This window comes from Heteronotia binoei, chromosome 13 (genome assembly GCF_032191835.1).
Source record: "Heteronotia binoei isolate CCM8104 ecotype False Entrance Well chromosome 13, APGP_CSIRO_Hbin_v1, whole genome shotgun sequence".
Taxonomy (NCBI): Eukaryota; Metazoa; Chordata; class Lepidosauria; order Squamata; family Gekkonidae; genus Heteronotia; species Heteronotia binoei.
Genome location: NC_083235.1, coordinates 54,941,587 through 56,095,019, shown reverse-complemented (window position 1 = coordinate 56,095,019; position 1,153,433 = coordinate 54,941,587). Strand labels below are relative to the sequence as shown.

Sequence of the window (1,153,433 nt, the reverse complement as noted above, 5' to 3'; positions counted from 1 at the left end):
TGCTACAGGGCTTATACAGGAAGAGGCACTCCCTAGCTGTATAAAGCTTTAAATGTAAGTACCAACACCTTGAACTAGATCTGGTACTCAATGGGTAGCCAGTGCAGTTCATGCAGCACAAGATGGATCCATGCCTGTACAGGTGACGATGTCAACATCCACACAGCAGCATTCTGCATCAGCTGGAGTTTCCGGAGGAGGGTCAAGGTCAGCCCCACATAGAAAAAGTTACAATAATCTAGCCTGAAAGTGACCATCACATGGGTCACTGTGGCCAGGTCATGGGGGGGGGCAAAATTCAAGACCAACTGTCCAACCCACCTCAGATGGAAAAAGGTCAATCTGGCAGTGGTGGTAAACTGGGTCTCCATAGTCAGAGAGGCATCCAGGAATACCCCCAAGCTTTTCACCCCTGATGTGGACTTCAATGAAGCCCCATCAAAGGATGGGAACCTGATCTCTGATCCCAACCCCCTGTAACCTAGGCACAGGACCTCTGTCTTCAATGGATCCAATTTCAGCCGGCTCTGTTGCAACCAACCAGCCATGGCTTGCAATGCTCTACCCAGTTCCTCTGGGGCTGAATCTGGGTGGTCAGCCATCAGCAGATAGAGCTGGGTGTCATCTGCATATTGATGACACCCCAGCCCATACCTTCAGATAATCTGGGCAAGGGGGCACATGTAGATGTTGAATAACATCGGGGAAAGAATTGCTCCCAGTGGCACACCACATTATAATGGGTGCCACTGGGATAGTTTACCCCCAAGCACCACCCTCTGTCCCCGACTTTGGAGAAAGGAGACCAGCCATTGCAGGGCCAGCCCCCGTATCCCTGCATCGGCTAGAATTTGACTACAGTCTGTATTCATTTGCTCTCTGCATAGAACTTTGATACGACAATAGCTATCTGTGTATTGCTAGACCATTTGATCCTATTTGCCTTCTTTTACCCCCTTAGATACATATTTAATATAGCTGATAGAAATGCACACCAACACTTTATTTGTATTTGTTTTCCATTCATTTTGTTATATAACAACAATACTAAAGAAATTGAACAAAATCTCCTTTCAATCCCTGGTCCCAGAAATGCCAGGCTAACTGCAACCCAAGCAAAGGCCTTTTCAGTTGCAGCCCCGTGCTGATGGTATAAGCTCCCTGAGGATGTTAGGGCCTTGCAGGATCTGTTATGATTCCACAGCACTTGTAAGGCAGAGCTCTTCCACCAAGCTTTTGACTGTTAAATCTAGTGGTCCTGCCTGGACAACGTTGCTTTGGTCACCATTGAGGAGCTTGGCCCTCAGATCCGACCTGTACTTGAAGACATGAATTGTTATGGTGAAGATGATTTGCAGTACCACCATCATTAATATAGCATTTTGTAATGTTTTTGTAATGATATTAATCATTTTTTAAAATGTTTTAATTGCCTATTAGCCTGTTTGCCACCCGGAGCCACTTTGGTCGGAAGGACGGGATACAAATGGAACCAAATACATAAATAAATAAAATGATGACATATGTTTATTTTCTTTGTTATTTGCTTGTTCCAACTGATTTCCGTGGGAAATTAGGACCACTGCAGGGGCAGTCCATTTCTGGCCCTGGTGTTTTGTTTCCCTTCCAATTTTGATGAAATTTGGAGGGTATACCCTTCCCCCTGCTCTGACCTGGATAGCCCAGGCTAGCTCGGTATTGTCAGATTTTGGAAGCTAAACAGAGTTTAAACAGAGTTGTCCTTTGGATGGGAGACCACCGAGGAAATCCGGGGCTGCTGCACAGAGGCAGGCAATGGCAAATTAGTTCTGAACATCTCTTGCCTGTAAATTCCTAACGGGTCGCAAGAAGATGGCTGTGGCTCAACGGCACTTTACACAGATACACCTATACCCTTTGCCCACAGAATCTTCCCCCAAAACTTCAGGCATTTGGAAGAAAGGCAATTTGTAGGCAGTTAACATTCTCACTTGTAGAGCAGGAATAAGAAAGAATAAGGCAACCCCAGATGACTGGCATCCGCAGAAAGCAGAGGCCCAGGCAATTCACTGGTTGGGTCTGGAACGTATAAATATTTCATTTTTCATTTCTTTCTAATAAAGCTGTCTCCATACCTCTATCTCCATCATATAGAAATATTCACCTGTTGATTTCTCTGTGTTATGCATGCATTAATGAAACAGAGCCTGCTCCCATTTTTTTTTTTAAATGGCAGCAATTCCATTTCTGCCTCCAGTTGCCTGCTGCAACACTCAACTGGGATCATGGGAAGCTGCCATCTGGATATGCCCTTAAAGAAGCCATTTCCTCCTTGGGTGCAGCCAGTGTATGATCCAGTGAGTCAAGTGCCATCATTTGCAGCCTGCAGGGGAAGTCCTCAATAGCAGTTGCATATACATGACCCGGCAGCCACCAAATGCTATTTGGACAGAGGACGCTTGCCACCTAATTATATGCCGAATGGAAATAATAAGAACTGCAGCCACAGACAAGCCTGGAAGCATGAATAAATATGGGGGGGAAATCAACCTATCACTTTAATAAGGAAATAATTCTGTTAGCCTGAATTTTCCTGTCAGCCACTTTTATTAAACACAGAAGCAACTATGCTATTAGCAATACAGAGCGAGCCCAATGCTGAAGAAATCATCCCTCCTGCATGTTTTGTTCAGTTGAGCTGGTTAAGCAGATTAGATGAAAAGGCAGAAAGGAAGAAAAGGAAGAAAACCACAATACATGGGGGAGGAGAAAAGGCAGTCTCGCATTGCCTGCTTCAGTTCATGACCGGAATGACTAAATCTTGAAAGCATGAGGCTGTCCTTTTCTCATCAAAATAAGTCAAACCTACTCAAACGTTCAGTGGCGTTTTGCTGCTTCTGACACCAAATTTGCACCTTTCTTTATGAATAGCATCTGTCACTAACCTTGCTGGTAGGATCAACAGCTTCCTCCTCTGATGTGCCTTCTAAATGGGGTGGGAGGGATGAGGTCCTCCCTTCCACCCCATTTACGATGTAGAAACATCTGCGGAATGTATCTCTGTTTTCCTTCAAGAAATTTCAATGGAGGATTACCATTTGTTCCAAGAAATAGTTAGACTGAAGAACAGACTCTGGGACAAATGCAAACTCTCCTGTAGTTATCCCAGCTTTCTGTAGTATTGGCTCTCTTCTTCTGTAAATAAAAGGTTTTATGGAACATGGGGAAAGGAAGAAGCCAAACACTGGGGGAAAAAGCCTCCAATATTTTCTAGATAAATGGATAAAACCTGCTCCAGTTAATGAAATTGCCTGCTCTGGTCAATTTGGGACAACAAAACTGAAGACTCATTGTGGTATGAGAATGTTCAACTAGGGTTGTGGAGACATGCCTTCAAATCCCCATGTTGTCATGAAACTCACTGACCTTCAGCCAGTCACCTTCTAGAAGCTACCTCAAAGGGCTTGTTGTGAGAATAAAAGCTGCTTTGAGCTCCATGGAGAAAGGATAGGATAGCAGCATAATAAGAAATGGCCAATACACAGGGATTCAAGCAAAAATGAACACAAGTGATTCTTGTGCTTCTACAAGATGGAGGGGAGATGGAAGACAAGAAAGGTGTCATGTAAAATAGGCCATCATTTGTTAAGTCAATGACTAAAGCTTCTGACAGGAAAACATATAGAGTAAGGGAGACAGATCTGATTGTGCTATGGCAGTGCCTTCACACATAACTACAAGAAAGCATTGCATTCTGAAGGAAAAAAAAAACAGAGGTGGAAGTGGGGTGTTTATCTTCTGAAACTTATCTGACTTTGCAACAAACATCAAATATGGGAGAGACTGTTGCTCAATGGAAAACATCTGCTTTATTTGCAGAAAATCCCAAGTTCAGTTACTGGCATCTCCATTTAAAAGGCTGTGGTAGTAAGTGATGTGAAACACATCTGTCTGGGAAACCTGGAGAGCCACTGTCCATCACAGTAGACAACAGTGACCTTTATAGCCCAATGGTCTGATTCAGTAGAAGGCAGTCAGTCTCAAGAGTGTTTAAGTATACATTTTGTGATTGCAGATATTGCTATCTTTTTTTCAGGGTCTCTGATCTGTATTTTTCTTCCAGAGGGTAGCCAAGTTGGTCTGTAGTGTAAGAGCTAGATTGGAGTCCAGTAGCACCTTAGAGACTGATAATATTTTTGAGGTATAAGCTTTCAAGAGTCAAAGATCCCTTCATCATATTCCTACATGTATCTGACAAAAGGAGCTTTGACTCTTGAAAGCTTATACCTCAAAACTCTTCTTGGTCTCTAAGGTGCTACTGGACTCAAATCTATCTGATCTCTATTGTAGCCTCAAACTTGTATTTGCTGTATGCTTTCAACAGAGTACCATACTGATAGCAAGAAGGCCCACATTTACTGAACTATCATGGTGCTGTTCAAAACCTCAAATGGTTGCTGTAGACTGTTCTTCACAGCAGGCCAAAAATAGTTCCATAGGACACCTTTTGTTAGAACTGTTGGGTTTGCAGATTGGTACAGAGAGCTTTTGAGTTGCAAACAGTTCTTTACTGGAGTAAGAAAAGGAAACCCAAATTTTAATGGGCTGGGATGCAACATCAGCAGAAAGCACTGATTTTCGTGGATTTTTTTTTTTTTTGCCTCCTCCATTCATCCAGCAGTCTCTTCTAACCACAGGAAATTAGATTCCCAAAATCATGGGACTCACATGGAGTAACAGCCACAGCCTTGGTGGGCAGCAGTGAGGAAGCAGTAAAGAGGGATAGGAAGAGGGATTGGGGTGAAAACCTTCCTCCTTTTTCCTTTATCAGCAGAGCCGTGCTGACAGAATAGGTAGGAGGTAGTGTTTTTGCCCTTTCTTGCTCCTCACTGCTGCCCATTTACCTGTGTGGCTATTACTCCAAGTAGTTCTGTAATCCCAGGAATCAACCTTCCCAGGATCAGAAGGGACTGGTCTAGGGAGGTTCAAAACCCTTTCTCAAGCAGCTCATTGGATCCAACCCAATTAACTATTTGCTCCTGCCAAATGGACATGCTTGAAAGAGTTGATCATGTGTTACTGTATTGTCCCCTGTATAGGGACAGTCGGTCTCTATACCTAGAATCATAGAGTTGGAAGGGACCTCTAGGGTCATCAAGTCCAGCCCCCTGCACAATGTAGGAAACTCACAAACACCTCCCCCTAAATTCACAGGATCTTCATTGCTGTCAGATGACAATCTAGCCTCTGTTTAAAAACCTCCAAGGAAGGAGAGCCCACCATAGGAACATAAAAGAAGCCATGTTGGATCAGGCCAATGGCCCATCCAGTCCAACACTCTGTGTTGGAGGTTCACAAGTGGGGCTAGAGGCCCTTCCACTTTGCCCCCCCCCCAAGCACCAAGAATACAGAGCATCACTGCCCCAGACAGTTCCAATAATATGCCAATAATACACCACCTCCAGAGGAAGCCTGTTCCATTGAGGAATCACTCTAATGGTCAGGAAGTTCTTCCTAATGTTGAGCTGGAAACTCTTTTGATTTAATTGCAACCCATTGGTTCTGGTCCTACCTTCTGGGGCCAAAGAAAACAATTTTGCACCATCCTCTATATGACAGCCCTTCAAGTACTTGAAGATGGTGATCACATCACCTCTCAGCCGCCTCCTCTCCAGGCTAAACATCCCCAGCTCTTTCAACCTTTCCTCCCAGGCAGAACACTCACCATCTTTGTTGCCCACCCGCTCTAGCTTGTCCTTCTTAAAATGTGATGCCCAAAACTGAATACAATACTCCAGGTGAGGTCTTACCAGAGCAGAGTAAAGCGATACAATCACATCACGTGATCTGGACACTATACTTCTGTTGATACAGCCCAAAATTGCATTTGCCTTTTTAGCCACTGCATCACACTGTTGACTCATGTTCAGCGTATGATCCACTAAGACCCCTAGATCTTTTTCGCACATACTACTGCTAAGACAAGTTTCCCCCATCCTATAATCATTCATTGGATTTTTTCTACCTACATGCAGAACTTTACATTTATCCCTGTTAAAAAATTCATTTTATTGATTTTAGCCCAGTTTTCCAGCCTATCAAGGTCATCCTGTAGCCTGTTTCTGTCTTCTACTGTATTTGCAACCCCTCCCAATTTAGTATCATCTGCAAATTTAATATTTCTTCTATTTCTATTCCTTCTATTTCTATTCCTATTATATTTCTATTCCTTCATCCAAATCATTGATAAAGATGTTACTTAAATCCAATCTTATCAGATTTTCTGGGTAGACCTGATGAATTTTATATTTCCCTCCTCCTTTATATTTCCCTCCTCCTCTTTAAGGTGACCAAATTTTGCACTGTGGCATGTTTAACAGGAAAGTAGTTGGTTAAGTCTTTTTATTAATTACGTCTGTGCAATTGAAATCAGACTATTATATGGCTTTAAAATGTCATATAATGTGCTGATAACTCTGCCTAGCAATCTTGACTGATCCGTGATCACAACAAATAAGTTAAACTTTCTTTCACAAAATTGGTATAAAACCCATATATGTTTGTCCAGTAGTTATGTTAGAAGTGTGCCATCTAAGCCTCCTGTATCTCCAGTTAGAATCCAAGTATTAAGCTTTGTTTCATTATGTGCAGGTCTGATCCTGGAGACTTTCTCATTGAATTATCCATGTGAGTGAAAAGCTTCCATCATTAATAACATACTGTGTTCAAATGAACAATCCGTGAGTTCCTAGGCTGCAACCATAAAATGAACTGCAGCCATAACTGACACCTCCCTTAAGGTGGTGAGAAAATGTTATTCTCATTATTTGTCCTGGATGTTGGGGTTTTGCTCCTGCCTGACTTAGGTTCACCAACTGTGGACACCAGCACGTGGTCTCATCTGCTGCCAGGACGCCAACTTAATTAGTCTTCTGTCAGATGCAGAAAAAGATTATTGTTCTTCAGCCAGACAAAGGAGAACAGGTAGAGTGTGACAGTTGATATTAAAATGACTACAACTCACTTCAGATCCGCAGCCTGTGCATTCTCTTCTTTTATAAATAGTGGGGTTACTTCAGGTTAAGTGTCTGCTGCTACATACCAATTGTTGATATTTAATTAGCTCTAAAATTAAAGCCTCCTCTCATTGTTGTTAAAAAGCATTTAATTTCTAATTGATTGAGATGAAATGTCTCCCAGAGATTTCAGTGTTGGTTTTGTCAGGATAGCATGAGGATGAATAGCTGAAGGAGTTTCATTGAAAAATGTTGATGATATTTCTAAAAAGGAGAGAAATTAAAACAACCTAAGAAGAAGGGATATTATTATTGTTGTTGTTGTTATTATTATTTATTATGAAATTGGGCACCTTTGTTCCCTTCCCCTCTCTGTTTTTGGTCCGCTATAATTTGAGTGAAGTCAAATGTGCTAAAGACCTATGTGAGGTTTCTACATAAGATAATGTATGGAGAGCCCTCCGTGCTTTACACTGAGGAAATGGGGTTAATGAGTAAGCAAGCTGCTGGGGAGTGGCACTGTGTGGCTTTTCTCTCTACTCATTACACATTTTGTCACTCTGACTGTGCTCATTTATGGGCGTATCTGAGTCCAGATAACTGTGCATGCATGTTCTTTCATTGCCTTGCCAGGGCTGTCCCTCTCCCCATCCTGTCTACTAAAAAAAAAATTAACTTAATAAAAAAAGGTTTATTTGTTATCTCAAGCAGAAATGTGAAGGCATGAGGATGCTATGAGGGGGAGGTGATAAGGTTGCTAGGTTCCCAGGTAGGGATAGGTACAAACCGATAGGTACATGGTTCATTAACTAAAGTTTGTGACAGGTCTACCATCACAAACTTCCAAAAACTTTTAAAGCAATTCATGGACAGAGCAGAGAACAGGGTTTAAAGGCAATCCAAGTCCCTTTAAACCCCTGCTTTCTGTTCCCCACAAAGGCCTCAAAAGCAGCTGAGTGGCAGGGAGGTGCTCCCCACCACTCAGCAGTATTAGGCTGTTTTGTGCAGTCCCTTTAAACTTTAAAGCAGGGGTGTCAAACTCATTTGTTATGAGGGCCAGATCTGACATAAATGAGGCCTTGTTGGGCCATGCAATATTTGTCATAAAATGTCTGCTATAGCAATCTTGAGTATGCTGTTCAGATGTTGTTTAGGTGTGTATCTGTAAGTTGCAAACCTACTTTTGATTTATTGACATTCACTACAGAAATCTCATGGACAATTCTTTAAGTCTAAGACCCAGAGGAAAACATGAAACACCCAGGCATTGCGGGCTTTTATATGTAAGTTGCTTCATATGCTAGACAAGGATACATGAAGGCACCATAACATAGACTGGGGACTTTGTGTTTGTCTACAAAACTAGTCTTCTCCAGAGAAATAACTACAACTTCTAAAAGGCAGTGCAAGAACAGAAAGACAGTGATGAATAGTGGTCAGTATCAGCCTACTTATCTGGGAAACTAGGTTAAAAATTCCCAGTCTGCAAAGGAAAAGTGCTGGGTGAACTTGGTCTGGACACACACTCTCAGCCTAATCCACCTCACTGGCTTGTTATTATTCATAATCTAAATAGTTCACATTGCTTTCCTACTGAGAAAGACTGGATCATGAAGGCATGAATACAGTGAAAAGGGAGAGTCAAACATAGTTGCATCCAGGAGGGCCCTGGCATAATGAGCTCTCATAATTTTGGCTTTGTGTGTGTGTGTATTGCAAAGCAAAAAGCTCATACCTTGAATAAAACTTTGTTGGTCTTAAAGGTGCTTTGTATCTTCTGTGCAATTGAGGGAACTGAGCAAAGGAAGCTGGCTCTTTCCCTCCCTCCTCAGGGGATGAGAAGGGGAAGGAGTTTCAGCCAATAGAAGGAAAAGAGGCTTGGCTCAGTAGCTCTGCTGTGCAATAGAGAGAGTCTGGCAAAGCGAACTATCTCTCCCCCCTTCCTCCCCAGGGGAGGTGCCTCAGTCAATGGAAAAAACAGAGGCTTTGTCCTGTAGCTCCTGTGCAATTGAGCAAGCCTGGCAAAGCAAGCTGAGATGCAGAAGGAAGCAAGAGAGGGAGAAGGTAGCAGAAGACAGTGAGTTGCTTGTGGGGCTGATAGGACCCCTCCAGGGGCCTGATCTGGCCCACAGGCCACACATTTGACACCCCTGCTTTAAAGACAGCCCAAAAAAACTGCTGAGCAATGTTTGTAGGGTAAACATCTCAGTTCAGTTCATGGTTCAGCCATGAATCACAAACTGACATGAACTGCATTCTTTTGGTTCACGTCCATCCCTAGTCCCAGCATCCCGGACCCTGAGAGTCATTGGCTGTGGCCTGAAGATGTCATGGGATGGGACCTGATGAATAGCAAAATTAATTTCTGCACAGCAATACATTTATCACCTCACATGACATCTGAAAGTTTGTATAGTCAGTATAGTGTGATTTTGAAGTGATTAGCTTTTTTGCCATGGTAAAAAAACCCATATAAATTAACTAAGCAGTTAAAATAAAACAAAATGCCAGATTATTGTCTTCTATCTCCAATTAATTAACACATGCTGTAGTTACCATATGAGAGCATGCACAGAAATCTTAGAAAAAGCAGTGAAAAATGGGAACACCCTGACAGGCCTGTGATTACAATCTGATGCACTGAGAGAGTTTACAAACCTGGTATTTCAACCTCTCAAAATGAGCTCCCCAAGGTTATACTTCAAGCTGCAACTCTGAGAATCAGCCCCCAAAACTGAGTCAGGTCCCAAAGTTTGAGACCTCAGAAACCTTCCTCTTAGAGGGGACAAGGCTATCATAAGTCAACTTGTAATAGAAATAAAAATCCTAAGTAAATCAAATATGTTTAATTTAGCTCTAGGGATCACCAGAAACTCTACAGGTTTACCAAAGAGTTTCCAGCAATTCCTGTGTTACCCATCAGCACTTCCATGTTTTTACCGGAAGCAATAGTGTCATGCCCATGACAATGCCCCCCCACCATGTCCTCAAGCCCAACCCTTTCACTGGTGCCAGGTTCAGCCTGCTCAAACGTGCTAGGTGAATAGGATTGCTTTAAAAATTCATTATATCTGGGGCTGTATCAGCATCCGGAAGAACTCAAGCCAGAAGTTGGGGGGAGTTCCTATTGGTTGAGCTGAGCATTTGATGTTATTTCCCCTTGCAGAAAAATACTTCCCTAACTCCATAAAGCAATGTGTTATGCATGAATAATATGTACAATACCTTGTAGGAACAGAGCTGGGGTGTCACATATGAGGGCCAGTGGGAGGAGCTAAAACTGAGAGAAGTCAGAGGGACTTGCGGATTTCATTAAGAGCCTGCTTAGCTTCTCTTTACAAATTCAAATGAGACCCAATGCCCTTGGAGCCATTAATCTGACGCTTGAGAAAGAGAAATCCAGAACTGGTTTAAAGATTAAGGTTGTCTACTGGACAAGAAAAAAAATGTCCTGTCCCTTTAATAGAGGTTTAATATGCAGAAATCCACAGTTGAAGGTCTTTCATGGTATGAAGCAAAGCTAAATAACATCGCTGGTTATTGCTGCAGATCAAACCAACATTAAAGGGACAGCTAGAGGGATCAGTTTAAAAACTGGCAAACCTATTAAGGGTCTAGAAACTAACTAGTGATTAGGGATGTTCTTTCAATACTGATGTAATACATTCCTTGTTAATGGCTCAAATCCTGTATTCTGAGACTGTTAAAGTTTTTAGACTGTCTTCAATAATATCCTTAAAGAGATTACATGAAAATAATCAAATGGATAATTTTCCCAGACATATCTGGCTGTGGCCAGGTAAGCTCCACCCTCTAAATTTTTTTTACTAGCTTATCTTGATGCCTAGCAATTTTGGATCAACAAGATATATGAAAATCAGAGTTCTCCTCTCATTGATAATATGGTAATAGGTATATGGAAATATATTCTGTTTTACGTTTTAATTCCTTTCTGGGACAAATATATAGCCTTGGGATTGTAAGCATAGAAAGGAGAAATCCTTTAGTAGTGAGACTGATTCACTCTCCATGTCCTTCCCTCCCTTCTCTGTCCCTTGTCCTTAAGAAGGATTGTCTAACCATTTTATAGGATGGCAACACACGACATGTATTCCCAGAATCACACAGTAGCACATAAAAGAGTTTGCATCTTTGTGTTTCTATTTGCTGAATTTTACATGCAGGGGAAGGATGTTTGTGAAGCAAAATGTCACTGCAGAGCAGGGGAGCAACACTTTTAATTTGCATTAATTAGGCAGGGAGAGATGGATTATTGATCATGCATAAGTCCCCAGCAGTAATTTAACTTTATTTATTACAATATTGCCAACTTCAACTATTCAAAATTCATCTGTGAGTTCACCTCCCCCTATTCTCCCCAAAATCAGGGGAATGGATCAGTAATTCAGTGTGTGTGTGTGGTGGAAAGGGGGGAGAAACAGAACCCAAAGGAGAAATATTTAGATGAACCATTGGAAAAAAAAACTTTCTTGGTCAGGCAACCTATTCAGCAATGAAGGAAGATAATTTGGTAAGTTTTAAAGGGAAATTTAGACAGTGATTTATTGTAGTTTCAATATAGGGTACCCTATTTTAATACAAGGTAGTTTTACCACATAATTCAGGGAATCCCAAACAATCTAATGGCATTTGACTAGTAATGTCACAAACGTCTGTTTAATCTGAAATGAGTGATTTGTCAAGCATTAACATATCATAAAAAGTAGAAGTGATCTATTTAAAAACTGGATATATTCTAGTCAACATAATTTTTTAAATTTTAATTTATATGCACAGGGAATGCAAAACCTAAAACATTGTCATTTTTTGAAAATGATCAGTGATTATGTTAAGCCTGCTGAAACTACTAAGATGTAGCACTTAGGGCAGGGTGTCAAACGTATGGCCTGTGGGCCTGATCTGGCCCGCAAAGAGCTCCCGTCAGACCCGCCTGCAAATAGCCATCATCTGCTTCTTTCTCCCTTGCCTGCTTCTTTTAGTTGCCATTTTTTCTTTCTCTCCTGTGATGAGGCAGCCAAGCAAAGCAGCATCTTGTTTTTCCTTCCTCCCCCTCCCTCTTCTCAAAGGGAGAAGCAGCCTTAGCCAATGGAGGAGCCTGGCTTTGCAGCTCTGCTGTGTGATGAAGTTTGCCAAACTCAACCAATCACACTCCAGAGCTACTGAGCCAAGCCTCTGTTTCTTCTAGTGGCTGAGGCTCTTCCTCCTCGTCTCCTGGGGAAAGAGAGAGTTTCCTTTGTCCAGTTCCCTTGATTCCACTGGAGAGATATAAAGAAAGCAGCTTTAAGACCAGCAATGTTTTAGTAAATGTATGAGTTTTTGCCTCATTGTGCATGTGTTTTGCCTCATTGCACGTGAGTTTTGTTGAGCTTGTTATGGCTGCCACTGAGTTTGCCCCCCTTTTATTCATACTCTCATGATCCAGTGCCAGTATTAGACTGAGAGTGTGTGTCCAGACCAAGTTTGCCCAGCACATTTTCCTTTGATTTTTCTTTCACATTTTCCTTTGATTGATTGGGGATTTTGAATTTAACCTTCCCAGATAGTAGGCTTGTATTGACCAACATACATTGCTGTCTTTCTGTTCCTGCACTGCCTCATAGAAGCTGCAGTTATTTTTCTAGGGAAGACTACAGTTTTGTAGATAAACGCATAGTCTGTGCCATAGTGCCTTCACATGTTCTTGATCAGCAGATGAAGCAACTTATGTACAAAAGCTCACAATGTCCAGCCATTTCATGTTTTCCTCTGGGTCTTAGGATCAAAGCATTGACCATGAGATTTCTGTAATGAATGTCAATTAATCAAAAGTAGGTTCGTGACTTACAGATGCACACCTGAACACCTGAACATCATACTCAAGATTGCTACAGCTCAGACATTGTCTCCAGTTTTTGATCCAATAATTCAGAGAGAGAGGTGTCAGTTATCAGAGAGTGTTAAACAAATTAGTATAAGTGTGCTAATGTTTTAAGCATGTCTTATTTTAAGTAAAAAAAATCTTTAATTGTATATAAAATTTATATCTGTGCTACCTGGCATTACCTTTTATGACACACATGGCCCAGCCTGACAAGGCCTCATTTATGTCAGATCTGACCCTCATAATAAATGAGTCTGACACCCTGACTTAGGGTGGAGAAGAAGAAGAAGATGATATTGGATTTATATCCTGCCCTCCACTCCGAAGAGTCTCAGAGCAGCTCACAATCTCCTTTACCTTCCTCCCCCACAACAGACACCCTGTGAGGTGTGTGGAACTGGAGAGGCTATCACAGCAGCTGCCCTTTTAAGGACAACCTCTGCCAGAGCTATGGCTGACCAAAGGCCATGCTAGCAGGTGCAAGTGGAGGAGTGGGGAATCAAACCCAGTTTTCCCAGATAAGAGTATGCACACTTAACCACTACACCAAACTGGCTCTTCAGTAGGACATGGTAATTCTAGGTTTAGCTCCCTGCTCTCTCCCTTTTAACTTAAACTGACTCACATGATTGTTTGGGAGATAAAGTGGAAGTGTAAAGAACTCTGTACATCATTGCTCCATTCAAGACTGTTCCTTGTATGGGCAAGCTGCCTCTTCTGCATCCAACCATTTCAGGTTTCTTCAGTAGATATTTCTGTACACTGAACTGGAGAAGATGGAACCTCATACCTAATTGCCTTTTGATAAAGTTGTAGGAAAGCTTATGCCACAATAAATCTGTTAGACTGTGAGACACTCCTTAAGGTTTCACTACAACAGACTAACATGTTGAGGGCTCTGGAATATGAACCTGACATGGCATTTGTCAGTAGATTTACAGCCTTACCTACAAATCTGCCTCTGTTTTATTTAAGGGGCAAAGTAAACATTAAGCAACAGGAAGTGAAATAATCTATTGCTGCCCTCTAACGTTATAAACACCCTCAAGTATTTGGATTTGGCAACTCAATGCCAGATGAAAGATACTGGGCTTGATACATAATTAGTCTTGATATACAATTAGCCTTTGTACCAGCATTTAGTCACCCCTTCTAACTACAATATCACAGTTGCTTCACATGGAAGATATACTAATTCATGGAGCACTTTAAATGTTATGCCAGTTTACCAATGCCCCCCTGTCTAGCATCTCTGACAGTCTTGCAAAAGTATCAGAAGTTGCCTATTTGTGTCCTATGTCTTTACCACAGATGAGCATGCATGCATTGGTCCCAGCTGGCTACTCCTGAAAGTGATAAGACTTGGTTGGTGGCATCAGACTTCAAGTAGCCCAGGATGAAGGTATGAGAAGCCCAAGGGTTGAGGAAGCATGGGTGGTAAAGCAAAGTCTCAAGGGGCAGCCTCAAAAGTAGTACTAAAGAGTAATATGGCCCCAACTCACTGGGAGACGTTCACTGTTGCCTGAGAAGTGGACAAGAAGGAGGAGGTTTGGTTTGCAGCCTTGTGATGCCTGCAGGCTTGCAGGGGTGGGGCCAGCAGTAGTGATTGGGCAGCTGCACCTGCAGACGTGGCTGGAAGGAGTGGGAGGTACAATGCCTCAGAAACTATTTAAACGCCCCAGCTGGCTTGCTCTCTCTTCTTCGGTTTGGATTAGAAGTGCTCATAGGAGAGACCACATGGCCTGACTCAGCTCCTTCTTTGGCTCACTTCCTTGCTTTAGATTTAAAGGGCCCTTCAGCTGATCAGTAGGTTACACGGTCCCTCATTTCAGCTGTTCAGCAGTGAGCCAGCCCATCCCTTTAAATTCTGCAAGTGCATGAAACTTCGCTGTTTTTGGCTCCTGATTGCTTCGAGCTGACCTGCAGCCTTCATTTTTGCGGATGCTCAGTCGCAGCATCTCCTGATAGTGGGATTCAATGGCTGGGGGGCCTGCATCATCAGGATCCAGCAGTGCCAGGGCTTCTTAAACAGAGCAGAGGAGGGTACTTGGCATTGCCTAAATTCAAGTTTGGGGCTGAGTTGGGCGATCAGGTCATGTGTTCTTTGATCCTTGGAGGGGGGCATCGGGATAAGGCAACTGTGACTTTACTGCTAGGCATCCCCAGCCTTCTTTAGCATCCATGGGGTGATTGGAATTTAGTTGTGACACTAGTGCTTTTTCAATAAACAAATAAAATGAGTGTGGGGGATTATTTAGATAATACTAAAATAGCTTAAGTACAGGTATGTATATTCATTTGATATTCTGGTAACTGATGCTTTGATTGTTGTTTGGGGGCAGTTATTAATTTGCTTATTTCACAATTAAGTAGCAGCAGTATTTTGTAACAAATACAACAGTAACTTGATGGTTTATTGCTCAGGCCTGTACGATAGGAACTATGTTTATTTTGTAGTCTACCCGTAGGAGGACAGGGACTCTGTATGTAGGAGGACAGGGACTCTCCATTGTGTCTTCTCTCTTAAGCCTCATTGAATTCATGGGGAATACATTGTTGTCTGGCCACGCCTCCTAGGAAGTCTCCTAACAATGAGAGGCCAAGGCTGGATGCCAGCCCACCAGTGCCAAATGTGGCCAAGCCAGTGCTAAAAAAGCACAGGACTCCTCGGCTTGGTGACATGGCAGTAGGCATACCCCCAGAAATGTAGGCACCATCCCTAAAAAGGCTAAGCCATAGGCCATTGCTAGGGCACTCCCAGCACAACCTGCATCAGCCTTCACTCCACATGCTCCTGCTGAAATTACCACTATTTTGCAGGGCATATCTCAAACTGGTGATGCCCATATCCCTTGCTACAATTAACAGAGCAGATGGAACATCATAGGATCCTGTGCGCCCATGCCAGGGCCTTCTATTATTTCTGCTCCCAGGTAAGGTTGCTGAGTGTAACTCAGAAAATATCTGGGGATTTTGGAGGTCGAGCCAGGAGACTGTCACATTCCCTAAAATAAATAAAAATGCAGCAGTGCAGTTCCTCTGAATACAGTCTTCATTTCCTCATCCCCAGACAGCTGCACATCCCCAGTACTTCTTCATCATCATCATCATCATCAATTTTATTTATATCCCGCCCTCCCCACCAAAGCAGGCTCAGGGCGGCTAACAACACAAATCAATACATACATTGCACAGCATTTAACGATACCAATTTAACAGCTTAATTAAAATTCTATTAAAATTCTAAAACAATAAAATTAATATTAATATGTTGGTGCTATTATACAGATGGTGAGTTTACTTAGCAGTCTTACTCTCACTCTCTCTCTCTGTCTCTCTCTCTCTTGCACACACACCTGCCAAAATAAACAGTTTGCATTCTCACACTTGTGTGGTCTCACTGGGGCAATTTACTCACAAGTTGCTGAAATTCCTTCAGACTAACACAGGGAAACCAAAGGTTCTAGTTTACCCTTTACTATGCTAATGACCGCTGAAAAGATTGTAAAACAAACTGACGGTCTGGACTGCTTTCACAATTACTGGGAGCAGCCATGTTGTTCTGCCAGCTCATCCCACCCCCATTCAGCTTGGCTTCTACAGATTTAAAGGCACACACACCATCTAAAAAGTAAGCTTTTCCAAGCATCTTCTTAAACCTTCTGAAGTGGAAAGGCACATGGTGGCTGTTGGGGTGGGGCTTTCCCTGCAAGCCAGCTGACTGGGGGCAAGAAGAAGCCTGCAAAACCAGGAGATCCCCCACTGGGACCTGGGGATTGGCAAGCCTATTCCTGGGGGAGAAGGAGGCCTCATTGTTCAACAGAGGACAGGGTATCCAGTGCCATGAGGAAATTGCCACAAAGAGCCCCCACAACATAGAATCAAGGAAGGCAAAGCATAAGCGATCTCAGAAGTTCATGCGAACCCACAATGTGTCCTGCAGCAATCTTTCATCAGGTGAGTCAACCTCAGATGAGGACTCAGCATATTTAGATGGGAATTATTGGATGTCAGGGGCATTCATTCTAGGGCTTCCATTTGGGTGTGCAGGCCCAGGGTGGGGGTGCTCAGTTCAGGCAACATGTGGGAATCTGAGCATCACAAAGTGACCAGGGTTCCCCCTTAGTATAGCGATTTTGAAGACTCCCCAGTATCCATTTGCTGCAAAAACTTTGTGAAAGTGTCCTTGATGAATACTTTGTAGACATTTGTTCCCATCTCAAGCCAGAGCGGGACACCAGCAAACAGCTCCAGGCATGAGAAAAAAAGCATCTGCCAAGAACAGTGCAGAACGCTTTTTTCAAAATTGGCTCATGGGTTATATTGTCCTCAAAAGTCTTGTTGCCTCTGCAGTTCCAGAGTGCGGCTGGCACCTCACCAATCACATAATGTCCTCAAGGCCCAGTCATTGATGGGTGAAGCCCACACCATTGAATACCATGATGACACTTTTTGAAAATGGGCATCACAGAATGAGCTCACCTGGTGGGACCTCCTAAATTATAAAACTATTGATCTGCATATAAAGCTTCAACCCAAATCTGGCAAAGGGAAAATTCAATTCAAATGTGAATTCACCCAGCAGGTTTGCTGGGAATACAATCAGGGCAGGTGCATATATTACAAAGTCTTTGACAGCCAGTTTGGTGTAGTGGTTAAGTGTGTGGACTCTTATCTGGGAGGACCAGATTTGATTCCACACTTCTGGTAGTGTGACCCTGAGTCAGTCACAAGTTCTCACAGAGCTGTTCCTCTCAAGAGCAGTTTCTGTTAGAGCTCTCTCAGCTCCACCTACCTCACAGAGTGTCTGTTGTGGGGAGAGGAAGGGAAAGGAGATTGTAAGCTGCTCTGAGACTCGTTTGGGTAGTAAAGGGTGGGGTATATATATCCAAGCTCCTCTTCTTCCTTCTTCTCACTGTAAATATGATCACAGCTGAGAATGAATGCTTTGGTCCCCATCCCAGGCCATCTTGACCTCATAAAGGGAGTTTACTGCAGCCCTTTTGGGGATCCCAGCCCTCTGCCAGCTCTAACAACAAAAAATACAGGGCTGGGTGCTGCAAGGTCCTCAGCCCCTTCTTCATTCAAGCAGGCTTAAACCCACCTGGCAGTAAACCCTGTTTACTTCAGGGAGGCCCTGGCACCCCGTTAAATAAATACTCTAAAGAGGCTGTTGACAAATATTTCCACGAAGGATTTAACAAGGGATTCCTTATACTGTTTGAGAGCCCCCATGTCCTGACAGGAAACGACTGGTGCTTGCACAGGGGGACTACCTTTACCTTTTACTTTTATGTCCCAATAGACTGTAGTAATCTTAAACCCTCTAGAGAACTACCGGACATAGTTGCCTACAAACAGTGTTTCCTCTAAACTGAGTTAGCTCATGCTAACCTCTAGCTCGCACGTTTTTGTCTTAGCTCAGGAAGGATTTTTAGCCTCTAGCTCGCACGTTTTTGTCTTGGCTCAGGAAGGAGCTCACAACTTTAATGCCAGTAGCTCACTGCTTTAATGCCAGCAGCTCACAAAGTAGAATTTTTGCTCACAGGACTCTGCAGCTCAAAGGGGACGTTGCCTGCAAGATAGCCAAAAAGTGTGAAGTGGGTGGAGCAGCTGTCCTATTTGCTTCACTCCCACTTCCTAACCTCCAGGTTTTACTTCTGGGAGTTGTGCTGAAAAAGTACCTGGGTAAATTCTGCTTCATTCATTACCTGTCCCTATCCAAAAGGGGCTTCTGTAAATTGCATCTGAGTTGTGCTCCATGCATCACTGCTCCTTTGATCAAGTGGTTAACTTTATCAGATCCTACGGCCCTGGTGTACTCTTGGCAAGAGTGAAATCCAGTTGGCCTTCTGCCTGTTGCCCATTCATTCAGGGGATTTCTGCCTGCTGGGCTTTAAATGTGGTGTCAGCTGGTACTTTGATAACACCATGACCATGGGGTGTTCCATTGCCTGTGCTGCCTTCGAAACTTCCAGTACTTTCCTGGAATGAGTGGTTATGGACTGCACAGGCTGGCCACACATCACTCACTGCTTTGACAACTTCTTATTTATGGGCCTCACTGGCTAATCAGAATGCACCAACCACCTGGCTACCTTTCAGGGACTTGTGGCTGAGGTGGAGGTTCCTCTTGCCCAGGAAAAGACCAAGTGACCAGCCACACAGTTTACACACTTGGGCATTAAGCTTGATTCAGTGCAGGGCACTTCCGGCTTTCCTGAGGATAAGCTTACCAGACTCAGGACTTTGCACTCTAAGGTCATAGGCAGTAAAAATGCACATTGAAAGAAATACAGTCACTGTTGGCCACCTCAATTTTATTTGCAAACTGGTTTCACCAGGGTGTGCGTTCTGTGCAAGATTGGCCCATGTCATGGCAGATGCTTCTTCCTCCCCATCACCACATCAAATCACACACCGTATGAAGAAAATCATAGAATTTGGGTGAGCTCCTTAGTCCATTTTAATGGAGTTTCTATTTGGCAATTGCCTTTAACACCAGTGAATATTTTGCAGGTGCATACTGATGCTTTGGGCAGCATAGGGTTTGGCTTTTTTTTTAAGAATCACTGGTGTGTTCAGCAGTGGCCCCCAGACTGGGCAGGGCCTGGTATTCTCAGAAACCTCACACTTTTGGATCCTCCTAACAATACTAGCAGCTGTCTGCATGTGGGAAGACATGTTCAGAGACAAGCAGATCCTCTTTTAGTGAGACAATCAAGCAGTAGTTAAGAGTCATTAACCACCAGTCAGCACACTCTGAGTGGGTTACCTGTTTAGTACACTGTTGATGTCTTACAAACTTTTCTCAGCAAGATACATTGCAGGCACCAATAATGACATTGTGGATGTCTTATCTTGATTCCAGTGTGAGAGGTTTCAGATCCTGGCCCCCAATGTGAACCAACACCCAGATCGTTTTCTAGAGGATCTCTGGACACTTGGCAATGATTAATCATCCAGGGAGTATTTAGCTCTCTTGCACCCTCTACTCAATGGGCCTATGAGTGTGCTGTGTCTGCCTTTCTGGGGCTTTCTGCAACAGTGCGATGTTGGTGACATCATACCACAATAATGCCAGGTGGACAGTGGCCCTTCATGGTATTCCATTATAGGACTCCAAACTTCATATTGTACTGCATAGATCAAAAATGGATCAGTGGGGGAATGGGGCCCAGATACTACTTAGTTCTGCCACTTTCGGATTGCCCTGCGTAATCCACTGCACTTCTGAGAACCTTTCCATTCAGCCATTCCTGGAACCTTTCCTGTACATGTCAATGGGCCATGCTTGGCTTGCTTTCAATTTACCAGCATTGCTGCACAAGCCCCACCTCCCTGTAAGTTTGACATACATTCCTTTCATATTGGTGTGGCCAGAATTGTTTCCAAAATAGGCCTCGCCTTGGACAGGATTCATGACATCACACAGTGGTGCTCTGTGGAATACAAAGCATACATATGGCCTATGTTGTGACTCACAAGCCTTATATGTTATTTTAGTCCTGGCAGGTTCAAGAAAATCAGTTTGGATTGTGGGACACAGTATTGTGTTCTGGGCTAGATCATACACAGCTGCTTCAGGCTGGGGCAGCAATTTGGGCCTCGACAACCAGCTTCATGTCACCTGCATGAAACCCATAGGGATGCACTGGCCTACCCTTCTTCCCATCATTTTGGATCAAGTTTTCCACCTAAGGCCACCAAATGCTATCATCATACAGCTCAGCTAGAATGATCTTCCTGAACAGAAAGGGTCGTGCTGCCGGGTGCCATAGCTATCAACCTTCAGACCCTTCATTCCAGACTCTGTACTGGCCCCAATGGGCCTGGTGCTGGCAGCAGGTGGAAGTTTCATGGGACAAGCAGGCAGAGAGTACCAGGTAGTAATTCACAGTCAGGAGAGTGGTTAAGAGACAGTCCAAGGTTCAGGAGTCTAGAAGGGGCATCTTCAGGCAGGCCAAGGTTCAGGGGTCCAGAGGTCAGGTTGTCCAGGGTACAGTACAAGTTCAGAGCAGCAGAGATTCCAGTCAGAGGGTCAGGATACAGGGTCGGTGGTTATGCAGCCATGATAAAAGTTGTATCCATAATTAGCAGCTTCCTCTTGCCTGGATTTGTAGCTGGCTCATCATGGGCTGTTTAGCCACTGCTAATTATGGCATGCACCTCTGAAAGTACTCATCTCCTACTTCATCTGGTGACAGGTGTCTATGATTCATCAGATGCTCACTGCAACAGGCTCTCAGGTCCAATCTCCACTGATGGCAACAGCGTTCAAGAGGTGTTGGAGGAACACTGGGCCTGGCCTCCTCCTTCTCCATGTCTGGCCTGCATGCCAGCAAATTACTTGCAGCTGGAGGAGAAGGTAAATTGGTTACAGCCAGTGTGCTGTCAAGAGCCTGCATCTCCTGACCTTGAAGATTGATGGGCTCTATCTTAGCTGGGTGTTCCTCCTCCTCTTGGGGAGAGGTGTTGTTATCAGGCTGGTCATTCATTCAGTCCATCTGGCTATCAGGGTGATGTATGACAGACTCCCTCATACCTCCTTGTTCTGGTCTGGAATACTGCAATTGGTGCAGGGCCATCTCCCTAGATAAACTGGACTTGGCCAGATAAAAGGTCTGCAAGGTGGCATCTCAGGTTGTAGAAGATTGGGGTGGAGGGTCACACCAGGCATTTCATTCAGGCAGGAGTCCCTCTTTAGGGAGGATGAGGTGCACCTCTCAGAGGGGGGCACAGACATCTGGCTGTATGATATTCGTGATGACCTGCTGAGTTGGTTACAGGCATAGGAACATTGGCGGGAGCATGGGTTCACCCTGCTCTGTGGCAGTTCTTGGCCTTGGGACACATCCTTGGTGGGGGGAGGATGTGCCTTATTTTGGGTACTCCCATATGGGGACATGGAGGATGGAGCCACTCAAGCAACATGCTCAGCTTGGCAACTGCCAACTGGCTTCTGCCACCAGGTGGCGAGGAGACCATGCAGAGGCTGGAGCCCACAGAGATCTCAGGTCTTGTCACTCTGTGGGGAGGGGGATGGTGTTATCAGGTGCAGGTGGGTTGTCCAGTGTTGGATCCATCCCTGTGCTGTACCAATGCCATATATTTTATCCAAACATTGGTTTCTGTGGCTTTCTTCCATTGTATCACCCTCCTATCCTACCTAGACCTGCAAATGCAGGATGCACAGTCAGGCATGTGGGAACCATACCAGGCTGACTGGTTACCAAATCCCAGGAGACAGGTTGACCCAAACAAAGAGACAGCTCCCTCTCATGTGGTGACAAAGAGGGTCTTTATAGTCCTGAGATGTGAGAGCTGAGATGTTGCAGTACAGAAGTGGAAACTATTTGATTTCTTGTAATACAGAACTGAATATTGAGTGGAAATGCTTGCTTGTAATTGAACCAGTAAAGGAGGAGAAAGCAGAATACTCATCTAGCTAGCGCAGCCTCAAGAAGTCCCATAGAGATGGCCAGGCAGATGCAAGTCCTCCCTCCACTGCTAATTTGGAACACTGATACATTTCCAAAAGACTAATTGCCACCTAATACTGTTTCTTATCCCCTGGCACTGTCTGCTTCATGAAGAGAGAAAGAATGTCCTTGGTTTCAGTTGGCAATATAGCAGCAGCAGTACAGAAATTGCCATAACAGTACAGAAACCCAGTTGCCACTGTGGTCTTCTCTACCCTTGCTTCAAATGTGTTTGCTGGATGTTTGATACACTCCACTGCCCAGCAGTGAACAGAGGAACAAACATGATAGCTTGCAGCAGTGCATAGCGTGAGAGGGATTATATGTGTTTCAGTCAAGGCTGATTCACATTACCACTTTGGGAGCTTAGTTTTAAAACAGTAACCACCCCACACCCCCCACCCCACCCGATTTCTTTACAAAGCTGAAAGTGTGCATGACAAACTGCTCACGCGTATCAGCTTGCCGTAAGAATCCCCCAACATGACCATTGTGACCTGTTTGTGGAAGTAAAGCAGTTGAAACAATCTACTGTAACTCAGTGAGAGCTGCCTTCAATGGCAGAGTAACACTGCGAAATGCTCCCCTTTATAAAAGATACTGTGCTTGACAGCAACCAAGACACCCCTTTCCTAAGCACTTTTCTTCTAGTACCACAACTGCAAGTGAAATTGTTGCTTGGGTGATGATGTCATACACTTTATAGCCAATCAGATCTGTCTTTGTGATTGCTCCAAGCTAATAGCCCCTTTGGATGGTTCTGACATTACAAAATAAAAATCATGGTTTATTCTAACTATGATTTGTTTGTGAAACCAGGATTCCACTGACAGACAATCACTGAAATGCTGGCTTGCTTCCACAAATACTGATTTCGTTGCCTTTGCTCTGCAGTCTGGGATGCCACTGCCAGAGAAACCAGGCTTAAGTCAGGATGCTTCTAGACATCATGTGAAATTATAGTTAAGACTCACTGTGGTTAATAAGCCAACTTCAGAACTTGGTTTGCTGTTCCCTAACCAACCGTAGTTGGAGGGGCCTGCATGCTGACATCACATGGCCATAGTAAACTAAGCCATGATTTTGTGTTACAGCTGCACTGAGACTTAGACTTCATTGTCAACAAGACAAATATACTACAAGTAAATGTATTTCAGTTGAACATGCTACAAACCCTGGTACAGATTGTAGTCCTCCTAATTTTCAGGAACAGCAAAAGATTCAGTATCAGTTGACAGATGGGTTTTGCATGTGATTAATTAGAGGAATGGCTCTTTCTCAAAAAATAGGGACATATTCCTATTCCCCACAGTTCTGAGTGGGCAAACCAGCTGCCAGGAGTCCCCAGGAAGCTATCTCCTTCTCATTCAGACTGGTAATAGGCTGTAAAGGCAGGAGGGCACAGTCTTTCCATTCTGATTCCTTGCATGGCTTCTGCAATCTGCAAATAAATGTGAGCAGGCTTTTGAGAGGCCTTTTACCTCCTTCAAGTGGCCGTTTGCTTTCTCCAGTTGCTGAAATCAGTATTGCTGGGTTATCAGCTTGAAGTCTTCGTTCCAGAGATCAAAATTTGGGCATATTGTTCAAAATACTTGGCGAGGGAGGGGGGGGAGGCAAGAAGGGAGACATCAGCCATAGCCTCTTCCTGATTCTTATCTTCATTTTTCACAGTAGCAATAGAAAGCACTCTACTTCATATGTTTTTAGTGGTTTCATTCCCTCGCCTCAGGCAGCAAGGACTACGTTGGTATCAAATGTTTGTATGCAAATATTTCGATACAAAAAACAGTGCTCTCAGGTGGTCTCTACTTACCTCTGTCACTACAGCCGATTCACTCCTTAAGAAGCTGCTGCTCTGGACTACTGAGAAACAAAACTGAGTTTCTGGATGCTGAGAAGGGATCCCTGACAGTATGGTATAATGTTGCCAGCATGGCGATGTCACCATGCCTTGTGGCCAATCCGATTTTTCTATATATGAGATCACTAAGTTAGTTCAAAAAGCATTGCTTTCCTTCAGAATAGATATGGGAGGAGCATGTGAGGCAGCGTGGAGGATGCTTATCAGCGAGAGGATGGTCAGGCTTTTTACAAATATTTCCCCCTTTCCCAAGACACCTCTCCCCCTGCCCCTGCACTGGTAGCAGGGAGACCTTTTTGTAGTAGATCAAAAGTGTTCACACACACACATCCCTTTGTTTGGGCTGATCCTTAGCAGTGACTCCAGGCACATCAGCTGCCCTTGAAACATAATCAGATAAAAAGGGGAGTCTGCTTTCTTTGCTCTCATCCCAATGCCTTGGGAAAAAAAAGGGCAACTCTCCATTATTTTTCTGTCCTCTCGCCTTTCCACAGTAGCACTGCCAGAGGAGGGAGGCAGCCCACCATTCTTCAGTTATACTGTTCAGTGATTGATGTGAAGCATCCAGAATCTTAAAACGATATGATCTCTCCCCCCTCCCCAATATAACTTAGTTCTGTGGGTCTTCTGGAGGCAGCTCCATAGCAGCTATCAATACTGAAATATTGGTCTAAGTAATGGGGCGATGTCTGATTCCTAAGGGCAAAACTATATGTTACAGTTCCTTTCACATTATGTCTGGGCTCCCTGAACTCATTTTAAGTCAGTCTGTCTAGTTTCTTGCAGGGAATTTGCAGCTGATATGTGTTGGGTTGCCAGCTCCAGGCTGGGCAATATCTGGGGGTTTGGGGTGTAGAAGAAGAAAAAGATTTGGTTTTTATACCCTGCTCTTCACTACCTGAAGAAGTCTTGGAATGGCTTATAATTGCCTTCCCTTCCTCTCCCCTCAACAGATATCCTGTGAGGTAGATGGGGCTGAGAGAGCTCTGAGAGAACTGTGACTAACCCAAGGTCACCCAGCTGGCTGCACATGGAAAAGTGGGGAATCAAGCCTGGTTCTCCAGGTTAGAGTCCACCGCTCTTAACTGCTACACCATGCTGGAGCCTCAAGAGGGTGGAGTTTGGAGAAGGGAGGGACTTCAATGAGGTATAATGTCATATACCTTCCAAAGCAGCTAATTTCTCCAGGTAAACTGATCTTTGTTGCCTGGAAACAAAGGGGAGGGACCGTGGCTCAGTGGTAGAACATCTGCTTGGTAAGCAGAAGGTCCCAGGTTCAATCCCTGGCATCTCCCAAAAAGGGTCCAGGCAAATAGGTGTGAAAAACCTCAGCTTGAGACCCTGGAGAGCCGCTGCCAGTCTGAGAAGACAATACTGACTTTGATGGACCAAGGGTCTGATTCAGTATAAGGCAGTATAAGGCTTCATATGTTCATATGAAATCAGTTGTAATCCTTGGAGATCTCCTGCCACCACCTGGAGGCTGGCAACACTACATGCATCTGAAAGCTGAGTCTGGGAACCAGACACAACCCTTGGTAAACCATAATGTGTAGTTAGACTCCTTGCAAGGGGATGCCATCCTGCCTTCTTGAGCAGCATTCGTTGTTTTCCCCAGCCTTTGCCTCTGTTCACATTGTCATCCCTTCCTCCTGTGTCCAGCTCTCCTCTACCTTGTGAGTTCTGCAAGAGATTAAGAGAGGGGAGATTCATCCATCTGACTCTAGAAATTCTTATGCTTCCTCCGCCCTCCCTCCATTTGAGCTTGTTCTACAGGAAGGGTGGACTAAAATCAAATAAATAAATAAATTGTGAGTTTGATGCAAGTGACTCTTCCAGAATTTGGAATGACAAGGCTTTTTGCTGTGTGGGTACTGTAGAGAACAAAGATGCTCCTTCTTTTGCTACTTGTCAGGAAAGGTCTGAGATGAAGATAAAAGAAATGGATGGGCTTATGGGGTAATGGTCACCAGTAAAAGAAGGGAGCTGTTAGTCAACTGCCCAGAATCCATTTCCTCAGCCTGAAGCTATGAAAGCCAGCCATGATGATCTACAGGTGAACAGCCTGGGCAGTTAGTGTGCAGGGGAAAGGACTGAACATCCCTAGCAACTCTTTACCCCTCTTTGTATTGAAAACCACTCACCGTAAAGTTAATATCACAGTCAGCTGAGAAGAGGAAATTGAGTGAGAGCAACCAAATTGGAATGTCTTGAAGGGAAGGAGAAGAAAATGAGCAGTAATGAATTCCACAGAACACCTTACCTACTGCATGGGGCTTGCCCCAGCTAATCAAGTACCCTCACCTTTATTAGCACCAATAAGAATAACAGTCTATTTCTCTGGTCTCTTAGCTGATCGTCATCAGGAATGACTGCACTTATAGCTGAATTGTGCACAGCTGCCTGTGCCGCATCCAGCAAGTTGAATGGAAAACTTGCTTCCTGAGATGTAAGGGGAATGCAACAGAGGTAGCTGCCTAGGGTACATGTTTATTAAAGGTTTATGAATTCTCATAAACGTATTTCTCGCATCAAAGAGCTTGAAAAGGCCTGAAAGGGAGCACTGGGACGAGACTTCTTTGTTCAGAACATCTTTGTGCCATGGAACAAAAGGCTACTTTTTATTTCAGATAGTTTCAGAGGGTAACCGTGTTGGTCTTCAGCAGAACAGTTAAATCTGAGTCCAGAAGCATCTTAGAGACTTTCGGGGTAGAAGCTTTTCAGAGTACACAGGGTATGTGATGAAGGAAGCTTTGGCTCTCAAGAGCTTATGCTCCAAAAATCTTGCTGGTCTCTAAAGTGCTGCTGGACTCAAGTTTAACTGTTTTATTTCAGGCAGATTTTTAGATCTGTCTAGGGCAGCGGTCATACACCTTTAGGACTCACCAAGCATAAGATCCGTGGAAATCATGTGACATCAGAGTCATGTGAGAGGCACAGGGGGAGTGAGAATTACCACCCATCTGGGATCAAGGCAAAGAATTGGGCAGCAGCCCCGAACAGCTGGGGGCAGGCAACCCAAGCCAAGAACCAGGAAGCATATCACAGTGAGAAACAAGCCATAGGCCAGAGCCATGGAGGAATCCTCACCTCACAATCTGCTGCTTCTTCCAGCATGCATATGAAATAGAGGTATGGTCATGTTGCAGGTCCTTCCAAAACACAGAAAAAACCCCCCTGCTTTACAGGAGCCTGAGATCTGTCAGCAGGTATTCCATGGCACACATGAGGCTCCGAGCTGATAGGTTGAAGATTACTGGTCTAGGGGATGGATCAGTGGTCAGCAACTGATTTTGCCAGAGATTCATTTTGAGAAGGATGTAGGGCATGATAGACCTTTCCCATTGTAGCTGCACTATTCCTATATTTTCTTTTGCCTCCTACTGTTAGGGGAATAATGACTACCCTCAGAGACTCAGATATTTGGATGTGTAAATTGCTGATATCCCTGTCTCTCTTTTCTTGTTAAACTGCCTACAGTATTTTCTTTTTAAAGCATGACAAGATTATCTGTACTTTTGTATGTTCTCACAAATATGAACTCTCTCTTTCACTGGTGATTGGGAACCTGAAGTTGCTGAAGCTATTCTAACATGGCTGCCTTATTTGACCGGTCTCATAAGCCACATTTGTATGTTACATACAATAACCTTAATTTTTGTTCTTTCATGCCTGTCTGATAACTTTCCTGGGAAAATAATGAATGTTCCCCGAAACACACAATAGCATATGCCAGGCACCAGCACAGGCCTATTGAAGTCTGATAGACCAGTATTATTACCACCATGACCAACTCCATGAAGCAGAGAATTTTATACTCTTGCACTTCTCATTGGAGGGCCAAGGTCTGGGCCCCAGCAATGATTCATTTAATTATTTAAAAACATTTCTCCTCTACACTACATGATCTTTAAGATCCATTCTCAGAGTTCCGTCCTGGCCTTGGGAGGGGGAGCCTTTCTCCATTTCAAGAACCAATACAGTGAAAACACTGTCAAATCTTCAAAAATATCTCTTCTTCCCCCAAAAGGCCCCTTTCCCATGAAATTCTTCATAATTTTGCATGTAATAGGATTCAGTTGGGGTATGTAGGGGTTGACTACATTTCTGCACATGCACAAGCACAGCAATTGGAGCTGTTTGCACAAAGGCAGGCAGCCCAGTAGATAGGTACCATGTTCATGTCACTGGTAGGTGTTGGGCTGTATCTAAAAGAAAGAATAATGCCTCGCACTGATAATATTAACCACTAAATTTATGAACCACCAAAGGCTTGGGCAACCAGGACAGAATTCACACAGTGCCCAAGAAATATCAAGAAAGGGTGACACAAAAAAAACCCACCAAAAAACCGCCCATGGGAGTTTCACAGGAAAACTACAGAAAATGCACTTCTCTCTTTAAGCAGCGAGGCCTCACCTTCCCAATGCTTGTTCAGCTGGATCCATATTGCTGTCTCCACCTCCACCCCCATTCTCACTGTTCCCTTTTTTCTTTTCTTATTCTTTTAGCTGCCTGTGTGTGTGCAGCTCTTTACTTTGTTTTCTTGTTGATGGGCTCTACTGGGGAAGAGAATGGAGGGAGGGAGGGTGGTAACATTCCAGAGAGTATATTGTTATATTTACTAACTTAAGTGGGACAAAAATCTTAATGAAGAAAAGAAAGGCTCTTTATCCAATATCTAAGCTGCCAACTGAAAAGGGAAGCCTGCATCTCAGGTTGCCAGCTCCCAGGTGGGGCCTGGAGATCTCCTGCTTTTATAACTGATCTCCAGCTGGCAGAGATCAGGTTCCCTGGAGAAAATGGCTGCTTTGAAGGGTGGACTCTGGCATTGTACCATGCTGAGGCCCCTCCCTTCCTCAAACCCACCCTCTCCCAGATCCACCCCCAAAATCTCCAGATATTTTCCAACCCAGACCTGGCAACCCTGCCTGCACCATAGCCTGACCAGCTGAAACTGCAGGATTGCACAACAGTGACATGAAAGTTTTGAGGAACTGCAGAAAGGGGATGCTAAACTGGTTTTGGGATGATTTTGGGATGAAGTACTGTTGAGCTGTGGCTTCTTTGCTGGACCGTACACCCTGTTCTCCTTTGTGTCTACTCAGAATAGTGAGTTTTTGCTTCTGAATAAAGGGGGAGGTTATTACCAATCCGATCTATCTGAGATGAAATTTTACAGCCAGAGGTGGGCATCAGGGACTGATAAAATCCATCTCACTCTACGTTTAAACTGCTGTTTAAAAAGCTAATGCATAATTTAACCAGAGCAATTGAGTTTGGCCTCATTTTTAGCAATCTAGATGCTGAGTATGTCTGTAGTGAGAATAAGGAAGTTCAGCTAGTGAGGGCAGAAGCAGTTTCACCCTGGCTGCCCAATCAACACCCCAAAATTCCAGCAATTTGGAAAGACTTAGCTGTGTATCCTTCTTGATAAGACTTTCAGCCATTGTATCACATTTCCTAAAGTGCTATCTAAATAATTTGCTTTCAGAAATGATATATACAGGAGCCTTTCTCCACTGCTGAATACTGATGGTGTAAAATCTGGCTGGACTGTACCAAGCTGTCAAGCGTATGTCTTGACTGAGAATCCCTTAGCATGTTTGGCCAATCAGAAAATACGTTGTGCCATGCAAGGAATATAATCCAAACTTTTCATGAGAAACACAGTGATTGGTCTTAAAACAGTGCTACTTTTCTTAAGGCCATTAGCTAATGTTTCTTGAGTTGTGATGAACTAATTTGTCAGGGCAACAGCCCATGAAACTAGTCTGCTTCTGTTCTTAAACTGCATTATGCCAAGTCAGATCATTGGTCCGTATAATTCAGTATTTGTCTACACTGACTGGCAGCAGCTCCTGGGTCTCTGACTGAGAGAGGTCTTCCCTAATACCTGCTGTCTGAGATCCTTTGGCTTGAGATGCCAAGGACTGAATCTGGAACCTTCCAAATGCAACATAGCTGAGCCACCATCCCTTCACATCTGAAAGTAGTGCAACAAGAGAACAATACTTAGAGAGGATAGAACATGTCAGAAATTTGGGGCTTGAATAAGGAACTGGGTTACTATGCTAAGCTAGTCAATGTGTACTTCAGTTTCAGAGCCCTTTTCAACTAAAGAGAGGGAAAGGGGTGTATAAACACTGAATTCTGCAACTGGCAAGGTGTACAAACCATCAGCTTCTGCCTGCTCAGCAGAACAGCTCCTTCTGCTTGCTACATTTCAAGTTCCTCCTTCCCATTGAAGAGCCCTGAACTGGAGAGGGTTTGAATGCGGCCATCCATTTGTTTATTTGAATTTATTTAAGTGCTTTAGACTATTGAAAACAATTTGATGCCTCTTAGCCTGGCCCAGTATAGCATGACAGGAGAAAGTGCTATACCTCTGGATCCAAGATCATAGATGCCCACAAGACACCTAGGCCCTTTCTACACCAGCCATTTGCTGCATTCTTTGTGTGCATTCCAAAACAACCTTCTATATTACCTACACATTCAGTTCTGTCTTGCCTCATGCCTTCTTCTAGCTTCTACATTCGTTTTAAGTGAATGCGTACCAACACCATCTCTACCCTGCTGTTGCCCCATGTTTCTCAAAACTGGTTTTGGTCCAGACCTTTTTCCAGATCTGGATTGAAGTCTGACAGGAAGCAAGCTTGCTGGTGGGGGCTGGCTGCATGTCAGAGATGTTGGGATTCTCTGGACTTTGGTACTATCTATCTATCTATCTATCTATCTATCTATCTATCTATCTATCTATCTATCTATCTATCTATCTATCTATCTATCTATCTATCTATCTATCTATCTATCTATCTATTCCTCCCATTCCCCGTAGGGCTCAGGGCGGAGTACAACATATGATAAAACAATACAATACAATAAAAATATTCTATAAACAGACAACTCAACAGCACTCAGATTACCATGTCATCACAGCCTAGCTGTCTCACATCATGATATCTCATAGAGGTGGCAGTTTTTATTCCATTTCCTAGCACAAATGACAGTGCTGGCCGGGGAGGCCAACCAGATCAAGAACAGATGCCCGCAGCCTCAGCTAAAAGCCTGACGGAACAGCTCCGTTTTACAGGCCCTACAAAAGGCTAATAAGCCAGGTAGGGCCTGGATCTCAATAGGGCCTCCATGAAAAGGGAGGCATCCAAGGGAGGCATCTAATGCACCAGTGCTGGGACTGTGCATTTGCTATTAAACTTACAAAATTACACAGTGCCTTTTTGTCAATTTCAAAGTAATTAGAAAACTTTATTAAAGGAGCTACATTCTAGATAGTGCAGGTAAGACATAGAGATCTATTATCTATTCTAGCTCACTGGCTGCTGCTGGCTGCTGGACACTTGTTCAGCCTCCATAATGCAAGATGGAGAGTGTGCACCTTCTTTATGTGTGGGTGCATGAGAGGAAGAGGAGTGAAAGAGAATGGAAGGAAGGCAATTTCGTGTAGTTATCAGTCTACACATCAAAGGGATAGACTCCAGAAAAGTAAACAGGAAGAAAGGCCCACAGTAGTCCTCTCTTTTGAAACTTCCTCTGGAGGCTAGGCAAAAAAGACAGTGCCAAGTCCTTCTCTTACAATAAGAGGTAATGGAGGGCTTTGCCCCACAGTGACCCTGGGCCAGCCAATCCCTGTCACTGGGTTGACTGGGTCAGGAGTGGGACTCTGGGGTTGTCCTGGGACTGGCCTCCCCCATGATGGACCTGTCCTTCCTCTATATAGTGGAGGTTGCTGTTGGGCTAATCACCTCATTCATCTCTGGCTCTTGAATCTCCTGGTTGTCTCCCTGGTCACAATGAGCTCTTCATAACAAAGGCCCACATGCTTCCATTCTTGGCTGCGATCCAGGCTCTGAGCCTTCCCAGCTGCAGAACGCAACAAGCCTAATGCCTTTAATTGGATTATCTATTCCTTGGCTGATCAGTTGTTTGGTGGGGTTTGGAGCTCTCCCACATAGCAGCTGGGAGTGGGGAGGACAAGCTGCAGTGGTGGGAAGCACTGACATCTGGAAGCCTCACACCTGCCAAAGAAAGCTAAACATCCTTGTGGAGATTGTGGGGTTACTACCATAGCACAGTAGCACTGCAAGACTACTGGCCAATAGCAGACACCCTTCAAGCCTCAATCAACTCAGTATCCTGGCAGAGAGCTGCAGTTGTTTCTGGCTTGAGAAAGAGATGAATTTCCAAGCTCGTCACAAGGATGTTGGTGGTCCTCAAGTGAAAACGGCATGATTCATGTATACATTCTGGAAAGCAGCAACAAGAATCAATGGTACCTTTCTTTGTTGCCACCATACTGTAACTACAGTATTAGGTAAAGAAAATGGTATACTTACTCTCCTTTGCCTTTTCCATAACCCCTACTTTAAAGGATAGGACATATTATTTTCAAAAGGTTAGCTTCATGACAACAGGAATGCCTCTAGAGACAGATACATTTTGTCCTTTTTTTGAGGGTGGGGGAACAGGTATAATCAATTTCAAGAGAGTCACTGAAAAGAGATGTGTGATGACGCATTCCAAACAAAATATGCATTGGGCCTCAAAAATATGCTATGCTGGAGCCAGCAGGAATTATATTTGCCAACCAGGCTGTGAGTCCTGTTATGAAAATGTATAGAACATTTGTCTCTAATAGCATAAATGGGGTGAACACCATTACTGCCCTGGTAGTGTTCAATGGGTATGAAATCTCACACACTCCGCCTCAACAATGGCACCTGGATTATCTCATTGCCTCCTTCATTGCATACAGGGAGAAAGGGCTAAAAGGCACAGCACATTAGGCCTCCCATATAGCATACACTTTTTATCCCATGCAGACAGACCAGTTTTTCATCCAGGAATCACTGTGCCTCCCTTAAGTACATCCATAAACATAAATAGTGGTAAAATGTTATTGCCAAAGGCCGTTTTCTAGCCCTCAAGGTAAAAACAATATCGAAATTGCAAGGAGGAAAGATTTAGGGCACCTGCCACTGATGATACAGGGGTCTGCTGGAAATCATAGCAGCCAGGAAGACTTGTGTGTAGGAGCTGCCCCAGATATTAATTTCTGGAGGGGCTTATCTTGAGTGAGGAGCTTGCAAAACACAGGATGTCAGGGACAAATGTTTCCAAAGGTCTAGGGCCAAGTGAAATGGATCTCAAAACTGAAGATCTCAAAAGGCACCAGTTTCCTTTGAAAAGTTTTTCAATAGGTACCTGATGAAAAGGGTGACCAGGGCACCTAATATCATTTCTGGAGAAGTTCAGCTTGTTGCTGAGGCAGTGCATTTAATTTCCCCTGTGAATCAACTGGTTTCCCTAAGGATGGACATAAAGCTGCCACCAATCACAATTAATCTTTCTTTCTTTCTTTCTTTCTTTCTTTCTTTCTTTCTTTCTTTCTTTCTTTCTTTCTTTCTTTCTTTCTTTCTTTCTTTCTTTCTTTCTTTCTTTCTTTCTTTCTTTCCTACCTACTTTAAATCTGGTCAAGTTGCCTCCATTTGCAATCATTACATTCTTTTGTGAATAATCTCAATAGACTTCAAACCATGGTAAAAAGTTGGGACCAAAAAAAAAGGCCAGGTTTCCCCATTTATTAAACTTGAGGGGTAGGGTGTAAATACAAGAAAAAGAGCCCAAAATTTGTGATGGTATTTGAATTTTGTAATGGAATTTACTTTTGAGAAAATAATTTTCTAAATCCATTATTTCATCCTTTGCATTAGTGGACAGTATCCAGTTGCAAGTACAAGCTTGAAGTAATCTTTAAATATATTTCCAAGCTTCAGTTTACCACCACATGCCAAAAGGAAATCAACTTACCTACGTGTCTTGTCTGATCTTTTACCCTGTATGAGATACTAGCGGGCTGGAGTTTACAGAAGAAAATAGCATGAAACCTGAGGATGATCTATTACCCACTGTTTTAGGTACTTAGGCTTCATGCAATCCTAGCTGACAGATGTCAGCTCTCTCCCTCTGGAAAGATTTCATAACTGATCTGTAGGAACTGGCAAACCCCACTCATCCAGTTCTCATAATGGTCTAAAATGACATCTCCCCAGAATCAGAGAGATACTGACTTTTTCAGCATCTGCTAAGTTAAGTGCCAATGTGTACAAGTGTTATCTTTAATACATGCATAGAGCAGATCAAGGCTCTCCTACCACATTTGCCACCCAGCAAGATGACCTGGTTTATATTACTACCCAGTCAAAGTCATCCAGCCATTGCTGGGGGTACCCAGAGTCAAACAACTTCTCTGATGATATCCACTTAAGATCAGCTACTGATCACCAATCTGTCACTGATTCTGAGTTTGGGAAATGCTCATAAGTCACAGCCAACTTATGGCCTTGGGGTTTTCAAGGCAAGAGACAACAGGTGATTTGCTATTGACTGCCTCTGTGTAGCAACTCTGGACTTCCTTGGTTGCCTTCCATACAAATATTAAGCAGGGTTAAACCTGCTTAACTTCTGAGACCTGCCAAAATGTGGCTAGTTTGGGCCATCCAGTAAGGGCAAATTCAGATATACCTATCATTCTTATTGTATTAGTTTGATTTTTTAAAAAAAATATTGAGAGGTTTTGATAGCAATTCCAACACTTGCCTGAGAGTAAGCCCCATTGACTAAAATGATACTTACTTCTGAGTAGACCTGATTAGAATTGCTCCCACATTGACTGATGTGTGGACGTGGAAGTATCTATCTCATGTCTTACCTTTGCTAGGAACAAAGGGTGGCATTATACAAATCAATGGCCCACCCCACATATGGGTATAGTAATACTGGCCTACTTGACAAGGTTGATGCAACTATTTCTGAAGCACTACAGCTATGAAACTCTGAATATAGAGGACTGTTCTTCTTTGAAACTGCTTCACATTGTTGGCCTTTATTGCAGACTGGAGATGGAGACCAAGACATAGCAATGTTCCCTAAACCATCCATGGTGTTAATCCCCAGGTGATCTCCTCTGTCCTTATTTAAAATCCCCTCCCTTGATTATTTCATGGCCCTGTCACAGTCCTGAAATACTCAGCAATCAGCCTTGTGTTGATTAATCATCTTTCTACTTTCACAGGATTAGAGAGCTTGAATGCTACAAATTACAAGCTTTGTATGTACAGAGCTATGGGTTTTTAAGCTCTATCAGCATCTTCTAACAATCTACTCATAGCAAATATCAGAAGTATATAGCTCTCTTCCTGCCCAGACAATTGAAGGTGAACAATCATAGCTCTTCAGAGTCATTGCCTTGCCAAAAAAAAAGGAAATAATGATTGGACTGCTTGGATGCTCTTGTATTTAAAGATCTGGCAGGTTTACAGGAAGGCAAGAAGCTGGAGGTAGGGACAGAAAGGCAGAAAATAAGAAGGGAAACCCAAGGGGAAAGGAAGCTTCAGCAGAATGAAGTAGTGGGGAAGGAGCAAAAGGGGGGAAATGTGATGCTGTTACTTAGTTCTGTTCTTCAATTACCATCCCATCCCCTCAATGCAAAGGTAGGTTGAGGCACACTGACCTCAACTTTATGGTGGTGGAAAGTGCCGTCAAGTCACAGCTGACTTATGGTAACTCTACAGGAATTTCAAGGCAAGAGATGACGTCGTTTGCCATTGCCTGCCTCTGAGTAACAACTCTGAAAGCCCTTGGTCACTTCCCATCCAAGTAGATATAAAGATGCTAAGCAAGTATTTTGCTTAGCTAAGAAGGAGAAAGAGGAGGAGGAGGGATTAGATTTATACCCCTTCACTACCTGAAGGAATCCCAGAGTGGCTTACAATCTGCTTTCCCTTCCCTTTCCCACAGTAGATACCCTGTGAGATAGGTGGAGCTGAGAGCTCTGAGTGAGCAGTGAAGTGGCCAAATTTGCGGATGACACTAAATTGTTCAGGGTGGTGAGAAGCAGAGAGGATTGTGAGGAACTCCAAAGGGATCTCTTGAGGCTGGGTGAGTGGGCGTCAACGTGGCAGATGCGGTTCAATGTGGCCAAGTGCAAAGTAATGCACATTGGGGCCAAGAATCCCAGCTACAAATACAAGTTGATGGGGTGTGAACTGGCAGAGACAGACCAAGAGAGAGATCTTGGGGTCATGGTAGATAATTCACTGAAAATGTCAAGACAGTGTGCGTTTGCAATAAAAAAGGCCAACGCCATGCTGGGAATTATTAGGAAGGGAATTGAAAACAAATCAGCCAGTATCATAATGCCTCTGTATAAATCGATGGTGCGGTCTCATTTGGAGTACTGTGTGCAGTTCTGGTCGCCGCACCTCAAAAAGGATATTATAGCATTGGAGAAAGTTCAGAAAAGGGCAACTAAAATGATTAAAGGGCTGGAACACCTTCCCTATGAAGAAAGGTTGAAACGCTTAGGGCTCTTTAGCTTGGAGAAACGTCGACTGAGGGGTGACATGATAGAAGTTTACAAGATAATGCATGGGATGGAGAAAGTAGAGAAAGAAGTACTTTTCTCCCTTTCTCACAATACAAGAACTCGTGGGCATTCGATGAAATTGCTGAGCAGACAGGTTAAAACGGATAAAAGGAAGTACTTCTTCACCCAAAGGGTGATTAACATGTGGAATTCACTGCCACAGGAGGTGGTGGCGTCCACAAGCATAGCCACCTTCAAGAAGGGGTTAGATAAAAATATGGAGCAGAGGTCCATCAGTGGCTATTAGCCACAGTGTGTGTGTGTATGTATATATATATATATATATATATATATATATATATATATATATATATATATATATATATATATATATATATATATATATATTTGGCCGCTGTGTGACACAGAATGTTGGACTGGATGGGCCATTGGCCTGATCTAACATGGCTTCTCTTATGTTCTTATGTTCTTATACTGCTCTTGAGCAAAGCAGCTCTGAGAGAATTATGACTGACTCAAGGTCACTCCAGCAGCTGCATGTGGAAGAGTGGATAAGAGTCCCCAGTTTCCCCAGATAAGAGTCCACTCACTTAACAACCACACCAAACTGGCTCACTTAATCACTACACCAAATCGGCAAGATAGGGCTAACTTGAGCCATTTAGGTCAGGACATGGACTTTATAGGAATATTACATTTTGTACAGCAGTCCAAATTTGCTGTGCACTGTATCCTACCCATCTGTTGAGTTTCACTCTACCTCATTCTTTGGGAATGACACTCAATTTTCTAACTAGAAACAATATATTATACTATATCATAATGTTTCACATCAACAGTTACTTGTTTCAGTTGTGCTTGGGGATGTTCTTTTTTTGTGTGTGTGCTCAGTTTTTAGAAAAGGGAATATTTTGTAGAATTTAATCCTAAAAGCCCTATGCAAATTTGAGTTAAAAAACCATAATTTCCCCTTAAAATTCGGGAGGTATACCCTTCTGTGAAAAATCAACTTTGTCTTCCAGATTATTGCTCACTGAAATGAACCATTCCCTAATGGTGAAAAACTGTGTGGAGAAGCAACTTCAAAAAATTATTTGGGGGAACCATTTGGTGACCCATACATGAATTGTAATTCTGGAAATTTTGTCTTCTTTCTTACAATGAATTTATGTGAGTTCTCTTTTCTTTCTGACTTACAGAACTACACACACACACTTATTGGTACTAGATAGCTAGAGAGAGTACCAACACTATTGCTTGGTTTTATACACCATACATTGACACAGTCCTCAACCAGGAAGTTTGCTGTCTCCATTCATGAATACTGCATGAATTTCTCCATTATTTGTTAAATCTTGCCTATGATTTAAAGGGGAAATCAGCATGGGGTGAGAAGGTGTGTTTAGCATTATCCCCTTGCTAAGAAACACCTACTTCATGTTTCCCCAGTGGAAGTAAAAGGTTGTTGGTGGATTTTATTTTTATTTTTTGCTAGTAAACAGGGCATGAGAAAAGAGTTCCCTCTGCCCTCTTCAAAATGCAGACCTACTGCCCAGTGCTACAATCTGCAAAAATAATCAGGGTGACAAAAAATCACATAACTAGACTAATTTGTCAGTTTTGCTCTAATGTATTCTGCAGTACACAGCCTATCATCACATATACTAGAGCTGCTAAAGTATATTGAACTGCTGAAAATACATTGTGAAACAATTGTGTTTTTCATGTATGTCTTGGTTAGAAAGATCACCTATCCAACTTTTAAATCACTATAGGACAGTTCATTACAAAGAAATGAATGAAATATATAACTATATGGCTATATATTCCATTGGGGAACAAAAAATATTGAAGAGTTCAGAACTCCATAAACCTTGTGCAGACTTTCCCTTTTGGTCAATGGTAGCTTGGATATGGCAGTCAAATGCCTGAGCAATGTTATTCTATTCAATATTATTCTATTACTTCCTAAGATGTGAGTTTTGGCTCTTTAACTATTTAAGAACGACTGTCTAGCCTCTTCCTTTTCTTCTTTTTTCTTCACTATCAGGTGTATAGAGAAAAGAGAAGCCATAAGAACATAAGAACTTAAGAGAAGCCATGTTGGATCAGGCCAATGGCCCATCCAGTCCAACACTCTGTGTCACACAGAGGCCAAAAAATATATATATACCACCTCCTGTGGCAGTGAATTCCACATGTTAATCACCCTTTGGGTGAAGAACTACCTCCTTTTATCTGTTCTAACCTGACTGCTCAGCAATTTCATTAAATGCCCACAAGTTCTTGTATTGTGAGAAAGGGAGAAAAGTACTTCTTTCTCTACCTTCTCCATCCCATGAATAATCTTGTAAACCTCTATCATGTCACCCGCAGTCGACGTTTCTCCAAGCTAAAGAGCCCCAAGCATTTTAACCTTTCTTCATAGGGAAAGTGTTCCAAACCTTTAATAATTCTAGTTGCCCTTTTCTGCACTTTTTCCAGTGCTATAATATCCTTTTTGAGGTGCGGTGACCAGAATTGCACACAGTATTCCAAATGAGACCTCACCATCGATTTATACAGGGGTCATTATGATAATGGCTGATTTGTTTTCAATTCCCTTCCTAATAATTTCCAGCATGGCGTTGGCCTTTTTTACTGCAATCACACACTGTCTTGACATTTTCAGTGAGTTATCTACGACGACCCCAAGATCTCTCTCTCGGTCAGTCTCTGCCAGTTCACACCCCATCAACTTGTATTTGTAGCTGGGATTCTTGGCCCCAATGTGCATTACTTTGCACTTGGCCACATTGAACCTCATTTGCCATGCTGATGCCCACTCACCCAGCCTCAACAGATCCCTTTGGAGTTCCTCACAATCCTCTCTGGTTCTCACCACCCTGAACAATTTAGTGTCATCTGCAAACTTGGCCACTTCACTGCTTACTCTCAGCTCCAAATCATTTATGAACAAGTTAAAGAGCATGGGACCCAGTACTGAGCCCTGCAGCACTCCACTGCTTACCGTCCTCCACTGTGAAGACTGCCCATTTATACTCACTCTCTGTTTCCTATTAATTAGCCAGTTTTTGATCCACAAGAGGACCTGTCCTTTTACTCCATGACTCTCGAGCTTACTAAGGAGCCTTTGATGAGGAACTTTATCAAAAGCTTTCTGGAAGTCAAGATAAACAATATCGGGTCTCCTTTATCCACATGTTTGTTCACCCCCTCAAAGAAATGTAACAGGTTAGTGAGGCAAGATCTTCCCTTACAGAACCCATGCTGAGTCTTCCTCAATAACTTGTGTTCAACAATGTGCCTACTCATTCTGTCCTTGATAATGGTTTCTACCAACTTTCCCGGTATTGAAGTCAGACGGACTGGGCTGTAGTTTCCTGGATCTCCTCTGGAACCCTTTTTAAAGATGGGGATGACATTTGCTACCTTCCAGTCCTCACGAACGGAGGCAGATTTCAATGAAAGATTACATATTTTTGTCAGAAGATCCACAAGTTCAACTTTGAGTTCTTTCAGAACTCTTGGATGTATGCCATCCGGACCTGGTGACTTATTAGTTTTTAATTTGTCTATCAGTTGTAGGACCTCCTCCCTTGTCACCTCAATCCGACTCAGGTCTTTCAACACCCCTTCCAATATAAGTGGTTCTGGAGCAGGCAAACACTTCTCATCGTCCACAGTGAAGACGGAGGCAAAAAATGCATTCAGCTTCTCAGCCATTTCCCTATCCTCCTTCAGTAATCCTTTGACCCCTTGGTCATCCAAGGGCCCCACTGCCTCCCTGGCTGGTTTCCTGCTTCTAATATATTTGAAGAAATTTTTATTGTTGGTCTTTATGTTTTTTGCAATACGCTCCTCATAGTCCCTTTTTGCCTGCCTGATCACAGTCTTGCATTTGATTTGCCGCTGCCTGTGTTCCCTTTTATTAATTTACTTGGACTAGCATTCCACCACTTAAAGGAGTCCTTCTTACCTTTTACAGCTTCCATTACTTTGTTTGTTAACCATGCAGGACTTCTCTTATACCTGTTTGTACCTTTCCTAACTTGTGGTATATATTTTATCTGAGCTTCTAGAATTGTAGTTTTAAATAGCCTCCAAACTTCCCCAAGGATTTTGACTGTATTTACCTTACCTTTCGGTTTCCTCTTCACATGCCTCCTCATCTCAGAGAATTTACCCCTTTTAAAGTTAAACGTGGATGTGCTGGTCTTTTGGAGCAACTCTCTATTTATACAAACGGGAAATCAATAACGTTATGGTCACTGCTCTCAACCAAGTCTTGGGCATTACTTAGGACCAAATCCAGGATTACCCCACCCCTGGTAGGTTCAGAGACCATCTGCTCTATAGCACAGTCATTAAGAGCATCTAGAAACTCAATCTCTTTCTCTCGTCCAGAACACATATTGACCCAATCAATCTGCGGGTAGTTAAAATCACCTATGATGACACAGTTTTTACATCTAGCCACTATCTTTAAGCCTTCCATCATATTATAGTCATCCTCTATCTTTTGATTTGGTGGGCGATAACAAACTCCCATAGTTAAATTTCCTTTTGGGCCCTCTATTTCAACCCAAAGCATTTCTAGAAGGGAATCTAATTCTCTGACCTCAGTCTTACTGGATCGTATGCCCTCTCTGACATACAGAGCCACCCCACCTCCAACCCTTCCCTCCCTATCCTTCCAAAATAACTTATATCCAGGAATCACCGTGTCCTACCGATTCTCCTCATTCCACCAAGTTTCTGAAATTCCCACAATGTCTGTTTTCTCCCAACACTAAACATTCTAACTCACCAATTTTACTTTGAAGACTTCTAGCATTTGTGTACAAACATCTATAATTTCCCAGGCAAGCTAGGCCCGCCACCTTCCTCCTGCCGCCTCGAGACTCTGGCAGGCAGTCCATTCTGTTTGTCACCATCTCAGTGGACAACTCTGATCCATTACCCGGTAGAAAAGTAACAGCTAACCCTTCATCTCTTTGAGATGAGTCCCCCCGAACCAGAGACATTTCATCTCCTGTCGGCTTTCCCCCAAGATTTAGTTTAAAAACTGCTCTTCCACCTTTTTGATTTTAAGCGCCAGCAGCCTGGTTCCATCTGGGGACAAGTGGAGACCATCTTTTTTGTACAGCTCCCACTTGTTCCAGAAAGCATCCCAGTGCCTAACAAACTTAAACCCTTCCTCCTTACACCATCGTCTCATCCACACATTAAGACTTCTAATTTGTGCCTGGCTCTCCAGCCCTGCACGTGGAACAGGTAGCACTTCTGAGAAGGCTACCTTGGAGGTCCTGGCCTTAAGTCTCCCGCCTAGCAGCCTAAATTTTTCCTCCAGGACCTCACGACTGCATTTCCCCACATCGTTGGTGCCAACATGCACCATGACCACTGGCTCCTCCCCAGCACTGTCTATCAGCCTATCTACTACATGCGTAATGTCCGCTACCTTCATACCAGGCAGGCAAGTCACCATATGGTCAGTACGCAGTTTTGCCACCCAGCTGTCTACTTGCCTAAGGATCGAATCACCAACTACCAAGACCCCCCCCCTCTCCCTGTCCAGGGATGGTTCCTTGGCGCGAAAGGATTTCTGCTCACCAACTGAAGAAGAGGTCCCTTCTGAAGGCCCTTTATCCTCAGCCCGGTGCCCTGTTCCCTCTCGACCCTCATGCTCCCTGGCAGCAACGGGGCTGCAACGTTCAAAGCGGGGCTCATCTAACATGTCCCAAGAGTCTTCTCTGAGTGCCTAACTGACTGTCTCTGCTTCTCCAGGTCAGTCACCTCAGCCTCAAGGGTATGAACTCGTTTCCTGAGGACCAGGAGCTCCTTGCATCGAGCACACACCTAAGACTTCTGTCCTGTGGGCAATAAGTATTCTGGTTGAATCTTAAGGATGTGTTGAAAGACTTTGTTGTAAGCTCTCTAAGAACTTTGGGACAGTTGTCTGCTAAATCACAGATTTCCACTAAACCCAAGATCCTGGTTCTGGGGTCACAAGGAAATTAACATGTATTCCCAATTATGGGGTTGTGAAATAAGTGTACACCATGGATTATTTCTACTTTGCTTAATACACTCTCTTATTGATGACGTTCTAGGATTGAGGCTGAAGGAGAGTATAGCAATGATTTCAGCACCAGGGTCAGCTACCAGCACACTATGTGCATGGAGCAGTTCTCAGATATTGCTATTGCAATACGAAGAAACTGAAGTAAGATACACTTTTTATGTTTTCTTTTAGCTTGTATGTCCATTAAACATAAGGACTGCCATGTTTAGTCAATTAATTGGTTAGAATTATCAATTGAAACCCTGTTGATTAATAAAAAGGTATTACTAAACAATAGAAACTCCATTGTATATAGATTATAGCAGGGGTATCAAATGTCTGGCCCACAGACCAGAACTGGCCCACCCAGGGCTTTAATCAGGTCCCCAAGGGCTCTTTTCTTTCCCCCTCCCCTCCTCCTGTCCTCACCATTTGAAGCTCTGAGGCTGACAAAGTTCCCTTCTCTTCCAGTTCCCTGCCTTTTCTCCCTTGTCTTTGCAGGCTGCAGCACAAGCAAAGCTGCAAGGAAAACATGGAATGGATTATCCATCAAAGCTGCAGGGAGAGCATGGAGTGGATTTTCCATTAAGGTCTCTGTGTCCAGATAGATAGGGCTCAGGGACCTTGATGGAAAATCCATTCTGCGTTTTCCTCTGTGCTGCAATATATTCCAAGTTCCTATTTAGACAGCTGAATCTCAGAATTCCTGGATATGTGTCCATGCAAATAAAGGGTTGATGCCTTGAGTCAGCTTGTCTTTGCTCAATGGACCTGACCTAGTGAGTACTCTAACATGGGAACCTACAGCCAAAGAGATATTATACTGGAGAGCCATTGCCAAGCTGAGTAGACCCCGCGGGGGGGGGGGGGGCGCTAAGAATCTTGCAATACCATTTCATTGTTTCCCCAGGCTCCAAGCATTTTATATTTTTAGTTTCTGCTGTGATCCTTGTGCTTTTCCTTGATGTTTTATTTTAAAAATTGCATTGCCAAATCCCACTATTCCCCCATCTTTCCATTTTAAACAAAATATTGTAAGAGTTTTAAGCATGTTTGTATTTTAAGTTAAAAATAATATCTTTGTGTTTGTCTCTGTCCTTCATAAAGTTTATATCTCTGCTACCTCACATTATGTTTTATGGCCCAGCCCCACAAAATCCCATTTGTATCAGATCTGACCCTTCTAACAAATGAGTTTGACACCCCTGGATTAAAGAGTCAGTCTAGAATCTCAGACCCACTCTACCATGGAAGCTTGCTGGGTGGCCTTGGATGAGTGTCTCTCAGCCAAATATACCTCACAATATTGTTTTTGTGAGGAGAGCATGGAGGCAGGAAGAGTGGTGCAAACTGCTTCTGGTTCTCATCATGGAGAAAAGAGGGGTATAAATTAATGGGGTACCACTTTTAACACCTTTTGATGATTGCTAATACAGGCATTTAGAAGAACTGCAGAGGGAATTGTATATGCCATCCCACCTTCTCTCAGGCACAGGAGGGAAATCTAGTTTGTTGCTTGCTGCTACATATTCATGCACAATCTAAAAACAAAGAAAGTATGCTTTCCCCAAACAGCATTTATTCATATTTCATTTATGCAGATTTAATCATTTGAATGACTGATAAAATCACACATAGTTAAACAGACTTTCTTTAATCAGATGACAGTAATCATCTGTTGTGGACACTCCAACTAAGAAGGGTTATTAGTCAATGAAAATTTAGGAATGCCAGAAGAGAAAGCAGCAGCAAGTGCAAGCAGAGATATTTATGCTGCAGTACTCCAAGTATCATTGAGACAGGGAGCACATTGAAAACTTTTCCAGCCTTGGCTAAGAGACACTTAAGCACTGTCTTAAGCAGCAGGCACAAATGAGTCTGTCTCTCTGCTAATGAGGACATCAAATGCCCCATTAGGCTCCAGAAAGCAGCTGGCTGCAGTGGTAGAAGAGTTCTATCTGAAGCACCATGCTTTTGGAGGAGGGAGACCATGTCCTTTCCTCTGGGGACTAAATGTGGCTGATATTAACAGGGAGGTATGAGAAAAGGATTTTAAAAAAAATAATAACAGGGCCTGCAACAGCAATAGAGCTGTAATACTGCAGAAGCTTCCCTTACTTTTTTCAGACCAATTTCACACTAGGACTTGTTCTGGGTGGAAAGCCCTTTTGCCCCCGGGGCACTTCTTTCAGTTTTCGCACAAGCTGCCCCAGAGTTGTGAGTTGGCCCACCACTTTTCTGCAGCAAGCAGAAACCACTTGTAGGAGGATCTCGCTTGCTGTGGAAAAGTGGCTTGCCGACTCGCAGCTCTGAGGCAGCTTGTGCGAGAACCGAGAGAAGCGCCAGGAGCAAAAGGACACTCTATCCGGAACAAGCCTAGTGCAAAATCAGTCTGTTTCAGGACATCTCAAGCTCCCCTCACCTCAGGCTCTGCTATAAGAGCTTCCAAAGCCTGCTTTGATCCTCCCCACAACCAGTCAGAAGGACTGTGGGATCAACAAAGATGATGCAGTCAGTTCAGGGATGCACAAGAGGGTGCATAGCTTGGTAGATTTCAATGTGTGTCTAAACGTGTGTGTGTTACTGATTCCTGCACTTTGGATTTTTCATTAAAGTACTGAACTTGATGCACAAGGAGTATAGTTATTCCCTTTGGCAAGATTATCTCCATTTCACAGATCAGATTGTTTATGTAGATTCTGCGTGTGGCTAACCTTGTCTACAAGGAAACAATGGTGCTGCTCTGGAAGTCTTTCTATATGTGCTTTGTTAGAGGAAAATAGACAAACCTTAACAAAAAATTTTAAAGGGACAATGCATGCATTGTTCAATAGGGTATTTTAAAGAAACTTTTCCCCATAGCAAGCTATGTGATAGTTCCTCCCCCCCCTCAAATGTATTTTTCTGAAAGTATACAGTGCAATTATCACATGCTTCAAGGGTTTTTTAAAACAGCACCTAGAATCTTTTTACAATATCTTACATCACATTTTGTGACTCTCCTTTTGCAAACAAACTCATAAAATCCTTTAAATGTACAAGTGAAATTTACTTTAATTTGACGCTTAGCCTTAATAGAAGGAGCTAGCTAGTTCCTTTGAGGAAGGAGATATGACTTCCCATACTCTAAATGAGAACCCAATGGTGTACAAGATGTTACTTACATGTCATATGATCAGCTTACAACAACAGAGATGAGCAACTGGAGACCTCCAAAGGCAAATCTATCCCCTTGAGAATTATCCACTGGGTCTCTGGTTGTTAAACTAAAGGCATAAGTTAATTGGTATGGTGGTTTTGACCTTTGGACTTGCCACAGTGTTTATATCATTTATTTAGTTGATTTAATTAATCACCCCATCCCAGCTAGCACTTGTCTCTGGGCAGTGTACATCAATAATAGAAGATAATACTTAAATTTAAAAACAATAAAGCTATTTAAGTTAAAACATTTCACAAACCCCAATGGCGCCCTACTAATTCTGTTCCAGAATGCTGGGTGTCTTATGGGAGGGGAGGAGCTCAGAAGGGGAGGAATTAAGGTGCCAGCTATGCAACCGTCATTCTCCTTAGTCAAAAGCCTGGTGGAACATCTCTGCCTTACAAGCTCTGTGGAATTTCAGAAGATCCTGCAGGGCCCTGATGTCATCTGGCAGAGAGTTCCACCAGGTCAGAGTCAGGACTGAAAAAAACCCGGCCCTCATCAAGGACAGCTGGACCTCTTTATGGCTCGAGATCACCAACAAGTTATTACCAGTTGAGTGTAGTGCTCTTCCAGGGACATAGTGGAGGAGGCAGTCTCACAGATACATCAGTCCCAAACCGCTCAAGGCCTTAAAGGAGATAACCGAAACCTTGAATCTGACAGGTTGAATGTGTGCTGTCTATGGCATTCCCATCAGCACTCGTGCCACTGCATTCTGGATTCATTGGAGTTTCTGGGTTAGTCTCAAGAGTGAGTTATAGTGGAAGTGACCATCGCATGAATTACTGAGCAAGACAGGAGGGGAGCTAATTGCTGAGCCTGGTGAAGATGAAAAAGCACTGTCTTGGCAATATGCAAAACCTGGGCCTCTACTGAAAGGGAGCTGTCCAACATCACTCCAAGCTCTTGATGGATGGTGCCAGTGTTAGTGGCACTCTGTCAAGAGCTGGTAGTCTGCACTCCCACTCCAGCCCTGCCCCTCCTAGCTACAGAACCTCTATCTTTGACAGGTTCGGCTTCAACCTACTCTTTCTTAGCCAGTCCACCATGGCCTCCAATCCCTCAGCCAAAGATTGTGGGACAGTGCCCAAATGGCTACTCTATAACAGATACAGCTGGGTGTCATCTGCATACAGATGACACCCAAGCCTAAAACTCTATGCCAGCTGAGCAAGGGGTTTCATATAGATATTAAATGACAATGGGGAGAGGAGTGCCCTTTGCAGGACCCCACACACCAGGGGATATCTAGTCGACACATCCTCCCCTTGTGCTTCCCTCTGTTCCTGACTGTGGAGAATGGAAGAAAGCCATTGCAAGGACACCCCATGAATTCCCACATTGGTGAGGCAGTGAGTCATAGGATCATAATCAACTGTGCCAAACACTGCTGTGAGATCTAACAGCAACAGCAGTGCTGACCTGTCTTGATCCAGCTATCTACAGATATCATCTGTTAAGGCAACCAGTACAGTCTCTGCCCCATGGCCAGGGCAGAAGCCAGATTGAAATGGATCTAGTGCTGATGTGTCCTCCAGGAAGCCTACTGCTTTCTCAATTACCTTACCCAGAAACAGTAAATTTGAAACTGGGCAGTAATTGGCTGGATCTAAAGGATCCCATGGATGGCTTTTTTCAAGAGTGATACAACTACTACTTCCTTGAGGCTCTTTGGAAACACCCATCTCCAAGGACAGGTTGATAATTTCCATTATAGGGCCCAAGATTCTCTCATCGCTGGCCTTAACCTATAAAATTAATCTTATGAATGAAAGATATACAGGCTCTGCTACCTTGTATAGCTATCTTGAAAGAGGGTGCTGTCACAATCGTGAGGGAAGTGTTCCTCCATAATGAATCCAACATCTGTTACATATCAGCTGAAAAAGAATTCAAGATATAGCCACTGTCATGAAAAGGCCTTCTGGCCTCGGCCTTTGTCATGATCCCTAACTCTAAATCAGGCTCATGGCCTTGTAGGTGTGTACTTTTGGCAGGTGGGGAGGGTCTCCTTTAAGAACTGTGCTGTGTAAACAAGAAGCTTTGACTCCCTTCACGTTAGGTTACACTAATTAGGGTCAATGTGGAAGGTGGAAGAACATATGTCTGGCTTAATTGGCTTTGATAGCTGAGGCTCTAGGTGAGCTGTCAAGATCTGCTTTGTCATCTTGATTAATCCGTGTCTCTCATTGGTTGGATCCGAAACATCAGTGGAAGGCAGGATTGCTATAACTCTGCACCAGCCCCAGGGCTAAGTGCAGAGGTGAGAAGAAGCCCTGCCACTCTGTCTGGCCATTCTTTCTTTTGTAGGTCGCTGGAATATTGCTGGCTGGAATGCCAAGACTGTATTTGTCCACATGGTATTGTACTGCCTGTATGAGTTAGTGTTTATATTATGTTTTTATTTTAATTTTGCACTGCCTTAACATTTCTTTTAAACTTATGACTGCTTTTTATTAAATAATAAAAAACCTTACTTTGTTACTGGTGCTGGTTCTGTGTGTTGCCGTTACAGCTCTTCAGGGATCTGGTGACCTTGACTTTGGATATCTTAATCTGTCTAATCAATCTTCTGGGTGGGGGAAGCATCCTGTGTTGGCCTTAGGGCGGGGCTGCTGACTCTCTCTGCAAGTAGAACCAGGCGGGGGTTCTCCTTTTCTCCCTCCTGGGGTTTTTCTGTAAAGGGAATGGTGGCAGACTACCAAGAGGGCTGGGTACTAAACCAGACAATGTTTCCTGGAGTAGCTCCCTGGCTGAGTTAGCCAGTAGAGGCTGAGTATAGCAGGGACTGGAAAACAGTTAAGAAACCCCTTCCATGACCCCCTCCCCAGCTTTTAGGTGTTAAATTGAAAGGATGACCCTGAAAGTAAGAGTAAACGAAGGGGGGTGCTGGGGAGGTGGTTCACGACAGCAGCTGATTGAGATCTTAGTGATATTTGTAAACCCAGATTTGCATTGTGGCTAAACATGTTCACAGGTTTAAAAACTATCTTAGTGATTTATACTAATCTTTCATGCAATGTGCATTCTGGTTTATGAGAGATAATTTCCTAGAACCTCCCATGAATTTCGATTACGTATCTGTGGATCCTCCAAGTTAGGAGATCAGCCTCGGCATATCTTGACTTGTTTTCTGTCTCAGTTCTTTTGGGAGAAATTGTTCTGAAATTTGATAAGTCAAATTAATCTTGGAGCCCAGTTCATAAAATCCTTTTTTTTTTTTACAAGCAAGTAATACGTTTGTCATCTATCACGCAGAACTGCTTGCTGTGGTGACCAAGAAGATTAGAAAAAACATTTGTCTGCAAAAAATTTCAAGAGTGGTCACAGTTAAATAGTTCAGTGATAGAGATTTCTGGTTGGTATCAGTGGCTTAATAGAATTTTTCCTTCTTATAAAACATGATTATTGTTAGCAATTACTGCTACATAATACTTCATACAGCCTGCTATTGAAATGTGGTTTATTTTATGCTGGCTATATAAAATCTCATAACTCATTAATCTATAATATAACTTTGTACATAGTTGGTATATTGTGTTATCTTTGCTGCAGCCTTTGTCATAGCTAAGCGGAACTTAAAATGAAATCTTCGCACGACTACGATTTCCCAGGGACGCCAAAATTTCCCACATCATGTTTCCCCAGTTTCTTTTTCTCTGTGCCTTCAAAAAGCCCTGTCTGCTGTACACTGCACTTCATCTCATGACCTTTGTCATTTCACCCTCACACTGTCCCAAAAGTACAGCTGTAGGCTTGTCTCTAGAAGCTGGGTTACCAGTATTCCACTGCTCCAGCTAACCTCACCAGTCCATTGGACCATTTCCCAAACTTTCTTGGCTTGTTGTAGTGTTCCTCTACAAACTGAGGTGTAGCCCAATGTTTGAATTCAGCTCTGATTCTTGCAGCCAGGAATGATGCTACTCTATAAAGATCCCTTTTAAACAATCATAGAGCCGTTGGACAGTACCTGAATAGCCATGCACAGAACAGAGGAAGTGGAAGACAAGAAGATGCGGCCCTTGCAGGATCATATGCAGTTTGCTAGGAGACTTTTACTTATTCAAGGGTGACAATGAACATCCTAGCCCTACGTACTTCGCTACAATAGTGAAAGTAGTTTTGTCTTGCAAGGGATGTGGTAAGATTTGATAGGCACAGAATGCTGCTTTAGTGGCAGTATTAAAATCTTTGCAATTTGCCTTTGGATCCACTGAACTTTTGGGAAATGTTTTACAATGCTAAATGGACACTGCTAAGAGATTCTGAGTCTAAGCGATGGGACAAATTGAGTCTGCATAGCCAAAACTTTGTGTCCTAGCATTTTTATGTGAAACACACATGCTGAAATGGGCATATTTTTCTCTTTTGCATATTTTTTTTTCTTTTGGGGCATATATATATATATATACATATATACATAATTTTTCCTACCTTATCTCTGGACACAGCTCTATGGGCTCCATCTTTCCTAACAGGGAAAAATATGGAATGGTGAGGAATGGTATATGGAGAAGCTTATGGACTTTTGTTTTTGTTTGTTTGTTTATTGGGATTTATGAATACCAACATGGATTTGCATCTGTTCATGCAAGACTAGGCTTCCCAATTCCCAGGTCCCAGCAGGGGATCCCCCGGTTTTACATGCTTCCCCTTGCCAGCCACTTTGTACCTCTAGAGCTCTAGCAGGTTTAGAAACCTGCAAACAGGTCCCATTTTAAAATGTGTGTGTGTGTGTCTTTAAAGTTGAGCAGGAAACAGGAAGCACTTCATGGAGAAGGGTCAGCAGCACAGTTCCTCCATTTGTTTTGTTTTCATTTTCAGAGCAAGTAGGAGTGTGTGTAAAAGAGAGCAGCTGGTAACCCCTGTTCTTTTCAGATGTCGTTGTGGAGGAACCAGACCCAGTAAGTGTTAGGGTTGCCAAGTCCAACCCCAGAAATATCTGGGGACTTTGGGGGTGGAGCCAAGAGACACTGGGGTGGAGCTAGGGGGAGGGAGGAAACGGCGCCGGAGAGCGTGGCGAGCCGCCCCGCAGCTGCTGCCTCTTCCCTGCTTGCCGTGGCTGCTCCTCCGAGATGGGCTCAGCCTGAGCCCATCTCGGAGGAGCAGCCACGGCGAGCGGAGAAGAGGCGGCAGCTGCGCGGAGGCCTAGCCCGCTCCACCTCTGGGGTGGAAGCAGAGGGGGGGTGGAGGCAGGCTGGGGGCGTGGCGAGCCGCAAGTCCGGGTCCTAGAGGGGCCCGGATTCGCGGCTCACCATGCTCCTGGCCTGCCTCGCCCTCCCCTTCTCTGGTTTTGCCTGCTCCTTCGAGATGGGCTCAGCCTGGGCCCATCTCAGAGGAGCAGCTGCGGTGGGCGGGGAGGGGGCGGCAGCGGCGCGGCAGCCTCGCCCGCTCCAGGATCGGGCGGCTCGCCATGCTCCCTGGCGCCGTTTTCCCCTCCCCCCGCTTCCGTATTTTTTGGAGAGCGGGGGAAGAGGGTGGAAATCCTGGGGTCCCCCACTAGGGCGGGAGGGTTGGGAAGCCTAGTAAGTGTGTGTGAGAGAGAGAAAGGAAGGGTTGCCAATCCCCAAGTGGGGGGCAGGGGAGTCCCTGGTTTGGAGCCCCCCCCCCGCTTTAGAAAGTGCACGGGGGGGGGAGAGAAATATCTACTGGGCACTCTGTTATGGAGAACAATTCCCATAGGGAATAATGGGGAATTGATCTGCGGGTATCTGGGGCTCAGAGGGGTGTTCTTTGAGGTAGAGGCACCATATTTGCAGCATAGCATCTGATGCCTTTTCTCAAAACATCCTCCAAGTTTCAAAAGGATTGGACCAGTGGGGGCAATTCTGTGAGCCCCCAAAGGTGCCCCTATCTTTCATTATTTCTAATGGAGGGAAGGCATTGAAAAGGTGTGCAGTCCCTTTCAATGTGATGGCCAGAACTCCCTTTGGAGTTTAATTGTACTTGTTCCAACCTTGCTCATGGCTCCAACCCCAGAGTCTCCTGGCCCACCCTCAAAGTCTCCTGGCTCCACCCCCAATTCCCCAGATATTTCTTGAATTGGACTTTGCAACCCTATGCAAGACAGACATCAAAGGATATGCTAATGTAGTACCTGGTGTTAAATTAGCAAGGTCCAGCAATGGATATCAAGTTGAAATCAAATTCACATAAAATGATGGTGTTCTGGTTGAGAAAGTAGATGACCTGGAGGAGACTGATCTACCCAGATAATATAGGGCTGCATTGGCTCTGTGAAGCACTTGGTTGTTATTTCTGGAATCTGTATCCAGCATTGTTCTTTGAGAGATAAGTTGTGCTGTTGCCAGGAGTGCCTTATATTAATATAGTTCAAAAGCCACATTCCCCAGTGCATTGATTACCCCCAGACTGGACTGCTGTGATTTGCTCTACAGGAGAGTGCCCTCAAAGGTAATTTGGAAATAAGCTTCATACAAAAAATATGGCTGCCCATCTCTTAGCTAGAGTAAAGAAATTGAAGAACTTTGCTCCAGTTTTGTTTCCAGCTACAACTCAAGGTGGTGGTTTTTATCCGTACCTGGAATCCATAGAGCTGAAGGGCAACCTTTCCCTTTATAGATCTGCCTGCCTGTAGTTCCCTCATTCCAGGAAGTTCATTTAGCCTCCACAAAATCAATAGCATTTTTTGTGGTTGGACCCAAACTTGGAACAGTCTGCCTGAGGTAGTAAATGGAGTTGCTTCTATTATTAAGTTTAGGAAACATGTCCGGAAACCTTATTTGACTGGGCCTATGCCAATTAAGATCTTCTGCTTCATGAGCAGTTGTAGTGCTTTACATTTCATTGTTGATGAGTTTTTATTGTTAGGTGATATTGCTAGATGACTAATAGGATACATATTTAATAAATGATTAGTAACAAGTGATGCAGTGTCCCAAAGAAGTCTGGCTTAATGAAAACCCCTATGTAAGCATTTCAGATATGTGGTGCAAATTACATGTGTAACTCCATAAAATTCATTTAAAAGTCAGATCATGTTAAATTATGTCTTGTTTTAGGCCATCCTTGGGTTTGGTCCTGATAACTGCACAAATATTACTGTTAATAAAAGAATATAGCTAATATCTGTGCTAACACTCATCTCTGTACAAAAAAATTCTAACTCCCCAAATATTAGGTCATTTTTTCCCCCTGTGTTCCATGCACTCCAATTTTCCCACCAATCATCAGTGAAATCCTAACTTCACGTGTCCCATGATCCTTCCTCTAGGAAAGTGGCTAACAAACAGAAAATCTTTCCATCTGACTGCTAAAGTAGGAAGAGACAAAGCAGGTCCAATTTAGAACTGAATTATCTTTTCTCCTCTTTAAAAAAAGTTTGTGCTTGTCTCAGCACAAAATAAATGAAAAGCAAAAGCCAGTCATAAAACCTTAAAAACATTGTATTGAATGGCCAAATAATAAAAAAGCATGACCTGTTAAATGAATTAACTGTTAAATGAATTAACTTGCATAAATCTAAATAAATGAATATGTAACACCCAGTCCAGACACTTACCAAACCATTCATATGAGCAAGATATAAAATGTAACATTGGTATAGATTTTGACTTTGCATTTTGATGTTTTCTGTAGTCAACATAATTGTAGCCAACATATTTACTTAATGAGGAAATGTACATGTTGCCTCTCCAGAGACTTCTTACAGTTGACTACATGGAATGATATCTGGGTACAAGGACTTCCCCAAACTGGAAAATCTCAGGAATTGCTGTGGTATGTTTATGCAGATGATGTGTCTGGCAGTTACATTTCCCTGAGCATGTCCTACACAAGCACCTGGACTCCTTATGAAATAGTAGAGTTAATTTGAAGGAGAACAGTACAGGTGGTGTACTGGCTACCAAGAGGAGGTGGTGAATAGGGGAAACCAGACTGTCTCCACTGCCAACTCAGAAGCAAGAAACTAACTGAAGCCTTGGGAGAGATTTCCAGCCATGTAGATGGTGAGTGGGAGAAGAAGCCCATGAATGTGTGACCAAGGGTAGGAAAATCGTTTGCACTCATGCTTGATAATTCATTAGAAACTGCTGGGGGAGTTGTATGGGCTAGATCAGGGCAGGGTCCCAACCTTTTGACCTGTGAGCACCTTTGAAATTCTAATATATGGTGGTGGGCACAACCACATAAAGGCTGTCCTTGGAGGCAGACCCAGTCTCAAAATTTAGGGAGTCAGGTTATGCAAACATATAATAGTAACTCTTCACTATTTCAGGTAGGTACTCTGATTTACAAGATGACTTTTAAAATGAACATACTGTTGAAAATATTGAATTTGAAACTGTTGAATTTGCAATATATATATATATTGCAAATTCACAGATTATCTTCAGTCAAGCAGTGACGATCCTTGTGCTCGGTGGCAGTTGTTGAGGAAACAATTCTTAAAAAATCAGAAGTTCTGCTGAGGAAAAGTCCCAATGGCCTGACCCATTTTATAAGAACACTTGGCAGGCATCAGGAAATGTTGGGGTCTCCTGGTCTAGATTTTATCCTTCTCCAGCATCTGCTTTCCAAATAGTATAAGCAAAGCATTCCCCTCTATCCCCTACAGATCTGTCCCCTATTATGGGGAGATCTCCATCTTTCCATACCAAGTGAGCTGCAATTATCTTCAGAGTATACCAAGCACCATGTTTACTCTGTTAGGGCAGGCAGGCTCAGTCCCTAAGCAGAGAATGGAATGATAGGCAAACAGGATCATGCTGTTTGCATCATGAAAGCCCTTCCCAGGCTAGCGGATACAATGCATTGATTGGTGAATAGTGGTGATGCCCTTCACAGAAACCCTTATGGCAGGTGATCCTTTTCAGAGGAAGCATGTGCTAACAGTTCTGTTTGGAAGACAACCTTGTCAGATTAGCTAATGAGTTACTTTCTCTCCTTGCTTCCCATCCTGCTTGTCTTCCCCCATCTCATGTGAAAAACAGGCAGAGGTCCAAGAACAGTGGTCATTTTTGAAGATTTTCAGATTACCTTTATTATTTCAAATAATAAAGGAAGGTGATAGCAAATCACCACTACTTCTCAGTTGCCTTGAAAGCCTCCTGATAGAGCAACCATAACTTGATTGCAACTTGGGGTGGTTTCACACTGGGCGTTTTCGCACTGACCTTCAAGTGGCACGACCACCCTCTTCACACCGGAGGATCTGCGCGGATTTCGCACAAGAAGTGCCGGAGCACCCAAAAGAGCCGGCGGCTTCCGTCGCAAAAGCCGCTCAAACGTTTTCCTGCTTCTTGGCGGTTTCCGTTTGAGCGGGTTTCGCGACGGAAATCGCCGGCTCTTTTGGGTGCTCCAGCGCTTCTTGTGCGAAATCCGTGCAGATCCTTCGGTGTGAAGAGGGTGGTCGCGCCACTTGAAGGTCAGTGCGAAAACGCCCACTGTGAAATTGATGCAATATTATCCTGTTGCCAAAAAAAACCCCACTTGAGTTTGGTTCATTTCTGGGCTATCAGACATCCGCCGTTGAAGCTGCAGGATTCCGGCAGCAGTCCATGGTTGCCCATTTACACTGCTAGCATGGCTCAACCACAGACCTACCATGGAAAAGGGTTTTGTTTTGGTTTTTTTTTTTTTAAAGTCCCCCAGTGTGTGTTCTCAAGCAGTGAAGTACATAAGAGCTCCTCTGAGAGGGGTCAGGGGAGGAAAACCCCCGACCATGCTGGAAATGGCTTGGCATGATCAAACAGCTCTTTCGCTTATGAGTCGCCTCCGGGCATTCAGACAGCCACTGATTATGCGACCTAGGTGCAATTCAGGGGGAGACTACCAGAAAAATCCAGGTGGCTTTTTAATCCAGATAGGAGGCGTCTGGAGATGAGGTGAGAATGGGTGTGGCTCAGAAGGCAGATGTGCTTGTGTGATCGTGCACTTTTAATGCAAAGGGATTACAGGGCAAGGTCGGGCTAAATCTCTTGTGTGAATCCACCCTTGATGTTACATCCATACGTAAGATTTGCTGTTAAAGACATTTAAAAATAAAGTGGCTCATATATTAATTTCCCTACTTCAGATGCAGCATGCAGAATATATATCCAGCATGCAGCATACAGAAGATATATCCAGGTGGCAGACTTGGCTCTTTTTACATAATGTGTGGCCACCGACTCACTCATGGATGCTTAGCGGGTGCAGAACTAGGCTCCTTGCAAGGAGGGAAGCCATGCTCCAGCTGGTCTGTGGAGGATTCTTGGCCTCAGGGTGTCTGGGGGCATTTCCATTGGCTCCCTGTTTTTTGGAAGTATCAGGAGTCTCCTCTCCTGGGGACTGCAGGTGTCTAGGCTGCCCAGCCCTGTGCTGGGTGATTTAAAACACTGAAGCTGGTGGGATCTCCCTCTTTTGCTGCCTTTGGTCAATTGCCACATCCTTAGATTCTTTGATCTGAGCTAATATGGAGCATGTGGCTGGATGGGATGGGAGTTCTTGGCTGCAGCACTAAGTGGGAAGTGTGGTTGCTTCCTGAGTCAGTGTTGAGCAGGGCTGAAGATCTGATAGCAAGCAAGGGGAATTTTGTGGTGGCATTTGACTTCTTTTTTAATGTGGTAAGAGGAGGAAAAGAGCTTTGGAATTGGTCAGCTGGTGTTGATTCTGAGCAGGGGAGTTTGGTCATCAGAGGAGCCTTGGTAGTCCCCGGCCCTAGGGCTGTCCAACTTGCCTTGTCTAAGGGCCATGGCTTTTTCAGCCCTGGCCCCTGCCTGGTAGAATGAGTTTCCAGCAGAGATCAAAGCCCTGCATGACCTATTACAGTTCCACAGGGCCTGTAAAACAGAGCTTTTTATGTCAGGCCTTTAGCTGAGGCAGTGGTGTGCTATTTAGCCTCCCCCTCGGGCCCTGAAACAACTATCTGCATCTATTAGCAGTCTGGTTTTTTTTGTTTAGAAATGTCCAAGAAGGTTAGGATCCTGACGAGCTTATGTCAAATCAATGACTCTGAGAACTTTTGCAGACGATGACTATGCAGACTTCCCGAGACCCCTCAAAGCCTCAAAGAAGACCCTCTCCAGGGCTCCCTTTCAGCCAAGGTAAATCTCTTTTCAAAGTTTCCGTGCAAGTCTTGGACCTTTCTCTCACTGAGAAAAGTAGGCAGTAGGCATTAATTTGCCTTCTACTACCCCAAACAAAAGTTCCAGCCTGCTCCTGTTATGAGAGGCAGCTCAGCTCAGCATTTTCCTTTCCCCAGAAGTCCTATTAGCAGTCTGTTTTGAGGCACTGATTAAAACATCTAAAAAATCAGCATGGCAATCTGTGATTTTAATTGTTATTAACATATGATGGATCCTGCCCTAAGCTTGCTTACGGGAAGGGTGGGATACAAATCTAATAAAATTAAATTTAAAAAGTAACAACAATTTTACACATGGTTGTATAGTGTTATAGATGAAGGTTTTTAGCGTACACTTTTGCCATGCTATTCTCCCAGCTTGCAACAACAACAACAAAAAATAACTAAACAAACAAACATTTTTGCTTGATAAATTTTGGGGGTCTATATTAAAACCAGATTAATTAGCAAGTGAATTATTAAGTTTCAATTGTTAAGTTCCTTGTGTATGTAATATAGTTAGGCGTTTATACTTAGCGGTTGAAGTTATTGAATTTTGATTCATTGTACATGGGAAAAGGACTATTATAGAAAGTAATCAGTGTACGCTCTTGATATGGGATTTAGGTCTTGTGTGGCTGTGCATCGTTCCCTTGCTGGTGTTTAACTTGTCTAGTTTTTTTCCCTTTATAGTTGTGTTTGAATTTGAGCATGCCTCCCAAAGCGAGCTCAGCCAGCCCCTTAGAGAGTAGGGTGCCATAATGATAGACCCACCAATGCTGCCGCCTCCTCTGGGAAGAAGCAGCCTGGGATTGCAATGCTGCACCCGCTCTTAAGGAGCATCAGCCACTGGCTGGACTCTTAGGGCATTCTGTGGTCCTAGCACCTTCAGTTGTCCATAGTGATTCAGTTTTAGAGGGCATCTCACAGATGTATGTCCTCCTCAATGAGCATTTTAATAAGTTGGGCACTCAGCCACCATCTTCCCTACCCCAGCCAGCAGCTAAGTCTGTTAGGCCTTCTGGCTCTCACTCCATTGCAAAAAAAGCCTCCACAGCTACCTAAGAAGTCAAATGTAGGCATGCCCGCTCACCGAGTGAATCCTTGAGTCCCAGTTGATCTGAAGATGAGGCTCCAAAAGGGCAAAGTCACACTGGAAGTGTAACTACAAAAGGGAAAAGGCCCATCACCTAGCAAGAGTCCCTGATTCTTCCTCTAGCAAGCAGTCTTCAGGTGAATTCTCTTCTTACAAGGAATCTTTTCATTCTTCTAGGGGTTATTGGGTTACAGGTGCCTGAATTACAGGCTCGACATCTTGGGCTATTAGGATAGAATTGCCAGGTCTGGGTTGGAAAATACCTGGATACTTGGATACCTGGGTGGGTCCAGGAGAGGGCGGGGTTTGGGGAGGAAGGGGCCTCAGCATGGTACAATGCCCTAGAGTCCACCCTCCAAGGCAGTCATATTCTCCAGAGGAGCCGATCTCTGCCAGCTGGAAATCAGCTGTAAAAGTGGGAGATCTCAACCCTATTTAGGAGGGGGAGAGGGAGGCCAATGGCCCTGGGGCTGTGGGGGGATCCACCCACCTCTCAGGGGCTTCACCAAGGTGTGCCACTTCTAATGAGTCTGAGGACACACCTGGAATTTATTTGCCATGCAAAGTGAGGAAGCGGATACTGGATGGGTCACTAGATACATTGACATATCTACCTGCTCAAGCACAAGACTGACAAAGGCTTGCTTGGCCCATACCCAGAGAAGAAACAGAGTGAGAAACAGGCTGTGGAGAGTTGTTTAAAAAGGTACACCTTTTTACGTTGGATTGCAGGGTTTAATGTTTTCACTGGTTTGGTGCTGTCCACTTATCCAGAGCCGGGCTGGGACCTTTCCAACCACCTTGGCAATGTTTTGGGGAAGCCGCCACCACCAGCAGCTGTGATGAAGCTTTTCATAAATGGGCTTCTCACAATGATTTAGCCAGGTGGGATTTAATCAATGATACACTGTGGCTTACAAAGGTTGGACAAGTTTTGCTCCCTCCCAGGTTCCTAGAGTAGGTGTACTGGCTTGCAGGCTCCAAATATCAGGTGCCAGGAGTCAGGGTTGTTCAGTCCACAGTCAGGGTTCCAGAAGTCAGGCAAAGTAGAGTCACTGACTTAGCATCTAGCATGCACATTGCATCCATGTCTAGCAGCCTCTCTTGGCTGATTTTATAGCCACACAACTAAGTGTCATGCTTGCAGCCAGCTGTTCAGAGGCAATCCTGCAAGGCTGCAACTACTCAACTTTGTTCTCAGCAAGCACATAGAGGATGGTGTGAAATTGTTTTCTGTGGCCTCAGAAGGTAGGACCAATGGGTTGAAATTAAATTTGAAAAAGTTTCCGGCTCAACATTAGGAAGAACTTCCTGAATGCTAGAGCAGTTCCTCGGTGGAACGGGCTTCCTCAGGAGGTGGTGGGCTCTCCTTCCTTGGAGTTTTTTAAACAGAGGCTAGATGGCCATCTGGCAGCAATGAGGATCCTGTGAATTTAGGGGGAGGTATTTGTGATTCTCCTGCATTGTGCAGGGGGTTGGACTAGATGACCCTGAAGGTCCCTTCCAACTCTATGATTCTATAGCAGCAAATATTGCTTGATTGACCACATCTCCTACCAAAGTGTTTGTCTGTTCATGAGGTCATTCCTCAGCAGTGCTCAACAGCGTGTTTTGATTATGCCATTAATAAAATCTGGGCTTGTGATTCTGGTGCCGTTATGGCGAAATGCGATGTACAGTCTGCCTTTCACCTTTTACTAATCCATCCTAGTGATCACTGTTTGTTTGGGTTTAAGCTTAATGCATAGACAAGGAAATGCCTTTGAAGCTTTCGGCACTTTTTTTTTGAATGGGCAGTAAAATATCACACCCATTCACCCTTTGACACTCACTATCTAGATGATCTTTTGTTTGTGTGCCCTTCAGGCACCCCTTCCTGTGTGAAGCACTTGGCTTCTTTTCAGGCTTTGGTTGAGGGTGGTTCCTTTGGCAAAGAATAAGATGGAGAGCCCGTGCATACACCTGGTGTACCTTGGGAACTTGCTCAGTTCTGTGCAGGGCTCATCTCAGTTCCAGCTTCCCTTAGGGCCTTTATCACCCTAGTCATGGCTCAGCAAAAGTGTACACCCAAGAAGATTCAGGCCCTTTGGGCCACCTCAATTTTGCTTGCAGGGTGATTTCCCCAGGGTGGGCTTTTTGTGCCCATCTGGCCAGGGCCACCTCCAGGGTTTGTTCTCTTCCCCATCACATCAGGATCACTAAGGGCATGAAGGTGGACTGGTTGCTTTGTTTAAACTTCTTTGCATCTTTTAATGGTTTGTTTATTAAACAAATGGCTGCTTTGTTTAAACTACTTTGCATCTTTAACGGTTTGTCTTTTTGGCAAACTCCCCTTGACTTTAGCCCATCCTTGCAGATTCACTCAGATGCTTCTGACAGCATTGGGTTTGAAGTATTTTTAATGGCCACTGGTGTGCTAGCCGTTGGACTGTTAGTTGGGCCAGGGCAGACATCCTCAGGGTCCTTACTTTTTTGGAGTTTTCCCCAATTTTAGTTGCAATTACCATCTGGAGGGACACATTCAAGGATAAGAGAATTCACTTTTGGTGTGATAACCAGGCTGTGGTTCGTGTCATCAATCACCCAATCTCATGCTCGGGGTTATGCATCTGGTGCATAAATTTGTTCTATTGTGCCTGTCATGTAGCATCACCTTTTCAGCTCAGTATATTGCAGGTACTGATAATAGTATTGTGGCTGCCTTATCTGGGTTTCAGGAGGAGAGGTTTTGAATGTTAGCTCCGGATGTGAAACGCTACCTGGACCCCATCCTAGAGTAACGTTGGGACCTTGGCACATATTGATCTTGCAGTTTTTAATTATTTTGCTCCCTCCATGTGAGGTACTGTTGGGTAGTTGAGGTCTTCTTGGCTTTTTCCTCTTCTATTGCGGGGTGCTCTTGCCCTATTTTGAATATCTTGGTTCTTCAATACCTTGGTATACCATTCAATACCTTGGTATGGCCATTCACCTGTCTGCCATATCTTTCTTTAGCAAGGCTCAGGGTTGTTCAGATTCCTGCCGTTCTTTCATGGCTCACAGGGCAGCAAGAGGAAGAGGCTCACTCCTTGTGGACCAGACACCTGTCTGCCAATAACCTTTGGCATTTTGACTGCAGTTTTACAGCTGTGCCCAGCAATGTGTTAGTGTGAATCTGAGGTAAGCCTGTTTCAGGCTTCCTTTGCACTGGTCTTCTTTGGAGCTTTCCATTGCACTAATCTCATCTTAGCATCAAGACATGACCACTCAGGGTGGGTCTTGACCTTAAGCGAGGTTCACATTCAAGGATCCACCATGTGGGTGCTCCTTCATAAATCCAAGATGAATCAGATGGGGTGTGGGTTCCACCTTTTACTTAGATCTGCTGAGAGTAGTCAGCCTTGTCCTCTTCACCTTATCGGGGAACTATGGCCATACACCTTTCTTAACAATGTCTTCTCTTCATGCATACTGATAGCTCCTTTCTTACTTGCTTTCAATTTTCAAGTGTACTAGGGCTGGGGTGCTTAGATCGTGTCATACGCTGCATCAATGCTCTGAATGCTGTAATCAATAAAAGCTGTGGCCTGTTTTGCTCCAGTTTGCAATTGTTTTCTTTTTCTTGCTGTAATTTCGCCTCCTTTCTCACTGGGTGTCCAGCCTGCCCTTAAGAATGAAAATGCTTTTATGAAGAAAAATAACCAACTTGTAATGCTAGTGAAATTGTCATGTGAACACACTCATACCTGGCCATTGTGATATTCACCGTTCTTTGAGAAAATGCCATGTTGTTTAACAAGCTGAATCAAATGTTCCAAAGTCTGGCTCCTACCAGCTATCTACTAAGTCATATAAGAAAATACCAGACAAAAGGATGAAATGGATGGAGAAAGAAAGGAACCTGTCTGTGATGTCAGTTAATAAGTGACATTCCTGCATTAGGATGGTGTTGGAAAGCATGGCAGTATTGCCTTGCCTAAAAGGTAGGAGTTGGAGAATGGGTCAAATTACTGGCTGCTGGAAAAGAGAGTATCATTGGCTACTACTATTTCCTGATTCTAGTACACTGCAGGGAAAATTACATTCTGGCTACCACTATTGTGGCTGGGGTAAGGGGAAACCTTGCGCTGACCTTAGGAAGATCAGCATCTTTATACAACTTTCCTTGGCAAATTACCTGGTAATGAAATGACATTTTAAAAAACATTGCATTTTGTCAAGCAATTTCAGCAAATGATTTCTCAGTATATATAAAATTTGTGTAAGAACTTTGCTCGTATAAAAATTGTTAAATACATAAAATGTTGCAGGTGCCACAAAACTCGACCCAGCAGGAAAACATCCATTAAAAATTTAACAAAATAGTAAGAGAAGTACTCCCGTCATGCTCTGTGTTAATGCAAAATAATCCACTGCACAGGCATTAAGATGCAGATATTCTCATGCATTTCCAATATAGATTAATGTTAGTATTTGCATACAAAAAGGCACCCCAAAGTACAAACTGATTTCTCTTAATAATTATTTCCAGTTTTTGAATTTGCTGAGAAAGTTGTGTTACAGCTAAATCACAAATTTTGAATTTTTTTGTTTCACTAACCTGAGTATCTTCTGGGTCCTTGCAAAAGAGAGAGCCAAAAGGAAGTGTCATTCATTGCTTATCAGGGACCTATATTGGAACAGTGGCTTGATATGTCAACTCCACAGCACTCCCAATCTATCTTCTCTAGTGTCTGTAAGTGCTGGTTTAAAAATAATTTGTAGTTCCATTTCTAGGCAGTAGACCCAAGCAGATGCATTGGGACGGCAGGGGATATTGCTTGGATTAACTCTTTATATTCCTTGTCGTACTCAGCTCTATGTCCTTGCATAATGGAGCAGATTCATGACTCATGAATGTTCTCATGAAACTGGTAAGAGAGCCAGTTTGGTGTAGTGGTTAAATGCACAGACTCTTATCTGAGAGAACTGGATTTGATTCCCCACTCCTCCACATGCACCTGCTGATGTGACCTTGGGTCAGCCACAAGTTCTGTCAAATCTGTTCTGCTCAAGAGAAGAAGAAGAAGAAGATATTGGATTTATATCCCGCCCTCCACTCCAAAGAGTCTCAGAGTGGCTCACAATCTCCTTTACCTTCCTCCCCCACAACAGACACCCTGTGAGGTGGGTGGGGCTGGAGAGGGCTCTCACAGCAGCTGCCCTTTCAAGGACAACCTCTGCCAGAGCTATGGTTGACCCAAGGCCATGCCAGCAGGTGCAAGTGGAGGAGTGGGGAATCAAACCCGGTTCTCCCAGATAAGAGTCCGCACACTTAACCACTACACCAAACTGGCTCTTGGAGAGCAGTTCTTGGAGAGCAGTTCTTGGAGAGCTCTCTCAGCCCCACTTACCTCACAGAATCTGTTGTGGGGAGGGGAAGGGAAAGAAGATTGTAAACCACTCCCAGACTCCTTCGGGTAGTGAAGGGCAGGGTATAAATCCAATCATCTCCTCCTCCTTCTCCTATACAGGGGATGTCTGGGGCTGCTCCAAGTAGAAGTGCTTAGCATGAGACTGCTGGAACTGAAGCATGGCATAGTTATTTTTGGGGAGTCCAAGGGTGGAGTAGCTGGCATGCTTTTCAGAATTACATAGGGAGATCAATGCGGAACACCACTCAGGCACTCGAATGAGAAGAGACCACTTGGTATACTTTGAAACATAACAAATTTGAACCAGAATTCAATATGAAATTACTTGGATGCTGAGATCACCTAGTGGGATCCTGTTTTGTTTGCCACCATTATCAGAGATCCATCAAGTGAAAACATGTGACTGTGCCTTTTCACTGGCTGCATCAAGACTATAGAATAAGGAGGAGACTCAACCGTTACCCATCCTGGACAGCTTTTAGGAAGGCTGCAAAACATATTTATTCCTTTGCCTGAGTTAAGGTTGATTCTTTAGGGCTTTGAATCAAACTGCTTCTGTCCCAACAGGTTTTAATTTTGATGCCTTTTATGTATATCATATTAATACTTCTATATGTTGGAAGCCATCTTGGGGGTTGCATCAATGCCAAAAAAGGCAGGATGCAGACAAGCTGGCAGAGAGAGAGAGAGAGAAGGGGGGATATATTGGTCTCTAAGGGGGACTCTCAAGGCTTTCAATCAACTAAAAGCATAATCCATGCGTTCTTACTCCCAAACAAACATGCAGATTTTGACATTATCTTTATCTTCCCCTCTGATGAAGACACACACACACAATTCTAAGGATTTATAAATGCATGTTAAAGATAGCCTCTGAAGGTTGAAAGCCCAGAGTCATAGCAGAAACAATCTCATTGCATAACGACAACAGCAAGGAATCAGCGTGACATTTCGGTAAATGCTACAGCCATTTGTAAGTGTTCATTTCAGTTGGTACCCCATCTATTACATGACAGCTATTTGCTTAACATCCCTGTGCGAATTCACTTGGTTTACAGATAAGCTGTTTAAGGAGGAGCTGGTATCAAGATGTAAAGTGTTATAATATGGACAATTTGTTACCGCGGCAGCTGAATGTCTGTCATTATAGCGTGTGGAGGTAGGGTTACACTCAGCCGTTTCTTAAATGTCCAAGTTAATGGAGGGAGAGAGAGGAGTGGGAAGCAGCCAGGAAGTGTGTTGCTTGGAAAGAATCAGTGCAATTCAAATTTGTAAAATCTGCAAAGGTTGACTAGAATCCTCCCAACATGTAGAGCTGCTTTGCAAGACTCATTAGCAGAGAGAAGGTGGTTAGTGCAATGGAGAGTAGAATCAGCAGTGGCTATTAGTGGATGATATTGGCAAGGAGAGTATGCAGCCTTATACTCAGAGCATCTCAATGTCTAACTGAATCTGGAATTGCAAGACAGAAAGGATGAATCACACTGTAATTTGGCAGGGGTGACAGTGAGCCATATTACTGCTGATGCAATGCCATTGTTGGACCACTGTGCCCTGAAGGCCCATGTGAATGTTCCACTCCAAACTTGTTTGGTTAGTGAGCCCATTCTAGCTCACTCATGGAGCCAAATGGACCCTATGCAGCTTCAGATGGCTCAACGGGATCCTTGAACCCCTAGTGGAGACCTAGCAAAATAGGCTTTCCACAGTCATTGATGAGATCGCTCCCAGGCGCCCTCTCTGCCTCCATTCAAAGCTGGTGCCATGGTATACCCCAGGGCTATGGCTGATGAAACAGAGGCTCACATGGCTAGAGATGGCTAGAGAGGCATGCCCACGACGAAGCTACAAGAACATCTTATAGGTAGTTTATGAGAAACTATGAGATGGCAGTCAAGGCTGCTAAGAAAGTCTCTTACAGCCACAATTGCATCTGCATACTCACGCCCAGCACAACTGGTTACAACAATTCAATCTTTAACTACCCTACCGCAGGGCAAAACAAACGCTAGGGAATTGGATATAGGCTGTGAGGCTTTTGTGAGCTTTTACGCAGTTAAGGTCTCGTTGCTCCACCATGACCTCCCTACCATAGTTGAAACAGTAAATGAACTCAAGGCTCCGTCTATGTCTTCTAGTCAGATTTTGGATTATTTCATTCCTTTTTGCCTGCAGGAAGTTGACAGAATGCTCTCCTCTATATGCTCAACCACGTGTAGTCTGGACCCATGCCCATCCTGGCTAATAAAAGCTGGCTAAGGATAATTATGGGCTCTTTGAGGGAAATTGTTAACAGGTCTCTATCTGAAGGGACCTTCCCTCAGTCTCTTAAGGAGGCAGTGGTCCACCCCCTCCTAAAGAAACCATCATTGGACCTGGACATATTGGCAAATTATCGTCCAGTGTCAAACTTGCCTTTTCTGGGCAAGACTATTGAGAGGATGGCAGCAGTGCAGTTACAGAGCTTTCTGGATGACGCTTCCATGCTTAACCCTTTTCGATCCGTTTTTTTGTCTGGGTCATGGGATGGAGATGGCTCTGGTCACCCTCACAGATGACCTCCAGAGGCATCTGGATAGAGGTGGTTTGGCGGTACTGATGTTTTTAGATCTGTCGGCTGTGTTCGACACAGTTGACCATCAGTTACTGACCCACAGCCTCGCCGATGCTGGGATACAACAGGTTAGCCTTACAGTGGCTCTCCTCCTTTCTCCAGGGTTGGGGACAAAGAGTGGCAATAGGGGAGGAGCTATTGCAATGGCACCCACTTGTGTGTGGTGTGCCACAAGAGGTGGTTCTCTTCCCGATGTTGTTTAACATCTACATGCACCCCCTTGCCCAGAGGTTTGGGCTGGGATGTCATCGGTATGCAGATGACACCCCACTCTGTTTGTTGATGGGTGGCCAGTCCAACTCCTCCCCGGAAGACCTGACTATGGCACTACAAGCTGTGGCAGGGTGGCTCAGGCTGAGTAGACTGAAATTGAATCTGACGAAGACAGAGGTCCTGTATCTAAGTCGCGGCAGTTTGGGAGCAGAGGTCTAACTACCGACCTTTGATGGAGCTCCAATTACGTTGGCACCTAAGGTTAAAAGCTTAGGAGTGTTACTGAACTCCTCTTTAACAACGGAAGCCCAGGTGGCAGCCACTGCCAAATCAGCCTTTTATCACCTTCGACTGATAAGGCAGTTGGTCCCCTACCTCGAATGCAATGACTTGGCGACAGTGATTCACGCCACGGTCACCTCAAGATTGGATTACTGGAATGCTCTCTACATGGAGCTGCCCTTGTCTCAAACCCAAAAGCTCCAACTAGTGCAGAATGCTGCAGTCAGGCTGTTAATAGGCCTTTCCTTGTGGAAGCACATTCGACCTGTGCTGAAAGCGCTGCACTGGTTGCCAATCACATACCAGGTTCATTTCAAGGTGCTGGTTCTTACCTTTAAAGCCCTATATGGCCAGGGACCTGCATACCTTAGGGACCACCTTTCTCCACATGTTCCCCAGAGAGCACTTTGGTCAGGGTCACAAAATCTACTCTCAATCCCTGGCCTTAAAGAGGTCAGGCTCATGACTAGAGCCAGGGCCTTTTCTGTTGTAGCCCCAAGCTGGTGGAACGAGCTCCCTGAGGTTAGGGCCTTCGAGAGCTCACACAGTTCCACAGAGCCCGTAAGACGGCACTCTTCCACCAGGCATTTGTAAATTAAGATCACAGGCTACAACAGACTCTGAAACAACTGGACTACCTTGAACATAAACCTAAGATCTATCTTTCTATAGAACACCCAGCTGGAACGACAAATAGAAAATTTTAAAGCTTATGGTAGCATTTGAAATGTTTTAATGTTTTTGGTATCTTTTTTATATCTTAATGTGTTTCTATGCTCCATGAGCCTGCTTTCGCGCGGAGGGCAGGATATAAATTGAATAAAATAAATAAATAAATAAATGTTCTGTATCTTGTACATTTCAATATATGGTGGTGGGAAGTGCTGTCAAGTTGCAGCCAACTTATGGCAAGCCTGTAGGTTTTCAAGGCAAGAGATGTTCAGAGGTAGTTTGCCATTCCGACCTCTGCATAGCAACCCTGGATTTCCTTACTAGTCCATCTGTATACTGACCAGCGCCAACCCCACTTAGCTTCCAAGGTCTGACAAGATCGAGCTAGGCTGGGCTATCCAACTCAGGATATTTTCAATATATTGCACTAGGTGCTTGCCATTATCAACAACAGGATACTGCATCAGAATGCTGCACTTGCTCTTATGATACAGGGAAAGTAAAAGTTGTTGACTAAGACCTCAGCTGGTCATTTGTAAAGAAACCCAGCTACTTAAACAGGTGGGTACTCAAAATTTAACAATTAAAACATGCTACATATATTTATTCCGCTCTATAACGATTAAGCTGAAATGTGTTTGACCTGTTGGTTTTGTTTATACAATCCTTTCGGTCTGTAGTGAAGTTTGGACATATTGATAGTATTATTCAACAACTGTATTTTCCTTTTAAAGTATTTCCCACATTTTTATTTGTTATATAGTAGAATAAATATATGTAGCATGTTTTAATTGTTAAACTCAACTTCTGAGTGCCCACCTGGCCATTTTAACTCCATTTTGTCAACCTTGTTGAAAAATTAATATTTTATTATAATTTTGATTTTATAGAAACAGACATCAAGCAGCTTTACTTATTTAAAATGCTTGTATCTTGCCTTTTGATACAACAAAACTCCAAGGCATACTGCAGAATAAATTCACTACATAAAACAAACACAATAAAATAAAATTGCCCACATTAAATTAAAATGGCTAGAGCAATTAAAAAGCTCAGAGCCTTAAAATAGTGAGTAGATAAAAGATGTGTAAGGAGCCATAAAACACTGTCTGTTGAAAGACTAGGGACAATAAATAAGTCTTGACTGACTTTGTGCAAAAAGAAAACAAAAACAAAAACCCTGTCAAGGTGGGAGTTAAACTTTCTAGGGCAGAGCATTTTATACTCTTCAAGCCACCACCCGAAAGGACCTGTTTAGATAGGGTGACAGACAAATAAGAGTATCATTAGATCAGGAGTATCAAACTCATTTGTTATGAGGGCAGGATCTTGTTGGGTTGGGCCATGTGTGTCACAAAATGCAATGTCAGATACTCGAGATGTAAACTTTATATAGGGCACAGACAAACGCACAGATATTTTTTTTTTAAACCAAACCCTTAAAATACTAGCTACAGTTGACTCTGCTTAGCTTCTGAGATCTGACAAGATTGGGCTTGCCTGGGCTATCCAGGTCAGGGTGGACTAACTGATGCTTCTGAAAGCTTTTCAAAGGTCATCCAATGTAGCATGTTACAGCAGTAGTCTGGAAATTAACAGACTATATGTAACTGTGGCATTATCATTCTCCTTGAAAGGCTGCGGTTGGATTTCCACTCTGGTAAAAGACTCTCCTAGCTGCTGCCACCATCTGATCCTCCAGTACCAAAGCTATGTCTCAACTACAACTCTGAATCTTCAGGAGACGAAATCTTCAGGAGATGAAAATGAGAGATAGAACTGGATGTGCATATTCTGCATATTTGTGGAATTGTAGTCCATACCTCCTGACAATCTCTTCCAGTGGTTCATACAGATATTGAAAAACATTGGAAAGAAGGTGGAGCCTCTCAAGCCAAAGGGGAAAAGCAATAATGCAAAGCAAAGCCTTGCAACAATGGCTTCTGGAGCCTGCTTTTCAGAAAGAAAGAAACAGAACTGCTGTGTTACAGTTATCCTACCCTTCCAATTCCTCCCAGGAATGGAGGTTCCAATGGGGACCCAAAGCAGCTTATGTAATTCCCCCCTCCTCCTTTTATCCCCCCAGCAGCAATGTGAGGTTTGTTATTCTGAATATGTCGACTGGCCCAAGCAAGTTTCCATAACAGATTGGGGATTTGAACCTGCATATCCTAAATCCTATTCTGATTTAAAGCATCCGAATAACCCATTTCATCCACACACAAAAACTGGAGTTCTGAGGCCACTACATGGTCCATCACCTTGACCAGAAATTACATGCTAAACACAGGTTGATGATTTTAACAGCTAGTGTGATCAAGGGAAGTCTTCTTTAAAAATGGATACAACATATCCTGTTTATTTTTTCTAGAGCCCAGTCTATCTCTCTCTCAATAAGTTAATTATTACTATACATGTTGTGTTAATAGAATTTAACAATGCACAAATATGAAAACAATTGCAAAAGAAGCATCCATTCACTCCATAGATCCCTGCACATATATATCTATGCTATCAGATGCCTGGTATGTATGTGTGTACTGTATGTATGTATGTATACTGACTAGCAGACTCAGAGTAACAGGTACCAGAAGTCAGGCAAGGCAAAGTCATTCAGTCCAAAAATCATCATTCCAGAAGTCTGGCAAGGAAGAGTCAGTGGCTAAATGTCTATCATACATGAAGGGGGTGGGTGATATTGGAGGGCTGGAAATGACTGACTGGGTTTCACCTGCTGAATCAAGGTTGGAGGGTGTCAGTGGTACTGCACCAGCCGTTGGTTGTGCATCTTGACAAGGCTACAGCTCATATTCCTGCTTGCCAGCTTCTGATAACTCAGAGCGGCTACATGGTGCATCTCTTCTCCTGAAGAGTCCTCACTATCACTGAGCCCTGGCTGACTCATGTTAGTATGTCATTTACAGTTTGCCATTCTCACTTGGACTCAAGGTTACTAGAGTGAGTCAATACAATCAAAAGGATGGTACACTCAATAAACAATACAATAGAATCAGAGTTGTAGAAATCTAGAAACAGAACTGAAGCAAAGCATAAGTCTTAAAATGACATATTAAATGATACAAAAATTACATAGTACAATATATTATAAAGTTTATTGTCGGTGGCCAAAGGCTATTACAACCTGACACATATAACATAATTACAAATATCAGCATTAAAACAATCTAACCAAAAAGTACTAATCCTCTTTAGATGTGACTCTAGCCTATATTTTCTTGGCTGCTAAAGCAAAGAGTGATGCTCTATAGGAGACGAATCAGCATCTGAGAGAAGAAAAAGCAGCTTCTCTGAATCTGAAGAAAAATTTAAGCTGATTAAAAGTGCTGTGAGAAATTTGGTTCTGGGCTCTGTGTAAAGAGGACAGGATAAAATACAGTGTGATAGGTCCTCTGCAACTGAAACTCTGCAAATACGAAGATATGAAGACGGCAGTATGTGGAGTAACATCCAGCTAGCAAGTCATTGGTATAGTATGAAACTGAATTGAAGTAAAGGCTATTCAGATTTTAACCAGGTAGGAGGCTCTAACATGGTCCCTTTTACTCACTTTGAACCATGAGGAGAATTTGGACTAGGAAAGTGACTCCTTTCTGTTGCAACATCACACTTAAACACCCAATCACAAATGTTGGAACCAGCCATGGGGACACCCTGGGTGTCATCCAGTATGGAGTAGCAATGGAGGATGTTACAATAGTAGGCTATCCAGGCAGCATCATTTTGCAACATCATCTCATAACATTACTGTAGGGCTGCCAAGCCTTCGGTCCGAGGGGGGGGGGATTCCCCTGCCCGGGAGGTTTCCAACCCATCGGCCCACATTGGGCCGGTGGGGGGAACCTCCCCCAGCATCTTCAGCGTGATGATGTCACCTGGAAGTGATGTCATCGCGACGGCGTGCAGCGGACGCTCTAGGCATTTGGGAGGGGAAACTCTATGGTACAATAGGTACCATACAGTTTTTCCCTCTCAACTGGCTAAAGCATCCGGGAAAACCATAAGAGTCATCGCCAGGGTGATGACGTCACTTCCAGAGAGCGGAGGGGCCTGGCAACCCTACATTGCTGTGAAGCAGATTGATGATGTCGTTGCTTTGCTTTCTCCAAAATCTTATCAAAGCTATGTGTACATGGGCACTATTTGAGGATACTAATTTCAGTAAGCTAAACACAGCTGTATAGACCACAGTCCCTAATAATTTGTCTAAGTAACTTTGTGAATCATTTATGACAGTGCAGTTCTATTGCCTGTGCAGAAAAGCTCTCTTGTTATAAGTTCCATGTTGAGAACTCTTCCCAGGTGCATGGGGCCTAATTTAGATTGGGACTATAGCACACTAGGAGACAGTGTTTATACTTTCCCCCCAGTGCCATTTTCCTAGGGCTTCTCTCAGGCTTGTAGAAAGATCTCTTATTTGTTCATGACTCTGGTCTCTGGATTTAAGTATCCACAGAGGGGGACATGTTGAGAATTAGATATATTAACAAGCGGAGACCGCAGGGGGCATTTCTGCCACTTTGCTTCCTTCCCACTCCCAGTAGCCTTCCCTTCTTCTCCCCTCCTGACCCATTCCCCCCTCGGCCAGGCCAGGCCATCCCATCTGGCCCTGCAGCAGTGACTCAGCTAGAGGAGCAAGCCCAGCCGCAGTGAGAGTGAGGGCTGCATCATGGCTGGGGCAGGGAGAGCCAGATGAGGAAGGGCTGCTGAGAAGCCAGAGGAGCAGGCCAAGACTGAGCACCAGTGCCGGCAACAGTTGCATCTTGGCAGGCAACTGAGGTGGCTCCTTCCCTTGCTTCATTTGCCAGGAGAGGAGGGAGGCCCAGCCTCACTGGCTGTGGGGAGGCCATCCATCTAGGAGGATCCTGATGCTATTGTCATCTCCTGACATGGTTCCCAGGGATCCTGGGGGAGGGGGGAGCATGACTCCCAGATGTCTGGCCCACCAAAGCCTCACCCTAACAGTGGTAATAGCAGCAGTCACCCCTTCTGCAACTCCAGAGCAATCTTGCTGGGCACAGGGAGGCTGGCCACCTAGGAGGGACCCGGCAGCACCAGAAGCACCTCCTGCCACAGCTCCAGGGGATCCTGAGGGGGTGGGACACGGCTCCCAGCCATCCAGCCCCTCAAAGCCCTGTCTGACTCCCTGGTGAGATGCCCACCATGGCTTCTCTCCCCCCCCCCGGCCCCCAGCAGTCAGCTCTGTGTGGCTCCCAGCATCCCTTGCAGCTGCCATTTCTTGCCTCCACCAGACTTTGAAGTGGTAATTGCATTCTCTGTGCATGTACAAGGATTTTTTTTTTACTTTTGAGAGAATTTAAACACCCCATGGTACTGTTTTTTAGTTTCAGATTTTTTCTGCAAACCTGGGGAGTTTGCAGTTTGCAGAAATATCTGTTTAGGCCTGGGGAGTTTGCAGTTTGCAGAAATATCTGTTTAGGCTGTGGATTTAGATATCCACGCAAAGGAGGCATGTTAACTATTAGATATATAGATCGTTGATAACAGTGCTGCCTGCAGTTGCAGCTAGTGATGCAAAAGCATTTTACGTTTGCAGGTTCTTTAATTTCCTTCTCCGGTTTCTCTTAACTAAGAGGAAACATTATTTCATCCGCAATGTAACGTCTTTGTTATTTTCTGCCCTGTTTTCTGCTGCAAAGTGAAATGTTAAGTAAGCCAATGAGCAGCCCAGAATATAGATTTCCAATGGTATTTAATGCTGGAAGAATTAAGTAAGATATATGGTTCTTAAATATTGGAGTAGCAATGAAGAGAAACTCAATTTGTATACATTTGGAGGGGCAGCTGTTTTGGCCCTTGGGAGCACTCCTTGCAGCCAGGCCCAGCAGCAATCATTGGGCAATTTGCTACCACCAGAGTTGCATGGCTCCCTTAGGCCTGCCTGCTTCCTCTTGTTCAACAGCAACCACCCTGTGAAAGTCAGTGTGTCAGGTTCACATCACCAGTCTGCCATTGATGCTCACTAGGTGACCCTGGGCCAGTCACATACTTTCAGCTTAACCTATGTCACAGGGTTGTTGTAAGGATAAAAAGGAGGAGAAGAGCGGGGGGGTAAGCTGCTTTGGCCCCCACTGTGGAGCAAGGTGGATTATAAATAAATAAATGGAATTGAAAATAGGAAGCAGGTAAAAGATGCAGGTTGATGAATGGCTGAGGGGGAGAGAACGAGGCAGAGAAAGGGGAGATGATATGGTGGTTGTCAGAAAGAAGAGAAGAAAAAATAGTGCAGGGAGGGGGATCTAGGGGAAAGGGAGATGCACATCACAAATCCTCACAGATTCCCTACCATACAAGTGGACCTGGCCCAACAACTAGCACCACACAAATGGGCCACAGTTTCCTCAGGTATAGACTTCTGAGGGGGGGGGCAGGGGAAGGAAAGCTGAAGGCTGGGCGGGGGGCAGATGAAGATAGGTTGACCATTGGGTGGAAAGAAGAGAAAGAAGCTAAAAAGGAGGAGAGGCTACATAAGAACATAAGAGAAGCCATGTTAGATCAGGCCAATGGCCCATCCAGTCCAACATTCTGTGTCACACAGCGGCCAAATATATATATATATATATATACACACACACACACACACATACACACTGTGGCTAATAGCCACTGATGGACCTCTGCTCCATATTTTTATCTAACCCCCTCTTGAAGGTGGCCATGCTTGTGGCCGCCACCACCTCCTGTGGCAGTGAATTCCACATGTTAATCACCCTTTGGGTGAAGAAGTACTTCCTTTTATCCGTTTTAACCTGTCTGCTCAGCAATTTCATCGAATGCCCACGAGTTCTCGTATTGTGAGAAAGGGAGAAAAGCACTTCTTTCTCTACTTTCTCCATCCCATGCATTATCTTGTAAACCTCTATCATGTCACCCCTCAGTCGACGTTTCTCCAAGCTAAAGAGCCCTAAGCGTTTCAACCTTTCTTCATAAGGAAGGTGTTCCAGCCCTTTAATCATTCTAGTTGCCCTTTTCTGAACTTTCTCCAATGCTATAATATCCTTTTTGAGGTGCAGCGACCAGAACTGCACACAGTACTCCAAATGAGACCGCACCATCGATTTATACAGGGGCATTATGATACTGGCTGATTTGTTTTCAATTCCCTTCCTAATAATTCCCAGCATGGCGTTGGCCTTTTTTATTGCAAACGCACACTGCCTTGACATTTTCAGTGAATTATCTACCACGACCCCAAGATCTCTCTCTTGGGCAGTCTCTGCCAGTTCACACCCCATCAACTTGTATTTGTAGCTGGGATTCTTGGCCCCAATGTGCATTACTTTGCACTTGGCCACATTGAACCGCATCTGCCACGTTGACGCCCACTCACCCAGCCTGAAGGCTGTGAAGGCTTTAAAGGAAGGGAAAGAGAAAATAGTACAGGAGGGGAAATGAGATACCCCCATAAGTTCATGCAGATCCCCTGGCTGTCAATGTAACTAGAAGAACGCAGATTTATACCCCACCCTTCTCTCTGAATTGGAGTCTCAGAGTGGCTTACAATCTCCTTTATCTCCATCTCCCCACAACACAAACCCTGTGAGGTGGGTGGAGCTGGGAGAGCTCTTACAGAAGCTGCCCTTTCAAGGACAACTCCTACGAGAGCTATGGCTGACCCAAGGCCATTCCAGCAGGTGCAAGTGGAGGAGTGGGGAATCAAACCCGGTTCTCCCAGATAAGAGTCCACGCACTTAACCACTACACCAAACTGGCTCTCACTACACCAAACTAATTCTCAACATGGCAAAATCTGTGAACACTTAAGTCTGGAGACCGGCGCCAAGAACAGACAAGACAGGTCTCTCTACAAACCTGACAAATGCTCCAGGTTTGTAGAATAATCTGCAAAATAAAAAAAAATACATTGGGGATTAACACCCCCCCCCCTCAAATATTAGAAGCAGCACCTGTAGCTTAAAAAAAATTCAAGAAATGCCCTCAGTGGCCACTGATAGACAACCACAACAATATTGCCAGTCTTCAAGCATAATTTCTTTCAGAAAAGGCATGGCTCTTCCAGGGTTGTTTTGGCCTTTGTCTCATCAGGGCCAGGCCCACCAAATACCACTTGGTGACTCAGTAGTATGGGACTTGCATAATTACCCAGGATAAGCCCAGGTGGAGGCAAGGAGGAAAAGGTGAAGACAGGGTGGCAGATAAAGCTAGGTTGGCTGGTGAGTAGGAAGGAGAAAAGGAAGTTGGAAAAGGAGACAGACTATAGCAGCTTTCAGAGAAGAGGAAGTGTGGGAGGAGAAAATGAGATGTCCCTTCAAGTCTGCAAGTCCTTGGGTTACCAGTGCCCAGCTGCCAATCCCTCAGATCCTACCCCCACCAGGGGCTGGCAACTCTGTCAGGTTTCTTTGCAACATCTGGATTTTCCTAGGCATTTCTGCAATCTTTTCCCAACCTGCTTTGTTATGCTGTTTAGGGAAAGATGGCTGGCTGCTGTATGAGTGGGAAAGTTGTATTCTTCCATTCCCACCCATAAATACAGCAGCTGTTTCTGTTGCCCCAGTCCCCATGGCAGCTGTGATGGACAGGAGGATGTCCTGCCCTTGAATGGAAAGCAGCCACTCAGTGGTTTCATCCCTGAGCCTATGGGAGTGCTGTTCCAGCATTCACTCACGTTTCAGAGGGGAGATGGAATGCTGGAGGGAAGCACAGTGGCAGCAGGGTTAGTTCAAATATGCCTCAGGGAGAGTGCAGTGATAGTTTTGGGTCTGCCTCAGCAAGAGAGCAGGTAGAAAGGTAGCTCTGCTTGGTAACATGGCAGAGTGGTTGAACTCTACCTGTAGGAGAGGGTGGAGTATCTGGTTGTGAGACCTATCTTTGGTGATGAAGAGACATCCTACTATTTAGACTGACTCCTTGGAAAGGGCAGGTTAGTGCAGTTGGAATCTAGAATCTTGTGTGTATGAAACAATCCAAACTAAAGGATAGGCAGTGAAAGCCAACTTGTGTCTGCAAAGATTAAAGAGAATTCAAACCACACTCTGAAGCCATAACTAGCTTAAACATGGAACAAAACTCGAGTCCAGTGGCACCTTTAAGGCTAACAAAGAGACCTCTACTGATGACATTCTTTAAAAACAACCTGTAAATAAATAAATCTTTGTTGTTTATGTACAATGCTTGCCTCAGTGATCTTGGTGTTCTTCTTGCTCACCACAAGACCTAACCCATGGCAGTGAACTCAAAGCCTTTTATCATTGCTAACTGAGGAACATCCTGGAACTGAGAGGAAGGTTTACCATTCAAAATAAACCACCACAGGGAGCAGTCGAGGAAAAATGGGGAGGAAGTTACTATCTGAAAGCTCTGTTGCTGCTGTGCTGCATTGGTAGCTGCAGCAACACCAGAACTGCCATAGGAAAGTGTTGCTGTGTGGAAAAGGTAGGAATCTAGGGATGTAGAAAGTTGTAACTCTGTTTAAGATTGTACCGTTGGTGTGCTATCCTTACCCTGTGGTCTGAATCTGCTTCACTGGAAGATAGCCATTCTCCAGGCACAGTTCTTGAAGATTTCTGAGGCTCAGAATTCACCAAGCAGACCATTAATTTCTCCTCTGCAAATGTCTTAGCTGTCAGAGCTGCTTATAAATTACACATTCTGGACTCCCTGCATTCCCACTCCTGCATCCCCCAACCCCTGCAGTTTGCCAGGCAATAACTCAACTGCCAGAGGGGTGGGGAAAGCAACCCCATAGCAAGACAGAGGGCTTTCCTGCATGTAAAAAAATACTTTGGCTTTTCTTAGCAGTCAGTTATCAAGCACTGGAATCAGCTTGGCCATGGTCATTCTACAAATGCATTCTTTCTGGTATGGAGTCAGATTATTTCTTCCAGGTGTGCCAGAAAAGTCAGGAATATCCAGAGAGGAAACTGTTGTCACTAATGGCATCACAGCACCATTGCACTGTAGCAATGTAACACGAAAGGACAGGCCTCAGTTGGGGCCAGAGCTCTCCAGAGTAGCACTCCAGAAACTCTAAGCCTGATCTCTCCATTCTATCCTGTGGGCCCACAGGATAGTATGGAAAGATCAGGCAGCAGGCATGATGCTAGAGAAGGGGTTTTAAATTTTAAACCCCTTATCTAGCATTGCAACAGCAGCCCAATCTCTCCATTGGGTGGAATGGGAGGAACCATGATACTTTTGTGTTTTGCAACTGCACACTCAGGGCCAGCCCTGGACTGTCTGGCACCCTAGGCAAGGCTAACTTCTGATGCCCCTCCCGCACTGATAACACAAGGGGGGTGCCCAATTTGATGCCCCCCCCAGAAGGCCAGTGCCCTAGGCAATTGCCTGGTTTGCCTAATGGCAGGGCCGGCCCTGTGCACTCTTCACTGCAATAGATGCCAGAGTGTTTGCTCCCAGAAGCCCCACCCTACATCTTGAAGGGGTGTTAGTTCCTGCACTCATTGTGGCTGATGACACATATCTCATAAAGCAGTGGCTGATGAAGCCAGTCCGGATAGCTAGTGACAGGTGCAAGAGAAATCTCAACTACACCTTGTGTAGGTCCCAAAATGCAGTGGAGTATTGCCTTTGGTCAGATCTAAGCTTGTTGGAGGTGCCTCTCAATGTGGTTGACTGTGTTCAAAGAGAATGTACCCTCCATGGACATAGCATCTGTCACGATATTTGCAAGGGAAAGGGGACATGCCGTATTGGAGGACTGCTGTCACCCTGGCCCTATCCAGGTGCCCAATGAGGGTGGCATGGGCTATGACCTTAATGACAGACAGCATTTAGCTGAAGGGAAGGCTATAAGAGATGTAGCCAGTTTTATGACTGCCAATCCATGGTGCTGAACTGGGCATGGGGGTTAAACTTTTTACACCTTTTACCTTCCTTTTGTGGCATTGCACTTCAATAAAAATTACCACTGAGTAAGCCTTTGAATAACTACAACCGTACTGTTTCTTGGGGTGGGGGGAGGAATGGCTACCACTGGTACAGGAACCTAGAGCTAGGTAGTCTTCAATTTGGGGCAGCTGGGTAGAGGGTTGTGATCTCCTCTGTCTACCAAAGGCACACAAAACAAACAAACAGCACAGACACCTCGAGGCATTCCCCACCCAAAGTTGCGGCCTGTGACTGCTACAAGGCCATGTGGAAAAAATTGGATGGTTTTGAGTGACAGTGAGCATGAACATCACTTTTTATAGCACACCATTCCAGCATGTCTATATCAATGAAACCATTTATATGGATCTGAGTCAATTTCAATTCCGGCTATGCATTGAAGCTTCATGGGTATGTACTAAGAAATAACAGTCAGGGTTGGTGGGTAGGAAAGAAATACCAAGGGGCAATTCAAGCACTAACCTCACCTTGCTCTTTTATAAGAGCTAGCGCATGCACATGGTAACTGTTCTGCTCAAGATGCCACCAGGACAGAGAGGCACATTCTGGCAGTGGGAGGAGGTCACAAAGATGCTCTCCGTAATTTTGAAAGGGGCCACACAGAGCTGATAATGGCAAGCGCCCACCTTGAGAATGGATGTCTATTGCTGGACAGAGGAGGACTACTGCTCCAAATTCAAAAGAGTCAAGGCGGCCTTCGTAGATGGTTTGGGATGCCAGGGCATCCCAGGAGAGACAGGCAGGTCACCACACTTCCACATATTTCTTCAGCTATGGGAGGTGGTGGGATGGCCACACTGGGTGTATTGGTGGTACCAAGGTAATGTCATGCAGACTCCTTCCATTGGATGATGTAACTGTTCTAACCATGCATTTTTTGCTATACCATTATGTAGCATGCCACATAAAATCCCTGCAGTGTATGGAACTCTATCCATTAGGGATGGGCGTGAACTGATCCATGAATCATGATTTGTACACAAATTGGGCCAATTCATTGTTTGTTTAGGCCCTTGATGATTTGTTTGGTTCATTTTTGCAGTTCATTTTTCCTGACGGCCTGGTGCTGATTCAATCAATTCTTAGGCAATGCTGGGGGGGGGGGGGACTTCTGGAAACCCTAGAAACACCCATAGCAGTTGTCCATAACTTGATTGGCAGCTCTGGCAGCAAATCATACAGCTCCCATTCTGCTATATGGAACAGACACTGTGATTCAGCTGTCTTCACTTTGTAGCACGAAGAGAGGAGTTAGTTGTTGTGAGAGTTGAAGCTGAGCTTTCCTGGGGGCATCTGCTTTGAGGGGGTGGGGGGGCTGTAACTTGGACATTCAACATCCAATCTTTGCCAAAATTGGAGGGTTGGTGGAGGAGAGCCTGCTGAAGACTTCCAGTGAGTTTCACATTTCCCAAACAAATGACCCAATGAATCACAAACTGGTTTGGGCAATCATACAAACACCATGAACCAACACGAACCACCATTTTCCTGGTTTATGCCCGTCCATAAGTGCTTGCTGTGTGTACTAAGAGCACATTGTTTCTATACGAGTGAACATTGTGCTTCCCTTATACATGGATTCCTTTCTGTAGTATTTTTTAATTCTGGCTAAAATGCAAACCATTTCAGCAATAGTTTGAGACATGTGCTGGAAAATAAAAAGAAGTCTTTTCCATGGTGCATTACAACCTTTTACTGTAAGTCACATCCAAAGTAACAGAGAAACCTTGGATGAATGTATGGTTTTGCTGTGCATTGGGAAACAATGCAGACTGTAGCACACATCATTCATCACATTAAGAAAAATAATCCTTAAACAGGAAAGGGGCATTTATCTTGGAAACTAAATCACATTTTTAGAAGCAACATCATAAATCTGAAGTCTGTCTGCTGACTCCTCTTTATTTGGTCCTGATTAAGAGAAGAATAACAGTAGCACCATTTTATAAAGCAACACTGGGAACGACCCAAAGTTTAATACTCATTGATCTCCTCAGTCCTAACAACAAGTGCTTACCACGCCACATCAGCAGACAGAAATTTACAAATCAAAATCTGACCAGACCCACATTCATTCATACAAATCACAAATATTCTAGATCTGGAGAAAATCAAGTTTGATGTATGGGAGGCAATAAACCTTATAATTTTGTATCATTCTGGTCTGGGTAGTGGGAAATGGGAGCAACAGCAAGAGGAGGGAGTGACTCAACAGACATGCTTGACAAGGATATCACCCAACCAGGACTGGTAGCCAATCTTCCCACCAAACAATCTGACTGGTATTTCTGTGCATAGTGTTTCTACTTTCTGCCAAATATTGTACCCCTAATGGCCTTCTGGTTTTTTACAATCACTGCTGTTTTGGTTTGAGCTATGTTGTTTTCTGAAGTTGCATCAGGGCAAAGGCAGGTTGGGGTGATAGAAGAAAAGCCTTGGAGTCAGACTATATCCCTCTCACACACACTGGAAGCCAACCTTTCCCCATGTGAAAGACTTCACTTTTTTAGGTTAACAAATTTGCTGGGCTGCAGAGACTAAGGGCGTTTTCGCACTGACCTTAATCGGCAGCGACGTCCCTCTTCACCGCGCAGGATCTGCGTGGATTTCGCACCAATTGCTGCGGAGCACCCGGAAGAGCCGCCAAAAACCAGTTTCCATTTGCACCGCAAAAGCCGTGGGACTTTGCGGCTCTTCCGGGTGCTCCGCAGCAATTGGTGCGAAATCCGCGCAGATCCTGCGCGGTGAAGAGGGACGTCGCTGCCGATTAAGGTCAGTGCGAAAACGCCCTAAGAGATTAAATGCAAAGGCTCAGGCTTCACACCACTCCCTGCCCCCAGATAAGTAACCTATGTACCTGGTAGACTGCAAAGATAGATTAGAGTCCTCCTTCTCACAATTGTGAAGAGCACACACTCACATTTTGGAGAAGTAACAGAGTTCAGAAGAAATAATTAGATCATCTTCTTAAGCAAGAGAGAACCACTTACTCAGGATCACTTCTAGGGCCAAACTAGATATGATGCTGTCCTGTGCCTGACATGGGAGTCTCAGCCATTGAAAATGGCATTGAGGGGCGGGCAAGTGCTCCTTGTCCCACTGTGCTGATTAGGCCACATGGCCTTTTTAAATTGCCCATTTTAGATTTTAAAATGGCAGCATAGTCCCCACGTTGGACATGAGGAAGCCATCACATCTAGTTTGGTCCTTAAGTTTTTTTTTGTTGCATTTGAGAACACAGCAGTTGTGGGAAGAATGGATATTAATTCATCTGCCTATTCACATTTTAAGTAGTAGGATCAATTTTAAAACAAAACCAGCATTTGTGGGGGTTGTGATCTCCCTCCCACCCTTTACTGTCACTACCACCACCTTGGGTAAAATCTAACACCATCCCTCATGGATTACCCAAGGCTAACTCCACAGGGGTGCCACTCAGTAGCAAGCCAAGGGGCCAGGCAGACGGGTAAGGACTTGTGCAGACTCTCTCAAGTTAGACAAACTTTATTTCTACAAGATACAAACATAGGCCACTACAAAAAGACAGGATCAAGGTGCACTAAGTAAAATAAAGAGACAGTTGCTAATTAAAGTACTTACAATCCATGTTACATCTGATCTGTGGTAGTTGCAGGATACCCCTCTCCCTGGTGCATCTGCATTCCTCTTTAGCTTCATTCTCCTTCGTCATCCTTCATGATAGAAACACAGGCAAATGCAGTCAACCACAGATTCAAGAGGGGTTCCCAAGAGTTTTCAAACGAAGGAACAGCTTCCCTTTTCAGAACCCATCCTATACATGCTCTGGGGTCTTCAGCCAATCTGGACCTCAAGACTTGGGGCTAAAGACCACCAAACCTGGATCCTCCAATAAAGAGGTGCTAACATATCAAAGGATTAGCATGTTATTTCTCCCAATGGGAAAGGATGAGCACCTACTCCCCTTCATCCCTGTCACGGTGATGCCTGGGCTTCCTTCCATTGCCATAATTGTCAGAGCATCTCTTGCCTTCCTGCCCCTCATCTCAGCACAGTGGGTAAAGCAGAGTGTGGTACTTTATGGTGCTCTGCTACTTGCAACAAAACAGGCCCAGAGGAAAAAGTTGAAAAAAAAAATTAAGTGCACCACGATAAGGTAGAGGAGGGACTGGATTTAAGTCTCCCTTCCCATAGGTGGTAGGTAGGGATGTGCAAAAAAAAATTCGGATTTACACGGATTCGGAAGTATACAGGGGGGGGGGGGGAATTCGGAATCCCCATATACTCCTGAATACCGCATTCGGAATAGCCGCATATACAGTAGATGCGCGGCTATTCCCGAATATATGGCCCTATTATACCCTATGGGCCATTGAAATCAATGGCAAATAGGGTATATTTGAAGCCACCTGGAGGGGAGGGGTTTTGAGGGAGAGCCCCCAAATTTGCAGGGGACCTGCAGGGACTCTCCCCTACAAACCCCCCAAGTCCCAAAAAGATTGGGTCAGGGGGTCCAATTCCAGGGGCACCCAAATAGGGTGCCCCTATTCCATCATTATACCCTATGGGCCATTGAAATCAATGGCAACATAGGGCATAATTAGAGGCTACTGGGGGGCAGGGGGTTTGAGGGAGAGCCCCCAAATTTGCAGGGGACCTGCAGGGGACTCTCCCCTCCAACCCCCCCAAGTCCCAAAAAGATTGGGCCAGGGGGTCCCTGTCTTTGGGCTCCCCAAAAGGCCCATTTCCAACAATGATGGGGAAAGCCCAATTAGCCACTTCCTCACTGTAATTGTCGTGGGAAAAGTGGCTCTGGGGAGCAGGGGGTTTTGAGGAGAGCCCCCCAAACTGCTGTGTAACTTCAGGGCACTGTCCCACACAAAACCCACAAGGCCAAAAAAAATGGACCAGGGGGTCCAATTCCTGGGGCACCCAAAGCCAAACCTAACTTCACATCAGAGAATCTCTATAGGACCCAAATGCACTACATCCCTCTATCTACTCTATGAACCCTGCAGGCCTGGAACCAATATAAACCCAGTTGCCAATGTCACTGCCACACAAAACACAATCGGCTCAAGGTCTGCTCTGCAGACCTGGCTGGAGCAAACCCAGATGCCAGCTCTCCAGCTCTGCCCCAAACAACATGGGGAGAGCTGGCCAACCACAACAAGCCTGCTGGTTCTGGGTCTCTCACCCAGGTGCCAGCTTCCCTGCCACAGAACACACAATCTACAGATGCCAGCTCTCCAGCCCTGCCCCAAACAACACGGGGAGAGCTGGCCAACCACAACAAGCCTGCTGGTTTTGGGTCTCTCACCCAGGTGCCAGCTTCCCTGCCACAGAACACACAATCTACAGATGCCAGCTCTCCAGCCCTGCCCCAAACAACACGGGGAGAGCTGGCCAACCACAACAAGCCTGCTGGTTCTAGGTCTCTCACCCAGGTGCCAGCTAAGCTTCCCTGCCACAGAACACACAATCTACTCTATAAAAACAAGAAAGTGACCCAGCCCACACACACCCTCGCCAACCCCCACACCAACCAGAGGTAATTTAAAAAAACCAAAACAAAACCAGCAGAATCACAAAAGGCCAAGTGTTTAAAAAAGTGGCCTTTTCACCAACAAGAAAGCTCAGGCCAAATAAGTCAACAACACCCCCACCCCCACCCCCAAACCTGGAAAAGGGACAACAGGAGAAAAGGCCAAGCAACTCAAGTGTTTAAAAATGGCCTTTTCACCAATAAGAAAGCTCAGGCCAAATCAGTCAACAACACCCCCCCCCCAAAAAAAAACAGAACCAGGAAAAGGGGGACAAAAGTGGCCTTTTAAACAATGGAAATTAGTAACAGCAGCAGCACAACACAGCACAACACAGCAGCAACAAATCAAACACTGAATACTTTTAAAACAGTAAAAAAATTAACTTTTAACAATACAGGAACTTTGCCAACCCCTCCCCCCCAAAAAAACCCCTTCACCCTAACCCCAAGAAATCCAAGCCACCCAAATCAGAAAAAGTAAAAGGACACTGCACTTTTAAAAGTCCTCTCACTAAATTAAGATATGGGCAAATTGGCAAAACCTTTCCACCCCAGGCCCCCTCCCCAAGCAGAAACCCCCAACCCCCTAACCCCAAATAAGCTACCCCACCACCACCCAAATCTGGATAAGTAAAGGGACTCTGAGTCTTAAAAAGTCCTTTTACCAACAATAAATAAAAACAAGAACCCCAAGACTGTCTTCCCTTGTCTTCTCTAGTCCAGGGAAGTCTTGTAAGGCTGAGTGAGAGAGCAGCAGGCAGCAGCTGAAGCCAAGGGCCAGCCAGCAGCAGTACAATCTCTCACACCAACCAACACAGCAGCAATGGAGGAGTCCAGCCAGGAAGACTCCTTAAAAAGCCCAGCAAAGCATGCATTTGCAATGCATTTTGCAAATGCATGCTTTGGATTGGCTGCTGGGGCTCCTCTTCCCCCTCTCCCCCCTCCCTGATCCCAGGAAGGCTATGGGAGAGGCGGGAAAAGGCAACTAAAGGCGGGAAAGTAGGCAAGCAGCTCCTTTGAGGCTGCAGAAGCTACTTTCCCACCTTTTGAATTGACAGCCGTATACTTCCGAATAGCTATTCGGGAGTATATGGCGAGCCGTATTCGGCTGCCGTGTAATGGGCGCCTATGGGGATTGGCTGCAGCCTATTCCGTATACAGCCGAATCAGTGCTGATTCGGCTGTAAATACGGTTCGGCCGAACCGAATGCACATCCCTAGTGGTAGGTTGCAATACTGCAGTTCAAACTCTGCTCACAACCTGAGTTCCATCCCAGCAGATGCCAGGTTCTGGTAGCCAGCTCAAGGTTGACTCAGCCCTCCATCATGCCGAGGCTGGTAAAATGAGTATTCAGCTTGCTGGGGGTAAAGTGTAGATGACTGGGGAAGGCAATGGCAAACATTGTGATGTGACATCATCCCACAGCTCAGCAATGACTCGATGCTTGCATATGGGACTACCTTTACCTTTTACCCATATGCTCCCGTATAAGAAGTAGGAACACTGGGAAAGACAGTGCAACAGCAGAGATGCTTGGAAAGGAGGACGGTGGTATACAGAAGCTGAAAAGAGTACTGAAGGGGAAAGTTTCAGCTGACAAGATGGAGCCACATAGATATTCAGATAAATTTCATATTTCAGGTGTTGTCACCTAAGAAACTTCAACCAAAATTCTTTAACTTGGGGAACAGAAATATTTATTAGCCATCTCTAGGAAGCCTGGCAAATAGTAGAATTCCTCATTATCCACAGCATATGTATGTATTCCTTGTGTCCTCTTTGTCTCCCAGCCTAGCCACCAAATTGGTTTAGAGTCCTGTTCAAAAGGTTTTTATGTGTTTTGTGTCCTGTATCTTGGCAATGCCTCGTTTGGATATTCTGCTCCTTGCTTCTTTTTCATTTCCACACCTTCTAAACTCTTTTTCTCCTCTGGTCTTATTTGATCTAGGATTGCCTTTGGCTTCAGTCTTTGCCTGGGTTTTGTTTTTTTGTTTGCTCGACATCACAGACTGTTTCTTCTTAAACTAACCCATTGGCCTGCTTGACTACATGTGTTGCAGCACATTAGTAACTGACAAGTGGAGACCTACAATAAAATGTAGTAGTGCATTCTCAGCCTCAAAGAGAAGCTCCCCAGTCAGCCTGGAGCAGAAACATTACCGCTGTATATTATGGGGGGGGGGGGGGGAGGAGCTCAGAAGAAGTGAAATGCAAGGGATACTTTTTCCCATTCTTCTGCTTCAGAAACCTCCTCTGCCCCTCTGCTACATAAAAAGCTACAATTGGGCAGCGGGGCTAGTTGCCTCAGATCTTCCTTTAACAGTATGGGCATATGGTTGGTGGCTACATTTTCCACCCTGATATGTGGTGTTCTAGAAAAGCTGTTGATAGCCCAGGCAAGCCTGATCTTGTCAGATCTTGGAAGCTAAGTAGGGCTGACTCTGGCAAGTACTTGGATGGGGGATGTCCTTGGAATACCAGAGCCAGGAGGCAGGGGCAGGTTTATTCAGCCACTTCTCTGAGTATCCTCCATGTAGGATCAATCAGCAGGAGTCAATCAGCAGGAGTCAATCAGCAGAGGTCACAATTCCAGCTGCACATAAAATACAAAAATACCTCCCCCCTCCAAAAAAAGAGAAAAGAAAAGCTGTGGATTGTGTTGTGTTGCCAGCAGACCTAGAGAAAATTGCCCTGTTTGTCTAGAGAGTTACCGTATAGAAATAGATAGCTGAAGCTTTTTGTGGCATGGAGGTAAATAACATCACCTAGTAAACTATATGCCATTAAGCCTCTATTTAAAATGATAGGATATTTTTGTTCAGGTCCGCTGGCACCCCTGTGGCTGCCCCAAATCTCAGCCCCTTAGCAAGACAGCACGGCATGGTAGAGAATGGGAGATATTTCTTGGAAGGTGGAATAGAAAAAAGAAGTCATCTTTCCCCTTCATGAAACCTTCATTCCCCCACTTGTAGTCTTGAAAAGTGAGGGGCAAGTGTCTGCCGCAGATGGAGTGTAAAAGTGTTTTTCAAGGAGCCATTTCATTTCTGGCAAAACCTCTCAGAAGTTCAGCCTGAGGCAGAGAGATTCCTATTCAAGACTATGGAGGTTTACCTGCCTCTCATGGTAGATCAGACAAGCCTGACAATCAGATCTTTCAAAGTTTTTCAGATCCTCATTCTCTTTGCAGTCCTAGGCATGAATGGGGATTGGGGACCATAAAGTCTTCCCCACTTCTTCCCCTCAGGTTCTTTGCAAGCAGCCTTCAACCTAATGGCTATCAGTAAAAATGAGAGCTTGCGCTGGCACATGTCAATTTCCATTCTTCTGATTTTTCTTTTGGAGCAGGAAGGGCAATTTTGCAGGTCAAACACAGGCTTTCAGAAAACTCTGTCTCCTTTATAGATTGCCCCATTGTGTTGCTAGTTTTAGCCACATAAGAGCTAGTTCACTTATATTAGTTTGAGCAACCTCCCTGGCAACAAGCTGGCAACCAGTGGGATACCTGGGGAGTGCAGGCACATGGGAGGGAGTGATGTTGGCAATACCATGATGTCACCTGGGGGGACAGATTTTGCCTCTATGGTAAAACTATAGGGTTTTTTGTGATTCCTAGAGAGGACTGCCCTCTATCCTCTTTATGAAAGCATCAAGAAGCTAAGTAAGAAAATGTCGGATAGATGCTGGAAATGTAAAAAACATGAAGGTTCTTTCTTCCATATGTGGTGGACATGTGAAAGAGCGAAAGAATTCTGGAAGATGATACAACAAGAAATCACCAAAATTTTGGGCTATGATTTTAAGAAAATTGCAGAGACGTTTTTACTTGGATTACAATTAGAAAAATACCCAAAAGAAGACAGGACTTTAATTTGGTACCTGTTATCAGCTGCTAGGACTTTGTACGCGCAGCTTTGGAAGCAAGAAAAAATACCAGAGAAATGGGAATGGACCATGAAAGTTTTATCGTGGTGTGAAATGGACAAATTAACCAGAACACTAAGAGACTATGATTTAGAGATATTCAAAAGGGAGTGGAGAAAATTTAAAGGATATATGGAGAAAACTTGGAAAGTAAAGAAATATTGGACATTTTTTTAGTTGTAAGAATATATATACGGAACTTTGAGCAATCAGAAGTGCCTTTAGTATGGATTTGAACTTATAACCTCGGGGAAGTCAACATTGGAGGGAGGGGGGATGGAAATGTCATATGGGTTAATGTGAAAAAAATGAAAGCATCAAGAAGCTTGCAGTGGGTGACTATGATGATGGGCGAAGATCTGCCTTTTCTATCAGTTGCCAATCCCCGTGTGCCTGTTTGGAAGGTGCTGAGAGCAGCTAATAGCCAATCAGGACCCACCGCAGGCTGAATGAGCTATTTAGGAGGGAACAGTAAGAAAACAAATCTGCTACACTGTCATATACATTATTTGTCTTGTCAGCCTTCAGAGAATCACAATGGGGTGATGCTGTTTTTGCATGTAAGTAGGCTAAAATAAATGGTTTGAGAAAAGGTTTAAGCCTTCAGAAAGTGCCATTTGAGGGGTCCTGTTTCAGGAGAGTGTGCTGTCTCAAAGTTTAATTTCTGGGGAAAGCTCGCTAAAGAAGCAGCATTTCAAGAAGATCACACTTACACTGCGAGATTCCCAATTTACCTCAACAATAAAAGTTTGGCCATTGTTCATTGTTTGGAGGTTCTAGCAGGTGAGCGCAGCTATCGTATACCCTTGACCGAAGAACGGTACACTCCTTCTATCTGGGATGATCGTCCTCTTCCACCGAGCGCGCAGCTTCAGAAGGGATGCACATGGAGCGGTAAGGGAGGTAGGGGACACCCTCCTAGCCAGCCAGATCAGCCGAATCAACCCTGGTGATCAATGGGGTGACAGATGTCGCAGCCAGATCGCCCTCACATCCATTGTTCATTTTACCTTATCACTGTGTGAGTATAGCAAATGCTGTATGTTACACTTGTAGAATGTTTCAAGCCTCTTTACCAAACGTTAATCCATCCAATAAATTCAATCTTAAAAATTTCCTGTTACCTCAAACCTCATCTGAAAATTGCACTTAGAAGCTGCTGGGGTTCAGACTGTTAGATGGAGGTTAGAGTAGAGACCACATAGTCAAGCTTCCCATCATGCTAGCTTTCCAAAAACATTGTTTAAGACCCCAGCCTGCACAGCAACTTTGGGTCAGTCTCTCTCTTAGGGTTGCCAACTCCAGGTTTGGAAATTCCTGGAGATTTTGAAGGCAGAGCCTGGGGAGGATGAGGTAAGGGAGAGAGCTCAGCAAGGTATAATGCCATTGAGTCCACTCTTCAAAGCAGCCATTTTCTCCAGAGAACGTACCTCTGCCATTTGGAGATCAGTTATAATTCCAGGAGATATCCAGGCCCTATCTGAAGGCTGACAACCCTACTCTGTCTGTCAGCCCAACATACCTCACAGGGCTGTTGGGAGCATAAAATGGAAGAGGGGAGAGCTTTTGGAGGAAGAGTGGGATAAAAATGCATTAATGAAATAACTGAAGGCCTGTTGCTGAATGGACCGAACAAGGTGGGGAGCAATGCAAAGTCTCAGTTAGGGTGGAGATGATGTTTCCAGAACCCTGGTTGCAACTAAAGTCATATTGGAATGTACAATGTCAAATACGCAAAAGAAGTCAGCTCCTATAGAGGGCAGCAAAGCTGGTTAGATAACCTTCTTTCTACTCTGTCCTTCCCTGTAGTGGTAGCAGCAGCAGCAGTAATAAACTAAGCAAGTCTTGCAGGTTGCTGGTGTCATCAGAAAGTGTATTTCACATGCTGGGGCCAAGTATGAGCAGACCATGTAGTAGCCTTTGAGAGCTGGCTGGTGGATAGCATTCAGTTGAATGTATCCACTGGTCTGCCAAATGGAGTTTCTGTGTTTTCATTAAAAATTCACTAGAGTTAAATGCATAGCACCACACTGCACTGCATTGCACTGCACTAATTAATTAATTATCATATGGCAATATGTGTAATAATAGCCAGGAGATCCTAAGATTGTCTGGCAGCCGGAAGTTCTAGCTTTTTTTTTTTAGTGTTGTGCAACACTAGGTGGTGAGCTAGATTTGGGTTTTTTTTAGGAAAGAGGCTTTTCTGAGGTGGCTTGCCGTTGCCTACCTCTGTGCCACGCACCCAGTATACCTTGGAGATTGACCATCCAAACACTAGCCAAGGCTAACCCTACTTAGCTTCCAAGATCTGAGATCAGGCTAACCTGGGCTGTCCAGGACAGGGAACTACAGTGCACTGAAATACATTGATGACTGATGCTTTAATTGTATATAGGCACATTTTTTTAAAAAAAATGTGGGATATGAAATAATGATTGAGGAACAATGATCATATCAGTGAAAGGCTAAACAATAGGAAATGTCCATGGCACAGCAACACACATAGATAAGAAACACAAAGAAACTGACCCCTGGAGAGGGGTAACTAGAATGTCAGCAAAATAAGGGGCAGCCATTATGGGGCAGGAGATTTCCCTCAAAGGAGCTGGCTGCTGCAATGTGCCTTCTGCTGTACTTCAAAGGCGCATAGAGCACATTTTTTAATTTAGTGAAAGGCTCTTTTGGAAGAGATGCCCTGAATCATGATTGGGTTATTATTCTTTTTTTAAAAATAATAATAATAAATAAATAAGTCTGAGGTGCCATGGTTGGCACTTAGCTTAATCAAAGAGTGTCATCCTAGTAATAATTTATTACTCTCATCCATCACAGGTTGATCACCTTCTCCGTGGAGTAATTTCTAATGGGTCTCTCATGAAAGCGGCTCTAGCTCAGGTCTGACATGTTCTCTGTGGGTTCTCAGAGAGCCAAAGGTTATGAGAGACTAGGATAGGGCCTGGGGAAGAGGAAGGATCTTGAAAAGAAAAATAACAACCAAATTGTGTTTAAATTTTAAGGGATGTTTAATGAAATGCTGAAAATGTTAAGGCAGTGGGTAGAAAGAACTTGGAGACTGGGAAATGAAGATGCAAGATGCTTGTGATGTTTACACAAACCATGCTTGCCCTCTGACATCAGCAGCTACCATGAGATAAACATGACAGCACTGATCTAACGATAATCATGGTACAAGAAAGGTGTAAGACATTAATAGTAGCAAGGCAGAATGAATGGGAATGAGCATCTCCACTAACAATGCATTAATTAATGTGCATCCAGACTCCATCCAAGCTTCTCATGCTTTGGGAATCCTTTCTCTCTAATCTGATTATCTTAAAACCAGGCCTGATTTTGGGCAGGAGCTCACAGGAGCAGAACGCCGGAACCTCTACATTTTATTGTGCTCTTTCTTACTTACTCCCGCCCCCCCCCCCAAAAAAAAACTTGCTTCTGAGCTCCATTGTTCAAACCCCCTGTGAGAATTTTACAGAACTCTACGATTTGACAAACTTTCTAATATTTCCTCACACAGGAAAATAACCAAAACATATCAAGCAGACAGATGGAAATCTTCATCATGCCACTGTGGCCACATAGGAGAAAGTAATTTTAAAAGTATGATGGGAGTAAGGTTTTATTATTACAATTACAATTCAAGAAGCATTTTAAGATAGATGCTGAGCTGATATAATTTAGTACACTTCCGGTGTTGTCAGGGGAGTGCGGCATATGCAAATGAGTTATGCAAATGAGTTGTGCTAATGAGCTGTGCTAATGAGCTCCAGCACCTCTTTTTTTTTACAAAATGACCCCTGCTTAAAACAGTTTCTACTCCAGCCTCACATGATGATCTATATGTTTTTAAAACTTATTTCATTACATTTGCAGGACATGATTTGCTAACTCCCCTTTCTGATGAATTTTGGATTCTGCGTATGCTCACCTTCATCTGGAGAAGTTTGCATCATTTTCCTTTGTCTTAGGGCTGCCACTGTTACTGCTTGCAGATGGACAGATCTGTTGGGGATGTGTGTGTGTGTGTGAATAGGCATATTACATGGCTTACAGAGTCACAAACCTCCAGTTGGAGCCTGGAATCCTCCCAGAATTACAACTGATGCAGAGATCAATTCCCCTGGAGGAAATGGTAATATTAGAGGGTGGACTGTATGCATCACATCTCCAGTGAGCTCCCTCCCCTCTGCCCTCCCCAAGTACTTCTCCAGGAGTTTCCCAAGCCAGAATTGGCAACCACAGAGGCTTGAGAACAGTTGTCCTGGAAAAGCCTGTGTTGATGCAGCCTTCGTGATAGCTTTACTGATCCTGCAACATACAATTTTCTAGTAACTTTCTCTTTTGCATCACTTTCTGTCTTTTGCCCCCGTTTTTGCTTTTGGGGGGAATATGTGTAGGGTGACTTGCTAGTCTTCTTTGAAGTTCAGCTTGTTCCCTCAGGATTTCTAGAAAGTCAATCTTGAAGTAGGGAGTCCCTATTGAGATTGCACATGTATGAACATTAAGCACCATTCTGTACACAACCTGACAATCCACATACTGCAGAGCCTGAAGTCTATTTTGAGCTGTTGCTTCCCTGCTGTGAGACAACTGTGTTCTCCTAGAATATCTTTCACTAAAAGAACAAACATCCTCCTAGCTTTTAAAGTAGTGAAGACAATGTAAATAAGTACAGGACTGGTGTAAAGGAATAAATGTGCAGAGAGGGGAGTAGAGCATTTAAGATTGAGCAGTGATCCTTGAGGTGTTACAGATATGTCCCACTTTTGCCTGTTGAATATGGGAGATTTGCTAGTGTCACATAAGTCCCATACCCAACCCTGCCTTTTGCCAAGACAGTTGACACTCCTCAATTTTGACGCAGGCTCAAGATTTCCAAGCAAGCTTCATGTCTCACCTTCCAGTGTAGCTCTGTCAATATAACCTTCAATCACAATCCACCACAGCCTTCCTCTTTATCCCAGACTCCGGCTGCTGGGCTACTAATGCTCAAATCCTGATTCACAGAGTGGTATCAAGGAGCACTGTGGTGCAGAGTGGTAAAACTGCAGTACTGCAGTCCAAGCTCTCTGCTCTCAACCTGAGTTCGATCTCGGCAGAAGCTGGGTTCAGGTAGCTGGCTCAAGGTTGACTCAGCCTTCCATCCTTCCGAGGTTGGTAAAACGAATACCCAGCTTGCTGGGGGGAAAGTGTAGATGACTGGGAAAGGCTATTGCAAACCACCCCATAAAAAGTCTCCATGAAAACGCTGTGGTGCAACGTCACCCCAGACTTGAAAATGACTGGTGCTTGCACAGGGGACTACGTATACCTTTTATTTTATTTTATTTTTACCAAAGAGCTCTGCGGTAGCTTCTTGTCAGAGCAGGCATGCAATCGAGGGATGGTTTTTGAAAGGAAGGAAGGAAGGAAGGAAGGAAGGAAGGAAGGAAGGAAGGAAGGAAGGAAGGAAGGAAGGAAGGAAGGAAGGAAGGAAGGAAGGAAGGAAGGAAGGAAGTGCAGAATTATTGATCTCTTTCCCATTTATTTTCAATATAAATTTAGTTGGGCCTATAGGACATCTCATTCTCCCCTATATAAAAGAAAATATAAGATCAAAATAAAGGGGTTTTTTTTGTTTTGCTTTGTTTTTAAATCAGAATGGAGGATGGACGTTAAGGAAAATAACTTCCCACCTTTCTTCCCCTCCTGTTACTCTGGGTTTAGATTCCTTCCCCTGGAGACCTCAGAAGAAGGCTAAACCCCTGGTAGTTTAAGTCAAAACTTGAGTCATGGCAATCCTATCTCAGTGATGGCAGGCAATCAATCAGACATCATAATTTGTTAGTGGTGAGACTAAATTCAGAAATGGAGAGGGGCTTATGGTTAGGGTTGCCAGATCTGACTCAAGAAATATCTGGGGATGTTGGGGGTGAAGCCTGGAGCAAGGTAGTGACAAGCACAACTGAACTCCAAAGGGAGTTCTTGCCATCCCATTTAAATAGACAGTGATCCTTTTAAATGCCTCCCCTTCATGAGGCAATGGCAAACCATCCCGTAAAAAAGTCTGCTGTGAAAACATGAAAGCAACGTCACCCCAGAGTCGGAAACGACTGATGCTTGCACAGGGGACCTTTCCTTTCCTCATGGGAAATAATGAAGGATAGGGACACCAACTTTGGGGGCTGATAGAATTGAACCCCCTAGACCAATCTTTTTGAAACTTGGGATGTCTTTTGAGGAGAGACACCAGATGCTATGCTGAAAATTTGGTGCCTCTACCTAAGCCCCTCCAGACCCCCAGATACCCGTGGATTGATTCTCTATTATACCCTATGGAAACTGATCTCCATAGGGAATAACAAAGTGCCCAGCAGACATCCCCCTCCTTGCTTTCTGATAACCCTGAAGCAGGGGGAGGTCCTTCAAACCAGGGGGTCCCCTGCATCCAAGGCCTTCCCTTAGTTTAGCTCCGGTTCAGAATCCTGGATTGTGGACAATCAACAAACCGCAGTTTGTTGAACAGCCCAGTCTGGACCTCTCAACAAGCCTGCCATTAGAATGAAGACTTCCTAAATCAAAAATCAGCACAGCAGGGTGATGGGAAGAGGGAAGGAGAATATGATTTCTGGCTCACTTTCCCTGAGAATAAACTATGGCTTGTTCATGATATCTGAATGCAGCCAGTGTCTCACTCTTCTCACTGATTTTAGCAAAAGCTTTCAGCTTCCACAGGGCCATTTATTTCTCTGAATCTGACCCATAACCCCACGGCATCCATGCAAGCCCCTCTGCCTCCCCTGTCCCCTCTGCAGAAGCTTCAGCTCCCTTCCCTCTCTGGGTCTAGCCCTAGTCCTGTTCTAAGGCAAAACAAAACCTGAATGTCCAAAGCCAGGAGCTGGGTTTGTGATATACAGTCAAGGTCACTTCAACAAGACCCCCAAAAACTTATTTCATTTGGAAGCTGTCAAGACCTTGCCAACACGCCACTGTGCCGTTCCCAGCAAAATGCAGGACCCTCATTAAGCTTCCTCTGCCAAGCTCTTCCCCAGACCCCAAAGGCACTGCTCAGAATATAGAGCGCTTTGCAAAAAGGCAACTAATTTTGCAAAATCTGCACACGCACACCCCCACACAAAAAAGAGAGAAATTTATGTTCCCGCCAAAAGAGAAATGCTGCCGAGCGGGGCCATAAAATCCAGGGATCCCAGGCCCTTCTATTACCACTGGGTGTCACCTGCAGTGACTGATGACAAAAAATGAGATTGCAAACCAAATCGCTTTAGCTATGCAAAAACAAACTCTGCTGAGAATGGCAGAGATCTTCAAAGCCGCAAAGCACTCTGAGGCAATAAACATCCTCAGAGCTCTGTTAGAGCTGCTCCACATCTCTGGTGAGCAGAGATAGATTTTTACAAGCAAGGACTTGTGGGAGGCATCTAATTTTTCCCCACCACTATTTACTCTTTCCTTTTCCTGAAAGCCCCCATAACCTTTCCCCTTTTCGGGCATCCTTCTCTCATTCTAGGGTTGCCACTGCCAGCCTCCAAGTGGGGCCTGGAGACTTCCTGGGGTGCAGCCAGACGTACCATTAGTGGCCATACAGCTCCATCTCACTGACGGATTAAATGTGTTCGTTGAGACATCCACATCTGGCAATCGAGCGTATTCCAGTGTCATCCCGGCTTGCCACGCATCTATGGCACATTAATTTGACAGCACATAAAGTCAGTCCTTTTTCAAAAAAGCCCCAGCAGACATGCACATTGCCAGATCATCTGGAAATCTGAGGTGATGCTTCTGCTTCTCCAATCAACACAGGATCGGAGGGGGGGGGAAACGTTATCCAACTATTTAGAACAGGAAAAAGTCTCTTTTTTTCAATGTGGAGGATTTCTGGAAACTCCCCCCCCCCTGAAGTAATGTTTGATTTCCCACCTCCAAACAGTTGGGCGCATGTTCAATGGACCCCCCCCTCCCAGAAATTACCACCTGATCACGCATGCTCCAAGAAAAGAGAGTGATAGTATTGGATGTCTGAATGCTCAACAACAGAACGAGTCGCATTCTTGGATGCTCGTCTGAACGGCCCTGCATCGAATCAATATTCAGCTGTTCAAATATGAGCGCTACACACACACTTTTAATGTGAGGTGTGGCCGCACCCCTGGAATCACAACTGATCTCCCAACTACAGAGATCAGTTCCCCTTTAGGGTTGGCAGTTCCAGGTTGGGAGATTTGGGGGTGGAACCTTGAGAAGGTGAGGTTTGGGGAGGGAAGCAACCTCAGCAAAGTATCGTATCACAAGGTCCACCCTCCAAAGCAGCCATTTTCTCTAGAGAAATTGATCTCTGTCATCTAGAGAGCAGTTGTAATTCTGGGCGATCTCTAGCCCCCACCTGGAAGTTGGCAACCTTAGTTCCTATGGAAGAAATGGCTGCTTTGGAGGGTGGACTCTGTGGCATTATGCATCTTTGAAGTTCCTCCACTCCTTAAACCCACGCTCACCAGGATCCTTTCTTTCTTTCCCTCCTTCCTGATTTTCCCCCCTTGCATTCTCCCGCAGATCCGCACACGTTTTTTCTCTCCCAGCCTTCCCCCGTCTCCTCTTCCTTTGCACTTTCCTGCTTTCTGTCACGCCCCCCCCCCTTCTGGCTTTTTCGTGGGCAAGTTGTTTCCCTGCCAGCCTTCCCCATCTTCTTTTCCTTCTCTCCTTCCTATGCCCCCCCCACACACTTCTGCATTCTCCCGCATGGTTTCCCTCCCAGGCTTGGTGGACGCATGGCCCCTGTGATCGTCACCTGCTAGCGGAGGAGGGGAGAGGGAGAGAGAGCGAAGAAAGGTTTGCAAAAAGTTCATTCTGCCGTTTCCTAACAAGCCACCATGCTGCTTTTCCAGGATGGGTTTTTTTTTAAAAAGTCTTTCCTAGATTCCCTTTTCAAAGTTGCACTTGCTTTCTTTTCTTTTCTTTTTAAAAAGAAACTCTTTAAAAATGACCTGCTTATCCTCAGAAAGAAAGTGATAGAGGAGTTAGCCAATTTGTGAAGGCCAGAACTCCCTTTGGAGTTCAATTATGCTTGTCACAGCCTTGATCTTGACTCCACCCCTAATGTCTCCTGGCTCCACCCCCAAAGTCCCCAGATATTTCTTGAATTGGACTTGGCAACCCTAGAGGGAAGTAACCAATGGAGTCCCACAAGGATCAGTATTGGGGCCAATACTATTTAATTTATTCGTCAGCGATCTGGAACTAGGTATGAGTAGTGTAGTGACAAACTTTGCAGATGAAACAAAATTATTCAGGAACTCTACAATCTGGGTGACATTGTGGCAAATGGAGTTCAATGCTGGTAAGTGTAAAGTGATGCACATGAAGGCGGGGGGGGGGGGGTGGTGGAGAGAGAAATCCCCACTTCAAGTATAGGCTAATGGGGCCTGAACCTGCTAAGAGGGAGGGAGGAAAGAACTTGGGGTCGTAGTGGATAGCTCAATGAAAGTATCAACCCAGTGTGCTGTGATGGCAAACACTGTTTGGGATTATCAGGAAAGGGGTTGAGAATAAAGCAGTCAATATTGTAATGACCCTGTATAGATCTATTGTGCTGCTTCATTTGGAACACTGTGTACAGTTTTGTTCACTGTGTCTCAAAAAGGATATTGTAGAGCTGGAAAAAGTGCAGAGGAGGGCAACAAAGTTGATTGGGGGCTGGAACACCTTCCCTCTGAAGAAAGGCTGAAGAATCTGGGAGAGCTGACAAAGAAATTTTTCTCCCTCTCCCAAAATACTAGAACTCAAGGACATTCAATGAAACTGATAGGCCATAGGTTCAGGAAAGGCAAAAGGAAATATTACTTTACACAGAGAGTGATTAAAATGTGGAATTCGCTGTCAGAAGACTTACTGATGGCCACAAAAATAAACAGCTTTAAAAGGGGGATTAGATAGATTCATGGAGGATAGGTTTATCAATGGCCAATGGTGACTGAGGGGAACCTCCACATTCAGACACAACCTTTAAATCCCAGAGCCAGGATGCAACATTAAGAAAGGTCTTGGCTTCTATGATGTGTTGTTGGCCATCTAGGGCAGTGGCCCCCAACCTTTTTGGCACCAGGGAGCGGCACCAGGGCCGGCCCGCCCACTGCGGCTCCAGGGCTGGCAGGGTGGGACACCAAATTTGGCCTCCCTGTCTGCCCCCCCCCCGTGGCACCTCCTCCCCCTTCCATTTTCACAATTTTAAGGCTCAGGAAAGGGTGGTGAAGTGCCTCTTGGGATCTTTAAAGACTGACCCCCCTGCTGATCTGCTGATTGGGGGGGGGGTGGGCCTTTAAAGAGCCCAGGAGATGCTTCACCGCCCCTTCCCAGGCCTTAAAACTGTAAAAATGGAGGGGGGAGTAGATGCCACCGGGGGGGGGGCAGGCGGTAAGGCTGCGCAGCACTATATGGGGAGGAGGCCTGGTTGCTAACAGACCACAGACCGATACTGGTCTGCAGACCGGGGTTTGGGGACCCCTGATCTAGGGGAACTGGCTAGGCACTGTGTGAGGCAGGCTGCTGGATTAGATGGACCATTGGTCTGATGCAAGAAAATACCACATTCAGTAAATGGAATGATTGAATCCAGGCTCTTATATTGATGCACGACACATTTTGCCATGCTGTTCCTCATATTTATATCCCACTGTACCTCGAGGCAGCTTCCTCGAGGCATCTCAAGGATGCACCCCCAGCCCCCTTTTTATCATCACAACTGGGGGCCACTTTTCCATTCCCATTTAGTAATGATCCTGCAAAATGTATAGCTGTCCTCCAGCATCATGTCATCCAGTTTCATAGGCTCTCAGAACTTTGTCCCCCTAGTCCCTTTCTCAATCCGCAGCTATGTATACACTTCCAAAAAGTTTACTGCTGAAAACTGCAATAAGACACTACAGCATTTGCCTTTCTCACTGTTAGCCGCTATGTTGTTAATTTGGGAAAAGGTGGAATATAAACCAAGAAAGAATGCAAAAGACTAAAACTGAGCTCTTCTTTTTAAGGCTCTATCTTCCTCCCTTCACTTGGGTGGAGGTGGGCCAGAGAGACTGCCGGTAACTTGCATGGGGCTTTTTGAATCCAGCCTTTCAGCAGTGTGCTGGGATTCTTGCTGATTTGTTTAGTTTGCCCTTTAACATAATAACTGACAAATCAATACCCAGCAGAAAGAAGCAGCAGTGCAGGTGGGCAGGGGGCCCCTTAAGACACTGCTGAGGAGGGAGGAGGGGCCTTGTCATTTGCCTGGGAAGCAAGAGGATGGGCAATTGGAGGAGTGGAGACGTTATCCCAGAATGTGATTCTGCGGCACACTCTATCAGCTCCACATCTGTTCCTTGATTGAATGTGTAACACCACTCGCTGCCTGGCACCCGTTGTCTCCAACACCTTGATTGCATCGGCGGAGAGAACATCAGACAACACAGATGAGCAGGGTCCTATCGATCACCACATCTCCTTCCAGACAGCTGCTGAGAAATTGCCATTTATTTCCCAACCAGAGGCTAGGGAAGCAGGAGTAGGGGAGATGCAAGCAGTGGGGATTCTCAGTGGGAGTGCATGTGATAGGCAGGCAGGCCTTCTGCTCTGACTGGATGCTCAAGCAGTGATCCAAATAAGTTAGTCAGAAAAGGCAACAGGCACCTGCATCTGTCACCCCCTTTGCACATGAGCGGGGGGGGGAGGGGGGATCGCTCTGTATTCTGCTCAGAAATGCCAAGATTATTTCCAGATGCTCAGTTTACCTCATGGCAAAGAAGTGGCAAATCACTCCCTGACGCTCTAGTGACATGACTGATTTATTCTAGGAAGCTGCTTAAAGATGTTTTATGTGAGGGTAAAACTAGGGCAAACGATGCAAGCCACTTTGGGTTTACAGTACAAGGGCACAAAGGAGTAGCCTGGTAAACAAACACGAGGAGGCCTATCTGTTACATGCTTCCCATGTATTCTTCTGCACATGGTAAGGAACATTATAGCTTTCCAGGTCTTGTTTGTATGGATGCCAAACTCCAGTTTGAGAAATTCCTGAAGAGATGGTGGTGAAGCCTGAAGAGGGTGGGGTTTGGGGAGAGAAAGGACCTCGGTGAGATACAATGCCACAGAACTCACCCTCCAAACCAATCAGTTTCTCCAGGGGAAGTGATCTCTGTTGTCTGGAGATCAGTTGCAATTACAGGAGATCTCCAGGCCCCACAGGGAGGTTGGCAACCCGACTTGTGTTTCATATGCTCTCTGCCTTGTGTGCCTTCCAGAAAATGAGCAGGTTCATCAGGACAAAAGTATATTCAGGGATGCCGAGTGAAGCTGTGTCACCTAAGGAATGCAGCCCTCAAATCTGTTGTACATCGTGCTGGAACAAAATTCTCATATCATGCAGTGCTGCTGCCTGCAGCAGAAAGAAACCTCTTGGGCTAGCCCTGGAAATGAGGCAAGAATTGCATGCCCTGAAAATTGGGAGTTAGTAAACTGGTAAGAGCATGAAAAATGAAAAAGTGATCTCGTGAGATTGCAGCTATGTGTACGGTGAAAGGTGTTGTTTTGTAAATTTGCAGTAATTCCAAACTGTTCTCACGAGATCTGATGACATTTGCAGGAGGCACTTTGCAATAAAGGGCTAATATAAATACAGACATCTTGCTTGAGTTTTCCACTCCCATGACTGCAAATCACACCTGCCATTGTGGAAAACTGACCAGACAAAAATGCTGAATGCACATGTATGCTGCAGAATAATAACCTAGAAACCAGACCAAATGATTTATGCACATCCACTTCAGAAAAGGTTATATTTTTTACTGGATCTACACCTTCCAAAGTCTAATAATTTCTAGAGTTTAGCAGGATATCTACTTTCAGTCCTTTAAAACTATGGCATAGGTTTCCCATGCAAACCTGGGTAAAGGTAGTACAGCTCAGTAGCAGACCACATGTTTTGCATACAGAAGGCCACATGCTCAATCTATGGGATCTCCAATTAAAACAAAGGTCTCAGGTGAAAGGAAAGACCTTTTTGTGGCTGAGAATAGATGGCACTGAGCTTGGATGGACCAAGGGTCTCTCTCAGTAAAAGGCAGCTTGCCATTTTCGAATATAATTATGTATTTAATTCTGAATGTGGTCCCCTGTGCAGATAGTAAAAAACAGAGAATGGAGCCAGGTTCAGATAGCAGGGTTTTTCTGCAGATCTGGATGAAGGTGTGCAGGGGCTACTCATCAGATTTGCAGAAGACACCAAATTGGGAGGAGCAGCAAACACACCGGAAGATAGAGACAGAATCCAATGAGTTCTGAACATGCTGGAAAAGTGGGCAGATGTGAACAGCATGCAGTTTAGCAAGGATAAATGCTGAGTTCTACATCTGGGTAACAAACATGAGCAACATGCATACTGGATGGGGATACATTTCTGGGTAGCAGTGTATGCGAATAAGATCTTGGTGTACGAGTGGACCATAAATTAAATATCAGCACCCAGTGTTATGCAGCGACAAAAAAGTTTAATGCCATCTTGGGGTGTATCAACAGAAGTATAACATCCATATCACAAGATGTCATAGTCCCACTGTACACTGCATTGATCAGGCTGCACCTGGAGCATTGTGGGCAGTTCTGGAGGCCTCATTTCAAGAAGGATGTGGACAGAATGGAGCAGGTGCAGAGGATGGTTCTGGAGGCCTCATTTCAAGAAGGATGTGGACAGAATGGAGCAGGTGCAGAGGATGGTGATGAAGATGATGAGGGGCCTATGAGGAAAGGCTGAGGGACTTGGGAATGTTCAGTCTGGAGAAGAGGAGGTTGTGTGGGGGGGGGAGACATGATTGCTCTCTTTAAGTATTTAAAAGGCTGTCACTTAGAGGAGGGCAAGGAGCTGTTCCTGTTGGCAGCAGAGGAGAGGACTCACAATAATGGGTTTAAATTAAGGGTGGGAAGGTATCAGCTGGATATTAGGGGAAAAATTTTTTATAGTAAGAGTAGTTCAACAGTAGAATCAGCTACTGAGGGAGGTGGTGAGCTTCCCCTCGCTGGCAGTCTTTAAGCAGCAGCTGGACAAACACTTGTTGGGGATGCTCTAGGCTGACTCTGTGATTCTATGATAAAACTCTGTGATTCTATGATAAAATCAAAACAATACATCAAAACAAAAATGGAGACTACATAAAGAAAAATGTATCTAGGATCACAAATATAACCAAAAAAATTGCCCAAACGAACTACTGCTAACTTGCAGTTCCACTTTAAGCTGTTCCACTTTAAGCTCCTTGATATCTGTGGACTGGTATCACTCTGCACAAGAGGGCAGCTTCAGGCAGAGCAAATGAAGATGTCCCTGGAAGAGCAAGACTTTTTCACTTGGCAACTTGAACTCAACAAGTTTTGCACCAGAGGAACTACTGCATGGATGGAAGTTCCAGAAATAAGGTGCCAAAACAGCAAATGTGTTTCTGTTTTTGTTAGCTACACTCTAGAAATGGGGGTACACAGAACAGCACCGCCAAAGGTGATTTTAATGTATAGGAACACTCTTAAAGAAGCACATCATTCTTTTCCCAGACCCATTAGGGCTTAAAGATCAGGACCAGCACCCCATATTGCTCTGGAAAATGAAATGGCAGCCAGTGCAGTTATTTGTGTGTGTGTGTGTGGTAAGTGTTGGCAAGTCCATTCTGACCTTATGAATTAATGACCTCCAAAATGTACAGCAGCCTTGTACAGGTCTTGCAAAGTGAGGGCCATGGCTTCCTTGGTTGAGTCAATCCACCTCATGTTGGGTCATCCTCTTTTCCTACTGCCTCCAACTTTTTCTAGCATTACTGTCTTTTCTAGTGACCTTCTTACAATGTCCTCTGTTTTGTCATTTTAGCTTCTTGGGAGAATTTAGGCTTGATTTGATCTAGAACTCACTTATTTTTCTTTTTGGCAGTCCAAATCTCTTGTTCAACACGTGCAGTTATTTAAGCACTAGTAAAATGTGTTTTCTGTATTCTCTGTCTTCAAAGGCAGTTCCAAGGAGACCACGTTGCAGCAGTCTAACCTAAATGCAGCCATAGCACGAAAAACTGTACCCAAACCTCTTTTTCCAAGAAAAACTGGCGGCTGAGACATCAGTTTGCTAGTTAAAAGTTCTAACCTCATAATTATTCCCATAACTATGAATGGGATTAGGCTGAATGACGCCAGTGCCCATGACTGAGAAAGGGTTTGAACTAGGGTATCCAACCTCCAAGTGGGGCCTGGAGATCCCCTGGAATTACAACTTATCTCCAGATGACAGAGACCACTTGACCTGGAGGAAATACCTGGACTGTACAGAAGGATTTGCTACTTACTCCTTCCCCAAACCCTGCCCCCTGCAGACTCCACCCCCCCCCCAAATCTCCAGGAATTTCCTGTCATGGAGTTGGCAACTGTAATCCTAAATCTAAATCAACCACCACTCTTTGGATCACGGATGTTGGTAATTTAAGATTGGGCTGCTTCTTATGCTGCCAAAGTGCACAACTAATGCGTAATTTTGGAAGAGTGCACATGTATAGAAATTGCTGCTTTAAAGATCAGCTTAATCCTTTTTTGCTCACTGACTAAATATACCTTAAAAAGAAAAGCAGAACTTTACATGTGCATGTACTGGTACAAGTGGCAAGATACATGTGTAACTAGTATGCAGGAATCTATCCTAAATCCTAAAAATGCTGCTAGAATTAGCATTCGCTTCTTATTGCTGTGATACTGAATATGTACAGTTGCCAGTGGTAAACCAAAGATATTGCATTTAACTTCCTTATCCTCCAGTAACCTACAATACTTTGCACACAATTTCTGTGATCCTTTAGAAGAAAGCCAAAACCACTGTGGGAATGGAAGCAAGACAACACAGAGAAGTACCATGTGGGGCAGTGAAAAACAACTGCAGGAGATGAGCTTATCAACTGGGAACAGTAATTTTGTTGTATTATGTGTGTATCATGTATAGTAGGGTGGGGGAGAAAGTCTGGGTACATTAACCAGGGGTATATTGGGGTAGAGGTGTGAAGCAGCATAAGTGAATGAGACGGCAAGCTCATTTTAAGAAGTCCCATGGGTAGGCCTCCAATTTCCAGCAGAGCTGACTGTTCCATCCATGCCGAAGACGTCAAATGGTGAATATCTGCTGCCTCCTGATAAGAAGAGTAAATCCAGACCCCTGTGCAGGCCAGCAGACAATTGCTGTGTATATGTTCCCACAGGGGGACAGGGCATGCAGGGAAAGGTTTAAGGGGCCAGACATCAAAAAGCTACAAAGGGAATGAAAAAGGGATTTATGTCTGCAGCTGGTAGGTGGATCCAGAGCCAGCCGACTCTGTTCTGCTTACAGGACTTAAAATGAGGCCAGAGCGATTTACTTGTTACTCCTCTTTTAAATACTGTCTGCCTTTACAATCAAAGGCACAATGGGAAGGAGACAACATCACAGATGAAGAGTCATTAAGAATAAATGCCCAGAGGCATTTCCAGATGACCAGTTTCTGTTGTAACACACATGCAGCTGTTGCTCATTGTTGCACAGACTCCGGCATCTTCCCTCAAGGAAGTGTTTCTGTTTCAACTACGGTTTCAACTAATTTACATTCTTCAGGACCAGAACAGGGAAAGTCAGACAATACAACTACCATCTTATGGAACTGTTCCATCTGCTGCAGTTCTCTAACTTTCAGAGGTTCTGTAATTTGGAATGTGGTCTGAAGAAATGTAACAGCGAAAGAACTGCTTGTTTGGTGTCCTTGTGTAAGCCCTTCATCTGCAACATGGTGGTTGTAAGGACCAGAACAAAATAAGAAGCGTGAAGTCAAAGCACTTGAAACTTAAGTAAAATGCTAAATATTATTAGGGAAATGATTGTGCATCAGCACCTATGAGACAGTACCCATAACATCTCTGTTATGGGCATATCACATTGCCCATAACACCACAGTACCCATAACATCACTGATGCTGAGCAACGTGAATCTACAATTCTACCCCGTATTTATTTATTTATTTATTCTATGACTTATATCCCGCCCTTCCCATAAAATGGCTCAGGGCGGCTCACAACAAACGAGACTATCATGTAGAGAGACTAATATCAGAAATCATTGGCAAAGTAGGAATCTCACAAAAGGTCATATTGATTAGTCTCAAGGAGAAATGTGGAGAATGAGCTTCTTATTTGTGTAGATGCTTTCTTACATACACACATGGAAAGAGATGCCTTCTCTCTTACATACACACATGCATGGCAGCCACGCTTCAGGTTTTGCTTACATACTTTAGCAGCAGTAAGTGACTCCGAAAAATGGATTTATTCAGACTTATTTAATAGATTTACACACCACCATTCTTCCATCCTGGGCCAAACTGACACTGGATTCCCAAGAGGTCTGCCAACTAGACCCAGGTTGCTTTATCAGTGGAGAGACAGTTTGATGTAGTGGTTAAGTGTGGTTAAGTGTGGTTAAGTGTGCGGACTCTTATCTGGGAGAACCGGGTTTGATTCCCCATTCCTCCACTTGCACCTGCTGAAATGGCCTTGGGTCAGCCATAGCTCTGGCAGAGGTTGTCCTTGAAAGGGCAGCTGCTGGGAGAGCCCTCTCCAGCCCCACCCACCTCACAGGGTGTCTGTTGTGGGGGAGGAAGGTAAAGGAGATTGTGAGCCGCTCTGAGACTCTTCGGAGTGGAGGGCGGGATATAAATCCAATATCTTCTTCTTCTTCTTCTTCTTCTTCATATGCCTACCAACCATATCCAGGGACTTTCCCTTGAGACTTGACATCTCCAGCTCCTCTAAGGCTGAATTTGAATGGCCATTTTGAGCCAACATAGGGATGGCCCCCAGGTGGATTAAAAAAGCAAAGCCAGACAAGCGCGGCTGCTGCTCGTCCCACTCCCACACTCACCCCACCCTCCTATGTCTCTGAAATGGAGCAAATTCTTCTGCTACACTCCATCCATCTTTCTGGGTGTCTGACTGTGGGAGTGCGCAAGCGAGGCAGATTGGTGGTGTGAACCCGCCAATCCACTCTAGGCACCCACCGGTGTGCTTTTTTTTTTTTTTTTTTTTTAAAGCCTGCCCAGAGTGCATGTGAGCATGAGCGCATGGCCACTAAAACATAAGGGAAAAAAGAAACCCAAACTGTGCAAAGGGGTGGTGTGCAACAACCATGTGAACCTGCCAAAGCACCCCCTGCGTGATATATGGGAGGGAGCATCTGATCAGATTTGGGGTGGCACAGTTTGGGACACTTCCTATGAGCCTGAGAGACTTTTCTTTGGAAGTTGAGTACACTGATACCATTACCAGCAAGCCTTTTTAAGAAGATGGGGAGAGTAGCAACCTAGCTACCTTTTCCCTTTTTAGCAAAGATATCTACACAAACAAGACAACCACTCCACTTATTCTGTGTGCTCTGGATAATGTCCTGTTGCCTTTGAAAAGGCTAGCAAGTGATACTGACATGACTGAACTGAACTTCTTTATGCATTTTCAGTCTCCCTCCTAACAGTCTTGATTAACTATAATTTGTATGTGATCAAAAGCCATCACAGGGCTTCGGGAATTTTGTTTTCAAAACAGTTCTTACCTTTGCACATTTCTAAAAAAAAGAGTTTTTGGGTCTGGAAATCAGTGCAGAAAGATCCCAAGTTTACAGAACTTTAAAATAGGCCCAGAGTCTGAAACCTGACATTGTTTTCTTAGACTTACATCCCAAAACTATACACAATCCTATAATTCTGAACAGTTCCATTCTCACAAAGCTTTATTCCTGTGCTTACCAGTGTAGAGGGCCAACACACCCAGAACGGCAGCAGGAATGAATGCACTGGACCTGCTTCCCACTCAGAGCTGCACACGGTGGCCCACTCCTTGCTACAACTGCTCCCAGTCATGGAGACAGACTCAATGTGTGTACAGTTTGTAAAGTGGCACAAATGATAGACCAGTCCTTTTGAAAGTCAAATTATGCACCATTACATAGGGTTGCCTGGAGATTCCCTAGAACTACAACTGGTCTCCAGACTATAGAGATAAGCCCCGCTGGAGAAAACAACTGTTTTGGATTCTGTGGCATTAAATCCTGCTGACATCCCTCCCTTCCCCAAACCCACCAGGCTTCACTACCACATCTCCAGGAATTTCCCAGCCTAGTTGGCAACTCTGAGTATGTTACATGAGCAGCATGTTACATGAGACATGTAGAACTATGCTGTGGCCCATGAAAACTGGGTACTTGGGATCTAGAGCACTCCTCAGTGTCCTACAACATGTAGAGGGGTACAGCAGTAGACAAGTGTGATTCCTGGGCAGACAAGCTTATTTTAAAAGGGTTCCCTGAATATAGTTTGGAAATCAGCATCTTTCTGGTCCCATGCCATCTAAATTATCTCATTTGGGAATGGCAGTCCTATGCTGGCTCTCTCTCTCAGTATTCAATCGGGTCACACCTGGTTTTGCACCGGCCACCCCTGCAAGCATAGATCTGCTAGATGGATGGGAATCAATGCCGGATATATGCACAGAGCCTCCCTTTGCTTGTAAGTGAGGAAGTCGTCTTCCATTTCAGTTGCTGCTGTTTGTTCAGATTCCTTATGCTTTGTGCATCCTTCCCCTCGGAGCTCCACACTGTGTCATTAATATATCTGTCACAGGCCACCTTCTGGGGGAGATAACATTGATATAACCATTACTACATGTGGCAAGTAAATCCTTTTGCTTCAAGCAGTCTCTTTTCTTTCCATTCATGAATCCCAGCTCACTCATAGAAGGCCAAGTCATACCATCAAATTAAGGAAGATAATCACTATGTGGCAATAGACATTGCAGTCTCAGATTAATGTATGTAGTCAAGTTGGATTCACAGCTTAAAGCAGAATGAGAGAGAGAGAGAAAGATCATACTGTGGTACTAGGCTGCTAGCCAGAGATCCAAAGGAGATGGAAAAGGGAAGCTGCTCTAAGGACCAAATTAGCTGTGGGAGGGGAGGCGCACACTTTTACTTACATGTCCATCTGTTCATATGTTAAGAAGGAGGTGGGACGTCTGTTTATTTATTTAAAACATTTATTAGCCACCCTTATGGAGCTCAAGGCACTTTACAAACATAGATAAAACACATAGGATAAAATATATCAAAAACATAAAATGAAAATTTTAAATCACTACTTAGGACTGCTAATAAACTTAACCAAATGCAGTCCTAACTAAAACCATCTTCAACTGCCTCCTAAAGATCCAAAGAAAGGGGGCCAAGTGCACACCCCTGGGGAAGCTGTTCTTGTTCCATATTGAGGGGCTGCCACTAAAAAGGCTCTCCGTCATGTACTGACCTAATGAGCTTCTTTGATTGATGGGCAGTCAAGAGAGCTTCTCCCTGCAATCTTAATTTCCCGGCAGGAACATATGGGAGAGGACTCCCTGGTCCAAGCCATGTAGTGCTTAAAAAGTCAAAGCCAGCACCTTGAATTGGGGTCCTGATGTAAATGCTGTAATGTCGTGGCCATATGCTCCAAACAGCTGCCCCTGACTAGCAGTCTAGCTGCAGTGTTCTGCACTAGCTGCAGCCTCTGAACACTCTTCAAGGGTAGCTTCAAGTATTGCACATTGAAATAGTCCAGTCTGGATGTAACAAAGGCATGGATCACTGTGGCTAGATCTGATTGAACCAGGAATGGGGGCAGCTGATGCACCAGCTGAAGCTGGGCAAAAACACTCTGAACGGTTACAACCACCAGGTGTTCTAAGGTGACTGCTGTGTTGGGTAGTACTCCCAAGCCATGAACCTACCTTTCCAAGGGCCATATAATCCCATCTAACAAAGGAGAGATCTCAAGTGCCAGGTCTGCCTTTCTGCTAACCCAACCTTAGTCTTGTCAGGTATAGCTTGTTCACTATAAGAATGTAAGAGGAGACCTGCTGGATCAGATCAGTGGTCCATTTAATCCAGAATCGTGTTTCACACCTAAACCAATCAGTTGCCCTGAAAAGCCAACAAACGGGGCATGGCAGTCCAGGCCTTCCCCTGATGTTAAATTCAGACTCTAGCATTCAGAGGTTGCCTGGTTCTGGACGTGCAGGGTTTTATATTTTACCATAAGCAGAATGCACAGCTAAACTCTCTCTCCTCTCTCTCCTTACAGCACTGTGCTCTACTAGTCCAAGGAAGACATATTTGTTTATATTGTGCCTTTAATGTACACAGGATTGGATCTCTGGCCAAACCCCCCTAAGTGACTGCTTTGGGTAGCACAACGAGGGGGATGGCACAGCTACTCAATTTGCTGTTTGCCATCAATGATGATGGAGGTGATGGGTGCTGCCTGCTAGACTCATGATGTCTCCAGCTGGATCTGAGCTGAGGGCCTGCAGTGGTGGTGGCAATAACTGGGAGGAGTCATTGGGTGAACCTTGATTGTGGTAACAAAATACCTGGCACCCACCCTGAATGTATCTACTGTCTAAAAGGAAGCTTTTCACACTGTATTTTGAGGAGCACAACAATGGTGGATAAAGTTGTTTCTCACAACTGAGAACTCTGATTGCCTGAGTGGCAAAGTCCTAAAACAAAGTCCTAAAAGTCCTAAAACAAACAAGTGTTACTTCTAGTGTAAAAGTGTTTCAGGGATTTCCTGCAAAAGAAAGGGCTGGAGGCAGGGCGAAGAATGCATATGTAGTCAATAACAGCTGGTGGCAATTTTCAGTAGAATTCTCAAAGCTCAGGATTTACTTGTTACTGGTCTTTTTCTGTTTCTGTAAGGCCACTATGAAACTTTTTCCAGGCCCCCTCCCAGTCTCCTGTTCAGTTAGTAACCCATAGGAAAGTGTCTTTCTGTCTTTGGTTCAAAGGCCCTTCCAGTCAAGGGGTGTGATTGATTAGAACTTGGGCCAGAACCTTTTGAATCATGGCCCAAAAGAAGCAGCTACTTTCTGAGTCCCAACCTTTTAAGCCATGTACACAAACATTCCTACTGAAACTTGTGTTTATAATATTATGAACGCAGTACCTGATGTTTTGTTTTGAGGACTGTAGAGGGCAGAAATGATACCATTCAGCAGCTGCAGCCCTCGTGTTATCACCAAATATTTGTCAGTCCCTGGTTTTTCCCAGCTGGTGGGATGTCTTATCATGTGGCAGGTGAGTCTCTCAAACCCTGGCTTCATCCCGGTGCTTCGTCAATGCTCCTTGATCTGTAATCAATAAGTAGCTGTAGCCTGATTCATCCCACAACACTGATGTTGTGAATTTTGTTCCTCTCCACAAGAACCTCTCTATTTTAAGCCCTGGGCTTGCAACAAAGGAACATATGCTTAGATGCTGTGTTGAAGAGCTGATCAGGGAATGAAGGCAAGCCAGGAATCAGTAATATTCAGCATCAATGTCAAGCACTAGTTTAAAATGTCATTTATTGTTTAAGGCTTAATGTCTCCGGGTCACCTCTGGCGTTACCATCACCAACACAGAGTCCCATGCTGATAAAACTGAAGACGTGAAGACTGTCAAGGCAACTTCACTCTTGCACACAACATGTCTGCTTCCACATTGCCTGTCCCCCACCCCAAACATTGGTTCTCACACTGAAAGTGATATGCATCCAACCATTCTGAAGGCACATCAATATACATATTCCAGTATGGGCATTAAAGCTGGCATTAGAAGACAAGAAAGGCGCTTCAGAAATAGCCTTAAGTCACAGCACTCCTCTACAGTCCACCAGTGGCAAGGGACATAACACTGTTCACTTTTTTGTGTAGACTTGATGAATGCAGTCAGTTGTCATAAGCAGAAGAGAATTATCAAGAAAGTATAGAATCTGCATTTGTAAAGATAACTGAGGGTATGTTGCCATGAAAAGTTTACACTGGCTTGGCCTTCAGTCCCTCTGTATAGTTAACCTGGGAACTACTACTCTGTGAGGAACTGTATGGATCCCTTACAGAAGACTCAGCAGCTCCACTATACAGCTCTTCCCAGGATTCTTTGAGAGGGCTGTGATGATCTAACTGGCACAAAATAGTAAGGCAGAAATGTCTTGAGGGTGGTTTTGGATGCTAGGTCTGGCAGAGGGAATAAGAAGCCCAACAGTCTTGTGCATCCCATTCTCAAGGTTTATTTGTAACTTTGAACAGTAGACTTTCACCATTTGCCAGTCTGTGATTTGTGATTCCACTTATTTGTGGTATGAAGCAGTTTCTAGTCTGCTTTTATTCCCACAGCACCACCACTATAATCATTACATCATTAAATTTTGTGAGAAATTTGGTTTTTGCCGCAGGGAGCCTGCAGACTCCTGCCTCCCAGTCTTCACAGATTCCACCATACAGGGTGAACCTGGGAACAGATTCCCATGCAAATGGTCAGGGTCTGCTGCAATGTCCAAGCTAAAAAGTCATTATTTCCACTCTGTGGAACTGTAAGTTCTCCAATGCTAAGAGAGCTTGTGTGACTCCCCATAAAGTGCACTGTCCTCTAAGAGTTGGTTTTTCAAACAGGGGATCTGTAACCTGTGAAGAAATTCCATCCAACCTGGCTGTTGCTAACACAAGCCAGTTCAGGCAATCCTCTATTCAATTGTGTCTGGAAGGAATGAAGGAATACATTTACCACCTGCACCACCTTCCTGAGGATTTTCTTTTTTCCCCATTCCAGTTCAGGTACCTATAAAGCATGACCAGAAGCCCTTTAGCAAAGAAAGAAGGAGCCAGTTTATAAATCTCATAGAATATAATTTGCTGTTGCATTCTGTTTTGTTGTTCGTTGGTTGATGTGAATAATAGGGAGGGGGGTTGTAGGCCACTTTGCATCCTTTTGGAAAGAAAAGCAGGGTACAAATGCTTAAGTCAAGTCTGGGAGTATGGACCACTAACCTTATGTCCACTGGCTCACTCTGCTTGGCTGCACCACTAGGGAGCCAACAGTCCCTGTCTAGCATCCCAGCCCCACATGGTAAGGCTAACAACACAGCTGGTGTCGAAATGAAATGAAGAAGCACATTTGAATTTTTGCAAGATCCAGAAGTCTTGTGAAAGTCCAGGGTAATACAATGGGTTTGTATAGCCTATGAGGCCAAATTTATGAGGTAATTTGGAGAGCAGCCAGTGAGGATGAGACTCCCACTTAGGAAGCAGGTCGACAGAGAAAGGGACAAATGACCTACACTGCTGCCCGTGAGACTGGAAATTCTGTAATAACCAATCAATCACATTTTGATACTCTTTCCTCCAGGGAGCTCAGAGCTGTGTATATTGTACTCTCCCTCCCATTTTATCCTCATAACAATCCTGTGAAATAGATTAGACTATGAGGCCTAAGATCACCCAATAAGATTCACAACAGTCGTGGGGTTTGAACCTGGGTCAGTTCCATCCTAGTCTAACCTTTACACCACACTGGGTTTTGATTATTATCTGGAGCCTGAACCAGGATCATCCTGTGATGGTCTGGCCCACCACTGGTAAAAGGTCTTATGAACATACAGAAACTATTGGAGGGACTGTGTTTACCTTTGAGCAAGAGAGCTATATAGCACACTCTGATGTCATCCATTCATTTCATTATAAGCTGTTAGGACATTCTTTTTTAGTTAGTTGTCATACCACAGTGGGTAGTCCAAAGACATTTCTGCTTTTCTATGAGTTCTCTAAATGATATTACAGAATGTACTCTGCATCCCTCAGGACTCCAGGAGGAGGGGAAAAAAAATCTTAAAAGCAGCTAAATGCATTTTGGTAGGCCTTTTCATCACATCTCTATTTAAAGAACCAGCAAAAGGGCAGTGAGGTTAAAATGAACTGTTCACATGTACGTGCTGTTGATGGTTACCGCCTGTCTTGTCTGTCCTGTGTTTTTCTCCTTTTATTTTAGCCTTACCCTCTTTGCCCTGACGGGTAAAATTGACTTCTGAAGTATCTTCTGCCAATTATTCTTGTGGCTTCTTATCATCAGAGCCAAATCTAGGAAACAGGCTCTTAAAGTAGGTGATATTTATATACTGAACACCTCTAAGATATCTTTCCATTCAGATGATGTATCTGTACCAGGAATGATGCCAACATCAATTTAGTGCTGATAACAAGAACAAGAGGGACTTTTAATGACATTGAAGGGTTGGCAAGGTTTCAAGCCAGTCCAAGAACCCAACGTTTTCGTAGAATATATAGGAAACTCATGAAATTCTCTTCTATATAAGGTTAGAAATTTAAGGGCAAAATGCATAGAATAACTCCACAAAAGATGGTACCACTGATTCATTCTGATGTACACAGAGGAAGCTTAATGGAGGCAAGCAGAAAGTAGCAACAAGGAAGACCACAACATTGACCTCCCCAGAGCAAGGAAATGAATCCGTAGCATGATTTTAGCTATTAAGGAATCCTATAGTGAATGTGACGACATTACAGCACCACTAGCAAATTAGATTTGGCTACATGATGATATCACTGAATTGGGTTGCCAACCTCCAGCTCCCAGCAGGGGTCCTCCACTTTGGAGGCTTTGATCTGCCACTGGCCAGCAGGGGAAACCCCACCCCCCAAACAGTGAATTTACATGGCAACCCTCCCCAAACATGATGACATCACTTCCAGGTGATGTCATTATATTGATGCTCTGGTTTTTGGGCAATCTCTATGGTTTTGAAAGCAAAAACCCATCAAGTTTTGCCCCAAAACCAGAGCATTGCACATGAGGTTGTCAAAACAATGATGTCACTTCTGGGTGATGTCATTGCATTGAGCTGCCCACCCTCAGGATGTCCCCCAAACCTCCCTTGCTGTGACAGTGAGGGTCCTGGCAACCCGGACTCCCCTTGATTTTGCTCAAAATGAGGAAGGAAGGAACAAATTCTTGCCAGGAAACAAAGCAGACAGTGCTGATATTTCCATGCTGTACTGGTAGTTTGATTGCCTTTCAGAGTTGCAATGGCAAGACTTTTGCCAGCTGTAGTTGGCAAGTATCTATACGTAACTAAAGGGAGGAAAGGCGGCATGGTATCAGATTTTGAAAGCTAAGCAGAGGAAGGCATTCTTCCTTGATTTGAAAGCCCCTTACTGGGGTTCCCATAAATTGACTATGGCTAGATGGAATTTACATATACATTCATAACTAAATGGGGAATGAATATGGATGGGAAGATATATAAACATGATAAAATGGAGGCAAGTAGAATTGTTTAAGCTGCTTCAGGTCTCCATATAAATGAAGTAAATAAACCATTTCGGATCACTTCCAACAGCACGTGCATTTGGTTGTGCCACTAGGTGTGCATTCCCACTTGCTATGCTGTACCTCAGCTAATCAACCACATGTGACTGGATTGGAGCCCAAGACATAGGGTGCCAACTACAGGTTGGGAAATCCTTGGAGATTTTGGGAGTGAAGCCTATGGAGGGTCGGGTTTGAGAAGAAGAAGAAGAAGAAGAAGAAGAAGAAGAAGAAGAAGAAGAAGAAGAAGAAGAAGAAGAAGAAGAAGATGATGATGATGATGATGATGATGATATTGGATTTATATCCCGCCCTCCACTCCGAAGAGTCTCAGAGCGGCTCCCAATCTCCTTTACCTTCCTCCCCCACAACAGACACCCTGTGAGGTGGGTGGGGCTGGAGAGGGCTCTCACAGCAGCTGCCCTTTCAAGGACAATCTCTGCCAGAGCTATGGCTGACCCAAGGCCATGCTAGCAGGTGCAAGTGGAGGAGTGGGGAATCAAACCCGGTTCTCCCAGATAAGAGTCCGCGCACTTAACCACTACACCAAACTGGCTCTCCCTTAGCAGGGTACCTTAGAGACCTTAGGAGGGTACAGTGCTATACAGTCCACCCTCCAAAGTAGCCATTTTCTCCAGGAAAGCTGATCTCTGTAGTCTGGAGTTCAGTTATAATTCCAAAACTCTAGGTCCCAACTATAGATTGACAGCCCTGCAGAGTCACCCACACATTTGTGAACAATTCTGCCAAAGTGTGCAAAGAATCCCTGAAAAAGGTAAATGCACTTCTTGGGGGCAAAATGTTCACAAACAGTACCCCTCTTCCCTTTATATCAACTCAGTTCAATTTCAATTCTCTTTCCTCTCACGCAGTTGCTGAGCCATGCTTTATCTGCCTCTCCATGTTTGTCATTAAACCTCCAAATTAATTATATGTCACCATGACCTTTCCAGAGCAGTTTCTTCATCCTAAAGCATTCACACAGGACAAAGAGAAGCACGACAATGTTGGATTGGTTGATAACAAGGGCACTTTTGATGCAATCAGTTGCAAAAGCCATGTGAATGCAGACTGTGCTCCTCCTCCTGCTCTCACCAATCACGATAGGTTCAAATAACTCTTTCAGTCACTTGGAGCAACTGAAGGAAAAGCTGTTTCCTACATCACCTGGGAGGGAGTAGAAGAAAATGAAGAGCTCTTAAAATAACACACAACTGTTTAAGGACATATGCACCATCTTAAAGCTGTAGAAAAGGGGGCAATTATGCTGTCACTAAGGGTGATATAATTTGGGAAAGTTAGTTCCACAGCAGTAATTTCTTTCTCACCAGTGAATCCCTGTGGGGATTAAGTAGCCAAGCCAACTATCTGTCAGGCAGCTGGAAAGAAGTTTTTTTTTTAAGTATAGAATGGGTTATGTCTTGAAAGAAAAATATAACCCCTTCTATGCCAGTCCTTTAGTCTGACACTTGTGATAGGGCTACATTGTTCCTCTCACAGCTTGAATGACACTGTATGTTTTTCTGACTAGGATTGTAGGACCCAATTTTATTTTAAAGTTCAAACTGTGAAGGCTGTCTTTACTGCTCAAATCCCTGTCTCCACCCTTGACTTCAACCAGCTAATCTTCTATTCTATGCCTAGCCTTTCACCCAACACCCAACAATGCTCTACAGACGTCCCTCAGCTATAGCTTGCTGTCTGGTTTTATTATCTTACACTGTCTTTCTTGATTACTGTACTGTATGAACTAATGTATACAGTGGCCTATGTTGATCTTCCAGAGTCCTCCCTTGTTTGAAAGGGCTGTCACTTACAGAGGATATGCTAGTCCACTGGACATAGTATTAGCACCTCACTGCAGAAGCCTGCTGTTCCAGTCAATGATTAAGTAGGCCCTCTAGTTTAGCTCTGCATCCTAAAAGTGCTGTGGCACTCCCCCAACCCATAATTGTTTCATGGTTGCCTACAAAAAACCCAAAAATAGATAAAATAAATCTCATCAACAGTTCTTCCTGAGTAGGCTCAGAGGATGGCGAAATTGGGTTTATTGGGAAGGTCAAGCTTCACTTTATTAAACCTGATGGTCCAATTTTAATTTGGTGAGATAAAAATTTTTGAACTTTTTTATATGTCAGACTCGAAGCAAATCCGTACTAGGTCTGCTTTAATGGAGAAAATGCAAGCCCAATTAGATGCAATGGAAGCCAGGATAATGAAGGGGGTGAAAGAAATTATAACTGCCTCTAAAAAAGAAAAAGAAAGGACATTGAGGACTCAAAACAAAATTAAAAAAGAGATAGAGAATCTCAGAAATGAGACTGTAGTAATAACAAAAAAATACAAGAGGTGGAAGAAAACACCTGATTCCACCTTGTTAAAATTACAAGAAAAGGTGATAATACATGACTGCAAGTTGATAGAGACACAGATTCGTCTGAGTGGTGCACCAGAAGATTAAGAATCTGATTGAAAGAATATATCATAAAAATAATTGCAGAATTTTTGGAGGAAGATCCAGAAGGGAATAGAAATATGTATGACTATATGTATAGAGTGAACACACTCTATGCAAAAAAGAACAATCTGCCAAGAGATGTGGTTATAAGATTTATGACAAAAGAAATGGTGGGAAAAATAATGAACAAAAATTTTGAAAAGACATTGATAGTGGGAGGTAGTAGAATAAGATTATGAAAGAGTTGCCAAGACAAGTGTTATCTGACAGGAACGCATATAAAAAATTGACAGAAAAACTACGTGACAATGGAATGAGATACAGATGGATAATACCTGAAGGTTTGAGCTTCAAGGGAAAAGGATTACAATTACAAACACTCAGGAACTGCGTAGATTTTATGGAGAGAATAAAGATTTTGCACCATGATGGATTACAAATTGATATCTTGGAATGTAAATGGACTAAATTCACCACAAAAAAGAAGGGCAATATTTCATTGGATAAAAAAAAATTGTACCGTAATATAGTTTGATTACAAGAAGTGCATATTAGACAAAAAGATTATAAATTTTTATGAAATAAGCAATTGGGACTAGAATTTTATACATTGGCTGAACAGAAGAAGAGAGGAGTAATTTTTATATTAAAAAAGAATTAGACCTGAAATTGTTTTTTAAAGATAAAGATGGAAGATATATAGCAGTGGAAATTTTATTGAATGCTAAAAAGACTTTATTGTTGGGACTCTATGCTCTAAATGGTGCAAAGGACATTTTCTTTAAAAATATTACACAACATCTTGATGAAGTGACTTATGAGCAAATTTTGTTGATGGGGGACTTTAATGGAACAATTCAGAACACAATAGATAGATCTGGGAAGAAAAAAATTGATAGAGAAAGGAACTTGCCAAAATCTTTCTTTGAGTTGGTTAAACAAGAGAGTTTGGAGGATATATGGAGGAAGTTTAATCCTGAAGTACGGGACTACACCTTTTTCTCAGCCAGACATAATTCCTTCTTTAGAATTGACATGTTGTGGGGTACTAAAGATTTGGGACTTATAACAAGGAAGGTAGAGATTTTACCCAAAATAGGAGCTGACCACAACCCATTAATGTGGATTACAAAATTGTCTAAAAAGTCGAGAAGATGCAGAATAAATGAAGATTTACTACAAAATAAAGAAATAGTGACATCTTTAGAAAATGAAACTAAAGCTTATTTCCAAGTTAATGAAAGAGAAGATATAGAATTTCAGATGGTATGGGATGCCTATAAAGCGGTAATGAGAGGAATATTAATAACACTCAATGATAAAGATAAGAGAGCAAAAGATAAACAGATCTTGGACATTCAAAATGAAATTAAGAAAAAAAGAATGTGAATTAAGAAAAAGGCCAGGGAAAAAGAAAATTATAAGGGACATTACAATATTGCAAATATTGAGACATTTGTTAAATAAGGAAAAGGAATGGAATTTGAAAAAATTACAACAGAGGGTGCAAACAAACCTGGAAAGTACTTGGCCTGGCAACTGAAGAAAAAGAGAGAAAGTAAAATTATTAATAAAATTGTAGTTGATGGGAAAGAGATGGTGGACCAAGAAGGAATAAAGAGAGAATTTTTTAAGTATTATGCTAATTTATTTAAGAGTGTTAAAGTAAGGAAAGAAAGGATTGAAAAGTATTTGCAAAATATCAAAATAGCAGCCTTAAATGAATATATGGAAAAAATTTTGAATGATCCAATTGAAAAAATAGAAATTGAAGCAGCGATTAATGTAATGAAAATTGGAAAGGCACCTGGACCAGATGAATATAAGGCAAAATTTTTTAAAATGCTTAAAGAACAACTAGTACCAAAACTTCAAAAATTGATGAATGTGATAAGATTAAATGGGAAAATACCCAATACATGGAAAGAAGCTGTAATCTCATTGATTCCAAAGGAAGATAGAGATGTCATGAATGTAAAAAATTATAGACCAATTTCATTATTAAATAATGATTATAAGATATATACAAGAATCCTGGCAGAACGGCTTAAACAATATTTAATAAATTTTATAAAGGAAGATCAAGCAGGCTTTTTCCCCAAAAGGCAAATAAGAGACAATATTGGAACTGTTGTAAATATTGTAGAATTTTATGAAAGACATCAAGAGAAGGAAGTTGCATTATTTTTTGTGGATGCAGAGAACGCTTTTGATAATTTGAACTGGGACTTTATGTTTGCAGTTATGGAAAAATGAAATTGGGGGGAAACTTTATAAGAATGATAAAGGCAATATATACTGAACAACGTGCAAGGTTATGTATAAATGCAGATCTCACAGATGAAATGAAAATGAGCAAAGGCACAAGACAAGGTTGTCCACTTTCGCCATTTTTGTTTATAATGACTCTTGAAATTTTATTGATGCAAATACAAGATGATGAAGAAATAGAAGAAATGAGAATTAAAGGATTTACCTATAAATATAGAGCATTTGCAGATGACATAATGTTTATAAATGAAAATCCTATACAAGTAACACCTTTGTTGTTAGCTAAAATACAGAATTTTGGAGAACTGGCAGGACTTTATGTTAATAAAGAAAAATCAAAACTTTTATGTAAAAATATGCAAGTAAATAAACAAAAGGAACTGCAGAAAATAACGGGATGTGAGGTTACCTCTAAAGTAAAATATTTGGGTGTGGAAATAACAATGAAGAACATTGATTAGTTTAAAAATAATTATGAAAAGTTATGGCGTAAAATGGATGAAGATTTGATAAAGTGGAACAAACTTAATTTGTCATTGCTTGGAAGAATAGCTGCAATTAAGATGAACATTTTGCCAAGAATAATGTATCTATTTCAAACTATCTCGATTGTGAAAAACAGTAAACAATTTAATAAATGGCAAAGGAAGATCTCAGAATTCGTATGGGCTGGAAAGAAACCAAGGATTAAAATGAAAGTTTTAACAGATGCTAAAGAAAGAGGAGGATTTCAATTACCAGATTTAAGATTATATCATGAAGCAGTTTGTTTGGTGTGGATAAAAGATTGGGTGACATTATTGAATAAAAAACTTTTAACATTGGAAGGTCATGGAAATAAATTTGGCTGGCACGCTAATATGTACTATGGGAAGAAAAAGATGGATGGTTTTTTCTCTCACCATTATATAAGAAATAATTTGCTAAATGTCTGGATGGAGTATAAGAAATATGGGGATGAGAGAAAACCACTATGGATAGTGCCTGCAGAAGTAATAAAAATAACAGCTGAGTTAGGAGAGGGAAAATGGATGTCATACAATCAACTATTAAAAATACAAAGCGGTAAAATAGAGCTGAAAACTGCTGAGGAGCTGAATTATAAGTATGATTGGTTTCAAATGAAACAAATAAAGAGACTGGTGGAAGGTGATCTTAAAACCGAAGGAATAAGACGAGAACAAACGGAAATGGAAAATGTTCTGCTTGGAGATAATGAAAAATTAATTTCAAAAATGTATAAGTTACTTTTAAAATGGTCTACGGAAGATGAAGTAGTGAAATCTCAAATGATTAAGTGGGCAATTGATGTAAATAAAGAAATACAGATGGATACATGGGAATATTTGTGGAAGAATTCTATGAAACTCTCAACATGTCAGAGTATTAAAGAGAATTGTTTTAAGATGATGTATAGATGGTACATGACTCCTAAAAAGTTGGCAAAGATGAATAAGAAGATGCCAGACAGATGTTGGAAATGTAAAAAACATGAAGTTCTACCATATGCGGTAGACTTGTGAAAGAGCAAAAAAGTAGTGGCAGGTGATTCAACAAGAGATTTCTAAGATCTTGGGATATGAATTTAATAAAGTGGCAGAGACTTTTCTGTTGGGATTACAAATGGAAAAATTTCCAAAAGAAGATAGGACTTTAATCTGGTACTTGCTCTCAGCTGCTAGGACATTGTATGTGCAGTTGTGGAAGCAAGAAAAAAATACCAGAGAAATGGGATTGGATTGTAAAAGTTATGACATGGAGTGAAATGGACAAGTTAACAAGAATCGTAAGAGACTATGATTTAGAAGTATTTAAGATGGAGTGGAAAAAATTCAGAAGATACGTAGAAAAAGAGTGGAAAATAGAAGGACACTGGACAATTTTTGATAATGACTAAGTATAAGAGGGAGGAGGATATGAATTTTGGTTCTTTTTAATTAAGGGTACCTTTAATATTAATATTTTAAGTATAGTACACCGGCGGGGGTCAAGTAATGGGGGGAGGGGTGGTTAGAAAGTAATATATGGGATAGAGGGGGAAAGTAGTTATTAATGATGTAAGAAATTGAATATACTACTATATGTTACTAATAAAATTGTTTGAAACCAACAGTTCTTCCTGAGTAATGCTGCTAACAGCACTTTTTAAAAAACCTCATTTCACACTTAGGTTGCCAGCTCTGGGTTGAGAAATACCTGGAGATTTTTGGGGTATAGCCTGGGGAGGATGGAGAGGAGGGACCTCATCAGAGTACAATGCCACAGAGTCCATCCTTCAGGCGAACTGATCTTGATCATCTAGAGATGATGATGAAGAAGATATTGGATTTATATCCCGTCCTATACTCTGAATCTCAGAGCGGTCACAATCTCCTTTACCTTCCCCCCGCCAAACAGACACCCTGTGAGGTAGGTGGGGCTGAGAGAGCTCTTACAGCAGCTGCCCTTTCAAGGACAACTCCTAAGAAAGCTATGGCTGACCCAAGGCCATTCCAGCAGCTGCAAGTAGAGCAGTGGGGAATCAAACCCAGTTCTCCCAGATAAGAGTCCACACACTTAACCACTACACCAAACTGGCTTTCAATAGTAGTATTTTTATTCTATGACTTATAGTGGAGGTTGGCAACCTTATACAGTATTTGTGGGCCTAATGTGAATAATGCAAGTCTGAATGCGGAAAGAGAGCATTTTTGAACTGAAGGAGAGCCAAAGAAGAAGGTGAAATCACATCTGTATTTCTACACCTCATGCATTTTTTGTTTCACTTAGGGTTGCCAAGTCCAGTTTAAGAAATAACTGGGGACTTTGGGGGTAGAGCCAGGAGACTTCGTAAGTGGAGCCAGGAGCAAAGTTGTGACAAGCATAATTGAACTCCAAAGGGAGTTCTGGCCATCACATTTAAAGGGACCTCACACCTTTTAAATGCTTTCCCTTCATTGGGAATAATGGATAGGGGCACCTTCTTTTGGGGCTCATAGAATTGGACCCCCTGGTCAAATCCTTTTGAAATCTGGAGGTTGTTTTGAGGAGAGAAATTGGATGCTCTGCTCCAAATTTGGTGATTCTGCCTCAAATAACCCCCCCCCCCCAGAACCCCAGATACCCATGAATCAATTCTCCATTATACCCTATGGGAATTGGTCTCCATAGGGAATAATGGCGTGCACAGCGAACATTTCCCTCCCCGTTTCTGATAACCCTGAAGTGGGGGGAGGGCCTCCAAACTGGGGGATCCCCTGCTCCCACATAGGGATCGGAAACCCGAATGTCACTCGTTGCTGAAGAATGTTGTCAGTTCTCCATCCATTGTTACGATCATGGAACTGCAGGCTTTCTGATCTAGACAAGTGGGAGAGCATCCTTGTCTGCACTAGGTGGAAGAGAGCTTGGTAAGCTTTATGGTGGGAATGAGAGGGTAGTATTGGGAGTCAGCTGGTATTGAAAGAGCCAGAGGTCATCAAGCATTTGTGGCTGATGATCAAGTGATACTCAAGTCATGTCTAGAAACGGCTAGTGTCCTTCCTACAAAGTCCCATGTCTGGAATTTAAGCCTGCCTGTGTTGTGTTACTTGTTGGGATGTTATTGATCTAGATGAGGATGAAGAAAAGATCAGTAATACATGTATTTTAACGGTTAGCCATCTTGGCTGCCCTGACTGGGCAGAAAAGCAACATACAAATTTTTTCAAGTAAAATTTGTCAATACATTTTTAGTATTTCCAAATACAGAGGGAACACATAAAGATGTGTATCAAGGAACATGTCAGATAACAAGGATGAGCCACTTCAGAAATTTAAGCAATTACCTACCCACTTTTAGATACACAATTCTTCAGCTCCACCATAACATTATGTATGTAAACTTTAAAACAGTGGTACTGCCAGGGAATTGGTTGGCATAGATCAATTCCCTGATGGTACTTATTCCATGGTTCAAGAGCTACATGTTGCTCTTTCACATGCCATATCCAACTGTTCTTCTGATTTTGGCTTCTAGGAGTTTACTCTGAGTGCATCAAATAAGTCTGTAGAATTTCATTCTGTTGCTCTAAAATGTGTTTTGTTATATTTATAGGTATATATTTAATATTGTTGTTTGTTTTATTTGTTTCATTTATACCTGCATCTTCCTCCAAAATGGGGACCCAAAACAGCCCTTCTTCTCAATTTTATCTTCACAACAACCCTGTGAGGTAGAGCTTCCTCAGCAGAGTGGACGTTTGAATTTGAATCGCCCAGATCCTAATCTGACATTCTAGCCACTGCACTACACTGGGCATCATATATGTGTGTTTGGTGGAGTGGTGTGCAGAGTATATAGTAGTCATGCATCTCTTTTAGATAATGTTGATTGTCAGCATGGCACTCTGTAAGCCACAAAGCAAGTTCCACTGCTTTAAGGGATTTCCTTAAGAGAACAGCTATGTGTGTGTTTGTTGGGAGGTTTCCATAAGTCAGAGCCCAAAGTAAATAGTTGTGGTCTATGCAGTTCTAAGCCAGACAAACCACTATTTTAAGATAGGGTACCAGGCACAACCTGGCAACCAGCAGGAGTTGGGGGCAGGAAATAGAGAGCATCATCAGCAACAGTGTGATGCCAATTTTACCATAGAGTTTTGCCCAAAAACAAGTGCATCAGCACATCATGCTGTTCCGCTCCGCTTCTGGGAAGTTCCCTCCCACACCTTATACTCCCAATATAGTGAGAGGTATGACAGACCTATGTTAAGTAAGGTTGCCAGTCTTCAGGCGGTACTGGAGATCTCCTGAGATTACAACTGATCTCCAGGTGACAGAAGTCAGCTGTGAGAAAAAGACCCCTAGTTCCAGAACATCGTAGTCACCTGTTTGGTTGCCAGGGTGCCTGGAGACTCAACTCACACATCTGCCAGGAGAACGTGGGTTTTGTTTACCAGAATGAAGGGACTTATGTGAGTACAAACAGCCACAACGTTGCAGCAGCACTCCGTGTCTCTGGAGGAGTGCTAACCAGGAGAACAGATGGGTTTCCAGTCACTCCGTGCGATCACCATCTCGGTCGTTGCAGCGGAATAAGTTGCGCTGCCAGGAACTGTCCAGACAAGTGGTTTCCAGCCTTGACCATAGAATCCATATGGGAAGGCTAACATCACCAGCAGCTATCTTCCTGCAGTGCCAGACTCCATTACAGCGAAGCAAGAGGCTCACGTACTCAACAGATGTCACCTATGCATAAAGCCATCAAGCTTATCTTAGGTGTGGATCCTGCCAGACTGCCTAAGCCTTTGTCTAACGGAACCCAAGACAAAGACTGGTGCCAGTAGAGGGATGAAGAAGAGGAAGAACATCTTCACCTAGAGCCAAACGTCTTTGTATAGACCAGGTATTACCTTAGGTAGCAATTTGGCCGTCTATTGTCACCTTTTTAGATAAGTTTGATAGTTTCAATCACCCTCATCCCAATAATTTCTCCCATTCTTTCCCTTAATGGGCCTCCCCCTTTGGCCCATTGTTACCTGGAAGTCCAATCAGGTAACCAGGGCCAAGCCTGCTCATTGGCCAGATATGGGCACCCAATCAGGTGCCACCAATAAACTGGCTATTGGCTATTGCATAAGTCCAGCCCTTATGGTCATTGTGGAGCCTTCCCTTTTTCTGAGGTCATGTACCAGCTGACCACCTGTCATCTGCCCCTGTACCTCCTATCCCCTAAGGCCTCAAGGTAGTCCTTATAAGCTGTGGTCCAGGTCCCCACAGGTGTGCATCTAGCAGTACCCCAGTTCTGCTGTCTAGATACATCCCCGATTCCTGATCAGTTGAGGGTTCTTTCCCCCTAGTCCTTGTACGTTGCCATTGGAGCCTTCCTTGAAGACTACGATTGGTAATTATCACCCTGTTTGTCCATCCTTATGTTACCTCCATGCATTCCTTTCTATTTTTATTAGGACTGTATGTGTGTTGTATGTATTCATTACCTTGTATGTGTGTTCTATATTTTCTACAATAAATTTTAATTGTTTTTATTTAATTAGTGTCCTTGGTAAATTTAAGCAATAATTTCTGGAAGTGGAATCCTGTATACATAGATTCTAGATCCTTTTTAAGCCATAGGTGCCCACCTGTCAATTCCCCAACCTCGTTTTGAGGGCATTTTGGCTTACACAGGTCCCCTGGAGAAAATGGCTGCTTTAGAAGGTGGACTGTATGACATTAAACCCTACTGAAGTCCCTCCCCTCCCCAAACCATGTCCTCCTCAGGCTCCATTCCTAAAATGTCTAGATATTTCCCAACCCAGAGCTGGCAAACACAAGGATGCAAGACCTGCCTGTCCAGAGGTTAGACGGTAACACAGTATACAGCTGTCTATTTGGCATTAAATTTTAAGGGGAATCCAGCTGACTCAGCAGAAATCATCCAACCTCTTTGGAAAATGAATTCTTCACTCCAAACAGAAGTATCTGTTTTCCCTAGCATATCCCTCCTATTTTCAGTCATCACAGCTTCCTCCCACCCCCACCCCCAAAGAAATGCCTGCTGCTGTTCTTGGCCTTGCATGTTTAGAGAAGTATGTGTCCTTTAAACCCTGGCAATGGTTATCACCTTTGTGCTAGAGAAAAACATCCTGGCAGAGGTTAACATTTGGCACTATGAAACATAATGAAGTGCTAACTTGTCATTTTTTTTTTTAATGAAGTTGTGGCGCTGGAGATTTATAGTTGCTAATGAGCCAGAATAATAATTAGTCATTTTTTAATGAGGCTGATCATCACTCAGACAGAGAGAGACAGTAAAATGGGTCTTAGCTTTGGCCTAATTTTCTGCTGGTAATTGCGTGACATGCTCAACTGCCTGGAACCCACCCATCTAGCCCCTTCCCTGCCACTTCTGCTGGGCATCTGTGCCAAGCTAGATTGTCTGCCATTTCCCTCCACACACAAGGCGGGCAGGGTCTGAGCAGATGAGACTATTTACTTGCTAGATGAGAGCGTTAGTATTTTGAGAACATTGTGACACATTCCCCACTAGCAGAATGGCACCTGTCCCAGAGGCCGTTGGCAGTTGGCCACTCATAATGGGAAGGTGTGTGTGAGTGATAGATCTCTAGCGGATGACTTAAGATGAGCTACTGTTATGGACTCAGTGCAATTATTCACTTCAGTGGCCTCAAGAGCGTATGTTTGCATGTGTTGTGGATGGGTTGTATTTCTGCTCTTTCTAGTGTCTCATCCTGATTACAAGTTGGGTGCCAGTGGCTGCTTAAGAAAGAGCTTGGGCAAGTGGCAATGGCAAGAACTTGGGTTTTTTTTTTTTTATTCATTTGACCATTTTAGTCCTACTTTCTCCCATCTTTTCAAGGCAGCTAACAAGCGAAAATAAGCAAAAAAAAAAAAAATGAGAGCCGATGTAGAATGAACAATGTATCAAAAGCATATGTTAAAATATACATTAAAATCTGAACAATATTTGAAAAGCACATGGCAAATTTGAGAAAATTCTTGGAAAGCAAAGTGTCCCCAACAGGGGTGGAATTCTAGCAGGAGCTCCTTTGCATATTAGACCACACACCCTGATGCAGCAGCCAATCCTCCAAGAGCTTACACGGCTCTTTTTTGTAAGCTCTTGAAGGACTGGCTACATCAGGGGTGTGTAGCCTAATATGAAAAGGAGCTCCTGCTAGAATTCCACCCCTGGTCCCCAAAATACAGAATATTCACCATCCTCAGCAAAATGCCCTTTGAAACAGGACAGCTTCAGAAACCATCTTAGAAATCAGCAGTGATGCTATCCCCCTAAGATTATCTGTCAATTCCAGGAAACCTGTCCAATACCCAAAAAGGCCCAAAATTGAACACAGGAGAAGCACACAGATCTACAATACATCACTTTCAGCGGGATCTAACCAGAAGACTACAATTCCTAGCTCAACTTTCTTCCTTGGCTGTCCCAGTCTTTCCCCAGTACCCACTGGGGCGAGGGTGCTATATAGAATCTATACAGTGACAGAAGTGTAACCCAGTTGTTTTCATTCTGCTTCCTTAATACGGTTACTAACAGCTTGAAGGGAAAAAATGCTCTGTCCCTTTAATCATGGCTCAGTGTGTGGAAAGAGCCAGCTAAAGTTTTTCATGGTATGGAGGTAATACCCCATTAAGTCTCCATAAATGGACTAGGGCTTTTCCCCCTGTCCAGACTGTTAGCAACCTGACTCCTCAAGTTGTTGGTAGAAAAGAACTAGCCATACCCCACCCATTAAACACCCACAAGTATTGAACTGGAATTTTAGGGAGTCTAAGCACTGCTACAGATGCTTTCTCTGACTTTCTTGGCTAATGGGCATTATTGATATTCTCGTTAGAAATATCCGAAAGTCCTTTGACTGTTTTGGCTGTGAGGTCCCCAGGTTAATTGACCAAGCAGAATAAACAGTGTTTCCCTTTGTTTGCTTAAAACTTGCTGTATTAGTTTTTTCTGGGATCATTTTCGTTCTTCTATTGCAGGGGTGGCCAATGGTAGCTCTCCAGATGTTTTTTGCCTACAACTCCCATCAGCAGCAGTCAGCATGGCCAATGGCTGGGGCTGATGGGAATTGTAGGCAAAAACATCTGGAGAGCTACCATTGGCCACCCCTGTTCTATTGTATGAAAGGATTTGCCTTTACCAGAGAGAAGGGAAAATAATTTTATATTCCCCTGTCATATCTTCCCCTCTCACCTTTCCATTAGCCTTTGATTTCCTGACAAAAATTTAAAAGTCCTCCTTCTCTTTGTTCATTCTTCATAAGGATGATCTTTCTGTGAACATTTCTGTTATCCTGTTTCTTGCATTTTGCTCTATTTCATTCTCTCCTTCTTTTGCCACAGGGTTTATACACAGTGCCCAAGATGTAGGCCCAACATTCACATACGCATAAGCATTTCTGAAAGGCCTTCTGTATTATTCTCTTCGTTTTTCGAACATTCTGTTTGCCTTTTTTGATGGCTGCAACCTGATGATATTCAGTGAGGTTTTCAACAATGACTCCAAGATCTCTTTCAAATTTCTTTTATCCATTACACACTGATTACTTTTATGCTTCTGAAACCGCTAGAAAGAAAAATTCAGCTGACTGTTCCTCAGACTTACAGATGCTGGGAAGAGAAATGGACACTTCAGGTCATTTGGTTCACACTCTCCTCACAGACAGTGAGGTATTATTCTTACAGTGTATTTATGATTTTGGATCAACCTAGACCTGCAGCCCAATCCGTTGAGAAATTACTCATTAATGTGGTAGATTTTGGTGAGAGATCCTTCTGTCTGTTTTTTTCCCCTTAGTGCAGCTTTTTTCCGCCTCTTATCTTTTGATGGAAATACCTGAGGCTGATTTGTAAATGTGGAGGGGGAGATGTTTGCTTAATTTTAATTGTCCCAGATTAGCAAAGAACAAAATAATAAAACCATGATGACAGAGTATTGATATGAAATGGAACGATTATATATATATATATATATAATTATGTTACATAATCCCTCTGCTTTTTGTATCCCCTCTATAGTATTACTTTGTTTTCTAAAAAAAAAATCAGAAAGATGTGAGCAATATGAAATAAAGCTATTTGAGACTATATTATACCTTTCACTGTGCATCAAATGAAGGAGGGGAAAATCTGCATTGATCTGACATATCCTGTCTAAAGTATGAAGCTTACCCGGTGCTCGTGCTTCCAATAATATGCCTTATAATTTGACTATTGCATAGAAAATCTCAAGTAATAATAAACTGGTTGTTTTCTGAGAGATGAGAAAGCACGATTTGTTTTTCCCCCTGTATATATTACTAGGGGGAAGGAAAGCAGTATGGTATAGCCCGATCCCATCAGCTTTCAGAAGCTAAGCAGGTGGCTGTGGTGCCCAAAAATCTATAGTTACTGGCAGAAAGTTATAGAGAAAACAAGAGTTATTACTAATGTTAACTTGCCTTTAGTTCTGGAAGTTATTCTATTGAATTGTAGAGATTGTTTGAAACTTACATCTTTGGAAGCTAAAAGAATAGCTTACTTACTATTTGCCAAATTAATGATTACAGCCAAATAGAAACAGAACATGGCACCTACCCTTATGCAATGGCACTCGAAGATTTGGCAACTCTACATCATGGATAAATTAACAGACTTGACCAGACCTATTTCGGAAGCAGAGAACTCAGAATTTTTCACTGTATGGTACCCCATATTAGAATATCTTATTTGACAAAAAGAAATTCCAGATATTGTAAATTTGTTACATTTATGGTAAGTGTTAAAGCATTAGTAATGTCAGACGCAAAGTGTATAGGATATAGCACTGCAAAACTTTGCTAGACATACAATATATAGTATTGCATAGTTATGTCACTTTTGATGTACATATTTTTGTCTATGAACAAAGATAGCTATCTGAATGTTCTAACTAATGGATATATGTATGAAAACATGAGATTACCCTAAAAAGTTTAATTATATGCTGCTATAGAAAATTTAATAAAATATGTTTTTTTTTAAAAAAAGAAGCAGCAGCTAAGCAGGGTTGGTACTTGGAAGGAAAACATTCCACAGAAGACTCTGCAGAGGAAGACAATGTTTATCTACTTCTTACCTGCCTTCTTACTTGTCACTTGTTTCCCACTTTGCTCAGTTTGCCTGCCTCACTCCCAAAGCAAAGTATATTAATTTTAATTGACTGTTCTAAACAACTATGCATATTCTTGCATTGATACCTGGGAACAATAGTTCTTTCCAAATTCTAACAAGTTCTGGACATTCACCAACACAAAAGAAAGCTGCTGACTGTGCAGGTGTAAAAGCAATGACGTGCATCCAAAAGTTTTAAATCATGCACGATGGCCATATGGTGTAAGTAACACTAGCAAGCAAGCCTGTAAACTGGCACTATGTGCCAACAGTGGATACCTGACCAGCCACCATGGTGAATGCTGCCCACTACCATGTGCAGACATAAATCCACTCACAGTGCTGATTGTTTTAGACTGCAAACATATAACCTGGTTAGTCATACAGGGTGTTTGGCATAAGAAAACATTGGACACTGCAAGCCAAGTAAGTTTAATTTTTGAACATTTAACTTGCAAACTTGAATAATCTATCAAGCTCCATCTTGGTTTTTGTTTCATGACCACACTGTTGTGTGAAAGAATAATGGGAATTGATTTTTACATAAAAAGAGATGACTACAACTTCATCCCAGAAGTCAGATGCAATACAGTGCCAAATAATCCTATACCTTATGTTCTTATTCTAGACAAAACTTTTGCTTAACGTACTTATCTATACAGCATGTGAACACAGGAAGTTGCCTTATACTGAATCAGACTATTGGTCCATTAGGGTCAGTATTTCTACTCAGACTGTGGGCAACTCTCCAGGGCCTCAAACGGAGGTCTTTCACATCACCTCCCGCTTTGTCCATAGGCTCACAATTGAACCTGGAGCCTTCTGCATGCCAAGTAGATGTTCTTACACTGAGCCAAGGATGATTCCTCAACTTTGGTTGTAATGCCTGCATTCCCAACCCCCCAACCCCAAGACTTTTGAATTACGATGAGCATAGCTTTGCACTAAATCCCTAATTCCAAAGACACAAAGATACCATGCATGGGGGACAAACAGAGCAGCTTTTGCCATGCAGTTTAGCGGAGTAAATAGCACACTGATACAACCACACTAATGGCAACAGCTGGATAAGCAGGACTTTTTTCTGGGGGGATGCAGTGGAACAGAGTTCTGGAACCTCTTCATGGAAACAAAATTCTCAAAAAGTGTTTAAAAGTTCATGAAGGATACTTATGTGTTTCTCCTTAATTTCCCTCTTGAGAGTCCTGGCACCTCTTTTTCCAGAAAAAAAGCTCCGTGTATAAGGCTCGGGTAATAACACTCACAATGGAATGCATCTGTTTTCTTTCTGTGTCAGAACATTCAGGCAGCCTGGCTCCTAGGAAAATCCTTTAAATTTGACAATGAAAATACGTTCCACACAACCTGTGGACAAGCGTACCCCCTCACGCAATTGAAGGCACACCTGCAGAAAAAGGAGGCTGGAAATAATTTATTAATAAATTATGAGAGATTGCACAGAGGGAAAAGACCCTCAATGAAATCCTACAAATCTCTGAGGAATACAGAAAGTGCAGGTCATTTTATACTTAAAATGACATCACTCATAATTATACAAAGCAGATTTAATTAGTTATGCAGATGAACTATCCAGATATGGTTGGTTAATTCAGTATGAGTCCATATACTTGGAGACATCCCTTCTGAATTCTTCTGCTGACCAGTCTCTTGTGGTTTTGGCTAAAATTCCCTTGGCTTGCAGGTTCCTTTGTCCAGTCTAGGGTGCTATCTTTGCTTTTTTTTACTTATGTCCCAAAATAGTCTGCTTCCAGGACTGCAAACACATCAGCTTGTAGATAGAACAATGGCTCCTTTGAGATGTTAGCTACCTTCTCTGAGAGCATTGATGGCTTACCTTAACATCTAGCATTAGGAAGCTACTGGAATTAAATACTCTAATAGAGCATCTCTCATATTCTAGAATGTCTGTAAGTGCAAAATATTATTTCTTGGTGTGCCTCTGAGTTAGTAGTGTAAACTAAATATGCAGATAAGTAGCCATGTCCATCAGATATTGTTCCATGTGGAGAGGTGGTAGCACATCACAAAATAGCTCCAATCCTCACTGGACAGCTTACAGTGGAGTAGAGAGGACAGGAAATTCCACTGGGCAATCAGCTACATATGAATGGCTCCCAGATGAAGCAGTCTCCACACAGTCAGACTTAAACGCAACCGCTACATTGGCTGATGCAAATAAATCTGCTGTGTTTTGAATCCACCCGGGATGCAACAGCTCTCAGGATATGGCCCAAAAGCTGTTGCTTAAATATTTTTCCATATCCTCCCATTGACTGGATGAAATGAGTTTGCATCATTGTAGCTGGCATAAATGGACTAAGATTAACATTGAAGATCTTTAAATAATTCTTTCCCCCATTAGTTATGTCTCTTCTGTCTTGTCATTGACTGTAAGGTGCAATAGAAGAAGAAGAGAAATAGATGCTGGGAAGTGTGTTTATTGGCTACAATCCAAACCAGTGTAAAGTACAAAGCCCATTGATTTCTGTAGCCTTTATTTGTTAAAATATTTATATTCTGCCTTTCCCATCAACTGTTTAATATTGTGTTAAATGTCACCATTTGGTTCTGCAAAAGCATAATAGAGATTCCTGTAATTTTTCTCCTACTGCGGCTTAAAGCAAGCCTAAAGGGTGGTCATTTCTGACTGAGGAAACAGTGCAGGGGAAACAGTTAAAGTCTCCTCCCAATGCTACAGCTCTGATCCCTCCTCCCACAGTTACTTTTAGGACCAAATTTCATGCCAGGATTTCATTTTGCAGATACAGCATCAGAAGCAGTTCGGCCCAAAGTCACAAAGTGTAAAATGGCATTTGCTGTGTCTCCTTTGACAGCTTTCTGACTCAGCTTTGGTCTTGTCCCTCCCATTTGGTTTTATCTTGTTCCAAAATAATATCATTATTGATTAAGAAGAAGGTCATCCAGCTAGTCCCATCCTGAGGCTGGCTGTTCCATCCCCAAAGGCTACAGATATTCTAGGCATGTTGAATCATCCCTCTTATGTCATCATGGGAAGTTGGGTGGTGAAGTGAAAGGATTATGTTGTACACTAAAGATGAAAGAAGGAAGGAAACTCACAATGAGTAGCCAATATAATCCAGTGTATCATCTCTTGCCAGCCTTTAATATTACCTTTAGTAGGACCAAGAGGTTGAATTCCATCAGCTTATTCTCTCTGTAAGAAAATATTTCCCAGATATTTGGCACAAGCATGGCCTCTAAGTCTACACTTATTTTATATATTTAATTGTATTACCGATAGTTCACCTTTCTCACTGGGACTCAAGATGGATTACACAGCACAATAAAATACAATACAACCAACAGGCTAGGACACCCAATAAATAGTGCAATATACTTTGTACAGTAGAAATCTGCTGCCATCCAGAACTCTGAAAACAGAACTGAAGCAAAACATAAGTATTAACAGGATGCATTAAACAATGCAAAAACTACATAGTAGGACCCTGCATACAATTGGCAGTGCAAGCTATAAACAGCAGTATAAACCACAGTTCCTAAACCTTTATCCAAGTAGTTTTCTAAACTGTTAATTTCATTTCATTTGGCTTAGAGTGGGTAACATTATTTATAAAAACATTCTACCATCTAAAACATTATAATTTGAATACATAACTGCAATTTATAATTACAAGAAATACAATAAAATACATAATAAATATAACCAACTATACAGCTTAAAAGATGGCGTAAAATCTCAGGGGGGGAGGAGTAATGTATAACTGTCTGATAAGAAAAGAAGGGAAAGGGAAGAAAGGGAGAATAGCAGGAGGCCAATCCAAGATAGAACCCATTGAGATGGAGCCCATCGCTGCCATTAACCCATGGAACAACTCTGTTTTACAGGCCCTGTGGAACTCTAAGAAGTCCCACATGGCCTTGATGTCTCTGCACAGTACAACCTTATTACCTGGTTAGAAAAGCACACCTGACCAACTCAGTTTTGCTAGGAGAGTGGGAGCCTTCCTTACCTCATTAGGCAGGCCATTCCATAAGGTGGGGGCCAAAAATGGAGAAGGCACATGCATGTGCAGTTTCCTTAAACACTGGGTGATTAATATTGTTCATATCATTCCAGCATTGTTCCAGCCTCAATTATTCTGGCCTGGTAGGGCTTCACTCTGCATTGTGCACCTCGGCAAAGATGGTGCAGGAGGGGGCAAGTGAAGCCACAAGGGGGGTGGAGCATCCTTCTTGTGCACGGAGGCTGAAGAGTTTTCTTGGGGGGAAGACTGGGGGTCATGGGAGAGGTTGATCCAATTGCACATGGGTAGCCAGAGTTTCCCTTCTCTAAGGATAGAAATAAACTTGAAAGCAAAAGTGAAATTGATGGGTGATTGATTCAAGAAAGGAAAGGGGTGCTATTCAAGAAAGAAAAAGTACTACTTTTCTCAATCAGTGATTGGGGGAATCTGCCAGTGGATTTAGTGGCTATTAGCCACAGCAAATTGTTGGAACTCTCTGTCTTGGGCAAGTGGCGCTCTGTATTCGTGGTGCCGGGGGGGGCACAGTGGGAGGGCTTCTAGTGTCCTGGTCCCACTGATGGGCCTCCTGATGGCACCCGGGGTTTTTTTGGCCACTGTGTGACACAGAGTGTTGGAATGGACGGGCCATTGGCCTGCTCCAACATGGCTTCTCTTATGTTCTTATTCCAAGAATCCTAATGGCTTATGATTTGTTTTGCTCATCTAACTTTTGATTCTTGTTTCTCCCTGCTTTTCAAATTTCACTTTTCCGATCCCCTTGGGTTTCTGATTTACAAAACTGGCACTTTGAGATTTTTCAAACATTGTTCTTCTAATTGGCTGTGGCTCAATGGGAGCACATCTGCTTTGCATGCAGGAAGTCCGTAGTTCAACCCTGGCACAAGTTTGGGGAGTCAGGCAGGCAAAAGGAGACCAGCCACACAGATTCCCTCATCTCATCCCAACAGAACTGAAGCATTGAAGGAAATAATCTCTATTTGTAAAGTACTGGGGTCGGCGCAGTAAGAGACCAGAGTCGGAGAGTGATTTCAGCAAGCTTTACTTCAGGAACACCAACACAAACTGAGTTCTATTCAAACCTCCTGCTCCTTTATACAATTCTTGCCCCCTTCTGATTGGACCTTAACTATGTACATGGATTGGCTATTTACAGAGGCCTAAGGGCCTATCAGGGTACAGTATGAGCCTAGATGTTGATTGGCTACTTATGTTTCAATCCTTCCCCTGATTGGGCCTGCTTAGGCCTTCTCTGGAACCCTGGTGTGGAGTACAAGCTTGGCTTGTTCAGCTTCCCTCCAAAAGTAACAGTTCCCTCCAAAAGTAACAGTTCTCCATTTGAACCTAGGACACAACCCCCCTCCCCCCATAGTTCCAGCTATCAGGTGACATAGTCCTGGAGATATGCCGGAGGGCGGCGGTCTCGTGTCGAGCGTCGGAGCTCCGAGGGGACTGGGTGTTCCAACTCGGTTGGTGGTTCTGCGGCTGCAGAGCTGGAGACATCTGGGACGGCGGCCCCGGGAGACCTGGGTTCAGCTGCGCGGTCAGGGGTCTCCTCCTGCTGGGCCGAAGCGGGCTCCACGGAACCCTGTTCTGTGTCAGGCTCACGGGGACTTACGTTGTCCGGATCTGGAGCCTCTGACCTTGGCTCCCCAGCAGGCAGGCGACCACGGAGTTGGTCGATGTGTCGCCTCAGGAGATGTCCACCCTCCAAAGTCACTGCATAGGAGACCGGTCCAGTGACGTGGTCCACCTTTCCAGGGAGCCAGGTGGGGCCAGTGGTGGCATAGTTCCGTGCCCACACTGTCTCACCTGGGTAGAACCCTCTGGGGGCTTTAAGGTGTTCCGGCGCCGGTCGCCTGTCTGGGGCTCGGAAATACTTCTCCAGAGCGCTGATGATGTCGTCCACCGGCGTCTCTGAGAGCTTCCTGGGTTGGAGAAGAGCCCTGGCTAAGTCCACGGTCTCCGTGCCACACGTACTGATAAGCAGAGCTCTCTGCATGGTAGTCTCTGTAATCTTCTGGAAGGTCAGGTATGACTGGAAGCCTTCGACCCACGAGTCCCACAGCTCGGGGCGATCGATGCTAAAGGGCTGCAGGAGGTTAGCTGAAGCCTCCATTCTTGGCAGCGTGTCTGGGCGGCTTCAGAGATGGGGTGTGCGCAGAGCGGAGGTGCGGACCCAGATGGCTTGGATTTAGCCACCTTTCCGTGTTCCTGGTTCTGTTGCTGGTTCTTACTGGCATCCCATCCTCGTCGCCAGTGTAAAGTACTGGGGTCGGCGCAGTAAGAGACCAGAGTCGGAGAGTGATTTCAGCAAGCTTTACTTCAGGAACACCAACACAAACTGAGCTCTATTCAAACCTCCTGCTCCTTTATACAATTCTTGCCCCCTTCTGATTGGACCTTAACTATGTACATGGATTGGCTATTTACAGAGGCCTAAGGGCCTATCAGGGTACAGTATGAGCCTAGATGTTGATTGGCTACTTATGTTTCAATCCTTCCCCTGATTGGGCCTGATTAGGCCTTCTCTGGAACCCTGGTGTGGAGTACAAGCTTGGCTTGTTCAGCTTCCCTCCAAAAGTAACAGTTCCCTCCAAAAGTAACAGTTCTCCATTTGAACCTAGGACACAACACTATTGCAAATCAGTATTTTTTCTATCAGGTGTTGGACATATGTGGAAAGGGAACAGAGAAAGCCACAGGAAAGCAATGGTAGAATATCTACATACGCATATTGGTAATACAATTTTGAGTGCTCAATAAAAAAAGTGATCATTTTTCAAGCATTGAAGGATGTTGCCTGACATTTGCAATCAAATTACAATTCAAACAGAGGAATGCTCACTCATCACTGATACCATGTATGTTTAGGAGTAAGCTTAACCAGGCCTACACAGAAGTAAGTCGCATGTTATTCGTATGTTTTCCATTTTACAGATTAGACATCAGAAAACTACAACCCCCTCACCTATTAATTATGGGGAAATGAGTCTAGGTCTCCAAATTAGCCACTAGGATCATATCTACACAACTTGTGACCCCCAACACCCAAATGTAGCCCACCAAGCCATCTTGGAACTCGCTATGTGCTTCCCAGGCCAGGCTACAGAACAGCCTCTGATGAGATCCCATTGTACATGGTATGGGCAGGGGTTGTTTTGTAGGAAAAAAGGTGGTGGAGCTCATCCAGGAATTATGCAACTGCACCTACTATTCAATGGACAAAGTGGGAAGGAGGAAGTGGAACTGTCAGAAAGGTTCAGAAGCTGTGCTCCTGTGAGCTCCAGCTGAATCCAAGGCCTGGATATGGGGTATACGCATTGGTGAGTTACAGACTTGCAGTCAGGAAAGCATGGTACCACATGCACGAAATCCACTTCAAGCAAGTATATTGCAAAAAAAGATAAAACTTACTTTTATTGAGGTAGATTCAAACACATAACCATGTTGTGGTGGAAAGGAAAGTAGCTTAATTTAATGTTGTCTATTACAAGCGGCCACCTAATCCAGCAGCATGTGAGTGCAGGAATGAAGGCATGGATTCACAGGAGAGGCCGGTAGATATGTCCTGCTTTATTCAGATCCACCAGGAGACGGAGAGGGAGAACACAAAATGCACAGGAAGATAAGGGAGAGTCACAGAGAAGCTCCCAGCTTAGACAAAGGAAGCCATTCCATTCATTACGAACACACACACAACTAGCTCTAGTGCAAAGAGCAATATAGCAAACCCCCCCATGTCCAGGCACACTGAGTCAACTTTATACCAACACATAGTTAGAAACCTGCATTTAATTTTTTCAGCCGCAAGCTGAGAAAGAATGCCCCAAGCCAAAAGCTTCTCTTTCCCACATTCATATTTATACTTCTGTATATAGAATAATATTCTTCACTGATGGACTGAAAAGTGAGATGCAGTCTGGGTAGCAAGCACCCTTCTGAGACTCCTGCAAGCTAGTTCCATTCTTGACTGTGCAACATAGGCACCCCTACCTTAAATGGCAGCATCTCAGACAGGTTTGGAGGAGATTATTCTGTTTAGGGCTCCTCCATGGTTTACTGGGAAGATTATCCCATGTGCATTGTTGGCCCTTGCAGGTTGATAGCTAGGCCTCCCAGCCCGTTGTGCCCTAGCGAACCTGCCTCAATGATTGATCGCATGCAGACTGGCAGCAAAATATTGGAATATTCATTGCCTCTGAAAGGACCATTAGCTAATACAAATGATTGAGATATGCCAGCACCAAACAATACTGACCAAGCCCAGGAGATGTTTGAGGTTGTTTACTGAGTGATGGCATAGGCAGTGGAGGGGGTGGGGCAGATTCATTTGAGATAAACGGTAACAGCAAGTGTGCTCAGGTGTAGTTTTTAGGTTGGTTTCTTTACATATATAGAACCAGGCCCCTTCATTCTTAACCCACAATTTCTGAGGACATTTAATCTCAACACCTTCCATAGTTCTGATGCCTCTCCTTCTTGACCATCAACTCCCTTATTATTCCATCCCTCTCTCAATTCCATATATGCTCTTCACTTCTAAGATACAAATGTCTGTGCACCTTGCATGCCATTCTGACATAATCTTTTGTGTCACCATTTCCCATAATTCCAACCACCACCAGTACTATCATCTTTTTTCAGTCCCCTTGAGTTACACAAATATCCCGATAATCCAGATATCCTCCTAAATTGGTTGGGAACTGAAGTCCATTCTGACTGTGCAGTATTTGTTTCTCCGCCACTTTAGAAGATTCATACAAACTGCATCCACAATGATATGCAAATATCTGGTCCAAAGGCCTCAGGTCCAGGTGTCTCCCAGTTGGCCCTCAAAATCTCTGAGTCACCTCCACAATGCTGCAGTTTTGGGATTTGTTTTAGAGCCAACTGAGCACATTAGGTGTTCCGATAATCCCTGTGCACATGTGTCTTCACATTATATCTTTCAAGCATATCATGAGATGAAACCCAAAAAAGGCACATTGGGCAGTTAGTCTTTGGCCTCCCCTTTGCTGCTTTCTTGCTCCTTTTAGCACTCAAGTAGACTTGGCCTCTTCCACCCTGTCTGGAGTCCAGTGAAAGTTATCAGTGCATCTGTGCATGTGCATATCACATTGGCAGTCTCTCTGCGAAACAGTTGTCTTCCACAGATGCACAGATGCTTTCCAAGAGGTGTCTGAGAGTGTGACTTCCCTTCATTTCCCTGGGCTGTAGGATGTGTCATCTTTCAGACACCAAAAATGTTTGCAAATCATGAAGCAACTGCAATCTGTGGCATATGTGACAGGCTTCCACTCAGCAATGATGGATACTGGCATGCTCATTTAGAACATATTATTTTTCTTTTATGAAACATTGATTTGTATTTGTTGCCCACCCTTTTATGAACTCTAGGGTTGCCAGCCCCCAGGTGAGGCCTGGAGATCTCCTTCTTTTACAACTGATCTCCAGCTGCCAGAGATCAGCTTCCCTGGAGACAATGGCTGCTTTGAAGGGTGGACTCTAGGGCATTGTACCATGCCGAGGCCCCTCCCCTCCCCAAACCCTGCCCTCTCCTGACTCCACCCCAAAGTCTCCAGGTAATTTCCAACACAGACCTGGCAACCCTGATGAATTCCCACAGAAGGCTTTAACTCAGGCACAAAATGCCATATAGTAGAAAGCCTCTTTGATTCCTGCAAAGACCTTGGCGACTGTTCCATTTACACTGGCAGAGACAGACTAGTCATTTCATGGACAAGGAAAGGGACCAATGGGCTGGAGGCCTGCTGGTGGCCAGGAACAAGCAGAGCCAAGCCCTAGCAGCTCTGCCATCCCTTGGCTTGAACCTTTCACCAGCAACCATAAATACTGTCAGCTCACCAGTTGCCAATAAAATGAGTGAGCCAACATGCGTTTGTAGTACCAGTGGCTGGGTCTGAGTTGACCGGGTCCTGCAGTGCTGGCTTGTAGTGTCACAGGGGCTGCTCACTTTGGTTTGCTCCTGTGCCATTTCCCAGGCCACTACTGTACACTGGCAAAATATGCCTCTTGGTATAAACACAATTTTTTTTTCTCTCTTCAGTTTAGCAGATTGCCTATATAGACTTCCAAGTATGTCATAGAACGTTCATCCATTGCCTCAAAGAAGCCAGCTGTATGGCCTTTGTCCCTCTATGACTACCTCGGTGGGAACACATGCAGCCTAGGCTGAGGGAGCTGCACTGGCTTCCAATTGCATTCCGAGTTTGCTACAAGGTGCTGGTTATCACCTTTAAAGCCTGTTTGGTGTAGTGGTTAAGTGTGCAGACTCTTATCTGGGAGAACCGGGTTTGATTCCCCACTCCTCCACTTGCACCTGCTGGAATGGCCTTGGGTCAGCCATAGCTCTGGCAGAGGTTGTCCTTGAAAGGGCAGCTGCTGTGAGAGCCCTCTCCAGCCCCACCCACCTCACAGGGTGTCTGTTGTAGGGGAGGAAGGTAAAGGAGATTGTGAAGCCTCTCTGAGACTCTTCGGAGTGGAGGGCGGGATATAAATCCAATATCTTCTTCTTCTATATGGCCGAGGACCTGCATACCTTAGGGACCGTCTCTCTCCATATGTTCCCCAGAGAGCACTGAGATCTAGTTCCCAAAATCTGCTATAAATCCCTGGACCAAGGGAGGCCAAACTGAAAACAACGAGAGAGCAGGCCTTCTCAATAATGGCTTCCCACTAGTGGAATCAGCTACCGGAGGAAGTGCAAGCCCTGCGGGAGTTTAACCAGTTCCGCAGGGCTTGTAAAACTGTCCTATTTCAACAAGCCTATAAGGTGGAACCCTGAAAGTGACATCTGGCCATCTTGATATATATATATATTACTGTACTGTAGCACCTCTAATCTATTGTGGTTTTTAAATTATTTATGTAACTGTCTTTTAACTGTATTTTATTAACTGCATTTTATTATGAATTGTATTTATTGTAATCATGGTACACACCATGTCTTGTGAGCCGCCTTGAGCCTGCCTCGGCGGGGAGGGCGGGATATAAATAAAAGTTTATTATTATTATCACAATCTGTACCATCAGAGCAGCTGAGCCAATAGCCCTGGGACAGAATTGTGCTGGCCAGCTTGATCTCTGCAGACTGCTGGATTGAGGCAGATTAGCACTGCTATTGTTACTACATTTTATGGCAACATTTGACATGGTTGATTACACTCTCTTGATCACCACCTTACCAACATAGGAGTTCAAGGAGGTAGCCCTTCAAAGGCTTACCTCATTTCTCCAGGGTTGTGCTGGGTGAGAACGTGTCCTCTAGATACCCCTTAACATGTGGCATCCCTGGGGGGGGCACTTTTCTCCCTGATGTTGTTTAACATTTACATGTATCCCCTTACCCAGCTGGTGCAGAAGTTCAAGATTGGGTGTCACCAGTAAGCTGATGTCACCCAGCTGTATCTGTTATTGGACAGCCACCCAGATACTGTCCCTCATAATTTGGACATGGGTTTGAAAGCCATGGTTGGGTGGTTGAAACAGAGTAAGTTGAAACTGAATCCAACTAAGATGGAGGTTTTGTGGCTGGCGGGGGGGCTTCAGGTTTGGAGCATAGGTTGTCTGCTCTTGATGGGGTGTTACCGACACCAGCACAGTCTGTTAAGGGCTTGGGAGTGATTTCAGTTGCCTCTCTGAATATGAAGGCCCAAGTCACGAACATTGTCAGGCTGGTGTTTCTTTGTCTGCACCAAGCTTGGCAATTGACCCTTTCCTTTCATGCCCAGATCTAGCCATGGTAAACCATGCAATTGTCACCTCCAGTCAGACTACTGTAACTTGCTCTATGCCTTTGAGATTGACCTGGAAGCTCCAGCTGATCCAGAATGCAGTGGCACAAGTCCTGACACAAACATCATGTACTGCACACATACATCTGATGCTGTGCTGGCTACACTTGCTCCCAGTGGAATATTGAGTCAAGTTCAAGATTTTGGTATTGACCTACAAGGCCTTGAGTGGTTTGGGAGAACCATCTCCTCCATTATGTCCCTGGGAGAGAGTCACCTCCTTGGATAGCAACTTCCTGGAGGTCTCCGGCCCCAAAGATATCTGGCCTCCACCAGGCCCCAACCTGATGGAATTCTCTGCCAAACACCATCAGGACCCTGTAGGACCTGATGTAATTCTGCAAGGCCTCCAAGGTGTAGATGTTCCATTAGGCTTTTGACTGAGGACACCTATGCTTTCCATCTTGGCTGGCACACTTTTATGCTCTTCACATTTGCCTCACCCTCTTCCCCCCGGCAGTCTGTAACTGGAATAACTAGTATTCATCTACTGACTTTTAAGATGTGTTATTAATGTTTTAATTGTTTTTACTTTGTTGATGTTTTTATTATTATGCAATGCCCAGATTGGATGATTTATTAGTTAAATAAATAATAAATAAATAAATAAATAAATAAATAAATAAATAAATAAAGACAGCAAAAAGATGTGAATGCTTTGGTACTTTCCTCAGTTGCAACAGAATCCCCCATAACTGATGAGGTGGATCCAGACAACTTTTCTTTTTATAAAAAGGAAGGAAGGAAACTCTTTGACTACAAAAAAAGGTTACACCAGAGATCACAAGACCTGCAATGGAAAAAAGCCATACAAATGAAGTACTTCTTCACCAAATGAATAATCAATACATGGAGTTCACTGCCACAAAAAGTAATGGCAGCTACAAGCATAGCTTAAAGAGGCAATTGGATAAACATACGGAGTGAAGGTCCATCAGTGGCTATTAGCCACAAGATACAGTTGGAACACTGCGTCTGGGGCTCTGTATTCTTGGTGCTTTGGAGGGCAGAAGTGGGGGTTCTGGCCCCACTGGTAGACCTCCTGGTGACACTGGTTTTGGTCACTGTTTGACGCAGAGTGTTGGACTGGTTGGGCCATTGGCCTGATCCAACATGGCTTCTCTTATGTTCTTATGTGATGCAGAGTGTTGGACTGGATGGGCCACTGGCCTGATCCAACATGGCTTCTCTTATGTTCTTATGAGACACAAGATATACTGAGGATGGGACATGGAATGGAAAATCAGTTAGATCCACCCCCACCCCCCCATAATCTCAAAAGTCACCAAAAATATCAACTGAGCTAAAGGTTTAGCACAATACAGACAATATCATTATGATGACATCTAAAACTCCCACCCATGTTCAGTAGAGATATGTACCTTTCAGAATTCAAATCATTAAAGACTGCCAGAAAACTCTCTGGTTTTACAACCAGAAAATATAAAGTATCTGTACCTTTAAAATTTTCCAGCATGTAGTTGGATTTCCATCATCTCAGAAGAGTGTTTCCTTTCTGCTGCGATACACAAAGCTGCCCAGTATGGTTTGTCATCAAAGCAGGGGCTCCCTTTGGAGAATTTAAAGAACCAAACACATATTCATCTGGGACAAATGAAGGCACCATGCCGTGAGAGCTGAATGAATCCATAGACAGAAAGGGACTAACATCCTGCTGCAGAGATCTGAAAGAGGAGTGGGAGGTCACTATTCATTTCCTCCTCTGTTTTGCTGACTATAGAGCAATTAGCTGATAATAACTCAAGGATACTAAAGGGCAGACTTGCAGGTATACTGCTTTGAGACAAGAAGGATTATTAGCTGAGTGCCAGCTTTCTGTTGGCAAAGCCCCATTCATTAATACCCCAAGCTAGAAACTGGGTAGGTAGAATAACCTAGATAAATGTTTCCTAACAAAACATAAGATGGTTCTTCTTATACATCATGGCAGCTATGACGATTGGCCCAGCCCCAAAGTGTTGATTTACCACTGCTGAGTAAAGTTCTCTCCCAGCTGCACACAGATCCTGGGGCATATGCAAATGAGATATGCTACTAAGTCCCCTGCACCTTTTTTTCTACAAAATGATCCCTGATAAACAGTACATACTGATATCTTTAAACTGTTTAAAATACTAAGAGATAGTCCCAACATACTTTTGGGGTTTTCAGGAGTCTAGGGAAGGGAGCTGTGGCTGAGGGACATCTCCTAAAACAGACAGAAATATTGGAAAAGCCAGGAAAAGAAGTGTGTAGCTGGGTAGAGAAGACTTATACTTTAGCATTCATCATGCATTTCCCATGGGATCTGGGGCAATTTGTTTTAACTGTCTGTGGTTCTTTCCCCCCAAGCTGCTACTTCTTTTTTTAGCAGTTCTAATAATAGTAACTATTTCCATGGCAACATTTCAACCATCAACTCGGAGAAGTCTGTACAAACCTCTACCATCAGATGTCTGCTATGTGATCAAACCAACCGTGCTCCATAAGCCCATCTGTGGTGGGAGGAGAGTTCATCCTTGGACCACTGGTATGGCTCCTTGGGACATCACAGTTGGAAGTGAAGACAGGGCTCCATCTTTATGTCCACTTAAACGTCTTCTACACACACTGGTTATCATCACACAAAATAGAAACTGCATTGATGACACACTGCTTCTGCCATCACCACTAGATAGAGACTGATCATCATGTACCTTTAAGTATACCACATTTTGTTCCCAGTGAGATGTCTTTTCTGCTTACATCACCACTAGATATGCAGACCTATTCAACACATTGTGCTGCATCGTGTGAAGGCACTGCATGAAACATTTTCCTGGAAGCAGCTGATATACTGTGCAAACAGGATTGGTACCATATTGGTTTATGAAATGCAAAGGGGGCATGTATTTATTTAAAATACTTATCCCTTAAGGCGGCTAACAAAGCAATAACAGATTCCTTCCAATCTGCTTTCAGGCCTGGTCATGGGACTGGAACAGCCCTGGTTGCCCCAGAACAGCCCTGGTTCTCTCAGAGCTGTTCTCTCAAGAGCAGTTCTCAAAAGAGCTCTCTCAGCTTCACCTACCTCACAGGTGTCTGTTGTGGGGAGAGGAAAGAGACTGTAAGATGCTCTGAGATTCCAAGTGAAAGGCAGGTAGGGTGGCCAGCCTCCATGTGGGGCCTGGAGATCTCCGGCTTTTACAACTGATCTCCAGCTGGCAGAGATCAGCTCCCCTGGAGAAAATGGCTGCTTTGAAGGGTGGACTCTATAGCATTGAACCATGCTGAGGCCCCTCCTCTCCCCAAACCCTGCCCTCTCTCAGATCTACCCCCAAAATCTCTAGATATTTTCCAACACAGACCTAGCAACCCTAAGAGCAGGGTATAAATCCACTTCTTCTTCTAATATGCCTTGAGTTCCTGCAAAAGTTTTAAATAAATAAATAGGATGCTTCTGGACTACCTTTCAGGGTTGGGACTGGGAGCCACTGATCTGCACTGTTCTCATTGAAGGTACATTTTAGAGTGTGGTGCTGGGGGACTGCTGCTCTCCTCCTTGGCCTCTGGTCTGTGGGGTCTTGCAAAGTTCCATCTCATCACCCATGCTTTTCATTATATACATGCAGCTGCTGGGAGTCATTCAGAGATTTGAGCTAAGGTGCCACCAACATGTGAATGACAATAAGCTCTATCTTGTACTTCTGACGGATTCCAGGAAGGCTGGGGAAACCATGAAGAGGTGCCTCGAAGCACTTTTGAAATGGATGAGGGCCAAAAAACTGAAACCTGATATTGACAAAATGGAGATGCTACTGATGGGGAGGTTTGACCCAGGAAATGGGGTATCTTCTATTCCTGATGGGATTGCAGGTTTGTAGCTTAGGGGTGCTGCTGGACCTGGGCCTGCTGTTAGATAAAAAGGTTGCAGTGGTAGCCAGGAGTGCCTTTCATTAGCTTTGGCCCTTCCTAGGCAGAAAAGATCTTGCCACTATAGTGCTTGCTCTGGTAACATCTAGATTAGATTGCTACAGTATGAGCTACGTGGGGCTGCCTTTGGAGACTGTACAGAGGCCACACTTGGGCTGCGATCACACACACTAAATAATGCACTTTCAATTCACTTTCCCACTGGATTTCGCCAGTTCACACAGTAAAATCTAGTTGGAAAGTGCACTGAAAGTGGATTGACATTGCATTATTTAGTGTGTGTGATCACAGCCTTGATTCTGGAATCAAACTGGTAACCATGTGTTCCTAGTTGCTGACCCTAGACAGGAATTTTAATCCCATACTTTGTACCAATTAAAGCTTTACAGACAATTTTAATAGATTCCTGAGATGGTTAACATATAAATCCCACAATGACAATAAAACGAGCATAGACATAAAAGCTTTAAATTACAGCAATAAAAATAAACAGCAGTAACTATAACTAATCTGCTGAACATAATACTTTCTTAAAAAAAAAAAAAAAGTACCCGCATAAACTACAAAAGCAAGATAAAAAAGCAGTCTTTGCCTCACAGAGAGTTTAAAAGTCAGTTTGCATATATGACTGCGTCTTTGTAAAATCTAAAACACCGCATATTGGTCAATATAAAAAGAAGAAGAAGAAGATATTGGATTTATATCCCGCCCTCCACTCCGAAGAGTCTCAGAGCGGCTCACAATCTCCTTTACCTTCCTCCCCCACAACAGACACCCTGTGAGGTGGGTGGGGCTGGAGAGGGCTCTCACAGCAGCTGCCCTTTCAAGGACAACCTCTGCCAGAGCTATGGCTGACCCAAGGCCATTCCAGCAGGTGCAAGTGGAGGAGTGGGGAATCAAACCCAGTTCTCCCAGATAAGAGTCCACACACTTAACCACTACACCAAACTAGCTCTCCAGCTAGGGCATTATAGTAATCAAAGCCTGGATTCGTGATCACTAAACCATGCAATTAAAGAAATGATGGAATTCTAAGTAAAATCTCTTTGACTCAGTGACCCAGATAAAACAATTTCCAGAAAGACAGCTTAGTTGTTGTTTTTAAAAACAGGAAACCCTTCTCACTTAGGTGTCTCAATGAACATGTAAACCCTGCTCAGGATCTCAAGGACCTCCCTCTGGCAAACGCTGCTCCTAGGAGGAGATTCATGTATCTGTTTAGGCAGAAAGAATTGCCCTTGAGGCTATATTTCTTTCTGACATGTACTGCACAGAGCAATGTTGTAACTCTAACTGAGGCAAAGACCACCAGCTGGGTATAAACTATAATTTAAAACTGTAATTTATATTTCACATTCCTCCCTGAGACTGTCTTTCAGCAAGCCCTTGTTCTTCTGTACATCTGCTTGAAGGCACTTGCTTAGAAACTCGACTTCTCTTTGTCTGTATATCCACGCAGCTTAAGTCGGGAGCCTTTAATTCTAAACAAAGGATAGCCACTGTACAGTTATAGATTCCAGCAGCTGGCAGTGATATGTGACATGAGCCCTTTCCAGACATTTGATTTTATCACTCCAACAAAACATAACTAAAGTATACACCTCCCACTATCATCCCAATACAGGGTAACCATTTTGTGTGAAGAAGGGCATCAACATATGGCTTCAGGCAGGGCTTTTTTGTAGCAGGAATTCCTTTGCACATTTGGCCACACACTTCTGATATAGCCAATCCTCCAAGAGATTACAGGGCTCTTAGTACGGGGCCTCCTATGAGCTCCAGGAGGATTGGTTTCATCAGGGGTGCGTGGCCTAATATGCAAAGGACTTCCTGCTACAAAAAAAAAAAAAAGCCCTGGCTTCAGGACATGCAAACATGTTTCTACAAAAATCTGAAATTCTGTTCAAATGTACCAAAGGGGTGTGAGTGTGGAAAATACATGTATTACCCGTGTTCATGCAAAATGGTGTATCAGAAGGGACCATGCACTCCTGTTATGTGTGGTTAGAGAACCAAAATCAAATGGCTGAAAAGGGATATGGAGGGACCAAGAGTCAACTGGCTGTACAAGTGTAAATATTATGAATGATTGCATTTCAACTACATTCTTGGAATCATAATATGTCAAGTGGGCCTTAATAAAAAAAAAATTGGGAAATACTTAGTGGCATTTGTCTCCTCACCTGTAGACTTTTTGTTTTTAACTAACTTGATGGGTATTGGGATCCATCTGACCATACTAATGTGTAACACTGTCAGGGAGCAGGAGACAACATCATGCCCCCCCCCTTCTCAACCCCCACAGGGTCATGTCTGGCATCCACCAGGCACAGTGGGCTTACTGATGCACCTCATAAAGAGTCACATACCAGCCAGCTGATAAAAGGTCAAGTCAAATATCCACTGACAGCTGGTCCTTTGAAAACCAACTGTCTGGCAATCAGCTGTGTAGCAGCTCTATCCAGGAGATGGGAAAGGGGAGTACTAAGGCAGAAATGACTCATGAGGTGCTACTGGTCTCTCACAGTCTGTGCCACCCCCAGGCTTCTGGATAAAGGGAGGCCACTGAGCATGCATGTCCCAGATCTGGCTAGGGCCTTCAAAAGGCTTGAGGGAAGAGGCCAAGGAAGACAGAGTATCTCTAGCTCCCAGTTCACAAGGCAGCAGAGATTGGGAAGAGGAGTTATATTAGGGAAGGCACTTCACAACCCCTCTCTGTCTGCCAAGGGAAGGCACTTCAGCAGAATTAGGTCCTGGTGTATGATGGCAGGGGTTAGGATTTCTACAATGTGGTGGAGGATGTGGGGACCTCAACCTGCATTTGATCAGTGATTTGTCCTTTCTAGTCAGACTGGTCTGGCAGTTCAAACTGATCTGGCCCTAACTGGACCCCAGAGATTTCCCAACCTAGAGAGGACTCTCTTGGGCACCTAGCAATGCTCTGCCTGATTTCTCCCAATTTGGGCAATGGCTCATTGAACAGCAGGAAAAGGTATTTCAATACATCATCAGGCAACAGCAGGATGTCCAAGCATCTCTCATCAAGGACTTATGCTGGGAACTTGGTCCATGCCACACAAGCCTGCTAGTAGGGATGCCAGCCTCCAGGTAAAACCTAGGGATCCCCTGAAATCACAGCTCATCTCCAGATTACAGAGATTAGTCTCCCTGGAGAAAATGGATGCTTTGGAGGGTAGATTCTATGGTATTGTACTCCATTGAGGTCCCTGTCCTCTCCAGGTTTCATTCCCAATCTCCAGGTGTTTCCCAACCTGGATCTGGTAACCCTCTACTGCCCGTCCTCTACCAGTGACCAGGGGGGAGCTGGCAGCTTCCTGTTGGGGAGCCTAGTATATATGGCATTCATACTTTTCTGCTCCAGTTGTCAAAGCTGGGACTGGAGAATGCTTTCCTCTCAACCTCTGAGCATACAGCTGAGGCTGCACAGTGACTGAAGCCTGAAGGAACAGTGGATCTTATTCCTTGGGCCCTACTTGACCAGGGAGTCCAGGCTGTCCTTCATACTATGCCCCTAGGTGAGAAGAAGAAGAAGACTGCAGATTTATACCCCACCCTTCTCTCTGAATCAGAGTCTCAGAGCAGCTTACAATCTCTTCTATCTTTATATTTAAGCTACCAACAGCAGTTCCTTATGCACTTCTACACAAAGGGGGAGAAGCCAAGAATGCTGGTGGCTGATCTGAAGGATGCTGCCTTTCATTGGTTGATGCCACACCAGCTGAGGGACAGAGGTGGAGATGATCCTGGGTAGAGGGACTCTCCATGTCATTCCATCTGAAGCCTGGGTATGGGCCCTTTGGAACAAGCCAGCTACCCTCTAGGAGAAAATAATCCTTTTGGACAATGTCACTGCTGTAGCAGCAGCTGAACACACCAGGTACTTTCACAGGTGACTGTTTGCAAATGGATTTTGCTATTCTTACATAAGATCAGGCCTCAGATTCAGTGGGAGATCATAGGAGCTCAGCTCATGAACCTTTCTGAGAGTTCCACCTCCTTCTGAGAGTTCCACTTCCTTCTGAGAGTTCTACCTCCTTGTCCATTGAATAGTAGGTGCAGCTGCATAACAATTCCTGGATGAGCTCCACCACCTATTTTTCTACAAAACAACCCCTGCATAAGATTTTGCTATTCTTACCTATGAGCTGGCACCCTTCCTCATCAATAACCTCTCTGAACCCTCTCCAACACTACTCCCTGCAGTTCACATGGCCACAGAGCGCACCAGAATCCTAAGAGCCTTTTCGCAAAATGGAGGTCACCCAGGCATGCTCTTCGTGGGCCAAAGACAGAAAGAAAAATGTGGGCTAGGCAAGATGCCCCAGAATTCCAAATAAGATTGCCAGCTCTGGGCTGGGAAAATACATGGAAATTTGGGGGGTGGGGAGTGGAGCTTGAGGAATGCAGGGGGTTTTTTTTGGGGGGGGGGACTTCAATGGTTATATAGTGCCATAGATTCCACCTTCCAAAGTAGCTGTTTTCTCATGGCAAATTGATCTCTGTTGCCTGGAGATCATTTGTGATCCCAGCTACCTCCTGACGTTGGCAAACCAAATTCCAGAGGTGTCCCAGCATAAGAAAGTATCATGTGAGGTCCTACATGTACCTATATCTATATCTAAAATAATACTAATAACCCACAATTTAGTGCTTTGGGAGAATTCTTGCTTTCTCACTACTTGCTTCCCCTGTTCTCTCCTCCCGCAGCCCCCACTTCACAGTATAAATCTCCACCATAAAATTCATCTTAGAGGTAATTCACATTGGTCTGCTGCTTAATTTTTAAAAGCTAAATGCAAATAAGCAAAAGGTAAGCAAGAGAATTAAATGACAGGTAGAGATGCAAAAAAAGAAAGGAAAGGAAAGGAAAGAAGGGGGGGGGGGGATGAAAGAATTTCCAGCCATTCTGACAAAGTAGTTACTACATGGTGCTCTTCAATGTATGGAATTCTTATTCATTTATTATTTTGGCTGTTGCATGAACATGTCGGAACATTTAATGAAAATGATTGTGCTACAAAATCCTCCTTAAAGCTTGATTTGCAATGATAATTTTCTGACCTTGATGTCCAGACATGCAATCTGTTTGGTGGTTACCAATCAAACAGGAAGCAATGGCTCCAACAAGAAAAGGAGGAGTGTAGAAAATCATAGCTTTCAGGCTGAGTTTTTAAAACCTGAAAACATTTTATCATTTGCCAAGTCAGAAAAAAAAAGAGTTTTAGATTTGGTAATTAATTGCTGCAAGCCAATCTTGAACTCAGTCTTCCAAAACTAGGGCTGCCAAGTCCCCAATCCGGGTGGTGGATCCCCCACCTGGGAGGTTCCCAACCCATTGGCCCACATTGGACCAGCAGGGGGAACCTCCCCCTATGTTGCCAGTGTGATGATGTCACCTAGAAGTGATGTCATCATGCTGGCAATGGTGCACAGTGGCCGCTCTAGGTGTTTCTGGGGAAACTCTATGTTTTTTCTGGATGCTCTAGCCATTAAGGAGAGAAAACTCTATGGTACAATAGGTACCATAGATTTTTTTCCCCTCCTAAATGGCTAGAGCATCCAGGAAAACCATAGAGTTTCCCCAGAAACACCTAGAGTTTTTGCAGAAATGCCTAGAGTGGCCACGCACGACATCGCCAGTGTGATGATGTCACTTCCGGGTGATGTCATCGCAACAGCAACATAGGGGGAGGAATGTCCCCCACTCCAGGATGAAGAGGACTTGGCAACCCTATCCAAAAGCTCAGGAGCCAGACATGGGCTTGACAGTGAACTGCTGCCACATACAGATGGAAAAGTGTGCTGGTTTTCATGGTATGCTAATACAAAGAATTGCTTTCGCTTATGCATTGTGCAAAATAATTAATCAATGCATTTTTTGTACCTTTTAAAATGCACCACAGATGAATCCCCCTTGAGGACATTCACACTCCCAGTGCTAATGCCTTGAATATTGAGCTGTTGATGGGCTACTTGGAGTGACATTGCATATAAGCTCTGTTATTTTTCTGTATGTAATTTGCATAGGGAAACCAAATAGGGTACTTTCAAATATGAGAAATCTCAATAATGAGGTTCCCATTTTGATCCATTTTCCCCTGAATTGTGGAAGGAAAGCTTATTAAGGCTGGTTTTCTTCAGAGAGAAAGCTAGAATATTATAGTTGTTTGGGAGAATTTGCTTAAATATTTACAGATACAGGAGGCACAAATCAGTGTGAGCCCTATGGTTCAAAAATCAAAGAGGCCTACAGGCTACTCCTACCTGGCTTGTCCTTCTAGGAAAGGACTGCCAGCCACCTGGAGGTTTCTTAGACAGACTTACAACTGATCTCCATAACACAATCATCAGTTCCCCCAGAGAAAATGGCTGCTTTGGAGGCGGAACTCTATGGCATTATACTTCTCTTAAGCCCCTTCTTTGGGGAGGGGAGGGACCTCAGCATGGTGCAACAACATAGAGTCCATGCTTCAAAGCATCCATTTTCTCCAGGGGTGCTTATCTCTGCCAGCTGGAGATCACTTGTAAAAGTGGGAGATTTCCAGGCCCCACCTGAAGGCTAGGCAACCAAATAGAGTAACGCAGAAAATGGAGCAGGAAAAGGTAAATATGCCTCCACAAAAAAACCAGCCTCAATAATAATACAAAACTAATCAATGCTTTATAAATACAGAACAAAATTCAAATATAAGGTGAAATTAATCACAAAAACAGAAATAGAACGCTGACCACGCCACATCCCAAAGTCTAACAAATGGCAAATGAATGCCAAATTTTCCAAAGGAAAGGTCCAGGCTATGGCAAAGGTTGATTCTTGAACAGAGTCCAAAGCTCTAATCCTTCTTCACAGTTGAATGATGAAGTAATCCAGTGCAGCAAGGCACATATGGAATGTGCCAGGGTTGTACTTGATGCCCTGTTTCACTTAAAGCTTCTCCAAGCTTCACAATGCCATTATACAATTTTCGAAGAGAGCAAAGCTTCCTAATTCTTACCATCAAGTACAACCAAATTAAAAACAACCAGGGGACAGGCCTTCTCTATAAAGGCACCCCAATGGTGGAATCAGCTACCAGAAGAGGTGCGGGCCCTATGGGATCTGAATCAGTTCTGTAGGGCTTGCAAAACCGCCCTCTTCCAACTAGCCTTTTAAGATAAACCTGGAATAATCATCAAGCCATCTTGTATATACTGCGACTGTAACGCCTTTGTACTGTTTTTAGATTAATGATTTTAATGTTAACTTATATATTGTATAATTTATATTGTTCTGTTTATTGATTGTATTATTTTGTCTTATTGTTATACCATGATATTTTATATCATGCCATGTAAGCCGCCCAGAGCCTGCTTCGGCGGGGAGGGCGGGGTATAAATAAAAACTTATTATTATTAACCCTGGCACGTTCCATATGTGCCTCGCTGCACTGGATTACTTCATCATTCAACTGTGAAGAAGGATTGGAGCTTTGGACTCCATTCAAGAATCAACCTTTGCCATAACCTGGACCTTTCCTTTGGACAATTTGGCATTCATTTGCCATTTGTGAGACTTTGGGGTGCGGGCATGGTCAGTGTTCTATTTCTGTTTTTGTGATTCATTTCACCTTATATTTGAATTTTATTCTATATTTACAAAACATTGATTAGTTTTTGTATTATTATTGAGGCTGGTTTTTCATGGAGGTATATTTACCTTTTCCTGTCCCATCTGAAGGCTTGCAACCCAGTGACCCAACCATAAGCTGACATCCATACTCTGACCTTTTTACTTTTACTCTGCCTCCTTGTCTCTATCTCTAGGCACCTAGGTTCTACCTAGACTTTCCCATTGTGGCAAGACACCTCCCGCTTGGACACCATCCCAGTTACCACTCTGTGGGGTGGTGGAACGTGTGGGATGTGCAAGAGATATCACTTCCACTGCAAAACCAAAAATAACATTGCAGTATTGGTGTGACACTGCAGGATCCTCCACAAAACCTGTATAATAAATGTGCATATGTCTGGCTATCCTAGTTCTATCCCTTCAGCCTAATGAACAGTATCCCTTGATCCCGCGGTTCCCATTCCTCAGAGGGTGGATGACCCAGTTGCTCTATGCCCTGGACTGAGTTCTGCCCCTGGGTTTTGCCAGATGTGTGGCTTCCAAGAGTTGGCAATAGGGTTGCCAACCTCCAGGTGAGGCTTGAAGGTCTCCTGGAATTAGAAGACATCTCCAGACATCAAAGATTTGTTCATTGATGACTGAAGTTCTATTGTAATTCCAGGAGAAAATGGCTACTTTGGAGGGTAGACTCTGGCATCATACTCTGCAGAAGCCTTGTCCCCAGCCCCACCCTTTCCATGCTCCACCCACAAAATCCCCAGGGATTTCCCAAACAGAAGTTGGCAACATTAGTTGGAAGCCCTAGCCTATCACTTCATCAGCAGAAAAGCAACTTGGAAATCAGGTTCTGTTTTGGGTGTGCTCAGCCTACTGCAGACCAAATGGGTCTACAAAAACCTGAGAGCCAGCAGGCTCAGCTTGCTAGACTCCTAACATGAGCCTCTATTTTTATGATAACTACAAGAACAAACCGTTTTAAGCAACCACATTTCAGGCTTATGAAATATTCCCGACTGTGCTATTTGTCCTACTGCTGAGCGCAGCTAATAGCTTCGATAAAGGTGTGAACATCATTGCATTATCCATCTCATTTAGGGGAGACGGTACAGCATGAAAATCAGTGCAGCTCTACATAAGCCCATTAAAAAAAACCTTACACTATTATTTCTCAAAGGCGTAATTAAATTTAATTGACAATTACTGAGCCCACACCAAGATAAAGTATTGCACGAGCTCTGGATCCTTGATTTCTGCCACTTCAGTGTCAAAGGAAGCGGGTGGTCTGCTGCTGAAGGATCTTTCTAATGGGGCTGCCACAGGGGAGAGAAGCAGCTTGGCATTGGGGTGCCCAGAAAGCAGACATTCTTATAATTATTTCATAGTGTCGTGGGTTTTATTATTTATTTATTCATTTATTTAAAATATTAATGTCCCAGCTTTTGGTCTAAGTCTTCAAAATGCCTTAAGAATACATAAACCTCACTATCTTCCATCCAAAGCATAGGCAAATAAAACTGATTATGGTGTTTAAAAGCTACTGGCTACTTAAATAGGGTTGCCAAGTCTTACCTGGCTCCAGACAGGGGACTGCTTTTGTGCGCAACATAGAGTTTTGTACCCAATTGCTAGAGCGTCGTATACACAATGTGCCTGGCACAATAACATCACTTCCGGGTGACATCATCACACCAAGCACAGTGCAGTGTGCTGGAGCTCTTCGGGAGCAGGGTTCCCCCCAGTTGGCCCATTATGGCCCCAGCTGGCCCCAGTGGGAACTTGGGAAGCCTATACTTGAGTGAGCATATTAGCAGAGATAGATCCACAAAAGGAGCCTCACTACAAAAAGGTTAACTGACAGACAATCACCAAACATCAAAAAACAGGATCACTTAACGCAGGGCAGCTCTCTCAGGCAGGCTTCTAAGGAAACTGGCAGACCCAAAGCTTTTAATATTCTTGATACACTGAGGTCATCTACTCTGCTGCAGACACAGGGGGAAAAGACTCTCTAGCACACCTTACAACTCCCCTGCTCTCTTTTTGCTTGCCTAAAATCTGTTTGAACTTCCCTGATTTGTTTAAGTTTTATATGGAAACCATTCAAGCAACAAAAGCTAATAAAGCAAAAGCCCTATAACAACATATTGTACTGTTGCACATTATATACTTAAATCCTAAGTAAGGAGATAGCATCATGATTTATATTGTATCTATAATGTAAAATGTAATACATGGAGCCTAGTTTTGTACTAAATAGTTTTTGTTAACAGAGATCTTTTTAAAAAAAATTAACATTAAACAATAATACGAAAAAGCAAGAAATAACTATTTGGGAATGAAAATTTAACATGAGGTATCTTAAAAGTGTTATTCCTAAATAGTTATTTCTTGCTTTTTGACTCTGATAGTGTCATTAGGTATGTCTTTCCTTTGCTTTGTAATGGCTGCCTTTTGCCATTTTTTAACAACCTTGAAGTTTGACATACAGTCACCTTCGCTGGGCATTTTAATTAAACCAATAGCCTAGACAATTTCTTTGTTCTCAAAATATCATAGGTGAATGACAGCCAAACCTCTACATCTAAGAACACAGTCCATTTTACACTACTATCACCAAGGCCATAGCCAGTGGAGTCGGTGGGTGCATAGGGCTCCTTATGCATCTGCAGCACCCCCACCTAGTATTCCCTTTCTCTTCGCTCTGATGCTCTTTTTCTTTCCATGGGTGCGGTCACACGTCACATTAAAAGTGAGTGTGTAACACTCAAATTTGAACCGCTGAATATTGATTCGATGCAGGGCCATTCAGACGAGCATCCAAGAATGCAACTCATTCTGTTGTTGAGCAATCAGACATCCAATTTTATCACACTCTTTTCTTGGAGCATGAGTGATCAGATGGTGATTTCTGGGAGGGGGGGTCCATTGAACATGCGCCCAACTGTTTGGAGGTGGGAAATCAAACATTGCTTCAGAGGTGGGGGGGGGGGGGAAGGGGGGAAAGTTTCCGGAATTAACATTGCCGATTCAAACCAAGGAACTGCCAGGAATTACTTTCCTAGAAATTGGCAGTGACAATGATATCTGGAAATCCTCCACATTGAAAAAAAAGATTTTTCCCCCTGTTCTGAATAGTGGGATAACGTTCCCATCCCCCCTCCCGATCCTGTGTTGATTGGAGAAGCAGAAGCGTCACTTCAGATTCCCGGATGATCTGGCAATGCACATGTCTGCTGGGGTTTTTTTTTTTTTTTTAAAGGTGGGAGGGGTGGTAAACATTCCAAGGGGCAGTATCATGCGTGAGCTGTCCAAACAGGAAAAAGCCTATCTTGTGCCACTCTTTTGAAAAAGGGCCGGACTTTCTGCCCTGTCAAATTAATGCGGCATTGAGGCACAGCAAGCTGGGATGACCCTGGATGACGCTCGATTGCCAGATGTGGATGTCTGAATGAACACATTTAATCCTTCAGCGAGATGGAGCCGTGGCGCCACTAATGGTACGTCTGAATGACATAATCCATTTGCGAATGGTCACTGTGTGAAATTGCCCAGTGACTGCAGCATCTAATGCTGGATTTCAGGCCTCCATCATTCTCTAATCTCCCTGAGCATCAGCATAACCTGCTCCATCAAGTTATGTTTTCAGTCCAAACTGCATAATTCCTGAACATCCATCCAACTTCTGATTTTATCCTCTTGCCTGCCCTACTTGTACACCTCCACAAACAGAGTGCTCCACAATGACTGCTTCTGCATTATTTCAAATTCACAGGTCAGTTTAACAATGGCTATACACCAATGAAGAGTGCAATGTGCCAACTGAACACTGGTTGTATCCTGATGTACAATCAAGCAGCACACTCCAGCGTGATTACTGGATTGATGCTGCTGTTCCATTATCTGCAGTATTTCAGGTTTGCACTTTGTAGCAAATCATTTTATAAACATCATCCCCATTTAAAAAAAAGGCTCAGTATACCTCTGCCGTCTATCCAACTGACAGCTATATCAAGAGTTCAGACCTGCATACAATCGGCATTGCCAAAATCTCCAATAAGAGGTGGCTGTATATTATAAGAAGGGGTTTGATCACTTTATAATAGTTTTCTTAGATATGGTTCTTCTTTCCCAAATATCCAGTACTGGAGATGGGATAACGGTCTCAACAGACCATTGTTGTCACATGGCAGTTTCTGGAATGACTTGAATTACTTTTCTGGCACCCAACTATTTCAGACTTAGGGGCAGTCACTGGAAAATACCGTATTTTTTGGACCATAAGGCGCTCCGGACCATAGGACGCACCGTCTTCCTGGGGGGCGATCTGCTGCCTCTGCCTCCGATCCCAGCGCTTCCCCCGCGCCTGCCTGCCTGGCTCCAGCTTCTTCCAGCAAGCGCTGGGATTGCTCCATGAGCACTGGGATCGGAGAGCGGAGGGAGCAATCCTGGCGCTTGCTGTAAGCGTCAGAGCTGGAGCCAGGCAGACAGGCACGGAGGAAGCATGCTGCCCTCTCTGCAGCCGGCACTTGCGAAGAGCTGGGTTTGCGGTGGGGGCAGCGTGGAGCGACCCCAGCGCTTGCTGGAAGAAGCTGGAGCCAAGCAGGCAGGCGCGGGGGAAGTGCTGGGATCAGAGGCGGAGGCAACGGATCGCCCGCCCTCCCTGGAGGAAGGTACCTTCGCTCCATAAGACGCACACGCTTCCCCCCCCCCCACTTTTTAGGGAGGGAATAGTGCATCTTATGGTCTGAAAAATACGGTAGTAGATTTTCCTGCACACTGATTAATACATCCATACAAGTGTGGCCATCCTGTTTGTTTCCTTTGAAAGACATGGCAGCCCTAGGACGTGGGATGACCTTCTGTTCTCTTCTTGCATCTTGTTGCCTTGTCCTCAGACATTTAAGGAAGAAGCTTTGTCAGAAAGCTAAAAAGACTGCTCTCTCCCTAAAATTACGTCTAGGATTTTTCTAAAGGAAAGCAACTTTTTCTTGCCTCATCAAGCAATCTCTAAAGGATCCCCAGCTCTTCTGGGATTCTAGTTCCAAACCATATTGAGTGCATATGCTAGAATGAAATTCCTCTTTGTTCTTGAGGAGGAAAATATTACAATCAAAACAACACTAAGATGGCATGGCATGGGCTGCAGAGAGACTTTAAAAAAAATCAAGGCCTGCAATGTTAGCTAGATAAAGTTCTGGTAACTGTGCCGCCTTCTCTTCACACCAGCTGAGTTCTAATAATTGGGTGCTGTCTCCAGCGTTCATCATCTCTCCACTTCCTGAAAGAAGTGCTGCAATTAGCAGGCATCACCCTGTAATAAAGCCTTTAATATCCACTTTCATGGCTCATATTACAGTCATTGAGGCCTGTCCCCTTTCCAGGAGGCATGACAAGTGCCCGGAAGGCCTGTAGGAGACGGGGAAAGGCACATAACACAGAGCAAGCTGCCTACAGAAAAGTCCTCTGTCCTGCCCCTTTCCAAGCACTATGCAGTGTGGCTCCTAGCCAGACATCTACATCCTGCTTTCTTAAAATTAAAATGGGACTTCCCCCTATAACTCATCTACTCTAGCTTCCATGCTCACTGCTTTCATTTCAAGGGGGATATACCTCTCTTACAGCAGGAACTGGAACAAGCTTGCTCATTGCCATTACATGGTCTATTTACTTCATTTCAGAAACAGACTTTATTTTTCTTTCCGGACTCATGAGATTGTACATGAGTGAGGGCTCCTGTTAAATGATGGTGGGTCCCTAAATATAGTAAGAGAAGGGAAAGATCTAGCTTCCTCAGTCCATTTCTTCTGTGGCCCTGTTATTCCCTCCTGCCCTGCTTGCTGTGATATAATGTGCTCAGCATACTACACATACTGCATCTGATTGATTAGGAAGGGAGAGATGACAAAAGCAGGAAAAGAATGAGCAAGAAAGGCCTCTTCTTGTGCTCCCTCTGGGAATTTAAAGAGCTATATCTATGTCCTATGACCAAGGCTGCCAAATCCAGGATGGGAAATTTCTGAAGATTTGGGGGTGAAGCCTGTGATAGGCAAGGTTTGAGGCGGGACTTTAACAGAGTATAATGCCAGAGAGTCCACCCTGCAAAGCATGCAGGTTCTCCAGGAAAACTGATTTCTGCAGTCTGGAGATCAGTTCTCATTCTATGAGATCCTCCTCAGGCCCCACCAAGCGATTGGCTACTTTCCTATGACAAGGACAGGGAAATCTTGACACACATAGAAGGGACCCCCATAGGGTTCCGAAGTCCAACCCCAGAAACATCTGGGGACTTTGGGGGTGGAGCCAGGAGACTTTGGGGGTGGAGCCAGGAGACACTGGGGTGGAGCTAGGGGGGAGGGGGGAAACGGCGAGCCGCCCCGTCTCGGAGCGGGCGACGCCGCTGCGCAGCTGACGCCTCTTCTCCGCTCACCGTGGCTGCTCCTCCGAGATGGGCTCAGCCTGGGGTGGAATTGGAGGGGGGGTGGAGGCGGGCCGGGGGTGTGGCGAGCCACGAGTCCAGGTCCTAGAAGGGCCCGGATTCGCGGCTCGCCATGCTCCTGGCCTGCCTCGCCCTCCCCTGCACTGCTGCCGCCTCTTGGCTGCTCCTCTGAGATGGGCTCAGCCTGGGCTCATCTCGGAGGAGCAGCTGCGGTGGGCAGGGAGGGGGCAGCAGCGGCGCGGCGGCCTTGCCGCCGCCGGCTCCGGGATGCGGCGGCTCACCATGCTCCCTGGCGCCATTTCCACCCCCTCCCCCAGCTTCTGTTTTTTTGGGGAGCAGGAGAAGAGGGTGGAAATCCTGGGGTCCCCCGCCAGGGCGGGAGGGTTGGGAAGCCTTGACCCCCAGGGTCATTTAGTTCAATGCAGGAACTGCACAATGCAGGAACTTCACAAATACCTCCCTCTAAGTTCACAGGATCAGTATTGCTGTCAGGTGGCCACCAAGCTGTCATGGAACCTCCATGTCAAACAGCAGCACACCAGACCATTCTGCTTTACACACAAGGCTGAGTCTCTGTCCCTAGCAGTTAGGGCTGTCAACCTCCAGGTGGTGGCTGGAGATCTCCTGGGAATTACAGCTGATTTCCAGGGAAAGAGAACAGTTCACCTGGAGAAAATGGCTACTTTGTTGGGTGGACTGTATGGCATTATACCCCACTGAAGTCCCTCCCTTCACAAGCCCTGTCCTCCTCAGGCTCTACCACCCAAATGTTCATTTATTTCCCAACCCAGAACTGGCAGCCCTACTATCAATGCATCTGAGACACCGGTAGCATTTTCCAGGAACAGCAGTTTGTCATCACTACCTAGACATGTGCAGCCACCACCCAGGACTGGTGTGAAACTCTGGGGCACTGGTGACTCTGTTAGGGTTTCCTTTGCTTCCACTCTGTGTGGCTATGTGGCCCTCTGTGTGACTCCCACCCTATTGTGAGCACACAAATACCTTCACAGATGGACACTGGATTTTTTTCCAGCACTCAGCCAATATGGCTACCTATCTCTCTTCTTATGGCTTTCATCCTGGCAACCCTTTGCCATGATATTGCTTCTTTGCCTTTAACCATGACCTGAAACACAGAGTAAAGTACATGAATTCTTTTCCGATACCCACGGTCTTTTCCAGAAGCAGGGATGAGCAAATGGTCCTCTATTGCAGTTCTGTTGATATTTGTTTATGCTGTTGTCAACACTTCTAGTTCTTGGCTTTTCACTATTAGTTTTACAGATTTGGTTGCATTGGGCATGTACTTTGCATTTTTTTAAAAAAAATATGGAATGTAAAATGCATGTAATGTATATGCATATTGTACATAGAGTGCATAGTACTAATTTATTAGCTCAAACATTCTATTGAAAATGCACATGTATCATGGGGGGAGATTCATTGTAATCTAACAGAAAATAGTGTGAACCATTTATTAGTTCTAGTCATCCAATGGAGATATGGAACTGAAATGGGAATTGGGGGGGGGGGGAGGTTCAAAAAAACTGCAGGGATGAGAAATTTACAGTCATCCCTAGCCAAGAACAGCTTCACCTGCTACCCTTCTGTGTGCTCTGCTTCTGTTGAAGGCACAGGGGGTGGCATTCTAAGAGATCTTAATGACCATCTTATGTAGCAATGAGGGAGGGAGCACCAGCCAATTTCCCTCGAATCAATAGATTTTACCATACTCACAAATGCTTTGAAAGAGGATGAAAGGCAAGGTGGCACATTTCAGAGATTATACATTAGAATCAGACAAGTCAATGATGAAATGTTACTGAAGAAACTCATAACATGGGGAAAGTGGGCAATAAAAGGGCAAATTAACTGAAAAGCGTATATTTTCAAACTAATGCATGCTGGGGGCAGGAATCAATCCTTTATTTACTGATGCATTATCTCTATTAGTTACTTCCATATGTATCTTTCTTGAAGAAGATAGCTCAGCAGCAACTGCCTTGGATAAAGTGAATAGGAGTACTTTGTTTTCTGTTTTGGAGGGAAAGGCAGGTAGAAATATTTTTAAGTAATTAATAAAATACAACAAGTTTTAGCTAACAGCAGGGCATATTTTAGCACAGAGCATTATTGATCATCATAATGTACAGTTTCTTTGCATAGCCATTGGGGACAGGGTAGGCAAAGGTAATGTTCCTTGCCTCCTACAGCCTGTTGTGCCCCATTCATGCGCAAGATTCAGTGTTTGGTTAGTGGTGCAGTTAGATCATTTTGGACTCTGGGCTTCATGATTTTATGACTCCTATCCTCCTAATCATCAGGTCTAATTTATGTGAAAGATACTGACAACATGTGACAATTTAAGGATTAATCTCCTATTCAAGATGAAGAAGAAGACTGCAGATTTATATCCTGCCCTTCTATCTGAATCAGAGACGCAGAACAGCTTACAATCTCCTATATCTTCTCCCCACGCAACAGACACCCTGTGAGGTGGGTGGGGCTGAGAGGGCTCTCACAGCAGCTGCCCTTTCAAGGACAAGCTCTGTGATAGCTATGGCCACCCCAAGGCCATTCCAGCAGCTAAAAGTGGAGGAGTGGGGAATCAAACCTGGTTCTCCCAGATACGAGTCCTCTCACTTAACCACTACACCAAGTTGGCTCTCCAGTTCAACAGGAAATATACCCGACTTTTGGAAGCAGGGTTAAAACATTGTTAAACCTGAAGGCTGCATCTGGTCTCTGTTCAAAACTTACAGTTTACAACACAAAATATTTTGGTTTGGAGTATGCAATGAGATTTCTAGCCACTTAATTCTCAACTCAAAGCCAGAGAAAAATTTTCGTCTCCCCTTCCCTCTTCCTCAATGCATCTCTAGTGTTAACAGATTCAGGCGGGTAGAAATGTTAGTCTGAAGCCGCAGAACAAAGTTTGAGTCTAGTGGCACCTTTAAGACCAACCTGAGGCAGCCAAAAGGAAGAAAAAAGAAGACTGCAGATTTATATCCTGTCCTTCTATCTGAATCAGAGACTCAGAACAGCTTACAATCTCCTATATCTTCTCCCCACGCAACAGACACCCTGTGACACCCTTTCATTTTCATCTTCCTCCCTCCCAGTACTCCCGGAACACCAGACATTAAAATGCAGTGCAAGAGGCTTGTGTAATGGCATGGGATCAAATTTCCACTTACCATTAAAGTCATTAGGCAATCTTTGGCCAGTTACTGTCACTCATCATGGTCTGTTCCATAGGGTTGTTTAGGAGATAATGGAGGAAGGGAGAGCCATATTCACCTCCCTGGGCTCCTTGCAGAAAGGGTGGTGTTTCCACACAATAAATGAGGGGTGGTGCCTGGTGAATTCTGAGTGATATCTCTGTCAGTGCAAGCTCTTTTCCCCCCTTACCTTGATAATTAATATCAGGTATTCTCAAAACCACCATTTCTAGAGCACACTGGTGCAAGAAACATGGAGATGAGCAGTGTAGAGTTTGCTCATCTCTAGCTACAGCCTGCATTCGAGGGGCCCTTGCTTGCCCAGGATGTAGGGTTGCCAGGTCCATCTCAGAAACTATCAGGGGACTTTGAGGGTGGAGTCAAGAGACTTTCTCATGCCCTAAAACAAATAAATTAAAATACAGCAGTGCAGTTCCCTGAATACAGTCTTCACTTCCTCGTCCCCCAGCAGCTGCACTTCCACTAGATGAAAATGAACACACACACACTCACAAACCAGCCAAAACAAACAGTTTGCAAGCGCACATTTTTGTGATCTCACTGGGGCAATTTACTCACAGAAGTTGTTGAATGTAACCACCTGCTGTATTTCAATCAACTTATTCAGACTAACAGGAAAACAAAAGGAGAGCAGCCTAAGGGGTGGAATTTTCCTTCATTCCATAATCAGGTTCTAGTTATCTCCATTTTACTATGCACACAACTTCTGAAAGGAATACAAAACAAACAGAGGGACTGTATTGTCTTCTCTTCCTTTCTCACATGGTTCTCACATTCGTAGGCTCTGCTTGTTCACACACACCCCATGCAGCTTTCCTCCAGCAGAGATTTAAAGGCACACATACAGTCCAAAACACAAGCAGTTTGCAAGCTTCTTTTGAGCTTGCTGAGTTTTAAAGGCACATTGTGGCTATTGGGGTGAGGCTTCTCCCCACCAGCCAGCTGGCTGGTGGCAGGGAGAAGCCTTCAAAACCAGGTGATCCCCCGCCAGGATCTGGGGGCTGGTAAGCCTACAAGGATGGCTAACAACCCAGAGTGGTAAAGATCACCTTTTTGACCATTTGTGGAAAACCGAAACTGAATGCTACTTAAAGCTAATTTGCCATTGCTAAAGTGTTTGGGAAACAACATGTTCATGGAGCTTCCTCGCAGTTACTATGACCCTGGAGTCCTAGACATTTATATACTGTATTCTCTACCTGAAAGGTGACTGAAGTCAGCTCACACACCCTCAGTTTCATGGCAACAACATAACTAGATTGTAAAAAAGAATGGCATACTGTCAAGAAAAGAGTAACATCAATCAGTATTACCTAAAGCTAGAATGAGAAGTTATGGAGGATTGCAACAATGGGAGTCCCATTCTTTCCCTCTCTTATAACATCCTGTACGACAAAATACATGATTCAGTCATCACATTCTGAATTTCTCAACATTGCAAACAGCATGTCCAGGGAAGTTTTTGGAGCATGATGATGTCATTCTACACATTTTGTATTATCAGATTTCACAAGGAACAAAGGGAGATACAGGAGTCTGCTGTTTTTACTGGCAGCCACACGTTCTCTATAACGTCTGGCTAAGTTCCCTGAGTTCTGAAAGTAAAGGATAACTGATCAGCATTGAATGGTCTATATGCCAAAGTTATGTGCAGCACAGTGTGTCAAACTTGTACTGTAATCTGACCAGTCACATATTGCAAAGTAGCACACTCATTTTCAACCAGTTCTCTAAATTTGTTTTGAGAACATTGAAGATTATAACACAGAAAGAAAGAGGATGCTCAAGGATAAACATCCTCTTGCCAAAGGTATCCCATTACAGTGGTCAGACCCTGAAAACAATGAACAGAGCCTGAAATGTATTCTGCCCATAAGAAAACCCCCTGGAATTGGTTTCTGTCAGAATTCTGGGCTGGCTGAATCCTTAATGATTCTTTTTGCTTTCTTGCTTATGATGTCTCCAATCCATGCAGGAAATTAATAAAATAGATAACTTTCTCCTAAAATATGCAATGTCTGGTACTGAAGTCCAAAAGAAGAAAAATTTAATTTCTTATCCAAAGGCAAACTAGAAAATTATTTTGTCAACACACAGCTGAGTGAAGCTGTTCCGGTCTTTATCACTAACATGGAGGCTCATCTGCTGGGGTAGTCACATGGGAAAGCCTGGCATTTGCCTAGTTTAGCTAAGCCCATGATCTGTCTATGTCCTTCTGCTCTAATCCCCAGCTATTGCTTGCGCTTTGCGCTTCAGATGCTCTGCCAGAGGCTTGGTGGAATCAAGCCAGCCAACATGGCTGCCATGGGATTGTGCAAATCGGCACTGATGGGGAACAGGGGGGAAAGCAAAGGAGGGAAAACAAAGCTGTCTGTGGGGATTGTACTGTTCAGTTCTCATTAATAGAGACTTTGATTACCATTCTCAAGGGCCAAGAGATTTTGTAATGAGAAAATGCTTGCCAGGAAGAGAGAAAGGCTAATGAAAGAAAAAGGAAGGCACATGCATGAGCCACACACTTGACACAAAAGAGGGCAACTTTCCAAATCAGTCTGTGCTTCCTGAGCAGGATGGCTAAACTGGGAGATTGGGACAATACTTAGAAGTTAGAAGGCAAACTGAGCCTTTTTGAAAGGCCAGAGAAGACTTGAGCTGGGATCCCTACCAGCTGAGAACCTGTGCCTTACAAACTGGACCACAGTTTAGTTTCCATGGCACCATGAACATAACAACAGAGTCTCCAAGACTGCAGTTTCCCTCTTGGTCTGGGATCTCCTGAAAGGGTTCCAGCATGTGGTCCAAGGAGCCATTCACTACACCCGAGGTTCTACAAAGCCCAAGCTTGCAAGCTGAGGACCTTCGCTCTTCACTCTCCTGTTCCCCTTCCCTTGCTAAAAGCAATCTAACTCTCTGGAACTTGACCCTGCCAGCTTGCCAGCCTTGGATTATATGCTCCTTGCCTCTGGCTCTTGTAGTTTGGGCAGCTCACCTGGATTTCTTAGTCTGATCTTTGCCCTACTTCTCACCACTTCCCTTGCATCTTTTATGCAACACAGGATCCTGTCCAAAGAGGACTATGGTGTCTTACAGGTATGATTCACCCTTCCGCAAGGAAATTCCTGGAGTAGTCAATACAAGTTCTATTTCATTGGAAGGAGAGAACACCAGAGATGTCTTTGTTTAAAAATTGAAATGCTGAGTACAGGGAAACAGTGGTGTATTTAAGTTGCTAGCTTGCAAAGGGCCATCACTTTTCCTTAAAAGTAAACCATATCCCCTTAGAATCCCCAAGGCTCATTTTCAACAGCTTGCAAAAGTCAAGTGTGTTGGTATTGCTTGCTATATTTTATCCCACAAGCAGCTTCTTTTCTGACCTGCTCTGAAGTATGTGAGGTGTGGCCTATCTCAGTAAGCACCAGCTATCAGTGTTCATTGAAGAAATGTTTTCAGTCAGCTCTAACACATTGAGCTGACCTTCAGAGCTAAACCCCACTATTATGACCTTTGAGTCTGATAACATTTAGAAACTGTTATCCAACTATTCTTCTCTGTCAGCTGCCTAATTTTAATGCTTCATGTAATTTGTTGAAATATTTTAGGAAGCCTGAATAACAAATGCATGAGGTATGGAATCATCACTGAGCCAAAGCCATAGTTGAGTTTCCTTTAAGTAGAGAAAAAACAAAGAAGGGAAAGAAACTTAACCCAAAAACTGGAGTAAGAAACCTAAAAGGTTAATATGCAGTTAAAGGGCCAAATATTAAAAACAAAGTGTAAAAAAATCATAAATCAACATACATGTATTTATTGTTGAAAGCAAAATACATTTAAGGGCCCATCATAAGCCTCTATCCTATGTAAAATCATAAAACCTCAATGGGAACCCACTCAACTTGATCTGACGCGTTTCGACCTAAATTGGTCTTCTTCAGAGGTCAGAAAGATCATACCTATAGCATTCAGTGTTTTTTTGTATGCCACATGGTCCAGAATTGATCAAGTAAAGTTGGCACATAGGCTCTGACTATACTTGACCAATTCTGGACCACGTGGCATACAAAAAAACACTGAATGCTATAGGTATGCTCTTGATTAAGACATAAGGCTATAGAACAAGAGGCTTCAAGAATATCTCTAAGCCTTTGTCACTTCACTAAATTTCCTTCTGGTTTAGCATTGTTCTATTGCTTTATTCTGTTCTGTATAATGAGCCAATATGTGTACTTAACTTTCTGAACTCTGAAGAAGACCAATTTAGGTCGAAACACGTCAGATCAAGTTGAGTGGGTTCCCATTGAGGTTTTATGATTTAACATAGGATAGAGGCTTATGATGGGACCTTAAATATCCAGAGGATCACATTCTCCTCATATGCATGGTTTAGCATACAGCTTTAAAAAGGGCTATAGGTGGCTGCTTTTATGGGTCTAATGGGCCCTTAGAGGTTTACAAGATTATGCATGGGATGGAGAAAGTAGAGAAAGAAGTACTTTTCTCCCTTTCTCACAATACAAGAACTCGTGGGCAGTCGATAAAATTGCTGAGCAGTCGGGTTAAAAAAATGGATAGAAAGAAGTACTTCTTCACCCAAAGGGTGATTAACATGTGGAATTCACTGCCACAGGAGGTGGTGGTGGCTACAAGCATAGCCACCTTCAAGAGGGGGTTAGATAAAAATATGGAGCAGAGGTCCATCAGTGGCTATTAGCCACAGTGTGTGTGTGTATACATACATACATACATACATACATATATATATATATATATATATATATATATATATATATATATAGGCCACTGTGTGACACAGAGTGTTGGACTTTATGGGCCATTGGCCTGATCCAACATGGCTTCTCTTATGTTCTTATGTTAAATGGTTTTATATTTTCCTTTAAGTAGACCTGGTTTTTCCGCAATCCATGGTCAAAACGTACAGTGATCCAACTTTGGTTGTCAAGCTGCTGCATGGATTGGACTCAGTCTCGTGGGCCGTGGTCACACTCACCGTTAAATCCATCCCTAACCCATCGCTATTATACCCTGCAGCTTTTTTACAACAAATTTCCTGATCAGACATCCCTCCATCCTTCAGTTCTAAGCAGCGTTGGTTGATCAGAGGTCTCAACTGGACCTCGTTTTTGAGATGGCATTCCACACTCACGCAAGCGCAGTACCATGGGATATCATGCTTGGCTTTTTTTTTAAGGTTCCAGAAAAGGTGGGTGATCTGTCCCCCCCCCCTCCATTTAAACACCCGGAAAGGAAGGGGAAGCCCAGGAGTTCTCTTTGCTGTCTCTCCATCTGGCGGGAAGACAGGGTGGGTGATCTTCCTCCCCCCCCCCATTTAAACACCCCGACATGGTGTTTAAATGGGGGGGGGAGCACGGCAACTCTCTTTGCTGGCTCTCCGCCTGGTGGGGAGACAGCAAAGGTGGGCGATCTGCCTCCCCCCCCCCCCCTATTTAGGAAAGGTCCCCTGTACAAGCACCAGTCGTTTTCTACTCTGGGGTGATGCTGCTTTCACAAAGTTTTCACGGCAGACCTTTTAGGGGGTGGTTTGCCATTGCCTTCCCTAGTCATTACACTTTCTCCCCCAGCAAGCTGGGTACATATTTTACCAACCTCGGAAGGTTGGAAGGCTGAGTCAACAATTGCCGGCGCAATTATATCATTTGGAGCGGGCTCTCTCAGGGAAGCGGATGTGCGCTTGCGACGAGTCGGCTACAATGGAGCGTTCAAACATAGAAGGTACGTGTGGGAGTTGTCAGAAGCATTCTTATTCTGGATTTAATGTACTATCAAAAAAGTCCGCATCCCAGTCATGGCAGTTTGGGATACGAACGAGCCAACGACCATTGCCAGATGCTGATGTTTGGACAACCGCATAAAATCCAACATGCATCTGGCTTTCATCGATGCCCATCTCATCAGTTTATGTGCATCTGACCTCGGCCTTGGTCACTCAAACCAAGCTTAGTTCTCTTTGGTGGATTGTCATATGAATAAATAATCAGAATTCTATTGCTAGCATGAAATAGAAAGCTGTGTTTAACAAATCAGAATGTGGGAGCAGAGATAAAAGCAGCCACCTATAGCCGTTTTTAAAGCTGTATGTTAAACCGTGCATGTGGGGAGAATGTGATCCTCTGGATATCTGCAATCACCATTTTGTCTAAAAGGGGCAACGTGTATATTCCAGCTTCAGAACACATGATAATCACATGCATCAGGAATATCATTTATAACACTTTCTCCCTATATGTGCAATCAAATGTAATAGCAAAAGAGATTATGAGACAGACAGACAAAGGAGTACATATATGTCAATATACACATTATAGTTGCCTTAGAAGTCATGACAGACCTTTTATGGGGTGGTTTGCCATTGCCTTCCCTGTCCTCTATACTCCCCCCCCCCCACAGCAAGCTGGGTACATATTTTACCGACCTCGGAAGGTTGGAAGGCTGCGTCAACAATTGCTGGCGCAATGATATCATTTGGAGTGGGCTCTCACAGGGAAGCAGATGTGCGCTTTTGACGAGTCGGCTACAATGGAGCGTTCAAACATAAAAAGTGCGCGCGGGAGTCGTCGGAAGCATTCTTATTCCGGATTTAATGTACTATCAAATAAGTCCACGTCTCAGTCGTGGCAGTTCGGGACACGAACAAGCCAATGACCATTGCCAGATGCTGATGTTTGGACAACCGCATAAAATCTGACATGCATCTGGCTTTCATCCATGCCCATCTTGTCAGTTTATGTGCGTCTGACCTCGGCCCAAGAATGATGATAGCCAACTTGGACTGCATCTTCCTTGGCTTTGCTACCACTGCTATCCAACATACCTGGGCCAGGGATGAAGAGGTTTCATGATTGTGAATATCATATCTAAGTCAGCAAGTCCACTTTGTGAAAACAAAAGGCTGCCTAGCATGCTTCTACTTCTACATTAACACAGAGGCCTCTGGGAAATCCAGAGACTTTGATAATTGTTTCAGTTGTGTCAAAAGCAATGCTTCCAGTCAGGGGTCATTTTGTAGAAAAATGGGTGGTGGAGCTCATCCAGGGATTGTTATGCAGCTGCACATACTAGTCAATGGACAATGAGGTAGAACTCTCAGAAGGAGGAGGGGGAACTCTCAGAAAGGTTCAGGAGCTGTGCTCCTGTGAGCTCCCACTGAATCTGAGGCCTGCTTCCAGTACTGTTGAGCATCAGGCATGCTGCTTCTGACTTAGCAGACAGATGATGCAGAATGAAAATATGTCAGGTGCTTCCAGCCATGGATGGAGTGTGATGAAGACAAGAGGGGGATCTCCGTAGGAATTAGAACTGGAGCCAGAGGTGGCCTGGGTGGGCTAGCAATTGATCATCCCTAACCCAAGACATGCCTATTTCAAGAAACCTGTAAAGCAGGATGGAAAAGCAGAGCAGGAAGTGAGTTATATTATGCAATAAAATAGCAAGGAATTGGGGGGATCCAGGGCCAAAATAACAGCATGGGGCTTTAATATGGATTTGAGAGGCATTTTATAGCTATTAGGAGAGAGGGTTTGTGTTGAAATAGCAAAAAAAAAGAAGCTTTGGGTCAAGAACAAGGGGTGCAAGCAGTGCTGCATGAAGGCTTCCAGATGAGAGCTAACCCACTTTCTGTGAATGCTGAACTCTTCACCAAATTTTCAAAGCAAAAAAAAAAAAATCCCAATGTACCAGACCCGTATGGGGTTGAAGTTCCTTAATGTGTTTTATTACAAATGCTCCATAATAAGGTAATTACAGTGGAAATAATAAATGTGTCAGTCCTTCAAGAAATATTTTTACTTAGCACATGGGGAAAGGAGCCTGGGCCATTGTTTTTCGAGTGTGTGAGTGTTACTGTACATATTAATTAACTGAGTAAAAAGCTTCACCACCTCATGGCATCTACATTATTTATGAATGTCTCAGGGCGGCAGTAACTTATGCACTCTCCTGCTCAATTCATTGTTGTTTTTTATTTAACTTTGTTTTCTCCTTTAGACTTGCTATGCCATGCATGCCTTTTGCCAGACTGAAACTGAAATGTTGCCTTGCCTTGTATGGCTACATTAAGCTGGGCAACACAATGAAAAGTCCCATTAGATATTTTTAAAAGAGTTCTGACGGTGGTGGTGGTGGAGAATAGAGCCCAGGATACTCTTCAAACTCTGTAAAGTAAACTCTGTCCACTGGAACATGAAAAACAAAATATTGGATCATTCATTATCTCCAGGAATCACCAAACTACCACAAAGGGCTTGCTGTCACAAATAGGAGCATGCAGCATTTAGCATTCCAAGGAATTTTAAAACAGTATTGTAGCATCTCAGCCATGCTTCTTTGTGTGTGGCAGCAGTAGAAAGTTGAGTAAATAAGGCTGGGTACAGACGGCCAGCTTGGGGCAGCAGCATCCTCTCCCAGAAGTGAGCCGGCATAAAAAGAAGTGCCGTGGGACAGCCCGATGGCACACAGCCTGACATCGAAACAGGGATGGGCTGCAGGTGCCATAGAGGAGCATTCACAGCACTCATGCGCCTTACTGTCACTCCCAGGCACTTCTCAGCTATTCAGACATTTGGGAAAGGTGCCTTGGAAACACCTTACTGCTTGCTACCACTTACTAAGTGGTAGCCTTTTAAGACGCTGTACAGATGATGAGGGGCGAGGTGAGTATGGGAGCGGGCCGCTAGCCAGATGTGCGACCTGTGTTTTTAAAGCCACATAGGGGCTGTCCCTGTGTTGGCTTAAACTGCTGGTCTGGATCCAGCCTAAGAGAGCCTTTTGAACATCACCTACTTTTTAAGGTAGAGTGCAATGTGTCTGCACCATTTTAAGGAACAGCACCTGTAGCTGTAGATTTGGTTGAAGATCCAAGGATGGACAGTGGTACTCTTTGAGTTGCAGAGAAGCACATTTGTATCTACTATCAATTAAAAGAGTCACAGGACTCTTCTATGCTGCCCCACCAAATACAAATATGCAATAATCTAAAATGCAGCCATTAAAAGGTCATAGTTATATATTTAATATTAAATTATCAGAGTATCTCTGAGCATGCATAGTTTCCTTTCCTTGCCACTTTTGAACCTTAGCCACTCCTTAGATATCTGACGTGAGGGGAAGGGCTTCCCTCTCTGCCTTTTCCCTCTCTCCTCAGTGTGAGGCACAATAGCTCAGATGAGGCAGAGAGACTGCCAAGACACCTGGAGGAAGGCAAGCTGTCTGTGGAGAAAGGGGAATGAAATCACCACTTCTCCACAGTAGCTAGCTTGCTGTTATCCTGGGTGACTGCTATGGTGATCGTTTTACTCCCTCTTCTTTGAGGCCAGCTTGCTTTCCTCCCAACAGCTGTCCAGGTGCTCAGATGAGAACACAAAGGCTATAGAGAAGCGGGAAGCATTTCAGTTGTAGAACATGGGCCTTTCTACCCTGGCCCAAGGTCCAAGGCTCAAGGAGTCTTGCAAATCACCTGTGCTCTAGTCTCTCCAGCATTTCAAGGTAGGAACCATCAACCAGCCACAATCCCTACCAGACAATGGTTTCATCCACTTTACTGGAAAATGGAGCAGGTGCCACATTTAGGGAACAGTGTTCAGAAGAGCCACAGGTGGCATGGGAAAGAACCACATGTGGCTCCTGAGCCACTGAGTATCACTGAGCTGGACAATGGAGTTGAGATGGTGAGATGGTGAGTATGAAGGCAAATGATATTGGGTGAAGCGGTGTTTCCCACTGACAGGGTTGCGACCCAGCACCAGGCTCCACAGGCCTCAATGCCAGGTCGCTGGGCCTCCTGTCGATGTCCTGCTGGCCAGCGGAAGTCAGGGGGCCCAGCCACAATTGCACAGGAGCCGCCTGACTTCTTCTGGCCAGCTGAGGTCAGGGGACCCAGCTGCACTTGAGCGGGAGCCTCCTGACTTTCTGCTGGCCAGCAGAGGTCAGGAGACCCAGCTGCACTTGTGTGGGGGCCTCGCAACTTCCCACTGGCCGGTGGGGCTCAGTGGGTCAAGCTGCAAGGCAAGAGTCAGCAGTTTTAAAGGTGAGTTGCTCCCATCCCGTTTCTTTGTTTTTCTTTTCTTTTCTTTTCTTTTCCTTTCCTCTTTCTTTTTTTCTTTTGTCTCTCCTTTCTTTCAACCCTTCCCTCCCTTTTCCTTCCTTCCTTCCTTCCTTTTTCCTTTTTCTTTTTTTCTCTATTTGTTCTCTATTTGTTCTCTATTTGTTTCCAACTCTCCTCCCTCTTTCTTTCTTTCTTTCTTTCTTTCTTTCTTTCTTTCTTTCTTTCTTTCTTTCTTTCTTTCTTTCTTTCTTTTTCTTTCTTTCTTTCTTTCCTTCCTTCCTTCCTTCCGAGAAGCCTGAAATGCCCTGCCATTTCATATTTTCCCAGGCTGAGAGCATTTTATATTTTTAATTTTCTGCTGTGTGATCCTTGTGCTTTTTCTTGATGTTTTATTTTTAAAATTGCATTGCAAAATCCCACTATTTTTCTACCTTTCCTAAACAAAATATTGCAAGATTTTTAAGCATGTTTATACTTTCCTGTCTCCCAGTCCCACCCCCAAAGTCTCCTGGCTCCACACCCAAATTTTAGTGGGTCATGAAGGAGAAGTATAGAAATAACTGGGCCACAGGGGAAAAGTATGGGAAACCCTGGGTTGGAACAAGGATGGGCTCATGGAGTGAGGGGTTTTGTGATCTAGGCTTTTAGAATTATAACCAGGGCTTTTTTATAGCAAGAATGTAGTTTTGGCTGTCTTGGTGTCAGGGGTGTGACCTAATATGCAAATGAGTTCCTGCTGGGCTTTTTTTTAAACCCTGATTACAACCAGGGCTTTTTTGTAGGAAAAAGTCCAGCAGGAACTCATTTGTATATTAGGCCACACCCCCTGACATCACCATTGTTTCACACAGGGCTTTTTATAGAAAAGGCCTGTCACAAACACATTTGCATATTAGGCCACACCCCTGATGCCAAGCCAGCTGGAACTGTGTTCCTGTGCGTTCCTGCTTTTAAAAAAGCCCTGATTACAACTAATACCATGAAACCCTCTTGAGGTCTCTTGCCCCCTCTCCCCAAACCCCAGGATCTGCCTTCAAATTGCCAGGAATTTCCAGCTCAAGAGTTGGCAATGCTAGTTATGGGGGCTTCATGTGATTGGATCCTTGGTAGGGATTCCAGCATGAGGCTGACAATCAGCAGGAGACTTATCTCCCAAAATCTGACCTCACTGACAACCTAATGATGCCATTGGCAATGTGCTGGCATTAGCCAAAAATCTATGGTTTAACCATATATTGACAAATTGCTAAAGTGCTGCTGGTAACACACTAACACCATTTCTGGTAATCAAGACACTAACATCTGCCACCATTCCCTCCATTTCCCCCCACTGCCCTGCTGAGCAGCAGCAGGAAGGCTCCCTGGGGGTGGGAGTTCTACCACTGCCTGCAGGCATATGGCAACCCCCAGTCTGGGGGAGCTGCATTCTAGGGGCCTAAATAAGCCTATGAGAGTGTAGACTCAGCTGATCAGGGATACAACATTATTACTATTAGACATGATGTTTGCCCTTTGAGAAAAGAGTTACTGAAAATGTTGGTCCTCATACTCTGTGGACAAGTATCCATATTGTGATTTTCCCAAATTGGTCTGGTACATCGACAGCTGGAGCTCAGAGATTTAAAAATTATTAACAGCAATGTAATTTTTAGTTTCTGGGGTTTGGAAGAAAATAAAAGTTGGTTGTACTCTCTTGGGAATTGTGGAAATGTGATTCCATCTCATATATATATATATATATATATTTAACTATAAACAGGAATCCAATCTCAGCAGCTGCAACTCTGGTAAATTGTGCCAGTGCAGAATTATTCATGCCCCATGTTTTTGTCTCAAATAAACTTCTCCAACTGATAGGGCTTGTTGTGGCTTCTCACCCTTTCTTTCCCTAAAGGAACTTAGCCTACCAGAAAATAATTAAGCATATCGTGTTGTTCTGTTCTTCCTTGTGTGTCATAACAGACTAGCAGAGAAGATCTGACATCTAAACACAATTATCCTGAGCAGCGCACACGCAAAACAACCACAGCTGTAGTCAACACTCTTGAAAACTGCTTCTCTCCTAGGCAGCAAGGCAATTAGGTTTTCTAATTTTCGCTGCTTCCTTGAGATTCTTTGTCTTGTCAAGACCACAGCCAGGAAACTAAGAGACTGTTAGAAGCTGCCAAATGACCTAACAAAAGTCAGAAGCTATTTGTGACTGGCACCAAGCATCATGTTTCTGATGGCATTGCCCAGGATCTTAAGAGCTGGGACTGTTCCACTGGGACCCCATTAACAGACTGATGCCAGCAAAGTTTTGTTTCAAGGAGAAGAGCAAGGTGGCTCTTGGAGGATAAATATGTCTTCATGAAGAGATTTGCCAAGCATTCTCCCATTTTCACAATAAGTCCCTGCAATGGAGCAGGACCATCTAAAAAGTTCTTAAATACTTCATAAGGGGGTGAAGATTGATGTTTACTCTCCAAAATATGTGGTAGAAATATAAGATCCCAGACCATGAAAGTTGCTGTAGATGTACTTCCCTGCACTGAGGTAAAGTTTTTAAAAATCTCAGAAAAATTCATGGTCTCTTTTCTCCATTGCTAGTTATGGAGGCTACCAGCAGTGACCAAGAGCAACTTATGAGCTACTTGTTATATGTTTACTTAAAATATTTATATGCTTATTCTCCCACACTCAATCATCCTAAAGCAAAGCACCATTCTGTAAACAGAACAGCCTTTGATTATGGAACTCCACATGGACAGAACAGAGGTGAGAATTAAGAGATGACCAAGTACTTGCTCCATGTTAAATAATGTTTCTCCTCATGTACATGCCCAGTTGATCCAATAGCCAGGACACATTAACCGAGGGGAGAAGGGGTGGAACAAGATCATAGCGCTGTGGCAGGGCTGAGAAGAATGCTAGCTAGGTGAGGTAGCAAGCAGCAACCACAAGAATTGCACCATCAGAAGCAAGGCCCACCAGTATTAGCTCCTTGCGGAGCAGAGGACTTCTTAAGGGTAAAGCTCTCCTCAATAGGAATGGTTTACCTGAGAGGAGGATCAGGGAAATAGGAACTAGGAGTGGCCAGTGTTACCCAAATCATTTTACATGTCAGGGCCAATTCTTCCTCTAAACAGTGGAGTCTTATGGGCAAAAATTCTACTTCGTGAGCTACTGGCATTAAATTTGCAAACTACTGCATAAATTAGTTTGCTCTGGAACCATTTTTCCTGAGCGAAGGCAAAAACGTGTGAGCCAGAGGCTAAAATCTGTGAGCTAGCTCACACTAACTCAGCTTAGAGGGAACACTGGTCAGGACCATAATGTACAAAGGCATCCTCTTGCTAGCATGGATGAAACAAGGGCATTTTGGGTACTTCAATACTTAGGATCTTAGCCTGTGTATACTGTTGGAATTATGGTTAAAACAATTTTATTTGGTAATATATGGTAACAAATTATATTTCTTGCATCATTAATAACTTCTTTTATCTATACCATATATTACTTTCTACCCACCCCTTCCCCCGTTACTTGACCCCCGCCGGTGTTATTTACTTAAAATACTAATTTTTAAAGGTACCCTTAACTAATAAAAACAACAATTAATACTCTTCTTTTTTCTAAAACTTAATAATTATCAAAAATTGTCCAATGTCCTTTTATTTTCCACTCTTTTTCTACATATCTTCTGAACTTTTTCCACTCCATCTTAAAAACTTCTAAATCATAGTCTCTTATTCTTGTTAATTTGTCCATTTCACTCCATGTCATAACTTTTACAATCCAATCCCATTTCTCTGGTATTTTTTCTTGCTTCCACAACTGCGCATATAATGTCCTAGCAGCTGAAAGCAAGTACCAAATTATAGTTCTATCTTCTTTTGGAAATTTTTCCATTTGTAATCCCAACAGAAAAGTCTCTGCAACTTTCTTAAATTCATATCCCAAGATCTTAGAAATTTCTTGTTGAATCATCTGCCAATACTTTTTTGCTCTTTCACAAGTCCACCACATATGGTAGAAAGAACCTTCATGCTTTTTACATTTCCAGCATCTATCTGGCATCTTGTTGCTCATCTTTGCCAATTTTTTAGGGGTCATATACCATCTATACATCATTTTAAAACAGTTCTCTTTAATGCTATGACACATCGAAAGCTTCATAGAATTCTTCCACAAGTATTCCCAAGTTTCCATCTGTATTTCTTTATTTACATTAATTGCCCATTTAATCATTTGAGATTTCACTACTTCATCCTCCGTAGACCATTTTAAAAGTAATTTATATATTTTTGAAATTAATTTTTCATTGTCTCCAAGCAGAACTTTTCCCATTTCTGTTTGTTCTTTTCTTATTTCTTCAGTTTTGATATCATTATCCACCAAACTCTTTATTTGTTGCATATACTGTTGGAATTATGTATCTGTTCTGCATGTCCTTTGCAATGTTCGAAAGTTCCAGTCATTATAAGGTTAATACTTCATCTGATTCCCTATTGACTGCATGACCTAGGAAGAAGATCCTGACTGCTGTCAATCAAGAGATAAAGCAGGAAAACTTGTTTGTTTGGTCATTTAGTCAGGTGACTCCTTTGTCTAGTCAGTTTAAAGGTCAAGAAGAAGCAGGAAGTCTTCTCTATGTCTCTCTCTCTCTCTTAGCCATGTTTTCTTTGTGTTGAGATGTAGTTCTTTGTGCTTTGTTGTTTTACCTCCCAGTACCCCATTCCCTTGTAGTATTAAATACATTTTTGCTTTAACATTAAATGCCTCTCAAAGATTGGACCCAGCGATCCATAGAACTGTTTGAGATAAAGATATAGAATTCCAAACAGAAAAATTCCCTGTCATATACCAAGGTCCAGATTCAGATGAACACCTGAAAAAGCAAAGGAGAAAATACTCTTAAAACAGAAGGGGGTTTTGTTTTCTAAACAGAAAACAAATTCATTTATGCAATATGGTACAGCTAACTGAAAGTTACAGGATGGGGTGGGGAGGGGAGGGGAACAGCAAATAAAGCACCAGAACTTTTTCCTAGAGAACCTTCCTGCTACAAGGGGGAATGTCCTCCCAGCCAAGTGGCTAGTTCAGAAGCTGAAACCAACCAGGTGGGAGAAGGAAGTGAACTGTAGGTCCATAGAGGGAAGAGATGAGATGGGAGAGATGAGAGGCCAACCGTAAGACTGGGTTAACTGGATAAGTTCAAAAGCAGCTACAAAAATGGAGCTGAAAGGGAAACTTTTTTTTACCTTTTTGACTGGGAGGAGGCGGAGAAAAGATGTTGGCAATGGAATGTGGGAACAATAAAAATGCAATTGTTTGAGGATGAGCCAGCCTGAAAGGAAGTCCTTTCTCTGTGTGACCAAGGGTAGTTTTCCTTTTGTGCAAGGGAAGGATCAAAAATGTCCCCTTGGGGAGAATGGGAAGTTAGATCAATGGCCAGATACTTGTTATGATTTGAGAAAGGGCTGGAGTCTTCCTATTCTGTCACTTAGATACTGAGTAAATTGCTGGAATCAGCTCTTTGCTTATTGTTCAGTAAATTTGGGCCATTAGTTGAGATCAAATTATCTTGGAGGAAGCTCCAGAGTCCTTGGGGGAAGTGGTCCTCGATTGAACCCCTCTTAGGGTGGGATTTTGCATGAAAGATAGAGAAGCTTTCATGCATTCCTTTCCTCTTTCCTCACTGCCCTAAGCCCTTTGATACTAGTTTAACTCAGGGTCCTTCTATCAATCACTGAGGTGTACATGTGTACAAAAGGGGGGTTGAACCATGACAAAGCTGAGGGCCATCAGAGGTTGGTGGTCTTGGTGGCATGATCAGGGGAAGGAGGATAAAAAAACCCAACTGAAGGAAGTAAGGAAGCAGCCAACTGAAGGATGGGGGAGGGCTGTGGACAGGCATTGGGGGCATTACTGACAAGAAGCTGCCCCACCTCCTGCAATGTCACAGGATGGAGACAGTTCTGGTCGCTCTCATAGATGACCTTATGCGACATCTGGATCGGGGTGGCTCCGTCACGGGACGGAGATGGTTCTGGTCGCTCTCACAGATGACCTCATGCGACATCTGGATCGGGGTGGCTCAGCGGTGCTGTTGCTATTAGACCTGTCAGCTGCTTTTGATACGGTTGACCATCAGCTACTGACTAGCCGCCTTGCCAATGTGGGGATTCAGGGGTCCACCTTACAGTGGTTGACCTCCTTTCTCCAAGATCGGGGACAAAGGGTGGTGATAGGGGAGGAAGCATCCCAGAGGCACTCTCTCAGTTGTGGGGTGCCATAGGGAGCAGTCCTATCCCCGATGCTATTTAACATCTATATGCGCCCCCTTGCCCAGATTGTCAGGAGGTATGGACTGGGTTGTCATCAATATGCAGATGACACCCAGCTCTATCTATTGATGGACGGCCAGTCCGACTGTACCCCAGAAAATCTAGACCTGGCTCTTCAAGCCGTGGCTTCTTGGCTCAGGCTGAGCTGGCTGAATCTGACGAAGACGGAGGTTCTCTATCTGAGTTGGGGTGGTCCGGGGGGAGAGGTTCATCTGCCGGCTCTTGACAGGGTGCCATTAATACCAGCCCCTAAGGTCAGGAGCTTGGGCATGCTCTTTGAGTCCTCCCTTACAATGGAGGCCCAAGTAGCAGCCACTGTTAGATCCGCCTTTTTTCACCTTCGGCTGGTGTGGCAGCTGGCCCTGTTCCTGGAGCACAGCAACTTAGCAATGGTGATCCATGCTACGGTCAGGGACCTGTCTATCTGTGGGACCGCCTTTCTCCGTATATCCCCCAGAGAGCACTGCGTTCAGGGATGAAAAATCTACTGTCCACCCCTGGACCAAAAGAAGCCAGGTTGCATATGACACAAACCAGGGCTTTCTTGGTGGTAGCGCCAGAACTCTGGAATGCTCTCCCGGAGGCCATAAGGGCCCTGCGGGATCTGCCTACGTTCCGCAGGGCCTGTAAGACCGAATTGTTCCGACAGGCCTTCGATATCTAACTGAGAGAGAGCTGCCACTGGGCATCATATAGAGCACCATGTAGAGTACTGGTGGTCACCACCGAATTTTCAGAACCGCCTATATTGTATTGTATTAGGCATCCCCGGGCCTAAGGAAGTGCGTCTCAAGACAACTAGAGACAGGGCCTTTTCTACAATGGCCCCTATGTGGTGGAACCAGCTACCGGAAGAGGTGAGGGCCCTGCGGGATCTTACTCAGTTCCACAGGGCCTGTAAGACGACCCTCTTCCGGTTAGCCTATGCCTGACTGGATAATGTAGCTTTCTAGATTTCTGTGATACTGTATAGTTTTAATGTTAAAAATTTTAAGGTTTTTAGGTTTTTAAATGTTGATTTTAAATGTAATAACTTTGTTCTGATTTTATTGTTTGTTGTAAGCCGCCCTGAGCCACTCGTGGGAAGGGCAGGATATAAATCCCGGAATAAATAAATAAATAAATAAATAAATAAATAAATAAATAAATAAATAAATATTAATACAGCACCATGAAATGGTTTAAAATAATTAAAATAATTTAATATGCAATTATGTTTTATATGTTTTATTGGTTTTAATGATAGTAATGTAATGTTGTGAGCCACCCTGAGTCTGCTTGCGGAGAGGGCGGGATATAAGCTTGAATGAATGAATGAATGAATGAATGAATGTCAGAAGCTGGTATTCCTGGCCCCAAAAGTCACCAGGAGAAACTTTTCATGCCTGACGTAGACAGATGGGCTGCCCTCTGGCTGACCTTGGAGGAAGGGTGCAGTAGCCAGGACAGGTGCAGCAGAACCTGGGGAAAGGTCCCAGACAAGCAAAGCTGCCCTGGTAGTGTGAGGAGAGGTGAGGAGGTGTGAGCTGGCTGAGCCACAGGACCACTTCTGGAGTGGGCAGTGTAAAGAAATTAAAGTACAAGTTGCACAATTCTGTGCTGTCTCCTCTTTGACAACATGGAAAACTATGACCCTTCCACAAAGGGAGGTGCTCCTGACCAGGGGAACTTCACAAACCCATATTTTCCAAAGGACTGAGACACCAAGAAAGATTTCCATTTGCTGGCATGTATTCTCTGAGCCACCTCCTTAATCTTCTATGGTCAGCTTCTCTCTGGTCATTTTTGCTATCTAATATAAGTACAAAATGTGTAGACAATTTCACTACCCCTTATTCAAGACATGCCTTCCAAGCCATGATGCATAGGATGCAACTATGCATTACGTGACTCTTAAATCTCTCCCCTATGTTATCTACATGCACCCCCTTGCTCAGTTAGTCCGGAGGTTTGAGCTGGTTGTCACCAGTATGCTGGTTTTTGTTGTTGTTATTCAGTCGCACAGTTGAGTTCAGCTCTTTGCGACCCCATGGACAAAGTCACTCCAGGCCCTCCTGTCTTCCACCATCCTCCGAAGTCTGCTCAAATTCGTGTTTGTTACATCAGTAATGCTATCCAGCCATCTCATCTTTTGCCATCCCCTTCTTCTTTTGCCTTCTGTCTTTCCCAGCATCAGGATCTTCTCCGGTGAGTGCTCCCTTCTCATTTGGTGGCCAAAGTATTTGAGCTTCAGCTTCAGCATCTGACCTTCCAGGGAACAGTTTGGGTTGATTTCCCTTAGGATTGACTGACTGGATCTTCTTGCAGTCCAAGGGACTCTCAAGATTTTTCTCCAGCACCACAGCTCAAAAGCATCTATTCTTCTGCGCTCAGCCTTCCTTATGGTACAGCTCTCATAGCCATACATTACTACTGGGAGTACCATTGCTTTGACTATACAGACTTTTGTTGGCAGGGTGATGTCTCCACTTTTTTATTATACTGCCCCGGTTCACCATAGCTGTCCCCCCAAGCAGCAAAAATGTGAAGTCTGTCACTACTTCCATGTCTTCCCCTTCTATTTGCCATGGTGTGATGGGGCCGGAAGCCATAATCTTAGTTTTTTTGATGTTGTGTTTCAAGCCTACTTTTGTGCTCTCCTCTACCCTCAACAAGAGATTCTTTAGGTCCTTCTCACTTTCTGCCATTAGAGTGGTATCATCTGCATATCTGAGGCTGTTGATGTTTTTCCCGGCAATCTTAATTCCAGTTTGTGCTTCATCCAGGCCAGCATTCCACATGATGTACTCTGCATATAAATTAAATAAGCAGGGTGACAATATACATCCTTGTCAAACTCCTTTTCCTATTCTAAACCACTCAGTTGTTCCATATCCCGTTCTGACCGTTGCTTCTTGACCCTGATACAGGTTTCTCAGGAGACATATGAGGTTGTCTGGTACTCCCATCTCTTTAAGGACTTGCCACAGTTTGTTGTGATCCACACAATCAAAGGCTTTAGCATAGTCAATGAAACAGAAATAAATGTTTTCCTTATACTCCCATGCTTTCGCCATAATCCAGCTAATGTTGGCAATTTGATCTCTAGTTCCTCTACCTCTCCGAAACCCAGCTTGAACTTCTGGTAGTTCCCAATCTACATACTGCTGAAGCCTAGCTTGTAGGATCTTTAACATGACCTTGCTGGCATGTGAAATGAGTGCAATGGTGCGATAGTTTGAACATTCCTTGGCATTACCCTTCTTTGGGATTGGAATATAAACTGACCTTCTCCAAACCTGCGGCCATTGCTGCATTTTCCAAATTTGTTGACATAATGTGTGCATCACTTTAACAGCATCATCTTCTAGGACTTTGAATAGCTCAACTGGGATACCGTCATCTCCGCTCTCTTTGTTGTTAGTAATGCTTTCTAAGGCCCATTTGATTTCACACTCCAGGATGTCTGGCTCAAGGTCATCGATTTCACTGTCATAGTTGTCAAGGACATTGAGATTCTTCTTGTACAATTCTTCTGTTTATTCTTGCCACCTCTTTCTGACCTCTTCTGCTTCTGTTAGGTCCCTACCATTTTTGTCCTTTATCATAGCCATCTTTGCACAAAACGTACCCTTGATTTCTCCAACTTTCTTGAAAAGATCTCTTGTCCTTCCCATTCTATTATTTTCCTCTATTGCTTTGCATTGTTCCTTCAGAAAGGCCTCTTTATCACTCCTTGCTGTTCTCTGGAAATCTGCATTCAGTTGGGTGAATCTTTCCTCTTCACCTTTGCCTTTCGCTTTCCTTCTTTCCTCAGCTATTTGTAAAGCCTCATCAGATAGCCACTTTGCTTTCTTGCATTTTTTTTTCTTTGGAATGGTGCTGATTGCTGCCTTCTGTACAATGTCACGAACCTCCGTCAATAGTTCTTCTGGCACTCTATCAACTCTAGTTCCTTAAAACTATTCTTCACTCCACTGTATATTCATAAGGGATGTGATCAAGGTCAAATCTGAATGGTCTAATGGCTTTCCCAGTTTTCTTCAGTTTAAGCCTGAATTTTGCAATGAGTAGCTCATGATCTGAGCCGCAGTCAGCTCCAGGTCTTGTTTTTGCTGACTGTAAGGAGCTTCTCCATCTTTGACTGCAGAGTATATAATCAATCTGATTTCTGTGTTGCCCATCAGGCGATGTCCATGTGTAGAGTTGCCTTTGTTGGAAGAGGGTGTTCGCTATGACCATCTTGTTCTCTTGACAAAACTCTATTAGCCTTTGCCTGGCTTCATTTTGTTCTCCAAGGCCAAACTTGTCAGTTGTTCCGTTTACCTTTTGACTTCCTACTTTGACACTCCAGTCCCCTATGATGAGGAGGACATCTTTTTTTTGGTGTTAATTCTAGAAGGTGTTGTAGATCTTCATAGAACTGGTCCACTTCAGCCTCTTCTGCATCAATGGTTAGGGCATAGACTTGGATTACTGTGATACTGAATGGTTTGCCTTGGATATGGACCGAGATCATTCTGTCATTTTTGAGATTGTATCCCATTACTGCCTTTTGTTAACTATAAAGGCCACACCATTTCTTCTACGGGACTCTTACCCACAGTAATAGATGTAGTGATCCTCTGAGTTAAATTCAACCATTCTTGTCCATTTTAGTTCACTGATTCCCAAGATGTCGATGTTCAGTCTTGCCTTCTCTTGTTTGACTACATCCAGCTTACCTTGATTCATAGATCTTACATTCCACGTTCCAGTGCAGTATTGTTCTTTGCAACATTGGACTGTTCTTTCACCATCAGACACATTCACAGCTGAGCGTCCTTTCAGCTTTGGCCCAGCCACTTCACTCTTTCTGTGGTTACTTGGACTTGCCCTCCACTCTTCCCCAGTAGCATATTGGGCATCTTCTGACCTGAGGGGCTCATCTTCCAGCACCATATCTTTTAGCCTTTTGCTACTGTCCATGGGGTTTTCTTGGGAAGGATACTGGAGTGGTTTGCCATTTCCTTCTGCAGTGGATTTCGTTGCTCTCTTTTTGTTGAGAACAATGACAATAAATTCATCTATCTATCTATCTATCTATCTATCTATCTATCTATCTATCTATCTATCTATCTATCTATCATCTATCTATCTATCTATCTATCTATCTATCTATCTATCTATCTATCTATCACATTTTGTCTGGGTTCTCAACTGAGGCCTGTCCATCATGGGTGGTCCTGCATGGCATAGCCCACAGCCTCACTGAACCGCACAAGTCCTCTCGCCACATCAAGGCAGCAATCCATGAGAGTATGCTGATAACACCCAGTTATTACTGTTGATGGACCCAGCAAAGCCTTGTTCAGCAATGAGAGGCCTGGGCCACATTTAAGCTGGTAGGGCCGATTCTAGCAGTGCTGTTCTGAGTGTGTGGTGGGGGGCAGCTGCTGATGGAGGGAAGGGAGGGGGAAGGAAGGGACAGGGGGCAGCAGTGTTTTACCTGCCGATCAGCTGATTAGGGGGGGGGGCTTTAAAAAGCCTGGGAAGCACAGCACTCCACCGCCCCTTCCCAGGCATTGTAATGGGGGGGGGCTGCCTGAGGAGAGGGGTGATGGGCAGTGAGTCTGCCAGTGTCCCAGGGCTGGTCCTGGGTAGGATCCAACCCATTATGAACAAGCATAGCTTCCAGTGACCTTCCTAGAAAGTTTCAGATTATCACTGCTGATAACCTAGAATTATATGGGCTAGTAAGAATAATAATGGCCAGTGACATCTTCTGCATAATCGATGGCGTAATATAGTAGTGACATATTATTCATTTCCTACTGCTTGACCAGGGAATGAGATACTAGAAGGATTTTAGCTTGATCAATAAGGTCATTCTTATCAAGAATTCTGCCCTATTCTTTGCAGGGATCTTGCTGTGCGAAAAAATCAGCCTAAATTTGGCATTCTTCTTTGCTTGGACTTGGACCCATTCCAGGTCATGCTTGTTGGCATTTGTATTGAGGCATTAATAGTGAGGCAATTAAGAGATGGAGAAAGAAATGAGGATCTAACAGATGCAGGAGGCAAATTACTGAACTGGGGGGTGATCATCATTGCAAGACATTAGCTGGTAGTAGCTCTTTTTAGAGCAAGTGAACAACTATTTTGAATTTTCTTCAAGAAAAGCTAATCACTCAAAATGCCTTGAGACCTACACAATAAAATAAATAACTTGCATCCTGCACCTGTTAAGAGTCTTGTCCTCCCCCCCTCCCCCCCACACACTCCATGTTTTGTAGAAGTCTCCCTGTGATGTGTTGAAAGCAGAGTACTCATTCAGTGGCTTGGGAAACACACATGGTTCTTTGGCATGCTGCTGTTGCTCTTCTGAGCACCATTCCCAATGTAACACCTGCCACCATGTTCCAAAAAAGTGGTTCAGGCCATACACAGTGGGACTTTTGGCTGATAGGTGATTACTACCTTGAAATATCCAACACCGGAAAGACCAGAGGACAGGTAAATGGTGAGTTTCCCTGATCAGTGGGCCTTATCCCAGGGATGGAAATAAAGGGCCTTTCCCCTCCAGCAATGCCCTACACTCTTATCTGCAGCTTAGAAGACCCCCACTGCTGCCCAGTATACCAGTGGGAAACATGGAGGTTAAAAGTGCCATGTAGCACCTCCAGTTATGTAACAAGAAGTGGCATCACCACAATGCTTTAGTATTCCTCCCAAGTTCTATGCTATGTAGAGTGACGTGTGACACCACAGCATCATGCGCCACCTGGTTCCACCTCCAAAAGCTCTCAGGGGTTGCTAGCAAAGGTAAAACCAACCAACGCCATAAACCACTACCAGGAAGAGAAAAAGCTGGCCACTTAAGAACCTAAGAAGAGCCCTGCTGGATCAGACCAGTGGTTGATCTAGTCCAGCATCCTGTCTCACACAGTGGCCATCCACTTCACCTGGACAGCCAACCACAGGCTGAAACCTTCCTCTGATGCTTGCTCCTGGCTCTGGGATTCAGAGACTTAGTGCCTCTGAATGTGGAGTTTTCCCTTGGTCAACATACCTAGACATCACGTGATCTCCGCAACCTTCATATCAGGCAAATAAGTCGCCATGGGGGTCAAAATCACTCAAAATTCCAGGATGTTCCTGCATGTGCCATGATGATGTCAACCAGAAGTGATGTCATCGCACCAGGCACATCGTGCATGGATGGTCTAGCATTTTGGCCAAAGCCATATAGTCTTGGGCCAAAATGCTACAGCATCCATGCACTTCCAAGGTGATATCATCATGCCAGCAATGTTGACACAGGTGTGAGCTATTCAGGGGTGGGTCTTTCCCCACTGGCCAGCTGGTGGGCAGTGGATTGGAGCCCCCAAAATCAGGAGAACTCTCACCCAGACAGGGGGACTGGCAACCAGGATTCCCTCTAAGCTGAGTTAGAGTAAGCTAGTTCACAGTTTTTTAGCCTCCAGCTCACACATTTTTGTCTTAACTCAGGAATGATGGCCCCAGAGCAAACTAATTTCTGCAGTAGCCAAATCACTCACTCATAACTTTAATGCCAGTAGTTCATTAAGTAGATTTTTTGTTCACAAGACTCCACAGTTTAGAGGGAGCAATTTCAGTTCCTTTATTCTCTCCCTCTCCGTCTCTCTCCCCAGATTATTTTCTCTAGGCTTATCCTAACCCAGGGGGTACTGATTGCTGATCTGGAGGCCTCCAGTAACATAAGTAATGATAACTTAATCTGTGGTGTGTGCGTCTTTAGTCAGATGTCCTTAAGACCTGCTGCAGTTCTATTCTATATGAGGCCAACGTATCCTCCTCCTGCATTAATAAAGTTCATTTCACTTTGCAGCCTTCCCTTCAGCCTGCTGGGATCTCAGCAGCCTCCACTTCCTGAGATTGCTAATTACAATATTCCATGCTCCAAATGTGGCAGGGGATGGGAAAGGGCAATCATGGGATGCGACTTCTCTGGGGCTAAGCTGTTTCAAAGTGATGCTGTTAATTGGTGGCTGCTTATGGCCAGGGAGGCAGAGACCTGTTTTAATAGAATTAGGCTAGCCAGAAGGAAAGTCACTGGGGTGAGAAGGGGATAAATAAACATGCAAATGATATGCAAGCACCACAGCAGTTCACAGGGCATCAAGCATGAGAGGGCTCAGTACTTTAAACATTAAGTGAGGGTGGCCAGCAGCTGAGAGCCATCATCTCTTGCCCTTTATACCTGAGATTATAAAGGTGTTTCAGAAATACTGTCCTGGCAAAGGAAGCTTTTCTGCATGGCATAACAGAGAATCTAAGACACAGGGTAGCAAGGAGATCAAGTTTCCAAATACAAATGATTTCAAATTTTCAGCCCCCGATATTTTGAAACCAGAATTCATTTTCTTTTCTCCTGAGTGCAATTTGAAGTGTGATTCTTTACTTCCTGTTTTATATTTCTTTGCACCAAATTTTCCCCGGCAAAATGTAAATACATCTGTAAATACATCTATATACATTATATATATGTAGCAAAGAACGACTCAAGCAGTCAGCCTTCAGGTAGTAGCAGGAGCTACCTTGCTGGACTCTGGTCCAGTCTTTTATTGAGTTACGCAAAATAGTCACAAGACATTGTCTGAAGTGAAATCGCTGAGGAATGCGAAACTGTTTCAGTCAAGACATGAGACGTGCTCGAAAGCAGAGACCAGGTTATCATATTTACAGAGATTAACATTTCTCCCTGGGCATGAACAAAGTTCTCTGTACCTGGTTCCCTATTAACCTCTCAGGTATGCCTGAGAGATCAAGGAGCAAGGTAGAACCACTACATTTATAATGTATTATATGTATGGTAAAGGTAGTTCCCTGTGCAAGCCAGTCGTTTCCAACTCTGGGGTGACGTTGCTTTCACAACATCTTCACAGCAGACTTTTTACAGGGTGGTTTGCCATTTTCTTCCCTAGTCATCTACACTTCAACCCCCCCCCCCCCCCGCCCCAGCAAGCTGGATACTCATTTTACCAACCTCAGAAGGATGGAAGTCTGAGTCATCCTTGAGCTGGCTACTTGAACCCAGCTTCCGCCGGGATTGAACTCAGGTTGTGAGCAGGGAGCTCAGACTGCAGTACTGCAGCTTTACCACTCTGCACCACTCTGTATGAAGAGTGCATAAAAACTCATTCCAGAGGAAGACATAATACAAATGAATCTAAAAAAAAACAACCACCAAAAGCAAAAATCAGAGAACCAAAACCACTGACATAAATAGCAGAGAAAATAAAAAGAAATTAAATTGGAACCACTCGCTCATCCCTGTCAAACGAACACCTTTAACAGTATAGGAGACACACACAGTGCTCATGGGACAACTAAAACCATTCCTCTTTGGTCCACTTCGGATGTTACAATTAGTGTAGGTCAGGAGGTAGTTGAGCTATTCCTTCAATGTATCCAGTGAAACAAGACTATCTCTGCAGCCTTCGTTTACTACTTTTGATACAGCCTCTCTTTTCCTTGCTTATCCACTGGGATATGAAGAAAAGCCCAGCTCAGCAGCTCTTCCTACAATTTTCTCCCCTACTTTTGGGAACATGTGCAGTAAGACTACCTTCTTGTTGTTCCTGTTTCTGGCCATGGAATTGCCAAAAAAGGTGCTGCGGTCAGTACGCATGGAACCCCAGTTTCGGAGAGGGGTCAGGGAGGAAATATGTGTATACAAATGAGAAGCACAGAAAAAGCACCATGAGCTCCAAATCAGCAACACCAATATGAACAACCAAATTATACACAGATACAGAATACAACTATACAGATAGACAAAAATTGTCTTCTAATGGTAGACTTCTGTGTAAGGATCTTATATACAAGTTTTGCTCTAGGTTTGGCATTAATACTGTGGATCCACACATGTGTGCCCTTAGTCTTTTACCTGCCTGATTAGCTAACTAAATGTGGCAGATGCTCCCCCCTCCATTCATTGCCTTGTAGGCTGGCTGTGGGCAAACAGATAAGCCCTGAATGGAAGGCTTGAAGATGAGCTCCAGTTGAAGTCTCTTCTCACCCTGTTTTCCCTCCCTCCCCTTTTCTCCACTTTATGCTGTTTTCCCACGCTCCATTGTCAGCCACATAGCGGCACTTCCCCCATTTTCTCCTGGAAAAAAAAAAAAAGCCCAGCAGCGGCTGTGTAATAATGCTTCTAAATAAGAATGCAATTTAAAATCGTGCAAGGAGATAGTTTATACAAAGAACATTCTATTAAAACACACAGCCATTGTCGTCAGCCAGCGATGGGATTACCCTGGAGAAAGGCAAAGAGGGAACTAGAAAATAATGGATGGAGCAGACAATAGTCTGGCCCTGTTTCAGTCAGACTAAAGAGATTGCACTAGAAACAGCATGGCCCAGTGGGTAGCTGGGAAGTCCAGGAAGCTAGGATTTCCATCCTTCATGAAACTGCTTGCATCTCTAGATAGTGGTGATTTTCAGCCATGTTGAAGGAAAGGTTTTGAAGAATGCGGTGTCTCTATGCCTATGGCTAGTTTGCCTTAAAAACAAATCCTGTGGTGAGAAGCCTTGATTTACTTCAATGTCAGATTTGTTTATATACCTAAGAAGCAAATTAATGTAGACAAAAGGCCACAGATAATTCCGTGGTTTCTCCAACCTATGCCAAGAACTTTTCAGGTGATTAGAGAGGGTATTACAACAAGGATCAAGATTCCAGCCATTGTCCACTCCACTGACCTCCCTATAGTCATTTGATCTTTTGTAGAGACACCAGGTACACAAATTATGTAGAGAGCACCCTTGTGCCTACAAGTTATACTTATACAGGCACTGTACAGAAGACTGGAAGAATGCTTGGTAGGGATGAGCATTAACTGGGAAAATGCAGTTCAGTTCATGAACCATGAACCATCACAGACAAAAAACTGTTTGTACAAACTGAACCCGTTTGGGAAGTTTGCGATGCAGAAATACCACTACTCCCCTGGCATGCTAGAGACACCAAACATGCAGGAAGTCTTTGATTAAGTCTTCTCTATCTGCCCTCCATTTTTGGTGAGGATTGGATTTACAGGGCCCAAGGTACACCCCCTTCAAAGAAGGTGCCCCCAGGAAAGTGCTTTATGGGGAAATGAGGTTCCACTTCAGGAGGTTCAGGAGAGTACCAAATGCCCTCCTCCCCTTTGGCATGCTAGAGACACCAAACACACAGCACATCTCTCCTCAAATTATGCACTTCCCAAAGAAGGTACCCCATATGCCATTATTTCAAATGGGGAGGGGACAGCAAAAAAAAAAACGGGGGCAGAAGCCCAGCAGAACAGAAACAGAATTAAAGTCCCCAATGAATCTCTTCAGTAGAAAGAAGAAGAAGAAGAAGAAGAAGAAGATATTGGATTTCTATCCCGCCCTCCACTCCGAAGAGTCTCAGAGCGGCTCACAATCTCCTTTATCTTCCTCCCCCACAACAGACACCCTGTGAGGTGGGTGGGGCTGGAGAGGGCTCTCACAGCAGCTGCCCTTTCAAGGACAACCTCTGCCAGAGCTATGGCTGACCCAAGGCCATTCCAGCAGGTACAAGTGGAGGAGTGGGGAATCAAACCCGGTTCTCCCAGATAAGAGTCCGCATACTTAACCACTACACCAAACTGGCTCTCCACACCAAACTGGCTCTCCACACTGAATGTGGGAGGCATTTTTGCCACCCCAGCAGAACCGGGGCAATGTAACCTGAGTCCCAAACCAGCATACAATGACATATGTAGATGTGATATCTTCAAGCCCTGAGATGTATGTAGATGTGGTGGCTACAAGCCCTGAGAAATAAATAGAAAAGATGGCTCAAAAGCCCTGAGAAATAGTTAGACTCGGTGCCTTGAAGCCCAGAGAAGTAAGTAGACATGGTGGCTTGAAGCTTTGCTAGAGGAGTAGACTTGGTGTCTTGAAAGCCCTGAGAAGGGAGTAGATGTGGTGGGTCGAAAGCCCTGGGAAGTGTTTAGACATTCTGCTCAAAGTCCTGAGAAGAAAGTAGATGTGGTGGCTCAAAAGCCCTGAGTCCACCCCTGACACCCAAACCCCAAAGTGTGTAATGATGTATGTAGACCTGGTGGCTCCAAGCCCTGAGTCCACCCTGACACCCAACCCCCAAAGCACTCAATGACATATGTAGATGTGGTGGCTGGAAGCTCAGAGAAGGAAATACACATGGTGGGTCAAAGCCCTGAGAAGGAAGTTGACATGGTAGGTCAAGGCCCTGAGACAGAAGCAGATGTGGTGGCTCAAAAGCCCTGACTAGACAGGGTGACTTGAAAGGCCTGAGAAGGAAGTCGACATGGTAGGTCAAAGCCCTGAGACAGAAGCAGATGTGGCGGCTCAAAAGCCCTGACAAGAAAGTAGATGGGTTGACTTGAAAGCCCTGAGAAGGCAGTTGACATGGTGGCTCGAAAGCCCTGAGTCCACCTCTGACACCCAAGTTTCAAAGCATGACCACCCCCACCCAGGTCTGAAACATGCAGTCAATGCCCAAAAGTGAGACAGAAAAGCAAGTATGACAGGGGAGACCATTCTCTTCCCCTAAAACAATCACCTTATCATTGCTTCAGGTGTCAAAATATACCTTTCAGAAAATGGCACAGCAGGAACAGATAGCAATTTAAAACAAGTTTTGATTTATTTAATCAAACTGGCAGGGAAGGGATGAGATATTTACATAGGTTTTAGGGATTTAGAAGATATAGGCAGACAGTTGAAACTGAACATAGAACTATGTCTGAGGTTACTGACTTCACAAGATACAGTGTTACCCTTAACTTGATTTAACTTTCAGTAAAGGTATCCTCGATGTTAAAAGTTTATCTCTCTATAATTGCTCTAGATTTCTGGATAACTTTTACACTTTATAATCACACAATCTTGAGTGTACCCTGCTTTGCCCCTTTAGTTATAAGATTGAGGTCTCTTCACTAGAGGTGAGATTGTTACTGTCTTCCCTTGAAGATAAAAAACCCCGCATCTTTGGGACTCTTTGAGGGCCTTTCACTGCTACCTCAAAGCCTTTTGCCAAAGCCTGATCTACCAGACTTCCAGTCTTTTCCCCCTTGAGCACTAAGCTTAATACAGGAAACTGTTATCCTTCTCAAGATGTGATTCTGTGTTTTACACATACAGAGACTGTTTTTAATTCCTGGGAACAGCCTCCCACCAGAGTTTCCACTATTCAAAGCCAACCCACATGGGCTCTGAATCAGACTCTGCTTTGAACCAGTGGGAAGTCTCCTTAGGCTAGAAGAGGCCTGTTTGGAGGATGGTTGAATTCACCCCATTGGTTCAGAATAGCTATATGGTGGCTTACACACTTAAACCCCAAGCTCTGGATGATCCCTGACAGGCATCTATCTATTAAATGATCTGGCATATCTATTAAACCTCGGGGAACCCAACAGCTCAGATCCCTGGAAGATGACTCACAATGCAATTCTATGCAGAATTATTCCAGAAGAAGTCTATTGATTTTAGTGAACTTGGAGTGACTACGCATACAATGGCTTTATTAATCTCCCAGTGAAAACAAAAGATAACCATTACAAAGTAGTTCCTTTAAATAATACCCAATTTTGTTTACAGGCAATGTAAAAGGATGGAATATTCTACTATAAGAGTCCCCAGTGCAGTATCCATGGGTGCCCTGGAAGCCTCTAGCACAGAGGTGTCAAACATGCGGCCTGAGGGCTGAATCAGGCCCCCAAGCAACTAACTTCCTTCTCCTTCTCTTTTGCTTCCTTCTGCATCACAGCTTGCTTTACCAGGCTTGCTCAATCGCACAGGAGCTACAGAGCAAAGCCTCTATTTTCTCTGCTGGCTGAGGCTCTTCCCTTGGAGAGGAAGAGGGGAGGGAGAGCTTGCTTTGCCAGGCTCTCTCAATTGCACCTCTCTTCCTTCTATTGGCTGAGGCTCTCCACCTCCTGGTCCCCTGGGGAAGGAAGGAAAGGAGCCAGAGCTTCCTTTGCCCAGTTCCCTGGATCGCATGAGATATATACAAAGAAAGCACCTTTAAGACCAATGAGTGCTACTGTTTTAAGCACGTTTTAAACGGGGTTTTTTTAAATGGTGTTTGTCTGTGTCCCTCATAAAGTTTATATCTCTGCTACCTGGCATTACATTTTATGACACATGGCCCGGCCCAACAAGGTCTCCTTTATGTCAGATCCGGTCCTCACAACAAATGGGTTTGACACCCCTGCTCTAGCACCTTTCCTGGTGCCCACCAAATAAATGTTTTTAGAAAGTGGGTGGGATTGGGTGGCGTTCCTGCCTAGCGGGGCTTCTGATTTGCCTGTGGCAATTTGGTTGGCTGTGCAGATTAAAACAGAGTTGTTTCAGTGACAGCTAACACTACAATGTTGGTTTTATTCTCTGTCTCACCCCTCTTACCCAGGGTATTTTTTAAAATTACTCCCCTTGTCTTCAGTGCTTGCATTCCTTCTCTGTGGGCGTTTTTGCACTCACCTTCAGCCGCTGCCTATGAAAATCGGAAAGGGTATTAGACATGAATGTATTCTTGCCCCATTTCTTTAAACTTATATTTCAACAATTTTACCCTAAGGGCTGAGCCTTCTAGTCATTATCCCACTGTTCAAAGTCATTCTATTATGCAGATGATCTTGTTCTGTTAAGTACACCTCTACAGGACCTTAAAAAATCAATTAAGGATATCTCTGACTATTGTTTTCATCAACTTCTAGAAATCACCCTCAATAAATCAAAAACATTATTTTTTTGTTTCAAATGAAAAGATCAGGAAGCCTTGGAAAATTGATGGCAACTCTATTGAATTTGTTAGTCATTTTAAATATCTTGGGGTTTATTTTAATTATAATCTTTCATGGACCATGCATATTAAATCAGTTATTCAGAAGCTTCATGCATCGTTATCCACCTTGCAATTTTTTTAGTGGTCATAATATAAACCTGCCCTTCAAAAAATTTACTATGCAGCAGTTTTGCCAACGATACTCTATGCTATTCCAGTATGGGTTACTGGCCCCCTGCAATCAATAAACTTGCTGTTTTGGTTTTGGTTTTTGCAAATCTCTTGCTTTTCCTCATTGTATTGCCTTGTTGGCATTTTGGCTAGAGCTTGGTTTTATTCAGATTTCCACTCTAGCCTGGATAAATGTCTTTAAATTCTCACCTTGCTAACCTAGATTCATTACTCCATCTTTTTCATTTAGTTGTTATAACTGATTTTTCTTCCTTATACTGGTTCAAGGGGTAGTTGATTCAAAATTAGGCTCCCTGTTTACAGAGCTAGTTTTAATAACCCCTGCCAAACAGAATCTTTATACTTACCCAGAAAAAAAGATTTTAAAAAGAGATTGTGGTTTGTTAATTACTGAGGCTAAACTTAAATGTTCTCTTCTACATCATAACATATTTAAAGATGTTTTTATTCTCCAGTCTTCTTTTTATTATTTGGCAATCCCTAAATTTAGGTGAGCCTATACAGGCTGATGTAATGTTTTTAACTCAACTGAAATGACGGGGCAATTCAAAAATAGTCCTCCAGAAAACTGCAGATGTGTTTTTTTGTTCTCACCTACTGAATTAGATGTTTCATATTTTTAATACTGTTGCTATTTTTAAAAGTCCCGTGATAAAAATGATACTCCCTGGACTGGACACTTGGCAAGCATTCCTGATGTTCAGAAATGGAAATTCTGTTTTTCCTGCAAACTAAAAAAATTGCACGGTGGACATTGCTTTATTTTGCTATATGATTTCTGTACATCTGATAAACTGAGTTTATTTTAAGGGTGCCTGGCCTTTAGGCTGTTAAATCCAAGGAAAGTTTGTGCCCACCACCCTGTGACAGAATTGCCAAGGTATCCACAGGCTCAAAAATGCTGATGACCTGTGGTCTATTATATCAGAGGATTCTGATATATATAAAAGAATCACCTTCCTTCACAAGAGCTTGGGTAGATCCCGTGGTCTTCACACAAGGGCCAGCTTTCAGTTCCCCCTTTAAGAGTCATGAAGGCAGTCTTGGACAACAGTGTTTTCAGTGGCATCTCCATCCCTTTCAAGTGGGCTTCTAAATAATGGGAGTGCTGTTCCTTCCCCTCCAGCAGTTTAGAAAAAAAGGAAAAGATAACAGATGTTGGGCTGAATGCTGATTTTAAATAGCTATTTTAATCTTGATAATATTTTAGCTATTTATGGTATATGTAATTTTATGTTTGAAAAATGCCTTGAACTTTAAGACAGAAAGTGCAACATGCATTAAATAAATTAAAAACCAATGGGGATAATGAAGATTATCCACCTGTACAATAAAACTTGTTTCTCCCAAAATAGGCATGACACCAGAATGAAATGGATCAAGATCAGAATGTCACTTACATATGGCTGGTGTTAGTCTACTACTTTAAACCTCCGACCATAAATTGCCTATGATGACTTCTTCAGTAATGGCCTTACTTCCCCTTTCAGGAATTTTAGCACAAGCAGGGCTATTTTTGTAGCAGGAACTCCTTTCCATACTAGGCCACACTGTAAGCTCTTAGAGGATTGGCTACATCAGGGCTGTGTGGCCAAATATGCAAAAAGCCCTTGAGCACAAGCAAAGCCCAGCCAGCCCCCACCTCTATGACAGCTGGAGAGGCATGGGGGAGATCTTCCTCATGCTTCTATAGCCATGGCTGCAAAACCATGAGGAAAGCCTAGCCAGCCTGCACCTCTTGGACAGTCAGAGGGGCACGGGAGGGTGGTCAGTTGCTTACGGGCCAGATCCAAGCCCTGCAGGGGACGGATCCATCCTGCAGGCCACCTGTTTGATACCCCTGCCCTGGGGGGTTCCTCCCCCACAAAGACCAGTGGTCACATGCAGGGGGTGGGTGTGAACCTTGTGCAGTGTGTGGAAGGAGGAGCCTGGCAGAGTGTGACACAGTGTTGGCTGGACAAGCTCCTTCTCCCTCCTTTGTGAGGTTGGGCTGGAGTGCAGGGTCCTTTTTTCTTCCTAGTCTGCCCTGGCCACAGTGAGAGGGCAGTAGCAGAGCAGCTGCAGTGGCTTCTGGATGATCATCTGTCCTTGTTCCTTTATAATCTGGTTTCAGGACTGGCTATGGATAGAGGATCATTTGGTGGGCCTTGCAGGTGGATTGGTACAGTTGAAAGACAGAACTCTAGAACTGAAAGATATCAACGAAGGACATCAATGAAGGACAAGCTATCTAGGAACAATCAGGGTGGATTGGCCATTAAGGCCACAGGGGAATGATCCCAGTGGGCCAGTCATTTCATTGAAAGACAAAACTCTGGAACTGAACTTATATGGGAAATCAGAGCCTGTAGTGTGAACCATTTCCTGTGGGATATAGTAGCCCAGGGGTGGCCAAACTTGCTTAATGTAAGAGCCACATAGAATAAACATTGGACGTTTGAGAGCCCAAGACATGAATGTCAGATGTTTGAGAGCTGCAAGACAAGGGAGGAAGGGAGGAAGGGAGGAAGGGAGGGAGGGAGGGAGGGAGGAAGGAAGGAAGGAAGGAAGGAAGGAAGGAAGGAAGGAAGGAAGGAAGGAAGGAAGGAAGGAAGGAAGGAAGGAAGGAAGGAAGGAAGGAAGGAAGGAAGGAAGGAGATGATGATGATGATGATGATGATGATGATGATGATGATGATGATGATGATGATGATGATGATGATATTGGATTTATATCCCGCCCTCCACTCTGGATCTCAGAGCAGCTCACAATCTCCTTTATCTTCCTCCCCCACAACAAACACCCTGTGAGGTATTAGGTGGGGCTCAGAGAGCTCTCACAGAAGTTGTCCTTTTCAAGGACATCTCTGTGAGAGCTATGGCTGACCCAAGGCCATTCCAGCAGCTGCAAATGGAGGTGTGGGGAATCAAACCCCAGATAAGAGTCCAAACACTTAACCACTAGAACCACAAGGAAGGAAGGAAGGAAGGAAGGAAGGAAGGAAGGAAGGAAGGAAGGAAGGAAGGAAGGAAGGAAGGAAGGAAGGAAGGAAGGAAGGCAAAAAGATGGAAAGGGAGAGGAATGTTGAAAGAAAGCAACTTTAAATGCATTCTCCAAGCTGCTGGCTGACTTGGCCTGGATATGTGATTTATAGAGAGAAATGCTTTATCCTAGCTTTGAGAGCCACATAATATGTGTGAAAGAGCCACATGGGGCTCCAAAGCCACAGTTTGGTAGCCTGTTCTGTTTAAGATTTATGCAAGACCATTAAGTGAGATCATTCTAGAGTGAGCTGTCATCAATATGGTGATGACATCCAGGTATACACTGTGTTAAATGAGCTTTCAGGAGCTTCTGTCTCAGTCCTGGGCCATTACCTGGTGAAGTGCTATGGCAAAGTGGTTAAGAGAGAACATGCTAAAGCTACCCACCTAGATCTGTACTAAAGCTGAATCTAGGTAAGCTGCAGCTGAGGTAGTTTGGTAAGGCTAATGTCCTAGAGGGAGTTATTTTGTTGTTTTGGATGGAGAGAGATTGTTACTACATACTTAGTGAAGAGCCTGGGAATTGTTGCCATTGGAAAAGTTAGCCAATACAGTATTGAAAAATGCATGTTTTAAGTAACACCTAGCACCAAAAAATTATCTCCTTTTTTTTATTTAGCCAGTCTAGCCACACTAGTGTATGTTACAGTAACCTTGAGGTTACTGTAACTGAACACAATCCCTTGGAATCTACTGATATTGGGTAGAGACAAAAAATCCCATCATAACCAGTGACCCAGGCAGTATCTTTCTGCAAATGGGTACAACATAGCCTTGATAGATGACTAGATGGAGAATTTTTTCCCCAAGATTTAATTAAAGCAACATGGCATGAGCCCTGATGGAGGGCAAGCCAACTTCACCCCACAGCAAAGTAGCTGATATACCCTGACCAATGTCAAAATTCTTTAAATGTTCTACGTTATCTCTAACCTTGTATGCTGTTATCCCAGTCCCAGATGCCAAATTCATACATAAGTTTACTTTGAAATAGTTTGAAGATGGGATCTATCATGAAATCACCTTTTGAACAGTAGAATAAACAGTCATTCTTGCCTTTGTTATAACCAGACGGGCCTTCCAGGATAGCATTTCACAGAAAGTCACACCAACTACACTGATCTCTTGGGATGTGATCTATATGCCACCTAATTTTACAAAACTTCTTTCACAAGCCCCTCATTTTCTCATCTCTTGTCCCCCAACCGCTGCACTCACTCCAATAGCCAGACACATACTTGTGCAATGAAATCAATTACCTATTTAATAGGGCTCTGAACATAGTGATCCTGGAAAACAACCTCATCACCATCACCCCTAGTTAAACAGGCAAATTGTCAAAGACAGGAAATACCGGTACACACAGACTAGCCCTCCAGCACAGCTGGGAATACGACTTGTTAGTCAACAGATTTCCACGCTGAAGGGACATGCCAGAGGGACAAAACTCCACTTCAGCAGCAGCATCTCTAAGAAGGGGCAACCTGGTCTGGAAATATTGACCCCTTGGCTGCTCTAAAGTCAACTGCTTTCGTTGCCTCCAGCAAGGAGGAAAAGGGTTGAAGAACTGTCCTTCCTCATTTGATGTACCAGCCACAAACTATATTGCTTGTGCACCCAATACATAAAAGCAATGCTGCAGAATGATCTACCCAATGTGGACTGCCTGGAGAGGTCTTGAGGCAACAGGAAAAAGGTTGTGGGCCTAATGTGCCTGGAAAATTATAGATGTTTATATACAAATGCTAGAAGTGTCTGAGGTAAAATCGGGGAATTGGAATGCTTAGTGTTGGGGGGAAATATAAACATTGTGGGCATTTCAGAAATTTGGTGGGATGAGGAGAATCAGTGGGACACAGTGATTCCTGGATATAAATTATATTTGAAAGAGAGAGGGGAAGGGTTGGAGGTGGGGTGGCTCTGTATGTCAGAGAGGGTATACAGTCCAGAAAGATTGAGAAGGTAAGAGAATTAGATTCACTTCTGGTAATGCTTTGAGTTGAAATAGTGAGCCCAAAAGGAAGCTTAGCTCTGGGAGTTTGTTATTGCCCACCAGCTCAAAAGATAGGGGATGATTATAAAATGATGAAAGAATTAAAGATAGCAGCTAGATGCAAAAACGGTGTCATAATAGGTGACTTTAACTATTCACCCATTGATTGGGTCTATATACAAATTGGGAGAAAGAAATTGAGTTTCTAGACACTCTCAGTGACTGTGCTATGGAGCAGATGGTGACAGAAACTACTAGGGGAGAGGTGATTCTGGACTTGGTCCTGAATAATGCCCAAGACTTGGTTAGAAATGTAAAAGCGTTCGCACCGCTTAGGAACAGTGGCCATAATGTTGTTGATTTCACCTTTTGTATAAACAGGGAGTTGGCCAAAAACACCAACACAACCACTTTTAACTTAAAAAGGGGTACCTTCTCTGAGATGAGGAGGCACGTGAAGAGGAAACTGAAAGGAAAGGTTAAAAGGGTCGAAACCCTTGGAAAGCTTGGAGACTATTAAAAACTACAATCCTAGAAACTCAGATAAAAATATACCACCAGTTAGAAAAGGCACATATATGTATAGAAAAAGGCCTGCATAGTTAAACAAAGTAATGGAAGCTGTAAAAGGTAGGAAAGATTCCTTTAAAGCTTAAGCAGTGGAAAGCTAGTGCAAATTAGGTTAATAAAAGGGAACACAGGCTGTGGCAAATAAAATGCAAGTCTGTAATCAGACAGGCAAAAAGGAACTATGAGGAGCATATTGCAAAAAGCATAAGGACCAACAATATTTTTTTTCCTAATACATTCGAAGTAGGAAACCAACCAGGGAGGCAGTGGGGCCATTGGATGACCAAGGAGTAAAAGGATTACTGAAGGATGATAGGGAAATGGCTGAGAAGCTGAATGCATTTTTTACCTCCATCTTCACTGTGGAAGATGAGAAGTGCTTGCCCACTCCAGAACCACTGATTTTAGGACGGGTGTTGAAAGATCTGAGTCATATTGAGGTTATGAGAGAGGAGGTCCTATGACTGATAGACAATTTAAAAACTGATAAATCACCAAGCCTGGATGGCATACATCCAAGAGTTCTGAAAGGACTTAAATGTGAACTTGTGGATCTCCTGACAAAAATATATAATCTTTCCTTAAAATTTGCCTTCATTCCTGAGGACTGAAAAGTAGCTAATGTCACCCCCTTCTTTAAAAAGGGTTCCAGAGGAGATCCAGGAAATTACAGGCCAGTCAGTCTGACGTCAATACTGGGAAAGTTGGTGGAAACTGTTATTAAACAGAGAATTAGTAGGTACATTGATGAACAAAAGTTATTGAGGAAGACTCAGCATGGGTTCTGTAAGGGAAAATCTTGTCTCAATAACCTGTTAGATGTTTTTGGGGGGGTGAACAAACATGTGGACAAGAGGGAACTCAATAGATGTTATATACTTTGAGTTCTAGACAGTTTTTGATAAAGTTCTTCATCAAAGGTTTCTAAGTAAGCTCAATAGTCATGGGGTAAAAGGACAAGACTTCTTGTGGATCAAAAATTGGCTAATTTAATAGGAAACAGAGCGTGAGTATAAACAGGCAATTTTCACAGTGAAGGGTGGTAAGCAGTGGGATACCACAGTACTGGGTCCAATGCTTTTTAACTTGTTCATTAATTATTTGGAGTTGGGAATAAGCAGTGAAGTGGCTAAGTTTGCAAATGACACTAAATTGTTCAGGGTGATGAGAACCAGGGAGGATTGTGAGGAACTCCAAAGGAATCTGCTGAGGCTGGCTGAGTAGGCATCAAAGTGGCAAATGAGGTTCAGTGTGACCAAGTGCAAAGTAATGCACATTGGGGCCAAAAATCTTAACTATAAATACACGTTGATGGGGTCTGAACTGGCAGAGGCTGACCAAGAGAGAGATCTTGGGGTCATGGTAGATAACTCACTGAAAATGTCAAGAGAGTATGCAATCCAATAAAAAGGGCTAACACCATGCTGGGAAGTATTAGGAAGGGAACTGAAAACAAATCAGCCAGCATCATAACGCCCCTGTATAAATTGATGGTGCAGCCTCATTTGGAGTACTGTGTACAATTCTGGTCACCACACTGGTCACTCACTGAAAATGTCAAGACAGTATGCGATTGCAATAAAAAAGGCCAACGCCATGCTGGGAATTATTAGGAAGGGAATCAAAAACAAATCAGGCAATATCATAATGCCCCTGTATAAATCAATGGTGCGGTCTCATTTGGAATACTGTGTGCAATTCTGGTCACCGCATCTCAAAAAGGATATTATAGCACTGGAAAAAGTGCAGTAAAGGGCAACTGGAATGATTAAAGGTTTGGAACACTTTCCCTCTGAAGAAAGGTTAAAATGCTTGTGGCTCTGTAGCTTGGAGAAACGTCGACTGCGGGGTAACATGATAGAGGTTTATGAGATTATGCATGGGATGGAGAAAGTAGAAAAAGAAGTACTTTTCTCCCTTTCTCACAATACAAGAACTCATGGGCATTCAATGAAATTGCTGGTCAGGTTAAAACGGATAAAAGGAAGTACTTCTTCACCCAAAGGGTGATTAACGTGTGGAATTCACTGCCACAGGAGGTGGTGGCAGCTACAAGCATAGCCAGCTTTAAGAGGGGATTGGATAAAAATATGGAGCAGAGGTCCATCATTGGGTATTAGCCATGGTGTATATATATGTGTGTGTGTGTGTTTGTGTATCTATATGTGTGTGTGTGTGTGTATGTATGTATGTATATGTGAGTGTGTGTGTATGTATATATATATATATATATATATATATATATATATATATACATATATATATATATACACACACACACACGCATGCACACACACATATATTGGCCACTGTGTGACACAGAGTGTTGGAATGGATGGGCCATTGGCCTGATCCAACATGGCTTCTCTTATGTTCTTAACAAAAAAAGGAAAACAAATGTGAGCACTCCTGTGCTTTATGAATTCCAGGATAAACTGAATGAATTCCAGGATAAATTCCAGTCTAGTACTGTTTCATACAGTCATATAAATCAGTCTTACTTGGACAGATAGAGAGATATACAGTATGTGCCTTTTCAACAAAGATCATCAGCTTTATGGCAAACTTCACCTCTGGTTTTATGGGCATATAATGTTCACAAATATATAATTGACCTGAAATTATACTTCTGTTATCAATTCTAATATCTTCCATCATGGAAAAGCCCTGAATCCCCATGCCCCACCAAGTAAGTTATAGAAGGTTTTGCAAATTTTCAGGAAGGGGGAGGGTTCACAACAATCCACCATGAACAAATAAGTTCTTGACTAGCCCAAGGGTGGTCAAACTGCAGCTCAAGAGCCACATAAGGCTCATTCACTTATATTGTGTGGCTCTCAAAGCCCCCACCACCCCATTGGCCAGCTTGGGAAAGGCATTTGTCTCTTTAAATCACTTCGTTAAATCATTTAAAGTTGCTTTCTTTCCTCCCCTCCCTCTCCACCTTCCTTCCTTCCTTCCTTCTCTCAAACATCTGACGTTCATGTCTTGTGGCTCTCAAACATCTGATGTTTATTCAATGTGGTTCTTACATTAAGCAAGTTTGGCCACCCCTGGCCTAGCCCTTCTTGGCTTCATTTCAGTATCTGTGGCACTATGACAAAGTAGCCCAAAAGCATTGGTAATAGCACTATCCTGGCAAACTATTGCAACGCCTGTGTAAGATTGCAATCATGCACCTGTTAATTGTGTCATTGTTACTGCTTTTGAAAAAATATGCTCCACTTTAATACCATACTGGCATTTCCGTGACGCTTGGTAACTGTCTCAAATAAATCTCATTAAATATACAGGGGAGGGAGGAGGGGTCGTTTAAAGAGCTGCTGTAGGGAAATTTTAATGAGATGACTTTTAAAGTCGGCACTCACAGTGTTCCCTCTCCGACGCAAAGGTCTGCTGCGCTGCGTTTCTTTTCTTTGCACAAGATGGATAATTTGAGACTGTGTCATTATGTGCGTCAATGTGTGCTCCGTGGAAGAGATAATAGTAGATGGAGCTGCTGCGTCATTAAAAGGACATTAGGCCACAAGGAACAGAGAACTCCCTCTGTACCCTCCTAAACAGAACCATGCATGCTAAAAGATCATTGTTCTTTCCCTCCACATCTCTATCAACAGTTGCTTAATGTTACCACATCTTGTGATTTTATTTGTGGATGTATAGATGCTACAACAGCATTAACTTCTGAGAAAACTTATTAACTGTAAAATACAGAGCCTGCTAGAGAAGTTGGCAGAGGTAGGGCTGGTCAACAGTGATGGCAGATTTACTAGTTTCTAAGAGCATGGACTTTAGCAGACATAAAAGGATGCAACTCTACAAGTTTGTCAGCCTTTCACTGTCTGTAATTGCTGCATGATGTGCAGTTCAGTGGGTTTTTCTTGGCCAAAGACAGGAAAACAATAAAGGGAAAGATTCCTTATTACAAGACTAGTAGGAAATAGGGAGAGTATAGATATCAAACTTCATTCTTCTACACTTGCTGGATGCTCATTTTATCCTGTAACACTTAAAATACTCATCATATTAGAAGTCATGTGGTATAACCCTGTGCTCTAGGATTGTACATTGGATTAAATCAGATCCCAAATAAGATCCAAAAATTCCTTATTGGTATTTTCTGTTGGAATTATGTATCTGTTCCATATGTCCTTTGCAATGTTCTAAAGTTCCAGTCATTATAGGGTTAACACTGCCTGATTCCCTATTGTCTGCATGACGGAGGAAGAAAATACTGACGGCTGTCAATCAAGATCTAGAAGCGGGAAAACTCGTTTGTTTGTTTGTTTGGTCAGTTAGTCAGGTGACTTCCTTTGTTCAGGCAGAGAGGTCAAGGAGAAGGAGGAAGTATCTTCCATTAAGCATGTGGTCTTCAATATGTTAGGATGTAGTTCTTAGAGTTTGTTATTTTCACCTCCAGTACCCTTTCCCTGTAGTAATAAATATGTTTTTTGCTTTCGTGTTAAATGCCTCTCAATGATTATTTGATCCAGCAATCCATCAACCTGTTTGAGATAAAGAAATAGAATTTCAAACAGAATTCCCTACATTTTCTGGATATTCTTTCAGCTGGATATAGATTTGTCTATTTTTCAGCAATCTGAAGTGTCCAAGCCCTGAAAATTCCAAAAATTGGAATTTTTTGGCACTGACAGAGAGTCAAAGTTAAAGGGCATTTAAAGGGATTGTAGTCTCTTTAAACATCTTGCAAGTGAACTCGCCACTAGGGGTGTGCATTTGGTAAAGCTAAAATGTGGAAAAAAATGAAAAATGTCCTGTTCAGCAATTTTGGGCTTTTATAAAGCTGAGTCAGATTCTCTGATCTGACCTGGCAGCCAGATTAAGAATACCAGAAATAAAGCCCCCCAAAATCAGCTCCCCCTGCCCCGGGAATCAGGAGAATGGCAGGAGGAAGGGGAGAACAATCTCACCAACAACTTCTTCTTCCTTTCATATTTTAGGGGAATCTTTCATCTTCTTTTGTCTCTACAATTAGAAGTTATTAAGAGGTCTGAAAACTCTTAATGTGTTTCTCAAGGTTTGAACAAAGACTAGACATCACTCAGCCATCACAAGTTAAGTGTTTTATCAGTGTAGCAAAACAAAGACAAACTAAATCAGGACAATGGGGGGAGAGGAGGAATTGCAACAATGTTGTTGTTGTTCAGGTGCACAGTTGAGTCCGACTCTTTGTGACCCCATGGACAAAGTCACGCCAGGCCCTCCTGTCTTCCACCATCCTCCGAAGTCTGCTCAAATTCGTGTTTGTTACATCAGTAACACTGTCCAGCCATCTCATCTTTTACCATCCCCTTCTTCTTTTGCCTTCCGTCTTTCCGAGCATCAGGATCTTCTCCAGGGAGTGCTCCCTTCTCATTTGGTGGCCAAAGTATTTGAGCTTCAGCTTCATCATCTGACCTTCCAGGGAACAGTCAGGGTTGATTTCCCTTAGGACTGACTGATTTGATCTTCTTGCAGTCCAAGGGACTCTCAAGAGTTTTCTCCAGCCCCACAACTCAAAAGCATCTATTCTTCTGTGCTCGGCCTTCCTTATGGTCCAGCTCTCACAGGCATACATTTTACTGGGAATACCATCGCTTTGACTATACGGACTTTTGTTGGCAGGGTGATGTCTCTGCTTTTTTATTATACTGCCCAGGTTTGCTATAGCTGTCCTCTCAAGGAGCAAACGTCTTTTAATTTCATGACCACAGTCACCATCTGCAGTGATCTTGGCTCCCAGAAATGTGAAGTCTGTCACTACTTCCATGTCTTCCCGTTCTATTTGCCATGGTGTGATGGGGCAAGATGCCATGATCTTAGTTTTTTTTTTATGTTGAGTTTCAAGCCTACTTTTGCACCCTTACAAGTTTATTATTTGACTGCAAATAAGAATAAATGCTCTAGAATGCTGGTTTCCTGAGTTTGGTTTGGCTGCCTGAGACTGTGTGGATTACCCTGCTGCTGAATTCCTTGGATGTCTCTGGAGGAATATACTGCTCCATGACTCCTGTCCCTGGCCAGAGGAAGAAGACATCTCCTGGTTTGTTTGACAAAGCTTTAAAATATTTTCCTCTTAAGGTCTTTTTAAATTTGCCTAGTGGGTTAAAGGGGAGGCTGTTAAGGGGAGGCTACTGTTGGTTGTGGGGGGGTCAGACTAACTTTGCCTAGGCATTTTTTAAAGGTTTAATTGCTTTGTTGGGAGCCGCGGGGGGGGGGGGGGTTGATAATCATTTCCACTGTTCATTGTTCAAAAGCTATATATTCTGAAGTTAAATCTTATGTAATCTGTCTCTGCCTGGTCTGTGATAGTTTAGGCTCTGCAATGTCTTTAAAGAGATTTTAAAACTTAGTCTGTTGCACTTTCTCTGTATGGGGCCTGGCCTCCTGGTCTGTGCCTCAGTTTCTGCCTTGTTGTCAATACTGTTGAGGTTTTCTTTTTTAAAAAAAATTGCATTTTGTGCCTTCCTTGGAATTTCTTAAAAGGTTTGAGACAGTAGTCCTCCTAGTTTTCTGGGTTTTGCTGTGTGGGCCGCTTGCCTCAAATTGTGTGCCTTAACAGATTGTATGCCTGTTTGTGTGGTTGGCTTGCTTGACTGAGGTCTGCAATTAGCCTAGATAACAAAAGTTGTTTCACAGGTTTTTAAAATTATCCTATTGGACTTGGATTGTTTCTGGGTCCTAGGTTTGGCTGTGTAGTGGGTGATTCTTGTGTTTTTGTGCAGATTGTACTGCAGCTGCACTAGTTGTGTTAATAGAGGTTATTGTAAGTTTCTCAGTCTTACAAGGTTGCTTTTTCAGGGACAGGCCAGTTGGTCTTGAAGATTTCTGTTTAGTGGGTACTGCTAGAAGCGGTTTTTAAAGTTTTAATTTCCAGAAGGCTGCTTTTCAGGGGCAAGCAGGTTGGTCTGAGTGTTGTTCATTGGGTGCTTCTGGGTTTTTACAACTTAGTTAGGGCTATTAACAGGAAATTCTTTGAGTAACATTGTTGGCATAGGGGTTTAGCACTTCCCCCCTAAGTAGGCCAGATAGGATCTTAAAAGCAGGAGATCTCCAGGCCCCACCTGGAGGCTGGCAACCCTAATTTAAGCAGCTGTTTTCTCTAAGGGAGCTGATCTCTGCCACCTGGAGAGCACTCCATCCCTTACCTGGAGATTGGCAACAATGGCTCCCCAAGAAATCCCTCCTACCCAATTTAATCTTTGTCCTGTTGGGGTTTTTTTGGCAATGCCATAGTAGCGTTGGCTCTGCTGGGCACATGCACTGGTTCTGCAGCTGACTAAAAAACACTGTTTTTTAGGTAAGAGATTCTCTTATTTGACCTTAGTCATTTTTCCCCACAACTGAAACCAATGGAGTTTTCACAGCCATTGATTTCAACTGGGGTAGGGGCACCCACTTTGGGTGCCCATAGGATTGGATCCCCTAGTCCAATCTTTTTGAAACTTGGGGGTTATTTGTAGAGAGGTTCCAGCAGGTAAACAGCAAATTTGGTCCCTGTCACTCAAACCTCCTTTCCCCCAGCCCATGGAATGTACTCTATGGTATTTTGCCATTGTCTACAATAGCCTATAGAGTATAATGGAGCTGAAAAAACTGGGAATACCATTTTTTTTCAGATTGTTTTCCTTTACCTAATATGAGATTTGGTTTTCCAAGGGAATAATGATTTATTTTTGTTCTTTAATCAACCCAAAACTGAATTTTAATGATTTTTTTCCCTCTGCACACCCCTGGAGAAGGCATTTAAAGGGACCATAATCCCTTTAAACACCTTTTCCCCCTCCATTTAACCCAATGGCGGATAGGCCTTCTTTGGGGGCCCATAGAATTAGACCCCCCAAACCAATCTCTTTGAATTTTGGAGGCATTTTTTTAGGAGAGGCTACAGCAGCTATGCTTCAAATTTGTTGCCTCTACCTCAAAAAACAGCCCTCCCATAGCCCTAAATACCCCAGATCAATTCTCCATTACACCCTGTGGGGACCATGAACTGTAATAATCCCTATAGAGTATAATGGAGCTGGAAAAAAATTGGGATGTCTGAAAAATCCTGAATCCAAATACCATATCAGTAATGGGATTCAGGAATTCACTGTAAGGGATCTGCCTTATAGTGGCTGACCTCCTTTCTGCAAGATCAGGGACAAAGGGTGGTGATAGGGGAGGAAGCATCCCAGAGGCACTCTCTTAGTTGTGGGGTGCCGCAGGGAGCGGTCCTATCCCCGATGCTATTTAATATCTATATGCGCCCCCTTGCCCAGATTGTCTGGAGGTACGGACTGGGTTGCAATCAATATGCGGATGACACCCAGCTCTATCTATTGATGGGTGGCCAGTCTGACTGTACCCTGGAAAATCTAGACCTGGCACTACAAGCCGTGGCTTCTTGGCTCAGACTGAGTCGGCTGAAATTGAATCCGACGAAGACGGAGGTTCTCTACCTGGGTCGAGGCGGTCTGGGGGGAGAGATCCAGCTGCCGGCCCTTGACGGGGTACCACTAATACCAGCCCCTAAGGTCAAGAGCTTAGGCGTGCTTTTTGAGTCCTCCCTTACAATGGAGGCCCAGGTAGCAGCCACTGTTAGATCTGCCTTTTTTCATCTTCGGCAGGCGAGGCAGCTGGCCCCTTACCTGGAGCGCAACGACTTAGCGACGGTAATCCATGCTACGGTCACCTCAAGAATAGATCACTGTAATGCTCTCTACATGGGGCTACCCTCGATGCTAACCCAGAGACTACAACTAGTGCAGAATGCTGTGGCACGGCTGTTAATGAGGCTGCCGCGACGGGAGCACATTCAGCCAGTGCTGAGGGAGCTGCACTGGTTGCCTGTTGTGTTCCGAGTTCGCTTCAAGGTGTTGGTATTAACCTTCAAAGCCCTTTATGGTCAGGGACCTGCCTATCTACGGGACCGCCTTTCCCCATATATCCCCCAGAGAGCACTGCGATCAGGGACAAAAAATCTGTTGTCTGCCCCTGGCCCAAAAGAAGCCAGGCTGTGTGTGACGAGATCCAGGGCTTTTTCGGTGGCAGCACCAGAACTTTGGAACACCCTTCCAAAAGCCATAAGGGCCCTGCGGGATTTGTCTGCGTTCCGCAGGGCCTGTAAGACCGAACTGTTTAAACAGGCCTTTGCTGTTTGACTGAAAAAGGGCTGCCGCCGTACATCTTATAGAATGCTGGCGATCACAGTCGAGAATTCAATACCGCCTATACTGTACTGAAACAGTGCTATAGAATGGTTTTAAAATTGATATAAGTAAATTATGGTTTTATATGTTTTATTGGATTGATTGTATTTTATGATGTTGTAAGCCACCCTGAGTCCGCTTGCGGAGAGGGCGGGATATAAATTAAAAGAGATAGATAGATGATAGATAGATAGATAGATAGATAGATAGATAGATAGATAGATAGATAGATAGATAGATAGATAGATAGATAGATAGATAGATAGATAAGAAAATACTGATTTTTTTCTGGTTCAGTATACCTGAACCCCCAAAATACCAAATGTTTTGCACACCCCTACTATGCTCACAAGCAGCCCCACCAACCCACTATTCCCCTGGAGATCAGCCTATGCTTTGTAGACCACAAAGAGAGAGGAGAACAGCTGCACTGTGGAAAGGTACCTGCAGATGGCAACTCTCCAAATGATGTGAGCCATAAAGCAATAACGTCACACAATTATAAATCCTTAACATATTCTTGCCCCCTTTTAGCATCTCTCCCTGAGACTTCTCACATCCGCTCTGACTTCAGCAGTAGCATTTATCTGGCATGTTCAACATTCTGTGTTTCACTCAAACTATCCACTCACCAATTTGACCCTAACTCTGGTAAAACTAATTGACCCTCCTGGATGCAAAGACAAGTTTCAAGTGCATTATGACTGCACACCTCAGAAACAAACAAACAACAACCGCTAGAAAATGTTTTGAGTTTCCAGATCATTTGTATGCATGATGGTCACCTGGTCTAACCTCCTGTATTCTAAATTCCCTTCAATTTGGACTACAGCATGTACTTTAAATTGTATACTGGTGAAGGGATAGACAGAAGAAATCAGAGACTAGGAGGTGCAGTTTATTTTATTGATTTTATCCATGACCCTTCCTCTTTGAAGATTTCTGCAATGCCAGAGCACTACCATCATTGTCTTTCCTGACCCTTTTAAAAATGGATACACAGTAAGACTACAAACCTGTACTTTCAAGCAGGAGCAGCATCGTTTCTTCTAATGGTAATGTAACTGGCCCTGCATTATGTTCATGAACACAGCAGGGTTTCCACATATTCATGGGACTCCCCAGTATGCAGAAACACATGACTTTGTAAATTAACCAAAATAAAAATAAAAAAATTAAATGGTTCAATGAGTGATAAATATGCTTCAGAAGGTGCACACTGGTGACAGCAACTGAGAGTTCCCCTGGAGAAAATGGTAGTTCAGTTGGAGGAATCTATGGCATCATATCAAACGAACTCTCTCCCCTCGTAAAACTTTGCCCTCTCTACCTTCCTAGATACCACCAGTGTTCCCTCTAAGCTGAGCTAGCATGAGCTAGCTCACAGATTTTTAGCCTCCAGCTCACACACTTTTGTCTTAGCTCAGGAAGGATAACCCCAGAGCACAATAACCTATGCAGTAGCTCACAACCTTTAATATCAGTAGCTCACAACATTAATGCCAGTAGCTCACAAGGTAGAATTTTTGCTCACAAGACTCTGCAGCTTAGAGGGAACCACCCCAAAATCTTCAGGAATTTCCCAAGCTGTTAGGAAATCTACTCAACACCACTGAAAACTGAAAGGTATGGTGCCACATTGAACATTATGTTGTTTTCTCAGGATCTTTAAAGGATTCCAGTGAGCACATATAAAACAAAATGTTTCAGTAGAACTAAAAGTCCACATGGATTGTTCAGATAAATAAATCCATAGATAGGAGATGACAGGAACATATTAGTTTGTCTGCATGCCCTTCTCCTACATTGGATGCTCAGTTTCAGCATAATTTCTTCCACAGAGGTATGCCAGACATACAATCTAGATTTAAAATTGTGGGTATGGCATTTATACATTGTCATTTATCATTCTATTTTGATGATTAAGCATCTACTCTGCTTAACTCCATTCCCCTTGCATCTCACAAAAATACTTTAAATCAAAAGTCTTTAGTGATATATGCAAGTTTTGTAGGCAGTGATCTCATGGCCCGGTTACGAAATTAAAGTAAGAAAACTAACCAACCAAATCAAACACAAGAAACATATTGAGATAAACCTCTGAGTGGTGGTTGGTTCCTGTGACATGATCAGGTCTTATGATGTCATGCCTCATATCATCATTACCAAAAATATAGAGCAGCCCATACAACATCAGTTAAAAATAAGATGATGTCGAGCATGGAAGGCTGAACACAAACTTTAAGATTCAGTGGGTGCTTTGAATATGAGTAACCATGTTCAAAAACAGGGGGACCTTCTCTTTGCAATTCTCTTTGGTATTTTAAAAATTTAATCTGGCCATTTTTGTCAGTTGGTTCTTCTAGATTTTAAAAAAGAGAAAGGTAGAGAAAAGAGACCTCACGTTTCCCTTTTTAAAAAAATATTGTATTTATTAAGCCCATGAAAGGACTCTTACTATTTTTTCTCTCCTTACAATTTTCAACCAACTAAAAAACAGAGCAGGCTAATAGCTGCCATTTCCTGCCAGCACAATTCTGTTGTGATACCTGATGGAGACTGAGACTGGAAAGGATAGCCATGAAGAAGCTAGATGAGACCTTTGAATGTAAGGATGTTCCCTGCCAAACAAGGTCAAATTAATTCATGCAATAGTATCCTCTTTTTCTGTGTATGAGTATGAAAGCTGGACAATGAAGAAAGGGTACATGAAGAAAGCTGATTCATTTGAAATGTGGTGTTGGATGAGAGTATTATGGATACCATAGACTGCCAAAAAGACAAATCAGTGGGTTCTTGACCAAATCAAGGCTGAACTCTCCCTAGAAGCTAAAAAGACAAAACTGAGGCTATGATACTTTGGTCACAATATGAGAAAGGAAGACACAGTGGAAAAGACAATAATGCTAGGAAAAGTTGAAGGCAGTAAGAAAAGGGGAGGATCCAACATAAAACGGATTAACTCAGTAAAGGAGGTCAAAGCTGAGCAAAGCTGTTAACAACAGGACATTTCAGAGGTCATTTCATAGGGTTGTCACATCGGAAGTGATGTAACAGCACTTAACATAGTATTTGATGGTAGCATTTTCTCATCTATCTCCCTCAATGGGGATACAACCTCTACGACCTGATTATCTTTCCCACTGTGAGATCTTAACAGTTTCACTGTACTAATCACGCTATGACAACTTTATTCTATATTCTGAAAAAGTTACTTTGGGTGTTACATCTAAACTAAATCTTTGCATCTCTTCACCCCTCATGGGAACAAGGGAAGATGAGAATGTTCTAATTTCAACAATGAAGAAAAGACTGGGGAACAGGAATGGTGAGGTGCTTGTACTTCCTGCCTCGCATTCCATACTATCTAACACTGTTCTCAAGAGTTCTGGAATTTGAACTACAACCCCCACTATGATGTGCTCCAAGGTCTGAAGGATGGCACTAGTCAACTATTTTGTGGATACAAACAGTCATGTGGATAAAACAGTCCTGATGCTGGGGTGGTAGTAGAGTTCCCATGCACGTTCCCAAGTATGTTTTTATACTCAACAGAAATTATTCTCAATAGAATTATTCTATTAATTCTGCATTCACAGTTGAGGATTGTGAGGACACACAGACCACCAAGTGAACTGAATGTGACCCTCAAACACACACCAAAAAGAAATGGTCTTTGCAGTTCCAAGGTTCGTGGCATATATGTTACATTTGCAATTATGCATTTATTTATATCCTGATTTGCTTCCCACAGTTAGGACCCAAAGAGGCTTAGAACATTTGATCTCCGCTTCTGAATTCTCTCACAACAGCAACCTTGTGAGGTAGGCCAGCTTGAAAGTTTATGATAGTCCCAAGGTTACTCAGTAAGCATCCACAGCAGAAGTGGAGATTCAAACCTGAGTTGCTCGGAGTCCTAGTCCACTGCTCTATTCATTACACCGCCCTGGCTCTATGCTGTCACAGAAAGCCTCAAAAGTGTTTATATAAGATCAGTGCATAGCAGTTGCCAAGACTGGCTTAACATTTGAAAAACATGTGTCACATGCTAAACACCACTGTGTGTTATCAAATATTATTAAATAACAGTCATTAGATATCAAAGTCCAAAACCAAATATCTGGGTGCCAAAAGCAGATATCAAAATATTGAGAGGAGTGTCAATACACAATCAAAATGTTCAGAGACTGTCCGGACAATACTTATTGGCAACAAAACAAAATGAAAAAACACAAAGAGTGAATTTTGGGGAGTGGATTTGGTTCAGCTCTGATTGACATCTGGCTGGACTTTTGACGCAAATGGAGATTCATCAGAAAGTTTATAAAGTGTGAAGCCATAGAATTCTTCCAATGTTTAGCACCTACCAAATGCATATTTAAACCTGGAGTAAGGAATGAGTTCTAAAAACCAAATTGTGAGGGGAGGGTGGGAAGTAACATATGTCGACAGCATTGGAGATGGGACACCAAGCAGGAAGCAGTTTATAAATCACAGATTCAGGAGTTGTTTTTTTTTTAATGGAGTTTTAAACTCCCCAGTTTTCCTTTTGAAATTTATTAGCAGTTTCATTTCCTAGGGTAATAATTCATTATCTCATTCTCAGCTGCGTGAGCCAGAGCTAGGAGATGTGTATGCTTTCCTCACACCCTTTAAGCCATGCTGCTTTAGCTATTTCATCTCCCAATCATTCACTTCCCTCCCCTGGTATCCCAGGAGCCGAGTGACAGATGTTCCCTGACAGCCATCCCTCTTACCAGCTCTTTTTAAATTTTAGACACCATTTGAGCCTGCCCAGTATACGATGATCTATTGGGGAAGTTCGGACAGCTCCAAGCTCTGCCCAAGACACTTTATTTGAGCTGAGACAGCAATTGTCGAGGGAAGGAATAAAACAGTGTGGGCCATTTGGGGATGACGGGTCAGCAGGATTTGGGAGAAAGGGATAAAATTGTTTATTGTTTTCTCTCATGCTCAGTAAAAGCTGGTGCCTTAAAACACTATGGTTTTACCTACAGTGGTGTGCCATCACTTCTGGTTTCCCCCACAAGTGATGTCATGGTGCACTGGACTCTGAGGCCCCCCGGGGTCCACACCTGGCAACCCTAATCAGTACAGCTGTGCAACTTTGCTACGGTCAGAAGGGACTGCTGCCAGAGGAAAGGGAAAGCAGGAGGATTCATGATCCTCGTGTGAATGGATTATAGATCTAATCCAAAATATGCACTACTCCATATGCCCTCTTTCATGGCATTTCATAAGCACTGTTACCACTCATATGGTTCTTGCTTCCCGTTATAATAGCGAGTGTCTCCATGAGTTTTACACTCAAGGCTGCCAAAACTGTCCCAGGAAGCATTTTCCTAATAGGTTCAACACTTGTACGACAGATTTAATACAATACATTGTCCCCTCTCTGAGTAGTGTTGTTTTATGAGTGGGACATGGAGGTGGACGAAAGATCTCTAATACAGAATTTTCAGCAGCCTCACCAAATACAATTCTCAGAATAATTTGGCAAAAGTCATTGCAGTTTAACTGGTACAAAACCACTGCAAATTTGTAGGTGACAGCCTGCAGTGAGGCCTTTTTCTTGCCCATTTTGTATTCCATTTACCAGTTTATGTGTTTGTTTGTAATGCAATCACTGGAGACATCAGAATGAAATGTGCCATTTGGTACACCTATTTAGGGCTCACATTTCACATTTGATTACCAGCTTGACCTGTTTTCAGGAAGGGGAGGAAAATGAAAACAACAACAACATCCTGAGATCTCTTTCTTGCAGACAAATGAATGTTGGTGTACACATTCAAGGCAACTTCCTGCATTTCAAGAAAAAAAAAACAATATCAGTCCCCACAACTGTTTTAAAAGGTCCAGAAAAGGCAGAAAACACAATGCTGTGCTGTATCTCCTTTGAAGACAGAGAAATTAGAATAAGAGGTATGCATGAAAAGGACAGAACAAGCTCCAGCTCATATACTATTCCAAGGACAGCAGGAAAGATGTACCGGTATGTAAGCCTGTACTGGAAAAAAACGTTTGGGGCCTAGGTTTGATTAGTAGACCACAGATACTTAGATAGACCTAAGAGCCAGACCAAACTAGCAGATAGCTGATATGTACATATCTTCGTGTATATTTCATGTTTAGCGAAGGGTCATGAGGCATGCTTTTGAGACTGTCATCATGACAAGGAGAGGTGGTATAAAGCAAGGCTGGGCTAGCTGAAAGGTTGAGAAGGGCAGATGGAGTTAGAAGCGCAGAAGATAGTGCTCCCTGAAGGACGAAGCTTGTTTTACAAGCTTTAGCTCCAAAAAGGACAGAAGAGGCAGAGCTGAAATTGCTAGGGGGGAAGAACTGAACAATGCTCACTGGAAGGGCTACAGTATCTGGGAAGAGCTGAAGAGCAAGAATTGCTGACAGTTGGACTCTTTATTGACTGCTCTTTATTGACAGCACCCCAGTACAGAGCTGCCTCACTTTGTCTTGTCAGGAAAAGGGGGAAACTGTTCCTAGGGCAATGAACAAACTTGGAGACTCATCCAGCATCTTCTTGCTATTGCAAGAAGGCCTTCTTGGCATCTGGGACTCCACTTAGCCGCAGGAAGAACACACAGTGTGGTCTGCGCCTTCTACAAATCGGATTGTGGTATGACTCTCCTCTGGGACAATAGTCAGTAAACCAGTATTGATATCTTGGGAAATGATTTCTACAGTTGCTTTCTGTTGTAGTTAAAAATACTGTATTTAAATATATTGGATTTAAATTTGTTGGATTTACATTTTGAATTTGTGAACATTATCCTAGATTTTTAACTTGACCCTTTTTTTTGAGCAAGAGCCCACCAGATAGGGCTGCCAAGTTAAATTCAATAAATATCTAGGGACTTTGGGGGTGGAGCCAAGATCAAAATTGTGACAGACATAATTGAACTCCAAAGGGAGTTCTGGCCGTCATGTTTAAAGGGACCACACACCTTTTAAATGCCTTCTTTCCACTGGAAATAATGGAGAGGGGCACCTTCTTTTCAGGCTCATAGAATTGGACCCCCTGGTCCAATCCTTTTTAAACTTGAGGGGTGTTTTGAAGAGAGGCACCAGATGCTATGCTGCAAATTTGGTGATTCTACCTCAAAAAACAGCCCCCCCCCCCGAGCCCCAGATACCTGCAAATCAATTCAGCATTATACCCAATGGGAATCGGTCACCATAGGGAATAATGGAGCTCCTAGAAGACATCCCCTCCCCGCTTTCTGATGACCCTAAAGTGGGGGGAGGGCCACCAAACCAGGAAATTCCCTGCCCCCACCTGGGGATTAGCAACTCTAGCACCAGAGCACTGCTCCGGCTGGCTTGGCCAGGGCTCCAGCTCCCAAAAATGGTCTCCAGCAAACAGGGCTGGCTCTCCCACTAGGCAAATTAGGCGATTGCCTAGGGCGCTGGCAGGGTAGGTGAGCCGAATTCAGCCCCCCTCCCCCTTAGGCAAATGCCTATTTTGCCTGCTCCCTAGCCTCCTCCTTCCTCCCTTCCCCGCCAGGCCTATCTTAATGCCTGGGAACGGGCAGTCATGTGCTGCGCTCCCTGGCTATCTAAAGGCGCCTCCCCCACTAATCAGCTGATCAGTGGGTAAAACTGTGCCGAAGGCTCCCAGCTCCTATGCCAGCCCTCCCGTGTGCTCAGTGTACTGGTTTGAGGGGGCAGGCCAACAGCAGCGGGAAGAACTAGCGAGCCACTGAAAAAGGGGCTGCCACCACTGCCTTCTCCCCACTTCCTTCCTGGATTGGGAAGGAAGTGTGGAGGAGGCAGCGGCGGCTGCCGCTTTTTCAGCAGCTCACCAGTCCTTCCCACTGCTGCTGGCCTGCCCCCTCAAACCAGCACTGACAGTGAGCGTGCGGGAGGGCTGGCATAGAAGCTGATCAGCTGATTGGAAGGGGAAGCCTTTAGATAGCCTGGGAGCACAGCGCTCAACCGCCCATTCCCAGGCGAAATACAGCTGTCCAGGTAAGGACAGGGGATCCCCCGGTTTAAAGGCCCTTCCCCCACTTCAGGGTCATCAGAAAGCAGGGGGAGGAATGTCTGCTGGGCACTCCATTATTCCCTCTGGAGACTGATTCCCACATGGTATAATGGAAAATTGATCTACAGGTATCTGGGGCTCTGGAGGGAGTTGTTTTTTAGACAGAGTCACCAAATTTGCAGCATAGCATCTGGTGCTGCTCCTCAAAATATCCTCCAGGTTTCAAAAGGATTGGACCAGGGGGTCAACTCTATGAGCCCCAAAAGAAGGTGCCCCTATCCTTCATTATCTCCAATGGAGGGAAGGCATTTAAATGTGTGGTCTCTTTAAATGTGATGGCCAGCACTCCCTTTGGAGTTCAGTTATGCTTGTCACAACCTTGCATCTGGTTCTACCCCCAAAGTCTCCTGGCTCCACCCACAAAGTCCCCAGATATTTCTTGAATTGGACTTGGAAACCCTAGGAGGGGAGCAGCGGGATTCAGTGCTGCGGAGGGGGGAGGGGCGCTGTGAAGGGGGGGGTGGGCCACAAGTCTGCCTAGGGTGCCATGCATCCTAGGGCCAGTTGTGCCAGCAAATGCAGTTGAGCCACAGTGCTGTATGGCTCCTGGGGCCTGGCTTGCTGGCAGGGCTCATGGGGCCAGGTCACACTGTGGCCCAGCTTCCTGGAGCTCCTGCTAGGCTTTTTTTGTTTGTTTTTTTAATGAAGAAAGCCATGCAATAACTGAACTGAAGATAAACAGGCCATGATAAAACATGTTGGGTGCTATAGCTATGAAGCCTGTACCAATTTATTTCTATTAGTAGAAGTGACCAGGATGTTGGTTTTGAGCTGAAGAAAACCAGAGGTGAACTGGTCTGGCATTCTTGTTCTACAACACATAAAGGACATATGAACATATGACGCTGCCTTATACTGAATCAGACCCTTGGTCCATCAAAGTCAGTATTGTCTTCTCAGACTGGCAGCGGCTCTCCAGGGTCTCAAGCTGAGGTTTTTCACACCTATTTGCCTGGACCCTTTCTTGGAGATGCCAGGGATTGAATCTGGGACCTTCTGCTTACCAAGCAGATGCTCTACCACTGAGCCACCGTCCCTCCCCTATAACAATAACCAACCTTCACCAATGACACGCCTAGATATTTCTTCTCTGAGTCCTTCAATGAAATTAGAGGTGGATTGGGTGATATTGGTCTAAAGTGCAAGAACAGGCCAAATTGCCAAGTGCAACTTGCATTCCGGGAAAAATTCAGTCAAGGGAGATCCTTTAACCATGTAGAAGCAAGAAGGAACAGAGGCCAACTTTACACATCCCTCGCCTTCTTTTCCAATTGACCTTTAAATGATAAATAAATAAAGTTAAAGACACCAGCCTGGGAAAAAATACCTAACCTTCACAACATAATAATATTTTTCAAGTTAATATATAGGTAAGGGAGGGAAAACAGTGTAGTATATATGCCTATCTTGGCATGTCTTGGAAGCTAAACCAAGTTGGGTTGGGAGACCACCAAATATAACTCTGAAGAAAAAGGCAAACCATATCTGCTTCTCAGTTGCCTTGAAAGCCCTTGCTGGGGTTACCATAAGACATTTGCAGCTTGACAACACTATTGTACAGATAGAGGTATTAGAAGCTTTAAAAAAAATTAACCAGCTTTTTTCTGTTGTTGTTCAAGTCTGCTGGATCTAGAAAAAATTTGGGATTTCTGAAAAATCTCAATTTTTTCCAGGTCCAATAGATGCAAGAAGAATTTTTTTTTTTTAAGCCAGCACAAAGCTGATCCAGCAGGGAACAATCTGCTCCCCATTGGCACAGCCAATCCTGGCTGGGCTCAGTTCTCCTGCAGTCCAGTTTAAACCAGGCTGCAGGAGAAGAGAGCCCCAGGACGTGCTGTGCCACATGGAGCACATTGATCCCGGCAGCACAGAAGATCCTAGCTGGACTTGCTTCTCTTGCAGTCTGGTTTACATAGGGTTGCCAGATCCTACCCAGTGGGGAGTGTATCATAGAGTATTTACCCAAATGCTAGAGCATCCCCATGCAATATGCCTAGCACAATGATGTCATTTCCGGGTGACATGATCATGCTGGGCACATTGGGCACTAGCAGAGCTCTTTGGGGGTAGTGATTCCCCCGCTGACCAGCTCCATGCCAGTGGGTTTGGGGCCCCAAAACCATGGGAACCCCCACCCCCAGGAGCTAGCCCCAGGAGCTGCTGTGCCACCTGGAATACATTGGTCCACATGGCACAGAAGATCCTGGCAGGGCTCATTTCTTCTGCAACCCGATTTAAAATGGGCTGCAGCACAAAGCCCAGCCTTTGGGGAGCAATCTGTTCCTGACAGCACAGCAGATCCTCTGCAGCCCAGTTTAAACCTGGCTGTATGAGAAGGCAGCCCCAAGCCAAGCTGGCAGGAACAGTCCATTCCCCACCAATACAGCTGATCCTCAGGCTGTCTTTTGCAGTCCCTTTAAACCTTAAAGGGACTGTAGTAGAAGCCTGACAAACAGCTGAGAGGTGGGAGCAATCTGGTCTATCTTTCTGCTGGTTTTGGCCTGGTAATTCTCAAATATATCTGGAGGGATTTTGGAGGGATTTTTTCCCAGTTTCCCGAGAAAATCTGGATACATTTGGGATGCTGAAATCTAACAAAAAATATTGGTAAGGTATTTTTCAGGTAGATTTTTGGCCTGAGTAGACACCCCTAATAGTTATAGGTATGTAAACTTCTGTATTTCCTTCTCATGCGCTCTGTTTTCTTTCTCTAGTCTCAGTGCCTGATACTGGGAGTTTCTTTATAGCAAGAACTACCACAAAGACTAAGGAATATTGATGAGGACCTCTCTCTCTCTTAGGGTTGCTCTGTAGATGAATTTTAGAAGAAGAGAAGTTTATATTATAATTGGGAAAATGGAGTGTGGCCGTACCATAGTTTTGGAATCTGAATAAATTCTCAAAACTCACCCTCAGCCTTAAGAGTTAGGTGTAGGGGTTTGCCAAAGAGGAGATGGTTCTTACTTAGAAGTTGTTGAACCTGTGATGTTACTCCTACAATATGAGAGGAGCAAATTAGTTTTTTTTCCTGTCTCTTGGGACTAGGCTTGCCAATCCCCAGGTCCCAGCGGGGGTTCTTCCGCTTTCCAAGGCTCCTTCCTGCCCCCAGTCAGCTGGCCGGTGGGGGGAGGACCCGCCCCCAGAGGACCATGTGCCTTTCCACCTCCGGAGGCTTCAGTCTCCAAATGAAAGGCTTCCTCTTGGGATGGTGTGTCTGTGTTACTTTGAAGAAGTTGGCAGCAACTCGTGAGCAGAGAGGCCAATCCCTCGCTTCAGAGTCGCCAGAAATGTTGGGGGGTGGGGAGGGAAACGTCTGCTGAGCACTTCATTATTCCCTATGTGGAGATCGATTCTCATAGGGTATTATGGGGAATTGATCTGGAGGTTTCGGGGGCTCTGGAGGAGCTGTATTTTGAGGTAGAGGCACCAAATATTCAGTATAGTATCTAGTGCCTCTCCCCAAAGTACCCCCCAAGTTTCAAAACGATTGGACAAGGTGGTCCAATTCTATGAGCTCCAAAAGAAGGTGCCCCTATCCTTCATTATTTCCTATAAAAGGAAGACATTTTAAAAAGTGTGCTGTTCCTTTAAATGTGATGGCCAGAACTCCCTTGGAGTTCAATTATGCTTGTCACACCCTTGTTCCTGGCTCCACCCGCAATGTCTCCTGGCTCCACCCCCAAAGTCCCCAGATATTTCTTGAATTGGACTTGGCAACCCTACTTGGGACCCACAAAAACCCAGAGGGAAAAAACTGACTAATAATTCTGTGAACTCCTAGTGTTAAACCTATAACATGGGGGTTGGAGTGGAGGCAGCAGTGATGAACCTGTTTATTCTGTCTGCACTTGAGAAACCAAAAATCTTATTGAACATAGACACACAATTAAGGTAATGGCATGTAAGGGTGTAACAGTACATTTATGGCAAATCTTTCTTGAAGTTTGAAACCTGCTTAGCCCCTGTGTGAATTTTCAAAGGGGAAAGAGAAAATACAACTGATATTGTAGTGTAAGAGAGACATTAAAATGAAATCTGGTGGGTGTATTCTAGACACAACTGTACATTCCATGTTCAAATCCATGTTTGAATCCTGTACCTGCCAGCTAGAGCCAGGAACAAGCAAATGTCCTAAAAATGCCATGCTTTACTCATATAAATATGCCCTAAGTTTTGCTCACAGATCTACAATGCCAACCTAAAGTATACTCAGAATCTTACTCAGGTCTATTCAATGATGCTTGCTCCCAAGAAAATATTGTTAGGGCTTCATTTATAGGTTTCTTCAGAATTATTCATGAACTTGCTTCTTCCAAGGAGCTCAGGATAGAGTATTGTCCCCCCTCCTTTTTTGTCTTCACAAAACCGCCTTGAGATCGGTTAGGTTGAGAGAAGGAGAACACCTGGCTTAAGGTGAGCTTCATGACTGAGGGGACAATATATATCACATGATAGTTGTAGGCATTACCCAGCTATAATCCTAGCCACTTCTGTGACCACCAATTAGAAAACAGTGTACCCATAAAACACACAAGACCATGGGTCACTTACCCTCTAAATAGCCTGATAAATCACAGTCATGGTTTTTCCTTTTCAATGCATAGTTAGGACGCAGAGTACAAAACTGGAGACACTCGTTCTCTCACATAAAGACAACAATGGTGTGATTGTGCATATTATGGAAGAAATAATTTTCCTTCTGCCTCCAAATTAATGACAGATCTAAGCTTTGGCACACATGTGCACAATTTATAGGCACGTATGTATGCTTCACAGCATGACATCCTCTTGGTGTTGTGACCCCACACAGAATCACAATTAAATGGGTATGTCACAGCCATAACTCATGAGCAGAACCTGGACAAGTTAAGCCAACATCAGGGCCTCTATCAATTTATTATTAATGTGCACAAAGCTGATACATCAGGACCGGTATCAATTTGTTCGCAATGCGCATGAGGTTCTCAATGTGCAGTCCCTGACTCCTTCTGCTTCAGCAGCATGACATTCATCAAAATCAGAGTTAGGCGTGAGGCTTCTAATGGGTTGGTGCTTCCACAGCATTAATGAGTCCATATTTGTTAATGGGCAACACCTGTTTGATTGCCTCCCAAAAGCAAGGTAAAGAATGCTTGCATTTAACCGTGTGCTAAAAAATGCCAACGGTGCCACAGGGTGTGCTGCTTATTAGAAAGCACCTCTATTCATACTTGCTGACAGTGGCTGTACATAAATGACCATTAATCATTTATGAGAAACATACGGTGAGACAACTGTAACCACAGGAGCTAGTCAACTGTCTGTCGTGTATGGCTGTATGATTATTCAATCTTTCTTAGACCCCACTACTCCATGTTTCTAGTGGCTACTAAAAAACCTTTGTACTCAGTCTGAAATTAATTTCATTTTTGCAAGTATCCCAGTCAAACTTCAAAAGTGGTCAATAGGCATTTGCAAATGTTCCATGGAGTGCTCATAAAATGCATATGTGCGCGAATGCATACAAAGTGCTTACCTCCATCTGGCTTTTTTCTCTCCCAAGCCATAAAGTTTTCTGAAGGGAGGAGGAGGAGTCAGCTGCCATGTGGGACATTTCTTTAAACAGATACCTCCTTAACTTACCAAATGCCTGGAGAAAAAAAGATACACTGTCCCTTTAATAGAGGCTTAATGTGATATTATTTACCAGGTGGTGGCAGTTACCCTCATGCCATGAAAATCTTCAGCTACCCAGTTTACACTCAAGAAGAAGACGAAGACATTGGATTTATATTCCACCCTTCACTCAGAGCCTCAGAGCGGCTCACAATCTCCTTTATCTTCCTCCTCCACAGCAAAACCCTGTGAGCTGGGTGGGGCTGAGAGGCTCTCTCAGAAGCTGCCCTTTCGAGGGCAACCTCTGCCAGAGCTATGGCTAACCCAAGGCCATTCCAGCATGACATTCATCAAAATCAGAGTTAGGCGTGAGGCTTCTAATGGGTTGGTGCTTCCACAGCATCATGGAGGAGTGGGGAATCAAACCTGGTTCTCCCAGATAAGAGTCCGCACACTTAACCACTACACCAAACTGGCTCTCAAGCCTCTATTAAAGGGACAGGACAATTTTCTTCAGGCCTGTTGGCAACCTTACATTTCCCCAGCATGTTTTCCTGAGACTTAAGGCAACTGGAACTTCCATGACATCCCAAACTGAATCAGAAGACCAAGAAAACTAAAATTCCCATTAACCCCAGTAGGTCTAGTGAGTTTTTAGCATGTAACAAAAGCAGCTACCAATAGGGTTGCTGGCTGGCCTGAAGTTAAAAAAAAAAATCCTGTCCCTTTAATCAAACTTTAAAGGTAAAAGTAGTCCCTGGATGTTATTTATTAAAGCCCATCTCCACTCAGAAAGCCTCTGTTCATGGAATTGGTCTTTTCTCTCTCTCTCCAGGCAGTTAGCAACCCAGGAGCCAGCCTGCTGCTTATATAATGATGAATGCTGCCAACTGCATATAGATGTAAATACAATCAAAATAGTGTTCATTGTAAACTAATTTGCAATTTGAGAGTGCTGAGTGCTTGACTTGAGAGAAAATAGGCACTGTAAACATGATAAGTTGATTTTGGAGCACCTTATTTGCAAGAATTGAATCATTACTCCATTTTCAGTTGGTCGCAGGTGCGTTTCTCCTGTCACATGGCCATATGCTACAGGCAGTCAGTCTTGGTCAGAGCATCAGACTAGAATCTGGAAAAAACAGATTCAGGTCCCCACTCAGTCATGAAGCTCACTGGGCAGCCTTGGGCCAGTCACTCTCAGAGTCAGCCTTACCTACTTCACAAGGGTGTTGTGAAGGGGATACAACAGGGGAGGGGAAACTGAGATATGCTGCTCTAAGCTGCTTTGGGGAAAGGACAGAATAAAAACATAGTAAAAAATTATGAAACCACCTCCCAGATGGTTGCCACCATTCATTTAAGTGGCTACCAAATGACAAACGGTCACTTGTATGCAGCTACTATTCAGCCCTTCAAGTAAAACATCCATGTTACATTCCTGTTCATGGAAATGTATCTTACAACAACAATTCTTCCAATACAGCAATGTGAGTCAACACATCATTGCTAAATCAACACATCATTGCATGGTTTGTTTTCAGTCAGTTTTTTGTGTTAATAATGTCTTAAGGTTTTCATTCTTATTATTCCTAGAAAAATGGTTGAATACTACCATGATTAAAATTATTTATCTACAGTTGGAATTGTTTTGTTATAGTTTTCTTTTAGCTTTTTAGAAATGTAGATGCTAAATACAGGCATGCTGATTCTGAGTTCTTCATGAACCATTATGCTATGTATATACACTTTATAGTGATTCATTTTAGCTCCTAGTTGTTTAATGTTTACTTTAATATAATTTACCTAATCCTTTAAAGTGTTCCTAAAGAGCATTTTAAAAACACATCAAGCATGTTTGTATGCTGCAATATATTTTCATTTCTGATTACCTGGTGAAGGCCCTTTTTTTTAAGCTCAAAAACTGCCACCATCACAACCACTGTGATCTGCTCTGGAAGTTTTCTGAAACATTTTCAGATAGCGCATTTAAGACCAACAAAGTTTTATTCAAGGTATAAGCTTTCACGTGTTACACACACAATTCTTCAGATACACAAAAGCTTATACCTTGAATAAAATTCTGAAGGTCTTAAAGGTGCTACTGGACTCTTACTTTATTCTGTTGCTTCGGACCAGCACGGCTGCCCACTTGGATCTATTTTCAGATAGCCAGAAAAAAACTCTCTCCTTACCCCCACAATGCATACATTTAGAGAACACTTTTCTTTCTTTAGAAATGCCTCATTTTGTTTCTGAAAAGAGTTTCGAGATGCGTGAGCAGTACCTTGAAGACCAAGAAACAAATGGACAAAATTCAAGCCCAGTAGCACATTTAAGACCAACAGAGTTTATCAGGGCTTTATTTGTAGCAGGAACTCCTTTGTTAGGCCACACACCCCTGATGTAGCCAATCCTCCAAGAGCTTACAGGGCCTATTGTAAGTGCCAGGAGGATTGGCTACAAGGATTGGCTACAACAAGGCCTAATATGCAAAGGAGTTCCTGCTATAAAAAAAGTCCTCATTTTATTCAAGGTATAAGTTTTTTGTGTGCACACACACTTCTTCAGATACATTGAAATGGAGGTTACCAGTCCATATATATAGAGGGTGAGCAGCAAATTAGCATACAGCATATTAACGTTGTTTGACAGACACAAGAACCAAACAGGAATAACAAGCTTTATTAGTTTCTTATCTCATTACATAGGCTAATTCATTCAGTATTCTAACCAAGAAGGGCAATACATCCTCTTTATTTTATTGTATTTCTTATTTGGAATAGTAGATTGGAATAGAGATTGTAATGTAATGCAATGAATAATAGAATGTGATGTAATTTGGAATGGTAGATTGGAATGCATTTCTTTGGCCTGGTGACACAGCAGATATAACACTGCACAAGCAATCAACCCACCGTATAGAAAAGGATGCTGTTAGTTACTACCATGCTTGGGAGGAGAGGGATGGAGCATAACAACAGGGTCTCAGTTAATTACTCTCAGCATGCCACAATTAAGAAGGCTGCAATTTACACATCACTTTCCAATTTTGATATATTTATTTGCTTCACCATGTTTTTCCCCCCAAATTAAATCCAAACAAATGCTGACCATATAAATTTAGCTTGTTATTCCTGCTTGGTCATTGCATCTGTTAAACATCTTCATTATGTTGTATGCTAATTTGCTGCTCATCCTCTACCTGTATGTATGGATTGGTAGCTTCCATTTCAATGTATCTGAAGAAATGTGCATGCACATAAACCCTTATACCAGGGGTGGCCAACGGTAGTTCTCCAGATGTTTTTTGCCTACAACTCCCATCAGCCCCACCAGCATGGCCAATGGCTGGGACTGATGGGAGTTGTAGGCAAAAAACATCTGGAGAGCTACCGTTGGCCACCCCTGCCTTATACCTTGAATAAAAGTTTGTTGGTCTTGAAATGCCACTGGACTCAAATTTTGTTCTGCTGCTTCATAACAGCATGGTCTGAATCTAAGAAACAAAAGGGTACTTTAGACATGAGTTCCGTGGGTCTGAAAGAAATGCCGTTCTGAATCCTATATACTTACCTGTCTTGTCACCTCCTAACATGTGACACTCTGCTGTAAAAACCATTCACCCAAGCCAACCAGGGAATGCTGACATAATATGATCCAAATAAAACAGTTAGATTCTCACCATTCAGTATTCTCTGGCTTGTATACCAGGGGAGCAGAATTGTAGTAGCGAGTTCTGCCTGCAAACTACACTCGTTCATTGTAACGTCTGTCTACAACTTTCACATGCATGTCTCTATCCAGTGTTTGATCAAGCTTCCTCTCAGAGATTCTGAGACCTTTGAAACAAACATGATTGGCATTTAAATGTAAACAGTGTACACAAAGAAACTTGAATGGTTCACCCTCTGATTGAACTATTCATTTCCATGTGAGTTGAGCTGTTCCAGAGATTGCCTTGATGATTTGTTCAACATTTAAATCAAATGCCAAGTTGAGCACCTTTGCAATTGTTCTGTAGCCACTTCTATGGCTTTCCTAACTAAGTTGCTTTGTATGCCATGGGGCATAAGCAAATGAAAGTAGCCAGTCAAGGTAGCTGTTCAGCTGAGGCTATTATGACCCCTGACAACCGGTTTAGCAACTTGGAGTTCTTAGAGGAAAAGCTTAAGGAGCCAAGACAGACTAGTAGGACCAGAAAGAACCTAACAGGGCCAAGGCATCTGCTGAAAATGGTCCAGTGGCATCCAAAGCCATCCTGCCTGAGCCTGAAATGGAGGCTTCACCATCGGTCCCTGAAATAGTCATAGGGGCTCCACCTGCCAACTGGGTAGCTGAGCCCGATTACTTCCCAGCCTATTTAAACCAAAGCTTGGGAAAGTTCCATTACTGGATCAAGCTAGGTGCAAGCCTATATGCCAACTTCAGGCCCATGCCTTCAGTTTCTGTTTCTTGCCTTCAGTTCTATCTGCTGGCTGTCAGCACCTATTGATGCTCCCGAGCCTTGCTATCCAGATCTGAGGGCCCTCCTTCAGAGCAGACCTGACTAGGCCAGCGTGCAGATTGAAGGATGGAGGCAGTATCCTCTAAAGTTAAAACTGAGAGTTATTAAATTGATTGACTTGGATTGTAAATCGTGGGATCACTTGCAATTAATTTTCTCTTTGCATCTGTGCAGTTGAATGAATCCTCTAAATGAATGGCATTAGAGTATTGCTGTTTTATCAGCAGCATTTATTAAATAATCAACAGCATTTATTAAATAACTGATTGGAAGAACTGATGTCAAGATTATCTGAGTTAATGCGTAGACACAAAAGGCATATGGAACACTGAAGTAGTATATCTCAACTTAAAAGTATGAAACCTTTTCCTCTTTGCATGTGCCTTTTAAAAATTGGAGGCAGATGTGGTGGGTTAGCGCACTGAGAGAAAGCATTCTGATAACATTACAATGCAGTATAGTCGCACAAACTGAACAAATGTAGATTTGCTTGAACGCATATGAACAGCTCACCGAATTATCAGTCCCCTGCATGAATAGCAAGCAGGACAGGAGCCAAATCAGTGGGTGATTAAGCATAACTATTTTTAAAATCATCAGTTACAGTGTAGTAATTTGAACCTCGGTTTTCCTGTGCCAAGCCCGGCACTCTGTCCATTGTGCCACATTGCAGCCAGCAGGATGACCTTGGGTCAGTCACAGTTCTCTCAGGGCTCTCTCAGTCTCATCTACCTCATAGGGTGTCTGTTGTGGGGAGAGGAAGGGAAGGCGCTTTGAGACTCCTTCAGGTAGTGAAAAGCAGGGTATAAAAACCAACTCTTCTTCATAACGGGATCATTTGCAACACAGTGTAAACCTATTCAATATCATGCCAGAAATTTAGAGCAACAAACTCAAAGCTGATTCTTGATATGAGAACATTTAGCTGTGAGAGATCACCATTTGAGAGGCTGAAGCAATTCGTTCGCACAGAGGTTTCTCATCAAAGCTCTGGGCTTCTGAACTGAAGCCACTGCTGCTAATTCTGTGCAAAAGAAAAGACAGAAGCGACGAAGAGAAAAAAAAAATAAAATCAGAAGCTTATTTTCTTTTCAGACTGGGATTAGAAAATCCATCACTAAGATTCTCCTTAATCGCCTTAGCTCAGACCTAATTATGGTGGAACAAACCTGCCCGGGGAGAAATACAACCAATCCAGTTCCACACTGGCATTAATAGGCTGTTTGAACACAGCTCAAGGAAAAACAATGCAGTAAGGAGCGATAGCTAGTTAATGTCTGAGAGGATGTACTTCCTTGGAACTGGGAATTTTAGCTAATTAAGACTGTATCTCATACCCAGAATCTACATGGCTACATTTTGACTTTCAAAGGATTTTCAGCTGCTTGAGTGTACTCAAGGATGGCAGAGATACAAGGAAAGACTATATTTTGATGGCTGCAGGTTGACACTGGGAAAGACTGGTATAACAAGGGAGCTGAAGCAGCAAGCCCATGCGGTGCAAGCTGGCTCAGGGCATTACACAATCAGCTCAGGCCATGTGACTACTGATGTGGCCAGCTCTGCTGACCCTGCATGGACTCAATATGTTCCTCAGCTGGCTGAGGCTCAGTTGACTGTAATTGTGAAGCTTTGGAGGTTGCCACTGCCATGCATCTGTGGATGTGGCATAGCCAATGGCACAGAAGAACAGCGGAAGCTGCTGCAAAAAAGACTGGCCCACCACTGACCTTCGGGAGAGCAGTCAGTCAGTAGTAGACACTCAGCCAGTTAAAGAAGGCAGGGCAGGGCAGGGCAAGGAGGAGTCAGAGGAGACCAGAATAAAGACACCCTTTATACAGGAGGAGAAAGAAGCAGAATGCAGCTCAGTGTTTTCAAGGCACAGATGAACCATCAGCTCCCAAGGAATGACAAATTAGAGAAGCAGCAGTATCCAAAAATGTGAGTGACTTGGGCTTTAGCAAAATAACTTGGGCCCTGGATTCTGTCAAAGAGTGGGTATTTGTGGATGGTGAAGGATATACATTTCTGAAGTTAAGAGAATCCTTGAATCCTGTGGCAGAACAGTCCTTCTCTGATCTGCAGGCCCTGTTTCACCCTGCCCTCCTGGGTTTTCCAACACCCGGAGGGGCTTTTCTCCCTCTCAGTTCAACCACTGCCACCACCTGATTTTTGTAGGAATTGCCCACTGGGAGGGTCAGGACTCCCAGCTTCCCTTCCACATTTTGAGGACTTGCCTCTCTGTCTTCTGCTTCCCAGAGTCTGGTGACCACAGGGACTGCTTACTGCCTTTTGCACCACTAAGGGAGTAGCCGCTTGCCAACTGACTGCCCTCCCATTTCTCCTGGCACCCTTTTTATAATAGTGTGTCCAAGACAATGGAGGTCTATGTGGCATGGGATCCAAAGTTATAAAAGACTTATTAAAAAGAAAATGTTCACAAGCATACTTTTAGCACACCAGACTTGAGCAAGGAATTCAAAATGAACAGGGTAAAATGCAGTTCCTCTGTCCCTCCCTCTATACATGCCCTATCTGTTGTTACATATCAGGCAGTGTAATGTACTCAATGACGAGACGTGCAGAAGGCAACATACTTTATTAGAAGGTACATCACAGAACAGAACAACGCGGGCCGGGACCTGCTTTATATACATTCTCCCCGGAACAGCCCTCCAGCTGACCAGTCCAATCCTGGCCAGTCAAACTTCCCGCCACTGGTCCTGATTGGCGGAGACTTTCCCGCGCTGCGCAGAGTGACCAAGGGACTTCCCCTGGGCGCCTCTGCTGCATGGCCACTCGGTGCTACTTCTTACAGACCAATACACTACAGGCAGCCTCCTTAGCTTAGAAAGCTACCAGATGTTTGCAGAAGTCCCATTACCTTCAAGCTTCCTTCCAGCCAGCTCATAGCAATGGCCACCTCCTCCAGATCTGTTAAAAGCTCTGTAATTTTCAATGGAATCAAAGCACCCATCATGCTCCAAGAAGTTTTATCATATCTCTTTGACCAGGTCAGGCTGGATCAGAAAAGCTTTTCCTGAAGTCTCCAGGGCTGATAACCGACGGCCGATTTGGGATAGTGTGCAGCCACCCCGAGGAAAGCTGGCCGTAAGAAGAGAGCCCCAGAGCTTCTGGATGGCGCTCTAGGAAAGGGGCAGGCCGTGGGCAGCCGGGGAGCATTTGGAACGCTCATGCATCCCACTTGCGGCTCCCCGGGCACTTGTGAGGTGCTCTCTGGCCTTCCAGACGGCCGGGCTCTGCCTCAGAGCTGCCCTAGCGAAAAGGGACCACTTTCCAAGTGGTCCCTTTTTGAGCCAAGTGGATCATCTTTCAGGACGGGGTAAGTATGGGGCAGGAGCGGGGGCAGATGTTGCCATCTGGCTGGGTTTTTTGGGGTTGACTTCAGAGGCATCTCTGAGTCAACCCAAAGTGCCGGTCTGTAATCAGCCCAGGAGTCTCTTTTTGAAGTTCTTCTAGTACTTAATACCTCCAAATCTCTGCTGGGGAGGGGGGGGGGGGGAGGGAAAGACCAGACCAACCCCTTGTCTCTAGCTAGACCTATTAGCATTTCTTAAGAGGTAGCTGAGGTGAGACTGGAAAGCCATTGAACAGACTCCCCCTTTCCTGCTTGTTTTCTGTGGGTGGGGGGAGGGAGGACATAAAATTCAGTGAAGGTTTTGCTCATTTCAGACCTCCAAAGAAAGAAATGCAATTCTTCACAAACCCAAATTTATGAGTCTGCCAATCTGTTCTCTCAGACAAATTCCACTAGCAGAGATGCAACCCGTCTGACAAGGGCCACCTAGGACGAAACCCTACTCCGCTCTAGTGTCCCAAAGGAGACCTGCCATGAAGTACCCTGGTATGAGGACCCCTTTTGCAAAAAAACAGACTCTTAGGATGAATGCAGATGCTTTTGGCTGGCTGTCACTTACTATAGTGGGCATGCAATCACTTAATGAAATGCTGGTCTTGTAAGTGATGGAAAAAGCATGGCACATTTCTGCATCTGATCCCATATCCATGGATGCAGACACACAGTATGATTCCACTTGCTATTTTCACTTACAGCCAGCTACTGTTTAGGCAAATGGCTGTCAGTATTGACCTTTCCTTTGTAGAAATGTGAGATGAAAACAATCTAATAACATTTCAAGCTCTCAAGCTGGTGCAAGGTGCTGTGTTACTCCAAGCAAGATATACACATCCTCTCCTCCTTGTTGTGTTAGCCCAAGCAGTTGCTAGGGTAGCTTTGCAAGAGAACTCACTGCAGCATTTAGACGAGGGATTGAACAATCTGTTTACTAAACTTGTTGCATTTTTTCCTCTAGTAAGCTACTGAATATTGTATGTCTTGTAAATAAATATCTTCTTAAAATCCAAAAACTGGTCGCTATGTTATTGATTCACCTTTCCTCTGGCTTTCATGAGGAGAGTAATTTGCCATCTGGATCTTCCTAGTGTTTTGTTATTAAATGCATATTGAGAGAAAGCAAAGATGTAAAATAATATCTAGCAAAGTGCTGCAAACAGAATGAAAAGGCCCTCAGTCTTCATAACTAACTATTTAGATGACTCAAGTATTGTGAAAGCTGGGCTCTTGGGTTCAGTGATGACCTAGATCAACAGGGTGACTGAAGTAATTAACTCAGTGCCCTACTGACTGGCATCATAATCCATAGATCATTGAAATCAAGTGTACTTGCACATAAACCAGTCAATGAGGCTAAAATAGCTTAAAGTAGAAGCACTGCATTTGAGTGTCACTGGTGGAGACACATTTTTGCTTGCATGAAGGATGTCCATATCATCCAAACGTATCTGTACACCGCTGGGGAGGGACGGTGGCTCAGTGGTAGAGCATCTGCTTGGGAAGCAGAAGGTCCCAGGTTCAATCCCTGGCATCTCCAAAAAAGGGTCCAGGCCAAATAGGTGTGGAAAACCTCAGCTTGCGACCCTGGAGAGCCGCTGCCAGTCTGAGAAGACAATACTGACTTTGATGGACTAAAGGTCTGATTCAGTATAAGGCATCTTCATATACAAGCCCAGACAGTTGGAAGCATCTGATCTTTCCTTATAATTCAGCCAGCCTCTTTTCTTTTCTTTTTTTTTTTTGCAAAATGGTAAGTTTCTGGTCACTGACAGAGTGATAATTCATTTGAAAGTATTGTTCAAAGTTTTCCCCATACAGTGGGGGCTGTCATGAGGAGAAAGACCATCAGCTTGTTTAAGGGCAGGAACACAAAGAGCCCCTTTCCAGGACCCCAATTCATTTTTTTTTCATCTCTCCTTGCTATAATGGTGCAAGAACTTCTCAACTAATATAAGGCACTTCTGTAATGAACTAAAACTATATTTAATTATAATTAGTTACCGCAAAACTACCTGAAAGATCCAAGATAAATCACTAACTATTCAAACAAGTTACAAACAATGAAATCCAGCTTGTCACTTTTGGATCTAGCTCCTCCTGAGTCCATTAGATGAAACAGAATACAGCTGCTGACTGAAACGTAGTAGGTCTTTTGCTGGATCACTGCTCTAAAGCTGCCATAAAGTCGCCCGACTCTTCTTAGAGAACCAAGAGCCAGAGTACAGATCATTCTATGAGTGCTTACAGTTGACCTCAAGCAGGTGTCTGGAAAGGCAGCACACAAATATCTTAAACAAATAACATATACATATGAAATTCTTGATGCTAGACAGCAGACAAAGCCAGCTACATTGCCATGGGAAAAACAAAAAATTGCTGATGCCCAGTACAACACCTGAAAGAAACCATTTAAGACCAGTCCGATTTTTTTCACTTCCAGCAAGCGTTTTTAAGTATTTCTCCTGGTAGTTCAGAAAGTTGCCTTGAGACAAGATGAAGGTTGGAATATAACTATTTTAATAATAAATAATCTCTTTAAGGTTGTACAGCTGTGAAATGTATTCAGCAATACCGAATTACAGGATTCAAAGGCATTAGGTTTTCCTAAGCATCTTTGGATGTTTATAAAAGCCCTTTAACATTGACTTTCATAAAATGAACTGAAAATGTAAGTTCTAGAACATAAGAACATAAGAGAAGCCATGTTAGATCAGGCCAATGGCCCATCCAGTCCAACATTCTGTGGACTGGATACACACACACACACACACACTGTGGCTAATAGCCACTGATGGACCTCTGCTCCATATTTTTATCTAACCTCCTCTTGAAGGTGGCTATGCTTGTGGCCGCCACCACCTCCTGTGGCAGTGAATTCCACACGTTAATCACCCTTTGGGTGAAGAAGTACTTCCTTTTATCCAAGCTTTATCCAAGAACCAAGCTTTAAAAATGAAAGCTATGGTTCTAGTTAACTTATCATCATGATCACAGACCTCAAGACACTCAAGGAGTGATTCCTCACTGGCATTTGCTCCGCCCCCGCTCTTCTCCCTGTGCCAGCTCAAGCAATGGATTCCCTACTAGTTGCTGTGCAGGCACTTCTTACATCACGGCTTCTTCCTATTACCATTGCAACAATAGGATGCTGGTTCCAGTTGCTGTGACAGGAATTGGAATTAACCCCAAAGCAAGAGGTGCTGCGGAGTGACTGGTGGGGGATCGGTGGCTTGTGCTGATGCAAGGAGAAGAGCGGGGATGGAGTAAATGCCGGTGAGGAATCATTCTTACTCTAAATTGTGATAACATATTATAAAAAGTACAATATTTGGCAATTCTGTATATATATTATCAATGCATTCATATAGCATCATATGATGGAAAAGTTCACAACTGCAGCCCAAATTGCTGATACACAAATTCAAAGTGTCCATAATTTTCTGAGATTAGTGGAATCATGGCTTTGCAATGGTTAATGAAACGTTTCATAACAGGCACCCTTACTTGTGTGACTACAGAAGTCACAGAACCTTTGGATGTTTAGTGGTAGATGGACCATCATGTGATCTAACATGGTAGCCCTCATGTGCTTTCACTCTATAATTGCACGTGTGTTCCTATATATGCGTATATTTAAGAATCTCAATATCCAATCATTATAGAGCATATTTCAACCAGCCTGTTGAACACACTGGAAGAAAGGAATTGATCCCTGCTGTTTCATTTATTAGATGGTGTAATACCACAGAAATCGTTTCCACAATATCCCAAACTAAATCATTTATTCTTGACAAAAATCCAATAAAGAGCTCAATCCTTCTCCATAGGCAGATAAAGCCCAGATTAATGGCACTGCCTAGATCAGGGGGAAAATGCTGGGAAAATGAAAGTGAGATTGAGAAGCTGCTTCTTCCTTTTCTCTTCACTTTCCCAAGGCTGCTACAGCTTCAGATTTTATTACAAAAAGCCGCCTAAGTATTGCAGACTAATCCGTAAATCCCAGCCTAGTAAAATATGGGATGGATCTATTAAATTATGCCCTTTACAAATCTGATCGAACTCTTTCCCCAGCCTATGTTAACTTGCTAGTATTCTCTGGCCTTCACCCACCCTTCTCTTTTCCTCACAACATCCTTTTTGTGCACCTGATCACGGATACAAATGCCTGACTCTCTCTCTGTGGCCCTTTCATGTACCTTATTATAGACAATACAAGCCACTGGTTACCAATTCATTGTGTTTTAGGAAGAGACAGGGTTTTTTTCTTTTTCTTTCCTAGCATATATAGTATTAATCTCTTTACTAGTTGGGTCTCAGGGCTTTACTTAGCAGTGGTGACTTTCCCTCTAAAGATCTGTCACTGTAAATGTTTTACTGTTGATAATGCCCCGTAAACATTCCTACAAATTGTTTTTTTAAAATGGGGGGTGGGTAAGAATCACTGTGAGAGGGTGGCCTTAAACCATGAAGCCTGCCCTATTTGATGGGACATATGGTCTTTTCAGACACATCTAAAAATATGCCCTGATCCATTGACGAAGATCCATGGACCAAAGCAGCCTTGTACACAAACACATTGCTGATGAAGATGCTGATGTGTGTCTCTGAGCCCTATGTGGATGAAATGGCTGGATGAGTCTTTTGATCTGCATTAATGTGTTTATTCTTATATCATCTCATGTCAGCTGTTAAGTGTGACTCATGTCAGTTGTTACATGTCCACACAACTAGAACTGGATCATGGCCACATTCTCACACCAGATAGAGTGGTGAAATGGTGCAGCGCTTTCCTCAAATCAGAAAGAGCTACTTGGAGGACGGAAGAGCCAGGAAGGATAGAGATCCTTGCACAGACCTTTCAAATTCATTGCCCTGAATCCAGTCTGTTGTTGATACATAATGCATAGATTGTACTGGAAGATGAGCATGTGGACGGGCCCAGGATGGTGTTGCAGATGTTAGGTCCAGAAGTAGTGTTGTCTAAGTGTACATGGATGGTGAGACTGTAAACACACACACACACACAACCCAGAGGAAGCCTCTGCATCTAACTGAACAGAGTGATGGGTCAGTTTCAGTTTGCTTTATTACGGTCCATGACCAAATACACAGCACAATGCAGGCCAACAACAACCACATAAAAATTGTAAAAATCAAGATGGAGCTAAATAGGTGAAACGTAAGATATTTAAAAAATAAATTTGAAAATAAAATATAGGGCATTAGTATGAATAATGAGATATGACAAATAATACAGTAGTGGTCAAACATCTTCTAGCTTAATAAATATAGTACATATAATAAAAAAATTAAAAAATTATACAGCTCCAGAAAAAAAATATTAACTAGAATACACTGGTTAAAATTACAATCTGTTACCTCGACATTAACTTGTAAGAACCATAAAATGCAATTTGATTGCATGGGAACAAAATTTGGCAACTTTATGCATGGTCTCTGTATTTATATCAGTGTCAGTAGCATTTGTGATGGTATACAGAGTACTCAGGCATTTAAGAAAAGATAAAATACAAGCTTGGAAACATTAAAAAAGCAGTCAGTTCAAGACCCCTTCTTTACATAATCCTCACGAATTCGCCTTGCTGCCGCCATAAATTTGGCACAATTAATTGTGAATTGGGGGTCAAAATCTGATAACAGCATATTTCTGATTTTGAAATCAGAAAACCCGAGACATCCCTCCAACAAAGAATAAATGTACCTGGCTCGTATGCCAGGGTATAGGCCACACCCAAACAAAACATGGTCAATTGTTTCAACTTTATCTGCACCACAAGGACAAACCTGCTCAGCCATAGGCACCTTTCTAAAGCGGCCCTCAACGACTGCTGAAGGAAAGATATTGCAACAAGCCATAGAAAAGGCCCTTCTGTGGGATAGTATTGTTAGAGTTGAGAGATAGGGGGCTGGAGCTAACACATATCTCCTTTGAGGGGGGAGTGATGGATCTATTAGATCAGTCTGGTTCTATTGTCTGCCATCTTGAACAGGGAAATGGTACCTAGAGATATGGATGAGACTGATGTATCTATCCTCAGAAATACAGCCTTCCAGTTGAATGATAGATGGCTGTCAGGTAACTGAGTCCTCTATTTCCAGACACAAAGGCATCTTCACACATTTTTTTTACCAATTTCATGGAAACCCTGTGACCCAGAGTTAATCCTCTACTGCCTTCCCCCCCCCCCGCCTCCCCGACAGCCACAACTGTCAAGGCCTAACATCTGCAAGGGTTTTGCCATAGTATCAGTTTCCAAAGTATCTCCAGAAATAGCTTACTGGGCTTAGTTCCTGTGCCACCCAGTGATGCCATGCGTTCTTATTTTTTCCTTCCTCCCCAGCTTGAGACATGAAATGCTTGTTAGCTGTATTCTTTTGCGCTGCAGGTTTTATTGGCTGCAAGTCATTCTGGCTTTTGCACAGGCTCTCAGCTATGTCTGTTTAATCACTGTGCCTTATGCAGGAACATGTTAGCAGAGAATGGGTTGTTTGGGGGGTTATTATTTTTTTTTTTAACAGTGGCAGCCTACCTTGTTTCCCTCATCAGAGAGGTAAACAACTTCCAATGAGATAATTACCACAGCTCCCTCTTTCTGAGAGAAGAGACCATTGCTGTTTACAGCGGCAAGGACATTGACAACTCAGAGCATTTTCCACATGACTCCAAAAGCGCCTCCAGCATTGCCATCCTAAACAGAATTACACCTTTATGAGCATAATAGTTACAAAGGGTGTCACTCTTTTTAAGGCAGCACTGCAAGCTTGACTCCATCTATTTGCACACATGTGTGACTATTATTAGATCAAAAAAAAAATGGAAGAAAGCCATTTTGAAATGGAAGGTACATATTAGTCAATGTAGCTTTGGTATCCTTGTCTACTAATGCAAATGAACAGAATTGTATGTCATGATCCCTAAGAATTTGCCCCGATTTCCTCTTGATGGGATTAAGGCATGTGTGCACAACCAACCGCAACCTGTCCAGGCTCAAAGTATGTAGCAAATAAAGATACAGCTCCTTCTCCATCCCTAGGTTCTCTTGAAAGCTCAGCTGGAAGATTCTTAACTTTGACTTCTAGCTAGGGTTGCCAATCCCCAGGAGGGGACAGGGAATCCTCCAGTTTAAAGGCCCTTCCCCTGCTTCAGGGTTATCAGAAAGTGCAGGGGGAGGGAAATATCTGCTGGGCACTCCATTATACCCTGTGGAGACTGATTCCCATAGGGTATAATTGAGAATTGATCCATGGGTATATGGGGGCAATTTTTTGAGACAGAAGCACCAAATTTTCAGCATATTATCCAGTGCCTCTCTTCAAAACACCCCCCAAGTCTCAAAAAGATTGGACCAGGGGGTTCAATTCTATGAACACCAAAAGAAAGTTTCCCTATCCTTCATTATTTCCAATGAAGGGAAGGCATTTAAAAAGCATAGTCCCTTCAAACATGATGGCCAGAACTCCCTTCAGAGATCAATTGTGTTTGTCACATCTTTGCTCCTAGCTCCATCCCCAAAGTCTCCTGGTTCCACCTCCAAAGTCCCCATATATTTCTTGGAGTACTGTGTGCAGTTCTGGTCGCCGCACCTCAAAAAGGATATTATAGCATTGGAGAAAGTCCAGAAAAGGGCAACTAGAATGATTAAAGGGCTGGAACACCTTCCCTATGAAGAAAGGTTGAAACGCTTAGGGCTCTTTAGCTTGGAGAAACGTCGACTGCGGGGTGACATGAAAGAGGTTTACAAGATAATGCATGGGATGGAGAAAGTAGAGAAAGAAGTACTTTTCTCCCTTTCTCACAATACGAGAACTCGTGGGCATTCGATGAAATTGCTGAGCAGACAGGTTAAAACGGATAAAAGGAAGTACTTCTTCACCCAAAGGGTGATTAACATGTGGAATTCACTGCCACAGGAGGTGGTGGCGGTCACAAGCATGGCCACCTTCAAGAGGGGGTTAGATAAAAATATGGAGCAGAGGTCCATCAGTGGCTATTAGCCACAGTGTGTATGTGTGTGTATGTGTATATATATATATATATATATATATATATATATATATATATATATATATATATATATATTTGGCCGCTGTGTGACACAGAATGTTGGACTGGATGGGCCATTGGCCTGATCTAACATGGTTTCTCTTATGTTCTTATGTTGAGTTGGACCTAGTACCCCTATTCTAGACTGGTGAGCAGACTGTGCACCTGTTACCCTCAGAGCAGATAGATGGTATCCAGGGCTTTTTTTGTAGTCCTTTTGCATATTAGGTCACACACCCCTGATGTAGCTAATCTTCCAAAAGTTTACAGGGCTCTTAGTACAAGGCCTACTGTACGCTCCAGGAGGATTGGCTACATCAGGGGTGTGTGGCCTGACATGCAAGGGATTTTCTGCTACAAAAAAAAGCCCTGATAGTATCTATGTAGTATTTCTCATGTCTAGACTACACAAGGCGCTTTTAATGAGCTGGTTTTCCACACACTGCTGTCCATTTAAAACTCTGCAAGGGCCTGATGCAGCTCAGAACCATGGCATGTGGGAGGAGATGTTCCTTCCTCCTCCCCCCATACCATTTTTCTGAGATGAAACAGCCTGGGGGGTGTTATTTCTCCCTTTTCCCAGCTGCAACTCAGATCCCAAATTAAAAAGAAACTCTCATGAAGTTTGGCTTTCAGGCAAGCTAAAAACAGAGAGGTTCCCATTTAGTGACTGTGTAAGAAAAAGAATGTTTATGACTAACATCTCATATATGAAATCTCTCTCCCTCAAACTACGACCACAGAGTAAACAACTGTCTTCTGCATCCTCTTCTACCCTCCCTCATTCTGACTCAAGATCACAAAGTAACTGAAATTCAGTTAGAATACTGCTACACAAAGTTCCAGCAGCTATAATTCTAACATTTTATGTCTGACATGTGATTGCCCCCACATTATCTGGAATCCATTCAAGTATCTTAGGAAGCAAGGAATAAGTACCAGCTCTTTTATTTTTGAATAATTGAGCTGGAATAAATATCATCCACTGGTTCTGTCTCTCTGCAATCACCAGCACAGATTAGACTCACTATTTGACACTCATGATAAGTTACAGTGCAGATCAGTTACCTTTTAATATGCATTAACTACTCCTTTTTTGCATAACTTGAAAGATTAACATAGGACAGAATGAGGTTTTTAAACTTCTTTCTATGCATGTTAATCCTTGCCTTTTATTAATCAGATGTGGTTTGAAAAATTCTGTATCAGCATAAAATCTCAACCTTGCACTCCACATTGACTATCCAAAACCCCCAGTTTTTGGAAACAAAGCCATGTAATAAGACCAAACAAAATGACACAAAATAATGTGCAAGATTTTGAGTCTTCCAGAACTCTTCATGGGCCTGGATATTAAAAGAGCATGTTAAAGGGAGGGGGTAGATATTTCATGCCATGATCTCAGGGCTATCTCTATGCATTCTATGCAGAACTTTTTGCAGCCCTGACTGGACACTGGATGGAGCTAGATATGCCCAAAGGCTGAAATAAATTAGAATCCCCCACTTTCAACAAGTACAATAACACATATTCTTAAGTGCTTCCCACTTCTCCCTGATGCGAATTTTCAGGGTCAGCAGCACTACCCAGATTTAGCTTTTGTTTGAATGAGAGAAGAGATTTAGGGTATCTGTAGAATGTGTACAATAAACAAATATACTGGCAGAGCATATGGGAAGAGGGGCTCCTAGAAAGCAACAGATCCATTACCTCACAATCAGATCCCGGGAGGGGTGGGGGGTAAAGAGGTGTTTCACCTTCAACCAACTCTGTTGCTTTTTCTTCTTACCTGCACGCATGTACAAATCTGCCCCCTCCCTGCCTAGGAATGCCATATTCAAGTTCCCCAAATGTGGGCAACCTAATTTGTCTACTGTTCATTATGCAAATTGCTTGCTAATTATGTAAACCAAGCATTGCTGCGTTATCTACCAGGTGTTTGGCAGCATTTCCTTTAAACCACCACAGAAGAGATGGGGAAGAATCCTAGCAAATCTGCCCTTATCTGAGCTTCTCTTTATACCAGAATTTGTTCCGGTTCTCTTTGGAGAAAACAGCTAACAGCTAAACTTGTCTCAGAGGGAGAAAGAAGCAGCAAGGTACTGTGCCCCAAAGTCACTGATTTTATTGCTCCAGAAGTACATGGCTCTACATTTGTTCAATAAAAGCACAACGGGAAGTTCCCATGTAGGAGGTTCTTTTTCTCTCACACATCTTGTGCCCTTGACAATTAAATACTGGACACACACTTACATCCTAGCTTCCAGCCCTAGTCAGCTGAAGTCAGTTGAGCTGGATCCGTTTGTGGGTATTCAGAGTGTTACTGAATACTGCCCCTTCCCCCAAGTTCGAGCCACACTGGACTGTGCAAGAGAAAATAATTACAAATCAAACCATTTTAATTTAGATTTGTAGATAAGCCAAATCCTTCACAATCTCCACACTACCCAAACACAAAAGCACCTGAAAGACTGGACTAATTGCCTGCCCTCCGTACTCTTAGCAATGCCACCCAGTTTGGCTCTGTTTGACTGCTAAGTCAACATCTACAATTATTTTCCAGTTCTGAAAATATAAAGATCACTTTTTTCCCTGCTGCTTTGAACCTTATAAACAGAGTTGGGGAAGGAATTAATGAGCACTGCCCTTTTGTATTTTTAAATAGAGAGGCAATGTTTCTATTACATTACTGTTGTTTCTGGAATAATATGGAAACACACAAGAAGGCACGAGAAAATTACTTGCATTCATATGCCAGCAGAAAACACAAATTAAGCTGTAGGTCCTCAAGGAGCTCATGAGGAGCAGGTCCAAGCAACAGGGAAGCAAACCATTCCTTTGGACTTTCCACACCAGTCAATCATAGTCATGACTTCCCTCATTGACTAGAACAAAGACTAATTCCACACATGTTGGATAATGCACTTGCGTGCTTTAGCAATCTTTTGCAGCTGGATTTTCCTGTGAGAAACAGGAAAATCTACTTGCAAACAATTGCTAAAGTGCATTGAAAGTGCATTGTCCAGTGTGTTTGAAATTAGCCAAAGAGAAAGGCAGGACAGGCTATTTCCACTGCAACTGAGCAGAAAACTATCTGCACATTTTGCCTAATGTTCCTAGACCTGGAAGGCCTGGCATTAACTTTGTTTTTTTAATGAAGGCTGGGAATCTGGATGCCCTAACAAACCAGGCTGGTATGAGGTGGCACATCCAGATTCTGGGTAAAACCCACCCAACTGTACAGTATGGCAGCCCATCCCTGCTCTCATAAAAGACCATAGATTTCAGGTAAAGAATATTAATGGTTGTAAGCCACCTCGAACAGGCCTTTGAAGAGGTGGCATAGAAATATGCTAAATAAGTAAATAACAAATAAATAAATAAATTATGGTCTTTTGTCAAAGGCCCTCACTACCATCAAGAAAAACTTTAGGCAAAACTATTCGCAATAATCAGACAATAAATTAGGATTGTCATGTCCCTAATTCTAATGGGGGATCTGCCTAGGGTTGCCAAGTCCAACTCAAAAAATATCTGGGGACTTTGGGGGATGAAGCCAGGACACTTTAGGGATGGAGACAGGAGCAAGGGTGTGACGAGCACAATTGAACTCCAAAGGGAGTTCTGGTGGTCACATTTTAAGGGACCGCATTCCTTTTAAATACCTTCCTTCCATTTGGAAATAATGAAGGATAAGGGCACCTTCTTTGGGGGCTCATAGAGTTGGACCCCCTGGTCCAATCTTTTTTTAAACTTGGAGGATGTTTTGAAGAGAGACACTGGGTGCTATGCTGAAAATCTGTTGCCTCTATCTCAAAAAACAGCCCTCCAGACCTCCAGATACCCACAGATCAATTCTCCATTATACCCTATGGGAATGGGTCTTCATAGAGTGCCCAGAATACATTCCCCCTCCCCGTTTTTTGATGATCCTGAAGTTGGATGGCCTCCAATCCAGGGAATCCCCTGCACCCAACTGGGGATTGAGAACCCTAGATCTGCCACTTTTAGCCCCCTACCCCACCATCACTTAGTAGACCAGCAGTGGAAAATCAGACAATCACCATCATACTATAAAACTATCGAGTGTCCATTGAGTCTTTTTTTGTATTTTGTATATAGTGCTTTGCCCCAGAAATGATGTCTTGCCATCAGTGTGATGGTGCATCCCCATGTCTCATAGCAATAAAATATTTTATTACTGTCTAAGGTTGCCAGCCTCCAGGTGGGGCCTGGAGAGCTCCCACTTTTACAACTGATCTCCAGCTGGCAGAGATTGGCTCCCCTGGAGAAAATGGCTGCTGTAAAGGATGGACACTATGGCATTGCATCATGCTGAGGCCCCTCCCCAAATCCCACCCTCTCTCAGATCTACCTCCAAAGTCTCCAGATATTTTCCAACACAGACCTGACAACCCTATTGCTATCCAACATCGTACTATGAACTAGACGTGAATCAGAATGCTATATGAACTAGGCCCAACAAAGGCAGTAGGGATGCTAACCTCCAAGTGGAGCCTGAAATTGTAACTGATATCCAGAATACAGAAATCACTTCCCTTGAAGAAAATGGCAGCTTCAGAGCATATGGGATCACACCCCTGCTGAGCTCTCTCACCAAACTCTGCCATCCCAGTAAGGCCATTTGCAGTATACCCTGTGGTAGGGCAGCTGCCAGGGCCCAAGACTTCGAGAAGGGTCAACATATGAACATATGAAGCTGCCTTGTACTGAATCAGACCCTCGTTCCATCAAAGTCGGTATTGTCTACTCAGACTGGCAGCGGCTCTCCAGGGTCTCAAGCTGAGGTTTTTCACGCCTACTTGCCTGGACCCTTTTCAGTTGGAGATGCCGGGGATTGAACCTGGGACGTTCTGCTTACCAAGCAGATGCTCTACCACTGAGCCACCATCCCGGTCCACAGCTGCTGATCTCTCCACCTACATTCCTTGCCTGCCACCCATTCATTCACCATTTCCCCTCCCTTCACACGCATTCCTCCAACGCCACTTGTGCTGATGGCTGAACATGCTGCCCAGTGCTACCCGGAAACAGTATGATGGTGGCAGACAACAGTGGCATCACTTCTGGTGACCCCAGGGGCAATCTTAGCTGCATGCTGCATTCTGTGCTGTAGTGGTGGTGCTAGGGTTGCCAGCTCTGGGCTGGGAAATACCTGGAGCTTTTTGAGATGGAACCTGGGGAGGACAGGGTTTGGGGAGGGGAAGGACATCAGCTGGGTTTAATGCCACAGAGTCTACTGTCTAAGGCAGCCGTTTTCCTGGAGATTTGGGGGTGGAGCTTGGGGAGGGGAGGGACCTCAGTGGGGTTTAATGCCATAGATTCCAACCTCTAAAGCAGCCATTTTCTCAGGAGAACCAATATCTGTATTCTGGGGATCAATTGCAATTCTAGGAGATATTCTGGCCCCACCTGGAAGTGGGCAACCCTATATAGTGAACAGAAGAGGAGTAGGGTTGCCAATTCCAGGTAGAGAAATTCCAAGAGATATGGGGGTGGAGAGTGGGTAGCGTGGAGCTTGGGGAGGGGACAGATGTCGGGGGTAGGGTTGCCAAGTCTCAACTATTCCTCAGCGGGGGAATTTGGGGGATGTTCTGGGAGGGGGCGGGGCTACCGTCAACACAGTGACGTCATCACACTGAGAACGCAGCGTTGCACACTCACACTGGTTTTCCCAAACATTTAAAGGAGCCTTCCCTTTAAATGGTTGGGGAGGAAACAAGCGTTGGTGCTGCAGACCTTCCAAGCCCCGATCAAGGCTTGGAAAGGCAGAAGCAAGCAGTTCCCGCCTCTCTGAGAGAGTGGGCGCCAGGCTCGGCTACCCTTCTAAACCCTGATTGAGGCTTGGAAAGGCAGAAGATAGCAGCTCCCATTCTCTCTGAGAGAGCGGGCGCTGGGCTCAGCTGGATGGAGGCTTGGAAAGGCAGGAGCAAGTGACTCTGCTCCCTCCCTCTGAGAGAGCGGGTGCCTGGCGTTGCATGGAAAGGCAGGAAGTAGTGGCCCCTGCTCCCTCTGAGAGAGTGGGCACCGGGCTCGGCTATCCTTCCAAGCCCCAATTGAGGCTTGGAAAGGCAGGAGCGAGCGGCTCCCGCACTCTCTGAGAAAGCAGGTGCCTGGCACTGCTGTTCTTCCAAGCCCTGATCGAGGTGTGGAAAGGCAGGAGGTAGCACTGGGTTCAGCTGCCTTTCCAGCTGCCAATTGAGGCTTGGAAAGGCAGGAGCAAGCAGCTCCCGCTCTTTCCCAGAGAGCCCACGCTGAGTGCACTTGCCTTGCAAGCTGCAAATTTGCGACTCGGGGTAGGTGCAGCCTGTGCCCATGGGGCCACTGGGGGCGTGGCTTCCCCCACCAGGCAGCTGGCTCAGGGTGGGAGGAAGCCCTCCAAACCAGGGAAACCCCCACTCGGACCGGGAGGTTGGCAACCCTATCAGGGGGATATAAGGCCATAGAGTCCAAGCAACCATTTCCTCCAGGGGAAGTGATCTTTGTAGTCTGGAGATCACCCAGGAAATCTCCAGGCCCCACCTGAGGCTGGCAATCATTGGAGGAAGCCTTTCTAAACAGGGACCCCAAAACCTAGAACCAACCCACCTCTGCCCCCAAATCTCCAGGAGTTTTCTGTTCTGGAGCTGACAACCCTAATGGGGGGAAACACTATTGCTTCTCTTAGTTGGAATGGAAAGTTGCCTCTCTCCCAGTGAAATCTACTCCTAACTTTTGAACTTGGCAATTTGGCATCTTCCCCTCCCTCTGCAGTATTATTCCATGCCCCCCCTTAAGCACACAGCCTTACTCTCTCCTTTCAACAGTTGTAGGAACCATAAAATTGGGATTATAAACTTCACAACCCCTCCTGAGCCTCCCTCCCTCCATGCACACATGCAAACACCATCCCACGGCTGTGGCACCTTCTCCTCCAATAATTACTTAATTATAGGCCAATTATTGAAATTACACAAGCCAGAGCCTTGTAGCAGCTCTGCAAGCTGCTCTGTGATGGCTGTGTAAGACTCCCTTTTAAAGCAAACAGTCCCCTCTTCTGCCTTTACAACACCCACTCAGTTCCTCTTCCTCCTCCTCTTTTCTGCTCTCCTCTGTGTTTCTGTTGGTCTTCTGTTAGTGCATCCATCAGTATGGACCATCAGACAAACACACCCTGCTCTCACAGGGAAAGAAATATTACATCCAGCAACATTTTCCTACCAAATCCAACAAGAACATTATAATTGCATGACTGGATGTGTCCCAATGTCAAAAGCTCTTTATATTTATACAATGACCATGATAAAATTCTTGTCCCTAGTACAACAGCTTTTCAGGAGGGCTGAAGCACATGAGTCTTCTGAAACTGTAGATCAGCTCTTAGCAGCCAACTGTTGGAAATGTCAAGGTGCTGGAAAGCGTTTCATGCACACAGTGGTATACAAACACAAGTCTTTCTTGATGCATGCACAAAATAATGGGACATCTGGATCATAACAGAAGCTGCTAACAGTAATCCTCATATTTCATGCTATTTGAAATAGTTAGAGCACTGGATGTGAGGAGGGGACAGGGACACCTAACCTGGGTTCAAATGCTTGTTCTGCAAGAAGTTCACTGAGTGACCTAGGACCAGTCACCATCCCCCAATCTAATATTCCTCATGCGGCTATCAGAGAAAATAATAGGATAACCTGATGTATGCTGCTCTGAGATCCTTGGAAGAAGGGCTGGATACAAATGCAATTAATAATCACAAAGCAGAAGGTGTCAGACCCAAAAAGATGGGATAATGTATTCCTCTATAAGGTGACCTAATGACTACTTGTCCAATTATGTCCAGGCAAGAGCTTGTACATACTTTCTTTAAAAGTTAACAGCATTAATTTTATTCAACTCTGAAACCTCTTGTCACAGCCAAAGAGATGTGAGATCCTTCATCGAAATCTCATTATAATGATTGCCCTGAAACATATCCTCCTGTAATGCATTGCTCAAGCTAATTACATGCTATATGGGAAACATGGCTATGTTCTTAAGTTGTCATTCTTTCAGTTCCATTAAAAGCAGCATCACTTTTGCAAGGGAGATGGCCAACCTTGAGAACAAGACACAAAGACTAGAAGTATATTGATAGAGATCAGAGAAGACTTGAGAGAGGGTAGCAAGCTTTCCAGCACTGTGCCTTGTAATAATGGGTCTTGTTAGAATTGTCAGGCACAGGAAATTGATTATTAGCTCTTCCTCAGTGGCAAAGGACCATCTCAGTGTGTGTTTGACATCCAGAAACAAACTTGCTTGTTAACCATGGCCCAGGATCTGGCCAGCAGCAACAGACGTAGAATTGCCCACCATGCTGTGGAGGGGGGGGGGGTGTTGCAGGTGACGAGAGGAGAGACTGCACCCATCATCATCACTACTCACCAGACCGAAATCAAGTGGCCCCTGAGCACTAACTACACCACTGAAGTATACCTTGGCTAGCTCCTAGCTACCTCCAGAGTACTGTAGCACCCCACTGGGGGAACTTCCAGCAAGTTAAACTGTCAATCCAATTCTGCTCCCATAATAGGAAGAAACAACACAATTCAGCCCAACCTATGTTTAATATACCAGCATTTAAATTAAGAATTCAAAATACAGTGGAGACTGAAGCAATAAAAAAGTAGGTCAACAGTTGTGTCAGGGTTTCTTAAAAACGCCTTCACCAAATGTATTGAATTCCCCAACCGTGTCCCAGCCACCAGTCACCACCAATCTGTGTGACTGCCAAAGCCCAGTTCCAGAGAGCAACCTGAGAGGATTCATCCTCCCACTGCTTAGCAACGCTTAATGGATGCTTGCTGGGCCAACCAGCCCCCACCTGCAGTGTGTTAAGTGTATCCTTTGCAAGACACATCCAGGAGTTTGTTGCTTAAAGTTGACATGTGCCTGCGAAGCCTCTTAAAGTGTGATTTCCGATTCCCCGGGCCGTTTCTGTGGTATAATCTGTGACATTTAACATAAATAGTTTTCTATTCCCTGCTGACCTTTAATGGCTTTTATCGTCAGCTGTGGTTTCTGGCAAGCATACAAGAATGGTTGTCTCTTTGGCTCTGTATATTCTGTCCCGAATTCTCAAAGATACCATTGGCTTTCACAGCACAAGCCATGTCCCAGGGAGATGCTGGTGCTGATGGGAGACTGCCACTGGAGCTCAGAAATATCATTATATGTTTCAATTAGAATTAGCAAGGAAGCCAATTATTAAGTGGCTAGTTATTATGGTAATGGATATACTCCACATTAACTGGCAAGACTTCGGCTAACGTCCAATTTTTTATCCTTAATTCCTCCCTGGTGTTTTGTTCTGTGAACAGCATGAAAGATACAGAAGTTAGAAGTCTGAGCGGCTGTGAAGATATTCCAGCAACATTTCCTCTCCAAAGAAACTCTTGGTTCAGCACCTGTCACTGCCAATTTGAGGCCTGTTTGTTTTTGCAATAGAATTGCTTAGTGTTGCTTGTTCCTGGTTGGGAAATTCCTGGTTGGGAGATTAAGGGGATGGAGCTTGGCGTTGTGTACTGCCTCTTTAAAGGACTATCCCGGTAGGCCTCAGAGCAAGCAGGAGAGTAGGCGGGACACAGAGATTCCCTTCTCAGTCTCCCTGATAGCAGCCTGCAGGAGTGCAGGGCCTGCTAAAAATCTGCAGAACCTAGGGCTGCCAAGCTCCCCCTGGGGGTGGGGTTTCCCTCAATTTGGAGGCCCCCAACCTGTTAGCATGGAGCGGGCTGCCGGGGGAGCCCTGTCCAAAGAGCTCCATCACCATGCAACATGCTTGGCATGATGATGGAACTGATGTCATCATGCTGGGCACATCATATCGGGGCTGCTCTAGCATTCAGGTTAAAACTTTGTGGTATGGGAGACTGATCCCTGCCAAAGCCAAGGTAAGACTTGGCAACCCTAGCAAAACCTAGGGTTGCCAATCCCCAGTTGGGGGCAGGGGATCCCCTGGTTTGCAAGCCCTCCCCCCACATCAGGGTTATCAGAAAGTGGGGGGGGGGGGTTTGAATGCTGGGTACCCCATTATACCTTATGGAGATTGGTCCTCATAGGGTATAATGTAGTACCCAGCATTCAAACCCTCAGCTCTAGGTTCTGCAGATTAGTCCTCATAGGGTATAATAGATAATCAATCCATGGGTATCTGGGGCCCTGGGGGGGGGGTGTTTTGAGGTAGAGGCACCAAATTTTCAGCATAGCATCTGGTGCCTCTCCTCAACTTCCATGCTAAACTTCAAAAAGATTAGACCAGGGAGTCCAATTCCATAAGCCCCTAAAGAAGGTGCCACATCCTCCATTATTTCTAAAGAAAGGAAGGCATTTAAAAGGAGTATGGTCTCTTTAAATGTGATGGCCAGAACTCCCTTCAGAGTTCAGTCGTGCTTGCCACACCCTTGCTGCTGGCTCTACCCTCAAAGTCTGGCTCCGCCCCCAAAGCCCTCAGATATTTCCTGAGTCAGACCTGGCAACCCTAGCAGAACCAGCTCGGGACAACCCTGGCTCAGAGCTCTAGAAACAGCTTAGTGAAGTATTGTTACTCCTAGCCAAGTGACCTGCCCTGAAGTTACAGTTAATAAAGAGGCTTTTAGCCCAATGGAACTGGGTGGTGTCACTTGTTCCATGATGCAAAACCTGGAGAAGGCAGGGATTGAGGATGGACCTCAGCAGGGCATAATGTCATGGAGTCCACCTTCCAAAGCAGCTGAAAATATGCAGGCCTCTGGCTGTATAGGGTCTTAAAGGTGAAAAACAACACCTTGAACTGGATCTCAAGGGGTAGCCAGTGCAGCTCGCACAGCACTGGGTGGATCCGCACCAGCACAGAAAATTATATTTTCTGAGGCCATGAACCTCTCATGTCTCTTCTTCAGTTTCATTTTAGATCTCCCATACTGCCTCCGCTGGAGTTCACAGATGAGGGAGTGAAACCCTGTGTCTTACTTCTGTGGCTGAAGTATTTTGCATAAATACATATATTCACAGTCTGAAGGCACACACATCCACTTATCTGAAAAAGAGACAAGATAATAATTGCAATTACATCACCAAAATTATTTTATTAATTTTAGATGCATCTGAATGAGTTTTCAGGGATACATTTTCCAGGATTTGAGTTGCTTGAGCTTTTTATTATTATTTTTTTTAAAAAAAGCTTGGTGGGTGTTTTTTTTTTTGCCATTATAGCTTTTTAGTTTGAGCTGGAGTTTTTAAATTATCGGTTTACTTTTTTAAAGTCGCTTTTTTTATTTGGTGATTGAGTTGTAATTACTATCTTGCTTTATTTTTTCAGATTGTCAGATATGTGCATTCTTAAACTTTGAATACATGTATTTGCACAACATTCCGCAGGATTAATGCTGGCGACCTTTTTGGTCAGAACGCATTTGATTTAAGCAGTTTTAAAATCTTCATTCGCCATACATTTAATGCATGTTTCATAAGCAAATATATCAATTGTGAGCAGTCTATAATTACAACATATTTTTCATCTTTGAGAAACTTTGGAACTTGCATTATTTCCAAAGCAATGTGTTATATTGGTATTGTTTATTCCGCTAGAAGATAGGACCTGCCCGTGTGGCCTCGAGGAGATCGATACGGTTTCCCATCTCATTTTGAACTGTCTCTTCCATACAGAGGCAAGGTACAGACTTCTGCGGAACCACCTAATGCAAGCTAAATCCTTAAATCAGGCCCAGGCCATTTACTTCCTCCTAGGGGATGGGAGTGATCAACTCTCCCTGGATCTTGCTAAGTATTTATATGTTACTGACCTTGACAGGAAGAAACTTAATGTTGCTTGTACTTGAAAGAAGTTGTGATCTGACTGTATAATGCCGCCCTTAGTTATGTGTTGCTTATACCAGATAATTTTAATACTACTCTGAAGGTTGCATACAGTTATTTTATAGTTATGTTATATCTTAGCTTGGTGTTGTGTTGTACTGTTGTCAATGTGTTGTGTTGTTGTTGTTGACTGGCCTAGCGCCGCAATAAACTGACTGACTGACTGACTGACTGGTATTGTTTCCCAGCAACTTGGGTTCTCTTTCTTTCTCAAATTGTCAGTGCTCGCAATGAACAGGGTCATCCTGGGCACCATGTTTCCACTTTCCACTATTCAGTGTCAGAGAGCCACTGATTCAGGATCTAAGCTCTTTCCCCACCTATAATTTCATATAAAGCTAGCCAAACCCATTGCAAGGTGCAGTGAGCAACAAGATAGGCAACTTCCCATTCACATCCAAAGAAAATAACTGCGGGGTCCAATTTAAAACAAACTTGGAGTTCAGACATAAGGAAAGCTAAACCCTGTACCCCACTGTACTTTACTCTTTGTGTCTGGAATGTTTTTCTCCTGACCAGGCTCCAATACCAGAAAACAGACTTGCTGAAAGAAAAATGCTGGAATCAACAGTATATCACCCAGAGTCCTTTCGTGGATGGGCAGTTCACAAACCTAACATATAAATAAATGGAATATGGGAAGATGCAGGAGGGGAGCTGACTACCTGCCTGTTCCATTTATGTTTAAAAACAGAACCCCCTTGACTGGGTTTGAACTAGTCACCAATGCAGTGCCATTACAGCAGGAACCGTCCTATAAGAAAAAGTACCTGTTGAAAGACAAAACAGTATAGAAAAGTTTCCAGAGGACTGGAAATCCAGAGGTATCCACCTTGGGATTAACTGTGCTTCCTAGACACCTGTGGGAGAATATCAGAATATAGTCTTAAGTGATTAGTTTATAGTAGGAAGCATGGGTGCTTTCAATAGAAGGACAAGTTTGTGGTTTCCCTAGCACTCCCTCTTCTTGTTTGGGAAACACCTAGGATTTTGGGGGTGGAACCTGAAGAGGACCCAGAGATTTTGGGGAGGGACCTCAGTATGGTACAATGCCATTGAGTCTACCCTCCACAGCAATCGTATCACCAGTGGAACCAATCTCTGCAGTCTGGAAATCAGCTGCAATTCCCAGAGATACCAGGGCCCACCAGGAGGTTGGCAACCCTAAGTTTCCCATTGCTGGTGCATCTACTGATGAAGTGCAGTAGCAACAGGGCTTCCACATGGAAAGTTCCCCACAGTTTCCCTTCCCCAGTCCCCCCAGCAGCACCCCCTCCCCTGGGCAAACAGGGCGTTTACATTTTTTAAAAGTCAGCACTAGGATATTGTTATAGTATAAAGTTATTCCAATACGTGCAGTATCAGCTTACATTTTATCTGTCTGTCCATCGGTCTGTCTGTTAATCTATCTATCTGTCTGTCTAACATCTATCTATCCTGTTCCATTGTAGAGCTAAGCCTTTCCACTTATATCTCTGCAATGGAATGGAAGGGGACAGAGACTTAAATGTTTTTAACAATGAAAACTAGGAATTCAGAAAACCAGTTATAATGGTAAAATGTTTTAGTGATATAATGATATTCTAATGCCAGTTTTTTTAAAAAACGAACAAACAAACAAAAATTAAAAGCTCTCAGGGATTAGTGCTGCAAGGCCTGGACTGGCTACCAGCAAAAGACTGGATGGAATAAGGACATGGGGAAGGCAGCCATCAGAAATGGCATGACATAACTTCCAGGTTTCCCCCAGATGAGTTTTTTATTATCCCTAGAAAGGACTGATGTCACTTCCAGATTTTCCTGAAAGTGACATCACACCAGTGCTAATAGCATTAAAAATATTCTCCTGCCACCTGCTAGAGTACCGGCAGACAAGGCTCGTGGGATCAGGAGATGTCCTGCCTCCAGGTGCCACGTGGCAATTCTAGTGGCGGGGGGGACCACTTTAGGGGCAAAGGTTGAGGAAATGATTGCTGTGTAGGTTGGAAAATCTGAATTTCCTAGAGTTGCCAAGTTCAATTCAAGAAATATCTGGGGACTTTGGGGGCGGAGCCAGGAGACATTGGGGGTGGAGCCAGGAACAAGGGTGTGACAAGCATAATTGAACTCTAAGGGAGTTCTGGCCATCACATTTAAAGGGATAGCACACCTTTTTAAATGTCTTCCTTCCATAAGAAATAATGAAGGATAGGGGCACCTTCTTTTGGGGCTCATAGAATTGGACCCCCTGGACCAATAGTTTTGAAACTTGGGGGGTACTTTGGGGAGAGGCACTAGAGACTATACTGAAAATTTGATGCCTCTACATCAAAAAACAGCTCCCCCAGAGCCCCCGAAACCTCCAGATCAATTCCCCATTATACCCTATGAGAAGCGATCTCCACATAGGGAATAATGAAGTGCTCAGCAGACGTTTCCCTCCCCCCCCACCCCCGTTTCTGGCGACTCTAAAGCGAGGGGTTGGCCTCTCTATTCACGAGTTGCTGCCAACTTCTTCAAAGTAACACAGACACACCATCCCAAGAGGAAGCCTTTCAATCGGAGACTGAAGACTCCGGAGGAGGTGGAAAGGCACATGGTCCTCTGGGGGCCCAGCTTCCCCCCACCGGCCAGCTGATTGGGGGTGGGAAGGAGCCTTGGAAAGCGGAAGAACCCCCGCTGGGACCTGGGGATTGGCAAGCCTAGAATTTCCCCACCCCCACAGCAGTTATCTAGGCTTTACTGCAATCATTCCTAAAATCAGGTTTTACTGCAATCATTGCAAAAAACAAACCAAGTTTGAGAAAGATCAGAGAAAAGCTGGGAAGACTTAAGCAGGTACATAAATGCATAACAGTTCTATGGAGAAGCATGCAGGGGTGGGCTTTTCCAAACTATTGAACACAGGAGAGGTTACCTGTGCAGAAATTGCCTCTGTCTCCTTCCTCCCATCTCCTTTAGTGGCTCCTATTACCTTTAACTGTTTTCAGTTCACCATGTCATTCTGGGTTTTGTCTGACCAACAAGTTGACTGTGAACTTCTCCTGTGGATTATTCCTTCTGCTAGCCAACCTTTGGTCATGCAACAAGGAGCAGTACCTGAAAGAATGGCTGGGGGAAGCGGGACTATACCAGCTAGGCCCACCTCTGTCTTGACCTCCATGCATTCAAAAGAACTACTAATTGGCACCTGTGCCCACAGGTCTTTCTTTGCATCAGCCTTTCAGGTGACACACAATACCCTTTCTTTACCTGGGATACAGTTTGATTCTGTCACTGCTTCCTGGCCTCCCGGGACCCCAGAAACTCAACGATGCTCCCAGGCCTATAAAATTAGACCAGTGGAGGGAGGCAGGATTGCCAGGAGACACAAAAAGGCAACTCAAGAAGTAAGAGCAGCAACCTGTTATCTCCAGCACCTCCTGGCTATTTACTTTCTTGTCTCCAGTTTAGTGGGAGTAAAGCAAAAGCTGCAGAGGTGAGGAAGAAGAAGTGCAGTAAGCCCAGCACAGTCTCCTCGGCAGGCAGGGCTGGCATCCCTTGAACAAAGCCAAGGATGTACTTCCTTGGTGCACTAATCGCTTTTGTTTAGCCTGCTCTGTGTGTGTGTGCCTGTGTGTGCACGCTGTGGGAGGGAAAGACGTGAAGGAAGTTAGTTGGAGGCCTTTAATCTTTTGACAATAGCTGCCACAAATGAATGTGTAATTAGGGCATGCTGTGCTTTCCTAGGCTGCCTGATTCCACTCCCATCCACCCACCTCCCCCTCAGTTTTTTGAGGTGCACACTGGCTGCATTTCTTGGAGAAATGCAGGGCTGGGCTCATCTGATGTTTCCCTGTAATTGGTTTATTTGTTTTCCTTTGTAGCTTGTCATGTCAGAACAAGGATTGCTTACTACTAGGCATGATCTATAATGGTGCAGTTTGCATTTGGCATTGCTGGGGGAATGGAACAAGATTTCAATGAGTAGTTCTGTGCCAGTGAGCAGATGATGGCATTGACATAGGAGAAGAGCTCTTTACTCATGATGCCTCTTAGGTGGTGCAGGATTAGGGTTGCCAAGTCCAATTCAAGAAATATCTGGGGACTTTGGGGGTGGAGCCAGGAGACATTGGGGGTGGAACCAGGAGCAAGGGTGTGACAAGCATAATTGAACTCCAATGGAGTTCTGGCCATCACATTTAAAGGGACAGCACACCTTTTAAAATGCCTTCCTTCCATAGAAAATAATGAAGGATAGGGGCATCTTCTTTTGGGGCTCATAGAATTGGACCCCATGGTCCAATCGTTTTGAAACTTGGGGAGTATTTTGGGGAGAGGCACAAGATGCTATACTGAAAATTTGGTACCTCTACCTCAGAAAACAGCCCCGACCAGAGCCCCCGATACCTCCAGATCAATTCCCCATTATACCCTATGAGAATCGATCTCCACATAAGGAATAATGAAGTGCCCAGCAGACATTTCCCTCCCCCCCTCCCGCTTTCTGATGACCCTTAAGTGGGGGGAGGGCCTCCAAACCAGGGGATCCCCTGCCCCCACCTGGGGATTGGCAACCCTATGCAGGATATACCAGTATGATGGGATGTAACAGGGAAGCAGGGATAAGGCTGGTGGAAAGTGCTTTCAAGTCACAGACAATTTATGGTGATACTGCAGAGTTTTCAAGGCAAGAGATGTTCAGAGATGCTATTACCTGCCTCTGCATAGCAACTCTGAATTTCCTTGGTGGTCTCTCATCCAAGTACTAACCAGGTCTGATCCTGCTTAGCTTCCAAGATCTAACTAGTCCGGGATTGTCTGGGCCATCCAGGGATTGTCTACCAACTTCTAAATTCATTGTTCTGTCCACTGCAGTCCAAAAAGGGACCTAAGGCTGAATTCTACTTCCTCAAGACCCATCATACACACTTGGAGAAATGCACTGGGCTGGCTATGCTTGGACTTGGTGTAATGTGTGGCTGCCAAGTCCCTGCTGGGGGTAGTGTTGCCAGATCCAAGTTGGGAAACTCCTAAGATTCGGAGGTGGATGCTGGGGAGGACAGGAACCTTACTGGGGTACAGAAACATAGATCCCCATCCTCCAAAGCACCCATTTTCTTCAGGGGAATCAATCTCTAGAGTCTGGAGATGAGCTGTAATTCTGGGGGATCCCCTGGTCCCATCTGTGGACCCATGTTAAATCTGGCTGTTCTAGTGGATGGGTAAATGCTTTGCTCCAAATTAAAACACACACACACACTACAATATTTCATCTTTTGGATTTTTTTTTTCAAAAAGATGATTTCTGGCTGAACCTTGAAGAAAAAGAAGGAGGCAGGAGAGTTCCCAGTGTTGAGACGCCCTCGGGCACTGAGCCCTGAGCACATGTCCAGCCCCGAGTCTGAATGCCTTGCTGGGCATGACCCATTACCAACTGCTTCACCCAAGACCAGTGTTCCCTCTAAGGTGAGTTAGTGTGAGCTAGCTCAGTTTTTTAACCTCTAGCTCACACATTTTAGTCTCAGCTCAGGAAAAATGGCCCCAGAGCAAACTAATTTATGCAGTCACTCACAACTTTAATGGCAGTCGCTCACAAAGTACAATTTTTGCTCACAGGACTCCACAGCTTAGAGCGAGTATTGCCCAAGACCTGGCAAGACCACTCTCCTGGGAGAAGAGAGGTAGAAAATTTCTCTTTTAAGATAGGTTTACCTGTCACAAGGTCATTTCACTGTGCAGCTAACTGCAACCACAGTCAATTCAAGCCACATATTAATAGTGTTGAAAAAATATGGGCAGTGTTCTTAGATGCAGACAAATAGGGTTGTGTGGCAGGAGGAAGAGGGACAGAGAGCAATATGTTTCCCCTGCTCTGGCTAGGGTTGCCAGGTCCTACTTCTTCACTTTATTTGATTTATATCCCACCCTCCCCTCCGAAGCAGGCTCTGGGCGGCTCTCAGCAATACAATCACAACGATCAATTAAAATTTCATAGCATTAACACATCAAATTTAAAATTCAATAATTAAAACAATCTGGTGCTAACATCATATGTCGTTGTTTCACTTCCAATGACTTCAGTGTTCTTACATTTTCTCCTACCATAATGGTAACTCTATATCAGTTAAAGGCCAACCGGAAGAGTATAGTTTTACAGGCTTTGCAGAACTGGGCAAGGTCTTGCAAGGCCCTCATGTCCTCCGGCAGCTGGTTCCACCAGTAGGGAGGTGCTACCGAGAAGGCCCTCTCTCTAGTGGATTTTAGTTTTGCCTCCCTCGGTCCAGGGATCACTAATAGTTTTTGGGATCCAGATCTAAGTACTCTCTGGGGAATGTGTGGGGAGAGATGGTCCCTAAGGTAAGCAGGTCCTTGGCCATATAGGGCCTTAAAGGTAATGACCAGCACCTTGTAGCAAATCCAGTATATTACTGGCAGCCCGTGCAGTTCCTGCAGCCCCGGCTGTATGTGCTCCCACCTGGGAAGCCCCAGTAGCAGCCTGGCCGCTGCATTCTGCACTAGCTGGAGTTTCCAGGTTTGAGACAAGGGCAGCCCCAAGTAGAGGGCATTACAGTAGTCCGATCTCAAGGTGACAGTTGCATGCATCACGGTTGCCAGGTTATCGCGCTTAAGGAAGGGCACCAACTGTCTCACCCGCCTAAGATGAAAAAATGCAGATTTAGCAGTGGCTGCTATCTGGGCCTCCATTGTCAAGGCAGGCTCCAGCAGCCCCCCCCCCCCAAGCTTCTGACCTTGTGCGCCATTGTGCACCTGGCTCCAGGCAGGCAGGAGCTCTTCTTGTGTATACAAAGCACACATGGTGCAATGACATCACCTGGAAGTGACACTATCACACCGGGTACTTTGCTGGGGTTATCACATAAGAGTTTTTTCCCTAAGTGATAGAGTGCCCCCCTTTGGTGATGTCATTGTGCTGGGCACATCACAGTGCACTGGTGCTCTTCGGAGGCAGGGCTCCCCTAGCAGCCAGCTCCATGGTAGTGGGTTGGGGCCCCTGAAATCTGAGAACCCTGAGTCCTGACCCCCAGTGGGAGGTTGGAAAGCCTAGCTCTAGCAGGAGAAAAGCAACAGACTGAGAAAGCTCTGTAAGAACTATATGAGTACAGCAGTGAGAATATTATATGCACAGAAATGGAAGTGTCCAACAATGCCTGCAGTTGAGGAGTGGTTGGAGAAGATGCTGGACCTTGCAGCAATGGCTAAAGCCCTTAGGGAATTTTTTGCAGGAAAAAGAAAATAATGATTTGATTATTTGTGGTTTTGATTATTGAAGACATTAGGATACAAAAAAGAGAATTCTGTATGTACAGAGCAAGGGGATAATATGTAATCAAATTTATATTTGTTGTAGAGAAAATCGGAATCCTTTTTTAGTTTATATGGGTTTTTTTATTTGTTGTCTGTTTTATGTATGTTTTCTTTTTTTATTTTTCTCAGTAAATACTAAAATTCTGGGTAAAAAAAATAAAGCTCTGTAAAAACAAAAGTGTATGTGAGATGATTGGATGCTTCAAAATATAATTCAGCCTCAAAAATGGGTGTGGGTAGGCCAAGGTGCTAAAGAAGTGGTGAACTAAGAGGAATAAATTAAAATAACCCTTGCCCAAAACAGTGCCCCAGATTCACACAGTCCCAAAATTACTCGTGGTCGCCTCAACACACAGTAGGAAGCAGCCTCAACATGTAATAGAAATCACATTGCTCTGCTCAGGGGTCATCTTTCAGTTTTTCCTCCAGTGGAAGAGCCACCTAAGGCTCCGTAGGATGGTGAAAGGTTCAAACTTTGCTGAATGATATGCCAGCATTTCTGCCCCCAAATCATTCCTGTGTGTACTTTGTGTCTTGCCCCTGGATTGGAGTGAATGGCCTGGCCCCAGCCATCATGGCAAAGCTCATACATAAATGAAGAGAAAGCAAACGAGCACTTAATGGAGTAATGACAAATGTAGAGAGAAACAAAAAGGAAAATGCGAGCAATTTAAAAAGCTTAATTATTTAGTGGGAGGGAAACCTGTTCCTGTGTTTGTGCATGTAAAAGTGACAGGTGAATGCAGTCGCATTGGATTACAGTGCCTGTCTCTGGAGAGAATGTGCTGGCTCTGCCCTCCCCCACCCCCCAAATAACCAAGCAAGGCTTAGGAGAGAAGGTGAAATTGTTACTGATACAGCCAGATTGCATTGTATTGATGTTTTAATGCATTGTTTTAGCAATGATTTTATGATTTTATTGGATTATATGTTGTAAGCCACCCTGAGTCTGCTTGCAAGGTATGGCAGGATGATAGATAGATAGATAGATAGATAGATAGATAGATAGATAGATAGATAGATAGATAGATAGATAGATAGATAGATAGATAGATAGATAGATAGATAGATAGATGGATGGATGGATGGATGGATGGATGGATGGATGGATGGATGGATGGATGGATGGATGGATGGATGGATGGATGGATGGATGATAGCAAAGTTTAACAGGATACCACTAGCCTGGGATTCATAAAAAGAGTTGCTTGGAACAAAGAGAAGCATGTAGCTTTCAGACAATCTGGTGGCAGCAGGAAGGCAAAGAATACATAGAACTGTCCACTCCCTGACTCCGATGTCCAACACTGGGACATATTTTCCTTCATGCTTTCAGGAATCCCAAGATCCCTTCTGGCTTTCTGCCCATTTCTCTCTTGCGTTACTACTACAAGTGTTTGTACTGGCCTTGTCTGGCTTTCTTACAAAGCATGGTGAAGCAGCCAACTTCAAGCAGCAGAAACCATTTCCCTGCCTTCTTTGCCACCCCCCTCAGTTCATACTTGAAATTGGTTCACTGAGACTTCTCCCTTAGAAAAGAAGCAGGCACCCACCAGAATGAGGAGCCCACAAGTAAGTATGCTCTAAGACGGCAGTACAGGGCTGCACAGGCCAGGAAGGAATGCTTGGCGGATTGGATCAAGAGTGGATGGTCCTTTAACTTACTAAGAAGTTCCTAATAACGAGCCAGTACCCTGGGGGTAAGCTTGGAAACAAGGATCAGGCAAAGCCAAGTACCCCTGTGGTGCTGCCAGCTTGGAGCTGCACCATGACAATGATGACAGTGGGTGTTTTACTGAAGGCTCCTTTGAACTGGGGTTTCTTGTCTGGCCTCATGTTTCCAGGATGCACCAACAACAGTGTCTCCATGGTGCAGAGGTGTGCTCCAAGTCTCCAGAGCACTCAACTCACTTACCCGGGTGCAAATCAGCACCCCTTGCAAAGGACTCTGCACTGCTTGCTTCATTCAGAGGCATGGAAGCTGGATGGGACTGTTGCAGTAGCCAGCTTGGAGCTGGAGGTATGTAGTGCCTGCACCTCAGCATCATCCCTTTCCATGTCAGTGCTGGGACTCTGCGGCTGGCCAAAGTCCAGCAAAAACTTCTGAAGGCCAAAAGGTGGTGTCAGAGTCGCATCTACCATTTGCACCACATCTTCACTGAGACATGTGGCTAGGAGAGCCAGCCAGCAGCTGGCACTTGGCAGGAGACTCAAGGGGTAAGGACATGGGGAGTGCTATCAGCTGTACAGCGTAACATTGCTTTTGGGGGGAAATCTGGAAGTGAGTTCATGCCATTCTAGGAACCAGCAGAAACTGTGGTTTTATTTCCCTGACTTGGATAGCCCAGGCAAGCCTGATCTCATCAGATCTTGGAAGCAAAGCAAGGTTGACTCTGGCAAGTCCTTGGGTGGGAGACCTCCTTGGAATACCAGCAGTTTGGAGGACTGGGGCAGGCTTTATTCAGCCACCTCTCTGAAGATCCTCCAGGCCCTCCATAGGGGTCACCATGACTTCCAGGTGCATACAAACTCACACATGCATACACATGCACATATAAAATACAAAAAAGGAAACATTATGGTTTCACCATAGAGTTTCTGTTGATTACTAGAGTGGCATGATGTCGTTTCCAGATTTTCTCCAGAAGTGACATAACACGGTCACACTGCCAATGATTTTTCTCATTTTCCCCATACCAGCCTACTGAGTGACAGCAGGGGTCAGGGGCTGAAAGTGGGGGCATATCCCCATTGGAAGCAGGAACATGGCAACCCTACGCGTGGCCAACTGTGTCGAGATCCTGGGCTTCTTTGGCAGTGACAGATTACTGTGTTCCCCTTTCTTGTTTTTTAGTCGTGACAGATCTACAGGCTGTACCTAAAGAAGAACTTGCAGCTCTGCGAGAAAGCTCAGACTCTGGCCTTGATGGCCTTAGCATTTCACTTTCCAGCGACTTCCTCCTGCTCTCTCCTCCTGCTTCTCTGCTTCTGAACAAAGCAAACAACATATGCCCTATTCATATGTTTTATTGAACTGACAGCCATCCTACATGTACATGTGTTTGTAAGAAAGGGCCAGTGCACATTTATTTTACAAATGAAACGAGGGACCAGTACATGGATAAATGTGGGGTTTAAATCAACATATTGAGCTATATAGGCATTGACTGTAAAATGATAATTACTCAACAACAACAACAACAACAACTTTTATTTGTATCCCGCCCTCCCCGCCGGAGCAGGCTCAGGGCGGCTAACAACATGATTCATACATTGATTATACAAAATTGAATAAAACTACATTTAACGGTTTAATTAAAATTCTGGTTAAATTTTTAAAATTAATAAAAGTGCTAATGCTATGTTTACTTTTATGATGGCGGTTTTCTTAACAATTTCCTTCTTCTTCAGCGAAAGCCAATCGGAAGAGGATGGTCTTACAGGCCCTGCGGAACTGTTCAAGGTCCCGCAGGGCCCGTATTTCCTCTAGAAGTTGGTTCCATAGGCTTGGAGCCATAGAGGAGAAAGCCCGGTTACGGGTGCTTTGCAGCTTCACCTCTTTCGGTCCGGGAATGGTCAACAGGTTTTTCCCGGCCGACCTCAGTGCTCTCTGGGGTTCATATGGGGAGAGACGGTCCCTCTCAGAGACCGTATAAAGCTCAGAGCACATATAAAGAAAAATCTAGTGTACACTTCACACAGACTGCCCACTGTAATGTGTGAACAGTGTCACAGCTGGGCCAACAGGGGGGGGTGCTGCATCCCAAGACTGCTTTGGAGACCTAAAGTGCATCTCTGAACATATGAACATATGAAGCTGCCTTATACTGAATCAGACCCTCGGTCCATCAAAGTCAGTATTGTCTTATCAGACTGGCAGCGGCTCTCCAGGGTCTCAAGCTGAGGTTTTTCACACCTATTTGCCTGGACCCTTTTTTGGAGATGCCAGGGATTGAACCTGGGACCTTCTGCTTCCCAAGCAGATGCTCTACCACTGAGCCACCATCCCTCCCCTATGCACCCCATGGCACATTATGCTCCTCTTCAGTAGGAACCCCAATCCTAAAGAGACTTCAGCAAGACATCTCACATTGCCACTGCTCAGGTTTGAGTCAAGTGGCCCCTGCAACACTGCAGGCACAATGGGGGTTGTTTGGCTCAGCTTTTTCAGGGCTGCTGTAACACCTCAGTCTGCCCACAATCCACATGCAGTCAAGTCTGCAGCCTTCTGTTGCCAAGTCCATGGAGGAAAGGATGAGCACCATCCAGTAGCAGCCAAGACCTACTATAAACACACATGCTCAGGATGTCTCTTCATATCTTGGACTTCTGAGAAATGAGAAATCAGCAGAGGATGCTACATGGAGTGTTCGAGTGTTCAGTTTTCAACAGGACATGTGTTTATTTGTAAAGGTTACCATGTTTTTTGGTATGTTGAATTGTTAGCTTGCCACCTCAGGAATTCACCACAACACTTGTATGATTATTTTGATGTGATTCTCTGGCTTGTAGCATTCTGAAAGTTTGCATTAAGCTCAGCAGAGACAAAGCTGTTAGTGAGGTCATAGATAAACCCAGAAATTGTGTTCCGATTTCAAACCATGTGAAAGAATAGAGACAATCTAGCCCTCTGGATGTCTGTGGTTCTCCTTCCAAGTACTGACCTCAGATTTAGCCTCTACCTTTCTTAGAGAGTCAGCAGTGATTCACAAGATAGGAAACCTCTGGACCTCAGGGGGAGACATATCACAATGGAAAGGGTTTTTTTTAAAAAAATGGTTAACCATATATAATATATATGTAATGATCCACACAATGCCAAGAAATAACACCATATACCACTTCCACAACCAGGAATGTCATTTAGACTAGCCCAAATATATGTCAATCTAGCCCAAATATACATTTAGACTAGCCCAAATCTATGTCAATCTAGAGGTTCTGGAAAGATCCTTCAGAGGCACTTCCTGGCTGACAAGAGCAACCAACAGCTTCTTCCAATGTCTGAATTTGTGAAGTCTTTTAGGCAGTGATGATGCACATCAGATGGGCTTTCATGTGATGGACAGACCAGAAGGAATTCATTTACACCTCTGCTGGCATGCCAGTATGGAGGCAGCTTTGTGAGCGAGGTGCAAATGGCCTTGTCAAAAGTTTCACTGTCCTTTTTAAAATTTCCACTTTTTAGCTGACAGCTCAGAGCCTAATCCTGCATGCAGCTGGCCTGGAAGCAACAGCATTTTCAGGCTGAGTGCGCAATAAGCCAATGGGGGGACGGGGTCCTCAGACTCCTTACAGGAGATGGTCATTAAGAGGGAGCAAAGAACAACCTTTTCACTTCTGGTTGCAATCTCCTCAAAGCAGACCCTCCCAGCAGTAGACTCCAGGAGGCAAATGTTTCCAGTTCTGTGCTTTTTAAAACCAGATAAATGGAATTTTTTTAGCTGCGGCAGATGTTTACTTACAGCAGTAACCCCAGTTCACTGTCTATTAATGTTAAAATGTGAAGTGATTTGGATGGATTAAGATGTGTCTTTTCATTGCTCTTCCCTTTCTGTGTGAACCCACATGCACTGTTGTGAGACCATTCTTCAGCTGTGTACATGCATGGCTTCCCCCTGAGCTCTTTGTGGGAACATGACCACTAGCTCAGGACAGAAAAAACATGATAAAAAGCATAAGGCTGCTGCTAAAAACAACAGCACTATGAAATGTTCTCCCCCTGCCCCAATCTAGGATACAGCTTCTCCTGATGGCATCAGAAAAATCACGAATGGAGATTTGGGGATGGAGTCTGGGGAGGACAGGGACTCCACCCTCCCAAAGCATCAGTTTTCTCCAAAGGAACAGAGCTCTGTTGTCTAGAAATGAGGATCCCCAGGTCCTACATGGAGGCTGGCATACCTAACTGAGGGAAAGGAATGCCAAGTATAATGAGGTAAGTTGTAGGGAAGTGAGAATTTAACACACGGCTACCTTTCTCAGCAGCAGGGCTATATTTATGTATTTGTATTTACATATTTAGTTTTAAATGTTTATTTGCAATTCTCTGTCCTGCCTATGGCTCATGGCGGGTCCTGATAAGCAACAAAATCAAGGTTGCATAGCAGACAAATAGTCAATCAGTCATACATTTTCAACAAGACAAAAGAATCCGCCTGCAAGAATCCCACAAACATGTCCAATTTTAAGTAAAAGGCTTTCTCAGATAATACCAATTTGCATGCCCTCCTAAAATCTAGGAGGAAAGGAATTTTCCTCACCTTCTTTAAGAGACCATTCTGTAGAGTGGGGGCAGCAATGGGGAAGGCTCTTGACAGAGTGCTACTTAAACGAGCCTGATATAATGAGTTCCTGACAAAAGGAACTGTTGAACATTCTTCCCATTGTGAGAACCTCATCAAACTTCCAAAATGCAAAAGCTTTAAATCACTGACATCTTTATAAGACAATTCTATGCATGTTTACTCAAAAAAAAAAAAGTGCCACTGGGTTCAAAAGGTCACATGCCTAGGCAAGTGTGGGTGGGATTGCAGACTGCAAATTTGCTGGGAGAGGAAGGGCTACAAACCACACGTACAGGTGGCTGGCAGAGAAGTGGCTGGCAGACTGAACAGGCTTCTGCTAAAGTACGTGCTGCAGGTTTGCAGTGCACAAGATGGGCAGTCAAAGCTATGCAATAAATCACGGATAAATGTTTCTACTGTCAAAAAAGAACTTTATAATTTCTGTATACAAGAACTGGAACTGCTGTCCTGGTTTCACTTATCCAACCCAGTGTCAAGGCTTCAGACCTTGGCTTCAAACCTTGGCATCTCGCAGCAGCCTATTATGGATGCCCAGGAGGAAATGTGAGCAAGCCGCAAGGCCGCAGGAGAACCGAAAAGGTGCCATGGGTTGTACTGGGGCAACATCCAATTGGTTCTAAAAATTCTTAGGCTTTTGAATTTTATTTTAAACAACTTTCTAGACCTTACGGTGGCAAAGACATGCCTGAAAATGTGTGTGGGTGTTATCAAAGATTTCAGGTTTTCACGGCTGGTAACATCATTAGGGTTTGTAGAATCTTTCGGGCTCAAGTGCCGTGTTCTACTGGAGAAAGTTTTCCTTCCAGATGTTTCATTCTCAGCTGCGGAGAATGCACAGCAGCCAAGAAGGTCAGAGCGCCTGCTCCGGCTGCAACACCACTGAGGATGTTCTCCGCAGCTGAGAACGAAACGTCTGGAAGGAAAACTTTCTCCAGTAGAACACGGCACTTGAGCCCGAAAGATTCTACAAACCCTAATGTGTGGGTGTTGTCTGCTAAAATCTCAGAAGCCAGACAAAATAGTAAAAGAGTCCAGTAGCACCTTTAAGACTAGCAAAATTTCATTGTAGCATAAGCTTTCAAGAAATACAGCTCTCTTTGTCAGATGCACTCTGTACCGCATGCTGCAGTTCCCAGTTTTTCAGTGTGCCTTAGCACATCTGAAAAACAGCAGCAGCTTGCATGAATGTAGTACTTACTGAAGACATGGTGTCAGGGACAGGCTAACATTTCTGAATTGTTTTATCTCTTCTAAAGCTTTACAGCACCAGCCTACAACACAGCTTCCCGGGGTGGGGGGATGACATACAATTGCAAACTCCTTCTCTACAAGATGTGGTAAACCTAGGCATTGCTTTGTGCTCTTCATATTATGCTACCAACCATAACTTCTACCTGTGCCAAGGGGCACTTGGGGAAGCCAGCCGCTGGAACACTGAATCACAAAAGCAAATTAGTACATTCTGCAGGTCTGCCAAGGCTCTCTGGTAGTGGCAGTTTCCTGGCTTAAGAACAAGACACTAAAATGAACACATCTCTCCAGTAGCTAGACTAGGCTTGCCAATCCCCAGGTCCCAGCAGGGGTTCTCCCACTTTCTCAGGCTCCTTCCCGTCCCCAGTCAGCTGGCTGGTGGGGGAAAGCCCCGCTCCCACAGCCACCATGTGACTTTCCACCTCAGGAGGCTTCACTCTCCGATTGGAAAGGCCTCCTCTTGGGATGGGGTGTCTGTGTTGCTTTGAAGAAGCTGGCAGCAACTCATGACTAGAGATGTCAATCCCTCACTTCAGAGTCTCCAGAAATGGGTGGGGGGAGGAAATATCTCCCGGGCACTTCATTATTCCCTATGTGGAGATCGATTCTCATAGGGTATAATGGGGAATTGATCTGGAGGTATCGGGGGCTTTGGTGGGACTGTTTTTTGAGGTAGAGGCACCACATTTTCTGTATAGCATCCAGTGCCTCTTCCCAAAATACCCCCCCCCAAGTTTCAAACCGATTGGGCCAGGGGGTCCAATTTTATGTACCCCAAAAGAAGGTGCCCCTATCCTTCATTATTTCCTATGGAAGGAAGGCATTTAAAAAGGTGTGCTGTCCCTTTAAATGTGATGGCCAGAACTTGGAGTTCAATTATGCTTGTCACACCCTTGCTCCTGGCTCCGCCCCCAATGTCTCCTGGCTCCACCCCCAAAGTCCCCAGATATTTCTTGAATTGGACTTGGCAACCCTAAGCTAGACCTTTAGCAGGCCTCATTGTTTCTGCTGCCATGGTTGCACTGCTTGATTTACAGCAAAACTGGATGGGTAAAGCCCTTAGCATCAGCATTCTTTAGGGAAGGGGTCCCCAAAGTTTATGAGCACCTTTGAAATTCTGACTCAGAGTGGTTGGTGCAACCACAAAAGAGCTGCTGCAGAAGGCAGAACCAGCCACAAAATGTCAGGGAGTGAGGTTGCGCATGACTCTCATAGTAACTTTTCAACATTTCAGCAGAAATTCTGCTTTAGGCTGCCTTTGAAAAAGAATGTATTGTTTAAAAATATTTTCTTGCATATGCATATTGTTTATAAATATTTTCTTGCATATGCTAGTGTTGCCAACCTTCAGGTGGTAACTGGAGATCTCCTGCTATTACAACTGATCTCGAGGTGACAAAGATCAGTTCACCTTGAAAAAATGGCCTTATTGGAAGTTAAACTTTATGGTATTATGCCCAAGCCCTGCTCTCCTCAGTCTCCATTCCCAAAATCTCCAGCTGTTTCCCAACCCGGAGCTGGCAACCCTCTGCATCCATGGAGTGAAGATCCTCATGCTGTTAAAAAATCTGCAGAAGAAGAAGAAGATATTGGATTTATATCCCACCCTCCACTCCGAAGAGTCTCAGAGCGGCTCACAATCTCCTTTACCTTCCTCCCCCACAACAGACACCCTGTGAGGTGGGTGGGGCTGGAGAGGGCTCTCACAGCAGCTGCCCTTTCAAGGACAACCTCTGCCAGAGCTATGGCTGACCCAAGGCCATGCTAGCAGGTGCAAGTGGAGGAGTGGGGAATCAAACCCGGTTCTCCCAGATAAGAGTCCGCACACTTAACCACTACACCAAACCACCAAACAGCCAATCAAATCGACAATGGCTAGTCAGAAGCCTTGCTGAGCAAAAGCTTCATCTGAATCACCCACTCTCTGAAACAGTGCTGAATTAAACCCTGTGGAGACCCCTAGGCAGCCAAAATCTTGGGAGGGGGGGCCTTGGAAATTATCTCTGAGTTGGAGCACCCGCCCCACCACCACCCATGGCCCCCACTGCAGCCACCTTCTCAAAAGCCCCTTTGACAAAACTGTGGGGGAGAGGAGAGAGAGGCAAACTTGGCAACACCAGCAGCAGCCACACCAGGCAAGTTGGGCAAAGAGCGGCTCAGTTGCTGGCTGTGCATGCAGGTTGGGAGGGCTGCAAGCAGGGGAGAAACTGGGAGGGAGCCGTCCCAGGTCCCTTAAAGGCGTGGGGGCCCATAGGCCAGTGCCTGTTTGGCCTACTTGTTAATCCGGCCCTGCTCTGAAAACACTTGACAAGCACTAGGGAAGGTTTGAGCAGACTCCATATTGAACATATGAACATATGAAGCTGCCTTATACTGAATCAGACCCTTGGTCCATCAAAGTCAGTATTGTCTTCTCAGACTGGCAGCGGCTCTCCAGGGTCTCAAGCTGAGGATTTTCACGCCTACTTGCCTGGACCCTTTTTGGAGATGCCAGGGATTGAACCTGGGACCTTCTGCTTACCAAGCAGATTCTCTACCACTGAGCCACCATCCCTCCCCCTCCCTTAGGTAATGCCCTGACCTGGATGGCCCAGGCTGTGATTTGATCACCAGTAGCAAAAGCAACTGTGAATCACCAGAAGAAACACACAGTATGCCATTCTTCATGAATATGATGGCTGCCATTTGGGCTCAGAAAAACAAGCAGCAGGCCCACCTTATTCTACAATCTGGACTACAGATCATTTATCCATTTGTACTAACCAAGTATGGAAGGACTGGGGATTTGTAACCCATACTTTTCAGGAATTACAACTAATTTGATCTGAAAGCATATGTTCTGACTTCAAAGCAGATTAAAACTACACCTTTCTTTAAACTATAACGAAGAAAAAAACATTTTATTGTAACGTCCAAATCTAGACACTTTAACAAACTGCTGCTTGCTTCTTAACTTAGACTGGCATTCTGAATCAGGACAGAATTGATTTGCAATCCCAGTTTGTAGGTGAGAAACAAACCACAATTTGTTAAAGCACTCTCATTTGCATGTAATTTGCATTTTGATGACAAATGCACAGGAACACAATTCTGACTGGCTTGGCATTGGGGTGTAGCCTAATATGCAAATGAGTTCCTCCTTGGCTTTTTCTACAAAAAAGAGCCCTGGTTATTTGCATATCACAACAACTGTGGTTTCTTTAAAAGCCTTTGTTCTTGGCTCTGTGTATAAGAGGAGGCAGGAGAGGGACTTAATACAGGAGCACAAAGATAAAACAGACCCACTTTTAGTATGGACAAACCAGAGTTTCTGAATGAAGCCAGAAGAAATTTCAGTTGATAGAACTGCTCTTGCCAGAATCTTCTTGTCTACACAACTAATAGATGCCTTTAGCATCTGCTCAACCCTGTCAGTGAACTTGCTGCTTCAGTATATTTTGTTAAAAGCACAACTCATTTTTGCAAGGGAACAGATTTGTCACATCATTCGACATAATGGCTGATGCCCATCGATGGTGCCATTTCCCTCTTGTATTGTGCTATATTTTGTCTTTTGCGATTATGCTTTTTAAAGTGTTTTAAGCTGTTCTCTTCCCTAATTGCTGTGGGTCACCACTGTGGGAATCCTACATAGGGCAGACTGGCAGCATTAAAAATAAATAAATAAAACAAGTACCACTAGAACAGCTGAATTAAACTGGCCAATCCCTGATTAGATACCATATTAACAAGGGTACCGTGGTTTATAGCTGTGCCTCCTCTAATTGATGGATGAACAATGACCCAAACATACCTCACAGCCATCCTTTTCTTCTCACCACTTTTTCACTGGGATATTTCTGAAATGTATTTATGCATCTTATGCAAAAAGAGGACCATAATTCTTCAGGGCACACAGATTACATTTCCATTCCCATCCAAACTATGCCAGCTCATGTATCACTGCCTATAATTCAAATGGTTTGACCTAGCTAGAATGCATTATAACAAGGGAAAGGAAGGAAAAAAATTTACCAAGCAAGTAGATCCTCTTAGTAGAGCACGGAAGCCAATGATATTTAAAAGCTGTGCCAAGGCTAGTGAGACGAAGGATTGTCAAAAAAAAAAAAATCCCACTTTCACCAGTATGCCAACATGAGATTAAAATTATTGGTTCCTTTATGTGCCAGGCAGAGCTTGGTTCCTCTTGATGCCAGCTCCATACTCTCAGGTTGTGCCAATAAGCCTTACTGCAGTTTATGAAACAATGGAGAACAAGCTGTTGCCAAAATTAATTGTTACAATTGTTTCAGGATGAAGGTCCATTGGAAAGAATGTTTCTGCTTAAAGATTGTGCAAATTATCCCATTGCAGGTTTAAGAGAAGATCCTGCAAGTTTGCAGGACTATATCATTTAAGAGTGATACTGACCAACACAGTACTGTTGCGCAGGGGCTGGACACATGTTTCTGGGCCACGTGGCACAGCTCCTAGACTTTTACCAGGATCTGTGGTTACTCTTCCTACAGTGTTCTTCTGGCATTTACCTGTCTCATCTTCAAAAGGCAAAGGGACTTCTGATCAGCATTTCTCAGTGCATTATTGCAGAGAGGTGCATTTGGAGAGGAATGCTGCGCTGCTGAAAGTCACTGAGAGCTAGTCTGGTAGGGGCATTCAAGCTTTGGCTAGATGCTGATCCTTAGTAGGCCAAAGTTCAAACTTACTCAGAGCCAATTCAGGGTCTCATTTCATTAGAGAGCTGGGATGGAGCTGGGATAGATGATAAAACATGTAACTTTCAATACTCTAACAGACTCTGGGTATTTCTGGTGGAAAAAGAAATTACAAAAATCATAGAATCATAGAGTTGGAAAGGACCTCTAGGGTCATCAACCCCCTGTACAATGCAGGAAACTAAAAAAAAACTCCCCCCTAAATTCACAGGATCTTCATTGCCATCAGATGGCCATCTAGCCTCTGTTTAAAAACCTCCAAGCAAGGAGAGCCCACCACTTCCCGAGGAAGCCTGTTCCACTGAGGAATCGCTCTAACAGTCAGGAAGTTCTTTCTAATGTTGAGCCGGAAACTCTTTTGATTTAATTTCAACCCATGGGTTCTGGTCCTACTTTCCGGGACCACAGAAAACAATTCCACACCATCCTCTATATGACAGCCCTTCAAGTACTTGAAGCCACCTCTTCTCCAGGCTAAACATCCCTAGCTCCTTCAACCTTTCCTCATAGGACTTGGTCTCCAGATCCCTCACCATCTTTGTCACCCTCCTCTGGACCCATTCCAGCTTGTCTATATGCTTCTTAATATGTGGTGCCCAAAACTGAACACAATACTCCAGGTGAGATCTTACCAGAGCAAAGTGATACCATCACTTCAAGTGATCTGGACACTATACTTCTGTTGATACAGCACAAAATTGCATTTGCCTTTTTAGCCACCACATCACACTGTTGACTTATGTTCAGCGTATGGTCCATTAAGACCCCTAGATCCTTTTCGCACATACTACTGCTAAGACAAGTCTCCCCGATCCTATAACCATGCATTGGATTTTTCCTACCTAAATGCAGAACTTTACATTTCTCCCTGTTAAAATTCATTTTATTGGTTTTAGCCCAGATTTCCAGCCTGTCAGGGTCATCCTGTATCTCGTTTCTGTCTTCTGCTGTGTTTGCAACCCCTCCCAATTTAGTATCATCTGCAAATTTAATAAGCATTCCCTCTATTCCTTCATCATTGATAAAGATGTTGAACAATACAGTTCCCAGGACAGATCCTTAAGGCACTCCACTTGTCACTCCTCTCCAAGAGGATGAGGAACCATTCACAAACACTCTTTGGGTGCAATCTGTCAACCAGTTACAGATCCACGTAATGGTAACAGGATCCAAACCACATTTTACCAACTTGTCAACAAGGATAGTATGTGGAACTTTATCAAAAGCCTTACTGAAATCAAGATAAATGATGTCTACAGCATTCCCCTGATCCAGCAAGGTAGTCACTTTCTCAAAAAAAAAAAAAAAAGATCAGGTTAGTCTGACATGACTTGTTCTTGAGAAACCCATGCTGGCTCTTAATAATCACAGCAATCCTTTCTAAATGTTCCAGGACTGTTTGATGATTTGTTCTAAAACTTTTCCAGATATAGACGTCAAGCTGACGGGTCAGTAGTTACCTGGATCACCTTTTTTCCCCTTCTTGAAGATGGGAACAACATTCACCCGCCTCCAATCTTCACACATCTCCAATGTGAAAAGTCATCTTTATGGACCATTCATATAGGATTCGAGGTTCACTCTAGGTGTGCTTTGACTGCCCCTTTTGAAATAAAGGAGAGTTGCGGCACTGTAAAGACTCAATGCTGCAACAATCAAACATGGCTACCCCACTGAGCCCTTTGTATTTCAGGAATATTGAATTTTCACTGAAGTCAATAGAGCGGATTCTGTGTTACAGTAAATCCTCTTACTTTTGATATTTTGATCAGACAGGTCTAGATAGGGAATAGGGAGATCTGAATGTCAGCAAGATGTTGCTGTTGTAACGAGCTCCACCATTGCCAGCTCCAGTCTCTAAGGGGTCATATCCCTAAGGCAGAAAACACTAATGTGTATCAGAGCAGGCCTCCAAAGGAATCTTTATCCTCCTAGGCAAATAAAATAAGCTGCAATGTTCCTTCTTCCATTAAGAAGATGTCTTAGCAACTCGCAAAGTGGTGTGTGTCTTTCAATACCTTTGCTCAAAGGGTCTCTTTTTGCTTCGGGCTTTGCCCACAGATGTTTCTGGCCCCAGTCTTATGCATGTTTACTCAGAAGTTAGTTCCATTGAGAAGAACAATGAGACTTACTGCCAGGTAAGTGTGCACAGGATTGTAGCCTGTATGTAGGAACTGTTTGGGAGCTGCTCAGCTAAAGGTAGAGAAAGGGTGGGGGGAGTTTGTCTATGATATAGGAGAGCTGATAATGGTAAGGTCAGAGCAGCTATAGAAGCAGCATGAAAATAGTGGCCAAGCTGCCAGCAGAACTGAGCTGAGCCTCATCTGAGGTATTGAGGACATCTGAAGGAAATGAGTGGATCCATAAACAGCAAGGCAAGGGCACATACAGTTAGCACTTGCTGATCTATTCTATGAAGCACTGACAATGGAATAAACCCAAATATCAGAAAAAGGTGGGCCAAGAGAAGCAGGAACTTCAAGCAAGGAAAGCTATGGTGATCATTTAGGTATAAGAGTGTAGCACAGGGGTGGATCAAATGCTTTGCATGCAGAAGCTCTCAGGTTCAGTCTCTGCCAGTACTAGTTAAACAGCAGGGATGGGAGAAGACCTCTGTTTGATCCTAAGAGAGCCTCTGTCCATCTGAGTAGACGATACTCATCTAGATGGACCAATAGTCTGCTTTGTTGAGAGGCATCTTAATGTATTTACTATCACTAGGGAAGCAATGTCCTCCTGAAGGCAATGTGAAAACTCTTCATTATGGGGACCTCAGAATTATGAATCAAAAATCTCATTTTGAGATTGGACTGTCAACAGCACTGTCCAATACTTACATCCGGATACCTGGCTTTGGGGGGAAAAAAACCTCATTAATCAAAGAAGTGTAGCTGTAAGACAAAACCTACGAAAAACCATCTCAGAGTATGACAGCAAAAAATCTGTAATAAATCCAATAAATTCTCAACTCCATGTTAAATAAATAAATTAGGTGATTAGTAACTTGAAAGATGTATCAGGATTTTTTTTTTTCTGTAGTTGAAATTGCCTCCTATGGTGGGTTTGGAAAGGACTTGGGTGATAATGAGGAAGCATAGGCATTGACTGAAAGGAGCATTTTATATAAGGGAAAGAGAGTAGGGGCTATTAAATAGGATGGGACCATTGGCCACAAGAACCACTCTATCATTCTCTAGTCATTACAACATGTTTTAAATATTTTCTTTGCACCAATGAAGGTTAGAGCAACTACAATCCTGCTTGGGAACACACAATCCTGCTTGAGATTTCTCCGATTCCATATTCTGTCCACATTTGTCCATTGCTCCACGTTCAGGAACATAGAGTGCACACAGCTATTAAGCAAACGGTGAAGGAACATCTACAGTCCGCAGACTGACCCGCAGAGACAGATTTGGACAAAAGTTCTAATGTATATTTTATGCACTGTGTGATACTAAAGATTGGTAATGGAGTGGCCCATGTTTTGCAAGAATTCGACAGCAGGCTCATAACCATACTGGCTAGGCCAGCAGTGGCACTGGATGCTCTAGATAATGCCACCCATTAGATTTATAGCAATAGGCATTTATTTTGGAAGGTGTGCACCTGAGCATGCTCTCCCACCTCTTCTCTCTCATCCCTTGAGTGGCTGCAACTGCGTCACAGCCACAGGTGAAGTACACAAATAGTTTTTGCTGCACAGTCGGGGCTGCTTTTCCCCGCTTTGCCTCTGCTGCACTTCAATCTTATTTAGCTCTCATTTGTAAATGGGCTGCAACCCAACACAAAGAATCAGGCAGAATATAAAGCTTCCCTCCCATCAGTTTTAATTGGTGCTGGGTTCTTCATTACCTGCACACCTGTTTCCCATGCACCATATGGTCAGAGGTAAATAGACTTTAATTGTTTATCCAAAGCTGAATTCTCCCCCACCTCTTCAGTTCAGTGAATCTTGCCACTTGAAGAGAGTCACCTTTCTGAAAAATTCTGGTCTAAAAAGCACAGAACCTCAAGGTCAAAGACAAGGAGAGGACTATTTGCAGTCTCCTCTAGTTCCCTCTAGCTCCAATCTCTTTGTTTTGGCCCACTGATGACGATCCCCTTTAGAAACCTGAACAGAAACTGTCCTTCTTAATCAAGCTTCTCCTTTTTTTTTTCTTGGCTTTCCTGTGCAGCAGCAAGTTAACATGACAGCTTTTTTTAAAAAAAAAAATTCTCTTATTTTCTTGGCTTGGCAATGGAAGACAAGGGGAACAGCCTATTTTTGTTATCTGCAGCTGGAGCAAGCAGACAGCAAATGTACACAGAATGCGTTTCTAATTAGTGTGTCACAGGAACATGGGGCACCAGAGAAGGCACTCCAGGACCATCCCTCTACCACCATGGCAAGAGGCTGTGTTTCTCCAAAAAGGACCATATCCCCGAGGGTGCAACGGGCCTGAAAGTCATTGCCTGCCTCCCTGCATTGAGGGCCAGATCTCCCATGCTGCACCACTCCAGATAGTTCCAATAAAATATTAATTACCAGATTGCAAGGTTCTATTAGTGAAATGTTTGGATTGCCAGATTGTCAGTGGACCACGGTTTCTGAATCTAACAGCAGCACGATGTGCAGTCTGAAAACATTTACCTCTATGCTATGAAGAGCTTCAGTTGTTAACATCTGCAAATGGAGCTGTTGTTAAACACACTGGCACAGACCTGAACTTGTATTCATTCATTATGGGGCAAACCTTAGTCCTGGGTGGTAAGAACATGACATCTTGTAACAGAATCACCTAAAATGCCCACAGTCAGCATTTGTAGAGTGCTTTCTAGTATTTAAAGCATCCCTCATACATTACCATGTTGCAATTGCAATACACCTGTAACAATCCTGCTATATAGGAGTGTATTGTCCCCATATTAGAGATTGTAGGGTGGTGACGCTGCTTTCAAATATGTTGGATAATGCATTCTTAGTGCCCTTTACCAAACATTTGCAACTGGATTTTCCTGTTTCACAGAAAAACCCAATTGGAAACTATTGCTATAGTGCATTGAGAATGCAATATCCAACAGTGTATGAAAGCAGAGAGAACAGATGCCTAGTGAATACATGCCAGAAGTGAGATTTAAATCTGGGGTTTCTTGATTTGCACCACAACCATTGCACTATACGAGCTGTAGTGGATGAATGACTATTATCATTCATTACTTCCATGGAGTCAGAAGCACCCAGAGGAATGAGATCTCCATTCAGCACAATATCATTCAGATCACATCCATTCTCTCCAAGAACCTTGAGTCTCAGAGCACCTCACGTTTCTTCTTTCCTTCTGTTTTCCATATAACAGAGTTGCCTGGATTTTATGTATTAAAAGCTAAAACAGTTCCCTGACTGGACAATTGCTGAAGACTTCACAAAAACTCTCTGGACCTTCCAGTCAAAAGCAGGGATACATCAGAAATTGCTCTCATTCCAATTGCTTCCCAAATCTTGGAGTTGTGAATTACCTGGTCTCCCCATTGTGCCCCCGCTGAACCAAGGCTTTGAGAATCTTCCTATCATTCTGCTGTTATTTCTAGATTCTGCACATGTGTGAGTTGCCACAGTTTTCTGTTCCTTTCATCCCTTTTCTCCCAGTCCTTAGCGATGCACAAGTACACATTGGTAAATTACTACAAAAAAGCAATGGCATTATACTTAGCAATAGCATGAAGGTTTTTATATATATATATATATATGCAGAGTGCATATGTGCGTCACACCCAAAGAAAATATCTTGACACTATCATTATGTAAAATGTCACAAAGACTGCTTTTTAAAACATGTTTCTTCCATGCACATATTCCTTCTGGAATCAAAGAAGGTGAAGTGTACCAATGGAATAACAAAGGAATGGTAATGGAGGAAATCTGCCACCTTCAGTCAAAAGATATTGGACAGAACTGTTGTTATTTGATTCCACATCACTCAGTGGTTCAAAAGTCCTGTCCTCCAGGTTGTTTTTGTAGTTGAGCAAGACTCTGGAAAGTTCATCTTCTTGTCTTCTGTGCAGTCCCACATGGGACTCCTTCAGAGCAGGCCTGCTGCAGAGAAGTTTTCTACAAGCTTCTAGAATCTACAGCTGAGTGCTCCCCGTCCCCCTTGGCACAGCAGAACTTAAAGCTCTGTTCCCACTCAAATGATTGTGTAATGAGGGATGGGGGGAGTGCTCTTCCCTCAGTCCTTTTTCTGTTGCCATAAAGAGAGGACGTACTACTGCTTTGCAAAGATTTCTCTGACAAACTTGTATGTTTTCCCTAGCAGTTTCTGAGAGCAGGTCCATGGCCAGATTTTGTTGTTGTTGTTAAAGGAGCAGTGGTTTTAGAAGAAACACTGGGAACCTGCGTGGAGGAGGAAGGCAGTGGCACCATTGCTTTGAGCTGCAGCCAACTCTTGAAGTATTTAGCAATTTTTTAAAAGTAATTTTTTGGGTTTAGATCCTTTCATGCCATGCTGTTCTCCTTTACATTTTCTGACTTCCCTGCTCATCCCCATTGCTTGGCCCATTTCATGGCTTGAGAGTTTCCCTCAGTCGGTGAAGGAGAAAGAGGTGAAGAGCCAAGGCTGCCAGGGACGTTGTCTTGTCCTGCTATATATATGACTATCAACTCTGTTTTGTTCTATGAATAACCCAATCCCATAGGAGTGATGCCTCCTTGCATAATCTGAGAGAGCCCGTTCCCTCTTGTTTGTTGATGTAACACTTTGTCACTATGTTGTCTGTGGACAGCAGCAGTGTCTTTCCATAGATGATGTCTGAAAGAGAAGCAAGGACATATCTAATGGCTCTAAGCTCTAAAATATTAATACGGAGTTTTGCTGTGCAAATTGAACCACTTTGAGCTTCCCATTCTCTTAAAGAAGCATCTGTAAACAGATGAAGATTGGTGGAGGAAACTGCTAAAGACACCCCTTTTTATAGGTTGGAATCTAGTGGCCACCAGGACAGGAATCTGTCAATCCATCTGGGTAAAGAGAGTTTTTGCCATGGGGGTATATTCCCATTTTAGAACTAAGAACATCTAGAACATCTAAGCAGAGACCCACTTTCAACACACAACTGGTCCATAAACATGAAATATTTGCCCCTGATCTTTGACACATAAGGTCGCCATTCAGTAGACCTGTTTGCCTCGACAGACAACACAAAATGCTAGGCCTTCTGCTCAAGAGCAGCCATGGATGATAAATCCCTGGGTGACACATTCCATCTGCAGTAGTCCCACACCCTTTATTATGCTTTCCCTCCCTTCCAACTCCTACACTGTGTGATGTTAAAACTGAAAACAGACAACATATGTATATTAATAGCCCCCTTCTGGCCTAGGATGGCATGGTTCCCGACTTTGTGGAGCCTGTCCAAGGGCAGAAGAATAGCTCTGTCATCAGCGCAAGACCTTCTCTCATTGGGACCAGTCCATTACTACAATGTAGAGATGTTACATCTCAATGCATGGTTAGGTTCACCATAGACTAATGGTGAGACAGGGTGGCAGAAGTTTTAGTGACATAACTCAAAGCAGCTATCTGGAAATGCTATAAAGCTAAATGGCAATATTTTACTTATTGGGTGATAGATAGGAGGATTGGACCAGAGTCCTGCCCCTTATCAGAGATTTTTGAGTACCTCCTTTCCTTGATAGATTCAGGTCTATCCACCTCTTCCATCAAGGTACACACGATGGGTAAAATTAGAGCACTTAGGCTTGATCCACTATTTACTAGATTCCACAAGGCTAAAAAAGGTTTGAGACCCAGTCTCAACTTTACTCCCAAAGTAGTTTCCCAATTTCACCTATCTCAAGTCATAATCTTACCAGGGTTCTTCCCTAAATCTCAGAGAGCCTGTTTAGTGTAGTGGTTAAGCGTGCAGACTTTGATCTGGGAGAACCAAGTTTGATTCCCCACTTCTCCAAATGCAGTTGCTGGTGTGACCTTGAGTCAGCTACTTGGTATGACCTTGGGTCAGCCACAAGTTCTCAGCAGAGCTGTTTTCTGAGAGCTTTCTCAGCCCAACCTACCTCACAGGATGTCTGTTGTGGGGAGAGGAAGGGAAAGGAGATTGTAAGCCACTCTGAAACTCCAAGTAAAGGGCAGAGTATATATCTGATCTCCTCCTCCTCCCCCAGCAGAAAAAGCAATGTACATGGTTAGATGTGAGGAGAGCATTGTTATTTTATTCAGATCATACCTCAACATTCAGAAAAAAATAGCAACCTCTTTGTTTGCTTTAAAGACCCAAACAAAGTGAAAGAAGTTATCATCACAAACCCTGTTTAGATGGGTGATTACTGCAATTAAGATGTTATACATTGAGTAGGTTTGGGATGCCTGTTTCGCTTAAAAGCCAGTTCAACAAGAACAAGCTTCTTCAGCAGCCTTTTGATGCAACTTCCACATCAGGGAGATCTGCAGAGCAGCGACTTGGTCCTCTCCATCAGCGTTTATCAAACACTGCTCCATTGAAGTAGATTCCAGGAGAGAGGCAGCTGCTGGAAAAGCAGTGTTATAATCTCTGTTTCATTAACCAGTCCACACCCACCTCCATGGTAAGTGAGTTTACTAATCTCCCATGTAGGACTGCACAGAAGAAATGAAGATGAAAACATGATTGCACTTACCTATAACTGATGTTCATCAAGTGTCTTTTGCAGGCACACATCCCTCCTTCCTTTCCTGCTGTGGGCTTTACACCTCTTTCTCAAGCTCCACAGCAGCAGAAAGAACTGAGGGAAGAGTGTTCCCTCCACCCCTCATCACGTGATCATTTCGGCAGGAACAGAGCTTGAATTTCTGCTATGTGGAGGGGAAGCATTCAGCCATAGATTCTAGAAGCTTGTAGAAAACTCCTCTGCAGCAGGCCTGCTCTGAAGCAGTCTCATGTGTGCCTACACAGAAGACACTCAATGGGCATCACACATGGCTTTTTTTTTGTAGCAGGAACTCCTTTGCATATTAGGCCACACCCACCTGATGTAGCCAATCCTCCAAGAGGTTACAGGGCTCTTAGTACAGGGCCTACTGCAAACTCTAGGAGGATTGGCTACATCAGGGGTGTGTGGCCTAATATGCAAAGGAGTTCCTGCTACAAAAAAAGCTCTGGGCATCATTGACATATAAGTGCAACCTTGTTTTCCTTTTGATACCTCTAAGCCTGAAGAGTGACAGAGCTGAATCCTGGCAGTAGGAAGCATTTCCTGTCTCCTTAATCTGCAAGCAATTGGTCTTTAGTGTGGTAAAAAGCCTCCATTACTTTTGGGGTGTTTTCGCACTCACCTTCAGCCGGCGCCGCGACCCTCTTGACGACGGAGGATCTGTGCTGATTTCCCACACGAAGCGCTGGAGCAACCAGAAGAGCCGCCAATTTCCGGCGCGAAGCCCGCTCAAACGTAAATCGCCAGGAAGCAGGAAAACGCTTGAGCGGGCTTCGCGCCGGAAATTGGCGGCTCTTCTGGTTGCTCCAGCGCTTCGTGTGGGAAATCAGCACAGATCCTCCGTCGTCAAGAGGGTCGCGGCGCCGGCTGAAGGTGAGTGCGAAAACACCCTTGGAGATAATCAGGGCTTTTTTTGAGCAGGAACGCTGTTCCGGCTGGCTTGGTGTCAGAGGATGTGGCCTAATATACAAATAAGTTCATGCTAGGCTTTTTCTACAAAAAGCCCAATGTGAAACACAGGTGATGTCAGAGGGTGTGGCCTAATATGCAAATAAGTTCCTGCTGGGCTTTTTCTACCAAAAAAGCCCTGGAGATTATTAATAATAGGCCAAATCAAGGTGTTAATTTCAGCCCAGAATGTAATGGAGTGAGACAGAAGCCACTTGCAATATAAGCTATACGATGCCTTCATGCTGTCCTACCACATGATCCTCTCTGTTTGCATACATCTTTTTAGATGTTCTCAGCATATGTCAATTGAGTTCCTTTTTATTAAAGTGTGTGAATTCCCCCCTTTCCTTGCCCTCGTCTGCCTCATCTATCCCCTGAGTCTTGGCACTTACAAACCCAGGTGGTGATTTACGGAAAGATGATATATGACCTGCTTGCTCATTGATGTTTGCAACTAATATTGGAGCTGAAATTTCACTGCAGGAAAAATAAAATAGGGGAGCTTTTCCTTGCAGGTTCTATCTATCAGCACAATGCTGGCCTTTGATTGCTTGCTCTTCAAAAGAAAAGATGCAGTGATGATAAACTCTGGTATTGCTTGAAAGCTGGTGCGAGGTTTATATATATAAAAGAGGGATTTTATGCAGGCTGGGAAAGTGATCCCCAATGGCCCATTGGTAGGTTTAGCCTCGGGTTAGTGGCAAACAACAAGATTCCCTCATCTACCATTAGACCTCTGGCACTTTTCCCAGAGCTGAAGTTAAAAATGTGCACAGAGAATACCCCATTGCTTCTAGTTATCTCCTTATGGACCTCAGAGGACATGCAGTCGCTACCAGTAAGGCCCAGGACACAGGGTCTCCCACCAGTTCTGTGATCAATCTACAGCATGGTATTTAGAGATGTATGAATGGAAAGCATTACTGATTGTTATTTCATGTTCCAGCTGGAAAAGTAATAGGGTAAGTACTGAGGGAGGCAGAGACAGAAATAACAAATGTATGCTTTAACATTTAGCCAGGTGGGTGAATGTGTGACAAGTAGGCCTCTTAAGGGACTACATATCAAGGGACATATATGCTGACCCATTCCCCCGCCCTTGCATCCTGAGAAACAAATAACATGATGTCATAACATCCAGTATTTCCCTGGAGGTCATGTTCAGGGGGCAGAAAAAATGCCACATATAGTGACATCATATCGCACATTTATTTTACCAAGCATTACCAGGGAGATTTGCAAAGGTGATATATATCAGTTGCAGTCAGGCATTCCTCATAACGTGTAATGAATCCTCCAGTGACGATAGATCAGTGAAGCAACGTAATATATCTACAAAAGCAACTTCTATATATTTCTGAAGAGTTCAGTCCATCATCTAGATAGTTAGCAACACATGAAGATTAAGAATTGTGTAAGATGTAGGGTGCTTACAAGCACACATGTGCAATGTCTGTAAATTCAGTCAGCATCTGTGAGTTCAGCCAAATTTGCAGTTTTTTTAAAAAAAAAAGAGTAATGTGGTCAGATGTTTGGATGTAATTCCAGTATTTTTGCATGGATTGCCTTAAAAGAAAGGGTGTTTTCACACAAGAGAGTTGGTCCAACCTAGCCCCACCTCCCATTTGGATTAAATGTGCACAATCACACAAGCACATCTGCTCTCCAACCCACACCAGTTCTCACCCTGTCTCCAGACGCCTCCTATCCAGATTAAAAAGCCACCTGGTTCTTCCCGGTATTTGCCCCTCAAGGTCGGAATAAAGAGTCAAACACAATGCATTGGTATAAAATTGGGCCACTTTATTAAATATCAACATAAATGGCAAGGGCACCCAACCAGCGGCCTAGCCACGGCTAGGGGTCACCGTGACCGGTCCCCTGCCATTAGCGGGTGAGAGACCCAGCCCCCCAGCCAGAGCTAAGTTACTCAGCTCCCTCCAGGCAGGGCCAGCAGAGAGGCACACACCAGAGGGCCCAAACCCAGATGCACATCTCGACGGAAAGGCACCCTCTAGGACGGTCTGCATTCTCCAAACCTGGGTCTCCAAAACCCAAGGTTGATCATGCCAGACCCCTAATTCCCCAAAAGGGGGATGCTTCACAGTCCTCCCCTAGCCGTATAGTGCCCTAAACCCCAAAAACCTGCCAACTAAAGTGACCACCTATTTAACAGCACCTCCCGATAGCCAATTCCACAATCCACTGCACTGCTATGCAGGGTAGGCAAAAACACACCCCCAGCAACAGCCAATCAGCTGGGGGATAAAAAATTCCTACCCGGCTCCCCAAATGAGGCAACCAGCAAACGGCTACATAACAGACAGGGCGGGCGGGAGGACTGATCTTCTGCAGGACTGAAAATGGGGAGCGGGGAGCTAGCCATTAAAACGGCCAGACCCCGCCCCCAACATTGCGTGCCCAAATGGGCGAACCCTGACTCCTCCCTCCCAGGGAGGCAAACCGGGCTAAAGCAGCCTAGAGCTACACTGCAGGCTGCAAGCCCCAGATTGCCCCCCAAAGTCGGAATAAAGAGTCAGACACAATGCATTGGTATAAAATTGGGTCACTTTATTAAATATCAACATAAACGGCAAGGGCACCCAACCAGCGGCCTGGCCAGGGCTAGGGGTCACCGCAACCACTCCCCTGCCATTAGCAAGCGAGCGACCCAGCCCCCCAGCCAGAGCTGAGTTACTCAACTCCCTCCAGGCAGACCCAGCAGGGAGGCATGCACCAGAGGGCCCAAACCCAGACACATGTCTCGACGGAAAGGCATCCTCTAGTCGAGCCTCCAGGACGGTCTGCATTCTCCAAACCCCAAGGTTGATCATGCCAGACCCCCAATTCCCCAAAAAGGGGATGCTTCACAGTCCTCCCCTAGCTGCATAGTGCCCTTATAGCAGCGCCCGCCTCACGGCCTCACTGGATCTCTTTATTTCAGTCTCTTCGGGGTATTTTACTTTGTTATTTGATGGAAATAGAATTCTCTTCGTAGGGGACCACAGCAGCTTTGTAGTTTTTCCCAAAAATATAGGCTCTCAAGAACTTTAACTCAAACCACAGATTTATTATAACACAAAGTCTTAACTTGGGGATATGGGAGATATTTACACAGGCTAACACGTTGCTCAGTTGTTTCAGGCTTTACATTAACTTTTTCCTTCTTTTGAGTCTCTCAGTTACACAGTTCACAGTTTCCCTATAACTCACTCTCCACCTCTAGCCAAGGTCTGGCCTCTTGGGAATGATGTGCCAAGTCTCACCCCTCGACTGGAGCCACTACTACCAGTCCTTCTGGTGTCTCAGACCCACATCCGCTCCCTCAACCACCTCACTAGATCTCCAGAGGTGTCTATAGGTGTCTGTGACCGTTCAGGTCTTGACTGACTCACACTTGTTCCTCACACGCAGCCCTCTTGGCTGGTTTTGTCGAGCTTGCAGTCTCTGGAAGACTTTCCCATCACTGTCTCAAGCTCCTTCACAGGATCAGCTGCCCTCCCAGCCTCGGTCAGGCACGAACTGACCCACTCAGTCTCTGTCAGGCCCCAACACTGACAGACTTCTGACAGGCCACAACTCTGTCAGACACCAACTGACTGAATGACTGCCTCAGCAGATTCTGTCACTCAACCACTTTCCCTCCCTGAGAGCTCCGAGCACTTTGCCCCCACCCTCAGGTCACCTGACGCAGGCCCTGTGCGTCTTCAGTTTCTGGTTAACCCCTAGCTTTCCGTCACAGCCCTAAACCCCAAAAACCTGCCACTACTAAGGCCAAGTCTCTACTTAGGGCTTAGCGCCCACCGGGAGGCCCAAAGCCACCCGCAACCCTTGCCGCAAATCTCTCAGGAAAAGCATGTTACCCTTTTCCGAGAGATGCACCCCATCCCCTCTGTAGAAATCAGGAAATTTCGACAAAATGTCCAGATGGGGCAAATAGTGGCCCAACCCCCCTTCTAACACCTTCTTAATCTCCTTATTAGCCTTATACCGGGCCCTCTCAATAGCTGCAGGGTCCCAAGCACAGCGCCAAACCTGTCGGGGCAGCATGACTGACCACATTATGATGGTCCCAGGCCATCGCTCCCTAGTGTGCTAAAAATCATCACGGGCCTGCCAAACTAAGGCCTTGCCCTTTAAAAGCTCCAGGTCATTGCCTCCCAGGTGAACAATTAAAACCTGAGGAGGAGGACTCACACTATCTTGAAATAACAAAGGCAGCAGGCCTGGCCACTGAAGGCCCCGGCGCCCCCGCCATTCAATACAAACATGTTGGCTGAGTCCCAGCTGAGAGCCGACCAAAGTTCTCTGTGCCTGGTGAATGGCCCAAAACACGTGGCTATGGCCACAGACAAGAACTCGGCTCCTCTGGCCAGGAACAATAGCATCTAAAAAGAAAAGACAGTTAATCAAGAACAGAACCAATAACATCCAACAAAATTACTGAAAAAAGGTCGAATGTAAGACTTGTAGGCCGATGAGTGCCACTGGCCCAAGCGCTGAATGGAAGCAGAAGGATACCCCATGGCGGCAGCTGTCGAGGCTACCCCAATTCTAAAGGAGTGGGTACCAAACCGCACTCCCGTCAACCCCAGCTCACCTAAAGCCCGTGATGTCACTGCCCAAAACTGATGTTTCGTCAAGGGGCTACCATCATGATGGCATAACAAAAACCCATCCTTGGGCCCCCAGACTGCCAAATAAGCAGCCAGCGCTGTAACTGGACACAGCTCAAGCTCTGAACAGCTACCCAACTCAAGTACGACACCTTTCTGCAACTGATCCGTCTTAGAGCGATGGACAGTAATCACTGCCCTACCCTCAGATAGACTCAGATCCCTCAACAAAAGAGCCTTACCAGAAACATCGTTTCTGGACTGTGCCACCAGCTCGCTGACTCTAAGGGCTCCAAAAAAAGGCTACTAAAGATGTGGCATGAAACAAACATGCTTCAAAAGAAGAAGCACACACCACGTCCCAAACCCCTCTCAAACCCCGCAGAATCGACGGAGATACAGGATTCTGTATATCAACCCTGTATATCCGGTTCTGTATATCCGGCCTCTCTGGCCCACCCCTCCAGCATTTTTTGCTGACGAAAGTCAGCTGTTTCCTCCCTATAACTCAGTGCCTTACTGGCAAAAGCCAATGCAGACAGGCGCCCCCTAATGGATCGCACAGCCAATCCCTTACCTCGAAGCGAAACACAGTAATGGAGCAACTGCTCCACCGGGAGGGGCCAAACCATGCAATACCCTACCTCAGCCCTAAAGTCTTCAAACTGCTGCACAGCCCTTTCGTAAGACTTCCTGGTGCTAGGCACAATGGCTAGGCCTATCGCTCTGCAGGCTTCGGCTCTCCAATCCACCATAGCTCCTGGGGCATTGGCACTGCCTCTCTGTTGGCATCTGGGGCCAGCTGACGAAACCTCTCCATCTGTTTATGAGATAGAGCATCAGCCACCCCATTACTCATCCCAGGAACATGCTTGGCTAAGAACAAAATATTAAGCCACAAACAACACAGAGTGAAGGCCCTCACCAACCTCATAACCTGCCTGGATTTGGATGAAAGGGAATTAATTACATGAACTACCGCCATATTATCACTCCAAAAATGAACTGTGTGATTGGCCATATCCTTCCCCGACAGCTAAACCGCGACTAAAATGGGAAAGAACTCGAGAAACGTAAGATCTCGGTTCACACCTACCTGTACCCAGAAGTCCGGCAAACTATCCGTGCACCAATGTCCGCGGAAATAAACTCCAAAGCCCAAAGACCCAGCAGCATCAGACATGACCTGGAGCTCAGCTTCAAGCCTCATGTCCGCTCTCCAAAAGGAGACTCCATTGAAGGACTCCAAAAATTCCTGCCAAACCCTCAAATCATCCCTCATGCTGCAGGTAACCCGAGTTCTATGCTGAGGCAAGCATAACCCTGCCATAGCATCACAAAGCCTTCTGAGAAAAGCTCTCCCTGGGGCAACCACTTTGCATGCAAAGTTGAGGTGCCCCACTAGCTGTTGCAACTCCAACAAGGTAGCCTTCTTTTTAAAAAGAAAGGCAAAAATCCTCGCCCTCAATTCAACTATTTTCTGAAGAGGTACCCTAGACAGCTGCGCAACAGTATCAATCTCGATCCCTAAAAAGGTCAATTTTGGGGCCGGACCTTCCATTTTCTCAGGGGCCAAAGGGACCCCGAGCTCCACCGCCAGCTCGATAAAGCCTGCCAGCAGCTGCCCACAATGCCCAGTCCCCTTGGACCCATGAAAAGGTAGCCGTCCAAATAATGAACAACATTCTGTAAACCTACCTTCTCCCGCACAGCCCATTCCAAAAATGTGCTAAAGCACTTGAAAGCAGAACATGAAACAGAACAGCCCATTGGCAAGGCTCTATCCATGTAAAATTGGCCCTCAAAAGAAAACCCCAAAAGCTCAAAATCATTGGGATGCAGTGGTAGAAGGCGAAATGCAGATTTAATATCGCATTTTGCCAACTCTGCGCCCACCCCGCAGCGCCTCACCACGGCAACAGCCTGGTCGAAGCTGGTATACCTAACTGAGCATAAGTGCTCAGGAATCCCATCATGAACAGACTTTTCCCTGGGAAAGGAGAGATGGTGAATCAAACGGAATTCACCAGGCGCCTTTTTTGGCACCACACCTAACAGAGAAACCCTAAGAGTACCTACTGGAGGATGTGAAAAAGGACCTAAGATCCTACCCTCCGCCAACTCCTTGGCAATCTTGTCTCTAACAACCTGTTCTAAACCCTTAACAGACTTAAGGTTCCCAGACATAAATGGGACTCGAGGCCCCTTAAAAGGGATCCTAAAGCCAACTTTAAAACCTTCCAACAAATACAAACTGTCAGACCTACGAGGGTACCTCGACAGCCAGCGCTCAAGAGGCCCCATCCTTATTGGGCTGGGACCCTTTTTTAGCTGGATAGGATCCACCACCCCCACCAGGCTTCTTTGCATTCTTACGTCCCCGAGCTTTGGGGCAGCTGTCAAAGGAGTGGGACCCACCACACATGGGGCATTCGTGCTTGAACTGGCAAGCCTTCCTGCTACACACCCCAAGGGACCCAAAATCCCAGCAGAGCAAGCAGGGTTGAACCGCCTGCCCTGCTGAACCGCGGGGAGAGCCTGATGAAGTTGAAGCGGATGCGAATGACCTATTCACCAGATGACCGCTATCAGAGCGATCACCCAAGTTAGGCCTAGCCAGGGACATAACCTGCAGCCACAGCTGCTTTTGGATATGATCCCACTGAAGAGACGGATACAGGGCAGCCTTCATCCAAAACTCCTGATCATACTGCAACCAGGCAGGGCCACTAAATGCCGTGTAGCCCTTATAAATTATATCTAAATATTGAAAAAGGGCAGCTGCCCGCCAAGGCTGCACCCGGGCAATAACCCCAGCATAAATACAAAACCCTGGCAACCAATTTGCCCAGGTTCTGTCAATCTTCCACTTTTTAAATTTCTCCTTCCCCTTCTCATCCAACTCCTCCGTATCTTTTTTCTCCAGCTCTCAAAAAAGCAGAGAAAAAATGTCCACATACTCCCCTTTCAGGATTTTTTCCCTAGTTGTGGGAAGCAAGTGGTCCCCTAACGGCAAAGCAACATCTCCAAAGGGCAAAGCTGTAAAAGGCACCATCCCATAAGGAGAAGGTCCTCCCATAAGGGAACCTGCCATACCAATATGCCCTGTCCCCGGATATGCGCAAGGACCACCTTGCTCGCATGGCCAAGCCCAATTCGGAACTGAACCAACTCCTGGGGAAGCAGGCACTCCTGAACTCGCAGCAGAAGTACCTTGCCCAGCTACCAAGGCAGGCCCCATGTTCCCCATGGCCAAGCCAGCCCAGTCCCAACCTGCCAATTGTCCCCAGACCTATCTCCAAATCCAGCAGGAACCAATGGCAAACCGACACCCGATGTTCCAGCCGCTGCCACCGCACACACATCAGAACCGCTGAGGCCAACATCCCTGCCAGGCACGACTCCACCAGACCTGCCCTCAAGAATAGACAGTCTAGTAAGAATATTAGCCTGCATACCCTTCTTGGAGGCCCTAACTCCTTTCTGCCCACCTGGAGAAGGGATACCTGCCTGCTCCAAAGCCCACAACCTGCTAATAATATTAGAATCCACCACTACATCGCCTTCCTCATCAGACGAGGATGACGGGGGTGGTGGCCTCTTAGCAGGCGCCTTGGATGGCCTGGGCGCTGGCTTCTTACCTTTGGGCTTACCTGACCCTTTACCTCCTGCCATTTTTCAAAAGGAACAGAACCACAAAATGGCCTCCCAAAAATACCCTCTAAAATGGCTGCCTCCCTTTCAACAAGAAAGGGACTTAAAATGGCTGCTCTAGTGCCTTTTTAATGCACTACTTTCCTTCACAAGGAAAGGGCCTAAAATGGCCGCCCAACCAAGCAAAAACTGAGCTATCTCACCCTAAACCCAGCTGTGATAGAACACTGGTGACAACTTTGGAATTTCTTGTAGGTCTCCAATCCCAATCTCACCTAGTGTCAACCCTTCTGATCTTGCAAGATTTGACCAAACTGGGTTATGGTGGGCTAGGGTTGCCAAGTCCAATTCAAGAAATATCTGGGGACTTTGGGGGTGGAGCCAGGAGACTTTGGAGGTGGAGCCAGGAGACATTAGGGGTGGAGCCAAGATCAAGGCTGTGACAAGCATAATTGAACTCCAAAGGGTGTTCTGGCCATCACATTTAAAGGGACAGCACACCTTTTCCATTCCTTCCTTCCATAGGAAATAATGAAGGATAGGGGCACCTTCTTTTGGGGCTCATAGAATTGGACCCCCTGCTCCAATCTTTTTGGAACTTGGGGGGTATTTTGGGGAGAGGCACTAGATGCTATACTGAAAATTTGCTGCCTCTACCCCAAAAAACAGCCCCCGCAGAGCCCCGGATACCCGCAGATCAGTTCTCCATGATTTTCTATGGGAATAAATCTCCATAGGGAATAATAGGGTTCCCAGTAGACATTTCCCTCCCCCCCCCCCGCTTTCTGATGACCCTGAAGTGGGGGGAGGGCCTCCAAACCGGGGGATCCCCTGCCCCCACCTGGGGATTGGCAACCCTATGGTGGGCTAATTCCTTTGAGGCCTACCCAATGGCAGCCACCCCTCTCTCGAAAAGGGGGCAAAAAGGAAGACTTCACTCTCCCTTCCACCTAAGGAAGCCACCCACTTACTGTGAACACCCACACCTGGGACCCAAGCCAACCCCCAAAACCCCCTCCCAAGCAGGGAAGAATCAAGAAGGCAGGCCAACCACCCGGGGCTCCAACAATCCAGGCCCCAAGCAGAGCACCCCAGCCCCAGGCAAAACTCATCCAAGGAAAACGCTCTGACATCCTCTGAAACCGCCACCGCTGCAAAGCCTACCCCGCGCAGAAAGGGAACCTCCCAACACCCAGCCACACACGCGCTGAAAGGGAGCTTCCCCAGCAAAGCCTCACGACGTGACCAGGGAGCCTGCTGATCTTCTGCAGGACTGAAAGCGGGGAGCTAGCTGTTAAAACAGCCAGACCCCGCCCCCAACATTGCGCGCCCAAATGGGCAAACCCTGACTTCTCCCTCCCAGGGAGGCAAACCGGACTAAAGCAGCCTAGCAGCTACACTGCAGGCTGCAAGCCCCAGATTCCCTGCTGAATTGCATTTAGGTCGCATATTCACTGGCTGTCTTAATGGCCAGACACGACTCATAAGTGGAAGAGCAGTATGATCGTGCCAAGCTGTTTCTGGAGTGTTTGGAGTTTTTTTTCTTAACCCCTCTTTGAGGAGTGCTTGTGCATTTCTCTGCTTGAGTGCACACACCAGAGGACTTTTTTAAAAAACCAACCCTTTCTGCAGCGGGTCCGTGGTTGAGGTGTGCTAGCAGTGTGAATGGGCAACCACAGACCACTGTCGTGATCCTGCTGTTTCAACGGCAGCTGTCTGATAGCCCAGAAATGGACCAAACTCAAGTGGCTTTTTTAGAGCTGAGATAATATCGTGTCAATGACCCAGTGTGATAGCACCCAAAGTGAGTTGTCTTTAAATCTCATTGAAATTAATGGGATTTAAGTGAGTCATAAATGACTTTCCCCATTAATAATACTTAAGCATTACTATTTTTTTCTGGGTTGGGGCTCATGTCTATACATGTTCTCATTTATTTATTTTATTCGATTTATATCCCGTCCTACCCCACCGAGGCGGGCTCAGGGCGGCTCACAACACAAAAAGCTAACAAAATCAATTTAAAATACATTAATAATTATAATTATACAATAAAATACATAAAATACTTATAAAATACATAAAAACACGTAAAACTCACTTCAGTGTGTACTATGCTACCTTCCTTAAATCAATTCTTCAATATTCCAGTATTGAATAATCTGATGTTCGAGATTTGAATATCATATAGATATTTTTTTTCTACAGTCCTGTGCACAGCAGATACTTCTGGTGCACCATAAACTCTCTGTTATGTGTGTGTTAAGAGAGCCCAGTGTTTCCCAAAGCGGGAGATATTGCCCCCGGGGGCGCTGGAACAATCCAGGGGGGTGGTAGTAGCCTTGGGTGCAATTGGAGGGTGGCAAATAAAAATAAGGGGACGGTAGAAGCATAAAGGAAGACGAGATGAGATGAGATGAGATGAGATGAGACGAGACGAGACGAGACGAGGAGAGGAGAGGAGAGGAGAGGAGAGGAGAGGAGAGGAGAGGAGAGGAGAGGAGAGGAGAGGAGAGGAGAGGAGAGAAGAGAAGAGAAGAGAAGAGAAGAGAAGAGAAGAGAAGAGAAGAGAAGAGAAGAGAAGAGAAGAGAAGAGAAGAGAAGAGAAGAGAAGAGAAGAGAAGAGAAGAGAAGAGAAGAGAAGAGAAGAGGGAGGTGTCAAAACATTATGTTTTGGGAGAGGTCCAGAATTACTAATTTAGAGAAAAATTCTAATTAACAAAAATAGAGGATTCCTTTTTGTCTGCTTTGTTGTTCAGTTGCACAGTCGAGTCCGACTCTTTGTGACCCCATGGACAAAGTCACACCAGGCTCTCCTGTCTTCTACCATCCTCTGAAGTCTGCTCAGATTCATGTTAGTTACATCAGTAATGCTGTCTAGTCATCTCATCTTTTGCTGTCTTCTTTTTCTTTTACCTTCTGTCTTTCCCAGCATCAGGATCTTCTCCAGTGAGTGCTCCCTTCTCATTGGGTGGTCAAAGTATTTCAGCTTCAGCATCTGACCTTCCAGGAAACAGTCTGGGTTGATTTCCCTTAGGACTGACTGATTGGATCTTCTTGCAGTCCAAGGGACTCTCAAGATTCTTCTCCAGCACCACAGCTCAAAAGCATCTATTCTTCTGCGCTCGGCCTTCCTTATGGCCCAACTCTCATAGCCATACATTACTACTGGGAATACCATCACGTTGACTATACGGACTTTTGTTGGCAGGCTGATGCCTCTACTTTTTATTATACTGCCCAGGTTTGCCATAGCTGTCCTCCCAAGGAGCAAACGTCTTTTAATTTCATGGCTGCAGTCACCATCTGCAGTGATCTTGGACCCCAGAAATGTGAAGTTGGTCACTATTTCCATGTCTTCCCCTTCTATTTGGTGTGATGGGGCCGGATGCCATTATCTTAGTTTTTTTGATGTTGAGTTTCAAGCCTACTTTTGTGCTCTCCTCTTTCACCCTCAACAAGAGGTTCTTTAAGTCCTCCTTACTTTCTGCCATTAGAGTGGTATCATCTGCATATCTGAGGTTGTTGATGTTTTTCCTGGCAATCTTAATTCCCGTTTCTGCTTCATCCAGGGCAGCATTCCGCATGATGTACTCTGCATATAAATTAAATAAGCAGGGTGACAATATACATCTTTGTCAAACTCCTTTTCCTATTCTAAACCAATCAGTTGTTCCATATCTCATTCTGACAGTTGCTTCTTGACCCTGATACAGGTTTCTCAGGAGACATGTGAGGTGGTCTGGTACTCCCATCTGTTTAAGAACTTGCCACAGTTTGTTGTGATCCACACAACCAAAGGCTTTAGCATAGTCAATGAAATAGATGTTTTTCTGATACTCCCATGCTTTCACCATAATCCAGCTAATGTTGGCAATTTGATCTCTAGTTTCTCTACTTCTCCAAAACCCAGCTTGAACTTCTGGTAGTTCCCAATCTACATACTGCTGAAGCCTAGTTTGTAGGATCTTTAACATGACCTCGCTGGCATGTGAAATGAGTGCAATAGTTTGAACATTCCTTGGCATTACCCTTCTTTGGGATTGGAATATAACTGCTCTTTTCCAATCCTGTGACCACTGTTGCATTTTCCAAATTTGCTGACATAGTGTGTGCATCACTTTAACAGCATTGTCTTTTAGAACTTTGAACAGCTTGACTGGGATACCATCATCTTCGCTCACTTTGTTGTTAGTAATGCTTTCTAAGGCCCATTTGACTTCACACTCCAGAATGTATGGCTTGAGGTCAGCAATTTCACCATCATGGTTGTCAAGGACATTGAGATCCTTCTTGTATAATTCTTCTGTGTATTCTTGTCACCTCTTCCTAATCTCTTCTGCTTCTGTTAGGTCTCTACCGTTTTTGTCCTTTATCATGGTCATCTTTGCACTAAACGTTCTCTTGATTTCTCCGGTTTTCTTGAAGAGATCTCTTGTCCTTCCCATTCTTTTATTTTCCTCTATTGCTTTGCATTGTTCCTTCAAGAAGGCCTCCTTATCTCTTCTTGCTGTTCTCTGGAAATCTGCATTCATCTTTCCTTTCCACCTTTGCCTTTTGCTTTCTTCCTTTTTTTTCCTCAGCTATTTGTAAAGCCTCATCAGACAGCCACTTTGCTTTCTTGCATTTCTTTTTCTTTGGGATGGTGCTGATTGCTGCCTTCTGTACAATGTCACGAACCTCCGTCCATAGTTCTTCAGGCACTCTATCAACTCTAGTTCCTTAAACCTATTCTTCACCTCCACTGTATATTCATAAGGGATGTGATCAAGGTCAAACCTGAATTGCCTAATGGTTCCCTCAGTTTTCTTCAGTTTAAGCATGAAATTTGCAATGAGTAGCTCATGATCTGAGCCACAGTCAGCTCCAGGTCTTGTTTTTGCTGACTGTAAGGAGCTTCTCCATCTTTGACCGCAGAGTATATAATCAATCTGATTTCTGTGTTGCCCATCAGGTGATGTCCATGTGTAGAGTCACCTTTTAGGTTGTTGGAAGAGGGTGTTCACTATGACCATCTTGTTCTCTTGACAAAACTCTATTAGCCTTTGCCCAGCTTCATTTTGTTCTTCAAGGCCAAACTTGTCAGTTGTTCCAGTTACCTTTTGACTTCCTACTTTGGCATTGCAGTTCACTATGATGATGAGGACATCTTTTTTTGGTGTTAGTTCTAGAAGGTGTTATAGATCTTCATAGAACTGGTCCACTTCAGCCTCTTCTGCGTCAGTGGTTGGGGCATAGACTTGGATTACTGTAATATTGAATGGTTTGCCTTGGATATGGACCGAGATCATTCTGTCATTTTTGACATTGTATCCCATTACTGCCCTCCTCACTCTCTTGTTAACTATAAAGGCCACACCATTTCTTCTACGGGACTCTTATCCACAGTAGTAGATGTAGTGATCCTCTGAGTTAAATTCACCCATTCCCGTCCATTTTAGTTCACTGATTCCCAAGATGTCGATGTTCAGTCTTGCCATCTCTTGTTTGACTACATCCAGCTTACCTTGATTTATAGATCTTACATTCCACGTTCCAATGCAGTATTGTTCTTTGCAGCATTGGACTGTTCTTTCACCATCAGACACATCCACAGCTGAGCGTCTTTTCGGCTTTGGCCCAGTCACTTCACTCTTTCTGTGGTTACTTGGACTTGCCCTCCACTCTTTCCCAGTAGCATATTAGGCATCTTCTGATCTGAGGGGCTCGTCTTGCAGTGCCATATCGTTTAGCCTTTTGTTACTGTCCATGGGGTTTTCTTGGGAAGGATACTGGAGTGGTTTGCCATTTTCTTCTCCAGTGGATCACATTTTTTCTGGGATCTCAGCTGTGGCCTGTCCATCTTGGGTGGCCCTACATGACATAGCCCACAGCCTCACTGAACTGCACAAGCCCTCTCTCCACGTCAAGGCAGCAATCCATGAGAGATTTTCTGCTACTTAGTGTGAATTCACCCAATTAGACTTGTAATGAGGACCAGAACTCTTTCCAATTAAAATATAAGAAGGATGCAGTTTATCTACAAGACAGAATAAAAAAAAGAGGTGTACAGACAAACAAGAAACACAGAAACAAAAAACTTTACTAGTCTATCCTAGCCAATACTTGCTACAGCTAGCAGCTTCTCAAGGTTGCTTGCAGTTTCTCTCTCAGCAATACAGTTCAAGTCAGGACAGTGGAAGCATTGAGGCAATTGCACAAACTTCTCTGAAGAGTTCCAACCTGTAGCTTTCTCCTCACAAGGTTTTCTGCAGAGCGTCAAGCTTTTTACAGTCTTCTGATTACCAGGTGGTTGCTTCTGTTGATTTCAGCCAACTGCAATGCCCCAGACACAGAGTGTCTTCTGTAGGACCAGCATGTGGGAGTAGGCAGGGTAGGCCACCACCCAGGATGCCACCCTGCCAGGGGGTAACACTGGGCATCCCCTTACTCCCCCTTCCTATGTGGCATGATTGTGCCAGCCAGCAGGCAAGCTGACAGCCCTGGACGGCACTGCTGCGCCACTGCTTTTATTTGCAGGGCAAATGTTGCCTGTGCTTGTCAGAGGCTTCCAAGGAAGCCTCCGAAGAGCATCCCATTTTCCCGCCATTTGCTGCTTTTGGGTTGAAAGAGGCTTCATGGTGGCACCTTCCCATTGCGCTAGTTGGAGCTGAAGATTTCCAGGGGGGCGCTGAGTATTTTTTTTCCTGAAAAGGGGGCGTTCAGCCAAATAAATTTGGGAGCCTCTGAGATAGCCTATATGTGTGTATATATAGCTGTAGAAGAGCTAAACTAAAGCAGGCAATTGGATGTCAAGCTGTATTTGAGTAACACATTTATACTCACTGGCATTTATAGAATCCCCACTGATTGATTCCAAGCCCCACAAAATTTCCCCCAGCAAAGCACACACCTTCCCACCCTTCTTCCTGTCTCCCAGGGTGAACACTCTATTGAATATGAACTTGATTGACTGTTCTGTCTATAATGGAATTTTATCTGGGATTCCTGTTATGAGGAGCTTATTCTTGGCTTTCTGTCAGAGGCGCCTTCTAGATAAAGAATGCAGAAAATGTGCCAGGGTGTCGGAAAATATATGCCGATCCCATCCATCATGCTGTCAAAGTATCAATCAGGACAGATGCTGCACAAAACAGACTTGAGGTTGTTTGGATTCTGTTTATTTTTTTCATCTGCAAGGAGGGGGGGGGGACACACATAAAGCTTTTGGTCTGAAATATTTCCCTCCTTTGTACTGATTTGTCTATTTGCAGATGGGGAGAATGGATTTGGTTCACATAAGCACAGAAGGATAAAGCTCAGGCACATAAATTCCTGCATCCTTTGGCTTCACAAGATATCGTAGGGATTAATTTGTAGAGTGAGGGGCACCACATTCCACGATAGCAAAACCTCAGCACAGTTTGGAATCTTTGCAAGTGTGAAAATGTGGTGAGTTTGGGTCAATACTGTTGGTCCTTCTCTAAAGTATTACATACCTTGACCTAATCACATGGTTTTTCAGTGTAAAGTAACTTATTCATAAATGGCAATTGTCATTATGACATCTCCAACTTCAACAAATATATTTGTAAAAGACATCCTGTACCTGTTACATTGACTGCACAGAACAGGTTCAGTTGGAGCAGAAGTCATCTAACATCAGTTAGCAGGATCTGATAGATCTTTAGCTTCATGGATCATGACCCAGGGAACAGGGGATGTCACATTCTACAGGGCCAGAAGGAGCTTCCCATGTGATTCCCAGGCAAAAGAGAAGCTGCTTCAGCAGTGATCTGACGCTAGGGAAATGCATTCAGTCATGACTAATCAAAATTCATTCTGAATATGTTCCATCTGCTCAGTAATTCAGATAAAACATAAAAGGATGATATATCCAGCTTCTAGGCCAAAATCTAAGTCAAATGTGACTGCTTTTCAAGTGGTGTCATAATGTTTGCAGCTTTACTCTGGTTTCAATTTCTTTTTCCCCATGCTGCCTGTTTCCCAAAGGGAAGAAAGGGGCAACAGGGAGAGAGAGTGATTAAGCAGATATGTCCCTGACAGGTATGCTGTCCAACCAGAACACTTAACTTATGTTTGAACCAAACAGCACTCTCTGATTGGTGTTTCTGTGCATAGTCTTTCCTCCAATCATATTGCTAACTCACTGGCTAGAATAGGGTTGTTGTTCTAGATAGACAGTTCTTTGCCTGAACCATTACTGAGCATTAGCCTGATAACAAGAGCAAGCAATATATCTGAAGGACCATCTATCTCTGCAAGTGCAAAAGGTTCTTCTGAGAAGGACCTTTTAAGAAGTGGGCCACCATCTTTTGCAGTTTTTTAGAGGCACAGTAAGATTATTTTATTTGTGTGGTTTAAGCTGCAGGCATTTGCTTGGAAAGCAGGGGAATGTGACAAATGAGGCTTTATGGTGCTTGCTGGAGGTAAAGTGTAGGTGACTGGGGAAGGCAATGGCAAACCACCCTGTAAAAAAGTCTGCTGTGAAAACGTTGTGATGCAACATCACTCCAGAGTTGGAAACGACTGGTGCTTGCACAGGGGACTAACTTTACCTTAATGTTTGTAACCTCAGAATTGTAAGGTGCCTTAAATGACAAGGAAAAGGCAGGGTATAAACTTTTCAATACGTAAATAAAATCCCCAACCCCAGTATGATAAAGACACCAAACTTCCAGGGAATCTCTGGCTAACTTCTCTACCTGTCCTCCAAATTTAGTGAGGACTGGATTTACATGAGTTACAGCCTCCCAAGAAAGTGCCCCTGGGAAATGATTGCCTGTCATTTCCCAGGAAAGCACTTTCCTGGGGGCACCTTCTTTGGAGGGCTGTAACTCAAATTCCATAAATCTAATCCTCACCAAACTTGAAGGACAGGTAGAAGAGAGTCAGCTGAAGATCCCCTGCAAGTTTGGTGTCTTAAGCTTGCACAGAAACTGTTCTGTACACTCCTGAACCTGAACCTGGCAAAGTGACCAAGGTTTAGGAGTGTATAGACTGGATCCTGTGCAAACTAGAGACATAAACATCACAGGGGACCTCCCCTGGATGCTCCTCTACATGCTCTCCAAGTTGTTACTTTGAACTTCTTTAACATTTTTGTTCGAGCAGAAACAGCCTGTTTGGGAATGTCTCCATTCACGAACCTCCACAAACAGCTTGAAAGTTTGTGGAAAGTGCATGCTGGATGACCTGCCATAAACATAACTTCGTGAAGCATGAACTGGCTAAAATTCATCACAAACTTTAGTTTGTAAGCCAGTACATGCCCATTCCTACTTTAGACAAATCATCATTTCTTGGCCTATATGTCACAGGATTGTTGAAAGGGTAACCTGTGAATGTTTTGGACTACGGGCATCTATAATATCATTAGATCATGGAAGCTCTCTTATTTATCTTATTTATTTATACTTTGGATGTATGAATTGTCCAATCCCTGAATACAAAGGGCTCTGGGTGATTCACATCAATAAAAGAATATGTAAATGCATTATGATTACTAGTTAAAATAATAAGTATAACATTACAGACTTAAAATCAATCCCCAGATGGCGTTAATAGTTAAGCTTTAAACAGTTCTGGACTGTGTTGCCTCCTTGCAAGCAGGATAAGGAGGGGGCAGAGAGAGAAAAGGAGGGGTGGAAAGGAGGGTGTCAGAGATGTTATTACCCATTGCTGCCCTCAACCAAAAGCCAGTCTTCCTCCAGCCCATTGCATCCTAGAGGCCAACAAGCAGCAAGCCAGTGAAGCTGTCACTTTGCTGTTTCAGCAATGTGTCAACCCTGATCTCCTCAACTGTCACCCTCCAAAAGCTGTTTGGGAAAGGCATTAAAGTTGTTATTCAGTGTGATTAATCATTGTCAGTGTAGTCTGAGGCAGCCTCAAGTGGGGAATGGGTGCCACTTCACATAGGACCAGTGGAACTGCATCCCCCGCTCTAGGCGCTTTTAACGTTGGCAGCCCCTTGCCTGAACCAATTCTGTTGACATTTATTTATTTATTTAATACCCCGCCCTCCCCGCCAAGGCAGGCTCAGGGCGGCTAACAACACGAGGGTCAGCGACAGCATGCCCGACCATTTAATAGTAAATACAAACAACATTAAATATAAAATCGTTAAAACATTTAAAACATCTGGTGCTAATTCGATGTATTCAGACAACAAGATATTAAAATGGATATTACAGGGAAGGAACCCAAACCTGATGGGGAACTCCAGTGTGTACAACAGAGAATGACAGTGAAGTTCTACAATCAGTAGGTTAGGAGTCAGGGTTTGGGGGAGAGACTGGGGAGGTGCCTGACGAAGACTGGAAATTTTAGTAGTGCCACAAATGAAATTGGATTTAAAGAAAAGGATAATTGTGTGCTGTTTGTTGGGCTACATCCAAATCTAGATTAGAAAGGTATATATTCCATTTCAGTGACCCGAGGTTGATGTGTAGCCAGAAGAAGGGCAAAAAGTCCCATAACTGGCCTACCCAGAAGTTTCATGTGCTCTGCCCATTGCAGAGGCTGATATTACATGCCCATTTGTGCCTTGAGACTCTAGAGGACCTGAGAAGACAGAGTACATTGAGGCTCACTCAGATAGGTCCTACCTATGGGCTATGAGATTCCTGGTTCAGATACTGGAGTCACAGTTGCTATTGGCCCGAAAATGAAGGGGACAGAAAAATCAAGGAGGTGGATTACAAAGGTTAGGGGGAACTGGACTTAAACAACTGAGTGGAAATAACTATCCAAGTTGCAGGTCTGTTTTCTGAAATATTGGGGTGGGAATAAATCAGCCTGGAGGACAAAGATGTTAATAAGGGAGAAGGTGTGAAGAAGAAACACTATTCATGTTAGCGTGGCTTTTGACAGCTGATGTTGCATAGGCAATATGGGTGATAGCAATGGCTCTCTCTTTCATTGTTTAACGAATTAATCTTTCCCAACATTCAAAGGGAGGGGGGGGGGTTGCACATTTTCGCTACTGTTCTATCTCCTCTCCGCTCCCTATAAACAGCCCTATCACTCTTCCTCACTGTCATCACCTCTGCTGAGACAGGAACTGATTCCTCTGTTTCTCAAGGTTCTTGGTGCCCGTCCCCCCCTCCCCAGCGACACACAATCACACACACACAGACCTATCTCTTCTGAAACTGTTTTTCTCTCTTGCATCTGACATGGTTTATATTTATAACTCAAGATCCCAACTACATAGCACATACTGACATAATCAGGCTGCTTAAATTATTACATAGGGTCTAATAGCCCAGTTATTCCTGTGTGCCCTGCTGGTCTCAAGATTGTAATGGCACAGGCAATGGAAGTGGCTTGCTCAGTAAAGACAGAGGAAGGTGCAGTATGGAGCACGGGGAAGTGCAATGCTCTAGCTCGGTTCACTCATAAGACAAAACTGTTCTCTCCAATGGAAAATCTTCGAAGATTCGGTGGCTGCTGGCAGTGAAAAACTTAAGAGGAAAGGCAAAGAACAGAAGAAAAAAAAATAAAGAGAACAAAGCAGGATTAAAAATGTAAGAAGAGCGCCACTGGATTAGATTATGAATATGAATAATATGAATATATGAAGCTGCCTTATACTGAATCAGACCCTTGGTCCGTCAAAGTCAGTATTGTCTTCTCAGACTGGCAGCGGCTCTCTAGGGTCTCAAGCTGAGGATTTTCACACCTATTTGCCTGGACCCTTTTTTGGAGATGCCAGGGATTGAACCTGGGACCTTCCGCTTCCCAAGCAGATGCTCTACCACTGAGCCACCGACTGATGATCCATCTAGTCCAGGATCTCCTTACTCACAGTGGTCAGCCAGGTGCCACCAGAGGCCCCACAAGCAGGTCTTGGAAGCCCAAGCTTTCCCCGTTGATGTTCCTCAACACCCAGCATTCAGAAGAATATGGCTCATGAACTTAGTTACCCGTCACCATCCTAGCTGATAGACATCAATAGATTTTATGCGTTTTCTAGTATTTTTAAAATGCCATCTAACTCAGTGGCCACCTCTGCATCCTATGGCAGTATGCTTTGCCAAACCTGTGAGGCCAGGGGCTGCTTCTCCACCCAGTCTTTCCAATAACAGGCAGACACCACCAGAGCAGCTGGCTTATTGCATACGTTCACTTGCAGTAATAAAGCCCTGGGGGTCACCAATCCAGTTACTGCCCAGAGGTCTGCTTATCCATTACCGCTGCCTGATGCATCTGCCAGGGGACTGGGGCCAACTTTCAGGCCTGGGTTCCTGCCCAAGATTCCTCAGTGGCTGCCCTCAGCCGCTGCACCCTTACCAGGCACATTGGAAGCAGCTAGGCAGGATTCCAGTTTTGATTGTATTTCCCTGCAGGGTTAATACTTTTTTGTTTGCTTGCTTGCTTTTGTTTTTGTGGGGATTGCTGGAAAAAGCACTAGGCAAAGGGGTTACTCCACCTTGTCTGCTGTTCTGATCAAATTTTTAGCCTCCTTGCAGTTACCGCTAGATAAAAATGAAAACGTCAGACAATCCTACCATAAATCTCCCATCTCTATCCGTTCATGGCCTAGTAAAACACATTCAATTGTACCCTTACACCTGTGGGCCGGCCGGCTATTGCTTGCATGACAAGCAGACCATGAACAGCATAATAGAAGGCCCAGACAAGGGAAGGAAAGATATGGGATAAAGATGGGGTGGGATGAGCTGAGATCAAACAGAGCAGAGAAAGCAGGAAGGACTCTAAGGGGCAGGAAGGAAGAAGATATCCTCTCTGCTCAAAGATGAAGTGCTTATAAAGTGAAGACAAAAGTCTTGAAGTCAACATGAATTCTGATGAGAGGCCAGTGCAAATAATGGGGAGTGTGCAATTTTCCACTGTCTTTTCAAACAAGGGAATTTTTGTTGCATTCATTATTACATTCATTATTACACATGTGCATTTTTGTTATAGCTTGCACTTTATTTTCACTATCTATATGGCAGGCATCACATTTACCCAGAAAGCTTTACCATGTCTATACCAGGCCAACAGGGCTCAGATGAGAATGCACCTGGCAGAGCCACTGACTACTCTGTGAGAATAGTGTAAGAATTTTTTCCCCCCATAAAGCTCAACTAGATGAAATGCTGGCAATCAATGATTAGCTCTCCAGATGGCTTTAATTTCTTTAAAGCAAGCCATTGAGGTGAACAGATTAAATCAGGATTTCAGCACAGGGACACGAAAGTTTTCATTCTTTCTGTGTAATTTTTCTGAACTCTAAACCAGACAGGAAGTGCCAGAATACAGTACACATCTGACAAGTACTGAATATGAATGGCATTATTTCCTCTATTCAGAGTCAGTCTAATAATGTCATTAAGAAAAACTGTACTGCAGCATGCTTCCATAGTAGAGTGGTTATCTGAACCTGTGTTTCCTAGTTCCTTGTCCAACATTATAACCACTGCACCATGGCTCTCTAGAGGAAGAAAAAAACAGGAGAAAATATTACATGCCAATTCACATGACCAATTCAGTAAGCTGAAAACTTGAGTTGAAGGGATTCTTGTATGATTTGGAATGCTGTTGACTGACTTGATCCTTCTCACTATGTCTGGCTTGCAGCTCACTGCCAGTCAGCGCAAACTCACTGGCTCTGTGATGCTAGCACAATGAATGTGGGAAAAGTTGAAGCAATCACAGTCAGCACATGCTGAACTCCACATAGAACCATTCTCTCCACCTTCTCAGCATGCCAACTCTTCTATCAAGCAAGCAACCACAGGGGAACAAATCAGCCAACGATGGGGGGGAAGCCAAGGCAAGCTTAGATACTCAACATTTGTCTATTGTCTTGGCCCATCTTTACCACTTTTTGCATGACTCAGAAATCAAATGCAGAAGCCCAGTATGATGCAAAATTACTCAAAATCCCTGCAGAGTAAGAACAGGGTGGATCCAATTTTCCTGCAAGTTGTCTCTCCTGAGAGCCAATGGCCATTTCCTCCACAGGGAGCTCCAATTTGAAGGGGGTTTAAAGGGGCAAGATAATGGCAGACAAGAAGTTGTCATTTCAAGCACTTACCATCATTGTTGTACCAGTGCAGCATCTCTCAGGAAACAACTGTGTCATTACTCACAGTTTGGCTTCTATCGTTTAATCTACTGTCAGCAAAAGACTCCCACCCTTAGAATCATAAAAAATAAAATAGCACTGGAAGAAAATTTAAAGCATATTGGCTATGATTCAGCTCCTCTAATTGAAAGAGTGATTTCACGAACTGTCATGATGTAGGTATCTTGACTCCCGGTGCAAATTTCCAGAGACTCAAGGACCACAATAGAAAGAAGTGATTGCAGCTTTTGGGTTGGGAATCACATCCTGAGCTGAAACTTTCTTTGAACTATTTATTTGCCTGGGCACCCTCACTACTGAAGAGGCAAGCTGCTGTTAAGTCTGAATAGCAGGTTGCCTCTTTAGCAGTTGCTCCGGCAAAATATCAAGGAAACTTTGGGCTATGCATTTGGCTCCCTCCCATAGTTTCTGTGGCATTTATGTTGCAGTTCTCATGCATTTTTTAACTTTATTTTTGTTGATTACGCCTCATTCTTTTCCCAAAGAGCTTTGGCTGGCTAACCTGTGAGCTCCTAGACGGTTTTCATCCAGGCAAGTCTGTGAGGCATGTGTCCTTGGTTTATGCAGTCAAGTTGCATTATGTACCATTAGATCATTTGTTGAAAAGGATAGTGGATATTTTATTGAAATTCATGGTAGTTTCCCGGTTTATTCATAAGGTGGATATCACTCTGAATGTAATTGGTTAGATGCACCCCCTGTCCTTACCAATATTGCTAGGGATGCTGCAAACCTCCCTTGCTGACAAGGGAGTTATACGATTAGTTATACATGGTAATGTGATCCTCGTGCTGTCTCTTTCACATATGTGCTTTTAGGTTGTGTTCTTTTGAATATTAATGCCATTTTGTACAGCTCAGAAGTGTGCTGGATCCAAACAAAATTATCTGGAAACCACTTCAAATCTTCCTGTCTAATGGATATTCTAGTGCTTCATTTTCTATACATGGTTTCCTGGACAATAGGAGACAGGATCAGCAGGAAGGGGAGACAGTAGTGTGTAACATCAGCAGAAGTATGTGTGTGACAGGGACAAGGTTCCAACAGAAGGTTTCTACTGGATAGAATCATTCTGATTGGTGTTTTTGTGTAGAGCATTTTTCACCCTCCACAAATCAGTGCGCAATCGTGGTGGCCAAGGGAGAACTTCCTGACTCTCTCTCATATATCTGAAGTAATGTGCATGCACGTGAAAGCTTGTACCCTGAATAAAACTTCACTGGTCTTAAAGGTGCCACTGGACCCAAACTTCGTTCTGCTGCTTCAGACCAACACAGCTACCCACTTGAATCTATGTGTATGTGTGTGTAGCAGATTAGGTTGATACACAGACGCTATGGTCACTCTCACCCCAATACACAAGCAGCATCAAACAGCCTGCGTATTCTGTAGGGTGCTAGCTGATAGGGAGATAGAAACAGCCACCTCATTTCCCCAATTTAAACCCTCCATCTGCTATTATCTAATTGTTTCATTTGTATCCCATTTTCCTCTCTAATGGGAACCCAAAGTGGCTTACTGATAGAAAAGCAAAAGATTGCACATGCACTGTCTCCTGTCTCAGACTTCAGGAGGTCACCATAGATTTAGTCAGATAAACAGATCAGGACACACAGAGCATCATTTCCCTCCTGTTACCTGATCCTATCTCTTTGAAATAGAATGCTATTCCCATGGATGAGATTCCTTCCTTCCGGCTTGACACCTCTCTCACACAAACACAAAAGAAGGAGCATACTGCCTTCATCGTTGAATAATGGGTGCAGGGCATGCACCCCTGCATCCACACTCATTCTAGATAGCTAGATTAGATTCTATCTCTATCCTCTAGACTGTCAAGAATGGCGTTCCATATAATGAAGAACTGTTATTAGTTTTGAATCTAACTGCTGGCTCTGTGTAATTTTGTAACTCTGCTTGCACACTCAGTACCAAAGCTTTGCTGTGTGAAAATGCCTTGTGCACCCTGTTACATTTATAGGGATTCCTGGCTGCACTAAAACCAGAGAATCCAACACTTAACCGCATTCTCCCCTCTTCATTTTATTCTCACAACAACTCTGTGTAGTTTGAAGAAATTTTGCTTTGGATTTTAACTTTGTACCATTTTGCATTCTGAACCACTGCCCACCAGCTATATGTAGCTTTGCTCACTGTATCTCATTTCATTGTCTGAGGAAGTATGCATGCATACAAAAGCTTACATTCTGAATAAAACTTTGTTGGTCTTAAAGGTGATACTGGACTCCTACTTTGTTCTGCAAAGTGGGATAGATTGTGAGTGTGTGGTTGGCCCAAAGTAACCCAGCAAGCTTCCATTGCAGAGGGGAAATTTGAACATAGGTCTTACCAGGGGTCATTTTGTAGAAAAATAGGTGGTGGAGCTCATCCAGGGATTGTTATGCAGCTGCACATACTATTCAATGGACAAGGAGGCGGAACTCTCAGAAAGGTTCAGGACCTGTGCTTTTGTGAGCGCGCACTGAATCCAAGGCCTGGGTCTTGCCAATCCTAGCCCAACTCTTTAACCACTAAACCACACTAGCACTATTTGTCCCAGTGAAGGAAAAAGACAAGCAGCCCTTCTCCTTCACAAGTAAAGGTCCTAAACCCTGACTAATTCCCTGCTACTTAAAACATTTTCCCCTGACAAGCTGGAAAAGAAGCCAGGGTAGGATTCTGAGTAGAGGTATTTACAACTGCAATACCAATTGCCAAGAGGAGGAGGAGGAGGAGGAGGAGGAAGAGGAAGAGATTGGATTTATACCCCATACTTCACTTGGAGTCCCAGAGCAGTTTACAATCTCCTTTCCCTTCCACTCCCCACAACAGACACCCTGTGAGATAGGTAGGGCTGAGAGAGCAGCTCTTTCAAGAACTGTGACTGACCCAAGATTACTGAGCAGGTGTGGGGAATCAAACCCAGTCCTCCCAAATTAGAGTCCACATACTTAACCACTACACCAAACTGGGAGAATTGTTCCTATCTTCCTGAAGTTTGGGCAGGAGAATTATCTGGATGAGGGTACAATCCCTGATAAATTCCTTTGTGGGAAGTTATGTGTAAGGTTTGGCAGTTGGTGTAATTGGATACTATGTAACTAGAAGTACAGAATGCATGTGCTCCTTGTTGTTGAGCAGATTGTACTTGATGCCTTATTGGTTCAGGGGTATGACGTGTATGAGGAAATAAAAGGAGGTGCTGGAGAGGCTGAGGGATCAATCATTCCCTGTGCAGCTGTACTCGAGCATGCTTTGCAATCTTTAAATCTGTCTCCTGTCTACCTTTCTTCTTCACACCATTATATTGTTGGGGTTGGACTCCGACAAGTGGTGCCCCGTGTGAGGCTTCCAAGAGAGCAATCTTTTAGACTCTGTTCATCCACCACCCACGCCCGGCAAGGGTTTCAGGCGCGCCACACATCTTCGGATCCTGGGTGAGTGTGACTGGTCAAGATAGAACACATCGGCAACTATGGATTCCTCACTGTCCGTTGAACAACAAGCCTTTTCTCAAGACCTCCTCTTTCTACTCACTAAAGAAGGACACTCTGTTACAAAGAAGGAGGTTGAAGATTTAGTAAAAGCTATTGATGATGTATGTCCATGGGTCCCCGAAAGAGGAACCCTTAAGTTGAAGGACTGGGTGAAAATTGGCGGCCACTTCCAAGATCACCCTCGGGTGACGGCCAGAGTTCTGTTTACATGGTCCAAGGTCCGAGCATGTTTGAAAGGGCTTACACCAAACAATATTTTGTTTAATCAGCAAATGGAGGCACACCCGTCACCTATGGCTTCCCTGCCGTGACTTTTGCCGCCCGCCTCCGCGCCACCTTATGCCCCATCTTTAAAAACGGATGAGCGGCATTTTGCATCTCGCAAACCACCTGATGATCATGATACGGACACTGAGGACCCTGGGTTTCCCTTAGCCCCCGTCATACAGCCGGACCACTTGGCCGCCTTTGCGGCAGCTGTTTCCGCCACAGTCCTGGAAGAAGGGGACATTACTATCGCCATGGATGATGATATTGCCACACTTGTCGTTGACAATGGCTCTGGAATGTGCAAAGCTGGTTTTGCTGGGGATGACGCTCCCCGTGCTGTGTTCCCCTCCATCGTGGGTCGCCCCAGGCACCAGGGTCTGATGGTCGGAATGGGCCAAAAGGACAGCTATGTCGGTGATGAGGCACAGAGCAAAAGAGGTATCCTGACTCTGAAGTACCCAATTGAACATGGCATTGTCACCAGCTGGGATGACATGGAGAAGATCTGGCACCACACCTTCTACAATGAGCTGAGAGTTGCCCCCGAAGAACACCCTGTGCTGCTAACAGAAGCTCCCCTGAACCCCAAAGCCAACAGAGAAAAAATGACACAGATCATGTATGAGACCTTCAACACCCCAGCCATGTACGTCGCCATCCAAGCCGTGCTGTCCCTCTACGCCTCTGGCCGTACCACTGGTATTGTGATGGACTCTGGGGATGGTGTCACCCATACTGTGCCCATCTATGAAGGTTACGCCTTGCCCCACACCATCCTTCGTCTGGACCTGGCTGGTCGCGACTTGACCGACTACCTCATGAAGATCTTGACCGAGAGAGGCTACAGTTTCACCACCACCGCCGCGTCCAGTTCGTCCCTGGAGAAGAGTTACGAGCTTCCCGACGGCCAGGTGATCACCATCGGAAACGAGAGGTTCAGGTGCCCGGAAGCTCTCTTCCAGCCATCTTTCTTAGGAATGGAATCCTGCGGTATCCATGAAACCACCTTCAATTCAATCATGAAGTGTGACATCAACATCCGTAAGGACCTGTATGCCAACACTGTCCTATCTGGTGGTACCACAATGTACCCTGGTATTGCTGACAGAATGCAGAAGGAAATCACAGCCCTGGCACCCAGTACAATGAAAATCAAGATCATTGCCCCCCCAGAGCGCAAATACTCTGTCTGGATCGGAGGCTCCATCCTCACCTCCCTGTCCACCTTCCAGCAGATGTGGATCAGCAGGCAAGAGTACGATGAATCTGGACCTTCCATTGTCCACCGCAAATGCTTCTAAACCAAGAAAAAGGACCTTTGTGGGTCCCAGCTCGTTGTATTCGGCCATGGCGTGGACTTCCTACATCGTGAATCTTATTGATGGATTCAGATTTGGATTTAGAGCAGACTTAGGTTACTGGGAAGATACTGGAAGAATCTACTCATAATGCTCCTTTTGGTACAGGCTCCCTATCTGTTGACAGTTGGTGGTCTGTACTGTAGAAATGGCTTCCAGATGTGGGATGGTTGCAGTAATATTGTACAATTTTAATGTTAGGTTTGTTCATATTAATAGTATGATGTTGTTTTATTCAACATATTTCTTCATTGTTTTATGTTTTTTAGTCTTGTGGATTTAAACCTCCTTCCGTGGCCTTGGTGGCTCATAAGCGAGCCTTTTAATTACAGTATCAGGCCTTTCCCACAGAAGAATACAGTAGATGGGTTGGCCATAGGCCGCCTTTCCAGAAGTCTTTATTTTTGAATATATATAATTGGCAAAGTTTGTCAACAAAAAATAAATATAAAGGGAGGAGATGTGGAAAGTTATGTATAAGGTTTGGCAGTTGGTGTAATTGGATACTATGTAACTAGAAGTACAGAATGCATGTGCTCCTTGTTGTTGAGCAGATTGTACTTGATGCCTTATTGGTTAAGGGGTATGACGTGTATGAGGAAATAAAAGGAGGAGCTGGAGAGGCTGAGGGATCATTCATTCCCTGTGCAGCTGTACTCGAGCATGCTTTGCAATCTTTAAATCTGTCTCCTGTCTACCTTTCTTCTTCACACCATTATATTGTTGGGGCTGGACTCCGACATTCCTTCAGCTGGATAATGGTGGGAAATTATTATTTGAAATGTGTTTGTTGTTAAAACCAATGGAAATTACTTGATTTCCTAAAATAACTTTAATGACATATGACACTTCCAAATCTGAGTTCTTTTTGGTTTTTACACATGCTGAATTATTGTGTGAGTGTTGTCACATTCAAAAGGTGTAGCAAGAGATGTCTAAATTTAGAGAGATGAGGTGAGTGGAAAAGGGGGAGTTCTGAGACATTCGGCATGATTTTTCTTTCATTAATGTAATTTTGTATCAATTTGGGTTCCGGCCAGACTTCTATAGCTTTTGCTATACAGAGATGAGTAAATGAGTTTGTTGGATGGTGTTTAATAAGCAAGCAAAATAGATCCTTTTGGAGAAAATTTGATCTACTTTTTTTTTTAAAGAAGCCTTTTCATTCTAAATTTCTTTATAGGTTCTTTCCTCCACTACTGTGGTATAGTTTATGGATTTAGTTAATTTGCACATGATTTACAGATAGAATTGGAAGAGCACTAGAATTGCTTTTCAGTTTCTATTTATACCGACGGGTTTATGATAGGTGTTCATTCTCATATAGCTGTAATTGAAGATTTTTTTCCGTAAGAGAAGAGGGCAGTATTAACTAGTTATGATATTTTATTAGCAGCGTGCTCTTAAGCACAGTTACACTCTTCGAAACCACTTGACTTCAGTGGATTTAGAAGGGTGTAATTCTGCATAGGATTTCACTGTTCATTCAATAAATAGGATCTTTAAACATAGGATAGATTAAGAATATTATAATTGAGGAAGATAGAGAAATTATTGCTAATTTACCACAGAAATGTTAATAGAAAGTATCTGAAGGAGTTACTATTTACAAGCAACTGAAATGCTGTTATCAAAGGATATCATGGATATGAGCACATTGATATATTAAATGAAATGCAGAAAGAAACAGTCTTGCTGTAATGATTTCAGGGAGATATATGCTACAAGATTTAATAAAGCGGCCATGTTAATATAAAAATAAGAATTATTCTAGTGACAATCCTTTTCTGTTACTATGACACCACCCTGCCATTCTGATGGTTAACTGACATATCCCATATAAAAACCTGCTCTGTTTCAGTGCTCCTGCAAGTCCACCTGGGATAGCCTGGCTTTCAGGTCAGAGCTTTATCAACTCGGTCAGGGAAGCACTGGAACAGTGAGCACATTCAAAGTCTGACTATTTCTATTACCATTTCTCTCTGCTTATCCTTTTAGTGAATCACTTGGAACATAACTGGTTTCCATGCTCTGACCCAAGCTCTGGGTCACTCTTATTAGCAAGGCAGTGATCTTGGTCCTGACCATATGATCCTCCAACAGGGTCCTACTTAGCCTGCCTTGTGAAGCATCTGCTGCATTTGCCAGGTGTGCTCTGAAAGCAAGGTCTGGCCAAAGCAAGCATCAGCTTTGTTGTGACTGCTTTGCTGATAACAACCTCACAGCTGATTCTCTGCTCTCGTTTGATTCCTAAAGTGTCAAATATCAAAAAGGAGAGATGAAATAGCTTTATTTTTTGCCTAGATTAAAAATTTTTGCAAAGTTTCAGAATTCAATTCTTGAAATTCAACATGTTGGTCTGTTTTAATAATTTAATAATGTTAAGAATTAATTTTTAACACTTTGTTTTTCCTAAGAATTCTAAACCAATAACATCCATTATTGCAAATATTGGGAGGGGGGAGGGAAGCAACTCTATAGAAAATAAGTAGAGGCCCACAAAATCTGGGTTTGTCCCAATATGTCCCAGGATGTATTGATCACTCTTCCTTTCTCCTTATGTGTTGTGTTGCATCAGTATGTATGAACGTGTACACATGCAGGAAATGTTAAGGGTTCAGGGATGGAATGACAGTAGTGCCTAGGGGTGGGCATGATCCAGGGAAATAAGGTTGATTTCAAGATGGATTTATGATTGATTTTTTTAAAGATTGTTTAATTGTTGGAAGTCACCCTGAGCCATTTTTGGTGGGGAAAGGAGCAGGATAAAAATAAAATAAATAAATAAATGTGGTTTAGTTTTATTTGTGGTGGACCCATGAACCAAACCACAAACTGAACCGAGCTAAAATAGCCTCATATATAAACCAAACTGGTTTGTGGGGCCCATCATTGTGGGGCCCAGGGGGCCGGCGCAGCGGCACGCTGAAGCAGCCTGTCGGTCACTTCCAGGTTCCTGTCCTGCATCTCGACCTGTCTTATTAGTGACAGGCTGCTTCGGCGTGCCGCTGCACCGGCCCCCTGGGCCCCACAACGATGGGACCGAAGCCACAGGGACGGGCTCGAAACACTCTATAACCCCTCAAAAGAACAGCAGTCTAGCTCGCTTCCCCCGAGCCCTGCCGCCATAAGCCTCAAGGGGGCTCATTTTGCGGCATCTCCCGGCGGGAGGGTGGCACCCGCACGGGACACATATCAAATGAAAGAGGGGGCGCAGGGCTATCAGAAACAGCCGGCGGAGGGAGTCGGGAGACCACCCCACTGGGGGATCCACACCCCGAAAGTGATGAAGGTGGCGCAGATAGAGCCAACAGAGCAAACAGGACAAAATAAATAGGCTGCATTATGCAGCACAGTTGAGAAAGTGCCTTATCCCATATACTGATGAAGTATATACAGGATTTCAGAACAAAATTGTTTCCGGCAGTGATATTTGGGGGATTTTTGGGGATGTCACAGGAAGTGCTGTGAAGTCACTTCCTGTTTCCGGCAGTGGCATTTGGGGGAAATGATGTCACAGGAAGTGATGTCACTTCCCATTTCCGGCAGGTGACGCGGGGGAAATGATGTCACAGGAAGTAATGTCACTTCCTGTTTCCTGTGGTGGCATGCCGTCACCGGAAGTGACGTCACCGGAAGTGACGTCACTTCCTGTTTCCGGCGGCGCACGCGCTGCGCGCGCGCCCCTACCTTCCCCCCCCCAACATGTCCCTGGCTGGCCTTCAGACATTATGGTCACCCTACCCTAGTGTTTTTACAGGGGCTCCCACAATGATGCCACAGCAGCCCAGCCCAGCACCCCAGCCAGACAGCCTTTCTGGCTCAAACACAAAGATCCCCTGGTCACTGCCCATCCCTAGGTGAAATTTCTGGACTGTTCTTCATCATTAGTGCAACACATTGTACAGATAAGAAATCATCTGTTGGGATTGGGAATTGTAGCAACGCAACAGAAAGGAGTAATCAAACAGGGGCTTGCTTGTACAGGCAGATGTTTGTAGAGGCAGGTGTTTGCTTTCGTCAGGGGTGTTGAACTCATTTGTTATGAGGACTGGATCTGACATAAATGAGACCTTGTCGGGCCAGGCCATGTATGTCATAAAATGTAATGCCAGGAACAAGAGATATAAACTTTATAAAGGACACAAATACACACAATTAAAGATTTTTTTAAATTTAAAACATTAGCACTCTTGACATATTTTATTTATTTAACCATCTCTGACAACTGACACCTCTTATTCTGAATTATTGCATCAAAATGTCTGCTGCAGCAATCTTGAGTATGCTGTTCAGGTGTGTATCTGTAAGCTGCAAACCTACTTTTGATTTATTGGCATTCATTACAGAAATCTCATGGTCAGTGCTCTAGAACCCAGGGGAAAATGTGGAATGGCTGGGCATTGCCAGCGTTTGTACATAAATTGTTTCATGTGCTGGTCAAGAATATGTGAAGGCATCATGACATAGAGTGAGAGCTATGTGTTTGTTTACAAAACTATAGTCTTCCCAGAAAAAAAATAACTGCAACTCCTATGAGACAGTGCAAGAACAGATACAGCCATGTATTGTGGTCAGTGTCAGCCTGCTATCTGGGAAGTCTAGGTTCAAAATTCCCAGTTTACAAAGAAAATGTGCTGGGTGAACTTGGTCAGGACACAGACTCTCAGCCTAATCTACCTCACTGGCTTGTTGTTATTCCTCATCTAAATAGTTCACATTGTTTTTCCACTGTGAAAGACTGAGTGATGAGGGCATAAATACAGTGGTAACGGGGAGGCAAACCCATTGGCACCCAGGAGAAGCATAGCATAAGGAGCCCAACAAAACACATACAGCATAACAAGCCCAACAAAATACACATGCACTGTAGCAAGGCGCACAAAAGCTCATACTTGAAACAAAACTTTTGTTGGCCTTAAAGGTGCTTTGCATTTCTGCCATGCAACTGAGGCAGCTGAGCAAAGGGGGGGAAGGGGAGGAGCCTCAGCAAATGGAAGGGAAGAAAAGGTTGGCTTTGTCTCCTGTGTAATTGAGGGAGCCTGGCCAGAAAACAAACTCTGGCTTGTTCCCTCCCTCCTCCTAGAAGGCATAAGGGGAGTAGCCTCAACCAATGCAGAGAACAGAGGCTTGCTTATCTATCTCTCCTATGCAACTGAGTCCTCCTGTTGCCATTGGAGGGCAGTGAGCCATGCTGCCAGCCACCCCAGAGGTCTGCTGTGAAGTGGATAGTTTGACCTTACACTCTGGAGAGCTTGGCCTTGACCAGTGCCACTACAGAGTAGTGCATGTGGGCAAGACTCACTGGCTCAAGGGGACAGGGTATCAGGGAGCTAGGTGGTGCAGCAGTTGGCAAAAGGAAAGTGTTCTCCACAAGGGTGGGCCATCCATGGCAATAATCTCACCAACAAGGCAAGTGATTGCTTCCTCAGCCCTCTCCCCCTGCACTTTTGTCTGGCAGTGTCAGTGCCCCTGGGGGCATGACCTCTTGGAGGGTGGCCTGCCTTGGGGTCCCAACCACAGTGCCCAGAGCTGAGAGGGAGGGGACCTCTTCTGCCTCCCAATGGCTGCCACTCCTTCCTCTAGCACTGACAAGATGGGGTGCACCCTTTGCAGGTGCCTCCAAAGAATGGTAGAAAATTGTTGGGTGTCCCTTCCCTTCCGGACGTGGGCATGGCACTCTAACTATTAATATGACAACCGTGGCTAATTGGCACCGTACAATAAAGAATTAACAAAAAATTTCATGTATTCTGTATTAAATCTCTACCTTGTTAGGTAGATCTTATAAATAACTCTCATACAAACTTGGCTACAAATAACAACCTCCAGACAGTTCCAAAATTAACAACACTACACAAAGTACAGTCCTATTATGTGTCCAAAGATGAAAGTTCTGGATTTCTTTATCTCTTCATTTTGGAAAATTCTTCCTCAGGTCAAGGACCATTCCTGGTGACTTTAAAGCTCAAAGAACTAGTATTCCTATGAATCTTGAATCTTGTTTACTTGGCTCTGTTTTTAAGAATTCTCTTCTAGGGTGTCACCAAAAAATCCTATGGACTCAATCCTTTGCTTCTAACCATTGGAAAAGACACCTAGCACCCTGCCACACTGGGGAGGGTGTGGAAGTATTTCCACATGGTGGTCTGGAAACGTGACCCCATGGCTGTGGTTAGAGCAAGTGGGAGGCACAGCTGCTTTCTGGCACTGGGCTGGGAAGTGCTGGGGGGGAGGGTGGTTACCAATGATGGCAGCAGGAGTAGCAGAGAATTGGATATGGAAGGAGCAGACGCTTCACCACCATGCTCTGAATCACTGCCACTGGAGTCCCCTCTGCCAAACAGTTTTAGCAACTGCTGCTCTTGGGGCAGTGCCAAAAACTCTTTCATGTCCTGTGAGAGCCCCATAGATGGAGGTGAGGAAGGAGGCTCCAAGATCCCTGATGATGACATGCTGGGGATGTCCTCGGGGAGGGGGGGGACTGTGTTTGGTGCCCAGGGGCAAGGCCGTCTGGTATACAGAAGGATGAGGGCTTCTTCCCCACATGAAAAACACCTCTCCCTCCCACTCTCACTCTCATGGTACTCAAGCCCTGAGACCACCCTGAATCCTGACATCCATATCCTGGCCCACTAAACACCCAAGAGAGCTCCAGCCAAGAGAGTTGATCACAAAAAGCAGAGGTAGAGGGTTTATAAATGTAGGCTCTCAGCCAAGGAGCCCAGAGCAGAAGCTAAGTTCCAATGCTCAGCATGAGCAGAAAAGCTGGGTGACACACAGAGCCCTGGCCCACCAAACACCCAAAGCCCACCAGAAGAGAGAAAGAAGATCACAACATGGAGGGTGCTGATGTATAAATACAGGCCCTCAGTCAACAAGCCCACAGCAGAAGCTAAGCTACACTGCCAGGTCCAACTCAAAAAATACCTGGGGACTTTGGGGGTGGAACCCAGAGACTTTCCCATTCCCAAAAATAAATAAATAGAAATACAGCACTGCAGTTCCCCTGAATACAGTCTTCATTTCCTCACCCCCAGCAGCTGGCTGCACTTCTACTAAATGAAAGTGAACACACCCACACACTCACAAAGCAGCCAAAAGTTTGCAAGCACACACTTTTGTGATCCCACTGGGGAAATTCACTCATGGGAGTTGCTGACTGTAACCATCTGCTGTTTTTCTGCCAACTTCTTCAGACTAACACAGAAAACAAAAGGTTCTATATAATGTACTGGGTTCGAAGCATGAGGATGCCCAAGAGATAGTGAGTTCAGCTCTTTATTCAGTGATTCAGCATAGTGAGATAGGAACAGAACTGTTTGGCAGGACCAACGGCCCTGCTTATATACATGCAAGCCACCCCACCCAAAACCCATTACCATCATCCCATTACACACAACTATAGGTTAATAGCTGGACTAACGATCCCTGATGGGCCTCCTTTCTGAATCCAGGTGGCTATTTCTTTAGGGTCTCAAGCTCAGCCAAGTCTCTGCTGGCCCTAAGGCCAAACTCCAGTTCTAATAGATAACATTCTAGTTTATTCTTTACTATGCAAATGGCTTCGGAAAGGAATGTAAAACAAACGGAGGGGCTGTGCGAGCTTCACTTCCTTTCTCATAGCTTCACAGACTCACCAGGAACAGCCATGTGACTCTGCCAGCTCACCCCACTCCCATTCAGTCTTGCTCCTACTGAAATTTAAAGGCACACGCACTTTTCACGTTTCCAAGCTTCTTCTAAGCCTTTCAAGGTAGAAGGGCACATTGTGGCTGTTGGAGCAGGGCTTCCCTCTGTCAGCCAGCTGGCTGGCAGCAGGGAGGAGCTTGCAAAACTGGGGGATCCCCCACCGGGATCTGAGAACTGGCAAGCCTAAACTAAACTTCAGCTTGAGCAGAAAGGCTGGGTGGCACACAGAGCCCTGGCCCACCAAACACTTAAACTGCACTCCAGAGCAGGGATAGCTCAACTTGCTTAACATAAGAGTCACATAGAATAAACCACAGATGTCTGAGAGCTGCAAGACATAAACATCAAATAAAGGAAGGAAGGAGAAAATAAATAGATAGGAGGAGGGAGAGAGATGTGGAAAGAAACGACTAGACTTGAAGTGATTTAAAGAGATAAATGCTTTCTCCAAGTTGTCCAATGGGGCTATGGGGGCTTTGAGAGCCACACAATATGTGTGAAAGAGCCACATGTGGCTCCCAAGCTGCAGTTTGGCCACCCCCGCTCCAGAGAACTGATCAAAAAGGGAGGAGAGTGTATAAATCCAGGCCCTCTTCAGAGGAACCCACAGCAGCCCTAGTAGCAGAAAGACTAGGTGGCATGCAGAGCCCTGGCCCAGCAAACACACCCCGACCCACAGAGTTGATAAAAAAAATGGATGGGTGAGAGTAGGATTGTAGAAATGCAGGCCCTCTTCAGAGGAGCCCACAGCAGAAGTGAAGCCCTGCTGCTCAATGTGAGTAGAAAGGCTGGGTGGCACACATAGAGCAAAGCTGGTGAACTTCCTTGTATCTCTCGCTATCCCACTCCTCTCCAACACATTGTAAAACCCAACAAAGGAAAGCTGGACTGCACCTTGGGCTTTATATAGTTTTCAGATCCCATAAAGCTGAATGGGAGCTCTGTAATTGGCAGCCAGCAGTGCCTGTCGATCTTTGGAGGGTCCCTATTGGTTTTTTCCAAGGCTGGAGAGAATTCTACCTCCACTGTTACCTTGGAGTTTGATTGATTGACACCAGGTTTTCTGGCAAACATATCCATTTCCTAAACCACCCCACACAGCCCCTAAAGTTTAGGAAATCTCCATGACACACATGCTTCCAGGAACATCATTGTATGAACCAGCCCCAGTACAGCATGAACTTTGCTTTGAGCACTGGTTCAAGCCCATGACAAGTAGTGACCAACATCACAGTGCTGGGAGGATAAACACAATAAATACTGTAAATCACTTTGTAAGTAAAGACAACTCTGCTTCCACTGCTTAGCACCCAAGCCACAGACTGGAATTCCAGCTGAGGATGGAAGCATAATATCAAATCCAGGATAACAAGAAATGTTACAGACTAACCCAAAAGGGTTATACATGGCATGGATGTTTTGGGTTTTGTTGCGCAGACCACCTAACATCCTGGTTTTGTGTTTTACATGAAATACTTTGTCTTGACAATAGTAAGGTATGGCATTTTTTCCTCCAACCGTTTGTGTTTTCTTTCCTTTTTATTTCTGTTCTTGACAATGTCAAAGAAGAGGGCAGCGTGGTATTGATTTAACATCCGGAGTGAGGGGGGGGGGAACGTTCTGTGTTTTTTTGGTAGGTGTCCCAGACATCAGATCAATATGGCAACTCCACCTTCATTACAAACACAGCAAGAGCTAACAATAATCCCAACCAAGCACCCACAGGTTTGGAGGTCACTCTTCCAAAAATGAACACAATGTGATGTGGGGGTGGTGATGGAGGAGGAAGCTGCATTGTGTTTGAAAGGTATGAGGCTGCCAAGAAAATTCAAAGTCAACAGCGAATTGCAAACCTCCAAGAAGAGTACAACCTATCACCAAAACATGCAAAATCAGCTTTTTGAAGAATGTGATTCCAAAGGCACAAAGAGCAGGGAGGCTGAACTGGCAGCTCCCACTGGTCCCTTCACTTCAAATTCTTCATTGAACCATGCCGAACTGTGCATGGCTCCACTGGAGCATGCTCCACTTGTTGACTTTCAATTTCAGCACAAAATGGAGAAATGGGTGAGTGAGGCATGACCCTTCAGGAATAAATGATGTACCAGTGGGATCTGCAGAAATTTGAACTTGACCTGACTCTGTGGCTGAAGAAATGGAAACCACAGTCCTGGAACAGCAGTAGTGCAAAGCATGTGGTTGGTTTTCCTGTTCACTGGCCAAACCAGAGGCTCATTTCACACAGAGGAAGCTCAGCCAGAAAGGCTTCCAAATAGAGTCAGAGAGCAATAGAACCCAGCAGCACTGAAGATAAAGAGACACCATGAGATGACAGAAAAAGTAATGCAAAACCTAAGTGTGGCTTTACCATACAAAGCAGTAACCCTTCAAAAGTAAAAATTCCTAGTCTGAGTGGATACCTTTGAAACATCTTCTCTATCTCCCTTATGTCTCACCCTTCTCACCCTACACTTTTTCAGATGGTCCCACTTCAGATGGTCTCAACATGCTCGGCACTGTAGCACAAGACAGCTCTGGAAATATCCGTATTCATAAGGGCACCAATGACTTTTTGAAGAAGGATTATCCAAGAAGATATCCACTGGCCAAAGCAATTGGCAAAATATTATGTCCTCCACAAGGGAGAAGGATTCACCATCCATAGCAATAATGTCATTGTAAAAAGTTATGTGGTAGAGATCAATGCCTCTTCCTTGTTTTCAGTTTTTAAAGAGAACGTGTTTCAATTAAAAAACAGAAAGCAAAGAGAGGTTTGATATAATGAACTGCTAACTTCTGATAGTGCTTTCAGCCTGGCTGGTAAATCCATTGTTCTTCACTTTAGTCTTCACACAGGCAAGGGAAACAGGCTAGCAAGTGAGGAGGAAACTGAAAGGAAAGGTACATACTGTCAAAACCCTTGGGGAAGCTTGGACGCTATTTAAAACTATAATCCTAGAAGCTCAGATAAAATACATACCACAAGTTAGGAAAGGCACAAACAGGCATAAGAAAAGGCCTGCATGGTTAACAAACAAAGTAATGGAAGCTGTAAAAGGTAAGAAGGACTCCTTTAAGCGGTGGAAAACCAGTCCAAGTGAGATTAGTAAAAGGGAACACAGGCTGTGGCAAATCAAATGCAAGACTGTGATCAGGCAGGCAAAAAGGGACTATGAGGAGCATATTGCAAAAAACATAAAGACCAACAATAAAACTTTCTTCAAATATATTAGAAGTAGGAAAGCAGCCAGGGAGGCAGTGGGGCCCTTGGATGACCATGGGGTAAAAGGATTACTGAAGGAGGATAGGGAAATGGCTGAGAAGCTAAATGAATTTTTTGCCTCCGTCTTCACTGTGGAAGACGAGAACTTTTTGCCCGCCCCAGAACCACTAATTTTGGAAGGGGTGTTGAAAGACCTGAGTCAGATTAAGGTGACAAAAGAGGAGGTCCTACAACTGATAGACAAATTAAAAACTAATAAGTCACCAGGTCCAGATGGCATACATCCGAGATTTCTGAAAGAACTCAAAGTTGAACTTGTGGATCTTCTAACAAAAATCTGTAATCTTTCATTGAAATCTGCCTCTGTTCCTGAGGACTGGAAGGTAGCAAATGTCACCCCCATCTTTAAAAAAGGTTCCAGAGGAGATTCGGGAAATTACAGGCCAGTCAGTCTGACTTCAATACCGGGAAAGTTGGTAGAAACCATTATCAAGGACAGAATGAGTAGGCACATTGATGAACACGGGTTATTGAGGAAGACTCAGCATGGGTTCTGCAAGGGAAGATCTTGCCTCACTAACCTGTTACATTTCTTTGAGGGGGTGAACAAACATGTGGACAAAGGAGACCCGATAGATGTTGTTTACCTTGACTTCCAGAAAGCTTTTGATAAAGTTCCTCATCAAAGGCTCCTTAGAAAACTTGAGAGTCATGGAGTAAAAGGACAGGTCCTCTTGTGGATCAAAAACTGGCTTAGTAATAGGAAGCAGAGAGTCAGTATAAATGGGCAGTCTTCGCAGTGGAGGACGGTAAGCAGTGGGGTGCCACAGGGCTCGGTACTGGGTCCCATGCTCTTTAACTTGTTCATAAATGATTTAGAGTTGGGAGTGAGCAGTGAAGTGGCCAAGTTTGCGGATGACACTAAATTGTTCAGGGTGGTGAGAACCAGAGAGGATTGTGAGGAACTCCAAAGGGATCTGTTGAGGCTGGGTGAGTGGGCGTCAACGTGGCAGATGCGGTTCAATGTGGCCAAGTGCAAAGTAATGCACATTGGGGCCAAGAATCCCAGCTACAAATACAAGTTGATGGGGTGTGAACTGGCAGAGACTGACCAAGAGAGAGATCTTGGGGTCGTGGTAGATAACTCACTGAAAATGTCAAGACAGTGTGCATCTGCAATAAAAAAGGCCAACGCCATGCTGGGAATTATTAGGAAGGTGATTGAAAACAAATCAGCCAGTATCATAATGCCCCTGTATAAATCGATGGTGCGGTCTCATTTGGAGTACTGTGTGCAGTTCTGGTCGCCGCACCTCAAAAAGGATATTATAGCATTGGAGAAAGTCCAGAGAAGGGCAACTAGAATGATTAAAGGGCTGGAACACTTTCTCTATGAAGAAAGTTTGAAACGCTTGGGATTCTTTAGCTTGGAGAAATGTCGACTGCGGGGTGACATGATAGAGGTTTACAAGATAATGCATGGGATGGAGAAAGTAGAGAAAGAAGTACTTTTCTCCCTTTCTCACAATACAAGAACTCGTGGGCATTCGATGAAATTGCTGAGCAGAAAGGTTAAAACGGATAAAAGGAAGTACTTCTTCACCCAAAGGGTGATTAACATGTGGAATTCACTGCCACAGGAGGTGGTGGCGGCCACAAGTATAGCCACCTTCAAGAGGGGTTTAGATAAAAATATGGAGCACAGGTCCATCAGTGGCTATTAGCCACAGTGTATGTGTGTATATAAAATTTTTTGCCACTGTGTGACACAGAGTGTTGGACTTGATGGGCCGTTGGCCTGATCCAACATGGCTTCTCTTATGTTCTTATGTTAAGTTCAGCTCAGAGGTGGAAAGTGGTCTGCTGAAGGGTGTGGGAGACTAAATGTGGCATTAATTGAACAGGCCAGTTGGGAAGTCAGGCTGAAAAAACTTGTGCCAGGCATGTTCTTCAAATCTGAAACAATAGCTACAGAAACAAACAAAACAACAACAATAGATTTCTAAGTTTGTTGCTGATTCAGACAAACACCATGAGACCTAATGTATATAACCATAGTGTTGATACAGTGGTTACCATTATCATGACAATTGAACATGGTCATCTCACTCTTTCACCTTATCAACCAGATGCTGCTGCTGTTGTTGTTAACCATTCAATTGTGTCCTACTCTTGGTGATCCTATGGGCCAGCCCTCTCCATGTTTTCTGATCTTGTACTGTTTCTTTAAGTTGTTCCATGCTCAGGCTGGTGTTGACTTTTATGGCATCTAGCCACCATGTTCTTTGGCAGTCTCTAAACAATCCAAGCATAATTGCTTTTTTTTCTAGTGAGTTCTTCCACATTACATGGCTGAAATAAGTCAGTCACAGTTTTGTGATTTTTCCTTCCAATGGCATGTCTGGTTTTATGTGCTTCAGCACTTGCTTGTCTGTCACCTTTGCTGTTCAAGGAATGTGCAGGAGCCTTCTCCAACACAACTCAAATGAGTTGATTTTCCTCCTGTTTTGTTTCTTCATGGTCCAACTTTTGCCACCATAGGTTGCTATGGGGAACATAATGATATAATAGCACAATAGCACAGACTAATCTGCATTTGGTTGCTAGGCTGATGTTCTTGCTCTTCCATATTTGATTCATGCTCATCATTGCTGTGCAATCCAGCGTGATTTGACATTTTATTTCTGGCCTGCATTCACCACTTTGGTTGATCAGTGATCCTAAGAAAGTGAATTATTCCACATATTCACTCTCTTCGTTGTCAACTTCATTTGATGTTTCTATTCTTCTCGGTGGTCACAATCTTGGTCTTTATGATGCTCAGGAAGAGGCCAAACTTCTCACTTATTTGCTGTTCTTGATCAGATATTCCAGACCTTCTTTTGTTTCCAAGAGAAGGGTCATTGGCATATCAAAAACTGTAGATATTCCTTCCTCCAGTCTTTATCTTGTTTTTTTACTCTTCCAGTAACTTCCTCATGATTGTTTCAGCATACATGTTGAATAGGAAAGGTGATAGAATGCAACTCTATCGTACTCCATTCTCTATTTTGTCGTACTCCTTTCTCTATCTTGAACCAATCAGTATTTCCGTATGTCGTTTTCACAGAGGCTTCCGGGTTTGTGTACAATGATTGTCAGGGCTTTTTTTGAGCAGGAACGCACAGGAACGCAGTTCCATCTGGCTTGACATCAGTGGTGTGGCCTAATATGCAAATGATTCCTGCTGAGCTTTTTCAACCAAAAAAGGCCTATGTGAAACAATGGTGACATCAGGGAGTGTGGCCTAATATGCAAATGAGTTCCTGCTGGGCTTTTCCCACAAAAAAGCCCTGATGATTGTATCAATTTGACTAGATGTGCTGGCACCCCCAATCTTTTAGGGTTCCCAACAGCTAGTCATGATTGACACAGTTGAAAGCTTTCTTGTAATTGAAAAAGCATAAGTAGACAAACTTTTGATATTCATGAGATTTCTCCATAATCCAGAGTAGATTTGCTATATGGTCACAAGTGTCATGCCCCTTTTGGAAGCTGGCTTGGTCATTCCCTTTCAGTAGTTGGTGCCAGGCATTGTTGTATAATTTTAAGCAGAATTTTGCTAATGTGAGGGATGAGAGTGATTGTAGAATAATTGGAGCAGTCTCTGGGGTCTCCCTTCTTTGGTACTGAATGAACACTGAGCATTTCCTGTCCCTTGGCCATGCATTGGTTTCTCAAATTTTCTGACAAAAGGCTCTGATTATTGCGCGTGGTACAGGCCTCAGCAATTCTGCGGATACGATGTCCACACCTGGGCCTTGTTGTTTGGTAGTTGACTCATTGCCCACATGACAGCTACCTCAAGGATTGCTGGTTCTTTCTCAGTTTCCCTTTCCTTGGCATCCTGAGACCGGGTTTCTTTGCTACCAGCGTACAGCTCTTCTGTGTATTCTTGCCATCTGTTTTTGACATCTTGTTGGTTGGACAGTTCGTTCCCTTGCTTGCTTTTTTGATGATGCCTTTATGAGAAGTAAATGGTATTCAAACCTTTTTGACTTGCATGCAGTCCTCTTCTAGATGTTTGCAAACACTTGCCCAAGTGAATTTCATTGACTTTCCTCGCTGCCCTCTTGAAATCCACATTCAGTCTTCTTGCTTCTTCCCATTTTCCTGCTGCTTTGGCTGCTTTTCTTTGCTCTGTTATTTTTATGGTTCCATTTGAGAGCCACTTGCACTTTTTTCCTGGCTTCTTGTATGGTTTGTGCTCAGCTGCTACCTCAACAATTATGGAATGAATTTCCTGCCACAGTTTGTTGGGCATTTTCGTAGCAATGTCCAGGAGTTCAAACATATTTTTTTAAACCTCAATTGTGTATAGGGCTGCCAAGCCCCCAGGCCGGGCAGGGATTCTCCCACCCTGAAGGTTCCCAACCCACCTACATTGGGCTGGTGGGGGGAATCTCCACTGACATCGCCGGTGCAGTGATGTCACCCAGAAGTGACATCATTGTGCCAGCGAAACCACTCGCCGGCAGCTCTAGGTGTTTCTGGGAAAACTCTATGGTTTTCCCGGATGTTCTAGTGATTTGGGAGGGAAAACTCTATGGTACAATAGGTACCATAGAGTTTTCCCCTCCCAGATCACTGAGCATATGGGAAAACCATAGAGTTTTCCCAGAAAAGCCTAGAGCAGCTGGTGAGCAATGTTGCCAGCATGATGACATCACTTCCGGATGACATCATCGTGCCACATATGCAAAGTCCCGTGCCAGCGGCAATGGGGGACATGGGAACCCTAATTGTGTATTGGGGGGACGGGCTTGGTGATGTCAAACTTATTTAGTTGCATTATCCTTTTGATGTTGCATAGTTCGACTCTGATTTTAGCCACCAACAATTCATGATCTGAACCATAATCAGCACCTGGATGTGTCTTGACAGCGAGTACTGAACTGATCCATCTATGATTGTATAGAATATAGTTAATCTGATTATGGTGTAGTTCATTTGGAGAGGTCCAAGTGTATAATGACATTTGTGCTGTTTAAACCAAGTATTCATGATTCAAAAATGATTTTTTTTGGCAAAATCACCTAATATGTAAACAATGTCCTTATTGGGCACAAGTGGCTCAGCTGTATTAAAGGAAGGTGCTTGGAGCTGGGACAGAGTTGCTGGTTAGGTGGGTGTTGATTTGCTTTTCTAAAACTGCTGGGGAGCATTACCTTCAGTTGTTGTGAAAGGGAACTGTGTGAGGGCTTGGTGTCTGCTGGAGAGGGGTTTCTGATTGCTTTTGTGTGTCTTTTGTGTAGCTGTTGCTGAGTGAAGAGAGCTTGTTTGCCTGGGGATAGTTGCTGGCCCCACCCTTCTGATTGCTTTTGTGTGTTGCTCTGGCTGTTGAGTCAGAGGTGAATGAGGGCTTGAGCCTTTAATTTGCAAGGCTCATCCTTGCTGGAGGTGCGAGCCGAAGGACTCTTGGCCTGTGGTTCTTAGCCTGGGGAACTTGCCTGAGGGTTCTGTAGAAAGGTGGGTAGTTACTCACAAGTAGTTTTAAGTGGCAGTTGGTAGTGAAATTTACAGGGAAGTCAAGATAAAGAGAATTTTGAAATGGAATGCAGCAGCATAGCTGGTGAGGGAGCAGAGGCAGTGACGTGTAAAGACTGTGGGATGTTTGTATTTCTATCTGACAGTAGCAGCAATTACACTTGCAGCAAGTGTAAGTTAGTGGCCCTGCTGGAGGAGAAGATATGGGGACTGGAGGCACAATTGTCCACATTGCAGTGTATAAAGGAAGGTGAAGATTTTCTTGACAGAACACATGAGGTGCTCTTGAAAGGATAAGAGAATGAAGTGGTATCTCAGCACATGGAAGAGAATTCAACACAGGAGGAGGGAGCAAGAAAATCAGGAGATGTTCTGAGCCTCTGCTGCTCAGCAATAGGCTCCAGGATCTCCCCACGGTAACTGATTGGAACAAGGGCTACTTTCCCAGCCTCCGCAAAGCTTAAAGAAAGTTTCTCAGAATCCTGCGGATAAGAAGCCTGGAGCTTCTGCTCCCCAATATAGGGAGAGGAAGGTGGTGGTGATTGAATCCGGCGAAGACAGAGGTCCTTTGCTTGGGTCGTTGGGGTCCGGGGACCTTGTCCGCCGCTGATAGCGGCGGACAGGGTCAAAAGCCTGGGGGTACTATTGGAGTCCTCCTTAACGATGGAGGCTCAGATAGCAGCCACTGCCAAGTCCACATTTTTTCATCTTAGGCGGGCAAGGCAGTTGGCCCCCTTCCTGGAGCGTGACGATCTAGCAACAGTGATCCATGCCACGGTCACCTCGAGGTTGAACTACTGCAATGCTCTCTACATGGGGCTGCCTTTGTGCCGAACTCGAAAGCTGCAGCTAGTGCAGAATGCCGCGGCCCGGCTGCTGTTAGGACTCCCAAGAAGGGAGCACATCCAGCCAGGGCTCCGGGATCTGCACTGGCTGCCAACAGCTTACCGAGTTCGGTACAAGGTGCTGGTTATTACCTTTAAAGCCCTATATGGCCTAGGACCTGCCTACCTGAAGGACCGTCTCTCCCCACATGTTCCCCAGAGAGTACTGAGATCGAGAACTCAAAATCTCCTAGTTATCCCCGGGCCAAAAGAAGCCCGCTTAAAATCTACAAGGGACCAGGCCTTTTCTGTTACGGCCCCCTCCTGGTGGAACCAGCTGCCGGAAGAGGTGAGGGCCCTGCGGGACCTCGCCCAGTTCCACAGGGCCTGTAAGACAACCCTCTTCCGGCTGGCCTATGACTAGCTGGTACAAGAAACTGAGTGTAGTTACACTAGATGTCTGCTGTCCCTAATGTTTTAAATGGTTTAAATGTCTTAAAATTTTAAATGTATTAATTATTTTAATTGTTTTTATGCTTAAATTCTATTTATGTCAAATTCTTATGTTGTGAGCCGCCCTGAGCCACTTGTTGGGAAGGGCAGGATATAAATCATAAAATAAATAAATAAATAAATAAGACTCCTTGCTCAGAGGGGTGGAGCCCAAAGTGTGCCGACTGGACTTGTCATCCCAAGAGGTCTGCTGTCTGCTGGGTGCACGCATCCAGGATGTGACAGAAAGGATTGGAAGACTTATCAAGCCCATGGATTACTATCCTTTCATACTGATCCATGTGGGAACGAATGATACTGCCCATCACAGCCCTGAACATATTAGAAAAGACTATGTGGCTCTGGATCAGCAGGTGAAGGAGCTGGGCACACAGGTTGTGTTCTTGCAATTCTTCCTGTTGAAGGCCGTGGCTTAGGACGAGAAAGAAAAAATACTTCAAATAAACAACTGGCTATGTCGATGGTGTCATCAGGAAAGATTCGGATTTCTGGACCATGGCTTGCGCTTTTAAGATGGTGGTCTTCTATCAGGAGATGGTTTGCACCTTACGGCAGTAGGAAAAAGGGTGTTTGGTAACAGCCTTGCTAACCTAATAAGGAGGGCTTTAAACTAAATCGTATGGGGGAGCGAGACAATAATTCAAAACCTCATAAGATGCCAGAAACTGGGGATAAGAACATTAAAGATTTGCAGAGAGTGGTGCATATGCTAGGTAATGTTAACTTGCAGGTATGTCCAGAAATTAAACCTTCAGGATGCATAAAACATGGATTCTGATATCTCTACACTAATGCACAGAGTATGGGAAACAAACAGGAGGAACTGGAAGTCCTAATACAGAAAGGAGACTATGACATAGTAGGCCTTACTGAAACTTGGTGGGATGACATTCACAACTGGAATATTAGGATTCAGGGGTAAAACTTATTTAAAAGGGACAGGCAAATGAGAAAGAGCGGAGGTATAGCAGTATATGTGAAGGAGGTATATACTTGTGAGGAATGATGTGAATCTGAGCATGGCAGCTCAGTTGAGAGTCTCTGAGTAAAAATAAAAAGAGTAAGAAATAACAGTGATATTATTGTGGGGGTCTGCTATAGACCACCAAGCCAGGCAGAGGACTTGGATGAGATACTCCTACAACAGGCTGCAAAGTTCTCTAAGAGAAGGGATACAGTGATTATGGGAGATTTCAATTACCCAGACATCTGTGGGAAGTCCAACTCTACTAAAAATGAAAGGTCAAATAGATTCCTTACGTGTCTTGCTGACAACTTCCTTTTCCAGAAAGTGAAGAAGGAAACAAGGGGATCTGCTATCTTGAATTTGATTCTCACCAACAAGGAAAAATTGATTGAAGAAGTGGAAATAGTGGGCACCCTGGGCAGTAGTGACGATGTGATTTTGGAATTTACAGTCTTAGGAAAGGGAAAAGCTATACATAGTGAGACTTATAGGTTGGACTTCAGAAAGGCAAACTTCGATAAACTTAGAACTATGCTGGGTAAAATTCCATGGTCAGAAATACTTAGGAAGAAGGGGGTTCAGGAGGGGTGGGAGCTTCTTAAAAGTGAAATACTGAAAGCTCAATCACAGATGATTCCTATGAGAAGAAAAAATGGAAAAAGCCCAAAGAAGCCGAGTTGGCTCCATAAACAGCTCTCTAAAGACTTCAGAAATAAAAAAGACTCCTTTAGGAATTGGAAGGAAGGCCTTATAACCAAGGATGAATATAAAAAAATCACCAGTGCTTGTAGAGAAAAAGTTAGGAAAGCTAAACTCAGTATGAGCTTAGTCTAGTCAAAGATGCTAAAAACAACAAAAAAGGGTTCTTTTCTTATGTTCAGAGTAAGAAAAAGAGCAGGGACATGGTAGGCCCATTGCAAGGGCAGGAAAGTGAAATTGTAACAGGTAATGAAGAGAGAGCAGAACTGCTCAATTCCTACTTTTCCTCAGTCTTCTCTTCTGAGGGAAACGGTGCTTAACATGGCAAAAACAGAACATATAATGAGGGTATGAAGTTCCAACCTAGGATCAGCATAGTGGTAGTACATAAACACCTAGTTTCTTTAAATGAAATTAAGTCTTCAGGGCCAGATGAACTTCATCCAAGGGTTCTAAAAGGTGGATGTAATTTCTGAGCCTCTGGCTATTATTTTTGAGAATTCTTGGAGAGCAGGAGAGGTGCCAGAAGATTGGAGGTGGGCAAATATTGTCTCCATCTTCAAGAAGGGGAAAAAGGAGGATCCGGGTAACTACCGACCTGTCAGCTTGACATCTATCCCTGGAAAAGTTTTAGAACAAATCATCAGACAGTCCTGGAACATTTAGAAAGGATGGCTGTGATTACTAAGAGCCAGCATGGGTTTCTCAAGAACAAGTCATGTCAGACTAACCTGATCTCTTTTTAGTCAAAGTGACAAAGTGATCTAGTCAAAGTGACTACCTTGCTGGATCAGGGGAATGCTGTAGACATCGTTTATCTTGATTTCAGTAAGGCTTTTGATAAAGTTCCACATACTATTCTTGTTGAAAAGTTGGTAAAATGTGGTTTGGATCCTGTTACCATTAGGTGGATCTGTAACTGGTTGACAGATTGCACCCAAAGAGTGTTTGTGAATGGTTCCTCATCCTCTTGGAGAGGAGTGACAAGTGGAGTGCCTCAAGGATCTGTCCTGGGGCCTGTATTGTTCAACATCTTTATAAATGATTTGGATGAAGGAATAGAGGGAATGCTTATTAAGTTTGCAGATGATACTAAATTGGGAGGGGTTGCAAATACAGTAGAAGACAGAAACAGGATACAGGATGACCTAGACAGGCTGGAACACTGGGCTAAAGCCAATCAAATGAATTTTAACAGGGAGAAATGTAAAGTTCTTCATTTAGATAGGAAAAATCCAATGCATGGTTATAGGATGGGGGAGACTTGTCTTAGCAGTAGTATGTGCGAAAAGGATCTAGGGGTCTTAATGGACCATATGCTGAACATAAGTCAACAGTGTGATTTGGTGGCTAAAAAGGCAAATGCAATTTTGGGCTGTATCAACAGAAGTATAGTGTCCAGATCACATGAAGTGATGGTATCGCTTTACTCTGCTCTGGTAAGACTTCACCTGGAGTACTGTGTTCAATTTTAGGCACCACATTTTAAGAAGGATATAGAGAAGCTGGAATGGGTCCAGAGGAGGGTGACGAAGATGGTGAGGGGTCTGGAGACCAAGTCCTATGAAGAGAGGTTGAAGGAACTGGGCATGTTTACCCTGGAGAGGAGGCGGCTGAGAGGTGATATGATTACCATCTTCAAGTACTTGTAGGGCTGTCATATAGAGGATGGTGCAGAATTGTTTTCTATGGCCCCAGAAAGTAGGACCAGAATCAATGGGTTGAAATTAAATCAAAAGAGTTTCCAGCTCAACATTAGGAAGAACTTCCTGACCGTTAGAGTAGTCCTCAGTGGAACAGGCTTCCTCAAGAGGTGGTGGGCTGTCCTTCTTTGGAGGTTTTTAAACAGAGGCTGGATGGCCATCTGACAGCAATGAAGATCCTGTGAATTTAGGGGGGGGGGGGTATTTGTGAGTTTCCTGCATTGTGCAGGGGGTTGGACTAGATGACTCTGGAGGTCCCTTCCAACTCTATGATTCTAAGTTTCAGAGTTTCTTGGATGATAGTAACCCTCTCTTTTGAGTTCTGTTGCATCAGTTGTTGGGGCACAGACTTGGACAACTGTGATGTTGAGAGATGTTACTGATATGCATTTATTCCCTAAATAAATACATACATACATTTACAACTTTTAGTGTTTAAATTTTATTAAACTATTTTGTAAGCTGCCTCAGGCAACTCCCCCAGGAAATGCAACATAAAAATTATCTAAATAAATAACAAATAGTCTTTTCAACAGAGGGTAGGGAGAGGGAAGAAACCTCATAATGAGCTTATCACCATAAAGATGGTGCATTAATTGTTTGGTTGCATGAATTTACCTTTCCTGAACAATCCTAACCAGATTTACTTGTAAATCTGCTTTCAAGCGAGTTCAGTGGGAGTTTTTTTCCTGCCAATTCATGGTTCAATCTTAAATGGAGGTTTCCTCTTCTAAACTCATTGACTTCAATGGACTTAGAAGGGTATCACTCTTTTTAGGATTGTAATATAAGTTTTCTTAGGATTGCACCCTTAGTGCTGACTGTGGACTCAAAATATTTCAGGCCATGACTGTTACTCCTCCTATTAGATGTATTCAACAAGAAAAAAAGAGTTGGATTGGAGTAGGGCCCTATATTATTTTAAATACTTTAATTGGATTCTTTCATATCAGAAATAAATAGGGATGGGCATGAACCGGCTCATGAACTAAAGTGAATCACAGACTTTTGGCTGGTTCATGGTTTGCAAATTGATGTTCATGGAAGGGAGCCAGGCATGAACATTCCATGAGCTTTGGTACTGTTCATGGTGGTTTGTGGCTGTTCATGAATGGATACATTGTTAGACTGTCTCTGTTTAATTAAACTGTTTACAAAACTCCAAAGCAACAGGGGGGTGGAATTGTCCAGCCTTGGAAACACCAATAGGAGCACTCCAAAACATATTGGGCACAGAGTTCCCATTCTGTTCTCTGAGATCAGAAAGCTATATATCAGCTCAGCTGCACACTCTCTCCTCTGTCGGCTGTTGGCAGTTAGACAGAGAGTCAGGGAACTTGCTAAAAACAGACTAGCAGAGCATGTTCATTTATTCCTTCCTGATTGTGAACTCTTCTCCCCTGCTAGGGTTTCAATGCTAGGGCATTTAGAGCTCTGAGCCACTCTGTCTCTCTGCGAATGCTGAGCAGTGAGATCCTCACCCTCGGAATCACTACTGTCAGAGTCCTCCTCTCCAAAGAGTGTTGGCAACTGCTGGTCTCTGGGCAGCACTAACAACTCCTTTGCCTCTGTGGAGAACTCCAGCAACAGATCAGGGGAAGGAGGTTCTGAGAGTCCTGATGATACCCTGCTAGGGCCAGGCTCCAGTGGCCTGGCAGGATGGGTTTCGTACTTGGGGGTGAGAGCCTGTGGTATGCAGGGAGTAGAAGACTTCTTCCCCTCATGATGAGCACCGATTTGAAACAAGCAAAGGAGTGACTTTTAACACTTGGTAATGTTACAGGACAATTTTTCCTAATTCCCAGCTGCCCTGATTCCTTTTCCCTCATCCTTCTCTGCCCTTTGCAGTCTTTTCTCATCATTCTCACTGGGTACTTACCAAACAGAAATATACTATAAGGGTCAAGCACACATCCACATGGGAATATCTTGGTGTGCAAGATCTAGCAAAAGAATTTCACACAGTTCCACCAATGGGCCAAATAGCAATTCCCTGGACCATTTCTGATCAGGAAAACTTACATATATTCATATAAAATATATATCCCTAAACTCAGCTTTGAAGCAATAAAGGATGTAATAGCCCACTGTGCCATATAGAACAGAAGCTCATTTTTTTAATAGTCCACTGTTTGGTTTTGTCATGTTCATTTAGTTTTTAATGATGCACAGTTGTGCCAGTATTGATTTTAGCTTATAGGGAATTTACTGTCTGGAATTATCTGAAAATTTAACTATTTTATCTTCCAGTCAGGAAGATAGATCGCTTCCTGCTCGCACTCTGAGAAACAGGCTCTGTACTATGGTTTATGATGGAGTCCAAATAGCCCCCTTCCTCTGCTCGCCTAATTCGTTAAATATCACCCCATCAGGTACTGCTGAGGCTGCTGGAAGGGAGGGGTGGTAGTTGATGTGTTTTTCATCTGGCAAAGAATAATGGAATTCTGTCAAGAATAGAAGAAAGGAAAGTGAATTTCCTCTGTTCTCTCTCCTCTCCACTGCGTGTGCTGTTTTAATCTCTCTCCCTATATATAATTCTCTTCACTTCTGTCTCTCGACGGGATGCTTCTTTCCCTTTATTGCTTTCTTGGTGTGTACACAGAACTCAGCTGCACCTGATGTTTTGGCTCCGAAGCCCCTAGCAACCCTCCAGTATGACTCAAATTCTCCATTCCATGTAAGGATAGATTCCTTTGAATGAAGGATCTGAAATATACATTGGAATCAGGAATCACCCTGAAGGCTACTCTGGCCTCTGATTCAGACAGTATAACCAAGAAGTGTGCTAATAACAATAACCCTCACATAGCTTTTTGTATCAAACTCTGAAAGAAAGCAGGATGATTTTGTGTTTACTTGGAGTTCAGAAGAAGTGGGTTTAGTTTCCTGGTCTGCAACAGACTGGAGCATGGAACTGTTCTGTAAAAGTAGTGCTGTATATTTAGGAGTAGATTTCCTAAATATTTTTTCCAGGCATTGAGGATTGGAACAGCATATGCAGCTAGGAAAAAGAGTAGAACTGCTTCCTATGTGATCCCTTCTTGTTCTTCTTTTACTTATCTTTATTTGCCCTCCGTATAAAGTTGGTTGGAAAATTTAAGATGTCCCTAGTATGAAGTCTATACTCAGCACAGACTAGGAGCAGCACTGAAACTCTATAGAGAACACAGTACTGTGCTTGCCATTCCAGCATGAGGACCGGGGAGAGTACTAACTTTTGCAGGCAGTTCTGTTAGGGCACTTGCTGATTCATCCAATCTAGGCTGTGCTAAGGTAGAGGAGCTCTGCCCTTTTGTAAGCCAAAATGCCCTCAAAACAAGGTTGGGGAATTGTCAGGTGGGCACCTGGCTTAATCAGGATCTTTTTACCTATGTATACAGGATACACATCCAGAAATTAATGCTTAAATTTACCAAGGACTCTAATTAAGTAAAACAATTAAAATTTATTCCATAAAAATATAGGCATACATACAAGGCAATGCGCTCATGAAACATACATACAGTCCTAGGAAAAATAGCAAGAGATATAGAGACAACACATGGATAGACAAACAGGGTGATAATTACCGATTGTAGTCTTCAAGGAAGGCTCCAATGGCGACGAAAGAGGACAGGGGAAATGGGACCCTCAACTGTGGCCAGAATCGGGGATGGATGTAGACAGCGTAACTGGGGTACTGCTAGATGCACAACTGTGGGGAGCTGGGTCACATGTTATAAGGACTACCTTGAGCCCTTAAGGGATGGGAGGTACAAGGGTAGAAGAAAGGTGGTCAGCTGGTACATGACCTCAGAAAAAGGGGAGGCTCTGCAGTGACCATAAGGGCTGGCCTTCTTCAGTAGCCAATAGCAAGTTAATTGGTGGCACCTAATTGGATGCCTGTAACTGACTAATGAACAAGCTTGGGCCCTGGTTACCTGATTGGACTTCCAGGTAACAATGAGCCAGGATGGGGAAGCTCCAGGATGACCGTTGGGGAAAAGAATGGGGGAAATCACTGGGTGGAGGTGTGCTTAAACTTATCTAAAAAGATAACAATAGATGGCCAAATTGCTACCTAAGGTAACTCCCAGTTTACACAAAGGAACTTGGCTCGCTGAAGATGGTCTTCCTCTTCTTCAGTCTTCTTCTTGACACCAGTCTTTGTCCTTGATTCCATTTGGACAAAGACTTAGGCGGTCCGGCAGGGTCCACGCTTACATAAGCTTGATGGCCTCGTGGATGGGGGACATCTGTTGAGTACGTGAGCCTCTCGCTTCACTGAAATGGAGTCTTGGTACTGCTGGAAGATAGCTGGTGTTAGCCTTCCAAAGTGGATTCTATGGTCAAGGCTGAAAACCGCATGGCCTGGATAGCTCCTAGCGGTGCACTTTCTTCCACTCCAACAATAGAGATGGTGTTCGCACAAAGCGATGGGAAACCATCCGTTCTCCTGGCTAGCGCTCCTCCAGAAACACAGAGTGCTGCTGTAGCGTTGTGGCTGGTAGTACTCATGAGTCCTTTCCAGTCTGGTAGACAAACCCACGTTCTCCTAGCAAATGTGTGTGAGTTCAGTCTCCAGGCACCCTGGCAACCAGGCAGGTGACTACGATGTTCTGAGTATTAGGGGTATTTTCTTACACTTTAAAAACTAGAAGGAAACTTTGGTGATGTTATGCTGGTGCTCCATTCATATGAACATGGAGCCTTCAAGCCATGGATTTGGGGAAAGTGAAACACATAATCACCATATAATGTGAATAGTGCAATGCAGAGATTTTCCATGCAGATAAGACTTCCATTCATGTGAATGAGAACTCAGGGGAGGGTTTGCCATGTTGTCTGAAAGGGGGTAATGTGCACATTGATAACTGGATTTTTCAGAATTCTGGTTCACATGTACCCACATGTGTATGTGTATGCAAAATATATGTACTGTCTTTGTTCAGATAACATGCAGACTAAGGATTTTGAGAACCTGAATAGAGTGCATTCCCAATACACATTTGCTGTGCTCGATATGTCTGGACATAATGTCTGAAAAGAACTCATTTTTCTTACAATAATCTAGAGTCATGAGTATGCAGTAATTCTACAAAGCGCAGAAAAAGAGCAGCATGTGAAGTCAGGCATTAAATTCGGCTTCCAGAGAATTTATAAAGAGCTTAGTTCCTTTTATAAACAAATGAAAGTGCTTTCAAACTCCAGTTCTTCTAACCCAGTCCCATGTATTCTGCATGCAGGTCTGCATTGACTAGGCAGGAATCTTTCTCAGATCTACAGCCTGATTTTCTTTTCACTGAAGATGCCAAGGACTGACCGATCTTTCTGCATATGAAGTATGTAATCCACCACTGAGTTATGCCATCCTCGTTTTATTGTATCAGTTGAGCAGACCTCCAGTCCTTATGGCAGCAAAGATATGCTTGAATGTGTTCTGGCAATGTCTGCAGAAAATTCAGAAGCCAGTGGGATGTCCGAATTACCAATTCTCAACCCCCTGCAGGTTCAGTTTGTGATATAATAGCCAGTTGCAAATAAACCCCAAATTGATTACTGATTGGATTACATGATTGCTGAGCCTTTAATTGGAGTTGCTGGATGGCTGCACATCTACATCTGGTACAACACCACATGTGTGTATGTGTGAGAAAGCAAAGAAGCATGGGAATTGTATTTTCTTCATGGCTGCTTTAACATCAAGGATCTTATTTCCATTTGGGGGTTCTTTTTCAGCATCTGATACTCCCCCAACTATTCTGAGCATCACATTACAGTACAAATGTCTTCCCTTTGGAAGGCTTTGTTTCAGCAGTTAATACCTTAACTCACTTCCCAGGTGATATCTTTCTATTTTGGGGCTCCATTTTAAGCATTACACCCTTCTAAGCCCACATATTATGCAACTCTGTCTCTAAATTTAGCAAGTGCTAACTGAAGCATTTACAAAAGCTGTGAGCTTATTCTTTCTTCCTTGCATGGACAAATGAAGGTTTTTGATGAGCTGGACAGGCAAGAAAAGCCCTTTTCATCAATATACCTCATTCTCAACTTAGTGACATCTGTGGGTACTCCAGAGATTTGAGCCATGAACAGACAAGACAGATTTTCCTACAGACATGAAAAAGTCCCAGGTTTGTAGAAAAAATTGAAATAAAAATACACTAGGGAGCTAAGAAAAACCCAGTAATAGAAATGGGACCTGCAGGTTTAAGAAATTAATGCCCTCAGTAGCTGTTGCTAGGTGACCACAATAGTTTTGCCAGCCTTCAAGCCTTGGCTTCTGTCAATAAAAGGCAAGGGGCAGAGTCCATTCTAGACCTCTTTTGGCCTTTGAGGAGCCAGGCCTGGCACCGGGGCTAGGCCCATCAGCAAACACCAGGCAACTTGCTACCACACAACTGCCATTGTTCACTTAGACCCAAGGAGATAAGAAATAGAGCCAAGACTGATGGTGCAAAATCAGGTAAAATCATACTTTATTACTCAATTAAGTTTCCAAAAATTATCTATGTGTTTTGCCAACAGGCTTCATCTGGGAATCTGTAATATATAATAACAACACTGAGTTTACATTAGTTAAAATCATATAAAGTTAAATATAAATATAAATCATATAAATAAGATATGATGTTAAAAGTTAAAATCCAGGTCCTAAAATATCAGTCACATACAAAAAAAGGTAATTTTTTTGGTAATTCTGGACCATTTCGACCCACTCCACCTAGAGGAGGTTGACAGGATCCTCTCTACTGCACGCCCAACAACTTGCGATCTGGACCCGTGCCCCTCCTGGCTAATTAAAGCTTGCCAGGAGGAGCTAAGATGTCCTATACGGGACATCATAAATAGATCTCTTTCGGAGGGTTCTTTTCCAACCCCTCTGAAAGAGGCTGTGGTCCACCCCCTCTTGAAAAAAGCTACATCAGACCCGGCCGAATTGGCTCATTACCGGCCAGTCTCAAATCTGCCCTTTTGGGGCAAAGTTATAGAGAGGGCTGTGGCGCTGCAACTACAGAGCTTCCTGGATGACGCTTCCACTCTTGATCCATTCCAGTCCAGCTTCCGCCTGGGCCTTGGGACAGAAACAGTTCTGGTCGCCCTCATGGATGATCTCCGGCGACACCTGGACCGAGGCGGTGCGGCAGTATTGCTGTTGTTAGACCTTTCGGCTGCGTTCGATATGGTCGACCACCGGCTGCTGACCCGCCGCCTCACTGATGCAGGGATTCAGGGGTTAGCCTTGCAGTGGCTTTCCTCTTTCCTGGAGGGTCGGGGACAAAGGGTGGCAATTGGGGGGGAGCTGTCCCGGAGGCACCTACTTAATTCTGGGGTGCCTCAGGGAGCAGTTCTCTCCCCGATGTTATTTAACATCTACATGCGGCCCCTTGCCAGATTGCCCGGAGGTATGGACTGGGTTGCCACCAGTACGCTGATGACACCCAGCTCTATCTATTGATGGGCGGCCGGGCTGCCGATGTTCCTATAAATCTGGACCGGGCGCTGCAAGCCGTGGCAGATTGGATCAGGTCGAGTGGGCTGAAATTGAATCCAGCGAAGACAGAGGTCCTGTGCCTAGGGTGCGGTGCTCCGGATGGAGGGATCTCCCTTCCTGCTTTTGACGGTGCGTCACTGGTACCAGTGCACAGGGTCAGGAGCTTGGGAGTGCTACTGGAGTCTTCCTTGACAATGGAGGCCCAGGTGGCAGCCACTGCCAAATCCGCCTTTTTTCATCTTAGGCGGGCGAGGCAGCTGGCTCCCTTCCTGGAGCGCAGTGACCTGGCAACAGTGATCCATGCAACGGTCACCTTGAGGCTAGACTTACATGCCCTCTACATGGGGCTGCCCCTGTGCCGAACTCAGAAACTGCAGCTAGTGCAGAACGCAGCAGCCAGACTGCTATTGGGCCTAACCCGGTGGGAACATGTGCAGGCTAGGCTGTGGGAGCTGCATTGGCTGCCAATTGTTTACCGAGTTCGTTACAAGGTGCTGGTTATTACCTTTAAAGCCCTATATGGCCAAGGACCTGTTTACCTTAGGGACCGCCTCTCTCCATATGTTCCCCAGAGAGCACTACGATCCAGCTCACAAAATCTCCTGGAAGTACCTGGGCCAAAGGAGGCCAAACTAAAAATAACTAGAGAACAGGCCTTCTCTATAAAAGCACCCCAATGGTGGAACCAGCTGCCAGAAGAGGTGCGGGCCCTACGGGACCTTAGCCAATTCCGTAGGGCGTGCAAAACCGCCCTCTTCCGGCTAGCCTTTCAAGATGGAGCGTGAAATAAACATCACACCATCACTAATACTAATAACTAAGATAACAGCGAGTAGAGATTATTTTAGACTGTTTTTAGATTGTTTAGATTATGTAAAAATGTAATAGTAAATTGTAATTTTATTGAATTGTATAACTGTTTTATTGTTCAATGGCTTTGCCATACCTGTAAGCCGCCCTGAGCCTGCCTTGGCGGGGAGGGGCATAAATAAAATATTATTATTATTATTATTATTATTATTATTATTATTATTATTATTATTATTATTATTATTATTATTATTATTATTATTATTATTCTACGTGTCTACTGCAAGGAGCTTAGGGTAACTAATGTGGTTGCCCTTCATAAGAACCCAATGAGGTAGATTAGGTCAAGAGAGAGTAACTGAACCAAGGTCAAATTTGTGAAAATTTGAACTCTGATCTTAGTCTGATAATCCACTAACCCACAGTGGCTTTGTTTGGAAGATTTGATTTGATGATATTGCTGTAAATCACTTAAAACAGATGTTGAAAAGAATGTAAAATTTTAAATAAAGAAAACTGTAAGATGAGCATATTACTTTATAGAATCACAGTGAGTGAAAATAGCAGGTTCAAAAATAGGACTGGGGACATACTAAACCCCACACCCCAGACTGTAACTCTGAGAATTGCCTTGAGATAGAGAAACGAATCAGGGAGGTAGACAAAGGAGAATATATTTAAGCAGTGGATAATTTCACCTATCCACACATTGTTTGGCTAGGTGTACATTTAAACTGTGACAAAGAGAAAAAAAATTCCAACCATGATAAATGACTATACCTTAGAACAATTAGTCCTGGAGGCATCTAGAAGCAAGGTTCCCTGTGATACAATCCAGAGTGGTACCCAGTACCAGTTGCGAGATATAATACTAATTTACCCTGGTATAGTGTTCATGGTGCTCTTTAGAAATAGAAAAATAAATGATATGAGGTCATTTGCAAGCAAATTGTATTTCTCACCCCTCTTACAGAAGGGTCTGCCATTTCAAGATAATTTTCTTTCTTTAAAAACAAACAAACACCTTTCTCCCTCCTCCCCCATTAAAACAATGGGTTTTGATATGGTTGTCTTGCTGCTGTATCCTGCAGCGAGACAACCATTCCTCTACAAGCTGGACTCCCACTTTATATTTTAGGGTTATCCATCTTTTAAAGCTAAAGTAGCATTAATACATCTCAGCAATCAGAGAGAAATCACAGAGTGCCAGCTGATCAGATACACCCAACACATAAATCAGCCTTAAAAAGCTGCTGTGGTGGTAATGAGGATAGACTATAATGATGAGAAATAGGGAGGGGCGGATAATCTCTTTTGTACCATACTGTTTCTGCAATCAAAGCTAACACCAGTTTTTCAAGGGCAACATTTAGCACTGTAGAGAAAAAAAGACAGCCATCCTCATTTTGCCTGTCTTTTTCCACTGCAACCAGAGGTGGCCTTTCTAGTCAATGAAGTGGCATAGACAAAGCACTGCACCTGATACACATTGTCCAGCTCCCAATGCAACTGCTTTTTAAGGCTAAATTGCATATTGGGGTTCCCAAACTTCATGTGTAGTTTGGGGCACAATTATCTTGGGTGTTTCTGCCCTTACAAGCATCTCTGTAATGAAAATAGATTAATCCCAATAATACACTAACCTGAGGAGTCCTGTTCTGCTCAGCAGCCTTTATTTATTTATATAGTTTTACTCTGCTTTTCACCTGCACTGGGACTCAAATCGATTTACAAAGCACAATATACATTTAAAGAAAAATGTGTATCCCAACAAGCCACCAGTCCAAATTTAAAACAGGTGATGATCCATGAGGCTATCCTGGGCTGGTTTCCTTATCATAAGGGGACAAGCTACAAAACAGAAGCCCTTCATCTCTTATCATGGGCTCACATCTCTAGCCAAAGCTGGGTTTTAAATCATCTGTAAAAAAAAAAGGGGGGGGGGAGAACAGATTTTTAGCCCAGGCTTTATTAAACTGGCTCAGATGTTTCCATTTCCTTCTGCAGGCATAGTGGTAGGTATCAGTGAACGTGAGTGAAAGTTTTGGCACCTACTTTTAATACTGGACTATATTAACATGGATGTTACAAAAAAGGAAGTAATGCTGCTGCAGTACATATACATGGAGATACTTATACTCTCACACCTATATACTAGTCAGTTGAACAGATGAATCTTTCTTCTACTGAGTGAAAAAATTATGCAGATAAAGCTGCCTTATTCTGAGTCACGCAGTTGGTCTGTCAGTACTGTCTACTCTGAGTGGTTTTTCAGCATCATACATGTAGGTTTTTCATATAACCTACCCCTGCCCGATTTTTAACTGAAGATGCTGGGAACTAAATCTGGGACCTGTTACTTTAGAACTACCATCTAGAGACCTGATATGCATACAGTGAAATGCATAGGTCTTGAGGACTTTTATTGATTCTTCAAGTAAATAGAATATATTCAGGCTTGATGTGAGGTAACACTGGATATGTGAAACTCCTCCCTATTGGCTTAGATCCACCAATGGAAGGGGTATCCATTTGTGAAATGGGACTCCCCTCTCCAACTCCTGCTGTAACCCAAAATACCTCCTTTAAAATAACTAATCTCTTTTTCATAATGTCACCCCAAAACATGAGTGGGGATATGCAGACCATGAATTTGTGAAAAGTACATATGTAGCCCTTGTTTCTTGAGTAACAGTGCCTCTGTATGCAAGGCGGATGCTCTATCAGTGAGTCACAGCCCTCCACAAAGATCAGGTCAGAATCACCTGCTCTGACTGGGAGCTGCTGTCCAGGGACCGTTACTTCCCAGTAACTTCTGCTTGCTATCTTGCACTAGACAACATATGGGATGCAGTTCATAACACACCTTTAGGCAATTATGGGATCAGCAGTAGTTGTGCCAGTTACAGGAGCGTCTCAACAGAATTCAGAGAATATCTTAGAAAAGGCATTTGCTTTATCCAGGGAATTCTTCCTAAATGGACACCCTTTCTGGTCATTATAGTTCGCCCTCTGTCTCCAGTGGCGCCCAGCAAGATTATCCAGGTTATCAAGGTTAACCAGAACCAAGACATGAAGGTGACTCTTCTTTCCTATTGTTTGCAGCATCTGGGAAAGTTTGCAGCTTTTTAAACATGAAGGGAGCATTTTTAGCAATCACACCTAAAAGCCGCTGACAGAGTACTCTGACATGAACTTTTCCATAGTAATATCCAATTTAAATCCATTTTCAAGTTATCTATTCAAGCGGCCATCATGAGACTCTGTAGAAATGAATAAGTTGATTATGCATTGCATAAAGAAGTACTGGTACTTCTTTTTGTTTGTCCTGAACCTATTGCCAATGAATTTCATTGAATGACCTTGAATTCTAGTGCTTTCAGAAAGGGCAAAAAATAATTTCTTTATTCACATGGTATATAATTTTATAAACAGCTATCTCATTTCCTCTTTACAACTCTCCCCTAATGATTTTTACTGGGAAGTAAATCCCATTTTTCAGTGATAACAAAGCTTAAGATTTCAACCTGCTTTGACCACCACATTTTCAATTTAGAGTTCAAGCAAGGATAGACTTTTACTTCCATCTTTTTTTCCATACCTGATTCTGGACTCTATATATATATATACAAAGAATTGATATCATCAAAGTCATATTAAAACTCCTGATGAAAGAATGGGCTGGGTTTAAATCTTAAGCATGGGGAAGTTAAGAGGTAAAAAGGTAAAGGTAGTCCCCTGTGCAAGCACCAGTCGTTTCCAATTCTGGGGTGACGTTGCATCACAAGGTTTTCATGGCAGACTTTTTACAGGGTGGCTTGCTGCCTTCCCCAGTCATCTACACTTTACCCCAGCAAGCTGGGCACTCATTTTACCGACCTCGGAAGGATGGAAGGCTGAGTAACCTTGAGCTGGCTACCTGAACCCAGCTTCCACCAGAATCGAACTCAGGTTGTGAGCAGAGCTTGGACTGCAATACTGCAGCTTACCATTCTGCACCGTGGGACTCCTAGTTAAGAAGTATCCACAGACAAATCTTTGTCCTTCTTGGGAGTGAAGAGGAAGAAAGCTTTAGAAGAAAAGCACCTAACATGGGTTGACCCTCATAGTGACAGAGCATAGCAACATGATACACTTTCCCTAAATTTGTCCCTGGAATGGGATGACATGTATGTTCTGAAAGCGTGTACTGCCTTGATTTGGATTGGGTCTGCAGCATGTGAAAAGAGGCTTAGCACCATTTTCCCAACCTGAAACAGCCTTGGGGGACACTATTGGTCTCATTGGATCTTCACAGAAGGAGCAAATGTAGGTTTCTCCCACAGGCCATCCTTTGGGGATGTTTCAAGTCAGGAAAATTACCTCTCCTCATGCACAGTCCTGATCTGAACTGGGCCCTTGCATACCAAGGAGGCACAGCCTCTCAGAACATGTCTTCCAATCTGAGAATGTTCCCAGGAAAAGTGTATTACATAGTTATGAGAGGTATTTTAAAAGTCTGACACATACCATTATAGAAAAGGATATTCAAAAAGTTTTATTGGTTTAAGAAAAAAAGAAAAGAAGGGGATAGGGAGTTAGGAGATATAGAACAAATTACATTCCGGTATTATCTTATCTAGAAAAACTTTCAAAAATTATAATTCTACAATCATTTCTTATTATAAATTTATCCTCTGATGTTATTGCTTCAATTACACTAAGTCCATTACACATTTTACAGTATACTCCATTTGTTAAACTTGTCCAATAAATTTGACAGTCCCAGAAGAGGAAAATGTTATAATATAAAATTCAGGAAAAAGGGAAAAAATAAGTTCACATCAGAGTCTTGGTTCTCTAACCAGGCATAAAGTTTAATCCAACATTTTCTTGCTTCTTCTTTAGATTTCCCAGTTAACAACGGGGATAAGAAATCCATCTCTGCTGTTTCCAAAACTTTTCCCACTAAGTCCATTTTTGTAGGAATTTCCTGAGACTTCCATCTTTGCGCCAGGAGAATCCTAGCTGCTGTATTGAAGTGTGCCAACAAATGTGTCTTCTCTTTAGAATAGTCCTCAGGGAATATATTCAATAAAAATAGTTCTGGTTTAAAATAAATCTGTGTCTTGGTGATCTTCTGTAACATTTAATGAATCATTTTCCAGTATCTTTTCACAGTTTCACATGACCACCACATATGAAAGAAGGAACCAATAAGTTTAGTACATTTCCAGCATTTGTTGAAGATATTGGTATACATCTTACAAAGTTTCTGTGGTGTCAAATACCATCTATAAAACATCTTATATAATTTTTCTTTGAAAGTTACTGACCTAGTTAATTTGACGTTAAGTTTCCACAGCCTCTCCCAATCTTCTAATGCAATATTATATCCAAAGTTTTTTGCCCATTGAACCATACAATCCTTTACGACTTCGTCATGTGTCTTCATTTGAAGCAGATAAGCATATAATTTCGAAATTAGCTTTTCTTGTGGTCCCAACAAAATTATATCAAATACATATTGTTCTGTATTAAAACCTGTTATCTTATCTTTTAGCATACCTCGATTCAACTTGCATTCTCAACCACCAGCTCATTTTAATATCCACATTTTCCAATTCTTCTTTATTTTTCAAATGGTTATCTTTTCCCAGCAAGTCATCATACTTATAATTCTGATTTGTTTTTAAAAGACTTGGCTGAGTAAATGCTGTTACTGGTGAGACCCATCTTGGAATTTTTTGATAAATTCTCAGTTTCAACCATGTCCAAACGTGGTACAGATTTTTGAAACCAATGATTTTTGAAATAGGAATGGCCTTCAAGTCTTTGATGCCACAAGTATGCATGCCAGCCCATAGTCAGATCATGTCCTTCTAATCGTAATTGTCTCTTGTCATTCAGAAGTATCCAGTCTCTCACCCATAGCAGTGCAGATGCTTTATAGTATAACTGCCAATCTGGTAGGCCCAAGCTTGCTTTTAACTTAGAATCCTGCAATGTTTTGAGTTTAATTCTGGGGTTTTTGCCTTGCCAAACATATTTAGCAATCATCCTGTTCAGTTCCTGAAAAAATGCACTGATTAAAAATATTGGTATAGTTTGAATAAAAATAATAATCTTGGTAAAATATTCATCTTTATTGAAGCTATTCTTCCCATTAAAGATAGGTTTAAGTCATGCCATTTTTCCAAATCTTTTCTGATTTCTTTAAGTAAATTGTCATAGTTATCTTCTTTTAAGCTACTACATTTATTTGAAATAACAATGCCCAAATATTTAATTTTTTTTCACGTAAAAATCCTGACTTCTGCTGGAAAGATTGGATTTGTCCTGTTGTCATATTCTTTGTCAAAAATTTTGTTTTGTGATAATTAATCTTTAATCCTGCGTATTGACCAAATCTTGTTTATAAGGCAATCAACTGAGGCTGTTCTAAAATGAAGACTAGATCGTCTGCAAAAGCTCTAAGTTTATATTGTTCATTTTTTATAATAGCTCCCTTTATGTTTGGGTCTTTCCTTATTTGATTATTCAGCATCTCTAGAGATTAAATGAAAAGCAGAGGTGACAACGGACAGCCTTGTCTTGTACCTTTTTGAATTTTAATAACATCTGTTAGTTCGCCATTCACTTTCACCCTTGCATTTTGTAAAGAATATATTGCTTTTACTACTTTCAAAAAATTCTCACCACACTCCATACCTTTCAACTGTTGTAACATAAAATGCCAACAAACACAGTCAAACACTTTCTCAGCATCCAAACAAATTAGTGCCAGTTGTTTCTCTGGGTGTCTCTCATAGTATTCCAAAGCATTACAAACTGTCCTTACATTATCTTTTAAGTATCTCTTAGGGAGAAATCCAGCTTGATCATAATGTATTATAGATTGTAAAACTTTCTTCAGACATTGTGCCAATATTGTGGCAAAAAATTTATAATCCACATTTAAAAGAGAGATTGGATGATAGTTTTTAATATCTTTCAAGTCATTATTTTCTTTTGGAATCAAAGCTATTGTGGCTTCTTGCCATGATGCTGGTATGTGACCTTCTTCTTGGATCTTTTCAATAAGACGCTTAAAAATAAAGAGTCTTCATAAGCTTTATAAAATTCTGCAGGTAACCCATCTGGACCAAGTGACTTTCCATTCTTTTGAGATGTCATTGCCTCTCCAAGTTTCCTTATTGTTATTGATTCATTTAAGATTTTTTGTTGTTGCTCTGTAAATTTGTTGAGATTGTTTTGCTTAATGTATTCTTCTAGCTCTATTTTCTAGCTCTAGCCCTATATGGCCTGGGACCTGCCTACCTGAGGGACCGTCTCTCCCCACACGTTCCCCAGAGAGTACTGAGGTCTGGGACCCAAAATCTTCTCAACATCCCCGGGCCCAAGGAAGTGCGTCTCAAGACAACGAGAGACAGGGCCTTCTCTACAACGGCCCCTATGTGGTGGAACCAGCTACCGGAAGAGGTGAGGGCCCTGCGGGATCTTACCCAGTTCCGCAGGGCCTGTAAGACGACCCTCTTCCGGTTAGCCTACCCCTGACTGGATAAATGTAGCTTTCTAGATTTCTGTGATAACTCTATAGTTAATACTAATTTTAAGGTTTTAGGTTTTTAAATGCTTGATTTTAAATGTAACTAATTTATTCCGATTTTATTGTTTTGTTGTCTGTTGTAAGCCACCCTGAGCCACTCGTGGGAAGGGCGGGATATAAATCCCGGAATAAATAAATAAATAAATTTTCTGAACTTGCTTCTCTTCATATAGTTTTCTATAGAACTGCTCTATAATTTGACGTATTTTTTGTTTTTGACTTCTTTCTTCATTATTCTCATCTTTCAATGACGTAATTTTTTTTTTGCCTTCTCTTTTCTCATCCTATACGCCAACCACCTTCCAGGTTTATTGGCATGTTCAAAAAAATTTTGTCTAGCATGTCTCAGTTTGATTTCCATCTCTTCCATAAGATTCAATTTATGCTGTGTTTCTTTCACCTTTTTTTGGAATTCACCTTTTGTTGGTTGTTTTTTAAGGTTGTTTTCAGCCTCTCTGGCTTGTAACATTAAATTTTGAAAATTTTCAGCTCTCTCTTTTCTTGTCTTACTACTATATCTAATTGCAAGACCTCTATAGTAAGCTTTGGCAGTGTCCCAAACTATTTGCATCTTAACATCTTGTGTTGTATTCTGTTTGAAAAAGTAGTCCATTTCAGCCTTAGATTCTTTAATAAATTCTTGACCAAGTTTGGTGACTGGAGGAGTAAATAGGTAAAGTCTTTAGAATTAGAATCCCTTGTTCTCCATGCATCTACCAAATTCATTTATTCTGCTAATTTCCAAAAATTTATTGGCAACTGAGAACCTTTACATTTCAACTGTTTAGACATTTTTTTATCCAGTTGTCTATCTGAAACTGCATTAAAGTCTCCTATCAAACAGTATTCTGCATATTCCAAATCTGCTAATTTAAAATGCAGATCCTGGAAGAATTTCTCTTGATGATCATTTGGAGCGTAAATATTTGCCAATAAATTTTTTTAATTGTCTACAGTGATTTCTACTAGTAATATTCTTCCATCTTCAGAGGCAAATTGCAATTGTGGATTAAATTTATCTTTAATATATGTTGCCACTTCCCTTTTCTTCTTATACTTATCTGTTGCTGTAAATAAATTACCTAATTTTTTATTTTTCAAAAAATGTTGATCTTTTGTTAGGATATGAGTTTCTTGTAAACAAATTATGTCCATTTCTAATTTTGCCAAATATCTAAATGTCTTCCTCTTTTTTTGCAGGAGAATTAAGTCCATTCACATTAATTGAGACTATTGAAGCCATTATGGATTTGAATTATTATTATCTTTTTTATCTTTTTTGGAGTATTGTCTTGTATGATATCTCCACGGTTCGTTTGGATTTTCTTCCCCAGAAACTTCTCCTTCCTCCTCCTCTTCATCCTTCTTCTCCTTGCTTTCTTTTTCCTTCATTTTTTCCAAAAAATGTTGCACTTTGAAGATGGAGTTTACAAAAGGCCCTCTGGCATTAACCACATATAAGGTATTTCTCTTCTTCTCAGAAAATCTGTTAACTCTTGGTATTCTCTCCTCTTCTGTCGCGCAGACCAAGGAACCTCCCTCAGGATTTTCACCACATTTCCAGCTATCATCATTGGTCTATCTCTTACTTGTTTTAAAACATCATCTTTGATCCTCTTTCTTGTGAATTTCAAATGTACTTCTCTGGGCAGCTTGTTTCGTCTTGTATAACTCGAGGGTACCCGTCTAACTTGGTCAAATTCTTCTTCCATCCTCTTAGGAGTCACCTGTAAAATTTCAGCCAAGGCTTCACTTAGAATTTTTTGTAAATCTTCGTTTTTTTCTTCTGATATGTTTTGGAACCTCAACATATAAGCCGCTCTGTCTACTTCCAGTTGTAGGAGTCTAGAGTCTTGTATGCTCTGTCGTTTTTCCATATGCTCCATCTTTTGAGTATTCTCTTTCACTTGACCTTCCAATATTTTTAAGGTCTTGTTGGTTTCAGTTGTCTGTCTGGTAATTTCTGCTAGGACTTTTTTAATCTCTGTCATCTGCTCACCCACATACCATTAATAGAGGAGACAGGGACTGAGACGGTTTGAAAAATCCAGATTTGAAAGGGGTTTAAGAGTTTATATAACTGATAGCAAAAGTTCATTCTTATCTTGGTGATCCATTTATTGAAACTCTCTTTTCTGAAACTTTCAGTAACATGGGGTTTGAAACATTTTTGAGACATATTAACAAATTTAGTGCAATCTGGGATGTGGGCATGCAATATGAAACTTTAGTTTTCTCTATAGATTCCTTTCTCTAATGAACATTGTATCTCATCTGTTCATTTTTTTATGATGAGTTTTATCTTCAGTGCTTTATTATATAAAGATATTGTATTATAAAAGGTAACAAGTACAAAATGAAGGCTTCAGATTCTGAGTTACATTCTATGGAAGGAGCCATAGTTTAGTGGCAGAGGGCAGGCTTTGCATGTTGAAGATCCCAGGTTCCATCACTGACATCTCGAGCTAAAAGGATCTCAAGTAGCTGGAATTCTATGCCCGAGACCTTGGAGACAATACTGAACTAGAATGTACAAAACAGCAAACAAGGCTCAATGTATACATACACGAAAGGATGCATTTTGGGGCAAAAAGCTCTAACTCCACATAAACAAACAAAAAATAGCAAAGAAACTGCATCTGACAAAGTAGGCACTGGCTCACAAAAGCTTGTGTCTTATTAGTTTTAAAGTGCTACAAGTTGTTTTGCTGCAGCACAGTACAGTCCTAAATGAAGTTATACATTTCTAGGACTATTGACTTCAATGGACATAGAAGGATGCAACTCTTCCTACGATTGCACAATGCAAGGAAGCCTTTGTACCAGGAGTGGCCAAACTGCTGCTTGTGAACTACATGTGGCTTTCGCACGTATTGTGTGGCTTTTGAAACCCCTACTGCCCTATCAGCTGGCTTGGCGAAAGCATTTCTCTCTTTAAATCACTTCTCCAAGACAAGCCAGCAGCTTAGAGAATGCATTTAAAGTTACTTTCTTTCCACCTCCCCCTCCCTCCCCCTTCTATTTCCCTTCCTTCCTTTTCCTGTGGCTCTCAAACATCTGACATTTATTCTATGTGGCTCTGACATTAAGTAAGTTTGGCCACCTCTGCTTTGTACATTCATGGTAACCCAGAAAGAGATCTCGGGGATGTGGTGGAAAATGGTGAAGTCAGCTCATGTGCAGCAGCAGTTCTATGCTAGAGACTATTTAGAAAGGGAATGAAAATCAAAGACCCTGTATAATTATATCCTTGTATAAATCTATGATGTGGTCACATTTGAAATACTGTGTACAGTTCTGGCCACTCTATCTCAAAAATGATAGCATAGAAATACAAAGGCACAGAGAGGGCAACACACATTAGAAAGGATTGAGTTTGGGAGCCAGACTAGGATCTGGGAGACCTAGGGTTACCATGTCAAATGCAAGAAATATCTGGGGGCTTTGGGGGTGGAGCCAGGAAACATTGGGGTTGGAGCCAGGAACAAGGGTGTGGCAAGCATAATTGAACTCCAAGGGAGTTCTGGCCATCACAGTTAAAGGACAGCACACCTTTTTAAATGCCTTCCTTCCTTAGGAAATAATGAGGGATAGGGGCACCTTCTTTTGGGGTTCATAAAATTGGACCCCCTGGTCCAATCGTTTCAAAACTTGGAGGGTATTTTGGAGAGAGGCACTAGATGCTATACTAAAACTTTGGTGGCTCTATCTCAAAAAATAGCCCCCCAGAGCCCCCGATACCTGCGGATCAATTTCCCATTATTCCCTATGGGAATTGTTCTCCATAGGAAATAATAGAGTGCCCAGTAGACATTTCCCTCCCCCCCGACCAACTTTCTAAAGTGGGGGGAGGGCCTCCAAACCAGGGAATCCCCTGCCCCTCTCCCTCTCTCTCACACACAAACACTTACTGGGTCTGGTTCCTGCACAACTTTACTTGCTCTGAAAACGAAAGCAAAACAAAGGGAGGGGCTGTTCTCTGACAAAATTGTTACTGATCCTTTCCCATGGAGTGCTTCCTGTTTCCTGCATCCTGCTCAGCTTTAAAGGCACATATTTTAAAAACGGACCTGTTTGCAGGTTTCTAAACCTGCCGGAGCTCAAAAAGTACATGGTGACTGTGGGGGTGGGGCTTCCCCTGCCAGCCAACTGGCTGGGGGTGGGGGGAAAACTGTAAAAATGGGGGATCCCCCGCTGGGACCTGGGGATTGGGAAGCCTAGGGAGACCCATGTTTGAATTCCCAGTCTGCCACTGAAGCTTACTGGGTGATGTTGGGCCAGTCACACTGTCAGTCAGCCTAACTTACCTCACAGGGTTGCTATGAGAATAAAATGGAGGAGGAGAGGACAATGTGAGTGGCTTTGGTACCCACTGGAAAGAAAGGTGGAATATAAATGAAGTAAATATAATAAACAAATGAAACACCTTTCATACAAAGAAAGACTAAAACATTTGGGGCTTTTCAGTTTAGAAAAATGATGGCTGAGTGGCGGGAAGACATCAGAATTTCTACACTGGATAGAAAAATTGAATAGAAAGAGCTCTCAGCTTACTAATACTCAGGAGCACCTGATGGGAGAAGGTAGAGGCATGTGGTTAGAAAGAAGAATGGGATTTCCCATTGTCCTTAAGTCTCACAAGTGTAGATTTAGTCAGTGCCAGTGGCTATTAGCCATGATGGCTAAATAGCATCTCCATGTTCAGAAGCAGTATATCACTGGCAGTGGCAACAAGAAGGATAGAGAGCATGTCTTCTTGGTCTGTTTGTGAGATTCTCAGAGGCATTTGGCTGCCCTTTGAGAAAACAGGATGCTGGACTAGATGAACTTGTGGGCTAAAGGCCACAATATGTGTTACATGTGCTACAAGTTGCATGACAGGTGCCTGATCTGACTCTCAGTCACACATTCATGTGGGAACTAATTTTTTTTTAACCTCCATGTGGCTCCAAACAGTGACAGGGGAGGCTTGAAGTTTCCCTCCCATCACAGGCCCCACACGAGAGTTTCTAGAAACTTCAACTGGTCCAGAATGTGGTGGCACTGGTCTTTATGGGAATGCCATGGACAGCACATATTCAACCTGCACTGCATTAGCTGCACTGGCTTCGAGTGGAATACTGGGCCAGGTTCAAGGTTTTGGTTCTGACCTTGAAGGCCTTTTGCAGTCTGGAACCCATATATCTCCCAGACCACCTCCTCTGAGATGTCCCCTGAGGAGCTTTACACTTTGCTAAGAATGACTTACTGGTGATCCCTAGCCCTAAAGTTGTCCAGCTGTCCTTGACAGCTGTCCCACCTGGTAGGGCTCTCTGCCAAAAAACATAATGCCCTGCTGCAGTTCTGCAGAGCATGCAAGGCAAAGATGTCCTGCCAGGATTTGGTTGAGGACAGCAGAAGGGTACCAATCTTATCTGGCACTCCTTTCCCCTCCCCCACCCTGCTTTTTCTCATTTACTTGTGAGACAGCAATGCAATTTATACTTGTTTTGGTGTCACCTTACGTTGTTTTTAGCTATTTTAACTCTTGGATTTTAAAATGTATAATCGCTGTTGTCAGGGCTTTTTTTGAGCAGGAGCGCACAGGAACGCAGTTCTGGCTAGCTTAGTGTCAGGGGGTGTGGCCTAATGTGCAAATGAGTTCCTACTGGGCTTTTTCTTCAAAAAGCCCTGCATGAAACAATGGTGACATCAGGGGTGTGGCCTATTATGCAAATGAGTTCCTGCTGGGCTTTTTCTGCAAAAAAGCCCTGTCTGTTGTTAACCATCATGAGCTCTGTAAACACAGAGAAGGGTGGTTTACAAATCTAAATTATAAATATACAGAAGGTGTCTGTTCAGATGTGTCCAATCCATCTTAGCTCTTTGCATCTGTGGTCTTAGCTATCCTGCTTTGTCATTTTGTAAATGGATTTCAGAAAGCAAAGATGGGTGTCTTCTTGGTCTTTAAGATGACTTCAGTATCATCAAAGGCTCATAGCCATAAGGAAGCAAAGAAAGGACAACACAAAGAAAGGGCAAGAAGTTTTTATTGTGGAATAAATTTGCATTCTGTGATATTTCCCAGGTGTGGATCAGTCTGCAAAACTCATAACTGGCCTCTGCCACACATTGTATAAGTTGCCTTGTGGACTTCTGCTATGAAACCCAGACTCACTTATCTTAGCTTGCAAGTGAGAAAAAAACTGTACTTTTAAAACGTTAAAATGTATGTTCATTGTATTATTAAAAACAAAGTTTTAATTTTAAAAAGTCAACAATACAACATTATCTGATGTGTGACTATTTAGCTCTCTGGAACCTACTGTGCAACATTCAATTAAATTATAGTAAACATAAGTTCCCAAAATCAAATCGGGTGATAAATAGTTCTTGTGTTTCATTCCTGTCTGTTCTTGCTCTCTGTGGTTTTATTTTATTTTTTTTTTAATAAATCAGCACTTTCCACATCAATCCATTCTCCACACCTGAATCCATTAGAGTTGATATTGTACAAAGTGACAATTGACAGCAAATTTTATTGACAGTCTCATTGAACATAATTACTCAACAAGAACCATCCTGAATCCATTAGCCAGAGAAGAAGTCAGCAGTAATTTTGTGACACCCTTGATACTCAAACAATAAACACAGGGTCATTTGGACTTGATTATAGCCCCCTCTCCCCACCTCTCATTAAACTCATCAGCATACTGAGTAAAAGTCATCCTTATGCAAAGAAATCCTGTATAATCATATTATTGTTGCTCAAGGGTAAATTGCTTTCATGCACATGCACAGTCCCATACACAGATATTTAATTCTCTTATCTTGAATATCACTTCCTGCTGCTACCTCTGATTTGCAAAACTAAAACGTTAGATATTCCAAGGACAACCACCCTAAAAAGATCAGCCCATATATTTCAATTGCTCAAAAAGAGATGATATTGAATGTAAGATGACCCCTCCCCCCCTTAAAATGTTATACAGAAAACATCTTTTTAATATGGACATACCTGTGACTTGTATGTTAATTTGAGACAACTCCCTTTTTATGGCATACCTGGAAAAAATAACCTAGTCTTGCATTTGAACAAATGCTTTACTGTGTGCCCAAACCAAGAATAACAGTGCACCATGCCAGAGATGCTTTAGTGAACTTAGTCCTTATTCTAAACAAAGGTCTAAGTCAAGGCCACATGTCAAACATGTGGCTTGGGGGCAAAATCAGGCCCCCAGAGGGGTCTTATCAGGCCCATGAGCAACTGGCTGTCATCTGCTTCCTTCTCCCTCTCTCTTGCTTCCTTCTGCATCACAGTTTGCTTTGTCAAGCTTGCATTGGCTGAGGCTCCTCCCTTGGGGAGGAAGGAGGGAGGGAGAGCTTGCTTTGTCAGGCTCTCTTAATTGCACAGCAGGGCTTCTGAGCCAAGCATCTCTTCCTTCTTGGCTCAGTAGCTCTGCTGTGAGAGGGGCTGAGTGGGGTACAGTGCCATAGCATCATCCTCCAAAGCAACTATTTTCCTCAGGGGAACTAATTTCTGTAGTGTGGAGTTCAGTTGTAATTCTGGGAGGCTCCTCAGAGCAAGAGTTGTCAGTTATCAGAGATTGTTAAATAAACAAAATATTGCAAGAGTACTAATGTTTTAAGAGTTTTTTTAAAAAAAATTAATTGTATTTGTCAGTGTCCTTTATAAAGTTTATATCTCCACTACCTGACATTAACATTTTTTGATGGACCAGGCCTGGCCCTACAAAGTCCCATTTATGTCAGGTTTGGCCCTCATAATGAATGAGTTCAACACCCCTGGTCTAAATGGTTCACATGATCAGGACATGTTCTGTGGAGGAGTAAATATCTTCAAATATGTGTCTCTTAACCCCATAGAAGACATAACAGTGTCAGCCAAATTGCTGAGATGAGGAATACATTAGTGAGAAACTCTGGTCAGCTACTGTGGTATCTTCATGCATGTTGGTTAGTTTATGTGCGTAGCAGAGTTGCCAACTCTGGGTTAGGGTGGTGGGGTTTGCAAATTGGAGAGGGGGGCTGAGTGGGGTACAGTGCCATAGCATCATCCTCCAAAGCAGCCATTTTCCTCAGGGGAACTAATTTCTGTAGTGTGGAGTTCAGTTTCTGATTCCCCACATGTGATTGTTGCTAATGTGAACAGAATGTGTAAAAGAACAGCATCTTAGATTTAAATGTATATTCTCATCAGAGTAGGTTTTCTGCCACAGGAGAAATCGGGGGGGGGGGTGTTCTCCCTAGTTCATTCCATGTTGTAAGTTAGTAAATGCATAATTTATTACTATCTATTATTTACTGCTTAATTCTGTCACTAAAACTTTGGGTGGTGATGTGAAGACAGAATGCAGTAGAAAACAATGTGCAATATTAATATGGACTGTGAATGACATTTAACCAAAGAAAGGGATGCCATTTAAACCAGAAGGCTTGGAATGTCACCCTTATCCCTGCCTCTTCCCATGTATTACATTCTTATTGTTTGTTTTACAACAGTGGCTGAAGGCTGCAGACTGGGCAGGGCAGACAAAGCAGTCATGTTTATAGCAGTGACTAAAGGCTCTAGACAGGATCAAGGGAGCTCAGTTTTGCCAGGTGTTGCACAGACAGTCAGTTCATGTTTCAAAGACAGAGAAGATCCCAATCCCAGGTGCATTGGTTGAATAAGGAGGGTTGCAAGGTCTTCTGCTTCAGTGGGAGACCTCCTATGGGCAGCACCCTTCCCTTGCCAAAACTTGATAGAGTAGCAGGAGAAAAATGGGGAGGGGTTGCATTGACATGCAGTGTTACAGATGGTTTTGTGCCAGACATGACATTGCATGTCAAAGCAGCACACATTTGGATGTTCCCACCCAAGATAGGTTGACAGCAGCCTCTGCAGCTGCAGTCAGAGAATTCTTGCTCCTGGGCCCAAAAGCAGAATGGCTGAATGCTGCCTCCACTGGTCAGAAGAAGCAGAATATTTAATTGATTCTCCTCTGACCTGGAAAGTCCAGGCTAGCTTAGGGTGTTTTCGCACTTACGTTTTACTGGCGCGACGACCCTCCTCACGCCGGCGGATCTGCAGTGATTTCGCACTAGAAGCGCCGGCGCAGCCCATTGCGCCGGCTACTTCCGTCGCTAAGCCAGCGCAAACGTTTTCCTGCTTCTTGGCGGTTTCCGTTTGCGCTGGCTTAGCGACGGAAGTAGCCGGCGCAATGGGCTGCGCCGGCGCTTCTAGTGCGAAATCACTGCAGATCCGCCGGCGTGAGGAGGGTCGTCGCGCCAGTGAAAGGTAAGTGCGAAAACACCCTTAGTCTTGTCAGATCTTGGAAGCCAAACAGGGTCTGTACTGGCTAGTATTTGGATGGGAGACCAGGGTTGCTACGCAGAGCCAGGAAATGGCAAACCACCTCTGAATGTCTCTTGCCTTGAAAACCCTATAGGCTCACCATATGTCAGTTGTGATTTGACAGCACAATCCACCACCACTTCCACAACATCCCACTACCACCCCCATCTTAATACCACTCACCCCAACCACCTCTTTCTCGCAACTACCCCCAGGGTAGTTGCATGAAAGTGTGCAAAGACACCAGCTCCAGGGCCTTGTGGGAAGACACCAAGAGTAGGGGGGAGTGAATGCCTTGACTTGGGTGGGTGGATGGGAAGACAGCAAGGTTGGGGGGCACTCTCTTTCTAGAGCCCCTTGTATTTTACTTCACAATGAGCCTTATTCCTGGTACCTAAATAAATCACTTTATGTGCTTGGCTAGGAGCCCTGGAACTTTGTCCCTGTAGTCCTTTCCTTCAGTTTCATTGGGTGTCCCTAAATTGGGTATTTGCAAAGAGGGAAAGAAAGCTCTTTCTAACCACTTCCACCCCACCATGGATAATTTTAGAAGTCATGTCTTCCATTAGTTACTTCTTTTCCTGTTTCAATATCCCAGATTTTTGCAGCAAAAGAGTTCCAAGTCTCTTGATCATTTTGGATGCTTTCCCTGTTCCTTTTCCAGCTCTAGAATATTGCTTTTAAGATGGGACAATCAGAATTGTTCACAGTAGTTCAAATGTCATAAATCTGTTCAAGGGCATTAAAATGCTGGCTGTTTTGTTTTCAGTCTAATCCCTAATACTCCTAGAATACATTTTGTCTTTTTCTCAACTGCTGCAACCTGAGTTCATAGTTTCATTGAGCTGATATCAGCATCAAGATATCTTTCAGACACTGCCAATTCAAAATTCCAGTTCAGACTCTTGTTTGCCAAAGCAGCATGTGGGAAATTGGTCTCCACTGCAATGCACAGCTTGGCCACGGCCCTTCTCCAGAATGTGGGTGCAACAAGTTGCTTCTGACTTATGATGACCCTATAAATTAATTACCCACAATGTCCTGCTATTAACAGCCTTGCTCAAGTCTCACAAACTGAGGGCTGTCCACCATGGCTCACTTTATTGAATCAAACCATTTCATGTTGGGTCTTCCTCTTTTCCTGTAGCCTTCAATTTTCTGTAGCATAAACGTATTTTCCAGTTGCTCTTATCTTCTCCTAATGTGGCCAGAGTACCATAGTCTCAGTTTACTCATTTTAGCTGCTAGGGAGAGTTCAGGCTAGACTTGATCTAGAACCCACTTATTTGTCTTTTTGGCAATCCACAGCAGGGCATTTTTTGTAGCAGGAACTCCTTTGCATATTAAGCCATACACCTCAGATGTAGGCAATTCTCCAAGAGCTTACAGTAGACCCTGTAATAAGAGCTCTGTAAGCTCTTGGAAGATTGGCTTCATCAGGGGTGTGTGGCCTAATATGCAAAGGAGTTCCTACTTCAAAAAAAGCCCTGGTCCACAGTAACCATAACACTCTCCTCAAACACCACATTTCAAAGGAATCAACTTTCTTCCTGTCAGTTTTCTTCATTGTCCAACTTTCACACCCATACATAGGTGTAAGTTATCTTGAGCTTGGTCACCAGTGATATATCCTTACACTTGAGAATCTGTTCTAGCTCCTTCGTAGCTGTCTTTCCCAGTCTCAGTCTCCTTCCGATTTCTTGGTTGTAGTCTCTTTTGGTTGATGTTGGAGCCAAGGAATAGAAAATCTTGAGCAATTTCAGTAATTTCTTAGTAATGATTCCTTTTGTCTTCTTGATATTAATCTTTAATTCTGCTTTGGCACTTTAACTTTCATCAATAGTCATTTCAAGTCTTCACTGCTTTCTACCAGTAATGTATCATCTGCATATCTCAAACTGCTAATGTTCCTTCAAATAGTTTTCACTCCACCATCTAAATCTAATCCAGTTTTTCTTATATGTTCTTCATATAGATTGAAGAGACAGAGAGATCAAATACATCCTTGTCTGGCTTTTTTGCCAATTGGAAACCATGCTGTTTCTCCATATTCTGTCTTCACAGTAGCCTCTTGTCCAGAGTAAGACTGCTCATCAAAACAATCAGACGTTGTGGCACAGCAGGATAATTACTGATATTCTCTGGTCCCTCAAATCCTGTTTTAACTGTGCCTAGATTCCATCAATCTTCCATAAATTCTTCTAACATCATTTTTTCTGGCCAAACTAACCAGCTTTTCTCTTTACAACAGCTGGTACCAAAACTGAAATAAAGATATGAATCCCCAAAACATCAAGGTTCTTTTGTGTTCTTTGCTATTCAAAGCATACCAGGAAGGGGGGGGGGGTCTTGTCCCTTTAACCAGTGCATGACAAACAGAAATTAAATAGATTCAGATTTTTCTGTAGGACAAATCCACTAACAGGGAAAGTTAACCTATTGAAATTCAGTCTGTTATACAAGAACCCTTACTGGGAAGGAGTTACATCTGAAATCACAGTAACCATCACTAGTCCTCTGAAATCCTTGGAATACCAGACTATTATTGGTCTAGCTGCTAGCACAAGGATGAGACTTGGGGTCAGAACTGAAAGCCAGATGCCTTGCTGATCAGTCATTCCCATATAGTTTGATAATAAATATTATATATCACACCACTTGGAAACTGAGTTTACCTAAAGGGTAGAAGTTTATAATAAGATTCAAAACATACGCACATACCACAGACTTTTTTTTTAGTGCATAAGTATATCAGATGTTGTGATCAGAGTTGCAATGAAAGTTATCTCCCTGCATCCTTAACCAGAGCATACCTTCAAAGATGTATCAGAATTAGGGTTGCCAATCCCCAGGTGCAAGCAGGGGATCTCTGGGTTTGGAGGCCCTCCCCTCACTTTGGGGTCATCAGAAAGTGGAGGCTGCGGAAGGGAAATGTCTGCTCAGCCAATTCCCACAGGCTATAATGGAAAATTGATCCATGGATATATGGGGCTCTGGGGGGGGGCTGTTTTTTTGAATTAGAGGCACTAAATTTTCAGCATAGCACCTGGTGCCTCTCCTTAAAAAAAACCCCAAGTTTCAAAAAGATTGGACCAGGAGGTCCAATTCTATGAGCCCCAAAAGAAGGTGCCCCTATCCTTCATTATTGCAAATGGAGGGAAGGCATTTAAAAGGAGTATGATCTCTTTAAATGTGATGGCCAAAACACCCTTCAGAGTTCAATTCTGCTTGTCACACCCTTGCTCCTGGCTCCATCCTCAAAGTCTCCTGGCTCCACCCCCAAGGCCCCCAGATATTTCTTGAGTTGGACCTGGCAACCTTAATCAGGACTCAGCCCCGGTCAGAAAAACCCAGACATCTCAAGCTCAAAGTCTGCCATGCAGCACTGATTCCTAACTATGTCTTAAATCCAAACTCCCCATTTGCAAGTGGAAAGACAAATTTTCCCATGCAATGAGAGAGAGCAATTTCAACCAATTCCCCACATTCCATTCCGTGCAAATACCATGCGTTCACCAGCCTTCAGAATCAGCTTTTTAAAAAGTATATAGTGGATGCAATGGGAGGGGGTGGCATTAGCTGATCTATGGCAACATAATACTATATGATTAACCCAGCTGTGGATGCCTAAGTCTGAGGTAATGATGGGCCAATATTTGACAGATATAATCAAAGTTGGAGTCAGTGGATAATATATCTTTTTACAGAAAGAAAGTTGTGGTCAAGAATTAGGTCCCATTGGTCTACTTCTTACCTATAGGATAAATCCCTCCATGACTGGAATGTACCATTTTATTTTGCAGATGGGGGTTCACAAAATGAAATATCCTTCACAAAACAGTATTCTTATGCACAGAAAACTGGCATGTCAAGATAAATGGCAGGCTATACGCTTTCCCTGTGACAGCTATATACAGTGATTGAGGGACGGATAAAGAATCTCTGAACCACATGAGTCCCCCACCTGCATTCTGAACTGGTACAATCCAGAGACAAGCTGCCTTCCCATTTCATCTGCTGTTTACGAGAGGGAAGCTATAGCTCCCAGCTAGTTTGTGCTATTATTCCATGCTTGTAATTACTTGCTCTTGATTTGTGTGGCTTGCATAGATGGGATTCCAGGGTAACTTCCTAACCAGAGGCACTTCAGCATATATATAGCAGCTCAATAACACATTGGTGCTATTGCTACCACTGGAAGGAACAATGATAATGATGGTGATGGTGATGATACAGATACTGCAAATAAGACAGTGTGAAATACTGGGTTTGTTTTGTTAACAGAGAGATAAGAGAAGGCCATAGAGGTCTAGACGACAGCTCAGCAAACATAGCACCGACTCCTGTGCATCTTCCCTGCTCCTCCAAGAATCTCAAAAGGCATCAAATTGTTTTCTAAATATGAGGATTTTTCCATTGATCACAAAAAAATCAATGACTCCATCACTCACCATACAAAGTATAAAAGGATCTTGGGTAAGATACCCTTGTACAGAGGAAGGCTGGGAAACAGCCCTGAACCAACATAGCCAGTAGTTCCTACAACACTACAGGGCCTAGAGAATAGATATCCTCCTCAAACACCCCACCTCAGAAGCTGCAACTTTGTTTTACAGAATGCTGGCCCAATGATCTGGCTCCTTTCTAAGCTATCCCAGCTCTGTGCTTCCTCACAACAAAACTAGGGTCACCAACTCTGGGTTCGGAAATTCCTGGCAATATGAGGGATGGAGCCTAGGAATTATTATTATAGGGAGAGCAGGATTTTTTTTTGGGGGGGGGGGAAGACCTCAGAGGGGTAGAATTCCATACAGTCCGCTCTCTAGAACAGCCATTTTCTCCAGTGAAACTGATCTTTCTATTCTGGAGATCAATTGTAATCTGGGAATCTCCAGGCCCCACCTGGAGGTTGGCAACACTGTAATGTACCCCTCTTACAACCTCTGAATTTGTCTCTAAATACCGTTTGGGGTCTATCTATATATGACACATTATTAGATTCTGTTAGGGTTGTTGGTCTCAAGGTGGGGCCTGAAGATCTCCCCGAAATATAACTGATCTCCAAGTGACAGAGATCAGTTCCCCTAGAGGAAATGGCTTCTTTGGAAAGTGAACTGTATGGCATTATACCCCACTGAGGTATAATTCCCAGGCCCCACCCTTCCTAGGCTCTACCTCCACATCTCCAGAACAGGGCCGGATTAACCATTAGGCCAAGTAGGCACTGGTCTATGGCCCCACACCTTTAGGGACCCCGGGATGGCTCCCTCCCCCTTGGTTTTCCTCCTGCTTGCAGCCCTCCCAGCCTGCACTTGCAGCCAGCAACTGAGCTGCTCTTTGCCCGACTTGTCAAGTGCGGCTGCTGCTGGCGTTGTCGCCAAGTATGTCTCTGCCTTTCCCCTGCAGCTTTGTCAAAGGGGCTTTTGAGAAGGTGCCTGCAGGCTGCAGCGGTGGGGTCATCCGATCATGCTGGAGTTTTATATATTCTAATTATGTGTTTCTTATCCATCTCTCTCTGTTCCTTTCTTTAACTTCTCTCTTCTATTTTTATAATACTTTACTTGCACCAATGCTATTTGCTTTTTCCTCATTCAATCGAACGTTTTGTTTCATTTTTATGTACTTTTTAAAGAGTCAATAAATTTATTTAAAGGGGGGGGACCTCTGCCCTCCACAACTCCACACCTCAGTCTCCGGGAATTTCTAAAGCTTTGGCAACCCTAGCTTTTATAAGATTTAATTTTAACTTTTAATTTTAAATTGAATTTTAACCATGTTTACTTTTTATGTGACTGGGAAATTGGCACTGACATCCCATGCTGTTTTCCAGTATAAATCAGCCAAAGGGTGTTTCTGGCCGCCAGCTGCCACCTGACTCTCCAGGAGCAAGGCCAGATGCAGAAGAACACTGAAACTGTGAACCGTAGTCTTTGGTGTGGGAGGAGAGGAGTTCAGCTACTTTCAACACAAACTGTGTGACTGTTCCAGAATTAGTTAAACCCCCAGACAGCAGCACTTTCATCTTGTCTGGTGTGAGCATCAATTGGTTTGCCATCGTTGACTGGCAGCATTGATTTAGTATACCCACAGCCTCATTAGAGAAATTATTGAAATGGAGATATTCATCCTAGTGAAGAAGAGGAGTAGATGGACACAACAATTTTCAAATACTGAAACAGTTAAAAAAAAAAAACACCTGGCTGAGAACAGGACATAATAGACTTTAATTCAGATAAATTCAGTTTCCAAATCAGGACAAACTTAACTGTGAAAATGGAGTGGAGTGGAGTGGAGGAAAAATTTCTTCCTGAACACTGAATCCCCATAACTTGGATGTTTTGAAACTAGTTTGAATAAATGTCCAACAGTGTCAGCTGAAAGACAGACTGAATTAGCTGTAGGGATACCACCATATGATATTGTTCTGCAGCTCTCTTTCAAGGCTTTATTTTGTTCTCTTTCAGGAGACATTAAAAGAAGTCCAGCTTTGGATCATCAAGAGTTAACATCCATGCCAATGCCTGACCTAAATGTAATATGAGGGGAGAGAGAGATCTGATGTGTATCAAAGTGAATCATCCGAGCAGACTCTGCATCAATCACTTTTCTTCATGTCCTTGGTGGGCAGATGAGTATGCAATGATGCTGAGAGGTGTTTGGTGAAATAGCTGTCAGTGGCCACTTTAGGGATTTCTTAATAGTTTCTGAAATATGGAAAATCACAGCCAGGTCTCGTGTGTCATATGTTGCACAGTCAAGATATCCAAGAGCACAGAGGCTACTCCCGTTGAGTCAACACACCTGTTTTCAACACTCCTTCCTTGAGGTTTACAAGCTTGCCTCAACCTTATAGACAGTATGCCATATAGCTGGAATACATAAAAATAGGCTTCCTTCTTAAAGTGACTGCTAAGGATTGTTCTGCACTTCTCATTCCTCAATTGATTAAAAGATTAAAAGATCTGACCTGCCTTCCCTCGGCTGGCTTCTTCTGGAGGAGATTTCGATGGAGACGTATGGTGCTGGTGGTGGCAAGTGTTGTCAAGTCACAGCTGACTTATGGAGGCTCTTCCTGGGGTTTTCAAGGCAAGAGAAGTTAGAGGTGGTGTGCCATTGCCTGCCTTTGATTCTTAAGGGCCTGAAGGGGGTTTGGGGCACTGTGTGTGCATCTTATTTTGAATCTGCACTGTTCCATGCTGCTTCCTTAGTTGCCTTTTTCAGGGCCCTTAGAGTTAGTGAGTTAGTGGCGGGCTCCAGAAATGATGTTTCTGGTAATGCTTTGTTGCTATGGGACCTGAAGTTAGTTGAGGGTAAGGCGGTCATTACCGTGCGACGCTCTAAGACTGACCAGCGTCATAAAGGGACCGTGTTGGAACTAGGCACATGCTCTGAGCTTGAGTTGTGCCCAGTTTCCACTTTGGCTGCTTATTTGGCAGTTTGGGGGCCCAATGATGGGTTTTTGTTTTGTCGCCTCAACGGCAGCCCACTGACAAAGCATTAGTTTCGGGCTGTGACTTCCCGGGCTTTAGCTAAGCTGGGGTTGTCCAGGGTACGGTTTGGTACCCACTCCTTTAGAAGCGGGGCAGCCTCTACAGCTGCTGCCTGGGGATATCCTTCTTCCTCCATTCAGCGCCTGGGCCGTTGGCAGTCATCGGCCTATAAATCTTATGTTCGCCCTCTGCTCAACTCCTAGCTTCGTTTGTTTGTAGTTGAAATGTTATGGTTCCTGTTTCTAGTTTGACTGCTTTTTCTTTTTAGATGCTGTTGTTTCTGGCCAGAGGAGCCGAGTTCTCGTCTGTGGACACAGCTAAGTGTTTTGGGCCGCACATCAGGCTCGGAGAACTTCGGTCGGCCCTCAGCTGGGACTCAGCCAATATGTTACTATCGAATGGCGGGGTCACCGGGGTCTTCAGTGGCCTGGCCTGCTGCCATTGTTATTCCATGGAAATGTGGGCAGGTTCTAATCATTCACCTGGGAGGGAATGATCTCGAGCTAGTAAAGGGCAAGGTTTTAGTCTTGCAGGCCCGAGAGGATTTTTGGTACATTAGGGAGAGATGGCCCAGGACCACTATAATTTGGTCAGCCATGATTCCCCACCTTGTTTGGCATAGTGCTTGGGATCCTGCAGGCGTCAAGAGGGCCCGTTACAAAGCTAATAAAGAAATTCGGAAGGCATTGGAAGAGGGGTTGGGCCACTATCTGCCCCATCAGGATATTTCTACGAAATTTCCTGACCTCTACAGAGGGGATGGGGTGCATCTCTCTGAAAAAGGTAACATGCTTTTCTTGAGAGATCTCCGGCAATGGCTGCGGGTGGCCTTGGGTCTCCCAGTGGGCGCTAAGGCCTAAGGAGAGACTTGGCCTTCGTAGTGGCAGGTTTTACTGGGTTTATAGTACTATGTGGCTAGGAAAGGACCAGAAAGCATCCCCCTTTTGGGGATTTAGGGGTCTGGCAGGATCAGCCTTTGGGTTTGATGACCCTGGGTGGGAGAATGCAGACTGTCCTTGAGGCTCAACTAGAAGGTGCCTTCCATTGAGATGTGGTGGTTGGGCCCTCTGGGGTAGGGTTGCCAAGTCCAATTCAAGAAATATCTGGGGATTTTGGGGGTGGAGCCAGGAGACATTGGGGCGGAGCCAGGAACAAGGGTGTGACAAGCATAATTGAACTCCAAGGGAGTTCTGGTCATCACATTTAAAGGGACAGCACACTTTTTTAAATGTCTTTCTTCCATAGGAAATAATGGATAGGGGCACCTTCTTTTGGGGCTCATAGAACTGGACCCCCTGGTCCAATCATTTTGAAACTTGGAGGGTATTTTGGGGAGAGGCACTAGATACTATACTGAAAATTTGGTGCCTCTACCTCAAAAAATAGCTCCCCCAGAGCCCCCGAAACCTCCTGCTCAATCCTCCATTATACCCTATGAGAAACGATCTCCACATAGGGAATAATGAAGACATTTCCCTCTCCTCCACACACACACACACCCTTCTCACAAATCTAATGTAGGGATTGGCCTCTCTACTCACCAGCCAGCTTCTTCACAGCAACAAAGACACAGACACAGAAAGTTGAAGCCTTTCACCACCTCCGGAGGTGCAAAGGCACATGGTCCTTTGGGGCGGGGCAGGAAGCAGCCTGGGAAAGCTCCGGCTGCTGCAATGGAGCTGGGTGGGAAGGGGAGGGGCAAGGAGAAGCTGCTGTGATCCGAGGTGAGAAGAGAAGGGAAGGGAGGAGGAGAAGCATCGGTGCAAAGGAGAGAGGAGAAGCTGCTGGGATCTAGGCTGCGTGGGAAGGGCCGCCATTCCCCCCCCCCCCGCTTTCTGGATTTTTGGCGAGCGGGGGGAGGAGACTCCAAATCGGGGGATTTGGGAAGCCTACTCTGGGGCTTGCTTCCTTGCTGGGCCGGCCTGGCGGGAACTGTGACATACAGCTCCGGCTGGGGGCTGGGTCTCTCGCCTACTAATGGCAGGGGAGCGGTCTGTTGAGACCCCTGGCCCTGACCAGGCTGCAGTTCTGGTTGCCCTTGCCATTTATTATTATACTTAATAAAGTGGCCCTTAGTTATACCAATACCTTGTGTCCAACTCTTCATTCCGACTTGGGGGGCAAGGAGCATTTCCTCAGCAATGGTAGACATACTCAGCAACATGTGATTATTTTTTTAAACAATGAAGTCATCCCTATTACCATGCAGAATGTGAGTTTGCACAAAAGTTACAGGCACCTACTGGATGTTGCCAATGGTATGATACAAGTCACCCCCTTACCCTTCTAGTCCTGTACCCATTTGTGGTTTAATGTTTTAAAGCAGGGGTCCCCAACCATCAGGCCATGGACTGGTACTAGTCCATGGCTTGCTAGGAACCAGGCCACGGAGCAAGGCAGAGGCACTGCACTGCCCCCACCCACCCAGGACCCAGGCAGATAAAAGAGGCAGCTCGTGGGTGGGGGTCTTTAAATGGGAGGGGGAGGCAGATTGGCCTTCTGCCACCTGGCCACGTAGCGGGGAGGCAGCAGAAACACCCCCGGTCTCTCCCCCATTTAAAGACCCCTGTGGGGGGCAAGAATGGGGCACAGGTGGGGGGCAGCCTGGGGCAGCAAAAACCGTGTGCCAGTGCCCCCCACCAGTCCATGGAAGAATTGTCTTCCACGAAACTGGTCCCTGGTGCCAAAAAGGTTGGGAACCACGCTTTTAAAGGAAATACTCCATCATTACACTGCTCCAGCACAGAAATACTTTTCTAGTCTTCAGAGTAACTGGCAAAGACTAAGGGAGTAAATGTTCCTTCTAAATTTTGTTAACTTTCTGTTTTAGTACAGTTGCTTAATTCCTTGAAAGCTGTACACTTCTTTTCTCTAGTGTCGCTTCATAAATTGAAAGGGGCTGTGGTTCAGTGGTAGACTTCTGCATGGCATGCAGAAAGTCCCTGGCATCTCCAACTAAAAGATCAGGTGGTAGATAATGTGAAGGACCTTCACCTGGGACCTGGAGACCCACTGCCTGTCTGAATAAACAATACTGACCTTCAAGAACCAACAACCTGATTCAGGATAAGGCAGCTTCATGTGTTCATCTATCAATATTTGATTTTAAAGGGGTGACTAACATTTACAGCTATTACTTTATCTTTATTACATGTTGACTGAATACTGGGATTTGAATGGCTTTATCAGGATAGCACACAACAGTTAAAGTTGGGAATGTATACAGTGATAATCTGGCTCTGCATGGGCCAATAGACATCACAATGCTTTTCAGAGGGCGTTTTCGCACTTACCTTTTACTGGCGCGAACACCCTCCTCACGCCGGCGGATCTGCAGGGATTTCCCACCAGAAGCGCCAGCGCAGCCAAAAGAGCCGGCAACTTCCGTCGCGGAGCCAGCTCAAACGGAAACCTCCAAGAAGCAGGAAAACGTTTGAGCTGGCTCCGCGACGGAAGCTGCCGGCTCTTTTGGCTGCGTTGGCGCTTCTGGTGGGAAATCCCTGCGGATCCGCCGGCGTGAGGAGGGTGTTCGCACCAGTAAAAGGTAAGTGCGAAAACGCCCAGAGTATTTATGCAGATGAGTCTTCTCTCTTTAGATAAGAGAGTATTTCACAAGCACACCATGTCTTTAAAATCTAAGACAAAAATCACCATTCATAATTTTACACTATGTCCTGAGCATCTTTTTCATACTCGCCATCCTTTTTGTACTCAGCATCTACCCTAATGAAGAATCTTAGGGAATTCCAAAGCTTGCCTACTGTTTTGTGGTACTTTGTTAGTTCTTAACAAAAAGTTAATATGTTAACTTCTGTTTTTTAAACCATTCAGATGATAATAATCCATTTTGTCATCGCTTCTAGTGCATACCATCACTATCAGCTTTTATAGTACGAAACACACTCTTAGTCTGTATTCATACTACCAGTTTAAGTGATAATACATTACAGTTTGGTGATGATAATTGTAACTCAATTACAATTCAATTGCCTGAACGCATGAAAGGTCTCTCTCCTATTAAGTCATCTTACTACATTACAGTGGAAGGCAAATGTGGGGGAGGGGGGTTGGAGGGGATATCTAGTGTAGTGCAGCAAATTATATGTCAGACAAGGGCGAGGGAGATTTGGATTTCAGACCAGCTCAGCTATGAAGCTTAATAGATAACCTTAGGTTAGGCACTACTGTTCTTCAACCTAATCTACTTCACAAGACTGTTGTGAGGAGAAAGGGGGAACCATCCATGTACCTCACCTTAATTTCCCAAAGGAAGCATGGAATAAAAGTAATGATGATTTAATAATAATGGAGAGTCTACCTGAGTAGATTGGAGCAGGAATCTCCCATGTTCAAGCAAACATTACTTGATATTGTCTCCCTTGGCTGCTGGTGGGGAATGTGGGGTAGGGATGTCAGCTCCAGGTTGGGAAACTTCTGGAGATGTGCGAATGCTGAGTGGGGAGGGCAGGGACTTCATTGCGGTACAATGCCCTAGAGTCCATCCTCCAGAGCATCCATTTTCTCCAGGGGAGCTGATCTCTGTAGTCTGCAGATCAGCTGTAATTCTAGATGACCCCCAGGCCCCATCTGGAGGTTGGCATCCCTACTTGATATTTCAAAAAATGATATCACTCCCAATGAAACTGAGGATTGGTAAGAAGGGGATCCACAAAAACTTGTGAGGAGTATTTCACTTAACACTCCCCTCCTATTTCTTTTTTACCTTCCCTTGCATCTCCTTTGCCTCTCCCTTTTTCCTGCTTTGAATACCTGCCCCATGCATTCTTTTTCAGATTTTTATGCAGACTTAAGGGTCCCCCCCCCCCCCGTTTTGTAGAAAGGTCTTATCTGTTCATGGCTCCATTCTCTGTATTTAAGTATTAACAGATCTGGCCATGTTTAATATTAAATGTATCATTGTTTTTTTTCTGACCCCTGTTCTATTCTTTAGCAGCACAGGATGATCAGCAGACATCAGTAGGTGATAATGCTCTCATCTCCATGCCAAGAAAACTTTCACTTGATGATTACTGTTTTAAAATACAGTATTTCTGCCAGACAGAGTTCCAAGCTTTAAAAGTTCTATTAACCCCTGTCAGAGTGTCAAGAAAAAGATTGGGAAAGTGTGCTCCCAAGTTTTAAAAAAAAGAAAAGAAAATAAAGAAATTCCGGGCATGGAGGGGAAAAAAGATTGGGAATATAGTGAGGTGAAGTTAGCATGCTGAGGGGAAAAAATGTCTGTTTGCATGGCCTGGCTGTATGGAAGCACATTGAGAGGTGGTGTTATGCTATTCTGGGAGGTATACAGCATTCATGCCTTAGCAACAAAATAAGACTGTCTCCAAGAACATTGCTTGGAATGAACATAGTGCATACATTCTTCTCTAAAGTAAGCTCCTCTCCACACAAGCGCTTAATGGAGGAGGGTGGTGAGCTGACCAGCAGAAAACCAGGAAAAGGTAAAGACTTTTCTTCCTTTATTTAGAACAAACTCTGGAAAAGATTGCTTTATGCCAGTTCTCTGAGTGTGTACTAGTCTCTGTCCTGTACCTGGGTGTACCAGCTCCTTGGCTGCCTCCCAGTCCCTTTCCTGCTTTACTTTTGAGTAATAAGTCTGGGAGTGGGCTGTTTTTCGAACAAACAAGTGATTATTTTCAAAGCCAAACTAGACCAGGAAGGAAAGTGAGAAGTATTTCTACTTCTGGCATCTAATGGTTGACTCACAGTGCAATTGTATGCAAAGTTACTCGCATTTTAAGCCTATTGATTTTAATGGCCTAAACTGGGATGACTCTGCATAGGATTGCAGTCTCAGTCACCCCTAGAGTGGGCAGTCTTTCAGCAGCAGTAGGCTGCTCCTTTAACAGCTACATGTTGCTTCCCTGCTTCTTATGGTTCGCCAGTGGTCCAGCAGTCCCATTCCCTGCCACTGACAGCGGACGGCAGCACTATGGCTCTGCACTATGGGGCAATGTTCACAGCTGAACCAAATTCTCCAGATGGCAACATGTTCAGAGTTGTGTTGGGGGGCGGGGGCGGGTAGGGTATTTTTAACTGACATGCAGTTAAGATTAGAGTAGGGATATGCATAGAGTTGGGATCTATCTCATTTTGTTTATTAAATATTTGGCTTTGGATTTTTTAATATTATTATGACACACCTCTGGAATCGTTATTGTACACTGGTGACTTTTACCCGGTTTCTTTGGGAAACACATTCCCACAAGGAATTTTCTGAGTCCTAGCTGAACTAGGATAAAATGTTCAGGTATTGTCCTCTTCCCCGAGAGATCTTCTCTCAAATTTGAGATCTACAGGGGAAGCTGTAGCTATTCTGAGGCAATGAAGATTCTCAGTTGCAGGGCAGGCTGGCAGTCATTAAGACAGCTGAGTGTTCAGCACAAGATAAGGCCAGGCAGGAGAGCAGGCTATCCCTACCCCCCCCCCCCCCGTCTGTATGTGAGGTGCAAACATGGCAGCACAACCAGAAAAAATGTCCAATTCTAATCCAAAAGCTATAGGAATTTTCACTGGAATGAGTTATTCTTCCAAGGCTAAGACCAGGGCATATCAGATCAGATTTTGTTCAGTTACTCTCCAGATGCTGATTTTTAGGCAGAAAACACTGCTTCCAAGGGACTCTTTTGCCTACACCGATGCCTCACATCACTTAACTGAAAGACAACCAACTTCTCATGAGTATCTTTGCTTTTGTTTGCTATGTCTTCAGTCACAATTGAATTCTGCTGCCAACTGTGAGCTGTGCAGTGGGAAGTAAGCACAAAAGGCACCACAGGTGCCACCAGCTCTTAACGGATACCCCTCAAAGTGTTGTGGACTTCTAAAAAATGCATTCCATCAGCAAGAAGACGACAACAGAACTTCTGCATCTTTATACATAAGCCCTATGCATAAGCTGTAAGCTCTCAATGGAAAGAAATGTCTATTGTCTTATAGCCACTTTCACAATGCTGTTTGCTATCTTTGTCTCAGGCCCTCACTGCCAAAAGAGTATGTATGGAAAGGAAATGGCTGTGTTGATGCTAAAATGTTAGTTGCTGCCTTAAACCAATGTGGTGACTGTGCTCTGAGGCAATGTCATCCAGTTCATAGCCCTGAATCCTATGTAAGATCCAGAGGAAGAAGGAAGGAAGGAAGGAAGGAAGAAGGAAGGAAGAAGAAGGAAGGAAGGAAGAAGAAAGAAAGAAAGAAAGAAAGAAAGAAAGAAGAAAAGAAAGAAAGAAAGAAAGAAAGAAAGAAAGAAAGAAAGAAAGAAAGAAAGAAAGAAAGAAAGAAAGAAAGAAGAAGAAAGAAAGAAAGAAAGAAAGAAAGAAAGAAAGACTTTTGGAGACATGATAACTCTCTCCATCCCATTGAGAGTTTGCTTACAATGAAGGCTTAGGAAGTATGGGTCTTGACCTTATTAGAATCAATAAATTGCATTCCAGCCAAATTCCCTAGCCAGCAATCTCGGGCTAATTCTTTAACTGCCTTTGACTTCCATTGAGGCTTGCTTGCTTTCCGTTCAGCTTCCATCTTTCATTTTTTCACACCACTGTAAAAAAAAATACAACAAAGATTCTTTTAAGGGCACAGCTATAGTATCAGAGGTGTCATATTTGTGTGTGATTTCAAGTGAAATGGTTCAGAAACTGAAACAAGCATTTGTTATCTCTTATCTGTACAGGACAAGTAGCATTTGTCCTTCCCAATATTCACAAAAGGGCCTGATTCATGTAAAGAAGAACAGCAACCTGGAGCTTAATGTAAAATCAATTTTACCACAACAATAATAGAGTCTCATTGTATGCTTAAAGCCTTTATCTGCCTCTTGCCTGATCCCATATTGCTTTCTTGCAGAATATGCTGTGTAAGCCTGTTGAACTCACAAGAGAGTTGAACCACGACAGTCAATCTGGTTTAAGTTTTTAGACATTGCTTGAGGAACAAAAGTGATAAGCATTGTTCTACAGGTGATATGTTTATAGGAGATTAGAGAGTAAGCATGGGAACGGTTCCTTCCATGGACGAATGGGTGTGGTACATTTGGGTACATAACTCTTCGTTCAGAGAGGGAAAATCCTGTATATACGTAAATGAAAACTGTCTATAAATGAAAAGTGGGTAAAAATTGACTTCTTTGTCTCTTAGAAAAACAAAGTCCTGTTAGATTATGCATAAAGACTGTTTGAGAACGCACGAAAGCTTACGTTCTGAATAAAAATTGGGTTGGCTTAAAGGTGCAACTTGTTTCCTGCTTTGAACACAACAGAGCAATTCTGCATGGACCCAAAGTATAAAGCCTTCTTTGCATTACTTTTTAAGCTGCCAAGGTGAGAGAAACAAAATTCTGGAGCCCTTGTCATCCTGAGGGCCCATGTGATATATCCTGGGCCACTGTATAATTTACATCCATATTCTGAGTGAGTTTGGTTGGGGGTGGAGTAAAAGAGGGCCTGAGGGATGCATTTTGGAGTCTCAGAAACACAGATCTTAACAATCATCGGCTCAATTGATTTACCTAATGCAATTCAACAGGCATTAAATGTAGCACTCCCTCCTCCCAAATTGACGTGTCAGCCACTTGAGCAGAATAATGATCTGAAATTAGATGTATTTGTTTTGCATGAATATTCTACAAAGATGAACTTAGGCAAGATCTACAAAGGCGTTTCTGCCCTTAACTTTGCTGTACTCTTTCAATTGTGAACAGTTGTGGCTATGGATTGGTTGTTCAATGGCAGCAATTCTCTCTCTCTCTCTCTCTCTCTTTCTCTCTCTCTCTCTCTAGCAGCTGTTTGAAAGAGGGTGCTCTGAAAAGGAATTCTGACAGGGAGAGTTCCCCCTAATTGGAAAAAGACTACACTAGCTGAAGAGAGCCATGGTAATAGAATTTCATTTGAACCGATAATGCTTTCCCTGTCTCCAGCACCTTTCATCTGCTGGTCTCAAAGTGTCTCAAAGGCACTAATTCCCTGCACTGTCATACTAACTGTGGGATGTTGCAACATTCCCCACCCTCAGTGCTCTCAGCCTGTAATAAAATCTTCTGGGTATTTTGTGAACAGAAAAGATTGGCAGACAGATTAGCCCCAGCAATTGGCAAGTGAAATTCGGTGAATGAGAAAGAGAACACCTTAAGTCATCTTTTCCATTCAAGAGCTTCAATCATATTACACATGTACAAATGTTCTCTTTTTTGTTTCTTTTTGTTATCATCACGATCCTTTTCATTTTGCCCATTTTTGTTCATGGTGTTTCAGAGTTTATTTGAAAGCCAGTGTTTGAGAAGCAGAGTGGTATACTGGTTAGAGTCAGATTAGGAAGAGGCTCAGATTCCCACTCTGTCAATGAAGCTAGCTTGGGTGACTATGACTTCCAGGTATACACACACACAAACTCTCTCTCTCTCACACACACACACACAAATATAAAAATACAAAAAAAAAAATCCACCTCGTATATCTTAGGGTTGCCAAATCCAGTTCAAGAAATATCTGGGGACTTTGGGGGTGGAGCCAGAGACATAGGGGTGGAGCCAAGATCAAGGCTATGATAAGCATAATTGAACTCCAAAGGAGTTCTGCCATCACATTTAAAGGGACGGCACGCCTTTTCAATTCCTTCCTTCCATAGGAAATCATGAAGGATAGGGGCACCTTCTTTTGCGGCTCATAGAATTGGACACCCTGGTCCAATCTTTTTGAAACTTGGGGGGGGGGGGTATTTTGGGAGAGACACTAGATGCTATACTGAAAAACTGGTGCCTCTACCCCAAAAAACAACCCCCCCCAAGCCCCAGATACCCGCGGATCAATTCTCCATGATTTTCTATGGGAATAAATCTCCATAGGGAATAACAGAGTTCCCAGCAGACATTTCCCTCCCCCTCCCCCGCTTTCTGATGACCCTGAAACGGGGGGAGGGCCTCCAAACCAGGGGATCCCCTGCCCCCATCTGTGGATTGGCAACCCTAGTGGATCAGGAAGTAGGGTTGCCAAGTCCAATTAAAGAAATATCTGGGGACTTTGGGGCTGAGCCAGGAGACTTTGGGGGTGGAGCCAGGAACAAGGGTGTGACAAGCATAATTGAACTCCAAGGGAGTTCTGGCCATCACATTTAAAGGGACAACACACCTTTTTAATGCCTTTCTTCCATAGGAAATAATTAAGGATAGGGGCACCATCTTTTGGACCAGAGGGTCCAATTATTTGAAACTTGGGGGGTATTTTGGAGAGAGGTACTAGATGCTATACTAAACGTTTGGTGCCTCTACCTCAAAAAATAGGCCCCCCAGAACCCCCAATACCCACAGATCAATTCCCTATTATTCCCTATGGGAATCGTTCTCCATAGGGAATAATAGAGTGCCCAGTAGACATTTCCCTCCCCCATGCTTTCTAAAGGGGGGGAGAGCCTCCAAACCAGGGAATCCCCTGCCCCCTCCCTCTCTCTCACACACAAATACTTACTAGATCTTCTTCCTGCAGAACTTTCCTTGCTGTGAAAACGAAAGCAAAAGAAAGGGAGGGGCCGTTCTCCATGGAAACTATTACTGACCCTTTCCAATGAAGCTCTTCCTGTTTCCTGTGCAGCCTTGAAGGTACACATTTTACAAACGGATTAGTTTGCAGGTTTCTAAACCTGCAGGAGCTCTACAACTACATGATGCCTACACGCATGTTCTCTCCCCCCCCCCCCCCCGCTTCTAGATTTTTGGAGACCGGGGGAGGAGGCTGCAAATTCAGGGGTCCCCCGCCAGGTGGGGTGGGGGTGGGGGTTGGGAAGCCTATTAGGAAGGGAGGGCTTCAAAGGCATCTTCAAAAGCAGGAAGACCTGGCCTGCTGGTTCTGCCTCTCTCTATGCCCGTGAGAGCCCGTAAGAGACTCAAGTCTTGTCAAAAATTCTGACTACATGGAGAATTTCTCTACCTAATCCCAGACTACTAATAGATAGGGTTGCCAGCTCCACGTTGGGAAAAACCTGGAGATTTTTGGGGTGGAACCTGAGGGGGGTAGGTTTGGAGGAGGACATAGAGTCTCAATTCCATAGAGTCTACCTCTCAATCAGCCATTTTCTCCAGGTGACAGATGCCTGGAGATCAGTTATAATCCCAGAAGATCTCCAGCCACCACCTGGAGGCTTGCAACCCTGCTAATATGGCATACAGTGCTAGTGAGACACAGATGATGCCTGCAGCTTAGCTTGACTGGCAACAAGTATTCACGTTTTTATGTGCTTTCAGATGATCAGTACATATGTTTGTTAGGTTAGATGCATGTTTTTGTGAATTAGCATGATCTCTGAAACTGGGCCCAGAGTCACATAAAATAGCCAAGTGTAGAAAAGAAAATCTCTCCTCTGTTGTCCTTTACTCCTGCCCTAAAAAAGAAGCTGATGCCATATGTTTCAATGCCTGTATGGGAAGAAATGGGTCCACTTCTGGACTTAGAACATCACTCCCTAGTTTAAGAATCTATGACAAAAGGCTCCAGAGTAAGTTTCAGATGAAAAAGGAGACTGAGATTTAGTAGAATTATCAGGAGTCATTTATTGAGTAAATACCATAAATATTCTTTCAGTCCAGCGCTTAAGCACATCACAACATCAAACAATAAAATACTTACACTAAGGTAAATAGACCCAGACACCCATACAAACCCTTGTGTAACGTGAAACTCAAGGAGGAGGGGGGAGGAAAAAAGAAAAGTACAGGAAGGAGATCTTATTCTATGAGGCAGGCCTCATTTTAGGCAGGATCTCTGTGCCCTTTCTTTCTTACCCCACCCCCTTCAAATACTCGCTTCTGGGCTCCATTGTTAAAACCCCCTGTGAGAATTTTGCTGAACTCTTAAAATCTGACAAACTTTCTAATATTTCCCCCCACAAAAAATGGGAAAATAACCAAAGCACATAAAGCAGACAGATAGAAATCTTCATCATGTCCCTGTGGCCCCATAGGAAAAAGTAATTTAAAAAGTCTGATGGGAGTAAGGTTTTATTATGACAGTTGTAATTCAAGAAGCCTTTTAAGGTAGATGCTGAGTTGATATAATTTAGTACATCTTCTGGTGATGTCAGGGGTGTGTAGCATATGCAAATAAATTGTGCTTATGAGCTCTGGCACCTCTTTTTCTATGAAATGACCCCTGCTGAGGAGTAGTGTTTTGGATCCAGTGATCTAACAGACTTTGTATTTGCCCAAACCTGGATGTATGGCGTTCCAAGAGGAGAGGTGTATCAGGGGAGTCAAGGAGGAATATGAATAGGTAGGGTTGCCAGTTTCCTGGTGGTAGCTGGAGATTCCCTGGGATTATAACTGATCTCCAGGTGACACCTGGAGCAAATGGCCACTTTTGAAGGTGGACGCTATGGCATTATAACTCATTGAAGTCCCTCCCCCCCCCCCCAAACCCCACGCATTTCAAGCTATTTCCCATTTTGGAGTTGGTAACCCTATAAGTAGGCCAAAGTCCCCAGATATTTCTTGAATTGGACTTGGCAACTCTATGCTCCACCAGGTCAGGGGCCCTGAGTTGGGGGGCCTTGGAAGGAAGTTGGAGGCAGGGCCCTCCAAGGGCTCCCCTCCTCCGTAGCTACAGGCCTGGAGAGTCTCATTGTAAATAAATTTTGCCAAAGACAAATTTGGAGGGTTATGTTGGAAGTCTGATGGAACCAAAAAGTTTGAGTGGTCCAGCTGTATGCTTTTTTCCAGAGTAAAGAACCTTCCCACAACTTAAGTGACTATTCTCCCAATAAAAGAGAGCTAGGCTTCTTAAGCTGCAGGGAGACCTCAAATGTTGCTGAACTGAGTAGTAGGATCTAAGCTGCTAAAATTAGTTGAAATTTCTCATCCGTCAATAAGAGTAGGGGAATTGATCTGCATATTCCTAATTACCGATCTTTAGACATCTGGTTTCTTTCCATATCCCTTATGTTCTTGCATCCATTATGGGTGTTGAAATGAGTTTTTTTTCTCAAGGGATTCAGCGCACTGCAGCCTTGAATGGCCTATTAATGGAAGGCCCTTCTAGGTGGGGTTATTGCTATGATCTGTCTGTGAGAATAATGGTCTCTGGCTGAATAGAACATATGCTCCTAAATTCTCTTTCTAAGCCTTCCTTCAGACATTCAGGTATCTTAAAAGTCTGTCTGTTCAGATTGCCAAGCCTACACTGGAGATGGCAAGTACCCTCCTAAATGCTCTGAGGCATCAAGGAAGGTTATAACCTTGCCTGCCTTCCTCTGTGGCATCAGGAGTAGCAAACTAGGACCCTGGGTAACCAGAGTTTGAATCCCCATTTCTAATGCAGAAACTCATTGAGTGACCATGGGCCTGTCACAAACTCTCAATCTGACCTCCATCACATGGCTGTTTTTGTGAGAGAACAGAGGAGGTTGAGAACAGTGTTTTCAAAGCTGCTTTGAGTCCCAAATGGGGAGAAGAACAGGATATAAAGAAATAAAGGCACAAGCATCTCCTGCCTAGTGTGGGGCAAAATTCTTTTAATGGTTCCATTGTGAGATGTAATAACAACTTCTCTCATCTGTGATGGAGTCTAACTTTGGTAAAAGTCAGGATTCACACAGCAAAATTTCATGTTCTAAAAGTAGAATCATAGAACTGGAAGGTACCTCCAGGGTAATCTAGTCCAACCCCATGCACAATGCAGGAAACTCACAAATACCTCCCCCCTAAATTCACAGGATCTTCATTGCTGTCAGATGGCCATTCAGCCTCTGTTTAAAAACCTCCAAGTAAGGAGAGCCCACCACCTCCCAAGGAAGCCTGTTCCACTGAGGACCACTCTAATGGTCAGGAAGTTCTTCCTAATGTTGAGCCGGAAACCCTTTTGATTTAATTTCAACCCATTGGTTCTGGTTCTACCTTCTGGGACCGCAGAAAACAATTCTGCACCATCTTCTATGTGACAGCCCTTCAAGTACTTGAAGATGGTGATCATATCACCTCTCAGCTGCCTCTTCTCCAGGCTAAACATCCCCAGCTCCTTCAACCTTTCTTCATAGGACGGTCTCAGACCCCTCACCATCTTCGTCGCCCTCCTCTGGACCCATTCCAGCTTGTCTATATTCTTCTTAAAATGTGGTGCCCAAAACTGAACACAGTACTCCAGGTGAGATCTTACCAGAGCAGAATAAAGCAATACCATCACTTCACGTGATCTGGACACTATACTTCTGTTGATACAGCCCAAAACTGCATTTACCTTTTTAGCCACCATATCACACTGTTGACTCATGTTCAGCGTATGGTCCACTAAGACCTCTAGATCCTTTTCACACATACTACTGCTAAGACAAGTCTCCCCCATCCTATAACCATGCATTGGATTTTTCCTACCTAAATGCAGAATTTTACATTTCTCCCTGTTAAAATTCATTTTATTGGTTTTAGCCCAGTTTTCCAGCCTGTCAAGGTCTGTAAGCCAAAATGCCCTCAAAAGAGGTTGGGGAATTGACAGGTGAGCACCTTTGGTTTAAAAAGGATCTAGAATCTATGTATACAGGATTCCACTTCCAGAAATTATTGCTAAATTTACCAAGGACACTAATTAAATAAAAAAAATATGATTTTATTACAGATAAAAATATAGAACATACACATACGAGATGATAGACTCATAAAACATACATACAGACCTAATAAAAACAGAGAGAAATGCATAGAGGCAACATAAGGATGGACAAACAGGGTGATAATTACCAATCCTAGTCTTCAAGGAAGGCTCCAATGGCAACAAACGAGGACTATGGGAAAGGGACCCTCAACTGGCCAAGAATCGGGGATGTATCTAAACAGCAGGAATGGGGTACTGCTAGATGCACACCTGTGGGGAGTTGGGACTGTGGTTATAAAGACTACCTTGAGCCCTTAGGGGATGGGAGGTACAGGGGTGGATGACAGGTGGTCAGCTGGTACATGACCTCAGAAAAAGGGGAGGCTCCGCAGTGACCATAAAGGCTGGACTTATGTGGTAGACAATGGCCAGTTTATTGGGGGCACCTGATTGGATGCCCATACCTGGCCAATGAGCAGACCTGGCCCTGGTTACCTGATTGGACTTCCAGGTAACAATGGGCCAAAGGGGGAGGCTCCAGGATGACCATTAAGGGAAAGAATGGGTGAAATTATTGGGGTGGAGGTGATTAAAGGCTATCAAGACTTATCTAAAAGGTGACAATAGATGGCGAAATTGCTACCTAAGGTAACACCCAATCTATACAAAGAAACTTGGCTCTGGGTGAAGATGTTCTTCCTCTTCTTCATTCCTCTACTGGCACCATCTTGGGTTGCATTGGACAAAGGCTTTAGGCAGTCTGACAGGATCCACGCCTAAGATAAGCTTGATTGCCTTATGCATAGGTGACATCTGTTGAGTACGTGAACCTCCCGCTTCACTGTAATGGAGTCTGGCACTGCAAGAAGATAGTTGCTGTTAGCCTTCCCATATGGATTCTATGGTCAAGGCTGGAATCCGCTTGCCTGGACAGTTCCTGGCGGTGCAACTTCTTCCGCTGCAACAGCCAAGATGGTGGGCGCACGGAGCAACTGGAAACCCATCTTTCCTCCTGGTTAGCACTCTTCCAGAGAAACGGAGTGCTGCTGCAACGTTGTGGCTGTTAGTACTCACCTAAGTCCCTTACAGTCTGGTAGACAAAACCCACGTTTTCCTGGCAGATGTGTGTGAGTTGAGTCTCCAGGCACCCTGGCAACCAAACGGGTGACTACGATGTTCTGAAATTAGGGGTCTTTTTCTCACAGGTCATCCTGTATCCTGTTTCTGTCTTCTTCTGTGTTTGCAACCCCTCCCAATTTAGTATCATTGGCAAATTTAATAAGCATTTCCTCTATTCCTTCATCCAAATCATTTATAAAGATGTTTATAAAGTTATACTTGCAAGGAGAATCTGATGAAGAGTAGAAGAGTTGGTTTTTATACTTTTCTCTACTCTAAGGAGTCTCAAAGCTTATAATCAGGACTTTTTATTTTGAGCAAGAATACACAGGAATGCAGGTCCAGCTGGCTTGGCATCAGGAGGTGTGGCCTAATATGCAAATGAGTTCCTGCTGGGCTTTTTCTACAAAGCCCTGCTTATAATCACCTTCCCTTCCTCTCTCCACAACAGGCACTTTGTGAGATAGGTGGGCTCAGAGAGTTCTGACAGAGCCATGACTGGCCCGAGGTCACCCAGCAAGGTTCTATATGGAAGAGTAGGGAATCAAACCCAGTTCTCCAGATTAGAGTCTGCTGCTCTTAACCACTACACCATGCTAGCTCTGATTTGGTGGAACATTCCCCTTTGGGGAATGCAAGTGAAAGCAAGAAATGATATAGGATGATAAGGTTAACTAATCGCTCCACCAATATCACAGCCCTGATCCAGTACATATGTATATATATGACTTCTTTTAACATTTGAGGATAGGTGAGTTCTGATTATGGAACTTTTGCCATCTCTACTTTGGACCTAAGATACAACTTGGAAGAACTTGCACAGGTTAAAGATACAGTGTCATTATTTTCACTCTCTCAGGTGGAGGGAGAAGGGGTACAGATATGGGGAAGTGGTTTTACCTTAAATATCTGTGTTAGCTTTCTGAAGGTTGAAATATCCTCATGTCACTAAAGGAGCTCCTAGATAATTTCATACTGAGCCAATATAGGACCTGGTTAGATCACAAAACAGCAACCCCATGGCACAGAGTAGTAAAGCTGCAGTACTGCAGTCCTAAGCTCTGCTCATGACCTGAGTTTGATCCTGGCGGAAGCTGGGTTCAAGTAGCCAGCTCAAGGTTGACTCAGCCTTCCATCCTTCCGAGGTCGGTAACATGAGTACCCAGCTTGCTGGGGGGGAAGTGTAGATGACAGGGAAAGTGTAGATGACAGAAACCACCCCGTAAAAAGTGTGCCATGAAAACGTTGTGAAAGTATCGTCACCCCAGAGTCAGAAATGACTGGTGCTACCTTTACCTTTAGGTCACAAATGTGTTTAGCGAACATGCAGCAAGGGGATGGCAGCAATTAAATAGAGAAGTTTTCCTTATGAAAATATCCAAGAATAAGCCATTTTGCTGCTTCCTAGTTGCAATTTTGGTTCCTATCTGTAAAATTCAAACAGTGTAAAAATATCCCTCCTGAGAAGAGGGATCTGTATGGTGCCAGCTTCAGCAAAAGGGAATAAGTGTGCAAACTGTAGTAGAGCAAGTAAAATTAGGAGCAGTTTATCACTGGAAGATTTTAAAACACACTGGGCAAATACCTATTAATGTCACAAGGATGCTTCATACATTATCTAAGGCAAATCTATTTTGTCACTGAATGTATGTATTCAAGAAGAGGTAGAAGCCAATTGTGGCTCCTTGACCTGACAAAACAACTAAAAGCAGTATTCTAAATACATATCTGCCACCAAAAATGGCAACCATGTGTCTAGCTCCCTTTCCCTTTCTTGATAGTGTCTGCTATTGCTTAGCTGTGTCCTGAAGTCCTTTGTTTCCATGCCCATATTCCACAGAATTGGAAGTCTATGGAGGGACATGCCGCAATGTGTGATGTCATATTGTCATATGTTAATTCTACAAGATGTTATCCTGAGTGAGGGTGACTGAAGACATGGTTGTTGGTTTTGGTAACAACCACTCATTTAGTGGCAACCACATTTGCAGTTTTCGTGGCAACGCATTGTAGGTTGCCAGGTCTTGCCTGGCTGCCAGTGAGGGGACTTCCTAGCACCATGGAGTTTTTTACCAAAATGCTAGACCATTCCCGCACAATGTGCCTAGCACGATGATATCATTTTCCTTTGGGGGGGGGTGGGGCTTCCCTGCCGGCCAATCCTGTGCTGATGGGTTGTAAGCCCCAAAATTGGGGGGAAACCCAGCCCCCAGCAAGAGGGTGGGAACCCTAACACACTACCTAGTTTGGTGTGAACGTGATCCTCTATACTACTGGTGTTGCTAACTTGTTTTGGGTGTATAGTATAATTTTTATGTATTAGTATTATATTGTTGTAATTGTAATCTTTTGCATTTATGTGTGTGTGCACACGTGTGCACCTGGAAGCCACGGCAACCTCTGGTGACTGATCCCTACTGGGGCCAGGAGGCTATTCAAGGAGGTGGCTGAATAAGGAGCTCCTGCCTCTAGCTCTGGTATTCCAAGTTCTCGCCAGGGTTGACCCTGCTTAGCTTCTGAGATCTGATAAGACTGGGCTTGCCTGAGCCGTCCAGGTCAGGGCTGTAATTATTATTTTTTTGAGTGAGCTAGAAATATTTAAAAATAAAGAGCCTTCGCCACATCAGGGGAGAGAAGGTAAACGTTTGCAATAAAAGAAAAGTGGAAAGTGATTTGCTATATATGAATGTTTAGATTTATACATGGGTCATTTTGTGAAAAAAATAGGTGGTGGAGCTTATTAGCATATGCTGCCCCCCCCCACAGCCAAAAGCAACCCGAAGCAAAAAAGGAGAGCCCTGGGCGAGCGAGGCCTGCTTAGGTTGACTAGAGATCCAGCCAGCCCAAGCAGGGCTCACTCACCTGGGGATCTCCTTGGTGCCCCCCGCCACAGTCAAAAGGACAGCAAGCCACCTGCCACCCAAAATCACATAAGAAGTGGAGAAAGGGTGGTGTGGGCTTCTCCAGGGGTTAATGAGGGCTGTTGGGGGCCTGGCAAAGCTCCTGGCTGGCTGCCCGCTCTCTTAATCCAGGAATTGTTATGCAGCTGCACCTACTATTCAATGGACAAGGTAGGTGGGGAGGAGGCGGGGGGCTCATCAGAAAGGTTCAGGAGCTGTGCTCCTGTGAACTCCTGCTGAATTCAAGGCCTGGATTTACATGTTAAGATTTACCCTTAAAAATGTAAAAAAGTAATATTTGAATCAGGACTGTGGGTACTAGGTTACATGAGTTATGAAGGGCCTTTCCTATTTGATGATTATACATTCTAAGAAATTTCTTTTATCCGGTAGCAGACAGCCATGAGTGTGCGTGTGTTTGTGTGTATGTGTGTGAGTAGGTATGTAACTGTCTCATGGGGCTGAATGCTGAATGTGCCACAGGGAGTCTTTGTTGTACTGCTAATACTCTTATTGTCTCCTGCATCCCGAGGGATGGGATCACCATGCAACTTAATGTGTCTTCTGTTTTTCTTCTTCCCCCCCCCCCCAGTCAGCTGCTGGCTGAGCAATTTGCAGCCTATTCTGCAAGACCCTGGAACATCATTGCCTGTGTGTGGTCTGATTAAAAGCAGGCATGGAGAGATGCATGATGCATATACAAAGCATTATTTTTTGAGATATATATATCCCAGTACAGTAGTTCCAAGCACAGGATTTCCATTTCCTTCCACCATTCCACCAGGCAGATTCCACTAACACAAATATGGCCCAGTTTCTTCCAGTGTCTGGCTTTTCCAGCATGCTGTGCCCAGTGTTCCCTCTAAGCTGAGTTAGCGTGAGCTAGCTCACAGATTTTTAGCCTCCAGCTCACACATTTTTGTCTTAGCTTAGGAAGGATGACCCCAGAGCACAGTAATTTATGCAGTAGCTCACAACTTTAATGCCAGTAGCTCACAAAGTAGAATTTTTGCTCACAAGACTCCACAGCTTAGAGGAAACATTGGCTGTACCATTTCCCCCAAATTGCTACAAGACCAGCTCAGCCATTTCATATACAGGAAATCACCTTCCACTTTTCTTTCACTGCAAACTTTTACCTTATCTCCTCTGATACTGCCAGGGCACTTTATTTTTTAAACATTTCTACCTCACTCAAGAAAATAATTACAACAATAAGAACACACCTGCTACCTTCGCCACAACCTACCATTTCTTCCTTTTCTGATCCCTTTCCTCCTCTTCAACATCAGCTCCTCATTTGTTTTATTTTCTTCTACAAAGTCAGATTGCCTGTTTTGCCATGGCTCTTTCCATAGATGCCAGATGACATCACTGTGTCACATATCACTTCAGAAGCCACTGAGAATTCTTCACATCACCAAGTTTGGTGGCCAGCTCTTTCTGCAGCCAAGGTAATCTAGCCAGAGGATTGGTGAATATTAAGGATGAGCACTGGAAAAAAGATTATCAATTTAATTCTGTATCATACTCTAAATATGGGAAGGTATATTGGTTTTAAGAATTCTCAGAAATGTCATATCATAAAGATGCATCAGGTTCCATTTTTAAAAATTAAGATTGGTAGGATGTCTGCCAAATGTTTTCCTGAGTGGTTTTTTGTTCACCAAATGGTATCATACTATCGGGGATCCTATCCCACACTTTTTTCTTAAGATTCTCCAAGTTTCAAGTGAATTGGACAAAGGGCTCCAATTCCACAGCGCTTTGAATGAGGTACTGCCAGCCATCCTCTCTGCATAGTTGGAAAAGGCCGCTGTTTTTCTGGAGCAGCATTTTTTAAAAAACAATGCTGAATAACTGCGTAAGTAAAATTAGTCCTTCCTGGATATCTGTCTACTGTGGTGCAATCATGTTGCAGAGAAACAGTAATTGAGGCAAGTTCATGTCAAATCACAACTGGTTTGTTGGGAATGGGAGAGACCATATGGCTTCTCTTTGCAGAGTAAGCAAAGAAAAGCAAAGAGAACCTACCTATTTAAACCCAAGCAATGAAAAATGTGATGTAATGAAAATAATCAATCTACAAAAAGGTGGAATACAGGTAACCCACTAAAGGTGTACAGCCAGAAAACCAAGGAGAAAAAAAAAACAAGAAACAAATTAATCTGAATCTCAGAAAGGGCAAAAGATCAAAATAAAGAAGAGATCAATTTGCACAGAACCCCAAACAACAATGAAAGTAATACCTTCCCAAACTATTCTAGCACAGCTACCAAATTTCATGCCCTCTAACTGACCCCCCAGCCAGAAAAAATGATGGATGAAAAGTTAGCTAGTTGTACTAAAGGAATCACCAAAATTAATCAATGCAGTTTGTCAAGAAAAGATTCCAGCACTTCAGGCAGGATGCATTTGGCCGAACAAGGTCTCTCCCCATTATATGAGGAGCAGTGCAGTGCACACATGGCACAACATGGCTAAAGCAAATGTCTAGGGGTGTGCATTTGGCTCTGCTTAAGTCAAAAATATAGCCCCAAAATACCTTTTCAGGTATAATTTGGCATCGCAAATGTATCCAGTTTTTCCTGGGTAAACTGAGAAAATCCCAGATATATCTTAGATTTACTAGGAGATCTGAAAACAACAAGAGGCAGGAGCAAATTGCCTCCGGTGCTCTGTTGTTTGTTGGGCTTCTACAGTCTCTTTAAACTTTAAAGAGGCTGCAGAAGACAAATCCTGCCAGCTTGGCTTGGGTCTGGCTGGCTTCTCCTGCAGCTGCTTAAACTGGGCTGCAAGAGGGATCAGCCCAGGATCAGCCTTGGCTGCGGCAGGCTCCTCTTGCAGCTTGGTTTAAACTGAGCTACAAGAGAAGTCAGCTGAGGATCAGCTGTGTTCGTGGGGACCAGGCTGCTCCCCATGGGCACAGCTTGTGGGGTGCAATTTTTCATCATTTTTTTCTTCTCAAGTCTATTGGAACCCCCCTCCCTCCCAAAGTTGGGATTTCCTAAAAATCCCAGATTCAAATACTGCACTGGTGTTGGGATCTGAGATTTTTGGGGGAACCTGATTTTTTTTTTTGTTCAATACACCCAAACTGGGGTGGCAGGGCGGGGGGAGAACAGAAAAAATGCACACTCCTACAACTGATGGCTGCCCTTTAAAAATTCCCTCTACTTCAAGAAAGACTTGAACAAAGCAGGAGTCAAGTGCACCTTTAAGACCAACCCAAGTTTTATTTCGAACGTAAGGTGCACTTGAGTCCTGCTTTGTTCAACTACTTCAGACCAACACAGCTGCCCACTTGGATCTCTCTTCATGGCCGAGGACCTGCCTACCTTAGGGACCGCCTCTCCCCATACGTTCCCCAGAGAGCACTGAGATCTAGCTCTCAAAATCTTTTTAAAATCCCTGGGCCAAGAGAGGCTAGATTGAAGACAACCAGGGAGCAAGCCTTTTCAGCAATGGCCCCTCGATGGTGGAATCAACTTCCAGAGATGGTGCGAGCCCTGCGGGACCTGAATCAGTTCCGCAGGGCTTGCAAAACCTTTCTCTTTCAGCTTGCTTTTAAGACAGAACCTGGCTAAACTGACCTGTAGCCATCCAGCCATCTTATGCATGATTGTGATTTATAGCACCTTATAGCGCCTGTTTTATCTATTTTAATTAACTTATGTAACTGAATTGTATTTTAAAACTGTTGTTTACATTGTATTTTATTCAAATCATGGTACTCCGTGTCTGTGAGCTGCCCTGAGCCCACCTTTGGCGGGGGAGGGCGGGATATAAAATTTACTTTACTTTACTTCAAGAAAGACTGCAACTGGCCAAAACAGCTCTCCTGAACAGCCTCCATGTTAAGATTGGCAGGCAGGATCCATTAAATTCCTGATAATTACTTCATGATGTTAACATCTGGAAGTTGTTCCAGAATAGTTTTGACTGCCTCAGATACAGCCTACTCAATCTGATGCTGGGTAAATTGGATTAGCAATATTTGACTTCATACCTGTAGTCAATGTGTGAGCTAACCCTCCTTCAGCCTGTATATAAGAGTCTACCTGCAAGTCTATGCAAGAAGGATAGTGTTAAATGCAGTCCTTATGTAACAGGGAGGAGAGGGAGGTCATTCAAGAGGGGATTGGATAAACATATGGAGCAGAGGTCCATCAGTGGCTATTAGCCACAGTGTGTCGTTGGAACTCTCTGTCTGGAGCAGTGATGCTCTGTATTCTTGGTGTTTGCAGGGGCACGGTGAGAGGGCTTCTAGTGTCCTGACCCTACTTATGGAACTCCTGATGGTGCCTGGGTTTTTTTGGCCACTGTGTGACACACAGTGTTGGACTGGATAAGCCATTGGCCTGATTTAACATGGCTTCTCTTATGTTCTTATTCTTTCTCTAGCTTTTGTAAACACAGTGTAAATGCAGTGTCCAGTACTGGATCCAGGTGGATAGCCATGTTGGCCTGAAGCAGTAGAACAAATTTTGAGTCCAGTTGCACCTTGAAACCAATGAAAGTTCATTCAAGGTATGTTGGTCTTTTATTGGTCTTAAAAGGTGCCACTGGGCTCAAAATTTGTCCAGGACTGGAAATAAAGGTGTAAACCCATTTTTTTAAAAATACTATTTTTAAAGCAACTTTAAAAAATCCAAACCTACTATTGAATGTGGAGAAGGAAAATGGCTTTGCTGTGAGTCACCATTTAAAAAAAAAAGATTATAAGTGTTCCTACCTATGCTAAATTGCTATAGAAGAGAATACTTATGGTATAATTAGGTGTTACAAGAAACACAAGGCTGCCTCAAAATAGCAGCAATGAGTCAAGTTCTTCTGCTCCTCCATAAATGTGTAGTACAACTTTCTCCTGGTCTGATGTCACAAAATTACACATTTTCCTGCCCACCCTTCACACCATTGGCTATAGTGGGAAATGCAAAATATAGCAATACCAAGACATGGGATCAGAGTTGGGAGGTTTGATATGGGACTATCAATTTCAGCAACAGCTTGGTGGGTCTTGTAAGGTGTGATTCTGCCTCCCCTACCAGGCCAAAAGATTCAAAATAAAATTTAAGCACAAAATGGTGCAGGACACGGGGGTGGTTGGGCGACAGATCCTATCCAAAACATTAGCCAATAGGTGTGCTTGACTGACAACCATGAAAAGGCAGCTCCTCCAGCAACAACAAAAGTGCTAGGGAAGAAATTACAATTTTTCCAGATTTTAAAAAAGTCATGGAGTGCTAAGGAAATGCAATATCGTTGCCACATTGTACGATCTGGAAGGAATTTGTCTGAATTGTGTGTGCAACAAATAGGTCACACTATGCAGTTGATATACTAAAAACAAATGATTGAGAAAGGCCATAACTTTGAGCAGAAGGTCATTTTCTCACACCCCCAACTCCTTTTTGATGCACCTCTCTACAACTGGCTCATTTGGCAGCTATTTTTGGAGGAGGCAGAAGGGAGGTCAGCAAGGCATACATTCCTGCAAATATGCCTGTCCTCTGAGAAGCCAGTTGGGCTCCGGCAACAGCAGAGCCATCGATTTCCATTTTCAGCTCTTATCAAGATTTATTTATCATTCCCACAGGTAAAAATAGTGACCTTGGGCTAGTTTCATTTGATATTCACAGTACGGGTCAGCGCATCTTCATACAGACCTTGGTGTTTGTCAATACCTGCTTATTGTTGATCTCTCCAAGTCAATATGAGATCCTTCTGAGTGCAGGAGGGGCTGGGAGAAAGGGGCGGAGATAAATGTGCTCAAAGTCCTGTTTAGCTACGCTAGATCCTCTTCTGCCGTGGAAAGAAAAAAAAAATCCCTTCCTCAAACAAAGCTTTAGCCTGAAAAATCACAGTTTAAAACTGATTAAGCTTCCAGCAAACAGGGGATGATAAGTGTAAAATGACATAAATGCAGCAGTTGGTGAAAGCGGGCAGATGAACAGGAGATGTTCACAGACATTTCCATGCTGAGCCAGTGCTTTGGAATGTTTGCCAGCAGGCATGTTTACATGAGGCAGACACAGGCATGTTTTTCAGGAGACTCCAGCAGAACCAAATGGGGTTCCCAAGTGCATTTCAAAGGTCAAAAACGATAAAAACCTCACATGCACGTGAGTGGCTTCTTATTTCACTGCCTCCTTTGCTTGTTTAGAATAATCCCAGGTGCTTAGTCACCTGTGGTCCCAGAAAATTTCAAGGGGATGGGCCAACAAGTTGTAAGGGAAGGAAGAGAAATGTAGTTTTTATTTTTTTAGCAAAAGCTAGTACATGCTAGCTAGTTCAGGGGGGGACAGAGAAAACTGTGCAGAATGTTGGGCTTGGATAGAGGAGATATTGGGGTTGCCAGCCTCCAGGTGGGGCCTGGAGATCTCCTGCTTTTACAACTGACCTCCAGCCGACAGAGATCAGCTCTCCTGGAGAAAATGGATGCTTTGAAGGCTGGACTCTATAGCTTTGTACCATAGAGGCCTTCCCCTCCCCAAACCCCGCCCTCTCCCAGACCCACCCCCAAAGTCTCCAGGTATTTTCCAACCCGGCAGACCTGGAAACCTTAACTCAACAATCAGCTCTGAAGCTCACAGGGGAGGCCTGGGCCAGTCATGGGAAGAGAAGGCCCTGCAACTGGTATCTGCTTAGGGTAGCCAGTTCTGAGTTAGGCTTCCCAACCCTCCCGCCCTGGCGGGGGACCCCAGGATTTCCACCCTCTTCCCCCACTCCCCCAAAAAACGGAAGCGGAGGGAGGGGGTGGAAACGGCGCCGGGGAGCATGGCCAGCCGCCGCATCCTGGAGCCGGCGAGGCCGCCGCGCCGCACCGCTGCTGCCCCCTCCCCTCCCACCGCAGCTGCTCCTCCGAGATGAGCCCAGGCTGAGCCCATCTCAGAGGAGCAGCCAAGAGGCGGCAGCAGCGCAGGGGAGGGTGAGGCAGGCCAGGAGCATGGCGAGCCACGAATCCGGGCCCTTCTAGGACCCGGACTCACGGCTCGCCACGCCCCCAGCCCGCCTCCACCCCCCCCTCCGCTTCCACCCCAGAGGCCGAGCGGGCGAGGCGGCAGCAGTGCGGCGGCCTCTTCTCTGCTCACCGTGGCTGCTCCTCCAAGTTGGGCTCAGCCTGAGCCCATCTCGGAGGAGCAGCCAAGGTGAGCAGAGAAGAGGCGTCAGCTGCGCAGCGGCGTCTCACGCTCCGAGACGGGGCGGCTCACCGTTTCCCCCCCTCCCCCCTAGCCCCACCCCAGTGTCTCCTGGCTCCACCCCCAAAGTCCCCAGATATTTGGGGGGGTGGACTTGGGAACCCTATTCTGAGTTGAGAAGTAGATGGAGAATCGGAGGGGAGGAATGGAGCCTGTGGAGGGCAAGGTTTGAGGAGAGGAGGGATCCGAGCAAGGTACAATGCTACAGAGTCCTCCCTCCAAAGCAGCCATTTTCTTCAGGGGGACAGATTTTGGTCATCTGTAGATCAATGTAACAGCAGATCTTCAGGTGCCACCTAGAAGTTGGCAAACCCATGTTTGCTACAATTAAAATACTGCATTTAAAGTATCATGCTCTACACCAGGGGTGTCCAACATGTGGCCTAGGGACCAAATTAGGCCCCCAGAGGGCTCCTATCAGGCCCTTGAGCAAGTCTGCTTCCTTATCCCTCTCTCTTGCTTCCTTCTGCATTACAGCTTGCTTTGCCAGGCTGGCTCAGTTACACAGGAACTACAGAGCAAATCCTCTTCCTCCATTGGCTGAAGCTCCTCCCTTGAGAAGGAAAGGGCGGCAGGAGAGCTTGCTTTGCCAGGCTGTCTCAAGTGCAAACAGCAAACAGCAAGCCTTTATTGGCATAAAACAGATTTAGCAGTAAAATAATGTCTCAAGTGTACAGAAGAGCTACTGAGCCAAGCCTCTTTTCCTTCTGTTGGCTGAGGCTCCTCCCTCTCCTCGTCCCCTGGGGGGGGGGAAAAGAGGCAGAGCTTTCTTTGCCCAGTTTGTTTGATCCCAGAGAGATACAAAGAAAGCACCTTTAAATTAAGAAAAGAAAGAAAGCACCTCTGTTTCCTTTATGAAGTCTGTATCTCTGCTTCCTGACATTACATTTTAGGAGACATATGGCTCAGCCCAACAAAGCCTTATTTATGTCACATCCGGCCCTCATAACAAATGAGTTTGACACCCTTGTTCTAAACCAAAAGTAAAGCAACCCAAATTCTGCACCCAAAAACTGCATTCTACATCATGCTACAATTATGCAAACTAGGCATATTGGCATGGTTTCTTTTATTTATCCTATGGTAAATGGTAAGCATGAGGGAAGGTGGCATAGTATAGTTTGATCTCATGAAGTCTCAGAAGCTAAGTAGGGTCAGTACTTGGAGGGAAGACCTCCAATGAAGACTCTGCAGAGGAAGGGAATGGCAAACCACCTCTGCTTCCCACTTGTCTTGTAAGCCCCTTGCTGGCGTTGCCATGAGCTGGTTGCGAGTTGCAACTTGACCACACTTTATACACATAAATCTAAGTCCGCTGATGCCTATGGGTATAGAAGAGTGGAACTTTGCTTAGGATTACCTAGCAAATCTATTCTGCTTCTGCTAGTCATGGGGGGAGACCAAAAACTATACAAGGCACCAGAGGTCCACCAGCTGATCTCTGAAAATGCTCCGATTTCCCAAGGTCTCATTAGGCATTGAAAATTGCACTTACCATTCACAATAATAAGGACTAGAAACTTCTCTTTTTAACAAATGAAAGCTGAGATACTTACCACCTTCTTCAGCTTTTCTCCACATTTTAGAGTTGTGGGCTATAAATAGCCCAGATTTTAGCTAGATGACAAAAGGCTGTGACAGGGCTTCTCATATGTTACAGCATTGTCCTGTGTCGTTGCACCTCCTGAGAATGTATTGAAAACACAGGAAACAAGCTTTCTTTACACCTCCTCACAACTGACTCCAACATTCCATGCTTCTGTGGCCCTGATTTCACTGCATTTTCCCAACACCATTTTAGGTGAGTGAGATTAGCCATCTGCTGAGTTCAGTCACTTGCAGACTAGTCTTATTTCAGGGCTGAAGGGTAAATTTTAATTGGCAGAGGAGCTAGGAAGGATGGAGCACTCTGAACCAGGAGCAGGTGAGGAGGAGGGACTCACTTCAATACACAGATCTTTTAAAACAGGGTGCTACTTGCTTTCCCCCTTCACCCTCTCTCTCTCCCCCCACCCCTGTTATATATTATTATTCTAAAGCCATCAATTATTTAGCATAAGACAAATTTTCAAAACAATTAGTTCAGAGGCTTTGCTTCAAAAGGGCTGCAGTCAGATGCAATTTGCTGCTTGAGAACTGCCCTTTTCCAGTCTGCACATATCACTGTGCTGGGTGCTCTTGGTGTCCCAGCAATGGTAAACATCAGATGCCTTGCTCCATCTTAGGGATGCCAGCCTCTAGTGGGATCTGGGGACAGTCTGGAATCATCTCCAGACTATAGAGAAAATGGATGGTCTGAAGAATGGGCTTTATGGCATTGTACATATGAAGCTGCCTTATACTGAATCAGACCCTTGGTCCATCAAAGTCAGTATTGTCTTCTCAGACTGGCAGCGGCTCTCCAGGGTCTCAAGCTGAGGTTTTTCACACCTATTTGCCTGGACCCTTTTTTGGAGATGCCGGGGATTGAACCTGGGACCTTCTGCTTCCCAAGCAGATGCTCTACCACTGAGCCACCGTCCCTCCCCCTTGGAGTGGACACTGGTTTCTATTCTTCCTCCTTTGAACATATGAAGCTGCCTTATACTGAATCAGACCCTTGGTCCATCAAAATCAGTATTGTCTTCTCAGACTGGCAGCGACTCTCCAGGGTCTCAAGCTGAGGTTTTTCACACCTTTTTGCCTGGACCCTTTTTTGGAGATGCCAGGGATTGAACCTGGGACCTTCTGCTTACCAAGCAGATGATCTACCACTGAGCCACTGTCCCTCCACTGAGGTCCCTCTCCTTCTCAGCCTCTATCCCCAAATCCCCAGGAGTTTCCCACCCTGGATCTGGCAGCCCTACCCCACATCCCCAACTGGTGGCCAGCAGGAGGGCCCTGGCAACCTGACTCCATCTCCTGAGCTGGTTTGCTTTTTAGGGTGGCTCTTTTGTCTTAAATAGGGAGAACCACATTTGGGGGGAGGGGCTTGATGTTGTGCGTTGCTTTTCAAGGTGTTCCACAGAGACCTATTGGCTCTCAGTTCATCATTATATTGTTGCTATGGAGATAATCACTGGGAAGGGCTTTCAACTAGATCCAGGCCAAAATAACATCTTGAATCGACATATTGCGAAATGCTGCCGCTTCCTTGCATTCAACAGCACTGTATGATGAGGAAGAGGAAGTGGTACATGATGCAAACTTCAGATTTCAGGCTGAAACTCAGTTTTGAGTAACAGGCTCGTTTTGGGTTTGAAGCACTCAACTGGTGCTATTTAGGAGATGTGTCTATGAGCTGCTTTGCAAGGCTCAATATAATTTTTTCATCAGAGATACATGCAGTTTTGCTATCCATGCCCATGCTGGCCTTTCTTTGATGCATGCCACAGAAGAAGAAGAAGAAGATATTGGATTTATATCCCGCCCTCCACTCCGAAGAGTCTCAAAGCGGCTCACAATCTCCTTTACCTTCCTCCCCCACAACAGACACCCCGTGAGGTGGGTGGGGCTGGAGAGGGCTCTCACAGCAGCTGCCCTTTCAAGGACAACCTCTGCCAGAGCTATGGCTGACCCAAGGCCATGCTAGCAGGTGCAAGTGGAGGAGTGGGGAATCAAACCTGGTTCTCCCAGATAAGAGTCCGCACACTTAACCACTACACCAAACTAGCTCTCCATAAGAAATTAGGGTTGCCAGTTCCCCCCAGGGCACCAGCAGGAGATGGGGAACCAGAAGCATAGTTTCAATACATGCAATTTTTGCTCTCAGGCAGTGTTTAGATTGTGGTAAGCTGTCCCCTACTTTTTGTAATGCCCCCCTCTACAACATTTTCTAAAAATATAGGAGCTAAATTAGGGCACAGGGGGTGGGGTTTGTGGATTTCATTTAGGTTTGCCAACCTCCAGGTGGTATCTGAAGATCTCCAGACAATAGAGATCAGTTGTCCTGAAAAAATGGCTACTTTGGAGGATGGACTCCATGGTTTCATAACCTTCTGAAGTCCTTCTTCTCCCTGAACCCTGCCCCCTCCAAGGTTCCACCCCCAAATCTTCAGGAATTTTCAGCCTGGAGTTGGCAACCATATTTTCATTAAAGGAGCCTTGTCTTTCCCACCATAATTCTAACACCATTCCTGAGGGCAGAGGGTGGGATATCAGCCTTAAAGATTCTGACCTTAAGGATTCATGGAGGATAAGTCTGTCAGTGGCTACTAGCCATGATGTCTGAGGGGAACCTATACATTCAGAGGCAGTAAGCTTCTGAAGAATCCCAGAGCCAGGAGGCAATGTCAGGGGAAGGCCTCAGCCTCTATGCCCCGTTGTTGGCCATTCAGAAGAACTGGCTGGCCACTATGTGAGACAGGATACTGTACTAAGTGGACCACTAGTCTGATCCAGTAGGGGTCTCCTTATGTATATGCACAGTACAGGTGTTATTCAGTAGTCATTCCCCCTCCCTAGGAACCCTAGGGACTAAGATGAGGTAGTGCTTAATGTGCTGGATAGGACAAACCCAACTACTGAAGTTCTCTGGTTGACCTTGTGCTAGTCCCTCTCAGCCAGCCTAATCTATCTCAAATAGTGAGGACCCTGCTCCCTCCTCCAGCTGAAACCCTCTTGGTTAATGTGGTGCCCATCTTTTTTTGGACTTAGTTGTTTTAATAGGCACCCCCTTTTACAGTCGAAGCGCCGAGGGGACCAGAAACTTGGGGAGCACCAGGGTTCCTGGTTCCTTGGGAAACCTGGAGAACACCAGGGCTCAGCCATGATGTTGGAAATTCCCAGAGACAGGAGAGGAGGGGTATGCTGGCATCACAAACTGATTAAGTACAATCACCCCCAGTGCAAGGTTCTCAATAACAATAAGACTTCACTTCATTCTCAATATCAGAAGACTTTTTAACACTGGAATATCCTGAGATTCTCCAGAGGTGTCTGCCCAGCCCAAGGGAAGTGCTGTGACATTAACCTATGCCTGGTTCCTCTTTTTCCTCAAGTCATTAATTTATTCTTCTCATTCATTTACACTCCATTCTGTTTCAGGAGCTATCTTGACTCACCCAAACTTTTGTGTCAATGCAGGTCTGGCTTAGTTCAACCTAATCAGAGTATGATCAAGATGAGTAGCCATGTTAGTCTGCCTATAGCAGCAGAAAAGAAAGAGTCCAGCAGCACCTTAAAGACTAACAAAATTTGTGGCAGGGTATGAGCTTCCATGAGTCACTGCTCACTTCTTCAGATAATTAGCTAATTAGAATGTGTTCATCATGTCGCCTCCCAGGCTCTTTGTACCCATGCAGATTTGGCTCACAGTAGCCTAATCAAGGTATTTTCCCCACTTTTTCCTGCCAAAGTTTGACAGCAATGAACTTTAAACCAGCCAGTGAGATTCCAACTTCTTATGTTGTCCTAATCCAAAACTAGGATGGCCCAAATCCCACTAGATCCTACAATATTCCTTCCTGGAACCCTTTTCAAGCTAATTTCCCCTTCTCCAGGTCCAGTTTGGAAAATGAGAATTAAAAAATAACTCACCTGTACAGCACTCTGAGCATCTGGGACAAAGAGTGGGGCATAAATGTGGGAAACATATAAATAGCACTGAGAGGAAAGCAAAACAAAGCAAGAATGTCGCTTTTAAATATTCTGGATGTTCTTGCAGCTGTATTATTGAGACAGCAAGGAGGAGACAAATTACCTTTAAAGCAGCTGAAAACTGGACTTTCTAGCACTGCTGTCTGCAATCTGGTACAATTTGGATCATGGTAGGGCGAAGGGACATCTGACACAGGAAAAACTGACTGCAGAAGTGTACCCTTTATGTCCTCCCTGGGTGGAGAAACCCACCCAGTCCATGTTGTAAGCATCTGTATGCTAATGACTCATCCTCCATCCATATGGCAGCCAGGATATGTTCACACAGTCTTCACCAGCTCAATTTAGCAGGAAGCTGACCTGCAGAAAATTCTGCCTGAATGTATGAGGGTGGGAAAGCCAGGCCTGTCTGGCTTCTAATGCTTAATCCAACATTTGTTCTGCTGTGGAGCACTGACTGGGTACTGTTGCTGCTACTGCTTAGCATTATCTTCAGCCTCTGGCTTGGGTGGCAGGACATTTTGTCAGCTCTGGGGAAACATTGTGTGCTGGTCACCAGCAGATATGTGATCTCTATGGCACCACATCACCATATATTCCAGTCTCTGAAGCTGCCATTTGTTCAGGGGGACTAATGTCTGGATATCAGTTGTAATTCCAGGAGAACTCTAGGCCTCACCTGAGGGTTGGAAACCCCTTGCTGGTATTTAGAGGAAGGTGACAGTGGTGCAGGTATGGGCTTTGTGGATGGGTGATGGTGGAATCTAACAGTATGGGGGCTAGGGCTACTAACAGGTTCCCTTAATAGAGTCTTAATGTGTCGAAATTAGCAGCTGAAGCTTTTCATGGCATGGAAGTAAATTAAATCACCTGGCAAATAACATCCATTAAGCCTCTACTAAAGAAGCCAGATGTGTTTCTCCAGGCTGGTTATGAACCCTAGAAGTGATCTCCTTAGTCTTTGGAAAACAGCACAACCAGTGTCTTTTAATATATTAGATAAAGTAAAATTGGACATGTGGGTCACCTCAGGAATTCAGGTAGTTTAACATCTCATCTGTAAAACCAGCTATGAAAAATCTTGCCTGTATATTATCCTTTTCCTAGAGTCCTTCTTAGGGATGTGCAAAAAAAAAAAATGGTATTACACGGATTCAGAAGTATACGGGGGGGGGGGGGGAGGAATTCGGAATCCCCATATACTCCTGAATACCGCATTCGGAATAGCCGCATATACGGTAGATGCGCGGCTATTTCCGAATATACAGCCCTATTATACCCTATGGGCCATTGAAATCAATGGCAAATAGGGTATATTTGAAGCCGCCTGGAGGGGAGGGGGTTTGAGGGAGAGCCCCCAAATTTGCAGGGGACCTTCAGGGGACACTCCCCTCCAACCCCCCAAGTCCCCAAAAGATTGGGCCAGGGGATCCCATTCCAGGGGCACCCAAAGAGGGTGCCCCTATTCCATCATTATACCCTATAGGCCATTGACATCAATGGCAACATAGGGCATAATTAGAGGCTACTGGGGGGCAGGGGGTTTGAGGGAGAGCCTCAAAAACTGCAGGGGACCCGCAGGGGACTCTCCCCTACAAAACCCCCAAGTCCCAAAAAGATTGGGCCAGGGGGTCCCTGTCTTTGGGCTCCCCAAAAGGCCCATTGCCAACAATGATGGGGAAAGCCCAATTAGCCACTTCCTCACTGTAATTGTCGTGGGAAAAGTGGCTCTGGGGAGCAGGGGGTTTTGAGGAGAGCCCCCCAAACTGCTGTGCAGCTTCAGGGCACTGTCCCACACAAAACCCACAAGGCCAAAGAAAAAATGGACCAGGGGGTCCAATTCCTGGGGCACCCAAAGCCAAACCTAACTTCACACCAGAGAATCTCTATAGGACCCAAATGCACTACATCCCTCTATCTACTCTATGAACCCTGCAGACCTGGAAACAATATAAACTCAGTTGCCAACATCACTGCCACAGAAAACACAGTCGACTCAAGGTCTGCTCTGCAGACCTGGCTGCAGCAAACCCAGATGCCAGCTCTCCAGCCCTTCCCCAAACAACACGGGGAGAGCTGGCCAAGTACAACAAGCCTGCTGGTTCTGGGTCTCTCACCCAGGTGCCAGCTTCCCTGCCACAGAACACACAATCTACAGATGCCAGCTCTCCAGCCCTGCCCCAAACAACACGGGGAGAGCTGGCCAAGCACAACAAGCCTGCTGGTTTTGAGTCTCTCACCCAGGTGCCAGCTTCCCTGCCACAGAACACACAATCTACAGATGCCAGCTCTCCAGCCCTGCCCCAAACAACATGGGGAGAGCTGGCCAAGCACAACAAGCTTGCTGGTTCTGGGTCTCTCACCCAGGTGCCAGCTTCCCTGCCACAGAACACACAATCTACTCTATAAAAACAAGAAAGTGACCCAGCCCACACAGCCCACACACACCCTCACCAACCCCCACACCAACCAGAGGTAATTTAAAAAAAAACAAAACAAAACCAGCAGAATCACAAAAGGCCAAGTGTTTAAAAAGTGGCCTTTTCACCAACAAGAAAGCTCAAGCCAAATAAATCAACAACACCCCCACCCCCAGTCCCCCACCCCCAAACCAGGAAAAGGGACAACAGGAAAAAAGGCCAAGCAACTCAAGTGTTTAAAAAGTGGCCTTTCACCAATAAGAAAACTCAGGCCAAATCAGTCAAAAACAACACCCCCACCCCTAAAACCAGAACCAGGAAAAGGGGGACAAAAATGGCCTTTTAAACAATGAAAATTAGGCCAAACAGCACACACACACCCGCAATAACCTGAAGAGAAAAGTAACAGCAGCAGCACAACACAGCAACAACAAATCAAACACTGAATACTTTTAAAACAGTAAAAAACTCAACTTTTAACAATAAAGGAACTTTGCCAGCCAACCCCCCCCCCCAAAAAAAAACCCTTCACCCTAACCCCAAGAAATCCAAGCCACCCAAATCAGGAGAAGTAAAAGGACACTGCACTTTTAAAAGTCCTCTCACTAAATTAAGATATGGGCAAATTAGCAACCCCCCCACCCCAGGCCCCCACCCCCAGCAGAACCTAACCCCAACCCCAAATAGGCTACCCACCCAGTACTCACCCACCCAAATCTGGGCAAGTAAAGGGACTCTAGTCCTTTTACCAACAAAAACTAAAACAAGAACCTTAAAACTGTCTTACCTTGTCTTCTCTGAGTCCAGGGAAGTAAGGCTGAGTGAGAGAGCAGCAGGCAGCAGCAGCTGAAGCCAAGGGCCAGCAGCCACCAGCAGCAGCACAATCTCTCTCACACACACCAAGCCACACACCAACACAGCAATGGAGGAGTCCAGCAGGAAGACTCCTTAAAAAGGTTCTCTGGCCCTACAGAGAGCAATTTCAAAAAATAGCACTGCTCTCTGATTGGCCAGACAACAGTGCTTACTTGGATACCCAAGTAAGCAAAAGATCAAAATAACAACAATGTAGCTGATGGCTGGGCCATCAGCTACACAACAGCCCTGCAAAGCATGCATTTGCAATGCATTTTGCAAATGCATGCTTTGAATTGGCTGCTGGGGCTCCTCTTCCCCCTCCCCCCCCCTTCCCTGATCCCAGGGAGGCTATGGGAGAGGCGGGAAGAGGCTACTAAAGGCGGGAAAGTAGGCAAGCAGCTCCCCTGAGGCTGCAAAAGCTACTTTCCCACCTTTTCCATTGACAGCCATATACTTCCGAATAGCTATTCGGCAGTATACAGCGAGCCGTATTCGGCTGCCGCATAATTGGCCTCAATGGGAATCGGCTACAGCTGATTCCGTATACAGCCGAATCAGTGGTGATTCGGCTGTATATACGGTTCGGCCGAACTGAATGCACATCCCTAGTCCTTCTCTCTTGGGAACACTTGAGCCCACAAGCCTTTGTCCATTGTTGTGCCTTAGAAGAAGAAGACTTCAGATTTATACCTCGCCCTTCTCTCTGAATCAGAGACTCAGAGCAGCTTACAATCTCCTATATCTTCTCCCCCACAACAGACACCCTGTGAGGTGGGTGGGGCTGAGAGGGCTCTCACAGCAGCTGCCCTTTCAAGGACAACTCCTGCGATAGCTATGGCTAACCCAAGGCCATTCCAGCAGCTGTAAGTAGAGGAGTGGGGAATCAAACCCGGTTCTCCCAGACAAGAGTCTGCACACATAACCACTACACCAAACTGGCTTTCACCTTACCCTGTGCTCAGCATAAAAAGGGAGAGCTGCCACAAGAATTATCTGCATTTACAGCTTGGAAGGCTCCCATTCTATTTTTCTACTTGTGAGCCTTACTGTGATGAAATCTAAATACCCCCGACATAAAGCATTTGCCGCGCAATCCTAAACAGAGTTACATCCTTCTAAATCCATTGAAGTCAATGGGCTTAGAAGGATATATCTCTGCTTAGGATTGCATTGTGAATTAATAAGAAGAGTAAATTTATTAGAGGAGTAACTAAAAGAAGAAGACTTTATAACCTCCAATAACTTAGATAGTGATGCCTAATTATAGAAAGGAGTTATTAACTGAGTTAGAAATAACTCAGGGTAATGTGAAGTGAAATGAAATTCTAAAAAAAGAAAGAGGATGAGCACCAACTTTTAAAAGCAATATTTAATCAGTATTTAAATGGGAATGAGGTTCAAATGAAAGGTGCCCTGTTTTAATGGCGTTTGCACTGGACTTGCAAGTATCTGAGGTTCCTCTATGAGCCTAGAATCCTGGATACATGAGGTGACACATCGATATGGACCACCCATTTGTTCCAGTCTGTTGCTGCTAATGCTACTTCCTGCTAATTGCAGCAGAGAGTGAATGGGGCACAGCAGGCAGATTTTCTATTGGCAATCTGTTGTGTAAGGAAGAGCTGGGCCAATTTCCAATAAACCTCCTAATGCCTGCTGGTTGCTGGGATTCTTGTAAAGCATGTCGGACTAGAATGCAATCTGATCTGATCCTATCAGTGAGGCATTTAGATGCTTAAGCAGGAGTCTGTACTCAGGATCATGTAATACAGATTACGTATGTTCTAGCTGTTAAGAGATCCTGAGTGTATTTTCTTATTTTAATCACTTCAAACATATCCCTGAATGCTGGGATTCTAGTAAAAAGAAAAACAGACCACATAAGCTTAAAGTCAGTTCACTTTTTAAAAGGGCATAAGGCAGTGACCAAAGCAGGCAATTGTACTTCAGCACTGCTATCTTCCATTTGTCATGTGAAAACAATGCACACACATGCTTGGAATACATCATTGTGGAACCACCATCACTACCTTTGCTCATCTGTACAAGTTGTGGCCAACAGAGGCATGGCCTATCAAACACTTACTATTACATGTATATTACTTTCTTCCCATTGTACATCAAGGCAGCATATTCAGTTCCAGGAGGTCTCCGCTTTGGCTGTAATCAGACCCATTATAGGATTGACAGCTCCAGGTTGGGAAATTCCTGGAGGTTTAAGGGTGGAGCCTGGGGGAGGTAGGGTTTGAAGGAAACTTCAGCGGAGAATCTACCTGCTGTGCCCCCATTCACTCTCTGTTGCAATTAGCAGGAAGTAGCGTTAGGAACAAATGGGTGGTGAGTGGTCCAGATCAATGTGTCACCTCATGTGTCCAGGATTCTAGGCTCATAGAGGAATCTCAGATACTTGCAAGATACTTGCAGTGCAAGTGCTATAAAAACAGGACATCATTCCTTTGAACCTCATTCCCATTTAAATGCCATAGACTCTACCCATCAAGGAAGACATTTTCTCCAAGGGAATTAATCTCTATCATCTGGAGAACAGTTGTAATTCTGGGAGATCTCCAGGCCTCGCCTGCAGGTTGGCAGCCTCACCAAATATGCTTACCTTCTTGAAACTGGCTGCATCATATGCTTTCCAACTGTACCTCAAACATAACGACAATTTTCATATTTCTGCAGCAAAAACAAGAAGTCAATCCAGCCTTTAGCAGACTACAACCCATGGTTGGAGAGCTGAGTTAAAACTGATGGTTTGTACAGGCCCCTGGAATGGAATGGGATAGTCAGATTCCTTGCTGTCATTGCAGTCATGCTGGTTCATTTAGAGGGAACAGATTCTGATGGCAATTATGGATAAGGAAAGCCGAGTGCAGAAGAATAGATGCTTTTGAGCTGTGGTGCTGGGGAAGACTCTTGAGAGTCCCTTGAACTGCAAGAAGATCAAATCAGTCAGTCCTAAAGGAAAGCAACCCTGACTGTTCCCTGGAAGATCAGATGCTGAAGTGCAAATACTTTGACCACCAAATGAGAAGGGAGCATTCACTGGAGAAGACCCTGATGCTGGGAAAGACAGAAGGCAAAAGAAGAAGGGAATGGAAAAAGATGAGATGGCTGGACAGCATTACTGATGTAACTAACACAAATTTGAGCAGAGTTCGGAGGATGGTGGAAGACAGGAGGACCTGGCATGACTTGGTCCATGGGGTCGCAAAGAGTCGGACTCGACTGTACAACTGAATTACAACAAATATAGATATCGTTGAAAGTAAGAAAAAACCCCAGTAAGATCTGAATTCTTTTGGGACATGGAAAAGTGGGATATTTATTGTATTTGGGAGTTATATTTATTGTGGCTTGCCTCCTTTCTCCACAGCCAGGGACAGAGGGAGGCACTCAGGGAAGAACTGTCCCAGTGGCATCCATTAGAATGCGGTATGCTGCAGGATGTGATTTTCTCCGATGTTAACATCTACATGCAGCCCCTCACCCAGATCATCCAGAGATATGGGCTCTGGCGTCACCAATATGTGGATGACACCCACATAGCTGCTAATGGATGGCCACCCGGGCTCTGCCCCCAGAAGAATTGGGTGGAGCTTTAGAAGCTGTGGCTGAATGGCTGCAACAAAGCTGGCTGAAACTTAATCCATTGAAGACAGAGGTTCTGTGCCTGGGCAGCAAGGGATCAGGATTAGGGATCAGGCTCCCATCCTTTGATGGGGCTCCATTGGTGCCTGCATCAGGGGTGAAGAGCCCGGGAGTATTCCTGGATGCCTCTCTGACTCTGAAGGCCCAGGTTACTACCACTGCCAAATCTGCCTTTTCCCATCTGAAGCAGGTCAGGAATATTGTAACTCTCTCCATGTGGGGCTGCCCTTAGCCCTACTCAGGGCCAGCTCGCCATCTAGGCAAGCTAGGGCGCCAGGAGGGAGCAGATGCCAAATTGGGCTTCCCCCACAGTGCCCATGACAAACGCCTAGTTTGCCTGTCTGCCTGCCTCTCTTCCCCCACCCCCGCACCTTACCTTTCCTTTCCTTTCCTTTCCTTTCCTTTCCTTTCCTTTCCTTTCCCTTTCCTTTCCCTTTCCTTTCCTTTCCTTTCCTTTCCTTTCCTTTCCTTTCCTTTCTTCCTTTCCTTTCCTTTCCTTTCCTTTCCTTTCCTTTCCCTTCCCTTCCCTTCCCTTCCCTTCCCTTCCTTCCCTTCCCTTCCCTCCCTTTCTTTCCACACCCCCCACCCCATGCGATCAGAGAACGCCACACCGAGGCTCAGCCCTACCGACTTTGATGCAGCCAGAATGTTATCCCTCTTTGAAGATTACGCTGAAGGAAGATTCACTCCACCTCCCTTCCAGTTCCGGAAGCCTCATCCAGTGTGTTCTTCAAAGAAGGATAAGAAGCCAGCCTCGTCAAAGCCAGTAGGGCTGGGTCGAGTTGCGCCGCGCTGCACTGTGAGGGGGGGGCGTGCCTAGTTTGCCTGCCTGCCTCTCCCCTCCACCGCCCCTCCTTCCTGCGAGTAGCCCTGCACTTGCTGCCTACTTGCAAGTAGCCTCGCGACTGCTGCCTGCTCGTGGGGCTACTCGTTAGTAGGAGGCAGGCATGGGGCTACTCATGAGTAGGCGACAGGTGCAGGGCTACTTCCGAGTAGGTGGCAGGCCCAGTAACTCGCGGCAGGGGCAGAGCTGTGCTGCCTAGGGCGCCAGAAGGCCTAGGGTCGGCCCTGGCCCTACTCTGAAAACTCCAGCGGGTGCAGAACGCAGCTGCAAGGATGTTGACATCATCGCCTATGCGGGCACAGACCCATCCTGTGCTGCACAAACTGCACTGGCTGCCTCTCGAGTATTGGATCTGGTTCAAGATGCTGGTTTTTACCTTCAAAGCCCTATACAGACCTTTGGGACTGCCTCTCCCCATCTGAGCCCTGTATGTCTCTGAGATCAGCAGTGAGCTTCCCTTAGAGATCTACCCAATCTACCATGCTGGCTCCCATCTGAGGAGCCATGGATACAGCCCGCCGTGTACTCTCTTTGTCTATTTCCATGAATTCAAGTAACTTCTCCTCAGTGACCCATGGCCACTAGTGTCCCATGACTGCTAGCTTTCTTATCTTTTTTTGGTTTTTTTCCCCCTTGACTCCTTCTCAGACATTTTCCAAATTCTGAAAAACTTATAAAAGATCTAACTGACTCAAAGTATGTAACCGATTTGCTACTACTGTAAAATGAGCATGGTTATGTGCATGGAATGTCACAGAAATGAGATGCCCTCAGTTAATCCATTTAGGACAACAACAGAGGCGTGGCTGCAGACTATTTGTTGAGCCAATGCTATTGTGTGCTGTTCCTTTGCTGTCTGTGGTATGGGATTGTCCTTATTTGGTCCACTGTGCAAACACTAGAGTGGTAGCTGGTTGTGTAAAAACTCACGAAGGAAGTTAAAAGACTCCCATAGTGGGTGTTAGAACTACTGTCAAGAAATGTTGTACATAAATGAGGTCTCTGTGTTGTACATAACTTCACCAAAGTTTCCTTCCCAGTAAGAGCAAATAACTATTTTTGTTCATAATCAATTTCCCCATTCAAATTCTCTTCCAGCCACAGCTTGAATATCCTGTGATACATACTCCTATCAGGAGTTGGGAAAATGTTAGTATCCTGGCTGCCAGATACCCAGAAATGTGAGGAAGGTACCCAAGAATCTAAAGTATTTATTTATTTCTGAGTTGGCCTAGCATCTAAAAATTTGATGCTGGCTCCTAAAAAATTGATGCTTCAGAATTTGAAATATTTTCTCTTGCCATCTCTCTCTCTCCCCTGCCCCCCCCCTCCCAAGTCTGGCTCTTCTAGCTCCTTTTATGCTAAAAAGAGTGAAGTCAACAAGATGTAGCCCAGATTTGTTATCACATAATCAGAGTCCCTGATTTTGTTTTTCTATAAGGCCAATATTAAGAACGTGATTTTTAAAAGCTTTAATGTAGCGCTCAAGTTCTCCTTCCCATATCCATTTGCAATGTCTGTACTGCAGGTGCTTCCTTACCTTTGTAAGTGTGTGAGTGAATGTGTGTGTTGGACAAAGCGTCATTATTCCCCAGCATCTCCCCAGCCATTTAATTTCATGCTGACTGCAAGAGAAGATTGAGCTCTAAAAGGTTTTTCTTATATAAAAAGTTACATGTGAGAAAAGTTAGAGGCGGGAACTGGGAGGGTGCATCTTGAGATATCAAAGGCAAATTGATTTTCACTATTTAAGCAGATTGGAAATGCAAGTGAACAGCTTTACAGAGTTCGATAGGGTTGCTAATTTTTATTTTTCTTCCCCATCCTAACTATGGAGGAATGACACACATGTATCAGACAGTTTCACAAATGTTTTTGTTGTTGTTGTTCAGTCATAGACTGTGTGAAATAGCGCACTTTTGCTGAGCACAACCACTTGGTGCTTCAATGCAAATGTGTACACTAAATGGTTTAAGAATGCACATTCAGTAAAAAGTGATTACACTAGTTTCAGGGGATGGGGGCAGAATATGGCAACCACTCTAAGATTCTGACTTTTTTGCACAAAGAAAATCTGGCAAGTGGCCCAGAGGAAAAAAAAAACACTTGTGAAGCCATGATAGTTTGTTGGCTTTTTTTTGTTTACTGGCAATCTGATAGTGAATGGATTTGCTTCCATAATTGAGATGCAAAATTTATTCCATAATTTTTAGCTGGAGATAACATGCTATCTTTTGGAACCATGTATGTTTCAGCCTTGCCATGTTGCCAGATATCTTGATCTTTCCCTGCTCCCCACATTTCTCTATGAAACTCTACGTATCTGGTATAGCAACCCTGCTCATTTTTATGCATTCACGTAGAGCGCTGCAAGTGTAACATTTTGCTTTCTGTTTGTATTGAATTTGAGATGGCCAATAGAAGTGTGTGCTCTTCCTTCTTCCACCTGTTCCAGTTCAGAAAGAACTTACTGTAGCTCGCAGCCAGTAGTCCATGAATCATGACGTGTCCAGTTCAGCAGGAGAGGAATGACAAATGCACTGTCCTCCTTTTTTAGTGCTTTGCCTTCTTAGACATAGCCAGGTCTGAACAATGCGGCAAAAGCTCTGGGCCCAGCAAGATCTGCATATGTTATCCCGTAAAATGTAGTTGAGACTGAAACTGTTTGAGTAGGTAGGTGAAAGCTTCAATGAATGGCTCCACATGGATATGAATGAGTGAGTAAATGAAGATGAATGTACCATTTCCATTCAATAGTGCTTTGTTGCCATACTGATGAGATACAAGTGCAGAAATACAAACAATAGGGGGAAAGGGTTAACTCAAGTGTACTGGTGGGCAACAAGGCCATCCAAATATATATTGTCAAGCTCCAAACAATAGTAATATCATATAAAATATTTTTTGTATTGAAAGCCACTTAATAAATAGCGCAAGAATCATGCACAATAATAAAACCATCAACCATGGATATCATAAAGCACAAACGGTCCCTGTCGATATAGTAATTGAGAAGCAAAGGAAATGGAAGTTCTGAATTCATAACTCATACATCAGTAGAGTTTTGGAACTGTAGATTCAAAACTCTAGATTTGTTTACATGTATAAAGCTTCAAAATCTTCTGTTCCAAAACTGCAGATTTGGGACAGTAGTAGGGTTGCCAAGTCCAATTCAAGAAATATCTGGGGACTTTGGGGGTGGAGCCAGGAGACTTTGGGGGTGGAGCCAGGAGACATTGGGGGCAGAGCCAGGAACAAGGGTGTGGCAAGCATAATTGAACTCTGAGGGAGTTCTGGTCATCACATTTAAAGGGACAGCACACCTTTTTAAATATCTTTCTTCCATAGGAAATAATGAAGGATAGGGGCACCTTCTTTTGGGGCTCATAGAACTGGACCCACTGGTCCAATCATTTTGAAATGTGGAGGGTATTTTGGGGAGAGGCACTAGATACTATACTGAAAATTTAGTGCCTCTACCTCAAAAAATAGCTCCCCCAGAGCCCCAAAACCTCCAGATCAATTCCCCATTATACCCTATGAGAAATATTTCACATAGGGAATAATGACGACGTTTCCCTCTCCTCCACACACACCCCTTCTCGCAGATCTGATGTAGGGGATTGGCTCTCTACTCACCAGCCAGCTTCTTCACAGTAACAAAGACACATAAAGTTGAAGCCTTTCACCACCTCTGGAGGTGCAAAGGCACATGGTCCTTTGGGGCGGGGCAGGAAGCAGCCTGGGAAAGCTCCGGCTGCTGCGATGGAGCTGGGTGGGAAGGGGAGCAGCAAGGAGAAGCTGCTGCAATTGGAGGTGAGAAGGGAAGGGAGGAGGAGAAGCATCAGGGATTGGTGGGAAGGGGAGAGGAGAAGCTGCTGGGTTCTAGGCTGCATGGGAAGGGCCGCCATTCCCCCCACTTTCTGGATTTTTGCCAAGCGGGGGGAGGAGGCTCCAAATCGGGGGTCCCCCGCCCAGGCAGGGGATTTGGGAAGCCTAGACAGTAGAGTTTTGGAATGGAAGATTTTGGAACTGTATACATGCAGAGCTTTGAATGACATCAACCTAAGAGCAAATTACGGTAAATATTAAACTATATATAAAAGAGGCTGTTGAGTCAGACCCTTGGTTAAGTCCTGCTGTCATTAGGAGTTGAACCCAAATGCCTCCGCTAGGTTCCAGATCATGATAGGCTCCTCTCTGCTACCCCTTTTCCCTTCCTAAGCAAACACTTTAGTGAAAGGAGGTGGAACTGGCTGGGTGGATGGTGACAGAAAGGGTCTTGCAGATCTCATATACAAGGTCTCTACACTCCTGCCTGTTCTCAAAAGTTCCTGATAGGGTACATAGGAATTGTAGAATCCAGTACATCCTAATCAAATTGATTCATTAAGGAGGAACAGGGCTTTTTTTTGTACCAGGAACTCCTTTGCATATTAGGCAACACACACCCCTGATGTAGCCAATCCTCCAAGAGCTGACAGGGCTCTTGGGCCTACTGTAAGCTCCAGGTTACATCAGGGGTGTATAACCTAATATGCAAAAGAGTTCCTGCTACAAAAAAAGCCCTGAGGAGGAATGAGAAATTCTAATGCTTCCTGTCAGAAAGAAATGCTTCACCTGTAAAAGTGCTTCAGGTCACAACCAGCTCATGGCAACTTCAGCAAGGGGCTTTCAAGGCAAGTGAGAAGCAGAGGTGGTTTGCCATTGCCGTAATCTGTGGAGTCTTCCTTGAAGGTCTCCCAACCAAATACCAATCCCAATTAGCTTCTGAGATCTGACAAGATCAGGGTACACTATGCTGCCTTCCCTCTGAAAGAATATTTTAGGAGTGTTGCCCCTTTAAGAATGAAGTTTACAAATTCTCTCATGTCATTAGCCAGTCTTCCACACTGCCGCACTGCAAGGATAATTTGCTTGAGAAGGGGGCACTGGCAGAGAATGCCAAAGTGAGCTCTCCTGGGCTTGGTTTCTCTGAGCTTTTTTGGAAAACTCTCAAAGATCCTGATTCTTCCCAACAGTTTCTGAGACAACCTGGATAACTTGAACTAATTATGAACAGGGGAGGGGAGTACAACCATCACAATTTGATAACCTTTCACTTCTTTCAGTAAGGAGGAGGAGGAAGAAGAGGAAGAAGAAGAAGAAACCCACTAGTGGAAAAGGGCAAATACAAATTAACAAAAATAAATAAAATAAATAATAATAAGAGATTAGATTTATACCCCACCCTTCACTACCAAAAGCGTCTCAGAGCAGCTTACAGTCTCCTTTCCCCTCCTCTCCCCACAGCAGGCATGCTGTGAGGTAGATGGGGCTGAGAGAGCTCTAACAGAAACTGCTCTTGAGCAAAACAACTCTGAGAGAGTTATGACTGACTCAAGGTGACTCCAGCAGTTGCATGTACAGGAGTGGGGAATCAAAACCTGGTTCTCCCAGATAAGAGTCCATGTACTTAACCACTACACCAAACTGGCTCTCTTGATGAGAGCAATCACAATTTCTACCATTCTAAAGTGATTCACTCTAAGGTCATCAGAATGGTTGCTTCAGTGCAGGGCTGCCAACTTTGGATTGGAAAATTGCCGGGGACTTAGAGGTGGAGCCTGTGGAGGGGGAGAGGGGAGGGACCTTGGCAGGGTGCCTTACCCTAGAGCCCACCCTCCAAAGCAGACATTTTCTCCAGCAGAAGTTGTGATCTTGGGGGGGATCCCCAAGATCCACTTAGAGGCTGGCAGCCCTAGCACCGAATTTAGATTCCATTTACTTCTGAATTATTATATTGACAGAAACTGTTTGCACTTTGTGATGTTTCTGGTTGATGGGTTTATGACTCTGATAGCATCCTGTTTTGCTTAATCTGCAGCCTTCAATCAAATGTTATATAGCACAGTAGTATCAGTATCATTCAGTGTTTGATAACACCTTTAGGGCGGCCTTCCCTGCAGAGATGAGCCCACCTCCTTCCTCTTTTGTTTGCATTTCTGTACTTGCTCTGCATCACATAGCACAGCATGGTTACAAAGCAATATTGAATGGAATATCCACCTCCACTGACACAGTGCAATCCTATGTAGTGTTATTCCACTTGAAGCCCACTGATCGCAGCAGGCTTCAATTGGAATAACTATGCATAGGACTGCACTGTGAAACAATCATCCATATCCACTTACAACCATTTGCAAAAGCTTTCACCCACTCAGGCAAACACTCACAACTTCAAATGTAATAGTTATTTTTTACAGGACAGTTGTGTGCAAACCTAGCAGGCTTCAGCTTTGCTATCACACTACACATCACTGCCACAAGAATCATCAGTGCAAAAGGACAGAGCATAAACCCTCACCTGTTGAACTGCCACATTCCTGACTCCATGGTTGGGGCTTCAGTGTTTATTATCCTCTACCTCCTATTCAGTTTTTACATACAATGACAGTTTTTCAAAGGTTGCATCCTGTGGAGCAATCATCCTTGGCCCCTTTGAGAATATCTTTCCTTACAATAGGTATTGTGCTGTCTTTGTGAAAGCAAGGGACATCGCCTCAAGAGAGAATAAGTTGCCAACTATGCTAAGCTCTGATTTCCACCACCACACCAGTGCTGCCCTTTTCACAGTTGTACAATACTGTAATGTATGACAATGTCACATTCACACTGATACAATGGCATAGCGATTTCACAATGTGTTAATTCACTGTGCCATACTGTGGCCAAGTGCAAAGTAATGCACATTGGGGCCAAGAATCCCAGCTACAAATACAAGTTGATGGGGTGTGAACTGGCAGAAACTGACCAAGAGAGAGATCTTGGGGTCATGGTAGATAACTCACTGAAAATGCCAAGACAGTGTGCGTTTGCAATAAAAAAGGCCAACGCCATGCTGGGAATTATTAGGAAGGGAACTGAAAACAAATCAGCCAGTATCATAATGCCCCTGTATAAATCGATGGTGCGGTCTCATTTGGAGTACTGTGTGCAGTTCTGGTTGCCGCACCTCAAAAAGGATATTATAGCATTGGAGAAAGTCCAGAAAAGGGCAACTAGAATGATTAAAGGGCTGGAACACTTTCTCTATGAAGAAAGGTTGAAACGCTTGGGACTCTAGCTTGGAGAAACGTCGACTGCGGGGTGACATGATAGAGGTTTACAAGATAATGCATGGGATGGAGAAAGTAGAGAAAGAAGTACTTTTCTCCCTTTCTCACAATACAAGAACTCGTGGGCATTCAATGAAATTGCTGAGCAGACAGGTTAAAATGGATAAAAGGAAGTACTTCTTCACCCAAAGGGTGATTAACATGTGGAATTCACTGCCACAGGAGGTGGTGGCGGCCACAAGCATAGCCACCTTCAAGAGGGGTTTAGATAAAAATATGGAGCAGAGGTCCATCAGTGGCTATTATCCACAGTGTGTGTGTATATATATATATATATATATATATATATATATATATATATATATATAAATTTTTTGCCACTTTGTGACACAGAGTGTTGGACTGGATGGGCCATTGGCCTGATCCAACATGGCTTCTCTTATGTTCTTATGTTCATACAGGATGGGGCTTACTCCCAGGGAGGTGTTTTTAGTATTGTAATTTTAGTGGTAATCATATCCTTATCCTGGTAATATTATTCAAAAATAGAAATGCATTGATCACTTGCATATCTCACTACACAGTGTGTGCTTAGATCCAAGTGGGCAGCCATGTTGGTCTGAAGCAGTTGAACAAAGCATGAGTCAAGTTGCAGCCAAGTTTTATTCAGAACGTAAGCTTTTGTGTGCTCTCTAAGTTCCCTTCATCAGATGAGGGGATCAGGTATATCTTAGAGAGCACGCGAAAGCTTACGTTCTGAATAAAACTTGGTTGGTCTTAAAGTGTGTGCTTAGGCTTTTTTTAAAAGTCCATCTTGTTGCTTGTTTCTTATTTGTTGCTCATTCCAATCGTTCTAAAAACAAGAATAAAATATGTATGATACCTTTTATTAGGGTTAACCAAACTGGTCCTAATAAAAGGTATTACACAGATTTTGTTCTTGATTTTGGATTTTGCGCCAATCAGTATGGCTGTACATCCTTTCCCATTTTAGTCGCCTCAGGTTGAACAGGCTGCCATCGGTGCGATAGCGGATGTAGACACCATCGTCATCATCTAGATCTACTGCGGCTCTTTGAAGCATCATGCTAAAGAAGATCGTAAAGAGAGTTGGCGTGAGAACGCAGCCTTGCTTTACACCTGTGCCTATTGGGAAGGGCTCCGAGAGGTCGTTGCAGTGTCTGACTTGGCCTCGCTGGTCTTCGTGTAGCTGGATGATCATGCTGAGGAACCTTGGGGGACATCCTAAATGTTCCAAGATTTGCCACAGGCCTTTCCTGCTAACGGTATCGAAGGCTTTGGTAAGGTCGACAAAAGTCACATACAGAGCCTTGTTCTGTTCCCTGCATTTCTCTTGGAGCTGCCTGAGAACAAATACCATGTCGGTGGTGCTCCTGTTAGCTCTGAAGCCGCACTGGCTCTCTGGGAGGAGTTCTTCTGCAATGGTGGGCACCAGTCTGCTCAGGAGTATTCTGGATGGAAAAATGGAAAAACTCATCCGAGAGCTACTGTTTGCTGATGATGCTGCACTCGTCTCCCACTCGGTATCAGCTCTGCAGCATATGACGTCCTGCTTTGCAGAGGCTGCCAAGCTATTCGGCCTAGAAGTTAGTCTGAAGAAGACAGAAGTTCTCCACCAGCCTGCACCCCAGGAAGATTATCACCCTCCCTGCATCACTGTGGGTGAATCAGTTCTGAAGACAGTCCAGCAGTTCAGCTACCTGGGGTGCATCATATCCTCAGATGCCAAGATCGACAAGGAGATTGACAACAGGCTGGCAAAGGCAAACCGTGCATTTGGCCGACTGCATAAAAGAGTGTGGAGCAACAAGCATCTGAAAAAAGGCACAAAGATCAACGTTTACAAAGCGGTTGTGATGACAACCCTCATCTACGGCTCCGAATCATGGGTTTTATACCGTCATCACCTGCGACTCCTCGAGCGCTTTCATCAGCGCTGCCTTCACACCATCCTCAACATCCACTGGAGTGACTTTGTGACCAACACTGAAGTCCTCAAGCGGGCGGAGGTTACCAGTATCGAGGCACTGCTGCTGAAGACGCAGCTGCGCTGGGCAGGGCATATTTCTAGGATGGAAAACCACCGCCTTCCCAAGATTGCCCTGTATGGCGAACTCTCCACCGGCCATCGAAATAGAGGGGCACCAAAGAAGAGGTACAAGGACTCCTTGAAGAAATCCCTTGGCACCTGTCGCATCAACCATCACCAGTGGTCTGACCTAGCCTCAGATCGCAAAGCATGGAGGCCCACCATCCACCAGGCTGTCTCTTCCTTTGAGAACGCGCGCATAGCTGGTCTTGAGGACAAAAGGAGATTGAGGAAGAATCGCACTGCTACAGCCGCCCTGAGCCATTCGTGGGAAGGGCGGGATATAAATCCTAAATAAATAAAATAAATAAATACAGCACCAACCCTAAATCAGACTTTTCCCTGCAGCCACTGTGGCCGGACCTGCCTGTCCCGCATTGGTCTTGTCAGCCACCAGCGAGCCTGCAGCAGACGTGGACTATTGCACCCTTCTTAAATCTTTGTTCGCGAAGCCAAGCCGAGAGAGACATCCTTTCCCAAATATTTCTAACATTACTTTTTTTTTTTGCTATTGGTCAAAGAACCTGAGTAATACTGAGTTTATAATGCTGGGTTTATTTGTTTGATAGCTTGAAGATTGTTTGTTTGTTGGGGGTGGGTGATTTAGGCCAAGAAGATAAAGACAGAGATAAATTGTTTCTCCTTTGGGGTTTCAAGCTTTGATCTGCTAATGCTTTGCTGATGTTGCCAGTGAGTTTTCACAGAAACTGAGAGGTGTTGTGATTGTGGTTCCTTCAATACAGGATGGGGAAAGTGGAGACTGCTGATGCTATAGGCTTCCTGAGATGTGCAAAAAAAAAAAACACCAGGAGTTTGCTGTGAAGAACAAGACCCTTAAGGAGCTTTGGCAAGGTTCAGAGGCAGGAGACAGTTTAGGTATTGGAAAAGTGCTCCATTTAAGATTGATGAACTCTTGAGGCAAGGGCCATTTTACAGAAACTCATCACGACATATAGCAAGTGCAGACCATTCCTGTAATAGGATTCTAATACAAACAACATTGCATCTATTTGCATCTTAAATTTTACAGGTTGCTTCCACATGGAGATGATTCTCTGTGCGACTCTCATTGCTGCTGTAAGTGCAGGAGCATTTGCAATGGCAGCAGAATGTCCACACATCAGTTTCCCCTGCACTTTCTCTGCCTTAGGTCCCCATGGCTATCAATTCTTTCCTCAGCTATTGGAGGGCTTTTTCATACTTTTAAAAATAAAATGTTAACAAATAAGCTTGCTATTGTCACCTATTGCTACAATGTACTAATTCTGAACTTTTGTTATTTTAAAAAGACACTCTTAGGCCTTTTCACTGCACTGTTACAAGGGAAAGTATGCAGCCTGTGTCTTTTCCCTTTTAACCCTGTAGTGAAGCTGCAAAGAAGCCAAGAGGGAGCAAAACATGTGGGTGGAAGCAACCATATTTTCCTGCATTTACTATGGAATGTAAGGTAAATCAGAGTAGACTGAATGGCATATGCACAGGATCAGAGTGTACAGCTCTAAGAATTGTTACTTTATGCCTGGGTGATTTGAGATATACGAGCATTGCATGACTATATGATTATGCCACAACTGGGGAGCCTTCCTGTATAGCCACATGTCATTTTGGCTGAGCCCTTCATCCCCCTGGCTCAGCTCATCGGAGAGTCCCTTGTTTCTTCATGCCTATTAACTTTTATCTTCAACAAGGTGAGAGCCCTTCAGAATGCAATTTTTCATCCCCTTTTGCATAGGCATGTAGGAGGCAATACTTCCTCCATCACAAATTATATCCAAGAACATAATCTTTTATATTGACTTAAGTGTGCTCCAGTGGTAAGTATTTTGCTCCCATTTCCTATGGAAGCTTCAATTACTCCTTCTGAATTATTCCTCATTGCTGCTGGATCCTCTTCTCCTGTGCTTCCTATAATAACTTTCAATAAGTTAAAGAATCTAAATTTATCACAAAATGATATTGGTCTAATAGAACTCTGTTTCTATCTTCCCTCAGACTGTCCAAGAGACAGAATACATGAAACTGTTTGGTTGCCAGCCTCCAGGTAGTGCCTGGAATTCTCCCAGAATTACAATTTACGTCCAGCCTATGGAGATCATTTCCCTGGATAAAATGTCAGCTTTGGAGATTGGACTCTATGGCATCCCATCCCTACTGAGCTCCCTCTGCTCCCCAAACCGTACCCTTGACAGACTAACCCCAAATCTCCAGGAATTTCTCATCCCATCCCAGAGTTTCCAGTCCTGAAATTTTACAAGGACACATTATTCATGTATTGTATAATACCAAGCAGAAATTACTCTGTAAATGATGTATACTTTATTAAAAACAGGTATAAATAAAATCCTTCCTCAAAGATTAAATCATTCCTAAATTACTGAATATTTCAGTGGTGTCGTCTTCCTCAGCAGCTTCTGTTTTCAAGAAATAAATAAAAATGTGTCTCAAAAAGAAAGTTGAGTATTACATGGATCTTTCCAGGCAACTGGTTAATCTTCAATTTGTGGTATTAAGTCAAAAATATATTCAACACCAATAACAGAAAGTAGTCTGGAAGGACTGGTTCCTCCATCATCACCACCACCACCTTCACTACCACCATCATCACACCATCATTTCCAATAGTCAAATGTGCCCCTATCTTCAGTTAGCTCAGGGTCATGGATCCATGGATCAGAGCCATATTGAAATAAGGCAAATTTTTCTCCAAACTTAGGAGAATCCCCAATTTTTTTGAAAAATCCAAAAACTAAAAAAAAGAAGAGGGCTTTAAAAAAACCCCAAACAGATCAGTCAACTAAATGAGTACAGAGAACTGTTCTCTCAAAGCAAGCAAGCACAATGGGGAGGCAGGGAGTGGGGAATCAAACCCAGCTCTTGGATGCATTTGAGGCCAGGCAGGTGGCCAGCCGGCAGAATGGGGGCATCGCCACCACTGCTGCTGAGGTTGCAAAGCAGCAATGCAGGTGGGAGATATCACCAAGGAGATAAATTGGTGGGACAGGCAGCTGGGCAAGTGGCCAGGAGCCACCACAGTTGAGGCAGTGAACTGGTAGCACAGAGGTCTAGACAGGCAGCTGGGCTGGGGAGTCTCCACCAAGGTTGCTGCAGTAACTAAGTATGTGAAAGAGTTGGGGCAGGGCAGTCAGGCAAAACAATAGGGGGGAGGGTAGAGCAGTCAGGGGGAAGAAGAAGAAGAGGAAGAGGAGGAGGTGATGGAGGAGATTGGATGTATACCCCACCCTCTGAAGGAGTCTCAGAGTTGCTTACAGTCTCCTTTCCATCCCTCTCCCCACAACCGGCACCCTGTAAGGTAAGCGAGGCTCAGAGAGCTCTGACAGAAACTGCTCTTGAGCAGAACAGCTCCAGGAGAGTTATGACTGACCCAAGGTCACTCCAGCAGTTGCCAAGGATTTTTTTTTGGGGGGGGGGGTGGAGTAGGCAGAGAATCAAGCTGACACGAAGAGGAAAGGCTAGGGAAAGATGGTGGGGGGATGTCAGAAGACAGGATTAAGCTGGGACCAATGAGGGAATTTCCCAAAGAGTTTCTCAGGGTTCTCCTCTTGCAATCCTCTATTTTTAAGAATTTCCTTATAAGGTAAAAGTGGCATATGTCTGGGATGTCATACTCTTGTTCTATGTCCAAATCCAAGCTCAGGTGGAATTTAAAAAGCTAACCATGTGTTCTGATTTTAAACCAGAGCTTCCTCTGTCTTCAGGCTGGGGAATCATTTTTGAAACCAGAAAGATACAGCTGGCAAAAGTTCTAGAGCTCATAGTGGACACTAGCCAACAGTGCAGTGGCTTAACACTACCACTCCATAAATGAAAGAAAGAACTATTAATTACTCTCCAGAAGGGGCTTGACCAGCTTAGCCAGCCAGCTAATGGTTATTGGGAATCTGCATTTTCACAGCTCTTGCAATAATGCTTGCAGGGAAATAGGCTAAGGTGGCAGAGGGGAGTTATTCTTTGGAACCTGGCCAATATAGCTTTCCTCTAGCTAACAGAAACAAATTCTTAATAACATCATAAGCAAAGTACATCTTCATCTAGGAGGATATTACATTTGAGAAAGATATTGTTGCCAACAAACAAACAAACAATTTCTGGTCAGAACGACAGGACCTATTTTTCATCCCTCTTTCTTTTTTATGCCGGATCGTCTAGGCTGCTTGGAACAACTGCTGCACTTTCCCAGGGTAATTAAATCATATTTAACACACACAGTTACCTTACAACTGAGGATGTGGTAATTCCAGTTGAAAACCAGTGATGCTGGAAGACACTGCATTCAGATGGTGCTGTTTTCCAGACAGAGAGAGATGGAGGGTTATAAACAAATTTTGAGAGGGGGATGCAAGAACTGTTCAAGTTGCCAGGAAAGAGTATGTGGTTTTTGACAAGAAGCACTGACTTTTGAAAGGAACTGCATCTATATCTTGTATGTGGCTTTTGAGCAGAAACACATTCAAACCCAATCAAGTATTTTGGGGATTGCCTTGAGACACACCCTCAGAACAAACAGGCAAAATGACAGATGAAGAAAACTGCAAATAGCTCTGAGTCAGCCCATTCACCACATGAGATGGAAGAGGATTACTGGTTAAAGAAGAACTAAATGGCCATTATGAAGAGAGTGTTTTTCTTTTCTCTTATTTTCATTCTGTTCTGGCCAAGCCAGATGTGTTTTGCCCAGAGGACTCTAACCAGGATCCCAAAGAGTCCTGCAGAGACTGAGAAGCTGCAGAGATTCTTGTTGATATCCAGAGCAGCAGGCCTCTTTACACAGAACATCTTTTCTATAATACAGTAACTTTCACCGGGGTGGGGGCAGGGAGACAAATTGTTATGAGGCAATTACATCAGTACATGTAGAGGAAGTGGACCCAAGACAGTGGCTGCTGGTGCATCAGAGACCCCTGGCAAAGGCACAAGGGGCAGCTGGCCTACTGAAGCCAAACATGCCTCTTTCCTGCTCTGGGCTGTGATGAGCATGAAACATGAAAATGGTGGTCTGTTTAATTTCATGGTTTGTTGTGTTGCTTGAATCTGTGGTTTGGTTCATTTTTTCCCCCAATTTCCCAAATGATTCATGGTTTGTTAGGGGAGGGACGGTGGCTCAGTGGTAGAGCATCTGCTTGGTAAGCAGAAGGTCTCAGGTTCAATCCCTGGCATCTCCAACTAGAAAAGCTCCAGGCAAATAGGCATGAAAAACCTCAGTTTGAGAGCCTGGAGGGCTGCTGCCAGTCTGAGTAGACAATACTGACTTTGATGGACCAAGGGTCTGATTCAGTATAAGGCAGTTTCATATGTTCATACGTTGGTTCATTCAGTTTGGGAAGGCTTAGAATGGTCCCTGATTGGGTTAGAGATGCCAAACTTGTGGCAAACTCTTCAGTGGACTCCCCTCTACCAGGTCTCTTTGGTGAAAATTTGATCTCAGAGGGCCAAGCTACAGCCTTCTCACCCCCCGCAAAGAAGGTGCCCCCAGTAAACTGCTCTCTTAGGAATATATCAAGCTGGGGAAAGAAAGGGAAGCCATCCTGCAGGTTCTGGTTGATTTCACACACACCCACACACCCCAGAAGCTTGGAAACTCATTAGAAGCAGCAGTTCTGCTTTCCCTAGCCCCCTGTGCTTCTGCTCAGTTTCTGGTGAAACTGACCAGAAGCACAGGGAGCCCAGGAGAGCAGAGCTGCCATTTCTTGTCCATTTCACTGGAAACTGACCAGAAGTGGAGGGTGCTCGGGGACAGCTGAGCTGCATTTCTAGCCAGTTTCACCAGAAACTGAGCAGAAACAGAGGCTGGAGAATCATGCCAGCACCAGGCTGTCTGGAAAAACAAAGCAAACATGAACCAAACGACATGCCAAGAAAAAAGGCATGATCCAGTCATAACAACAAAGCTCCAATCATTCAAAACCATGACTAGATGGTACAATACACCTCTTTAGGCCTTGCATATCATACCATCCCAAAACCCTAAATGTTGGGAAGATTCTAAGTAGATTGGGACATATATTCATTATTGGAGGTCCTTTGAAAAGATACAAAAATTCTGGAGGGAGGCACTACCTCAAATTAACTTAATATCTGGGTGTGACATTCCACTTAGACCTGAAATCTTATTGCTGAACTATTGGCCTCAAGGAACACATCCCCCAAGAAACAAAGACAATGATTGTAGCTGCCAGAACATCAGTTGCCACCAAATGGAAAAACCAAGTAGCACCTAGGCTATCTCTATGGTATTGCAAACTGTGGGATCAGTATATAATGGAGAATATTTCAGATAGAATCCACAGAGCAATTCAATCCTAAACAAACAAACTGTACTGGGAAATGGGGCCACTTACTAGATTACTGGGTAAACAAAAACTTTGTACCAGTTTGTTGGGCACAACTGCAGGATGGCTATAAAAATTGCTTTTCTGGGACACGAAATGTTATCACTGTTTGTTACAAATACATTTTGTTGGTGTGATACTTTATACCTCTGAAACTCTACAAAAGCTAATTTAATATGTTTTGACTGTTGTCTGTGTAATTCTAATCTCAACTTTAATAAAGTTAATTTTTTCTTAAAAGGCCAGTTCGTGTTCATGTGTGGTGGGATCAGATGAACCACGAATTGGCCACTTTTAGCTTGAATCATGATTCATGGTTTGGCTCATGCCCAGCCTAGTTGTGACTCCAAGGGAGACCTGAATGTGTTTGTCTTAGATCTCGCTCCAAAACAGCATATGCATTCATAGTAGGTGAGAGTTCAGACATGTGTAGGGATGGGCACAAACTGGCTGGTGAATGAAATTTCATCATGAATTTTGGGCAGTTCGTGATTTGCAAAGCAATGTTCACAAACTGAAGAAGCACCATGAACTTTCATGAATTTTGATACAGTTTATGGCAGTTTGTGGAGAGTATGAAGTTGGGGTTTAAACCTGTGCTTTCTGTTCTTCATGAAAAACACAGCTGAGAGGCAGGGATCCCCCAAAACAGTGGCAAGCAGAATGCAGTAGTTTAAATAGCTCCCAAACATTTAAACCAAACTGCTGAGCTCTCCACCATTCGATTGTTGGGTTTAAATGCCCCCCCACACACACTTTCTGCTTTCCTGTCATGGGAAACAGAAAGCAGGGGGATGAACTTTAAATGGCTCATGAACCAGGTTCATGCACCAACCTCCTGGTTTGTATGGTTTCATGGCAGAACCTTGAACCCAGGACCAGCTTGCCCACTAGGCAAAGCAGGTGGTTGCCTAGGGTACCAGCGGAGGTGGCACCGAAATGGGCTCCCCTCCCAGTGCCCAAGACAACCGCCTAGTTTGCCTCTCTCTTGCCCCCACCCCCGCTGCTACTGATGCCAGCTACAGACAGTCCTCTCTGTTCCCTTCTGCCACATTCCACCCGCCCCCAACCTGAAGCTCACCACCGCCGCTGTTGCCAGCCATTGCCAGCCCCCTCCCTTCCCTTCCACCACTGCCAGCCCCTACCTTCCTTTCTGCCATGCTTCGCCCACCCCTTGAAGCTCACCACCGCTGACAGCCACTGCCAGCCCCTGCCTTCCGTTCTGCTGCATTTTGCCTGCCCCCCACTTTGAAGCTCACCACTGCTGCTGCCAGCCACTGCCAGCCCCTTCCCTTCTCAGCCTCGTTGCACTTCAGGGGAGAGGGGGCAGGCAATGGAATGTGGTGCTGTGGAGGGAGGGAGGGCAAGAGGCGGTGGGGACAGCGGGGGCATCAGGCAGGAAGCCTACCTGGGGCGCCATGCACCTGGGGCCGACATTGCATGAACCATGAACCAAACCACAAAAATGCAGTTCATGCTAATTCCTAGACATGTGGCCATTGACCCTGTAAGATTTGCACTATTGGTTATGTGCCACTTGGGAGGCAATAAACCCTCCCCCCCAATCACCCAAATAGCTTTTCTCAGTTTCAACGCAGACTGTGCATATGAATCACTATTTTTAATCCTGGAATTCCCACATGCATGGTTACCAGTTTAGAGGGCAGGAGCTATGCTGTGTGGTGCAAATGACTCACCCAGATTCTTTTCCAGAGAGGTTTGACATGATGTATTTCAAAAATATTAAAACTAGCTGTTGCATAGCTGGCACAATAAATTAGTATTTTGGTCTGAGAATGTTTTATTTATTTATTGACAGCCTTCCTCTAAGAACTTGGGGGAGGTGGCATCAAATTTCCAAGGGATCTCCATATTCCACACTATATTTACTGGTTCACTGTTTGTACCAGACACAGTTAGGAGGTCAAATGTTGCAGACCAGGCATTATGAGTGGGATGATAATTAGCCAGTGGTGCTGGATTTTCACATATCACAGAATCTCTTCTTTTTCAAGTATAATTTGTCATGCTTTTATTGCTAACAAGGTAGGAACATGAAAAGTACTTGTGTGTGTATCCCCCAAGGCAGGATAGTAAATAGCCATTCACAGGGGTGGAATTCTAGCAGGAGCTCCTTTGCATATTGGGCCACACACCCCAATGCAGCCAATCCTCCAAGAGTTGTACTTACAAGACTTTTTGTAAGCGCTTGGAGGATTAGCTACATCAGGGGTGTGTGGCCTAGTATGCAAAGGAGCTCAGGCTAGAATTTCACCCAGGCCCGGTCCTAGGGGTTCTGTTCCCCCCCCCCCAGTGTCTTTCGGCCCAATAACATCACCGGATGTGATGTCATCAGGCTGCACATGCTACACGTGAGCTCTCAGCCCGGCCCTCGCCTGCTTCAAAGGGAGCTGGCTGGCTCCCTTTGAAGCAGGGGCAGCCGAGCCTGAGTGAGTTGCGTAGAGGTGGGGGGAGGCAGGTGCAGCAGGCAATGGGAGGTGGTGGCGGGTGCAAGGTGGCGGCAGGTGTGGGGAGGTGGCAGTGGGCACGGGGAGAGGGAGTGCCTCATGGTCCCCCTAGGTCAAGTGTCTTCCATGCGCCGGTTTTGATTCCACCCTTGGCATTCACCTGGTAGCTTGGGGCAAGCAAGAACTGCATCTAGGCAAGGCAGTTTTTGTAAACTTTAAGAGAGTTGGTTGTGTGTGTATGTGCTGTAATATTCAGCCATTGATGTGCCACTCATGGCTACCAAAGTCCTATTGTAGGCTTAGATCCTGAGTACTGTTGCTCAATCCCATCCTGCATGACCAAAGGAATGGTAATGTTTCTCAGCAATTGTAAATATCCCCCCAGTTGGCCTTAATGGCTCTGGTCAAGCAGCTACCAGATACTGGAGGAGGAACACCATGACCTGAAGGAAGTAGTGTCTGTGTAAAAAGAAAGTACAGTCTGAATGCTGGAAAAGACAGAGGAGCAAACAGACCCTGCTGAGAGTTAGTGGAAGCACTTTGGGGATGAGGGATTTCCATCTGATGTGGGGTTTAGCTGATCAGCTGCCCTGAAAGAGTGCTTCTGTGCCTCTCTCTGTGCTCTACTTTTATAGCCGTATATAAAGGAAATACTTCAGAAATACTATAAGTCTCCTGCGCTCAGGGTTGTTTTAAATAGGCTTGGTCTCAGATCAAGATATAGGGGAGCATTCGGAGATCTGAGAAGCACGAAGTAGCTTCTGAAACAGCATTTAAGCATGCTGCCTGTAACTGTGGGAGTGATGTAGATACCAGTTAAGTAGTTAAACCCAGTATTACCATTCCTGTGTAGCTGCTTGAAAATGCAGGCACAAGTAGAAATGGTAACTCATAGTTTAACTGCCGAGATGGAGGCTACAGATGGTCACCTGCACACATGCTTACAGACATCATGCAGTAAACTTTTAAATCACTATCATGTGACTACTTGGTCATCTGAATCTACCTTTATGGTTGGAGCCAGACTAAAATTTTCATCAGCTGAGTGGAATTTTCCTGCCTCCGTCCTCCCACTGTACCCCACTGATCTCCATAAAATGCTGATCCTGGGAAAGTAAGGGACTTTGAGAGACAACATGAGTGGGAGGTCTGTAGAGAGAAGGCGGAGCTGGTAGAAACTGCCATTGTAGGCTGGATCCAACCCTTCCTCCTGGCAGTTCATGGAGCAATTGTGGTTTTGCTTGGCTCATTCTTCTCTCCTCCACACAAGACAGTTGGTTCATAACATCCGTGCTGGGATGGAGGGACTGCTACTTAAGAATAGAAAATGAAACAGAAATAGAGATATGGATGTTGCATTGGAGTGAAGGCCAAGAGAAACAAGTCCCAGGTGTTTCAACAGCAGATGTGGTGGTGACAATTATGTGTGAATCATCTCCAAAGCCCAGCCAAATTGGACTTTTCTGCTTTGCCAACTGAATTTGAAGCTTCATTTACAATAATTTTCAATTATTTTGGTTGCTTCCTTCTTTTCCCCCACCTGCCATACGGTGCTCCAGTTCAACAAAAGCCTATTGTTGAATATTGATTTATCAATTCAATTACATTAATTAGTATCCCGTGGTGGCATAAAAATAAGGGAGAAGCAAAAATGATATAATCATGTTACACTGGATATGGGGGAGGATTTTCACATTATTCACTGTTACATAAAAGGAAAAATTGCAGATAGCACATTGTTTCCCATGACAGTGGTGGGAAAGGCTACATTTGAAAAAAAAATATTTCTATGAAACTATTAAAGGTGAAGGATTTAGGTGAGATACATCTCATGATAACTGGAATATAGAACATCTTGTTAACATCTCTTTTCCAAGTGGGAGGAAGTGCTTTTAACAATAGTCTGACAAAGAAATTTAACAGGTGAAGTTTTCCCTGGCATAGTGGAGATGAATATTTTCACCTGCTAAGTATTTTCATACTGAGCTCCTCTTACAGAAACAGAAGTAAGAATATAAAATGTGGGCATCCAAAACTTTATTTGTAGGAATTAGGCTGATCCAATTTGATTGATGATTTAGAATTAGATTGCACCTCATCACTCCATAGTTGCTGCATAACACAGCAAAACGTTCTGTTTACAAGGGGAACAGCTCTTCTCATAAAGGAGATCCAAGATGTTCTGCCTCTTCCAAGGACTGAAAAGTATGCACAAGCATGCATTTACAGTGGATGGGGAAATGGACAGTTCCTGAAGCAAGCCCTGAGATTGCACAATTTAAAGCTCATCTTATACACAAAAGGAGCAAATCACACACAATGCTGAAGTTCTGTAATTGGAAGGAAACCCAGACATGCAATTTGATCATAAAAAGCAGCCCCCTGATCTGGTTTGAGGATGCATTGCTGAGAAGGGGGTAGTTAACTTTTCTTCCATGCTATTTCCCATTTGAAAATACTCCCCCGCCCATCCAGTCTTCTTGATACCCCAGTACGGGGGGGGAGGGGCGGGAATGGGCAAGCATTCTACAGGTACTTGAAATCCCTCCCCCTCCAGAGGCTTAAACAATCAGAGAAGGGAATTCTACCTCTTTCCCTGCATTATGACTTTGATCCACATTGTTCTGCCCCCATACGACTTGCCTTTATAAAGGTTAAATTACATATGTAGTTTTGCCCTGAAGCTTTTTTTGAAAAGAAGTGATGATATGTGCTGTTAAGACTTAAGAAGTCCTGTTTCCATGCATAGAAATTCTTCCATGTGCTGAAGTTTTAAGTGGAATCCAACTCATTGTTTCCAAACTGTTCTGAATGCAGTCCCAATACAACAAATTACATTAGTCTAATCTTATATCGATTCCCCACTAGCCCTATGCCACTCTCATGCTCCTCTTCTTCTCAGGGCTTCTGTCAGATTTCACACTATCTTTCCTGTGGCTGCAACTCCCTCCGCCTCTTTTGTGCAGCAAACAAGATCCTCTAAAAACAGGTTTCTGTTTGCCGCGCAAAAAAGGCAAAGTGAGTTGCAGCCCCAGGGCAGATAGTGTGAAATCCAATGGAAGCCCCGCGAAGAAGAGGAGCGTGAGAGTGGCATAAGGCTAGTGGGGAATCAATGTGAGTGTTTCCAAGGTTTGTAATTGAGGTCATGTCCACCATTTCCAGGAATGGCTACAGCTGCTGACCTAGACTACACTGGACAAAGGCACTCCTCACCTACTTTCACTGTTTCTCAAGCAAAAGGACAGGATCCAGGAGCACCTCTGACCTGGGGGGCTGCAACCAACAGCACTGCCATTTTGTCTGGATTAAACTTCAGTTTGTTTGCCCAATGCTGCCCTTCACCACCTAAACACTGTGGAAGCCAGTCATTTCACTCTATGAATTGCAGCCTAATCTTATGCATGTTTACTCAAAAGTAAATCTCACTGTGTTCAGTGAGACTTAATTGCAAGTAAGTGCATTTCAGCCTAAATGTCATCTGATGCATTTGTCAATTCAGTAGTGCCTTGAATATACTCTAAACATTCATAAAAAAACATTTTGAAAAAAACATTGTCCCCATTTAGATCCTTGTTAGACCATATACTTTACCTCTTGGTTGTGGAAACTGCCAATTTATTCCTCCTCTTCGTTTCCTACATTGTACCCCGTTACCTGTTCATAAGTGGATCTCTTCTCCCATCCTGTGATTACCACATTTCCTCAGGAGTTTTTGAGGAATTTAATCAAAAGTTGTTGGTTTTAATCCAAAGGACAGTGAATCTACTGTATCACTCACATCTGTACTCTTGTCAGCATCCTCCAATAATTCTAACAGGTAACTGAGACATGACTTCGTTAACAGAAGCTGAGCATACTCCAATATTTATTGGGCATACTCCAATATTTATTATTTTCAGTTATTCTCTTTTGAGGGGTGTTTTTTGTTTGGATGAAGATGTTCAGGGAGGGTAGCCATGTTGGTCTGCAGTACAAGTCCAGTAGCCCCTTAGAATCTAACAATAATTTTGTGGTACAAGCTTTTGCAAGTCAAAGCTCTCTTCATCAGATATAGGTTTTTCTGTAAACCACAACACCAAAAAAACAGTGGGAGAGCATTTTACTCTTCCAGGTTGTTCCATTGCTAACCTAAGCGAGGTAGTCCTCAAATACAGAAGCTTTAAGGGGAGATTACAGTGAGAGATTGCTGAACTTGAGTTCATTCATATACTCAGAACAGTGGACACTCCCCTCCCTGTGGCTGAATAGCGACATAAGATTTTTATCTTGCTACAAATGCTAATTCTCTACTGCCAAGCATTTCTGTTGTGCTTTAATCAAGCTTGACTGCAATGCTCATTGTACCTCTGCATCATGAGTTCCTTCTTTGCAACATCCTTTCCCATCGTCTAACTGTTCCAGAGATCTCCAGTCCAGCCTATATCTAATGAAGAGAAATCTGAGTCTTGAAAGATAATAACCCACATTCTTATTGGTCTCTGGGGTGCTACTGAACTCGTATCTGCTGGTGAAGAAACTATTGATCCTGTTATAGGCTGAAAACTCAAAATATTTTCATAGGATGGAGAGACTGCTGGAGGATAGGATAGTCCAAAATTCAATAGAGGATGATGTCCAAGCCCCAAGTAGATTGCCACCGACCAGAAGAGAACACTATCCTTTACTAATATCCCTTACTAATATCTGCATATTGAACTGTTACTGAAGGCACAGATACAGTAACTGGTTGAAAAGTCAGCAATTGTTAGCTGCTGGTTGAAAAGTGAGCAGCTCTAGAGTGACTTGGTTACCAGCTGATTAGTACAGAACTGTATAACTTTAATGACCACTTCACCCTCACAAATTAGGAAGTGGCTTGAACTAACTGTACAGTGCGACCTTGTGCCACTGACACTCTTTGGCTAGTCTGTCACTCAGGACTGCGAGGACAAACACGAGGAGGAGGACTTTTTAGAAGAAAGGCAGGATAAGCACATATTATATATCCTTGTCCACATCATAGTTCTACAACAACTGGTATTTTCCAGTAAACAGAAAATTTGATAACATTGTATGTTATAACTCTAAAGCTTCACATTTGAATTAAGAACTTTCAGGTGAATGCCGTCTGGCCCTGACTTCTTGTTACTATTTACAGATCAATTCTAAAAATACTTTGCCATTGCTCTTTGACACTGTTCTGATTTATTGCCTTTAAAAAGATTCAGGCGGGGGTATCTTTCTAGCATCTACTGCACTGAAGACATATGTAAAGAATTTGTTGATGTGTCTTAGCAATTTCCTTGTCTTTCTTGAGTGCTCTTGTTACATTCTCGTCATCTAAGAGCCCCTCTGCCCGTCTGCTTGGCTTCCATCTCCTAATGCATTTAAAGAATTTTGTATTACATGTTATATGTATAGCAATTTGTTCTTCAAAAGGCTCTTTCTTTGTAGACTTGCAATTGATTTACCAGAGTTCATGCTTTCTTCTGTTTATTGGGGGAAACTTTCAGTTTTAGAATGAATGTATTCTGATTCCTTGATTGTGTTGTACTTACTTTAGGGCTGTTTGTGGAGCTGGAGTAGTGGCATAACAGCAAACTGCTGGAAGGGATTTAACTTAAGCTCTACCTGTCAAATCAAATATTGTTTTTGTAAATTATTGGCAATGAACAGATTTTCTGTTCTGTTCCCTGGTTGATCTACAGGTTCATTCTGCCCATTGTTCCATCCACTCCACTATCCTTCATTAATGTGGAGATATTTGAAAACTATTTCTGGAACTGGTGTATGTACAGTTTGCCTCTGTCTTCCGTTCTTTCTGTTAATTTGCATCGCCCCACCACCATGGTTACAGATATGCATATGTGCATTAATGAAACACTGCACCAAAAGGTATATCAGTATGTCCATGCGCATGAATGCATCAAGGTTCCTTTTTCAATATGTTGTGATATTCTGCATAGCTCTGGTCACTCAATCACAGAAAAGATATTGAGAGCCAGTTTGGTGTAGTGGTGAAGTGTGTGGACTCTTATCTGGGAGAACCAGGTTTGATTCCCCACTCCTCCACTTGCACCTGCTGGCATGGCCTTGGGTCAGCTCTGGCAGAGGTTGTCCTTGAAAGGGCAGCTGCTGGGAGAGCCCTCTCCAGCCCCACCCACCTCACAGGGTGTCTGTTGTCGGGGAGGGAGATAAAGGAGATTGTGAGCTGCTCTGAGACTCTTGAGTGGAGGGCGGAATATAAATCTTCTCTTCTTCTTCTTCTTCTTCTTCTTATTATTATTATTATTATTGCATAGCAGGGGAAAGTGCAAACTTTGTCAGTGTCAACTAATAGGATTAAGGGTTTGTGGTACTTTTCCTATATTGAAAGGCTATGAATCTGGGGCTGTATTTATTTAGAAAATTTAGAGGTGGTAGAAACCCTAAACTTGTGCCAGGAGATAGTTTTGATTCAGATGTGGGCTAAAGCTCAGTCTTAAAGTTTAATCCTTACAAGGCAGAAGTGCTACTGGTGAGGGGAATGTTTGACCCTGATCTTAAGGTGTCATCACCTGTTCTAGGTGGGGTTGCACTCCTCTTGAAGGAACAAGTCCCTAGTGTGGGACTTCTCTTGGACTCAAGCCTGGAACTGAATATGCTGGTAGCAGCTGTGACCAAGAACTGCTTTTACCAGCTTCAACGGGTTTGCCAGCTGAGGCCTTTCCTGGGCAGAAAAGGTCTGGTCACTGCACTACACATTCTGGTTACATCTAGATCCAATTACGAAAATGCAGTTTATGTGGGGCTGCCCTTGAAAAGTATTTAAGAACTTCTTTGTCTGGAATTCCTTCAATAGTCTCTCTTTCCTGTGCTATGTTTTGTTATTTTTTGTTTCTGTATGCACACAGTTCAGCTTGGTTTTAATTGTTTTAATAATGCGTTTTGTTTGGTTTTAATGGTTTTTATACATGCTTTTATTATGCATTTTTTAATATCTGAGCCACTCTGGTGCCCATGATGAGGGTGGAAAACTGGGTAATTTTGTAAATAAATAAAATGCTGGCATTTGGGGTTAGATGACCTGTAGTAGATGACCTGTAAGGAATTGCAGGGAGCATCTCATTGTTTCCTCACTGTCTATTTCTTCTTTCTTTCCATTGAAAGCCACCATCGCCTCTCCTTTTTTCTTTCTTCCTCTCTCACCTACTAGCCTCTAGCTGGGAAAACTATGGCCTACTTGTGTGGTGCAGGTCACCAGGACAGACCCAGTTGTATGCTATTGGCCCCCAGGCCAGACCCAACTGGCAGGTCAGGCACTGTTGCACTGTGGGAAACCTGCAAGGACTTGCAAGGGGCACATCATTTTCCCCTGTATCCCTTCCCCACAATTTATTTATTTACTAAATGGTGATCCATGCTACGGTCACCTCGAGACTGGACTACTGTAACGCCCTCTACATGGGACTGCCCTTGTGCCGAACCCGGCGGCTGCAGCTGGTGCAGAACGCAGCGGCTAGGCTGTTGTTGGGGCTCCCAAGATGGGAGCACATACAGCCGGGGCTGCGCGGACTGCTCTGGCTGCCGGTGGTGTACCGAGTTCGTTACAAGGTGCTGGCTATTACCTTTAAAGCCCTATATGGCCGAGGACCTGTTTACTTGAGGGACCGTCTTTCCCCATATGAACCCCAGAGAGCGCTGAGGTCAGCTGGAAAGAACCAGCTGAATATCCCTGGGCCAAGGGAGGCCAGATTGAAGACCACTCGGGATTGGGCCTTCTCCATAGCAGCTCCCCTACTGTGGAACCAACTCCCGGAGGAGGTACGGGCCCTGCGATGTTTAGACCAATTCCGTAGGGCCTGCAAGACCCACCTCTTTAAAATAGCCTTCACTTAATACCGAGCCAAGAAAGTCCTGCTGGATATGTTTTATGTTTTAGTCACTGAATTTTATGAAAGATCTTAACTATAGCACCATAATGCTAATCTTAATGCAAGTTTTAATGATTTTAAGGATGATTTTATAATTGAAATTGTAACTATTGTATATGGTTTTACTGTACATTGTATTTACGTGTTGTGAGCTGCCCTGAGCCTGCTTTGCGGGGAGGGCGGGATATAAATAAAAAGTATTATTAATTATTATTATTATTATTATTATTATATAAACTTATATTCCGCCCTTTCCCATAACGGGCTCAGGGCGGATCACAGCATAGATTAGACAATAAAAACCAACAATCTCCAATTTAAAACAATACAATAAAACCAAAACAGCAGAATGATAAAACTAAATGAGGTGCATCACCGGTGGAAAGGGCACATTCCACAAAATACAGTTTTCTGGCCCAAGAAGAAATGATGGTGTTAAAACAGATTCAGCACTTCACCAGGCTATAAAGCACGATGTCATAACAAGGGAGGCGGACTGATAGAATCGTTGGTGGAATAGGACGCCCACTGCCTCAACCAAATATTTTCTCTTTCCCTCCTCCTGGCAGCTCTCATGTCGTCACCTTTCCCTGCTTTCTTCTCCAGCCAATCTATCTTTCATCTGGTCCCCCATCTTCAGGTATATTTTTAATTTATTTACTTCATTTATACCCCATCTTTCTCAACAACGGGCACCCAAAGTAGTTTACATCATTCTCCTCTTCTCCATTTCATCCTCACAACAACCCTGTAGTATGTTAGTCTGAGAGTGTGTGACTGGCTCAAGATCACAGTGACTGGCCCCTGGTAACCTAGTGAGCTTCCACAGCAGAGTGGTGATTTGAACCTGGGTCTCCCAGATCCTAGTCTGAAACTCTAACCACTACATACACTGGCTTTCATGGGGTGGCTCTTGTTGAACAATAGAAAGCACTCAGTCCTTGATGAGTCTCATGGTAGCAAATTGGTCAGCAGTTACTGTCAGGCCTGGCCCCAGTGAATCTTCTCTTAGCCAAAACAGTCCTGGAAAGCGACCTGCCCGTTCCCCCTGCTATTTACTGACAGAAACCAATGATACCTGGGAATACTGTCGTGGTTGCCTAGGAACAGCCACTGAAGGCATTTATTTCTTCAAACTACAGATGCTACTTCTGTTATTTAGACAGGTTTTAACCTGCCATTTTCCAAAGAGTTTTGATTTTAAGTGTTATTCAACTTTGTATAAAGTTGTCTCTTGTTTGTCCGTGGTTCCAGTTTCTGCGCTGAAGTGTCCACAAATTTGGCACATTGGAATTAGATGATGGTTTCTCACCCATATACATGTTGAATGATATTTTTGTGGTTCCTGTGGCTGAGAAGTTCAGCAAGTCTTAAAACAACTCCTCTCCCGAAGGTAGAAACTTTAACCAGATCTTGTGGCAGGTACCATTTGGGCTGATCCTAATAAATATTACATGAAGATCACAGCCAGACTAAAGTGTAGTTAGAGTTCTGGAGAAGAATCTGGGAGATCCAAATTTGAATCCCCTCTTTACAGGTGAAAGTCATTGGAAGATCTTGGGCCAGTCACTCTTTCTCACCCTCACATTCAGGGCTTTTTTTGAGCAGGAATGCACAGGAATGCAGTTCCGTCTGGCTTGGCGTCAGGGGTGTGGCCTAATATGCAAATGAGTTCCTGCTGGTTTTCTTCTTTAAAAAGCCCTGTGTGTGACAATGGTGATGTCAGGAGGTGTGGCCTAATGTGCAAATGAGTTCCTGCTGGGCTTTTTCTACAAAAAAGCCCTGCTCACATTAGAACAAAGTAGGAGTCAAGTAGCACCTTTAAGACCAGCAATGTTTTATTCAGCAATGTAAGCTTTTGTATGCATGCATCTTTCTTCAGACTAAGGAATGAGGTACAGTGAGCAGAACTACAGACAGCTGGTTGGTAGTGGTTAAGAATGCTAAGTGATATAAAGTTAGGATCCAATGGCAAAATAGTGAAATAAACAAATTGAAAGAACATTTGGTCTGGATAACATTTGTGTGGGAAACCAATAAGAGCTGCCTGTTAATTGCTCTATTGCTACAACTCTAAGTTAAACAAAAGGACATGTTTTTCTTAGCGATGTTCCTATCTACCAAATATGTAACATACATTATAAACATCATTCTATACATTTCTCCCTTACATTACATTACACCCTCACATTGTTGCTGGGGTTATAAAATGGAAAAGAGAAAAATGTTGTACTCCCTTACATTACATTACACCCTCACATTGTTGTTGTGAGGATAAAATGGAAAAGAGAAAAATGTTGTAAGCCCTATTAGGGAGAAAAAATAGGGTATAAACAGCTAAATAAACAAGTACATGTTTGAATTCTGCTTTTGACTAAGACAAAGGCAATTCATTTCAGAGAACAGAATTGCTCTAGTAAATCCTGCCTTTTAGGACACATCAAGGTCAAGTTTTCCAGACTTCCTTGTCAACTATAAGGGTCAGATATTCCAGCAATAAATGTACACAAACTGTCCACTGACTTCACACCTGTGAAAACCATATTCCAGGAGCAGCAGCTGGATAATACTTTTTATTAGTATCCACTAAAATTGTACCATATAGTAAGTAAACTGAGACTGGCCATTAAGCAAAACAAAATGAAAGAGAGGGGAAAAATGCTGATAGACATGAGAGTTAGCCAAAGTATGCCAATTGTAACAAGATGGAGCAGGGGAGCTGTTATTTAGCCTTAATTAGATTAGGCTGTGCAGGGTGTGAAATAAGATCTCAGACAAAGCCACAGTGTCTGTTCTCCCTTTGTAAATAGAAAGCCAGCCATTATTTGTATCTGAATAACAAGATATGAAAGCCTGGAGCTTTGGGCTAGCATAGTGACATTCATGGTAAAACTGAGGATAACAATATTAGTGGTGAAAACTACTCTTGTTGAATTCATGTAGTTTTTTGGGGAGATGCTTGTTTATTGCATTGGAGTTTTGTTTTGTTTTTGTATTTTATTTCGCAAACTTTATACCCCACCTTTCTGGACTAATAAGGGCTGCCACAGCAACTAGCAAATTAATATATATATATATATATATATATATATATATATATATATATATATATATATATATATATATATGTATAATAAAATCACATATTTAAAACCACTAAAACTAACAAAAACAGCATTAAAACAATTAAAACCAGAGCTAAAACTCCCTGAGGAGAGTTCCAGGGTTTTAGTGCCACAATCAAGAAAGCTGTCTTCTGAGTTGCCGCTAGGCATGGGAACAAAACGAACCATGAATCACAATTTGTGCTCAAAATGTTCTGAACTGGTTCATTTGATCACATCATGCCTGAACTGGAAAATGAACCAGTTGTTTTCCTAGGCAGTTCCGTGTGGAGGCATGGAGAATCAAACCTGGTTTCCCCAAATTAGAGTCCGCCACGCTTAAACCAACTGGCTTTCTACACCAAACTGAATTTTCTGATCACTTTACAAGCCCAGCCCCAACTAAACTGCATTGTAGTAATATAATTTAGGTGTAACCAGCACATGCATGCACCACAATGGCCAGACTATGGACCTGTACCTTCAAGAGGAGTGTAACCCCATCCAGAACAGGTGACACTTTAAGATGTGGGTCAGATCTTTAGTTCATCCCATCTTGTTGGGATGAAGTTTATTAGCTTCCATCCTCTATATAACTGCCTCCAGGCACTGGTTCAGGCTTTCTACAGGCTTCCTGAAATCAGCCAGAACCACTAGATAGAGCTGTCATCTATATATTGGTGTCAACCAAGCCCCACTCTCCAGATGACTTCCATCAGTGGGTTCTTGAAGATGTTGATGAGCATAGGGGACAAGGTAGAAACTTAGGGGACCCCCACAGGCTGAAGGCCAAGGAACCAAACAGCAGTCCCTCAGCACCACTTTCTGAAACCTCAGGAGCGGGAGTGATGGAACCACCAGACTGGAGTCTCCCAATCCCAGTCTGGAAAGGTGGTCCAGAAGGATACCATGTATCAAAAGCATTTGAGGGGTATCAAAAGCATTTGAGAGGTTCAGAAAAATCATCAGAGTCACATCCCCTCTGTCTATCTGTGTGTGCAGGTCATCCAGCAGGGCAACCAAGGCTGTTTCAGTCCCATAACCAGGCTTTAAAACAGACTGGAAAGGAAAAGGATCTAAGCAATCTTTCTTTCACAGACTTTTGTGGATCCATGGTAGTGAAAGGTGAAATTGCAAAAATCAAGAAAGCTGAAGACAGATAATTTCCTTTTGCACACCCTCACACCTTTGCCTGCTACAAAATTATTGCCAATGGGAAGAACAGAAGCCACAGCTTAAATCTGGCAGAGTGAAAATGAAGCAGATTCAGAAAAGATGAGGGAAAGATTATTAATTTGAAAGGGATGCTGGGAAAGAGCAGCTGTGAAAACCACAAGATAGTCCTGAAAGTATCTCTCACCCAACCTATTTGACACTAAAAGACAGCAGCAGCAGATGCAGGGGGACAGGCATGAGGGCTAGGGGGCTAGACAAGACATTGTGCCCCCCCACCCACGCATTCCCCATCAAATCCGATTCCTCCGGGTTGCAATGAGCTCTGCTCGGGAAAGAAGACGGAGGCCGTCTTCTGTTAGGACATCCTTCTTTTCCCGCCAAATTTTCCTCCGCCTCTACGTCCTCCCTTCCATGAAATACAAGCCCAGGAGTAAATGCCTGTAAAGTGAGCGGGACCCGATTCTCAGCGCGTAGGATCGAGCACAGACCTCTTTTTTCCTCTGTGCCACCCCCCGGCTTATTTGGAGCGGGGTTTCGGCGAAGCCAGCGGGTGGGGGCAGCGGGAGACGCACAGGCGCCAACCAGGGGACCCGAGGTAGTCGGCGCGGGTGTCGGAGGACGCGTTCTTTGGAGAAAGGGGCTCCGATCCCGGCCGCCTGGTCTTCGGAGCACAGCCCCCTTCGGAGGGCTTGGCCGCAAAAGTTGAGCGCGCCGCGTCCTGCGCCCCCGCTGGCCCGACGCCCCGCGGCTAGGAAGGCCGAAGCTCTACCGAGCGGCGTCGCGCCAGGCGGAGGTTTCCCGGCCGCCTCCCGTCGCCGTCTTGTTGAGCCAGACAGCCGAGCGCGGCCAGACGCCGTCCCTCGCCCGGGCCAGACGAGTGGCGGCTCTTGCCGGCGTCGGCCACCGAGTGGCGCTGCCGCCTTCTGCGTTTCTCCGCCTACCGCGGGCTGAGACCGCCGCCGCCGGCTCCCGGCTCCGCCGCTTGCACAGCTTCGGCTCACTCGGCTGCTGCGGAGCCAAGGAGCGGGAGGACAGCGGCGGCCCCGCTGGAGGAGCCGGCGAGCGCGGCCGCCCCTCCGGAGCCGCCACCAGCTCGCCTCGCCGATCTCGGCTTGGCACTCGCGGGAAGGAAAGATCCGGCGACGAGCGCCGCTCTTTCGGAGGGCTGAAGCGCCCGGAGCGGGGAGAGGAGGGGAGCGCGGCGCCCCCTCCCCGAAACTTTCCGTCCCTTCTGGAGCGAAGCGCGGCGCCTGCCGGAAGAAAACTTCGCCGGGGCCGCCGTCGCCTTCGCCGCGCTCGCTCTGCAGCCTCCGCCGCTCCGAAGGATGTTTTGACGGAGCGCTCGGAGCGCTTCGCTGCAGCCGCTTCCTCGCAGAGCCCTCCGGTCTCCTGTTGAGCCTCCAGACCGCCGCCGCCGCGCTCGCCTTCCCCGGGGCCGGGAGACCGAGCCGAGCTGCCAGACTCGGCGGGCAGGCGGCGGCTCTACCGGGTTCGCGCCGCCCCACCGAGACGGTTCCCGGCGGACGGAGAGGACGGCTTCGCGGCTGACTTTGCAACGCTCCGTCCCCCTTTAGACTCGCGAAGAGTTCGTCCGGGCGGTGGTGCTTTCATTGGATTTCATGAACGCAGCCCCCTTTGATGGGCTGTTGGCGACGAAGTGACCCACTTTAGAGATCCGTCGGCGCGAAGGAAGAAAGGCTCCCCGCCTCCTCGGGGACCCCGCGGCAGGCGAAGGGGGGGGGGGGGAAACAAGGGATTATCCAAACTCCAAGAGAAGTTCTCCTTCCCGAATCCTCTCGCTTCCTTCTCTGGCGACCGCGGCGGGGATGGGCGGCTTCTGGCAGCTCCTGTGTTGCGCGACCGTCGCTCTCCTGGCGTCGCCTCCCGCCAGAGGCCAAGGTAAGTCAAGGAGAAACGGGCCGGACTGCAGCCCCGCGCTCCGGGGGCCTGGCGGGCAGGTCTGCGTGTGCGGCGGGAGGTCGACGGGGTGAAGGGAGCAGAGAGAGGCATTGCCCATGCGGATCACGGTGTTTAAGCCTTTAATGACCGCTTCGTAGCGACCCGCCGCTCTTAATTTCTACCGTGCAGTACTTTGCTTTAGGAAATGTCTGTGACTTTTAAAAGGGAATGGAAGCGTTATAATCATTTGTGCCCCCCTCTCTCCCCGGCCAGTCTGGTGTCAGGACCAGCGGCATGCTGGGGGAGGGGGGGGGAGGGAGGCAGAGTCTGCAACTTTCGGTGCCCGGCGATTGCTTTCTTGTGGCCGCCTTGCGTTCCCGCGGAAGAGCAGCGGGAGAAGGTTTTGTTTTGCTGACGGAGGCCAAGAGGGATGCGGAGAAGTTTGCATCTGGTCGGTTGGCGGGTCTGAGAGATGTGCCTTCTTCAGAAACAATCCCGAGATTGGGAGGGGGGCGGAGGAGGAAAGGAAGAAGACGAACTCTCGGGGGAGACTTGAGAGGGTCAAAAGAAAGGAGGCATTGGAAAGGAGAAAACGTCTGTGTTGGGGGCTGGAATAAAACAGGAATCTGGTGGTCGGGGGAGAGAGAGTATTCACAGCCCGACCCTCTGAGCGCTTGGAGGAAGCAGGTTTACTCGGAAGGAAAAGCAATTCAGCTCGATTGAACTGAATCCCAAATAAATGCGACTTGAATTCTGCTCCTTGAGCGCAGTCGGAGTAACCACGCACCGAATCCTCCAGGCTGCGCGCAAGGCTCCCCAAAGCCGAACGATACCCACACCCCCGCCGACGGCAGGGTTTTGCGAAGTGAGCGCTTGCAGGCCAAGGGCACTGGCGTCTGCAGCGCGGTTCTCCTTTCCGACCGGTGGGTCGATGTTCTTGGGTTAGGGCTTGCCTGGTGTGCGGGTGTGCTGCGTGCCACAGTGAAAAGCTCGCTGCCTGGGATACGGAGAACTTCCCGGGGAGAAGAATGCAACACGTGGGTCAGGCCCTTCGGTTTGCAAAGAAAGAGGCTGGGCGGAGGCGGGGGGGAAACCCCCTTGAGCCCCTGCCCCTCAATGAAAAGCGGGGTGGGGGGTGGGGGGCGGGAATTGGCCTGGATTCAGAAGAGACCTAGCTTCAAGCTGGGGAGAAGATTGGTTGCGGCGCCTATGAAAAAGATGCGCGGACTTCTCCAGGCACAAGCCAGCCTTTCAAAGTAACCGCCGCTGTGCTGGAAAGAACGACCTCTCTTCTGCCAAGGTCTGTTGTCTGGCGATAAAAAAGAGTTTTAAAAGCGGGCTACAGGTGGGCAGGCTTTGAAACAAAGCAGTCCAGAGAAACGAAGCTGGATCCGTAGGGCAGTTGCCAGTTGTTGTTTTTTAAATGTGTAATTCATCCCGCCTCCCCCCCCCCCCCGTGCCGTGCATATGCACACAAACAACAACAGATCCAGCCTCTTTGGGTGTGTCTGATGCCAGTAGCTGGAATAGTTAGATCCATGGTAGTTGGATCCAAGGCTGCCTTTAAGACAATGGCTGTGTCATGCCATTCTCATTCGCCCCCCCCATGGAAGGTTAAGTTTCACAGCCACAGAATGGAGGGCTTCTCTTTTCATTACAAGAACCCCTCTTTTTTTGGTCCCTCTTTCAAATCAAGACTCTAAGGGACATGGGTGACCTGGACAGAGGCAGAGATACCTCTGAAAGAGAGAATTGCTTTTGGTTTTGTTATTGCCTAGCCTGGCAACACCAAGCAAGGGTATTCTGCTACTGAACTTTTGGCTGTTTTCCTCTTATCTCAGCCCCCTCTGCTCCCAGAGTCCCTGGGCTCTTAAAGTTTCAGAAACCCCTCACTCTGCCAATGCGCCGCCCGCTCCAGTATTTGGTTAGTTATCCAAACAGCAGCTTTAAATGACAGCAGCAGGTTTTACAGTGTGTATATCTCACCCAGGCACCGTCCTCTCTCCTCATTTTCTATCTCTTGACCTGTCAAGATAACAATACACCCAGAAGAGATTTACGGTCACAAGGCAGGAGTGCTGGGCGGTTGAACCCACCAAGGCTGATTATAACTCCATGGAGCTGTAAGGGAGTCTGGAACCGAGGGAGGGGTGCAATTCCATGCAAAGACAATTCCAGAGCCCAACTTGATTTATTTTTGCTCAGGAGCCTGCCACTTGTGTGATAGCTAAGCCTTGGTCAGAGAGAATTAGTAGGAAAGGTAGCTGCAGATGCTGCTGGTAATGTAAAGGTGCAAACTGCTTGCATATGCTTCAGTTCAGCTCAGGAAAAATACTATGGATATGGGGGGAGTGGCAGAACTCCAAATGCTCATGAATAAAGGAAGACTGTGAGATAGCACACCGATGAATTGCGTTTATTTTATTGTGTAAATTATTAATGTATTTTAATTCTTAATTTTATTGTTAGAATTTTTATGTTGTGAGCCGCCCTGAGCCCGCTTCGGTGGGGTAGGGCGGGATATAAATCGAATGAAATAAATAAATAAAATAAATAAATAAACATAATGGGGTGGAGGGTTTTGCAGGTCATTGGCTCAATGATCATCCGAGGGTGGAAGAAAGAGCAAGCCTTCACTAGATTTCTTCCCCCTGAAATTACTGAAATGATTATAACTATCTCTAGATGTAGAGTACACCCCTCCAGCCAGAGATCATTTAACAGCTTCTGAGGTTAGACTGTTTTAGCCACCAGTTGCTACAAACTCTGAGGTTTCCTCCTATGACTTGACTGGAAAGCCTTTTTGTCCACTTCCCCCTCCATGCAGTTCTTGGAGCCTAGTTTCGTAAAACCCATTAATGTGAGTCAAATGAAAAGTTTGCCATTGAAAAAAGGTCATTGGAAGAGTGCCCTTCCATGACAGCCCACGGTCGACAAGTGCCACAGACCAGCACAGGACCCTGCGATAAGCTAATTGCCTCCGGGATGCTTATGTGCTGTGCAGACTATTTTCAGCCACCTCTATTATCTGAACGAGATACATAAATAGACTCCCTCTTTAGGCAGAGAGCATTGATTTGGTTGCATACGCCAATGTAGGTTGTTGGAAACTCTACACTCCCTGAAAGAGCAGGAGGAGGGATGTGTCGGGATGAAAAGGGGGGGGGGATAGTTTCTTTTTATAGTAGACTTTCAGGATGCAAAAAGCCTTCTAGCATTAAGACACAATTTCCACCTGATGGTGTTTGCATCCTCCATGAAATACTTGACTGGATGCAAACCTGACCAATAATTGTACCGACATATCGTTAAAGCCGTTTCTGTCTTGCTGTCACTTGATGTCATGTTGGGCATATCTGTGTTTGTGTGTATGTGGGAAGATAGTGAATACAGTGAGCATCTTGTGCATGTCCCCCTCCCACCCACCATCTATTAGTGATGTGTATTTTTGCATTTATTTTGGTCTGTCTTTCGAAATGATCTGGGAAAATATGTAAAAGTTATCAAAAAGTGTAGCTACTTCCAGTGTCTCCTTGGAGGCTGTGGGACATCTAGTACCAAAGCAATGGATTAAAGAATGCCTGTCTAATAGGTGCCATGAAGAAATGGAACTGGTCAATTAGGTCCCATGTGATTCTTTATCACAAAGCTATAGGGTTGACAACTGACTAGGAATGTGTTGTTGTAGATGGCTTCTGTGCCTTAACAGCAGCTGGTCCTGCAGACAGTATCAGGTTATGGTACTTGTATTTGTGTTTTTTGTAGGTCTCTTAAAGCTACAGAAGTGGGCTTGGCAGTCTTTTGGCAAATCTGGCTACATGGCAAATCTTGCTGAAACCCTATCTCTCATCTCTTCCAAATGGTTGTTTCATATATATATGTGTGTGTTCTGCATCTGAGTCCAGCATTCTATTCGAAGTGGCTTTTTCAGTAAAAAATGATGGTCCCCAAAGCAACTGGTGTGAGCTGCCCTCCATGTCCTTCAGTTTCTACAAAAGCTCTGAATTGCTTGTTTCCCTGCAACAGTGTGGTGGGGATTGTGCATAACCACCCTCAGATAAGTTCTTTGGTTCGCTGCTTATTGAATTCACCAGGCAAATGACTGGAATTATTGTTCTTAGCTGAGTGCCTTCTAACGGACAGGTATGTGTGACAGGCCATTTCTCTCAACTCAGGAGACCCACACAGCCTCCTTCCTATGATTTTGAAGGAACCAGGTTTATTTTAAACTATAAATCTTCCCCTCAATTACCAGGTGTTCTAAAGGTAGTGAGTGTTTAGGTATTGGGTTCACTGCTGTGAGGTAAGTTTTGTGGTGCACCAGTAGAATATGGAGGTTACTATATATAACCACAAAGAAGGAACTGTATAACCACAAAGAAGATTTGTTGATTTACAGATTGGTTTCTGTGAACATATCATCAGCATAGGACTCCAGAAAGACAAAGGAGAAACCTGGCTGAGGCACATTAATTTCAAGAGTAGTTTCCGTTTTTTAGTACTTTCAAACATAAACAGGCTACCACTAGTTTAGATCCTACTAGTTTAGATCAGCCCCATAGCTAGGAGCCATGGAGGGACGGGGCCGTGGGGGAGGGGCCCTTTAAATCATGCAGGAGGCTAGTGACTGCTCCTGCCACCTCTCCCGCATGATTTGGACTCCACCAATTAGCTGATTTGTGGACCTTTCAAATGACATGGGAGGGGCAGCGGCTGCTCCTGAATGCCCTTCCCATATGATTTAAATTGTGAAGGAGGGAGAGGGACAGTCTGGGGGTGAGCCCCCCCAAAAAACTGTCAGGAGGCCAGGCCCCGTGGGCCCCTGGTTAGCTATGGGCCTGGTATAGATCCTAATACCCCCACACATACACAAGATTCCATCCACACCAGCCTGCCCTCTCCCAAGAGTCCGACTAAGTGGCACAAGGTCCACTCATTGCCAGAGACAGGTTTTTGGGTACTCTATTCTGTCTCAGAGATAGAACCTTCACTCTGTCTGCTGTTTTCCTGAGCCAGACACCCAGACCTGAGGCAAAACTGAACTCCTGCTGTGTTTCCCACCAACATTCCCCCCCCCCCCCGCCTTCTCAAAGGTGATTGGATGTTGGAGTAGCACTCCTGTAAGCTTAAATTAATGACTGTTTTCTCCTTCAGGGGCAGGACAGCCTTCTATCCATCACAATGTGTAGCGCTCATCTCTAGATTTCATGCTTCAAGTTAAAATAAACATAATTTGTCTAATTTTGCATGAGAATATATAGAACATAAGAACATAAGAGAAGCCATGTTGGATCAGGCCAATGGCCCAACCAGTCCAACATTCTGTGTCACACAGTGGCCAATACACACACACACACACACACACTGTGGCTAATAGCCACTGATGGACCTCTGCTCCATACTTTTATCCAATCCCCTCTTGAAGCTGGCTATGCTGGTAGCCACCGCCACCTCCTGTGGCAGTGAATTCCACATGTTAATCACCCTTTGGGTGAAGAAATACTTCCTTTTATCCATTTTAACCTGACTGCTCAGCAATTTCATTGAATCTCTTGTATTGTGAGAAAGGGAGAAAAGTACTTCTTTCTCTACTTTCTCCATCCCATACATAATTTTGTAAACCTCTATAATGTCACCCTTCAGTTGACATTTCTCCAAGCTAAAGAGCCCCAAGCGTTTTAACCTTTCTTGATAGGGAAAGTGTTCCAAACCTTTAATCATTCTAGTTACCCTTTTCTGGACTTTTTCCAATGCTATAATATTCCTTTTGAGGTGTGGTGACCAGAATTGTACACAGTATTCCAAATGAGACCACACCATACAGGGGCATTTTGATACTGGCTGATTTGTTTTCAATTCCCTTCCTAATAATTCCCAGCATGGCATTGGCCTTTTTTATAGCAATCGCACACGGTCTTGAAATTTTCACTGAGTTATCTACCTTGACCCCAAGATCTCTCTCTTGGTCAGTCTCTGCCAGTTCACAACCCATCAACTTGTATTTGTAGCTTGGATTCTTGGCTCCAGTATGCATTACTTTGCACTTGGCCACATTGAACCTCATCTGCCACGTTGACGCTCACTCACCGAGCCTCAACAGATCCTTTTGGAGTGCCTCACAATCCTCTCTGGTTCTCACCACTCTAAACAATTTAGTGTCATCTGCAAACTTGGCCACTTCACTATTTACTTCCAACTCCAAATCATTAATGAACATGTTAAAGAGCATGGGACCCAGTACTGAGCCCTGCGGCACCCCACTGCTTACCGTCCTCCACTGCGAAGACTGCCCATTTATACTCACTCTCTGCTTCCTATTAATTAGCCAGTTTTTGATCCACTAGAGGACTTGTCCTTTTACTCCATGACTCTCGAGGTTACTAAGGAGCCTTTGATGAGGAACTTTATCAAAAGCTTTCTGGAAGTCAAGGTAAACAACATCTATTGGGTCCCCTTTGTCCACATGTTTGTTCACCCTCTCAAAGAACAGTAACAGGTTAGTGAGGCAAGATATTCCATTACAGAACCCATGCTGAATCTTCCTCAATAACTTGTGTTCATCAATGTGCCTATTCATTCTGTCCTTGATAATGGTTTCTACCAACTTTCCCGGTATTGAAGTCAGACTGACTGGCCTGTAATTTCCCGGATCTCCTCTGGAACCCTTTTTAAAGATGGGAGTGACATTTGCTACCTTCCAGTCCTCAGGAACGGAGGCAGATTTCAATGAAAGATTACATATTTTTGTCAGGAGATCCACTAGTTTAACTTTGAGTTCTTTCAGAACTCTTGGATGTGTGCCATCCGGACCTGGTGACTTATTAGTTTTTAATTCATCAATCAGTTGTAGGACCTCCTCTCTTGTCACCTCAATCTGACTCAGGTCTTTCAACACCCCTTCCAAAATTGGTGATTCTGGAGCGGGCAAACACTTCTCATCTTCCACAGTGAAGACGGAGGCAAAAATGGCTTCTCAGCCATTTCCCTATCCTCCTTCAGTAATCCCTTGACTCCTTGGTCATCCAAGGGCCCCACTGCCTCCCTGGCTGGTTTCCTGCTTCTAATATATTTGAAGACATTTTTTATTTTTGTCTTTATGTGTGTTTTTTTTTTGCAATATGCTCCTCATAGTCACTTTTTGCCTGCCTGATCACAGTCTTGCATTTGATTTGCCACAGCCTGTGTTCTCTTTTACTAATCTCACTTGGTCTAGCTTTCCACCGCTTAAAGGAATCCTTCTTACTTTTTACAGCTTCCATCACTTTGTTTGTTAACCATGCAGGCCTTTTCTTATACCTGTTTGTGCCTTTCCTAACGTTTGGTATATATTTTATCTGAGTTTTTAGGATTGTAGTTTTAAATAGCCTCCAAGCTTCCCCAAGGGTTTTGACTTTATTTATCTTTCCTTTCAGTTTCCTCTTCACATGCCTCCTCATCTCAGAGAATTTACCCCTTTTAAAGTTAAACGTGGTTGTGCTGGTCTTTTGCAGGAACTCCCTGTTTATACAAATCGTGAAATCAATAACGTTATGGTCACTGCTCCCAAGCGGTGAGATCACTTTTACATCTCTCTCCAAGTCTTGGGCATTACTTAGGACCAAATCCCCACCCCAGTGAAGACGGAGGCCCTTTGCTTGGGTCGTGGCACTCCAGGAAGAGAAATCCCCCTCCCTGTTTTTGACGGTGTGTCACTGAAAGCAGCACACAGAGTCAAGAGCTTGGGGATTCTACTGGAGCCTTCATTGTTAACGGAGGCCCAGATAGCAGCCACTGCCAAATCCGCATTTTTTCATCTGAGACGGGCAAGGCAGTTGGCCCCCTTCCTGGAGCGACATGACTTAGCAACAGTGATCCATGCTGCGGTCACCTCAAGACTGGATTACTGTAATGCCCTCTACATGGGCCTGCCTTTGTGCCGAACCCGGAAACTGCAGCTGGTGCAGAATGCGGCAGCTAGGCTGTTATTAGGGCTCCCGAAGTGGGAGCACATGCAGCCGGGGCTGCGTGAGCTGCACTGGCTGACAGTTGTATATCGGGTTCGTTACAGAGTGCTGGTTATTACCTTTAAAGCCCTATATGTTCGAGGGCCTGTCTACCTTAGGGACCGTCTCTCCCCATATGAGCCCCAGAGAGTACTGAGGTCAGCGGGAAAAAATTGATTGACAATCCCTATAATAATAATAATAATAATAATAATAATAATAATAATAATAATAATAATAATAATAATAATAATAATAATAATCATCTTTTATTTATATACCACCCTCCCCGCCGAAGCAGGCTCAGGGCGGCTCACAAGACGTGGAATGTACCATGATTATAACAAATACAATTATACAATAAAATACAGTTAAAACACATTTAGATAAATTAATTAATTAAAACCACTACAAATTGAAGGTGCTACAGTACAGTGTGTATGAGTGTGTGTGTATATATATATAACCAAGATGGCTAGATGTCACTTCAGGATTCCATCTTATAAGCCAGTTGAAAAAGGACAGTTTTACAAGCCCTACGGAACTGATTGTAGTCCCGCAGGGCTCGCACCTCCTCTGGTAGTTGATTCTACCAATGGGGAGCCATTATTGAGAAGGCCTGCTCCCTCGTTGTTTTCAGTTTGGCCTCTCTTGGTCCAGGGATTTTTAGAAGATTTTGAGAACTAGATCTCAGTGCTCTCTGCTATGGAGAGAGGCGGTCCCTAAGGTAGGCAGGTCCTCTGCCATATAGGGCTTTAAAGGTAATAACCAGCACCTTGTAACGAACTCGGTACCCAATTGGCAGCCAGTGCAGCTCTCACAGCCTAGGCTGTACATGTTCCCACCGAGGTAGTCCCAATAACAGCCTGGCTGCCACATTCTGCACTAGCTGCAGTTTCCGAGTTCAGTACAGGGGCAGCCCCATAGAGAGGGCATTACAGTAGTCCAACCTTGAGGTGACCGTTGCATGGATCACTGTTGCCAGGTCGCTACGTTCCAGGAAGGGGGCCAACTGCCTCGCCCTCCTAAGGTGGAAAAAGGCGGATTTAGCAGTGGCTGCTATCTGTGTCTCCATTGTCAAGGAAGCTCCTGACCCTGCGCACTGGTATCAGCGACGCACCTTCAAAGGCTGGTAGGGAGATCATCTCTCCTAGCTCGCCATGACCCATGCGGGCCGAAGGAGGCCAAATTGAAGACCACTCGAGAATGGGCCTTTTCGTTGGTAGCTCCACACTGGTGGAATCAACTTTCGGATGAAGTGCGGGCCCTGCAGAGTCTTGATCAATTCCGCAGGGCCTGCAAGATCACTCTTTTTAAGATGGCCGTCGCCTAAATATGGAGTTAAGTTAGATCCGCTGTTGACGTTTCCGCCACTAAATTTACTGAATGGTTGAGATGTAGCACCATAAGTCTTAATTTTAATGGTTTAATTAATGTATTATTTATTGTATTGTATGAATGTTTTGTTGTATATTGATTTACATGTTGTGAGCCGCCCTGAGCCTGCTTCGGCGGGGAGGGCGGGATACAAATAAAATGTATTATTATTATTCTGTGACCATCTGCTCCATAGCACAGTCATTGAGAATATTGACCCAATCAATCTGCAGGTAGTTAAAATCACCTATTACGACACAGTTTTTACGTTTAGCCACTATCTTTAATCCTTCCATCATATTATAATCATCCTCTGTCTTTTGTTTTGGTGGGCGATAACAAACTCCCATAGTTAAATTTCCTTTTGGGCCCTCTATTTCAACCCAAAGCATTTCTAGAAGGGAATCTAATTCTCTGACCTCAGTCTTACTGGACTGTATACCCTCTCTGACATACAGAGCCACCCCACCTCCAACCCTTCCCTCCCTATCCTTCCGATATAACTTATATCCAGGAATCGTTGTGACCCACTGATTCTCCTCATTCCACCAAGTTTCTGAAATTCCCACAATGTCTATGTTTCCCCCCAACACTAAACATTCCAACTCACTAATTTTACTTTGAACACTTCTAGCATTTGTATACAAACATCTATAATTTCCCAGGCAAGTTAGGCCCACAACCTTCCTTCTGCTGCCTTGAGACTTTGGCAGTCCATACTGTTTGTCACCATCTCAGTGGACAACTCTGATCCATTACCCGGTAGAAAAGTAACAGCTAAAGCTGTTAAGAGTAAACAGTAGAAAGCTCTACTGGGTTGCTGATGGTGCCATCCTATAAACCAGGGGTCCTCAAACTACGGCCCACGGGCCAGATGCGGCCTGCTGAGGACATTTATGCGGCCCGCTGGGTTATGGCAAAATCAGACTGGAAGTGACGTTCGACCTAAACTCGCGTTAGCAACGCACACTTCCGGCACTGGGCTGAGGCGGCAGAGACAGAGTGTGAGGTGATACCGAGGTGAGGTGAGTTCCCAGGCCGGGGTGTGTGGTGTGGGGAAGGGAGAGAGATGCAGAAGACGGAGAACTGACGGCCCGCGGCCTTGTACAGTAACGGCAGTCCGGCCCTCCAACAGTCTGAGGGACAGTGAACTGGCCCCCTATTTAAAAAGTTTGAGGATCCCTGCTATAAACATTTCCCTGGAAGTAAGTTCATTGAATAGACTTCAGTAGCATTTTTAGTATAGAATAGGATTGCCCTCTTATACAAAATGGTGTAGAAGAGGTGATAGGCTATGAGTCTGTGCATGTGTGTGTCAGCAAAGATTGTTGTCTGTGAGGATGTATTCAAAGAGGGATTTAAGAATGACTGGAAGAAAGGTCCACGAATAGCTTGTGTTACTTATGGTATATGGGAGTGCTGTTTTGGGCACATGTTGCAACACTTCAGTGCACACGCTGAACCTTTAACAGGAATGCCAGGGAACTGTTTATGCTGCCGCCTCCAGGTTAAAGAGAGAGACTGCCCCAGTGTCATAAAGATGAGTCTTGTGTTGCCAATTGGGGTCAGGACTGTTTTGTGCCCAGTGATGCTACGCAGATGTGGCATGAAGGGATGGCATACCTTTAGAGGTCTTGCCAGGGGGAGCAAAGGAGGAGGAATAAATGCCAAGATAAAAGGAAGGGACGAATCCAAGGCCACAAAGCAGTTCATGGGGTTGCAATCGGGGTTACACCAGATCTACATCCAGTTGCCCTTAGACCAATGGGGAACCAACGGCCGTTGCAGGATGAGAAGTAGCCTTCTCAGCATGGATAATGGTCCACATTTTTATTTCTAAATCAAGGCATTAGGTTTCTGCCTCTCCAGAAGCCCTTTAGCTCCTGGCTTTCTGTGAAAGTAGCACTGCCTATTAAAGCCACTTTTGTGATGACAGAGAAGCTTCTGACTTTTTCTCTAGGGCTTGTAATATCCAAGGCGCATACCATGGTATACTCTCCCCTAAATTTATAGCCATCGTTTCCAGCAGCAGATGAAGCCAAAGCCTTTTCAGTGCCCCTGGCTCTTGATGCTGCCTCTTCTTTGCACCTAGGCTATAATTTCTCAGTAATTAAGTCCAGAACATAACAGATAAACTTGCAGTATATTATCCAGAAGGGCCCCTGTGTCAGAAACTTTGACGATCTCTTTGATTGATTCACTCATGCTCACTGAGTTCTTCCTCTTGTCTTTCGATTTCTGTGTCCTAGGCTTCTTGGCATTGTGTGTGCTCTGGAGTGATAAAAGCTATTACGCTTGCATTGTGAACTTTTTAAAGGCTTATTTTGGAAGCTCCCTTTTCCATTGTCTTTGTTTAGAAGAGTGTAACATTTGTTTCAAAGAACTATCTGGGTCAGTGGAAGTAGAATTGGCATAAGATGTCAATCATTTCTCCCTCCCAATTGTATTCTTGCAAGGGAGGTACACAGAGCACTTCCAGCCAGTCACCTTTGGAGATGAGCCACAGTTCTCTTTCCCTCTCTCCCTTGTGGGGAGTGGGGCCCTTTTGTTCTTCTTTTGTTGTTCTTCAGTCGCTCAGTCGAGTCCGACTCTTTGTGACCCCATGGACCAAGTCACGCCAGGCCCTCCTCCAAAGTCTGTACAAATTCATGTTAGTTACACTGTCCAGTCATCTCATCTTTTGCTGTCCTCTTCTTCTTTTGCCTTCTGTCTTTCTCAGCATCAGGAAAGTTCTCCAGTGAGTGCTCCCTTCTCATTTGGTGGCCAAACTATTTTGTTCTTCTAGGACTGGCTGAATAGCGAGCTGAACAGCTTGTTCAGAGACCCATGGAATTCTTCCCCTTGGTCCAATTCATTTGAAACTCAGTTCTTTAGTAGACAGGAAGTACTCACTCTGCTGCAGTTTTGTGGCCATTTGGCTGAAAAACTACCAAAAAGTCCTCCACGGAGCATAATGGCAAGATGACTAAAACGAATGTCAGCGATGCACATTGGGAATGATGGAAGATGCCTGAAAGCTCATTGAATATAATGGGGGCCAAGAATGCCAACTGACTAGAATAGGCTTCATTGGAATACAATACAGCACACAAATGTTGCAATGGAAATATAGGATGGATTATGAGAAACCTGCCGTAGGTCTTGAATGAAGTAATGCTGCTCCAGAGTGATGGCCCTGGGTAGGGATGGGCACAGACTGGTTCCTGACCAATTTTGGTTGGTTCATGGCTCATGAACTGAAGTTTGTGGCAGGTCAACTGGCATAAACTTTTAGGGTTGCCAAGTCCCTTCTAGCCACCAGTGGGAGATGAGGGGGTAGAGTTGTCAGATTCAGGTTAGGAAATTCCTGAAGAGTTGGGAGTACTTCCCCCTGGAGCCTGGGAAGTACAAGGACCTTGGGGGGTGGTGGTGGTGGTAAAATGCTACAAAAGCATCTGTTTTCTCCAGAAGAACTGATCTCTATAATCTGGAGATAAACTGTAATTCCCATGTGGGTTGTGGTAGCTTGTGAATGGATACAAATCCAGACAGACAGTTTCTGCTCAATCAAAATGTTTATAAAACAACAGAAGAATTGGAATTCTTCAGCCTTGGAAACACCAATAGGGGCCTTCCAAAGCTTAACAGGCACTGCTAGCTGCCAGTAACAGAGTTCCCATTCTGTTCTGGATTAGAATGCTATATATACACCCTCAGCTCAGCTCCACAGTCTTTATTTTGTTGGCTATTGGCAGGTAGACAAAGAGGCAAGGAACTGGTTAGAAGCAGAGCACATTCATCATTTATTCCTGATCGTGAACACCTCTTCCCTGGTGGGCTTTCTTAGGTGGACTCAGGGCTCTGAGCCACCCTGTCTCTCTGCTTGCACTGAACAGAGAGGCTTAGCTGCTGGGTGCCTCAGCAAAGGACCCACATTTAGACCCTCTTACCCTTTTCACCCCTGTATGCCATAAGGGTGAAAGTGGATGCAAAAAGTACTTTTCATGAAGGGAAGAAGTCTTCTATTCCGTGCATACCACAGGCCTCCACCTCTAGGTATGAAACCCATCCTGCCAGCCCTAGCAGGGCATCATCAAGGCTCTCAGATCCTCCTTCCCCTGATCTGTTCCTGGGGCTCTCCACAGAGGCAAAAAAAGTTCTTAGTACTGGCCAAACATCAGCAGTTGCTGTTAACACTCTTTGGAGAGGAGGACTCTGTCAGCAGTGATTCAGAAGATGGGGAAAGTATCTTCCCCTTCCATATCCCAACTCCCTGTTGCTGTTCCTGCCTTGAGTATATCCCTCTGTGGCCCCTTCGAGCCCAGTGCCAGGAAGTAGTTGTGCCTCCCACCTTCTCCAGTCCTGGGGACCTGTTTCCAGCCCGCAGTTTGGATATATTTCTGAACCGTCCCCAGTAACCGCTATGTGTCAGAGTGTCAGGTGTGCTATACCATGTCCAGAGGGGAACAAATCTCCAGCATTTGTCCTCATCCATGGGCTCCTGCAAATGATTCGCCCAATGATGTTGCCAGAGGAAAGAGTGGCAGTCAGCAGGAGAAAGAAGCAGCCCACTTCCTCTCAGCAGGGCGAAACAGAGCAGGGGCAGGAGACCTTCTCCAAGAAAGGCTTGGGGTGCCATGGATGAGACATTCAGGCAGACCACCCTCCAAGACATCCCCTGGGGACACCTACAGTGCCATCCAGAAGGGCTACATGAAGGGCCCAGGAAGCAGTCACATTGTTGGTGAGGTGATTGCTGTGGACAGCCATCCCTTCTCCCTCACATAGGACATAGTCTTTTGCCAGCTGCTGTTACACCTGCCTCCCTGGTACTCTGTCTCCTCATGGAGGACCATGAGCCAACGAATCTTGTTTGCCATGCACACAGTAGCGATGGTGAAGGCTCAGCTCTCCAGAGTGCAAGGCACAACCATGCACTTCATGGCAGATCTCTGGAGCAGCCTGCATCACAGCTACCTCTCCCTCAACGCTCACTGTCGAGGCATGGCCCAGGCCCCAGGAAGGGACAGTACTGGCACCAGAATACAAACTGGTTCTGCTCCATGTGCAGGGGAGGGATGCAGACCACATGGTGTAAAACATTGTTGTAATGATACAGAGTAGCCTGAGGGGATGGGTGGCTGGTGGCAACATCATCCGTGGCTACATGGCCATGGATGCCAGCACCAACATGCTCACAGTGGTGAAGGCCGTGCACCTGAAGGGCATTGTCTGCTTGGTGCACATGCTTCACCTGGAGGTTAAGGATGCTCTGGTGCTGGGGAGAACTGCCAAGATCACCTGGGATGCTGCCGCTGTCAGGATGCAGTCCTTGCTTGAGAACTGCTGGCACCTGGCTGCCCACTTCTTGCGCAGCATCAAGTCTGCCAGTCTGCTGTGTAGGGGGAGGGGGATGAGCCTGAAAACCAACTCATCCTGGACTCAGAGCCGGTCCTGCTTCTAGGCAAATAGGCATTTGCCTAGGGTGCTAGCCCTTGGGGGCATCAAATTGGGCACCCCCACTTGGGTCATACCAGGCAGAAAGAGGCCTGCAGCGCCCTCCTTCTGCCCTGGCCAGGCTGCTTAAGTGGGAGGTGGGAAGCATCACTGCCATCAGCTGAACAGAGCCTGGAGGCTATGGGCAGCTGGCCTCGCTGCTCCTTGCTGTGCCAGCAGGCAAAAGTGCCCCACAGCCTCCTTTCACCCTGGCCGGGCTGTGTGCAAGAAGATGGGAAGTGCTGCCACTGCGGAGCAATGCCCGGGCATTATGGGCATTGAACAGCCAGCCGCGCTGCTCCTCATCACTCCAGCAGCATCGCCCCACTTGCCAGGCAGCAGATGGAGTGTGTGTGTGTTTAAGAGAGCCATCTCCCTGTCAGTGGCAGCTCTGTCCAGACAGTGAACTGCTTCCCTCCCCACTTTCCCTCCCATCCTCTGTTCTTTCTCTTGATCCTTCCTTTCTCTCTCCCCCCTTTCTCCTGGACACAGTGCTTCCCTCCTGTCCCCCATTCTTTCTCTCCTTCCTTCCTTTCTCCCCTTTCTCCTTTCTCCCAAGCATGATGCTTCCCTCCCGTCTCCTCTTCTTGGTGTGTGCCTTTAATTCTCACTGACTAGAGCTGTATGGGCTGGGCAAGCCGGCAGAGCAGTGTGGCTCTGTGAAGCATTGTGAGAAAGAAGGGAAAGCATTCCTTTGGAGTAAAACTCCCCCCCCCCCGGCTGCTCTCTGTTTTCCAGAGAAGTTGGTGGAAATAAAGATGGTTACATTCATCAGTTCCTGTGAATAAATTGCCCCAGTGAGATCCACAGATGTGTGGGCTTGCAAACTCTTTATTTTGGCTGCTGTGTGTGTCAAATCATGATTTCACTTTAAGTACAAGTATACAGGTGTTTTTAAGCCTTAGCAACACTTTCCAGCATTCCTATGGCCAGCTGAAGCTGTTGCTTCCTGGAGTTGTGTCCTTGCAAATAAAGAGCTGGTGCTTTGAGCCAGCTGGTCTCTGCTGAATGGACCTGAGAATTGGTGCCTAGTGAGTACCCACAGCCAAAGGGGGGATATGACACTGGAAAGCCATTGCCAATCTGAGTAGACCCAGGGGGGCGGGGTGGGGAGAAGCTTGCAATGCCCAGCCATTTCATGTTTTCCTAGGTATTTTATATTTTTAATTTCTGCTGTAATCAGCTTGTTCATGTTTTACTCAAGACTTGCTTTGAAAATTTTATCTTGCTGTCTCTCCTCCAAGTGCTCTTTGATTGATCCATTTTTTCATCATTGCATTTTGCCTTTTAGGGCAGGCCTGTCCATTTCACAGCAGATAGTAACTTAAGGGTCACTTTGCTCATTACATTTTTTAGGTTGTAAACTTTTTTTTTTAAGTAAGCATGTAACAAATGTGCATATTTGTCAGATAATGTGGTGTTTACCTGGCACAACTTTTACTTCTGTTGCTGCCACCACCACTACAATACCCCCCTCCCCCATTTTAGTAGTACATCACCTGACAGTAGATTTATAGTTAGTGAAATATATGGTTATATAAAGCATCATATCCAAAGTCTGTTCCTTAACATCTTTCATGCTTCCCCTCAACACACCAACAAAAACAGCCAATGATTGGCTAGTACCATCTTCTGTATTCACTCATGCGGGAATAGTTTGACTCTAGGGTCATTGAATTCCTGGAGTGCAGTTGTTACAGCAACCATATAAAAAGATGGGTAGCTAGTGGCCTGGAGGAAATTCAGTGGATAGTCTAATTTTACCTCAGTCAGAAATGAACATTTCTGAACCTGGATGTTCCTTAATGATAATGTGATTTTAAGAAGGGAGAAAATCTCAAATCAATAATATCAACTGGCATTTCATTTATTTATCTATTTATTAATTTTATTAGATTTATATCCCATCCTATCCCAATAAAGGGTTCAGGCAGCTGACTGCATTTAAGTATAAGCAGTAACAAAACCAAGTTTTAAATCCAGTTAAAATAGTCTAAGTAGGCGCATAAGCAGTAAACAGGTTGGCAAAAACCAGAATAAGGGCAGTCCTTAAATCCTGTGGGAATGATAATCTTGCCATTTCTGAAAGTCATTCTATCAGCAGTAGCTCTGTGGGGCAGGGGAGGCCAAGATGAACCAAATGCCTGCCTCCTCAGTAGGGTTGCCAAGTCCAATTCAAGAAATATCTGGGGACTTCGGGGGTGGAGCCAGGAGACATTGGGGAGAGAGCCAGGAGCAAGGGTGTGATAAGCATAATTGAACTTCAAGGGAGTTCTGGCCATCACATTTTAAAGGAACAGCACACCTTTTTAAATGCCTTCCATCCATAGGAAATAATGAACGATAGGGGCACATTTTGGGGCTTATAGAATTGGACCCCCTGATCCAATCATTTTGAAACTTGGTGGATATTCTGGGGCGAGGCACTAGATGCTATACTGAAAATTTGGTGCCTCTACCTCAAAAAACAGGCCCCCCCCAGATTGGCAGTGGCTCTCCAGGATATCAGACAGAGGTATTTGACATCACCTACTGCTTGGTCCTTTTAACTGGAGATGTGGGGAATTGAATCTGGGGCCTTCTGCATGCCAAGCAGAAACTCTTCCACTGAGCCACAGTGCCCCGGTTTGATTTGTATTAACAGGTTCCAACTGGGGAAGCTCTTTCAGAAGCTTATAGTTAAATTTTAGAAGCCAGGCGGGTTCAATAGCTCGGCATCTTCCTACAGAGATCTGAGCCAGCATCTGTCTTTTGTTGTGTGATCAATTCAGTCAGCTAAAGAAAGGCTGATCGATAAGAGCCTAAGAAGCAGAGAAAAAGAGAGAGAGGGGTGGGGGAAAACTGAAGACTGAAAGAGAAACAACAAAAATGCCAAAACAGAGAAACTCCTGGCCTTAATTGCTCCCCTTCAGCAGAAATGGAAAATTTTATTACCTGTCTTTTTTTAAACAAATGCTAAAATAATCATATTAGAAAGAGAACCAAAAGTTTAATTACTATAGAGCTGTACCATGTAATTATTAATTATCCAGGACAAAAAAATTACTTATTGATTAGGATCAGTTGCTAATTTATCCACTGCAGAATGCAGTGTTTTTTGGGAGGATAATTTATATATTTAAATTTATATTCTGCCCTCCCTATTTAAATTTATATTCAGCTCAGAGTGGATTACAAAGTAGGATCTAAGGCACATTAAATACAGTATTACAGAGAGTTAAAAAACAATTTAAGTCAACATAAATTTAAATAGGTCGCACTCTTTGTCTATATGCATAGCGTCAAAGCTGGTTCTATTGAGTTTCTGAGATCTTAGTCTGGGCTGCATAGAGATGGTGAACTTCAGCAGAAGATGCCAAGTTTTTCTTGGACACCCGCCGCCTCAGCCAAAGGCCTGATGAAGCAGCTCCATTTAACAGGCCCTGCAGAATGGAGGTAAGTCCATCATGGGTTGGGTTGTCACCAGTATGCTGATGGCACCCAACTCTTACTAATGGACGGCCAGTCTAACTGTGTCCCAGAAAATCTAGATCTGGAGCTGCAGGCTGTAGCGCGGTGACTCAGGATGAGTAGGTTGAAGCTGAATCCAGTGAAGACAGAGGTCCTTTGCCTGAGTTGGGGTGGTCTGGGAAGGGAAATCCCCCTACCAGCGTTTGACGGTGTGCCATTGAAAATGGCGCGCAAGGTCAAGAGCTTGGGGGTGCTACTGGAGCTGGCCCTGTCAATAGAGGCCCAGATAGCAGCTGCTGCTAAATCTGCTTTTTTTTCATCTTAGGCGGGCAAAGCAGTTGGTTCCTTTCCTGGACCGCGACGACCTGGCAATAGTGGTCCATGCAACGGTCACCTTGAGGTTGGACTACTGTAATGCCCACTACATGGAGCTGCCCCTGTGCTGAACCCGGAAACTACAGCTAGTGCAGAACGTAGCGACCAGGCTGTTATTGGGGCTCCCTAGATGGGAGCACATACAGCCGAGGCTGCGGGAGCTGCACTGGCTGCCAATAGTGTACCAGATTTGTTACAAGGTGCTGGTTATTACCTTTAAAGCCCTATATGGCCAAGGACCTGCCTACCTTAGGGACTGTCTCTCCCCATATATTCCCCAGAGGGTACTAAGATCTGGCTCACAAAATCTACTGGTAATCCCCAGGCTGAGGGAGGCCGAACTGAAAGTCACCAGAGATAGGGCCTTCTCGATTGTAGCCCCCCACTGGTGGAGCCAATTGCCAGAGGAGGTGCGGGTCTTGTGGAGCCTTGCCTAGTTCTGCAGGGCCGACAAGACTATTCTTTTCCAGCTGGCCTATACTTAAGAAGGAATCTACTGTAGAAGAATACTGTCGCCACGGAAAAACCGTAAAATGTGTAACATCAGCTCCAAACCAGTTTAAACGGTTTTAATGTTTGATTTGTAATATATGATTTTAATGTATGGTTTATTAAAATGTATTAACGGTCTATTATATGTATTGTGATTGTTGACGTCTTTATGCTGTGAGCCGCCCTGAGCCTGCTACGGTGTGGAGGACCGGGATATAAATTAAATATTATTATTATAGGACCCTGATCTCAGATGGGAGCGTGTTCCACCCGGTCGAGGCTAAGTAGACGTGCTTTGGGCCATGGACAACCAGCACATCTTGATTGGCAGCACACAAAGCTTTCTGGGAGGGGGGCACATCTGGGACATAACAGGCATATAATGTGGTTAAGGGTACCTTTATAACTGAACTTAAGTATATAACCTCGGCGGGAGTCTAGTAACGGAGGGAGGGGGGATTGGAAAATATCATATATTTTTTTTTAGTTTAGTTTATTTATGATTTATATCCCGCCCTTCCCACCAAGTGGCTCAGGGCGGCTCACAACATAAAATCCAACATAAAAATATTAAGTTTAAGCATTTAACACAGTTAAAACATTTAAAACATTAGGGATAACAGAAGTCTAATAGAACTACACTTAGTTTCTTGTGCCGGTTAGTTATAAGCCAGCCGGAAGAGGGTTGTCTTACAGGCCCTGCGGAACTGAGCAAGGTCCCGCAGGGCCCTCACCTCTTCCGGCAGCTGGTTTCACCAGGAAGGGGCCATAACAGAGAAGGCCCTGTCCCTGGTAGATTTTAGGCGGGCTTCCGTTGGCCCGGGGATAACGAGAAGATTTTGGGTTCCCGATCTCAGTACTCTCTGGGGAACATGTGGGGAGAGACGGTCCTTCAGGTAGGCAGGTCCTAGGCCATATAGGACTCGGTATATTATTGGTAGCCAGTGCAGAACCCGGAGCCCCGGCCGAATGTGCTCCCATCTTGGGAGCCCCAATAACAGCCGGGCCGCAGCATTCTGCACTAGCTGCAACTTCCGGGTTTGGCACAAGGGCCGCCCTATGTAGAGGGCATTGCAGTAGTCCAACCTCGAGGTGACCGTAGCATGGATCACTGTTGCTAGATCGTCGCGCTCCAGGAAGGGGGCCAGCTGCCTTGCCCGCCTAAGATGAAAAAATGCGGACTTGGCAGTGGCTGCTATTTGAGCCTTCATCTTTAAGGAGGGCTCCAATAGTACCCCCAGGCTTTTGGCCCTGTTTGCCGCTATCAACGGCGCACTGTCAAAAGCTGGCAGGGGGATTTCCCTCCCCGGACCCCGATGACCCAGGCAAAGGACCTTTGTCGGATTTATCTCTCAGCCATGGGTTAGAGATAGTAATGATATAATTAGATATTGTTACCATATGTTATCAATAAAATTGTTTAAACTATAACAGGCATATAATGTCACAGAGCTGATGGTCCTCAAGCCCCAGTTGGAGAGCCTCAGCAAATCATGCCAGCAGCTTTGTACCAGGCTGATCAAATACTAAAGAGAGCATTATGTGAGACTCCACTTCCTCTAAGTTGGCATTTAAAAATATTTTTCTCAGTGGGATGAGCTCAAATAGAACATTCCCTTTCCCCCCTGTTTTTAGGGATTGTCTTCATATATAGTGATACTAAAACATAATTCATTAAGAATGTGAATATCTATTCACTAAATAGGCAAATAGCCTGCCTATCCGAATCTGCAATCTATTGTGCTTAATATCAAAGATGAAGGACTGGAATGAATCCAGCCTTGTTTGTCTCCCAACCTTATGAAATACCAGCCAAAATATCTTGGGGGGTCCTCAGCCTCATGGGGTGCTGGAGCACTTGCATTTGTGGGTGAGGGTTCAGATAAGTAGCCAAATTTTCAAGCAGTTGGACTACCTTCTGTATGAGGAAAGGTTCAAGTATTTGTGGCATTTGGTTTATTAAGAAAGGCAACTGGCCGTGTGGGGGACTTGATAGAATATAAAATTGTGCATTGCGTAGAAAAAATAGGAATCATTTTTTGTCCTTCTGATATAACATTGCCTCAGCCTGGGTAGTCTCAGATCTTAGAAGCTAAGCAGAGTCAGCCCTGATCAGTATTTGGACGAGAGGCCACCAAATAATACAAGGTCACGACATGAGGCAGGCAATGGCAAACCACCTCAGGCCCCTTCCTCTAGCAGTGGCTATTAGCCATAACGGCTACATGCAAGCTTCAGTTTCACAAGCATTGTCCAGCATTTGCTAGGGGTGGGGCAATCAGACTCCCTACCCTGTTTTGTACCAGTTCTGATTTCCACCTAGCAGTACATGGCTCCCCATTTGAAAGCACTGTTTCTACTCCCCCTCCCATCTGCCCACAGCTATAGCTAGGAATTGCTCTTGTCTATTATTTAAGGTAGGGCAGCTCATTAGTTACTGGCCTTATGTGGAGAGCTGAGGAAGGAAAGTGGTGTGTGTGTGTGAGTAGGTGGGAGTGGGGAGAGGGAGGGGGAGAGAGATTAAAATTTGATGCTTCTTAGGAAGCCATTAGTGGCCTGGTGCGGCCCTGAAATTTTTGATGATACGATAATCGTAAAGGAAGGAAATATTATCTGCTGTAATGCAGGCTGTTAATGACTCGGCCGGGGACCTGAGCCCTGGTGAGGTGGCTGGCCTGGGGGGGCTGCTCATGTGTGTGGTAATGCAGAACTATTGCCTATGTAACCTTGAGAAGCTGCCCTGGGACTGGAGCACTCTGATCTCTTGCCATGTATTGGTTTGTGTTCTCCTGATAGCAATAGAAGGCATTAAAACTTTTCCTTGGCTCGTATCTGCTATAGGCATCAGCTGAGAGTTTGCAGCAGACAAGCAAGCTGCTTTTGTTAACCAGATCCTGGTGTGGGTGCTTATATTTAGTTTTCCATATGGCGGATTAAAAGTGCAAAGGAAACCACAGAGGGCACCTAGTCTGACCACCTGGGTAGAACAGCACAGAGGACCTATTTGCACATCTGTTAAATTTCATTTTCACTGCTGGGAGAGAGGCTGTTCCTAGCTGCAGTGTTTCTGGATAGTGAAGTTGCTTTTAGCTTTGATGTGCTTTGTGATGGAAAGATGAAGAGAGCTGACACTGGAAATTCTTTGAAGAACCAAAGTGCCAGCTGAAAATGGTGTGGGGGGGGGGGGGGGGACTGGTTCTTGCTTTTTCATTATTACTGGGATCCACCAGAAGAATCTTGTCCTTTTTCAAGAGTCATGCTGGCGAGTGCAGAAGTCACTTGCTTCTCACCTCTGTGAAACATCACTTATTGAAGCCTCCAGTGATCTGCTGATGGTTTTTGACTCACCTTGTCAGAATGAAGCACTTTTTTATATATAGTGGATGGAAATGTTCTGAAGGCCCTCCCCCCACTTCAGGGTCATCAGAAAGCAGGGGTGGTGGAGGAAAATGTCTGCTGGGCACTCCATTATTCCCTATAGAGACTGATTTCCATATGGTATAATGATGAATTAATCAGCAGGTATCTGGGGCTCGGGGGGGGCTGTTTTTTGAGATAGAGGTACCAAATTTGCAGCATAGCATTCAGTGCCTCTCCCAAAATAACCTTCAAGTTTAAAGAAGATTGGACCAGGGGATCTAATTCTGTGAGCCCCAAAAGAAGGTGCCCCTATCCTTCATCATTTCCAATGGGGAAGGTATTTAAAAGGTGTGCGGTCCCTTTAAATGTGATGGTCAAAACTCCCCTTGGAGTTCAATTATGCTTGTCACAATCTTGCTTCTGACTCCACCCCCAATGTTTCCTGGCTCCACCCCCAAAGTCCCCAGGTATTTCTTGAATTGGACTTGGCGGCCCTATCTCTGGAAAGAATTATTTCCATGGAATTGGGAATAAGGTGGCGAGTGGTAAAGCTGCAGTACTGCAATCCAGACTCTCTGCTCATGACCTGAGTTCAATCCCGGTGGAAGCTGGGTTCAGGTAGCTGGCTCAAGGTTGACTCAGCCTTCCATCCTTCCGAGGTCCGTAAAATGAGAACCCAGCTTGCTGGGGGAGAAGTGTAGATGACTGGGGAAGGCAATGGCAAACCACCTTGTAAAAAGTCTACCATTGAAAACATTGTGATGCGACGTTCCCCCAGAGTCGGAAATGACTGGTGCTTGCACAGGGGATTACCTTTACCTTTTTAAGTATGTACAGGAGGAGGCTGTAATCAAAGTATTTCAAAACTATCACTTCAATCTCTTCCACCACCGAAGTGTGTGTTTTAAAAACAAAAAGGGGGAGAGCACTAAAATCATTGCACATTGGATTTTACTGTATTATTTTCTCCTCAACACAGATGGGATGGGATATAGAATGACTTGGGAAGATTTACCCTGCACCTATACATACTTTGAGTGCCATGTGAACATTTATGCTTGGCATGATGATGATGGAGGTGGAGACCTTCTTTTGGAGTCCTGTTGGAGGCAGTGGAAGAAAGTAAAATCTACAAGAGAGTCTAGATAGGAGGCAAGAACAATGGAGGCAAGAAAATCCCTTTTCAGGGACAGAGGGAAATTGATTGATGGGACACTGACTTCCGGAGTCTGACTGGGATTTAAACGTTTTGGAATAAATTGATTGAAGGGGGTTTGATTTCAGAATTCACCCCCATCATTGCTCCAAGGAATTGCCATTTTCCCCATATGCTTCCCCAGCGGTATCTGTTAGCGGAGCAAAGAGCAACCATTCATGCCAGGAAAACAGCACAGAGAGCTCCCCTTTTCCTCCTGTTGTAGTTCCAGTTGAAACCTGATCCCCACACACTCAATTTCTCAAGGAAAAAAATTGCTGGGAACACAGAACACAAGTAGTTGAGCTCTTATAAGTTTATCGTTGGGAGCAAATTGCTTATTTCAGCCTAATTTTCCTTTTTGGTCAAATGGATTTTGTGTTGCATCAGGAAATATGAGGGAAACTGTTGTCAGGACCAGAGGTAGCCGTTGGGGGTCGTCTGGGATCCAGAATGAGGATATCTAACCAAGGAATGGTGAGGTGTCCCTGCTGGCCTCATTTCTCCTCCTCTCTCTCCACTAACTCACTCCTGTCACCTCTCTCAGGACTCACGCATGACTGGGCTCCCTCAGCTAGTGAGTGTCCTTGGCCAGTGCTCCTCTCAACCTATATACCCAGCATCCCCAGTTGGCTGCATTCCCCTTCCCCCAGTGTTTCCTCACTGTGCATGCCCAGGTCAAGCTGGGGCGACACAGGTGTTCCCCCAGTTCCTCGCTGCTTGTGCCAGTGTGTTGGCTTTCTTCCCATGATGGCACCATTCTCCTCTCACCTGGGCTCCTGCCTGGGAGACACATCAGGGCCGGGGTGTCTGCAGCTTGATTGTGGGGGAGGGCAAAGTCCGGCATCTCTTCCCTCATTGCTCCTGGGGTCAGTTGTTGTTGCAGTCTTGGGGGCACTCACAGGAGTCCAGCCCCACCTCAGGTTCGGGACAGTAGTTTTGGTAGTTTGGGGTTCAGATCCCACCTCTTCCTTGCGCTCAGTCTGTGACCTTGTGGCCTTCTAGTCCTGTACTTTGATTCCTGCCAGATACCTGCAGTGAGCCAAATCCCTCTGGGGAACTTGTGAACTAGACACAAGGACCATACTATTGCCCTCCAGCAGCTGGTATTCAGAGGTATACTGAAGATTCCACTTGGCTTTATCTTTTTTTTCCTTTTTTCAAATACTTTATGATTCCACTTGGCTTGATGCCTGATAGTAGAGTCTTCCTGTGGCCGGAACACTGATCGAGCAAGTAGGAGGAGCATCAGGTGGGCAAAACAGAATGAGAGTGGCTTAACAGGTTGGGGGACTTGTAGCACCTCCACCTGTTAGAGGCATCAGTTACCTCTGATTATAAAGATACCGTGGGAGATATAAGTTTAATAGCCTGCATTTCCTGGACAAAATGAGAAAAGGGCTTTGGCTATGCCACTTCCTGCTCCTGGCTCTGTATGGCCTCTCTATGACACATCCCTGCCTACCTAGGCCATTTGATTTCAGCATCACGGATCCCCCCAGGCTGCCTGTGGCTTCTCCTCCTCCTGAGCACTGAAATTCTGTCTCATCACTGCACAGCTGGAAGAAGACTGCTGGGTCAAATGTTTCTGTTCCCTTAGTTATGGGGATTAGGATATTCTGGCAGCATCTGCTGCTCTTGAAGACTGGTGTATTTGATATAGCCTGGCATGAGGAACTATAGTGGAAGGGTGCTCTTGTTGTAACAGATTGGTAGAAAAAGAGAGGATGCCACTAAGGGGGGAGGGGGGGGTCTAATGCTGATCCATCTTTTTTTTTATTTGATAGAGATGATAAAACTGATACAGAAAGGAAATTACATTACTGTTTAGGTACAGATTTATTTTTTAAAAAAAGATGCATATATAAATGATAAATAATTTCATTGAGTTTGTGCATTTTTTTTTCAGGGGGAAATAGCTTCTCCTGACCCACAATCTGATCTAAATGACAACCCTGGTTTAGCAGGCTCCTTCCCAGCCCCAGTCAGCTGGCCAGTGGGGGGAACCCCACCCCAACAGCCACCATGTACCTTTTCACCATGGAAGGCTTAGAAGCAATACTCCCTCTAAGGTGTGGAGTCTTCTGAACAAAATTTCTACTTTGTGAGCTACTGGCATTAAAATTGTGAGCTACTGTATAACCTGGTTTGCTCTGGGGCTATTTTTCCTAAGCTAAGACAAAAACGTGTGAGCTGGAGGCTAAAATACTGTGAGCTAGCTGACACTAACTTAGCTTAGAGGGAACACAGCTTAGAAGACTTGGGAAGGGCTTGCTTCTTGAAAGGTGTGTGTGCCTTTAAAACTCTGGAGCTAGGCTGAATGGGGGCGGGGCAAGCCTGCAGAACAAAGTGGCAGTAGAGAGAAAGGGAAGGGATTAGGGAAGCGGTCAGCTCTCTCCATTTGTTTTGCAGCCCTTTCAGAAGACTTTACACCAGGGGTGTCGAACTCATTTGTTATGAGGGCCAGATTTGACATAAATGAGACCTTGTCGGGCTGGGCCATGTGTATCATAAAATGTAATGCCAGGTAGCGGACATATAAACTTATAAAGTGCACAGACACACGCTGGGGGCTGGGGTTCTCCCAATTTTGGGGCCTCTCAACTGCCACCACAGAGCTGGCTAGTGAGGGAGCCGTGCCCACCAAGAGCACTGGCATGCCACAACGCGCCCAGTGCGATGGTGTCACCCAGAAATGATGTTATCACACTGGGCACATCATGGGAGGAATGCTCTAACATTTGGGGAAAAAACTGTGTGATAACCGTAAGCCCTATAAGCTGCCAACCCTACTCCCCCACATCCCTTCCTGCCAACCCTACTCCCCCCACATCCCTTCCCCAGCTGGTCTCCTGCTGGTTTTGAGGCTGGGTTTAGCATCCTAATTTCAAGTCAAGCAAAGGATTAAAGGTAGTGATTATGGACTCCTTTGGAGGCTTTTAGATGTCACTGATGCCCTGAAATTCAAGCTATCAGCCTGCACCAGGAAGCATGCCTACTATTCTCTTGCTCACTCATAAAATGAGGTAGATTGACTGCTTGACTTCTTAGGCCCCAGAACAACCTGGTCCTGATAATTCTGTAACCTGATCCTCTGCTTTGCAGATCAAGTAGTGTTCATCCTGTGCTGATAGTTAAGGGCAAATTATGTCTTTTCCATACATATAGAGATAGCTTCTTTACTGTTCTGTGCAAACTGCCATATGTACTTCTCATTTTAATCATTAGAGGAGCCTTTAGGTTAGGCTGAAGAGCTGCTCACAGCTACCTAGTCCGTTTAATGTCTGAATAACATTTTGACCGATTCCCCACTAGGCTTGTTCTGGCATCAGAGTTCTTTCCCTCCTGATGCTTCCATCCAGTTTTGCACAAGCTGCCACAGGGTTGCAACTTGCCCTGCCTCTTTCCTGCAGCAAGCAGAAAGCAGCTTTCAGATGACCTTGCTTGCCGTGGGAAAGAGGCAGGGCAAGTTGCAGCTCTGTAGCAGCTTGTGAGAAATCGGACAGAAATGTGGAATCAGTCTTTGAATCTGAGTGCCCGAGTCCTTAATGCCCATTGCCCCACTGACTATGGGTGCTTTCACAAACTAAATGACACACTTTAAGCACACTTTGAAACTGGATTTTACTGTGTGAAATGGCAAAATCCATTTGCAAACAGTTGCTGAAGTGGATTGGAACAGCATTATTTAGCCTGTGTGAAAGTGGTATGTGACAGTTAAGTCTCAGCTGTCAGAATGCAGAAGTGGGTAAGGATACAGTTAGTTTGGGAACAGGAGGAAGGAGCTGACTTGTGCTTGTTACATCTCGATCAGTATATGGAATTCTTTTTTCTACCTCTAAAGTATTCTTGAGAGAGATGCATCTCCAAAGTAGTCCAGGCAAAGTAGACCAGGTATTCAGTTAAAATGGCAACAGTGTGCTGAAAACCGATGGGGTGAATTGACATTAAATAAATTTGCCAGTGATGGCCATGGAAATTTTTGATAAAGTGCAGTGTTATGAAAATTCTACCTTTGTCATAACTCTAGCATTAACAATATCGATGCCTTCCAATATACAGAGAATTTTGAATGTTATATAGCTTGGTTTAGTACATTGAAAGACTGAAGTTTTATTCTTGCTAAGTCTCTAATCTAAAGTGACTCATTGTGGCTCCCAGAAGGGCAATGAAGACCTGGGCATGTTTCCAATGATGAAATGAGATATGGGAAGGGATAGAAGAGAGAAAGGAGGGATACCCAGTGACAGCAGCACCTGGAAATGAGGGTCACTTCACCTGATGCTACTGGTAAGTTGTGAGTACATGGTGCGCAAATCCGTGTAGTATTTTAGGATGGGCTGAAATAGTGTTGTGTTAGCTTTAATATATACCTGACTTGCACTGTTCCCAGTTTTAACGCATCACTGCAAACTGTAAAAGGTGTGTAGTTTATAGGAAGGGATAAATAAATTGGGACTCCAAACAAAGATTCCAAGCAAGAAAGGGATAAATAAATTGAATACATCTAAGCTGAAAGAATAGTAAGGTATTTGCAAGCTGCTTTAGAATTTGTCAACCGCTTTCTGCCCATCCATACATTTGTATATATGGAATTTTGGTCCCATGAATTGGCCTAAAATCTGGTTCAATTTTAGGATTGCAGCTTCAGTGAGTACAGGGGATTTTGCCTGGCACAGGATTCTATATCATTTCTAATTTGACTCCCACTGTACTTGGTAGTTTAATAACCAACATAAGTCTGTTTAGAGGAAGAATGAACAAAGTGTCAAAATTACCCAAATTCCTGCTTGAAAGAAAATAAGTTGGATGGCAAAACATTTCAAGGCAAGACAATGTACATTTCTGCCATTCCGGAATGCATGATTGTGTATCCTCTTGTGTAGTTCTTAACCATTTAATTTTAGCATGTGTATCTAAGATTAAACACTATGCACACATGATGGACATTAGGACTGAAGTACTGATCACCAATTAATGGAATAATTGCCAATTTAAGATTATGAACATTTTATTATGGAGTACAGCTCCAGTCACTGCTGGTGGTCCAATATCTTGACTCAGAACCCTGCACATACATGTGACTGATTGCTGGCAAGATAGGACAGATTCAACTCCACAAGAGCATTGTTTCCCCTTCTATAGCTAGCAGCTGCTATTGTGAATGGTGTTGCTGTATTGTAGAGTTGCCAGTCCATAGTTTGGAGGTCTTCCCCCCACTTCAGGGTTCTCAGAAAGTGGAGGGGGGGCAGGAGGGAAATGTTTTCTGGGTACTCCACCATACCCTACGGAGACTGATTCCCATAGGGTATAATAAAGAATTGATCTTTGGGGCTCTGGGAGAGCTGTATTTTGAGGTAGAAGCACCACATTTTCAGCACAGCATCCAGTGCCTCTCCTTAAAACAACCCCCAAGTTTCAAAAAGATCGGACAAGGGAGTCCAATTATATGAGCCCCAGAAGAAGGTGCCCCATCCTTCAACATTTCCAAATTGAGGGAAGATATTTAAAAGGAGTATGGTCTCTTTAAATATGATTGCCAGAACTCCCTTCAGAGTTCAATCGTGCTTGTCACATCCTTGCTCCTGGCTCCACCCCCAAAGTCTCCTGGCCTCACCCCCAACGTCCCTAGATATTTCTTGAGTTGGACCTGGCAACCCTACTGTATTGGCTTGCAATCCCTGAGTTAAAATAGCATTGGCACAACACCCCCCCCCCCCGCCAAACAAACCCTGGTTTATAGAAGAGAAACTGTTATCTGTGCTAAATACCCTCTATATTACATTAAAGGAGAGATAATAGAATCAGTTTCAATAGACTGATTAGCTCATTAGTCTAAAAGACTAATAGATTAAGGGTTTACAAATTAAGCAATCTATTGACTAAAAGGCTTTTCATTGGTAAAAGTAAAGGCCACATTCAGATGCCATACAAAAATAATTATACTGCACTTGGGCATAAACAGATTGTTACCATGTTCACATACATCCCTCCTCCTCTAGTGCACAGAGCTTGGTCAAACATTTCTTAAGCAGCTTAAGGGTTTGGGGCTTCTCTTTTCTATGCAAACACAGGGCTGCTAAGAGCCACCATCGGCCCCAAACAAAGATTCCATCTCCTCCCCACATGACCCTTCCGCAAGCCAAATATCATAGCAAAACAAATCATGTGATTGGCTGTTACCAAGCACCTATAATAATGAAAAGATCTGCTTTTCCTTTTGTAGCAGGCATAACTCATCAGAAAATAAAGTTAGATATCTCAAAATTTGCCACCAGCTTCAGGATGATCTTGGGAATTTCAGGGCCCAAAATCAAAAGACTGGCCCAAATTATCTCCAGATACTCCCCCATACACACACACACTTCCCATGTTATTTGTAATGGAAGCTAAGGGTTTCTATTTGTGGCAGGCATAACTCATCAGAAAATAAGGCTATATGTTTTGAATACTGGCCACCAACCTCAGGGGAGGGGAGCTGCAGTGACAAAAATGAAAGGAATTGGAACATCCTGGACCAGGTTGCCTTAATGACAGCCTGTTGTGTCACACTCAAATCCCCAATCTGCCATGGAAGGTTGCTGTGTGACCTGGCGCCAGTCACACACACTCCATCAAACCCGCCTCTCAGAGTTGTTGTTCTCCTGTCCTCCATTTTATCCTAACAATTGAAGTTGTTTTGGTCCCTATGAGAGTGAAAGGATGGATATGTTTGCTAGAAGTCTTAACTTGCCCTGCAGTTCACCAAAAAAGGATGATCACTCTTGCTATTGTACTACTGCAACTCTTTTGGCAGAAGGAAGAACTGCTCATTCAATATTCATACTACTGCAATATTGCAAGTGCAGCAATCAGAGGCAAAACTCCAGTAGCCCTCATGGCTGTGTGAAAGAAGCAGGAGTGGCTTTCCTCCCCTTTTCCAGACAAGCCCCCAAATGTCCTTCACATCTACTCTGTTTGCACAGCATATGCCTCTTAATATTTCTCTCTAGCCATGTTTCTAATATTGTAATTCTATAGTTGTACATTTACGGTATATATGCGTGTGTGCCAATATAGGATACACTTCTTACATCTGATGAAGTGGGCTCAATTTTGCAAAAACTTTATCACACAATACATCTTCAGTAAGTAAATCAGTAAGAAATCTATTTCAGTTTACTCCTGTACCTGTGCCTTTACCAAGTACAAAAGCAAGGACAAATTGATTGTGTTGTGGTGCTGGATGAAAAGTATTTGGATCACTGGGATTGATTTTGGTGACATACTTTCTAAAAAGATTATGTCACTTGTCATACAACATGAAGCTTAATGCCTACAGTGATAAAGTAGCATTTACAAAGGGATTACCAATACAAGAATAATAAAAGCAACCCATTGCTGGAACAGTGTTTAAAATATAATTAAAGAATCAGAAAGAAGGGAAAGGAAAAGAAAGAGTTTGTTTGTTCCACATTTATAACCACTAAGGCAGATTAACATTCTATTACCTTGCATGTAAGGGGGGAGGAGAATCCCTTTACTATTTTGATAGATCATGGGGAAACATTAACTTCTCTCCTCCTGTTCATAATATTAACAAAGGATTGCTGCTGCAAGAACTGTTAAATATATTTTAAGTTGCCTACTGGGAAAGGAGTTGAGATGAAGACTGAATAATAGAGGTGGGATTAGAAGAAGGGAGAACTGAAGAAAGAGAATTGAGAAGGAAATGTTTTATTTTGTGACTACAAGGACTGCCCTTTGCAAGGTCTAGCTGTGCAGACAAAGCTATGGAGCTTCGTAGAATGTAACAAAGAGGGAAACAGGCAGACTGCTGGAGATAACAACTTTGTTAAGAGGCTGCATCCTGGTAATAACTGTAGCAACCATGAGCTGTGCTGGCTGATTTTGCCTTGCTCCAAAGTTGGTGTGGTTGATAGGTTTAGAAGAGGCCTTGTATTCACAGAAAGCCATGGTGAGCAGGTAGTTTAGAGCTACTGCTGTTTACTGTGCTCTGCTTTCATTGGGCCCCTAGTGGCTGCAGTGTGAACTGCATTAGAAGTAGAATAAATTGAAATGTTTTTGTGGGATGCTATGTAACACTGACTTCAGAGGCACTTGAGCTGACTTGGGCCCTGGGAGTTCTGCCCCCACCCCACCTCACCACACATACAGTACTTCCCTCTTAGCAGTCATGCACAAAACAAGATTGTAGACTTTGGATTAATTCTGTTTTACTGTCCCAATTTATGCAGATGAATCCTAATTCACTGTGGCACCTGCATTCAAATGTCAAGATGAAAGAGAATTTGATTAAGCATGAAAGTTCTCTGTGCATAGAGGGAAGAGGGAAAGCTGAGCACCAGCATTGTTTGGAGTGGACTGGTGTTTCATTGTAACTTGTCTTAATACAGCCCAAGGCTCTGAGGTTTGCTGCTGAAATAAAAGTCTAGGTTGTTTCTACATGGGGATGGGGTTGTGTGGTTTTTCCCGTTGCTGGTGGGGCTGCTGTAAGGCACAGTAGCAGTGGAGCTTCCACGTGGTAGGTTTTCTCAGTTTCCTAGTAGCAACCCCACACCCATCCTAGACCACTGAAGGTTTTCCATTTCTCCCCTAAAAATGGGAACTAAAATATCAGTATATTGATATAATGTTACACAAACAAGTGTAACATGTCCCCTAAATTCCCAGGTTTCCCCAGGCACTACTGAGCAAGAGAAGGCTAGAAACTTAGTTTGTCAAGAAAATGAAAGCTGGGAATTAAGAGAAAGTATTATACCTATTGTCATATCGTTATATTGATATAACAGTATTTAAAGGTAGTGGTGAGGAAATGGCAGTTGCAGGGACTTAGTTGCAGGGACTGTGTCAGGGGAAATAGCTGCTATATGGATGGGAAAACCCAGTTTTTCCCACCCACATAGCCACCTTCCAGGCTTTCCCAAAACTTCAGAGCAAAGCAGGTTTAAGAAAGATTGGAGAAACGCTGGAAGAAAATCAGAAGGTGCGTGAATGCATCATGATGCTGTGGGAAAGCTAGAAAAAAACCTTGCTTCCCAGCAACATTGAACCCTGGCTGTTAGATCCAGCCCTCATAACAAATGAATTCGACACCCCTGATTTAGGAGCAGTGCCTGGGGAAGCCAGAGTTTGGGCAAAGATGGAGAACTCCTTGGAGCAGTGTTGCCACAGAGTGTGCCATCTGAAGCTGCTATTTCCTCCAGGGATGATAGTTGGTTTGGTCATTTTAGCTTTTAGGGAGAGTTCAGACTTGATTAGGTCTAGAACCCACTTATTTGTCTTTTTGGATGTCCATGGTACCTGTAAAACTCTCCTCTAACACCAGATTTCAAATGAAACAAATTTCATTTCCTCAATAGTCATTATTTTTGTCTTCTTGATATTCACCTGTAATCCTGCTTAGGCACTTTCTGTTTTAGCCTTCATCAGGAATTGTTCCAGGTCATCACCACTTTCTTCCAGTAGTATGGTGTTGTTTGCATATCTCAAATTGCTAATGTCCCTTCTACCAGTTTTAATTCCACCTTCATCTAAATCTAATCAAGTTTTCTTTCTGATATGGTCTATGCATAGATTGACCAGATAGGGAGGTAAAATACTTCCTTGTCCGACACCTTTGCCAATTGTAAACCATTCTATTTTCTCCATATTGTGACCTAATGGTAGACTCCTGTCCAGTGTATAGGTTGCACATTAAAATAGTTAGGTGTTGTGGCATTCCCATTTCTTTTAAAACCAACCATACCTTTTCATGATCCACACAGTCAAAAGCTTTGATGTAATCTATGAAATAAAAGCTGATTTTCTTCTCAGTTCTCTCATATGCTCCACTAGCCAGCTTGAATGTCTGGCATTTCTATACGGTAACAGTTTTTGTTGTAAAATTCAAGAAGAATTGTGTGAAGAATTAATGCAACCCCACTGAAATCATTATGCTGGAACAGGAACTCCAGTAATGAAAAGAGTGTATGAAGAGAGGGATCATATACCTTGTATATGATGTCCTATATGAACAGTATGAACAGATAGACAGTCAGTTGTTTTCCAGATTTTGGTTCTTAATTGTTCCAGTTCTGCAATAGGAAGTGAAGGCAGCCCCATCAATATGGCTGTGACCTGAGTTATATTGAATAAAGGGTTCAGGGGTTTTTAGAATGGAATTGTATGGCTAGCAGCCATTTCTGGTACAGAAATGGATCCTTTTCAAGCTAATCAGGTCAGAGTTTGAAGGGGGGACTTTTAAGGAAAACTCGTGAGCACTGGAGGGCGAAATAAATGCCATTGACAAGGCAAGGGCGGCATCAGATGAGAACAGAACCTAAATCTGGCACTTGTTCTCTGGCCTATGGTATGCTGGTCAAACAACATGGATAGTTAAAATGTAGTGCGTGTGTGTGTGTGTACATACCCTTCTTTTATCTTCTTTTGAAATTTTGCTTCCTTTTTTGGCAGAAGGCTGTATGAGAGAGGAGTGCAATTCTTAACATTTCAGCTATGGCTTATGCAGCTGCACAGCTGTCCCAAAGAATGGATTACATTACCAACATTTGACTACTTCTAACTGTGGTTTCTGGAAGCTTATTCCTTCAAGCAGCCTAGATACAAGTCCTCCCACTCTAGAGCTTTCATTCTGCATTATTTACCACTTGAATTTTCAATTTCTGTCCATGTTTGGTTTATTGGTTTTTTTTTAAAGTTTAGATCAGGGATGTTGAACTCATTTGTTTTGTGGGCCAGATTTGACATAAACGAGACTTGGTTGAGCCAGGCCATGTGTGTCATAAAATGTAATGCCAGGTAACACAGGTATAAATTTTATAAAGGGCACAGACAAACACAAAGGTTTTTTTAAACTTAAAATAAAACATCATCAGCCAAGAGAAAGAAAGAGAAACTTGGCTCAGTAGCTCTGCAGTGTGATTGAGAGTGCCTGGCAACCCAGGCTCTCTCAATCACACAGCAGAGCTATGGAGCCAAGCTTCTCCATTGGTTAAAACTCCTCTTCCCTCCCTCTGGGAGAGCTCTGAGAGAGAGTTGGGAAGAGGGAGGGGGAAGAGGGAAAGGCTGCTACGCTTGGCTTCCTCATCACAGGGGGAAAATAAAAAATGGTGACTGAAGGAAGTTGCTGGGAGGCCTGATTGGAGCCCTGTGGGGGCCAGATCAGGCCCACAGACCGGTCATTTGTCACCCTTGGTTTGGATCCTATAAATAACTTTCCTGGACACTAACTAATACAGACAGGAAACATGGTATGTTTGAAGGATTTACTCTATTTCAAAAAGAACCTTTCTTCATTAGGGGGTGTGCAAAAATGTTTTCTTTTTAAATTTGGGTCTACTGAATCAAAAGAAATCAGCATTTCCAAATATTCCCAAATCCCAGTATCAGTATCATATAGGGATTTAGGTAAATATTTGGGAAACCTAAATGTATTCAGCTCCATTATACCCTGTGGGGACCATCTTTAAACTTTAAATGCCTTCAGTTAACTCACAGTCTCTTTAAATGCCTGAATAAAAGCCAAATAATATCAAATAAAATGAGATGCTGAGCACATCTCAGAGAGTTCTGAGAGAGAGCGGGTAAGAAGTGCTATAAGGGTGAGGTTTGGCTTTCTAAACAGCTGGAGAAGTTGCTGAGAATTTCTGAGTTTGTTGTGACTGTTCATATATATATATATAACCAGTTTATTGCATTAGCACATATTGCCATAGCATACAAAAACAGAATACCTTGTGCCTTAATACAATAAGATACAATAAAATTCAATTTTAGAAACCAGATATAAAATTTAAAACATCAGAAAAAAAATTAACTGGTACCACACTAGTAAGCTACCCAGAATAATAATAATGAGCAATTAGTGTGGTACAGTCTTCATTTTCTTTTCTATAATGCCAGTCATAAATCTTGCAACTTGGAGGGTAATATGTCTATCTCTGTCAGACAGCAAGAAGACTAGTTTCTCGTGATTTGACTTACCAAAAAGAGAAGATAAAATACGATCCAGAAACCTATTCCGTTCAATCTTAAAATCAGGACAATAAAATAGGGAGTCCTCAATGGATGTTAGGTCACAAGTACAAACTCTTTCCTGAAAAGGAATCTGCCTAAACCGGCCTTCATTGGCCAGTATTGGCAGTAAATCAAAGCGAGCCCTCGTGAAGGCTTTCTGATGCTTAAAGTTCGTCAAATTTACAAAATATGGGGGAAGTAACGGAAGCGACAAGGGCAGCTGGCTATAAATCACAGAAGTTTTCAGTTCGCCTATAATTCCCCTATTGGCTTGGATAGATTGGTCTATCAACCTTTGCTTAACCAAGGATTCAGCAATATCAAACCCAAGGGAGCCCAGGGGAATAAGGGGAATGCGCCCTCAGAAGGGACCTTTTCTTCAGTTGGTGAGCGGGTATCCTTTCGTGCCAAGGAATTATCCCTGGGTAGGGAGAGAGGGTGGGTCTTGGTAGTTAGTGATTCAATCCTTAGGCAAATAGACAGCTGGGTGGCAAAACCGGGTACTGACCATATGGTGACTTGCCTGCCTGGTGCAAAGGTAGCAGATATTACACATGTTGTAGATATGCTAATAGACAGTGCTGGGGAGGAGCCAATGGTCGTGGTGCATGTTGGCACCAATGATGTGGGGAAATGCAGTCGTGAGGTCCTGCAGGAAAAATTTAGGCTGCTAGGCAGGAGACTTAAGGCCAGGACCTCCAAGGTAGCCTTCTCAGAAGTGCTACCTTTTCCATGTGCAGGGCTGGAGAGACAGGCACAAATTAGAAGTCTCAATTTGTGGATGGGACGATGGCGTAGGGAGAAAGGGTGTAAGTTTGTTAGGCACTGGGATGCTTTCTGGAACAAGCAGGAGCTGTACAAAAGAGACGGTCTCCATTTGTTCCCAGATGGAACCAGGCTGCTGGCACTTAAAATCAAAAAAGTGGCAGAGCAGTTTTTAAATTACGGTAAATCTTGGGGGAAAGCCAACAAGAGATTAAATGTCTCTATTTCGGGAGGACATCTCAAAGAGATGAAGGGTTAGCTGTTACTTTTCTACCGGGTAATGGATCAGAGTTGTCCACTGAGATGGTGACAAGCAGTATGGACTGTCTGCCAAAGTCTCAAGGCAGCCGGAAGAAGGTTGCAGGCCTAACGTGTCTGGGAAATTATAGATGTTTGTATACAAATGCTAGAAGTGTTCAAAGTAAAATTGGTGAGTTGGAATGTTTAGTGTTGGGGAAAAACATAGACATTGTGGGAATTTCAGAAACTTGGTGGAATGAGGTGAATCAGTGGGACACGGTGATTCCTGGATATAAAAATGTCTTCAAATATATTAAAAGCAGCAAACCAGCCAGGGAGGCAGTGGGGCCATTGGATGACCAAGGGGTAAAAGGATTACTGAAGGAGGATAGGGAAATGGCTGAGAAGCTGAATGCATTTTTTGCCTCCGTCTTCACTGTGGAAGATGAAAAGTGTTTGCCTGCTCCAGAACCACTAATTTTGGAAGGGGTGTTGAGAGACCTGAGTCAGACTGAGGTGACAAGAGAGGAAGTCCTACAACTGATTGACGAATTAAAAACTAATAAGTCACCAGGTCCGGATGGCATACATCCAAGAGTTCTGAAAGAACTCAAAGTTGAACTTGTGGATCTCCTGACAAAAATATGTAATCTTTCATTGAAATCTGCCTCCATTCCTGAGGACTGGAAGGTAGCAAATGTCACCCTCATCTTTAAAAAGGGTTCCAGAGGAGATCCGGGAAATTACAGGCCAGTCAGTCTGACTTCAATACCAGGAAAGTTGGTAGAAACCATTATCAAGGACAGAATGAATAGGCACATTGATGAACACAAGTTATTGAGGAAGACTCAGCATGGGTTCTGTAAGGGAAGATCTTGCCTCACTAACCTGTTACAGTTCTTTGAGGGGGTTAACAGACATGTGGACAAAGGGGACCCAATAGATGTTGTTTACCTTGACTTCCAGAAAGCTTTTGATAAAATTCCTCATCAAAGGCTCCTTAGTAAGCTCGAGAGTCATGGAATAAAAGGACAGGTCCTCTTGTGGATCAAAAACTGGCTAATTAATAGGAAGCAGAGAGTGAGTATAAATGGGCAATCTTCGCAGTGGAGGACGGTAAGCAGTGGGGTGCTGCAGGGTCAGTACTGGGTCCCATGCTCTTTAACTTGTTCATTAATGATTTGGAGTTGGGAGTAAGCAGTGAAGTGGCTAGGTTTGCAGATGACAATAAATTTTTCAGGGTGGTGAGAACCAGAGAGTATTGTGAGGCACTTCAAAGGGATCTGTTGAAGCTGGGTTTGCGGGCATCAATGTGGCAGATGGGGTGTGAACTAGCAGAGACTGACCTAGAGAGATATCTTGGGGTCATTGTAGACAACTCACTAAAAATGTCAAGACAGTGTGCAATTGCAATAAAAAAGGCCAATGCCATGCTGGGATTTATTAGGAAGGGAATTGAAAACAAATCATTCAGTATCATAATGCGCCTGTATAAACTGATGGTGCGGTCTCATTTGGAATACTGTGTACAATTTCGGTCACCGCACCTCAAAAAGGATATTATAGCACTGGAAAAAGTTCAGAAAAGGGCAACTAGAATTATTAAAGGTTTGGAACACTTTCCCTATGAAGAAAGGTTAAAACACTTGGGGCTCTTTAGCTTGGAGAAATGTCAACTGCGGGGTAACAAGAGGTTTACAAGATTATTCATGGGATGGAGAAAGTAGAGAAAGAAGTACTTTTCTCCCTTTCTCACAATACAAGAACTCATGAAATTGCTGAGCAGTCGAGTTAAAATGGATAAAAGGAAGTACTTCTTCACCCAAAGGGTGATTAACATGTGGAATTCACTTCCACAGGAGGTGGTGGTGGCAATAAGCATAGCCAGCTTCAAGAGCGGTTTGGATAAAAATATGGAGCAGAGGTTCATCAATGGCTATTAGCCATAGCATATTATTGGAACTGTCTGGGGCCGTGATGCTCTGTATTCTTGGTGCTTGGGGGGGGGGGGCAAAATGGAAGGGCTTCTAGACCCACTTGTGAACCTCCGGATGGCACTTGAGGGTTTTGGGGGTTTTTTGGCCACTGTGTGACACAGAGTGTTCGACTGGATGGGCCATTGGCCTGATCCAACATGGCTTCTCTTATGTTCTTATGTGACATAGAGTGTTCGACTGGATGGGCCATTGGTCTGATCCAACATGGCTTCTCTTATGTTCTTATCGCTTTTATTCAGGCATGGCTATTTCGGTAGTAAATCAGAAAGTCTAATTTGTATTCAGCTGAATAAATACCTGAAAAATAACAATAAGGGTTTTTTTTTTTAAATGTAGTCAGCTCTGTATGTACTGATCACATACCCCTATTCATTTTTTAAAAAATTAAATCAAGTAAAAGATGGCCAGGGTCTCATTTGAGGAGTTAGTTTCTGTCATTTGTTATTACCTAACTAGCTACAAACCATTGGTGGTTGCCTTCTTTTTAGATTGCACACTCTCACAGAGGCTGCAATAGTAATTTAAGTACCGCGGTAAATGATCTACCGTACATATGGTTTTTACTGTTGCCAATTCTGGGTTGGGAAATTCCTGGACATTTGTGGGTAGAGCTTGGAGTGGGCAGGGTTTGGGGTGGGGAGGCACTTCAGCAGAGTGTAATACCATGGAGTCCATCCTCCAAAATAGGGTTGCCAACCTCCAGATGGGTCCAGGAGAGAACCACAAAGAGAGGGGAAGAAAAACTAAATCAACCAAGCAAAAACCTCCAAAGGAAGTTTAGAGTACTAGAGGCAAAAATTAAAAACATCAATAATTATAGACAAAAGTACACGTGTTTATTACAAAAACATATAAAAACCTTGTAGGGGCCCAAATGAAGCCTCATAAAATCATCAAAGTGACAAATAACCATGAAAGTTACATAAATGACCATGGTTTTTATATGTTTTTGTAATAAACACATGTACTTTGTCTATGACTATTCATGTTTTTAACCTTTGGCCCCTTAGTATTCTAAATTTCCTTTGGAAGGTCCTGGAGATATCCAGGAATTATGCTAGATCTCCAGACAACAGAGATCAAGTCCCCTGGAGATAATGGCAGCTTTGAAGGATGAACTCAATGACGTTATACCCTACTGACGTCCCTCCACTCCTGCCTTCCCCAGGCTCTACTCCCAAAGCGACAGGGATTTCCCAGTCCAGAGTTAGCAACCCTGAACTAAGGCAACCATTTTCTCTAGAGGAACTGATCTCTGTTGTCCAGATATCAGTTGTAATACCCGGCAATCTCCAGGCCCTATGTGGAGGCTGGTAAGACTCATGTAAGACAGTACCACTAATGGTGATTAACTGTACATAATGTGCAAATGTTACATTTCAGAATCAGAGAAGCAACTGTGAGAATTTGGAAGGAGCCTTTGCAAACCGAAAATGCCATCCTTGCTGATTTTTTTACATTTACATAATACTATTGAAAGTATTCTAACTCCAAATTAGGGTAAATTATCTGGAGTGGTGATGCTCATAGTAGTGGCTCTCAAGCTATTTGAAGTGTGACCCCCCTTGTAAACTTACTACATTTGGGGGGGCTCACTTATAAAGTAATTCTATGCTATTTTCTCACTCCTCGACATAAAATGCAAGAATCAGCTAATACCAGGGCTTTTTTGTAGAAAAAGCCCAGCAGGACCTCATTTGCATATTAGACCACACATCCTGATGCCAAGCCAACCAGAACTGTGTTCCCATGCATTCCTGTTAAAAAAAACAAAAAACAAAACCCTGGTTAATACTGTAGAAGTTTATTTATAAATGTAGGACATTACTGGGCAGCAGGCTGTATTTCATGGCCATTATGCAGAGGGCAACCCAAATTTGCCACCAGCCCTCTTCCTCCTTCCTGACCTAAGGAATTCCAGTGAGAGCTGCAAACCTATTTTGAGTTGTAGCCCATCATTTGAGAACTGCAGGTTTACAGAATAAGTATAATCTCTGATTTTATGACCCACATACCAGTAGGATTTGGTTTATAGAGGCGTCCAAATATCCCTTTGTTTTCATGATTGCAGACCATATATGCAGACCAAGCCTGCATATAAGCCTGATACATGTCTCTCTTAGTCTTTTGTCCTGCTGGTCCTAGCAGCAAGAGCTATAGCTCTATACAACATTTTTGCTGAAATCTTTTCCTATTCAAACACGGCACTTGCTAGCATTTGGAAATCCCCTTGCCAAATGGTGCACTTCCTCCTTTTTTGCTTGCTTTATTTTTAAAGCATCTGCACTTGCTATCTTAGCTCCCTAGATGAGAAATGTTTTGCCTCTTCCATTCTTTAATCTTATTTGAATATGTATACTCAGTTGTTTCTGGTATGTAGGGATAGGCATAAACCAGCTGACAAACTAAAATTTTGTCAGATTTGTAGTTTGCAAAGCAATGTGAATGAACTGAAGAACCACCACAATCTATCACGAATTTTGATGCTGTTTATGGTGGTTCGTGAAGAGCAGAATTTCTCTTCACAAAAAACAAAAATTTCTGCTCTTCACAAAAAACAAAACAAAAACAGTTCTTTTCTGTTATTGCTCTTCATGAAAAGCTGCAAGGAGCAGAAAGCAGGGGTTTAAATGGCTCTCAGCTATTTCACGCCTTGCTTTCTGCACACTGCATGAGTAGAAAACAGGGAGTGGAAATAATGATGGGCCCTTAAATGCTTTTAACTTTCTGTGATAAGTAAATAAATCTTGCTGGGAATTATTAGGAAGGGAATTGAAAACAAATCAGCCAGTATCATGCTCCTGTATAAATTGATGGTGAGGCCTCATTTGGAATTCTGTGTACAATTCTGGTCACCGCACCTCAAAAAAGATATTATAGCATTGGAAAAAGTGCAAAAAGGGGCAACTAGAATTATTAAAGGGTTGGAACACTTTCCCTATGAAGAAAGGTTAAAACTCTTGGGGCTCTTTAGTGTGGAGAAATGTAGACGAAAGGGTGAAATGATAGAGGTTTACAAGATTATGCATGGGATAGAGAAGGTAGAGAAAGAAGTACTTTTCTCCCTTTCTCACAATATGAGAACTTGTGGACAGTCAATGAAATTGCTGAGCAGTTGGGTTAGAACTGATAAAAAGAAGTACTTCTTCACCCAAAAGGTGATTAACACATGGAATTCACTGCCACAGGAGGTGGTGGCAGCTACAAGAATAGACAGCTACAAGAGGGGATTGGATAAACATCTGGAACAGAGGTCTGTCAGTGGCTATTAGCCACAGCATATTGTTGGAACTCTCTTTCTGGGGCAGTGATGCTCTGTATTCTTGGTGCTTGAGGGGGCACAGTGGGAGAGCTTCTAGTGTCCTTGCCCCACTAGTGGACTTCCTGATGGCACTTGGGCTTTTTTGGCCGCTGTGTGACACAGAGTGTTGGACTGGATGGGCCATTGACCCGATCCAACATGGCTTCTCTTATGTTCATGTATTTTTGGTTATGATTTTACTTTAGATCTTGCTTTTAATTTTTGATCCTTACGGTATATTAACTTTTCAGGTTCTTAATCCCAGCCATTTAAACCAGACAGCTGAGCAGCAGAAGCAGAAAGAAGTGGTTTAAACTTTCAGTAGCTCATGAACTGATGCGAACTGGATTAGTTCACAAACCAGTGTCCTGATTTGTATGGGTGCATTGTGTGTTTATGGTTCAGCCATGAAACAAACCATAAAAAATGTGCTTCATTCCCATCCCTATTGGTAAGTCTGCTTGGTATATCAGCTGGAACATATGCTAACCAGAAAAGCAAAGAATGGAGATAAAGCAGGGATTGGTAGTGACCAGCGGCTGTTTGCTGTTGGATCCATTGTTCCCATTCTTGTGGCTGGCCCTTGAGAGCTCATCAGGACATTCACTGTATAAATCTGTACCAAAATACTAAAGCAGTATCAGCTCTAGGGTGGTTCATGCTAGCAGCTTAATAAACTCTTACCCTTTGAAACTTTTCTTTGATCCTGATCTGGTTCCAATAGCAGATTTATTTGGGATAAGCTCAGAAAGAAGCATTGTGCTTCAAGAGGAAGAACAGTTGGCTTTTATACCCTGCTTTTCACTACCTGAAGGAGTCTCTGAGCAGCTTACAATCGCATGCCCTTCCTCTCCCCACAGCAGACACCCTGAGAGACAGGTGTAGTCTGCTGTAGGCAGCAGGTTTTAATTTATATTCACATATGAGTTTTTTTTTGTGCTGTCATGCACTAGTATGCTATACTTGCACCTTTCAGGCCAGTAGAGGTTGGGGTCACAGTCCAGATGCTGTCGAAGAAGGCAGTAGATGGGTCTCAGGCCTATACCTGTCTATGGCAGCCAATCTAGTATCCTGTTACACCCACTGATATAATTAGGAGACACAATGAAGGGATGAAGGACCCAGGAAAGCACAGAGCAGACCATAATCAGCCCAGCGCATAATAGACCCCGATTTCAGGAGGGGAAGGGAAGATGTCCAAGGATAGTGGATGGACTAGGGGTATGCCCTTGTGCAAGTGGGCCCATTGAAACTGCGTCTCATGTGTTGTTTGAATGTTGTTATTATGTTAATATTTGGCACAGCATTTTATCATTAATTCTTGATAGAGCTTCCTGATTCATATAAACCAAGGGTCTCCAACCCCCAGACCATAGACCGGTACCGGTCCATGGCCTGTTAGCAACTGGGCCTTGAGTTATATAATTATATATTACAATGTAGTAATAATAATAATAATAAGAAGAAGAAGACATTGGATTTATATTCTGCCCTCCATTCCAAATCTCAGAGTGGCTCACAATCTCTTTTATCTTCCTCCCCAACAACAGACACCCTGTGAGATGGGTGGGGCTGAGAGAGCTCTCCTGAAGCTGCTCTTTCAAGGACTACTCTGTGAGAGCTATGGCTGATTCAAGGCCATTCCAGCAGCTGCAAGTGGAGGAGTGGGAAACCAAACCTGGTTCCCCCAGATAAGAGTTTGTACACTTAATCACTACACCAAAATAAAGTGCACAATTGTATAATCCTGAAACCATTCCCCCGCCCCCCGGTCCATGGAAAAATTGTCTTCCACAAAACCAGTCCCTGGTGCCAAAAAGGTTGGGACTGCTGATATAAACTGTTGAATCTATTAAACAACAATGATGGGAACATAAATGATGCTGTGGCAAAGTTTTTGCAGGCTGCTCTTCTTATATGCAGTAATGTATTGTAATTTAAATTTGTATCAGACAGATTGATTTTTGACTTATTTTTATATGGATTTTAGACCCTTTTAGAACATTCTTTTGTCTTGACTCATGTTGGCATATTTTAACTATTTGTATGCATATGTGTGTACATCTATTTTTTTTCTCATTTATCTCTCCTTTAATGCCAGTAAAGGTAACTGAACTGACTAGGGGTAGGGAGGAGCCCACTGACAGCTGGGGCCTGACTGGATGTACCAACAGGAAACTACCAGGACCATTTTTAACAAGCAAAAAAGCACCAATCATGCCTATATGCATGGGGAAGGTTTCCACAGGACAATTGGCCATTGATTCTTTGTAATATCCAGAATTTAATTACCGGTATGTAGTCTGATAGACAAAGGCCAAAATAGAAGCCAGAATTCCTGGATACAACTTGATCTTTGGCAGTGTCCACTCTTCCCACCTGCAGAAAGGATTTCTCAGCTGCAGGAGTAAGTAGACAGCATAGCATTTCCTTGACTTATTCCATTTCCTCCTCTTTCCTTCTCCTCAACACCTGCTGAATGATATAGTTCTGTTTGATTTGTAATGGATTTTGCTGTGCTAAAAACAGGCAAGAATCCAGATTGCTCAGCAGGTGCTATTTTTAAAATGTAGTTGGCGGAAGGTGGCACTTGGATTGCTAGAACTAGTCATGGCAAATGCTAGTCACAGACTGTAGAGCCAAGAACCATCACAGGGAGCGTGCTGTCTGACCTGCTGTATATTAAAAGTTAATTTGTCCTCTCTGTTATTACGGTAACAACAGGAACAGTAACTATAACTAAACATTTCCTAAAACAATAAGGAGGACTCTCGGTAGTATTGTTTGTGTGGGGAAACTACTGTAGCTAACATATGCACCCCATTCCCATTGTTTTGTTTTTACAAGTTCTTTTCTGCAACCAATAGCACAGATCCCATATTGCAGAACAGGCTGTGTGATGCAAATTGCCTATTTCTAGATTTTCTGGTTTGGCTTGGATAAATCTTACTGTAACACAAAGCAACAGTGACCTGGGGAGCTGTAGCCCCAGTATCAATATAAAACTTGTACAATAAATGATACGTCCTATAGCTTTAGCACAGAGGTGTTTTCTGTCTATCTGATCCTTCCAGCCTAAAGGATATTTGTCTACTGGTGCCAGCTTTTTATTCAGATAAGAGATTTTGGGAATCAAAGAAGTAAAATCTGCGAAGAGATTAAATAAGCCCAGCCAAGTCTGTTAATAGGCATGTTTGCCCAGATGGAACACAGAAGTAGAAAGCAATAGTCCCTCCTGATTAGTTGACATTTTCCCATTGAATGGCTTCACATTCAGGGTGACAGGGAATTTGGGGCACTCAGGCATTGGAATGAGCTGCAAGAAACCCTCCTCATTAGCTAACCTACAAGCTCATTATCAAGTTGCACATTCCTGGGTGAAAAATGACCATCATTGACACAACCCTAAATATGCCACTGTCAGTCTTGATGTGATTGCTCTAATGACCAGAAACAAGCCACAAAACAGAAGCGACAGAGCTGGTGGAAATACTTCCCTCTTCGCTGAGGCAGAGGCTATTCTTCATGCTGTTCTTCCTGTTCTGTTCTGACCCAAAGTCATCTAAGGGGCATGTGGCAAGACCTGACCTGGCATCTAATTGGCAATCTAATAGGGTGCCCTGCAATCAATGGTTTGTCTGTATGATGCACAGTATTGTTGCTGGTACCTTTGCTGCTCTGTTGAACAAAATGGCCCTAAAGGCAAACACAATTCATTTGTGGTGTGTTGAACTAGGGTTGTCTGCATTGCCCTGGGCACTAGAACATGCTTATCTGAGAAGAGTTGTAGGCCACGGCAGCAGGGCTCACTGCTTGCTTGCCTCTTAGATTTTAAACTTTAGTAATGGCGGCAGAGGCTGACAGAGAAGATGCTATCAGCTTTAGCAAGAGAAAGAGGTGGGGTGCCATACAAAGGAGTCTCCCAAAGAACAATCCATTAGAAACATTAGGCTGACCATTGGCATCATCTTTTGCTTTCTGCTCTCCTTGGTGCGTTGGCAGGTTCTACGTGTCCTGAACTGACCTTCTGATTCAAGGAAATCTTTCAGCAGGAAAAGGGGAACAGCCCCAAAAGAAGAATTCTTGTTGTTTATTATTAAGGGCAGCAGAATATTTTAAAAGGTGAGGGGGATTTCCAGTTGCATCTCTGTGAGGGCACAGCTTTTGGCATGCAGATTTTTCTATCACTAATGGTCAATAATAATAATAATAATAATAATACCTTTTATTTATATCCCGCCCTCCCCGCCGAGGCAGGCTCAGGGTGGCTCCCAACATATAAATACAATGTACAATAAAACCATAATTCACGATCATTACAATTACAATTATATAAAACCATCATTAAATCATTAAGTCAACTTGTATTAAAATTAACGTTATGGTGCTATGACTCAGATCTTATAAAATTCAGTGGCTAAAACATATCCAGCAAATCTTTCTTGGCTCGGTATTAAGTGAAGGCTATTTTAAAGACGTAGGTCTTGCAGGCCCTGCGGAATTGGTCTAGACACCGCAGGGCCCGCACCTCCTCCGGGAGTTGGTTCCACAATAGTGAAGCTGCAATGTCTACTTGGCTGTTCTTTGATCCAGTCCTTCTCTCAGTTGTTTTTTTCTCACTAAAAGTAGTTGAAAAATGGCCACTTTGGAAAGTGGACTCTATGACATGATACTCCATTGAAGTCTCACCCCTCCCTCCTCAGGCTCCACCCCCAAAATCTCCAGTTATTTCCCAATTCAGAGCTGGCAACCCTAAGAGAACATATTGTTTGAACCTGACCAATAATGTTACATTTCAATTCAGAGCAGTATCTCGGTAGCTAAACAATTCAACCAATCAAGATTGATCAGTAATGATAAGAGATGTCATTGGATGACTTGGATCTACTGGGAATTTCCATGGAGAGAAGCTATTTTCATCTTTAAAATGTGACTTCCTCACTTCCCCCCACCTATTGCAGCCCAAAATGTCTGGTGAAATGCTTTTGGGGGCTCCTGGGATTAGCATAAAAAGGGAGTCAGAGGTCTGCAGAAGGAGATGGGGAATTAGCAGAAATCCTCCCAGCCCTGCCACTCTTTTGTTCAGTGAGATCTTTGTTGGATTTAAACCTATGCTTGAAAGATTGTTCATTAGCCTCAGTCTTAACTGTGGTTCTGCATGACATGCAAAAACAACATCCTGACACAATTCTGGCTTGTCCCCCCCCCCCCCCCCATCTCTCTCATTCACTTGGTAGCTTCATATAAGCTGGGTCAGAATGAAGGCAATGAATCCAGCATTTGTCAGAAGAACACACCAAGACGTGAGGGTTGTCTTGTCTATAAGCCAAATTCTCATTTCACAAGCTAACTGTATTTAAAACAACCAGTGGTTTTGCATTACAGTTGAATCAAGACAGTGTGTCAAATGGGAGTTTTTGTAATGTGACTACAGCTGTTTATTAAGGTGGCTGTGTCCTTTATGCCACCTACTGTGCAGCCTAGGAAGGACCCTGCCAATATGAAGGTAAGGGGATATGCTGAGAAGCTCATGCCACTGTTGACATTAAAGTTGTTTCTAGACTAATGCTATTGTCTTGTTCTCTTTCACTTAAGTGTTCCTGCTCACTATCCCAGAACAAATTCTTTCATGTTTCTGATATATATGTGTCTTTTTTTCTGAGAATTGAAAGCATCTTTGTTTCCTTTTTTGTTGTTGTCCTAAATAAAGAATAAATTCATGTAATTGTATCCATAATCTCTTTTCTGAAGGAAAAAAGAGGTGGGGAGGGGGAGACCTTGACCCAGGACAACAGAGTCCAGATATTTAAGCCTCTGCTAAAAAAAAAAAAATCAGTGAAAGGAATAAGAGCGCTATCCAGACTTTCAGAATGTAAATGGCAACAGGGATGAGGTTGGGAATTGTTACTGTGCTCCTTCCTCAATGTATTCCATGGAATGTCTATGCAGGGGCTTTTGCTGTTGGTATACTGTACCTTTATTCTTGTAAAGATGTTGTTATCTGCATGTGAATATTGGACATGCTTAGGAAGTGTGCCAGTAGTTATTATCATAATCCCTTCTCCAAATGTGCACCAAACATCTGCATATGGCTAAAGTGTCTAATTGAACAAGTTCTTGAATGCAATGGAATGAATTCAGCCCCCTCCTCCCCCCAAAAAGTTTTAGTGATTAAGTAAAGCAGGCCAAGACAATGGTCAGGGAGAAGATCAGAATGACCTTGTCACCCAGACAAATGCAGTGCTTAGAGAAATGCAATGCTTAGTGAGGAAAAAATCCAAGAAGTAGAGTACATTCACATGAATATGGTAGATTGCTGTAAAAACCTGTTTGGAGACTAGACACACCAGACGTTCAGTTCATAAGGAACATGCTGTTTGGCTCAGAGGTCACACAGCAACACCTATATTTTTCTATTTATATTCATTAGCTTGTTGAAAGCTGCACTGGGAATTCTGTGCTTGGTTGTGAAGGTAAAATAATAGGGTTCCATGAACAAATTATGGGAGCCTCCAATGGCTGTTTTGATATCTGAACAAGGATGAAGAATACACTAAAGCCATGAAAACACTCAAAATGTGAGGTAAATTTTCTAGGTGAAAAATCTAGGAGGCTGGACCCATTGAAGCAATTCATGGAAGAGGCTGATGCCACAGAATTTCTCCCTTGCTCCCCTTTCCTCAATCCTGCCCTTGATCACAAAACTCCTGTCTGAGAATCAGAAGAGCTTTGCAAAAGAAAAAAAGCATCATTGTATGGGGCACTGCAGTAACATAAAACTGCCTGTCTGTCTCACTAGTGCAATCCATGAGTAGTAAAGGGGAGAAAGCAATTGATTTAACCTATTCCTATTTTAATTGCAGCATCCCATCCCGTTTTGTTTGTGATGCTGCCCCAATCCTCAGAGAGATGTTTTGTGACAAATAGCAGGCTGCTTGGAGAAGGGAAAGGCAGGAAAAGAGCCACTCTTCCAGCTTCTTCCACAGGGCTTTTTTGTAGAAACCCCCCAGCAGGAACTCATTTGCATATTAGGTCACACCCCCAATGCCAAGCCAGATGGAACTCTGTTCCTGTGTGCTCCTGCAAAAAAAAAAAAAAAGCCCTGAGTTTACATAACCACTGCATTGCAGGATGTTACATGATAACAAATCATACTTTTTAATGGCAAATATGTCCCCCCACCCAATGTGTCACCAAGATCAAAGTGGTGGGTGAGATGTGCTTCCAAATGTCATGGCTCTTGATTACATCAGTAATGGAGAGCCAGTTTGGTGTAGTGGTTAAGTGTGCAGACTCTTATCTGGGAGAACCGGGTTTGATTCCCCACTCCTCCACTTGCACCTGCTAGAATGGCCTTGGATCAGCCATAGCTCTGGCAGAGGTTGTCCTTGAAAGGGCAGCTTCTGTGAGAGCCCTCTCCAGCCCCACCCACCTCACAGGGTGTCTTTGTGGGGGAGGAAGGTAAAGAAGATTGTGAGCCGCTCTGAGACTCTTCGGAGTGGAGGGCGGGATATAAATCCAATATCTTCTTCTTCATCATCTTCAAAACTCACATAGATGATTCTGAGACCTGAGACAACTGCAGTTAATGTAATCAGAACTCAGATGGTGACTCTGACTCTGGGTAACAAATTGTAAGTAAGATGGTATTATAAAGAAGCAAGAAGAAGAAGAAGATATTGGATTTATATCCCGCCCTCCACTCCGAAGAGTCTCAGAGCGGCTCACAAATTCCTTTACCTTCCTCCCCCACAACAGACACCCTGTGAGGTGGGTGGGGCTGGAGAGGGCTCTCACAGCAGCTGCCCTTTCAAGGACAACCTCTGCCAGAGCTATGGCTGACCCAAGGCCATTCCAGCAGCTGCAAGTGGAGGAGTGGGGAATCAAACCCGGTTCTCCCAGATAAGAGTTCGCGCACTTAACCACTACACCAAACCGGCTCTCCTTCATTGTCCAGGAGCTGCCATGCTTATGTAATTCAAATGTAAAGTGCTGCATAAGGCCTTGAGATATAGACTCATCATCATACTGGGACTTTAGGTAACAGAAGGTGGGGAAGGGGCTGTCAGCTGGAGCTTGCTTTACCAGGCAGAATGACTGATGGCTTAAGGGCACCTGCTTATTTTCTGCCAGCAATCTGTCTGCAAAAGTCCTCTAAGCAGGGGGGCAATTTAATGTTTATCAGGCTACTGTGCACTGGTAATTAAGCTATGCACCCACCATGACTGCTTGCTGCCCTTATGGGGCCTCCTCTTCTCTTACTGGAAACTAATGGGCACACATAAGGCTTCATCAGTTGACTTGCTGGCTAATTGGTCTCATCCTGTTGCTTCGGTAATCTTGACAATTGGTAACATCCATATACATCACTTCAGGGTACACAGCAAAGGCTGAAATATGCCCTGCTTTGATCCCAATCTGTTACTCTTTGAAGGGGCCACCTGTTGCAAAAAGTGTCATGCAGGTACCTTATTCTACTCGGGGTGGAGGGTGGAATTAAACCTGATCAGAGAAATGATGGAAGAAAAAGTGCAGAGAACTCCCATATGTGGAAGTTCTGTCACCAGCATGCACGCCTCTAAATCTGCAGTGACAATGAAAGCATTGTGGAGAATCTTTGCCATGTTTCTTTCTTCAGGTGGGCCACCTGACCTCTGTCTCCCAGCCAGAAAAGAGTCAAAATGGCAGCTCACCCCTCTCTAAATAACTCTGCAGATCCTCCCCTGGTCTTCTTGGCTTTCCAGGCAAGCCTAAACAAAGATATTTTCCCTGCCTTTAAGCAGCATCAGACTGTATACTGACCTGGTGGAAGGTTCTGGTGTCCAGGATCCAGAAGATTCCCAGAGAATTAACTGATCATAGGACTGTTTGCCTGAATGTATTGTTTTGTTAGTTATTACCTTATGATTTAGTAGGAAAACATTGCTAGTAGGTAGGTTTTTGCCTGCTTTGGAAGGCTGTTTCAGTTTAATTCTCTGCCCTTTTGCAAAATGCAGATAAGCTGTTCTCTTCAAAATCAATAGATGCTACCAAAGTGTGGTAAAGTGTCATTTTCCTGCATCATAATCTCCCAAGGTTCCCTGCCATGACATTAGCTAAGAAAGAACCTAGCTGAGGAGCTGTTGCTGCTCTGCTTTTGGCATGGAGATAATGAGAGTCACATGATTCTTGGGCCTGTACGTGTTGGCAGAGCTGGATATAATATCCTTGATTCCTTTAGCACTCCAGTTTTAAAGCAAATGAGAAAACCTTTTATGATTCTGCTTTATTGAGCTTCTCAAGGACAGTCCAAGGACACCATTCATCCTGCTTTGTCAGGAAGATTGTATTGCCTCTCAGCTACTCGAGACGAGGCTTCTAATGTCCCCTATTGGCTTCTTGCAGCTGCCAAAGACTGTAGTTGGGAGCTTGTTCCTCCTATAAGTTAGGCCAAGGACTATTGGATTTTGCCCGTTGTGTCTGTGTAAATAGAATCAGCTGGTGATTTGTGTGTGTATGTGGAGGGGGGTATTTGTCCTTTCTGTCCCAGCCTTTCACTGTAGCATTAATGACCCCTTGGCAATATCTGTCTTCTAGCCATTGCCAAGTTGTCCAAGTAAGAGGCTTTCCCATCTTCTCGGGAAATGCTTGTGATTTGATGAGAAGCTAAGATTCTGTCTTTATTCTGCCTCAAAAAACAGCAACACCCGTCTCCCCCCCCCCTGCCAAAAAACCCCCCTTGCATTGGTAGCAGACCGGTATAACGTTGAGCATCTTGGTCAGCACAACCATGCCTAAATCTATAGTACTATTCCAAGCAGCATCCATTCCTTGCCTCCTGGTTTCCATCCGCTCCCTCTCATACTGTGCATTCTTCCTTGGGTCTATGTTTCAAGTGCTGGTCCCACAGGCAGTCACAAGCCACCTGTTTCTCAGGCAGCAAGCAATCCCCTCTCTCCCCACTGTTTTCCCCAAGAATGCTTTTGCTGAGACTTGGCCTGCAGTCCAGTTGCCTGGGAACTTGGTAACCTGATGCTGGGAACTGTAGTCTGCCTGTTCAGGGAAAGACCCATTTGTTCCATGAGACCAAGAACTGGTATGTTGCCCCCTGCCATTCTGCCTTTTGTGTCCCATGTATAAACCAAATTAGCTACAGAAGCCCAAAAGGAGTCCCAGTCCACCAGCTGTGTCCACCTGCCTCCGATTATATCAATAGAGGGCTTTAGTTGTATAGAAGTTAGCTTTAAAGGCCTGTCACTGAAAGGGCAAGGCCAGTCATATGGCTTCTTCCCATGCAAACTGTCACCAGGCTTGCCACTTAAAAGCCACACCACTGCTGTAATGTCTCAAAGGTAGCTAAGCATATTTGATATCAGAACACATTGACTTTTATATAATAGGAACATGATTTTTGCACTCTCCTCTCTATGACCTTGAAGTACAGTGTTTGCACTGGGGATTTTAATTATATTTGTGAATCTGTTAATTGGGTAAGCTATATTCAAATTCTGGATTGCTAAAATATCCAAATTAACTAGGAAAAGTAAAATGATTTATTAAATCTTTTAATCTGACCGATAAATTGGTTAGGTCATATGGTGTGTTCATACACACTAAATAACGCACTTTGCAGCTGGATTTTTACTGTGTAAGAATAGCAAAATCCACTTGCAACCAGCTGCCATGAGAACACACCCCATATTTAGTCCATTAAAATTAAACCTAAATTTAATCCTGGTAAATCGATCAATCTGAAAGTCAAGATTTCAGTGGATTCTCGACTAGGCTTATGTACACATCCGAAATGACAGTCCAAACCCAGGTTTTGGAGACTGGTACTGCAAATCCAATACTTACTCAGCAAAAAGGTACAGGGATCATAGCAATTGCACCACAATCCATAGCAACTTCACTTCTATGTAACAATGATGGAGCAGCATGCCAGTGACACCCCAGTGATACCCACAGATAGAAGCAGCCAACAAGGACACACTGTCACAGTCCAGCCCCCTCCCCCTTTTTAAAGTGCAATGAATCGTTTGGCTTTTCGCTCAGCCCCACTGCGGTGGGAATGAATGACTCTGAAAATTAAAGTACTCCAGTTTCCTTCTCATCCCCCCCCCCTCCTTCCTACTCGCTGCCTCTGCTTTGACTCCTGTATTACTACCCTTATGTGGCATGAATGTCTCCATGTAAACAAGCAGTGTCTTGCTCATTCCTTCTCCTTACACTTAAAGTCCTGATGACTGTGGAGCCTTCTTTCCCTAGCTGGCCAGCAGCAGGCAGAAGCCCCCCCAAACCAGCAAATTCCCTGCACAGTCCTGGGGAATGGCAACCCTAAAAATCATGTGTGTACTGTACAGCCTGGCCTGGAAGTGGAAACAAGATGGAGCTAGAGCAAACAAAATGCACACTGACCAGAGACAAGCATTGGAAAGTATAAAAAATAAATGCTTGCAGACATTTAATGACTAAGACTGAGCTGGGTGACATAATCAGAGTTGCCTGGTGTGCCCATGGCGGATCTGGTACTTGAATCCAAGGCTCCAATACTATTTTCATTGGGTCTGTCCAGGTATATTTTGTATAACAGATTTTAATGCAATTGGGATTTCTGAGTACAGAATTGAGGAAGAGGAGAATGTTAATATATGATACTTGATTATAATTTTTGTGACAATTAATACATCATGAAGCAGTTATGTAAAATCACCTTACCCGGATAGCCCAGGCAAGCCTGATCTTGTCAGGTCTTGGAAACTAAGCAGGGTTGACTGTAGGCTGTACTTGGATGGGAGACTATCCTTGAAATACCCAGTCAGGAGGCAGGGGCAGGCTCATCCAGCCATCTCCCTGAATATCCTCCAAGCCTCTAGGCACCAGAGGTACAAAATACAAAAATACTTGCTCACCAGATGTACAAAATACCAAAAAAAGAAGTTATGCAAAATCCTTCCATTTCATTCCTCCTATTGCAATTAGGAAGTGTTCTTGATCCTGCTTGATCCTCGCAGTGATCCTTTATAATGTCACCATTAGGATATCACTATATTAAAACCAGAGCAGAGGCTTTAAATTTTCTTTTACCTACTTCAAGTAAAATGTTCGGTAAGAAAGAGGTGGCAAGACATTCACATACAGTGAATTGTGCTGTAATAGGATCAATGGAGCATTTAAAACCACCGAACTGGGCAAAAAACTGCAAAGCTGCCTTTAGCAGTATGCCAGGACACAGCAGCAGCAGATGTTAAACCCTGACTAGCTGAGGCTGGGAGGGAAACAGTCAGAAACAGAAGGGGGAGTGGGGGGGACACTGGCCAGCCAGTCTCTAAGACAAAGTTTTTAAATAAAAGCTGCAAAAATTTCCAAAAGGTTCTCGGTCTTCTTTCTTTATCATTCTGAATGTAACAAGTGGGATATTTTAGGTTACCTTTCCTGGGATGAATTCCCCCATACAGACAGAGAGCAGTGACAGATGCCTTGACATGCCAGTAGATTTCCTGACCCTCTTTCTCGGCCCGCTTTGATCATCTTGTTCCCACTCTATGTTCTCTTCCATCTTTCTTAGAGCTGCCTCACATTTCTCATGGCACCTTAATACACTGAGTTTTGCTCCTATGATTATAGTGGTAAACTTGAAAGTGTGTAAGGGGACATGTACAGCCTTTCACTATCAGCAGAGCGCAGGAGCTTATGGCATGAGATGTCATCTTAATGCTGTTCAGAGAGGCAGTAGGTATTGAACAACACTCCCCCCTCGCCCTACGCTTGATGGACTATAAACAACCTTCCTTGTGCTGAATTCCTGCCTGCTTCAGTCTCAGAAGCCAAAACTTACATCTTCCATGGGGTGTGACCAGGGAAGGGAAATTGTGGTCAAGTCAGTTTTCAGTTACTGAATGAGCTTCCTGTGCATCCCTCTAAGCCGAGAAACAGAAGCAGAGCACAATGTCAGAAAGAAATTTAAGAGGATTTAGACCCAGAATAGTGTTTTTACTCCCCAGATTCAGTCCTGGAACAAATAATGAGAGGGGCTTGACCACATGTAGATTGTCTTCATGTCACCACAGAGTAAGCACAAGTTTTAACTCGCAAACTATCAAGCCTAGGCATACAGTGTCCAAAATGCACTTCCCCTTTGACAAGCAAGCAGTCTGGTGAATCTTAGGTGATGGCTCGTTTAAGAATGGAGTGTTCAACAATTTAATATCCCAGCCTAGCCCAAATCCATCAAAGCTTAAAGCCTGGAAACTAAGCAGGGCTGGCCATGGTTAGTAGTTGGATGGGAGACCACAAAGGAAGCCTAGAGGTGCTATGGAAAGGAAGGCAATGACAAACCACCTCTGTTCATCTCTTGCCTTGAAAATCCCATGGTCCTGTTCCAATTGCAGAAAGTTGGCAGATCCTGCCAAGTATAGAAGTACCATATTTTGGCAGTTTGAACTACTTTGCACAAAAGAGATGCTAACAACAGATCTATCTATTTTATCTGTTGGGTGGAACCATTTCAGGTTGAGAAGCATTACCAATTAGTTTACTGAAGATTCTCAGCCAGTAACAGTGGCAGTTCAGAAAAGCAAAATCAAGCTTTGCAAAACCTTGGCAGATAAATTAAACCAGGCCTCTTTACCACTATCTTTAAAGGGAATAATTGCTTGATAGTTTTATTTATTTATTTAAATTTATATTCCACTCTCCCCACAAGTGGGCCAGAGCAGGTCACAGAAACAAAATCTAAAACATATCAAAAATTTAAGTACATATAAAATATAAAACAGTTTAAATAGTTTAAAGCAGCATAGATTAACATTGGTTTCTAGATTTTCTTAGTCTGGGCCACATGTGTAGTATTATACACTTACGTGACTTTCAACATAGGTCAGAAGAAGAACTTCAAAGGTACCAGTGGGATTTCCAAGGTGTTGAGTGGTGCGAGACAATCTACCACTGTCATCGCAGTGCGGATGTTTGTGTAGGGTCTTCCATAAGAAGAGGCAGCTGGTTTTCAGGCTAAGTTTCCCATAGCTTATTTTCCTGTGCATGACACTTTTTTGCCTCATAAATCATTGCAAAGCCTCGTGCAAGAATGCCAAGGTCCTCGCAGAGGGGAGGTGGCAGGAAAACGAAGCTGTGATGCTTTCGACCATTAGCAGCAGGAAGCCATTGATCTAATTTTAGCTGTACTTGCTAATTGCTTTTTATGCAACAAGCTACCTGTAAAAGCTCCCTCTGTCCTTTAACCTTGAGTTCTTACCTAGACTCGGGGATCAACACCAAACATAGCCAGGCTGCGATAGATTTTCATTATCAAAAAGTTTGCTAGTTTCCCCTTTCTTGAGCCCCTGAGGCTCACACAGAGAAAGGAGTTGAGTTGGTGACTGGAGACGAATGACTGTTTCTGCCCATGGAGCAAAGGTGGCTAACACTGCAAATTGGTTCTGGAAAAAGCTTGGCTCTGGGACACATGAAAGGACTGGAGGGAGGGGTTAAAAATAAGCTAAGGCAGCTGGCTGATAGCCTCTGCTGCATTTGTTTACTCTGAACATTTAGCCATATTCCCAGACAGCTCAGACTTTTTATCTAAATCGGGGCCAGGAGAGAGGAGGGGGAGACCATGTCCACTGTCAGCATTTCTTATGCAACTTTTTTTTTAAAAAAAGGGAAAATACAGCTCTCCATTATTATTTCTATCTCTAGATGTTTGTGGAAAGAAGACTCCACCCTCAGACATGCTGTTGCCATCTTCTGTACTTCAGGCTCCAAAGTCATACTAACCTTTACGCCATTCTTATCTGCCCTCCATTTATAACACCCTTACTTCCCAGTATCATGACTATAACCAGGGGTCGTTTTTTAGGGGGGGAAAGGTGGTGGAGCTTATCCAGGGATTGTTATGCAGCAGCACTTACTATTCAATGGACAAGGTGAGAAGGAGGAGGTGGAACTGTCAGAGAGGTTTAGGAGCTACGCTCCTGTGAGCTCCCACTGAATCTGAGGCCTGACTATAACCATTTTTCAAAAAATTGTGAAATGGATAGGTGAATGCTTCTGTTTCCCCTCATCTTTAAACTTTGATGGAAGTTATATATAATAATAATGGATTGGATACAACCAGTTTTTCTGCCAAGATAAAAAAAGGTGAGGATCGCCTTTGAACACCAAAAAGATTATGTTGGTTATGGAGAAATGCTTTCCACCCTATAATCTACCTCAATATTTCATTAATTGGAACTACACTCTTCACATGTTCCAGACTAGAAGTTGCAAAGTTAGCAAAAGGCTGGCAAAGGACACTTCAGGAGAGACACTTCAGGAGAGAATGCATCTCTGTCCCAAGCACAAAGCACTCCAGAGCTTAGTTATTCAAATAAGTAAGAACAAAAGGTTTAGCATCTCACATCTTCCTGGAATGTCACACCTAAAGGGACAGAAACTGGGGTAGCCTAAAGTCTAGATAGTAATTTATTTCTCACCTGTGGCTAGGGTTGCCAGGTCCAACTCAGGAAATATCTCAGGACCTTAGGGGTGGCTCCAGAAGACTTTCCCATTCCCTAAACAAATAAATAAAAATACAGCAGTGCAGTTCTCCTGAATACAGGCTTCATTTCCTCATCTTTTTGTGTTTACCCTGACATCTGCACTTCCATTTGTTATACCATTTGTTATACCCCCAGAAGTCCCCTTGTTAGGCTTTGGAAGCATTTCCAAGCATGGCTTTTTTTGAGGAACACAAACACACACTCACAAAGCACCCAAAATAAACAGAGTTTGCAAGCACACACTTTTGTGATCTCAGTGGGGCAATTTACTCATGGGAGCTGCTGTAATGTAACAATTTGCTGTGCTTCATCAAACAGGAGAAGGAAAGGAGAGCAGCCTAGGGGGTGGAGTTTTCCTCTGTCCCATAATCAGGTTCTAGCTAACTCTTTCCTATCCATTTTACTTTAGAAACAATTTCTGAAGCAAATGCAAAACAGAGGGACCCTGCTCTCTGCCTTTCTCACAGCTTCACACACTAGTGGCTCTGTCTGCTCCTCCCACCACCTGCTTTCCTACTGCTGAGATTTAAAGGCACACACACGTTCCAAAACACAACAGTTACAAGTGTCTTCTCAGCCTGCCAAGGTTTAAAGGCACATGATGGCTGTTGGAGCTATGCTTTCCCCTGCTGGCCAGCTGACTGGCAGCAGGGAGGAGCCTGTTGTCATGAGCCCTGACAAGGAGGAGCTAGAAGGGTTAACAGACCTGGAAGAGTTGCCAGCCAGTTCCTCAGCTGAACAAACAGCAGCTGGCGCATCAATCACTTTCCAGGCACCAGTGTCAGCTGTTGACCATCAATCTCCTCCAAGCTCGCCTCCTCCCATCTCAAGAGTTCAAAACAGGCTCTGGAAAGAACTTTCAGAGTGAAGACATGAGGCATGCCAATGCTTCAGCTCTCTCAGCCCTGAGTTCTAGCAGAGTCACTGCCAACCAGGGAGCAGTCTGATTGAGACTCCCATATAGCTCCCATCCAGGACCTGGTAACCTTGTGGAAGCAACAAGTCTATTCTCTGGCTTGTATCCATGCTCCTTCCTGATCCTGACCTGCTTGATTTCCTTGGCACCCTGACCTTTTGGCTTTTGGACACTGATTTCTGATTCCGGTTCGTGATTCTGCATTGGTGACTTGACTCCTGCTTGACTTCCTGGATTTTGACCTTGGACTGTTTTTGTACTCCTGCCTGCCTGCACCCTGAGAACATGACACCTGTAAAACTGGGTGCTCTCCTGCTGGGACCTGGGGACTGCCAAGCCTACCTGTGGCAGGAAGACCAAAACAATGCTAGGGAGGAATGGACTCGAAGAGGAGACTATATATTTTCAGGAAGCAAGAAGGAAGTTCTTTGCTGATTTCCCTCAGATGGGAACAAGCCATGGAAGGTGAAATCTTTACTTAGGAGCACCATCTTGCCAACATGTCAAGTCATGACAGAAGTCCCAATTCTAAGAACAAAGGTAATGATGGACTCCTACTTGCTGCAGTTTCAAGAATTAACTAGCGTATTCTAATTAAATATTGGTTAGGATATGTATAGAGTACTGGAAAGAGGGTTGCATGTCTTCACCTTTTCCTTGTATCTTTGCTCAGTCTGATGTTTGAACCATGCACTCCTTTTATTTTTGTTTATTAAAGTTTCTTATATGTTGAATGATTGAAATCTGATATCTGTAAACACACCCACACCTATTTGGTGTTGCTATCCAAAGAATTGTAAAGAGGAGGGGCAGCAGAAAGAGGCGGCATCACTGAGTAGAGGCTTGGGTTGGCCTCTCAGGACCTGAGGGAACAGGGCTTTCAGGGTTTGCAAGTCAGTTCTGTCACACTGGCAATCATGGAACATAGATAGGCAAAGTGTGTGCAAGGGGGGGGGGGGGGGGGCTGGAATATGGAGATTAAGGTGAAAGTGATTCAGATATTATGGTTTCCATGTATATACTCAGCAGCCATGTGGTAAAGAGAAATGTTATCAGTCTCCATGTGAAATTTGTTTTCTCACCTCACTTTTCAGCTGAAACATGAACTGGCCTTTAAAATTTTCAGTTTCTATTCATTCAACTTTTTTATTTCAGTGCTTATGGGTTTCCATACTCACATATTCATAACCTCTGGGCAAACCCAGAGCCAGTTTGGTGTAGGGGTTAAGTGGGGGGGGGGTTGTAGAAAAAGCCCGGCAGGAACTCATTTGCATATTAGGCCATGCTCCCTGACATCACCATGGTTTCACACAGGCTTTGTTGGTGAGGGAAAACCCAACAGGAACTCATTTGCATATTAGGCCACACCCCCTGACACCAAGCCAGGCAGAACTGCGTTCCTGTTTTTTTAAAAGCCCTGGGGTTAAGTGTGCAGACTCTTATCTGGGAGAACCGGGTTTGATTCTCCACTCTTCCACTTGCACCTGCTTGGATGGCCTTGGGTCAGCCATAGCTCTGGCAGAGGTTGTCCTTGAAAGGGCAGCTGCTGTGAGAGCCCTCTCAGCCCCACCCACCTCACAGGGTGTTTTTTGTGGAGAAGAAAGGTAAAGGAGATTGTGAGCCGCTCTGAGATTCGGAGTGGAGGGCAGGATATAAATCCAATATCTTCTTCAAACATGGTAGTCTGAGATAAGACTGCCCACCTCTGTCCCAGGCTACATTGGTATCACAGTTGGTTAAAACCTAAAAGCAAAACAAAAATGTGTATGCTTGTGTGTCTCTAAACAACTGAAAAAAACTTAAGTACATATATATAAAATGCTTTCCAAAAGTAAAAACACATCAACCAGAAAAGGGGGCGCTCATATGTATCAATCTTTTAAAAATACCTTTATATACATGTGTAATACATAAAGGGTACCCTTAATTATTGGCAGAGTGGTAAAGCTGCAGTACTGCAGTCTGAATTCTCTGCTCACGACCTGAGTTCGATCCCGGTGGAAGCTGGGTTCAGGTAGCCAGCTCGAGATTGACTCAGCCTTCCATCCTTCCAAGGTCGGTAAAATGAGTACCCAGCTTGCTGGAGGAGAAGTGTAGATGACTGGGGAAGACAATGGCAAACCACCCCGTAAAAAGTCTGCCGTAAAAACATTGTGAAAGCAACTTCACCCCAGAGTCGGAAATGACTGGTGCTTGCACAGGGGACTACCTTTACCTTTTAAAACAAGGGGAAAACCAAACACATTTTGACAACCATCTTCATCCATGGTCAAAATTAAACATACAGAACCACAGGGATTCAATGAACCCAAGGCCATTCTGAAATAATAAACCTGAAAAATAATCACACTAGAAACAAACTCTCAATAAAACACAACTATAAAATAGCAAAACAATTACTAATTTTATCCTCAAAGCTTTCTGGCATTGTGTACAATGTATATATTACATGCACTGTTGCAGTTGATCCCTTCTTTTTCGTTTTGCAGTCTGCTAAACCAGTGAATCACAGCTGCAAAAATCATAAACATCTGACAGCTTTAGAGCCTAGAAGAATAAAGATCCAGTTAAATGCATTCAGATGTGTGCATTGCTGATGTCTAAAAACTGGTGTATGTTTGTTAGATATTTGAATTATATTTCTAGTCCTGCCAACTGCAGTACTGGGAAAATAAGGAGACTCTACCTCCCCCCACCCCCACCCCCAAAAAAATCTCCAGCCTCCAACAACAACTGCTGATGTTTGACATGTCTTCCACCCTGCAGGCAGAAGCAAGAAATGTGGCCATACCTTCTTCTGTTCTTGGTTCCATCACAATCTTCAGAAAGTAGAATGGAAAAATGACCTACTGTCTGCTCCTAGGCAGAGCACCAGAAGCAGTCTTCACATGGAAGGAGAGAATATTTTTAGAAAGGAGAGGGAAGGTAGTGGTGATGATTAGGAAAACTGTGGAGCTGTTGCTTCTGTTCAGTATGGAAAACTTTGAGAATTTTTAGTGCAGAGTGCCACTACTATTGCTACTGTTCTAATAATTAACAACATCGTCCCAAACTCAGCCCAAGCATAAGAAACAGATTGCAATGTTATTGCCAGCCCAGTGAGATGGTGATAGAAGCAGCGGCACTGATTTTTTCGAGGACTGTGATCAAATTCCATCAGGGCAGTCTTGTTTGGATGGAGGAGGGGGAACAGGTTACAAAGCATTTAGCCCCTCCCACATACACCAGCCATAGCTACTGGAACAGCTTCAGCAATCAGTCTGAGGATGGTACTTGAATGCTGAATATACAGCAGATCAGAGAGAAGAGGAAAATTGTTTGCCCCAATATTTATTTGAAAACTTTAAGGGCTTCTACTATAGGTGGAAGATCCCTGTGGCACAGAGTGGTAAGCTACAGTATTGCAGTGCAAGCTCTGCCCATGACCAGAGTTTGATCCCGGGGAAGCTGGGTTCAGATAGCTGGCTCAAGGTTGACTCAGCCTTCCATCCTTCCAAGGTCGGTAAAATGAGTACTCAGCTTGCTTGGGGTAAAGTGTAGATGACTGAGGAAGGCAATGGCCTAGGGCTGCCAAGTCCAATTCAATAAATATCTGGGGACTTTGGGGGTGGAGCCAGGAGACATTGGGGTGGAGCCAGGAGCAAGGTTGTGACAAGGACCAGTGAACTCCAAAGGGAGTTCTGGCCAACACATTTAAAGGGACTACACACCTTTTAAATGCCCTCCCTCCATTGGAAATAATGGATAAGGGCACCTTTTGGGGGGGCTCATAGAATTGGACCCCCCAGTCCAATCTTTTTTAAACTTGGAGGGTGTTTTGAGGAGAGGCATTTGATGCTATGCTGCAAATTTGGTGCCTCTACCTTAAAAAAATAGCCCCCTCAGAGCCCCTGATTCCCACAGATCAATTTTCTATTATACCCTATGAGAATCAGTCTCCGTAGGAAATAATGGAGTGCCCAGCAGACATTTCCCTCCCCACTCCCCCACGCCCACTTTCTGATGATCCTGAAGTGGGGGGAGGGCCTCCAAACCGGGAGATCCCCTGCCTCCACCTGGGGATTGGCAGCCCTACAATAGCCAACCATCCCATAAAAAGTCTGCCATGGAAACGTTGTAATGTGACGGAATCCCAGAGTCGGAAATGACTGGTGCTTGAGCAGGGGACCACCTATAGTATAGGTGGGCCCTGACCATGCTAGCCTGATCCTGTCAGCTCTCAGAAGCAAAGTATGGTTGGCCCTGATTAGTATTTGGATGGGAGACCATCAAGGAAGTCAAGGGTTGCTACACAGAGGCAGGCAATGGCAAACCACCTCTAAACTTCTCTTGACTTGGAAACCCTATGAAGTCACCATTAGTCAGCTGTGATGCAATGGAATTTTCCACCTCCACTATAGGTGGAGAACCTTTGTTTGAATCTCTCTCTCTCTTTCTTCCCATATACGTACATACATATACTCACACATTCAGGGTTGTCTACATTCAATGTGTATGTGCTGGAGGCACAAATACATATATGATAGCTAAATGGCCTTTTCATGTTCAGAGGTGATTCAGACATCACTTGTTATGAGATGTTGGTGACAACCAACAGGAAGTGGCTTGTAACCTTTTGGCTACTGCTTCTGAGAGGCAGGGAGCTAGACTTTCAGCTGACCTAATCCAGCAACCCAGTTCTTATGTTTTTACATGATCAGTGTCTGCTGGGCACTCCATTATACCCTATTGAGTCCAGTTCCCAAAGGGTATAATGGAGAATCAATCTGTGGGTATCTGGGACTTGGGGGGGGCGTGTTTTGAGGTAGAGGCACCACATTTTCAGCATAGAATTTGGTGCCTGTCCTAAAAAAAACCCTCAAGTTTCAAAAGATTGGACCGGGGGTCCAATTCTATGAGCCCCCCCAAAAGGTGTACCCATCCTCTATTATTTCCAATGGAAGGAAGCATTTAAAAGGAGTGCAGTCCCTTTAAATGTGATGGCAGAATGCCTTTTGGAGTTCAATCGTGGTCACAATCTTGCTCCTGGCTCCACCCCCAAAGTCCCCTGAGGTTTTTATTGAGTCGAACCTGGCAACCCTACCCTCAGGAGACTTCTTGCACACACCCTGTTTCTCTCTCAACTATCCCTTGTTGTGCAACAGTAAATGTAAAGTAGAACTTAATGGATGGTGATTACTGGTTATAAAGCAGTCATGGCAGTGAACTTGCACAGGAGAATGCAGGCAATGATGGAATCCGGCCTTGTAGCTTGCCTTGTATTGTATTGTATGGCACATGACACAGCTGCTCTTCCACTAGCACAAGCTTTCTCCTTCCAGCTTGGCTGCTGGACTTGAGGACTTAGAGGGCAGCTTCGTGCAAATGAGTTATCCAGCCGTATTAGTTTATTCATGACTCATAATGAGTTGATGAAGTACAGAACTATTTTTAGAGACTTTTAATTGATCACTTTTTGTGCACTTGTATGTGTGTGCATGTGTGTAAGTTTTCCTTCTAATTTAGAGAGCATTTCCACAGGACGATTAGCTCATAGAAAGGAAGAGAAACAGCTTTAAAAGATCAGGCAATGCATCTCTCTCTCTCTCTCTCTCTCTCTCTCTCGCAATTAAGATGGCCAACTGAAGCATTTGTAAAGCTTTTACCTTCTTCAGTGGATGGACGATTGGAAGTTCTGTGATAGGCTGGATAGGCAAGAAAAGACTTTTCCATATTATTGAAAGTGCTGGATTTTATTCTCAATGTGCTGCATACTCATGAGCCCCCATTTCTTTCTTCTAATACCTTTTCCCTGCATGGATGGTGGATAGACTTGCTGCAAAAGGGCAGAAGTGGGGATAGCACCTTTTTGGTGTTACCAGCAAGCCTGCAACTAGCAACAGACTTGAGGGAGTTCCTTACTTCCCAGGGTTAGAAATCATTTAAACTCTTTCTGGATAGGAAGTGCTGAAATAGCATACTGAGGATGGGTTTTTTTAAGTAAAAAAATGGCATTCATAAGGTGGCTCCTGTTGCTGATTGCTAATGATGTCAGATGCACTATTCAGTAGGTGTCTGTAGTACATGTGCAACCTCATTCCATCTCAGGATCTCAAATAGCTGAGGAGAAGAGGTCAGGATCCTGTTTTCATTGATACAATTATTGCCGTCTGAGTGCTGGAGAAATGGGATATTTCTACAACAGAAGTACTATCTTTAGGGAAGGCATCTGGCTCCCAAGCAACAGATGAGAAACAATTGCACATATTTTGCATCATGAACTGACAGGCTGGAACAGCCCAAAATATACTCAAGAACATCATGTTTCTTTTGACACAGTTTTATGTCCAGTGGGTTGATTTTTATTGCATCAAATTAGCAATAAGCAAAATGTATTTTGGCAAAGTGTTTTTGAAAGGAACAAGGCCCTCTCGTTTCCATCTGACCTAAGATAAGAACCCCTGCCACATTCTGAAGTTTGATTTCCTGTGCCCATTTATAATTTCTGTCCATTCCTGGTTCAGTGGCAGGTTATTTAACAGCACAGTGGTTTCTCTGTCATCTTCCTTTCTTTTCTATTGGATCAGACAGCTGTTTTCTCAACTGTTTTCAGTCAGAGTGTTTGAAACAGATTTGTAGTCAAAGAGTGCTTCTTGAATTCATGCTTTTGCTGTGAGCTTCCATTTGCTTCTGATGAAGGCTAACACTTACGTCCTTTGCAAAGTTCAGTTTCATATTAATTTGTTTAATTTGTTGTGCTTAATTAATTTCATAACTAACTGTAAACTGCATAACAATAGTCAACTCCTGTATATTATTAAAGCTGCGGCATAATTGTTGTGTGAGACCAAATTATCCAAAAAGCCTAGTTGTCAGAATTCATTGTGCTGTTTCATATGAAAAAAATTCTAAATGACAGTTGCTTTGGATGAACCCAGAATTTTGAGCATGAGAGCAAACATATGGAGACAAGCAACAACATATACTACCGTCCTGGAACCTGTGCAATTCTTGCTAGTGGGGGAAGTGGGGTACAAAGGCACTACCATGGATGCTGTGGCCATGGGGAAGCCTTTAAAGAACACCAAAGGGATAGAAGAAAGGAAAGAACTGAATTAAGACAACGAGCTCAACAATGTACATTTTTAATGGCCTGGGGATCTTTCTTGGCGCCCTTTTCTGATCTGCCTCTTGTCTGCCCCTGAAGCCACTCTATCATCTGGTATCTGAAACTACAAAAGCATAGACAGCCATAATCTGGGCAACTGAGCTGGTGAAGCCTGCTGCAGCAAATGGCTGATGGGACTAGTTTTATCACAACTCACAGAGGTAGGTTAGGCTGACAGATAGTGATTGCCCTAGAGGTGATTTGAATCTGGGTCTCTCTGCTCCTAGCCCAGCACCCATACCACTGTGCCACATTGGTTCTCATGCTCTACTGTCACTTCCCAGGCCTGCTAGGGTTGTGGCATGGTAAATGTTTCAGTCCTTGCAACTAAAGGACCTTGCTTCCAGTTCAGTCTCATCTGTACTTATATCCACCAGAAGTTAACAAACTGACAAGTTCAGGGCATCACTTTGATTCCTTTTCTGTAAGTTTCATAGCAGTTAAATTGGGCCAGGAGTCCAACTCCTAGGGAAGTTTACCAGCTCACAATTCTGCTGTTCGCCAGGACAGTTCTAAAGTGGAAGGGAGTCAGAAACCAATAAAGAAGAGGAGGAAGGTTGGGCTTAATCTTGCTTAAGTGTTTGTCGGCCACTGACTAGCTTTTTATTGTTGCATTTATTCAACATCTTCTTTCCAAGAATATGTGCCTCTCTGATGCATAAAAATCAGTTGTTTGGACTGTGTCGTGACCTCACCCTTCCACTAGCAACATCTATTAATCATGAACTTTTTAGGTAAGAATGGGCTATTGTAAGCAAAGCAAATGGCTACACAGTGCAAAACAGAAGAAAAAACCAAACTGTGTATAAAAAATGACAATGAATAATGTACAAAAAACCATGGTTCTATGTATCAATGTCTAATAACAATCGGAGATACCACATAACACAGTAGAAAATAATTACATTCGCTAGGGAGAGTCCCACTGTAGAAACAAAGGACTCCAGTCCAAGCTCTTATATAAAAGTTCATACAAAGCATTCAGTCTTATGGAAATTCTTCAAAATTTCTGCATGGAATCCAATCCCCTGAAGAGATCCGGCTCCAAAGGCAAAAGTTCTCCTTTACGTGTCAATCGATGCAGGACCACGTTTCGCATAAAAATGCTTTTTCTAGAGCCAGTCTGTTCTGAAATATTCTCAATTGGACGTCAAGCGAAGACACTTAGTACATTTCCATCAGGCACAAGCTCTTGGTGGAAATGTGCTAAGTATCTTTGCTTGATATCAAATTGAGAATATTTATTTATCAGATTTATATCCCACCCTCCCCTGATGAGCTCAGGCCAGGTGGCTAACAACAGTTTAAAAACATTAACAAATAATATGTGTCGACTGACATGTAAAGGAGAACTTTTGCCTTTGGAGCTGGATCTCTTCAGGGGATTGGATTCCATGCAGAAAATTTTGAAGAATTTCCATAAGACTGAATGCTTTGTATGAACTTATATAAAAGAGCTTGGACTGGATTTCTTTGTTTCTGCAGTGGGACTCTCCCTAGCGCATGTAATTATTTTCTACTGTGTTATGTGGTATCTCCGATTATTATTAGACATTGATACATAGAACCACTGTTTTTTTGTACATTTTTAATTGTCATTTTTTATACACAGTTGTTTGGTTTTTTCTTCTGGGGTATTGTAAGCAGCAGCTCGTCTGCAGCACAAAAGCCTGACATTCATTTACTCTTTCATGAAGTCTTGTGATTATGCTAAGATGAAATTGAGTCTTAACTGCGGCTATTTCACTTGATGACAAGATAATAGGTATTTTTGGGGAATGAAGATCTTTTGAGAGAAACTGCTGTATAAAACTGAGCTGGTCAGTTTTGAGGCATTCTATGAACATTGCCAGTGTCTTCTGAGTTGTGTCAAGGAGGAAACAGGTCTTTTAGAAGGGATGGTAGGTTTCCTGTTTGGACCCAGAATATTGATGCAGTTTTGTGATTGAGGGGAGATGTTCTGGTCATGCAGTCACCCCTGGCGATAAAATACTTGGTTTAACATTTTAAAAACTGTCTTTCCAGGTCCACAGAATAATTCATGTTCTATAAACAAAGCCCAGCACTGTTTTGGGAAATTTGCCCATTGAAATGCCAAGCAAAATCAGAAGTGGCTGAACCAGAATGGTTATTCAGGCAACTCTTGACCTTAAATTTTTGACTTACTTATCCTTAATAGTGGAATAGTAACAGTGGGCGTTTTCGCACTGACCTTAATCGGCAGCGATGTCCCTCTTCACCGCGCAGGATCTGCGCGGATTTCGCACCAATTGCTGCGGAGCACCCGGAAGAGCCGCAAAGTCCCGTGGCTTTTGCGGAGCAAATGGAAACTGGTTTGGGGCGGTTTCCATTTGCGCCGCAAAAGCTGCGGGACTTTGCGGCTCTTCCGGGTGCTCTGCAGCAATTGGTGCAAAATCCGCGCAGATCCTGCGCGGTGAAGAGGGACGTCGCTGCCGATTAAGGTCAGTGCAAAAACACCCAGTGTGTTATATAGGATGGGTTGCAATATTTCTCTTGTTTGGCAGCCCTGTATGTTTTTCACACAAGGACATAATATTTCCCATTTACATGAGGATTACCATGTTTTGGCAAGCCTTCTATTTCATTTTTGCTCACCAACTTTCCATTACCCCTCATCCTCTTGGATGTGCACAGGAGGAAAAAGGTGAGCCATTTGCCTCATTCTGGGCTGTGACATGTTCAGAAGACTGCTTCTTTGCAGACCAGCATGAGGTAAGGGGCAGGTCCTTTTCCTTGCCTGGGGATTATGTGCTTATCTCACAATGGGCTGGGCCATGTTAAGAAGGGATGAGAATCTTTCTTGTCACTTCACGTAAGCAACCTTGATCTTCTCACCTTGCTCTGGACTGGAAGACACTTAAAAGTAATGAAAATCACTCTTGCTGCTTCTGAATACTCCCAAAGATTATTCACTAGAGATGCTCAGAAATAGCAAAAAGACAGTCACATTGCTTCTGGGTCACAAACCGAACCCAGTGCCAGGTAAGTAAAACCATTTGAAAAACAGTTAAGAAGGAAATAACCCAACTTTTTTTTGTGGAGCTGCTGGAACTGTATGCATACACAGAAGGTCCACAAGTATCTGACTCTGGGATATTACATACTATGGAGGTGGAACAGGAGAAACCTGCGTGAGAGAAGAGATAAGGGATTCCTTACCTTTCTCCCAAGACTTTTACACCTGCCAGAAGCGTGGAAGTTTGCCAGGATGTGCCCAGTTAGGCAGAAGGCAAGGGACCTCTCATAAATCCACATAGTGGGAGGACTCTGTCCCTTTGTCCTTATCTACATATTCATCATGAAGAGACTCTCTTGCAATGGCAAGCCAGTGAAAACAAATGTAGTACCTTGTATTTATATTCATAAATGCAAAATGACTTCTGCCCACTCCTGATTTGCTATCTGTTAAAAGTATTCCTGTCGCTGGAAAACAGGAGTTCCGTTTCAGCACAGGAGGGTGGGTGGGTTTATCATAGTGCAATGCGCAATTTGTAGCAGCAGTAATAGTCCAGACTAGCCCAATCTTGTCAGACCTAAGCAAGGTCAGTACTTGGGTGGGCGGCCACCAAGGAAGACTGAGGCTACTATGCAGAGGAAGGCAATGACAAAATCATCTCTGCTCACCTCTTACCTTGAAAACCTCACAAAGTGGAACTTCATGTGGTTATGAAGAGACAGTTGCAACTTGATGACACACTTTACTTATAAAGCTCAGTGTAACTTTTGCAACGAATTTCAGTAATTTTCCTTTAAAAAAAAATGTTGGTTACTGAACTATACCAGAGAATTTCAGAAGAAAATGAGATTGTGTTTAATAGACTACATCCAAGCTTTTTGACTGTTGATTTTGAAAGAAATGGGTGTGCCAAAACATCTGATTGTTTTAATGTACAATCTGTACGCTGGACAAGAGGCTACAGTTAAGACACAAGATGGAGAAATGGATTGGCTTCCAGTTGACAAAGGTGTCAGATAATTATTCTTTTATTTCCTTATCTCTGTATGCAGAACGTATCATAAGAAAAGATGGATTAGATGAAGGTGGAGTGAAAAATTGGTGAAGGGAACACTGGCATTTTGAGATATGCAGATGATACCACGTTACTGGCAGATGACAGTGAAGAGCAGAAACAACTACTGATGATGGTAGTTGCAGCTGAACGAATGAGGAATTACAGAACTTGAAGGCTGACAATGAAGAAATTGAAGTTCTTAAAAGATTTTCTATTCCTTGGCTCAGTTATCAGCCAGGGAGACTACATCCAAGAAATTAGAAGGAGACTGAGTCTGGGAAGGGCAGCCATGAAGGAGCTGGAAAAGATTCTTAAATGTAAGGATTATCTCTAGTGACCAAGCTCACGTTAATCCATTCCATTACTAGATATGGGTGCAAAATATGGACAATGAAGAAAGCTGACAGGAAAAAGTTGATTCACTTGAAATGTGATGTTGGAGGAGAGTTTTACAGATACTGTGGACTGCCAAAAAGAAATAAATGGGTTGTAGTTCAAATCAAAGCTGAAGTCTCCCTAGAAGTTTTGGTCACATTCTGAGAAGACAAAAGTCACTGGAAAAGACAACAGTGCTAGCAAAAGTTGACGGCAGCAGGAAAAGAAGAAGATCCAACATGAGACGGATTAACTCAATAAATGAACCCACGGCCCTCAGTTGAAAGACCTTAGCAAGGCTATTAATGAATTAATTAATAGGGTTGCCATAGGTCAGATGCAACTTAATTCCACTTAACAAACATTTTCTTAGTTTTTATTTTGTGAGATCTTCCCTTCTGTTTTATTTATTTATTTATTTATTTATCTAAGATTTATATCCCGCCCTTCCCACTAAGTGGCTCAGGGCGGCTTACAACATGTAAAACTAACATAAAATATAAAATTAAGCATTAAAATTACATTTCATAATTTATAGTTAAAAATCTAAACAATTATTATATACATAAACATTAAAATCATACAGCGGTCTTAAAGCTACATTCTATTCAAGTTCGATTTCAGATTCAGTATTTCGGTGTTCAGTGTTCGATGTTCGATGCCGGTTAGCTGTGGGCCAGCCGGAAGAGGGCTGTCTTACAGGCCCTGCGGAATTGGGTAAGGTCCCGCAGGGCCCTTACCTCTTCCGGCAGCTGGTTCCACCAAGATGGAGCCATTACGGAGAAGGCCATGTCCCTTGTGGCTTTCAAACGGGCTTCCTTTGGCCCGGGGACAACCAGGAGGTTTTGAGTTCCCGATCTCAGTGCTCGCTGGGGAACGTGTGGGAAGAGACGGTCCCTCAGGTAGGCAGGTCCTAGGCCATATAGGGCTTTAAAGGTAATAACCAGCACCTTGTACCGAACTTGGTAAGATATTTTAGGAAGAATGGGAAATATTTTTCAAGTCCATTCTTTCTTAACCCAAAAAACTAATTTTGGCCATACATGCTGGAATTAATTCTGGTAAACATAGGAACAATTAGTGCCCTCTAGGCTTTTCTCTGATATTCATGCCATATTTTAGGATAAGACAATGAATTGTTAGTATGGTGATCCTGAGTTTTTGCTTTGCCGTAGAGATTTGGCAGCTCTTACTTGATCAATGTCAATCCATCTGGAAATGTTTTGCTAAATGTTTCTTGTTCCTAGCATGGTGCTCTGGAACTCTTGGGCTTTCTTGCTTGTGGCATGCTACAGTAGGGATGATGTGAGCTAATTGTTTGGGGCACATGGTATGGAGGAATTGGCCTGTTTTATTGTAAGCAGAGAAGCTAGATGACTTTCTGAACCATTCCATCCTTGTATGATTTATTTAGTCGGCCTGCTGTTGTAGTATCTCAAAGTGTCTGTTCTCTAGCTGGGCTTGGTAGAGCTTTGGCTTCCAAACCATGTAGCAAGAATGCCATTGAGGAGGGGGTGGAGGGCAGAAGAGCTACTCTAAGAAAGGACTATTCCCTGCTGGCATTGATGAATAGCCCCAGCATGGCAGGATGATCGTGGGGAATGGGAGACAATAGTTCTAATTTCACTTGGTCCTATCCATCTCATTGCTGTCCAAATCCCTGAAAACAGCTGACAACTGTGAAAGGGGATGAAATGAGATTAGCCCATCCTGTTAAAAGAAATAATAGCTAGCAGTGCATTACATTGTATCTATTCTCCCAGTGGTTTTATGTTTAATGCTCCAAGAGTGAGTTGGGTATGACTGGCCCAGGAAAGGGAATTCCTCATGCTGTTACTCGAATGAGTCATGCCTAAAAAATGCACACATGCCTAAAAATGCACACAGTTCTTCCAAACTAAGGCACTTGTATTTCCCCTGCGTTGAGCCACACATGGCTACCAGTTCCTGTCTAGCCTCCTAATTCCTGTCTAGTCTCCTAATTCTAGTTTCCTATCCTGATTTCTCCCACATATACTTTTTTTTTTTGTAAAGTGGAGCTGCCAGCAGCACAATTATGGTGGTTCTTTCTAAGGCTGCTGTGATCCCACTCCCAGTGTATTTCCCTCCCTCAGAGGCAAGATTCTCCCTCAGTTTTTCTTCTCCTGTCTGAGCCACCCTAGTAATATGTTTTCTTTGCTGAAGAACTCTGGCTGCCCCACCTTGTTACAGTATGATATTTTGTCTGTTGGCTCACCCCAGAAACCTGAGGGAAGGATTGGGAACCCACTTGAATTTATTTATTTGATTTATATCCCGCCCTCCCCACCAAGGCAGGCTCAGGGCAGCTCACAGATTAGAGGTTACACAGTCACATTTGTGCGACCAAATAAAATGAAACAACAATAAAAACATAAAGCATTTTTATATTCCAAATTAACAAAATATTTTATTCAACATAGAAGGAAAAGGTCAGGTGAAATCAGGGGCTGAAATTTCTGAGGTAAAACCAGTGCACGCACAGACTTTAGTTCTTATGTTTCAAGCTAATAAGAGTTTCTTAAACTATTCAGAGTTACTTAAAATCTTTATGCTTTTGTTCCAGTGCTTTCCTCAAACACTCCAGTAAACTTTCTTTGAGTATTCTTTACCTCTTTTGGTTTCCAGAAGGCTAGTGCACTATTTTTCAAACGCAAACTCTTTCTCTTGAAACACTAGTACCCATCTTGAGTTTTTAACTGACATGGTTTTATAGGCAATTTTAAACTACACCAGACCAGGAATCTCTGCACTCTTCAGAGCTAACTCCCTGTTTGACTGGGTAGGGAAATTCTCCTTTCACTAAAAGATCTATCCCCTTTACTTGGCGCGAATAGGAGTCTTCAGCTACTTCCCAAACTTTCTTGCCAAATTTCCCTCAGTTCTCATGTCTGTGTTAAACTGCTCTCAGTCAGGGCTGAATTCCAAAACTGTTAGTACTCAACTCAGCTAGGGCTGAAATCAGACTGAATTTTCCTCAGCATGCAGTTCTGAAGTCTTTCTTTGCTCAGCTGATGTTAACCAATCAGATTGCTTGGAGCAGCTTGTCACTCAAGGCTCTCTGTTTCTGTGAAGAATTAACTCTTCACAGCCCTTTAGCTGTTTGTACAGCACTTCAAAGCTTTTAAAAAGTGCAGTCCGTCACATGTCCCATCCTTTGAATTCATTGCTTCATGGGAAGTTCTCACAACCTCTCCTACGTGATGGGTTAAGCACGTGGGTGCATGTTACCTTTTTGTTGTACACACACACACATGAAAAATTCATCAACAACCTGTTTTAGCAACATCCACCCTTAGGTGGTTCTGGAGAATGCATCTATAATGACATTCTCTGTCCCTTTTATGTGCACAGTGTCATCAATGCAAGCAAGAGTAAAACAGTTTACCCACCAGACTTTAGAATGTGGCTGGGGCTTTCCTACAACCAATTGCTAAGACTATGGACTCTGAATCCCTTTCTGATCATCAGTGCAGTTTTTTCTGCTGGTCCTTAAGATCTGTGAACACCTGCCAGCAATGCAGAGTCTTGTGAGCAAAAATTCTACTTTGTGAGCTACTGCTATTAAAGTTGTGAGCTACTGGCATTAAAAGTTGCGAGCTACTGCATAGATTATTGTGCTCTGGGGTCAATTTTCCTGAGCTAAGACAAAAATGTGTGAGCTGGAGGCTAAAAATCTCTGAGTTAGCTCATGCTAACTCAGCTTAGAGGGAACACTGCCTGCCAGTATCTTTTTGTTAAGTCTATAGTGAAAATAAAATATGCAGTCCCTATGGTTTCCACTAGTTCATCCACCCTTGCACTGGGTAGACATCAGAGGGTGTAACCTTGTTTAACCTTCAGTAGTTAACACAAAATCTTAACACAAACTGAGAGCCAGTTTGGTGCAGTGGTTAAGTGCCTGGACTCTTATCTGGGAGAACTGGGTTTGATTCCCCACTCCTCCACTTGTACCTGCTGGAATGGCCTTGGGTTAGCCATTAGCTCTGGCAGAGGTTGTCCTTGAAAGGGCAGCTGCTGTGAGAGCCCTTTCAGCCCCACCCACCTCACAGGGGGGGTCTGTTGTGGGGTGAGAAGACACAGAAGATTGTAAGCTGCTCTGAGTCTCAGATTCAGAGAGAAGGGCGGGGTATAAATCTGCAATTCTTACTGTGTCATCCAGTTTGGGGACTAAAATAACCAGAGGGGCCAAACAGCTTTCTGAATGAACAGTAAGCCCAAGGTTTAACATTTCATTAACTTTCTTCTTGAAACTGATGGCATTTGGGCCATTTATAAGATGGGAAAGAAAAAAGGCCTTGAATCTCCAGTACTGATCTTGTGCTGAGCTAACTGGGTTCTCCCTGGGAAACCGGAAAAAGTGCTCTGAAACTCCATTAAGACAGCCTTAATGTGCCATTGCTGGTCTTTAGTCAAGGTTGGTGCTAAATTTACCTCACTATCCATGCTACCTTTAGTTATCTTCCCCTAACCTGTCAATGCCATTTCCTCTTTTTGCTCTCCTCTGGCCATAAGGACCAGATTACCTCTATCATGGTAACATTTAAGAATGTTTACATGGAACATTTTACACTTCTTCAGAATTACACTTCCCTCTTCAGAATTTACATTTACCAGGTAAGTTTACATTTATAATCTTGTTTACAACTCTTAAAGTTCCTTCCCAAGCTAATTCCAGCTTGTGCTTTCTCTGAGGTTTCAACATGAGGACTTGGTCTCCTGGCTTGAAGACTCTCTCTCTAGTTTTGCCATCATACCAAGTCTTCTGTTTCTGCTGGGCTCTTTACATGTTGTCTGCTGCAGCTGCTCTCAGCTCTTGCAGGTGCCCCTGTAGCTCCTGAAGATAGGTGACTACATCTCTGCTTGTGATGTTTTTTCATCCCATCCACCCTTCTTTAAATATGTCCATAGGCCCTCTTGCCTGATGTCCAAACAGCAATTTAAAGGGACTAAAACCAGAACTCTCCTGCGACACTTCATGATAACTAAACAGCAGATGTTGAAGAAGAAGAAGTTATTGGATTTATATCCCACCCTATACTCTGAATCTCAGAGTCTCAGAGCAGTCACAATCTCCTTTAACTGCCCCCCCCCCACAAAAGACACCCTGTGAGGTAGGTGGGGCTGAGAGAGCTTTTTCAGCAGTTGCCCTTTCAAGGACAACTCCTATGAAAGCTATGGCTGACCCAAGGCCATTCTAGCAGGTGCAAGTGGAGGCGTGGGGAATCAAACTCGGTTCCCTCAGATAAGAGTCTGTGCACTTAACCACTACAGCAAACTGGCTCTCTAAGTTGCTGGTCCCAGTTGTTAGGTTGCTTCACAGCATAGGATGTTTCACACACCTTGTGGTTCAAGGTGCCATTGAACCTTTTATTTAGATCATTTGCTTGTGGGTGGTGGTGAAGTGTTTGATTCCTCAAGCCTGCAACAGTTTCTTTGTCACCTGGGACACGAAGTTCCCAAATCTGTGACTATTTCTTGTGGAAAACCTGGCATGGTGAGCACCATCAGCAGGACTTCTGCTATGGTTTTCACTTCTATTTATTTATTTTATTCAATTTGTAGCCCAGCATCCCTTGCACAGCAGGGCTCAGGAAGAGTCACAACAGTGGTTAAAGCAATAAATACAATTTCTATTAAAAACCATTCCAATACAATTAATATACCAATATATTCCAATGCAACTAATAAATCAAGCAGATGGCACATAAAGCACAATATAATACATCCTGTCTAGGGAAAGATTGTGCATTGTGTGTAAGTAGATATTACAGCTAATACTGGGTCAGAATAGGTGGCAAGGGAGGATGCCAGAGAGGAACCATGTCCCTCAAAGGTATTGCTTCTGGAAACTTTATTGCATAGTCCACTTGGGTAAAAATGTATTTATCTGCCTGCCAGGTCTCTCTGGCAATTGGCCCTACAATGTCCATTCTGATTTTAGAGAACACTTCTGACACAAACACAATCAGCTGTAAGAGTCCCTTTTTTCCTTTTCTTTTTTGTCTTGTGCCTTGCCGACTAGCTGACATGTTTGACAAGGCTTGCAAAATGTCGTGATGTCTTTTCCCATACTGGGCCAATAGAATAAAAATCAGCCTGTGTATCTGGAAAGCAGTCTGCTTGAACTAGGAGCACAGATCTTGGGAGGCCATAGACAAGATAATGGTTTTGTATTCCAGGCAAAGTCTAGGCAGCAGTATTTATTCTGTGCTTACCCAATGTTAATGTCCTGTGCTTAGACTCTATCAGATGTGCTAATGATGTAGCACTAGTTGGCAGGAATATCTAAGAAGAACCACAAAGTAATGGGCTCACAATGCTGTGACTCAGTAAATTAGGTGCTTTCTTGCCTCTGGTTCAAAACTTGTAGTGTTGACACTAACCTGTAGTGCTGCCTATAGAGCCAGGCTCCATACTCCAGCCCTACCTCTACAGCTGACTTCACAGACATGAAAGAGACCTTTCTACTCTTGTGTGTGTTCTGGCTACCTCTCAACAGGACTACTGTAGTGTGCTATTTACTTATTTAGGAAATTTATATTCTGCCCTACCCCGCAAACAAGCTCAGGGCAGATTATAACATAATCAAACAATAAAAACAATGAGATTAAAGCTAATAAAATCAGCGCAATTAAAACAGTTAACCTCTTGGTTACAGAGCAGGAGACAAAGTAGTTCACATCTTTACAATTTCCAGAGCTGACCAGATAGCATGTTGTGAATGGGCTGTCAAATGGTATACTTCAGCACACTTTCCATAGACTTCAGCATGCTTAGGCAAGGGAGGCCAATTCATTGTAGTTTGGAGGCCCGCTGCCTCAGTCAAAGGTCTGGTGGAACAGCTCCATCTTGCAAGCCCTGTGAAATAGTAACAAATCTGGCAGAGCTGTAACTGCCAACAGAAGCTTGTTCCACCAGGCTGGGGCCAGGGCAGAAAAAGCCCTGACCCTAGTTGAGGCTAGGTGGCTGTCCCCAGGGCTGGGGACAATCAGCAGATGTTGGTTCTCTCTGAGTTTAAAGCCTTCAGGGCACATACAGGGAGAGGCTTGTGGGAAAGGGTGAGATAGAACTCTAAAAATTAAATTAAGTCAAAGGTCTGGTGGAACAGCTCCATCTTGCAAGCCCTGTGAAATAGTAACAAATCTGGCAGAGCTGTAACCTCCAACAGAAGCATGTTCTACCAGGCTGGGGCCAAAGCCCTGACCCTAGTTGAGGCTAGGTGGCTGTCCCTAGGGCTGGGGACAATCTGCAGATGTTGGTTCTCTCTGAGTTTAAAGCCTTCAGGGCACATACAGGGAGAGGCTTGTGGGAAAGGGTGAGATAGAACTCTAAAAATTAAATTAAATAAATCTAAATTAAAATATGGCTGACCATGAAGGCAGTTGAGATTATCATCATGAACATGGCAACCACACCAGTGGTAAGAATTCAGGCTGGAATATGTAACACCATTACTGTTGGAGTTCTACAAATAACCATTTTGCTTCCAGGACAGTTTCTTGGTTATTAGCTTTAAAGCCCTGTATGGTCTAGATGTGGGATATCAGAAAAAGTCTCTCTTCACAACTCTGCTTTCCTGTTTGCTAAACTCCAGTAATACTTCTGCACTGTAGCTGCTTTCAAAAACAAGGTTGTCTTTCAAAGAGTGTTCACTGTTGCCTTGTGTTTATAGAACTCATTATCTCTTGAGGTTTGCCAGATTTGAGGAAGCTAGTTTAGATAGTTTATTAGGATGTATTTTCAGCAAGTTTTCAACTTCCATGTATGATGGGATTTAGTTTAGTTTGTTAAGATAATGTTGCTGATTTAGTTTCTGTTTTTCCCCTTGCACATTTTACTGCATTGTTCTATTTTTTAAAACTTGTACTCATGCTTGGATAATTAATTTAAGAGTGATTATAAATAAAATAACAATTTCCAAGACCATGCTATTCTTCTAACCTTCTCCCCGCACCCCCGGTCAATAGTGAGGTTAAGAAGGTCAATTGTGAGGTTCTGCAGTTTCCTCACATCTGTAAGTACTAAACATTCTCACCACTTTCACCTGATCAAAAGGTCTGGTTGGGCTACAGTTATAAATATAAGTAGAAAAGCCAGTTCTGGAATGATGTAGTAGTAGTAGTAAAATCTGGCCTTTAAACTAGAATTCCCAGGTAGCCTCGAGCTCTTCCTTCATTTTAAGGCCTTCTCCCATGGGACTGCAAGTGTCTTCCTATTTGGCATCAAAAAAGCATTGTTTCTCTGAGATCAGAGGGGTAGGGCCTACTTTGCTGTTCCCCCTTGGTTACATTAGGATCACATTATCCAGATACTGAGTGTGGAAAGTGTCTCCTGCTGAGTCACGCTTGGCTCACTTTGTGGCTGCGACGCTGTTGGAATGTGTGCCTGCCAGTGTGTGTGGGGGGATCTGCGGCAAGCTAAGTGGATTGATGTTTATTTTGATAATGAGTTCTCGATGTGTTCGCAAACTAATAAAATCAACTCATTAGGAGGAAGCATGTTTAATTCAGAATTTAGCTGTTGGGAGATTCCCCAGTAGTGGCTGATGGGTAATTATTTTAGCACCCTTGCCAGAAAATATAATTTCAGCATAGGCAGACAGTCAGAGAATAACAGGGCAGACAATTCAGTCTAAGTCTTTTGTCTTCATGAACTACTGAGTGCAATATTTTTTTGTGAACAGGAAGCTTTTCAGAGGAGAGGGGAATAGGATATGCCAGTGTCCTGGATAAACCTAACTATAAGCTTGCCTGAGATGAGCCTGATTCACCTAAAATGAAAAAAAAAGAGATAATTCTAGATAAGCCTGCACCTGAAATAGCCAGAGATGTTTATTTGTTTATTTAATAAGAGATAAGTCAAAGCGTTCAGGTTTAAGCTCATTACTTAAATGTAAAAGGATTGAGGGCACGCCCACATTGGAGATTCCCATGCTTCTGGTCTGGAACATGTGTGCAAAACTTGAAGCATGGAAAATAGCTTTCTAAACAGGTTATGTGGATTAAGAGCTTATTTGTCAGATGATAGGTTTGAGCAGAAACTTTAGTTATGCTAGGCAGGGACTTATATCAGTGAGCTATGCAGAGTGTGCAAAAGCCCTCTCTCGGGCACAGAATGGAATAGAGATGAGCACAATTGGCCTCTTTGAGTGATAACCAGTATGAAGCCTTAGGGTTGTCCTGGTGGTGCTGTGATGTGGCTAGTGTCTGCCTTGTCCTCAGCACAACTTTCTGGATGCTACATTCCAAGCCCCAGCTCCTGTTGTGATTTCAGCCTCTTGTATTGAGCTGAGGAACATGAACACACAGCAGTTCTGAGTAGTTACTTCAGTCTAAGCCTATTGATTTCAATGAGTTTAGAATGGACTGATCTTCATAGGTCTGCACTGTAAATCTGGTTCCTGGGATGGCATTAGGACTGTCAACCTCCCACGGGGGGCAGGGGATCCCCCAGCTGCCGGGAGGAACCCTGCCCCCAAAGAGCCCCATTGTTGCGCAACATGCCCTGTGCAATGACTTCACCCGGAAGTGACTTCATCACACTGGGCACATTGCGCCAGGGATGCTCCAGGATCCATGGTATCACACAGGGCATGTCATGCACACAAGAGGTGTCCCCCACCACAGTGGCAGAAGGACTTGGCAACCCTAGCTGACATTCGCTGGTCCTGATACATGAAAACATACAAGGCCATTTGGAATTGATTTAGGCTCATTATCAGCAAGAAAGAAAACTTCCATGATGTGAATCTAAGATAAAATATTTAAACAGTATAGAGCAGAAGTGGCCAAATTGTGGCTTGATAATGGCTCTATCACACATACTGTGCAGTTCCTGGAGGTCAATGAGGAACTTAATGCAGGCTTACTCTCATAATGATGCATTGGGAACTCAGTCAGCCTCTGAGCACTCACCATAGGTAGGCAAATATTTTCGCTGTGAGTGAACTGGGGAAGGAGGGGGAGATAGGCAGGCTTGCAAACTCTTCTCCTCAGGAGTTGTTTTATAAAAAAAAATAGATGATGGAGCTCATTAGCATAACTCATAAGCAAATGCCGCCGCCCCCCACCAGCCAAAAGCAACCCAATGCAAGAAACCTGGGTGAGCGAGGCCTGCTGGGGTTGGCTAGAGACAGGCCCGGCGCTGAGGTTTCCAGCGCCCCAGGTCGAAATTTGCCCCTGCCCCCTCCTTTTTTTCCCCTTCAAGTGCGTGTGGCCCAAATCTCCTGCTTTGAAGCAGGAGAGAGCCGGGCACCCCCCCCCTTGCCGAGGCATGCAAAGCCTCGGCAAGAGAGGGAAGACAGCGGACATGCTTAGAGCCACTGGTTCTGAGCCCATTCACTCCCTGCCCCCCCTATCTTGCTACACACACACCCTCCGAACCACACTTGCTCACCTTGAACCACATCTGCTCACCTGATATTATCCCCCCCAGTGCCAAGGTGCAGTTGCTTGTTAAACAGTGCAGAAACAGTGGGAAGATTTTTCGGGGAAGTTGAGCCCCATTTTTTATCAGATGCATAAAGCCAGTGTATGTTTTAAATGGATGAGATGTATACAGTATAACCATTCTGAAGAGCATCTGGGCCATATAGATGATTTCCCCCCCCCCCCAGGTTGATCCTTACCCCCCTGCCAGGCTACGCCCTCCCCCCCCCGGCGGCTGCCACCACTGCCACCCTCTCCTCTCCCGCCCTTCGCGGCACTGGAAGCTAGCGCCACACTCCACTCACCTCCCCCGCTGCTACCGCCGAGCCTAGGCTGCTCCTTACCAGCTTCAATGTGGCAGCTGCTCACGGCTTCTAAGCCTTTGAAGGGCCCGCAGGAGGAGAGTTCGCTCCCCCTCCTTCCTGGAACCGGAAGTGAGGGTGAGCGAATTCTTCTATTGCGGGCCCTTCAAAAGCTTAAAAGCTGCGCACAGCCACATTGAAGCTGGTAAGGAGCAGCCTAGGCTCGGCAGGGGTGGCGGGGGGGGGGGAGGCGAGTGGAGCACAGTGCTTGCTTCTAGCACCGGGAAGGGAGGAAGAAGGGTAGTGGCGGGGGGGAGGCGCAACAATGGGAGCTGGTGCCCTAGGCCATTGCCTAGTTTACCAACTCCCACGCAGCGGCCCTGACTAGAGATCCAGCCAGCCCAAGCAGGCCTCGTTCACCTGTGGCTCTCCTTGGCTGCCCCCCCCACCCTCATCAAAAGGCCAGCAAGCCATCTGCTGCTCAAAATCACAAATTTCAAAATCACAGTTCAGAGAGCTCTGAGAGAGAGCAGATAAGAAGTGCTATAAGGGTGAGGTTTGGCTTTCTAAACAGCTGGGGGAGTTGCTGAGAATTTCTGAGTTTGTGTGACTGTGTGATTGCTGAAAATTCTAAGTTTGTGGTTGCTGGGGAACTGCTGTTTGTTTGGTTTGAGTGGGCTGAAGGTGATTGTTGCTGATTGATTAGGAGTGGCTGTGTTCCTGGGGAAGACTGAGGTCCCACCCTCTTTGCATTATTAAGCTGCGCCTTGCCAGAGGCGCGACCCTTTGCCGCGAGCCAAAGGTTGAGAGCTAAAAGGCTCTTGGCCCGTGGCTCTTAGCCTGGGGGCTGTGTAAGGACCAGGAACCCACATTCCTATTTTACTTGTGTTCCCAATAAGGTAAGTAGACCCTCCAGAAGGAGAGCCACATAAACAAACAGGATTTAAAAGGGAACTGTATATTTTAAAAAAGCTATCATGAAAGTAGAATGCCAGCAGTGGGGTGGGGGCTCCTGTATGACTATCTGCCCACAGGACTGATCTGGAGAAGCAGAGACAGTCAGTTAGGCACTCGGAGAAGACTCTCGGGGACGTATTAGATGAGCCCCACTCTGAACGTGGCAGCCCCGTTGCTGCCAGGGAGCATGAGGGTCAACAGGGAACAGGGCACCGTGCTGAGAATAAGGGGAATGCGCCCTCAGAAGGGACCTCTTCTTCAGTTGGCGAGCGGGTATCCTTTCGCGCTAAGGAACCATCCCTGGGCAGGGAGAGAGGGGGGGTCTTGGTAGTTGGTGATTTGATCCTTAGGCAAGTAGACAGCTGGGTAGCAAAACCACATACTGACCGTACGATGACTTGCTTGCCTGGTGCAAAGGTAGCGGACATTACGCATGTTGTAGATAGGCTGATAGACAGTGTAGGGGAGGAGCCAGTGGTCGTGGTGCATGTTGGCACCAACGGTGTGGGGAAATGCAGTCATGAGGTCCTGGAGGAAATGCAGTCATGAGGTCCTGGGGGAAAAATTTAGGCTGCTAGGCAGGAGACTTAAGGCCACGACCTCCAAGGTAGCCTTCTCAGAAATGCTACCTGTTCCACGTGCAGGGCTGGAGAGACAGGCACAAATTAGAAGTCTCTATGTGTGGATGAGACGATGGTGTAGGGAGGAAAGGTTTGAGTTTGTTAGGCACTGTGATGCTTTCTGGAACAAGCGGGAGCTGTACAAAAGAGACGGTCTCCACGTCCCCAGATGGAACTAAGCTGCTGGTGCTTAAAATCAAAAAGGTGGCAGAGCAGTTTTTAAACTAAATCTTGGGGGAAAGCTGACAGGAGATGAAATGTCTCTAGTTTGGGAGGACTCATCTCAAAGAGCTGAAGGGTTAGCTGTTACTTTTCTACCGGGTAATGGATCAGAGTTGTCTACTGAGATGGTGACAAACAGTATGGAGTGTCTGCCAAAGTCTCGAGGCAGCAGGAGGAAGGTTGCAGGCCTAACTTGCCTGGGAAATTATAGACGTTTGTATACAAATGCTAGAAGTGTATGAAGTAAAATTGGTGAGTTGGAATGTTTAGTGTTGGGGGAAAACATAGACATTGTGGGAATTTCAGAAACTTGGTGGAATGAGGTGAATCAGTGGGACACGGTGATTCCTGGATATAAGTTATATCGGAAGGATAGGGAGGGAAGGGTTGGAAGTGGGGTGGCTCTGTATGTCAAAGAGGGTATACAGTCCAGTAAGACTGAGGTCAAAATGTTAGATTCCCCTCTAGAAATGCTTTGGGTCAAAACAGAGGGCCCAAAAGGAAATTTAACTATGGGAGTTTGTTATTGCCCACCAAATCAAAAGATAGAGGATGATTATAATATGATGGAAGGATTAAAGATAGTGGCTAAATGTAAAAACTATGTCGTAATAAGTGATTTTAACTACCCGCAGATTGATTGGGTCAATATGTGTTCAGGTCAAGAGAAAGAGACTGAGTTTCTAGACGCTCTCAATGACTGTGCTATGAAGCAGGTGGTCACAGAACCTTCCAGGGGTGGGGCGATCCTGGATTTGGAATTTCAGAAACTTGGTGGAATGAGGTGAATCAGTGGGACACGGTGATTCCTGGATATAAGTTATATCGGAAGGATAGGGAGGGAAGGGTTGGAAGTGGGGTGGCTCTGTATGTCAAAGAGGGTATACAGTCCAGTAAGACTGAGGTCAAAATGTTAGATTCCCCTCTAGAAATGCTTTGGGTCAAAACAGAGGGCCCAAAAGGAAATTTAACTATGGGAGTTTGTTATTGCCCACCAAATCAAAAGATAGAGGATGATTATAATATGATGGAAGGATTAAAGATAGTGGCTAAATGTAAAAACTATGTCGTAATAAGTGATTTTAACTACCCGCAGATTGATTGGGTCAATATGTGTTCAGGTCAAGAGAAAGAGACTGAGTTTCTAGACGCTCTCAATGACTGTGCTATGAAGCAGGTGGTCACAGAACCTTCCAGGGGTGGGGCGATCCTGGATTTGGAATTTCAGAAACTTGGTGGAATGAGGTGAATCAGTGGGACACGGTGATTCCTGGATATAAGTTATATCGGAAGGATAGGGAGGGAAGGGTTGGAGGTGGGGTGGCTCTGTATGTCAAAGAGGGTATACAGTCCAGTAAGACTGAGGTCAAAATGTTAGATTCCCCTCTAGAAATGCTTTGGGTCAAAACAGAGGGCCCAAAAGGAAATTTAACTATGGGAGTTTGTTATTGCCCACCAAATCAAAAGATAGAGGATGATTATAATATGATGGAAGGATTAAAGATAGTGGCTAAATGTAAAAACTATGTCGTAATAAGTGATTTTAACTACCCGCAGATTGATTGGGTCAATATGTGTTCAGGTCGAGAGAAAGAGACTGAGTTTCTAGACGCTCTCAATGACTGTGCTATGAAGCAGGTGGTCACAGAACCTTTCAGGGGTGGGGCGATCCTGGATTTGGTCCGAAGTAATGCCCAAGACTTGGTGAGAGATGTAAAAGTGATTGCACCGCTTGGAAGCAGTGACCATAACGTTATTGATTTCACCATTTGAATAAATAGGGAGTTGCCCCAAAAGACTAGCACAACCACGTTTTACTTTAAAAGGGGTAAATTCTCTGAGATGAGGAGGCATGTGAAGAGGAAACTGAAAGAAAAGGTAAATGCAGTCAAAACCCTTGGGGAAGCTTGGAGGCTATTTAAAATTACAATCCTAGAAGCTCAGATAAAATATATACCACAAGTTAGGAAAGGCACAAACAGATATAAGAAAAGGCCTGCATAGTTAACAAACAAAGTAATGGAAGCTGTAAAAGTTAAGAAGGACTCCTTTAAGCGCTGGAAAGCTTTTCCAAGTGAGATTAATAAAAGGGAACACAGGCTGTGGCAAATCAAATGCAAGACTGTGATCAGGCAGGTAAAAAGAGACTATGGGGAGCATATTGCAAAAAACATAAAGACCAACAATAAAAATGTCTTCAAATATATTAGAAGCAGGAAACCAGCCAGGGAGGCAGTGGGGCCCTTGGATGACCAAGGGGTAAAAGGATTACTGAAGGAGGATAGGGAAATGGCTGAGAAGCTGAATGCATTTTTTGCCTCAGTTTTCACTGTGGAAGATGAGAAGTGTTTGCCAGCTCCAGAACCACTAATTTTGGAGGGGGTGTTGAAAGACCTGAGTCAAATTGAGGAGGTCCTACAACTGATTGATGAATTGAAAACTAAAAAGTCATCAGGTCCAGATGGCATACATCCAAGAGTTCTGAAAGAACTCAAAGTTGAACTTGTGGATCTCCTGACAAAAATATGTAATCTTTCATTGAAATCTGCCTCCGTTTCTGAGGACTGGAAGGTAGCAAATGTCACCCCCATCTTTAAAAACGGTTCCAGAGGAGATCTGGGAAATTACAGGCCAGTCAGTCTGACTTCAATACCGGGAAAGTTGGTAGAAACCATTATCAAGGACCGAATGAGTAGGCACATTGATGAACACAAGTTATTGAGGAAGACTCAGCATGGGTTCTGTAAGGGAAGATCTTGCCTCATTAACCTGTTACAATTCTTTGAGGGGGTGAACCAACGTGTGGACAAAGGGGACCCAATAGATGTTGTTTACCTTGACTTCCAGAAAGCTTTTGATAAAGTTCCTCATCAAAGGCTCCTTAGTAAGCTCGAGAGTCATGGAATAAAAGGACAGGTCCTCTTGTGAATCAAAAACTGTAAGATCTTCCCTTACAGAACCCATGCTGAGTCTTCCTCAATAACTTGTGTTCATCAATGTGCCTACTCATTCTGTGGCGGCTACAAGCATAGCCAGCTTTAAGAGGGGATTGGATAAAAATATGGAGCAGAGGTCCATCAGTGGCTATTAGCCACAATGTGTATACACTGTGTGTGTGTGTGTATACATACACACACACACATATATTGGCCACTGTGTGACACAGAGTGTTGGACTGGATGGGCCATTGGCCTGCTCCAAAATGGCTTCTCTTATGTTCTTATGCTCTTAAGAAGTGGAGAAAGGGTGGTATGGGCTTCTCCGGGGGTTAATGAGGGCTGCTGGGGGTGTGGCAAAACTCCTGGTGGCTGGCTGGCTGCCCGTTCTCCTAATCTAGGGATTATTATGCAGCTGCACCTACTATTCAATGGACAAGGTAGGTGGGGGGGGGGAAGAGGGGGGGGCCATCAGAAAGTTCATGAGTTGCGCTCCTGTGAGCTCCTGCTGAATTCAAGGCCTGCTTCTCCTCCACCACAAAGGTCGCTTGGAGACCTCGAGCAGAGAAATCCAGTGCAAGAGCAGAGAGAGCTGCTTGAAGGAGAGACAGAATTAAAGAGGGTAGGGCAGGGTTCCCTCTTAGTTTCATAGCTCTTGTGAGCTTTACTAACCTTGGTGTCAAGACAGAGAGATACATAATGATGCAAAAGGTGGACAGTGATATTTATATGGTACGTGTGTGTTTCCTTCTTCCACTAGTGCTAAAAAAAAAATTCCCTAACCCTGTGCTAGTCTTATGGGGACTGTCATTCCCAGCTTTTTTTTAAAGTCTCCTTATAGTATGCTCATGTTGTCAAGTGCATACATATATATATATATATATATATATATATATATATATATATATATATATATATATATATATATATATATATATATATATTATCTTTCTGTGCAAAGAAAGTATTAAGAGTTTTAAGAAAGACATGTGTAATATTAGTTCATGTCTTGCCGCTCTCGAACATCTGACATTTATTCTATGTGGCTTTTTGTTAAGCAAGTTTGGCCACCCCTGTTCTAACTGGACATAGTCCCCATCCAGCTGAGTCCTTCTCTCCCATCATTGTTGTGGAAAGTTAAGGATGGCCACCCCTGGTATAGAGCTTCCCATTACAATTTTTCATTCTCATGTTTACTCATAGGAGTCATTCTGTTGGATATGGACTTGACAGGTACCCATTTGAAGTGTTCTTAAGCAAGTCTACTCAGAAATAAGTCCCATTTTATTCACCGAGGCTTTTCCCAAAGCAGGGGTTCTTAGCATTGCAGCTGGAGTAATCTAGCTAGACATATGCACATTAGTGTTTGTTTTAAAGGCACATGGGAGTTTTATAGTACATTACAGAAGTAACTAGGTAAAGATATGGTCTTTGGAAGATTCAACATGCACTTCAGTAATGTGAAGAGAGTGGGAGACATATTGTAATGAACTTTAGGTCCTAGAGTGTTGTATTTTTTTTTTTTAAAGTGGCTATTACATTGATGAGCTGCATTGAATCTGTTCTTCAGAGTGCCCAGACCTCAGTGCAGGCATGCCTAAAATAGTCCAAACAACCCCATTATTTTAGGTCCCTAGTGGTTAGTAATATACATTCACTTTATTTAAAGAATATTTATAGCCAACTCTAGGGACAAAAATTCCATACAGTGCAGGACAAAGAACGTTAGAGCAAAAGTTTTAAAGTTCCATACCTCCCAGACGTGCATAGGCCCAATTCAGATTGGAACCACAGCTCCTGACCTTAAATGAGCCTAGGCAACTGCTGTTTTCCCTACCAAGGAAACTTACCTCTAACCATCAGAACATTTAAGTTTGCATATGGGGACAAATAAGAGCTCCCTAGGACAATTTCAGGTTGGGAAAATAGCATGGGGAGAGGCTTGAGCACTTTCTTCTCATGTGCTGTGGTCCCAATATGAATTGAGCCCCTGCTTCTAGGAGCCATGAAATTCTAGAACACATCTTTGTAACCCATGACTTAGCCTGTAGACTGTAGCCTGGAAATCTGGACCGTGTGGTATAGCTGGGGAGGGGAGGGACCTGATCAGGGCATGATGCCCTACAGTTCACCCGCCAAAGCAGCTGAACCAAGTGATCCACCTGTTAACATTTAGCATAAACCCACATCTCTTGTAAAACATCAAGGCAGGTTTTAAGCATAGCTCTAGGACAGGGGTGGCCAAACTGTGACTTGGGAGCCACATGCGGCTCTTTCACACATATTCTGTGGCTCTCGAAGACCTTGCTGCTCTATTGGCTGGCTTGCAGAAGGCATTTCTCTCTTTAAATCACTTTTAAAGCCAAGCCAGTGGGCAGCTTGGAGACTGCTTTAAAAGTTAAAGTTGCTTTCTTTCCACCTCTCTCTCCCCTCCCATCGATTTTCCTTCCTTCCTTCCTTCCTTCCTTCCTTCCTTCCTTCCTTCCTTCCTTCCTTCCTTCCTTCCTTCCTTCCTTCCTTCCTTCCTTCCTTCCTGTCTTGTCCTGTCTTGTCCTGTCCTGTGGCTCTCAAACATCTGACATTTATTCTATGTGGCTCTTATGTTAAGCAAGTTTGGCCACCCCTGCTCTAGGAGAAGCCACAAAGTTATAGAGTAAACCATGCTATTGTAATTTCTTGCAACATCCAGCTTTCCCAGAGGTCATATAAAGCACTTGTGATATGTGGCTTTCATTTGCCAACAGTTGGTGCTGGAAGCTCTTGTTATGCCTTCTCTTCTTTTTAAAAAAAATGTAGTTATAACATTTGATTTTTACCGTATCCCATGGCAACAAGTTCCAGAGCGTAAACATGTATTGTACTAAATTGTAGATGCATTTTGCTTTTGTGAAATTTGCCACCCCTTAATTTCTTTTAGTTTTTACTAATTCCTGTTGTGTAAGTGTAATATTTTCCCTTCATTTGTGGGTTCCAGAGATGGACCACCTACTCAGGCTCCCAAGCCCCAGTGGATCCTGTACTCAGGAGACACAGGAAGACTCAGGAGACTCCCCAGGCTCCACCTCCAAATCTCCAAGAATTTCACAAGAGGGAGTTGTAAAGTTCCCATTCCCCTAGGAAGTGATGTCATCATGCTGCACTCCTTGTGAGGGGATGCTCTAGCACTTGGGCAAAACCATGGAGTTTTTCCCCAAGTACTATAGAGTGTCTCCTCTACAATGTGCCCAGCACAATGACATCACTTCTGAGTGATGTCATTGTGCCACACAAGCTTTGCACATGAGAGGAAGATTCCCCCACTGGCAGCCAGGTAAGACCCAGCAACTTTATGGATTTGTCAAGCCTACTTTCTTCAGATTACCAAACGAATTAAGAAAAGCCCCACCCAATAGGACTAAACTACCACATTCAAATAATGGGGGAGGGGGGGATCAGACTGTTCTACTACAGACTACCCAATTACATTACACACATGCACAAAATACCACACTCTGCTCCACAGTAACCGTCATTCACTTTCTCTTGCTGCTTTTCGTGGTATGTAAAAGGACCTGAAAGCATAGTCCATAAAACTACTAATGAGACTAGAAGAGGAGGAGTGGTGGTGGAAGAGGAGGAGGAAGTACACATATGTCTGTTTGGCAGTATACCGAAACCATGACATTTTAACACTCCAAATATTGAAATGGAATAGTTGGGGACCCACCAATATGGTGGACCTTCAATCTGAAACCAAAAGCATAAGACCAATATTGCATTGTATATAGCCTGTGCAATACTGCATCATCAATTTTTGCACTTTTACATCTCCATAGGAAAGAGTCATTTCCATGAGTGTGCTTTGTTTTTGAGAGTTTACCTACCTAATACATTTGTCCCACATCCATAGAAGACCTTTGTAAGCAGAGGTGTTAGCTGTTACAGGGTTTAGCAAATTTCAGTACTGTTATATTAATATCTTGTCTGAAGGAAAAGATCATTGATTAGAGAAAGAAAAGGAGAAACATGGTTGAGTAGAGAAAGACCCTTGTGCTTTAACTTGGAAATGTTTCTTTTAAATTTGTATTATTATTTTTTCATTTTGTCCATCTAACCGCACAACAGATATATATAACCATACATTAACAAAACATAAATAAACAGGGGAAAACAAAAAACACAACAAATTTTAAAAATGCAACTTTATCAACTGTATATGTATTACTTACACATCACATCCTTGAGTTCCTTGCACTAAATGGAGGATGGGAGGTTGTTTAGTATACACTGGCAAAAGATATAAATGGATTTCAAATAACATCAAGAATTGCTTGATTTTTTTTTGCTATCTAATTCGATGAGTTAATTTTCCCAACAAAGCTAATAATCCACAAATGTTCATACCACTGATCAGTTGTAATACTTTTGGATTTTCACTGTTGAGATATGATGAATCTCTTTGCTAACAAGAAGAAGTTTATTAATGATTGCGCCAACTTATTATTATCCTTGGTAAATAAATTTAACAAATCCTCTTTTGCATTACAATTAATTTCAAAATTTGGTTAATCTCAACATCTATTTTAAAAAATCCCAAATGTATTTTCTGCAGAGAGAAGTATCTCTACATATGGAAATATCTCTGTTGTCATTGCAGCTCCAACATTACAAAGTAGATGTTTTATTAATATACTTTTTTACTGGTGTCCCAAGCCTTCTTTAGATACATATATTCACTTCAAGGGTTTTTTAAAACCTTGCTGAAATTGATTTAAGGAGAAACTTCTTCCAAATAGTGAAAACGTTGTGAAAGCAACGTCACCCGAGAGTTGGAAATGACTGGTGCTTGCACAGGGGACCTGTCCTGTCCTTCTTCCAAATGACATTTCAAGTTTCAGCTTTTATTTCTGACCCCAATCCCTTTTTCAAGCATGACATAATATACTCATATCACTATATGTACTTTTAATTAAATATTAATAAATTCTTGAAGCCACTCCTATTCTCTGAAATGAATTTAATTAGATCAGAGATTCAAAGCTAGACAAAGATTGCTTGAATTGTTGTATTATGAATTGTGTAATCAATATATCAAATTATCAATGCGACCTCATCTGTGGATGCTTAAATTCAGAGACTGGGGCCATGGGCAGACAAACCTGTCTGCAAAAGGGAGAAAAGCCCCAGGTTTGCAGAAAAATATGAAATAAAAAACGCTGATGGCTTAAAACCTCTCAAAATGATAAAAGGAAGAAAATATCTTGACTTATGTAATTAATTGGTATGCAGACATAATGGTGGTATCTTTATTAATTACCATAGAATTATTTACCATGCTTAGGTATTGTATGATATTTCCTGTACCAAGATGATATTTTTCTGTGTTATATTCCTGGTTTTGTATTATATTATAATAAAATAAAATGTTTTTAAAATGATAAAAGGAGTGCTTGTAGCTTTAAGAAACTGATACCCTTAGTGGCCATTTCTAGGCAACCACAACAGTATTGCCAGTCTTCAGGCCTCAGTTTTGATCAGGAAAAGGCAAAGGAGGGGACAGGGCCCATTCAGGAGCTAGTTTTACCTTTGAGAAAGGACTCAATTGGGGGCAGATCCAGCAGCAACCACCAGGTGACTTGTACAACTCACCAAGGGCCAGGTGCTTGCTACTGTTCAGTAGCAACTATGCTATGAAAGCCAGTGTAGAAAAGTAATTAGAGATCAAGACTAGGATCTGGGAGACCCTAATTTAAATTGGCTGTCTGCTGTGGAAGCTCACTGAGTAACTTTGGACTAGTCACACAATCTCAGCCTAACTTACCTCACAGAGCTGTTGTGAGGATAACATGGAGGAGGGGAAAATGATATAAGCTACCTTGAAGCATCATTGTCGAGAAAGGCAGAATGTAAATGAAGTAAATAAATAATAAGTGTAGCTATAAATGGGAAGTGCAGAAAAAAGTAGGTTAGTTGGTGTGTGTGAAGGAGAGCAGGAAACAGGAAAAGGTGAGGATGTGGGGGATGCCAGGTGGAGAAAAAGTATCCCTCCACCAAATCCTTGCATGTTACCCACTGCACAACCAGGCCTGACTTAGCTGGCACTGGGCCAGAGATTTTCTAGGGGGTGGCTGCCATGGGGAGGGAAGAAGGGAAAGTTGAAGATGTGGAACAAATAAAGGTAGGTTGGCTTGTGGATTAGAAGGAGAGAAGGAAGCAAGAAAGAGGGAGAAACTTGAGGGCAGGAGTGTCAAATGTCCATCCCACGGTCCAGAACCAGTCCACCCAGGGCTTTAATCAGTCCTGCAGGGCTCTTTTCTCCCCCCTCCCTATCCTGTCCTCACTCTTTGATGCTCAGAGACTGTCAAAGTTTCCTGTTCTTTCTTCCTTGTCTTTTCTGGCTGCAGCAGGAAACAAAGCTGCAAAGAAAATGTGGAGTGGATTTTCCATTAAGATATCTATGCCCAGATAGATAGGACCAGAGACCTTAATGGAAAATCCATTCAATATTTTCCTTGTAACTTTGTCTGTGCTGCAATGTGTTACAATGGAGTGGAGCTCAGTTTCACATTCCAGCATTCCTATGGCCAGCTGAAGCTGTTACTTCCTGGAGTTGTATCTTTGCAAATAAAGGGTTGATGCCTTGAGCCAGTTTGTCTCTGCTGTTTGGGCTGGTGCCTAGTGAGTACTCTAACCCACAGCCAAAGGGGGATATTACGCTGGAGAGCCATTGCCAATCTGAGTAGACCTGGGGGCAGGGGAGCGGGGAGGGGAGAGAGGCTTGTGATGCATAGCCATTTTATGTTTTCCTAGGCACAGAGCATTTTATATGTTTAGTTTCTGCTGTGATCCTTGTGCTTTTTCTTGATGTTTTATTTTAAAAATTGCATTGCCAAATCCCACTGTTCCCCCATCATACCATTTTAAACAAAATAGTGCAAGAGTTTTAAGCATGTTTGTATTTTAAGTTAACATTGTATCTTTAATTGTGTTTGTCTGTGTCTTTTATAAAGTTTACGTCAGCACTACCTCACATTACATTTTATGACACACATGGCCTGGCCCCACAAATTTTCATTAATGTCAGATCTGGCCCCCCTAACAAATGATACACCTGAAAGAGGAAGTGCGGGAGGAGAAAATGAGGTGTTCCCCTTTAAGTCTTTGAGAGTCCATCACTTGTAAAAGGTCTAATTTGATGTTTTTAAATCCATTTTATCTTTACATGTTGTGATTCTTCTAAAATTTGTATGCTAGAAGGTTGTTGAAAAGAGTAAAATATCTACTAATCGATACAGGCCTCAAGGTTCCCAGATTTGAAATTAATGATACTTATTTGTGTTATAGAAAAGTGGAAGATCTAAGAAGAGAATACAGTGCTAATTTGCTATTAAGGATATCCAATAATTAATGTACATCTAGCAAAAGGATTTATAATTTCGTTCACTTAAGCTCTGAGGCAATAATAATGCTTTTTTTAGCTTGGAAGGTTTCTGAGGCTTCTTGCCAATAATTCTCAGTCCTGATGGCAGACTCTGTTAATATTGTTTCCATTTTGATATGATGGAAATGGGTATACCTAATTAATTGTTAGTTGTGAAAAACCTTGACAATATATGCAGGATCAAATAGCAACAGCTATTTCTCTTTGGGCATTCCAGAACTGAAAAGTTTTTATACAAGATTGCCTGATGAAGCAATTAACTAAACTTGCAGGAATCTAGAAGATCTAATAAAATGCTCAGCCTTGACCTTGTTCCTTTTTTCCCTCCTACCCACTGGTGTGGCCTTCTTCCCATCCTAGACGACATATGTTTTAGGGATTTTACACCTCCTTTTCAATATTAGGCTCTGTCCATTGTAAGACGCAGACAAATTACTTAAGGGCTGAGACGTGCATCTATTTGTGTCCATTTAAGACAATCACTGGCTAACAGTGTAATGAGAGCAAATTATTGCTGGAAGGTTTGCCTCTATACCTCTTTATAGACAGACTGATGAGTTTGGCCTGTTCACGTTACGGTGCAACAGCTCAAGTTCATGAATCTGGGCAATCCAACGGCTTAGTAATGATAGCTTTAGAGCTGGTTTTCATAACAGGAGAATGCTGCTCTATGGAATAAAATCCACACGAGGTTTGTTGCTTTGGGAAAGAAATGGATGCCTAGGAAAATGGGAATCTGGAGGTCTGTGGATTCTTAAAGTGTCATCGCAGTGTAGTTTGACTCCAGTAGCACCTTTAAGACCAACAAAGTTTTATTCAAGCTTTCATGTGGAAGCACACTTCTTCAGATATGGTGAAACAGAATTTCCTTAACCATTTACATATAGAGAGAGGATGGGGGGATTTAGTTGTCAGGGTTTAGTTCGCTAATTAAGGCTGCAGTTTCCTAAGGTAGAGTTTGAAAATGGACAACCTAGTGGGAGAGGCACAGAATTTCTGTGCACTATGGAGAATGACATCCCATACTGTATTGCTCAGAGAGCCTCTTTAACTAATATTTAAACCTTTTGTTCCTTAGCTCTGAAGATTTGGCAGATACACAGTTGTTCAACCTTAGCTTAATTCAGGCATCATGTTCCCGATTTTTCAAACCATGATCAGGGGACATATGCTAGTTTACACCCCGCACACACACACACTTTCATCAATGTGAATGCTCTTCACAGTGTAATGAATGGAAAGATGCATACAGCTGACTTAGAAATACATAATGGTGCTATCTGTGTATTATAGGTGGTTTTCCCTGCCACCCTCCTTTTAATAGTTTGGTAGGCTTGTAAGACAGGAATTTGTTCACAGGATACCATGCTGCATTACCAGAATTGCCAGTCCTAGTGACCTGGTGTCAATTACTGTGTCCGCTGGCAACCAGCTGACTGCAAATATCAAGGCATCCCCTTATGTATTTGATTAGAGTAGTGTTTGATCTTTTGTTTATTGGACCATTTTTGATGGTGCTTTAGACAATTTTGAGTTCTGAGTGTGCTTTTTAAATATAAAGGCATATCAGAATGAATGGAAAGGGAATGGGGACTATTCAGCATTAGTAATTTCTTTCTTGTTGGCTGGGAGGGAAATGTATGCGTTGATTTACATGTCAGAACTGGTTCTCTCAGTGTGAAACAATATTCTCTTGTAATTTGGCAACCAGGCAAAATCATTCTTGGTTATAAAGAAGCCTAATATGAAAATGACAACTGGGTAATTTTCTGTGCAAAATTTCAACTTGTGGGAAGGGGATTCCCTGCTTTGGGGAAGGATTAGATTTCCTGAGCAACTGAAGAATGCAATGGCATGTCTTCAGACTTTCCAGATCTGTGTCTCAACTCTTTAAAGAACTGAGTACATAAGAGCCACTCAAAAATGCTAATGGCACCACCATTCTGTAATCTTATCTAGAGAATGAATGGCCTGCCAGTGGCCCCAACACAGCAGTCCCAGACCTTTTTGAGCCTACAGGCACCTTTGGAATTCTGACACAGGGTGATGGACAGAACTGCAAAATGGCTGCCTTGGGAGGTGTAGCCCACCACAAAATGTCAGGGAGCAAAACTTTGCATAAAACTCTCTAACATTTAAGGCAGAATCTGTGTTTAGCAGGATGCTTGTTGATCTGTGCAGCCAGTCATATCTGCAGTGGCCAGTCAAAAGCCCTTATGGGCGCACAAACCCCATGTGGCCCTGCCTATTTTCTAAAAGTACCTGAGAAGGTGCCAGGAAACATTTTGGCAGGTGCCATGACACCCTGGGGCACCATGCTGATGACCCCTTTTTATTAATGTTATTCTTTTCCAAGTATCTTTTCATTTTTTCCCTTTTCACCCCCTCCCTCCTCTGAGAAGCTTATGGTGGTATGCATGGTTCTTTCTTCCCCCACATACCCTCAAAACAACTATGTGAGTTTAGGCTGAGAGAATGTGATTAGCTCAAGTCACTCTATGAGTTCTGTGGCAGGTGGGAATTTGAGCCTGGATCCTCCTGCTCAGCCCTGTCCAGCACACTAACCACTCTGAGTCCTTTATAACACATTAAGCTGCTAGGCACATCTATGGTTAATTATGTTCATGACATTTTCAGAGTAACATAATCTCCCCTAAAACATGAGAGAAGTTAACACCTCTATGTTCCTAAGGAGCTTACAACCTATGTTTTAACTGTGTGCGTGGGAAGGAGATAACAGTAAGGATAGAGGCAAGAGTAACATAAGAGTTTGTGATGAATGGGTAGTGAAGAGTACAAAGAATAAACGACGTGAGCAAATACAATTATATGTATGTAGGTTTCATTTCTACTGAGATACAGACTGAGGGATTAAGCCAAAATCTTCACAGAAGTAGGTGGGATATGCGGTATGATTTGAAGGTTTGACCTGTATGGCAGAAGATAAGGTATGGTTCCAGCTGTACATAGTCTCAGGATAGTGTTGCCAACCTCCAGGTGGTAGCTGGAGATCTCCCAGAATTGCAACCAGTCTCCAGATGACAGAGATCAGTTCCCCTGAAGAAAATGGCTGCTTTGGAAGATAAACTATATGGAATTAAGCCCTGCTGAGGTCCCTCTCCTCCCAAAAAAACACTCTGCCCTGCCCGCATCTCCAAAATCATGAGGCATTTCCAAACCCAGAGCTGGCAACTGTCTCAGAACATGCCCCCAGACTCACCTTACTGAAAACCCCTGAAACTGAAATAATTATTCAGAGCAGTCTTCAGTCTATTGAAGAGAACTAGTGTACAATGAGAAATAGGTCAGTGCTCCAGAAGTTATGATTTGTGACCTGCTTGACATTTGGGCCATTCATCAAATCTCGAATGTCTGTAAAATAGATGCTGTTATGAAGATCTGGGGCCTAGAAATGGCAGGAACAGCCTCAGTGTCTTTGTGGCATTGGGTGAAGTGCATCAACAGCAGCTGATAGTCTCATCCACAATGGTCATTCCTGGGGAAGCTTATTGCTGTGGACATGACCTTTCCTCCATTACGGCTGTTAGCACTTGGTTGCCTGACATACTCCATCACCTTTAACAAGCATCACGTGGACTTGTCACCCTTTCCTCACCCTCACGGCTGTTATATATTTAAAATGAGAACCCTGGCCAGAGAAATAAATGGCAACTCATAAACTGAGACCAAAAAGACCTTAAGATTGCCAGGTTCTTTCCCAGATGTGGCATATGTTGTTTACATTCCTACCTGTGTTATGAGAGACTGATAAAGGATCTACCCCAAATAGCAATGTGTGATCATGAAGGGAGCACCCATCCCCCATCATACAGCAGAGCTGCAACCATGCTGTAGCAGTGGCAAGCAGAAAAGGGGTGCACGGGAGCTGCAACCTGCAGGGTTCACTATGTCATGGAATCCTTAAATACAGTGAAGTGACACCTGCCCAAGTAAGTTTATCAAAGCACTGTAATTTATTCCACCCTTGCATTAGTGTAGGAGGGGGGACCTATGTAGTGTAGTGTAGGAGGAGGGCAGTAGATGTGCCAACAGCCAGGCCAGAGGTGACACAATACCTACATTGGAAGGACAGGCATCATCTACTCTTTCACTGACAGCATAAAAAAACAATCTATTCAGCAAGTGCCACATTAGCTTCATGTTTTATGACTCTTTTTTTAGAAAGTAGGTAAGCAAAATCCGTCACAATGACTCCAGTACTTCTCCAGCACCAGTACATAACCCAGTTGCCTTCTGCTTTTGTGCTCTGTAAAGGTACAAGGGTAAACTTAAGTAGATTTCTTACGGATTTACTTACTAACAGGGCTTTTTTTGAGTAGGAACGCAGTTCCGGCTGACTTAGTGTCAAGGGGTGTGACCTAATATACAAATGAGTTCCTGCTGGGTTTTTTCTACAATAAAAGCCCTGCGCAAAACAATGGTGATGTCAGGGGGTGTGGCCTAATATGCAAATGAGTTCCTGCTGGGCTTTTTCTACCCAAAAAGCCCTGCTTACTAATGATTTATTGTGAGACGAAGTTTTTGTGAATTACAGCCCACTTCATCAGTTGTAAGAAGTGTATCATATTGGCACAAAAACATATATATGTACAAATATAAAATTACAAAATTAGAAACATGGTTTAGATCAGGGTCATAAGCGAGGAGGGGCATGGTGGCTCTCAGGAGCCCTGAAAGGTAAGGAATTAAAAGAAAGCTCTACCGATCTTCCCAGCCTAATTATACTCTGATATCTTTTGCTTCTCTAGTCTGCATCTTAACAAGGAATTTAAAAAAGAAGAAAAGGAAGTGATGTGCCTAAAAGTCTTTTTGTCCCTTGACTTCAGAGTTTTAAATGAAATGCCATGGAATTTTGGTGGAGAATGCCTGTATCAGTGAAAACAAAGAACACTTGCAAAATTCTTTTGTGATCTGTGAGAAAGAGCAATCATTGTGATGGAATACACAGCCAGGGCAAGAGCTAAGTAAGCTAAAGTGTAGGGTGCTTTAGATTATGAGAAACCTTTAAATACAAAAAACTTCTAAAAGTTATTAAATTCCCAGATTTTGTGGATTTATGTGTGTGTGTTTGGGGGGGAGGCTCTTAAACTTGACATCATTTACGACCTCAGCATGTCTTAATCTGGCCTCGAACATGGTCCTTTCAGATATAGGCCCAGAAATTAATTTGAGCCCAGGCCAAGCCTTTGAGTGCAGTTGGAGTTGCCAATCCAATGCAGGTGTGATTGTAGAACTACAATCACACCTGCATTGGTGAATTGGACTTCAGGAAGTCCTACAAACGAAGAAAAACATTGTATATTGTAAAAGGGACTGTGCAATAATTTCAAATTAATGTGGAAGTATTGTGATTTAAAATATTGTTTAAAATATTGTTTTCAATATATATTAGTTAAAGCTCTCACAGAGCGTTCTCCTATATACCTTACTCAAACCCATGAGCTCTCTGGTTTCACAGTCCCCAGGAGGGGGCAGGGGATCCCCCGGTTTGGAGGCCCTCCCCTCGCTTTAGGGTCATCAGAAAGTGGGGAGAGGAGGGAAATGCCTGCTGGGCACTCCATTATTCCCTATAGAGACCAATTCCCATAGGATATAATGGAGAATTGAGCCATAGGTATCTGGGACTCTGGGGGGCTGTTTTTTGAGGTAGATGCAACAAATCTTCAGCATAGCATCCAATGCCTCTCCTCAAAATATCCTCCAAGTTTCAAAAAGATTGGACTAGGGGGTCCAATTCTATGGACCCCAACAGAAGGTGCCCCTATCCTTCATTATTTCCAATGGACGGAAGGCATTTAAAACAGTGGCTACCAACTTTTTTGCCACCAAGGGCCGGTTTTGTGGAAGACATGTTTTCCATGGACTGGTGGGGGGGGGGGGTTGCCACCCCAGGCTGCCCCCACCCCATCCCTGCCCCCCCCCATGGGGGTCTTTAAATGAGGGTTAGCCTGCCGCGCTGTGCCTTCCACCCACTTAGAATCCGGGCAGATGAAAGAGGTGGTTCTTCGGAGCAAGGCCATGCTGCCTCTTTTGTCCGCCCAGGTCCCAGGTGGGCAAAAGGGGTGGTGTGGCTTCTCTGCCTCGCTCTGCAGCCTGGCTGCTAACAGGCCATGGACCAGTTCCGGTCTGCGGCCTGGAGGTTGATTTAAAAGCTGTCCAGTCCCTTTAAATGTGATGGCCAGAACTCCCTTTGGAGTTCAATTATGTTTGTCACAACCTTGCTCCTGGCTCTATCCCCCAAAGTCCCCAGATATTCTTGAATTGAACCTGGCAACCCTAAGTGTAGTAAATAAATATATATGTAGAAGGCATTTCCTCCATTCGCCAGGGGAGTCCCATGCATCTGGGATTAGATGGCAAAGCTTTCAGGATGGACTGGTATGATGTCTTAAAGTATACCTGAAGCCAAATACCTCTTTTTTAAAACTTCAGCCACCGACTGGGCAGCTTCAGATTGTAGCAGCAGCTGCTTTTTTGTGTGTATTTACTCTTGGTTGCTACAGACCTCACACATCCTTGTACACCTGGATCACATTTTGGCCTCTGTTCTTACATACCATCCATACCCCATTTACAAGCGGCCCCGTGGCGCAGAGTGGTAAAGCAGCAGTACTGTGGTCTGAACTCTCTGCTCACGTCATGACCTGAGTTCGATTGCGGCGGAAGCTGGATTCAGGTAGCTGGCCCAAGGTTGACTCAGCCTTCCATCCTTCCGAGGTCGGTAAAATGAGTACCAAGCTTGCTGGGGGGAAAGTGTAAAAGACTGGGGAAGGCAATGGCAAACCACCCTGTAAAAAGTCTGCCGTGAAAACGTTGTGAAAGCAATGACACCCCAGAGTCGGAAACGACTGATGCTTGCACAGGGGACCTTTCCTTTTCCTCCCCCCCTCAGATCTTTTTTTGCTGCTTCAAACTGCTCTTAAGGAAAAATTAGCAACAAGGCTGTCTGGCTGTCTCCCCTCTCTCTGCTGGAACATTAATGGCACTGAATCACTCATCAGAGTGAGTCACAGAGACCTGAAGAACAACCCAGAAACTGAGAAGCCACAGCATCACTGCAGAGTCTGAGAAATTTATAACCTTTTAGTTGCAGGGGGCAGGCAGAGGTTTGGTGCTGATAGCTGAAACAATGCATTGATCAGTGAGAAGAGGCTATTAGCAGTGATGCAAGATCACAAAAGAACAAAGTTTGGGTACATTTTATTTAGTCTGAATACTAGTCATTGGCAAAGGGCCTTTCTCAGAGGATGCTGCTTTAAGGTTCTGGGTGTTTCTTGTTGCATTTCTGTGCCTTTCTTATACATTCCAGGGCCTGTGTGCATTGTGTGCACTGTATGTGTTGTGCAGTCTAGCAGGCAGAGGATCTTTTGTGTTGCAGAATGTTTCTGCATGTTTTGGTACAGGTATGTTTGGTCTTTTGTGTGGCTGTTTTTAGAAGCACAGAGTACTTTTCTGCTTCAGAAATAGTTGCTGTGCTAATGTTACAATCTAGGGTGAGACTCAAGGAATCACTTCTCTTCTATTCTCCATATATCTTGGGCACTCTTTTTAGGGTTGCTAGCCTTCAGGTGGGGCCTGGAGATCTCCTGCTTTTACAACTGATCTCCAGCTAGCAGAGATCAGCTCCCCTGGAGAAAATGGCTGCTTTGAAGGATGGACTCTAAGGCATTGTACCATGCTGAGGCCCCTCCCCTCCCCAAACCCTGCTCTCTCCCTGAACCACTCCCAAAGTCCCCAGGTATTTTTCAACACAGACCTGGCAACCCTATCTTATGTAGATCAGGTTCTCACATGGGAATATGTGGGAAATTCCAGAGAATTATCACTAGTATGATTGAAACTATTTTGTTTTCTCCCAAAATTATAACAAAGTATTTGATATTAGTACATGCGGGTTATATATGGAAATATGGTATGGAATGTGCATTTAGGTATTTCCAAGACAAAATTTTACCCAACATTTACTGTTTTGTTTTGGGCATACCCAGAATGGTAAAAGGCTCTCTCAAAATGTAAAATGTTATAACTTTCTCCAGGTTAGATGTGGCTTCAGGGTAGATGTGACATTCAAGTTTGGATGCCAAGTCTACCACCATTGTTTTCTAATGGCAAAATCTGGATTCCAGATGCCAGGTCTGCTGGCCACTGAAAATAGACAGTGGTGGTAGACAGTGGGAGGGATCACACTGGGAATTTGGCATGGCATTGTCCCAGCTTTTAAAAAGCCAGTGCTCTTTGATGCATGCTGCAGCAATCACACAGCCCTCGCCCTGCTGCCCACAAAGGCATGGGCCACATATACACAAGAGGAAGAAGAAGAAGATATTGGATTTATATCCCGCCCTCCACTCCAAAGAGTCTCAGAGCGGCTCACAATCTCCTTTACCTTCCTCCCCCACAACAGACACCCTGTGAGGTGGGTGGGGCTGGAGAGGGCTCTCACAGCAGCTGCCCTTTCAAGGACAACCTCTGCCAGAGCTATGGCTGACCCAAGGCCATGCCAGCAGGTGTAAGTGGAGGAGTGGGGAATCAAACCCGGTTCTCCCAGATAAGAGTCCGCACACTTAACCACTACACCAAACTGGCTCTCCGGAGCATTCAGACTTCTCCTGTACATGTGGGGCACATGATGCCCCCACTGTTCAGACAGCTAGAAAACATGTCCTGCGTGTGCTTTAGAGATTTACTACTTGGAAGTTCCCAATAGCTATTTAATCTGGTCCCAGCCCATCCTAAGACAAAGCAGGTACAGGCGGGACTGGGGGGCAGATGTGCATGTGTGATCATGCACATTAAATCCAGAGGGGAGGCATGGCTAGCTAGGTTGAGGCAAATCTCATGTGTGATTGCAGTGTTGGAGTTTGGATGTCAGGTCAACTCATTACTGATATTTCTGATCCTCCCCCCTAAAAAAAACTACCCCAAACAGTATCAGTATTCTCATAATGTTAGGATAATGGTAATAACCTTTCTAAAACATCAAACTAAATGAAAATTAAAATTTTGAAATGCACATCTCTATTCCAGGGAAGCGGGAAAACCCTAACAGACACATAGTTAGCATGGGCCAGGCCATTTATCGTCAGTGTGGAAGACATTCAGGGGTTGCCAACAGTAGCTCTCCAGATGTTTTTTGCCTACAACTCCCATCAGCCCCAGCCTGCATGGCCAATGGCTCGGGCTGATGGGAGTTGTAGGCAAAAAAAAACATTTGGAGAGTCCTGCACTGGCCACCCCTGTGCTCAGTTCAGCCTCCTGACTTCTAGTTTTCCATATCATATCATATCATATCTCTTCCATAGTGCTCTTCTCTTTGCAGGTGTCTATTTCATCCTGGGAGGAGACTGTTGGCGAGTCAACTCATTCCAGTTTCCTTCCATAACTTCAACAGCAAAGGAACAATTAGAAAGACATATGTTGCTTACTTTATCATTTGAACATTGAACTGTAACATAGGCAGGGCTTTTGTTGTAGAAAAAGCCCAGCAGGAACTCATTTGCATATTAGGCCACCCCCTGACATCACCACTGTTTCACACAGAGCTTTCTGTAGAGAAAGCCCAGCAGGAACTTATTTGCTTATTAAGCCACACCCTTTGACATCAAGCCAGCTGGAACTGCATTCCTGTGTGTTTCTGCTAAAAAAAAAAAGTCCTAAACATAGGGGAATGATACTTCCACCCTGCCCTGAGTTTGTCAAACTGTTCCCATAGTTCAACTAACTAGGCTTTAATCTAGAGTTCTCTTTTCTATTAACCTCCTCCCTGCACGATAATATATTTATTATTTATTGCCAGAGTCAGGCAGGATATTTCCACTTTCATTCCATTGCTTCTTTTCATTTCTTCATTCAGTTGTGGAACTGATACAATTTCAGTTCCCAAAACCACGCTTGGAGGTGGAGACTTTCCATCTGGGTACATTGGCTAGTAACCTGGAGGTTGAACTGGAGCAGATAGGGAACATGGCTGCTACAACATTGGTAGGAATGGGGAAAGGTAAGGGCTACTGTATTTCTGCTTCCCTTGAGATAAAAGAACTGAGCACTGTAGTATATCTAGGGCCCAGACTAAGAGGTTGAGCCCTTTGTGATAATAGAGTAAATGGCTCTGGGGGGGCATACAGAAAAGGCCCATGCAAACCTCCTGCTTTAAATTTCATCACACCCCATTCCCTCTCATTCATCCTCTCCTTTCCTCCCTGCCTTCCTGTTGCCCCAAGGTGCCTTATTAACTCACAGAATAACTGAGGTGACAGCAGGTAAATGGTACTATTTTTAAACAATCATCTTCTGGCAGGTACGTTGGCACCTGACCTGATAACCTGAGCTGGGAATGCATAGCTCCTGGCTCAGCAAGGAGGAGGGGCAGCTCTAGGGCATTTTTAAATGCTCACTGAAACAAAGCTGCCAAGAGGATCAAGGTTAGAATCTGCACATGGATTGCACCCGTCAACCAACAACACCTCCAGCCCCCTTGAGCTCATTAATTTCAACAATCTGGGGCTGAGGAGCTGCTGGCGGCCCCCTGCCATATTCACACAGCAGCTGGCTTTCTCCTTGTATTAGCTAAGCAGATTTTAAATTCAACATTGCAATGCTGCTACCTTGTAAAGTGCTGCCTGTTTGTGTACAGTCCCTGCTCAGCAAACTGTGAAACTCTTCCTAGGACTTTTTTCCTCCTTGTGACAAATTTCACCATAGAGTAGGTAAAGGGAAAATCTGCCATAAAACATCTGCGCAGTGGAGCTGTAAACACAGGAACAGCAAGCTTCTTCCTGTTGAAAGCCAGTGTGGTGGGGAGGGACGGTGGCTCAGTGGTAGAGCATCTGCTTGGGAAGCAGAAGGTCCCAGGTTCAATCCCTGGCATCTCCAAAAAAGGCAAATAGGTGTGAAAAACCTCAGCCTGAGACCCTGGAGAGCCGCTGCCAGTCTGAGAAGACAATACTGACTTTGATGGACCAAGTGTCTGATTCAGTATAAGGCAGCTTCATATGTTCATATGTAGTGGTTAAGAGCAGTGGATACTGATTTGGAAAAACTGGGTTTGATTCCCCACTCCTCTGCATGAAGCCTGCTTGGGCCAGTCACAGACCTCTCTCAACCTCAGCCACCTCACAAGGTGACTGTTGTGGGGGCAGGAAGGGAAGGCAATTGTGAGCTGCTTTGAGAATCCCTAAGGTAGAAAAAAGTGGGGTCTAAAAATAGCTCTTCTTCTTCCTCTTCTTCTATTTCTTGGTTCTCCAAAAAGGAGAACAAGTCCAGCAGCTGCCAGGAACATTGGTACTGTATACTTGCTCAGAACATGAGCTCAAGGGTTGTTGTTTTATACTACATACAAATGTTAGTTCTTTAGGCGGGGTTCATATGATAGAATTGCCAGCATTTTCAAGTGGAATCCAGTTGAGGAAGCACTGCAGGTGTTCCAAACCAAACCAGTAGTTGTTCCAGTCCCTCAGTGATGCTTGAGATGAAGTATTACCAGAGACAAATGGATTTTTACTGTTGTCCAATGAGATAGCATTGGACAACTTCCTTCTCATGTCCATGCTTCTGATGACATGACCCAGGAAATACCTGAACGTTCTCAAGGGAAAAGATTGGAGGTACTGCTGGACCAAGTGACCCTGTTTGAAAGATACTGATGTCAGGTGGGGGAAACACTTATTTCTCCAGGAAGCAAACAGTTAATTATGGAAAACTTGAGTTTATGGTCAGTGTCTAATTCCCACCTCATGTTCTTGTGAACTGCCATGGTTCGTTGGAATGATCTTTTGTGTCAGGATAAATTGTTTTGTCCATTGTTGAAACTGCTAGCCCTTGGAGGAATGGTAGCTTTGATTCAGTGCTTGCCCATGTATTGTGATGACATGTCTGATGAAAGCTAGATAAATGGCCCGAAATACCTGATTGTTCCCATGTGCAGGTGAGCATGATACATTAGCTATGGTTCATATGGCTCTTCATCCCCTCACAGGAATACCTTAATAAGAGCTTCTGGGTATTGTCACCTCTTTGGAAATGTGTCTATAATAAAGACTTTTACCTGGGAATGGGAAGTACAAATTAGATCCCTCATGGTCTGCATTTTCTGGTCAGAAGCCAGGGTTGCCAATTCTAGGTTAGGAAATTCCTGGAGATTTGCAGATAGAGTCTGGGGAGGACATGGACCTCAGCAAGGAACAATACCATAATAGAATCCACCCTCCAAAGTAGCTATTTTCCCCAGGGGAACTGCTCTCTGTCATCTGGAGATCAAGTGTAATTCTGGGAGGTCTCCTGGCCTCACCTGGAGGCTGGCAAGTCTACCAGAAGTCAAGGTCTACCTTTGCATGAATGAGTCCAGAGTGTTAAGGTGTATGTGTGCCATGTTAAATACTTGATTGTTTTTTTTAAAAAAGCGATGCTGAACTGCCCTCTACACTCCATGGCTGTTTAAGAGCAATAAGCCTAGCCAGTCCTTGTTGGGTAATTTTTTTTTCACCTGTTCCTTTGGTAAATTGATCAGTGGGTGTTTTGCAAAATACTGGGGGGGGGGGCTGCTGCAACCCCCCCGCCCAACCCTACCCCTATGTATGGTCCACTTTCACTGTCTACATGTAAGCATGGGAATGGCAGGTTTGCTGTTAAAAGTAAATACAAAGAAACAGTTTAGTTACCTACTTTTAAAGAAACAGACTAAAAGTGGCATATTGTTTTACTAAAACAAGTCAAAGCAAAACAAACTACTGGTGACAGGCATAATGGTGTGGCAATATTCTACTGCCCTACAGTGAAAGGGTGTCACTTGCTGGTAAGGCTGGCAGTTTCAAAGGACTAGAATGGTAAGAAGAAGGAGGCATAAATTAACCAGGGTTCAGCAACAGCAAAAGGAGCTATAGATTGCTGCATGACATGCCAAGTGCAAGCTGAAAGTTGAATTCATTGTGTGTAACACTTGGTTGGAACCAGAGTTCTAACCTGTCTTTCTGTTGCATATTTATTCCATTTTAGGATGCATAGGACCTAGCAGCCCACTTGTACAAGGATAGCTGATAGCTGCACAAGCAGAATGGATCTTCCCTGCTTTCCCTCTGCCAGAATCCATTTCCAGCCCTAGGAAAGTTGATTCCAAGGTGTGTGAGACCCATGTGTGTCAGTGAGCTTCAGAAAAGAGCAGGAAGAAAGAGGCAATTGCTTTATCCTCCTGTTAGCAGAATTCCACTGATAGAAGAGGCAGGAACGGCAATTTTATCCCTTTCCCCTCCCTCACTGCAGCCCACCAATGCCAACCTATTATATATCTAATACTCCATATGGGTCCATACCACCAGGAATCTATTTCCTCAGGATTATAAAATAGCTGCTTGGGGGAAATGAAAGGTTGCAATAACAGTGACTGTCAGCATGTCCACTGACAAATCACTGAATCTAAACCACAGTTTCCTCCTCCATTCCATGTTGATAAAATTTGCGCTTCTCAGGATTGATACAGTAACTGGCCCTAAACATTTCTGGAGAATGTGTTTGTGAGAGACATCATTTTTGTTGGACAGCATTAAATATTAACAAGGCTTTAGCACACACATATACAAAAAACCTCTTCCAAAGAAACAATTAGGCTAAACAATTTTCTCAACACATTGAAAGTATTTGTACAGATTTCCTTGATTTTTCTGATTCGTTGAGCTACAAAGTCGGGATTTTGAAGGCTGCACTTGTGAAGTGTGTTGGAGAAGAGCTGTGGATCACATTCAGACACAAAAATTAAAGACCCAGCACTTTAAGCACTTTAGTGCAGTTTCTTGTCACCATGGTGGTAAGCAATTATGAAATACCAGGAATAAGGCCCGTTGTGAAGAAAAATACAGTGGGCTCTAGAAAGAGGTTCTGGGTGAGCGCCCCTCCCCACCTTTGCTGTCTTCCTACCACCCCAAGTGAAGGCATTCACTCCCCCACCACCACTTCAAGGGGAACTGATCTCTGCCATCTGGGGAGCAGTTGTAATTTTGAGTGATTTCCAGCCCTCACCTGGAGATTGGCAACAGTGGTCCCCTAGGAGGAAATGGTTGGTTTGGAGGGTGGAGTCTATGGCATTATACCCGTTTGATATAACGCTTGGGGGAAATGAAAGGTTGCAATAACAGTGACTGTCAGCATGTCCACTGACAAATCACTGAATCTAAACCATAGTTTCCTCCACCATTCCATGTTGATAAAATTTGCACTGCTCAACACCCCTCCTCAAACCTTACCTTAGAATAGGCTTCCCAATCCGCAGGTCCTAGAGGGGGATCCCCCGGTTTTACAGTCTTCCCCCCTCCCCCAGCCAGCTGGCTGGCGGGGGAAGCCCCTTCCCCCACAGCCATCATGCACCTCCATGAATGATTCCCATAGGGAATGATGGAGAATTGACCAATGGGTATCGGGGGCTCTAGGGGGGGCTGTTTTTTGAGGTGCCAAATTTTCAGTATAGCATCTAGTGCCTCTCCCCAAAATACCTTCCAAGTTTCAAAAGGATTGGACAAGGGGGTCCAATTCTATGAGCCCCAAAAGAAGGTGCCCCTATCCTTCATTATTTCCTATGGAAGGAAGGCATTTAAAAAGGTGTGCTGTCCCTTTAAATGTGATGGCCAGAACTCCCTTGGAGTTCAATTATGCTTGTCATACCCTTGTTCCTGGCTCCTCCCCCAATGTCTCCTGACTCCACCCCCAAAGTCTCCTGGCTCCACCCCCAAAGTCCCCAGATATTTCTTGATTTGGACTTGGCAACCCTACCTTAGAATCATAGACTCATAGAAGCCTTCTCCAGTCTTCATCCCTCAAATCTCCAGGAATTTCCCAACCTGGAGTTGACAACTGCTAATTCACAGTGGCTGTCATAGGGGGGCTGCTGCTGAACAGGAGCAAGCCACCAGGCCTAGTTAAGTCATGCCAGTCAGGTGGCATCAAGTCACACAAAGGGTTCTGCCAGGGTAGCCAGCCTCCAGGTGGATTCTGAAGATCTCCTGGGATCACAACTGAACTCCAGACAACAAAGCTCTCTCCCCCTGGAGAAAATAACTGCTTCGGAGGGTGGACTCTATGGCACTATATTTAGCTAAGGGCAACATTGGTTGCCTAGCAACAGCCTCTGGCTAGCAGCTTCCCCAGTGAGGAGGAGGGAGTGACAGGAAAGGGGCAAGCTGCCATGGTCTCTGAGGAAATGCTTCATGAGACAAGTAGAGCGGCAGCCCTTTCTGAGTCCAGTTGATGGAGAGGACACAGAGAAGCGTTGGAGATTTATCTGTCTGAGGTAACACTATTTTGGCGGTTTGTTCAGTGTTCCGGGGTCTGCAGGAGACAGGGGAGTCAGCTAATTGGAACCCAGAGGTGGTGACTGACACATGATGGGCCAATGCTTGTTGAGTTCACCTATCACCCAATGTGAGAGTTTCATTTAGCCACCACCATATGGGAATTATTATCTATGATAAGCATAAGGAAATGCTACTGACGTGATTGTGAGGCCTGACAGGGGTTTTTTGTGAAAGGTAAATACAGTCAAAACCCTTGGGGAAGCTTGGGGGCTATTTAAAACTACAATCCTAAAGCTCAGATAAAATATATACCACAAGTTAGGAAAGGCACAAACAGGTATAAGAGAAGACCTGCATGGTTAACAATCAAAGTGATGGAAGCTGTAAAAGTTAAGAAGGACTCCTTTAAGCGGTGGAAAGCTAGTCCAAGTGAGATTTAAAAAAGGGAACACAGGCTGTGGCACATCAAATGCAAGACTGATCAGGCAGGCAAAAAGGGACTATGAGGAGCATATTGCAAAAAACATAAAGACCAACAATAAAAATGTCTTCAAATATATTAGAAGCAGCAAACCAGCCAGGGAGGCAGTGGGGCCCTTGGATGACCAAGGGGTAAAAGGATTACTGAAGGAAGATAGGGAAATGGCTGAGAAGCTGAATGCATTTTTTGCCTCAGTTTTCACTGTGGAAGAGGAGAAGTGTTTGCCCGCTCCAGAACCGCTAATTTTGGAAGGGGTGTTGAAAGACCTGAGTCAGATTGAGGTGACAAGAGAGGAGGTCCTACAACTGATTGATGAATTAAAACCTAATAAGTCACCAGGTCCGGATGGCATACATCCAAGAGTTCTGAAAGAACTCAAAGTTGAACTTGTGGATCCCCTGACAAAAATATGTAATCTTTCATTGAAATCTGCCTCCGTTCCTGAGGACTGGAAGGTAGCAAATGTCACCCCCATGTTTAAAAAGGGTTCCAGAGGAGATCCGGGAAATATATATTTGTTTTTTGTTTGTGTTCTTTATAACATTTATATCTGTGGTACCTAATCTTAAATAGGTACACACATGGCCCGGCCCGACAAGGTCTTATTGATGTCAGAACTGGCCCTCATAACAAATGAGTTTCACACCTCTGAGCTAGAGCCTTCATTTGCAGTGGACCTCCTCTAGCTGCCCTGGTTGCCTTGACAATTAATGCATTGGTGCCAGGTTGTCTGACCCATGGACTGCTCCAGTGGACAAACGGACCACCAAAAATCAAAATGTGGTCTGTGGGTGGTCTGTCAAATGCATGGTCTAGGCAAATGGACCAAGAACCTACCCCCAGTTCTTGCAAAAATTAGGTCTGTGGTCCATTCGTTCCCATCCCTACTGGTGACTTCAGTTTTTTCAGTATGAATTTGTACATCTCAAGAATGGAGGAGGACATGGAATTAAATTAAATAAGTAAATTTAAAAAAACAAAAGTCCATAGGCTATCTATCCATTTCTCCATTTTACAGTTTGACTGTAAAACCTGATTCTGTTGACCTCGGCATGGTATAAAGGTGTGGTCAGAAAAGGTCATGTGCACCAAGACAGTACAGAGCAAGAACGACATACTAATGAATTATGAGAAGTGCTAAGAGCAATTTACAACTTGCTTCAGCTTTCCATCCCCTGGACAGAGTATTATGAACATAGTTTCTGTATCCTACTCTCCCCTCCCCCAAACCCTAGCCATTTGTCCTCTTGTTTCTCTTCCACCTAGCTGGTGTTGGGACTGATTGATTAGGAAGGACGTCTGGCCATGGTCAGGAATGGGCCAGTCCAGTCCCTTTCAACCTAGAGTGCTGATGTGGCCTGACAAGTGAAGTTGTGCTGAAAATGTGGATTTATAACATTAGCAGCATTTCGGGGGGGGGGGTGAGTGGGGGGCATTGTGGGGGTGGCCGAGAAAAGACTACAGAAGCTGACAGGCAGCAAATGAAGATAAAACATCAGGCTGCAGGCTGCTGTCCCTATGGGGACTTTCACATGCAGCTTTCTAGGGGGTCACTAGAAGAGAACCAGCCATTTTCAGACTCAGAGCAGGTGTGTACACATGGCAGGTTTTTCATTTTTCAAAAGAAAGGTGGAGGACAGACAACTTTCTGTTTCAAAGAAAGAGGGAAGTGAACCATACAAAGTGTCCACAGAACTGCATTTTTCTAGCAAGTAATTGTTTCGCTCATGTCTGCAAAAGCATCTCTCAGCAGCTTATATTTACTATATTTATAACTATGGTAGTAGTTAAAGATATGAGGATCCAAATTTTATCTGCTGAGACAGTGTTGCATCAGAAATGTTATTTTTACTCTTGCTTATAACTAGTGGTCTGCAGTTGCAGGGGCTAGGAAAGTTCTGGTCTACTGGTGGAAGGACATTCCATTAGTTGAAAATCACCATTGGATCCAAATAAATGAAATTAAATTCATACTTCTTAACATTTTATGAAATTTCAACTTTAAAATGTGTTTCTCATTTGTGAACCCAATCAGTTGTGGACCAGTTGAAATAACAATAATAATAATTGAATGCTGATGAGTCTCAACCAATTTACGGCGACCCCAGGACTATGGGGATTTCAAAGCAAGAGATAAACAGAGGAGAAGCCTGTATCAGAGTAGCTACAGGGCCTACATTTCCAAGGATCCCTTCTGTCCTTCTGATTGGGTGGGCAGCAGTTCTGGAGGGAAAACCTGCCCAGTGAAGTACAGATGGGTGGGACCTGGGAGGAAAGAATAAAAGGCCTAGCTAGAGATGGAAAGTTGTTCTCTCCGGAAAGGCTGAGCTGGAGAGAGGGCTGCAGCAGAGAGTGTTCCCTCCTCCAAAGAGTGGCTAGTCAGTTGGAATCAGAAGGAAGGGAGTATACAGTTAGTCATATCAGGGCTTTAATTTTCCTTTGTACCACCTTAACTGTTTTTCCATGTGCACTGTTGCACTAAAAGTTTTCCAACCCACTTGTTTGTTCTTGAACACTTATAATAAAATTATTGTTGTTATCCTGCCTGGGTCTGCACATAGCCTGGGTCATAGATAAAAGATGCTTACTAGAAGGAAGAGAGGGGTCAGGTGGGTGCTCTGGGCTCTCCCAGCCTAGACCCTGCCAGAGTGGTGGCAGCCTGTAGAGGCCCTCCTTGGCCTCCTGTTTGTGAGAGCTGTTCAGGTCTGGAGTTTCCAGAGTGGTCTGGAAACCTGATAAAATTCTAAAGCAGATTATTAAGTGGTCAGTCTTTGCACATTTAGAAATGAATGCATTGATTACTAGGAGCTAGATGGGTTTTCAAGAATAAGCCATGCCAGAATAACTGTGGCAGAACCCACATAGAGAGGATTCTTCAGTTTGCATTCATTGCTGCTTTGAAAGCAGAGGCAATGCAGCATCCACACAGAAATGTTCTGGGCATTTTCCTTTGTCAGCCACCATTTCCCCAGCATTTTTTTCCCTTGCTGTGCCACTGGAGGACTTGGAGGTTTTGTCAGGGTTTTTTTTTTCTAATTGGCAGTTGCTATAGCAATTACCACTTTTTAAAAAGTCTTCAAAAAGACCCCTGGTGGCACAGAATGAAAAATGGTGGCCATGAAGTGTTGACTTGGCTTGACAGTGAAAACAGTACTGATGTGTTTGGGACTTTTGAAAACACAAACTTTTCTCTCCAGACAGCATACTAACGCACTATGACTGTGTTCTTTCAGAAAAGATGGTAAGAAAGCAGATTTGTGAGAAAGCTTACCAAGAAAACCTGGAAAGTGGATAAGTAGAAAATAGCGCTGCATGTATGCTGTAAAAACAAGCAACTACAATTTGAAACAAGGGTAACCAAAAAGTCCATGTGGAAGTATCCCTTAATTCCTTTTTTGAGAAATAAAGTTACCAGTAGATAGGAATACAATGGACATAGTGTATCTTGATTTCAGCAAAGCAACTGGAAAAGTCTCCTGCTATATCCTGGTGGACAACTTGGTTAAAAGAGGGCTGGACAATGCAACCGTTAGGTGGATTCATAGTTGGTTGAACAGCTGTACCCAACAAGTCCTCATCAGCAGTTCTCTGTCAAGCTGCAGGAGGTTCTTGAATGGAATTCCATAGTGCTTTACCCTAAGACATGTGCTGTTAGATATCTTGGATGAGGGCATAGAATGGATGCTTATCAAAACAACATGAAGCTGAGAGAGAGAGAGAGAGACAGCTAACACTGAAGAAGGTAGAGCCAGGATTCAAAATGATCGTGACAAGCTGGAACACTGGACTGTGACCAACAAAATGAAATTCAGCAGTGATCAATGGAAAGTCTTACATTTATGTACAGAAAAAAAATCAAAGGCACAAGCATAGGATGGGGAAGACTTGGCTTGACAGTACTTGTGAAAAAGGATTTAGGTATCATACAGTGCCATCTTGAACTGAGTGGGCTTAGAAAGGTGTAATTCAGTTTAGGATGGCAGTGCAAATTGATTAGTTGAAGATTAGAAGATAAAAGAGCTAATGTAAACTTGGACTACATTAACAGAAACATGGTATCCAAATGATGGGAACTGATAATTCCACTCTATTTTACATTGGCCAATCCTCATCTGGAGTACTTTGGCCAGTTTTGTGCACTGCATTTTAAGAAGGACATCAGTAAACGAGAACACATCCAGAGGAGGGTAACTAGAATGGTGAGTAGTCTGGAAACCAAATCCTATGATGAAAGATTGAAAGAGCTAACCATGTTTTACCTTGGAGAAGAGAAGACATGATCAGTTCTCAAATATCTAAAGGGCTGTTACAAAGAAGATGGAACACACTTGTACACTTTGCCTCCAGAGGGCAGAACATGAGCCAATTGGTTGAAATTACAAGGAACTTGAGGTTTGTTAACTATTAGGAGAAATATCTTAACAGTAAGGAACAGGCAATCTCAGGAGGTGCTGGACATTTCTTCAATAGGTATTTCTTCATTAGGGTATTACTGCACTGAGAGGGTGCTAGACAAGATGAACTCAAAGGTCCTTTAGATCTTGACAGTTTGCTCCAGTATTAGCAAATACATGTCTTGTTACATGTTTCTTCTCCAGTTTGTAATTGTTTGGTTGGTATTGCATGCTGTGTGACTCAGTATTTATTTGGTGACTACAATTTAAATTTTTTTGACACCTCATATGTTCAGGTACTACTGCACACTAATCAAATACAAGCTATGTGTTTAAATGTTTAGACATACATTTTTCTTTAAAGGTCCTGCAAATAGAATTTATTTATTTTTTTTTTTTTGATGAAAATTTTCATTTATTAAAGTTCAAAGAAAAACAATACAAACAAACAAGAAAACCAAAAAACACCAACAAAAAATACAGAAAAGGGAAACAGAAGAACATAAATCCCATACCCACCCATCTTCCACCACCACCTGTGAAAGGAGCTTTAGGAGCATATAATGATATTAAATCTACTGTCTCAAATCATATCCCATACTTTTCGCCCATGTATACACTGGTTCCCAAGTTTTTATACATTCTTGCCAGTTTCCATCTCTCAACCTTATAGTTAAAACATCCATTTCGGCAGACTCCAGTAATTTAAACAAAAATTCTTCTTTACACGGGGTTTGGGGGGATTTCCAATATTTTGCAAAGAGGATTCTGGCTGTTGTGATCATATATATTACCAGTTTTTTCTCACCCTGTGTTAGGTTTTCTCTACATACACTTAACAAATACAGTTCGGGTGAGTGTTTCAACCTTTTCTTTAAAATCTTTTGGATCCATATACTTATTTGTGTCCAAAATTTTCTAGCAATCTCACAGTTCCACCAAATGTGGTAAAGTGTCCCTCTAGCTTTTTTACATTTCCAACATTTGTCGTTATAGGTTGGGTTCATTCTGGCTAATCTCGCTGGAGTCAAGTACCACCTATACATCATTTTATATAGGTTTTCTTTGAAAACTACTGATTTGGTCAATTTAATATTATATTTCCAGATCTTTTCCCATTCTTCTAATTCGATCGAATAGCCAAAGTCCTGTAACCACTTTATCCAGCTCTCTTTAACCGTTTCCGACTGCATTTCCATCTCCAATAACCAACTATAGATTTTTGAAATAAGATTTTTGGGTTCTTGTATCATTGTGTCAAATTCATTTACTTTGGCGTCTTTAGGAAAGCCCACGCTTTTGTCAGATTGATATCTTGACTTAATTTGGCATCTGACCCACCAGTCCGAGATTATGTTTGTTTCCAGATTTAAATTGTTTTTACTGTCTAATAGGATTGAATAGTTTTGAGGATTTTCCCAGTCATATAAATTAGGGTGGGTAGTTGCTTCCACTGGTGAGACCCACAATGGAGTATATGTATAAATTTTCTTTTTAATCTCGAACCAAGTTTTGTAAATTGCTTTTCGAACTTCATGTGCCTGGAAATTGGTGTTTTTTGGGGAGGTCTGATACCAAATGTATGCATGCCAGCCTTTAGTTAATCCTGCTCCCTCTAAAACTAGTAACCTTTTGTTTTCTAGCAGACACCAATCTCTGACCCAGGCTAAACAAGAGGCTTTGTAATATAAATACCAATTTGGTAAGGCCATGCCCCCTCTTAATTTGCTCTCTTGGAGAATTTTTAACTTAATCCTTGGCTTCTTGTTTTGCCATATAAAAGTCAAGATCATTTTATTAAGTTTTTGAAAGAACGAGTTGGGTAGTTGGACAGGGATCATCTGAAATAGGAATAGGATTCTGGGCAGAATGTTCATTTTAATTGTGGCTATTCTTCCCAAAAGGGAAATTTGCAAGTCTCGCCATTTCTCCAGATCTGTTTCAATTTCCTTTAAAATCTTTTCATAATTGTCGCAGTAGAGAGATTTCACATCATTTGTTAAATAAATTCCCAAATATCTGATTTTCTTTTCTTTTTTAAAGCCCGATTTATCTTCTAATTGTTTAATTTGTTCTTTAGTCATGTTTTTAGTTAGAAATTTAGTTTTCTGTGTATTCACCTTGAATCCAGAAACTTCTCCGAAGTGTTGCAAATTCATTTTTAGTTTATCAATCGAAGAGATAGGATCCTCCAGAAAAAACAGCAGGTCGTCTGCAAATGCTTGAATCTTAAATTCTTCGTTCTTTACCTTCAGGCCTCTAATTTCAGTATCCTCTCTTATTTTTTGAATCAAAAATTCTATTGTAGTTACAAAAAGGAGAGGGGAGAGAGGACACCCTTGTCTGGTCCCCTGTTCTATTTCCACAAATCCAGAATTGTTTCCGTTTATGTTAATTCTTGCATTTTGCTTAGTATATATAGCCTCAATCATCTTCTTAAAATTTTTGCCACAACCAACAGCTTGCAATACTTTGCTCATGAAATTCCAGTTCACGTTGTCGAACGCTTTTTCTGCATCCAATGAAATTCCTGCAAATTGTTTGTCCGGATGATCTTTATAGTATTCTAAGATGTTCAAAAAATATCTTAAGTTCTGCCGCATCATTCTTCCGGGTATGAAACCCGTTTGATCTTCTTGCACTATGTTGGTTACTGCTTTCTTGAATCTATTTGTCAATATCGTAGCGAAAATTTTATAGTCAGCATTTAGGAGAGAAATTGGCCTATAATTCTTGATTTCCTTAGACTCTGTTCCTTCTTTATGAATTAATGTAATCAACGCCTCTCTCCAGGATGTTGGAATTATTGCTGACTCCTGAATTTTCTCCAGCAATTTTTTGTAGGGAATTAAGAGTATATCTTCAAAGGTTTTGTATACTTCCACCGGAAGACCATCCGGACCAGGCGTTTTATTGGGTTTCTGCTGCTTAATTGCTTCAATTACCTCGTGGATTGTGATAGAGCTATCCAATGCCTTCTGTTGTTCTTTCGTAATTTGTTTCACATTAATACTTTGAATATATTCATCTTGCCGTTGTTCTTCAATCTCCTGTTTTTTGTATAGATTTTGGTAAAAACTTTTGACTATTTGTTCCATTTGATCTTCCTTTGTAGTTTCTTCACCTTCTTGATTTATAAGTGATCTTATGATTTTTTTTTCCTTTTCCTTTTTGAGTTTGTATGCTAGCCATCTGCTTGTTTTATTTGCATTTTCAAAAAGGTTTTGCTTAGTCCACTTCATTTTTCTTTCCAGTTCTTCTGTTAGCCATAAATTAATTCTGTGTTGCGTAGCTTGTATTTTTGCTTTTATCTCTTTCGTATTCTTAATTTTCTGTTGTCTCTCTTGCTCTTTTAAGTCTTTCACTAACTCATTAAATAACTTCATCCGTTCCCGATTTCTTTTTGCCGTGAAGCTAATAGCCATCCCCCTAAAAAAGGCCTTGAAAGTATCCCAAATATTTTGGATGCTGGTATCTTCTTCCACATTACGCTGGAAAAATTCTTTTATTTCTTTTTTCGCCTTTTCCAAGAAAGTTGTCTCTTTTAAAATTTGGGTGTTCAAAGTCCAGCGACTGTTCCTTGATGGGCAATGTATCGTCACTTGCAATGGATTATGGTCGGCAAATGTTTTCGGGAGAATGTTAGCTTGCGTGACTTGCGGAATCAGGCCTATCATCATCCAACACATGTCGATTCTGGACCAGCACCTGTGAGCTTGTGAAAAGTGTGTAAAATCTTCTGCTTGTGGGTTCTTAACCCTCCAGATATCAATAAGACTTAACTCCTCAACCATCTTGAAGAAAGCCTTTGGCAAGACACTACGTGATGAATTTTTCTTTAACTTTTCAAATTTTTTATCTTTATGAGCGTCAAATACAGCATTAAAATCTCCTATAATGCAACAGGCTTCCGTTTGTAATTCCACTAGTTTCTCATGCACATTTTTATAGAAGTTTTCTTGCTTGTCGTTCGGTGCATATATGTTTACAAGCAATATCTTTTTTTTATTAATTGTTGTTTCTATTATCAGGATCCTTCCCATTTCATCTTTATAAATCAGTTTGGAATCTATATTTTGATGAACATATATGGCTACTCCTCTCCTCTTTCCTTCATCACACGAATAATATAACTGTCCCAATCTTTTATTTTGTAGAAACTTCTTATCACTTTCTTTTATATGCGTTTCCTGAAGGCAAATTATTTGAGCTTTAGTTTTCTGAAGTTGTAAAAAGGTTTTCCTTCTCTTCTTTGGTTCATTTAAGCCGTTCACATTTACCGATACAATTTGTAATCCCGCCTTTTTATTCATCCTAATATCGTTTTACTTCCTTCTGTTGCTCTTTGGTCTCTTTTAGTAAATTGTCTTGTTCTGACTCCTTCTCTTCTAAACTTGCAGCTATCTTCTGCTTCCTTTCCACACAAATCTGTTTCTTCTTCTTGATCTTCCCCTATATCAGAACTCTGGTTACTTGAAGCTACAAAACTGCTCCAGAAGTCTTCCATTTTTTCCAGGGTAGTAATGTTATGTCTCTTGGCCTGGTACGTAAAAAAGATTCCTTCTGGCACCAGCCATCTAAATTGAATTGCCTGCTTCAATAGCCAGCTGGTCAACTTCTTATATCCTTGTCTTCTTTGGCGAATTGTCCATGGAACATCTTTCAAAGCTTTGATATTAATATTTTGCCAGGATAAACCTTCGTCTCTTGCCTTTTTTTGGATCTTTTCACAAGTCACTCTTCGAACAAACCTTACTAAAACTTCTCTTGGTAAGTTATGTCTTCTGGAATAGGAGGAAGATATTCTCCTTACCCAGTCAATCTCACTCTTTCCTCCCTCCAATAATTTCTCTTCCTCTGTATTTAATATCTCCAAAATTTTGTCCTCCAAGTTCTCTCCCCTAGCTTCTGGGATATTCTGGAATCTTAGTACATATGCCGCCTTCTCCATTTCTAATTTCGCTACTTTATCTTCCAACTCTACTAATTCATTTTGATTCTCTCGCACCGTTACTGTAGTGGCTTTATTTTGATCTTCCAGTCTATCCACTTTAGCAACCAAGCTATGCACTTGCTGTGTGTTAGCTAATAGCTGTTTTTGAAAATCATCCATTTTGTCATTTGTTTTTTTGATCTCCCCCATCAGATCCATTTTCATCGCTTCCAGAGCTTCTTGGCTTTGCTTAAAGCTTGCCACCATTATTGCTTGCAGCTTCTCTATAGCTTCCTGATTATCTGTTGATGGTAAAGTTCTTTGACCTCCTGGTGAGGTACCCTGGCCTACTTTTTTAATTTTGGCCTCCATCTGTCTTTCTTTTTTTTCTTTATCTCCCATATCCTTAGTCTTTCTGCTCACTTAAACAACGTAGAGTAACTTTCTCCTGTCTTTATATTGCTTCTGTTCAATTGTTATTATTCACCGCACAAAACACCAATCGTCTATTACAATTATTAATCACAGCCCAAAGCAATTACTTCAGGATATTAGCATATATTGGCCATTCAGGAATTATGTGCCATTTTGACTGCTACTAATAATTACTTAAATCAAACCCCCACCATTTCATTTTGTTGTTTCTCCCCCAAAATCAATAAATCAATTTCATTGGTAAATCAATTCCACCCTTCATCAATACTTAAACAAATAATAAATTGTAAATCAGTATCTCTTCCCCCAGCTTTTCTTCACTTTAACAACTCATTATTTGGCATTAATATAGTATTCAAAATTCATCAAACACAACTCACAATTCAGCAGCTAGGCAGTATGAACATTACAGCTAAGAACCACTGTTTATTTAAGGTCCAGTCTTATTGGTTTTACTTTATTTTCTTTCTTCTTTCTTCTTATTGTCTTCTTATCTTCCTCTTCCTTTCTTCTGTCTTCTTTCTCCCCTTTTATTCAACCGCTTACAGTCTACTTCGGGAGAGTTATTATATATAGTCTTAGTCTTAGTCTTAGCCTCTATCTCAGTTCCTCCGGTTCTTATATCCTTTTATTTCTCACCCTTTCTTCAAGGGAGGGACAGCCGCAGAGTTCCCTGCTAAAAACTGTCTCTCCCTCACTTGATTAATCCTTGATTCTATCTCTCCTTCTCTTTCTCTCTTTCTCTCCTTCTCTTTCTCTTTCGGTCTTATTAGTCGTTCTTCACTTTCCAGACACCTTCTATATTCTCATCACTAGTCTTTAACTCTTAGCCCGCTCTCAGTCACCACTCTCTCTTTCACTCACCACTCTGCGCCATCTTCCACCATGCCGCCTCGCTCCGCACCATACAGGCTGTTACTCCCCGACTCTCCGTTCACCACATCTGTTCAACAAACCCGTTGCTGTTGCTGTTCCTCCGCTTCACCGCTTCCTCATTTCGCCGCCCGCTTTCGTATCTCCTCCCGTCCACTCGCCCCGGCGCCCCGGCACCTTCTCCAAATTCTGCTCCGCCGTCTCCGCCTGCGTCAGGCCGCCGACGCCTCGGACTCTAGTAAATATCTGATCCGCTCAGCCAGAGCTATTCAGCCGCCACCGCCGCTCTCGCCCGGTCAGACCTCTCGTGCGGCCCCTTCCGCCTCTCCGTTGCTGCACCGCGTCGCCAGCCGCTTCCGATCCGTCTTTCGCTTCCCCACTTCTCCGTCGGACGGTACTTTTTATATTCTTCAATAGACTCTCTTTGATGTTTCGTTTGTATTAATAATTAGCAATTTTCCAATTTAGTCTTCGCTTAGGGCAATTCGTCTGAGTTCGTTCGCCCCCTCCGCTCCTGTTCCGGAGGCCTGGTTGTTGCGCAACGCGTTAGAGAGCACCAGGCGAGGGACAGGCTGGGGTAAAAGGGACGCCTCCGCGTTCCTCCTAAGCCCCCAACCAGCTCCCCCAAGCTTCGATGCGTCTTTCAGACGCTTCTTAAGAGACCTCCTACGAAGAGGGACCTCTCTGGAGCGCTCCAAATCACAGTGCACGCCGGAGCTCAGCAATGCCCTGTGTCTCACCACGCCATCTTTCCGGAAGTCCCCCTGCAAATAGAATTTAATCAAGCTTAGGTTGGTGTGAATGCTTTCTGTCTGCTAGATTTTTTTTAAAAAAGCCATTAATGGATATGAATATGAACTTGATTTGTAAATCACATAAGCTGGGGTCATTTGCAAATAGGAAGGATGGCTTTATATTTAAAGAACTCTTGTTTTTAATCTTCAGCAAGAAGCAGTGGTTATCAAAAGTCGTGAGCATAATTGTTGTGGCTCATAATTTGAGGTGATGATACAGTTAATAAGAAGCACAGGGTAACATTTCAAGGAAGAGCAATGATCAAGAAAGATGTGGTGAGAGGGAAAGGGGTGTGTGTATGCTTGAAAGGATGGCTGGAAAGTTTATGTCTTTTAGAGTGAGTAGTAGCAACAGAATGAGTGAATGGGTAAGCCTGTGAATAAACCCCTTGTTTCACATTAGTTGGTGCACATTTCTCTATTTTTCTGGGAAACAACTGAAAGGCATGCATCCTTCAACAAACCTGCACATTTCCTACTTTGCTGGAATTTGGATCCAGCTGAGTCACCTTTAATTCCAACTTTCAAAGATACACTGACTCTATGTATAAGTAGTCTAGATAAAAGTGCATTGAGGATCCCTGGTTGTTAATTCTCTCTGTGGCAATCAAAGTAGAGAGAACAGAGCATTTAAGTTCCCCGTTTATCTAATAATGGTTTGATTTTCTGGGCAGGTTAACCCAGTGGAGAATTACAGTGCTTCAGCTTGTATGCTCACATTCACATCTAGAAACTGTGTCCTCTATTGCCTGCAATAGCCTGAGTAGAACAAAAGCCACAAAGCTGATTTAAGTTCTGTCCATTAAACCAAACACAAACCCTCAAGAGAGATACAAAGAAAGGTGCCTTTCTACCTTGAGATTATCCATGTAAAGCTTAAGACTGGTGATGTAAGCACAGGTTTTTGCTGTCTGTATTCCAGGAGGAGATTTAGAGGACAGGAAGATAAACTAGGTCCTCAGAGTATGCAGATACTTCTTCTGGAGGTGGCTTTCCATTCACAACTAAAAAGACCTTTAGCAAACACCTTGAGAGTGGAAGTCAGATTTCCAGCAGCTATGGGGAAAGAAGTTGCCCTCCTCTTGCCACTTGTCAGTTATTTACTGGTCTAGCCAGTACTGGTCAATAACTAGCACCAGAATTAAAAAAAAATCCCTCAATAAATGGCAAAGTCATTTTTCTAAATTGTTTAAAAGGTTTGGGGAGTGGGGGTAGGTCTGCAGCTGAGCCTGCTCCGGATTTGTCTGGCTCCATACACTTGTATCACCAGGAAAACAGTATTTTTAAAAAAAATCAGACTGGCATCCTCCAGTTGTGGTGTGATGACCATTTTGGTTGAAAAATAGAGTACTTTGGAATATGATCTCTTGGGAATGGGGCTATAAAGGAGAGGTTTTCTGGGGAGGCCCTTTCTTTTCAAACCTTCTGAGGAAAACTTTCAGTGGTTTCTGTCAGCTGCAAGCTGAGAAGAAATGTTCTACTCTCAGAGGGAGGGGTTTGGCTGTTAGAGTTGAACAAAAGGGCTGTGTGTTGGGGGACTTTTTTGACAGGGGAAATATTGGCTTTTCCACTGTGGTGGGCAGGGAAAGGCTGGCATTTTGTACCAGAGTAAGGAGTTGCCGTCAATGGGGTCTTCTATTTCCACCCCTCTGCTCATACACACAGCGGGTTTTTCTCAGATTGTGTTAACAGCCCACTGAGTGAATGGAACTCTGTTTGCCAGCTGGGATTAACTCTGCTCTGGCAGCTGCAAAGGAAACTGATATAAGGCTAGATCCAAAGATGCAAATAAAAAGCATTTGAGCCAGATTAGGCCCCTTCCCTTGGTATAGGAGGGAGGGGTGGCAATGATGGAAAGGAGGAGGGAGATGAGACCATCTCCTTGCTCCTGCCAGTCTCAAAACCTATTCAAGAGAAAGCTGTGAACTTTTTTTCATAGAAATCTCTTTGTGACATGCACTTTGAGACAGAAAAGACCTCTCAGTAGCTGTAACAGTCACTACATGTGCAAGAGAAATTGCTTTTCAGTTTTAAACTTCTTGGTTCTTTTTTTTTTTTAAAGACAGGTGAGTTGTAAAAATGCACACGACAAATACATATATTTTAATGAACATGCTTGATCGGTGCTTTTTTGTAAAAAAGTGCTAGTATGAGTATATTAGTTTGTTCTGATTTCTGCCAGTTCCTCCCTCTAGGAGTTGGAAACTCCTTTCCATGGTGCCAGTACTCAGTACTGATAGTACCCCCTCCCCCCCAAAAAGCCATGGGTTGGATCCAGACGACATTTTCCACCACTGGAATGGAACCTTCCTACCTTTCTTCTCTCACTGCAGCCCGCTGATCTCTACAAAATGCTGCTCCCGGACTCACATGAACGGGGAGGCGCTGAGAAGGGGAAATTGCCCCTCCCTTTCTGTTAACAGAAAATTTCATCTTGATCCAACCCATCAATGGGCTTCCTGTTTCTCCTACATCCCTTGAGAAAATGATGGATCTTGTACTTGAGCTCCATCTACACATTGCAGAATCCTTGTGTTCCTTGGGAAACAACACAAGGATTTTGTATTACATGTATGATAGGAGACGGAGCGGCCATTCCCTGTGTTCTGTGGTTGCAAACATGAAAGCTGGTGTGTATCTGGTAGGCACAAAACTCTTAGGGCACGTGTGATACAAAGTCTCTGTGTTCCTCTGCAACAAATGCAAGGACTCTGTAATATGTAGGTAGGTGGATGTTTATTTTTCATCTTTGCCAGGGACACTTTCTGTCACCTTGTTATGGAGTGTATACTGTCTTTTGAGCATTATTAGGAACGGTACATGTGCCAGTGGTTATGGGGTTCAGAGCATACTATCCAGGGTGCATGTGCTGCTGTAAAGAGATTGAAGCATACAGCTGGCTTCAATTAGGGTTGTTTCAGATATTCTACATCTGCAACAAAAGAAGGAAAGTGAGTAACTAGCACTTCTTCTGCTCACACTGTTGAAGGGAGGTACGTGTGCTTCCTGTAGATCAAGGGTGGGAAACCTTTTTTCTGCCAAGGGCCATTTGGATATTTATAACATCATTCACGGGCCATACAAAATTATCAGCTTAAAAAACAGTGCTCCGCCAAGGGATGATTCAGACTGGCAAAATTAATGCAAATGATTGTTTTTCTATTTGAAGTCATGTGGGGCAAGCCTAATTTGGCGCAACGCCCCCTCCCTGGGCCTGCCGCCCTAGAAAAAGCCCAGCAAGAATTCATTAGCATATTAGACCACATCCTTTAATATTAGCATATTAGGTCACACACTTATTAGCATGGACCATCTGGGATAATCAAGTGCAAATTTAACTGGTGGTAGCTGGCTCTCACCCTCCACCCCCCACCACCTCTCCCTCCCTTCATGTGGAAACTGCAGCTGCTCCCAGTAGACCTTTAAAGGCACCCAGAAACCCCAGCAACAGACCTTCACAATGCTCACTACTCAGGCTCCACAGAGAGAAAGAGAGAGAGGAAGGAAGGAATGGAATGGAATGGAAATAAAGAGAAATGAAATGGAGGGAAGAAAGGGTAATAAAGGTATATCATAGGGGAAGAAAGAAAAACAAAGAGAAATAAATAAAGGAGGGAAGAAAGAGAAATAAAGGAAAATAAAGAAACGGGGGAAGAATTGGAAATAAAGGGAAATAAAATGGGGGAAGAAAATGTAATAAAGGCAAATAAAGGGGGAAGGGGAATAAAGGGAAAGAAAGAAATGGGGAGAATAAAGGGAAATAAAGAAGGAAGAGAAGAAAGGGGAATTAAGGGAAACAAAGAAATGGGGGGAAGAAATAGAATGAATGGGAAATAAAGAAATGAGGGGGAAACTTACCTGAACTATGAGTGACTTTTCCAGGCCCCACAGCGATCCTGGCTGGCCAATCAGGCCCCAAGCAGGCTGCCATGCAGCGTGGGTGGGTCTCGCAATCTCTGCTGGCCAGCCGGGCCCCACGGAGGCTGCTGCACAGTGTAACCGGGCCCCATGATCCTTGCACAGTGTAGCCAGGCCCCAGGGAGACCACCACGTGACTCAGCTTGGACCAGCAGTCCGTGAGGGCCAGACCAAGTGATCTTGAGGGCCGTAAACGGCCATCGGTCCTGATGTTCCCCATCCCTCCTCCTGTAGATGGTATATGTATCTTCCCCCTTTGGAAATGAAAGTGAGGACAGAGGACACATAAAGCCACTCATGCCATGTTTACAATGTCATCTGTAGTACTGAGGGGGTTTTGTTTTGTTTTTTCTGTGGCATTTTACTAGGGTTGCCAAGTCCAATTCAAGAAATATCTGGGGACTTTGGGGGTGGAGCCAGGAGACTTTGGGGGTGGACCAGGAGACATTGGGGCGGAGCCAGGAACAAGAATGTGACAAGCATAACTGAACTCCAAGAGAGTTCTGGCCATCACATTTAAAGGGACAGCACACCTTTTTAAATGTCTTCCTTCCATAGGAAATAATGAAGGATAAGGGCACCTTCTTTTGGGGCTCATAGAATTGGACCCCCTGGTCCAATCGTTTTGAAATTTGGGGGATACTTTGGGGAGAGGCACTAGATACTATATTGAAAATTTGGTGCCTCTACCTCAAAAAACAGCTCCCCCAGAGCCCCCGAAACCTCCAGATCAATTCCCCATTATACCCTATGAGAAGACGTTTCCCTCTCCACCCCCTCCACCCCGCCCCCCCCCTTTCTGGGAAATCTGATGCAGGAGACAGAACTCACTCACCTCCGGAGGTGCAAAGGCACATGGTCCTTTGGGGGCGTGGCTGGGCTCCCCTCCCTTCACCGGCCAGCTGACTGGGGGCGGGAAGCAGCCTGAGAAAACGGAAGAGCTCTGGCTGCCGTTCTCCTCCCTCCCCTCCCCCCGCTTTCCCTTTTATGGCCAGCGGGGGGAGGAGGCTCCAAATCTGGAGTCTCCAGGCCTAGCGGGGGATTTGGGAACCCTACATTTTACTGCTTTACATTTTAACTGGCATTTTACTGTTTTACACTAGGTATAAGTCTGTAAACTGCCGTAAGACCACCAGTAAGACTACCAGAAAGGAGAAAAGTATGGGATAAAAATGTTTTAATGCACAAATAAATGCTTCCTCCTGCTGCTTTTGTTGAATGTTCAAAGGGGGTTCTGACTTTCCCATGCAAGATAAACTTTTGAATGTGTACCAGCTTTTGCAAAGGAGTGACTGGAATAGTTGAGGAGGTATGGGAACTGGAACCATGCATCAGTTGTCAGGAAACCCCTTCCCATACATGCATGCAGAAGCCCTGTTCACAGGTTGCATTGAATGCATGTACCATCCATGTACAGTGTACATTTGATTGTTCTTTGTATGTGCATCAACTCTCATGTTACAGATAACATATGTACAACTGAACATATGAAACAGATGCCCGTATTTATCCACGTACTTGACTCTGGTGTCATTCATAAAGTGAACATGCATTGGCTCTTTGTTACAAAACAGACGTATGCATGTTCATGCAGAAGTGTATACATTCACTGTACCATGTAAACATGGCTATAGCAGATTAACACTTCTAATTTTAGCTGGTAAAGGTGATGCCTGATTTGAGAGATCAGATGGTTGCTCTTTTGCATAAGACCTCTGAGTTCCTTCTTCTTTTCCAAACTCATCAGGATTCCGGAACAGTGGTGAGAGTGAGGAAAGGGGGCATAATCCTACAAAAGTGCATTGGACGAGTCTTTTGTAGGAGTTGTGCCATATGAAGTCTTTTAACAGAATGTTAAAAACCTGGAACATGTTCAGTTGGTAATAATATTGCTGATTTGGGCCAGATGTGGTCTGGTTCTAAGGCTGCCAAGCTCCCACTGGGTGCAGGGGATCCCCCAGTTTGGAGCCTCCCAGCTTGCCAGCATGGAGCGGCTGCCAGGTGGGTTTCCGCCTCCAAACAGCTCAGTCATCACATGACATGCCTGGTACAATGACATTCCCTGGAAGTGACATCATTGCACAGAGCATGTTGTGGCAGGGATGCTCTACACTTAGCGTTAAAACGCTATGGTGCCATAGAGTTGTTATCTGAATCCTGATGCGATGTGCTTTGTGCAATGATGTCACTTCCAAGTGATGTCATCACGCCAAGAGTGCAATAATTATCCCCCCCCCTCAAAGCCAAGGTAAGACTTGGCAACCCTATTGGGTTCTAACACAGGATATGGTAGCCCTGTTCACATGTTATAGTGAACACATGTACATCCTGCCTATACATGTGTACATCTGTATGTAAGAAAGAGCCAGCATGCATTCATTTTACAGATAAAACTGGGGCTGAATGTCTGGATAAATGTGGGGTTTGTACCACACATTCAGCTGTACATGTGCTGACTGTAACATGAGAATTACTCAATGCACATATAAAGAACAATCAAATGCATACTGTACCCACATGGTATGCATGTTCATAGTAATTTGTATAGTTGTTACATCTACTGTGTGAATGAGGCTACTGGCAGTGCAGCAGCAAGAGGAAAGTAGTTGTACCACACCAATAATAATCCATACTGAGCCTGTAAGAAACGCGTTAGTCACACTAGGGCCTTAATTGCAGTGCAATATCAGCTGAGAATTTTTTTTTTTTACCCTCTTCTAGTTGATAGGTGAGGGCCCTCTCCTTCCCTCCCTCAAGACATGAAGGGTTGACTGTGTTGGTCAGAATTCCATTTCTACAGCAGCCAGGCTGGCCTCAGTTCGGGGCAGACTGAGCCCTTTGTCTTCTGTAACCTAGTCAATATTTGTTTTGTTTGGACTTAGTTTCACAGCGCTGCAAGTCTGAAGGCATCTTGATTCCCTCCCTCCCCTTGTGCCTCCTTAGAGAGATGAGTTGTGCTGCAGCAGCTTGCTACGAAGGCATTCTGCTTTTAATTAACAAATTAAAATCCTCGTTAACAATCCAGCCCCAGGGCTGTTTGGAGGCCTGTAGCAGCGGAGCATTTGTTCTGGAAATAGACATTAATTTAAAAAATGTAATATGACAGGACCACCAATTTATACATGTATGTATGAACACGGGAAAAGGGAATGTGCAGGATCCCTTGGAGGCACTGGTTAAGAGAGCAAGGGTCACATCTGGCATTGTAGTAGGTGGAACTTCATGATGGTCAAGATGTATAGCTTCCAGGCAGGAAGTTCCCTAAGTCTCTGCGCTTCCAATCTGCACCTGTGGCTTTTTTGTAGGGTTTTCTTGCAAGGCAACTTGAACAAATTACCCATTCCCCTAAAAGATGGGCTATAGGAAAGCTCTGCCTTGTCTGATTAGTCCTCATGCAGGCTGAGTCTGGGAGAGCCTCCAAAACTATAAGACCCTGTACTCTCTCTTTTTCTCCTCTAGTTTTTGGGGATGCTTCCTTTGCTTGGTATTCTCTTCTTCCTGTACAATCTAGAAGCAGAAAATAGAAGGGCTCTCCAGGCATTCTGATGGATTTTATAAAGATAGATCAGAACAATCAATTTTATTGGTCCCTGAAAAGCCATGGCCGTGTGTGCTGGATTGAACTGGGCTGACCTTTACAGCTTTGATACTGACATTGGTGTCAGCTGGTGATACTAGCATTGCATTCTTTGTTTCCTAATAAGCTACTCGTGTAGAGCAGTGGCTTTTAAGTTTTCCGTGCCTTTCCACTCCCCAAGTAAGCAACGTTATCATCAAATGTTCCCCGATTATGAGCAAATTAGAACACAGAAACGAGATTCCTAACAAGGTAACTATTTGTCAAGTCACAGCTGACTTATGGCGACCCTATACGTTTTCAAGGCAAGAGACGCTCAGAGGTGGTTTGCCATTGTCTGCCTCCATGTCATGACCCTGGTATTCCTTGGAGGTTTCCCACCTAAGTACTAGCCAGGGCTGACGCTGCTTGGTTTTCGAGATCTGACAAGATCAGGCTAGCCTGAGATATCCAGGTCAGGGCTAACTATTTGTATGCAGGCATATTATTTATGTTATTAATAGTCCACCTTTCTCACATGGACTAAGGCATATATGTGATACACGCATACGTCACACAGATCTCAGGAATATATTCAACGACACTCTTGTGCCAGATGGCTATCAGCCAGATCCTTAATGTTAGGTGTGATTCCTGGATGGCATGTGTAACTTTTTTACTGCAGCAGTGGGGGGGGGGGGGAGAAATCTAGGACCTGGAGTGTTATCCTGCAGATAATGTTGAGGATTAGCAGTATAAAACAAGTCTCATCTGCTAGCCATCAGAAGCCACTGCTGGTAGGGAGAAGGGCCTAATATCTGGAATGCCTCCATTTGCTCCCAGGTGGTCTGAACGTTGCCTGATTTGTAGATTGCACCCGGATTTTTAGAATGCCCTCTGACTTCAGGTAGGATTGCCAACTTCCAGGTGGCACCTGGAGATCTTCTACTATTAAAGTTGATATCCAGACAGTCAAGGGTGGACACTATGAGCTTTTTCACACAGCCTAAGTATTCCGGTATGGCAGCTGGTCAGTTACTGAACGGTAACGGGTTTCTGCTGGCATTTCAAACAGACCCGATTCAGTAACTGGCTGCTACCGAAATACTGTTACCTTTTCACACAGTCCAATGGCTTTCCCAGTAGTGAGGTATGCCTGAGTCGTTATTAACAACGAGCAGCTTCTTTCAGTTTTCAACTCCTCCTTCTGGGTTGAAATCGCTATGGGACGCTGTGTGAAATGTCCTGTAGTGATTCCGGGAGTACCGTTTTCACGCCCTTTTTTGCCTGCCAGCTCACGATCTCCAGCTTTTTTGGGGGGGGGGGATGTCAGGCTACAATCGCTATAGCGCTATGGTGCTATAGCGATGTTTCAAAACAGCACCACCATAGGGATACCTGGGCTCCATTGAGATGTCTGAGATTGCTGACACTTTGTAACAAGTGCCCCATTGGATACACAGTTCAAGCGGGAGATCAAGGCACCAGGCATTGGTCTGTCACCTGTTGCTATCACTTCCACACCCACACAGGAGTCACAGGAATGTGATTGGTTTGTAGGTGACTCTGAGGCACATTTGTGGGAGGGACTGTTGCCACCTGGAGAGGGGTTGCCCATAGGGCAGCAGGTTTTGGTGGGAAACAGACCAACAGTGATTGGTGAAACAGATGTTGCTAACCCAGCCTGATGTGCACCCATCCATGCTCACAGGCTATTGGCTGGAAAGTGACTTGTGCCAAGCTGCAGCAGGTATAAATATTAGGGGGGGAGCCATAGACCAATGTTCAGATTGCCAGGCATTGTAAACTCTCTTCCCACTTGAACTGTGTATCCAATCCTATGGTGGTGCTGTTTTGAAACATCACTATAGCACTACAGCGATTTTAGCCCAATGTTCCCCCCCCCCCCAAAAAAGCCGGAGATTGTGCGCTGGCGGACAAAAAAGGGCGCAAAAACAGCCAGTGCTTGTGGAAGCGAGATAAAAGCGGAATAGTGGAGGAGTGGGGAATCAAACCCAGTTCTCTAGATCATTGTTCACTGTTCTTAACCACTACACCACTCTACCTCCCTCCCCATACCGCATCTTCCCCAGGCTCCACCACCAAAATCTCCAGGTATTTCCCAACTTAAGGTCACCTTGAACCATGAAAGTTCAAGGAGGAAGATCAAGACAGTCATTCTGTGTTCTCCACCTTATCCCTATGGGTATAGTCTCCAAGCCAAATCTTGCTATAACTGAACCTAAGGAGGCCTAATGTAGGAGGCATTTGCCTAGGACACCGGGAGGGAGGGGGTGCCAAATTGGGCTTCCCCCCGCCCATGACAAATGCCTAGTTTGCCTGCCTGATTCTCTCCCCTCCATCACACCTTTTCTTCCCTTCCTTTCTGCCTGACCCTTCCCATTGCCACCACCCCAGCACCTTCTCTTCCCTCCCTTTCTGCCCACCCCCCATCACCGCCACCCCATCACCTTCCCTTCCTTCTCTTTCTGCTCGACCCCCTCATTGCCACCACCACACCTTTCCTTCCCTTCCCTTCCCTCCCTTTCTGCTCGACCCTCCGATTGCCAGCACTGCTGCATCTTTCCTTCCTTTCCCTCCCTTTCTGCCAGCCCCCTTCCCCCCCTCGATCGCCGCCCTGGCACCTTTCCTTCCCTCCCTTTCTGCCTGACCACCCCCCCCCCATCGCTGCCACCACGCCTTTCCTTCCCTCAGGCCTCGCGAGTAGACAGCAGCCACAGGGCTACTCATGAGTAGGTGGCAGGCCTGGTGACTCAAGGAGGGGGCGAAATTCTGCTGCCTAGGGCGCTGGAAGGACTAGGGCTGGCCATGTTTGGAGAACAGTAGTAATTATAACTGTTCTCCAGAAGACACAGATCAATTCCCTGGAGAAAATGACTTCTTTGGAAGGTTGACTAAATGCTATCATGTCCCCAATATGGGTTCCTCAATATGGGTTCTTGTGGGCACCATGGCACCCACCAACACCTTTCCTGACACCTGCCAAGTATTTTTAGAAGTCTGTGAGGTTAGGTGGGACTTTTGCCCAGCAGAACAATGATTGACCATTGGAGCTCTGACAGATCCTTGCAGATGAGTATTTCTTAGCAAGCTCACTTTATATACTCAATTTGTCCATGTGAAAGAAAACATTTTAAAGCTATGTATTTATTTTAAAAGCATCCTGTTGAACGGAGCTTCTGCCTGAAATGCTGAAGAACTAGAGTTATATATAACCTAACTCCCCAATATTTTGTGCTTGGCACTGCCTCCTTTGGCCAGAATTTTGTCCTTGCACCCACCAGGTTGTGTCAGAATTCCAAGGGTGCTTGTAGGTTCAAAGGGGTTAGGGATCCCTGAACTAGAGTCTTCATTTGAGCTCCTTGCATTGGGTCAGCATGCCTATTATAACAAGTAGAATAATATTTGAGCAATATTTCAATGTGCACATCCTCTTTCATACCATAAAATGGAGACTAATGTTGTTCCTCACATCCCAGGCCAGTGGGATGAGATATAAGTTACAAGAAACAAAAACAAGGTTAAATATTCAGTCTTCATGGGGCTAAAGAGGAAAATCAGCTCCATATGGAAGCCTTGGTGTTTGGTTATTTTTAATAATGGGTGAGATGGACATGTGCTGAGAGATGCAAAATTGGAAGGGAAGTAGTCTAGGCAGACCTTCCATCCCTCTGATTATTTTGTTCTAAACAGTCTTTTGAGCTACTGTGTGTCTGCAAATACATACATGCAGAGCTGATAGATTGGCCACTGACTCTGAACAACTCTTGTGACATCAGTTAAAAGCTGCTGAGGTCACTAGGACAAAAGTTGTCAGGAACTTGTCAGCTTCCAAGTCACTACGTGCAAGAAACCATAACAGCTATGTGGAAAGGGGCATAGAAACCTTCTTAGCCTTTCTCCTCTGTCACCTAAGACAAGGCCTAGGCACTTTTCCCAAGTCCAGGCTGTCTCTGAATGCTGTCAGACTGCTTGTCAATGCTGTACACTGTCAGCATGTCTCATTTTGTCACACACATGCGTGTTCAGAGATCAGATGGGCAATGACCCACCACCACCACCGGCAGTCTACTGATGGCAGCGTGATCTTTGCATGTCTTTATGCTGTGAAGAGGGAGAAACTGTCACTGTGCCAAATCTAACCTGTCGAGGAGATGCCCCTAAGGATGTCCAGAGCTCATAGCTCTGGCAGAGGTTGTCCTTGAAAGGGCAGCTGCTGTGAGAGCCCTCTCCAGCCCCACCCACCTCACAGGGTGTCTGTTGTGGGGGAGGAAGGTAAAGGAGATTGTGAGCCGCTCTGAGACTCTTCGGAGTGGAGGGCGGGATATAAATCCAATATCATCTTCTTCTTCTTCTTCTACAATGTGAATGTACTTTGAAGTATTTACAGTTTTTCTAGAACTAAAATGCATTAGCTTCCAAAAATCTCTTCAGAATTCTCCTTTGTAGGAGTGAATAAACCATATTTCAGTTACTTGTTAGGGGGAAACTTGGGGTTCTCTAGATGGAAAATCTTTTGTGTATCACATTTGACAGTATCTGATTATTAGCATACAACCGTCTAAAATAGTAGATAATATTGTATAGCTGTCACATAATACTATTTTTTATCTGATAGCATTTGATACGTGTTATACAATGATAATTAGTAATTGACAGCTGATCAGTGTCTTAATGGAAATGTGCAAAAATCGAAACAATCAAGAGCTTTATTTACTTATTTCATTTCTTGTCCCCCTTTCTCACCGAAACTAAAAACAGATATCAAATTAAAACATTTGAATTTTCACTTTGAATTACAAAATCTCATATTCAAAATAAAAATTCTAATTTTGCTTGGAAGTCTCATTTAAAACTTTGAATGACAAAAGTAGAAAAAAATAAATTTGAATATGTCCATATGTATGTAGGCTCTAAAGATATTCACCATGTAGACAAGGGTCTGGAAAGTCACTTAGGATTTGAAAAAAAGTTGGTTGAATCTACCCTGGACCTTGTAGACACTTACATTCTGAGGTGGAAAAGAAGTTTATAAATACCCATTGCTGGAGTTAACATTGCTTGGATTCAGAATGCACAATGCATTTGATCTCATTGATGATGGTGATGATGTGGAAGCTAGCCCCAAAACTCCTAGCCATATCTTAGTTTGTGATCAGACTCTAGCAGCACACTTCACTGTTATCAGGCTTATGCAGAATGCCAACCTACCTGCTGCCTTCTTAGCTACCTTTCCAAGAGCTATCCCTTGTTCAGCTGCTTGTTGCTAGAGTGGTTTTTCATCTCCTTTGTCTGTCTGGATGTGGGGCAGAGCTAGTCACAATAGCACTTGCATGTTAACAGAAACCAGGCAAAAGCTGCCATCTCTCTTGCTTGAGTCTAATTCCGCCCACTCTGCAGATTCTATTCATTCCAATTCATAGTATCCATATGAAGAATGCAGAAATCTCTGTTGTTGTGTAGTTTCTGCTGTCTAGCCTGTTGGGGTCATGCCACAGAGGTTCAGGTTCCTGTAACAGGGAAGAACTAACTGTCAGTTTGACATGACCAGAGGCAAAGAGGTACAGTTTAAAGCAATCCAGAATACTAAAAAGCAGAATGGCCAGAGGCAAACTGTGTAATCTAAGAGAAGTGGGAGGTGAAATTCCAAAAGCAACAGCTGAAGATCAAGGCCAGGAGCAAATAGGAGCAATTCACGCCAGGCCAGAGGTCAAACTTTCAAGGCAGCAGAATGGAAGGAAGGAGCAGAAGTTTAGCCAAGCCGTGTCCTCTCTAGTGAGACATTGCTCAGGCTGAAGATCAGGCTTTAAAATTTCAGAGGGGCTTCATAGGGCCTGGCAGAGAAGCAGGGCTGGGTCCAGCTGACCTTAGCAGCTGACTGGTCAGATTTTTAAAAAAAATATTAAGACATTTCTACAAAACTGCACTAAAATAAAATAGATTCAGGTGGGTAGCCATGTTGGTCTGAAGCAGCTTTGTATGCAAGTATGAAAGCTTATACCATGAATAAAACTTCGTTGGTCTTCAAGGTGCCATTGGTCTTGAACTTTGTTCTACTAAAATAAAATGACATTCAGTTCTAGAAAACCCAGTGTAATACACATGCTAGCCAGAAAACAAGTTGTACCCCTACCCCATCAACAAATGATAGCAACTTCAGGGGGAAAAGACTGATACTGATATCAAAACAAATCCATGAATTCAGGCCAAATGGCAAGATATGTCACAATTGCTTCTTGTCTATTAAAGGCAATTCTTTCATTAATCATAAGGTCTAATGTTGCTTCAATTCATATTTCAATGTGTAACATAAATGTAGCTTTCTACTCTTGAAGAGTTATTTGCTTTCACCATAATTTGTGAGATCCAGAGTCTTTCTTCTGTATAAAGATTCCAAGAAAAAGGAATGTGCCCCAATATGGCAGTAAATAGATTTATGTTCCAGTGAATATTATCATGTAAAATTAGTATATTATAATCAAAATGGTGTGATAATCAGACATACCCATAATATATAGGCCAAATTAGCTCTTGTTTGTTTATATCTCCAGCACCTATCGGAGTCTGGTAATCCCAATTTAAATAATCTACTAGATGTCCAGTAATTGCAAAACAATATTTTAATTTATAAACTAAGGTCTAAAGAAATTTGTAGATCATTAAGCAGCATTTCTTGCCAGACTTTTCTTACTTTACATATTGAGTTTGGTATTCCAGTTCTGCCATAGCTCCACAGTTATAGGTTCATGATCATGTTTCAAACATGCATACAAAGATTTCTATGTTTATGGAAGTGATTCTGTAGGTGTCAACAAAAAAGCAACATCAGACAGGTCTGAAGCTTCAAATACTTCTGAGTCAAATCTGGCATGAAGGCAAAGGGTTAACTGGAAATTTTGTTAGGACTCAGGGGGCAAGATTGTATTCAGTTGAGAATATCAGAAAGATCAAATATTATGTGACTAGTGTGAATACAACAAACATTCATTTTTGCAATTCCAATTGGTAGCCAACCAGAAAGGCTTGCCTTATAACTTGTCAAGCTGCCCTTAGAGACCCAGAACTGAGGAACTATAAGCAGTGATTTGAGTGGACTTGGTAATATGGGTAGGGAGTGGAACTGTAGACTGAAAAAATAGAAGAAACCTACTGAAAATACAAAAAATGCCTGATTTCTGGAGAGTAGAATGGAGAAAAGGTAGAGAAACAGTGTGTGAATGAGAGAGAAAAAACCTGCGTTGGGTTGTGAATGAGCATTGTCTAGAACAGTAGTTTTGAATCTTTAATCCACTGCCATGTCATCCACCAGGTTTGCAGCATTAGCATCAGATACTTCTCAAGCCAAAAGTAAAAAAAAAGAGGTATAAAACAGCACATACCCAACATCCATTTATCTGCCTCTAAAGAATTAGCCTGACATACCATGTACATATGTTGTGGAGTAGAGAAATACATCATAGCACCCTTGAGAATGCTGTCTTCCCTCTGAGGTCTAAATAAATGAAAATTGTGGCGACCCCGACTGCACAGCTTCTGAGAACGTCACGTGTCTTGGAATCTCTGTACTGCGTTAGCATCTACTTCATGCTTGTGCCTCTCTCACTTTGGAAACCTTCTGCCTAATCCAGTTACTGCCCTCTTGCAATCCGATTAGCCCATGTAAGAAATCCCAAATCTGATCAGACACAGTCATATGAGTGCAAGCAGAGGGCTGTGGCTGGGAGGTGATTTTATAGCCATATGTTGCTACATGGGACCTGGCCACCACATCCTGCAACACTGACAAAAGGATCACTCCCTGTGGCACTCCACATTCATTCAGTCATATCTATCTATCTGTCTGTCTGTCACCTACCTATCTACCATTATCATCATCATCTATCTATCATCTATCTATTTGTGTGTGTATATATAGAGAGAGATCATATATATATATGATCTCTCTATATAAAAACCTTTAGCTCTATATTAAAAAAACAACATTGGTGAAAGGATCACCCCCTGTAGCACTTCACATTCATATCACACGCACGCATGCACACTTTTGCACCTATAGTAAGTTAGGAATGAAAAGTCCCTAGTAATGAATGATAATTAAAGCATGTTGTATCCTACCTGTGAAGTTCTTTTGGGGGAGAATAGTAACCTTTAGATCTGCAACACTTCCTGAAAGGTTAAAACATTCACCCACTGGTTTCTGAGCATTGTGTTTTTTTATGTCAGATTTGTTTCCATTTATTGTGTTGCACACTTAATCAGGCATAACAGATGTACATTCCTATGTATCTGATGAGGTAAGATCAGACTTATGAAAGCTTATGCTGATTTTTTGTGATGTTTTTAAGGTACTAATGGACTCTTATGTAATTTTGCTACAACAGTCTACCATGGCAGACTACAACAAATTAACACCATTCAGAAATAAATTGTTACACACTGTTTTGCCACCTCATCAGATAGTATCCTTTCAACTAGGCTGCAGCATTCTATTCTAACTGGAGTTTCCAAGCTGATATTAAGGACTGACCCATGTATAGTGCATTACAATAGTCTAGCTTTGGGATAACTTTAGCATGGATCCATATTTTGTAATCTGCCTTGAATTTCAGTGAGAAAGGTGGGCTGCAAATGAAGTAAATTAAGGCTGTAAATGAAATAAATTAAATTAAATTAACCCTATCCCTAAGAGGCTAGCCAGAGCTCCATGTGAACTCAGTGTGTTTCCTGGAATATTTGCTCAAACAATGGCCTTCAGCCTATGAGTTGGGACTCTCAGGTGAGTCACAGAGTTTGTCCTGTTGGGTTATGAGCCCCTGTTGGATCACCATACTTTTACTGCCTTTTGGAAGGATCCAATGCTAGAGCACAAGCATAAGGAACAAGGCACCACACCTGTATACACATTCTGCAAGGGCAAAAAAAAATTAACTGTAAATATAAACGGATGTGATTTGAACTGATACTGGCAGTAATTGACCAGAAAAGGGGTTGGGTTGCAGTATGTAGCAAGGATGGAAAATTCTTTGCTAGGGATTATTAGGAAATGCACTGAAAACAAGACAGTCAGTATCATCATTCCCTTACTAAGTTCTGTGCTATGGCCACATCTCATATATACTGTGTGCAGTTTGGCTGCTGTACCTCAAAAAAAGTACTGTAGTGATAGACCGTGTGCAAAAAAGGGTAATCAAAATGATCAAGGCATTGGAGCACCTTCACTATAAGAAAATGGTAAGGAGTTTGTAACTTCCTCATTTAAAGAAAAGATGCCTATGACAGGTTTATAAAATTAAGAATGGTGTGCAGAAAGTGGACAGAGAACTTTTTCTACCTGTCCCAATAACATTATACCTAAGGGCACCTCATGAAATTGATGGGCCATAGAATCAGGAGAGACAAAGGGGGTGGGGGAGATAAAGATAGTCCTCTGTGCAAGCACCAGTCATTTCTGATTCTGGGGTGACGTTGCATCACAACGTTTTCACAGCAGACTTTTTACGGGGTGGTTTGCCATTGCCTTCCCCAGTCATCTACACTTTCCCCTCAGCAAGATGGGTACTCGGAAGGATGGAAGGCTGAGTCAACCTAGAGCTGGCTACCTGAACCCAGCTTCTGCTGGGATCAGGTCAACCCCAAAAGAAATTCTGCCACAGTGAGCAGAGAGCCACACTCCACCATGAGGCTCCTAGAGGTGAAAGGAAGTTCTTCACTAAAAAAAACAATGGGCGTTTTCGCACTGACCTTCAAGTGGCGCGACCACCCTCTTCACACCGGAGGATCTGCGCGGATTTCGCACAAGAAGCGCCGGAGCACCCAAAAGATCCGGCTACTTCCTTCGCGAAACCCGCTCAAACGGAAACCGCCAAGAAGCAGGAAAACGTTTGAGCGGGTTTCGCGACGGAAGTAGCCGGCTCTTTTGGGTGCGCCGGCGCTTCTTGTGCGAAATCCGGGCAGATCCTCCGGTGTGAAGAGGGTGGTCGCGCCACTTGAAGGTCAGTGCGAAAACGCCCAATGTGTAATTCATTGTTACAAGGCGTAGCTATGACCTCTAATTCAGATAGTTTGTAAGAAAGTAAGTGTTGCCTTTTGAATCAGATCAGTGGGCTGTCTAGTTCATTATCTTGTTTCACACAGGGACCAACCAGCTGTCCTGGAGAGCCAACGAACAGTGCATGGAGGCTAAGGCCTTATCTGATATTTAAAAAGGGGTTAGACAAATTCAGAGAGGATAGGCAACATTCAGGGATGCTTCGGTCACTGTACCCTTTTTGTATGCCCTTGGGGGGTTCCAAGTTACCCACTGTGTGAAACAGGATGTTGGTCTAGAGGTGCCATTTGTCTGATCCAGCACAGCTGTTCTTATAACTGATCATTAGTGTTGCTATGAAGGTAAAAAAGGTAAAGGTAGTTCCCTGTGCACGCACCAGTCATTTTTGACTCTGGGGTGACATCGCATTATGACGTTTTCACAGCAGACTTTTTACAGGGTGGTTTGCCTTTGCCTTCCCCAGTCATCTACACTTTCCCCCCAGCAAGCTGGGTACTCATTTTATCGAACTCGGGAGGCTGGAATGCTGAGTCAACCTGGAACCGGCTACCTGAACACAGCTTCTGTGAGGATTGAACTCAGGTCATGAGCAGAGAGTTTGGCCTGCAGTACTGCAGCTTTTCCACTCTGCGCCACGGGGCTCTAGTGTTGCTATGGTCATCATTAAACAGGTGACTTTGATATTCTGAGAAGTCTGCTTTTTTGAAAAAAGGGTTTTTCCTGCAACTGGATTTGAGGATTGAAGAATAGTTTTTCCTCACAACCAGGGCTTTTTTAGTAGAAAAGGCTCAGCAGGAACTCATTTGCATATCAGGCCACACACCCTGACATCACCATTGTTACACAGGGCTTTTTGCAGAAAAAGTCTAGCATGGTCTCATTTGCATATTAAACCACACCCCTGACACCAAGCCAGCCGGAACTGCTCAAAAAAAGTACTGCTCACAACAAATAGGAACTTTATTGAGTAATAAAAAAGTAACATATATTCCGCAAAATAAGACAGGATTGTTCAGAAAGGCCTTTAGGGACATGACATCATATATGGACAGACCGCAGTAGAGCTGAAAGATCTGTCAGAACAGCAAAGACTTTTCCAGCTCTTGAATCACAGCTGACTAGTCTTCTTTGCTTATGCTCTAATTTGATTTCACACCCTTTGAGAACATTGACAAAAGCCAGTTAGCTAATTTGCTTTGTTTGCAATTCATAGATTTACAGTTTTAAAATCTGCAAGCTGCCTTGCATAGTCTCTAAACCACAAACTTCTACTGTTTCAAATTATAAAATTGAGAATTTTCAAACTACAAAACAACAAAGAAATGTTGATACATCCCTTAAAGCCCAGTCTTCCTAAATCAGACTGTTTCTAATTTGAATCCACCTTGTATATTAGTAGTGTTGGTCTACTGTTTGCAATAAATACCACCAGGAGTGAAGGAGGGGAGCAAGAATGGGTTCATGGGTTGTGGAAGCAAATTATCGATACATTATGGCAGAATCAGGTTTTGCATCAGATTTTACCTACCACTGAGATGACATCTCACAACTCTGTGGAATTACTTGTGAGTCTTCCTGTTCTCAAGGTTATACCTGCATAAATGATTGATGGGCCTAGCTGGAAAGGCGTAGCTGCCTTGGTAAGCTAACCTGAGCCACATTTTCTTCCTGCAAACTGGGACCACATGTACTGTGCAGCCATCTGCTAAGCCCAGTGTACAGCATACTCACCTTGCCTGCTGAAATGGATCCATCTAGAAGCTGACAGCCTCATGCTGAGAGCCATCAGGCAATGAATGCAAAACAGTCTGGGAGTCCAAGGCATAGCCAAGGTTACTAGCATTGAGGTCCCCATTTGGCAGCAAGGACATTTAGCCTTTACTTCCCCTGTCACCTGAGAGAACACAGTGTTATGAACACCCTGAACATCCTTAAGGAATGTCTTTCCTACTTTTCCTCCTTCTAATACCATTCTATGTGCTGTCTGAAGTCAAATAAACATCAGAGCAGTTTTATTTCCTTTCTGCCCTATTTTGAAGGATAAGTTACAATATTTGGAGATTATGGTGAATGAATAGGGTTTTCTCTATATTGCTTTTATAAGCACCCATCTTGGAAACATGTTAACTGATATAGATGTCTAGAGAATTTTTTTTTTAAAAAAAATCTAAATATAGACTGCAACTTGATTTGAGACCCACTTTTTCCTTGTTATGGACTCGGAATGGTGATTTAATTTCTCATTACTTTGTTTTCTGTTATATATAATGAGGGTCATATTTCTCTCCCTTGGTTGTGACATTTTCAATTAAGATCTTCAAGGATTAAATGTATTCATATATCTGACCCGTTATGATGAGGCTGTTTCCTAGGGAAGGGGAACTATGGATCAGTCATGGTTAAAGTCAATGAGAGGTTTGTTGTAGTCTTCAGCAGGGCCGAGATTTCAATAGATGCTGACAAGAAGGTTGATGCGGAGAAGGAAAAAAGTCATTGTTAACTCATTACTGAGGCTTGAAAAAAAGGTTTAGCCCAACAGCTAAATAGTATGTGAGGTATCAAGTTGTTTTGGCCATTTGTGTGTTTAAATTGACAAGTGAAGTGGAATGCAAGCAGAATTTGGAAACCATATATCTGAAGACTTGTGCTTGTTGCACATGAAGGCTCATACCTTGAATAAACTTTTGCTGGTCTTAAAGGTCCCACTGGATTCAAAATTGGAAACAATGAGTTCTTTCTAGCCATTGCTGGGCAGGGAAATGCAAAACCAAGATGTAGAGTGTGTTGCATCACAAAATGCAGAGGTGGAACTGCTGAGGAATCTCATGACGTCACGTACCTCATATCTTGGTATCAGTACCCTGCATGTTTTCTTGTCCCTCCAGCATTAGCTAAGAAGAAATTCGGATAACTAAAGGTTGTGCACATTATTTGTGCCAAAATTGTGCACAAAAATTATACTCAGAGCAATGGTTAGGATACTTTGTCAAAGGGAAGACTGAGAAATGCCAAGACAGCGGTATGCCTTTCTGTCAAGACATTATGCACCCGTCAAGTGCTCTCCAAACAAGACTAAAGAGAAGATCAGCTATTCCGGAGGATGAAATGCCATAGAATGTACTGAGGGGACTAAGCATAGGATGGTCAGAGGGGACAGGAGAAGTTTCTCTGTCCTTGGCCTGCATGGACTCCTGGTGAGTGTGCAAAAGAGAAAGTGACAAAGATATACAAGGCTGTGGTTATGGTGTATGTGGGGTTATACTTGGAATGTAATAGGAATGCTGTTGAGTTGTGCCAAGTGAAGAGTTGACCATCTCTTTAGAGTTCTTGATTGTGAGCTCAATGGCTTTTAATAGCTAAGGCAATGCCAAGTAACTGAAATTTTCAGGCAACATCTGCCAGTCATGGGACTGTTACCTGTTTTCTGCCTAGGACAGGAAAGGGGTGGAGGGTGGGAAGCATTTTTAATCTGAGCCATAAGAGAATGTTACAACTGACTAGGAAGAAATACCTTGGAGAAAGCAATAATGGCATGCTGGTGCTCTTGGGGACTAATGCTGCCCTGGGTTGGATCCAGTGATCCATTTGTGCAAGGAGTGGAAATCTTCCCTATATTTCCTTCCGCTACCAATCCCATATAAACTGCAGGAAAGCTGATTCATAAATGTCAGCCCTTGGATCTTCCTGCCACTAACAGAAGCAGGGAGCATTATTTATACCTACAAAAAGTGGAACTCACCCAGTAGTGGAATCTGTTATATGTTCAAACATTATTGTTCTGGTCCCCTATCACCTGAATTTTTAAAGGTGTAATGCCCCCCGCCCCCCCCCCCCAAAAAAAATTCCCTGCTTCCCTTGTCAGTTCACACCCGCAGTTCTGGTAAAGCCTTGCCTGTTTGTCCCAACAGACAACAGAGCCAACTGTGCACCAGATGTGTTCCCACAATAATTACTGATTACTTGCCTTCCTGTCAGCAGAGAGAGAGAGAGAGGTACAGAGAGGCACAAATATTAGTTCAGAGATGCTTTGCTTGTATGCTTCTAAGCAGCCATCTGTACTGGAAGGGCTTAAAGAGGTAGGTGTCTGGCCCCTGTCTTCTTTGCTTTAACAAATCTGGAAACTGAAAATTTAGGATAATATACAAAGGCACATTACCTCTCTTTTGCCACATAAGCCCTGCTCTTGTCCATATCTGTCCATTCTCTGATTGTGCTGGTATTCTGCTCTTTGAACCCCTGACGTAGTTGGACATGTTAACCATTAGACCAGAGGTGTCAAACTCCTTTGTTATGAGGGCCAGATCTGACATAAATGAGACCTTGTCGGGCCGGGCCATGTCAGGCCGGGCCATGTGTGTACCTCTTTAAGATTAGATAGCACCGATATAAATGTTATACATTTATTTATTCATTTATTACTTTAAATTTCTATCTCGCCCTCTCCGCAAGCAGACTTAGGGTGGCTAACAACATTTATTTTTACGAATTAAAAACCAATTAAAAATAGCTACAGTTTAAAATTATTTAAAAACATTTCATTTCATTTCATTATATTGTATCACTACAATATAATATAAGCGGTGATCATATGGTACTCTATAATGATGTAGGGTGGCAGCTCTCTCCCAGTTAGATCTCAAAGGCCTGTCGAAACAGTTCGGTCTTACAGGCCCTGCGGAAAGTAGAGAGATCCCACAGGGCCCTTATGGCCTCCGGGAGAGCATTCCACAATTCTGGTGCTGCCACCGAGAAGGCCCTAGCTCGTGTCAGCCGCAACCTAGCCTCCTTTGGTCCAGGGATGGACAATAGATTTTTTGTCCCTGAACGCAGTGCTCTCTGGGGAACATGTGGAGAAAGGCGGTCCCGCAGGTAGACAGGCCCCTGACTGTAGAGGGCTTTAAAGGTCAATACCAACACCTTGAAACGGACTCGGAACACAATAAAGAATACAGACAAAAACAAATATATATTTTAATAAACTAAAAACATGCTTAAAATGTTAGCACTCATTGATCTTAAAGATGAATTCTTTGTATTTCTCCCATGGGATCCAGGGAACTGGGCAAAGGAAGCTCTAGCTCTTTCCTTCCTTCCCCAGGGGACCAGGAGGGGGAGGAGCCTCAGCCCAATAGAAGGAAGAGAGGCTTGGCTCAGTAGCTCTGCTGTGCAACTCAGAAAGCCTGGCAAAGTAAGCTATCTTTTCCCGAACTGTATGTTTGACACCCCTGCATTAAACCATGTTGAGTTTCAGAGCCAAACTGAAACATGATGGCACCCACACACATCCATCCTGCCCTTTTTAAAAATAGTTGTAGTGCCTTTTATAAATGATGCAAGGTCCCAATCTGTGGATGTATCAGCACTTGAAAAGACACTGGGGGGGGTGACAAGAGCTCCTGGGGGTGCTGCACTGTTTGTCCAATCCAAATTGCAGCCTCACTGCAATTTTTTAAAAACTGCAATTGCTCCTAAAATTGTGACAGCAGTCATGGGACAGGCCACTGGCCATTGTCACGTTTACTTAGGCTCTTGGTACTCTTTCTGTCATCTCACTGTTGGGTTCTTTCCTTTTAGTCTAGTTTTTGTTCTTGTAATTTCATAGACTCTACTTGTACTTGAATACTTAATGTATAATTTACTAAACCGTGTGGTCAATACTATGTTCTTCCGCTCAACTTATCATGAGGTTTTGATACGATTGATCATTCCATTTGTTATACACTTTAGAGTTTTGGTGAACATATGCTTTCTTGATTTCATTTTTATCTTTCTTAGTGATGTGTTTCTTTATTAGTGGTATTTAATCTTCTTCCATCTTTTTGCTGAAGTTCTACTGGGCTCTGCCTTTGGCATTGCCTTTTCCTCTTTTATTGATATTTACTCTTGAATGGTTTGTGAAGCAATTCACACCAAGCCTTGACTCTCCCGCCTCCTCCACAGCCTTTCTGGTAAGATTTCCCAGGTCCATTTTCTTTCAAGTATTTATCTGACAAAGTGGGCTGTGACTTGAAAGCGCATATTGAAATAAATGTTTTTAGCCTTTAAAATAATGTAAATAAATAAATAATAAAATGCCACTGGATTTTTCTTGTAGTTTCCTCATGTTTCTACACTTTCATTCTTTTAACATTAATTATCACTTCTGTGCCAAATACCTGCAGCTCTACTTTTTTCCCCTCTGAACTGTTCTCAGGGCCAAACTAGATGTAACCACCGTGGGCATGACACTGCCGTTTTAAAACAATGTAAAAATTTTCAAACCTGATACTGATCAGGGCTGCAATGCAATGCAATGTTCTTGTGTTTGTGCCCCCTCTGGCACTTTTTCAGATGCTGAAACAGTAGGACTGCCAACCTCCAGGTGGGGCCTGGAGATTTCCCGCTTTTACAACTGATCTCCAGCTGGTGGAGATCAGCTCTCCTGGAGAAAATGGCTACTTTGAAGGGTGGACTCTATGGCATTGTATCATGTTGAGGTCCCTCCCTCCCCAAACTCTGCCCTCTCCCAGATCCACCCCCAAAGTCTCCAGGTATTTTCCAACATAAACCTGGCAACCCTATGAAACAGTCACTGGAGGGTAGCCATTTTGGCACTTGATAGGGGGAAGATTGCCTCAACCCACTGCCACAAAGTGTGTCTGATGAAGCCTGGGCCCTTGCAGAATTTTAAAAGGGCATTGTTGTCCTCACAACAGCCACAAAGACTTCATCACATCTAGTATGGCCTTGTTGCTATTTCTGACTGCTTGTCTTCTTACTACCTTAAGTTTAAACTACCTTGAGTTTAACCTATCTAAACCAGAACCATGGGCTCATTGTCTTTCTTTGTACCAGAACAGATCCAAGCAACTGAGGTAAGCTTATGGGGGTGGGGCTTATAATGGGGCTTATAATATTTTTATATCTATTGTTTTATTTATGATTGTAACCTGCCCTGAGCCTGCTCATGCGGGAGGATGGGATAGAAATCACATTAAATAATAACGATAAAAAAGCTTCTGAGGCACTGGCAGTATGGGAGAGAAGGTAACGGGCATGAATTATGCCAGTCGTAATCTCTAAGACCCGTGCCATTGGATCTGAAGTGAACCTCTGAGTTTGTAGCAGCACCAGTGGGGCTCAGCTTGCTCCTTGTGCTTCTGATCAAGCGCAGCCTTAGTATCTCCCCCTTATATTTGCCAGTGCAAATAAAAGTTAAGCATTACTCATCTGCTTGGTACTTGAGTGCAAAAGTTTGTCTCCCCCCGGTTTTTAAAATCATTCTTGACAATTTCCCCCTCTCCAAGTATAGGACCTTGGCACCCTTTGACTACACTACTTCCTATTGTTTTATTTGAGCTGCTGCAAAAACTTGTCCATTTCAGCATTCTACATACTGCTAAAATGTGGGTGGATGTGTTTTATTCTTCTGCTTCAAGATACTGACATTCTTGTCTGATTTGTGTTCTTTAGGCCAGATTGATCAATGTGAAGCCCTACACTTGGTAGGGAATGGGCAAGAAATCTGAGTGCATTTTACTTCCCTATCCATGCCTGTCCTGTCTCCAATATTACTGGCCAGTTATGAAGAAATATAAGATTCAATAAAGGGCAAATCCAATGTGCATAGCTAGCAATGTTCCCTCTAAGCTGCAGACTCTTGTGAGCAAAAATTCTACTTTGTGAGCTACTGCATTAAAACTGTGAGCTACTTCATAAATTATTGTGCTCTGGGGTCATCTTTCCTGAGCTAAGACAAAAATGTGTGAGCTGGATGCTAAAAATCTGTGAGCTAGCTCGCGCTAATTCAGCTTAGAGGGAACACTGATAGCTAGCTCTGGAAAACAGATGGTTCAAAATGGGCCAATTTCTATTTCCTTTCAATTGCACTTCCTTCATGGACAGCCAGTGGCAGCAGAGACAAGGCAGCTGTGACAGGTGGATATGGGCTCTCTCTCTTTGCCCACATACCCCCCAGCATGTGTGGGCTGCACATCATCCAATCGAGCTCTACTTTTTTTCAGTTTCATCTTCTCTTCTTCTCCCAGTTCTGCTGCTCATCTGATCTTTTTTGCCTACATCTCACTTTGCCCATGTTTTTCCTTTGTTACATTCCCTTTACTGGCTCCCATTTCCTTATCAGATCCAGTTTAAGTTACTGCCTTTTGTTTTTGAATCTCATAGCTCTTATCTTTTTTTCTCTTCCTTTGTTTGCCTTTCTGTCATCTCTGCTCTGCTGATTCTCTCCTCTCCTCTAAGCCTCAGGTTACCCCTTTGGATTCCCTGTCTCCATCCTTTCTCTCTTGCCATCCTCGCTCGTCTCTTGAATTCCTTTTGTGCCCCTTTTCCTTTCCTCATCATTTTGTCTTTCTTTGGAATACAAACCTGCAAGTAGGATTTCTTGTTTTGTTTTGCTTTGAAGCTTAATTATGGTGCTGAGTCTATTGTTTGATGTTCTTTATATAAAGGACTAGGAATAAGGCCCGTTGTGATGGAAAACACATCAGGGTCTAGAAAGAGGATCTGGGAGAGTGTCTCCCCCACCCTTGCTGTCTTGCCACCCACCCTCCCAAGTCAAGGCATTCACTTTCCACCCACCCTTGGTGTCTTCCCACTCCCAACTGCCCACCACCACTCCTCGTCCTAATACCACCCCCAACCACCTCTTCCTCTCAACTACCCCCCAGCTATAACATTCAGTCACCTGCATCTTTGCTGTCTTCCCACTCCCCCCCACCCATGACATTCATTCTCCCCCCTTTGGCACAGAGTCCACCCTGCAAAGCAGCCATTTTCTCCAGAGGAGCTGATCTCTGCCATCTGGAAAGCAGTTGCAATTCTGAGTGATCTCCAGCCCTCACCTGGAGACTGGCAACAATGGTTCCCCGTGAGGACATGGCATTGTACCTGTCTGAGATCCCACTCCTCCTCAAACCCAACCCTCTCCAGGCCCCACCCCTTAAATCTCCAGGAATTTCCGAACCTGCAGTTGGCAACCCTACCTCTTTCCATTTATCTTCTCCTCTGACTGCAGCTGATCATTGCCTTCCCCTTCCCTGTAGCCTGTATATAGGAAATGGACAGACTTTCTTCACTGTGGGAGGGGGAACCAAAGCAGCTTACATAATTCTCCTCTTACAACCCTGTGCAGTGGGTTAGGCTGTAAATTTGTGAGCAGTGTTCCCTCTAAGCTAGGGGTGTCAAATTTATTTGTTATGAGGGCCAGATCTAACATAAATGAGATTTTGTCAGATCAGGCCATGTGTGTCATAAAATGTAATGCCGGGTAGCAGAGATATAAACTTTTTAAAGGACACAGACAAACACAAAGATTTTTTTAAAAACTTAAAATAAAATAGGCTTAAAACATTAGCACTCATTGGTCTTAAAGGTGCTTTCTTTGTTTCTATCCCGTGTGATCCAGGGAACTGGGCAAAGGAAGCTGTGGCTCTTTCCTTCCTTCTCCAGTGGACTAGTAAGGGGAGGAGCCTCAGCTAATAGAAGGAAGAGAGGCTTGGCTCAGTAGCTCTGCTGTGCAATTGAGAGAGCCTGGCAAAGCATGCTATCCCTCCCCCCTTCCTCCCCAAGGGAGGAGCCTCAGCTCATGGAGAAGATTTGCTCTGTAGCTCCTGTGTAACTGAGCAAGCCTGGCAAAGCAAGCTGTGATGAAGAAAGAAGCAAGAGAGAGAGAGAGAAGGAAGCTGATGACAACCAGTTGCTCAGGAGCCTGATCAGAGCCCACCAGGGGCCGGATTTGGTCCCCAGGCTACATGTTTGACATTGCTGCTCTAAACTGAGTTAGTGTGAGCTAGCTCATGGTTTTTTAGCCTCCAACTCACAATTTTTTTCTCTTACCTCAGGATTTATGCAGTAGCTTACAACTTCAATGCCAGTAGCTCAAGAAGTAGAAATTTTGCTCACAAGACTCCACAGCTTAGAGGGAGCATTATCTGTGAGTGGTCAGCTTCCACAACAAGAACCTGTGGCTGGCAAGCCCCACTCTGGAGCACTGACTCCTATGCCCTCCTCAGACTCCACCACAGAATGTCCACCAGCCTGGAACTGGCAGCCATATCAGGACTGGCCCCAAGGAGTGCTCCCTCAGAGGCCTATAGTGACACCTTTCAGACCAAGACTCTTTTTATGATAACATATTTTCCCCTTTCGGAGGAGGACAGGAAGGAGTTCTCCGCCAATCAAGGAAAGCGTCTCTCTGGCTGTTTCTCTCCTCCTTCCTCTCTCAGCCAATCTAGGTTAGGGTTTCTTTCTCTGCTCTGTGAATCAGTGCAACAGGTGGGTCAGCCAATGGGGGAGTAGGGAGAGCCAGTAACTGCCAGATCTAAGATTGGTTGCATTTCACTGAGAGAATCAGCTTTGTTGGCTTGCAGCAGTCAGTCGGATGGGAGAGAGGAGCAGACTGAACCATTGGCATGCAAGTACTCTTGATTGGTAGTTTGACGGGCCAAAGGCTGATACCATACAATCCCGCCGAGTCCCAACCAGTCAGGATGGTCAGATTTGCCACTGCAACAGGAGAATTATTACTAAAAGATACTGTAAATAATATTTAAAATGACATCGTGGTTGCTGTTACTCTGAAAATGGGCAAGGCCAAAGACCACTTTGCCTTAATGAGCCTCTGTGCCCTTACACCCAGGCTACTGTAGGCTTCCCAACCCTCCCGCCCTGGCGGGGGACCCCCGAATTTCCAGCCTCTTCCCCCGCTCCCCAAAAAAACGGAAGCGGTGGGAGGGGGGAAACGGCGCCAAGGAGCGCGGCGAACCGCCCCATCTCAGAGCAGGCTGCGCGGCTGCCGCCTCTTCTCTGCTCACCGTAGCTGCTCCTCCGAGATGGGCTCAGGCTGAGCCCATCTCGGAGGAGCAGCTAAAATGAAGCCTAGAAGAGGCAGCAGCAGCGCAGCGCCATCGCCCGCTCCGCCTCTGAGGTAAAATCAGAGAAGGGGAGAGTGGAGGCAGGCCAGAAGCGTGGTGAGCCGCGAGTCCGGGTCCTAGAAGGCTCGCCGCGCTCCTTGGTGCCGTTTCCCCCCTCCCCCTAGCCCCACCCAGTGTCTCCTGGCTCCACCCCCAAAGTCTCCTGGCTCCACCCCCAAAGTCTCCTGGCTCCACCCCCAAAGTCCCCAGATATTTCTGAAATTGGACTTGGCAACCCTAGGCTACTGCAGTTTGCTGACTGTGCAGCCCCCTCCCAGTTGGCAATAGGAAAATGGCATGACTGGGATGGGTCAAGATCTAGGGACTCTCCCCCTTAAGTGGAAGATGATCTTTGAGGCCCTTTTGAACTTGATGGGATCAGCTGGCCTCCCAAACTTCTGACTATCAAATTCCAGTCTTTGATACCATTACATCGGACTCGGAATTCCACCAAGCAGCAGTTTTATTATATCTGGCTCTACTACTTTGAAGCAGCAATTCCAATCATTTTAAAATTTTGGAAAAGTTACCACGTGACTATAACTTTATTACCCTTTCTACTATTTTATAATTAAAATACATTTTACATTGGAGCAGTGATGCAGAAAGGCAATATATTTGTACACACATACACGCAGACATAAATAGGAAATAAATGTTTCTTGTTTCAGAGAAGAGGGTTTTTTCCTCTCCTCTCCTACTTATTATTATTATTTTAACTTCATACTGGATCACTGGTGGAGAAAAGCAGTTTTTAAAGATTTCAAAAACTGTGGCAAGCAAAGAGTGAGGGCACACGCACAAAATCTATTTTCAGTATTCTAGAACTGACTTGTCTTGCCAGAAGACAGCCTCAGTATGACAGGAATAGTATGGAAGAATCCACTCATCCCCAGTTTCCATGTCATCAGCATAGTAATGTCTTCTTTGGTTCTAACTTCTGAAGGAGTCTCTGAGAGAGTAACATTGGAAAATATATTTACCAAAAGTGAATAGTCAGGTAGAATCAAGAAGTGCAATAAAACTCTAGAACCAGGGCTCATTCCCTGGTCAAGTGGAGCCTCGAGGTGGCATAACACACCACTGAAGCTTGGCTCAGATCTGGCTTCCAACAGTATGGGAGGAAATGCCTGGCACTGCTTTTTCGGTTGCCAGCTCCCAGAGCTGTGCTGCCAGCATCCAGATCCAAGCTGAGCCCATGAGGAATTGACATCTCTGCAGGCCTGCAGCAGCATGGAAGGAGGTAATGCATGTATCCCATGCCCATCATTGCCTGCTGGATCTGTGCTGGTGCCAGTCGGGTCTGCTCTGAGTCCCTGCCATGGTGCTAATCCATCTGAGTCTGGGCGTGTTCCTGCAAGATATGAAGGAGGCAATGGCCAATGTACCTGTGAGGTGCAGCAAAACTGAGTCTGTCCAGAGCGTTGCTCTACTGCTAACTTTCAGTGTACTTTGGCCACCAAATGAGAAGGGAGCACTCACTGGAGAAAATCCTGATGCTGTGAAAGACAGAAGACAAAAGAAGGGGACAGCAAAAGATGAGATGGCTGGACAGCGTTACTGATGTAACTAACATGAATGTGAGCAGACTTTGGGAGATGGTGGAAGACAGGAGGGCCTGGTGTGACTTGGTCCATGGGTTCGCAAAGAGTCGGACTCGACTGTGTGACTGAACAACAACAACAAACTGGTATGTTCCTTGGACACATGCTAATACTGGGGGGAAGGACTATCAAATGTCAGTCTTTGATACAGGACAAGAAGCAAAAGAATAGCCTTACAACTATACATAACATTGTTTATTATGTAGATGTTGCAATGGGGTGGGGGGGCTGAACTCATGGTTTGTCTGTGTCACATAGGGATGCCAGGCCCCCAGGTGAGCCCTGGGGATCCCCTGGAATTACAGCTCATCTCCAGCCTACAGAGATCAGTTTCCCTGAAGAAAATGGATGCTTTGGAGGGTGGACTCTATGGCACTGCACTCCACTGAGATTCCTGTTCTCCCCAGGTTTCATCCCCAAATCTCCAGGAGTTCCCCAGCCTGGATCCAGCAACCCTGTTCCCCCATCCCCTGCCAGTAGCCAGCAGAGACTGGGCAACCCTAGCATGTGACCACCTGGTGATTTCAAAACTGGGACTTGCAGCTCACAATATTAATCACTACCCAACTTGAGAAGCCACATAGCATGCAAACCAGGACACGGTTGGAATAAGTGATAGTTGTGGCACATTTTATAGAGTAAACACACAACAGTTCCTGCAAGTGAATGCATTTGGACTCAATGAAGCTGTTCAGACGCACAGTATAATCAGTTGTCGCTGCTGTTTCATACCGGATTAAAAGTGGCTGATTAGACAGCAACATCTGCCTCCTGGTATTAACTCGTAGTAGCCCCCTCCCCCGATCCTTCTCGGAACCGGAGTATTTTGTTACTTGCTCCTTTGCAGTGTTTTTTGAGTTTCACCTCATAGTTTCCCCATCTGGATAGTTCTCGACCAACTTCTGGATGTCTGAAAGCTGTCCCGGAGCAAAAGGAGCCTCAGACATCCAGTTTATGGTCGCCATTTTTTTTACTACTTAGCGATATGCGCATAACTACATAATGTTTTAACCTATGTGCATGCGTGTGTATGTGCATAATGCGCATTAAAATGGAGAAAAAAAGAACTGCATGGTGACAGAAAACAGAAGACTGTTTCACCGCGGAGTGATTTGAATTGCAGTATGGCAGTCTGATCGATAATATCTGGAACAAAAATATTCGGAACAGAACCGGGTCAGTTTAACATGCTGTGTGAACAGGGCCAATATGTGGCAAATGTATGTGATCTTAACATTTTCCATCTGCCCACAAAAACTGACTGGTGAGGAGGAAAAGTTCTTGTTACTTCCTGGAATCCATACACAGGTTGGGAAATATAAAACCCACTTGCTTGTTTTATGCTCTTTAAATAATGCAGAAATGTTAGGGCCGTCTGCTGAAGTTCTGTCTAAATGCGGTAAATGACTGAGAAACAGAACACGTCTTTGGGGAGATGATTCTGGGACTGTGTTTTGATCCCCTCTCCACGCTCCCCCCCCCCTGCTTTGTCTGTAGTGCTTGAGTTCACATGGAACATAAACACAGTTGTCTTGATATAGGTTGGAATGTTTATTTCCTTCCTTTCTATTATCTGACCCAAATAGTGAGGAAGTGGGGTAGGGGAAATTAAATTTCACGCCCTGGTGGACCAAGATACCAAACTCCCGCAATGTGCGTTTGGAGGAGATAAGATTTGATTAAGAAGGGCTGCTATTAATTTGTGGCAAGTACACTTACTATAACAGAGAGCTTGCTTTTAATTAATAGCCAGAAGGAATTTTAAAATCCTGATCTCAGCAGGGGGAACAGATAGAAGAAGGGGAAGACAAATGTGATCGGAACAAAGTGAGTTACAAAGATTAATAGATGTGCCCACAATTATCTGCTATAAACAAGAAAGGGAAGAATGCAAATCAGAAGAGAAGGGGAAGGTGGTTTGGTGATTACTTTTTAATTGCCCTTTTTGTTTTGCTTTTGAGTGGGGTGGCAAAGATAGGGTGCTGATGGCGATGCTATCTGGGAGTGACTTTTTGAGCCCATATGCTCAATTGAAGAAAGGAAATCCCTTTCAAAATAACTCTATGCAGGCTGTGCAAAAGATCTAGCCCTTGAGTTTCCTTAGATTTTCTCTCATTGCTAAAGAAAATAGATAACTTCTGTCCTAAGGCTGAAGAGGAAAAAACAGCCATCCAGGGGAAGGTGCTTGCAGTATATTTACTCACCTTTTATTAACCAATTATTCTCCTTTGACCTTTACAGTTCTCAAAGCCATCTACTCCCCATCTCCTGAAATCTGCTACAAGGACCACTCCAGTTGACCCATGCTGTTCTAAGGGTGCCAATCCCCAGCTGAGGATAGGGGATTCCCCAGTTTGGAGGCCTTCCCCCCACTTCAGGGTTATTAGAAAGTGAGGGGGCAGTTCACTGGGCACTCCATTATACCCTATGGAGACCTGTCCCCATAAGGTATAATGGAGAATCAATCTGTGAGTATCTGGGGCTCGGAGAGCTGTTTTTTGAGGTAGAGGCACCAAATTATCAGCATGACACCTGGCGACTCTCCTCAAAACACCTCCCAAGTTTCAAAAATATTGGACCAGGTGGTCCAGTTCTAGGAGTCCCCAAAGAAGGTGCCCCCATCCTTCATTATTTGCAATGGAGGGAGGTGTTTAAAAGGAATGTGGTCCCTTTAAATGTGGTGGCTAGAAATCCCTTCAGAGGTCACAACTTTGCTCCTGGCTCCACCCCAAAGTCTCCTGACTCCACCCTTAAAGTCCCCAGATATTTCCTGAGTCAGACAAGGCAACCCTATGCTATACTTAAGGACCATGGTAAGGCTATGCTGGATGTTTCTTAAACTGTCCAAAGGCTTTCCTTATGCCTACAGTCTGTTTCTCAGCAACAAATTAATGCTTTTTTCTTTTGAAGCCGTGTTTCCTTTCTGGAACATATGAACATATGAAGCTGCCTTATACTGAATCAGACCTTTGGTCCATCAAAGTCAGTATTGTCTTCTCAGACTGGCAGCGGCTCTCCAGGGTCTCAAGCTGAGGTTTTTCACACCTATTTGCCTGGACCCTTTTTTGGAGATGCCAGGGATTGAACCTGGGAGGGGAACTTCCCTCCCAGCCAGCTGAGAGTCTTGTAACTAGTCTGGTGACATCATGGCATTGTATCCTAGTCAGTCAGTTTTGGCTGCGTCATGATGTCAAATGCCAATTCACTTTAAAGGCCCCCATTGCTTTCAGCTCTGTCCTCAAGCTGCCTCCTTCAAGGAACCAAGGTCAGTCATCTGTCATTCCCCCCAAGCTGCTTATGGAAGTTTTGACACTTGCCTTCCAAAGTCTCCCACCCTTGGTCACAGCCCTCCTCCAAAAATTGCTAGAATTATGTGGGGAATTATGAGTGGATTATGTGGGGAATAAAAACATTCTTAAAGTGACTCCAACTTTCATCCAGCTCTTATATTTAGCTTTCCAGCATCTTGCATGGTTTCCCACTCCACCCAAACATCCCGGGCCAACTGCCATTCTGCTCTCAAACTATCTTCCTGTATGAAGGGACTGTTCTAATAGTACATTCAGAGGCATGGGGCTGTAAAGGTGTTTCCTCTCTAGTAAGTGTTGGGGCACGAGCTGCTAGCCATTTCCACCTGGTGACTGAGTAACTGTCATGTGGCAATCAGGATAGAGAAGTTAATTTACCACTATGCCCTGGCTTGTAAATGTTTATTTTTCCATTAGAGTCATCTGCTTTCTGATTGGTAGGCTTAATAGGATTGTCTACCTTTCTGCACCTGGCTGAATTGTAAATCTAGTGAATGTACTACTCCCTTCCCATTCATAAACAGGGTGGGGATGTATGTATGCTAGAGTCATTGTGAAAACCAGTGGACAAATCAGATGCAGATAGCTGGGATTCTTGTGTCCAGCAGTCCACTTAAAATGAAGATTTTGTGTCTCAGAAATTGCAGAATTCTGCTTTAAACAACTCATGACAAACTTGATTGTGCATCTTCATCTTCATCAGTTTTTTAAAGAGCCCAAAAGAGAGTGGATTTTTTTTTAAGTCTCAAACCTGTCAGGAAGTGAACCCCTTAACCTTCCAGCACTTTTCCATAAACCTAGGTATGGAGAGGAGGAGTCATCTCTGCATGGTAAGCAATACTCTGTGCATACTCAGGGGTGCTATGTGATTGTTTCATGTGTGCTGAATGTGAGCACTGGACAAAATAGCCTTCCCTCCCATTAGTTCTCTCCCCCCCCCCACCGCCTCACATAGCTCTGTGAATATTTTGGTCCTATCAGCTGAAGCAGAATTGGTCCTTTCTATAGTCTAGGAGAAAGGCTTTGCCCTTGGACAATGAAGGATGCTGGGCTATGAGATAAGACTGGTGATGATTGTGTGTTTGTGTACTTTTTAAAAAATGGACTGAAAAATGAGGACCCAAAATATCCTTCAAACCGCAGTTGGGGCTCTGTCCTCAAGCTGCCTCCTTCCAGCATCCAAGGTCAATCATCTGTCATTCCCTCCAAGCTGCTTATGGAAGATTTGACACTTGCCTTCCAAAGTCTCCTAGCCAACAGAACAGTATGAGCCTACTGTCCCCTCCCACAACTGCATCACATAAGCCCTGACCTTTCCCCCCCTGGCTTCTTCCTATCTCTGCTGGTAATTAGAAAGCTTTGTTCCTGTTCATGCTTCAGGGAAAGTTTGTCACCTGCAGAAAAAGTCAAAATCTACATCTCAATAGAGATCTCTTCCCAAGTGATGCTGATAGCCAGAGGCCTGCCATTGATTCCTACATGGAGGCTAAGTTTAGGGATGGAGCCTTATCATCTTAACAATGCAGGCAAGGTCTTTCGGCTTTGTTTCTTTACTACCTCAACATTAAAGCGAAAGTGAGGAAATGGTTCTGTACTCTGCCCACACAATTCACTTGACATAATGCTGTTCAGAGTACATTCAAAATATGGAGGAACCTATATTTGTGTGATAAAATGTGAGGGCATAAAGTGGTGTTATTGTTACTGTTATACAATCAGTGTGTACATCCTTTAGAGAGGCACATAATGTCCTTCTGAGTGTACAATATAAATTTAAACAAAAGGATAAAGAAAGGGACAAGGCTACCAGTGATGAATATGAGGAAATTAAGTTACATGTACTTAGGCTTCATTTAAATCAGGAATGAGGACTAATGGGTAGGAAGCTTTGTGGAAGAGTTGAGCTTTAAGGACAGGTATGAAGAAATAAGGAGCATTATGGGAAAGACTTCCAGATGTAAGGGTCAGCAAGAGAGGCTGGGCACAGTGGCTTAAGGGAGTACATTACCTTTGAATTTTGTATAGGGTATCCTTGCTTTATGATCACGGGAAGTGATGAAAATGATTGCAGATCTCTGAAATATCATGCAAGCTCAGTAACCAAATTCTGTGCCATTTGTGCTAGTGATTTTCTTGATTCTTTCTAGTACAAGATATTAAAGCAGCTTCTACCACAACTGCCATAGCTATTGGCTTTCATTCTATTGGAGTGCTGGGTTTGGTAACTTAAAAGAACTGATAACAGTGCCTGATCCATTTCAAGGTGTTGATTCTTACCTTTAAGGCCCTTTACAACCTGGGCCTTGCATATCTTCAGGACCACCTCTCCCCATATGAGCCCCCCCTCCCCCACCCGCTCTGAGGTCAGCTGCACAACATCTTCTTGTGATCTTTGGTTCTAAGGATGCCCGATTGGCTTCAACAAGGTCCAGGCCCCCACTTGGTGGAATGAGCTTCTGCTGGAGATCCAAGTTTTGCATGGCCTTTAAGACGGAGCTCTTCCGCCAGGCTTTCAGTTGATCCAGCAGGTGTCCCCTGAATAATAATAATAATAATAATAATAATAATAATAATAATAATAATAATAATAATAATAATAATAGATTTTATTTGTATCCCGCCCTCCCCGCCTAGGCGGCTCAGGGCGGCTAACAACATTTTATGCATTTACATTAATAGATAAAAACTTTAAATTTAACAATTAAAATTAAACATATAAAAACCAGTAAATTGAATTAAAATACATAATTTAAGTTAAGTTAAATATATCTGGCAGCAATAAAGATATTCTGGCGCTGGTTCTGCCAGTTTAAATAGTTCCATAGTAATATAGATGGCGGTTCATTATTCAGAGTAATTCAGCAGTCGATGTCAATGTACGCTTGTTTAAAAACGACGGTCTTGCAGGCCCTGCGGAACTGGTCAAGGTTCCGCAGGGCCCGCACTTCCTCCGGAAGCTGGTTCCACAGTGCAGGGGCCGCAACCGAAAAGGCCCGTGCTCTGGTGTTTTGGAGCTTGACCTCTCTCGGCCCGGGGATAGTCATTTTGTTTTTTCCAACTGACCTCAGTGCCCTCTGGGGTTCATATGGGGAGAGACGGTCCCTTAGGTAGGCTGGTCCTCGGCCATATAAGGCTTTAAAGGTAATGACCAACACTTTGTACTGGACTCGGTATGTAATTGGCAGCCAGTGCAGTCCGCGCATCCCCGGCCGTATGTGCTCCCGTTTCGAGAGCCCCAATAGTAGCCTGGCCGACGCGTTCTGCACTAGCTGCAACTTCCGGGTCCGGCACAAAGGTAGCCCCAAGTAGAGGGCATTACAGTAGTCCAATCTTGAGGTGACCGTTGCATGGATCACTGTTGCAAGGTCGCGACGCTCCAGGAAGTGATCGCTTCTCCCAGCCCTTTATTAGCACCTTACCATCTTGGTCCTTAAGTTAAGTTGAATACTACTTTGATAATTCTGTAATTTTACAGATTCTGTAATCATGATATTGTCTAGTCTGGATGGGATTTGTTTAATGTTTCTGTAAGGTTTTAATGTAAGCCGCCCAGATCCCACTTGCGGGATAGGGCAGGGTATAAATCGAAAAATAAAATAATTTTGGCTGTAGAAAGTACCATCATGTCACAGCTGACCTATGGTGACCTCCAAGGCCAGCATCAGCATACCCTGAAGTGGGGCAGCTGCCAAAGCTCAGGACTTCTGGTGGGGCCCACTGTCACTGACCCTCACCTGCATACCTCATCTGCCACCTGTCTGTACTTATGCTTCCAACTGCCCAGAGTCACTGAGGAAGTCCATGTGGGTGGTGCCCAGTGGTGGTACTCCTGATGGCAGTGGCAGAGTGGTGTAGGAAACTGACCATGGAACGTGGGAGGGCTTGCAAGCAGAAGGATGCACAAGCAGGTGGGGGGTGATGGAAAGAAAGGTATGTGGAGCTGGTAGTGGGCAGATGGGGGGCCCTGGGTACTGTCTGCCTAGGGCCCACCAAAACCTGGAGTCAGCCCTGGCAACTCCTTATGGATTTCAAGGCAAGAGACATTCAGCCATGATTTGCTATTGTCTGTCTCTGCATAGCAACCCTGGACTTCCTTGGTGGTCTCCCATCCAAATACTAACCAGGTCCAACCCTGCTTAATTTTCAAGGTCTAATTAGATTGGGCTAGTGTGGCTCATCCAGGTCCAGTGTTCCCTTTAAGCTGCAGAGGTTTGTGAGCAAAAAGCAAAAAGCTACTGGCGTTATAGTTGTGAGCTACTGCATAACTTAGTGTGCTCTGGGACCATCCTTCTTGGGCTAAGACAAAAACGTATGAGCCAGAAGCTTAAAAACTGTGAGCTAGCTCACACTAACTCAGCTTAGAGGGAACACTGTCCAGGTCACAGGGGTTTTTTGCACAGACCAAAATGTTGAGGGATTTAGCACTGCATTTTAACTGTTATTTTTAAAGTTTTAACTTCCAAAGAATGCAAGTCTTTAGTCTCTGAATAGAGGGGTGAGGTGGGGAATGGGTGAGGTCAGGGGAAAAAAATTGGAATGCTGTGTGACATTACTCATCAGCTTGATGTGTTAAATAAAGATCTTCACTTTTATGGTGTAGTGTTCACAGACTCTTTTTATCTGGGAGAACTGGGTTTCCCCACTCCACATGCAACTGCTGGAGTGACCTTGGGTCAGTCATAACTCTCAGAGTTGTTCTGCTCAAGGGCAGCTGCTGTGAGAGCTCTCCCAGCCCCACCTACCTCACAGGGTGTCTGTTGTGGGGAGGGGAAGGGAAAGGAGTTCATAAGCCACTCTGAGACTCTTTTGGGTAGTGAAGGGCAGGGTATAAATCCAATTTCTCCTCCTCCTCATGGTATTGGGTATGTTTGGTTTTTAGATCTGAGTGTTGGTTAAAGCATCTGATCAGATTGGTCCCTGCCCAGCAGTCCAGCAGCAGCTTCTGGCTTTGATATCTCTTTCCTTTTTTAAAACACATTTTTCTTTTGCAGGAGTTGTGACAAAGGTACTAGATTAAAGTTCTAAAAATAAATTGTTAGCTTTTTTTCCCCTCTTGTTTGTTTTGGAGATGGGTATGAAACAATCTCCAAACAATCTAAAGCTTAGCATGAGATCTTGGGCAGGTAGCTAAGGAGAAGTGTTGTGTATCAGCCTTCATTGCTGAGCCACTGAATTTAACCCTTTCACTGTAGGTAAAAAAAGGCAGATCATATCTCTGGGCTATTGGTCTTTGCAGACTCTTATAGGGCAATTCCTGAAGAGTTTTCCTTGGGTTGCTGTTGTTTTTGCTTCAAGTAAGCCAAGAAAATGTGCTACCAGGGTTTTTTTTGTAGAAAAACCCCAGCAGGAACTCATTAGTATGCAAGGCCACAGCTCTGACATCACCTTCATTTGCATAATGTGTACAATTCTGGTCACCACACCTCAAAAAAGATATTCTAGCACTGGAAAAAGTCCACAAATATATAGCCATACATATATAGCCATCCCAGAAAAAAAACAAAAAACAAATTCCAACACACTACTTAGTCACAAGAGCCAGCATGGTGTAGTGAAGAAAGAAAGAAAGAAAGAAAGAAAGAAAGAAAGAAAGAAAGAAAGAAAGAAAGAAAGAAAGAAAGAAAGAAAGAAAGAAAGAAAGAAAGAAAGAAAGAAAGAAAGAAAAAGACTGAGAGAGAGAGAGAAGGAAGGAAAGAAGGAAGGGAGGAGAGGGGGTGGGAAATAAGGCAAACAGGGAAAAAGAAAGGAAGAGTGGGAGAGTGGAAAATAAAACAAATAGACAGAGAAAAAAAGACTGACAGAAAAATGAATGAATGAAAGGGGGAGAGAGTAAGAGAGAGGGAGAGATGGGAAGGTGAGAAATAATGCAAACAGTGAAAAAGAAATATTGACAGAAAGACTGACAGAAAGAAAGAGTGGAGGAGTGAAAAATAAAGCAAATAGAGAAAGACTGACAAAGAAAAAATGAATTAATTAATTAAAGGGGAGAGAGAGTTGGAAAGACAGGAAGGAAGGAAGGAAGGAAGGAAGGAAGGAAGGAAGGAAGGAAGGAAGGAAGGAAGGAAGGAAGGAAGGAAGGAGGGAGGGAGGGAGGGAAGGAAGAAAGGAAGGAAGAAAGAGGGGGAAGAAATAGGATGGGGGCAACTTACCTGAACTCAGCATAGGTTGACCTTCTGAACCCTGCCGTCCTCGGGAGGCTGCCGTGCTAGCGTGGCTGGGCCTCCTGACCCCCACCAGACAGTGCAAGGTCAGGAGGCTGCTGCACAGGTACAGCAGGGCCTCCCAACCACCGCAGGCCAGTGCAAGGTTGGGAGGCTGCCACGCAGGTGCAGCTGGACCTCCCAGCCACCACAGGCCAGCGCGAGGTCGGGAGGCTGATGCACAAGCATGGCTGAGCCCCCTGAAGCTCCCTGGAGTTTGCCAGAATGCTGGTCAAGGCAGCCGGAAATGCTGCCCATGCCAGCTGGAACAGCGTTCTGGTGCATTCCAGCTCAAAAAAAGCCCTGAGTGCTACTGTTAATGTATACATGGTGTCTATATTGCTCATCCCTATTCTCCACCTGGGTTTTTCAGAAGTAACAGTAAAACTCTGCATGTGGGTAAACTGTCCCAGTTAGGATGGAAGTCATAATCCCAGCTATTTTGATTGGCCCTGATAAAAGGTATTGCATGACTTGTTTTTGCAGTCACTTATGCTTCTTATTCTCCTCCCTCACACCTTAGCTCAGTGAGCATAGAATATATAGCATGGATACTGTGAGATGTCCCGAAATTGGCTATCCTATAGCTAATGATACCCTTTTCATTTTCCTGTATGCTACATGAATTCTTTTGTACGTAGACTTCATAGAGTTTTGACTAAGACTATATTTCAGATTACGCAAAGACAATATTAACATACATGAATCTATTCTAGTTAAGTAATTCTTTCAGTGATGCCTTTCATCTTCACCTTCAGTGTATCTGACTCTTGGTTCCCAAAGTATTTCAAGCTTCTGGTTCCATAAGGTAGTTAAACTAGTCCTACATCATCCCCCAAACTCCACAGAAAAGGCCAGAAGGGAAAATTAGCATGGAGGTTAAAAGAATATGAACTGTGAGTATAATACTGGGGGAGGGGAAAAGAAAAGATGGGGCTCTGGACACCTCATTTATTTACCTGGATAATTGATGACCTTGTAACTCAGGAGTATTGGAGTGGAGCGATGCCCTGAGCAAGCTTTGAAAGGTCATCAATAATGGTACAGCGATAAACGATGTCAGCCCCATTGTGCTTTCCATTCTACGTAAGAGAAGTGGGTGATAAATGAGGTTTGCCGGGAGGACAGGCCAACCTGGCCAAGATCAAAGTGAAGGGGAATGTGCCCACATGGCGGCCCCTGTCTGTGTCCCAAGGGAAGGTCAGGGAACAGCTATTGCCTTGTAAAATATGCTGCTTCTGCAAGGAAAGATAGGAAAATGTGATGTATGAAAATAAGACCTTTAGGAGGGCCCAGCAACTCCCAAGGATAGCCTGAATCAGCAGGAGCAATTGAAGAGGAAGGAAAAGGATAAACCATCAAGTCAAAGGAAGATCAGAAGCCTCTGCACAGACAATCATTTTTGCACAGCAGTAAGAACATATTATACTACTGGCTCTGAACTCCCACTAGGGTACTAACCCCAGATTGGGGAATTCCTGGAGATTTGGGGGGTGAAGCCTGGGGAGGGAGCTCAGAAGGCTCTAATGCCATGGAGTCCATCCTCAAAAGAAACTATTTTTTTTAATGGGAACTGATGTCTATAGGCTAAAGATCAATTGTACTTCCAGGAGATCTCCAGGCCCTGCCTGGAACTTGGCAAACCTTGACAGTCCTATCCACCACTGATATCTTGCTAATGTAATGAGGGCAGGCAGGGAGGAAAAGCCTGTTAATTCCTGCTCTAAATGCAGCCACATCCCCTAGCCTCATATAAATCAGTGAAATGGTCAACTTGACTGTGCTGTATTGTCAACTGGCAGGGCATCAGTGTAAGGGAGAGTGCTCTAGCAGTCCATTCACATGCCTCCTCTCCCCTATTGCTAAGGCTCATGTGACTGGCCATTTTCACACAGGTTATCTGCCCTGGTATCAATGCTGCTGGGAAGTGTGTGTGTGTGGGGGGGGATTACCCTGCTTTTTCTGTGTCTGTGCACCTTGAGTTTCCCCAGTTTTTCTCCAATCTTTCCCAGATCATCTTTGCTCTGAACTTTTAGAAGAAATTGCAGTGAAGTTGAGATGGCTGCCATTTCCACCCCCTCTCACCTATCGTGTTTTGCTTTGCTTTGTTTTTTTTAATCAGCATTTGAATATGATTATATTGATATATTGCTGTAACCCTGGTGGCTGCTTTCACACATGTTGGATAATGCACTTTCAGTGCACTTTTGTGAAGGTTTGTGACTGGAAGCAGGAAAATCCATTTTCAAATGATCATTAAAGTATACTATCCAACATGTTTGGAAAAAGTAAGTCTGTAGCTTCTTCCCTTGTGGAGATATAAGGGGAAAGGCATATCTTCACAATGGAAGAGGCTTTTTTAAAAAAATGAAAGCTGGGAGTTAAGAGAACCTGCTACACTTATAGATACACTGCTATATTGACATAATGATATTCTAGAGCCATTTTTTTTAAAAAATGCAAAAGTGCTAGTAGTCCAGAGGAGAGGGTAGCAACTGCTGGAGAATCAGGTCAGTGAAACTGCAAGGAAATTTATCATGGGGGGGGGGGGGGGAAGCCTTGTTACTGCTGTGCTTTATCTGCAGCCACACCAGCAACAGGGAAACCACACAAACCCCTCCCTGCGTGGAAGCCACCACTGTCCCAATCTAACCTACCTCACTAGGAAAAATGGATGACAGAAGAATAATGCACACAAGTTCCTTGTTGGAAAAAGGTCAGGATAAAAAATGTAACAAATACACAGTTCATTGTATATGGGTATACAGATATGCATTTATGCTATCAGGAACTTTAAACATTTTTAATCCAAAATTGCTTTGAGCATTGCTTGTGAGGTGTGTGCCATGTGAGTGTGCATATGTGTATACATGCATACTACTTATCATGGGGTAACTTTACAACAGTTACCTGAAACAATCACTCAAAACCTTACATGTATCTCTGGTGGCAATACTGGGAGAAAGTGGTGCCTTGGCTTTCCTAAACTAGTGCACAAAACGCATCTCCAGCCTGTGAAGCAGGTATAAATTTGTATTGCAGACAACAGCAGTTTTACAAAACTATTTCTAGTTCCCTGGAAATACTGTTTTTTTATACAGACCCAAAGAAACTATAACCTAGCATGTTGTAGCTGGAAATCTGTAGGCCAAATCTAGGCTACTAAGACTTTATATTTGTCCTTGTCTCCATTTCTGATCTTATTGATCCTTTGTGAAGGCAAAATAAAACAAAATCAGGCAAAATAAAGAATTAGTTCAGTGGCAGATGGATGGGTGAAAAGGGGGGGGGGCAATGTAGAATAGAGCTGGGGCTAGGATTTGTTGTGTGGGAGAATTATGGAGGTAGGGCATAATTGTTGGGCTAAGACTTTGCACACCAAATTAGACTAGTGGAAAAAAGAAGGGTTTCATCCTGCCTAGAGTTTTAGAAATATTGGACCTTCTTGTTTAAGAAATGCTCAAACAAGAACTCTGCAGGCCTTAGTTTGCTTGATTTTTATTTCCATCTATAAAGAAGAAGAAGATAGCTTATTTATACTCCACCCTTCTCTCAGAGACTCAGAGCGGCTTACAATCTCCTATATCTTCTCCCCCCACAACAGACACCCTGTGAGGTGGGTGGGGCTGAGAGGGCTCTCACAGCAGCTGCCCTTTGAAGGACAACTCTGTGAGAGCTATGGCTGACCCAAGGCCATTCCAGCAGCTGCAAGTGGAGGAGTGGGGAATCAAATCCCAGATAAGAGTCTATGCACTTAACCACTACACCAAACTAGCTCTCTTCCTTTATAAACATAAAGGAAGGAAGAAAACAAGATTTTCTGTTTAAGTTATGTTTCCTTGTCCATTCATAAAATGTGGTGGGTTTTTTCAACTTGAAGCTAAGGCACTGAGTTGAAGCTACTACAATGGTGACCTGTTGCTGCTACCTGCAAAAGCCATCAGTTTAGTTGTTTCTCTTTGCTCCCTCCCCAACTATGTTCCTTTTTAAAAAAATCTCCCTGATTCCTTTTCTTGTTCTGTCTCTGCAAGCTGATCACTGCCCATTGTTCCATTCCCCCACTTCCCTCCTCCCTTTGCGCTGCTGCCTATACCTGGAAAGGTCTTCAGGGAAACCCAGTCTCTACCTTCCTTTTAATCTCTCACCAAAACTCATTTAATCTGCAGTGATTTTGTTGCAGCTATAGAGCTGGTGTGTGCATGTATTTTTTTAAAAAAACAACAACAACAAAATAACTCAAAATCTGCAAGAAAAGTGTAATGCTCTGATTTGTATTAACTCTGCAAATAAAGCAGCAGCCTTGCTTCCCAGCAGGTGATTCCAGAAGTTAGCCTCCATACAGTGCTACCATCCTCTGACATGCGTTAATAGCTTTGCTTTTACACTGATACAGTCTTATCATTAGGAAAGCTCGGGGAACTGGGGATAAATCTGGATAGCCATGATCATGCCACAAAGGAGATTTAAGCTTTCTGACATGCAGTTCTGTTTCACATTGAGAATTCTTAGACTGCTATTGCCCTTTCTCGTTCATTTTATGGCCCATTACGCACACACATCTTACTCCAGATTTTCAGAGCAGTAAACCTTTAATCTTGATTTTTGATTCTGTGCCCACCTTATGCACCATTCTTTTCCCTCCAGTGTATTTATTCTGCAGCTACAATTTTTTAAAAACACATTTTTCTAAATCAGAGTGGAATGTCACTTGTGATGTGCAGAGGGTGGTAGTGTCCAAAGTTGTTGTTTTTTTTAAAAAAAATTATGCAATTGCTTTATTACAGCTGCACAGTACCATCCAGCAAGCACCTTCCATTTAAATTCTTGTGGTTCAGGGTTTGCACATAGATTTTAGCATTAATTTGTTGAATGAAAGGAAACATAAAGGAACACAGGCAAAGGTGGGGAAGGGGGAAACTCGCTGATGAAATTGACCAGACTTTTTCTGAAACTGACAAAGTGTTTTCCATATTGCCAAGCACTAGGGGATTCTCTGCTGTGTTGTTGGCCACTGTGAAAAATGGGAAAGAGGCACATGATCTCATAATATGGGGAAGATGACATGTTGAGAGTACAGAATGCATGGTAGAACCCACTAACAGTGGCATTGCAAATTGTGATCATTGGCAACATGTGTTTGTGCATGCATGCACACTTGTGCAAAACTGGCTGCAACTCCACCATACTTTGCACAGGGCTGCAATTTGTATGGGGGAGGAGTCCATTGGCAGAAGCTCTTGAGAGCTTTTTTTAGTTTTGTGCCACTAAATTGAGAAAAAAAAAAACCCATGGGGGTTATTTTCACTGATACTGTAGTGCAACTGCTTACTAAAACTAATTTACTGCTGTTCCTTGAAAACTAGCATGGTTTTTGCTTTGTGATTCTCTAATTTAATTCTGGGCACTGGTCATGATCTTGGCAGTTTTTTAAAAGCCTGTCCTGTGTGGGTTGCTTTCTTCCTCCAAATGGATTGATCCCAAGCGATTCTTAAGTTTGGTGGTTCATAGAAGGTCCATGTGTCTCAGGTGCCATTTAATGTTAGGTTTCCAGAGAATGCCAAAATTCCGCCCCCCCCAAAAAAATTGTTTAATAAAGCATTAAAAGAAAGGATGTTTTCAAAACTTTAGACTTCCCATCCCAGTGTCTCTCTCTCTCTCTCTCTTTACATCTTATGTCCAAGGCTTTTTTTGTAGCAAAAGCCCAGCAGAAACTCATTAGCATATTAGACCACAACCCTAATATTAGCATATTAACTTATTAGCCTATTAGGCCATACCAGCTCAGATAATCAAGTGAAAGTGGAACTGGTGGTAGCTGGCTTCCGTCCCCCACCTACCACCCCTCCCTCCCTCCTTCCCGCGCGGAACTGCAGCTGCTCCCACCAGACCTCCAAAGGCACCCACATGCCACAGTAGCAGTCCTTCAGAAGACAATGCCCACCACTGAGGAAGGGAAGGAAGGAGGGAGGGAGGGCTGGAGGGAAGGGGAAATAAAGCAAATAGGGAAAAAGAAATGTTGATAGGAAGGAAGGAAGAAGGGGAAGGAAGAGGAGGAAGAAAGAAGATGGGAGCAACTCACCTCAGCTCAGTGCAGCTTGTCCTCGTGAACCCCGCTGTCATTGGGAGGCTGCCGTACTACTGCCGCTGGGCCCCCTGAACCCGCTGGCCAGTGGGACATTGGGAGGCTGCCATGCAAGCATGGCTGAGCTTCTCTGAAGCTGCCTGGGCTGAGCCAGAACACTGGCCAAGGCAGTTGGAACGCTGCCCATGCCAGCTGGAACAGCGTTCCGGTGTGTTCTGGCTCAAAAAAAGCCCTGCTTATGTCACCGATGATCCTCCCCTTTATTTTCTTTGTATGTAGGACTGAAACCCTTTTTTACTTTTTTGCACTGGGGATGCTACCATTTGCCTCCTCATTGACCCTCCCCTTTCAAATCAATACCAGCAGAACTAAATATTGCACAGCTCCTTTCAAACATCCCCATCGTTTTAATTTTTTTTTTCTTCAGCAATCTGAGACTAGCAATAGTCTCATGCCACTTGTCAAAAAAAGTTTAAAAATTTAAAACGAGGGGGAAAGGGAGCTTGTATACCAGTGAATGGGGGGAAATGGAGGAAGGTGCAGAAAGGGCTGAACAAACTCGATGTGGGCAGGGAGTGACCTTCAAGAGGCAGCAAAAGGGTGGAAGGGGAAATCCAAGGGACTCTGTATGCTTTCGAATTACCTTCAGCTTGGAAGCAAAACAAGGGGGAAATCTGCGCAAAAGCACTCTCAAAAAAACAGGGGAAACAGTGACCAGAAAGTGAACTGAGCACTGAAAGGAGGAAAATCAATGCAGAATGACAAAGAAAACATGATGGGAATGCAGAGTGAAAGCAAAGGAAAACACTTGTGCATAATAGGCCTATAATTGTTGTGGGCATGAGGTATTCAAAATGATGATTTTAAACATATCTGCATTAAAAGCATAGCAGCCCAGAAGGTATGGAAGGGCCCTTGTGGTGTGGTGGTTGGACTATGAATATCCCTACATGACTATAAAGCTTATTGAGTCAGTATAACACAGCATAGTTTACCTCACAGGGTTGTTGTGAGGGCAATGAATCTCCTGTCTAAATAATCGCAACCATGCTTGCAGAAGGAAATCTGAAGTTAAAAATTGCTAAAATATTAGTCAGGAGGCTGGAGTTCTGTATACTTCCCGGCTCCTCTACCAATTGGTGCCTTCCACCCAACAGAGACTCCAATATCTATCTTCCTCATATTCCAGCTTCTTCAGTTGAAGCAAGTTTGGAGCATGTTGTGAATGTTTGCCTGAATTTACGGATGTATTTTAGTAGCAAAATCTGTATTCCTCTGCCTCTGAGCTCCTATCAAAGAGAGAGTTCTCCCGCCATTCTGTTGGTTTTGCTACACTCCTCTTTAGTACCCTGAGTAGCCAGCAGCTTAACTGTATCTTGCAATTTTTAGCCAGGCCAGGGAAAGCTTGCTTTGATTCAGCTTGATGAAATGTGCGTGGGCAGAGGTGAAGAGGGGTCCATCACTGGGCAGCACTGGCATATCTTTTGTGCCAACCACCTGTCATAGTACTCAGCACTGAAATAAGTGCGTCCCTACAGAGAGCTCCATGTTAAGGGGTTGACGTAAAAGGATGGGAGAAGATGGGGTTTTTTTTTTTCTTGCAGGGGCTTGAAAATGTTCTTTGCAGCGGCTAGCCTCCTTGGTTCCAATGGGATCAATCAAGACAAAGTGAACTATGCAAATGCTTCCTGCACAGTGTGATCTAAGCTGTAGGGAGCTGTGTGCTTGCTAGGAAGTGCTAATAAAGTCCCTTGATAACAATGCTGGCAAGTGGAGGAGTTGATTATCTCCCATGGCACGTGGATAGCAGCCCTAGCCGACAGGGGCTTTTACTTCCTTGGGATATCCTCCTGGAATGGAGATCACTGCCCTGCCAGCTGCAGCCAGCCAGGCTGGCCTTTATCCAAGGGCACCAGACCACTTCTATTACAAGGCCTTTTTGAGAGGCGGCTGCGGCTGTTGCTAGTAAAGGTTTTATGGACCACTTAAAATTTCCTCCCCAAACTGAGCTACAGTTTATGAGCATCGTGGACGTCTTACTGGAACTGCCCCTTCTGCAGACAGAAATTGAGAGTCTTTGAGGACACAATTCCTGCTGACAGGCCGATCAGAAAAGGCTGGTAAAGTATCATCAGCCATAGCAAAAAAAAACTTCTCAACACAGCCTTGTTTCTTAGGGAATCAACATGCATCTGTCTCTTCTCCAGGTTCTCTGTTCCCACAGAACTCAGATTTTACAATTTAGACTACGGTTTTCTATAGTTTTGATACTGCTAGGAGGAGGAGGAGCTGGTTTTTTACGCCACCCAAAGGCGTCTGAGTGACTTACAATCACCTTCCCTTCCTCTTCCCACAACAAACACCCTATGAGGTAGGTGGGTCTGAGAGAGCTGCGACTGGCACAAGGCTACCCAGCTGGCTTTACGTGGAGGAGTGGGTGAATCAAACTCGGTTCTCCAGATTAGTGTCTGCCACTCTTAACCACTACACCAAACTGGCTCTCGGCAGCAATGCTCAATGGGAAGCATACACAGACAACTCTGAACAAGTGTACTATGATTCTGTGGACTGCTGGTTTAACTTCTCAGTTGAGAAGCTATTTTAACCATATATGTGTGTGGTGATGTTATTATATTATTAAACTAGGATCTGTGAGACCCAGGCTTAAGTCCCCACTCTGCCATGAAACTTGCTATTCACTTTCTTGGCCTGTTATAGGGTTGCCAGCTTCCAGGTGGGTAAATAAAAACCCACATTTTTTTTCTAGATAAGCCTATTGTGTTGATCTTAGATACAGTGGTAGCTATAAACAACAGAGCCTGTTGGGAGATGTAGGAGATGGAGTAGCATAGTAGAGGAAACAGGAGGTAAAAGAACGGAGTTTTGGCCTGGGCTTAGGCTGCCTTACTGAATAATGAAGCAGTGGTTTAAGATTTACCATAAACCTTGCTTGGAGTCTAAATTGGACTCCATTGTTTGCTACAACATTGTATCAAGGAAGCTGGGAATGCCCATCAAGGATATTTGTCAGTTACCATCAAGGATATTTGTCAGTTACAAGACATCCATCAGGTGTAGACACCATGTGAAATCAAGAGAGCACATTTTCAAGATTCGAGCTCTCTGTAAAGATCTTGCATTTTCCACTCCTGTCCTCTTGATACCAGAATGAGTTTGGAAGGCAAAGGTGTCAAAGCCCCTACGGCTGGCTTTGATGGAGCTGCAGTGATGTCGCAGAGGTCTTGGGCAGCCTTGGGCTGGGCACCTGAGTTCTAAAGAGGATTCAGTAGTATTTTAATTCCAAGGTCAATGAGCAGATTTGGGGAAATGAAACAGCTCAGGTCTTGGCTGCACACAATGAACTCTCAAGTGACACTTGCAGGGCGCGAGTCAGTAGAGTCATTCCAGCAGAGATGCTGATTAGCAATTTGTTACCAATAAATTGACCATCAGTCTAAATAACCCTGAATACATCAATATTCCATGTCCTATAGATCCAGGTGGGTAGCCCTGTTGGTCTGAAGCAGAAGAACAAAGTTAGAATCCAGTGGCACCGTTAAGAATGACAAATTTTAATTCAGGGTGTGAGTTTTTGCGTGCACACCCACTTACAGAGACATTCATATGCAGAGCCTTTTTCCATTTAGTCCAACATACCTTTTATTTGTCCTGTGTCAGAAATGACAATCTGATCATATACTTAGGTGTGCTTTGATTGCTCAGATTGCATCCTGTTGTGCTTGTCTCCTCGTAGAGCACTTGAGATGGTATGGTAGCGCTGCTTTGGCTGAGCCAAGCTGAAATTATGTTGTACTTTAATTTGGCTGAGCCCGCTTTGGCGGGGGAGGGCGGGATATAAGAATAAATTTATTATTATTATTATTACTTTGTGGTATTTTAGATAGATGGGAGCAAGTGAGGTGTAGTGCTTAGACTGCTGGACTACGATCTGGTGGACTCAGATTCAAATCCCCAATCTGCTGCGGAAGCTTCCTGGATGACCTCGGGCCAGTCAAACACTCTCGGGCTAAGCTACCTCACAGGGTTGATGTGAGGATAAAATGGAGAGGAGAACAAGCTAAGCCACTTTGGGTTCTCCCTGCAAAGTAAAATATAAATGAAGTAAATAATACAGTACTCCCCAGTCTGCGTTGTTGTAAAGTTGCTTGAGTACCAATAGTGCACCTAAAATAGTTGTGTGACTTTTGAGTTTGCGTGGATCTCCTACTTGGTGATTTTCAGATTATAGATTTTCAGATTATAGGTTGAAACGCTTGGGACTCTTTAGCTTGGAGAAACGTCGACTGCGGGGTGACATGATAGAGGTTTACAAGATAATGCATGGAATGGAGAAAGTAGAGAAAGAAGTACTTTTCTCCCTTTCTCACAATACAAGAACTCGTGGGCATTCGATGAAATTGCTGAGCAGACAGGTTAAGACGGATAAAAGGAAGTACTTCTTCACCCAAAGGGTGATTAACATGTGGAATTCACTGCCACAGGAGGTGGTGGCGGCCACAAGTATAGCCACCTTCAAGAGGGGTTTAGATAAAAATATGGAGCACAGGTCCATCAGTGGCTATTAGCCACAGTGTATGGAGCACAGGTCCATCAGTGGCTATTAGCCACAGTGTATGTGTGTATATAACATTTTTTGCCACTGTGTGACACAGAGTGTTGGACTTGATGGGCCGTTGGCCTGATCCAACATGGCTTCTCTTATGTTCTTATGTTCTTATGTGCTCAGTTAGGCTGCTTTGACCTGTGAATGTTAAAGCAACACAGTTTCTGGGGTGAGTCCCTCAGTTCTTGGCTTAGGGCCTTTTAGGAGTGCTGTTACTACCCCCCCCACACACACACCCTTTCATTTTTGCATTCATGGGGGGAATATAGTTCACCTGTATTATGCAGAATTTAGAGTGGCTTTGTCTTCTATACAGGAAAACAGTCAGAAATTACTTCAGCGTCATTTGCCATTTCTTTTAAAGGCAAATATATATTTACATAGGTAATGGATTAGCCAGTCTTCTAATCGATGCAAATTTAGATTATTCTATCATGTCCTCTATTGCAATTCAATAGCCAATTACCTTTGATTTTCCCATTTCTGATGAAGGAATTACTAATAGCCAATCACACTCACTTAAATACACATGCATTTGTATATTGCATATCTGTGCTAAGGAAGAATGCAGCTAGGTTGCCCATAGCTGGTGGCTTGTTTTTGTTCCTCCCTATTGACTGCAATTATGAACTAATCAGAGCCCTGTTGCTCAGACTGTCAGCTTAAAATTACATGCTTTACTTTTGCTTCTTCCTGATTTATTAATCAAATGCAATTATGTTTTAGCGCATCAGGGCTGTACATGCACACACAACTGCTATACGTAGTATGGGATCCTGGTGCCCCCACTGGGACATTTGATTGTCATGTTCTGTGTCACCACGGTTAGGTAGCTGTTGGGGAGGAGTCAAGTTCAATTACCGCACCAACCATCTGCAGTACTACTCACTGCAAGAATCCACATCACAATCTGAAACAGGATGGAAATATTCTTCTTTAGCACCATAAAGGTGAGGAAAGACACAGTCAGCCAGTTGCAAATGACAGCAGTGTGAGTACCTGTGGACTACAAGTTAAACCCAAAGAAGCAAGCACTCAAAAAAGCTAGTATCTACATGCCCCTTTAAGCTATACCACTGCCTTCTTCTGAAGCCAAAGCAAAGTATATCAGGATTTCAAGCATATGAGGAGGATCAGCATTGATATAATTATGACAACAGATTCCAGGGAATAACTGCATTAGGCTGCAGAGTATATCCCTTGTATATCAATGTCCCACAGTCGTTTGCCTGAATTAAAAATGGACTTCACATGGGTGGCTAGTGCAACAGAGTGTAAAGATGGTGCAGAGATGCTATTTTGGAGTTTACACTCTCTGCACGCTTCTGAGGGGGGAAGGTGGTATATGATATTCATAGCTAGATGAATTTTGCATACACATGTACCCCCACACAAAAGGCCTTAATGTGAGACTTAAAGTAAAAAAGTGGTCTAGAAGTTTTGATTACATTTCATTGTGAATAATAAACTACAGCAACATCAACCCCAGGAGAATTTTCTTTGTTTTTAAGGTAAGGTATTCATACCTTTGATACCACATATGTAGCCCATAGAAATATAGGGTCAAAAACACCAGGGGCAGAGGACTTCCCTCCCCTAAATGGCATTTGTAGAGGATTATTAATCAAACCATGGAAAGATATGAACAATAAGTTTGTTGCAGGTATACCTGGAAAGTGTTGCAGAGTTGCTCATTCTTAGACAAAAACTAGGATTGGGCAGATTATCAGAACAGATTGTACGTTGCCTGTTCTTTTGCAGTTTTTTTTTTAAAAAATATAAAAACTGGAACAAAATTGAAAAACTTAAACATCTACTTATTTATAGTTCACCTTTCTCATTGAGACTCAAGGCAGATTACACAGTGAAAATCAATACAATCAACAAGATGATCAATACAATCAACAATAATGAGTGTGATAGGTTTAGGATTTCAGAAATCTGAAATAAAGCAGAAATATTGACATGGCATGTTAAACAACACAAATTACATAGGAAGATAATACAGACAGCAGTAGTAGTATAGGCACAGTTGTACAGACCCTTTCCCTTCATTAAAGCACCTTACTGTTGCAGTTATATACTTATATAGATATGTTTGTTATATAGTTATGGTATATTCTTATTACCTGTGTAAAAATGCCCTCCTGAACATTTCCATTTTGCAGTTTGTGTAATGCTGAGAGAGTGGGACTCTTCCTGACCTGATCAGGCAGACCATTCCAAAAGGCAAGGGCCACAACGTATGAGCAGGCACTGAATTTGTCCATTTGCAGGGTGGTACCTGCAAAAGGTCCTGCTCAGATGAGCAAAGCTGTCATGGTGCAAAATAGGAGGAGAGGTGGTCCTACAGATATGAGGATCCAAATTCAAGAGGTGTTTTATATGTGACAGCCAATACCTCGTAACTGATGGGCGGTCAATGGAGTGACTGCAAAATGGGAGTGATATTCATGCTTCACCTCCCGCCCCCCTTCAGTTCATAGCTGACTTATGGCAACCCTATAGGGTTTTCTAGGCAAGAGATGTTCAGAGGAGGTTTGCCATTGCCTTCCTCTGCTTAGAGATCCTGCAATTCCTTGTTGGTCTTCCATCCAAATACTAATCAGGGCCAACCCAGTTTAACTTCCAAGTTCTGATGAGATTGGGCTGCCTGCCTGACCTATCCAGGTCAGGACTCCACCTAGTTTTTGATAATAACCAATCTGTAACATACTTCACCAAATGAATTTTCTGAGTTGACTTCAAGGGGACTTCAAAAATAAAACTTGGTTGGTCTTAAAGGTGCTGCTTGATTCCTACTTTGTTCTACTGCACGGCTGCCCACTCGGATTTATGCACAGCAGATTATACTAGTCTTGTCTCAGTATGTCAAACAAGTTTGCTGTTTGTTGAATTTGTAGTCTTTTAAAATACTTTATATATTTATTGTTATAGCCTATGACTTAAGCAATCAAACAGTCTACGCTTTGTTAAGGAACAGGCTTGATTGTTCTAGAGCAAAACTAGTGTGATTACAGAGTGATATGTACCTTTCATAGTCTTTCTCCTGCTGGTTCATTGCTTCAGGAGAAGAGCTCTGTATGTGAACATGTGCAGCAGCATACCTAGGGCGGATTATTTTTTAACACTTCTCCTCCTCTACTTCGTTTGCCGTCAAGTCACAGCTGACTTATTGTGACCCCCATAGCATTTTCAAGGCGAGAGATGTTTGGAGGTGGTTTGCCATTGCTTGCCTCCACATTGGCCCTGCTTAACTTCTGAGATCTGACGAGATCAGGCTAGGCTGCGGCTATCCAGGTCAGGACCCTTCCTCTATATGACAAAATTATTTTCTGTAATAAGCATGAAATAAAATGAATAATAATAATGGCCAGAAAAGAAACGCAGACAGTGAAAATTTTCTTTTATGTATCTTTGTATATATAATCATGCCAGGAAAAAAAAAATCAAATTCTATGCTATTCCATCATGAGAGCTAGCATGATGCAGTGAAAGTGTCAGACTAAGATCTGGGAAATCCAGGTACAAATCACTACTTGTGCAGTGACCTTGGGCCAGTCACATTATTCTCAGCCTAACCCTGACCTAAGTAACCCCAGCCCAGCCTGATTTCATCAGATCTTAGAAGGTAAGCAGGCCAATGCAGAGGAAGTCACCTCAAAACATCTCTTGCCTTGTAAACCCTACAACTGTGACTTGATGACAAAAAAAAAAAAAAAAAATCCATCACACCTTTCATGTTCTGAGCAGGCACTTGGGAGGGCTTCTGTTCAGACTTCCCTGCACCCCTAGTGGCTGCAGCCAGAACTGCATTTTTAAAAAATAAAAAAGGCGTTTGGCTGAATGCAGCATGATGCTTTCTTCAAGGGCCCTCCAGCTGACTTCCTCAAGCTGTGCCTGAGGTGGATTGCACCCCCTGCCTTTGATACACATGTGCAGGCGTATACAAACAAATATCCATAAATGTATTTGTAACCCTGCTTATGTAGTCCTGTATATAGAATCGTGGCCACACTGATGCCCAGGCTGCTATTTCCCCATGTGCGCAGAGTCTATTTGTCATGCACCCACTGGTTCAGTTCATATTATATTCCTGTCCTGAGCAGGGATCCAATTGTTCAATGGGTGGTTTGGGTTCCTTGCTAGGAGGTTGAGCCTGTTCATTGAGTACTTTTCTATGCATGCAATTGTAAACAACACAGTTAACCTCCACACTTATCACCACCACCTTACTGCATTCTGCCAGTTTAAATGAAGAATGAACAAAAACAGCCAGTCAAAGAATGAACACTGTGTAATTTGTTGTTGTTGTTTCTGGCTGGTCAATATTAGTGGCTGCTGATCTGTGTGGATCTGCAGCGGTTCTCTGCAGTTTTTTCACACAGCCTCATGGGAGTTATAGTTTTTCTCACATTCCCAGCATGATTTAATTACCTTACCCAATTATTAATGAGGTTGGGGGGAAATTGATTTCATTTACTGTGTAGAAGCAAGAGCAGCTTCAAAGTAAAGGGAAATGAAAGTCCATTTCCAGAGCTACTGTGCAGCCATAAAGCTGCTTGGGATGGTGCTTGATTTGGATGCCCAACAGCAAAGGCAATCTGAGCCAATCCAAGTCTTGGCTCATAAATGATTGTGGCTGTCAAAAACAGTATGTTTGCCTGCCAAACATGCTCTTTTGCAAAATTCTCAGCATGCCTAGTGTATAGGTTGTGCCCTAGGCAAATGGAGATTATGGACTGTGTGTGCTGGAGACTATACAAGTAGGTTCCATGCCATAGGGCCCTTGAATGTATTGGAACACAACTCTGTTCTCTCCTACATATTAATTTCTGCTGTGATGAATGCAAAACCACTAAAACAGGGTTATTGGGATTCTGTTGATGTACCACCCACCCTGCTGCCTAACAGTCTCCCTGCCTGAACTAACAGACATAATATTGGGGGTGGTGTTGAGGACCCCTAGGCTGGTTGTCTTGGGGGACTTCAACTTACACCCTGAGGCTGTATTGAATTTTCAGGAGCAGCTCATGATTTCACGGCCTCTGTGATAACCATAGGCCTGTCTTGGGTAATTGCAGGTCCTACACATTGTGCAGCCACGCTGTTGATCTGGGATTTTGTTCTTGGTGTGATTTATGCAATTCAAGGGGGAGAAATTGATCTCCTTTCTCGTGGAGAGATCACTATTTGCTCATAGTTGAAATTACTGGGATACCATGCTCTTCAAGGGTGGGAAGTCTATTAAAATTATCTGGCGCCAGAGCCAGATAAATCCAAATGGCTTTCTAACTGCTCTAGGGGACTTTCTTGTTGATATGGCTGGTGCTCCCGTCATTGCCCTGGCTGAGCTCTGAAATGAGGAAATGACCTGGGTGGTTGATTATGACTGCCGTCTCTTAAGTGTTAGAGCCTAGGTAGTGCATTGGTTTACTTAGGGCAGTGGACCCCAACCTTTTTGGCACCAGGGACCGGTTTTGTGGAAGACAATTTTTCCACGGACCGGTGGGGGGGGGGCGGCACTGGGGTTTTTGCCACCCCAGCCTACCCTCCATACCACATCCCTGCCCCCATGGGGGTCTTTAAATGGGGTTTGACTTGGGCTGTTTCTGCCTCCCCCTCTCATTTAAAGACCTCCACCGATCAACTGATCGGTGGAGGTCTATAAATGAGGAGTAGGCTAAAGTCACAGCAGCAATGTTCCTTCTTCCGGCCCGGGACCCTGCAAGGGGAGGCAGTCTTGGAGAGAGACCATGCAGCCTCGTTAGTCCAGGGCTGCTCTGCCTCACTCCGTGGCCCGGTTGCTATCAGGCCACGGACTGGTACCAGTCCATGGCCTGGTGGTTGGGGACCCCTGACTTAGGGCTGCGGGTGATAAAAAAACCCCCAAGGAAACAGCTACAGCAACAGTGGAAAAAGATTTGGCGGTGGTGATGGTGGCAAAGAAACCAGACTTTGCACTACTGTTGCATCTGCACAGTGTAAGCCAGTAGTGCCATTCCAAAGGGGTCTGGCCTGCAGGGTAATGCTTGGTGGTCCACTCATGGTCCATTCATTCACTTGGCAGATAAAATCTCTTGCATCCGTTCTGGCTTGGATTCCATGTTAGTGGTGACAGAATCAAAGGGTTTCAGGGTGCTGACTTGTCCAGCTGCTTGGAATACTTTTCAGTTTATTTGTCCTGAGAATTTTAACAGGATCCTTGTCAAATAGCCAGTACCTGCTTGTATGATCCTTTCCCTTCCTGGCTACTTAAATCTGCTGGTGGAGGGCTGGCTGGCTGGGTCCAAGAAGTAGTTGTTGCCTCCTTGAGAGACATGGTGATTGCCCCAGCTTTTAACCAGACTGTGGTGCATCCACTTCTAAAAAGCCTCCCCTGGACCCAGGAGGTCTCAGTAACTATGAACCAGTCTCAAATATCCCATTATTGAGCAATGTGTTTGAATGGGTGGTGGCTGAAGAACTTCAAACTGTCCTGGATTAAAGGAATTGTTGGATCCTCTTTAGTCTGTTTTTAGGCCTGTTTCTGGGATTGAAATAGCCTTGGTCATTCTTGTGGATGGCCTATGCTGGGAGATGGACAGAGGGAGTACAACTCATCGATCATGGCATCCTTCTGGATTGCTTTTTTGGACTGGGATTGGGAGATGCCATTTTGAGGTGGTTCCTGTCCTATCTGGAGTGTAGATTTCAGAAGGTGATGTTGGGGTACTGCATCTCAGCACCTTGGCCTTTAGTCCGTAGAGTCACACAAGGCTCTGACTTGTCCTCTATGCTCTTTAACATATACATGAAACCGGGGGGGGGGGGGTAGAAAGATCCCATCAGGAACTAATTTGCATATTAGGCCACACCCCCTGATGTCACCATTGTTTTGCGCAGGGCTTTTTTATAGAAACGGCCCAGAAGGAACTCATTTGCATATTAGGCCACACCCCCTGATGTCACCATTGTTTCGCACAGGGCTTTTTTATAGAAAAAGCCCAGAAGGAACTCATTTGCATATTAGACTATACCCTCTGCTGCCAAGCCAGCCAGAACTGCATTCCTGCTCAAAAAAAGCCCTTCATGAAACTGCTAGATTAGGTCATCTGGAGATCTGGGCTGGGTTTTCACCAATATGTGGCTGATACTCAGCTCTGACGTGCTTTCAGCTGATGAACCCAGGGAGGCTGTAGAAACCCTGAACCAGTCCCTGGGGGCAGTTGTGGAGTGCATGTGGGCTAATAAACTGAACCTTAATCTTGACAAGATAGAAGTGCTACTAGTGAACAGAAGGTCTTATTTTAGGATGCCAGCTTCCAGGTGGGACCTGGGGATCCCACAGAATTGCAGCTTGTCTGCAGATGACAGAGATCAGTTTCCTCAGAGGAAATGGATGCTTTGGAAGGTGGACCCAATCACATTGTATGGCACTGAGGGCCCTGCCCTCCCCAGGCTTCATCTCCAAATCTCCATCAGTTTCCCAACCTGGAGCTGGCAACCCTGCCCCCATCCCCCACCAGTGGCCAGGGGGCACCTGGCAACCCTAGGTCTGACAGGGTGTCACCCATTCTGGCTGGGATTCTGCACCCCTTGAAGGAACAGGTCCATAGTCTGGGTGTGCTCTTGAACCAAGGTCTACTGCTGGATAAGTAGGTGGCAGCTGTGGTCAGGATTGAGTGGATAGCCTGCTGGGGCCCTTCCTGGGCAGAAATGAGCTAACCACTGTGGTACATGCCCAGGTTACATCTAGATTAGATTTCTGCAATACACTCTACATGAGGCTGCCCTTGTAAAGTGTTCAGAAACTTAAGTTAGTGAAGAATGCTTCACCCAGGTTGACTAGAGTGGGTCTTAGAGTTCATATCACTCCAAATCTGTTTTTGGACACAATTTAAGGTGCTGGTGTTGAACGTTAAAGCCCTATGGGACCAACTTTTGTGAAGGACTTCCTACTCCTTTATGAAACTATCTGACCACTGCTGTCATCTTCTGAGGCCCTGCTTTGGGTTCCCCACCTTCTTAGATTAGGCAGACGACAACCCACGAGACAGCCTTCTTGGTGTTGCACCAAAACTCTGAAACTTCCTCCCCAGGGAGACTCAGCTGTCACCTTCTGTTGCCATCTTCCACCAGTGGGCGAAGACTTTTTTGTTTTATTTGGCATTCTCCCTCAGTGATTCTTCCTTCCTGCTCAATATAATTAGCATTTTATGTGTTTGTATGTGTATTTTAGGTATGGTTTTAATTGTTTTGATATGTTTTTGTTGGTTTTAATGGTTATTAAGATGTGATTTTATTATGTTTTCATCTCCTTCAGTGGCTATTGGAGAACAGAGAGTCAGTGTACATTTTTTTGTCAAATTAAAAAACAACAACAGAGAAGTTGGTAAACCAGAAGCAAGAGAAAAACATTCCTTGCTAGGCAAAAACCTGGGATAGCTGTGGAGATTTCTGAGCTCCCAAATGGGAAGACTTGCAAGATTGTTTCCTAATGACATCCATTGATTCTTCCACCCATTTCCCTTGTCTAGACCTCTTCCTTCTTCCAGTTGTCTTTAAGAAGCAAAACTCCATGTGTGTGGTCAACAGGTAGGGAAAGGGTTAGAAATCTTCTAGTTCAGCAGAGGTTTTTAAGGTAAAGATGGATTATCCAAGCAGTAACATGGCAACCCTTTTCATGTTCTAGGAGAGCCAGTTTGGTGTAGTGGTTAAGTGTGCAGACTCTTATCTGGGAGAACCGGGTTTGATTCCCCACTCCTCCACTTGCACCTGCTGAGATGGCCTTGGGTCAGCCATAGCTCTGGCAGAGGTTGTCCTTGAAAAGGCAGCTGCTGTGAGAGCCCTCTCTAGCCCCACCCACCTCACAGGGTGTCTGTTGTGGGGGAGGAAGGTAAAGGAGATTGTGAGCCGCTCTGAGACTCTTCGGAGTGGAGGGCAGGATATAAATCCAATATCTTCTTCTACTACTACTACTTCCAATGATCTGTTATGGTACAAATTAGGATAAGTATTTTATGTGCAAACTCATATGCTAGAACACCATTATTCTTGTTGCACAATTAAAGAACTGAGGCTAAAAGAGCATGATTGGCCATATTGCATTGATGGTAAAGGTGAGACTTCAACACTACAGGTCTCCCAGGCTCAACTTTTTAAAATCTTCTCCTTCTTCCAAGGAGCTCAGGTTCACCATTCTTATTTTTTATCCTCATCACCCTAGGAGGTAGATTAGGCTGAAAGGGAATAACTAACACAAGGTGAACTTCATGGCCCTAGGTCTTGTTAGACAAACATTGGAAACATTCTTTGTTGCTTTTAATTCCCAGGTACATGGAGGCTACTGATTGGCTGCATGTAAAGTTCTCTAGTGAGGCAAATTGTAGCTTTTCATGTGCTGCAGTAGCTCACTGCATGTCTATAAATGCAGTTTTGACATACCGCTCCCACAGCAAGTCAGATAGGATCCAAGGAGGCAGAACACAAGGTAGACATGTAGTTAGGTTCTGTCAGTGGGAATCCAGACCCAAGTCCTAGCCCAACATGCTAACTACTACACCACTCTGGCTCAGTTTTAGTATACATGTGAGGCTTTCTGTGGTAATGAAACCAAAAGGCAGCATCTGTAATCTACTGCAATCTTCCATGTAATGAAACAGCTATTGTAGGAGAAAATAATTGAAGAATATATTAATGGGGCCTAATTAATTATTTCCCAGGGAGGTAAAAAACCACTCAGGTAAATAGCATGCTGGCACTGAGCTGTGCTGAGTACTTCCTGGTTTTATTTGAGTTGCAGCTGAGAGCCATAGTCCCCAGCTCTGCCTTTTCCCTTCCTTCCTTCCTTTTGAGGGCTCAGGAATACTGAGTTGCCTATGTTTTTGTTGTGATGTAAAACTGCATGCAAGTGTTTGTGGCCTGCTTAATTGGCTCTGCTAGCAGCTTTGTGTGGAAATATAACTGTGCTAATGGCTTTGCTGGAGAGCGCCTGGGGGGACATGCAGCATTGCTCATTGGGCTGGAGTTTAAGGTCATGAAGATGGGTTTATAGCACAGCACTTAAAGCTCAGTACTGGGAAATCCTACTAAATTGGTGCTATAAAGACCACTTTCCAGGAATGGTAAAAACCACAGGACGCTCCGTCCACCATCCCCACAAGGACCACCTGTTAGTTTCCACTCATTTGCGAAAGATAACGGAACTTAGGTCCATGCATACAAGGTGTGAGATCTGTGGATTTATGAAGGCCCCTCCACATCTTTGTCACTTTTTAAAAATTTTATGCATATGCACAATAAAGCAATACATTTGGAGATTAAGCCATTTTTCATTACAATGGTTCTGAAATTCTGCCCCCCTCCCCCAGTGGAAGAGGTGGTCTTTAGCAGAGAAAGGGAAGAAATGCATCAGAGGCTCATTTATATCCTCCTAAAGCCAATTGTCCTCAGTGCTAGGTCTCACTTTGGTCTGATAATCAATACCCCAAACTCCTTGTCACAGAACTTGTCCATGAGAAAGAATGCTTGGAACCAGTAACCAGTTGTGGGTAGGGACAGACTGTGGCCTGGTCTGTGCGTGCAAAAGAATGAGATGGTAGAGTGGACTGCAGCATTTCAGGCTACCGATGGGTGATTCACAACACATTCACAAGCTGAGTTAAACCCTTCTAAATCCATTAAAGTCAATGGGATTAGAAAAGCATAACTCTGTTTAAGATGGCACTGTCATTTATTGAGAGCTCTTCTCTGCAATTAAAGAACTAACCCATCAGAGAGGAAGGTCTCTTCCTTACTGTACTTGCTGTACTTTTCTGTTTGCAGAATGCTTTTCATACAGCAGATTTAAAAATGACCCCAGTCCTGAAGCTGGGGAGTTCATTCTCCCAGTTTTGTCTCATTGTTCCCACTGTATTTTGCTGCATGTGTAGACAACCCTCATAATACTCCCAATTAATAGCTCTGACTGTAGCTTTCCAGAGATTCTGGTAAGTCTCAACTCCCTTAGGCAAGGAGTTGGGCACAGGTGGGAGGAAATCTTGCAGTGCAAACAGTGTGTTCTTCCATTTCCAGAGTGGGATGAAGAATCTCCAAATCAGGTCAGCATCTCCAAATCAGATCTGCTTTCAATATGGCTCTTCTAGGGATACTGGAGTGTAAAAATGGGTTGTACATAGTGAAGTGGTGAAGCATTCTTCCAAATTGTATTACTTCAGGTTGCAGATTAGATATAGCACCCATGCATGAATCTGGAAATGTTTTTCAGAAGCCCATATCATTTTTACAAAGAATCCTTCCAAAAACCATCCTGACGAACTCATATGATACTGTGCTTGAGCATTTCCTGTTTTTATCACACCCTTATTAAAATATTCAGTCTTCATTTGAAAATTGAGCCAGAGTCTCTCCTTCTTCTCCACTGAGAAATGGCATCTTGAATATTTGGAAATGTCCTGAGGGTCTCCTGTTCAGCAGTTTGTTTAACTCCTTATGCATTGATTCCCTGGAATCTCACAACATGTATTGTTAAAAAGACAGTTAACTAAAACTTGGAGCCAGCTTTCAAAGTGAATAAAAAATCAAAGGGTTTTTTTTTTACAAATTCACATTTTTTTTCTTGAAAAAACTTTTAAAAATCTCTTTGTTTGTGGATTGGTGACTATTAAAGTTTCTGCTCCTTTTCATTGCTTTCCAGCACCTTAATTTGCTTTTTGCTTGTTTGTGAAAATGTAATTTATTGTTAACATGCTTGTGTAGCAATAGTATCAAATGTCTGCTCATTGTTTCACCTGTCGCAAACAGCTGGAGAAGCAAAGGGTCTTCCTTCGCTTTATTTAGTCTTTCTGCTTAATCAAGTTGATATTCATTTGCTTATTATAGTTGGATTTGTTGCAATTTGGTTAAGTCATATTATTTTAAGGAGACACAAGTGAACCAAATTAATTGAAGTTGAATTCTGCTTGGACTATTCCGTTGGTAAAAATTCAGAAACTCAAAGTAAATGTCTGATTTTGATTTTTAGATTTCCAAGAGGTTTTTTGGGGGGGGGAGTGGGGGGTTGTCTCTGTTCCAGAATTGTTGAGAAAATTTTGGACACAGACAGCCTTTCACAGTCTGTCTAGCACAGAGCACAGGCTTTAGATTTTGGCTGGGCAAGTCTTTTGTATGAATGAGCGTCAGCAGTAGCTGTAGAGAATAACTGGTGGCAGCCGTCCCTGTTATCCCTTGGATAGAGCAGCATGTCTTTTCCTGGAGGTTCTTGATGTTCCAGTCACAGGAAATTCATAACCAGTTTCCTTTTGCAAATAAAGAGCGTTAAACATGGGGAGCATGAGCTACTGTCTGCTCCTTTACCAATTACTGAGCTTTCAGTCCATCTCTGTGTGCCGGAGTTGCTTAGAGATCTGAGCTTGGCCAGGCTGGGACATGGAGGTGGTGTTTGATTGGCAATGAAGACACTGTCTGCTTGCAAATCCTCTTTAACATGTGCACTGGCTGAGAGTGACTGCTGGCCTGGGATCAGGGGAGTCCAGTTTGCCTGCTTGGCAGTGCTGCATTGCCAAGTGAGTGACAGCTTGTGACAAATATTGGGGAATGGCTTCAGATCTCTGGAGAGGGCAAACCTCTGATTGGCAGCGGGATGGAAGAAGGATGTGGGGCATAACATATTGGGGCATATTGTTAGGAGGAGGGAGACAGAGGCTCAGAAGGCTCACTCCATTTGTGGGACAGCACAGCATCTCCTATAACTGTGCCACTCCAGTACCATCCCACAAGAAGTCATTTTTCTAGTGTTCAGTGGTTCCACCAAATCCATTTCCCTTCATAGAGAGAGGTGTGCATTTATAATGGTGGGTTATGCATACTGCATAATCAAGTGAAAAAGTTCTCCCAGTCTGTAATACTTCGGGTTGCATGTAAGAAATGGCATGTTTGAGTGATTCTCCATAAAAACACTCCCTCTGCTTAGAAAATTAATGTGTCAGACTTTCAGATAGCCTTCTTGTTCTCGTGGGATTTTTTCCCCCTAATGCAGAGGGGGCCCTCACTATGAAGATGCATTCAGACACACACACACCTTAAGCCTGAATTGTACAGTGCAGAAAGAAGTCCCCTGTGCAAGCACCAGTAGTTTCTGACTCTGGGGTGACGTTGCATCATGACGTTTTCACAGCAGACCTTTTTACAGGGTGGTTTGCCATATTATATATATATATATATACACTTTCTGTATGTATACATTGGCTCTGAGATTCCAAGCCAGCTGTCAGTTTGGTCTAGTGGTTAAGTGTGCGGACTCTTATCTGGGAGAACCGGGTTTGATTCCCCACTCTCCACTTGCACCTGCTTGAATGGCCTTGGGTCAGCCATAGCTGACAGAGGTTGTCCTTGAAAGGGCAGCTGCTGTGAGAGCTCTCTCAGCCCCACCCACCTCACAGGGTGTCTGTTGTAGGGAAGGAAGATAAAGGAGATTGTGAGCCACTCTGAGATTAGGAGTGGAGGGTGGGATATAAATCCAATATCTTCTTCTTCTGCCAAGTGAGTGAGTTATCTATCTAGTGGGATGTTACCCTGTACTTGTCACCTCTCTTCCCTGGGTAACAGGTACTTCTGTGACCCTGACATTATAAACTTCTTGTTCTCCAAAGCCTCTAACTACTAGCTCCTCTCTCATAGTTGTCAGGAAGAATAATAGACTTGGAAGAGATAAAAAGGGTATTCAGTCAACCCCCTTGCTCAGACATCAAGCTAGTCTTCCACCTGTACTGCCATCCCTAGCTCAATGTATGTGAAGCAGCCCTAACCTGGATAGCTCAGGAAAGCCTGATCTCATCAGGTCTGAGCAGATACTGAGCAGGGTCAAATCTGGCAAGTACTTGGATGAAAGACCTCCTCAAAATACCAGAGCCAGAAGCAGCAGGCTTTATCCTGCCCTTGAATATCCTCCAGGCCTCTAGTAGAGATCAATCACCAGAGGTCGCCATGACTTCCAGGTGCGTGCGCATACACACTCACACATGGACATATAAATACAAAAATACCAATCCCCTTGAAAAAAGCATATGTGAGGCAGATCACAGTGTACCTCAAGCAGAGAATGTATGCAGTGTAAGAGAGAGGAATTGCCTAGATGACATAGTCATATCACATACAAGTTTATTTCCTCTTTCTTTCTTTTCAAAAGCAGCCTAGAAACTTTGAGGGAGCGCTCACAACCACTTTGGAAAAGTAGAATTTATTATTTTTTTAGAGAGTTATACCCTGCTTTTCTTCACAGTGGGAACCCACAGAGGCTTGCAGTGTTTGGGTTCTGTGCTTTGTCCTTCATTTCAGGGATTAAATTCCTTCTGTTTACAAAAACCACAGAGGTCCACTCAAGTCCAGATGGGGAGCACAGCATGGGGGGTGGTGCTCCTGTCCTTCCTCAACTTTTTTCAAGAGCCCAACTCCCCAGCATTTGGGCTGTTGTGAACATCGTGCTTGCTAGGAGAATAAGCCCCTTCCCCCACCCACACCATAGTCCCAATTTGGATGGAAGCCCCACAGCATTTGTCAACAGAGAAAATTTCTTGCCTAAAATGATGTAGCCATCCCCCATGGTGGACTTGGTGATGCCACCACATCTAGTTTGGCTCTGAGAGAGAGTGATGGGCCCAAAGTCATTTGTAAGGTTCCTTGGCATAGTTTGGATTCAAACCTGGGTCTCCTAGATCCTGGTGTAATCACATATTACCATGTGTTGAGAATCACCTCTCAGTCATCCAAATTGGGTGTGTTTTCATTCTTCCACAGCCTTTTTTTCTTCTTCCTTTCCCATCAGTTGTTTTGCCCCAGTTGTATCCTTCCCCCACTTCATCATATGCCTGTTCTTGTCTTTTCTGCTCAAATGTATCTGAATCATTACCTGGTTGATGGGTATCAGCCACATCTATGAATCATTCCAAGAATACCTGAAGAGAGTGAAGGCCTCTTTTCCCAGTAACATGGCATTGTCCATTCCTACCCCTTGCCAAAGACTCCAAAGCTTGGCTGGACATAATGAGCCACTGTGCAGTTCTGTTTACAGTTAAGTGAACCCTAATGGATTCTGGTGGCCATTAAACAGGCAGTGTGCATAGCTTAGAGGCCAAGGACCTCGCCCAAGGGACCAGGGATCAATTGCTCAGAGAGAAAGAGAGAGAGAAGATGGATGTGGCTAGCTTTTGAAAAAGCATACAATTTCAGAGTTGGGAAACAATCTCTCCCCAGTGGTTCAGCTCTGTCTAAATGGAGGGTGTGTACACACATGCATACACAGCAAAAGATACTGCTTTAGGCCTAGAGAGTACTGGGATACTTGGATTCATGTCTCCATTTGAATTTGGACCACCGCAGCAGATCAAAAATATTTATTTGCAGAACAGGCACAGAATCTACTTGCGCTGGCAGCTGCCTTACCCATGATTATGTCTGCAGTTCTTGTCTCAACCTAGGTTATATAAAGTTTCTCTTCTCTTATAGAAAGCTGTTGGTCCTGGAATTCTTGGCAATTTGGAATAGATTTGTGGGAAGAAAAGTTAGTATGAGATTTGTGGAATTTTAAATGCCTATTAGTAGTTCTTTCTACTGACAGAAGATCTTGGCTCTGTAAAAGACTAGATTCAGGTATCAGATTAGGGGTGTCTGGAGCTGCTCCCTGCTTAACCCCCTTGTTCACACACTGTTTCCAAGGGTGGTTTTAGCCAATGGGTAACCAGGCCAGCTGCCCTGGGCCCTGCACTGAGGGGGATCCGAATAGAAATAGTGCCACCCTCCAATAAAGGGAGGAAAATAAGAAGGAAGGGTGGGATCCTGCAGGTGTTGCCACTCACACCCACCCTGTCTGGAACTTGGGTAATTGGCTTCTGGTGGTAGTGGTTCCCATCCACCTTGAACAGGGTAAGGACCACCCCGTGTGCGGTTTCCGTAGGGGATGGCCCTGGAGGAGGCATGAAGGGGTAGCAATGATTCCAGGGTCCCACCCTGGGTTTTGCCCTCGCTTCCTGAATCACTAAGACCACCCCTGACTGTTTCTTTCTCAGTGTATGTGCAAACAGAGGGAGGGGATATGACACCCTTGCTTCCTATGTGTGTGAATCAGCATCAGATCCTTCCAAGGGGCAGGGGGGGGGGGGGGGAAAGGGAAGCCATAGGTGCAGCTCTGCAAGCCACTTGAAGTTTCTGATCCATGGGCTGAAGATCACTGCTCTAGAACATTGTGCCCTCTCTCCTATTTTTGCATGCCCCCCCCCCCCCAATAACACGAATACTGAGAAAGAAACAATCCTGGCCTCTCCCACTGCAGCTGAAATGCCATCTGAATTACTTTGCCTGGGGCTTTCTAGCAGAAAATCCAGACCTCTCAGAAAAAATTCCATTGCCAGAGCTGGAAGGTGGGGAGCATTCAAAGTCATAAGAGATGCTTCAATCTAAAGTGCTCTTCCCAACTAGCTTCATCCATTCATCTCCCAGGATGTATGCCACAACTCAGTAAGGGCACAGAAAAGAGTATGGTAGTAGTGTTCAGTGAGTGGCTGAGCACTGAGAGGGCATGATATTATAAATTATATAGCAAAGAAACCAGTGTTCTGAAATACTTCTGGTAGGATTGAGCATCACTTTTAAAATGGGGTTAAACATTATGAAGCCTTAAGGGTTCTGGGATCACAGAAACTTTTGGAAATTTGCACACTACTACATGATTTCACAGGCTGCACACAGGCCTTGCTGGTACCTCTGCCAGTTGCCCTATGATCTGTCACTAACATTGCATGTAGGGTCGCCATACCCCCCATTGGGGGACAGAGGAAACCCTGCTTTTGCAGGGCACATCCCTGCCACCAGCCAGCTGGCTGGGGGAGGAAAATCTTGCTTTCAACTGACCTGAAAAGCAGCACGATGACATCACCTGGAAGTGACATCATCACAAAACTAGAGTGTTGCTGTCCTTACACAGCAACACTCTAGTTTTGGGGCAAAACTCTATGGTAAAATTGGCTACAAAACACAGAGTTCTGCCCCAAAATGAGAGCATCACCCCCCACAACATGATAACGTCACTTCTGGGTGACATCATCATGTCCTCCACCTGCTGGCTGCTCAGTAGGATCTGGCAATTCTAGTTACATGCTACTTTCTATTTGCAAGTGTTGTCATTTCTGTGCTAATATGAGCCTGAATATGTGCAGAGTTCCTTTCCACACACACACACACACACACACACACACAGTCTTTCAAAAAGGGGCGTTTGGGCAAGATACCAGTGAGCATGTAAAGATCATTAAGAATGTTTCCTTACCTGGCCAGAGAATATCTAGGATTGCAGTGGTATCCAGAGTTTGTTTGCCCATCAGAGGCAGCATCCCTGGACTTACCAACTCAGTTGGAGGCTGCCCAGTCAAGGGAGCCACCCAGCAACATCAAGGGTTGCCAGACCCCTTGGTGGAGGCAGAGGTCCCACACTGCCATGCCTTCACCCCAGGTGCTGAGCAGCTTGCAGGTGGGGGGACTTACCAGGAGGAGAAAGGCTCAGACCTCATTGTGCAGGAAGTGATGTCATCACACCAGAAGCTAGTTTCACCATAGAGTTTTTGCCCAAGTACTGGAGTGTTGCAGTGATATTGCAACATGATGATGTCACTTCATGTGCAACACCAGCAATGAGGCCTGCACCTTTCTCTTTCTCCAGATAAGTCCCCCCGCATCCCTTGCTTGCTGGTTGCCAGGAGGAACATGCCAAGGTTTCAGCCAAGTCCAACAGCAAAGGAGCCAGGCTGGGACCTGACCAAAGACAGGAAGGTCCAGGCAGGAAGGACCAATACAAGGGATAATATTTGGTGGGGTGGTAGGCTTCCCAAACCCCCCGCCATGCCGGGGGACCCCTGGATTAGCAGCCTCATCCCCCGCTCTCCAAAAATGTGGAAGCAGGGGGGTGGGGGGGGGGAGTCTGCCTGCCTCCCTCCCTCGCAGGCTTTAGGCTTCTCCCTTCCTCCGGGTCACAAAGACCCGCCCACCGCTGGCCTGCTATTCGCTCCAGTCCGGCCTCCCTTCATGAGGTGCATGCTGGGACTCATAGTCCTTGCATCCTCTCCAGCTGCCACAGGCGTCTCCTCGGGGAGTCTGGCCAGCGGAGGGGGGGGAGCTCCGCCCCCAGAGGACCATGTGCGTTTCTACCTCCGGAGGCTTCAGTCGCTGATTGAAAGGCTTCCTCTTGGGATGGAGTGTCTGTGTTACTTTGAAGAAGTTGGCAGCAACTCGTGAGTAGAGAGGCCAATCCCCCTTCAGTGTTGCCAGAAATTGGGGGGGGGGGTCTGCTGAGTACTTCATTATTCTTTATGTGGAGATCGATTCTCATAGGGTATAATGGGGAATTGATCTGGAGGTTTCAGGGGCTCTGGGGGCGCTGTTTTTTGAGGTAGAGGCACCAAAATTTCAGTATAGTATCTAGTGACTCTCCCCAAAGTATCATCCAAGTTTCAAAATGATTGGACCATGGGGTCCAATTCTATGAGCCCCAAAAGAAGGTTCCCCTATTCTTCATTATTTCCTATGGAAGGAAGTCATTTAAAAAGGTGTGCGGTCTCTTTAAATGTGATGGCCAGAACTCCCTTGGAGTTCAATTATGCTTGTCACACCCTTGTTCCTGGCTCCGCCCCGATGTCTCCTGGCTCCACCCCCAAAGTCCCCAGATATTTCTTGAATTGGACTTGGCAACCCTATGGGGTGGAAAAGGGGATAAGCAGTCCCTCCCTCAGTAGGCCCAAGCAGGTTGGAAATTAGGGTATTCATTCATTCATTCATTCATTCATTCATTCATTCATTCATTCATTCAATTTCTGTTCCACTCTCCCCCACTATCAGGGGGCTCAGAGCAGATCACAACATAGAATAGACAGTTATAATACAGTTAAACATAGAATAGGAAGTTAAAATACAGTTAAAATACAGTTCTGTTTGGAATGTCAGCATCTAGGTGCTGGCTGGAGATCTGGGATTACGATTGATCAGATGACAGAGAAAATGGTGACTTTGGAAGGTGAGATCCATGGCATTATACCCTAGTTAAGTAATTTCCCTCCCCAATCCCCCCTCCTCAGATTCCAACCCCCCCAAATCCCCAGGTATTTCCTCACCCAGAGCTGACAACCCTATTAGAAACAAGCTCCTTCAAAGGAGGCAGGGGGTAGGGTAGGGTGTGCCAAGATCCAGAGGAAGCCCATTGGCCCTGGCTCCTGTTTACAGGGCTTAGACCAGGGACAAGAGGGAGAAGGAGAGGCCGGGAACATCCCTATCCTAAGGAACACAACAAAACACAGGTTGAGGAAGAGCTAAGGAGGGAGAGTGAGTGTGCAAGGGGCAGGGCTGTGGCAGCGAAGGAAGAGGTTGTGAGCACCCCCTCCCCCTGGTAGATAAGGCATTCTCAAGGCCTGCCAAGGGAAAAAGGGGAAGCTGGAGGGTGTTACATCCTCAGACAGTGACTCAAAGTGAGTGAACAATCGGAGCTGTCACATCCATATTAATTCTTACTGCTAGAATAGCCAACACTGAGTTGGGAAATGCCTGGAGATCTGGTGGCAAGGTTTGAGGAGAGGAAGGAGCTCAGCAGGGTATAATGCAAAGGAGTTCACCTTCCAAAGCAGCCATTTACTCCAGGGGAATTGACCTCTGTAGCCTGGGTATCAGTTGTAATTCCAGGAGATCTCCAGCCACCACCTAGAGACTAGTAACGCTACTTTACTGCATGTGTATGAATTATGACTTCAAATGCATAGAAAATTTGGCTGGATGGCTCTCGTTGGGAACTGTAGCTGGGATGGTCCTCCACATAATACCGCTGGATCCCCACCCCCACCCTGCTTTTGCAGCCTTTGGGTGGTTAGGGGATGGGGTTAACCATGTGAGCCACACTCAGCTGAAATTATTTGTTTGCTTTATTTAGAAAATTTCTGTGCTGCTTCTCCAGAAGATGTGCTCAAGGTGGCTTGTGTGTGTGGCAAGTACCTTTAAGTCACCTTATGCTCACCTTATGAATTAAAGTGCTTCAAAATCTCCTATAGCTAACACTCTTGCCCAGATCTTTCAAACTGAGGGCCGTGGCTTCCTAGATTGAGTCAATCCATTTCATGTTGAGTCTTCCTCTTTTCCTGTTGCCTTCAACTTTTCCCAATATTATCATATTTTCCAGGGACATCTTTTCATAATAGGGTTGCCAGGTGTACTTACCTGGCTGGTAGTAGTGGATGGGAGAGGGCCTTCCTGGAGTGCAGAGGGTGGAGCGACATTGCTGTGTGTGATGTCACAGCACAACAACATATTATGCAGAAGTGACATCATTGTGCCAGGTACATTTGTGCAGCGACTCTCTAGCATTTTGGTCAAAACCTCTATGGTTTTTGCCAAAATGCTAGAGAATTGCCACATGATGTGCCTGGTGTGATGATATCACTTCTGTATAATGACATCACACTGCTGACGTCGATGCAGGAGGGGGCTGTTCTGTATAATGGCATCCCACTGCCAACGTCGATGCAGGAAGGGGCTGTCGATGCAGGAGGGGCTGGCTGGAGGTGGATTGAATCTCCTGAAATTGGAGGAAACCGCACTCTAAGTGGGAGTCTTGCAACCCTATCTCATAACATGATTTATAAAAATAGAATACAATAAAGGTGGCTTGCAAAAATAAAATATAATAAAATGTATCACAATCAAAGCAGTTAATTAAGTTCCACCTTAAGCTCCACCTTGCCAGAGGCTAAGCGCATTTCAGAGAGATCTGAGAGAGAGCAGATAAGAAGGCTATAAGGGTGAGGATTGGCTTTCTAAGCAGCTGGGGAAATTGCTGACAATTTCTGAGTTTGTGTGATTGTGTGCTTGTTGAAAATTCTGAGTTTGTGGTGCTAGGGAACTGCTGTTTGTTTAGTTTGGTTTGAATGGACTGGAGGTGATTGTTGCTGATTTACTGGTAGTGGCTGTGTTCCTGGGGCAGACTGAGGCCCCACCCTCTTTCCATTATTAAATCCACCTTGCCAGAGGCGCAAGAGCTAAAGGGCGAGAGCTAAAGGGCGAGAGCTAAAGGGCTCTAGGCCTGTGGCTCTTGGCCTGGGGGCTCTGTAAGGACCAGGAACCCGGATCCCTATTTTCCTTGTGTTCCCAATAAGGTAAGTAGGCCCTCCAGAAGGAGAGCCACATAAACACGACAGGATTTAAAGGGGGACTGTATATTTTTTAAAAAGCTAACATGAAGGTAGAATGTCAGCAGTGGGGTGGGGGTTTTCCAGTGTTTTGCACTGTCACATGTATGACTGTCCACAGGACAGAAGTCTTGTGTGTGTGCTCGATGCAAGGAGCTTCTTGTCCTCAGGGAACGAGTTCGTACTCTTGAAGTCGAGGTGGCGGACCTGGAGAAGCAGAGACAGTCAGTTAGGCACTCGGAGAAGACTCTCGGGGACGTGTTAGATGAGCCCCACTCTGAACATGGCAGCCCCGTTGCTGCCAGGGAGCATGAGGGTTGAGAGGGAACAGGGCACCGTGCTGAGGACAAGGGGAATGCACCTTCAGAAGGGACCTCTTCTTCAGTTGATGAGCGGGTATCCTTTCGCGCCAAGAAGCCATCCCTGAGCGGAAAGGGAGGGGGGGTCTTGGTAGTTGGTGATTTGATCCTTAGGCAAGTAGACAGCTGGGTGGCAAAACCGCGTACTGACCATAGGATGACTTGCCTGCCTAATGCGAAGGTAGCGGACATTATGCGTGTTGTAGATAGGCTGATGTGCTGTGAAGAGACAGTGGTCGTGGTGCATGTTGGCACCAACGATGTGGGGAAAGGCAGTCATGAGGTCCTGGAGGAAAAATTTAGGCTGCTAGGCAGGAGACTTAAGGCCAGGACCTCCAAGGTAGCCTTCTCAGAAGTGCTACCTGTTCCATGTGCAGGGCTGGAGAGACAAGCACAAATTAGAAGTCTCAATGGGTGGATGAGACGATGGTGTAGGGAGAAAGGGTTTATGTTTGTTAGGCACTGGGATGCTTCCTGGAACAAGCGGGAACTGTACAAAAGAGACTGTCTCCACTTGTCCCCAGAAGGAACCAGGCTGCTGGCGCTTAAAATCAAAAAGGTGGCAGAGCAGTTTTTAAACTAAATCTTGGGGGAAAGCCGACAGGAGATTAAATGTCTCTGGTTTGGGAGAACTCATCTCAAAGAGATGAAGGGTTAGCTGTTACTTTTCTACCGGGTAATGGATCAGAGTTGTTCACTGATGGTGACAAACAGTATGGACTTTCTGCCAAAGGAGGCAGCAGGAGGAAGGTTGTCAGCCTAACTTGCCTGGGAAATTATAGATGTTTGTATACAAATGCTAGAAGTGTTCGAAGTAAAATTGGTGAGTTGGAATGTTTAGTGTTGGGGGAAGACATAGACATTGTGGAAATTTCAGAAACTTGGTGGAATGAGGAGAATTGGTGGGACATGGTGATTCCTGGATATAAGTTATATCAAAAGGATAGGAAGGGAAGGGTTGGAGGTGGGGTGGCTCTGTATGTCAGAGAGGGTATATAGTCCAGTAAGACTGAGGTCAGAGAATTAGATTCCCTTCTAGAAATGCTTTGGGTTGAAATAGAGGGCCCAAAAGGAAATTTAACTATGGGAGTTTGTTATTGCCCACCAAATCAAAATATAGAGGACAATTATAATATTATGGAAGAATTAAAGATAGTAGCTAAACGTAAAAACTGTGTTGTAATAGGTGATTTTAACTACCCACAGATTGATTGGTTCAATATGTGTTCTGGTCAAGAGAAAGAGATTGAGTTTCTAGACGCTTTCAATGACTGTGCTATGGAGCAGATGGTCACAGAACCTACAGGTGTGGGGCGATCCTGGATTTGGTCCTAAGTAATACGCAAGACCTGGTGAGAGATGTAAAAGTGATTGCACCGCTTGGAAGCAGTGACCATAACGTTATTGATTTCACCATTTGTAGACATAGGGAGTTGCCCCCAAAGACCAGTACAACCACTTTTAACTTTAAAAGGGGTAAATTCTCTGAGATGAGGAGGCATGTGAAGAGGAAACTGAAAGAAAAGGTAAATGCAGTCAAAACCCTTGGGGAAGCTTGGAGGCTATTTAAAACTACAATCCTAGAAGCTCAGATAAAATATATACCACAAGTTAGGAAAGGCACAAACAGGTATAAGAAAAGGCCTGCATGGTTAACAAACAAAGTAATGGAAGCTGTAAAAGGTAAGAAGGATTCCTTTAAGCAGTGGAGATTAATAAAAGGGAACACAGGCTGTGGCAAATCAAATGCAAGACTGTGACCAGGCAGGCAAAAAGGGACCATGAGGAGCATATTGCAAAAAACATAAAGACCAACAATAAAAATGTCTTCAAATATATTAGAAGCAGTAAACCAGCCAGGGAGGCAGTGGGGCCACTGGATGACCAAGGGGTAAAAGGATTACTGAAGGAGGATAGGGAAATGGCTGAGAAGCTGAATGCATTTTTTGCCTCCGTCTTCACTGTGGAAGATGAGAAATGTTTGCCTGCTCCAGAGCCGCTAATTTTGGAAGGGGTGTTGAAAGACCTGAGTCAGATTGAGGTGACAAGAGAGAAAGTCTTACAACTGATAGATGAATTAAAAACTAATAAGTCACCAGGTCTGGATGGCACACATCCAAGAGTTCTGAAAGAACTCAAAGACGAACTTGTGGATCTCTTGACAAAAATATGTAATCTTTCATTGAAATCTGCCTCCATTCCTGAGGACTGGAAGGTAGCAAATGTCACCCCCATCTTTAAAAAGGGTCCCAGAGGAGATCCGGGAAATTACAGGCCAGTCAGTCTGACTTCAATACTGGGAAAGTTGGTAGAAAGCATTATCAAGGACAGAATGAGTAGGCACATTGATGAACACAAGTTATTGAGGAAGACTCAGCATGGATTCTGTAAGGGAAGATCTTGCCGCACTAACCTGTTACAGTTCTTTGAGGGGGTGAACAAATGTGTGGACAAAGGGGACCCAATAGATGTTGTTTACCTTGACTTCCAGAAAGCTTTCGATAAAGTTCCTCATCAAAGGCTCCTTAGAAAGCTCAAGAGTCATGGAGTAAAAGGACAAGTCCTCTTGTGGATCAAAAACTGGCTAATTAATAGGAAACAGAGAGTGAGTATAAATGGGCAATCTTCGCAGTGGAAGACGGTAAGCAGTGGGGTGCCGCAGGACTCAGTACTGGGTCCCATGCTCTTTAACTTGTTCATAAATGATTTGAAGTTGAGAGTAAGCAGTGAAGTAGCCAAGTTTGCAGATGACACTAAATTGTTCAGGGTGGTAAGAACCAGAGAGGATTGTGAGGCACTCCAAAGGGATCTGTTGAGTCTGGGTGAGTGGGCATCAACGTGGCAGATGAGGTTCAATGTGACCAAGTGCAAAGTAATGCACATTGGGGCCAAGAATCCCAGCTACAAATACAAGTTGATGGGGTGTGAACTGGCAGAGACTGGCCAAGAGAGAGATCTTGGGGTCATTGTAGATAACCCACTGATAATGTCAAGACAGTGTGCAATTGCAATAAAAAAGGCCAATGCCATGCTGGGAATTATTAGGAAAGGAATTGATAACATCAACCAGTATCATAATGCCCCTGTATAAATCGATGGTGCGGTCTCATTTGGAATACTGTGTACAATTCTGGTCACCGCACCTCAAAAAGGATATTATAGCATTGGAAAAAGTGCAGAAAAGGGCAACTAGAATGATTAAAGGTTTGGAACACTTTCCCTATGAAGAAAGGTTAAAACGCTTGGGGCTCTTTAGCTTGGAGAAATGTCGACTGCAGGGTGACATGATAGAGGTTTACAAGATTATGCATGGGATGGAGAAAGTAGAGAAAGAAGTACTTTTCTCCCTTTCTCACAATACAAGAACTCATGGGCATTCAATGAAATTGCTGAGCAGTCAGGTTAAAACAGATAAAAGGAAGTATTTCTTCACCCAAAGTGTGGTTAACATGTGGAATTCTCTGCCACAGGAGGTGGTGGCGGTTACAAGCATAGCCAGCTTCAAAAAGGGTTTGGATAAAAATATAGAGCAGAGGTCCATCAGTGACTATTAGCCACAGCATATTATTGGAAATGTCTGGGGCAGTGGTGCTCTGTATTCTTAGTGTTTGGGGGGGTGGGGGTGGGGAGCAAAGTAGAAGGGCTTCTAGCCCCACTTGTGAACCTCCTTTTTTTTGCCACTGTGTGACTGGATGGGCCTGATCCAACATGGCTTCTCTTATGTTGTTATGTTCTTAATGATTAAAAACCCAGCCAGGGTATAAAAACATCTTAAAACATGGAACAGCTTTTTAAAAAGTCTCATAAAATAGGCTAAAAGCAGACTATAAAAATGCTGAAAGGTCAACTACTTAATTAAAACGTAAGTAACAAGAAACTTTGGAATGACACCTAAATGACAGAGTAGACACTAAGTAAACCTTAAAAGGAAAAGTATTCAACAGGCTAGGTGCCACTATTCAAAAAGCCCTGTCTCTGGTTGCTACCCACTTCATGTCTGAAGGCAGTGGCACAGACACCAGGGTTTGTAAGCAAGTTTTAGAAGAAGATATGGGATTTATATCCCACCCTATACCCTGAATCTCAGAGTCTCAGAGTGGTCACAATCTCCTTCACTTCCCTTCCCCCCCACACAACAGACACTCTGTGAGGTAGGTTGGGCTGAGAGAGCTCTTACAGCAGCTGCCCTTTCAAGGACAACTGCTACAAGAGCTATGGCTGACTCAAGGCCATTCCAGCAGCTGCAAGTGGAGGAGTGGGGAACCTAGTTCTTCAGATAAGAGTCTGTGTTCTTAACCACTACACCAAACTGGCTCTCCAAACTGGTGAGCCGGACAATATGGGTAAATGCAGTCCTCAGGCCTTCTCTGTTTCTGTACTTGATCATACTAACTCTCTCCTAATGCATGTAACATATTTGCTGATCACTGATCTGGATCTTTCCAGAAAGGTTCAAACTCTGTAGCCAAGTCTCTGCAAATGAAGCCACTGCTTCCCTTGTTTCTGTAATGCATTCTGGCTGCAAAATGCAGTGTTTTTGCCTGCAGGATTCTGGAGTTTCTAGTTTGGCATTATTTGCTGGAAGCTGGTCACATGTGATCTGTGGATGTGAGGTGGCTTTGTTAAGGGTCAAAAAAGTGAATAACCAAGGGAATTGCTTGTTCCAGGGACTCAGAACTAAAATCTTTCATTCTGGGTGCATTCACACACACCAAATAATGTACTTTGAACTGGATTTTTACTGTGAAAGAATAGCAAAATCCACTCGCAAACAATCACTGTTTGAACTCACCCCATCTCATAGCATTTTTTGGTCAGTCTTTCAATTCCCTCTATATAAAGTGCAGTCTCCTGAAATGACTTTCTGGTACAGCTTGAATATATGGCTGGTAAGCCTAGCCAGCAGTCACCTTTTTCCTTTGTGCTACTTCCTGTGCCATGGCTGTAGGTTTTGCTTACTGAACTGCTTCCTAGTCCCCCTTGCCTGCTTCCCCTGCAAAGTATCTGCTCTTGTATTTTAATTACTCCAGCATGTAGTTATTGTTCTTGGGTGATTGTTTTCAGGCTACCTTTGGGATGAGGGGATGAGTGGAGTGATTAAAGTGCAGGTGCCTGTAGACAAGCGGGAGAGAGAGAACAATTTTTGGAGCCTCTGAGAAGCTATTCTAGTTTGCAGCATCTCACCCTAGACACACACAAAACACCTCCAGCCTTATGCCCTTCAAAGTATTCTCTGACTCTTACAAAGCTGTCTGATCCTAAATCTGCCTTACCTAAGAATGACCCTTTTAGATACCTGCAAAACCATTCCGCCCACATTGTCCCTAGCTTTTGCTAGGCCAGGGAGCTTAACACTTATTATTTCCCTTCCTGTACCAATTGTCAAGGGGAATTTGTTTATTACCTCCTTTATGGAGTGAGGGATGGTGGTTAGGAGGTAGCCCAAGGAGCCTAGGACCTTGCTCATTGGCCCCTGATTTTCAGCAGGAGAATATATGCCTATTCTTTAAATTTTCTTTTATAGCCTGTTTTGTTTACCCTGCATACTCAGGTTAAACACCCATCTTCAAAACTGAGTTCGAAAACACCTCCTGTGTTCAAAGATGACTTTGGGCTTTGAAGTAAATATTACAGATCTGCCAAGTTGAACTCTGCCTTTTGGGGTTGTATGATACTAGATCTGATACTGCCCCCTAACTGTTTGATCACCTTTTGACTGCTTTCCCTTCTGGCCAGCATCATCAGAAGAGTTACTAAGCAGGCCCATAGCCAGGATTTTAAAAGTTGGGAGTCATGTAAAGAAGTCGGGGAGCACTTAGCAGCTGCTATGACTCAGGGCACCCAACTTAGGGTGCCTGAACTTCCCACTGACCCGCACCACCATTTGAGGGTCCTTAAATGGTGTGCGAGGGGTAGCAGCTGCTCTTAAATTAGGCGGGAGGGCCAGCTTTCAGCCTCTCAGCTTTCACCTCCACAGTGATGGCAGGAGGGAGAGGGGAAGGAGGGAAGATTGGGGGCACCCAACAGGAAGTCAGGGGGCAGGGCCCCCACAGGCCCCCCTGTAGTTACAGGCCTGTTACAAAGTAAGTTTCTGCTTATTGAAGTTTTCAGTGCTGTTGACAATTGTAGCGTGAAACAGCCTTGCAACAGCCCCACTGCAAACTAAGCTTTGCAAAAGAGCAGCTTCAAGTTCAAATTTACAAAGAGAAAAGAGTTTTAAAAGGGTATATAAAACATCTTTAATATTAGCATATATGCATGCATGTTTGTTGTTTCATTATGTTTTTATACTTACACACAAACCCCTTTTTCCTTAAGGAGCAGCCTGAATACGGTTCTCAGGCAGTCTCTCACCTGCAAGGTCAGACCAGCCTCAGAGTAGAATTTCAGGCCATGCTCCAGTGCTGTATGTGAGTCAAACTATACAAAATGAGGGATATCTGTGATCAGATTTTTTTTTTTTTAAGGTAAAAGAAGATTTCAAGGTCAAACAGATTGGATTTGCGATATGGAACCAGCGCTTTGTCCGTGATGTTCCCCTGATTTAAGATGGCTCTCCTGAGCTGCTGTTTGCCCTTTGACTTACCATATAGATATAAGAGCTGCGGTACTGTAGTCTGAACTCTCTGCTCACAACCTGAGTTCAATCCCAGTGGAAGCTGGTTTCAGGTAGCCGGCTCAGGTTGACTTAGCCTTCCATCCTTCCAAGGTCGGTAAAATGAGTACCCAGCTTGCTGGCGGGGAAAGTGTAGATGACAGGGAAAGGCAATGGCAAACCACCCCGTAAAAAGTCTACCGTGAAAACGTTGTGAAAGCAACATCACGCCAGAGTCAGAAACGACCGGTGCTTGCAGGGGGAACTACCTTTACCTTTTTATGCTTCTTCACCCAGGAGCAAATATAACTTCCAAGAGAGCAGTTTAAATTGAGGGAATGGCACAGGGCAGTGGTTAAATCCCATCTTGCATTTGTGTTACAGATTCCCTTGGTGGCTGCTTTAAAAGAAAACAAAAGCTGGGTCTGTCTTGTTGCATGTGTAATGTGACCCTGAATGAGTGCAAACATGAAAACACAAACCCTAGATGTACAATACAATCCTAACACTGGGGAGCAGAAGTGCTTAGGGAGCCAACTGAGCTTTGCACTGGTGTATATGTCCAAGATACACCAGTGTAAGGGTCAGTTATGATGGCATTGGCTTCCAGTGCCATCTCATCACTGGAATCCCAGAACGACAGATTTCTTGCATGGTTTCCATTACAATACATCACAACTACATCACTATATGTGGAAATAATGATGAATGCAAAATGGATTTGAAATGACAGTCTCTGGGTATTGACTGCTCTGGAATATGAATGACAGAGCCCAGATCGGAATGATGGTCATTCTGATTCCGGACCACTTCTGCTTCGTCAAGAAGGGAACCAGGGGATCTGAGGGTGGTGCAGCATCCCCTCACATCTGAGCCTACCCCAGTGGCCCTTTCTGCTGTAGCTCAAACCCCTTCCCCACTATGAGGTGTTCACATCTGCTGACAGGCATTGGTCCCTTTCAGTGGGTGGGAGAGTGCTTCTGAACTCCTGAAGCCCACCCATCTCCACCCCCTGCCTGAAATGGAGACTGGACTCCACCTCCTTGCCTCATGGCCCTGTGCTGGTTCTGGCAGCCCTGTCCATTGTAGTGTCACCACCTCCACACAGCACCTCCACTGACTACCATGGTGGGGTTGCTATAGACACTACCCCAGTTATGAACAGAAAACACTAAAAATCTCACCAACTTTGCCTGCTGGCCCTTGTGTAACTTATGCCCTTAGGAAATAGACTAGTGCCTCCACGGTCACGTGGTGGTCAGCCACTACAGCACAGGCATGGCACAGGATTGCTCTGCCCTTCTGATTACATCTGAAGTGGGTCAGGTAGTGGTGGGAGTTGGAAGACAAGAGCTCAAACCTAACCATTTGGGGATTTTCAGATTCTAATATGTATGTAGCCCTCTTACAGCCTCACTGAAGTAATTAAGAAGGGAACTGAAGTAATTAAATCCCGTGCTACAGCTAAGGTCATACAACAGATTTGGGATCTACAGAAACAGGACTAATGTTTTCCTTGAGTAGTCAAGGAAATTGCTTAGCCAATTATGACTTCTGGAAAGCTCCCTTCCTTCCGCTGTTTGTATCGGGCTATACAGTGAGAATAAAACAGTAAGCCAGATAAAGAATTGCGTGTTTCTGAGAACATCGAATTTCAGCTTTCTCAGCCAGCACTCCTTCCAGATGAAATACTGCCCAACCAGCCTCTTTATTGCTTTAAACTTGTGCTTTTAGATTCATAAAGCTGGCCATGTTGGCAATCAGTGTATGGAAATGTGGTGTTGCTCAGTAGCTGTTTGCTAGAGATTTACAGCAGCCGTTGGGCATGGAGCAGAAGCACTTTATTTGCTGGGTGAGTTGTGGTTTGTTGATGGCTTTGGAAACCTTGCAGCTTGTTTCTCCAGTGAAGAAAAGGGCCTGAGAATGGCTGTTGCAACCAATGACATTTAGTCTGCATCAAGTGGGACCTGCTTGTCAAACATATGCTACTCTACCTTTCCCTCTAGAGGGGAGAAAGCAGCTTTCAGGTGGAAGGATGTGCTTCTCCAATCACACTGAGAACTACTTTGGGAGTTTTTTAAACCTAAGTGGGGGCACACAGCAACATTAACAACAGAAAAGCATTTTTAACTCTGTGGGGCTTTTAAACATGTTCTCTGTTAACATAGTAAACACATATCCAGGTGGGCAGCTGTGTTGGTTTGAAGCAATATAACCTTTAAGACCAACAAAGTTATTCAGGATGTGAGTTTTTGTGTGCCAAGCATGGAAACAGAATCTTACATATCTTACATGTAGAGGGTGGGTAGTAAGTTAGCATAGAATGAAAAAAGAAATTGCTGAATTACAATATTACAAAACTTGGAACAAACACCTCCCCAGGACTCAACAGGGATATTGGTTTCTTGATCTTATTAAATATTCTAAACCCATTCTTACCAAGTAGAGCTGCACATCCACTGTATTCCACTGTATTTCTTTTCTGAAATAGTGTATTGAAATAATGTCTGTGATACTATGCAGAGATCTGTCTGACAGAACAACTCAAAGAAAACAATGTTGGTAATTTAACCCATGCTTGATCGGAGACCATTGGAACATGAAAACAGACTCTCAATTTATTGCTCTTTACAATTAAGAAACCTGACAGACTCACCATCAAGGACAGATCAGTCTCAGTTCCTGACATATTTATACCCTTGTGATGTTGGTCCCCCCCCACCACCAAAGTTGAACCCTAACAGGTGATAGTCATAAAACTAAGCTCAGGGCCTTTTTTTTAAGAAAAAGCCGAGCAGAAACCTATTTGCATATTAGGCCACACTCCCTGACATCGCCATTGTTTCATGCAGGGCTTTTTGGTCAAAAAAGCCCAGCAGGAACTCCTTTTAAAAAGCTTCGACTAAGCATATTATTTTTTTAATCTATTAAAAACATCTTCATTATTCTGTATGCTATTACCCACCCTCTATATGTAAGATTCTGTTTCCATTTCATTCTGTCTGAGGAAGTGTATTTTGCATACAAAAGCTCACACCCTGTATAAAACTTCATTGGTCTTAAAGGTGCCACTGGCCACCATTGTTATCATAAACACAGTCCACTTCCCCCATCCGCATTCCCTGTACCACCGCAGAATTCTTTGTGGGCCCCTGGCTCTGTTACTCATCCATCTGTCTGTCTGTCTGTCTTATTAAAAACATTTATTAGCTGCCTTTCTACCTTATGGAACTCAAGACTGCTTACAGTGTAAATAAAACAGTGATTATAAAAAACACACAAAAGACTCAGCTTAAAGTCTCAACTAGCACTACTAATAAATAGTCCTATTGCCAAATGCAGTCCTAAATAAAACTGTCTTCACCTAAGTCCTGAACAATGAAAGTGAGGTGACCAGGTGTACCTCCCTGGATAAGTTGTATAATTGTGGGGCTGCCTCTCTCGTCCCCACCAGACAAACTTCTTTGATTGGTGGGACAGTCAGGAGGGCCTCTCTCTGTGACCTTAATTCTCACGCAGGAAGGGATGGGAGAAGACTAGAGCTGCCAATCCCCAGGTGGGGGCAAGGGACCCTCTGGTTTGGAGGCCTTTCCCCCACTCCAGGGTCATCAGAAAGCAGACGGGGAGGGAAATGTCTACTGGGCACTCCATTATTCCCTATAGAGACCAGTTCCCATAGACTATAATGGAGAATTGATCTGCGGGTATCTGGGTTTGCGGGGGGGGGGCTGTTTTTTGAGGTAGAGGCACCGAATTTTCAGCATAGCATCTGATGCCCCTCCTCAAAATACCCTCCATTTGAAAATGATTGGGTCAGGGAGTCCAGTTCTATGAGCCCCAAAGAAGGTGTCCCTATCTTTCATTATTTCCAGTGGAGGGAAGCCATTTAAAAAGTGTGTGGCCCCTTTAAATGTGATGGTCAGCACTCCCTTTGGTTCAATTATGCTTGTCACAACCTTGCTCCTGGCTCCACTCCCATTGTCTCCTGGCTCCACCCCCAAAGTCCCCAGATATTTCTTGAATTGGACTTGGCAACTGTAGAGAAGACAGTTCTTCAGATACCTAGGTCTCTAGCAGGGTTTAATGGACATAAACAACACATTGAAATGAGCTCCTGAGCAGATCAGTAACCAGTGTAATTGCTATAGAATAAGGGTCACATATTCCCATTAGCTGGCCCTAACCAGCAGTCTAGTCAGAGCTTTCTGCACTAGCTACAGCTTCTGAACACTCTCCAGCAGTAGTCCCAAAAAGAGTGCATTATAGCAGTCCACTCTCAATGTAACAAAGGCATGGATGTGGCTACAACTGACTGAACGAATGGATAGAACTGACACACCAGCTGAAACTGCAAAATAGCACTCCAAGCCATCACAGTCACCTGGTTTTCTGAAGAAGTGAGCTCTGATTCACTGAAATTACATTGGAATAATTGTTGTTAGTCTTTGAAGAGACTTTAAAATGCTTCTGCTTATAGGTCTCCCTTCAGACCAGTTGGGAGTTTGTGTCAGTTCAGAAAAGCACATTTTCCCATTTTTCTATGTTGTGCACATTTGCTGGGAATCTTTATAGGGGCAGACTATAGAAAGCAGAGGGAATGTTTCTGACTTTTCCAGCTTTGTCGAGTGTTAACTGGGCCACAAGAGCTGCGATGTCCTGCTAACAAATACCCCTCAAGCTGTGATATAAGCTCAGATGCTGTATGTTAGCTTGAAAGAGGGTGGCACTGATGATACAGGGACAATTCCAAGTACATGTTACCCTTTATGGAATAGCCCTGCAAATCTTAGTTTATAGGCAATAGCAGTATTCAGTCCACACCTAAAGCTGCATGGTGGTGCATTTGTCTGCTGCCTTATTTTTGTGCGGAAAGATTAAGGGTTTGGTCAAAAAAGGGCTTGGGGCTGGCATGAGAACTGAACCAAACATTTCAGTTTCTTCTGGTCAGCTAGTCCAGTTACACAAATCTACCCCATGCAAATCTGAAGACTGGCTGTAGGGATATGACTGCAACAAAGCTGGTTCAAGGTACTCTGATGCCTCATGAAGACAGCCTATTGCCTCCTCTAATGCTACTGCTGACCAGGTCCAAGCTAAGCTACTCAGCTTGGGCTCAGTTGGTGGGCAGGGTTCAGGAGGCAATGCCCCTTTGCCTCCCATGTTCCCAACAACCAGGCTCAAACCAGGCCCTTGAGAAGCATCAATGGCTGCTTCATTGTGCTGTCCCAAGTTGCACCTCTTGCCTCCCTCCACGCCATTGTTCCTTGCTGGTTTGGTGTTCCATGTAGGGTTGCCAATCCCCAGGTGGGGGCAGGGGATCCCCCGGTTTGGAGGCCCTCCCCCCGCTTCAGGGTCGTCAGGAAGCGGGGGGGGGGGAGGGGAGAGAAATGTCTGCTGGGAACTCTGTTATTCCCTATGGAGATTTATTCCCATAGAAAATAATGAAGAATTGATCCGCGGGTATCTGGGGCTCTGGGGGGGCTGTTTTTTGAGGTAGAGGCACCAAATTTTTAGTACAGCATCTAGTCCCTCTCCCCAAAATATCCCCCAAATTTCAAAACGATTGGACCAGGGGGTCCAATTCTATGAGCCTCAAAAGAAGGTGCCCCTATCCTTCATTATTTCCTATGGAAGGAAGGCATTGAAAAGGTGTGCCGTCCCTTTAAATGTGATGGCCAGAACTCCCTTTGGAGTTCAATTATGCTTGTCACAGCCTTGATCTTGGCTCCACCCCAAAGACTCCTGGCTCCACCCCCAAAGTCTCCTGGCTCCACCCCCAAAGTCCCCAGATATTTCTTACATTGGACTTGGCAACCCTAGTTCCATGCAGCGGCTTGGGTGGTGGACCCACCCTGTATGGTGTCAGCTATTAAGCTTTAAAGTTTCTTCATAATGCTGTAGTAACATGAACAACTGGCTCTAAGGGCCAGGTTTCAGGAGGGATTCAGGCATAAGCCCATCAGTTGTGTGCCTCTTTTATGTTCATCCTTCTCCAATTTTAATGTCTTCTTCAAGGGTACCTGGAACATCTTCTGTTTCTTCATTGTCGTCTTTCTCAAGCCTCTCTTAAAACCCATCTCTTTAAAAAAGCATTTCCAGGGACATGCTTCCCTATACTAAACTGAGCTCCTCCACTACCATCCGTTTGTCATCCTGTTTTCTAGATAGCTCTTATTTTGGGCCAACATTATAGGGTTTTTTTTAAAGCTAGTATTTATTAATAAGCCTTCTAGGCAAGAACTGTGTCATTTGCATGCTCTGGGCAGCATCTAGCACTGTGCAAATGTTTCATAATATTGCAGTTTAAGGATACTGGGCAAACAGATTCCAAGGATGGCAGGCTTGGCAAACTCATAGCTTTAAATCCACCCCCTTCAGTTTCTCTTTGTGATTATCTAGCTATCTAGCTACACACACACACACACACACACACACACAGAGGTTTGACTCTGAATAAAGCCTTTCCCTGAAGCTGATTGCTGACGCTGCCTCAGTATGAAAAAGAGCCTTTCTCTCCCCAACATTTGTGAACCACCCCGTGCTTCCCCCTTTAATGTTCTCACTTTTAACAAATGCATAAAAATTAAACAACTTACTCCCCTCCGGCTTCTTCTTCTGCTTTAGCAAATATTTACCGAGGTTAGATTTTGCCTGTGGCGCTTTGTGTGAGTGAAGCAGATTAGAGCAGTAGGAAAGGAGGCATTTTTTTCTTCACTTTTGCAGTTTCCCCACTTTCCAACAAAGGAACCAAAAGAACAGAGAACGAAGTCTCCACAAGCCCGCTGCTTGCAGCGTGGCTGAGGGGACGTTTTGCCTCCCTTCGGAGGGAGAGCGACAGTTTCGGCGCCTTTCCAGGCGCGTTTTGAGTGGGCGGGGCTTCAGAGCTGTTGCTGAAGCCCCGCTCTCTGTAGGGACAGTCTTCCCGGCGTCGTTGGCCCACCCACCCGCCCTGTCGGTTATGCAGGCTTTGTGCTGGTCGCTTCCGTTTGGAGGGGCCGGGTAGGAATTTTTTCACTCCCCGGCTATTTGGGTTCTGACTGGGGGTGTTTTTTGCCTACCCTGCATAGCAGTTCAGTGGATTGAGGAATTGGCTTTGGGTGGTGCACTGGTATAGTTTGGTCACTTTTAGGGCAGGTTCTACGGGGTTTTATGGCACCAGGCGGCCTGGGGAGGACCGGTTAGCCTCCCCCTTTTGGGGAGTTAGGGGTCTGTCAGGATCTACCTTGGGTGTGGCCCAAGGTATGTGAATGCAGACTGTCCTGGAGACTCGACTGGTTGGGTGCCTTTCACTGAGACTCGCGTCTGGTGTTTGGGCCCTCCAGTGCGAGCCTCCCTGCTGGGTCTGCCTAGCGGGAGCTGTGGCTCACAGCTCCGGCTGGGGGGCCGGGTCTCTCGCCCGCTGAAAAAGGCAGGGGAGCGGTCTAAGGAGACCCCTGGCCCTGACCTGGCCGCAGTTCGGTTGCCCTTGCCGATGTTATATATTTTAATAAAAGTGGCCCATAGTTTCACCAATCCAATTGTGTCCGTCTCTTTATTCCGACTTGGGGGGCAAAAGGAATCCTGTTCAAATGCTGGCTGCTCGTAGGACTTTGTGTGCCTTCCAGGATCTGGCTTCAATCACAGGAGTGTGGGCACACTGTGGTCAGAGTGCCTTAAATGCCTTGTTCCCACAGGAGCAAACTACACAAAATGCTCCAGTGCCTATAATAAAGTGTGGTGTTTTTTCTCCCCCCCCCCAAAAAAAAACCCTTGGGAGGCTGCAGTTTCTGAGTAGAGGGAGGAGGTGTTTAACCCTCCCCCCACCAGTTACTTTTCTCCTAAAAATTGAACCCCTCCCTCATAAAACCTCCCCCATGGGGTCCCAGATATATGCGTACAAGAGTGATCACCCTTGGGTGGTGGGGACAGCTTGGGGAGGATGTTTTAAATGGCAGCTTAAACACATCTCACCCAGTACATTCCTGTGGCTGATTTTCATTTTTTTTAAAGGCAGATATTTGCTGTATAGGTAACCTACAACCACCAGACTCCTGAGCTCATATGTGAACATTCCACAAAAATCTGGTGGGATACCTTAACCCAGGGGTGTCAAACATGTGACCTGGGGACTGAACCAGGCCCCTGGAAGGCTCCTATCAGGCCCCTGAGCAACTGCCTGTTGTTTGCTTCCTTCTTCCTCTCTCTTGCTTCCTTCTGCATAACAGCTTGTTTTGCCAGACTCGCTCAGTCGCACAGGAGCTACAGAGCAAAACCTCTATTTTCTCCATTGGCTGAGGCTCCTCCCTTGGGGAGGAAGGAGAGAAGGCAGAGCTTACTTTGCCAGAGTCTCTCAATCACATAGCAGAGCTACTGAGCCAAGCCTCTCTTCCTTCTATTGACTGAGGCTCCTCCCTGTCCTGGTCTCCTGGGGGAAGGGAGGAAAGAGCCAGAGCTTCTTTTGCCCAGTTCCCTGGATCCCATGGGAGAGATACAAAGAAAGCACCTTTAAGACCAATCAGTGCTAATGTTTTAAGTATGTTTTAAGTTTTTGAAAACCTTTTGTTTTTATATCTCTGCTACCTGGCATTACCTTTTATGACACACATGGCCTGGCCCAACAAGGTCTCCTTTATGTCAGATTCGGTCCTCATAACAAATGAGTTTGACACCCCTGCCTTTACCCATCACTAAATTTGACCACCATATTTGAAATAACTGTTAAGGAGGTAGGGTGGCAGCTAAGCAGCTACCAGTACCGTCCTCAGCAGCTGAGCCCACTGGTTTCAATGAACTTAGAAAGGTGTAACTCTGCTTTGTGGTGTGCTGTAAATTTTATGAGTTTAATAACAAAATGTGGGCAGGCAACATATTTATCCTCAGTCACATCTTGCTTTCTATCTTAATGTGTCCCCCATTGTGAGCATTTGGTTCTGTGAGTTGTGCCTGGCCCCTTTTCCTTTGTTTGATTTGCCAGTGTCGTGTCGTGGTTAAAGTGTCAGACCAGGATCATGGAGAGCCAGGTTCAAATCCCCCTGTGCCAGTCACACGCTCTCAGCCTAATCTACCTCACCAAGTCGCTATGAGGATAGAATGGAGGAGAGGAGAACAATGTAAGGTGCTTAGGTTCCCCACGCTGAAGAAAGGGAGGTATAAATGAAGTAAAATAATAAAAATAAAATATATCTTAAGGCTTACTGCCCTTTTGTCCCTCCTGCTTCCTAGCCATCCCTACCTCGGCACTTAGTTCATTCTTTTCACAGGGAGGAACAGAACACTAAGCTGCAGAAAGCCACAGCTCTAGTAGTGGTGGTCAAGTTGGGGAGGATTTAATTTGTGCCTCTGGGGGAGGCTTTGTCATGTAGAAAATTTATTTTGCCCAGAATAATGAGTTTGCCTTACATCCCAGGTGGGCGATAAAATAAAGTGCTGCCACAAAATAGCATGCAATAGACGTCTTCTTTCAGAGGTCTATGGCTCCACTGAATACCATCTATGAAACAGCAGAATTCCACAATATTATCGTTATTATTCATTCAATTTATATCCCGCCCTCCCCACCGAGGCGGGCTCAGGGCGGCTATCTTTATATCTTTATTATATGAAAATATGATGTAGCAACTGTCAAGGGTGGGGGGCGGTGAGGGAAAAGGCTTTGCTTTTCTTAGTCTGTATAATGGGAAGAAATGGGACATCTTGGAGACATACTGGATCATGGGCAAAGTAAGAGGCATACTTCTTGGGACCACTCATTTTCCAGTTGTATTTATAGAACATGCTTGCATTTTAAGAGCTAAGTAATGACACCAGATTGCACTGTGCTTGTGTTGAATAGGTCATATTTGCATAAAATGGCAGGTCCTGGCCTCAGGCCATGAATGCCCTATCATTAATTTACCCCCGGACCCAACAGAATAAGAGACTGTCAGTACGCTTAGAGACTCTAAAGGTCTTCAGGCCTTTGCCCAAAAACGTGGGCTGAATCTAGTTCTATTGGGACAGAAACCAAAATGTTTGTGCTGGGAAGGCAGGACAGGAAACAGCGGTATCCTTTCTATTCTTACCTGAGAAACTCCCTCCCAGAAAAGCCCCCTTCCATGGGGTGAGCTGCTATGAAATCAGAAAAGGGCTGCCCCTCAGCCCACTGCACAGTGCTGGCCCTTCTCTGTGAAGTGGGAATTGCTTTCTTGTCTCTCCAGGTGTCGGTTCTGCATTTCAATGTATCCAAAATTGCCTTTTTAATTAAAGGCAGGAAGCTGCATCTCTGGAATTTTAAGAGGTTCTGGGAAGTTATGTGACCAAATGCCACTGAGAGGGGAGTCGGAATGGGACCACTACAATTTTATGCCAGGGGTCAAAATTATAACTCCTTTTGGGGCAACCAAGAAGGAAAGGGAGAACTCCTGCATGAAGAATGGCAGTTGTGCTAACTGGCCCTCATCTCGAAGTGGGTTTCCCATCACCTAATTCTGTACGGATAGCAACTATTTCTCAACAGCCCTGGGGAAATAGACCTCTTTCCTCAGTATTCGCTATTAATAATAGTAGCATTTATATAAAGCTTAGTAATCCTCACAACAGCCTTGTAAGGTAGCTGAATACTATTGGCCTCATAATGTGGGTAAAGTAGATTGGAAGGCCTGTTGAACCCCGTTGCCTAAGTGTAGGTGTCAGTATGACAGCCATGCTTCAGCCAAGAACAGTGTCTTCCTCACTTCCCCAAAATTACACAGGGGTGAAGCCTCTCCATTGTTAAGGGAACATTTCCTCTGGAAATAGCTGATTACACCATGTTGCCTTCATGCTGTTATTTGTTCATGTATGTGATTGTCTTGCATGCAGCGATCTCTCTCTCTGTTTCATACCAAGTGTAAAGGAGGTTGTCACTCTCTTCTCCATTGGCCTTGCTCTTTCATAGCACTTCGTGCTCAGAACATTACTCAGTTTCAGCCATATATCTGTCGCCGTCCTGGAGCACTGAATACTTGAGAAGGAGTAGGCAGGTAAATGGGACATGAAGACTGGCAACAAAGAGAGTAATTTGTATTCAGGGGCAAGCAGCTGTCCATGAATGCAGGAATAAAATCTTAGACTTTAAAATGTCACAGGAATTTTGTTTGTTTTTGCCAGCACAGACTTAAGATGACTACCCCTCTGCATTTAATGGGAGGTTACAAAGGCACATACTATAGAAGGGGTCCCCAGCATGCTGCCCATAGGTGCTGTGGTGCTCTTGAACACCTTTCCTGGAGCTTACTAGGACTGCCAAGCCCCCGGTCCGGACTGTATTATTAAAGCATACCAAGAGCATATATGTATGCTTTTCATTTTAGAAAAGGATACCCTCCACAGCACACACACACACACACAACATATATTCTGCATGTCTTAAATATGCTGTTATTGCAGCACATTGGTCACTCATCCTTGCAGAGCAAAAAGGATGAAGTGCACATTCACAACCACATACATGTGTGCGGTTCATTCCTTTTATTTGTAAACCTTCATACAGACCTTTCATGCATGCTCTTTCACACATCTCTCCTTTGCCCATTCACACAACAAAATACGCTCTTTCCTATGTGCACTCTCTCTCTCTCTCTCTCTCTCTCTCACACACACACACACACACATACACACGCACAAGCTTATCTGTGCCATGCCATTAAATCAGCACAACTACTTTCCCAACAGCTGATGAAACATTCATGTCTCCTAACCGCATGCTGACATTTAACAAGCAGAAAATGTTGCGTATACAATGAGAGGCTCCTCCAGGCCCAGAGTGAAGACAAGGCACAGCACGCTCCTTTCCTTGGCTTTTGTCTCCTGGCTTTGTCTCCTCACCTGGCTTTTCCTCTCTCCAGAGCCCAAGCATCCGCTTGTTAAAGAAGAATAGTGGCTTGGCATGCTTTTGAATTGGAATGCTGCTCAGTGTTCCAAGCAATAGAGGACTTGTGAGATAACAGAAGGGGGTAGCAGTTAGCAGTTGCTGTGATGGACTCTAATGGGCGAGATGGAGGCCATAGCAAGACTGGAACATTTGGGCCTTTAGAAAGTCCAATATATACAGTCCAGCTGCGATCAAAGTCTACGTAAGCAATTGGGTTCCCTTTTCAGGCTTTTTTGCCTAAGACCATTTATGTTTTCTTTCTTCTGGTAGTGTTAACTTTCACTTTCCCCTCTATTATCATCTCTTGTGTGCTTTGACAGCACGTCTCAAAGATAAAATGTGTATTATTAGTAAAAAATAGAGCTTTCCAGTTTACCTCTGAAGACTGTGGAATAGTTCCCTCTTGAATCATATGTTGAGGATGTTGCAGATCAGTAATCTTTAGTCCACAGGTCAGGACCATCAGGTGGGTGGGTCATGGAGCTCCACCTCCTGGGTCTGGAACTCTTCTCTTTACACACATGCTGACAAAAGTGTTTGTATAGGACTTTAGTCTGTTAGGGATGGATAGTAGTTACAAAGTGGAGATCTAGGGTGGAGTTTTTGTGAGGTGGAGCATGAGCAGGGTTGTCAAGATTACTTACCTGGCCAATGGGGGTCTCCTGATGTTTTTCTGGAAAACTGGAAGTGATGTTGGATATCTTCAGACCAACTTCTGATTTCAGGCCCACGTCCAGTTTCAAACCTATTTCCGATAAGGGTGAAACTGGTTTTGGGGGAGAACTCTATGATAAATGGCTTCAAACCATAGAGTTTTGCCCATAGAGTTTGGTCAGTGAGGGTCTCCCAATGTCTTTCTGGGAGACCAGAAGTGATGTTGGATATTTTCAGGCCCACTTCTGGTTTCAGGCCCACGTCCAGTCAGGGTGACACTCTGGTTTTGTGGGAAAACTCTATGATAAATGGCTTCAAACCATAGAGTTTTGCCCAGAGTGTCACCTCCCAACCAGAAGTAGGCCTGAAACCAGAAATAGGCCCAAAAAGGTCAGTTGGTGGCCGGATTTCCCCCCTACGCTGGCCAGCAGGTGGGTGGCAGACAAGAGCCTGCAAAAGTGGGGTTCTCCACTCCCACTGGGGGCTGGCAATCCTAAGCATGGGGAAGGGAGCATCAAGGCCACAGAGGTTGGGGAAATTCCTACATTTTTGTGGATGCAGTGACTGGAAGTGAAGTCACTGAGCTGGTGATGTCAAACCCTACCCTCCATTTTCTCCCTCTAGGAGAGTGGGAAGGAGCAAGCAGAAGGTTGCCTGACATAGCAGGTAAGCAGGTTAGCCTACAAGTGGTGTAGCAGTCAGTGACTGACTAGGATTTGTAAGACTCAAGTTTGAATCCTCTCTGCCATGGAAGCTTACTGAGTGACCTTGGGCCAGTCACAACTTCTCAACCTAACCTACCTCATAGGGTTGTTGTGAAGATAAAATGAGACTGAAGTAAGCTGCTCTGGGTCCCCACTGGAGGAAAAAGCAGGGTATAAATGAAATGAGTAATAATAAATACATAATTTCCACAACTACGGCGACATGAATGAGAATTTCCACTTATCATCTCAGAACTCTGTCATCTCATTCTACTGCATGCGTGGGCCAGGTCTTAGTTCTTTCATTCTGATTTAAGAGAAGATGTTTCCCAGGACGGAGGCTGCTTGAGGACTTCAGTGCACGCTTTGACATGCCCCTGTGTTTTAAGTGAATATGTGCACAAATACTTCTGAGTTTGTTGCTGGGTAAAGTGGGGATGCACATGCAGTTGGATCTACGTGACTGTATACAGTCCCATGCTACGTTATCTGGGGAATACCTACTGCTTCTCAGCACCAAATGAAGAAATCTTGTTCCACTCGGGTAGAATTCTATGATTCCTCATCAGTGCTCAAAAAGGACAGGGTTTATGCTTCACTTGACGAAAGCCACAGGAAGGATTTTGGCAGCCTCCTAGGGGCCAGGGGTGCATGAAGCTGTGAAGCTGGGAACCCAGCCAAAGAAGGCTGTGTCTGGTGAGCAAGGCTTGCAGATGCTCCAGTCAACTGAGCTATATTTAGGAGAGGGAAAATCTTGCTTCATCGGGAGGCAGCAGCAGAGCAAGGAAGCAAATTCTGCTGGGGTTGGCACTGGAGGGAAGAATGTGTGAATGACCAGGATCAGCCACTTGAAATTCCACAGCAGAGAGTAATTCAGAGAATGGGATGTTGGCCAGGCATTAACAAGCAGTGTGCCATTTCTGCCAAAATGCCAATTAAAAGTGGAGGGGGTGGGATTAGCTTGCAAAAGTGATGGAATGTATGGCATGAAACATTGGCACAAGGCTATTTGTTCACCCTCCTTCCACCAATATCATGAGCCCTTGAGGCAGAAGATTGGGGGGGGGGGATCATTTGCGACAAGCCACATGAAGAATCTGCTTATCTCTGCCAGCTGAAAAAGCAGATATTGGGTAGAACAAGACACAAGCAGCAAACAGCAAACCTCTGATTGCCCTGGGGTTGTTCTGCAACCACAACCATGAGCAACATTATACTTTCCCCCCTTGTTGATAAATTGTACAACTAATTGTGTGGCTTGTAGGAATGTGGATACAGTCTTAAATACACAGCTGTATGCATACACAACTCAAGTGCTACTCAAGTTATGCTCTTGGCATTTTGGGAAGGGGAAAATATCTACACCTTGCTCCTCTCCTACTGCTGTTCTTGTTCTAAATTTCTCCCTCCCAAAATGGCTTTTCATTTTACAAAAGGGGCAACAGTTGTAGTCGCACGTTTAAGAGTCATCTGTAGTTAAACCTTGTAATTCACATGCAGTTGACACAAGATCTGTTTAAAGTTCCAGTCTGAAAAATACCTGATTAGCTAACTGAGGGTATTTGAAAGCATGGCTTATCCTCATCCCCTGGCCTTCGCATAAACACCTTGCCCTCTTCTTTGGGATTAACTGAATGGATACTCTGTGGCCTTCTCAAATATGAAGTATGAAGTACCTGCTTATGTTTTTTTCCAAGCTCACCTGAAATTTGGTATCATAGATAACTGGGCAGTCCCACAGCATGAACCATGCACATGTAAATGTCTGTGCTTCTGGCTCATGTGCTTATGGCTGACTTTCCTTATAGCGCATATGAGTTGCATCTTGTTGCCTGTTCCTAACAGTATCCCCATGTCTAAAGCATCACCACCATACCCAATAGGATAATCTTGAGTTATGGGGTTTCTCATGAGGGTTTGTCATGGATCTGCCTTATACTGAATAAATCAAAGTCAGATTTGTCTACTCAGACTGGCAGTAGCTCTACAGGATCTCAGGCAGAGGTCTTTCCCATCACCTACTTCCTGATCTTTTTTTAGCAGGATGTGCCAGGGATTGAGCCTGGGAAATCCTGCATGCCAAGCAGATGCTCTACCGCTGAGCCACTGCCCAACTCTTTTCTTTTCAGAGCGCACACTATCACAAGTGCTAAAAACACATTGTAGCTGTGTACAACTGAAAGTTCACAGTCTCGATGGCAATTTTGCAAGAGTACACTTGCTTCTCTGCCTGGAATTGCTTCTTAGCCTCAGCCTCCCTTGGACTGGAAATGTAACTGAGTCTTTGGCGCCATCCTTCCAGCAGCCTCTGTTAAAAGGAGAAGAAAGCAGCTGCTTGCAAGCTGGTCAACAACTTGGAGCTCTTGGGCTGTGACCTGGCTTTTTTTTGTTGTTTGTTTGCTCTGCGGCATCCTGACTTTTCTTGAATCTCAATTCAGCCTCCACCTCAAGCCCTGCCTAGTGTGTTCTCTGACACCCTGCCATTAAGTTTTCCTGGTTCTGCCTCAACCTTTTTTCCAGCTTCCTGATCCAGATATTCTGCCCAAGTCCAAGATTGTCACTGTTGCTTTCTACTTACATTCCTAACCCATCTATCTTTAATGACGCCTTACATATATGCTACTCCATTCCCATTCTATATCAGAAACGTCGTCACCACATTTTCATAATCCAAATTCTTTCCATTAGAGGAAAAGCAGGATCTATCCCCAAAACTTCCATTAGATTATATCATTTCTCCTGTTTGTTCTGATAATGGGAAGTACAGATTTTTTTTTAATGTACTTCTATAATTGCACGCAGTGTAATCCTGATAGAACCTAAAAAAATATTATTTACACAATGTTTTGTGCATGCACAGCTCAATTAAAAATCACGGTGTCCCATTCCCAGAATGCCTTGTTATACACACTGTAGAAATTAGGAATGTTGCTTTTCTTCAGGTTGGGATAACTTTCAGTCTGGCAATGGTTTATTATCCAAACTTCAGGGTGAACTACACAGTGTTACCAGTTGGCGCCAGCACATGGTGAATGGCTTACACAGAATAGCCTTGGAAACATAGCTTCTGCATTTATGGTCAGAAATGCCCAACTGGTGAGTCCTGAGATGTAGATATGTACACATATACACATCGCCTGTTTACCCAGATACACATCATCTCCCTTCAGGGCTGGAGAATTATGCCTTGAATATGTTGCACAAATGAATAATAAAAACAAAAGAAAATGACCCTCTTTATGGAAACTCATTTTATGAATAAAACAATTATTCTGGTAATTGAAAAAATGTGTTGTTAAATTAAATGCAGTAGTTCCTATTAAAATTTTAGTGGGTTTCTTTTTTTTTTTCCCCTCTCCCTGCTGCCGCTGGCGGTGAAGGGTTGGTAATTATAGCGGAGGGTTTCGTTTTCTCTTTATTGTTTTTTAATCTCTCTCAGTGCAGTGCACTTCCAATGAATTTTGATGTCAAGGAGATTTAGAACAATATCCCTGGTGCGGGGAATGGTGGAGGGGGGATGTTGGGAGAAGGAAAGGCAAAGAAAACATCTGTTTCTTTTCCTCACTCTGTGTGTACTGGGAGAGAGTTGGGGATCTTGCTCCTGGATGTGCAAATCCACATCCCCAGGCTTTTAGCACACTTTGGCTACAACCCAACCAAAGTTAAGTGCATGGGAAGGACCAATGGATGTTTTCACCGCTGACTGGATTGCACGCACACCCTTTTCAGAAAGTCAGTGGCAGGTAGTATTGCCAACTCCAGGATGGGGAATTCCTAGGCACTTGGCAATGGAGCCTATGGAGGGCAGGGTTTGTGGAGGGGGAGGAGCCCAATGGGGTATGTAATAGAGTCCACCCTCCATTTTCTCTACAGAACTGATCTCCACAGTCTGGAGATTAGTTGTGATTCTGTAGGACCTCCCAGCCCCACCTGGAGATTGGCATGCAGTCTTAGTGGGGAAAAGATGACGCAGGTCTTTTCTGAACTTCAGTGTTGCTGTTGCTGCTGTTTCCCAGCAAGTTGAATCCCCATCTGATGCTTTGACTTTGCTGTACCCATTCCACAAAAGGGCATTTATTTGGGGAGATTTTTTTTCTTGAATTCCAATCCAATTCTCCCTGTGCATTCTGCACTTCCTTTGAAAGGGGGTTGTGCGACTGCATCTACTTTGTCAGTGATAGAACCTTCTTTTTTTTGTGTATGTGCAATAATGTCATAACAACCATAGCACTGTTTTTAAAAAGAAAAAAACAGCTGAATGTATCATGGGGAAACGGCATGGTTGCCACCATTTCAAACCTTCTCCACTTCTGCTTAGTTGCCAACTAAGAAAATGGGCTTTGCAGATTCCCACAAAATCCTAATGAAAATAGTATTCTGTTTGTGACTGCTGAACTGGATACACCAATTTATAACAGTGTTATTCAATAACTATGAAGCATGCTAAATGGGAACAATGCACATGTTGAGTTTCCATGATTATCAACTCAATTATATAATTCCATTATTTTCAATTGTTTACAAGACCAAATTGTCATAGAAAACACACTGGGAGCTATAGAGGAAGAGGGGAGGAGGGAGAATGAAGAAACAATACAAGCACAAGGCAACAAAACCCACAGACAAAAAAGAAAGGATGGAAGGAAGGAAAGGAACTTCAAGGGCAGCCTCCATGTGCAATTTAAAGACTCTGCCTGCTCCTGCCACCTTTCCTGTGCAATTTCAGTTGTGGGGAGGGAGATGCCCCAGCAGCTGGTTGGGGGCCCACCCAGAAGACCGGGGCAGGGCCCCCATAGGCCCCTTCATAGCTATGGGCCTGCAAACATCAATGATTTAAGAGCACTGATTAGGGTTGCCAAGTCCAATTCAAGAAATATCTGGGGGCTTTGGGGGTGGAGCCAGGAGACTTTGGGGGTGGAGCCAGGAGACATTAGGGGTGGAGCCAAGATCAAGGCTGGGACAAGCATAATTGAACTCCAAAGGAAGTTCTGGCTATCACATTTAAAGGGACGGCACATCTTTTCAATTCCTTCCTTCCATAGGAAATAATGAAGGATAGGGGCACCTTCTTTTGGGGCTCATAGAATTGGACCCCCTGGTCCAGTCTTTTTGAAACTTGGGGGGTATTTTGGGGAGAGGCACTAGATGGGCTGGCCCTTGTAAATACTTGGGTGGGAGATAACCAAGAAAGACTGGGGTTGCTATGTAGTGGAAGGCAATGGCAAACCACTTTTGCTCATCTCTTGTCTTGAAAAGCCCGGGGTCCTGGGGTCTCCATAAGTTGGTTGCAACTTGACAGCACGTAGTTATTATGTTAACTCTCACCTTCAGGTAAAAGCTGTAGCCTTATGGGGATGAGAATAGAGGAGGACAGAAGATGGAGATATTGGTTCATGAGGAACTGTGGAGAGAGGAAAGGAGGGTACTAGGGACTGGTCGTGGCCATACAGGAAGTGAGAAGTTGAAATGGAAATTTAAAAGATTTGAGAATATGAGTGCATTAGGATTACCACCACCAATCCTGCAGATACCCCACCTCAAGATAGGGTTGCCAAGTCCCCTTCCTCCCAGAGTGGGGGACTTTCGTGCTGGTGGGCCACAGTGATGTCACTCGGAAGTGAAGTCATCACGCCAGCATGTGCAACCGCTCTAGGCATTTCCGGGGAAACTCTATGGTTTTCCTAGATGCTCTAGCCATTTGGGAGGTTACAACTCTGTTGTACCTATTGTACCATAGAGTTTCCCCTCTCAAATGGCTAGAGCATTCGGGGAAAACATAGAGTTTCCCCGGAAGCACCTAGAGAGGCCGCTGCGCACCGTTGCCGGCACGATGGCATCATCGTGACAGCCCTACCTCAAGAAAAGGTCTCTATGGGGTGTATTTTCCAAAGGGCTTTCACTGATACTGGATGGGCAGGGAGGTGGGGGGCAGTTTCATCTGAAGTTGAATGTGTGTGGTTCTATGAGGTTGTGCCAAGAGGAAGGATCCTTAACCATGCAGTCATAAGCATCATTACACTATTTTAGGGTTGCCAACTCTGGGTTCAGAAATACCTGAAGATTTGAGGGTGGGTTTAGGGAGGGGAAGGACCTTCCTAGGATATAATGTCACACAGTCCACCATCCAAAGCTGCCATTTTCTCCAGAAATGGAATAAATATTTAAATAAATAAACAATAAGCTGTCTTCTCAGTCTGGAGATCAGCTGAGTGTCAACCCTACACAATTTATGTCAAATGCATTGATGTCAAAGGGTTTTAAAGGGTCCAATTCTGATTAAGATTGCACTGTAAATTGTTCGAGCAGATTGAAAAGATCAGCTCTGTTTGCTGAGCTTTCAAACTCAACACAAACTACATGAAGCAAGTGTACTCAAGGATATATAAAGGAGGTACCCTTTATATATCCTAGATGAATGATTTTGCCCCCATTACCTCCTGAAGCAAATAGTATATTCCTCTCCTTCGCATCTCTCCATGCTGAATTACAGGCAAGCTGAATATCTCAGCTTTTAGCTGGTTCTCCCATGTGTTTAATAGTATATAAATAGCATGGAGGCTTTTAGGCAAAGGCCAGGATGGTTGTTCCCTTTGGAGATGAGCTTCGTGGTGTTAATTTTTTCCCAATGACCCCAAAATGCTCTCAGCAAGTGGAGATGGGATTGACAGTTTTTGGCTGGAACACCTGGTTCACTGTTGCTGATGCTGGTGATTTTATTAGAAGCATTCACGGTTTATGGCATTTGGACTCTTTCAAATGCTATATTTGGCTTCTCTCTTTAAAAAAAGGTGCAGTGTTTTCCATCTGCTTGTGAAAATGGAGCCCATTTGGGTGTTCCTTCCTTCCCATTCTACACAGACGGTGTTCAGTTATTCCATTCAATTGGAAGTTACCTGCACTTCCCATAGAGAGATAAAAGTTATCCACCAGTCCCAGGGCTGCAGATGCAGGCTATTTATTTTCTGAGCATGAGCAGTCTGCATCCCACTATTTTGGAATAGTGAGCAGCTGAATCTGTCTATGGAAGGCATGGTGGGACTTCCTATTAAGTTGGGTCTGCTGGTGGAAAAGGAAGGAGGTTTCCTCTTTGAGCACCCATAGAGGCTATGCTGAAAATCATGGGACCTGCATGTGAATTTTTGTGCCTCATCTTGGTTAGGGAAAGAGGAAGAAAGAGATCACTAGTGCACTAGATGGGTCATCTAAGAACTTAAGAAGACTCCTGCTGGATCAGACCAGTGGCCCATCTTGTCCAGCATCCTGTTTCACACAGTAGCCAACCAGTTCCTCTAGTCTAACAAAAGAGCATAGAGGCTGAGGCCTTTCCCTGATGTTGCTAGTTGCCCCCTGGCTCTGGGAATTAGTGCCTCTGAATATGGAGGTTACTCTCAGGCATCATGATTAGTAGTCTTTGATAGACTTATCCTCCATGAATCTATCTAATCCCCTTTTAAAGTTGTTTATTCCTATGGCCATCACTACATCCTCTGGCAGTGAATTCCATATTTTAATCACTTTCTGTCCTGTATTTTCTTTTGTCTGTCCTGAATTTTCATATGACAGACTCCTCCCTCTCTCCCTTAGAGGCAAGATTTTCCTTCTATTTCTCTGTCCTTTCATTGTCTGAGCAGCCTTGGTAATGTGTTTATTCTTCCCTTGAAGAAACCTTGTCTGTCCCACCCTGTGAGTAAGGCATATTTTGGCTACTTGCTTATCCCAGGAACTTGAGGAAAGAGATAAGTTCACCCTTTAACCCTTGAAACCCTTGAAAATGGCACTTGAGACACTTTGAAGTTTCAAAAATAACAAAAGGTTTTATTTAACATCAAAGGGAAAGGTCAGGGGTTGAAATTACTGAAGTAAAACTTCCACAAGCACAGACTTTTGTTCTTATATATGAACATATGGAGCTGCCTTATATTGAATCAGACCCTTGGTCCATCAAAGTCAGTATTGTCTACTCAGACTGGCAGCAGCTCTCCAGGGTCTCAAGCTGAGGTTTTTCATGCCTATTTCCTGGACCCTTTTTAGTTGGAGATGCCAGGGATTGAACCTGGGATCTTCTGCTTACCAGTCAATGTAAGGGTAGTTGAAGTCACCCAATATAATAACGTTATCTGCATTAATTAACTCCCTTATTTCCTTCTCCATCTCAAGATCAGCCTCAAGGGTTTGATCATGTGGGTGATAGTACACCCTCACTTTTAAGTAACCCTTAGGGCCCAGTATTTCTACCCATAGTGCTTTTGGTGGGAAGTTAATTCCCCTGATGCATTTTAACATATTTGATTCTATTCCCTCTTTCATGTTTATTACAACACCAACAACAACCCATCCCTCCCTGTCCTGCCTTTAGAGCTTATACCCAGGAATGACTGTATCCCATCATTTTTCTCCATTCTACCATGTTTCTGAGATACCTACTATATCTAAATTGTAATTGAACACCAAGCACTCCAGCTCCCCCATCGTGACTCAGAGACTTCTAGCATTGGCATATAGACACCTATAATGTGTTTCCATTTCCAGCAACCGTTGCTTCCCCCAGCCCCTTAGTCAATACTCGTGACACTCAGTCACCATCCTGCCCTCATTCCCAAGTTCTATTGTGCTCCTATCGATATTACCCTGTGTTTATACAATCATCCCTTTGGACAGTTGTCAGTTTTCCCCAGCACCTGGTTCAAATGGAGCCTATCTCTTTTGTATAGGTCCAACTTGTCCGAGAAAGTCCCCAGTGCTTAACAAATCTAAACCTTTTTTTCCAGCACCACTTTCTTTTGTATTTTTTATTATGTAACCAACCACTAATGTGCTTATGTAACTGTTATGTAACTAACTGGTCTATATGAAACAAGTGAAGAGACTTTTCCTGGTTTTGGTAAACTCTGGTTTGTGGAGACTCTTACTCTCCACAACAGCAAAACAGCTGTCAGCAGAGGAGTGGGACTGCTCTAGTAACTCCCTGAATCTCTCTCTCTGCCTCAGCTTTTCCAGGCCAGCGACCCTAACCTCAAGGGAATGAACCTGCTACCTGAGAACCATGAACTCCATGCCATGAGCACATACCCACAATTTCTACCTAGTAGGTCACCTCCCACACAATTTGCATAATGCTCCTATCACCATTTCAGGTTGGGAAATAATATAGGAAGGAAGGCATAACACCCTTCTCTCTGTGTGCTATGGTTCCAGTTGGAATTGGGCCCCATCAGCCTGAGGACTGAGTTTCCATCAAGGAACTCTCATACAAATGTCTGATTGTGCAGTGACAAGAAGAGGATCCAAATACAGAACATAATATGTGTGGTTAGGCCCGCAGCAATTAGGAGTCAAACCTAACATTATGTGGCTGGCTAACAGCCATCAGACAGAAGTCTGTCATTGGATCTATGCCTGACATCTGCGTACCATATGCATATGTATCATAAATATATAGAGTTGATTTGTCCAGAGTTTTGTTTTTATGTCCTTTAAAAATAACTGTAGGGTTGCCAATCTCCAAGTGAGGCCTAGAGATTTCATAGAATTAGAACTGATCTCCAGACTATAAGCATTGTTCCCCTGGAGAAAAATGGCTGCTTTGGAGGGTGGACTCTGTGGTGTTTTATTTATTTAAACTTGTTTCCTGCTTCTTTCCCTGACAAGCAGGGCTCAGGGTGGTTGACCAAAACACCAGCTAGGGATGCCAGCCTCCAGGTGGGACCGGGGGGGGGGGGGTCTCCTGGAATTACAGCTCATCTTCAGAGTACAGTGGTCACTTACCCTGGAGAAAATTGATGATTTGGTGGGTAGACTCTATGGCAGGGGTGGCCAATGGTAGCTCTCCAGATGTTTTTTGCCTACAACTCCCATCAGTCCCAGCCATTGGCCATGCTGGCTGGGACTGATGGGAGTTGTACGCAAAAACCATCTGGAGAGCTACCGTTGGCCACCCCTGCTCTATGGCATTGTACTGTACTGAGGTACCTGTCCTCCCAAGGCTCCTCCCCCAAATCTCCAGTAGTTTCCCAATTCCCCAATCCCATCCCATCCTCCACCCCCAGTGGGCAGGAGGGATCTGGCAACTCTAAACCCCATCTCCAGACTCCATCCCGAAATAATCAGGAATTTTACAATTCAGAGCTGGCTGGCAACCCTATGAGCCTCCTCATCACCTCAGATCTTCCCAGGGCTACCTCCTTGATGAGCGCTCTAGTCGAGCTATCCAGTCATGGTTCAGGCCTGCTCTTTCAGTGCTAGTTCTCATATTATGGAACACTTTTCTCAAGTAGCTGTGGAGGTTCCTAGCTGCCCACTTTCCATAAGAAATGTAAAGTTGTTCTTTTTAGGCAGACATTATACAAATAGTTTTCTAAGGAGGGTGTTATTTGAAGGCAAAATTTTATCAGTTGTGTGTGTGTGTTTTAAAAAACAATAGTTACAGAGGGAAACTCTGTTGGTCTACAGTAGAACAGCTAGATTCAAGCCCAACCCAAGAAGACCAACAAGACCAAAATGGTATAATCTTTCAAGAGTCAAAGCTCCCTTTGTCAAACGCAAGTAGGAATGGAGAACCCTGAGTCCTTATATCCCAAGTCAAAAGGGGGTGGAGGGATTCCAAAGAAGGAACTCAGGATGCAGAAGTGCAATGCAAAATCTTGATTAGAGCAGAGGAGAAATGCTTGGTGGCAAAAAAATTAGCACCTGAAGTTCAGCTCGGGGCGGGGGGGCATTGTTCTGAACTTGTGAATGAACGTTCAGCAATCTCACTTTGTAATCTCCTCTTGAAGCTTTTCTGTTTGAGGAGTGCCACTCTTCAGTCAACAATGGAAAATCTTGGAAAACTAAAATGCTCTCTCACTGGTTTTGGTGGTGTTTTGGTTATTGATGCCAGATTTATGTCATTTATTCTTTTGGGTAGGGACTGACCTGTTTTTTTGTAATGCAGAGAACAGAAAGGTATTGCTGGCATATGTAATATTGGAAGATGAACATGTGAATGAACTGGAGATGGTATGTCTGATGCTGTTAGGTCTGGTGATTGTGTTGTCAGAGAGAATATGGGGACAAGTTGGCATCTTGGTTTATTGCAGGCCCTGGTCCCAGAGTCTGTGTTATTTACATTTTTAAAAATGTAATTTTCTGTTACCTCCAGGTCAGGTTTATTTTGTAAGCTGCCTTGAGACAGTATGGTTGGTATGAAAGGCAGCAGCATACAAATATGGTAATAAATTGTTGGAGGATGTTTGTGAACTTGGGAGGCAGCAATGAATTAAATGTTAAGAACCACTTAGCTAAATAGTGCCTTGATACAATCACATTGTCTACTTGATCCCTGTTTGGATGAGATCATTTGGACAAGTAGCAAATCTTGAGGGGAGAATAGTACTGAGGCAGGAGCAGAAAGTGAAACAAGAGTGCCAAACTGCTTGCAAATATCTTTTCAGGGGATCTGGGGGAATGCTTCACGGTCGCCCCCCCCCCCCCCCCCCACTTTCCAGTGTTGGCAGGTGCATGTTCAGGAATATCTTGAAACAGGTTTGTGAGATTAAGCTGTTGAACAATACAATGCCTATTCCCTAGCTCACCCAAATGTCTGCGGCTCAGCACCCAGGTGGTCTGTGAATTAACCAGAACTGAAGCTTATTAGCACGTGTTTGGCAAGGATGATCTGGAAACAATCCATCGGGCTCTAGTTTCCATTGTAATGTTTCCCAGCTGCTGACTCGTACTGCTCTTGGTTAAAGAGGTTTCAGGTCCCGTGATTTCAGTGTACTTGGTGGATGTTTTACAAGTTCCACATTAGACTCATCAAGGGTTGCTGGGCTAGCTGACTGGCTGGGGAACTCCATCCCTTTCTTCCCAATGTGAGCATGACACAGCTTCTTGCTACATGCGGTCTCTTCTTAGATAAATAGCTAATGGAAAGGGAGTAAACCCAGGGCATCCCCTGCTAGTGCCATTACTGGAAATGTGTCTGTTTAAAATAGCCTGGTCTCTCTGCTGGCTGTGGGCCTGAGCATCAAGCAGGTTTGCAGGAAAAGAGAGCATTCCTTGCATGCCTGGGGCTCTGCTGGAGACAGGAGCTTGGCCATTCAGAACGATAGTCTTTTCTTTCTCCTGCATGATGCCAGTTCCCCTGCCTGCACAAGGAGTGTGGTCTAGCCTTATTCTCCAGTAGAACATCTGCTGGGTTGTTAGCCATGCAGCACAGAAATCCGTCTTGCCATGGGCCCCAATCAGACAGCAGAGTTCTGTTCAACCTCAGTTGTGTGTGGGGGGGGGGGGGGAGTGCTTCCAATGTTCCCTCTAAGCTGCAGAGTCTTGTGAGCAAAAATTCTATTTTGTGAGCTACTAGTATTAAAGTTGTGAGATACTGGCATGAAAGTTGTGAGCTATTGAAGGAGAGCCCTTGAATAATTAATACCCCCAATAATAATAATTGCTCTATTGAATAAGAGCATGTTTTGCTTCCAAACTAAGGTGTCTGTTGCCATACTGCTGTTAGAAATTGACTACCACCCAGCGGCTGTGAGCTCCAGCTGGAAGATTAGATAAGGGAGCAGCCTCCTACAGGCAAATTTCTGTAAATAGATAGAGTGAAGGAATCATGTCATGGAAATTTACTGGGGAGAGTTCCGTGAAGGCGGGATCTTTGAAATCGGATAAGCTTGCGCCAGCCTTCTCACTCGCTTGCTTGCTAGGAAACTGTATGCACTCAGGGAAATGCATCTCAGTCATTTTGGGGGCCCGTACCCAACTGAGTCCTCCTTTTGGTACCAAAAAGTAAACCTCGCTTCAAACCAGTAAGTCTGTGCAGACCTCGTTATTTCTCTGTTTCATTTTGGTGTATTGGCCAGGGGGTAGGATATTTCCTTCCCCTTGGGGTGGCTGCATAACCGTCTGCCTTCCACCCTCATGGCGGGAAGATCGGACTAGGCACCATGGTCACATTTTCGATCATGTCCAGCTCTCTCCGCCCCGGTGGGGGAAGGTATCCGGTCCGCCAAACAAGATCCCGCACCTGGTTGAACCGACGTGTGCAGGGAATCAGAAGATCTTCAGGATTGTGAGTATGAACTGACTGGGAATCTGGAATTACCTCTCCTTAGGAGTGACAAAGGGTCTGATCGCCTCTTAAGCTCTGTCTATTAGGCTCCGCTTTGGAGCTGAAGCACAGAAGCTAGGATCTGGGAGGATTTCTGTGGTGTGTGTGCATGTGTGAATGAGAGGAGGCAAAGCCTCTAAGCGAAAGGGACTCTCTTTTGTGCATTTCCCAGTAGGGCGACCTCACTGGGTCACAAGAGAGAGGAAGTGAAAACCCCTAGGGCTCCCTGGCTGTCCAGACCCCTTACTGGCGACTGCTGTTTTCTGTTTTCCCTAGAAGTGTCTTGTCTAAATGTCTGGTGCCATGGGTGGAAATCAGTCAAAAACCCCGCTAGAGTACATGTGTAAAAACTTCAAGGAACATTTCTGTGATGATTATGGAGTCAAATTGACTCCTGGAACTCTGAAAGCATTATGTCAGAAAGACTGGGTGGCCTTACTTGTAGAATGGCCGCCTGAGGGTAGCTTTGACCAAGGCTTTGTTCACAAAGTTTACAAGAGTGTAGCACAGTTCCCAAGACATGCAAGTCAGTTCCCTTACATCGACAGCTGAGCAGCAATGGTGCAGAAGTCTTACCGGTGGCCAGAAAAGTTGCAGAGGATGAAGGAAAAATGGGCTCAGAGGGCTGCTGCCAAAGCTGCGAGTCAAGTTATGACTTTGCACCAGGACGTGTTAACAAAAACAATGACCCCTCCAGAGAAGAAAAAGCCCCCAGTGTTAGATGCCGAACCAGAAGACTCCTTGACCATATGTTCCAGTGTACCCACCACTCCTGATGCAGCAAGAAGGAGCAGGTGCCGGGGCAACAGAGGGTGAGGCTGAAGGCGAGAGCCAAGCACAGCCAGTTAAAAGTGCTCCAGAAACCTTTGATGAGGAGAACCAGGAAGTAGGGACGAATGAGGAAACCAGAGCTGTGAAAGGGCGAGCAAGATCTCTGCAAACTTCAAATCCAATCCAGCAGCTGTTTTCTGAATGATCGTTCCATGCAACAACTCCCCTTTATTCCACGCCTGTGTCTAACAATCAAGGATTAGCAGCAGGTCTTTGTTCACCCCTAGAATTCTCCTGCAACACTGAACTCTCTCCCAGTACTGGGCAAACTTCTAGCCCCTCCACGGTCTCCCCCTCGACTTTTCTGGGTTTTATATCTGGCTCAGAGGGCTCACTGTTAGCCCCCCCCCTTCCTTCGGGAAGTTCACATTCCTCAATAGCCTGGCCCTGGCATTGAAACCCGATACATATATGTGCCTTTTACTTCAAGTGATCTAGTAAATTGGAAGGCTCATACTGTAGCATTTTCTGATAATCCTACCCCAATGACTAATCTGCGAACCAGTATTTTGGCCATACATCAGCCCACCTATGCAGACTATCAATGGCTTTTACTGGCCCTCTTTACAACAGAGGAGAGAAGCCACATTCTGCATCATGCCCAAAAGCATGCAGAGGGAAAAGTTCCCCCCAGAAACTGCAGATAGAGAGGAGTGGATAAAAGCCCGTTTTCCTGCAACAGACCCAAACTGGGATCCCAATGGCCGTGAGTCCAAAGAGCGTCTACCAGAATACAGACAGGCAATCTTAGAAGGCATGAAAGAGGCAGGCAAGAAGCCTATTAATATGTCCAAAGTCAGTGAAGTTCTCCAGAAAGCAGATGAGAGCCCTGGAGCTTTTGCTGAGCACAGGATACTCCATTCGATCCTGAGGCTGCAAGAAAACTTGCACATGGTGAATACAGCTTTTGTCACTCAAGCTTATGCTGACATCTGCAAAAAGCTCCAGAAGCAAGATGGCTTTGCCGGCATGAATTTACCCCAACTGCTGGAGATTACTCAGAAAGTTTATGCCAATTGAGATGTAGACCAAAAGCGGGAGACGGAAAGAAAAATGAAAAAGAATCTGTTGGCAGCGGCACTGGCTGGGCAGACATCTATGAGAGGCAAAGGGGCTGTACGGGGGCAAGGAATGAATGGTGGAAACCAAAGAACTGTGATGATCTGCTGATAGGGGCCAAAGACTTACAGACTTGCCAAGATGCCATTGCTGCCTTGCTAACGCTTCTGATTGAGGCTGGGTATAAAGTGTCTCAGAAGAAAGCTCAGCTATGCCAAAAGACAGTGAAGTTTTTGGGCTTTCATATATCCCAGGGCAAACGGCAGCTAGGCAAAGAACAGAAAAAGACTGTGTGTGCCATTCCCATGCCCACTACCAGGCACCAGCTAAGAGAGTTCCTGGGAGCAGCAGGGTTCTGCAGAATTGGAGACATCAATTTTGCTATAACAGCTAAGCCCTTGTACAAAGCCACAAAGGGGGGAGAAAAAGCGCCCTTTGAATGGACAGAGTAATGTCAAAATGCTTTTGAAACCTTGAAGTGCCAGTTCATGAAAGCTCCAGTCCTGGGATTACCAAATACTGAAAAGCTCTTTACTCTGTACGTGCATGAACGAGAAGGAATAGCTGCAGGCGTATTGACTCAATTGCTGGTATCCTGGCCCCGACCAGTGGCATATCTGTCTAAGCAGCTAGACACCGTGGCTAAAGGGTGCCCCCCCATATGCGTCCAATAGCAGCTGTAGCAAAACTTGTAAAGGAAGCAGACAAGTTTACCTTCGGGAGCCAGCTTGAAGTAAAGGTATCCCACTATATGCGAGCGCTTCTTGAGCACAAAGCGAACTATTGATTCACTAATGCCTGCATGGTCAGATACCAAGCTCTTAGGTGTGAAAATCCCTCTGTGAAAATAGTGACTGTGTCAACTCTGAACCCAGCCTCCCTGTTGCCAACTCCTGGTGTAGAATTAGAACATGACTGCCTAGAAGTTATGGAAGACCACCCCCTACAGTTCAAGGAGTTAGGAGAGACCTTTCAGGTAGAGAGCTTTATAACTTATGAGGAATTGTAAGCCTTGGGCAAAGCTGTAAAAGATGTGAATAGGTATGTGTTTGAGACTCTGCCACATCAAATTTATTCCCCTGTACATGCTTACCAGCCAGGAGACAGTGTGTGGGATAAAAGCTGGAGGGCAAAGACTTTACAGCCAAAATGGAAGGGCCCCTTTACTGTCCTTTTAAGTTCCCCTACAGCTGTCAAAGTCCAAGGAGTGGCAATGTGGATTCACTGGTCGCATTTAAAGCCAGCTGCAGACCATTGGAAGGCACGGCTAGTCCCCAGGAAGCCATTGACTTTGAAATTTACCAAAGACTCTATCCAGCCCTAAACCATCTAGTAAAGACTGTTAAAAGTCAATAACTTGAAGCTGGTGGGACTTGCTTGAAAGCAGGTCCAGCACCCCTGGAGAGCCAGTTTGATGTAGTGGTTAAGTGTGTGGACTCTTATCTGGGAGAACCGGGTTTGATTCCCCACTCCTCCACTTGCAGCTGCTGGAATGGCCTTGGGTCAGCCGTAGCTCTGGCAGAGGTTGTCCTTGAAAGGGCAGCTGCTGTGAGAGCCCTCTCCAGCCCCACCCACCTCACAGGGTGTCTGTTATGGGGGAGGAAGGTAAAGGAGATTGTGAGCCGCTCTGAGACTCTTTGGAGTGGAGGGCGGGATATAAATCCAATATCTTCTTCTTCATCATCGGCAAGCCTTGCCCCAGCCACCCCCGGAAGGTGGTTGGTCTACACACGGCCGAAGCTTTGAGGAGGTCATCTGGAGCAACATAGAGTTAGATATTTCCTTGTATTACTTATTCTGAATCTCTTGAGCCTCCCTCATTATGCCTTGTGTTGAATGTGTAACCAAAGAATCAAAGCTTTTATTGCTGTGTTCTTCTGCTGTGTTTTTGCTTATGTGTGTAGTTCTCAAACTGTAAGATGTTCTAAATGTTGGGAAGGAGAGAGTTCACAACGCATGCTGCGTGTTCAATCTAGGGAAGTGTATGGGGCTTGCATAGAACGAAATACAAAAATAGTTTGTGTAGAATGTGGAGTCTCATATTATCAGGCAAAAATTGAATATCCTGGTTCAGGAGGGACAATACCCTATAGAGGGAGTTTCCGCTGCCCGACTTCACTGTGGGCATGTTGGCCGGTTAATTTAAAATCTTACAAAATCAAAAAGCCTAACCCTAAGTTTAAGGCACCTGTCCAGGAGACTAAGAAAATTCTGTATAGGACTGTGTTTGATGATGCTCAGGATGAGAAATTTGTTATTCCGGAACCAGGGAGTAATCTTTTTATAGCCCTGGCTGAACAGATAGCCGCCTCCCTAAATATTTCAAACTGTTGGGTGTGCAGAGGTCTGCTGAAGAATGAAAGATGGCCTTGGGTTGGTACGGAGGTTCTGCCTTCAGACTTGGTCCAATGGAATAAACCTTGATTGGAGTAAAGGCCAGAAGAGAGAAAAATTTGGGAATTGCAGGCAGTTGTGAATGGAGAATTGTGCATTTCTTGAGCTGTGTTGCGGATGAATGGAAAGCATGTTGGGCATGCTCTTGCTCGCTTCGAACCAGTAAGTCTGTGCGGACCTAACTCAGCTTAGAGGGAACACTGGCTTCAACTACTTTAAAGGTGGTGCTTTTTAAATGTCTGATGAATAGAAAACATCCCTTTACATGTTTGCTGGAGAATGGTAGTGCATTGTAAAAGATCATGCAGCTTGTTTCATATGCACAGTTACTGTGGCATTTGGGCCAGATCTTTTGGCTCTCTGTTGCTCTGAGTAACTCACTTACTGGAATTGCAACCAACATGTTCCTGCACTTGTACATTGCAAGGGGCGATTGGTAGTGGTGGCCATGTCTTTCTGGGAAATTTGTCTGCCATTATTAATGAATCCCTGCTAAGTTTTCAAGAACTCTTGGGAGTGCCTTGGAGCATAGTTTGACAACAATAGCTGCAGGAAAATAATGTCTGAGATTAGTGGAGTTTGCCAAAATTGGGGTGGAAAAAAGCCATGTGTTTATTGTGTGTACAAGGTGCAACTTCTACATTCCTGTAGAAATGAACACAAAAGGCAAATTTGGCTCACTTTGCTTATTTCTAAGGATTAAAATGCAGGTCTGGTGCATCCCAGTAGGCCAGGTAGGTGGCTGCCTAGGGTGCCACCTGCCCACAGGGTCAGGAAGAGGGCACCCCCTCCCCCAGAACGTGCACTCCTTGGAGCCTGCCTTCCACAGCAAGTGAGGGCAGGCTCCAAGGAGTGCACATGCCACCCCACCGCTCTCACCTTCCCAGGTCTGTACAGAGAGCAGGGGGGCAGTGCAGTGGCATGTGCACTCCTCAGAGCCTGCCTTCCTGTAGGAAGGTAGGCTCTGAGGAGCGTACACACCACTCCACCACTCTTGCCTTCCCGGGTTTGCACAAATCCAAGAAGGCAGGCTCCAAGGAGCACACATGTCCAGGGATCCAGGGAAGGCAGGCTCCAAGGAGCACACATATTACCACATGAAGCACAGACCCTGGAAGGCGAGAGTGGCATGATAGCACAGCAACATGTGCGCTTCTTGGAGCCTGCCTTCCCTTGCCATGAAGGAAGGCAGGTTCTGAGGAGTGCACGCGCCACCCTGCCATTCTCACCTGCATTTCCTTGCCTCACCACCCTGCTGCTGCACTCACCTTTGCCAACACGGGGGGGGGGGGGGGGCTAGGGTGCAAGAAACCCTGGCGCTGGTCCTGGGGCTCTTCTTATATCTAGTTGTTTTTTTTAAATCACGCTGCTTAAAGATTCTGCTTATATCAAGATTTCTTTCTCTCTGCTATACGGGATAGAATCTTGGTATTTTTTTAAAGGGGGGACATCAAACTACAAAATTGTGTTGCAATCTGCATAGGGTTGCCAAGTCCCCTCACCTGTTCAACGGGGGAATTTAGGAGGCTTTCTGGGGGTGGGGGTGGACATTGTGTGACATCCCGGGCATGATGACATCACCCAGAAGTGATATCGCATTGGAGACATTGTGGGGTGCTGTGGTTTTGGGGCAAACTCTATAGTTAAACCATAGAGTTTGCCTATAAACCAGAGTGTCCCCTGTGTGACATCATCATGCCAAGGACATTGCTCAATGACATCCCTGTTTAGGGGAGGGGTTTCCCGCACCAGCCAGCTCGTCCAGAGCAGGGAGAAGCCCCCAAAACTAGGGGATCCCCCAATAGCATCTAGCTCTGCACATAGCCTTCCTTATGCCTTTATAAGCCACTGTGATGTAACACAGTGAAAATGGCACGCTAGAACTGGGAAGACCCAGCTATGAAGCTCACTGGGTGAACTCTGGCCAGTTGCTCTCTCTCAGTCTAATCTGTTTTATTAAACTGTTGTAAGAATTAAAGGGCAAATGTACACCACTATGACTCCTTGGAGTAAGTGCAGCATAAAAAGTTGTAACTATTGTCCATAGTATTGCTCAAAGATTTCTTTTGACTCCACTAAGTGTAGTTTTACCTTCTTGCTTTCTGTGGTGGAACTAGTAGAAGTTTTGGAGGAGAAAATCTTCCCCTCCAGACATCCTTCTAAAATTATACCCGTTTCTAGAGTCTAGACACATTCACATAGGTAAAATTCATTCTGTCTACCCATTTTGAGTAGCTAGAATTCATGCTGTTGGTTTGGATAGTTTACAAGCAGTCAAGCTGCTGTCTTGTAGATTTGATCACATTAATCATATTGGGCCCAACATCCAAATCATATTAGGCCCAACATCTATTTGTTGTCTTTTGGTACTGAAGACAGAGGAATGGTTCCCATTTTGCTGGATTCAGGCACACAGCAAGCATTTCCATGGAACTAACAGATAGATAGTATTACATGTATAGTACAACTTTGAAGGAAAATGAAGAATTTAGGTATACTCTTATACGAAGTATAAGAAGCATTTTCTTTGATCTAAAAGCATGTTCTAGAAACTAATTACAGCAGTTTGATCTTAAGAGCCCACGGAGTTTGCTCAACCCTGTCTTTTAGTCCCCACCCCCCATTTACCCTCTTATGTGTACTGTCTTACTATTCCACAATACTGCAGAGGTTTCTTATTTGCAAGGCTGAATATTATACCCTCGATGGTGCTACAGGGGAAATTTCTAAATAGGTCTTACTCTAACAGAATTTGTCCTTGTGGCCTTAATAGGATTGATAAATCTTTTCGTTTTGCTTGAATGCAAGTTTTTTGGGAATATAAGGGATCATTATATTAAATCTTTAACTAATCAATCATCCCCTTACACCCTGGAAACTGTCTCCTTTGCTTAGTGGTGAGGATCCTAAAATCACTCTGGCAAAAGCAAAATTTGTTTCAGTCCTTATAGCCTTTGCATCCAAAAAATGAGGAATGAAAATCTGCTGTTCGAGATTTGGGTGTCAAACATGTGGTCCAAGGGCCAGAACAGGCCTCTGGAGGGCTCCTATCAGGCCCATAAGCAACTCACTGTCATCTGCTTCCTTCTCTCTCTCTTCCTTCTTTTTGCATCACAACTTGCTTTGCCAGGCTTGCTCATTCAAACTACAGAGCAAAGCCTCTATTTTCTTCATTGGCAAACCAATGTACAACTTATGTTCAAAAGCTCACAATGCCCAGCCATTTCATGTTATCCCTTGGGTCTTAGGCTCAAATCATTGACCATGAGATTTCTGTAATGAATTTCAAAAAATCAAAAGCAGGTTTTCAACTTACAGACACACACCCTGAACAACACCTGAACAGCATTCTCAAGATTTACAACATCATATTGTCTCCAGATTTTGATGCAGTAATTCAGAGCAAGACGTGACAGTTATGAGAAACTGTTAAATAAACAAAATATTGCAAGAATGCTAATCTTTTAAGCATGTTTTAGGTTTTTTAAAACAATCTTTAATTGTGTTTGTTTCCTTTATAAAGTTTATATATCCACTACCAGGCATTACATTTTATGACACACATGGCCTGGCCCAACAAGGTCTCATATATGCCATATCGAGCCCTCATAAGAAATGAGTCTGACACCCCTGTTCTAAGGGAATAAAAGGAAAAGAAAAGAACTTCCAATCAGCTTAGGATAATTCAAGCAACAGTCCAGTTGCTGAGCAGAGTTGGTAGCCTCACACTTGGAGGGCGGGGTGAGAAAGCACAGCAAAAGTAATGTTGTGAGCCTGTGTCTAGTGCTGGCAAACATTATGCTTGTCACAGATGTCCTTATTAGCCTTATCATCCAGCTGATTTGAAAAGCTCTCGAATCAAGCAAGGACTTTCCAGGCAAGTAAAACACTGTGTGCATGCATTTGTGCATGATTTCTATGCATACTTCTCAAGGCACCATGGAGAATGAAAGCAGCAGTTTCTCCTGCTGAACTCGCGCTTGATCTTTCAACTGATACCTCACTTTTTTTTTTCTTCATTCCTCACTCACACATAGGGATGGGAACAAACTGGGAAAATGTGGTTTGTGGTCATTTGTTCATGTACTGAACCAGTTCATGGCTAAGCAAACCCTGTTAAAATGGGCTGCAGTCCCTTTAAACTGGGTTTGTAGAAAGCCAGAAAAACTACTGAGCAACGAGGAGCAATGTGCCACCTGCAGCTCAGTTATTTCAGGCTGTTTTATGTGCAGCCTCTTTAAACAGCCAGAAAAACAACTGAGCAATGGGAGACGCTTTAAAAGGACTGTACAAAACAGCTCAAAGCAACTGAGTGGTCTTCCCTGCCACTCAGCTGATTTTCTTTTGTAGTGGGTGCAGACTAAGGGACAAGAACAATATCCAAACCAGTTCAAGACAGTCCAAAACAGCTGAGAAGTAGGGAGTGTCTCCCACCACTCAGCTGTTCTTCAGGCTGTCTTCTGTGGTCCCCTTAAAGTTCAAAGGGATTGCACAGGACAGCCCAAAACAGCTGAGCCACAAGGAGTGCCCCCCCTTCACTCAGCATTCTTTCAGGCTGTCTTCTGCAGTTGCTTTAAAAAGAGCTTCTCTGAGGCTCAGCTGTTTATGCGGCTTTCATGGAGAACAGAAAGCAGGAGTTTAAGGGACTCTGCTCTATTCTTGAACCTCCATGAACCATTTTAAAAGTTTGTGGAAGTTCATGACGATAGATCCTTCACTAACAGAACAAAATTCATGATAATTTTGCTTTGTGATGTGGTTTGTGCCCATACCTATTGTATAATTATTAACGTATTTAAATTGATCTCTGTTAGCTTTTTTTCTGTTGTAAGCCGCCCTGAGCCCACTTCGGTGGGGAGGGCGGGATATAAATCGAATAAAATAAATAAATAAAATAAACCTACTTACACATCTCTGCATACTTACATCTTTCTACATTGCTAACTGGCCTTACTGTTAGCCACTCTCACTCATGCCTGTGACAGATAAATCCTTCCAAGTGAATAGCTTTCCAGTCACACAGCTTGTGTCACCTTGTGATACAGAAAGAAGTTCATACTATCAGGCTTTATAATTGCTATTATGAGTGGGCGATTATTTTGTATTTGTGTTTAGAATCAGCCAGCATGTCCACTTGGGCATGTGTTTCACTGACAGACCATCCACATATACTTCAAAAATATGAACACAGGAAGCTGCCATATGATGTCAGGCTACTGATCCATCTACATCAGTATTGTCTATTCTGGCTATTTGCAATTCTCTAAGGCCTCAGGTAGAGCCCTTTCTCAGCCATGTCTTGTGATACTCTTCTAACTGGAGATGCTGGGGACTGAATTTAGGACCTTCTACATGCAAAGCATGTGCTCTACTGCTGAACCATATCCCATCCCCAAGGATTTTGAAGGCAAACAGTACACAGCAGGTTACTGTAGCTTCTTGGCTGTCTATACATCATGGTTCTCAGCATCTCTTGTTCACTTCCCTCTCCATCAGAATTACACAGGAAACCACTGTACCTTCTAGGGGACTTCTGTACACATACCCAACTGGCATTCCTGATGCTGCCTCCATGGTGATTTCCACACTGAAGTTGGCTTTTCTACCCATGATCCTCTTGATAGCACATTCAGCCTACTCGGTGAACATCAACCTGCCCTCTTGGTTTCCCTGGTTTGTATGAATAAAATATTTTCTTGGACTATTTCAAAACCCAATATTTTATTTTCTCAGTGTGCCAATTCTTGGAACAGATTTGGTGCAATTTTAACAGATTTCAAGAAGTCTTTCTCACTTGGCAGTGTTTGATTTTCCTGTAATATGTATCAGTAATGGCAACTTCTGAGGTGTTACCAGAAGGAAGTGATGCAAGGGTATCTAACAGTTTTCCGAGACAAAGCCTGTGCTGTTTTAGCTGACAAATATTTTATTTATGTTAACTCAGAGTGATATGTTTCATGAGCCTTGGTGTGAGTCTCTCCAGCAATAGAGGAAAAAAGAAAGTTGGTGTGGCCGTATAGGGATCCTGTCTAGCAGGGCTTCCAGTTGGCTACTGGAGATCTGATTGGCAGTGCAGATAGAAATAATGTTGTTTCAGTGGGAGCTACCACCACAGTGTAGTTTGTATTCTGTCCCAACCCTCTTTCCCAGTATATTTTTTTAAATTATCCCCCTTCTCCCCTGCACTTAGACTTCCTCCATACGTGCAGCTTGGTCTCTTCAGTCAACCATTTTGTAGTTATGCCTACCACCCTGTGTGAGAATTCCAAAGGTGCCCACAGGCTCAACACATTTTGGGACCCCCTGCCCTGGAAGTTCATGAGAGTCCTGCAATAGAATTCATAGAGACAAGCAGCAATTGTCCCCTCCCCAAGACCCTGAGCAGAAACACTGGAAACAGTGAAGAAAACTGTAGAAAGGAACATTCTTGATCTACAGCCAGGAAAGATCAATCCAGCAAAGGTTAAGGGGGGAGGTGAAGAGAATGAAGTAGCATTCTTTCTAAAACAATATTTGCTGTCTATTCACTCTAATAAACAGACCCTTGCATTCATCAACAGAATTTTCACTTGTTTGGGTGGGGGGAAGGTCTGTATGGGCTGGTACATAGCATTGGTATTAAAAAGGGCATAGTAATGTCTCCCATTGTGTTGTTCTTTGAGCCCCCCCCCCTCCCTAAGAATAACTGTACTAGTAAAACTAGCAAAACTTCAAGTTCCTTTCACTCCTGTTCACTGATATATACAAGATGTTTCATATTCACTTGCAAATAGGTACTGGGTGGAAGTAAACAACTAGAAGATAAATTTAGAACGTTTTTTTTAAAAAAATAGGAAATTATACAGAGATTAATTGATGCTCAGCATAGGAAAGTAAAAACCCTCAGTTTCCTTCAAAGGCATCTCCAGGGGTGGGGGGAATGGGGGCAGAAATCCCTCACTGTGTGCCACTCACCTATAGTATATGGTTTGCATTCCACAGTACAAGCATTTGTGAGCTTTCAAAAGTGTTTATCAGAGCTGTTCCTCACACTCGCATCTAACAGAGACTCAGCTAATGGAATCACAGCTACCCCCCCGAATGTATTAGGACAACTTTCCAGCCAGTAAGATTTCCCAAGCACCAGCCAGCATTTAGTGTGAAAGAAGTACAGCTTGTGTCTGTTTGGTAGCCTGGGGTGAGCTCTATGGCTGTCAAGGATCTCTCAGTTATTTCAACCATAGGGCAACCAGACCCTTCTGTCCTTCAGCTAACAATGTCTTGATAGATTTGCATTTGCAGCCAATGCATTCAAACAGCTTAAAAGTTCCCTATTCCCTCTTTGCCACTCTCTTCTTACATTTTGTATCAAATTGTGTGTGAGAACACACCAGGAAGCTAGTTCTGAATATTTAATAGTATGGATGATGCCTTCCAGGTGGGGTTGAGGGGCATTCACAGAACTGTGTGAGTGCAGGACCAAAGGTGAAAGACAAGAGCTTAGAAAGCAAATGGATCTGGGACTGCCAGGGCTGGGTCAGATGAAGACTGCCTGTGAGTGTTGCTAAGGGTCATCTGCAGAACTGTGGACAAAGAGGTCATGGAGCAGATGCAGTGGGAATAGGGTTACCAATCTGTAGCTGAAGGCAGGGGATCCTCCGGTTTGGAAACCCTTCCTCTGCTTCAGGGTCATCAGAAAGCAAGGGGGGATGTCTCCTGGGCACTCCATTATTCCCTAGAGAGACCGATTCCCATAGGGTAAAATGGAGGATCTGTGGATATCTTGGGCTCTGGGAGGGCTGTTTTTTTTTAGGAAAAGGCACCAGATTTTCAGCATAGCATCCAATACCTCTCCTCAAAACACCCTCCAAGTTTCAAAAAGATTGGACCAAGAGGTCCAGTTCTATGAGACCCAATAGAAGGTGCCCTATCCTTCATTATTTCCAATGGGGGGAAGGCATTTAAAAGTAATGACCAGAACTCCCTTCTGAGTTCAATTATGCTTATCAGAACCTGGGTCCTGGCTCTACCCCCAATGTCTCCTGGCTCCACCCGCAATGTCTCTTGGCTTCACTCGCAATGTCTCTTGACTCCACCCCCAAAGACCCCAGATATTTCTTGAATTGGACTTGGTAACCTTAAGTGGGATGATGGTCTACAAAGAGCTGCTGGCTGAGAAAGATGGGGTGGATAGACGTAGCAGGAGGATTGTGGGTTGGAATTGTGGAATGTAAAAAGAATCAGTAAAGACAAGAAGAAGGGGTAACATGGAAGAGTGATCTGAGGGCAGTTGGTGGACATGCACAGGAGGGAACGCAGCCTCAGGCAAGTGCATTCATTTACATAATTAGACCAGGAGGTGACAAAATGTCCAGTTCTAATGGTAAACCCCGCCCCAGCTTGTTTTCATTTCAACACACAGTTATTAGAAGCATGAGTCACTGTAACCCTCTTATCTATATTCTTTCAGTGTATCCCAACCTTGTCAGCAGATCTCAGAAGCTAAAGAGGGCTACTTAGGTGGGAGACAACCAAGAAGGTTCAGGATTGAGATGCAGAAGCAAACAGGCTATGGCAAACCACTTCTAACTGTCTCTTGCCTGGAAAACCCCAAGGAGTCACCAGAGGTTGGCTGCAACTGTATGGTGCTTTGCACCGCCAATTTCCACCACCATTTCTATAATTCTATTTTATTTTAGTTTAGTTTAGTTTAGTTTTCATGTTGATCTGCAGTGGAACAGCTACATTCAAGTCCAGTAGCACCTTAGAGACCAACAAGACTTTTGGGGTATAAGCTTTCAAAAGTCAGGGAGTTTTGATTCTCGAAAGTTGATACATTACATATCTTGTTGGTTTTAAAGATGCTCCTGGACTTGAATCTATCTGCCAAGGATCTCTATATTTCTTAATGTCTTTTCTCTCCCCACCTGATCAGCACACCTTTTTAATTCTGTCTCCTTGCCTGTGTATCCAGATTCCCTATTGTCTTTCCGCGGCTTCTTCTGGTATCTTCCTCCATAGACATTTGTATCTGTAAAAGGTGGATGAGCTGAAGGGAATCTTGCCATTGCAAAGGATTGGGCTAGATGACCCTTGAGATTCCTTACATTTTCTAAATTCTTGGCTCCCTGCCCAGAGCAGACAGATCATGATGCTCTTTAACAGCTGTTGTGAGGTGCCACCAACTCAGTAGCTGGCAAGGGATTGCTATTTGCAGCTGTTGACCACTGGAGCTACCCAGCTAACTTTCACACCCGACAGATGTGCTGAGATTAAACTAACCATGGAGATACTGATACAGATTTAGCGTATGCAGGAAGTTGGAAGGTAATGGTAGATCCATTCATGAGAACACTGGACAAGAGGGAGCAAACCTGAGAAACTTTCAAATTTCCAAAGCCATAACCTTTTTAATCCTACCCTCTTATGTACAGTGTCATGCACAATGCTAAACTTGTTAAATTTTAAAATTGACAAACCTGACAATCATTCCGAGGAAACAGTACATCTCTCAAAATTTAACCATATGGCAATTTTTGGCTTGCAAGAAAGAACCATCTGGGGCTGCTGTCCTCCCGCATCCAGGTTTTCGCTCTGGTTTTGTTTCTAAACTGGAGCAGAGTTTTAAGAGCCTCTACATGATGTTGTCACCAAATTGTCCACTTTCTGTGTTTTCCCCTGCTTGTTGCATTCATTCTAAAACCTAGTTTGGCACAATCTCTTCAGTAAGATTGCATTCAAAGCTTCTTTGGGGGGGGGGGAAGCCTGTAAAAGCCCTCCAGTGGTGATGTGGGGTGGGTAATAGGGGCCAGAGAAGAGTGGGGCTGTGGCAAGGAAAACGTGTGGGACCCTACTGTACAGAAGTTGTGTTGCCACTGTGAATACATCTACATTTGCAGTGGCAATGAGAAGGACCATTAAAAATTGTCACCAGGTGGATGCAGCCTAACACCCAGCGTAAATTCCCATTCATGTACGTGAACCCTTTCCCCCTTTTTAGTGAATTATCTAGGGTATAGAGGAATCTTAGTGAACCTGATGAAAAATAAATGGGAAAAAAAATCACACTTCAGGAACTGGCACAGAACCTCAGCTTGGCTCATGAATAAATCTCAGGGTAGAGCCAGATGTTTAAGTCTTTTTTCTTGAGAGTTGTATGGTTTAAAAGAAGGACTGCTGCTTGCGGTATGTATGCAATCATCCTACTTTGCCTCTGGTAAGTCTGTTATTGTTTCAAAACCCTGCAGATTCTGTTTGACCAGAGGCAACAATGGAACTTTGTTCACTCTGAGAAGCAGTGCCTTTCTCAAGCCCTTTTTACTCACTTAAAAGCTATTGTCTATCTCCAGTCTCATTCTAAAGATGTGGAACAAAAACCAAAGTCATTGTTAAGGAGAACCTGACCTTGCTAACAATTTCTTTGCAACAAAGCTGGAACCAGGACTGTAGGCCCTAAGCTGGCATTTCTTCCTTGTGCTGCACTGGCTCTACTTCCACCCCCACTCTCCAGTTCTCAATGCTGTGCAAACAGGCATAAAAGAAAGCCTAATGCTTCCACCAGAACTCAAAAGAGTATCCCTTATCGCTTGCACACATTGCCTTGCTAATGGACCTCTCTCCATCGCCCTCCTTCCTCTTCTGACACACAGGCTGTTCAAAATTATCTACCACTAACAAATCACCCCGGGGGTGTCTTTTTTGAGGGTACATATGGCCAGGTCAATACTCTTCATAAGTGAGCAGAGATCCATGAAGCAGCTTAAGTATACATTACCTGCAACTCACAGTGGAGTTACTGGACCTAGCAGCTGGATTGGGGCTCGTGATGGCTATAGGACTGATTTGCAAAGAGGCTGGTCTCTAGATAGCATTAAAATAATTTGGACTCGGCGCAGTTGCAGAGCTACCATGCTGAAAATTGCATCCTGCTTTAAAGAAGAGCAAATTGCCTTGCTTCATCTTATTCCGCCACAAAAATATGTTTGGGGAACGGTGCGGTGGGGGGGGGGGAGAAAAAAAACCTTACAGCATCATAGCTGTCATTTGTATGCAGTACTTGCAATGCCCTTCTCCTCCCTTTGACTTTCCCAAGCTCCACAATGAGATGTTAGCTATGGGGGAAGGGTGATGGTCTTGATTATTTACAAGGAGATGCAACAGGAGACATGAATGAATTGGTAAAATGTTTCCTGAAAGGCACTAAGAGAGAAAGGGTTCCTGACAGAGATGAAGCCATGCCATACACATGTCTTTAGGGGGACAAAATAACTTTTGAAAAACCTCAGTCCATGTGCCTCTGAGGTGTGCTTTTAATACTGAAGAGCTGGGAGGAACCAGTGCACACGTGCTGTGAGCAACGCAAAGTAACAACGTACCAAGAGGCAAGGCAGATCAGTGCCTTTCCCTAATGCTGGTCCTAATTCCCTTCCCAGTCTCTTTTCCCCATCTAGGGTTGCCGGGTCTGTGACAGAAAATACCTGGAGATTTTGGGAATGGATGTGGGAGATGGTGGGGTTGGGACAGGGGAGGGGCCTCAGCATGGTCCAATGCCATCGAGTCCACCCTTCAAAGCTGCCATTTTCTTCAGGGAAGCTGATCTCTGCCAGCTGGAGATCAGTTGTAAAAACAGGAGATCACCAGGCCCCACCTGGAGGCTGGCAACCCTATCTCCATCATACATTTTCCTTCCATTCACTATCTCACACCTGCCATAGCCAAGATTTTGTCACATGCTGGGCCCTAGGACATGCATCCACCTTAGTGTCTTTTCCATTCTGTGAACAAGGCACTTGCACTGATGGAAAAACATGCTGTCAACAGCACTGTAGCCAGGATTTTAAAAGGGGGCCTTTTTAAAAGTTGGGGGACACCCTTTCCCATCCACTGTGGGGCTTGCCACTTCTCAGAAGCTTTCTGGGTAGGGGCAAAAGCTGAAGGCTCTGAAAGTGACCAAGTCGATGCAGCCAACCCTAAAACTTTGCAATCACCTTGAGTGCAAGCAGTGGGGTTTCCTTCCACCTCCCTCTCCCACACTTTGCAGCCAGCAGCACCATTCATCCCCCCCTCCCCAGCCCATTCCACATGGCTTACTCCACCTCCTGGTCCTCTGCCTCCCTCCTCTCTGCCTAGGGCTGCTAAGCCCCCGGGCTGGGCAGGGGTTCTTCAACCTTGGAGGTTCTCAACCCACCGGCCCACATTGGGCCGATGGTGGGAACCTCCCCTGATGTCGCTGGCGTGACAATGTCACCTGGAAGTGACGTCATTGCACTGGCAACACCGTGCGCCTGCCACTCTAGGTGTTTCCAGGAAAACTCTATGGTTTTCCCAGACGCTCTAGCAATTTGGGAGGGAAAAACTATGGTACAATAGGCCGGAGGTGGGGGACTTGGCAACCCTTGGCTGCTACTTTTGCTGCTGCAGTGCACTGTGCCCTGCTCAGCTTTCCCAGCTCTGGCTGCCACTGATGATGCTTCATCAGCTCAGCCATGACAAAAAAGAGGGAAAAAACGGGGGGGGGGGGGAACAGACTGTGCCTGGAAGTCAGGGGGCAGTGCCCCCATCAGCCCCCCCCCCCATTGCTTCAGGCCTGGCTGTCAAGTTGCAACCAGCTCATGGTGACCCCATCCACAAAGAGTTGCAGGCAACAGACAAGTAGATTTGGTTTGTCACTGCCTTTGTCCACATAGCAACCCGACCTAACCATAAAAGTAGCTTCTCTATAGAACTGGGCCGCTGTGTGTGCGTATGTGTGTGTGGCTGATGGGTGGGTTGGTGTGTAGCAGAACAGAGGAATTTTTAATCCCCTTTGATGGACTTTTGATTCATCTGCCTTGTTAGCAGCCTTGTCCATTTGGCTGCCTGGCAGGGAATCTGCATTATTTTTGCAGGCTTAGAAGCTGCTGTCTCCTCTGTACGAAGGGATTTACTAGGAATGGTGGCGACAATCAGTCCACTCTTTCTCTCTTCCGTGACTCATTATAGGTGGTATTAAGTTCCATTACCCACTATCAGAGTGATCCTTGGGTTGCCCCAATGCTCTCCTGCCCTATATACCTAATGCTTCACTCCTCCTCTACTAATGCACAGGATAAGGCACAGAATGCCTGTTATGTAAATAAAGTGGGAAAGATCTTGATCCCATTAGGAGAGATTAGTCCCCTCTAGTATTAAAAGGCCAGCAGGGACAAAAGGGACCGGAGACAATTCTACCACTTTTTTTTTTTCATTCTCATCCCGCTATTATGACTCCCTCTTCCACCCCACCCAGATCCTCTTAGCATCTTCATGTCTGAGACAGTTTGATCAAGCAGGAGATGCTTATGGCTGAGGGTAGCTAAGTGGGGGCAGGGCGGCAATCAGCACAACTATTCATATGTGTCTGAACAGGCAGGGCAAACTGGGCAAAATGTGTTTGGTACACTATTAGGCATAGTAGAAACTATGTGTTGTTGTTGTCATTTTAGTTTATTTTGTTACTTGAAGCATTTATATATTTAAGAGCCAAAGAGAGCTAGCATCCATGTGGATAGGCAAATCTACATGCTGGAACCAGCCATGACTACAGGGTAAAGGTAAAGGTAGACCTCTGTGCAAGCATCAGTCGTTTCCGACTCTGGGGTGACATTGCCTCATGACGTTTTCATGGCAGACTTTTATGGTGTGGTTTGCCATTGCCTTCCCCAGTCATCTACACTTTCCCCCCAGCAAGCTGGGTACTCATTTTACTGACCTTGGAAGGATGGGAGGCTGAGTCAACCGTGAGCTGGTTACCTGAACCCAGCTTCCACCAGGGTCAAACTTAGCTCATGAGCAGAGCTTGGACTGCAATACTGAGTTCAATAAATCCAAGGGACCCAAAAGTTTGCAGGAAAAAAAAAATCTTCATTTAACACACACAACCCAAAAAACCAAAAATCTTGGGGTAAGACCCATGTATAAGCATTAAACAAATCCAGCTCAGAGCTTGGGCAGCATTTTGGGTTCCCATAGCAACTCAAAACATCATGCAACAACATGACTAGCAGCAGGTGAGGAGAAAAGCTGGATAAAAAAATACAAATAGGGATCCAGTAGGCTCAAAGTTTCTGTTGCCTGTGCCTTTGCTGATTGGACTTCCTTGAATTTCCCATTTCTGAGGGACATCTTTTCTGAAAGTTTAGTTTTTAACGTAATGCCTTAATAGAATAATATCCACTTGTTGGCAAGTCTGGCATTCTTCCACTTCCTTGCATGGCATGTTTTTGATCTTGTTGGTTTGGGGGTTTGATACAAATTTCTCAATGTCATTCTGCGGTCATCCCAATGGTGACGCTGTCACATCTGCCTTTGAGCTCCTTCTTGAAATTCTGATCTGTTTCAGGGTTTTTTAGATGATCTTCAAAAAAGTCACTTAAGGGGTCATACTTGTCAGAGAACAAGTGTCAAGTCTCATAGGAATTAAAAAAATAGGACCTGTGATGTGTTTTCCTTTTTCAGCTGTGTGAGCACTTTAGAGAGAAATAAATGAGGAGCATGATATACCTCTACCTGTGACACAGGCATGCGACATTCATGAAAACACTCACAGAAAACACTATGTCACAGAAGGACTCGTGGTTATAGCTGCTTTAATGATTGGTTATGGGTATAATTTAACAGCACAGGTGATATACCATTTATATAAGAAATACTTTTTAAAAAAGTTTCCAGGAATCTTGAGTTTTCCTGAATATCATCTCAGTGAAGGAAAAGGAAGCTTGACTTTACCTCACAAGAAGCACACACAGCTGCTGAGGTTTCTAGTGTTTGTTTTGTAAGCCACCTTGGGCAGGTTTGGGGGCAGGTGTCAGAGAAATGCACTAAGGAAAGAAAGGGCTTATCCAGTTTGGGGAGTAGGCAGATAAATGGGTTCAAGTGGCCATTTGCAAGTACCAGCCATCTTCTTGCAGCCTGTGCGGTTTTTAACAAATATTTGGAGGGGAAGTGATTAAGAGCTGAGCTGGGGACAATAAGAATATAAATTGAGGCTGAAAGGCATTGGCAAAGGAAAAGGAGGGGCAGAACTCAGGAGCCTTTAAGAGAATGAGAGTGAAAACAGTGAGTGGGTATGGCTAAAATTTGGTGGCATTTCCAGAACTGTGGGGCAAAGTGGGTGAAAGGTGCCCTTAAGTGGTCCATGCTTGGCAAACACAGTGGGAACTGACCTCTTCTGGTCGTGTTAACTGGACCACTCTGGCTGTGAGCTGCAGAACAGATGTTACTGGTGCTGCCTCTGGCTTCTCCCCACCATTATGTGTTTGGAAAGTGATGAATTTCTGCACTCACTAATTAGTCTCTAATTAGCAAGCAGAGTATAAACAGCCACAGCAGATGGGCAAAGAAAGGATTAGAATGAGCAACCTTTGATGGTGGGGGCCAGTCTGAAGCACCATCAAGAGGAAAGCACAGCAGAGGACTTCAACCAGAGACAAGGAGGCATGTGGTGGTATGGTCAGGCTTGGGCAGGTGTACATGCACATGTGGGCTGTGTTTCCCAGCATGTGTGTTATTATTGTGTACAAATTGTAGAGGATACTTGTGAGAATACAGAACAGCGGAAACAATGTAAGGACATATAGCCAAATTTGTGTCCCATCAATGCCCATATCACAAAGAAGAAGAAGAGAAGACGAGATTGGATTTATACCTCTGCCCTTCACTAGCCAAAGGAGTCTCAGAGCAGCTTACAATCTCCTTTCCCTTCCCCTCCCCACAACAGACACCCTGTGAGATAGGTGGGGCTGAGAGAGCTCTCCTAGAACTGCTCTTGAGCAGAACATGCTAAGTAGATCTTGGAGCAGAGCACTGTGCATTTTCAGGGTGGCACAGAATTGAACATGGCTATGTTGATTGAGTGTATGTGTGTGTTGCCTGTATTTTATACATTTGTTGTAGAATTTGTCTTCATCTTATAATAAAGCTCAAGGTTGGTGGTGACCACACACTTTGCATGAGAGAAGTTAAAACTGTATCATCTGTTCCCCAACCCTGTAATCAAAGCAAATTCAGGTTCCTGGAAGAATTTGGAAAGATGGGGATGGAAAATTAAAAGTACAAAAAAAGGCTGCAAGAACAGGCAGAGATCAAGTATCAAGGATGTACCTGGCTACAGAACACACTTTTTTTTAGGGCCCAAAGAGAACCAAGGTCAGTTTTACAACAGGATGTCAATGGTTATTAAATTTAAACTGGCCATTCCATTTAAAAGTCCTCAGGACAGTTTACATGATAAAATCAACAGCAACAGTTTCATAAAAGCAATATGCATAATGGAACTGGAATATATTTACGTTTGGTTAGCATGTTTTAAAATGCAGTCCTTGTGGAAAATGTTAACATTAAGAAAATTACTAAATGTGAGCTGAATTTTGATTCACTGGCAAACATTGTTAGGCTGTATCCAAGACAGAGAGATCACATAATTCCACAGAAAATAAAAATTGAGAATTTGTCAAGATGGGCCCCTTTCCAGACCGCAACTGGTCTCCCAGAGCTGTTATTTGCCTTATGAGGAAAAAAAAATACAGCCCCTGATATCATTGCCTCTTTATCTCCCTGTGGGCAAATAACAGCTGTGGGAGTCCAATTAAAGTCAGTGGAAGAGTACAAGGGGGGGAGGCTCCGTCCTGCAACCATGCAGACCTCAGCCAGAACTGCTATTTGTCATGAGCAGGAGACAGGAGAGGAGTTCCATTCATGGGTCTCCCAGTGTTTTGAGTATGAGACTTAAAGTACAAGTTTTAACTTTGTTTTGCTTTTTCTTACAGGGTAAGTAAAAGGGCATAGAGAAATTTTATTTTATTTATACTTCAGGGTTTTTTTCCTCAGTTGGGACCCAAATCAACATACATCATTCTCCCCTTCTCTATTTTATCCACCTAACAACATACCTGTGACATAGGTTAGGCGGAAGAAGAGTGGTTAGGCCAAGATCACCCAGTGATGGCAGATTGAGGATTTCAATCAGGGCCTTCTCGTTCTCTAGTCTGATACTCTAATTGCTACACTGTGCAGTTTTTGTATTATTTCTGTTGTAATAGAAGGGAAAATAAAAGGTTAGGTAACTAAAGAAAACAATTAAAATCACTTTATCACAGAACAGCCAGAATGGATGCAACCAACATAAAAGAAAAGTAGCTCATTCCAAATTCCAAAAGCCTGGCCATGATAGAATAATGTTTTTGTGAATTTTGGTAAGTTTCCAGTAGAGCAGGGGTGGCCAACGGTAGCTCTCCAGATGTTTTTGCCTACAACTCTCATTAGCCCCAGCCATTGGCCATGCTGATGGGAGTTGTAGACAAAAAAACGTCTGGAGAGCTACCGTTGGCCACCCCTGCAGTAGAGGGAATCTAACAGTTTTTTTGGGAAGGATGATCTTAAATGGAAAGCTATACCATTGACGAGTCCCTGTTTCTCAAATCTTCAAGTCTGACATCAGATAACATAGGCCACCCACCCATGATGATCTCAGTGAGCACACCAGTAGATTCATATGGAAGAAGGCTCTCCTAGCTCAACTAATTTACAGCCTTAAAGGTCAATACCAGCAGGTTGTCCAGAAGGCAACTGAAACAATGAGAGCATTTTTCAGAATTAGTACAATACAAGTGGAAACCCACAAACACTTGAGAGAGAGATCTCATATCCCCTCCTCCACTATTTCCTCTTCTGCTTGCCTGAAAGCCTCCCTATCCTGTCCTTGTTTTCTGTTTCCTCTCCTTCTAGGATTGCAGACTTGAAGATCTCTTGGAATCACAATGGATCTCACAGCTACAGAGATCAGTTCCCCTTTGGATTGCCAGCTCCCAGTTGGGAAATCATGGAGATTTGCGGGTGGAGGCTTGGGATACCAAAGTTTGGGAGGAAAGGAACCTGACAGCATATAATGTTATATAGTCCATCCTCCAAAGCAGCCATTTCCTCCAGAGGAACTGCTATAGAGGCTGGAGTCTATGACATATCTTTCTGACATTCCACCCCTCCTCGAACTCCACCCTCCCCAGGCTCCTCAAATCTCAATGAATTTCCTAACCTGGAGTTGGCAACCCTATCTCCTTCCCACCCAATGGCCAACCTACATTTATCTGGCTCTTTGTGTTGAGCTTCACACCCGCTCTCAGCAGCCTCTACCTAGGAAAACTGTGGCCCAGTTGTGTGGTGCCAGCCACTGAACCAAATTCACTTGCATGGTAGGGAAAGCTGTGTTGGGGAGTACCTATTTACTCTTTCCCTCTCCCTTATAACCCCCATATCCTCTGCCCTTCCTCTGCCTCAGTCTCTCATTCTCACCTGTTCACTAACCTACCTTTTATTTGCCTCTCATCTTCAGTGATATACCCCACCTTCTCTATGGTGGGAACAAAAGCATCTTACATTATTCTCCTCTCCTTTTTATTGGCACAACAACTTTGTGAGTTTGATTATACTGTATGTATGTAACTGGTCCAAAATCACACACTGAGCTTCTGCAGCAAGGTGGGGATTCAAACTTGGGTCTACTCTGAAACTCTTAACTGCTGTACCACACTGTCTGTCATGGGGTGGCTGGTGTTGAACAGCAGCAAGCAGCCAGCCCTAGTTGAGATATGCAAGTCAGGTAGTATCAAGTCACTCAGATGCTGCTGCCAGGCCTAGGGCTACCTGGAGATCTCCTAGAATTACAGCTAAACTTCAGATGACAGATTTCTGTTCCCCAAAATCTCCAGGAACATCCTAACCTGAAGCTGGCAACCCTAGCCAGGCCTGACCCCCCAATTAGGGCTGCAAAGCACCTTTTCCCCTCCCCCTGCTTTTACTGACAGAGCCAAGCTTGAAATGCTGTGGTTGCCTAGCAACAGCCACTGACAGAATCAGTTACTTAAAGCTACATGCACTCCTTTTATCATTTTTTGGATTTTTGAAATTTAGCCAGCATTTTTTTATATATATTTCACATTTTTCTGCAAGCCTAGGACCCTTTTCAGGTTTGTAGAAATATGTCTTGCCTGTTCACAGCTCCAGTCACTGGATTTGAGTATCCAAAGATATTCTGACTTCACTATTAGAACATAAGATACTCCCTGAAGCTATTACCAACCAGTAGCTGGGCATTCTGGACTATCTACAATTTCAAATAGGTTTTGAGTACACAAGCATAAATAGCACACTTTACTAATCCCAGGAGGAAGCTTGTTTGTATGACAGCAATTCTATCCCTGTCCTCTAGGGGAAAGCATAGTATTCCTCCGCCAAGTATGCACACATTGCACTAACATGCACAGGATTAGGTCAGAATAAGGAACACAATAAATAAGGAGCTAAACAAATAAAATATCCAATGAGTTGGGAAGGAGGAGTGTTGCCTCCAAGTGGTTTTAAACCAGTCACACTTTGCCAGTGCTAATAAAAACCTAGTTCAAGCACCTGACCTTGGGAAGCACCTTCAACTGTGTAGAAAGTATCTCTTGCCTGGAACTGAACTCCAGTTCACTGTATGTAGAGGCATTAATGAAAGGAGTATTGTATCTGCTGAGCTATAGAAGCTGGTGGTCAGCAGTGGAACTAACTACAGCAGTCCTTTACTGTGAACTGCACATTTCTATACCTCAACCCTGGCAGTTTTGAGCATGCTGTGCATTGATATTTTGGGAAAGTGAAGGAGTCTTGCCTCAAGAAAAGGGTTTCAAGATGACCTTTGTAAAATGAGCTCTCTGCCACAGTTATCCACACTCTGATCACATCCTGGTTAGATATTGCAATGTGCTCTACATGAGCCTGACTTTGAAGGTGGGTCAGAATCTTCCAACTGATTGAATATGCTTACTCAAGACTGCTGGACATTAAGGATGATAATTTCACCATTGTTGGAAATTACTTTCTTCATTTCCAAGCTGCTTTTCAATTTTAAAGTGACATATCATCTACTCCTTAAGTTTGGTGTAGGGTTGCCAAGTCCAATTCAAGAAATATCTCGGGAATTTGGGGGTGGAGCTAGGAGACTTTGGAGGTGGAGCCAGGAGACATTGGGTTACAGCCAAGAGCAAGATTGTGACAAGTATAATTGAACTCCAAAGGGAGTTCTGGCCATCACATTTAAAGGGACCGCACATCTTTTAAATGCCTTCCCCCATTGGAAATAATGAAGGATAGGAGCACCTTCTTTTGGGACTCATAGAATTGTACCCCCTGGTCCAATCTTTTTGAAACTTGGTGGGTATTTTGGAGAGAGGCACTGGATAGTATGCTACAAATGTGGTACCTCTACCTCAAAAAACAGACCCCCAGACCACTTGATACTGGTGGGTTAATTCTCCAGTTTATCCTATGGGAATTGGTCTCCACAGGGAATAATGGAGTGCCTAGCAGACATTTTCCTCCCCCACCCCCACTTTCTGATGACCCTGAAGCAGGGAGAGGGCCTCCAAACCAGAGGATACTCTGCACCCACCTGGGGATTGGCAACCCTAGTTTGGTGTAGTGGTTAAGTGTGGTGGGCTCTAATCTGGAGAACCAAGTTTGATTCCCCACTGCTCCATTTGCAACTGCTGGAGTGACCTTGGGTCAGCATAATTGGCTCAGAGTTGTTCTGCTCAAGATCTCTCAGTTCCACCTACTTCATAGGGTGACTGTTGTGGGGAGGGGAAGGCAAAGGAGACTGTAAGCTGCTCTGAGGCTCCTTCAGATAGTGAAGGGTGCAGTAGAAATCCATTCTTCTTCTTCTTCTGTTGAACTTGCCTAACAGTTAGTTTCCAACAGCAACCTTGACAATTTGGGAGCAGTACCTGCAGAAGGGGAAATTTGGGGAGGGATTTCACCTAGAATCTATGAAATACCATGGAGTTTGCCTCTTTGAAGCTGCCATTTCCTCCATGAGACTTGATCTCTGTAAACTGTAGAACAGTTGTAATTCCAAGAGAAATACAGGCCACAACTGGAGGTTGGCAATCTCACTAGCAGTTGAAATCTTCTTCTGAGGCTCTGAGTTGCACAGCATCCCTTTCTGATGTAAGATGGGTGTGTGTGTGTGTAAAGAGTGGGCTTTCTCAACAGAGTTACCTAGCTCCAAGCTCATCAAATTTTAGATGACAGGTGAAGACATTTGTTTTATACTCCTTATCAGATTTATATGCTATACACTGCATTCTGGTCTTTTGTAAAAATTCTGCAACTACTTATTGTGTTAATATTTATTGCTCTTTCTGTTTTTACAGATATGGGTATTTATTACATGAATGTGTTTAACACAATAGCTGATTTTATACTGCAGTTCTTTGCTGCTAATGTGATTAGATTTCTTTTTCCTTGCTGCTGGTTTTATTTTATTATTTATGGGCTTGTTGTTTTTTTCCTGTTGTAAGATGCCTCATGAACCTTAATAGGAGTGTAGGAAATGCAAGAGAGAGAGAGAGATTCCTGTAGCTTTATAGTTTGTGTGTTTGCTTGCCATCAAGTCGTTGCCAGCTTCTGGCCACCTTTCGTGGGGCTTTCAAGGCAAGAGACATTCAGAAGTGGTTTGCCATCGCCTGCCTTTGAGTAGCGACCCTTGTATTCCTTGGAGGTCTCCCATCTAAATACGAAGCAGGGCTGACCATGCTTAGCTTCCAAGATCGAGCTATCCAGAGCTATCCAGATGAAAGCCATGTAGTTCTTGGGTTTGGTAAATTGATTTGAAAGGCATGGATCAGCAGCTGGAGATAATGAATTGTCATGAGAAAGGACTGTGTGGCGGCTGTCCCTGTGCAGGAAATGCATGGGTTGCAGCCTGAGAAAGGGAAATGGAATGGAATGGAATTCCCAGTGGTCAAATGGAAGAACAGAGCCTGTGGCAAATCATCGTTTAAAACAATTTTATTGGTAACATAAATCTATTTCTTACATCTTTAATAACTTCTTTTATCTATCCCATATATTACTTTCTACCCATCCCTCCCCCCGTTACTTGACCCCCGCCCGTGTTATTTACTTAAAATGCTAATATTTAAAGGTACCCTTAACTATTAAAGCAAAATTTTATATTCTTCTTCTTTCTAAAACTTAATCATCATCAAAAATTGTCCAATGTCCTTTTTTATTTTCCATTCTTTTTCTACATATCTTCTAAACTTTTCCCACTCCGTCTTAAAAATTTCTAAATCATAGTCTCTTAATATTCTTGTTAATTTGTCCATTTCACTCCATGTCATAACTTTTATAATCCAATCCCATTTCTCTGGTATTTTTTCTTGCTTCCACAACTGTGCATATAATGTCCTAGCAGCTGAAAGCAAGTACCAAATTACAGTTCTATCTTCTTTTGGAAATTTTTCCATTTGTAATCCCAACAGAAAAGTCTCTGCAACTTTCTTAAATTCATATCCCAAGATCTTAGAAATTTCTTGCTGAATCATCTGCCAATACTTTTTTGCTCTTTCACAAGTCCACCAAATATGGTAGAAAGAACCTTCATGTTTTTTACACTTCCAACATCTATCTGGCATCTTATTGTTCATCTTTGCCAATTTTTTAGGAGTCATGTACCATCTATACATCATTTTAAAACAGTTCTCTTTAATACTATGACACGTAAAGGTTTGGTATGGTATGGTACTATGACACGTCGAAAGCTTCATAGAATTCTTCCACAAATATTCCCAAGTTTCCATCTGTATTTCTTTATTTACATTAATTGCCCATTTAATCATTTGAGATTTCACTACTTCATCCTCCGTAGACTATTTTAAAAGTAATTTATATATTTTTGAAATTAATTTTTCATTGTCTCCAAGCAGAACTTTTTCCATTTCTGTTTGCTCTTTTCTTATTCCTTCAGTTTTAATATAATTTTCCACCAAGCTCTTTATTTGTTGCATTTGGAACCAATCATATTTATTATTCAGCTCTTCAGCAGTTTTCAATTCTATTTTGACACTTTGTATTTTTAATAATTGATTATATGACAACCACTTTTCTTCACCTATTTCAGCCATTATTTTTATTACTTCAGTTGGCACTATCCATGGTCTTCTCTCATCTCCATATTTCTTATATTTCATACATGTATTTAGCAAATTATTTCTTATATAATGGTGAGAGAAAAAATTGTCCATCCTTTTTCCATAATACAAATACGTGTGCCAGCCGAATTTATTTCCGTGACCTTCCAGCACTAAGAGTTTTTTGTTTAACAGAGGTATCCATTCTTTTATCCACACTAAACAAACTGCTTCCTGATATAATTTTAAATTCGGTAGTTGAAATCCACCTCTCTCTTTTGCATCTGTCAAAATTTTCATTTTGATCCTTGGTTTCTTCCCAGCCCACACAAATTCTGAAATTTTTCTTCGCCATTTATGAAATTGTTTACTATCTTTCACAATGGGAATAGTTTGAAACAAATACATTATTCTTGGTAGAATATTCATTTTAATTGCAGCTATTCTACCCAGCAATGACAAATTAAGTTTATTCCATTTTAACATATTTTCATCCATTTTACGCCAAAGCCTCTCATAATTATTTTTAAACAGATCAGTATTCTTCATTGTTATCTCCACACCCAAGTACTTTACCTTGGAGGTAACTTCACTGCCCGTTAGTCTCTGCAATTCTTGTTGCTTATTTATTTTTGCATAGAAGTTTTGATTTTTCTTTATTAATACAAAATCTCGCCAACTCCCCATATTCTTGTATTTTAGTTAACAACAAAGGTGTGACTTGTATGGGGTTTTCATTTATAAACATTATAACATCTGCAAATGCTCTGTATTTGTAAGTAAATCCTTTTATTTTTAATTCTTCTATTTCTTTATCTACTTGGATCTGCATCAGCAATATTTCAAGAGTCATTATAAACAACAATGGGGAAAGTGGACAACCTTGTCTTGTACCTTTGCTAATTATCATATCTTTTGTAAGATCTGCATTTATACATAGCTTTGCACGTTGTTCAGTGTATATTGCTTTTATCATTCTTATAAAGCTTTCTCCCAACTCCATTTTCTCCATTACTGCAAACATAAAGTCCCAGTTTAAATTGTCAAAAGCTTTCTCTGCATCCGCAAAGAATAATGCTACTTCCTTTTCTGGATGTCTTTCATAATATTCTACAATATTTACAACAGTTCTAATATTGTCTCTTATTTGCCTTTTGGAAAGAAACCCCACTTGATCTTCCTTTATAAAATTTATCAAATGTTGTTTAAGCCGTTCTGCCAAGATTCTTGTATATATTTTATAGTCTTTGTTTAATAGCGAAATTGGTCTGTAATTTTTAACATTCGTGACATCTCTATCTTCCTTTGGTATCAACGAAATAACAGCTTCCTTCCATGTGTTTGGTATTTTCGCTTTCATTCTTATCATGTTCATCAACTTCTGCAATTTTGGTATTAACTCATCTTTAAAGGTTTTAAAATATTTAGCTGTATATCCATCTGGCCCAGGTGCCTTTCCATTTTTCATTGCATTAATTGCTGCTTCAATTTCTATTTTTTCATAATTCTTACTCTGCTGCCTCCCACTATCAATGTCTTTTCAAAGTTTTTGTTCATGATCTTTCCCACCATTTCTTTTGTCATATATCTTATGACAACATCTCTTGATAAATTATTTTTCTTGGCATAGAGTGAGTTCACTCTATACATATAATCATACATATTTAGTCTCTTCAGGATCTTCCTCCAAAAATTCTGCAATTATTTGTTATTATATATTCTTTCAAGTCACCATCTTTCTTTTCAGGTACTCCTCTCAGATGTATCTGAGTCTCCATCAGTTTGCAGTCATGGATTGTCACTTTTTCTTGTATTTTCAACAAGGTGGAGTCATGTACTTTCATTCTCCCTTCTACCTCCTGCACTTTTTTAGATGTTTTCTCTGTCTCCTTTCTGAGATCTTCCATATCTTTTTTAATCTCATCTATAATTTCTTTTTCTTTTTTTTTGATGCAGTTATCATGTCTCTCACGCCTTTCATCATTCTGGCCTCCATTGCCTCTAATAGATCCTGCATTTTCTCCAGTGAAGCAGCCCTTGTACAGGTTTGCTTGTGTTCTGACATTTAAAAACACTGAAAATTTTGATCCCACCAATTAGAAATTTGACTATCAAGTTCAAATGATTAGAGCTTGCTTTTTACAACAAGCCTAATTTCGCCGTCCTCAGAGCTTCCCAGACCGAAATATTAATTTTAAAAGTTTTTAAATCCTTCAAAATGGCAGTCACGACTTTTTGCTTCTCTCTAATTTTTTTTTCCTTTTAAAGGCTTCTAAAGTCCATTATAAACAATATGTCCAATAGTATTTATCCTCTTATCATCTCAATTATTTCCAACAGTTTTTAATGTCCCAAACACTAAAAATAGGCTTCCCAAACCTCCCGCTCTGGCAGGAGACTTCTGGGTTCGCAGCCTCATCTCCCGCTCTTCAAAACTCTGGAAGCGGGGGTGGGGGGTGGAGGGGGGGAGAACATACCTTTAGGCTTCATGTTGTAGAGCTCCTGAGCCATTTGCAAAATGTCTGCCCCTTTAAGGCTGGGCAGGAAGCAGGAAGCAGAAAGGGCTTCTGAGAACGGTCCCTCCCTTTCTTTTGCTTTCGTTTTCACAGGAAGTAGAGTTGTCCGGAGGAAGATCTGGTAAGTGTGTGTGTGTGTGTGAGAGGGAGGGGGCAGGGGATTCCCTAGTTTGGAGGCCCTCCCCCCCTTTAGAAAGCGTGGGGGGGGAGGGAAATGTCTACTAGGCACTCTATTATTCCCTATGGAGAACGATTCCCATAGGGAATAATAGGAAATTGATCCGTGGGTATTGGGGGCTCTGGGGGGGGGCTATTTTTTGAGGTAGAGGCACCAAATTTTTAGTATAGCATCTAGTGCCTCTCCCCAAAATACCTCCCAAGTTTCAAAACAATTGGACCAGAGGGTCCAATTCTATGAGCCCCAAAATATGGTGCCCCTATCCTTAATTATTTCCTATGGAAGAAAGGCATTTTAAAAGGTGTGCTGTCTCTTTAAATGTGATGGCAAGAACTCCCTTGGAGTTCAATTATGCTTGTCACATCCTTGTTCTTGGCTCCACCCCCAATGTCTCCTGGCTCCACCCCCAAAGTCCCCAGATTTTTCTTTAATTGGACTTGGCAACCCTAACTAAAAATATTTTAATTTTGACTTCCTTGCAATGGCTGCCGATGTTTCTCAATGGTATTATAATCCTAGAGTAGGCTTTTTGAAAGCTACTTCCTGCTTTGCTTGCCACCAAATCTCGTTTTCACTGTTAAAGAGATCTCACGATACTTGACGTACTTCCTGTGTTGATTGTCTATGCTGCAGGTCTGTGATGATGGTGCTCTTTTTTCAAAACCGCAAGTAGACGAAACAATAAATTCCTTTCCACTTTTTAGCTCTGTCCTTTAAATTTACAAAGTCCAAATTTCACCTCTTCCTCCCTTCTTCCAAGCTTTCTAGATTTCCATTTCCCACCTTCTGAATTTATTCTGTTTAACTGTAAATAGTCCCAGAATGAAAGATAGTAATCTGTACCTTTTCTGCCAATTAACCAGATCCACACCGGTCTTCTGCAGCTTTAGATGTTTAGCAATGTCCAAGAAGGTTAGGATTCTGTCGAGCTTATGTCAAATAAATGACTCTGAGAACTTCTGCAGATGATGAAAATGCAACTGTTCTCCGGAGACCCCTCAAAGGAGCCCCCCCCCCCCCGGGACTCCCTTTTAGCCAAGGTAAATCTCCTCAAAGTTTTCTGTGCATATCTTGGACTAATCTCTAACTGAGAAAAGTAGGCAGTAGGCATTAATTTGCCTTCCACTACCCCGAACAGAAGTTCCAGCCTGCTCCTGTTATGAAAAGCAGCTCAGCTCGGCATTTTCCTCCCCTGGAAGTCCCAGAGCCTGTGGCAAATCATGAATGAATTGGAATGGAGGTGGGAGGACCAAGAGGAGAAGGAGGAAGAGGAAGAAAAAGAAGTTTGAATTTATACCACATTCTTCACTTGGAATCTCAGAGCAGTTTATAATCTCCTTCCCTTCCTCTCCACACAACAGACACCTTGCAAGGTAGGTGGGACTGAGAGAACTGCTCTTGAAAGAACACCTCTGAGAGAACTGTGACTGACCTAAGGTCACCCAGCAGCTGCATGTGGAGAAGTGGGGAATCAAACCTGGTTCTCTAGATTAGTCCGCTGCTCTTAACCACTACACAGAAGTGGCCCATGTAAAATAAGGCCAGCTAAAATAATAATTTGGTAGTTAGAGACTTGGATGAAGAAAAGGGAAAGGAAGAGGGAGTTATGTGTCTGTTAAGGGGGAATTAGACTAATGATGCTCACTTAGTGGGTCTTTGACATGTCATTTGTGGCTATTCTGAGCACCATTCCCCAATATGGCACATACCCAGTGTTTCATGAAAGCAGACAAGGCCCTTTCCCAGTGTGGACTGTGGTTGACAATTGGTCCCTGCCCTGAAACAGCTGTTTCTGGAGGAACAAAAATCTGCAAGCCTCCTTTGCAGGCTTCATGCTAAGGGCATAAGTAAATGTAGGAGTGTCAGCCTCCAGGTAGGACGTGAGGATCCCTCAGAATTACAGCTCATCTTCAGACTACAGAGATCAGTTCCTCTGGAGAAAATGGATGCTTTGGAGGGTAGACTTTGTGACATTATACCCCACTGAAGTCTCTGTCCTTCCCAGGTTCTGTCTCCAAATCTCCAGTAGTTTCTCAACCTGGATCTGGCAAACCTACTCGACCATCCCCCACCAGTGGCCAGCAGGGATCTAGCAACCCTACTCTTTTGATGGCAACGGTGCATGTGATCCTCTGCAGTCTATAGAGTATCATTAGGTTAGACTGAATGACACGAGAGCTTGAGACTGCGGTAGATAGATGGTATAATGTTTGTGTTTATTCCGCCTCCGTTCAAAGGGGTGCAGGTCACTATAGGTGGACTGTATCCAGTATTATCTTCATAACAAATTGGTGAGGTAGATTATTCTAAGAGATGATGGCTTGCCTGAGGCTATCTGTTGAACTGAACAGCTGTGCAAGGATCTGAATCTGGCATTCCCAAGTTTTAAGTCCAGCATTTTAACTGCAGCCTTAAGACAGGTATAAGGACTGATGGTCAAAATAATGGGGGGGGGGCAGTCTGGGAGGTTATCTAGAAGGCAGCTTCCTACATTTCTGGCTCAAGAACACAACTCTGAATCCAGGAAAGGCAGGGATATTTTTGGCTGGGATTTCCCACACCCACAATGGGAAACGAACCACAAGACCCGACTGGTCCCACCATCCATTTCTTGCCAATCCTGACTAAAGATCTTTTCTGCTGTTCATAATGGAGTTCTCCTGTTTTCCATAATGAGATAATAAATAAGGCCATGCAAAATCATGTAAAAATATACTTTATTACTCAGTTAAATTTCCAAAAAAATCCCTATGCATTTTGCCAACAGACTTTGTCAGGGGGATCTAGAATATATAATAACACTGAGTTTATATGAACATATTTTATATAAGTATAGTTAAAATTGTATAACTACGATATTGTATTAAAAGTTAAAATCTAGGTCCCAAATTATCAGTCCCCTACAAAACCACTGGAGTTTATTCTGTCCTTGAGATTGCACGAGGCAGAGAAACTCCTTGCAAAGAACAGAGATAAGATAAGCCTGTCCAGCACCCAATTTTTGGAAATTTAACTGAGAAATAAAATATATTTTGCATGATTTTGCACCATCAGCCTTTAAAAAAAAAAATCTCCTGTGATTGGTGCAGCTCTTTATCTTCTTGTTCCATAATGAGAGCCAACTTTGAGAGCCACAGCACATCTACTGTACTGTTCCAGGACCTGAATTCAGAGCAGCTGTGCCTGAGTGAGATGTACAGGTCTCTGCCTAGGATACAGGGGTGGCAGCACTGTCCCAAAATGTGCTCCTAAGTGGCCCCATTGTCGAAAGGTCTGTGAGCAAACCTGGTTTGAATCAGCATCTTCCCCATCTCACTTCGGCCAGATGGAGGGGTCTCTGGACTTGGAACAATTTGTAGGCATCTATGCCAGGAGTCAATTGGATATTTTCTAATGCTGGAAGGGAAACAGCAGATTGTTTGGGGGTGGGGGATGAGGGCAGAGGGGAATGAATTACTCTTCTCTTGGGCAGCCGTTGACTGCAAGGAGTGAATTGGAAATGGCCTGTTGATACACTCAGCCCATCAATCATGGCTGAGTCACCAAAGTTCCCTCCTGACAAAATGTCAGTCATCCTCCGTTTGTTGCTCCAGCTGAATAATGACATCGTCAGTTGCCATTAATGTTGCCAATGAGTTGGCCTCTGTTCCCTACCACACATACAGAATTGTCGACTACTCAGATATCTGGAGAAGTAACTTGTTTGGGAGGTAAGGCAGCACGCAGGTGAATTTGGCACTGAATGCTGGTCTTCTGTAAAAATAAACAGGAGTCTAGTGGCACCAACAATGTTTTTTATTCTAGCATAGCATTTGCAGATCAGAGTTCCCTTGTTAGAGGCAATGTAATTTGCTTGGGAAGAAGTGGGCCGTAGCTTACAAAAGCCTATGCTGGAATTTTTTTTAAAAGAGTGCTCATCTTTAAGGTGTCATTAGACTCCAAGTTATTTTTGCTGCAATATGCTAACACAACTGCATTTCCCACATCTTCTTTGGATCTGGTGTTCAAACCAGGGGAGTAGGATGAGATCCATAAGGCTATCACTATGAAGCGGGGAGGGAGGCTCGTTACCTGACTGCCCATTGCACCATACTACCTGCAGCATAGCATTGAAAGGCATTGATGAGATCTAGCTTCCTTCCTTCCTTTCTTTTTTTGCTGTGAAGTTACAGCCAGCTTATCGTGACCTCACAGTCAAGACAGGAGACATTCAGAGGTAGTTTGCCATTGCCTGCCTCTGCGTAGCAACCCTGGACTTCCTTGGAGGTCTCCCATTCAAATACTAGCCAGGGCTGACCCTGCTTAGCTTCTGGGATCTGATGAGATCAGGGTTCTATTATGTATTGAGCCTGTCTGTATGCTATCTATGCGCAAGGCGCTTTAAAGAACGCCGGCAGCAAAAAAGGTAGGTCAGTGCCTTGAGAAGTTTGCAGTCTTAATTTTTGACAGATTGGATATACAAAGGAGTGATATGTGCAAATGCAGCTCTATGTGTTCATGTTTATTTTCATTATATATTGGAGTTAGATATTTATCATTTTATCTGCTTACCTTTTCACATACTCTTGTATCGCCATCTCCCCTCTCCCTTTCCTTTATCCCTCCTCCTTCTAATTTGTACATCAACTCCCACCCTTTTGTTCAGTCACCTTACCCATCTTTCACACCACTCACATTAACCTGCCAGCTTCTTCCTTATCTCAACTAACCGTGCTTGTATTTTATATACCCTACATATCATATTTCTGACCTATTGCCACCGTATTTGTCCTTTTGCATTATGCTGCTCCCCCGGCAAACAACAAAATGCTACCAGCTCAGCTGGATTTGCTGCTCCACTCTTCTCTATGTTACGTTTTTCAACCAAGGACTCCTCTCTTGTTAGCAGCTTTTCGGCTTCCGTCTTCCTAGGCAAGAGCAGGGTGGCTACCTCAGGCAGTGGCCTTATGTGAGCAAAGGGAACAACTGTGGGAGGATAATGAGGTTTTACCATTTTGATTGTGCCTGTGTGCTCAGCAGTGTTCCTGAAATGCAGCCAATTCTGGGCCGGAGAATGGCAGCTGACCAGTGCATAAGCACAGAGCATACTAAGGTCAAACCTCCTTATGCTTGCAGCAAGCATTGCCTGAATGATGGGCCGTCCAGTAAATGCAGCATGGGCTGGGATTCAGCAGGATTATCAAGAGATTTACCCAGAGGTGTCAGCATTATGGGACTTTGTTAGCCACCCTTTGTGCATTCCACTATTCTGTGCTGGTACAGCACTTCTGAGTGAGCCTACTCCTATACATAGCTGTTACATGCTATCCTGCCTGTGATTGTATGGCAAGACTGTACCAGATGAGTACCACCTAGCAAAAATATGTATCCAAGATGCATGTTGGCTCAGCATATTCCTCAGATAGATCAGGCCCTCTTCACCGGCCCTGTCACTTCTGATTGGTTAGTAGGGAAAGCGCTGTCCTTGTGAACAGTGTAGGGCCTGAAGAGGTTTCTGAGCCCCATGGTGTTCCTAACAGCATCATCAATAAGCAATGCAAGGTTCCTTCACTCAGGATCAGTCGTCGTTACAGTATGTTGATTCTGGGCATCCAACAGTTGTCTCCCATTCTGGATTGGATGCAATAGGCTTGGTCTGCCGTCAGGCTTCACAGTGCTGAGCAAACTCAGAGGAAGGCTTTCCAAACATCGCAGAAGTATCAGATCCAAGGCTTATTTGTGGAATGTAGCAGATGGCATTGAGGAACAGGGAACATTGGTGCTGCTGACTCTGAAGACTGCCATGGCCTAACAATTGCATGATCAATAACCAAATTAAGGAACGCTTTTCTCCTGCATCTGTGTTTCTTCTCTGCCTTGAACACACAGCAGATGGCACTGGCACTTCAAAGAGGCACAAAGAACCATGGCTGTTCGAAAATCAAAATAGAAGCTATGCAAACCACATTATAAAACATTTGGGAAGGTACATATCATGGTAGCTCTTTCCCACCCCAGCTGGATCACTCTCCACCAGGGATGAGAGCTCACAATGGCAGAGCAACAGCAGCACTAAATGCAGTCTTTAATCTTTTCAGGGCTTCGCTGTGTGCCTGTTTGTTTTGAATAAGGCTTACATATTCTGGCAGCCCTTGAACATGTTTTCTCACCAATGTTCCAGCTGCTAGGGAAAGTCAAATGCATATCTAATTGTCATCAAAGCTCCTAAGCAAAGTCTCTTCACCGCTGTTTTTACTTGGCCAGCTGAAGGTTCTCTTTCATTCCTGCCACAATACATGCCGAAGCTTAGTCTGCATGACAGGCATTGGCTGGAAGTGATTTGTGTCTGCCGCTCACTCCCTTATAAGCATGTAAAAGAAGTATAGCTGGTGTTATGTATGTGGACTCAAGAGAAGACTTTGGATACTCCCGCCGGGCTCATTGGAGCCAGGCAGACTGAGCTTGGGGACTTGGGAACAAAGGGCTTCAGGATCCAAATCCCTGCAGCCCTAGACCAATCACAAACCTCCACCGGTTTGAATGACCCAATGATGTGCTAGCGCAGGAATCCAGAGATGTATATAAGTTGGGCCAGTAGGCCCCATCCTCAGTCTTGTATTGTAATCTTTTACTATGTGATTCCTATTAAAGAGCTTGTTATCACTCACTCTGAGACTCTGCCATGCATAGAACCCACTATATTATAGCAGCAACGAGGATGGGATCCAGATGAGCGAGGTCCAGGGCTCCCCGGCACCGCCAAGTGCACTGAGCTCCAGCGCCGGGACTGTTTCAGAACTTAATGGACTCTCTTCTTAAAGGCATCCTCGGAGTCCAGCCGTTCTTCGACGATGTGCTGATTGTGGCTGCCTCCGAAGACGAATTCGGTGACTGCATCCGAATGGTGTTACAGCATTTCAAGGAGGCAGGGTTAAAGGTAAAATGGGAAAAATGTGTATTGGGGGTGCCCACTATAGATTTTCTGGGGTATACGGTGGACGCGAGCAGCATTCACCCGGCCCAGGACAAAATTGTGATGTGCCAGCTCCCACCAACAAAGCTGAATTACAATTGTTCCTGGAAATTCTCAATTTCTACCATGCCTTCCTTCCCCACAAGGTGGTGGTAGCAGAGCCCTTACACAGACTGCTGGACAAAAGGGCACCGTGGGTTTGGGGTTGTCAGCAAGCTGCCACTTTCCAGGTGGTAAAAGACATTTTGACGTCTAACAGCTTGCTGGCGCACTTCAACGAACGGCTATCCATCGTGCTCACGTGCAACGCATTGCCTTATGGGGTCGGCGCCATGTTGGCCCACAGGCTGTTGGATGGGCTTGAGGTCCTGGTAGCCTATTCAAGGACCTTACAAAAACTGGAGCGAAACCACTCAAATAGACAAAGAGGGCCTGGCTATTGTGGCAGGGGTAAAAAAATTCCACAATTACCTGTATGGCTGGCCCTTCACTATCCTGACAGACCACAAGCCCCTGCTGGGCCTGTTCGCCCCCGACCGACAAACACCCCAGATGCTTTCACCGCAGGTGTTGAGTTCTATGCATATATATAGTGGGTTCTATGCATGGCAGAGTCTCGGAGTGAGTGATAACAAGCTCTTTAATAGGAATCACATAGAAAAAAGTTACAATGCAAGACTGAGGATGGGGCCCACCAGCCCAACTTATATACATCTCTGGATTCCCGCGCTAGCACATCATTGGGTCATTCAAACCGGTGGAGGTTTGTGATTGGTCTAGGGCCGCAGGGATTTGGATCCTGCAGCCCTTTGTTCCCAAGTCCCCAAGCTCAGTCTGCCTGGCTCCAATGAGCCCGGCGGGAGTATCCAAAGTCTTCTCTTGAGTCCACATACATAACAGCTACTATAAAGTTTGGAGTCCACATCAGCAAGGCAAGGGTCTAAATAAACCTGCTTTCTTTGAGATGTAGCACAAAAAGCCTCGACAGAGCATCCATCTTGGAAAAGGCTTCTGCTAGCCCCACCTTCTTCAGGAGCATGTCTAGTCCAGCTGTTCTGTCGTTTGGCCACTAGATGGCAATTAACAGGAACATACCGTACATTGCAACTATGGCCCAAATGTGGTTTTGAAGGAATGTAACTCAGATCTGCTGGTGAACTAAGCAGGTCTGGATCTGTCAACTGCCTGATTGGGAGACTATCTGAGAATCACATGTGAGTCACTCTGAGCTCTGTGGCAGAAGAGTGGAGTAGAAAAGGAAAAACAGTGGTCAGGAGTCAAATGGGAAGAGATGAGGTTAGTGGCACTTGTCAGAACAGCAGGCATGAATGTTACAAAATGGAAGGGACGGACCATCTGTAAATTAATATCTAGCACATTTTTATCTTGCTTTTCCTCCAAGGAGTTCAGGGTCCAGTATATGGTTCTCCTTTTCCAGTATGTGAGGTAGGGGGGGATGACTGGGCTAAGGTCACTCAGAGAGTTACACAGCAGAGTGGGGAGAGGCCTACCAGATCTTTATCTGGTGCTCTAGCCACTCTAGCACTAGGGTTGCCAAGTCCAATTAAAAAAAAATCTGGGGACTTTGGGGGCGGAGCCAAGAAAAGGATGTGACAAGCATAATTGAACTCCAAGGGAGTTCTGGCCATCACATTTAAAGGGACAGCACACCTTTTAAAATGCCTTTCTTCCATAGGAAATAATTAAGGATAGGGGCACCATATTTGGGGCTCATAGAATTGGAGCCTCTGGTCCAATCATTTTGAAACTTGGGGGGGGGGGAATTTGAGGAGAGGCACTAGATGCTATACTAAAAATTTGGTGCCACTACCTCAAAAAATAGCCCCCCCAGAGCCCCCAATACCCATGGATCAATTCCCTATTATTCCCTATGGGAATCGTTCTCCCTAGGGAATAATAGAGTGCCCAATAGACATTTCCCTCCCACCATGCTTTCTAAAGGGGGGGAGGGCCTCCAAACCAAGGAATCCCCTGCCCCCTCCCTCTCTCACACACACAAATACTTACTAGATCTTCTTCCTGCAGAACTTTCCTTGCTGTGAAAATGAAAGCAAAAGAAAGGAAGGGGCCATTCTCCATGGAAACTGTTACTGACCCTTTCCAATGAAGCCCTTCCTGTTTCCTGTGCAGCCTTAAAGGGGCACACATTTTACAAACGGATCAGAAGCTCTACAACATGATGCCTACACGTATGTTCTCTCCCCCCCCACACCGCTTCCGGATTTTTGGAGAGCGGGGGAGGAGGCCACAAATTCGAGGGTCCCCCGCCAGGGCGGGGGCGTTGGGAAGCCTATCTAGCACACTGGCTCTCAACTGCCATGTGTGTGTAAGCACATACTCTGACCTGCTCGTGGCCCAGTGGCTGTTGGAATAATCAGTGTTAGGTACAAACTGAGCTCCAGAATCCATCCTGAAGAGAAAATAAAGTGACCAGCTGGGCTCCCAATGGATGTGCAAATGAAGAAGCCTACTACAAAGCCCTTTCAGTTCCTCATAGTTGTCTTCCTGCCTTTCACCAGAGTGCATTGTATGGGTGTGCTGGGCATCAACCATTGCTTACCAAGGAAATGGTTCCATTTCATCAGTGAGTGGGCTTGTGCCTCACTGAAAAGTGGCTCCATTACAGTGCTGGCTGCACAGCTAATAGGTGCATGTTTTATTTGTTCTTTTAATTACAGTGAGTCACAATTGACAGAAATAACAGACCCAGCCAAAGAGAAAATGGGAAGGGGAGGAGAAACTTGATAGTCTAGTTCTCCTCTTATGTGTCTTCCAGCTTCATTGTCCAGGAATAGAAACTCTCCCAACTTTGCTAAGCACCCCTCCATAATTTACACATCTGCCTTTTGGATCCCGACACATCACATGCACTTTTTAACAAGGCAGCTGACCAAGTGGTGGAGCCAGTTTGCACTCTCTGCAGCCTTCATTTCATCTCTGCCCAGGGTTAATTAAAGGACCATGAAATCTCACTTCCCCTTTGCCAATTTTTCCAGGAGAAGCTAATTGAATCACTCTTGTGTGTCATTTGCAGCAATGAGTGCTGAAGGATGAGGGAAGAGGGGGTGGCACTAAAGAGAGAGACTGGAGCTTTCTGCCAGCCCTGAGTATACCAACCACAAATACCGAGAACATATAAGTTCATAAATTGCTTATATATTAATGAGTCATCAAAGCACCATATTATTATGCATTACAAAGTCTAAACAATCATTATAAGTAAGTTGTAACAACAAGGAATTCCAACTCCAAAACAGAGACAAATAGTCTGTTCTTCAACCAGTTTATGATTGGACAAGGTGCAGACTTCAACCTGTTTGTAATTAGTAAAGGCTTCACTATTCCAGGCTATTAATATTTAGAGGAGAATATTCCCAGCTCTTAAAAAAGATCTTTATTTCAAACATTGAAATGATTGTCAGGCAAAGGGACCTCGACATTATCTGCATCCATCTTACGGTCTTCTTGATCTGGTGTCTTTGGAAAATTGTTATTTCAGGCTTCAGACTCTGCACACCTATGGACTCCTAGGGAAAGACTTCTATTTGTCTCCATTGTGGAGTTGGGATTCCTTGTTGTTACAACTTACTTGTGATTATTGTTTAGACTTTGTAATGTATAATAATATAATGCTTTGATGACTCATTAATTTATAAGCCATTTATGAACTTCCATGTCCCCGATATTTGTGGTTGTTTAACTTAGGTTGTTAACTGTGAAAGGAGTGATTCAGTTGTCACAGGCTTTACTGAGGAGATGCTTTAATTTCATTTCTGCTTGTTGGTTTCTGGCCTTAAAGCAAAAGTGAATCTCCTTTTAATCTCCAAGTTTTGCAATTATATCTCAGGCTCTTGCAGCATCCCTGCAACATATCCACCCGTGATGCTTCCACAGCAAATTAGTGCCTCCCCCATAATTTGGAAATTTCTAGATTGCTGGGTGGACTTTTGAACCCTTCAACTGAATAGGCTGTGGGAGGGAGACGTAAGAATACAGTATATGTCTTTTGTTACTATCTATATATCTAATTACCAACATGGCCCCTCTGTGTGGATACTTATTTCCACAGATCGGGGGCACATGGAGAGAAAAGAGATTTTTCTGCACACTTGGGGGACTCCGCAGATGTGTAGAAAAATCTGAAAACTTAAAACAATACATTGGGGGTTTAAATTTTTCCCAAAAATAAAAAGTATTGTCTGCACATACACAGACAACCTCAGACTTACCCAAGGCAGCAAGGCTGGGAACAGCGAGGCCATGGCTCCCCATGCCAGCAAGAACATAAGGGAGGTTGTTGGAGCTATGGAGGGAGCCACCATGGCAGGAGTCTTCCCAGGAGCTGACCTTTCTTTCCTCTTTGGTACCCAAGGGAGGTCAACATCAGACCTTTCTCCTCTCCCTCAGGGTAGAGCCAGCACCTTGCCAAGTGAGGGAAGGAGGTGCCTCAGCCAAGCTGGCCCATTCCCTAAGCCACAGTGGCAGTGCCCCCCTCTTCCCCTCACTTGGCAGCCTGAGGTGAAGTCATGCTCCTCCAGCTCTCCACCTCATTCTTCACTGTGGGATGAGTTGTGGCCCTCACCACTGCTTCTGTAGTGAAGGCCACTGGGGAGCAAGAGGAAAGCAAAGGTGGGAGAATGCCCTCTCCCCACAAGTTTCTTGTAATCCTGAATTCAGGTCTTCCCACACTGAACATATAGCCAGTTGTCAAATCCTTTGTATTTTAGAGCAGATTGCATCTGGACTCTGGAGCTGTATTCTCTAGGAAGGCCCTTTTGCCAAAACTCTCTGTCCCACTTGTTCTCACCCTGTTTCACTGATGAGACTAGTAGCATAGCAGCAGGGCTCTGTGGACACTAAGATGTGGCAGGCTACTTTCTTTGGATAAACATCAAAATTCTGAGGAATTTTGTTAAAAAAAAAACCCCTGTTTTAATTGGAATAGTGTTCTTCTGTTGTAATCTTTGTTACATTCTAAGAACGGTAACATTAATTATGAAGCATTAATTTGATAATAAAATGTAAAATTATATCTTTTCTTTGCCATGGGAAAAAGAACCCCAGTCTGCTGGCTGAGAAACAATGCTCTGGCTTCTCTCTCTTGCACCAGTGACTGGTGTATTTGTTGCCTTGGTGGTTCTGTAATGAACTAGTCAGGGTCTGTTTGTGGGAATGGAATCCTCTTTTGGGTCTTCCTACATTGCTTCATATAGCGGGTGGGTTTCTTCAACTTTACTTTTCAGCTTTGGATAGTAATGGGCAGGAGTCTGTAGGCAGGCCCTGGAAAGCAAAAACTTACGTGCACACTTGAGCCCTTCCAGGTAGAAAGGTATGGGCCTCGGTCTTAGTTGCTGTATTCTGATTAACAATTATACAGATCAATTGGCAAGCTCCTTCACTAGAACGGGAAAGTGCCATCGCTACACTGCAATTGATCATGGCACACTTGCAGAATCGACCTTAAATGACACCACCTTCCTCCTGAAGGTGAAGGCTGAGGAGATAAAATGAAGAAGGAGCTGATGGATCTTTTCTACCATAATGAAACAACCTCTGGGCATGTGCTGCCTGTACAGCTGGAAAGATTCATTTGCCGCCTAACCATACAAAGGAGAAGGGAAAGGAAAGCTGGGGCTAGCAGGAAGAATTCAGTCACAACTAGCACCTCATCTTTGTGAGTGCAAGACAGTTGTGGAGAGAGAGAAATACATAAGACCAGACCAAAATAAAACAAAGACATCTTGAGAAATTGTTCATTGGAGAATTTATAAGCATGTGAAGCTGCCTTATACTCAATCAGTCCACAGGTCCACCTTACTCAGGATTGTCTGCTCTGACTCTTAGGAGCTCTCCAGGATCTGAACCTGAAAAAGGCCCTTCCCAGTCTTGCTATCTGAGCTCCTGTATCTGGACATGCCAAGGACTGAACCTGGGATTTCTGCATTCAAAGCATGTGCTCTACTACAAGCCACAGGCCTTCCCTGGAAGTTCATCAGCTGTTCTGTGGCCCATGCAGTATATGGAAAAGATCTAGCTCAGGGAAATAAGCAAAGTATAAGGGTTTCTCAGATCTGAGAGGGTTAGTCATCGCATTAGGTTTGCTTAAAGTAGCCTGAGTAACAAGGGGGCTCTCTGAAGCACTAGGGCCAGCATCACAGGTTCTGCCCCCTAGGCCCTGCCCCCACACCCACCAGACCTGCTGGGAAGGTGAAAGCAGCTGGGCTGGGCAGTGCCTGCGCTCCTGAAGGTGAAAGCAGTGGAGCAGTCTCCAAAGAGTGCAGGCACCACCCAACCCCACTGCTTTAATCTTCCCAGGGCTGCACAGACCCAGGAAGGTGAGAGTGGCATGCTAGCATAGTGGGAGTGAGCAGCTGGGCTCCCTAGGTGGCTGCCTACCTGGTCTACTCCCACGTGCCAGCCCCGTCCTAAGCTTTGACATTCAGGGACCACTCAGAGCTTGCCACATCAGAACTGAAACACTGCGGGACTCGGTAGTGTATGACCAATGGCTATAGCTTAGCAATGAGAACCATGTTTTACAGTTGGGGAATAAGGCTTTCTAAGCAGACCAGATTATAAGGGTGCTTTATTGTTTAGAGTTTAGGAATCATATAGTCCACTGTTGTGTTTTAAACTTCTTGGAGGAAGAAACATTTATTTCCTGTCACCAACTAGCCAGGCGGTACCTAAGAAGTGGGTACCATTGCCATTCTGCTTTTGTGTTCTGACTCCCTCCCCAAACTGGTGTTACTTTTGCTACTTCCTTGCTGCCTGCATGCCCTGCTGTTTTACAAAGCTCCTCCATTGTACTTCCCAACAGCCCTTGTTTCTTCTCTTACTCCCTTAGGCAGAGAGCTTAGCTTACTCTCCTTCCCCACAACTTGGACCACAACACTCAGCACCCACCGCACTGGGGCTTTGCTCGCCAAGGTCCAGTGGGTATTCTGTGCCTTCACTACTTACATATTATTGCTTCCTTTCTCTGAGTTTCCTTGGTCTTAGCTGTTAGCTGATAAAATGGAAATGATGTGTGAGGAGAGTAGTTTTCTCCTTAAGTGCATGTTGTTTTCCTGTCGCTGTCTGGCTACTGTTCTTCTAAGATACTATAGAAAATCAGTGAAATCTACCCACGTCCTGCTCTCTGACGTGGCTGTTTTCTCCAAATAATGGCAAGATGGGAAAGCTGGAGGGACTTGCCAGCTTCTTCTTCCCTTCCACCCCCAAGCAATTTAAATAAGCACACCCTGTTGTGGAAAACCACTGCCTAATAAGAATTCTGATTAAATGTAACTTTAAGGCTTGCCTTGAATCACACTTGGGGAGAGCCTTTCATTGTGTCAGTACCAGCAAAATCTCATAACAGTAACAAAAATAGTTTTGTCCTGGGCAACAAATGTATTAATTCAGGGAGCTGCAAAACTTTCCAAGACAGAAAACTGAAGCTGGATTAGTTCCAGCTGGAAACTATAAAGTATGACATTTACAACACTGGGGCCTTATTCACACATTACATAGAACATTATGTGGACAAGGTCTGAGATTATACTAGTGAAGTTGGGTGGGTTGAATTCTCAGCAACTGGCCACTTTCAAACCAAAAGAGTTTTTAAGAGAGTTGAAAGATGTGTGATATAGTCACATCTTAGTGTGATCTGGCACATCTTATCGCCCTCTCTCGTCAAACAGGTTTCACAGTGCTGCAGCAACCTACAAAACCAGTTTAGCAGAGATGATCATGAGCAGAGTGTACACAGCACAGACAACAATGCTGCTATAATACTATCTTTAATTCTGTCTTTAGCCTGGATTTCAAAAATACATACTTTAGAAACATTTAGCTGAAATGTACCATTGCTGGACACCTTTTGGGCCCCGAAGTGCTCTTATATACAGCTTTAAGCCTAGTTCATTTTTAAATTGCAATTGCATGCTGTAGAATTGTGAATGCAACTTAAAATTATGGAAAGGAAAGGAAGATCTTTTTTGGTCCCAACTCTCATCTAAGAAGAATGGTTAAGGAATGGAGCACATTTTTCACAGAAGAATATTGTACAGTAAATGGAACACCGTAGTTTAACATATGCTGTGTTCATCCAAACGATATGCAGATTCTGGCTAATTACACTCTGGAAAAGATGTAAATTAGCTGCAGTCTTAATGCTCATTACATATTTGCATACTTTAATTTATTTAAATGTATACAAATTTCAGAAGTCTCATTACCTTACACTGAGAATGGGCTTTTTTAAAAAAAGGCATCAGATGGGATGGTTTTAAACCAAGTGTCTGCCAAGCCTGTGCAGTAGATGAAGGAGTGTTAGGAGATCAGTGAGTAAACTGTGTTCTCTCTCACTGACATGGGGTGGTGGCAGTGCTGAGCCTGTGCAGCATCTTTCAGTTCACTCCTGAAGCGGCTATTTGCAATCTGTATTCCACCCCTCCACCACTTGGCCACTAATTTGTAGCCCATCCATTTTCACCTTGTTTATTTTTCAGAGCGACTCCCTTCCTTTCCCCAATAATCTGCTAAATAGGCTTCCCCAGCTGCACAGACGCTCCAATCTTCCCCCTCTGATCTTCCAATTACCTGGCAGTTGTGCCCAGGGCTGGCAGCAATGGCTTTCTTCTGTAATGGGGCCCTGAATTGGCTTTGATTATCTGCTCAAGCTGCATGGCATAGCGCAAGAAACAATGCAGACATTCCACTCAGTCAAAGGAACAGCTTTCTAAACAGGAGAACCCTAATTGGGGGCCATTAAGAAAAAAAAGACTCAGATAGTTCCCCTCTTCCACAGACTGTACTTCTGAAAGTCTTTATCTCCCTTGTGGCCTGTCTTTCTTTATGAGGATGATTGGTTTGTTTTAGCTAATCTGGAACTAGGTAGTGATGAATAATGAATCTGAAATTCTGGACTCAACTACAAGATCTAGCTGTAATGAGAATGAATGGCACCTACCATGACTTATCCCTGTCACATACTTTCATGGGGGGATGGGAGGACCAGGGCTTTTTTTTGTAGAAAAAGCCCAGCAAGAACTCATTAGTATGCGAGGCCACACCTCTGACATCACCATCATTTGCATACTAGGCCATACCTCTGACATCACCCTCATTTGCATACTAGGCCATACCTCTGACATCACCAAAAGCACTATAATATATTTTTTGAGATGTGGTCACCATACCTCAGAAAAGATATTCTAGCATTGGAAAAAGTCCACAACTATATAGCCATATATATATATAGCCAAACCGGGAAAAAAACAAAAACAAAAATTCCAACAAACTACTTGATCTCAAGAGCCAGCATGCTGTAGTGCGGGGGTGTCCAAACTTGCTTAAACTTAAGAGCCACATAGAACAGGGGTGACCAACGGTAGCTCTCCAGATGTTTTTTGCCTACAACTACCATCAGCCCCAGCCAGCATGGCTAATGGCTGGGGCTGATGGGAGTTGTAGGCAAAAAACATCTGGAGAGCTACAGTTGGCCACCCCTGATATAGAATAAATGCCAGATGTTCAAGAGCCGCAAAGCATGAACGTCAGATGTTTGAGAGCAGAAGGAAGGGAGGAATGAGAGAGAGGTGGAAAGAAAGCAACTAATTTTAAATGCATTTTCTAAGCTGCTGGCTGGCTTGGAGAAGTGATTTAAAGAGAGAAATGCCTTCTCCAAATTGGCTGACAGGGCAGTGAGGGTTCCAAGAGCCACACAATATATGTGAAAGAGCCACATGTGGCTCCTGAGCCACAGTTTGGCCACCCCTGGTGTAGTGCTTAAAGAAAGAAAGAGAAATAAAGCAAATAGACAGAGAAAAAGACTGACTGACAGAAAGAGGAAGGAAGGAAGGAAGGAAGGAAGGAAGGAAGGAAGGAAGGAAGGAAGGAAGGAAGGAAGGAAGGAAGGAAGGAAGGAAGGAAGGAAGGAAGGAAGGAAGGAAGGAAGGAGAGAGACAGGGGAAAAGACCGACAGAAAGAGAGAGAGAGAAGGAAGGAAGGGGATGGGAAATAAGGCGAACAGGGGAAAAGAAATATTGATAGAAAGACTGACAAGAAGGAAGACTGGGGGAGTGGAAAATAAAACAAAGGGGAAAAGAAAGACTGACAGAAAAATGAATGAAAGGGGGAGATAGAAGAAAGAAAGAGAGACATAGAGAGATGCGGGAGGTGGGAAATAAAGCAAACGGAAAAAGAAATATTGATAAAAAGAAAGACTGAAAAAAAAAAACAGAAAGAGTGGGAGAGTAGGAAACAAAGCAGACAGGGAAAAAGAAAGACAGAATGAATGAGAGAGAGACGGAAAGAAAATAAAAGAAACAAAGAAAGGGGGGAGAAGGGATGGGATCAACTCACCTTTAAAATTGCTGCTTGTCACAGGAAGCCCGCCGCCCATTGCAGTAGAGCCTCCTAACCCCCGCCAGGCCAGAGGAGCGTGGAGAAAAGCCACGGAGGAGCAGAAGGGCCCCTGACCCCTGCTGGCTGGCGGAGCACAGGGAAAATGCTGCAGAGGCACCGCAGCACCCCCAACCCCCGCCAGGCTGGCGGAGGGTGAGAAAAAGCTACGGGGGTGCCGCAGGGCCCCCCAATCCTCGCTAGGTGGGCAGAGGGCAGGGAAAAGCTGCAGAGCCACTGCAGGGTCCCCTGACCCCCGCCAGGCTAGCGGAGGGTGGGGGAAACGCAGAGAAGTCACCGCAGGGTCCCCTGACCCCCGCTGGCCAGCGGAGGATCGGGGGGAAAGCCAGGCAAGTGCAGTTGGGTCCCCTGACCCCCGGCCAGCCAGGAAACTGCCTGGGATGAACTGGAACACTGCCCGTGCCAGCCAGAACGGCGTTCCAGTGCGTTCCAGCTCAAAAAAATCCCTGGGGAGGACCATATCTACACATCACATTTTAAACCCATACTTTCTCCAAAGATCTCATGTTCTGGATGTGTGCCTCTTCTTTTCCATTTTACTTTCCTGACAATCAGGAGGAAAAAAAAGGCTGGCCCAGGAGCACTGAATGAGATTCGTGGGTGAGTGGGCGTTTGAATCCAGGTTTCCACACACCCCAACACTCTGAGCACTGTACCACACTAGCTAACTGAATGTGGATTCATTTAAACATGTGACACTTTATCCAATTGTTGAGCATTTGATACACTTTTTTTTAAAACGGAGCAAGTTAGATTCAAATCCATCCAGGTGGCACCTTTGTGTTTACTCTGACTGACTAGTTTGTCATGCCAGTGGATGATGAAGACGTTACAAAAAAAGGAGAGGAAGGATATTCCCATTTCATACCTGCAGCCAGTTGTGTTATACCTGAAAGCATTTGCTACATTAATCCTGGGCAGCTGCTCCACAGCTTCCCCCTCCCCCCAGAGCAATTGCCAATAGGCCATTGGGCACGTTCACTCTGTATACGATGAGCCGATCCAATCCAATCCAATTATTTTATCTGCATTAACTCTGACACACTTTTTCATAGGAATCAATAAAATATAAAAGACAGCCTTGCTACAATGACAATGAATAAAATATATTTTAAAAACCCTGCAATGTGTTATGAAGTGCAATCTCCACGTTTCAGTTTCCAAGAGCCTTAATTTTTATTGGCAGGTATCATTAACTAAACAAGCATGTGTAACAAATGAACTAATCTTATTTAAGACTTGGTTCACTTCTGTGCTTTAGTTTTACCATGTTGTTTCAAGTGATTCCCTGGCCAGAAGTGACATAACAGTCAACCAATGGCAATTTTTTTGTAATTTTTTTCTCCTGCTGACTACTGAAGTGCCAGCAGGCAACAGAAGCTGGGGCACAAGGCAGTGATGTCACTTTTTTTTTTGCTGAAAGTGATGTTGGACATTGCTCAATACCATTTCTAACTCCCCACCCCACCCTAGAGCCCAGTTCAGTCTCCTGTTTTTTGCCAGTCAAGGACTGGCAACCCTAGTTCCTTTCCTTTCCTGCCCATATTCTCTCCCCACCACCACCACCACCACCACCACTTTGGTATTTTGAGTCCTCTTTTCAATACCAAGAGCTAGAAGTGATGTCACGTCTGTTTTACTGTTATATGGGCTGCTCCAAGGTTTCTAGCTCCACCTTAGCTTATCTCTGCAGCAGAAAGTGAGAGGTAGCTTGCTTTACCACACAATCACAGCAATATAAATCTCAAGGGTTACTTCCTTGGTGTTTTCCACAAGGGGACAGGCGTGTGTAGTTTTGCTGTTGCTGCTGCAGCTGCTGATACAGTCAGGGCATTTTAAAAGTAGGAACACAGCTCCAGCTGGTTTGGCGGCAGGGGGTGTGGCCTAATATGCAAATGAGTTCCTGCTGGGCTTTTTCTACCAAAAAAAGAGACCTAGATACAGTGGAGCTGCAATGGGTACATTTCTCTGTAGGGTCCCTACCCCAGTCCCTCAGTAGCAGCTCCCTACCTCAGTCCCTCCCCCCCCCCCCCGCAGTACCAGAGCTTTTTAATCAGCACCTGAATATCAGTTGTATTGGGTTCTCTAAAACCTCAGCTTTCATTTTAAAAAACAAGTCTCTAGACTCTTTCATTGCAGAGTCCCTAGACTCTTTCATTGCCTTCCCCCTTATTACTCCAAAACAAAAGAGGCTAGGTGCCTTTTTTTAATGAAAGCCAGGGATTCTGAGATCGCAGTACACTGATTGTTATAACAACATTCAGTAGTGATGGAAAAGCAAAACAAAAAAGCCCCCACAGTGGTAGAAAGAAGAAATGGCCACCAAAGGTACTGAAGGAGGGGGGGAAAGCTGCCGTGCCAGACTTTATTGCAGTCTTTTCCAAAACTTCATAGCAAAGCAGGTTTGGGAAAGACTGGAAAAAGTTTCTGGCTCTCCCATTGGTCCATGATGTGTACCACATCAGCCATTGGTCCATCAAACACCACTCAAAAGAACTTGCGTGCTATTGGCTGAGTATACTCCTCTCCCCCGCCCACTGCCTTTGCCAGGACACATGAGGATTGAGCCACTGGGAAAACTGCTAGGTGGTAACTATTGCTAGGCAACTAATCTCAGTTCTGTCAGTAAAAGGCAGGGGGAGCAGGCCCTTTCTAGGCCTCTTTTGGCCTTTGAGGGAGAACTCTTTGGGGCCAGCCCTGACTAGAGCTGCCAGTTCCAGGTTAGTGGGAAATTCTTGGAGATTTTATGGTGGAGTCTACAGAAGCCAGTGTTCAGGGAGGGGAGCTGAATATAATGCTACAGAGTCCACCCTCCAGAGCAGTTATTTTCTCCAGGGGGGAAGAGCTCTGTTGTCTGCAGTTCTGTTAAGAACATAAGAGAAGCCATGTTGGATCAGGCCAGTGGCCCATCCAGTCCAACACTCTATGTCACACAGTGGCCAATATATGTGTGCATGCATATATATATATATATATATATATATATATATATACACACACACACACACACACACACACACATATATATATATACATACATACATACTATGGCTAATAGTCACTGATGGACCTCTGCTCCATATTGTTATCCAATGGCAGTGAATTCCACATGTTAACTACCCTTTGGGTGAAGAACTACTTCCTTTTATCCATTTTAACCTGACTGCTCAGCAATTTCATTGAATGCCCATGAGTTCTTGTATTGTGAGAAAAGGAGAAAAGTATTTCTTTCTCTACTTTCTCCATCCCATGCATAATCTTGTAAACCTCTATCATGTCACCCCACAGTCGACGTTTCTCCAAGCTAAAGAGCCCCAAGCGTTTTAACCCTTCTTCATAGGGAAAGTGTTCCAAACCTTTAAACATTCTAGTTGCCCTTTTCTGCACTTTTTCCAATGCTATAATATCCTTTTTGAGGTGCGGTGACCAGAATTGTACACAGTATTCCAAATGAGACAGCACCATCGATTTACACAGGGGCATTAAGATACTGACTGATTTGTTTTCAGTTCCCTTCCTAATAATTCCCAGCATGGCATTGGCCTTTTTTATTGCAATTGCACAATGTCTCAACATTTTCAGTGCGTTATCTACCACAACCCCAAGATCTCTCTCTAGGTCAGTCTCTGCCAGTTCACAACCCATCAACTTGTATTTGTAGCTGGGATTCTTGCCTCCAATGTGCACTGCTTTGCACTTGGCCACATTGAACCTCATCTGCCATGTTGATGCCCACTCACTCAGGCTCAACAGATCCCTTTGGAGTGCCTCACAATCCTTTCTGGTTTTCATCACCCTGAACAATTTAGTGTCATCTGCAAACTTGGCCACTTCACTGCTTACTCCCAACTCCAGATCATTAATGAATGAGTTAAAGAGCATGAGACCCAGTACTGAGCCCTGCAGCACCCCACTGCTTACCGTCCTCCACTGCGAAGACTGCCCATTTATACTCACTCTCTGCTTCCTATTAATTAGCCAGGTTTTGATCCACAAGAGGAACTGTTCTTTTACTCCATGACTCTCGAGCTTACTAAGGAGCCTTTGATGAGGAACTTTATCAAAAGTTTTCTGGAAGTCAAGGTGAACAACAGTTTGGTGTAGTGGTTTGGTGTAGTGGTTAAGTGTGCGGACTCTTATCTGGGAGAACCGGGTTTGATTCCCCACTCCTCCACTTGCACCTGCTGAGATGGCCTTGGGTCAGCCATAGCTCTGGCAGAGGTTGTCCTTGAAAAGGCAGCTGCTGTGAGAGCCCTCTCCAGCCCCACCCACCTCACAGGGTGTCTGTTGTGGGGGAGGAAGGTAAAGGAGATTGTGAGCCGCTCTGAGACTCTTCAGAGTGGAGGGCGGGATATAAATCCAATATCTTCTTCTTCTTCATCTATTGGGTCCCCTTTGTCCACATGTTTGTTCACCCCTTCAAAGAACTGTAACAGGTTAGTGAGGCAAGATCTTCCCTTACAGAACCCATGCTGAGTATTCATCAATAACTTGTGTTCATCAGTATGCCTACTCATTCTGTCCTTGATAATGCTTTCTACCAACTTTCCCAGTATTGAAGTCAGACTGACTGGCCCGTAATTTCCCAGATCTCCTCTAGAACCCGTTTTAAAGATGGGGGTGACATTTGCTACCTTCCAGACCTCAGGAACGGAGGCAGATTTCAATGAAAGTTTATATATTTTTGTCAGGAAATCCACAAGTTCAACTTTGAGTTCTTTCAGAACTCTTGGATGTATGCCATCCAGACCTGGTGACTTATTAGGTTTTAATTCGTCAATCAGTTGTAGGACCTCCTCTCTTGTCACCTCAATTTGACTCAGGTCTTTCAACACCCCTTCCAAAATTAGTGGTTCTGGAACGGGCAAACACTTCTCGCCTTCCACAGTGAAGATGGAGGCAAAAAATACATTTAGCTTCTCAGCCATTTCCCTATCCTCCTTCAGTAATCCTTTTACCCCTTGGTCATCCAAGGGCCCCACTGCCTCCATGGCTGGTTTCCTGCTTCTAATATATTTGAATAAATTTTTATTGTTGGTCTTTATGTTTTTTGCAATATGCTCCTCATAGTCCCTTTTTGCCTGCCTGATCACAGTCTTGCATTTGATGTGCCACAGCCTGTGTTCCCTTTTTTAAATCTCACTTGGACTAGCTTTCTGTCGCTTAAAGGAGTCCTTCTTACCTTTTACAGGTCCCATTACTTTGTTTGTTAACCATGCAGGCCTTCTCTTATACCTGTTTGTGCCTTTCCTAACTTGTGGTATATATTTTATCTGAGCTTCTAGGATTGTAGTTTTAAATAGCCTCCAAGCTTCCCCAAGGGTTTTGACTGTATTTACCTTTCCTTTCAGTTTCCTCTTCACATGCCTCCTCATCTCCGAGAATTTATCCCTTTTAAAGTTAAACGTGGTTGTGATATGAGGAGATTTTCAGGCTCCACCTGGAGGTTGGCTACCCTAGGCCTGGCTGCTTGCTACTTCTGCTGAGAAGGAGATAGGGTTGCCAACTCCAGATTGGGAAATTCCTGGAGGTTTAAAGGGTGGAGCCTGAAGAGGCTGGAGTTTGAGGAGGGATAGGACCTCAGGTACAATGCCATAGAATCCACCCTCTAAACCAGTCATATCCTCTTAGGGAACCATTGTTACCAATCTCCAGGTGAGGGCTGGAGATCACTCAGAATTACAATTGCTCTCCAGATGGCAGAGATCTGCTTGCTGGAGAAAATGGCTGCTTTGCACAGTAGATTCTGTGTCATTATACCCCGCTGAGGTCACTTCCCTCCTGCTTTGGTCCACACTGATTTTGGACCAGTCACAGACTTTTAGCCTAACCTACCTCACAAGGTTGATGTGAAGTTCAAAGGGGGGAGAGGAGAATGATGTAAGCTGCTTTGGTCCACACTGTGAAGGCTGTATTTTTCCTAGGTAGGGGCTGCAACGAGCGGGGAGGAGATGAAAAGCTGAAGTCAGATCAATTCCTTTACAGAAAATGGCTGCCTTGGGTGGGTAGGAAGACACCAAGGCTTGGGGGAGTGAATGCCTTCACTTGGGTGAGTGGGTGGGAAGACAGCAATGGGGGGGGGGGGCATTCACCCAGAGCCTCTTTCTAAAGTTAATTATATTTTCCCTTACAATGGGCCTTATTCCTAGAACACCATGATGCCGTGGGGAAGAAGGGATATGGGGAAACACTCTTCTCAACAGCATGAAACCTGGATGGATAACTTCTTCAGAAATAGTCCAGTACATTCTGGCATGGCCCTTCAATTCAGATGGAGAGGCTCTCCTGGAGGTACCTTCTGTGTACCAAGTCTTAACATTAAAGAGGCATGATCAGTTGTAAGTTCTAGAACCCTATTTTGGAGGTTAGTTGGAACTCAGGCTTCGCTATGTCAGAGACAAACCGGACAACACCTTTTTTCACTCTATCTTTCTTTTTAGCAGCTTGTGATAAAATGAAGGCTGATTTTATTGCCTTATCCTTTGTTACAGTTACAGGAATTGTATGATGATTTTATTATGATATTTTATGGTTGTGACTGTATGGCATTTTTTTCCTGTACACTGCCAAGCTGTTGCATTGGTAGCATAAAAATTGATTGGCTGGATGGATAGATGGATAGATAGATAGACAGACAGACAGACAGAGAGTGAAAGAGAGAGATTTTTCAAAAGAGATTGAATCCATTTCCTTCTCAGTGCACTCTAAAAGCCTGTGTAAGTTAACAATGAGACAGATCTTTAGTTTCATTCACAAAACAGGGGAAAAGCAGGAACAGTTAGATTTATCAAGTTGGTCATGGTTGTTTATAAAGGCACTGCAAAATTTCTCAGTTTTAGATGTCTCCTTTCCACACACACATGCACACACAACATTGATTTACTTTTACCCTCTTAATAAAGGAGTATGTGGAATCAAGTCTGATATAATCTAAAATTGGCATGGGTCCTTCTTCCAGCAGCAAATATAACCAACTGTAGCTAAAGATCACACCTGCCATGGAAAACGTGAGTTTAGATAATCCCAAATCACCGCTGCTGCCCTGTAAAAAGTGAGCTTTTTATATACTCTGACAGTGATTTCTGTACTTTCTTGAGCAGACAAATGGAAGAACTCTTGGCCTCACTGCCATGTAGCCAGTGGAAGTAGACCAACAACTTAGAGAAAGGACAAACCATTAGGGAATAGTGTCTTCTAATTTGTTCATTTACGAGAGTAACAGCCATTACTGAGAACGGAGCACAGCTAATATAGAGTTAGTATAAGATGATGTCAGTGACTAGGAGTGCAGTGCCACACTGCCTCTGCCCCCCCCCCCCCCCCACAAGAAAAGCAGCATGCCAGAAAGCAAGGTCTAGCTTCCTTCTTATGGACTGGCCACTGTGCTGCCTCTGAAAAGTCAAGACAAGTGGTATAGAGCATGATGCCGTATATTTTCTCTCTAAGACAACAACCTGACTCTGTTTTTAGTATAGACCTAAGAGTTTCTGACCTGAGCTCGATCCCAGCGAAAACTGGTTCAGGTAGCCAGCTCCAGGTTGACTCAGCCTTCCATCCTTCTGAGGTTGGTAAAATGAGTAACCAGCTTGCTGGGGGAAAGTGTAGATGACTGGGGAAGGCAATGGCAAACCACCCTGTAAAAAGTCTACCGTGAAAACATTGTGAAAGCAACGTCACCCCAGAGTTGGAAACGACTGGTGCTTGCACAGGGGACTACCTTTTTTTTTTTTAAAAGAGTTTCCTTAGGGCAATGCAACCACTGCACACACATTGTGCATAACATCCCAGATGCCACATAAAAGAACTTTAATGTTGTTCTGAATGTCTCAGAAGGTAGCCCAGATATCCTCCCAATTCCCATACCTTAATTAAATGCACAGGCATTAAGTACCTGGCAAATTGATCCTTCTTTTCCCCTCTATGCGGTGGTAAATCAAATGCACTGGATAGACGTGCTAGTATATCAAGTGTTTGTCACAACAAATCATGTGTGCTTTTTAGAATTAATTGTCCCTAGTACATTGATCATTGCTTACCATCATGACTCTTGGAAGAAATTAAGCAACACGGGCCATCACTGCTGTATCATGTTGTGAAGCCATGAGCAATCAAGTGTTGTCTCAGGCTATAGTCAGATGAGATGTTAGATCCGACTTCATTGCTGTTGCCCTGCAGATTTAAAATGCAGGTTCAGACAGCAACATCTGCCTCCTGTCCCCCAGTCATTGGCACCCTGTACTCACCCATCTTTGAGCCGGAGTTCTTAGGCACTGAGGAAAGTCTGCTCTTTACAGATCTTCATGGACTCACCCCTCATTTCCAGATGTCGAATCACTCCACTGCGAAATGAAGCTGTGTGCACAGTTCCTGCTGCCATTTCTTTTTTACTTCAGTTAGTGATGTGTGCATAAGTGCACATTCGTCCCAAGCTATCCTGTAGGTATTCTGTTGGTTTGGGCAACAATTCCCCCCAAAGAATCCCTCTTTCCTGTTTTTGGGGTGGGACAGGGGTAGAAATAGTCCCTGTTAAAGCTCCCATATTAGCAGCCGTAACTTCCTCGTTTGCTTCTGCACATGCACAATTTTCAGAGGGGGGGGATTAAAATGCCTTGGGCCACCTATTCCACAGGTGCTGTGTAGCAGGCATTGGGATGGTCATCAACTGGGGTGAGCCATGTTGTGAAGAGGGCAGAGAGTTGGGTGTCTGATCAAAAGTTCCTGGAATTAAAAATCCTGGATCAAAAAAGAGGGATGGTCACAACATGATAGCATGCAATCTACAACTGGCCTACTATACATACTCTTACAACCCCCTATATTTCCTCTACCAGTACTTTCTTACCACCCCATGGAAATTTTCAGTAATTTCTGTTTGAAGTTTTTACCACCACCACGATATTTCCCACTGCCCACAAAGCCCCAGATACACATTTCTCCCCTTCCTCCATCTTCTTTTATAGGTAATATAACCAGAAGATTATGTCTTCTCCTTCCTGCAAGGTATCACTTTGGGAAAAGATCCATGAACACATTGTCTGAGAGAGGAAGAAATACATTTCTTCAATCTGAAGACAGCAATTTTTAGTCTTTCCATTCACAACTATGCTAATATAGATAGCAAAAACCAAAAGAACTCATGGTTCAGACCAGACAGGTGACTTGGAGCAAATGACCCCCTTCCGTTTGCAAATTACTATCTCATAGCTCAGCCATCAAGGAAATTGTAAGGGCCATGGAACTCATTATTAGCGGTGACCACTGCAGGAATGCATTACGATGGGGTGTCTCACAGACGAAGGACAGTTGTCATGATTGCCATCACTTTCCTTTTCTTTCTCTCTCCCTTCCTTCCTGCCGTTTTAACACCACAGAACCTTTGCTCAGGCTATGTGCCTGACTTTCTATAGGGAATAATGTGTTAAAAGAGGGTGGCATTGTGTGTTTCCCCTTTAGAGAAAGAAAGAGAAAACCAAAAAGGTAGAAAATGAAACGCAGTTCAGGTGCCATCACAGAGACCATTTAGTGGGTGAGTCTTTGGAGTCTGGAACCAATAAAAGATGTGTTTAGTAGGTGAATTTTAAATCCGCCAGGGACTCCATTTGGACAGAATAATGACAGAGATCAAAAGTCCTTGCTGCTGCATGAGTGACTGCAAAGAGCTAAAATGCCTTTAATTATTTTCCTTGGTGCATCTGTAGCTTTTCTGCTGTGATAAACCTAGAGAAGGCAGAAACTATACTGTAGATCTTTTCCCAAACAGGCCCCTTTCTCCCCCAGCCAACCTTTTAAAAGCAATCTATGGTCTCTTTTTTCCATCAGTTCTTGCCTTGTAACTCCTTTTAATCATCCCTTCAGTTGCAAACCAGGGCATAAAGGACTTCACTGTTCTGATTGGCTATTTGAATTAGATCTATATGACAATGACGGCAAACTAGAATTATTGCAAGAGCTTTGACTTCACTTCATGGAAGAATGGCAACAAATTTCACTGGCTTATTCAGGATAACCTGGGCAATGTTGCAGTTTTGTATATGATATGCTGATGTCTCATCATGTGGCACTTCCAGTATTTTTGTACTCTCTGAGGTCCCATATCAGCAGATGATCTGCTGTTCATAAAGACTGAACTGGGCTGTGTCCCATATCTAAGAATAGCTTGGTTTTTATCTCCCTTTTAGGTCTCAGGGATTCTTGGACTTAAACTCAGGATCTTTATGAAGTGAGACTGATGATCTTCTTAATACTGTGGGAGAGTGCCCAGATCTCAGACCACTGAAATAAATAAGAGTGTGCAACAGTACTCCCTGTGACTGGCAGGCAGCACAAAGCCTCTGGATTGGCCAAGCCTAATATAACCCCTAAGAATCTGTCTTCTGCCATTGTCTTGATCAATATAGCAGTTCCTTCTGCCTGCTGAACTTCAGCTCCTGAGCTGGCCTCAGATGGGCATTGAGGACACAAAGCCGATTCCTAACTTGTGTGAAGCACATGGTGGACTGTTTTCTCCCAGGTGCCCTCCCCAGCTAGAAAGGGAAGATCACATCAGCAACCTCTGCCATGTCTCAGGGGCCTTTGAGGCAATCCTCCTTTTCCCTCTGGGAGGAACACACAAGGGAAAGAAGCCAAGTGTGTTTCTTCAGGCATGTCAGCATGCAGCAATGGGGCTTTAGGGAGTGAAAGAAAGCCAGGTTACAATATCGCTGTGGCCTCTGTGGCAATTTTTTTTTTAATTCAGCTGGGAAGGGCACCCAGAGGAGGATTTAAGCACAGCTCCCTCACAAGCTTTGTTAGCAACAATAGATTCCCATGATTCTTTTCCTGTGCACTGGTGCCAGGAAGAAATTAGAGATCACCCCAGCAGTGGAACAACTCAACTCTCTCTTTGTTGGCCTTAAAGGTGGCACTAGACTCATCTCTTGACCTCTGTCAGGCTCCTCCAGCACTGCCAAAGGAGTCACTGGGAAGGAGGAAAAGTGTGTGTGTGCACATGCATTCACACATGTAAGTGCAAGTCCACAGGAGATCATGTTGCCCCCCCTCAAAAAAAACCCCACTTGGCTGCTAATTTCTCTTTCAGTCCAGGAATAGATAAGAACTCTGTGCTGCAAGCTGCCCCCACTGCAAAGCCCATGTGTTCAGGTGTTCTTGATGTTGTTTTGTTTTTCTGTATTTGCCATGTTATGCTCACATGTAAAAAGATGACAAGGTGGCTTTAACTCACCATTATGGTGATAATTTCTTCTGAATGTTCTCTTATACGGTGCTTTCTCAAATTCACCGTGTCCTGGTGACCTATTGAAATGTAAAGTTCAATTTTTGGCTGTCACATGCTCTGTTGTACAAAGGAAATAAACCTTTATTCAGAAAAATGTTAGTGGAGCATACTCACCAGATTTAACAATGGTATCTTGAAATTCAAAGAGGTAGCTGCCGCCAGTTTTCTATATATTTAAAACTATGCAAGTGAGCATACTTCAAAATAGGGTTGCCAACTCCAATTCAAGAAATATCTGGGGACTTTGGGGGTGGAGCCAGGAGACATTGGGGCGGAGCCAAGAGCAAGGGTGTGACAAGCATAATTGAACTTCAAGGGAGTTCTGGCCATCACATTTAAAGGGACTGCACACCTTTTTAAATGCCTTCCTTCCATAGGAAATAATGAAGGATAGGGGCACCATCTTTTGGGGCTCATAGAATTGGACCCCCTGGTCCAATCATTTTGAAACTTGGGGGATATTTTGGGGAGAGGCACTAGATGCTGTACTGAAAATTTGGTGCCTCTACCTCAAAAAACAGCCCCCCCAGAGCCCTCGATACCCGCGGCTCAATTCCCCATCATTTCCTATGGGAATCGTTCATGGAGGTGCATGATGGCTCTGGGGGTGGGGCTTCCCCCGCCGGCCAGCTGGCTGGGGGAGGGGGGAAGCCTGTAAAACTGAGGGATCCCCCTCTGGGACCTGGGGATTGGGAAGCCTACTTGGAAACCAATACACATGAGTAATCTAAGGCTTAGGGTTTAAGTATTCCTTCCCACCTTAATTCAGCTGTCTTTTCTATGCTGAATATCTTTTCTTGCAATCTAGGCCTGATAGTAGCTGCAATAACATGTTGTTATTATTATCAACAACAATTTATAGACTGCTCAGGGTGGTACCAACAGGTTAATTAGTTTAAGTTTACAATAAGAACAACAGGACTTAACAATGGCATAAAATTCACTCCCTCCTTTGGGCAGATCAGGGACTGGTCATGGAGAAGGTCATAATGAAAGCCACAGTGTGAGCCATTGCTGTCCTCAACCATAGGCCTGGCAGAACATCTCTATTTTACAAACCCTGTGGAACTGAACAAGATCCCAGAGGGTGTAAAGTTCCACCAGACCAGAACTAGGGACAAAAAGGCCCTGGTTCTAGTTGAGGTCAGCCAAATATCTGTTGGGCCAGCGACCACCAGCAGATTTTGATCCTCTAAGTGCAAGGCTCTTCAGAGGACGTACCAGAACCATTAAGCACCTTAAAGGTCAGAACCAACAAACCATTTTTTACCCAGAAATGGAAGATTTGAGACTGGGCAGTAGTTGGCTGAATCAGTAGAATCCAGAGAAGGTTTTTTCAAGAGCAGTCTCACCACTGCCTCTATTAAAGCCCCATGGAAAGGTCCCCAAGATCAGGGACACATTGATGATATCTGCCAGGGGGACCCATATTCCATCACTGCCAGCTTTCACAAACCATGACAGGCACGAGTACAAGCGGCAAGTGGCGGACTTCACAGTATGCAGGATCCTGTCAAACTCATCCTGGGAGAGTTGGCTGAAATGGTCCATTACTGGATCTAAAGACACCAAAGGGCCTCCAGTTCTGTAGTGTCCAGTATGTCCTGGCAGAATGACAAAATTTTATCTGCAAAGCAGCTTCTGAAAACCTTCCAGATGACTGCCAAATTAATATTGTTTTGGATTCCCTGTGAAAGAGATATTAGAGACCTAATTACCTTGAACATTTCAACTGGGCAGGAACTTGCAGATGCAATGGAGTCACATAGAATTCCTTCTTTCTGGCTTGCACTGCCACCTCATAGGCCTTCATAAATGCTCTATAAGACATGCAGCTTTGTCATGAGTTCGCCATCACCCTCGCTCTAGCCATCTCAACTCCTGTTTCCTTCTTTGTGGCTCCTCAGTATACCGAGGAGCTAGTCTGGTATGGTAGTGGAGAGGGCAATGGGGAGCGATTTTGCCAGTGGCTTCAGAGAGGCTAGAGTGCCAGTCCTCTACCAGTGCATTTAACAAATCACTAGGGGGTAACAGATCCTGCAGAGCATTCTGAAAACCAAGAGAGAATCCATCAGTCTCTGCAGGCGCCATATATCGGCTCATCGCCTGACCAGGGAGGGGCTGGAATACTTAGGCAAGCCTTCAGGACAAAGCGATCGCACCATGGCACTGCTTCAATTGCATGAAGGTGCACATTTATCCCAAAGATCAGATCCTGCATGTGGTCTGTTTGATGTGTGGGAGCTGATACAAACTGAAGAGTCCTAGTGTTGCCATGGATGACACTAGGTCCATAGCCTGTAAGGAGGCGGCCTCATTGGCATGGATTCTGGGGTGCTCCAAGGCCCAGCCAGCTACTGCCTCCAGCAGGTTCAACAAGGTATCTGTTGGTATGCTAGGCAAAAGTAAAGGAAGAGGAAGTAAAGGAAAAGGATGAAGCTTGCCCACTCAAATAAAATATTTTTGCAGCACATGTGAAAAACAACATATTGCAAAGGACAAACCTTCTTCTTGTATTATCCAACAAAAACTTGGAAAAAAATAACCTTCCAAAGGTTTCCTGAAATTATATGTTTTGAATTTGTGGCCATATTCTCATAGCTGTAATTTTCAGGAGGGATAAAGAAAGGGTTGCCAGTTTTAGTTTCTGGTAGAGCTTGTGTGCCTTAAAGAAGTTCATGACATCATCAGTTCAACTGATGAATTTTTGGACTTGGCCAGGAGCTGCTGTGGATAAGAAGAGTTGTTTTTTATATTCTGCTTTTCTGTACCCTAAGGAGTTTCAAAGCACCTTACAATCACCCTCCCTTCCTCTCCCCATAACTTGTGAGATAGGAGAGGCTCAGAGAGTTCTGAGAAAACTGTGACTGGCCCAAGGTCACCCAGCAATCTTCCTGTGGAGGAGTGAGGAATCAAACTCAGTTCTCCAGATTAGAGTCTGCCACTCTTAACCATGGTGGCTGTGGGTGTTCATGAATTTTTGTGTGATTATGCAGTTGTAAAAGGTATTGGGACGCTGCCAGAAAAGAAGCTGGTAACCAGAGGGGTAGCCAAGCAAAGGGAGTTGTCCACTGCAAGCACAGAGAACAATGGAAGGCAGAAGCTTGACATGTGGGTTCCCGGTCAGACTTCCCCACCCTGGTCATCAAGTTGAAGTGTGAGTAAGGGGTAGAAGAGAGCAGTCAGAGCATCCTCTTTGTAAAATGGGTTAAGGCTAAAATACTGTAGTTCTTGGGAGCCCCATGGTATCTTTGTGAATGAAGATTATTCTGACTCTATTTTTCTTTCTAAGGGTTGTCAGATCCCTAACCCATGCCTGAAACTGTGATACCTTTGGAGTAAAGTGCTCACTTCAAACATTTTACCACCTTGAAGCAGACTCTCTTTAGTTTGTTCAGCTTCCAAAAAGCCCCAGAGGACAAGAAAAGCAATAAAATATAAATGCATACCTCACAGCAAATTGCCCTGCGTGGGGGCTTGCAAAGCTTAAACCCTTTTAACATTGTGCTTTCTGCATGTGCTTGTGTGTGTTGCGAGTGTGCTGTTTGTTGCTTGAAGTAACTCTTTCTTTCCCCCTCTTTCTGAATTGGTCCCACATGAAAAGAGGAATTTAATCATACAGGTCCTGGAATGTTATTGTTTTATAACAAATTGATGCCAGGAACTAAATCTAGGGAGGGTGTTGGGATATTTTTTTGGTATGTATAAAAATAATGTAATTCAAAGTACACTTGAAAGCTGTTGGGAAATATGAATGTGCCTTTGAAGTAAAAAGGAATTCCATTTGTTAAACAGAAAATGAAGCTGTGCACTTCAACTTGCAGTTTTACTTAACAAATAAAATGGCAGGCTGGGCTTTCTTGTTTCCCTCTTTTCTCACTCCCCATCCCCACCTCATTCCACCCTCTATCTTAAAAGCCCAGCATGGTTGCAAAATGCCACCATGCCAGCTGGGAATAAAGGCAGCAAAGCAGCTTAGAGAAATCCTGTATGGACTTTGAGCCCTTGTTGATATGGTTACTAAATGGCTCAGGTAGGAGCAGAGATGGCAGAGGAGTAAGTCTTTGTTGAGGGTATGGCACAGAACCCCACCTGTGATGGGTGTCGATGTGTCAGCTTGGAGACTGTAATTGAGGTCCCTAATGCTTGTAAGACTCCTGGACAACCTTGCGTATGTTTATACCTCATTTTCCATTATATATGAAATAAGTGCCATGATAGCAAAGACCAGATTGTGCAGTCACTGGACATGGGATTGATTATGGAGACACTTTGGTTTGGATTGCTGCTTGCCTTTGATGAATGGCTTATTGAAGGCTCTACAATAATTCAATCTGGGTCAGTAGAGGTACTTGTTTTTATCCATAGTGGGGCTAATACGTGCTAGGGGTCCACTGTGAGTATAAGTGTGTGCATCTGCATGCAGTATTTTTTGGAGAAGCAGCCAATGAAAGAATATACACATGCACACCCACTTCTCTCACCCCCACAACATTTCATAACACATTCGAGGCATGGATTTCCCATGTTATATTCTGGTTTTAGCTGTGGGAAAGTAAGTTACTAAAATATCTATGACCACACTGAAAGACTGTAGTTTTGCACATGCAGAATCATAGAGCAACAGCTGGGGAAAATTTTTAAAATACAGCCATTGGGCCTATGGTGTTATGTCACTTGTGGAAAAGCCCAGATGCAATAGAGTTGCCAGGTCTTACCTGGCTGTTGGTGAGGGACAACGCTGGCCTGAGGGCACGTGGTGCCCCAGGCAGGCTGCCTGCCTGCCGCCCCCATGCCCACTGTGCATGATCAGAGCGTCAGAGCCTGCCTGCCGTCCCCCCCGTGCCCCATCAGAGCACACAGTGCCTGGGCTTACTGCCTTCAATGTGGCTGGTGGCGCGGCATCTGCTCCGTTGAAGAGCCTGCCGGAAGAGACTTTTCCCTCCTCTTTCCAGGAACCGGAAGTGAGGGGGAGCGAAGTCTCCTTCAGCGGGAGTAGGGGGAGCAGGCTCTGATCTCGCACGAGGGGTTAGGGGAAGGGAGAAAGCACAAGGGAATGGAGGGGGTGGGTGGCAGCGGTGGGGGGAGGCAGGCAAACTAGGCATTTGCCCAATTTGGCGCTCCCCACTTCCCAGCACCCTAGGCAACCTCCTAGTTTGCCTAGTGGGTGAGCCGGCCCTGGTGGGGGATGGTTCTCTCTATGGTGCCATAGAGTTCTTACCCAAATGCTAAAGTGCCCCCTGCATGATGTGCCCAGCACAATGATGTCACTTCTGAGTGATGTCATTGTGATGGATGCCAACAGAGCTCTTCAGGGATGGGGATCCCCACACCTGCCAGCTCCATGCTGTTGACTGAGGCCCCAAAAACTGGGGGGAAATCCACCTCAGCTGGAGGCTGGGAATGCTAAGATGCAATGTAAGTCCCCCTAGGAATCATTGATAACTCTGTTTTAACTGTAGACTATTTCGTGATTCCTAGAGAGATATGATATCACTTCCGGTTGTTCCTTGGAAGTGAAACATGCTGTGAGTGACAACTTCCCCTCCAACGTCACTACTGGTGCCAGGCTGGGCCTTGCAACCCTATTTTAATATGTCATCTGTCACAAAGTTTTCATTAAGCAAAAATTGTGGGGATCTGAGCTAGAACCCACTTTGTGGTGACCCATGGTGTCTGTAAATCTTCCTCCAACATATTTCAAATAAGTTAACTTTCTTCTTGTTAGCTTTCTTCACAGTCCAGTTTTCACACCCATACACAATAATGTGGAATATTATAACATGAAGTATCTTAATCTTGATTGTCAGTGACACATGCTTACACTTAAGGATCTTTTTGAGTTCCTTCATGGCTGCCTTTCCCAGTCTCAGCCTCCTTCTGATTTCTTGGTTGCAGTCTCTTTTTTGGTTGATGAATTAGCCAAGGAATAGAAAAGTTTCAGTTCCTTCCTTGACATTATATAATTCCCCAATAGTCAATACTTTTTTCTTCTTGATGCTCAGCTGTAATCCTGCTTTGGCACTTCCTGCTTTAACCTTCATCAGTAGTTGTTTGGTGTAGTGGTTAAGTGTGTGGACTCTTACCTGGGAGAACTGGGTTTGATTCCCCACTCCTCCACTTGCACCTGCTGGAATGGCCTTGGGCCAGCCATAGCTCGCGCAGAGTTGTCCTTGAAAGGGCAGCTTCTGTGACAGCTCTCTCAGTCCCACCTACCTCACAGGGTGTCTGTTGTGGGGGAGGAAGGTAAAGGAGTTTATAAACTACTCTGAGACTCAGATTCAGAGTGAAGGGCAGGGTATAAATCCAATATCTTCTTGTTTCAGGTCTTCACTATTTTCTGCCAGTAATGTGGTGTCATCTGCATATCTCAAATTTTTAGTTTCCTTTCATCAGTTTTCACTCCACCTACATCTAAACCAAATCCAGCTTTCCATATGCATCTGTTCTGCATATAAATTGAACAGATAGAGAGATAAAATACTTCCTTGTTTGACACCTTTGCCAATTGGAAACTGTTCAATTTCTTTATCTTTTGTTCTTTCAGTAGCCTCTTGTCCTGAATCTAAGTTGTGCATCAAACCAGTCACATGTTGTGGCAGACCCATTCCTTTTCAAACCATCCATAGCTTTTTATGATCCACAGTCAAAAGCCTTACTGTACTCTATGAAACATAAATCAGTTTTCTTCTGACATTCTTTTGCATGTTCCAGTAACCAATGTAAATTTCCAATGTGTTCTCTAGTGCCTCTTCCTATTGTGAATCCAGCTTGTGAATCCATTCTAGCATTTCTTTTTCCATATATAATAATTATATATGGAAATTAATGTGGTAGTTGCTGCAGTCTTTGACGTCTCCTTTTTTCTGGATTGGAATGAAGACTGAGTGTTTCCCATTTATGAGCCATTGTTTTGTTTCTCATACTTGTGGCGTATTCTTGTTAAGATTTTGATGGACTCCATTTCTGTGGCTTGAAATAGTTCTATTGATAGCCTATCTACATCTGATTATTTGTTTCTCCAAATTGCTTTGAGTGCAGCTTTCATTTAATCAAACTGCAGTTGGTTCTTTAAAAAATTCTTCTTTGATGGAATCTGTCATTCTTTCATCTCTTCTGTATAGTTCTTCAGTGTATTGTTCATGTTTGCCTTGTTTTGTCCTCCTCATTTAATATATTTCCTCATTGATCTCTCAGCATCCTTAAGCATTGTTTAAATTTCCTCTTGATTTCTTGGACTCCTGTAAAACAGATTTCTTGTTCTTCCTGTTTTGTTGTTTTCTTCTCTTTCTTTACACTAGTTTTTATAATAGTTCTCTCTATCCAGAGCTGTTAGCATTCACAGCTATTATGAGATTTAGCTTCTTCCTTAAAGCCACTAGGGAGAGTTGGCTGGATGTTAACTACTGTATTTAATTCAATATGGTTTGTACTGTCTAGCCAAATAGAGAGAATAACAGAGGGCACCCAGCCTATTACTGCATTGCCCAAACCACAGACCAAGGAAATGTTGGCTGAAATGCATGCTAAAAATAACGGGCAGTTTTCTGTGGGCTTCATCTCAGCAACTGCAGTAGCCAGAAGGGCCTAAGTGTTTGCCAGTAACAACAGAAGACTTATCTGTAGAACAGCCATTGAGAAGTACCATTGGGTTTGGCCAGTGGCCAGTGGAAAGGGAGTCAGATCAAGCCAATGACAAAGGAGATTATCTTCAGGGGAACAATGGGAGTGATGAGAGGAACAGGAAGACAGTTTGCTTCCATTTGATGAGAAGGATGATTTGGGCAAAAAGTTTAAAACTGCCATGCATTTTAACAGACAAGCATATTCAAAAGGAGCCCTGTCCCCCCTTTCTCTGGAAGCTAATCCAGCCAATTCCTCTGCTGCCTTTCAGCCCCAACTTCTCACCTGGTTTTCTTTCACTGTGTCTTGTCAACACTTTCTGTCCCTCCCCTAACTTGATAAAGAGATGCAAGTTTCCTTCTTGCTACCCCCAAGGAAAAGTCGCTAAAGGCCCGACAGATGTTTTGTCACTCTATTTTCTTCCTTGCTAATCAATGAAACTTTTAAGATCACATGTCGACAAATGAATTAACGTATGTAAACAAGGCAGTGATCATATTTTTGTCCTGTGAGGAGCGGCAACACTTTTGCAACAAACTTGGAAGGAAAGTTATTGATGGTGTCTGCTCCCTCTGGTGGCAAGAAATTAATGATGAGCTGAATGTTACTCTTTCTGTAGCAGAACCACCAAGTGTGGCTGCGTAACATAGCACTCTAAAACCAGGAGAAAAATCTGGGTTGAAACAGGTATTTTCCAAAGGTATTAAGAGACATGGAGACAGCTTGGTTTGACCTCATATATACTCCATCTGTCCTTACCAAAAAGAGAATCCCTATTTCCTGGCACCTTTCCCTGCAAACCACTATCCCTCTTTTTTCCTTGCTGAAGATACCTTGTTGAAATTTGCTAGTGGAGTTACTAGAGTTGTCCTTATTTGGGGCTCGGCAGCCCCTTATTTCTTTCAAGAAGTTAAATCTTTGAATAGGTAAGGTAGATGAGTCTTGCTCCAGAACAAATAAGGCGTACATGCATACTTATGACATGAAGCGTGGTGTGCTCAGCCTTCTAGTTCATGTAGTGCAGCTGCGGAGGCATATTTTGAACTGCTGTTAACTTCCTGTAGAACAATAATGTTTTTCCAATATATATTTAGCCAACAAAACCATCCCCTTCTGTGCCTTTAAATAAGTGGAAGACAGGACTGCTTGAGAATAAATGAAAATAGCAGGCAGCAAAATAACCCCTTCAACAATGTATAATAATAGTGTGTGCATACAGGGGAGGGAAGGGGATGAGGTTTGCACATAAGAATAGGGGCATCACAACCATGTCCTATTGCTTCTGTGAAATATTAGAGGGTGCAAAATGGGAATGTCCATCAAAATTAAGGAGGCTTTTGAGATGTGTGCACCATGGGATCTCTCCTTGAAAAGGCTAGCCCAGTCCTTCTTCTTCATACCCAGTCTTTCCATACCTGTCTCTCCATCCAGGGAGACATGCTGATGCAAAGCGCAAGTCTAATATTAGCTTTGTGGGAGCCATTCTTTCATTCAGAATGCAGTTCCCCTCCCCATAGTATTACTAAAGCTTCAAATGACAAAAAAAGAAAAGAAAGAAAAATAATCTTCTCTTTTGTTGTGACTCTTTTCTGTTAACCAACTTATGAGGAGTTTTACTTGCAAGTTCTCCTTGTTAGCTTAATGAGGAATGTTTGTGGCTGAAATTTTACTTGGCCCAATGGCTGTAAAAGTGGACTTTCCAAGCACCAAACTTAGTTGTTCTAGAGGGGGTTAGGGTGGCTTTGCTTTATAGGAATAGTAGAATCAGTTCAGTTCCCTGACTTCTGGGGAAGGAATCTGCCTCATCTAATGAGTGTTGCTGCCACTGGGTAATAAAGCAACCATGCCATGAGATGGGCAGAACACTTTATATCCATTGGCACAAATGCATTATGCATACAGTAAATCTGATAAAGAATGATTTTGTATTTCAAAACATGTGCTATTTCGGAAACAAAACTCTGAATGACCTTGTTAAATCTTTCGCCATGGCAACCAAACACCAGTGTTCTTCTATTTTGACAATATTTAGATAGGCAAAAGGTAGCAAACAAGGTTGTGTGTGTGTAAAGTGCAGCCTCCTTATTTATGGTGACTCCACAGGATTTTCAAGACAGGTTATTAAGCAGAGGTGGTTTGCCATTGCTTTCCTCTGCAAAGTCTTCCTTGGTGGTCTCCCGTCCAAGTACTGACTCAACTTAGCTTCTGAGATCTGATGAGATGGAACTATATTTTACCATTCCACATCCCCGCAAACCAGATTATACTCCCTTTATTCGAATTATTTAAAAGTTGGGGTCAAAGACTCGTGGGTATTGTTCCTGATTCAGTCAACTGATGGGCAACTTTGATCAGATGGTTTTGGTTTTTGTGTCGTAGCCACCCCTGTAATGTGCAAGGTTTATTACAATCCTTATTCACAGTAGGCCTTTTCAGACATTATATGCATAGTGGAAGTCCATGCATAGTCAGAGGCTGACAATTGCAGATAGATCCTAAGGATAAATGCTGTTGCTATATTGATTGAAAGGGGCACCATGCAGCTTTTTAATTATGATATACATGAAGCAGAATCCTGAAGAATCAAGGTTTCGTGTAGCATGTACATGCACATGTAAAAACTATGCATTGCCGTTACAGATGACATAATGAGTCAGGAGCTCCATGTATATTAAATTACCCTTGGAAGTGCAATTCAAATGTAATAAGTAATAATAACAGTTATTCCTGTTGTTATAGTGGAAGCTGATTCCATGAGAGAGAACAACTTGCCTGATGGCAGAATTACATGGAGTCTTGGGAAATGTGTGTTCCAAAATGTATGCAGCTCTAAGTCTAAATGGATCTCAGGAGAAGGGGCTCAAATCAATTAAAATTCAGTGGCCAAGACCGTACACCCATACTTTGTGTATAGTTAACACTCACTAACAAGGCTGCAATTTGGGGGCTTTCCTCCAAGTAAACAAGCCATTAATATAGATGACTTATTTTTACTGTTTGAGAATATGCAAGCCAGAGATCATACAACTACCTCACCCCCTTCCTGTTATTTTTGCCTGCAGCTACTTGTGGGAAATATCCTGTTGCTTTTCATGCATCTCTCAGTTCAGTTCTTTATACTCATCTTGTTGAAGTTATGTCATGGAGGGGAGTATTCAGGACTGTGCTCACTGGTCCTGTTCTCAACCTCCATGCATTCAAGGTTCACTTTCCAACAGTGCCAATGTGTAAGTCTGGACCCTCTGCTTTCTAGGGTCCTGAAAAACATATACAGGAACCAAGGCATGTTCAGATGAGCATATACAGGCTCTATGAATCTTGAATATGTGAAGAACAGGGGTGGAATTTGTAGCTATAACCATGATTGTTGTACCTCTCTAAATATTCAAATGAATACCTGTGTATTGGGGCTTACGATTTCTGTATTGCATTCCCGTGGTGCAGAGTGGTAAAACTGCAGTACTGCAGTCCAAGCTCTCTGCTCATGACCGGAATACGATCCTGGCAGAAACTGGGTTCAGGTAGCCGGCTCAGGGTTGACTCAGCCTTCCATCCTTCTGTGGTTGGTTGGCTTGCTGGGGGGAAAGTGTAGATGACTGGGGAATGCAATGGCAAACCACCCCGTAAAAAGTCTGCCATGAAAATATCGTGATGCGACGTCACCCCAGAGTCAGAAACAACTGGTGCTTGCACAGGGGACTACCTTTGCCTTTGTTTCTCTACTACATTATATATAGTATTAACAATTATTATTTACTATATTACCCTGCCCATTCTTAGCATGCATTGTTCTCCTGCTTTCCATTCCCATCACAAACAATGCTGTGAGGTAGGTTAGGCTAAGCATATGGGGGGGGGGGGCGGGGGGGATGGCCCAAAGTTTTCCAGCAAGCTTTTCATGGCAGAGTGGGGATCTGAACCTGGATTTCCAGATTCAACACTAACCTCTACACCACAACCACTGCAAACAACAAACAAACAACAGTTGGACACCCATATCTTACCTTGACAACACTTGGAACTCCAAAGGTAACTACTATACATATAGACATGTGAACTTAAAACATCCCACTAAAAAAGGATGCTAAAGAGCTTTTAGGGATTCCTACAGCTTTGATGTGTGTGGGGGATAACTTCTCTTCCCTTTTCTTTTTCCTTTGTTTTATAACTTTGTTATGGTTGAGAGTAATTCACTGACAAGGTGATCTAGAGATACATTACCATACTTGGAAAGTCCCTAAATCTCTGGCTGCCAGAAAGTAATAGTGAAGACCATAATTTACCTTATAGCTTTTCATTCATTTTCCTTTGAAGCTTCCAACCCTGAGTCCATTAATGGAATGGACTATTTGTCTCGCCCAGTATGGAAGCTTTCATTTCTTGATATCTAGGGGATGTTTAGGAAGAATATACATTTTAAACTTTTCATTTCCCTTTTCTTTGCAGATGACGTTTCCCCATATTTCAAGACAGAGCCAGTGCGTACCCAAGTCCATCTGGAGGGGAACCGTTTGGTCCTGACTTGCATGGCAGAAGGCAGCTGGCCTCTGGAATTCAAATGGCTGCACAATAACAGGGAGCTAACCAAGTTCTCCTTAGAGTACAGGTATGTCTTGACTGGCCTTCTTTTACTCTCAAGGGGGTCTGTGCGGCTGCAATGAACATGCCTTCCTTCCGCCTCCAGCCCTGTCCCTGCAGGCTGCTGTCTGTCATTATCTCCATGGTAGCAAAAGCCCTTGGGGGACGTGTCATCTGCAGATCTCAGTTTGCACACAAGAGCTGTTTGTGGTCTTTAATCAATTTATTTTCTTGTGGAGCAGCTGAAAAGGTGGAAGGAGGGGGAGGACTGTTCAGTTGTTTGTTGCATGCAAAGGGCATGCACAGAATATAAGAATTTTCCAGGAGTCAGAAAGGTGGGGCACAGCAGCCAATGTCCACAGCAAACAGGGATGCCTTGATGGACTAATCAGTCCACTCCTAGAATTAGAGATTGCTGTGCTTGAAGCTTATGAATTTTGAAAGCATTAGGAGGGAACTCCTAATGCAAGTGATATTAATGCCTATTTCAGCCACCCGATCTCTGCCTATTCCTCAAAACTGAACACAGTTCCACAAATAGCTAACTGGGCACCTCTCTCCTCATATCTTTGGCTTTTCACTAACTAGCCTGGAAGAAATAAAATATCATTGAAGAAGGGCTTGAAGAGTTACTTGAAGAAGTCAACATCATAGTGTGACATGGCATTTTTAGACCAGGATGGTCCTGTCACCCAAAGCAGATTCTTTCTCCTTTCTTGATTCTGTATTTGAATCCCAAAAGCAAAGCCTGCAATTATACTCTGTCTGACTATTGCCTATGCTCCCAAATTATTCAAATGTCTATGGGCCTTGAAGTCAAAGCTCCTGCTAAATGGAAGTGGTGGTCATTAAGAAATATTTTGCTGTTAGATAACTGCGGTTTTCTGTAATTTTCAAAGAGGGACCAATCATTGCTTGTCCTATTTTGCCTCCATATTACTTCAGATCTTGTTTAGCTTAGTGCATAATTTTAAGTTAGTTAGGGAGCAGAAGACTTCCTCCATTACATACTTAAGTGTAAAACAAATTATGGATGAGATGTAACAGCAACCTTCAGGAACATCATTCTCTCTTTTTCTAGTATTGTGTTTGTTGAGCATCTAGCCTGAGGAGGAATTCAGTGTAATTTTAAATCCTGCATGGCCTGCTGTAGATTTTGGTTGGTCCTAGCAGAGCTGTCCAGGTGGAGATGTATGTGCGTGTGTGTGTGTGTGTGTGTAATGGACCAATACTACTGATTTTATTTTTTCCACCATTTGGTTGGATAACAAACTGTCCTGAGAAGGAGGGCTGCATGAGGCATCAGGACTTCACTGGGAGCTCACTTTTCATAGCACTTTTTTTGCAACTGTGATCCATGCGATGGTCACCTCAAGACTGGACTACTGCAATGCCCTTTACATGGGGCTGCCCTTGTCTCGTACCTGGAAACTGCAGTTAGTGCAGAATGCGGTGGCCAGGCTATTATTGGGTCTCTCTATACGGGAGCACATACAGCCAAGGCTGCAGAAATGGCTGCCAATTCTGGATTCACTACAAGGTGCTGGTTATTACTGAAGTCTCCTAGAAGAAGATGATATTGGATTTATATCCCACCCTCCACTCCGAAGAGTCTCAGAGTGGCTCACAATCTCCTTTACCTTCCTGCTAGCCAGTTTGGTGAAGTGGTTAAGTGTGCGGACTCTTATCTGGGAGAACCGGGTTTGATTCCGCACTCCTCCACTTGCACCTGCTAGCATGGCCTTGGGTCAGCCATAGCTCTGGCAGAGGTTGTCCTTGAAAGGGCAGCTGCTGTGAGAGCCCTCTCCAGCCCCACCCACCTCACAGGGTGTCTGTTGTGGGGGAGGAAGGTAAAGGAGATTGTGAGCCGCTCTGAGACTCTTCGGAGTGGAGGGCGGGATATAAATCCAATATCTTCTTCTTCATCTTCTTCCTCCCCTACAACAGACACCCTGTGAGGTGGGTGGGGCTGGAGAGGGCTCTCACAGCAGCTGCCCTTTCAAGGACAACCTCTGCCAGAGCTATGGCTGACCCAAAGCCATGCTAGCAGGTGCAAGGGGAGGAGTGGGGAATCGCACCCGGTTCTCCCAGACAAGAGTCCGCACACTTAACCACTACACCAAACTTTCTCTACTAGAAAGAAAGCCTTCTCAATTGCGGCCTCCTACTGGTGGAACCAACTTCCAGAAGAAGTAAGGGCCTTGAAGGACCTTGTTCAGTTCCGCAAGGCCTGTAAAACAGTACTATTTCGACTAGCCTTCAACTGAATTACAGTACAAGAGGATGCCCAACATCGCTGAATATTTTGAAATTGGAATTTATACTAGCACCAAAACTGTTTTAAATTGTTTTATATTATTTAACTGTTTTTATTAATTGTCGAAACTCCAATGTTTTTTCATTGTTTTATTGTTTAATCTTGACTGTCGAGAGCCACCCTGAACCTGCTTCGGCGGGGAGGGTGGGATATAAATCCAAGGAATAAATAAATGAATAAATAAAATTAAGTCCCATGCAGAGTAGTCAGCACCTGTCCATTTAAAACCCACTTCCCACAGAAATTGATCCTGTTTGGCCATTCTGAGAATTCCTGTTCCTCACAATCAGAAGACATATAAACCATTTTTTCTAGCATGACATCCTACAAACTGCAGGTATGATCCTAGCTGGCTTAAACCTTCCATATTGGGAAGACATCCTGTCTTGATTTAAAGACCCTCTCCACCTCCTCTGATGAGCCATTCCTTTGTTTTAATTACTGTCGCTGCTAGGAAATGCACTTATTTTGAGCTTGTCCAATTATGTCTCCCAGCTACTGGAACTTGTTAGTCTTCTGACTGCAAGACTGAACAGCATGCTACAGACTTGTGGCTTTATACATATTGATCATATCTGTCCCTCAGTCTTCTCATGGTTAAGCCAAATAGATTAAATTCTCAGTGAGAGAAGGTGGGAAAGGGGGGAGCAAACAACATTTGGAAGTTCTTACCGTTTCCACAGTCATTTTTTTTAACAGATCTTGGTTGCAAAAGACCACAACAGCACTTGTTCCTAGACACACAAACTTAATTTCTCCTAGTCCAGGTTTCTTTTATGGATCAACAAGGATCTACATTGCTTCTAGAACGTCAGTCTGCTGTCTCCTCCCTATCTGTTGGTTGAAAGTGATGGAACCAGAGGAACTTACCTATATTCCTCGTAGGCTTTTGACACCTTAAATCTGCCTGTGTTTTCTTCTTCTACCCTTTGATCTGCTTATTTATCCAGATGAACAAAATGCACAGTGGCTAACAAACTGAGGTACAAGTCAAGATGTTCCCTGTCCCCTGTTCAAATCTCAACTTGGCCATGAACTCACTGTGCAAGCCTCTCTCTCTCTCTCAGCCCTAAACCCACAATTGTGGTGGTGGTGAGGATGATGATGATGATGATATTGGATTTATATCCCGCTTTATACTCTGAATCTCAGAGTCTCACAGCGGTCACAATCTCCTCTACCCCCCCCCCCACAACAGACACCCTGTGAGATAGGTGGGGCTGAGAGAGCTTTTTACAGCAACTGCCCTTTCAAGGAAACTCCTGTGAAAGCTATGGCTGACCCAAGGCCATTCCAGCAGGTGCAAGTGGAGGAGTGGAGAATCAAACTCGGTTCTCCTAGATAAGAGTCTGTGCACTGAACCACTATACCAAACTGGCTCTCAGTTGAGGATAATCTTGGGCATCTATTTGTTTTAATGTATGTGTGTATGAGGCACTTTTGAATATTTAAAGACTCTAAACCATTGCTAAGACTTGCTGCATTAAGACTGAGAGACACATGCCTATCTGAAAAGGGTATGTGGTAATGAAGAAGACAGTGGGAATAGTCTAAATAGCACCATATTAATTATAGGTCTCTCCCTCTCAGCACCTACTATCATTCCCCTATCTGTGCCTCTAGGATCATTTTTAAAAGTTCCTCTCCACAAACAGGAAGGGCTATCCTTGACTTCTTTAAGCAAATGGAAACTGCATTTTCTCCCCTAGTCCCATAATTCCATGATATGTCACCTTGTGCATTAGTAAAATACGCATGATGAGATACCAGCTACACAAGCACAACTGTCAACTGGGATTCACTGCTTATTAATTTGTGCAGCACTCACCCTTCTCTACTAATTAGCTGCTGTTTGTCTGGGCAGACTGAAGATGAAAGACTCTTTTCCTCATAACTGTTCCCAGACCTGGTGCTTTTCTAGTGTTGTTCCCTCTTTAAATAGCTTGTTAATTATACTCTGTCCCGGTTGTTATCATTTATTTATCATTTATTGGTAACTCTGCCACCTGGATGACAGCACTCTCTCTATCCTACCTCAGAGACCCATCAACAGCCTGCTCTCTCCACTTGGTTCCTGCTAGTAATTTGAAAAGAAAGAAAGTGTCATGGAGTCATGGGCACTTGGGGCTTGTCTTAAAATCAAGCCAAGCATTCCTCTGCCACTCTTCTGTGTGTGTATGTGTATGTGTGCAGACTTCTCCATTTTAATCAATAATTCAGTCTTAGACAAGCTACTTTTCAGTTAAAGACATCAAACTTGAAAGTGTCTTGCTGTCAAAGCAACAACTTCTCACTCTAGGACCTTAAGAAGTCCCTTCACTGACAGTTCCTGAAAAGGGCCTTTAGACATCAGTCTCCCACAGCATACACTAGAGACAGCAGCTTCCCCTTAGATAGGCAAAACAAAACTTCCTCACTAAAGGGGGCATGGCACAGATGTCTTAATCAAGTTCCTTTCTCAAGTAGAACCCCTTTAGAATGGACTTTATTGCAACTGCAAGTAAGCCAGGTTGTTTTTACCAGGATACTCAGTCAAAGAACAGTACTAGCATAGTGGGGCTGGCAGGGATTTTCTGTAGGTACTGCAAAAAACCCCAAAACTTTGAGATGCCAGAAATAGAACCATGATGATTCAAAGGCTGATGGTATCATGAAAACCAATAAGTCTACAGGTCTAGAAGACATAAACTTAAGGGCTCTCAAAGACCTCAAACATGAAATTCTTGATCTACTAAGAATTATATGTAACTTGTTAAAATTAGCTTCTCTGGTGGGTGACTGGAAAATAGCAAATGCCACCCCAATTGTTAAAAAAAAAAGTCCGCTTGGATCCAGGAAATTAAAGGCCAGTTAGTCTAACATCTGTTTGGAGTAAATTAGTAGAAATTGTTATTAAAAGAGAAAATTAATAAAGCACATTGAGGAATAAATTCCGCTAAGGGGAAATCAGTGAAGCTTCTTCAAAGTGAAGTTCTACCTCATGCAGATTAACAACCATGTGGATAAGAACAATCCAGTAGACACCATACGCTTTTGAAAGTATCTCACCAAAGACTCCTAAGTAAGCTTAACAGTCATGGGATAAGAGGAAGGGTCTTCTTATGGATTAAAAGTTGGTTAAATGGCAGAAGGCAGAGAATAGGGATAAATGGACAATTTTCTCAATGGAGGGAAGCAAGCAGTGGGGTCTCACAAGGCACCAGTGCTATTTAATTTGTTCATAAATGCTTTGGAATTGGAGATGTATTTTATTTATTTATTTATTTATTTATTTGGGATTTATATCCCGCCCTTCCCACGGATGTACAGTGCTGCAGGCAAATTTACAGATGATACCAAATTATTCAGGATGGTGAAACGAAGGCAGATTGTGAAGCTATAGCAGGAGCTCTCTAAATTGGATGAGTGGGTAACAAAACTGGCAAGTAAAGTTCAGCGTTGGTAAGTATAAGGTGATACATACTGGAACAATTTTTTTTTATTATTTTCCGTGTATGCTGATGGGGCCTGAACTGGCTGAGACTGAAACTGGGGGGAAAGCTCCATGAAAATATCAACTCAGTGTGTAGCAACTGTAAAAAAAAGGCAAACTCCATGCTAAGAATGATTAAGAAAGGAATTGAAAATAAAACTGCCAATATCACAATGCAAAGATAATTAGGGGGTTAAAGCACCTGTCCTATGAGGAAAAGCTGGAAAGGCTAGATCTTTTCAATCTAGAAAAAAAGATGGCTAAGGGAAAACAGGAAAGAGGTTCAAAAAGTTATGCTTGGGTTAAAGAAAAAAGAATAGAGGGAGCTTTTCTCCCTGTTTCATAAAACTAGAACTCAGAGGCACCCAACAAAACCGTTGGGAAACAGATTCAGAAAAAGGAAACGCTTCTTTACTCAACATGTGACCATGAAATAGTTTTAAAAGGAAATGAGATGGATTCATGGAGGACAGGTTCGTCGATTGCTACTAGCCTTGGTAACGAAAGGAAGCCTGCATAGCTAGAGGCAGCAGACCTCTGTATACCAGTGCTAGGAAGCAGCACTGAGGGAAGGCCTTGCTCTCTATGCATAGTTTGTTTGGCCCTCCAAGGCAACTGTTTGGCCACTATATGATACAGTATACTGGATTAAGTGTACCATTGTTCTGATCCAGAAGTCTCTTCTTGTATTCTTATGTTCCAACAAATATATATTTGAAAATTTTATATTCTGCCTCTTCATTAGAATGTGCTTGGGGCAGTTTACAATGTTAAAATTTAAAATAACAAAACCACAAACACAGAAATTAAATTACCTCCCCAGCCACTGGTAAGTCCCCTGAACACCTGTGTCCTGCCTGGGCTGCTGATAGAATTCTTGATCTGCCGATAGCCTGATTTCACATAAGCAAGAGTCCTTTTCAGACAAACATTTAGGATGAATGATGCACAGACAGGGTGCAGGATTGTAGTAGCGTACCCCATCGTCTCCTAACCGGTATGCATTCCTTTGAAAGCCCACACACTAGGGGTGGGGTTTCCCCTAATTTCAGGGCCTCCAACCCACTGCCATTAGGGGAGGGATGGTGGCTCAGTGGAAGAGCATCTGCTTTGTAAGCAGAAGGTCCCAGGTTCAATCCACGGCATCTCCAACTAAAAAGGGTCCAGGCAAGTAGGCATGAAAAACCTCAGCTTGAGACCCTGAAGAGCCGCTGCCAGTCTGAGCAGACAATATTGACTTTGATGGACCGAGGGGTCTGATTCAGTATAAGGCAGCTTCATATGTTCATTGAACTGGTTGGTGGGGGAGCCCCGCCCGCAAAGAGCACTGGTGCACTGCAATATGCCTGGTGCAATGTTGACACCAAGAAGTGACATAGTGCTGGGCACATTGCGTGTGGGGGGGTGCTCTAATATTTGGGGAAAAATCTATTATAGAGTCCTTTCCAAATACTAGAGCACCCCCCTGCAATGTGCTCAGTATGATAATGTCACTTCTGGGTGATGTCATTGTGCCGCGCTTGCTTCATATGTGCAAAGAAAATCCCTCCCCCCCACCGCCAAGAGTAAGTAAGACCTGGCAACCCTACCCACACATGAAAACCTTTCTCCACATGATTAAGAACCTTGCTTACTCAGGGTTTCTGGCTGCATACGTATGCAGTTGTGCTCCAACCTTCAGGTGGGCATGCCACCACAATTACACTTCTGCCCCTAGACATATGCATGCATAAACACATTTGCCCATCCTAAAAGCTTGTCTAGCAAAAGTCACTACAGTGCTTTTTAATTCCAGAATGGATCAATTCACAGCCACCACTCTTCCCTCATATAGTGGCTGAAGCTGGATAGAGCCAGGTGGGATGCCCTGGTTTTCTAAGTTAGCTGGATGGACTGGTCATGCTGCCTAGGGAGCACCTTTGTATAACCCAGTTCAGGCAGTGAGTTTAAGTAATCTTCATTAACTAATCTCCTCAGTCTCCTCTGTTTTCCCTTTTACAAGTAGGGTCGCCAGGTCTGTGTTGGAAAATACCTGGAGACTTTGAGGGTGCATCAAGGAGAGGGTGGGGTTTGTGGAGGGGAGGGGAGGGGCCATAGCATGGTACAGTGCCATAGAGTCCACCCTTCAAAGCACCAATTTTCTCCAGGGGAATTGATCTCTGCCGGTTGGAGATCAGCTGTAAAAGCGGGAGATCTCCAGACCCCATCTGGAGGCTGGCAACCCTATTCATGCACAACTCATGTTGTACTTATGAAGAAGAGGAAGAAGAAAAAATTGGATTTATATATCCCACCCTTCACAACCCCAAGGAGTCTCCTTTCCCTTTCCCTCCCCGAAACTATGCTGTTGTAACCCACCCTGAGCTTGCTTGCAGGGGAGGGAGGGCTAACAGCCTAATGAAATAAAATAAAATGGCTCTTCCCTTGTTTCCTGGAATATATGCCAGTTTTTCACTGCTGTCTACAATTCATACTTCAGACTTCTCTGACCAGAAGCCTTCACCCACTCCTTTCCCCCTCCATAATCCCTGTCTGACTCTTTTCTTCTGCAACTGCAACAATATCAGTAAAAGAGATGTAGATGGTACAGAGAAGCAATGAGAATAAGGCTTGATTTGGTGGATTCAAACAGAAAACTTCTGGATTCAAACTTGATAAGCTCTTGTCCAGAGAGCAAGTCCAACTTGTAGGAACCTGAACATTATCCCCTGTTGCTTTGTTGCCCAGTTTAAGCTTATCCAGTGGCTAGGATTGCCAACCTCCAGATGGGGCCTGAAGATCTCCTGAAATTATTACTGATCTCCTGATTACAGAGATCAGTTCCCCTGGAGAAAATGTCTGCTTTGGAGGGTGACATTTTTCCTTGTTGAGCTCCCTGCCCTCCCCCAAACCCACACTACTAGGCTCCACCCCCCAAAATCTCCAAGTATTTCCCAACCAAAAGTTGACAACACTACCAGTGGCAGTGGGGGCTTCATGGTGGGTCTTTGCTGGTGGCCAGTATCCCAAATAAACAGGGTGAAGGAAGCCTACCAAAAGAAATCCTGCCCGTCAAGTGAATCCCTAACATTCTACTTAGTAACTCAGGAAATAGTTGCTGGGGAAGATCTTGTGCCAGTCTGAGTAGACCATAGTAACATAGATGGACCAATGGGTTGGCTAAGGCAAGTTTTTTGTGTTCATATGTAATTTGTGTGGATCTTGACATCCTTACTAGGGCTTTCAGGAACTATGGAACCTACAGCTACCCCTAGCACTAGACCTTAACAGAAGTCTCACCACGGTGGATACATTTGGGAATAGATAAGGGAGGCTGCAGTGGGAGTCAGGGCTGCTGAAATCTGTAACTCCCATCCTACTCTTAATACATAACCTGAAAGGAGTTGGTCCTTAATGGTTTTTAAATAATGGTGAGCATCCAAAAATTAATTAATTAAGCCCATCGCACACATGTTAAGAATATTACTGAAGCCCATTCCCAGCTCTACATGCAAGCAGAAGGAAATGTATGCTGAATATCCTGAGCAAAGAGTTTCAACCTGCCTCTAACACACGCTCCATTTGTTTCAACCTTTCAAGTCCAATTCTGCATCATTCAAATAACTGAAGTCCCTGTAACCTGAAGGAACATGTGTTACAAGAGTGTAGAGATGTGCTTGTTCAGTTTCATTCCATTCAGCCTTTGATCATTTATCCCAGACAGTGATAATGTATCAGAGGTGGATTGTTTGGCGGGGTGGACAGGAAACAATTATTCTTTTTGTTTAAATGTAATTAAATCGTTTTCGAGTACCCATGAGTATATATGTGTGCTGTCGCAAGTACTCACTTCAGTGAGATACACCAAGGAACCACATGAACAATGTGTATGTATATGTGGAATTGCAATGGAAGATCTCTACCACTACATAATGGTTTGCCCTTTATATTCAGACCTAAGAAACAGATTTCTATCTGGAATTTTAAGCCAAATACATAACTTTCCTGGCAATGAAAAGCTGGTTTTCCTACTGTCAGATATGAATCCTTTGGTCTCACGTAGGGTAGCACTCTTGCAGCTAGAAAAGTTAGATCCAAGGTGGCTCCTAGTAATGCATCACACTGAGCTCTACAGTTCAGCATAGTTAATATTATTTAACTATTTTAAACGTATGTTTGAAATTTTAGAAGCGTCATACAGTTTTAACCTGAAGACTTGGTTTTTAAGCTTGGTATCTGAATGTAAATTCTATATTGTGTTTTTATAACGTGCTTTTATATTGTAATGGCCAATGGCCATGTACAATAAACTATTCACTCACTTCAGTGCTAAATAGTAAACAGCGAAGTAACTTAGTTTTCAAAGATTTCAGGTTTTCACGGCTGGTAACATCATTAGGGTTTGTAGAATCTTTCGGGCTCAAGTGCCGTGTTCTACTGGAGAAAGTTTTTCTTCCAGACGTTTCGTTCTCGGCTGCGGAGAACATCCTCAGTGGCGTTGCAGCCGGAGCAGGCGCTCTGACCTTCTTGGCTGCTGTGCAGAGCGCCTGCTCCGGCTGCAACGCCACTGAGGATGTTCTCCGCAGCTGAGAACAAAACGTCTGGAAGAAAAACTTTCCCCAGTAGAACACGGCACTTAAGCCCGAAAGATTCTACAAACCCTAATAACTTAGTTTTCTTACACCGCTTCTAACTTGCCTGGAGAGTCTATTTGAAGATCAGCAGATGTATAATAGAAAGATCCAAACACATTAGAGGCTTCTGTGGTGTTGTAGGGTTTGCTATTGTTAAGATTTAAATGCTTTTAAGTAATTGCACTGCATAGCATCATTCCAGTGTTAAAGTAAGCACAGGTCACCTGACTGTTGATTTTGCCACAATCAGTACAAAAGTTATTTTTGCCACTGGCTGTCACTGTAAATTAGAAAGCCAGCAAAACTGAATTACAAGCCAGGGCTGAGCCTGCTTAGCTTTTGAGATCTGAGGAGAGAGCTGGCTAGCATGGGCTATCCAGCACAGGGCACCTACGCTGTACATAGATTCAAATGCTGAACTCCGAGAAACGCAGAAGACAAACGGTTTTCCCCACAGTCGTTTTTTAATAATTGAAGGCTATGTGATATAATAATCCATTATTGAGTAACCTCTTCTAAAACCAGCTTGCCGTTCAACTAGAATAGATTTTTCTCCTACCCAGGGTTCTAATTTTCACAGAAGGGATCCCGTATACAATTTAGTTGTTGCACTGATCAGCCTAATTGTCTTGTAACACTGGGGACCTTTTTTTTTTTTTTTATAATAGCACTAGGCTTAGTTTACCTGTTCATCTAGATCTGAGGTATTTTGTCCCAAGGCCGTAAGCAAAATCAAAATGATAGATTGGTTTCCTGATTGGCACCTTCTCAACCCTTTTATAAAAAGTAACTGTGTAAATATTTCACCAAATAGCAACAATCCACCCATGAACTAATGCCTGTCACTGTGGGCTAGGAGGAGCTCCTTGCAGGTTCATTAAAGCCCTTTCTGCACTCAGGTTTGATCCAGATTTTGCAAGCACTCAATCTGCCAGCTACAGATACGCATCACCTAAATTGATTCTGCATTTAAAAATTTGCTTTACACCTTTCCAAATGTAACAGTGTTATCTGTGGATTTTTACTTCTGTATTTGCATTCTCTAATGCACTTCTGGGCTATGTTTTTTCTTTAAAAACTAGCATTTTGTGGTTCTATAGGCTGTGCCTATAGATGGTGGTGCCTCTACAATATTCCCCTTAAGCTGTTTGATACAACTAACTTTGCCTTAGTTTAAAAGTGTTTAATACAACTAACTTTGCCTTAGTTTAAAAGTGTTTAATACAACTAACTTTGCCTTAGTTTAAAAGTGTTTAATACAACTAACTTTGCCTTAGTTTAAAAGTGTTTAATACAACTAACTTTGCCTTAGTTTAAAAGTGTTTAATACAACTAACTTTGCCTTAGTTTAAAAGTGACAATTGTTTTCACCCGTCAAAAACCTCTACAGATTCTTTCATTGTGTTGAAGACATGACCATGTCATGATTGAACTGCGATCCCCATACAAATGAAAATTAGAAGCTAATTGATCCAATCTTTTTAAAACCTAGAAGGGGCATCAGATGCTTTGGTGAAAATGTGGTGCCTCTACCTCCAAAAAACGGGCCCCTCAAAGCCCCAGATACCCACAGATCGATTCTCCATTATACCTCATGACAGGGCTTTTTTTGAGCAGAAATGCACAGGAATGCAGTTCTGGCTGGCTTGGTATCAAAGGTGTGGCCTAATATGCAAATTAGTTCCTGCTGGGCTTTTTATACAAAAAAAGACCTGTGTGAAACAATGGTGCTGTCAAGAGGTGTGGTCTAATATGCAATTGAGTTCCTGCTGGGCTTTTTCTATATATATAAAAAAAGCCCTGGATGTAGGGTTGCCAATCCCTAGCTGGGGGCAGTGGATCCCCTGGTTTGGAGGCCCTCCCTCTATGTCAAGGTCATCAGAAAGTGGGGGGGAGGGAAATTTCTGCTGGGCATTCCATTATTCCCTATGGAGACCAATTCCCATAGGGTATATGAAGAATTGATCCACAGGTATCTATGGCTCTGAGGGGGCTGGTTTTTTTAGATAGATGCACCAAATTTTCAGCATAGCATCCCATGCCTCTCCCCACCCTCCAAATTTCAAAAGGATTGGACCAGAGTACCCAGCAGATATTTTCCTCCCCCCTCCCCAGGCCCATAGCCAGAAATTTTGCAGGGGGGGAGGGCTAGGGATACAAAAATTTGGGGGGAGTCATGGGGCTTGGCCTGACCCAAGCAGCAGGAGCCACCAAACAGAGAAGGAGCTTCCCTTTCTCTCTCCCCCCGCCACCTTGACTGTTAAACTGAAGGGATTTGTGGTTTTCTTTTTTCAGAGGGTGGACGTTTGCAGTGAACTAACCACCAGAAGAATTTCAGGGGTGGGAAAGAACAATGAATCCAGATGCCCAAGACTGGGATTGGGGTGGAGGGGGTTGTCCAGTTCCCACATGCACTGGGAGGGCATATCAGGCTTTCTCTCTTGCTGTCACTCTCTCGTGTGCTCTCTCTGTCTTGCTGTCTTGTGCTCTCTCTCTCTCTCTCTCTCTCTCACTTTTGCTCTCCCTCCCTCCCTTTTTTGGGTCCTGTCACTGGCTGCATGAATTAGAACATATTGGAAGTCCTCCAGTCATGAGGCTCTACAGAAGGAAAGGGGGTTAAATAGAGTGGCCTGGCCCCCCAGCGCCCTGTAGCTACGGGCCTGCTCCACCTGCTTTTTGATAGCCCTGAAGTAGGGGGAAGGCCTCCAAACCAGGGGATCCCCTGCCGCCACACACCAGTTGTACATAATGTGGAGGGTCCATAAGTGGAATTAAAATGTGAATAAATGAAGCCTTATGAGGAAGAGGCTATGCAAACAATCCCGTCATCTCCATGAAGTTAATGAGGCAGAGGAGCTCTGTGCAAATCACTCTGGGAGCCTGGCCTGTTTCCTCTTTAACTCAAGACTCAACCTGCTCCCTTCTACTTTGTTCAGCCGTGCAGCACACACATACACACACACACAAAGCACCCCTTTGGAGATTTAGATTTAATGCAAGGAGACGAGGCTTCGGACATCTTGTCTGGAAATTGAAGGCTGCTGGTGAGAAAGCTAAGGCAGCAGAATTAGTTATGATGGGCATAAATTGAATTTTAATAGAGACGTAGATGGCACTGAGCCAGCTTGCTCAGGCAGTAATTAAATGTTAACGGGTTTAGAAACATATCAGTCCTTTGGGGAAAGAGAGGGCTGCCTTTGATCACAGGGGAAGTCCCTCTTCTGCGTGGGGCAACGTGTCCAAGCTTTGCCACTTAACTGGGCTTCCTGTTTTCAGGAATTATCTTGGTGAATGGGAGGTAACTGAGAGAGATTGGCTATGTTACTCATTTGGCCAGCAGATAAGGAGTAGACCATCTCATATGTTTTGCAACTGATTGTAAAAATGCTATTAATCTCCAATTAATAATGTCTGAACATTGTTGATGTGACACAGAATATTAAATAATTTTTAAAGCAAGTGAATGTGAATCAAAAGGGTTCTTTTGCTTTGGTTACTGATGCTGGAAAAAAACTAATCTGATCCTTGGTATAATTTGTGAAAACACTTTTACAACCAATCATATGTGTGCATGCACACAGACATCTCCTCTGTCTCTTCTCAAAGATGATTAAACCACAGAACCTTTCCTCAGTTACGGAGCTTTGTGCACTGTTGATTATGTTAGTATTATTGTCACTGTTGATCCCAGTAGCATTTTGTATATGTTCTTCAAAGCCCTCCACATACATTTTCATTAGTTTTACAAGACAGTTTCACCATCTTCTTATTACTGATGTAGTGCTGAGGCTGAAGGATAATCACATGTCTAAGGCCATGTCCATAGCTGAGGTGAGATTTGAATGGGTGGGCTTCTTTGTTCACAGTGAATACTCTCAGCTATACCAGATCTCAGATATAATGATGACCTCTTAAGCAGTGACCTTCACCCTATAGCTCCAGGTTCTCAGGTGGATTATAAAGCCCACCTAACTGGGTTGCAAGCCTTTTAGAGCTGCCTCTTTTTTCTTTCTTTCTTTCTTTTCTTTTCTTGGTTGCTTTCCTTGTGATAATCCACTAGGACGACTATCCATTTATTTATTTATTTATGGCATTAAACTTCTATACTGTCCTCCCTGCAGAGTGGGCTCAGGGTGGCATACAACAAAGTCATCCAAAACCATAAAAACAGTGAAACATTAAAACATTAAAGCAGTCTAAAATACCAAACTTTAAAATCCTGATATCTACATGGGATCACAATACAGAATTTATGACCCCCCAATCAACATTAGCATGGGGAAGGGGGTTGAGAAAGCAACTGATAAAATGCTTGTGCAGATTACTGTGGCTTGGTTTGGGCAAGACAAGTAGGGGGCCAGTTGGCTTACCTGGCACAGTTGGAAAAACACCAGTCTTAGCAACATTTGTGATCTGGGCCACCACTGATAAGGAGGCGTCCAGAAACACACTCAGGCTCTTGACCATCTGCACTGGTGTTAAAAGTGCATGGTTAAGTGCCAGGAGTTGGCACCCCAAACCTAAATCTCCCCACCCAGCCAAAGTACCTCTGTCTTTCATGGATTCAGTCTCAGACAACTCTGCTTCAACCACCTCACCACTGCCTCCAAACCCTTTCCTGGGGTGGAGTCTGGCTGACTGCCCATCAACAGATGCAACTGGGTGTCATCAGCATGGCAGCCCAGTGTGGTGGCAGCCCAGCCCAAAACTCTGTGCCAGGTGGATGAGAGGTGGCATGTAGATGTTGAACAACACTGGGGAGAGGATAGCCCCCTGAAGGACCCCACATTTGAGACACTGAGACTGATTTCCCACTCACCTTACGCTGCTCTCATGTTCGTCTTCTCAGCAGGGCTTCCTTCCAATTTCACACTATCTGCCCTGCGGCTGCAGCAAGCATCAGCATTTTCACGCAGCAAACAGAAACCGCTAAAAACCAGTTTCTGTTTGCTGTGCGAAATGCTGACACTTGCTGCAGCCCCGGGGCAGATAGTATGAAATCAGAAGGAAGCCCCGCTGAGAAGACGAATGTGAGAGCGGCATAAGGTGAATGGGAAATCGGTCTGAGATAATATATTCAAGGTTTACATTTCTGAAGGCATTGTGCACACACAAAATTACATAAGGGTGGCATGGTGGACACTATGATTGAGGAATGAGTGGAAACCGGGATGAGAACTGAAGGAGATGGAGATAGGAAGCTGATCATGAAAGGAGAGGTCAAAAGTATGGTGTAGGATTTAAAGCAGCCAGAACACCCAGGTCTGAATCCCACCCCCCCTGTGTGAGCTTCTTGCTGATCTTGGGCCAGTCACATACTCTCAGCCTAACCTACCTCACAGTGTTATTGGTGTGAGAATAAAATGGAGGGGAGAAGGATGTTGTAAGACTCTTTGAGAACTCCATTAGGGAGAAAAGCTAGATATAAATATGGAAGTGAAGAATTACGTAATTAAAAGGGAAGCTGTTAAAAGGGTGTGGTGCAGAAGAGAGGTGATTTAGCCATGCTCTGGGTATTTATGAAGGAAGATGTAGATTATACCAGAATTTGTGAGAGAGGGGGGTAGCAACCTCCTTTCTTCAAATAAAGCTCCACTGGCATGCCTGGCAGTCAAGTCACAGCTACAGCTATACTAGGGTTGCCAAATCCAATCTAAGAAATATCTGGGGACTTTGGGGGTGGAGCCAGGAGACTTTGGGGGTGGAGCCAGGAGACATTGGGGTGGAGCCAAGATCAAGGCTATGACAAGCATAATTGAACTCCAAGGGAGTTCTGGCCATCACATTTAAAGGGACAGGCACACCTTTTCAATGCCTTCCTTCCATAGGAAATAATGATGGATAGGGGCACCTTCTTTTGGGGCTCATAGAACTGGACCCCCTGGTCCAATCGTTTTGAAACTTGGGGGATATTTTGGGGAGAGGCACTAGATGCTGTACTGAAAATTTGGTGCCTCTACCTCAAAACACAGCCCCCCCCCCAGAGCCCCAGATACCCGCAGATCAATTCTCCATTATTTTCTATGGGAATAAATCTCTATAGGGAATAACAGAGTTCCCAGCAGACATTTCCCTCCCCCTCCCCTGCTTTCTGATGACCCTGAAGAGGGGGGAGGGTCTCCAAACCGGGGGATCCCCTGCCCCCACCTGGGGATTGGCAACCCTAAGCTATGCCCATATCATTGAATAACTCCCCTCTCTGGGTGCAAAGCACTTGGTGTTGTACACTAAGGTGTGCATCACATGAGTTTACAAATTTGTTCTTCTTTTACATCTACACATTCTCTGGGAGCCAGTTTGGTGTAGTGGTTAAGTGTGCGGATTCTTATCTGGGAGAAACGGGTTTGATTCCCCACTCCTCCACTTGCACCTGCTAGCATGGCCTTGGGTCAGCCATAGCTCTGGCAGAGGTTGTCCTTGAAAGGGCAGCTGCTGTGAGAGCCCTCTCCAGCCCCACCCACCTCACAGAGTGTCTGTTCTGGGGGAGGAAGATCAAGGAGATTGTGAGCCGCTCTGAGACTCTTTGGAGTGGAGGGCGGGATATAAATCCAATATCTTCTTCTTCTTCTCCCAAGGGCTTTTTACAAAATTCTGGAATGTGACCAACCACCACCCCCTCCCGGCAGCCTCACCTGTCATTCTGAGCTGGGCAGGTCCTGCTGCCACCTCTCTCTCCCTGGTATTTTGCAATTCTTGCATTTGTGAGGCATTTTGTGAAAATAAAGAGAATACCTAATGGTTCATTTCACAAAACAGCATTGGAGGAGTTGTGGGGATTGGGAGGGAATTTTTACTTCTTCTTTTTTTTAAGGCAGAGAGATGGAATAATTGCACAAGTCAAAAGTATTTAGCACTCCCCTTCTCTTGATTGTTCTGCACTTGGCAAAATTGCTCTGTAGTTGTCCCGTAGCAAAGGCGCATTGCAATTAGCAGTGAATGGTGCTGCCAACGGCGAGGTTCTTTTCACCTCACACGCATCAAACAGATGTAATTGCATTATAGATTTTCTTGGGCCAGTGGTGAGATTGGTGTGGGAAATGTAGGTTGGAGAAGCTGTGGTGCTTGATGTCTTAGCCTGAACAAGTTCTTCTCTTTGTCCTTTGAGTCTCCATCTATGTAACGTAGATGGGCCCATTTAAATTGCATCTTCAGTACAAATATACAACCAGGTCAGCAAATGAGTTTACAGAAGGGTCCGTTGACACTTCATGTTGTGCCCTGAGGCCAGGGAAAGAAAGAGGATCACATAAATACCCAAATGAGGAGGCAGTGCCCAGATGCAGAGGGTTTGATCTGGTCCACAGGTGTCACCAAGAAGCCAGGGGAAAACCTCATGAGCACTCACTTGCTTCAGAGGCTGCTTCTCTTGAAGGAGTGGAGAGAGAATCCATCCAGGTCCTTACCCTGAAGCAAAGGGGCTGCATACATACAGTATTCCAAGGAAGAACCTGGACCTGAGTGCACCACAGAAAGGGAAATATACTAGGTAAAGGGAGTTCTCTAGTGTGGCTTCATGGGCCATGGACTCTGTTGAAGGGAATTTATTCTGTTAAATGAGAGCTTTATTAGCTTTACCTGTACCTATTCCATGGTTCCAGTTTCTCCAAGTAGCCTGCCAACATGTCATGTAGCCACCAACCCCAGCACATACCTACTTGCCTCTGATTAGTTACAGCTGGTACTCCCCCATAATAGCTAGCTCCATTGCTGGAATCTGCTGTTGTTGAGTCCTTGCATGCATTTAAGGGACTGCTGAACTACCCAGAATGCACTGGACCCATACAGATAAGATTGCTTGGCCACCAACATGAGATGGAGAGGTAGGGTAAAAGCAACCATGCTGACAATGGAAACATTACAGAGACAGTTTTGTAGTGAACAGCTTGAAAATCAAATTGCAACCCACTCAGGTATTTATTCATCTGGGGGTTCAGATAGACGTTCTGCAAGATAAGGTTTTCCTGTCTCCGGAGAGACAACAGAAGAGTCAACCCTTGCTCAGAGAGGTTCTGCGCCCACAAATATCACAGGTGATGGCTCTAGCCAAACTCTTGGGTATGATATTACTATGTCAAGAGGTTCTTCGGTGGTCTAGATTCCATACATGTCCACTTCAGAGACTTCCAGACAGCGATTGCCAACAAAGTTTCAAAATAGGTCCACATCCGAGACATGTTGTGTTAACAACTGAGGTGGTGGAAGGAACCTTCTCGGTTTCTCCAATCAGGGACCCGATAAGAATTTTTATGACCAGTCAGTCTTTTGGGGTGTGGCGCTCACTCCAAAGGATCAATGAAACAAGGTTTATGGTCTCAGGAGGAATCCCTCCAGAGCATACATTTTCTGGAGTTGGGACCCTGGGTCTGGTGAACCTTAACTGTCAGGTTGTCATGTCCTGGTCCAGACAGATAATATGCCTGCCAAAACCTATGTGAACAGGCAAGAGAGAACCAGGTTCCAGACATTGCATGAAGAAGCGACCAGACTGATGACCTGGGCAAAATCCCACCTATAATCTCTGAAGACAGTACATTGTGGCAGGCAAGGACAATGTTCTGACAAACTGGTGAAGCAGATGTAGGCTAGATCAATTAGAGTGGATGCTGAATAACCTAGCCCGGGGTGGCCAGACTTGTGTAATGTAAGAGTCATGAAGAATAAATGTCAGATGTTTGAGAGTTGCAAGGCATGAATGTCAGTTATTTCAGAGCTACAAGGAAGGAAGGAAGGCTTATGGATGTGGGAGGGTGGTGGAAAGAAAGCAACTAAATGCATTCTCCAAGCTGGCTGAGATGGGGGGGGGGGAGTTTTTGAGAGCAGGGCTGCCAAGCTCCTGGGTGGGATAGGGGTTCTCCTGCTTTGGGGGTCCCCAACCTGCTGGCCCTCAGTGGGCTGGTGGAGGGATCCCCTCCCGATGACACCGGCACAAGGACATCACTCGTAAGTGACATCATCGCGCTGGTGACATCACGCGCTGGCCACTGTAGGAGCTTCTGGGAAAACCATAGAGATTTCCTACCAAACTACTGGAGTGTTGGGGGTGGGGGGGTGGGCTCCCTCTGGGTATCCTACCCCCCCAGGGAAAGTGTATGCGCAATACATAGCCTCTCCTCTCCCGGTGTAGTGAATGCCGCGTGGTCACTGTCTGGCTATGCCTGGCAGATGGTCACTGCAATGGCCTCTCCTGCATTACTGCATCCGTAGCAACACCTTCTCGCTGGTCCCCCCCCGTTTTTCACAGAGTTTGCTACGTCATGGTGCGACCGAATGTCCGGCGGTATAACCGGATGGGCAGGCTGGGCCCACCAACCTTGCCAGCCTAAGAGAAGGAAAACTCTAACATCAAACCCGGGCAGATAGAGCTCGTTAATGTAACACCTACCACCTGGAGGACTCGCTGCTGGCGTCCCGGCTTACTGGGCCATGGCAGATGACCCCCAGGTGAAAGGGTGGAGCCAGTACCGCGCACACTGGGCTTCACCTAAAAAATTCCTCTGCGCAGGCCTGAAGGGCATATCCACATACACAACCCACAACGCATCAAGTCCTGCAGCGATGGGCAAGGGGCGAAACGGCAGGTGGAAGGTGCCACTGGAAGCCGCAGTCCCAATCCTGCATGTAGGCAGTTCAGGGTATTGGTCGCCTGATGCTAACCCGGAGACGAAAGCATTTTTCGGCAGCACCCTGAACGACCAAGCAGCCTTATCTAGGGACAGCACTGCTCGCTCCACACGGAGAGGGGCCTAGAAAAGGTGGCCTAAACAAAGCTCGTCTCCTCCACCCCAGTTGGCTAGCCGCGGTCAACGGGCATCCTTTCTTGTGGTCAAAAAATAACAACAAAGAAAAGGCATGCACCTGCCTCACAAAGTGTGCAAAGACTAAAGCTTGCGTGTTGGAACATCAGAACCATGCTTGACACAGTAGACAGTGGTCGCCCTGAACGATGCTCTGCTCTAGTTGCCCACGAACTTCTCAGGTTGAATATTGACATAGCAGCTCTCAGTGAGGTCCGTTTCCCTGAGGAAGGTAGTCTTCAAGAACACGGTGCTGGCTATACCCTCTACTGGTCAGGTAAGTCAAAGGCTGAGAGCCGCCTTTCTGGCGTTGGCTTCATGGTCAGGAACTCCATTGCCTCCAAACTCAAAAACCTGCCAACAGGTCACTCAGATCGCATCATGTCCATGCGCCTCCCACTTCAAAACAAGCAGCATGCAACACTCTTCAGTGTGTATGCCCCAACCCTTCAAGCAGATCCTGCAGAAAAGAACAAGTTCTATGCTGATCTACACAACCTCGTACGGAAGACCCCTACAGAGGACAAGGTGATCATCCTTGGCGACTTCAATGCCAGAGTAGGTAAAGACTCGGAAGCCTGGAAAGGAGTACTTGGCAAACACGGCATTGGCAACTGCAATGACAACGGGCGCCTCCTGCTAGAATTCTGCATGGAGCACCAGCTCACCATCACCAACACTATCTTCCAGCAGAAGAACAGTCTGAAGACAACCTGGATGCACCCACGGTCCAACCACTGGCACCTTATCGACTACATTCTGGTGCGCCAGAGAGACCTTCGAGATGTCTTACACACCCGAGTAATGCCCAGTGCAGAATGTCATACGGATCATCGTCTTGTACGCTGCAATCTCCGTCTTCACTTTAAACCCACACCCAGGAGAGGAGGTATCCCTCGGAGGAAGTTTCAGGTTGGCAGTCTCCAGTCAGCCGAAGTTAAAGCTGCCTTCCAGGCAAAACTCCAGTCAAGAATTGAGGACCCCAGTTGCCCCACAGACCCTTCTCCAGAAGCACTCTGGGAACACCTAAAAACTACCGTCCTGCAGATCTCTGAAGAAGTCCTCGGGTTCTCCACAAGGAAGAACAAGGACTGGTTTGATGAGAACAATCAAGAGATCCAAGATTTACTGGCGAAAAAGAGATCTGCCTACCAAGCACATCTTGCTCAGCCCTCCTGTCCTGGGAAAAAAGCAACCTTTCGCTCTGTATGTAGCAACCTCCAGTGCAAGCTTCGAGACATTCAGAACGAGTGGTGGACCAAGCTTGCTGAGAGAACCCAGCTGTGTGCAGACACTGGTGATTTAAGAGGGTTCTACGAAGCCCTGAAGGCAGTATATGGTCCATCATATCAGACTCAGAGTCCCTTGCGTAGTGCAGACGGCCAAGTGCTCCTCACAGACAAGGCATCCATATTGAACCGGTGGTTGGAGTATTTTCAGGTTCTCTTCAGTGCCAACCGCGTAGTTCAAGATTCAGCAATTCACCTCACCCCACTTCAACCAGTGAAAACAGAGTTGGATGAGATCCCCACTCTAGAAGAGACTGTTAAAGCCATCAAGCAACTGAAAAGTGGCAAGGCAGCAGGAGTTGATGGAATTCCACCAGAGATCTGGAAGCATGGGGGCACAGTACTACATAGCTCACTTCACAAAGTACTTGTCACCTGCTGGGAACAAGGCAAATTACCACAGGACTTTCGCGATGCAATCATCATCACCCTATACAAGAACAAAGGGGAAAAGTCAGACTGCTCCAACTACCGGGGGATAACCCTGCTCTCCATCGCAGGCAAAATCCTTGCCAGAATACTCCTGAACAGACTGGTACCCGCCATTGCAGAAGAACTCCTCCCAGAGAAGCAGTGCGGCTTCAGAGCTAACAGGAGCACCACCGATATGGTATTTGTTCTCAGGCAGCTCCAAGAGAAATGCAGGGAACAGAACAAGGCTCTGTATGTGACTTTTGTCGACCTTACCAAAGCTTTCGATACCGTTAGCAGGAAAGGCCTGTGGCAAATCTTGGAACGTTTAGGATGTCCCCCAAGGTTCCTCAGCATGATCATCCAGCTACACGAAGACCAGCGAGGCCAAGTCAGACACTGCAACGACCTCTCGGAGACCTTCCCAATAGGCACAGGTGTAAAGCAAGGCTGCGTTCTCGCGCCAACTCTCTTTACGATCTTCTTTAGCATGATGCTTCAAAGAGCCGCAGTAGATCTAGATGATGACGATGGTGTCTACATCCGCTATCGCACCGATGGCAGCCTATTCAACCTGAGGCGACTAAAGGCCCACTCCAAGACAATGGAAAAACTCATCCGAGAGCTACTGTTTGCTGATGATGCTGCACTCGTCTCCCACTCGGTATCAGCTCTGCAGCATATGACGTCCTGCTTTGCAGAGGCTGCCAAGTTATTCGGCCTAGAAGTTAGTCTGAAGAAGACAGAAGTTCTCCACCAGCCTGCACCCCAGGAAGATTATCACCCTCCCTGCATCACTGTGGGTGAATCAGTTCTGAAGACAGTCCAGCAGTTCAGCTACCTGGGGTGCATCATCTCCTCAGAAGCTAAGATCGACAAGGAGATTGACAACAGGCTGGCAAAGGCAAACCATGCCTTTGGCCGACTGCACAAAAGAGCGTGGAGCAACAAGCATCTGAAAAAAGGCACAAAGATCAATGTTTACAAAGCGGTTGTGATGACAACCCTCATCTACGGCTCCGAATCGTGGGTTTTATACCATCATCACCTGCGACTCCTTGAGCGCTTTCATCAGCGCTGCCTTCGCACCATCATCAACACCCACTGGAGTGACTTTGTGACCAACACTGAAGTTCTCAAGCGGGCGGAGGTTACCAGCATCGAGGCACTGCTGTTGAAGACGCAGCTGTGCTGGGCAGGGCATATTTCTAGGATGGAAAACCACCGCCTTCCCAGGATTGCCCTGTATGGCGAACTCTCCACCAAAGAAGAGGTACAAGGACTTCTTGAAGAAATCCCTTGGCACCTGTCGCATCAACCATCACCAGTGGTCTGACCTAGCCTCAGATTGCAAAGCATGGAGGCACACCATCCACCAGGCTGTCTCTTCTTTTGAGAACGCACGCATAGCTGGTCTTGAGGACAAAAGGAGATTGAGGAAGAATCGCACTGCTACAGCACCAACCCTAAATCGGACTTTTCCCTGCAGCCACTGTGGCCGGACCTACCTGTCCCGCATTGGTCTTGTCAGCCACCAGCGAGCCTGCAGCGGACGTGGACTATTGCACCCTTCTTAAATCTTCGTTCGCGAAGCGAAGCCGAGACTGGAGTGTCTGAGAAAACCATAGAGTTTTCCTGGAAGCTCCTAGAGTGGTTAGCGCATGATGTCATTGGTGTGATGACATCACTTATGAGTGACATCATCACACCGCATACACTATGCACGTGTAAAGAAGGCTGCGGGGAGCTTGGCAACTCTATTTGAGAGCCACACAGTATGTGTGAAAGTGCTGCAGTTTGGTCACCCCTGACCTAGCCTTTTCATCAGATCTGTGAAAGGTATGAAACATCAGAAATGGATTTGCTTGTGATGGGATAAAATTGACAGGTCACAAGATTCATAACAAAACATTACAGTGCACAGGCAGGAGGAGTCTATGTGCTTAGTTGCAACTGGCCACAGTCCCCAGAGTCATACCAAAAGTAGTTAGAACAGAAAGCAGAAGTGGTGATTTGCTCTCTTCTGCTCTTGGAGGCCTTGGTTCCCTCTCTTTGACAGTAGGTCTGTTGGAGCAGGAGTCAGTTCTTCATACTCAGCTGGAATTTTTAAAACTCACAGATTGGAGATTGAGTGGACGTAGTTAGAGGGGCTGAGGTACTCTCCAAAAGAATTATATTAATTGGGTGTATAATACCACTTGGCAGGTTCTTCATAATTGGGGCATGGAATGTAAATGGGACCAACTGAAGGTGCCTTTTCAGGGAGTGTTTTTTTTTTTCAGAAGGAACCGGACAAGGATTTATCCACTTGTACCTTCCAGAGAGAGGTGGCAGCCATATCTGCAGTGACTGGGGTTTAGAAAGGAAAAAAAATCTTTAACTTTACATTCTCATATTTTGAGGGGTTTTTTGATGGGTATTTCCTTGATAAATTCTCCTCCAATTCATAGGTTTCCAACTTGGAATTTTAACACATTTTTAAGCCCATGGCATCCTGTGGGGTAAAGGAGATGACATTTAAGACCCTGTTTTTGGTGGGAATCACTTCGGCACATAGGGTTTCAGAGTGGAGGACCTTTCCAATGCATTTGTATTTGTCATAGTGACAAAGTGATTCTTCAGCCTGAGTCAATGTTTATAACCAATGTAAATTCAGTGTTTCATAGGATGAAGAAATTGATTATTCACTCTTTTTGCCCTAATCCTACTCCTGAAAGGGAAAAGGAGTGGCATCTTAGACTGGCAAGTGTCATCATCTACTTTAAGTAGATAGCTTGGGAGGACATGGACTAATGGCATTTCAGGAACAAGGCTTAGATCCTTCTGCAGGGGTTACAGTTCATTCCTTAAGGGAGGCTGCAACTTTAGCGGGTTACCAGTCATTTTCTTCCCTAGGGATCATCTGTAAGTCAGCTACATGGAGGTCTGTGCATTCTTTTATCACGCACTACAAGGTGGTTAAGTGGGCCTCAACAAAGGCTGCCTTTGGTTGCAAAGTGCTTTGACATGCCCTCTAGATGAGGAAGCCAGTTCCCACCCTTGAGCATACTGCTCTTTTATGCCCCAGAGGTAACTGCCCCACTCCTGGACCACCGAAGAGTCACAGTAAGTGAAATCAAATCTTCCATTCTCCAGTGGTCCAGGCAGTGGGGCAGTCAGGCCCACCCTGTTTTTGGGGTGGCTTCCTTCCTCTTGAGGGCAGGTTTGAAGAACACATAGATGATATTTTATCTTCGTGTCAAGGAGGTTGGCAGTTGCTGATTACCTTTCATGTTGACTATGTTCTGTCATGTTTTGTTCTTCCTTAAATATGTCAAGGTGGTTCTACTTTTGCAAGTATTCTTTCCTCTTTTGGACTGATATTCCCTAAGTGTTCATATGGGGGGAGAAACAGCTTGGTGACAACTAGGGTAGTTCCAGGGAAGAAGGCCATTCCCCCTCCTGGATTGATTTTAAGGAGCCAACCCTATTTTAGGAGGAGGAGGAGAAGCCTTCCCAGAGGTAACTGACAGCCCCACTCCTAGACTACTGAGAAGGAGGATTCACAGTAAGTGAAATCAAATCTTCTGGTCTCTCTTGGTGAGCTACTATCAGAAGTATACTGAGGATGCAGTGCTCTTTTGTTCTGGTCTCTGTAGGTTCACCAACTCTGGGTTGGGAAATACTTGGAGATTTTAGGGGTGGAGCTTGGGGAAGAAGGGGTTTGGGGTATATTGTCATAGAGGGACTTCTCCAAAGCACCATTTTCTCTAAGGAAGCTGATCTCTGTCACCTGGAGGTCCATTCCAACCCCAGAAGATCTCCAGACGCCACCTGGAGGCTGAAACCCCTAGGTCTCTAATGTGTGGTGCATTAAAAAGAGGATGACCTGGCCACATCCAGGAATCTCCCTATGCTTTTACATATGACCCTAATTCAGAAGACAAGAAGTAGCTCTGTTGTTAAGTTCATTTTTTCCCTTTCACCTTTTCCACCAAAAGCTCAGGGTTCTTCCCAGCTTCATGCAAATGTATCCTTATGACATTCTGATGAGATTGGATATGGTGTGAGAGAGAGTTGCCCACTGAGATCAATTACCTGAGCAGAGATTGGGATCCAGGACTTATAGATACACATCCAAGCACTGTGCTGCATTAGTTCTATTGAGTCAAGGGAGAGGAAGGAGAGAGAAAATGGGCAGAAGAAACTGCTGCTTCCTGCTTAGCTTCAGCAAGGTTTCTGCTGTCCAACCACACACGAGGATGGTATGCACCTTCTTCAGTTTCAAGCCTCCATTGTATTGTCTTGTGGAATTCAGTTAAAGGTAACACAGTCAGTTTGTTAACAATCAGCTCATGTCAAGTGAATCTCACTTAATTGAGCCGTTGGAGATAAATTGCAGAATTCCTAGATTAGATTCTACAGTAGAGAAAACGTTTGAAAACATCTCACCCAGTTCTACTAGCAGAAATGCCTTCATGCCATGTCTCCTCCTCAGTGGGTAGCATGAGGAAAGAACTCTCTCAGAGCAATCTTTCTACGCAGACCTAGGAAGGACAGAGGAAGGCCTGCAGTTTCATAAACAATCAAAGCTGGTTCTCATTCACTCACTCCTTAATCTCCCTGCAAAAACATAAACTGCCTGTCAACCACAGAGTCCGATGGGCTCTAGGAAAACACACTGGATTGTTATGCATTATCAGGGCAGCTAGAAATAGAAAGAAGCTCAAGGAGCACAAGATGACTACCTTGACAAGACTGCTCTGGGAGATCTCATCTAAGATCAAAGGCTAATAGTCTTTGTGGCAGTCTGATAGGGTTTGGGTATCCATGGAAAGAAGAGCAAACATAAAAACTGATATCAGATGCAAACAAAATATGTATATCCCGGCCTCAGATTCAGCAGGAGCTCACAGGAGCGCAGCTCCTACCTTGTCCATTGAATAGTAGGTGCAGCTGCATAAGGATTAGGAAAGCAGCCAGCCAGCCAGCCACCAGGGGCTTTGCCACACTCCCAGCAACCCTTATTAACCCCTGGAGAAACTTGCGTCACCCTTTCTCCACTTGTTATGTGATTTTGGGCAGCTGGTGGTTTGCTGGCCTTTTGACTGTGGGGGAGTGCTCCAGGAGAACCCCAGGCAAGCGAGGCCTGCTTGGGCTGGCTAGATCTCCAGCCAGCTCAAGCATGCCTCACTCACCTGGGTGGTCTCCTTTCTTGCATCAAGTTGCTTTTGGCTGGGTGGGTGGTGGCATATGCTAATGAGTTATGCTAATTAGCTCCACCACCTATTTTTCTACAAAATGACCCCTGTGTATATCCATATAGTTAACTTTGTATGGGCTGTCACCAGCTTGGCCAGATGGCAGAAACTGGGCTATGTATGAGCTTGAGGCCAGTAGGTGTTGTTTCAAGGAGGCCTTCTGAAAGAAGATTATGGATGCCATCTCAACAAAGTTATAGTTCATAGAAACAGCCTTGCCTGTGGCAAGAGAAAGAGCAAGACAAGGCAATGGTCAAAGCAAGCAAAGTCAAGTAGACTTTGGGCAGCTGGAAAAAAACAAAGTCATCTTAAATTGCAAGCAGCAAAGTAGGATTACTAGGATTAGTGGTTCCAGAAGTTTATATAGTAGTCCCAGACAAACAGGAATTCCAGGTGGAATGCAATCAGAGTCCATGGAATTAATTGAAGAACTGTGAAAGATGTGGTGGCTATACTGCCTCCTATGCCTGTGTTAATTAGGAGAGATTGGAGCATTGGAAAAAGTCCAGAAAAGGGCAACTAGAATGATTAAAGGGTTGGCACACTTTCCCTATGAAGAAAGGTAGAAACGCTTGGGGCTCTTTAGTGTGGAGAAACGTCGACTGCGGGGTGACATTATAGAGGTTTACAAGATAATGTGGAGAAAGTAGAGAAAGAAGTACTTTTCTCCCTTTCTCACGGTACAAGAACTCGTGGACATTCGATGAAATTGCTGAGCAGTCAGGTTAAAACGGATAAAAGGAAGTACTTCTTCACCCAAAGGGTGATTAACATGTGGAATTCACTGCCACAGGAGGTGGTGGCGGCTACAAGCATAGACAGCTTCAAGAGGGGGTTAGATAAAAATATGGAGCAGAGGTCCATCAGTGGCCACAGTGTGTGTGTGTATGTATGTGTCTATATATATATATTTGGCCACTGTGTGACACAGAATGTTGAACTGGATGGGCCATTGGCCTGATCCAACATGGCTTCTCTTATGTTCTTATGAGATTCTTCACATGTTTTGCATATGATATCACTTTGGTAGGACTGTGCTGCTTCAGAATGCAAGTAAAAAAATCATTTTTAAAAATGATCGCTATCAAAAAATCTCCATGCAAAGAAAACTGACACATCATTCTTTGTTATGACAATTCTTCCTGTCATGCTAACTTTCCATGAGCAAGAAGTTTTTGATGTGAAGGAGTATTCATCTAATCTCCCACCTTACAGAGCTGTAATCTTAAGTGTGAAAATTATACATAAACTGTATTTTGAAGGAACATAATTGAAGAAGCTGTTCCTAAAGAAATGTGAAGGGATAGTTTTGCTCAGTCATGGCCTCCTTCAACAAAGTTTCAGATATTTTATGAACACATATTAGTCTGGGTGAAAATCATAGCTGTTTCCAGTTTTAGCTAGTGTAAATTCTACAAAAGAACTGATTTAACACTTGTTGAGATTGGTATTGCAAAGGCCCACAAAGCCATGCTTGAGATGCAACTTCTTAGAATTTTGAGTTTGCCCAGCATTGTGCCACCAGTCTTTGGTCAAGGTAGGGTTGCCAGGTCTGTGTTGGAAAATACCTGGACACTTTGGGAGTAGATCTGGGAGAGGGAGTTTGGGGAGGGGTCTCAGCTTGGTACAATGCCATGAGTCCACCCTTCAAAGCAGCCTTTTCTCCAAGGGAGCTGATCTCTGCCACCTGGAGATCAGTTGTAAAAGCAGGAGATAACTAGGCCCCACCTGGAGGCTGGCAACCATAGGTCAAGGCCTGTTCAGCATAATAAGAGAATTCACAACAGCCATACGTCACACCACCACCTAGAACATCACAGTTCTAGGTCTGGTGACAAGCCACTGGAAAATAGTGCTGGAGTATTACATGGGAGTGCAACCACATGTTATGGTTATGGTACTAACATTTAAAGGTTATGGTTATGGTCAGGAATCCACATCTTCAGAATTGCATCTCCTGATATAGCCCCCAAAGGAACACTATATTCTGCTAACAAGAACTTGTTGGAGGTCCCCAGCCTAAGAGACATCCAGCTGGCCTTTTTCAGCCCTGGCCCCAACCTGGTGGACCTCTGCCGAGTAACATTCATGTCCTGCAGAACTTAATGCAAATCTGCAGGACTTGCAAGGCAGAGATGTTCCACCAGGTGTTTCGTTAAGGATAGCAATGGCTTTCTATCTGCCTGGCACTGCTGCTTTTTGTGCCTCTCCTGCCTACCCCGCACCCCAAGGCAATGACTTACCTGCAGCTTTACCACAACCTAATTGGTATTATTATTATTATTGTGGTTTTAACATTTTATTGTATTTTTATGAATATTTTGATGTACACTGCCCTGACCCCTGTTCTATGGGAAGGACAGTTTAAATAAATAAATAAATAAATAAATATTCCCACATGAACTGTTGTAGCTGTGTCAAGCAGAGATTGCCAGCATGGAACATCTGCGTTATTTATTTATTTATTTATGAATGAATGAAAAATATTTAAGCCCCATCTTTCTTAAGACAGCTAGCAACATGGCAACAGACAAAAAGAAAGCAATAATATCACAAATACCAACAATATATGAATAGCTTGCGAAGCCTGAACGGACAAATTCTTACAAACTGACGGATGTTCTAAAGATAATTCACAAAAACAGCAAACTCAAAGCAAAGACCTCAGAAATACACCGTCTCACATATTTTCCCAAAAATAGGCAATTATACGTCCTGCGCAAATCAGCTATTAGTGGCACCATAATTAGCTGGGGTTGCACCACCTCCCAGCAATAAATTGACATTTGTGCCTTCAGTGAATGTCTGATGTGCTACCAAATGCATTGTGGCAGTGGCCTTTCAAGTAATAATTGAGCAATTCACTTGTCTTATTAACATTTTTTTTTTGAGAATGCATCCTCAGATGTTTTATCTGAGAGGACTCTCCAAATTCATAAGGACACATAGATTAAAATTCAGGGCCAATCCTAATTCCAGCATATTTAGGTGCTTAGCTGCATATTTACATATTGTCTCAGAATTCTCTTCTTCCCCTTAGCTAGATGATGTGACATATATTGACTGAGCTGTAGTTTATAATCCCAACAATTATTACTTCACAGGAAGAAAGAATGTATATATGAATAGTGATAGCTGCCAAGACACTTCAAGTGATGCACATTCATAGATGACCAATACAAGGAAAAGAGACACAGACAAATTTTGTGTCTGCTTAACTTTTGTATTTTGTTTTTGAGACAGTTGTCTCTTGCAAGGTCTCTTATTACTGATGGGATTTGTTTTTGTTTTTATTACTGACAGTTTTACCTGAATGGGAAGGTAGAAATTCTAGGTTGGTAAATTTTGTGCCTGCATTCTTAATGATCACTCTAAGGTTAGGAATGAGCAAACTCTTCCATCTGCCTGACCTTTCAGGGGTTTCCACACCTTTTCAAAACATGGGTATCAAAAGCTAAAGTTGGCTGAAGGGGAAACAACTCTGTGAAGAATCAGCATTTTTCTCCAGAGACTCTCAGATTGCAGTGTGAAACATACTGTCAGGATCCTATCTCTGGATCTCTAGGGTTACTAGGTGACCAGAGGAAGAAACTGACCAAGCTATTTGTTTTTATCTTTTGAATCAGTTGCAAGCAAAGCAGGGCCATCCACCCCCTTTTTAACTATGTACCTTGAGTGAAAAAGCAGCTTTCATACTGGACTCTGCCCCAGAGTTGTCCGGCCACCGGGATCTACCTCTGATGCTACCTCCAGAGCTTGAACAGGCTCTATGTTCAAGCCCTGGCCATATAAAGGGAATTTTTTATTTTCAATAGCAACTGTCATCTCAAATGCCCTAGTGGGTCCCATAAAACCTGTTCCTGCTTTGCCTGGAGCTCTGTTGCATTATACTGAATTTTATTTAAAGTTTGGGTTGTATTTTATGTACTATATAATATATCTTATTGCAGAATGTGTTCAGTTTGTGGTGGTTCTGTGCTTCTTCCTCTTTAGATGGCCTAGAAAATTCCACAATTAGTCAATCCATTGTAGAACATTCCAAGGGCTGCTGGGAGAAACAGGAACTGGGGTGTTCATCCTATTTGGAATGGACTCCTCTTGGTTCTGGCTTCTTTCCCTTTATTTCAATTTTGCTGTCTCTTGACATGATCATAAATTGCTAGGTGTTATCCAACCTAACAGTTACAGTCAGAATCCAGCTCTAAGGCTAGTTTTGATGTTGGTCCTCATCCTGCCTGTGGAAGGCTTGTCAGACTAAATGAGAGGTTGTCCTACCAGTTCTGACACTTAGGGATTTCCCTAGTTCTTGTGGAGCAAATAGAGATGTGCTTCAGGAAAGGAGTGCCAGTTGCTCCTGCTCAGCAATCAATATGAACCCATATGCACCCACATGCAACATGTATTCCTCTGCCACACCACCTACTCTACTAACCTGAGAGTAATCTAGTATTCCTACTATGAGGATTCTCTGCAATGAATTTAATAGGCTGGTTTTTTTCAGATACTGTATCAACTCCCTGATTGCTTTTGCCTCTTGGAAAAAGCAACCTGGCATCATTTGGAACATGTTGGGACACGAATACTGTCACCCTGATCCAGGATCCCATGAGATCATTCACAACAGCAGTCTCCCCATCCTTTTTCTTCCATCTCACTGTGCAGTGTGGGTTGCTGCTGCTTTGTCAGCTCAACAGGTGCATGCATCTTGGCCGTGGGAGAAGCTGTTCACATCTACAGTTTAATTCCCTACAGCACACAGGAATCCTTAGGGACAACAGGGTTCCATATAAATGCCAGTTGTTACCACACTAGATGAGAAAAACTTAAAGGAGAAAAAAAATTGCAACTCTCATCGGTTGGCCTACTGCTAGCTTGATGCTGGGCCACCACCAAATGCAATCACTGAAGGTTTCCCTACCTGTTCTAAGGTTCTGCCTCTCTATCTTGCTTCCCCTTTTTCTATACAGCAGCTGTCAGTGAGAATGGAGACAAAGGTATGATGGGCCTGGCATTGTGTGGAGGAGGGATTGAACCAATTACCTTTTTTTTTGTCTGCTACACAGCAGTGACATATTCAACCTTCAGAGCAACTCAGCTGTTCCAGAAAAGGGATTTCCATTTTGCAGCTTTGTCCAGTTATCTTGATCTTGGTTGCCAGTGAAATATCCTATATTTAAAAACCTTTTCTTGCTCCGTCATGGCTGCCTTTCCCAAACTCACATGTTAGGCATGCACTACAGAAGTTGTTCTCCCTCCTGGGTGTTTGTACTAAGTGCTTTTCTAGTAGCGCTAAGTCACCTCTTTGTGTTTTTTCTGACACCAAAGGTTATTCTAAGTCCAATCCACACAGAAGAGTAGCTCTGAGACACAGTCCAATGCAATGCACCCAGCTAAAGAGTTTTTGTAGGGCTGGGGTGCAGCAAATGGGTGCTTGGGAGGGGGTTTGGCTGCTGCAGCAGAGAGAGGTGATTGGTCGCACCCACAGTCAGCATCCTGTGCTCCTCCAGACCTTTTGGGCAGGGCCAAACTGTTGAGGCCACTTGAGTTTTTTGTTTACATGAGTGCATATGGGTTGTGTTTTCTGCTAAGGTAACTTTCTAAAACTAACAGGGGACATTTATGGGGTGAAATGGCCTAGAGAGTTGAATAACTCCTGCCAAGCCCCCAGCCCACCCACTTCCATGCCGCACATGGGACCTATGCCACAGACCTTCTCCCCAGGGCTTTTTTTGTAGAAAAAGCCCAACAGGAACTCATTTGTATATTAGGCCACATCTCCTGATATCACCATTGTTTTACACAGGGCTTTTTTGTAGAAAAAGTCCAGCAGGAACTCATTTGTATGTTAGGCCACACCTCCTGATGCCAGGCCAGCCAGAACTGCGTTCCTGTACGTTCCTGCTAAAAAAAAAAGCCCTGCTTCTCCCGTAGGTGCTTTAATTCTATCTGTAAGTCCCAGAAATTCCAAAGAATCTTTGTCTAGTATGTGCTCCCATGACTTTCTGGCTGATGGTAAGCCATATTTTATGCAGAAACTACAGTACAACATAGCTGCAGATTTATCATGACATTCTTTAGAGTCACTGAGCAATTTTATTTCAGGCACTGCCATGTGGTCAGCTGTTTCATCCTTTGTCTTGCAAAGTCAACATTTGCTGTTATCACTGGTCTTCTGAATTTTGGCTTTCATATTTTTCATTTTGAGTGCCTGGTCTTGTGAAGCTAGAATGAGTTCTTTCTGTTTATTTCATCAAGTTCCCGCTTTGAGCCACGTCCAGGTGTTTTCGTTATCAACTTTATTCTGTATTTCTTTCAAATATTGCCCAGAGTGAATTTTGATTTCATTTTTTAAATAATCTTTGGTTTCTAAAACCTTAAGTCTGCCTTGTACAATTCAACTGGAAGCTTCTCTTTGTTTTCCCTGGTGTAGTCACTCAGTGCTAATTTTTCTTCTTCAACTGTTTAACTGCTTAACTTTCAAGAGACCTCTTCCACCTAAGTTTCTTGGTAAATAGAGATGATCAACATCACTTCTGGAAGTTGTGAGTGATGCATCATCATTATCTTCTGAGTTTTGCAATCTGTTGTTTCTAATTTTGCTTTTTTTCAATTAATAATGCCAACTGTGTCTCTTAGAACTGGAACTGCCCGCATGTTAATCGCCCTTACCGTATTGCCTTTAATTTTGTTTGCAATATCTTGTTAACTCTTTGATAATACTCCTTGGTTGTATTTCTCTTAACAAGAGTATGTTTGATGTTGTCTGCTTCAAAAATTCCAAGATATTGTATTTTCTTCAAAGCCCAGTGTTTTGATGTTATTCTTGTTTGGCATCTTGATATCTTTTTGTTCAACGATCTTTTGTCTATTCATTTCTAATGCTGTACTTGTCAAGGCCAAATTCCATTGCTATAGCTTTGCTGAATATCAATCTCTGATAATGACTTTCCATACATTTTCAAGTCATCTATATTATATATATGATGTGTGAAATCTTTGGCCCTGTCTTTGAAAGCTGGTATCCTAGGCCTGTGCTGTTGAAAATGATGGTGTGTACTATTAAGGCAATGAGGAGACCTCCTGTGATGAAAAACTGATAGTGTTATTTGTATATGTTTGTATCTGTGCAGGTTGACAATAGTGTCTGTTTTATCAAGTGTATGCCATTGCTTTCATTATATTTTGTAATATAGCATATTCCTGTATTGAGTCAGGTGCCCTGAGTGTAGTGTCTGTGCGATAGAAACTTTAAATGAATAAAAATGTTTATTGACACGTTCTCATGCAGTTAAATTACTCTGTTGTTTAGTCCCAGATTAGTTGCCAGGGATGTTCCCTTGATCATCAACACATATTAGAACAGAGAAAGAAAGAAAAAAATCAGTCTCCACGCACATTTCCTGATTGCTAGAGAAAAATGATTAGAAGACATTTGCCTTGATCCAGATTTAGTCAGTGTAATAAGTGGTGTGTAATAAGTAGGGGTCCTGATAAGGTTCACTTTTCTATCTGTATCAAAAGATTCATTTATGCCCTCTTACATTTCATAGACTAAAACGGAGGCATGCTTGTGAAAAAGAACAACAACAACATCAATTCTCATAGCAGGGATTGCTGTCTGACTCCTGTTACACGTTGCTGAGTCCATATAATTTGCAATAACCTGTCATCTTCTCCCTGTTTCTAAGCCAAAAAGGAAGTTATTCTATATACAAACAAAACCCTTACGTTGCCATAACTTTATAGTATACCTTAGTAGTTGCGGCGTGGAAAATGGGAGGCAGCATACTAGAAGAAGCCTTTGTGTTCTTGTGCATCTACTAAAGATGGTGCATCTGTATCCTACTCTGCAATGTAACTGCTGAAAAGAAAGCTAGACTCTGAAGAATAACGAATATAAGTATTATTAAGTCTGAAATGATATAAGAGCACCCTCAAAAAGCAAACACAGAGACCAAACCAAGGGGCAGATTCTAGAAATGTGGATAGTCTCTGTTGAGTAGAAACAGTTGGAGCACATCTTTGAACAATGAGCATTAGAATGCAGATATAGGAACTAAAATGCAGAATGTACATTTATATCTGCATTTCTTTCCACATGTAGATCCTCCGTGTAGTATCAGGGTAATGGTGATTTTCTGACATGCTTAGGTGGCATCTAGGGTTGCCAAGTCCTCTTCATATCCCGGGGGGAGGACATTCGCATGTGCGATGCATGCGCACCGAAATGATGTCACCCAGAAGTGACGTCATCAAAACAGCACCACCCATGCGGGGCCGCTCTAGGCATTTCCAGGGAAACTCTATGGTTTTCCTGGATGCTCTAGCCATTTGGGAGGTTGAAACTCTATGGTACCTATTGTACCACAGAGTTTTACCTCCCAAATGGCTACAGCATCCGGGAAAACCATAGAGTTTTCCCGGAAACACCTAGAGCGGCCCTGCACAGGCGGCGCCATTTTGATGATGTCACTTCCAGGTGACATTATCGCACCAGCGATGCAGGGGGAGGTTCCTCCCACTGGCCCAATATGGGCCAGAGGGTTGGGAACCTCCCAGGCAGGAGATTCCCCGCCCAGACCAGGGGCTTGGCAGCCCTAGTGGCATCTCAGGATTTGCTTGTTTGTTTACAATTCTGCCTTTCTACCAAAGTACCCAACCAGGTTTTACAAAAATAAAAACGTTATAAAATACGAAGATAAAACAGGAAACAAAACTGTAAACATTAGCAGCAGCATAAACCTATAAAGCTTCACTTCTGTATATAATAATAAAAAACAAAACTAAACAAAAAAATCCCTTAATCCGAAAAAACAAATTGTTGCATTAAATAATGTATTGATTGTTAATTCAAGAAAACGATGACAGCAGTAAAGAAAAAAACTTTACATTGTGAGCCCATCAGTAAAAATCTTCAAAAGTTGAGTTGTCACCCTCAAAAAAGCGGGAGCAGGTTTTTCCTGCTTGTGAGAGAGCATTGGATGGTTGCCCTTAAGGAAACAAACACCCATAACCACCATGTCTTCCTTGAAATGCTTCTACATGTACAAAATAGGCAAAGCATGCATGCATTTACGGGTATTGAATTTATGTGGTTTTCCTGCCATATCTTGGGTGTTGTAGTAATTGCTACTCATCTTCTGGGTAAGTATTTTTTTTCTTCACAAGGAAGTCCCAATGAATTTCAGTGGGCTTGCTCTGTAGAAAGTATTTTTAGGCAGTTAAAGTCATGTTTCAGATTTTTAAAATAAACATATTTTCTCAGTCTCCAGATTTAATTTCCACCTGAGCAGGTACCTATTTTTAGGGGCTGTTTAGAGGTGAAATCTATTGCTCATCACCAGTATCCTGCAAAATGCCTCTGTATAAGCTCTCAGATTTGGTATACAGTTTTGCAAAAAAAAAAAGGGGGGGGGACTATTTCTTGTCACAAAACCCTGAAGCTTCCTCTTAAGCATCTGATAGTGGCCAGTATTGGAGACTTATCTGAAATTAGACCCTTCCGCCTGGCAACAGCTATATATATTTATACAAGCTCACATTGTCAGAATGAGTCTTTCATGAGCTCAGCTATCATTTCTGTAGAGGAAGGGAAGTGATTGCTCCTTACCTCTGTTGGCTTTGCAGTTGCAATGACTCGGGAGTGGGAAACCTTGGTACATGGCAGAATGTTGTTTTCTTCATTCCTGATGGAGCGGAAATTCCTGAAATCCTATAGAAGTCAATGGAGCAGTGAAACTGACTTGACTCAGTCAAAAGCATCTTTTGTGATATGTGATTGCCAACTGGCTGTTTCTTGGCTTTTAGGCATTTGACTCAGTTTGCAGATGAGCAAGAGGGAAATAGGTATTTACTAGCCCCAGTTTCATTCCTTACCACATTTTTAAAAAAAATAGTGTCCATTTTGCACAGGCAGATGCTGTTAACAGACATGTATTAGACATGGAGGAGACCAAGAAGCTTTCGTGTATAGTGCAATACCAATATCTGAAATAGCTGCTTCACTTGGTGCGATCTCTGTCAGCCTCTGTGGCAACAAACAGCAGCAAAGAGGGAACCTGTTTATCTGGCAGTTGGGTTGAATCTGAGGTAATGTTCAGTCAGTCTCCATCCCAGTCTCACTGCAGATTACCAGTGGCAGAAGGACCAAGAGGATGGGGTTCATCTTGGGGCAACTTGGCTAACTCACCCCACTGGGTTCATTGGATGTGGCCATAGAGGCAGCTGGCTCAGGTTATGCACACAGCCCTATACAGTGAACTGCTCACAGGTAGTACTGACAGCCTGAAGGCACCTGCATTGGTAAGACTCAATGAGAGGCAGAGGCAGGCAGGCAGCACTGGTATAGGAAGGATGGAGTGCTGTTCTGGGACTTGCTGAGCATCCCTCTTTGGAATGTTGGCATCCAGTTTCCCAAGATTGCATCTCCTTATTATTCCTTTATGTTGGCTCTGCAGTTCCTTCCTTAACTTGCAGACATTGTATAAATGAGAACAGGTGTGTTTTAATGCCAGTGAAGGAAGGAGGGTGAAGAAATGAACCATCCATGTAGGTTGATTAACACAGCGTGAGGTCCAGCAGCCCCTGTGCAAAGCCTCTCTTTACTCATTATGGCGTTTGAAGGCTAATAGGTTGGTTTCTTTTTTTTCCCCCTCAAGAAAGGAGCCCGTCTTTCACCATTTACGTTGTTTCCATAGCAACTACTTTCCCCTTCTTCCCTTCGTAATGTGGCTCCTGGACTACAAGAGTGGGGAGAGATGTACAGGGTGGGGGGAGGTGGGGGAGGCTCAGAAGTGTGCGTTGGCTCTGAGCATAGCTTTTGCATGGCTAGGCCTTTCATTTAGTGAAAGCTTTATGTCTCTGGGATTTTATTTTTTTCCCTTTCCTCCTTGCTAAGTAGCATCTCTGGCCGTGTAAAAAAGCCTGGTGAGATTCCCCAGTGACGTACGTGGGATCCTGCCAAGCTTTGCTCCTGGCTGGAGTTTTAACAAACAGACTTGCTGAGATTTGTCAAGGTTAGGACCTAACAGAAAACACTTTGATCTAATTTTGTATCCCACCTGTTGTGTTTGGCTGTGGTAGCCTCTGCAAAACACCCGTTTTCCAGCTTACAGTTTCCCTTGCCTGATGCAGAAATAGATAGATTTCTGAGGTCAGAGGAAGGCTGTTCAGATTATCTCAAGTAAGCCATGAGAAGAGGAATGCTTTGCTTCAGAGCCCTGGTTTCCTTTCCATCAAAGCCTGTGACCTTTCTCAAGGTCGGGAGAGTTGAAGTCCCTCCTCCCCAGTGGTCTTGCCTCATACATTGTACATCCTTATTGATACCATCCCTTTTTCTGACAGGCACTTCACCCATCACAATATAATTTTTTCAAGCTTTAATCTCTCCAATGCTCCTGTTGGCTTGTAGGGGCTCTTTTCTCCTGTGAGGAACTGTAACATGCAAATCAGGCTGTTTTGATGTCTTTAATGAAATCCTCACTATCCAAAGAAACTTCTCTGGTGATTTGAGCATATTTACTTCTTGCACAAGGAATTTAACATGCAGATTAGTTAGGACTGATAATTTACCACATGAGATTGTTCTATTAGAGTTCTGGCACTCAAAATTACCAGAGGTATGTATTAGCATGGCTTTATAAGCTTAGGAATGGGATGGGTGGTTAGGTAAAGAAGTATTAAATGCACATCTGTCTTTCCCAAAATGTTCCCTTCTTGACTTCACATTGGCTCCACATCACATCTGGTTTGAGAATCCAGAAGTCACCTAAAGGATTTCCCAACTCTTCCCAAGAGCTTCTGTCAGAGACAAACTTAATTAGGTCTTTGACTCACATATTAGCTTCAGCAGACACACAGCTTACCCAGGAAAATAGAAATCCTTACATGAATAATTCCTCCCAAATGCTCCGGCTTCATTTTTGTACAGAAACTGCCGCTGCCACCCTGGCCCAGGAGCCTTCTGATGGAAAAAGAATCCTACTTTCCATTATAATACGGTATTATCTCCACCCCACCCCCTTTAGCATGTTTAAGGCTTAGTGGAGTTTTGGTGCCTTTAAAAGTCATTTTTCAGGAAAAAAGGCACAGTGATGTTCTTGCCAAAGGTATGCTGTTCTTTATGAATTTAGAGTTCTCAAATATTTTGGAACAAAGCACATAGGAACTGACTTTTGAGTGTTCAAAAGGGTCTTAAGCAGTTCTAAGCAAAAAATGTACCATAAATGCAATGCATAATATATGTTTCTTTTTCTAAATATGCTTCACACATTCAGGCAATGTATCTGTGGAGTTTGTATTTATTTGAATTTTACTGATTTTGTGCAGTTTGTTTTTGAACCGCACAATAATGACTATCACTTTATCTGATTGTAATGATTTCAAACAAAAATGGGATTTTGATATACACATTTTTGATCACTCCTTGTGGAGACCCAGGAAAACAATAAGAAATGAAAATAGAAGTGTAGCTAACAAAGATTCCCCAGTTCTATCTACTTGTCAAATTTTTATCCTGTTCATCCTCCAAGGAGCTTATGCCAGTGTATGTGGGACTCCCATCCTACATTTTTTATCCTCACAATACCCCAGGGAGGTAGACAAACCTACCAAGTCTACAACTGGGGCAGGAGACCTTCCGCTATCCTCCCGCTGTCCCCAGTGCCACTCAGCACAGCGGCAGTGTAAAAACTGGTGGGGAAAGTGTCACTGGAACTCTAGGAGTGACGCCAGTGTGTCATCATGACTCTCTAGGATCCTCCAGAATCACTTTTGGATTTCTGCCAGAAGGAGCAAAGACATTTCCCCCCTTCTCCATCCTTGTCCTGTCCTGCCAGTTGCCCATTTAGAAGAAGAAGTTGGATTTATACCTCTGCCTTTCACTACCTGAAGTAGAGTGGCTTACAACCTCCTTTCCCTTCCCCTCCCCACAACAGACACCTGTGAGTTAGGTGGGAGAGAGCTCTCCCAGAACTGCTCTTGAGCAGAATAGCTTTGAGAGAGCTTGTGGCTCACCCAAGGTCACGTCAGCAGGTGCATGTGAAGGAGTGGGGAATCAAACCCGGTTCTCCCAGATAAGAGTACGTGCACTTAATCACTACACCAAATTGACTCTATCTACCTCTCTTTAGAGGTAGATAAAAGTGAGAGAGTGTGCCTTGCCTGGGGATGTGTAGTTCAATGGCAGAACATCTGTTTGGCATGTAGCAGTTCCCATCTTCAACATCTCAAGTTGCCACCCTGGAGGTAGATAAGAGTGAAAGAGTGTGCCTGGCCTGGGGAGGGGATGAAGCTCTGTGGTAGAACATCTGTTTTGCATAAAGAAGGTCTCAGCTTCAATCCCTGGCATTTCCAATTTTAAAAACCTGGTGGTAGGTGATATAGTGATATGACAGACCTCTTCTTGAGGTCTGGAGAGCAGCTGCCACTCTGAGTAGATAATTCTGAACTTGATGGTCTGATTCAGTAGAAGAGAGCTTTATATGTCCATATGTCACTAAGGGAGTTCATGGTTGACAGGGGATTTGAATCCAACCCTAGTTCAAATCACTACACTACACTGGCTTTCTAATAGGGAGTGTATTTATTTTCAAAACCATCCTGACAAAATCATGAGAGCTGATAATATGAGGCTTAGTACAGATGTATGTAAAAGGGGTAGTTGTAGAGTTTGTTTGTTTTCACTTTCCCCTGCCTTGGCTCCTGCCTCAGAAGTGTAACTAGCTCCAGATCAAAAGCTAACGATTGCCTCTTCCATCATGAATCAGGCAGACTGTCCACTTTGTTCCCCAAGTGTTTCTGATCAAAAGATTGTTCAGTGCTTTATTTATGTATTTGAACATCCCCCTCCACCCTCTGCATTCTCATACATTTTGAGATTTGCTGGGTAGGAAGTGGCTTCTGGATTCATACAAGGACCAGCCGGTTAGCACTGGGCATAGCCAGGCTCTGAAGAAGAGGATGGAAAAGTTGCCTTATGATTGACCCAGTAGCTGGCCAATTAGCACTGTCCAATTTCAGATTCTTCTCATACAGGGGGGAAAAGATACCAGTTCTCATTATGAGGCTGTGGAGTAGTCACAACTGTGATCATAGGTGTACTTCCACAGTAAACTTACTGCTGAAATTGTGTACTATAAACCACTTCCGTCTGACCTTTTCTGCCAAATTATCAAGGCCAAATCAGACAAGATACCAGACAGTCTGTGCAGGTTCTGAGAAAATTCCTATGGGAAACGGGGCCAATTCAGAATGGGAGCATGGAATGGAACCCATGCCATTTTTCTGATCTAAAACACCCCTGGTGGGCTGGGAAGTTATTTGCCCTGCTTGGGAAATTTATTTGTATCCATCAGCACATGTAAGTTTCCCTAAGGGGCAATAGCAGTGCCTTGGGGTGCTTTCAGATCAGTAAAAGCACATGGAACAAGAAGAAGAGGAGTTGGCTTTTTTATCCTGTTTTTCTGTGTCCTAAGCGGTCTCAAAGAGACTTACAATCACTTTCCCTTCCTATCTACACACCAGGCACTGTGTGAGGTAGATGGGACAGAGAAAGTTCTGAAAGAACAGTGACTGGCCCAAAGTTAACAAGCAGATTTCATGTGGAGGAGTGGGGAATCAAACCTTGTTCTCCAGAGTCCACCGCTCTTAACCACTATGCCACAGTCCTGATCCAAATAAGCAGGCCTCAGATTCAGCAGGAGCTCACAGGAGCACAACTCCTGAACCTTTCTGATACCCCCCTCCTCCTCCCCACCTACCTACCATGTCCATTGAATTGTAGGTGCAGCTGCATAACAATCCCTGGATTAGGAGAGCAGCCAACCAGCCAGCCACCAGGGGCTTTGCCACACCCCCAGCATCCCTCATTAACCCCTGGAGAAGTTTGCACCACCCTTTATCCACTTATGTGATTTTGGATGACGGGTGCCTTGCTGGCCTTTTGACTGGGGGGGGGGTGGCCAAGGAGAGCCCCAGGTGAGCAAGCAGGCCTCACTTACCTGGGGCTCTCCTTTCTTGCATTGGGTTGCTTTTGGCTGGTGAGGGGGTGCCATATGCTAATGAGTTATGCTAATAAGCTCCACCACTTATTTTTCTACAAAATGACCACTGCAAGTAAATGCCACAAATGTTTGAAAATTTATTTTCCCCAGCAGGGAATTCTCCCCGAATCTGTCAAAAGTTCATGTGGAGGGTATGTGAGCTTTGTAACATGTCACTTAGCTGTGCATTGTGAGAGTAATTTTTGTGCTGGGTTCTTGTCCTGAATCGTTATCTGCCAAACACCCAACACCTGTCAAGGTGGGATGGGTAAGCTGAGGCAAAAGAGGAGCAAGGCAAAGGTGACTTACTTGAACAGACAAGTGAACTAGCTAACCTGGGAACAGGGACTATCACATGATGCCTTCATCATATATCACACGCATACACGTCCACCTAGTGGATATTGTGAATCTTCTTTGCAGAGCCCCTTACTCTCCATTTGCAGGCACTATTGTCTATATGTGCAAGCTGATCCCCCTCCTCAAGCAGACCCCACATTCAGCCCCCCTTGCAGGCCTGTTCATTGTAGCTGGCAACCTGCCGTGTGCTTTCACAGAACATTTGGATTCCACTCCTCAGAATTCTTCATTGACTCTAGCCTTATTCGTTTTGTGGGGTGTTTGTTGGCATAGTCATCTGAAGACCAGATTTGCCCAAGACAGCTTTTCTGGGGATTTGTTTTGACAGGACATCTGAATTCCAAATTTTGTACATAACACTTTCTATTGTTTGACTACTTATTTATTTGCTTCACTTATAGTCTGCCTTCCTCTCATAGACTAAAATCACACTCACTATTATGTGCAGCAGGCTATTTATTCTGTATGTTCTAGCTGTGCTTCCATGGCCTGCCTTTGCTATACAGTGATGTGAACTGTGCTTTGTGTGTCAGAGACCATCTTAGGCATAACCAGTCAATTTGGTTATAAAAAATTAGAAAGTTTGTGGCTGCTCTGTGTTCCTTTCCAAGCCTCTGGATAATTGAATGATGGCATTCAGTCCCTGTTATCAGATCATTAGTTCAAGAGAAGTAGCATCCATGTAAGACTCTACAAGCAATGTACAAATAATATGGCCTTCTCCACCTTGACGATGTTGCCTTTTGGCACCGAAACCCTGGTTTTGTTTGTCTTTGCCTCTCTCTTTCTCTCTCCCACTATTTCTAGCTTTCTACATTCCACATAAAGCCCTGACAGATTAATGCATGAGCATAAATTATTAAATGACTTATTGTCCTAGCAGGACCAATTGAACTGGCAATTTACAAGGCCCAAGATTCTTCCCATGGGGGGAAGGGAGTGGAATGGTTTGGCTTCTTGGCACCTCAGTGGAGGCAACAATTTCATCTTCTTATGTAAAAAAAACCCCCAAAAAACCCAGCATCCTGAAATCAAGATTCAATAATATGGTTAGTACACATTGATTAAATACCAGGGGGGTTGTTAAGAACACACTGATCGAAGCCCCTGCTGCTGCAGGCCAAGGACAACTCTTGGCGTGTGGAGGTGTTGGGTATGTGTGTGTTTTGGATGCCGAGAGCTGTTTAAGAATACATTTAGCAAAGGCTTAGCATTCACTTGACATTTCATTATCCCACAATAACTATTCAAATACATATCCCCCACTAGAATTAATTAGTCATTCGACAGCATGTTAATCAGAGGGGCTGTGCCCAGGGTACTTCATCCAAACTCTGTTCTGGCTCCTTATTGGTTCCCTTTAAAAAAAGCTTGGCAATATTTTATTTGAAGGGTCCATATGTGTGCAAGGGAAAGTGCTTCAGAGCTTTCATTTTTCTCTCCCCTCACTTCAGTTTCACAAATGAGGGCTGGAATGAAGTTGGCTCTTTTTTTATTTTTGCAGATTGAATATAAATGCTTGCTCCCATTAACCAAAATTTATAACCCCATTTATTTGAATAGCTTGGGGGACACCCAAAACAATCAGATAGTCAGACATATGGATAAAAGGTGACTAAGGAGGAACATGAAAGAGCTTTAATTAGTTTGATTATTCTCAACTTCAGCTTGCAGTTTCATATTTATTCATTCATCGGATTTATGTGCTGCCAGACTTTCTGAATCTGTAAGGTTTTGTTCACCCCTTATTATCTACTCTGGACTGCATAAGAACAATGGACTAATCAATACTGAGCCATGGACAATGTCAGGATTTATTTCAGAAACCGCCATATTTAAAAATCTGACAAAGCAAGAAGACTGTGGAAGAACATTTGTCATGTTTGCAAGTCTACTACATAGGAAAGCCACACATTTCTTTCAAATATCTACAACAGAGAGACAAAGTTAGCTTCACTCATAAAATTAATTCATCATTTTTGTACCTGCCTATTGAGGACCTGCTTATGTTGCAACATTACTGATCCTGGAGGAACCTACCCTCTCAAGAGAGCAACAGGGTGGGTGTGGGTGCATGCACACACGCACACACACACACACAACTACGTACTGCATAGCCAGGCTTTCCCCGTTTGACCTTCTCTTAGAATGGACAGAGTGACTGTTTGTACTTCATGACCCCCTTTTGTAAAACATTGTGAGATTATTCAGAGGGTAGGGTTGGCAGGTCTGTGTAGGAAAATACCTGAAGACATTGGGGGTGGAACCAGGAGAGGGTGGGGCATCAGCATGGTCCAATGCCATAGAGTCCACCCTTCAAAGCAGCCCTTTTCTCCAGGGGAGCTGATATCTGCCGCCTGGAGATCAGTTGTAAAAGCAGGAGATCTCCAGGCCCCACCTGGAGGCTGGCAACCCTATCAGAGGGGCATTCATCTGCTGGAAGGAGCAGTCAGTACTGGCCCGGAGTCACATGGCACCCTAGGCAGACTCGCTGCCTGCCACCCCCCTCCACAGTGCCCACACGCACCTCCCCCTGTGGCTCCGCGCCCCCTCCCACACCTCTCCTCCTCCCCCCTCCCTTCCCCACCCCATGTCTGTTTAAATGCCAAAATGGGGGTCTAGCATCGCGTTCCCAGCTAAAGGCATGCCCCCTGCCTATCAGCTGTCTGTCAGGACCAGCATCCTGAAAGGGTGGGCCCACTGCTGCTGACTCCTCCCCACTTCCTGGATGGTAAGGAAATAGAGAGAAGTCAGTGGCAGCAGGGACGCCCTTTCAGGACACTGGTCCTGACAGACAGTGAACGTGGCTGCGTGGCGTGGTTTTACCCGCCAATCATCTGATCGGCAGGGGGTGCACCTTTAGCCGGCATTGAAATAGACATGAAGAGGGGGGAGGAGGCTGGGGAGTGGACAGAGTAGGTGTTTCCCTAGTGGGGAAGGGGAGACCGAATTGGGTGCCTCCACCCTTCTGGTGCCCTAGGTAACCACCTAGTTTGCGTACTGGGTGAGTCGGTCCTGGGAGCAGCTAACCTGACCACCTACTCTGCAAAAGCTTCAAAGCTTGTGTCATTTCAATTCAGTGTGCACTAATTGGAGATTTAAAATATGTCATTGAACCCTGGGAGCTGTGTAGTGGCAGCAAAGGGGGTTCTAATGGCCCTGACCTTTGGAATTGTTTAGTTTTCTCTGATTGATCGTTCTCTACCAAGGTGGCAATTAGCATGGGGTTTACCTCAGAAAGGATGTTTTTGTTGTTGTTCAGAAGCACAGTCAAGTCCGACTTTTTGCGACCCCATGGACAAAGTCATGCCAGGCCCTCCTGTCTTCCACCATCCTCCAGAGTCTGTTCAAATTCATGTTTGTTACAGCAGTAACACTGTCCAGCCGTCCTCTTCTTCTTTTGCCTTCTGTCATTGAATCATAGAGTTGGAAGGGACCTCTAGGGTCACCTAGTCCAACCCCCTGCACAATGCAGGAAACTCACAAACACTTCCTCCTAAATTCACAGGATCTTCATTGCTGTCAGGTGGCCATCTAGCCTCTGTTTAAAAACCTCCAAGGAAGGAGAGCCCACCACCTCCTAAGGAAGCCTGTTCCACTGAGGAATCACTCTAACGGTCAAGAAGTTCTTCCTAATGTTGAGCCAGAAACTCTTTTGATTTAATTTCAACCCATTGGTTCTGGTCCTGCCTTCCGGGACCACAGAAAACAATTCCACACCATCTTCTATATGACAGCCCTTCAAGTACTTGAAGATGGTGATCACATCCCCTCTCAGCCACCTCCTCTCCAGGCTAAACATCCCCAGCTCCTTCAACCTTTCCTCATAGGATTTGGTCTCCAGACCTCTCACCATCTTTGTCACCCTCCTCTGGATCCGTTCCAGCTTGTCTATATCCTTCTTAAAATGTGGTGCCCAAAACTGAACACAATACTCCAGGTGAGGTCTTACCAGAGCAGAGTAAAGCGATATTATCACATCACGTGATCTGGACACTATACGGTACTTCTGTTGATACAGCCCAAAATTGCATTTGCCTTTTTAGCCACCGCATCACACTGTTGACTCATGTTCAGCGTATGATCCACTAAGACCCCTAGATCCTTTTTGCACATACTACTGCTAAGACAAGTCTCCCCCATCCTATAACCATGCATTGGATTTTTCCTACCTAAATGCAGAACTTTACATTTATCCCTGTTGAAATTCATTTTATTGGTTTTAGCCCAATTTTCCAGCCTGTCAAGGTCATCCTGTATCCTGTTTCTGTCTTCTTCTGTGTTTGCAACCCCTCCCAATTTAGTATCATCTGCAAATTTAATAAGCATTCCCTTTATTTCTTCATCCAAATCAATGATAAAGATGTTGAACAAAACAGGTTCCAGGACATATCCTTGAGGTACTCTACTTGTCACTCCTTTCCAAGAGGATGAGGAACCATTCACAAGGACTCTTTGGGTGTGATCTGTCAACCAGTGACAGATCCACCTAATGGTAACAGGATCCAAACCACATTTTACCAACTTGTCAACAAAGATAGTATGTGGAGCTTTATCAAAAGCCTTCCTGAAATCAAGATAAACGATGTCTACAGCATACCCCGATCCAGCAAGGTAGTTACTTTCTCAAAAAAAGAGATCAGGTTAGTCTGACATGACTTGTTATTGAGAAAATCATGCTCTTAGTAATCACATTCATTCTTTCTAAATGTTCCAGGACCGACTGATGATTTGTTTTAAAACTTTTCCAGGTATAGACGTCAAACTGATGGGTCAGTAGTTACCCGGATCTTTTGTTGGCAGGGTGATGTCTCTGCTTTTTATTATACTGCCCAGGTTCACCATAGCTGTCCTCCCAAGGAGCAAACGTCTTTTAATTTCGTGGCTACAGTCACCATCTGCAGTGATCTTGGATCCCAGATATGTGAAGTCTGTCACTACTTCCATGTCTTCCCCTTCCATTTGCCAGGTGTGATGAGGCCGGATGCCATGATCTTAGTGTTTTTGATACTGAGTTTCAAACCTTCTTTTGTGATATCCTCTTTCACCCTCAACAAGAGATTCTTTAGATCCTCCTCACTTTCTGCCACTAGAGTGTCATCTACATATCTGAGGTTATTGATGTTTTTCCCGGCAACCTTAATTCCGGCTTGTGCTTCATCCAGGCCAGCATTCCACATGATGTACTCAGCATATAAATTAAATAAGCAGGGTGACAATATTCACCTTTTAAAAGAGTTGTGTCCAGGTTTCCAGGGCCCAACTCAAGTTCTCTGCAGCTAGTTAAACAATTGGAAAATGGCTATTTAAACAAATAAAGAAACAGACCCTGTTTGGACTTGGAAAGCTCCTGCCTACCCCCCCCCCCAGCCATTTTCTGTACTAGGGAGGAGTTATTTCTCCTTGGGAACCTGAGTTGGCTCTGGGGAGCCCCCAAAAGTGAATGTCTAGTTTGGCTCTAAGAGAAGGGACCAGTTGAATAATGAGTTCAAAACACCCTGTTAGCCATGAAGACAGAAACACCACACGGCGCCAGAGCTGACAGTCACCCTGAAATCCTTTATGAGAAACTTATCATGAAAAGAAATGACACAGCCATAGTAGTGGGACCTAATTTTAATATATAGTTCATGCTTTGAAAAATAGTCCTGGCAGTTTGCAGCTTCCCTCAAAATGTGACATCTCTTTATTGCCTCAGCAATCGTACAGGCTGAACTGAGGAAGAAAATGGGAAGATATGATATTGTGTTCCCTCTTCCTCCCACTGGCACTAGCTTTTGACCCCTTTCTGCATAGTTATTGTCCTGTCACAGCATATCAGCAGGGCCCAATGTAATTGACATTTCAAAACCTGCCATCAGGATATAGTCCTGTGCGCAATATTAAATCACCCTTTGTTCATTTTGCCTGCCGGGTCCTCAGATATAGGCACTTTCCTACCCTTCCCCCAGTATGGTGTTTTCCTACATGACCTGTTCCAGCCAATTGTCCCATTCTTGCATATATGTACTGTCTTGCAGGACTTCTGTTGTAAATGCAATCCATATAAATAAATACTAATGACCAGGGCTTTTTTTCTTGGGGAACGCAGTGCAATGGAATTCCGGAAACCTCTTTGTGGAAACAAAATTCTCAAAAAGTGTTTAAAAGTTCATGAAGGGCACCCATCTGTTTCTCCTTCATTTCCCTCTAGAGAGTTCCTGCGCCTCTTTTTCCAGCCCTGCTTAATGACCCTACAAAATGTGGGCTTCTAATTTGGTCTTGGCCAAGCCTTTTCTAAATAAACATGGACGGCGATATCTAGGACATTCTCTAGCAACATCAAGGGCTGCCAGGAACTCTGAGCATGTGTGGCAAAGAGGGACATCAGTAACCAAGAGGATGACATTCCTGTGGTCCCTGCCAGACCCAAACATTGTTGTGCATGGTTGAAATAGTGTCTACCACATAAAGAAAGTTTCCTTCCCAACTTCCCCTCAGTCTGGGCACAGGGAGAGGGTGGGGAAAGCTCAGGAGAGACAAAGAATCTTGAAACTTCTTACTAAACCTTCTTAAATTCTGGCAGCTTGTGGCCTCCTGATATAAGACATTTTATTGGGTGGGATAGCTGATTTCTCCCCCATTCTACTTTTCATTTGCTGAGCAAACATTGAAACCCAATAATAATCAGATTTGGAGGCAACCTTCTTTCAATAATCATTTGTTAAAATAGTGAAATGAGAATATCTTGTTTTAGCCATGACTGCGATGTCACTGAATATCAGAACTGATACAGCAAACACTGAGGCACATTGATGTACTCAGGGGTTTCCAGCAAGTCAGAGGTAGAACCAAAAATAGCTCTCTGTTTTCCTGATTCTCAGGGGTCATTTTGTAGAAAAGGAGGTGCCAGAGCTGATTAGCACAACTCATTTGTACATGCGACACACACCTGACATCACCAGAAGGTGTACTAAATTATATCAGCTTAGCATTGAATTATAATTGTCATAATAAAACCTTGTTCCCATCAGACTTTTTAAATTGCTTTTTCCTATGTGGTCACGGTGGCATGATGATTTCAGTCTGTCTGCTTTATATGTTTTGGTTATTTTCCCATTTTTTTTGTAAGGAAAAATATCAGAAAGTTTGTAGGTCAGCAAAATTCTCACAGGAGGTTTGAACAATAGAGCCCATAAGCAAGTATTGGGGGGGGGGGGGGGTGTTAAAGAATGAAAGAGTACAATAAAATTGAGAGCTTCCAGAGCTCTGTTTCTTTGAGCCTGCCTAAAATAAAGCCTGCAAGTAACTGATTAGTCTCTATGGCAGGGATGGCCAAACTGTGGCTCAGGAGCCACATGCAACTCTTTCACACATATTGTGTGACTCTCAAAGCCCCTACCACCCAATCAGCTGGTTTGGAGAAGGCATTTGTCTCTTTAAATCACAGTTTGGTGTAGTGGTTAAGTGTGTGGACTTTTATCTGGGAGAACCGGTTTTGATTCCCCAGTCCTCCACTTGCAGCTGCTGGAATGGCTTTGAGTCAACCATAGCTCTCACAGGAGTTGTCTTTGAAAGGACAGCTTCTGTGAGAGCTCTCTCCCACCTACCTCACAGGGTGTCTTTTGTGGGGGAGGAAGGTAAAGGTAAGCTCCTCTGAGATTCAGGGTGGAGGGTGGGGTATAAATCCAATATCATCATCTTCTTCTCCAAGCCAAGCCAACTGGCAGCTTGGAGAATGTATTTAAAGTTAGTTGCTTTATTTCCAACTCTCTTCCCTCTTTCCATCTATTTCCTTCCTTCCTTCCTTCCTTCCTTCCTTCCTTCCTTCCTTCCTTCCTTCCTTCCTTCCTGTCCTGTGTTGTCTTGTGGCTCTCAAACATCTGACATTTATTCTATGTGGGTCTTATTTTAAGGCAGTTTGGCCACCCCTGCTTTATGGTTTACTTCTTAATCCATGCACAGGCATAAGTACCTAAACTAGACTACAGTGGGAATTCAGAAATGATCACCCTGAACTTCCCCATACAAGTTCCAAGCGCAGATGCAATAGCACAGATAACTAGGTGCCAATTCCAAAGCAGCGTTTTCTCCTGGCAAATAAAGATATATTGTAATGGAAGTACATATGGGGTGTGCTGAAAAGAACTGTGAAAGATCAGAGAACTTTCCTGCAAAATCCTCATGGACTTGGCATTTTGACATGATGTTTTATGTGATGCTTCTGTGGAGTGTCACAATTTTTGTTATTATCATAAGGACTGGTACTTTTATTGATGAAATCTTTTCATCTCAAAGAGGGAGCAGTGTTGTGTAACCCAGCAGTTTGGATTTGGCCACAAACAATGTGACTTCAAATGTTAGAACACTGAGATCATATGGGAGGCATTGATAACATGGTGTCTTCTCACATTCCTGTCACTTATGGGTAGGTCTACACAAGACACAAAGTGAGAAACAACCACAGTGTCAGGTCCCCTGACAGATCCCCAAAGGTTCAGAATTTCAGGAGGAATTGCTTGGCAAAGATGCCAAGCAGAAATCCAGGTGGTGGTTTGGATTGCAATCCAAAAAGGTCCAGAAATGAAAGCATGTGGTGTGGGACTTGAAACAACAGGCGAGTTCTGCCCAACAGTACCACAGTCAAAGCTGAGCTGGGCACACATTTAAAGGGCAGCTCTTGTTATAGTTTTAGGCTGAGATGTCCAGAGAACTTTTTTGTTAGGTCTGATCAAGACCAAGCAACAGGGTATTGTACTTTAATAGGACTGAGACTTCTTAGAATAATAGCCATGGAGCTGACCATGTCTGACTGGTTATCTCTCTTTCCTTAACCTTTTGAGTGAAGGTATCACTTTTTCATTGTTGAATTAACTGACTGTTGCACACAAAATGGAGGCAGAATGCTAGCATTCCCATTCCTCTACCAGGAATGGGGTTTGCTCCTATTTCAGAGCCTCCAACCCCCCACTATGGAACTGGCCGGCTGGGGGAGCCCTACCCCTAAGAGCACCGGTGTGCTGCTACATGCCCAGCACAATGATGTCACCCAGAAGTGATGTCATTGTGCTAGACACATCACAGGGGATGATTTGACATTCCCTAGCCTAACTAACCCTAGTGAATGGAGTAGCCTGCATCCAGACAGTAACAATAACCATAGTTTGTTTAATTAAACTTTGCTTCTGTGTGATGTCTAAGTCTTGGAGAACATAGAATGACAATCTAGTTTCCCCAACCAACATCAGCAGGCCAACTCAGTTCTAACCAACCCCCCCCCCCCCAAAGGCAACTGCTGAAAGAGAAACAGATTCAGTTAAACCTTTTAAGAACCTTTAAATAAACCGGAATGCAAGTGTGTGTGTGTGTGTGTGTGTGTGTGTATATATGAAAAATACATGCCCCACTCACTGTGCACATCCACAGGCATTGACCAGTAACATTTTGGGGCCACCTCTCACACATTTCCGTCCCCAATTAATTTCTCTCCCTGTAGAAGGAGCTGCTGTGTTGCCTTTTGTCAAGACTCATTGACAATCCTTTTGCTGGAGAAGATCAGAGACAAACCAAAATTAAACCTAACCTGATAAAAGCTTGTGGAAGCAAGCGGCCATCATACAACAAAGTCTCTTCTCCTTTTATTTGGTTAATAACAAAAAAGCCATGCAATGCTGGATAATTTATTTCCTTTCTTTGGGTTATTTTCATGCATTCAGGTGTGCAGAGGGGGAAAAAACCAACCTCCTTTAATGGCCTCTTAACTTCCGGAGGTGCAGTGAAGAAGCCCATTAATTAGGCCTGCTGGGGTGGCTCATATTGTGGGCCTGATGGGCGGGGGATGAGGTCTCTTAATTCTCCCCATCAGAGGCCAAAGGAGATTTTTTTAAAAAAGCATTGTCTGAAGCGCTCTGCAACCACAGAGAATGAAGAGAAAGCAGTGCAGCAACTGAACAGACAGAGAAGTTTGAGAGAATGCCCATAATACTCACTGGTTAGGGAGCTGAACCCCACTGAATCTTGAGCACTGTTCTTAGATGCAGTTTGTATTTCCAAAGGGGTCAGGGGATAACTGTATTAATGATAATGCAAGACGTGTATGCAGGATTTTGATAAATACAATGCCCTATATGTTGGATTCTATATCTGTTCTGTATGTCCTTTGCAATGTTCTAAAGTTCCAGTCATTATAGAGTTAACACTGTGCTTGATTCCCTATTTTCTGCATGATCTGGGAAGAAGATACTGACTGCTGTCAATCAAGGTCTAAAAGCGGGAAAACCTGTTTTGTCTGTTTGGTTGGTCAGGTGACTTCCACCACAGTCCAAGAAATTAAAAACAGGTTGCTAGATATTGAGCACCAAGACCTATACAGTCTGACTAAGAAAACTTGTTCCCCACTGAATTTTGAGATCTCTCTTAGTACTGCGAAAATGGCCTCATATATTTCCGTCTTGCAGGTGCCACAGCAGCGTAGAGCTTTTTTCCTTACCAGATGCAACGCCATGCCCTCTGCCATTCTTTTATGGCAGATTTAACAAGGCAACCTACTCAGTCAGATACTGTCTCTGTAAGCAAAAATGGGTGGAGTTAGTTACTCATATTCTTCTTTATTGTAATTTGTATACAGATCTTCGTCACAAGTATTTACATCCTCTTTTAGTTAGCATAATTGATTGTTCTGATGTACTTAAGGTCTACAGTTTTTTTGAACAATACTTCATCTAGTGTCACTGAGAAAGTGGCTAAGGCCAAGGTCAGACGCACATAAACTGACGAGATGGGCATAGATAAAAGCCAGATGCAGATCAGATTTTATGCCGTTGTCCAAACATCAGCATCTGGAAATGGTCGTTGGCTCGTTCGTGTCCCGAACTGCCATGACTGAGATGCGGACTTTTTTGATAGTACATTAAATCCGGAATAAGAATGCTTCTGACGACTCCTGCGCGTACTTTCGATGTTTGAACGCTCCATTGTAGCCGACTCGTCGCAAGCGCACATCCACTTCCCTGTGAGACCCCAATCCAAATGATATCATTGCGCCAGCAATTGTTGACTCAGCCTTCCAACCTTCTGAGGTCGGTAAAATATGCACCCAGCTTTCTGGGGGGGGGGGGGTATAGATGACTGGGGAAGGCAATGGCAAACCACCCCGTAAAAGGTCTGCCATGAAATCTTTGTGAAAGCAGCTTCACCCCAGAATCGAAAACGACTGGTGTTTGCACAGGGGACCTTTCCTAAATGGGGGGGGGGAGGCAGATCACCCACCTTTGCTGTCTCCCTGTCAGGGGAGGAAGATGACCCACCTTTGCCATCTCCCCAGCAGGCAGAGAGACAGCAAAGAGAGTTGGCGTGCTCCCCCCCCCCATTTAAACAACACGTAGGGGTGTTTAAATGCGGGGGAGGAAGATCACCCACCTTTGCTGTCTCCCCGCCAGGCTTCCCCACTTGACTTCCTTTGTTCAGGCAGAGAGGTCAAGAAGAAGGAGGAAGTGGTCTTCCATTAAGCATGTAGTTCTCAATGTGTTAGCATGTAGTTCTTAGAGTTTATTGTTTTATCTCCCAGTACCCTTTCCCTGTAGAAATAAATATGTTTTTGCTTTTTCATGTTAAATGTCTCTCAATGATTATTGGATTCAGTGATCCATCACACTATTTGAGATAAAGATATAGAGTTTCAAACAGAATTCCCTAACAAAATTAGTAGCAGAGGACGGTTGTTCTTGCTACAAAACTGATTATAGCATGGACTGTTTTTGGCTTTTGAACTCTAAATGATTTTTTCTTATCTGGATCACCTTTGAGAGCATTTAGAAAGCAATGAGCAAAAGGCTGCTATGCTGTTCAGACAAGCCTCAATTTTAAAATGACATTTTTTTTCTCTGGCCATTACTGAGAGCATTCTGACTTAAATGAGCTTTGAATTCAGACTGTCTCAAACTGGAAACACTGCTACTTTTGTCTAAAAGCCTCAGATGTGCTAAAAAGAGAATTTTGGGAGCTTTTTAACCCTTTTTCTGTGGATTATGTCGGAGACCTTGGAAGAGCCTTGCTGCAACCACGCATGCACATTCAGCTGCCTTTTCTCTCCAGTAAGGAAGGAAGAATCTTTAACCCTGTCCTGCCTGATTGCTGTGAAAAATGTCAAACCTAGGGAGAGGAGCCACTGGATCTTCTGTTTCCATGTCTTCAGGAACAGCCACTGCAAATCTTGGTTTTGGTACCCTGAGTAACCTACCAGTGAAAGGATTTAGTACCCTGAAGTTAACTAAGAATAATTTCTCATTCTGGCTCTCACTCCTAACACAAAGACTTGAGATTTATGGAGCTGAAAGAGTTTTGTCTGAAAATCCCCCTGAGAATGAGCAAGAAAAATCAAATTTTAAAAGGCTAGATGGTTTTGCAAAAACTCTCATTTTAGAATCTATTGAGGCATATGAAATTCCAGAATTGCACACTCTTAAAACTGCAAAACAAATGCTTGAATGCCTTAAATATAACAAAACTCCCATAAGCACTATTCATGATTTAAAGGGAAAAATATTTGATTTTCAAGTGCAAGAAGGGGATAATGTGACTAAATGTCTGAAGGAACTTATGTGCATGCAGTCCAGACTACAGGAGCTTGGTGAGGCTATTGCAGAAAGAGACTTAATCTCAACTATATTGAAAGCTCTACCAAACAGCTACAATCCAATTAAGATGATTTTGAGACTGCAAACAGATTTGAGTCTGGAAGGCCTGTTAAATGCTATCAAGGAGGAAGCAGCCTCCAGATCTGGGGACAAGGGCACTGAGCTGTCTGATTCTATATTTGCTTTAAGCCTGAAACCACAGTATAGGAATAAGGCAAGGAAAGATATAATTTGCCATAGATGTGGTTTAAGAGGCTATATCACGAGAAATTGTAATAATTGTGATGCTGCTGCTGAACAAAGGAATAGCAATTTTAAAGCACATGTTTCAAATGAAGGAACACGGGCACCATCTCATGGCCACAGAAATAATAGTAGCCAGAAATTTTTAAAGCAGAAATTTTCCAAGCCACATGGCCCAGGTGGGAACAAAGAAAATAACAGAGAAAGTACCATGTATGTTAATAATATGAATTTTATTGGTGAAAGAGGAAGATTTTTGATTGATAGTGGATTGTCTATGCATATTTGTCAATACAAGGGCATGTTTTCAGAGTTGGATGAAAGTCAGAGACCTGAAATGATAGGTGCCAACCAGAAACCCTTACAAGTTTGTGGTGTGGGTGAGATCAAAATGAAATTGCTTACTACTGATGGAGGTTTAATGCCAGTAAGATTGAAAAATGTAGCTTATGCACGTGAATCAATTGAGAATTTACTTTCAAGCCAAGTGCTTATAAGAAATAATTACGCTGTATATCTTGATGAAGGAGATGATGGTGAAATTATTCAGAAAAATTCTAGAATTAGTTTTAAACTGGATGAAAGAAATGGAGCTCATTATATTATGGACTTACCGGTAAGTGAAAGGTCAATGCTGTTGATGTTGTGGAAAAGACTGTTTGCCAGACTGAAGGCAGAAAGTGTGACCATAGGAGATGTGTTTATGCTTGGCATGTAAAGTTAGCGCACAGAGGCATGCAGAGTGTTGAGAAGTTGCTAAAGGATTGTGGACTTGATGTTGTGCATTGTGATAAATCCAAGGAAAGATGTGATGTTTGTCTGAGAGCAAAAGACACTGCACCTTGCTTCAGTGGAAAAAGCAGTGTGCATAATGAAAGGTTTTTGGAAACAATATTCAGTGATATTGTTGGGCCATAAAAGCTTCCATTGGGAAAATAAATATTTCTCAGTTTTCACAGAAGCAAAGACAAAATAAAGCACTTTCTATATGCTCAAATCAAAAGATGAGACTCTTGATAAATTTAAAGAATATGTTGCCATGGTTAAAAACAGATTTGGGCGTGCACCTCAAAGTTTGCTGACAGATGGAGGTGGTGAATATTGCAATACTGAGTTTAAGAAATTTCTGAAAGCAGAAGTGATTGAACACAAATTGACTGTCCCATACACTCCACAGCAGAATGGGAGTGCAGAAAGACTTAATCGTGTGTTAAAGGAAATGACCAGAGCAATGCTCATGCATTCTGGATTACCTAAAGGCCTGTGGGCTGAAGCTATGAATACAGCAGTGTATATCCGCAATAGAATACCTTCAAAAGTAACAGGAATTACTCCATTCCAGGCTTGGTTTGGCAAGAAGCCAGGACTTATCAAAACTATTGGAGCAAAAGCCTATGCATATGTTCCTAGAGAAAATAGAGGGAAGCTTGATGCAAGGACTGAGATTGGGTTCATAGTAGGATATCCCTCAGTGGGAAAAGGCTACAGAGTCTATGATCCAAAGCTGAATAAGACCAAACATTGTAATGTTGTGTTTGTGGATGACAGTGATTTGCCTAGAGCACCCTGTGTACCTGAATCTGATCCTGAGGTTACTGATGATGCTTCTGAAGATTGGTATAGTTGGTCACCTGTAGTGACCACTGGTGAACCGGCAGGTCTACCTTTTGAAGACTCTACTGATCCAGACGGGGAAATGGGGACCACACCTCAGGAAGCAACAGAACCTCCACTCATTTTAAGATGATCAGAAAGGAGCACAAAAGGGCAACTACCACAGAAATATGGATACTGTGATACTGTGAGATCTATAGAGACTGTGAAACCTAAAGAGAAACCCAAGAGCTGGAAACAAGTGTGTGATCTACCTAATGAAGAAAAGGAAAAATGGATGCAAGCAATGGAACAAGAAATACTATCCATTTATAAAAAGATGTATGGACTCTTACAAAGCTACCTGCAGGAAGAAAACCTGTTGGATGCAAATGGGTCTACAAAATAAAGTACAGAGATGATGGAACTATAGACTTGTACAAAGAAAGGCTAGTAGCCAAAGACTATGCACAAGAATTTGGAACTGATTATTCAGAGGCTTTTGCACCAGTTATCAATAGTGCTACACTTGAAACACTACTGAGTGTGGCAGCATCTAGAAATATGCTCGTAGAGCACCTAGACATTAAGACAGCATTTCTTAATGGTGAGTTATCAGAGGAAATCTATATGGAAATACCTGATGGTTTTCAAGTCCCTGGCAAGGAGAACTATGTTTTCAAACTCAACAAAGGACTATGGTTTGAAACAAGCCACAAAAAGCTGGTATGACTACTACAGCAACAAGGATTTGAGCAAGGGAAAGCTGGACCCTGCATGTAGACTAGACTCAAAGATGGAGAATATCAATACATTCTGGTTTACGTTGATGATTTAGTTGTGAGCTGCAAGAACAAAAAGGACATCAAAGACATTATTGAAAAGCTGAACAAAGAGGTCGAAGTCAAAAGACTTGGAGGTACTAAACACTATCTAGAAATACAGATTGAGAGACTTGAGAATGGAACTTTTCAACAGTGCCAAAGACGAAAGATTATGGACTTTATAGAATCTCTTAGCATGAGAGACTGTAAAGAATCTAAGATACCTCTTGAATCTGCATACCTGAGAGCTCAGGGTGGTCAACCACTCAAAGACATTGGAGAGTTCAGAGAAGCTATAGGAAAACTCCTGTACCTGAGTAAAACTACCAGACCTGATATAAAAGCTGCTGTTGCAATACTGAGCAGAAAAGTAAGTTCGCCTAATCACCATGATTGGAATGCAGCAAAGAAACTTGCCAGATACTTAAAAGGGACTATGGACTTAAGACTGATCATTGAACCTTCTGAGGATCCCAGACTAGTTGGATACATGGATGCCAACTATGCAGAAGAATCGTGCAATTACAGATCGACCAGTGGATACTTGTTCTTCTACGGAAATTGACTTGTAGAATGGACTAGCAGAAAACAGACTATAGTGGCACAATCTATAGCAGAAGCTGAGTGTGTGTCAGCAGCCAGTGCCTGCAGTGAACTTGAATGGATTTTTCATCTGCTGAAAGACTTCAAGATAAAAGAACCTGTACCTATTGTAATGTTTGAAGATAATCAAGCTTGTATTGCTATATGTAAAGGGGAAAATAGAACAGCCAGAAGTAGATCTATTGGTATTAAATGTGAGCTAGTGAAAGATTTACACCAGAAGGGGCTGATTAAAATACAATATTGTTGTACAGAATTTATGGTAGCTGATATACTTACAAAGCCATTACCTTGTGCTAGATTTGAATGTTTATGTGAAATGATGAATCTAGTTGATGTGAATGTTACAGTGAATAATGAGTAATGTCTAATGTCTTGTACATTAGGCATTGAGAAGGGGTGTTGGATTATATATCTGTTCTGTATGTCCTTTGCAATGTTCTAAAGTTCCAGTCATTATAGGGTTAACACTGTGCTTGATTCCCTATTGTATGCATGACCTGGGAAGAAGATACTGACTGATGTCAATCAAGGTCTAAAAGTGGGAAAACCTGTTTTGTCTGTTTGGTCAGTTAGTCAGGTGACTTCCTTTGTTCAGGCAGAGAGGTCAAGAAGAAGGAGGAAGTGGTCTCCCATTAAGCATTTGGTTCTCAATGTGTTAGCATGTAGTTCTTAGTTTGTTGTTTTATTTCCCAGTACCCTTTCCCTGTATAAGCAAAATATGTTTTTGCTTTTTCATGTTAAATGCCTCTCAATGATTATTTGATCCAGTGATCCATCACACTGTTTGAGATAAAGAAATAGAATTTCAAACAGAATTCCCTAACACTACATACCAAATATTATGAATGGGCACAGACCGGGAAAGCTCAGTTTGGTCCAGGCCTCATGAACCAAGTGGCCCCAGACTGAACCCTTAGCCAAACCTCTGAACAAAAAACCTGCCCGAACTGAACCAGTTTGGGTGGTGTCAGGCCTCATTCCCAACAAGCCCGCATGATCCAGAAGTGATGCAAATACACTCACGTCACTTCCAGGTGATTCTGTGCCCCACCCCCAGCATGCCCACATTACCCAGAAGTAATACATTGTGTCACTTATGGATGATGTGGGCATGCTGGGGGCAGGGCCCAATGCAACCCGAAAGTGGCATGCAAACATGCGAACTGAACCGAGCAGAAAAGTTTGGTGTTTGGGGGAAGGTCCCTTCCCTGAACCTCAGCTCACAAACTCTGAACTGGGCAAAGTCCAGCCAGTGTTTGGCTCAGGTTCTGATCTGTCCCCATCCCTACCAAATATGTTGATTTTTGCATAACTGTGCAATGCACAAATATTATATAGCTCCCTGTGATCCCATGTACATGTCTGGCAGTGAGATCCTAAGCAAAATTACACTCTTCTAAGCCTGTTGAAATCAATGGATTTAGAAAGTTTTAATTCCATGTAGGATTACACTGCAAATCTTGTCATCAGGATAAACGTCGTAATACTGATGAACTCCCATCTCTTGGCCTATTTTTCATAATTTTGCAGTATGTGACAGCCATGTTTTTCTGCAGGGTCGAAAAAGTGATGGGGCCCCCACAGCCCCACCACCCTTGATGTGATGATATCACTTCCAGGTGATATCAGCATGTTGGGGACATCCCTGCCCACTCCCAGAATGCCCCCCAAATCCCTCTGCCTGTAAGATGAAGGGACCTGGTAACCCTACTGAAGCTATGCATGAAAGTCAGATTTCTGTTTACATGTCATGACAAGCCATGGTTTTGTATGTAAAGAAAGGCACCTGGTTAATATTTGGGCTCCCATTCTCATTCCTTCTAACCTTGACTATTGTGTCTGCTATGATCAGACACAACAAACACTTCAGCAAGTGTGGAAATTATTAAGTGGCCATATGCAAAGTGATGTGGGAAGGGGAGGGAGGAGGGAGAGTGTGAGGATAAACCAGGCTCCTTCCTGTAACAACAATCCATGGTTTTTTGTGACACTGGAATTGTTCAGACATGAATTGCATTTTGGCACACTATTGCAACTTCTGAAAGAACAAGGCTACTAAACATGGATCCATGCTGAATATATCTTGGACCATTAGCACTGACCACTGCCTGAGCGTGTGGCAGCTGTAGAAAATCAGTCATAGATTGCCTGAAAATCATGAATATTATACTGAAAGATTCAGGATCATAAGAACCGAGGCCCTTCCTATTTTACAAATGATTTGAATGCACATAGACTATCCCACTCCGTTCATGAGGCATTGTTGTCTTTGTCAGACTTGTCTTCTCTAGTGATTTGTCTATTGATTGTGTGTATTACTGCTCTATAAAATCATGAGCAATGTGCAGAAGATGAACAGGGAGCCATTGCTCAGCACTTCTCATAATTTCAGAGGCACCTAATTAAATTCACAGGCTGCAGACTTAAAACCCAAGACATGACAGCATGAACTATTGTTTTTATGGTTGCCTTTTTGAACTCCAGGCTTTGAGATTTTGTAAAGGGCAGTACTATAAATATTGGGTTCCAAATTAAGCTTAAGATGTGTCTGCACAGCAAGGGTATGATACCTGGTACAGGTGGGGGTCCCCAGTTTCAATCACTTCTCTCTGCCCCCCATTACCCCACCAAAGCCAAGAAACCAGAAAAAGTGCAATGTTCCTATGTGACCCAGAAGTGACATGGGCATGTCAGAGGGATACTGTGGATTTTGGGCAAAACTCTATGGTAGAATCTAATTCTACCATAGAGTTTTGCCCAAAAACCAGAGTGTTGCTCCCTAATGTGCCTACATCACTTCCAGGTCATGTAGGCATGTTGCATTTATATTCAGCATTCCTCTCTTCACCCAGTACATTCACCCCCATTCCCAGCTAACAGGTCCAAAGAACCTGACAACCCTAGCTGTTGCCCTTCACTTCTTAATGTTGTGAAGAACTACAGCCCATCAAACCCAGACATCCATCATAGACAACACTTGGAAAGTTTGATCTGACTCCTTATCAGGCAATTGTATGTGTTCTCCATCTCAGCAGTAGTCAAAGTGTAGTTTACCACACAAATTGACTCCCTCTCTATCATAAATATCTGGTTCTATGATAAAGATAACACCATAAAGCAGGAAGGTCTACGCAATTGAACAGTACATGGTCCCAGGCATAATTCAGAGATTATGTACAAAATCCAAAAGACAAATGTACCAGCATTTTCCTCTTCCTTAGAAGTTAAATTGAAACATTTTATTATACCACAATTAATAGTTGCTAGAGTCACAAGGTGCAGATAAAATAGTTTTGGATGCCATATCCATCTGTCATCCCACCCCGCACGCCATTCCCAGGCTGACAGTGGATCATCTCTGAGCTAAACTAGGGAGAGGAATATAAACAAATAGAATGGTTATTTTCAAATGATGTGGTATGGAAGAAACCTATGAAAATAGCAGGTGAATGACAATAGCATAGCAGGCTTGATTGGATTTGGTGTGATATGCAGAGAGGATAGTAGGTGTGGAGAAACAGCGTTGGCAATGAGACAAGAAACCTAGTTCTTGATTCTATCCAGAAGGATTCAGTCCAGGAGGATGCAAAGAATAAATGGACATAAGTCTGACATTAGAAACCACAACATTCAGTTGCTGACCTAAGAGTAGAAGTGCTCCTACAAAGGAATTTCAAAGGGAGATTAGAAAGAGAGACAGCTGAATTGCAGTTGATAATGAAGCTCAAAACAATGCATCCTCATGGACTGATTTGAGAGCTAGTGTTCCTGTCTTATTACCAATGTATGCTATTATCATTTGGCATCTGAAACACTCTCCAAGATTTAAGGACCAATCCAGGTATTCTAATTCCTAATCAGGGTCTTTTTGAAAGAAAAGAAATCTATATAGGGATAGAGAAATCCTTGAAAGAGCAGCTGCTGCAAGAGCTCGCTCAGCCCCACCTACCTTTCAGGGTGTCTGGTGTGGAGGGGAAGGTAAAGGAGATTGTGACCGCTATGAGACTCTGAAATTCAGAGTATAGGAAAGGAAATGTCCCCTGTGCAAGCACCAGTCGTTTCCGACTCTGGGGTGACGTTGCTTTCACAACGTTTTCACGGCAGACTTTTTACGGGGTGGTTTGCCACTGCCTTCCCCAGTCATCTACACTTTCCCCACATCAAGCTGGGTACTCATTTTACTGACCTCGGAAGGATGGAAGGCTGAGTCAACCTTGAGACGGCTACCTGAAAACCCAGCTACCACCGGGGATTGAACTCAGGTCATGAGCAGAGCTTAGGACTGCAGTACTGCAGCTTTAACACTCTGTGCCACGGGGCTCTTGTCAGAGTATAGGGTGGGATATAAATCCAATATCTTCTATCTTCTTGTGCTTTTCAGAAGAAACCCTCCACCCTTCCTTCCTCCATTTATCCCAAGAAGTGTGCTTGCACACAAAAGGTTATAACTGGAATAAAACATGGTTGGTCTTGTTGCTGTTCTCTCTCTCTCTTTCCTCCCCCTCCATTGCGCCCCAAAAAAAGGAGCAGCAGCCCTGGAGAAGGAAGCAGAAGTTCTGTGTGTGTGTGTGTGAGGTGGGGGGGGGGAGCTTGTCTTTGGGTGTTTTCCCATTGACCTTACTCCGGAGCGACGTCCCTCTTCACCGCACAGCGTCTGCGCGGATTTTGCACCAATTGCTCTGCAGAACTCGGAAGAGCTGCAAAGTCCCACAGCTTTTGTGTCGCAAATGTAAACTGGTTTTTGGCGGTTTACATTTGCAACACAAAAGCCGCGAGACTTTGCGGCTCTTCCGAGTTCTGTGGAGCAGTTGGCGCGAAATCCGCACAGACGCTGCACGGTGAAGAGGGACGTCGCTCCGGAGTAAGGTCAGTGGGAAAACGCTTTGTTTCTCTCCAGCAGGAAGCAGCCATGGAACTGTGGGGGGGAGGAGAGGGAGGAAGAAAGAGAAGGAGGGAAGCAAGAGACAGGAAGCAAAGAGTCATGGAAGGAGCTGGGGAAAGGCAAGCGGCAATGCAGCTGCAGCAACTGCCCTGAAAAGGAAGCAGGAAAAGGAAGTTGCTTGGGGGCCAGATTTGAGCCCTGCGCAGGCCAGATGCATTCCACTGGTTGCATGTTTGACATCCCTGCCATAGCTGTTATGGTTGGTAGGAGCTTCCATGGACATCACTTGGTGAAACAGTTGAGAAGAGAATGTTTTATTTCTTTTATTTATTTATTTGATTTATATCCCGCCCTCCCTGCCAAAGCAGGCTCAGGGAGGCTCACAACATGAAACTACAACAAACAGTTAAAAACGATACATATTATAAATTACACATTCGAGAATTAAAACAATTGGTGCTAATCTCTTTGATGTTATGTTTCAGTTTTCAGTGGCGACGGTATTTTCTCAATTTCCCTACGACATTCATTTATAGCCCACCTTTCTTCCCATTGGGGATTCAAAGTAGCTTACATCATTCCTCTCTTCTCCATTTTATCCTACCAACAACTCTGAGGTAGGTTAGACTGAAAGTGGGTAAGAGGCCTAAAGTTAACCAGGGAGCCTCCATGGCAGAACTGGAATTTGAACCTGGATCTTCTAGATCCTGGGCTGACACTTTAACCAGTACTCTCAACAGGCAGGAGTAGGGTGTGTTGCTTGACTATGTGGACTTATCAGTCCCACTAGCCAGCACATCTGGACACTGACAAGATGTTTGAGTATTATTTTTAAGTTGATCTGAGTACATTGGGGGGGGGGGGTTGGATGACACATTTTTGTTCAGCAGAAGAATATGTTTACCTTAGCCAGAAGGACACTATAAATACAAGTATGCATACACACAGGTGGACCATGTATTGTTCCATTTGTATGCATGTTGGGCATGATACTCTTACAAGTACTTTGTAGATGAAAAACTCCACAACAAATGCACTTCCTTCTTTATGTGCAAAGGCTTTTTCCTTCATCTGTACATGGTTCAGATATTAGTCATCAACAGAGTCATCTTGACAATGCAGGGACTATAGATCTATTCTGAGCACAGGGTTGCTTAGTTGGTGAGAACCAATTCTGCCCTTGATCTCTGCATTGACACACCAGCTCTGAAGTGAGATTCCTGCAAATGTTCTCATAGGGCGTGATGGATCAGACAAGGAATTTGCCACTGCAGCCTCCCAGCTTTTAAAAAGCTGGTGCTTTTTGAGGCATGCCACAGCAATCAAACAGCCCACTCTTGGCTGCTGGGAGAGGCACAAACTGCACACATGCAAGAGGAGCGTTCACACTGCTCCTGTGCATGCACAGTGCATGCATGGTATGCCCTGGCCACTCAGACCACTGGGAATGTGCTGGGGAGCTGCACCAAGGAGTTTGGTTCCAGGACGTTCTCAGTGGCTATTTGTTCTGGTCCCAGCCTGTCCTATGATGAGGTAAGGACAGGTGGGCTTATGTGAATGTACGCATTAAATCCAGGGGTGGAGGGTGGCTGTGGTGGATCAGATCTGCTGTGTGATCATACCCATACTCTCATGATCATTGCAGAAGGGATTCCTGCATCAGAATGCTTAAGGAAGAGAAATATTGGAGAGCTGTGATCTAAGCCAAGTCTTTCTCTCTGTCTCTCAGTGCTCAGGGCTCGGGAGAGAGGAAGAGGTCTATTAGCCTGACTGGAGTGCTTGCTGTGCCCCAGTGATCATTGGGTACTGTCTCACAGCTGGAAAGGTTTCTGAATGTGTGATCAGTCCTGTATGGGCAGTGTTTACTCAAAAAGCCCAGTGGGGAGAGAAGGGGGAAAGTCAGTGTGCAGCGCAAAATGCCACACATTATTGGTTACCACTTAGGCGAAGGCTGAAGAGAAGCTTGAAGAGAAAGAGTTCTTTGCAGAAAGACTGCAATGGTCAGGAAGTACTGTATATAGCAATACTCATCCATACTCTATGGTTAATGCCTACAGGATGCAATTTGCCATGAACTCTGTAGGTGCTGGGTTGAAAAAAATGGTAACGCTGCATTCATTCATATAAACTCTCTAATCTCTGTTATTCACATTATTGTTATCAGAGGCATGAGGAACTTGTGATAAACTGCATCATGGCATTTCCCAGCTGCAAACTGTTTATCCGTGCTTGCAGTAAAGCCCAGTGAATATGTGGCACCACCTACCACAACCCCTTTCTAAATTCATCCTTCGCTAAAAAAATTTGTGCATGGGAGGGGGTAATGTTACTGAGATATAAACCCTACCAAGACTAAAACTACCCATAACTGAATGGCATCCTACGTGGGAACTGAATGAGCTGGCCCAAGATAACCACTGCAGTATCATTGCTTAGAATCTGAAAATCTTACCAGATTGAGGCTAAGGAGTGCATTAGGATACACTAGTGGTATCTTGACAGCACTTAGAAGGTGGAGATCACTTTGAACTTCCTTCTCGGTGCTATGATACGATATATTGTAGATAATAGATTAAAAAGCAGTTTTTGGTGCCTCATCGCCAAAGCTCCTGAGTAATTTTCTGAGCTCTGGGAAATAGCTGAAATGCTATAAAATAGCAAGGTTGTGAACAATAAAATCAAATAGCAGGGTTGTATCCCAATATTTGATTTCTGTTCATAGTATACCAGTGACCTCAAAGACCTTTTCAAATGGGAGAGTAGGGGGAAAGAATTCAAGAGGACTGAAGTTGTACACTGCTGGGATGAGTGACACAGCAGTTCTTTGTCTTGTGCACAATCCTCTATGGATGAGGCTTAGAACCTGGCTGTCTATGAAGGACATTGCAAATCACCTCCCCTGAAAAACTAGAATTGCCCCCTAGGTGTGCCTTTTATGGTATCAAATATAGAAACACCATCTCTGCCCCTGATATCCTCTATGAATCCATAGAATCACATCATAGGATGGCTATGAAGAGGTAAGGTTAGCCCTAACCCACCTTGTTAGAGATGGGATCATCCTTGTGCTGGACTGCTTTCCACAGCAGTTGTTTTGTGGTCAATGGTTCCCATCATGCTGGAAAGCCATGATGGCCTCTTGAGTGGGAGGGAGATGGAAGGCATCTAGAGATGGAGAGGATAAATACTACTGAGATGGAGAGGATAAATACTACTGAGATGGAGAGGATAAATACTACTTCTGCCCATGGCCTTAGCTTGTGGGGCAGGGGAGGTGTAACTATGCCAGAAACCTAGCTATATATTTCTGTGGACTGTGTTTATTAGGCACTTGTGCGCTGCACCATTGCATTGCATGTTGTGTGTGTGTAATTTTCTTCTTCTGTCTCTGTCTGCATTTGGTGTTGTGGCTGATTTATTAACTAGGACAATACAAGGAGACTCTGCCCATTACTCCCGGTGTCCGCCTCAGCCTCTGACAGCTTGGTGGAATTGAAATATCTTATTTAAAGCAAGTAAGGATCATTTTAAATATCAGCGCTGACACTCAAGGACTCACTGCTGAAAGGGTGCATGACAACAGATGTGTGTGCTTGCGCTGGGGAAGGGAAAAGATGCTCCCATCACATCACTGCAGCTTTCCACAGGCTATTTTAGTCTCTGGATGTTTTTGGCTTTAGAAACCCATCGATCCCAGTTCTCACATTTCTGTCAAGCCAGCTGCCAGAAGTCCCTTGCTCCCTTGCGTCAGCAGGTGGCACAAACTATCTGATGTTCATGACTGAGACAAACCCAGAATACGGTTGCGGAAGAGTGTCTGGGGTGGGGGGCAGCTCTTGCTGAGGGACCCTGGCAAATCTCCACATCACCAGCCCCATCACGTGAGTTAAACTAAATGTTTAGCTTAAATTTGTAGGTAGATTGCAAATGACTTGAAAGCTTTTGGCATTTCACATTCAGGGGAAAACACAGCACTAACAATTAAGGAGACAGGGAAGTTTCAGGCAGACACTGGCAGGTGGATCCTGAAGAAATACATGCATATTCTAGTTACAGTTCCCACCTTATCCCAAAGGCATCCACTGAACTAAAATGTCCATTAAAATATGAAATGCTATGCATTAAACTTTCAAAAGCTACAGCAAGCAAGATAGCTTTAAAACACATTCTTAAATATTCTGTCTCCTAGTCCACTAGAGAAGATAGGAAAGAGTCAGAGCTTCCTTTGCCCAGTTCTCTGGATTGCACAGGACAGATACAAAGAAAGCACCTCTAAGACCAATGAGTGCTAATGTTTTAAGTTTAAAAAAAAATTAATCGTGTTTGTGTCCTTTATAAAGCTTATATCTCTGCTCCCTGGCTATACATTTCATGACACGCATGGCCCAGCCCAGGGAGGTCTCATTTACGTCAGATCTGGCCCTCATAACAAATGAGTTCGACACCCCTGCTCTAGTCCCCATGCCATGTGGATAATGAATATAATGCAAAGCAGGGTTGAAGTGTCCAGGCCACTGGGCAGAGGCAGGCAGATAACAGCCATCAGGTGCAACTCAGGGCTCATGGGTGTACACTTTAATGCACCTGATGAAGTGAGCTCCGACTCATAAAAGACTATGCTAAAATTCTAATGTAATTAGAATTCTAATTCTAACAGTTTCTAATGTGCCACTGGACCCTGTATTTTATTTTGCTGCTACAAACTAACATAAGCTACCTATTGAATTGATATGGGGCGTTGTCACCTAAGAATCTTGGGTGAAGGTATGCATCACGTGTTAGAAGTAGCAGAAGTAGTTTGATAGTACCTCTGTTGCTCTGTACATAAATGCACATATTCTTTCTTGGGAGTGTTCAAGAAAAAGATGTTGCAGGTCCTTGCGTTGGTTGAGGGTGGATAATTGGTTGGCATTAGTGGCATCACTAGCAAAATTCCTCTCCAGAACCCACAGCATTTGCATTTTTACATGTTTGTGATTTTTGAAAATAAAGCAAAGAACAGAAGTGACCATAGATGTGCCATTTAAAGCAAAATAAAACTAAAATATAGTCTACCTGCTGCAAAGGGAAGGGTTAAGACTTCATGGTAGTACATACGACCTTTTACATAGATGTAAGCAGGGCCAGAACCTAGTCATCTTTGGAGGCCCTGCTTCTGAAATCAAGGCTTTCTCGATCATGGCTCCAAAAACTCTGGAACTCTATCCCCAGGGAGATTTGTCTGTCCCCTTCTGTTGCCATCTTCTTCCAGCAGGTGAAGACTTTTTGTTTCAGTACCATTCCCTTAATGATCCCTCCTTCTTAACCAGTGTTTGGTGTGTATTTTAACTGTTTTATATGCATTTTCCCCTTTTCTTCTATCTCCTTTTTGTTCATGGTCTTGAACAACCTAAAACAAGGCTTCAACTGGAGAGTCAGTTTGGTGTAATGGTTAAGTGTGTGGACTCTTATCTGGGAAAACCGGGTTTGATTTCCCACTCCTCCACTTGCACCTGCTAGCATGGCCTTGGGTCAGCCATAGCTCTGGCAGAGGTTGTTCTTGAAAGGGCAGCTGCTGTGAGAGCCCTCTCCAGCCCCACCCACCTCACAGGGTGTCTGTTGTGGGGGGAGGAGGTAAAGGAGATTGTGAGCCGCTCTGAGACTCTTCGGAGTGGAGGGCGGGATATAAATCCAATATCTTCTTCTTCTTCTTCATTTTGGGCGGGAGCTCACACAGGAGCAGAGCTCCAGAACCTCTACATTTTGTTGTGCTCTTTCTTTCTTACCCCCACCCCAAATACTTGCTTTTGGGCTCCATTGTTCAAATCAATGTGAGAATTTTGGTGAACTGTAAGATGTGACAAACTTTCTAATATTTTCTCCCACAAAAAATAGGAAAATCACCAAAACATATAAAGCAGACAGATGGAAATCTTCACATAGGAGAAAGTATGGCCACATAGGAGAAAGTAATTTTAAAAGTATGATGGGGGAGTAAGGTTTTATTATGATAATTATAATTCAAGAAGCATTTTAAGGTGTGTGGCATATGCAAATGAGTTGTACTAATGAGCTCCAGCACCACTTTTTCTACTAAATGACCCCTGCCTACAACCATAGAATAATAGTTGGTTATATGCATTTTAATGCTGCTTTTTAACTTGTTTAAAATGTTGTTTTAATTAGGTATATTTGGGAAGGGGTTATTTTAATGGTTTTATAATGTATTTTATCATCGATATTTTAAATTGTTAGCCTGTCTGGCAGCCCTGGATATAAATTTGGTAAATATTATAAATAATAGATAAACATGTCTGTAATGTAAGTTATCAATCCATGCACGCCATGAGAGTGAAGAACCAATTGTTACTACGCTTAAAATCTTACATCTATCTTTACTGTAGGATGTCCATGGACCACATTTATTGTGTGTTGTAAGCAGGGCCAGATTAACAATTAGGCCAAGCAGGCACTGGCCTATGGGCCCCCACACCTTTAGGGGCCCTGGGCTGGCTCCCCCGCCCCCAGTTTTCTCCCTGCTTGCAGCCCTCCCAGCCTGCACACACAGACAGCAACTGTGCCGCTTTATGCCTGACTTGCCTGGTGCAGCTGCTGCTGGCATCGTCACCAAGTTTGCTTCTTTCTGCCTCTCCCCCACAACTTTGTCGAAGGGACTTTTGAGAAGGTGCCTGCAGGCTGTAGCAGGGGCAGCGGGGCAGGCGCTCTGACTCTTGAGATAATTTGTGAGGGAGGCCCCAAGATTTTGACGGCCTTAGGGGCCTCCACAGGGTTTAATCCGGCACTGGTTGTAAGGGGCATCCTGAATTCCAAAATGTTGCAGCTCCAAATACCCCCTGATGCCATATGCACGTCCATGCTTTTCAGCGTGCACCTGGAACAGAACAAGGGGACAGAACCTAGGAAAGGGAAGCGTTTTAGGAGGGGAGGGAGTTAGGATTGCTAGTTCCAGGTTGGGAAATATCTGGCGATTTAGGGGGTGTAGCCCGAGGAGGGCAGGGTTTGGGGAGGGGAGAGACCACCTTCAAAGCAGCCACTTTCTCCAGAGGAACTGATCTCCAGGCACCACGTGGAGGTTGGCAACCTTAGAAGGAACTCAGTGGGGCTGTGATGTCCATCCTCAGAAGCTGTCATTTCCTGTAGTGGAATAATCCCTGTAGTCTGCAGGTTGAGTACTCATACCCTTTCCTTTTTGGTAGTGGTTTTTCTGGGCCTGAGCCCAAGCTAGGAGGGTGAGCACTGGCAAGCAAGCTGTTGTGTCCCCCACCCCCCACCCTGCTTAATGAGGTTGCCTAGAACAAAGTTTGAAAAACCCTGCTCATTACAGGCCCTTAAGCAAAAACCCTTTATAAGCATCACTAAACATTGGTTATCTGCTGACTGAGATAGTGCCCAGAGGTGACCCATTGTAGTGTGATGCTCTCTGCCAATTAATATCTTAGCTCATTTATGCTAATAACAAATGAGTTCCCTGAGGTCATTGCTGCAAAGGGGCTAGGGGGGGATACTGTTAGTTTCTGGGGTGCATTCCTCATACATTGGCTTATCTCTCCACCAAATAAGAAAAACATCAAGGCCTTGAGAAAAGAGACGAGAGTGATACAAACTTCCAATAAAAACTTCAATGGCCACCGGCCTAATTTAACCCAATTGGTGGTGGTTTCTGGCTATGGAGTCCTGTGCTGCCACCTAGAGACTCACTTGAGATATTCACTTTAATGTTAGAATAGCAAGACGCAGTGATCTCAAAATGAAATTGACCTTGAAGCAAACATTGCCTCTCAGTGCAGGAAGTGGGGGTGGGTACATATCTGAGTGATTGATGGCTGAAACTTGCCCTTGGGTAACTGCCCCAATTTTTTGTTCTTGGATAAATGCAGACTGTGTCTTTCTAGTCAACTGGTGAGGGACTTGGGTGATATCAAAGCAGGGAGAGCCAAAGGGTGGAGGTAGCAGGAGCTGGTGCAGACTCTGACAACTTCATTCTTGATGCCCTCTGCCAACCTCTTTCACTTAGAATTCTGCCCAGATATCACATGGAGCATTCAGATGGGAGGGAAGTTTGCAGGAACCTGCAGCCTTTTCTTGCAGTACATGTCAAGCTGGAGCACCGTCCAGTAGACTGGCAGAATTCAAAGCTGTAATACATCAGGAAAAAAGAAAAAACTTTGATCAAGACAGATCTGAACTCTCAAGTGTGACAACTGTGCAGGGTTGCACAGGCTGAGGCATTGACTGTACTCCTGCGGGAAGGGGGCACCAGGAGTAAAGGGAGCGATGAAACTGTGGGTTGAGGCTGAGGCTGAGGCTTATCAGTGGAGCATGTAGAGCAAAGCTTGCCTGTGAAGAAAGATGAATGAAATGTCTTGATAGCTAGAACAGACATCTTTGGAAAGGCTTCTTTTAGTCCCATGAACTAAATACTGGAATATTGTCACTCTTTTATGATTGGAAAGACTGCTTTTGAACTGTCTTCTGTTAATGTTTTTTTTTTTTTGCTACATGCTCTCTTCTATTTGAAGTTCTGTGTGCAAGCTTTGTCAGAACACTACTGACCTTTACATCACACTGTCTTGTTGTCTAAAATTTATGGTGTCCCTTAACGGATTTTTTATTTACACATGCATTACTACATGGCAATGACTAAAAAGGTATGGTGGCCTCCTGTGCTTATGTGGGTCCAGGGCTGGAAAAGTAGAGAACTTGCTTGGGCAATCTAAGATAAACCCTATGGTAGAATCCCCTTGTATTTATAACATTTCTGTCCCAGCCTTCTTTCTGATGAGATGGGTTAGGCTGAGAGAGAATATTTGGTCTAAAATCATCCAGTGAGTTTCATAGCAAGAGGGATTTGAACTTGGGTCTCCTGCAGTCTGAGGCACCTCTCTTGCCACTGCATCACACTGGCTCTCCTGATATGGCCTCCCTCGACCATAGCACAGTTGGGGCCAAAGCAGAGGTGTGGCAAGATATGCACTCACCAGTGTCAAGTGAGGCTTTACTTTCCTATTGATTGCCAGTGCTAATGGCTAAGCTATGGATCAGTGGTGTATTTTGGCATTCCACGCGATCAAGTACTTGCGGCCTAAAGGGTTGATCTCATCTTCATGCCTTGAAGCAAAATTCCTATCATTCTCTCTCACTTTGTTCTTCAGAGGTTGTACTTACTACAGGAGCAGTCACAGTGTCAACATCAGAGGGGCAGGCACTCAGATTGTGTGGTTGGTTGAGGGTCCCTCGTCCTCCTTATCCAGAGGGAGAGGTGAATTCTTCTGCTTATAACAGGCAAACAGCAGCATGTGTGTGCTGAGAAAGAACTGTCTCTAGACTTCAAGGAAGCCATTACATGATCGCCTCTCATTATTAAAGTTTAATTTAAACTGTTTATCAGCAAGAACAAACAAACTCGTATCAAAGGAGCCTCCGGCATTTTTTTTTAAATAGTTGATTAAATTTAAGGGAGTGGGGGTTGGAAGCCAACACTGAGTTTCTTTACTTATTTCCTCTGAGCTTCCGTCCCCTGGGTTCTCTCTCTGCTGCAGAGAAAATGTGTAAATGAACGCCCAATATTAATTTTGTCTCTTCAGGTTGCTACAGTGAAGGATTTTCCAGCCTCCCCACAGCCTGTTCCAGGCTCACATTCCTCATGGTCTCACTCACATCTCCTGTTCCTTTGAATCTACTGCCCTACCGAACTCCCCAGGCTTTTCAACTCCATATTCTCCATCCTGTCCCTCTGCATTCTCTCAGCCCAGCTGTCATGCTGCTCTATTATGTGGCATTTTGAAAGACCGTCAGTGAGAATGTAGTCCAAACAACAATTTTGTGGAATTCCAGCCAGTTTGGTGGAGAGCCAGTTTGGTGTAGTGGTTAAATGTGCAGACTCTTATCTGGGAGAACCGGGTTTGATTCCCCACTCCTCCACTTGCACCTGCTAGCATGGCCTTGGGTCAGCCATAGCTCTGGCAGAGGTTGTCCTTGAAAGGGCAGCTGCTGTGAGAGCCTTCTCCAGCCCCACCCACCTCACAGGGTGTCTGTTGTGGGGGAGGAAGGTAAAGGAGATTGTGAGCCACTCTGAGACTCTTCGGAGTGGAGGGCGGGATATAAATCCAATATCTTCTTCTTCTTCTTCATATAACTAAGGGTCATCACTAAATTTACTGCCACATGATGCAGTGATGACTCTTTGTTTAGTTGCTTTTAAAGGGGGATTGGGAATATTCATGAAGGATCAAGCCCACTTATTGCTTTTGAATAATTGGAACCTCAATGCTCAGAGGCAGGAACCTTCTGAATACCTGAGCTGGAAGGCAACAACTAGGGGAGGGCTTTGGCCTCTGTGTCCTGCTGGATGTCTTCTGGGAACATCTGGTTGGCTACTGTGTAAAACAGGATGCTAGACTAAATGGACTGATCCAGTATAGCAGCTTCTAGGTTTTTATAGATCTGTTTTCTGTACAACATGTAGCCACAGTCATGTTGATAGCAGGCAGGATTGACTCTTTCATGTTTTGTGGAAGTGAGGAGGCAGGAGAGCCATGATAAAATAGAATATTTGGGGCTTCTGGAGCTTGAAAATGGTAAATGGGTGGGGAAGAGTCTTATAGTTGCTTTTTCCTTCTCTACATGTGTGAGTCGGTTTTCTTTTTCTCAGTTTAAGCAGTGCCTAAGGGTCTGAAATAGCACAAGCTGAAGAGCTCTAGCCTATTCCTGTGATTTGCTTCATTTGAAGTTTTGTGATGTTAGTGACACAGAGCAGAGATGTACTCATGTTTCTTTGTGAAGCTCAGAGTTTGCAAGCAATAGTAAGAAAATCAACAGCCCTATATTCCCCCCCCCCCCAAAAAAAATGCTGCCTTTGATAATGCCATTTTCAACAGTATATGTGCCCTGCCACAAGTGATCCAACAGAGATGTTTTGTAGTGGCACTTGGTTAACATTATCCCAGAAATAGTATTTATGTCCCTCTTTTCCTGCTAAAAATGGAGGGAATGCTTTCAAGGGTCATTGTGACATGGTGGGGCGGGGAACCAGTTCCGAGGTGCATGATGACCCAGTCCTGGCACACTACAGATCTAGAAGGCACACTCCCCCAAACAATTGGTCTGGGCTGATACATGGATTCTAGGATTCAAAGATGCAGCGGAATACGAATTCACAAATCCTTGTGCATTGGCAGGAAATTGTCATACTCAGATGTGACAGTATACATATGCCTTAAAAAGCAGCATGGCAATACTGACCAAAGCTTATGGTAGCTCCAGAAGGAGCACCATCTGCCTCCACATAGTTTCTGCTGCCTGCAGACTCAGAGACCCTGATGCCATCCCTGAATCCATGGTTGCTTGTCAAGCCAGATGGCAACCAAGCCTGAGAACACTGATTTTCAGGCAATCTCCCTTCCTTTCCTTTTTTTTTTCTCTTCTGTATCATTTTATTTTTAGGTTACAGATCACAAACAATAACAGATACAAACAAACAAAAAAAGGACGAATTACAACATAAAAGGGAGATAGGGGATACAGTAAAACTCACTATGAGCATATATACGTACAACCTCACCTTCTTGCCTAAAAATAAGTCTTAACATCAAAAATAAGTTGCTATCTCTTAACCAGCATATACATATTATCTCCTATTTTGGCGACATTCATTTGTCTCTCTCAGTTATAACAATTCATCGATATACTTCTTCGGTTTGATTCTTAACAGATTAGAAAGTTTATCCATTTCAGCTGTGTCTATTATTTTTACAATTAATTCATCCACTCTGGGCATCTCATTTCTTTTCCAGTACTGCGCTAACAAAATCCTTGCAGCCGTATTAACGTGGACTATCAAATGCTTCTGGATTTTCCCCATTTTATCCGGCAATAAATTTTAAAGAAATATCTCTGGCTTGGAAGAAATAACAGTTTTTAACATTTTTTTTTTTTTTTTAGTATTTCATGGACTTTCGTCCAAAATTCCTTCACTCTTTTACAAGACCACCATACATGCAAAAAATGTTCCCAAATTATTCTCACATTTCCAACTTTTGTTAGATAAGTCTGGATACATCTTTGCTAACTTCGCTGGGGTCATATACCATCTGTATATCATTTTATAAATATTTTCTTTAAATGATGTTGATTTAGTAATCTTTATATTTGTTTGCCAAATCTGAGTCCACTGTTCCAAATAAATTACATGGTCAATATTTCTAGCCCATTTAATCATTATATCTTTAACTACCTCAACCTGCATTTCTAACTGGAGGAGGAATTTATATAGTTTACTAATCTGTTTTATCTCGGCCTTTAGAAACAACAACAACAACACATTTTATTTATATCCCACCCTCCCTGCTGGAGCAGGCTCAGGGCAGCTCACAACAAAATTCATTGAATTATACATTGAGTTAAAATACATTAGGTTATAATTAACAATATAAACCAGCAGGTAATTAAAAACTATTAAAATTCTAAAAACAATAAGTTAGTATAAGTATGTTGATATGTTGGCGCTATTCAGATGATGAATTTACTTAGCAATTTACTCAGTGAAAGCCATTCGAAAGAGAACGGTCTTGCAGGCCCTGCGGAACTGTTCAAGGTCCCACAGAGCCCGCATTTCTTCTGGAAGCTGATTCCACAGCTGTGGAGCCATAACAGAGAAAACCCGAGTACGGGTACTCTGGAGTTTTGCGTCTTTGGGGCCGGGAATAGTCAGCAGGTTCTTCCCTGCTGACTTCAGTGCTCTCTGGGGGTGCTCTCTGGGTTTGATAAGAAAGAACTTATCAAACACAGTTTCTTTCAGGTAGAAGCTCTTTTCTTTATCCCTATTATGTCTAGACTTTAGTTAGGCCATTCTCCACCAATCTAGGGTAATATTCTGATCAGCTAATTGAACGCTTGTTCAGATCATCCCCTCTTTATCCAACAGGACTTCATATGTTAATGGTATCTCGTGTATTGACAAATGGGTCTGTGTATATGCCTCTAATGGGGTCACCCAATTCGGGATCTTATCATACAAAGATCTTCTTATTTTTTTCCCACACAGCAATTAAAGACTTTCTTATTAAATGATTCTTGAAATAGTTGTGTCCGCCTATTCCATACCATATAAATGCATGCCAACCCGTTCTTAGATCATGGCCTTCAATCGCTAGTATTCTCTTCTTCTCTAATTTAACCCATTCTTTCAGCCATACAAGTATACTCGCTTTATAATAGAGTTCCCAGTAGGGTTATGCTAGTCCCCCTCTCTCTCAAGAATCTTGCATGCTTATGTTTTATTCTTGCTTGCTTTCCTTGCCACACAAAATTACTAGTTAATTTATTCAATGAATTGTAGAAAATCTTATTTAACTGTATTGGGATAGTTTGAAGTAAAAACATTATTTTAGGAAGAACAGTCATTTTCAAAGCTGCAATTCAACCCATGAAAGACAGTTGAAAATTTCGCCATTTGCTCATATCTTGCTCTATCTCTTTTAGTAACTTTACGTAGTTATCATCAAATATTGTACTGCATTTGATAGTGAGATATATTCCCAAATATCTCACCTTTTTAACAACTTGGAAACCAGACGTTCATTGCAGTTCTATAGACTCAGTTTTTAACATATTTTTAACCAGAATCTTTGTCTTTTCAAAATGTACTCTTCCTTTCCTAATGCAGCTTCTTTATGCATTCCTAGCTTATTTCATCCACAACACTGTGGCACCTTCTTGGAAGGGTTTAAATGCCATCACATCACAGAGCTGGAACAGAAGGAACATATTCTGAAACAAACCAACGTATAGCCAACATGTATCCCTTTTTTTACTTGGAATGCTGTTGCAGAAATAAAATCCAAAGCATCCTGAATTTTTAAAGCAGGTTATTCTAAAGGGCAGTTATTGCACTATGTGAAACCAGTTCCTAACAGCATGACTCACCTGTTGCTTGCTTCAACTGCTGCCTGACTGTTCCATTTCTCCCCTTCCACAACAGAATTTACTGGGGGGTTTTTTTACTTTAAAAAACATTTGACCCATCAAATAGAATATGAAGGTTCCCACACGGTCAATCAGCAAGTAAATAACAAAAAGCTTGTGTAGCTGCCAGCCATGACACCACAGTGCAGACAACTGTAATTCAGGAGATGTACAAGATTACAGTTGCCCAGGCTATGTACCTCATTGATTGTGGACTGCATTGATCCATGAAGTCATCTCCCTTTTTCCCTCTCTCTCTCTCATCTATGTCCATCTCTCTTTCTCAAGGTACATGATCACATCCCTGGACCGCACCCATGCCGGCTTCTACCGCTGCATCGTGCGCAATCGCATGGGAGCCCTTCTGCAAAGGCAGACAGAAGTGCAGGTGGCATGTAAGTGATGATGAATGTCATGATGTAAGGGTTTCAAAATGTACAAAGGATTGTCTATACAATATGGCAGGAGTCCAAAGGATAAGGAGGAGGGTACCAGAAATGTCATAAAGGAGAGCTGAGCCAGTGGGGCAAAATGTGACAGGAAGACCAGATTCAAAAGACGTTTAGAAGCACATCAGTCCATGTCCTTGGGGATGGAAGTTCACAACTTCCAGCTTCAGCAGAGGGCCATCCGTATGTTAAACAGATGTAACAAAGCAAGCAGCTGCTTTATGTGAGGAAATCAGCTTCAGAAGAGGGCAATTTTGATCAATGTGTGTTTGCTTCAACCACTAGGCATTTTCCTCCTCCAGATCAATGCCCCTCCTCACTGTATTTCCATCAGTGTGGGGTTCCACATGCATATCTGCAAGGGCAAACATGCAACTGAGGCCCCACGGGAGGAGAGAAGAATAGCCTGGGGGAGGTGATTTAGAGCAGAAAAACGAGGGGAAAGGTTAACATCCCCTTCTACCCTTCCACTTCTCTAATCAAAATTGCCCTCTCCATAAACTTTGGTTACATATTTACATGTAAGATATACATAGGCCCTTAATGGAAAAGAAAAAAGGAGGAGTGTGGATACTTCAGATACACCCAGAAGCCCAGCCAGTTGTCGGTCCACCCAGTTAGAGTTCTATTTGGGTACATCCAGGGGTTTTTTTGAGCAGGAATGCACAGGAACACAGTTGCAGCTGGCTTGGTGTCAGGGGGTGTGGCCTAATATGTAAATGAGTTCCTGCTGGCCTTTTTAATGGAAAAAGTCTTGTGTGAACCACTGGTGGTCATAATATGCAAATGAGTTCCTGCTAGGCCTTTTCTACAAAAAAAGCCCTGGGTACATCTGCATTACAAACCCATTGTGGTTTTGTACCACTTGCATTGGTTTTCTACCAAGTTAATTGTTATGACTCCCCCCCCCTCCAAAAAAAGCCTGGCAATTTTGGTTTGACAAAGATGTTGAGATACCTTTGTTAGATACCTCTGGCACCATCACGCAGAATTACAGTTTCCTGTGTTCTTTGGGTAGAAGGAATGACTATAACAGTAGTGCTGATGTGTTATTTGGCTCCCATCTCAGAGTGCCTCTGCTTTTCTAAGCTTGGATGTGATACCTTCCTTCCCATCACAATCAGGAAACAATTTGAAGGATAGTTTAGACAGGCTGGACTGTGCTTCCCTTTCTTGTCATCTTTAAGCATTACCAGGGCTTTGTTTGTAGAACAAGCCCAGCAGGAACTCATTGCATATTAGGCCATGCACCCAGATATCACCATTGTTTTACATAGGGCTTTTTGTAGAAAAGGCCCAGCATGGACTAATTTGCATATTAAGCCACACACCCTGACACCAAGCAAGCCGGAACTCCTTTCCTGTGCGTTCCTGCTCAAAAAAAGCCCTGAGCATTACTACGGATTATCTCCTAGAAACATGTTTCATCCATGTGTGGTCACAGGACAAGCTGTCAAGGTCATCAGGCGGCTCGGATCTGGATGGCCCTTGCTGAGCAAATGTTAGGTGAGAAATTATTGGGTGCTAAAGGGCTCTTCAGTTGAGCAGAGGAAAATGGAATTGAAACCAACAGCTGGAAGATGAAGGTGGAGAAATGCAAATTAAAAGAAAGGCACAGCCTTTTAATGCTGTGAGTGATGAACCACATAATCAAACAGGGCATTTTACACCTTCTTCAAATCAAGATTAGAGGGCTTTCTAAAGGACACCATTCAGCCATCTGCAGAATGTTTCAATAATGAAACGGAATTCTGTAGCCATGTGCTGTATATGAGAAGTCACCTTCCAATTTTATCACCCTTTATTAATCCTCTGGCAACAATCAACTGACCTTTTGTAGTGGTGCCAAATCACAGAACCTCACAGCTCATAAGCAATGTCCCCTCTATCCGCATATAGGAGATTACATTGAAAGGCTACCTTTTAATTGATTATTTTTGTATTATAACATATTTTCAAACTTTTTTTATGGCAACCAAAACCAGAAATGTTCTCTTTTCATGTGGAAGCTAGTCTTCCATCCCTTGAAAAACAGCCATGGGCGGGGGAGGTGGGGAGCAAACAGGACTGATAAACACGAGGATGATTTGGCTACTGTGCTTGGGGGACGTGAAGCCATCACTACCACCCTCACCCATGTTGGGATAGGGAGATCCAGTATTAACAGAAATGTGTATGAGAGAAGCCAGCCTAACAAGGCTGTTTAACACCCTTGTGTGTTAAATCCCTAAGATGGTTTTTAAGGAAAGCCAGCCATTCTCCTCAGCAGCACACTCTGGAAGGCAAGAAAAGCAAACAATGTTTATAACAATTACAGCACCTTTGCCTGATGCAGGGACATGCTGCCCATATAAATCAGCCCTGGTCTTTCCGCCATGTGGGAGGAAAAGGCAGGAGGCTGAAGTTGGTTCCTTATTCGCAGATCCTTATTCATTCCTTATTCGTGAATTCAACCAAAAACACCGAAGAGAGTTTGAAAGCTCTGAACCCCAAAATAAGGTCAGGACCCCCCTATATCATACACCCCTTTCTTCAGAGGACTCTGCCCTTTGAGAAGACATGTGCTGCTTCATGGTCCAATGAGCAGTTCTCGTGCCAGCTGCTCCAAAACAAGGTGCCCCCAGGACACAAAAACAGACAGACACTGGAGACAGGCTGTACCCCAAAACAATGTTTGGACCACCCCAAGTGACACATCCCCACACTTGGGGCAGTGTCCTCTTCAAGAAGACATGCAGAGGTGCCTGGTCCAAGCATTCATTTCGGCGCCAAAAGCTTCCAATTGGGGTGCCACCTAGAAGCCTGTATTTCAAAGGAGATTTGAATAAGGAACTATTTTGATTGCTTGCCCTCTGCACCCCAAAAATTGAATAATCAACAACTTACAACCTCAATTGGGTAGTGACAGCTCTCTGTCAAAAGTACTGGGGGGTAAACTTTTTCTTTCACACAGACAGCCCCCTAATCTCAAACAACTCCTCACCTACAACAATACAACTTCTTGTCTGAGTATGGACACTGGTACCAGGAAAGGAAAAGTCCCCTGTGCAAGCACCAGTTGTTTCCGATTCTAGGGTGATGTTGCTTTCACAACGTTTTCATGGAAGACTTTTTATGGGGTGGTTTGCCATTGCCTTCCCCAGTCACCTACACTTTCACTCCAGCAAGCTAGGTACTCATTTTACCAACCTTGGAAGGATGGAAGGCTGAGTCAACCTGCAGTCGGCTACCTGAAAACCCAGCTTCTGCCAGGGATCAAACTCAGGTCATCTCCTCACCTGGTTGCCGCCACACACGCTTGACACCATCTGAACCATCTGCAGGGCTGTCGTCCCAGAAGGAAGCCTCTTCTAAAGATGATGCACAAGAAAGCCTGCAAACAGTTTGCTGCAGACAGACTAAGGACATGGATTTCTGGAACCAAGTCCTATGGTCCGATGAGACCAAGATAATAATTTAATAATAATTTTTATTTCTATAATAATAATAATTATTATAATTATTATAAACTTACTTGGTTCAGATGGTGTCAAGCATGTGTAGCAGCAACCAGGTGAGGAGTACAAAGACAAGTGTGTCTTGCCTACAGTCAAGCATGGTGGTGGGAATGTCATGATCTGGGGCTGCATGAGTGCTGCCAGCACTGGGGAGCTACAGTTCATTGAGGGAACCATGAATGCCAACATGTACTGTGACATACTGAAGCAGAGCATAATCCCCTCTCTGGGCCGCAGGGCAGTATTCCAACATGATAACGACCCCAAACACACCTCCAAAACAACCACTGCCTTGCTAAAGAAGCTGAGGGTAAAGGTGATGGACTGGCCAAGCATGTCTCCAGACCTAAACCCTATTGAGCATCTGTGGGGCATCCTGAAATGAAAGGTGGAGGTGTGCAGGGCAGTATTTCAACATGATAACGACCCCAAACACACCTCCAAAACAACCACTGCCTTGCTAAAGAAGCTGAGGGTAAAGGTGATGGACTGGCCAAGCATGTCTCCAGACCTAAACCCTATTGAGCATCTGTGGGGCATCCTGAAATGAAAGGTGGAGGTGTGCAATGTTGTCATGGAGGAGTGGAAGAGGACTCCAGTGGCAACCTGTGAAGCTCTGGTGAACTCTATGCCCAAGAGGGTTAAGGCAGTGCTGGAAAATAATGGTGGCCACACAAAATATTGACACTTTGGGCCCCATTTGGACATTATAATTTAGGGATGTACTCACTTTCGTTGCCAGAAGTTTAGACATTAATGGCTGTGTGTTGCGTACTTCTGAGGGGACAGCATATTTACACAGTTATACAAGCTGTAGACTCACTACTTTACATTGTAGCCAAGTGTCATTTCTTCAGTGTTGTCACATGAAAAGATATACTTAAATATTTACAAAATGTGAGGGGGTGTGCTCGCTTCTGTGACATACTGTAACTACACCATCTCAGGCTCATTCACTTGTTCATCTTCCAATATCATATATGCCATTAAATGCCAACAATGCCCTTCAGTTGTCTACATAGGGCAAACAGGACAAACCCTCCGCCAAAGGATAAATGGACACAAATCTGACATCAGGAATTACAGAACTGAGAAACCTGTGGGGGAACACTTTAACCTTCCAAAGCATTCAATGGGTGACCACAAAGTAGCTGTTTTACTGCAAACGAACTTCAAGAACAGAATGGAGAGAGAAATTGCTGGATTACAAATTATTATGAAACTTGGAACAAACACCTCCCCAGGACTGAACAGGGATATTGGGTTTTTTTATCTCATTACAGATGCTAAACCCACTCTCAGAGTATAGTTATACATCCACAGTATTCCAATGTATTTCTCTTTTAGAATAGTGTTTCAGAATAATTATTTGTAAAAGCATACTCAAAATAGAGATATTGGCTGTTTATCTTATTACATATGCTTAACCCATTTTCACTATATTTTATTGTATTTTTTTCCTATGGCAAACTAGAATAATGTTTATATGTTAAAAAGTAAATTGGATGGACAAGAACATCACTATCCAATGTATTCCCCTTTTAGCTGTATTTTCATACTCAAATAGGGATATTAGATGTTTTCCCCATTATATATACTGAACCCATCTCCCACTATATTTTAAATGTATTTTTCTCCTAATGGCAAACTATATGTATGTTACATGTTAAAAGGTAAATTAGTTGGATGGGAAAATTCTGGAGATAGAAATGCCTTCCTTTTGGCCCAGGAACAGACATTCTCACATTTTGTCATATTATTGTTTTATTGCTTTTGCATGCTCATGCTACTCAGATTTAAAGGGCAGAGTTCTCTGAACGTAGGGGTGTATGGCTTGTGGTGGTCCATGCTGTATTTTTGGGGTGCAGACAGCAAGCAATCAAAATAGTTCCTTATTCAAATCTCCTTTAAAATACAGGCTTCTAGGTGGCACCCCAACTGGAAGTTGTCCGAGTGTGGGGATGTGTCACTTGGGGTGGTCCAAACATTATTTTGGGGTAGAGGCTGGCTCCAGTGTCTGCCTCTTTGAGTGTCCTGGGGGCACCTTGCTCTGGAGCAGCTGGCACAAAAACCACTCATTAGACCATGAAGCAGCACATGTCCTCTTGAAGGGCAGATTTCCCTGAACATGGGGGTGTATGGCATGTGGTGGTCCAAAGTGCATTTTGGGGTGCAGAGGGCAAGCAATCAAAACAGTTCCTTATTCAAATCTCCTTGACATACAGGCTTCTAGGTGGCACCCCAATTGGAAGTTTTTGGCGCCGGAACCAGTGTTTGGATAGGGCACCACTGCATGTCTTCTTGAAGGGGACCATGTGCCGAGCATGGGGATGTGTCACTTGGGGTGGTCCAAACATTGTTTTGGGGTACAGCCTGGCCCCAGTGTCTGCCTCTTTGAGAGTCCTGGGGGCACCTTGCTCTGGAGCGGCTGGCTTTAGAACTGCTCATTGGACCATGAAGCAGCACATGTCCTCTCAAAGGGCAGAGTGCCCTGAACATAGGGGTGTATGGCATATGGTGGTCCAAAGTGCATTTTGGGGTGCAGAGGGCAAGCAGTCAAAACAGTTCCTGATTAAAATCTCCTTTGGAACACAGGCTTTTAGGTGGCACTCCCAATGGAAGCTTGTGGCACCAGAACCATAGTTTGGACCAGACAGTATTGCATGTCTTCCTGCAGAGGACAGTGTCCTGAGTGTGGGGATGTGTCACTTGGGATGGTTCAAGTATTACTTTGGGGTACAGCCTGGCCCCAATGACTGTCTGAGTGTCCTTGGGGCACCTTGTTTTGGAGCAGCTGGCACGAGAACCACTCATTGGACCATGAGACAGAACATGTCTTCTCGAAGGGCGGAGGTCCCTGAACATGGGGGTGTATGGCATGTGGTGGTCCAAAGTGCATTTTGGGGTGCAGAGGGCAAGCTATCAAAATAGTTCCTTATTCAAATCTCCTTTGACATACAGGCTTCTAGGTGGCACCCCAGTTAGAAGCTTTTGGCACCAGAACGAATGTTTGGACCAGGCACCTCTGCATGTCATCTTGAAGAGGACAGTGCCCCAAGTGTGGGGATGTGTCACTTGGGGTGATCCAAACATTGTTTCAGGGTACAGCCTGTCCCCAGTGTCTGTCTGTTTTTGTGTCCTGGGGGCACCTTATTTTGGAGCAGCTGGCACGAGAACCACTCATTGGACCATGAAGCAGCACATGTCTTCTCGAAGGGCAGAGTCCCATGAAGAAGGAGGTGTATGATATAGGGGGGTTCAGAGCTTTCAAACTCTCTTCAGTGTTTTTGGTTGAATTCACAAATAAGGAATAAATAAGGAATGAATAAGGATCTGCGAATAGGGAACCAACTTCAGCCTCCTGGAAAAGGCCAGAATGTGAATGACAAATCTGTGACTGGTGACAGAATCTGGATCAGTTGGCTGGCTCCTGAGGCACTTAAGCTGAGGAACCTCATACATCAGCGCAGCTGGTATGTGTGTATGTCTGGGAAGAAGCTGTTCTGTGGGAATTGGAGCCAGTGGGAGGAAGAGGCTTAAAGAAATACCTTGAATCTAGTAATGCTTCATAAGTCTATTTTGATGTGCCTCTCTACAGCAGACACATTAAGCTTGTCTGCACTGGAACAGTTGCTGTGGGCTTTGTTTGAGGGGTATATGTGCATAGAATGTTCTAGAAGAGGCATTTAAATAGGCATTTGTATGAGTCCTGTTAGAGGGGTTGCTGACTGGCTTTTTATTAAAATCCACATGGCCCACTGAAGTATGTTACTTGTACAGCAAAGGAAGAATGCATATGTGGAATCTCTTAAAGAGTGTATGTTGTCTTGTTTAAGAACATAAGAAGTACCTAGGAGGATCACACCAAGGTTCACATAGCCCAGCATTCTCTGCAAGAATTTCAGTAAGCAAGTGTTGCATTGGAAGTGACGCCAGTGACTTTCTCTGTCCATCCCTCCTCTGCTATAAATCTTGCTTTGACCCTATAGATGCTTTGCTAGGTAGTGTCCTGCTAACCAGAAGACATTTCACTATGTGACCCTGGAATCTTCTTAGTACATTTCCTACCCTTCCTCCAAGGAGCTCAGAGCAACATACTCTGTTCACCAGTCCCCCTCTGTATGTGACGTAAGTTAGACTGAGAGAGTGTGACCATTGGGAGGGGTTGCAAACACAGAAGAAGACGGAAACAGGATACAGGATGACCTTGACAGGCTGGAAAACTGGGCTAAAATCAATAAATGAATTTTAACAGAGATAAATATAAAGTTCTGCATTTAGGTAGGCAAAATCCAATGCATGGTTATAGGATGGGGGAGACTTGTCTTAGCATAGTATGTGCGAAAAGGATCTAGGGGTCTTAGTGGATAATACGCTGAACATGAGTTAACAGTGCGATGCGGTGGCTAAAAAGGCAAATGCAATTTTGGGCTGTATCAACAGAAGTATAGTGTCCAGATCACATGAAGTGATGGTATCGCTTTACTCTGCTCTGGTAAGACCTCACCTGAAGTATTGTGTTCAGTTTTGGGCACCACATTTTAAGAAGGATATAGACAAGCTGGAATGGGTCCAGAGGAGGGCGACGAAGATGGTGAGGGGTCTGGAGACCAAGTCCTATGAGGAAAGGTTGAAGGAGCTGGGGATGTTTAGCCTGGAGAGGAGGAGGCAGCTAAGAGATGATATGATCACCATCTTCAAGTACTTGAAGGGCTGTCATATAGAGGATGATGTAGAATTGTTTTCTGTGGTCCCAGAAGATAGGACCAGAACCAATGGGTTGAAATTAAATCAAAAGAGTTTCCGGCTCAACATTACTTCCTGACCGTTAGAGCGATTCCTCAGTGGAACAGGCTTCCTCAGGAGGTGGTGGGATCTCCTTCCTTGGAGGTTCTTAAACAGAGGCTGGATGGCCATCTGACAGCAATGAAGATCCTGTGAATTTAGGGGGAGGTGTTTGTGAGTTTCCTGCATTGTGCAGGGGGTTGGACTAGATGATCCTAGAGGTCCCTTCCAACTCTATGATTCTATGATCCCAAGATTACTGAGCAAGTTTCATCACAAACTGTAGATTTGAACTCAGGTCTCCCAGATCCTAGTCTGATGCTCTGACCACTACGCAACTGTGTTCACAATGGAATGCTGCCAGATGGTACTGTCTCCAGACACTATTAATGTATGTAGGTATGTGACATGGAGAGGCCTCCCTGTGATATCTTTTTGCCTCAGGAAAGATTTCGGCTTTGCAAACACTCTTATTATGTACCTACTGTATGTGAGAGAGTCTGTGCCTTTAATAAGATGTCAAACCATCCTTAATTTCTCTTACCTTCCTAGATTAATCATCTTCAGAGGTTCCCTGGGCTTTCCAGGTTAATATCAGGGCTAGAAGGGAACAGGTCCCATTCTGCAAAAGGACTGGGGACAACAGATTCTTCATGTTAGATTCAGAACATGCTGTGAGGACTTCAAAAGCCCAGAGAGGAAGAGGAAAACTTGCTGAGCCAAGAGCAGGAGAAGAAAGCAGGGAAAGAAGCCTTGATCACCAGGCAGAAGAAGGCAGCAGCAGGGAAGGACTGTTCATTCAGGTTTAAGGCAAGGTTGACAGGTGCCTCTGAGGTTTCCTGTGCTTGTCACACATGGCTACAGAATAAAAGTGCCACTCTGGAAAGGGAGATGCCATGCAATTAATATAAATAAAAGAGATGCTTTGCAGGAGAGCCACAAGCTGGTGGGGAATCAGGAGCAAGAGAGCAACAGGACCGGGGAAAGAACTGCTTGGCATTCTGTTGCTGGTCTCAGTGCCGGATCACAACAGCCTCACTGCTCCTCCCTGCTTCTTCAGTTCACCATTACTCCTTGCTTGCCTTCCCTGTTTTTCTGTCTTTGATGTTGCCCCTTGGTATGCTTTGCCAGCAACTGCAGAGATAGACAGTGTTTTGAGTCAAGTTTCCAGAGATGTGAGAGGTACTTCAAAGAAAGCTTGAGACGTGGTGTTCATTTGTTTTTAAATTAAGCAAATAGATGTATTTCATTTGGAGAAAAAAAAATATTTAAAATTATTTTAGATGTTTATACCCCACTTTTCTTCCTCACAATATATAACACTATTCTCCTTGACTGCATTTTATCATTGCAACAACAACCCTCTGAGGTAGGCTAAGCAGATAGAGTGTGACTGACTCAAGCTCACCCAGTCGACTTCCATGGAAGAGTTGAGTTTCATATTTGGGTCTTTTAGATCCTAGATCAGCACTCTTAACGCCTGCACCATGCTGTCTGCCAAAACTAATGTATGGGGCTTCATATCTATTGAAGGGCTCTGTGGCTTTGGTTTTTTTAAGTGAAATAACTTAAGTCCACCCACTGTACCACCATGATCCTTTGAGTTAGTGCTCCATGACCATGTTAAAGAAATTGCCAGGGCCACTGCTGCATGCTGAATTGTGTATTTATGTAGTTATAGGGCTAAATGTTGCTTTTAAAAAAAGTCCTCAGGAATCTTGTTTAGTTTTTTTCTACCCTAGTGACAAATGAAATTACAGATACTGGAAGCCCCAAGGCAGAAATCTCCAACTATGGGGGCTTAACCTCTCTCTGACGTTCCTTGTTAGAAGCGATTTCCATAAGGAATCATCCTAAATGGACTCAGTGCCTCATCAGCATTCGTGGGAATGAAGATCTATGAGCCAGAGCAAGGAAAGAAAATTAAAATCCAGACAGCCACTGGAAAGACTAGGCGGGGGTGTAGAGAAAGAGCACCTTGTTGCTCACAGCTTAAAAAGAGTCCTGTGAAAATGCACAATTTAGTATACTGACTTTCGTGACTCTCTGCCTTTCTGTCAGAAAGAGAAATAACCCTCCAATATTGGAAAAGGAGTTAAGCACTATTAAAAATTCAAAAAGGAGATCTATGAAGATCCTTATGGTGAGTTTGTGAATCGAGCTGCATATACAGGGTGAAGACATCTGTACACTAGCCAAACATGTGCAGCCTGTGCCAGTTTCCCAGCCAGATGTAACCTTACCTCAGCTTAACCAGTACCCTCCTGTCACATATCCAAACCTACAGACCACATCTACAGATCCAAACTCCCCCATCTCATTCTGTCTTCTTCATCTTCCTCCCTCCTATGAGCTCCTCCCCCCTCAGGTTGGTGGCAAATCAGGCGGTTAATGGGAAATTAATCAGGCAGCTGTGCTAATGTTAATGGCCAAGTCGTTAAAAAGAGATTCTTTACACATTTTTAATTACAGCAATTAAACCAAGTCAATAAAATGCCTCCCTAAACCCCCCACTTTGTCATTAGTACTATTATTATTGTTATTAAAGGTGCTGTAAATTCCCCACACACAAAAACAGCTGCACCATGGGGAGGCAACAGCCTCCATCTCACTGGCTTCAGGGTTGGTGGTCAAAATATGGGGGAAGGAAAAAGAAATCTAAACCTGAGATATGCACATTACAGGAGTGCCTAGCAATTTTAAGGGTAGGGGAGTGGGGGTGTGGGTGTATGAGGAGTGGGGGTTATGGAGATGAATGTGTTAAGTGGCAGCGCTGAGTGGGGGAGAACAAGTCCTTGTCTTTTCCCACAGATCATTGCTGTTTTAAAGTGCATGAAGCACTCACTGGTGTCACCTGTGCTATGAAAAAATATACCCAGTTATAGCAAAAACTCACCTGGAAGGTTTAGAGAGAGGCTAATTTAATGCAGTTCACTTTGTACTTGAGGTACAAAGTACATCTAAGTACATCTAGCTCATGTCATTTGGAAAGGGCACTTACATGTATAAATTGCTGCTTTTCAAAATACACATGCTAGTGACCTAGAATGGACCAGGTCTTTTCTTACCTATACTTCATAAGGAGAAAGTGGCAGTTTGTACATACTCATGCCCTTTTATATAACTGCACCACATACAAACATTTTGTATTTTGGAAATCCATTGCCACACTCAAAATGTATTGTGTGAAGCAGCTCTCACAGTTTAGCCAAGTAAAATGTGATAGAGGCTGTCAGATTTCTGGGTGCCATAATGAATCAGAATTTGGGGATTTTCCTAGTTTTGCATGTAAGTGGACAGAAATCCTGCAGTCAGTGCATGATTTTTACATTTTAACTGCCGTTCCTCTCCAAAACAAAACATTGAGACAGGGCTACACCACTGGTGACCATCAAGCCAAATGTAGGGTTTTCAGGTCCCCTCATTGCACTCGTGGGGAGGTCTGGGGGACATTCTGGGAGGGGGTAAGAGCGTTCCCAACACAATGATGTCATGTTGGCAATGTTGCACAGTGACACTCTGTTTTTTGGAAAAACTCTGTGGTGAAATTGGGCTCAAACCATAGAGTTTTGACCAAAAAGCAGAGTGTTACATGCAACATTGCCAGTACAATGATGTCACTTCCACAGGATGTCATCACGGGGATATCACAATGTCACTTCTATATGACATCATCACGTTGGGGGCATCGTGCAGGGATGTGGCTACTCAGGGGAGAATCCCAAAAAACTGAGGGATCCCACAGCTGGACCTGGGGACTGGCATCCCTAAGCCCACCAGGTTTTTATTGTGGCCTGCCAGTTTTTTAGTGGCCATCCTTCTACGAACAAGCAATTCATCAAGTCCCTGGTAAGCATGCTACCTAAACTACTGGATGCATTCAGTTTGGGAGATCAGAAATTGTACATGCCTGCATTAAGAAGTCCTGCTAGAACTGCCATCTCAATGAGATTCCTGTACATTTTGGGGGCAGAGCCTAGGGAGTGTGGGGATTGGAAGCGTATACCTCAGTGGGATATTATGCTCTCCAAAGTAGCCATTTTCTCCAGGGGAACTGATCCCTGTAGTCTGGAGACCAGCTGTAATTCCAAGAGATCTCCCATCTGGAGGCTGACAAGACCGTGTCCCATTACCTAGTAATCCTCTCTTAAAAGACCATGTTACCATGTGATTTGTCATGCTCTCACCAGGACAGGTCCCACACTTTTGTCTTTTGTGCTGCTCAACCATTCATCTTCCATACTCAGCTGCAATTGGCATTGAAACTGAGGTTTCCCCATAGTATTTAATAAAGTGCTATCTTCTCCATTAAAAAAATCCCCACAAGAAAGGGCTAACTACATGTACACCCTCTTCAGCAAAGGTTTTGCTTCTCTGGCAATTTTCCTTCCCTTGCATTGTTTTTAGACTAATTAATTACTTCCCGTTCTGTCTGGGCTTGCCCTTTTGTTCTCTGTATTCATGAACAAATGCTCGATTATCAGTTGTTGTTGGGGGAGGATAGACGCTTCATTACTAAGAAAAGGTCTTTGTAGTAGGCCAAAGTCACTACTCATACTTTTTAAAAAACTGTATTGTTTATTATCATTATAATGCTATTATGATCATAAGAAAATAATAAAAACAAAGACCGGTGACTTGGCTTGCTGTGTGATGTAAGAAACAAAACAGTTCTTAAGTCTCCTTCTCTCACCCTCCAGAGATAATAATCAACAATTTATTCATGATTGCCAGCAGAGAACCATTTCCAAGAAAACAGGAAATAATTAGTCAGATTGGAAGGTGAAGAAAGGAAAAGACAAATAAAAATATGAGGAGAGTAGTCCTAGGAAACCTTATGCTTTGACTTGTCCTCATGGGACAGTCTGGTTCTACAATTGCATTTGAAAGTGGCAGAAGGAGATGGGGGATGCCAGAAATGAGGTCTTAACAAATATGATAAAGCAACACAGAAAATACTGGAACACAATGGACTGACTACAGCATTATCTGAATCGTCTGTAAAAATAGAGTTAACAACTCATGGCCACAGGTGACTACAAATTAAATGGCTGGCAGGGAACTAGATTGGGCCTCCTTCACCAGCTCATTCCCTCAGTTGTTTATCACATTTGTATCTTCTCACCCATCTGCCAAAGAGTTCGGAGAGGCATACTCCTTTTATCATCACAAAATTTTGTGAAGTAGATCAGACTAGCATTTGTAGTTCTCCCCTCCTCCACTCTATGCTCACAACAAAACTAAGAGGTAAATTAGGTTGAAAGAGAGTGAGACTGGCCCAAAGTTGCCCAGCACACTTCCATGGCAGAGTGTGAATCTGAACCCAAATATCCTAGTCTGCTATGACACAACACCAGCTCTCTGTCCTAAGCTGCTTGTACAGAAACTCCACATGTATAGCAGGAATGCAGTCCCAGCTGACTTGGCATTAGGGGGTGTGGCCCAATATGCAAATGAATTTCTGCTGGGCTTTCTCTAGAAAAAAGCCCTATGTGAAACAATGGTGACATCAGGGATGTGGCCTAATATGCAAATAAGTTCCTGCTGGACTTTTTCTACCAAAAAATCCCTGTGTATATTGTGAGAAAATGTAACAAACTGCACTGGGAACAAGAAGCATTTGACACTGTGGAAGCAATGGAGGAATCCAGCATTTTCAGATGCCTGAGCAAATGCTTACAGCTTTAGCTAAAGCATTTGGATATTGGCTAATGCAATTTCCAATAATTTCTAAGCTCCTATAATGCCTCTGCCAAACAACATACCATGTGTATATGCTTTAGGACTATATTTGAGAAGCCAAGAATAAGCCTGAGACTTGCCTTTGGTCTGATCAGTCGAAGATGACACATTGACTGTTGTTTCTTTTGCAGATATGGGGAGCTTTGAAGAGAGTGAGAAACAGCAGAGTGTCTCACATGGAGAAGCTGCTGTCATCCATGCTTCACGAATTGCCAGTTTTCCCCGACCTCAGGTCACATGGTTCCGTGATGGACGTAAAATTCCCCCGAGTAGCCGCATGTGAGTAAAAAAACAGTGTCCTTCACAAGATCTGCTTTCACGGTGGAAAGTCTGTATTGCTGCAGTTGATGCTGACTGACCTAAATGTAGGTGGTTGTTCTGTTTACAGTGCAATCCTATGCAGAGGCTCAAATGTGGGAAGATTCTAGAGCACAGACAAAAATCAAAGTACTCCTGAACTTCATCAGGGAAAAAACCCTCTGCACAATTTGGACATGTGTGAAAGAGTTCATTGTGTGGTGTGAGGCATGAACTTCAAGTGATGAAGACCTGCAAAGACATGCAAAGCCTGTGTTCAGGAATGGTGCTGGATTCCAAGACACCCCCACTGGCGAGGCTGGCAATTTGCAGCCAGCACTGGTTGGCCCCAGCCTTATGACAGCCCCAATGTGGCATCAGCACCAGCAGTCACAGAGCAAACCAGGACAAGGCCCAGCTGGGCCAGGCAGTGAGGCCTAGGAAGGAGCAGGCCAGGAAAATCAGGAACAGGTTCAGAAGATCCACAGAAATAATGGTTTATTAATAATAATATTATTTAATAAAGGTGCGAAGGTAGTGGATATTACGTGTGTTGTAGATAGGCTGATTGACAGTGCTGGGGAGGAGCCAGTGGTTGTGGTACATGTCGGCACTAACGATGTGGGGGCATGCAGTCATGAGGTCCTGGAGGAAAAATTTAGGCTGCTAAGCAGCAGACTGAAGGCCAGGATCTCCAAGGTAGCCTTCTCAGAAGTGCTACCTGTTCCACACATAGGGCCGGAGAGAAAGGCACAAATTAGGAGTCTCGATGCATGGATGAGACAATGGTATAGGGAGGAAGGGTTCAAATTTGTTAAGCACTGGGATGCTTTTTGGAACAAGCGGGAGCTGTACAAAAGAGATGATCTCTCCACTTGTCTCCAGAAGGAACCAGGCTGCTGGCGCTTAAAATCAAAAAGGTGGCAGAGCAGTTAACTGAATCTTGGGAGAAAGCCGACAGGAGATGAAATGTCTCTGGTTCAGGATGACTCATCTCAAAGAGATGACGGGTTAGCTGTTACTTTCTACCAGGCAATGGATTAGAGTTGTCCACCCCACCCCTGATGGGTGAGGAACGTCTGGCCCAAGGGCCATTTACTGCCCTTGAGATCACTTGAGCTGGCCCTTGGGGATTTCTGGGCCGAACTGAGCCACATGGTGGCCTCCCTGAGGCCCAGCTGGCCGGCGAGGATTGTAGGACCCATATGTGCTGTGCAGCAGCCTCCCTGGCTGGCAGGGATTGTTGGGCCCAGCCACGCTGCGCAGCAGCCTTCCTAGGCCTGGCTGGCTGGCCAGGATCACTGTGGGGCCTGGAAAAAGTCTAACATGCTAATATTAGGGGATGTGGTTTAATGTGCTAATGAGTTCCTGCTGGGCTTTTTCTGCAAAAAAAGCCCTGGACCTAGGCATTTGCCTAGGGCAGCAGGCCAGCGTGTGTGTGCCAAATTAGGCCCCACATGACTTCAAATAGGAAAACAATTATTTGCATTAATTTTGCTGGCCTGAATTGTTCTCCCTTGGCGGAGCACTGTTTTTTAAGTTGATAATTTTGTATGGCCCATGAATCATATTATAAATATCCAAATGGCCCTTGGCTGAAAAAAGGTTTCCCACTGCTGACCTAGATGGTGACAAACAGTATGGACTGCCTGGCAAAGTCTCGAGGCAGCAGGAGGAAGGTGGCAGGCCTAGCTTGCATGGGAAATTATAGATGTTTGTATACAAATGCTAGAAGTGTTTGAGATAAAATCAGGGGGTCGGAATGTTTAGTGTTGGGGAAAAACATAGACATTGTGGGAATTTCAGAAACTTGGTGGAATGAGGATAATTAGTGGGATACGGTGATTCCTGGATATAAATTATATATGAAGGACAGGGAGGGAAGGGTTGGAGGTGGGGTGGCTCCGTATGTCAGAGAGGGTATACATTCCAGTAAGATTGAGAAGGTAAGAGAATTAGATTCCCTTCTAGAAACGCTTTGGGTCAAAACAGTGGGCCCCAAAGGAAGTTTAACTCTGGGAGTTTGTTATCACCCACTGGATCAAAAGATAAAGGATGATTATAAAATGATGAAAGAATTAAAGATAGTGGCTAACCATAAAAACTGTGTCATAACTGGTGATTTCAACTACCCATGCATTGATTGGGTCAATATGCGTTCCAGTCGGGAGAAAGAGACTGAGTTTCTAGACACTCTCAGTGACTGTGCTATGGAGCAGATGGTCACAGAACCTACCAGGGGTGGGGCAATCCTTGGACTTGATGAATAAACATGTAGACAAAGGAGACCCAATAGATGTTGTTTATCTTAACTTCCAGAAAGCTTTTGATAAAGTTGCTCATCAAAGGCTCCTTAGTAAGCTCGAGAGTCATGGGGTAAAGGGACAAGTCCTCTTAGCCTTCCCAAGCCTCCCGCCCTGGCGGGAGAATACTGGATTTTCAGCCTCTTTTCCCGCTTTCCATAACTCTGGAAGCGGGGGGAGGAGGGGGGAATGGCGCCAAGGAGCATTTGCGTCGTCCGGGGAGGAGGTGCTGAGCCTGGCAAGGGAAATCTTGAGAAGGGAGGCTGGCTCGCCAGCGAGCGGGTGGAGGTGGCTGCCGAACGCAGGCGGGTCTTGACGGACTCCAATGCCCGATGCTTCTCCTCCTCCCTTCCCTTCCCACCCAGCCCCGTTGCAGCAGCCGTTCTTCCTTTTCGCAAGCTGCTTCCCGCGCCCAGTCAGCTGGCTGGGGGGGGGGGAGGAGAGAAGCCCCGCCTGCAAAGGACCATGTGCCTTTGCACCTCCGGAGGCTTGATTGCAAGGCTCCACTTTGGGATGGTGTGACTGCTGCTGTAAAGAAGCTGGCAGCAACTCGTGAGTAGAAAGGCCAGTCCCTCGCTTCAGTTGCCAGAAAGGGGGGGGGGAGGGAGGAGGAGAGGGAAACGTCTTCATTATTCCCTATGTGGAGATCAATTCTCATAGGGTATAATGGGGAATTAATCTGGAGGTTTTGGGGGCTCTGGGGGAGCTGTTTTTTGAGGTAGAGGCACCAAATTTTCAATATAGTATCTAGTGCCTCTCCCCAAAGTACCCTCCAAGTTTCAAAACGATTGGACCAGGGGGTCCAATTCTATGAGCCCCAAAAGAAGGTGCCCCTATTCTTTGTTATTTCCTATAGAAGGAAGACATTTTAAAAAGTGTGCTGTCCCTTTAAATGTGATGGCCAGAACTCTCTTGGAGTTCAATTATGCTTGTCACACCCTTGTTCTTGGCTCCGCCCCAATGTCTCCTGGCTCCACCCCCAAAGTCTCCTGGCTCCTCCCCCAAAGTCCCCAGATATTTCTTGAATTGGACTTGGCAACCCTAAGTCCTCTTGTGGATCAGAACCTGGCTAATTAATAGGAAGAAGAGAGTGAGCATAAATGGGAAATTTTCGCAGTGGAGGGTGGTAAGCAGTGGAGTGCTGCAGGGCTCAGTACTGGGTCCGATGCTTTTTAACTTGTTCATTAATGATTTGGAGTTGGGAGTAAGCAGTGAAGTGGCTAAGTTTTCAGATGACACTAAATTGTTCAGGCTGGTGAGAACCAGAGAGAATTGTGATGCACTCCAAAGGGATCTGTTGAGGCTGGGTGAGTGGGCATCAGCATGGCAAATGAGGTTCAACGTGACCAAGTTCAAAGTAATGCACATTGGGGCCAAAAATCCTAACTATAAATACAAGTTGGGGTGTGAACTGGCAGAGACTGACCAAGAGAGAGATCTTGGAGTAGTGGTAGATAACTCACTGAAAATGTCAAGACAGTGTGTGATTGCAATAAAAAAGCCAACATCATACTGGGAATTATTAGGAAGGGAATTGAAAACAAATCAGCCAGTATCATAATGCCCCTGTATAAATCGATGATGAGGCCTCATTTGGAATGCTGTGTACAATTCTGGTCACTGCACCTCAAAAAAGATATTATAGCATTGGGAAAAGTGCAGAAAAGGACAACTAGAATGATTAAAGAGTTGGAACACTTTCCCTATGAAGATGGGTTAGAAAGCTTGGGGCTTTTTAGCTTGGAGAAACGTCGACTGCGGGGTGACATGATAGAGGTTTACAAGAATATGCATGGGATAGAGAAGGTAGATAAAGAAGTACTTTTCTCCCTTTCTCACAATATGAAATATGTTGACATTCAATGAAATTGCTGAGCAGTTGGGTTAGAACTGATAAAAGGAAATACTTCTTCACCCAAAGGGGGATTAACACATGGAATTCACTGCCACAGGAATTGGTGGTGGCGGCTGCAAGCACAGACAGCTTCAAGAGGGGATTGGATAAACATATGGAGCGGAGGTCCGTCAGTGGCTATTAGCCACAACGTATTGTTGGAACTCTCTGTCTGGGGCAAGTGATGCTCTGTATTCTTGGTGCTTGAGGGCAGGGCACAGTGGGAGGGCTTCTAGTGTCCTGGCCCCACTGATGGACCTCCTGATAGTGCCTGGTTTTTTTGGCCACTGTGTGACACAGAGTGTTGGACTGGATGGGCCATTGGCCTGATCCTACATGGCTTCTCTTATGTTCTTAATTTAACAGTATGGAATTGAATAGGTGTAGTCAGAGGTTGGAAATGCTGAGGTAAAAATTGTGTTTAATACAGGTTATGCTTCTTTTAACAATCAAAATAGTGTTGTTGAGGCTTATTTTTATATGTTCTTGGCTTTTAACACTGAGAAGCATTTGACTTAAGTATTTTAGTTACAGTTACAATGTTTCCTCATATAGTTGCCTATGACTCTTCAGGTTTCCTTAAGACAGTCTCTTTGTGTACCTTAATTCTCCCCCTTTTGGAAACCGCAGATTTCAATATCCTGAGGTGTCTAAATCCAATTCCCTTCATAACAGAGCAGGAGTCTCCTCAGCCCAAAACCCCCTGTGTAACTGGGCAGAAATTCATTTCTTCCTCAGACAATATAACCTTTTTCTTTTGACCTGAATTGGAGTTTCAGCATACTACCAAATTGCCCTTGCCAAAATCTCAATCCCAGTTCTGGTGTCTGCATAAAATGGACTTCATTTGACTTCTTAGACATTCAGTTGTGACACTGATTTTTTCCCAGAATTAATAGAAAACATTTAAGGCAAGGAGTCATTTCCCATCACTCCAAAGGTGAACCTGTCTGGCTGACTCTGTCAGACTCACTGACTGCAACCGACTCTGTCAGAAGCTGTTCAAAAGACTCCAACAAGAGTCTCATCTAATCATATAGTCCTCCTCAGCTGGCACTGGCCAATCAGAGGAAGGGGAGGGAGGGTGCAGCCTGTCACTCAAACTCTTCAATCCAGTGAATGGTTAATTTTTTACTTCCCAGCTCTCTAAAATTGCTGTACTAGGAAACCTATTGTTACGAGCAGCCCTCCACACTCCTATAAAAGGCCAAGGACAGGCATAGCTGTAGACTGAACAAACTGGAAACAGGTGAAACAACCCCCTTCCCTTCCCATTCTGAGGCCTGAGGAGTCCCACTAGCAAGACAGCCGAAGAATGTCTAACAGACCTGAAAAGAAGGGAGTGCCATGGCTTGCCAGGATTTTGGAAAGAAGAGTTACCATAATAGATCCAGATGCCCACTTCTTCCTTTATTTGGAATATGGTACTACAACAAACCAACCAAAAGGGAAGTGAAACCATGGTCAAAGTATCAAGAGGGCATAGCAGTGCCTTCATACTTCCAAGTTTGCTGTGTGCACTCTCAGTCATAGCCAGCCCCACCTACAAAGTCATTGTACTTTTACTGTTGTTAATGTTTGAGCAGGGCCTGCCCCACACAACCAGCAGTTCAGGAAGAAATCAGTGGGTTTCCCATATCAAATTGGAAACCAAATACTCTAGTATTTGTCTCTCTGCACTCATTCTCACACTCTGTATCCAAACCGTGGCCCACACCTCAGAGCCATCTCTAACTGATGGTAGCCAAGTCAGAGATGTGGACACCAGCACCCCTCTCCCAAAGAACTACACATCCTTCCTTTTGAGAGTGAGAGCCTCAAGATACCAGAAAGTTTTCTGGCACATCATCAACTTAAGCAATTGTCTTATGTCTTTGAATAAAATGTCCTTTACCATGAGGTAATCCTTCACAGCTGAATACTTGAGATAGATGCCTTCTGCAGTCCTCCTAACTAGGCTATCAGAAGGGCTGTAGCAGTGCCTTCTCTGTTCCAGAAAACCATCCATTACCAGGTCATCTTTCTCAAAGGGATAGCTTTTTCTCAATCCAGTTGCCCTCAGTTACTTCTCAGTCAAGTTGTGCAATCCATTTGCCTTTCCTGTATGTGTCCTCTCCCCTGTCACATCCAAAACATCCCTCACAGATATTATGGTACTTACACACATACACACACACACACACACAAACACACGAGTGGGTTAGCATTACCCAGGGTTTCCTCTATCAGAAAATCACTGTTTTCTCTCACTATTTCTTAAAAAAAATATCTTCCACAGCTCAAATTCCATCTCAAGGATCACAGCAGAAACTAAAAATATAAACTAAAATATAAAATGCTCTGAGCCTAGGAAAATGTGAAATGGCTGGGCATTGCAATTCCCCCCCTCCCCAGGTCTACTCAGATTGGCAATGGCTCTCCAGTATAATATCCCCCTTTGGCTGTGGGTTCCCAGGTTAGAGTGCTCACTAAGTGCCAGTTCTCAGGCCCATTCAGCAGAGACAAACTTTGGCAGCCTTGGAACTTCAAAGGGTGAGGGCAGGAGAGGGGAAGAAAAGAGCTGTGGGCCTGATTAAAGCCCTGGGCAGTCTGGTTGTAGTCCATATATAAGTTTGACACCCATGCTCTACAGAAAAGTGGGAACAGATACAGAAATCTTAGATATGACAGTAGGTATGAGCAAACTGTCCACCAGTAGATATATGGTATGGCAATGTACGAACATTGATAGGCCATGATTGTGTCTTCCTAGCACCTTTGGAGAGATATCCATTCTTGGACAAGGTACAAAGCATGGTCTATAAGAAAATTACTAGCAACCCGCTCTCTCTAACTCTCATCCCCGAAGGAAAGGCATAAAGCAGAGACATTAGCTGAGCCATTTATCTGAGAGAATCCTGCCACGTACCATCTTAATGGAACAAAGTGTGAGGGAATGCAGCTGAATGCGTCCTTGTTAAACTAACATTAAGGATGTTTAACAGATGTCTCGCGTGCATCACATTAGCATCCGGAGATAGACTTGATAAACTAATGGCTTTGTTTATCATCTAGAAAATGAATTTAAAAGAAAGCAAGGAAGAGCAAGATGTAAGAAAGGGTATTTTCTCTTTCTTAAGGGTTGTAAATATTCCATTCAGGAAAGGGGAAAAAATTGCCATGTCTCCCTACTCAGACAGACACATTCATAGTGCAGTACAGCATTACCCCTCCAGCAAAGGATCATTTTTCAGGATGAGAAGCTTTTCTAGCAGAAAGCTTTTTGTGTGTACCCTTACAGGCAAAGCTCATGAACAGGGTGTGGACTTAAGGGGTACAAAGACTAGCACAAACTGATCTACTATATAGAAAATGTAAGAAATCCAGTAAAGCGGCATATATATTCATGTTACAGTATACATGTGGCCACAGTCCAGAGAGTGGCACATCTAGCTCTGTGTGTTTGACCTTGTGATCTGTCTGAAGGAACATATTGCACATATATATTATTATCTATATATCTAATAACGTGTAGTCGCATCTGTGAATACCTAAATCTGCAGATTTGGGCCATGCCAACATTAAACAGATTTTCCTGCAAAACTTGGGGAAGCCCAGGTTTGCAGAGAAATCTGAAATCTTTTAAAAATATATATGGGGGGGGGGGGGGGTTAAATCCCCTCCACTAAAAAAATGGCTGTCTACACACACATACAGACAACCCACTTACCATGATTCTGCAGCAGCCATTTGGAGCCACTTTGGGCCTGACCATAGTAGTGGCCATTGGGAGCCACTCCAGGATGCCAGGAACTGCTCCAGGCCTGGCTGCAGCAGTGGCAGACATTGGGAGCTGCTCTGGGCTCACAGCAGCTCCCACACAACACTGCTGTTGCAGCCAGTGTTCCCTCTAAGCCGAGTTAGTGTGAGATAGCTCACAATTTTTTAGCCTCTGGCTCACACATTTTTGTCTTCGCTCAGGAGGGATGGCCTCGGAGCACACTAGTTTATGCAGTAGCCAAATCATTCATTCACAACTTTAATGCTCACGAAGTAGGATTTTTGCTTACAAGACTCCACAGCTTAGCGGGAGCATTGATTGCAGCTGGCCTCGGAGGTATGTGGTAAAGCCAGGAGCTGCATCAGACTCAGTGATGGGTGGGAAAGGTGGGATTCCTGCATGCCACAAATCTCATGGACCCCCTACTGTTGTTGTTATTGTTATTATAACATTCTGATATCCCAGTCAAAACACCCTGAATTAGGTTTAGGAGCAGATCAGTAGCCAGTGTAATTATTGTAATATCAGGATCACATATTCCCAATATCTGGCCCTGACAAGCAGTCTAGCCACAGCAGTCTGCATTAGCTGTAGCCTCTGAACACTCTTCAAGGGTAGCCCCAGGGCTTTTTTTGTACAAAAAAGCCCATGAGGAACTCATTTGCATATTAGGCCACACCCTCTGATGGCAGCATTGTTTCACACAGGGCTTTGTTGTAGAAGAAGCCCAGCAGGAACTCATTTACATGTTAGGCCACACCCCCTGACACCAAGCCAACCGGAACTGCGTTCCTGTTCAAAAAAAGCACTGGGTAGCCCCAAGTAGAGCACGTTGCAGTAGACATAATTAAGGCATAGATCACTGTGGCTATATCTAACCCAGGAATGGATGCAGTTGATGCACCAGCTGGAGCTGAGCAAAAACACTCCAAACCACCCCAGCCACTTGGTTTTTAAGGATGATTACTATGTTCAGTAGTACTCCCAAGCTGCAAACCAGGCTTGTCAAGGGGAGTGTAAACCCATCCAAGAGAGGAGAGATCTCAAGTCCCAGATCTTCCTTTCTGCTAATGCAGAGAACTTCTGTTGTGTCAGGATTAAATTTCAGCTTATTCACCCTCATCCAGCCCATTACCAGCTCCAAAGCACTGGTTCAAAACATCAACAGCATTCTTATAATTAGATGGGGGGGGGGGGAAGATAGAGCTGGTTATCGTCCACATGTTGATGATACGGCAGTCCAAACTTTCTGAGATCCCAGTGGCTTTACATAGATATTAAATAGCATGAAGGATGAGACTGAACCCTGCAGAACCTCACAGCAGAGCTGGAATCACCCACCCGCTAAGGCTGCCTGTCTGGGTAGGATTTGAACCACCATATCACAGTCCCTTGAGTCCCAGTGCCAAGAGGTGTCTCAGTAGGATACTATGGTTGATAGTATTGAAGGTCACTGAGAGATCCATCATATCCTATAATCAGTGAGGGCTGAACCACTCAGTGGCAGAGGTGGTGGGCAGTTTTCTTTTACCACAACTGAGTGTCCTGGTGCAGTCCTTGACTTTCTCCCAACTGGGTTGTAGAAGAAAGCAAAGGTATGTGCTGAGAACATTGGAATGCCAAACTGCATCCCTGCCCTGTGTGACAAAGCCAACAAAGTCTTTGAAAATTAAGCTTCATCCTGGGCTACTGCTTGTTTCTGCTAACAGATGCTAGAATGTTGGGAACTGGCATTTGTAGGTGTAGGAGATTGGCATAGAGCTACTGAGAGCTGCCATGAGCATCTAGACAAAGATTCCCCCTGGACCCCATTCCTTTTTACCAACCAAACCAAAGGCAAATAGAAACCCTGCCCCCCCCCCATCTCATCAACCCCGTTTGCATTAGCAGCAGCATCTCCAAGAAGCCTCGTAGGAGGCAATGGAGAAATCTAAATTGTCCCTTGTCCCAGATGTGCTTTTATGAGTATGTATGGCACTATTAGACTAGGAGGTATCTGTTGTGAGGAGTCCCCAAAACACCTAGAACTACTGCATGGGCAGTGGGCCTGTGGCTAATCCCAGTACTGACATGAGAAGTCCTGGGATCTTCTAGGAGCAGCTACCTTGGCACAGAGCAGTCCATGTAACTAAATACATAATATAAATAAATCGCTATGTTACAGTGCAATGCACACACTCTCCTAAGTCAGTTTATTTCAATGGATTTAGGAGGGCGTAACTTTGCTTAGGATTGCACCGTTTTTCATAGCCTTTTCAATACTGACTTTGGTGTATGTCTGAACTTTTTGTAGGTGTATCCCATCACGCAACAGGGTAGGATTGGCAATATAAATTTTGAGCTATTCTCATGCAGAATTTCCCAGGTTCAATCCCCAAAATCTCCAGTTAAAAGGATCAGGTAGCAAGTGATACAAAAAACCTCAACCTGAGACTCTGCCAATCTAAGCAGGAAAGACTGACATTGATGGACAAATAGTCTGATTCAGCATAAGGCAGCTTCTTATGCATATGTGAACATTCCAGTGCCACTAAGGTACCTCTCCAGTTCATTTTTTAAAATCCCGTTAATGTTTGTTGAAGGACACACACACTGTTTATGGTTGTGGCATTTCCCACCAAGATCACAGCTTTGCAGATCTAGCTCTGGCACTGTCTTCACCTAATTTGGCATGCTGTCGTGTTTTAACATCCCAGCCACTTTCCGGGAATCAAGTTCAAACTGCTGGCTGCTATTCTGTATGTAAAAATGGTTTCTCAGCAATCAGTACACTCAGCGGGCAAGGACACCTTAACATCGCCTTTGAGTGAAGCGAGAGGAGCAAAGAAAAGGAAAGAAGGAGTGCCGCTGATAAGGCGGCACTTTCATCAGCCAAGACACGGGTAGAGAAAGTCCTTTTGAGAAACAGGTGGGGGAGGGGAAGATGATGAGTTATAGAAAGCAAAGGTGAAAAATAAGGGCATGTTTAGCAAGCAGAGCTAAATATCAACTGCAGGGTGGTGCAGTGTGTGAGCCCTCTGAATGTGCGAATGTCTCGGCTATGATCAGAAGAGTGCACTTGTTGTGCATGCACATTTTATTTTTTATTGATTTATTTTTTTTCTGCCCTTCCTCCGAGGAGCTTGGGATGGCCTACAGTGTTGTACAGTGGTCAGAGGGTGCATTCACACGACACTAAATAATGTGTTTTGCAACTGGATTTTTGCTATTCTTACACAGCAAAAATCCAGTTGCAAAACACATCATTTAGTGTCATGTGAACACACCCAGAGTGTCAGACAGGCATCTGGGTGAGCCATGTTTGAACCCCCACTCTGCTATGGATGCTTGCGGGGTGACCTTGGGCCAGTCACACACTCTTAGCCTAACCTACCTCATATGATTATTGTGAGGATAAAGGGGAGGAGAGAAGATGTGGTAAGCTGTTTTAGGTCCCCACTGGGGGGAAAGGGTAATTTAGACTAAGATAGCATTTTTAATTGTTTGTTTTTTGCCATCAAGTCACAGCTGATTTATGGGAACCCTGTGGGGTTTTCAGGGAAGGAGCCCTTCAGAGGTGGTTTGCCATTGCCTGCTTCTGCATCAGAACCCTGGGATTCCTTGGAGGTCTCCCATCCAAATACTAAGCCAGGGCTGACCCAGCTTCGCTTCTGAGAACTGACAAGATCAGACTAATCTAGGCTAGCATCCAATAGCATCCATGTGCACCTTTGGATTGTGGCCACAGGAGGGTGTGATCAGCCATTGCCTTTCCTTTCCCCAGAACAAGTACCCTTTGCCAGCACTCATTCCTTATTTAAGGGACAATATACCCTATGGCTGTTAGTCACTATCAGTGTTTGATGATGGCATAATTTGCTCATTCAAAACACTGGAACAAGGCCTCGAATATTGGGTTAACCTTCTTTATTTAGCATTTATCTCTTTTTGTTGCCATTTTTTATTCATCACAATCCCAGGAGCACTTAAATCTTAATAACACTGAGAACTTCATCTTCTGTTACATGTCCTGACAACAAATTAAATTTTAAAAAACTTAACAGTATTTCCATCATTGAGTAACTTAATTCTCTTATATTGTTCTTAGTGAATCTATCCAGACTAAGATTGTATTAAAAGCCAGCTTGTTTGCAATAAATTGTGTTCATGCATTATGCATGTGCCTATCAATAGCTATGCCCACACAGGTAACATATGTGGTATAGCATATGCACACAGTTGATATTTGCAATAGGAAGGGATTACCAACTCATAGGAATGCCAGTCACATCAGCCTGCCTGCTTGAAAATGTTCCTGTCTGCACAGGTAAAAGGTAAAGGGCAGCATATGCACAACCTAGTTTATACTCCCTGTGGGCTCGTGCAGCCATAAACCTAATTTAAAATCCTAAATTACAAGGCTAAGCTGGTTGATAGCACTGTTGATAGTGAGTGGTGGTGCAGAAGTAACATCATTTAGAATGGGAGGGGGAGTGACTATGTTAGAGGGGAGAGAGTGTATGCAATCCTGTGGCCTGCTCTCCTGGTCAAAGGGTAAGTTTGCAGAAACCACATGAATGCCTACTCTAAAGCACTTCGATAAGGAAGTTTGTGAGGCTAGTCCTGTCCTAACCTTCCAGAAATTAGTCCCTGGATCTTTTCCCTTGTAGCTGGAAAGACTGCTAGAGGGATGGTATTGATTGGGGAGGGGGGATTTCCCAGTGAGGAAGGACCTTGTCTCTACCCACTGTCGACCAGTCTGGTTCATAACCAGTTTGATTCGAATCCAATAATGTCTCCCAGCATCTTGTTTAGTTTGTCCCTTAGAAACACATTTGCCCTTTATTGGATGCCACACACACTGTGTTTTTATAGCCACACACACCGAGAAGCAAGTATGTACACTAGTTAGTATGTAACACACATTTTACCGAAACCTTCCTCGCACACAGCGAGAAAACAAAACATTCACACATACACTTCAAAAACAACAGCAAACAACAAAACCTGCCATGGCCTCATAGAATCTTACAGAATTCTTTCATACGCAGGGCGTACTGGAATTGAATATGTAACCTCCATTATGCAGCAAGTGAACTGGTTGCCTTTCCATTTGTGAAGGCAGTTTGGGGAGATAAAGCCTCTTTATCACAAATTTAATGGTAAAATATATTTCCCCTCCCTCAGCCATTTTATGTCTCCAGCAGATTAGATCATTCTGTTTAAAAAAAGAAAAGAAAACTTAATCTATGAATATCCAGCCTGTTCTCCCTCCTCAGAGCTTAGTCACTGAAATAATTTAAGGGTGGGAACAGGAAATAGGGAATAGTTTTTCCCTTCTCACCTGAGGTGAAAGTACTGCAGACATTTGGTTTATACATTGAGGCTTCCTGAGCCTCCAGGATCATCCAGCTGCATGTGAAATTGAACATATATAACTTTAGGTTTGCCAGCCTCCAGGTGGGGCCTGGAGATCTCCCACTTTTACAACTGATCTCCATCTGGCAAAGATCAGCTCTCCTGGAAAAAATGGCTGCTTTGAAGGGTGGAATTTATGACACTGTACCATGCTGAGGCCCCTGCACTCTCCAAGGTCCACTCCCAAAGTCTGCAAGTATTTTCCAACACAGACCTGGCAACCCTACTCGAGTCCACTGCAGATCTGCACTGGATCCCAATTAAATCAAGCTCAGGAGCATCTGGCTGTTCCTGTTTCAAGGGAAGATGGCTGTTCAGAGTGCTGACTGGCTGATCTTTGTGACAATTACAAAACCATTCCTTCCGTCTCTCAAAGCATTGCTGCAAGCTTGTTTTCTTTTTCTTTTTTTAAAGCACCTAATAAAGATATAAATGGATAACCATTCTGAATGGTGGAAGGTTTTAGGAAGCCAAAATCTTGCCCAAAGCATAGAGAGAGAAAGATGAAAAATCCGTACAGGAGCTGGAGCAATTATGTGTGCTAGTGTGAGAGCAAAGGCAGGAAGAAGCTGAGCTCATCCCAAGGCAAAAAACCCAGTGTCTGTTCCTGCAGGGAGTCCCATCTGCTTTCACCCATGTATTTATGCAGGCACAGTCAAGTAGTCTGGGAGTGGAGAGAGATCTAGTAATCATGTCTGAACCAGAAGTGCAGCCTTATTGCAGCCTCTACTTCTGATTGCAACTTTTACATTGTGCATTGCTGAACCACAACACTTGCCTGCATTTTTGAACCACAACACTTGCCGAGGAACTTTCAGACGGAAAGATGTTGACACTTTCTGAACCAGTTTGGTGTAGTGGTTAAGTGTGCGGACTCTTATCTGGGAGAACCGGGTTTGATGCCCCACTCCTCCACTTGCACCTGCTGGAATGGCCTTGGGTCAGCCATAGCCCTGGCAGAGGTTGTCCTTGAAAGGGCAGCTGCTGTGAGAGCCCTCTCCAGCCCCACCCACCTCACAGGGTGTCTGTTGTGGGGGAGGAAGGTAAAGGAGATTGTGAGCCGCTCTGAGACTCTTCGGAGTGGAGGGCGGGATATAAATCCAATATCTTCTTCTTCATCATCATCTTTCAGATGTCTCCATTTTGTGTTCTTCTTTGTGCATGTATGCATATGTGTAAGCAGACATATATGAAAAACATCATGCACATAACTGCAGAAACTTGCTCAGCATTTGCTACAAGTATAAGAGCCAGGAATGGCTGACTTGGCATCAGGGGATGTGGCTTAATATGCAAATGAGTTCCTGCTGGACTTTTTCTACCAAAAAAGCCCTGACAGGAGCACACATCAATATTCAGAGATTTTAAGTGCTTAGAGCAGGAAATGATCAGTTTCAGTACTGTTAGAAGGACCATCATGCTGCCTCCTGGGCTGCTAAGCATTGCTTGACTTGAACTAAGATGAAGGGCAACAGAAGTGAGTGTTGGATAAGAGTGTCGTATCGTTCTCTTAGCAGCTTTTCTTAAAGGGGGGGTGTCTCATGCCTTTGAGGCACATAGCTAGTACTAAAACTATTCTTCATTCCCTTCAGAGCCATCACACTGGAGAACACTCTTGTGATCCTGTCAACGGTAGCACCTGATGCTGGAAGGTACTATGTGCAGGCTGTGAATGACAAGAACGGAGACAATAAAACCAGCCAACCCATCACACTAACTGTGGAGAGTAAGTGCATCATGGTTTGAACTGGAGAGACCTTTCATTTGGCGTATTCTTTTTTTCTGGCTGTGCTAGTGTGCTTTTAGAAGCTGGATAGCGGTCAAAAATTCAACAGAAGTGGCTTACTTCAGTTTGGAGATTCTGTGGTGGGGACAACCTTGAATTTCTGTCATTTGGTTGCTTAATGCATAAGAATGCTCCCAGAAATAAGGCACTGACCTTGCTTTGAAAGCAGGTACTTGGGCCCATGAAACTGATACTAAAGGTTGATACACACGTTATAAAGTCCATGTGGTGGACATGCACCTTCCCACCATGAGTAGGGGGAGGGACGGTGGCTCAGTGGTAGAGCATCTGCTTGGTAAGCAGAAGGTCCCAGGTTCAATCCCCGGCATCTCCAAAAAAGGGTCCAGGCAAAATGGTGTGAAAAACCTCAGCTTGAGACCCTGGAGAGCCGCTGCCAGTTTGAGAAGACAATACTGACTTTGATGGACCAAGGGTCTGATTCAGTATAAGGCAGCTTCATATGTTCATATGAGTACTTTGGATCAGACAGGCTCCTTGTAGCTCCATGGCAGGAACTTAATTCCCAGGCACACATGGGCCAGATTAAGATCAGTTCATGGCATTTAGGGAGAAGGGCCTTCGCCCCCATGCTCTTTTCCCATCCTAAAGCAGTCCCGGGGAACTACTCTTTGCTTCCTTGGGGAAATTTTTGTTTAGCTATTAGTACTTTTCCATTTCCCCAGTGATCAAGTAGTGACTGGCTGGGGCTGCTTCCCAGGAAAAGGTTGCAGAGAGAGAGGTTGAAGTCCATGGTCCTAACCCCAATTAGACCTGTGTTCACCTGAGAAGTGTTCATGTCAGAGGACTGCCAGAATACATCTATCTGAAGTCCACATGACACACATGTGAACTTTGCAACATGTGAATTGGAAACAAAACATGCTAGATGTAGAGCGCAAGAGTAACCATGCGCTCTCCTTCCATATGCACACATCTGCTGTGTGGGGGTGAATGTCATGGTTCTGAGATGGTGTCCAGCTTCAGGGCCAAACTAGACAGTCAGCAGAGTTTTCCCACAGAAATAACAATTTCTGCCTGCAGAGTGTGACTTTCTTGTCTCCCACCTACTGCTGGAGCACCACCCCAGGCCCAAAAAACTTCAGGGGGCATTTGGGGGCTACAGTGGGAGGAGGGAGGCCAGCAAGTTGCACCTTGCAGGACAAAATAATTCCATCTGCAAAAATGTTCCAGTGGATCCAATCCCTTACCTTGGCAAATGCATAATTCCAGCGTCATGTTTATCAGGAAGGATAATGAGATACTCAGGTGGTGGGAGGGAATGCATACAGTTGAGTTTCTGTGCACACTCATTCTCCCCTACAAAAGCCCAATGAGGCTGCTCCTTCCCCCAGCAGGGCTCACTTCCCATTTCAGAACCCACTTGGGGGGCCATGCCCATCCCTTTCTCATTGACTCTGTCTCAAAAATGTTCCTTCCCTTCAGCTCTTGTGTTAGCACTCCAAGAGAACAACTTGTTAGAGTTTTTCTTTGCAATGCCTAGCTTGCTTTTCATCAGGTTCAGGAGGGGCTTTCCTATTGGAAGCAGCAATGGGATAGCTCATTACAGAAACATGTGAGGATATAACGGAAGGGCTGTATATACCTTCACTACAGTGCATGCTGCTGGAAGTTTGTACATGTGTTCTGCATTTGCACGCCTCTCCTGAAATCAGAGATGCCACCTGCTTCTCTTACTAAGGCTGAAATGAAATGCTGTGTACCTTGCTTGGGAATAAGTCCTATTGCATTCAGTGGAGCTTACTTTTAAGTAAACATGCATATGATCAGCCACTTGTCATGCTTCTGCTGCTATTAATGCATGAGCCTAACAATCCTGATTTACAAAGTGCTTTGCAGCCTGTGTTGTGTTCCCTTCATAGCAGCTCTTTGAGGTAGGTCACCACTGTGCGTATTTTGCAGATGTAGTTGAGAGTGTGTTCTCCTGCCTAAATCCATGACACAGCTGGCGCTTATATGGTGTCTTCCCACATTCAAGTCTAAATTCTCTATCTATCCACCAAATCACACTCACTGTGCAGTGCAGAGAAACGTCTCTCTTCCAAAAGAACAAGCAGCCAAATGATCGGGGCACCAGCTGGCACTCTGTTGAGGTGTTCCACTGCCTGCTTTTAGGGCCTGGGCAAGTCACTTACTGTGCTGTTTTACGCAGAATAATTCCAGTGATTTCAACAGACTTGGACTAGAGTAATTGTACAATTCTACAAAGTATTGCACTCTGTGCCTCAGTGCTCTGTCCTTGGCTATGAGAGCCTTTTGCCATCTTGAACCATGTGTAAGAATATAAAGGATCACAAAGCACTCAGACATTAAGATGCAGTAGCTTGTTTTGGAGCGCCACAGGTGAGTGTAAGGTGGTCCAAGGAGGTATTTTCTGTCTTGCTTCTTTTTTATGTAGACCAAGAGGTCCCTGAAGCTCAGCCTGTCATCGGCATCTCTTTGCATCTGGCTTTCCCATCGTTTCAGCAGGCCTGGGCCCAAATTTAATTTGCAGTAAATCTCTGGCAAAGCTCCGGCTGGTGCTGACTAAACATTTCTGCCTGCTCCGAATTTATTTAGACACTTTGGGCCACGGCTGCAAGCAGTAAGGCTAGAGGCTCTAATTACATGAGTAGTTAAGGCCCGTTTCTGCTTCTTTGCCATCCATATAGTCTCTCCGCTTCCTGGGTACTTGACTGCAGCACAGTGGATAGGAAGCTAAATTCATTCAGCCTAATATGCTCTCGAGAGAGACTCTTGGCATGCATGCCGACAGTGTCTCAGCCACCCTCACATTCAGCCCTCAGACCCTTCCTATCTAAATCCTCACTCTCCCTCCCTATTGATCCAGGCTTTCCTATTCCCTCTTTGGCTTTAGGAAAGTCCTTCCATTCATAGTCCCTCTTATTCCTTGTATGCCTTACTCCCCCTGGAGTCTTATTACAAGGCAGTCTGGAGGAATCTATTCACCCCCGCCCCTCCACGGCTACTGTTTATAGAAGACTGCAGTGGGTGAGTGGGACTTGAACATATGAAGCTGCCTTATACTGAATCAGACCTTTGGTCCATCAAAGTCAGTATTGTCTTCTCAGACTGGCAGTGGCTCTCCAGGGTCTCAAGCTGAGGTTTTTCACACCTATTTGCCTGGACCCTTTTTTGGAGATGCCAGGGATTGAACCTGAGACCTTCTGCTTCCCAAGCAGATGCTCTACCACTGAGCCACCGTCCCTCCCCCTTGGAGTGGACACTGGGTTCTATTATTCCTCCTTTGAACATATGAAGCTGCCTTATACTGAATCAGACCCTTGGTCCATCAAAGTCAGTATTGTCTTTAATTATTGCTAGACCTTGCTTTCCCAGAGCTGCTCGTTACCCAATCCTACATATAATTTAATGCTGTGGGAATGTCCTGTTGCTACATAGTCACAGGATCTCACTCCCAATTTGGTTTGCTCCCCACAAGGACAGACCTTTTTGGTTCCTGAGAAAGAAATGCAAAATGCCCCAAGCACCAGGGTTGCCAATTACAGGTGGGGCCTGGATTTCTCCTGGAATTACAACTGATCTCCAGACTCGTGAGATCAGTTCCATTGGAGGAAACAGCAACTTTGGCGAGTGGACCCTGTGGCGTCACATTGCTGCTGAGCTCTCTCTCTTCCGCCAGCCTCCGCCCTCTCCAGGCACTACCCTCAAAGACCCAGGGATTTCCCAAGCTGGGGTTGGCAGCCCTAAAACCATGGAAATATTTTAATAATGAGCTAATAGCTGAATATTCCTTCCAAATCTATCACTCGAGGCAGGCCACTTCACCCTGCTTTTGGTCCACATTCCTCACCCACAAATGGCTGTTGCTTCTCCCACTTTCAAGTTTATAGGAGACTTGCCCTAATTCTTCAGTCCTAGCCCTCCACCTCCTCTGCTGTAACACTTCAGAGATTCCCCCAGCACCTTTGGAGCCATTGAGCTTACTCTTTCATTTAATAGTCTTGAGTTCACTTTCTCCTGAAACTCTCAGCTCTTTGGGAAAGGCCTTGATCTTTGCCTCCCAGCAAAGCCATGAAATCCACATGAGTCGGCCCTGTGATTCCTCAGCCCCTCCAGAAGATGTTTACATCACAGCTGTTTTATGCCTCCCAGACCTGGCTTTATATTCCCCCTCCCCTTTCTTTGCCCCATTAATCTGGAGTGCTGTACCTCTGTGGGTAATAAACACCATAGTGCCCGCCTTTATGGATTCAGCTATATCAGCAACCTTGCGATCCCAGCAACACATGAAGGGGAGGAGGGATGGCTTTATCGCTGCAATTATTTTGCTTTATGTACTTTTCCTGTTGCTGTTTCTGCCACTTCTGCTGCTCTGTCTCATGTTCCCTCCCTCTGTCTCTGCTTGCATCTCTGATGCCACCTGTTGATGCCCAGCTAGAGATGGGGAGCAGGGGCCAGATCTCTGTAGAATTCCTTGGTTAAGGTGGGTACAGGATCTTAATGTTCCTTCTGAGAGACTGAAAATCCGTGCCGCTTTAAAGGGAAGGCTTAAAAAACTATCCTGTTAGACAGCTAACGGGGGGGGGGGGGCGTGTTTTACTCAGTGGTAGGGCATCTGCCTGGAATGTGAAAGGACACTTTCAGCTCTCTCCAGCTCAAGTGACCAGGTAGAAGGTGATTGGAAAAGCCTGCACTTGGGACTCTGCAGTGTGGTTGCCAGTGAGAGCAGACAATAGTGAAGCTGATAGGCCAATGGACTGATGCATAATAAGAAACTTAAAATGTTCCCTTCAGTCTTGACAACTTGCTAAAAGAGTTTTGTGAGTTCCATCACTATGTGAGCAAACTGTGGTTAAGAAAAGCCTGGCTTTCCAGCCCCCAAGATGCTGCTCTCACTTCCATCTACCTGTGCCTTGTGGAAGATTAGAAGTGATACTGCAGATAGACAAAGAAGCATGGATGGGCAGCAGGTGAAACCTGAGTGGCATGGTGAAGACATCAGTCTACAGACTTCTGCTGTGCATGTCTTATCTCTTTTGCCACCAAATGGGAGCTGCATAGGCGTAGGGGCTATGGTGTGTTTGCTGGTGGATAACACAGGTAGGAGCACTTCAAGAAAGTTAGTATAGTAGAGGAGTAAGCAGCGCCAGTGCTAGGGTGCTGACACAAGGCCAGTGCCCCAGGCATGATGTCCCCCACCCCCCCTCCTCCCCCCATGCTCACTCCCAACCGGCTGCCATAGCTCCACCTCCTGTGCCATGTCTGTGCTTCCAGAAGCACACCACCCCCCTACTCCCCCAGCCCCCGCTAGGCCATGCTGTAGGCATCTGCCTAAGGCTGCCTAATGGATGCGCTGGCCCTGGGGGTAAGAAGGAAATGAGACCCTTGGTCAAGGGGCAAAATGAGTGCTGTTTTTGGGCTCCATAAAGTGCCTGATAGAATGGCCAGCTGGTTGCCCAATCTTGGCTTGCTGGTGTAAGTGAGGGAGAGTTCAAAAGAATCCTACCAACCTCATGCCAAGTATGAGAAGTAAATAAGAAGGCCAGAGGGCAGTACACTGCAAACTGCGCAACTTATTTTGCAGTGTTTACTGCCTGCAGTAATGAACTTTTATTCCACTTGTGCTGGTCATGAAGACTGGCATGGAACTAGGCAAAGCATTGGCGCTCTGTCTTCTGATGGTTAAAAATCTGACTCAGCAACTTCGTTTGCAAGTTTTCAGACATCACAACTAGAAGCCACACTTGGCAGCTTTCTCATGCTCCCACCAAAATGTGATATTCACACAGCTTTGAAATTAGGGCCCAAACAGATGGAATGAATATCATGGATCTCCATCCATCTGTAAAAGGTAAATCATGTTTGTTTGACTTACATTTTACAGATAGATGGAAATTCATGGTCTTTGTCATATCTGTTTTGGCCCTTAGTCATTGGATCACCAGTGGCTGTGAGAGAGAAGACACTGGGATGGTTACAGGTGCAGGAGTACTGAAAGTTTGGAAGGAACCATGTGGCTAAGCTGGAAGTTACAATAGCATAACCAATGGGAATACTGGGGATCTGTTTAACCAGTACAGTGTAATATTGATTTCTTTCAGTCTGAAGGTGGGTACACTGAGAAACGATTGTAGATTCTTGGCATGTTGAGGAGAAATGGTAAGTCTTGGGCAAAGGAAGAAGAATCAACTCCAACATTTTGAATACCAAAAATACATTTATTGAGAGAGTCTTGCTGCTGGTGCCATTCCATTGCTCAGGGTTGTCTGGGGTTCCGCAACAGCACTCAGTTCTCAGTGGAGGAGGCAGCATTCCTAAAGGGCCAGTTTGCCTTCTGTGTGCGCTACAACTGGGAAACTTTTCCATTTGGTGTCAACATCACTTCCCTTCCTCCTCAGATATAGGTGGCCCAGCCGATCCAATTGCCCCAACCATCATTATTTCACCTCGCAACACTAGTGTAATTGCCGGAACATCAGAAGTGATCCTAGAGTGTGTGGCCAATGCCAGGTAAGTCTCTGCTTGTTGTGGTTCTTGGTTGTTGGAAGGGATAGCTGCCATGTCTGCTGGAATTTTGACAGTGGTCTTTTGATAATTTATAAATCATCTTTTCAGTAGAACTTTCAGTGCATGAATTTGCTGCCCTGGCCTCCTTGACTCTCCTCTGTTGGGCTGGAGCACAGGTTCATTCTGCAAAACCATGATCTGGGAAACAGCCTAGAATCCCTCTGCTGGCATTCTTCTGCTCCCAATGCACTCTGCCAATGTGGTATAATACTATCCAGGCTTTTTTGGATGAAACTGATGCCCTGGACCCCTACCAATCCAGCTTTCACCTTGCCATGGGACAGAGACAGTGCTGGTCGCCTTAGTAGATGACCTTTGGAGGCATCTGGACCATGGCGGTTCGGCACTGCTGATACTGTTAGTTCTCTCAGCAGCATTCAGTATGGTTGACCATGAGGTGTTGGCCCACCACCTCCCCGACACAGAGATTCAGGGGTTAGGGGGGAATTGTCCCAGTGGCACCCACTAGAATGTAGAGCGCCACAGGGGGCAATCCTTTCCCCAATGCTATTTAATATCTATATGCGCCCCCTCGCCCAGATGGTCCAAAGATATGGGCTTGGTTGTCACCAATATTCTGATGACACCCAGCTCTATCTGCCTGGACTCTGCCCCTGAAGAACTGGGTGAGGTATTGCAGGCTGTAGCTGGTTGGTTGCATCAGAGCCAGCTGAATCCATCAAAGACAGAAGTCCTGGGTCTGAGACAGAAGGGGCTGGGGAGTGGAATCAGGCTCCCACTTTTCAATGGCACCCAACTGACACCATCAACAGAGGTGAAGAGTCTGGGGGATGCCTCTTTATCTATGGAGGCACAGGTCACTGCCACTGCAAGGGTTGTCTTTTTCCATCTGAGGTGGGCCCGACAGTTGGTCCCCTATCTTACCTCCCATGATCTAGCCACAGTGATTCATGTAACAGTCACCTCCAGATTAGACTATTGTAAATCTCTCTACGTGGGGCTTCCCTTGACCCTGTTCTGGAAAATCTAGCAGGTGCAGAACGCAGCAGCCCGGTTGTTGGTATAGAGGACTATGCGTGCACAGATGCATCTGGTGCTGTGCAAACGGCACCAGCTACCTCTGGAGTACCGGATCCGGTTTAAGGTGTTGGTCCTTACCTTTAAAGCCCTTTGCGGCCAAGGGCCTGCATATCTTCGGGACCACTTCTCCCCATATGAACCCCTCCCCCCCAGGCTCTGAGGTCTGCTGCTCAACATCTTCTCATAGTCCCTGGTCCTAAGGACGCCCGGTTGACTTCAATGAGGGCCAGTGCCTTTTTGGTCTGGGCCCTTAGCTGGTGGAATGAGCTCCCGCTGGAGATCTGGGCCCTGCAGGACTTATCAAGGTTTGCAGGGCATGTAAGATGGATCTCTTCTGCCAGGCTTTTAATTAATCCAGTGGGCATCCTTGAAAGTCATCACTTCCCCCAGCATTTCACCATTATGGTGTTATTTTATGCTGTTATCCATCAGCCGCATGCTGTTTACCGCCTATGTCTGTAAGATGGTTTACTGTGCTGCTCCTGTTTGTAATGTCTGTTTTTATGATATTATTTTAACGGTTGTTTTAGTGTTGTAAGCCGCCCTGAGCCCACTTGCGGGATAGGGTGGGATATAAATCAAAAAAGTAAATTAGATTAAATTTAAATTAAATTCCATAAATGAGAAATATTTTCAAGCAACAGTGGTTACACCTACAGCCCCCACCCATGCAGGGACTTCCCATCCATCAAAATAGCTTGATTTCTGCCACCAGCTGTGTGTACACTCCTAACTGCAAAGCTAAACTGGACTGCTGGGTAGGAGTACCTTCAGTCTTTACTGATTATCCAGTGACACTGGGTGCATGGGAAAGGGGATCCCCTCTCACAGGCCTCTTTGCTAACCAGGCCACTCATCAAGTTGCACATCGTCTGGAAGAAGGACAGGGTGCCTGTGTCGAGTGGCATCAGTGATTACAACCGGCGCCTGACCATCCTCAATCCCACTTTGAGCGACAGTGGCTACTATGAATGCGAGGCCGTGCTGCGAAGTAGCAGTGTGCCTTCTGTGGTGCGAGGAGCCTACCTCTCTGTCCTGGGTAAGCATGGGAAGGAAGCCATGTGGTATCATAACCTCAAAGATATGTTGGGGCTGTGGGTGAGCGAAGAGCATATACTTTGCATGCAGAAGGTCCCAGGTTCAATCCCTGGCCTCTCAGATGTTCCCAGACTGTAGGAACTGGGATAGACCTCTGCCTGTCAATCAGAGTAGGTGATACTGAACTAGATTCTGTGTGCAGCAGCTTCATATGATCAGAGTGCAGTGAGTCAGTAACCTTAATGGAGGTCTGATGTTGTTAGACCTTGTGAACTCGGTTCCAAATTGAGAGGCATGCAAAACCAGTGCTTGTTGGAATTCTGCTGATATTTTGCATTGGAGGAAGTTTGGTCAGTCCCATGACTGGGTTTTCTGTTGCAGAGCCACCTCAGTTTGTCAGAGAACCAGACAGGCACATCACAGCTGAGATGGAGAAGGTGGTGCAGGTTCCTTGTCAAGCCAAAGGTAATTTTCCCTAGTTCACTTCTCAGTCATCTAGTTCAGCTTTTTGTTGCAGCCTAAGCCAAGGCAGTTTGAGCACTCATCCTGCTAGTAACTTGGCAATTTTAATAACTAGTTTGCCAGCAAAAGTACACCTAGAGCATTTCACCATTGTAAGGGGGAAGAGAACGTTGTAGTTTTTGTGCGGCTGCTCCCCCTTTTTAAAAAAACGAAACAAAACACCTGCTTATAAAAATAAGAACATTTCTGCCCCATCCAGTTGCAAAGGTAACCTTGAAAAGACGACCTGAACAAAACAAATGTGACATGCTGACATCTGCTTCAGTCTACAGACAGCCTAAAGCAGAAGCCCTGTGTAGGACAGCAGTTTCATAAGCAGCTATGATATTAGTGTGTGCAGGCTCTCAATGAAAGGAGCAGAGCACCGTCAGACAGCTCCAGAGTCGATGAAGAAAGTGTGATCTTAAATTGCAGGATACAAACCTAAGGTTTAAAATAAGCAGGACACAAATCTGAGGTTTAAGATTAGCAAGCATTTTCTAAGAATAAGATAGTAAGCATCTCGCTGGAGTTGTGTTCTTGTCTATTTGTTCCTTCCTTGCCAGAGCACAGACAAGGGATGTTGCGGCCCAATGGCAGACCCGTGTTTCTTTAGTTTTACTGCAGTTCATCACAAGATTCTGGATTTAATTCAGATTGTTAGATCCAAGCTGCTAGAGCGTTTGAGTCAAGCCTGAATTTGTTTGAATATTTGGACCATTAGAGGTGGGAGAAGCTGGGGGGATGAGGCCGGTATGATGTAGAGATTAGAGAATCAGACTAGGACTGGGGAGAACAAAGTTCAGATCCCCAGCTCAGCCATGAGACTCACTGAGGCTGATTCTGCACTCACCTTTCTCCAGGGTAGGCGTCTGTTTCTGGGCAGAGCAAACTGGTGATTTCGCACCAGTTGCTCCAGTTTCGCACCAGTTGCACCAGTTTACACTGCAGCGGGGCAAATTGTGGGTTTGCCCCACACAAAATGCCGGCATGGAGCAACTGGTGTGAAATCACCAGTTTGCTCCGCCCAGAAACGGAAGCCTGCCCCGGAGAAAGGTGAGTGCGGAATCAGCCTGAGTGACCTTGGATAAAGTCCCTCAATCTAATCTATTTCCCAGGGCAAAATGGGAGAACAATAAGCTATGAACACCACCCTGAGCTGAATTTCCCTGCTTTTATGTAAATCCTTCCCAGTTCTGTCAGCCTTAGGCACCCATCACCCCTGTTGCTTTTGGGACACCCACACGCTTGTGTTTTCTGAGTGTGATTCTTAGAGTAGAATAATGAACAGGATTCTAAGTATGTGCGAGAAGGGAAGTGTTGTGGTAGCAACTAGTTAGTTAAGTACTGAGAATCACAAACCTCTGGACCATCTCCAGGATCTGGGAATGGGAAATCTATTGAGAAGGGAAAGTGGTATATGGAAGAGTTTAATTTTCCTTTCCCTTTGCTCTCTAATGCGTTGCAGGTGTACCTCCACCCAGTATGTTCTGGTACAAGGATGCAGCACTGCTTGAAGTGGAGAAGCTCCCTCGTTTCCAGCTCCTCACCAATGGGAGCTTGCAGATCAGTGGGCTGGTGCCAGACGATACGGGCATGTTCCAGTGCTTTGCCCGCAATGCTGCTGGCGAGGTGCAATCCTCCACGTACCTAGCCGTCACCAGTAGGTGTCAGCAAGTGCTTTGGTTATAGGTTGCCTTGGAGCCCCCTTCCTTCCACCCCAGTGTTCCCTGCAGGACCTCGCAGTCCTGGCGCTGAACTTCCAGAAGCAGGGTTGATAGTCACAGAGCTCTATTGCAGAAAGCAAAGAGGTGAGCCATTAGGAAGATCAGTAATGGTTGATAGTCTGCAAAGTGGAGAGGGAGCTGTTGGAGGCAATCTGCATGAACCATGAGGGAGTAGTATCCTAAAGGTTCTCTCTGCGTTTTAGGGAAATTGTTTCTGCCACTACTTTTTTTTTTGCTGCTAGGTCACAGCTGACTCACGGCAACCCTGTAGGAGTCTTCAAGGCAGGAGATGTTCAGGGGTCATTTGCTTCTGCATAGACTTCCTTGGTGGTCTCCCACTGAAAGACTAACCACGGCTGATCTTGCTTAGCTTCCAAGGTCTGATGAGATCAGGCTAGCCTGGGCTATCCAGGTCTGGTCTCCACCACCTTATCTCTGATAATATTATAGTATTGCACTGAGAGGGCTATGTGGTCTCTTTGCCCATCTCCCCAATATTCAGAAGCATTCTGAACAGGGAAAGAGAGGGCTTGAGCAGGGAGGAGAAGGCAGAACACAGTCAAGTGCCCCTTATAGGCAGAGTATCAGATGAGATTCGGATCCTTATTTAAGGCTCCTCCTATTTTTCATCTTCTGTCCAGCTTAAGCACTGCCTCATTGGAGAGCTCAGAGAAATTGGGTGGGGGGAGGCAAAAATGATGTGCTAATGATTTGGCAATCTGGAACCCACACCATAGGTATTTTCCCTTGCCTTTCTCCCAATCATAGGCATTGCCCCCAATATAACCAAAGGACCTCTGGACAGCACTGTGATTGATGGAATGGCTGTGGTGCTCAGCTGTGAGACTTCAGGAGCTCCGCGACCAGCTATCACGTGGCAGAAAGGTAACAGTGAGGCGCGTGAAAGGAATTTGTGAAAAGTTGCTTGCAGGCTTGGCCAGGCATGGAAGTAAGAATTCCTCACAAATGATTCCTGGTAGCTGGAGCCCAGCCTTTGATGCTGTGAACACAGATCGCCTGCTACCAATCATGATACAGCATGGACAGTCCTCTTCTGCATCCACATCCAGAGAGGCAGGTTTGTGGCTCTGGCCACCTGTGATGTAGATCAGAGATTTTCTTTCCAAAAAGTTGGCCTCGTCCCAGTTAGAGGTTTGTGGCTTGAGGTGGAGAAAACAGAAAAATTAGTAGAATCAAGGTATACTAGCACAGTTACCTGGGGCTGGACCATTGCCAAGCTGTATTCCCTTCCCAGTTTCAGAATTCATACCTTAGCTCCCAGGCAATGGGAAGAGTCAAGGCAATATACTTGGTGCATCTTGTGTGAAGTTGGGGAGAGGAAACATGATCTCTGCTTGAAAACCTCATAAGATGGCATAGTGCTGAATGTGACCCAAAGCCATTAGTATTGTTACCCTCTGCTTCTGGCTGCCAGTGACCCTCAGCATTCCACGACAATGCTCAGTCCTGCCATGCAACCCCTCCCCATACTCCAGGCGGCTTTGCAAGACAAGCCCAATTGTGCTAGAGAATTGACTGGTATTAGTATGGTCCCCCTGAATTCCTAAAACCAGAGAGAACCAATGCGGCTTTTAGTAGATGGTGGATTTATACCACAGAGACCCAGGTGCAAATCTTTGTTCTGCCTTATGTGCCACTCTGTAACTCTTTGGGGGGCTATTCCACCTCACAGGGTTGTTGTGAGGATAAACTGGGGAGGGGAGAAACTTGTATTCCATACTGAGGTCTTTGGACGAAAGGCAGGATAAAATGCAGTAAAAAAATTCCAGTAGGAAGGTTGGAGTTCACAAATATGGATAGAGAGAAGGACCACCACCACCCCCTCCAAAAAACCCCCTCTTATGTTCCTTTCTCTAGAAGGAAGGTACTGCTTGATCTGAGGTCATCAACACAGGTGCTCAGGACTTCAGCATTCATTGTGGTGGAGATTTCATACACCACAGTAGGAAGCCATTGAAGGCAAGACTAATAATAGACTCTTCCTCTTTCCTCTGCAGGGGAGAGAATCCTGGCTAGTGGCTCAGTGCAACTTCCTCGTTTTACACTGCTGGAGTCAGGAAGCCTCCTGATTAGTCCTACAAGGATCTCAGATGCTGGCAGCTACACTTGCCTCGCCACCAACTCCCGTGGTGTTGATGAGGCATCCGCTGAACTTGTTGTTTGGGGTAAGATGGTCCCTATATTGGCCTCCCATCCTATGTGCCTGTTCTGTACCAGCTGCTGGAGATGGTGTCACCATCAGATCAGCCAGACTGGTATATCAGATGTTGCATAGACAGAAGTTGGGGGAAATCTGAGACATGTGACTTCATCTGTATCTTGGAGAGTGTCAGGACTCTATCAAAAACTCAGTTTTGAATGCCAATTTCTATCTATGTTTGCATCATAAAAGCTACAGGAAATATGCTGATAATAAACAGGTGTTTGAGAGTCACAGGGCTTATTCACACACACACACACACACTCCACTTAGTTTTTGGTCCTTTCGTTGTTATGATGGAACTGACTCCAGTGAAGTTTGATATGACAGCAGATGAGTTGAAAGTTCTATCCATGCTGCTAGGACTGTGATTGCTCATTCACATATGCAAGTCACAAGGTGATGAAAACATATGGGTTGAATCAGCCCCGTACGTTCATCAAGAATGATTTTCCTTCACTGTGCTGCTGATATTCTTTTTCCCATACAAAAATGTGACGTTTCAGTAAAGTTACACACACTTTGCACAATAGTTGCTCTGGTTTTAAATGTATGTTTTAAATTGTTTTTTATTATATCGTTATCCGCCCTCAGCCCGTCTCTGGGAAAGGGTGGAATAGAAATTGCCTAAAATAAATAAAGTTTCTCTTTTCCTGGTCATCCTTCCTCTTTCTACCTTTTTTGTTCCCTGTCTCATTTACGCCACTGGAACTGTGCATCTATTCACTGAGATAATTTGCTAATTTTACCTGCTGATTTCTTTTAGCAGAAGCTAAGCCTGGCTTTTACCACAATCCCAGAATGTGTGTCTTGCATGATTACTGCTCAGGGTTTTTTTCCCCAGAAACCTAAATCTAGTTTATTCGCGTTATATTGGTGAAATCATACAAATGCAGGATTTATTAAGAAATAAGATTTTTATAAAAGCCTAATTCTACAATCCCAAAAAAGAAGAAAAAGAAATAAATAGAAAATATACAAACTTTATTTTCCTGGTCAGTTTACAGTGTTTCCAAGCAAAGGACCAGTACCTGAAGTTACTGCTGCCTGTGGATTGTGGGCATCAAATTTGTTTTGAGAGTATATCTGTTCTCTTTCAATTTTATCTAATAAAACAATTGTAATCAGGTCCACAAGGCTGCAGGAAGGGGTGAATCAGTGCCTCCTGCTGACTGTCTAAGAAACAATAGTCTCCTTACAAAACCTACATTTGGATAAGCCTGCTTCTGGGAATCTGTTTGTGGATAAGTAATTAGTTGAACTTTTATCCTACTCCTCAGCGCTATGGGGAAAAAGGATTCACAAGGACCTGCACACATAGTGTTTTTCAGATAAGTATCTTACCATGTCTGAGCTTCTCCTCCCCCCCGCACACCTATAAAGGGGCACATAGATTCCATAGAAACACAGATAAGTACATAACTTGCAGCTGATTAAAACATCTTCTCTGCAGTAACTGACAAGCAGTGGAGGTTTTGAGCAGATTTTGTGAACAAGAGGGAATGGCTGAGTTGACATTCAGTGGCCATTGCCGTTTGGGGGAGGGGGATTATATTCCCTTTATGATATATGCCTTGCATCTGTGGTGTCAGTAGACCCGTTTTCTCTTTGTGGTACTCATTGAAATCTCAGTTGTACCAGTTGACTTTGGGGAACAGATGAGTGAGTGAACTTTGTTTTGCAAGTCTGTAAATTTTATGAATCTGTTAAAATCACCAGACTTTTGTGACCATCACAATTACTGCATGAAAAGGGAAGTTATTTGAACCTGCAGGTCAGAAGGCTGATTGCTGGCTTGGCATGGCAACTGTTACCCTGACTGAGCTTAGGTGTTCTCTCTCTCTCTCTCTCTTTCCCTCTCCTCCCTCCCCAGCTCGGACACGCATCACCAACCCCCCTCGGGATCAGAGTGTCATCAAAGGCACCAAGGCATCTATGACCTGTGGAGTAACCAATGATCCCAGTGTAGTAGTCCGGTAAGTGGCAGGTTCTGTTCTGCATGGGGTTAGACTCATGAGAAGTGTGAAGAGCAGATGATGGAGATGGAGATGGGACCTTTGGAGTACAAGGTGGGGAAGGAGGAAGTGGAGAAGGACATGCCAAGAGCAATCTGTTATGAGATGTAGAGTTACTAAACAGTCATGGCAGATAACATCCAGTCTCCTTAGACACCAGTGTGAAAACGAAGTCACGGGGAAGCTAATTGTGGATAAAATGCTGTGACTTCATTATTATGGGTCATTGTTATGGTTTTAAACATTTTCATGAGTAGATGGATAGAGCTTCCTTTGAACCAATGCTGGGTCCTGTTTTTCATGACAGGATTTAAGACTGGAACACTGGGGAAATGCCTTTGCTTAGGTGTCTCCTGTGAAAAATGAACAATCTCCTGGCTTTTGCTAACATAGCTTCATGCAAATTTGAGCCTTGGCATCACTCTTTGTACAAATCATGTACTGGGGAAGAGGCCAAAATCTGTGTGGCTTTGTAACCTGAGAATAGTCAGGTTGATGTTTAGTAAAATGCCTGTCTGGGATTCACAGCCGGGATTCTTCCAGCTATTTCTCTACATGCCTTAAAAACTCAGCTGTGGAAAAGGAATGAGAGGAGTTCCTGTGTGAAACCATGGGCCTCTGTTGCCACCTGGTGCCTGCTAGCAACTATGCTGAGAGAAAACTGCTACATTCTCTCACTGGGGTGGAGGAAGAATAGCATGATACACCTTACCCTTGAAAGTTAACTATATCCTTGTGCAGAGGAATCTGTGTGGCATTGAAGATAGAGGACTGAACTAGGATCTGAGGGGCCTAGGTTTAAATCCCCCAACTCAGCTATGGACTTTGCCAGGTTGCCAGTCATTCCCTCTCAACCTTGCTAACCTCTTAGCATTGCAGTGCAGATAACTGAGGAAAGGGAGAATGTTATGGGCTGCCTTGAGCTCCTCAGAGGAGGTGGGATAAAATGGGATGGGCAGAATAGCTGGCTACTTTGGCTGACCTCCCATTCATGATCCGCAAAAGGGTACTTGCTAAAAACGTTTACTAAGACAAACAAAAGCCCTGTTATCCTTTTTATTTATGAACAACCAAAATAACACCAAGTGGTGTGCCACATTTGAAATCTCCAGAACTCTTTATCAAGCTGGATGTTTAAAAGGGGGTGGGAGTGTGCATGCATGTGTGTGTGCTTCAGGTTTCCTCCTTCCTTTTGTTTTCATGTGCTTAATTTCCAGTCTGGAGATTTCAAAGCCTTGCAAAAACTGTTCTGTGTGTGTGTGTGTGTTGTTCCTCTTGTTGATCATCCTACAAAAATATTACATGGCTTTTGTTTTGGAGTATTTGTTGTTCTTCTTGTTGATCATCCTACAAAAATATTACATGGCTTTTGTTTTGGAGTATTTCTTTGGACCAATGTGGTTACCTGTAAACCCAGACAAACAAGTATGTGCTCCAGCATGCATGCTAAAACTCATGCCTGGCAGAACAAACAGCTGCATTTTTTTAAAAAAAAAAAAGCAGTAGCCTTAAAAGAATGCAGATGCAACTCATTATTTGTAAAGCTAAGCCTCTGGCACATGTGCCCAAACTTCAAGGCTGCCACAGCACAAGCAAGACTCCCCATTCTGCTGTCACTGTCTGTGCAGGCAGACGCATTCTCAGCAGCAATGAAGCTTCCACACAGGGATTTCCCCTCTGCTTTCCCTTAACCCTCATCTGTCCTTCCTCACACCTTCAGTGGGCTTTTTGCATGTTTTTTTTTTAAAAAAAATGGTAATAGGAACATCAGTACAGTGTTAGATCTCCATAGTGATGTATTTACTACTGATAAACCCAAAAAGCCAGCAAAAAGCCTGCTTGCAGGGGAGGAAAATGGCAGACGTGAAGGCAAACAGCAATGGATGCGAGTGGGCAGCTGCAGAAATCCACACCTTCCTATCCACTTTGGGTACACTCCCAGTTCATGCCAGGCACTGTCCAGGCCTGTCTGATCTCCTTGTTGCCTTGCATTAACTGAGTATGCCCACCCAGAAAGCTCTGCAGGGGAAGATGAGTAGAGGTGGGCAAGCTGTGTTAGGGTGCTTGTCTGCAGTTTCTGTCTTCTCCTCGATCAAGCCGTATTTCTTTGGAGTTTGGTATTTGAGAAGTGGCACCCCGAGGCTTTGGAGAGGCGTGGGAGGTCATGGGGACAATAAGTTTGGTCATATGATGAGGCAAGGCCATGTCCCACTTTCTCCCCATAGGTTCATATGGGAGAAGGATGGCACAGCATTAAATGTTGAGAATGTGCCACGCATGCGACTGGATAACATGGGCACTTTACACATTGCCCAGACCTGGTCAGGCGACATTGGCACCTACACCTGTCGAGTGGTGTCTGCTGGAGGCAACGATTCTCGCAATGCCCACCTGCGAGTCCGGTAAGGCCCAAGTCCTTAAGTCACCTGTTAACAGCTGCCTCACATTAGGGACAGTGTATTCTGGTGCATGAACAGAAAGAAGGGCAAGGAGCAAGTGGGGCTCCTAAGCAGCATCTCACATATCCTCCTGAGTAACATACTCATTTTGGTACAAATATTGCAGAAATGACCTTGCTGCAAACAGAATGCAGACATGGATCTCCATTAACTTGCCCTGTTTGGGGATCTACTGTACAGCCTGTAACTACGGTAGTTTGAAATATCTCTGCAATACCAAGCCCTGCAACAATACCCTATGCAGTATTAAGCCCCTGTGCACTTGGGTGTGCTTTTCCACAGGCATACTAAGCACCACAGCAGCTCTTTAAGCATGGTTCAGTCCCATACTGCAAGGGCTCATTTGCGAACAATCAACTGCATGGGTCTTTCCCACAGAACAGACCCATGCAGTCAGCCCTTCCCTCATGGTCCCATTATTTCTCTGCAGCATGGGGTTACAAAACATAAAGCATCTTTCACACCCCTGGGTGAGCATGTGAAGGGAATCCGAGTGGTGGGGTGGGGTGGGGGGGGTTGCACAGCCATTCTAACCTGAAAACAAATTGCAGTGTAGTACTTTCCTTGTAGCAGATAACCAAGGAAAACAAACAGCAGAATAGGTAGCCTCCAATTATCTCAGCACACACATAATACACATCTGTTTATTCACATGGTATCTCTGAGCTCTTACCATGTTTTCCATGCATCAACACCATGTAATTAAACAAGATGCCTGCGATCCAGAGACTGGTAACCAGTCCATCCATGACAGCACACAGTGTAGGTTAGTACCCATGGCTATGCCCAAATCTCTCCACTATTCCCATGGGTAGCACTCTTGTCTTTGGGGTTCTGTTGTCTGATAGCTTCTAAGATTGGTTTCTTCTACCATCATCTTCATCAGGCAGCTCCCCCACGCACCAGAAAACCCCATTGCTGTGCTGAGCACTGTAGAGAAACGTGCCATCAACTTGACATGGACCAAGCCCTTTGATGGAAACAGCCCACTGCTGCGCTACATCCTTGAGGTCTCCGAGAACAGTAAGGCATCTTCCTGCCATACAAAGGTGGGAGTGAGAGATTGATAGATCCTGGGACTCTTAAATTTCTCTGTGGACTCTCACCAAGACTGATTCTCAGTCTAGATTGTTACAATCTAGTGTGTGCACCATAGCAGTTTGTGGTGTTTCTTCTTCTTCTGCTTCTTCAGGCTTTACACCAGCTTTAAATTCTATGGTCTATATTGGGTGCTGCTGAATCATAAGAGAACCTATTTTTGCCTGCTATAAATAGTGATCCAAGCCAAAAAAGGGGGGGGGCTCCTCATTCCTCCCTCTCCCCCATCCATCAGCTAAGCTTTGACTGTGGCATTTGCTTCTCCCATGAAAGCTGCATAGCTTCATCCATTCTCTAATGCTTCTTTAAATACCGTTTGGAATAGAAGTAGCCCCTGGACAAAATCCAGTTCATGAAAACTCCTGTATAGAGGAACCTGCATAGGGCCCCTTAAAAGAATTAGGTGGGAATAATAGAGCTTGCCCATCATTTTTCTTTCTCCTTGTTCACTTGCTCCTCTTTCTTTTGTGCCTGGCAGATGCTCCCTGGACAGTGCTGATGGCCAGCGTTGACCCTGAAGTAGTCTCAGTGCTAGTGAGAGGCCTGGTTCCTGCCCGCTCCTACCAGTTCCGGCTATGTGCTGTCAATGATGTGGGCAAAGGCCAGTTCAGCAAGGACACAGAGAGGTGAGGTGGACATATCATGGACCAGGGGGCGAAGGTGTGTTATAATTAGGGGAGTAGGGGGGATGGAGCTCATAGAGTTGAGTATAGGAATGCATTGAAGTGAATTCAGGAAGTTGGGGGCAGGACTGTTTTTAGCGAGAAGGAGACAATATGAGTAGGTGGACGGTTATTCTGGCTTGAATGTACATGATAATGATGAATGTGGCCACAGCAAAGACCGTTTAAGTACTGTGTAACCTCATGCTATTATGGGTTGTATACAAAGTATAATGTGACACTATCAATGAGCCACATGGTGAAAATATGATGAGCTTTTGGGGTTTTTTTTTTTTTTTAAAAAATGGTTAATTTACATATCTTTCATCATCCATCTACAATGTAGAGACCCCTGCTTTGTCTGAGACCTGGTTTTGCTGCTTTTATCATTAGCGTGAAGGGGCCACTACCCAGTTTACCATTACATACAGTGATGTGTCCAACATCGTATAGCGTAACCATATAAAGACTCTAACCATCTGCCCTCTTTGTTCTATCAAGGCGCTGTGTAAAAGTGAAAAGATGTGCATGTATAATGGGAAGCTGTCTGTATATGTGCACAGAACAATAAATGGGCACTTATTCTGGTATGGCTGAGTTTGGTGCTGCCTAGTTATGACTGCTTGAGAGTTTAACAGAGTTTAGGGCCAGCCTTGGAACATGCCTTTTGTATTACCTTCCTTTCATCAGAGTTTCCCTTCCTGAGGAACCTCCCACAGCACCTCCACAGAACGTCATTGCCAGCGGCCGCACCAATCAGTCCATCATGATCCAATGGCAGCCACCGCCAGAGAACCACCAGAATGGCATTCTCAAGGGTTACATTATCAGGTGAGTAAGGACAAGCCGCCCTGAGCCACTCTGTGGGAAGGGCGGGATATAAATTATAGAATAAATAAAATAAATAAATAAAATAAGCACCATGCCAAGTTTCCAGTTCTGCTTCCTTCCATTGAATTCCATGAGCCTCTTGGTATATCCCATAGTCTGGGCAGAAATGGGGAAATCAGAGGGTGTCCCGCATGGTAAGACTATCCCTTACTGCTTTTACCACGGGTCGGCCCAATGTACAACATTTATTAGCAACATAAAAACAATCCATTAATCAAGATCATAGTACAGTTTAACCCCCAATGGCAGGGGAGGAGGGAGAAGGCAGCTAATTGTCCAAACTGTTGTTGTCTTCAATCATATGCTTGGTGGAACATCTCTGCCTCTGGGGAACTGTAGTAAGTCCTGCAGGGTCATGATGTTGTTTGGCAGAGGGTTCCACCAAGTTGGAGCCAAGGTCGAGAAGGCCCTGGCTCGGGTTGAGGACAGCCAGATGCTTTTTGAAGCAGGGACTTCCAGCAGATGCTGTTCTCCTAAGTGCAACGCTCTCTCGAGGACACACCAGGAGAGGCAGTTCCCACAGGTATGTTAGTCTTAACCATATATTGTTCCCTTGTCCAGATTTTGCCTGGCTGGCCTTCCTGTTGGCTACCAGTTCAGGAACATCACCAATGCTGATGTTAACAACCTGCTATTGGAGGATCTGATCATTTGGACCAACTATGAGATTGAGGTGGCAGCATACAACAGTGCTGGACTGGGTGTCTACAGTTCCAAAGTAACTGAATGGACTCTCCAGGGTGGTAAGTTTTCTGGAGGAGGGAAAGATGGTATTTTTCCTTGAGAGAACTGATTGGTTACAGAGGCAAACCCAAATGATTAGAGAAATTGCAACAAGTTTAAACATCAGCAGTAGGGCCTGTAAAGGAGAGATGTTCCGCCAGGCTTTTGCTTGCGGACAGTGACAGTTGCCAGGCTGGCACCTCTTCCCCCCCCCCCCCCCCGCCCATCTCCACTTAAGGGGGAGGACTGCTCCCAATGCCTAAAAAGCAGAACTATAGCACATTATAAAGAATGTCCATTGAGTTGCAACTGTTTTTAAAATTCACTGGACAGTTGCAACCCCATGGACATTCTATATAATGTGCTAAAGTTCTGCTTTTTTAGGCACTGGGAGCAACTTTATTGATTTTATGTGTATTTCTTGTTGTACGTTGCCTAGAGCCTGGCATTGGCCAGGATGAGGCGAAATAATAACAACAACAAATTGAATGTTGCAGGTTTGGGAGTGGCATCTATAGGGAGTGTGTGTGTGCAGGGTACTGTGTGCAGGATAACAGGAGGACAAATACAATGTCAGTGGATCACAATTCACATCCATGATGTAAACCCTTAATTCTGAAAGTAGAGCTAGTGAGCACAAAGAGGGGCTGCCTAGCCAGATAGGTGGTGTGAACTGCAGTGCCTCTTTTTGCCATTATGTCCAGCCCTCCATCCATTCTGAGTGAGTTGCCACCTTTTGATTTCCTGTCCCACAGTTCCCACAGTGTCTCCTGGTAACGTGCAGGCTGAGGCCACCAACTCCACCACAATACGCTTCTCGTGGAACCCACCCAGCCCCCAGTTTGTGAATGGCATCAACCAAGGCTACAAGGTAAGGTGAAGGCAGGCAGTCTTACCAAATTTCCATGTTTGTTGCTGTAAGCCTCAAGCTTTGAACTACCCTTACATACTAGGTCCAAAGCATTTTTTTGATTGTTTATTAAACAAAGCAGACGACACAGCTGCTGTCAGTAGGCTCCAGACTTGAACTCTGTATGGAGGTAAGTGGGGATGTGGACTTGCTGCATACCCTTTTAACACCACTAAGCAGGTGGTTATTTTGCCTCAGGAAGTCTAAATAGGTCAGAATTGGTAGAAGATGTTGCAAGCCTTGCCTCAAAGGGCCCCCTGTGGGCTTTCTTTTTTCCACAGCTGATGTTTAAATAGAACGGGAATCTATACTCACTCCCCCATTGACTAGAAGCTCTTTTGCTCTGTGGCCTTGCTTCAGGAAGGGCCAAGTGCCATGTCTGTTCTTCTGTCTGTCTCATTTCATTGGGTGTTTTAGGGGGATTGATCATTGCATAAAGTTGTTCTTGGACCAGCCAATTACTGTTGCCGTGCCTATAACTCTTTCATGAAGAGCTCTTCCTTCCTTTCTGCTTTGCTTGTTGCAGTGCAGATATACAGAGGGTGCAGGGTCTAGTTAACAGGAAGTGTGCTGACATGTAACCGCCTTCTCCCTACACAGGCCTATTTGAGCCAGCAAGAGGCCCACACAAACATGAAGAAATTGAAAGACCTGCCATAATATCCAGTTACTTCTAGTCTGTTTTCATCCCATTCTCACTTAACACAATATGTGTTATATAAGTTCAGAGCTAGCCATTGTATTAGACAGAATTGTTTATATAAAACAACTATCCTTATGGTTGCTGTTTCAGCATATGCCTTCCATTATTGAGAAGCTACTGCACGCATTTGGTCCAAACTGAAAGGGCAATTTAATTATAAAGGTAAAAGAGTTTAATCCACTGTTTTTCTTGATGAGGTATCTCTATCTTTAACTTCATTAGTTGCTACATAGAATAAATTTGATGGTATTAAAGCCCCTAATTTCACATTTCCATCCTTTATGATTTCAGATGACCTTCTTAACAACTCACTGTTATTCCATAATTGGCCTCTTTTTTCAAAAAGACTTAATTTTTTTAAGTTATTCTCATTGTTCCAAATTTGCCTATTAAAATATTTTTACATGATGTAACATTTATTTGGGAGCTTTGCCTTGTGCGTTCAATCCCAAATTGTAATTAATTCAAATTTCCATTAATTAAATTGAATTAAAACATTAAAACTTGTTTCTTAATCTACTCCAAAGAAGTTCGGAAATTTAATTGCTGCCAAACAAGATAACCAACATTAAGAAGGATACTTAACATACTTATTAAGTGCCACTTAGTATTTTTGATTAGTATTTTTGGAGGCCTAATTAGTATCTAATTAACTTGCTATAGGCTATTTCGCACCATGCCAATTAAACACCCCGACATCCTTGAATGTAACACCATGACAAAGTAGCTGATTGTGCATTGTTATCAGTGTCAGTTAATCAGGCAGATTGTGTTGAATATTGTTTTGGATGGATAAGTCCGCACAGTTATTAAAACTCAACTATTCCTTTTTGCTATTAATTGATATTTAAATAACACCAAATAAAAGAGAGGAACTGAAACAATTTAAGCTCCAGTGGGTTACCTAAACCCTTGTCAGATTTCTTTTATTATTATTATTACTGTTCTGACAAAGGGAGTTCTGACTCTCAAAAGCTTATATCCCTAAAATCTTGTTGGTCTCGAAGGTGCTCTGGGCTTGAATTATTATCCATTATCCATGACTATTCTTGTTACTGTTAACCTTTTATGCAACCTGTCTCTTACCATTTCAGCATGGCATGAGAGGGAGGCTGCTCTAATGCTTATTTTATAGACAGAACAATTGAGAATGGAAAATAACAGCAGCAAAGAGATTGGGAGTCTTGTCTCCTGCATCCACAGTGAATGTATCATTTCATAGTCCAGAACATTGTCACTGATGCCTTTCAAGCATCACTGGAGCATATGAGTCACTCTGAGCCTTATCAAGGGGCTACATTCTCCTGGGAAAGGAAGGCAGAGCACAGACTGGAGTGAGGGACTATGGCACTGCCCTGAACGAGCCACTGTTATTCATCCCAAATCCCACAAAGACAAGCCATACTTTATCCTCATATTGCCTCAACTGCTGGCTACTTTAAGCCACATCTGGCCCATGAAATGGGGTTTCTTAGCCTTCACAAACATATGTGAAGCTTTGGCCTATACCATGCTGGGCTGGTATCAAGGCACTATTTGCATTCTCTGGTTACTGTAATGTGGAGGGCATTTTTAAATTATTTTATTTCAGCTTCTTTTCTGGGCCCAAATGGCTGGTCTTCACCACTACCCCAAGCTTTAAGACGCAATTATATGTGCAAATTGAATACTATTTTACATTTCCTCAGAGAGCAAGCTATATAGGCATAGGTGTTTTCCAGATACCCATAGGAGAAAATCTGTGGGCAAAGATCAAGCTGCTTTTAAACTGTCTCCTCTTAACTGCGTTCCCTCTGTGCCTGTCTTACAAGTTCAGTGCCAGGCATATCTCTGAGGAGAGACATAGCTGTCGTCTCATGACTGATCCCTTGCCCCTTCAGCACACACCTCTCCTTCAGAGCAACAATTGCCAGCCTTTAATCCCAGCAAGTTTCTTTCCAGATGTCTTTGAAGAGCCATAGATGAAGGAAAGACAGATCAGAGGAGCTGAAAGCCAGAGGAGAGGATTTTTTAAAATCTCGTATGGCTTTCAAGTAACTCTTTGAGTAATAGGGCAGTAGGGATTGAGGCCAGACTCAGAAGTTTGCTCACATACATATAGATCTAGCCAAAGGTTAAACAGACATATGAATGTTCATCTGCTATCTGTTAGCCAAAATGGAATGCAAATATCCCATAGGGCTGAGGAGAAGCACTGAGGACCTTCCTGATTAGAGTCAAGTGCTTTTCTTGGGTTTTCTGTGGGGCGGCTCTCTGTGTGGCGACAAGATAAGCTGTAAGATTCTAAAAGAAAACTAACTGAATGTTGATTACTTTGGTCAGCCATAAATACTACAAAGAGCAGCTTTGTATCCTTACCAGGAATGCCATCAGCTCTTGGATGCCTTTGCATTCTCCAAGCAACTTTTGTGCTAGGATTCTATAAGGAATCATGGCTCTTGACCTCAGCATGTCCATTTACACCTTAGCATAACTGCTGTGATTGCCTAGTGATGCCCCTAAGAGCCTTTGACTGCTCCTCTACACTGATCACACTAGCTAAGAACTTGCAAATGCACCAAGCCCTGGGCAGAATCCCACCTCCTAAGTGCCTCCTATGCCCATGGCCATACTCCCATTACAAGCCATTTTATGTACAGGAACTTAATAGGAGGCAATGAACAAACATGCAAGTTGCATTTTAAGATTGTGGTTTAGAATTGCAGTTTTCTCAAAACATTACTCCCAAGTAATTCCACCACAATGACAGCAGCAAAAGCCCTGAACAGCTTAAGTGGCTTGAGAACTTCAATTGTTCAAAATAGTGTGGAGTTATATATCTTAATATCATATTATTTAAATATTTTATACACATTATCTGTTTTTATTTGTCTTTAACTTCTCTATTACAATGTTTAAATGCTGTAAGTGCCACAAGATCCTTTGGGTGAGTGGTGACTTATAAAAAATTCTAATAAATAAATAAAAATTCCTCTCTATGATCAGAGACTGACAGTTTTTAGAGCGCATCTCACTATTCGGATGTGCTGCACTGCTGACTCCAGACAACAAAATTATTAAGGTGGGATCAGCTCATGAAAACCAACAGCCATTATGTACACAATTTATTGAAAGCATCTACGGTGACATGATTGTTCAGATAAATGCTCTAGCACTTATATTTATACCCTAAACCGCAATGCTAAGAATAGCTATTTAGATTACAGAATACAAAATAATCTGAAGAATGAATTGTTGTTTCTTTGTTTCCTCCCTAGGCTATAATTTCTTTCTGATTTTTATCCCTGAATTTAAGCAACCACAATAAGGGGGTCAGTTTCACTTAGTAGATTGCCTAGGGTAATGACTGGGTTGAGAGGAGTGAATCAGAAGCAAAGAGCATAACAGCTCTTTGTCTTTATATTTAAGAAGTCAGAAATATGTCTATAAAGGATTCTGTTTACAGAACTTATTCACACACCCTGTAGTTACACCTACCAGATACTTAAGTGTTAATATGTAGCCATGGAAAGGGGGAAAGGCAGGTCAACTTTGATCTAAGTGAGCCCAAAAATGTAGAAAGACAGAAGCAAACTCAGAAGTACCTGTTTGTTGAGGTTAGAGACAAGGAGTAGCCAGTTCACCCTGAGCTTAGTGGATTGCCTGAGAGTGCCTGATGCGCTGTGAAGGCTAAGCACATGGGAACCTGAGAAGGTCCAGTTGGCAGAATCCATGCAACCCATTTTGAGTTGTTAAACTTAAGTGAAGAAAGCAAAAAAAATAGTACTACCCATTGTATTCGTATTATTATGAGCTATTTTCAGATCTTCCTGAACCTCGCTCATTTATTATATTGTGGGAAATTATTAACTTGTTGATGCTCTCTTATTTTGATTCAGCATTTGCTGTAATTTAGCTTCACTTAACTTGTTGCTTGTTATAAGTTGTGATTTATGTTCAGATAGGATCCATCCCAGAGGCCTTGCTTTAATTCCTGCAAAGTTTTCTCCAATTTTTTGCACAAAGTACTGGCAGATCAATTCTCTGCCACCTGAAAGTTCTCAAATCAAGGCTGGTGTTTTTTCTTTGTGTCTCATTGGGCGTTTTCACACTGACCTTAATCGGTAGCAACGCCCCTCTTCAGCGTGTAGGATCTGCCCGGATTTCGCACCAATTGCCGCGGAGCACCCGGAAGAGCCGGAAAGTCCCGCGGCTTTGCGGCGCAAATGGAAACCGCCAAAATCCAGTTTCCATTTGCGCCGCAAAAGCCGCGGGACTTTCCGGCTCTTCCGGGTGCTCCGCAGCAATTGGTGCGAAATCCGGGCTGATCCTGCGCGCTGAAGAGGGGCGTCACTGCCGTTAAGGTCAGTACGAAAATGCCCATTGTTTCAGCCACAGGTTTCTGCACTGAAATAAGAATGACCTGTTGAATTTCTCTTCCTTATGTTGAGATGATGCTCAGACTAAAAAGAGTTCAACTCTAACCATAAACTTGAGTGTGGCTGGGCACTTGACATCAGGTCTAACTATCCCAGCAAATTCTGATAAGGGTCCTTGATTTCAGTATTTTGGGTTAAGAGCATGCAATGTTTGTCACTTTTACTGGAGAAAAGGATCCACTGATAGTTCATTTTTCATATGTTAAGGCATTTAACTATATGAAATTTAAAAACTATTAGCTGCTTTACACTGATGTTTTTTTTAAAAAAAAACACATTCTAATGGCAAAATTAAATAGGCCAATTGGTAGCAATTCTTATGACACACTTTGAAGCTCCCAGGTTAGTCTGCCAAATCACTGCCTTGCTCTCATTGGCCTTTATAACTAATTGCTTCCACCTGACTGGGATCATGATGTTCTTCATTCTCCTGTAGCTCATCGCTTGGGAACCAGGACAAGAAGAAGACATGACAATAGTAACGGTGCGGCCTAACTTCCAAGACAATATCCACGTGGGTTATATCTCAGGACTCAAGAAGTTCACCGAGTATTTTACTTCAGTGCTGTGTTTCACCACACCAGGCGATGGACCCCGCAGCCCACCACAGCTGGTGCGCACCCATGAGGACGGTACGGCCCTTCCCTTTGGAGCTGGGCACAGGCACAGCTCACGGGTTCCTGAGGGGCTGTGGCTCAATAGTAGAGCATCTGCTTGGCAGGCAGAGGGTCCCAGTTTCAATCCCTGCAATCGCCAGTTCAAAGGTTCAGGTGGTAAATGATGTAGAAGATCTCCACCTGAGACCTTGGGGAGCCACTGACAGTCTGAGTAGACAGTACTGACCATGATGGACCAATGATCTGATTCAGTATAAGGCAGCTTCATGTGTATGTCTATGGAACTGTGGGTTCACAAACCTTTGAGTCACTGACCAACGTAGTTTAAACATCATCTTCCACCCTAGAAGAAGTCTAACCCTTTTGCAGTTGTAGAAGTTGATTCTTGGTTGCTGAGTTGGTATGGACTCTCTGAAGGTCCCCAATTCCATAATGGCTGTTTTCTGTAGTCATCTTTACATCCAACCCCTGACTATGTTCCCTGGGAATTGTCCATAACTGGCAGCTTCCCTTTTTTGTTTTCTTGATTAAGGGGGATGTTTCTTCTGTTGTAACTCTCTGGGTGGTGGGATTGTTTGTTTGGCCAGTTCCGGGTCCAGTCGGACACCTCAGCTTCAGTGAGATCCTGGACACATCTCTGAAAGTCAGCTGGCAAGAGCCTATAGAAAAGAATGGCATTCTGACAGGTAAGAGATACTGTGAGTCAGTGGGGGAGGTAAAGGGGAACTTTCCATTATACTTGCGGCGGGGAGGGTCATCTAAAATGTATTTGAAATGTTTCTTTCCTACATTTCCATTAAAGGCCTTCTCCTGTAGCGTTGTACTTTCATCTTAGGCTTCTGAACATCTGATCTTTATATTGAAAACCATGCTCTCATTTAGCTAGGAAGCAGCTGGGAGGATTTCCATCCTGGGAGCCATATTGGTTTCAACTCCACTGCAGCAAGGGAGCAGTTTGGAAACTAGAACCATGACATTTGTTTGTCTCAAGCTTCATGGAGCCCACCTGCTTGCAATAAATAGATTTCAAGGATGTATTATAAGAGATCAGGTGCACTGAGGCAACATAACCAGCATCTTAGAAGGTCAGCTGGAACAGCCTAAATTTGGCTTATAGCCAGAAAATTTGTTGGGATCATTTTGTTTGCTCCTAGATACAGGTGTAATTTGTGCAGTGTTTTATATGTTTATGTTTTGGGTCCTCTTTTAGGCTACCGAATCTCCTGGGAAGAATACAATCGCACGAACACACGTGTTACACACTACCTGCCTAATGTCACACTGGAATACCGTGTCACAGGCCTCACAGCCCTTACCACCTACACCATTGAAGTGGCAGCTATGACTTCCAAAGGACAGGGACAAGTTTCCTCCTCTACCATTTCTTCAGGGGTTCCTCCAGGTGAGCTTGGCTCACAGGTCCTGCCTGCAACGGTCATAGGCTGTAGCACAAGTAGGGCAGAGATCACTGCAGCCTCTGCCCCCACAGAAATCTTAAGTTTCTCCTGGAAGTTCAACCTGTACACAGCCCTGTGCATAATTTAAAAATAATAATAAATCTGTAGACAGGGATTTCTGCTCTCCAACAAATGCAGATAAAAAGACCCCGGATGGAGACTGTTAAATCATTCAGCATATGCCCAGCTGTATTAGAAATCCAATAATAGGTACAAATAGAAATGGATTGACTATCCCATTTCAGATACTGAGATCACTTATTCAGAAGTGTAATCACACTCGCATGTCCACTATTTGTGATTCTTTCTTGTGAGGACAGGAAGAGAGAGAATTCTGTGGCAGCTCTGCTGAAGGTTTTCTTTTTAAGAGGGAGGGGAGGGAATAAGACTAGATTATGCTAGGAAAAAATTGCCTGTGGATGGTTGTGGGAGAATCATACAAAAGAAGCATCCATGGTCTGATTATGGTCCTAAATCAGCAGTGCTGCCTTTGCTTTGCTTACCTGTGCTGTATATCCTGGAAGTTCTTGCTTTGCTTACCTATGCTGTATATCCTGGAAGTTCTTGCTTTGCTTACCTATGCTGTATATCCTGGAAGTTCTTGCTTTGCTGGCCAGCAGTGCCTGCTGCAAAGAAATCACATCTCTCAGAGATTATGGCATTTTGCTCATTGCAGCCTCAGGTTTGCTTCGTAAACATGGAATCAAACCAAAGGTTTTGAGTAATGTAGTGGGGTTTGGATTTGGGGTAAGTGATCATTTCATCTTTTTCATGAGAGCAAGGGCAGACATCTTTGTCCTCATCTGGTTTAACTGTTTGAGGGCAGTGACCTTTCTGGACCATGCTCACCAGATCTTTATGTTGAGCACTGGGGACATAGCACTCAGCGCCATGGCTCCTGCAATCTGGGAATTCAGCTCTAGAGCACAGGTCAGAACCCAGTCCAAACCACTATGAAAGGTATAATTGGCAGTTGTTTTCTGTAACTATCAACTGCTTTCCCTAAACTTCAAGTGGTAAACTGTATTCAAGATACTAGGAGCTTAGTGGAAGCATCTGAGGCACTTCCCCTTGGTGAGGATGAAGCCACATCTAACCTTCTCAGGCTCCCAGGAACAGAATTTAGAAGATTCATTTTCATGAACAGTTAGATTTCTCCCATTTGATTTAATTAAGTTCATCTTTGTGAACTTTGACTTTGCCAATCTCAATTAATTTCACTGTTTGTTTGAGTAATTCAGTTAATTCAAGTGTGTGTCTCGTTTGTGCAAGCAGACGACATGTCCCTCGCAGTCTGACAAGCAACCACTCAGCTTCAGATTTATTAAATTAACAAACATCAAAGTAATGAATATGAGATTGCAGAAAACATTGACAGCAGCCCTCATGACCTTTATGGGATGCAAAGTCTGAATTTCATTATTATTTCAGGTTATTTCAACATTTCTTGGAGGCCGTTTCCTTGGCTAGGTATCAGCCAAAGGTGTAGCATTTTTATAACCCAGCTTTAGTATCCCACCAGGCTCTGGAGTGGAGGGTTCAAGGTCCAAGTCTGGATCAGAATACAGGGCTGTATCCCAGGATGAACAGGTTGACTCAGGGCTCTAAGGTGTCTCAACTGCCTCCCTCTGTGGCAGCATTAGGTGTCCAACTGTGTCCTTCTCTGAGCCTCATGAGGAGGGGTCTGTACTCAGGGTGACATTGGGCCAGTCACTCTGTCAGCCTACCCTACCGTACAGGGTTGTCAAAAGGATATAACGGAGGAGCACAGTATGTCAACTTGAGCTCCTTGGAGGAAGAGTAGGGGAAGATGTGAGGGGTGCAGGGGGGATGCTCAGCACTTTCCCTACTGTCTTCTTTTCTACTCCGAATTCCCTTTGCAAGCTGCTTTTCCCTCTAGCCCTGAAAGAGTGGTCTGTCCAGTGTGTTTCATCCCTAGGCTGCAGGCAGCCAAGATCTATCCTTTTTTTCTCTTTTGTCCACAGAACTCCCAGGCCCCCCTACCAACTTGGGTATCTCCAACATTGGTCCCCGCTCAGTCACACTTCAGTTCCGCCCTGGTTATGATGGCAAGACATCCATTTCCAAGTGGCAAGTGGAAGCTCAGGTAACCTATGGGTCAGACTCATCATGCAGCTGATGCCTTCCTTTGTAGCCCTTAAAATAGCTTTGTTGCATTAGGGTTGAAACACTGAAGTCCAAATTTTTGCATTCAGAATAAATTACACAGGGTTGGGGGAGGTTTATGCACTTAAGTACATAACAGCACTACTGGATCAGACCAAAGGTCCATCCTGTGCAGCATCCCATTCCCCACAGTGGCCAGCAGAACCGGATTAACAATTAGACCAAGTAGGCACTGGCCTATGGACCCCCACGCCTTTAGGGGCCCCAGGCTGGTCCCCCCCCCCCCAGTTTTCCGCTGCTTGCAGCCCTCCTAGCCTGCACGCACAACCAGCAACTGAGACGCTGTTTGCCTGACTTGCCTGGTGTGGCTGCTGCTGGTGATGTTGCCAAGGTTGCCTCTCTCTGCCTCTCCCCCACAGCTTTGTCAAAGGGGCTTTTGAGAAGGTGCCTGCAGGCTGCAGTGGGGGTTGCGGTCAGCAGGGTGGGGGCTCCGACTCTGAGATAATTTGTGAGGGGGCCCCGAGATTTTGACTGCCTAGGGGCCTCCACAGGGTTTAATCAGGCACTGGTGGCCAGCTAAACGCTTTCAGGACACCCACAAGCAGACCAGGAAGTCCTTTTCCCACTGTTCTCCCCCTACCCCCAACTGAATATGGAAATTATTTAGCCTTCAGGGTTAATAGTAGCTGGCAGTTCATGAATCTGTGAAGCCCCCTTTAAAGATATCTGAGTTTGTGGTAATCATATTTTGTAGCAGTACATTCCTAAATTACTTAAGTATTGTAGGAATTACTTTGGGTGTTTTCGCACTTACCTTAAGCCGGAGCGACGTCCCTCTTCACCGCGCAGCGTCTGCACGGTTTTTGCACTAATTGCTCCGGAGCACCTGGAAGAGCCGCAAAGTCCCGCGGCTTTTGCGTCGCAAATGTAAACCGGTTTTTGGCGGTTTACATTTGCGTCGCAAAAGCCGCAGGACTTTGCGGCTTTTCCAGGTGCTCCGGAGCAATTAGTGCGAAAACCGTGCAGAAGCTGCGCGGTGAAGAGGGACGTCGCTCCGGCTTAAGGTAAGTGCGAAAACGCCCTTTGTTTTGCTTGTGTGTTGCTCATTTAGCACTTTGGGTCAAACCAAGCTGTGCTATTACAGGAGAGGGAAGAAAATGTTCTTTCTTATTTATGCAGCCAGACTTTGGAAATATTAGACGTTTTTCCCTCTTAAGATCGGAGTGGCAAAGAGCAAGGAAGAAGAGAAGGGCATGTCTATGTTGGATAGAGAAAATAATAACTGGAGCCATAGGCCAAGTTGTCTCTAATCCACCATTGTTCTGTGCAAGCAAAGGTTTTCCTAGTGGTCCAGAATTCATTATTCTCTTTTTTCAAGCCTGTGTTGTAAAGATCAGTATATGAGCAATGCCTGGTGAAATCTCAGAAACTACAGAAAACAGAAGTTATATTGATGGCAGGATGTCACTCCATTTAGAATTGCATTGTTAATCTTCTGTTTATTTGCTTTTTTATTATTGACAGTTACCTTGTATAAACAGTCCCCCCCCCTTTTGACTGGTATCCAAACAATTCAATAAACAATAAACACAGTAGTTTATTCTCACAAATGCTTGTAAAGTTCTGTAATCCGTTTTTGCACAACTGTTTATTTCTTGTGTTTAAAAAAGATAAATATTGTCCTGCTTTTCAAATTGTGAAGTAAGCAAATACCAAGTTCCAAACTTTTAAACAATGCTTTTTGCTTTAATGTCAGAGGGAGGAGAAGCATCTGAGCAATAAGCATGCTACTTCAGACCTGCTCATGTCTTGCTTGCCTCCAGGTTGGTCAAATTGGTGAGAGTGAGGAGTGGATCCTCATCCACCAGCTGTCTAATGAGCCAGATGTCCGCTCCATGGAGGTGCCCAGCCTCAATCCCTACACATACTACAGGTGGGTGCTGCCCAAAAATGGAAGAGTAGAAGAATGCTGATAAGGCCCAAACTGTAAGGGACTGTGGCTGAGCCTGCATGCACTCACCCAGGTTCTTACAATTCTGTAGTCATGCAACTTTAGCATTCTAAGAAAGTAGCCTTCCCTCAGTTGACTCTCATGAACAGCAAGATGGCTGTTTTCCTCTAGGATGGGAAGGATGGGTGACAGAAGTTGATCTGGAAGCAGAAAGACCTTATTGAGTTTTAGCTCAAGAAGAAAGTAGGCCCCCATAAGTGTTATGAGGCCGCCACCATCAATCAACCATACATACAGACTATTATAATGTGCCACAAGCACAAAGCCAGAAGTAGGAATCTGTGCAGAATGTGGTATACATGTGAAACACTTTGGATTACAATTAAACTGAAATTGAATTATCTAAATGTTGTTTTCTATTTACCTAACCCAAATAAAAGGTAAAATGAGATCCCCCACAAGATAATAACAGTTATGCAGGGCTTTTTTTCTGGAAAAAGAGGTGCCGGAACTCTCAAGAGGTAAATAGGAAAAACACAAGGGTGCCCCTCATGAACTTTTGAACATTTCTTGAGAATTTCGTTTCCACAAAGAGGTTCCAGAACTTCATTCTGCCACATTCCACAAGAAAAAAGTCCTGCAATTATCTAAGTTGGGTCCACTCTGTAAAGTTACTAGATAGGTTATACCTTGTCTAAATTCAACCCTTGTTTGGATATGAAGGGAGATGAATCAGTGCTCTAGGTAGCTCTCTCTACCACCACACTGGGGTTGAGCCAAAATTATGAGCGATGTTCAAGGCCTATAAATTTGAAATTTTAAAGCCTTGTTGGAGCATTTTCCTATGTTACTTTGCTTCTCCCTCTGAGCACTAATTAATGTTCTCCCTCTTGCCAGCTTCCGCATGCGACAAGTGAACATTGTAGGCACCAGCCCACCTAGCCTGCCTTCCCGCAGGATCCAGACCTTGCAGGCTCCACCTGATATGTCTCCAGCCAATATCACATTACGCACGGCCAGTGAAACCAGCCTTTGGCTCCGCTGGATGGTGAGCAGGGCAAAAGAAAAAAAAAACAGATCTTGTGGTTGTTTCAGGGGATTGGAGGGATCCAAGAAATAACAACGAAGCAGTAGAGGTTAATCACAGTTGTGATCAGCCATACTGGCACTGTTTACCTGGCATGCCAACATGGATAAAGAGGTCTACCAAAATAAAAAAAAAGAAAAGGATCTAAAGTTCTGACAGTTTTCTCTTGAGTGTCACAGGTTTCATGGTTTTGGGAACCCCTTGAGACTGCATAGCTTTTATGTGATTTGGCATACATTGAGTATGGTTGGGAATCATAAGCATTCTTGAAAGTTATTAGTTGCAAGCTGGCAATGATGTCCCCTTTATTCCTGCAGCCCTTGCCGGAAACAGAGTACAATGGCAGCCCTGAGTCAGTGGGCTACCGTCTGCGCTACTCACGCTTGGATGGACGTGGCCGCACACTGGCCCACACTATCCATGACCGTATGGAGCGTGAATTTACCATTGAAGATCTGGAAGAATGGACTGAGTACCGTGTGCAGGTGCAGGCCTTCAATGCCATTGGGCCCGGGCCATGGAGTCAGACCGTGGTGGGGAGAACCCGAGAGTCAGGTAGCCTCCCCAACCCAACCTCATATTTGAACAGTCAGGCAGGCCCCTAACTACCTGACTGGAACTTCATATGTAAAGCTTTGGGCTTTTCTCTGGGTCCCCACCCAAAGTGTTGCCTGTTACAGAACTACCTCAGACGAACTGATTGGTGAAGCGCTGACTCCCTTCCATTCTCTTTTCACACAGTGCCTTCCTCTGGACCAACCAATATTTCAGCCCTGGCTACAACCTCCACCTCCATGCTAGTAAGGTGGAATGATATCCCTGAAGCTGACCGAAATGGGCTTGTTCTGGGCTATAAGGTATGTATTGGAAACACTGACTCTTCCCTGAAAGGCTGCCTTGTCTTTTACACCAGATTTGCCAAAGCCCCTTAGCTTGACCTTGAAACACTTTCATTCCAGACCTAGCCTCACCATCTTCCAGAGTCTGTCTGAGTCCTGTATCCTTAGTTTGAGTGTACAGACCTCTAGCTCTGCCATTCTGTCCCTTCATATAAATATCCAACCCTGTGCCTCCTGTTCCCATCCTTTCTTGCATCACTCATCTCAATGCACAGTTTCCTTGTCTCTAAACTGGTCTCTCATGTGTACAGTAGCCCAGAAGTGGCCCTCCAGTGCTACAGGCTATATATATGCTTACGACATGATAGCCAAATGCAGCTTCTCAGGTCCTGCCCTTGAAATGCTACAGTATGGATTATTTACCCACCAAGGGACCCAAAGTCCACAGTGCCCCATCATTTTCTGAGAAGCAGTGTTCCCTCTAAACTATGCACATGAGCGGCAGCTCATTAACACAGGAAGCCTTGCTCAGAAGCAATCTAGAGCTGCACAGGGTCTTGCACTGCCCATTGCCCATTTTAAGTTTATGATATGAAAAACAATAGGATCACAGTGTACAATCAAACAATATTATTTTTTCAAAACACCATGGATAGTGGCTGCTATTGATAACAGTTCTTTGGTTGTTGTAGATTTTCTGGGCTGTGTGGCCATGGTCTTGGCATTGTGAGGACTGACATTTCACCAGCAACTGTCACTGGCATCCTCAGAGGTGTAACCCAGAAAACTGGAGTTCTCTCTGGGTCAAATTGAGAAGAAGTTGGTAGGCAGGTAATTTATATCTACTCAGGCAGGTGCGGTAGGGCTGAGTCATTCCTGGAGGAGCTTCCTGGTCTGTGACATGCTAATGGAGGGTTCTTTTCTATATGGATTGGTTATTGAAATTCTAATCTTATCTGTAGTGCTGTAGTAAGCTGTAGGGCATTACAACAGCTTTACAGATAAGATTAGAATTTCAATAGCCAATCCATATACAAAAGAACTCCCTCAGGTAAGCTCCTCCATTAGCATGTCACAGCCCAGGAAGCTCCCACAAGATAATGACTCAGCCCTACCCCACCTGCCTGAGTAGATATAAATGATCTGCCTACCAACTTCTTCTCAATTTGACCCAGAAAGAACACCAGTTTTCTGGGTTACACCTCTGAGGATGCCAGTCACAGTTGCTGCGAAATGTCAGGTCTCACAATGCCAAGACCATGGTCACACAGCCCAGAAAATCTACAACCAATGGACTCCAGCTGTGAAAGCCTTCGACAACATATCGATTACAGTTCTATTACTTAAGTCTCTAAAAAACCAAAATTACCTTTATTATTAACATTTTAATATAAATTCTATACAATGTATAGTACCTGTAATTATTCTGTTATGTCTAAGGGTTACATACAAACTTGCATATCTGTAATGCAATCCAAATATTTTCTTGGTCAGTTCTGATCCACTTTTTTAGGCAAACTTCCATCACAACTTGTAAGAGAGTATATGCAAGCTTATATCATTATAATATAGTCCAAACGTTTTCCAGTCAATACTGACAAACTTTTCTTAGCCAACTCAACCAACTTCTTGACCTGTCCCAAGGTGAGCACAACTTGTTTTATTTGCTCCAAAGTCTTCCTCAGAAGCAACACATTCCAATTTCTGGGAAAATGGAAGGATCCAATCTATCACTGATGAGAGATCAAAGATCTACTCCATACTTATTACGTTGGAAACTCCTTCCGATGTAACATTTTTGTTTTGCTTTCTTTTCCCCAGACACTTCATTAGCTAGCATAAGCAGGCCTAAGTAAAAGACTTCCTCTTCCCTCACACCACCTTTGCACATGCCCTTTTGGCTCAAGCCTGCTCCGATCTCTTCCTTCTCCAATCTAACGTTACTTCCCACTCTCATCTTAAACCTGAGGTATTTTCCAAATGCCCTGCTTTCTTCCTTTCTCTTATTCTTATTACTCTTCCATTCTTACGCAGAACTCTCATATTACCAACTTCGCTGACGTTTGAGTTACTGACTCAAAATGTCACTGAGGGAACTGTTAGGGAATTGTCATTTGTTTGTCTTTCCATCTCTCTATCTCTCACCTATGTAATTTCTTTCCCTTCTCTTTCAGGTCATGTATAAGGAAAAGGACTCAGACACAAGGGCCCAGTTCTGGGTGGTGGAGGGCAATGCCTCAAGGAGTGCCCAGCTCACAGGCTTGGGCAAGTATGTCTTGTATGAGATCCGGGTGCTTGCTTTCACCCGCATTGGTGATGGTGTGCCCAGCAATCCACCCATCCTTGAACGCACATTGGATGATGGTAGGTTCCAGCAACCCATCTTTTGGCTGGCCATGAGCGGGAGGGGTGGTAAACCAGGAGAAAAGGAGAGTTCTGGAATGGAATTAGAGGATCTATAAAACCATACAACCCAAGCAACATCTAAGCCATATAACACAAGCACTGGCTATGAATGAACTCAACCACTACTATTATGGAGTTGCAGTCCACACACGGAGCTCACCGTAGAACCTTGATCCTGTGTTATTAAAAACTCAGCTCATGTACTTGAGGGCATGTGTGTTTCCATATTTCTAAAAGGAACATTTTGTTTTCTAGCATTATAGCTCTTTTTCCGTTTTTCTGAACTGCGTGCATGTGCAAATGTTTGTGTAGTGGTGTTTTGTTTGGTTGCATGTCCCCACATTAAACAGATGCCTCACTCACCCACTCATCTGTAAAACAGTAATATGTGTGTATGAATCAGAATAAATTTGCAATTTGTGTACAACCATGTGCACATTTATAAGTGTGCTTTGGAAAGTTAAGAGCAGCAACCTGTAGCAACAGCGTCCATTTGCTATTATTTTCTGAACACTTTAATAAAAATATAAATATGTATACTTGTGTGCCTACCACTGTGTATATGTGCTTAACAATTCCTGTATGAGCGAGTGTGTACATCAACTTTCTCCTACGTGTATGTTCTGTGTTCTTGCAAGTGCGTGAAAGATATTTTTATTTCTCAGTGACCTTATCATAGCCTCTTTTCCGAGTCAATGAGACATCTTGCCTGTCTCTAATTTATAATGCCCCATGAATGTTTTCAAATTATTTCTTGGAAATGTTTCTGTTCATATGCCCATATCTAGTTTCATGTCCCCCCCCCCCCCGAGACAGGTACTAAGTTTCACCAATTCCCTTCACAAGTTCTGTTCCTTGATAACATCACTGGATTCTATATTCGTGTGTTCCAGTGCCTGGGCCTCCAGTTGGCATTCTCTTCCCTGAAGTGAGAACAACTTCTGTACGACTCATCTGGCAACCACCCACTGCTCCCAATGGCATCATTCTGGGTAAGCAAATAACCTCACCCACCATGCATCATACAGACTGTTGACCAGAGTGGCTCATGCCATTAACACTGCTTTCTTTCTCTATCTCCTATTTTAAGTGGCGCTCAGTGCCATTAGGGGAATTTTGGGAGGATGTGAATGGCTGTCCATAGATATTCTTTCCCAAAATGCCATGATTCTATCCTAATGAAGGCTGGTATTACACAGTAGTTAGAATGTTGGACTAGGAATGAAAAGTCCAAAATTCAAATCACCATTCTGCTGTGAATCTGTGTGACATCACTCTCAGTCTAATGCACCTCACAAAATTGTTGTAAGAATAAAGGAGGAGGAGACCCACATATATTATTTGGACCTCATTGGAGGAAGGGCAGAATTTAAAAAATGCTTCCTTTGTGATGGATTCCCCCTCTTGACTTGCTGCAAGAATATGAGACAGTTCCTCTGCCTACAAACATTCCCTAACAATATGTTCCAATCTTATGCAGCATACCAGATCACCCATCGCCTCAACACCACAACTGCCAATTCAGCCAGTGTGGAAATACTCAACCCCAGTGCCCGCCAATTTACAGCTACTGGTCTTAGACCTGAGTCCACCTACCTCTTCCGTATCACAGCTCAGACCCGAAAGGGCTGGGGCGAGGCAGCAGAAGCACTCGTGGTCACCACTGAGAAGAGAGGTAAGTGTGTCAGGAAGGAACATAAGGATTTGGGGGAAGGTCAGCAACATTGCCAGTGCATTTCAGTGGAACTTGTAGGAGACTGAGCATCATTTGACATGTTATAGGCAGTAGCTAAAGGTAGTATAATTCCAGCAAGTAAGAAGGATTAGATCTTTACCAGATATGAAACTCCTTAATACTTTTTCTGTACTTCAGGGAGTACGTTGTGCTGTACATTTCTCTCACTAAATTCAAGGAGGATTGTTTTAATGTGGTGGAACATTGAAAAATACAACAGAATTCCGCCCCCCCCCATCTCTATATACATATATTCATTGCAATCTTACATGGTATTGTTAATAATTCTCCTACCTTAGGCCCAAAACAAACATGGTGTTTAGTGAGATGCATCTTTTGCCTAAAATTCAGGCATCTTTTACACACATACCCCATATACACACACAATCCTTTTAAGTCAAAAGCAGTATTAGAACACCTAAGAGTGAGTTCCTTCATTTTCCTCCAGCTATTTTCCCCCCATAGAGCAAATATAGTGCTATTGTCTTTTGAAGAGACTTAATAAAGATTAAAATACAAAATAGCTCAATAAAGATTAAAACACAAAATAGCTCACTTTTTCATTTTGAAATTTAAAAACTGAGATTCTTGGGAACCCAGTGAATGTGTGCTTTTCTGATTTATAAACTTTTATGTGGTTAGTCAGGCTAGGGAAGGTAAAGATGTGTGTCCAGATTCTGCCTGCAAAGAATACAAAGGGATAGTGCTTTCTTTGTGCAAAGTATGCTGTGCTCCACTTAAGCTCCATCCTAGGTAATAGTAGCATCACTCATGTGTCAGTGATTTTGTCTTTCAGTTACCCATTTTCACTTTCACTCCTTGCATCCAGCTCTTGCTAAATTGTGCCTTTTTTCACTACCACCCTCCAGACCGTCCCCAACCCCCAAGCAAGCCGGTGGTGCTGCAGGAAGATGTCAAAGCAAGGAGCGTATTGTTATCCTGGGAACCAGGCAGTGATGGGCTCTCTCCAGTCCGTTATTATACTGTGCAAACACGGGAACTCCCTGATGGGAAATGGGTGCTACATTCTGCCTCTGTCAGCCATAATAACACATCCTTCATCATCAACAGGTGAGACAGCAACAAATCCAGTGGAGGGAGCCTTTAAGGAAGACATGAAGGCATCACTGCAACTGTTCTGTAGCCCATTTTTTTGTCAGGGGGCGGGCAAGTCTTGTGTGGTTGTTTTTAGCCTCAGGGGCTACACTCATCTTCTGCTCTGAAAGATATTCTGTGGTCCTCTAATCAATGAGGAATAAAAACTGATGTTTCCTTCATGGCTCTGTAATCAAGGCTAGCCATCAGATCACATGGCTCTATCAAGACAGCTTACCTGAAGTGCTCAGAAAGAGTTTGCTGGCCTTGCGGTAGAAAATGTCAGAATTAGGGGTGTAGCAAGCAGAGGGTAGCAGGAGGATTTCATCCCAGAGGGTTCACTGAGGCCAAGTATCATGTATTCCCTTTGCAGGCTGAAGCCTTTCACCACCTATAAATTCCGAGTCAAGGCAACCAATGACATTGGTGATAGCGAGTACAGTGAAGAGTCAGAGTCACTCACCACACTTCAGGCTGGTAAGCGGACACATTGAATCATGGGTTGCTTCAGAAAGAGATGTCCACCTCTCTTCCTTCTCTCTTTGTAGTAATAGAGACAGCCATGCTTTGTGAGCAATGCTGTTCAGCAGCTGAAGCTATTGCAACATGCATGGCTGGAATGATCACTTCTTCCAGTCCTCTCATCGCTACCCAGTACTGCAACTAGATCGATCACAAGAAGGGCAGGAAGGAGTGTGCATCCCCCCTAGCCTCTAGACCCACTTCTATGCCAGCCTCTAGACCCACAGAGAGCCAGTTTGGTGTAGTGGTTAAGTGTGTGGACTCTTATCTGGGAGAACCGGGTTTGATTCCCCACTACTCCACTTGCACCTGCTGGAATGGCCTTGGGTTAGCCATAGCCCTGGCAGAGGTTGTCCTTGAAAGGGCAGCTGCTGTAAGAGCTCTCTTGGCCCCACCCACCTCACAGGGTGTTTGTTGTGGGGGAGGAAGGTAAAGGAGATTGTGAGCTGCTCTGAGACTCTTCGGAATGGAGGGCGGGATATAAATCCAATATCTTCTTCTTCTATGCTGTCACTCACATCACGCTTAGTCAGAGATTCATCCTCTGCTCTACCGTAGATCTCTTCCTCATGGGATGGGCCGATGTCTTCCACTATTTTGCTATTTCTATAGTGAACATTGTAAAAACTGAAAAGTAGGAACTGCAATTAAGGTTTACTGTTGTGGGCTACACAACCAGTGGATTGGATCCAACCACTTTTTCTGCTGATGAAAAAAAAGGAGAACGGCCAAAAAGGTTATGCTGGGAAACATAGAACCTGTCTTACGGGATGACAATTGCAGCTGCTACTAATACAGAGAACTGAGTAAGAATGAAAAAGCTAGCTGGATCCAACCCTGCTCCAACTTACATTCCACATCAGCCAAAAAACAAACAACTCCCCCCCAACCAACTTCATAATGTAGGATAAAAAAGCCTAGTTCTCATAAGAACAATATATTAAAGCTTCTTCCATATGTACAATTTAAAAAATCAATTGAGCACAGCCTGACAAAAGAGCACAGATCACAACACCCATTCCCAGCAAAGGGCCACTGAAAGAATATAGCTTTATAACTGGTAATAAAGCATTCTGACAAACTATTCTGTAAAATGAGAGTGATGATTCAGCCATGGAACATGTGACGTAAGTTGAAGGAACAGCCAGGGGGAACTACTACAGGGACCACAACCGATATACAGGTAGAACAGAAGCTGTTCCTACAGGGAGAATAGAAGTTGAATCTATAAGGAAATTAAGGGTTAATATGAGAAACGGAAGAGACAGTGCTATGGATGGACCTGACTGAGTAGAGATCAAGATAATCCACAACTACCAATGAGCTGCAAGATGGTAATAAGGTTTGCTTTCACCACTGATACTGAGTAGTTATTTAAAACTCGTAAGAAGTCTCCATAGCCTGCTGTTGCCACCAGTATCACATAGGTACAGTGGTTTGGATCTTTTACTAATATTTCTCCCCCCTCCCCCTCCACAGCCCCAGAGGAAGCTCCCAGTATCTTGTCCGTGACACCACACACCACCACTTCAGTGTTGATCCGATGGCAGGTAGGCTAGTGCTCTCTTTATTTCTGTTAGACCCTCCTGCCTCCATTAGACCTTTGGCTAGGATTGCTGGAATTGAAGGAGCCCTCTAATTTTCTGGAAAAGGTTCTGGACAGTGAAACATTCCTGGGTTGTATAATGGTTCTTCATCATGCCCTACAAGAAAGGGATCAACTGGAGTACAAACCTTAGACAGGCAAGTCTGAATAAAGATGATGAGACTTTAAACTAAGGCTGCTTCCCCATAACTTTTCACATAGCTCTTGCTGCTGCTACCAATAAAGAGGCATTTGCAATGGCAACCAAGTACCCACCCAGAAATTTTCCCTCCACTTTCCTTGTGTTAGCCCTCAGTGGCTGCCACCCCCTAGCCACTCCAGAGGTCTTTTTCAGGGCTTTTAAAGATTGAAAATAGCTAGATCACTATAATGTTTCAATGATTCATTGCAACAGTATACCAAGAGAAGGATGCTGATGTGGGCAGGAGTTGAAAAAAAATGTTTCTTCCCATCCATACCATGTGCTAAAGGTGTTTTGATTGCTATCTTTCTAAAGATGTCATGCCAAACCAGGTTTACAGCAGGTTTCTAAAGAGACCATCATACCAAATCAGAACAAAGTAGTTCAGGATGAAAACAGGATGAATGATGTCCCAGTAAGGTGGCCAAGGCAGAGCAGAACATACATGTGGAAACAGACCAAGTCTGTACACACAGATCTAGTTCCCAGGATTTACCCTCACCCGCATGTTCTTGATTCAGTGTGTTAGTAACCAAAAAGAAAGGATGTGCAGTCATAATGGAGTATGTATAATGTTGAACATAGTGTGTGTGCCAATGAGTTTGCAGAACAGAGGTGATCAAAGCTGACCATATAAGTAAACTAAGTGGTCATATAGGGTTCCAAGCTCTAAGGAACACCAAAATCACTGAAATGCCATGTGAATAAAGGTAAAAGTTCATTCTAGATTCCTTGTTTTCCAGAATGTGGGGGGTGCACATTCAACAAGAGTGTGATCTTCCCTGCAGAGTGGAGAGAGAAACCTCAGTTGATGTGTATGATTTTTGGGGGGAGGGGGGGATTCTGTACCAGCCTAATGGCCTGAAATGAAGGTAACAGCTATTCTATCCCACCCTTCCATTGCTCTATGTTGAGCATATAGGAGTTTGTAAGGATTTTGAAGCCTCTCTTTCCTGCCTACATCAGTTCCTCACTTACATTTCTTTAATGGGCGATGAAAGCGGGATTCAGAAAGTGTTAGAAGGCAAGAATAAGCCAGCACCAACACTGGTTTGATAAAAGACAGCAGCATATGTTGAGTGCCCTGTGAAGAGAAGAGGGAATTTCACACACGAGGCCTTCATTGATTATCTGATTCCCCTTGCATAGGCTCCATCAGAAGACAAAATCAATGGCATCTTGCTAGGTTTCCGCATCCGCTATCGGGAGCTGACATACGAAGGGGCGCGGGGCTTCACTACACGCAGCATCGGCAATCCCAGTGCAAAATGGACAGAACTGACCTGTGAGTGTGCCTTTGGGTAGCATGGGGTCCAGAAACTGGGAAAGGAGAAAAAAATCAGTGCCCACAGCAGCCTATTTATTTATTTATTTTCGCATTTATATCCCGCCCTCCCCGCCGAAGCAAGCTCAGGGCGGCTAACAACATTAAATATCCACAATAAAACAATAAAACCATAAAACACTAAAACAATTACAGTAAGATCAATTAAAATTAACAATTGCACTTTAAATATTGAACAATTTGTAAACAATTTTGGTTCTAAGTTCCATACCATGATGTTAAACAGCTTTATACTTTAGTTGAAGGCCATTCGAAAAAGTGTTATTTTACAAGCCTTACGGAATTGGGCAAGATCCCACAAGGCTCTAACATCATCAGGGAGTTGGTTCCATCAGTGGGGGGCTGCAATAGAGAAGGCTCATTCTCTGGTAGCCTTCAATCTAGCCTCCCTCGGCCCGGGGATTTCTAATAGATTTTGTGATCCAGATCTCAGTATCCTCTGGGGAATATATGGGGAGAGACAGTCCCTAAGGTAAACAGGACCTCGGCCATATAGGGCTTTAAAGGTAATAACCAGCACCTTGTAGCGAATCCAGAATGCTATTGGCAGCCAATGCAGTCCCCGCAGCCTCGGTTGCACATGATCCCGAATAGAGAGACCCAGTAATAGCCTGGCTGCAGCATTCTGCACCGGCTGCAGCTTCTGGATTCGAGACATGGGCAGCCCCATGTAGAGGGCATTACAGTAGTCTAGTCTCGAGGTGACCGTAGCATGAATCACTGTTGCTAAGTCGCTGTGCTCTAGGAAGGGTGCCAGCTGTCGTGCCCGCCTAAGATGGAAAAAGGCGGATCTCGCAGTGCCTGCTATCTGGGCCTCCATAGCCAATGTGGGCTCCAGTAGCGCCCCCAAGCTCTTGACTTTAGGTGCTGATATCAGTGGCACCCCATCAAAGGCTGGTAAAGGGATTTCCCTTCCCAGGCCACCGCAACTCAGACAAAGGACTTCTGTCTTCGTTGGGTTCAGCTTCAGACGACTCAGCCTGAGCCACCCCGCCACGGCTTGTAGCGCCGGGGCCAATTTTTCTGGGGCGGTTGCGCTCTGTTGCGCTCCCAGGAAATTTTATAGCAACAATCCATTATGGCCATCAATCCTGAGCAACAATCCTCCATTAACAAGCCCTGATACTAAATACTGTCAAACATTTACACAAATGCACCCAGAGCTCCCAGCAATTCATACAGTAGCAAAGTGTCCAGTATATCCTTTGTACTAATAAACTGGTACTGTAAGTATTTACAAGCTGTTCTGCAGTAACAAAGTATTGCAAAGTACTGCTGTTGTAACTAAGTACTTGGACAAATTGTAATGGGAAAAGTGGATTGAATTTGTGGTATACTGGCAGGAGTCCCATCCTAACAGCTTAATCTCTTGAAGATGAGGGAGGGCTTTCTTTCAGGGAGGCTTTCCTTTCCTGTTGAACTGCAAGATCCAGAGCCTTAAGGACACTTGAGCATGGTGATGGTTGTGTCCAGGTCATGCCAAGTGATGCCTACTGTTGATTCTGGGTGGTTGTGTTTGTCTTGTGTGGTAGCTCTGGATTTTACTTCTTCCCTGGGTATTTGTTTCCTTTCCCAGTGCTTCCTTGGAGACTCCTCAGTGTTCTTTGCTGTGGCTGTGAGTTCTTCTCCTAGCTGTTTTGCTCCTCCCCGATGACATCTCTTAGTCCCGCTTGCATTGTCAAAATGTTTTTTTACATGTGGCTAACCTGCACTGATTGCTTTTCCCTTCTGACCACCTGCCATCCCACAGCAATGTACGCCATGCGGAACCTGACTGAGGCCTCCCTCACACAGTACGAACTGGACAGTAAGTGGGTGCTTGGTCTCTTCTCTGGGCATTTGTCTCTCCGCTTGTGTTGCTGGTCTCTCTTAGAATCCAGTCACTTGGGGAATAGCTCCTTCCTGGATTAGACTCTCAGCTTCTCAAGTCTGTGACAGCTGCTATGGAAAAGGATAATGGATGTTTCAGCCAGTGAAAATCCCAAAATTGGCAAATTATGTGAGATATTTCTAGGATGCAAAATGTATACAGTTCTATAACAGTTAATATAACAGAATCGGTTTTGTATGCGGATCACAAACGCACAGCCTAAATAGTAACATTTTTTTCTAAGATGGCATTTCTTTCATTTCATTTATTTATTGCTGTAAGTCACAGCTGACTTCTGGCAAGCCCCCGGGATTTTCAAGGCAATAGATGTTCAGAAGTGGTTTGCATTGCCTGCCTCTGCATCATATTCCTGGGTGGTCTCCCATCCAAGTGACTGGCCAGGGCTAACCCTGCTTAGTTCTGAGATCTGATGAGATCAGGCAAGTTTTCATGTTAATGTAACTACAAAGGGAGGCAATAAGAGAACAATAGCAAGAGGACGGATGAACCTATTGGGATACTTTAGAGCAGTGGATTAAGTCAAGAGAATGAGGACTAGATCCATGGAAAAGATGAGAAATATCTTCTCCCAGATACTAAAAGCCCTCTTTTGACTCAGTCTTAGGGCGAGCATTACCATCATCTTAGTAAGCCTTTGTTCACAATCCTGAGAGTTTTGAAGATGCTTTTTAAAGACCTGACACCTGTCAGCTGTCTGTCAGTCAGCCCTCAACATGCAGTGTCCTTATCATGCAAATGAAGTAGTTTGCTTCTGTTGCTCTGTCCCCATCTTGGCATCATCTCCTATTGTTAAAGGGCTGTGGAAGGAAAAGAGTCACAGAAGAAGGGGAAGGGGGGGGGGATCAGGCAGGGACAAGTGAAAAAGGAGGGAAATAAGAAGAGGGGCCTCTGAATGTGGGTGTCTCTGAAGATAAAGAGGTCTGGGTGCTTGTTTCAAATCACATCCTTTCCGCCTCTCAAGCAAGGGGCTAGTGGCATGAATGCAGTGCAGAATGAGAAAATGGGAGCTGAGGACAGTGTAGGTAGCAGATGAGATCTTCCTTTAGCTCCATAATAACAACTTGCTCTCTGCCTCTCACCACCCCTGCAGATCTCAACAAGCACCATCGCTATGAGATCCGAATGAGTGTCTACAATGCTGTGGGTGAGGGACCCACCAGCTCACCCCAGGAAGTCTTTGTTGGAGAGGCTGGTAAGTCAAATGCCAAAGGCTGAGACGTGGGACTTTCTCTTGGAAGAAATGGCAGAGACACTGCATTACCTATAAGTAAGCCCCATTCCTCAATCAATAAAAAGAAGGCTTCCAACCAGTGATCAGCAAGCTCAGAGCAGGTCCAAACCAGTACTTGCATTTCCATTATCCTTCAAGAGTATAATTGCCTGGACATTGTCATCACTATTCCCTTTTTCCCCTTTTAGTACCCACAGCTGCACCACAGAATGTTGTTATTCAAAGTGCCACAGCCACACAGCTTGATATCGCATGGGATCCCCCACCTCTTGAGGCACAGAATGGAGACATTCAAGGCTATAAGGTATCGGGCAATGGGAAGAATGATTGGGGCTATATATGGAAGCTGGTCCTGGACCATAATGATCAAAATCATATGTCCTGCTGAGAATGGAAGCTGCTGCATCTCCTGGAACCGTCACAAAGCCATATTGCAATATAATTGGGTAGGTTCTGGAGAGGTGGCATACAAGTTCTCTAAATAAATAAACAGTATTACTATTTATGGAGGCTATTGGCTAACCTGTTAGGAGCAGCAATGGAGAACTGCATGATAATAGGCTGGGTGGTTTCAGGTATCTTACAGCATTTCAAAATCCATTCTCTGCCCTTTTTAAATCAGAAGAGTTCATTTATAAGAGTTAATTTATCAGGGAAATTACTGCAGATGTATTGATGAGGGGAACAAATAGGGGGAAAAACCCCTTTTTTTTCTCCTGAAAAATGCAGTTCCACACATTGCCAGCAAGTGACAGCACTGAGCTTCAGACAGAAGCCTGAAGTTTGCAATGTTGTGAGCTGACAAGCGTGCTTCTATTTTGTTAGGAAAGGAAAGGTCCCCTGTGCAAGCACCAGTCGTTTCTGACTCTGGGGTGACGTTGCTTTCACAACGTTTTCACGGCAGACTTTTTACAGGGTGGTTTGCCATTGCCTTCCCCAGTCTTTTACGCTTTCCCCCCAGCAAGCTGTGTACTCATTTTACTTACCTCGGAAAGATGGAAGGCGGAGTCAACCACGGGCTGGCAACCTGAATCCAGCTTTTGCCGGAATCAAACTCTGGTTGTGAGCAGAGAGTTCAGACTGCAGTACTGCAGTACTGCTGCTTTACCACTCTGCGCCACAGGGCCACTACATTTTGTTAGGACTGAGGTCCAATTCAAGCCCTACATTTTAGGGAGTTAGCAAAACATTCTTTGCATGGTTGTAATGTATGTACATGTCACACATGCATTTTTTCAGCCATGTATATTTTAAGCATCCTCCAAGGGACTGGGATTGACTTCAGTAGCGTAGCTACATGTACTTGAGGAGTGAAATAGTATTTTCCAACATGATGTGGAGCTTTGCTTCAAGCCACCTTCTGTGTTTCATTCCAGCAGAATACTCACTTGCACAAGGCAATTTTAGTTCCCATCCCCCATGTTGTGGCAGTGAGCAGTAGACCCAGTGATGACACAGTGCAGGAGACAGTAGTCTCTTGCCAAATTCTGCTCAGCCCCTCTTTGGTTTGGCTTGAAGCGGCCAATCAGTGACCCTGCAAGCCAGCAGAACTGCAGTTTTGGAAAGCTTCTATTCTGTTTCCTAAGATACTAAAAGGGTGCCAGGAAGTGTTGCCATGGAAACTGCTTGTTGCCATCTTTTGACGCCTTGACTTCATGGCTTGATAGAATGGTTGAGCTTCTCTGTAGTAGTCTGGACATCACCCAAGAGTGATTTCACAACACTGCTTAGCATCCAATTCCTGATTTGTCCCCAAGAGCCGAAACTAGAGACTGATTGACTAATGCTATATTGCCCAGGTCAGGGGTGAAGATATCCTAATCCTCCCCTGCCCCTGTAGAGGAAACAAACTTCCTTCCCATGTTGAATTCCTTCAAAAAAAAATCTGTGAGGTAGTTGAGATCCTTTAGGAATGTAAATCTTTAGGGGCCAGTTAAGAAAGAATAATGCAGTGTTAGCTGGTTATACGTTTTTGCGACTGCAAGAAGTATGTATTGTGCTTTGAGTATATTTATTTACTTACTCCATTTCTAGTCCATCTTTTTTGCTGAAACTTAAGGCAGATTACAATTGTTAATGCAATAAAACAATATAAATACATACAATAAAGTAAAAAAAAAACTGCCTCAAACCTTCCCTTGGGCATTAAGGCTTGCATCCTATGGACCATTCCATGTGCAGTAGTTTCAGATGGATAGCCGTATGGGTCTGCAGTAGAAGAGTAGATACGAGTCCAGTAACACCTTAGAGACAGGCAAGATTTCCAGACTGTGTGCTTTTGAGCGTCAAAACTCCCTTCATCAGCTACAATAGGAGTGGAGATTCCTGAGCCCTTAAATCCCAGTGAGAAGACCAGGGCCGGTGCATAGAAGTAGGCCAAGTAGGCAGCCACCTCGGGCACCACTTGACCTAGGGGCACCATAAGGCGCCCCCCCCCTCTCCCCACATCCCACTGCCGTCCTGACTTTGCGGAGTGTCATGGGTGCTGGGGACCCTTCAGAGGAAGTTGAGTCTGATGAGGAAACTGTGCCCCTGCCACCTGCACCAGTGCCCCTGCCTCCTGCTGGAGAAGATCCCAGCCCCCCTGCCTCGCCCTCTCGGGTGGCTCGTGTGCGTGACCGCCTCCGGCAGGACCTCAGGGATCGGAGGAGGGCGGCACGCTCACAAGCAAGACGCTCCCTGAGCCCTGAGTTCTGAGAGGATTCTGGCCCTTCTAAGAGCAAGGATGCTTGAGTGGTAACAGGATCCTGGCTGCCTCCCTGAGCCAGCAATTAGCCCAAACGGGCAACAGCCAGCAGAGGGCTATATAGCTGTGGGCTTTGGGAGGAAGCTTTGTGGAAGCAACTAGTCATCTCCCTGACATTCTAGCATCCACTCCGGCTTGACTTTGGTTCCTGACTCCCTGACTTTGGCTTTGGACTTCTGGACTCCCTGACCTCGGCTTCTGGACCTCAGACCTGCGATACTTCTACAGTGATTCGGATTTGGCGCCTCGGACCCTCCTGCTTACTGGCTACAGACCTCGGACTGCCTCTGGACTTTGCCTGACCCGGCCCCAGCCGTGACAGATTGCTTCCACCGACAAACACCCACTCCACAGGATGGATGCCGAAGCAAGTGAAACCACAGAACTACTGGCTGCGCTCCAAGCCCAGGTACAGCAGCTAACACAGGCAGTAGTGCACTTGCAGCAACAACCTGCGGCCAGTGCTCCAGCCAAGAGCCCAGTTCCCCCACCTGACAGATTTGGGGGTGCCGTGGAAGAATTTCCTGCCTTCTTAGCACAGTGTCGGCTGTACTTTGAACTGAGAGCACGGGACTTCCTCAATGACAAAACCAAGGTGTGTTTCGTCATCAGTCTGTTAAAGGGGCAGGCGGCCAAATGGGCCACACCCTTACTGGTCGCGTCCTCTCCCCTACTGACTGATTACCAGGGGTTTGAGGCCCACCTGTCTGCTGCTTTCTCAAACCCAGTCCAAGCAGCCACAGCCAACCGGAAGATCAGGGCACTGAAACAAGGCAACTCCTCGGTGACTCAATATGCCACTGAATTCAAGCTCCTGACCCAGGACTTGGCGTGGAATGAGGCTGCCCAGATGGACCAGTTTACTGAGGGGTTGGCAGAGGAGGTCCTGGATGAACTGGCCAGGGTGGAGCAGCCACCCACGCTCCAAGAACTTATCACCCTCTGCCTCCGCATCGATGGCCGCCTGGAAAGTCGCCGCCAAGCCAAGACCAGAGGGCGCCAGCTCCCTGCGCCGTGCTACCTGGCTCCTCGCCCGTCCCCAGCTAGTACCAGCACCAAGGATGAGCCTATGCAGCTTGGAGCTGCTCGACCCCGCCTGACCCCAGAGGAAAAGACCAGACGCCGCACGCAGAATCTGTGCCTCTACTGCGGCACGGCAGGCCACTATGCCTCTGGCTGCCCTGCTAAGCATCGGATACCTGGACCTTCGCTGCCACCGCCGCCAAAAGGGCAGCCCCAGGCGTAAGTGGACCCCCCAGCCTGGGGCGACTAGCTGGGTCCTCCGAACAGCGGGCTGATACCCCAGGGCCATTCCTGCTACCAGTCAAACTCCGTCTGCCTGACGAACGCTGGCTGTTCGTGTATGCCATGCTGGACTCGGGAGCGGCCCACTGTTTTATAGATGCCGCCTTTGTGAAGCAGCACCAGATCCCTGTGCAGACAAAAGGGATTCCGTCGCTGGTGGAGGCTATTGACGGGCGCCTCCTCCGTTCTGGCCCCGTCACCCAGGAGACCTGTCCCATCACCTTCCACGTCCAGCAGCACCAAGAACAGCTGCGGTTTGATGTCGCCCGCATGCCTCGCTTCCCGCTGATTCTAGGCCTTTCCTGGCTGAAGCTGCACAACCCCATCGTGGACTGAGCCCAGCAGGAACTACGCTTCCGAGACCCATGCCCCCATCTGACTCCTCCCACCACTCTAGCAGCTGGCATCCCGAGTGGTGGTCCTCAGCTCCCTCAGAAGTATGTGGACTTTGCTGATGTCTTCGAAGAGACAGGAGCTGATCAGCTTCCCCCTCACCGGCCCTACGACTGTGCCATTGATTTGGTACCTGGGGCACCACTCCCGGTGGGGCGTCTGTACCCAATGTCGGAGCCGGAGTTGGCAGCTCTGCGAGACTTCCTGGACAAGAACCTGAAACGCGGATTCATCCGACCTTCAACCTCTCCCCTATCTGCTCCAGTGCTCTTCGTGAAGAAGAAAAGTGGGGAGCTCCGGCTGTGCAATGACTACCGGGCCCTGAACAAGATCACCATCCGCGACCGGTACCCTCTACCACTGATCCCTGAACTCTTGGATCGCCTAAAGGGGGCCCAAATCTACACCAAGCTGGACCTCCGTGGAGCGTACAATTTGGTGCGCATACGGCCCGGAGACGAATGGAAGACCGCGTTTGGGACCCGATACGGGCAGTACGAGCACCTGGTAATGCCCTTCGGACTGACCAATGCCCCCGCTGTCTTCCAGAGGTTCATGAATGACATATTCCGGGACCTGCTCGACCGCTTCGCGATCATATACCTGGATGACATCCTAATTTACTCCCGCAATCCTGCCCAGCACGCCGAGCACGTCCGCCAGGTCCTGCAGCGCCTACGAGCCCATGGTCTCTACGCCAAGCTGGAGAAGTGCGACTTCGACCTGCGCTCCGTCGAGTTCCTTGGGCACATCGTGTCACCGCAGGGGATCCTCATGGACCCGAAAAAAGTAGAAGCGGTCCTGACCTGGCAGGCTCCTCAGAATCGCAAAGACCTGCAGCGGTTCCTCGGTTTTGCCAACTACTATCGGCAATTCATCCCGGCCTACGCATCCCTGACCACACCCCTGACTCAACTACTCCGCCCCAAAGAACCCTTCCACTGGTCCCCAGAGGCCGATAACGCCTTCTCCACCCTGAAGACTCGCTTTGCCACCGGGCCACTCCTGAGATACCCCGACCCCCAGCTTCCCTTTACGGTGGAAGCTGATGCCTCCAACGTGGCCCTGGGAGCAGTGCTGTCCCAGCGCGAGGAGCCGTCCCAGCCACTACAGCCCTGCGCCTATTACTCGCGGCAGCTCACTGCTGCAGAGAGGAACTATACCATCTGGGAGAGGGAGTTGCTCGCGATCAAGGTGGCGTTTGAGGTTTGGCGACATTACCTTGAAGGGGCTCGCCACCCTGTTCAAGTGCTCACCGATCACCGGAACTTGGAACACCTCCAGACCACCCGCCGTCTCAGCCAGCGCCAGATCCGGTGGTCCCTATTCTTCTCTCGCTTCGACTTCCGGATCTCCTACATCCCCCATACCCAGAACCGGAAAGCAGACGCGCTCTCCCGGAAACCGGAATACGCCCCTGCCTCAACTGAGACCGCGCCCGCTGCTCCAATCCTGCCGCCCTCAGTATTTGCAGCCACCTCCACTTCACCAGCACTCGTGGAGGACATTCGGGCTAGCCAGGCCAATGATCCCTGGGTCCAGCAACACCTCCAGGCTCTCCAAGATGACCCAACAGGGGAGTTCACGACTCGAGGCGGCCTCTTGCTACACCGCGAACGCCTCTATGTGCCGCCCGGGCCCTTGCGGGCAGAAGTGCTACGCCTGACCCACGACTCGTTACCCGCCGGGCACTTTGGACAGCATAAGACCACCCACTTGCTGACAAGGGAATTCTGGTGGCCACGAGTTCGCGCTGATGTTGCCCGCTATGTCAGCTCCTGTGACGTCTGCCGACGGGCCAAAGACATCCCAGCCAAACCCTCAGGGTTGCTGCAGCCCTTGCCCACATCTTCAGGACCCTGGGATACCATCTCGATGGACTTCATCACGGAACTTCCACGCTCCAAGGGTCAGACTTGTATCTGGGTGGTCGTCGACCTATTTACCAAGATGGCCCACTTTGTTCCGTGCCCGAAACTCCCCACAGCTCAGGAGACGGCCCAGCTTTACCTGCAACACATCTTTCGTCTGCATGGACTCCCAGCCCATCTGATCTCCGATCGGGGCCCTCAGTTCTCCTCTCGGTTCTGGCAAGCCCTCCATTCCAGCCTGGGTACTCGAGTGCACCTGTCCTCGGCCTACCACCCACAGACAGATGGCCAGACAGAGCGCACCAATGCCACGCTAGAGCAATATCTCCGCTGTTACACCTGTTACCAGCAGGATGACTGGACCACTCTATTGCCCCTAGCGGAGTTTGCATACAACAACGCGGTCCATTCATCCACCCAAATGACCCCGTTTGCTGCAACCTACGGGTACCACCCTCGGTTCTTCCCAGCGACCCTACCACCCACGAATGTCCCCGCCGTCGATGCCTACCTGCAAGAACTCCGTGCCAGCCAAGACTTGCTCCGAGAGCAGCTACAGCAAGCCAAGGAGGCATATAAACGGGCTGCGGACCGAAAGAGGCAAGAAGGCCCTCCAGTGCAGCCGGGGGATCAGGTGTGGCTCTCAACTCGCTACCTGCGCCGGCCTGGTCGGTCTCACAAGCTGGATGCACGGTTCATTGGACCCTACCCCGTCGTTGAACAAATAAACCCCGTCGCCTTCAGGCTCCAGTTGCCACCCCACCTCCGCATTCACCCCGTGTTTCATCGCTCCCTCCTTGTTCCGGCTGCACCCCCTGACCCAGCTCGGACTCCTTCCCCACCGCCGCCACCACCAGTGTTGGTGGATGACGAGGAAGAATATGAGGTGCGCCAGATCCTGGACTCCCGGTACCATCGTGGAGGCCTCCAGTACCTGGTGGACTGGGAGGGATACGGCCCAGAAGACCGGTCTTGGGAGCCCGAGGACAATCTTCATGCCCCGGACTTGGTGCACCAGTTCCACAACGACCACCCCGACCTTCCAGGTCCCTCGACGGAGGGGGGCCCTGGGGGGGGGGATAGTGTCATGGGTGCTGGGGACCCTTCAGAGGAAGTTGAGTCTGATGAGGAAACTGTGCCCCTGCCACCTGCACCAGTGCCCCTGCCTCCTGCTGGAGAAGATCCCAGCCCCCCTGCCTCGCCCTCTCGGGTGGCTCGTGTGCGTGACCGCCTCCGGCAGGACCTCAGGGATCGGAGGAGGGCGGCACGCTCACAAGCAAGACGCTCCCTGAGCCCTGAGTTCTGAGAGGATTCTGGCCCTTCTAAGAGCAAGGATGCTTGAGTGGTAACAGGATCCTGGCTGCCTCCCTGAGCCAGCAATTAGCCCAAACGGGCAACAGCCAGCAGAGGGCTATATAGCTGTGGGCTTTGGGAGGAAGCTTTGTGGAAGCAACTAGTCATCTCCCTGACATTCTAGCATCCACTCCGGCTTGACTTTGGTTCCTGACTCCCTGACTTTGGCTTTGGACTTCTGGACTCCCTGACCTCGGCTTCTGGACCTCAGACCTGCGATACTTCTACAGTGATTCGGATTTGGCGCCTCGGACCCTCCTGCTTACTGGCTACAGACCTCGGACTGCCTCTGGACTTTGCCTGACCCGGCCCCAGCCGTGACACGGAGGCTTCCCAAGGCTTGGGCATCCTCCACAAAGTCGGGAACGAGGGCAGCGCTGGCACTTTAAGTGCGCCTGCTGCCTTCGGGACTTTGCGGAGGCTTCTGAGGCTCGGGCGGCCTCCGCAAAGTCAGTGTGTGTGGCAGTGACATTATCATGATTTCATCAGCGAGAATGCACAAATCAAGCTACAGGGGAGTGGGGGCAGAGGAGCAACATCTAGCCTGCAGCACTGGAAACTCCAGCACCGAGCCTGGAGAAGACAGGAGGAGGGGTGTTGCAGAGAAGGTAGTCAGGATACAAAGGTACGATGCAAAATATAATCAACGTCATTAGATCAGGGGAGAAACATTTAAGTATCCATCTCTGTTGCAGAGTGTTTCATCTTTTGCTAAGAATTCCATTTGTTCAAGATCAATGAACCCTTGTTTGAACTGAACTTTTAGCAAAAGAGGAAGAGCATTTTGCATCAGAGACCATTCATAGAACTTGTTCATAGAAGCCATGCCTAAAACTACAACCCTATTCCCATAATAAAAATGTCCTCTTGAACAGTTCCATTTTATATGTACTGTTAGATGATAGAAGTTTTGGAACCTTTGAGACCTCACCAAGCAAACCATTCAATTAGGTGAGATTTATAACAGAAAACAGAGTTTGTTCAGTTCTGGGCAGCTGTTGTGGGCTTTGCTCAGCTCAGCAAAGAACCTTGTAGGTAATAAACAGCACCTTGAAATGAACCCAGAAATTAATAAGTAACCAATGGAGGGACTACAGAACAGGTATAATATGCATGTGCTGCCTAGTTCCAGATATTAATCTCACTGCAGCATTCTGTATCAGCTGCAGTCCAAACTAGATTTTGAAACGCAGTCTATGCAGTTTAAAAGTAATATGCCAGTATATAACAGAATTAGCCGTAATATATTTGGGGATAAGGTTATCACCATCGTTCATCACTCAGAAAAGCTCAAGTATATGCTGACATAAGGTACCAAACTGCAGGGGGGTCTGGAGATCTTCTGGAATTACAACTGATCTCCAGACTGCATTGTTCAGTTCCCCAGGAGAAAACAGCTGCTCTGGAAGGTGGAATCTATGGCATTATACTCCATCGAGGTCTCTCCCTGCCTGTCCCAGGCTCCACTCCCAAATCTCCAGGAATTTTCTAACACAAAGTTGGCAACCCTATGCTGGCCTTTGGAATCTGAGAGGGCACACAGAGTCTTGAAGGAAAAGCAAGAGATAAGTTGTACTTGCTGTGTCATTCTTTGCATATTTAGAAAATGCAGAGTCATTGTAATGGGATCATGGAGCAGAAGGGAACATGGACTATCCCTAATTTCTTGCATATAAGAACATGAAGCTTCTCTAAACTGGGCCAGACAATGGTCAGGTGGAATACGGAACACAGGAGGAAAAGAAAGAAAAGTCTCACCAATATTTCAAACTTGGTTTTCCATAGGCGGATCCAAATGGTGCCTTTCAATTAGAGCTGCAAGCTTGAAGCAGTAGGTTAATCAATGAGTATGGCACATGAACTGTATCTTAAAAATGTATTAGCTATGCAAAAATACAAAATGTGCAAGATAATGTTACAGATTCATATACTACCGTACCATCAAAAAACAATTATAAGCCTTAATACAAATATCACCATTTTGTTGTTAATACTCAACAAATAACTTCCAGCTCTTAGTAAACCTCACAACATATTTTTCAAGAGGAACTGAAAACAAAGAACTTACGTAAGCGATTAAACATGGTTATTGTTTATTGTGCTTCAACTGTCTTCTACTTCCTTGGTTTCAAAAAAGGGAACTTTTATTCAACTAATGCTACTATCGAAGTTAAGTTAAATTTAAACCATGGCTCAGATAATCAGATGAAAGATGGAACAAATGAAATGTTTAACTGGTTGATTAAGCAGGTCCAGTTTATTAGCTTATCAGGACTGTTCACATTACTTCTGTCTGCTTAAGAGTTACCAGCAGCACTGCAAGTCAGGATGTTGAAGGATCCAGATATAAGACTCGCATATTGGGAGAAGTGTCATATATAGACAGTAACTCTAGAAAAACTTGACTCTCAGGTTTGGAAAGTATTAATCTGAAAAACAATGATCTCTCCCTGCTACATTTTGGAGGGAAAGATCATCACATCATATCATGCACCCCTCTTTGCTTTTTCCTCACCATTTCCCATTTCCCCACCCCCATAGATCTATTTTTGGGAGGCTCAGCGGCAGAATGAAACTGAACGGGTGAAAACGCTCTTCCTGCCAGAGAATGGAGTCAAACTCAAGAATCTAACTGGCTACACAGCCTACTTGGTCAGCGTCCTGGCCTTCAACGCAGCAGGCGATGGGCCCCGAAGCACTCCCATCAAGGGCAGGACCCAACAAGCAGGTGGGTTACATGAGAAGAGATGTCTCAGCTACTTGGGCTTTCATTAGAAATGGGTTGGGCTCAGTTCTCCATTCTTTGAAGGGATAATCAAGTAGGAGGAACTGTGAAATCATGAAGGATCATGCCTTATTACCAGGAATGTTCAGTTACTGTCGTCCTATTGTTGCTATGCTACTTTAAAGCTTGTCCCATATCACAGCTTCAACAAAAACAGCAAAAGGAATGTAAAAATTATCCATTTCTGCCTTTAAAATGTGAGTCACTATTTCATTACAGAAAAGGCAGGGGGTGCAACTTTTAAAAAAATAAATAAGATGTAATAAATAAGACAATCCGCTTGAAAATCACAAGGTACCAAAACAACCAGTCCCAAAACAACATGCTCATGGATTGCACCCTGAATTCTGGTTTCTCATTAATACTCAAAGGTGAGACAGTGTAATCTACACATCTTGGTACAAGCAGCAAATCTATAAAGCTAGGGGTGCTTGTAGGGCATCTCCTGACAATAGCAGTCTGTATATCATTCCTTCCCTCAGTGCAGTGCCTCCTCTTCCTCCCCCTCTTAATTTTTCATTTTCAGCCCATAACACCTCCATGCACCTCTTTTCTAGTTTGCCCCATAATCCCATGTCCTCTGTGCTTTAGCCCCAGGCCCCTGACTATTCGACTGAGCAGAACCTGACTACTGAGCTGAATTCAGCTGCTGGAGGTTGTACGCTAACCAAGGAAGTTCCCAGCCAGCAATTGAGCACAGTTATTAAACCAGTGGTCTGGAGCTGCATCTGATGCCTGACAAAAGACACATGTGTCTCTGTAGTCTGAAGCCCAGTACGGGCTCCTCTGCTCCTTCTTCAACAGGCATTTCCTTTGTTCCCTTGCATCACCTGCTCGCTTCCTCTTCCTTCCAACTATGCACTTCACAATGTCCTCAAATTACACATTTAGAGATCACAAAGGAAATGAATAGAGGCTTATAGGCCATATCCACAGCTGGTGGGGTTGGCTGGTGGAACCTTATTTAAACCAAAGGCTGTGATGAAGAGCTGGACTTGCATTTTTAGCTCCCGTGGGCAGAGAGGAAGCAGACTCTGTAAAAGACTCTGTCTTGCTGGCTTCTCTCTCCTTGGATCCTTGGCGTTGTTCTTGGCACAGCATGAAGGAATAGGAGAAGAACGACAGCAATGGTTTTGCCCAAAGCATGTTAGGATATTTTCTCCGATTTCCCCTCTTTGCAGGCCCCCTGCTCAGTTCTAAAACTGCAACTCCAAAATATTCAAGTCACTGATTCGGAATGTACTCAGTACAAGAAAAAAACAAACAGGCATTCTGCCTAGTGCCTTGACACAATAGTCTTTCTGTTCATTCTTGATGCTTTGGTGAGAAAAAACTCAGGAGAGTTCAAGATGTTGACCATTGGTGAGCTTGAAAAGGACTGCAGTAGCCATCACTCACAGTGCAACTGTAACAGTTTGTTATTTTAGCAATCTTACAGGCCTAATGAGTTGCACTTTCACCAAAAGAGGTATAGCTAGCTCCGATGATCAGCTGATGCAGTAGTTCTTCAAGTGACGAATGTACAGCTTAATAAAGTTGTTTCCTTGGAGGTAGCCCAAGACTAGCTGACGGGCATTTCACACATAGTTTAGGGTTTTTTGTGATACTTACAGGTACATTGTGATAAATGTGGTTGTGTTGACTAGCCTCCAGGACTTTCCTTAGGAAAGACTGAGGTGTGCGCACATTTAACTTTTCCTGATGCAAATATTTATATAATAAGCCTGTTTGGAAAACTGTGTACCCCATAATGTCAATTTCTTGGAAAACTGAGATAGATCCAGGTGGGCAGCCGTGTTGGTCTGAAGCAATAGAACACAGTAGGAGTCCAGTAGCACCTTTAAGACCAACAAAGTTTTATTCAGAATGTAAGCTTTCGTATGCATGCATACTTCCTCAGACAATGGAATGGGGTACAGTGAGCAGAGCTACTTATAGCTGGTGGGCAGTGGTTTAGCTTTTATACTTCCAATCAAGAGAAGAAAAACTATAGACTAAAAGAAATAGCTCTATGTTCATCTTTAAAGTGAGAAAGAAAAGGTGGAAGGCACAATTATAGCCATATCCAAAAGGCACAACAAGTCACCAAAAGTCAACAAGTCACCAAAAGTGTGATTTTTTAAAAAACTTCATCATTTCCTGTCTGATTTTCTGACTTTTGTGGTGTCTGGCTTGGGCTTAGTTTTTTAGTCTGGCATCACAGTAAGGTTCTTGTAAATTTTACAAAAATGTCACAGGCTTGCTAAGGGTAACTGTTTCCCAAGACAAAGCAAACATGTGAAGCATCTTTGAAGGGCACTAGTTGTCAAGGAAACTAGCAGCAGAGCATGAGGTCAGAGAAGGAGAAAAGAATAGCCCCAGCATCTCATCTCCACCTGCATAGATTTACCAAACAATAGGCATGCAAAGGAGTCCCATTTCCATCCCTTTTAATTGCCACATGTTGGAATTATTCAGCCTCAAGACATTTTACAGTTCCAAGCACTGTTTTGAACTAAATTAGACATCTGAATTCATCTTTGATTCTTTCTTTTTTAAAGGATCTGTGTTTGCCCTTGCTTTATATGTGTGATATTTATATTAAATCTATATGTGCACTGGGAGAGATTTGCCAGAATCACACTGTAGCTGGAACTGGCCTTGGAGTAGAACTCCAGCCAGCGTGGCCTAGTGGTTAGAGTGCCAGTGTAGCAGCTAGGAGGTCCAGGTTCAAAGTCCCATTCCTCCAAGCAAGCTGTCTGAGTGGCCTTGAGCTAGTCTCTTTCTCTCAGCTCAATCTATGGATTGTTACAAGATAAAATATCAAGGGATGGGAGCAATGAGTAGTAATGTAGAGGTTGTATGATTTGTGACATTTGAATTTTGGTGTTTTCTAAAGGCTCGTTAGATCCTCAGTAGTGTGATTTAGCTATGAAAAGCAGTGAAAGAGGGAATTCAGTCAGAACTGATTGCATGATATGGAGGAAGGAAGAAGAATTTTTTTGCCCCATGTTGTTTTCCCACTTGGTGGTGCCCTTCCCCCTTCCACTCAGCTACTGTTATCATCAGTGAAGGAAAATATTGGTCTTCTTGCCACAACAGGGCTAAAAAGCAGCTGGGTAAACATTTCAACCTGAGGAAATGGTGTGGAGACAGTTACATTACATGACTGAGGATGCCATCACATATCTCCCAACATCACATATAGTTTAGGATTTACCTCCCTAAAGGATCACTCCATCTTTCTGCACTTTTCATTTCACATCCTTTTTTATTTTTTAGCCACCAGCTCTCACAATGTTCCCCAGTTCTGCAGCCTACATCAGCTTCCATTCTTACCTCCTCTTGTCATTGCAGTCCCTTAATCATCTTTTCCACTTTCCCTTCCCGCCCCAGCCTGCAGTTTCCCCAGTATTCCACATTTGGCTCTTCAAGGCCTTCTATAGGTCAGGCCATTCATCAGCTCAGCAATGCAGGCTGTTCCTGCATTTGATCCACCACATTGAGGGCAGCAAGAAGACAGTGAAGGACAGGTCAGCTAGCCAAAGCAGGACAAACTGAGTACATCTCTCCCTTCTCCTTTTTTCAACCAAGAAAAACTAGGAGATGTTTTGCTGTAATGTTTCCCTCTCCTACTTCTTCAGACTTGAGATTGTCAAATTAATTGATGATGAAGGATCAGCACCTTCACGTCTCTAGGACTCTCAAAGGAGCAACATTACTTATTCATTTTTTCTAACACATTAAAAAATTTACTGTCATTATTATCATTGATTCCATGTACAGTGCTGCATGTTTGCAAAGTCCTGGTATGTAGCCTGAACTCCCCAGTTTGCCAAGGTAACAGGCAAGGGAGGAGGTGAAACTTCAGGGGAAGATCCATAGGAAGCTGGGAGGAATGCTTCCCATACTTGTTGATTCTCCCTTAGAAGTGCCTTCAAGAGCCATTTTTCTCAAGCCAGTCTGATTTCAGTACTCATATGGAGGAGATCCAAAATTGCAGTGGGGAGTCATTTGCAGGAGAAGATCAAGAGGGAGGGAAAGGATTAAGATCCCTCTCTTGTTTGCTGTTTCTCCCAGGCAAATATTCCTCCAGTTCTCTCAATATTGTAAGGAAAACACTGGGCTAAGATTCAGGTTTCCTGCAACTGGCCCAAATATTCTTATATAGATTGCACTTGCTCAGGACCATTCTCAGTGAGCAGGGAATTTGTTCTCTTGTGTCCCTTTATCCCAGAGTACCACACTAGGGTTTTAAGCCTTTGACCCATGTGGTCCCCCTTTCTTTTGCTCTCACAGCTGCTCTTGCGCCAGATACCTGCACCACCCATCCATTCATTTCCCTATGGTATGATAATGCAATCTTGTTTTCCTCATTGAGTATGCAAAGTGTCAATGGTATTCAAGGACTGACAGAAATTTCTTCAATGGGTTGCTGTCTTTCCTCCTGGAGATTAATGACCGACAGCTATGCTGCTATTCATTCAAAGGCTTTGGTATTAATGGGAAAATGTAACATCTGTCCCTGCATCTAACTCCTTTGTTTCTCTACTCACAGCCCCAAGCTCTCCAGGCTTCATCAAATTCAGTGAACTCACCACCACCTCTGTGAATGTGTCTTGGGATTCCCCTCTCTTCCCCAATGGAATCCTTGAGGGCTACCGGCTTATCTATGAACCCTGCATGCCTGTGGATGGTGAGGGACTTTGAAGCACTTTGTGAAAGGATGAACTGGTGAAGCAGACAATGCTAATTAAGCTCAGTGGCCAGTCTATCTAATCTGGAGTGGGGGGCACCTTCAATCAAGGCCCTCTGACCTACAGTTCTTATTTTCTAGTCCCAGATGTATAGGCCGGCTGTAGTTCTCAATAGTAATGTAAAAGATTTCTGCCCATGCTCAGGTACACTTTATAATTCTTACTTCTCACACTGGAAATGTTGAAAATAAGTACCAGATAACAGGCTTTGTAAGGAAATAGGCACTGCTTATTCAATACTGAGAAATTTAACAATAACATTCAGCCATAGGAAAGGTGCCACTGGCTCTTCAAGGCCTTCTATTCTGCTGGTTTGTTCTGCTGCTTCAGACCAAAACAGCTACTCACCTGAATCTCTACTCAACTGCAGTGGTTCCTCTTATTGCAAAAATGGGCTAGTTCTGGTGTGAATTTTTTTCTCCACTGCAAGAAATCACTATTTTTTTCAATATCAAACAATTAGGGGAAAAAATAGGTTCCAGGCTGAAATAGCTATATTGACATGCCATGTGAAAGAGGCCACATGCCATTACTACAGTGCAGTCCTAAGCAGAGATACACTCTTCCAAGCTCATTTACTTCAGTGTTCTTAGAAGGCCATTACTTGCCTAGGACAGGGGTGGCCAAACTATGGCTCAGGAGCCACATGTGTTTCTTTCATACATATTTGTGGCTCTTGAAGCCCCCACTTCCCCATTGGCTGGCTTGGGGAAGGCATTTGTTGGTGGTTTGGAAAATGCATTTAAAGTTAAAGTTGCTTTCTTTCCATCTCTCCCTCCATCTTCCTTCCTTCCTTCCTTCCTTCCTTCCTTCCTTCCTTCCTTCCTTCCTTCCTTCCTTCCTTCCTTCCTTCCTTCCTTCCTTCCTTCCTTCCTTCCTTCCTTCCTTCCTTCCATCTGTCTTGTGGCTCTCAAGCATCTGACACTCATGTCTTGCGGCTATCTAACATCTGATGTTTATTCTATGTGGTTCTAAGTTAAGCAAGTCTGGCCACCCCTGGTCTAGGATGACATGACTAGTTTTAGAATTGGAGTTTTATAATTTATAATATGGAGCAGAGGTCCATCCATGGTTATTAGCCATAAGGTATAGATGGAACCCTATGTCTGCAGCAGTGATGCAAGTGCTGGGGGGGGCAACAGTGGGAGGGCTTCTGGCGTTTGGATCTGTTGGTGGACCTCCTAATGGCACCTGGGGTTATTTTTGGCCACAATGTGACACAGACTGTTGGACTGGATGGGCCATTGGCCTGATCCAACATGGCTCCTCTTATGTTCTTATAACAGATCTCTGATTCAGAATCAGCACCATCTGTTCCTGGTTTGAAAAGAAACAAAAGAGGCTTTAAACTACAAGCTCAGTCTAAAGAGTGCTGCATTTTGAAGTAGTGTAGCAAGACAGTTACCACTGAAATCTCCTGGACAGAAATGAAAGGTGGTGGGATCATGTGTCTAAAATCTAAGTCTCTCTTCTCTGCCTTCCAGGGGTCAGCAAGATTGTTACCGTAGATGTAAAGGGGAACAACCCTCTTTGGTTGAAAGTCAAAGACCTGGCAGAAGGGGTCACTTACCGGTTCCGGATCAGAGCCAAGACCTTCACCTATGGGCCAGAAGTAGAAGCCAACATTACCACAGGACCAGGAGAAGGTACAAATCCTGGGAAGGGAGCCCTCTTTAGCTGCCATTTCACACTCTTGTATAAATGTTGCATAGATGTTGTAAAATCATGTTCACAGATTGTCTAGACAACAGCTGGCACTATGGCTTCTTTTCTGCTCTGAAGTTATGAGAAGAATAAATGTGCCAACTGCTCTGGATGTTTTTACAGGCAACTCTGTTTTGAACTATTTCATCTCCACTGATCCTGCTATTTTTTTTTTCCTGCACTGATTCTGCTATTTATTTATTTTTTCTGCTATTTGGATTAACAGGGATCGCCACAAAGGTTGCCCCAGTCACCTTGTGACATTTCCCCATGCTTCACTTGTATAAAAAGAGATTCAAATCTATGTGAAAGCATCACCCTCTGATTGAGAGGCCTTTCTCTTGGTCCGCAGTGCATGGGAATTCTCCATAGCTCCCCACCAGTAAACAAAATGTACTTTGTACCTATTCAAAGGCATTTCCTCTAGTTATCCTTTCATATATTCCAGTGTTGAACCCTCTCTTTGAAAACAAATCCAGTCACACACTGAGACTTGTCAGTCAAGGTAAATTAGCTAAGTCAGTACTTGAAAAAGACCCTCTGGAACCACCTTAAACATACTTTTCTTTCATTATGGGTGTTAAGTGCTATCAGATTGCTTCTGACTCATAGCAACCCTATAGCAAAACATCCTATTGTTAACAGCCATTCTCCGGTCATGCAAACGGAAGGCTGTGGGTTCCTTGATTAAATCAAACCTTGAGCAAACCTCCCCTGCTTCATGAATTGGTTCTTCCCTCTCTCCTTTCTGCTGGCCGCAGCTCCCTGATGCCAGGAGAATGGAAGTTGAGGGGGAGGTCTTCCAAAAGCCATTTAAAGGGAACAAGTAGGCGCTGTGCAGGAATGAAGTGGCAAATTCATGATTTCTGAGTGAATTCATTGCTTGGGCTCCACTCCTGCATGACACCTGCTTGCAAAACCCATATAAAGGGCACCACATGGGAGTGGAGTCCAAGCAGCAAATTCATCCAGAAGTGGCAATTTCACCTGGCTTTAAATGGCTTTTGCAAGCTGCACTGCTGCCATTGCAGCAGCACAACTCACAAGTGAACTGAGAAGGCACTTGCTGAGTTCTGTCATGGCAGTGGCATGCTTGCAAAAATGTGGCCGGCACCAGTGTCTGTCTACATGAACCGCATGGGAGGTTGGTGAAAGCTCCTGCAGGTGGGACAGCACAAACCGAAGAATTCAATTCATAATTAGGTTCCTGCCCATCCCTACTCCCAGGTTTCTCCCTTTCCCAAGGCTTGAGGATGTTACTGGCTCCACCTGGTTGCCAAACTATATTATTAGGCCTACAGTAGGCAGCCCCACTCTGCCTATTGCAGGGATAGATGCTACATGTTATCGCCTGGTTGGTGCAGCTGTCAGTTGTGTCAAGTAAGTTGATTCTACATTGCTGGACAGCTCCCCCTCCCAGAATGCCATACTAATGGAAGCTTTAGAAGACAAACACATGGTTGTTTCTGTAAAAAAAAAAAAACCCTATAAAACTAGTCTTGGGGGAATGCTGGTTTCTAAGTAGTATTAGTAGTGCATTCTCCCTAGGGCTGATACTAGAAATATAGCACCTCAGATGTGACCTTTGAAGAACTTAAGAATTTATTTGCTTATTATTTGCTCCACAGAATGTTACCTTTTTAAATAACGGGTCTTGGCTTGATTCACAGGTGCTCCAGGTCCCCCAGGTGAGCCCTTTATCTCCAGGTATGGCTCAGCCATCACCATCCACTGGTCTAGTGGCGATCCAGGCAAAGGACCTATCACCAGATATGTTATTGAGGCACGGCCTTCTGGTATGTATGGTGATCTTGGTCCATGATTCCTGTTGACATGGAAACCACAATTGTTGACAATACTAACGTTAGGAGATGAAGAAGAAAGTGGGAGAGCAGAAAAACAGTGCCTGCAATGACAAATGCAGTTTGACATAACATGAAACTGTGGTTTAATCAATGTAACTGTGGTTATGCTGATTATCTGAATGTGGACTATCACACTTACTATGGATGCTGTGGACAGTCTCCTCAGTGGATGATACTTGGAGCTCACAGGAACCTTTAATTATCTGAGTATTGCATTTTTCATGGCACTCTAGCAGTTCTTCTGTAACATGTTAGTGAACTCTGGCTAACTGAATAGTTTGGAAGTTAATGGATTTGAGGTTCCATGTTTCCTAATCTCACTGTCATGGACTGGAAGTAATGGTGATCCAGACTCTAAGAACACACACCAACAATACCAACCTGATTTGAATTCATCTCCCTGATTTGTATCAGGTTCTATATATATGCTACACTGTTTAGAATGATATATTACAACCCAGCTTCTCCAACACACTAAGATTGCCTGAATCTGGTGCATGTAATATCTCACAGCCTTCAAGTCTTCTGTAGGGACTGACTTTGTGGGATAGTTTCCATCCCCAAGAGGATGCTCTGACTCATGAAACACTCTGTACCTCCCACCCCTACCAGTTAGAAGGTGACAGATCTGGGGGAGAGCACTGTTCCACTGCAGGGAATGATTGATGAACTCACAGACCAAGAGCAAGGCAGACGCGGGGGGGGGGGGGGGGGGGAATAAATCACTTGAGTGCTTTGAAATGGCCTCTTACTTGGTTTTTAATGGTGCTGCTTTGAGTGACAGCCTCTAGGAGACCGTAGGGCAGACCAGATGGCGTGGCAAAGGGGCTGTTAATTGCCTCTGAGGCTCGTGCACCTTAACCTGAAACAATGTGTGCTGAAAGACCCAGACCATTACCCAAGGAGCAATTTCCCACATGTCTCAAAATGCAGATTTTGAGCCTTCCTTGTACTACTTTATTGCATGTGTGTATGTCGTTATGCAGGACAGAAAACAAAGAAAACCCCAATCAAATATAGATACAGAGCAGGCTTTATGCAATAGAAAAATGGGAGCAGACATATACAGGAGGTTCTTTTTAACATATTACGAAATTAAGCACAGAGTTTATATATTATATAGCCTTGTTCTCTGCCTTTTATTTCCCAAAATATTCCTGCCTGAAAATTTAAGTCCTACATCTCTGGACTCATTTTCTGTCTCTCTCTCTCTTGTATTTATGTGTGCATGTGTGTGTGTGGACCTGGAAGTCATGGTGACCTCTGGAGAATGACCCCTACTGGGGGCCTGGAGGATGTTCAGGGAGGTGGCTGAATAAAGCTTGTCCCCACCTCCCAACTCCTGGTACTCCAAGGAGGTCTCCCATCTAAGTACTTGTCAGAGTCAACCCTGCAGTTTTTGAGATCTGATGAGATCTGGCTTGCTTGGGCTATCCAGGTCAGGGCCCTCGTTATCTCTTTCTATAGTGCTTCTAAAAATTCTGAGTGCTTCGCAAATATGACCATTTTATATTTTTAGTATTTATTCTGCACCGTGAGTTGGCAATGAAGCTGCAGCTGGTAGAGTAAAGAGGGAGCTCAGTAGTTTGCCATGAAAGAGAAGGGCAAAATGGAGTGGCAGAGGACTGGGAGGAGGTTCCAGGAGGTAGGAAAAATAAGGGGCAGGGAGCACAGAGGCAACCATGGGGTCTGCTTATGGAGGATGGACTTTCAGTCATTCATAAATAAACCTAAATAAAACTTAAATAAAAACATGTGCAAAATGAAGTATGCCTTTTGGCACCTCATATGTTAGTCCTGGTATGAGGGTACAAGCACAAAAACATCAGAGGCTGTTGACAGCAACTCTGTTTTTATTTGCAACAAAAGTCCGAAAAGTATTATCGGCTAAGCTGATGAAAATGTGATTACCTCCAGTGGAATGAGACAGATCTTTCCTTCAGAACCCAGGCTGGTCCCAAACCCATGTGATGATCCACAAGCACAATTATCTGCCGCTCTCTATAGGGTGACCTCAGCAAGGCAGCTTTGCCTGTCCTCTGGAAATAGGGATAGTCTGAGTTTGCTGTGTCACGAAGATGCAGAACTGAAATTCTTTTCTGGAATATATGTACACAGTGTACAGTTTTAAAAATTGACATTTTTATTTCCATTTATATTTATTTTATTTATGGGATTTCTATCCCTCTCATCCTGCCAAGGCAGGCTCATGTAGGACATTGGCCCATCCCTTAACTTTAGTTTCTTTACCTAATTTAACATTTGTATGCACACATGAAGTGGTTGCAGATATATTTTACATGTATTTCTTGAGCTTTATTTGACCAAGATTGGCACCAATATTTAAAAAATGAAAGATCATGGGTATAGCCATTGTACTAAATCAGGCAAGAATCTGACCTTCATTATTCTATGTTTTTTTAGTAAGTAAATACATGTACATAGCCTTATTCAGTGAATAGATGCATACATAAATGTACATAAGTGTATTTCCTATTTTGACTGCACTGTTTTTTCTCTTCCAGATGAGGGGCTCTGGGACATTCTTATAAAGGACATCCCCAAGGAAGTGACTTCATATACCTTCAGCATGGATATTTTAAAGCAAGGTGTCAACTACGACTTCCGTGTTATCGCTGTCAATGACTATGGCTATGGAACACCCAGCACTCCCTCCCCATCAGTCTCAGGTAACAGTGTAATAGGTTATGTGTGTTCATCTCCCACCCACTGAACTGGAGCCATGGAAGCACTGTATGTCAGCCATAAGTTACTGTGGCAGGGAAAGGATTTTTGACTGCTCTATGCTGGTTGATGTTTTGCAGCTCAAAAAGCAAACCCTTTCTATGAGGAATGGTGGTTCCTGGTTGTCATTGCTTTGGTGGGACTCATCTTCATCCTCCTGCTAGTCTTTGTCCTTATCATCCGTGGGCAAAGCAAGAAGTATGCCAAGAAGTCAGACTCAGGTGAGTGCCAGTTTGATCCCAAGAAAGCCCCAATAGGAGGACTATATATATATATATATATATATATCTGGGTGTGATTTCATAGCTCTGAATACTCAAATGGCAGAGAGACTTGAAGAGAGGCTTCCAAGCAGTGAGGATTGGATTCTAACTTTGTTCTTGAGGAGCACAGTTTGAGCCAATGGCAGATGATTCAGTAACTTCCAGTCACCCACAGCCTTTACATCTATTTCTTCTCACTCTCTTAGCTCTAACCAATGTCACTTCTCTGCCTGAAACCTCCTGACTCCAAACCTCTTTCCCGCTCATTAGATCACATTTTCTTCTTGGAAGTTATGTTCTTCCATGCCCTAGTCTCCACCACCCAGGCTGTCCTCTCTTTACACTGCAGAGATTGTTAAGGATACCTGGATGCTAATCATCCATTCTTCACACTATCAGTGGACTAGGTCTCAGTTCTCTCTGATGGACATACATGGTGAAAGTGAGGGAAAACACCTGTGCATAATTGATACTAGAGGGAGCAGATATCCATAATGATTTGTAGCTACTGATTGCCCAGTTATCCATGAATTTGTCCACTTCCCTTTTAAAGCCTTCCAAGCTGATGGCCATAACTGCACTGGGTTCCACAAATTAACTCTGAGCTGTGTAAAGAAATACTTCCTTTGGTCCATCCTGAATTTCCTACCTTTCAGCTTCAGTGGCTGACCCCAGGTTCTAGTATTGTGGGAGAGAGAGAAGAGTTTCTCTGTCCACTCTCTCCGCACCATTCATGATTTTATAAACCTCTTTCATGTCTCCCCTTGCTTGCCTTTTTCTTGGCTAACCAGCCCTGAACGTTTTAACCAGTTCTCAAAGGGCAGCTGCTTTAATCCCCTGATCATTTTGATTGCTCTTTTCTGTATCTTTTCAACTTCTACAATAACCCTTTTCAAATATGAATATATCATTTTGTTTTTGTTGTGAGGGGGATCACAAATGCAAGAAAAAACTGTGAATGCCTTTTGCATCCTGGGAGTTGTCCTTTGAAGTTCTGCATTGTAGGATATTAGGGAGCAAAGTTAATGGGTATTTTGATGTCACTCCAAGCTGACAATTGAACACATGGCTTCATGTCCTAGTATCGCCAGAGGCAGCCACAAAACCAGAAAGGTCACTGGGGCAAGGGAATGTGGCTATGTTTGCTTTACTCTAATTGTGAGGAAAATCAAGACATTCCCCTTAGACAAATGCACTCAATGGAGGAGGGTGGGAGTGGAACATGTTATTTTTGGAAAGAAGGACTCAAAATGTTTATCCTCAGATTGGAGGACTGTTTCATACAGAACATTTTCCTTGCAGGGGCTTACAGAGCTGTTAGAAAAGAAACATATACCATCATATGTATAGATGTTTCCAAGCACAATACATGCAGCAATTACAGTTTTCACACATGATAGTGTGCATAATAATGGTGGTGGGAGTGTTATTTTGAATTTCTCACTGCTCTTGTTCTGAACTGAAAGCCTTCATTTTAATTTCAATTCTGCCTTGAGAAAAAAAAGTATCATGGACTCAATTGCTGCATCATCTTTTGTTTTCTTGCAGTGAACTTTTCCTATACAGTATCTGCATTTCTCAACAGTATCTGTGTCAATAAATCAGCTTTACATATTATATGTATATCACGTGAATAAATAACATACATTGAATGTATAAAATTCAATGTATAAAATTCAATACTATAAATACTGAATATAAGATCTACAAAAACCTATCACAAAAGAGAACCGCAAACTGCTGACAAAAACATAAAAAATAAAATGGGGAACATTCACTCCTTCATAATTTTCCCACCCTTGACATCCATGCACAATCATGTAAGAAAGATATCATGTGGCACGGCCCAGAGGAGGGGAATGAATGCCAGCAGCTAGAGCAGAAGGACGCTCATTCTGTGAAGATCATGCAACTTATTAGATATAACTTGCCAGATGGACAAATAAGATTTCTGGTTTTAAAAGACAGAGTTATTGACTTTTGATCAGGAGACAGGACGTGGATGAGCTAGATTCAAATACTGACTTTCTAGTTTTCATTCCCAATATCTGAGGTCATAATCACGTTAACTGTTATTTCCATTTCACAAGGTCTAATTGTGCTTTAATTGCTGTGGGATTCTCATTGAGAGGGACAAAGTTCAATCACTGAAATTATGTGTGCCTTTACCAGAATTGAAGTGCTAAATAAACTCCTGGAGATAAACAGTGTATAAATGGCAAAGGAATAAGGTACCCAGTAACTTTCACAAGAACAGATGAAGGGAAAGCCATGGCCTCTGTGCCCTGTCTGTTGGGTCCCCAGGGCACCTGGCTGGCTACTATGTGAAACAGGGTGCTGGACGAGATGAACCACTAGTCTGATCCAGTGGGTTCTTCTTATGTTCTTAATAAGACTTCCTTCCTTTGTTGCTCTGCATTAGGGTTGCCAGACCCCCCAGTCAGGGTGGGGGTTCCCCTGATTTTCAAGTCTTCAGTCCCCCACCAGCCAGTTGACTGGCAAGGGAACCCCCGCCCCTGAACATCCTCCTCATGCAGCAACATCCAACGCAAGCACACTTCATCACACCAAGGACATTGTGCAGCAACGCACTAGCATTTTGGGTTAAAACTTTATGGTTACTGTGGAGTTTTGCCCCAAATGCTAGAGCATCAGCAATGTCACCCCACTCCCAAAAAGCTGCCTCCCACTGCCTGTCAGCAGAGTAAGTCCACCTGGCAACCCTATTCTGTGTATAGCCTCAGAAGGCTGTCTGTGCTGCTTTCAAGATGGATTCCAGGTCCTGTTTGTCTCATAGGAATATTTCTCTTAATTCTATTGTTTTATGGCCCCGTTCTGTCTTTAAACCCCTAAGACCCTCTTCCGGCTAGCCTATACCTAGCCTATATTTAGCTAGGATGACAACTTGAGGTAACTGGCCAGCCATCTGTTTACAGGAAACTGAATTACTCCGTTTTTAATGTTTTAACTGTTTAAATATTTAACTGTTTTATACTTGAAATTGTTTAATTTTATGTTTGATTAACTGTTGGAAGCCGCCCTGAGCCATTCGTGGGAAGGGCGGGATATAAATCCCAAATAAATAAATAAATAAAAATAAATAAAGATGGCCCTATCTGATACAAGCAGGAAACAAATGTTGAGGTTTATTCTCTTTGGTAAGAGATTTAGCAGCTGCCTTGCCTCCTTGAGTAATACTTGCTCCCCTGTCTTTTTTCAGGAAGCAACTCCAAATCAAATGCACTTGGCCATGGAGAGATGGTCAGCCTGGATGAGAGCAGCTTTCCTGCTCTGGAGTTAAATAACAGGCGCCTGTCAGTGAAGAATTCCTTCTGCCGGAAGAATGGTATCTACACAAGGTATTGGAGGCTGCTCAAGCAGCAGGTGAAGGGAAGAGAGTGGGATCCACTTTAATTGGTAGGCGTGTTCTCCCACACCTAATGCTTTCACTTTCTGAATAAAATCTCAGCTCTTTCATGTCTCTTCTAAGGTCCCCACCACGGCCAAGCCCCGGATCGCTACACTATTCAGATGAGGATGTCACCAAGTATAATGACCTCATCCCAGCTGAGAGCAGCAGCCTCACTGAGAAGCCCTCAGAAATCTCTGACTCACAGGTGAGCCATACTGGAGGCTGTGCGCTGAGGCGTTTCCGTAAAACTAGAGCAGAAAGTACTAGGAATACCACAGGATTTTGAACCAGGTAGTATATTGGATGAGGGGGTGAGGCACACCAGCATGGACTATCAGGATCACAAGTGTTTTGTCTTGGGTTCTGCACAATGTGCAGAAACTTACTGGTCTAATGAGATGCAATGGCACAATCTCGTCACACTGCTACAGCTTGAAGCCTCTGCACATGCACAGCAAAACTTTGTACTTCACTGGTAATCCTGGGTCAGTGCCTGTCAGAATCTACAGGATCCTGGTGTTGGCTGCTGAAATCATGGCCTCCAGTGTCAGAAACAGTGGGGTGACATGCTTTCAAAAACAAGTTGGGGTCTACTGAAGCTTTTCCTATGTGGAACTCACCTCTTTGAGGTACAAACACATTAGGGATGGATGACAACCATTTTGAAAAATCCCAAGCCTTGAGTTTGTGTTTAGCTTTGGGGCTCATTGACAGAAAAGCAATGGGAAATGCCCCCCCTCCCCACTTCCATGTGTGTGTTCTGGGCTCCACCTTAGTTGTGCTCCAAAGTGCTGGGCTCCACCCCAGACTTAGCTCTTGGCTTCACTTTGGAATCTCTCTATAGAAATCATCCAGTTTTCATTTCAGGAGCTGGTAACTCTAATAGACATGTTTTTTGTGTGATGGTAATGTCAACCAGTGTTCCCTCTAAGCTAAATTAGTGTGAGTTTGCTCACAGTTTTGTAGCCTCTGGCTTACACATTGTCTTAGATCAGGAAAAATGGCCCCAGAGCAAACTAATTTATGCAGTAGCTCACAACTTCAATGCCAGTAGCTCATGAAGTAGATTTTTTGCTCACAAGACTCTACATCTTAGAGGGAGTATAGGTGTCAACTCACTTTAAAGGATGAGGTAGATGTTAATAATATGATATTTGCAAGTGTCTTTGCATTTTACAAAAGAGCGATGTGTTGGATGGAGTCACAGAGTTGAGCAAGCTATTGTATGAATCTCAAAGCAAACGCAAGTCAGGATCCTCCTCCTCCCCTAGTATTTGGGATTGGGGTTTATAATACTGTCAGTGGGACAGGAGCAATAATACCGGATATAATAATTTAGTAAAGTGGTCAAAACCTTTGCTTCTCTTTCCATTGCCCAAACCCTTGCTGATTTATTCTGCTTCCTTGTCAATATATTGGGGGAGATGGGGTGTCCAAGGCTAATAAGGTGAGAACAGAGCAGGGAGAAAACTATGGCTTGCAAAATCAACTGCAGGCTGAATAAAACACTAATCTGAAAAGATTGTTCATCCAAATCCTGAATACTAAATGATCTAGGATACTAGACAGCAGACCTGCCTGGTGAAACATTTGAAAATGTATTTGTTCCTTCCTCTACATCCTTCTGGAGAAGGAGGTGGGCATCAGAGGAGCCCGCTGCATAGCAGCAGAGAAGAAGCAGGCAGACATCTGCCTCAAAAAGTCAGGATTGGGGCACACACTGCTTTACAGCCAGGCCTTTCTTTTCCCAGCTCTGTTGCCAGCAGCAACAGGCACTAGCAGTTCTGGGGTTGTCAGGAGCTGGCATCCCTGCCAGGCTAAAGCAAAATGACTCTTTTGTCTTCTCCTTAAGAACAGAGTTGTTGTCAAAAGGCCTGGACCACTCCTGGCACCCTGGGGCAATTGAGCAGGCAGAGGAATTACTGTCATGGTATTCATGGATCCTTGCTGAAATTACATCTAGGTATAAATCCATCCAAGGCTGATCTGAGCCCTGCACAACGGAGGGCATGAATTTTGGGGCTTGGTTCAATCTCTGCTAATGCCCAGCAAAAGGCTACAAAAGTGAATGACATGCCAGAGATACGTGATTTGCTACTGCAAGGAATTGCTCCTTAAGGCACTCAAACCTCCATAAACACGATGCTGCCTACAACTCCATGTTGACCCTGATGAGATTTTATTAAAGGTTGGGCTTTGTAACTATTACACAGGGCTAGAGCAGACCTACAGATGGTCTCTCCACCAGCCAGAAAAGAAGACTTGAAGCTTGAAGGAACTGCTTTAAAATCAGGGTTGTTTCCCTTCCCCCAAATGAATTATCTCTTAATCCAGGGCAAATGTCCTGATATGAAGATGCTGGCATTGGTAGTGGGGTGCACATTAATCGTTATTAACACAAGAGAAAGTTTTAGGTTCTAACATAGCAAAAGGGAATTAACTACTATATATAAATGTGAAGAAAACTAAAGACAAAAACCCCATCGAGATGGTGAGCTGAGTGGCCAAATAAAGAATCCAGTTTAAGTGACTTTAGCAAGGTCACAGAAGAAATCTTTGACAGAATATGGGACTGAAGATGGCTTTCCTTGATTTCAGTTCCGTGCTGTATTTAAAGTACTGCTGGACTCCTGTAGATAAAGTTAGTAGTGTACCAAGGGCAGGGCAAGGGTACACTCTGCCCTGGGTGCAGCTTGAGGAAGGCCCTTGAAGCCAGTGTTATGCTGTGTCTAGCCAAATATTTTTTTTTATTTTAAAATGCAGTTCTGGCTGCAGCCACAAAGGACACAGAGAAGTCTGAATATAGCAAAAAAAAAAAAAAAAAACACTCTAGGATCAGCTAGACTTCCCTGTCTCCAAGACTGACTACTTAACAGATTGTACAGCCAAGCCAGCACACTGATAGCTGCTATGATAATTGCCAGCCTGCAGGTCATTTTCTCCAGTAGTCTGGCCCAGGGGTGTCAAATGTGTGGTCCAAGGGCCAGATCAGGCCTCCAGAGGGCTCCTATTAGGTCCGCAAGCAACTCATTGTCATCTGCTTCCTTCTCTTTCTCTTGCTTGCTTCTGCATCACAGCTTGCTTTGCCAGGCTTGCTCAATTGCACAGGAACTACAGAGCAAAGCCTCTATATTCTCCATTGGCTGACCAGCACATGGAGCAACTTATGTTCAAAATACCCAGCCATTTCATGTTTCCCCCTGGGTCTTAGGCTCAAAGCATTGACCATGAGATTTCTGTAACGAATGTCAATAAATCAAAAGTAGGTTTGCAGCTTACAGACACACACCTGAACAATACCTGAACAGCATACTCAAGATTGCTACAGCACAGATACTGTCTCCAGATTTTTGAAGCAATAATTCAGGGCAAGAGGTATCATTTATCAGCAACTGTTAAATAAACAAAACATTGCAAGAGTGCTAATCTTTTAAGGATATTTTATTTTAAGTTTTTTTAAAAAAATATTTAATTGTGTTTGTGTCCTTTATAAAGTTTATATCTCTGTTACCCAGCATTACATTTTATGATACACATGCCCCAGCCCAGCAAGGTGTCATTTATGTCAGATCCACCCCTCATAACAAATCTAGCCTTTCTCTCTCCCTTTCCTTGCACCCAGCTCAGACATAGTTAGGGTGTTGTAGCAAGACAAAACAACCTTTCCCCTCTCTTAATTTCTCTCCCTCTTTTTCACACTTTTCTCATTCATTTCTGTATATCTTCACCTAATTTCTCTGTGTTCCCCTCACCCACCCATTATTTTCATTTCTTGGTCTCACGGCCTTCTTATCCCTATCCTGCTTGGTGACAGAATGTATTTAAGAGTAGTAGAGTAGCAATATTATGAACAGAAGGCACTGGGTTTTCTGGACACTGTACATTGCACTGCTAATCCGGCCTGATAAAGTTTGCAATCACTATTTTGTGATGCTTTGGTTAATCTTAGTAAAGGTTAGTACCAAGGCAGACTCCTAGATCTCAAAAAATGCCTTGGAGATGTTTGGGATGGTCAGATCATGAGCTTTGAAGCCCTCCCAAGTGCCTGCTCAAACACAAGTGGAGTGATGGATTTCTTCTTATTATTATTTTTGCAATCAAGTCAGCTGATTTATGGCAACTGTAAAGAGTATTCAAGGCAAGAGATGTTTGGAGGTGGTTTGCCACTGCCTGCCTCCATATTGGCTCTGCTTAGCTTCTGAGATCTGACTATCTCAGGATTATTCCTGAAAATAATTTTGTTGCGTAGAGGAGGGGCCCTGACCTGGATAGCCCAGCCAAGCCTAATCTCGTCAGATCTCAGAAGCTAAGCAGGGCCAGAGCAGAAGCAGGCAGTAGCAAATCACCTCCAAATGGCTCTTGCCTTGAAAACGATGAGGTCCCCATAAGTCAGCTGTGACGACAACAAAAAAAGAAAAGGAGGATGTTAAAAAAAATTATCTGCCCAGGGCATAGGGTTGTCAAGTCCGACTCAAGAAATATCTGGAGACTTTGGGGATGGAGCCAGGAGACTTTGGGGTGGAGCCAGGAGCAAGGGTGTGACAAGCACAACTGAGCTGCCTTCTCTCCATTTGGAATAATGAAGGATAGGGGCATCTTCTTTTGGGGCTCATAGAATTGAACCCTCTGGTCCAATCTTTTTGAAACTTGGGGGATGTTTTAAGGAGAGACAGCAGATGCTATGCTGAAAATTTGGTGCCTCTATTTCAAAAAAGAGGTGCCCCCAACAGCCCCAGATACCCACAGATCAATTCTCCCATTATACCCTTTCGGAATCGGTCTCCAAGGGTATAATGGAGTGCCCAGCAGACATTTCCCTCCTCCCTCACACTTCTGATGACCCTGAAGCAAAGGGAGGGCCTCCAAACTGGGGGATGCCCTGCCCTCACCTGAGGATTGGCAACCCTACCTGGGCCCCAATTAGGCCAGACATACCTCTGACTAAAGGCAAGGTTTGGGGGAAATTCCAATGTAAGTGTGCAATGAATCATCCCCACAATCCATAAAGCACACGTGCTTAATTCCTCCAGGTCCCTGCTAATCCACATGGAATGCAAAATAAAGGAGAGAGAGTATATAAACCATACAAGTAAAGAACTCCCAGAACTGCAACATGAAGTCTTTTTTGAGTACGGCTTCTGATTGTATTATAGGTTAAAAACCAGATGTGGAGGATGGGAATGGGATGTTTGATTTGTGGCATTGTAGATTTATTTTTTAAAGGAGGGAAGGGCAGGGTAGAACTCTGGTGCAGCCAGGAAAGCTGTGAGTTCCCCCAAAATTGTTGCTATGTATTTATTACAAGAGGCCTGGAAATTCTGCATTCTGTTCTTTTAAAATGAGGCTTCCTCTCTAAAGTGCTTTGGAATGTAGCTATGAGACTGGGGAAGGGAAGGGGTCCAGTGCTTTCAAGCCAGATGTTCTGTTCAAAGACCCAGTTTTGATCTTGGAAAATTTTCGGTATGTTTTTGACCTTGCTGTCATAGCCCTGCATGCCTCTTGAGACAAGGCGCCAACCCACTTCTTCCCCTCCATTCCTACTCTAGAGATGCATAACATGCAGCTCACTTTGGCCTTGTTTCCCAGTTTCTTCGCAGTGGCTGTGGAGGCGAGATCCCCTTGCTCCTCCGTTATCCCCCAGTGGAATGAGTACCTTGGAGGGACTGCTAAGAACTGAACTGGCTGAAAGCTGCCACTTGATCACTTCCCTGGCTGGGCCGAGGGTTCTCATGAATGGTCCCTATTGTCCTTCTGCAAATGAAGAAGCTGAATTCAATTACAGAGAGCACAGTTGAAAGGAGGGAACTGAGCCAAGGCTGCACTGCCCTGGCTGGCTCTTTTTTCTTCCCCCTACAATTTATATATAGAGGAAGGGGGAGGGGGAAAGGGGAGGAAAGTGAGAGAGGGAAAGAAAGGTATCCCTGGACAGAGTACTTGGTAACTGGTTGAAGATACTTTTTGGAAACAGAGAAGGGAGCAGCCACATCAAGGACTTACAAACCAAAGTCCTGGTTTCAAGGATTTCTGAAATAATAATCATGATGAGATATTAATCACTGCAATAAATGTTTAAAGATCAAAATTATGCAACTCTCTATCATCTGTACTTACATAGAATAATGTGACTGTTATGTGAGCCCTCTAAACTCAGAGGGCGTGAAATATAGAGCTTTTTCACACAGCCTAAGTATTCTGGTATGGCAGCTGGTCAGTTACTGAACAGTAACGGGTTTCTGCTGGCATTTCAAACAGACCCGATTCAGTAACTGGCTGCTACCGGAACACTGTTACATTTTCACACAGTCCCATGGCTGTCCCGGTAGTGAGGCATGCCTGAGTCGTTATTAACAAAGAGCAGCTTCTTTCAGTTTTCAACTCCTCCTTCTGGGTTGAAATCACTATGGGACGCTGTGTGAAATGGCCTGTAGTGATTCCGGGAGTGCCATTTTCGTGCCCTTTTCTGCCTGCTGGCTTGCGATCTCCAGCTCTTTTTTTTTGGGGGGGGGGGGGGACGTTGGCTAAGATCACTATAGTGCAATAGCGATATTTCAGAACAGCACCACCATAGGGATAGCTGGGCTCCGTTGAGATGCCTGAGATCACTGTGGCTGACAGGTTGTAACAAGTGCCCCATTGGATACAGTTCAAGCAGGAGATCAGGGCACCAGGCATTGGTCTGTCACCTGTTGCTATCACTTCCATGTCAATACAGGAGTCACGGGAATGTGATTGGTTTGTAGATGACTCTGAGGCACATTTAGGGGGCTGTTGCCACCTGGAGAGGGCTTGCCCATAGGGCAGTAGGTTTCGGCGGGAAACAAACCAACAGTGATTGGTGAGACAGATGTTGCTAACCCAGCCTGATGTGCACCCATCCATGCTCACAGGCTATTGGCTGGAAAATGACTTGTGCCAAACTGCAGCAGGTATAAATATTAGGGGGGGGGGGAGCCACAGACCATGTACAGATTGCCAGGCATTGTAAACTCTCTTCCCACTTGAACTGTGTATCCAATCCTATGGTGGTGCTGTTTTGAAACATCGCTATTGCACTATAGCACTACAGCAATCTTAGCCCAACATTCCCCCCCCCCCCAAAAAAAGCTGGAGATCGTGTGCCAGTGGGCAAAAAAGGGCGCGAAAACAGCCAGCGCTCATGGAAGCGAGATAATAGCGGAATAGTGTGAAATGGCTTGCTTCAATTACAGAACCCTACCGGGAAAAAAAACATGTGTCTGAAAACTCCCATTCCTGTCCCGGATTACTCCAGGCCGGCACAATACCGGCTCCCTTCTGGTTTCCACTGGTAAGTGTGAAAAGGGCCATAGAGAGTGAGAGAGAATATAAACAAGAAATGAACTACAGATCCATCAGCTTGTAATTGAGAGTGGATTTGATTCATTTCTACTCCATTTACACACCATCTTATTTAACCTGGCTGCTACCTGTGCAAATAGGGCTGCTAACCTCCAGGTGGGGCCTGGAGTTCTCCTGGGATTACAGTTGGTCTCCAGACTACAGTAATCACTTCTCCTGGAGGAAATGGCTGCTTTGAAGGGCTGGTTACCTCTATGGCATCATATCAAGTGATTTAAATCCTGAATGGGCAAGACAGATCTTTCTACAAAGTTGAAAAACACTTGAGTTTTGCAGAAAAATGTGAAATCTAAAAGAAAAATGCAATTAGGAGGGAGGTGATAAAAGGAGCATCTGTAGCTTTAAGCAACAGATTCCTTTAGTGGCTGTTGCTAGGCAACTACAGTATACCAGGCTTTGTTATGTCAGGGCCCTATCCAGGCCTATTTTAGCCTTTGATAGAGGGCTCATTGGGGTGTGGCATGGGGCTAGGGTTAAACATCCTCCAGAATCACTAAAAAATTTTATCTTAGAGAAATTAACAGGATCGGACATTCAACAGGTAGATGCAGGAAAATTACTTCCGCAAATCCCAAGGGTTCCAATGTTTTCAAATAAAAGATCCATCGCATTTCCTTTTGTGGAAGTAATTTTCCTGCACCTACCTGTTGAACATCTGATCCTGTTAATTTCTCTAAGATAATTTTTTTTAGTGATTCTGGAGGATGTTTAAACTTGGTATAGTGGTCCACAAGGGGGGCCTCTGAGACAATTTTTCAATCTAGGTTTGTGCTCAAGCACACGTGTCTTAACCATTCATGAGGTGACACAGATGTACATTGGAAGCACCTCCTCCAGAATCACTAAAATTTTCTATCTTAGAGAAATTAACAGGATCGGTCATTCAACAGGTAGATGCAGGAAAATTACTTCTGCAAAAGGAAATGCGATGGATTTTTTATTTGAAAATGTTGAAACCCTTGGGATTAAATAACAACTGGGATCTATCCTGTTTTCTTTAGGTGTCTATATATTGACATGTTGTAACGATCAGTGTAGGTAGAAACATTGTAAAAATGTAACTTTAAATAATGGTGGAATGTGAAGTGTAATGAGATGCACCTGGAAACTGCTACTTTAAGATGTAGAATACACGAAGCGTTTAATGGGGATTCAAAAAAGAATGAGAGTAGAGCATTGGTACATAGGAGAAACATTTTGTGTTTATTGTAAGTATGAGATTTTTAAAGAGTTTGTAATGAATTTTATAGATATTTTAAGAGCACAATGAAGTTGAAATTCTATGTGAAATTGACCATTATGACGCTATGTGTTTTTTTCAAAAGAAAGCAAGATATTCCTGGGTGTTCATGAAATATATTTAATGATGTGCAAAACAGGAAAAATAAAATCAATGGATCCTGTCACACTGCGCTACAGCTTTAAGTGGCTGCAGAAGCATTTTTTGTAAGCAGCCTGAGAAAGAGAACATTTTTGGTGTGACTACATAGAAATTTGCAATATTCTACACTTTTTTCATGGCTTATGGTTTTGTGCCTATATAATAAAAGAGAAGTGCAATATAAGAGTGGTGAAATTAACTTTATTGAAGAACATTTCAGTTGTATTAAGTATTTGAAAGCCGAACATACACTGAGCCGGTTGGGCTTTTTTCCTCCATTCTATCTATCTGTGTGACTCTATTGTTGTGGCTCACACCTGGAGATTGGCAACCTTGGAAGGGCAGAAGGAAGCAGGAAAAGGAGAGAGGAGATGGGGGCTTTCAGGAAAGGGATAAAGGAAGCCGTAGGGGAGGGAGAAATAGATGCCTCCCTCAAGTCCTTGCCAGGTTCCCATTAGTCAATTCATATTACCAAAATGCTAATACACATGGCATTTCCACATATTGAAGGGAATGTAATAAAACTTACAATTTAATAACCAAGTTTAATGTTTTCATCTTCATTCCCTTTGCAAGTGAATGCATCACAGCCAAAACAATCTTAGCATACAACCCCATTTAATTTGTCGTTAGGCATGAAAAGTGGCTGTTGCTTGATTAATCTAGGAGTGACATGAATTGATGTTTGTAGCTGTAGTGTGCAAAAATGTGTACCTTGGAGGGAGGAGTCATTTTGTAGAAAAATAGGTGGTGGAGCTCATCCAGGGATTGTTATGCAATTGCACATACTATTCAATGGAAGAGGAGGTGGAACTCTCAGGAAGGTTCAGGAGCTGTGCTCCTGTGAGGTCCCACTGAATCCGAGGCCTGCTTGGAAGTATATGTGTATGTGAGCAAATGGAATTCCAATCTAACTATAACTATGCAGAATACCTCTCAGATAGAGAGCCAGTTTGGCATAGTGGTTAAGAGCAATGGACTCTAATCTGAAAAACCAAATTCAGTGTCCCACTCCTCCACATGAAGCCAGCTGGGTGACCTTGGGCCAGTCACAGTTTTTTCAGAGCTCTCTCAGCCCCTAAAAAGTCTAGCTCACCACTAGCATACCGCTAAGAGCTAGAACTTGCAGCTGCCAGACAATCTTTGGATCTTCTAGCTATTTTGCACACAATGTATTATTATTATTCCTCTCAAATAATTCCTTTTTTTATACAGGGTGTCTACTGCTATGCATTTGGATTAAGCAGCTACTTTCATTGCCAAGATCTGAGTCCACCTGTGGTCTTTTGTCTTTTTTTCCCCTGGAGGCAATGAACAGCAGACATATTAAATGTGGGATAAGAAAGAGTGGCATGTCTCATACACAAAACTCTAGAAGCATCAGCCAGTCGAGCTGATAGCCTTCTGCGTGCTTTAACCTTCCATTAAACTTACGGTCTTTCTATCATACTCCACAGGGAAGCGACAGTGAATACGAAGTGGATCAGAACCAGCAGAAGGCCCACTCCTTTGTCAACCATTATATCAGCGACCCTACTTACTACAATTCATGGAGGCGTCAACAGAAGGGCATCTCCAGAGCTCAGGCTTACAGTTACACAGAAAGCGACTCGGGTGACCCTGACCACTGCCCAATGTCCAACAGCACCAGCACTCAACAAGGCAGCCTCTTCCGACCCAAAACTAGTAGGACTCCAACACCACAAACGCCAGTCAACCCTCCGAGCCAGCAGAGCACCCTTTACCGACCCCCCAGTAGCCTTGCCCCTGGGTCCAGAGCCCCTATTGCTGGATTTTCTTCTTTTGTTTGACATTTTTAAAGGAAAGAAGAAAAAGAGAGAGAAAAATGGTTAAGAAGAAAAATAATGGATTTAACAACAACAACAACAACGACAAACATTTTGGTCCAGAATTATTATTTTTTCGGAGGTGGAGGGAAGATCATGTGGGAGACAATCAGTCTTAGTTGAGTTTGGAATCATTTACTGCTGCTGCTTCTAGTATTACTGGTTTGCAAATGTGTGCCTGGAACAAGATGGGAGGCAATCCCGTTGGCAGGCCTAGAGCAGAAGGAAGGCAACAGGGTAAACAATGGGAGCCCCCCAAGACAAGACAATGTTTGGTCTTGATGACCACCTCCTTGCAGGTCACCATTCTAGATAAAGAAAGGAATTGTGAATCAATGTTTCGCAGAATAGTTTGTTTTGAGTTTGAATTTTTCTCCAGCCAAAGTTTTCCTCGGAGAGGAACGGGTGAGGGCTCCATAAACATGAGCCAAGTGGGCCACTGCAGCCAGTGCTCCAGGAAGCTAGATGCAGCACTCGCTAGTGTGAAGTGCAAAACACTCAGAGAGAACATGGGCCAGGGAGGTAACAGCTGGCCAATGAGAAAGGAAGACTCCCAAAACCAGCCCACAGCGATGCTACGGTGGGAGGCTCGGTGAACCAATATGACACTGAAGAGAATCCCAGTGGTGGCAGCCATTGCGTGTGTATAATTACCATTTCTGCAGGGCAAACAGCATTTCCTCTCAGAACTAATATGCCTCCATTCTGCTCTTCCACTACAATTCAGAATTTTTGCAAAAGTTACCCAAGCTGAATGGTGCTGGATAGAAAAACAGTGCGGTTTCCTTATGTACATTTTGATGTGAGGCTAGGAGAGTACATTGGAGAAGGGCTGGGAGGCAGGTGCAGGATTCAAAGGAGCCAGTGCTCTGTCCTAGGGCAGAAAAATGCTTTAGTATCACCTCACTGAAAAGTGCCTGCCCCTACTTGGGAGGGAGAGCTGAGCACAAGCAGCCAAACTAAGCCGCGAGGCGGAAGCTATCCCACATAGCTGAAGGGTCTCTCAGCATTCTGATTTCTTCTCAGTTCCTTTTGTTCCCCTTCACTTCATTGGACAGGGAGAGGAAGGCAGTCCCAATCCAACTCAAGTGCAATTTGAGGAGGTCTTCAGGGAAAAGATATAAACTTGATCTTTTAAATGCTGCACTGCCCCTTGGTGCTGGCTTTAGAATGGATAATTGGGGGGAGGGGGACATATGTATGCCTCACTGCAGCATTTTCTCTCTTCCTGCTATCCAAACTAAATGTTCTCTTCAGTTCCATATAAAAGGAGAGTTTGTCCCCATTCCCCTTTTATATAGGTTATTTTTTTAATTATTCACCCCCCACAAACAGTGTGGGAGAGGGAGGTGGAATAGGGTGGGTACTGATGAAGTGTTGCATCAAAAGTTGTAGCCTCTCTCTTTTTTCCTTTCCTTTTTTAAAATTCTATTTTAGCACAAAGGTATGGGGGATGGGGAGAAGTTATTTTTGTTTCTTTGGGGTCTAGCAGAATACACACAAACACAGAGTGCCTACTGAATCCCCAGATCTGGGATGGAGGCCATTTTCTTTTTCTAAGAAAGTTATGGTTTAGAGCAAAAATGGAGTCCAGGAATTGTGGGAGGAAGGGGGAAACAACAAAAAAAAACTGAGGGTAATGCTCTAGGCGGGTTACCTTCTTTCCAGGGAGTGCTAAGAATCTATATCCATATAACTCTCTCACCTCACCCATGCCTTTATTTGCACATTGATTTCAGAGCCTGGTTACAAAGGATTGAGCCTGGCACATAGGGTCCTTTTAATAAAGAGTCAAAATGCAATTTGATCTGCTTCCGGGGGTTTTATTCTGATTCTTGCATGAATTGTCCCATGATGGTCGTCAGTTACTTTATAAACTCTATTTCTTAACCCAGCCATAAGATTCAGCAAGAGCACATAGCTAGAAGTTGTTTGTTTAATGATGTTAAAAGTATCTGTATAATATTTGACGTGGTGACTGATAGGGACCTAACAGAATTTGAAAAGTAGGCAAGAAGCCTTTTCTTTAGCATAGGCTTATTTGTCTCAGGATCCCTGCACATTTTGAAATCCATGCGTAACTCCATAATTGGCTGCATTGTTTCTCTTGTGCTTTCTTTGAAGCATCTATTAGAGTTATTGAACTAGGGAGACTGACCTAGTTTTCTAGGCTTTTTTTTCAGTCACTTTTCAGAATCACAGCTCTCATCTGAGATTAAAATAGAAATCTTAATGCCCTAGTTGTGAAGAAAATGTTAAGAATGCCACCTGAGTATTTTGCTAACCAAGGTAGCTGCTGTCTGCAGAGATTATGAAGCAATAACTAAGCCGCGCCCATTGCAAGTGTGTGAGAAAAAATGCTACTTATTTAATTTCCTTTGACAGCAAAGACAAGAGGGTATCAAACCAGTTCTATTTTCATGCATACGGATATATGTCTTATTATTGTGATTTCAATTTCAATTTCAAACCTTTAATGGCATAGCATAAAATACAGAAAAAGATTCGGATAGACAAGATAAGTCAGGATTGAATTTGAGTTAGACATAAAATCAAGCATAGCCAGAGTTGTGTTGGAGAATGGTGGCCAAAAATTTTGCAACAGCACAGGTAGTTTCTGAATTAGAGTCGTGTAGGAAAAATCGACAAAAAACCAAATAGTTCTGATTGACAGTAAGAGGGGAGAATCTGTGAAACAATTCCTGACGGGGGTTTTCATATAGATGACAATTATTCAATAAGTGAAAAATTGTATCACGGGAGTTTGCACTGCAGGAACAGAGTCTTTCATGAAAAGGAATTTGGAGATATCTCCCCTGCATGATCCTGGAAGGAAATGCATTCAATCTGGCCAACATAAAAGCCCTGCAATATGTAGGGATCACTAAATCAGTTAAATATCTGTGCATCTTTCTGCAACAAATATCCAGACCTAAGGTAGCTGGAAAGCAGACATTAGGGTTAGCTGCCTGGGCATAATTTAAGTTTTTCTGAATCAAGTAATTTTTTCTTAATACAACTGAAGATATATGATTCATCAGAAGTAGACAGATCATCAATAGTCAACCCTAATAGGTTAAGTTTGGACAGAAGGGCCACTGACCAAGCTGAAGTGTAAGAGCCCCTCTACAAGTAGGCAATAAGACTTTTAGGCTCAGCCCTAAAATGAACCTTAAGCCAGAATTTGAATGTTGCCATCCAAGCCTTTGATTCAATCAATGACTGATCTAATTCAGAACAGAGAACAAAATACGACACACATTTTGGGACACCTAAGATCTGCCTAAAAAAAGGAGGCTTGAACATTTTCTACTTTCTTGTTAAATGCTAAAATCCAGATGGGGGTGCCATAATGAAGTGGAGCTAATGTTGTGGTTTGAAAGGGCCAAATCTGTTAAAAATAAATTGAAAATATGTGGGGCCAGCATGCAACCTTGCTTAACTCCACTCAGCACTGAAATTTTGTTGATTGGTCACCAGTTGCAGAGTATTTCACCTGACAAAATGTGTCCGTGTGAAGCTTCCTCAAAAGGAGCAAAGGTCCAAGTCCAAGTTACTTAATTTGGTCCATAACAGAGCCCTATTGATTGAATCAAAAGCACTCTTCAGATAGATAAACGTAACATATGATTTGTTTGTCCCAGTATGCATGTACTTTTCAGCTAAAAAGGCCAAGGTGTAACAATGAACCTTAAGCCAGAATTTGAATGTTGCCATCCAAGCCTTTGATTCAATCAATGACTGATCTAATTCAGAACAGAGAACAAAATACGACACACATTTTGGGACACCTAAGATCTGCCTAAAAAAAGGAGGCTTGAACATTTTCTACTTTCTTGTTAAATGCTAAAATCCAGATGGGGGTGCCATAATGAAGTGGAGCTAATGTTGTGGTTTGAAAGATTTTGAGTGCAGCCGGAACAAACTGATTTCCTCTCATAAAGTAAAAATGCTTAATATGGGAAGCGGAGCATTTGGCAAGGTTAGTAGTCCTATTACGATGTGGTATCCAGCTGAGTATAATTAAAAGTAACCCCCCAGATATTTATACTTTTGAGTTTGTTCAATCAAGTGGTTGCCAATAAACCATTTCTGAGGGTACCAACTTTTTGAGAAAACAATTACTTTTTATTTGGAGTAGTTAATAGAAAGAGAGTTACTTTTACAGTAATTGTGAAAGGCACTCAGATATCGTTGCAGGCCCACTCTTGAACATGAGAGATTGGCAGTATACAAGAGTAAGGGGGTAGTTCGACTTCCAAGTTTGGGAGGATGGCCATTTATGGAATTTAAATATTGGGCCAAATCTGTTAAAAATAAATTGAAAATATGTGGGGCCAGCATGCAACCTTGCTTAACTCCACTCAGCACTGAAATTTTGTTGATTGGTCACCAGTTGCAGAGTATTTCACCTGACAAAATGTGTCCGTGTGAAGCTTCCTCAAAAGGAGCAAGGGTCCAAGTCCAAGTTACTTAATTTGGTCCATAACAGAGCCCTATTGATTGAATCAAAAGCACTCTTCAGATAGATAAACGTAACATATGATTTGTTTGTCCCAGTATGCATGTACTTTTCAGCTAAAAAGGCCAAGGTGTAACAATGATCACAGGTAGCTTTGCCTTTGGAAAAACCAATTTGTTCAGACCCAATAATGTTGTTTTGGTGCACCCAGTCCAAAAAACATGATTCCAGATGTTTGACATATAATTTGCCCACTATTGATAATAGACTGATGGGACGAAAATTTTCCAGGAGTTCAGGACCCCTTTTTTATAAATTGGAATGATTATAGAATCAAGCCAAGAGTCAGGGATGGTACCATACAAGTCAATCAGTGTAAATAATTTTGCAAGGGGTAAAAGCCACCAGTCAGCAATTTTTTGAAGACCTCTGCAGGGAGGTCTTATTACTGTGAAAGGGTTGTTTGGTTGAGTTGCCAGCACTTAATGTATCCCCCAAAGACACACAAGTGCTGGGGGATACACAGTGCAATCCTAAGCAGAGTTATACCTTTCTGAGGCCATGGATTTTTACTTTAAAAGTCCAAAAGAACCATCTCCAAGGAAATCATGGAACTTGGTGCCTCCCAACCCTTCTTTTGGATAGCAACATTGTTCATACTAGTATGTCCTTTTAATGAGAGGAAGGTCTTTCCTAAGGACCTTTCCAGTTTACGCCGGTTAGCATACTTACAGTGCTGTTCTAAACAATTACAGCCTCAATTCCAATCAATTGAGAAGAGCATAATTCTGTTTCGGATTGCACTATAATTGCAGCTGCATGGGGTGCAGGCACTTTTCTTCCAAACAGAACTGCCATTGCAGAAAAATCTTAAGAGCGTCTCCAGATGACCAGCAACAGTACAACCCGGCCACATTTTACCTGTTTGCCCTGGTACCACTCTTGTGTTAACATCAGTTCCAGAATCTGTTGTCCATCTGAAAATAAACACTTCATTACAGGCATCACTGGAGAGGAGTGATATTAGCGAAGAAAGAAGCACTGTCAAGCCTGCCCAGCCCAGAAGCAGTCTGGGACCAGATCGTAAGCAAGCAGCTTCAACACCTCTTCGATAACATATGAATCAAGTCTTGCATGATTTGTTTATTTATTTGACTTGGCTTCTACCCTACCCTCCCTGCAAGTGGGCTCGTTTAGAATGCAGAACAACATATGAAGTACATTTGGCATAACTAGTGTAGAAGAATTTTACATGTATATATTGTGGTTAATTTACATTGAATGAAAAGTGTGTCTAAACGCCATCATGCATTTTCACCTAAAAGCACGCTTAACTGATACTTCACACATTACTTTGTCACTATGAAGCATCCAAGTGCACGCTATATATTGGTCAGACAATGTTTATGCTGTCCATCGCTATGCTTCCATGGGAACATGCACAATGGGCAAGATACATGCCTATGCAGTTGAGGTCGTTCTTAAAGGACGGTGATAACATACGTCAAGAGTATAATTAATGCATGTACTTCTGACGCTGCCAGTCAGCAAGGGGAGAGAGCTGCTGGTGGGAGGGCCTTAACTTCCAAAGGACTGAAACTACCTTCCGATATCTGTCAGTGTGGGAAAGCCATCTTAAGCCTTTAATGTCTTGTGGGCTTTGTCATCTGGTGATAAAAGAGAGGGATTTCCACAAAGCCAAATAACTCTTATCCGTCTTATCTGCAGCTGTTAAATCAAAATAACTAAACTGGAAGCTGTGCATATGTCCTGAAGGAAAATATTCTATTTAAACAAATATGATATAAAATCAGAAACCACAAAGATGCTCCTTGAGAGAGTGAACATGGTTTAATACATGATCATTACAGCATTCAATGATAGATTCAGGTGGGTAGCCATTTTGGTCTGAAGCAACTGAACAAAGTTTGAGTCCAGTGGCACATTTAAGACCAACAAAGTTTTATTCAAGATATAAGCTTTTGTGTGTGCACACTGAAACTCAAGCATTAAATGATGTCTTCCATACACACACACAAAAATAGGGTTGCCAAGTCCAATTCAAGAAATATCTGGGGACTTTGGGGTGGAGCCAGGAGACTTTAGGGGTGGAGCCAGGAGACATTAGGCGTGGAGCCAAGATCAAGGCTGTGATGACCCTGAAGGGGGGAGGGCCTCCAAACCGGGGGATCCCCTGCCCCCACCTGGGGATTGGCAACCCTACCGGCCAGCAGGGAAGGCGAGGAGGGCCTCTCCCTCCGGCTACCAGCGCAGCTCCCCTCCCGCCTTCCGCCAGCATTCCGCATCACCCCCGGCCTTACCCAGTCCTTGGCTTGGAAGGCCAGCGCGCCTCTGCCGCAGCCATGCCGCTGCCTCCTCCTCCTCCCGCCACGTCTCAGTTCAGCACCACCGCCGCCTCCTTCTCCTCCAAGGCCAGCCCAGCATGCCCCTTGCCGCCCGCTTCCATTTTTTTGGGGAGCGGGGGGAAGAGGCTGGAAAAACTGGGGTCCCCCGCCAGGGCGGGAGGGTTGGGAAGCCTACACAAAAAGCAGCCACAAAAATGTCCTCTTTCCAGGTTTTTCCACTCCTCAATATCAAGTCCTTTCCCAAACCTGCTTTACTCTGATATTTTACGGAAGGAATGCAGTCCAAACATACATCATGTCATGTGAAAGGAACAGAGCATATTTTCCCCATTGTAAAGGTCCCACCCCCCATCCACTGTCATCCCCTTGCTGACATTTTCCATTTTTTCCCCTTCTGCACCACCACAAGCTTTTTTGCGGGGGGGGGGGGTTCCAGGTTGTTGTTGTTGTTTTGTGGCGGTAAAAGGGAAGGATTTGGAAGGGGATGCTGCAAGACAGCTGGAAGGATACTACTAGCATGGCAATATTCTACGATAGCACATGCATGGAGGAAAAAGGGGTAGTGAGCAATGTTCCCTCTAAGCTGTGGAGTCTTGTGAGCAGAAATTCTACTTCGTGAGCTAGTAGCATTAAAGTTGTGAGCTAGTAGCATTTTTTAAAAAAATCATATTTATAGTTTATTCACTTTATATACAATTAACAAAAAGAAAAACCTGTAATTCCACGCATAAATCTAAAAGTATGAAACGGAGATCAAACAGTCATTTAACATTTCTAGTTTCTCTTAAGTTTCAGACCCATATCCCAATCATTTACACAATAATTTCTTATTCTTACTTTCTTGTAACCATTTATATAATTTGTCCCACTTTTCTTTGGTTAGTTGTGATTTCCCGCTCAACCGGGCTGTCAATACATCTAACTCTGCAACATTTAACAGTTTCTCTAAAAACTTATCCATGCTTGGAGTTTTTTTTAGTCTCCAACATCTAGCATAAGCTATCCTTGCTGCTGTTGTTTTATGTATCATTAAGTGCCAATTCTCTTTGTTCACATCCCTACGTATTATACCTAATAGGAACAACTCTGGTTTAAAAGGTATTGCCACTTTCAACATTCCTTGGAGCATTTCATGTATTTTCATCCAGAACGCTTTTGCATTTCCACATTTTCACCGCTATGATAGAATGTGCCAGGTTGTTCCTCACATTTCCAATATTTTTGAGACATTTTGGGGTACATCTTAGCTAGCTTCACTGGTGTAATGTGCCATCTATGAAACATTTTTTAAAAGTTTTCTTTGAAGTTTACTGATTTCGTACTTTTACCATTCACACTCCATAACCTTGTCCACTGATCCAGATCAATGTTATATCCTAAATTTTTAGACCACTCTGTCATCATCTCCTTCACCATTTCATCTTCCATTTCCCTCTGCAAGAGGTACTTTTAAAATTTCTTTATAGGTTTCTCCCCCCTATCCAGCAATATTTTATCAAAACTGAAATTCCTTGAGTGGAAACCAATCATTTTATCTTTGTTAAACCTCGATTTCACCTACAAAGTCAACCACCAGTCTAGTTTTATATTTTGGGATTTCAGTTCTGTTTCAGTTTTCAAGGTGTCATCTTCCTTTAATAATTCTTGATATCTAAATATTTTAGTTTTTGCTATTAACTGTGGTTGAACCGATGCTTCAGTGGGAGAGATCCACCTTGGGGTTTTGGTGTATTTTTTTTTATGTATTGTATTTTATTTGGTGTATTATCTCTCTTTATTTTCTCCCATACCTCACTTAGCGATTTATGTATCAAGTGGTTTTTAAAATATTTATATCCACATATGTTCATGCCATCCAGTCTTAAGGTCATGCCCTTCAATCGCTAAAATTCTATGGTTCTCAAGATTTACCCACTCACGTAACCACACCACAGCATTCATTATATAGTACAGATTCCAGTCTGGCAGGGCCAGCCCACCATTGTCCTTTAGATCTGTCAATATTTTCCACCTTACTCTAGGCTTCTTTCCCTGGCATTGCATATAAAAGACATTATTGCTTTGTTGAGCTTTTGGTAGAAAGCTTTCTTTGGCATTATAGTCATAGTTTGCAATAAGAACATTAATTTTGGCAATATAAGCATCTTAATTGCAGCAATTCTCCCCATGAATGACAATTGCATATTTCCCCATTTATTTGTTTGTACCTCTATTTCTTTTAAAACTAGTAGCATTAAAGTTGTGAGCAACTGCATAAATTAGTTTGCTCTGGGGTCATTTTTTGTGAGCTAAGACAAAAAGGTGTGAGCCAGAGGCTAAGCTCAGCTTAGAGGGAACACTGGTGGTGAGTTGCCATAGTGACTGTGATCACCACATCCCTGACAGCCAGTACAGAGTCCCTACCAAGCACATGTGGAAGGGAAACTTTTTTTAATGAAAGAAAGGGTGCAGAAAAATTCCATCACCGACATACAGTACATGCTTTTGCATTTACAGTAGCAATGAAAGCAACACTAAGAATCTTCACCATATGGAAGCAACCTCTTTCTTTCTTTCTTTCTTTCTTTCTTTCTTTCTTTCTTTCTTTCTTTCTTTCTTTCTTTCTTTCTTTCTTTCTTTCTTTCTTTCTTTCTTTCTTGTCTGCCTTTCTCACTGAGGCTTAAGGCAGATTACACAGTTTAAGTCAATACAACCAACAGAATGGGACAGCCAATAAACAATGCAATAGGATTGCAGAAATTTGAAACCAAGGAGAAATCTGGAAATGAAGTTGAAATGAAACTTCTGCATTAACAAGACATGCTAAACAATGCAGAAATCACATAGTAGGATCATACTTACAGCTACAGACAGTGTGTACTATACACAATAGTATAGTTACAGCAGGGGTGTTAAACTCATTTGTTATGAGGGCTGGATCTGACATAAATGAGACCTTGCCGGGCCAGGCCATGTGTGTCATAAAATGTAAACTTTATAAAGATATAAAGTTTATAAAGGACACAAACACAGATTTTTTAAAAAAAAACTTAAAATATGCTTAAAATATGAACACTTGTTGGTCTTAAAGGTGCTTTCTTTGTATCTTTCCCATGCAATCCAGGCTCTCTCAATCACAAAGCAGAGCTACAGAGCCAAGCCTCTCTTCCTTCTATTGGCTGAGGCTCCTCCCCCTCATGGTCCCCTGGGGAAGGAAGGCAAGTCAAAGCTTCCTTTGAAGCAAACTATCCCTTCTCCCTTTCTCCCCAAAGGAAAAGCCTCAGCCAATGGAGAAAATAGAGGCTTTGCCCTATATCTCGTGTGACTGAGCAAGCTGAGATGCAGAAGGAAGCAAGAAAGAGGGAGAAGGAAGCAGATGAGAGAGTTGCTCAGAGGCCTGATAGGAGCCCTTTGGGGGCCTGACTCAACCCCCAGGCCGCATGTTTGACATCCCTGGTCTACAGCCTCTGTCCCTTTACCAAAGCATCTTTCTAAACAGTTTAACAGCCTTATTGCCTGTGTAAAAAAAGCCTTCCTGAATAATTCCATTTTGCATACCTTGCAGAATACCAGGAGAATGGGGCCCTTCCTGACCCTATCATATGGGACATTCCATAAGGTGGGGTGGAGGGACAACAGCAAATGCATGTTATGATAGACCCCTGCTTCTTCTTTACTGTGAGGCAGATTTCCCTGCCAAAACGCTGTTCCCAACAGACTGAGCAGCCCCTTTGTAGAGTATGTTAATAAAAGAATTATAAATTTCTGCATGTTCTACCCTGTGATAGAGAAGTTATTTGGCTTCTGTTTAGGCCAGAGATTTATTGTAGCTAAGCAGGAGTTGTCTTGTAATTCCCTTTGTAAATGGCACTTGACACAAAAGTAAAGATCAAACAAGGATGATGATTTTATTGAACAGGCACAGTTGGGTTAGGAAAAGGTAGAGGATGAGAAACTGAGGTAAATTTTGTTGCTTATCAAATTATAATACTTTGAACAGGCAACAGAATATAGTTGAAGCTTATTTTCTTAAAGACTCAGTTCTTAATTGTGAAAGACTTGTTTATGTTGGTGATTTCTTTCAGTGACAATGTGCCTTAATAAAATTTCATATTTCTATCTTAGTTTCCAGGAAGTTAGTACTTTCTTCCTGTATTTAAATACCTGGGTAGGAGCTCACAGGAGCAGAGCTCCAGAACCTCTAAATTTTATTGTGCTCTTTCTTTCTTACCCCCTCCCTCATTAATTGCTTCTGGGCTCCATTGTTCAAACCCCCTGTGAGAATTTTGCTGAACGCTAAGATTTGACAAACTTTCTAATATTTTTCCCCACAAAAAAGGGGAAATAACCAAAACATATAAAACAGACAGATAGAAATCATCATGCCACTGTGGCCACATAGGAGAAAGTAATTTTAAAAGTCTGATGGGAGTAAGGTTTTATTATGACAATTATAATTCAAGGAGCAATTTAAGGTAGATGCTGAACTAATATAATTTAGTATACCTTCTGGTGATGTCAGGGGTGTGTGGCATATGCAAATGAGTTGTGTCTTTTTCTACAAAATGACCCCTGAATACCTCCCTTGTGGGATTACAACTTTCTTTTTGACTCTTGAGGAGTCTAAAACCATTCCTTTTTCACACAAACCAGGGGTTCCTTCTGAGTTGAACCCACTGAATAACTGGGTAAGAAATCTCCTCTTCCTAGGAGCAATGATCCTTTTTTGTTTGGCTAGACTGGCAATTTAACCTTCTGTCCAGTCTCTTCTGTCAAACCTAACCCCTGTTCTGGAGACTGTCAATAAACAGAACTCAGGTAGATTTTTAAGTTTTAATTTCTGAACTTTTCTTCAAATGTGATGGTACACAGTAAGGGCAAGGAGCTGTGTCCCCAAGTGAACTTGTCTGGTTTCCCTCAGACCAACACACACACACACACACCTCCTGATTGGCTACTACCAAGCCAAAGTCTGATGACTGATTCTTCCCCACCATCCAGCTGCTCTTAAAGTTCTCCTCAGCTGGTGCTGACCAATCAGTGCTTCACAGTGAGGCATTAACCCCTAATCTCCCAGTTCTCTGCTTCTGATGCACTAAGCATCCTATTTTGGAGGTGAATTCATCACACATGTGTACAGGCAGCTGTTATTTTTGCCCATTTGTAAGGTGGTACCCGCAGAAGGCCCTGCTCAGATGAGCAACACTGGGAAAGCATAGGGGAGAAGTACTCCTGCAGATATGCAGGCCCAAGGCCATAAAGGGGTTATATCTGATAGCCAATACTCTGAACTCAACCTGGTAACTGATAGACAGTAAATGGAGTGTCTGCAGAATGTGATTAATTGCATAATAGCCAAGCTGCAGCATTCTGCACCAACTAGAGTTTCTAAGTTGACTTCAAGGGGAGACCTGGGTAGAGCATATTACAGTAATTTAGTGTCAAAGTTACAGTGATGTGGTTCCTAGTAGCCAGATTTGCCATACTAAGATTGGGGGCCTTCTTCCAGGCTAAACTGAGTTAGTGGGGTTCTTTGCAGCTGCTTTAACCTGTTTCTCCAGCAGCAATGTTGCATTCAATATAACCAGGGCTTTTTTTGAGCAGGAATGCACAGGAACGCAGTTCCGGCTGGCTTGCTGTCAGGGGGTGTGGCCTGATATGCAAATTAGCCCCTGCTGGGCATTTTCTACAAAAAACCCTATGTAAAACGATGATATCAGGGGGTGTGGCCTGATATGTAAATGAGTTCCTGCTGGGCTTATTCTACAAACAAAGTCCTGAGTATAACCCATATGCACTTAACTACTACAAGTTGAACCCCATCAAAAGTGGGATGAACAGAGATCCTTGAAAATCTCTGCCTTCCCAATCAGCATTTCTTGTAATTCAGCAATCTCCCATTCCAGTCTATTTCTGAAATTCCTCTGCAACAAAAAAGCTACATTGAGGTCTCCCATTGAGTGCCCCGGGAGGTTGAAATGTTCTGCTACACGTTTCTCTGTTTTGTGAATCTTGATGTTAGATTTGTGCTGAATTACAAGTTATTACAACACACAGGACAGTGGAACCCCCAGGGATCAACAGAGATATTGGCTTCTTATCTCACTACACATGCTAAGTCACTCAGTTCTTATTTATACCCAGAAATTAAACTTTATTGGTCTTAAAGAGGGCACTGGCCTCAACCTTGGTTCTCACATCTGTTATTAACTCCTTTACTATCTGTATGCCAATTTGCTGCTATTTAAGTGTCCTACCATATTGTTATTCCAATCTTAGTTATATCTGTTGCTCAGTTACTTATGCATTCTGACTCCACTCTTCCTGACAACTAACCCCCCCCCACCTGCATCATGTAATATTTGAGGAAATGTTTCAATGTATGTGAAGAAATGTGCACGTGCTGAGTTTTTGTTCTCACGTATCCGTGGTTGAGCTTGGTTTGTGTTGAGGGTGCTGCTGGACTCCACCTTTGTTCTTACATCTCTTTTTTCAGCTCTTGCATTGATGTGTTAATTTGCTGCCATTCATTGCTCTTATGGGCCACCTGATACTATCTCAGCTTGAGTTATGCATCTTGGCCCTTTCAAATGGCTACCCCCACACACTCTCTTTTCCAGTAAGTAGGACTTGAGGATATTCTGTTCCATTGTTCTATCTGCATGCACATGAAAGCTTATACTTTGAATAAAACTTGGTTGGTCTTAAAGGTGCCAGGGGACTGCTTCAGACCAACACGGCTACCCACCTGAATCTAGTTTGTTTGGATGTGTTGACTGAAAGACAAATGTTCCCAGATTGTTCACTTTATTTGTTTGTTTGTTCACCCTCCCTGCAAGCAGGCTCAGGGCAGATTACATCCGATAATATGGAATAACATTAACATAATAATTCAGTAAGTTAAAAAAGTGAAAATATAAATTTAAAAAAGGCAGCCATCAATTATGATAGATGAACCCGGGGCATGGCTGCTGGGTCATTAAGACTGGGCCAGGTGGAGAGAAGGGCTGTAGTAAGAGAGGCCAATTTGATTAGATGCCCATCACCTCAACTGAAGCCCTGGCAGAACAGCTCCATTTTACAGGCCCTGCAAAATGGTTGAAGTTCTGGCAGGACCCTGATCTCAAGCAGGAACATATTCCACCAGGCCAGGGTCAAGGCTAAACAGATGTCTTTGGGGCCAGGGACAGTCAGTAGATGTTGGTTAGTTGAATATATACCTCTTTGAGGCATATATGGGGAGAGATGGTCCCTCAGGTACGTCGGTCCCAGGCCACACAAAGCTTTAAAGGTCAATATCAGTACCTTGAAACAGATCTGGTACTCAATTGATAGCCAGTGCAATTGGCAGAGCACCAGCCAAATTAGGGTTGCCAATCCCCAGGTGGGGACAGGGGACCCCCCGTTTTGGAGGCCCTCCCCCCGCTTCAGGGTCGTCAGAAAGCGGGGTGTGGGAGGGAAGAGAAATGTCTGCTGGGCACTCTATTATTCCCTATGGAGATTTATTCCCATAGAAAATAATGGAGAATTGATCTGCGGGTAACTGGGGCTCTGGGGGGCTGTTTTTTGGGATAGAGGCACCAAATTTTCAGTATAGCATCTAGTGCCTCTCCCCAAAAAACCCCCTAAGTTTCAAAAGGATTGGACCAGGGGGTCCAATTCTATGAGCCCCAAAAGAAGGTGCCCTTATTCTTCATTATTTCCTATGGAAGGAAAGAATGGAAAAGGTGTGCCGTCCCTTTAAATGTGATGGCCAGAACTCCCTTTGGAGTTCAATTATGCTTGTCACAGCCTCGATCTTGGCTCCACCCCTAATGTCTCCTGGCTTCACCCCAAAGTCTCCTGGCTCCACCCCCAAAGTCCCCAGATATTTCTTGAATTGGACTTGGCAACCCTAAGCCAAATTCAAGCCCGCAGAGGTGATGCAGTCAGCAGGTGTGCTGCTGCATTTTGCACTAGCTGGAGTTTCAGGATCCATCCCAAGGGCAAGCCTGTGTAGAGTGAGTTACAGTAATCAAACCTGGAGGTGACCATTGCATGGGTCACTGTAGATATGTCCTGGGGGGAGACGTAGGGTACAAATTGTTGATCTGCTGAAGATGATATAAGGCAACTGTGGCGACCTAGGCCTCCATACAAAGTGAGGCATCCAGGATCACACCCAGGATCTTCACTTTCTGGGCCAGCACAAGTATTGCATTGTCCAGGGATGGGAGCCTAATACCTGACTCAATCCCACCACAACTCAGGTACAGGACCTCCATCTTCACTGGATTTAGCTTCATCCAGCCCTGTTGTAACCACACAGCCACAGCCTCTAATGCCCTGGCCAAATACTCTGGAGCAGAGTTGGGCTGCTGTCCAATAACAGATATGACATTGACTCAAGGAAATGAGGGGATGGGATGACAGTTGAGGCAAATTATGAGAAGGAGCCACTAAGTTAACCCTGGCCTGCATAGTCATAATGTGGGTGGGAAAAGACCAGCTTTGCTTAGATTGAAGAAGGGCTATTTTAATAAAGCTAATCTTATGTGTTTTGAGACACTCTCCGTTCTACCACCAACTCCAGCATTAATCCACCAGTGGTACTGAGAGGGGAAAGTAGCCACCAGCACCCTGGAGACTGGGATTTAATTATCCATTGATTTGAGGGCCAGGCCTTTGGTTTGGATAATGTGGCTGCTTAGTTAAAAGGAATTAACTCAAAGCCAGGAAACAGGTAATAATGGTTTCTCTAGAGAAACTGCCTTGGTGACTGGTAATTTAATTGGCAAGTCTGCAACCCATTAAACAGCAGGGCTGAAAGGTCATCCTGAGGCCTTCCAAAGAAGAGGGTCAAAATCAAGGAGAAATCCTGATTTATTCCATAGATGGATGTTTCCTTTACTATGAAGGTAGTTTAAGAAGGGTATGTGGCTGAGGTAAGAAATGCCACAGGAGATTTAGATATTAGTAAAAGAAGAAACAAAACTCTTTGTATATTGTTAGTCTTGGTTTAACATCTCCATCTTGCTTCCTTCTAAAGCACCTTTTCCTCTTACTTTTTCCATACAATAAGTGATTAAACTATGGAATCAGGGCCAGCGCGTGAGAGTAGGCCAAGTAGGCAGCCTTTTAGGGTGTCCCCTCTCCTCACACCTGCTGCCTTCCTGACTTTGCCAAGGCCTCCCAAGGCTCAGGAAGCCTCGGCAAAGTTGGGCAGGGGGGGCATGGCAGCAAGTGCGCTCAGAGCCCAGCTCTGAGTGCGCTCACTGCCTTCCTGACTTCGCTAAGGCTTTCTGAGGCTCAGGAAGCCTTGGCGAAGTCCTGGGGCATGGCAGTGAGCGTGCTCACCATCTTTCTGACTTTGCTGAGGCCTCCTGAGGCTTGAGAAGCCTCAGCGAAGTCGTGAGGCATGATGTCACCGGGGCGCACATGCTTTGCACATGCAAATAGAACACTTGGGTGGGGGCTGGGACACAGGGTTCGGCCTGGGGCACAAGAACCCCTAGCACCAGGCCTGTATGGAATTCACTACTGGCAGATATAGTGATGGCCACTACCATATATGACTTTAAAAGTGGATTAAAAGATTCATGGAGGAAATGGCTAGTACCCATGGTGACCACTGGAACCTCTGAATACTAATGCTAGGACAACAGGTTAGCTAAAACAGAATGCAGAACTAGATGAACCACTGGTCTGATCTAGAGTGTCACTCTCTGATGTTCTATGGTCCAGCCCAGCCTGTTCTTTGGCCACGGGTTTCCTTGTTAAACATCATTCTTAGCCACACATACCCCATTTAGCTACTTCTAATTGCCTATCTCTAATTTAGGTGTCTCTGAATTTCCCTCAAGAGCAGTTAAAAGATAAAGGTAAAGGTAGTCCCTTGCACAGAGTAGAAAAGCTGCAGTACTGCATTCCAAGCTCTCTACTCACAACCTGAGATCAATCCAGGCAGAAGCTGGGTTCAGGTAGCTGGCTCAAGGCTGATTCAACCTTCCATCCTACCGTGGTCGGTAAAATCTAAAATGAGTACCCAGCTTGCTGGGGAGAAAGTGTAGCTGACTGGGGAAGGCAATGGCAAACCACCAAACGTTGTGATGCAATTGTCACCCCAGAGTCAGAAACGACTGGTGCTTGCACAGGGGACTACCTTTACCTTTTACCTAGCCCCCTGTGCAAGCACCAGGTTGTTACCGACCCATGTGGTGACGTCACATCAGGATGTTTTCTTGGCAGACTTTTACAGGGTGGTTTGCCATTGCCTTCCCCAGTCATCCACACTTTACCCCCAGCAAGCTAGGTACTCATGGGCAGTTAGGATTGCCATATTGATTGCAGCATAAGGCTCCTGTGCCTTCAGAGTAGCTATTTAGAAAGGACCATTTCAGAATACCATTTTTTATACCATGGTTCCACAGTGTTAGCTAATGTTGTATATTCCAAAATAAGCCATATCTACTTAGTCTGTTTTTACAGCAGTGTCTCTAAATTTGACAACCATTTCATGAGAGTCAGTAGGACACTGTCTGTTGGGATAACAGGGCAAATAAGAGGCTGGGGATGGAAAGGTCAGGGAGATGTGATTCGAGAAAGAGCTGCTAGTTATAAAATAGGTGGGGAAAATGTAATGTTCTCCAGTGAACAATTTAGTATATGACAATGCTTCTGTGTATTACTTGTCATTCCTGTCTCAAACAAACAAACAAACAAAATCCAACCATGCTCTTCTCCTTCACTTCACACATTACTTTACAATTTATTTAAAAGGGACAGGCAAATGAGAAAGGGCAGAGGTGTAGCAGTATATGTGAAGGAGGTATATACTTGTGAGGAAATATGTGAATCTGAGCATGGCAGCTCAGTTGAGAGTCGCTGGGTAAAAATAAAAGGAGTAAGAAATAACAGTGATATTATTGTAGGGGTCTGCTATAGACCACCAATTCAGTCAGAGGACTTGGATAAGATACTTCTACAGCAGATTGTAAAGTTCTTCAAGAGAAGGGATACAATGATCATGGGAGATTTCAATCACCCAGACATCTGTTGGAAGTCCAACTCTGCTAAAAATGAAAAGTCAAATAGATTCCTGACTTGTCTTGCTGACAACTTCCTTTTCCAGAAAGTGAAGAAAGAAACAAGGGGATCTGCTATCTTGGATTTGATTCTCACCAACAAGGAAGAATTGATTGAAGAAGTAGAAATAGTGGGCACCCTGGGCAGTAGTGACCATGTGATTTTGGAATTTACAGTCTTAGGGAAGGGAAAAGCTATATGTAGTCAGACTTATAGGTTGGACTTCAGAAAGACAAACTTTGATAAACTTATAACTATACTGGATAAAACCCCATGGTCAGAAATACTTAGGAGGAAGGGGGTTCAGGAGGGGTAGGAGTTTCTTAAAAGCGAAATACTGAAAGCGCAATCACAGATGATTCCTATGAGAAGAAAAAATGGAAAAAGCCTTAAAGAAGCCGAAGTGGCTCCATAAACAGCTCTCTAAAGACTTGAGAAATAAAAAAGACTCCTTTAGGAATTGGAAGGAGGGCCTTATAACCAAGGATGAATATAAACAAATCACCAGTGCTTGTAGAGAAAAAGTTAGGAAAGCTAAAGCTCAGTATGAACTTAGGCTAGTCAAAGATGCTAAAAACAAAAAAAGGGGTTCTTTTCTTATGTTCAGAGTAAGAAAAAGAGCAAGGACACGGTAGGCCCATTGCTAGGGCAAGAAAGTGAAATTGTAACAGGTAATGAAGAGAGGGAGGAACGGCTCAATTCCTATTTTTCCTCAGTCTTCTCTTCTGAGGGAAACGGTGTTCAACATGGCAAAAACAGAACATATAAGGAGGGTATGAAGTTCCAACCTAGGATGAGCATAGGGGTAGTACATAAACACCTAGTTTCTTTAAATGAAACTAAGTCCTCAGGGCCAGATGAATTGCATCGAAGGGTTCTAAAAGAGCTTGTGGATGTAATTTCTGAGCCTCTGGCTATTATTTTTGAGAATTCTTGGAGAACAGGTGCCGGAAGATTGGAGGCAGGCGAATGTTGTCCCCATCTTCAAGAAGGGGAAAAAAGATGATCCGGGTAACTACCGACCCGTCAGCTTGACGTCTATACCTGGAAAAGTTTTAGAACAAATCATCAAACAGTTGGTCCTGGAACATTTAGAAAGAATGGATGTGATTACTAAGAGCCAGCATGGTTTTCTCAAGAACAAGTCATGTCAGACTAACCTGATCTCTTTTTTTGAGAAAGTGACTATCTTGCTGGATCAGGGGAATGCTGTAGACATCATTTATCTTGATTTCAGTAAGGCTTTTGATAAAGTTCCACATACTATCCTTGTTGACAAGTTGGTAAAGTGTGGTTTGAATCCTGTTACCGTTAGGTGGATCTGTACCTGGTTGACAGATCGCACCCAAAGAGTGTTTGTGAATAGTTCCTCATCCTCTTGGAGAGGAGTGACAAGTGGAGTGCCTCAAGGATCTGTCCTGAGACCTGTTTTGTTCAACATCTTTATCAATTATTTGGATGAAGGAATAGAGGGAATGCTTATTAAATTTGCAGATGTTACTAAATTGGGAGGGGTTGCAAACACAGAAGAAGACAGAAACAGGATGACCTTGACAGGCTGGAAAACTGGGCTAAAATAAATAAAATGAATTTTAACAGGGATAAATGTAAAGTTCTGCATTTAGATAGGAAAAATCCAATGCATGGTTATAGGATGGGGGAGACTTGTCTTAGCAGTAGTATGTGTAAAAAGGATCTAGGGGTCTTAGTGGATAATACGCTGAACATGAGTCAACAGTATGATGCGGTGGCTAAAAAGGGAAATGCAATTTTGGACTATATCAACAGAAGTATAGTGTCCGGATTACGTGATGTGATGGTATCGCTTTACTCTGCTCTGATAAGACCTCACCTGGAGTATTGTGTTCAGTTTTGGGCACCACATTTTAAGAAGAATATAGACAAGCTGGAACGGGTCCAGAGGAGGGTGACAAAGATGGTGAGGAGTCTGGAGCAAGTCCTATGAGGAAAGGTTGAAGGAGCTGGGGATGTTTAGCCTGGAGAGGAGGTGGCTGAGAGATGATATGATCACCATCTTCAAGTACTTGAAGGACTGTCATATAGAGGATGGTGTGGAATTGTTTTCTGTGGCCCCGAAACGTAGGACCAGAACCAATGGGTTGAAATTAAATCAAAAGAGTTTCCAGCTCAACATTAGGAAGACTTCCTGACCTTTAGAGCGATTCCTCAGTGGAACAGGCTTCCTTGGGAGGTTGTGGGTTCTTCTTCCTTGGAGGTTTTTAAACAGAGGCTAGATGGCCATCTGACAGCAATGAAGATCCTGTGAATTTAGGGGGAAGTGTTTGTGAGTTTCCTGCATTGTACAGGGGGTTGGACTGGATGACCCTAGAGGTCCCTTCCAACTCTATGATTCTATGATTCTCTGTAAGCACTAACACAACACATTAAGTGATACAAAATTACACAACAGGATCCAACCAACAACAAACTAAACACAATAGTACAGATCACAATCCTCAATAATGTATCCAAGTAACTTTGTGGTAACTTTGAAAAGCCCTCTTGAATCATTCAGTTTTGCATCTGCAGAAAGCCAGGAGAGTGGGAACCTTCCTGACTTCCTCAGGCAGGCCATTTCACAAGGTAGGGGCCCCAACAGAGATGGCACATGTATGGGCAGTTGCTGATTTTGGCACCTTCAGAAGGCCCTGCTCAGATGAGCAAAACTGTCATGGCAGGGAGAGATGGTCTTGTAGCTATGAGGGTCCAAGGCATGCAGAGCTTTCTATGTAATAGCCAGTATCTTAAACTGAGCAAAATAACTGGTAGGCAGCCAGTACAGTGACTGTAGAAAGGGAGTAATATGTGTGCACCATCTAGCTCCCAATAATAGCTGAGCTACAGCTTTCTGCACCATCTGGAGTTCCCAGACTGATTTTGAGGGGAGACCAGTGTACAATGCATTACAGTAGTCTAGTTTGCACACACACATACAAAGGCAGAATAGTTATTTACAGAACATCTTATAACGTATTATGGTGAACTCACACTCTTCCCTCCTTCATGCACAGGATTTTCCCTCTCCCCCCGCCCCGTTTCTTCTTTTCTGGCTGAGCAGCCCCTTTATCTATTTTCGTCTAATCTGAAGGCTTATGATTGTCTCACCCTGTCATGTTATTATATTTTGTTGTTGGCTCGACACAGGGACTTGAGGGAAGAGACAAGAGCACCTCCTTAACTTCCGCTTCTGAAAATGTTCAGAAATGAACAGAATATTTTATTCAATGTAGAGGGGAAAGGTCAGGTGGAATCAGCAGCAAAATGTCTGAGATGAATCAATAATAGCTCTGTGGTAACTTAGTAATTTCACAAACTCCATCGGCAAGTAAGAGTTCTAAGCTTTTCATAAAGTCTAGGAATCTTTGAGGTGAGAGGCTTTGGTCTCAGTGTCTGCTGGACACTCCAGTACTTAACTAAATCTTCAGGTTTCTGAAGGCAGGGATACACTACCAAGTACCCAAATTCCTTCTCTAAACAAATCAGGGATCACTCCACTCTTTAGAGCAGGGGTGGCCAACGGTAGCTCTCCAGATGTTTTTTTGCCTTCAACTCCTATCAGCCCCAGCCATCAGCCATGCTGACTAGGGCTGATGGGAGTTGCAGGCAAAAAACATCTGGAGAGCTACCATTGGCCACCCCTGCTTTAGAGCTATTTCCCTTTTCAACTGGGCAGGGAACTACTGCTCTAAACTAGTAGCTCTGTCCATTTTTCTGGCCAAATGGTCGGGATCTTCAGCAAACCTCTCACTCCTCTTTGCTGCCTTCCCAGTTCTCTATCAGAGGACTTTGGAGCAGTCCTTTGGAGCAGCCTGTTACTCAAAAGTTCTCTGGCTCTGTGAGGCATTAACTCTTCACAGCACATGGCATATTTATGCAGCACTTACGAGCTTTTAAAGCACAGTCTGTCACACAAGTTAAATAATGTCCCACCACCAAAAAAGTGGCAGAGAGAAGGTGGCACCTTAAATACAAACATTAATAATCCCCATAGATTTCTCTCTGGTAGGTGAACATGCAAATCCTTCCAGATCTGTGTTTCTCCAACAGCCAGCAGCATCCCTATTCTCTCTGCCTTTCCAGATGACTGTGAGGGAATTGTACTATGGCTTCCCTGCAAGGAGGAGGTTTCTGTAAGAACCGGGTGCAGACAATTTCTGACCACAGATGCTTTGATTCTGCTTAACTGAAGCCCTCCTTTGAATGAAAATCCATAGCTCTTTTTCTGGGGCATAGTCACAAATTTTACATTCAGGGATGCTTCAGTTGATTTGAGTATAAAGGGCTTAGTAGAGAGAATCAGCTTTTCATACTGAATCTACTATAAAGCAAATGCTTCCCACAATAAATACATATCCCATCACTAGGAAGGGAGCTTTTGTCGCCTGCTGCTGCTCTGGTCATGAGGATTATCCTTCATAAGAGCCTGGAATAGTGATGGGGGAGGGAAGGAAAAAGAAATACAATTTGGAGCCCACCAAGCCCTATCCCCTTCCCCCGCCCCAGCCTAGCAGCAGCTGCGCTGGGCATCTTCCATCTCCATGACAACTCAACTGTGGCTGGCTGCCCATTAGGTTACTCTGTTGTGGGTTTTTCTGCAAAATCTCCCCCCCCCTTTTTTTTTTTTTTGCTCAAAGATACATGCTTTTCCCAGCTTTCAAAAAATGGATTAGAAATTGGACCTTTCCACGGTCCTTTTTAAAAAATAGACACTACATTTTTTTTTCTTTTGGCTGATGGTTTCTTTCCACTTATTCACGCATGGAAGCACATTTCCTAAAGCCACAGTTATAAATTTAAAGCAAGGTGAAAAGAACAAGCTCTCCACATAGAGAGGGATAAAAAAAAAGTTTCTGAGTTTGTGGGGAGTCTCTCTCATTCAGTTCAAACTATTACCAAAGCTGAGTATGCACTATTTCAAGTAGCGACTACAAGGAATTTGGGAAGAAGCTAGTTGGGTTTGGGGGTAAAGAGGGTAATGGGAAATGTGGATTATTCTGAATGGAAAGATTCAGAATAATCAGAATGGGGAAAGTAGAGTTTACAGAAAGCAAAGGAGGAAGAACTGGAGTAAAAGAACAAGAAGCAGAGTTGAAAACAACTGGTAACAAAGGAGCAAGTAAACATAAGTTGGCCGTCTGTGTGGAGAGCAACCCATAAGTCATGCATAAAATCTGTTTGTAAATTTTGGACTCAAACATACTCACAGCCATGAACCTCTCTGAAACAATAGCAAAGAAATGAGTTTTAAAGTTGCTTCTTCATCATTATTTATTTATTCATTTCATTTATACCCCACTTCTCTTCCCTGTGGGGAATCAAAGTAGCTTACAACATTCTCTACTTCTCCATTTTATATTTCCAACAACTCTGCAAGGTAGATTAGACTAAGACCAGCGCAGAATCACCCAACAAGTTTCCATGGCAGAGTCGAGATTTGCACCTAGCTCTCCTAGATCTTAGTCTGACATTCTGCCCATTTGACCATGCTAGCACCATATATTGATTAAACCCATCAATATGTAAAGCTCTTGTGCTTTACTGTATTATAGGAGTTTTACTTCAACTGTCTCATGCATACAGGAACAGGATAGCCAGAACACAGAAAGGCAATTAGATTCATGCAGCTGAAAATATCACAAAGCCATTTTACAAAATCCACACTTTCCCCTACATAGAGGTGGAGCACCATTTAGCAACAAGCAGTGCATAAAGTGCATTTCGGCTTTATTTGGCACTATCAAAAGAACGTGTTGCCCTACAATAATGTTAGAAATAAGATGGAATCCTGAAAGATAGCATTAGGGTTAATACAAGGTAACTTTTTTGTGGTGAACAAAGTATACCTTGTTATGGATCTCAACCTCTTGAGCACACAGTTCATACTCTTTGCTGCCTGAACTATGCCACCTTGGGGATGGGATTCATGGGTCACACACTTTGGTTTCTGGTGGCAGCTGCTCATTTAGCTGTGCAGGTGAAAAAGAAATAATGCTGGTTATTTAATGGTTCACAAGGAGCAAGGGTACTACCAGGAACAAAGCAAGGATGCCTAGAACCAGCAGCTGCCAACTGTGCTAACATGGATAAGTAATCAGAGTGTTCGATGTAAGGCTGACTACCTGACATCACTTCTGGGAAAAACTAATAGTGACATCACACCTCTTTAACAATCACTGGAAACTCTATGGTAAAACCATAGAGGGGATGGATGTCACCCTAATGAAAACCTGGAAGTGCCATCAGTCATCTCTAGGAATCACCAAAAGTTTTACCATAGAGTTTTCTGCAATTTCTAGAGAGGTATGACATCACTCCATCACTTACTGCCATTCGCTCCCCATAGTCCCCTGATGGTTGCTAAGCTGGGCCTCACAACCCTATTCAGATCTCCACTCTGCCATTGAAGCTCTCTGGATGACCTTGCACCAGTCACTCTCTCACCCAGCACAGCCTAAGAAGGCTATTGTTGTGAGGATAAAATGGAGGAGAGAAGAATAATGCTGTAAGCCACTTTGGGTTTGAACTGAGGAGAAAACCAGGGTATAAAAAGACCCAAGTAAATGAATGTCTCAAGCATGAGCTGAGACCAGAAGAGGCACAACTTTTGCCCACATCTAAATGGACTTTTCTGTTTCATTAGATTTTTCAAAATATAACACAACTTACAGCATAGCACATTTCATACTTTCAGCTACAAAAAGAAAAATGCCTTACTACAGCTCATAAGATTCTCAATTAAACACTTTCTCTCTTAAATAATTTTAAAACATTGTAAATGATACCCAACACTCAACAAATTTATCTGAACATTGAAAATGATTTATCCGGGCCCTTAGCTAATGTGATTAGTTAATAAGGGAGTAAGGTAGCTTTCCACATCTGATGGAGCCTACAAAGGAGATTCTAACTTTTCCATTTTGCTGCTTTAGCTAGTTTAGCAGCTGTTAGCAAGCTCAAGACCAATTCTGAAAGGGCAGCATGCCCTTTTGCATAACCCAACAGAATATGTTAAAGGCCAGCAGCACCATTTTCCAAATGGATTGAATTTTTGAAGATAAATGGGTGGGCATGATTTTTTTGTCCATGATAAGCGGGAAACGATGCATCTTCCCACCACCAGAATGTGGCCTGCCGTGCCATTTACATTTATCTGCAGCTGCAAATTGAATTTTAAAATCTGCATTCATAGATTGGATATGTGCAGATGTCTCCCCTTTCCAGTACTCACAAGTGGCTCATTCCAGAGTGAAATGCATCCCTAATATCTCTTGGAAAAACATTGGAAGAAATGGAAGAGTTTTGATCACACATAAATGAGAAACAAGTGTGAAGCTGCTTTAGATTGCCATCTTCTTAACTGATGTTTCCATAAAGTTGAAAACAGTAAGCTTAGATTGTCAGAGTAGTAGCCCATTAAGCCTGCTTCTGTCTACAGTGAGTGGCAGTGACTCTTCAAGGCCTTTCCCAGCCTTCCTCCCTAAAATCCTTTTAACTGGGGATTCCATAGACTCAACCTCAGGCATTCCACATGTGTTCCATCGCTCACCTCTGGGGTCCTCTTTTACACAAGCATGGCTATACCTTCCTAATTAAAGATGGAAATTAAAAACGGTATTTAAGGTGAATTGAAGTGGTTTAAAGAATGAAATTTGAGTGTTCCTGTAGTTTAGGCTGTAAAAGAATTCTAGTGCAATCCCTAATTAAGGTACACCCATCTAAATGGGTCCATTGAAGTCCATTGAAAATTGCACTGTGTATTATCAGACTAAATCTGTAACCAGAATTTACAAGTATTCAGTTCTCTTGCAGGGAAAGCAGCAAGGAGAACAGTGATACCTGGATGTCCGTGGGGTTAACAGGCACTCAGCTGCTGATGCTTACAAGGAAGTGCAATCAGGGGTGAGGAATGAGCCAGTTGTCTTTCAGTATCAGAATACTGGAAGTCAATCAGTCTTGACAGTCCCACTGGGTTTTATACTATTCTGGCCTGAGTGTCTCCCACAGGCAAGAGACTGTCACTTATCAGCACACTGTCAGGCATGGGAAGCAGCAGCAAAGAGCTTGTAGGATCAAGGGCAGAACCACTTTCAAAGACAGAGGGGATGGCAAATAGTTTCCTTTGTTGTTCCCACTATTGCCAGTCACCACATCAAAATGAAAGATTATAAAATGAAGCCTAGATTATAAAATGAAAAAATGAAAGCCCTTCCCCCTAACCAGGAAGCCTGGCTACCTCTGCACTAGTACAGAAGTATAGCTTGGGCTTTCGTTGGAGGTGTGCCAACAATGCACTACTGATACATGGGACCTCTGCAAACAGAGGGAGGCTCCATTACAGCTCACCATGGTTTCAGGAGTCAAGTCAGTAACAAGGATGCTCTATGATGTACCAATTCTCAGTGCAGAGACCAAATATGTTGTAATGCTTCCTGTTCTTTAGGACCTGTCAGAGCTTCTACTACAAAGCCCTAGAAAACACAGATCACATTTCTTTCGGATAACGTCTCACTTTTCCATGTCTAAAGGGCTATACAAAATCCATGTCTAAAGGTCTAAACAAACAGGGCCAGCATGTGGGAGTCGGCGAACTAGGCGATGGCCTAGGGCAACAGCTCTCACAGGAGCACCTCTCTCCCTCTGGCACAATTGTCTGTGCCCCTTGGCCCCTCCCCTGCCACCCTCCTCCCTCCCTCCCTTCGCAGCACTGGAAGCCAGTGCCGCACTCTGCTCCACCCGGCCCCTCCTCCCCCCCGCTGCTGCCAAACCTAGACTGGTCCTTACCAGCTTCAATGTGGCTGCATGCAGCTTCTAAGTCTTTGAAGACCCCACGATAGGAGAGTTCGCTCCCCCTCACTTCCGGTTCCAGGAAGGAGGGGGAGCGAACTCTCCTCCCGTGGGTCCTTCAAAGGCTTAGAAGCCTTGCGCAGCCACATTGAAGCTGGTAAGGACAAGCCTCAATGGCGGCAACAGTGGGGGGGGGGAGAGTACAGCCTGGCTTGCAGCCCTGCAACAGAGGGAGGGCAGGGAGAGAGTAAGGATCAGCCTGGGGGGATGGGCGATGAAGGCTTTGCAAACCTCGGCAAGATGAGGGGGGACCGAGCATGCTCAGAATCAGTGGCTCTGAGTGCGCCCGCTGTCTTCCTGCTCTTCGCAAGCCTCGGCAAGGTGGGGGGGGGTGCCCGGCTCTCTCCTGCTTCAAAGCGGGAGAGGGCCGAGAATAGGGGGGCCCACATGCGCCATGCACAGCCTGATGACATCATCATGATGTTGTCAGACCGCGTGCGCTCTGCGCACAAAAGTTTATCAAAAACAGAAAAAGGAGGGGGCGGGGGGGCAAATTTCAGCCTGGGGTGCTGGAAACCTCAGCTCTGGGCCTGTATACAAAATACTGTCCAGATGATAATGACTCAATCTCCATTATTTATTTCCTTTGAAGAGCAAAAAGTCGCACTTATACACCATAAAAATACATCAGTCCTATGGTATAGCTACCTTATCAGAGTTCTATAATATAACAAATAAATATAATTCTCCAGAATTCTGTTATAAAAAACTGCATACCTTTCCCATATTTTGTTGACCAGAATGCCCATTTCTTAATGGCTTTTTTAAAATGGCTTGTTTTTATACTACGGTTTTTAAGCTGTCTCAGGCAGGCCTCTGAAGAGGTAGCATAAGAACATACTACATAAATAAATTTTCTGAAGGCCAGTATTTTTAAAAACCACTCCATTTAAGGAGGAGGTACAGTTTTCTTCCAAGGCCTTTATCTATTTTTCAAACCTGACCACTGCTCACAGCAACCAGCACATTCAATATAAACAGTATATTTTCCAACTAATATTCTATCCTATACTAATTAAGAATAAACATACCCAAATCAAAATCTGTTACTGGCAATTACATCCTAAAAGGATTACTTTTATCTCCACACCCCCACAAGAGTTCAAAAGCTGCATTTCCTTTTTGACATTACCAACATCTAAAATGCATGTATTGAAACCAAAATTGTTAGCCTCCATAGGTTAAAAATACCACCAATATAGGATCTCGTATTGTGCCCCTCAAAGATAAATACAGAAATTCATTAATAGATTTAAGCATGTTTCCCTGTATTCTAATAGAAATGTCCTTATTTATAGCTCTAACTCACATATGTTTATAAGAATCCCCTTGATCATTTTACTTAACATTTTATTCTTGCCAATCAGACTGTTGTATCTTATGTCCTCGTAATCTGGTTACTGAATTGTTAGCCACCTTAAATCTGGGGAAATAGTGGGATAGAAATGTTTTAAATAAATAAAATTTTATTTTCCCTGAACTATTTTTAACTTTCCACAACAATGAGGGGAGAGAAGCACTCAGCTGGACGGGGACTATGTCCAATTAAAACAGGGGTGACCAAACTTGTTTAATGTAAGAGCCATGTAGAATAATCGTCAGATATTTGAGAGCCACAAGACATGAACAAATATCACACATGTCTTTATTAAAACTCTTAATACTTGCACAGAAAGATAAAATACATATATATGCACTTTACAACACGATGATGTTAGAAGGAGATTTTAAAAAACAAAAGCTGGGAATAACAGTCTTCATAAGAAAAGCATAGGGAAAACTTAAAAAATATATACTTTTTCGCAGCAGTGGGAAAAGGAAACACACATGTACCATATACATCACCAACCCCAGTTTGTGTCATTATGCATCTCTCTTTGCCTTGACATCAAGGTTAGTAAATACAGTTCCTAAAAGAGCTATGAAACTAATGTGGGAACCCTGCATTGCCCTTTTTAATTCTGCCCCTCCTTCCAGTAATTCTCTCAGCTCTTGTGCTCTCTTCTCCCACTCTAGGTCTCCAGGTGACTTCTGTGGCAGAGGAGAAGAGATTGCAAGCCTGCCTATTTTCCCCTCCTTCCTTACTTCACACATGGCAGAAATAGTCACCTAGCTATGGGTCAGCACTCAAAGGCTGAGGTCCCAATGATAAGCAAATTTACTTGAGAGTAAGCCTGCATTAAGCTCCTCCTTGATCTCTGGGAGTCACGCAATATGTGTGAAAGAGCTGCATGTGTCTCCCGAGCCACAGATTGGCCACCCCTGAGTTAGAACATTTAGTCATGTTTGAATCAAATGGGATTGTCTCAATAGAAACCTCATGCAATGCAAGCACATCTCAATTACTAAGCCAACTCAGGACCTTGGTTTATTGATGGGTGTGTTTGTCTGAGCTAAAACAGAGGACTGGACTTTGCCCCTTCTGGCAACTGGCAGTCCATCTGCCCTGTAGATGAGAGGGAAAGAGACTAAAAGGGAGTTTTTAATAAGATTGTTCAAGACTTTCATCCTTTAGTAAGCCTGGAGGGAAAAAAATCCACCTTTTAGCCACTCTGTGTTGTATAGTACACTTAAAAGGGAATGGGTGGGTGGGATGGAAGTAGACTTTTTAAAAATATGCTCTTGTGAGCTTCCTCACTGCCCTCGCTTTCCTTGTCAGCGGAGAGGACCTCCAGGGTGGGGAACCAGGCGGTTTGCTGGCTGGCGAAATCAGACTTCTCCGAGAGGGCAGTTGAGTGTCACCGGCCTCCCTGACTCAGAGTCTCTTGGGAAGGCTCCCTGGCATGGGTCTCTCTCTCTTCCCCCAGCTCAGGCCTGCTCGTTCTGTTCCCACAGAGTAAATCTGCACATTCCCTCAGCAATCCCCATTTTATTCCCCTGCCTTTTCCCCAGTCCTCTCGGCTGAGCCAATGGTGTTGGGTCTGTCGAATAGCCTGCGAGACATACCTGGCTCTCCTTTCCTGAAGATTCTCCTCTCTCCCGCTCTGCCCAGGAGTCTCCCTCCTTTGCCAAGTGGGTCTGATTATGGCCAGCTTCCTGGTATGTCTTTCCTCCCTTCCTGACCCTGGATTGACCTTGCTTGATGAGGAGGAGGCATGAACGCTGGGCTTGTCTCCATTCTGCTCGGCCCCCCCTCGTTTCTGATCATGTCTGGATATGGCCCTAGGTCCCCTAACGCCCAGGGGCTTGCCCCAGCAAATGGGCTCGCTGCACTCCCGGGTTGCAAGTCCAGGTCTTGGCTTATCAGACCCGGACACTCCTCCCCCATTGGCTCTTCCTTGTGTGAGGGTGAGTCCTCGTATAGCTGAGAGGCAGTTGGCGTTCGTATTGGCCTTCCTTGTTCCATGTCGGATCTGGAACCTGTAAGGCAAGAAGGAGAAGTACCATCTTAGAACTCGGTCATTGTGTTCCCCATATGGTACATCCACTGGAGGGGGGCATGGTCAGTCACAGGCATGATCGGGTTGTTATTCTGGTAATACTTTAGGGCTCCTACTGCCCACTTGATAGCCAAGGCTTCCTTCTCTATCGTAGAATACGGGTGCTCCGCTGGGGAGAGTTTCCTACTTAGGAAGAAGATGGGATACTCTACTTCCTCTGTCTCTTGGGCCAACATCACTCCCAGTCCTATATCTGATGCATCTACCTGTAGGATAAACTGTTTCTCAAAGTCTGGGTTCTTTAGGGCCATGACCCCGGAGGGTTAGCTTTAGCTCCTGGAATGCTGTCCTAGCTGTATCTGACCAGCGGATCTGGTTTGGTTCCTTCTTAAGCCACCTGTCTGTCAGCACTGTCGTGTGGGTGGTGTAATGGGGGATAAACCAGCTGTAGTGTTCCAGCAACCCTAGGAACTGGCACAGATGTCTTTTAGTCTTAGGCTCCGGGAAGTTCTGGATCTTAACTACTTGCTCAGGGACATGCCGCACCTGTCCCCTGCCTACCATGAACCCCAGATACCTCAGTTCTTTAAACCCTAGGTGACTTTTCTTTGGGTTGACCTGCAGCCTTGCCTTATGTAGCACCTCCAGAACTTTCCTAAGGGCCTCCCAATTTGGGCTAAAGATGATGATATCATCAATGTAGGCAGCTGCATAGTCTTTACAATCTTTCAGTACCATGTCCACTAGTCTCTGGAAGGTGGCCACAGCCCCGTGTAACCCGAAGGGCATCCTTTTGAAGTGGCGAAGGACATTTTTTCCCTGTCAGCCTGTGCCACCGGGACTTGCCAATGCCCCTTTGTGAGATCCAGAGCAGACCAGTACTGGGCCGCTCCTAATTTGTCCAGTAGGAAGTCAGTCCAGGGCATGGGGTAGGCGTCAAACTTAGACATCTTATTTAGTTTATTTTTCATTTTAGTTTATTTATGATTTATATCCCGCCCTTCACACCAAGGTGGCTCAGGGCGACTCACAACACATGAAATCCAACATAACAATATTCAGTTTAGGCATTTACACAATTAAAACATTTAAAATATAAAAACATTAAAACAACGCAGAAGTCTAATAGAGCTACACTTAGTTTCCTATGCCGGTTAGTTATAGTTCCCTATAGTCCACATAGAACCTAATGCTCCTGTCCTGCTTTGGGACCAATACCACTCAGCTGCGCCATTCGCTCCTCGAGGATTCAAGAATGTCCATCTCCAACATATTGGTCACTTCCTTCTCCACCTCCTCCCACTGTTTCTGCGGGATGGGCCTCCACACCACCCTAGCTACTTGCCCCGAGGTCATTGTAATTGAGTGAGTCACTAATGGAGTGAGCCCCGGTTGATTAGAAAACACCTTGGGAGTCGCCCCCACCAACTCCCTCAAGGTGGCTTTCTGTCCCTCAGACAGCTCTGTGCTGAGCGTGGGTTCAGCCAGTTCCATGGGGGTCTTAATCCAGGGTTCCTCCAGTTCAGCTAGTTTCCCCAGGGGTTGGACCAGGGCTGCCAGATAGGTCCTCGGCTGCCACCCCTTCAGCAGGTTTATGTGTAAAGGCTTCCTCTGCCTCTTCCCCTTTCCTACCTGCACTTCGTATGTCAGCTCCCCTAGCACCCGCCTTATCGGGAATGGCCCATTCCATACCTCCTAAGCCCCCCAGGGGAGGGCTTTCCTATGGACCAACACTAGATCCCCCTCTCAGAAGGTCCTCAGTCGGGCTCCTTTATTGTAGTATCTCTTTTGCTCTGCCTGGGCTGCCTGTAGATGTTGGCGGGTCTCCTGCCCAGTCCACTCTATCCTGCCCTTCAATTGGATCACGTATTCTACCGGGGTCTGGTGGGGGGGTCTCTCATGGCCTGAAGTGGTCTCTCATGGCTGGAAGGATCCCTTCAGTGGTTTCTCATGGCCTGGATTGCACATATTAAAACCCACACTCAAGTTTTCATAAAAGACACAGCCTTATTTTCCCCTAGCTGCATGGTCTCATTGGCAGAAAGCAGTTGGGCTTGTAGAGTGTGTTTGGAAGGGCGGCTAGCACTAATCAACTGGCCTTCAGGAGAAAAAGGCAACTAGGCTGTTCTAGGAGGAAACCAAGTGATCTTCTTCGTGGTCTCTGTGCATCACACTTGTGGGATACTGCGCCTGCGCGGGTCCCCGATCGATCGGGGACCCGCGCAGGCGCAGTATCCCACAAGTGTGACTGCACAGATGACCACTCGAAGATCTACAGTTACAGGTAAGCAACCTGTCTATCTTCTTCGTGGTCTCTGTGCATCACACTTGTGGGATACTGCGCCTGCGCGGGTCCCCGATCGATCGGGGACCCGCGCAGGCGCAGTATCCCACAAGTGTGACTGCACAGATGACCACTCGAAGATCTACAGTTACAGGTAAGCAACCTGTCTTTATGATGGTTAGGTTACTGGGCTAAATCCAAGGAAATGCACAGTCAAATCCTTAATTAGTCATGAATGTCTCTGGATGGCAATCTGTTCTACCTCAGAGGATTGTTGTGAGATTAATAACGAGGAACTCCCCACATAGGCCACACCAAGTTCTTGGGAGTAAATGTGTGATGAACAGGAAGGTGGTCTCCTTTCAGATGCTTCTGGTGTGTGCTGGTTTACAAAAGGCAATCATAGGCTGTGATCACACACACTAAAGAATGCACTTTCAATCCATTTTCAATGCACTTTCCAACTGGATTTTACTTATGTGAACTGGCAAAATCCAGATGGAAAGTTCAATCCATTTTAAGTGGATTGAATGTGCATTCTTTAGTGTGTGATCCCAGCCCTATTTACATCCCTGCCACTCCCTTCCACGGCATAAGATTAGATGAATTTGGAATTTAGGATGGCTGAATTTATGCAAGATATAATGTATGAGACAAGCAGTCTTGTTTGTACATTGCAATCAATCCAGCAATCCAAGGGGAGCATAGCTGGCTTTCAGGCACTGCTAATGAGATGGGAGGAATGGATTTTGATAATGGTTCTCACATTCTGTTAGGGAAAAATGACATTCCTCTCTCTGGCAGCACATTCAGACTTTTGTTTTGGCCAAGGTGACCAAACCAGGGTGGCACCAGCAATGGCTGTTCCTATAAGCTTTCTGCAGCACAGTGCCTAAAGCATCACATCACATTGCCTTGCAGGGAATCTGATTTGACCATCCAGAGAACTCTTTTCACCTGCACAAGAACTCAACTCATCAAGATGCCACACAACCCTTCCTACCTTGACAAGAGACTTCATCCTGACCCTGGCAGATAATTTAATGAGCCTTTGGAACTGCTGCAGTTATTGAATGAGATGGTTTCATTTTGTGGCATCAGCAAGTTCCAAAGAAAAAAATGGGGGAAGTTTATTTAGTGCATCTGAATAATTTAAATGCCTTGAAGCTTCAAAATACAGCACATAAGGACACAACTATACAGAAGACTCACCTCAAACAGCTCACCAAGAAGAACCAACGAATGATTCAGGACCCTGGCTGACTGTGATTGCATATGCCTTATGAACCAGTGAAAGTCCAGATTAATACTTAGACTAGGAACACTCTAGACATCAGACTGCATAGAACATCAACATGAACTTTACATAAACTGGAGTAATTTCACATACAAAGTAGATTATTACATCTTCAAGTCTGTTTAAACTCCTACAGAAAAGAGAAGTATTCTGGATACATCATCTTCAGATGTTAACACCCATGGGATGGGACGGAATGAAGAAGTGGGCTGGACCTGTTGTTTTGGAATGAATGGATATGTGTCTTAGAGTTGCCACGTCCAATTCAAGAATACAGTTGATGCAGTACATGAACTGGAAGCCCCTTGGTCGTCACAAGGTCCAATATTGGACCGCTTCAGCCGACTCACATTGGAGGATGTAGACAGGGTCCTGGCTGCAGTGAAGCCTACTATCTGCCCCCTGGACCCCTGCCCATCCTGGCTTGTGAAGGCTTGCCAGGATGAAATCAGGGTTTCTCTGGGTGATATTGTTAACTTGTTCCTGACGAGCAGGACATTCCCAGAGAAATTGAAGGAGGCGGTAATTCGACCACTTTTGAAGAAACCCTCACTAGACCCTACGGTTCTAGCTAACTACCGCCCAGTTTCAAACTTATTGTTCCTGGGAAAGGTAGTTGAGAAAGTGGTGGTGGAGCAGCTACAGGTTTTCCTGGATGAAACATTCGCCCTGGACCATTCCAATCCGGTTTCTGCCTGGACCGTGGGACAGAGACGGTACCAGTTGCACTCACAGATGACCTAAGAAGACATCTGGACCAAGGCGGGTTGGTGCTGCTGATTCTTCTCAACCTGTCAGCAGTGTTTGACACGGTCAACTATGATCTATTGACCCACTGCCTCGCCGTCACCGGAATATGGGGAGGGTAGCCTTGCAATGGTTTTCCTCCTTTCTCCAGGGATGGGGACAAAGGGTGATGCTGGGCAAGCAGACCTCCATGCGACACCCACTTATATGCGGAGTACCGCAGGGAGCTATTCTCTCGCCCATATTATTTAACATCTATATGTGCCGCCTTGCCCAGATTGCCCAAGGTTTTGGACTGAGTTGTCACCAGTATGCTGATGATACCCAGCTCTATCTGTTGATGGATGGCAGACCGTCTTCTGCCCATAAACACCTGTCTGAGGCATTAGGAGCCATAGCGGGATGGCTACAGCAGAGCCGACTGAAGTTAAATTCGACTAAGACGGAGGTCCTGTGCCTGAGGGGGATGGGTTTGTGTACCCAACTCCCACCCTTGGATGGCACTGTTTTAGTGCCGACCCAACCGGTGAAGAGCTTGGGAATGATCTTGGATGCCTCACTTTCTATGGAAGCCCAAGTCACAGCGGCTGCCAGGTCTGCCTTCTACCATCTACAGCAGATCAGGCAGCTAGCACCATATCTATCCCCCCAAGACATGGCCGCAGTGACCCATGCAATGGTCACTTCCAGACTAGATTACTGTAACTCGCTGTATGCTGGCTTGCCCTTGAAACTGATCCAGAAACTGCAGTGAGTGCAGAATGTGGCAGCTTACCTGCTGACTGCTTCACCTATATGGGTGAGCATGCGATCTGTGGCCTGCACTGGCTGCCTATAGAGAACCGGAGCCATTTCAAGGTGTTAGTTCTGACTTTTAAAGCCTTACACGGCCTGGGACCAACATACCTGTGGGACCATCTTTTCCCATATATGCCCCAGAGGTTGCTTTGTTCAGCCTCCCAAGATAGACTGACTGTCCCTGGCCCAAGAGATGCCCGTCTTGCCTTTAACAGGGCCAGGTCCTTCTCGGTTCTGGCCCCAATCTGGTGGAATCAGCTTCCTATAGAGATCCGGGCCCTACCTGGCTTGCTAGCCTTTCGTAGGGCCTGTAAAACAGAGCTGTTCCACCAGGTCTTTGGGTGAGGCGGTGGGCATCTATCCATTAGATCGGTCAGCCTCCCCTACTGTACTCTCCTACTGCGTTGATTTGCTGCACTGTCCTGCTACACCATCTTTTCATATTGTTCTGCCGGACTATTCTGTTGTATTGAATATTGTAATTGGCTTTTTAATTATTATGCTGCTGTGATTTTATTGTGATTTTATTATTTATGTTGTGCTCCACCCTGAGCCCCTATGGGGGAATGGGTGGAATATAAATAAACTAATAATAATAATACATAAACTAATGTTGTGACTTTGGAATGTGGTTCCTCCCTGGCTCATTGGAGCCTTTAGGCCTGAGCTTGGGGATTCAGGAAAAATGGGCAGTAGGATCCAAATCCTCACTGCCCAGCTCCAATCACGGGCCCCCTGCTGGTTTGAATGATCCAATGGCATGCTAGCACGGGGATTTGAATGTAGTTGGCCCTGTTGGCCCAGTTCTCAGTTCCAAGTGCAGCCCTATACTATGCTGTATCTAATAAAGGAGCCATAATCACTACTCCCTTGTCTCTTCCATGCGTTGAACCCACTATATTATAATACTCAAGAAGATTGCTATAGCACATAAATTGTTTTCAAATTTTAATATAGAAATTCAGAGCAAGAGGTGTCAGTTATCAAACAAATGTTGCAGGAATGTTAATGTTTTAAGCATGTTTGTATTTTAAGAAAAAATACCCTTAGTTGTGTTTGTCTGTGTCCTTTATAACGAATTATATCTCTACGACCTGGCATTACATTTTATGATACACATGGTCTGGTCCAACAAGGTCCCGTTTATGTTGGATTCGGCCCTTGTACCAAATGAGTTCAACACCCCTGGTCTACACAATATAATAAATACAGCAAATTCCACAGAACAATCAGCACAGTCAACAACCATCTTCCTTATCTTCAAACCCCTTCCAACCTTCCCAGCAATTAACACAGAACAATGGTCACATTCAACAGCCAGTTTCCTTATCACTACCCTTCCAGGAAGCCCCACCAAACAATGGGCTCATCCACAAACCAATTGCCCTTTCATCACACCCCCTCCAGCCTACAAATAGCAGCTCTCCAGCAGCCCTGGCCCCACTCAATGCACAGCAGCCAAGAAGGTCTGAGCGCCTGCTCCGGCTGCAACACCACTGAGGATGTTCTCTGCAGCTGAGAACGAAACGTCTGGAAGGAAAACTTTCTCCAGTAGAACACGGCACTTGATCCCAAAAGATTCTACAAACCCTAATGATGTTACCAGCCGCGAAAACCTGAAATCTTTGATAATAAATATACATTTTGATAATATTTTATTTCAAGTAGCTTGACCTTTGAAACACTATTGGTTTATTTTAGGTTGAGTTTGTTTTCTCCTTTTTCTTTCTTGGTGATCACTTGTCCTCCTTTTGGGCTCACCAGTAATCTCTCTTAAATTCCACATAGCTTAAAGAGCTGCACTATGGCAGGGTACATAAGAGAGGATTGCATGTATGTATGAGACAAGGCCATCAAGAAACATTAAAATCAGTCTCCTGAGCTAGGCTGCTGAGAAGACCTAAAGGACATCTGAATTCATTAGAACAAGTGCGTGGTGAAATTGGAAGGCCTGCCTGATGGCTGGTCGCCAATTTTGATATCAGACACTCAGACTTGGCACAGTGAGGCTGTCCATGGGCCTAGGGCATGGAACCATTTTAGAAATCCACAGTAGATACACAAACCTGCTGCAGTTAGCTTTTGAGTTCAGAAGAAGGGCTTTAAACGTGATTAAAGATCCCATTCCTGAGATAATTGCTTTGTTTTAACTACTTTGAAAGGCAGAGTGGAAAAGACTGGGGAAGAAAATAATTAAACTGTGCTATCTGAAACAACCATCACACGCACGCATACAAACACACACAGAGAGAACAAGATAACAGGCCATGGATTAGTCTATATAATAATCGTGCCTATGAAAGAATTGCACAATAGCCTCATCTAAATAGATTCAGTTGTCACCCAGGGAATATTTTGTAATGACCTGAAAAAAGGTGTGTTTCATTCCCTGGTATGTTGTCTTGCATATGTTATAAAGAGACAGAGAAATAGTTTTAATTGTTTTGTACCTCTCAGGTGCTATTGAATTTCCAAGTAACAAAACAAAATAACATTTATCGAAGTGCCTTGGGAGTTATTGAAAATATTTTGGGTAAACGAAAATTAGAGCTATTTATATAGACACTATGGGAGTGATTACACAAGCAGTTTGGCCCAAAATAGCCACCCCTCCCCTCTGGTTCCCATGCCCCCAGAACGTAGCCAGGATTTTTTAGGTTGTAGACTTTATAAAAATTGGAGTGGCATCCAAATTTATAAAAATTGCAGGGGGGGGGGCAACCCTGACCTAAAGAGGTAGGGCCAGCAGGCCAGGCCTAAATGCTTCTCACAGCCTGCGAAAAGCATTGAGACCCTCTGCCTCTCATTCTCTCTTCTTGCTCAGCAAGCAGGAGCAGAGGTGGGGCCATTAGGCCCGGTCTTCCAGCTTCTCGCAGTCAGCTGAAGAGTTCTCCAGCCAGCTAAGAGAAGCAGAGACCACCACGCCACTTCTTGCTCTCCCAGAGAGAGAGAGAGAAAGAGAGGCGGGGCCAGCAGGCCTGGTCTTCCTGCTTCTTGCAGCTGGCTGGAGAACTCTCTGGCCAGCTGTGAGAAGCAGGGAGACAACCCGACCCATAGCATCCTTTCCCTGCAGCCTTCCTTCAAACTGCGTGAGAGGGGCAGCTTCCCAAGTGATTTAAAGGGCCCGCAAATCAGCTGGTTGGTGGGCCCTTTAATTGGCGCAGGGAGGCTGGCAGCTGCTCCTGTCATCCCTCCCACACGGGAGGGGGGGGTGCCAGGGAGGGTAGACCACAGGTTGGGAGCCCTGAGTTGGGGGACATCACCTGGAAATCCATGGGCAAGGCCCCCAAAGCCCCCCTACGGCTACTGGCCTGTGTGCCCCACTTGTCCTTACCTCACATTGAAATGACTCCACATGGATTAAATTTTGTTGTTCAGTCGCACAGTTGAGTCCAACTCTTTGCGATTCCATTGACAAAGTCACGCCAAGCCCTCCTGTCTTCCACCATCCTCCAAAGTCTGCTCAAATGTGTGTTTGTTATATCAGTAACACTGTCCAGCCATCTCATCTTCTGCCGTCCCCTTCTTCTTTTGCCTTCTGTCTTTCCTAGCATCAGGATCTTCTCCAGGGAGTGCTCCCTTCTCATTTGGTGGCCAAAGTATTTCAGCTTCAGCTTCAGTATCTGACCTTTCAGGGAACATGTGATTCAACCTGCACTTTTATCCAGGTTCTGATTCCCAGTTTCATTTGTAGTGTGAATGCACTTTGGCTGTTTCTTACAAGAAATGTACATGTGTTCACTGTAACTTGCAGGAGCTGAACTATGGGAAATCTTTTTTCTCAGTCTTTCTAGCCTTGGAACTATTTTGCCCCATTTTGAGGCCTCGGACCAGTCAGAAGTCACTTTCCTGTGTGATACATATGTAGACATGCCTATCCTTCCACACAACCAAACTTGTGATGTCTGCCATCATGGGAGTTCATGGCCATTTCTCTATTTACATTTTATGGAGTCATTCTAGCTAAAGGTATTTAGTATTTTTCCACACTGGGGGACAAGGCTGACATTCTCCTGTTATTCTGGGGTCCTTCTCTTGATGTAGTGGGTGGCCTAGGAATCCACATTTTATGCCTCACTTCTCCATGAAAAATGTGGAGACATCTAAACTACTTACACTAGCTCAATTAAAATATACAAAAAAACTCTACAGGTTTTACAAGAAGTGTTATTTCCAGCTAGCCTTTCTACCTCCATTGGGCCTAGTCATTCATCATCTTTGAGGGATGTTTTTGCAACTCTTTGTGAATAAAATCTTGCTTTTTGATCCAACAGATGCCAGATTTAAGTTAGATCCAATACCTGGAGTGCCTACTTGTTCAAGTTCTATTGATAGTTTCAGGTGGATTTCTAATGTAAACATGTTTCTTAGAGCGGCAAAACCCAGCATAATCCCTGCTCATCCTAGTTAGTGAAATTATGGCAGAAGAAAATGAAAGTTCTCCTTGCTAAAACTGTCAATATCTCATTAGTGGAGGGATTGTCCCTAAAGCTTCTTAAAAACCCTTCACTAGTACAAATGTGGCTAGCTACAGACTGGTACACAACCTTCATTGGCTGGGTAGTTGAACAAGTGGTGGAGCAACTGCAGATGTACCTGGATGATACATATTCCCTCTAGACTATTTTAATCTATTTTTAGACTCATTTTTGGAATGGAGGAGATTTTAGTTGCTTTGGTACATGACCTCTTTTTATGACTAGATAAGGGTAGTTCTTCCCTTTTGATCCTATTGGATCTATCTGTGGCTTTTGACATTGTTGACTGCTTCATTTGGAAAATGAATTATGGATTAAAGGAACAGTTCTGTGGTAATTTATATCTTGTTTGTCCAGTCAGCCAAAGAGTTTCTGTTGAGGATGCTGCATCAACAGTCTATGAACTGATTTTTAGGTTACCACAGGATTCACTATTATAATCTGTGCTGTTTAATATTTATATTAGGTCACTACATTAGATTCTCTAGAGGTCTGGGGACAGACTGTTAATATGCTGATAACATCTAGGTCTACATTTAATTAACTAAGCCCCTCAGATAATGTCTCTGTCCTCAACTGGTATTTGGAATCTGTGGTTAAATGGCTAAAGCTTAATTTAGACAAGATGGGAGTTATGTTGGGTCAAGTGTACAATTCATTTATTCTGAATAAAGTATGATTGTCTATTACAAATCATGTAAAGAACTTGGGGGGGTGCTCTTGAATTCAGCCTTGTTCTTGAAGAAACAGGTTGGAATTGCTGCTAAATGCCTTATTTTTTTTTTTTTGTCAGTTGTTTCCCTTTCTGAACTCAGCCATCTAGGCCAGGGGTGGCCAAAAGTAGCTCTCCGGACGTTTTTTGCCTACAGCTCCCATCAGCCCCAGCCAGCATGGTCAATGGCTGGGGCTGATGAGAGTTGTAGGCAAAAAACATCTGGAGAGCTACCGTTGGCCACCCCTGATCTAGGCCATGCTGATTCTTGCTACTCTAACTTTGAGGTGGGACTATTATTAACATTCTCCGTATGGGGCTGCCTTTAGAGACAACAGACACTTCCATTAGTGCAAAATGTGGTTATTTCTTAGATGGGGCTACAGATGTATCACTAAATGTTGTGCTGTCATTGCACTCTAGCAATCTCTATCATTTTTGGAATAGCAATATTCACCTAGGTGTATATGTAGCCTGGAACAGATACAAACACACCAGTTTTCTTTTTAAAAACAATTTTATTAAACGTATACAACAAGGCATAGTGTGTGACTTAGTTACAATATCCTTTTCATTCAAATAAAGTTAAAAATTTCAGTTTCTTGGAAAAACACACCAGTTTTCAAATAACTTCCTGGTTGGCTGCTGCTTCTGCTATCAATTTAATGTGCTGGTGTTTCCTAACATAGAAGCAATTCAGTGAAAGAACTCTTTCCTGTATGAATCAGTTATGCTTTTCCCATCAGCTCTTGCTTGCTACACCACTCCAGGAACGTTTGATCTTCCTTAGCTTGAGCTCAAGTTTCTATATACAGAGGCAGTATACCTTGGAAGAGCAGATGCCAGAAACAAACAAGAGGTGTCCGGCATATGACCTTCTGGCCAGTGGAGACACAATGTTAGTACAGGAACCCTGGCATGATCTAGCATCACAGACTGTATGCTCTTATCAGTATCCTCTATGTTGTCTATAGGGCTAACGGAATACTCCTTACTAACAAATGCATGATTTATATGCTATATTCCCTCGCACCCCACAAGAGTCAATCTTAATATTAAACTCCAGCAGCTCAAAATCTCTGCACTGGAAGTAGAGATGGGTTCAATAAAAGCTTTCTCCAGATGACACATCAGACTGGGATTCTTTTTTAACCATCTCCACTGGCTGTTTTCCAAGTGGAGATGGAAGAATATGGAGCATGCTGGGCAGAATGCCACTGAGCTAAAACATAAGAACATGACCAAGTAGTAAATAGGAATTCTTTGAGTTCCACTTTGCCAATAGTTTGTTTGGCAGATAGACAGTATCTAGAAATGAAATAGCAAACCCCCAAAATCAAACTATTAATTCCCCTTTAAACATACATATGTATGTATGCATGTTTTGGGCAGCATAAGCATCTTCCTTTATACAATATCTACATAGCTGAATATATGTCAGAAAGCAGACTCTTTCCATATAATGTAACCTCCAAAATAATTTGAGGTTTTTGCATATAACAGCACTGCTGACAGTACAGAGATTATACATGGCTAAATATTAAAGAAGAAACTTTTACTCAGAGTGGGAGAAGTTGGAAGAATAGCATTGTGTTGGATTATGAATTATTATTATTAAAGGTAGGGAAAAGTAACTCATGGTGAAGCTATAGGAGAAGGAACTGTGTCCAGTTTCTGCTTTAGCTGACTATATGGTAATGAGGTGGTCAATGGGTGTTTTGGCATCAGGATGCAAGTCCACTGACTAAACATCAGTTTTGGGCAGTGACGTCCAGTGCCCTGGGGAAGATTGGCTTGTCTGGAGTACGTTTTTGTACTCATTCTCTCCAGATTGGTGCAGCTTCCACAGCTGTGGCCATGGATGGGTTATCCAGCAGCTGGGTAGATCAGGAGTGTCAAACATGAGCCCTGGGGGCCAAATCAGGCCCCAAGAGGGTTCCTATCAGGGCCAAACAACTGGCTGTCATCTGCTTCTCCCTATCTCTTGATTCCTTCTGCATAACAGCTTGCTTTGCAAGGCTTGCTCAATTGCACAGGAGCTACAGAGCAAAACCTCTATCTTCTCCATTGGCTGAGGCTCCTCCCTTGGAGAGGAAGAGGGGACGGGAGAGCTTGTTTTTCCAGTCTCTCTCAAACACACAACAGAGCTACTGAGCCAAGTTTCTCTTCCTTCCCCCTCCTGGTCCCCTGAGGAAGGAAGGAAAGAGCCAGAGCTTCCTTTGCCCAGTTCCCTGGATCCCATGGGAGAGATACAAAGAAAGCACCTTTAATACCAACAAGTGCTAACTTTTTAAGCATGTTTTAAGGGGTTTTTAAAATATATATTTAATTGTGTTTGTGTCCTTTATAAAGTTTATATCTCTGCTACCTAATCTGGCCCAACATGGCCTGGGCCAACAAGATCTCATTTATATCAGATCCAGCCCCCATAACAAATGAGTTTGACACCCCTCTTCTGCTTACAAGTTGTATTTGCACCCAATGGAATCTGTTATTTGGTTCTCTGGTTCAAGTTGTGTTGCATTCCTGTTCTGTGGTTGTTTTCTCTTTTCAGATCTGGTGGTCCGTGGGGAGAGGCAGTGAGTGCTCTGTGGACATAGCTTTATCTTCTGGGTTGCTCATTGTGCAAGGTGGTCCCTCATCGGCACACAGCTGGGTCTCAGTCAGTGGGCCACTGTGGAATGGCAAGGCTGGTGTGGCTTGCAGTGGCTGGGCCTTTTGCCGTTATTATTCGAGGCAAGGAAAGGTCCTCTGCCTAACATTTTGGTTGTCCACCTCAGTGGCAATGATTTAAGCTTAATCAAAGGAAAAGCCTTGATTCTGCAAGCACCAGCTGATTTAAAGGTCATTTAGAGCTGGTGGCCTGGAACTTTAATTGTTTGGTCAGTTATTGTGCCACGCTTGGTTTGGTGTTAGCGACCCAAAGGGCATTGATAGGACCTGCCGTAAATCAAACTGACAGCTTAAAAAGGCTCTTGCAGGGGGGCTTGGTTGTTTCCTACCACACCCTGTATACAGGCTGATCGTGTTGACCTATATAGGGGTGATGGTGTGCGTTTTCCAGATACAGGGACATATATTGTTCTTGAAAAGTTACAGCAAGGTCTGCTGGTGGCCTTGGGCCTCCTGATGGGCGCAAGTCCTAAGCTGAGGCTTGGCCTTGGTGATGGCAGAATTTTAGTGGCATCAAATGCAGTTTGGTGAACCCTAGCTAAAAAAATCGGGGAGTTTGATGAGTACAGCCCTTGGATTGTACAGCTCTGGGTGGGGAAAGCAGACTGCCTTTAGGAATGGCCTTGGTGGGATCCTCTCCTTAGGTTGTATGGTTCTGGGGAGGGAATTCTGGAGTGCTCCCTCTTGCTGTGCCAGCCAGGTATGAGCCATGCTCAGATGGCTCTTGCCTGGGGTGGGGTGAGATGATAGGGCAGGTCTTGCCTATACCGCAGGTTAGTTTGCCCTTGCCGTTTGAACTTTTGTTAAAAGTTAAATAAAGTGGCCCATTAGTTACCCAACACTCACGTCCCCTTCTTTCTTCCGACTTGGGGCAGGGAGAAAGTAATTCATGGTGAAGCTGTATACTGAATCTGGTAGCCAAACTTAGATTCTCAAATGATTATTTAAGAGGGATTGGCTTTTTTTTGCAGCAAAGCAATGACTAAAACAAAGACTGCTAGATATAAGTGTTCAGATGGATGCTGCACTAAGTACGTTGAGAACAGCTCCCCTTTGCAAGCTGCTTGCACCTTTTTCCTTTAACCCTTCCATCTTACGGATTTATCAGATTCCAAGCATAGGAAAGCATTTACCAATGCATGGTTGGATATTTCACAACTGGCAATGCTAAGAGGCCATTATTACAAGATTCCATATAAATAACATATCTGTATTTGCAACCAGAAATCTATCGAGGATCTAGGCCATGTGGTCTTCCACTGTCCAAGATTTGCATTACAACACTAAAGATATCCTGGGAATATTTTAATATATCTGGGGAGAGTGGACAATGACAATTATATTGCTTGCCAACAAAAATAAATGGGTAACACTACAAGCATCAAAGTTTGTTGCAGGGGTGACAAAGGTTTTGCCAAAACCCTGCTAATGAGGCTGATGGACAAGCTTATGTATTATGTCGACCAACTGATTGAATTGTTGCTGTTTTAAACTTAAAATTGCTGTTGCTGCTTATAAAATTACAATGGATGTTAAAAGTTTTAATTATTACAATTGCTATATTATAGTTTTGACACTGATTTTGGTATTTTTGGTGTTGTTTACAAAGGCTATGAGCTAATGCAATAAAGTTGATTTATGTATTACTAAAGGCAACAAACTTGGGAGTTCAATCTCCAAACGTGGAGTATGGGCCCTATTTGGAAAAAGAAAAGAACAGGGCTCCTACCGTTTCATATAAAATCCAGAGACTTTTCAGAAGCCCAGTTTTCATATGAAAAGAACAATCTCCTAGTCCTCAATTCTAAAGTATATATAAGCTCCACGTTCTTTTGGCCTCTCCTCTCCCCACCCCTTCCGAAAAGCAGACCGGTGGCGAGCAAACCCCGCGAGCTTTACGTTTATGAACGCCTCCCAACACCTAGCAGCACAGAGACTGGCCCCTCCCCCGCCAAGTAGTACCTCTTCAAAGAATGAAGGAGAGCCAGAACGGAGCATTCAGATTTTGAATGGAGGAGACCTGAGTTAGCCTGATGACGTAGCCTCACGCCATTGGCCCCTTATAGTGATGGCGTTATTGCTGCCTAAGTGGCTGGGTGGGGAGGGTGGAAACGGGCTCGGTCAGTTTGAAGCAGGAGAGACCGGAGGAGAAAGCCCCGGCGGCGCCCCATACAACTGGGCATGGGCTAGGAATATGGGCGCGGAGACATGCAGCTGAGCGGCTGATCCGAGAAGCGAAGGCAAGTCTTCTTCCGAGCTTTCCAAGAGATTTCTAACTAGGTTCGGGCTTGCAAATTGACGGCTGCCCGCCTGGCTGCGGCAAAGGGGTGCAAGGCGCCAGGTGTTCGTTCAGAGCTGGGTGGGTGTGTATGGGGAAAGGGGGCTAAGCACACATGGGGCGAGGAGGGAAAGGGCGCCGGGTTGCGAGAAAGAGCTGTGTCTGCTTAACGTTGCTGCTGTTTGTTCATCTGTCCTTTGCAGGGGGATTTTGCGGGAAGGGAGTGCCTTTTTAAAAAGCCCTGCTCATGCATTGTCTAATGTCTTTTTTTAAATGGAGGATGACTACTAAATGTCTATCAATAGGAGCAAAAGATGCTCACACGTTAGGGGTGGGGGACCCCCCTCAAAAGACACAGAGTCCTACAGAGGCCCCTCACAAAGCGCAGCGTGCCGCGTCTCTTTGTTTTAAAAGTCAGCGATCCATCGGTCTCTGCGGTCCAGTGCATCTGAGAGCCATTGATTATTGTTTCCACTCCCATCAATTCTGCCTCATCAATGTAGCTTCCTAAGAGAGGAGAGGAAAGGGGAGGAGAGAAGCAGCGAGCGGGAGGGGAACAAATACCCTACATGATTAACAATTTGGTTTTAATCATTCCAGCTGCTTTTCGGAGGTGGGGTAGCCGTTAGTGTTTGGCGAGTATAGGAGACCGAATCCTTTATCGAAGGAAGATCTCCACCCCCCCCCCTCTCCCATTGTCTTGAGGTGAAAAGCAAACCCGAGCCGTGTCTCTTTAAATTCTCGTGAATGAATTGGAGATGAGTACTGCAGCTCGGTGTGCGCCTTGTGTGCAAAGACCAACGCCAGAGAGTTCCAGGAAGTCGCATGTTAATAAATCCCTGGGTTTGACTACCTCTAAATGTGGTTGGAGAGCCAGAGGGGGAGAATAGCGTTTCATTTTCTGGCAGCTTCTAACAGTGAAGTAGCCCAGACAAAGGACTGTTTCTCTTCCCACCGCCCTTTTCTCTTCCAAGGCTGCCTGGGAAACTTCTCCCTTCCTGGGAGATCAAGTAGACCTGACGGCTGGCGTACTTGGGGCTTTGAAGCTTTGTTGGTTGTGTGGTCCCAAAGAGAATTGGGTCTTCCTGGGTCTGAGCTATGCAGCTTCGGAAAGAGAAGCAGCTAGCCTTGAGGTGGTGTGTTCTCTTTTTGAAACAGAAGAAAAAGCTACCTTTGGCTCTGGCATCTCTTCTGGGTTTTCTATTATTTTATGGAAACATATCGCCCAGGTGGATTACATCAGATGGCCATTCTTCACCCCAAGTAGTAGTGAAAGTAGCTTGAAGGTGTACAAAGGAAAGCCCTGGGAGCAGTTTTCACACATACACACCACACACCTAGAAATATGTTTTATTTTTTTTTCTTCAGCAGCCCTCTGGCTATAGGATTCTCCCTCCTCCAAACATCCGATCCTTTCCCCTCTTGACATGGGAGTGATGGTGGCATTTGCAGCCTCTGGTGGTTGTTTCAAGGTGTCTGCATGCAAAGGGGCTGCCGCTTCCCTCCCTTTCTGCTTCTCAAGCTAGCTTATTGAAATTCAGCTTCACAAAGTGCTCTGAACTAGAGCTGCAAACAAAGGGAACTGCTAGGGTTACGCTTCTCCCCCATCCCCATTGCTTAAATTTCAGGCTGTCCTGCCAGGTTCTGTATGAGCAGCTCTGTTGTGTGCTGTTTAGATCCACTTCTGTGATAGACAGGAGGATAAACTTGTCTCTTACTGTGACTGAACTTCTAACTCACTCCAAGATGGCTTTCTTCATACTTGCAAAAAGCCTGTGTGCCTGGCTTGCTAGCTGAGCCCTGCTTTAGTGCCTTACAAGGATGCTTCTTTAACTGCTAGTAGCAGGATGTTACATTGCGTTCAGGCCAGAAGACCCCAGATGTTGTGAATTATTTTGCTTGGTTCTTTTAAAACACATGCAGAGCTGTGTGTGTGTAGATGTGGGGGCCTAATATAATGTGTAAGGATTGCTGTTTCTGTTAGACTTACTCTCTAGTCAGCCTTCACAAAGGAATTTAACTTGATCAAACTATCCTTGACCTAAATCTGTACTGGGGGCGGGGAGGGGTGTTCAGAGTTCTCCAATGCATAGAATACTGCAGGACTTTACACCAAGTTACCTGGTTTTTACAAGATTGTTTTGAACTTTGATCCTGTTCATGTTTACTCAGAAATATCCTGTCTCCCTATTACATATCCAGAGGGTTGCATCTCCAGTGAGAGTTAAACATGGCAAGGCTTGGATCCTTTCACCAGTCTGCTACATTAAGAATTGAAATAAAAGTTAAAGCATCTGTTAAAGTGTTGGCTGTTTAAAGGAACAGAGTTATCACTTACTTCAGGTCCAGAACATTCATAAGGGTTGCATTATGAACTTCAGTCTTTCCCAGCAGTTCAATTTCTGTCGGGGTAAATCTTCAGCATTCTAATATAAGCTGGGGAAACTTTATTTTCATTGTGGCAGTACAGCCAGGTAGTATAAATGGACAAGTTCTGAGCCAGGGCAAACATGGTCTCTTATGTGTAACTATTAATTAGCAAATGGGCTTGAACTCAAAACTTGTGTATGTCATTTATCTTCCATTAGAAGGTAAGATGATGTAAAGTTGTGCACTCTTTGACAATAGCTAGGCTGCCTGCTGCTTCAAGGGAAGAAATGGGTCTTGAAGAGCCGCATAACAATATGGAGCCCCAGCTGGCTGATGTTAGCTGTCATGCTCCAGTAGAGACACTAAATGAGATATGGTGTAAAGCCTCCCTCCTGTAGCATTGAGAAGCCCTTTCCTGAGAGAGTGGCTGGTGGAAGTTTGATGATTATCTCTTCATACCTTGCCACAGAGAACTATAATTTGTGTGCTTATTTGTGAAGAAGGGATGTTAGTCTGCACCCATGTTTCCTCTTGCCATAGCATCTTGGCTCTGACAAGCAATGGCTGCAGCATTTCCCTCCCCCTGTTAAGACTGGTGGTTATTGTGACTCAAGAATAGCTAATTAGTGGAATAAAGTCCCGATGGGCTTTGCCAACCATTGCTAGAGCATGCCACATAAATGCCTAGTCCAGGGGTGGCTAAACTGTGGCTCGGGAGCCACATGTGGTTTTTTTCACATACATTGTGTGGCTCTCGAAGCCCTCACTGCCCCATCAGCCAGCTTGGAGAAGGCATTTGTCTCTTTAAATCACCTCTCCTATCCAAGCCAGCATACATCTAAAGAATGCATCTAAAGTTAGCTTTCTTTGCACCTCTGTTTCCTCATCTATTTTCCTGCCTGCCTGCCTACCTACCTACCCCTGATGTTCATGTCTTGTCGTTCTCAAACATCTGATGTTTATTCTGTGTGGCTGTTATGTTAAGCAAGTTTGGCCACCCTGGGGTATGCTGGGGTAGTTCAGAAACAGGGGGTTACTAGCAGTGCAGACCGTAAGATTATGGCAGCAGTTTGCTCTAAGCCTCCTGTGTTAGCAGCAAATACACAGCATCATGTAAGTGTCTTGCTCTGCCCAAATCTGTGTTCAAGTTCAATGTAGCTTGTGCTAGCCGCTGTGCCAGTGTCCAACACTTGATACTTTCTATCTTCTCCCACCTTCCTCTTTTTCATCTAGTCCCTGCTGAAAGATGTATGTTTGCTCTTGCCTGGAAACATGGTTACATGTTGGAGCATGTCAGCATTGTAATGCATGATCCTTGTTATACAGCTGACAAAACAGGTCTCATCCTGAAGGAACTTCAGTTGGCATGAACCTGGGCACCCTTAGCTCCTGTTCCTTGGAATTAGTTTAGAATTGCTCATTATTGCTTGGAATTGCTCATTATCAAAACAGAATCAGACTGTTTTGACAATGAGCAATGATTTATCTTACTGGCCTCCTGCAGTGAGTGAGCAAAATAGTTTCCATGGGGGCTGCCTTCAAAGTGCTGGTCATGGTCAGTTTTAAGTGTGTTTTGTATCAGTTCTCCACAAAAAAGTCAATGCTGTTCCACTATTATTTGTGTGTGGAACTGCAGTGGAGAATCCACATTAGGGTCTGTTAGGGTCATCTTTTGCATAAGGGAAGTGGTTGTATTCTGATCATGACTCCCCTCTTACATAGTTCTCTGACATCAAAGGTATGTCTGTATGAGCTTATTTATTTTAAAAAATGTGGGCTTGTTTGTTTCACAACAATGCAATCAGTCAGCTCTTGGGAAATTTTGGAGTGTAATGGAGGCAGAACAAGAGAATTCTGGGTTGTTTTCTAGAATCCCTGTTATCAATGTGTGTATAGTTGACAGCTGTTGTGCCACAATTGACTGGTATGGAAACACCCTTAAATCAAAGTATGGCATGCAAATGAGCAATGGCCAGCTTTAATCTCTGAGAGGTTGTAAACCTTAGCTTGCCCTGGGCTACTTTTATTGTCATTAGCATCAAGAGTGCTGGTGTAATGGCTTTCCTGACTGTGTAATCGTAAGTTATTGTGGAATGGTTACTTTAAATGGCTTAGGCTCTGCTGACACAGCTGGCTTCTGCTGAGCAGCATAAATTCTGGGGCTCACTGTCTGGCATGATCATCCAGAGCCTAAAGAGAAGCTACCAGCACCCTGAGCTACTTTCTAGCTGCCTGCAGACAGGTCATTTTGTTTTGAGATCCATGGCTGTGGAGTGTCTCTTGACTGGTTTGTTCTGGTACTATATCCACAGCATCAAGCTTTCAACCAATAAATTCCCTGGGCTTTCCCCATAGAGATAATAGTTTACTCTAGCTCAGGGGTGTTGAACTCATTTGTTATGAGGGCCGGATTTGACATAAGTGAGACCTTGTTGGGCCAGGCCATGTGTATCATAAAATATAATAGTAGACATATAAACTTTATAAAGGGCACAGACACACAATTAAAGATTTTTTTTTACTTAAAATAAAACATGCTTAAAATGTTAGCATGCTTGCAATGTTTTGTTTTACAGTCTCTGATAAATGTCACCTCTTGCTATGAATTATTGCATCAAAAACTGCAATGTCTCTGCTATACCAGTCTTGAATATGTGCTGTTCAGGTGTGCACATCTGTAAGTTGCAAACCTACTTTTGATTCATTGACATTCATTACAGACATTTCATGGTCAATGCTTTGAGCCTAAGACCCAAAGGAACATGAAGCAGCTGGGCATTGTGAGCTTTTGTACAGAAGTTGCTTCATGTACTAGTCAAGAACAGGTGAAGGCACCATGGCACAGACTGAGGGCTATGTGCTTGCCTACAAATCTATAATTTCCCCCAGAAAAATAACTACAACTAAAAAAAATAGAACTTCTCCCCCCAAAACAACTACAAGAACAGAGACACAGCCATGTATAGTGGTCAGTGACAGCCTACTATCTGGAAAGTCTAAATTCAAGGCCCCCAATCAAAGGAAAATGTGAAAGAAAAATTAAGGAAATTTGCTGGGTAAACCTGGGGTGGAACACACTCTCAGCCTAATGCTGATATTTCTCTTCTAAATAGTTTGCATGCTTTCCTATTGAGAAAGACTGGAGGGCATGAGTACAGTGAAAAAGAGGAGATGGACCCAGTTACACCCATAGCAAGCCCAACAAACTCTCTCTCTCTGTAGCAAGGCAAAAAGCTCATACCTTCACTAAAACGTTGCTAGTCTTAAAAGCACTCTTTGTAGGTCTCCTGATGGTGGGGACTGCTCTTTCTTTCGTTCCCTGGGGCACGAGGAGGGAGAGGAGCCTCAGCCATTAATTAGAAGGAAGAGAGGCTTGTCTCAGTAGCTCTGAAGGGTGATTAATTGAGCCTGGCAAACTTAATCACCCAGCGGAGCTATAGAGCCAAGCTCCCTCATTGGCTGAGGCTGCTCCTCCCTCCTCCTCCTCATTGGGAAAAGGGAGGGGGGAGAGGGAAAGGCTACTTTGCTGCTATGGCTTATCTGGGAAGAAACACAAAATGGCGACCGAAAAAAGCAAGCAAGAGAAAATGAAGCAGACGACAGCCAGTTGCTGGAGGGCCTGATTGGAGCCCTCTGCAGGCCTGATCCAGCCCGTGGGCCATATGTTTGACACCTCTGCTGAGTCTAGCTCTTCTCTACCTATTTAGAGAACTGTGGAGACATCCTTACTGACAAAATTGTAAGGTGACTAGATATTTAGCAGCCAAACCTTAGGAGTTTGTTGCAAATGTGCCCCTAAATTGGAGAAACAGTCAGGAGTCAATACTAGCTTGTGACATACAGGACTGCAGCTTTTAATCATTTACATGTCACAATGAACTACAAATTTAACTGAAGATTAAAAATCTGTCCTCTAGTTTACTGCCGGGGTTCAGAAAAGCTTTGAGAATCAGGGACTCATTGAAGGCCTGCCATTGTGTTGGTTTCTCAGACACACCAGTTCAATCCTGTATAAAATTTTGATGATTTATTTGTATTTTTCAGTTCTTTTATGATCTTTTATTTACTGTGACAGGAAACATTCCATATTTCAAAACTGACTTTAAAAAAAGAACAAATAACTAAAGGTAGACTTTTTGTTGTTGAATTGAGAAATGGTGATAGCTTTTCCCTTGTTTATAAGTCAACAGCTGCTTTCAAGATCATTAAACAAATATTAACAGGATTAATCAATTAGTTTATTATAAAAGCCTCTGTTTGTGGACTCAGGTTGTAAATCCTGCTGAGTTCATTAAGTCATAAGTCCCAAGCTTTCATTTGCAGCTTGGTAGAAATTCCCTGAAAAGGGAGAGTTTTAACTTTCACTGCTGTCTGGGTTCCTCGCCTGTGTCATACAATGGGGCAGTTTCCACTAATCAATAACATGAAGTGGTTGTTTGCACAGCTTGGCTGCTGAAACTCAAGCCTCTGGGTTGTCCCTCGCTTTGCAGGCTCCCCGGGCAACTTGTTTTGCACCTTTCTGCCTTTGGTCCCTCTTACCTTTTGACTTGAATGCCTATCTGCAAGTCAGGAATGAGGTCAGACTGGTAAACCTCAGGGCTGGATCAAACTTTGATGTCCTGAGCCAAGGTAATCCAGCAATTTCTCTCTTCAAAACAATGACCTGGATAGCCCAGGCTAGCTTGATCTTATCAGATCTCAGTTGCTAAGCAGGGTCCACCCTCATCAGTATTTGGATGAGAGACTACTAAAGTCCAGGGTCATCATGTAGAAGCTGGCAATGGCAAACCACCTCTGAATGTCTGCCTTGAAAACCCCACATGGTCGCCATAATAGACCACAAATTGACAATGAAGTCCTTGAACTGTAATCTGGCTTTTTTAAATGAGGGAGGCATGGAGGAATTTGAAAGTGTGGCAGAATACCCATCAGAAAGTATGCCCGCTAGTAAGTTATTCATTCAGAAGCAATCTTCAAGAAACGGGTGGTACTGTAAGCTGCTGAAATGTGGTCTGTACTTACCTGGTTTCAGGCACTTGTATGTTGGTAGTATTAAGAAGAGCTGATACAGAAGATGCCCTCTCTCACTTCAGTGCCTTTAAACATATCTCTTAATCTTTTCGAAGATAAATTAATGCTCTGCCTGTGCTCCAGTGACTGATCAAACCTGTCTCATGTAACCTTTTCCTCCCACAAAGAGCTGCCTTATGGTCCCACAGTCCCTTCTGGACCTTACTCCAGCTCTAGCCATGTCTTTATTGATGGCAAGTGAGAGCACTGAACATTGTGTTGGGGTAAGCTGGCAAGTGAGAAAAGAAAGCCTCTTTACTGGACTGAGGGAAGGAAAACATCTGCCCCAGAGTTATGTACCTATCCAAAAAGGTATAGCTGCATTCTTTCACTTGAGCAGGTTAGAATGGAAATCCTTATCCTTGAAAATTCCTGTTATAAGTATCTTTGAAAGGGTGTGAATACATCTGATGTGATGCTTGTGAGGAACATTCTGTTGCAAGGATAGGTATAGTACATGGCATATTGGAAAAAAACCTCTTCACTCACAGACATTTAATGTAAAGCATAGACTTTCTGGTGAATGTGACTGGTACAGAGCTACTATTTAAGGACACCTCTGAGTTGTGCATTATATGCAACACAGTTAAGAGCTCCAGAATATCGTTCAGTGGAATCATGTGACATTGTCACGGGGCGAGGGGAACAGCGATGGAACAGTTTCCATCTTCTAACAGTACAGTGGAGATACTACACAATCATAATTACCACAGAAATGCTGCACCTTATGCTGAGTTGGACTGTTCCATCTATCTAAGAATTTAGCTCTCAGAAAAGGTCTTTGTCAACCTTGGGACCTTCTACATGAAAAACGTGGGCTGTACCACTGAACTGAGGGACCTCCAAAAGGGCCCTCTTCATGTGTAATGTAGCAGTGCTGGATTTTTGAGCCTGCATTGCTTGATGTGAGCGCTGCCATACACCAAAGGGCATCCTTTAGTTCAGCTCCACAGAAGAGACCTCTGGCTCTAGCTACAACTGGGCATTCATGGTGGTCTAAACCAGGAAAGTGCAACTTCTTCCTAACTCCTGTCTATTTTTATGTTTCTTTGTAAGGGCCTGTGTTCTGTCCACAAGTCCTAAATTCTTTCATATGTGCTTTACTAGCAACATTGGAAAGTGCTTCTGTGCGGACTTGATTTCCCTAGGGAAGGCAGGAAAAAAATGCTTCCTCTCCTTCCATTTTACTTCTTGGAAGACATTGGTAGAGAGCAGTACTAGTAGAGTTCAGCTTTAATCTTCATTCCAAAGAGGACTAAAAAGAGAAACTACAGGGGAAATTGCTTCTCCAGAAAGTCTTTCCACATCATCTTGTATTGTTGCCATGTGCTCCTTCTATCTTACATGCACCTGCTCTTACCCCATCATCGATATATTTGCTGGACATACGTTGCTGCAAATGATCTTCCCATTGTGAGCTATCCCTATCCTGGAAATGACATTCACAAGTAGTTGTCCCTATCTCGTTGAGCAGTCTCTGTCCATGTTCTTGTTGGCCAGGCCGTTATGAAGAATTACACATGTTTAGAAATAAGTTCATGGTGAAATTGTGGTTAGCCTTTTAAAAAGGCATGTATGTATTGCTACTGAATTCTGAGACTTGATGGGGATGTTATGCTGGGGTTCAGCATTCTTGCAGTGAGTTCATCATCCATTAGTATTCAGTTTAGTGTAACTCAGGGGTCGTTTTGTAGAAAAATAGGTGGTGGAGCTCATCCAGGGATTATTATGCAGCTGTGCCTACTATTCAATGGACAAGGAGGTAGAACTCTCAGAAAGCTCCTGTGAGTTCCCACTGAATCCGAGGCCTGGTGGATGCTGACCGAAGACAGGAAGGCTTACTACATGTTGAGCAGGTTTCATGTGATGAGTTCTTCTAAACCAGGGGTCCTCAAACTTTTTAAATAGGGGGCCAGTTCACTGTCTCTCAGACTGTTGGAGGGCCAGACTGCTGTTACTGTACAAGGCCGCGGGCTGTCAGTTCTCCGTCTTCTGCATCTCTCCCTTCCCCACACCACACACCCCGGCCTGGGAACTCACCTCACCTCGGTATCACCTCACACTCTGTCTCCGCCGCCTCAGCCCAGTGCCGGAAGTGTGCGTTGCTAAAGCGAGTTTAGGTCGAACGTCACTTCCGGTCTGATTTTGCCATAACCCGGCGGGCCGCATAAACGTCCTCAGCGGGCCGTAGTTTGAGGACCCCTGTTCTAAACTATATCTCTGGGGTGGGAGTTGGAGGTTCACACTCGCAGTTCACATCTCAATGGAAGTTCAGTGTCTTGGCTCTGTCTCTCCCTGTGGTGAGATGCCAATAAAAAGAGCTGGCTCCAGCTTTAAAGTACCACATGCATGAGCTGGATGAGCACTTTAAAAGGTACAATTTTGTAGCTATTCTGTTGATGCCAGTGTGATGTTCTGTGGGTCTGCTTTAATCTGGTTAAAAGACTAATAGAAATCCTTTATAGAGGCTTACTTTGCCTTTTAGAGGCTAACATCTGGAGCTTGTTAGCTAATGAAGTGCCCATCTACTTTGGCAGGCTAGATACCCTGTGTATTCAAAAACAAGACAGTGAGTTGATACAATTGTAGGGACTGCTTGACTTTGAAACTGCCCACACATTTTTGTCAGTTTTTATTCTTTTTCAAGTGTTTTGGCATTCAATAGGCTTCTCTGTGCAAATAATAGTCAATGAAGCTTCACTCTCCTTCCAGATTTTTTCCAAGCAACAATGTGATTGTCACAGGATCTTGTCCTGTTTTGTGCTTAACTGCAGGCAGAGCCAACACCCCCCTTTCATCCACTCTGTGTGTAAAGGGGGAGCTTGCCTTCTCTGGCTTGAAGTCTGATCATGGGACTGGCCAGAATGGGCTGTGTAGGAAACTCCAAGTATTACTTATTCACTGCCAGAGAAAATCCTTCAGACATTTGCTTTTTAACATTGTACATGGATAGACTTTCTACAGACCAGAATGGAGCGGGGAGATGTAGGGAAACAAAATATTTTGACACAGTATTCGAGTAAGGAATTAACCCATCTCTTTCCTGATGGGAAGAGTGCAGAGTTTTAGGTTCAGAACTATGTTGAGACTTAATATCTAAGGATGCAGTAAATCTAGAAAAGGAATTCTCCTTCGGTGGGGGAAGTCATCCAAGCTGGTTAGGTCACACCTCCTCTTGCTCCAGGCAGGCCTATGCAAATTTCTGTGAGACTCAGGTCAAGGTTGACCCCTCCAGTTGGGATAGCCTTGCAGCTCCAATAGGATACTTGAGCTTAGGTGCACTTTGCCTATGAGCTTGATCCTACCTTAGGAATGGAAGAGGAGAAAGCAGCAAAGAAAAATATGCTTTCCAGTGCAGGACCTAAGAAGAGGAAGGAGCCTGCAAAGGAAAAGCCTCTCCTGCCTTTGGAGATTGGCCTGTGGCAAACATGGGAAATGCAGCATGTGCGGCTGTGGAAACTGGAAGATCTGAAGCTTTGAGTCTCTTTGCAGCCTCTTATATGCCCGTGCAGGAGGTCCCCAGGAGGAAGATACTGGCTCCAGTTGATCAGATGAAGGCCTTTTCAGGTGGCCCTTCCTTGAACATATGAACATATGAAGCTGCCTTATACTGAATCAGACCCTTGGTCCATCAAAGTCAGTATTGTCTTCTCAGACTGGCAGCGGCTCTCCAGGGTCTCCAGCTGAGGTTTTTCACACCTATTTGCCTGGACCCTTTTTTGGAGATGCCAGGGATTGAACCTGGGACCTTCTGCTTCCCAAGCAGATGCTCTACCACTGAGCCACCATGCCTCCCTCCTTCTGGGACTCAGAAGCTTCCAAGTCTGCTGGGAAAGTGTGGTGAAGATGCAAGGGTGAGAAACCCAACCCTTTTTGATCCAGGCAGAGTTCTTAGGTGCCAAGATGGTATGGATTTAAGATTGGGCAGCAGTGGGGTCAATCCATCCCCCCTCTCCCAGCCTCCTCCATTGGCCCTTCCTGGCATGCTGATCATTAGCTTTACGAATTCCAACATGGTGACCACACCATTTCCCCTCGCATCTTTCAGCCCTCCCCATCAGATTGGGTGATGCAGGCCTTTAGACCTGCTTGGGCCACCCCAAATCCAATGCTGAAACAGCCTGAAAATTCATAGGGTTTCAGATGCCAGGGTCTTGTGGCCCTTCAGGAATGGCAGCCAAGGGCACCAAGGGAGGCTGGGGACATTGGCAACACCAGAGAGCCCCTACCCAGATCTTCTTCTGTGGAAAATTCCTGCCTGCCTAGCAAGAAGCCCTCAAAAGTGCCATCAGGGACAAGGCATATAATTAATTACTCACCATTCAAAGGCCTTGGAAGAGAATGATAGATCTTCTTTGATAGTTACCGGGGTGAATAGACAAGGGGTCAGAAGTAATCACAAACTGGGTCTCCATGCTCAGAGTAGGGTTACCTTGGGCTCAGGATCAGAAAAGGAAGAGCTCTTGTTGACCAGAGGGTCTATTGGGGCAAGCTCTGACAAGGAAGAAGAGAAATGGTCATGAGAGGAAACTGAATTACAAAAAAGTTCATATAGGCATTTCCAGCCTGAGCATTTTCAAAGATTGCTTATAAAGGTGTTTTCTACCCTCAAACTGACATGTCAGAAAAACCCAGATATTCAATTTCAGGTAATTTGGATGGTGGAGTTTTCAAGAGACCATCCAAGATGTTCAGTCTGTCCATTCTCAGAATTCTTCAGTAACAATGGCTGAATGGGCTGTGTGGGACAATGGCACATTGCTCACACATATAACAAAGAAATTCTATGCCCTGCCAGAGGATACCATGGAAGATCTCAGGGTCCCTCTGGTTGATGCAACTGTGGTTGTCCTTCACTTAGTAACCATATTGTCCAGAGATGGAAATATCACATTGAGGGACTCTGTGGATAGGAAGAACATAACAGCCTTTTAAAAATCTCACGAAGTGTCTTCTCTTACCATAAGGGCTTTGGCAGTCTCTAACTTCACCAAGGCCATCGTGATCTGGGCTGACAACTTTTTGCAGGATATTTATTCATTCCCTTAGGTTTAGTTCGGCAGGGCCTGCAAGACTACTCTTTTTCAGCTGGCCTTTACTTAATAATCTTACAGCATACTGTTGGATGAATACCATCACCACAGAAAAACTGTACGATGTATAACATCAAGATTTGAATATTAATCTAATCTTAGAATGCTTTTTAATTACAATGATGATTAATTTTATAAATGTTTGATTTATAATATGTATGTACATATAATATGTATTGTTTAAATTGCTGAAGTGCCGGATGGGATACAAATTAAATATTATTACTATTATTATTAGGTTTATATCCCACCCGCCTGCAAGTGGGCTCAGGACGGGTCACAACAATACATTACAAAAACTAAAACAATTAGAAATAAATATCAACATAATTAAAACAGTTTAGAAAAAGTAGGCATTGTACAGATATTAGTTCAGCAGTCTTAAAGCTGGGAGCGACTGGACCTTAGCCGAGCTATGAAAGTCTGTTAGCAGCAGCATAGCATAGGGTCCAACTGGTGGATGCCTGCCACTTTAACTGAAGACCTGCAAAACTGTAATAAGTCTCACAGGGCCCTGATCTCAATTAGAAGCATGTTCTACCAGGACCTGGCTCTGGTCAAGGCTCAGTGAACATCCTTCGAGCCAGGGAGAACCAGGAATCATTCCAATAAGAAGCAAACCACTTGACTATACGATAGGGAGTGGGCTCCAGGATTTTGCCCGAGGTTGGGAAAACCCAATAACTGATCAGTGGGATCTCTCAATCATCGAGCATGGGTAAGGATAGAATTTTTCTCTCCCTCCCCCACTCCCAACATCATTTTCTTCTGTCTCCATTCCCAAGACACAACAGAGATGCCACCTACTGTCAGTGGTAATACAACACCTCATACAGATTGGGACAGTAGAACAGGTCCTTCCAAACAAACAATTCCAGGGGGTTAATTCAGTTCTGTTTGTGGTTCCAATGAGATCCGGAGAATAGTGAACAATTCTAAACTGAGAGAGCTGAACCTCTGGATTAAAAAGTCAAGTTTTGGATGGAGTTGCTCTTCTCTATCTTACAAATATTGCAACAGGACAACTTCCTGTTGTCCCTGGACCTCTGGGAAGCCTACCTACACATACCCATTTACTCTTCTTCCAAACAGTACCTAAGGATTGCTTTTTTAGACTAATATTTACAATACAAGATCTTATCCTCTGGATGGACTTTCATTTTCACCAAGGGTGTTCACCAAGATTATGGTGGCACTGCTAGCCTGCCTTCCACAACAGGGGATGCATTTTTATCCCTTCTTGGATGACATCCTCATCAGAGCCAAGGAGGCAGAGATGGTGACACCAAGTAGCAATGCAGAGTCTTAAAAAGAAGAGAAAAAGTGGAAGTAATCTTTATAGTTCCCTTCTGGCCCAAAAGACCTTGGTTCTTTGAACTGGTAAGGATGTCAGTGTCCCCTCCATGGTCATTACCAAACTGTCTGGAGCTAATAGGACAAGGTCCTCAGCCTGGCTACAGCTGACGGCTTGGAGGCTGAGCAGGCAGAGAGAAGTCAGTGTTCCCTAGAGAAATGATATCATGATTCAGTCTAGGAGGCCAGTGACTAGGCATATTTTAACCATACTTGGGATATCATAACCATACTATTAAAAAAGAGCTAACAATAAGAATATTAAAACCTACATTTATTATCTATTCATGGGAAAACAAAGATTTTAGTTTTCTCTAAATCTTGAAAGCAACTATTATGGTCAGTCCAGGGAAACCCTATTGAACAGGTCAAAACTACCAAATATCTGGGGATTAATTTTTCCTATAATGGGAGCTGGGCAACCCATCGCAAGTGCGCTCTAACAGTGGCAAGAACTAGTGCCTTGGCTATTGCCCGTTTCTTTTATTTGAAAGGGAACCGATATGTCCCTTTGGCCCTAAGAGCTTTTAATGCGAAATGTAGCCCCCAACTTTTATATGGTGCCCCCATATGGATCAGTGCCTTCAATCACACCACTGAAGGCCTACAATCCTTCTTTTTGAGGAAAATTCTGGGACTACCCAACTGTGTTCCTTATGCTGCAATTTGCATGGAAACTGGACTGTTGCTGCTGGAAACTCGCGCCTGGCTTTTGACCTTTAAGTTTTGGCTGCGCCTTTTATTTAATTCTGATCAGAATTCTTTCACCTTTTTGATGCTGATGGACATCATGCATCCAAATGGTTGACCCTGATCCAAAAGAAAATCACATCCATAGGAATTTCCTTGGGTGCATTTTATCTATCCTCTGCTTCTGCGGTATTTCAATCCATCAAACGTAGACTACTAGATATCCAGTTGCAACGTCTAACTGAGGCAGCTCGGAAAACTTGCTCCCCAAGCTATCTGGGTTTATCCCAGATTCCTGGGCTTTTAGCTCCCTATTTCCTCTTTTTAACTGATCCTCACCAAAGAAGAGCATTCATGCTGGCTAGATTTAATGCATTACCATCGGCCATCCTTTTCGGAAGATACCACAGAATCCCCCGCAATCTTAGACGATGCCCTTGTAGTCAAGGAGTCATCGAAACGGTCCCTCATGTTCTTTTGGACTGCCCTTTTTATAGCAGTCCACGTGCAAGATACCTAGATGCACTGCTTTCTGACCATCAAGGCCTTTCTGACAATGCCAAGGTTCGTTTTTTACTCCACAGGAAACACAACTTTGTCACTACTCACGTTGCTTGCTTTTTACAGGTTGCGATCCAAATCAGAGGCTTTTACTCATGCATAGCCTACTGCTATTTTATGTCATTTAACTTTTGCTGGTTTTTTAAGGTTTTATTATATTCTATAGTGTCACTGTTGGTTTTAAAGTATATTGTATTCTTGTATTAATGCCAATAAAGGTCTATGGTATGGTATATATTAATTCATTATTATCTTTTTACATGAGGGATGGAAGCAGAAAGACAGATGGCAGCACTTATTGTAGTTCTAGGTCATAAAAGATTATACAATTTATCTTCACACAAACACATCAGATGTTTCCTGAAAGAATCCATAAAGTTAGCTCCTCCTGTTAGACACAGGTTCCGTATCTGAAGTCTTTCTAAAGTTTTGGAGACTTCCAGGGTTGGAAAAAGCCGAGCTGAACTGCTTCTCAGAAGGGGAGCAGGCTGTAACTTCTGTTCGGGGTAGTGGAAGGCAATCTAATGCCTACTGCCTACTTTTCTCAGTCAGAGATCAGTCCAAAATATGCACAGGAAACTCTTGAGATTTACCTTGGCTAAAAGGGAGTCCCGGGGGGGGGGCTCTTTGAGGCTTTGAGGGATCTCCGGAGACGAGTTGCATTTTCATCATCTGCAGAAGTTTCCAGAGTCATTTATTTGACATAAGCTCAACAGGATCCTAATCTTCCTTGATACTGCTTTAGTACTGCCATAAAATCCCTAAATTTTTCTAGTGCCGTTCTTTTTAAAATAGGGTTGTTCTCGGGGTAAATATAAGGAGTCAGCATTGTGATCTAGAATAGGCTGGAGACTTCATAATAATCATCCCCGATAGTCTGTCATCTTGCATTGAGCAAGGGGTGTCGGAAAGGGAATGGCAGCCCTGTCGGCAAGGGCTATGATAAGCCAAGGTCCTTTAGACTTTTTTTTTTTTGCTCTTGTTGGTTCAGGGAGACTTGGTGCAGAAAACAAGAATGCAATCATTTTATGGAATGAATTGGGTAAAAAGAAAATTTAAAAACTGCAAAGTATAATCCACAGCCTTTCTTTCCATTTTTAAAATACCATCACTTATTATAAGCAGTAATTCCTTCACTCTTGAATGCTCCAGCTATAGAGAAATAGCCAAGTTTTGATTAGGACTGTCTAGTAGCTATCTAGTTGAGGACAGCTGGACATCTTTTGGATCAGGGACCACCAATAGATTTTGGTCTTCTGTGAGTAAAGCTCTTTGGGGGACATGCCAGGGGAGGGAGGAAGGGTTGCCATGGGGTCATTTTTCTTTCCAGCCTGGCTTGATTGGTTTTTCCCCTCTTCCCTGACATCAATTATTATGTGTCATTCTCCTCCCCCCCCCCAAAAAAAAATACAATATAAAAACGGGATAGTGACTCCCTTTCTGTCACTGAGTGAAAACTTAAGACACTCTAGATCAGCATCATTTTCATTGCAAGTAACTAATTTTGCCTTATAGTTATTTGTAATGAACCATGTCATGAGAAGAGGCTTCCCTCATGGTGCATATGAGCTGCAAGGACTATACGTGCTGCATGTGTGTATTTGGAAGTACATAGTGCCTCTGAAAATAGACATACCATTTAGCTTTCGTGAGGGGCTTCCATTGGAGCAGTAGGAGAAGCTTTTGATAGATGAAACTGAGAGGGAGAAGTGACTTGGTAGGATAGAAGCAATTTATAGCAATGGCCTTTGTGGAAGAGTGTTTTGAAACAAGACATTACCGCAATTTGATGATCAGAAGACTGGTGGTGCAGGCACACCATAAGTGGACCATGGACTGTCATATGTTCTATATCTTTCTAACTCTCTCTAGAAGCCAAGCAGGAATTGACAAATGGCTGCCTGTAAATCGATTCTGGTTTTTTACCCCTCTAACCGTGGGACACACAACTTTTACTGTCCTTGGAATGCTCTAAAGCTGTTTCAGTGAGAGGAAGACCTGAGTGATGCAATGAGGAGGAACCCCTTCCAGAAACCCAGGCATGAAGGGAAATCCAGACCTGGTGTCACCATTTAAATCAGACTATGTGTATTCTGTGTTTCGAGAAATCCAAATTCTGCGTGTAGAAAAGCTGGTTTCTGTAATCTGCATTATTTTGCATTACTGTAGTGCTGATAGCCATCAGCAAAGTGTGTTATAACCCTGGACCGCTTTGCCAGACAAGTACAGATCTCCCATCTCTCAGGCTTCTGAGATACCACCATGCATTACTTACATTCTAGCATCTCTTTGCAGCAATAAGGACTGAAAACTTGCTCTTTTTTGAAAGCTGAGTTCCTCAAAAATTTGCATTATGTGCCCAATACCCTTTCTGAAGTTTTTCTGTTATCTGGGATCAGAAATGTAGTCTGGTCCTTGTAACTAGCATGTGTTCTGTGTCTTCATTACTTTTTGCACATATACCTAAACACCCGGTCAATTCCATGTAATGTAAAGTTTACAGAGGGCAAGGAGTGACTGGGCTTGCTGGAAAGCTATCTGGGAGATAATTGTCTTCCTGTTGAAAGGGTCCTTCTGCAAAAAAAAAAAAAAAGTGGTTGGCAAGGGATTTGAGGGCCAGTTTGCAGTATGCAGAAGTAGAGGAAGAGGAAGAAAGGATCATGCACCTGGAGAATCAACTTCTCATTCCAATATCCCACATAATGTATGAATCAGCTTAGTAAAATTGTAAACCAGGGTATATGGACTAGAGCCATGCCCACAGGCAACCTCTCTGTGTGCCAGGGAGCACCTGGGTACAAGAGTGCTGCCTCAGCTGAAGCCACAGTGCAATGTGACCTTATTTAACTTTCTCCCTTAACTGCCAGCAATCAACAATTAGTCCCTTTTCTCACAGGTTACTTTTGTTCATAAGCACATTCTGGATTCAACCCAACCAAATCTAAACACTTTGGGGGTTGATATTGGGAAGAAACGTGTGTTTTATAGTACCGTGTATTTTTGACTAGGCTCAAGCTGAATCTTCAAGGCTTTTCATTTAGCCCATTGCTACGAGATTCCAGATAAGGGTCCCCTCTTGCTTCCCAGCCTTGCAAGTGGTGGCTGATTGCCACTTTCATACAGGGAGATAATCTCTGATGTAGCCTGTAGGCTCCTCATTATCTACATCATAAAATTACATTCTGTAGAGGTGCAGAGGAGGCAAAGGTATATTCATACAAATCTGTTGAGAGCCAGCCTGGTGTACTGGTTAGAGTGTCAGTCTTGGACTGGGGGTGGGGTGGAGGTGAAGCTCAGATCCCCACTCGATCATGAAAGTGTGTTGGGGTGACCTTGGTCTAGTCACATAATCTAACTCTAACCTACATCAGAGAATAATATGTGAAGACAGCGTGTAGGAGGGGAGAACGATGTTGTGAGACACTTGGGTCCCAGTTGGAAAGAAAAGTAGGATATACATAGACCTATATAAAAGGCCACTATTGTGGCTCCTACTTACCTAGTTAGTACAGAGGATGGAGGGGGCAGCATGCCAGAAAATGTGGGTGTAGGGGAACACTTTGTACATGGGATGCCATGGTCATAGATCCATTGCTTCCATCCAAGTTAACTTGCAGAAAGTTACCTGTTTTAGGTAGGTTCTGTTGAAGTAAGGGTGCAATTTCTCTCTAATCTGATTGTAATAATTAGTCTACTTTCCGTGATTAGACCGGTAACCCAAAATTTGTTTGTCTACTCCCCATCAATATGTGAACTGCAGCTGCCTTAATCTCTGTGTCTCCCAACCAGGCATATATTAAGTATTCCTTGGCTTTCCTCTTGGTTCCTGGTGTCTCTTCTTTATATACTTCTTCTGTGGCCAGACTGTTCCTCCTCTCTTCCTTTCATTTTTCTGGACCATTCCAAGTCCACATCCTCTAAGCGTCCAGCAGCCGGAGTTTATATTTGTAACCATATTCAAACCAACAAAATACAGAACTGGCATGGCCAGATTTCCAAAGCCTTGCACATTAATCCTGGTAGGGGCAAAAGCTACAAGACACACTGTTCCTGCTTAGTTTTTCCCTTGTGAAGCATCCCAGGACCCAAATGTGTCCTGCTCCTTCCTCCTTTATTTTCCTTCTGCCATTCAGCTTCAGTCATTTCTACAACCAGTCTTGTGATCTCCCAACACAGATTTGTAATGTTAACCAGAACACTGCCTCGTGGCTGTGATTTCTTCCATTCCTCTGCAATGTTCTCAGCTCAACTCAGAGCAAGGTTGAGATAACTGAGTACATTACCTACTGATACTCTACAAATGCTCATATCTTTGGAGGAAGTATGGTGACCGTTATTTCTGGAGTTCTAGTGTGTAGTGTTTTTAATAGCTCTAATGAACAAGAAACCCAATGGTTCCTAGGTGCGAGAAGCATGGCTATAGGACTCATTAGCCTCTGAAAAATTTCTGCCCCCTACTTGGCTACAGCCCACAGATACTAATGTGACCCTTTCAGACTGAAACTGATAATTTAGCTTGAAAATGGTGGTGTAGCCTGAAGGATTGTCCTCTCTTAAAGCAGACTGCAATACAAGTGAACACAGGAGCCAGTTAAAGTTTGAGTCCAGTGGCAAACAATGTTTTATTCAGGCTATAAGCTTTTGTGTGCTTGTTGTGCAGCAAGGCACATGAAGAGCTGATTTTTATACCCTGCTTTTCTTTTAACTTCTGAGGAATCTCAAAGCAGCTCACAACTGCCTTCCGTTCCTCTCACCACAACAGACACCTTGTGAGGCAGGTGGGGCTGAGAGAGTTCTGAGAGAACTGTGACTGACCCAAGATCACCCAGCAGGTTTCATGGGGAGGGAGTGAGGAATCAATCAAGCCCAATTCTCCCTATTAGAGTCCACTGCTCTTAACCACTACACCACCACCACAAATGTCCCCCACTGGGATTGTCTGGCTTGCATGCAGGAGCCAAGGAACATGCAACCAAGTGCAAAGGTCAAGGGCTAAGGGAGATGGGTCCCTGCTCCCCATTGCCGGTATAGTATTTTAGTGTCAAGTATGGAAAACAGACACTTGAGTTCAAATCTCCATTGAGCTGTGCCTGTAACACTTACTGGGAGCCCTGTTACATTCTATCAGCCTAAACCACCTCACAGGGTTGTTGTGTATGTACAAAAGGAGGGAGAGAGCCATGTATATCACCTGTAGTAGTAATAATTATCCACATATTTAGCAGGAAATCCAGGAAGAAGACACAGCATGTGGTATTTGGAATTCTCTAGTGACCCTAGTGTGTACTTTTGAAAAGGGGGTATTTTTGTGAATGCACTTCCATATGCATGAAAAAGTGAGTCTGGTTGGGCAGAATCAGTGCACATATGTGGTAAAATGGTATGTGTGTGTGTGTTTACATTTAATATTCTGTATGGTATGGTTAAATACATTCTCAAAGTGGTTAAGAAGAAATCATTTAAAAATACAATACTGAAATTACTGTTTAAGCAGTTTTTTCCTCCTCTCATAAGGTAGTTTTTGAAATAACCATTGCCTGTCATTTTTCATTTTACTCATGAAAAAAAATTAAGATACATGGTCAGAGGGCATCAGTGCTCTGTAATCCAGAAAAACATGTGTTTTTACAGCATTGTGTGAAAGATACTAAACCTCTGTTCCCTGGCTACTGGAAATATTCTTCCATTGTCTCTTGGGCTTCTGTACTTTTGTCTTTCATAACACATATGCTTTCAGTCCCATGTTTGCATTCATAACAGCTAGCAACTTGCTTTGCTCTTGAATTTCCTTACTGGGGGGGGGGGGGGCACAGGCACTTAAAGGCTGAATTTTGCCAATATGCATTTTGCACTTCTTGTGTATGCTTGCAGTGAAAAACACGCAGTCCTGAAGGCCCACAACTATCTTCTGCTCATCACTCTGCAGAAGTTCTTGATTACAAAGGGTCCAGGCCCAAAGACTTCTCAAGTGTCAGTTTTCATGTCTACTCTAAACTGGGCTGCTTCTCTGGAGGGAAAAATGGTTTCAACTGACTTCAGGAGCTTCAGCTGAATTCAAACCAGGCTGTGTTTCCATAAGTGTAGTTCAGACCACAATCTGCTTAACCTTCAAATCTTGCATAGTATGACAAAAAACCTTGCCATTTTGAATTAAACACATTTATGTTGACTGTGTAAACGTGGTTGAGGGAGAGTGGTGATTCTCACAGCAATTCAGTCAGTCTTGCTCTAAACGTTCAAGATTATGATAACTCATTAACAGTAGAGTTGTACTGAATCTTCACTCTTGAAAATTTAAGAGGGGAAAGCGAAGCTTGGAGGGGATTACCCCCAAATCGTGCCCTTTCTGCTTCTCTTTGCAGTCCTCTTCACATCCTGACCTATCAGTCCTGCTCCCAGAGTTAATTTTTCCTATCAAAATTTGTTGTTTTCCAATGAGGGACTATGTGCTAAAGATGTCACAACACCATGCCATCTGTCCACTACATGGCAACACTACAGAAGTTAAAACAAGACAGTGCTGTGTCTGCTTAAATTTGAGGTGGGGGGAGGGATACCTTTTTGCTGAGACAGTTCAGTTGTCTCAACAATAAGGGTATTCCATTTTGCTGTGGGGCAATTTTGTTTCAGTGCAGTGTGGCAAGGCAGGAACATCCTAGATACTCACCTGAATTCTGTCTGACCACATTGCAATGTTCTCAGTGGAATGCATATTTGAATGCACGTCCCTCTCTAGATTCTAAAGCTGTGAGTGGTGTAGAGCTGAGTCACAGCTAGGGGTGTGCAGTTTTTATTCTCAGTATTTTTCATATTATGTCTATTGAACCCCAAAAACATTTTGGGATTCCCAGAAAAGAAAACAGGATCCCAATACCAGTAAAGTATTCGGATCCAGGATTTTTTTTTTTTTGAAATCTCAGGGTTCTTCCACGTCTGATAGACCTGAACCAAAAAACACTGGGCAGGGCGGGGGGGGGGGGGGGGGGGACAGTGGCATAGCCACTAAAACCAGCTGAGAGGCAATTCAGCTGGGGCTATTTTGGGCAGTCCTTGTAACCCGGACAGCCCAAAAGAGCTTGCCAAGAAGCCAATCCTGTGGGGAGATAAGGTGATTTTGGGGTATATGTTCAGTTTGAGTAAGCCTGAATAAACACCGCTAATCAGGACTAGAAAGCATCAGCTTGGGTTGACTTACTATAGGCATATGTTTTTCCTCTTCATCATGAGTTCTTTCCCTTCCTCCCAGTCCTGTAAGAGAGGTGCTTTTAAGGGAGCAAGAAAATATTTGCAAAGTTCTCCCTCTCCACACCTTCTGGGCTCTACTCTAAAAACCACTCTGAGGTGGTATCTTAGGAATGCGCAAAACCATGATGATGGTGATGGGAAGGGATAGATCCATCCTGTGAGCAGTGTATAGCCTCTTTATCCTTTTGTATTAGCTAAGCAAATGTGTTCTCTTGAAAGGTGCATATAACCCAACTCTTCTTTTACATCTAGCTTTTTTTCCTTTTCAGCCCTATTCATGACCCTTACTGCTGTCTGTTTTCATTTTCTTCAGCATCTCTGTTACTGCTTTTTATTATTCTCTAAATCCCAAGTATGTTGTCTTCCCTTTTCTCATGTAGCTTTTAAAAGCTTGAGGATGTCTTAACCAGCCTGCAGAGCTGTCCTTCCTTTAAAAGCAGAACTATGCAAGTAATAAGTGAAAACATTCTGCCACTTTTTGGCAATGTTCTGTGTTCTTAGGTGCTTTTTCCTTGCTTTCAAACTTCTTCAAAGCCATTGGACAACTTGTTTAAACTGGAAGAAACTTTTTAGTTTTTGGCCTGGGACCTAAATTGACATTTCTCTGTCATAGATGTATTAAAGTATTTAACTCAGATTTTTAGAAGGGAAAAATAAGTAGGGTCTAATCTGGGCCACCATTTAGTGCCTAAGCCTCACTGCTTCAAGATATCTCTGAAACTTTATACATAAGAAGGAATCCCTTTTTTTTTTTTTTAAAGCAAGGCAGCTTGAAAATAAGTAGTACAGGGAGTTCCTCAGTCTCGTTTATCACTGAAGCAACAATTAGTCTTTTGTTACCAGCCAGCTATCTACAGGTAAAAAGAGCTGTGCTGATAATTCTGAGGGAGGTCACAGTGATTTAATCATTGTGTAATGATGATAGGCTGGTCTGGCATAGGAAACAAGGGCTTTGGTATGACAGGGATTGACTACTATGACTTCTCCAGTACTGCTAAAAAGGATTTGAGCCATAGACTAATGGTCCAACAGATTTTTCTGGTTCATTACAACTATGCAGGGTTTTAATATCTCTTTTGTAGAATTCACACTAGTTCATCAACCTTGTGACCTTGGGAGCAGCGAGAAAGCTGGATTGGTTTGCTAGTTTCTTGTTAATGAACTTCTGCTGATTTATTGCCTTTCCTCAAGGTAATAAAAATTTTTTGGAAACAGTTCCATTATTTGAATTTCAATGGTTGACTGCAGCCAAGTCTAGCATCTGGAGGCTGCAATTTTTTTTTTTACTATCCAGTCATTCATATAACCATGTTTTTGAAGTATGTGTATCTTCAGTTGTATCGGAAGCCACTGCTGTGGAACAACTAGCTGTTATTGCAGCCCTGACCCAGAAACAGTAATTTGTGTGTGCATGTAACTGTAGGAAAAATATCTTGGCCCTTACTGCATGGGGGAAAAAAAGAATCTTGGCAGCCAGGGGAGGGAATCATGCAACTCAAAATAGTACAGATTTTTTTTAAAAAAATGATTGAATGATGCAACAGTTTAATGTGCTAATAAGACTTGCGCTTTATTTTAAGGGCAGCACATAAATAGTTGGTATGCTCCTTACAGAACTGCTTGATTGGCCCGTTTTAGCCCAATCTCAAACCGCCTCCGCTTGTCTTTTGCCTTGGAAACCACAGGATCCTGGGGTTGCTGTGAGTCAGTTGTGGCTTAACAACACACAGTTATTATACTCTTTTCAGGGGTGTCAAACACCCGGCCCGCAGGCCGGATCCAACCCGCCCAAGGTTTTGATCAGGCCGATGGGGCTCTTTTCTCCTCCCTCCTCCCTTTTCTGTCCTTACCCTTTGAAGCTCCCAGGCTTTTACAGCTCTCAGGCTCTTTGAAGCTTCCAGGCTGAGACTCTTTTAGTTTCAGCCTGGGAGCTTCAAAGGCTCTTTGAAGCACCCTTTGAAGCTTGCAGGCTGAGTCCCAGGTTCTTCCTTCCTTTCTTTGCTGGCTGCTGCAAGGAAAACGGGTGGATTTTAAGATCCATTCCACATTTTCCTTTCAGCTTTGTCTGTACTCTGCAGTGGTTTCAAATGGAGTGGAGAAGGTTACATTTTCAGCTTTCCTACAGTTAGCTGAAATTCATGCTTCCTGGAGTTGTGTCCTTGCAAACAAGGGTTGATGCTTTCAGCCAGCTTATCTCTCCTGAATGGACCTAACCTAGTGAGTACTCTAATGTGGGAACCCACAGCCAAAGGAGGATGTTATACTGGAAAGGCTTTGCCAATCTGAGTAGACTGGTGGGGAGAAGTTTACAATGCCATTTCATTGTTTCCACAGAGTCAGAGCCTTGTGCTTTTTCTTGATGTTTTATTTTAAAAATTGCATTGCCAAATTCCACTAGTCCTCCACCATTCCAACTTAAACCACTGGAAGGGTTTTAAGCATGTTTGTATTTTAAGTTTTAAAAAATATCTTTAATTGGGTTTGTCTGTGTGTATTATAAAGTTTATATCTCTACTACCTGACATATTTTATGATACTCATGGCCTGGCCCCACAAAGTCCCATTTGTGTCAGATCCGGCCCTCCTAACAAATGAGTTTGACACCCCTGCTTTACATATTCTTATATTATGCTGAAATGTTTAATCTTTACTTTCTTTAGGCATGGTACAGGAGAAGCTTATTAATCACAAGTGATTACAACACTAGCACTGTCCAATAGATCCCCACAATACCCAATTGTACTGTTGCAGCAGTGCTTGTCATGCTGTTGTGAGCTGTTTCAGCCTTTTTCAGGTACTGCTGAAATCGTCAAAACTATTTTGACTACAAAATGTGACAGGAACATAAAAGAAGCTTGTGTACGATTACTGTGGAAAAGTCAACATCTGTACTCGGCCAGAGAGTTCATAAAGACAGTTGCTAATGAAGCACTGAAGAGGTCTTGGCTCCAAAAGGCTTAAGCCAAATCTCATGATTTAAGAGAGGTTGGCTGTCAGTCTTGAAACTTTTGAGGAGGTACTGACCTGTATTCTATATAACTTGGGCTTGCTGAGGAAAGAATGCATACAGGAAGCTCCAGAATGGATTGAGCATAACTGTTTAATGGGGAGGGTGGCATATTGGGGTGGAAAAAACAGCTCTCTCATGTGAGGTGTGGTATGGGGAGGGTGGGGAGAAGCATGGCTCAAATATTGCTTGGCTTACTGCAAATGTGTGTCTCAGCTGTGTTCTCTAGGAACAGACAGCTGTGCATTTCCGTCTTACCCCTTTCCTTGACTGCAATAGCTGCTCCACTGAGCTTTCAAAACTGCCTCTGAGCAGTAAATCAGATATGAAGAAGACTTATTTGCCAAGGGAGAAGAGATGTCAGTTTTGAACTATGCGTTTTCTCCACCCCCTTCCCCTCCAAGCATCCTACACATATTTCCTTCCCTTGGGGCTTTCCGCATAATTGCCAGTCTCCGCTTTCTTTTATGCAAGCTAAGTAGAGTCCAACACCACTGAGGCTTTGAGCCAAGTGGCAACATTTGTGGTATGCCGTAGTTACTTTTGCAATGGCATGTAGCCACCACTGTGTGTGTAAGGGTAGGAATCTCAAGTCAAGTTAAGTCTTTAATGGCATAACAATCTCTATATCAGAAGACTCATGTCCAAAGTATAACCCAAATGTTATAGATTTGGCAACCATCTTAAGTGAAAAGTACTGATAGGATGGTAGGAAAGCAACATGGTATAGGTTGTCAGACCGTAGAGGTTACACAGGATCAGTATTTGGATGAGAGACCACCAAAGAAGGCTCTGCAGAAGAAGGCAATGGCCAACTACCTCTGCTGCTCACTTGCCTTGAAAGCCCCTTGCTGGGATTGCCATAAATTGATTGGGATTAGATGGCACTGATGTAATACTTAAGGAGATGGCTATAAACTGCAATTAAACAATTAACCCAAGTTATGGTGATTATCTTAGGAACCACATAGGATAAATGGCAGTAGTCAAGTCAAGTTAGCCTTTATTGGCATGAAACATGGATGTATATATCAGAGCAAATTGGTTTAAAAAAAAAGAAGATAAAATGGAACGATTGCATACATATACATCAGGAAAAGCATAAACATGAACTATTTCTATGAGATCCTCCGACATGCCTTTAAAGCAGAATAAAGAAACTTAGCCACTTTCTCAGTGACACTAGATGAAGTATCGTTCAAAAGATTATAGACCTTAAGTGCATCAGAACAATCCACCATGTTAACTAAAAGAGGATGTAAATACTCGTGACGAAGATCTGTATACAAATTACTATAAAGAAGAATATGAGTAACTGACTGCACACATTTTTGTTTACAGAGACAGTATCTGACTGAGTAGACTGTCTTGTTAAATCTGCCATAAAGAATGGCAGAGGGCATGGCGTTGCATCTGGCAAGGGAAAAAGCTCTAAGCTGCTGTGGCACTTGCAAGACGGATAGATATGAGACCATTTCCCCAGGACTAAGAGAGATCTCAAAACTCAGTGGGGAACAAGTTTTCCTAGCCAGACTGTATAGGTCTTGGCGCTCAATATCTAGCAACCTGTTTTAAATTTGTTGGACTGCGGTGGTGAAGGACAGCATAAACAATAGTTCTAGGGATAAACCCATTGCTTTTATTTTTCTCTCAATTTGTGCTGACCAATTTGACAAATTAAATTCAGAGCATTTGAGAGATACAGCTCCCCGGTTCAGAGTTGTAGTGCAAGCGTAGCCAGAATTTGAAGGTCATGAGCCATGCACTAGTAACCATTAAAGACATGCCAGTTTCTAAGCAGATAACTGCATATGGGACACATTTTGGGATGCCCAGAATTATATGCAAGAATTTGGATTGGACACGTTCGATAGCACCTTCATAAGATCCAATCCAGATTGGGATGCCATACAGAAGTTGTGAAATCACTTTGGCTTTGACTATTTTTATGGCAGCTGGACAAATTGGTTACCTCTGCCATTAAAAAGTGAACTATGACAGATGCACTGATGTTAGCTATCTTCACTGCATACTTGCGATGGGTAGACCAAGTCACATTATATTGAAAATAAACACCTAAGTATTTCAAATACTTGACTGCTCTATCTCTTTACCATCAATAACCCATTTGTAAAGTCTCCACTTCTTTGAGAAAACTAAGATTTTGGACTTCTCATAATTGAGCTTATTACTAGTAAAATACAGAACACAAGGGGACAACAGATGTCTTAAGCCCACTGTAATGCACCAAGTTTTGGACTATGGCAGTCAGGACCAGACAACTGAATAGCCAGGTCATTAAGGAAGAGATTGAATAAAAAGGGAGCCAAAATGCAACTCTGTTTGACACCCTTATTGGCAGCAATCTTCGATGTTAGGTTGCCTGCTAATGAGCATTTGATCTGGCAGGTGGTAGAAGTGTGTAATCTCTTAATAAGCATAAGGAGTCTTTTATCCATGTTTAGTTTATCTAGCTTAATCCAGAGGAGGTCCCTGTCAACTGAATCAAATGTGCCTTTTAAATCTAAAAAAGCAACAAATAATTTCTGGTTATTATGCACAGTGTACTTGTTGACTAGATGGGATAGGGTAATGCAGTGGTCTAAAGTGGTCTTCCCTTTGCAGACGCCCAAATGGCAGTAATATGTAAGTAAGTTTAATCTTTAAATGAAAAATAGCAAGGCTAATAGACCCCAATAAAAGGATCTGAAATAAGTAGATAAGGTGTTAGATACCACAGAAAGCTTTCATTGACTGAAGGCTTCACTGACTACCTGCTTTCCACTGCCACTGCAGATTTTCAGTTCCTTCTGTATATTCTTCCTGAGGGCCCCCACTAGGAGCAGCCTTTGCAGGATTATTATGGGGTACTGTGCAAGGGGGGAGGTGAGGAAGTCTCATTCTACTATCAGAAATCCCATCTGCAAAGGTTTACATCGAATTTAAGTCAATTAAAGGGTATGGGGGAATACTTAAGATGTTCTCAGATCCTTCATACAGTTTCATCCTGCAATTTACAGCAACAAAATGAACTCTGAGTTTTCAAAGTTAATGTAATCCCTGGTAGAAAATTTAACAAGGTTATGAGGTCACTGTCATCCACAATGCCATTCCTGGTAGGAAAGTCTTCAGTGTGACATAAAGTTACTGTAATCCACCATCATATTCCTACTAGTTAAAGCAGCCATGTTACCTTTGCAAAGACAACATCAGTAGCTCTCCAAGAAAATTCTTTTTCTCTCTTCAGCTGATTGCCGTCTTTTCTCAGATACTTTTCTCCTCCTTAGGGGAAAAAATCCTCCTCAAAAAAGACTCCTCAAAAGCCATTTCCCCAGATATCAGTTTTTCCAGAATATTTCAACTCCTCAGCCCCTTTAAAGTGGAAGAGCTAAATGTCTGTGTCTGTAATGTCTTATGAAAGGAACAGAGCAGATTATATTATTATTATAACCTGCACTTTCCCATGAGTGGGCTCAGGGCAGTTTACAACATAAAACAATCCACAGTAAAAAAAATAAAACAGTATCTGGCACAATATCAATAACAAACATGTCAGACAAAGCCTCCCAGAAAAATCCCATGCCCAAATAATATCTTAAAACAGCAGGGCTTTAGAGAGGGGGCATGAGCAGAAGGGGCCAGAATGTTTGAATATTTGAACATCAAATAAAATATTTGAATATTTTTGAATATTTGAACATCAAAGATACTGCTACAATATACCTTCATGAGACCTAACACTCTATCTACCTTTTTCTGTCTGTGTTTTTAGGATTGGACCATCTGAGGGCCAGGAAAAGGGTTGAGGCCTGGCTGTGGGAGTACAGCCTGCTCCCTCTGGAACTGGAAAGAATTACTTATCCTACACCAAGCCCTGGGCAGAGGGGCTCAAGCGCTGAAAATATGCCTATTTTGAAGCAGCTGGTGTCAAATTCTGCAAGCTCCAAACGCCGTTCCCGGGTGGATCTGACAGCAGAGATGATCAGTGCTCCCTTGGGTGATTTTCGTCATACCATGCATGTGGGTCGAGCTGGCGATGCCTTTGGTGACACCTCTTTCCTGAATAGCAAGGCTGGTGAGGGTGAACAGGAGGCTGCTGAGGAGACCAGTTCCTCATCCAAGCCCAGCCTGTTGTCACGGAAGTTCCGCAGTAGCAAGCGGTCTCAGTCCGTGACACGTGGTGAACGGCGGGACATGCTGGGCTCTCTAAGGGACTCCGCTATTTTTGTGAAGAATGCAGTTTCCCTTCCTCAACTCACTGAGAAGGAAGCAGACAAGAGTGGTGGGAAACAGCTGCCCAAAAGCCTTTCCTCCAGCCCTGTCAAGAAAGCACCTGAGGAGAAGAGCCCTGAAGAGAGGCACATGAATGGTGCTACTGCAGCCCCTGGCTCTGGACCCCACAGCCCTGGCTTGGAAGAACGGGATTTTGGTGACATAACTGACTTGCCTGTAGTTTTGCACAAGAACAGCTATGGCCTGAAGCATGCAGAGTCCATCATGTCATTCCATATTGACCTTGGGCCTTCTATGCTGGGTGATGTCTTGAGCATAATGGATAAGGATTCGTGGGAACAAGAGGATTCTGGTTACCAAGGGGTAGAGGAGCCCCAAAGAGATGCAGATCCCGTGGAGGCATCAGCAGCACACTGGCTTAGTCAGGAAAGCAAACTTGCACAGGATTCCTTGGCTCATTGTGATGAAAACAGGGCAGCAACATACAGCCCTGGCTCAGCCCGCAGCACTACAAGCCATCTCACTATGGACAGCAGTTCCGTTTCCAGCTGTGCATCAGTGGGGGAAGAACAACGTAGCTTTGCCTCCAGAGGACAAAACCATGGCATTCCAGAGGATATGAAGCACGAGGCTTCTAAACAGCCAGAGAAAGAATTCTCCTTCATGGATGAAGAAGATGACGAGATAAGAGTATAAGGAAAGTTGTTGGAGGTTTTTAACTTTGAGAAGGAATAACTTGCAACTCATTTTGCAGTAAACGACACCTTTATCTGCAATGCCTTCAATTAAATAAAATAAAATCCTTTGGCAGTCTTCATCTTAGTTCTCTTAAGCAGGCTGTTGAAGAAAAAGGATTTCTTTTCTTGCTTGATAAGTGAGGTCCCTTTTTTTATGAAAGGAGGGAGAAAGGGAACCAAGTTGAAAAGCTCACATTTAAATGGCTTTTTTTTTTGTATTTAAAGTACTTTATTTCTGTGATCTTGGAGCTGCTAAAAATTGCTCAAGGAAACAATTTCCAGTAGAGAACTCAAGCGTGAGAAGAGGAACGTTAAAAACTCAATTTTTGTTAACTTTATCCACTTCCTGTTTAAAGCAATATAGAGCTGAAATACTAGAACAAAGCTCAAAACACTCATTTCTTTTTAATATATATATTTTTCCTTTAACATTTTTACTAGGTCTTGGGGGGAAATCCTTATTGCCCAGGAGCATACTGTTCTGGACCTAGCACAACACATACGGATGATTCATATTTTGTAAAAAGTGAAAACATGGACGATCTAAATAGCCAGAAGTCCAAATGTTTAGACTCTAACAATTCTCCCTCTGTGGGCAGGCCCCTGGGAAAATCTACGATCTCTGGAAACTGGACTAGAAATAAGCAAAGTGAACAGAACTTGTTGGGACCAAGAAATGAGGGAAATGTACATCTATTATGTTTCCCACTTAACATTGGAAGCCTCATTTAGTCTTTTTGGGGGATCACAAGGTGAGAGTAGTAAAAATGGTAGCATTTTTTAAAAGCAGACCTTCCTGCCCCTAAACAAATGTCACGTTTGATGGTGACAATGTAGTGGCAGATTTTTGTCTACTTTTCCTTACTGAAGACTGTTCAGATTTCTCTGGTGTGAGTTGAATTCCAAGAATGGAATCCCCATCTAGCTGCCTTCCCCACCCCCACTAAAAAAAATCAAAATCTTTCTCTGCCTACATTCCATGTTTTTCCTCTTGAGAAAGCAGAGAGATATCTTATGAACTGTGTGACTCAGGCTTCCAGTGGGGGACACTGGAGGGTGGGTAGGGGATTTTGTACATTTACATGTGTAAATGGAAAGTCCAGAAGTAGCCTAGCCTGTTAATTACATCCTTTTCTTAGATGAGATTCTAGAATATTAGCAAAGCTGACTAAAGCACAAAAAAATTTGGCACTTCCTGTTCCAGGAACAATGGAGGTGCTGCTTTGCTTTTTCCTCCCCCACTGAAATGACATCCAAGTCTCTCTTGTATTTGGGAGGTTCTATTTACATTCCTATCAGCCCTTTTATTATTTTTGTTGCCTTTATTTGCATTTTGCTGGGCATTAAACACTTAACTTTTTGCCTTTTTTGTTCTTATTGTACATTAAATTTGACAGCCCCTTTGAAATCAACCTTTCTCCCACCCTTGGATTGTGACTTGGTGTGTGTACAGGTGCTTGTTCTGTTCATTTGATGGAGGACTTTTTAAAATGCAAGGAAATTAAAACTACAATGAAAAAAAATCATTCTTAAATGTGATTTATGAGTGTTAAAAATGTTTTTTTTTAATTTGACTTACTCTACTACAATGATAGAGCAAGTGCTTATGTGGCTTGCTTTTGCCTTCAACAGAATGTCCAATTTAAAAATGTGGTTATGTATGGATTTTTTTAAGGCAACCCCACAACTCCTGCATTCTTTTTTCCCCTTTAAATTGATTCAGAATCCTGTGGTGCTTGATTCACCATCTTTAATTTCACATCGTCTTTTACCTCCCTTCTAGTCTGATTAAAGCAATGATCTCCAAGGCCAGGCACAATACAAGGATCAAGGATGCTGGAGTTCATTGGATGGTTCCCCTCCTGCCTCTATATTGCATTAGCTTGTGGAGATGGTATTCTCTCTTTTAGGATCAGTAAAGACTCTAGCAATATGGCAAAGATTAGGGCTGTTCTGTTACCATGTATGATGATCTGTTAATAGTTCAACAATTCCTGTTCCTGCATCTCTAGGTGAGCAATAAAAAAATGGATTTGTTGAAAGGGGGGGGTACCTTCACACATTGTTGGTAGGTCACAAGTCACACAGGCCTGGGGTAATCTTGAATGATGCTACAGTACATGACAGCAACACAGAAACTGTGACCTTGTAATTTCCCTTTTTAATTGCTTCAGCAGTACTTAAGAGGACAAGTGTGAATTGTGCATCCTGTTTCTTTAAGCAAGCAGCCTTTCACAAGAACTCTGGCTCTGTCCAGTTCCAGAGAAGCTAATAGAGCTGCCAGGCCTCCTGCCATGGTGGGAGGCCTCCCGCTTGCAGCCCATGTAACCTGCCACCACTCTGGGGTGGGGGAGGATTTTTTGAAAAACAGGCCAACAGTTGTGTGCACTATGACTTTGCTTTTTGGGGAAACCCAGAAGTGATGCTGGATACCTCTAGGAACCATTGGAAACTCAGTGGCTTTACCATCCTAGAACTACCTGACATCACTACTACTACTGGGTTTTCTTTTCTTTGGAAGTGGTGTGCAGTGTCCCCACCCACAAGGCTCCTGCTTGTTGCCAGGCAGTAAATCTTTGATTAAAAGAAACTACCATCTTAATTTTTTTAAAGCTGCTTTTCTAGTGCAATCCTGTTCAGATACCATTCTAAGCATGTTGACTTTAATGTGCTTTGAAGGATGTAACGCTGCTTAGGAGAGCACTGTTGTCAGATACTGTTTCTCTAGCCTCCTGGTTGTCTTGCTCATCCACAATCCTGGCATCTTGGCTTTTCAGCAATGCCCCAAGTAGACCTGGAATCAGAAGGGACTATCCTCTGAGAATTTTATTTTTTAAACTACCTCTCCATCAATGTTCCCTCTAAGCTGAGTTAGCATGCGCTAGCTCACAGTTTTTTAGCCTCTGACTCGCACATTTTTGTCTTAGCTCAGGCAGGATGGCCCCAAAGCAAACTAATTTATACAGTAGCTCACAACTTTAATGCCAGTAGCTCACGAATTTTTGCTCCACAGCTTAGAGGGAGTATTGCTCTCCGTGAACCTGCCTGTAAATAAAAATAACAATAACCAAGCATTAAAAATATTAGTTAAAACCAATAATAGCATAGCATAAAAAACATATACCTAAAAACAAGTACAGATTCTTAAAATAAGTTTCCGGACTAAAATAGTGGGCTGTTTTAATATCAACTTTTAGATTAAAAGCCTGGTGAAAAGAAATCCTTTGGCCTAGCACCTAAAAGAAAGCAACATAGGCATCAGGTAAGCCTCTAGGGGAACAGCATTCCACAATTGAGGTGCCACTACTGGAAAAGCTCTAAAGGTGGGAACGCAAATAATAACTTGTGAGGCAGCTTTTAACTGGTGGGCTGGGTGATATGGGAGGAAGTGGGCAGCAACTTGATCTTTGTGGCCCATGGAGGTGTGATCAGGATTTCAGGGACCAAATGGAGCAGGGAACATACTTACCGCAGGCTGCTGTCATGCTGTGTCAGCTTACCAGGGGTCGATTTCTTGTGGCTTCCACTGGCTGAGATGTTTGTGAGAACAAGCCCAGAATAAAGTCTAAACAAGAGACTGTCTCAAGTGCAAACACTTGGTTTGAGCCTAGTGCGGATGAGGATTGGGTAATCTGGAATGATGGCATAGAGCAATGGCACACTTCCAGTATGTTGGGAGAGCTGAGTTCTTGTTGTGCAAGCAAATGCATAAGCAGACAATGTAGAATCTATCTGAGACTTAGTACTCAACACAATGGAAATGTTAGCCTGGGACACTGATTCTTTGTTCTAGGAAAGAAAGAACAACAGTGGCAGCTGGTTAGGGAGGCCCATGTGCTCAGTTGAATGGCTGTTCAGCTTTCTGTTTCCTAACCAACCATTGCATTTGGGTAGAACAGCAGAGCTCGACAAAAGGGAAAGTAGCATGTTGCAGGCTTTCTAGAAAAGGGACAAAGCTGTGGATTTGGGAGCATGGCTGGAACAGTGCCTTACAATCATACAAAGACACATACACACACACTGCTGATTTGGATTATTCCACTGGCCCATCTCACTCCACTGGACAATACTCCTGTTTGCAGCATATAGATGCAGCTTGTGTTTCACTCACCGAATGTCTGTAATCAGTACAAGCAGTCAACTGGGAGACAATGTAGGAGCTCCCAAGTTTTCAGCTTCATCCTTGTCAAATGAGAACAGTTCATAGGCGATCTTGGATTTCTAGAATTCAGGGCAGTAGAGGGAAAACCATACAACATTCAAAAACTGAAGCACAAAATAGAAAATTCTGTCAAAAATGCAGTAATAGTTGAATTGTTATTTGCTGTCAAGTCACAGCTGACTTATGGCAACTCCACAGGGCTATCAAGGCAAGACGCATTCACAGCTAGTTTGCCATTGTCTGCCTCTGCACCATGACCCTGGTATTCCTTGGTGGTCTCCCATCCAAATACTATCCAGGGTCAACCCAAGTTGGAGGACTAACAGCTGAATACTACTGCTTATTTAAAAGCTCAGTTAAGCAGTATAGGCCCATTTCTTGTCCAAACCTAACAAGAGGCTTTTATATTGTTCTTCAGAGAGCCCATTTCACAAACAGAGAAGTGCCCCCTAGAAGATGTGCACCCTTACCGTGCAAATCTGGTAGAAACACTTGATCTTCATTGGTATGCAGACACATATGATGGGGGGAGTGTTTTTTCAGTGTGAGTCCCAAACCATAAAGCACCTTACATATGAACATATGAAGCTGCCTTATACTGAATCAGACCCTTGGTCCATCAAAGTCAGTATTGTCTTCTCAGACTGGCAGCAGCTCTCCAGGGTCGCAAGCTGAGGTTTTTCACACCTATTTGTCTGGATCCTTTTTTGGAGATGCCGGGGATTGAACCTGGGACCTTTTGCTTCCCAAGTAGATGCTCTACCACTGAGCCACCCAGTGCTGGTTCTTACCTTTTGACTTTTAACACGGAAGCAAGCTGCCAAAGCCAGTATATTTGTTTCAGGGTAATACTACCCATTTTTCACCAGTTGTAGCTTCCATGTTTTCAAAAGTAAACATACAGAGTATGATACAGAAGTACTAGTCAGCAGGGCAGATCTGTTTAGTCTAAAAGGACAATCGGAAAAGAGGCAAGTAGAAGAAAGCCGACTTGACTATTATTGGCATGCTGCCAACTTCAGGTTCTAAAGACCAGGATAATTTCATTTAATGGCCTTACTCAGTGATATATTGTTTGGAAGTACCTGAAGATAGAGATGTGCTAAATGAATAAATGTGAGCTGCCTTGAGCCGATTTGGAGAGACTGCATATGAATTTCATTAATAATTCTATCGTGCTCAGAAAAGAAAAATGAGATTTTAGCTGGTATGGCCGCGTATGATGGCCTCATCCACTTCCCTCCCTCAGAGCAAGATTTCCCCTCTGTTTTTCTTTCCCTTTTCTGCCTGAGCCACCCTAGTAATATGTTTTCTTCTTTGCGGAAGAACTCTGGCTGTCCCACAGTACAATATCGTGGCTGTTGGCTCAGCCCAGGAACCTAATGGAAGGTGAAATCAGGAGTTGAAGATTTCTGAGGTAAAACCAGTACATGCACAAACTTTAGTTCTTATGTCTCACGTTAATGAGAGTTTCTTATTCTATTGCTTAAATCTTTATGTTGAGATAAATGTACTCCAGTACATTTTATTCGAGTATTTGCTTATTCTCTTGGTTTCCAGAAGGCTGGTACACTCCTCCCAGTGCTCAAACCCCTTCTCTTGAAACACCTTTACTTGTCTTGAGTTTTTAAACTGACTCTTAAGGTCTCTAAAGGCAGTTTCTAACCACACCAGACCAGGAATCTCTTCACTCTTCAGAGCTAACTCCCTGTTTGACTGAGTATGGAATTTCCTTCTCTCTCTGGAAGATCTATCTCCTTTCCTTGGCCCAAATGGTAGTCTTCACCTACTTCCCAAACTTTGTTGCCAATTCCCCCTCAGTTCTCCTGTCTGTGTTCAACTGCTCTCAGTCAGAGCTAAATTTCAAAACTGTTAGTACTCAACTCTTCTTAGCTAGGGCTGAAATCAGACTGTCAGTATTCAACTCAGCCAAGGCAGAAATCTGACTGTCTCCTCAGCCTGCAACTCTCAAGTCTGCTCAGCTGATGCTAACCAATCAGATTGCTTGGAGCAGCCTGTCACTTAACACTCTATGGCTTTGTGAAAATTTATCCCTTCACAGCCATACAACACTTCTAAGCTTTTAAAAGTGCAGTCCATCACACCAGGATTTCATTGTATATGTATGGGGGAGGCAGGGTGTTTAGCAGTAGTCAAGCCATTGTTTTCTCAAGTAAATGCAAAGACTAAAAGAAGTACAATTTCTAAAAATGTTGACGCTATCAGAAAAGTGGGGTGTCTGTGTGTAAAACACATAGTAAGGATTGAAAAATATGCAATACTTTTCCATCAAATCTCAACTTAATTTTTCACTCTAGTGTAGAATGTATCACTTAGAGCTGAAAATATAAAGTTGTACTATTTGGCATATTTATGAAGCTACAAAGTATACATGCCTTAGTTTTCTACATGCAAAATTTCAACCACACCCAGTACTGAAGAGAAAACCTTAAATTGTGTTAGTGTATATTACCTTAGCTGCTTTTGTCTTCGCAGAAGTAGGGGGAAAATAAAACTATATCATATGCATGGGGCAGGTAATTAATGTGCCAAGTGTTTGTAGTGGTTAAGTGTTCAGACTCTTATCTTGGAGAACCAGGTATGATTCCCCACTCCTCCACTTACAGCTGCTGGAATGGCCTTGGGTCAGCCATAGCTATGTCGATGCGCGTAGAGAGACCCAGAGGGTGATGCTTAGCGACGCAAGAATGAAGGCGGTACACAGTAGCTGTAAAACCACTATATACATTTATTTACACCAACTCACTCTCCTGACTGACAATATGCTCCGCTGCACTCCAACTCCTTTAACCCACAATCACCACTGTTGCTCTGTACATTTATACATGGGACAGCCAATCAGCAACTTGCTGTGTCATGCTGACTCTGCTGGCTGATGTAAGACTTCTGGCAGCCAGCCACCTGCTGTCAGGTAGATCATCTAAGCCTCTAGATCTACTTTCTGTTTTGCAGCACATTCTATAAGCTGTTTACACATAATAGTGACACCCCTCCTCAGGTTATAGCGGTGCTGACATCCATCCATTACAACTTTGCATACACATATTGATCAATTTTTCCATCAATACATTGATTACATAGCTTTCCATATATACATTACAGTTCAGTTCAGTATTTTGTTCTCCTGAACACTTGTGTTAACGCACACACATTTTGCTCAGCTTGCCAATTAACCTGCAAGCACATTGTTATCAGTTGGCACTCTGCCCAGACTGACCATATCTCCTCAGTTGGCTCTCCGCCCAGACTGAGCACCTGCCTTATCTTTTGCTGGCTTGTTTCCCAGACTTGTTCTTAACACACAGTACCGTATCATTTCAATACAAGCGCACATATTTTCCAAGTCATATTTGCTTACAGACTTGTTACAGATTTCAGTTTTTTTTCACACATTGCATAACATTTGCAGTTTTTTAGAAATTGTTACATCTCAGTCCAGTTTTACAATAGTCACATAGTTTAGTTACATAGTTTATCATACATTTTCAAACAGTAAGTTTGTTTTATTTTACAGCATTGTCTCTTACATTCCAGCACTTCACATTGTACATTGCACCCTTTTTAATTCAGTTATTGCTTACAGCCTTTGCCTTCCAGGCTTTCCTCAGGTGTCTCCTTCTTCTCCAAGAGACATCTCATTTAACAGTTCCAAAACACTGGGATACGCTTTAGGATGGTCATCGTACACATAAGTATATCCTCCTTCTTCCCTAGTGAAGGAAGTATCCATGTGTGCATTTACACAGCCCCTTGGCTTTCCATCTGGCAAACTGTTTCTATTGCCCAGATAGTTCACATCAGTCTCAAAACCATATCTTTTTGGCGGCACACCCTTATTTTCTCTTGCAGAGACTCTGACCGGCTCCCTTTTTACAGCCTCAGATGTCTCCTGCTGTTTACTGCTGCCTGGTTTACTGCTCATACTGCCGTCCTCCTGCTTCAGTGAGCTTTCTGGCTTCTGCCCCTCCTCACTCTCCAGAGGCAGTTGCAGTTTATTTTCCCCAGGCATTTCATTGGCATGAATCTTTGACCAATTTTCATCCTCGCAAAACAAGGCAGACCTACTCAGCCTTATCAAATCATTATTGTCCACAAACCTCCAGGACTTCGTGCCATTTTGGTACCCTATAAACACCAGTTTTCTGGCTTTGGGACCTCCCTGTCTCCTCTTATCCAGAGGGATGTTCACCCAAGCCTTTGAACCAAATATCCTTAGGTGATCCAGAGATGGCTTTCTCCCATACAGGACCCTGTAGGGTATATCGTCTATAGCCTCTGTCCACAGACGGTTAGAAATATAGCAGGACACCTTTAAGGCTTCACCCCAATATGCCTGCCTTAGCCCACTATCTTGCAACAAAGCATGGCAAATACCTTGGAGTACTCCACCTCTCCGTTCCACAATCCCATTTTCCCACGGAGAGGACACATTGGCCACCCTGTGCTCTATGCCTTCTTGCCTCAAATAGTTGGCAAACTCTTTATTCAGGAACTCACCCCCCTGGTCAGTCTGAATTGAGGCAATCTTAGCATTTAGCTGTTTTTGCACTCTCCTAGCCCAGTATTTGAAGGTGGCACAAACATCACTTTTGTGTTTAATGGCATATACCCACGCAAACCTGCTGTGGTCATCGACCAGAATTAAGCCAAACCTATTTTTAGAAACACTGGGTGCATACGGCCCCACCAGGTCGGCATGTATTAATTGGAGTGGTCTCTCCGACACACGTTCACTCTTTCTGGTCGATGGAACTGCCCTTGATTTGGCTTCTTTACATACATTGCAATCTAAAATGGCATTGCATTTGTCAACCTTCACTCCCTCTAGTATTTCCAGAGTTTTGTTTATTGTATTGTAGCTGGCGTGACCCAGCCTTCTATGCAGCCTGTGCATGCACTTGTTGTGTGGCTGTCTATTCCACACAGTATGAGTTTTTCCCACATTTTGTATGAGCTCATACACATTGGATTTTAGAGTGCCTTTAGCCAGCTGTTTACCCTGTTTCAGAATTGTACAGCCCTGCTTATCAAATACTACGTAAACCCAGCTTTTGCCAGAACAGAGACACTTAACAAGTTAGTTTCTAGCTCGGGCACACATAATACATTTTCAAACCTGTGTTTAAGTCCCGGAAAATAGACTGTGCCTTGGCAAAGCACGCTAGCTTGTCTCCCATCAGCTAAGCTGACAGTCTTCTGCTCAGCTGGCTTGCAGTCTTGCAGCTCTTCTTCACAGCAGCAGAATATCTGAGTAGCCCCAGAATCCACAACCCAAGGCAGACTCTGCAGTCCCGGACCAGTTCTCACTAGAGTCACCTGGGGAGTCCTTGAAGACTGCTGCCGGCTCTTTCTCTGCTGCTGTTGAGGACAAAATCTTTGTAGATGTCCGAGCTGTTTACACAGATAGCAGTGCCTCCTCCGCACCTGTAAGGCTTTTTCCTCCTTCTCGGCTTGCCAGCTGGAACCAGCCCCGACAGACCTCAGCTTATTTTCTTCCTAGGCTCGAGTCTGCTCTCTCTTGCTTTCCAGCTGCCTCTGCTCTTCAGCCAGGAGTTTGCCGGTCACATAAGGCAAAGTTAGCTTGTCAGCATCCTGCCCTTCAAATGCTAACACCAGCATGTCATATCTCTCGTCCAGAGAGCTCAACAAGATGTACACCTTATCTTCGTCAGCCACGGCCTTCCCTCTTGCTTCAAGGTCTTGGAAACAATTAGACATACCGTCGAGGTGGTCCCTCATCGACTCCCCGGCCAGCATACGTTTCCTGTAGAGCCTCCTCCATAGGGATATCAGCGTGCCAGCTGACTTCTGCACATACACAGCCTTGAGAGCTTCCCAAGCCTCCTTTGCTGTCTGGTGACCACGGACATGCAACAGCTGGTCGTCTGTAACACTTAGGATGATGGTGGCTAGAGCTTTTCGATCCTGAACGGCCTCTGCCACTGTGGGATTAGCTGGAGGAGCTGACACAAAGCCCCTCTTTCTTCAGGAAATGCTCTAACCTCAGCGACCAGGTGTTGTAGTTGGTAGTGGTGAGCTTATCCACCAGCACCGTAGCTGCTGCTGTAGCCATCCTGCTCAGACTCCTCTCAGCCACTGCTGGTCTCACCTCCTAGGCAGCCTCTGGAGCAAGTCAGCGTCCTTCCTTTACCACCTCTCTCTCAGGTCTTCCACTCCTAGGTTCTAGGCGCAGCGGAAGCGTGCTGGGCCCATAACCCTGTCGATGCGCGTAGAGAGACCCAGAGGGTGATGCTTAGCGACGCAAGAATGAAGGCTGTACACAGTAGCTGTAAAACCACTATATACATTTATTTACACCAACTCACTCTCCTGACTGACAATATGCTCCGCTGCACTCCAACTCCTTTAACCCACAATCACCACTGTTGCTCTGTACATTTATACATGGGACAGCCAATCAGCAACTTGCTGTGTCATGCTGACTCTGCTGGCTGATGTAAGACTTCTGGCAGCCAGCCACCTGCTGTCAGGTAGATCATCTAAGCCTCTAGATCTACTTTCTGTTTTGCAGCACATGCTATAAGCTGTCTGTTTACACATAATAGTGACAAGCTATCACAGGAGTTGTCCTTGAAAGGGCAGCTGCTATGAGAGCTCTCTCAGCCCCACCCACCCCACAGGGTGTCTGTTGTGGGGGTGGAAGATATAGGAGATTGTAAGTCACTCTGAGTCTCTGATTCAGAGACAAGGGCAGGGTATAAATCTGCAGTCTTCTCCTGCTGCTGCTTAAAGACTGCCAATGAGAAGGAGCTCACAGCCTCCCTCGGCAGCTGATTTCACTGTTGAACAACTCTTGCTATAAAAATGTTTTTCCTAATATCCAGCTGGTAGCTTTCCACCCTCAATTTAAACTTCTTATTGTGTGTCCCATCTTCTGCTGCCAACAGAAACAGCTCCCTCCTCCTCCTTAAGTGACAGCCCTTTAGATACTTAAAGAGAGCAATCATGTCCCCACCTCAGCCTCCTCTTCTCCAGACTAAACATTCCCAACTCCCTCAGCCTGTTCTCATAGAACTTGGTCTCCAGGCTCCTAATTGCTCTCCTCTGCACCCACTTGTGATTTGATTGTTATGCCTCTGTCCTGGACAGGTGAAAGAGGTGCTGCATGTTGAGGGGCGGGGGTCCTTGCCTGGGGCAGCAAGACCCATGGCCAGTGCATGGGAGTAGGCAACATAGGCGGTGGCCCGGGGTGCCACCTCATCTACGGTATGCTCCCTCCCCACCAATCTTGGCTGAGAGTGGCTGGATGGCACATCGGTGGCTATTTCCATTGAGCCTGACTTCCCTTGCAAGGGAATCCAGACTCAGAGAACACCCTCCACCCAGTTGCTCTCACCTTGAAAGTGAGAGCAGCCAAGCAGGGCATGTTCTTCTCCTTCAAGCTCGGAGAAGAGTGTGCTTGGCCCAGCCCAGCAGCTGAGCGAGGCACCTTCTCCTGAGTTCAGCTTCCCTTAAGAAAAGTGGTGTGCGGCAGCAATGTGCATACTGCTGTGCGGTGGGCTGCGGTCCTTGTCAGGGGCGGCATCTCTCCCCTGCTCCAGATTGTTGACGGCTCTGCCCACTTCTCCTCCCCCCTCCTGGAATAAAAGCCCGGTTCCAACCAGAGCCAAAACAAAGCCCATTTGGGGGTGGTTGAGAGCATGTGTGCGACAACAGCACCTTAACTGTGATTTCAACACCCTCCCCCCCAATGACTAAGCAATCTCAAGAGACAGCTGAATTGAACCTCCAGCCTCTTACAGGGGCAAGGACCTGCAGGCTTTTTCCCTTCTTTTGCAAATATAGATGTAAAACTCCACAACAGGTGAGGAGCAACATTTTAAATGTGGACACATTTTGAATGATGCAAATCTCTAGCAGGCAGATTCAGTGCTCATCAAACTTGAGTGTAGAAACAGCCTTTGTGTCATCTACAAATGTAATAAGTGGTTCCCCTTCATATTATACATTTTGCATGAGTAAAACCATCCACAGTGGGCGACTGAGAAAGGCAGCAGGTGGGCAAGGAAGGTGGTGGGAGGCTGAGGTGATACCCAGGAAGACACCCCTGTACTTATTCCCAAGCCATGCACCCCTGGAATGTGATATTGCAATGTAACCCTAGAATATTAATTGGATACAGCAATGCCCATTTGAATTGGAATGGTCTTTCTTGCACATAAGGGAGACAAATCCAGTTCCTTCTTGACCCAAAGCAGGTCTGTAATGTGATTCTGGTACACAAGCCAGAACAACATGTGGCCAGCTGAAAGGTTGAGAAGCGTCCATCTTTCTGCTCCTGGGAATGAAAAAGTTTCAGGCTCAGAGAGACTGGTGGGCAGTGCCATAAAAATTCCTTCACTTTTGGCAACCTTTAAAAGTCCTGTTATCAAAGCATAAGGAAATAAGAATGACCCAGGAAACCTCCAACAAAAATAAATGGCTTGTATCTGGTAATCCTCAGGACAAGATGGCAGAAACACGAGGTTAGAGGCCAAGCACTCCTTTTGTTGTGAATGTGTGTTATAACCTGTAAACTGATCTCACAATTCTGACTTTTAACAAAGTTTCTATTTTTCTTTAATTAATTGCTAAGGCCATCAAAGTCAGCCAGTCCCCTGACCACTTGATGGATGCCCATCCATGTTTGACACTAAGAGAGAAATCTATCACTTTTGGGGAGCTTCAAAGGAACCAGTTTTGGGAAAAACAAAGCCATAAAGTCATTTGGCCAGTGTAATTAAAATACCTATGTTGGGGTATGGATCTATGATACGAATGGTCTCTGATTGGCTATTACACATATGACACCCCGACTTTCCATTGGTGTGACACTCTGCCCCCTCATTGGTTAGTGGAATTGAGTGATGTGACGTAATTTTCCCTAGAAAACAGACAACCCAACCTGTCAGGGTTAGGGGTTCGTGGATGCTGGTTGCAGAAGAAGAAAAAGGAAGGAAAAAGGGAATCCCTTCATCCTCTCCTCCCTCCACCCCCTTCCTACCCTCACCCCCCTTCCTCTCAAGAGAAATCTCCCTCCAGAAGCCTTGCATTTTCCTCTGACTGAGTCTACCCTGCAAAGATCTAGGTATTGTATCACCCTCCCCCATCCTGCTTATTCAGCTAACCTCTTGTATTCCTCTTGTATGCTTGAAATTGTTTGATTGAGATGTAACTATTTGAAACCTATGCCATAATAAAATCCATTATTAACCAAAGGATTTTCAGTGGTCTATCTCCGTAGACAAAGACATAGATCCCATACACCTCACCTCTCGTAGGCCTACCATTTTGAGCTAAGAAATATTAATATTCCCCAATAAAAAGTTGTTTGAGGTGTAACAAAAGTGGTGGAGGATGCGGGCATGTCCTGTACTTTTGGGAACTGTGAGCTAAGCCTCAGAAGTAGTGGAGAATGCGATTGGCATGTCCTGTACTTTTGGGAGATGTGAGCCAAGCCTCAGAAGTTGTGGAGAATGCGATTGGCATGTCCTGTACTTTTGGGAGCTGTGAGCCAAGCCTCAGAACCTAAGTGTACAGACTTAGAGAAAAGACCCTGAAAAATCCTGGTTAAGTGTGTGTGTGAGATTCTGTGTGCTTGAAAACTATTGGTGGGGATCAGCTTTCTCTTTTTTCTCTCTACGGTGGAGTGTCAGTCAGCCGCACCGATTGGGCCATGAGATTCCGTGCAAACGGCCATGAGCTTTAGTCGAACGCAAGGGGTTGACACTCGCTGAGGTCCTTGGGAATCAGTGCCCAGCATGGGCCTCCCTGTTTGTTATTTTGCCCAGGGCTATCTGGTTGGGTTCTCATTGGCTAGGGAAAAGTCTCACCTGTGTGCAAAATCCCCTTTCTCAGGCAGAATGCTGTCCCTTTAAGGAGCAGCTCAAGAGAGAGCCAGCAGTTTTAACCTTAATGAGCAGCTCTGATTAAGCCAACAGAAACATCATGTTCAACAAAAAGGACCCCTCAGACAAAAAGGAGCCCTCTTCCCCATCCCAAACAATGTTTAAACCCAAAGAGAAGTTAGGCAAACTTCAGAAGTGGCTTATCAAACAAGGAGAGAACCCATGGAAGGGAGGTGTGTTTAAAGGGCCAGATCCACGCACCACTCTGAAAAATGCCTTTCAAGATTTCTGTGAAGGGTTTAAGCCCCGTTCATCCTCTAAAGACAAGTATGCTGCTTGGGGTCTATGGTCAGCACTGGGAGACTGTGCTGAATATGCAAATGAGATGCAGGCTAGTTATGAGGAAGCTGCAGGAAAATTGGCAAAACTAGAAAAGGAATTAGCTGAGAGAACAGAGACAATGCAGAGAGATTCTAGAGAGAAATTACAACAGCTAGAACAGGAATTGACAGAAAAATTGAACACTCTAAAACAGGAATCTGAGGAAAAGTTAGAGGCTACTGAAAGATCCTACATAGAACAGATAGACACACTACAATATGAGGCACACAACAGATGGGTCTCTCTTGACACAGAGTTACGTGAAAAATTGGAATTAAAAGAGACAGAGATAGAGAACTTGCGTGCTGAGAAATATGACCTATTTGTTGACAAGCAGGCTTATGCCTCCACTTCTCTAGATGCTCAGCAAAAACTTAAGGATGCTTTGACCCGTGCTAGTGCAGCAGAGCAAAGGGCTGCAGACTTAGAAAAACAACTCACAGAAACTCAGCATGCAGCCAAATTTTTAGTAGAGCACCAGTCTGCACAAAAACTTGAGTCTTCACATGACGCCTGCAGGAAAGAAATACACTCCCTCACACGCAAATTAGGACTACAGAAGGCCTTGATTGCCTCTGTACATCCAGGCACTATTGTAGACATGGATTTCTCTGAGCTAGAGCCTGACAGTCAACAGGAAGATGCTAAGCCCCCACCCCCTCCTTACAACCCAGATTGGCCACCACTTAGACCAACTAGGCCTGCACCTGCCCCACCCCCAGTCACCAGTAAGCCAGTCAGCACTCAGGCTGACACAGACCCTATTTCTGAGCAAGCCCCTGAACCAGCTCCTGTCCAACCCGTAACTACCAGAACAGTTTCCACCCGAAGCGCAGGAGGGAGACTGAATGTTCAGGAGGTCAGTGAAAAGGTACCCTGGAAGCCACAGGAGGCAAAGGCTATTGCTGACCAAATTGGTCCCCTTACTAGGGAGACTGGGACTGCCTGGTTCACTGCCATCCAGAACATCTACCCAAATGCTATAGGAGAAGACCTTTCTCAGCTAGCAAGGCTCTGTACAAATGGAATAGATGGCCCCACCATTGAATCTGGTATAGCCACACGCCATCTCTCAGCTCTTAGAAACCAGCTTGACTGGATGAGAGAGGTTGCAAAATTGCTCTGGCCCGGACGCCCACTTGAACACCTGTACATCACAGAAACTCAAGGCCCAGGGGAAAACCCAGAAGCATATGTAGATAGGAAAAAGCTTTTGGCCATGCTAGCTAGGAGAGTTCAAAGCCTACATGGAACCTATGAATTTGATGATGCAGACTTTAAAACAACGCTTGTTGCAGGACTAAATACCCAGACAAAAACCATCATTGGTCTACTGGATCCCATTGCAGTTCCTTGGGACACATTAACAGCCAGAATTAGGCAGGCTACTGACTATCTGAGAGAGACAGGAGGCCTGAAACTGCAAAACCGTTCCAATCGTAAAAATCAGGAGCCCAAAAACTCAGAGCCAATTCAGGTAGTCACATATGCTAACAATGGGCCTCATTCACAATACAGGAATGAGACAAACAGCCGACCCAATGCACCTCAGCCCCCTCCACGCAGCTGGAATAGGGACAGGGCAGGCAACAATGGATACGGACATGACCCTGCTAGAGCTGCCCCACCCCAGAATTTTTACCCAGCTCCCCCTCCTAGACAGAATCCCCCTTCAGCTCCAGCACAAATGACACAAGGACTTGCTCAGGGACCACCACACAGTCAGGCACCCCAGCATCCCCCACAAGAAACACTTAGAAAGGCTGTTTGGAACCAGCTCAGAGACACAGGAGCTGATATGTCTTACTATGACAAGCAACCCTTGCAAATGCTCCTTGCAGGCCTTCTGAATTCTATGCCCCCTGCTGCTATGCAAAATCAAGCTACACTCATGCCTGCCGCTACACAAAGCCAGCCTTTACACAGTCAGCTTGCTCAGAGCCAACCTGCACACTCGAGGCCCACAACCCCACCCCAAGCACAGAATTCAAACCCTTTCCATGCCCCTCAAGAACATCGCCCCCAGAGTGTCCCAAGGATAGCAACAGTTTCAGAGTCACGTGTTTGCCACGACCAACGTCCAGGGCCTAGCCACCAGCAATAGGGCTGCCCGAGGTCCTTGCCTTTACCCCAGGAAGTCATAGCTAGATTAGCCCCTGATGAATGGGGAAGGCCAACCGTTAAGGCAGGTGTTGGGACCTCAGGGAAAGAGTTACCTGCCACACTTTTAGTTGACACTGGAGCTTCACTGAATGTGCTGCACCCAGAATTGGCTGCTTGTGGAACACAAACTAACAAGGCCACAATTTTGGAAGGCTTTGCAGGAGGGTCCCACAGGACCAAGATCTGGGAAGACATACCCCTGACCGTAGGAAAGCTCAGGACTATAATTGCAGCTTGTGAGAATCTCAGGGAGGATGCAGGAATTTTAGGAATGCCCTTTCTCAGAGGACAGAGCATTACAGTCGATTTGGCCAATGGTTTCTTATGGCAAGTTCAGAATGGACCTGAAATAATATCTGCTATCCATAGATGTGCTGCTCTAAAGGCTCCCTTACCCCTAGCCCCAGTTGTAGGCGACCCTTGGGTGGAAGAGTTTCCTGAAGTCTGGGTCACAGACAAAGTAGAGTGTGGGACCGTTAAAGGTGCCTGTGTTCTCATTGAAGGGAAAGACCCACCCCCCCAGAAGCAGTATAGGTATCCTAAAGAAGCAGAAATAGGGATAGGGAAAACTATTGAAGGTCTTTTGCAATGGGATGTAATTACACCCATGCAGTCCATCTGCAACGCGCCCCTATGGCCAGTCCTCAAGGCAGACGGAGTAACCTGGAGACTAACTGTGGATTTTCGAGCTCTTAATGCAGTCACACCTCCTGTGGCTCCAGTGGTGGCTAAATACAATGAAATCCTGACAGCCATTGCTGCAGGGGCCAAATACTACAGTGTTTTGGACCTGGCCAACGCCTTTCACTCAATTAAACTACATGAATCCTGCTGGTATAAATTTGCCTTCACATTCCGAGGTCAGCAGTATGCTTTCAAAAGAACCCCCCAGGGTTTCCACTCTAGCCCCAGCATTTGCCATGCACACGTGGTTCAAATGTGGGACAAATTGAGCCCTGCATCACGCCCCCATGTTGTTTCGTACGTTGACGATATTCTCGTGTATTCTGACACGGAAGAGAGAACACGTGAAATCACAAGGGAGGTCTTAAACCTCATTAGAGAGACAGGCTTCAAGGCAAACCGAGAGAAAGCCCAATTGGTCAAAACCGAAGTGAAATACCTTGGCCTCTCCTTAGGAACTGATGGACGCACCCCAGACTCTCAGAGAGTAGAAGTTGTTTCTAAGCTCCCAGCCCCCACTGACCCCCCTACTCTGAGAGCACTTCTGGGAACATTCAACTTCTCTAGGGATTTCATTGAATCATTTGCAGACAAGGCACGTCCCTTATATGCACTCTTAAAGAAAGGAGTTCGCTGGAACTGGGGACCTGAGCAACAGAAAGCTTTTGCAGAGCTCAAACGTAGTTTGATTCAAGCCCCAGCGCTTGCACACCCAGACATGACCAAGCCTTTCTACATACAGCTAGCCACTTCAGACGAAAGCATAGGGGCCACTCTCTTACAACAGCAAACAGGCTCTCTAAGAGTCATTGCCTATGCCTCTAGGAACCTCACCCCTGTAGAAGCCAGATTCAGCCCCTGTGAGAAGAATTGCCTAGCCCTAGTTTGGAGCCTTACACACTGGGAATTCATTATAGGAGGTGCAAAAGTCATAGTTCAAACTACACACACACCTCTCAAATACATCCTTTCAGGGAAAGTGCAAGATGGTCAGGTCTCCAATGCAAGGATTGCTAAATGGACACTAAAACTGGTAGGCAGAGGAGTGGACTACAAGAAAGAGCAAACTGAATCTCCTGCCCCTTATGGCCTCATAGTTTCAGGGGAACAGCATGAATGCCCCCTCCCTCAGATGAATCACACTCAGTGGCCAGTTATATGGGGAGAGTCTCTAGCAGAAGCACAGCAGCAAGGCTTTGTGTGCTGGTTCTGCGATGGCTCCTCCTTCCATGTAAATGGTTCCCCCAAGACAGGCTATGCTGCAATCAGAGTACATGATTCTTATGTTCTAAAGGGCATAGCACGTCCACATTCTAGCCAGGCAGCAGAGGTAGCAGCCCTCCGTGCCATCCTGGAATTTGAACCCTCAGATTACCCCCTGGCTATATATACAGATTCAGATTGGACAGCAAAAGCTGCAACTGTATGGCTGCCAGTATGGTTGGCAAATGAGTTCAAATCCTCAGAGGGGAAGCCCATCTCACACAGAGACAAATGGATCCATGTTGCTGCACTAATTCAGAGCAGGCAAGCTGCAACCTGGGTCACACATGTCAAAGGCCATCAGAAAAATAATTCAGACACAAGCATCTGGAACAACCGAGTGGATGCACTAGCTAAAGAAGCTGCCCTGGAGGACCAGAACTCAGCAAACCCAGAGCCTAGTCCCCAACCTCTACACCCAGTTACAACCAGACAAAGAGCAGCACTCCCTGCTCCCCTCTTAGACCTATCTACTCTCCAGGAGGGAGATGAGCAAATCCAAAGCCTAGCCACTGTAGGAAAAGACCCCACAGGCAGATATACCATTAAGAAACTAGAAGGAGTCTACTGGGCTGTGGATCAGAACCACAACAGGCACTGGATAGTCCCTGTAGAACTTAGAGGTGATTTAATTCAACTTGCCCATGAACAAGGACACAGAGGAAGAGAGCTCACCCTAGAAAGAGTTAAAGAGACAGGGTGGTGGCCAAACATGAGACAGGACATTGAGCAATGGGTAGACAACTGCCTAGCCTGTGCAATGGTTAATGCAGACAACACAGGAGCCAAAGCACCCATACAACACCAGAGAATAGAGGGTCCTTGGGCACGGATTCAGATTGACTTCATAGGCCCCCTCCCTCTCACATCCCGTGGCAACCGCCATTGTTTGACAATAATTGATCCCTTCAGCAAGTGGGTAGAGGCATTTCCCTGCAGAAATAACACAGCAGCAACTGCAGCCCGCCTTCTCTTTAATAATGTTTGGTCTAGGTGGGGCATAAGTCGTCAAATTGATAGTGATAGGGGCGGAGCCTTCATTGGTGACATCACAAAGGAATTATGCAAAGCATTAGGCATACAGCAAAGATTTCATGTGGCTGGTCATCCCCAAAGTTCTGGAAATATAGAACGTACAAACAGAACGCTCAAGGAGGCTCTGTGCAAAATGGTTAAGTCCTCTGGCAGGGACTGGGATGAAAAGCTCCCCATCATCCTCATGGCCCTTAGAGGTACTAAAGCTGTTCATGGTTTCTCACCACATCAAGTGATGACTGGCAGAAAAATGCTTTTCCCAGAGGCTTTTTGGTTAGATACAAGCCTCCCATCAGACTTGGAACCAGTTGTAATAAGTGATGCATGGGTAAGGTCCCTGGTCACTGAAATCTCTGCCATTCATAAAAAGGTTGCCCTGCAGTTAGGCATAGCCCGTCAAGCAATGGATAAAAGACTGGGATGGGTAAGAAACCCCAAACAATGGGAAGAGGGTCAACTTGTAATGTACAGAAAGTTTTCTGAAAAAGAGCATGCCCTCACTGCCAAATTGAAGGGACCAGTCCCAATCACAAAGAGGATCAGCCCTGCTGTGTACCAAGTTGCCATCCCCAAGTCAGGAGGTACCTGGCTCAAGTTCTTCCACTGCTCTCAGTTGAAAGACTGGAAAGGGAAGCCCCCTGACGCTGTGGCCAACTCTGCTCCAACTTCTCCCCAGCAGAATTCTGAAAAGCAACCCCCAGATAAACCTGGAAAAGCCTCCTCTATAAAGATCAGACAGATCTCGCTGAATTATGCTCCTACACCTGCTCTGATTGATCTAGCTGAGACTATTGTGGCTCTCTGAGGCTACAAGCATTGAGCTACTATGTAAATATAGGAAACTTGACCCTGCACCCCAGCAGCAAGGGGGGGGGCAAGCCTCCGCTATTTGTGTGTATGTTTCTTTCTTGATCTTCAGTTAGAAGTACTATGCAACTAGGCATAACCCTTTTCCCTTACAGAATACACTCTCCTCCAAGGATTGCACTCCAGGACGAGGTAAAGTATGAACACCCCTTTATTTTTCCTGTGGAGCCTCATCCTGTTAGAGGGAACGCTCTCACAGATACCTGTTCCATACTGGAGCTGCCAGATTAAGAGAGCTCCAGGAACCAAGATGCTTTGTTCTATGCATGGCCTCCATTTAAACAATAAAAACCCAGATGCCTATAATGATTTGTACCTCTTTTACTCCCAAAATCAGAAACCAGACTGCCCCCAAGAATCTATTGCCAAATGCATTCACAAGCTTTCTGGGGAGGAGGAAAACTTCTGTTATGACCCAGCAAGTAAAGTTTCCTCTGCCCTCCCAGTGGAATGTAAACCACTGGCCCGACTGCCAAGCATGCCAGAAGGAGATCTCCCCACAGGAGAAACCCACCGATTTTGTGAATTAGCCTTAGTCTCAGCCGCTGTTTGGAATATAGGAGACCCACTTAGAATTGTCATAGTTGTGGGAACTCATGCAAGACGCCAAGAAGGAGACCAGTTGGCAGTCACTCTCATGAATCCATCTGGTGCTAATCAAAGTCTGCATTTGGTACAATGGGAAGCTACTTCTTGGGCCCTAACTGGCAAAGACCTTTCCAGGCATGGACCTCCCGACTGGCTTGTCAGTTTCAACCAGTCCCCATGTAATAGATTAGCTGAGCAAATCAATTTTAAGGCACTTGGTTTGCTAGCTATCAATGTCACCCACCAAGAAGGAAATTATACCTTATCAATTGGCTTGAAGGATCCTGTCACTCTAACATTTAACCCTTTGATCACAAGTGCAGATGCCCTTAAAGGAGCAACATACCCTGTGGCAGGCTCCCACGTTCTCAAAACAGACATTCAAGAAACAGTTTTAATCCGGCCTCAAATGTCTCTTAAGGAAGTGAAGGTTAACCTGGCAGGACTGAACACCTCTTTGAGGCTCCCTGAGTGTGCTCCATATCTGACCCCTGGAGACAACGGCTGGGTAGAATGGATCAAACTCTGGAAAGGCCCCCATCGCAACCCCAGAAGTAAGAGAGAACTTTCTGATTGGATTGCCCCTGTGGGTGCCGGTGTGTCTTTGATAGATGCTGCAAATATAGAAGCACTTGCAAACAAATTGGCATATGTTTCAAGTGATGTCTCTAAACTTGGAGCCCCAGTAACTCAGTCTATCTCTGCTGTTTCAGATGTACAGCATTCTATAAGTTCCCTACTGGTTTCTTGGGAAAGCACAATAGAAAAGGATTTTGCTAGATTTATCAGGGAGACACAGTCCCTTCAGCAAAATGTCTCCCTGGCAATTGCTTGTTCCCAAGCACATACAATGAATGTGGTCACTTCAATGGGAATCATACGTCAGGCTTTGAGCGGGAATGTCCCAATGGAAGTGAAACAGCTAATGAAACCAAAATTAACCCCACAAGAAATTAGATTAGAGCCCTGGTGGAGACTGGCTAACTCTTCATATGATCCAAAAGGTAACCAATTGCGTCTATTTATCATTACTGTTGCAGCACAAGAATCCTTCTCCATTTTTCCTGTAGTCCCATTAGGCCTACAGACCAGCTCTGGAGAGGTGCTGTATTCCAGAGACAACAATCGCTGGGCTAGAGCACTTCCATCTGGATGGCAAACTGTAAATATTCAGGGGTGCAGACATCAGGAAAATCTTGGTTTCATTTGTGATAGTGATGCTCTGGAGCAACATCATCCCTGTTTGGCCCCCCGGAGAAACATCCCCCATCAGTGTACCTATGATGTTACATCAGAGCAACAATCATCTCTTGTTTATATTGGGAAATCTTGTCTATGTCTTCGCACGATGTGCCTAGCTATTATTATTAATAAAAAAATAATTCAGCCTATGTTGCCTATGATCAATAGATGCTTCTGTAATATCTCCACAATATCAGGTTGTGACTTTAACTTCACTGTCCCAATCTGGACACGTCAAGAAATTGACCTATCCCCTTCCCTATACCAATCAGTGTCTCCCATTTTCCTAGGAATTGGGCTGGAACTAATTTACAGCCTCCTCACACACCCCGAATTACAACAGACTCTCCAAAAAATAAAAGATTGTGGAGACACAGCCTCCCTTGCAGTGATGCACAATGGAGATAGAATTGCCAGCCTAGCTGCAGAAATAAAAACGGCTGGAACCCATTCATTCTGGGACTCACTGTTCGGATTTTCTCCCAGTGCAACAGGATTTTTAAATATTATAATGCATCCCATAGTGATAATTCTTGCCATACAAGCTGGCATGGTAGTCTTTTTAATTTATCTGGTATGTTGGTTAAGGCGTCAATTCAATAGACTAGAAGCCTTGGCAAACTCAATCAAATATAGTCACTCAGAAGAACTATGAATGCATTACAATTTTCACAAAAATATCTATATATGCATATATTTAGGCATATGTGCATATATATCTAAGAACAAACAGAATTTTTTTTTAAAAAAAAATGCCAACCTCCAGGGCAAACCTGGAGATCTCCAGCTGAGACCTGGAGACATGCAAATGAAGTCTGGATTTTGTGTTTAATGTAGCAGCCAATGAAAGTATTCAAAACTCAAAAGAAGGAACCAAAAACAAAAACTCAAAAGAGAAAAAACAAAACAAAACTCTGAGCATTTCCTTTTAGCAAAGGATTGGCTCTAAGTGAAACTTTAGGATGCCAGCTCCAGCCTGGAGGTTCCAAATATTTGGAGACTGCATTTGCCTTATTTTTCTTTAAGCCCTTTCTCCAAAGAGACATGGTACTTAAGTTCCAGGCATAAGATATAATTTTGGAAGTAATCTCCAGGTTCCAACTGGAGACTGGCAACCTTACAAGAGCGGCCATGTTTCCCCCCCTCTTTTCAGAAATCCCACATGTTCTCCCACTCCCCTTTTTTTTCTCTGCAGTCTCTCCCTTGCATGCTTAGCAGGAACTACAAGCAACTGCCACACCTACCCATTTCTCTCCCCTCATCGCTAACAACTCTGCTCTGTACTTGCGCGCCAACCCTGCAAGGCAGACCAGGTACAAACAGCACGTTTGTGCAATGAAAACAGAAACAGTCCAAAAAGCCTTAATGCCAAGGCAAACAGACAAACAGCATTATTTTGAAAACCCCAGCCAGACTTTTTTTTTACAAAACTTCCCCCACAGAAAAACTTTTTAAAATTAAAACAAAGACCAGTGACCACGTGGTCAGCACAGAGATCTACCTTAGACAAAGGAAAGGCAAAGAACTACAAATAGTTTTTTCTTCCTCTCTCCCTTCAGTCCAGAAAAAACTAGGGGGGGAAGTCAGTGATTTTTTTTAATAAGAATCTAGTACTGTGGAGTGGAAGTCAGAGATTTTTGAATAGATTTTTGAATGGATCCAGTTTTGAATGGAAGCCAGTGAGATTTTTGAATAGATTTCTGAATGGATCCAATGAGTTTTGAACAGAATCTAGTATTTTTGAAAGGAACCCAAGTTTGAACAGATTTTTTTTAAATGCCTTCCCTTTTAAATTAAGACCATTTTTTTTTTCCCTCTGCAAACAGCCAAAAGCAATTTTTATTTCCCCTTGCTGGAAACTGGGAACTGCAAGCAGAATTTTTAAGCCTCTCATGCTTCTACAGATTTCACAGCCAGACAATGGCTGATCCCAGCTTCCCTCTTCCCCCCTCCATTGCATGACGTTTATACTTACAAAAGAACCGGGTGTTTTGAAATTCTTATCTCCTTGTGTTCTCCTTTTTTTTTCTCTGCTCCATGCAGGGAAAACAAATTCTTTGTTCAATAAGGAAATAAAGGAAAAACAGACTGCTTTTTCTTTCTAGATCACAAAAAATCACAGAGAAAGACAAAGCCATCTCTTTTTCCAAAAATGAGAAAAGGAAAAAGTGCCCTGCAACCCACATTTTTGTATGGGGCAGGACTGACTTAAATTTAAAAGGAAAAACAGGAAATTTTACCAAAAAGTATACCAGCATTGCAGAGACACATGTGCTCAGAGCCATCTTTCTTCCTCTGTCGTCTGAAGAAGAAGAGGAGCAGGAAATGGGTGGAGTCCCACTGGGACAATGAATTGCCTACTTGTGGCATGTAGCTAAAGGAATGCAACCTTTTGTTTTACAAATGGCCCTGAAGAAACAGAGGGCAATTTAACCTCATGTGCTATATCTTCCAGCTCATTTACACACACGCCAGCAGTAAAAATGACCCTGAAGACTTCAGTTTGCCCAAACAAAGGTGTGCAGCAAAAAAAACCCTGTCCCTTCGGAAATGATGGTTCCAGACACATCTTCCTTGCTGCAAGAATACAAGGGGAAAGAATAACAGATTTCAAGATGTGCCTGTTAATTTTGTATATGCATAGACTAAGCTTACAAGAGGAAACTATCAATGTAAATGTACCTATGTATCTTTGTTGCTGAACCCCATTTTGCTGTAGACTAATAGAATCCTATGTTCTTTCCCCCTCCCCCTCAAGAAAATGATATTCTATGTTTGTCTTCAAGTTTGATAAGAATATTTTAGCCATGAGTTAATAACTGCCTGTTTGGTAGTTTAGAAACATTGAGCATATATTTTGAACATTTTTTTTGTGTGTGTAACTATGCAATTTTTGATATCCTGTTAATTAGCAATATAAGTTTAGTTACTGTTTTGTACTTCATTTATATTAGAACCTATGATTAGCTATTATAAGTGACCTTATATATATGCATAGTATAGTATAGAAGGAGGATTGGTCTTGTTAAAAATGTATACTCTCAGTTTTAAAAGGCAAGAAACTGTCTTCCCCCTAAGCACCTATCCAAAGATGGTTTTGAGAATTTATAACTCCCATGTTCTTTGTACATGCAACCTCAGAGGCTCAGTGTTCATTATCAGAAACATATATGCACACCCCATGAATTCAGCTTAACCCACTAAAGGTTCCAGTTAATTTTGAACTGGCCTGCAGTTTTTTATTATTATTTTTTTTTACCTTTTAATTGGCTGCAAGATTTTAAAGCTCCCATAACCTTTTTTTTTCTCCTCTCTCTCTGTTCTCAATCATATTTTATGGCCTGACATTTCTTTCTCTTTCTATATCTGTATGAATGGTTGTACCTTGATGTGAAAAAGAAGTCTCACTGAGAGTTCGTCTCCATTTTCAAGGGGGGGACTGATACCCAGGAAGACACCCCTGTACTTATTCCCAAGCCATGCACCCCTGGAATGTGATATTGCAATGTAACCCTAGAATATTAATTGGATACAGCAATGCCCATTTGAATTGGAATGGTCTTTCTTGCACATAAGGGAGACAAATCCAGTTCCTTCTTGACCCAAAGCAGGTCTGTAATGTGATTCTGGTACACAAGCCAGAACAACATGTGGCCAGCTGAAAGGTTGAGAAGCGTCCATCTTTCTGCTCCTGGGAATGAAAAAGTTTCAGGCTCAGAGAGACTGGTGGGCAGTGCCATAAAAATTCCTTCACTTTTGGCAACCTTTAAAAGTCCTGTTATCAAAGCATAAGGAAATAAGAATGACCCAGGAAACCTCCAACAAAAATAAATGGCTTGTATCTGGTAATCCTCAGGACAAGATGGCAGAAACACGAGGTTAGAGGCCAAGCACTCCTTTTGTTGTGAATGTGTGTTATAACCTGTAAACTGATCTCACAATTCTGACTTTTAACAAAGTTTCTATTTTTCTTTAATTAATTGCTAAGGCCATCAAAGTCAGCCAGTCCCCTGACCACTTGATGGATGCCCATCCATGTTTGACACTAAGAGAGAAATCTATCACTTTTGGGGAGCTTCAAAGGAACCAGTTTTGGGAAAAACAAAGCCATAAAGTCATTTGGCCAGTGTAATTAAAATACCTATGTTGGGGTATGGATCTATGATACGAATGGTCTCTGATTGGCTATTACACATATGACACCCCGACTTTCCATTGGTGTGACACTCTGCCCCCTCATTGGTTAGTGGAATTGAGTGATGTGACGTAATTTTCCCTAGAAAACAGACAACCCAACCTGTCAGGGTTAGGGGTTCGTGGATGCTGGTTGCAGAAGAAGAAAAAGGAAGGAAAAAGGGAATCCCTTCATCCTCTCCTCCCTCCACCCCCTTCCTACCCTCACCCCCCTTCCTCTCAAGAGAAATCTCCCTCCAGAAGCCTTGCATTTTCCTCTGACTGAGTCTACCCTGCAAAGATCTAGGTATTGTATCACCCTCCCCCATCCTGCTTATTCAGCTAACCTCTTGTATTCCTCTTGTATGCTTGAAATTGTTTGATTGAGATGTAACTATTTGAAACCTATGCCATAATAAAATCCATTATTAACCAAAGGATTTTCAGTGGTCTATCTCCGTAGACAAAGACATAGATCCCATACACCTCACCTCTCGTAGGCCTACCATTTTGAGCTAAGAAATATTAATATTCCCCAATAAAAAGTTGTTTGAGGTGTAACAGAGGAAGGTGGCGGGCGACTGAGAAAGGCTGTGGGCAGGCAAGGAAGGTGGCGGGTGACCAAGGAAGTGGGGGGGGGGGATGAGGAACCTCTCCACCACTTGAGGAAGGCAGGCAAGGAAGGTGCCAAGCGACCAAGAAAGGCAGCAGGTGGGCGAGAAAGGTGGCAGGGTGGGCAAGGAAGGTGACCGGCAGGCAAGGAAAGCGGTGGGCTCTGAGAGAGAGCAGATAAGAAGTGCTATAAGGGTGAGGTTTGGCTTTCTAAACAGCTGGGGGAGTTGCTGAGAATTTCTGAGTTTATGTGACTGTGTGCTGAAAATTCTGAGTTTGTGGTTGCTGGGGAACTGCTGTTTGTTTGGTTTGAGTGGGCTAAAGGTGATTGTTGCTGACTGATTAGGAGTGGCTGTGTTCCTGGGGCAGACTGAGGCCCCACCCTCTTTGCATTATTAAGCTGCGCCTTGCCAGATAAGCGAGCTGAAGGGCGAGATCTAAAGGGCTCTTGGCCTGTGGCTCTTAGCCTGGGGGCTGTGTAAGGAACAGGAACCCAGATCCCTATTTTCCTTGTGTTCCCAATAAGGTAAGTAGACCCTCCAGAAGGAGAGCCACATAAACAAGCAGGATTTAAAAGGGGACTGTATATTTTAAAAAAGCTATCATGAAGGTAGAATGCCAGCAGGGGGTGGGGGCTTTCCAGTGTTTTGCACTGAGTGTCACACGTATGACTATCTGCCCACAGGACAAAAGTCTTGGGTGTGTGCTCAATGCAAGGAACTCCTGGTACTCAGGGAACGAGTTTGTACCCCTGAGGCCAAGGTGACTGACCTGGAGAAGCAAAGACAGTCAGGCACTCGGAGAAGACTCTCGAGGATGTATTAGATGAGCCCCACTCTGAATGTGGCAGCCCTGTTGCTGCCAGGGAGCATTAGGGTCGAGAGGGAACAGGGTACCGTGCTGAGAATAAGGGGAATGCACCCTCAGAAGGAACCTCTTCTTCAGTTGGTGAGCGGGTGTCCTTTCGCACCAAGGAACCATCCCTGGGCAGGAATGGGGGCGGGGTTGGTAGTTGGTGATTCGATCCTTAGGCAAGTAGACAGCTGGGTGGCAAAACCGCGTACTGACCATATGGTGACTTGCCTGCCTGGTGTGAAGGTAGCGGACATTACGCGTGTTGTAAATAGGCTGATAGATGGTGCTGGGGAGGAGCCAGTGGTCGTGGTGGATGTTGGCACCAATGGTGTGGGGAAATGCAGTCGTGAGGTCCTGGAGGAAAAATTTAGGCTGCTAGGCAGGAGACTTAAGGCCAGGACCTCCAAAGTAGCCTTCTCAGAAGTGCTACCTGTTCCACGTGCAGGGATGGAAAGGCAGGCACAAATTAGAAGTCTCAATGTGTGGATGAGACGATGGTGTAGGGAGGAAGGGTTTAAGTTTGTTAGGCACTGGGACGCTTTCTGGAACAAGCCGGAGCTGTACAAAAGAGACGGTCTCCACTTGTCCCCAGATGGAACCAAGCTGCTGGTGCTTAAAATCAAAAAGGTGGCAGAGCATTTTTTAAACTAAATCTTGGGGGAAAGCCAACAGGAGATGAAATGTCTCTGGCTCGGGAGGACTCATCTCAAAGAGATGAAGGGTTAGCTGTTACTTTTCTACAGGTAATGGATCAGAGTTATCCACTGAGATGGTGACAAACAGTATGGAGTGTCTGCCAAAGTCTCGAGGCAGCAGGAAGGAGGTTGCAGGCCTAACTTTCCTGGGAAATTATAGATGTTTGTATGCAAATGCTAGAAGTGTACGAAGTAAAATTGGTGAGTTGGAATGTTTAGTGTTGGGGGAAAACATAGACATTGTGGGAATTTCAGAAACTTGGTGGAATGAGGAGAATCAGTGGGACACCGTGATTCCTGGATATAAGTTACCGTATTTTTCGCACCATAAGACACACTTCCCCCCCAAAAAAAAAAGTGGGGGGGAAGTGTGTGCGTCTTATGGAGCGAAGGTACCGGTACCTACCTTCCGGGGGGGGCGATCCGCTGCCTCCGCCCCCGGCGCTTCCCCTGCACCTGCCTGCCTGGCTCCAGCTCTGACGCTTACAGCAAGCGCCAGGATCGCTCCCTCTGCCCTCCGATCCCGGTGCTTGCTGTAAGCATCAGAGCTGAAGCCAGGCAGGCAGGCATGGAGGAAGCATCCGCCCCCTCCGCAAACCCAGCGCTTTGCGAGCGCCGGCTGTGGAGGGGGCAGCGTGCTTCCTCCGTGCCTGCCTGCCTGGCTTCAGCTCTGACGCTTACAGCAAGCGCCAGGATCGCTCCCTCTGCCCTCCAATCCCGGCGCTTGCTGTAAGCGTCAGAGCTGAAGTCAGGCAGAAAGGCACGGAGGAAGCACGCTGCCCCCTCCACAGGAGGAAGGTGCGTCCTATCGTCCGGAGTGCCTTATGGTGCGAAAAATACGGTATATCGGAAGGATAGGGAGGGAAGGGTTGGAGGTGGGGTGGCTCTGTATGTCAGAGAGGATATACGGTCCAATAAGACTGAGGTCAGAGAATTAGATTCACTTTTAGCAATGCTTTGGGTTGAAATAGAGGGCCCAAAAGGAAATTTAACTATGGGAGTTTGTTATCGGCCACCAAATCAAAAGATAGAGGATGATTATAACATGATGGAAGGATTAAAGAGAGTGGCTACATGTAAAAACTATGTCGTAATAGGTGATTTTAACTACCCGCAGATTGATTGGGTCAATATATGTTCAGGTCGAGAGAGAGAGATTTAGTTTCTAAATGCTCTCAATGACTATGGAGCAGATGGTCACAGAACCTACCAGGGGTGGGGCGATCCTGGATTTGTTCCTAAGTAATGCCCAAGACTTGGTGAGAGATGTCAAAGTGATTGCACCGCTTGGGAGCAGTGACCATAATGTTATTGATTTCACCATTTGTATAAATAGGGAGTTGCCCCAAAAGACCGGCACAACCACATTTAACTTTAAAAGGGGTAAATTCTCTGAGATGAGGAGGCATGTGAAGAGGAAACTGAAAGGAAAGGTAAATAAAGTCAAAACCCTTGGGGAAGCTTGGAGGCTATTTAAAACTACAATCCTAGAAGCTCAGATAAAATATATACCGCAGGTTAGGAAAGGCACAAACAGGTATAAGAAAAGGCCTGCATGGTTAACAAACAAAGTAATGGAAGCTGTAAAAGGAAAGAAGGACTCCTTTAAGCGGTGGAAAGCTAGTCCAAGTGAGATTAATAAAAGAGAACACAGGCTGTGACAAATCAAATGCAAGATTGTGATCAGGCAGGCAAAAAGGTACTATGAGGAGCATATTGCAAAAAACATAAAGACCAACAATAAAAATGTCTTCAAATATATTAGAAGCAGGAAACCAGCCAGGGAGGCAGTGGGGCCCCTGGATGACCAAGGGGTAAAAGGATTACTGAAGGAGGATAGGGAAATGGCTGAGAAGCTGAATGCATTTTTTTGCCTCAGTCTTCACTGTGGAAGATGAGAAGTGTTTGCCCTCTCCAGAACCACAAATTTTGGAAGGGGTGTTGAAAGACCTGAGTCAAATTGAGGTGACAAAAGAGGAGGTCCTACAACTGATTGACTAATTAAAAACTAATAAGTCACCAGGTCCGGATGGCATACATCCAAGAGTTTTGAAAGAACTCAAAGTTGAATTTGTGGATCTCCTGACAAAAATATGTAATCTTTCATTGAAATCTGCCTCCGTTCCTGAGGACTGGAAGGTAGCAAATGTCACCCCCATCTTTAAAAAGGGTTCCAGAGGAGATCCGGGAAATTACCGGCCAGTCAGTCTGATTTCAATATTGGGAAAGTTGGTAGAAACCATTATCAAGGACAGAACGAGTAGGCACATTGATGAACACAAGTTATTGAGGAATACTCAGCAAGGGTTCTGTAAGGGAAGATCTTGCCTCAGTAACCTGTTACAGTTCTTTGAGGGGGTGAACAAATATGTGGACAAAGGGGACCCAATAGATGTTGTTTACCTTGACTTCCAGAAAGCTTTTGATAAAGTTCCTCATCAAAGGCTCCTTAGTACGCTCTAGAGTCATGGAGTAAAAGGATAAGTCCTCTTGTGGATCAAAAATTGGCTAATTAATAGGAAGCAGAGAGTGAGTATAAATGGGCAGTCTTCACAGAGGAGGACGGTAAGCAGTGGGGTGCTGCAGGGCTCAGTACTGGGTCCCATGCTCTTTAACTTGTTCGTTAATGATCTGGAGTTGGTAGTAAGCAGTGAAGTAGCCAAGTTTGCAGATGACTCTAAATTGTTCAGGGTGGTGAGAACCAGAAAGGATTGTGAGGAACTCCAAAGGGATCTGTTAAGGCTGGGTGAGTGGGCGTCAACGTGGCAGCTGAGGTTCAGTGTGGCCAAGTGCAAAGTAATGCACATTTGGGCCAAGAATCCCAGCTACAAATACAAGTTGATGGGTTGTGAACTGGCAGAGACTGACCAAGAGAGAGATCTTGGGGTCGTGGTAGATAACTCACTGAAAATGTCAAGACAGTGTGCGATTGCAATAAAAAAGGCCAACGCCATGCTGGGAATTATTAGGAAGGGAATTGAAAACAAATCAGCCAGTATCATAATGTCCCTGTATAAATCGATGGTGCGGTCTCATTTGGAGTACTGTGTGCAGTTCTGGTCACCACACCTCAAAAAGGATATTATAGCATTGGAAAAAGTGCAGAAAAGGGCAACTAGAATGATTAAAGGTCTGGAACACTTTCCCTATGGGGCTCTTTAGCTTGGAGAAACGTTGACTGCGGGGTGACATGATAGAGGTTTACAAGATTATGCATGGGATGGAGAAAGTAGAGAAAGAAGTACTTTTCTCCCTTTCTCACAATACAAGAACTCAATTCAATGAAATTGCTGAGCAGTCAAGTTAAAACAGATAAAAGGAAGTACTTTTTCACCCAAAGGGTGATTAACATGTGGAATTAACTGCCACAGGAGGTGGTGGCGGCTACAAGCATAGCCAGCTTTAACAGGGAATTGGATAAAAATATGGAGCAGAGGTCCATCTGTGGCTATTAGCCACAGTAAATATATGTGTGTGTGTATATGTATGTATGTATATGTGTGTGTGTGTGTGTATGTATATGTATATATATGTATATACACACACACATATATTGGCCACTGTGTGACACAGAATGTTGGACTGGATGGGCCATTGGCCTGATCCAACATGGCTTCTCTTATGTCCTTAACCGAGAAGGCGACTGAGAAAGGTAATGGGTAGTAGAGAAAGGCAGGTGTGAGAGGCTGTGGGCGAGCAAGAAAGGCAGTGGGCAGGAGAGAAAGGCAGGTGAAGGCAGCGGGCGAGCAGTGGAGGGGTCAGAAAGGTAAAGGAGGGGGAAGATTAGTGGGGTCTGTCCCCTTCCGGCCCCCACATAGCTACGGGCCTGCATTGGACCAAATTATCCCATCACTTTTGATTGAGTAGCATGGCCTCCTCTGATTGGGATGCAGTATATAAACACATTTATTTTCAAATTAATTTATTTTATGCCAGTTTCTTTGCTTGGTATCTTGTGATCAACAATTATAAGGGGGGATTGTTTCACCATTGCACTTGAAGGCTTTTAATGATATATACACTCTTTGGAAAGTCGGATGCTTATGAAGCACTTCAGCTGTTGTGGGAAACGGAGTGTGAGGGTCAAGAATCGGGCACTTGGAGAACCGCCATAGATGAGTCCTCCAGCTGACCAGATATTCAGTTTCCAGTGGGAAGCAGGAAGAGAAACTGGAGCAACAATTAGAAAGACAGCTGGGTTTGCTCTAATTGGTACTGTCACCTTGGTGTTCCCTTCCCAGTAACCATTTGTGCCATGTTGGCAGTGAACCATCCCTACATTTTTTTGCAGTGGAAAGGCAGTTTTATTTTTCAGAAGCATGAAAGAGAGAGGGTAAAATGTTGTACCACTGCCACTTCCCCTCTACCAGCAGTGGAGCCTTGAGACATAAGGGCATGTCCACTATAACTGATGCCAGTCTCAGTGGAGTAACTACTCTCAGTAGCCTGTTTTGAGCATTGTATGTTTATATGGAGATGACTCATGCTTGTGGGAAACTTTGACTACACCATCTGCTTAGGTGTTGACTGTACATGGCAAAGCAGGGATGGATCCTTACATTAGCCATAACTGGCAAGCAGAAGGATAGAAAACTAACACCACAACTGTAGAATCTCTTTATCCACTGCCTCTGTACTATTGTGGATCTTCGAGGGAAAGCATAGAGCCCAGAGCCCTACAAAGAAATTGTAGAAGAAATGCTACAAATTCCCTGCCCTTTGTTCATGCTCTGCTGTTGATGCTTTGCAACAGAAAGATCAATAAAGAGCCACTGCAGGCAGACTTAAAGCAGCACCTGCCCCTGGGGTTGTAGCATGTGAGGAATCTGATTCTCCTGGGTTTGAAGTTCCCAAAGGAGCTCTGCCTCTCTTGACTACTTTTGTAGCCTTGAAATGTGGTGCATGGATGGCAGTAGAAAGTGAGATGGCATTGTCAAAGAAGGAATTCATCACCTTCAACCAACAAGTGACAGAGCATCATAATCCCATACTTTTTCAGACACCCGTCATCTCCAGTCTCTTATCTGGGAGCACTAATATACCACAAGTTGACAGAGCAGAAAGCTTGCTATGGGCTTTCTGAGGCAGGCAATTGAAGAGGGCATTGTGCTCTGTTCTAAATAGCACAATGAATGGGAAAGGTTGCTTCAGACCCTGACAAGGGCATGTGGTCATTGCTTAGAGATGAATACAAAATTAAATGCTGTCTAGAACTTTCAGTTTGCCAGATTGACTTTTAAAGAATGCCACCCTATCAGGAAGTGTGACCTTGCCTTCCACAGAAATGTGATCTGAGCAAAGTAAAGCACTTCCAAGTCCAGTTGATTTACTAGGATAATAGCTGTATTTTTAAAGGTTTATTAAATGTATAACAATAATTAAACATGATTTATCAGAGTTCTAAGAGCTACAAAATGCCGTATACAGGAATGAATTATAGTACATCAAAATCACATCCCTTACAGTTAGATTGACAACTGGTTCAGGCAGAAAATGCCCTGACCCTTTAACTGAGGCTTAATAGGATGATCTTTACCAGAAGATGTTGTTTACCTCCATACCATAAAAAAAAAAATCAGCTGCCCATTTCAACACATTAAACTATTAAAAGGGAATAATATTTTTATCTGGGCCTGTTGGCTTCAGATTAAATCCTAGGCAAAGATTAATGTGTGTTAATAGAATTACTCTGATGCAAGAAACAGAAGCACTAGGAAGATTTACTCTCCAAATCTGTTATTTCTCTGTTAGCAAGAGAATTACTCTAGCCGATCAGCTCATCAATTACATTTTTACATTGCTGTGCTTTATCTGCAGCTATATCAGCTGAATCTCTCTCTCTCTTTGCCATCCAGTTACCCAGACTTAGATTTTTATATATCTCCTGAAGAAAGTGAAAAGTGAAAACAATAAATTAGTATCACCGGCTGCCCTTGGAAACTTTACATTTTATTCTTCAGATTAGTGGGTTCTGGAAGAGGGGGAAATATTTATGTAGATTTATAAAACCTCCCCTACATTTAATACTTTGCTTCCTTGCATCCTGTTTTGCAGAAGCCCAACAGTAAGAAAGCCATAAGCTCAGTCACTTCAGGCCTTTCTACATGTGGCCCATAGCAATAAGTTGCCATTTTCTGACCCATATTGCAGCCATTTTCCCTAACCCTGTACCTGCAGCAGTCATTTCCTCCTTCTCCTGCCCTTTCCCCTCCCTCCCAGCCTTGATCCTCCTGCCCTTTCCCCTCCCTCCGAGCCCTGATCGCAGCCACTTCTTCTCACCCCTTCCCCTCCCTCCCAGCCCCATTGTAGCGGCTTCTCCTGCCCCTTCCCCTCCCAGCCCGATCCCCACTGCTTCTCCTCACCCGTTCCCCTCCCACCCAGTACCAATCACAGCCACTTGCTTGCCCCTTCCCCTCCCTCTCAGCCCCCGATCGCCTCTGCTTCTCTTCGCCTCTGCTGCCTGCCTCTCCCCCCCACCTGCCCCTGTGAGTAGCCCCATGCCTGCTGCCTACTTGGAGGATTACTCATGAGTAGGCAGCAGATCCCGTGATTGGGGCAGGGCGGAGCTGTGCTGCCTAGCCAGAAGGGCTAGGGCCAGCCCTGCCTGTCACTAGAGGGAAGGTCGTGTGGGGCGCTGGGGGGCATCGGTGCCCCCCCCCAAAAAAATTTAAATGCCCCCCGACCTTCCAAATCCTGGCTACGGCCCTGACTTGGGGGCTGGCAAGCCTACTGGCCCAAGGTCATGCAGTGAAATTCCATGGCATATGTGGCAATTTGAACCTGGGTGTCCCAAATACTAGTCCACACTCTTAATCACTAAACCACACTGGTTCCAAATCCCACCCCATGTGGAAGGCACCCTGGTCTTGTCAGTGATTAATGTGAGGTGGGAAATTCTCCCTTCAGCGGTGGTGGAGGGGAGATACAAAAAAGTGCCATTCCAAGAATGATTATGTCTCTGCTGCAATGATGGTATCAAATCTTTAGTCCATGTCATATTTGACTGTGAGGCTTATAATGATCTTCGTGAAGTACTTCCATTTTCCACAGCCATACCTTTTACCAGGGGTCAAAAACTGCAACTCCTTTAGAATCTTCTTGACGATAAGAACCCTGAGGTTACATAAAGTTAAAGGGAGTCTCCTGTGCAAGCATCAGTCGTTTTCAACTCTGGGGTGATGTTGCTTTCATACAAATTAGCAAAATTTGGCTGGCTTGCCACAAGAATAAGGAAAACTCTAATAATTCAGTCAGGAAATGGCTAAGCACCTTTACCAATCTTGTTTGCTGTAACTGCCATGTTCTGTCATATTTGTAGTTTTACAGCAGTATTTTATGTCTTTTTTATGTATGATTTTATGGTAATTCAGTTGTAATTTTGTATGACTTTGCTGTTTTAAATGCTGGCTTAGGCTGTGAATAAACTAAACTAACTATTAATGTGAGAAGGTGCACTCCAGAGTGGGCAGAAAACCAGCACTGGATCCAACTTCATATATATTCCACTAAGCCTTTGGCCGCTGATCCTGCTGTTGTTACAGTTATGCTGTTTTACTGGAGTGTATAGGAGAGAGGAAGGGTTTCCTGGAATATATCGCTGGATTTCAGTGTGTTGAAATTAAATCAAAAGAGTTTTCAGCTAAACATTAAGGAAGAACTTCCTGACAGAGCAGTTCCTCACTGGAACATGCTTCCTCAGAAATTGATGGGCTCTCCTTCTTTGGAAGTTTTTAAACAGAGGCTAGATGGCTATCTGACAGCAATGTTGATTGCAGCCCCAGCGCCAAGTGGAGGGGCCAAGGTGGGCACCCAAAGACAAGTTTCTCCAAACAACCACAAACAGTCAAATTACAGTTTCAGTTGAATTAACAGACACACACACAAACCATTTTTCAGAAAGAGTGGAATAAAATTGGCCACAATTTTATTGGTTACAGCTGTAGTAAGCCTTGGCACAGCGTGGGGTAAGGATCCAACTCATCGACTCACCGCCTGCCAGTCGATAATCTGCTGATAACCTCGGGATGGCAGGTTTTGGATCCCACTAGGGCGGATGCCCAGAAGTGGCCTCACCTGCCACCTGAGTGTGAGGGTAATCCCCGAACATGCCCCCGGGCTGAGCATAGCAGTTGCCCCTCACGCCAAGATCCTTTAGAGGGATCCCCACACTCAGGAAATGGGCAGACAGGCCAGCTTCCTGAGAATGGATCCAGCCCCATGCTGATACCACCACAAGAGCCAGCCCTCCAAATTCCGGCTCCTGCCAAAGTTCATAGACAAGTTCATAGGGTATCTCTAATGTTATGCAACCAGACATGCATACCCCAGTCAGATAAATGAACATCAGGGCAAAACAGGGTTTCCAGGAATGCTGAAATGTCAGGATGTTGACTCCAGCAGCTCCCCATAGTGTCCAATCCTAGCCAGTGCTGCAGTCCATTTGACCAGAAAGAAGTCATAGCTGGGAGTTCATCCCTCAATGTTCACAGATCTTCCATGGCCCTGTGCACCAAATCAATACTAGAGCGGGCACCCAGGTCGGTAACACCAAGTTAAATCGCCAGCATGTCAGGAGGCTCGTGGTTCACCAAATGGGACTGCACCCTGGGGAGGGGGCTCCTCCCACTCAATCCCTCGCTGACCCAATCAGAAATGGTAATGTAAATGCTCGCCTAATGCACAATGTTGTGCCCACAAGTCCAGGCCAACTGGCATTGTCCTCCTAAAACCAATTCCGCATAGGCCACAGAGTCATCCTCCTCCATGCCTGTCCAGCCTCTTGTAGCCAGAGGCACCACAGCCTACTCATACAAGGCAGTGTGTAATCCACCCTGTGCACGCTGCTGTGCCTGCGAAACCATATGATTTTGTATCATCTCCCTGGAACTGAATAAGATGTTATTAACAGTTGACATTTCATAAATCCACATCATACTAAACCTGGGAAAGCTGGCCCCTATGGACTGGCAACATGTGTCTCCATTTTTTACTAAGTTTTGGGCAATCCCCAGCTGCCACCTGGAGATTGGTAACTTGTGAATTGGCTTCATACAATACTGGGAGATCCCCAACTGCCACCTGAAGGTTGGCACTGTGTGAATCTGGTTAGCCCTGGAGTTTGTAACACCAGTACCCTGAAAAACTTCCTAGTGCCTGTCTAAGTCCCATCCTCCAAACGGTGGTGACTGGGCACATCATCCGGTAGCTGCCCCTGGAAGATGGCAACCTGCTAATTTGCTTCACGGTAATAACTCCCGTTGACCGAGCGGGGGTAGCATGGCATTCCAAGTAGCCGTTGGGCGCCCCCACCCCCTAAACATCCCAGGCCAGCTGATAGGACCAGCGTCAGGTCAGGTGAGCTCCAGATTCCTCTGCTTCACCCTGGCCCTCCCCCTCTGCACAACAGAGTTGCCATGGTTGCCCCTCCCCACGGCCCCGCAAACCAGACCCGGGTGAATCCAGGTCCGAGCTTCTGTGAACTTAGGCAGATGATGAGAAGGAGGGCAGGAAGGGTTGCATCAGTGCTTAGGTCGTTTTCGCACTCACCTTCCGCCGGCGCGACCCCCCTCTTCACCGCGCAGGATCTGCGCGGATTTCGCACTAAACGCTGCGGAGCAGCCAGAAAAGCCGGAAGCTCCCGTCGCAAAAGCCGCACAAACACCAAACTGCTTTTTGGCGGTTTCAGTTTGCGCGGCTTTTGCACCGGGAGCTTCCGGCTTTTCTGGCTGCTCCGCAGCGTTTAGTGTGAAATCCGCGCAGATCCTGCGCGGTGAAGAGGGGGGTCGCGCCGGCAGAAGGTGAGTGCGAAAATGACCTCAGTTTTTGTGGCCCTCTCTTACACGCCCAAGGAAATGCTGATTGCTTCTTTTGGGTCAGGAAGCACTTTTCTCCAGGCCAGTTTGGCCAGGGATCCTGGATGGTTTTTTGTCATCTTCTGAGCATAAAGCAGGGGTCACTGGGTGTGTGTAGGGGAAACATACTTGTGAATTTCCTGCATGGTGCAGGTGGTTGGACTAGATTACCCTGGAAGCCCCTTCCAATTCTGATTCAATTTCTCACATTTTATCAATTTTCTGTTTCTATATTAGCTGCCCTAAGCCTAAAAAAAAAAAAAATCTAAACATGATTTTGAATAAATAAAAGGGTATATAATGGAAGGGGCTACACCTTGGAAGGACCCGTGGGTGTGCAGTCTCCTAAATGCCTTCTGTACACAGACATATGTTGATGAAAGCCAAGCAAGCCATTGTCTGGGGTGATGGGTATGGCCCATTGAACATTGTCCCCAAATGCAGCTCTTTTGTCCAGCCAAATGAATGGCATAAGAGGGGGGAGGGAAGGGAGAGCTTTTTGAGTCGCTAGAAACACAGAATAATCTTGTCAAGAGAAATCAAGAAGATGGTGCTCTTTGTGTCCGCCATGATTCTCAAGGGATATAAACTTTGCAAATAAATCAAAGCAGTTAGAATCTACTTAGGATACAGCCCCAAAATAGTTTTCTGGGTATCAAGAAGCTGCATGAACAGCTTGGAAAGGGATTATGTTTGCATATTTTGGAAGGTGTATTGTGAAAGAAACAAGGAGTCAATTACTCATGATGTGGAAAGGCAGAGGTTGGCATAAGTTTTTAATTAGTGAAAAGAGTCTGTTAAGAGAACAGTTAGTTTAAGCCCCAGTTCTGAAAGGTGACTATTTACAAACATTAGTTGTGCACAAATTACATTTATCAGTCACACAGCTGCAATACACAGCTGAAACAAAAAACCTCGTCTCAGTTAAATCAAAAAACTTTTCCCAATCTTTATACGTATGGCAGCCAGGCAACTTTCCCTTCTCCCTTACTGGCACAATGTCACCATCTGCAGGCTATAGTTACAAACTGCGGAGATGTCTTCACTCTCAATAAGTGCTTCAAGAACGTTTAACTGGAATCCTGCTTAGCATTAAGTCCCTTCTGTCCTAAACAATATTTGCAGATTGCAGTTCACACCTTAACAAAGCTATTTGGGATATATCTAGCTATATTACTTAAAATTCTGCTAGTAATTTGAAAGCAACAGTTAGTATGACTAAAGAAACTTTTGACCTCCAAATGGAATCTGTTTCCTCCTAGAGTCAAGACATTTATGGTGAAATGTAACACTGCTCTCTTGATTAAACACATTTGAAAGGAAACCCCATTACTTTTCCAGGGTCTTACAACTGCCAGCCAAGCCAAGCCCAGTAGTCAGAGAAAAATGTATAAAAACAGATTAAAACATATTAACCATATAATCTAGTTTACTCACAGATCCCAACCCAAGGAAAAGGTTTTAGAACAAACGTTGATCAAAGAGAGGGCGATTCCACAATTCACAGATATCAGTCTTTCTGTGTATGATGTACGAACTATATATGCCACAGGATGTACTGCTACGAAGATATTCTCAATTTTAGGGGCTTGTGATGGGACATAAGGAATGCCAGTGCGGGGTAATGGTTAAACTGTCAGACAAGGCTCTGGGGAAATGAAAGCCAGGTTTGAATTGCCACTCTGCAATTGGGTGTTCTTGGGCCCATTACGCGTTCTCAGCATTATCTAAATCACAAGGTTGTAACTGTGAGGATAACATTGAGGAGAGAATGCCACTTGTAGCCCTCATTGGAGAGAAATCAATAAATAAACATAGGAATCTGGAAGGTGGGGGCCAGACAGCAGAGAGACATATTAGGGCAGCAGCAGATTCTTCAGACATCAAATGAAGGGGGGGGGGCGCGTACTGGAGAGGGGCCTAAGGGGTTAATCAGTGGGTCTTGGTCTGCTCATTTGGGGATGAATTGGGTGATGCAAAGTGCTGAAAATGGGCCAACGCAGCACTTATTTCAAGGGCCATGTGGATCCCAGCAACCTCAGACCAATTTAGGCATGCTAATGAGGGGCCAGAATGAGAGAAAGCCACGAGGAATGGATGTTGTAGGGGTCCATTCACAAAAAGAACAAGTGCCATTATCATGACCCTGCCCTCAGCCTGCTTTGGTGGGGAGGGCGGGATAAAAATCTAATATAAAGAAAGAAATAATGTGCATCAGACTCCTGGCTAATGCTGTATCCAAAAACGATGACCATAATGAAAAATGCAGTTGTTGTGGGTGCTGTGCCAGGTCTCAGCTGCCTGTTCATTATCTTGGGGCCCGGTGTGCTCAGAGCTAGGAGCATCCACCCTTCATAAGGTGGCTGCACAGGACTGCACTGTGGAGAGACCAGCCAACCATTCAGACGTGCAGGTCCACCCATGTTCTGGTGTTGGTGGATGCTCAGGAAAAAAAAAAATTCTGATTCTACAGATTGCTTCAAACAGCAGAAAGAAATCCATGTAGAAATGCTGCAAGATTCTTGTTGCTCACAGAAATTAGGAATCCGTTGCTCGGAAGTCACTGTCACCCCTTCCTCTTTTCAGGGAAAAAAAGCAAATACTAAAAACAGAACACAAACCCATGAAAGAGGCATTGGAAGGCCCTTCTCTCTTCCCAGGGGCATCCTATTGGCCATTCCTTGCAGCCCTGCGACACAGGGTGGCATTTGGATGTGGAGGGGCTTGGGGCTGAGGTGGCTATTGAAGCAGTTTGTGCACATTATGCACACTGCTCAAGAACTTGGCCATGAGGCCTGTGAAAATGTGCTGGTAGTTGCAGGATGCCTGAACATTCAGGTTATAGAACCAATAGCCCTGGGGGGCCATATGGGTACAGTCCACAACCCCCATGACACTGAGAGAACCTGTAAATGCCATGAGCCCTGCCTGGATGGATGCTGTCTTTTCTGCGGGGAAGCACACATGCTCCTGTAAATTGACCAGCACAATATCCAGGAAGCCTTGCAGACAGCAACTTGCCAAGGACTGGGACACCTTGAGAATCTCTGACATGCTCCTTTGGAAGGATCCAGTGCCCAGGAACCTGAAGGAAAGCATGGCCTTCTGAAGAAGAGGGATGGCACAGGATGGGGGAGCTTAACCCTGGAGAGCTGGCCAGAGCTCCTTGCATTGGGCCTGGATGGCTGCCCTGTCCAGACAGGTACTGCCTGACAGATGGAGCTTACTGATGCATACCTGGTATCACTAGGTAGGTGCCTTCTCTAACACCGCTGTGCCAGCCAGATATGAGTGCTGGCAATAAGTGGATGTGTGGAATGGCTAGTGTAGGCAGGAGAGGCATAAGTGGGTAACAGGGCAGGGTAGGCTGCCCAGGGCTTATGTAGAAAGGGGACTGCATTCAGTACAGTGAATGCTGCTTGACCCCATGTGGTCTAGCCACCCTCGGGCCTCAACCCCCTCCACTTTACCTACCCCGTCCATGTGTGCATGGCCTCCTCTCTTTCATTTAGTCCTGACAACCACCCTGCAAGGTTGTGTGTGACTGGCCCAGGGACACCAAGCAAGCTTTTACAGTAAAGTGGAGATTTGAACCTGGGTCTCCCAGATCATAGACCAACACCCTAACCACTACACCATTCTGGTTCTCAAAATAAACATGGGCCTTTTCTCCACACACATCTAGCTTGACCCCAAATTGCTACCTCTGCTTTACATATTGGAAACAGAGGTTTAGTAGTAGACGCAGCAGTAAAATTGCCTAAGGCTATGATTAAACTAGTATGTGAAACCAAGACCACTCTTGAATAGTTCAGTCTATTATTATCATTGGTAAAAAGCTAGCCACTTCTTATACTCTGGAAGTTAGAACTGGAATTTGATTCAAATTACATTTCCCTGAATTTGGTCCTTCCATAGATATGCACCGCTCTCTTCCCCATCAAAATTGTATTACAGATTAGCTTGCCAGCAAAGCATGACTGGTATCATTCTTTGGGGGGGGGGGGAACCCAGCATACAGTCAAAATAGTCAGGAAACCCTTTATGCTTATAATGCAAAAGCATGAATTAGTTCCTCAGGATTGTGAAAAAAATGTGGCAAAAATACATATCCTGCAACTTAAGAGTGCTAGAAGTAAGTTACCTATATTTGGGGCCAGTGATTAATTGTAGGTGTGAGCTTTCCACAACTACTGAATTCCAAAGTGGAAAATAAATGTGCTGTGACAGGCACAAAAGAGTCAGCTTGGATTTAAACCAGCATCTTTTTTTTCCCTGCACAGGAAAGATTTTACCCAAAGGGCATCTGAACTAGGTTAATGGTATGGATTTCTTCCAGAAATTGAACAAAGCATTATTAATGTTGGCCTGCTCAGCTTTAGTACATTCTAACGGTCATTCCTATAGCAACTATTGAACACTTTGGGATATATGTTCAATGTGCATTGGTCTGATCCACACCATATTAGCAGAGAGTTAAGATAGGCCCCCGGCTAATGAATGCATGTAACTTTTAATTAGTGTGGTTATTACATCATTATTCACAGGAGGGTTGATCTTTCCACTGATGAAAATGGAGTGGGTCCTTATGACCACCAGAAAGGGTATGTTGAAGATCATGGACAAAGGCCATGTGGAATGGGGGGGGGGGGTATTAGGAGATCGAGTGAAAAAACTGCCTACATCCAATCCAGGGCTTGCCAGTTTAATGGGTTTTCATACCCATCTTTGCAAATTGCAATGCAGGAACCAAAAACCCACACTGTAAACTCATACTAAAAATATAGGCAACGTGTTTAATACCATATTACACTAAGGGTCCCAGTCATTAAGATTAATGAAGCACTCTCAGTTTCCTTTTTTGTATACAACATGTTTTGAGATGCATTTTCATATCTGGCTTCATTATCTATGAAAAAAATGTATTCGTTGCTCAAGCTTCAAGTGTTTTCTAAAACCAATCTGGGGGTCTCCTGAGTCCTATCCTATACATCCTACTATATCCTTGGGACTTAACTACATGATACATTGTTTAGAGGTATGCTGTGTGTTCTGCTGGCTTGCTGTATGAGTTCCATGTTCAGAACTTATTTCCTAGATACATGAAAGCCAGATGTGTATTGGGACCAGAGAGAATGGGCTTAAGCCTCCCCTCCATGCCATTTTCATGACTTGACACTGCCCTAAGTAGCCACTGATTGCTGTACTGGGGAAACCTATGACTACAGGTAAGATATAGATAAGTTTCCCCAGCAGAGTTCCCTAGGACTGGAGAGAAAATGCAGTGGGGGCCATAATCCTGATCTAAATCGTGCCCCCAGATGTTTGGGAATTAAGTTCCAAGCACAGAACTCCCAATGCACATCTGGTTAATAGGACTCAAGGTGAACTCATAAATAATGTACCCTCTAGTTAGGTCCTCATTTATACCTTCTTCATAGAACTGGGTATGAAAGACCAAGCATCCCCCCCCCCCCAAAAAAAAAAATAGCTGGACTTGTCTTTATGGACTCCAGATATAAAGGAAGAGAGAAGGATGTTTCTTTAATAGAAGCCATAAGGCATTTGGAACCATCTTGGTACTACATACAGCAGCATTTTTTGCAAGTGTCACTTCTCAAGCCAACAGGCCATGAGTGACAACTTTCCTACTTCTCTACAGCCTCCAAGCGTGCTGAAGTAGTTACTAAATATAAATAGTTACTAAATATAGTAAGTGTGTATGTCTTAAGAAAGCTGCCCTACAGCATTCTTCAATGCCCCTTGCTGCTGCTGGAACAAGCCCCAAGCAACATGAACAGTCAGTCCAAACACACCATGCCTTCTGTCTCACATTCTTTTGCTCTCATGAGTGGTTTTTGCGCCAGCGATTCTCTTCTGTTGTAAAGGAAACAAAAAACAGAAGAGTTACACTTGTTATATACACTGAAGGAATGATGGCATTTCTACTTCTAAGACACACACACATCCCGTTGCCCCAATCTATTAGTCTACAAATGTCTGAGACTTCATTGTCATATGTTATTAAGTAAAGTCTTCCAAGAATTCATTCTGTTGTCTTTCTGCATTTGGGGATGGGGACAGAGACAGCATGGTCGGTGTAGGCTCAGAATCATCAGAATGAGACCCCAGGGTCAAATGCAACTTCCTGAGCCTCTTTTCTTTCTTTCTTTTTTGGTATTTGTTTGTATTTTGCGTGTGAGTGTGTGTGCACCTGGAAGTCATGGCAACCTCTGGTGACTGACCCCTACTTGGGGCCTGGAGGATCTTCAGAGAGGTGGCTGAATAAAGCCTGCCTCTGTATTCCCAACTGCTGGTATTCCAAGGAGGTCTCCCATCCAAGGACTTGCCAGAGTCGACCCTGCTTAGCTTCTGAGATTTGATGAGATCAGGCTTGCCTGGGCTATCCAAGTCAGGGCTTCTTTCTTACATAAGGATTAATCTGACAATAAGAATCTTTATTCCAAAGTTGCAGATGAGTTTGCACATTTGTCTTCCTGAGTACCTCCTGCCCACATACTGGGAACTGAAAGCCCTGTACATGCCTTCTGTCTTCTAGCACCCAAACACAATCTCTTGGGAGAAAAGGAGAAATGCCAGGGGGAAAGCCTTACTAATGTCTCCATAGTTCCAGGCATAGCTGAGGACACAGTAGCCAAGCAGGAGCATTGAGATCCCAGCCACTCCACTCTTTTTCACATTGATGTATCGGTTGTAGTATCCATTCCAGGCTGCTTAAGAAAAAAGACTGAAGTGGTTTGTTTGTGAGCATGTATGCCAAAATCATTTATTTCATTTTATGAGATTTCTAGATTGCTTTTCAAGCACACCCAAGTGGCACATACGACCAATAAATGTAACATTAAAATCGCTGCAAGTAAAAGGCAAACAAGGGCTGTTCAGTCAACCTCAACGGCTTGCTGCTGCAGCAGCAGAACCCTTGCTCATCTCTAGCCAGGACTGAAAGACATTTGCTCTCATCCCTGCACGTCGCTCTTAGCATCCCCCGGGGAGATGGGTTACATGTAGCTAGCCAAGCTGACAAATCTTGAAGCTTTACATTCATCAGGCACCTTCCTGCCAGCACAATTAGGAGACAGAAACAGTTAGACTTCCACTTAGAATACACTCACCTCTTTTTGGCCCCACCAGCTTTGCTTCTCTAAATCTTAGGAAAGGGTGATGCAGTTTACCTGGTATCCTGAAAAAAGTCTCAAGCTTTACCTCTGAGTTTGGTTGAAAGACAGTGGGCTCCTCATGAAGAGCAGCCCACCTCCCTGTGAAGTTGTGTGTAATATATGAGCAGATATCGAGAGGGTGCTGGATCTGTTCCCTGTGCAGAACTGCACCTGATCTGCTGGCTGGGAAAAGCTCTATTTTAGGCAGCCAAGTACCTTCCCCTACAAAGTGCTCAGGAGTAAGTTGCAGGATGTGGTGTTTCCTCATAAGCAGATCTACTGAAGAGCTCTCATCAGTCACAGGAAATCAGTAGATCTTATTATTGAAAAGGGTCATGCTTTAAGTGGGCAGATGGAGCTCTGCCAGTCAGTGAATCTACACAAGAGAAAACACCCCTGCTTGCAGTTTGTCAGACTCAGCATATCTATGAAAAACTTAAATTTGTTTTAATAGCCATTACTTCTCCTAGGGAGTTCTTGTTTTTACAGTTCTCTGAGGGATCAGCACCCTCACCAAATTTCAGTACAGGGATTCAGTTGGTAAGAAAAGGATGGAACTCTACGGTCCTCAAGTTTTTAAGTCACAAGTGTCACTCCTAAACTATTAATGGAAGTAGAGGATAAGGCACTTCTCAAAGATGCTCATAATGTCCAGGAGCAATGCAAACAGTCAATGCGCCTGGGAAAAAATGTCTGGTCCCTTTAATAGAGGCTTCATGTATAGTAATAGGCACCAGAAGTATCACATGACTAGAAGTAAATAACATTCAACTAAGCCTTCCATTAATGGAACACAACATTTTTCTCCAGGCCCACGGGCAACCTTAAATACAAATGAATCCTCTTATACTATGTACTTGAACTAAAGGAATCAGACAAAGTAGGTGGTGGTGGTAAGGACCTACTGAGAAAAGCTCCTATGGATCCTGTGTCAAGAAAGATGGTCACCTCTTTCCTGGCAGTTTTCCTTTCCTTTAATCTACTAAAAACTCCTTGACTAAAAGTCTTGCGCTGACAAAAAACCTGACAGTTTTAAACATCAGCATTTGGCCTTTTCATAAATTTAAAGCAACAGTTTATTTCCTGTTGTGCTATCCGAGGGTAAAGAATACCACTGGGGAGAGCTGCAGGTGGGCTGCTGTGTTAATCTGAAGCAGCAGAACAAAATTTGAGTCCAGCGGCACCTTTAAGAGCAACGAAGTTTTATTCAAGGCATGAGCTTTCATGTGCACGTACTCTTCTTCAGAGACACTGAAATGGAAGTTACCAGTCTTTATATATAGGTAGAGGGTGAGCAGCAAATTAGCATACCATATTAAAGTTGTTTGACAGATGCAAAGACCAAACTGGAATAATAAGCTTAGTTTTTATGGTCACCATCTGTTTGGGTTTAATTCCAGGGGAAAACATAGCGAAGGAAATAAATATATCAAAATCAGAGATTCAAAGGCAGATGTATCCTTCTTAACTGTGGAATGCTGAGAGTAATAAACTGAGACTTTTCAGTATGGGCGTTTTCTCACTGACCTTACTCGGGAGCGACGCCCCTCTTCACCGCGCAGCGTCTGTGCGGATTTCACACTAATTGCTCCACCGAACCTGGAAGAGCCGCAAAGTCCTGCGGCTTTTGCGTCGCAAATGTAAACTGGTTTTTGGCCAGTTTACATTTGCGATGCAAAAGCCGCGGGACTTTGCGGCTCTTCTGGGTTCTGCGGAGCAATTAGTGCGAAATCCGCGCAGACGCTGCGCGGTGAAGAGGGGCGTCGCTCCCGAGTAAGGTCAGTGCGAAAACGCCCTATGTTTTCCCTTGGATTCAAATAATCTTTGAGAAAGTGTGAGGGGTTGGAAACCCTGCAGTCTTCTAACATCCTGAGCTGGACAAGCAATAACCCTGGGATTATTTAAAAATGAGAGAGAGAAAGAGAAGTAGTCCTTGTCCTTATGAGGGGTTTGATACACAACTTTTTATAAGATTAGACCTGCCCTGATAAATCAAAAACCCACATAATGCTTCAGAGAACAAACAAACTCCAACAAACTGAACACTGTGTATATACACACACTTGATCTTCCTACACACTCCAACAAACTGGCTCCTTGGTAGCAGCACACAATGTTCTCTCTTAGAAATCAGTGATTGAAAATGACCCATTTTTACCTTGCCAATCTTCATGTGGGAGAATGAGCTGGGTTTGGGAGATTCTGGTGTCCCAGAGTTTCGGCTTCCCTGAAAATAAGTTCTGATAATTAGGATACAGTTCTGGAAACCACTCCAGTCCCAAAGAACCTGGCTGTAAGCTTCTCTTTGGAGATGATAACCTTTGGGCAGCAGTCATTTCTAACATATGAACTGAGGGTGGCTTCAAAGTTATCTCTGAGCTGTTGCCTGGGGTTATCACAATGACCCCAGAATCTAAAGCAGTATCATTTTCTAAATAAGTTAGGTTGTGGTTACATCTTTCATCATTGCCTTTCCTTTGAAGTATTTCTGTAAATGCAGAATAGGGATTTGATTTAGGATTGTTATAAACCAGAGACTTTTCATGAGTAATAACTGATAACTGATTTTTGTCCATCATACTTTTTACTCCTGCAGCTAGCTGAAGAGGAACTGTTTTGCAGGTGTTCAGAAAACACTCATCAGAAGCTTCAACTGTAGCCACAGCATTTCCTGTCTTTCCAATCCAAGTATTTCCTTCAAGCTCAAAACCTAAAACTCTGTTCTCTGTTCCTGTGATAATTTGCTTCTCAGTGGCCAGTGGGATGCCAGCACTGCCTGACAATGATTCCACAGGCTGGTGTCCCGCCTTCTGGTTGCCAATGGCAGCATCAATTAATGGGATATTTTGAACAGAAGAATCATCTCTCTTCCTCAGTACTCTCACACGATGATTTTCAATCACTAGTTTTACCTTGTCATTAACTTCTTGAAGACTGGATTGAAGATCATCCATGGAGGAATCAACCCCGCTAGACACACTCAGCTTTGCAGATTCTTCCTTAGCTTGTCTCTGTTTTGCAGATTTTTTTTTACCTAGTTTGCCAGGAGATTTAGAAGTAGCTTTACCAGTCTGAATCACTGGTTCTTGAATGATACCAGATACAAATTTCTCTTCATCAAGGTTAATTCTGCTGCTGCTTTTTTGTACTCTAGGAGACTTTTCAAAAAGCTTTGTTTTTGGAAGTTCTTTTTCAGCTGCCTGTGTACGTACTGGGTCCTTTTCTGGGGCTCTTGGCGTGCCGTTTTCTCTTTTCTGTGATTTTTTGGTGGAAAGTTTAATTTGCTGTTGTATACCTTCATCTGCTGCAAGCAGTTTGGCAACAGGTGTCGTATCTATCATTTCTACAGAATTTGATTTTACTTTTTCTTCATTCCCCATCAGCATAGATTTGCTTTTCTTGTTGTCTTTTCCGGAGGCCATGTCTGTACTTTTGATTCGTCCTTTCTTCTTGGTATTCAGACGTTCAGATGTGACAGAATTACCAGTTACTGGGACAGGAGAAGAAATTTCAGTAGCGTTTACAGCAAATGATGAATCTCCTGCCATCTTACAATGGGGCAAGTGGGACTTGAGACGCTTAAATGGCTTTTTACAGTAGGGACAGATTTCCACCGCTGCCAAGATGCTTTTCATTTCTGTATCTGAAAAGAAAACAAGACACCATGGAAAAGGCAGACTTTGTTACAAGAGTGTCCTTATGAGGAATGAGAGCCACTGTAGGTTTATTACAAACAGTATTATTTAGTGGTTACATCATTGCATGAGAAGCAGGAAGATGCAGATTCAAAACTGCATTAGTGCTGAAGTTCCCTAGAAGATGTCTCAGTCTTACCTATCTCACAGAGTTGTAAGGCTAAAACAGAAAATATAGGGTAAGGAAATACCCAAAGTTGCTGGATGTCTTTTTAAAATCATAATCTTTGCACACGCTTTCCTAAAAAAAAAAAAGTCACAAGGATCCATGCCCTGGATCTGCATTTTTGCACTATGGAACACCAATGAAGCTCTGGATACATGACTTTTACAATGAAGTCTGAGCATAAATGGGATGCACATTTATGCTAGCAAGTTGTTGTAGCCTGCCTGTAAATATCATGAGGATCTGCACCTTACAGCACCAACCTGAGCATGTTTACACAGGAGTAAGTCACACTGCTCTATAAGCCTTAATGTCAGGTAAGTGTACATGTAACATTCATGATTTTGTACCTCAATCTCATCAAATCTCAGAAGCTAAGCAACATCAATACTTGGAAGGAAAACTTCCAAGGAAGACTCTGCAGAGGAAGGCAATGGCAAACAACCTTTGCTTCTCACTTGCCTTGAAAGCCCCTTGCTGGGATTGCCGTGAGTCAGCTGTGACTTGATGGCACTTTACACACATAGTATTATATTTATGGCACCTGGAAGTCATGAAGACACTTCGAAGATAAAAATGGGTGAGGGATTTTTCAAAGTACCATAGTCCTAGCTCAGGTCTGCATTAGAACTATGTATCTTCCCCAGTTATATGTAAGACAAGTGGAACCTGCAAGAATCTCATTCTCCACCCCCCACTCCACACACACACATACAATTTCCTCTTTCCCTTTCCTGAAAGTTCTATAGTCTCTCCCCTCTTCCTGCTTCCATCTCTCCTTCTAGTGGTGCCAGCCTGGAGATCTCTTGGGATCACCACAGATCTTCCAGCTACAGAAATCAGCTCTCTTTAGGGTTGGCAGTTCCAAGATAGGACATTTCTGGAGATTTGGAGATGGAGCCCTGGGAGACTGGTTTGGAGAGGGAAGAGACCTGATCAGGGTATAATGCTTCAGAGTCCACCCTTCAAACCAGCCATTTTCTCCAAGGGAACTGATGCCTGTCTGGAAAGCAGTGGTAGTTCCAGATGATCTCCAGACCCCACCCTAGGTTGGTAACTCTAGTTCCCTTGGAGAAAATGGCTGCTTTGGAGGATGGACTCTATGGCATTATAACCTGCTGAGGGGTGGATGTGGGGGAGGGGGGTTGAGGACAGGAGGGACCTCAAGAGTACAATTCCATGAACCCCACCCTTCAAAGCAGCCATTTCCTAAAGGGAAACGAGTGTTGTCAACCTCCAGGTGGGGCTGGAGATAGCGTTGCCAATCTCCAGGTGGCACCTGGAGATCTCCCACTGATACAATTGATCTTCAGATGAGCAAGATCGGTTGTCCTGGATTCTATGGCATTATATCCTGCTGAGGTCCCTCCCTTCTTGAAATCCCATCCTTCCCAGGCTCCACCCCCAAAATGTCCAGGTGTATCCCAACCCAGGGCTGGCAACCCTAGCTGGAGATCACCTAGAATTACAACTGCTCTCCAGAAGACAGCGATCAGATCCCCTGGAGAAACTGATGCTTTGGAAGGGAATCATGTTCTGCTGAGGTTGCTTCCCTCACCAAATCTCACCTTCCCCAGGCTCCACCCCTAAATTCCCAGGAATTTCACAATCTGGAGCTGGCAGCCCTAAGGTGAGAAGGAAGCAGGCAAAGGGGCTTTCAGGAAAGGGAAAGCGGAAATAGTGGGGGAGGGGGTTATGAGATGCCTCCCACAAGTCCTTGCAGGTTCCCACTTGTTCCAACTAATCTCCAGTTGGGATGTCCAACTTGCAGGTGGGCCTGCAGTTCTCCAGGCTACACACTGGGTTGACACCTCTGAGTTAGGAAATTCCTGGATATTTGGGGGGTGGGGCTTCAGGAGGTTGGGGTTTGGAGAGGGGAGGGATGTCAGTGGGACATAACACCATAGAGTCCACCTTTCAAAGCAAAGCAGCCATTTTCTCCAGGGGAACTGATCTCTGTAACGTGGGGATCAACTGTAATTCCTGGAGATATCCAAGACCTCCCGGAGACTGATAACCCTAGGACAGAAATCAGTTCCTCCGGAGAAAACTGCAGCTTTGCAGGCTGGACTCTGTGGCACAATGTTACCTCACTGAGGTTCCTCCGTTCCCCAAACCCTGCTTTTCCTCCGGCTCCACTCCCAAATATCCAGGCATTACCTAACCCTGAGTTGGCAGCCCTGTGTAATATCGGAACATGTCCGAATTGGTCTTTAAAACCATCTGCAAAGACAACCCACACCATAGGCAACAAAGATAACAAGGAATTTTTGTCCCTCAAGAGGGAAGAAAAAACACTATCCAGGGTTGGCTGACGGGGAAAATTAGAAGAGCTGCTTAATGAATTGTTTGCGTCTTCCCACGAAAATCCTTATTCGCCACAAGGCTCGTGAAAATTCCACCCCGTGCATTCTTATCCCCAAATACCTCGATCCGCGGCTAAAACTCTAATTCTGCAATTCCAGGAACTACCGGCGACTTGCATCAGTTGCTTTCATTGTGGGCATTACATTCTTCAACTGTCGCTCTAAGGCTTTATTGAGTCCGTTTCAGCTCCACAACAGCTGAAACTGAAAGTGGAGTAAGATCATGAACTTAATGGAAAGCGCTGCGCACTGCCCCGGTTTATCACATGACCTCAGTATCCTCTGTGTGATGCTACAAGACTGACGCGGCTAATCGGGAAGAAATGCACGGATAGAAGCGAACGTCCTTTTGCGTTGTCAACACTGATATGAAAGTTTTTCGTCTGTAGTGAAACGGAGTCGAAAGATTGTTTTACAAGAAAACAAATGCACCGTAAAGCTACAGGCAGGATTCATTTTTGACGCGGCCTGGTGCGTGCTGCAAACGTAGATTTAAGACCGACGCATCCTTGGCCAGCAATCCGGATTTCCTGGTTACTTTTGACTCCATGACTTTCTCCCATTAGAGTGGCAGCAGCGATAACGGTTCACCGAAGCCGGCGTAGAAATCCGGAAGCTCATCGTTGGAGACATCTGGCAGTAACGTCACACTGTGTGGCAAATGTGTGTTGAGTTGTGAAAAAATATATTCCCCCAAATCTGCTTACACACAGAAAGAGTGGTTTAAAACTAGCTAGTAATAAATGCTAGAAGGAAGAAACCGAGTTCACTCGGATATAAATGCCACTGATTTCAATGGGGCTTAATCACAAAAGTGTACACAGAACGGTACCCTTGCGGCTCGGCCCTGTGCAGAATGTACAGTCCCCTTTTTTCATTCAATGAAATTTACTTCCAGCAGATCCTGCACAAGATTAGGACGTTAGCCGGGTCCCTAAATTACTATCGCGTAAGCAAGCATCTGACCTTCACACATGCGCACGCCCAGGGAGAGACGACCAATAGGCACGCGCCTCTCGTGTTACGGTCACAGTGCGCCTGCGTAGTACGGAGCCCCCCCCCAAATGACTTAGAGGGAAGGGGCGGGGTTTCTCTGTACTACAAAGCGCTTGCGCAAGAAGGTTGCACACCGGAAGCGGTGACAGAGGAAGGGGGGCAGGAATTGTTTGGAAGTGTGAGGCCTGCTGTCCTCCCGGCCTGCGGTCTCAGACAGCTGGCTCGGCCGGGTCATGAGTTGTCGGGGAGTTCTGGCAAACGAGCGGGGAGCAAGGCAGAGGTAAGAGGGCACGCGGGGGGGGGAGAATACGGGGGCCGAGAGACGGACGCTTTGAACGTGACGCTTGCGGGGAGGTCAAGTGGTCTGCAGGCAGGAGAGAGAGAGGGGGTAAGTTCCGTGGGGGAGGGGACAGTCTGGGGTTTGGTGAGCCAGAGGGCGACGGGCAGCCCCGAGGATTCAGGCTCAAGCGCTGCAGCCGCTTCAGTTCGGCTACGCCCCGGTTGCTGGAGTGACAATTCAAGCTGAGCCTTCGGCAGGACGTGTTTCTCATGCTTGTCTGATGATGTGGAAGTCAAGGCGGCGCACAGAAATGTTCCTGGGAAGGCTTCTTACGCGGGGACTGGCTAGACCTGCTGTGCTTCAGCAAGGACGCTGCGTCGTGCGCCTTCCACGCCTGTCTTGTCAGATATGTTTTCCTTGCTTTGTTTTTTTACATGGCCTGTGCTGTTCCCAGCGTTCCCTGTAAGCTGTGCGCTGACCCGTCGCTCATTAGCACAGAAAGCCCCGCTCAGCAGCAGTCTGGAGCCACGCAGGGTCTTGCACTGTCCATTGCCCATTTTATGATTACAGCAGCTACATTTTGCTTAGGATGTGAACTGCTCTGCTCAGTAGGGGGGGAAATTAGAGAGGCTATTGTCTCCCCCCCCATCCCCTTAGAGTTTAGAATAAATACTTAAGTAGTGCTGAATATTTGAGTGGTTTGCATTCAGTACCTCAACGTTCTCATTACAACAGCCTTGTAAATCATTCTAGTGTTATCAACACACTGTAAATAAACGACTGATCTGGAAGAAATTGTTTGCGTCAAGAGAGCCAGTGTAATGTTGGACTAGGATCTAGGAGAGCTAGATTTGAATCCCTGCTCTGCCAAGAAAAAGAAAAGTCACAAGTGTTTTCAGACCAGGTGCTTACACTCAGCCTTCCTCACAGTTGTTGTGAGGATGAAATGAAGAAGGGTAGAAAGATTTATGATGGCCAGATCTTCTTGGAGGGTGTAAAAACATACTAAATAAATACAGATAACCTGATGGCTGATGTAAGGTTTGGACAGGGAATTTGTTTCCTAGGTGTGTGGGTGTGTTCCTTGGCTTAGCACATTTAAGCAGTGTGCAGGGCCATTTATTTATTTTAGTAGGCTTATATTCCACCCTTTCCCATAGCGGGCTCAGGACAGATCACAACATCAATTGAACAATAAGAAACCTACAATTCAAATTTAAAACAATACAATAGAACCAAACAATGGAAAGAAATAAGGTGCATCACAGGTGGGAAGAGCACATTTCACAAAATTCAGCAGTCTTTGGCCCAGGAAGAAATGGCATTAATAAGATTCAGCACCACAACGAGAGAGGCCAACTGATGGAATAGTTGCCGGAATAGGACGCCCATTGCCTCAACCAAAAGCCTGGCAGAATAGCTCTATCTTACAGGCCCTACGAAATGGTAGTAACTCAAGTAGGGCCTGGATCTCCATAAGGAACTGATTCCACCAGCAGGGGCCAGAGCTGAGAAAGCCCTGGCCTTGGTCGAGGGAAGATGGATGTCCTTCGGGCCAGGGCTGGTCAGGAGGTGTTGTGTAGCAGATCACAACAACCTCTGGGGCATATATGGAGAGAAGTGGTTCCTCAAGTATGTCGGTCCCAGGCTTTGAACGTCAGTACCAAAACCTTGAAGCAAATCCAGTACTCAATTCGACCATGGGCCAAAGAGGGCTTTTACACAATAATTATGCAGCATTTCATCTTTGTATGCCAGTTATGCATATCTTGTTGTAGAATGCTCTTTCCGTCTTTTAAAAGTGTAGCAGTCCACTTCTAACTAGCACTTAATTCTTCGCACTTTGGTATTCCCGGGAGACTTGTAATATAGTGCTTTAAGCCTATGGGAAGACTTTGCCAGTAACACCAGTATAGGGTTTATACATGGCATTATTATATGACTTATGGGATTTATTTAATATATATGTTGGAATACTGTTAATAAAAGGAAAATGTGTTTTAGTTGGCCTTTTTCATTTAGCAAAATGATGCCATGTAACATTATCCTCTGAGCTTTGGTGTAACAGTGAAGTTATAAAAGTGTAAGAAAATATGTCCCAAAAGTGAAATATCAGGTAACTGGAGATGATTGAACCAGGTGCTGAAATCTTGTTCATTGAGTTTAGACCAACAATCTTAGTATGGGATCACATGGTTAGTATGGGGGAGATCAAGTAGTAGCCAGTTTATGGTGACCCTTTAAGGTTTTCAAGGCAAGAGATGTTCAGAGGTAGGTTGCCATTTCCTACCCCTGCATAGTGGCCATGGTGTATTCCTTGGTGATCTCCCATCAGCTTTTGGCCATGGTCAATCCTGCTTAGCTTCTGAGCTGATAGGACTAGCCTGTGTTTTCTGGGTCTCAATTAAGATCCCACAAAAGGTACAGAACAGTCATGGGTTGCTTGTTTATTACCAGGGACAAGCTTGTCAGGCAAAGTATCATACTGTCCACAGTGTGTTTATTCAAAAATAAATCTCTGTCCCAGAAAAATTTCTCTCCATCTACAAACGTGGCTAATTTTAACTTCTGATGCATTTGAATAAGTAAAATAAATAGTTTTCTGATCTGTTTGAAGGTTATGAGCATTAAAAATGCAACTGCTTATCTTTAGTTTAGCCAAAATCTTTGGGAACACTCAATTTTATTTTTAGGAATGGCCGAAGCTTTAGAGAACTCTTAAATGTTGTATTCAGACACTTGGTTGGTCTGACAGAGATTTGATGCACTAATTTGAAGGTGATTAATTTCACAGGAATTGCCTTCATCTGTTTAATTGAGAAATGGAACTTGAGAGAAATAATAGCTCTGTTATTAGGCAGAACATCAAGCTGTTTCTTCTCAGTTTCAGATCTGAATTCTTTCTTAGTAACGGACAAATGAAGGAAAGACAGTGGTTAACAAGTTAGAAGCAGTATTTACAATATGTGAATTAAGAATTTTAACTAAAGTACAATAACAGCTCTTAATTGCTTTCTACCAAATTGGTACGTGGGTCCAGTCTGCCATGGCAAGGGTGTCTCCTTTTTGACGTATATACAGACTTAAGCAAATGACACAGGGGTAGATTATGGAATCTTTTTGGTGTGTTTATACACAACCATCAGTTTTATTGCAGTAAACCTCTGGAATAGGAGGAACAAAGATGGCAGAAAACAGGATACTTAATATGCAAGTAGTTATTAACCTGATTGATATATGAGGAAATGTATAAAAATGCACAAAACCATTACAATCCTGCTAATAGTAACAATTTAAAACTAAATACCTAATTGAAATTAGGGAGCGTTTCTCCCAGAGGTAATGGTAACCTGGGAGGGAGAGCAAAAGAGGAAGGTAGCTGTCAGTGACAGGACAGCTGGAAACAGGAGGTGGGGGGAAAGAAAGTGCGTCATGCTTTACTTGACAATGAAGAGAATCCCATGGTGGTGTGGAAAATGGTTTGGAGGATGATCTACAAAATAAGGGGGCATGCCCATCACCTCTTATGCACCTGGTTTACCTTTGCTTCAATGAGATGACCACCTGGGGTAGGTGTTAAGTTTTAGCAAATTGGCTTGATGGTATCCAGGATCTGAGCAGGTAGTTGTTCTGTCCAGAACGGCCTTTACATGTGAGGTCGTTGGGTGCTTTCACACAGTAACTGTTTGCAGGTCGATTTTGCCATTCTTACACAGTAAAAATCTAGTTGCAAAGCACATTATTTAGTGTGTGAATGCACCTATTGTGTTGAGTGGCAAGTGCCATCAGGTTGCACCTGCCTGATGTCAGCCTCATAGAATTTTCAAGGCAAGAGATGAACAGAGGTGGTTTGCCATTGCAAACAACTCTGGACTTCTTGACAGTCTCCCATCCAAATACTAAGCAGGGCCAATTCCAAGATTTGACAAGATCGGAGAAGCCTGCACCATCCGGGTCAGGGTGAGTCATTGTATATAAACAAAAAGATGTGTGTTTTCCACCTGGTATTTATGATCATTGTGTTGTAAAACAAAAAGGATGTCTTTCTCTTCATTTCTGGTATTCATTGGCCAGAACTTTGTTGGACTCTTACGTCCTTATGTTCTACATTTTTTGCAGTTTGTTCAGGTCAGAAGTTCCTGAGTTGAGCCAGAGTTTGAAAGAAGACATTTTCTGAGCTGCCAGCTATCCTATAAGGTTTACAGCTATAGGATAGCTGTACTAACATCTCCCATTACTTTCTGCAGGAAAAGAAGGCGAAATGGTGCAGAGGAGGAGGGGCATATCCCTCAAACAAAACGCAGTAGCCGCAATACTGTTTTTCAGGACTCTTGGGATACTGAGGTAAGGCTGTGATCCAATTCTCAGTGCTCAGCTGGTATTGGTTTTGGAATTTGTATCTAATGTGTACATAAAGGTAAAGGTAGTCCCCTGTGCAAGCACCAGTTGTTTCCGACTCTGGGGTAACGTTGCTTTCACAATGTTTTCACGGCAGACTTTTTACGGGGTGCATAGGAAGCAATTAATTCAGATTCAGGGATATCAATCCAGAAAGACAGTTACTTGAAATGTTTACATTTCACCTCTCACCTAAATAGTTCTTGAGGTAACTTATAATTGAAATTAAATCCAAATAACAGTAAGAAATCAGTAAAACAGAATGAACATTATCAACAAAATAAAAAGTTACCACCATGGATTGTATCTAATAAACATCCAGTATATACAAGGCCACCACTGAAAGCATAAAATCATTTGGTACATGTTCTACAAACTCCACAAAAATGAGGGGGGCGGGGCGGGGAACCAAAAGATCTGGGTAAATAACTTTTGAACTCAGTGTGCCTTGGACAAAATGGGAGAACGTGGAGCAGGGCCTCCAAAGTTTGCAGAAAAATGCAAAACGTTTTTTTTTTTAAAAAAAATCATCTGAGAATTTTTTTATAAACCCAAAACTGAAGAAATTACTGAAGCAGAAAAGTGCCTACTGCGATCTCAATGTTACATGGTATTTTTTAAAAGATCAGATGGAGAAAGCAGTGGCTGGAGGGTTGGGGGGGAAGTGGAGAGAAGGAGACAGTAATGGGATGAGGAAGAGGAGGCATGTCAGTGGCATGGACCAAAAGTGGGGACCAGCAGGAGGCTTGGAGAGAATTTTCAGTCCAAGGGTCTGTCCTTTTACCTGTCCCTCTGCCATCAGCTCATTGGCAGTGATGGGAGGCTTGGAACTAAAAACATGCATTGGACCTCTCTCCCAAGCTGCCACTTTTCAGTTATTTGACAGAAGCTTTGAGTTACTGAATTGAAAGACCTCTTTCCCCTTCAGTTGCCTGACTGGGTGAGTTGACCAACCCCATAAGCTTTTCTCTAGAGGACATGAATGGAGGAAATGTGAGCCAGCAGGCGGATAGGATTTCCCTGCCTCTGAACTCTCAAGGGGCTCCTTATTTTTAATAATCTAACTTAGAAGTCATCTATGCATTGATAACCATGGCCAGATCCTGTGCCTGAAAGAAAATGTGCAGCTGTTAAACTAGCTGAAGCTGGTAAAAGTACTAAGTATTAAAGAGAGGGTGTGCTACAGATCTGAGATCTCCATCTGTTGTACTGGTTCTCATAGCACTCTAACTGTAGGTGTGTTCCTTCAAGAGAAATATTCCACAGAACCAGCAGGTTCTTCAGTCCTTAATTAGCCATATTATTGACCAACAGAAACCTGCCTTACCTGGGTTAAACATCAGTTTTTTTAGCCCTCACCCAGCCTATTATTGTTTCCAGGCTGTGGTTCAGAATCAAATGGAAGGGGGAGTTGAATGTAATCTTCATACAGGTAGCATTTCACTCCGAATCCTCAACAGCTTCAGGTAGATGTTGAACATGGCTAATAACATAGAACTTTGCACAGTCTTGTAGCTCAGGTGTCATGGAATTGAGCAGATATTCCCTATCACCGGGTCTCAGATTCAGTGAGAGCTCACAGGAGCACAGCTCCTGAACCTTTCTGAGAGTTCCACCTCCTTGTCGATTGAATAGTATTGCAGCTGCATAACAATCCCTGGATGAGCTCCACCACCTATTTTCCTACAAAACAACTCCTGCCTATCACCAATATCTGACACATTGTAGCAGAACCACTAAAGCATGACGACCCCAGTCTGTATCATAATCAGATGGCTTAGAGAAATAGCATGATTTTTACCATGAAGGTGTGAAGATCACCTTGTGATCCAATATCAACAGGTACACAATCCCCCCTGACTCCTACACAGCTAATCCATCAAGGTGCAGTTACGTTTCCAAACCCCGGGCCTCAAACCAGATTGAAATGGGTCTGCAATGTATACAGGGAATATAATCTTGTGGTATTAATATATTGTCCCCTGTAACAAAAGCATGTTTCTTTCAGTGGTGATCAGGTTCAATTTGAATGAGAGACATCCTGCTCCTGCCACTGCAGTTCAGACTTCCATTCTTAAATAAGAGATTTAAACATTGTTTCAGACGTGTTAAGTGAAATATGGTTAATTTTATGCCAATAAAGATATTTGGATTGGATTGGAAATATGGTTAATACAACTTGGAAACATTTCTGTGTAGGAAATGTTACCAGCTCCCTTCCAAAAACTTATAATTTAGTACTAGGAGCCTGTGTGTTCACCCACCCACTATAAACGACTTCAGTGCATTTTTAAAATTCATCCTAACCATAGCTATTATAAACAGATTGCTGATTTTTGAGGTCTTCCAGCTGATGTATTCAAGGCTTCAGGAATCTCACTCAAAGCTCTTGCTCCTACGTGAACAGTGTTGTGGAATCATATAGGTTGATATACGCTTATGCTGTGTTTTACTGGCATTTAACATGTCTATGACTGTTAGCTGAATATGGAGATATATTTGGAAGTCTTGAGTTTTGCCATAAATGTCTCTCTATATAAATAGAGCCTTTAAACAACAGGCGTGCATTTACATCTTTTATATTGAACAGTATTACATAATGCTGTAGATCCTAAAAGATACCTATGATTATTTTGTCTTCAGCTGTATTGCTGTATCAAGGATATGTTAAGAAGGATACTAAGACTTGCTACTGATCCTCTAGTATTTTGTTGTTTGTATCTTAAAATGAGTAAAGCATAAAGTGTAGTATCCTGGCATGTAGGTTAGCTTGTTGCAACCATAATTAAACAGAGAATTTGTTCATTGTGAAAAACCTTGAATCAGCCTACATCTGCTTCATCAGACGCATGATAACCAGCCAGAATTACACAAAGGACACACTGCAGTAATTTACTTGATGCAAAGAGCTGCTTCTGACATGCTGGCTGGCTGTTTGGACTGGTGGGTTGGGCAGGGCTTATGCCCATGATTTCTTCTCTGGCCTGCAGTTTTGCCAGTGAGGTCTGAGGTGATGCCCTGAGGATCTGGCAGTGCCACTGGGGCCGGGATTGTTCACCGTGTGTATAGCCATGTTGCTGGCTGTGGGGGGCAAGTGCCAGGAAAGTTCTTTGCTCCTGAAATAGGCTGATAACATAGTATAAGATCTGAGTTCCATCTTCTTCATACATCAGGTCAGTAATTGCTGATGAAATTCATTTCACATAATAAAATCATGTTTATGAAAAGCTACAAACCTTCTAAACTATTTATCTTTTGTACATGATATTCCAGGATTGATATTTATGTGTAAACTGGTAAACAATAAATTCATAATTATTTCTGTGCATTTCTCCTTGGAGTATCGAGTGGATTAGTGTAGCCATCTAAGCAGATAGATAGAATTCAGAACAGCTGCTATAGATTAAAATTTTGTGCATTTGTGATCAGTTATTTTCAGTAGCGTTCTTAGAAAGTCAAGGCAACTGAAAAAGCTGAACAAAAATTTTGAATTTGCATGTTTGCAATTGAATGTGTGGTTTGTCAGTTACTGGATTTGCTAGAAGAGCAGGCTAACTGGTGTTTCCTATTAATCTTTTCTTCCATAGTCCTCCAGCAGCGAGAGTGGCTGCAGCAGTAGCTGCAGCAGTAGCAGCATAAGCAGTCCTGACAGAGGCAGTGGGCCAGAAACCAGCCTCCTTCAGATAATGCCAGGATCAAGTCCTGTAACCCCTCCTCAGTCTTTCCATGAGCAGTCTGCACTATGCCAAGGTCCTTACTTCCACATCAACCAGATCCTGAAGGAAGCGCACTTCCACAGCTTACAGAGCAGGGGCCGTCCTGCAACATGATGAGCCCAGCAGTTCCCTGCCTTCTGTGAAGGGGGACAGCACTGTGTGATGGAATATTTCAACTTAAAAGTTTGTTAAAATTGCACAAAATGCCTGTTGCCTTCTCAGTCTGTATTTGGAATAACAGGTTAACAGGCAATTGTTTACTTGTGGTTGCTGCACTATTGCAATGCAAAAGGGGCTTTGGAGCAATTTTTATAGGATTCTTTGGATGGGGGAAGGGTGGATATCAAGGTGTGTCTGATAATCTACCTGTGTATTATAGGAGTGCATAATGAGTCCAGATGACTTCTTAATTTGTTAATTAGAAACTGATGCTTTATGTAAAACCTTTCAAATATTTGTGTTGAGTTTTCTAAGTCTTTTTTAATTTCAATAAATAGTGAATATGTTTTTATGGTAAATTAATCTTTTTAAAGAGAGGGAATATTACAGTTGTTAGAAACATCAGGCCAGAAGCTGTAGACAAGGAGGTAGCTGTACTAAAGTCTGAACAGAAATGGGACTGCTTTATTTCTTTGCTGTAATCATAGGAACCATTAGTTACATAGGAACCATTAGTTAGCTTCTGTTCAAAAACTAGGTTGGTTTTTGTAAAAAATGGTCTTGTTTGTGAAGAATTATGTAGTAGCTTCCGGTTGCATAACCACAGAGCCTACAAATAACTGATTTGGTTTAACCAGGGTTGAAGAGTCTAGCATCTGCCTTCAAGGTTATTTTACAGTACCAAGAACATTCACACTTAACTAGATCACTTGGTCATGCTGGAGAGCCAGCCAAGCTTAAACAAGGATGATGCTGATGTATCTTCCTCTTCTGAGGCAAGTTGTCTGAATAGGGACCCAGGCCGGAATGTCTCTTCTGCTCTTGTAAGGGCTGGAGCTGGAGTCTATTGTGTTTAACAAAAGAAAGTCAATAGCTTATCTAACATTACTACTTTTAATTAAGAGCAAGAACACATACCTGGTTAGAAGCTAGATAGGACTACCCTGCCCCAGACATGGAGAATGGTTCTGTGTTAAGCTCACCTAGCCACCCCCAAGTTGGAAGGCTCTGACTGAAGACCTTGGAAAGGAACAGCACCTCCTTTTTAACCCATACTGGATGTCACTCTGAAGTAGTCAGACTTCTGCCTCTTTCCACTTTATATAACATGGTTCCCAAAAATGTTGTCCAAAGCAGTTCACATTAAAAAAAACATTACTCTAATGAGACATAACTATAGCATAAAAAATTTGATCCACTGCCTCATCAAACTATTCAAAAAAAATTACTTAGCCACATAGGCCATCTTTTCATATACACCTAAAATCTAAATTCCATCAAGGAAAGTGCACAACCATCCTCGAAAGCTTGGCAATCTGAGGCTATAGCACATCCATACAAGAGGACGGGAAATGTTAAAATAAGCACTAATGTGTAACTCCACATAACTGACAACCCAAAATTGAGTTTTCTGGTGCAGCATAGTGTGCTTTTAAATTAAACATTGTTCAATAGATTCAACATGAGTGGAGTTTAATGTTGATTTTCCTCAGTTTTGTTTTGGACTACACATTTTTCTCCATGGAAAATGCATACAGAACACTAACCACTGTTGCTGTGTAAAATGTTAGAAATTCCAGCTGTAGGATTCAGCATTTTCCATTTTAAATATGCAGACTGTTAGATTCGTTTGCCTTTAACATATCAGGCACTACCAGCTATCGCAAACGATTAGTCAGTGCCCTTCAGCACCGTGCAGGCAATACTGGGACCACAGTAACAGTGTCACTACAGCATTCAATTCCTCAAATACCAGCTTGGCAGAATGCTACTGGGTTCTGTAGCCTGCAGGAAATAGGCTCTGTCACAGCAACAGCTTTCCACAAATGCAAAACACAAATCTACAAACAAAGGAAAAGCCACTCAATTCACACAGACTTTGATACCCCAGCAAAGGCTTCTTCTGGAGTTACTGGTCAGCATCATACTGGAATGAAGGGTACAAGATAGTTAGATAGCCACCCCTATAACATTCCTTTTTAAAACTACTTTTAATAGAAGGCAAGAAGACTGAAGGTAGGTTTAGAGCTGTTAATGTACAATAGAGTCTGTCCTTCAAACGGTCAACCCATTTAAAACCTTGATGAGTTCAGTTTATAACCCTATAAAACTGGTAAATTATTCTTTAAGTCTAAAAATAGATTTTAAATGTTATTTGGGGGCCTTTTCAGAGGAAATTCTACTAAACTTCTTTTACCTTGTTTCCCTAGGAAACTATTTTGACAGCCAGCATGGCGTAGTGCTTAGTGTTAGACTAGGATCTGGGAGACCCAGGTTATTTCTCACTCTGCCACGGGAGGCTTCCTTAGGTGACTATAGCCCAGTTGTACACACTCAAACCTACGCCATAGGTTGTGAGGATAAAACATAGTGGGGAAGAATGTTGTAAGCCACCTTAGGTTCCCATGGGGGAGGGGAGTATAAATGAACTGAAATGTTTGGAAGACTTAATGCCTCTGGCAACACTGGGGAATAGAATGGGGGGGGGGGACAATGAGTTAGAGCATATATACCAACCTGAGCTTTATGTTCAGAACTTCTCAGAACTGACTTAGTCTTCCGAGAACTTGACATGCTGAGTGGCAAAAGCCCAAACCTTAAAGAAGCGAAAACTGTGAGAACTATACTTCCCATTCCCAGTTGCTTTGTTTCTAAGAAGTGCTTTCTATTGAATGTAACAGGAGTCACTTACCTGATTTGACTAGATGCCAGAGGTAGAGTGTTGTGTGACTCTTGAGAAGCTGGACCACTGCTTCGACTAGTGTACTGGTTCTCTGCCCCAATTAATAAGCCAAATAAAACCTAGAGGGAAGGAAAAAGGAAGTTCACTTGTTTGGATGGCAGAATATTCAGCTGTCAAATATTCCTGGTAGGTTATGGTTGTGTCCTGTGTTGATAGCTCTCTAATGGCCACCTGTGCTTACGTCAAAACACTTGTCTAAAACCACCCCAATTAGTCAATAGTGAGTGGTGTCCACTTTGCTTAGTGGAACGTAGGATACAGGCCACTGTCGTTTATCCTGTTATCATACCATATCTGTATGCCTGAAGTCAATCTAAATCTGTGCGGTGAGTCTACAGTAGCCAAAAATATTTTACAATATTTTTTATCCTATTGTGAGAGGATACTTTGGAACTTACAGAGGTTCGCTGCACCAGGCGGTTAAGGTTGCTGTTTAAGTGTGGAGTGAAGACATCCAAGTCAAAGGGATCTATGTAGCTTTCCAGAAAGTCTATCAGTTTCTCAGTTCTGAAATGAGAAAGCTGTCCTGTTTGCAATCATGAATCATAGAAAAGATCTGCTACTGAACAGGGAAATACTTTAAGTGTGCCATGGAGAGGTTACATCTTCACTGACAGTTGAAAACTCAACTGTTTAATCTTAACTCCATTATACAATGCCTGAAAACTAAGTGCTGCAGTCAGATAACCAACTATTGCTCAGTTTCTTAATGTGAAAAATGCATTCCAGTAGAAGAAGATGAAGAAGAAGATATTGGATTTATATCCCGCCCTCCACTCCGAAGAGTCTCAGAGCGGCTCACAATTGCCTTTACCTTCCTCCCCCACAACAGACACCCTGTGAGGTGGGTGGGGCTGGAGAGGGCTCTCACAGCAGCTGCCCTTTCAAGGACAATCTCTGCCAGAGCTACAGCTGACCCAAGGCCATTCCAGCAGGTGCAAGTGGAGGAGTGGGGAATCAAACCCGGTTCTCCCAGATAAGAGTCTGCACACTTAACCACTACACCAAACTGGCTACAGTATTCAAAGCTACATCTCACCGTTCAGTTACACTTGTGCCAAAAGTCTAGTAGTTTCCTGTGTTTCAACGTGCATTCTCTTACCCTGTTTATAACAAGGAGGCCTACAGCAACCTTTCCTGGAAGCTGTTGTAACTTTTCTTGTTATTAGAAGCACTGCTGTATCTCATAGTTGAGGACTTGTCATTCATACTATAAAAGAGGGTGGGAGACCCACAGGCGGCTTAGTTTAGCACCATTTGTATGAGCTAATTAATATGGCTAGCCCAGTGGAACTGGGATGTTTCTAGCCATGTTTGTTTAGCCTCACCCCCTTTTGTCGCCAAATGCACACTGATATCAGAGCAGAACAGGTGAGGATTCAGTTCTGTCCCCTTCTCACTAAAGGGGCAGCAACATTCTGGATAGCTGCAGCTATAGAAAAAGCAACCCTGCTCAACCCTCGCTGGTGTACTGCACCTGGAATCTTGCTTGCTTCTGCTGCTTTTCATATCTTCTCTCTTTGTTGTCAGCACTATGTTCAGATACTGAAGATCATATAAGAGTTGTAAAGCCCTGTTCTGGGTGATTGGCAGCATTCCTTCTTTCTTCAGAGAAAAGGGAAAAGAGATGTAATTAAACACATTCATCAACGAATGCCTGGTCTCCCAACAACACACTTTTTGGAAGGAAAAGTTAAACAACCACTTTAAGTCTCACTTGATGAGACTGGGCCATCCAGGTCAAAGCAGATGATGAACAGCACTTCATAAATACCCAGCCTGACCAGCCCTTCCTTTTTATGGTAATCTTGGGTTGGTCTGATCCAGAAGAAATTGTTTTCATGTTTTGCAACACTGTCTAGTTTTCAGCACAGAATAAAGACCTCACAACATACAATGAATTAGTAAATGAAGGGTTATCATTTGATTTGCAATTGCTGAAAAACCACATACACGAGCAGGAATGGGAACATGTGACATAATTGTGTCCAAGGTGGTCAAAGGTCTGTGCCTTTTCTACACAAAAGCTGCCCAGACTCCTTAGGGCTTCCTTGATTAATAAACCTGGTAACCTGGGGGCAGGAGGGGAGAGATTTAAACCTACAGTAAAGCTGAAAGGGGTAGGGAATCATGGTGGTTTTACTTTCAGCAATTCATACTTTAATTTCCCAGCTTTTCAAACCTGTCTTTGTACCACAGCACACTGATCCAACACTACGGTAGCTGACAGTCACACACCTTTTCCTGTTTCCCTTCTGACAGTTTTTCATAGCCGGCTAATATTTCGGTCATACAAGTCTTCAGTAGTTCTTGCAAGGTGACCTTTGGAAGGGTGTGACCACCGACTCGACTGACTTCTTGGCACAAGCTGAAGAGAAGGGCTTGGACACTCCAGGATGGCTGCAAAGAATATTAAAACAGGGCATAGGGGTACACATTCTGGAAAGAGGATTTTCATTTACCTAGTCCCACATTTATTTGGTAGCAATGTTGGGCATCAATGGTCCATCATTATATCTAACCAGCAAACTAGCTAGCCCTTGTGCGGACCGGAGAAGCAGCGCAATGATGCCCCTCCGACAGAAAGTACAGGATTCCATCTACTTGGAGATCTCAGAAAGGAAGGAGAAAAAAAAGGTTATAAATTAATCTAAAGAAAGTCATAAAGCTCTAAAATAGTCTGATAATGCAGCAGAAGAAACAGGATGCTGAAAGCAACCAAGTTAAATGAAAGAAAGGGAAGGAGTAGGACAGTTTGCTCAAGTTCCAGAGACTTGGAGAACTCTTTTTTTGGTAGGTAAAGTGAGCTTTCCAAGTTGATGCCCTCTCCTGCTATGTATTATGTCCCATTCTAAAATACACCTGCAACCATTCCGCAATGGAAACCTACACATTTCTGAGAGGTGACAACACTGGAAGTAGGTATTGGGTCCTGGTAACCGCCCTTCCTTCTTTGAAGGCATGAAAAGAAGAAAGGACGGACAAGCCAGTTACAATGTACATCTTAGGGAACTTTGGAAACAAGGAGGGCTCAAGGTAGGGTTTCCAACACTGCCTTGGCAAATGCCAGAACGGAGGAGGTGTCTGAGGAGACAAGAGTTCAGGAAGGATGCAATGCCACCACCCTTCCAGTCTCTGTGATCTTTACTACAGAGATTAGGAAAAATCAGTTACCAGTTGTAAGTTGCCTCAAGCAGCTTTCTGGACAGATGGCACATACATTTCTAAATAATAGCTAAATTCCTACAGTGTCTCTATGTTGGAGGTCTTTTTCCCCCTCCCACTCCTCAGTTCCTCAAGGTGGGAAACAGCCAGCAGGTTTGTAATACCCTGCCGTGGGAGTGTGAATGACAAGCCTGATTAAGGGCTCCTGGGTGATTCTGAATGTCAGTTTTCTCTCATCATAGATACACTAAACACTGTGTAGACTGATCTTTGTTCATAACACTGAGCTCTTGCTGTTTTTAGGTACATTTTAGACTGCCACTGCCGTTAATCTCACCTGGACAGGCAATCGTATCTTGGACTTAATACTACTTCCAGCCTCAGTCTCTTCCTCAATTTCAATTTCCTCCCAGTTGGTAGCTGTGGCTAGAATGGACCCAGCTTCATCTTTCAGTAAGGACTGCATGATGTTCTGAACCAGGACCTAGCATGAAACACAAACAAGATCAGTAACCGGGCAGTGCTGGAGCCAAGTCAGAGGTCGTCCGGTTATGCCTGAACGATGTTCTGACCCTGTCAGTAGTCTGCACACAGCAACCACAAACATATCCAATATCTAAATTTAAAATGTCTACAAACTGATTTCTAGATTTGCTATCTAGACCTCATTAGCAGCTTCCCAATTCTAAACTGATTTTTTCCAGTTGTTTAAACCATTTAATACATACACCCCAAACTGTTTCTCTACAAAGCAACTAGTTTTCACCTGTTGGGAGGCAGGTGCCAATATCAAGGAAAAGATGGAAAAGAACTGGGTGCCAGCAACTCTGACCTCAGCCATATCTTGTTCTGCTATCCCATGTCCTGTCAAAACCCTCAGGAAGGCAAATGTACATACAATGAATTATTTTCTGTTCTATATATCCTGTAATATATTATAACCTATGATATAAATAAAATAATTTGCTATATAACTTTTCTCTTCTTTTTGAGTCCCTTTTATAGTACTTTCTCATTTTTTTTTAATATATATATATATATATATATATATATATATATATATATATATATATATATATTAGAGCCACTCTGACCTTTAATATATATATTAAAGCCACTCACTTTAGCAACAACATTGCTCCATATTCGATAGGCAGATAGGCTTTCCTGCAGCAAGCATTCATTCAGCTCTTGCCATTTAGCCTTTATGGGATTCACTTCTTGAGTTTTCCCTTTGCCCACCTTTTTCAGAGACCAGAGCTCCCTTGTTACACCCTCTGGACTACCTGGTTTACCCAGAATGCACTGTTTCAGGTGTGGGCACAACTCCCCCAGTGACCGGCAGAGCCGTGCCATAAAGAGTACAGTGTTTAGTGTGGGGCTGTGCAAAGCATCCTGACACCCCTGGAGCACACCCTCAGCACGATGTAGCTCTTCCCTTATGCTGCCCAGCACATAATCCACACAGCAGATGCAGTGGTTGCGCAACAGTTCTTCCACTGTGCCCGTGTCAGCATATCTGTCAAAGGCAGAGTTCCGGGACTGCATTTTCAGAGTCTCCTTGGCTAGAGGGGAGCCTGAGGGCAAGTAGGACAGAAGGTCATCCAGCTTGGCCTTCATCTTGGCATCCAGAGCACTGCAGAAGCTCTGGATGCAAGGGCTGTGAGCCTGAGCCTTCATGGACAAGCCACTCTTGGTGAACTGGCTGCGATTTGCCACTGTGATCCAGGCAGCATCAGGCAGCAAGTCATTAGGACTCTCAGACCACAAGAAAGAGGCCATATTCTGTTCAAACAGTATGTGCTTGTTGTGGGTTGGGCTGCCAAACTTAGCTTCGAGCTCTTGTACAGCCAGTGTAAGGAGCTCGCCAGAGCTGGTGGCAATGTCATCAAATCCTTCCTTGGTCAGAGTCTGAAAAAGAAAAGCTCATTACATGCATAAATAGCAGTTGGCACAGCAGAAGTATGGGAATGGCTTTATGGTTAGCGAGAAATACAGAGGGAACTCTGTTTTAGGTTGTGAGAAATGCCTTTAAGATCTGCCCCTTTTTTGCCCCCTAAGATACTTCTTGTGACTGTACTCAAAATGGAAGCTGACTAATCAGAGTTAAGGCAGCTAGTCAGCATGGCAGGCTTCTTGCTACTAAGCCTGTAGCTGAGCGTTCCTTTCCATGCAAAACAGGCAAGAAGAAGCAAGCAGATATATAGGGTAGATCTGCAGGGGGGGAGAAATGCAGTCATAAAGACTTGGGAGACTTGTACAGAAACAATGAGGGATCAAGACAAACAGGAAGCTGGTGTGCTGTGGGTGACAACAGGCTGTTCATAGAAAGCAAATTTCCTCCCAATGGCTTGTATTTCACTGAGCATCACTGAGCATTTCCACCAACAGAAGCATTTCATTAATATTGCACAACCTTCTCATCTTCCCCCAAAATGCTCCCTGACATGTACAATATCAGTATTTTTATGAACCAGGTTCCTTTTACACCCCGAGTACATAAGCACAACCAATGAGGAAACCAAATACTAACAGTTCCAATGCAGACCTTCTCAAGAGGGGCTATTTGTTCCCAAGAAATCCATTTCCTTAACTCAGAATACATTTAAATCAAATGCCTAAGGCTACAGATACCTAGCCAAGTTTCTCACCTGTAATCTGTCCAAGAAGAGCTGTTGCAACAGATCTTCCCAGAAAGAAATGGGCTTGTCTAGGAGCCGGCAACACACAGTCTCCCAGTTCTGGCTCATGGACTCACTAGTGAGCAGCTCCCACACTGCATCACGGATCCCAGCCAGACCTTTCAGGCTCTTCACATACACCAGCAAGTTCGTAATTCCAATTCTTATATCTTCCTTGCACCTGAAAGAAATGTTGGACAGTGAGTAGCGAATTGCACAACTCCCTTTACAATCGAAAGACTGTTTCTTCCTATAAATTTCTTCCTGTTTTCCTAAACAATTTCTTCTTGAAAGGCTATTTCTTCCTACGCAATTTCTTCCTGTCATCCCTGCTGCAAGCAGAAAAAAACACCAAATAGTCCAAGAAAAGGCCCAAGGACATCTCCCCACTGTCAAACTTACGACAATCGCTTGAACCACTTGATGAATCCCACTGAGTGTGATCAGAGCAACATAAGCAATCTTTGTTGTCTCATCATGCCCCCTGAAAAAATTTCCCTAGAGTCAATGGACTCCCAGGAACATAATGGAAAGTGAGGGTGCATAAGTGGGAGGGCGAATGATTACCACCACTCTTCTGCTGCTAGAAGCATCTTCTGTCAACAGAAAACAGGGTTAGGATTCCCCCCTAATCAAGAAAAGCACCACCTCTCAGGTTTTTATTTTGTACTGATGCACCTTTGATTTTTGTTAGCCCCTTGAGCATTTTAATGGAAAGGTGGAATACATATTTAATGAACACATAAAATGTGTACAGAATGGCTGCACTGAGGATCACTTATGTGCTTATATAAGTGATACTACGTATACCCAACAAAGGTCACGCGTATGGAACCATAAATCAACATTATGATAACAATATAAAAATAAAGCCACATTCTCCCCGAACAAACTATGTTCAGTCTTCTTAAGTGGTTGGAGGGGTGGGGGACTTTTAACATTGGTGGTCATTTACAAAAAACCTTAGTCCCAGTCTCTTAGTTACCGTAAACTAGGACACAGTGCATGTTAGGGTTGCCCATTGAGCCTGAATAAATAAATGCTGGACCTTCTCTCTGCCCTGCCAGCATGATCAGTACAGGACCAAACTCCAACACTCCAACACATGCCCCTCTTGGCTTATTAAGACCTGCCAGAGGGAGCTAAGATATCCTATACGGGATATCATAAATAGATCCCTACTGGAGGGGCGTTTTCCATCAGCGCTTAAGGAGGCGGTGGTCCGTCCCCTCTTGAAGAAAACAACATTAGATCCGGCCGAATTGGCACACTATCGGCCGGTCTCGAATTTGCCCTTTTTGGGCAAACTTATTGAGAGGGCAGTGGCGTTGCAGCTACAGAGTTTCCTGGAGGATGCTTCTATCCTTGACCCCTACCAATCTGGCTTCCGCCCAGGCCATGGGACGGAGACGGTGCTGGTCGCCCTGGTGGATGACCTTCAGCGGCATCTGGATCAAGGCGGCTCAGCGGTGCTGATGTTGTTGGACCTATCGGCAGCGTTCGATACGGTCGACCATCGGCTTCTGGCGCGCCGCCTTGCCGACGCTGGGATTCAGGGGCTGGCCTTGCAATGGCTTTCCTCTTTCCTTGATGGTCGGGGACAAAGGGTGGCGATTGGGGAGGAACTGTCCCAGAGACACACGCTTGACTGCGGCGTGCCTCAAGGGGCGGTACTTTCCCCGATGTTATTCAACATCTATATGCGCCCCCTTGCCCAGATTGCCCGAAGGTATGGGCTGGGTTGTCACCAATATGCGGATGACACCCAGCTCTATCTGCTTATGGACGGCCGGCCCGCCTGCGTCCCAGAAAATCTGGACCGGGCGTTACAGGCAGTGGCTAGGTGGCTTAGGCTGAGCGGGCTGAAGCTGAACCCAGCGAAGACAGAGGTCCTTTGCTTGGGTCGCTGCGGCCCGGGAAGGGAAATCCCCCTGCCAGTTTTTGACGGCGCGCCGCTGACAGCGTCGGGCAGGGTCAAGAGCCTGGGGGTGCTATTGGAGCCTTCTCTGACGATGGAGGCTCAGATAGCAGCCACTGCCAAGTCCACTTTTTTTCACCTTAGGCGGGCAAGACAGTTGGCCCCCTTCCTGGAGCGCGACGACCTAGCAACAGTGATTCATGCTACGGTCACCTCGAGGTTGGACTACTGTAATGCCCTCTACATGGGGCTACCCTTGTGCCGGACCCGGAAACTGCAGTTGGTGCAGAACGCTGCTGCCCGGCTGCTATTAGGGCTCCCAAGATGGGAGCACATTCGGCCGGGGCTCCGGGATCTGCACTGGCTGCCAGTAACATTCCGAGTCCAGTACAAGGTGTTGGTCATTACCTTTAAAGCCCTGTATGGCCTAGGACCTGCCTACCTTAGGGACCGTCTCTCCCCACACGTTCCCCAGAGAGTACTACGTTCCGGCTCACAAAATCTGCTGGTAGTCCCTGGGCCAAAGGAGGCCCGCCTAAAATCCACCAGGGATCGGGCCTTCTCAACAGCGGCACCTTACTGGTGGAACCAGCTGCCGGAGGAGGTGCGGGCCCTGCGGGACCTAGGGCAGTTCCGCAGGGCCTGCAAGACAGCCCTCTTCCGGCAGGCCTATAATACCTAACTGATACTTTGGATGGAACATCTTTGGATGGAACAAAATGCTCTTATAGACCGCTGGCTTTATTTTATCTTGTTTTATTAACTATGCTTTTATTGTATCTGTAAATGTTTTAAATGGAATTGTATGAATCATTATGTTGTGAGCCGCCCTGAGACACTTCGGTGAGAAGGGCGGGATATAAGTTCATTAAATAAATAAATAAATTTAAAAAAATCTGCATGTACGCTTGTGCTACTCATAAGTCTCTTATAATTCACACAACTGGCAGAACAGGGATGGTGTCTGCTGCATAACCACTACATTTCTCCCACAACCATAAGCCTGCAAGGAAACACACAGTATGCTTTCCCATTGGGAAACAATGACAAGTGCCTCCAGCAAGAGAAGCTCCTCACAGACTCACATGTTGATCCATTTCTGCAGTGTATCTTTAAGGTAATCCTGGCTAATGGGATGTGCCAAAGTTCTGAGGGTCAGCTGGAATTCTGTTATGGAAGGAGGCAAATATTTGAACCAGGTGCTCAACTTGGTTTCTTCTTTCAAAACTGTTATGCCTTTACCTAAGAAGAAGAGGAGGAGGAGACTAGATTTATACACTGCCCTTCGCTCAGAGTCTCAGAGCAACTTACAATCTCCTTTCCCTTCCCCTCCCCACAGCAGACACCTGTGAGGTAGGTGGAGCTGAGAGAGCTCTCTGAAAACTGCTCTTGAGTAAAACAGCTGAGAGAGTTATGACTGACCCAAGGTCATTCCAGTAGGTGCATATAAAAGAGTGGGGAATCAAACCCAGTTCTCCCAGATAAGAGTCCACGCACTTAGCCACTACACCAAACTGGCTCTTATTTCCACCAACAGAAGCATTTCATGAAGAGAACTGTACAGCAAGAGAAGAGACTGTACTATGTCCCAACCAGACAAGGAGATGCCCCTTTGTAGTGCCTCTGCTTCTGCTTCCCTTCCTGCTCACCTGCCGGATGCTGGCTTGTGATCGTCTCCAGTGCTGAGAAGAGCAAGCCAGAAGGGAGGGATGGGTCTGAGGGCATGCCTTCTGGCAAGGTGTAGAAAAGGGCATGAGCTTGATATAGCGTGGTGGCTAGGAGCTCTACCAAGGAGCAGACTTGTGCTTTTATGCCTGCATCTGTTTAGAAGAAATTATAGCTGATTGAGTGGCAGCCAAGTTCACATTCTTATTTAGCAACTAAGAATCACTGCTGTGAAAGACATGGGCAAATAAACCTTTTGCTGTGTTGTTGGCAAAAAGAAAGTAAACGCTAGATATCTTAACATTGTTCCGTATCTTCCTCATTTAATGTTTCAGAACAGAGGAAAACAGTAATCATGTAAATTTTATCTAACGGTTAGACACAAGAATGCTGGATGATGCAGCCAGTCAGGAAAAGAGCCGCTGGGGGAAAAGCCCTATATCCTTATCAGCAGCTTAAATTAACCCAGAGCTGCTGATAGTGTCTTCTCCAAGGATATCAGATATCCTCACCTGCTCCTATTGCTTTATAGAGGAAATATTTGCATCCCTGATATTGACACATTACACTCAATATAGTGATACCAACAGGAAAGAACCCTGAAAAATATGCGAAACCGTGATCATATTAGCTCCCCCAAAGATCGGGAAAAAGACTGGACAACATTTGCACTGATCTAGGAGATAATGCTTGTGCTTACCATGATGAGGCTGGTTCAAAAGCTGCTGAATTGCAGATTTCCTGGCCAGCAGGAAATCTGCCAGAGCCTGGCGTGGAGAGCTATCTTCAAGAAGCATGATTGAACATAAAGCTTCTGCTACTGCTTGGTCCAAAACAGTCTGGGATTTCAACAGTGACTTGCTCTCCTGTAAGATAGTGCACCTACGTAGGAGACATAGGGGGAGATGCATTACTAAAAAAAGAACTTTAAACTTCAAATCCGTAGTTCAATAACAGAGCATATGCTCTTCATACAGCAGATCGTGGTTTCAATCCCTGACATCTCCAGTTAGAATATTTAACAGCAGGTTTGGGGAAAACCTTCTCTTTGTTTGAGACCACAGTGAGCTCCTCCTTGCCAAAGCAGACCAGACCATGATCTGCCATAGTGTAAGGTAACGCTGCATGTTCAAAGCAAGAACTGGAGGGGGAAAAATTGTCTTCTAGGGATGCCTAACATCAAAAATAAAAGTCCTAAACTGAGAATATAGATATAGCCATTTATGTGACTGTCATATCCAGAGTTATTAAACCAGATCTAAAGCTATTTCCATTAAAAGTTAGGGAAAGACGTCAACAGGATACACTTGCCCACATTGCCCTAATCTTATGTTGTAAAAAGCCTTGGATTTCTATTTATATCTTTTACATCATGCTTTCCCCCAAAATGGGGCCCAAACCATCTTACAACACTGTAATTCCCTCATCCATTTTACATTCTTCTCCCCTCCATTTTATCCTCACAACATCCCTGTGGGTAAGTAAAGCTGAGAGAAAGTAACTGGGTCAAAGCTGCCAGTAAGATTCTTTGGTGAAACTGGGTTCAATCTTAGGTCTCCACAATGCTACTCAGAGACTGTAAGCCCTACACTACTCTATTATACACTGTCAAAGAAAAGCTACCCATCTAGACAAGACTACAATATATAATCAACAATCAGGTGAATCTCTTACTAACATGTAAAGTGCCAAAGTCCCTAAACTCCACACTGTGACAGCCATATGCTAATCCAAGGTTGAGGCCAGGTCTACTATGCTTTTATGTTTTCTATATAGTGATTCAGTTTTAAGAATGTGCATCAAGCCTATTAACGAAAGACGACATTCATACAACACTAGGGGGAGTTTTGATCTGTGCCTCTGACATTATCAAAAGAATGTGTACTAACACTCAATGGGAGAAAACTTATGTGCAAGCACTGGGATACACACATGTTCCCCCAAGTTTAAAAGTCCAAGTCCAGAAGCCAGGATCGTGCATGTAGAAGACCACTTTATAGTACCAAGGATCTGTTCTGTCCAAGGAAGAGGGAAATCAAATGGTTAGTAGTATTGCAGAAACTCAAATTTGGGCTCCATGTGCACAGGGCTCGCTCCTGGAATAGGTTTTTAATCTTGGAGAAATGCACCCATTTGTTCATGCATTTCCTCTTAGTGTCCACATTGAAAAAAAGATTGTTTGCTTAAGCTCCTGAATTTGGTCTCTCCTTCCTTGTGTGCAAACTAGCAAAGATCCTGGTTGTACAGAAGGGTTAGGAAGCTTACACACCTGATCAAAGCAACACCTTGCCCTGAGCCAAAGAGCAGAGAAGTGTATCCCACTTGCACCACTACCGTTCTTTAAAATATTAAGAGCTACACTAGGTGTTTTTCTGGAATTCTTTGCAATCGTAAGTAGTAGAAAGCTGAAAGCAGAAATTCTCAGAACTGTGTGGAGATCAGCAGCAACTGAGTTAGCTATCTTGTTCAATGCCTACTGATACAGTTGCAGTCCTATAGTTTCTAGGTTATCTACCAGAAAATGAGATGAGTTGGCTCCAGCACAAGGATTGTGGATCTTCCCCTCCCTTCAGCAGCCATTTGTGACCCCCAAGACAGTAGCAGTAGCCTCACAGCTAGGTGAGCTGTGGTGAGGAGAGGAGTGAACCGATGGAGTAATTAGTACATGTGGGTTCTGTGACACTAGGGATAAAGTTTCCCAGCATCTGAAAGGACTGGCTGACAAAGGGAAAGCAGCTGATTGTTGGATCCTACCCAGTACATCTTTTATGCCTATCATTCCTTCCCCCCTCCCTTGCAACAAGAAAGCCTACAGTTCAAAATAAGACACTACAACAGCAGGTTAAGAAACAATGGCAAATCTGGTTGGCTGCTTACCTGAAATGGTTACTCGCTGCCACTTGACGTGCAAGGATGGGGAAACATGCGAGGATGGGGCTGTAGTGGGTGCCAGATGCATCCAACTGCAAGATGGCATGGAGGTGGCAGCAGAGCAGGTACAACTGAGTGGCTTGCAAGTACTGGGAAGATTCCATCGCAGTCCAGATTTTCTCAGGGATCTGCAGCAGCAGTTGGATCTGGGCTGCCAAACAATAGAATTTTTCCTGTGACTGGGGAGCTATCTGGATGAAGAGAAACACCCATAAGCTGTAAAAGACACTCTTGAGCAAGAAGACACTACTTGTGCAAGTTCTAAAAACACTGTAGAACTCTGGGCAATATTCCTTTGCAGCTTTATCCAGAGTTTAAAAACCACAGAACGATAAATAAATAAATTACATCTACAAGTTTTATTCCAGCCTTGTTCACTTGACAGATTTAAGGCAAAGGAATCTCAAAACCTATTGTTTACCACATGAATAATATGAAGTTTAGTTACTCACAGGGAAGTTTATAACATAATCAGGGAGCACAAGGCACAGGACATTAACTAAACATTATTTATCTTTTTTTAATTACTGTCTTCTTTTGGGAAGCTAAATGTCTAAATGCAGAGACTGACCAGCTCAATACTCCTTAATGCTAAAGCATATGACCATTTGCTTGGATACCTAAGTATCCATGACAATTGGGGAGTTGCTCCCTTCCCTTCTCAATACCCATTGGATTCTACCAGGTTTTCTGTCTGATCTCACCTACTTCCCCTCCTCACTGCAGCCTCCATTGTACATGCCCTCTTGTTAATGTACATTCCACAAACCACCTGCATTACATTGGCTTTACAGAACTTAAAAAGAGCCCCTCCTCGCAATTTCACTGTCTTTGGGGGGGAAAGTTTAATTAGCATCAGTTGATACAAATAGATGAGGCAACTAGCAATTAATTAAAGTATTTTATTTTATGAAGTTCTTTACTAGGTGGGAGCCTGTGAATAAACGTGGGGGGGGGGGTGACAGTTAAAAAAATCATACCCTCCTTTTTCAAAATTCCTTCTCTAGGATTTTCCAAGAGCTTCAGAGCTTGAACAGGCTGAGTTGATTTTTCCTCTCCACTCCCCTCCTTTCCTTTAATTTATTTTCTGTCCCTTGTAAGAGCGCATTTTCCCTGACTTAGAAAGCTTTTTTTGTGTTTTGGTTAATTCACAAGGTTATATTATTTCACATACATGGTAAGCCTCAATACAGTATCCAGGACCTGTAGGTGGTTCACATTGTTTGATTTTGTCGTTCAGCCAAGAGCCAGCCACTTTACTACTTATTTACACCCCACTTTTCACAGTTTATAACATTCTCCCTTCCTCCATTCTATCATTGCAACGACCCTGTGAGGCAGGTTAGTCTGAGTGTGTGTGTGTGATCCAAAGTCACCCTGCAAGTTTCCATGGCCAAGTGGAAAACTGAACCTGGGTAGCTCAGATTCCAGTCTGATACTCTAACCACTACTTTGTGCTGGATAAAGTGATGTCACAGCATGACAAACAGAATGCGTGTGGCCAGGACTGAACTGAAGTCCGGGGAGAGATACCTACATGGACAGCTTTTATATTTATAATGTACTGAGTGACGAGACGTGTTGAAGGTAACATACTTTATAGGTGAGTACATCACAAAAGAGGGAAAAGAGGGCCGGGTCCCGATTATATACATGCCCCGGAACAACCCCTCCGTCTGGCCAGGTCCAATCCTGGCCAGTTAAACTTCCCGCCACAGATCTTGATTGGCGGAGCATATTAGCGAGCTACATCCGGGGACCAGTGGGTTTCCACTGGTCGCCTCTGTAGCATTCGCTGTGTTGTACATCAAGACTTAAATGCAAGACATAACACTATTCTTGGTTCTCTTCCCTCCATTTCCAAGGCCAGCCTGAGCAAGCACCAGAGACGAACAGTTCCACTTCATAAAAACAGATGCTATGCCACCTCCTCTCCCCGCCTCTTTGTTTTGGCCTTCCTTTCACCGACCACAAGGATTCCTAGGAGGGAGGCTGAGCTCTTGCGTCTTCAACCCTAGTAGGTATTAATGTATGCAGGCACAAGGCTATGATTAGCCAGCACATGATGCTGCTGCAACCTTGCTGAAATGAAACAGGAGTGGGGGACCTTCTAGGAATTCTCTGTATGCTCTTCTACTTTTCACAAAGAAGGCATACAGCATATCAGTGTAATGAACGGTGACGATGATAAATTCAGTTCAACCGTGTAACGTGTTCCCAAAATTGAGTCAGAATGAGACTGAGAACTGCACCTGTTGAACTTCTGAAAGCACTAAAGCCGCAGGAGCTCTGCCCAAGAGGGCTGTCTCGTTGGGCCGAGCCCCATGAAGTCCGCTCAGCCCCCGCCCCCAGCCCAACCACGCCTCCAAGGCCCCCCACCTTTTGCACCCCTGCCTCTGGGCCCAGCATCCCGGTGCCGCGGCGGCTGTTCTGAATCGGCCCGGCTCGTCCTCGCGCGCGGCGCTGCTGGAGCCCCCGCACGGCCTCGAGGAGGTGCTCGGCGCTGAGGCGCATCTCGGCGATGGTGTCGGCTGCCTCGATGAGGTCCCGGTAGCGCTCGCCCACCATCTGCCGCAGCTCCTCGCGCTTCCCCTCGATGCCCGCGCGCAGCTGCCGCTCCACCGCCCTCAGTTCTGCTGCCGTGTGCGCCTCGAAGAGCGCTTCGGCCGCTCGCGGGCCGCCCCGCTTCAAGGCGTCCAAGGCGGCGGCTTCGGCAGCACTCGCCGCCATCGCTGCTGCCTTCACCCGGAACCGCCCGCTTCGGCTGCCCATGACGTGTCTCGCCCGCCATGTTTGTGGAGGGCAACAAACTTCCGGGTGGCGAGAAGGGGGAGAGCCTTGCCCGTTTCCGTGGCGCCATATTTCTTTTTGAAGAAAAGGAAGTCGCGCGGTTGTTGTGGTTTCCTAAACCGTCCTGTTGGACGGTTGTCTCGGCTTCGCCCTTTCCGAGAAAGTTTAGTTTCTTCAAGGAAAGCTCCCAATGATTGTGTCATTGGGGAGGGGCGGTGGTTCAGTGGTAGAGCATCTGCTTGGGAAGCAGAAGGTCCCAGGTTCGATCCCTGGCATCTCCAAAAAAAAGGGTCCAGGCAAATAGGTGTGAAAAACCTCAGCTTGAGACCCTGGAGAGCCGCTGCCAGTCTGAGAAGACAATACTGACTTTGATGGACCAAAGGTCTGATTCAGTAGAAGGCAGCTTCATATGTTCAAAGGAGGAAGAATAGCACCCAGTGTCTACTCCAAGGGGGAGGGACGGTGGCTCAGTGGTAGAGCATCTGCTTGGGAAGCAGAAGGTCCCAGGTTCAATCCCTGGCATCTCCAAAAAAGGGTCCAGGCCAAATAGGTGTGAAAAACCTCAGCTTGAGACCCTGGAGAGCCGCTGCCAGTCTGAGAAGACAATACTGACTTTGATGGACCAAAGGTCTGATTCAGTATAAGGCAGCTTCATATGTTCATATGTCTTTCTACAGGGCGTTGAGAATTTTATAGAGTGTAAGAGCAATATGTAGTGTTTTTTTCCTTTGTAGGGCTTTTTATCTGCTCTTTTCACTTGTTCTTAGCCTGAAACACTTTTTAATGTCCCAGCCCCTAGAGAAATCACTTTTTGATACTTCAACTCTGCCCCAGAGATCCTTTTCAGCCTTAAGCTTGTGAATGACTGCATTGACTTCAGTCCCTCAGACAGAGTCTTGCTCGCCATATTATGATTTATAGCGGGCTTCCAAACAGGTCTGGTCTCTTCCCACCTTTGTTTATAATTCTGCTTACAAGCCAAGTAAATGTTTTCCCCAATGTGTCTGGTAGAGTGAGCTCAACCTAGGAAAATAAGATTTTGCTATCCTTTATTTATTGAGTCTTTCTGTGTACAATTTTTAATACATTTGTTTCTCTTTTTTTTCCATGCTGTACGTACAGAAATTTCAGCACTAATGAACTATTGTATTTGAGATCTGAAAGGCAGTTCTGCCATCTCCACCTACTTCCATCCAAAAGAAGCTGCGCAAGATTTATAATAAATGCATGATTTTACAAGTGGACAAGACTGTTTCTGTTACTCTCACTCCATGCTTAAAAAGATGGTTACATTTTCAGACTTTAGTTCTTTCTTGCTATTGAAACAAGACAGTTTAAAAGTTCATGGTAGAGATTTGGATCAGGAAGAACAAAATAGAGATGCTGCTGAATGTGTCTGAACATGGTATGATAAAGAAATCACTTCTCGTGGTGTACTTGTTCATTTCTTTTTTACCCTACTGTTGTCTCTTGTCAAGTACATTTTGCAAATGTTTGAAGCATTATAAATAATAAGCAGAAACAATGCTATATGTGTGCATACTAAAAGGAAATCCTGCCTCTCTACATTCTGTTCTCAGTCTTAATGTAAACTGCACTCCTAACTGCTTGGCTAAACCATTAAGTGGAGAGGAATCAAAACTGTTTGGTTAGTCTGTCTGCAACAAACCTTTCAGATGAAAAATAATTAAATGAGAATTAAAGAACAATTTATATATGAAATAATTTTGAACAGCTTTTAATTGATTAAGCCACACTTATATATTTAAGTAATAATATAAATGCAAAACTATATATTCAAAGTGTATCAAAACAAGCAAGATTTATAGGTGTGGAGAAAGCCCTTCCCCTTACAATCTGATCTTTCTTCATACTCTGAAAATGCTCAGGTGTTCACTTGTCTTCAGAAGGAGACTTCTCACTGGTCTATTATTATAGTACCAGTTCGTAGCTGTAAAATTATTTAGCATAGTGAGAGCCAAACACTTTTAGTGTGTTTCCCTATTTTTCAGAGGCTAAACAGATATTAGCCTTACTGAATCTTAACCTAGAAGATGAAGAAGATATTGGATTTATACCCTGCCCTTCACTCTTAATTTCAGAGTGGCTTACAATCTCCTTTACCTTACTCTCCAACAACAGACACCCTGTGAGGGGGGAGGCCTAAGAGAGCTCTCCCAGAAGCTGCCCTTTCAAGGACAGCTCTGTGTGAGCTATGACTGACTCAAGGCCATTGCAGTAGCTGTAAGTGAGGGAGTGGGGAATCAAACCCGGTTCTCCCAGAAAAGAGTCTGTGCATTTAACCACTACACCAAAGTACTATACATCAGTAGATTGAAAGCTGTTCTGCCTAATGTGAAAGCAGGTGAGAAGCAGTAAGTATCAATTTGTCTGTTTGGCAGAGCTTCCTGGTGAAGTTCCTGTATTATAAAGGCTTAACACATTGGTTCAAGCACTAAAGTGCTTGGCTTGTCGGGTTTCATTCACATCCATTTCCTGGAAGAAACCTCTTGATTAAAAAGTTCAGTATTTGTGCTAATGCAATGGTTAGAACATGTCAGATGGGGTGAAGGGCAGGTGGAATTTGACCTGCAAGTTTCTGCTTAACAAGTACCCATTCCAAATGCTTCACTGAAACTGGCAACTATTTATGATCCAAATATAGTTGCAAATATAGTTGCATAGTGATAAGGTGACCTCACAGTCCTAATCTCATTAGCAGAAGGCAAATTCACTCTTTTTTTAGTTAATGTGAGTGTCATATGGAGTACTTTCCAAGCCACTCAATGCAGAGTAGCTACATTAATCTCTGCAATATTAGTTTAAAAGGAATAGCTCATGTTTTTGCTCATGTGGAAAATGGAGATGCTTCTTAGAACTCATAAACATTCCTCCAATCCAATGCATGCCTTTAGGTGAAATAGGGATTCTAGTCTACAGCAATTGGCAGCAGTTTGGAGAAGTGAGTATACTCAAATTGTTTCGAGAAGTTTTCTCTTAGAAAATACTCTTACAAACCCTACAGTCTGCTATGTCCTAAATTTAAAAAGTAGTCTAGGGACCAAGCTTTTAAAAAGAGACTAAGAAAAGGTTAAACCATCAAGGGTTTGTTTTGTTTTGTTTTGAATGGCTAGTTCCAACTTTTGTGAGGCAAATTCTCAGAAAACATGCACAGATAATATGTGTGGCAGCCCATGAGTAGAACACAACATATTCTGGATTAACATGGACTATTAGGGTTGCATAGAAATATTTGTACTGCATGTTATATGGCACAAGTGTGTGTAAATGTATCTTTTCATTCAAAGTAATGATAGAACTAGCTTTATAACAGATTTTCCCACAAAAAGGGGGGGCTGTGTTTAGCATATAAAAGATAAACTACAAGACAGTAGTAACAAAGGCAAGGAATTATTCCCCCTTTACTTCTCTCCCATAGACCTTTCAGTTTCTTTGGAGTTATATCTGGGAGGCACATTATGCCACTTCCTTCAGGGAACAAAAAAGTGATAATCCTTTGTGTTATCTTCACAACAGCATTGTGTGATAAACTCAGCCAAGAGAAAGTGATTAGCCTAAAGTCATTCTAAAAGCTCTGGATGGATTACCATTTGCATCTATTGGAAAACTCTAGGCATACACAAAACCCAGTGGGATTGACAAAGTATAAGACATTTACTCTTTGCTCAACTGCAGCATTTCACTAAATTAAAAGGAGGGAGCTCTTTGTATGTTTTCCATTAAAGTCTGGGACTTGTTCCCTGGTTTATTGTAATAAAGATTTTCAGAACCAAGTCACTAATCAAAGATATTCCCCACATATATTCCCTATACTTCAATCTGTGTCCTACAAAACATTTTTACCCCTTATCTCAACCCCTTCTCTGGAATACTTCCACTATGCAATTGGGAAGGTGATCAACATTGTTTTGTTGCATGTGAAGGGAAAAATAGATATATTTCTAGATTGTACAAATTCATCCTATTCTCGATTTTTTTTCATGGCAGTGTTCCCCCAAAAGAATAGGCTGTGCTACCTCTGAGGATTACTGGCATATTGACTGCAGCATGAGTTTTTCTGCTTCAATAAATGATTGATTCAGATAATCAGGTTCTTACCTGTGGAAGTTAATGCCATAATAACTTTCATTTTTAATAGATTCAAGAGGGTAGCTGTGTTGGTCTGAAGCAGCAGAACAAAGTTCAAGTCCAGTCCACTGAACTCAAACATTGTCCTTAATTTTTTAAGACTCTTTCCATCTTTCTGGTGGAAAGATTCTTTAAACACACAGCTTCCAAATGATTAAACCACATTAGGAGTGCATTGTTTTTGTGGGAACTGTTGTAATATCTCAGGTTAGTATAATGGCTAGTCCAGACCTAGAACAAGTAATATTACTATCACTGAAGCATGGAGATTACAATTGCTCCACTGTTAGCATAATCATCATGTGAATTAAAATTCAAGTAATCTTGTTACATACTTTCTTATTATAAAATTATTTTGATTCATAAAACTTTATTGGAAAACCAGACTCAGTTTGCAAAATATTACTTCATTCACAGTCTTTCCCAAAGAGCTTTGAGCTTTCATTGTCTACAGAGAGGTTTATAAAGATTCTCCCCTTGTAGAATGGAAGTTTCACAACAAGGACGCCTTATAAAAGTACATAGCCAAAGAGAACAAAGTAAAATCGAGTTGGTACAGAATAAGTCCTTGTAACACTGGTGTTAACAATTTTAGCTATTCTAGCATATAGTACAGCAAACACACATATAATACATACAAGAAACATGAATGTCTGTACATGTCATACGGATAGTGTAAATAGTTACATCTTCTGTTCTGAGTAAACCAGTGTTTAGCTGATACCTGAATCTTGAATATCCTGTCTGATTTCAGTGGTGTTTCTTTGCAAGTAAGTGTGTTTAGAGTAAGTGAGAGAGAGCACTTTGTAGATATCACAAACTCAGTCCTTCCTTATTTTGGAGAGAAGCCCATAGGCCGTTTTGTCATGTGTAATTACAGGACAAGGTGGCAGTAGTATAATAAAGGTTTCCTTAGCAAGATATATTTGTAGTCAAGTCAAAGAGCTGTTCTATTGATTGGCATCTTTCCCCTATGTTCCATCAAAGCAGTGAGTTTAAAATGCAAGAAAACAGGTTCACTGTAAAGGTGAGGAAAATGCCACAGCTATGTGCAGTTCAAAAATGTCTAGGAGGTAGAGCAAGACAAATATAGTCATGTTCAGTTGAGGAGCTTTAGGTATTTTGTGGAGATAATTAGGTGGTACTCTGATCCATTCCCCCACCCCACCCCAAAAAAACCCCTTAATGTTTCTTTACTTAATTTGCCAATGTGCCAAAGAGGAAATTTATATCTGAACTGTTGAACTGTTTTATCAAATGCTAATAACCATCAAGATAGAATATCTATTGCAGCCAAGAAAAAAAAAATGTCACCTACGGAATTATTAAATTTGCAGTAGAATGTTCATAGAAGTAGATGTTATAAATTTCTAAGAAATCCATTTGTCGGAATATGTCTTGCTAAAGATCCCCTGAAGGACATTGCTTTAGTTTTATTGTTGTTTATGACATACTGATAATCCTTTAATTAAACAGTAAACTATTTCGTAATAATAAGGTAGCTCTAGACCAACTTCTTGCTTTTGTTTCATGTATTCACAGGATGAATTAGATGGCGCTAAAATCAACAAGGAAATTTGACAAGTCCAAAGGCAATTTAAACTATTTTGAACATCAACAGCAGAATGTGTTTCTTATACTACAGTTCGAGATATAGTTTTGACACTTAACTGTGTCAATGAGGCCAGGATTAGTGACCTACAAGATCTTTGTGTGTATCGATAACTGAAAAAAACCAAATTGAGATGTGTCATATGCTACTTTTCTTTTGGGCCAATGTATAATTGATCCAGTAAACTAGACCTATGATTTTTTTCCTTCCCCCTCCCCCAGTTTCTCCTAAAGCAAAAGGGAGAGGTAGGTCTTGGATGAAGGATTCATCAGCTAATCTGGGATAATAGGTGGGAATTCCTAGGTCTTAGTATGGATCCATCATGAAAAATCTATCATCTAAAGTAGGGAAAAACAATGATGGGCTAAGAAAGAGTAGAAGAAGCTGCATGAAATATTAATATAACAAGGCATACTTAATGTTAAATTTAGACTAGAATTTTTTTGTGGGGAGGCACTTGGTTTTTGGCCACTGTGTGACACAGAGTTTTGGACAGGATGGGCTATTAGCCTGATCCAACATTGCTTCTCTTCTTATGTCTAAGACTTGGCAAATTTTGTAGTTGGTAGCGTAACTGCTTAAAACCCTTTCATGAAAGTTGTATAAGAAAAGAAATGCACATATGCATGAAATGCAGGTTTTTCAACATTTCTGCCACAAATACACAAGTATGAAGCATCCCAAGGGTCAGTCCAAGACTGGGTCTTGCTTCATGCCAGACCGACTCGTGGTCCAGCTGATGTGCAGTGACTACCCTTGTTGAGATTGTCAGCATGCATTTCAGTCTTGGTGTGTAGTAAGTTACATGCAGTGCCATCCAAAGCAGGGAGCTCCTCTTCCTGCCTCCTGGGGCCCCTCCTATCCTTGTTACATTAGCACCAGGACAAAGTCTTCCAAAGTCATTTTCATGGATCGAGGATATTTTCCTTGGGTGGATTTAGAAACTGTGTTTATTTCCATCACAATTCCATTTTACAACACATACTACAGGGGATTATCTGAGCCCAAGTGAGTTCATGGTAGAATCTATGAACTCACTGTCTCAGAGGTATATGACCAGCAGAAAGTATTTGATGGGTTTAGAGGCATTGATGATGCCCTTCCTTTATGCGGGATATTTAGGTTGCTCCATTTGCTGGCAGAGCTCACCCTAGGAAAGCAAAAATTGCACGTTTACAATTTAGATTAGGATCTTCTACTGCTCTGCAACATTCAGAGAACAATCCTAAACAGGTCTCCTCAGAATCCTATTCCAGTCTATTCGCTGGGGCTTGCTCCCAGGAAAATGTTCTTTGGGTGACACTGGTAGCTTGTCCTCATCTTGACAGGGTGTGTAGAAGGTGAATTTGCTCAGGGCTTTTTTTGTAGAGAAGTCCAGCAGGAACTCATCTGCATATTAGGCCACACACCCCTGACATCACCATTGTTTGTTCACAGGGTTTTTTAAAATAGAAAAAGCCAGCAGAAACGCCAAGCCAGCCAGAGCTGCATTCCTGTGCGTTCCTGCTCAAAAGAAATCCCTGAATTTGCTAATAAGAAAGCTTTAAACCTCTGCCTAGCCCTGCCACTGAAATGCCCATAGTTTGAAAAAAATGAAATATAGTTACTAGGGTTGTCAAGTCCAATTCAAAAATATCTGGGGACTTTGGAGGTGGAGCCAGGAGACATTAGGGGTAGAGCCATAAGCAAAATTGTGACAAGCACAACTGAACTCCAAAGGGAATTCTGGCATCACATTTAAAGGAACCGCACACCTTTTAAATGCCTTCCTTACATTAGAAATAATGACGGATAGGGGCACCTTCTTTTGGGGCTCATAGAATTGGACCCCCTGGTCCAATTTTTTTTTTGAGACTTGGAGAGCATTTTGAGGGTGGACTCTGTGGCATTGTACCATGCTGAGGCCCCTCCTCTCCCCAAACCTTGTCCTCTCCCACCTCCAAAGTCTCCAGGTATTTTCCAACCCAGATCTAGCAAGCCTCTTCAAAACATAGCAGACTTTTCAAAAACCCTCTGAAACAAACAAATTTCCATGTATTTCTTACTCAAGTTTGGTGGAGAGCAAGTTTGGTGTAGTGGTTAAGTGTACGGACTCTTATCTGGGAGAACCGGGTTTGATTCCCCACTCCTCCACTTGCACCTGCTAGCATGGCCTTGGGTCAGCCATAGCTCTGGCAGAGGTTGTCCTTGAAAGGGCAGCTGCTGTGAGAGCCCTCTCCAGCCCCACCCAACTCACAGGGTGTCTGTTGTGGGGGAGGAAGGTAAAGGAGATTGTGAGCCGCTCTGAGACTCTTCGGAGTGGAGGGCGGGATATAAATCCAATATCTTCTTCTTCTTCTTCTTCAAATACTTTTGATAACTGCATGACAGTAAACTTTTTAATGTATGAGAAATGACAGGTATATTTTAGTTCAAAGATTAAAAAAAATAATTTGTAGGGTACAGGCTGTCAAATTTTCAGATATTTTCAAATGTAAAAAATAAAGGTGGGATCAGCTGAATTTCAAAGATAAATCAAGACCCGGTTGATTTTTAAGCCAGAGGAAGGAAATTTTAGTTTAGATAATAAAAGGAAGTTCCTAACTTTAACTGTATCAATGGAAAAAGATTCCCTGAAGGTAGGGGGTTCATTTTGAAGGTATTCAAGAAACAAGTTTGTGTAGCATCTGATGCAAGCGCTTTCAAGATCTAGGATGTCCTCCCTGAAAATGCAAATCTAGAAGATCTATTGGGGTACCTTCCAATGCTAGCTTTTTATTATCTTTAATATTTAAAATGCCAAAAAACTATCAACTGTTTTGAGTTTTTATTTAACAATTACCAGACACAATAGGGCATCAGCTTCTGTATCTTTTAATTGGTGGAGTGGGAGAAGGTATTTGTCACATACCATTTGTCATGGCTCAGTGCTAGAGGACTGCAAAAATCTCTTCCCTCTTGAACAGCCACCTGACTTGCTACAATATCCTGCCCATGGACTTATGACAGGCAGATTCTAGGTTTCCCCCACTGGTAACTTAATTAGGATGACACAGCCACATACAGAGAAGAGGAGCTTAAGCTCCCCCCCCACCCCCACAATGCCATTTTCTCAACTGGAAAAAGCCCAAAGGAGCTGCCATTTTCCATCTTGGAACCTTACGTGTACATCCAGGTTTTCCCAACAAGGCAAACAGTGGCCCCCCCCAGGGTCATGTCACATAGGGAAAATGGCACGATGGGAGGGACTATATACCTTCCCTTCTCATGCCACACTCCCAGTCTGGATCAACATGTGCTTGGAGTTCTAGGCTGGAAATCCACCGTATGGTTCTTGAAAAGGGTGAATCAGCCCTTTGATGCAATAAGAATGGGCTTGCAAAGGCATTCAGGGGAGGATGGGGAATTCAACCTTTCTTCTCCCCAGAAATGAACATTGATATTTCAGCAAGTCTTTGTGGTACAAGGTTCTCAAGGAGGAAAGGAAAAGGAAAGGTCCCCTGTGCAAGTGCCAGTCGTTTCCGACTCTGGGGTGACGTTGTTTTCACAATGTTTTCACGGCAGACTTTTTATGGGGTGATTTGCCATTGCCTTCCCCAGTCATCTACGCTTTCCCCCCAGCAAGCTGGGTACTCATTTTACCGACCTCGAAAGGATGGAAGGCTGAGTCAACCTCAAGCCGGCTACCTGAAAACCCAGTTTCCACTGGGGATCAAACTCAGGTCATAAGCAGAGCTTAGGACTGCAGTACTGCAGCTTTAATACTCTGCACCACGGCGCTCCAAGGAAGGGAATGGTAATTAACGTAATATGATGTAATAACAATCAAACCCAAAATAAAATATCATAAAAGATGAAAAACATATTTCTGCATGGGGGATACTCCTTCCCACTGAGCATGATTTAAGACTCCCGTCTTACACAGTTATTCTATCCCACTTCTTGGCCATAGCTACTGTACTGCTAGCTCAGTCGTGAGTGCTATACTAGTGTATTTTTATAGAGGCTGCCTGGTTTCAGAGATGGCTACTAGGCAAGCTGTATACCTGATGTGAACAGTACAGCTTCCTACTTCCTTCGTCTGATAAAATCCTTTTTGATGTTTGTTGGGAAATTCCCCTTCATATTTATTATCAAGATTTAGAGCCTTCTTCCAGCTTACTCTTGTTCCAGAAGAGATGCTTATGTTGGAAGTCTTTAAACTGGAGGAAGGCTTCAAACTTTGCTCAGTGGAATAGTAGCATACCTGCCATTATTACTATTATTATGCTCTGTTTTTGAGTCGCCTTTCCACTTCAAAAAGTACCATGTAAAATTAATGAGATTTCCATTTTTAAAAGTTTATTTTACTACTACTACTGCTAATAACAACAACAACAACAGTTTTTATGAATCACCTTTCCCATTAGTGTCCAAGATAATGGACAATAAAAACACTGGGGTTCAGAAATTTCATTTACTGCAGCTGTCTGCCTTCTCTGCATTTCTTAGTGTCTTAAAGTTTTGCCTGCTCATTGCATGAAGTACCCTTCAATCAGGTTATCTTCAGCGGGTGGATTAACCATTTGCTTTACAGGAGGGGACTCAGGCCTGGTATGGACAATGAGGAGGAGCACATTGGTGGCCTGTGTCATCTTGCTGATCACACACGTGCTCAGGATAGTGAGGGGGAGCACAGGCATGGCAGCATCTGGCTTCAACTTGTGCCAGCCCATTTCTCTCCAGCTCTTTTGGCTGTCTATTGAGTGAGGTAGAAGTGGCAGCAGGAAGAGTCCAAATTCTACAGGCAGCCACATCCAAACTCTACAGGCAGCCAAGTCTTGCAGGAGTCGAGAGCAGTTGCCCAGCAGCCTGCCCACCATCCTCCCAGTGTCATGGGGTCAAGGTGGGCTCTGTCACCATTGTGGGGCACCCTAAAAGCACAGAGAGGCCTGGAATGCAGCCCAGAGCATCTGTGGAGTTGGTGAGGTAAGTCTCAGGGCTGGTTCTGAGGACCTTTTCCCCCATGGGCAGAAGACCAATCTCTGGACTCTGCCAATTGGAAATCATGAAGGGTAGATCTGGCCTGCCAGCTCTGGAGGCCATCAGTTTTCTGTCAGAAGTTGGGTGTCTTTACATTTTAAAGGGCCACTATTTCGATAGGGAAAGATCTGATCTCCCAACTCCAGAGGACAGGTCTTCCAATAGAAGTGCCTCCCCCTGCAGTCGCTCCTGCCCTCTTGCTTGGATTCTCAAAGTGAGGATGTCAGATTTGGAAATCATATTGGGGGGAAAGAGCGGTGTCAGATAACTGCTGACCAGACCCAGTGCCCCAAATATCTGGCATGTTATTGGGTTGGCAATATCTGGCTGCACACCCATACGAATAACTGGCTTTCTCCTCCACAATACCAACAGCTGACTAGTCACCTCAGTAAGTCACCTCAGTCACTTCCTCTTGGACAGAAAGTCAGGTTGGTCAGATGCAATAGAAAACTGGGCTTCTGTATCTGTAGTAGTTGTAGAAAAGAGGATCTTGGCAACTTTTTTTCACCTAAGCAACACTGCAACACAAAAGACAGCACCTTCTAAAAATTTCCCCTATCATACAACTACTAAAAACCACAGGAACCCCATTCTCCACTGATCATCGTAAGTAGAACTGAAAGTGGGATGGAGATGCTGTGCCAATTTTTTGCTGGTGGATGTAAAACCAAATTTTTCAGTTGATGATAACTATCCCAGAGTCACATGAGTGTTGCATAGTCACTAAGAAAATCTTTCGTGCTTATGGCTGTCAGGAAAAGCCTATCGAAAATCATTCTAGGAAACGATGTGGTCAGTGTTAAGAGGAGTCTGAAACAGTGTATGTATAAGGCTAGATGGAACTAGCCTGGGTCTGTTTTCATCTAGACTTGATCAGGCTAGAGCTGTTTCTAGAGCTAGGCCTGGAAGAGACCAGCACTACAGAGACAGGCAACTTGTGGCTTCTGCACATACCCATCTGCCTCTCCCCACTCAACAAACAGCTCACTTCTGGGCAAGATTAGAAGATGAAAATAAGCTTGTCTAGCAATTCCACAAGAACACCTGGACATTTTTTTTAAAAGGTATGTCATACGTAATATTAGGCCACTTTTTGATGTTTTTGACCTTGTTTATAGTAACCCTCTTCTTTGTAATGATTGATAACTTACGATAGTGTTTTCAAAGAGTGAATACCTTATCAAAGCTTGTTAAAAATAGTTAATGTAGCAATAATATTCCTAAAGGCTGTGAGCTGTATCCTCTCAGCTAAGTAATAGGGCCTTGTTTGGAGTCCCCTGTTTGGAGTCCCTCCCCTCACTTCAGGGTTATCAGAAAGCAAGGGGGAGGGGCGGAAATGTCTGCTGGGCACTCCATTATACTCTAGAGAGACCAATTCCCATAGGGTATAATGGAGAATTGATCTGTGGGTATCTGAAGTTCTGGGGGAAATCTGTTTTTTGATGTAGACCACCAAATTTTCAGCATAGCATCCAGTGCCTCTCCCCAAAACACCCCCCAAGATTCAAAAAGATTGAACCAGGGGATCCAATTCTATGAGCCCCAAAAGAAAGTGCCCCTATCCTCCATTATTTCCAAATGGAGTGGAGGTATTTAAAAGGAACACAGTCCCTTTAAATGTGACTGCCAGAACTCCCTTCAGAGTTCAATTGCGTTTGCCACACCCTTGGTCCTGGTTCCACCCCCAAAGTCTCCTGGCTCCACCCCCAATGTCTCCAGATATTTCTTGACTCGTACCTGGCAACCCTAGCTCATGATGAATGAGCTCATGACTCCTGTGGAATCCCTTCACAGGATTCAGAGGCACATTTTAGGAAGGGAGCATAGCCCACTCACATAGAGCTTTCACCATTGCTATGTGTTACACAGAAAGTACACCAAGCAGCACATGCAATATTCCATATAATTGCATGTTCCAGGGGAGGGAACAGTAGTTGTGGACAAGTTGTCATTCCATTGGTTGCCCACACTTACTGTTTTTCTAAGAGACCACTGATACATTTCCAGGAATATCTGGAATAAAGTTTGAAATGCACTGCCTTAAAGGAACAGTAGGAATTTCTCGGGATGCCTTTGCTGTTTCTTTTTCAGACCCTGAAAACTTTCAAGGCTTCTATAATCTGCTGAGAGGTATAGTTATGAGAGAGAAGAATTAATTAACCAGGAACAGTAGGAATTGCTCAGAATGCCTTTGCTGTTTCCTTTTCAGCCCCTGAAAACTTCCAAGGCTTCTATAATCTGCTGAGAGGTATAGCTATGAGAGAGAAGAATTAATTAACCACCTGAGTCAAGTATGTAAGCTGGCTGCCTTTCCTTGGTACATCCAACAAAGTGTGAATGTACATGATTTTCCCTTAGTCTCAAGTGCTTGGGTAGATGAACATGCTGCAAAATTAAACAGGAGTGGTATTCCCCTTCACACAGCTTGGGGACACTAGAGAGCTGAAAGTATTGGATGTGGCTCAGACAAATTCACTTTACAGCCATTATATGCTTTTAAGAGATAGAAACTCCAGCTAGTTATTGAGCTGAGAAATGGGGGAGCCACAGAGGAATCTTTCACAGTAGAAATATCTAGACAGTAGAACCGCTATCCTCTGTCAAAGGAATTTAAAACACCACTGAGATTAAACAGATCAGTAGGAAATGGGGGTTTGCTTGAGGTCTGTGAGTAAGCTCTCTGTGTGTGTTGTGAACACTGACTGCAGATATTGCCTTGCTATGCTAGCATTTGATTAGTCCAAGGGTTTAAATAATCTTTACTGTAAACTAAAAGGGAACAAAGGTTTGGAGGAATAAATTCAGGCAATTTCAGTTATTTAAAAATATTTTAAACCGGTAAACATGGAAGCCTTCAGATTATAAATTATAGATGGGCAGAAAGAACCCAAAGTGAGTCCTCCAAAGGTAGAGTACCCTGCAGTTTTCATATTATTGTGTCACAAACAGAAAAGAGTATAAAGGAAATAAAATGAACTGCATCTAAAATACTACTACTACCTCATACTGCCTCTTAAATTATTAGTTTTAAACAGATTACTAAATACAGGAAAAACTAGACCCCATTTGAATGGCTGTGAAAAGCTATCGCAGATGCATAAAGCTGCAGCTAAAAGAGTAATAGGTCTACTATTATCTTCTAATAAAAGAGATAATGTCTCCATATGGTCTATACTTTGGAGCAAAGGAAGAATTAAAAGATTTCTAGGCTTCTTTCCCAGTTGCATATAAAAGAACTAAATAAACAAATTATGCAGAGCTGCAAATTTTACTAGAGCTTCAATCCCTTTAGTAGCTGTGTACACAGAATTTTTGGGTAGGTGCATGCTCCTGAGCCTGGTTTCGTCAAAGCAGATTTAAAATATTGCCAAGTCTGTTAAGCAGCATGTTAAAATAGCACACCACCCTATTCTCCTCTCTTGACTTAATTACTCTACTAAGTTAGCTTGTCAAGGTCTCTTACCTAACCTTCCTGTTGACCCAAAAGCAGTAGTGTTGCCTGTTCCTTTAATATAGGCTAAATGGGATGTTATTTACCTCCATTTCACAAAAAACACCCTTCAGCTACCTATTTTTACACATGAAACCCCTATTAAACGGGCAGAGCATTTATCTCCTGGCCTGTTGGCAGCTCTCACAAGCATGCTTCCCTTTCAGAAACCAGCAGTTCACTCTATTATTTCCCTTCATGCCTGGAAGTGGACTGAGGCCCTGGAGTCACATACACTCCTGGGTGTGTATGTGTGCCCTGAGTGCTGTTGCCTTTTATTCATTACCTGTCTCCTTACATTGCTGTCAAAGACAGGGCCATAGACACAGTGTGGGTCCACCACCTTACATGGATTACCAATTCACCACATCTAAATCTTTTCTCAAAGCCTCAGGCTTTTAATAGGAAAAAACCCCACATGATTCCAGAATAGCAGCATTTTTGATTAAAGAAAAAAGCTGTAGTTGGTGTTCCTCAAAAGCAGAAGGGCTTCAAAATCTACCAAGTTCTCCCACATAAAATTCCCTTTGGAAGATTTTTTTTTCCAAGACTGCAATCACATTTAAACTTTTAAGTAAACTGCTACCACAGGAAGCACAGGAGTAACTTAAGCAAGTTACTATTTATTTCAGAAAGATGTTTATTATATGCAGGTTAAAACTTCCAAAGAACTGTTCATATTTAAAGTATATATTTCTATTGCTAACAATTATGAAACATCTGGATGAGAATACTGTAGAAGGTTGGTGGTATTTTAGTAGTGACTGATTTTTAAATTTTTATTTTCTGTCTGGAAATATGGGATTCCCCACCCAGTGATGAGGGCAGGCTGCAGCCCTGGCTGGAATTCTTTGCAGGTATTTTTTTTAATCATAAGTTCTTCCATCTTTCAGTCTGTACAACAAAAGTAGGTCAAGGGGATCTCTGAGTAGAAGTGCAAGGCTCTGTTAACTATACTTTAATCATAAGAGAAATGTGAAAGCAAATTTCTGTCTCCCCCCTTTATATTATACAAACTGCTATGTCAACCTCTTCACATTAAGCCCTTAAAGACTTTCTGAAGCAACACAGTGACCATAACATTTAGCTGCAAACTAACAAAAGTGTGTCTGGCTCTATCAGTACCTAGCTACCACAAGACCATTTTTCATCTTAATGTAACATGCTGTTCTCCCAGCTAATCCCCAGTGGCATATCCTACACAATCCTCACAAAGCCTTAGTTAATATTTACTTCCTTTAATAAAAGGATAAAAGGATGTATGTTCTCTGTGACTCCAAAAGAGATAATCAAATAGCCCCACCATATGAAGGGAGGCAGGAAATATTACACAGAGGTTAGGCCTTGAACAAAATCTAGTTCTTTATTTCTTCCTTTTTAAAGGAGCTGGTGGTGATGGTATTGTAACCACGGGAAATAATTTAGCCTCATATTTTAATGCAAGGCCCAATCTGGCTGCTAAAGGTTTAGAGGACCCCTAGCTGACACCCTGAAAGCAGCAGAGGTGTGTGGAAGATGACAAAGATTTGCTGGGAGTCTAGGCCTTAGTCCCACTACCTAGCATCTTCTCTTTAGAGTGGCATTTTAAAAACTAGCTGATTACTATGATGTATAATAGAATCACCAGTCATAAGGCTTTATTAGAATCTGAAGGTAGAATAAAAACAATGTTTTTACATGTTAAGACTTAAGTCACATTTGAGCCTCTCCTATATTACGTATGTACATCTAATTGTTGGCTCAGATTAGGAGTTTGTAAGGCAATTAAATGTCCTAAATAAATACATTTTGTGCCGCCAGGTTTCTGATTATGCAAATATTTTGGAAAAATGAAATAGAACTATATGGCACTAAATTCTTGGCAGCTGTCAAGATTATTTTTATGAGCTCCCTTTACTCATGGCTCCAAATGCCGATGGTTCCAGTGAAAATCACAGTACAAGACCAGAGTAGTGTCAGTTGCTTGTAGTCCAGAAACAAGCAGTAATGCACTTCCACAAGCAATGCCGTTTTGATATCTCCAAAGCCATAAAATTTAATAGTCTATTCTTAAATAGCCTGAGACTTACTAGCAGATGTGCAAGTAATTTTATGGACAATCCATTTAGAGGACAGAGACGATGTGATAACATTCACACATCACAGGGCAAAACAGTCTGTGGCTTCCTTGATAGGGCATGTTTTATGCTTCACTATAATTATGGGAACTAGCATAACTCTTTGTTAAAGCAGCCTGATTATGCAGCCAAGGAACCAAAAGACCGTTTAGAATGAAGGCAGCAAAATGGAGAATTTTGCATAAAGCTTACTCAATTTGTATACTTTGTCCTGAATGCAAAACTTCATTAACTTATGCAAAGATATGATGTGATCAGGAATATGGATAGAAAATGTAAATGAATAACATGATCAGGAATATAGATAGAGAAGAGAAAGAAGGAGGGGGTGAAGAGGAGACATGGGAAGCTCAGTGGAACAACAGAGTCCTGTCCTTAATTTCTAGAAGCACTATCTGCTTCCTTTTTTCTATCCTGAAATTTTATCAGATATGGGCTGTATATGGCAGGGGTGGCCAAACTTGCTTCAAACTTGCTTAACATAAGAACCACATAGAATAAATGCCAGATGTTTGAGAGCTGGAAAACATGAGTGTCAGATGTTTGGGAGAAGGAAGGCAGGCAGGCAGGCAAATAGATGGGGGAGGCAGGAGAAGTGGAAAGAAAGCAACTTTGACTTTAAATGCATTCTCCAAGCTGCTGGCTGCCTTGCCTTGGCTTCTCCAAGCTAGCCAACAGGGTGGTGGGGGCTTTAAGAGCCACACAATATTTGTGAAATAGCCACATGTGGCTCCTAAGCCAAAGTTTAGCTACCCCTGATATATGGCTTTCATATAGAATTAATAGCCCATTCTTCCTTCCAACAAGGTACCAGATTCTGACCCCAAACTATGGATGCCAGCTTCCAGATGGGATCTTGGGATCCCCTGGAATTACAGCTCAGCTCCAGACTACAGGCATCAGTTCCTCTGGAGAAAACAAATGCTTTGGAGTGTGAACTCTATGGCATTGTAACCTACAAAGATACCTGTCTTCTTCAGGCTCCATCCCTAAACCTCCAGAAATCTCCCAACCTAGATCTGACAACCCCACCCCCCCATCCCCTGCCAGTGGCCAGGAGGTACATAGCAAGCCTACCCTGAACTTAGATTTACACAACAATTACAACATGTGGATTGTTGATGTTCATATCACTAAAACATAATACATGAACAAGCTCAGTCAGCAAAGAGGTAGATATTTGGGGCCAAAATACTGGTAGTTTCCCCAGGATTTTCTTTTGCTCTGGAGGGTGACATTGGGTGGCATTTAGACCAGGGGTGTCAAACATGTGGCCCAGGAGCCGAATCAGGCCCCCGGAGGGCTCCTATCAGGCCCCCAAGCAACTGATAGGGAACCTGGGGAAGAAAGGAAAGAGCCGGAGCTTCCTTTATCCAGTTCCCTGGATCCCATGGGAGAAATACAAAGAAAGCACCTTTAAGACCAATGAGTGTGAATGTTTTAAATGTGTTTTAAGCTTTTTTTAAAAAAAAAACTTTAATTGTGTTTATGTCCTTTATAAAGTTTATATCTCTGCTACCTAATCATAACTAGGAAAGCATATGGCCCGGCCCGAAAAGGTCTCATTTATGTCAGATCCGGCCCTCATAACAAATGAGTTTGACACCCCTGATTCAGACTGTCCACACAATTTGCTGTTTAAGGTTTATTTCTGGCGCACAATTAATAGATGAAAGAAATGGTACTATAGTTCTTTTCAACCTGGCAGAGGAGCAGGATTAGGCTGTGACAGAGAAGGTAAGTCAAGGTGAATCACTCTCACTTACAAGAAACAAGTTTCATGTTGCAGCACTAAGAATATTTACTTGAAAGTAAGCCCCATGGATCTTAGTGGTACTTAACATGGTTGGGATTGGGCTGCCAATTCTAACTGAGAATGTGGTCATGCTACCAGCTTAGCTTTTATTAAATCAAAATATTTATGGTAGCATCGCAACAAGTTTGATAAGTCAAGCTTTTATCTCAAGCACAGAATTCCCAGTTATTTTATCCTATTTGTACCTCTCACCACAGTGTACTGACTACATGTATGTGAACTTCCCCATGAAGCACTGAACTACTTTTGCAAATAACTTCTGCCTTGGCATTAGTCCAACAGGAAGGAGAGCCAGTGGTTTTCCTCCACCTATATGAGTGGGAGTACGTTTACAATAGATGCCGCTCTCTAATCCAGTCATAATTCAGGATGACTCCATGACCAAATTAGGCATCCCATCTTGAAAAATGGCAGAACTCTGACAGCCAAACAAAGGTAGATGCACCATTGGTGAGAGGGAGGTCATGGTGGGGCTGGAAGTATTTTAGGGTCTGAGAGAAAATTCAAATGTACCTTCTGATTCTTGATCTGTGATTGCTATTTTATCCATCCTAGCCATTAGAGGCACACAAACAAAAAAAGCCCCTCATACCAAAAGCAGCCACTTCATGAAGCCTGATGGCAGTGTTAACAGTCATGGTAGGTCTGTCTGCTGGGGTAAGAGATCCTCTTGGGAGAAGTTCCAGCAAGCTTGAGATACAGGAATTTCTCATGTATTACAAAGGCTCTTTCCTTAAATGAACTGAGGTTTCAGCCTGACTGGTCTTTGACTGACCTGATCAGGTTTTTTTTTAATGGACCCTACACCTGTTTTAAGAAACTGTGGTTGCCTCTGTTTGTCAGAGGCAGTCTTAACACTCTGTCTGATAATCTGTGTTTGCTATTTGATACATGTAAGCTATCAATTGATCAACATATGATTGCAAACTTCTGGCAGACAAACAACGGATGAAAGAAATGATACTATAGTTCTTTTCAACTTGGCAGAGGATCAGGATTAGGTGACAGAAAAGGTAAGTTTGAACCCCATCCAAGGTGAATCACTCTCACTCATTTGACAGCTACTAGAAGTTCATATTCATGCTTTGGGAATATACAAAATAAGATCTTTAAATTTTCAAAAAAAAAGATATTTAAATGGGAAAACAATTAAACCAGAGATCTTGCAATGGGGATGAAAACTGGGCAGAACGTGTCATTTCTGTCAAATGATGATTTTGTTAAAGCTACAGAGAGCCTTTCCTCTCCTTAATGGCATGCCATATACTTTCTGCATTGATTTAAACGATTCTAGTTTCCAATTCTAATACTGAAGATACCATTTAATTAACAGGTCTGTATGCAAGATAATGGGTATTTTAATTCTCCTAACTCTACACATACACACTGCCTTGCGGCCATGTGGATTTTCAGTTTTGGTGTAAAATGTATAATGTTTTGGCTAATCAAAAGCACATTTTCAAAGCATCTGCAATTTAGGAGGTGGGGGAGTTTCCAGATCTCTGTTCTCCTACCTCGGTAACATTTTCTGAATGCAGATCTGCTGCCTAGGCCTGACTGGGACAGGGGATGAGGGGGCTGACTAGTATTTGTATCAGCCAAGTCCTCTTTAAAAATTTATTCCAAATATCAAAAATTGAACATATAAAATTCTAGAACATGTAAGCTATTGAAAAATCTTTGAGGGGTTCTTTTATCTCAGATTCACTCTGGTAGATTTGCCCATAGGGATTCTCACAAGGCATGATTATGCCATGTGCAAGTCTGCACAAACCTGTGTGTGCTTCTGGACTGTTATCCATACATATTAACTTCTCCTTTTGAGTAATACCTTTCCAAGGCTGTCCTTTCTTGGCTGAGAAGCAAAGCTACTCCATGAACCAATCCATCTCATGCATAACCATTCCAATAAGAGAAGGGCCAAGGAGCTGACTTGCTGTGGGCTGCTATCTTCTATTAAGAAGCAGGAAGAAGATCATTGGACAGTTGCAGAAGTCTTAAATGCTTGTCTGGAGGTCTCCATTGAGCAGTGTCCTTTGGGTTTCTGTGGCTTCATTTAACCTGGATTTATCCTGCTTGCTGTCACTCCTATCTGTTTCATCCATGCCACTGACTTTCATCAAGCAGAGAACATTCTGGAAGCTCTTCTTGAAGTTGTCAGACAAGAAGGCATAGAGGATAGGGTTAGCACAGCTATTGGCATAGGTGAGGCCCACTACAAAATCAAACATGCCCTTGAGAACTGGTGTGGGCACAATTAAGACAGAAACAGAGTAGACATTAAAGATGTAGAAGGGCAGCCAGCAAAAGATGAAAACAGCAACCACAATGGAGACCATCCTAGTAACTTTCTTCTCTGACCTTTTCCTCTTAGAGGAGCCCACTCTGATACCAGAGGATTTTACTTTGATGATAATGAATAGGTAACAAAGACAGATGATAGTAAGGGGCACTAGGAAGCCTAGAATAAAGGCATAGATTATGAAACCAGCATACCAAGCACCAGACTCATCTGGCCAGATTATGGTACAGCTACTGCTGCCGTGGTTATTGGCCACTCCAGCATATATCATGATGGGCATAATGACCAGAAGGGAAATAACCCATACAGCTACATTGACCATCTTTGCAGTTGTTGGCCGCCTCCACTTGGCAGATTTTATGGGATGCACTACAGCAAGGTACCTATCAACACTCATTACTGTGAGGCAGAAGATGCTGGTGAACTGATTGATCCCATCCACTGTCATGACAACTCGACAGATGGCTTTTCCGAATGGCCAGTGAACTAGAGCCACTTGCATTGCCAAAAAAGGCAACCCCAACATGAACAGTTCATCAGCTATCGCTAAGTTGAGTATGTAGATGTTGGTAATTGTTTTCATCTTGGCATAGCGGAGAATAACATAGATGACGAGGGTATTACCACATAGTCCCACAATGCAAACCACGAAGTAGAGGAAGGTGAGGATGGCATTGCTGGTTAAGTCGTAGTGATGGCCTGTGATGTTTATGGAGGCATTAGTGGTAGGAGTCTCTGGGGAGAAGCTGTCAAACTGAGAGGCTGAGGGAAACCAGAACATGGTGGTGTTGAGCAACTCATACTTCAGGTCCATGATGCAACTGGTGTTACTGTTTGCCAGGCAAACACTTCACGCAAAGAAAATGGTCATGTCAATTTATTCAGGGTGCTCACAGATAAGTGGGAAGATCTGGAATCCAAACAGAATAAAGAGGGAATAAGGCTTAGCTCATTTTCATTTAGTGAAAAAAGGCAGGATAGTACATAATATACATTTCACTGCTAAGTCACTCTTTCTCTAACAGAGATCAGTTCTCCTCACCAGAAACTTCAAAAAAGAACAGTCATCTTGGGTGGAATTTTTTACAGTATACTGACTGTGGAAGAGACCAAAAATTTCAGGAGAACAGGAGATACCACAAGACCTATACAGGCCAACAACTAGGTCTGAGCACTAGTACAAGGGGATGGCTTTGTACTGCAATTTAACTCTGGGGCAAAATTTGCCCTAGGTCAGCCTTTACCAAAACTATCTATACTTAGCTTTTTTTTTTTAATTGGATTATCAAATACTTTATCTACATGTATAGATCACCTCATTAATCCTTACAATAGTTCTGTATGGTAGGTCACTATTACTATTGATCATATTTGAAGTATACTTCTGCTAAGAAATTCAGAGTGACATACATTTCCCTCACCACCACCAGCCTTAAGAGGCAGATTAGGCTGAGAGGGAAAGACTGACCCAAGGTCATCAAGAAGATGAAGAAGAAGATATTGGATTTATATCCCGCCCTCCACTCCGAAGGGTCTCAGAGCGGCTCACAATCTCCTTTACCTTCCTCCCCCACAACAGACACCCTGTGAGGTGGGTGGGGCTGGAGAGGGCTCTCACAGCAGCTGCCCTTTCAAGGACAACCTCTGCCAGAGCTACAGCTGACCCAAGGCCATTCCAGCAGGTGCAAGTGGAGAAGTGGGGAATCAAACCCGGTTCTCCCAGATAAGAGTCTGCACACTTAACCACTACACCAAACTGGCTCTCCTAAGTGATCTTCATGGTTCTCCAGAGCGCTCCCCAGGACTTTTTTTGTAGAAAAGCCAGCAGGAACTCATTTGCATATTAGGCCACACACCCCTGATGCCAAACCAGCTGGAACTGCATTCCTGTGTGTTCCTGCTCAAAAAAGCCCTGGTGCTAGCCTAACATGTAACTGTTACATCACACCAACTCTTGTTATCTCTTATTATTCATATACTGTAACCAGGGGACTGAGGTTGAGAGATAATAGCATGCCTATCTTAAGTCTTGGCAGGTGTGGAGAGGGGATACTGTCATGGTTCCCTTTGGTCCTCTTAACATGGTACCAGAGGTCTTTTGAGTCAGAAATGATGCTGAGGCAAATGCAAAACTGATATACCCCTATTTAAGGGAGGTAGGGAATTCCTGCAAAGATCATGATTAGGCTTAACTTACCTAAATTTTTAATCCTATATCATTAGCCAATTAATAAGACTGCATTGGCAGTTAATAGCCTAGTATTGTTCTCCATCCCATCCATAATCCATTCTCTAGTACTTTAAATTCTGTATGAACAAATCAAATATTTTCCCATTCACTTTTTCCACATCATGCAGCAAGCTCCACCTGTATTTTACATGCATGCTATACTTGGATCAGGACCTATTAGGGAGGTCCTGATTGACTAAAGACATTAGCATTTTCCACCTACATTGTAATAACAGTAGACAAAATTAGTTTAAACCACTGTATAATATAACTAGAGTATTCATCCCCTTTTATCAGTCTCTTTTCTGAAAAGAAGGTTCCTAATATTTTTAGTCCTTTTTGAATTAAAACTGATATAATGTTGAGTCCAGAATTATACCTAGCTTCACTGATCTACTTAATTAAGGAACCAGTGATATTTTTATATTAATTTGTATTTATTTTCCAATAATGTCGTATAGGGCTTTTCTGCATGGATTTTTTTCATTGGTTCTGGTCCCCATACTGCTTTGATTTATCATCTTGATTTCTACATGCACTTTTGTGTCTTTATTTTTTTACTTAATTTGTGTTTGTTTGGAGTTTTTTTTAGGGGAGGGGGGATATTTCTTTTGAAACTACTTTTACTCCAGTCTTTTTCTGGAAGCTGTTGTTAAGTCACCTTTTCCATCATGCATAATGCTTCCCTCAGTTTTCTTTGTCCCACCCACTTTTTGATTGCTGGACTGTCATCATGATCAAACATCTATTTCTCCCTCCCCCCATCCTGAAGAGGTGTAGCAGGTTCTCGGAATTATCAGCTTTCATTTTTTATGGATGCCTTTTCCCTTATATCTCTGCGAGGGAAGTTGCTAGAGACTTACTTTGAAAAAAAGAAATAAACCCAACTCAAAGAACCTGGTAAACTTTTCATCACAACAGTCTATCAATATTTGAGTGCCTTTTTAAAAAGGCACACATATATCAATCCAACCATGTGCAAAATATAAAAAGCACTGTACATGTTGTGATGCCAACAATGACAACAGCAGCCTCCCTTGAAAATCCAAATTATTTCAGGCATGCGCAGAAGAAAATAAACTGACTCCATAACTGTGAAAATTAAGAGAGTAAATAAACATATAAAAGAGCTGTACCCAGATCAATTCCAATGCTTGTGGATTGATTGCCAAGAAAATCAGGAGTAGCTGAAAGGCTCATACTTTATTTGTCTTTTGGGTGGCAGTAATATATTTAAGTTACATTGTTTTGAAATCTCTTCACTTTGATCTCTAGAAGTCCTCTTTCTTGGATGGCATAAAGATTTAATTCGGAATATAATTTTTTTTCTTCCATTACTTTGGTCTCATCAAAATAATTATTAGTCCCCTTTAAGATAATGGGCCACAGTCCAATATGACATTAAATGTGTTGAAATCAGTAGGTTATCTAGTCTTTTATGCAATATAGTTTCTGTTTATCACATCTAGAATATCATGGTTTTGCTATATATTTCAGGACACTTTAAAGATGCATTCCAAACTGCAAAGGGTGGGAAAGTCTGTGTCCTGAAAGGAAATCAATTGTGTTGCATTTTCCTGAACTATTACAATCGTCATCAAAACAACACTTTCCCACCAGCAATTTTACAACTGGATACACTATTCTGTCCAACCGTATTGGTCTCAGTTCCCAAAATAATAAGTTCACTCCTGAGTCTACATGGTATTCCTATTGCTGGCTAGTATGGGATGTCTTAATTACAGTAGAAAACAACTGTTCTCTTTCTCTTTGACACACAAACTCCTAATTGATATATTTTATCCACAGTTTGTTTTGTCTCATCTGGTAAATCACATCAAACTGGACTTTGTAAGAAGAAAAAAGAGTGGTACAGGAGTAAGCATGGGGTGATTTTTTGGTCTCCTGTAATGTGACAGTCTGACCCATGTCACACACATGATTGTGTCGCTCAGAGTATGAGCAGAGGATAATTTGGGATGCTGACAGAATAGTTAGAGAAGAAGTAAATGTTGTAAATTCCAAATACAACAGACATACATCTTGTTTAGGGAGACAATGTGATGGAAGTGATAATGGAAACCAGGGAGACATGCTGCAGATTACAATTTAGCCATATACTCAGTGCATGACCTTTGGTAAGTCACATGGCCTCATTTTCCTATTTAAAAAAAATTAAGTGTATCTATTTTTTTTAACTTGTGGGGAGTTGGCAGTAAAATACTTTGCTCACAAAAGAAAAAGAACAGTTGGTTTTTTTATACCCTGCTTTTCTCTACCCTAAGGAGTCTCAAAAGTGGTTTACAATCACTTTCCCTTCCTCTCCCCACAACAGTCACTTGTGAAATAGGGGGGGGGGGGGGCGAGAGAGTTCTGAGAGAAACTAGTTCTCCAAATTAGAGTCCGCCTCTCTTAACCACTATACCACACTGGCTCTCAAAGTAGTACAGAAAGTAGTATAGAGTTGATGAACCCATTGGGAGAGCTGGTCATGCTAAGTGTAGAGAATGATGTATTGGGAGAGAGTAAATAATATCTCTATTCATATTGTGCTTTCAAGTGTTGATATTGCTCTACATATGTTATCTCAGTACACCAACCTAGTAGGGTAGGATAGTATCTGCAAGTGTAAGCCTAAAGGGTCAGAAATAGTGTCTTCTATGAACACCCAGTAAGCTCACAGCTGAGGATTAATCTGAACCAGGGACATCCTGGTTCCTTCTCTTAGCAAATACACAAGCTGTCAGCTGCTAGGAAGCTGAGCTGAAAAAAGATGGAGACAGCTTGGAAGGCAGAGGGGATATGACATGTTCAGAAAGAGGATGGGGAATTCCCAGTTTTTTGTGTTTTGTTTTGTTTTGAAAATCTCATTCTACAGATTGTTCCAAAGTATCCCACTACACTTAGTGGGCAGGTTAGACACGATGGTGAAGCAGAGTCTACAAAGGCATTCCTTCTACAGGTCTTAAAAAGCAGGTAGAAGAAAACAGCCCCAAAACAAAGATCGTAGACACTCCATTTGGGTGGTGGGGTGTTCATGAAGTCCTACCCTGCACATGTTTACTCAATATGTCTTACTGCTTTTAATGGTTACTCAAGTGTGGGCATGTTTACAGAAAATAACACAAAATGTCTACTGTTGCACCTTTAAGGATTTTTTTAAAAAATGTATGCAACATTAGATATGATCAGCTATTACAGTACTCTGTGAATATATATAAATAGAGCCTTAAAAGTGCAACTGGATTTTTGTGATCTGAATGGGATACAAGCAAATGCACACAAGAGTATATCATGACATCCTGTTCTTAGGCATGTTTACTCATAGGATTGTTGCCTTAATTTTGCCACTTCGTTAAAGCTAAATAAAAATGTAAAATGTCTGGAATTAAAAAAAAAAAAAAACTTGGGTGAGCTTTCTTAGGAGTGGAAAATTGGTGAGAAATACACAATACTTTATTATCAAACCTAAACTTATTTTACTACTTTAATATATAAATTAGCATATAAAATTGTACTATTTGACATTTGTAACATTTTGAAATATAAATTACTTTAATTTTCTGTACTTAAAATTGTAAATAAATCCAGGGCTAAAGAGAACTGTAAAAGTATACACCTGTAAATGTATACACCTTGGCACATGTATCTTTTTTACCTGAAAAGTAGAAAAAAATAAAAGCTGAAAATAAAACAAATGTTGTAGGAAACAAATGTTGTTATTTGTACTGAAACAGCATCATACAGTCATATTAAGAATCACCAGCAGATTTGGATAGCAAGCTAAATTATAACACTGAGAACACTGAACTCTTCAGTAATGTATTGCCATCTTATACATTATAGTATATTAACTGAGTACAAAATTAGGCACATATTGTATATATTTTCCTCAGAAAGAAGTATTCTGTAACATTATAGACTGTCTTATATAAACATCTTCATACTGGACATTTTGAGTGAACAAAACAGTCATAAAGAGAACTGGTTTCATAATCTATTCAGTGCTCAACAAAATTCCTAATTTTTTTCTTGGAAAAGGGGGCAGTCTTTTGCTGTGCCTTCACATTTCCAGCTAAGCACAGTGTGAAATAAACATCTTATCTCCTAGTAAGGAGAAAAACTGACAGCAACACCTGGATTTCCAAGATGCACATCTGCCTGCAGAAGTTTCCGGAGGAGCCTTTTGACCGTCGATCCGGGCAGGCTGGTCAACCTTCCCTGCTTTCCCTTAAAATGAAGCTGCCACCTGTAGCTCTCCTTCTAATACTTCCCCCACCCCCTTCTATGCATCAAGCCCCAACACATTTTGCACACAAGAGGCTGCGGTTGCTTACAATTGTTGGCCCTTCACGGATTCTTCTCCTCCTCCTCTTCCCCTCTCTTTTTGTGTACGCACATAATTCCTGCGTGGGGAGCTCGATAGTAAAGGAAACTCAAAAGATATCTTACTGCTCACTGCCAGACCCTCGGGGTCCCCTTGAAGTGGAGAGGGAGTCAGACCAGCGCTCAATGCGGCTCTCAGCTGCTGTTGCTGCTCTTGGTTCTTTTGTGCGGGAGAAAAAGCGAGTGCTCAAAGCAGATTCTGTGCTCGCACACAGATGGAGCTCAAGGCACAGGAGCTCTGGCAAAGTGCTTCCCGATGTACCAACCGGCGAGCGGATCCGAAGAGAAGCTCGCCCCTCGAGCTACTCCTCCCATCCATTAATTGTCCCTGTCGCTCGTCATACGGCTGTGTCGCCCCAGGTCTGCGGTGCAATCGGGGAAGTTAAGGGTCTTCATCTCATTGAAACGGGACTCGAGGAAGGGGAGGTGAAAGTCTGCAGTTAAAGAGATCCATGTGTCAAGAGAGGGCGAATGTGTGTGGAACTTCTTTTGAAGCGGGTGGGTGTATGTAGGAGGGGCAGAATTCCAGCTGCCAGGGAAGAAATCCCCAGGTGCTCCTGTCCAAGACACTGTTAGCATTCAGGCAATAATAAACAGAGGTAGCAGCAGTTAGGACACGCACCTGTCAAAGCATGTGGCGTGGCATTACATCGGCCACAGGATGTAGGTGGTTTTAGAAGAGACTAGAGTAGCAGTCAGCAACAGATGGAGGTCAAGTCATCTCTGATCGCTCTGTTGTTTCTACCCTAAATACCAAACCAGAGGTTAAAAGAGGAGTATGGAAGGCACATCAGTCACTATAGAACTTGCTGTCTGGGAGATAGGAAAGAGCATCGGCCTTACATCCAACACCTTCTGGTCAAGGTGATCTAAATACTTTCTGAGAAGGACTAGACCAGATGACTAGACAGTGTATTTGCATCTACAGGAAGCTGCTTTAGAGAAGCAGTAAAATACCTCGTTTGTTTTCTGAACAATATGTTTTGACTTTTGACCTCTTTCCATTTCCTGGGAGGGGGGGGGCATTGTATGGAATACACAATCACTGGCCCATTGGGCCAGTTGCTCTCTCACACAGAGTTGTTGAGAGGTTGAAATGAGAGGGGCAAACTAGCTATGCTACCTTGATTTCCTTCAAGGAAGGACAGGATCAAAATGCACTGGGTCTTCTGCTGATTTCACCTCATCATCAATATATCCAATTCTCAACATGGCCAAATCTGTGATGCTTAAATCTGGAGACTGAAGCCATAAACAGACAAGACAGATCTTACTACAAACATGAAAAATATCCCAGGATTGCAGAAAAATCTGAAAACTAAAATACACAAATACTCACACAAAAGCAGTAGAGTTGTTTTATAGTGAAAAAGGGGAAACTTAGCCAGACACAGGGTAAGTGGGATCAAAAACCAAGCAGGTAAAACTACTGGACAACCACTAGCAAGATTTCAGAAACCAGGTGAAAATATTTCTCCTGTGGCACTCAGAATATTTATCCTTTGACACTCAGAAATGGGCAGCCATTGAATCAATGTGGAATTAGCATGGAGGAATTATATTGGGCAATAGCTGAATTTGCCACACTTTCTGATAACCCTAAAGTGGGGGAGGGCCTCCAACCCAGGAGATCCCCTGCCCCCAACTGGGGATTAAATATTATTATCTATTATCTAAAATATCTATTGTTCCACAATAATCTATAGGAAACAATTCTCAGATCATGAACCAATAAACCGGATCTATAACTAACTTCTGTCTGACTCAAATTAGTCCCAAAACTAAATTATTATTGTAGTCCCAAGACTAACTTCCTAAGGCTTCTCCTTAGAAATCCAAGAACTTTGGTCAACCTTAATTTTGGACTGGTGCTTCTGTGATTAAATGTATTGATTTTTGGCTGTGAAGCCTTCACTGCAAGCCATTAGCTGAAGAAGATCTTCAGATTGAAACTGGTTCCTTCTTGCATCGATATTGTTTTTACACACATATACACTTGCATAAGTAATATTTCTACACACATATTGGAGGGCTTCCAGGAGTGATATTCACTGGATTAGTGGCCTTGTGGGTTTTACTGCAAAATTCAAACAGGAATTAGTTTTGGGACTACGATAATAATTTCAGTGAGACACAAGTCAGTTATAGATTCTGTTTATTGGTTCATGTTGTTATGACCTGAGAATCTTTTTCTACAGATTATTGTGAAACAATAGATAATTTTAACTAGTGCTGCATGATTCTGTATTATTATTGTTTCTAATGATGAACTGTGGTTTCCTTATATTCCCAACTGGGGGTGGCAACCCTATAAGCAGGTGGGCTTAAAAAAAGAAATCCTTTGCCAATTCTGTGCTGGGATGCTTATTTAAAGGTAGATCTACTAGCAAGTAGCTATCCTTTCTCTTTAACGTACAGAAATTAACAGCTAAAGCTTTTCATAGCAAGAAGATAAATAATATCATTTGGAAAGCCTCTGTGAAAGGGACAGGACATTTTTCTCCAGGCTAGCTGGCAACCCTTATAAAGCAAGGCAGGGGGTTTCTATCAAACAAATGTATTCATGAGTAAATGCTCTATGCCAAGCTGTATCGACATGTCTTTGGATACTGCGCAACAGAAACTGTTTCAAACTGTATCTTCCTGGGTGGAGACGACATTCCAATTGCAAATTATTACTGTAATATGATGGATTGTCAACACACTATCCCATAATGTGTGGCTGCAGCTCTGCAGTTTATCCCAACATCAAAAGAACTATAGTGCTGAGAAAGTAGCTGTCCTTTGGCATATCAGGGGTTTTTTTGCTGCAGGAACTCCTTTGCATATTAGGTCTCACACCCCTGACGTAGCCAATCCTCCAAGAGCTTACAGGACTTTTAGTACAGGGCCTACTGTAAGCTTCAGGAGGATTGGCTACATCAGGGGGTGTGGCCTAATATGCAAATGAACTCCAGCTACAAAAAAAGCCCTGGGGATGGTGCTGTAATTAAGGAAACAGGATGAGGTGAGGACTGCTCCATCTATGCCTATAATGTTTGGACTATACCTTGAGAAAAACACCTGATTCTTGGCTCTTGCAATAAGGGCTGTCTAAACAGGATCCAGGAGCCCTGTGGCACAGAGTGGTAAAGCTGCAGGACTGCAGTCGAAACTCTCTGCTCATGACCCGGTGGAAACTGGGTTCAGGTAGCCAGCTCAAGGTTGACTCAATCTTCTATCCTTCCAAGGTTGGTAAAATGAGTACCCGGCTTGCTGGGGAGAAAGCGTAGATGACTGGGGAAGACAATGGCAAACCACCCTGTAAAAAGTCTGCCGTGAAAACATCGTACTGTGACGTCACCCCAAAGTCGGAAACAACTGGTGCTTGCACCTTTACCTTTAAGCAGGATCCAAATGTGATGCTTTAAAATCATGAGATATTGAGAGTTCTTACAACCAGTTAACAAGAGTCAGTTACCAAGTAACAGTTGCTTGAAACAGGCAACCCAAGGGAGAGAGGCTAGTATTAGAAGGACAGCCTTTCCCCTGGACTGGTTGAGATTTCACAGGCAATTTTCGTACTAGCTTTTAATCTCCTCCACCTCCTTCAGCACTTATCAACCAGACAATAGAAGCCTGGAAATTGAGGGCAGGTTGGAACGAAGATGCAGAAGGCCAGGCTAGTAATTAACACCAGGAGAAAATAGTAAGGTCCAATTTGCAGCTAGAGAGCCGCAAAATGGCAAGACATAGGATCTCAGGCGCTCAAAGGAATAATCATCAGTACAATAAATAACTCATTAGGCAGGAAAATTACCTTTCCCAGAGAAACAGTGAGAAATAAATATCCAAATCAAGTTCACTTTTTAAAAAGTCTATGATATGAGCATCACAGAAGAGCAGATGGTGCTGTCGTGAGCATACTAGTGATTGGAATATGTATACCTTTGCTGGATTTACAGAGGCATCTGGCATAGTCCTTTAAATACTGCCCTTGACACAAACAGCTTCTCTTTGGAAAAGTCAAGGCCAAGCTAACCAGTTTTTAAAAGGTTAGTTTTTACCTGCCAATACTTCTGTAGCATAAACTATTTTGAATGGACCCACGCTCATGTGAAATTAAAATGTTTTAACAGAAACAGCTTATTAAGGCAATGCCCATGAATAAAGGACCCATATGGCCATATTGTAAAAAGCTTTACTATTTTGAAACACTTTACATGGCCATAAATTAGCATGTGCAAAGCATGCAACTGATGCATTTCTCATCACAAATCCTTCTGGAAAATTTTATTTTCATCCCTCCCTCTGCCTGCTTTTTGATATTCAGGTAAAACAGTGAAAAAATGTAATAATACATTATGACTACTGAAGAAAAAGAAGAGGAAGAAGAGCTGGTTTTATATGTCGCCGTTCACTACCCAAAGGAGTCTTGAAATGGCTTATAACCAGCTTCCCTTCCTCTCCCCACAACAGAGAACTTGTGAGATAGATGGGGGGCTGAGAGAGTTATGAGATAACTGTGTCTGACCCAAGGTCACCCAGCTGGCTTCATATGCAGGAGTGGGAATCAAACCTGGTTCTCTGGATTAGAGTCTGCCACTCTCAACCACTACGAGACGCTGGCTCTGCCATTTTTATAATAGAAAAAGCATTACAATAAATTCATAGACTTGTCAACTAGCCTGGACAACACTATCCTGTCCCTTTAATAGAGGTTAAAAGGATGTTATTTACCTCAGTGTCAAGAGGAGCTTCAGCTACTGGTTTCCATACATAAGACTTTTATTAAAGGGCCTGTTAGCGATCCTAGTATCAGAGGTTTGCTGTGTGTTAGATGGTCTTGTGAATTCCAAGGCTGTTACCAGGATCCCACCAGAAGAGAGGCAGAGAGGTCTGTAGTTTCTCTTTCCCACAGACACAAAAAAGATGCTTCTGTAGTCAAGATTGTTAAAAGAGAGAGGGAGAGGGAGAGATGCAGCATTATTCTCTAGGGGCCTGTAGACTTCTGCAGAGCTTAATTTACTGTGTCTTGAGAGCAGAATCTAGCTGAGGAGAGAAAGACAGAAAGGTTGAGAGTGGAATGCTTGAGCTTTTTCGATGAGCGGTTTGCTTCTTCCACTCCGCATTGTTTATGAATAGTGTCTATTCTTTTCCGTTTTAAATGTAAATGAACCCTTTAGGGTTGCCAAATCCTCTGTTGGGGGCAGGGAATCCCTTGGTTTGGAGGCCCTCCCCCCACTTCAGGGTTATCAGAAAGTGTGTGTGGGGGGAAATGTCTGCTAGGCATTCCATTATATCCTATGGAGATCGGTTCCCATAGGGTATAATGGGAAACTGATCCATGGGTAACTGGGGCTGGGGGGGGGTGCTGTTTTTTCAGCATAGCATTTGGTGCCTCTCCTCAAAAACCTCCCCTAGTTTCAAAAAGATTGGACTAGGGGGTCCAATTCTACGAGCCACAAAAGAAAGTGCCCTTATCCTCCAGTATTTCTAAATGGAGGGAAAGCATTTAAAAGGAGCATGGTCCCTTTAAATGTGATGGCTAGAACTCCCTTAGGAGTTCATTTGTGCTTGTCACACCCTTGCTCCACCCCCAAAATCCCTAGATATTTATTGAGTTAGACCTGGCAACCCTTCCCTTGCAACCTGCTCTTATCATTTGAAAGAGAGCAGGTTATAATGTCACTGCCCAATCCCATGCATGTTCAGTAAGGCTTTCTCTCAGGCAAGTTTTAGGTGGGTAGCCATGTTGGTCTGCAGTAGAAGAGCAAGATTTGAGTGCAGTAACACCTTAGAGACCAACAAAATTCCCTGGAGAAAAAGTCCCCCCCCACAGTCAACACTTCCTTCATCAGGTACAAGTAAGAATGGAGATTCCTGAGCCCTTATAGCCCAGTCAGAAGTTGGGAGGGGTGTTGCAAAGAAGGGCTGAACAGGGAAACAGAAGGACTCTTTACTACAGAGGCTAATTTTCTGCATTTTGTACCTTGGAGCATTTATCCCCTGTAATCAAGTTGTGTAGCTTTGCACCCAGACACCCTTCTTTGCAAAAAATTTTCTGACTGGGGCTTAAGAGCTCAGAGATCTCCATTACCACTTGACATGAGGAATGGAGCTTTGATTCTTGAGAAACTGAGGAATGGAGCTTGGATTCTTGAAAACTTATATCCATACAGATCAAGTTGGTCTTTAAGGCACTGCTGGAATTGACTCTTGCTCTCTCAGGGAAGTGTACATAGGTTATCAGCTGATTAAATAAATGGCTGTGCTGGCCTCAGTCAGAATTGGGTAAGCTGTGGCGTTTGCATTTTAGAGGCCTCAACAGGAGAAAATCAAATAACGAAAAATTAGACCTGCCCTGCCTTAAAAAAGCAAACAACAAAAAAAGTGGAAAGCAAACGACAGGAAATTAGACCTGTACAGGCAAGCCTGATCTCAGAAACTAAGCAGGGTCTACTCTGGCAAGTGCTCAGATGGGAGACCTCCTTGGAATACCAGGAAGTGGGAGGTGGGGACGGGCTTTATTCAGCAGCCTCCCTGGATATCCTCCAGGCCCCCAGTAGGAGTCAATCATCAGAGATCATAATGACTTCCAGGTGCATGTGTGCATACACACACACACACACACACACACATGGACATTAGATCCCAGAGCAAGTAAAATGGCTCTTTCAGAAACTAAATGTTACAAGAGATGTTTCTAATTGCAAGGGTGGAGGGAAGGAAGCATGAAAAAGTATACTTTCATTTTCCTTCTCTTTGTTTAGTTTTCAAAAGATCAGTGTTGCTTTTTTAAAATATTGGAATCTGTGTAATAAAATTCCTGCTATTTTGCTTTTCCTAAGAATGCAGTGTAGTCCGTGCCCCTTTCTATGAATCTCATCTTGTCAGTGCTTTATTTTGTTTCTTTAAAAGTGCTGGTACTTGCCTAGAAGGTTGCACCAACTTCCCCCTCAGGATTTGAGAGACCCCACCAGAAAGGTACCAGTACTCAGCAAGGGTGAGTACCACCATCAATACAAAAAAAGAATGGGAAAAAACCCATCTCTGTGTCTTGTTGGGTTGAACAGAGAAGAGGAGACAGATGTAAGCCACTTTGGGTCCCCACCGGGGAGGAAGGCAAGGTATAAATGAAGAAATTATTAGAAATTAAAATATAATAAAATAAATGATCCTGTGTTATTCTAAGAGCACATTTATCCTTTCATAACAGTCTCTGTTCCCTGTGTACCAGATTATGACAAAATCATAAGTGTTGGCTGGTTCCCTAATGATCATTTACTTTTAGGTTGATGACAGTTTACACGCCCTTCATCTGGGCTTTTAACAGCAGCCTGACACACAGCAATTTAGTATGCGAAGCTTTTCATATTGCTATGACCAAAACTGGAAAAGTAGCATCTACTAAAAATTAGCATGAGACTATTATTAAAAGCACTGAAGCAAAAACCTCTTCTTAAAAAGTAACCATATTTATGTAAATTATGGAATAATACATTGAAAAGACAGATTGGATGCAAGTGAGATTAGATCACTGTGGAATATTATCTTAGTCTTGGCATCTGTGATAACTGTGTTCTTACATCTTTCTTGCTTTCTTTGTGCTTTGGTCACATTTGCTTTTACCACTTTGCATCTCACAAATTTATATGCCATTGATGGTGATGTTAGCTGCAGGTTTTTATCTCTTCTCTTTCCATGGCTCAGAGCATATTAACACCTGCTTCTTCCTTTGTACCTGTGGAAACATTTGATGCATTTCTGTAATCAGATTCCTGAGGGTGCCTGTCACATCTATATGGAATATATGATGACTAGGTAATGACAACTATAAGACAACTGATGTATTCAAGTGGTGCAGGGGGGTGGGGAGAAAGTTTATCTGCTGATATTAGCAATGTTTGTTTGGTCCCAGTGAAGAAAATACTGTTGAACCTGCATTTCAAACTCAGCTTAGAAATGAAATTTAAGACTAAATGGGACTTCTCCACAAAGTAAATATAGAGACAGACTCTATTCAGTCTCCAAAAGAATACAGAAACAAAATAGCAGCTGGTTTCAAACTGCAGTAGAATAACAAACTGTTATAAAGTACTTCATGGAGTGTAATGAATGTATTCTACTTCTGTGATGAATGAAAAAAATAAGTCTTATTTGTTGTTTTACTGAAACAATTAAGAGTACTAACAAGATTCGGGTTCTTTTCATTTTTCTGGTGCTTGGCTGTCTCGTTTACATTTCAAGGATGTCTGAGAGAGAGGTAGAAAATCCAGAGATAAACTGCCAGGGAACACTTCCAGTCATTGGAATCAAGCTAGTGTTTCCACTTTCCAGAAATCAACAATTGCCCAGAGAGGGCTTTATTGAGTCTACATAAGCAGCTGCCCACCCTTTTACTCTCCCTGAGTTTTCTTCTCATTGTGACTGAGCACTTTTAGTTTCGTTGGTTTGCTGTTAGCATTCCTACTATACTACTGTGTGCAAGTATGAGTGATGAGTGTCTTTAGGATGGTGAATGCAGATGTGTAGATAAGTTTGGTGATCAATAGGTTTCCAGTATAGATGGTTTTTATGCTTCCATTATGTATTTATATAGTGGTGTCTAGAAAATATGCTTCTTTTGTGGATTGATTCATGATCAAGCTGATGTAGTGTTGCCAGGTCCCAACGTCTCCACAATGGGGGGACTTGGGGGGGGGTGTTTCAGGAGAGGAAGGGGCTGTCCTCAACATGTTGATGTAATGGAAATGACATCATCACACTGGGGATGCAGCACCATGCATGCACTCCCCACATGCTTTCCCCAGCCATTTAAAGGGGTTTGCAAGATGTAAGCAGGTGTCAGGCGCTTCTGCCAAGGCAAGAGCTGGCAGCCCCCACTTGGAAAGAGTGGGCACCAGCTGGGCGCTACTGCCCTTGCAAGCCCAAGAGGCTTGCAAGGTGAGAGCAGGCAGCCCTTGCTCAGAAAGAGCAGGTGCCCCACATGCTTGAGGATTGTTGGGAGTGGGGCTTCCCTCATCTACCAACTGGTTGGCATCAGGAAGCCTCCAAAACTGGGGGACCCCTCCCCACCTCAGGGATTGGCATTTCTAAACTGATGGTAGGGTGAAAGTTGTGGAAGGCCTGGTGAAATTTCTCCAGTGCTTTTCTTCTATGTGTCCAAAATATCATCAATAAATTTCAGTGACAAGTGAGGTGTTAACAGATGGGAAATGAGAAAGCACTGCTCCAGGTCAGCCATTAAAATGTTGGTGTATTGCAGTGCCATGTGAGTGCCTATGACTGTTCCACTGAACTGAAGGAGTAAATCATCACCAAATCTGCAGGTGAGGACACACTGATGGAGCTTGGTAGCAAGGCTGGGTGTGGTGTTTTCAGATGTGGTCTTCCTAACACTTTGCGACCTATTTTTGTGGGGGATGTTGGTGTATAGAGCCTCCACATCCATGGTGGCTGAAATGGTGTTTCCTCAAAGATTGTTAACAGCTTGTTGTTAGTTTTCAGGAAGTCTGTGGTGTCTTGCACATAATAGGGGGCATTGATGGTATAGGGTCTGCAAATAGAGTCCATGTATCCAGATACCCCTAGAGTGATGGTGGCTGTGCCTTAGACATAGGATATCCTGTGTTGACAAGCTTGTTTATTTTGGGCAGAAGATAGAAAATGGCAGGTTGAGGTTCTGTTGCTGTATGTGTGTGTGTGTGGGGGGGCAGATTCTTTCCCTGCATTAACTGTGAAAATGAGGAAATATCATAAACCTGCCCAGGGTCTATGTGTGTTTACATGAGTGTACATGTTCATCTGTGTGTAAGCATGTTTTTTGGTGCCACCACACCAAGCTAAATCCAGTCTCCCACATTACCAGTGACTTGGGGTACAGGCTGCCTCTCTGTCTGAACATGTGTAAAGAGCAGAGTTTCCCAAGTACTTCAGACCCTTCTTCCATGCATGAATGAAAGGCCAAGATGTGTGGGGAGGAGCTTGAAACACATTTTGCTCTCTTAAGCAGGAAAATTTCATTGTTACAGATTATTCAACTAGAGCACAAGACAAAGGATCAAACTATCATGCTTGCTGGTTACACTGGGCCAAAGAAAAGAACAGGAAAAATCATATCACTGAGCTAAACTTAACAATAAAAACTTTTCCCTCCATATCCCTCCCTGGATGTCCGGAGAACAAATGCAGATCCTGACCCCCTCCCACCCCGCTCCATGCAGGGTAATCTGACTTCTATCATATGAACAACATTCACTGTAAATTACCAACCTTGTAGCACCATTGTATTGTTTTAGCTTATTTTTAATATTATTTTATATATTGTATTTATACCGTTGTTGATTGATTTTATTATCTGTTTATTGTTATACCATGATATTATATCATGCTTTGTAAGCTGCCCTGAGCCTGCCTTAGTGGGGAGGGCGGAATATAAATAAAAACTTATTATTATTATTATTATTATTATTATTATTATTATTATTATTATTATTATTATTATTATTATTATTATTATTCCTTCCTATTGTAACTGATGAGAAGACTGTTTCTCAATCAAGATTTAGGGAGCTGCTCTGCCATAGGCACACATTCAGTATTCATATCATATTTTACAACAGTTATCTCGGCCTCTCTGGCAAGCAGAGCAAATGATTATCTATTTGTGGGAAATACATCCCTGCTCTCTCACCTCATGATGAGTTTCTTCCCTGGGAAAGTAAGGGGCTGTCAGGGTCCCAGGACCCCTGGTGAGTGTCAGAGCACCTTACATCTCCCAATCTTGACGGCAGATACTCCCGAGCCAGTTATAATAATACCTTTTAAAAGTATTGATGTATGAACAGTTGCAGCAGAGTGATGGATGATACGAGTATAAACAAATACTAAATTGCATATCACATTGAAAGTAATGGCAGATAGGGAAGTGCTAGAGTTTGGTATACATTCTGATGCACATCCGATGTATACCTGAGATTCATGATCCAGTGAAGGACACATATTTAGAAGCTTGCAGATCTCCTGAGGCGGCTTAACATGAGAGATTCCCTCAGAATAATCCCAGTTTAGAATAAATTTGCATGGAGTTTGCTAAGGCACCTGCATTTTGGAGATCAAGGCAAATAGGATTTTGATCAAATCAGAAATGTATGAATCAATCTGTGAGGAAGGAACAATAACTCTACTAAGTACATGCCTGCTCCAGTTTGGGAAATGCTTAATTCTGGGGGTGAATCCTGAAGAAGGTAGGGCTGGAGAGGGGAGGAACTGCAGTGGGATATAATGTCATAGAGTCCACCTTCCAAAGTGGCCACTTTCTCCAGCCCTTGTGGGGATCAGATATATCATTGTGAGAATCAATGGCAAACCACCAAGGACCATACAAATGTGATGATAGAAGAGCTGAAATTAATTTGCTTTGAATTCTTACTGAATTTTTATGTTGACTGTTCTACAGATATTGTCTAGATGATTGAATATTCTGTAAATATCTGTTTGTATACAATTATATTTGATATTAATGTTTGTCAGTATTTATTGACATACAACAGCATTTAGTACTTGGCAGTACTATCATTGCCATTACAAATTATTGCTGTTTTTCAAAGGTTGGCCATCAGAGAACGGTTAGTTTGCTTATTCTCTGGATGTTTTGTACAGTACCTCATAATTTAGGTGGTCTAATTATAATTATTAGCATTAGTTAATTATTGACTTTCTTCTGACAATTTCCCCCATTACAAAGCTGTGCCTTTGTAGTACTGCAAGTTTGACCTCTAATGGCCATGTATTAGTCTATCATATGTGACAAAAGAAAGGATAATGTGTCTTAATAACTATAGGTGTCTCCTCAGTGGGTGTCTGAGCCACAGGTTCCCAGGAGTAATTGATGAAGTAACTTGGTATCAAACCTTTACAAAATTATATAAAATTTTATTTAATGACTTCCGGCAAGATGGCGGAGTGAAGCGGACTCCTTCTCTGCGTCTGGGGAAGGAGTTCTGATTGGGGGGAGATTGAGGGGGTCTTCTATCAGGAGACACCTCTTACGGAGCTGTCTGAGACGCTCCGAAGCCGGGGGGCTGCTGGATGTGAGGGAGGGACGGAGGTTCCTCTCCCGGTGCCAGCTATCCCCTTTGGCCGTTTCCCCATCCAACACAGTTGTGCCGAACTGTGCCGCCGGAAAAGAAGGGAGACTGGAGGGGATCGGTAACTCCCTTCAGCTTACCCCAAAAGGCTGTCTTTTTACGTCTGTGTCTTCATCCTGTGTGTGAATTCCTCGCGAACTCTTGGGGAGGAAGAGTGAGGAAGCCTGCCGGTGAGCGGTCCGATCTTGGTCAGTGTGGGTCTGGAGATGTTTGAGGGTGAGGCGTGGCGAGTGGCGGCGAGCGAGAAACATCAGGACAAGCGGCTGCGGAGGAAGCTTTGAGCGCCTGATCAGCTGACGGGCGCGGTGAGCGACTGCAATTAAAGGCATTTTTAAGGGGGGAAGAAGCAAGCGGAGGAGAAGAGGCGAGAGTTTGTGAGCTATTGTTTTTAGATTTTAGACTCGGTGGGGGGGTGTCTGAAGAGAGATCCCGGTAATGGCCGACGCAAACTAATCTGAGACGAGGCGAGAGCGGAAGTCGTTAAACTGTCGGAGCTGACTGGGATCTGGAAAGTTTTCTGTGAGCGGAGCTGATGGTACAAATTTCCCCCCCCACCCTGCTTCTTTGTTTTTTTTGTTGTTGTTGTTGTTTGTGCTCTTTCCTCTACCCCTCCACTCCTGTCCGTGAGCGTGGTTGAACTACATATTTCTATCTGGGGAATGTAACAGCGTTTGTCCGGGGCTACGTGCTTCAGAAGCAGTTTCTGTGTGGGATCAAAGGGTAGAGTTGCAGTTTTTAGCAGCTACCACTGCGGCTGCGCTCTACTGAAGAGTTTGGGCGTCTGGGTCTACAGTTTTCAAGAAGCAATTGGATTATAACTATTTCGGTGGTTTTCTACAGACTGTGTGCCTGTTTTCGTGGAACTATCTGATTATTACACCTGGCTGATTTGGCTAAGACTAAAATTTATTGCCATACTATTTTATGACAGTTTCTAATTTATTAGAGTACCAAGTAACTAGGACTGAACTTAACAGAGAAAGGGAAGAGAGAAGAAAGAAGGGAAGAGAGAAGAGGGAAGAAATAAACTGTGACTTTGGTGAGCCAATTGGGGAGCTTTGGTCTTAATGAAATGGACTATTGTCTTATAATTAATTAACTGAACATCTGGAGAAATTTAATGACTTGGTAAATTACCTGACTGACTGATCATTCTCTTATCATACTTAGGTTCCTTGTCATTTAACCATTTGTTCTCTCCTGTTTTGCTGTTTGGGCTGGTATATCTGGAATTTTGAATTGCTAGCTGTATCAAGAATTAATTGAGTATTGAGTATTGATTTTTGATGATATTTAGTATTGTTAGTAGAATTCTTCTAGAGATTGACTCATAATCCTGTGTAACCCTGTATAATTTTGGATAGGCCTAAATTGTAGATTAACGAAACGCTTCTACCATGACAGAAACAAAGATTAAAAAATACCTACAAGGTACCCCACCGCCAGGGGGGGCAAAAGCGGGTCCAGCACCGGCCAATCAAGATTCTCTAGAAAAATTACAAAGCATTGTCACTGCTGGTTTTAAACAGAACCAAGAAGCGCTGGATAGTTTGAAAACAGATTTGATGTATCAGGTCAAGAAAACTAATGATCAGTTGGCAGAATTTCAAAAGCAGTTATTGGCTAATACTCAGCAAGTTCATGGATTAACTGCCAAGGTTGACAGGATGGAGGATCGTGACAGGCAGACAAGCAAGTTAGCCAGGGAAAATCAAACAGAAATTCTGGACTTAGAAGACCGTGTGATGAGACTAGAAATGGAGAAGGCTGCAACGATCCTGCGTTTTCAAAATTTACCTGAAGAGAAGGAGGAGGATTTGATTCATAAAATCATGGATATTTTAATGGTTGACGACGAAGAATTACTGCAGGATGGTCCAAAAGACATTCTCTGGGCTAAAAGAGTATTTTCAACTTATACAAGAAAACATAAACTCCCCAGGGAGGTTCAAGTAAAGTTTGTACGCCCAGAAACTACGGAGAGAATTCTTCGGAAAGCCAGAGAATGTGAAATTAACTGGAAAGGAACTAAGATTAAAATTTTGAAAGAAATACCCTGGAGCGTAAGACAGCGGAGATTTAAATTTAAGAAACTGTCCATCTGGCTAATTAAACAAGAAATCCAATTTAGGTGGCTGTTTCCGCAAGGCCTCTTTTTCACATTCCAAACTAAAAGATTTAATATCACTACTGAGGAAAAGATGGAAGAATTCTGGGATGAACATGTGAAACGTAATGGATCTGACTCAGGAGAAGAGCAGGAGTTAGAGGGTGCCAAGAAATCTCCGGAGGGAGCGATCCCTAAAAGGAAACATGAAAAGATTAAGACCAGACTTCAGACCAGGAAAGATCAAGCTAATATACCGGATAGTATGGACTTACCAAAATGAATTCTAACCTGGGCATTAAAATACTTTCTTTGAACATTAATGGCTTAAATGAACCGCGCAAAAGGAAGAAAACTTTCCAACAATTGTCAAAATCAAATGCTCAAATTATTTGCTTGCAAGAAACTCACATTAGACAAGATAATCGGAAGTATTTGGAAAACAAGAAATTAGGAATCCTATATATGTCATGTGATCCATCTAAAAAGAAGAAGGGGGTTGCGATCTACGTTTCCCAACACATCAAGTCAAACTGTTTATATTCCGATGATCAGGGAAGAATTATCATTGTAGAGGTGGAACTGAATGGACTTAAAACAATATTAGGGAATATCTATGCCCCCAATGAAAACCAAGAAAATTTTTACCAGGCCCTGCATCTTAAACTTTCCGATCTTAATTCAGATAGGTACTGTATTGTTGGCGATTACAATGCAATATTTGACACAAAAATGGATAAAAAATATGATGACCCCCAAAAGAGGAAGAAAAATCGTAATTTATTACCCAACTCCTTTTTGCAAATGGCCGAAGAATTAAATTTGGTAGACGCTTGGAGAACAAAAAATCCGACCACTATTGATTTTACTTTTTACTCGCATGCTCATAAATCTTGGTCAAGAATTGATATGTCTTGGGTATCTTTGAGTATGATTTTGTCAGTGTGTCAAGCAGATATACTTCCACAGTCATACGCAGACCACAATCCAATTTTGTTGACGTTGGAGGAGCAACCAAGATATCCTCGATGGTCCTTAAATTTGCAAATCTTAAGAGAATCACAATTTTTGGAATCTGCCAAAAAAGAAATTCAAGAATTTTTTAAGATCAATCTGGAGAAAGATACCAAGATTCCAATTATTTAGGATGCCTTTAAAGCCTTTTTCAGAGGTGTTGCCATTAGATACGCAGCGAGGAGGAAGAGAGAAAGGAAGAAAACGTATAATGATCTTATAACCAAATTGAAGTATTTTGAGCAACAACAGAAAGCGAGAAATCCAAAGGAGGTGAAGGCCAAAATTAGTTTCATCCAGCACAAGATTAACACTCTACTGGCAGAAGAAATCGAGAAAAAGTTAAAGTGGACAAGACAAAATTATTTTGAAAATGCAAATAAAGTGAGTAGATGGCTGGCATATAGATTGAGGAAGGAAAAGGAGAAAAAGATTATTAAAATGTTGAAAAGCGAAACTAATGAGGAACTATTTCAAAACTCACAAATGAAACTTGTTATTCAAAATTTTTACAGAAATCTTTATAAAAAACAGAAAATTGAGCAATCAAATCAAGAAGACTATATAAAGGGAGTACAAGTTAAGCAACTAACTCGAGAACAACAAGCAAGTCTGGAGAATCCTATTTCAATACAGGAAATTGTTGACGTAATTAAAACCCAAAAAAGCAATAAGACACCAGGCCCGGACGGTTTACCGATTGAATTTTTCAGAACATTTGAGGATTTATTACTGTTACCCTTTAAAAGGGTTATTGAAGAAGCTTACAATACTGGTGTGATTCCGGACTCTTGGAAAGAAGCTTTAATTACACTTATCCATAAAGAAGATACTGATCCAACAGAAGTTAAAAATTATAGACCAATCTCTCTCTTGAACAGTGATTATAAGATCTTCGCAGCGATACTTGCAAATAGGTTGAAGAAGGTAATCCCGAGCTTGATTCATGAAGATCAAACCGGTTTTGTTCCAGGAAGGTTAATGAATCAGAATGTGAGACTATTGTTGAATGCTATTGAATACTATAAAGAACACCCGGACAAAGAATTCGCCGTGATTTTGGTAGATGCAGAAAAGGCCTTTGACAATGTTAATTGGAATTTTATTAAAGCTACATTGGCCGCAATTGGATGCGGTGAAAAGTACATTAGAATGGTGGAAGCGGTGTATTCAAGGCAAACAGCAAAAGTAAGTTTTAATGGAGAAATGACCGATCCAATAGAAATTGAACAAGGGACGAGGCAGGGCTGTCCTCTCTCCCCCCTACTTTTTATTTTGACGTTGGAACCGTTGATTAAGAAGGTTAGAGAGGACAGCCAAATCCAAGGTATTAGAATAAATAATATGGAGCTGAAAACTTTGGCGTTTGCGGACGACTTGGTATTTATGTTGGAGCAACCTGTCTCCTCGATAGTTCTTCTGAAGCAAAAAATAAGAGAATTTGGTGAAGTGTCCGGTTTTAAATTGAACGTCGCCAAGACTAAAATCTTATCAAAAAATATGTCGGAAGACCAGATCCGATTATTAGAGGAATTGTCAGGATTTAAACATGAAAAGAAGATCAAGTATTTGGGAATCTACCTTACAAATGACTTAAAGACCTTATATAGAGGTAATTATGAAAAAATACTGAAACAAATTCGACTTGATTTCACCAACTGGAAAGATCTTCAGATTTCACTTCTGGGCAGGATTGCCACAATTAAGATGAATATTCTTCCGAGAATTTTGTTTTTGTTTCAGACAATACCAATTACGGTGCCTAAAACATTTTTTCAACAATTAAATACTTTGACCAAGACTTTTATCTGGCAGGGCAAAAAGGCCAGAATTAAATTGAAAGTTTTACAGGATAGTAAATTAAGAGGTGGCCTAGCCCTCCCAGATTGGAATTTATATTACAAAGCATGTGGTATGGCATGGTTGAGAGATTGGTGCAAGCTCGAGAACAAGAGAATATTGATTATTGAAGGTGCAGATCTGGGAGAAGGCTGGCATAACTATATGTGGTATCATACCCCGATAAAAACTGGCCGATTTCTCAGACATGAAATAAGAAGATCTCTGTATAAGATTTGGAGTGAAATTAAGTTACAGTATACCTATACGCCCAAGTGGATATCTCCGATAGAAGCCTTGTCCCACCCAAATTTATATAATTGGGACATCCCACAGGACTACGCATATCTTTTGAATGATAAGAATGAATTGATTGAAGAAGAGGTTGTTAAGTTAAATTGGTGGCTTCAATGCCAATTGAGATCAAGATTTCGAGCAGATAAACAAAAAGGCTTTGTGAATACACAAATTGAGTTAGACCTCATCTTAGAATCTAAGCAGAAGATAGTCTCTAAGGTGTATGACTGGCTGCTGCAAATTAAGATGAGCGATGAAATAGTCAAGGAAGCATGGATTCGCTGGCTTAAAGATTTTGGCCAAAACATAGATTTGGAGGAATGGGAGAAACTGTGGAAACAGAATATTAAGTTGATAAAACCAGCAGATCTCAAAGAGAATATATACAAAATGGTCTATAGGTGGTACCTCACACCTGACAGACTGGCCAAAATATACTCTACATATTCTAACAGATGTTGGAAGTGTCGGGAAGTTAAAGGATCTCTATTTCATATATGGTGGCAATGTAAATTTGCTAGAAAGTACTGGACACAAATTAATATTTGGACCCAAAAAATTTTGGAAACGCAAGTTACTCATGTGCCGGAACTTTATCTTTTAAATATCTGTAGACAGAAATTCCCCACAACAAAGCTGAAATTGTTAATGTATATTATTACGATAGCCAGAATATTATATGCCAAATATTGGAAAATCGACAAAACCCCGAATAGAGACGAGTTTATAAACAGATTATTGGAAACTGCAGAGGCCGATTTAATGTCTACAAGATTAAGAAATGGGAATCTGCAAAAGTGTCAGGAGGAATGGAGACCTGTTTATAAATGGGTTAAAAGTAAAGGATTTGATATGGAGTAAATATATTGAAACACTATATATTCATTGTGTAATGAAAATGCCTTCTTCTAGGTAAGAAGCAAAGGTTTTGATAGTAATATTGAATTTCTTTGTTGTTAAAATATGAATGAAATGACTTTGAAATTATAACTGAATACTTTCTACCAGTTGAAACCTCTCCGTCTCCCAGTGTGGGTGACTGGGTATGTGTTGTGTTTGTTTGATCTATGTATTGGTTTGCGATTTAGTCTTTGTCCAAGTTATATGTTTCTTTTCTTTTTTTTTTGCTTTGTCTTTTGTCCTTTGTCGATGTAATGTTTTCTTTTCTTGAATAAAAAGTAAAATCTTAAAAAAAAAAAAAATTATTTAATATCATTCAGAATAAATGTTTAATCTACTAGTAGCACAATACACGTAATCAAACCTTTACAAAATTATATAAAATTCTATTTAATATCTTTCAGAATAAATGTTTAATCTACTAGTAGCACAATACTCTGAAATCAAGCAGCAAAAAAACTAGCTTAACTATCTTAACACAATCTAACCTGTGTTAGACGGCATGATAGCTTTTGCATTGTCTATATTGCTATCTGTTGCAATGTGAGCGTATCATAGACTAGGCCTTTAGTCCATCAGAATCCAAATTAACCCCCTTTTTCAGGCTCTTAGATTAATTATAGCATCAGGTGATAAGGATACCCAATCAGGACACATTGTTGCTAGAACTGTCTAGAAAGTTACTTCATCAATTACTCCTGATTTTCCCCCTTCCATTCTGTGAGTTGCAGGTTCTCATGAGAAGCTAATTACCACACTTCCAAGTCTGGCCTTGAAGATGATAAGGGCTATGTAGGCAGAGAGACCCAATTAGCAACACCTGCAAGATGGAGTAAGTCCCTTACCATTCACATCAACCCTTGAGAGGAATCAGGGGTGCTTTGCCTCACAGTGGGCCTTGAATGTCAGGAAATGGTTTTGATCAAGTGGTCATCATGATTTAGAAATTGTGGGTTTCCCACCTAACTGGAGGGAAGGAGCAGAAGTCTTTGTGTGTTTGAGCTAGGTTGCCAGCTTCCAAGTGGGGCCTGGAGATCTCCCACTATTACAGATTTTAAATGCTGAAAGGAAAAGTGAAAGAAGCAGACAGTTAGTGCTAGAGTTGGCTGAAGCTCCCTAAAAGTGCAGGATCACTCTCTCTCTCTCTCTGGGAATCAGATAGTGGTAACTATAACTGCCAATTACTATCCATCTGTGTCTCCCTGTGTATTCTACCTGGTTTTTTTAATATATAGTAAATATAACAAAATGTTGTATGTCTAGTGCTCTGTTTTCTAAAGGAAATCCAGCTGGGTGAGAGTTATTGCTGCTTCATGGCTCGGAGATATGAGGTGTGTGTATCTGTACTTTGTGCTAATTATTGGGGTAGGATCTAAATTTCAGTCATTATAGGGTTAACATATTTGTTTTAATTCCACCACAGACCTGATCTGGAAGTACAAATTGGCTCAGAACCAATCCTATGTTTTAATTGGGGTGTTTGATAAAGTTAGGGTTGCCAAGTCCCCTGCATCCTCCTATGGGTTAGGAACCTCCAGGGTTGGGAACCAATGTGGACTGGTGGGTTGGGAACCTCCAGAGCAGGAGAACCCCCACTCGGCCCGGCGGCTTGGCAGTCCTAGATAAAGTGTTTCGGTGGTTTTACCTATCAGTATTTTCGGTTGTCTAGTGAGTTAGTTTCTTCCTTTCAGGAATGCAGAAAAGAGGATAATTGTCTATTAGCCCCACCTGCTTACCCTGCCTATCTTGCAATCTGTTTGATGTCTGCCACTCATGTTTTATGTGTAAGTCTACTCTAGACTAAATATGTAGTATTGGAAACTTTTCTTATTTTTAATATTAATTTCTTAAATTGGTATTAAATGCTATTAAACATACTTCTGTTTTGAATGTAGACATTTAGGATTTGTATAGTCCCCAGATTCCGAGGACCACACTAGATGCACAGATTTTTAAAGAGTTGCATCTAGGTTTCCCAAATCAGATTCCCTGCAGCCACAAAGCTCCTGCAGAGAGTGGCTGGTTTTTTGTTTGTTTTTTAATTTTAAAAATGCCAAAATGCTCTCAAGGGGGTTGGTTATCTCACTGTTTTTGCTGCTCCAGATGCACAGATGCTCTATTTGGAGCAGCAGAAATTGAGAAATAACTCCTGGTATTGAAAAGTGGGGCGGGGAGGAGCCCTGCTTCCCCAGTGGCAATGTTCCAAGCCCAAATAGACTCTCTATTTTTCAACAGACATTCCCTGCAGCTGCAGGGATACCTGGACCCCATTCTTTAAACACCTGCATTTCTATGTTGGGCCTGAAATGTCAGTTTTAATAAAGACATCTTCAATAGGGGTTGCTTATATATATATATATAGCTGAACACTGCATAGCTGAGCACATTCAGGGCTTTTTTGTTGTTGTTGAAAAAGAGGCGCTGGAACTGTCAAAAGGGAAATGAAGGAGAAAAACATGGGTGCCCCTCATGAACTTTTACACATTTGTTAAAAATTTTGTTTCCATAAAGAGGTTCCAGAACTCTGTTCCACTGTGTTCCCCCAGAAACACCCCCCCCCCCCCGAATACATATATTCTGTTTCTACAGCTGTCAGTGCTCAGCTAGGCAGGCATTCTCAGTTCCCTTAGGCAAGAGCAAACATTACTTGCTAAACAAACTGAAAAGCAATTCACTTACCGACTGGAAGCAAAAATGTTTCCCTTTATCAATGCTATTAGTGCTTCAGATAGACTGGTTATGGCTGCTGAACCATACTCTGTTTTCATTTTACATTTCAGGCACAGAACTGGTGTTTTAGACTGAGAAGGCAGTTCAACTCACTATTTTTTGATCAAGACATACTTTTATAGTGCTAAAGGAGCGATATAATTATAATAGATTGGAACCTAGCTATTAAAAAATTGTGGAATGACTATGATGAATCTGCCCTTGACCAGGGATTTCAATTGTTTCAGTACAGTCTCAGTTTCTACCACTACAGAGAAGAAATCACAACCTCAGAGACAAATTCCAGTACCGCTGCTGTGCTATGTTCAGTTCATGCAAAACCAAGTAGTATACAGTACACTAAACAGTTGTTTACGCATGGTTACGTTATAAAGGCTTGTTTATTGCTTTGCATCCTGTTTTTATTCATAATGGAATCCAACATGGCGGTCAAAGATTATCAAACAGGTCTCCCATCCACACACTGACTGGACCCAGACTTGCTTAGCTTTAGCAAGACAGTTACCGTATTTTTCGGACCATAACACGCACTTTCCCCCCAAAAAAAAGTGGGGGGGAAAGTGTGTGCGTCTTATGGAGCGAAGGTACCTTCCTCCGGGGGGGGGATCCGCTGCCTCCGCCTCTGATCCCGGCGCTTCCCCCGCGCCTGGCTGCCTGGCTCCAGCTTCTTCCAGGAAGCGCTGGGATCGCTCCACGCTGCCCCCTCCGCAAACCCAGCGCTTCGTGAGCGCCGGCTGTGGAGGGGGCGGCGTGCTTTCTCCGTGCCTGTCTGCCTGGCTCCAGCTCTGATGCTTAAAGCAAGCGCCAGGATCGAAGGGCGGAGGGAACGATGCTTGCGCTTGCTGTAAGCGTCAGAGCTGGAGCCAGGCAGACAGGCACGGAGGAAGCATGCTGCCCCCTCTGCAGCCAGTGCTCGCGGAGTGCTGGGTTTGCGGTGGGGGCAGCGTGGACATCCAGAAAAGGAAGTAGCATTATTCTTTGCGGATGCAGAGAAAGCATTTGATAATTTAAATTGGGACTTTATGTTTGCAGTAATGGAGAAAATGGAGTTTGGGGGAAACTTTATATGGATGATAAAAGCAATATATACTGAACAACGTGCAAGGTTATGTATAAATGCAGATCTTACAGAAGACATGTTAATTAGCAAAGGTACAAGACAAGGCTGTCCGCTTTCCCCACTGTTGTTTATAATGACTCTTGAAATCTTACTGATGCAAATCCAAGAAGATAAAGAAATAGAAGGATTAAAAGTAAAAGGATTTACTTACAAATATAGAGCATTTGCAGATGATATAATGTTTATAAATGAAAATCCCATACAAGTCACACCTTTGTTGTTAGCTAAAATACAAGAATATGGGGAATTGGCGGGACTGTGTATTAATAAAGAAAAATCAAAACTTCTATATAAAAATATGCAAGTAAGCAAACAAAAGGAACTGCAGAAGATAACGGGATGTGAAGTTACCTCTAAGGTAAAATATTTGGGTGTGGAGATAACAATGAAGAATATTGACTTGTTTAAAAACAATTATGAGAAGCTATGGTGTAAAATGGATGAAGATATAATAAAATGGAATAAACTTAATTTGTCATTGCTTGGCAGAATAGCTGCAATTAAGATGAATATTTTGCCAAGAATAATGTATTTGTTTCAAACTATTCCGATTGTGAAAGACAGTAAACAATTTAATAAATGGCAAAGGAAAATTTCAGAGTTTGTGTGGGCTGGGAGGAAACCAAGGATCAAAATGAAAATCTTAATAGATGCAAAAGAGAGGAGGATTCCAATTACCAGATTTAAAATTATATCATGAGGCAGTTTGTCTAGTGTGGATAAAAGAATGGGTGACGCTGTTAAACAAAAACATTTTAGTGTTGGAAGGTCATGGAAATAAATTTGGCTGGCACGCTTATATGTACTATGGGGGGGAAGATGGATGGTTTTTTCTCTCACCACTATATAAGAAATAATTTGCTAAATACTTGGATGAAATATAAGCAGTATGGGGATGAGAGAAAACTGTTACGGATAGTGCCAGCAGAAGTAATAAAAATAACAGCTGAGAAGGGTGAAGAAAAGTGGTTGTCATACAATCAACTGTTAAAAATACAAAGTGGCAAAATAGAATTGAAAACTGCTGAAGAGTTGAATAATAAATATGATTGGTTCCAAATGCAACAAATAAAGAGCTTGGTGGAAAATGATATTAAAACTGAAGGAATAAGAAGAGAGCAAACAGAAATAGAAAAAGTTTTGCTTGGAGACAATGAAAAATTAATTTCAAAATTATATAAATTACTTTTAAAATGGTCTACGGAAGATGAAGCAGTGAAATTTCAAATGATTAAGTGGGCAATTAATGTAAATAAAGAAATACAGATGGAAACTTGGGAATACCGTATTTTTCGCTCCATAAGACGCACCTGAGCATAAGACGCACCTAGTTTTTAGAGCCGTTTGTGTGAATTTAGAGGCATTTGTGTGATTTTTTTGCAGTATTCGCTCCTTAAGACGCACACACTTTTCCCTCCACTTTTTTTGGGGGGGGAAAGTGAGTCTTATGGGGCAAAAAATACTCTATTTGTGGAAGAATTCTATAAAGCTTTCGACGTGTCATAGTATTAAAGAGAACTGTTTTAAAATGATGTACAGATGGTATATGACTCCTAAAAAGTTGGCAAAGATGAACAATAAGATGCCAGATAGATGTTGGAAATGTAAAAAACATGAAGGTTCTTTCTACCATATGTGGTGGACTTGTGAAAGAGCAAAAAAGTATTGGCAGATGATTCAACAAGAAATTTCTACGATCTTCGGATATGAATTTAAGAAAGTTGCAGAGACTTTTCTGTTGGGATTACAAATGGAAAAATTTCCAAAAGAAGATAGAACTATAATCTGGTACTTGCTTTCAGTTGCTAGGACACTGTATGTGCAATTGTGGAAGCAAGAAAAAATACCAGAAAAATGAGATTGGATTGTAAAAGTTATGACATGGAGTGAAATGGACAAATTAACAAGAATTTTAAGAGACTAAGAAGTTTTTAAGATGAAGTGGAAAAAGTTTAAAGGATATGTAGAAAAAGAGTGGAAAATAAAAGGACATTGGACAATTTTTGATAATGATTAAGTCTTAGAAGGAAGAAGAATATTAATCTTTGTTTTTATTAGTTAAGGGTACCTTTAAATGTTAATATTTTAAGTAAATAACACCGGCGGGGGTCAAGTAACGGGGGGAGGGGTGGTTAGAAAGTAATATATGGGATATATATATAAAAAGTTATTAACGATGCAAGAAATAGATACCGTTACCATATGTTACTAAATAAAATTGTTTTAAAGATCTTTAAAAGTTTACTCTGTAATTAGTCCATTAGGACCTTTCTATGTGTTCAGATATATTAAATAGCATCTTCATCATTTCATTCAGATAAAGTCCAGTGATCCAACAACAGGGTTGCCAAGTCTGTGTTGGGAAAGACCTGGAGACTTTGGAGGTGGATGCGGGAGAGGATGGGGTTTGGGGAGGGGAGGAGGCTGGGGCAGCAGCATGGTTCAATGCTATAGAGTCCACCCTTCAAAGCAGACATTTTCTCCAGGGGAGTGGATCTTTGCCAGCTGGAGATCAGTTATAAAAGTGGGAGATCTCCAGGTCCCACCTGGAAGCTGGCAACGCATACCTGTTGTATGGCAAATGCTGTTTGTTAGTAATCAAGACACTAGCTGGACTGTCCAGTAAGTCTCCTTTTTGATTTGCCATGCAAGCACAACTTTCACAGTGTTTTCCTGCAGAGATGGCCCTTGAATAATGTCATGGGCATCTATTGGACTTTGCCAGTGCATTCTTGCCAGTGCATTCCTAGGGAGTTCTTGCCCCTCTTCCACCGAATTATACCATTTTACATTCCTGCTGATATAGTTTTATTATTTTTTCCACTTATAGAGACTACATCCACTCATTCTATAAAAATAACAGGCCTTCCCCCTTCGCTGCATATCTATCTCTCAGCAACAAGGCTAAATCTGCCCATGAAATTATATGAAGAAGGGGAATTTTGTTGGATTTGGTTAGTGGAAGGAAAATGTGAGCTGCCAGAAGCTTTATCTACAGAAGAGTTGAAATGGCATTTCTCTTTTTGGGATGTTCAGCATCACCTTTTCCCCCACAAGGCCCCTATTCTTCAAAGATCCCTGGAACTGATACAGTTAATTTAAACTAATGCTTACCAGTATTCATTTCCTTAGGACCAGTAGTCATTCTCCTATAGAGGTAGCAGGTGAATGGTTAAAAACCAAATACGTCTAATAATCCCAGAAGGAGAAAGACTTACCTCAGTGTCCTTGCACAACAGAATTCTAACCTTCTCCAAACTCCAGTAATCTGCTGACATTCAGAAGTGGCCAATGGCCAGAGCAGCCCATTCTGTCACTTCATTCTTGTTAATTATTTACAGCAAAAATGCTGATATTACTCTGAAGTTTAACTGCTACAACTTTGAGGATGTGTATATCGTTCAATAGAGAAATCCTTCATGTTTTGTTACTCCCATTCCCTCCTATTCATTGCATGGTGGATGACAGGGTTGCCAGCTCTGAGTTGGGAAATACCAGGAGGTTTTGTGGGTGGAGCCTGAAGAAGGTAGGGTTTGGGGCAGGGAGGGACTTCAATGGCATGATGCCATAGAGTCCACCTTCTAAAGTGGCTGTTTTATTCCGGTCAATTGATTTCTGTTGCCTGGAGATAAACTGTAATCCAGGAGGAGATCTCCAGATACAACCTGAAGGTTGGCAACCCTATCAGATCTTGATGATGGTGCCCAAAGGGCAAATGTCATTAATATTACACAGACTGATAAACACTCCTCTTCTAGAGTTCTAACTGTACGGTAGCTTGATAAGCTCCATCTAAACGAAATAAAAGAATCCCCTCCATCAACATAAAGTCTCTTTTTACTCTGGACTTCCAGATATTGAAAATGTATTGAAGTTGTTTTTCAAACAAAGACATTTTCACCACAACCTCTTAATTAGTTATTGTGATTTATGCTTTTAACTTGTTTTATTATAGACTATGTGAATGTACACCACCTTGAGTCCTGCCTCGGCAGAGGAGGGCAGTTCAAAATAAAATTTAATAAATTCAGAGTTGTGACAAAATCCTTTAGGCTATGATGCTATGAACCTTGTTCTGGGAGACCTAATCCCACAGAACTCTGTGCCTTTTACTTCTGCATGTTAAAAAGAACTATGCTGTATCAGACCAAAAGTATATATAGCTCAGCACTCTTATCTTCCACAGTAGCCAGCCCAATGTCCCTGCCCCCCCCAATCAGGTTAAAAGTCAGCATCCTCCCACAGTGCCCCCCCCCCCGTTACTACTGGTATTCAATTATACTGCCTCTGAACATGGAGGTCCACTTTAGCCCTTATGGCAAATAGCTGTTGATTATCATCCTTGAACTTGTGAAATGCCATTTAAAGATATCTAAGCTAATGGGCATTAGCAGATCCCGAGACTGCAAATTCGATTACTTATTTATGCATTGGATGAAGTAACTTATTTGGTCCATAGGAAATCTACTGACAATAAATTCATTAAGTGCCCCCAAGTACTAGCATTATAGGAGAGGGAGAACAAGTTCTCTCTGTCCACTTTATCCATACTACATATATTTTTATAAATATTATATGCCTCCCCTCCCCATTAGTTTTCCCCTGAAATAGATTTCAGCAGGGCTTTTTTTGAGCAGGAATGCACAGAAACACAGTTCCGGCTGGCTTTGTGTCAAGGGGTGTGGCCTAATATGCAAATGAGTTTCTGCTGGGCTTTTTCTACAAAAACCCCACTAAATTTTGGAATGAAACACTGATAGCATTTGTCTAACTCTTACAATAATAGAACAAGAAGAGATTAAAATGCAGTCAGTTCTGACCCATTACCCCAAAGGTAAGGTCTTTCACAGAGTATCTTGTGCCCATTGCCTCCTTTTTAAAAAACAGGTTCATTTATGTCACCTAGATTCTATTGTTCCACCCACAGAACCGTTGCTCCATAGCTAATGAGGCTGCACTGTTGGAACTCTCTGTCTGGGGCAGTGATGCTATGTATTCTTGGTGCTTGTGGGGGGGCACAGTGGGAGGGCTTCTAGCCCCACTGGTGGACCTCCAGATGGCATTTGGGGGTGGGTTTTTTGGCCACTGTGTGAACAGAGTGTTGGACTGGATGGGCCATTGGCCTGATCCAATATGACTTCTCTTATGTTCTTACTATCCAGTGCAATCTTCAGAGCAATCTGGGTTGTTGCCTTAGCAAATGAATGAAATACCTTGTTAGTATAGAGGAAGGGTAAGGGGGAAGCATAATGAGAATATAATTGATTTAGCAGTATCATCTGTCATACCTAGGAGGACACTGACAGCACTGCTATGCTTAGGGCTTTCTGGAAGTGTGCATAGTCTTGCAAGCTTCAGATATGGAGCGAGCTATTTTAGCATGTTATTTGTCCTATGAAAATGTGCTGCTGTGTCCCTAGAGAATATAAGGATTTACATCGTTTACATTCCTGTTGATTTGCACCTGTGTCTTTTATCTGTCCTTGCAGATAGGGAAGTCTACTTTTGTGCTGCTCACAACATATCTCGGCTGTGTTTTACCTTTAGAAGGTGTAATTTCCAGTGTCAAAGACAATAGAAAATATCCAGTCCTCGCATAATAGGATTGGTTATAACTGAGCTGGTGTTTTTCCTTTAAAAATAAATAGAGTGTGGGAATTAACAAACCCTCTGACTCTGCTTTATTCATGTAGGTGTAAGGCAAAGGAAAGAACAAATATCTCCAAACATTCAGCCCCTGCCTAATTTAAAATATGGCTCTTGTTAAAAATTGGGCCTATTTTTGTGCTTTAAAATGAGAGTGACCCAGCAATTCAGCAGGTTGATATTGTACCCTCCAGTTGATCACCACACATTACCAAGCCCTGGAAAACTTTCATCTGCTCAGTTTATGAGAGTTAGGCTTCCAGCTCACAGGGGGAAAGGTTACATTTCTTCTGCAGATATGTATTCCTGCTTGAGTATTAGGAAAATATGGTCTCCCTCCAACTACAGGACTCTCTTGAATCCTACAAGGCAGCAAATAAGTCACAGGTGCACATTTGTTCCAGTAATCTGGAAAGGCCTGTAACACAAGGTGCCCTTAATGGCACTTCCACATCTTACTTCTAGCCTCCTCCCCAATTATTGTATTTTCCAGGTGCAAGGGAGTAATACTAGTGATTGCCCAGAGAGAGGGGGTGGGGGGGAAGAGAAGAGAAGTATAACTTTATATTTACTCATTTTCTTAATGGACCATGACTCTGAATCAACACCAATCCCCCTTGGACACAAATAGAATTAATTCCTCCCCCTCCCACACGAACCTATAAAGCCAAAAATTACTTGATCATTTAATTGCTACTTAGAAAGTATTTCCTATCATGGGTCTGTAATATACATTACCACTGCTTACATTAATGCAAACAGGCCAGAAAGACTACAAAGTTTTATTCACAGGGCAAATGAGCTCAGAATTTAGCACGCTATTGGGTAATAAAATGTCAGCCCAGTGAAAACTGGCTGAGAGATATAAAATAAACAAGGTGTTCTAGTACTGCTATGGAATACAAAGTGCCTTTGGCAATAGCTATTCTTATAAGAAGGATTGTTAAGTAGGGTTACCAAATGATCATGAAAGAAACTGGCCTGTGTTTGTGGATTTTAATAGGCTGATGTTTTGAAATCCATTGGTAAAGCTTTTGACTACATTGGCATAGTCATTATGACCTGCTGATGTCTTTCACATCAATATGATATGAAAGGTACAGCAATAAAAGAGAGCTAAAAAGCTGGCAAACACCATAAACTGAGCACTCTGCTAATTTCAATATGCCATAGCCTGCTACTCATTAAAAGGGTTCTGTCTAGGAGGTTATAAATTCAGGTTTTAGCCATAACGATTCGAAGGCATTTTATTTTGGGGGTAAAGCATTGTAGGGAAACAGACAGCACAGGCAAATCAGTGTGACAACAAAAGTCACATTTAAGGCTGTCCATTACTCTGTATTTAATGCTGAATGAGATGACAGCATAGTAGGCATGCAGGTGAGCTGGGTAGTAGCTGGCTGAGCAAGTGCAGATGGGAGGATGGGCTTCCCCCTCAAGTTTCAAGGGTCCCCGCTTGTATGGTAATAAGTCTGAACTTATTAAAAAACAAAGGACATTCTATAACCTCGAAAAGAAGTGGAGATGAACACCTGGTACTACAGCTGTTCTTCATTGTTAGTTTAAAGAACCTGTAGTCTTCTGGGTATTCATTTGGTACATCTTTATCCCATCTTTTCTTCATGGAACTCAGGGCAGAATACATTCTACCCTTTTCCATTTTATTCTCACAACAATCACCCCAGTGAGGCAGGGTTGGTTGAAAGAGAATGACTGACCCTGTGTCAGCCAGTGATATTCAAGGCAGAATGGAGCTTTGATCCAGGATCTTCCAGATCCTAAACAGCCACTCAGTCCACCACACCACTGTAAGTGTAGTCTATGCATGAAGCAGAATATCAGAGTCCTGGGATGAAAGAGTGGACTTTGCCACTTGAGGCTGTAGGTGGGCAGTGTGGGTTTTTTTTTTAATGCTTCCTTGCTTAAAGAAAAAAAAGTCCCTGCAAACCAAACTCAAACTAGCTCATCAAGGAGAATGGTTCTACCCCAGTGTGCTTCCTCCATTGTTAACTCCTTTACTTGCAAGGGCTTTTTAAAAAGAGTGCAAGAAAGCATTCAACAATGTGATTGTGCTCCTGCAGCCTCATTCTGCTGCATGCGTAGATGCTTTCTGCCAATAAATACTCTCAGGGGTGCCAGCCACTTCTGTCCTGACTTCCCATTACCTCAGCCACTAGCACTGGATTGTACTACAATTGTGCTTTAATGTAGAATCCCTCCTGTCTATGCTATTGAATTAAGCAGCTTGACACCCATTTGACAGCACTGTGCTTTAGCAATATACACACAGTTTTCAGGCAGTGACTCTTTCTGCTTTTTATCTCAAATACACAGGAGAGACAAGCTAAGTGCTTTCCTGTTTGATTGCCCCATTCTGTGTTTTGCCCAAAAACAGCTTTCTAACTTGATAGTTTCTTGTTCAGCTTCAGAGGTGTCTCTGATGGTTCCTGTTCCACTACCCAATGTCAAGTCGGCAGATTCAATAACGAGTCGTTGTTGATACAAAGAAACTACTTTATTGATACTGGTACTTGAGGATAGGCCAGCATTGAAAAACTAAAGAATAATCTGTAAAGGCATTGCATATATGGGACACTTCAAAGGGATTCCTAAGGGGGGAGGATTATGCAGGGCACATTCACACATTGATGTTACCAATTCATTCTCAGGCTTGCGTGGCCTTAATCGTAGCAGGCTACTGACTCCCTTCAGAGGGCCAAGCCTGAGAAGGCACAGATAAGACTTTCACATCTTTCCATTTCAAAGCAAGGACACTCACTACAGAAAGGGGGGGTTAGGGAAGGTACAAGCTAGCAGCAATTGGATATACTTTGGTTCTACCCAGAATGCTCTCTGACTGAGCCAGAGTTTCATACAGACTTGACACCCAATGCCTAAATTTGTCAGTGTTCATCACTAATATCCATTCATCTTGTAGCCTTGAGTTCATTCACTCCCGTATGCTTCTTTGCCAAGTAGATATAGCAACTCCCAGGGGAAAAGAAAAAGCCAAGCCTGCTCCTGTCTTCTTCGTATTAGCCTTATATCAATATAGGCTTTACTAGACGAAGCCTTCATGAAGTGCAGCTAATATTTTCACCTCCTTACTGCTGCAGCAGATAGGGTTGCCAATCCACAGGTGGGGGCAGAGGATCCACAAGTTTGGAGGCCCTCCTCCTGCTTCAGGGTCATCAGAAAATGGGGAGTGGGGGGGGAAGAGAAATGTCTGCTGGGCACTCTATTATTCCCTATGGAGACCAATTCCCATAGGGTATAATGGAGAATTGATCCACAGGTATCTTGGGCTCTGGGGGCCCCCTGTTTTTTTAGATAGGCATCAAATTATCAGCATAGCATCCAATGCTTCTCTCCAAAGTACCCTCCAAGTTTCAAAAGGATTGGACCAGGGGGTCCAATTCTATGAGTCCAAAAAGAAGGTGCCCCTATCCTTCATTATTTCCAATGGAGGGAAGGCATTTAAACAGTGTGCGGTCCCTTTAAATGTGATGGCCAGAACTCCCTTTAGAGTTCAATTGTGCTTGTCACTACCTTGATCTTGGCCCCAAAGTCTCCTGGCTCCACCCGAAAAGTTTCCAGATATTTATTGAATTGGATTTGGGAAGCCTAGCAGCAGATTAAATGGCTGCTGAAACTAGATGCAGATGCCTTTTCAAAGACTGCCAGTTGTAATCCCATTCACAACTCCTGTTTCCCAAAAAAGTTTTCCTAATCAGTCCTTTAATGTTTGCTTTAATCTCTCACTGCAGGCCAAAGGTTTGCGTCCACTGCAGTCTGTGGCAACACAGATTGTCTTCCAAGGCTGACCTTTCTTTTGGATTGCTTCCAAGGCTGACCTTTCTTTTGGATTGCTTCCAAAATATATGAGAACCCTGGTTAAGAGTAATATACTGTGTTTAGCAAAAAACAAAACAAAAAAACCCTCAGAATTTCTTACAACAAAAACAACCCAATCCCTGCTACTGCAAGGCTCTGGGTAATGTACAAGTCCATAAAAAACATACATATAAAATAATCAGTAATTTTAAAATCAGAGGGCGATAATTAATCAATCCCAGTTCAGAGTGCTGGATACTTTACAGGCAGGGGAAGGAGGCAAAGCACATCTATAGAGTGGGAAAGGGTGCCAGCTAAGATGGTAACTGTTGGTGTCCTCAGCCGAAAACCTGGCGGAACATTTCTGCCTTACAGGTCCTGTGGAATTGCACAAGGCCCTTGTCATGATCCTAGGCCTAGTGAAGCCTAAAGGCTTCAGAAAAGCCTGTGTAGGAGTAGCTGCTGGACCTACATTTCTCAAGATTCCTTCTGTTCCTTTGATTGGGTGAAAGCAATTTTGGAGGAAAAACTTGTCCAGAGGGGTGGAACTTGGGAGGCAAGCATAAAAAGGTCAAGCTAGAGACAAGGTTGTCTGCATTGACTTTCTACAAGTGACTTGAAGTTTTTGGTGTTCATACCCTTTATCTGAAATTGATTTTGTGAAGCTTGAAGAAGCAAATGTGAAACAAGGGCATCAGTGACATCATCCTTCTTCACTTCACCATCGGATTCTCTGGCAGGAGATAGCATTGGATTGCTTAAAATATGGATTTGATTTCTGGTGGTTTTTGAGATGTTCTGATTGTATAAAAGATTGTATTGATTCTGCTTTAATTATCATCTTATATTATATAAGTCTTTTGATAGTTTTTGAGGTTGGTTATTATTGTTTTAGGCTGATAATCACAGAAGCCTTGTGCTTTCCTTTTCTGCTATTCACCTGGAGATTGGCAACAGTGATTCACCAGGAGGAAAGGTCTCTGGGTGAGTGCCCACCCCAGCCTTGTTGTCTTCCCACCCACCCAAGTGAAGGTATTCACTCCCTCCTCCCCCCCACACGCACACACCTCAAAAGGAGCTGATCTCTGCCATCTGGAGAGTTAGGAATTTCCTAACCTGGAGTTGGCAACTCTGCATCCTCTACATAGGAAAAGGGCAGTCTTTCTTCGGTGGTGGGGGAACCAAAGCTGCTTACATAGGGATGCCAAGTCTGTATTGGAAAATATCTGGACACTTTGGGAGTGGAGCTGGGAGAGATCAGGGTTTGGGGACAGGAGGGGCCTCAGCATGGTACAAAGCCATAGAGTCCACCCTTCAAAGCAGCCATTTACTGATCTGCCAGCTGGAGATCAGGGGAGCTGTTCTCTGCCAGCTGGAGCAGGAAATCTCCAGGTCCCACCTGGAGGCTGACAACCCTAATTTTCCTTATCCCCCCCTCTTTGATCTGAACAAATGATGTGATGCTTCCCTATCTCCTCAGGCAACCATCCAGGGGCAAGGCTAAGGGGAGGAGGGAGAGAGGGAGTGATAGGAAAGAGGCAGGAAAGACAGTAAAGTTGGGACAGTCATGCCCTCTGAGGCAGCTCCAGGCTCCCTGGCTATTGCAGTGGCCTTCAGAGGCTCCATGTGCTGGGAGACCATCTGTGTGGGCAGTTGATACGGCCTTTCATGAGGCCGCAGTAACTCTGTAGCCCTTTCTGGGGCTGGTTGACAGAGAAGAGTTGGAGATGTGGCTGACTCTGAGGTAAGACTGCTTTTGGCAGTTTGTTCAACTTCCTGGGCCAGCATATTGATGGCACCCAAGCCCAAACTCAAACTTTGGGCACCCAAGCCCAAACTTCTGCACCAGCTGGGCAGCTGGGTGAGGGGGTGTATATAGATATTATACAACATCAGGGAGAGTACCTCTGAGGGACCGCACATATCAAGGGGTGTCTAGAGGACACATTCTCTCCTGGTGCAACCCTCTGTCCCTGGCCTTGGAAAAGGGAGGCTAGCCATTGAAGGGCTATCCCCCAAACTCCTATGTCAGCAAGGCAGTGGGTCAAGAGGTTATAATGGACTGTGTTGAATGCTGCCGTAAGGTTTAGTAGTAAACCTGCCTCAATCCAGCTGTCAGTAGAGATCTTCTGTAAAGGTGACAAACACAGTCTTTGTTCCATGACAGGGGCAGAAGCTGGATTGGAATGGGTCCAATGCTGATGTATTCTCTAGGAAACCCTGGAGCTGTTCAGCTATTGTCCTCTCAATTACCCTACCCAGAAACGATAGCCATGTGGCACTTCGGTGGTCTGGTCTTGTGAGGATTGCCAAACCAAAGGGGATGGATGGATGGATTATCAGTTGTAACAGCAGCGGTTCTCAGATGACAACCTTGGGAGGATGGGGACTGGCCTCTGGGCCCACCATCTTTCTTTCCTATCTTAAAATAGCCTTCTGACCAGGACCAAAAGTTTTTACGAGTCAATAGACAGAGTGGAAATGGAATGCGAGCCTTATATAGAAAAGAGAGAGCGCCAAACGTGGTGGGTTAGTCACATTTATCATGTACATATCAGTATTTGCACAGAACAACAGTTTTCATTATTTATGCTTTTGTAAGAACCTAATTTGTTTAACTGGCAGTAACTTTTTTCTTGTAGATTTAGGTGCAATAAAATTGCAAATAAGATTGCAAGATTAAATTTTTTTGTGGCACATTCATCAGGCAAAGAATTTAATTTAGACTGCACCATGCAGTGTCTCATCCACTTTGGAACAGTTTAAGGCAACAGTCCTAAAACACAGTCATTTTGTAAGAGGTTTCCAATGAAGGAACAGGAAAGTAGGGCCAAAGCAAGGGAGATAGTGGGCAGATTAATTAACTGAAAGACATACTCACAAAAGGCGATTGAGCCCCTTCATCAAAAGGAAAGCTGGAGTATAAAACTCTACCTCTCCTTGCAATCTTCCTGCAGCACCTCTCTTCAAGACCCTTTCTCCCTGCTGAACACACTTGCCGTATTGGAGCTTGGCTGAAGAGATACAGAGTGTGGAGAAATAAGCCACAAGTAGCCAGGAGGGCACTGTACTTTTCTTTTACATGGCTTTCACCCCAGTCTTTCTACATTGTTGGGGCTTTTGTTGTTCAGTTGCACAGTCACGTCTGACTCTTTGCAACCCCATGGACCAAGTCATGCCAGGCCCTCCTGTCTTCCACCATCCTCCAAAGTCCGCTCAAATTCATGTTAGTTACATTAGTAAGTAACATTGTCCAGCCATCTCATCTTTTGCCGTCCCCTTCTTCTTTTGCGTTCTGTCTTTCACAGGATCAGGGTCTTCTCCAGTGAGTACTCCCTTCTCATTTGGTGGCCAAAGTATTTGAACTTCAGCTTCAGCACCTGACCTTCCAGGGGACAGTCATGGTAGATTTCCCTTGGGACTGACTGATTTGATCTTCTTGCAGTCCAAGGGACATTGTTAGGGCAGCAGGTGCTTATTTAAATGCCACCATCACAGCTAGTATGGTCCCCACTTTCCATGTGAATGTATTCAAGATCTGGACACTAGTTTGAGTCTACACTTGAATCTCCATATTGCTAGTCTTTGCATCTGTATTCCACTGCTACATTGCCTACATTGCCACTCTCAGCTGACTACTTCTTAATTATCTAATGAGTTTTATGCTATGAGCTGGTTACATAGATTTTGCCAATCTACTCAGTACTGAAAGTGTGGTGTAAGCCAAAATGCCCTCAAAAGAGGTTGGGGAATTGCTAGGTGGGCACTTATAGCTTAATAAGGATCTGGAATCTACGTATACAGGATTCCACCTCCAGAAATTATTGCTAAATTTACCAAGGACACTAATTAAGTAAAACAATTACAATTTATTCCAGAAAAATATAGAACACACATACAAGGTAATATACTCATAAAACATACATACAGTCCTAAGAAAAATAGAGAGAATTGCAGAGACAACACATGGATGGACAAATAGGGTGATAATTACCGATCGTAGTCTTCAAGGAAGGCTCCAATGGTGACAAACGAGGACTAGGGGGAAGGGGACCCTCAACTGATCAGGAATCGGGGATGTATCTAGACAGTGAAACTGGGGTACTGCTAGATGCACACCTGTGGGAGCTGGGTCACAGGTTATAAGGACTACCTTGAGCCCTTAGGGGATGGGAGGTACATGGGCGGATGACAGGTGGTCAGCTGGTACATGACCTCAGAAAAAGGGGAAGCTCTGCAATGATCATAAGGGCTGGACTTATGCAGTAGCCAATAGCCAGTTTATTGGTGGTACCTGATTGGATGCCCATAACTGACCAATGAACAGGCTTGGCCCTGGTTACTTGATTGGACTTCCAGGTAACAACAGGCCAAAGTGGGAGGCTCCAGGATGACCATTAAGGGAAAGAATGGGAGAAATTATTAGGGGGGGGGGGGTGCTTAAGTCTATCAAACTTATCTAAAAAGGTGACAATAGATGGCCAAATTGCTACCTAAGGTAACACCCAGTCTACACAAAGGAACTTGGCTCTGAGTGAAGATGTTCTTCCTCCTTTTCAATCTTCTGCTGGTACCAGTCTTTGTCTTGGGTTTCGGCAGGATCCACGCCTAAGATAAGCTTGATGGCCTCATGCGCAGATGACATCTGTTGAGTACGTGAGCCTTCCGCTTCGATGTAATGGAGGAATTCGATGCACTGCAGGAAGATAGTTGCTGGTGGTGTTAGCCTTCCAAAGTGGATTCTATGGTCAAGGCTGAAAACTGCTTGCTTGGACAGTTCCTGGTGGCGCAACTTCTTCCGCTGCAACAACCGAGATGGAGATTGCACGGAGTGACTGGAAACCCATCCGTTCTCCTGGCTAGCATTCCTCAGGAGACACGAGGTGCTGCTGCAACGTTGTGGCTATTAGTACTCATATAAATCCCTTCCAGTCTGGTAGACAAAACCCAAGTTCTCCTGGCAGATGTGTGTGAGTTGAGTCTCCAGGCACCCTGGCAACCAAACGGCTGACTACGATGTCCTGGAATTAGGGGTATTTTTCTCACAGTGGGGTTGCCATTGGCTGATGTCTCCTCTCCAGTCTTCCCAGGGACAGTTTATAGAAGACACAATAGTATGGGGCAACATTATCATGCTCAGTATCTTGCCAAACCCTGCAAATGGCAGCCAGTGAAGTAGAACAGGGCTATGGAAATGTTAAGAATGTGGAAACATTAAGTATTATCATAATTCTTTTACAATTCGTTGTTACTGGATAAACACAAGAGAAGATTTGGAGGCTGAGTGACCATGTAAGTGTACGGAATGTAGTTTGACTGAAACTTAGGTCCTTGTGTCTCTGAATTATTTGATGTTTTCCTTACACCCCATATCAAGGAATCAAGGAGGGGAAAAATGGGAAGACCATCTTTGCTGAGTATCTGTTTTCCTTTCCTATTTCAGGTACTCTTTAAGCCAAGTACCCTGGCCTTTTAGCTCTTAAGCTGTATCTTTGGATGAGCCAATGAATCCAGAACCAGACCAAGATGTAGTGGTTGTTTGTTTGTATAGTATTTTTTTGTTCAAAACTTAACTAAATTAAATATTTCCTTATTTTGCTTGGGGAATCTATGGGAAAAAGAAGAAGAAGACTGCAGATTTATATCCCGCCCTTCTCTGAATCACTCAGAGTGGGTTACAATCTTCTTTATCTTCTTCCCCCACAACAGACGTCCTGTGAGGTAGGTGGGGCTGCGAGAGCTCTTACAGCAGCTACCCTTTCAAGGACAATTCCTACGAGAGCTATGGCTTACTCAAGGCCATTCCAGCAGGTGCAGGTGGAGGAGTGGGGAATCAAACCCGGTTCTCCCAGATAATGTCTGCACACTTACACCAAACTGGCTCTTACAGGGATTGATGTCCAGGTTTCCTATATATTTGAACACTCTAGTAAAAAGAAAACAAATGTAGTAACTGTGGTATATTGGTTTATTGGTTTAGAATATAGAATTGGAATAGAATCAGGTTTTAGTCTGCACTCTACAATGGAAGCTTACTGGGTAACCTTGGCCCATCACACATTCTCAGCCTAACCCACCTCACAGAGTTTTTGTTGTGAGGATTAAAAAATGGAGGAGAGGTGGCTGATGTAAGCCAGTTTGGGTCCCCATAAGGGGAGTGAAGTAAAGAAAGAAAGCAAAAATGATGTATCAGTCAGTGTATTGCTGCATTAGCACCAGCAGAATCCATTTTGTCTCTGTTAGCCATCAGCCAACAAGCAACATATGCATCTTGATATTGGTAAGAACTTTAAACAATCTGGGATGGAAAGTCATGTCAAGACAAACAGATCCAGTTCTCCCACAAAAATATACCAGGCAATTATCCACCTGCTTAAAGCATCTTAACCCCCCTGCCCCCACTCTTTCAGATGAACTATTACTAATCCTGGGTGAAAGTCAAAATGTTATCAGCTTTGCATGCTAGCATTGTATATAGGATGCTATAAAAAGTACCTTTAATTAGAGGATCCTTGGAATATTATAACATCCCAAAGACTGAGCAGCAGCTACTCACTGTGTCAGTTTCCTCAGTGCGCTGGAGAGGATTAGCTATAAGATCAGCAGCAAAATTTACCCAGGATTCTTCCGCAATTTAAAAATTGCATGGCATAGTTCATCATCCTGCTTACTTCTAAGAAGATTGATTAATGTACATTGGTATTAAGTTTCCGTTGTGGTAGGGAACTAATCAATAAACATCTGCCTGTTTTTGACTAAAATCAGATAGCGCACTTCATATCAGTTGTAGTGAAATATTAGAGAAGCGATTTACCTCCCTTTGCCTTTATTAGCAGTAGATTTTTGCTCTTTTTTTACACAGCAGGATTAGATACCTTGTTACAGTTAGCCCAGTGGACCCTGTTGATTCTTGGCCAATCTGTATTGGCTTTAGCAATTCTGGCTCAAGATTACTGTGAGTGTTTAGGCAGGCAGGATGGGAAGCTGGCTACGGGTGAGTAGGGTAGAAGTAAGGCTGGCATCAACATACTTTGGGATGGGGCATCTTCCAGTGCCCAGAGATTCTGCCAGGGTCCACCGTTACTGTCCCCTCCACCCCACAGCTCCCCAGCCACCTGTCAATGACACCAGTATGTCCTTCCCTGCCCCTCTGTTTTCAAATGATTCATCACCCATGCTTTCAGTTTCCTAAAAGTGATGGGGAAATGCTGAATGGTGGCCACAGGAGCAGCACTACAAGCAGCATGCACCAGCCAGTGCTGTTAGGGAAAGGATGTGAATGCGGTGCAGGCTTCTGTGGATGCAGGCGGAGCAGTGAGAAGACTTGTGCAGGGGAGGATGCACAATCAAGTAGGGGGACAAGCAGGTGGGGGTGTAAAGGGAAGTGCAGGAGGAGCTGATGATAGGCAGAAAGGGCCCCCAGGGCACAGTCTGCTCAGGGCCCTTCAAAACTTTGCAACCAGCACTGAACAGAAGCATGCGATACTGTAAAATCTGCCATCTGTGATTAATGTTGCCAGGTGTCCAGTTTTCAACTGGACAGTCCAGGATTTGTCTTTTTGTTGACAATTTTTTTAGCAAATGTCTCCAGTATTTTTGTTGAAACCATCAGGCAACCCTGTCTGCAATGACTGCCTCAGCTGGCTTAATTATGGAGCTGACTTTGGGTCTTTGAAGATAGGAACAATTTCAGGGCCAGTGTCTGAATGAGGGATCTCTATGTGCCACGTACTATCCAGACAGAACAAAGAACAGTAATTGATTATCCAGACATGCCGTTAAGTACTTTTACTGGGTCTGCAGTTTTACTTTATGTTTTCATTACTTCATTCATTCAGTTTGTAGGCTAAGCCTACTCAAAGGCACAGAGCAGGAGGTAACAATTCATTACAAGCATTAAACAATCTCTTACGTATGTATTACAACTTACTATCCTTAGCAGTGAACACTAACCATAATTTGAGTCTTAATGTTTAGGGAGAAAGTATAAAAGAGAAAATATTGCACCACTGGTTAGAGCAATGGTTCCCAAAATGGGTGGTATTATCCTTGGGGGTACTAAGAGGCAAGGGGTCCTGGAGGTGGACCCGTTTGACCATGTGGATCAGTTATTTGCAATAGACCAGGCTATGGCACTAGGCTGACAAAGGTGCTCCACCTTTCTGCCTCTGAATGGTACTGAAATCTGGTGGAAACTATAGGAATTTTTAGTAAATATGCCACCAGAGTTCTAAACAGAGCAGTATACTATGTTAGAGAAACTGTTGTTAACACGTGTGTTTTTGTCTCTGTCATTTTCCAAGTTTTTGCTGATAAGTCCTTAACATTATCGCATTGAGTCTGATATTTATTTTCCTGTGTTCTCTGTTACTGAACCTGGTGATTATGAATTGTGCCTTTTAGATATACAAGCGTTATTTTTGTCACATCCTGCAGAATATTAATGTTTTTCGATTTTATAAAGGATTTAAAATCTCTCAGTAACTGTTTTCAAAAAAAGGGGGGGGACTTTTAAAGGAAAAAAATAGAGTTAGAAGGAATAATTTGGGTTGTTGAGGGAAAGTTTAGGGGATAAATAATAGTGCCAGTAACATGAGGAGAAACACAGTAAATATAAATATTAGGTGAAAATTTGGGTACATTGTCAGCAAAAATGAAATGTTTAGACAAACTTTTATAAAGAAAATAGAACACATTTTCTTTATTCAAAACTGCAGTAACAAAATGAAGGAAAAACAATAAAAAGTATTAAAAGGAGGCAATAAATTAAAATAATCTTTATTCAATTGACTTCAAGACATTGTTTTCCTTTTTTGGTCTTTGTGTATACCTTTCCCTGCATTTAGCAGCCTAAAGGCCATGCATCCTTAAAATAAATTCAGCTTGTCAGATATATAGAAATTATATAGCAAAATAGAACAGCATCCACCATGCAATTTTTTTGTTTGCAGGAAAATAAGAATTTCAGTTTCTGAACATCAGGAGTGCTTACCATGTGCCCAATCCAAGGAGTAATATATTTATCACAGGACTTATCACAGCAATAATTTTTAAAAGTATGAACTATGCAATCCAGTAGTTGAGAACAAAAAACACAACTGCAATTTTCTGGAGGAATATTTTAAAATCAACCCATCATTTTGGCTGAGTTAAAAACATTACATTGCCCTAACATATATGTTCATCTAAATCTAAAAGGTAAAGGTAGTCCCCTGTGCAAGCACCAGTTGTTTCCGACTCTGGGGTGACATTGCTTTCACAACCTTTTCATGGCAGACTTTTTACGGGGTGGTTTGCCATTGCCTTCCCCAGTCATCTACGCTTTCCCCCCAGCAAGCTGGGTACTCATTTTACCGACCTTGGAAGGATGGAAGGCTGAGTCAACCTCGAGCCGGCTACCTGAGCCCAGCTTTCGTGGGGATCGAACTCAGGTCGTGAGCAGAGAGTTTGACTACAGTATTGCAGCTCTACCACTCTGCACCACAGGACTCTTCGCATCTAAATCTAGGAATTGCTAAATAATAAAAATAAGACTGAAAAGTGAAAGCATCCATAAATACCATGTTATAATGCGAGGAGGGCATTTATGTTTAACATCAGTGAATAATAAGCCGCAGTCTCTTTTAAAAATATTTCCTGGGTGACTATAAATATTCTATTTGGCAGGGGTTTCGTTATTAAAACTGGCTTAATATATGCTATTTACTTCTGTCGAACATTTCAACACATTACCCAGTATCCATCAATAGCCTTTTGTATTTTCAGATGTAGAAACACATATTCCCAGTCAAACATTATTCTATGGGTGAATGAATTTTATAAAACTTCTAAAATATGATGCAATTTCTGAAAATATGCCTAATCCTATCCCGTATTTATATGTACACATGTTTGAATGATTTGAGGGGCTTCTTTTGATGGAAATTCCAAATTGGGTAATAGATCTGTTTTCACATAACGAGGAAGCTGGGGTAGTGGAGTAAGAATTAATTGAGCTACAAAATGGCATTGAGCTGAAGCCAAAGTTTAAGAAATTGTACCAAGTGTTTTGAACATATTGAACATATGAAGCTGCCTTATACTGAATCAGACCCTCGGTCCATCAAAGTCAGTATTGTCTACTCAGACTGGCAGCGGCTCTCCAGGGTCTCAAGCTGAGGTTTTTCACATCTATTTGCCTGGACCCTTTTAGTTGGAGATGCCAGGGATTGAACCTGGGACCTTCTGCTTACCAAGCAGATGCTCTACCACTGAGCTCACCGTCCCTCCCCTGTTTTGATTACAGAAGGAAATTTCTGATCTCTATCCAGCAGTATCATCAGTGGTTAAGAAACTGCTTGTTGCACTTTCAACATCCTATTTGCTGTCATGTGGTTTTAGTGTGGTCATCCGACTTCTCTCCAAGCAAAAAAATTTACTCCAGGTTACTATGCATATGATTTAAGACTCCCATTAAGTGACTTTTAACAGGATACTGGGAAACTGGTGTCACTTCATCAAGCCCATCCATTGCATTCTGAATTTACTATGAGGTAGTTGCAAAATATTGGGCAGAGGAATCCTAAGGGCTACCTGCAGCACAGTAGCTGGCTGCTGGCGTAACTATGGTATTGTTAGTCTGCTCCCTAAAGGATTTTGTTAGGTAGTGGCTGGCAGGAAAAAGAGGCCTTAGCTACTTTTTAGTGACTGCAACTGCATCAGCATCTCCAGCAACCATGCAGTAGTCCCATACAGGTGCTGTGTTGCAGCAGTAGAGGCAGGCAGAACCAATCGGGGCCCACAGGCATGGGGACTGAACCCAGTGCTTGTCATAGCCCAGGGGCAGGAAGGGGAGTGGCCAGGGATGTTGGCTTCATGTCTGCAGCATCCCCCACCCCCTTAAAGGAACTGACTCCTGTCATATGTTCCTGGGCAGTTGGCAGAGTTGGCAAGGGCATGCAGAAATCCCCATCCTGTGGAAACTCCCATGGCCCATATGGAGTAAAAGGTGCCATCACCTTGGAAGGGGGAGGGAGAGATGTGAAGGAGAGTCTTTGCAATCATGGTTGTCTCTGATCACCAGCAACTGCACCTCCCAGCAGGACACCCATGCTTCCAAGGACACCCTGAGGTCCTGGGGTAGACACTGTGTGGGGGCTCAAATCACCACTGACAGATTCCCCAGCAGCCTCTCAATGTGCACCTGTCCTTCCCTGATGTTCCTCATGACAGCAGGCAGCTCTCCAGGTGCCTGGCAACTGCCATCACAGATGCTGCCAGCCCTTCCATGCACCACTGACCCCTGGAGAAGGCTTCCTGCCACTTGTCAAAAGTCTCCAGTTGTTTTTGCTCAGTCACCACCCACTGCGAGGGTGGGAGGGGAGGGATGGGCTGAGCTGCCACCAGCTCTGTGCCTGGAGCCCAAGCAAGGGTTGCCAGGTCCAACTCAGGAAATATCTGGGGACTTTAGGGGTGGAGCCAGGAAACTTTGGAGGTGGAGCCAGGAGCTAGGTTGTGACAAGCATGATTGAACTCCAAAGGAAGTTCTGGCCATCACATTTAAATACCTTCCCTTCATTGGAAATAATGGAAGAAGGGGACACCTTCTTTCGGGGCTTATAGAATTGGACCAGGGAACCAATCTTTATAAAACTTTGTGTGTTTGGGGGGGGGGGGTTTGAGTGTGGTGCTGCTCCCTCAAAAAACAGGGCCCCCCAGAGCCCCAGGTACCCACAGATTGTTCTCCACTATACCCTATGGGGACCAGTCTCCACATTGCTGGGGGAACCAGTTCCAGAGGATGTTTCTTGCCTCTCTCAGCTGCACCCTCCCCATTCCCCCCTCCCCTCCACTCTACTACCATCCAAAGGCCTCAAGTCTGCTGGCTGCATGGGCCTGGGAACTCCATTATGCCCAGCAGCTGCAGCTTGTCTCATTTGGGTTAGGTAACGGAGGTGGTCCACAATGTCAGCTGTGAATATCAAAGAGAAGGGCCCTGAAAACAGAATTTCAGCCCAGGTGGGTACCCATTACATTCTTCTCTAGGGCCACCACCCTGCCTCAGCCACCTCACCTCTCATTCCCCAGTTCAGCAACCTGGGTGCTTTTTGGTTCTCTTCCCTGTTGCTGAACTCCATTTCCTCCTGATTCAGCACAAGGAGATGGTGGCCTGGTTTGTTGGGCCCTGGGGTCTCACAGAAGCACTATGCCAAGAGAGGTGGGATGGCCAAGTTAGTGGAAGCACCCTCTCCCCTGGGCCCTGGGGTTGGTTCCTGGCTGCCTGGGGTACTGGCTGTTCCACTGCTCCCTTGAAAACCTCTGTTGATGTTACCATAATGACATTCTAACTTTGAGAAACACCTGTGGGGGGAAGGATAATGATAGTTTCAGAAGGGTGGGGGCACTAGGGATGTAGCCAGCTCCACTGGGACAAGGGGGTGGCAGGAACCCTCACACTCATCACACAACCTTCAGTGGTGGAGCTGCCTATTATGACAGATGGTATCTCTGCCTGTATGACGGCCTCAACTCCAGGCAGGCCGTACCCAGGGCTGTCACCAGGTTTATTGAAGCCCTTGGTGAGGCCCCCAGCCCATGACTTCCTGCCTCACCACCTGCACCCTTTCTACCCCACTCACAGGCAAAGCCAGGCCAGCCCCCCCACACACACACCTGCTCAGCCCTTTCCCCCCTGCCACCCTCCTGCCCAGGCTGGACAACGAGACAGACAATGGTGGCAGCAGTGAGAGCGAGCATGGTGGCGGTGGGGCAGCACAGCAAGGTAAGACAGGCTCCAAGCACCTCCAAGTGTGCCCACTGCCCCTGCTCATCCTTCCCGGGTCAGCACGTCCCACATGACCTTCCTCCACTTGTGCCCGCAGGGAAAGAGGTGGGGAAACCAGGAAGTGAGGGATGTGCTCAGCTCCCTCCCCGCTGCCCACCCACAGCACCCTTGGACACTAGGCATCAGGAGAGGCTGCACAGATAGGAGAGCCATCTGTGAGGACAAGAGGTAAGTAAAGAGGGGAGGCCATGAGAAGACTGGGCCATAGGGGCCCAGACTCCTTTGGCCACATTGAATATAGGTCCATTCTCTGCAGGCCCCGGCCAGCCTATTCTGGCATGATGCCCCCTTCTGCCTCTCCCACCTCTGCTAGGAGTACAACTCATCCTGCTGCCAGCACTGTATGTTTTGGTGGCACTGCAATGATGGAGAAGGTGGTATGCTTGGCAATACCAGACATGCATCAGTATGCTCCAACTGTCAGACAGCACCTGCCTAGATCACTTATGCTGGGCTGAGATGGCCATCCAACCCCTATGTGAGGAGCTCGAGCCAGTCCTCTGGGGCCAATACCGCCTCCCTTGTACAATCCCAGTCCTCAGTGAGCTGCTGTCTGCACAGCTTCCTAAATGCCTACAGGAGCATGTGAGATGGAGCTGGAATCCACCTGGGCAGGGTTTGTGGCAGTTGCAGGCTTTCCAAACATCATTGGTATTATGGACTGCACTCACATTGCCCTCATTACCCCCTATGGCAAAACTGCCATAACTTCTGCAGCCTGAAAATCCAGGTGACTTATTATCATGGGGGCATTTTCATGGACCAAGTTTCTGGGCAGCATTCATGATGCACAGACCACTGTGGCTTCTGACTTCAACAGCCTGTTGGCTGCATATCCAGAAGGCAAAGTAGGGTTGCCAGTCCCCTGATTGGGGAGAGGGATCCCACAGTTTCAGGGGCTTCAATCCAGTACCAGCCAGCTGGCCAGTGAGGGAAGCCCCAGCTGGGCACATCATGTGTCAATGCTGTAGTATTTTGACCAAAAGAGTTTATATAACCCCGAATGGACCTGTGAGCCAGGTAAGACCTGGCAATCCTAGGCCAAAGGATGGCTGCTGATTCAGTAGTATAGGTAGGTGGGCAAGACATCGGGCAGGGGCCGCAGTTCTGATGGGTGTCACTCCATCCATGCTATGTGTTGTGAAGCACAGCACAGACAGTGAAGAGCTTGGCCAGAGGCTGCATGGCTCACAACCCTCCCATATGGTGGAGGTCACAGAACCGCATCTTCAGCTGGCCTATCCTCCCTTATATGCTGATGCAGTATCCCGAGGCTGACCATGCAACCTACAACCAAGACCACTGCCAGACACACATGGTCATTGAGTTGATATCTGGCCAGCTGAAGATGCAGTTCTGTGGCCTTTAACATATGGGAGTGTGAGAAAATGACCCCTCTGTCACAAAAAATGGTTGCCAGGGCGCCTGGAGAAGTGAGCTTGCATCCGCCTGGCCAGTGAATGCGAGTAAAGCTATCCAGGAACTATGTAGGACTCATGTGTACCAACTATCGAGTATATTAGTGCTTGAGACAGGCACAGAGTGTCTGCAGACGCACAAGGACGTTTCCCCGCTACCGCGTGGAATCCACCAGGGCGAGGAGGAGGCTACGCCGCCACGGAGCTGTCCAGGCGAACGGTGTTGAAGCGCTAAGCATGGAAGCCACTGTGTCTCGCTAACACCACATGTAGCCATCTTCCTGCCTGGTTGGGCTTCATTCCTTCTTAGTGGGAACCTCACGTACACACCTTGAGTCATTCTTAGCCCGCAAGCAACCTATCTATTTTATGAATGGATTAATGGTTCAACTGTTGATCCTAATTACTCAGTAATATCCTGAGCAACAGTCCTCACCAAGGAGATGGTGAGAAAGAGGAAGGATCTCTCCTGCTACCTCCAAACCCTTTTGTCCACACCGGGATACCTAGGCCCATATCTGATTCCCTATTGTCACCTTCCCAGATAATCCCATCTCATCCCAATCACCCGACCATTTCCATACTGATATCACTGGAGCCGCCCCAGGCCCTGTCGCAACTTGGAAGTTTCCAGGATGCCCAGGATGAAGGAGATGTTCATTGGTTGAAGCATACACCCAATCAGGTGTCGCCATGGACTCGCCATTGGTCCAGCCGATGTCCAGCCTTCTTGGTCATCAGCAGAACCTCCCATTACCACTCCCAGTCACCTCCCATCCCCTCAGGACTGAGGTGACTCTATATAACCTGTGGACTAGCTACCCACAGGTGTGCTCTCTATTCAGCAACCCCCATATCCCGCTGGATAGATCCATCCCCGATTCCTGATCAGTTTCGGGTCCATCCCCCATTCCCTCATTCGTCGCCATCGGAGTCTTCCTTGGAGTCTGCGAGAGGTAGTATCACCCTGTATGTCCATCCTTATATGTTACCCCTATCGATCTCTCTATATTTCTTTAGATCTGTGTGAATGTGTGATTGTTTTTGTACCTTGTGTGAAAGAACTATTATTTCAAATAAATTACAATTGGTTTTATTAAATTAGAGTCCATTTATTAAGCATCACTCTCTGAATGGTTGAGCCTGGTATACATAGATAACAAAGATTCCTATTGGGCCAGCTGTCTCTCAATCTAATTCCCCAAGTTCATTTTGAGAGCAGTTACCCTAACAGGAGGGTTGTGAGCCATGCAGCCTCTGGCCACGCTCTTCACTGTCTGTGCTATGCTTCACAACATTGCCATTCAAAAACAGCTGCTGCCACCCCTCCTAGGGGTGGAACTATTCTTTTTGTTTCCCCTTTCGCTATGCAGCTTGAATTCTGCAGCTTTTTCTCATTTTTCCACTAAATTAACATCAAGGGCCCAAGGCTGCTGGGAACCAATCAGCCTTTCCAGGCTTTCCTTAGTGAACTGTCCCCCCCCCCCCCGAAACTGACCAGTCTTGCTTTTCACAGATGCAGGACAGCCTTCCTTTGCAAAAACTATGGCATCTCATTTCACATTACCCTCTCCAGCTGCATGCCACCCATGCAAATGATGCACAGTAGTCAGGTTTAGGAAACATTACAGATATCTGTCTGAGGTTCCCAGAGCCCCTCCTGAGCATCTTTGCTGATCCCTTAGGATTGGGGTGTTAAATTTCTTTCTAAATGACTATTAGCCTTTGAAAAGCAGGTATCACTGCGATTAACTTTTTCAGTTTTATTTAATAAAATTTTTAATTGGATTTTGAATATGTGCAATTAATTGTTATGGTTTAGAATTTTATTCTTACCTTCTTTAGTGGGATGCTCAAATTGCTGTTCTGAATAACGCTTTTTATTCAGTAGGGTAGGGGACACTGGGGATGACATTATGGAGCCAAGAGGGTAGCGCTCCAAAAAGTTTGGGTTACAGTGGGTTAGTGCACCTGACTAGGATTTGGTAGACCCAGATTCAAATTCCTACTCTGCCATAGAAGCTAAGTGGGCTAGACAAACACCCCCTGCTTAACTTACCTCACAAGGTGGTTGTTTTGAGGATAAAATGGAGCAGAAATAACTGTGTTGTAAGTTGGTTTGGGTCCCCATTGGGGGAAAAAGCAGGGTATACATCTAAATAAACAAGTGATCGATTCCCCACCAGTTGCTGTGCAGGTGCATTTTGATCTTCGACTCCCTCCCTCTTGACTTTCTGCTCTTGCTTTTTAGAGATCCAAAAGTTGCAAGAGAAATTGGAGGGAACCATGGATCAAACTGTGCCCATGCAGCAACTCGTGGGGAATCAATCACTTGAGCTGGGGAGAGCAGAAGCCCAAGGGCAGAGCAACTCCTAGTGAGGAATTGGTCAAAGAAAGCTAAGGGAATAACAGTGCAGAGAAACCCAAGTAGCAGAGGCCTTCCCACTGGTGTTAATAGGGCATAAGAAAGGACTTTTTAAAAGCCTGGGAAATGGTGCAGAGAATGCAGCCTGGGGAATAACCCAAGAGTGGAAGTAATTATGTGCCTTGCTTTATTAGTGGTTAATTTCATATAACTGGTCTGGACAATCAGTTCAGAGATAGGATTGCCAACCTCCAGGTGGTGGCCAGAGATCTCCTGCTATTTTATCCTCAAGACAGAGATCAGTTCATTTGGAGAAAATGCCCACTTTGAAAGTTGGAATCTATTCTATGGTATGATGCCTTGAAGCCCACCCTCTTCAGGATCTATCCCCTTAAAATTTCCAGGTATATATAGAGATAATGCCTGTTTGTGGGGGGAGTCCTTCAAGTCTTAACTGAAAGGCTGTTCCACATGTAATGAATGGTGTCCTTGTGCAAATGAAAAGCTGCTCTGCCAGGCATGGGGAAGAATCCTTTCTCCTTTCCCGTCGGAATATGGATGATGTTAGCCAAAATGCCCTCCAAACGAGGTTGGGGAATTAGTTAGGTGGGCACCTGGCTCACTAGGGATCTTTTCACCTATGTATACAAGATTAACCAACCAGAGAGTGATGCTTAAATAATGGGACTCTAATTTAGTAAAACCAATTATAATTTATTGAGAAAAATATAGTCTTCCATACAAGATTAAAACACATATATGATCACACATACATACAGTCCTGGAAATATAGATAGATCGATAGGGGAACATAAAGGGTAGACACACAGGGTAATATTACCTATCGTAGTCTTCGAGGAAGGCTCCAATGGTGACAAGAGAGGAAATGGGTAAGGGACCCGAAACTGATCAGGAATCGGGGATAGATCTATGCAGCGGAAGGTGGGATACTGCTAGAAGCACACATGAGTGGAGTTGGGTCAGAGGTTAAATAGACTAGCTTAGACCCTCAGGGGCTGGGAGGTAGGAGGGAGGAGAAAGGGGAGGCTCTGCAATGACCAGGAGGGCTGGACTATTGCAGAGCCAATAGCAAGTCCCTTGATGACACCTAATTGGGTGCTTGCTCTTGACCAATGGACTTGCCTGGATCTTGGATACCTGAGAGAACTTTCAGATTGAAACAGGCCGTGGGGCAGGCTCCAAAGTGACAGAATAGAAGTGATTACTGGGTGGGGAACACTTAAGATTAGATGGACTTATCTGAAAAGGTGACAATAGAGAATCAAATATTGACCTAGGTATCCCCCGGATTAGACAAAAGACTTGGTTCTGTCCGGAGATGGTCTTCCTCTTTTTCTATCTTCTTCCTGGCACCAGTCTTTGTCCTGGGTTTCATTAGACAAAGGCTTGAGTGGTCTGGCAGGATCTATGCCTGGATAAGCTTGATTGCCTTATGCAAAAGCTGAAGCAGCTGTTGGATATGGAGTCAGGAAAGCAAGATGGATTCTGGTGGTGTTAGCCTTTGGTTCATGGCAACAGGCTGGAAACTGTTTGCTTGTACAGTTCATGGTGGCATGGCTTCCTTTACTGCAGCGGCCAAGACTGGGCACACAAGGAGTAGCTGGAGCACGTCTGTAGTTCTGGCTAACACCCATCAGAAATGTAGAATGCAGCTGCAAAGCTAAGGCTTATAGTATCCACATAAGCCTTAGAAACTGTAAGCAAATTCCACTTCTTAGAGCAGATGTGTGAGAGTCAAAACTCCAGGCACCCTGGCAACCATACTGGTGATCACGATTTCCATATGTATGAAAAGTAGGGGGCTTTCCTTACAGTGATGCAGGCTAGTAGGCCTACCAACTGCCTGGAGGAAGACAGGTCCTGTCCCTTTGATATAGGATATAGGATTACTGTGTGCAAATGGGCAGCTGAAGCTTTTCATGGCATAAAATCATATTATGCCTCTGTTGAAGGGCTTTTTTTTCTTCCAGGCAATTAGCAACTATATTGGCTGAATATCTGTTAAACAGATAGGATGCTCTCCTCCAGGCGGTTAGCAACTGTCATGGGCCATGTTTTAACTTGGTATGTCTAGGTTCGCCATCTTTTAAAATTGGCCCTGCTTCTATGCTGTACTGGGTGGAGTCTTATTTCCTCAGACGTGAAGTCGCAATAAAGTTGTGCCTGCTTGATTTTTGCTATTTCTTTGGACCTGTATACAGCAGTGTCAGACTGCTGTTAGAGACACAGGAGCCAGACTGTAAGAACAGGCAGCAACAAAAGACTATTCAAGCTAAATGGAGCCCAGTAGCCATGTCTCATAGCCCTGGGGGTGGGGGGAGATTCACAGAAGATACAACCAGAAAATACAAACTATTAGTAAATGACAAATAGCATTATAAAGTATGTATCCTTACAAAGTGTATATTTGAAACTTCCATGCAATTCATTAATAAAGCAATGCCCAGTCTCTAACGTCTCTAAGTAGTTTAAAGTGCCAAAGTTCTAAAGTTTCATAAGTGTAATGGACTAAATATGAATTATTTGAAAATACACTTTGTAAGGGCACATGCTTTCTAATACTATTCCTTATTGTAGGACACAGCTTTAGTTGGGAAGGCCACAAGCATGCTTCAGTGACACGCAGCTTGAACAGACTGAGAAGAAAAGGCAGAAGAGTTACCCACATTCCAGTCTTATCTCTAACAGAAACGTATGCCTTACTGCCTTACTGCGCTATGCCTTACTGCATTTTCACTGTGCCTTACTGCATTTTCACTGTGTTTCTAAGTAACAATAGAAGTAGGGGGTTCTTAGAGCCCAAACTGGATTTATTTGGGCAGGGCGCATGTGTAATAGAATTACTTTCTGTGACATAAATCATGATCAATAAGCTGATGGCAGCCTGACAAAATGTATCAGTAGTGTGTAGCTGGTTCTCATGATGAAATTATGTTAGATGTTGCAGCCAATTAGTATGTGTATATGCTAATATGCACCAATGTGTCATGAAGGGCACATAAGATTGTGACCATTTTGAAAGAAGGTAGAGCAGCTTGGTATTGCAGGCTTAGCTCTGCTCTCTGTTTATTGCAATAAACTTTTTTCCCTTCCTCCTTCACCTGGACTTTGGCTGTCTGTCTATTGGCCAAAGACATTCAGATTTACAGATTTGTTCAACATTTGATCTAATCTGATAATTCTGTAATTATGATAGTGTTTTGCTTGGATGTGGTTTCTTTAATGTTGCTGTAAAGTTTTGAATGTTGTAAGCTGCCCTGAGCCCGCTTGCGGAATAGGGCGGGACATAAATAAAAAAATTAAATTAAAATTATTTATTCACAGTCTCTGTTTTCTGGTTACGTCTCATAACCTGCCAGGTGCTTGTCAAATTCACTGCTTCTGTAGTCTCATCAGGCAACAAAACCAGTCTGGTCTTTGAAATCAAACCACTGGCCAGACACCATATGTGGGTTGTGAGCTGCATTTGATTTGGTGACTTAACAGGTTGTGACACACTTAATAGTTGTTTGTTAAAAATATTTATCCTTGAATGGTCTTAATAATTGTGATGGCTAGTTCCCCTTGAGAAAGGTCAAGGCCATTTGAAATATCCCTGATGTAACCAATTTCCTCTGTAATTACTCGTTTAATAAGCCAGCTACAGACAGATGTAAAGACTAAGGGAAGAGTTCATTGCGCAAATAAGAATTTTCCATTCCATAACGCTTGCCTTCTCTAATGTAGTCATAAATGGGTATCTGGCCTGCTCTTACTTAGAGGTCCCTAAGTTACAGTTGCCCACTTTCTGTTTACAAACCAATCAATCCAGTAGAGTCAGCCACTTACGAGCATAATTGCACATGAGATATGAATTAAGTTCCAGTGTGAGAGTTCTTCTACCAGGCATTTTATTCCAGCTCCTTATGCACTACTGTCTCCTCTGCCTTGAAAACTGGGATGCAACCAGACAAAAATGTTGTTTGCTGATGAGAGAACATGGAGTTTGCTTAGGTTGGAACTGGCAGCCAAATCATAAGCAAAGAATGATGTTACTGCAGTGATTGTTCAGTTATCAAGCTGTGCTTTGACTCTCAGAGCCAATTGTCTCACCAGGGTCAGCTATTGTGTTCCTGTTAATTGTGAGCAAATATGCAATCAATTGGTATGGGCTTCTGCTATGGGACAGTCCATTGGTACTGCTGGCTACAGCTGAGCAGGTGATGTTGCAGATCCCTCTCTTACTCTGGTGTATGTATGCCAAACACAAAACTTGGGATGATGATTGTGGGTGGGAAAATAGTCTGTTATTACCAGTAAATTCTGCATGTGGATGGAGAGCTCCAGCAGAGGCTATAACTCTCAACACATTCCTATTCTAGACAATTGCTGCATTTACAGATGTTCTTTGTTTTTCTCAAGGTTGATTCCTACAGTTCACTCGTATGCTTATTTATTCAGAAGTGAGTCCAGCAGAGTTCAATTGGACTTATTCCCTGGAAAGATTGCTTAGGAAAGCAGTCTTAAAAGATCACTGCTTATTCTGGAAGCTCCCTGAATTCCTTTAAACCAAGCAAGCACTGTTCCCCCCACCCCAGTTCCATGGTGTTCCTACTATATGTAAAAAAATAATTTTAATACAAGCGGAAGTTAACGGGGTCAGAAAACTCTTGACAAACCCAATAAAAGGCTCTAGCATACAGTTAGGGGAGGCCATCCCCGTTCCTTTATATATTATTTTAAAAAACAGGATAACATACATTCAGTGGGTGCAGCTTTATTCTCTTTGAGAAGAGCTTCTTTGTGTTATGCTGTTTCTAAAAGTGCTGAATCAGGAAATAAATGTGGTAACTCTTGAGGTGGCATTTTACATGAGAGGTATAGTACCTGTGTGGGTCCACAGAGATGACTGGCAGAAGCAAGCTTTCACACATGCTAAATAATGCAATTCACTTCATTGACCATTTAATGTGCATGAAAGCACACCCATGGATTTTTCTGTGGTATAATATCCCCCCCCCTTATCAAATGAAAGTACTTTCCACTCTATGAAAGCATCTGATCCAAAGAACCAGACTTTTTTTTTGTTTTTGTTGGAAACTGTTTATTACGATTTCAGAATATAAACAATATATTGGAAAACACTGTTCCTGCTGGAATTCCTGCATTAGCTATTGCTATACCATCAGCAATGGCCATGGCTGTTTACAGAGGATAATGGTCAAAACTTTCATTATGAAGATGGTTGATTTTCAGCTGTCTGAAAAAGACATATTGTGCTTATTTGCAGGCCTCATTTCAGTAGGGGCTGTGTGTGTGGGGAGGGGATTCATAGTGCCATCAGACTTTTCTAAACATGTTGAAGTCAATGGGAATAGAAGGATGTAACTCTGTTTTTTTGGATTGCACTGTTAACCTTTAACTTCAACTCCTGCTCTGTTTCATACATACACCTTAAAGGGCAGCTAATTATGTTAATTTGTCTCTTTTTGTATAACATTCTTTCCACTCTTTCTGCAGTGGTGAGCAGGCATCTGTGTTCTTGGATTTCTCTAAAGGGCTGAGGGTTTGACCAAATGGCTCAATGATCCCATCCTTTAGACATGTGGAGTGACCTCTCCTTCCATTCTGGTGTCTGCCAAACGACACTGCTGCTGGGAAAGCACCATGTTAACACAGACTTTCCTGGTATGGTGGTGGGGAAAGCTGTGCCTG

The 1,153,433-nt window shown here is 43.9% G+C and overlaps 7 protein-coding genes across 17 annotated transcripts; 4 read left to right on the top strand and 3 right to left on the bottom strand.

The window, feature by feature from the left end:
- The first annotated feature begins 305,513 nt into the window (after positions 1–305,513).
- Positions 305,514–306,564, top strand: LOC132581105 (actin, cytoplasmic 1-like). The gene has a single exon (XM_060252164.1). The coding sequence runs from the start codon at positions 305,514–305,516 to the stop codon at positions 306,561–306,563; it is 1,050 nt and encodes a 349-aa protein (XP_060108147.1). The 3' UTR covers position 306,564.
- Positions 306,565–431,573: 125,009 nt separating this feature from the next.
- SDK2 (sidekick cell adhesion molecule 2) lies at positions 431,574–919,161 on the top strand. 5 transcript variants are annotated; one of them, XM_060252312.1, is made up of 45 exons: positions 431,574–431,715; positions 727,228–727,387; positions 804,909–805,015; positions 819,225–819,372; positions 834,337–834,470; positions 840,911–841,022; positions 842,969–843,159; positions 843,540–843,623; positions 845,128–845,322; positions 846,155–846,271; positions 847,405–847,572; positions 849,481–849,583; positions 851,848–852,024; positions 852,968–853,104; positions 853,658–853,805; positions 854,532–854,672; positions 855,294–855,475; positions 856,211–856,326; positions 861,923–862,118; positions 862,691–862,789; positions 863,314–863,505; positions 865,546–865,667; positions 867,511–867,620; positions 868,536–868,686; positions 869,043–869,280; positions 869,467–869,582; positions 871,739–871,928; positions 872,864–872,962; positions 873,451–873,645; positions 874,575–874,776; positions 875,174–875,277; positions 876,802–876,872; positions 878,259–878,394; positions 880,205–880,261; positions 881,436–881,537; positions 881,765–881,880; positions 891,786–891,972; positions 896,567–896,704; positions 898,250–898,411; positions 900,140–900,265; positions 902,860–903,024; positions 903,160–903,300; positions 906,563–906,701; positions 906,833–906,959; positions 916,970–919,161. In XM_060252312.1, the coding sequence occupies exons 1-45, from the start codon at positions 431,643–431,645 to the stop codon at positions 917,321–917,323; spliced, it is 6,528 nt and encodes a 2,175-aa protein (XP_060108295.1). In that variant the 5' UTR covers positions 431,574–431,642; the 3' UTR covers positions 917,324–919,161. The 5 variants fall into 5 exon arrangements, with proteins under 5 accessions (XP_060108295.1, XP_060108294.1, XP_060108297.1 ...); XM_060252311.1 differs by having other exon boundaries at positions 906,812–906,959; XM_060252314.1 differs by lacking the exon at positions 880,205–880,261.
- Positions 919,162–962,442: 43,281 nt separating this feature from the next.
- CDC42EP4 (CDC42 effector protein 4) lies at positions 962,443–993,495 on the top strand. Of its 2 annotated transcripts, none has more exons than XM_060252324.1 (2): positions 962,443–962,704; positions 991,904–993,495. In XM_060252324.1, exon 2 carries the CDS (start codon positions 992,035–992,037, stop codon positions 993,058–993,060), a length of 1,026 nt encoding a protein of 341 aa, XP_060108307.1. In that variant the 5' UTR covers positions 962,443–962,704; positions 991,904–992,034; the 3' UTR covers positions 993,061–993,495. The 2 variants fall into 2 exon arrangements, with proteins under 2 accessions (XP_060108307.1, XP_060108306.1); XM_060252323.1 differs by having other exon boundaries at positions 962,512–962,744.
- Positions 993,496–1,036,317: 42,822 nt separating this feature from the next.
- Positions 1,036,318–1,045,187, bottom strand: C13H17orf80 (chromosome 13 C17orf80 homolog). 3 transcript variants are annotated; one of them, XM_060252322.1, is made up of 6 exons: positions 1,045,008–1,045,187; positions 1,040,878–1,042,362; positions 1,039,956–1,039,970; positions 1,038,511–1,038,618; positions 1,038,156–1,038,275; positions 1,036,318–1,037,418 (listed from the first exon to the last, which is right to left on the bottom strand). In XM_060252322.1, exons 1-6 carry the CDS (start codon positions 1,045,063–1,045,065, stop codon positions 1,037,387–1,037,389), a joined length of 1,818 nt encoding a protein of 605 aa, XP_060108305.1. In that variant the 5' UTR covers positions 1,045,066–1,045,187; the 3' UTR covers positions 1,036,318–1,037,386. The 3 variants fall into 3 exon arrangements, with proteins under 3 accessions (XP_060108305.1, XP_060108303.1, XP_060108304.1); XM_060252320.1 differs by lacking the exons at positions 1,038,511–1,038,618; positions 1,039,956–1,039,970 and having other exon boundaries at positions 1,038,156–1,038,272; XM_060252321.1 differs by lacking the exons at positions 1,038,156–1,038,275; positions 1,038,511–1,038,618; positions 1,039,956–1,039,970.
- Positions 1,045,188–1,045,912: 725 nt separating this feature from the next.
- VCF1 (VCP nuclear cofactor family member 1) lies at positions 1,045,913–1,054,854 on the top strand. The gene is made up of 3 exons (XM_060252325.1): positions 1,045,913–1,046,222; positions 1,050,470–1,050,566; positions 1,054,208–1,054,854. The coding sequence occupies exons 1-3, from the start codon at positions 1,046,176–1,046,178 to the stop codon at positions 1,054,448–1,054,450; spliced, it is 387 nt and encodes a 128-aa protein (XP_060108308.1). The 5' UTR covers positions 1,045,913–1,046,175; the 3' UTR covers positions 1,054,451–1,054,854.
- Positions 1,054,855–1,054,940: 86 nt separating this feature from the next.
- COG1 (component of oligomeric golgi complex 1) lies at positions 1,054,941–1,072,376 on the bottom strand. 3 transcript variants are annotated; one of them, XM_060252316.1, is made up of 14 exons: positions 1,071,978–1,072,376; positions 1,069,545–1,069,789; positions 1,067,368–1,067,549; positions 1,066,652–1,066,822; positions 1,066,088–1,066,244; positions 1,063,055–1,063,265; positions 1,061,526–1,062,314; positions 1,060,741–1,060,887; positions 1,059,477–1,059,638; positions 1,058,716–1,058,843; positions 1,057,637–1,057,745; positions 1,057,188–1,057,297; positions 1,057,013–1,057,091; positions 1,054,941–1,055,339 (listed from the first exon to the last, which is right to left on the bottom strand). In XM_060252316.1, exons 1-14 carry the CDS (start codon positions 1,072,368–1,072,370, stop codon positions 1,055,202–1,055,204), a joined length of 3,021 nt encoding a protein of 1,006 aa, XP_060108299.1. In that variant the 5' UTR covers positions 1,072,371–1,072,376; the 3' UTR covers positions 1,054,941–1,055,201. The 3 variants fall into 3 exon arrangements, with proteins under 3 accessions (XP_060108299.1, XP_060108300.1, XP_060108301.1); XM_060252317.1 differs by having other exon boundaries at positions 1,054,941–1,055,333; XM_060252318.1 differs by lacking the exon at positions 1,054,941–1,055,339 and adding an exon at positions 1,056,228–1,056,422.
- A 19,666-nt stretch (positions 1,072,377–1,092,042) lies between these two features.
- SSTR2 (somatostatin receptor 2) lies at positions 1,092,043–1,124,766 on the bottom strand. 2 transcript variants are annotated; one of them, XM_060252181.1, is made up of 2 exons: positions 1,124,747–1,124,766; positions 1,092,043–1,093,788 (listed from the first exon to the last, which is right to left on the bottom strand). In XM_060252181.1, the coding sequence occupies exon 2, from the start codon at positions 1,093,690–1,093,692 to the stop codon at positions 1,092,574–1,092,576; it is 1,119 nt and encodes a 372-aa protein (XP_060108164.1). In that variant the 5' UTR covers positions 1,093,693–1,093,788; positions 1,124,747–1,124,766; the 3' UTR covers positions 1,092,043–1,092,573. The 2 variants fall into 2 exon arrangements, with proteins under 2 accessions (XP_060108164.1, XP_060108165.1); XM_060252182.1 differs by lacking the exon at positions 1,124,747–1,124,766 and adding an exon at positions 1,099,446–1,099,874.
- Between the last annotated feature and the right edge of the window lie 28,667 nt (positions 1,124,767–1,153,433).

Coding starts and splice junctions, on each gene's coding strand:
- LOC132581105 (XM_060252164.1), top strand. CDS start 305,514: ATGGATGATGATATTGCCACACTTGTCGTTGACAATGGCTCTGGAATG.
- SDK2 (XM_060252311.1), top strand. CDS start 431,643: ATGGGCGGCTTCTGGCAGCTCCTGTGTTGCGCGACCGTCGCTCTCCTG. Junction 849,584..851,847: donor GATCCCAGTGTAGTAGTCCG/GTAAGTGGCAGG, acceptor TTCTCCCCATAG/GTTCATATGGGAGAAGGATG. Junction 898,412..900,139: donor TACCACAGGACCAGGAGAAG/GTACAAATCCTG, acceptor CTTGATTCACAG/GTGCTCCAGGTCCCCCAGGT.
- CDC42EP4 (XM_060252324.1), top strand. CDS start 992,035: ATGCCTATTTTGAAGCAGCTGGTGTCAAATTCTGCAAGCTCCAAACGC.
- C13H17orf80 (XM_060252322.1), bottom strand. CDS start 1,045,065: ATGCAAGTCGCCGGTAGTTCCTGGAATTGCAGAATTAGAGTTTTAGCC. Junction 1,042,363..1,045,007: donor AGTTTTAGCCGCGGATCGAG/GTATTTGGGGAT, acceptor TTTTCTTTTCAG/ATACAGAAATGAAAAGCATC. Junction 1,038,276..1,038,510: donor GTGCAGGGATGAGAGCAAAT/GTCTTTCAGTCC, acceptor TTTTTTCTTAAG/CAGCCTGGAATGGATACTAC.
- VCF1 (XM_060252325.1), top strand. CDS start 1,046,176: ATGAGTTGTCGGGGAGTTCTGGCAAACGAGCGGGGAGCAAGGCAGAG. Junction 1,046,223..1,050,469: donor GAGCGGGGAGCAAGGCAGAG/GTAAGAGGGCAC, acceptor TACTTTCTGCAG/GAAAAGAAGGCGAAATGGTG. Junction 1,050,567..1,054,207: donor AGGACTCTTGGGATACTGAG/GTAAGGCTGTGA, acceptor TTTCTTCCATAG/TCCTCCAGCAGCGAGAGTGG.
- COG1 (XM_060252316.1), bottom strand. CDS start 1,072,370: ATGGGCAGCCGAAGCGGGCGGTTCCGGGTGAAGGCAGCAGCGATGGCG. Junction 1,066,823..1,067,367: donor TTTGAACCAGCCTCATCATG/GTAAGCACAAGC, acceptor TCTTCTAAACAG/ATGCAGGCATAAAAGCACAA. Junction 1,059,639..1,060,740: donor AGATACGATTGCCTGTCCAG/GTGAGATTAACG, acceptor TATTCTTTGCAG/CCATCCTGGAGTGTCCAAGC.
- SSTR2 (XM_060252181.1), bottom strand. CDS start 1,093,692: ATGGACCTGAAGTATGAGTTGCTCAACACCACCATGTTCTGGTTTCCC.